This window comes from Cynocephalus volans, chromosome 1, assembly GCF_027409185.1.
Source record: "Cynocephalus volans isolate mCynVol1 chromosome 1, mCynVol1.pri, whole genome shotgun sequence".
In the NCBI taxonomy this organism is placed as follows: domain Eukaryota; kingdom Metazoa; phylum Chordata; class Mammalia; order Dermoptera; family Cynocephalidae; genus Cynocephalus; species Cynocephalus volans.
In genome coordinates, this window is record NC_084460.1 from 5,746,402 (window position 1) to 6,871,491 (window position 1,125,090).

The window sequence follows — 1,125,090 nt, forward strand, 5'->3', positions numbered from 1 at the left end:
TTAAAGTTTATAAAAATAATACCAAACATAACAAACACTTTATGCCAAGGGATGTGTTAAAGAACTATCGATAATTTCGTATAGTCATAATAATAACCCTATGAGTTAGTATTATTTTCACTCCCATTTTATAGATGAAGAAACTGAAGCTTAGAAAGTTTGTCTGACTCTAGTGCCACTATTTTTTGGAGAAAAGAGTGAAAAGGAAAATTTGAGGAGAAAATTGCTTTTTTTGTACCTGAGTTTATTATTCTGATGTCTCATATTTGGTTTGTCTCACATATATTGACAAAGGTTTTGGGTTTTGTCAACCTGGTCCCTTCCATGTAATTTAAGAAGAGGAAATCCCAACCCTTTTGCTTTGAGTAAATTTAGTTTTTGCAAGGAAATTTACAGTATGTGGTTAATATGTCCATTCTGAATTCTCATTTTTAAGTATAGATGCAGCTTTAGGAGTTCCCCATATGTTATCCAGGTATAGAACACTGGATCCTGTCCTGCCTTTGACAAAAAATAAGCTGAGGCCTACAAATAACCCACTTTGTTTTTTCATACTCTCTTTCCTAAAAGCTGTCTGTATGCTTTCTGTTTCTCAGGTGGTGTCCTGTTCTAAAGGAAATGGATAAATTTGAATTTTGACTTTATAGAATGCTAGGGCTCTGGGTCCCCTAGAGAAGCCTCTGGGCAATGTTGCTTTAAAATTATCCCAGAAACAGCATCCTTTTCTTGACTATTTTGCTTTTTTAGGTGTAGCATGTTCCATTGTGTTCTTCCCTCAGTGGGCATGAACTAATTGCTCACCACCCCCCATGTCCCATCTCATGTATGAATTTGTTCTGCCTTCAACCACTTGACTTGGTGAAAACAAAGCCAGTCTGGCTCGCTCGCATAGCTGCTGCTACTGCTGCTGATGGCGATCCGGGAGTGGGAAAAGCCAAGGATACCGGGGATCCTGCTACACGTCACTGTCATCCTACCCTCTCTGCTTTTAAGAGGTACATTCATATCCCAGTTCTGCCATTTACCATATAATGTAGGCAAGAAGCTATTTACTTCCCTAGCCTCAGCGTTCTCACCTGTTAAAAATAAACCGAGATGCTATAGCTCAACAGGTCAGCATTTCTCAAACATCCCATAGTGATCAGCTGGTGTTTCTACTAAACCCTTGCTCTAATTCCTTTTGTGGTCTTCTGGTCTGCCTCCTCACCCCCACATCTACTTTTCTGACCTTCAGGTATGACCACTCCCTTGCCCTCCTGAACCAAACCTCCACTTAGCATTATGAAGTGGTTGAAGCATTTTACCTGAAAGTACTTCTATTAAAATACAAAATTATTAGGTAGATACAGTAGTTAATATATCCTTGGTACTGAAGAAGGGGGATCTGACAACATCCTTGAACTCTTGGTCATCCAAAGGTGTACAACATTTATAAGGAGAGATTTCAAAATTCTGTACTCTGGTTTATGAAATGACAGCTTCCAACTTTGCTCCTCTGAAATCAAGGTCAGGCTGCCACCTGCTGTCCTTTAGTGGTTCTGTTAAAAAGAGGAAGAATAGTTCTGCCCTTCAAAGGCAAAACTTCTGAGAATATTCTGTTCTCCAAAGTAGAGAAGAGCAGGGTTAGTTGATCAGAAATGGTTTTTCCTTCCACTGGTTCTGAAGGGGATGTCCAGATGTTATAGTCTACCCTCGGACATGCAGAGATGTGGGGCCCTGATTAAGCCAACAAAACAAGGCCAGGAGCTGTCCCAGCACTTCCTGAGCTTGGCTTTTTAATTATATGGCCAAGAGAGTTGATAAATTTGCCTGAAAATGCTCTCCCTGGTTGGGTAGAGAAGATGAACCTTCCAAAAGACGCTGGGTTATTGTTCTGGAGAGAGACTAGCAGTTGGTGTCTGTGAGTCAATAGGTGAGATCAAATGCTGTTGGAGGTTAGAACATTTATTAATGCCAAAGAAAGGCATGGGGGTGGCCATGGCGAGAGCAGGGCCAGCCAGAGCTCATTTTGTTGTGCCTGTCACAATTAGGTCTTCATGACGCAACAGTGGGGAAGCTCTGAGCTGTGGTAGCCAAGGGAGCTGGAGAAAGGGCTCCCTGCTGCTTTCTAACCCACCTGGGCCAGGAGGCACCTACAACCTTTATTATTCCTGGTATCCAAACTGTAATTTGTTTGTCCCCACCTCCATGAAACAAGGAAATATAATAATAGTAGTTCAAATGCATTTGGTGCCTACTACATGCCAGGCAGTTATAGGCACATTATATGAATATATCACATTCAATCTTTACTCTTCCAGTAATTTGGAGCCAATTTTCAACTGTCTGTGCTCCAGTTTCCTTGTGTATAAGATGGGACTTCCTAGGGCTGTGAGGATTAAATGAGTTAATACATGTTCTTACCTGTATATGTAAACCTCAGTTGTTACTAGCATTATTCTGACACTTTTAGTTTCTCCAAACCTCAGTTTCTTCAGCTGTAAATGGGGCCGTTAATACCTGTCTCACATGACTGTTGTGAGACTTAAATTAATGAAAGTAACATTGTATGATCTATAATGTAAGGCACTTTATGAATTTAATGAGTATGTTTGTTATAGAGTTAGCCTATTCCGAGAGAAGCTGGGACTGTTTGCTGGTGTGAAACTTGAACAGCTTGTACTTTGAAATGTGGAGGGCTGAAGGTGGTGGAGGGTAGGGAAGAAGGGTCCCCTTGACGCCCTGCATGCTGTCCACAGCAAGCATTGTGGAGCTCAGCTGGGCCTCCTCACTGGAGGTTGGTTAAACATCTGAGGCCACCCCAGAATTTCTCCATGCTTCTTCCCAGTGGAGACTACTGTCTCTTGGGATCCTGGTCTGGGGGTTTGGGGAGGAGGAAGTTTCAGGGCCTTGAGACCCTGGGGGAGGGGTGTGTGTATGTGTGGCAGGGCAGCGGGGATGACTTCCCAGATACAGTTCCCTTCCCAATGGACTCTGCTTTGAAAATGGGAATGTTCCCCAAAGTTCCAACCCTGAGGACTTTACCCCAGGGACATAGTCAAGTTGTTTGTTTTATAGATCAATGGCCAGGAAAAGACTGTGATGGGACCTCATGGGGAGTGTGGAGCTAGCACTCAGGAGACCCCTCACCATGCCACTGTACAACACTGCTCTTCACAGGGACGCTCTGCAGCCACTCCTGCCTCCACCCCCAATCGTATGGCATTTTGTTCCAATGCAGCAGTTCTATATCTCAGCCTACTGGCTTCTTACATGCAAAATTTCTTTTCAGTTAGGGTTATATAAAGAAGTTTTTAGAAGTTCTTTAATATCAACAGTTTGAGGACATCACAGGCAGCCATGTGGATGTTTCTGAAGAGGATTTAATACCTATTCCTATTCTCGCTTTTTCCCATTTCTGCTTACTCTCTTGCCTTCTCTCTCTCTCTCTCAGCCCCAGATGAAGCTAAATAAGTGCTGGCCTAGGTGAGAGCCCGGCAATAGTGAGTTGGATCTCACGTCAATTGCTGCCTTCTTAGAATGTCTTCGGAAGGATCGATCACCTTGTTAAGAGAGAGGCGTCAGGCTGGCTGGGCATCACCGCAGAAATTGGGGTGGCAGCACCCAGGCACACAGAGGCAGAAGGAGCAGGGAGAGTGAAGCTGAGGTGTCCGAGGTGCCACCACAGTCCTGGGCGTTCTCCTGTGAACCCAGAGCATAGATGAGAGGGCAGCATTCACAGCCGTGGTAACCAACCCAGCTGAATGAAGCAAGTAGGACGACGAGGGATGCGGGGGAGGAGTGTCCTCTGGGACCAATGGGGGACAAAAGCTTGAGAAAGAGGGCAGTTTGGGAAAGCAGAGGCAGTACTGCCACCTTCTTTAGACCCCCACCTTTCAGGGGAAAGTGGAGGCTGTATGCTCAGACCAGGGCTGGGCTCATGGCTGTCTCTGCTCGTCCCCCTCTCGGAGAGGAAGTGGGGTCATCCTCGTAGAATGGCATGGGACATCATCAACTCTGGAAGCATCTCCAGTGTGAACTATTTGTGGCCATGCCCAGCAAGGACTATACTTGTGTGTAAAGTACCCAGCTCTGGCCCAATTTGTGGGTATCTGGCGCTTGATAAATCCAGTCACTATTACTGTCACATATATAATTGTTTTCTCCCTTGCCCAGATCATTTGGAGCTACACATAGAAGGAATGAGGATGATATGGGGAAACTTTTAATTCACCTAGGCCCAAACCCTAGGAAATGTGGTGCTTTGTAAAAGCACACTTGGATCCTGGTTGACTTAATATTTTAACGACATGGGGCCTCTGGTGTGTTTTTACAACACAGCTCTGACCCCAAATGAGTGCGGATTTTCCTTCTCACACCAACCAGTACTCCAACTCTCTGGACACGAACTGTGTGTCCTACAATTCAGTTCTGACACTGTCTACCTGGAGATAGCATCAGATCCCACAGGTTAAAGTGCTCAGCACCTAAGACTATCCCCACTTCAGACAGTTGCAAGTCCAGGGCCCCATACTTTCTGACAGCCTGGGCCAGGTTCCCATGAACCTTACTAATACCAATGTACGAAGGCACTTCAGAAAGTTCATGGAAAAATTGAATTAAAAGATAACATGAATTTTTCCATGAACTTTGTGAAGTGCCACCTCCTAGCACATGGATGTGTTCACCAACCTGGAAGCTCTGAACGCTATTGTTCAGGGTTTCTACAGAGGTTTTATTATGTAGGCATGACTGATTAAGTCATTGGCCACTGGTAATCAACTTCTGGTAATCTCCAGCTCCCGTCTCTTCCCCAGAAGTCACGGGGCAGGGCTGAAAGTTCCAGCCCTCTAATCCTGCCTTGTCTCTGCTGCCCAGCCCCATCCTGAAGCTACCTAGGGCTCCCAGACATCAGCCATCTGATTAGCATGCAAAAAGATACTCTTATCATTCCAAGGGGCTTAGAAGCACTGTGTCAGGAACCAGGAACTAAGACCAAATGTAACAGAAGCCGCTCCTGTCACCCCTATTACCCAGGGAACTCCAGGAGTTTTAGGAGCTCTGTACCAGGAATAGGGAGGAAGACCACATCCATTATTTCTTATTGTATCACAATATCACGCAAGGTAAACGTGGATGTGTGTGTATGGATGTTTCCCACTGAGATGCAGTTGTACTCATCAGTATCCAGATGCACTCATTTGGGGATGAAGAGCAAGCCCCGCTCCCAGGCCCCTCTCAGCCCCACACCTCTGGATGGAAGGCGTGGCAGGAATCTGGTCTCCGGCGGAGCTTCTGGGAGCGCATCCTGTCACACTTGACAGAGGCATTATGTGCAGAACTCACTGTTAAGGTCAACAGCTCACAACCTGAGGCAATTCTGGAGACTGGAGACTGTGGTCTGGAGGAATCCACCCCTGGTGAGACTAGAGGCAGCACCCAGGGGCTGGGGGACTGGGAGGGGGTGGTGAGGGTGTCTGGCCTCAGTTGCCTAAAATCAGCCCCTCAATGACATCTGCACCTCCATCCCTCCCGTACCCACACATCCTGGAGGACTGCAAGGATATATTTGACTTCTGTAGCCTCCTGTAGGACTGGCGGGAAAATGCTACAGTCACAGGTGGGGTCTGTCACCAGGAGGAGGAGGTTACTGTTGGGAATCTGTTGCATCACAAATGTCCTGCAGTAAAGAGAGATCTGGGGTTGTGGGCTTCTCCACGGCAGGCTGGGCAGCCACCACAAGAAGGGCTCCTAGGAAAGGAACTTCTGGAGACCTGTAGTGTGGAGCTGGGGTGGTTAGTGGAAGGAAGAGAACATGGGGCAGTTCAGATGGGGCAGCGTCATTGGCAGATGGCTCAGTCCTACTGGCGCCTCCGCCACAAGCCTTTGCAGTTGCATTTCTCCTTTCCTGGCAGATGGGAGGTGAGGAAGTCCAAATGGGGACATTTTTGAGAGTGAAAGGAGTTGTTATTAATATACGCGAGGACAACAGGACTGTTCTGAGCAAGTGTGGATGCGCGTCTATCCTTGCTTTGGGTGGGGGTGTGGGAGCAGACCATGTGGGGAGGATGCAGTGCTCAGGCCTGGCCACAAGGTGGCACCAAGGCCCCGCACACCGCCCGAGGCCTGCGAAGAGGGCGGGCAAGGGACCAGGGAAGCCCAGCATGCACAGGCCTGGGGTGTCTTCTGACAACAGTTGCCACCACCGACTGCGGGTTTCCCAGGGGTGGGGGGTTTCACACGCACACACTCATATATACACACAACACAGAAATATGTGTATGTTTAACCTTTACAGTACTAGAGGAGGTGGTACTGTTGCCATTTTGTAGATGCGAGAACTGAGGCTAGCAGAGGTTAAGTAAAGATGTTACAGGACTAGGAAGTCTCGGAGCCAGATTCAAACTCAAGTCTGTCTACTGTAAAGCTCTTGCTTTACATCATACCATTGACTTTATCTTCACAAGCCTTTGAGATAAGTGCACAAATAACAATAGTCCCAAGAAAACAGCTTTGGTGAGGTCAAAATCTCACCCAAAATTACACACTAGGAAGGGGTGGAAACCTGAATCGGGCTGAGGCATCACGCTATGAAATAATTTGCTCGAGATCCAGGGGTCTAAGGGATGCTGGCAGCCCCTGGTGAATGGCAGGTCTGGCTGAGGGAGCACCTGGACAAGGCTCCCTGGCCCAGACAGAACTCCCCGGGTGGGATCCTCTGAGGTTTGGGGGTGGGAGGCCAGCAGGAGAGGACCTTCAGGCAGGCCTCCCTGCCTCCCTGGGCCAGGGCTGGGAAGAGCTGGTTGGATCCAAGGGCCTGATGATGCTCCTACCTAAGAGGCCCAGGCCTGGGAGTGGCGACGCCAGAGGGGGTCTGACAACACAGGAGGCTGGTCCAGGATGCTCCTAGCCCTACTGTCCCTGAGAACATGCTTGCATTTCTGCTTCTCTGCATAGGACAGATTCCAAGGGAGAGCTGCCTTGTGTCCTTTTGCAAATCTCCCCTTGCCTTCCAAGGTCTGGTTGACAGGGCTGAGTGTCACGGTCCTGACAACAGCCTGCTATAGGTTGGCCTGTGCCTAAGCAGCCATGATGGGGCAAGCCTGAAGGGGCCCCCTGGACAGGCCATGCAATCATGGCTGGGGGGGCCTGGGGAGGGGGTGGAATCCCTGACACAGGAGCTGGCCTCTGGACCACCGTTCCCATTTCCCCTGTTGCGGCACACCAAACCATCCAGTGTCCCCAGCTGTCCTCCTCTCATGCCTTCTGCTTCTGCCTGCATTTCCTCCACTAAGGAGAGTTGGGGGGAAAGAAAGACCCCCAGGAGTGTGAACTTTCACTGAAAGCATCACCCCCTCCTTCCTCCCTACTGTGGAGGCCGCTCTCTTGAGTGACAGATGCCCTGCTTGGATATCTGTCTTGCCAGGGGAGGGAAGGATGTACCCCTCAGTTGGGGAAAGGTAGAGCTTCCCGCGGGTCTTACTTCTGGCAGGCCCCGCACTCAATGATCCCGTTGGTCTCCTGGATGGCCGTCTGGTGGACAAACACAGGGTACTCCGTGTCACAGGGCTGCAGCAGGTCCTGTTTCTTGTGTTTGTGGGCTGTGGGTAGACGGAGGCACGGACATGAGGAAGGGCGGCACAGAATAGGAAGGGGCCTCAAAAGCCATCCCCTGAGGTGACCACAGCCTCAGCGCTTCCAGGGCTGGGGCAGCACTACACAGTGAGACACCCCCCAAGTCCCTTTGCAGATGGCTTCCTTGTTAGAACATTCGCAGGATGGGCATAGGAGGGCTGGGTGGGAGAAAGGGGAGGGAGAAGAACAGAGAGTAACCGAAGAAGCGGCTGGTGCTGTGGCAGGCTGGGTGGCGGCGGCCTTGGGTTTCGGCTGTGTGTGACTGACACAGCAGCCCTGTGACCGTGGCACAGCACGGCCTGTCTTGGAAGCTGCCTCCTCACTGTAGGGGGGGGGTGGAAGTGCACATCTGGGAGGCTCCTTCCAGCACTGAGGCTGCAGGGGCGTGCCAAGGGGGGGGGGCTTTAGCCTCCTTAATTCCACCACCTCTCCCTTCATCGTGGACATATCTGTGCCCATTTTCTCAAGTGTTGCTAACACTGTGGCCCTGCTCTCCCATCCCCGTGGCCAGGCCTAGGCCCTCCCACTGACTGCCAGCGGGGCGAGCTGAGCAGGTGGCCCCAGTGCCCCAGCCTCTGGCATTTTGGACTCCTCATAGATGTCTGTGTGACACACTTCAGCACACTAAGACTACGACAAGGGAGCAGTGGAGTCCCTGGCAGCCCTGCTCTGGAGAACCCATGTCTGCTCCTGCCAGGGTTACCCTGAGGTGAGCAAAAAGCAGGATAAGGCCAGCGCACAGGCTGCAAGACGTCTGCACAGCACCCCTGTTTCTTCGAAGCACTCCCCACGCCTTTCCTTCTGCTCTGCGGCCTACCATCTGTGAAACGGCAGGGCAGGCAGAGTTGCCCCCATTTTATAGGCTTGTAAAGGGAGGCACAGACATGGCATTACTTTCACAGCGTCACACAGGGTTTAGTAGGACAGCTATAGGTCTCCTTAACTCCCAGACCCAGAAACTTCCTAGCAGACCTTGAAACCAAGAGGGGAGGCCAGTCCACAAGCAGACAAACCCTCACTGAGAGGGAAAACCCTTGCAGCGTCCAGCCGGGGGTCCCGCACGCATTTGCGCTGGCCTTTGAGGGCTATTGCTGGGTGCTCCCTGCTCTGGGCTCCTCAGGAGCCTGCAGGAGCCTCAGGACCTGGGTCCTCTCCTCCCAGGGCCCTGTCACACTAGCCTCGTGCCCAGTGGGGGCTGGCTCAGAGCTGGGCCTGTCTCCCTGTCATTTGAGCTACTTTGCGCGGGTAGTTCATCTCAGTGATAAGTTACAAGGATGGGACAGAGTGGCCTTGCCAAGGTCACAGAGCAGTGCCTACTCTCCTGGCTGGCACTCTTTCCCTGAGGACACTGACGCCTGGTCAGACCAGGCCAGGCCTGCTGGGAGGGAGGGACAGCCGCCCGGAGGGAGGGAAACCATTCCCCGAGAGAGAAGACAGGGAGGGGAGCAGTGTCCCCCTGTGATGTGGTGCTGTGCTCCCCAGCAGAGGGGAAGAGGGGCCTGTTTCTAGACGGGCTGTGACACATGCTTCTGGTTCCTGTCACAAACACCAAGTGCCTGTGAGCTGTCCCCACAGCAGCCCATGGGGTGGGATCTCCACGAGGAGGCTGGAGACGTGCAGGGAATGGGCCACGTGAGCCAATGGGAAGGAGGGAGAGAAGAGCAGCCGGAGAGAGAAGAGCAGGGGAGACCGTGCCACCAAAAGCCAAACTCAGAAAAAGACAGCAGGGCGGGGGCAGCCTGGGTGATGGGGAGCTCCAGAACCCCCTGGAAAATGTTCTCCTAACATGGAGGCGTTGAGCAAAACTGGCTAAAGCGAGGAGCCTTGGAGGGTGATGGGAGCTCCGAGTCCCACAGGGAGTGGGGGTGAGACCGGCCTCGTCACCCTCCTGGGGTGTGGCTGAGAGCCGCAGGCAGGGAGGATGCAGTTTCTTTGCTTTGTGTTGGGACCTTCCCACCCTGCGCCTGCCTTTGGGGGACTGTGTCCCTCAGACACAGGTCACTAGAGGGGTGTCATCCTGAGAGCTTCCTGACGGCCACTCCCTCTAATCTGGAGCCCTGCTGAGGGCTGGCGGTGCCATTTTCTTCTCCAGAGGGTAACCTGGCAGCTGCCTGCCTGCCCCTGGCCACGTTCCCCGGATCACATCACCCCTTCCTCTTGGAATCGTAGGTGTGACCACCCAAGGAAACGCTGGAGCTTTTCACTTTCCCTGGGGCAGGACTGTCCTTGTGTGAGATGAGATCTGGCTCGCCTCCCCAGTCCCCACACCCCCAGGAATGGTGCTGTGAACGGGGCAAGGAGCTCAGGGTCCCCTGATTCAGGGGTGTCCCAGGATGAAGAGAATGCAGCCTTTCCTGGCTTCAGTCCTGGGAGGTGACACTGAGGGCAGCCCTCGGCTGCTCCGCTCCACTGCGCCCCCACCCCATGGGGCCAGCCAGGCCCTCCTCAGCAGGTGCTACTTACAGTGATGGAAGACAGCCTTGGCTGCCCAGACGGGAGCCAGCACAGGAGGACATGGCATGGGGGGTGTGGTGTCACACGAGGGCAGGTGTCACAGGGTGGTGATGAAGCCACATGGAGCAGTGGTGTCCAAGGTGAGGTGATGTCACACAGATGTGAGGAGGGTGACAAGAGCAGGGCAACACATGAGCAGTGAAGGCCTCAGAGGCCCCTCCCCACTGCATGCCCACTGCACGGACTCACCCTCGGCCCCTCCGTGGTGCCAGAAGCCCCAGGTGCTCCACTCCAACAGGAACCTGTAGGCACAGAGCTGGATCTCGGAACCCTACATGCTCCCGTCCCTGAGGAGGCTGGAGTCCCCCACGGACCCTAGGCCACCCCCTCTCCTCCAGGATACCCCTTTCCCTGCTGGTGGGTCCCGGGGTGAGTGGAGAGGTCCCTCCCAGGGGCAGCAAGCAGGGACCCTACCCTCCTGCTCTAGGGTCTGGAGACCTTGAGGATGATGTCCTCATAAGCCCCAGCCTCCAGCCCCCAACCCCAAATCCACACTCACAGCAAGAGCTCACTCATCAGCCACCTGGTAGCTGTCAGCAAGGCAGAGACCGGCTGGGAGGAGAGAGCACATGCATTCATGCCTGGACCAAGTGCCAGGGGCTCCCCTCGGCACCGCCCTTAGATGACAACCAGAGAACATGGCCTTTGGAAGACTGGCCAGGTTCTCCCCCTACTGGGCTGAGCTGCCCAGGCCCCCAGGATGTGTGGGAGCACTGGAGATGGGGTCAGAGGCTCTGTGCTCTTCTCTGGATTTTACCAATGCCTGGCAGGGCAGGGGCAGAGGCTGCAGTCAGGCAGGGTGGGAACAGGGGCCAAGTGACCTCATTTGGGTGGGACAGGGCAGAGGACAAGAGTTTGGCAGGGGGTCTGAGGTGACACTCACATTGATCAGGGGCTGAGCTGCACTGTGGTGGTGACTTGGGAGTTTGCACATGGCCTGGTAGTCATACATGGTCACTCTGAAAATGACAAACAGGACGTGGCGAGAGGAGGACCACCCCTGTCCTGCCCCTGCTTGGGGGTGGGGTTTGCTAGCAGGGCTTCCATTCACCAGCATGCAGGAGGGTGCGTGGGGAAGACAGCAGATGTGAAGACAGCACATGCTGAACATCATGTTTCTGTGCTTCAGTGTGTAAGGAGAGTGACCAGCAAGTTGCTTGCCCTTTAGCTGGGTGGTTTCCGCTCCAGGGGCTGGGCTGGGGCCCCTCCCAGGGAAAGCCACATGATCTCATGCCCTCCCCCTCGTGTCGAGTCCCTGGCTCCAGAAAGGTTGGATTTGGAGCCCTGTGGGGCTTTCACCATGGGTTTTTGAGGTCAGGAGATGTGTCTGGACTGCTTAGCATCAGCTCTTGCCTTTGCTCTATTTGGACTGGGGAGAAGTGTGTCCCACTTACTGTGTGAACACCCCCATGCTGAGCAGCTGCGTCATGAGAGCACCGTCCACCTCCCCCAGAAATCTTCCTGTCTGCGAGGGAGAGAGGGGGCAGGGGGAGGGGCCGTTGGTCTTTTCCCTGGGATGCTCTTCAGCATAATCAAAATCGGACCATTCCACCCAATCCCCCCGGCCAGCTTGCCGCCACGCTCCCTATCGCAGTGCTTTCCATTAGCTGCAATCCATTAGTTGGTTCTGAAATCAATCTAGAGGTTGCAATCAGATTTTCAATTCCTTAGAACAATTGGAACAATTCAGTGTGCCTGGCTCACAGTGAGGTTGAAGACGTTTCTGTAAAACTTGATTTGTCGTACATGTTGTGTGTGTGTGTACTGGGTCAGATGTGAACTGCATTTCCTCCGGTGGGGCGTGCACTGAAGAGCTCAGAAGCAGTGCCTGTCTCACGTGCACACGTGTCCTCATCACCCATCCACACGGCTCAGGAGCCCTGGGGCTGCCTTTGATGTCCCATCCCTCACCTCCCAGCCACCCCGCCCTAAGGATCTGTCAGCCGCCTTTCCCACTCTGTGGTCAACAACCTACCCCCGTCCTCCTTGGCAGCCCCACGTCACCCTCTCCATAACCCAGTGATGGCTGCTAGAGCCATCTTCCTCAAACAGAGCTTGCATTTGGACACTCTCTTCTTCACTCTCCAAAAAATGAAACAGGACCCTCCCTCCTACCCTCCGTCCCTCCCTTCATTATCCCATAAAGAGTTCTTGGGGAGCACCACAACTGCCAAGCTGCAGGCTCCCAGCCGGCTCCCCTGCCTGCCCCCACGGCTGCTCCACACCTGCCTGGCCTCCTGACTCTGCTAGTTTCTCAGTGTGGCAGATGGAAAGAGCTTGGTCTTTGGTGTTGGATTTTGGTGTGAATGTAGGTTGTTTTAAAGACTGGGGATAATGTGTGCCCAGCATGTGGCACACGTAAGTGCTGCGTAGACAGCGGCCATTGCCACAGGAAGATGGCCCGGGCCTTGGCAGCTCTCTCCTGCCTCGATCACGCTTTCTCGGTCCTCACTCCACGAAACCTTCCTCCTCATCCTGCTCCAGGAAGTCTCCTCCCAGCCAGGGTTGGTCCCACCTTCCTCCGCACTCTGACAGCACGTGCACGCGGCTCCACACCCTGCAGTCCTGTTTGCGTTCTGCCTGATGATATATTTAATTGTTTAGTCCTCCATTGTACTGAAAACTGTTCGAGGACAGAGAGCTTTTCTTACCTTCGAACTCCCTCAAGTACCTCGCTACCTGGACAGTGTCAGTGTGGAGTTTTGGCAGGGGAGGGAGGTGGGAGCCCAAGTTGATGGCCACGTTGGGTTTCGCAGAGAGCTTTCAAGGCTCCTGGGCCTGGCACCCGGTGCTGCCCTTAGTGAGGGGGGTACAGCCTTGGCCAGGGGTGAGGGGTGTGGCTCAGGGGAGAAAAACCAGATCCACAGAAGGAGGGTTGGGGGTCAGGGTGCAGGAGACCAGGAGTGGGGGGCCCATCAGCATGAGCAGGATCCCTGCTCTGTGGGATTCCCTCTCTGGAGAACACACTCTACAAAACACCACCAACAATGTGTTTCAACTACCAGTAACAGGAGATGCCACCCTGGCACAAGAGCAGAGGCACAGGGGCCTGGCCAACCTCCAGGAAAACCAGCTCCTGTCGGAGCCTGCAGACTCTAGTAATCCTTCTTAAGGAAACAGGGACTTACTCCAGACAAGGGTCAGTCGGAATGCAGGGCTCCTGGGTACCCAATCGACAGTCAGAGAAGTTCTCTTCCAAATCAAAGATGATGGTACTGTACTGGGGCACTAACCCCAGTAACACTGCCGTGGTTTAAAATGCTGTAACTTATCATCAGCAAACGGGGCCATCAGCTTGGCCCTGGAGTTTGGTATGATGACAGAAAATGTCCTTTCCCAAATTGGAATTAAATAAGAAAATACAATCTTTACATCCTATAGTATTTATTTGGAAATTGCTCGCTTATAAAATTAAAATGTCAGGATGCAGCCCATTAAAAATGTATCATAATTTTGGGCCCAGCCCGTGGCGCACTAGGGAGAGTGCGGCGCTGGGAGTGCAGCGACACTCCCGCTGTGGTTCGGATCCTATATAGGAATGACCGGTGCGCTCACTGGCTGAGTACCGGTCACGAAAAAGACAAAAAAAAAAGTATCATAATCTTAAAAATCATAATCTCAAAAACAGGTTAGTGATGAAAGCAAATAGGAGAACACAGAGTTGGAGACAGGAGGTATTCAGACCTGTCTGAGCTCCGCCTGTACTGCCTGGCAGGCCCGAGCGTCAGATGCTACCGTTCACCACCTTTTATTCACAAGATGCCTCCTCACTAGGTCGGTACAGTGCAAAAGTGAATAAAATGGACATGAATCAAGAGCTGCAGGCCTGTGTGGACAGACAGACAGGAGCACCTCCAGGCATGGTACAGACACACGGGGCCCCTTTGTCCTGGCCAGGAGGCCCGATGGCTCCATTGAAGAGGGCAGGGGACAGAGCGGGGGTGGCAGGGAGCAGCCAAGGGCACTCGAAGGACAGAACGGCACTGGACGGTGAGCTCTGAAGCTGCCCCAAGTCCTCCCCAATCCCTCCCTCCAGCGTAGGGATTGCTGTGTGCTTTTCCAGCCACTATGTGTCATTCCTCCATCAGCATACAGCAAGATCCTAGAGGGTGGGTCCACTGCTGTCCCCATTGCACTGCACTGAGTCCTGCTCATGGCCGCTATTCGGTGTGCAGTTGCTGAGGGAAAGCATGAGGGACGAGGGAGTGACCTGAGTACTCTGCTCCCCAGCAAAGCGCAACAGGGCACACAGAGGCTCCTGGCAAGGCTGGCCACATTCTCACAAGCCTGTCCTTCCCTCTTTCCTAATTCCACGCTTATTTGCCAATTGCCCTGTTGTTCAGACACTGGCTCTAAGAAGGGATGTCTCAGGAGCAAGCCAAGCACATCCTGGACACTGGGAAGTGCACCTCCTCTGCAATCAGACAAGTGCCTTTCCAGGAATATGCCAGTCTGGCAGAAATAGGGACCTGATGACCTGACCTGACGCAACCATCTAGCAGCCAGCTCAGCGGGATGCGGTGCTTCCTGAATGTCCTTGCGGCGGGGGCTGGTTCCCCGCTCCTGTGCCCTCTTGTCTGGTAGGTGCACTAGAGGTCGAGGATGGGGACAGCTGGTGGCTTCAGGAAGCTGGCCAGGCCCGGGCTGCATCATCCATTCTCTTATGGAGAATAAACTGTAGCTTGTGTGAGCCTCTGTAGCAGGGACTCCACGCCTGGCAGCAGAGCACAATTCCTAGTGACAGGGTTTCATTTGAACCATGTTGGAGGGAACTGTGCCTCAAATCGAGCTTCTGAACCAGCAGAACCAGGGTCCAAACACCCCAGACTGCATATGGAGCAGTGCACACACACAGCACAGCGTGGAGACTGGTGCCTCCTGACAGCCGCAGCCGGGTGGGGTCTGATGCCCCATGGCTCCACTCCCCAGGGAAAATCCAAGATAAGCAACATCCATGGGCTGCCTGGGCTCTGGGGCCAGATCCAAAGGGCCTGGGGCTCCCTGGGTTTAAGCCTGTAGTGAGGGGGAGAGAGGGCAGATCCTGTAAGGCCCTCGCTGGTCAGGCAATTGCCCTGGGCATGGGCTAATTTGCCTGCCTACGTGAGGCTGCTGCTGCAAACAGCCCAAGTCCCGGGAGAGAAGGGGTGCTCTTGACTCTGGTGACAGAATGCAGCAGATGTCACATGGCCTCCTCACCTAGGGACGCCCTCAGTTTCTTCTTCTCTGAAAATGGAATCCTCATCCTCAAGGGGTGTGAGGATCAAATGAGTCACCACACGTGACGTCCTGCATCTGGCTCCGGGCAGGGGTCAATTTCCTTTCATTCTTCCCTGGCTTGTGCAGCCTCCCTGGCTCCCCGAGCTGTGGAGACTCTTGACAAGTGCATTTGGCCACACGGGGGTGCCTGGAAAGAACGTGGAGGAGTAGAAGATGGCGGTCTCAGGGTTCTGGGGACGGGATGCATTTTACTCCTGCAGTGCCCCATGAGGCAGACCCTCTTGGGAAGCCAGGAAGGCAGAGGACACGTGGAGCCCCAGAGGACACAGACACCGAGGCAGGCTGTGAGGAGTGGGTGGATGCCATCCACAAGCAAATGACAGGAATCGGAGTCCCCAGATCTAGGGTGACAGACACACTGTAAAAACATTATGAAGCTCCACGGAGCTGTAGGCCCTCTCTTGGCCCCAGCTGTCTGCTTCTCTTTCTAGGCCCCAAATTGAGGGCTATAATCCTGTCTCTAGTAGCTCTTTGTTATAAGAATGAGCCCTGAGCTGGAAGAGAGGCCCAGTGGACCAGGAGAGAGCCACGCAGCCACGCCCCAGCAGCTGTGAAGCCCTGGGGGCTTCTCACCCCCTTCGAGGGACTTTGGGAAGACTCTTTGCATTGGGAGAAGCAACAGGCTTCTTTCCCCTTGGCAGGGACAAGGAGTAGCCTGAACCTTCACTGAAGTGCATCCAGATCACCAGAGACTGGCCGTGAGGTCTGAAAGCTTACCTCACATCCATGTCACCGGGAGGGCTTGCTGCGGACTGAGATTGTGGGCCACCCCCAGAGTTTCTGAATCCTGTGTCTGGGGTGGGACCCTCGCGAGCCTGCACTTCTAACAAGCTTCCAGATGCTCCTGCTGTGCTCTGTAGCCCCACTCGAGGCCTGGGCGTGGGGAGGGGCAGGGAGGAATGAATGAGTTCAGGAGAGGCTGGGCCCTGGGGTCCTTGGTGGCGCTGGTGTGTGCTGGGGATGGGGTGGGTGGGTAGGAGTTGGTGGTGGGTGCCCAGCCTCTGGGTCATCCCGTCCTGTGCGAGCCCTGAGTGCGGATGGAGCCAGCTGCTTGCTTCTAGCAAACAGAATGCGGGAATGTGATGGGATGCCCCGTCTGAGACCCGGCTTCAGGAGGCTGCAGCTTCGTCTTGCTCCTGCTTGTGGGCTTTTCTGGGCTTGCTCGCTCCAACGGTTGTCCTGCCGGGCGGTGAGCTGCCCTGTGAGAGGCCCCCTGGCAAGGATCTGAGGCAGCTTCAGGCCAACAGCTGGAGAAACTGAACCCCACCAAGGACCTGAGAGTGAGCTCAGAAGCGGATCCTGCTCCAGCCAGACCTGGGGACGAGCACAGCCCTGGCTTGACTGTGGACTGCGAGAGACACACCCAGATTCCTCACCCACAGGAATGGTGAAAGGGCAAATCTTGTGGCTGTAAGCCATTAATTTTGGGTTAATTTGTTACACAGCAATAGATAACTGCTAGAGTTGTCGAATGAGTTCTAAAAAAAAGCAAAAATGGGTGGCTGGATGGACAGACGGACAGATGCTGAACAGCAGCGTTGGCACCAGGCTTTCCTCCACTCTGTGTTGCATTCATGCTTCCGTCCAGTGCCCACCACCTCCAGGCCTCACACGGTTATTACGTGTCTGCACGTGGCAGGCCTCAGGCCAGGTGGTGCCTCTGGCCTGGGAATTCCTCCCCTGGGCCCTCTCGGCCCCGGGGACAGGGGTGTCCAGAGTGAGGAAACAGGAGCCAAGCCCCTTGGATGCTGCCACTCCCAGAGAGCCTTGACGCCAGTCTTGGAGTTGAACCCCGGTGGGTGGGGGAGGGGTGATGGAGTTTGGATGTGTTGTCCCCTCCAAAACTCATGTGGAAATCTGATCTCCAATGTGGCAGTGCTGGAAGCTGATTGAGTTATGGGGGTGCATCCCTCATGAATGGATTAATGCTCTCCCTGGGGGAGGAGGGATTAATGAGTGAGTTCTCGCTCTATTATTTCCCGCGAGAGCTTGTTGCTTAAAAAGACCCTGGCACCTCCTCTCTCTCTCTTGCTTCCTCTCGCCATGTGATCTGCTTGTACCCGCTGCTGCCTGCCACTTTCCGCCATGAGTAGAAGCAGCCTGAGGCCTCTGCCAGATGCAACCGTCTCAGAATCATAAGCCAAATAAACCTCTTTTCTTCATAAATTACCCAGTCTCAGGTATTCTGTTATAGCAACACAAACGGACTAAAACAGGGGGTTTCTAAGCCTTGGTTTTCAGGATCCCGGAGATGCAGTCCTAATTCCAGCCAAGTGAAGGAGTGAACTCTGCCCCAAGCAGTAACAGAGTGGCCTGGGAGGGGCTCAGTGGCCGGAGGGCCCCCCCCCCCCAGGCCTGCACTTGCTGCCTTTCTCACCCTCAGGGCAAGCCAGTCTCCCAAGGTCACCAACCCTGCCCCACAGATGCTTAAGTCCCACCAAAACCATGTTTTCCAGCTTAGTTTCCCTTACCCCGAGGTCTTTTCTAGACCCTCCCACTCCCCATCACAGCTCTTGTATTCTAGGTTCAAAGTCTGGCTTTTCTTTAGCTGTGGGTTTGGGGTTCATGACCTAAGCTTGCAGGCCCTGGTGTTTTCCTCCGTGTAAAATGAGCAACAACATCCCTGCACATCATGCAGAAGGCCCTCCCATTCTGGGGCCTGGCGGCAGGGGTGGGGAGCAGGCGGGAGTTGGGTTAGCGCCAGGGTAAGCCGAGGCCGGGGGAGCTGGGGTACAGGCAGGAGCCTCTGGAAGGTTGTGGGGCTTATTCAGTGACATACACTGTGAGAAGATAACACGCTAGTTGAAGAAATAAAGGTACATGCACTAAGTACACAGACACTTCACAAAGTATGCGTCTCTGAATAACGGGTTGGTACCGTACGTCCCGCAGAGTTGCTCCCAGGGACGTCACAATCTGAGCACATGTGAGCAAATGCGGTCTGGGTAGAACAGCACCAATGGGTCACGCGAGGAACCCTGGGGGAGGGGGTCCCATCACTGAGCTCTCAAAGTGGCCTGTGCTTGGGAAGGTTCCCTCCTGGGCCTAGGTCCCTGTGAGGTGGTCCTGGCCGCCTCTGGAGCAAGGGTTGGCACACTAGGGCCTGAGGGCCAGTTCTGGCTCACTGTGGACTTGTCAGCCCTTGATCTAAGAATGGTCTTTCCACTTTCAAGTGGTTGGGAAAAGAATCAAAAGATTGATAATATTTCATGACACATGAAAATTATGTGAAGTTCAAATTCCAGTGTTCCTAATGACATTTTATGGCAATGATGCCAGGCTCGTGCATTCAGTATGGTCTGTGGCTGTCTTCTTACCACCACAGCGGAGCTGAGTAGTGGCCACAGAGACCACCTGACTTACAAAGCCCAAAACCCAGATACAGAGCACCTGTCCCTTCACAGGAAGTGCTGACCCTGCTCTAAGGAGCGGCCTCTTGGGCTTGGCCGTCCTCCGTCTGCACCTTGCTGTCCTCCTGTGCCAGTGTCCAAGCTCCTGTGCTCTCTGAAATCCCTAGGCCCTCGAAAGCCAAGGCCACAGGAGGCTGGAGATGTGGCCGCAGGGACAGGGCAGGGGATCGAGGGCAGCAGAGAGCCCACCCCGAGGTCGCCTTCCGGCCACTGGTTACAGCTTCTGTTCTCACCCGTTTTTCTCCCAGAGTAATTGAGAAATACTAAGATGGAGGGGTGCTCTGTCCCGGGAAGAGCGACACGGCCAAAAGGGCGTGAAAGGAAGAAGGGTGACAGCGGCAGCAAGCAGCGGTGCCCGGAGGAGGATGCGCGGCACCTTCCCTGTCCTGCTCGCCAGGAGGAGGCACTGCCTGCCAAGTGCTTGTGTAAAAACTGTCCTCAAGCGATCAGATTCTGTGACGCAGTGGTGCCCCTTCTTCCTCAGCCATCCTCTGTCCCAAGTCCCCTCAGGTTGACTCTGGTTTCAGAAAACCACACCCATAGGCCATGACTAACAGCAGCTCTAAGCCAGGGTTTCTTCCCGGGCTGTTAGCCTGTCCCGGGCCGGCCCGTCTCCCTGACTCTGTCCCCGTCACTCACCTCCTGGGGCCTCTCTGAGACCAGGATGAACCCGTTGCTGTCTATGACGAAGCAGTCCAGGTCCTGGGGAAGAAGCCCGAGGGGGTGAGGCCTGGGCAGCTGCCGACCTTCCTCCGGCCCCCTGTCCCAAGGATCTGGAGCCCGGCGCCTCGGGGAAGGGGTCACCTGTGGCCAGGGCCGGTCCCCTGTGCCCACCCTCTCCCCACAGGAAGAGCTTACACTGTCCTCGCAGCTCTTCAGGCATGGTCCACGCATGGCACCGCACTGGGAGGGAGAAGAGAAACTGTGAGTGCCCATGTGTGCAGATGTGTGGTGGCTATGTCACATGCGAGTGCATCACATCTGTGGTGTGTGGGGAGGGGTGTGCGTGTGCGGTACCGTCACGTGTGTGTGCAGGCGTGGGCACATGCGGTCGTGGGCCAGGGCTCTGAGGAGCAGCAGCTATAGTGCAGGTTCCGAGGGCCTGCAGCCCCTGCAGCCCGTGGCCACCTTTGCTCGGTGAGGGGTCAGTGTGTGGCTGGAAGCCCTTAGGGCGGCTTCATGAGGCCTCCACGGAGGCTCCTGCTCCTTGTCATCTGGCTGATGGCGTGGGTGACCCCAGGTCACCAGGCTGGATCCCCTCTGCCCCCCCCTGCATCTTCATTCTATGGCTCCCTAAATTTGCCCAAGGCGAGGACATAGCAGCGAGTGAATGCAGAGCAAGGGACAGAGGAGGAATCGGGGCAGAGGAACTTGTGAGGGATGAGGGCACCTCAGAAGCCCAGAGGAGCCTAGTCTGCGGGCGCTTGGTGGGGGGGAAGCAATCGGGTTGGAGGGGAGGACCGTGGGCAAGGCGGCATTCCCAGTGGCCTGGACACAGCCAGGGCCTGGTACTCGGGTGGCCGGACCTAGGTGGGTGTGCGGCTCAGGAGCAGCAGAGAATGGGACGTGCAGGCCAGGCCCAGAAGGCATGCCCCATATCTTGCCCTTTGCCACCAGGTCTGAGCAAGGGGAGGGAGGCCCTGAACTGTCACACCTACCTGCTGTGTTGCTGCCCAGAACTTGTGCTGGAGGAATTCCAGCTTCATCAGGACGCCCACCGCTACAGGAAGTGGGAGGAGGGAGGGAAAGGCCAGGTGTGTGTTTTGGGGGAGGGGACGGTGGGAGGGAAGAGACAGGGAGAGAAAAGAAATAGATTCCAGTTAAAGAGAGGAGGTGCATGGGCAGGAAGGGAGGGGAGAGCTGAGTCAGCCTGTGGAGTGGGAATCTGAGGTTCCTGGACTGGGTGGGATGGGGGGTGGCGAACAGACAGAAGGAGACTGGTGGCTCCTACCATCCCCAGTGGAAGAGTAAGACCAGGAAAGCCCTGAGGATGGGACTTATCTTCTGATATCTGGGAGCTGCAGCAGGTGGACGGGGGAGAGCATTCTCCCCACGCACAGATGGAGCAATAGAGGCCCGAGAGACTGCACCATTTGTGCAAGATCACGTGAACCAAAGTAGTGACTGAGACTGGAACTCAGGGCCATTGTGAGTTGGGCAATGCATGGGGCTCCTTCGGTCTTAACCCTGGTGTAACAACCTCTTTAAAACTCAGTACCAGCTCAGGGCCTTTCCTACTTTGTAAGGAGGCTGTGATCGGATGCATCCAGGCTTGCAGGCAGGCTCCAGGAGACCACAGACACCACCAGCCCACAAATGTGACTCTTCTGATGGCTCCTCTGACAAGGGCCACCCTGCCTCTGCTTCCCAAATAGGCCCATAGGACCCAAGTGGGTGCACAGACACTAAAAGAAATCTGGGACAAAGAGCTCCAGGAAGACTTGGGCCAAAGAATAGAAAGAAAAGGCAGGTAATATTGAAAGGAAAAAGAATTTAAAAACTAGGCCAACTGTGTAGCATCTGGTAAAATAATATCAAAAATGTGTTGAGTGCTTAGGACCCATCAGGCAAGTTTAAGTGCATGAGTGTATTTAATCCCCACAGCAGACAGGACTATTATTATTCATACTCTACATGCTGAGGACATGCAGGCTTTACGGAGGTGACATGGCTTGCCCAAGAGACCCAGCTAAATACCAGAGCCAGGACACTAGCCTGGGTCCGTCTGTCTCCAAGGCGTAAGTCTGTGGATGTGCGCCTGTCTCCATGTCCTATCTTTGTCATGAGCCAACAGGTGCGTCTACCTGTCCCCTTCCTGCCCACTCCTTTAAGCCCCCAGGATCTTGAAGCAACAAAGAAGTCCCCAATGAACTCAGACATCCCCATATCATAGGACCTGTTCAAGAAGGTTAGTCACAGTCACTGCAGAATTGCCACGCAGCTCCAAGGGTGGGGAGGGCCTCTGGGGTCCTTACAAGTGCCTGAGGCCCCAGCCCCAGTGAGCCTCCCGCTCACATTTCCCTCTAAGGCTGCAGGTGGCCCCTCAGTCTCCGCTCCTCCTTTTTTCTTCTAGGAATGCCCTTGATAAATTCATTTTGAACAGATTTCTTTCGCCTGTAGAAAAAGGCTATATTAAAGAGGATGAACCTTTTAAAAATTGTCAGGGGGGAATCACACCAATTCTTAGAATAATCAAATCTTTGGGATTTAAGAAAGCTTGTTTCACCCTGTCCTTGGCCTCAGTGGTCAAAGAGGTCTTGGGTTATTCCTAGAATGAGACTTCGCCTTTCTACTCAGTGTCGAGTCTCACAGAGGCATGAGATTCCTGAGCTGGAAGAAAGTCTATAGTTCTACCACAGGAATCTTGAGAGGGTGGAGGGTTAATTCTCCTCTAATGAAATTCAGGTTTCGAGGCTCCTTGGGTAGAAATGGGGGGAGTGGAGAGACAGACTCTCCCCCACTAGGCTCCATCTCACTAGCTGGACTGTAAGTTCCTCCAAGGTAAGCTCTGAGCCCTGTGCACCTGGGTGACCTCTGCAGAATTGAGGACATTCCGACTGTCTTCTGACATGCCATCTCCACTCAGGTCACCCCTGTGCATTTCAAATTTAACATGTTCAAAACCAAACTAGGGCCTTTCCTCCCAAAGCCTGACCCTCCTTGAGGCTTCCCCATTTCAGGGCACATTTTCTGCCTAATTGCTATCGTTTCCCTTCCTCTCATCCAAGTTCTGCAGACCTTTGTTCCCGAACACTATAAAATCTGTCTGCTTCTCTCCACCTCCACAGCTGCCACCCTTGGCCAAGCCAACACCGTCTCACTTGGACTAATGCAAGAGGCCCATGAGTGGTCTCCCTGCTTCCCACCCCTGCCTTGCTACGATCCATTCCCCACAGAGCCACTAGAGTGATCTTTCTGAAGATCAGTCACACTGCTTCCTTGCTTAAAACCCGCCAATGCCTTCCCACTGCCTGAGAACAAAATCTGAACTCCTTTGTAATATGGCCTCGTGAGCTGGGCCTGCAGACGTCTCTGCTTCAACCTGGAATGCACTCTCCTCAGATGTGTTAAGCTCATCCCCCCTCGGGTACTTGCATGAGCTGCTCTTGCTTCCTGGAATGCTCTTCCCCTAGAACTTGACATGGCTGACTTCTTCTCGTCACCAGGTTTTAGCCCAAACATCTCCTGGAGAGGCCTTCCCAGACGACCCCAGAGAGAGCATTCCTCCCTTCGCCTTCCATTCTCTACCTCACCACTCTTTTTATTTTCTAAGTGACATGGTTTGTTTATCTGATTTCTTATTTACTGTCTGTCTCACCCATTAGAGTGGGGCTAACGGCAGGCCAGGGGACTACTTTCTGATCCCTGGTACCCAGCACAGCCCCTCTCACATAGTGAGACTCAAATATTTCAGCACCACGCTCAGCCAGTGAGCAAACCGGCCATCCCTATATAGGATCCGAACCCGTGGCCTTGGTGTTACCAGCACCGCACTCTACCGAGTGAGCCACGGGCCGGCCTGAGACTCAAATATTTCTTGAGCTCATTAAATAAATTCAACTTGAGTCAGCGCTCGACAAAGCAAAACTCAGCAAGATCGCGCTATCCCTGTCCTCTAGCATTCAGGACCTCGGGGAACTCCTTTCCCCACCTTGGGCCCAGCCCTCTTGACACTGGACTTGAGATCTGGGAGATGAGCTGTGCTCTAAGTCCCTTGAAGACTTTGAAGGTAATCACTAAGAAACAGGGAATTTAAGTACCAGCCAGCTGCCAAAAATAAATAAATAAAAAGAAACGAGGAATTTAAGTGGGACACAAAGAAGAACTTCCTCATGGTAAGAATGTGAGATGCTTGAAACAGGACCTGGTGCAGAGCAGGGAAAGCGGTGAGGTCCGTGGAAATATCTGTAACAGTGGTCAGTTGTGTCCTGCCGAGCCCCTCACACCCCTGGCTTCAATCTTTTCTAATCCTCTGTTCACCTCCTGCCTCGCAACCCAAATTGTGTTTTTCCACTCTGGACATTGAGAGAGTGCAGCCTTCACCCCAAGGAGCCTGTCCTGCTCGGCTACTGTCACAGGCCTCCCAGAGCCTCACCTGGCAGGAAGGTCACCAGCCCCCTCTGTCCCCTCCCTCCTGCTAGGAGACAATGTGTTATGTGACCATGTTTGCAGACAAGTTCGGAACTCCGTGAAGAGAAACTCAGGCCAGGGGGTCGAGGGAATGTGAGGCATCTGGCCTTCCTGGGTGGCTCCCCAGTGCGTCATTAAGGACCTTCCCTCATGCCTGTGTGTGGTGGGTCCCTGTGTGGACCCTGACCTTGATCCGCTGGGCCCTGCGGTGCTGACATAGAAAGATGCGCCTCTGACCCCTCCTCCTGCCCCAGCCAGGCCCGGGCGCCCCTCCCTGCGTCCTCCCCTCCCTGTGTCCTCCCCGTCTGCCCCTGCCTTCCCTCTCTCGCCTGCCTCTCACAATGATCTCGTGCCCTCCTCCAAAGCAGCTTTTCTTTGAGATCTCGGCTCAGCATGCAGACAGCCTAACAAAGAGCCTCAATAAGGCCACAGGCGGCAGACGGCTTATCAAGATGTGTGTCTTTGCTCCACATCCTGACTGTCACCTCTGCGCTGCTTTGTCCTTACAGACAGCAAAACAAAACAGCCGTGCATATGCACACACATGCATGCACACATGGCAGCACACACAGGCACGCACCTGCACACACGAGCTTGCACACAGACACAATCCCTGTTGAGGGCCATGGTCACGAGGAGTGAGAAACTGCATCTTTTACCTTCTCTACCTGAATATCCCAGCCCGAGACTGCGACCGTCTGTTTAACTGGGTGGAGACCACTGGGTAGGAGGCGCCTGTCTTTTATCACACAAGCTGGGGACGTGGCAGGTATTCCATGAATGCTTAGGTGTAGAAGGGAGACCAGAGATCTCAATCCACCTCCTCATTCCATGGGGCAGGAAACTGAGTGAGGCCCAGGGCTGCCCAGTTAATTAACCAGCTAATAGCTACTTAGTTAGCAACAGAGTCTAGACTTCCAAGTCCCCCAGTGCCTGGTCTTGGGCCCTTTCACCTTGTCTATTCCTCATTCAATTGACAAGAAGGCCCGGGGGCGTGGAGGACTTGGAGCAGGTGGGTGGGCAGGGTCCCTCTTCTGGAATGGCTCATGGTATAGGAAAAGAGATAAAGCACAGCACGGAAAGCAACCATATGACTTTCTCTGTGATAAGAACCACAAGAGTGGCCCACAGAAAATGCCACTGACCAGAGAAGGAGCAGGGTAAGTCCTATGGCGTGGCCACGGGGACTGCATGGCAGAGATGACCTGCTGGTTGAGCTTTTGAGGAAGGGCAAGACCAGCCACGGGTGAGGATCACATTCTAGGCTCAGGGAAGGACACGCTTCCATGGAGACGGGAGCGGGAAGTGTGTTTAGGGAAAGCGTAGGACACATGGCATATGTGTGTGGAGTGAGAGGCAGGGACTTCCCAAGAGGTAAAGACATTCTTCCCTCCTCCTGGGACAGCAGTCCAAGCCTTGGCTGCCCAGGGACCAGCAGCGCAGACAGAAAAGAGGTCGCAGGAGCGTCCTGTCAGAGGCTCCAGAGTCGGGGGGCTCCACGCCCCACCCCAGCCTGATTGCGAGTCCCCCGAGGAAAGCAATCCCTGGAGAAAGAGGGACGGGCACACCCATGATGTGCTGCCAACATGCTGCACTATGTGGCTGTCAGGCAGGTTTAAGAGGCGCAGAGGAAGTGTGACTTAGGGGTCAGTGCCCAAGCTGGGCGGTGGCCTCCAGGCTCCTCTCTGTCCTGGCTTTCTCTGACCAGCTGCTTTCCTCAATTTCTCTGGCTTGCTTTGTCCCGATTGGTTAGGAAGGAGGCGTCTGAGTTCTCGAGTCACCGTCTTTCCCTTGGCATGCCTGCCCCTCACAGATAAGAGCAGGGAGCCTGAGGAAGCTAGCCGGGCGTCTGTCTGCCCCTGGCTCCTCCAGGGCTCGTCCCAGGCCACTGAGGGGCAGCCTGCTCCCCTCCACAGTCCTGGCCTGGGGTGGTCAGACCCTGAGGCTCAGTGACTTCTACATGGCCATGTAACCACTGGCTTTGTGTGTCTCAGGCCCTTTCTGGAGGACCTGGCAAGTCAGCGTCCCCATGCACCCCGGAGTCCTCTCCTGCAATGAATCGTTCTCTGACTGAGAGGAGGGCTTGGCTTTTCCTGCTCCCACAGGCGGGGAGGGAGACACTGCCCCGTGTGTCTCTGAAACAGGAGACAGACCCAGCTTCCCAGGGTGGCCTCGATGGGGCCAGGAGTCAGCAGCTGGCCTGGGGCCGGGGCCTGCCTCCCTTTGCCCAGATGGAGGAGGAGAGAGGGGAGGGGCGGGAGGGGGCGGCGCGGGGCCGCCAGTGGGGGCGCCGGAGGAGCAGGAGGGATGGAGGCGCGCGGCAAACCCGTGTCCCCTCCCTGGAGCGGGAAGCCATCCATCCACGGGCGCTTCTTTCCGCTGAAACACGAGCGTTGCCCTCGCGGCCCGAGTGCCTCTGGCGTGTGCGTGCTCCTGTGTGTGCTGCGCCGCTGTCACCGCAGATGTACCCCAGCTGTCATCCACTGCTCCGGCTCCCGCTCCTCCTCCCTCTGCCCGCGCTTCCCCTCTCCTGTCTCCCGCGCCTTCCTGCCTCTCCCTCTCAGTTTGTTATTGACCCGGCAGCCCCGGCAGCCCTGGCCCTCGGCAGCCGGCACTGTGTGCTGCGTGCCAGGTCCTGCTCCCTGTGAGCGAGGGGACTCCAGTGGCATCAGTGCTGCTGCATGGCTTGGTGGCAGTGTCTCCCCCGGAGGTCGAGAGCTACCTGATTCAAGGAGCTCAAGAGGTGAGTGCTGAGTGCTGGTGGGAAGGAAGGGAGGGCTGCTGGGCGCAGGGAGGCTGGGGCATGGAACTGGGGACATCTTTGCTGGGTCTCTTTGCCCTGCACAAATAGCCATGGTTGCCTCTGGCCTGGGGGCAATTGCTGGGGCTGGGGGAGCTACTCGGGACCAGCCGCCTGTGCATCTCAAAGGTACAGAACACTGGGAACTCTGACCCCACAGTGTTGGGGACATGAGCTGCGGATTCTGCCAGGGAGGGGGCAGACAAGGAGGGGAGAGGGGAGGAGGGCAGTGCTGGTGCCAGATGACAGCCCCGGTGGCATAGAAACCAGTCCCTGCAGCATGGGGGAGGCAGCCAGGAACCTGCGCTGTCTGCATGGCCGGCTCTGCACAGACAGCCTGAGGAACTTGGGTGCTGTGAGCAGGGGGTGGGACGGCAGCAGGTGCTGGTGACAGGGCTGGTCCAGAGAAAGGTTTGGGGTGGGGTGGCGGGGTGGAGGACTGCACTGTTCAAGGCATAGGAATAGACTGGGTTGCCCTAGGGCTGGAGATGCTGACCTCCAGGTGGCCATCCTTGGACAAAGGTACAGGGGGCCCTTCTCCAGCCGGACATGGGTCCACATGGCCGGGAGCAAGACCTCCCTGGTGGGGGCATGGCTGGACGTGGAAGAGGGACAGGAGTCTTGCAGCTTCCTCACCCTCCTGAGAGCAGACAGGGGAGCCAGGCTGTGAGAACCGCTGGGGGGTCCCACAGCTGTGCACTGGGCCCTCTGTCTACAGATGGGCCAGATGCCCTAGTGGGGCTGTGCCCTCAGCTTGGGGGAGGGCGGGTACACAGCCAGGCTATGCCCACCTGGCTTCCTGACACCATGGTTGGAGCAGGAAACTCAGTACCTCGAGGTCCACTTTGACAATGCTGGAGGGAGGGCCGTCTGCCCAGGAGTCTGAAGTTCACGTCCCCGCACCTCCCACAGGGCTGGGGCTGGGCTCCATCTGGCTGCTGTCTCCTCCCCAAGCTGTCTGCATTTCTGGGCTGGGGTGGTGGTGTTGGTCCCTGGCTGTCAGGGCTTGTTGGCCTCTGCCTCCGTGTGACTTGGATCAATACCCCTGCCACTTAGATAATGACACCAGTGGGGGAGGGGTGGGGGAGTCCAGCTGGTGGGGAACCCCAACAGCAGCTCCCACACTGCCAAGAAGAGCCCGGCTCTTCCCAGCCCCACCTCCCCCTGGTGGAAAGAGGGAGGCCAGGAAGCCAGCTGGGCCGGGGCGGGGGAGGAGGGGGCTTCTCAAGCAGCTGATCTGGTTTCTGTGGGGTTTGGCCGGAAGCGGTGTCTGGGGCCCAGGATAAGCAAACCCCATTCCCAGTTCCCAGGTACCAGAGCTGAGGGCTGCTTTGGTCTGAGAGGGCAGCATGGGAAGGGGGCAGGAAGGGGTGTGGGTGCGGTGGCTGGGAATGTCTGGGAGCTCTGGGGAGGGGGAGAGGAGGAAGGAGTCTGAACAGAGGTGGTCTGTCCCCTGTCTGGGTCTCCCTCCTCCCGTGCCGGATCAGGTCTCCCTTGCCCCGTGCCTGGGGCCCACACCCTGAGCCCAGCCTGGCCTTGCAGACACCTTAGACACCTTAGCTCATTACCACCAGCGAGCAGCTCCTGCGAGCCTTTTCTATTCCTCTTCCCAGAGGGTCTATTTGGGATTGGGAATATTTGTTGAGAAAACAAGGGTGCAGGCAGCTGGGGGTGAGAACGAACCAGGAGGGTGTATGTCTGTTCCAAGTACAAATATGGAGATGTCTGAAAACCCGCTTCCTTTCTTCCTGGGCAGAGTGTGTCATGGGGTGACGGGCAGGGAGGAGATCTAGAGTGCTTCCTAAAAGGGCCTGGTGGCCAGACAGCAGCAGCAGGTGGAGAGCCCCGCCTAGAGCACACAGAGTCCCTGGCCCGCTCCCACCTGGGCTGTCCAGACTCCCTCTCAGCACCCCCGGGGAAGGTGCCCAGTCCTGGCTCTGCCCTTCACTACCCCTGGGACCTTTGCGTCTCTGCAGAATGAAGGGGGTGGTGGAGGGGACTGAGTTCTGTGAGTCTTCCCCAAGTCAGGGACCCTTGACTCAGGGGAGCCACAGGGGAGGCAGTGCATGGCGAGGCGGGCTCTTGCATGATGGGCGTGAACTGGCCAAACGGCTTGGACACTTGGCTGAGAGGGATGGAAATGACAGAGGCCACAGAGGAAGGGTGTGGACACCAGGCCTCGGGGAGTGTGTGGAGGTTTCTAGCTAAAGCCTGTGCCAAGGCCCCAGGAGGATCAGCCTCCATCTGCGGGAGAAACAGAAGGCGCAGGAGCACAGAGAGGTCAGGGCTCCTGCCACCCTAACCTTGACCCTGTGGTGACACGAGGCTGCCACAGCAGCTCCTAGGTGGGAGCAAGTGGAACCCTCTGCTCCTGCCGCTGCCTCCTCCAGCCCCGCTTCCCGGAGCTCCCAGCCCACCTCCCTCACCTCGGCACCCCCAGCAAGATGATGGCCTCCCAGATACGCCACCGCCGCATCCCACCACTCCTGGGGCCGGGACTGGGAGGGGGAGACCTGGCTCACGTCGCGTCTGGTGAGCCACAGAGCTGGTCTCCTGCTCAGCAGAGTAGGGGTAAGAACGGCTGTCTTCTCAGCTCCAGTGAGACGGTGGGTGAGGGACGCCGTGTAAACTGTAGAGTGACACACAAATGAAAGGTGCATCCCCCTGCCTGCCCTGCCTTCCTAAGCCAGGGACCGCCACGTGCAAGCTGATAGCAGCTCTGTCACCAGACAGTGCGGCTCAGAGCTGCCTTCTTCCATTTGCCTAACTGTAGGCGAGTTGCTTAATTTCCTGTGCCTCAGTTTCCCCCATCTGCGAAATGGTGTTCATAATACTAACTTTGGAGAGTTAGGAGGATTAAGATCACTGTGAGATGTTGTGACTGTGGCGACTGTCCTTCTCATCCAGAGGCTTCTTGACGGAGGTGTTGCATCAGGATCCTTGCCCCTGCTCAGTGACCTCCAGGCCCCCGGGCCCGTGCCTCTCCTGCTGGTGGCTGACCCCACAGACAGACCAGCATGGTCTGAGACGCACCTAACCTCCTACTGTGCTTCTCAAAGCCGCGTACGCACACACATGCCCGGGGGTCTTGTTAAAAAGCAGTCAGTCCTGGCAGAACCTGAGATTCCGTATTTCTAAAAGGCTAGATGGATGCGGCTGGCCCACGGCCACATTTTGGTAGCAAGGGGCTAGAGTCACAGCTCCTGCTTCTGGTTCCTGGGGGCTCCCACTTGACTGCTTTAGCTCCTCAGCCCCATTCTTCAGTCCAGACCAGCCCCTTCCCTCTGGTCTCTGCCTCTGGAACTGGCACAACACCCCAGTGAGGATTAGGAGCAGGACCAGCATCCAGAGTGACAAGGCTGTGGCACTTGGAGACAGGAGATTGTCAGGCGGGACCCCCTCCCCAACTCTCTTCTGTCCCCCACTCTCTACGCTGGGCAGGGGCTTCCCTCCCAGATCATGTTAATTTATTTCTGTGGCTGGCCTGTGCCTGCTGCAGCAGCTCTCTGCCAGCTTCCCAATGTAGGTCACCCCCTTTCCCACAGAGGCTCGAGTCTCATGGGGGCAGGAAGGGATCCTTTGTTGGAGGGATGTGGGCCGGCAGAGGGCTAAGGGGTTAGGAGGTGCTGGCTCCAGGTCCACGTCTCCCTGAGGGCCACCTCTGTGGGCCACACGTTTCTGCTTTGCCCTGCTGGGCATGCTGCTCTTCCAGTCTCAGGAAGGCTATGCCATCCAGCAGGGAGCCCATGGGGCTGATGGGGGCAGGGCCACACCCAGAGAGCGCAGGCACATCCTCATGGACCTGGGAACCTCCCTCTTATCACATTTTATCAGGGTCAACAGTGTCCTGCCACCTCATGATACAAGGCCTGTGCGACTTTGTGCAGGTGACATCCCATTCAAGGCTGGGGACAGTGCGTCAGGATGGCACTCAAGGCCACCTTCTCCACTGACTGGCTGTTTGCTGGTCAACCCTGGGCTCATTAGAGAGGTGATGTTGAGGGAAGGGGCAGGGGGTGGGTGGAGAAGGGCAGCCTCCTCAGGAGAAGGCAGGCGCCCCAGGTGGAAACAGGACTGCGCATGGTCGAGGGTTTCTCTGACGCCTGTCTCCCTGCAGGAAGACAGGACGAATACAAGCAGAAGCCTAGCTTGGGTCTCCAGCCCCCACACAGGCCCCGGCATAGAACATTCCCTGGTTTAGAGACGACCTTAGGGCTCGCTCTAGACCTCTCTTCTAGGCTGGAGCTGCCCCTGCACATCTGTCTGCTGGCGGACTGCGAGGCGTCCCACTCTGCTGCCTGTGGGCTGGCATCTGAGAAGCGCTGGGTGCTGCCAGCAAGGCATGGTGTGTGCGTGTGTGCGCGTGTGCACACATGGGTGTGTGTTTGCAGCACTTGCAAGGGAGGCCTTGTGTGCGTACCCTGCTCTGTGCGCACCACACATCTCCCTGCAAGGGTCACTACTGGCAACTCTCGCCAGGGAGTAGATGAGAAGCCCGGCTCAGAGCCGCAATTCAGTCCCTGACTTTCTGTGTGACCTTGGGCAAAGCAGTCATCATCTCTGTGCTTGGGTGGCTGCTGACCTGCCTAATACGTCATGGGAGCTGTGAGCTCTTGAGATGCAGGCCCTGACTGAGAGAGACTGTTCTGGAGGCCAGGGCTGGAGGCACACAGGGAGAGGGGACGCTACTGTCTCCGAGGGCAGGTCAGTGAGCACCAGCTTGGGGAGGGGCACGCGGTGAGCATGCCCATGACAAGAGCACCATGTGCAGTCCACAGGCCTGGACAGGTGCCGCATGGTCAAAAATAAGAAATAATCCCACGTGTGAGGTTGGATGTGACACAGACCTGCTGGCCCCTGCCCAAGTCACCTAAATTCCTAAGGTAAAGTGCACTTAGTATATGTTAATTCTCTTCCTTTAATTAGGTTGATCCTCACAGAAATTCCCCATTAAGTACTATCATCATCACTTTTACACACAGGGAAACTGAGGCCCAGAGGGTTTAAGCAGTTTGCTTAAAGGGATTCAAACCTAGCGCCCTCCCACCCACAAAGCACAGCCTGCTGGGGCCTGGCCCGAGGCAGCAGGTGGGAATGACATGGGAGCACCCTGAGGGCTCCTCCACTGCTCCGGTCCACACCCACCCCGCCAGGCCCTCGCCACATGGGAAGGGAGGCCACGCCCCAAGGAGCGCCAGGTGGGGGAGGGGCCCGGGGTGGCAGGACCCCGATGCCTGGGGAACCTGAACTCAAACTCAAACTTCTGCAGCCCCATCCACCTCCTCAGCTGTCTGCTCCACCCTGCCATTGGCTCCTGAGCTCCCAGAATTAAACAGGCCTGTGGGTGGTACAACCTGGAATTACCCAGGGACCAATTTGGCAATCAAGGAAGGTCAGACTCTGGGGGCCAGGAGCAGTGGGCCAAGAGAACTGTGCCCTGTGGGTGCCGGGAGGGAGCTGGGGTGTTGGCATAGCCTCCCCTCCCCTGCCCACCCATCGCCTGCCAGCTGCAGGGGGGACACCCCTCCCCATATCCCTCTTTTCCACCCCTCCCATGGCTGCTGGCAGAGCAGAGGTTCTGACCCCCATCTAACAGCTCTCGGCCACATCTGGAAGGCAGTGGGGGCGCAGAGGAGGGCTGTGCTCCACTCACAAGACACTGGGTTGGGGCAGTACCTAGCAGGGGTCCCTCCGCCCCTCTGGAAGAGGAGCCTGCTCTCTGCTCCCGGCCCTGCTCCCAGTCCTCCGTCTGCTCTGCGATCTTGCCCTCTCCTCCGTGTCCTTGTCTCTCCCGCGTGAGCAGCTGCTGCAGCATGAACCCCTGAACTGATGAGTCTTATTATAGACCGGCTGGCGGAAGACAGAGCATCGCGAATCACCACGAAGGCGCCGGTGGAGCAGGACACAGGGGCCAGCCAGCAGCGCTCGCTCGACCTGTCAGCCACCGCTGCCAAGTGCCTGGCCTCTGCCTCCTCCCTGGGCCATGGTAAGCCACGGGGCCTGGTGTGAGGGCAGCCAGGTGACAGCTGTGCCCTGTGACTGCACCCTGCAACCCTAGGAGAGACACCCCTCCATTTTCTCACCTGTGACATGGGGAAAGCCCAGACAGAGGAGACCATATCAATCACCCTGAAACCATTTTAGAGATCCATATACCAGAGGCCAGGAGAAGAGGGCAGGGGCTGGGTGGGCGTATGGGGGGGTTCCTCCATCTCCACCTGAGCTTAGCCTGGCCCCCGCCTGAGGGCTCCTGGGGAAGCCGGAGCCCCTCCCCACATCACCCCAGGGAGTCATAACCGGAGGAGCAGGAGTGGGAATGCGGAGTGTAAAGGGACACCTGGGCCCGCTCCCCCACCTCCTGTCTCCGCTCAGCTCACTCCCCCCCTCTTTCTCTCTCTCTCACTCTCCCTCTCTCTGTCTCAGGACTGACAGGCGGCAGGCACCGAGGGGCTCTTCTCTCCCCAGAGCTGCAGGGCCCGGAGAGCCATGGGGGTCACCATGCTGGCGCTGGGCCACAGCCCTGAGCAGAGGCCCAGGCTCACTCTGCAGTGGAGGCAGGTCTCCTGTGAGTACACCCGGGCCGCAGGATGAGGGCACGGGCGGGACAGGCAGGGTCTGGACAGTGGAGGTGACATGGCATGGAGGGATGCATCTCAGGCTGCAGGAAGGTCTAAGAAGACCTTCCCAGAATGCCCAAGGCCTTGTGCCCATGGCGATGGCACTGGTGGCCCCCAGAGTTGCCGCTGAGAGCTCTGTGGGTGGACCAGGAGCCAGAGGCCAGGAGAGTTAGTTCTGTCTCCCCAGGTAAGTCGGCTGTGTCCTTCTCCATGCTTTGGATTCCCGGATAGTAAAAATAAGGGAAGAGGTCTGCTGGAGCATGGCCAGGCTTCCTGAGCTTTAAATAGCACCAATGGTGCCCCAGCTTGTCCAGCACGTGCTTTGCAGACCAGCTAAGCGGAGGCAGGAGGTTGGCCCTCCCTGCCCAGCAGCCCCTGCTCTGACAGGGGCAGCCCCTGTCCTGCCTTAGCCACCAGCAGGGTGACCTGGAGACTTCAGTCTTCCCAGCTCTACACAGAGGAACTAGTGGGCTCTTGGGATGCAGTGCTCAGGGACTAGGCCCCACACTTCTCCTAAAGAGGAGGAAATGTGAATGAAGGCCACCCCTGCAAGTCGTCAGCATGGAAGAGGCCCTGAGAATGATCTTTACATGAGGCAGAGGGACAAGGTCAACAAGGGCTGGCTTGCCCAGGGCTGCACGGGCAGAGGTAAGAAATGCTCCCGAGGGACGTTCTTCTGCCTGCCTTCTCCCTGCCAGGGTCAGCCTGTGATCCAGCTGCCCCCAGCATGAGCAGACTGAATTATTCACCAAGGGAGAGAGGCTGCTCCCTGGGCAGCTCGGATCCCCTTTCAACCTCATTCTGGAATCACTCAGCACATCGCAACTCAGGGTCATGTTTTCTTGTCACTAGAGCTTTGGTGCCCTGAACTTCCAGGGAGGGAGGCTGGGGTTGCTCTGCTCTTACTCTGCTCCCGGTTCCTGCTCTGGGAGGGTGACAGTGGCTTCTAGTATGCTGACCTTTCAAGAGGGAAGCTGGATGGGTTGGATTTTTTTCTGGAGGAAGTAAAATCTGAAGAATGTTGATTTTCAAGTGGCATGGCGGGGGGTGGTTAGCACAGGGCAGGCCGATCTGGCAGCAGATGGGCTCAGAGGGGCAAGAGGGTGGGAGGTAGCTGCAGGCGGCCCCAGATGGCTGTGGAGGTTCTCTAGTTGGCTTCCATGACCTGTCTGTGCCCATCACCTTTCAAGAACAAAGAGGCTCAGGTGTCAGCCCAGCAGTGTGTCTCTCAGCTGTCACTGATCCCCCAGGCAAGGGAGGGAGAGTCTCATCCTGTCCCTTCAAGGCCTGGCCTTTGGGCACCAGACAACCAGACACCTGCCAGACGGAGACTCAAGGCTGTCCCATCCAGGCACCCAGGCCAGGTGGCTGCTGCTGCTTGGGTGGGGCCAGCTGGGCTCTGAACCGGGTCTGAACTTCCCCACCAATTCTTCAGCAGAGGCCTCTCCTCTGAGCGTGGTGGACCTGACCTTGGCTGGGATGACCTGGGCAGCTGACCAATTTTGAGCTGCAGGCTCCTCTAATACTCAGGAGGGAGGGCTTTGAGGCCACCATGAGAAAGGGCTGCTCCACAGTGGAATGGGCTGCTCTGGTGTGACTGTCCCCCACAGACGGCTCTGCTTGTTACTTAGAGGGGTCTTGGACAAGAGACAGGACCAGAAAAGGAATTGAGTTAACTGATCCATCATGCAGAGAGGCACAGAAGCCCAGGCTGAGAGCACAGGTGACTTTAGGATGAGAATAAGTGTGGAATTGTCCCGGTCCCCAGGACTTGCCAGTGTCTAAGTGGAACCGTGCATCTCACCCTTGTTGTCCACATGCTGTCTGGAGTGGGACCCCGGGGGCCTGGACTCCCGGTGCTCACCTAAGTGATTGACCTCATCTTGGAGGTGGTGTGTGTGGGAACAGCGCAGCACCTGGGAAGTTGCAGGGGACAGGGTTAGGATGCCCTTTGCGCTCTCCCCTCTCCATGCACAGCCTGTCTCAGTGCAGCTCCAGGTGGGGTGGGGTTCGAGGGGGTCATTTTCTTCTGAAAAGAAAGACTTTCTCCTGGCAGTGACACTGGGAGAGAAACATGGGAGCAGGTTTCTCTGACATCCTTATATCCTTTATTTTGTCAACATCTATGGTGTCAGTGGGACCCAAGCTGCCAAGGAGATCAGGTGTGGGGGCCCCATGAACTGGGGTGTCACTGTGGACCAGACTGCTTGTGCTCAGGGCTCAGGCCTGAGTCTACAGATCACACTCCACTACAGTGACTTCTTTGTCAGGTGTGTGGCGAGGCACAGAGCCCTGCCGACTCCATGTGATGTCCATTAATATGGAAAGGGCTTTGGAGTTGTGAACTATCTTCTGTGTGGTTCAGAAATGTTTGTGCATTGATTGTGGCTTGTGTCAAAGGAGGGAGAGCCTCTTGGACATCATGATATGCACTGGAAAGGAGGGTACAGAAGCAGGGGGTGGTAACATCCAGCCTGCTTCTTTCTTTCCACCTCTCTGCCAGGGCTCACCTGCTGGATCGCCCTACATGCTGTGGAGGCCCTCCCCACCTGCCCTTTCTCCTGTAAGTGCGACAGCCGCAAACTGGAGGTGGACTGCAGTGGCCTAGGCCTCACCGTGGTGCCCCCGGACGTGCCTGCTGCCACCCGCACCCTCTTGCTCTTGAACAATAAGCTGAGTGCCCTGCCAAGCTGGGCCTTCACCAACCTGTCCAGCCTGCAGCGGCTGGACCTATCCAACAACTTCCTTGACCAGCTGCCCCGCTCCATTTTCGGGGACCTGACGAATCTGACGGAGCTGCAGCTTCGCAACAACAGCATCAGGACCCTGGACAGGGACCTGCTGCAGCACTTGCCACTGCTGCGCCACCTGGACCTGTCCATCAACGGCCTGGCCCAGCTGCCCCCGGGCCTTTTCGACGGACTCCCAGCTCTGCGCTCCCTCTCGCTTCGCTCCAACCGCCTGCAGAACCTGGACCGGCTGACATTTGAACCCCTGGCGAGCCTGCAGCTGCTGCAGGTTGGGGACAACCCCTGGGAGTGTGACTGTAACTTGCGTGAGTTCAAGCACTGGATGGAGTGGTTCTCCTACCGAGGTGAGCATAGTCAACCCGCCGGGCATGAGGGGTTGATTGAGGGTCACACTGGGCGCTGACGCAGAGAGCGGGTGAGGGCAAAGAAAGAGGACCCCACCTCTCTGCCAGCCAGGCCACAGGGGTCACCAGTTCCAGCCCAAAACAATACATCATCACCCCTCCTGCCAGCAAGAGAAAGGCCGGTGCCACCCCTCCTCCATGCCACCCCCTTTCTGCAACGTCCCTCCTCGCTTCCAGCCGCCCTTGCTGTTCTCTGTCTCTTTCTCTCTCCACAACTTGATCTCACTTGCACGCTCAAAGAGGGACTTAAAGACACAGTGTGTGTCTTCTGGGCTCTGCCTCTCTCCAGGATGCTTCCCTGCTACACTAGAAGGAGGAAGAAAAGCCACCTTTCTTCCGAATAATACAGCCATATCTTAAATATCCACCCTTACAGAAGGTGAACATGATTGAAATTTACAGATAAAACCAAATTTTCCTTTTGATGACTATACCAACTTCCTCTCCCAAGAAGTTCTGTTATCAAAACTTTTTAAAAGAAGCCAAATGGTTAAAGTTTTATTTTCTTTCCCTTCTCCCTTTCTTTAACCTGGGAAATTTCTGTAATGACCTATGAAATGATCAAATGAAATGGAAAAGGTTAAAAGTGACACATCCAGGTTTGAATTTTGGCTCTGCCACCTGCTGGCTGTGTGATCCTGAGAAGGCTGGTCACCTCTCTCTCTGTGGCAATGCCCCCTCTGTAAAGTGGGGAAAAAACCAGTATCTGTCCCATAGGTCACTGTGAGGATTACATAAGGCAACGCCTATAAGGTGTCTTGAAAGGTGCTGGCATAAAGGAAGTCCTCGATAAAACTCTCATTTATTTGTTCATTTGCTAGTAGCAGTCATAATATTAAGTGGACTTGATAAGACAGAATTTGATCCAGCACAAAGTAGATGCTCAATGAATGTCTGCTGAATAAATAAATCAATATTAAAACTCTGAAAGTAATGCTCATGCTTTTTGGCAGTCTGACTACTTTCACTTCATATCTAGCAACAATCTAAATTACTATCATGATAGTCTCAAGTATTAGTTAAAAACATTTTACAAACTATAAAATGCCATGAGATGTTAATCACTGTGATAATTTCTCCCACTTTTGCAAGTGGGGAATAATGATTTATACTTGTATAGTTTTCAGTTTACAAATTTCTTTTCATGTACGTTATCTGTTTTAATCCCTACAGCAGCTAATTGAGATAGACAATCTTATTTTATAATTAAGAAAACTAAGACTCATAAGAAATTAAATAAGTTAAGTAATGTTCACAAGATGACGCAGCCAGGACTCAGGCATGCTCTGCCGAGCAGGAAAGTGAGGTCACTGCCCCCTGGCCTCCAGCTCTCCGCCTGCACAGAGGCAGCCCACGCCCGATGTGAGGCCTGCCGGGGCCACCCAGCTGTCGCGGCTCAGGGGAACTGAGGCCAGTGTCTCCACACTCACACCAACGCGGTATGCAAAGGAAACATCCTGACCCTTCACACAGACATCAGGAACCTAATTCCCAGCATTGAAGCCACGCAATGGGATGGGCATTTTCCAGATGGTTCGTAGTGGAGCTGCTTTCAACCTTGCACTGCATCAGAAAAACAATCCCAGGATGTTTTCATCAGCTCCCAGGGAGAGATTGAGGTCTATTGCATGAGGAGATCTGTGGCAGTGGGGCTGGGAAAGGGAACTGGTGGTGACGGAGTGGCTGGAGCCCAATTTCCTTCAGTAGGGTGTCTAGTGTCTGAATCTAGGTTTCCCTAGAAGCTGAAAGAGGGCCAAAATCCAACGTCGCTTCATAGGGGACATCTAGGCAGGTTACTGATGTCAGCAACCCCGCTTCTTGCCCCATCGATTTCTGCATCTGCGCCTCCCTGTGGCTGTGCCTGGGCCTCGTCATAAAGATGTCACGGCCAGCCTGTGCGCCCACCGCCGCCCACACCTCCTCTCAGCACTAGCTGCCTCTCCTCAGCCTTGTGTGTCTCTGGGACTCCCTGTTAAAGGCCACTGTGTCTGGGCACAGGTGGGGCCATTGGGCTGCTCCTGGAGAGGAGAAGGGAAGCATCCCTGCCCAACTTTTTTCCTCCCTACTCCAAGAGGGTGTTATGCAACCAGAAGGTCCTGCACGGAGGAACAGTGGCTGAAGCGGTGGCTTTTGGCTTTTGTCCTTTTCGAGGGGGGGAAGAACACTGGAGGATAAGGTGCTGTGCTGAGAGCAGTGTCCGGGAGCACCGGGCGGGCAGGGAGCAGGCGGGCTGGGGGCAGGGCTGTGGTCTGGCAGGGACGCTGGGCTCTGTCTGTGCCGACAGATCCTTCCTGAGCACCTTCGCACCTCAGCACTGCCCTGGCCTGTGGGTCAGCTTGACCCTGCAGAGGGCGGGCTTGATCGAAATGGTGGGGCTTCTCTATAAAACGGGAACGATAATGGCCATTCTATGTGGCTTCTGCAAGGATGAAATGGCGTGATACGTTTAGTTGCCCCACTGTGGCACTGGGCTCAGTCCACGCTGGCTCCCTCCACCCCTTCCTCTCCACAGATGGTGATGCCAGGATTGACTGCTTTGCTATTTGAAACTATACCTTTTGGGCCTTCCATTTCGGGAGCTGGGGATGGGGAGAGGGAGTCCAGGTGCTGGATGTCTGATCGGCCCCTTTTTTTCTGCCCTGGATGCAGGGGGGCGCCTGGACCAGCTTGCCTGCACCCTACCCAAGGAGCTGCGGGGGAAGGACATGCGCATGGTCCCCATGGAGATGTTCAACTACTGCTCCCAGCTGGAGGACCAGAACAGCTCAGCGGGGCTGGATGTTCCTGGGCCAGCCTGCACCAAGGCCAGCCCAGAGCCTGCTAAGCCGAAGCCCAGGGCTGAGCCTGAGACGGAGCCCAGCACAGCCTGCCCCCAGAAGCAGAGGTACCGGCCCATGAGCGTGAGGCGGGCCATCGGCACTGTGATCATCGCAGGCGTTGTCTGCGGCGTCGTCTGCATCATGATGGTGGTGGCTGCTGCCTACGGCTGCATTTATGCCTCGCTCATGGCCAAGTACCACCGGGAGCTCAAGAAGCGCCAGCCACTGATGGGGGACCCTGAGGGCGAGCATGAAGACCAGAAGCAGATCTCTTCTGTGGCCTGAGAGCCCACCCCATCTGGCCAGGTAGGAAGGCAGGGAGAGCACACCGGGCTGCTCCATCAGGGCTGGTCCTTCCCTCTGTCATGGTCCCTGCTTGGCTGGCAGTGGCCACCGCCCCCCCCAGTTCCACTCTGCTCCCAGCCCCCAGCAGACAAGCCAGGCTGGGGCCCTCTCCGTGAACTTCAGGTCCTCCTGGAAGCCGCCGTGGCACTGAAGCCCCTGCCGATGCTCCTCTGGGGCCACCAGACCTTTGGAACATCCGGGAGATCTCCCCAAGCTTCTGGCCACAGGGAAGGACTGTGTGTGCAAGAGGAGGCTCCTGGACTGAGACTTCCTCTGTTCTCCTTCCTGCCCTGGGGGTAGTCACAGCTTGGAGACTCTCCCTACCTCTTGCCCATCCCCACCTCGTCAGCATTTAGGGCGTGGGGAGGGAGTGATAAGGGGCCAGGGGTAGATTTCTGTAACTCTCTCCTAAGCCAGAAAGATGTTTTTAACCCCCCTGTAGTGTGAAAGCGGGTCCAGCTCTCACCTGCTGGACAAGCAGACACACCAACCCTGTCACCTGGCCCTGGCACTTAGAAACACAGTGCTGTGATATAACGTTCTCCATTGGCTGACGCCGCTACGCCCCTGTATCTGCTGTGGACCACGCTGACCACACCGCTCCTGGAGCCTCTAACTCACTCCCACACACTCATGGCATCACCAGCACAGCCACACAGCGTGACACAACTCACACACACACAGCCATGTGGAGACAGCGCCGTGAGGGTGGGGGCAGCAGAGGCACACTCCTCCTCTTGACCCGGGACCCGGGACCTCCTGCCTGCTCACTGCAGCCTTCTTGAGTCACGAGGAGGAATACAAACCAATAACACAAGGACCTTAGAGATCTTCTCAAGTGGGCCAAAGTAGCTGCAGGAGGACTGCTGTCACCATGGCAACCCATCGCACCTCTCCTGCTGGGTTTCCCGGGGACACCGCCAGGAGGCCTGGGAGCTGCGGCACGTGGATGGCACCCCCTGAGAACCAGCCACACGCCAGAGGGTGCCTGCTCAGTCCTGCCCGGTGCATCACCACTGCCAGGCCCCCTGGAGACACCTGCCAGTCCCTCCCTGTGCCTGCAGCCTGAGCACTGTTCCTCTGTACCTCTCACCCCTCCCTCCCCAGCACCTTCCAGCTTATGACCTCGGGACTGAGTTGTTCTCTGCAGTTGGTGGCACCCCCTGGGGAAAGGAGGTGGCAGGCAGAGAACTCAGTGGCCCTCACTGGGGCTCGCTGCCCACTGGCACACCCAAACAGACTGCAGGGCCAGGAGGAGGCAGCCACATTCTGCTCTGAGGCTTTCACGACGGGGTTCCTTTCCCAGGGTTTATCTGCTCAGGCTGCCTCCCCGGAGCTCCTAATTGCCCCTGGACTACAGTCCAAACCAGGGAGTGGGCCAGGGGTCCTGTCTGGAACAGAGAAAGCTGCCTCCAGCCTGTGCAGATTTTCAGGGTCACTAATCTCCCTTTCTAGGTCTGCCCCTCCCCTAGTCTGGGTGGGTACCTAGGTCTCCCTCTGCTGGACACTGCCTTCCTCGTGCCTAACGAGGGTTGCGACGGGGGTTACGGTGGTGGCACAGGAAGAGATGAAGGATCTGCAGAGGGTGTGAGGGCAGGATAGGGCAGGCCCAGCTCACCTTGTCCCCTTCGACCCACCCTACTCCTAAAGGAGCGTGGTGGGTGGGGCAGGCCGGGAGGAGTGCCTTTGAGAAGGTCACCCTCCAGCAGGTGGACAGGGACACCCTGGGCCCTGGCTGCCTTCCCTAGGCTGGGGGCACTGTCTTCTTCCTTCTTTTGGCTTGTGGGCTGACACCGGATCTGGAGATTTTCTAAAGGGAATGGGGGAGGGGAGGGCTCGTCAGTGGTGGTATCTTTAGCCCAAGACGGAAGATTTTTAAAGGCAAAATTATATTTCTGGTTTGTTGTTTCAGAAGACCAATAAAGACTGTATTTTCCTACGTACTTCCTGGCTTCACTGGGTGGGAAGTGGACGTGGGTGCTGGGAGAATTGCTTCCTGCCCCCCCAGCTCCCCAGGCAGCTGACAAAGTGCTGACAGATGTCTCCCTGGTGCATAGAGCTCCCCTTGGGGGATGGCTGCCTCGCCCCCGGGGCCACGCTGTGTGCCCTGGGAGAGGAGAGGACACAGAGTCCTGGATAGAGTGGGTCTCTGTGGCGGGGGAGCAAGCTCGGGTCATGGCGAGCTGGCCTTCTAAGCCAGCCCGCACTCTGGCTGGCAAGCCCCAGGGGCGTTTTGCTGGGCAGCACCGAGGCTCGTGGAGGGAAGGTGAGCGGGGGGTGTTCACCAGCCTGGCGTGATGTGAATCGGCCCTGGCAGTCAAGGGCAGATGGGCCATGTGGTGAGAGCGCACGGTTTGCCCAGGGCACCCGCTGTGCTCAGAGGGAGGCAGTGTGAGGGCTTTTCTGCCTGGGCCTCGTGAGCCTTGTGAGGCTCTGCTGGCAGTGATGGGGCTCGTTTAAGCCATTAGCATCGCACTCTGTCAAGACCAACTTCAGGCAAAGAACATCCGGGCTCATGAGTATGGTCCCTCCATGGGCTCAGCAATGGGGAATCAGAATTATGGAGGGGGTGGGAGGGTGGGTGCTGAGGAGAGGGGACAGCGGGAGAGGAAGGCCTCTGGGATTACCAGGCACTCCAAGCCCGAGTGATGAGCCAGGCTCGCTGCGTGCCCCGTGGCCCACCTCCAGGGCTGGACTGGCCTCTGGCCAACAGGGTCTGAACTATATGGTTCATTAGTCTTCAGAGACTAAGATGGATTTTCTCCTTCCCAGGAGCCATCCTTTGGATGCCAACCCAACAAGCCAAGAACCAGCCCCACCCAGCAAGAAGTGAACCATGAGGGTGTTTGTTCCTAGAGCCCAGCTCGACTCCATGCACAATGGGGCTGTTCACCCTGCCCAGGCAGTGATGAGTGTGGGGACGCAGCCTTCCTCCAGCCCCAGTAGCCATAGCAGGCCGAAAACAAGCTTTCCCCAGCCCCACTGCAGAAACAAAGGACAGAGTCTCTGAAATGCCTTATTCAAATGTCACGGTTCCCAGAGAGAACTCCACAGAGGTCTGAAGGTGAGGGCCTACTTAGGCAGCTCCGGACAGCAGGCCCAGCACCCAAAGACCCCTGTGCAAGGGCCCACCCAACAGAGAAACGCTGCACATTATGGCACCATGGTCACTACGCATGTCCATATTCCTCACCTAGGGCCTGGAGAATGTGCAGAATTGAAAGTGAGTCCTGATCAAGAAGCTAGATTTTTAGAAATTTTGCATGAGTTGTTGATAAGTCAGCTGCTTAGAGACTAAAATGATCCCCCCTCGTCCACCTGCCCTTCTGTGTGAACCCGCGGCGTCACACACAGCAGCTGCACACAGCACACAGATGCGCACACCACGCAGCCGCCTGTAGCTGGTCTGAGTGTCCTTCCCCTACTTTCCCTGGCTCTGTGCTCAGATGTCACACATGCAACCCCATCGCAGACACCATGCTCATGTCCTATGCTCATCTGCACATAGGGTCGCCAGCTTCCAGGGACAGCAAACAAGCTGCTACCCTCCTTGAGTGGCAGGCCCCAGCGAGCCACAGGATCAGGGGCTGAGCCATAAGCCAGGGAGAGGAAATTACAAATGGGGACCAAAAGGAAAATATGCATTGAAGCATCGGGTCTCCAGTGCCTCATCTTTTCCTGTCACATCCATGCACCCCAGAGCGCAAGAGCGGCTGCCGCAGCAGTGAGTTGAACCAGAGGCACTGGGACACAGTTTCCATGGCAACCCTCTCGGCTCTAATTCAGCTCTGAGTTAAAATGATATGAAATAATTGGAGAACGCAGGAAAGCACAGCCAGCAGCCCGACCCTGTGTTCCTTCTCCCTCCTAGACCCGCAGGCGCACAGGAGCCGAAAAGGCTCACAGCACGCGGGAGCAGGATGGGAACAGGCTGGGCTGCGACCACAGACATTCTCTAGGGAGACAAGTTTGGGGTCAAAGTTTGGCCTGGGAATGGGTCTGAGATTAGTGTGGCCGGGGCTGTGGCAGCTGGGATGGCAGGAGTTCCTTCCAAGTGCTGTATGCAGCTGCATCCCGCAGACTCCTGGAGATGCAAGCATCTCCTACCTAGGGTGTGTGGCAATGTCACACTGAGGCATTGTCCCCACTTCTTACTCCAGAGTGGAGAGCAGCCCAGGACCGTGACCCAGGGCAGCCCTGGGCCCTCTCTGAGGCGGAAAGACAGAGCCTGCTCATTCCATTCCCACTGCCCGAATCCAGCCCAGGGCAGAGGTACACTGCCCCTGCCACCCGCCCCAGCCTGGCTGCAGGAGCCAGGCTCATGGCCACACAACGCTGATGGGTGAGTGCCCATCGGATCGTGCAGCTTCTCGTAACATGGCTGGGCCCGGGACATGGAAGCTGAAACCAGGTTAAGGATGGCTTCACTGCAGAAGCCTGACAACTCTCAGACAAGGAGACAGTGCCACCAAGGACTTTCATAAGCACCAAGAAACTACAGAGCCTGGGATGCTCATGAGGGCACCGGGTGCTCTCGTCACCTTAGTTGTGGCACTCTGTGGCACAGGGCAGAGAACCTGGGCTCTAGAGAGAAGTGCCCAAGCTCAACTGCTAGCTTCACTCATTATTAGCTGTGGGTCTTTGGGCAAATAACTTTCCTGTCTCGGTTTCCTCATCTATAAAATGGAGCCAGACACATCGCTTTCACTGGGTCACCCTGAGGAACAAATGAGAAGGGCCCGGGGGCAGTCCTCACGGTGCTGGCATGTACTGCACATGCATATTGAGCTCTTACTTTGGGGATCTGAGTCACAAGCCCAGCTCCTCTCGAGGCTGACACTAGAGCCCAAGGCAACAGGAGAGGGAAGGTCTGGCCAGTGTCCATCCTGTGTGACCTTGGGCGGATCTCAGCCTCTCTGGGCCTCTTTTCACTCCCTGTATGCATTCTCTTGATCTGTGGTTTCACGGTTTTATAAACACAACGACTTAGGAAGATTCCACCTCCCTCATCCCCACATTTTACCTGGGAAAACTACAGCTGGAGGACTGTGGCCTGAGCAGACCACCAGGGTCCTCCTGCTGTCACCAGGTGCCTTACTCCGACATTGACTCACAACCTCCTGGCCTCAGTGGCACCAAGGCAGCTCCTACCTGCAGCAATGGCTGTCTTCTTGTCCACGGTCACGGCTACAGCTGTGCTCGCCGTCACTCCCACTGGCTCGCCCGCACCTTCTGGGGAAACAAAGATCACCAAGTCACTTTCTCAGCACCCCAGAAGAGAAGTGGTTGGGGTGAGCTGAGCCTGCCACTAATTGGGAGTAGAAGACAGATATGAATACCAGACTAAGACACTGCTTGACTAATCCAGGCAGGGGTTGTGTTTGCGGGGGTCATTGCTGTGACAGGTGGTTACCATAGACCATGGGTCCCTGCAGAGTGCCTCCTACGTGCCAGATCCGGCCCTCCTTTCTGTGCAGATCTGAACTTGCCAGGTGAACACGTGGTCTCCAGCCGCCTGAACAATGTGGTGGTACCACTGGCATCATGGTGCCACTGTGACTTGTGCTCTGTCTCAAGGCCTTGAGCTCTAGGTGGCACCAGTTCAGGGGCTCTGCTGTGTCCTGTCCTCTCAGCACGTGTCTTACCCAGAGACCTATGCTGCACCAGGACGGGGTGTGGGTGACTCCGGGTCGCCCTCTGTAAGTCAGCACAAGTCAAAGGTGACAGTGACAGTCCTGCCCAGGAAGCTGGATGCCACAGGGAGCTGTGCACCTGAGGCGCTCCATAAAGCCTGGTGGTTGGCAGTAGCCGCCCCACCCTGCCCCACCCCACCCCACACCTTTGGCTCGCTTCACAGACGTTGCTGCACTCCGGGACACTGCCAGGCCCTGGAGGCAAGAGGGCTTGCCTTGCTTGGCTGTTCCCAGTTATTTTAGGAGAACCAGGCCACTACAGGTGCAGAACTTGGAGGGCAGTTTCAGCTGTCCCTTAGAACGGAGCTCTCTGGCTCTGGAGGGTGGACTATGGCCCAGGCAGACCACATCAGGGGTCCTCCTGCTATCACGGGCAGCTTACTCCAACGCTGACTTCAGCCTCCTGCCCTTTCACTTTCTTTACAGATGTTACTGTGTGGCCGCGGCTGTCTTTCTTCCCATCAGCCTGAGGCCCTGGACCAGCTTGTCAAAGCAGTCTTGTCTCCAGGTCATATTCCAACAAAGGGGCAAAACTTTTTCATGTGCTATCGTATTTTGTTAGAATGTCTTGATATCAAATCTGCATGAAACAAACCAATCCTGGGAATTCTGCAGAGACTGCTACCACAACAGTGTCAGTTCTAATGGGACTTAGCATCTGCCATAGCGCTAAGATCACCCATCACACCTTGCAGAAATCAAGTATCTCACAGAAGTCTAAAACTACTCTCTGATTCCAGAAACTTACAATATGTAAGGTTATCCTTGGTTCTAGAAATTTGTTATGATGAAGTCCAAGGGACCACAATAGGCACAGAAATTGACTTCCTCGCCCTGTTTCTGGAAACATCTAGAAGACAGTGATGTGTCTCACCCTGCAGGACTTCCTGGGCGCTGCAGGTTGCTTCCAGCCACAGGGTCTGCTGAGTGTGTGCTCCAGCCAGTATAGGCTTGTAGAAAACACCAAGTGAGGGTGTAGAGACCCTAATGATGTGGTCTCCAGGACATCAGGACTTTGGTGCCTGGGTCACAGTGGCTTCCTGGACCACACTGGGGGTGGATGAGCAGGGTCCCAAGTGCAGGTGGGACTTGCCCAGGGCTGGCCCTGGATGAGACAGCTGTATAAGGGGGAGAGACAGGCCCGAGCACCTGGGCACTGGCAAGACTGCCACATACTGGCAGGTTTCTCAGGCACTGGCTGCAAAAGACAGCTCCATGTGGGCAGAACTCAGCCCACCAGGCCCCAGGCAGCATCAGCTGGGGAGACACGGAGCCTCCACTCAGGCTGGAGCCAGCTCCTCCCCTCCTCCTCCACCTCCTTTGGGTTCTTCCCCCATTAAAATGAGACTGCTGTTTTCTTTTAGGGGTGGATGGGAGTGTGCAGAGGTGTGGATCTGAGCAAGCAGTCGTGGGTGTGCAGGGACAGCTCTGCCCCTCCCTCCTCAGCAGCCCCCTTTTGGGTCACCAGCTTCCCTTTGTTCCCTTGTGGCTCAGTCCCCCAGCCACGGCCCTCGCACCTCACCACCACGTAAAGCTCCCCCAGCAGCCAGCAGGAGAGTCCCAGTGACAGGGCAGGCAGAGGGCACCATCACCAGGGGCTGGGGGCAGGGGCCACGGCCTCACCCCAGACACCCTAAAGAACCTCCCCAGGCACCTCCCTGAAGTCAGGGAGGAAGAGTTGCCTCCTTCTGCCTCAGAGTGGGCAGTGAGGGACAGGGACCTCCACCTTGGCTTTGAGAACCTGCCTCACGGGCTTGCATTGGGAATAAAAATACCCCCCTTTTTTCCCCCCTCCTGCCTTACATTCAGTGAAAGAGCCTGAACTTTGGTGGGCAGACCTTGGTTCTAGCCTGGCTCTGTGGCTCCCCTTGCTATGTGATCCTGGGCAAGTCACAGAACCTCTCTGAGCCTCAAACTCTCCCCGTGGAGGATGAGAGATAATAACTACGCTTATCTCACGGGCTGGTGCAGATTGAACGAGTTATGTGCAGAGAAACATTTCATAAAGCATTTAGTGATGGGTGCCTGGGTGAAGGGAGCTGCCGTGGGCTGGAGAGGCAGGCGCAGCGCAGGCAGGGAAGGCTGCAGGGGGCTCAGGGGTGCCGCTCCTCCTGCTGTCAGCCTCCCCAGCACCAGCCCTGGGAGTTTCTCCACCATGCGGCTGGAGAACGGTTTTGGCAGAAGTGGTGGTTGGAAGGCTGTCAGGGGAAGGGCATCTTGAGCTCTCTCCGACGTCCCCACTGCTTCCCCCCCACCTCCTACCTGCGCCTGGATGCTTCCTGGGGGCCCCGCTCACTGTGCTGGGATCTGATCCCCCAGCGGTAACCTGCTGCGGAGCTGCTCGGCCACAAACTCTTGGGCCCTGGACAAGCCCCTCAACCTCCCGGGCCACAGTCTCTCCAAGTGTAAATCAAGAGGGAAAGGCTATGCAGACTCCAAGGGTCCTCTGGGTTCTAAACATTTTGCAGCTTTCTCGGTGGTCTGTTAAAGTCACTTAATTTTCCTTTTTTGGAGGGGACATTTTCCAGAGTGGGAGCTGGGGGTTGGGAGTCAGGTGTCTGCCAACTCTGAGAACCTTCCTGGTCCTTGGCCTGGTAGGGATTTGCTGGCTTGGGCTGTGAGGGCCCGACCCGGGCGCCCTCTTCACACCTGGGAGCCCCCAGTCCTTTCCCGCCGTAGGAGCAGGCTGGGGCTCCGTGCTGCCGCTCCTGGGTGATCCTGAGCACTGGAGACGAGGCTGCTTACTTTTGTTTGGGGAGAGCCGTAGTGGCCCTGCCCACTTGGTAAGTGCAGCAACTCCCAGTGAAATTCTGCTACTTTCATCTGGGTTGTTTACAGAACTTTCAAAGACAGAGTTTTAGAAATAGAAGAATCTTAGAGATCAACTCTTCTGATCTCTTTATATTTGGAATTTGGGCTAGAAATTCCCCTGGCTGGGGAATAGCATGGCAGCCCTGCATCCAGTGCAGGGCCCGCGGTCATGAAGCTGCATCAGGAGGGAGGGGAGAGAAGCAGCCCTGGGGGTCTGGACACTCTGTTCATAATCTCCCACCAGGAGCTCAGCTTGGAGCGGCAGCCTGGTCCTGGGCCATCCCCAGGAGCACGGAGCTGTGGTTTACCTGGTCCCTCTGCCCAGCGGAGGTTGAAGACAAAGCTGCCTGCGGGCTGCTCCGAGGCCTGGCGGTACCACACAGGGAAGTGGTCCAAGGTGAACGTGCTGCTGCTGTCCTCAGACGTCAGGAACTTCCTGCAAAGAGGAAGAGCTGGCAGCTCCCCCAAACCCGGGAACATGTTCGTCCTTTCCCCTTTTCCACACAAGATCACCTTGGCTGGGCCAAGACAGCGATTCCTCTCTACTCTGGCAGCATTGCAGATGGACTCATGGCAGACCTTAGCCCTGAGTCAGCACTGCCCCGGACCAGGAGCCCCAGCAACTCCTGCCCTTTCCAGAGTCAAAGTGCCCTTGCATCTGATGGCGCAGTAGGAGCTCGGGGGGCATAGGGTCTGCGTTATGGGCTATGCTTTCCAGCTTTACAAAAACCCTTCTTTTGGATGTCACCCCATTTCTTTTGTCTGGCTGGCTGCACGTCTGAGGAGACAGTGTGGTCATGCTGTCTACCACTGCACCAGCGGAGGGCGTGGGTCCCCAGCACGCTCCTCCGGAAGCACCCGTCTGGGTCCCTCTTTTTGAGCTGCTCTGCCTTGCTGAGCGCCGGGGTGCATCGCCTGAACACACGGAAGGCGGTGCTGGGCCACCTGCCACCTTGGCAAGGTCTCTGCGTGTGGAGACCTCCTTGTTCCATCCTTGGAAGCCTTTAAAGAGGGTGCGGACAAAGCCGGAGCATGGGAAGGGACCCCGCAGCATGCTCGCCTCTCCTTCATGTGCTTTCCTAGAAAGCCTTTGCTTAGCAAGTGTGGATTTGTCACAGAGTCCTGGAAGAAGCCCAGAGACGGCGCTCCGCGGCCGAGTGTGCTCGGGTTAGCGAGAGAAGCAGCGGCCGGTGGGAGGCAAGGAGAGCGGGGTCGGCTCTCCCCAGAGCCCCCTCTGTTCTCCAGGTGCCCGGTAGCCCTCACCTGCTTGAGTCTCCCGGGTTGCGGAGCAGCAGGTGGCGCTGTCCCCACCCCCTCCTCGGGCTCAGCCCCCCTGTGAGGGCGGGTGCCGGCCGGGCGACAGGCAGGGCTCTCCCAGCATCCCGCCTGTGCTTAGAGCAGGGTTTCTCAGCCTCAACCCTAGTGACATTTTGGACCAGATAACTGTGGTAGGGGCTGCCTGTGCCAATTTTTAGGATGTTTAGTGGCATCCCTGGCCTCTACCCACTAGATGCCAGTAGCAGCCTCCCCACTTCCCCCAGCCGTGACAACCAAAAATATGCACGGACATTGCCAAAGGCCCCTGGAGCGGGGCAAAGTCACCCCCAGGTAAAATTGTTGGCTTAGGGTCTAAAGCCTTCCATGCGCCACAGGGAGCTGCGGAATCCTACCAGGTGAGAGGAATAATCCTGAATCTCCCACGCGATTAGGGAGTGGCTTGTCCGTAAGGCCGCGCCGGGTACAGGGCTCCAGCAGCAGCCCCTCCGCCTTAGGGGCAGAGAAAGCGTCCACAAAGTTGGGGACACTGCCAGCAGATTTAGCTTGTCATATGGAGACCAGTCCCAGAGAGGAAAACAGTGTTGGGTTTCTTAGAGATTCCTCCAAGTGGGATCTCTTTGAGGTCTTGGCTGCTCTCTTCCCTGGCTGGACCACGCTCCACCCTCTCTGGGGTACACCTCCAGGATGTGTCCACGCCTGGGTGGAAGGGTTACTTTTCTCTCTCGATCTGTAAATCCCAGCCCTTCTGTCCACGCTGGACTCCCGGAGGCCTAGCACGCTGGAGACCAATCTCTGTCCACCCACAGGCCACAGGAACATGTCAGAATTCAGTCCTTTTCCACCCTGCAGGGACCATGCTCCCCAGAGCAGCCAGTAGGACTCACCTGTCGGAGACCTTCTCGGAGCCCACGAGCAAGCTGCTTCTGAGGAGGCCGGCCCGGGTGCCCAGGAAAGCCATGTCCACGTGCTCTGACTCACTGTGAGGCAGACGAAGCAGGAGGATGCAGCAGCAGGTCCCCAGGGGCAGGAGAGAGCTCAGAGAAGACCTGCAGGGGTTTCTGGGCCTCTCTGAACTTGCGCCTGACCTGAATCAGGGGGAACTTTCCAGGAAGGCCGCATTCTGGCTTCCAGGCAGCGCCTCTCTTTGTGAAGTGGACCCCTGGGCCTCTGCCTCTCTGCGTTGTCAGATCTAGCTCCTAATTCGTCCACCTGGCTTGGGGTTGAGGTGCGGGGGAGGTTGGATTTGGAAGATAGAAGGAATTCAGGAAGGGAGATTTTGTCCCGGGACCCGAGGAACAGTAACTTCTCGTGACTAGCACGTGCATAACCCCTCATGGTTTCAAAGCCCCTTCCCATATTTCTCTTCTTACTGAAATGTGAAGGGAAGAGGAGCAGGCACCATCCACACCCCTAAGAGAAGTCCTGTGGACTTTGTGACCTTGCCAACAAGACTGAAAAAAGGAAACTTCATTAGCTGGCCTGAGTGTGACTAATTTTCCTAGCAGTCTCAAAGCCATAATGCTATGATGATGGCACCAGAGTGTGAAAGCGGATGGCACCAGGGGGAGGTCGCCACTTCTAACTTGGCTAATTTACTGGAGGCTGTTACCCAGTTTCTCTCAGTGCCTGATCTGTGGGCTTTAGTGAGTTCACAAGGCAGCCCATACCCAAAGCACTGCCACAGGCAGCGTCTTCTCATCAAGGCTCAGGGGTCAGCCTGTCGGGGCTTCCCTAAGAGGTTATGAGGGGAGGCTGCCCCACGCAATGTGGAGGAACCGCATCCAGAACTGGATCTAAAGTCTGGAAAGTCGAGGACAGGGTCAGAGATTCGGGCAGGGGTCTCACCCAACTCAAGTGCTGGAGAGACAGGGCTGTTACAGGGCGAGCGCTGGGATAATGTGGGACTTAAAGATTACAGCCCTGGAGCCCCGCAGGAGACCCGGAGTCAGACTCTGGGTGGGGCCTGTGTGTCTCTGAGGAGCTCCCTGATCTAATTCTCTACCAAAAAGTAGGGAGGGTAGGCTGAAGAGCTTCACCTGCAACGCATCCACAACAATTACCAACCCCTGGCCCTACCCCTCAACTAGATTATTTTGAAGCAAATCCCAGACATTTCATCGGCAAATATTTAAATTTGTATCATTAAAATATAAGGATTTTTAAAAAACCTCAATGCCATTATCACATCTGTTAAAAAACCCCACAATTCCTTAACATCATCAGATAATCCAGTTGCCTCTGAATTTTTTACAGCTTGTTTGAATCAGAATCTAAGGCCCAGGTGTTGTCACTGGTTGACACTTCTCTTTGTCGTTTCTCTCTCCATGTGTGGCTTTATTGAGTAAAAAATCAATAATCCACATACCATACAGCTCACCTACGTAGAGTACAGTCCAGTGGTTGTTAGTATATTCACAGAGTTGCATGACCATCACCACTGTGAACTTTTGGACACTTTCATCACCGTATAAGAACCTCCATCGCCACTAGCAGTCATCTGTAGTCTCTTTTAACCTGATTCCTTTTCTCCCTTCTCTCTCTCACCCTTCTCTTTGTCTTGCAATTTGTTTGCTGACCAGGCTAGGTCATTTGTCCCGTGGAGTTTCTCCCAGTCTGGACGTGGCTGACAGTGGGGCTGTGCTATTATTGGGCATGCTCTTTTGTCCCCCGTATTTCCTATAAACTGGCCATTAGACCTGGGGGCCTGGCCAGATTCAGGGGTGAGTTTTCACAGGTGGTGTATTCTTCATCAGGAGAATATACCTGCCACGCGATTGGTTAGTGGTTGCAAAATAGTTGTTTTCCTTCATATCTTTATTATTTTATTCTTACCTGAAAAACTTGTATAAAGAAAAACTTCCCTCATCAGTGTTTGCTTATCCTGTACAATTTGCACAGGAGAGGCAGGATGAATAACTGATTCTTTCTGTTTGTTTACCAGTGTTTAGAATAATGAGTTGTTTTCTAACATCTTCCAAAGATGACCAATGACGTGTTTTTTTTTCCCCAGTATCATCATGAACCCAAGTATTTTAACATATTGAATGGGTTTTAAGCCATTTTATCATCACTTTCGCTGCTCTAATTGTCCCACCTTTGGCCAGTGAAGTTTCTTCAAGTGGGCTCTGGGTCCCTTTGGCACAATCTTCCTAGCTAAGCTAGGTGGATAAGACGTTCCACTTAGCGAATTTAGAGGGCGTCAATCTGAGAGTTGAGAAGTACAGTCTCAGTATAGCTTTAATTTGCATTTTATTTATTTATTTTTCTTTTTGGCAGCTGGCCTGTATGGGGATCCAAACCCTTGACCTTGGTGTTATCAAGCACCAGGCTCTAACCAACTGAGCAAGCCAGCCAGCCCTGCATTTATTTTATTATGAGGTAGGTCGAGCATTTTTCTATATATTTATGGACTATCTGCATTGTTTCTCTATGAACTGTCCATATCTTTTGACCACCTTTTTTTACAAAATGGTTGGATTATTACTTCTCTGTCTAAAATGTTTTGTTTTTTACCATGAATATATTATACATAGTAACCCTTTATCTGTTTTATGAGTTGCAAACACTGTCCAGTTTGTCATTTCTCTTTTCATATTGCTCATGTTTTTATTTTTGCTGTATAAACATCTTTACATTGTTAAGTTTATCAGGTATTCCTTTATTGCTTCTGAATATTGATTTATTGTTGGGAAAGTTTCCCCACTCCTAGATTTTACAGACATTGGCTCGTGTTTTCTTTTAGTTTTTATATGGTTACATTTTTTACATTTAAATCTCTGAATCGTTCGGACTATCCAGGTGTATGGTGTGAGAAAAAAATACAATTTTTTCCTTCTCTGTATGGCCCTCAAACCAGTTATTAAAAAGTTAATCTTTCTCTCACTGATTTGACAGGATGCCTTTGTCATATACTAAATTTCCACACGCATTTAAAAGGAGTAACTGGATTTTCTACTCTGTTCCCGTGGTCTCCTGTCTGATCATACGCCAGCACCGCTCTTTGTGGACTGTAGAGGTTCTGCAACATGCTTAACCACCTTGGTAGGACCAACCTTCCTCCATCGCTTTTCTTTTTCAGGGACTTCCTGGCTATTCTTGCCTCTCTTCCAAATGAACTGTATAATCAGTTTATCTGGATGCAGAAAAATACTGATGGCATTTTTTTTTTAATTGCCTTAAATGTATAAGTTAACTTAGGGAGGATTAATATCTTTATGATGTTGAGTCTTCCTACCCAGAAACACTGTACGTTTCACCAAGGTTACAAAGTCAAAGGTTCAGATCCCCTTACCAGCCAGCCCCCAAAACAAAAACAAACAAAACAAACCACTGTATATCTTTCTATGTGTTCAAGTCTACTTTTGTGTATTTCAGGACTGTTTCATAATTTTCTTTATATAGGTTTTTGGACAGTTCTTTTAGTTTATGCCTTATATGTTCTCATAGTCTTACAACTTTATATTTCGTATTTCTTGCCCTTTTAAATAAGCTGTCTCATATTATATCTTCTATCTGGTTTTTTTGTATAGATAAAGGTTACTCACTTTTGAATGTCGATATTATAACCTGCTACTTTACTAAATTCTTTATTGTTTATAGTAGTTTTCCTATTAATTCTTTTGAAGTTTCCAGGTGTATAATCATACCATCTTTGAATGGAGATAATTTTACTTCTTCCTTTTCAGTCCTCATGGCCTGATGGCTTTCTCTTGTCTTATCGCACTGACTAATGACCCTGTTAAATCGTAGCAGGGACATGGGCCTGCTTGTCCTGTTCCTGCCTTTATGGGAGAGCCTCTCACCCCACTGAGATGTTGGCTTTCAGGCTTAGGTCAACTTTAACTTTATTGAATGGCTTTTAAAAAATATGAATGGATATTAATATTGTTCAAATGCCTTTTCTGCATCTATGGAGATGGTTATATAGTTTTTCTCCCTAGCTTTATGTTATTTTATATTAATCCCCCAGGTCATCTTTCCTAATGCACACTCTGGTTAAGAATATTTGCTTCTTAATGTTTCTCAACATTTAAAAACATCTGTGATGAATCTCTGAACTTGGAAAGATGAAGATTGTGCCTTTTCTCTCCAAACCCAGTGATCACCGCTCTGTAGAAGGCAGGACAGGACAGGGGTTAAGTATCTAGACTCTGGAACCAGGCTGCCTGCTTTTGATGCCAGCTCTGCCACTTAGGAGGCACATGCCTTGGGCGAGTGGCTGATCTCACTCTGCTTGGGTTTCCTCATCCGTAAAGCAGGAGTGAAGACGACCTACATCGCAGCATGTTGTGGGGATCGAGTGAGTCAGTACACACTGAGTGCTCGGAACAAGGCCTGGCCCACTGTGTTCTTTTTCTTTCTGTATTTTGGTTTTGTTTAATTTTGTATAAGTCGTATATTTACATGGTTCAAAATTGTACAAAAAGTTATACAGCGAATGACTATTCCTGTTTCAGTTACCTATTTTTCTAACCAGAAGCAACCAATGAGAAGCAGCATTTCCTAAATAGCCTTCCACAGATATTTTACATATATGTAACATATGTACATATGTGTCTTTATATGTATGTAATACATGTACATACACGCTAATACTGTCTCCCCAACTACGTGCAGCAGTCCACATCTTGCTTTTTTTCAATAGGATCGTTGCTATAAAGTGCTGGTGGTGTTTTTATTAGGCTAGCATTAGTGAGTTAACTTGTTAAATGTCTGGAGGAGGTTTGACATCTTCATGATGTTGACTGTTCCTGTTCAGGAGCAAGGAATGGCCCACTGTCATCCTAACCTCGCCAATGACTTACACGGCCCCCCCCCCCCTCAACACTCACTCCCATGAGTGCACACATGCACTCACACGCCATCGTCTTTCTGTCTGCCACTAAGGGAGTGAGGAAATCTAAGGGACTGGGGGACACCAAGGTCAACTTCATGGGCGTCTGACCTTACCTGCTGGAAATGAGGCTCCAAACTATTTGAGCTGCTCTTACCAGGGCACTTTGGCTAAGGGGCTGTCCTGGCTAGAGCCCAACCCAGAGAGAGGGGTTCTTGGCATGGGGCTGTCCTGGGGTGGGGATTCAGACCTGTGCCTCGGGGACCTGTATGTGGTGCTGTCTCAAAGCAGGGAGAAGGCAGCAGCCGTCCCCCGGGTGAGGTGCTCGAGGGCCTGCTTTGCTGGGTGGGGCCGTGTGAAGGTCTTTCTCACCCCCACCCCGGCCCTCCCACCCTTGCTGTCGTCCACCATAGGCGGGAGGGTGGGTGATCTCCTGAGCTGCCAGCAGGTGGTAGGAGGGGCCCTGTCCCCGCGGAGGGAGCCTGGGGGCACCCTGGTACGCACTCAGAGCCGTTGAGAGCCAGCGCCGTCCAGTAGGCTTCCATGGGGGCCGTCACCACCGCGTCAAACAGCACCTCCCGCACCAGCTCCTCGTCACCTGGGCAAGACCGAAGGAGACCTGGCTCCTTGTTTCCCATGAGGATGAACACAGCCCACCTGCTCTTCTGGAGTCCCGGGAACAGGATGTGCCCCATGAATGAGTGTCTGGGACACGTGAATCCACCCTGCGAGCTGGAGGAAGCCCCTGCCCTCTTCAGCCTTCAGCTCTCCAGCCCCCCAAGGACAGGTGTGGACTGAATGGCAGCTCAGACCCTTCCCAGCTCTATCGTTCAGTGACACACAGAGACCCTCAGCGACAGCAGACGTGGGTCTGCCCGCCTGCCTCTCCCATCTCCACTCGCAGCACCCTTGACCATCGGCACACACTGGCCTTTCGCCAGTTCTGTGAATTTGAACTTGCCGAGCTCTTCCTTGCCTCAGAGCCTCCGCACATGCTGTTCCCTTGGCCTGGGTGCTCTGTTCCCCACTCTTTGCATGGGTGACTCTTTTCTCTCTTTTTAAAAAATTTATTTATTTTTATTGAGATAGAATTCACATAACATAAAGCTAACAAATTTAAAGTATATAATTCGGTGGTGTTTAAGTACATTCACAATCTTGTGCAACCACCACCTCTATCTAGTTCCAAACTTTTTGTCACCCCCAAAGACCCCATAAAGCCATCAGGGTGGTTCTTTTTCACCCTTAGCTTAAGCGACTCCTCCTTACAGAGGTGGCGCATTTCTCTCCCGCACAGCAGCCTATTCCTGGCACTCGTCACAATCTGTAACAACTCACACCTACACGTGCATGCTAACCTGTCTGTGGTCTGGTCTCTCCACTAAGTTGTAAGCTCCATGAGAGCAAGGGCCTTGTGGGTGGCCTCTGTGGCTCCTGCACCACCCCAGCCCGGCACACAGTACATGCTCAGTTCAGATGTGTTGACAGCATGAATTAATGAAAAATAAGTGCCTTGTTGGGTCTGCAGAGTCTTCTTGTGGGGGTGACACTTATGTGACGAGATGACCTACTCTTTCTTCTAAAGAGGGGGACAGGGGTATGCTGAGGGTGTGGATCAATAGCACCGCAGTTGCATTACTGCAGGGGACTTAAGGTCAGCCTGCGGAGCAGGGCCTAGGAACACTCACAGGCCACAGGCTTTACAAGGCCGTCTGGCCAAATGTTCTTCTCTGTGCAGGTGGGGGCTTCAGGGTGTGGAGTGTTAGCTGCTTGCCCAGGGAGCACTTTTCGGTGGTGGTAGGGACAGATCTGGCAGGTGGATGCCCTCCACAGTGCTCTCTTCTGAGCCTTAGAAAGATCCTGGTCCCTGACATGGGGATCCATCATGTCACCATAGTTCCAAGAATACATAGACACGAGCTTGGCCCCACAGTAAGGCTGGCTCTGCCCTTTTCTTTGGGAATCTCCCTGTTCTCCCTAAGCCATCCATGTGCTCCAGAGATAGGACTGTGGGGCAGCTTACCTCCCCTTCAGCCCCCACCCCTCCCTGCCAAGTCCCGAGCTGCAGGGTCCCAGGGGAAAGTTCGCCTTGCTGGGCAGCTGGCACTCACACTCCAGGTCCGGGTCGTCCCCTGTCAGGAAGCGGACCACAGCCTCCAGCTGGCTGAGCTTCCGGTGCTCGGGGTCGATATCTGTGACACAGTAGATCCTGGAACCCAGGAGGGTCAGTGTTTCCTCAAAAATCCCACCTTCCCCCTCCCATCCTCTGCTCCCCGCTTACCAGTCACTGGCCAGGCTCAGATCCGGGTGAAGCAAGTCGTGCAGGCCTGAAAGCGGAGCACACGCTCAGGACAACGCTCCCTGCAGGAGGCAGCACCCGCGCGCTTGCACGCGACTGCCCAGAATCACCCCTGTCCGCGCTGCTCCTCTTCCTGACGTGCCTGTTCTCCTTCAGGCCTCGCGTCCACAGCCCACTTTTTCTCTGAGGCGCAGGACAAATCCCACCCAGCCCGCTGAGGCCACCCCTCCCTCCTCCTCCAGCTTTTTTGTCATCCTCCTCCCGGGTTGGGTGTCACTTGGTATGGGCATGTCCTACTGCTTCTGCTCACCAGCAGCACCTTGAAGAGGCCACGTCCTCTCAGTGTCTCCATCAAAAGAGCTAATACTTTGAAGCTGTGATTTTGGCTTCACTGTACCCGACTGAGTGGAGTGGCTGGTCAGAGATGAGCCCTGAGCTGGGCCCTGTCTCTTCTGTGCCCTCTGAAGCCTCTTGCCCAGCACGGAGCCTGCACCAACCATGAGCTCAGCACACGCCATCGGCTGAACGAACAAATGAGCAGATGCCCTACTGGCACCTACTCACGCTCAAACACAAATAGTGCCCAGTCAAGGTTTCGTTACATTGTAGCAGACGGTGATGCCACAGCCCGCAGGGCATCTGCAGAGCCCTGGGAAGTGATACTGGGCTGACGCCGACACAGGCAAACAGCTACAGGTGAGCCCAGTCGCTCCGTGATTCCGGGCCCCTGGACCACTGGTCTGTCTGCCCACAGAAGTGGGTAAAACACAGCACCCTCTGTCCCCTGGAGAATATCCCCTGGGTAGAGGAGGAAAAGTGTGGGAAGGAAGAGGCACGATGATCGCTTGGGGGACGGTGGGGGACTGAGGAGGAGAGTATTCCAACGCCAGGGACATGTGCTGTGGGAGGACAGACACAGGTTCCAGGTGACTGCGCAGCTGGGCACCTAACCTAGTCTGGGTGCAGGGAGAGGGGATCTGCACAGGACAGCTCCCGGAAAAGTGGCGTCTTGGCTGGGACCTGAGAGTGGGCTGCGGAGACCTGGGATGACAGGAGAACATCCCAAGGGAGAGCAAGGCACGCAGGAAGACATGGCAGCTCAGCGCAGGCAGGAACGGAAAGGTGAGAACACCATAGAAGGGCCGTTAGGAGCGACACAGTCAGACTGGGCATTTCTAGAAAGACCCTCTGGCTGAAGTTCAGAGAAAGAAAGAGGCAGGGAGACCAGTTGGAGGCTATTGTGGTTGTCAGGAGAGAGGTGACAGTGACCGGAGGTGGCAGAAGGATGGAGTGATGAGATGCTGTCGAGGGCTGGTAAAGGGAATGGACAGCAGAACTGTGACCACATCTTCCAGGGACTTCCAGGGATAATCCTGAGCCCTGGATGCGGGTTTTGTTCTTTTGGGTGCTTGGGCAGCTCTGAGTCAAGGGCAGGTTGGGATGGGGGGCTGTTCTCTCAGGTTCACCTCCCAGCAGCTCCCTGGTATGGGTTGAATTGTGTCCCCCCCAAAAATATGTTGAAATCCTGACCCCTGGAACCTGAGAATGTGCACTTCTTTGGAAATAGGGTCTTGGCAGATGTAATTAAGTTGAGGTCATTAGGGTGGGCTCCGGTTTGACATGATCGGAGTCCTCATAGGAAGGAGCAACCGAGCCGCGGTCAGAGGTGCCCGAGGGGAGGAGGCCATGTGACCGTGGGGACAGGGCTGAAGGCTGCGGTCCGGGAGCCGCTGGGCCCCAGGAGCTGGCAGAGGCCCGGGGAGACTGTCCGGCCGGGCCCCGTGGGCGCAAGGCCTGGCGAACCCGACACGACCTTCCAGCCTGAGCTGCGACAGAAGCGTGTGCTGCTGCCAGCCGCCGGGTGTGAGGTGGCCGTGACGGCGGCCGTCCCCCGCAGTCTTCCACGGGTCACGTCCCGTCCCGCCGTGCTCAGAGCGGCCCTGGGGCTCCCGGCAGCCCTGGCAGCAGGACCACAGAGGCTGCCCTCGGCTGGCCCGCCCGCCACCCCGGGAGAGTCCATTCCCCGCTGAACCGTCCACCACAACTTGTCGCCCACCCACCTTCTTCCACGGACGTGTTCCCCAGGAGGATGTACTCTCCGTGGCCCCGGGAAAGCACCACTCCCAGGCTGCGGGGAGAGAAGAGAGGGCGCAGGCTTGTCAACAGCCATGGCAGGCCCAGCTCCGGGCCGCCTCCTGCCCCCACCAGCTGCACGGGTGGCAGCCTCTCGCACCCACGACAAGCCAGGCCAGGCCCCTCTCTGCCCCTGGCTTCACAGGTGGTCCCTCTAGAACTGCCCAGCAGCCTTTCTTCCTGAGAAGGACTCTGGGAATTCTGTAGACCAAGAGCCCTCTCAGCTCCCACTTCAACCCAGGCATGTCTTGACCCTCCCAGGGACCCCCCGAGATGGAGAAAGGTCTCGATGTCTCACGGGCTGTTCCACCAACAGGAGATTCCTCTCCCCACCAGGGAATCCTACTGTGCCTTCCTCTCCTGCTAGAACCTTGGCTGAACACTGAGTCCCCTAGGAAGCTCTAAGAGACACTAGTGACTGGGCATCACCCCCAGAAATTCTGGTTAGATTGGCTTGGATGAGGCGCAGGCATGGGCAACTTGCAAATTTCCTCGGGTCCTCTCGTGAGCAGCTGGGGCTGGGAACCAGGGCTTTATTGAGAAGTGCGGTAATTCGGAGGTGCGGGCCACGTGGTCCTGAACTGTACAGTGCCCAGACACAAACGTGCACTCTGGAGGTGGGAGCGGCCCCTTCCTCGCCTCCTCTCCCTAATCGGTCTTCTTCCTTCCCCTCCTTTCATTCAACAATGCTGACTGGCTCCGAAAGTCGCTCTGTGATAGCGACCAAGGCTGGACCCCATCTGATCCAGACCAGCTTTGCCCTGATCTGGAGTTTGTGCACTAGTCTCAACTCTGCCCCAGATTTCACCTCCTGACAACACAAGGCCACCTTCCTTCATTTTAATGCTTAAATCTCCACCCCAAGAGAACATGGGTTACACGCAACACACACGCTGCCACCCTGCACTTGCACACTCACCCCGCTTGCACACACACAGGGATAACCCAGCCCTCCTTGGGCAGCATAAGTTCCTGGAGCTGGATCCTTAAAGGCTGTGACCCCACCTGCTCCGGAGCTTGGTTCATTTCAGGTCATGAGACCAACCTCGCTCCTGGCTTGCACTACCCCCAAATAAAAACTGCTTTCTGTAGAACACACAAACAGCTGTCTTCTGTGTTTCCACTGGCATACACGATAGACACCAACCCTGCAGGTGTTTACTGGTGACAACAGTGAGAACCTGAGAGGTCCTCAAATTCAATCCTCTCGTCTTGCGAGAAGGCGCCCCTTTCAGCTGTTAAGTGCGTGTGTGCTCTAATCTTCACAGCACTGCCGGAAGCAACTGCTACCACCCCCACTTCACAGACGGGGAATCGAAGGCTCACAGAGGTTAAGTAACTTGACTCCGGATACTCAGCCTATAAGGGGTGGAGTTAGCACCTAAACCCAGGGGGTTTGGCTCCAGAACTGCCCACTAGGCTACACTGGCAAAGCAGGTCTAGACCTCAAGTTTTGAGTGTTGACCTGGATCTACACCACAAAATTGCCTACAAATATGAGTAAATCCATCCCCCAAACATGAAAGTTCTACCCTGAGTTGCTGGAATTCATGTTCCACCCTCCTTTCCCCCTCAAATAAAGCATGGGTCCTCACCTGAAGGGTGTGTCGCTGATGTCCGTGAAGAAGTAGTCATTGGTCAGGAAAAGAACTCGCTTCTGAAAGAGAGGACAAAGAAGGCGCCTGCCGGAGAGGACAGAGGCCGCCGCGCCGCCTGCCTCCTCTCCCGCTGCCCTGGAGGTTTCATACCCTCTGCACACACCTCTTCCCTGACCACCAGCAACTGGCCTCATCTGACTGACACCCACAGGCAGAACCATCTCAGGGTCCAGCAAACTGCACCCTTTGGGGGGTTCCTGGATTAAAGGCCCCAAGTGGACCTGCGCTGTCCATCACAGAATCCCCCAGCCTCGTGTGGCTACTGCCCACTTGAAATGTGTGGCTGAGAAACTGAATTTTCAAATTTGAGTAAAGATAAATTTAAATTTACACAGCCACTGTGGCTAGTGGCTGCCATGTTGGGCAGTGCAAGTATAGACGGTGACTCTAGGTTCCTGTGGGATCAGAGAGGAGGCTGCCAGTTGGTGCTAAAAGCTTCAGGAGCTCATCTGTATACAGTCCACGTAGAAGTGCCTCCCTCGAGTACAGCCAAGGGACAATGGGGACATCATTCCCCCTCCACGGTAACCCCTCCTGGGCCACATCGCCCTTTTGCAACTTCTTTTTCCTTTCAAATCTGCCACATTTTAGGATTTGGTACGATTTGTATAAATTAGGCATCAGGTAGTAGATCGTGGCCAGGACCCAGCTCGGCTGCTTACGATGTGCTCTTGGTAAGTGCCTTCTCTGAGCACCAGTGCTCTCGTTTGTGAGTCAGGGGTAACAGTAAGGTGTCCTGCACAGGTTGCTGTGAGGCTGTGTTCTGGGCTCCAAAGTTTGTGGATTGTCCTGTCTGTTGACACAAGTTTATGCCCCTGGGAAAGCCACACTTTGTGGTTGGCTCAGGACCTGTTCTCATTCCCTCACTTCTTTCCAACTTTTCCTCTTTCCTTTTGGAAACTGAAGTGAGATGTTGGAAGGGACCCAGGCAGAGGCATGGCATGAAAGCGTTGCTTGCTACAGGAAGCCGGCGTCAGAGGCAGCCAGAGGGCGCTGTTCTCTAGCACTGACTCCACTCCGGAGATCCTCCCGGCTCTTCTGCTTCAGCCACACCCGCTCCCGGACCCTCCATCACAGCAGTTACACGGATGTCTTGGGAGGTGTCTGGGGGGCCTTGGGAGCGAGCCAGGGCTGTGGTGGGCTCAGGAGCCCTCTGCTCCAACGTGGGGAGGCTGGCTTTAGTGTAAGAACTGGAGATCATCTTTGTTTTCTTCCTTAAAAAAAATTTTTTTTTAAATGGAAGAAAAAGGTGAAATGCACAGATCCTAAGCGTATCATTCAATTAGTTTTGATAAATGTGCACAGCCATGTAACTACCTGTCCAGTCAAGACATGAAGGTCCGCGTCCTCTACGATCTCTTGCCTGCCCCTTCTGGTCAGTCCCCCCCACACTCCACAGGCGAGCTCTGTTTGGAATTCTACTGCCATAGATTGGTTTTGCTTGTTCTTACAGCATGTATTCTTTTGCATCTGCCTTCTTTTGTTCAACCCAGTGTTTTCAAGACCCATCTGTGTTGTGTGTCCCAGCAGTCCGTTCTTTTTGCTGCTGAGTGGTGTTCCAGTGTATGCACGGCCTGCAGTTCGCTTCTCTGTTCACCTAGCAATGGATGCTCGGGCTGCTTCCGCTGCCATAACCATTCTGGAATGAGTCTTCCTATGGACACATGTTTTCATTTCTCTTGGTAAATACCTAGGAATGGAATTGCTGGGTCATATGTAAAAAACTGCCAAACAATTTCCCAAAGTTGTTTTAACATTTTATACTCCCATTAGCAATGTATGAGAGTTTCAATTTCTCCCCATCCTTGCCAGCATTTGGTGTTATTAGTCTTTTAAATTTTAGCCATTGTGGAGGGTGTGAAATGGAAGCTTGTTGTAGTTTCAATTTGCATTTCCCTGGTGACTAGTAATGCTGAGCGTCTTCTCACGCTTCTTGGCCATGTGCACATCTTCCTTTATGGAACGTCTGTTCGAGTACTTGACCATTTTTTATCGGTTTGTCAGTCTTATTATTGCTTTGTAGGAGTCCCTTATGTGTTTTTGGATACAGTTTGTCCCTGCTTTTTCATTTTCTTACTGGTGCCTTTTGATGAGCAGAACTTTTTATTTTGATGAAGTCCAGTTAGTGAAATGATATTTTATGTTTAGTGCTCTTTGTGTTTTTGTCTAAGAAATCTTTGCATATCCTCAGGTTGAGAAGATTTTTCCCTGTGTTTTCTTGTAAAATTAATTTTTGTGTGTGGTGTGAGATATTGCTCAATTTTCCCCATACATTTATTCCATTTGTTGAAAAGACTTTCTCTTCTCCACTTATTTGCTGAGGTGTCTTTACTGAAAATCAATTGGCAATATATGTGTAGGGCTGTTTCTTGATTCTCTATTCAGTTCCATGGATCCATTGTCTATTCTTTTGTCAATACCAACCCTCATGGTTAGTGCAGCTTTACAGTAAGCTTTGAAGTCAGGTAGTGTGAATTGTACAAATGTGATCATCTATTTCAAAATAGTTTGAGCTATTCTAGGTCCTTTGCTTTTTCATACAAATTTTAGAATCACTTTGCTTCTAGAAGTCTTTTCAAATTTTGCTTGAGACTGTGTTGAATCTATAGATGAATTTAGGAGAATGGAAATTTTAGCAATGTTGATCTTATAACTCATAAACATGGTCATATCTTTCTACTTATTGAAATTTTTTTCTTTGATGTTCTTCCAGCAATGTTTTGTAGTTTTCAGTGTTGAGGTTGTGTATACCTTTGTTAGATTTATTCCTAAGTATTTTATGTGATTTGATGCTATTGTAATTGGAACTTAATTTCATTTTCTAATTGTTTGCTGCTATATGTAAAAGTAAAATTGATTTTTATAATATTGACCTTGTATTCTGTGAGCTTGCTAAATTTACCTGTTAGTTCTAGCACTAGGGAGGGAGATGTCTCTGAATCCTGCTAACAGAAAGAGAGAGCGGGAGAGGTTTGGAAGATGAGACAGGAAGTAAAGAGGACCAGAACAATCTGCTCCTTTAATAGACTGCCTCCCTTTGCTGGACAAAAAAAAAAAAAAAAAGCACGTGTGTGTGTGGGGGGGGGGGGGGAGAGAGAGAGAGAGACAGAAAGGGAGAGGACTCAAAGTCTCTGGAGGAACACAAGGCACAGCTGCCCTAATGGCCTGTGCCAGCTGCAGGCATGCGTGTGTGTGTGCACGTGTGTGCGCGTGTGCATGAGTGTGCATGTGTGTGTGTGTACATGCATGCACCCAAGTCAGCAGGTTAATCTGGAAGAATCCAAAGGCCAGGAAAGAACACTGTCTCTCTCCCTTCCCGACAGCTGATTATTTACTCTAAATGTTCACACAACATGAAAGTGATAAGAGGGGTCTTGGGCTACATGTTCCAGGAGACTCTGCTTTTCTGATTTGTCCCTTTAGACATGTGTCCAAGGATACCTGACCAGGGTGCTGCTGCTGGGTTAGAAATGAGGACACCTGTGATTGGTTTGCATATGGGGGCAAAAAGCCTGCTTTCAAGGTGGCAGATCGGAGGCCGTCAGGCCAAAGCTGACTCTTAGAAGTTTGATTGGCCCAGACTGTGTTGTTAATGTTTTTGGAATTAGGTGTGCACATTCTGAGCATGGATTTTCGGCTGTCTCCTGCAGATGGCTGTGTGCTCTCCAGCTTGCCAGTGTTCCCAGCACCCCCCACTGAGGCCTGCTGGCTTCTCTCATTCCTATTTCCTAATGTGACATATTTGGCCCCACAGGTTTTTGAGTTTGTGAGTCCTGCTCTAAATCATGCTGTGGCTGCTGCTACTGTCCTTGATAATGTCACCACAGCTGCCTGTCTGGAGTTCAGGGGATAGGGAGAAAGGTCTGGATCAGTCTGTGGGAAATAAGGACGCCCGTAAAATCCCCTGGAGAACACAACACAATAGCCGGGAGGTTGGCTTGGATGATTATAATGGTTGTTACCACAATGCTGTAGGAAAGCTCTCCCTGGTCTAGACCAGGGCCTGGACCTGAAGATTGTTTCTTCTGAGGAACGAGCTGGTAGGTTGAGACACACTTTGGACCTAGAGAGGGCTGGGGCAGACGGGCAGGCAGGAAAACAATGGGACTGTCTGCTGACTCTGTTCAAGAGTCACGTGGGGGAGACAGGAGTTGGTGGGGAAAGAAATGTTGCCACATTGAGGAAGAGCAGCATCACGACAGATCAGCGTGGTGACAAGCTGGATCCTGCCCCAGCGGCTTTACGCCAGCAGATGCCCCATGCCGTGTAAGCACAGGAGCTTCTGGGGCTGACAGTATAGAGATGAAGGATTAAGGAGCTGAGTTATGATATAATGGGGTGGAGGGAGAGGTGAAGGCAGTGAACTTTAAAGATGGAATAGAAATGCTATTCTAAAGAGACCTTTAGAAAGTCTCTAGGGCTGGAGAGTTGGGAATTGACGGCCAGTTCTACAGACAGGCCTTACGCAGCAGTGGTTAAGAGTGCGTGTCTACAACCAGATACATGCGCGCTCTGCAATTTACCCCCTGGGTGACCCTGGCAAGTTTTTAGCTTCTCTGAGTTTCTGCATCTGTAAAATGGGGAGAGCACAGCACCTCCTCATAGGGCTGTGACTGTCAAATGAGTGACTAACTGTAGAGTGCTCAGTCCAGTTTCTAATCGTCTTAGCAGACTGCGGCAGCAGTGAGACATAAACACCTACGTGGTATGAGACGTCCATCATGGTCACCACCGTTGCCCTACTTCTTTACGCTGAAGCACCCGTATTCAGGAAGCCTTTGTTAAACTGGAAATATGTAACCCAGGTGGTTTATGAGCAGCAATGAACTGATTTTGAAGGGACGGGCAGAGGCTTCAGGAGAAGTCCACACTGCTGGGTCTGGTTGGGTCTTGACTTGGTGGCTTTCAGAAGTGTGAGGGCAGCACGAGGACACTGGGCACTGGGAGAGATGAGGGGAGACAGCTGCACCAATGCACAGGGTGGTTTGAATTGGATGTGTTATAATCATACTGTCTGTAAGTTGCCATGTGACACATGCATATTAAACTGTTTACTATATGTTGAATGCTCTGGCAGGGCTGGACGTTGGTGAGAGTTCCCTTGTGCATGTGAGCAGAGTCTGGTTGGGATAAGGAGTCTGGCTGGGCGCATGGAAGAAACCTCTAAGTTTCTGGAGCAGGAGAAGAAGCATCTGACACTGCTGGCCTGACATCACTGATATTGCCCAGGCTGCCTAAAGGAGGCCCAGAGCTTATGAAAAGCCAGGCAGATGCCACAGAAATGAGATACTGGTTCCAGTGAAAATCAGTCCATGGTCTAAAAGAGATGCAATACATTGTCTTTCCTCCCAGTGCTTTCTTGTTTGGCTTTCAGAGAGGTCTGTGTTTGTGGAAGAACTTGGGTCTAATTGTTGTAGACAGATGCCTGTGTTCTTTTAGCTGAGACAGATGGGCAACAGAAGGAGGAGGTGGGGGTGGCTGTAAGGGAGGAGGTGACATTTGTAAATATGTCAGGGGACCATGCAAATTCAGTAGATGCATTGGAACCTTTTATGTGAGAAGATGAAACGGTCTTTTATAAATGACGTGCAGGTCTGCAAAGATAGTAATGGTACCAGTGAGGGTACTGATTCTTGATTACATGTGGCTGCAGTGGATGAAAATCAGCTTTAGAGAAGAGCAAATATTTTCATCCTCTTCCCATATAACTAACATGTGTTACAGGAGCTGCTAACAATTTGCAAAATTGTCACTTTTCCCCTTTCCATTATAAATAACAAAAGGGCAAAACAGCAGGCAGCATAAGGAGGAAAGAAGTGGTGAACAACCCAGGCTGACCCACCGTCTAGCTCAGTGGTCTCCAAAGAACCAAGCACCTCGTGAGCAGTAGCGTGACTCCTCAGCCGAAGTTTCTCTGGGGCTGATGCTAAGTTCAAGTCCCTTGTCACCACCCAAACCTCAACTAACTGCGATGCTGCCTTCATAGCACCACGGCCAGGCTCTTTCTGTCCAGCTCCTTACCCCTTTGTCCAGTGGAGCCTTCACATCCATAGAGAGAGAACCTGTTTCCCCATTGATCATGGCTGTCCTCAGCTTCAGGAGGAAAGAAAATGGAGTTAGCTCCTTGGCTCACACTGGAGGGTGGGAGGCATTGAGTTTTACTGACCAGACTAGAGGTGGCCACTAGGAACAGTTTTGGTTCCTCCCTTTTCCCTTGAGCAGAATACCAGGAGGGAAGATAGACCTGATTCTAGGTTCCATTCAGCTTATAATTCTGGGCATTCACCAAGATAATGCTGCAAAGTGGACTGATGCATAGGGTATATAGTGTCACATCGCTGAGACATAGTCTCCTCTAGGACAAGACAATGGAACCAAAAGCCAGGCTAAAACAACTAAATCTCAAACTCTGTAGCTTGTAGACATAGTTTCGTTCAGCCTCAATAGTCCTTGTGACTCAGGGAGATAATGTTACATTTGTGTAGTTGTTAAAAGAACTGCCATTAGAGGCATTGCTTCTGGCTGGGACTGGACTGCTCTGTCTGAGGAACAGTGACCTCACAGCTTCCAGCCACGCAGCTGACCCACCCAGCCAGCTACAGAGCTCATCTGATGCCTCCGTCCCTACTTTCCCCACTCACGACTTCAGCGTGGTCCTCCCACTCCACTTCAGAGAGATCCACACTGTTGTAGTTGGGCTTGGGCTTCAGCTGCTTCCCCTCTCTGTACTGGAGTAGGGAGGGAGGAAGAAAGACGAGGCTAGCATACGGTCCTGCTCGAACTTCCCTCTTCTAGAAAGCCTTTCGGGTCTATCTTAAAGTCAAAGAATCTTAGTGATTCCTTAGGGATATCTGGGCAAACCTTCCACCCACTGCAGAGTTTCCCTTGCCAACACTGGTGACAGATGGTCTCCCAGCCTCTGAGTGAGTATTTCCCATGACAAGGAGCTCCCTACTTTGTGAGTCAGCATATCACAGTTTTGGACAACTCTAAATGTTAGAAAGTTCTTTCCCATACAGAGCTGAAATCTGTCTCCACGTAACCTCTACCATCGATCTTAACTCTTTCCTGGAGCTACACAGACTGTGCTGTACCTGACAGCCCCTGAGATTTTCACAGGGATTTGTCACTCCTAAGACTTCATTTCTCCAAGCTATACCTTCCGAGTTTGCAGATACCTCAACTCCCTCTGCATGTGCTCTCCTTTGTCAATGTCACTCCCAAAATGGAGTTCCCAGGACAAAAATCAAATATTCCAGAGGGAAGGACCAGTGCGGTATGGGCTGTGATCTGTGACTCAAGGCACCCTGCAGCTGTGGTGCTGCCTGGGACCCTGCTGGGCTTCCCGGACAGCTGCACTGCCCAGCAGCTCAGATGGAGACTTCGGCCAGCCAGTGAGGTCCCCTGGTCTTCCTCACGTGATACACCGTTAAATTACATCTTCACGCATGTATGCTTGGGCAGGGAGTATTTTGCAGGGCTTTCCATGAATCCCTGATATATTTCGTCTTGTTTGTTTCAGCCCATTGTTTTAGAAGAATACTTTCTGAATACTAATTTTCTCACTTAATGTATTAGCCATCCCTTCAGACTCTGGCATCTGCCTTCTGTATTTTCATCTTGTTGATAGAAATTGTGAACAGGACACAGATAAGGACAGATGTGGTGCTTAATAAAGACCTCCCCCAACTTGATACAGAGCCATTAATCAACACTCTGAGTGCTGTTATTATTTTCCGGCCCTGTCTTCTCTCACTCTCTCTTTCTCTCTCTTCGATGACAAGACAGATATCATTATCTGTTAGGTCTGCAGCACTTCCCAGATTTAGTAACCCCATGAAAAAAGGAAAGAGAATAGTTTATCATCAAGGTAAATTAAGAATTAAGCAGAGCGTCTGCTTTTAGCAGGATGAGGCCCCCAGCAGATGCTTGAATGGCGAAGTCCCCATCACCACACCTTCTGCTTCTGCCAGTTGTGTGTGTGTGTGAGCGCGTGCGTGTGTGTGTGAGTGCATGTGTGTGTGTGAGTGCGCGTGTGTGTGAGTGCGTGTGTGTGTGAGCGTGTGCATGTGTGTGAGCGTGTATGTGTGTGAGTGCGCGTGTGTGTGAGTGCATGTGTGTGTGTGTGAGTGCGTGTGTGTGTGAGTGCGTGTGCGTGTAAGCGCGTGCGTGTGTGTGAGCGTGTGCGCGTGTGTGTGAGTGCGTGTGTGTGAGCGCGTGCGTGTGTGTTTCAGAAAAGCATCACCTTTACCTCTTGCCTGTCTGGGGGTCGGTGGTGCAGCTGCCACCACAATCTCCCCCGTTCGTTGTTCTTCCCCCCTCACCCGTGCCTGGATGAGGCCCCCATTCTTGGCCTTCTGGTGTCCATATGCATCAGAAAGCTCTGTCCTGCTGTACTTTACACAGGATCTGTTTCTCTGAGTATGGTGCAACATCCCATTGCCATTTCCTAAATCCTGATGACACCTGAAAGATCATCTTTAGCTCCTCATATTAAAACCATAACTCTGTTTTATTAATTACTCCTACTCAGGGCACTGACATAGAAAGATTTCAGGCCAAATATATGGCTCTTGACTTTCTTTTAATTTATGACTAGGCATATCCTCTATTATTTTTCTTTTTTTAACTTATCTATTGTTTTCCTGATAGTGCTTTCTTTAGAGATCTTATTACATTAGTTTTACTATATCTTTTGAGTCCTGTGTGGTACTATTCTTTAATTATTTCATTTGTGTAAGTCTCATCTCCTTAATTAGACTATAATCTTTTGTTGATAACGTTCTTCACAGCATTATAAGGTTAGGCACACAGTAGGTCCACAATATGAACTGACTGATCTAGATGGTGACAGGTGGGTTTCTGATCAGCGCTCTTTAATCCTACAAGTCAGCTCCAGGATCAACATATTTATTACTTTCTAGTGAGTCCCTTTGCTGGCATGGGGCTGGCCCCCACAGAACCCACTGGTACAAGACAGTGACACATTATGGATTCAGATGCTTGCCCAGCAGAGTTGAGTTGGGAAGACAGCTGGACAGAGTGGTCTCCAGTGTGCCCTGATCTCTCCCTGCTCGTTGGCCTTACATAGCTCAATCAGTTCCCTTGTGGATACTCAGTACCTCCTTGAGCCAAATGGAATGGAAGGTGGCTTACGCCAAGCTCTCCAAGTGATACCTGGGCAGGTGAGCCCCTGGTGAGTTCTTGGGAAGGTGTTCTGCTGTCCCCTGTCCTCAGCTGCTGTCCTCCGTGCAATGGAAGACTGGCAGAGGGGAAAGGGCCTCGATTCCTCTAGGACTTTAACTCCCTGCTCCCCCAACAATCATACTGAGAGTGTGGCCATTATGCCAGGGACAGCGTCAAGTACCAGCTAGAACCCTGGATGCAGAGTTTTCAGATAAAATGGTGCAACCTTCTTTCTCAGCCATCTGTCGCTCAGGTGAACTTGTGTGAAAATATCTGAGTCCCTGAAGTAGAGGCGGGGGGCAGGAGAACCCAGGAGGACACCCTAAGATCGACTCCAGGAGCCTCAGCGCCCCCCGCCCCTTTCATTGTTAACTCAGGGCCCGCACTGCCTGCACCTGCCATGGCCCTAGTGTCCTGCTCATACAGGTGTCTGGCTCCGAGAGGAGAGGGCGTGTGGAGCTGCTGAGGTGGTGACAGACATAAGCGAACGTCCTACAGGGCTCATCAGCCTCAAAATCGCTCGTTTCTCTAGGTGTGCTCTGGTCTGCCCATCAGTCGTTTCACATATTGCTGCCTCGTCTCTTCCGCCAGGTTACAAACAATTTGAAAACAGGAACCACGACCGAAATACATCTTTTTCTCATATGACCCACTGGGTTCCTAAATGGAGCCCAGTGTGTGCTCACTGTTTTAAATGTCTTTGTGAACTGCCCCAAATCCCATGTAGTAAGGATCCCAAAGCAAATAAGATCTGCACCTACCAAGGGTCGGAGGTCCGGGTGTGAGAGGATGTAGCCATTGTTAGTGTTCAAAAAGGCATATCCGTGCACTCCGAGCTGCCAAAGTCAGGGAATGAGGGGCATCAGACCTGGGGTTTATGTGGGACGACTGGAGTTGGGAAGGGGTTTAGGGCCACAGATGACTGGAGTTGGGAAGGGGGTTAGGGCCACAGTGAGTTTTTCCAACAGGAAAATAACTGGGTCAGTACCTTGCTTCTGTCTACTGATTTTGAAGTCTTTTCCAAATTCTCCTGTTTATAACAACCATAATTACCTGACCTCTTTCCCACCACATGTTCTAAGGACTTTGATGATGTAATCTTGTTCTCAAAACAGGACTGTGTGGCATGGAGGAGCAGATTGAGAAACAGAGGCAGGCAAAGAACTTGCCAAAGGCCACACAGCCAGTCACAGCTAGTGGTGGCAAAGGACCCCATGTTCAGCACCCCCACTTCTCTGGGGGCCCAAGCGAAGGGCTCACCCCGGCTCTAGGCTTGGCTGCCACTGCCTGGGAGTGCTCCTGGGGTGCCTGTGACCGCCCCCCACCCAGGGACCTGACCAGGCTCACCTTGTACCGGGGTGCCAGCTTCATCAGCTCTCTCAGGGCCACATCAGAGCCCACCACACCCAGGAGAATGCCATGGGATCGCTGGAAGGAAAAACACTAGGGTCAGGGGGACAGCTCCCCTGTGCACAAGTCCAGACTGGACCCTAGGCCTTTCCAGAGCCCAGAAGGGGAGGCCGTGTAGGCTTTAAGGGGTCCTTCCTCTGCAGTTAGAGTTAAGGCTGAGCTCCCCAGAATAAAAATCTAGAACCTATCAGAAGGGGCACCAGGAGCAATCTCAGTTGCTGAGAAGATTAATGCCCAGTATTAATATTTAAGCTGTAGTATTTAAATGAAATACAAAGTTGAATGAAATATTAATCTTCATAGCATAGGCTGAAATATTGGGATCCTAGGGACCATAACTTACAGGTGCTCTGAACACACATGGCCTTTAAGGAAACAGATGGAGGATGGAAAGCTCTAGAAACTCCCTCCCAGAGGCCTTTACAAACCAGTTACAGTCTGCTCAACCTGGTAGGTTAAGTGTGGCCTTGCTGGCAGGCTGGCAGGCAACCCTTCTAGCCTTATACCTCCAAGGCAGGGGTCCCAAGAGCAGAGCAGGGGATCTACCCTCACCAGCCGAGCAGAATTGCTGGGCGAGCTTTGGAAAAATATGGACCCCAACCCTACCCCCAGTCGAGATTCTGATGTAGCAAGTCTGGATGGGGCCTGGGAATCTGCATCCGAGCCCTCCTAAGGTGGCTCTGCTGCTCAGCCAGGTCAAGAGCCACTGGTCTAAAGCCACCAGCCAGTGACCCCAAGATCTGGGAGTGGCCACTCACCGTCTCATTCTTTTTGCTGAAGACTGGCATGGCCACGGTAGTGAGGAGCATCAGGCTCTGTGCCTGCGAGGTGGGGAGCTGTCAGGAGGAAAGAGCAGAGGCCGGGGGTGAGGCTGCTTCTCTGCAAAGGGCGAGCTGGCAGCAATGCTGGGGAGAGGTGGGCTGGAGGGAAGGAGCAGGCCCATGGCATGCAGCAAAGCTCTGAGCCACAGCCCAGCATGCTCACAAGGCTCTCTGAGCTTGTCCAGGCCCAGGGGGAGCATAAACCAGGAACAGGCTCATGCAGCGGCTGCCTGGAGACAAAGTGGCACTGCCCACCAAGAGCTTTCCCAGAAACCTCTGATATGGACCTGCAGTTGCCACAAACTATAGCCCAGACAAGGTAAGAGGGAGAAGGACATTGACCCAGAGCTACCTGCAAATACAAGCACATGTGTGAGGAACCACGGCCAAGGGCCACCTGCCTCGGGGCACCCCTAACACACGTGGGACAGGCCTACCACCTCTGCTCCACTTGGATCACTGGGCAGAGTGGCTCCCAGCCCTGGGGTGCTCTGCTGCCCGACTGTCTGATCTCGCTGTATGGGCTCTTCGGCTGCCTCGGACGGGGCTCTGCATGTGTGGCCCGTGCTACAACACAGACGTTCCCAGAAATGTGTGCACACACGTGCTTCCTATGTCCGATCTGCATTTAGAGCAACTAAAGGAGGTCAAAGAACTTTTTAACCATCCAGTCTCGTCCCCTTCCCTCACCTGATTTCTCAAGCTAGAGTTTGGAAGTAAGGTTTTCCAAAAGTGGACCATGATGACATCTGATGTTTTTGAGCGCAGACACGTCTCTACGGCCTGATGAAGACTTTCGAGTCTCCTCCCTGAGTTACGAGTTTCAGGAGCCAGAGCATGCTCAGCTCCCGCCGCCGCAGCCAGCTTCTCCAGGGAAGTGGCTCCCGGGTCTCGGCAGGCCCCTCCCTCCCACTGTCCTTCAGGAATCCTCTCACACTCTGGTGGGTCTCAGTGCAGCACACGCTGTCCCTGCACTCTGGTCTCTGTACGTCAGTGCAGGGTGGGACACCTGCCTTGGACTCAGGGGACGGGCCTCCTCAATGCAGAGGTTCCAGAAGTGGGTCTTGGTGGTCTACAGGGACTGATAAGTCAGAGACAAGGAGAAGGAAGGAGGAAGACGGAGGAGATGGAGGGACTGGGGGGTTTCTAATTGCGGGGACAGGTGACATTTTTAAAGTGAAGATGTAACTGTGATCTCATTTGTGGGCATGGAGGGAAGGAGAGACCCTGGAAGGTCAGGTGGTCCGTGAAATGTCCGAGGATGACCCAGCATAACCTGTCTGAAATCACTTTTATAGTGTTGGAGGGAAGCAAGTTGCCTCTACCCACCTCCACCCTCCTTCCCAGACACACACGCAAACACCCCAGGCTACCATTAGCAGGCGTGGCCATCCCTGTGGGGGCCCAGGCTCCTCCCAAGGACCTCAGGGTTCTGGAGGCCTTCCCGTTGCCAGCACCCTTGGCATGAGCACAACCCATGCACGAGGGGAGCACAGACAGAGCACACTGCAGAGGTGTTCCTCATGCGCCAGCTTCTGCAGGGCACAGAGGCGAGGACGGGGATGCAGGAAGGACGGGAGACAGCGAAAGCGTGGGGCAAGCGAAGATAAGAGGGGGGAAGACCCTCTCCTTCCTGCCTTCCTACCCTGTCTCTTTCTGTCCCCATCCCCCCATCTCTCACCGACCCCGGACAGTCAGGGCCCTATGAACAATGAACACCAGGACACCAGAACACCAGGAGTCCCTGTCCATAGACAGCACGCCTGCGTGGGTCTGCAGGGGCGCCATATGGCAGCAGGAGAAGATGCACCAAGGACCGGCTGCACAGCATCCTTCCTAAGGAGGCACCACATCCCCCGTCCTGATGCAGGAAGTCACCTCTGACTCCCTGCGGCCCCTAATTCTGGAGCGGGGTTCTCCCCACCATCACCCCCACTGCCTGGAGCCGCCTCAAGGCCCCACCTTGCTATCCATGTAGGCTTCCGTCCAGGTGATGTCGTGGTCGTGGTTGATGACCATGGGCCGGCTGAGCACATGCAGGTACTCCATCACGTTCTCCTGGGCGTCTGCCAGCGTGGAGATCTGCGTGTAGTAGCCTGACAGGGGGAAGGGGAAGGGTCAGTGGCTGTGGACCTCGGCAGGCCCCATGCCCTCCCCCTCTGCTGACGGCTCCCTCTGGGAACTGCCCTGGCCCAGGGACTTCTTCCCCAAGGTTATGCCCTCACCAGTGGGACACAAAGGCCCCCCTGCCTCACCTTGGGGAGCTCCCAGGGCCTTCCCCGCTGCAGAGCTGCTCCCTCCCCAATCCTGTCTCCCCACTTCCCTATGGGGGACCTCCCAAGAGCACCCTCCAGTATGTCTTCTCCATGTAACTCTCCCCTGGGGTCTGTTTGCAAGGAGCCCAGACAATCTAAGACAGTGAGTCCCGCCCCCCCACCTCCTTGTTCTGCTGATCACTGTCCTTCCTCGGGTGTGGGGTGGGGTGTCACAGCCTCTTCACTGTGGCCATAGTGATGTTTAAAAGAGCAGGGGCTCATGCAGCTGTGAGTGGTCAGCACTGTTTATGTCTCAGCCTCACTCCCATCAGCTCCCGCAGACTTTCACCCCACGGCCAGTCCCCGGCATGTCTGTCATGTCAGCCTCTGAACATGCTGCTCCCTCTGTCGGCAACACCCTTCCCTTCGCCCCCAGACTGGGGAAGTGCCTCTGCCAGTGCTCCCCAGCACCCCGCCCAGGCTGTGCCTGTCCACCGTCACAGCACACAGCAGATTACACCATCATTGACGGTTTACTCATTTGTCCCCTGCTGGACAGAACCAAGAGCAAGATTGGTCCTGAGTCCATCCTGAGAACTCTCAATTCGCAGGGCCTGGAAAGAGTGCCAGGTGCACAGCAGATTCTCAGCAAACTTTTGTTGAATCAGCAGTGCCCAGGTCAGAGATAATGAGGACTGTTTTCACACAAAATATTATTCCAAGGAAAATGGTGATGCTCTGCTTTCTGCCTGGGAGCAGCACCAGTCAGTGGCTTGATTGCCACAAGCGGATGGACGCAGGACAGAAGAGAGAGCTCACATGGAGAATGCTGGTCCCACCCCAGCCTCCCCTGGTTTCTATACCGTAGTTTGGTATAAGGCTTTATTTGAAGAGACAGTTCTTCTTTCTTGCTCAAGCCCTGCAGAGATGACCTCTAATTGTCATTTCAGGTGACCTTATGACTTAGAGTCCCTCCGGAAGTAATCAAGCATTTCCTCAAGGCTTTGTAGAGAAATCTACATTTTGTCTTGCTTTTTCCAAATAAGCAGAAGGAGGGGCAGAGACTATTATTCTCGGCACAGCACAGCTCCTCAGCAAGGCCGATGCCGAAGCCCCAGAAGCCCACTGTAGAGCTAGCGCTGGAGCTCACAGACCCCTCAAGGCTGTTGTCCAGACTGGGTCACACACCTCTCACATGCAGGTCTATGAGCTAGGTAACAGGAAAAGGTCCTTGGAGCCATGGGTGAAGAAACAATAGGCTTTATTTTTAGATGTGAGCTCTGCCGACCTGCAGTTCAGAGCCTCTGCCTCACGCACCGAAGAGCACACAAAAATAGAACAAGCATAAGGATACACGAGTGCACATGTGCACTAACTCTACTCCCACACAACTTGTTTACAAAGGATGTGCTGCACCACACCCAACCAGACCAAGGCGAGGGGGCCTGACTAAACGACTCCGTTTTCCTCACACCTATGCTCAGCACCTTTGGGCCCAGCATGCTTGTCCTGTGCTTAGGCGCAGCTGCAGGGCGCTCTCACCTTTGTTGTTGCAAGCAATCCACCGCATGCGGTCAGCAAAAGTCACTTCTCTCCCAATAAGGTAAGTGAAAACTCGGACCTAATCCACAACACACAGATCAACTCAGCAGCCACAATTCCTGGCCACAAGTAGTGTTAACATTATCCACGTGAGCCTACAAAGTTGGGTCAGGCACTTTCCAGTCTTTGGGTTCTCCACTCCCACCCCCTTTGATGAGAGAAGTCCCTGTGGCCCAGGTAGCAGCATGGCCTGCCCAGGGCACAGTGACGGTGGGGCAGGATGGGGCCGAGTTCCACAGCCCAGCAGTTCAATGTCTCAAAACCGCATTGGTCCCTCACCCTGAAGTCCCTCACACCAGGCTTCTGTGCCTAGGGTCACCACAATTTTGGAACACCAAATTAGGATGTATCTGAATCTATGAACGGGCCTACTGGGAAAGAACATTTGGGCTCCAGACCATCCTCTTCTGGGTCCCACCAGTTATCCCATGGCAGTGGGAGAAGCTCCCTTCCCCCTTGACCTCCACCGGAGAGTCACCTTGCGGTCTGGCCAGTTATACTGCTCGAACACGGGCTCGTAGTCCTCCACAGCCCCATCGGTGATCAGCATGATGGCCTGGTTGCAGAGACTTCCTTGCCTGGCCTCCTGGAACTGTGGGAGGCAGGGAGGGTGCTGTGAAGACCTGCCCCTTCCTTACCCCCTCCCGCAAGTCCCGGTGTCAGCAGCTGCAGGCACCTGCTTCAGGATCTGGAAGGCTTCACTCAGGGCTTGGTTCACCACTCCCACACCTTTGACCATCAGCCCATCCACCAGCTGTTTGAAATGCTGTCGTGGGTGAGACATTAGAGGAGTCAGTGGGTTGAGAGGGCCAGGGGATCTTCAGCTTTGGCCTTAACTTAGGAGGCTGTTTAGCTATTATCCAGAGGGACATGACTACAGGGCCCGTGTCTCCATGATGCAGCTAATTTCATGGACTGGACCCCTTCTATAGAAGTTTCTCAAACACTCCCAAGATAAACTGAGAGAGCAGGAATGACCTGGTACAAATCCGTGCCACCCCTGCAGGGAAATGCCAAAGGCAAGGATGGACGTGAAGAATGGTCTTGCCCACAGCCCTTAACCCAGCAGTGAGCATTTCACAAGAAAACTGTGGTGGAGCCCGGGGCTGAGGGGGACTCAAGAGGAAGCCACACCCAACCCCCCGAGTGCAGAGGGAAGGATCTGTGACTCATGACTCCTCCCTTTTATAAACCGTCCTCACATCCTCTCCCCCTTGGTCTTTCACCAGAGAAAAGGACTCAACCCAACGGGTCTGAATTTGTCCTCCTTTGGGGGAAGCTCCTCATGTAGACTGACACACTGGAAAGGCCCACGTGGGAGGCAAAGGAGGAAACTGAGTCCTGGATGACCCGCAGAGTGAAAAACCAGCATAAGCCAGATGCCCTAGGATGTGAGGTCTCTGATAGCTAAGTGCACATGCGCAGGGTGATCTCCAGGGCAAACGCGCGTGGGTGACTGCCAACTGGCTCTGCTCTTTCCAAGTGCCATGGAAATAAGTAAAAGGGCCGTGGAAGCAGTCTGCATGGACGACCCCCTCATCCTGAGGACAGCAGGGGCTCAGAAGCACGGGGCCACAAGTGGACACTCACCTCACGGTTGTCTCGATCTGCCTGGACAAGGATCCCTTTAAAGCAAGGCTCGATGTAGTAGACGTAGTCGTTGTACTGCAGTCGCAGCCAGTGGAGGGGCGGGAGGGGCAGGGACAACAGGACCAGGTTGGAAAGTCAGGCCCCACGGAGACGCCCAGCAATTCACAGGGGGGTGGGCAGGGCTCACCTAGGCACCTGCACGGTATCATCTGGGGCACTCTACACTCTGTGCTTACTGCAGTTTTTCTGAGCAGGGAGAACAGGGCCTTAACTCTAAACACCCCCCCTCCACCCCCCCACCCCTGCCAGCTTTGCTCAGTGGCTCATGTCCTGGAGCGCATGGAGACCTGCAGTCATGGAGAGAGCCTTTGTACTCCGCCCCAAGACCAGATGAGGTGCCTTCCACCACCTGCAGGGCCCTCCCCACCATGCCTGGGTGGGGGATTAGAGGCTGTGCTCTTCTTCTCTCTGCCTTGCATGTGGGAAGAGGGTCCTTTAGCTATCACCATGGGATGGGAGTTGGAGGAAAAACGAATCAGTACTGCTTCCCCCTAGATGAAATACAAATCTTCAAGGTGTTCCTAATCCACCTTCTGCATAAATTAGAGGAGGAGAGAAGGGGAGATGGTAAGAAAACCAGGGGAGAACCGCAGGGGTGCTCTGGGGAGAACGTCAGGAGTGAACGTCCCTCCCCAATTCCTACCCCCCCCAACAGCTGGAGAGGCTGGGCCTGGCAGAAGGGAGGGTGGGCGGGCTCCGAGGCACGAGTGCGTGGCCCCACTCTTGGAGAGGGTGCAACCTGTTCACTGGGGGCCTGTCACTACTGCAGGTCCAGGGACAGGGATGGTGAGGAGACCAACACAGGGAGGGTGGGGTCTAGGAGAGAGACAGGTGGGTAAATTGAGGCCTCAGGGGAGTAGCTCAGGGATGGGGGGACAGCTTCACCCCTCAACATGATACTTTTGAAGTTAGACAATTTTGCCTTGGTATTTCTTTACTAGATAAGTAAATTCCACTAAAGATAAGAATCGTCAGCAATGTGACAGAGTGGTGGACAAAATTTTGGGATCAGGAGGCTTTAAAAATTATACCACCAAAGTGGCTGTCAACTCTGCCTCCTTAGAGGTGGAACTGGCCCACGTTTCGTTCTGTTTTAAATTGTATCTCCCCTTTTCTTTCTTCTTTATTCCTCCTTTCTCCCAATGCGTCTGGATTTGGGTGGGATAAAGGAAGTGGGAAAACTGGAATTGTAAATCAAGACCCCAGGGACCATCCACCCTACAGCGGGATGGAGAGGCTATTCCAGCGACGGGCACCAGCCAAGAGCACGGGAGGCACATAAAGTAGTTCTTACTCAAGGCTGGTGATTCCTAACCATTATTAGATCCTAGACTCCTCTGAGGAACTGATGAAAGATATGGACTCAGAAAAATGGTCGTCCACACTTTACATATAATTCCAGAAACTTTATGGACCTCTTGATGCCACCCTTGGGCAGACCATGGACCTCAGGCTAGAGAAAAGAACCATTCCGCAATAGTAGGCATTGAGCAGCTGTGAGAACAGGTCACTCTGGTGCAGGTAGAAGGAAGTTTTTTCTAGAACAAGTGAGAACTATTCCAGAACAAGAAGGCCTACTTACCGCGATGATATTGACAAAGTCATTTTCTCCCAGGGTGTCCAGGATGGTGGAAATGGTGTGCTTGGCAATCGTCATCCGCAGCCCCTTCATGCTGCCGCTCACGTCCACCACTATCACTATGTCCTTGGGAGAAGTAGCAGCTTGAATGTACCTTTAGCAGAAAGAAGAGACAGACCAAAGAGGGGAAAACCAAAGCCAGAACAATCACTTGACTGAGAGTCTCTGTTTATTTCCATTCGGACTCTGGCCCAAGTGTACCCAAAGTTTAGGTCAATGTCCCATCTATGCCAGGTTTTATAATGTCCCATAACCACTGGACAGCCTTCTGAAGCTACTTGGGGTGACAATAGTTGGGAATATGCCTGCCTAAGGGCCAGGTCAAGCCCTGGGGGTAACCCTTGTCCTTTTTGATTTAGACCAGCCAGGGTCCCTGAGGGACTGGCGGCAGGAAGAGAGACAGCTGGAGTCCGCCCTCAGATTCTGTTACAAATCTGCCAGGAAAGGGGTGTCAAGGGAGAGGAAAGCCTAGCAGAGAGCTCTGGAAGGAAGTTTAAGTTGGGAAAGACAAATATGATCAGTCCTGGAGCAAGGGCAGTTGCAGAGGGAAGGGAGGAACGTGGCTACACATTGAGGGACCTTGAGTGGTAGTGGGGAGGGGGCAGGAGTGGAGGAGAACTAGGTGAAACCCAAAGGCCATAAGATAAGTGCCAGACCAGAGGCCTTTCCCCTGTGAGCTCTTACCAGCCACGGTTCCGACAGTCGAAGGCAATGACTCCATTCTCATCAGGGGTCCATTTTATACCTGGGGAAATAAAGGCTGTTTTTTTTCCTAGCTCAGTGAAGCAGCCCCAGAGTTCCTGGCTGGGTGCTGACTCCCAGGATGGCCATGACCCCCAGGGCAGGACCAGCTTTGGACCTTAGCAGCAGGGTGTGGACCACTAGACTCCACCCTATAAACTGAGGCAGCCAGACAGGAGGAAGGCCACCTCTATGGAGAGACACCTACCATCCGACCCCCCAGATTCAGAGCTGGGGGTAATTTCACAGGTTAGACCCTCATATGTGGTGTCTGGGACTCGTTTGTAAGGATGAACCTCATATCAAATAGTGGAAAGGAAAGCTTTGGGAAGGCATGACTTTTAACATTCATTACCATCCAGGAAACCATGGACAGAGTGGTGAGACAACTAAGTGCCCTGACTTCTAACCCACCTGCCTCTAGCCAGGCTAAGCTCATTAGCACTTGTGATCCTCCCTGTTGGCTGGGCTGGGGGAAATGCTTTGGCTATATGACTGTAAGTAACTCGAGGTCAGGGATTCTCAGCAACTAGAGAGTAGATGCTCAGTAAATGTTTATCATCTGAACAGAAGAACAACTGAATGAATAGGAAAGATCTTGCTTTGACACACAAAAAGATTTTCATAATTGGGAATGGTGGATTCAAAATAAGAAGATTAAGAATAACAGATGACAGGGGCCTCAGCCATGCCCCACCTGACATCCACAACCAGCCCAGCGACGACCACCGAGCTGCTGCAGGAAGCACCCTGGGCTCCTGAGATGGAGCGGTGGGGGGCTGAGGGACTCAGCCATGTTCCCCTGACGTCTGCACCAAGCCCACTGATGACCACTGAGCCACCACCAGAAATTCCCTGGACTCCTGAGCCAGAGTGGTGGGGAGCTGAGGGCTTCAGCCACACCCTCGACATCAGCATCCAGCCCAGGAATGACCAAGCCACTGCTGGAAGCCCCCTGGTCTCCCCTGCTGGAATGAGAAGGGTGCCACGGGCCTCAACCATGCCCCTTCCTTCCTTCTCCCCCCACCCTATTCTCCTCCTTCTTTCCCTCTCCCCCTCCCTCCAACTCTCCACAACATCTTAGAATATAAAAAAATAATAATATTAACAAATAAATAAAACAACACTTAGACACTTTAAAAAAAGAATAACAGATGAAATTGTAATACATTGTGCTTGAGCTAGGAAAAAATCATATGCAGTATCATGAGTGTCTAGAGCTCCAGGAGAACTTCCTATTCCACAGCAGTTAGACTTAGCTGAGATGTACTCTTTGAGGCATCGCTAGTCTCTCAAAGGTAGGAGAGGTTTATAGGAACCATGCACCAAAAACCAAATGAATGAGAATAGAGTCCTGAGGTTCAGGGATAGAGGCCAGGACAGCCAAGAGCCAAGGCCTTGGAGATGGGAAGCAGGACCAGAGCCATGGGCAGTGTTGGTGTCCTTGTTGTCACTTCTATGTGTCTACATATGTTTTTATTTATCCTGCCTTTCTACGGCCACATTCTTACAGCAATGTGTTCGTGGGGAATTTGATCCTTAGAATAGCAATGAGAAGGAGAAGATGAGTCTGAGGTTCTTGGCTCTGAACAAAAATCTTAGAAGTGGTCTTTGGTGGTCCTGGATGGAGGTACTCTCAAGTCCAACTTATCCGCCCAAGAATTACAGATGTTGGAACTGCCAAATACAAAATATGGAACAGGTATATTTGAGAAGAACATACAATACAAAGAAGAACATACAACAAGGACCAATCAGGAATGAAGAAACAGCCTTAAAATATGGAACTTTTAAGAATGAAAAAATATTTAGTTTGAAAAAATAAATTAAATGGATAGTGGATTATTCATAAGTAAAGAGAAAATTCATACATTTGAAGGATTTATCCAGGAGCCTGTTGAGGACAGAATGAGGTGTAATACATGTCTGCTTGGAGACACAGAAAGGCAAAAGGAAGAGCATGGAGGAAAGACAATGGTTAAGGAGAAAAGGTAAGCAGATGTTCTAGAACTGATTTAAAAAACACAACTCCACAGATTCAGGAAGCACAGTATATCTCAAGCAGGATAAATAAAAACATATCCACATGTAGACACATAGAAGTGAAAATGCAGAACTTCAAAGGCAAATAAATAAATCAATACCTAGAAAGCAGCCAGAAAGACCAAAACACCTACAAAGGAACAGCAGCTAAACTGATAACAGGTTTTCTCAACATCAGTGGAAGCCAGAAGACAGTAGAAAAACAGTTTTAAGGTGTTGACAGAAAAGAACTGTTAATTTAGAATAGCATTCCCAGCAAAGCTATCATTCAAGAATGATGATAAAAGAAAACATTTGTAGATAAACACAAACTGGAGAAGTTTAGCACTGAGAGCCCTGCTGTAAGGCACTTCTGGAAGATCTACTTCGAGAAGAAGAAAATGATCTGGGAAAGACAGCCCAAGAGGCATGAAAGAGTGGTGAGCAAATGAAATGGTAAACTAGCAGTTAATTCCAAATAAGCAATGTTTATATCAAATAACAATAACAGTGTCTGATTTATGAGGCTGAAAAGTTTGAAAATTAGATGACAAGGGAATGGAAGTCAGGGTGGGGAAGGAGAGGGAAGCACAAAAGTTCCAAAGTCTATTTCAACTGGGAGGAGAGTAAAAGTAGTATTTAATTTTAACATTTTGTTGTATTAAATATGGCTGACAAGATTGCGCAGGTAATTACTGAAAGAATAAAAACAGAGGGATATTTTCCAAACTGATAGAAAAAGAGAGACAATGGGGTAATAAGATATTTACCAAAAAAGGTTAATCATTAATAAAGGAAAAAAGCAAACATGAAAACATCGGGACAAGTAGAAATGTAAAAAATAAGATGATAGCATGTTCACATACATCAGTACTAGAGATAAACGAAAATGTGTTTAACTTGCCAACTAGCAAAAGAGATCAACAGTTTGGATAAAAATTTTAAAGCTACAAACCATTTTCAAGAGATGTGGCTGAAACAAAAGGACATAAAAAGGTTGAAAGTAGAGGGATGGGAAAAATATATACTGGGTAAATACTAATCAAGAGCATGCTGGAGCAACTGGGAGACTTCTGGTCAAGATGGCAGAATAAACGGTCCCTAGCGTCACTCTGTCCCACAAATCAACTGATTTATAACTATAAAAACATAACATCAAGTGCATATGGAACGGGGAGACGTCCAGCGAGGGAGGCAGAAGCTCCGCGGAGACCACATGCCCTGCGGTGCTGCCGTTGCACGATCCAGCAGACAGGCTTTACCGTCGCCATCCGGCTCCATTCCCAGCCCGGCCCACTGCACACGGAGTAGGGAGACGTCCAGCAGGGGAGGCGGAGGCTCCACAGAAAACACACACCCTGTGGGGCCACCACTGCACGATCCAGCAAGTAGGCTTCACCGCAGGCACCCGGCTTCATTCCCAGCCTGGCCTAGTGCACACAGAGCAGGGTGACGTCCAGCAGGGGAGGTGGGAACTCCGTGGGACCACACTGCTGCTGCGGGATCCAGCAGTCCAGCCCAGTGCACGCAGAGTGCAGAGACGTCCAGCAGGCAAGGCAGAAGCTCCGCAGAGACCACACTGCCGCTGCGTGATCCAGCAGCCTTGCCCAGTGTGTATGGAGCAGAGAGATGCCCAGCAGGGGAGGCGGAAGCTCCATAGAGAACACACACCCAGTGTGGGGGCCACCGCCGTGCGATCTAGCGGCAGGTAGGCTTCACCACTGCCACCTGGCTCCATCCAAGCCCAGCCCAGCGCATACAGAGCAGGGAGATATCCAGCAGTGGAAGGGGAAGCTCTGCAGAGACCACATGCTCTGTGGTGCCTCCGTGCATCCCAGTGGCCTGGCCCAGTGCTTGCGGAACAGGGAGACATCCAGCAGGGGAGGTGGAAACTTGGCAGAGACCACACACCCTGCAGTACCACCCCGTGACCCAGCAGCCTGGCCGAGTCCAAGCTCACCAGAGAGGTGGCTCCCCGGAGAGGTCCAAGACCCGAGGCAACCACACACGCAAGGCACTAGTGGCCAACTGAGCAGTCACATAGAGCCATACCAAATTGGCAACCCCAACAACATCTTAGTCAGACAATAGTGTCAAACCTGTGGACTGTGAAACCTCATGCCACAATGAATAAACATCAAAGAAAAGATACCAGAAATATGAAAAATCAAGAAAGTATATCACCAAAGGCTAATAACTCTCAAGCTCTAGATTCTACAAAACAAGAAGCCCTTGAAATGACTAACAAGGAATTTCAAGTGATAATTCTAAGGAAACTGAATGAGATACAAGAAAACTCAGCTAGACAACATGATGAAATGAGGAAAAGTATACAGGACCTGAAAGAAGAAATGTACAAGGAAATCAATGCCCTGAAAAAAAATGTAGCAGAACTTGCCAAACTGAAGAATTTATTCAGCAAAATAAAAAACACAATGGAGAGTTTAACCAGCAGGCTTGCAGAAGTTGAAGAGAGAACCTCTGAACTTGAAGATGGGCTGTTTGAAATAACACAGGCAGACAAAAAAAAGAAAAAAGAAAAAAGAAAAAAAAGAAAAGAAAGGAAAAAAGAATCAAAGGCATGAAGAAAATCTGAGAGGTTTCAGACAACCTTAAGTGCTCAAATATCTGAGTCATTGGTATTCCAGAAGGGGAGGAAAAAGGAGATTGCATTGAAAACATATTTATCAAAATAGTGGCAGAAAATTTCCCAGGTATAGGAAGAGACACAGATCCTCAGATCCAGGAAGCTCAAAGATCTCCAAACGTATTCAACCCAAAAAGGTCTTCTCTAAGACATATTATAGTCAAATTGGCAAAACTCAAAGACAAAGAGAGAATCTTAAAAGCTGCAAGAGAGAAGCGTCAAATCACCTATTGAAAGCCCCAATCAGACTAACACCAGACTTTTCATCACAAACCCTAAAAGCCAGAAAGGAATGGGATGATATATTCAAAATTCTAAAAGACAGAGATTGCCAGCCAAGAATACTCTACCCTGCAAGGCTATCCTTCCAAAATGAAGGGCAAATAGTGTATTTCTCAGACAAACAAAAACTGCGGGAGTTCACCACCACACAACCACCCTTACAAGAAATTCTCAAGGGAGTACTGGGTTTGGTTCCTGAAAAATAACTACCACTGCCACAAAAACCCAAGAAAAATCAAAACCCACTAGTATAATAAAAATGGCATTCATGAAGAGAAAACAAACAAACAAAAAGTCTATCTACAACCCAAGGAACCAACAAATACAGAAAACAAACAGCAAATCAGAAAGCGAGGAACAAAAGACACCTAAGACAAACAAACAATAATCAATAAAATGCTGGGAATAAATCAACACTTTTCAATAACAATTCTTAATGTAAAAGGCTTGAATTCCCCAATCAAAAGACACAGACTGGCTGGCTGGATTAAAAAGGAGGACCCAACTATATGCTGCCTTCAAGAGACCCACCTCACCCATAAAGACTCACATAGACTAAGAGTGAAAGGATGGAAAAAGATTTACCATGCAAACAGAAAAGAAAAACGAGCTAGAGTAGCTATTCTTATATCTGATAAAATAGACTTTAAACTAAAAACCATAAAAAGAGACAATGAGGGATGCTACATAATGATAAAAGGATTGACCCATCAAGAACACATAACAATCATAAATATATACTCACCCAATGTCAGAGCAGCCAGATTTATAAAACAAACTCTATTAGACCTAAAGAAGGAAATAGACACTAATACCATAATAGCAGGAGACCTGAACACCCCGCTGGCAATATTGGACAGATCATCTAGGCAAAGAATCAGTAGAGAAACACAAGATCTAAACAATACTCTAGACCAATTGGACTTGGCAAATATCTACAGAACATTCCATCCAACAAACTCAGAATATTCATTCTTCTCATCAGCACATGGGTCATTCTCCAGGATAGATCACATATTAGGTCACAAATCAAGTCTCAACAAATTCAAAAAAATTGGAATTATCCCATGTATCTTCTCAGACCACAATGGATTAAAACTAGAAATTAATAACAAACAAAACTCTGGAAACTATACAAACACATGGAAATTAAACAGCATTCTACTTAATGACATATGGGTCCAAGAAGAAATCAAGCGGGAAATAAAAAAATTTCTTGAAACTAATGAAAACAATGATACATCATACCAAAACCTGTGGGATACTGCAAAAGCAGTATTAAAGGAGAAATTGATTGCATTAAATGCTCACCTCAGAAGAATGGAAAGATGGCAAGTGAACAACCTAACACTTCACCTTAAAGAACTAGAAAAACAAGAACAATCCAAACCTAAATTTAGCAGACAGAAAGAAATCATTAAGATCAGAGCAGAACTGAATGAAATTGAAACTCAAAAAACAATACAAAAGATCAATGAATCAAAAAGTTGGTTTTTTGAAAAGATAAATAAAATTGACAAACCATTAGCATGGCTAACAAAAAAAAGAAGAGAGAAGATTCAAATAACAAAAATTAGAAATGAAAAAGGTGATATTACAACTGATTCATCTGAAATACAAGGAATCATTCGAGACTACTATAAACAACTATACGCCAACAAATTTGAAAATCTGGAGGAAATGGATAAATTTCTGGACACACACAAGCTCCCAAAACTGAGCGATGAAGATATAGAAAATCTGAACAGACCAATAACAATAAAGGAGATTGAAGCTGTTATCAAAAGGCTCCCAACAAAGTAAAACCCAGGACCAGATGGATTCACAGCAGAATTTTACCAAACATTCAAAGAGGAATGGACACTGATTCTTTACAAACTATTCCAAAAGATTGAAACGGACGCAAATCTCCCAAACTCATTCTATGAAGCAAACATCATCCTGATACCAAAACCAGGTAAAGATATAACCAAAAAAGAAAACTACAGGCCAATATCCTTGATGAATATAGATGCAAAAATCCTCACTAAAATACTAGCAAACAGAATACAACAACACATACGTAAAATTATTCATCATGATCAAGTGGGATTCATCCCAGGGATGCAAGGTTGGTTCAACATACACAAATCAATAAATGTGATACACCATATTAATAAAGTCAAACACAAGGACCATATGATCATCTCTATAGATGCTGAAAAGGCATTTGATAAAACTCAACACTCATTCATGACAAAGACCCTCTATAAGTTAGGTATAGAGGGAAAGTATCTCAACATAATTAAAGCCATATATGACAAACCCACTGCCAATATCATCCTGAATGGGGAAAAGCTGAAAGCTTTTCCTTTAAGAACAGGAACTAGACAAGGATGCCCACTCTCACCACTCTTATTCAACTAGCTCTGGCTAGTGTTGGAAGTACTAGCCAGAGCAATCAGAGAAGAGAAGGAAATAAAGGGCATCCAGATTGGAAAAGATGAAGTCAAACTGTCTCTGTTTGCAGATTACATGATCCTATATATCGAACAGCCTAAAGCCTCTACAAAAAAACTCTTGGAGGTGATAAATGATTTCAGCATAGTAGCAGGATACAAAATCAACACACAAAAATCAGTAGCATTTCTATTCTCCAATAGTGAACATGCAGAAAGAGAAATCAAGAAAGCTTGCCGATTTACAATAGCCACCAAAAAAATAAAATACTTAGGAATTGAGTTAACCAAGGATGTGAAAAATCTCTATAATGAGAACTACAAACCACTGCTGAGAGAAATTAGAGAGGATACAAGAAGATGGAAAGATATCCTATGCTCTTGGATTTGAAGAATCAACATAGTGAAAATGTCCATACTACCCAAAGTGATATACAAATTCAATGCAATCCCCATCAAAATTCCAATGACATTTTTCTCAGAAATGGAAAAAACTATGCAGACATTTTTATATGGAATAACAAAAGACCACACATAGCCAAAGCAATGATGATCAAAAAATAAATAAATAAAGCTGGAGGCATAACACTACCTGTCTTTAAACTATATTACAAAGCTATAATAACCAAAACAGTATAGTACTGGCATAGAAATAGACACACTGATCAATGGAATAGTATAGAGAATCCAGAAATCAACCCACACACCTACAGCAATCTGATCTTTGACAACAGCACCTAGCCTATACACTGGGGAAGAGACTGCCTCTTCAGCAAATGGTGCTGGGAGAACTGGATATCAATATGCAGGAGAATGAAACTAGACCCATACCTTTCACCATACACTAAAGTCAACTCAAAATGGATAAAAGAGTTAAATATACACCCTAAAACAATAAAACTTCTTAAAGAAAACATAGGAGAAACACTTTAGGAAGTAGGACTGGACACAGACTTCATGAATATGACCCCAAAAGCACGGGAAATCAAAGGAAAAATTAACAAATGGGATTATATCAAACTAAAGAGCTTCTGTACAGCAAAAGAAACAATTAACAGAGTTAAAAGACAACCAACAGAGTGGGAGAAAATATTTGCAAAATATACATCTGACAAAGGATTAATATCCAGAATATACAAGGAACTCAAACTACTTTACAAGAAAAAAAAAAAAGCAACCCAATTAAAAAATGGGCAAAAGTGCTAAGTAGGCATTTCTCTAAGGAAGATATGCAAATGGCCAATAGACATATGAAAAAAAAAATGCTCAACATCACTCAGCATCCGGGAAATGCAAATCAAAACCACATTGAGATACCATCACCCCAGTTAGGATGGCTAAAATCCAAAAGACTCTTAACAATAAATGCTGGCAACATTGCGGAGAAAAAGGAACTCTCATACATTGTTGGTGGGACTGCAAAATGGTGCAGCCTCTATGGAAAATGGTATGGAGGTTCCTCAAACAATTGCAGATAGATCTACCATATGACCCAGCTATCCCACTGCTGAGAATATACCCAGAGGAATGGAAATCATTAAGTCAAAGGTATACCTGTTCCCCAATGTTCATTGCAGCACTCTTTACAATAGCCAAGAGTTGGAACCAGCCCAAATGTCCATCATCAGATGAGTAGATACGGAAAATGTGGTATATCTACACAATGGAATACTACTCAGCTATAAAAACGAATGAAATACTGCCATTTGCAACTACATGGATGGACCTAGAGAGAATTATATTAAGTGAAACTAGTCAGGCACAGAAAGAGAAATACCACATGTTCTCACTTATTGGTGGGAGCTAAAAATTAATATATAAATTCACACACACACACACACACACACACACACACACACACACACACACACCGGGGGGGTGGGGAGACATAACAACTATAATTCCTTGAAGTTGATACGACAAGCAAACAGAAAGGACATTGTTGGGAGGGAGGGGGGAGATGGAGGAGGGAGGGAGGTTTCAGTGATGGGGAGCAATAATCAACCACATTGTATATCAACAAAATAAAATAAAATAAAAAGAGAAAAAACAATTTTTAAAAAACAGAGCATGCTGGTGTCACTCTACGAATATTGGACAAAAGAGATGTATAATAAAAAGTGTCATAAGGGATAATGAGGGTCAAATGAACATAAAACTAGCAAAGATATAGAAAATTTAAGTAATACAAGTAACAAGCTTGATCTAATGACATATACAAAAATGTTCATCGGACAGTGAGAGCACACTTCTCAGGCACACGTGGAGTATTTACAAAACCTGATGACGTAGTAGGACATTGAAATAAATCTCAATTAATTTCACATAATCAGTACCACATACAACGTATTCTCTGATCACAAAGCAATTGAATTAGACATTTATAATGAAAAGATAAATATAAAATTCTGGTATATTGGGAAAGTTAAAAACACACTTTAAATAATTTAAGTATCAAAGAAGAAATCACAGGAAAATTTAATATTACTCAGAACCGAATGATAATGAAAACACTTCAATGACACAAAAATCACAGGCAAGAAAAGAAAAAGAAAGGTAAATTGGACATCAAAACTTCTGTCCATCAAAGGATACAATCAAGAGTGAAAAGGCAACCCAGAGAGTGGGAGCAAATATTTACAAATCATAAATCTGATAACAGGTTAATATCCAGAATATATAAAGAACTCCTACAACTTAACAACAACAACAACAACAACAACAAAATAACAACCTGATTAAAAACTAGACTAAGGTCTTGAATAGACATTTCTCCAAAGAAGATATACAAATGACCAATAAGCACATGAAACATCACTAATAATTAGGGGAATGCAAATCAAAACCACAATGGAGAACATTTTACACCTGTTAGGATGTGTTATGGATTATTGTGTGTTATTTGTGTCCCCCAAAGTTCCATGTATTAGAAACTTAAGCCCCTCTGTGAGAGTGTTAAGAGGTTATGGTAATTAAAAGGAGGGGTCTTGAAGAGGTGATTGGATTGCAAGGACCATGCCCTAGTGAATGGATTAATCCATTGATGGTGTGATGGTCGTATGGGAGTGGTTCTGATGGCTCTAAAAGGTCAGCATATGAGAAGCTCTCTCTCTCCGCTTCCGCACGGCTGAAGTCACTACCAAGAACAAGGTCTTCATCAAATGTGTTCCCCAGACTTTGGACTTCCAGCCTCCAAAACTGTAAGCAATGAATATTGTTTCTTTACAAATTACCCAGTTTCAGGTATTTCTGTTATAAGCAATAGAAATGGACTAATATAAGTTGGCTACTATTAAAGAACAATGAGCTATCAAAAGTGTGGCGAAACTGGAACCCTTGTGTATTGGTGGTGAAAATGTAAAGTGGTGCAGCTGTTATGGAAAACGGTATGGCAGTTCCTCAAAAAATGAAAGATAGAATTATGATATCATCCAGCAATTCCACTTCTTGGTATACACCCAGAAGAATTAAAAGCAGGACCTCAAAGAGATACTTGTACACCATGATCATAGTGCAATAGCCAAAAGGTAGAAACAACCCAAATGTCCATTGAAGACATGTCCATGGGTAAACAAAATGTGGTATATTCATACAATGAAATATTATTTTGCCCTGAAAAGCAAAGAAATTCTGACACATGCTACAAATGGATGAATCTTGAGGAAATTATGCTAGGTGAAGGAATCCTATCAAAGAAAGACAAATACTGACTTCTCGGAGCTTCTCCCTGACAAGCAAGGAGACCCTTGGGTCTGGTTCTTGGACTTTCTTTGGCAGCATGGCCCCCAAACGCCAGTCTTCCCTTCTGCCTCAAATGAAGAAACCAAGACCGCCTTCTGTCCCAAGGTCAGAGGAGACATCAGCCTCCCTGCACTTCCCAAAGAAAGAAACAAAACAGCAAGAAGCAATTGAACCTATTGACAAAGTACAAAATGAAATAGACAGACTTAATGAACAAACCAGTGAGGAGATCTTGAAAGCAGAACAGAAATACAATAAACTCCACCAACCATTTTTTCAGAAGAGGGCAGAATTGATCTCCAAAATCCCAAATTTGGGGGTAACAACATTCGTTGACCACCCGCAACTGTCTGCACTGCTTGGGGAGGAAGATGAAGAGGCGCTGCGTTATTTGACCAGAGTTGAAGGGACAGAATTTGAAGACATTAAATCAAGTTACAGAATAGATTTTTATTTTGATGAAGATCCTTACTTCGAAAATAAAGTTCTCTACAAAGAATTTCATCTGAATGAGAGCGGTGATCCATCTTCAAAGTCCACTGAAATCAAATAGAAATCTGGAAAGGACGTGACAAAACGTTCAAGTCCAACAGAGTAAAGCCAGCAGGAAGAGGCGGAACGAGGAACCAGAGGGCTTCTACCTGGCGGGCTGACCATTCTGATGCAGGTGCAGGTGAGCTAGGAGAAGCCGTCACAGATGATATGTGGCCAAATCCGTTACAGCCCTGCTTGGCTCCTGATATGGATGATGATGAAGGGCAAAGGACTGGAAGATACTGATGAAGAAGGGGATGAGCATGAAGGTGAAGATACTGACGAAGAAGGGGATGAGGATGAAGGTGAAGATGATGGTGAAGGGAGGAAGGAGAGGAGGAGGAAGGAGAAGGTGACTCATAGAGCACCGATGGATGCCAACCTTCCTTTTTTTTTTTTTTTAAATTTTCTCCAGTCTCTGGGAGCAAGTTGCAGCTTTTTTCCCCCCATTCCCCCCCGTCCTTGTGCTCAGTCGCCCTGCTCTTGAGGTCTCTTTTCTCTGCACCATGGTTCTCAACTTGTAGGGGGGAAATGCCTTGAGCAGAACACCATGGGAAAAGAATCTTTACCCCTTTCTGTTCCCAGTTCATTTTTATCCCTTCCTGTCTCCACCAAAACTGTATGGAATCAACACCACCGTGCTCTGTGGGAAAAGAGAAAAACCTGCTCCCTTCGCTCTGCTGGAAGCTGGAGGGGCCCAGTGGTGCATAGAATTCTAGCTTCTTTCCTCCTTTCCCTGTATACTGGGCTTAGAGATTACACTGTGTGTCTGTGTGAATATGGACAGTTAGCATTTACCAACATGTATCTGTCTACTTTCTCTTGTTTAAAAAAACAAACAAAAAACTTTAAAAAGTGGGGTTATAGAAGGTCAGCAAAGGGTGGGTTTGAGATGTTTGGGTGGGTTAAGTGGGCATCTTGACAACACGGCTTCTCCTTTGGCATGTTTAATTGTGATGTTTAACGGACATCCTTGCAGTTTAAGATGACGCTTTTAAATAAAATTCTCTCCTAATGATGACTTGAGCCCTGCCACTCAATGGGAGAATCAGCAGAACCTGTAGGATCTTATTTGGAATTGACAACCTCTATTGTAATTTTGTTCCTGTTTATTTAAAAATTTTCTTTTTGTTTCACTGGAAAGGAAAGATAATGCTCACTTTTAAACATTAAAAGTGTACAAGTTGCTTTGTTACAGTAAAACTAAATGTGTACACACACACAAAAAGACAAATACTGTTATGATCACACTTACATGAGGTATCTGGAGTAGTCAAAATCACAGAGACAGAAAGTAGAATGATAGTTTCTGGGGATGGAAGTTGCAGGGGAGGAGAAAATGGGGAATTATTGTTTAATGGGTATAAAGTTAAAGTTTTACTAGATAAGAGTTCTGGAGATGGATAATGATGGTTGCGTAGCAATGTAAATGTCCTTAGTGCCAGTATACGCTTTAAAAAAGTGCACTTAATGATTGATAGTAAATTTCATTAAAAGTATTTTACCACAATTAAAAATAAAAAATTTTTGAAAACCCACTACCAATCAAAATTTGTGAGATGCAGCAAAAGTGGAGCTTCCAGAGACAAGGTATACATTTATTTTAGAAAGAAAGAAAGGCGGCCTCTGGTAATTACCTCTTAGGATTACCCACTCCAACTGTGCCCTAGTGCCAATCCCAGGCCTGGGGATACTGCTAGCCACCTATCCCTTGACAGAGGGACAAGGAGATGCCACCTTTTGGCAATGCCACCACCAGCTCTGTCTAGGCTGACTTGCAGACTCAATAAAAGCACACAAAGACTTTTCAAGATGGCGGTGGCTGCGGCGGCTGGCGCGGAGTAGCTGAGGTGGAAAAGGCGGCCACTGGGCCTCAGGCAGCCGGGAAACTTGTGGACCTTCCTCTTGCCATCTCTTAAGGGAGGTCCACTGCTGCTGGCCTGTCGTGGGGTGTGACCGCCACTTTGCCCCCGGCAGGAGAGGCTGCCTCACTTACAGGCTACAGCTTTGAAGTGTGGAGCAGGAAAAGAACTGTTTCTTAGCTGCAAAAGCGAGTCTCGAAACAGGGAACACGGCGCCAGGGCTGCTGTGGATGCAGACAGGACCCCGGAGGCCAGGGCCGCGCGGAAGGCGGCCAGCTGCCCTATTCAGGATTCGAGGTTTCAGGCCGGCATTAAAGAAGATTCCTGGGAGTGCCCGAGCTGCGCCGCGACTGAACAGCCCGAGGCGGCAGCGGCCGAGAACGGGGAAGGCGGCAAACCAGAGACAGAGAGTGAGCGCCCGACCTGGCACAACCCTGTGAGTGACCCCTGGACCAGTTCTGTTTGGGGGGGCGGATGCCCACCCGGCTCCCACCTGCACCACCAGGCCACTCACCGCCCCGGGGCTGCCTCCATTTTCCCAGGTGCGGGCAGCTCCGCCCGGCTCGGCCATCACTGAGCCTTCTCCCTTGCTTGGCCTGGCGCGGGGCTTTCTGGGGCCTGCGGGCCGGACTCCCCTCCCACTCCCTCCGTGGTTCTCTGGCGGGGCTGGTGGCATGGGGCGTCCCAGTCAGTGTTGGGAGGGCAAGGAAGTATGGGCGGGCTGACTGTCACTCCACCACACCCTGGACTCCGGCCCCCGGTAAACTTCCTGTTACTGGGAAGCAGATACCATCTCTGCAGCCACCAGTTCGGGAAAAAAGCCTAACCAATTTCTGGTTGGGAATAGTGTGGTAGGAGAGTTCCCAGGTCCGCTTGAACCTGCCGGAGAGCAGGCTGCAGGCGGGTGCTAGACTCGGTTTATACTGGGGGGATACAAAGGTGAACAAGACCCGAGAAAGATCTACATAGTGCTACAAAGGCACCCAGAGAGACCGGTCATCTGTGCCTAGCAGAAACCTGGTAGACTTCCTGGGCGAGGCGGTGTCGAGCAGGGTCTTGAAGGCCCAGCTGATAGACAGGGGTGCAGAAGACACGCCCCAGCCCAGCACAGTGCGCACAGAGTGGGGAGACATGCGGCCAGGGAGGCGGAGACTCGACAGAAACCACACACCCGGTGGGGTCGCCACTGCACGATCTAACAGCCTGGGCTAGAGCACACGGAACGGGGAGAAGTCCTGCACAGGAACTGAAAGCTCAACAGAGAAAACACACCCTGTGGTACGTGATCCACCAGCCCAGCAGAGTCCAAGCTGACCAGAAAGGTGGCTCCCCAGAGAAGCCCAAGACCCGAGGCAACCACACACACAAGGCACTAGAGGCCAACTGAGCAGTCAGGGAGGTAGCCATACGAAATTGGCAACCACAGCAACATCTTAGTTAGCCATTAGTCTCAAACCCCCTGCCACAATGAATAAACACCAAAAAAAAGATACCAGAAATACAAAAAGTCAAGAAAGTACACCACCAAAATTTAATAAATCTCAAACTCTAGATCCTATAGAACAAGAAGCCCTTGAAATAACTGACAAGGAATTTCGAGTGATAATTCTAAGGAAACTGAATGAGATACAAGAAAACTCAGCTAGACATCATGATGAAATGAGGAAAAGTATATAGGATCTGAAAGAGGAAATGTACAAGGAAATCAATGTCCTGAAAAAAAATGTAGCAGAACTTGCTGAACTGAAGAAGTTATTCAGCGAAATAAAAAACACAACGGAGAGTTTAACCAGCAGGCTTGTCGAAGTTGAAGAGAGAACCTCTGAACTTGAAGATGGGCTGTTTGAAATAACACAAGCAGACAAAAAGAAAGAAAAAAGAATCAAGGACATTGAAGAAAATCTGAGAGAGATATCAGACAACCTTAAGCGATCAAATATCCGAGTCATGGGTATTCCCGAAGGCGAGGAAAATGGAGATTCCATTGAAAACATATTCAACAAAATAGTGGCAGAAAACTTCCCAGGTATAGGAAAAATCACAGATCTTCAGATCCAGGAAGCTCAACAATCTCCAAACGTATTCAACCCAAAAAGGCCTTCTCCAAGACATGTCATAGTCAAATTGGCAAAACTCAGAGACAAAGAGAGAATCTTAAAAGCTGCAAGAGAGAAGCGTCAAATCACCTATAAGGGAGCCCCAATCAGGTTGACATCAGACTTTTCATCACAAACCCTAAAAGCCAGAAAGGAATGGGATGATATTTTCAAAATACTAAAAGACAAAGATTGCCAGCCAAGAATACTCTACCCTGCAAGGCTATCCTTCCGAAATGAGGGGCAAATAGTATATTTCTCAGACAAACAAAAACTGCGGGAGTTCACTACCACACGACCACCCTTTCAAGAAATCCTCAAGGGAGTACTGGGTTTGGTTCCTGAAAAATAACTACCAATGCCATAAAAACCAAAGAAAAATCTAAACCTGCTAGTATAAGAAAAATGGCATTCATGAAGAGAAAACAAGCTAACAAAAACACTATCTACAACCTAAGGAACCAACAAACAAAGAAACCAAACAGTAAAACAGAAAGCAAGGAACAAAAGACACCTAAGACAACCAAACAACCAATAAAATGCTAGGAATAAATCAACACCTTTCAATAACAACTCTTAATGTAAAAGGCTTAAATTCTCCAATTAAAAGACACAGACTGGCTGACTGGATCAAAAAGCAGGACACAACTATATGCTGCCTACAAGAGACCCACCTCACCCATAAAGATTCACACAGACTAAGAGTGAAAGGATGGAAAAAGATTTACCATGCAAACAGAAAAGAAAAACGAGCTGGAGTAGCTATTCTTATATCTGACAAAATAGACTTTAAACTAAAAACCATAAAAAGAGACAATGAGGGACGCTACTTAATGATAAAAGGACTGATCCATCAAGAAGACATAACAATCATAAATATGTACGCACCCAATGTTGGAGCAGCCAGATTTATAAAACAAACTCTATTAGACCTAAAGAAGGAAATAGACACTAATACCATAATAGCAGGGGACCTGAACACCCCACTGTCAATATTAGACAGATCATCTAGGCAAAGAATCAGTAGAGAAACACAAGATCTAAACAAGACTCTAGACCAATTGGAATTGGCAGATATCTACAGAACATTCCATCCAACAACCTCAGAATATTCATTCTTCTCATCAGCACATGGGTCATTCTCCAGGATAGATCACATATTAGGTCACAAATCAAGTCTCAATAAATTCAAAAAAATTGGAATTATCCCATATATCTTCTCAGACCACAATGGATTAAAACTAGAAATTAATAACAAAGAAAACTCTGGAAACTATACAAACACATGGAAATTAAACAGCATTCTACTTAATGACATATGGGTCCAAGAAGAAATCAAGCAGGAATTCAAAAAATTTATTGAAACTAATGAAAACAATGATACATCATACCAAAACCTATGGGATACTGCAAAAGCAGTATGGAGGGGAAAATTTATTGCATTAAACGCTCACTTCAGAAGAATAGAAAGATGGCAAGTGAACAACCTAACACTTCACCTTAAAGAACTAGAAAAACAATAACAATCCAAACCTAAATTTAGCAGACGGAAAGAAATCATTAAGATCAGAGCAGAACTGAATGAAATTGAAAACTAAAAAACAATTCAAAAGATCAACGAATCAAAAAGTTGGTTTTTTGAAAAGATAAATAAAATTGACAAACCATTAGCATGGCTAACAAAAAAAAGAAAAGAGAAGATTCAAATAACAAAAATTAGAAATGAAAAAGGCGATATTATATCTGATTCATCTGAAATACAAGGAATCATGCGAGACTACTATAAACAACTATACGCCAACAAATTTGAAAATCTGGAGGAAATGGATAAATTTCTGGACACACAGAAGCTCCCAAAACTGAACCGTGAAGACGTAGAAAATTTGAACAGACCAATAACAATAAAGGAGATTGAAGCTGTTATCAGAAGGCTCCCAACAAAGAAAAGCCCAGGACCAGATGGATTCACAGCAGAATTTTACCAAACATTCAAAGAGGAATTGACACCGATTCTTTACAAACTATTCCAAAAGATTGAAATGGACGCAAATCTCCCAAACGCATTCTATGAAGCAAACATCATCCTGATACCAAAACCAGGTAAAGATATAACCAAAAAAGAAAACTACAGGCCAATATCCTTCATGCATATAGATGCAAAAATCCTCAGTAAAATACTAGCAAACAGAATACAGCAACACATATGTAAAATTATTCATCATGATCAAGTGGGATTCATCCCAGGGATGCAAGGTTGGTTCAACATATGCAAATCAATAAATGTGATACACCATATTAATAAAGTCAAACACAATGACCATATGATCATATCTATAGATGCTGAAAAAGCATTTGATAAAGTTCAGCACTCATTCATGACAAAGACCCTCTATAAGTTAGGTATAGAGGGAAAGTATCTCAACATAATTAAAGCCATATATGACAAACCCACTGCCAATATCATCCTGAATGGGGAAAAGCTGAAAGCTTTTCCTTTAAGAACAGGAACTAGACAAGGATGCCCACTCTCACCACTCCTATTCAACATAGTGTTGGAAGTACTAGCCAGAGCAATCAGAGAAGAGAAGGAAATAAAGGGCATCCAGATTGGAAAAGATGAAGTCAAACTGTCTCTGTTTGCAGATTACATGATCCTATATATCGAACAGCCTAAAACCTCTACAAAAAAACTGTTGGAATTGATAAATGATTTCAGCACAGTAGCAGGATACAAAATCAACACACAAAAATCAGTAGCATTTCTATTCTCCAATAGTGAACATGCAGAAAGAGAAATCAAGAAAGCTTGCCGATTTACAATAGCCACCAAAAAAATAAAATACTTAGGAATTGAGTTAACCAAGGATGTGAAAAATCTCTATAATGAGAACTACAAACCACTGCTGAGAGAAATTAGAGAGGATACAAGAAGATGGAAAGATATCCCATGCTCTTGGATTGGAAGAATCAACATAGTGAAAATGTCCATACTACCCAAAGTGATATACAAATTCAATGCAATCCCCATCAAAATTCCAAAGACATTTTTCTCAGAAATGGAAAAAACTATTCAGACATTTATATGGAACAATAAAAGACCACGCATAGCCAAAGCAATGCTGAGCAAAAAAAATAAAGCTGGAGGCATAACACTACCTGACTTTAAGCTATACTACAAAGCTATAATAACCAAAACAGTATGGTACTGGCATAAAAACAGACACACTGACCAATGGAATAGAATAGAGAATCCAGAAATCAACCCACACACTTACTGCCATCTGATCTTTGACAAAGGCACCAAGCCTATTCACTGGGGAAGGGACTGCCTCTTCAGCAAATGGTGCTGGGATAACTGGATATCCATATGCAGGAGAATGAAACTAGATCCATACCTCTCACCGTATACTAAAATCAACTCAAAATGGATTAAGGATTTAAATATACACCCTGAAATAATAAAACTTCTTAAAGAAAACATAGGAGAAACACTTCAGGAAATAGGACTGGGCGCAGACTTCATGAATACGACCCCAAAAGCATGGGCAACCAAAGGAAAGATAAACAAATGGGATTATATCAAACTAAAAAGCTTCTGCACAGCAAAAGAAACAATTAACAGAGTTAAAAGACAACCAACAGAGTGGGAGAAAATATTTGCAAAATATACATCTGACAAAGGATTAATATCCAGAATATATAAGGAACTCAAACTACTTTACAAGAAGAAAACAAGCAACCCAATTAAAAAATGGGCAAAAGAGCTAAGCAGGCATTTCTCTAAGGAAGATATACAAATGGCCAACAGACATATGAAAAAATGCTCAACATCACTCAGCATCCGGGAAATGCAAATCAAAACCACATTGAGATACCATCTCACCCCAGTTAGGATGGCTAAAATCCAAAAGACTATGAACAATAAATGCTGGCGAGGCTGCGGAGAAAAAGGAACTCTCATACATTGTTGGTGGGACTGCAAAATGGTGCAGCCTCTATGGAAAATGGTATGGAGGTTCCTCAAACAATTGCAGACAGATCTACCATACGACCCAGTTATCCCACTGTTGGGAATATACCCAGAGGAATGGAAATCATCAAGTCGAAGGTATACCTGTTCCCCAATGTTTATCACAGCACTCTTTACAATAGCCAAGAGTTGGAACCAGCCCAAATGTCCATCATCAGATGAGTGGATACGGAAAATGTGGTACATCTACCCAATGGAATACTACTCAGCTATAAAAACGAATGAAATACTGCCATTTGCAACAACATGGATGGACCTTGAGAGAATTATATTAAGTGAAACAAGTCAGGCACAGAAAGAGAAATACCACATGTTCTCAATTATTGGTGGGAGCTAAAAATTAATATATAAATTCACACACACACACACACACAAACACAAACCGGGGGTGGGGGAAGAAGATATAACAACCACAATTATTTGAAGTTGATACGACAAGCAAACAGAAAGGACATTGTTGGGGGGGAGGGGGGAGGGAGAAGGGAGGGAGGTTTTGGTGATGGGGAGCAATAATCAGCCACAATGTATATCAACAAAATAAAATAAAAAAAAAAAAAAAGAAAGAAAGAAACAAAGGCTAAATATTAAAGCTAAGTGTATGATTTAAGAAGTTAGGAGGAGAAATAACAGAGTAAATCCAAAGAAAGGGAAAGGATAACATAATAAAGTGAAAGCTAAAACAGATGAAATAGAAAACAAAGAAACAACAGAGGGCGATCAAAAAAGACAAAAGATGATTCCTGAAAAGACTAACAAAATAGAGAAACCAGTGGGGAAATTGATAAAGAAAAAAAATGTATAATACTATAAATAAAAGGGTAATGTAATTATAGATACAGCAGAATTACAAAGATAATAAGAGAATAATAGAGTTACATAAATTTAAAAATTTGAAAATTCAGGTGAAACAGATGGATACTGAAGAGTATTTTACAAAATTTTAAGAAGAAATTGAAAACCACATTATTGTTGCAAGTATTAAATAAATTGAAGCAGTAATTTTACATTACCATAAAGAAAACATTAGGCCTACATGGTTTTTATAGATGAATTCTACCAAGTTTTCAAGGAAAAGATCATTTTAATCTTATTCAAATACTTCCAGACACCAGTATTGGGAAAATTCAAAATTAATTCTTTCAGTAGCTTGTTTTGCCTTTAAAACAGAACCTGTTTATTGTATCAGCTTTAGTGACAAACAGTTGCTCGCACTCCTGCTTTTGTAAACGTGCAGTGGCTACTTCACTGGCTACATGAATGCTGAGAAAACAAAACTTAAAAGAACCTGGAAGAGTCTGCCTATGTAAACCCTGTAAGACCTAAACTTGGGGCTCAGATCTTGGGGTGCTAGCTCATTTGGGCCTGCTGGCATAATAAAATACCTGACTCTTCAACCCTCTGGGTGCTGACCGCTTCTCTGTTGAGTCCGTTCCATAACACGAGAAGAGGGAATACTTCCCAATGTAGTCTATGAAGTTAGTATAATTTTGAAAACCAGACGAGGACAGTAAAAGAAAGAAAAATTACAGGACCATTTCACTTATAAATATAGATTCAAAAATATATATCCCAAACAAAATATTAGTAAGCCAAATTCAACAATGCATAAGAGGATAATTTACTATAATCATTTCATTTTTTATAGGAATGCAAAGATGGGTTAACATTAGAAAATATAATAGTTAAGTAGTCAAAAGACAATATGCATTTCATAGAAAAGGAAATACATACAGCTAATACATATAAAGAGATGTTCAACTTCATGAGTGATCAGGGAAATACAATGCCACACCATAGTGAAATACCATTTTATACTAAAAAAAAATTAACAAAAAGTTTTAAACTTTAACAATACCCAGAGTTAGGGAAAATGTGATTCTATAGGATCTCTTATTTATTGCTTGTGGGAATATAATCAGTGCAAGTATTCTGGAAAACAATTTGGCATTTTCTTGTAAGAGAAACCATAACATATTTTAGGACCTAGAAATTTCATTCCTAGATATATATTGAAGAGAAACTCTTGGAATATGTCTCAGGACATGGATAAGAATGTTCATAGCAATACTGTTCATAAAAGTAAAAACAAAGGAGAAAAACAAAAACTGGAAACAACCCAGATAGGATCAGAAGGATAAATAAAGTGTGATATATCTATCCCAAAAAACATGTAACAACCCAGATGAATTTCGGTAGTGAAATACTGAATGAAAGAGAAAGTTCTAAAAATCTATATACTAAAGCAATTTTATAAATTTCAAAAACAAGAAAGCAGAAAGGATTCTGAGAAGGTGGTGGAGGAGGAAGCACCAGGAATCTCTATCCCCAACTAGACAACAGCTGCCCTGGTAGAATCTGTCTGATGTAACCATTTTGGAACTCTGGAGTATATTAAATGCTTTCAACTTTCAGAGGAAGCCCTGGATGGTAAATTGCAGTTAATTTCTGTTAATTTCAGCTCTTAGCAAAGTAGTAGCTATTCACCCCCACTCCAGCCATGTGGAGGAAGCTGTGTACATGTTCTTGGAGCAGCTTGCACACAGCTTGCAGAAGCCAGGGTAAGCAAAAAGGACCCTGTCCTCCAAATATTGGGAATTTGTGCTCTGACTGCTCATTGCTGATTGCTGCTTTTGATCATGAGGTGCAAATAAAGAGGTAGGTAGTCATTATTGTTGTATTTCTCTCATTGTTGCAAGCCCCTCTCTTTCTGGCTGAAGTGACTTCCAGGGGATTTAAAAGGCTGGTGCCCCCTCTCCCTTTCATTTCCTCTATTTCTCCTTTTGGGAACCAGACATCAAAGACTAGAACATTCAAAAATAACTGCATGTATGGGAAAAATTAGAAAGTGACCACACATGTCCAGGGAAAGGCTTAGAAAGGACCCGAGACCTTAAGCTCATACTTCAGGCTGGTCCTCAGCACACAGTCTGCCTAAAACAATAAAAATAAGTAAATAAAAATAATGACAAAAAATAGAAAACCGTAGGGAAGGGGGAAAATCTGATTTTCAGAGTTACCACACTATAAGATTGAAATAAACAGTTTTCAACAAAAAGTCACAAGAAAGTATGGCCCATTCAAAGGAAAGAAAAAATCAACAGAAACTGTCCCTGAAGAAGACCTGATGGAAGACCTACTACACAAAGACTTTATAACTGTCTTCAAGATCTCAAAGAACTAAAGGAAGATGTGGAAAAAGTAAAGAAACAATATATAAACAAAATGGAAATATCAATGAAGAGATAGAAAACCTAACAAGAAATCAAAAAGAAATTCTGGAGCTGAAAATACAATAACAAATAAAAAATTCACAAGGGATTAAAAGGTAGATTTAAACAGGCAGAAGATAGAATCAGTAAAATTGAAGATAGGAAAATGGAAATTATTGAATCTGAGGGACAGAAAGAAAAAAATTGAAGAAAAGTAAACACAGCCTGTAGGACACTGTCAAGCTGACCAACATATGCAATATAGGAGTCTCAGAATGACGAGAGAAAGGGAAAGGGGAATAGAAAATATTTAAAGAAATAATGGCTGAAAAATTCCCAATGTTGAGGAAAGACATGAATACAAACATCCAAGAAGCTCAACAAACTTTAAGTAAGAGTAACCAAAGATACCAAAACTGAGGCACATTATAATCAAACTTTCAAAAAGCAAAGACAATAAGAGAATTTTGAAAGCGGTACAAGAGAAGGGACTCATCACGTACGAAGGATCCTCAAGAAGATAATCAGTATATTTCTCATCAGAAGCTTTGGAGGCCAGAAGTCAGTGGACTGATACATTTAAAGTGCTAAAAGCAAAGCAGAGCAAAACAAAACAAAACCAAAACCAAAATCCTATCAGCCAAGAATATTGTATCTGGCAAAACTGTCCTTCAAACATGAGGGAGATATTAAGATATTCCCAGATAAACAAAATCTGAGGGAATTTGTGAATACTATAAGTGCCCTACAAGAAATGTTCAAGGGAGTCCTGCATGATAAAATAAAATGACACTAAACAGTAATTTAAAGCCATATGAAGAAATAATCTCAATAAAGATAGATATATGGGCAATTATAAAAGCTAGCATACAAACCCTGGTTTGTAACTCTACTTTTTGTTTTCTGCATGATTTAAGAGACTAATACATTTTTAAAACAATTATTAGTCTTAAAGCTAGTATTATTTTAAATTTTGGTTTGTAATTCAAAATTTTGTTTTTTTACATAATTTAAGATACTAAGGCATTTAAAAGAATTATTAGTGTATGTTTGGGGGCACACAATGTATAAAAATGAATTTTATGACATCAACAACCAAAAGGGATGGAGACAGAGCTGTTAAAAAAGCAGAGTTTTTACATTATTGAAGTTGAGCTGGTATAAATTCAAAATAGAGTGTTATAACTTTCAGATATTAAATGTAATCCCCATCATAGCCACAAATAAAATAGCTATATAATATATACAAGAGGAAATGAAAAAGGAATTTCACTAAAAAAAAAAAAATCAGCTAAACACAAATGAAGATAGTAATACAGGAAATGAGAGCAAAAAAGCTATAAGGAATATAGAAAACTAATAGCAAAAAAACAGGAGCAAACCCCTCTTCATCAGTAATTCCTTCAAATGTAAATGGACTAAACTCTCCAATCAAAAGACAGAGATTGGCAGAATGGATAAAAATACGATTCAACTATATGCTGTCTTCAATAGACTCACTTTAGATCCAATGATACAAATAGGTTGGAAAGCAAAACAATGGAAAAAGATATTCCATGAAACTAGTAACCAAAAATGAGCAGGGTTGGTATGCTAATATTAGACAAAACAGACTTTAAAGAAGGACATTATATATTAATAAAAGGTTCAATACAGCAAGAAGATATAACAGTTGTAAATATTTATGTACCTAATGACAGGCCATCAAAATATATAAATTCAATAACTGAATTGTTATTGGAGGAAGAAATAGACAGTTCTACAATAATAGTTAGAGACTTCCATACCCTACTTTCAATAATGTATATGACAACCACAGGATAAGTAAAGAAAATAAGTAATATATTTATAAGTAAATAGAGGACTTGAACAACACAATAAACCAACTATATCTAACGGGCATATACAGAATACTTTACCCAACAACAGCATCATTCTTCTCAGGTACACATGGGACATTTTCCAGAACAAACTGTATGTTAGGCCATGAATTTAGTCTCAATAGATTTTGAAAGATATCACACAAGGTAACTTCTCTAACCACAAATGGATAAAGTTATAAATCAATAACAGGAATTGAAATTATTCACAAGTTTGTGGAAATCAAGCAACATACTCTTAAAGAACTAAAGAGTCAAAGAAGAAATCACAAGGGAAATTAGAAAATACACAGAGATGAACGAAAATGAAAATACAGCATACCAAAGCTTATGGGATACAGTTAAAGCATTGCTAAAGGGGAAATTTACAGCTAAAAATGCTTGTGTTACAGAACAAGAAATAGGGCTGGCCAGTTAGCTCAGCTGGCTAGAGCATGGTGCTGGTAACACTAAGGTCTAGGGTTTGATCACTGTACCAGCCAGCCACCACCACTACCACCACCACCACCACAACAACAAAAACAAAACCAGAAATACAACTATTATGTATCAATTAAAAATAAAAATAAAAACACAGGAAAGATCTCAAATCCGCAACCTAATTTTACAAATTAAGGAACTATAAAAAGCACAAACTAAACCAAAAGCTAGCAGAAAGATGCAAATGATAAAGTTTACAGCAGAGATAAACAAAATAGAAAATAGAAAAATAATTGAGAAAATTAATGAAAACAAAAAGTGATTCTTTGAAAAGATGAACAAAATTGATAAACCTTTAGCTAGGTGGACTAAGAAAAAAAGAAAGAAGACTTAAATTATTGAAATCAGAAATTAAAGTGGGATGTTACTATTGATTCTACAGAAATAAAAAGGATTAAAAGAGAGTACTGTGAACAACTGTGTGACAACAAATTGGATAAACTAAATGAAATGGGCAAATTCCCAGAAACACAAAACCTACCAAGACTAAGTAATGAAGAAATAGAACATCTGAATTGGCCTATAGCTAATAAGGAGACTAAACCAGTAATCAAAATCTTCCCCAGAAGAAAAGCCCTGGATCTGATGGCTTCACTGGTGAGTTCTTCCAAATATTTAAAGAAGAACTCATACCAATTCATCTAATTCAATTCAAATCTGACACAATCTACCTGGAGATGGTGTCAGATAATATAGTTGGAGGGCTCAGTCCCTAAGACTGCTTCACTGACCCCCAGTTCTGATGCCAATTGCAAGCTCCAGGTCATTTTATCTGTGCTTCTGACTGACTGGCTATAAATTAGGGTGCTCAAGTCTCCTTCCTTAGGTTTGATTAGTTTGCTAGAGCCACTCACAGAACTCAGGGAAACATTTACATTCACCCATTTATTATAAAGGATATTACAAAGGATACAGATGAAGAGATGCTTAGGGCAAGGTATGGGGGAAGGGTCATGGAGCTTCCATGCTCTCCCCAGCATTCCACCCTTCAGGAAGCTCCAGTGATCACCTATCTGCTATCTAGAAGTTCTCTAAACCTAGTTCTTTTGGGTTTTTATGGGAGCTTCGTTATGTAGGCAAAATTGATTAAATCATTGGCCATTGGTGATCAACTTAACCTTCAGCCCCTCTCTCCTTCTTGGAGATTAGGGGGTGGGGCTGAAACTTCCAACCCTCTGAGTATATATGGCTGTTTCCCTTGGCAACCATCCACCATCCTGTGGCATCTGGGGGCTTTCCATGAATTGCTTCATTAACATAAGCTTAGGTGTGTTTGAAAGGGCTATTGTAAATAACAAGAGACTGTCTTTCACCTTTATTACTCAAGAGCTACTTCAGGAACCAAGGACAAAAAGTCAAATACTTTAACAAAAAATATTCTTATTGCTCTAGTCACTTCGGAAATAAGGCATACAGGAGCAAAGAGCCAGGAATTGTGGATGAAACATAAAATATATACATCATAATATCACACTAGTTCTTCTCAAACTTTTCCCCAAAATTGAAGAAGCGAGAATACTTCCTAACTCAAGCATTACCCTGGGCAAGTATTACCCTCATATCAAAATCAAGCAGACACAAAATAAAAACAAAAACAAAGAAACAAACAAAAAAACAGAAAAAACCTACTGACCAATATCCTTTATGATATTGAGCAAAAATCTTCAAGACAATACCAGCAAACCAAATTCAGCAGCACATTAAAAGGATTATACACCATAACCAGATGAGATTTATTCCTGGACTGGACAGTTTGACATATAAAAATCGATCAATATAATCCACCACACTAACAGAATAAAGGGGGGAAAACCCACACGACCATCCCAATTGATGCAGAAAATGCTTTCATGATAAACACAACAAACTGGCAGTAGAAGAAAACTACCTTAACATGTAAAAGCCACTTCTGGAAAAACCCACAGCAAATATATTCAATGATGAAAGGCTGAAAGCTTTTCCTTTAAGATCAGGATGCCCACTTGGGCCACTTCTGCTCAACATAGTGCCAGAAGTTCTAGCTGAGCAATTGTATTAGTCAGTTTAGGTTGCTTATAACAGAAATACCTGAAACTGGGTGTTGGGAAAATAGAATAATTTAATCAGGGCCCCTCACCTTAGGTCTGGTTGTGGGTGGTGCAGCACATTCTTTGTAAATAAGTTGTGTGCAGGTGGAGTTAGTGCACCCGCATGGTGCGGCCATCTGGCTGGTGTTTACTGCCTCGGGCATCCACCCCACGTGGCCATGCTCTCCAATCTACGGCTCCAAGGACCTTACTGCTGGTTACCTAGCTTGCAGACGTGCATGTGAATGGTTTGTGACCCAGTCTGGGAACAGGCTTGAGGAGTCTGTGAGCTCCAGACCCAGCCTTAGCTCAACAACTGCCATAGTCATAGAAGGATTCTGAGCAGGTACAGGAGAGGAAAACCGCGTGGAAGAAGGAGCACTTTGGGTGCTCTATGGCTGCTTTCCTGTTGACTGGGATCTGGTTGCTGCTCACCATATTGCAAGGCAGCATAGACCAGGCACTACAGAAGAAAACCCCTTGGGAAGGGGAGGATGGCTCACTGGGTGCCACTTAAACCCAAGAAGGCTTGAAGGATGCCACTTAAACCCAATGGCTGGTCGGGTGCCGTAAAAACCTGAGAAAGCAGATGGCTCAACAGGTACTATATAAGCCCAAGAAAAGAGTGACTGAGTGAATGCAGTTGTTCGAACTGTGGGTGAACGCTGCAGAACTTCCTGAGACTGTGAGTGGATAGCTGATGTAAGCCAAGCTGATTCAAGTAATTCAGGAGCTGGGATGGGGCAGCTAGAGGCTGATAGCCAAGACAATGAAAAGGCCCTGAGGGCGTTTCAGAAGTTTGGGAGAGCGCCCCTCCCATCACAGAGGCCTAGGAGAACTGAGTTTCTCTGGAGAATGGACCTGGGGCGCTGCTGCCCTCGGCAAACTGCTCCCTGCATCCCAGTTGCTCTGGCTGGAGTAATCCTGCCTCAGCACCTCCAAAGAGCAAAAGCCAAAAACCTTGGTGGCGTTCATGCTGTGTTAAGCTTGCAGGCCAGCAGTATGTGAGAGCAGTGGAGGCATGGCAACCTCCACCTAGATTTCCAAAGATGAAAAAGCCAGGGACCGCAGGTGGAGACCTGCTGCAGGGGTAGAGCTGCTGCAGAGGTCATCTACGTAGCAATGTGGAGCAGGAGAGTGGGGTTGGAGCCCCCACCGAGAACCCCCACTGAGGAAATGTCTAGTGGAGACAGGATGGTAGGACTGCCTCCAGGAGCCCAGAACTATGGGGCTGTTGGCAATGTGCAGCACCAGCCTGGAAAAGCTGCAGGCACCAGGGCAGCTCAATGGGCTGCACTTGGCAGAGCTGTAAGGGTGAGGATGCCCAACGCTTTAGGGCTTTAGGAGTCCAGGTTCCCCGGTATGCTTAATGTTTGCCCTGTTTGGGTTTTGGGTTTGTTTGGGGCCTGTTTTTCCTTTCTATCCCTCTCTTCTGGAATGGGAATGTGTGCCCAATGTCTGTCCCACTGTATCTTGGAAGTAGATAAACTTGCTTTTGACTCTTTACAGGTTCATGGCTGAAAAAAGTTTTGCCTTTAGTCTCAGATGAGACTTTGGGCTTTTGAGTTGGTGCTGCAACAAGCTAAAGACTTTTGGAACTGGAATGGAATGTAATATGTAAATGTAAGGGTCATTTATCCTTGCTAAGGGAACATTGTGGAAGATTCTGAATGCGTAGATTGTACAGCGAGGGACCCTGAAGGGATGGATTGTTGGGAAAATAGAATAACTTAATCAGGCCCCCTCACCTTAGGTCTGGTTGGGGGTGGTGCAGCACATTCTTTGTAAATAAATTGTGTGTGGGTGGAGTTAGTTCGCCTGCACAGCGCTGCCACCTGGCTGGCATTTACTGCCTTGGGTGTCTGCCCTACATGCCATGCTCTCCAACCTATGGCTCCAAGGACCTTTTTGCCAGTTACCTAGCTCATAGACCTGCCTGTGATGGGTTTGTGACCCAGTCTGTGAATGGGCTTGAGGGGTCTGTGAGCTCTAGACCCAGCCCTAGCTCAACACTGGGTAATTTGTAAAGAAACAATATTTATTGTTTACAGTTTCAGAGGTTGGGAAGTCCAAAGTCCAGGGAACACACCTGGTAAGAGCTTTGCTGGTGGTCAGTAACTCTTCACAGCAAGGCAGGGTGTCACATGGCAGATGGCAGATGGCAGAAGCAGAGAGAGAACTCCTCACGTGCTCTCCTTTTAAAGCCCTCAGAACCATGGCCATGACCACCATTAAACCATCAATGGATTAATCCATTTATTTGGGCATAGTCCTCACAATCTAATCATCTCTTCAAGGCCCCACCTTTCAATTATCATAGTAGGATTTCCCACCCTCTTAACACTGTTACAGTGGAGATTAAGTTTTGGGGGGTGTGGTGGACTGAATTATGTTCCGCCAAAACTCAACTGAAGCTTGAATTGTGTCCCCCAAGTTTTATGTATTAGAAACTTAGCCCCTGCTGTGACTGTTAAGAGGGTGGGAAATCCTATTATGGTAATTGAAAGGTGCGGCCTTGAATAGGTGATTCGATTATATGGCCATGCCACAGTGAATGGATTAAAAATGGTGACCAGGGGTGTGGTCCTGGGGACTTAAAAGAAGAGAGAGGAGAGTCTCTCTCTCTCTGCTCTCTCTGCTTCCACGATCTTGCAATGTGAAATCCCCAGGTCACTGTGGCCACCAAGCAGATGTGAAGGACTTTGGACTTCCTAGCCTCCAAAACTGTAAGCAATAAATTTCATTTTCTTATAAATCACCTAGTTCTGTGTATTTTGTTATAAGCAACAGAAACAGACTAATACAGGGGTTGGGGGAGGGGGAACATTCATTTCACAGCAGCAATTAAACAATAAAAAGAAATAAAAGTCACCCAAGTTGGAAAGGAAGAAATAAATTATCTGTTCGCATATGATATGATCTTATATGCAAAAAGCCCTAAAGATTCCACACAAAATACTGTTAGACCTATTAAATGTAGTCAGCAAAGTAGCAGGATACAAACTCAACACACAAGATCAGGTGCATTTCTATAGATTAACAATGAACGATCTGAAAAGGAAATTATAAAAACAATTTCATTTGCAATACAATCAAAAACAATAAAATACTTAGAAATTAACTTAACCAAGAAAGTAAAAGACTTGTGCAATGAAATAAATTAAAGACTGAAATAAGTGGAAACATATCCCATTTTCATGGATTGAAATACTTAATATTGCCAAGATGTCAATATTACCCAAAGTGATCTACTGATTCAATGCAATTCCTATCAAAATCCCAATGGTGTTTTTTGTAGAAATAGAAAAACCCATATCAGAAAAACCCATGTAAAATTCATATCTCAAGGGACCCAGAATAGTCAGAACAATCTTGAAAAAGAACAAAGATGGAAGAATCACACTTCCTGATTTCAAAACTTACTACAAAGCTACAGTAATCAAAGCAGTGTGGCATTGGCATAAAACCAGACATATAGACCAAGGAAATAGGACAGGCCAGAAATGAATATAGATGATCAAATGATTTTTGATAATGGTGCTAAGACCATTCAATGGGGAAAGTACAGTCTTTTCAACAAACAGCTCTGGGAAAACTGGATATCCACATACAAAAGAATGATTGACCCTTACCTCACACCATATATGAGGGTACTTCAAACAGTGAATGGAAAGATTCATATTATCTTCTAATTCTATTTTTCCATTAACTGTTTAAAGTACCCTTGTACAAAAATTAACTGAAAATGGATCTTAAATGTAAGACCTAAAACTATAAAACTCTTGGCAAAAACTTACGGAAAAGGCCTCATGACATTGTACTTTGCAATGATTGCTTGCATATGACACAAAAGGCACAGGCAACAAAAGAAAAAAATAGACAAATTGGACTTTGTAAAAATTTTCAAAATTTGTCCATCAAAAACAATGTCAACAGAGTAAAAAGGCAACCCACAGAATGGGAGAAAATATTTTCAAATCATATATTTAACAAGGAATTAATATCTAGAATATATAGAGACTTCCTAAAACTCAATAACAATAAACAACCCAATTAAAAATCAGCAATGAACTTGAATAGACATTTCTCCAATAAAGATAAACAAATGGCTAATAAGCAAAAGAAAAGATGCTCAAGACCATCAGTCATTAAGGAAACACAAATCAAAACTGCAATGAGATACACCTCCTACCCATTAGGATGGCTACTATAACAAACAAACAAACAGAAAATAACAAGTGTTGGAGTGGATGTGGAGAGATTGGAACCCTGGCACACAGTTGATGGGAATGTAAAATGGTACAGTCCCTGTGGAAATCAATATGGAGATTCCTCAAAAAATTAAAAATAGAATTACTATATGATCCAACAATTCCACTTCTGGGTATATACCCATAAGAATTGAAAGCAGGGTCATGGATGGATATTTGCACACCCATGTTCAAAGCACGTGTGTGTGTGTGTGTGTGTGTGTGTGTGTGTGTGTGTGTGTAAACATGAGATACAAACAAACATCAAAACCCTAAACAGAGTGATAAACTGGAAATGCAAGATATCTGTACTGGCCAGTGAGGGCTGGGTGGTAGAGGCAGGTTACAGGAGGAGCACACAGTTGGTATAAGGTACTGGTAATAGTCTGGGAAAGGCTTTCATCATGCTATAAATTAAAAATAAATAAATAAGAACGGTCCCGCATGGACCTATGGGGACAGTGCACCATGACTATGTCCCAGGATCATCATCAGTTTCATCCTGTCTACCTGAGGGCAGCTGTGGATACACAGATGTGTGCATGTGTGAGACATGCCCCCTCTCTACTCATGCTGATGTCTCTGGAAGCCCTGATGTGGCAGGAATGTTTACAGGTGATCTACCCTGGAGGGGACGTGAGGGATATGTGAGTTTCTTGTGAAGGTGCTACATGGAAGAAGGACAAATTCACTCATTCAGGCTCCAGAGAACACAAGTGGAACTGAGGGCTAATAGTGGATATTGGCCCAGAAATGCAGGAGGAGCATGCTGACAAGGGAGGTACAAGAGCCAGAGGTCCTTTATCCTCCAAGAGAGGGGCTGGCTTTCCAGCCTGAGGACACAGAGGGGTCCTTTAGGACCTTTCTGGTTTCCTGCCTCAGAAAAGTGGGGCAACTTTAAGACTTTCTGGTGTGCTAAAATATGAAAATGAGTCAGGGTAAAATGTGGAGGGGAATTATTCTAAATGGGAAGTAAAAAGAGGTAGAACTCTTGCATACGTTGTGGTACATGTTTTTGTTTTCTATTTTTACTGGTGGACAGGGAAGCTTTCCCCACTCTATTTATTAAGTTGGCCACTAATCACATAGTGACCTGTGACATTTTCTGCCTTGCTGTTGAATACTTCAAGTGAATATGCCTCATTTTTCCAATTAAAATGCAAACTTATTAAAATAAAGAATTATTTTATCCTCCTTTGCATCTTCCACAGTGCTTTTCATAGGAGCTCCATGTGGGTATTCATTGGCTGGTTGCCATGGTGTTGGGAGGAATCACTCACTCACTAATTCATCCATTCAACAGCTCTTTATGAATAAGTGCATATCATGTTGTGAGGCAGTGTACAGTGTGGGTTTGAGATAGGAGGTGCTCATTTTCTCTGAAGGTGGGTCTCTGGCCACTCCCAGGGCCTCAGACCACTCCTCTGGGTCCCAGTTACTGTAGTGTGTTGCACCTATTTTCAGCACCAACACTGGGAGATTGAAACCACAGGAGGCAAATTTGGTCAATTTCAGTGGTTGAGCATGCTCAGTAGAAAGGAGTTTGGCCTTGAATGATCTTCCGCTGGAGGCAATAGAGAGTACTAAGTGTATTTTAAGTATACTATGTGTATATGCAGGAATTTAAGTACTGAGCATACGCAAAAAGGAACAAACAGCATGTGTGGGACAGGAATTACATAAGAGTTCCATAACAGGGAACCATCCCCTTAGCTGCATATTCACGGGCAGCATGAGTGTATAGATAGCCAATTATAAAAGTTGGAAGCCGGGATAAAAAAGTGGGACAGCAACTCACTTGAGTCAGCCTGCACTTTTGACTGTGAAGTGTGTATTCCCTACGCTTTCTATTAAACTTGTTTTTGCTTTCTCCTCTGATTCTGCCCTTGAATTCTTTCCTGCGGTGGAGTCAAGAACCTGGTAGGGGATAGGGTGAGAAGTTCAGTGATCCGACTTCCCCAGACCCTCTTCTCCAGTAACAGGTTGGAGGTGCATTTGCCCCATTCACTGAGGGCTGAGTGCCAGGGTCCATCTTCAGTACCCCTGTTGCCTTATTCCCAGATAAAAAGCCGGGAGGATCATGGAGATGCCACATGATGTCTTTACCTGGGTAGATCCTGAAGAATCCAGCTGAGCTGCCAAAATACTGCCAGGTCAATGTTGGGTCTCTCTGGAAGTTCTCCACAAAAACAGAGTTCAAGGCTTCAGACATGTAGACTCCATTTAAAATGTCTGGGTCTGAAGGGTGAGATGATAGAAGAAACGGTAAGTCAGAAGCAACAGTGACCAAATCTTTGTGCACACACACACTGCTGAACTTCAGAACAGTGATGAACTTCAGAACTTGCTTGGCATCTCACTGGAGAGCCCCACTCACACCTTCTACTCGCAAACACCAAGTTTTTTCCCAGTGCTTGGGGTGTGTAGAATTATTTCTTTTCTCACCCTCCATCAAGGAGGTTGGGGAGAAAGTTTATGATGCTGCAGCGCTTCTCCGGAAAACAGAGAAAAAATCAGGAAAACCCACAGCCTCGCTACCCCCAGCCCCCAGTCCCCCACAGGACAGGTGGTCACCTTTGTTGTATACGTTGGTGGGCAGCTGCACGCTGCTCAGGGAGGTGTTCACCCTCAGGTTGCTGAAGTGCGCATTGGACTCGAGGACAAACTCGGCTCCCAGCTCCACGTAGTCACCCTTCTCGTCCCTCTCGTTGATCAGGACCGAGTTGTAATAGTCAAACTGGGGCGGAGGCAGCCCAGCCGAGCACAGCGGGGGAGCAGGGGAAAGAGAGCAGTGGGTCAGAGGCCTGCGGGGATGGTCGGGGTGACTGGGGCCACGACAACACATCTGCAGATCACTAGAGGCACAGCTTCCTGGGTCAGCTTGCTGTCAAGTGTCCTGATCATTGCATCAGCTCTCCACCTCGTTTAGTGCATATGGACGCAGCCAGAGGTGGGGACAGACAGGCATATGTAGCGGCATGCAGAGACACAGGGACAACAACACCTCAGGAGCACCACCCATTTCTTCCAGGGTGCAAGGGGTCCTCGAGGCACCGAATGGTACCTCAGGCAGGGCCCATGGCCCTGTGGAGCAGAGGTGGTGCAGGGTCTGCAGGGATCTCCACCCACAGAATCAGAGCCTCTTCCCAGTTCCCTGTGCATGGCCACGTCCAAACCCTGGGCACCCCCAGCGGGACTGCCCCCACCTAAGGCCACCCCACCGAGCTCCATGTCCCCTCCAGCCTGCCTGTACTAGTCACCCTCTGCTGCAGACAGGCCAGACTCCTTCCCTGGCATTCAAGGCCCCACCACATCCCCCTACCTACCTTTCCAGGGCGGGTTTCTGCTTCATCATCCTCTGGACACACAGAGCTGACCCCCCAGCTGTTTTCCCAACCAGCCTTGAGTTTTCTTATTCCTGTGTCTGCACTTTTCTTTTTCCTCAGCCCAGAAACCCCTTCCCTGTGCCTGGCCTGCCCAGCCCCCAGGCCTCAGGACCCCCCGTCTGCAGGAGTTCCTGTGCCCCTTCTCCATTCTGCACTCTCCTGACCTCCACTGGCCATTCCATGGCCCATTGCACGCCTTATACTGGCATTATTTGGCCTGTGAGCTTCCTGAGGTCAAGCATACATTCAGCTCCAGAGGCCAGCAGGGCTTTGCCATGAGTTCATGAGTGACATGCATATATCAAATGAGTGGATGGCCGCCCCCATCCCATCCTCAGGCTACCCTGGCCCTGAGGGCTGGGGCATAGTCGCTTCTCCCTCCCGGCACCAGCTCTAGAAACAGGACTCACCACCAGGGACTTGTTGAATTCATGCCGCAGGTCAGCCTCTTCTGCAGCCTCCACCAGGCTCTGAGGGACGGGGCACAAAGGGCAAAAATCATGGGTAAGGAGGCCAGCGGGTCCTTGGTGACTGCAGCACAGAGTCACCATGTGGCCCAGCAATCCCACTACTAGGTATGTACCCCAAACAGGGACACAAACAAGAACTTAGGCACCACATTCACAGCAGCCAAGAGCCAGAAGCATGTCACTAAGTGAAAGAAGGCAGTCTGAAGAGACTACACACTGGACGATTCCAGCTACACGATGTTCTGGAACAGGCAAAACTAGAGATGGTAAGAAGACAAGCGGTTGCAAGTGGCTGGGGATTTTTAGGGCCCTGAAACTCTTTTGTGTGATACTACTGTAATGGTAGATACATGTCATTACAAATGTGTCAAAACCCACAGAATGTACAATGCCAAGAGTGAACCCTAATGCAGGCTGTGCACTTTGGGTGATACTGCTGTGTCAGTGCAGGCTCACTGGTTGTCACGCATGCACCACTCTTGTGGCAGATGCTGATACGGTGGAGGTGTGGGGGGGCGGGCAGAGGGTATACGGAACTCTCTCTACTTTCTGCTCAATTTTCCTGTGAACCTAAAACTGCTCTAAAAAATAAAGTCTGTTAAAATGTGTGTGTGCGTGTGTGTGTGTATTCAAAGCCAAAAGGTGGAAACAACCCAAATGTTCATCAACAGATGAATGGATAAACTAAATGTGGGCTATACATACAATTAGATATTATTCAGCCTTAAAAAGGAATGAAGTTCTGATACGTGTTACAACATGGAAGGACCTTGAAGATACTATGCTAAGTGAAATAAGTGGATATAAAAAGTCACATGTCATATGATTCCATTTATGTGAAATATCCAGAATAGGCAAAGTCATAGAAAGAAAGCAGATTGGTGGTTGCCAGGGGCTGGGAGAAGGGAGTGTGGGTGTGTACAGTTGTTTAATGGGTGCAGGGTTTCTGTTTGGGGTGATGAGAAAGTTCTGGAACTAGGTAGTGGTGATGGTTGTACAACATTGTAATGTACTGAATGCAATGAATTGTACACTTTAAAATGGTTAAAATGGTAAATTTTATGTTATGTGTATTTTACCCCAATACAAATTTAAAAAGCAGCAGCAGCAGCAGCAGCAGCACCAGAGCATCAGGGGAGGTAGAGCTGGGAGCCCGAGGCCTGCGCTCCTGTTTCGGCTTTGTGGGGAGGTTGCTGGGCCTCCTGGGCCCTGTCCATACAGCATAAGTTGGGTAGGAGAGTCTCTGCCTCCCTCCAGCCCCCAATTCCTAGAATGTGACAAAGAAATTCCACAGGACAAAAATTACTTCAGTGCTGCTTTGCGGGAAACTTCCCATGGGCACCCTCACAGAAGGTCTGCGGCCCCCTCAGACCCCCGACACAAGGCAGGGAGCAGGGGCTGGTGTCCATGTTTTCCACGTTTGAGGCTATGGGAAGGGCACAGTGACACTGGAGCCCAGGAAGCCCACAGCCCCAGCATTGGGGGCTCCTAGGACTGCCTGCTACTGTAGCCACAGGACAAAGCCCGCAGTGGTGTGTGTCACGTCCTGTGTCTGTGCTAGACCCAGGCAGGCTGTTTAGACAGCATCTGCTGGGGAAGGAAGCAGGCCTTACTGCTGGTGCTATGTTGTGAGGGTGCAGTCCTCTTGCTGCGGTGCATGACCCTGGGGCCCAGGAGGGGCTCTTGGGTCCCTGAGTATCTTCTCATAGGTTCCTGATGCTAAAATCCCTTGCCCCTGGGCCTGGAGAAAAGAGGCTATAGGTTGTAACTCATGGGAAAGAGGCCCCGGTGACTGTGACACTGGATTTCCCCAGAGGTGGGGGTGCAGAGGAAGGTGGGAGTCCTTACCCCTGCTGCTCAGTGCAGGCCTCAGCACCTATCCCCAGCCAACCACCTGGCCCATCTCCTCTCTTTTTGTCTCCTGACTCCCCAAAGGGCATGGCTGGCCCGAGAGTCCTTTCAGGGGCCGCACTGGTCTTGGATGGTCCAAGTCCTGGCTCTCTAACCACACTGTATCTACTGGTTCACATCACTCAGGTCCCCACAGGCATCTGGGTAGACGCTTCGCACCAGGGAAGGACACATTGTTTCTACCAGACCCAGCCAGGCTCAGTGGGTGTCCAGTGATGGAGTCACCTGAGCACAGGGCCCATCAGTGAGCACCTCTGCTGCCCACATGGCCCTCAGAGCCCTCAGGGATGATGAAGGGTGGCCCTTATGGCCGCAGGGGGGAGAGAGAGGAGGAAAAGGGAGAGGAGAGGCAGGGAGCCTTGCTCTGCTGGCTCTCCATCGAGGGGCACCCCCGTCTACCCACCTGCCATCTGCCCACCCTTCAGTCAGTGATGCCAGATGTTCTCTCCAAACCCCGCTCTGCGCCAGTCACTGAGCACGATCTCGTGACTGCAAATCCCTCTTAACACTGTAGGTTGATCCTACTGCACAGGGCGGTGCCCCCTGAGGCAGGGCTCCAGTCCCAGCCCTCTGCCCCTCCTCTTGCTCCCCATCACTCCCTCCTCGACAAGGATTCTTTTGCCTAATGAAGGTGCAGACAGAGCCCTTAAGGTAGGAGAGGGTCCTGGGGGTGGGACGATGCAGCACCGTGACACTGGCAGGGGCTGTCCAGCAGTCATGGGGCCGGGGAGAGATCCCCTCGCAGGTCCTAGGACCTGGAGTACCTTGACGGCCTCCACTTTCCTCCGCAGCATGTTCTCCATGTCCTCTGAGAACCTCTTCACCAGCTCCAGCCCATCCACCTCCTCGATCTTCAGACTGGGCTCCACGTCCTTGTATTTCTGATCAGGAGAAAGTGGGTGAGTGAGGTGGCACACCTCATTTTGTGCCAGGATGTCTGCACCTGCTTAGGCACAGCCTCCATCCCTTCAACAATGCGTTCACTGCAAGAAGAGGCGAGGCCAGCCCTCTCCTCCCTGCACAGTCGCCCAGCAATAGCAGCAGTGCCTCTTTCAAATGTCCTCTGCCTTGGGGCTCTAGACACACTGCGGTTAATATCCTTACAGGGAGAGTAGACCAAGGCTCAGAGAAGTCAACGAACTTGACCAGTCAACAGCCAGTGAGCAGGGACCCTGTGCGGGGCCAACTTCCACGCCCGCGTTCCCCGTGCAGGTTCATGCTGCTTCCTGGGGCCTGCTCACACCGCCTATGAAGCTGCCCTGAACCAGCTCATCTTCCTCCAGCGCACTATAAGATGCCTGCCGTATCGGTGCGGCCCTGCACACATCGGCATGAACCTGCATCGCCACTGTCCAGACAGAGCTCAGCAGCTGCGGCGCTGAGGACAGCTGCCTCGCACGTGGCCCATGGGCCAGGGGAGCCTGGAGGACAGGCTTCCAGCTCACTCTCCAGCCTGGGGAGACCATCCCCCACTGAGTGTGCATATCACAAACATCTATGACCCAGCACCGCAACCTGCTGGTGGGATCTCAGGCGAGTCACTTGCTCAGTTTCCTCGTCTGTAGGATGTGACCTTCACGTAACTTTAGTGAGTGCTCTAGAAGGCACAGAGTTTACAGAATGCTTTTGCCTGGAACGGTCACCTGGTTACCGCTCTGTCATCCTCACCTGGGGTTGGAGGGCACAAATGAGAAAATGAGATGGTGCTTGGCAACAGGGTGTGTGCTGTGAGTGCAAGGTGGGGTCTTCCCCGTCATTACTACAGTGGCCTGCGGGGACCCAGCCAGGGAAGCAGGCCCACCCCAGCTCCTCACACTTCCTCCAGCGAGAGGACCTGGGAGCTGTGGGAAGAGGGAAGAGGCAGGGCTGCAGCGTGGTCATGTGCCATGTGCTGGCACAAAGGCATCATTCACAAGGAGGAGAGATGCCTCGTGGAGTTGTGGTGGTAACTAAATCATGAATAAAGGCTCCTGGTGACTGGTAATAACAGAGGAGGGCAAGCTGTTATTAAGACTGCTCTGGGAATTATAAATAATAGAGAAAAGTGAAGTTGTTTATAATCTGGTAAGGGACAGGCCGGCCACACATCTGCACATAAAGTAATCAGTAAATTAGAGGTGGCATGCTGGACCATCGACCTCTCCACCAGGCCCTGCTTCCTGCCCAGGAGCCGTGGTGTGGGCTCAGACCTCTGCAGGGCACCAGTGGACGCTCCGGCCCCTGACAGTCCTGGAGGTCCTGAGAGTGGAGACACAGGAAGCTCTCCATACACAGGGCCCAAGCAGCCCCTAGGGCCCCAAGCACCACGACCCTCTGGCCCCCTCCTGCCTTGTCCTCCCCACTGCACCCAGTCTGCCCACTCCCTATCCTGTTCTGTTCTTCACAGGCACCCCACCCCCCAAATCTCTTGCAGGTCTGATTCCATCCCAGCATCAGCCTCCTGAGGATCTGAACTGACACAAGGCTTGTGACCACGCCACCATACTACCCCCACTGACTTGCTCTGTGACTTGAGCAAAATCAGTCACCTCCCTAGGCCTCAGTTTCCCCATCTGAAAATGAGGGGATTGGATTAGATGACCTCAAGGCCCCTCACAGCACTGACATTTGGGGATTCTGCTTCTCCACCAGGAAGGACACCCTGGCTGACTGCCCTCTGACCACCCCGTGAGCTCCCTGGAAGAGGGTTACTGACCTTCTGCAGCAAGAGGGAGCCCGAATATTTGGTCACGGTGTTATACAGGTCCCTGCCAAAGGTGTCTGCCCACAACTTCACTCTGCCAGGCAATGAAAGTACATGTGTATACACACACACAGAGACACACACATGCATAGATGCATACAGATACACGCATACACACAGCACGGGTCTACACACGTAGACACCCACTGATGCATGCACACATGAACACACAGAGACACACACAGTACATACAGAAATTCACGCATACATACTTGGGCACACATACACACATGCACACTGACATACGCTCAGCAACATACACACAAAGAGCTTCTGTCCTATAGCTGCAGCCCTGGCCAGGGCAGAAGACCCAGAGAACACCCTAGGGGCTCAGCCACTGCACTGGTGTGTGGTGAACACCCTTGGCTGGGGCTCCTGCTAAAGGTCATGGGCAGGGCTGAAGAGCCCAGAACTGAGCCTGACCCCAAACCCCAAGGGCTCTGGTTGGAGAGTGGAGGACGGAGAAGGAGGGGAAGAAGTGGTGGACAGGTCCAGGCCAGGGCAAGGATGAAACAGGGACTCCAGTGTTTCAAGGTTGCTGGGAACCACTGAACCCTCTGCTGAATGCTCAGAAATGGCACAAGGCAAGGGGTGGGAGGAAAAAGCTCTGTGCTGCCTCTGCTGAGGCTGAGGACAGGGCAGGCCGGGTCGGTAAGGGGAGGTCACACCGCAGCCTGGGTGTAGACAGCCTGGCGGGGACTGCCCGGCCCCATCTCTACCCAAAAGTGCAGTGGTCCTGCCATCTGCGGCAGGCTCACAGGGCCTGGGGGTGGGCACACAGGACCGTGTCTGAGCCCCTCCAGATAGAGCAAGAGTAGTTTGCCTGAATGATCATTTCAAGATCAGCATTCACTCAGTCACTCCACCAATATTTATTGAGGTCCTACTGTGTGCCCAGCATTGTGCACAGCCTGGAGCCACATCACAGTCCTCACCTTTGCAAAACCTTCAGTTAGAGGGACACTCTTCACATACAGAAAACATAATATGTGTTTGAAGGGGCACCAGTGAAGCTTGGGGAGGGCTAGTGGTGGTGAGGGAAGGCTTTCTGGGGGAGGTGGGGTCTGAGTGTTGTAAGTTTGGTAGAGGTTAGCCAAGCAAAGAGATTTAGAAGAAGAGTTCTAGGGAGAAAGTACAGAAGAGCTGAGAGGACTCAAAAATGACTTCCAGGTTTCCAGCTTGGCTTCTGAGCTGATGGTGGTGCTATTAAATAAAATTAGGAATATCAGGACGGTCAGAGGGAGCAGGTTGGGGAGGGTGGAAAGTGAATACAGCTTGGGCTATGTTGAATGTGAGGTTCCCATTGCAGGGCTACTGAGTGATGTTGGCCAGGTTGTGCGCTGCACAGTTCTAGAAGACATCAATCACATTGTACGTTGAAAGACAAACTTAATTTAAAACCTCACATGATGCTCAGGAAGTGGTGTCCATAGGCTTTGGGGTATGTGAGTCTAAGACAGAGCTGGGAGTCATTAGAAATGGGTAGGAATTGAAATTCTGCAGGTAGGTGGAGTCTCTCAGGGAGAGTGCAGTCTGTGGGTGATGACAAACTGGGACACCAACAATTCAGGGCAAGCAGAGGAAGGGGCCCGAGGAGAACCCGCAGAACACAGCGTTAATGAAGCGAGCCGGGATTCAAGAAGAAGGGAGCAGCTGGTGTCCAGAGCAACATGGCCCCCGGAGGTGAGACCAGCAGTGTCTACCGGATTGGGCAACGAGGAGGTCTTTGGCCGTCTTGTCGAGAACAGATTTGGGAGGAGGCCCAGGCAGGTGGTGGAGGCTGAGCACTGATGGGGGATGCGAGCAGCCTGACATGAGAGGGGTCTGTGGTCTTTGGGGTGAGAGAGACTGAGAAGATGGGTTCAGTAGGAGGGAGACAGCGAAGACACAGGGGAGAGGAGGCGTGGGCCGAGGGCGCGGGCGGGGGAGGACTGTCTGCTCCACGAGATCTGGATCCCAGCCACCCTCCCCTGGCCCTCGGCCTGTTCCTGGAGCTTGCCTTCTACTATTGGTTGCGGTGTGCTCTGGGGATAAAAGCTGTTCTCAAAAGCTGTTGAACGGATATCACGGTGACAGCACAGGCCAGGCTGACTGGAGCTCAGGTCCTGGCACTTTCACTTACTGACTTGGTAAACGCAGGGAGCACTTAGTGACCTCTCTGAGCCTCTGTTTCCTCAACTGAAAAACAGGGGTATTAGCCACCTCACTGAACTGCTGTGCGGACTGAATATGCCATTTGGGAAGCAGCCGGCATGGAGCCAGGCGCGGAGTGAGTGGGGCTCACGCAGCCCGATGGGAAGCCATGCGGCCCAAGGCCACTGCCCACACGGCTGAGCACAGCAGTGTGCATTAGTGGGGCCCTCCTGTCCCCACCTGTGTTGAGACACGCAGCTGGCAGTGGCTCTGTGGTAGCCTGACTGTCATCCTTGACCTAGGTTTGCACCGAGTGGGCAGTCCCCGCAGCTCCCAGTGCTCCGCTACCCAGTGTATTGGACGTTTCTGTCCGTCAAACACGCCAGAGAGGCTGCCCAGTCATTGAACTTGATGCCAAGGTGGGACTGATACCAGAGTCTTCCCTGGAGCTGGTCTTGGTGGCAGGGTGTAGGATCAAGGTCTGGAAGGAGGCAGAGAGGTATGGAAAGGGAAGACTGGGGCCACCAAAATCCAACTTTGCCTAGTTTCTGGACAAACCACCTCCTGTTTGCATGAGTCATTCTGTCAGTTTAGAACTGCTTTACCCTTTCAGGATGTAAAAATACAAATCTCCTCACAGATCTCTGAGGAGCCACAGTGACCACTTCCAGAGACAACACAGCCCCTCCAAGCTGCCTCTGCCCAGCAGTGACCTGAGAAGAGCATCTACCCGCAGGTGCTCACTGGGGACCACCAGGAGCAGGAGCCCCACTGGTCAGTTCTGCTCAAGGGGGTCAGGTTTCTGCACAGGGCAGAGCTTTTGGAGGGAGAGGCTGCTAGTGAAGAAAAGGTTATCACAGCAAGAGCATGGGCAGTCGCAGCCCTCAGGGAGGAGCCCAGAGGCAGGTCCCAGGTGGAGGAGGGGAGCAGAGGACTGAGGTCTGCCAGCGGGAGGAAGCTGGGAAGGTTGGGGGTTTAACTCTGTGCTTACGTTTCCAGAGGAATCTTGGTCTGATCCCACGTGGGGGACAGGGAGGTGCTGGGCAGCAGCAGCCACAGGATGACCGCAGTCTTCTGCAGGGAGGCCCAGGGCCCTGGCCGCTGATGGCAGGGAGTCCTACTATGGGCAGAGCTGGGGTTCAGGCAGAACCTGGGGCTTCCGGGCATGGCGCTCCTGCTGGGGTCAGGGTGTGGGGAGAGGAAACAGCAGCCCCAGACCATGAGCTCTGTCTGTCTGCCACACACAGCCCTAGGATGTCCTGAGTCGTCTGCCTTCTGGGCCCTGGCAAGCCTGGTGGGAGAAGAGATTCTCTGCCCCAAGCTGCAGCTAACAGGAGCCACCCTACCTGACCAGCAGGCCTCCGGGAGAGGGGCTGGTGGTCCTAAGGGAGAGGTTGTAACAAAATGAACCCCTTTAATCCACTGGCATCTCCTCTAATCCCCTCCTGACAGTGCAGAGGAGGGGCTGGCAGGAGGTATGGGGGATGAGCTCAGCAGGATTACCCTGGTTGCAGCTCATTCCTTTTGGGGTCAGCGCACACCCTACTGCTTTAAAGAGGCAGACCATGCCCACAGAAAAACCTTCCAGACCCAAGGGGAGGATGCTGGGACCCTGGTTAGAGGACACGGCTGAGTTCGTGTGATGCTCTGATTGATGGAGAGCTACAACAAGTGGGGAGGCGGTGTCCTCAGCCCCTATTTGCATGGGCTCTTGAGGCACAGGGCTGCCAGGCAGAGTTTCCAGGTGCCGTGGATAATGCCTACAGTCTGTGGACCCTGCCCCCACGTCTTGCCAGCTCAGTGGTTCTGGGCTGGGAGCATTTGCTGCAAAGCTGGGAAAGATGCAGGGCCTCTCACTTGCATGGATTCCTCCCTTTCCCGGGAGGGCCTAACAGCATATTCCTGTGGCCAAACACTTTGTAAAATATGCAAAAATAAGAAAGTTTAACTGCAATTGGGTAAGACCTTGATCTCTCTCCATCCTGACTTCTCCTCTGGCTGATCATCCCTTAGCTGGGTGATGTTTGAGTGGCTGAGGGCATTTGGAGGATCCAGCTAAGATCCAGCTAAGACAAATTTAATTTGGGCTAAGTGGGACATATTCATGCTGTTCACAGCCACTTCTTTGTACAGATGAGCCATCTCCAGCCATCCTGGTGTAGGAGTGACTTCTAGGAGACTACCACCCACAGTGCATCACCATGAGCCTCACAGACACGGCATGAGCAGTGGTTTCGGAGAGAACGAGCCACCATGCCCACCACTGTTTGTGTGGGGGGGGTACACTGCGCCAGGAGCTGGTCTGCAGAACATTCTTCCAACAGTCAAACAAATAAAATTGTCAGCAGAGGATCTGGTTCTTATCAAGCCCCGGCCAAGACAGAAGTTCTCTCCTGTTAAAAATAGTTGATATTGAGTGAATGTGATTGCAAACACACCACGCATTGTTTTCTTTTCTGACAGGAATCACACAAAATAGAACTCATCGAAATTCTTGGGTTTGTGGGCCTGATATGGATTGAATTGTGTCCCCCAAGTTTTATGTATTAGAAGTTTTATCCCCACTGTGACTGTTAAGAGGGTGGGAAATCCTACTACAGTAATTGAAAGGTGGGGCATTGAAGAGATGATTGGATTCTGAGGACCATGCCATAGTGAATGGATTAATAACGGTGGTTGGGGCGTGGTTCTGAGGGCTTTAAAAGGAGAGCACGTGAGAGTCTCTCTCTCTGCTCTGCCATTTTCTGCCACGTGAGACCCCTGCATTGCTGTAAAGCCACCACCAGGAAGACTCTCACAAGATGAGTTCCCTGGACTTTGGACTTCCCAGCCTCTGAAACTGTAAGCAATAAATTTCATTTTCTTAGAAATCACCCAGTTTGGATATTTTGTTGTAAGCAACAGAAACGGACTAATACAGGGCTCCAACTGGTAGTAGCACTATATGAGTACTCTGTGTATGAAGTCACTGTGCTACAGGCTCCATGCATCAGATGGCTCTAAGAGTAACTGGTGCATCTCATCTTGATAAAATCTGGTGGTTCCATCAAAATGGTACACAAAAATTGCCACCAACTCAGTGAAATGGTGAAGCAAGTGTTCCAGTGACAAAACTCCTACACGTGTTCATCAATAGGTCAACGCTGTAGTATCAGAGTGACTGGTTACATAGTTACGTGGCTCAATACAATGTGGCAGAAAATTTTAAATGCATTTGAATTCTTCCTGTGAATGCCTTCATTTCCGATTAATTTTGCATATTTTTTTCAGGATTACAAATCACGATTGGAAGAAGCTAAACAATATAGAGTACATATCTCATGATTACTTTTATAAAAAATTCTAGAAAATACCAACCAGTCTATAGTGATAGAAAGCAGGTGGTGTTTGCTCAGGGTTGGGGGCTGAAGAGGGCAGGAAGGAAAAGTCACCAAGGGGAATAAAGAAACGTGGGAGAGAGAAGGATATGCTCATTAACTTGACTGTGGTGATGGTTCCACGATGTATACATATGTCAAAACTTAGACTATGCACTTTAAATCTGTGCAGCTTATTGTATGTCAATTACATCTCAGTAAAGTTTTGGAAAAAACCAACAAAAACAAACAAAAAAGAATATATAATTTTTCTAGGTTTTGTGATTTTTATGGTCTTTGCCAGCTTCTTAAAATTCATAATTTGGAATTATTTTTAAAATTCTAAATCAATATTGTATTCCCCTTCTTTTCAATTTTTTTATTGTGACAAAATACACCTGACAAAATTTACCATCTTAACTATTTTTAAGTGTATAGGTCGGTGGTATTAAATACAGTCATAATGTGCCACCATCGCCACCACCCATCTCCCTAACTGTTTTAATCTTGTAAAACTGAAACTCTACACCCATTAAATAACACCCCATTGCCCCCTCCCACCAGCCCCTGGCACCCACAATTCTACCTTCTGTCTTTATGATTTTGACTCCTCTAAGTGCCTCATATAAGTGGGATCATACAGTATCTTTTTGTGATTAGCTTACCTCACTCATCATAATGTCCTCAAGTTTCACATGTTCCATTTTGTGCATACACCACATTTTGCTTATCCGTCCACCTTCTGGTATTATAACCCTGCTGTGAATGTGGGTGTACAAATATCTCTGACTTACTCTAAGTGCTAAGCACGAGAACTTCTTAGAAAGCTCTATCCGTGCTTGTTCTGCTCATTTCACAGACATGGTGGTGGCCTAGGTCCGCACAGACCCTTAGACATGCTTAGGGAAGCCCTCAGAGGCACAAAGAAAAACAGTGATATCAGAATGGTGGCTAAAGTCACATATCTTTTGAAAGACCTGCCAAGGCACTATACTCTATAAATATGCCCTAACCAGTCATGCAGAGAAAATACCTTTTGAATAACTCTACACATATTGCTGTGTATGTACTGTTGACTCTGGCAAATTCTAGTTTCTGAAACCTTGGCCCCTCTTCCTGCAGTGTATTGTGAGACGTCCTAGGGATCCTTGTGTGGAGTGGGGGAGGCGGGGGCAGGGCAGAGCTCTTCAGAGCTGAACAAATTCAGGGAAGGGACTTTTAGCAACAATAAAATGAAGCTTGGGGTCAGAGCATAGAGCTGAGGGAACCATCATCTTTGAAACTCAGGACCTTCAGGGCTCATCCATCTACTCCCTTAGCTGCAGGCCAGAGGGCATATCATTCATGCCAGGAGGAGGGAATACATGTGGTTTTCTTTTCAAGAGCTGTGAGAGAGAGAATTCCAACTTTCTCTTGGTCAGTCTTTCATGCGTCTCAAAGCCTTTAAACTTTAGTTCGACTTCACCTACTTTCACAGGCATCTTCTTGGCATCAGCCCTCACAAGATGTGGTGGGGATGTGATGTGCAGAGTCAGGACAGAGGCTGGACGCGATGCTTGAGACAGATACTGGCGTCTGTCCAGGGCGGCTGATCACAAACGCACCACTCAGCTAAAGCAAACTAAATGCCGTGGGCACGAGGGAGGGGCACTGCGGAGCCTCGTGGAGGGAACCTTACTTTCCCTCATGGTGGGATAGGGTAAGGGAGGTTTTATGGAAGGCTTCACGGAGAAGAGGATATTTGAATTGAGCTGTAAAGGAGGAATGAGAGCTCACTGTTTGAGACAAGGGCCAGCTGTCTGGAATGGTCAGCGTGGACCAGAGAAGGACCAAAGCAGAAGCGTGGGCCACCGCGTGCTGCAGTGTCTGGGGGTGGTGAGAGCACTGCTTACCTACCACTGCACAGCAGCCACCCTAGAACCTGGTGGCTTAAAACAACAGCAGTCAGTTACTCAGTTCATGACTGCGATATGGCAGGGCCCAGCCGGGGAGGCTCGGCTCCATGCAGTGCTGGCCGGGAAGTGGATCAGGCACGGGAGGGCCTGCTTCCAAGGTGATCTACCCAGGGCTGGCAAGCACTGTGGGCTGTCATTTGGAACTCGGCTGGGGACTCAGTTTTTCTCCACACGGGCTGCTTGGGCTTTCTCGCAGCTGGTGGTCAGGCTCCAAGACTGGAATCCCAAGAGAATAAGGTGGAATCCGTCCTGTCGTTTGTGATCTGGCCCTGGAGTCACAGAGCAGCACTTCAGCTGTGTTCTGCTGGTTAGCCAGTTTCTAAGTCTGGCCCAGGTTCCAGGGAGGGACATAGCCCCTTCCTCTCAAGGGACGAGTGACAAAAACTTGCAGATGGTCTAAAACCAGGATAAGGGAGAATGGTGAAGGGAGTAGGGCTGGGATGGGGGAGAGAAAAGAGCAGCGGGAGATGAAGCTGGGGAAAAGTTACATCCTACCTAGTTTATGAAAGAATTGCACTAATTTCTTCTAAAGTCATACTTAAATCTCACCCGCTGCAACGTAAGTTCCACTGAAAAACGGTGACTTATGAGGGCTGCAGACAGGAGACAGAGGGGTGGGAAGGAAAAGTAATAGGAAGCAAAAGATATCAAAGAACCCAGTATCTGAACTAAGCTCCTTGTGCACAGACCACAGATTCACACCTTTGCCCCTTGCTTGGTGTGCGCTGCTCATCAAGGCTGTTTCCAAGCTCCACTGCCTGGGGTGAGCTTGCAGAAAAACTGCATGCATCCTTCTCTACCGTCCCCTCCCCTGGTCCCTTACCCTTCCCCTCCCCTGTCTCCGCCGCCTGACCCCCTTCCACGATTCCCCTTCCTGCTACCCCCTCCCATGGCCTCCCCTCCTGCCCCCCCCTCCCCTGGTCCTCCCTCCTCTCCTGCCCTCTCCCTCCCCTACCCATAGCCCTTAGGACTGGGTCCATTAGCTCCTTAAGGGCCTGGCTGGATCTCATTCCTCTCTGGGCTTTCCCTGCCTGAGCGATGGAAGGATAGACAAATGGCACTAGTTGGGGCTCTGGGCCTAATCCTATAGCAGAGAAGGACAAGACAGGCCCTCCCACTGTTCCATGCCACTTCTTCCTGCACTCACGTGCAAGCATGAATGAGCCCAGCTATAGCCCAGGCTCAACTTCCCCTGGTCACCAGTTACCCCAGCCTGCTTCAAGGGTGAGTGAAGGTCAGTCAAGGTGATGCCAGTCTGTTCTGCTGATGAAGTGTAAAAGTCTCCATCAAGGTCCGTGGTATCATGATGTAGCAAGAAAAGCACATCTAGTCTTCACCCCATTCCTCGCACAGAGCTCCTAAACCCTTGGAGTTTCCAGAGGAGCACCTTTTATTATTTATGATAAACCCCTTTCAGTCATGCTTGAGTTTGTGCTAATGAGGTGACTCTTGGAGAATGGGGGCTGGTTGCTGGAACAAACCTCAATCAGAGGGTTGAAACTGTCACCCACCCCAGCCCTGGACCTCTGGGGAGGTGAGAGGACTGGAGGTTGACTTAATCACTAAGGCCAACCATTTCATCAGTCACATCTGTAAGAAAATAGCTTAAGTGATTCATTTTCAAGGATAGCCTAACAGAAGCTGCTTAACCAGCTTATAGGTATGATAACCCCTGAGAATGCACGTTCTCAGGAAGTTACTGTAAAAACACATCACCTTTGAGAAACAACTTCTCGAGACGGTGGCTGGTCACCAGCCCTTTGTTCTTTTCATTTCCTGGTTCCTCCCTGCTCAAGACTTTTTGGCAGGCCTTTTTTGTGGGCTTGTCTTGAGTCCATCCCTTTCTGTCAGCAGGAAGTGAACCATAAATACCTTTTAAGGAAATAATGAAACTTAGGCAACATTTGGGAAGATTGTATACCCCATAGTACTCAGCCAATGAGGAACTGGGGGAGGGACTTGCACATTAGGGAACAAATTGCTTGATGTAACCACTTTGAGTGTGCCTGCCCATCAGACACCAGCTCATGTAAGACAGCCATTAAAGTCTCGCTTCGCTGTACCTCGTGTCTCTGTCTCCATCCTCTGGCACTGGATGGGTGAGGGCATTTCTCACAACATCTACGTGATGAAGCCTCCATAGAACCCCTCAAGGACAGGATTCAGTGAACACACCGAGGAGCTTGGAAGGTGGTGTGCCCGGGGAGGATTGGCACTCCCTGTACCTTACCTCACTCATCTCTTCCAAATGGCCTTCCCTGAGTTGTATCCTTTACAATAAATCAGTAAATGTTTCCCTGAATTTTGGCAGCTGGTCTAGCAAATGATTAAACCCAAGGAGAAGATGGCGGGAACCCCCTATTTATAGCTGGTTGGTCAGAAGTACATGTGACCACCTGGACTTGTGACTGGAGTCTGAATTGGGGGTAATCTCATGGGACTGAGCCCTGCACCGGTGGGGTCTGCTCTAACTCTGGGTGATTAGAGTCCTAACTGAATTGTAGGACACCCAGTTGGTGTCCAGAGAGCTGGGGGACTTCTTGGTGTGAAAAACCCACATGTTTGGTGTCACAAGTGTGGGATGTGAGTGTAGAGAAAATAGTGGGGTTTTTAGGGATTTTATAACATTTTCTTTAGTGATTGAATTGAATGCCGAGAAAAGAAACTGCATGCAAAGTTAACACAGTTATTTCAACTACTGGCAGCTCCATCCTGTAGTTGCTCAGACTTCAAACCTTACACAATCCTGAGACTTCTCCTTCTTGTGCCTGCTCCATCCACCTGTCAGAGCAGCCTACCAGGCCCGCTTTACAGATATATCTGGAATCCAACCATTCTCCCTGCACTGCAGCCACCCTGCTCCAAGCCACCCTGCTTCCTCCCTGGGCTATGGCTACAGCCTTCATACTCTTCAGCTGGCCCTTCTCTCTGCCCCTCCAGTTCTGTGCCCTGCCTGCCCATGGAGGCCCGTCTGTATAGACCACCTCCTGGAGTCCAGTGCCCTCTGCTTCCATAGAGCTCAGGCAGTCCCGGCAGGAGCCTGAAAAGAGGGATAGAAGTGAGGTCACCTCCATGGACTGCGACTGTCAACCCAACACCATTGCCCCCTCTAGGTGACTGCCTCTTCTCCACGCTCTCCCTCTAGGCTCCAGGAACTGCTTCCTTCCCTGGACTTGGAGGGTGGTGACAGCTCAGCTACTCCTATGCCCTGGGTGATAACTGCGCAACCTTACCTTTCCAAGGAGTCCCTTTGCAAATCCACAGTCCTCAAATTACCTCATGATGAGCGACCCACCTATTTCCTGGTGGGCCCCTGCTGAGAGCTGGTCTGCCTGCCCCACCCTTGCCCCTTCCAGTCTATTCTTAATGCAGCAGGCAGGGTCCTTTTAAAACCTAAGTCAGACCTTGTTGCTCCTGTGCTTAGAGTCCCAGTGGCTGCCCATCTTACTTGGGGAAAAGCTAATCCTTACCACATACATAAGGCCCTACCTCACTGCTGCCACCCACGTGGCTCCCCACTGCTCCTTGGGCATGTCAGGCACGCTCAGCCCCACTGTGCCTCTGCCTGCCCTGCTTCCCATAGGGGGCTGCCTCATTTCCGTCTGGAGTCTGTCAGTCAAGGTCCCCACATGAAGAGAAGGCACACTGGAACCAGGTCACCTGGGAAGAGTTTCATAGAGGATGATTTGCAGAGGTGTGGACAAGGCCACAGGGACACCACAGGATACAGGACTGGAAACAGTGGGGAGCCAGCCCTAGGCCTGAAGGGACAGAGAACACTGTGTGGAGGGGATTGTGGCTCTGGGAGGGGGTGCAGCCATCCAGGTGGACCCTCAGAAGGGCTGGGGGCTCGGCACCCCACTCCCTCCCTCCTCCCCTCCGCTATCCTGCAGGGCCCTGCTAAACCTGAAGAGCACATGGGTGCAGCCCATGCAGGGCGGCCTCCAGGGAGGGGCAAAGGCGAGCTGCCCTGTGAGGCCTGCGCTCGGTCACTTTTTATATGAACATGCCCTTGAATGTGATAGTGCTGTGCACACCTCTGTGACTGTACAACCACCACCAAGTTGTATGCTTCAACGTGGTGAATTTTACAGTGTGTGAATTACATCTCTATTTTTGTTTTTTTTAAAGCCATCTTTTAAATGACCGAAGCCTTCTCTGGCTGCAAGATCTAAAATCTCACTCCTGACATTTCATATCCTTCTTCACTGCATCCTTTTTCTCCTTAGTGGCTACCACGCAACATGCCATGTGCAGGATTGTATGTGGGTCTTGTGCTCATTTCCAGCCTCCTCCACTAGAGGACAGCCTCCATGGGGACTGCAGTCTGTTTTGTCCCCTGCTGCCTTCCCGCCCCCCCCCAGAACAGCGTGCAGCACAAGCAGGTAAACAGGTGTGGAATGAATGAGTGCCTGAGAGCAGAGCTGCTCCTGCTGGAGGCGGGGGGTTCTGCAGGTCCTGCCTGCTTCCCCACTCTTCCCCTCCCGGGGCCTTTGAACAGGTGCCCAGGGCTTGAGCTCAGTAACAACAGTGGCCCTGCAAAGACATTCACTTCCCCTTCTTCTCACAATACATTTTATATACATGCAATGAAATACTACCAACTCTAAAAAGGCAGGAACTTCTGACACATGCTACCATGTGGGTGAGCCTGGAGGACATTATGCAGAGTGAAATGAGCCAGTCACAGAGAGACACACGCTGCCTGACCCCACTTATGTGAGGTACCCAGAGCAGGCAAATTCACAGAGGCAGAAAGTTGTTTTCTAGGGGCCAGGCCAAGGGAGCAATGGGGAGTTGCTGTTTAATGCTACAGAGTTTCTGTTTTGCAAGATAGAAAGAGTTCTGTGGACGGATGGTGGTGATGGCTGCACTGCAACGTCAATGTCCTTAATGCCACTGAGCCGTACACTTAAATATGGTTAAGATGAGGAATTTTATGTTACGTGTTTTTTACCATGATTAACAGAAGAAGTGAGAAAAAAAGGCGGGTGCACAGCTGCGCTGGTAGAACCAGGAGTCGGAACCCCTTCTCTGTCTCCCAGAGGCTGCTTCCCATTTGTCAAACATCCATCACTACACAGTGCTGTCCCAGCTGGGTTTTAGAGCTTTGGAAGAGAGAGCACATTTTCAGATGCCAAATGCCTTTAATCATGGCACAGCCGATTTTTACTCTTAACAAGGGCAGAGGAAGGGAGAAATAAGGCCAGTAGATAAAATACTCTGATCTAGCTTGAACATATGCTCCTGCAACTCCACACACACAGACACACATGCACACGCCGGGCACACACACATGCATGCACAGAAGCACATGCACACACACATGCATGCACACGCCATGCACACACACATGCATGCACAGAAGCACACACACATGTGGACACACCATACGCACACACAGATACATACACATGTGGATACACCCTGTGCACACACGTATGCAGATGTACACACACGCACACACCATGCATATACACATGTACACATGCACACACACACACAGAGCTCCCAACAATCAGGAAGAAGCACAGCTGGATGCAGGTGGTGGGCACGCACATCAGCCTAGCATCAGCCTAGATTTTGGGTGCAGTCGCCAGGCCTGCGGGACATCAGGCCTCTCTGACTCATCCCTTCTGCTTGGAGAGTTTGAGGCACATCAAAGCCTTGGGAGCAGACGGCAGTGGGCTAATTAGAGGCAGGCCTGGCAGGCAGCGAGTGCAGGGCTGCAGGAGAGGCTGCTGCCAAGAGAGGGTCCCCAGGGCCTGCCGGGTCTATAAATACCTTGAAGGTAACTTCTTAGAGGAAGAGTGTGTGCATATTTGTGTTTGTGTGTGTAGGAATGGGGAGGAAAAGACTGAGGCAGGAAGAAACGCAAAGAGGAGGGCCCCGAGATTTAGGATTTAGGAGCTGGAGGAGGACGATGGTGACAAGGAGGAGTTTGCGGATCTCCATGGCTCTCTGCCTCTGCCTCCGGCATCACGGCCCAGGAGGAGTGCAGAGAGGCCCCTGAGAGGAAGTTCAAGTTCCCAAGAACAGGCTTTGAGAGGGAAGCACGGGATAGTGCTGTGAGGCAGCAGCCGACAGGCCTGCGATCCCCTCACTCAGCCCATACGGGAGGTTCGCTGTGAGCCCAGACACTTGCTCCAGTTCCCACATGTCCCAGCCGGGCCCCAGGACCCCACGTACAGCTGAGGAAACAAGGCAGTGTGGCAATGGGACCTCGTCCAGGCCAGAGACCACAGCATCCAAATGGCAGCAACTTCACTGTGGGGACACAGACGAGCAGTCCAAAGGCTCTGTTCCAAATCCCAGGCCTGACCTAGTGGGCTCAGAGTCTCCACACAGTGGAGGGGGCTCTGGAGACCACTTGGGAGGACACAGAGAGAAACCCACCTGGGGAAGGAGGCCTGGCTTCAGGTCTCAGCTCTGCCCTTAACTTGAAGTGTGACTTTGGGCAAAGAACCCCCTCTCCAGGCCTCAGTTTCCTACTCTAGAGGGGCTTGGGCTAACTTGGTGTGCTGGAGTCATCCCAAGGGGGTCCCTGACTGCCCTGCCCGCTGCAGGTGGCCCTGTATCTGAAGAGAGTCTGCATTCGCTCAGTTCTGGTGAGTCCCGGCTCTGCTCATGAGGAGCTGTCCAAATGACCATGACTGGAGAGAGGACACCAGAGGCACTGAGAGGGGGACCACTGCACCTGATTGAGTACAAAGACAAGGCTCATCTGTAATTAGCCTGTTACTAGCTTTTTAAGCAGGATAAACATTCTCCTTGCAATCCTATTTATATTGGTAATCTGCCTTATAAACTCTTCATAAACGATTCGAGAGCTCTGGCTCGGTATCTGGGGATCTCGGTTAGACCTCAGCACTGCCCCTTCCTAACTCTGTCATCCAAGGCATCTCATTTTTCTTTTCTCTAAAATAGGGATGCTACTACGTGTCTGTGTCAGGCAGGAATGTATTTAGCAGCAAGTAACAGAAAACCCAACTAACAAATAGGGGCTTGTTAAAACAAAGTGAGAAGTCTGGAACTGGGACTCCCCTTCCCTCTTTGCATGCTGGTTCTTGTCCTCACGCTTGTCACCTTATTGTTAGCAGATAGCTGCTGCCATTCCAAACACCACATCCAAGTTCACGGTAGGGGACAGGAGATGGGCCATGCCTCACCCCTCCACCAGTGGACATATGCTCCTGACGCACTGGTAGGAGTGGACCCCAGGGGCACTATGCACTGCAGGGCAGGCCAGAACGATGGGAGCAGGATCGTCCTAACTGGTCTGACTAATCATGCTCTGTTGCCTGGGGTTGGTGCTGTTAGCAGGGACGAACAGGAGGATGAGGATTATGTAGGCAACAATGCCTGCCTCACTCCCTTGAGCAGGGAATGAGATTCTGCACGTAAAGTTCTCAGGACAGGGCCTTGCACTCAAAAACATTCTCTGTTATTATTTACATATAAGTTCTCTTCCTGTGTGAGAACTGATGGGCAAACCTTTACTCCCAGGCTGGCAAAGTGTGTGCCCCCTCTTCTTCAAAGGAGAAAACAAAGTTACGCGAGAAAGAGCAGACGCCAGGGGCAAGGGCCCTGCCGCAGGGCACAGGGGCCATTGGTTCTAGGAGCTGTCATGGCCTTTTTGATTTGGAGCAGTGGAAGGGGCCTCACTCTCCTGGGAATCACAAGACGTGGTTTCTTATCCCCATCTGATACTAAACACCTGTGCGACCCTGTCCTTTTACCTCTTGATTTTGTCATCTATGTACAGGAGGGTGGGGTGAGAGGGTCATGTGGATGGTGGCTGTGAGCATGGGGTGTTCTGGGCAGATGCAAGACATCCGAGTCCACGAGGGGAGAAGCACGTGCCAAGGTCAGGGACAGCAGGCATAAGTGCGTGCACACACGCGTGTGTATGCACACCATAGGTGCCAATTCTAGCACATGTGTGCAGCAATACAAATGCAAATGCCATACACATTAAAACACACATAATCTGCCACCAAGATGGGCCCAAGTGACACGTGTATGAAAGGGCTGGTCAAAGGGCAGGAAAGATGAAGGGCAGATGGGCTGAGGTTGGCTGGCCCACAGCAAAGTGGCCTTGGCAGTGAGTTCATCACCTCAGCTCGGAGGCAGAGTTTCCAGGGCGCTCTCTCCAGATGGAAAGGTGTAAGCCACGTTGATTCTCTTTGCCCTCGGAGGAGACCCCCTCCAGTAAAGTCACATCACTAGAAAGTCTAGTCTCCAAGTCTCTTCCATTTGCAGTAATTCCCCCTCTTTCGGGGAAGTGAGCAGCTGTGGGTGAGCGGTAAGACTAGCCGAGGAGAAGGGGAAGCAGAGGGCCTGGGGAGGACCCCGGGAGAGAGCTCTGGCTGCCACCACGGGTCAGGAGGACGGAGGAGTGAAGCCTGGGAGAGTCCCCCCAAGCCCAGAAGTCCCGATGGCCTCCCTTTTACTCTACTTCACGTTAAACTTGCACCTCTGCATCCAGGAAAGTTCAGCTCCCTGCAGAGGTGGGGCAGCTGTGCGCAGAGTCCATGCAAGGACGTCAGGATGAGCACCGGCCAGGCTGCCGGGACTGCAGTGGAAATCGGCCTCCAGGGCACACCACTGCCTGTGTCTGAAAAATTACGTGAACTTAAATTTAGAACTGTTCAGGCATTTCCTGGCAATACGGTTCTCAAAACCCCGGCCCTGTTAAAAATACCGGCCCGTGCCAGCTAGAGCAAGGTGTTGGAAGCAGTTGCTGAAATGTAGCCACGTAGAGCTAGTAGCGGCGGTGCTAAGCCCAGAGGCCCCGGCGGGTGGGAGGAGCAGGCCAAAAGCAATCAGAATGTGGAGGGGCTGCCCTGGCAGGGGGAATGCTTCCAGACCAGGTTCTGCGAGGGTTATCTGGTCCAGGCTGGTGGCCTGTTCGGAATTTGCTATTCTGAGCGTCCCAAGGACAGCATTCCAGAAAGGCCAGAAGGCCTTTCGAGTGTCTGCTTGTGGGTAACACCAGAGGTCAGCGTCTCCCTGGGCCAACACATTGAGGCCAGTGGGACCCAGGTCTGCTGTTCGGGCTTCCTTGAAGCCATCTGTAAGGAAGATGTCCCCTTCCAAACTGAACTGATGTGGAAGCAAAATGAATCCCACTGGCCTTAGTAAGAGTTCACTTTCGTCATCCTGAGGGGGACGTACAGGAGCAACAAGCATTAGGGTGTCGACACTTTGTGCATCTCCTTCCATCGGTCTGCCACCCTCCAGTGGGACAGTGCCACTTCTTCCTGCACTTGGGTGAGTGTCCCAGTTCAGAAAGCCCTTGGGTACAACTCAGAGGATCGGGGGAGAAGCTCCTGACTTCTCCTCAGGGAGACAGTCACAGAAGTGGCAAGTGAGAGTTGGGGCCATCGAATGACAATGCTCACAGGGACTTCTGGAAACATCCAAGTACAACCTTCATTTTTTCAGAAACATAACTGAGACCAGGAGAGAAGGGACCGCTCAGTGTCAGGCCCATCAATGAAAGAGCCAGGACCAGTGTGCCCAGGCTCTCTGCACCTACTGCACTGCTTGAGCAAGGCTTAGTGGGATGGTTCATCTCAACTCAATGAGAGGTTTGCTGACCTCTCTGTGTGTCAGGCACTGCAGGGGTGATACTGAAAGAGAGCTCCCTACACCCTCATAACATATGCTATCTGCTTCTGTAGAATTGCTTGCTTAACCTAAGTAACTCCATTTTGCCCCGTCTGACCTGCAGACTAACCCCCCCCATGAGAAACCACTGGCCTCATAGAAACAAAAACAATCACATAGAAACAGGAGCCATACACAGTGAATTATTACATGGGAACAGGAACCATACACAATGAAAACCTGTATGCTTGATTGCTCACATGGCTCATTCTTGGCCTCTGTGACCTAGCTCCCTAGCTTGTTTTGTGCACCTGGACAAACCTGTGTGCCAATGGGATGTAATTTTTACCTTAAAAAACCCTACAAGACCAAGGCACAAGGCCGCTTTTCCTTTGTTGCTCCTTGGGAGACAGACGCTGGCCAGCTGGAGTGAATAAACTTCCCTTTTCTGCACGAGTGGCATGTAAGTGCATTTCTTGTAGGAGGGTGCCTCATGACATTTTGGAGGCCCCAGCGAGATTCTTTCTCTCATGAGTATATCCCTCCCTGCACTTATCTCCTAGGAGAAGATAGAGAAGCTGTTCCTCTTCTTCTCCCAGGAGGCAGACGGGGCACTTTACTCTCTCCCCAGGTAGATGAGATCTCAGTAAGGGACAGTGTACCAATTGGTGGACTTAGTGGGAGGCTGGACGCAGCATTAACTCCCCTAGTCCTTGGGCTCCCAAGACATTGCTGGACCCAGTGGTAATTTGGATTTGGATTTGGGACTTGCAAGTCAATAGGAATTGTGTTTCCATGTTTCTTGCTCATCTTTGTCATTGTGATTGTTGTGTCTGTGGATATCTTAGAGTAATTTTGGACGTGGCCACTTGTCTGTCTTTTGTGTGTTGCCAGTTGTGTGTTTCTGTGTGTCATTAACTGTGGTCTTATATAACAAATGGGACAAAATTCCTCCAAACAGGTCTATGGGACAACCCACTTACATACAGGTTTGGATTGATATAATCTCAGACAAGCCATCATGACTAAAAAAGTGCTATAAAAAAATGTCCCAAGGTGAATGGAAATAGAACATCATCTGTGCTTTTAACTAAGCCTTCTCTTCCAGCTTCTCCAAAGAAAAGCGCCCCCCCCCCCAGTGGCTCCCATACTCTCTGACACCTCTGAAGACCCAATGTGGCTTTAAAAATTGAAAATAAGCTAAGAGTATTTCCTTTAATAATTTCTTCTCCCTTCACCGGAGAAGATTTAAAAAATTTGGGGAAGGTTGATGATAAGTTAAACAGCAGTAGTTCATAAAAGCAATGGTTTAATCTCTGAATACACTGTAACCAAAAAAAGAATTTGAAAAACTATTGTAGGACTGCTAGATTAGTCCCAGAATGTCAACCTCATTTTTGACTTATTGGCTTTTGTTACTTTATGTCACGCTGACCTTATTGTTAAACACATGTTTGATTGCATTCTTTCCACTCATGGAGAAAATGGGAAAAACATTACTTTTAAGTTGGTTGAAAACATTAACTGACAAAACACTTCAGAAAAATGTGAACTAGGCAGCTAAGAAAGCATACTCTGTTCATTACTTTAAAAAATATATACAGCCTTATTAACTCCATAGTGTAACAGTCAACATTTAGGTAGATAAAATATTTAAATGGTAGTGTAAATAGTTTTCAGGGCATACACATAGCTTTTTCCTAAAGAATTGCTCTGGCAACTTTGTTAAAAACCAATTGGCCAGAACTATGGGTGTATTTCTGGAATTTCTTTGCCTGTTTCCCATACTCGGAAACTGCCTCTCCCTGCCATTCCTCCAAACCCCCCTTCTCGCTCCAACAGGCTCCCTTGCCTCCCAGAACCTCTCAAGACCAGGCTCCCTTCATAGTTTACAACTGGAAAAATCAAAATCCTTCTTTCTCAGAAAAACCTCAGGGCCTCATCTCCCTTCTGGAGACTGTTTTCTTTACCCACCAGCCTACATGGGATGATTGTCAGCAGCTCCTGCAGACTCTCTTCACATCAGAAGAACGCAAGTGGATCTGGAGGGAGGCCCTGAAAACTGTTACCAGTCATGATGGCAGACCCTCTGATGACCCCATTTGCCTTGAATGCATGGTCCCCTCTAACAGACCTGGGGGGGATCCAAACACGGACCAAGGTAAGGGGGCTCTTGACCTGTATCACCAGACTCTCCTTAGGGGATTCTGCACAGCAGCCTGGAAGCCCACTAACCCATCAAAAGTAAGTGAAACTATTCAGGGACCAAACGAAAACCCTGCCGCTTTCCTGGAACACCTTATGGAGGTTTACAGGACCTACACTCCTGTGTATCCTGAGACCCCAGAAAACTGGCAGGTGATAAATAGTGCCTTTGTTACCCAGCCAGCCCCAGACATTAGGAGAAATGTCTTCAAAGACAGGAAGGATTTAAAAGAAAATTGTTATCTGAGCTGGTTGAAATTGCCCAGAGGGTCTTTAACGACAGAGACAGTCCAGAAGAGAAACAAACCAAAAAGCTAAATCTTGAAGATGCCTTCTTCAGCCTCCTGCTGGCCGAAGTAAGCCAGCCTCTCTTTGCCTTTGAATGGACTGACCCTGGGGGAGGATACTCTGGACAATTAACCTGAACTCACCTCCCCAAAGGATTTAAAAATTCCCCAACCTTACTTGATGAAGCCCTTCAGCCTGTTTGTTGCTGAGATGTGAGGCATTGCCAAGGGGGTGCTCACCCAAGCCCAGGGACCATGGAAGAGGCCTATCACCTACCTCTCCAAGAAGTTGAACATTGTAGCCACAGGATGGCCAACCTGTCTCTGAGCCATAATGGCAACTGTTTAACTAGTAAAAGAAGCTAAAAAGACATATGTTTAGGGGCCCCCCACTCTGTACAGACTGTCTTACAAAGTGCACCTGAACGTTAGCTCACCAACTCCTGCTTCACCCAGTATCAGGCTTTACTTCTAGATCAGCCCCTAAAAACCACAGCTCTAAATCCAGCTACCCTCCTCCTGGATGACAACCCAATCGAGCCTGTCCATGACTGCCTCGAAACAATCGAGACTCTCCAAGGCCTCCAGCCGGACCTGACTGATGTGCCATGGACAGAGCCTAATAAAATACTGTTCACTGATGGAAGCAGTTTCATCTCCAATGGAATCAGGTATGCCGGGACAGCCATGGTAACTTTAGATTGGGTCACTTGGGCTCAAGCCTTAAGCCAAAGAATGTCTGCTCAAAAGGCTGAACTCATAGCCCTAACACAGGCTTTAAAGCATGGAAAATATAAAACTGTTAACAAATATACTGACAACAGATATGCTTTTGCACCACCCATGTTCACGGGGCCTTATACAAACAGAGAGGACTAGTAACATCAGAAAATAAATAAATAAATAATAAAGCAAAAATACTAGCCCTCCCTGAGACCATATGGCATCCAAAAAGAGTGGCCATCATACATTGTCTGGGGCATCAGAAAGATAACTCATCTGAGACCCAAAGCAATGCTGCTACAGATTTGACTGCCAAAGAGGCCACATAAAACCAGTGGAGCCATTTGACTCTTTAATAGTCGTTCTGGCATCTCAATTGCTGCCGACTCCCCATTATACTAAAGAAGAAGTAAAACATGCTAAGATCTTAAAAGCCTCCAACAATGCCATGAATTATTAAATTCTGCCAGACTACAGGATTTATTTGCCACAGGCTCTAGGCAGATTGCTGATTAAACAGATACATCAAGGAACACACCTTGGATCCACAAAATTAACTGAACTTTAAAAAAATATTATTACATCCAAGATCTTGACAAAATAACAAAAGGCATAGTTATCAGATCACAAGTAAGTCCAGGGCCAAAATCAAGGCTGCCCATTGGAACCAGAATGCAAGGAACCAACGCTGGTGAACACTGGGAAACGATATGGGTATCGCCACCTTTTGGTGTTCATAGACACTTTTCCTGGATGGGTAAAACTGAAACAGCTCAGATAACACTAAAAAAATTGTTACAAGAAATTGTCACCAGATTTGGCCTACCTGTAATCTTGGGGTCTGACAATGGCCCAGCTTTCACAGCCCAAATTTCCCAATTATTAACTAAAACATTAAAAATAAATTGGAATTTACATTATATTTATAGGCCACAAAGTTCAGGACAGGTAGAATGAATGAATCGGACTTTAAAAGAAACACTTACCAAATTAAAACTAGAGACTGGTGAGAACTGGGTGAACCTCCTTCCCTTTGCCCTCCTAAGGGCTAAATGTATCCCCTACATACAAGGAATTATGCCCTCTCTGTTGCCCTGCCTCAAAGATGACAAACTTGCTGAAATCACTAACCATAACCTTTTTCAGTCTATGCCAGATTCACCCCTTGGTCAGAAAGGCCTACCCACCAATAAAAGCAATTGGTCAATTCTACAAAAAGGCCTCCTGAAATTTGAGAGGGGTTACACTGAATCTATCAATCAGTTTGGGAAGAACTGACATCTTAACAATATTGTCTTCTAGTCCATGAACATAAAATGTCTCTGCATTTATTTAGATTGTCTTTAGTTTCTATTAGCAGTATTTTGTAGTTTTCAACAGGCAAGTTTTGCATACTTTTGTTAAATTTGTTCCTAAACATTTTATTCTCTTCAATACTATTGTGAATGAAATTGCTAAGTTCATTTTCAGACTGTTCATTGCTAGTATATAGAAGTACGATTGCTTTTTTCATTTTAATCTCAGGTCCTCAAACTTGCCAAATATGTTTAGTTCTAGTAGCTTTTTGTATGGATACCTCAATATTTTCCACACACAGGACCATACCATCTATGGATAAAGACAGTTTTACTTGTTCCTTTCCAATCTGGACCTCCTTCTTTGTCATGAGCAGACTGACTAGCATACAATGCTGGCCCCATACAATGCTGCATAAAAATGGCAAGAATGGGCATGCTCGCCTTATTCCTCAGTTTATGGAAAAAGCACCTAGTTTTTCACCATTAAGTATGATTTAGCTGTGGGCTTTTTGTAGATGCACTTTATTAGATTGAGAAAGGTGCTTTCTATTCCTAGTCTATTGAGAGTTTTTCCAATTAAATAACAATTTAAAAATGTAAAGTGCTTTGATTAAAAGATTTACACCAAGTGGTCAATCTGACAATGTTGTAAAAAGTTAATTTTTTCCTCTTTGCTGTGGTTGTTGTGTCCTACACAGAGTCTGGACCTATCTGAATGTGCAGCAGCAGCTGCACCCATATATAATCAATACAATCAGACTAAAAAGGTGGATTATATATGGCTCTAGGGAAACCTGTTGTTTCTATACCAACCGTTCAGGTGTTATTAGAGACAGCATTGCATTAGTCAGAAAACACATTAAAGAAAAAAAAGTCATATAGTAATAATAAAAATTGGTTTGAAAATCTTTTTCCTGGTCACCTTGGTTAACGAACAATCAGTCAAACTCCTTGTTTTATATACTAAGTACAACAAATGAAGTACAGATGAATCAATTTGATTCCTTCCTAAGGAGGAGTTGGGAATGAAATAGAGCTCCCTACACTCTCATAACGTATGCTATCTGCTTCTGCAGAATTGCTTGCTTAACCTAAGTAATTCCATTTTGCCTGCTGTCTGACCTGCACACTACCCCCCCCCATGAAAAACCATTGACCTTCTCATAGAAACAAAAACAACAGAAACAGGAGCCATACACAATGAAAACTTGCATGCTTGATTGCTCGAATGGCTCATTCTTGGCTTCTGTGACCTAGCTCCCTGGCTTGTTTTGTGCACCTGGACAAACCCGTGTGCCAATGGGATATAATTTTTGCCTTTAAAAACCCCACAAGACCAAGGCCCGAGGCCGCTTTTCCTTGGTTGCTCCTTGGGGGACAGACACTGGCCAGCTGGAGTGAATAAACTGCTCTTTTCTGCACAAGTGGAGTGTAAGTGCATTTCTTGTGGAGGGTGCCTCACAACAATACAGAGACAAAATTAATGGGAAGACAATGACAGTCCAGGACAAATGTGAGAGGGGCTCTAAGGTCATTACAGAATACAATGGTGGTCAGAACAGGAGCAGGGCTCTTCTAGCCTCAGAAGAGATTGGAAGAAAGCATCCAGGAAGAGCTTTTGCAGAGGTTAACACAGAGTGGGTAGCAGCTGAGTTTGAAAGAAGGATTAAAGGTGCTTAAACTTTCAACCCAACACAGTGGCAACAAGGACATGTGACGGCTAAGGGCATGGTTAGGCCCTGCCATTTATTAACAATGTGACCTGAGCCAAATCACTAACCTCTAACTCAGTTTCCCCTCAGCAGGATGAAGGGCAGTGATGCCTACCTGCGGTGCCAGGAGCGTGTGCAGTGGCGTGTGGGGTGCTTCTCCACAGGGCTGGCACGCAGCAAGTACTCAGAAGATCCTGAGGATCGGCTTCGCACTCTCATTGTCATCATCTTCACCACCGAGGCCACAGTAAGTGGCTTGGTCATGCACAATGCAGGAGGCGGTCTCACTGGGAAGACCATCGGCAGCAGTGTCCCCAGGGCAGGGGCATGCGACATCTGCACAGCTGTCCTCTGCTCGCATCACAGCTGTTCTGGAACAGCAGCTAGTGGTGTAGGTGAGGAACAAAAAGGCACGAACTCATTCCAGTGAGTTGCGAGAGCATCGTGGGACCTACAGCTAGACTCAGCTGGAGGCTCATCCCCTTAGCCTAAGCCATGTCCTCGTTTCAGAGAGAGAGAAGAGGAGGAGGAACACTGATAATTACGTGTCCGCTCAGGCGCACTCGTCCGTGACCACTGGCCTCGGGGTCCCCTGGGTCTCCATCCTTCTGTTTCACAGCCTTGGTTCTCCCCTCATGGGGCCTTCACTGTCCCCACAAGGAAGCCATCTATGCTCCACACGCCCGCCTCTGCAAGCTGTCCTCTGCAGCCTCACTCCTCGGCTGCCCTCTTCCCTAGCCCTGCTCACTTCTGCTGTTCCTCTCTCTGTCCCCTCCTGCCTCTCCGCTTCTCCTGCTTCCCAGTCTTCCTCACCCTTTCTTTTCAGCCAGTGTTCAGTAAACCTTTGCTGAGTACCTACTGTGCACCTGGCACTGGGCAGGGCCCTAAGGACTCAGAGCCTCTTGGGATGCTGTTAATTTCTTGGCCTGGAGGAGCTCACAGGCTGCTGAGAAGACAGACAAAAGAAAATTTCAACCCGAGGCCAGAGAGGGAGCAGCTAACTCTCCCTGGGTCTCTGCCCTCTGCTCCACAAAACTTGCTCTGTGCTCGTGAGGGCAGAAGCCCGAGGATATCCCAAACCCCTGGTGGCCCACTAGGTCCCGAGAGCAGAGTGTAGACTCTGCCTAGCCCCTTTTTTCAGGGAGTATAGAGCCATCAGAAGAGTGTCCTAAATATGCAGATGGTATGGGGGTGAGGTGGATATCAGTTAGTGCTTCCTGCTGAAAGTAACAGAAAATCTCTACCCAAGTGACTTAAATAGTATGAAAAACTTTCTCTCTCATAAGGCCAAAGGTAGATGGCTCCAGGGTTGGTTAATGTCCCTGAAGATCCAGCTTCCTTCTGTCATTCCTCCCTGTCACTCTCAGTGTTTCAGATGGTCCTCAAGCCAGCCCCACTCAGGTCACAAGGTGGCTGCCATTATTCCAGGCATTACACCCAGATGTGATGACATCCTGAGGGAGAAGAGGGGCTGGTTTCCCCTGTGGATCTCTTGTCCATCTGTGAGGAACATCGTCTGCATAAGGCACCCAGCAGACCTTCTTGTACTTTTCAGTGGCCTCAATGAGTTGTGGGCAAGAGAATTGGGACTACCACGACTAGCTTAATCACAATTCCTTCCTGGGCTGGGGCTGGGGTCCATCTCTCCCAAAGAATGAGTCCACACAAAGGATACCTGTGAGGTCCAGTAGAGCATGGGGAGGGGAGGGGGCGGTTGCTGCGTGGCCAATGCCCTGCCTGGGCTGCCTGGAGAGTGTGCAGTAGGGGCCTGTGGCCAGCTAGAGTGTCCTCTTCATGGGTCTCAGGAATGTTTTGGCAGAGCAGGTGATGCTCAGGTGTAAACTACATGTGACAAGGCTCTGAAGAGTTAAATAGTAAAGCAGCAGCAGCTGGTTCTTGTCTAGCATGCTCTTTCCCCAGTACCCACGTGGCTCACTCCCTAAGCTCCCTCAGGTCTTTATTTAATTGTTTCCTTCTCAGTGAGACCTTCCCTATGACCTATCAAAAATGCAGGCCCCGTCTGCCACCTCCTATTCTCTGTCCCTGTTTCGTATCCTCCTTAGCATTTCTCTAACGCCTTGCATCTTTTACATGCTTGTCTCTCTTGCTTGTTGTCTCCCCGCCCCAGAGAGTGGGCATTCCTTTGCTCTGCCCACTGCTCTATTTCCAGGGCCTAGACCAGTGCCTGGTACATAGTGAGTGCTCAACAAATACTAATTGAGTAAGTAAAACCTGGTTGCTTATTGTGATATAATAAGAAATACATATTTCATCTTTGTCCCTGGTTCCTGGCGCAGAGCTCCTAAAACTGTTGTAATTTCCTAAGTGATAGGGTGTGAGGAGCGTCTTTTGTTCCAACATTGGCATTTGATGCCAGTTCCTGACACAGAGCTCCCAAATCCCTTGGAATTTCCTGGGTGATAGGACTGTCTTTTGGTCCAGTGAGGCAACTCTTGGTGGGCTCCTGGAAGGGGCTTGTCCCAGGAAGACCAGGCCATGATTAGAAGCTTGTGACTTTCAGCCCCACCGCCATCCTCAGAGGAGGTGAGAGGCTCTGGAGATTGAGTTAATAATCCGTCATGCCTACGTGATGAAGCCTTCATAAAAAGTCCTGAAGTGTGATGTTCGGAGAGCTTGTGTATTGCTGAACACATCGTGTGCTGGGAGGGTAGCGCATCTCAGTTCCACGGAGACAGAGGCTCCTGCACTCAGGACCTTCCAGACCACGCACTATGTACCTCCTCACCTGGCTGTTCATCTGTATCCTTGATCCTTTATAATAAGTCAGCAAATGTAAGTAACTGTTTCCTTGAGTTCTTTAAGCTGTGATAGCAAATTATCAAAGCTGAAGAAAGTCATAGGAACCCCTGATTTGTAACCAAGTCAGATAAAAGTGTGGGTAACCTGTGGACACACTATTTGTGACTGGTGTCTGACATGGGGGGCAGTCTTGTGGGACTGAGCCCTTATCCTGTGGTGTCTGCACTAAGTCCAGGTAGTTAGTTTAACTGAATAGTAGGACACCTAGTTGGTGTCCAGAGATTAGGAGAATCAGTTGGTGTGGGTACCCCTTCCCCACACGCACACACCTGGTGTCAGAAGTGAGGAGTGTGGAAGTATGACAAGTAGTGTGAGAACACAAAAGAGAAAACAGTTGTTTTTCCTACACAATCACCTGGGGAGTTTGTGGGAAACGCAGATTCCTAGGCCGTGCCCCAGACCTACTGAATGTAAATCCCTGAGGTGTGGGACCCCAAGTGTCCTCAGGTGATCCCAGAGCCCTGGCCAGCGCCTGCGAGCCATTCTTCAAGCCTTCCCTGCACCAGTGCAAGAACGCTCAGCCTGAGTCAGAACCACTGCAGAGAAGCACAGAGAAGGAGTGAGGCTGACACACCCTGGAATTATCAACGTGTGGGACACTGGGATCCCGTGCAAACTGTGGGCATGTGATCAAATTTAGGGACAAAGGTTTTTTAAACAGTCATGTGTTACCTAGATTGAGCATCCTACCCGACCCTGCAGTACAATACGATTTGATACGTGAGCGAAGGGCAGCGAAAGGATAGTCGCTCGTGGGGGCAGGGCCATGAGTGGGATCTGTGTGTCCATCACAGGAGCAGGGGCAGAGTGGTGGATGCACCGTGGAATATTACGCAGGGATTGGAAATGCCAAAACAGATGTGCACGTGGCAACGAGGGTGAGTAAAAAGGTAGCACCTGGTGGGGACAGAATGAGGTTCCCAACACAGTGCCTTTGAGATCATTAAAATGTATGTCTAGGCTATCAATGATTTTTTAAACACAAAAATCACTAATCATAAGAGAAAAACCAATAACTAAAACTTCACTAGGAACATTTGTGTTGGTGTCAGTGAAAAGACCAGCAGACTGAAAGAAGGTATTTCTCTCTATAGTCAATAAATGACTCACATGAGAATGTATAAAGAACTAAAACACATCAACATGGAAGAACAAATAGCCCAATTAAAAAATATGCAAACAAACTTGATCAAGCATTTCACAGAAGACCACATACAAACAGCCAATATACACATACACACAGCATGTACTCAACACCCTTAGTTATCAGGGAAACAGACTAAAATCATAATGAGATACCACACACCCCCACCAAAATGGCGAAAAGTAAAAGACTGACAGTATCTTGAGTTGGCAAGGATGCAGATCCACAGGTGCTTGCATGTGTTGCTGACAGAAGTGTCAAGTGACACAGCATGCAGCATGCTGGAGAGGGGTGCTGGTGACCCTATGACCCACAGTTCTACCCTTGGGTACACACCTGCAAGAGGTCAACCGGATGGCCACCAAAAGCCATGCACAAGAAGATGTTCATAGTAGTTTTATTTGTAAGAGTCAAAAGCTTGGAAACAACCCAAGGCCTATCAACAGGTCCGACAATTCCAAGGTTCATACAACTGAATACTGCATAGCAATTAAAAAATGAGCACAATAATGAGAAAGAAGCCAGATAAAAAAGACTGTATAGTATATAATTCCAATTATGTAAAATCCAAGAAAGGAGCCTATGATGATAGGAATTAGAATAGTGGTATCTGGGGGTTAGTTTTGACTAAGAAGGTGCATGAGACACCATCTGGAGTGTTGGAAATGTTCTATGTCTTCATCTGGGTGGCGGGTTAACACACATACCCAGAAACACACATACAGCTTTGAGTTGTATACTTAGGATTCCATATACTCAACTGTATGTATGTTATAACTCAATAAAAAATAAAATAAATCCATGCACATAAAACAATACAGGTTTGTAAGAACACAAAGAAGGAGCACACTGAACAGAATGCAGTGGCTTGGGGCTGTTGGGAAATGGGAGGGGGGCACAGACATAAATGGGAGGGAACGAACAGAACTAAAATAGGTCCTTGTCCAAACCAGTGATGAAGGTTTGTATAAACTGAGGAGTATGATTAACTCCATTTCTGTGTGTGTGCCGGGGGTGGGAGTAGCAGGAGGGTGGAGGCGGCAGTCAGACAGAGCACGGGGCTTCAGAAACTCGAACTAAACGAACACAGAGTTTTGGGATGTCTGTGGTCAGCACAGCACCACCTCTTCCTAAACCCCTTTCCTAGAGCAGCCCACCCTGGTCTGCTCAGTGTCAGGAATGGAACCCAAGACAGTGACAAAAGAAAGCAACACAGAGTTGCTGACTCCGGTCACTCATGGCTAAGGCTTCCTGTCCCTGGTGAGGAGCAGCAGATAAACCAGACTAAACCTGTCACGCATTGATCCACTGGTGTACACACACCCAAGTCCCGTGTTGAAGAAACGTATTGTTTGGGGTCTCCAGCTAAGAAAGCCCTGCCACTAGCCATAGTCCTGGTGTCTGAACAGAAACACTTTTTATGTGAGTCTCTCAAGCCTGGTGGGACAACTGGTAGTTCAGGAAGAACCCCTGATTTGTGGAATTTAAGTAACACAGTTGTTTTGAGTTGAGTTGTGTCACCACCACAATTTGTATGTGGAAGTCCTAACCCCCAGTACCACAGAATGTGACCTTATTTGAAAATAGGGTCATCGCGGATGTAATTAGTTAAGGTGAGGTCAGACTGGAGTAGGGTGGGCCCCTAATTCAGTATGGCTGGTGTCCCTATAAAAAGGGGAAATTTAGACACATGTGTGATAGGGAGAGCATCACGTGAAGATGGAGGCAGAGGTGGGGTGATGCTTCTACAAGCCACGGGACACCAAAGATTGCCAGCACACCACCAGAAGCCAGGGGAGAGGCCTGGGACCGACAGAAGGAACCAACCCTGCCAACACCTTCATCTCAGACTTCCAGCCTCTAGGACTGTAAGACAAGACCCCTCTGCCGTTTCAGCCCCCAGCCTGTGGCACTTTGTTGGGCAGCCCAGGAGAGTGGTACAGCAGTCTAGAACAGACACTGAAGGACCTTCCCTGCTAACTCCTCCCCACCCTAACAGACAAAAAAGTGAAGGGTTATTTCTCCACCGCATGGGAGATGACTTGAGCTGAAGTGTGCAGAACATTCAGGAGTGAATTTTTGAGTGAATAGAAGTGTGGGATGAGTGAATAGGAGGGTGTGGGGTGAGGGTCATGTGAGGTGAGATGAAGAGGTCCTTCTCGCCTCTTTCTGGCTGCAGAGTGTCAAACCACAGAGGACCAGGCTCAGGGGGTGTTTGGGATGGAGTTGGCAGAGGTTTGTTGTGAAGGATGCCAGGAGACTGATGGAAATGGACTGGAGGTGTGTGTGTGTACGTGTGTGTGTGCGCATATGTGAATGTGTGTCAATGTGCGTGTGCATGTGCATGTACGTGTGTGTGTGTTTATCTGCATGCACGTGTGCACGTGTGTGTGTATGTGAACTTGTGTCCTGAAGAGACTGAGAAGCTAAAGAAAAACAGGGGAGGCACTAGCCGGGGTAACTGGTCCTTTAATGAATCCCCCAAACCCTTCCTTCCTTCCCTCCTGGGCTTGCAACAAATTCCCTTAATTAGTGCCTGCAGAATGCTTTCAGACTCTGGAAGGGAAACAGCAGCTTTATAAATAAACACAGCCTCCTAAGGTTGACTAATCCTGGAGTCATTTGGGGGAGGGGAGAGCTGTGCTGTGTTGGAGGAAGGGGCAACTTGAGCCAGGAGAGCCAGCTCCACAGAAAAACCCAGGCTTGGGTCCTGGTTCTGCCACTAACCAGTTGCTTATCCACAGCAGGTCACGGCTCCTCTCTGGGTCTGTGTCTTCATCAGTTAAATGAAAGGGTTGGTGCAGGATCTCACAAGCTCCTTGGTCATGCTTACGTTTTATAAAGTGCCTTTGGCCAAGGTCACAGAGTTGTCGCAACTGTGCACAAAAGTGAGTTTGAGAGAAGCAGGCAGGGGAACGTGGCTGCTCTTCACATGGAGACAACCTCTGCTGGCCTAGAACCACCCCAGGGTGACCTGTTGACGGAGGACCAGTACTGGGCTCTCCCTGGGATGCTTAGAAAAGGCGACTAACTCAGATCTAGTCAATGGCAGAGCCAAACGGGACTGCAGAGCCTCCTGCATGCTTCAAAGCATCCTGTCCTGGGGTGGGGTACCTCTCTCCAGGTGGCAGTGGAGGCAGAGAAAGAGGTGGCCATTCTACACTCGGGATCCTCCCCTGAACTTACATCTCAACCAAAAAGGAAGGACCCAAAAAGAGAAAGGGGGCTGGACATGAGACTGGAAGAAACCACATGTGGCTCAAAGCCTTCTTTTGACAGAGGACACTGTGGCTCGGTGTTGACATGGCCTGGCTTTAGTCACACACAGCAAAGTAATGACAAGCCCAGCTCAGAACTCGGTCTCCTGACTTTAGGGTAGCCACCTGTCTGCAGTCTGATCTCTTCTAGGCTGAATCTAAGGCTAACCACATGGCTGAACGAGGGGCTCCCTGGGGCTGGCTCTTTGGTAGGGCCCAGTGTACAGTGACCACTTGTCTCTGTTTACCCAGGACAGTCCAAGCTTATGTCTGCTATTTGGTGTAACTGTTAATAGTTCACACTCAGAAGTACTCTAGTTTGGATGATGAAACAAGCAGGTGGCACTAAAGAAGGAGGACTTGAATCTCCAGAATCTGTGACTTTTAGAACTGAAAGGACCTCTGCTCACTGCAAAATCTCTTCAAAAAGTTCTGCAGCCTGGGCCGAGCCCGTGGCGCACTTGGTAGAGTGCTGCGCTGGGAGCGCAGCTAACGCTCCCGCCGCGGGTTCGGATCCTATATAGGACTGACCAGTGCACTCACTGGCTGAGTGCCGGTCACGAAAAAACGACAAAAAAAAAAAAAAAAAAAAAGTTCTGCAGCCTTAAGCTAAAGTCGTGCTATGGAGAAACTATTCTTTATTCCTCCATTAGAGCAGGCTGTGATGGATGGTAGAAAGGGACCCCAGCATCTGAGTTAGAGAAGGTTCCCTGAGGTCTCCAAATCAGGGGCAATCCCACTGGACTAACAGTCATCTAAGGTCCTCAGCCATAAAATGTCCACATTACTACTGGATTCACAGCATTGCTCAGTCTGAAACTGCAGAGCTTTTTAAATGTGGGCTTTGGCTTTTTTTTTTTTTTTTTTTAATCAAGTCCAATTACCTTATTTTATAAATAGTGAAAATGACATCCGGAGAGGGGGAAAAGGACCATGTAACAGGTTAATAGCAAAGCACAGACAAGCCCCAGGTCTCCCACACAGGAGGCTGCCTCTGTGTGCCTGGCTGTTCATATTCAGACAGGGCAGAGCAACCCACTGGCAGCCAGGCCTGGGTAGTAGGGAGGAGAGGGGAGCAGTCTCTGCTCCTAGCCCCACACTGTTTCAACCCATTAAGCCAAGGGAAGATCTGCAGGCCCCAAGGCAAACTGGCTACTGCCGAGGGAGCCACAGCTGGAGTGCATGCCTGCCCGGGAAACTCTGGCAGAGACACAGCCCACATCTGCCCAAGGAGGCAGGGAAGCTTCCAGGAGAAGCTTTGCTGAGCGCCACAGACTATGAAGGGGCTATGGGGCTCTTTGCCAACACCCAGGACACATCAGGGCCACATGCTCTCAGAATGTAGGCATCAGACCCTGGAAGGTTGACTGTCTGGGGCCGTGGGAGACAGACTCCCTCACTCCTGGATTTGGGGAGGTAGGGGCTGCAGCTCTCCTCCCCCAAGCTTAGGCTAGCCTGCCAACACGGCCATTCTGCCGCCTGCTTCCTCTCCCAGCATTCAGCTCAGGCTGGTGGAAAAGACCAGTTCTGCCTCTGAGTGGACTGAGTGAAGAGGTGCAGTTAAGAAGAAACACCTCCTTCAAGTTCAGCTTGACTGGGAACTTGACGAGGGAAACAGTACACCTTGCAGGGTTTCAGTGAGGGACAAATGAAACGACATGCTAGGGGCTGAGAACAGTGCCTGTAGACGTGAAGAGCTCGGTAGGTGGGATCTGTCATTATTACTATTAACTCTAGCCAGCATCTCCTCATTTATCTCATTATCAACCTGGTCAACCACACAAGAAACCTGGGGGTCATCCTCGACTTCTCCTTTACTATCTACAGATGATCAATAAGTAAATCTTATCGATTTTGCTTAAATCTGTCCCTTTTTTAGGAATCTCAGCTACCATTGCCTTGGATCAGGCCACCATCCTCCCCTCCCTGGACCATGGCACAGCCTCCCCAGTGTCCACTGCCATCTCCTCTCTTGTATTCCCTCCTCTACTTGACTGCCAGAGACACGTGGGAAAGTGAAGACCTGACCGTGTTCCCTGCTGCTTGAATCTGTCAGTGACTGTGCCTTTTCCAGCAACAGCTCCTGCTGTCTGTCTTCGATGCTCCAGCACACCGGGTGGCTTGTATCCTGCCTTTCTCACCCAGTCATACATACGCACCAGCGCTGCCTTCCTCTCGTGACTTATGCTCTTTTTTTTTTGCCTTGAGCCCCTGCTTCCCCCCATTTCGTCAACTCTTGCCTGTCCTTTCAAACCAGCTTAGGCATCGCCTCTTCCGGGAAGTCTTCTCTAGGCCTTCTGTTTGCTTTAGGTGCTCCATAATGCCCTATGTATATCAATGCTTGCCCTTATAATGGCATTTTGTAATTAGTCTCCCTCCAACCTGTACTGTAAGATCCTTGGTCTTACTCATCTTTGTGACTCTAGGGCCATCCATGCCCATGTGCAGGAGGCTCAGTACATGTGTACTCAATAAATGAATGAAGTGGACCCAAACATGGCACGTGGTGAAGAGTTTGGGGGCAAGCCCCTCATTTCCAATAGATAGGAAAGACAGACATGCTCTCTGGATGTATGAAGCTGAACAAGCACTCCAACATCTTCTTAGTGAAAGAAGACTGAGAGGGTTAGAAAAAGCACTGAGGAAGGTGAAAGTTTTCAGGAATGCAAAGCTAGGAGTAGCTGCCTGGTGGCTGGCATTACTGAGTCTGCCCTAAGACAGACAGCAGCACCTGGCAGGTCGTGGCCATTATCATAGGGGCTGGGCATTTCCCTGCAGATCAGAGCCCGTCAGCTTGCCAGGCCTGTTATTCATGGACTCTGTCATGCCACCATTTCTCAGCCTCTGTGCACACTGAGGGAACTATTATTTACACAGTAGAGAATAAAACTTAAACTCATGACACTGGAGAAGTGCTATGAGCAGAAAATACAAAAGCATCAAAAGTGATTCTGGAAAGACTTATGACAGAGCCATAAATGGCAATAAAGCTGGGCTGCGCCTGCCTGTGAGCAAGCTCTCCCACGGCACAGTCCACATGTGAGCGCTGCTGTCCAGCAGAAAACGCCACTGAGGAGCCTGGAGGCTCTGACCTACAGTGATGATGAACACGACAGGAGAGAATTCTTCTGCTCATGCCCACCTGGTTGGAGAAAGAGACAGGAGGTGGTGAGATTAGAATCTGGAGTTTCTTTCCTCTAAGCACAGTGTGCTCTGTGCTGTATCACCTGGGACAAGGAGCTTACAGCAGCCTACAATCTTGGGACTGCCATCGTGGTCTCTGAGCCCTTGGATTGTGCAGGTGCCAGATGAGCTGAGAAAGACAAGCCCAGCACTGTCTACCACACAGATCTGGGAGGAGCTGCCCATGTACACCTGGATGGGACTCGCAGCTTCCACAGGGGACACTGAAACGTCCAGCCTTCTAGGCAGGTGGGCTTACTTGCTACTCAGCATCTCTAAGGCTAGCAACTCCCAGCCCTCCCTTGAGTGTCTGTTTCAGTGTTTGTCAACCTCAGCAGGAGGTTCTACCATGACTTTTCTGCAGATATTTAATGCCTTCTGTCTTGGTCCTCAGACTTTAAGGGAAATTCTTAGACTGGCTCACAGCTGTTAGGGTCTCCTACCCTTTTTCTTGCCTAAATAGAATATTTTTTACTTCCTTCCTACTGTGCCTTAGTAAACTTGTCCAAGGCTTGGATTTCTTGCTTCCCTCCTTCAGAAAGTTGGCTGCACAGTTCGAGTGGTGCCAGCTGGCTGGGAGCCCGGTGCCTGTCTGCACTGCCCGGCCTGAGTGCGCTCATTGCCGACAGTGCTCTGCTCTCCACCTCCCCATGGATGTTTCAAGACCACACTCTGCACACACAGATTTTATTTGTGTACTTTTCTCAAGGCTCTAAGCTATTGGAAGGCATTACTCATAACTCAATTTGGTGAAAATCTATCTAGATACACAAGGTTGAGTTAAATATACCAAGTATTTGTAACTGTCCCTCCCACTCCCCTAATTCTAAGAGGGAGTTGGGGTGCAGGATGTTTTGAAATCTGAAAATCAAGTAATCAGTAAAATGTTGGGGAGACTCAGTGCTATGTGCAGCCAGGCAACTTCACGTGATGACATGTTGCTACAACCTGCTGGCTGCAAATGACAAATTTAACCTTAAAGACGACTCGATGTTCCAAAGCCTGGGAAGCAAGCTGATTTTGCAGAGAGAGAAGGAGGCACATGTCTGAGCAGAGCAGGCACTGGCAGAAAAAACAAGGCTTCCTTATTGCTAGTAGGAGTGAGCAGCCAGTTTGTCCATACAGTCTGGAGACATCACTCCTAAAACTGCACCCTACACCTCCACCCCTCCCTAGCCCACCCCGACAAATAAAGAGCTTCAGTACGTTCAACTCTGAGCTCCTGGCCCTCCCGCATCTACACGGACACGTGGCTCAGCCCAAGTGAAGCCTGGCGTTCAGAGCGCTTGTTTCTGATGTGTTACCTCCTTCCTATCCTTAGTATCACACACCCCAGGGAAACAGGCCTTACCATGTGTGAACTGCTGGTTTTCTCTTTAACACTCAAGGGAACTGAAGAGGGCTAATGTTACTTAGCAGTTGGGATTTCCTTAGGAGAAAAGGCACTTTCTTCTCTGATTTTCACCCTTCTGACCGAAGCAGAGTCCTGTTCATCGTGGGATATGAAGAGTGGGCAGCTGATGGTGTTTGAGGAAGAATGAACCTACCAGATGTAAACACCCTGTGCCTTCACAGGAGCTCCCTCAGCATGAGAATTCGTTTTGTCCTGGGCCTACCCTTTGAAGGCGCCGGAAGAAGCCAGCTGTGGGTGGTTAAGTATCAGTAGGGCTGGGTACGCGTACCAGGTGGTTCTTGAAATGCTAACAAAGGATTCTCTTGCTCTGCAATTATCGCCATGCCTGGCTTTCTAAATGGGGAGATTGAGCAGAAGAACATTCAGAAACCATAAGTCCCACTGAACAGCAGTGCCTTCTCTGGCTTTGCAATCATAATGGCGCCTGGCCCATAAATACAGGAGCAACAATAACAACACTGTCTCGGGTTATGCTGACACCTTTGTCTTAAAAAGCTGGCAGCAATTCCTTGGTAAGAAGGGTGTTACTGTTTTCATTTTATTGATAAGGAAGTGAAGGGGAGCAGAGGGTACAGCAAAGCAGCCACAGACACATAAGCATCAGAGTGCACACTCAGGTCACGGTGGCTGGCACACGACACCCACTGCAGCAGTGGCCAGCAAGAGTAACGGGCCACAGCAGACACTGCAGAGCGGGTGGGAAGGGTCTCCCAGCTTTAGGGTACACGGGACAGAGCTGTTTGTCATATGTCACTCCTACTTAATCCCCATAAGAACTCTGTGACGATCTTTCATCTCATAAATGAGAAAATAGTGTCTCAGAGAGGTTGACTTATCCAGGAACTGAAAGCAGGTCTGTCTGACACCAAAGGCTGCGTGCTTTGTCCTCTTCACCAGGTAGCTGTGACTTCTATGACTTCTACAAGGTTGAAATCCACCGCGCTGGATAATGCTGCTTTTACGAATAAATATCTCAGGGTTCCACCTGAAATTCAATTAGGTTAAAACTGCTGTAGGTGGTATCCAGATGGCCTTAGAATTCAGGGTGAGAGCAGGAAGAAGAAAAGTTAATTTATATATGAAGTCTAACTTTGTGTGCCTTAGATAACCCTTTTGATCTATTTCTCAGACTCTCTATGGAAAGCTCTTTGTACAAAGCAGCTCTCATCTGCTCTGCTATTTAGAAGAAATAAGCGCTCTATCACCAATTGCCTTTTACAAGACAGACTTAGTCTTTGGTCTAAATGAATTGGGCCAGTCACTTTCAAAGTGATTTATTCTAGTAAAGAATGGAGAATTTATTATTTTTCAAAATAGATCACTGTGGCGTTGACCTAAAAAGATCCAAGTGAAGCTTGCTGTGTAGGTCTGACCATGCTGGGATCGTATTCATTCCTCTATCACATCAGCACACGGACATCTTTTCCAATTAGGTGCTGCAACTGATATTTGTTTTACTTATTTGTTGCTGAAGCAAAAGAAGAAATATTTCATGAAATTAGCCATTTACTACTGTGAATATATTAGAAACATTAAAAATGGAATTCATCTCTCCTTAGCTAGAGAAGCAACTTTAAACATGTAGTTAAGATCAAAGAGCTGTTTTTAAAGGTTGGCCAGCAGTTATGATTGATTTTGTTCCAATTTTAGTATATTTGTTGCCAAAGTAAGCACTATCATCATTGATTTAGGGATAATAGAGTCATGTGTGTCTCTCTCCTTGCCCTGTTCTCCTTATAAGAACATTGAGATACTATATATGCACTTATTAATTTCAAGTATTTTGTGAGCGTTTCACACAGGTGTTATCACTATGTTAGATGCTGTAGGAGATAGCGAAGAAACAAAACGTCAGCAGATAACACAGCAGACTCCTCAGTCAAAGTACAGGCACGTAACAAGGGTTCAGTAACAGTCACCTCCTCTTCCACCCACCTTTTCTCTTTAGAAGAAAAAGTACCCTCCTGCGGGAGCATGGGGGAGGTGTTCTGATAGACCTTTTGCTCGATGGTGTGGCTGAACAAAGGTCTGGAGCTGAAAGCCCAAGTCTAGGCAGCAGAAACCGCAAGGAAACCTATTTTCTTCCCATCCTCCATTTTATGACCTATAAAATGAGAATAAAACCTGTCTGCTGTGCAGTAACCTAAAGATCTTTTTATGACCCAAGAGTAAAAAGGGCTGTAGAAATGCGTAGCTTTATTTATTACTAACACTCAGCAGGGAATTTCCATGCACACCCTTTTGGGCCTTAACAACTTGACAAGGGCTCTCCCGACTCCAAGGTTAAGCTCCTCATTTCTGTGAACATAAAAATCAATCTGCTACATAGCTTGAAGAATCCTTATCATTATGCCCCTGAACATCCGCCACCTGTTCTTAGAGACTAAGAAAAGATGTTACAATCTTCTGTGACCTCCCCCTCAGCACGTTTTGCTAAAAATGATAGAGTGTTCATTTGGAAGCATAGGCAAGCATATCCTGCTTCTTAGGTCCAAAAGAAATAGCATGAGTTAGGATAAATAAAGTGTTGCTGGAAATCTGGGCTATTTGTCAACTCCTAGAACAACCATACTCTAGAAACTAGCTATAAATATTTTTAGAAACAATTCCCCTTCAAAGGCCTGGGTAAAACATGCCAACTGGATTTTTACAAATGAAAGGTTTACTTTGGTAAAAGAAAACCATCATTACTTCCAAGGGCTCATTAAAGTCTTCGTAGGTTAACTTGTGGGATGACAGTGCCACCTGGTGGTCGGCATGCTCCATGGCACATGGAGCTCAGCAACAGGGAAATTACACACCCTCTGTGTTCAAAGAATAACCAGAGCTATTAATAAATAAAAACCAAGCTCTGAGAACAGCCCTTCCTACGGAGAGGCTGATTCTTCTAGAAATGGACCAATACATGTAAGGAAAAAAATATTTCAAGCTTAGCATTTACTGTGTGATCTGAGCAAAGGACTTTTTCTACCCACTCAATTCTTAGTAACAGGTGTACTGAAGGATGGGATTTTAAAAAATAAAAAAACACTTGACTATACTAAAAAAAGTTTAAAACATTTTACTTCACATTACACATACTTTTTTAAAAAGGCAGAAACATTTAAGGTAACACCACTTAACGTGAAAGAACCTTGTGCTGGAGTTCTAGAAGGACCTGGAATCCAGTTTTAAATGGATTTGCTTTCACACAGTCTTTTTCATGGCTGCTTGTGTCATGCTGAAGAGATAGGCTTCATAGATTACATTTAAGAAGGTGTCGTCGTTCTGGAAAACAAAACCAAAAGGCCCAAAGGACTGTGATTTGGTTGGCAGAAACCAAAGTCTTCCTTTGCCATGAAGCTGAACAGTGTTTTGATACCAAGATGCTCATCTCTTCTTGTTTGCTCTGGCAGCTGGTAGATTTTCATTGGATGTGTGACTGTGCAGTGGGGTTGAAGGCAAGACCAGACAGAGCTGCTAGTTTTCGATGGTGAGTATGTGAAGTGGTGAGTGCTCATTACAAACAGCACAGATGGCAAGCCAGCCACACGGCAGGATGGAACAGGGCTCAGGAAGAGCCTGGGTCTGCTGTATGAAAAGACATAGGTCCCCAACAGATAGGGATGGGAAGAAACGATCTAGGTCAGTGGTTCTCAAGGTTTGGTTAAGAGATTGCTGATGGTTCTTAAAGGTCTTCCAAGTGGCCCACAATGTGCATGCTTTGTTTTTGGCATTAATTAGGATTCTGTTTGCAATATGTTTCACCAAATATGATATCTCACCAAAGCCAGTGTAATTCTTCCCATGAGTTATGGAAACTTCCTGGCCTTGGCACATGAGCAGGAGTTAGACTGGTAGTTTCTGGGCTCTTTTGTCTAGCTAAGGGGTGAGAAAAATCACAGGTCTAATCAGTGGTTTTCTTGATGTGTAATTCTAGAGACTTTTCCCTCCTACCCAAATCCTTTAAAGTTTTAGCAATTCACTTACATTTCACATCTCCCTTCATTCCCTCTTGACACCCCACACACAGAATTAGCATTATTCTCAGGCAATGAAGACAATGTTGTTATTCCTGTTTTTCCTATGAAGCACCCATTAAGTCCCTATGCAAGGGGCAGAGACTAAAAACAGACTGCTAGAGTGACTTCTAGCAGTGCATCAGGCAGATGATGTCTAGACCATGGGAAGAAGTAAAATGTATGCAGAGAGTGGAGGGAAAAGGAATGTAATTTCTAACTAGCAATGTATAGGGACTATCTAGACTTTCAGAGTCTTGGAACAATGAGATCTGAACAGAATGAGCCAGAAAAAAATCGGGATCTTTTAAATTCAGACTTGTTTATTTTTTTCTTTATTGCTCACAGTAAAGAAGTTTACAGTTTAAAACCCCATGAACTTATCATGAATAATTTTAAAAGGTGAGAAATATTTTATCCTGACATTTATGAATTGAAGACTGAGTCATTTGTTGTCAATGTTATTTACATCAGATTACTATTGTGCTTTCACACTCAGATGCTGATTTAGTCCCAGTCCTTTCATTTTCTCTAAAATAAGTTCCCTTTAAGAAATGTTTTCACTCACAGAGACCATTGCCTTTTTAAGTGGATGAGACAACTGCAAAAGGGCCAGCCTGCTCCCTAAAGTCACCTGACGCTGAAGCAGAGCACCACAAGTCTCCTGAAAGACTGCCTAGCAAAAAGATACCACAATATGTTAACTGAGTGTCCGAAGTCTGGCTGATTGAAAGCACTCTACCTGCCCAGGCCTAACATGTATTTTGGGTGTGCTCTGGCAGGTAGATGGTAACATTCCTGTTATTAATGCCATCACAGCACAGTGCAGTGGGCAGGAGACTGCAGCCAGGCTGGGGTGGAATCACAGCTCTGCTTATTTACCAGCTGTGTGACCCAGGCCAGTCGCTGAGCCTCAGTTTCCTTGTCTGAGGGAAACTGAGGGAAAATAACGGGGTTGTTGTGTAATGACTGAATGAGCTACTATATGTAAAGCACCTAAAACAGTGCCTGGCACAAAGCTCCATGTAAGTGCTAGCTATTATTATTGTTATTGTTCTTTCATAGAGACAAGTGGTTGATACTGAGTCCCCTCATTCCATCCTGCCCTAATCAGCAGGTGTCAGAATTATCTGTAAAATATGGCTTTAACAGTTACAAACATAACTTGCTCCCTCTCTGTCTCCTTCTTGTCCAGCAGTCTGCTGGGCCTCTCTCCTACGCAGACTGCCGCTTGCCTGAGACTGCTCTTACCTCTGTCTCCCATTGCTGAGTCCTCTGGGCACCCTGCAGCACCCAGAGTCCTGCCATGATTACTTAATCATCACTGCAGGCTTCCTTCTTTTCTGACAGGTGGCAGCTTGGGGGCCTCCATCAGTTCTCCAAACTACAAAACCCTTGAGGAACTGAGACTCCCAAAGCCATAGTTTGTTTTCTGAACACCACCCAGCTAGCTGAGCACAGAAGCCACTGGGGTTCAGGGCGAGTGGCTGCACATCCCCTTATTCCTGGGAGTACAAGACAGGCATCAGCTATTGAGTCTTTATCTCATAGTCCCAAGCAATAGGCCAGCAGGCTTGGTAAGGGAAGGAGAGACGATGTGCCCCTCTTACCTGGATGAGGTATAGCAGTGCTTCCTGAAGTTGTAGCTTGGTGAGTGGGCTGCTGGTGATCCAGGAGGGCTCTGGGCTCTGCAGGGGCAGGAGGAGGCTGGTGGAGGCAACAGGTAGCTCCTGGCCTCCCAGGGGCAAGAGCCCCCTCTCCCTCTCCTTTGGTGGAGCAGAGGTGGATTGTGTGAACGCCCTGGGGGACATGAGCAGAGAAGGTGCCACCGTAGCAGGGATGCGCTGGGGTGAGATGACCTGTTTAATAGCAAACACATACACAAAGGTCAAGATTAATGAGCGACTCAGAAATGAAAGACACAGGGACAAAGAGGCCTCTTGCTTACAAAAGTGGATACAGGTAAATTTAAGCACTGACTGTTCACACTCTTCTAGGTGGGAAAAGCTTACAGGATAACTGATTCCTGTTTAGTTCTCCATCTATTCTCCCTTCCTTGTTATGAGCAGCTCTGGTATAGCCCACTGTAGTGACTGTGTTCCCCACTGCGTAGAAAGCTTGGCCTCTGAGTAATTGGTTCCAGGCTTACCATCATTATTTGGCACCATGCATTTAGGGCTGCTGGCCTCTTCCTCAGGGCTAGTTGTCCACTACTCAAACCTAAAGGTCCAGCAACCCCCATGAGCTACTGTGCTGACGTTTTGGGGGCACATGCATTTCCCAGCACTCCTCTCCACACAGCGGAAGTGCTGGGAGAGCAGTCCTCCTGCCCCTTTTTCCAGCTGCCTCATTCACTTTCCACCAGGAGAGAGAGATGTATGGGGTCCACCCCTTCTGCTCCTGTGCTGATAGGATCTGCCTGCTTGCAGATGCCATGTATTGCTGCTTCTCCAGGCTCATGTGTTGCTCCTCAGAAGTGCCAGTGACTTATCTGTCTCGGTGAGTCTGCATAACTAACTTACTTAACCAACCTAAAACCAAGCTTTCTAACAGCTTTTTCAGTTATGCAAGTGACATTGTGATCCCTATCTGACTCCTACAGTTATCATTTGTTTCTGACTTAGTAAGAAAAAGGAATGTTATTTATCAGCCTCCAAATACCCCAAAAGAACTCACGGAGGAGATATAAAGGCCAGCAATTTAGAAGCTGCTGTAATTTTATAATCACTCCCTTGACATCTTTGGGCAGAAACTAGCCTGAGGAAGGTAGGTTGGTTGTTTCTTTTAACTGGTCCCTATTTGTCATTCTGAGGAGAGGTGCTGAGCACTGGTGCTCCCCACGGAGGAGTCACAGCATTGAGAAGAGCACAGTGTGGGTTGACAAAATGCACACTTTCCTTGCTCGGCTCTTGACATTGTGAGGACTGAAAAGAGAAAAGAATTATACTCATACATACAGAAATTTAAGTCAAACCATCAATCCCAATTTCCTCAGTCTAAATCATCAGAGGAAAAAATGCAGAAATTTTTTAAAAGGGGGACAATATTACATTGAAATGAGGATGAGGGTAAGTTAAAAACATTGTTTCTATAGTAGCAGGTACTAAGATTTGGGATTTTAATAAATAATAATTGACAGCACTTTGCCTCAGGGTCTCACATATCAAAGACTTATGTTACATGCCTAAGATCTTTGTTTTCAAAAAAGTGAAAGAGTTTTGAGGAATTGTTATAAGCTACATGATGAAACATGACAAAAAGACCACTAATGATCTATGTAATAAGTAGGGAGAACTTTTCCATTTTTAAATCCAATTCATGTTCAATGAATTTGTACCAATCCAAAAAGAAAACAGTTCGCAGTCAGATCACCAGATATTACCCTCAGGCACATGATTAAGAGCTTGTAGTTTTCTTACTGTTCCCAGTTACTGATGGATATAGAGAACCATCTCCCCTGAGGGGCAGAATCTTTCTAAAAATGATGGCACTGTCCCTCTCTGGCAGTTTGCACGTGGGAAGTGAAGGTGGGTGGCACACTCGTCTCTCTCCTGATCCTCATTAAGCTATACTGGTGATATAGAGGTAAATAAAAATAGGCTGTACCTTTAAGGAGTAAATATGTTTTTTTCAGTTTACTTGAAGAACCTACAGGATTATGGCCTCTGTAGAGGTAGGAAGTCTGTTTTCTTTATCATCATGTATCACAATGCCTGACATGGTAAGTGCTCAAAAATACTTACTAAATAAAGGAATAAACAATAATTTACAGGGACTTAAAAAACAAGAAGAGGTCAGATGTTTGGTGTCCCAGAATGATTTCAAAGCAGACCATATTAAGCTTCTACAGTGAAAGGTTAGGGTTTTTTCCCAGGTCTATACTGTCTTCAGACCTTATAACATTATGTAAATTTAACTCTAGAAATAAACTATCTCTGCACGGGGGGAAGCTCCCAGATTGCTAAGCAAAGGGGAGATTGTCCTTCTGGGCAGGAAGTTAAGGTAATAAGAGGCACAGGTATGACTCTGGCTACCTGTTCCAAACAGAAATGTGTATCATACATAGTCCCTAGAGCTCAGAAGCGGATTCTAAATTTCACAGAATTATAGTAATACCTTTTTTGCTTTTCTTTTTTTTTGCTCCTGGTAGATACTAACCTGAAAAAGAGGAGTCGGCTTTTCTGTGCCGGATGTCTTGTTGATCCAGGATTCCAAGGGTTTCCCTGTTCTACAGCTCTGAGTTCCCACAGGGAACTTCGCTGCCAAGGCTGGTCGGTTAGATGCATGCAGCTGCTGCTCCTGCTGCACAGACTGAAGCTTTTTCAGTAGCTCCTGAGGGGAGATCACTCCAGAACTGCTAGTCTGATTGCCAGAGAGGGGGAGCATTTGTCTTGTGAGTGTAGACTGTTCTTTTCCATGAGCCTGATGTCCTAATGCCTGAGGCGGAAGGGAGCCATTGAAATATACCAGTTGTGGCTGAGCCAAACCCTTTACTGGAGCCACCAGGGTGGCAGCATGGAGAGTTCTGCTGCAGTTTGGGGCAGCTGAGCTGGCAGATGCTCGTGCACTAGGGTCATACTTGTTCACTGCCCCTGGGGTGCTCTGAAACTTCTCTAACAGGTTCTGGGCTTTGGAAGCACTTCGTACACCATGAGAAGTCCCAATCATATGAGGAGACCCTGGCTGGACAGGTCTAGTAAAAACTTCCCCAGAAGAATGGGTATTGCCGTTTTCACAGGGCCGGTTTTCAGGCAGCTCTGACACTGGGTGGAGGTCTGCACTCCTGACCATGAGTTTCTGGATGGCTGGACAGAGCTGCTTCTCCAGGGGCGGCGAATGTTTTCTGGGTTCCTCATAGGACAGAGAGCGAACAACCCCATGCCTAATCGGAAGCTTCTCTGGCTGCTGCTGGTGGTGGAGGGTCTGTGGAGGCGCCACAGTTTCCTGACATGTAGCTTTGCCCTGCTTCCCAAACAGAGCTGTCAAGGATAAGTGTTGGGGTTCAGGGTCTAAGACCTGGAAAAAATAAAAGATATCTGAAAATGGGTCCACATACAATTTGGTTATACAGGGGGCTATGAAACATAACTTACCTAACTGATTATTTCTTCTATTTACAAGGGATCAATTAGGACAAAAAAAGGTTAACTATAATGAACTTTTAAAATTCAAGACCTCCTATTTAATGTCAGAAATTTTCATAGCATTCTCCCGTACCATCCCCAAGAGAGTTGCTATATTTTAGTATCTGTTGATTGACAAGAGAGGTATATGATCCTTGCAGGACCTGGGTTTCACAGATTGGGGATCACTATGGTACAAAATTATATACACTAAATGGTAAATAATCCCTTCAACAGTTAATCCATCTAACCCCACAGAGTATAAGACGACACTGAGAACACACAGGAATATGAGAATTTCAGAATTCCTGGTAGCTTTTCAAAGAATTATAGAAATCTAGGGCTGGAAAGAAACATAAGTCACTTAATCTAACTTGATCCTTTCAACTATATACTAGTAGCTTTTTAAAAAACCATCAGATACATAAAAAACCTACCTTGGCCCCACCAGTTACAAAGCTACTTCTTTCCTGCTCTATATCACCTCTACCTTTTTCTGCTGCTTTCTGAATTGTGGCACTAAGAAAACATGAGCCTCATTCTAAAACCAACATATTCTGATTTCTCTATTAAAATATAATAAAAAATTTCCATTGAAAGCAAACAATAAAAAGAGAGCCAAAAGAAATTAGAAAAGACTTCTTTCAAAAAAAAATTCAATACACAAAGCTAGCCTTTATGTCCTTTGGCTCCATGTTCATTTTCAAAATTGATGTAAACAAATTCCTTAAAAGACCTTTTAATTAGGAATAACCATGATAAAATGACATAGCCACATTGTATTTACAATCAATAATGGGACCCGCAGATTAGCAAGTTTTGTTATTGCTGTGCTATTCTGAAAAAAAAAAATATATATATATATATATATACTGATACAAAAGCTGCTATAATATTTGTATTTTAGATGTAAATACAATGACAAGTCATTGGATCTAAGGAGGAATTTTATACCACTCCTTCAGATTCTGAGCTCTCTGGGAACAGGTATCCCATTCTACACCCACAGTGCCTAGCATGCTGTACATGGTATAAAGGAGGTGGTTTAACGGAAACCTTAAACTCAGTTTTGTTGCCTTGGTTGTTGTTTTCTCAGTGGCCTTGGGAAATCACTTACCCCAGAAGAATATGGACCCAAGGGGTAATGTTCCTGTCACCTCTGACAGTGTTAGTAGTTGTCTGTTGTTTTTTAAAAATACATTATCTTCTAAGGAATTCAACTCCACAAGAGATTAGCACAGAATGTGGCAAATGGCAAAAGTAAAAATTTTAACCCCCTTCTAGGAAGAATAAATTAATGAAAAAATCTCTAATTTGAAATCTCTCTTTCTTGGAATTACCTTAAGTCATTCTTCAACAGTACCAGGTCCTCTTTTGACTATACCCTGGGTGGAAGTTCTCTCTAGAGATGCCAGATGTGAAAAGCAGAGGACTATGTGTACCTGACTGGGCTGAGGTGTGCGCCGTTGCTGGTTTTCACTGGGTTTCACTGGAATTGGTTTGATGAGATTGGGGTTGTCATAGATGGCAGATGAACTGGTTATCTGTTTTGGCTCAGAACAGGTTTTACACTGAAATAGAAAGAAATAAAACCCCTCATTTTTGGTGTAAAAGAAGCTTTAGTCTTTTTAAAGGAACATACCTTCTTGCTTCTTATCTAATTGGTAGGTGACTATTTTTTAAAATATATATTTTCATGCACAAGAGAAAATTTCTTAAATTTCTCTGATATGAGCTATATTTGAGTGTGAATCAAGTTCAAATTTAATTTATCTTAGTTGCACAATTCAGGTCCCTACATTATTACCAACAACATCTGCAGGAACTAAAGGCCTGCAGGACCTAGAGGCTCTTAGATACTTGGATAACCAAAAGGCTATATATATGCTTAATAAGCAATAGTTTATAAATATGTAGTCTAATGCTTTTCAATAATAAACAATTATAGAAACTATTCCTTAAATAACATGCCTGAACTATAGTAGGGTTTTTTCCTCCATTAGCAGTTGAGTTAAAATTGGAGAGTTGCTGAGTATATTTCATCAAAGAACTGAACCTTTTTGGTCTACAAACCAAAAAGTAAAGCTGACTGAAACCAGTAATTTAAAAATTACTAACATCATCTTTATTTAATAAATGACTTCTTGCATAAACAGAATAATTCATATCTGAGAGTTCTGAGCCACTCACTAAAAATTAGAATTTCATAGAGAAAGAGACAAGAGACAAGCTTCATCATTGCAAATACTGACTCATTATCATACATTAGTCTAACAAACCATGCAACTGCTAAAACAGCACAATTCATAACAAAGAGAGCACAGCAATGATGTTGGTGTCAATTTTGTTAAAACACCAATAAAACAACATAAAAATGCTACCTTCTGTACTATAGACTCTCTATAGCGTTGTTAGTTTCAACTGTACAGTCAAGGCCACCGGCTAGAAAATATTTCTCACTGTACCTAACATGGAATGAGCTATAAACAGTCTTGCCCCTCAGACACCCAAGGTTCCCAATGTGTTTTACAGTTATTGGGGTGTATTTTCTAATTCAAAGATATAGGAGTGTGGGGTCTATTATCACTGTGTACAATTAGATTTGTAAGGCTAACCATATAAAAAAACTATTTTCGCCCAAGCATTGTCAATAATTTGAATATTTGACACTGGTATTAAGTGGGATGTAAAATCACTTTATGGGTTATAAAATGTCATTTACAATTATTAGTTAAATGATAGTGGTTAACAGTATGGCTGCATGGACCAACTGGCCTGGCTTCCCCAAGACATGGATAACCAAGATAAGACAAGGATACAGCCTAAGATACAGTCTCTTACAAAATTTCAGCATGAGAAGCCTTCAACTTCTGCTTGCTAGTTAAAAGAAAGTGGAGGCTTGTTTTCTCTAAATTACCTTTTCTGTACTTCTTCATTTTCCACATTCAGGGACACTGAATTTCAAGTAAAGAAAAACAGATTTTTCCCACCTTTCCTATGCCCACATCCATACAGGCCAAAAGGCTGCTTTGTCTCTTGATATACATAACCCCCCAGATAGTTTCTTCTAGTTAAAATACATCTCTAGAAGCTGTTTTCTATGTCACTACAACTGTCTACCTATCTATGAAGCCTTGCTTTTATGTAGAAATTGCTCCCTTTGTATCAAACTGCTTGGATTTAACATCATCCACCTCAATAGTTTGTAGCTCATTTTCCGGTTGTTTAATTTTCTATGCCTCTCCCAGCCCAAATAACTTTAAAATACTTGGGAAAAAAACCCAGTTTTTGAAAAAGTGTATAATGGATTCTTAATAGAGAACCTGAGGCATTTCTTTAAAACCTCAAAAACTATGTCACATAATCCCATTTTATCACACACGAATACACACATACACAAACATATTTATCCATGCCAAGAGAAACATGAAAAAAGATACACTATAAGTATTAAAAGTAGGTATCTTTGGGTTGTAGAATTATAGGTGGTTTATTTTTCTTTTTTATACTTTTTTGAATTTTGTCATTAAGCAGCAAAAGATATTTAATAATTTCTTTAATTCATAAATAAGTCACAGCTATATCTAGAAAAGAACTATTAGTCCTTGTTTTAAACCACAAAACACAAAACAGCCCACTTGTGAATGCCCAGAGCCTACGCAGTCTATAGATCATTTTGTGCCCCTGTTCTTTTTCTTAGTGAGCTTTTGTATTCTGTTGTCATTTGCATCTTAACTAAAAATCGAATACGGAGGAGGTAAAACGAGATGAAGTGCAGTTTAGCATCATTGCTACTTTAAAGCAAATTTACAGAAAGTTTTTTTCTCAGGGGAGGAAAGCATAAAATATTGGCGAAAATAATGTTTTCAAATTATTTTGTTAACTTCCTATAAAAAGATGTATTTGGTGTCACTAGTCTTCACTTTGCTGACATCATACACCTATAGCTCAAAACTTTTCCTCCTTTTATTTCTTGGGATTCTCATAAATTTAAGAATTCTAAAGAGACTTAAACATAAGACCCGTAACTGTAAATCTACTAAAAGAATACATAAGGGGAAAGCTCCATGACATTGGTCTGGGCAATAATTTTTTGGATATGACCCCAAAGGACAGGCAATAAAAGCAAAAACAGACTACATAAACTAAAAGCTTCTGCATAGCAAAAGAAACAATTAACAGAGTGAAAAGACAACCTATGGAGTGGGAGAAAATATTTGCAAACCATACATCTAATAAGCGGTTAATATCCAAAATACATAAGGAACTCAAACAATTCAATAATAAGAAACAAATAACCCAATTAAAAAATGGGCAAAGAACCTGAACAGACATTTTTCAAAAGGAGACATGTACAAATGGTCAACAGGTACATAAAAAAATGCTCAACATCACTAATCATCAGGGAAATGCAAATTAATACCATAATGAGATGTTACCTCACACCTATTAGAATGTCTGTTATCAAAAATACAAAAGACATTTCCATCTGTTCATCACCTTCCCCTGACATGGGACCAGACCAGCTAATTGGGACACATTAATCTGGGTGTCAAGGTGTATTTAAAACCTGACAACAGGCTAATTGATAAGCAATGGTTTCAGATAAAACGGGACATGAAAATCAACTACACTGTATATTGATGAATTAAAATTTAAAAAATAATTTAAAAAATAAAAAAATTAAATTTTGGCCTATGTTTTCCAACCTTAAAAAAAAAAAAGAAAAAGACAAAGAGTTGGCAATGATGTAAAGAAAAGGGAAACTTTGTACGCTGTTGTTGGGAATGTAAATTAGTACAGCCATTATGGAAAACCGTATTAAAAACACAACTACCATATGATCCAGCAATCCCACTTCTGGGTATATATACAAAGGAAATGAAATCAGTATGTCAAAGAGATGTCTGCATTCCCATGTTCACTGCAGCACTATTCACAATAGCCAAGATATGGAATTAACCTAAGTGCCCATCAACAAATGAATGGTATATAATATATGGCAATGAATGGTATATAATATATGGCCTAAAAAAAGAAGGAAATTCTGACATTTGTGACAACATGGATGAATCTGGGGGACATTATGTTAAGTGAAATAAGCCAGGCACAGAAAGACAAATACCACATGATCTCACTTATATGTGAAATCTATAAAAGTCGAACTCATAGAAGCAGAAAGTAGAAAGGTGGTGGTTGCCAGGGGCTGGGGGTATAAGGGTACTGGGGAGATGCTGGCCAAAGGACACAAAAATTCAGTTAGACAGGAGAAATAAGTTCAAGAGATCTATTGTACATCATGGCGAGTATACTTAATGACAATACATTATATACTTGAAAGTTGCTAAGAGTAGTTTTTAAGTATTCTCACCACAAAAAAAAGTGAGGTAATACACATGTTAATTAGCTTGATTTAGCCAATTCACAATGTATACATATATCAAAACATCATCTTGTACATCAAAATATATAGTTTTTTTCAATTAAAAATTTAAAAAATAAAACTGCAAAAAGAAAGAATTCTAGAGTTGAAAAGGATCTCAGAGGTCTTTTAGTTTAATACTTATCCTGAGAAGTGAAATTCTTTTAAAACATCCCCAAATGTGATGGTTCAATCTCTCCTTGAACATCTCTATTAAAAGGGACTCACTTCCCCACAACAAGAATTCTGAGAAAAAATTGTGTTCTTTCTCTCTTGCTCTTCCCATTTCCCTTTCTTGTACCTCAGAACCACTTGGCTCACGATCCCCACATTTCTGACACATCTGTTGGGTGAGAGAAGACAACATGGGGTAAGAAGGGTTTTCACAGCATGGAAGTTAACGGGGGCACATGCATCTGGCTGGGTGGATCAGAAACAGCATGACGAAGAAGAGCAGCTGAAATGGGCCTTGAGAGACAGGTGCAGGGGGAGGGGAACAGCACGAGAGGAAGCACGAAGGCGCTTTCAGGAACGAGTTATTCTGCTCGGCAGGAGTTTCAAACATTCATAGAAGGCAGTAGGTTTAGAAGGATACTCTGAGGCCATGTACAGAAGGCTCGAAGAGGTCAAGGGCTCAGGCACTGGGTAATGACAAACAAAGAAGGATTTAGGCCAGGAAAGTAACAAGATCACGCAGGTGTTTCTAGGTCATCATCTGGCTGTTAATGGCAGAAGGAATAATTTCTTCTGTTATTTATCTCACAGTTGGAGCATATGTTATGCATATAACAACATGTATTTGATTTTTATAGAAAAGCACAGTCTATACACTAATTAAACATCTGCATATTCATGTCAACAGTATAACAACGAATCTGTTGGGGCATATAAATGAATAGAACATTGCGTTGACCTCACCAAGTTTATAGTGTAGTGGGAGAAGTTGACATAAACATAATAAATGAGGAAGAACAAAATAAATTCTAAACAGTAACAGACTGGGGAGTTCAGTGGAAAGAATAATTAATTGGACTAAAGAGATCTGGGAAAACTCCACATAAAAAGTGGCATTTTTACTGGGCCTTGAAGAATATGTAGATCCTGAAGGGCAAAATATTCAAGTTGTAGGTATAGTATAGAGTGATGGCCTAAATTAAATTTTCAAAACCATGTAGGAGGGTTTCTGAGTATGTGTGTCTGTGTTCTGTGTTCTTTTATGTGATGGTCAGTCAGGTGTGGCCATAGAGGAGAAAGGAAAGGCTCAGGAAAACAGTCTGTTACACTCGCAGGTCTAGAAACAAGAGGCAGGCCACACACACTAGGCAGAACCTCATGGGGAAGAGCAAGGGAAAGCTGAGGCCAGAGCCTTTACTGGGATTTCCTAGGGAAAGGCAAGGCAGGGCATGATGAACAGTTTAGGACCAACTAGTGTGAGTAATTCCAGCGTGCTCTATGCTACAGCGCTCCCTAGCTGTCTGGTACCTGGCCCTGGGATGATTAAGGCTGAGGAATATTGTATCATGCTGGCCCAGAGCCCTGGCTCTGGATTTGATTGTTTGCATATCAAAGGCATCCAGCTCTTTTCTATCTCTAAGAACTGGCAAGTACTGGGAGTGGCAGTCTCTCCCCAGCCAGAAAGGTTTTAAGATGTGAAAATGTTATAATATACAGAAGATAAAAATATAAACAATACTGTGTGTGTGTGTAGAGGAGGGAGGGAGAGAAAAGAAAAGAATTTTTGTTTAATATTTGTATTTATTATTTATTTACCACTGTTATGCTGTCTTCACAGAAATGTCTAAGTTCCTAGAGGGCAGAAATGTCATCTTTTAAAGATTAATTTTTGGTATGCCTAATATAGTACAATTAATAAAGTATAATTATTTAATTATTTTATTAGTTGCCAGGTTGTTAGGATTCCTTTTAATGACTTTTGAAGAATTAAAAAACAAATAAAACTAATACAGAAATAGTTGTTACTGTCTGAAGCTGGGATTAAGGCATCTCTGTCCAGGCCCTAAAATAAAAAATTAAAAGGAAAAGGAAAATGAAATTGTAGACACTGTGGAAATATTCATATTACTTCATTCATTCAACAACCATCATTTCGCACTCACCAAGCGTTAGGTACTTTGAAGCCAACAAGGGATAGAAAGATGAATAAAAGATGTTGTTTGTACTCAAGAAGCTCACAGTCTAACAATCAAGAGTGAGTCAAAATTAAGTCAATGGTATGTTGAAGAAACTTGGTCAATTTTCTGGATGTTCCACTTCATTCAGGTCAGGATTTTTCCCACTGCATCCTGGTGGTATCGTTTTTCTACTTGCCCTCCCCTTGCCCCCACCTCCTTTCACTTTCTGTAAACTCGAAAGTTAGGTCTCAAGGCTTAATTAGATTCAGGATCAACTCTTTGGACAAGAATATTTCAAGACGGTGCTGTCCACTGCACGCTATAACACAGTATGAGGCCATAGTGGCTAGTTCTTCAGCTGTTAATGATGCTGACGAGTGAGGTTCAGGTGGTGGCAGCCTGATCCTTCCATGGTCAAATTTCCATCAACCTTTCTCATAACATTAATATTACTGATGATCATTGCCTGAATCAATTATTTAAGCTCTGTTATTCCCTCTACATTATTGGCTAAAATTCTTTGGTAGAGAAGAACTTACCCTCATCGACCACGGATGTTTGGTTATTATAAAATATGGTCCACTAAGGGCAGGCAGGAGAAATGCTTAATTCATTCTCATTAATTACCAGTTTTCAGAGGAAGGTGTTGGTGCCTTAGTACCTTCAAAAGATAGCCAATAATTATTTTTTGTTTTGTTTTATATTTCTGGTTTGCTTGCTCTCTCTCATCACCATGAACTCATATTTATACATTCAATGTGCTTCAATCCATTGTAGTCATTTCTTTTGAGTGAGAATTCAACGCTCTGGTCGGTGATCCTTTAAGCTGACTACTGTGCTCTTTTCACATGACCCTATTAGTTTGACTTTACTATCCCAGACTGGAATAAAAAATTGCTTTAAAGAGAGCTGATACCTTTTAGGAGGAAATAATACTTAGAAATAAGAATCTGGTTGATAGAGGTACATATTACTACTGGGTTATCACTTATTTTTCCATCTTTCTAGGGAAAGTTAGGAATTCTTCCTATTTTTTGTTTCTGTAGTTAAGAAATAAAACATGAACTATTTCTGATATTTCCACTTAAAATTTAATAATATACAGTTTTAGCTTAATTTATTTAATTTGTTTTTTTCTCTTACACTGAGGTCTTTGTTCTAACCACATTAACATAATTTCCTATTTATTATATCCATGACAGTTGAAAAATTACGGTGCCAATATTACTACTAACAATAAAACCACTGAACTGTTTATTATTTCTCTGTAGTTCTTTTTGTCCTTCAAATACAACCCATTAAGAGTGTTCAGTTCAAACCCTGGGTTTTAAAGTCACTCTAATTTTTTTCTAAGTAATTATGTCATAATTTGATATTCAGTTACATACCCTTCTTTCAACTCGTTTCCAAGTTCTAGGACTTTCGTGTTCTTTTTTCTTAATTTTGTTTTTTGTCCATTTCTCTAGATAGTGTTAATCTTTTAGTTGTGAATATTTAGGAGCTCTTTACAAAATAGGGAAATTAACCTTCTTCTTATTATTTAGTTGTAAATACTTTTTTCTCAGTTTTTGTATATTTTACTTGTGTTTTTCTTAAACCTTGCAAAATGTTTATTTTTTATTTTTATGTAGTTGAATTAGTTGCTTTTGGACTTTAAGGCACAGTTAGAAAGATTTCCCTTTTCCCAGATTGCAGAGAAATCCACACAAATTTTCTTCTATTATCTGAATGGTTATAATTTTACATTTAAATTTCTGATACATTTGGAATTTACCCTGGTTTATGGTATGAGGTACAGATTCAATTTTATATTTTTCCACATGGCTACCAGTAGCCCCAACACTATTTAAAAATCCATTCAAATAGCTGATTTGAGATTGCCACTTTTACCATATCCTAAATTTCATATACACTTGGGTCTAATTCTGGACTTCCTCATCTGTCCAATTTGTCTATCTGGCTATTTATGTGTCAGTACCATCAATACCATACTGTTTTAAATATTTAGGCTTTGATGTTTAAATATTAAGTAGAGCTTGCTCCACCACCAGTCCCCCAGCTGTCCCCCCATCCTCACCCCCACACCCTGCCAATATTGCTCTTTTTTGCCCAGGCTTTTCTTCTTGTATATTTCTATTATTTCTTGTATATTTCTCCATGGGTCCCTTATAATCAACTTGTCTGGCTCCAGGAAAAACAGAAGAAGGGGAAAGAGACGAGAGAAGAGGAAGCGGGGGAGAAGGAGAGAAACCAATGGTATCTGTTTAGGGATCACCTTAACTTGTAGATTTAAGGAAAACTGAGAGCTTTGAATCTTCTTATCCAATTACTTGTTTAAGTCCATTTTTATGCCTTTCAGGAGTTTTAAAAAGTTTTCCTCTTACAGGCTTTATCCATTTCTTGTGAATTTTATTACAAAGAATTTTATATTCACTTGTTGCTACTGTAAATGGAGTCTTGTGTTTGAGTAAATCTTCTAACTAAATATTGTTTGTATATATGAATGCTATTGATTTCTCAGGCTATCTTTCAGTTCACTTAAAAGCAAACAGTCTTCTTTCACCTACTAAAAGCAAATAAAGATTTTATTTTTCATACAATTTTTTTTGGTGGAAGGAACAGCACCCAGTCTTTCTTGACATTATTCCCACTGTGGAATTTAAGTATGTATCACAAGGAAGGACCAGAACTCACCTTTGTGTATTCATCTTTGGCCTTGGTGAGCATTCGTAATATATCTACTTCTTTGCCCTCTCCTGAATTGAGGATCATGGGGGAGATTCCTGCTCCAGCTCCCTGATGGGCTTTCAACTGTTCATATTGAGTTAGGCTAGAAAAATACAGGGAAAATCCACAAAAGAAAAACCAATTCAACACAAATGGTTTTCTTAAACCATCCCAATTCTCACTGAGTTGTTTTCATCCAGTTACAACCATATTAGAAATAAGACTGCTTAGGAATTTAAAGAAAAATGAGAGTGGAGGTCCTGAATTCACTGACTAAATATATGAATTTAGAGTAGGGGTCAGCAAGCCATAACCTGCAGGCAAATCCAGCCCACCACCTGTTTTTGTAAATAAAGTTACAAACAGCCATGCACACTTGTGTATGTATTGTTAATGGCTGCCTTCACACTGCAAGGGCAGAGTCAAGTAGTTGCAGCAGAGATGGCCTGCAAAGCCTAAAACAGTCACTTTCTGGTCTCTTTCAGAAGAACATTTGCCAACTCCTCCTTGAGAGCATTTGAAAGGACATTCTCATTAGCTGCTGAGGAAACCCAATTGAGAGATCTCAAGCTCTGAGGAAGCTGCATGCAAATAGAGAGCTCCCCTTCATTCCACAGTGCCTTCAAGTCAAAGCAAGGTTGATTCCAGCAACTCAAATCCTGTGGTCATCTGGCAGCTTAGAAACACAGTGAAGATCCCATTCTAATTCTGAGAAGAGCGGACATTTGAAAAACCACTTAGAGCAATGAGGAGTGATTTCTGTTGCCCTGAAAACAATCCACAGGGGAGACCAGATTGTGCCTATTTGCTGCTAGGTACTGTGAAGAGAAATACTTTTTCCATTTGTGTGCTTTGACTTTCAGCTCAAATTATTTTATTGTTGCCATGAAGTTTATGGTAAAAATATCTGAGAATGTACTGAGAGATTTCATTCTAACTGGGGAAGGGTCTGAATTCATACAAATCAGCTGCTTATGGCTAGTAAATAATCAATTTTCTGCCCAAGCTGTTAAGTAATTTACTGCAGAATGCTGACAATTTTAACACAGCCTCTTGGCTGAGCTAGAGTATTTTTTCATCTATATGAAATCCTGCTATTATTATCCATTGCACAATTTACAATGACATGAATGTTCTAGGAACTAATTTTTATGATGGTAAATACCAGTTTGAACACACTTAATCATCACCTGCAGCTTGAGCTAAGTTACCTAAAATTAGCTATCACAAGCTGGATTTTCAGAAATCAATCTTATTTACAAAAAAGTGCTCCCCATTTTTCATTTCCTTGGGGTCACTTTTAGTCATTTAATTGTCCCAGGATTTAAAAGTGGAAATTGGTTCTTTTGCAGAGCTGCAGTGTCACATCCATGTGGACAGCAGCTGTCCTATGTGCTTGGCTGAGTCCAGTCCGAGGCTGAGACAGACTGTGTAGGAAACTCATTTCATTCTGAGGTTTTCACCCATCCCCATAAATAGCAGAGAAATAACTGCCTCACAGTGAGCAGCCCTGGGGCTCAAGAACCAATCAAAGAGTTGCCCAATCACAGAGAAGAGGACACGCACACCTGGGCCCTCCTTTCAGTGCGATCAAGGAAGCCAACAGCGGGGAATCCACACAGTAATTCTGAAGTTTCCCAAAATGCAGAATGGGACAAATCACAAGATATCATGATATCAAAAGAAAGAGATTAGTGACAAAAAGAGAGAGAGGCTGTCTACTGATCACTAAACTAATATTAACTCAGAAATTTCCAAAGAGATTGAAAATAAAGACTATCATAAGTACTCAGTATTTGAGACATGGGAGGAAATTCTGAGCTCCCACAAACATGGATATACTCGTACAGTTAAAGGAAAGTGTTTGCAGAAGGAAGGAATGAAAGATTTTAAAGAATCTGGAACAGCCTTTTAGCTTCCTTTAAGCTCCGAATGTTCTTTTTACTGACAGCCATGTTGATAAGTTTTCAAAGCAAAAAACTGCCAATTTACAAATGAGAAAATATTAAGGAAAATTGCCATCTGGAACAACTCATATATATTTCACACAAGCAGAAAAAAATGAGTTGAGTCATTCTAGATGATAAATCTTACCTAGTGAAAATGTAGCAAGTTGTTTCTTATGTCTATTTTTCACTTATTAAGTAATATTAAATGTTTTCCTGACCACTGTAAAAAGAATTGCTGAAGAAAGATATACCCCATTAAGATGACAGTATAGTTATATACACTTAGAAATACAAACAAAAACACCAGGTCCTGAAACATAGTTAGCCTCCAGCACTTACTTCTTCATAAGCTCTGCAATTCTTTGGCATTCTTCCTTATCATAAAACCAAATTCCATAAATGGACACTGCAAAAAGCACAGCAAACAAGTTATGAGCATCCTCAGAACTACAAAATGGAGAGAAATTCCCTTTCCATCTTAAAGGAAAATACATAATAATTTATGTATTGAATCAATATGTTTAATAATTATTGAATAAATGAAACCAATCATTGGAGTTAACACTTAAAAATCAAGCATTGGCATTTTTTAAGTCCACAGAGAAATCTGTAGTGGTTTTATGTATGTGCGTGCGCACACACGCGCGTGCACACACACGCACACACACGCACACAACAACCAATAAAGTGTGTTTTCCTTATAAAGATAGTACCTGAACATACACACACACACACACCCACACACCAACCAATAAAGTGTGTTTTCCTTATAAAGATAGTACCTGAACATGACAGGCATTTGGTAAATACTTCTTAAACAAATGAATAAATATAGATTGAACATGAAATCAGAATTTCTAAAATTCCTGGCTTTGAGACATCATTGTTTCTACACTCCATTTGCACATTTCATGAACACATTTCATCTTTATTTTTAAATATTCAGAAACCTGATGCCCAAATTATGCCTAGAAACCTCCCTCCCTTCTCCTTCTCCCAAGAATATGTTAAGTGAAAAATTGGCTTTGTAAGCTGTAAGTCAGGAATAGGGCACTGAAAAAAATAAAATTTAATAATAAATCTCTGACTTCAAAACGTCTATACAGAACATTTATAACTGTTGAAAGATTAGATGTGACTATGATTTAGTCATTTAGTAATGAAAGAAAATGTGGTATAATACAGCTGCTATTGATTCATTTAATACTGTTCAAATAAGTTGTATAATTTAGTATGTACCTGTCTACATCATTTCTATCACAAAGGTTGAAGCAGTTCCAAAACACATTTGTAAACATCTGAGAGTCTGGTAGTATTAATCACATAAATAATGCATTAACTACATACACATTTTAAAAATCTTCATTGAAAACAGCAGCAATATTATGAAAGGGCAATGAAACTACAAAATATATTTTTATTTATTTTTTTAGTATTTTTAATTTTATTTTTTATTAGCATATTCATTGCTATAAATCATACTTATTCTTTATGTTCCTTATCCAATTCCCCCCCTTTCTCCTCCTCCCCCCAAATAACCATAGATCTGTTCTCTCCATCTGATAAATTAACTGTTCCTCTGTTGGTCTGTTGCCTAGATGACCTGTCTAGTACTGAAACAGGTGTGATCAAGTCCTCCCCTATGATCAGAAATCAGATGCTTCTTCTACTACTCTGGAGTGTGCTTTGTGGAGAAAGAGGACCTCTTCTGGTGCCTCTCCTTGTGTCAATGCAGTTGAGAGTCTGGCGTGCCATCTGCATGGTGGCTGTGACTGCTGCTATAGAGACTGCTGCTACAGAGACTAGCCGCTTTTGCAGCCGCTGCGGCAACTGTGGTGGCTGTGGTGGGCTACCCACATAAAAACGGTGTTTTTTGTGTGCTCTTTACTTGGTTGCGGGTGGGTCACAAAATATATTTTTAAAAGGAAAGATTTTTAATTTAAACTTTCAAAACATTTCATTATATTAATATTGTCATTAAAACAGCTTATATTCTAACTACACCTTTTTCCCCACTTCTCTGACCAATGCATGAGCATAGGATTTCTGCTTGTTGTCAATAATGATTCAGATATCCAAACGTACAGTTGTCCCCTCCCTCCTTCCATGGGTGGTCCAAAAATATTAAATGGAAAATTCCAGAAATAAACAATTTATAAGTACGCAATTGTGCATCGTCCTGATTAGCTTGATGAAATCTCACACAGCCCCGTTCCATCCCATTGGGGACATGAATCATCCCTTTGTCCAGCACATCCATGCTGTAGACACTCCTGTAGACATTCACTCAGTAGCCTTCTTGGTTATCAGAGCAACTGTTGTAGTATCTCTGTGCTTGTGTTGATGTAACCCTTATTTTACTTAATAATGGCTCCAAAGCACAAGAGTAGTGATGCTGGCATATTGTTATAATTGTTCTATTTTATTATCAGTTATTGTTAATCTCTTATTGTGCCTAATTTAAACTTTTTCATAGATATGTATGTATAGGAAAAAACATAGCATAAACAAGTATAAGGTTTGGAACTATCTGCAGTTTCAGGCATCTACTGGGGGTCTTGGAAAGTATCCCCCTTGGATAAGGGGGAACTAATGTAAAAGAAATCTCTTTTTAGTGCTATTTTAAGCAAATATCTTAAAGAGGAACCCTATAAATAAAATTATCAACTTGTCAAAATGTGGCAATGGGCTTTTAAAGTTTGGTTTTGTAATTATCAGCATATCAGTGTATCTACCTACATGTTGTGGGGGGAGTGGGGAAAAAAATCCCAGCTTTTTCTTGAACAGAACCATTTTATCCTCTTAGATAGAAATACGTAGGGCCAAGCCCGTGGCGCACTCGGGAGAGTGCGGCGCTGGGAGCGCAGCGACACTCCTGCTGCGGGTTCGGATCCCATATAGGAATGGCCGGTGTGCTCACTGGCTGAGTGCTGGTCACGAAAAAGACAAAAAAAAAAAAAAAAAAGAAATACGTACACATATTCCTCCTCGGTATATGGACAATCTTAAAAAAAAAAAAAAAGAGAGAGAGAACTTCTGAGTTCTGAAGCCAATGTACTATGAGAGCTTTCATATCAAAACAAAGTTCTTTCATCTCAAGATTATTAAATGTGTACTTTGAAACTTCATATTCAAAGTTGTTTCCAGTCCATGAACACTAATTCCCTACTCTGATTCCCGACACAGATTCCTACACACTAATCCTTCTACCCTCATGTTCTTTAAGTAGAAGCAGATTGGATCACTATCATTCAACCACTTAATAAATCTGAATACATTTGTGTGTTTTGGTGGCTTTAATATTAGTTACAAAACTAGCAGCCTGGTCTGTTTTTTTGGTTACAATAAAAACTCTCTTTCTTTGGAGACTGAGTTTTCCTAAACTAGCAAAGGAGAAAGGTGTAGCAAGGGAGAAAAACACAGCATAACTAAGAAACCCGAGGCCCAATGGCAGAGGAAAAACCAGCCATTGGTGTCTCATCAGTAGAATATATTAATAGAAATATTTGGGATGTCATTTTTCTTTGATGTTACATATTTGTGGCATCTGACATAAGGAGCTAGGTTTCCATAAGGGTAGGATGCCAAGGAAACTGTTGATACAATTAGAGAAGCAGTGTGACACTGTTGTTACCGCAACATGACTGGAATGCAGATCGAGAGAGGGAAAACATCTTTCAGTGTCAAAGCAGAATGAAGGAAAGACGGGGTTTGTAGTAATTACTTAAGACATTGTGGACACTTCTTTAGGATCCAGCCATTCGTCTCTAAAACGTGGTGTTAAACTTAAAGGCAGATCATTTTGAAGTAACTCTTTTCATCCCAGTTAATATTTAGTTTGAACATAAAATTTAAATAGCCAAGGGGGAAAAACACGTTTACCAACAGTCCAGGCTACTGAAAGGTGGCACCAGATAAAATGTAGAACTGAGCCTAACTTTTTTTCTCCCTAAAATAGTTTTGCAACTTGAGCTACATTCCACGGGGAAAGGGGCTGTGAATTCCATTAAAGTGCACATTCCAAATGAAGTTTTCTGCCTCTCAGGCCCAAGGTCTACCAACCCCTGCACAAACCTATCACTCTCCCACACAAGAGGGTATATCAAAGCGCCTTGTGGTGATACATAAAAACCAGAGATCATCATGCCGCAGGGAGGTGATGAGCTGACAGGCTGACAGCAACCATGAGCCTCACATTTCAATCCAAGTTTTCCTGGGTGAGAGGCCATCCCTACATAAGCAGTGAGCATAGAAGGAAAGGCAGAAAAAGACAAGGTTGAAAAGAACCAAGAAAGGTGTGGTTTTTAGAATTCTAAAGCTTAAAGTAATTACCATAACCTAAATTTGCAGTGATAAGACATGGCCATGTAAACTTTTGTGGCACTGAAATGGTTTCTGGGTTTTAAAAAATTACAAGGAGAAAAGGTCAAGAGCAGCATATTTATTTAGTTTTAAAAATCAACCTATTAGTACACAACTGGAAATTCACGATGTTTCGAGCCTTCGTTCAGCCTGCTACACCTGCGTACCAGCCGCTTCCTAGTCCATCTGCAGAAACAGAGGGGAAGTTTAAGGGTACTTTGGTGCATGAAGCTCAACTCAGCTGTGTCTACATCCCTCCTGGAGGTAAGAAACCCAAAAGTGGAGTGAAGGATAGGAAGATCATATTGAAATTTATTCTAATGATACCCGGAATGTGACTCCCTGCTCTAAGAACTCATCTCCTCGGCAGTCCTCTTGGTATTTAGTCAGCACTTTCAACAGCCCAGTGGTGAAGTTTTGCCTAAAACTGCATTGCCTTGGTTCATGCCATTCTTTGGAAATTCTCAACAGAAAAGAAGCAATGTTTGAGGCAACAGGCAATGCAATATTGCCTTTACATAGTGAAATACCAACCTTCTACTTCCCTTTTAATTCTGTGAGAAAGATCAAGGAGATCAAAATTTCTATTTTAGAGTTCATGTCTGAATTTTGTAGGTACACACATACAATATAGACAGCAAGTTGATTATATTTGATAATTGTATTTTCTTTTTTAATTTCTTCAGTGGAAAAACCACAAGCTGATCAAATTTTAAGAGGCTAGTTAAGGGATCCTTAGAGGCAATACCAAATGTCACTTAAATGCACATTTTCATTTGGAACTCTTTCATTCTTATTAGCATGATGCACTAGTTCATTTTGGATATTCTTTGGGTATTTACCCCATCTTGTCTATATTCTTTAATAAATATTTCTGTTCATCCTGTTCTTTTAAGACATTTATCGTTTGTTCTGTATTTTAACCAAAATGCCTTTCAACTCTAAATCATTAATGGTAACTTGTAATCATTTAACAAGAATCCATGCTAATATTGTGTAAATTTTAAAAAGGCATATATCCATGCAGTTAGTAAGTGGATAATAAATACATAATTACATTAGTAAAGTTTAAATAGGCAGGATATCTGATTTGGTACTACTCTCTTACTGTTTTTTAAAAAAATAATTTCACTGATTCCTCTCAAAAGGATAGAGAAATGTGTTTTTCTTAGCATTCAGCAAGGAAAGCAGTTAAGTTCTCTCTTCACTAGGAAAGCCATGGAAACACGGCAGTGTTAAATTATATAAATCTCTTCTGGGCATTTAAGGATAAACTAAAATTTTAAAACTTTCTTCAAATCCCTTTCCTTTCTCAAATGAGTGGAATAATAATCTCAATGTAAGGATGAAAAACGTCTAATTATATATTTCATATAAACACTTGTTTTTGAGACTTCATTCAAATACAATATTTCTTTTCTTTCTTTCTTTCTTTCTTTTTTTTTTTTCTTTTCCTTCTGGCAGCTGGCAGGTACAGGGATCAAACCCTGGACCGTGGTGTTACAAATACAATATTTCTTGATTTACAGTACCATTTATCTAGTTCAAGTTTTTATAAGTTTGACCATATTGATGACTAGTTACTAGCATCTGATAGTAAACATGCACACACAATTACTACCCTTCTGAAAGATTACAAAATATTTACAAAATTAGAAAGAAGAATCATGAAATTTTAGAGTTTGAAGCTAGCTAAGAAGTGTGCAGTTAAATACCTATTTCATTAATGAGGAATTTGTGGTCTAACCAAGCTGAGTTAGCCAAGGTCATTTTTCCTGGTTCAATACGTTTCTCTCTAAAATATATCCCTACCCCAGCCTTACAAACAAAATAAATGAAGTATTCAAAAATGGATTTCTAGGCTTGGTTATAAAAGACTGGAATTAAGTCTTTTTTAAACCAATGTTCATGTGGACTCTCAAAATAAAAAAAAGGAAGGATGGAAGGGAGGGAGGAAATGAACAAGGAAGGGAGGAAGGAGGGGAGAGAGGGAGAAGAGGGAGGAAAGAAAGAAGAATAATAAAGACGTCTAGTAGCGGCAGTATTTGTACAGCTGTAAATGCTGGAGCACCAGTTCTGCCGCCTGTGTGCTGGCATCCCATAGATGGGAAGCAGGCTACGTTTGGCTGGCTCTGTGCCGATTCTGTACTTCTTCCCCATTTGGAATGTTGCACTAAAAATGCTTTCTTTGGCATGTTCTTTAATGCCTTTAAAGTAATGTTCTTTCATTCACCTTCTGCCTTTGCTTTACTGACCAAACACGGACACAATCTTGTAAAACAAAATCTTCACTGGCCACTGAGAGTCTGCATAGCACTGTTATCTTTGGCCCCTGGTCTGGTTCTTTTCATATGACATAGTTTTACTGCACCTCACAAATCAGTGATCCCATGATCTCGGAATATTGGAAGGTTCACAGTAGATGAGAAACAGTTTCTATTTTATAGGCAACGAATACTCATGAACTTGTGGTGGGAAACAGTAAAAAACCAAAAAACTCTTCTCTTTCTAAATAAATTAACTTCATTAGAAAGTCAATGCTTTTAAAAACAAACAAAAACCTCAACTAAAGCATTAGACTAACTTGGATTAAATTAATATGTTCTCTCCAACTATAAATGAGAATTTATTACCTTCAAAGTAAAAGATGGATTTATCTTTTAGAAAGTTTTCATTTATAAAAAAAATGCATTTTATGTCACCAGACCTTCCTAATCTCCACAGAGGTCATTATCTTCCCAAACTAGGAATCCTGAGGTCTGCTACTACCTTCAGGTTCATGAAATGTCAGATGGATCTTCATTATACACTTACTTCCTACTTTTATTTGTTTGAGGGGAAAGTTCCTTTAATCAAAGAGATTTAACAGAGTAAATAAACTTTTTAAAAAATTAGGAAGCAGAAAAATCCAAAATTAATAATAAATATAAATAGGAACAATTTACTCTACTTTTTTTGCCATTTAAATTTATATTTTCATTTCATTTGTAATTTTGCTGATTAATTTCAAAATCTCCCAGACCTCAAATATCAAACAGATCACCTAAAACATTTTCTCCACTCTCTGAGCTCCAACTGATCACTGAAGACCCAGTCTTTCTCACTCCTTTAAACAGTCCCAACTTTTTCTTTGCTCCGTAGTTTTGTATATCCTTGTACTAAAGAAAAGTAATTAAATATTTACACATCTGTTCCCTCCACTATAAGCTCCTGGAGGTGAGGACTTTGTTAATACATTCAGCATAACAACTAGCATATGGTACACGTTAAACAAATATTTGCTGAGTTGAACAGAAAACTAAGACTTCAAGATCTTATAACATCAATAATCCCTGTAATTGCTACTATCAATAGTTATCACTATTCTGGCTTAATTAAACATTGTGGACTAGATGTGCTAGAATCCTCTATCAAATTGATTATACTTTCTACTAGAGATTTCAGCATGTGGATTCTCCTCACATTGCCCCTTTTATTCTCCTTCTAACTTCACATAGTTTATTTTGCTTCAAACACTTTATATTCATAGGCATAAGTAATGTTGATGGAATTTTGTCATTAGATATGAGCTCCCAGAGATTGTATATTTCCATTGATCCAGCACTACGAAGGCACTAAAGCACTCACTTTGTGTGTATTTATTATTACAATTCTACCATATACCATTCTTCTGATTGACTACTTGTCAGGCACTGGCAACTGCGAGCTCAAAGAATGCAACAAATCTGCAAAATCACATGCATTTCTCTTCATTATGGAAGAACACAGGACAGAATATAACTAATGGTACTTTGGTCTAGCAGAAAAACTAAGATATTCATATTCCAGTTGTGTCTGATAATAGTTAAACTTAAGCTTATACAAGTATGTAAATTATCTTAAGAATATAAGATTTATATGCAATGTCAATTATTCCAACAACACATTAAAAATCTATTATTTTAAGTGAATCTCAATATAGGGAAATAAGTCCAGGCTTATATAACTGTAGTTCGTGAGAAAGATATGTTTAAGCTAAACATAAAACAGATCAAAATTTTGTTCCAATGGTGAACAGACTTCCTCATATTTGAATCAGATGATTTAATCAAGTGTTTAACAATAATAAAAATAGTTCTGCTGAAAATAGACTAACTATAAAACATGATCACTGAAAAATTTCTAAGATTTTACACAGCAATGATCTAGCCAAAGGAGCCTATTGCTACTTCCTAGTTGGAGAAAAGTGAGTCAGAGTTTCTGTATTTTTAAAATTTTGATCTTAATCTATGAATATGGAAATAGGAGATACCACTTTTCCAAAAGGCCCTTATGTTGTAAACAGTTAAATCATGTTTTGGTACTACTATGAAATAAGAGTTCTAAGGTTGTATATAGGATCATTCTAATACAAATTCTACCATGCCAAAACAGGCTCTCTCAAACACAAAATATAAAATATAGTACATCTCCAAGCCACAAACGCAGTATATGAATCCAAGTAGCATTACTATGTAGATGTTTCCTTGGTACCCCAAGAATGCTAAATGTCTTCATGGTTCAGAATAAAACAAGTGACTTCACTTTAATTTCACCCTCACACAGTAACTGTATATACCCATATATGACTTTGCCACATGGATTCTTCCTCATCTCAGCATGCGAGATTGTTAAGTTACATAAGTTTAGAGATATATATACATTTTCCCATTAAATTCATGTGAAGGTCCTATATATGAGTCCCCTCATCATTTATAATTGAAGTGTAGTATCTGTGTAAACTGAGTGGTCAGGGTGAAAAGAGGTATTGTTTAGCCATATTATGTATGTGCTTATGTGTGTGTGTTTCAAGGAGTTATCAGGCATCACAACTCAGCTCATGGAAAAACAAAAATATGAAACCCAGAGATACCACAAGGCTCAAAGGTGAAATTTTGCTTTATTTGATGTTTTTCAGAGGCTTCTTTAATTGAAAGAATGTCAGTTCTTTAGATAAACAGTCTCCTTTAGAGTTTAGATCCCTTCCTTTCAGCATGAGTAGAATACTGACAAAGAGAACAAAAAAGTAATTCTGGATTTCAGGTCAGAGTGACAAGTCATCAACAAGTCACGGTAGATGTGTAACCCTTAATCATGTATTAAAACACATTAGCTTTCTAAGCAATAATGCCTAATAAATAGATCAATTTTTCAGTTAGAATAGCAAAGGAGGCTTATAGACACAAAGTAAGATTCAGTAACCACACAATGATTTTTAAAATTTCGGTGGCCTTCTGTCTTTCTCATTAAGAAGCACAAACTTATCTAGGACAATGAACCACTCTTCTCACATACAGTAAAAGAGCCTCAAGATTGTATAGGTTTCCTATTCTGATTGGATAGGATATATCAAATTCCTTGTCTCCCATTCCATACTGCTCATGATTTGAATGAGTTTACTGTGAGGATCTTATATTGCTGGGCAGATCCTGAAGAGACAGCTATTCTATTGTTATTCTTCCAAATACTAAGTTTCTGCTTTGTTAAGAATGTCAAGTATTTTTAGCTGTATAATTACTTTTGAGATGTTTCTTGACCCTAGAGGGCTTCAGGAGTTCAATAAAATCCCTAAAATTATATGCAAAAACGGTGTGTCTATGTGCAAATAGACGTCTGGGGGGAGGGGTGGAAAAGTACAAAGCACAGGTCCCCTAGAACAATGCCTGGCACATAGTGGGCAATTTGAAAGGAGAGGAAAGGAGGGGAGGAAAGGAGGGGAGGAAAGGAGGGGAGAAAAGGAGGGGAGGAAAGGAGGGGAGGAAGGGAGGTAGGCAGGGAAGAAGAAAGGAAGAAAGAAAGGAAGGGTAAAAGGGAAGAAGAAAATCCAGATTCTCAAAGGGGTTTGTGAACAAATAATATTAAGAACTACTATTTGAGGCTATCAATATACCAATAATTATCGTAAAATGGACAAATAAACTCTCAATTATGTGTGGGCAGATAATGTGGCTTTCACATTTTCTTAGTAATAAATTTACACAGGGTTCACTTTTAGTCTTTCAAATTGCTTTCGTAATAATTGCCTGAACTGAATCCAAGGTTAAGAAAAGAGGTGATTAGAATCTCAGAGTCTTAGAATTTGTTAAATTGGGAGAGTTTTTATTCCTTATTGTAGCCTGAAGTCTAGGAAAAGGCACAAATTTATTAGCATTCTCTGCTATGAGAGGGTGAACTCCACTGTTTGGCTTGGATGAAAGGGTGAACTACACAGTTTGGCTTAGGTTACTGCACTAGTTTGAAAGTGGTATTTTCAATCTCTACCATGAAGTGGAAAATAGAGAGGAATTTTGGAAAGTTGGGCAACTTTGTGGCTCCTTCTCAATCGTCCAAGCAGAATATCTTCAAAGCTTTATCTTAAGCATACTGATGTTCCAAAATGCTGGACAAAAACATCACACATATATACATGTATAACAATCCTAGAAGATAAATGATTGGGAATTAGATGTTTAAGTACATTAGATGTTTAAATTACTTTAAGTACATTGCACGTCTATTTCTTATCCACATCTGCTTATTTTCTGTTTGTTTGGCACCACAGAGTATAAGTAAAATATAAGATATGGTTTCTGCCCACAAGGAGCCTGTAACTTATTACTCGTGCCACTGCCTCCCAATAGCCTATATAATCAATAACCAAGTAATTAATGTTAGTATAATGGCAGAGCAAATGTTTCACAAAATGCATTCTAAGTGTAGTGAGCAATGCTGCTTTCCAATTATGACCAATCATTTGCAAACTTGACTTTCTTACTGCTATTATGTATTATGGGTGTATAACAGGTACATTTTAACTGGAGCTTTGGAAGAAATTAAAGTTTATACTTCATAATATGTTCTATAATAGCCATCAAAAAATACCTACAATTATATTTTAAAGCTTTATTAATTGTTTACATTTTGTACCATGGAAAAGGATTACAGAATAGATGGTAAGGTTTCTCTGAGCTAAAAAATTGACTTTTAAAATTATTGACTCTTCAGAAAGAAGTGGAAAGTTAATTCTTCTCAGGAAGAACATTAAGTTTTTATGTTAGGTTTTCATATTTTCAGCAAAAAAATCCTTTCTTCTCTGACCATGTGGAGAAAGCAGATGTCCCAAGCCAGAAAAAGGGGGCATAGCCTTTCTAACTGATCTAGAAAGTAGAAAATAAACTATTTCTATTATCTCACATTACTTAAAACTTTCAGTTGAGGTCAAACTACATGAAAGGCTTTGGTACTGCCTTGGCTTAAAATACTGAAGATGAAGATTTTAGAACAAGGACTGTTCGTATTTCCAGGTCGAGGAAGCCAAAATGCAAAATGAGAAGAGTTAGTGTAACATTCTAATCAACTTAGAAGAGGAGATCAGGGTTAGATGAAACAGTGGTTCGTAAATGTCAGGATAAAAAAGAAAGGTAACAAATTATACTTATGTATTCATTTCTTTAAAATCTTGTTTTATAAGGTTGTTATTTCTCCTTTTTTAAATTGAGAAATAATTCATATGCAATAAAATGCACAGATCCTGAAGTATTCTCTTCAGTGAGTTGACAATTATAAACTTTTGTGTAACCACGACCCAAAAGAAGACATAAAACACGTTTACTGACTTTTCCAGTCAACTACCACACCCCCACTTCCACCACCAAGCCACACAGAGACAACAATTTCTAACTTCCATAACCATAGATTAGTTTTGCCTGTTCTTAGGCTTCATATAAACGGGATCATGTGGTATGATGGTTTTTGCAGATGGCTTTTTTTGCTCAGCATGTTTTTGACATGTACCATGTCGTTGAATATATCAATCAATAGTTCATTCCTTTCTATTGCTAAGTAGTATTCCATTATATGGATATACCAAATTTTGTTGATCCATTTATTTACTGACAGGCATTTGGGTTATTTCTAGGTTTCTTTTGGCTATTATGAATAAAACTGCCATGAACATTTGTATAAAAATCTTTGTGTGGACATATGTTTTTATTTATCTTAAGTAAATACCTAAGAGTGAAACTTGCTGGATCATATAGTAACTATATGTTTAAGTTTCTAAGAAATTTCCAAACAGTTCTCCAAAGTGGGTGTACCATATTACTCTCTCACCAGCAATGCCCGAGAGTTTCAGTTGCTCTATATCCTCATTAACACTTTGTAATGTCAGTCTTTTTCATTTTAGCCATTCTAGGGAGTCTGTGGTATTCTCATTCTGGCTTTAATTTGCATATTAATCCCATGTCCAATAAGCATAGAAAAAAATGTTCAACATAATCAGTTATGGCAAAATGCAAACTAAAACCACAGTAAACTACCGCTCCAGAACTCTCAGAAGAGCTAACATTAAAAGGATCGACAATGTCAAGTGTTGACAAGGATATGAAGCAACTGGAACTCTTAGGCATTATTGGAGAGAATGTAAATAGGCATATAACTTTAGAAAACCATTCAGCAGTATCTGCTAAAGCTAAACAAACCCCTACACTATGACCCCATCAATTCCACTCCTAGGTATACACTTATATCCACTTAAAAAACATGAACCAGAATGTCCATGGCAGCTTTATTCAGAATGGCTCAAACCTGGAAATAACTTAAATATACATCAGTAGGAGAACAGATTAATAGATTGCAGTATACTGATGCAATGGAATACCACACAGCAATAAAAAGCGATAAACTATTGCTACACAAAGTAACATGGATATAGTTCTTAATTAATAATGTTGAACTTACCTACATTTTAAAAAGTGTCTCTTTAAATATTTTGCCAGTTTTAAATTGGCTTGTTTGCCTTCCTATTCCTAACTTCTAAGTGTTATTTATATGTTCTTGATATAACTACTGTGAGTACTATGTCAGATATATATGTTCTCAATGTTTTTTCCCAGTCTGTGGTTTGCCTTTTCATTTTCATAAAGGTATTTTTAGAGCAGAAATTTTTAATGTGATGAAATTTTTACTTTTGATGAGGTACAATTTATTATTTTTTCTTTTATGGTAAATGTTCACAAGATTCTATCCAAATCTAATGTCTGGTAATACTACCTGTCTTTAACTGTTTTTAATAAAGAGTTATACTTGTATATTTGGTTGCTTCTATAAAAATGGAAAAAAGAATTTATTATTTCATTTGCAAATAAAATATCTACAGCATAGCCTTACTGTTTAAACCACATTGCCATGATTTAACAGGGCCATGGGAAAACAAGGACATGGCCTCTTTTCATGTGTCATAATTAAAATTATCAAGTTTGGAGTGAACAAACTTCTTAAATATTACATCACAATATCTCAATAAGAGTAAAACAATTTGAAAGAAACATTCCTAGAAAATGTTTTTTAGAATTTAAAGTTTTATAAAGAACATTTATATTATTATATATATTATATTCATATGCATTTTACATCATCTCATTCATATAGATGAAATTAACATTTTCCCAGATTATATATCTCTTCCTAGAACTATTAAATTCCTGATGATGAGGATGTACAGCATTTTCACAACTCACAATCATTTCCAGGAACTTTTATGAAATTAACCTTGAGGAGCTGAGCAGTTCCTATGTATGCTGCTAAAATTATTTAGTGCTTTGAGTTTCTACACAGGAATCACACAGTACTTAAGGTTTGCTTAGTGCCTGTTGACTAATGCCCTAAAAAAGACTAAAGTTGTGAATATTTTGGTTAAGTTTTATTAGTTGCCTTAAATAAAATCCAATAAAAACAACTAAGTACTCATTGCAAATATTTAATTGTGTACACTTAATGCAAGGATGAAGTGCTATAGGGGAGTAGAAAGATCCCCTTGCCCTGAAAGTGCTTGTACTCTAATAGAAAAACTAGGACAAATATGATATATAAAGTAAAATATAAGTACAACTAGTACTAAGTGCCTGTTATTTCTAGCTCAGCATTTAGCATGTTAAGAGTATTTGGAACATAGATGACTATACATCCGTCTTTTGTGCTAGGGTGGTAAACTCTAAGACGGAAGGGGTATGTCTTATTCACTATTGAACCTTCAAAACCCAGCACAGAATAAGCATCAATATGAAAGTTAACATAAAGGACATACATCATAAAAGGTTTATGTTACAGTGATATATCACAGCTAGACACGGGGATCACAAAAACATTTGGGAGAGGTAAAGTTTCAATTGGTTTCCGAAATACAAGTAGGATTTATCTGGTAGATTGGTCAGGATGAGGGAGAGAATTCAAGGGGCAAAAAGATACATATTTAAAGCATGGAAGAGAAGAGTATTATGGGAGAGTGTATAGTCGTGTTTAGTTAGAGCATTAGGCAAGTGTGCGAGACTAGTAGTAGACTTGGCCAGAAAGGTAAACTCTGACTTGACTATAGCAAGCTTTAGACGTCAGGTGAAAAAGTTTACTTGGCAGGCATTTAAGATTCTGAGGAGGAAAATGACTTGATCAGGCTTGTGCTTTAGGAAGATAAATGTAGCAGTGGTTTTGTATGGAGGGGATAAGCCAGATGCAAAATATAAGGCTAATAATATATCCTTTTATGAAATGTTACATTAAATCTGCTAGTATTTTGTTCCTTTTTATTTTGGTAAAACATAAAAACCATAAAATTTACCATTTTAACCATTTTTAAGTGCCACTTTAACCAGTTCAGAGGCATTAAGTACATTCACAATGTTGTACAACCATAACCATTATTCATCTCCAGAACACATCATCCCAAACTACAATTTTGTACCCATTAAACGATAATTCCCCATTCTTTCCCCTCTGAAACCACTGGTAACCACTACTCTACTTTCTTTTTTTTTTTTCCCCCCTTTTTATAACATTTTTATTGGATCATGATTGATTATACATATTTTTGGGGTTCAATGTTGACATATGTTGATCAAATCAATATTACTAGCATATATATTGTTACAAATTGTACTTATTCTTTATGCCCCTTTTCCGATCTCTCCCCATCCCCTTCTCCCTCCCCCCTCTAATTACCTTAGATTTCTTCTCTCCTTCTGAGTGATGGTTACTCTGTTGATTTGTTGCCTAGATGATCTGTCTAATGCTGAGAGGTGTGTTGAGGTCCCCCAATATTATTGTAGAGCAGATGCTTCAATATTATTGTAGAGCAGATGCTTCTTCTGTCACTCTGGAATAAGCTTTGTGGAGAGACATATAACCTTCTTTTCATTGGTGTCTGCTGGTGACTCCCCTTGTGTCCATGCACTCCAGGGGCTGGCGGACCATCTGCACAGTGATTGTGGCGTCTACCCACTTTCACAGCAGCTGTGGTTGTTGTGGTGGCTGTGGTGGGCCACCCACCTGGAGGTGATGTTTTTGGCATGCTCCTTACCTAGCTGTTGGTGGTGATAACAGTGTGTCTGGTTGTGGGCAGAGGGTCCGGTCCCTGGCTCTGTGCCTCAGGGCCCCAGGCAGGCCCCGGGGTGCTGGCGGTGACCTCTCTGTCCCCCTTTTCTGGCTTGGTAGCCCAGGGGACTTTCAGTCCTTCTAGGTGTTAAATGTGTTCTTTGGTGAAATGAGACCTTTACTAGTTAATATCAAACTTTGTCTCTGGTTGTAGGTATTCTGTATTCTGTTTTTTCTTTCAGTTCTGTGTTGGATTACTTGCTGTTCCCACCACTTAAACTCTTTGCTAGAACTAATTTGTTGTCCTCTGCTTACTTCTAAAGTGGGTCGGAACTTCCCGTGGGGACCAGTACTTGAGCTCTGTGGATGAGCTAAATTACTGCTTTGCTGCTGATTTCCCAAGGAAGGCTTTTTGTGTAGCTCAGGTTTTAATGGTTGACTTTACAGAACTTCTGGGTTTAGTGAAGTCCAATGCACCTGGGTTGTATAGAAACACTCGTCTGGGCCTGAGTCTTTTCATCAAACTGCACCCCATGCAATTCTATATTCCTGACCACTCTCCTCTTACACTGATTGGGGTTTCAGATCAGCTGTCTTTGCTGTGCCCCAGTGTTCTCACAGTGGGCCCATCTCCCCTACCGCCTGAGCTGCAAACACTTCCCATGGTACAGGCTGTACACCAGTCCCTTGCGATGACTCACCGGCCTCCGAGTGGCTCCTTTTTTTAGTTGTTGTGGCTCCTCACTCCTATGTGGGTCACAGGAACCCTACTAGTGGTCTTATTGGCCTGGGAGCCACCAAGGCCCTCTTCTCCCCTGCCACTTCCACGCAACCTCATCTGAAGGGCACAGCTGTGGCTTATGCCAGCTCCTGCCCTGTGCTCTCAGCAGCTCCAGCCTGGAAGTGGCTGGGGCTCAAAATTGTTGGAGCGGCTTTTTCTTTCTCTCGTCGTGGCTTCTCCTGCCTTCATGCACTCCGTAGGTCTCTCCTCCTCTTCCCCTGAGTTCTAGCAGCCCGAGCTTGGCTGCTGTTGCTTTTTAATAGTTATAAGTTAGTTGATTTGTGGGAGAAAGTGATGCAGGGGACCATCTATTCCACCATTTTGACCAGAACTCTCCCACTATTCTACTTTCTGTCTCTATCAATTTGATTATTCTAAGTACCTCATAGAAGTCAAACCATACAATATTTGTCCTTTTGTGTCTGGCTTATTTCACTTAGCATAATGTCTTCAAGGCTCATCTATGTTGTAGCACATATTATAATTTTATTCCTTTTAAGAGAATAATATTTCATTGTATGTATATATCACATTTTGTTTATCCATTGATGGACATTTGGGTTTTTTCCACCATTTGGCTATTGTGAATAATACTGTTATGAATATTATTTTGCTAGTATTTTGTTGAGGATTTTTGTATCTATATGCATGAGGGATATTGGTCTATAATTTTCTTCTCTTGTACCATCTTTATTTATTTTGGTGTAAGCATAATGCTGCTCTCATAAAATGAGCTAAGAAATACACCCTTCTCTTCCATTTCTAGAAGAGATTGTGTGGAATTGGTATTATTCCTTCCTTGAATGTTTGATAGAATTCACCAGTGAAAATATGAGCCTGGACTTTTCTTTGTTAGAAGATTTTAAAATACAAATTCAATTTCTCTAACAGATATGGGACTGTTCAGGTTATCTGTTTCTTCTTGAGTGAATTTTGATGATTTGTGTTTTTCAAGAAATGAGTCCATTTCATCTAGGTTGTTGAATTTATGGGCATAGAGTAGTTCATAGTATTGCCTTATTATCCATCTAATGCCTGTAGATAACCCTTATTACATTCCTGATATTGTTCATTTGTGTCCTCTCTCTTTTTTCCTTGATCAGCCTGGGGTTTATCAGTTTTATTGACTCTTTTTGAAGAATCAGCTTTTCAAAGAATCAGCTTTTGGTTTCACTGATTTTCTCTATTGGTTTTCTGTTTTCTATTTCACTGATTTCTGCTCTTATTTTTCCTTCCTTATTTGCTTTGGGTTTAATTTGATCTTCTATTTTCTTAAGAAGCTTGAATTATTGATTTGAGACTGTAAGTATTTGATGTTATAAATTTCCCTCTAAGTACAAATTAAGTTGCATCTGACATGCTGTATTTTTCACTTTTATTCAATTCAGATATTTTCTAATTTTCCTTCTTCTTTGACACGTGGGTTATTTAGAAGTTTGATTTCCAAATATTTGGAGATGCTCCAGATATATTTCTATAATTGATTTCTAACTCAATTCCTTTGTGGTTCAAGAACATACTTGGATTTCAATTCTTTAAAAATTTTTAAGGTTTGCTTTATGACCCACAATAAAGTTTATCGTGGGAAATGATTCCTGTGCACTTGAGGAGAGTGTGCATTCTGCCGTTGTTGGATGGAATGTTATATAATTGTGTCAACTGTGTCATGTTAGTTGATACTATTGTTCAGGTCTTCTGTTTTCTGTCCACTTGCTCTATCAATTATACAAAGTAGAGTACTGAAGTTTCCAAGTTTAATTGCAGATTTCTTTTTTAAAAGAACTCCTTTCAGTTCTGTCACTTCTTGTTTCACACATCTTGAAGCTCTGTTGTTAGGTGCATACACATTAACAATTGTTATGCCTTCTGGGTGAACTGACCCTTGTATCATTATGTAATGTCCCTCTTTTTCCCTGACAATTTTCTTTGTTCTGATGTTTATATTTTCTTTTTCTTTTTCTTTTTTTTTTTTCAAAGATGACCAGTAAGGGGATCTTAACCCTTGACTTGGTGTTGTCAGCACCACACTCTCCCAAGTGAGCTAACCGGCCATCCCTATATAGGGATTTGAACACATGGCCGTTGTGTTATCAGCACCACACTCTCCCAAGTGAGCCATGGGCCAGCCCCTTGATGTTTATATTTTCTGATATTAATCTAGCCATTCCAGCTTTCTTTTCATTATTATTTGCATGGTATATCTTTCTCCACCATTCTACCTTAAACATATCTATGTCATTACATTTAAAATGGTTTCTTGTAGAAAGCATATAGTTGGGTCATTTTTTAAAATCCAACCTCACAATCTCTTATCTTTTAGTTGGTATGTTTAGACCATTTACATTTATTTATTTTCATTTACATTTAATAAACTACTGATTATGATTGAATTCAGATCTTAACATCATTATTAATCATCTTAATCATCATTATTCTTTGTTTTATGTCTCCTGTTACTACTTTCTTGCCTTCTTTTGGATTATTTGAATTCTTTAGTACTCTATTTTAATTTATCTAATGATTATATCTCATTATTTTTTAGTGGTTGCTCTAGGAATTACAATATATGTACCTAACTTTTCACTATCTACTAGAGTTTTTATTTTACCACTGACAGAAAAATGTAAAGGCTTTACAACTGTACAGGTCCCTTTATCCTCACCTTTTATGTTATAGTTCTTACATGTATCACATCAATATACATCGAACCCCCTCCTGACAATGTTATAACTTTTGCTTTCAATAGTCATGCATTTTAAAGAACTTGAGAGGAGAAAAAATAAGTCTATTATAATTAGCCATATATTTACTATTTCTGTTGTTTGTCCTTCATTCTGTAGTTCCAGCTTTCCCTTTGGTATGATTTCCCTTCTGCCTAAAGAACTTTTTCTAGCATTTATTCTGGCAAAGAGTTCTTTTAATTCCCTTTTGTCTGAGAATGTCTTTATTTCATCTTCATTTCTGAGGGATATTTTTGCTAGAGATAGACTTATAGGTTGATAGTTCTTTTATTTCAGCATTTTAAAATATTGTTACATTGATGAGAAATCTGTAGCTATTCAAAACATAGTTTCCCTATACGTAATTGTTTTTCTCTGACTGCTTTCAAGATTTTTTTTTTTCAACCTTTGTTTTTCAGCAGTTTGATTATAACATTTATGGGCATGGTTTTCTTTGGATTTATCATGTTTGGGGTTCACTGAGTTTTCTGAATCTAAAATTTGTTTCTTTCACCAAATTTGGAAAGTTTTCAGCCATTATGTCTTCAAATGTTTTACCAACATCAGTCTCTTTCTCCTCTTAGTAGGCTTCAATAACACATATTCAGACCTTCTGATATTGCCCCACAGGTTTCTTTCTTTTCGCAGCTGGCCAGTATGGGGATCCAAACCCTTCACCTTGGTGTGCCCCACAGGTTTCTGAGGTCCTGTCCAATTTTTAAAAATCTTTATTCTGTATTCTTCAGGTTTACAATTTCTATTGACATACCTATGAGTTTACTTACTCTTCTTTCCTCTGTCATCTGTATTCTGCTATTAAGGCCATCCAATAAATACTGTATTATTCAGTTCTAAATTTTCCATTTGGTTCTTTTTTTATACCAATTTCTACGCTGAGAATTTCTATCTTTCCATTATTTTCAAGAGTATTCACTTTTACCTCACAAACCAAGGTAACAACTATCTTAAAGCCCTGTATTATGATGGCAACATCTAGATTATCTCAAGGCAGCCATTTGTTGACATTTTTCCTTGAGAGTTGGACAGATTTTCCTGGTTCTTTGTATGATCAGTAATTTCGGATTGTTACCTTGTATATTTTTATCTTGTTCTGAGACTCAGAGTCCTTTAAAAACCTCTGGAGAATGTTGATTTTATGTGCTTGAGAAGGCAATCGTTTGGTTAGGTTTAGATAAAAATTTCTGTGTTGCTTTCTGTGGGTGATGATGCCCATACCAGTTCCATTACATCTTTGAAAATGAACACCCTTCCTAAAGTCCTTCATCCTTTCCCTTTAACTTAGACTGACTGATCTCTAGTTGCACAGACCCCTTCCAGTTGCACAGAGGTCATTTTGGAACTCTTCTTTATCACTGCTCTCGAAATTCCTTTACCTCCATCCTATGTTTAGATTCCTTTCTTCCTGGATGGTGTGTGTTTCAGTCATAACAGGCCAAGTTATGGTGCAATAACAAATGACCCCCAAATTTCAATAGCTAATAATGACAAAGGTTTATTTCTTGAACATACTACATGTCTACCATGGGTCACTTTTACCTCTGTACCATGTTATCTTTATTCCAGAACCCAGGCTAATAGAGCAGCCTCTGCCTAGAACATTGCTGGTCACCATGGCAGAAGGAAAAGAGGTATGGTGAATCCTGAGCTAGTTCCTAAAATACCTGCTTAGAAGTGACAAGTATCACCTTCACCCACATTTCACTGGCCAAAGCAATTCATATAGCCATAAATGAATTCAACAGGGTGAGTACACAATATCCTCCTGCAGGGTAGGTCAGTGAAGAACCAAATCATATATCAAATCTGACATGAACAGAGCAGAGACATACAATATTCTGCAGAGAGGCAAAGTTAATAATTGTGAACAATAAAGCTATCACAGCATATCATTCTCTTTTTTGTTTATCCCATCTTTTTCATGAAATGCATTCTCCACTCTTGTAGGTTTATGTCTTTTTTCTTACTGTCATTTAAATCAAGTTTCAGGAGAACCAGAGAAGTGTGCTCAATCTGCCATGTTTAACCAAAAGTCCACCAATCAATCACTTTAAAAAGGAACTTTTAGAACACGGTCTACTTAGAAAATGGGAACTATCTGTAATTATCAATTTCATTTAGTGTACTATTTCCATTATTTACAAGAGTTTTTCCCAGATCCTACAAATGTCAATAAATGATTTAAATTGTATTTCTTTTTGAATACAAAACCTCCCAAAGTGTTAAATTTGCTTTAAAACTTAGGAGGAGTTTTGTAAAACAGCTTTGATCCTAAATATCTTGATTTTGTCTTTTCTGATTTGATCTACATATTCCAGGCTTATGTCTACAAAGAAATCAACAATCTAACAAGAACTTCATTTTAATCTTGTAACCACAGACGTTGGCCTAGCTCTGAAATCTACCTATCATTGCTGTCTGTAACTTAAGTATTATAACATATTTGGGAAAATACATACTAAAATATATTTTCATAAGCTAAAAATCTTACTTAGCTGTGAAATGGAAATCACTGTAAATGGTTAGTATCAGGGAATAATACAAAAGGACTGGTCAAATCCAGCTTTTTCCTAAATTAGTTTTTATTTGACAGTCTCTCTAATAACTGCGATACAATAGATTCTCAACTTCAAAAAAACCCTGCTTTTTAAACTTTGGAGTGTACACTACAACAATTAAGTATTTTTTAAAAGATAAACTTTGCTCATATGTATATTCACCGCTAGTACTTTTACTGCTTTCTTGAAGTTAGGCTTTCTCAGTTTAAATGGTGTTTCCATCTCAAAATAGTCATAGACTATGGTATATTATTTAATCTACTTAACCTCAGTATACTCATTTATAAGACAGGAATAACAGTATTTCCAAGAAAAAGATCTGAGAATGTAAAACCTTAACATTGTGCCTGGCAGGCAGTAAATCCTCAGTAAATGTTCGTTGAATAAATGAATGAACGTATTTCTTGTCCTAATCTTAACAGCTAGTTACTTCTAAAGCTTATCAAATTCCATTACAACAAAGTTTAAAAACTACAAACGCTTTGCTATAATAAAATCATCTATTTTGTGTTTGATCAAAATTCAAAGTTATTTTATTTATCAACTTTTTTTCCCCTGGCTAATTAAATGAAGAGAGTTTGGAATTTTTACTTCTTTATTTTGCTCTTCTAAATTCATCCAATTCAAGAGAGGGATAGTTATATCCTCAGACGCTGATTTTCTTTTTCACCTATTAAATCTAAACTGTTAGAAAATTCACCACAAATCTGTATCAACTCTACTTGAAATGCCCAACTATGGCCAATGACATACATAAGCCAAAGTAAAATGTCAAGACCATACTGAAAGATTCTTGACTATTCACATCTTTAGGGGACAGAAACTTCTTAAAAAATCAATCCTGAGTGAAGTTGTGTTCCTTGTCCAAAGGATGATGAATGCATCTATAAGTCGTCGAAGAATATGTAAACCATATCAATTACTATATGAAATATTTAAATCATATAAAAAACATTTAAGAGATATCTTAGACTCTGACAGCACCTGTCATAAACCCTTCTGTGTACCTTTGATGGCAGGGATTGAAAAGACTTTTACAAATAAATAAACTAAAACCAAATGACTATGGTTGTAAAGGCAATCAATATCAGATATTAAGTAGGAAAAAAAACAACAAAATGAAACTAGAAGAATAAATAGGTCCATTCCCTTCCATTCTTTGTTTCAACAGACTATTTCTTTTTGAAGGAAATTCATAGAAACATTTTAATATGCATCCCAAAGGCTGCCTTCAATCTGCATTCATGTTTAATAGTACAGAGATCAGTACAGATGGTGTGAAAAAAGCAATGGAACTGAAATCAGAATTTGTAGGTTTGTACACAGGTCTGTCACCTCAGTGAGTCTTGGTTTTCTCATCTACAAAATGGCAGTGAAAATGTCTACCTAACAATGTTGTGACTAATAAATGTGATAAAATAAATGAAAATAATTCTTAACTATGGAAAAATAAATGAAAATAAAAATAAGTAAATGAAAAATAGAACAGTGCCGTTCAATAGAAATATAAAGTGAACCAAAAATATGAACCATATATGTAATTTTAAATTAAAAAATACAAAAAAGCAGGTGAAATTAATTTTAGTAATATATTTTATTTAACCCAATATATCCAAAAAATTATCATTTCAACATGTTATTCAATATCAATTAATAAAATTTTTTTACTTCTTTTTTTATACTAAGTCTGAAAATTGGTGTGTATTTTACACTCACAGCACAGCTCAATTCAGACTAGCCATATTTCAAGAGCTCAGCATGCACATGTAACTAGTGACTACCATTCTGGACTGCATATGCCTGGAACCAAGGTGAGGCATATGTTTATTAGATCCAAATAGTATTTCCTATCAGATAAATGCTGTGAGACTTAGGAAAGTTATTTTATAAATCCATACATTAAAGTGAGTTTGTATTTTTATATTTTTGGCATAGTATGTGACATAATACATAATATATAATAAGAATTTAAAATAAAATATTATCTATACTGAGTAAACTAAGTATCCAAAATAAAAGCAACCAAAAATGATTATTATGTCACTAATATTCATTTTTCTATATTTATTTTTGTGGCTATTCTGTATATTAGGATTTAAATGATATATTAATTTGGCATAGAATCAAATAATCTCAAAAAAGAAAATAAAACCTGACATAACCATAAGCACACAAACAATTCAAACTACAAACTACAATTGATAAAGTACATCTTCCGCCAAGAAACAGGATTAGAAAACAGAATATTTCTCTATATTGTAAAACTTTTCATTTCACTGGACCTTCTACTAGACTGACCACCTATCAGGACAACTTAATTATATGTAACTATAATTGTAAGTAAATATAGCATAACACTTAATGCATTAAAATGATTCTATATTTACTTCAAAATAATTCATTGGGGTTAAAATGTCAAATATCACTTGTATTACATTCATTATTAAAATTACACTGAATAGTACACAGTAGGTAGTTTCTTTTATCTTGAGCTCAAAGAGTAGAATGGAAAATGTATAGAAAACACTTCTTAACTGCAAAGTCTTTTTGAAATCTATCCACAAAACACAAGTGCGTGGGCATGCACAGGCAAGGCAAGTGCACATACACATTTATGTATCGAACAGTATGTTCTTGTTTTCTTTGTGTGGAGATGCCCTGAAATTGCTGTTTTCATCAGTCTTTCTCGGGTTACCAAATAGTCCAACACAGTGGTCAGATAAAACAAGAGTGAAATGGAGACAGAATATTAGACAGACAATTGCTTCCTCATTTCAAATCTGACAAGGACGATTTAGTTAGCTACTATAACTTCAACATTACAAAGGGTTATGAAATTCTTAACGATTGAAAACTCTTTGGACTTTGATTTTTCATTTACTGTGTATTCAAAAGATGACACTTCTAGAATACAGGTCCTCTCTCTCAGACATTTTGTCAGTATGCTCAGTCAGAAGTGATACATGAGGGAAAAACTGCTAATAGCTGCATCATTAACTTTATTAGTTCAGTGGCACCACTTATGAGTCCTTCTGCAGTCTCCTGACCAAGATTTCACCTCACCCAGCCCTGCTCAGGCTTAAGACCAATGAGGAGTTCACACTACAAAGTGGTGTAGCTGCAGAAGACAGAGTTTAAGTACTTATATCATCATATTCACATTCATTTAAGCTTTCCCAAGAAGCTATTGCCTCAGTTAGGCATGCATTTCCCAAGCCAACAAATGACGCGTAGAGTCGCCAATACTAAACGTAAACACGAAGGCATATGCTGCACAATTTTAAACACTTGGCCAAACCTCAGAACTAAAACTACCCAATGTATTAAGAAAGACTCACATCTGGCATTTCTGTAGAGAAGGAAAGGATCCTGGAGTTGGAAATCCAGGTCTTTAGTAATGGGTTCTGTCCTATTTTCCATGCTCAGCCTATTCATAATGGTGAATCCGTGCTTTGGAGAAGCAGACCTAAAAATCACCCAAGGGTGTGGGGGAGACCAAAAGACAAGTTGCTCAGTATACTACAATTTCAGTACAACTACATTCTGATATGTCTCTCAACCGTTTGGTATGTATATACAGCTTCGCACAAGCAGACATACATATAAAGCAACATTTCTTTATCATTGGCATTATGGGCTAAATCATATGTAATACAGCATGGTTGTCACGGTCATTCCTTTGGTAAAAGTAAGTCGTTCTTCTTTACACTATTGGGGTGTGTGTCTGTCTGTCTGTCTGTCTTGTTTCCCTATCTCAGTTGTAAATTCCTTTAAGGCAGAGATGGTAACTACTTTTTAAAACATTACTGACAGATACACTTCTCAAGAATCTCGGTAGTTAATATAGAGTGTACATCACAATCATACAAAGAAAATTTTCACAGAAAATGTTAGTGTTGGTCGGAAATTGAGAGCTGCAAAATCTCTTAGAGAAATGAAGCAACTCTGGTCAATGAACTTGGGAGAAGAGTAGTTTAAACTAAAAGTTCATGCAACAGTACAAAGGGCAGATATTTTGTTTTCTTCCATATAAAGCAAACAGCTTCATGGATAAACTACTCTAAAAGTTTTCTCCATAAAAACGTGGCATTTACTGATTTTTTATTTTTCATTTTATTCAATAAGCTTTGACTGCTTACTTTATTAGGCAGAAAGAACCCAAATTATACACAGTATATTATACATGTAACAACTACGTGCCCATTTGCCTACTGTTGGGTAACAGCCATATAGTAATTCAACTGTGTAACTTCTGATGACAAATGAAACACCACATCCCTCACACTGAAACTAAAGCAAGCAGAATTCATTTATTTACTTTAGAGTACTAAGGGTGTTATTAACAAACGCACAGAAATATTATGAGAAACGGGAAAAAACGTGTTTATATCTTAGTTTTATTTTACCTTGAACCATCTGATGCTGATAAAGAAATAAAATACAGCTACATTACCACTTACAGGATTTTCTTCGGAGACCTCTAATTTTAAAATTGATGGAAAGCCTCGCTTATTTTACCAAAAGCTAAAGTGCTGGTAGGCATATATCAATATCAGAAATAATCATAATAATCATTTCAACTTAAATTCAGAGGAAGAATAAAAACGTACGCCCAAAGAGGGTCCTCCAGAAGTGTCAAGTTCAGAAATCACCAGTGGGTGTTCTCTATGAACTCTCAATTACAGAAAGGAAGACATAGTAGGAAATACAGTAAAGAAATAGTTTTAAAAATGGGATTAGGTGTTTTTATATAAGAATCAGAGTTTGATTCTTCTCATATTTCATTATCACAACAGGGTCTCATCTCTTTCTTTAACAGTATGGGTACTATACCATCTTATAATTTATAAAATAGGCCCGCACAATAAATATGCCAATTGCTACAAAGCAGTTCTAAAAGCAGACTTCCCTTCGGCAAGAGAATTCAAAATATATCACTGGCAGCTCTGTTACCTGTACCGAAAACTGCCTTTTAATGTTTACGTGCTTTCTATCTATCAAGGAAACACTTTAACATACTACAATCTTGTTTGTTGTTGTTTTTTGAGGGGAGGTAGAGGGTGGTGGGAGGGGCAGGGAAAGGCATCCTATTCTTGAGGAGAAAGACTTTGGGAAGAGATTAAAAAACAGGGAAGTTTTTTCCTCAATTAAATGGTTTGTTGAATTGACAGCTTCATTAGAGACATACAGTACATTAATACTTGAAAATACAAACCTATATTTGGTTTTAGTACCAAAGAGAAAATATTTCTATAATTTGTTATTCTCCCATGCTCAAAAAAGAGAACACTAAAAATCACTAAAATCAATCATTAATACATATTAATACATCTCTTCTTTCATTTCTCAAAAAAATAAAACTTGTGAGACATGAATGAAAATGCATACTGTGCACTTGGCACATAGCAGAGTTCAATAGTCTGGGTTTTTTTACACTTCAAAATTCTCAAGGGTAGTCATACTCTACTGAATAAACTTACTTGGTGGTGTGCTCTGGTGTCTTTGGAATGCTTTGGAACACACTGTAGACTTGGGCACTCCCACGGCTTTTCTGAGACTGAATAATCTGACCTCCTTGTTATAGAGTCCAATGACCTCACCATATTCCTTCCTTTCCACCCTCCCTGCTGCCTCCACTTGGACAGACCTTCCTTCCCCACTGCCGACCTCCCATCTAGCACACAAAGACCCCCATCATTCTTGCACTGTGCCCACAACTGGTCTCCATGAACCGTTCCAGTTCTGCTTCTATCTTTACGGCTGGCTCTCCTCCATTTACCAGCTGGCTCTAAACCCAACCATTAGCCCTTACCAGTTTCCTCTTTATACTCACCCTTTCAGAGAACATTTTTCCTCTTATGGTTTCAACTACCAAATTATCTCAGATGACTCTAAACTCTATGTTCCAGCCCTGACCCTAACCTGAGTGGCTGGATACCTCTATTTGAATGCCCTGCTACCATCCCAGAATCATTACTTCAAAATAAAGTGAAGACTTATCCTTAAACCAGATTCTTGACTTCCTATTTTTCTATTCCGCCAGTAATTTTGTCATTCTCAGTCTTCCACTCTCAAAATATTAATGTTATTTTTTAATTTCACCATTCCCTCTATACATGCAGTCTTTTTTTAAAAGATGACCGGTAAGGGGATCTTAATCCTTGACTGGGTATTGTCAGCACCACGCTCTCCCATGAGAGCCACATGGCCATCCCTATATAGGGATCCGAACCCGTGGCCTTGGTGTTATCAGCACCACACTCTCCCAAGTGAGCCATGGGCCAGCCCCATACATGCGGTCTTTCAATGCCCTTTCCATTTCAACTTCTATCATTCTAGTCCAAACTCTCACAATCTCATATCTATTCCACTGCAATAATCTTCTCAATGTCCTAACTCCATTTTTTTCTAGAACCAATGCATCCTCATGTTAATACACTGATTTCTCCATACATTTTCTCATAACTCTATTACTATCCTGTTCATAAACCTTCAATGACTTTCTACTGCTAAGAAAATTCCAAAATCCTTAGTGTGCCTTTCCAAGCCAGCAAAGCTCTTTACACTTGCTGACTGATAAAAACCAATATAAACCCTCTGCACCAAAGTCATTTTCCTGACTGTACCTTTAACATCCTCTGCTTTTGCCACTCTTCCTACTGAGACTACCCTCCCCTCTCCTCTATGCAAGTTAAGTTCTACCTTATTCCTGAGGCCCGACTTAAGACCCTCCAATTCTATAAAGCCTTCTACAATCACAGCTGTCCATTCATTGTTTATAACCAACCTATCAGCTGGCCCTTAGGATAGTCTATCCTGCATTGTGGTTTATCTGAAATGTGAATATATGTATAAAGAAAATATACCTGTGAGTATGGGTGTGTGTATTTCCTATCTCCCCAGTGAAACTGTTACCCACAGAAAGGTTTGTACTAGGCCTTTGTATTTCATCTATGCACCCCCACTGCAGGTGATAGGCTTCAGCTATGACATTCTATGTGAATGGTTATGTGAATAAAAAGTTTAGCAACTAAGACATAAACATACACGTATGATGTTAATAATATCTGATAAAATGAACATCTAAAAACATGAGTTTACTAAATCTATCCTGAAACACATTCTACACTAATTAGACAATGGAGGAATATAAGACATCTTCAGTTTTGGATCATGCTTTTTTAAACAGTCAAGGGTGAGGAAAGCGTAATCAATATTTTCCCAAATATTAAATAATCTAATATTCCTAACAGCGTATTTCTCAGCTCCTTGCCAATGCATTATATTCAAGAACTTTGTACTATTCATTTGAAGCAAAGGATAAATATCTAACACTTTTTAAAACAGAAGACAAAGATTTAAGTTCGTCTATATTAAAGTTTAAATTATATTCTGAAGTTAGTTTCATCAGAATACCAGGTGACAGTATTCAGTATTCTTCTTCCCATGTCAACTAATAATTTCAAACTAAGATTCAGTTCTTTTACTTCTCTTTGAAATAAAACACGTGAAGAGTGACACAACTGAGCTAAAATATTATTTCAAAGATTGTCAAGTTTCTTTATAAAAGTAAAATACTCTTACCTTGTGTAAACAAATAAGGTTCCTTCCACATCAGTCTTCTCCTAAAACAAACAAACAAACCCATAACACATGTATGTTCTCTTCATTCAGAGGCAGAGAACATGAACTTCTCATAGTACAAAATAGGAATTACACCCAATTTTAAGCAGGTGAAACTGCAGGGGCCAAATGTGTGCAGCATGAGGGGATACTCTCAGGCAAAGAAGGAAGCAGGCTCTATGCATAACCGTGGCTCTGCTGACTAGGCAGCTGGAAGCAGGCATTCTTTTGTCATGTACAAAATAAACCATCATTGTCTTCTTAACAAAATACAGGGATGGCAACACACCTTTAGCTAAACAATGAGGAAATAGGTGTGCTCCACGGATTTCATTAGAAAGAAAAGTTGATAAAAGTGTGCTGCCTTTTCCGCCATCCACCAAATTGGATATATAGTAAGCAGCAGAAATCAGTGGTGTATGCATTTCATTATCCTTCACTTTGTTTTCCAGGTTCATTTTCTCTTGTCATATCCTGTCACCTAGGAGAGCAGATGATCTGCCAATAACTCTGCTTTGACTGCTAGATAGAAGAGGGTAAGATGCTGTAGAGTTTTCAGATGAATAAATCACCTACTTGGTGTGTAATATTTACAGTCAAGTTCTGACTCAAGATCTCTGAAATAAAGTTAGACCAAATTATTACCAACTTAGGACTCATGGAATTTGCCTAAGAAAATCTGGGGAGGTGCTAAAGTTAAAATGATAGTTCAGTTAGTTCATTTGGCCTTTCTTTTCTATTTCTCCAAAGGGAGGAACCCAGGCCCCAATGTTAATGTTCATCACTACAATGCATACTAATCATACATATATATATGTTTCCAATTGTTTGATTAATTAGAACTTAAAATGTACTTTTGCTATTTACATGGTTTAATTTCAGCATTATATTTAAGCCCTCAATATTTTATTATTAATATCCATTACTGTAAGCATTCAAATTTAAGTACTCTGTAATTCTGGTGAAAAATACACTCTTTAAGAAAAAAAGTGTTTTGTTAAAATAATTTTTAAAAAGCACACAAAGGGCCGGCCCATGGCTCACTTGGGAGAGTGTGGTGCTGATAACACCAAGGCCATGGGTTCGGATCCCTATATAGGGATGGCCGGTTAGCTCACTTCGGAGAGTGTGGTGCTAACAACACCAAGTTAAGGGTTAAGATCCCCTTACCGGTCATAAAAAAATAAAAAATTAGAAATAAATAATAAAAGGCACACAAAAATGTAAAGTGCAATCCTTTCACAGGCTCAAGTAATTTCAGCAATTTCCCGCTCATCTTAGTTCAGTGGGTCTCAAAGTGTGATCCCCAGATCAGCAGCATCAACATCACCTGGGAATTTATTTAAAATGAAAATTTTTGGACCCATGCCCAAACCTACTGAACCAGAAACTTGGGGGGGTGGGGGTGGGGAGGTTTGCTGAGCAATCTGTTTTTTATTAAACTGTCCAGGTGATTTTGATGCATGCTAGTTTGAGAACCATTGCTTTAGTTCAATAACTTATTCTCTGTCCATGGAACTATATCAGTCATAAAACCAAAATCCAGTATGGCCCAAATTATACCAAACTACCACTAAACATTGTTTTTTAAGAGTAAATGGATATAATAAACATCATTATTTAATAACAAAATATTTAATCTCAAGATGTTTATTATTAAAGAATATGCAATTAGAAATATAGAATTTAAAACAAATAAAATAATTTTAGCCTGTCTTCTCTGTAACATATAAGCATAGGTAAGAAAGTTAGGTAGCTCATCCTTAAACTGGATTTGCTATGAAGTTTGTATAAATGACTCCAATATACTGTGAAAAGTATCCTTATTTTTGAAATGTGGCCCATTTGCCACTGCACTTTGAAAACTATTCCGAGTCAAAATGCAAAAAATACATACACAAACACTACTTCTTATCTCTCTTTGTAAACAAACATGGTTAATTCATGTCTGTTGGGAAATCTATATCCTGAGTGCACTTTAAGGACTAAAAATTACTTAAACTCAAACCACCACAGTATTAATCATTGAGCAAATGGCCACAATACAACAAATGATACCCAAACAGTCTAATAATTCGTAGGTGCCCCTAAAGTTTAACCAGTGCAGTCGGCAAGTATTTACTAGTTCACAAAGACTTTAAGTATACATTTGTAAAAACTAAATATTTGGTATTATCCATTCGATTGATAAGAAACTGAAGGTAAGATCAGATGATGGAACTAGGACTTTGAAGTACCTATGGGTATTGTCAGGATCACTTGCCACAAGGCCACATCAGTTTCCTGTATTTCAGTATTTGACCTTGGACTGTGTCACCTTAGAGATCCAAATCAAGATTTTATATATATCAGCACACATAAAGATAATAGCTTCTGACTTGTTTCCTTTCTTCCTCGATGTAATAGAAATTCCCTTTTCTTAAAAAATTTTAACTCCACATTTTACTTCTGAAAAATCCAGAATCAGAAATGTAAAAGGCATGCTTCTCCTGGAATATTCTCTAACTTATAACAAGTAATTCTTAAAACAGATTTTTATTGAGCATTACACACAAAAACTGAGTTTGTTTACAGAAAGGAATTACGTTTCAGTAATTACAATATAGGACCTGGAGTGGGGTTCTTGCCAGATCATACTGTGCTAATTAGTTTATTCTATGTCTCAGTGTCTCCACTGAAAAGAGATAACCAGCCTACACCATTCAGATCTTGCAATGAAAAAAAACCATATTTTTCAGTGCTCTATGATACCTAGATAAAAGGGGCTTAGAAAATGTAAATTTCTATTTACATTTCTATTTTGGTTGAACCAGGTCAAACTTATGCATTTTCCTGTTACCTCCAGTTATTCAGGGGCAACCAGATTTTTTTTTTTCCTTTCTGAGCAAAGTGCAGGGTTGGGGGTGTGGGGAATAATTAAAACAAGATTTTATTAGATGTTTGTGCCTTAGATCCTCCAACTAAGGAGACTTTTATGTTAAAGTACTAGTTCATAGTTCTGGGGTATTTTAGCTTATATTTTAAAAGTATGATTTAACAATTTAATATTATATCCTATTATAAAATCTAACAAGTGCTAAAAAAAATAAGCAGTTCAAAATTCAAAACAATAAAAAATAAAATAGTGCTGTTTTGAAAATTATTTGGACTCAGTAGTTTGACATTTTTGAAACAACTCAAAGTAACCTGTATTTTACTGATTATTCTAATGAATAATAATAATGAAAAAGTAGGTCTCAATTTATCCCCCTCAAATCTCTCTCTCCATCATGCATGTAGCTTCTGAGTCATGACGCTTTCAACAGTATCTATTATCCAGAGGTTTTGATTCTGTGAGCTGCACTTTTTCATACTCCAAGTTATTCTAACACACAGAAAACTTAGAAAACCACCACCTAGAAACACTAGCCCCACTAAAGTAGTTTCTCAAGCTCAGCATTTTTGACACTGTGAGCCAGACAGATCTTTGTCATGGTGTCTGTCCTTTGCATCGTAGGATGGTTAGCAGCATCCCTGACCTCTGCACTGTAGATGCCAGCAATACTCTTCACCTCAGTGTAACAACCAAAAATGTCTCCAGACACTGCCAAATGTCACCTGGGGGCAAAACCAACTTCAGCTGAGAGCCACTGCTCTAAGGACTGAGAGGTAAAAAGTAATACCAGGGTTATAACATTCATTTAATACACAGGTATTTGGGGGAAGCAGTTTTTCCTGGCAGTGGAGAGTAAGTAGGTCTAGCTCTAAAATTCCTACTCTAGTCATGACATAATCTTTCTTAATCTTTCTTTAAATCATTCTCTGTCCACTCTTCATTCCTAGTATCTCTTCCTCTGAATGCCTGAAGTCATTCTTCATCTATTTCCAATGTAATTAGAATTCCCCTCTTTTACACCCCACCTGCTTCCTTGAAAGTACTTTCTCCTACATTCTCAAAAATGTTCTTGATACTTTTATTGTGTTTACATTCAAAAGGCTCCCATCCAGAGACCCTGAGTGATGGCATATGGAGGCAGTGGTGACAATTTGTTTACCCCCAGCAACTCCTCTGCAGCTGAACTAGGTTTCTCTCTTTTTTCTGGCAGCCTTGAAGATTAGAACTTTGAAAGGATGACCTTTTACTGAATGAATTATGCCCTGTCTGAAAGCAACAAGTCCAGGAAGCAGGAAAACATAACTCCTGTAAATAATGCATTGTGACACTTCTGCCTTTTGATGAGGCTTTTGTTGATGGGCTTCACTGGCTATCTAAAAAAACCTCTGTAACTATTTTTAAAAGTATCTGTCACACAGATAACTGTCAAAAGCCTACAGGAAACAATTGTTGTTCAAGAGAAATACCCATATGCCAACAGTTTCTCAGGATTCTCCAGACTCTAATCCTAGTGGCAAGTCAATTTATAGAACTATGCATTCCTGGACCTTATCTCTTTACTACAGAATTACCTTTCCAGAATTGTGATCTTTGGCATTTTTCTATAGAGCAGTAAAATAGCCATATGTAGTATATCTTTATATGTTTTTTTAATTACCATGGAGGAAACTAACTGTCCACTGTGTTGATCAATGTCCTTTATATACAGACCCAGGTGATAAATTCCCCTTGAAGCTAGGAGGAAATAATCTCTTTCTTGATCAAGAGGTATACTTCCGAAATATTTCAAAACAATGAATGTTAAAGAACTTTCCCTGTTTTCTTTTTGGTTTTGGCTAGTAGGAGAGCAGACCTAGATTCTTTGCTCCATTTCAGTAAATTTCCTAGTTAAGAACTTTGGAAACTAAGTTTCAAAACTGTTCTCTCCTTTTTGCTTCTTTATTTTTTTATTTTTGTTTTAATGATTTTCAGGCCAGTTTTTATTACAGGCTGCTCAAGATCCTTACTGGAGATAAGTAGGTTTACGAACGTGAGTGTTAAAAAACATATGGGTTTGTTCGATATGGATGTTTTCCTTGCTTAAATGCTGTTACTGACTCAGAGAACAGATCAAAAAATTTATCTGAAATCCATTCATCCAGGCTAAATTCTTTATAATGTCTTGTAACTTATCTAAAAATAATGAATGGATGGTTACATAACGGACTGATGAATATTATTTGGGACAAAAATCACTATGAGGAAAGAGAAAAAAATTACACGTCTCTACATTCAAGTGGATGGGTTGCAAAATCACATGCAGCAATTCCTGCAATAGGACTGAAGTCTCTTATGCGCCTACCCCAATCCAGTTGTGAGGAAAATTACATTTCATTCAATACTATTTCACTGGGGCTCTGCTTTGAGAAGAGCACTAAAATAACTCAGCTCCCAGATGGACTCCAATAGCAAACTTGGTGGGCTGTGGTGTAATCTTCCCAAGAACGTCAGCCTTCTAAGCGTGAGATCCAGCCCCATTTCGTCTGTTATTTCCCGATGTTTGCTCTTTACGTGGTGTTTTCCCTGAGTTTACAACTTGAGATTCATCTCCTTCTGTCAAAGTTTGCCCCATCTAAGACTGAAGGATGTTCCAGAACCAGAACTCTCCTCTTACGTTCGTCCCCTACCCCTGCCTCCTCTACAGACGGGACCCCCATCGTTCTGGTCTCCTAACGTGGGCTACCTTAGACTTCTAAGTCTTGCCCCCGTCTGCAGCTGGTTTCACAGATCAGCCTCCCTTCCCCCACCCCCCAGACCCCCGGTTCCAGTTCCCCAACTTCGGCCTCAGGCCCCCGCTGCACCACCATCCACCTCCAGGCGCCAGCGTCTCCTGCCCATCAGCGGGTTCTCGAGGCCCAAGTCTGACGACCCCCCGTCCCCTCCCCCGTCGCGTCCCCACGCACCCACTCGTTGGCCCGATGGCCGAAAGTGTACAGAGCCACCTGGCTGGCCACGTCCACGATGCTGTTGATATACGGGTCGTGGCGCCTCAGGGCCGCTAGGCTGATGTCGCGCCCCTTCCCCACCAGGCCGCCCGCCGCCATCTTCCCTCCCGCCCGACACCAACAGTGGGCTCTCAGAAGCCTCTCTCAATAGATCGCAGAACGAGCGAGCCACCTCGCAACCGGCACCCCACGGCGAACACGCGCCGGGCGGCCTTCCCGCGACAGGCCCCGCCCCTTCCGGCGACAGACCCCGCCCGCCCCCCACGGACGCCAGGCATCACTAATCGATGGCCGCGTCCTTCCCGCGCAGGATCGTTGCCACTGGCAATGACAAGCCCAGGCCGGCCCTCTGAATCCGGGTTTTTTCCTTCTCCAAGAGCTAATTTCTTCCTATTAGAGCCTTGGAGCTGAATGTGGGGTCGGATTTCCCTCTCGGACGTGTTCGATGCCTTCGGACGTCTTTTCTTTGGCGCTTCAGTGATCAAACCTATAACAACAAACAAGCCCCAAGCATTAACAGGAGGAAGAGACTGTGATTCTGAATGAGCTAAAGCCCAGGGGTTCTCAAAGGGTGGCCCTCGAACGCTTTGGGGGTTCCTGAGAACCTTTCAGGGGTGCAAGGCCAAAACAATTTTCATGACAACTCTAAGAGTTATTTGACTCATTCACGTGGTGACATTTGCACCAGTGATGGAAAAACAGTGATAGGTTAAATTGCTGGTGGCTTAGGCGAGGGCAACAAAGCTACCAGTCCACGTGTTCTTCACTGAAAAGGTAGGAAGTCTGCACATAGCACGTCCGCCGTGCCCTCGTGCCGCATCTGTCTCCAGGAAGACACTCAGATGCCTGAGCTGTGAGCTGAATACGTGTTTTTATTTTTATTTCCACAGAGCACTGTTTTACTATTTATACAGTAAATACAGATACATGTGACATACATAAAAGTTCTTTGAGGGAGTCTTTAATACTTCTTAAGAGTGCAAAAGGGTCTTGAGACTAAAAAGTTGGGAACCACTGATCTAAAACATTTATAGTAGTTAGCATTAAACATTAGAATAACTGTGCAGAAATTCTTACTCACGTTCATAAACTCTTACCATACTTGCTACAGAAATATCATAAATATGGCACATGTGCCCTCTCAAAGCAATAAATTGCTATATAATCTTTGCAGCCACAATTTTAATTTAATTGAAATTCTTGGTTAAGCTCCATTTTGGATCCTCTGTCCTGTCGACTCCAAGCCTAACTTTCCAAGAGGGGAGAATACAGCAGTGGCTTTCAAACTTTTTATAACTGGGGCTGGGGCTTTGCTATCTGACCCAGAATATACATTTATATATCTATTGAAAGAAAGTGAGCCGAGATGCCAGGTACCATTCAAGCTTTATTAAAGAAAGAAATCTGCTGGGCTGTACTCAAAATGGAGAACAGCCCGGGGCTGCCCTAAAAATGGGGACAGACAGCACAAGGTGTGGAGGTGGTAGAGCTAATATTGGTATGTTCGAGCCAAGAGCTGGGTGATGTAATTCCGGGGATGGGGATTGAGTTAGGTCATGGGAATGGAGAGTTCTGCGCATGCGAAAACGCCGAAAGTTTTTTTTCCTCCAAAACCATGAGGCTTTTTGTAAGAGAGAATGGGGGAGGGAAGTGGAGGAGAGGGGAGGAGGTGGACGGCGCCATTCTGTACTTGGGCTTGTCTAAAATGGCGCTGGTTATGTTGCTGATCTATCATTTATATCTGATATCAACTAAAAGTGTTATGAAACAATACTAAGTGATGTACATAGATACACATGTATTTACATATTACATTTCATTTTTTAAAGTGCTGGTGGTGACTCTCTAAATTGATTTCATGATTATAGTCGATTGAATTATGTCCCCCCAAAACTCATTGAAGCTTGAATTGTGTCCCCCAAGTTTTATTTATTAGAAACTTAGTCCCCACTGTGACTGTTAAGAGGGTGGGAAATCCTATTACTGTAATTGAAAGGCGGAGCCTGGAAGAAGTGATTGCATTGTAGGACCGTGCTGTAGTGAGTGGATTAAAAATGGTGGTCAAGGGCGTGGTTCTGAGGGCTTTAAAAGAAGAGAGAGGCGTGGGCCGAGCCCGTGGCGCACTTGGTAGAGTGCTGCGTTGGGAGCGCAGCGACGCTCCCGCCGCGGGTTCGGATCCTATATAGGAATGGCCGGTGCACTCACTGGCTGAGTGCCGGTCAGGAAACAAACGATAAAAAAAAAAAAAAAAAAAAAAAGAGAGAGGCGTGCCCACGTCTCCATCTCTGCTCTCTGCTTCCACTATCTTGTAATGTGAGGGGTCACTGTCACCACCACCAAGACCTTCAGCTGCTGTGTTCCCTGTACTTTGGACTTCCTAACCTCAGAAACTTTAAGTAATAAATTTCGTTTTTCTTGTAAGTCACCCAGTTCTGTGTAATTTGTTACAAGCAACAGTAACAGACAAATTCAATGACCAACTAATAGATTGCAACCTGCAGGTTGAAAAACTGGACTACAGCAACTGAGCAACCATACAAAGCTGACTAGACAACTTCCCATGTTAGTCCACTACCTTGTTTCCAGTATTATTTTTCTTTTTCTTTCTTTTTTTTTTTTTTGTCTTTTTCGTGACTGGCACTCAGCCAGTGAGTGCAGCGGCCATTCCTATATAGGATCCGAACCCGCGCAGGAGCATTGCTGCGCTCCCAGCGATGCACTCTCCCGAGTGCACCACAGGCTCGGCCTTTGTTTCCAGTATTATTGAGCACTCTTTGCTCTTGATCACAGTACTTCTAAAAACGATCTTAATTTGCCATATGGGCAACAGGGAATTTGGTGATTAACTCTAGATCTAGTCTGACACTCTCTCCCTTGATTAGCTCTTCTGATTTTGATCATCCAGCATGAACCCGCAGGTTCTACTTTGTACTTCCCTTGCACATATGATGGGCACTGCTTTCTTGTCCCCAGCTTTTGCCCTTTGAGTTCCGTGATCCTTATACAGGACATTTTTCACCTAATTCTTCAGTCCTTTCATCTTTAAAGTGTAAAAGACAAATCCTGGCTCTCAAAGAATAATTGCTTTGAGCTCAATAGAGAAGGGAGGAAATACAGGGGCATTATAATATTTTAAGTATTCATAAAACAAAAATGCCCTATAAGCTGAGTAACCTGTGTGACTGACCACAATCATAACATTTATTGAGAGCCCACTGGATGAAGCATATTCATTCATTCTTCATGATTTATTGTTACTTGTTATGTCTGTGCTGAAATTACAGAGTCCTGTTATCCCCAGTCCCTGGTCTCATGAATAAGGTGAACACACTGTAATCCTGCTTATTGGTACATTGACATATGTGAGCAACATACCAGTATGATTCCTAGTAAAGGAGGGTTCTTTTTTTTTTTTTTTTTTAGTTTAGAATTAATGGAGGAAACAGCCCATCTCCTGTTTCTACCTTCTTGTATCTGAACTGTTTTCCCCCAAGTATCTTACACATTCCCATCTCTGTTTCTTTGCCCATTTTTCCCCCTTAGCCTGGAATGACCTTTTCCTGGAAAACTTACCAACTGCCTCTTCTGTACAATCCTTTCTTCCTGTAAATCTTCAGTGCGCTCTGTTACTATTTGTCTTGTGATACTTAACTCACTTTATCCCAAGTTAGAGCAATTTATTTAATATGTTACATATATTTTTCCCAATTCTAAAAAGGATAAAAAATGAGTCATCAAAATTAAAGAGTTGTTACAGAAAATCTAGTCTGAAAAGTTATTGCAATTGAACAACAAATTTACCTTTGAGTTTCTTGACAGATGGGCAAAAACAGAGAAATAGTAAGTTTCATAATTTTTAATTTTTTTTTTTTTTTTTTGTCTTTTTCGTGACCGGCACTCAGCCAGTGAGTGCACCGGCCATTCCTATATAGGATCCGAACCCGCGGCGGGAGCGTCGCAGCGCTCCTAGCGCTGCACTCTACCAAGTGCGCCACGGGCTTGGCCCCATAATTTTTAATTTTTTATGTGCTCATTTATCACCCTTGTAGTAGTCTCCCTAGCACTTGGTCCAGTGCTTTTCGCATAATAGAGATTCAGTAAATGCTTATTCTGTTGAAACAAACTGTGAGTCAGTCGAATTTACTCACTAAATGTTAGCATTTTTTCAAGAGTTCATGACTTATAGAATATTGAAATCCATGTTGGGATAAAAAAGCATGCAATAGCAAGTCCTGATCTTTCAGAGTTTACATTCTGAGGGAGATAGGAGAAAGTGGAGAGGTTTTTGGTTTTTTAACTTTCAATATTGGGGGGAAGAAAAGAGAGAGAAAGAAAGAACAAAAGAAAGTGAAAAACAACAACAACAAAAAAACCCTTTGAGATTAGAAATCACACTCAGAAAAAAAGAGATAAATAACGTTGCAATGACTTCAGCGTTTCCACATTGTTCATCTCTCTGGGCCACAGAGTTTTATTCTTTTTTTCCCCAATGCCTGAAGCTCTGACCTTCTAGGATGACGCCAGACTTCTGCCTACTTTGTAGTTGAATAATCTGTGTTTGTAAAACCAGGTCATCATCGCTTATCCAAATACACTGAGTTGCAGCCTTGGTATTAGTAAAAGACCACTTCTATCGGCTTCAACAGCGCTAGCATACTTCCACTGTGTTTCCGTTAAGCCCCATCATGAGACCTTGAACAAATATCGGTGACTTTGGGTTTCATGATTATTTTATAATTGTCATTTTGAGATTAAATATGTGCTAACACTTGGTTTCCTAAAGTTAGATACTGCAATTTAAAATAATTTTGTAGTAGGATAAAAAATAATGTCTGGGTCTGGAATTTTTATATCATTGCAATGGCTACAACAAAATTCACCACCTAGTCAGTCAAGGTAATTGTAAGAAGACAGGATATTTAAATAGTTTGAAAAGAGGGATATAATGGAAAAATGTTTGGTTTTGTAGCCATGTATGAATGTTTGTGTACAAATATAGACTGACTCTTTGTCATAATAATTTAAAAACACATATACACAGTCTGGTTTATTAGCACTCTTTTCTTTGTTGCATAAATAATCTCTAAGTTTTCCATTTATCTTGGAGAAGAATAGAGAGGAAAAGAGGAGCTTCCAGAATGCCCCTAAGAGTTTTTTATTCTGAAATGAGTTATACAACCTCTGTGCTCTGCTTGTGCCATCTGTATGAGTTGCCGTTTTTGCTAGGAATTTTATTCCAAAGGATGATAGAAGAACTAACTCTCTCCCAGTGGAGGGAAACAGTTTGAAGCAGTGTTATCAGTTGTTTTCGATGCATTGTTCATTTATTTTTTTAAGCAGCAGAACACAGTAGAAAGGGCACCTCCTGAAAAGGGAAACTAATTTAACCTCTCTTTAGCTATGTGACCTTCCACAAGTGACCTCACAAGTACCTTGGGGATCATAATACTTGCTCTAAAAATTTCATGGGGTAAATGAGATCAAGTGAGAAATGTACCTGAAAAAGCTTTGCAATCTGTAAAATGTTCTGCAAATGAAAAAACTAGCAGTAGCAGTAGTAGTATCAGCATCATCATCATAATTATTATTAGTTTTGGGCCAAGCCCGTGGCGCACTCAGGAGAGTGCGGCGCTGGGAGCGCGGCGACGCTCCCGCCGCGGGTTCGGATCCTATATAGGAATGGCCGGCACACTCACTGGCTGAGTGCCGGTCACGAAAAGGACAAAAATATATATATATATTATTATTATTAGTTTCATCATCATTATTATTATTTCTAATAGAAGCCTGTAGTGGATTGAATTATGTCCCCCAAAACTCATTGAAGCTTGAATTGTGTCCCCCAAGTTTTATGTATTAGAAACTTAGCCTCCTCTGTGACTGTTAAGAGGATGGGAAATCCTATTATGGTAACTGAAAGGTGGAGCCTTGAAGAGGTGATTGGATTGTAGGATCACACAGTAGTGAATGGATTAAAAATGGTGGTCAATGGCATGGTTCTGAGAGCTTTAAAAGAAGAGGAGAGTCTGTCTCTCTGCTTCTACCATCTTGCAATGTGAGACCCCTGGGTCACTGTTGCCACCACCAGATGGACTTTGGACTTCCCAGCCTCAGAAACTATAAGCAATAAATGTTCTTTTTCTTTATAAATCACCCAGATTCACGTATTTCGTTATAAGCAACACAAATGGACTAATGGAAAGCCCAAAAGTGATACTTACAGTCAAGTTATCCAGCCAGTGCTCAAATCATTCCAACAAAGTTCTGCGTAAGTGACAAGAACTCGTTAATTCCCAGGAAAGCTCATTTCCAATATTTTATAACAGAGATGTGAGCAAAGACATACTCATATTTACTAGAAACTTCACAGAGGAAGATGTAATGTAGGAGACATAGTTCTGTGTTCCACCAGGTTGCACAAAGGGGCTAAGGTTTGAAACCTTCATTCAGGGGCCAGAGGAGAGTGAGAGGGGCAGATGGGGGGGTGTAGGCTGGGGGATGTGGGGAAGGAGGAGAGCTGGTGGGTGGGCCTTTGCTAGGATAGGGGGTAGCTTGTACAAAGCAGGGTCAGAATGTCTCCAACCTGGGCCCAGCAGCTCCCTAGACTAGACCTCTGTTAACCTAACCTGGAGAGGGGCTGGGGTAATTGGAGCTCTTTGGAGTGCAGAGACCAAACATGTCCATTCTCTTTTAATCTCTCTTCTCTCTCAGTCCCATAAAAGCTATTAATTTTACTGTCATTGCCAGGGGTCAGGTGAAGGCTTAGTGGGCCTGGAGGATCTCCACAGTGACAGCATCTCTTTATCCACTTCCTCATGCCCAGAACACCCTGAGACACAAGCAAGTGCCTCGAATTCCACAAGAAGAGATAATTGGCCTTAACAGCAAAGACCTGATAGTGGTAATATATCTGAGTCTCGGTCAAAGCAGTCAATCACTTGATTGGGAGAAAAAGATGTGGGAAGTGTGAGTTGAGTCTGCAGAAAACAAATCCACTTGTTTTATTCTCAGTGCACTGTGGAAAGGACAGCGGAAGTCGTGTAGAGGTCGCCTACCATGCCTCTGAAAACATAGGCAGCTCTGTGTCACGTAACTGAGGAAGATGTTATTTAATGTAGCTGATCACATAAGGGAGTCTTGTCCTGGTACAGAGGGGAGGTGCTGAGAGTTGTCACTGGATTGTCTGTCACATTAACTAGGTGTGTGCTATCTGATTCATCATCACAGCACTAAGGTCATATAGGGATGACCTGAATGATTATTTGATTTGCCAGTCACTGCACTTCTCTGTGGGATAAAAGGCTTGAGTTAGAAAAGTGCATCCCAGCTCCAAATTCTGTGGTTCTCTATTAAACCACTTCTGTGATATCAAATGCATATCAAATCTTTACAAACAGGTAAATAAGCCCAAAAACTATATTGAGCATTCTGTTTAGGAAACATCCCGCGTTGAAATTAGGTCAGGGTAGTAGACCATTAAGAACTTTTTACCTGCACTCCCATGTTCATTGCAGTTCTGTTCACAATAGCTGAGATATGGAACCAACCTAAATGTCCATCAATGGATAATTGGATAAGGAAACTGTGGTATATATACACCATGGAATGCTACTCTGCCATAAAAAAGAATGAAATTCTTCCATTTGCAACAACATGGATGAGCTTGGAGAAACTTATGTTGAGTGAAATAAGCAAAGCACAGAGGGATAAATACCGTATGTGCTCTCTCATAAGTGGGAGCTAAGAGAGAAAGAAGAAAGACCACAGTGGTGCATTGGACTTGCAGAGGGAGAGAACATTCCTAGGGATACAAAGTGGAGAGAGGGAAAGGGGGATGGGGAGGGAGGTCAGGGATAATTGAAGGGATAATTGGGTGGAGGACATGGGGTATAATCACAATTTGTGGTAATGGGCATGCTGCCAGTGTGGATATGGCCATCACACCTTAGGCATGAGCGGTGACAATTTGCTTTGTACCCCATGAATATTCATAACCAATAAAAACAAAACAAAACATTTAAATATATATATGTATATATATGCAGTTTATCTGTATAACAATTATACTTCAATAAAGCTGTAAAAGAAAAATAAATAAATAAATAAGAACTTTTTAATGTTCTTTCAAAACCGAGGACTGAATGCTTTGATGAAGAAGGAGAAAAGCTGTTCTCGTTTTCATGTTCCTTCATACTTAAAAGAAAGCCGTTGCTGTTGGGAGGAGGGACTATTTACCCTCTCCTCCCTTTAGGTGGCTTCCTGCCAGGGGTGATTGCTTCTCTCTAGATTTTTAATCCTGGTGAAATGCATATTTCAATTCTTCTATGATGGTTTACATGGCAGTCTATAAGAAGCAGTTAGAAAGAGTGTCAGAGAGACCTGGGGGAAATGCAGTTAAAGACTTTTCTAATCATAATACTTAGTGTTGTTTCAACCTACTATGTTAGCTTTTCACTCTGTGATTGATTTTTCTCTTTTTAAACTGACATATGAAGACCCAAAGAAAAGTGAACTTCAAAATATCGTGCTGAACACAACTGTAATCCAAAGCTTTGGAAAAATACCTGGCTTGGGGACTAGGGCTGGAGAAGTGAGGGGAGGTACAGAATCTGCCTGTTGTAATGCTGAGATCTGGGAATATTTCGCTGCCTGATCCTTCAAGCTATCATAAATAGTCTATACTGAGTTATCAAACTACAGCCTATAGGCTGAATCTGACCCTCTGCCTGTTTTGTAAATAAAGTTTTATTGGAACACAGCCACACTCATGGTATTGTCTATGGCTCTTTTCACCTACAACAGCAGAGTCGAATAGTAGCAACAGAAACCATATGGCCTGCAAAGCCTAAAATATTTACTATCTGGTCCTTTATAGAAAAAGTTTGCTAATCTATGTTATTTAAACAAATCAATAAGTAAGTTATATTGAGGACCTTCTACATGCTCAGTAGGCACCCAGTTTTTGCACATGATAAATACACAATAGATTGGAAAGGGTGACCAAGGTATGAAGCCCAGTTTCCATTGTTAAGGAGGTTAAAATCTAGTTGAAGAAAAATAGACTAGCATACATGAAAAGATAATGAACAATAAAAGACAATGTATAATCAAGGGTTAAATTGTGACATGCAGGCTAGTACCAGAATTTGGAGAAAAGGAAGGAGGATCAATGAGGCCTCCAGTAGTTGGAAAAGACAATATTTAATATAATAAAGTTCCAGGACACAATAAAAGCTTGGGTGCTCCCTTGAGATGCACTGTAATTGGATTTGACCTGTATTTGTACTCTAGTGTCATTTAAGTCACTGATATTTTTGGCCTTGGGCTTAGAGGACACCTTAATGACTGGAAATATTTCTGAGTAATTTTAGCTGACTGATTTTTCTGGGATTTGGGATTCCTTCAGTCTCCCTAAACTACAGAAAATTTAATCTAGTCATAGTGGCATAATGTCCTTCTTTTTTGGAAGCAATATAGTATAATGGAAACAATACCAGGGTCTTCAAAAAGCTCATGGAAAGATTTGCATTATCTTTTAATTCCGTTTTTCCACAATTTTTTTGAAGTACCCTCATATAGTATCATGATTGAGTGCATGAGCTTTGAAGTCAAAGGGGCCCAGGACTAAATCTTGGCTCTATCTCCTCCTAGCTGTGTAAACTTGAGGGGTTTTATAAAACTCTGGGCCTCAGTTTCTTCATCTATTAAATAGAGACAATAATAATGCCAACCTCTTAGGGTTATTGTGAGAACTAAATAATAGGCCTGTGAAGTGTTTAGTATTTAAAGTGCCTGGTACAAGGATAGGCATCCATGAATGTTTAGTCATTGACCATTGCTCTTGGTAATAGCAAGATTTATATCCTGGACAAGAGAGTCACACTTACTTCCAGAACACAAATTAGTACTTTGTCTTATAAAGTCACTTTGTGTGTATTGCAAAATATACTAAAGTGCAGCATTACTGCTCACCATCTTTTAGTTTACTAATGGTTATAATTTTAAATTATTAACATTATCGCCATTGCTAATCCCCTAATTTATTTCTGTGATGTCCTTGGAAATTTTGGGATAGGGAACGCTATCTAAAAAATGCAAGTACAGACGTTGCTGCAGGACTCTTGGGTGTTCTCAGGACCTGAGGTAACTGTCCTCAGAGGTAAGGCAGGTTGGCAGAGGTACTAATGTCACGGGTTGGGAGGCAGCATCTGTAAATTCTCACTGATTTCTGTGGTTATGGAAGAAATCACGTAGAAACCAGACCAGTTTTCCTTATCTGTAATGAAGAGATAATAGCATTTATTTTTGTGACTGTTGTATTGCCGAAAGAGCTCTTTGAAACACTTTAAGTGTTTTGATATAATCATAAAATATGAGACTTTAAAAGCAGGGTCTGAGTGTCCCAAGAAGGCTCTGTTTTCTCTGTGGATAATGTCTGACGATAGCATTGTTTTCTGCTTTCCTCGAGGTCATTTAAAGATTAAAGGGCAGGGCATTTCCCACATTTCCTCCTGTGACAAATGGCCCTTCCACAGTGCTTTGACCTTCACTGCTGTTGCGGAGCTCCGGGGCAGTGACCTTGACTGTAGCCAGCGGGCCCAGGCCAATAGGGTTGCTGCCTCTGAGGGCCTTTGGCATTAACATATTTATTGAGAACTCAAACACTGAAACCATTGTTTGGTTTTGTTCGCTCTTATTAAGAATTTCATGCACTTTACAAGAAAACAAGAAACTCAGAAAAGCAGATGCCTTTAAAAAAACAAAAAAGCAAAAACCAAATAAGTCACAGTTTAGTCTAAACTGGGAGAGCTCTTACAATATAGCAACTCATGTCTCCCTACTTCCCCATGAAGTAACAAGTGCTGCTGTCTTCGGTAGTCAGATAACCTTTACGTTTAATCATTTGTTCATGCAAGAATATTTATTAAGCTCCTGCTATGGGACAGACACTGGGCTGGGAGCTGGGAATATTGCAGTGGACAAGACAGACATGTTCCCTGCCTTCCTGGAGCCTAGAGTCACACTGGGAAAACCAACACATGAACAGGTATTACAGTAAAGTGGGCTGAGTGCTGTGTGAAAAGTTTGGGATGCCACAGGAGCACGGCAGAGGCACTAGAGATGCTTCAGTTTCTTTAAATGAATTGCCAAGTAAAACAAAATGAAGACACTGTACATCCTCTCTTTGTGCCCAGACCAGGGTGAACTGGTCCTAAGAGTTGTTACAGACTGGCCCTGGTTATTCTTGGATGTAAGATTTTTCTTGGGTGGTTTGGGATTTAGGCCTTATAGATGAGTTAGAGTCTTGTCTGAATAGTGCCATAGGTGTCATCCTAAAGCCACCTTGGTCCTCACTGGGTTTTGGAGCAAGACCCTCCCAAGAACACTGGGAATCAGAGCAATTTCCTTCTCCTCAGAGACTACCAGCCTTAGCCCAGATGTCCACCCGTGTGAACAGTACATACTTGAACCACCAGTAGTTTTCACCTGCTGTTCAACCTTCTCTTATCCTTCCCTTGGAGTTTTCATTCCCCAAAGAACAGAATGGATTCTCTACTTCTTCACACCTGTCAGTCTAAGGGCAGTGAAGACCATGTCAGTGTACAAAAGGGCTACTTTCTCAGTCCACGGACTCTCCTGTACTCTGTATCCCTTTACCTTGTGCTGAAGGGTCATCCTCATGTAGGGCTAACAAGGCCTTGTTACATTTATTCCTCCTCTTTCTTCTTAAGGAGCTATACAGCTTTTATTTCCTTTAATGCATCTCACAAAATAACACAGTGTTAGCTTACTACAATCCCGAGCTTTCTTTAGTGGAGGCTGAAAAGTCCAGGGGAAGGCTGGCTGGAGCCACATATGGAGATTCCAGGAACCCCTCTTTGCCTGGACCTAAGGTTGGGGTGGAGAAGAAGCAGGGATAATTCCCAAGCATTCAAGCTAGAGTTATCACCAAGATAAGTGCTTTCCGCCACCTTTTTATATAGAAGATACTGAAGGCCAGAAAAGTGGCTTTTGTAAGGTCACATCAGCTTAGAGTGGAGAGAGCCTGGAGCAGAAGTTCTCAATCTTGGACACACATCAGAATTACTGAAAGGCATTTTCAAAGAAGCGCCAGTGACCAGGGCTCAACCAGATGAGTTCATCAAACTCTGAGGCTGGGAGGGGATAAATCCCCTCAAAGTGACTCTAACTGTAGCCAGGATGGAGAAGCACAGGACAGCCTGGTTGGCAGCCTCTGTGCCAAGAAGAGTCTGGTTCAGCTAGTGTGGGCACTTGGGCAATTCACTTGTCCTATGTAAACCTCAGTGTCCTTCTCTGTAAAATGCAGTTACTAGTAATACCTACTTTGTAGGATTGTTGTTGAGGATTAAATAAGAAAACACAAATAAAGCACCTGGGACATATCAAGCACTTAATAAATACAAATTACTGATTTTATTATCTGGTAATGGCAGAGCAGGACTAGACTTCAGGTCTCCCAATTTCCGGGCAATGCTCTTTCCACCATGATAGTTGATCAAGGCCTATGTTGATCAACCCAGGGGAAAATGGGGTGCTCCATCCTTGAAAACAATTCCCTTTGTAGGTATATATAAAAAAGACATGAAAGACCTTGTTTTTTATTTTTTTTATTTATTTTTTTTAATTTTAAATTTATTTTTATTTATTTATTTATTTTTTAAATTTTATTTTAAGACCTTGTTTTTTAAATAAGGAAGCATCTTCTTTTTCTTAAGGCCCCTCAAACTCCACCCTAGTTCAGTGTCTTCTGTTTGATATCATTCATCTATTTATTTGCTCATTTTTTTGTTCTTTGATTTAACAAACATTTGTTGAGTGCCTATTAGGTGCCAAGTACTATCTAAAGGTCATCAGTACAGCAAAAATAAATACAGACTCTGCCTTCCAGGAGCCTAAAGTTTAATGGAGGAGAGATACTAAAACTAATTATTGTACAATGTATGTATTATGACAATAGATTTGTTTAAAAACTAAAATAAAATAAGAACAGTGTCTGGTCTTCCAGGCAATCTGTGTGGCCAAAATACTATTTTAGTTTTGGTATTACCTAAAGTGCCAGGTGCTGGTTTCATCCCAGACATTTCTGACTTAATTGACATGGGATGTGACCTGGGCATTGAGATTGTTTAAAGCTCCTGGATGATTATACCGTGATCAAAGTTTGGTAACCACTGATTTAGAAGCTTCCTGTTCATTAAGGATATAAATAACTCTGGAAAGATAGGCAGGAGCTAGATGGTTAGGAGCCTCCTGGGACATGGTTTGGACTTTGGGAATTTGGAGTTTATTCTCTAGGCAATGGAATGCAATGGGAGGTTTTTAAAGAGGGAAGAGACATCTAAGTTTCAGAAGAATAATTCTGGCCATGGTGTGGAAAATGGGTGGGGCTGGAGACAGGGCGATGAGTTAGGAGGAAGAGACACTGAGAACCTAAATTAGGCCGGGAGGGTGGAACTCTGATGCTAGGTACCAGCAGGAGCCCTGGCACATGAGGGAGAGAGAGGGAATATGAGCAACTAAAACGTTCTGCTTCTGCTGGTTTTCAGCTTTGAAATTTAATAGTTGCCTTCTTAGTAAACATCTAAAGGATTCAGTTGATACTTATTAGGTTGGCTTTAAATGAGGACAACCCCTTCAAGAACTAACTCTTAAGCATCTGTGAGTTTCAGAATGATACAAAGATAAATTGTCACCCTTAAAAAAATAAAAGGGCACCACCCAGTTAATTTTGGCAATGTAGATCATTTAGCTCCCAGATAGATTTTCCATGGAAAGGGAGGGAGAAGGGGTGGTCTGGCAAATTACATTGATCCAATTACCTGGATAATTGCCAAATTTCCACTTAACATTGTGATGTGAAGATGTTTCAGTCAATGTATCTTTTTTCTTTTTCTTTTTTTTTCTTTATCTAATGCTTCAACTAATCAAAACTTATTTTTACTGTTATTGGTTCTGTGGAGCTAATATGACTGTGGTGGTAAGATGATTGGATTTCATTTGCCTTGTGCTCCATCAAATGCAGTTGTCAGCTGAGTCCTACTGCCAGCCTCATCATGATTAGGAAGGAGGCACAGGAAGGCAAGAAGAGCCCAGCTGGAGGCTAACATTTTGGCTTGAAGGCATAGCATGACAAATTAGAAAAATCATTGTTTGCCTTCTAAGCTGACTCAACACAATATCATTGTCTCTGCCAAAGTAACGTTCAGAATATTTTTTACATCTCTTTAAAATATAAAAACCATTTCTAGCTCAAGGGCCATACAAAAATAGTCCACTGGCCAGAATTTGCAGACCCCTGGTCTAAAGAATTAACAAAACAATAAATCAAGCCCTGATGTATAGCATTTGCTGATCTCCCTGTTGTAAATACTCTCACTATGACTTGATTTCAAAATGCCAACACGAACACCAGTGAATGTGGAGTCAGGAAGAGACATGCCATCGCACACCATTGCATAGTATTTTCATCATACGGATACAGTAGATGTAAGTAACTCCAAGGACAAAGACAATGGTAAAGTGTAGTAAAAAAATTAGGAAGTGATGAGTTTTTGAATATTTCTTCTCTTTGTTTCTAATATAACTTATATAATTCTAAGTTTACATAATTTCGTTTTCATACTGTTTAACTGTTGGCTCATAAAATTTCTGAAAATTTAACTATCTTCTCAAACAAGCTAGCACAAGCTGGCTCAAGCACACCATTGCTAGGAGAAGGGGAGTTAGAATGTGGAAAGGCAGCTAGGATAAAAGCAAGGGAGTGAGAAAGGATGAAGTTCACGGCTGTAGACAGACACTTGATCTGAGACGTAGCCACACATGGTCATTGCACATGACAGTTGCTGATGTTACAATGCTAATTTGGGTCTTCTATCTTAATAAGCATACTCAACTAATTTGGGAAAAAATCTCGGTTCAGTTTGACCAATATCTGGCAGGGACAGAGAACTTGACTCAGTATACGGTAAATCTGATTTAAAAATACAGTACTCAAAATTTACCTGTGAACAGAACTATCACAGTAAAACAAAATATAGAGCTGTTCCCTTAGCATAATGCTGAATATTCTTTTGTAATCTAGCTCTCTTACAAACATGCAAATAAACTGAAAACAACTAAAGCAGTGGTCCCAGGTCCTTAATATTTAAAAAATTTAACCCTCCCTTAAACGTCGTCTAAAGAGGGAGTAAAGTTTACCACTCTCTGTTGACAGGTGGGGATACTATGGATGCCACTGAAGGGGAAAAAGTAGAAGTCAACCTGGGTGACTGAGTTGCTCCTAAACCCTGTGACTCTGTAAGTGCCCCAGAACGGCTGGAAGTAGAATGATATGGTAGGCAGACGGGGGAAAGAGAAGAGCAGAGGTTGAGATGATTGAGGACTGGAAATGGAATCTGGATGGCCTCTACTGTAACTTGCTGTTTTTATAAGGGGATACTGTTAACTATCACAGTCATTTGATTTGCTCACAGATTGATTTAGTTTATAGTGCCCGTAATATATTAAATATTATTCAATACTTGTATAAAATATGTACCTACACATATTTAATATCACTCCTTAATGGTATCCTTAAGATGTCAATGGTAGAATGATTTTATGTCTCTATTTATTTCTCAAACTTTCTGCAGGGAGGAACCATTTGTTAAATTTCTTTTTATGTTCCCTACTATGCAGCATTGTGCCGTGAGCCTGGAGGGAAATCTTTAAAACAGTGTTAAAGATAAACATAAAAAGGCCTTTGATTCTTTCAGAGAGTTTTCTCTCTGTCTCTGTCTCTCTCACACTCACACACACACACTTCTCCTGGAAGCTGAGGGAAAGGCAGGTAGGTATACGATACTATCAGCAATGCTGACTTTTATTACCTACATGCCAGAAACCATGCTAAGCACTTTACAGGCATCACATCATTTAAATCTCAGAATATCACTATGAGGTAGGTACTAATACTAACTTGATTTTTCAGATAAAATAAGGAGGGCCAGGGAGATTGCATAGGTTGCCCAGGGTCACAGGTGGGGAGCAGGCAGGGGTGGTACTGTTTGTCACCACACTGTGTGCTGCACCACCATGCTCTGGTGCCTCTCTTCTCCAATCACTCCAGCATGACAGGTTTCCTGAAGTAAGTCCACATGGAGATAACTTTTAAGAATGAAGGAATAAAAGCAGAAGGTGCTGGGCAGTGGAAGAAGGTGGACACAGTGGAAAAAGAGAAGAAAAACTCTAGATGCTTTAAGGCCTCTTAGTCTATAAGTACACTTGGCTACACTAAATGGTTGAGCAGGAAAGAAGGAATGACGGAAGGGCTGATTTGGTGGAAGGCCATGGAAGGAATAAAGTAGACATTGTAGCTACAGCATAGAAGCACTGAAATGATACTGAATCTACAGACTGTCAGGGATGGTAGGGAGCTTGAATGCCATCTGCCTAATACACAAATTTGCTCTGCACCTGACAAGGTGGTGGTTCAACCCTTGGAGATGGAGAACTCAATTAATTCTCTCAACAGATGGTGTATTAGAAAGTTATTCCACGTTTGGAACCCCATATTTGCCTATTAGTAATTTCTACTCAGTGGCGAGGAACTGACATCTTGGGTTCATACACGAGTCTTTCACGGAATAGTTCCAGGGTAGATACGGAAATATCCACACACTGACTGTTTTTCCCCAGTGGTAAAATTGTTTCTAGATACTGAGTTCACAAATGCTCCCTAATCATTATCATTCAGTGCATTTCTTAATCAATTGCCTTCCTACTAGGTAATAATAATAGCTTATAAGAGCAAATTGTGTTTGCTGTGTGCCATTAGCTTTGTATATGTCATTTTCTATGTTGTCATTTCTATCTTACAGTTGAGGACGTTGAGGCTCAGACAGCCCAAATAACTCTCTTAGGGTCACCCAGACTACAGGCAGAAGAGTCGGGATTCGCATACAGGCAACTTAAATACAGAGATACATACTGTCTTAGTCTGTTTTGTGCTGCTATAACAGAATACTTTAGACTGGGTCATTTTATTACAAAGAACAGAAATTTATTCTTTCACAGTTCTGGAGACTGGGAAGTCCTAGATGAAAGTGCCAGCATCTTGTGTGGGCCTTCTTACTGCATCCTGTCCTGGTGGAAGGCAGAAGGACAAGAGAGAGTAAACCCACTCCTGAAAGCCTTTTCCTAGCAGCATTAATCCATTCATGAGGGTGGAGCCCTCATGACATAAAAACCTCCCCAAAGACCCAGCCTTCTAACACTGTTGCATCGGGGATTAAGTTTCCAACACATGAATTTTGGGGAACACATTCAGACCATAGCAAGTACCCAACAAATAAGCCATTCATTCTATTTGGCATAAAATGAGAACATTATGAAAGATAGGGTCTGTCCAGGGCTGGCTCTGTGGACATGCAACTTGTACACACTAAGAAGGGCTCTGGGTGTGGCTTCATGCTCTGCTCTCCCAGTCTTGAAATTCTACATGCATTTGAACAGTGAGCTGTGCATTTTCATTTTGCACTGAGCCCCCAAAATTATTACCTTGTTCTAGGTCTACCATTAAAAACAAAAGAAAGAAAACAATCGAACTGACAAATAAGCCACCCGTTTGGTGGTATAGTGCATCTAGTGTTCTGCAGTTCTGTAGGTTAAAATGTTTAGGAGTAACCTTTGGAACCCACTCCGCATTCTGTGGCTCCTGATCTCATGACCCAGGAAAGCCCCAGTGGGCAGTTGCAGGCATTGGGGTATAAGGGGTGGAGAGTGGTTCCCTTCTTTGTATCTTTTTCTAAAAAATATTTATTTTTAATAAGTTGTGCTATGTATATTTGAGGTTTACAAAATGATGTTATGTGATTATAGATAGTAAAATGGTTATTATAGTGAAGAAGATTAACATATCTATCACCTCACATAGTTACATTTTTTGTGACAAGAGTAGCTAAAATCTACTTATTTAACAAAAATCCCTAATACAATACAATTTTATTAGCTTTAGTCCTCATGTTGTACCTTAGATCTCTAAAACTTGTTCATTCTACATATCTGCCGTTTTGTGTCCTTTGACCTATATCTCCCCATTTCCTCCACCCCTCCACCCACCCCCGCCTGTGGTAACCGCTGTTTCATTCTCTATCTCCATGTATTTGAGATTTTTTTATTCCACATATAAGTGAGATCGTGCACTATTTTTCTTTCTGCATATGGGTTATTTTACTTAGTATAACGCCATCCAGGTCCATCCATGTTGTGACAAGTGACAGGTCTCCTTCTTTTTAAAGGCTGAAAGATATTTATCCTATTATATATGTGTATATGTACATAGCTCATCTATTTGTCCATCAAGAACGTTCACGTTGTTTCCGTATTTTGGCTATTGCAAATAATGCTGCAATGAACCTGGGAGTGCAGATGTTTTCACGAGGTGGTGATTTCGTCTCCTTTGGGTGTACACCCAGAAGGATTGCAGTGTTGTATGTTAGTTCTATTTTTAGTTTCTTTAGGAACCTCCATACTGTTTTCCGTAATGGCCGCACCAATCTACATTCCCACCAACAGTGTACGAGGGTTCTCTTTTCTCTATACCTCCACAAACATGTATCTCTTGTCTTTTTTATAATAGCCACCCTTCTGGGTGTGAGATGATATCTCATAGTGGTTTTCTTTGTTTTGTTTGTTTTTGGAGGTTGGGGGCTGGCTGGAACAGGGATCTGAACCCTCGACCTTGGTGTTACAAGGCTGTGCTCTAACTACCTGAGCTAAGTGGACAGTGGCGTTTCCGTAATGACTATTAATGTTGAGCACCTTTTCATGTACCTATTAGCCATTTTTATGTCTCTTTGGAGAAATGTCTGTTCAGGTCCTTTGCCCATTCTTTAACCAGTTTATTTGTTTTTCTGCTATTGAGTTATAAGGGTTCTTTATAAATTTTGGATTTTAACCCCTTATCAGATATGCGGTTTGCAAATATTTTTTCCTAGTCCATAAGATGCCTTTTCATCGTGTTGATTGTTTGCTGGGCAGAAGTTTTTTAGTTTGATGTGGTCCTATTTATTTATTTTTGCTTTTGTAACCTGAGCTTTTTGTGTGATATCAAAAAAATCATTGCCAAGACCAATGTCTGGGAGCTTTCCCCATATGTTCTGTTCTAGGAATTTTATGGTTTCAGTTCTATCATTTAGTGCTTTTATCCATTTTGACTTGATTCCTTCCTTGTGTCTTTAATGCCATGCGTGGAGGATGGGCTGAGTTCTGGCAGGAATGCTTTTACATTTTTGGTTTTTGTCACTTTCTACTCCTTTGACACCTTATCTCCTGTCAAGTGAAATTTATGGGCACATTATAGTAGTTGACAGGAACAACAAGGCTCCAGGATTTCCCAGGAGAAACTCCCACCTGCTGCGTGAGAACTTCCTTCTCTTGGGTAACGTGGAAGCACCCAGCTCTTCTCATTATTTCCTCAGCCTGTTATAAATGCCAGGAATGCAAATGTCATAATAGCAAGCATAGGTGTGGTGTGGAACTGCAGCTGGATCTTTTAGTAACTGTGGTCATGACAGTGCTTCTTGGATGTCTGTTCCCAGTCATCTTAGTAAATCCAGTTTAATAAAAATGTGCCTTTCTAAGTAAATGTGGCTCAGTTCATGGCTGCCAATTAAGAAAAAAGACAAACTTAACATGTAAGAACAGAAATCCACCAAACACCTTCTTTATAACACCAGTGCCTGATGTTATGTTTTACTGCTTAATGGGCTTCACTTAGATTATGAATTCTTTCAGAATGACAGTAAGGTGTTTACTGGGTTTCCATCTAGCTTAATCTTCCTAGATTAAGTGAGGGGGTCGAACTAGGCAATCACCAAATCCTGTGCTTGGTATCCAGCCTGGGAATTTTATGAGGCTTTGCGTTTTGAGAATGGACAGTGTTGAGCTCGGGTTTCCTTCTCCTGGATTAATGTGAATAGGCTTTCAATCAGTCACGAGGTGCTTACCAAGGTCTTTTCATTTACTGCACTGTGAGCAGCACTGTGACATGCAGCCTGCAACATGAGGGAAACGTGAGGCTCATTACGAGAAAACTGCATAAGGGTCTGCTTTCTGACTTTCGCTTAGGGCCCTGAGATCTCAGTGCTGACTGGCAGGCAAGATCCACTTGGGCCAGGTATTTGTATATGACATCCTTAGATGGGAGATACAGATTCAGCTGCTATAGTAGAAACCCAAAATAACGGTTCATCTTTATCAAATCCCAAGATACAGACCACGTGACAGAACAAAAGGGTCTGTTGAGAGTATCTGCACTCCTGACCTGTCAGGAGATCTCTATGCACTTTAGTCTATGAACGTATATGTAACAAACTTTGACAACTAAAGCAGGCGATGGCCCCAATGGTGCATTTCCTCCTCTGAGGAGCTGGTGCAAACCCTTAGTTGGCACGGCCATGGCTAGGTCTCTGCGCTGGTCCGGTCTGGGTCTTCTCTGACTCTCCTGCAGGTTCTTGTTTGGACCGCTCTGGAATGTCAACTTCTTTCTTCACAATTCTTCTTACTAGGGATTAAACCTCATTTCTGCATTTGTTGACGTGTAGTCTCTAGGCTCTTATTTCTGCAGAAGCCCTGCTTAGCTTCTTCCTAGTATCCTCTGTAAAATGTTTTATCTCTCACTTCCTTTAACCTGCATTCTCTGCATCTCTTTGTGGGTGGGATTCTGTGGTTGTGGTAAGGAAGGGGGCCTCTTTTTGGTGAATCTACTTAGATTCAGAGTGGAAAAATGATCTCTAGTTGTGCAGAAACATGTTCCATGCAACATCTGGAAGAGCTGATTCCAGGCAGTGATGTCTCAGCACGGCTGAGGCAATGCTGTCTGATACCCCCAAGGCTGACATCTGGTAGGCAAGTGACTTCGGGTATGCGTTAGGGACTCTAGAAATAAGTGTGGTAGTGAACTTTTCCCATCCTAGCTCTACATATTCTGCAGAATGGAGGGGAAGGCATTTTCTTGTTGCGGACTAGTTTATTCTAAGCTTCCAGAAATGGTTGTAGGACTGTTTTACTTTTAGCCTCCAAACGAGGTTTGAGCCCTCCCACTTTCCTTCACTGTCTCACATTTCAGCCTCCTGGAATGCTGTCCCATTTTCTGACTTCTGAGTCAAATCCTCTTCAACCTTTGAAGACTCAAATACCTACTTTTAGAGACGCTTTCTCCCAAAATACCAGCCTCTGAATTTTTATGACTCTTGTTGATTCTCCCTAATATTTCTTTTATTGGTCAAGTTGAACTATTACTTATCTCTATTGTTAGGTATTTAACTTCACATATTTTTTCTTCCTTTCTCAGTTAGACTGTAAACTCCCGAGTTTTTGTTCTTGCACTGATCAGTCATTTACTGGGTTGGCTCTGTGCTGGGTGCTGTGCTAGGTGCAGGGCACACAAAGACAAATAATTCCCCTCCCCAGCACCTCCCTAGGATAACTGAGGAGGAAGGCAATTATTAGAAACAGTAACAGAACAAATCGTTACTTTACTAGTAGACGTATGTGCAAAATGCTTTGAAAGATCAGAAGAAAACCTACGGCCCGGAAATGCTGGCAAGTTTCATGAAGGAGCTGGCATTTTTATTGGCCTATAATGTGGTGGAGAAGGTGGGAGCAGTCACTGGCTGAGGGAGGCCTGAGTGCAGATGTCCGGCAGTTGGAGGGAGGTGAGGGTCGGAGTCTGTTTGGGTGGGGGAAGGGGATACAGAAGCGGAGAAAAGCAGGCTACAAGGCTGAAGACGTGAGTTGGAGCAAGACGGTGAAGTACTCATAGGCTCCGCTACAGCTTTTGGATTATCCTGTACGTCACAGGAACCCTGAAAGTTCTTAAGGAGGGGAGTGGCATGGTCACATCTGTGTTGTGGAATAAGATGTTGGATTTGGAGTGAAAAATTGATTGATTGGGGTTGGGGAGTAAGCCCCGACTCAGATGAATTGGTTAGATATAAATTCCTGTCAGATGATGACACTAGCAAAGATGAGAGGTGAGGAGAACCCAAATTACTAGCAGTGGCAGTGGGCAGGAATGAGTGAAGGTGAGCACGTGTGACAGACACTGAAGAGGAGGTGGGGATGGTGCAGGTGCAGGAGGCCTTCCGTCCTCTGCACAGGGCCACATCTTACCTCATGTTTGGTAAGTATCGGCTGATTTTTAAACACTGTGTACAAACGACGAACACATCTGTGAACATTTGATTTTTGATGTTAACTCCTAAGAGTTAAACCCTATGGATATTCTCTTATTTTAGAGCCAGTTATAAAGATTTCACATTAGAGTTCACTGCATGAGCACAAGACTTCACAGGGTGGGCTGTCAGCCTGGTCTGTGGTCAGACTATTTTCTTATGAAGTACTGTTGGGGACATTTTGAGGAGTGTACAGTATACACATTGTGGGAGTGCACGATCAAAATGTGCACCTTGCCATGTCTTAAAAGAAGAACTAAAACTGCAAAATGGTGCCTTTCCTTCAGGTTTTACGTATTTTAAAAAGAAGTTAGTGGAGAAATAGCGTTCTAATTCTTTTTTGCCATTCCCCAAAGAAAGGTACTGTGATATTTCACTAAATTCAAATTGTGTGTGTGTGTTCTTTTGTTTTGTTTTGTTTTCATTGCCATGAGGCCAGCAATCCAAACAGTGATTGGGGCAGAGGGTGGAAAAAAAGGAAAAGTTTTCTGGTTTAATCTCTTTCCAGTACTAAAAATGTGCTTGGCCCCTTAGGTGGTGTATGCCCCCCAAATGGCAGAGCAAGGGGTTTTTGGAGAAGGTCTTTTCCTTTTTGGTTGGTATTGCCCCTAACCACGTAATTGTTTTTTTAGTTAATAGGTTCAGATGCTACATTGTTTCCAAAGGAGATCAATCTTTCTTCTCTCCATCTCTCTCCTTCTGCCTTGTTTTTCCCCCTATTTGTTAAGCTCCTTTGCTTTAATGCCTAAATGCTTAATAGTCTATCTGTTGATCCCCCAGCTCCCAGAAACTGAAAATTAATTATCTTTATGTTATGGCTGCTATTAATATATTTCTATTTGTCTTGGCCTCTGAGTTATGGGCAGCCGTCTGCCTTAACGTTGCATCATAGCATTGTGCAACCTCTTCCAAGCACTGCAGCAAACTTAAATTTATAAATGCCCATGGAGTGAGAGGAGAGAATGGGGTTGACTTTAAATGTTGCAGGCACATTTAAAGCAGAAGTTCTCTTCCCTGGAGGCCTCTGTCAGATGATCTTTCTGGAATGGGCACAGGAGACTCATACTCTCCCTGACACATTTTGTCCAATTATTCATTGACCAAGTTTAATTATGGGGACCGGTTGAGATATTAGTATTAAATTTTATGAAGAATTAAGTGGTACTCCCTCAAATGATGTAAAACTCTGATAAATAATCCAGCTTAATAATGTCAGAGCTATTTAGAGAAAACACACAGATTCAGAATTCAATAGCTTATTTCCCAAGAGGGGTCCTTTGGGTCCATAACATTTGGCAGTTACTTAAGATGGATGCTGGAGCTTCTTAGAAGGTTTAGGTTTTGAACATCCTTATATGTCCTTGGATGGATTTCCTTGTATATTTTACCCAAAACCTTCGCCTCCTCTGCACAAAGCCAACAATCCAAACAGGTGTTTTTGAGTGACTGGAATGTCATGTGTCCCCACAGTGTTAAAGAATGCCTAAGGATGCAGTATTTGAGTTTAAGATCTTTAGGTTTTATTTTCAAAAGACCCTTCAGAGTATCTAGTCAAGTGGTTTTCAAACTGTGTTCCACAGAGTCACAGAGGTTCCAGGTCAGTGTCTCAGGAACTGCTTTGGGCATGAAGGGAAGTTCTGCATCTTCCCTCCTCCACCATAAGCCAGAACGTCTCCACACTTTTATCTGTTTTACATATAGGGTTTCTAAGTAAGGTTTAATTTGAATAATGAGATCTGTTGATTAAATAATTAGGAACATTAGATAATTAGGAATATCAAGTAATTGGAAATAAAATTGGATCTAGTCCAACTTCTCATTTTATAGAAGAGGGTGCTGAGGGCCAGATAGGTTTTATAAGCTGCTCAGAGTTACAGTACCAGTGACCAAGATGGATCTAGACCACTGATCTTCTGTCTACCAGTCCAGTGCTCTTTACTTATCTCATTAACTATTAGATTCCTCAATTTAGCCAGGACCAGCACAGGCCTATCAGCACCAACCTTAGAACTAAAACAGAACCTAGAATAAAATGGATCCTGTCTATGGAGAGGCTGTGGAGCATAGAGGTTAAGCACATGGACTCCGGACTTGGACTTTTTGGGCTCAAGTCCCTACTCCACCACTTGTTTGCTATGTGATCTAACATGAGTTACTCAACCTTCCTGTAGCTCTGTGACGTTACCTGTGAAATGGCTGTTATGATGATGAAGTAAGTCAATGCATTTACAAGTACTGAAAACAGTGTGTGCCAAGCAGCAGATACTCAAACAATACTAGCTTGTATTTCAAAATCTGTGTCATCGGGAGTTTTGAATCCCAGGCTTCCTGTAACTTTTGCTGAGATACCTTGCAGCCTGTAGTCTTCCTACACTCTGTCTTTGGCGCTGTCTTTGGACCACATTCATGGGTGTGGGTTCCCTCCTATCTGTTAAGACCACTGTCATGGGGGTGGAGGAGCAATAGGACCACAGACCATTTGAACTGGAAGCTTGATTTATGTTACAAATAACTGAGGGAGAACTGAAGCCGCATGATTGGAAACGACTTGCTCAGTCTGATGGGATTTTCCATGTGGAGGGCAGAGAGGCAGAGCTGCCTAGCACAGTCCTGGGGAGCCTGCATTCCACATAACTCCACTTCTCATTCATTGGACAACTATGTTTACATTGCATTAAGTCTTTTTTAAAATTGAGGTGAGATTCACTTAACAGAAAATTAACCAGTTTAGGGCTGGCCCCATGGCGCACTTGGGAGAGTGCGACGCTGGGAGCGCAGCGGCTCTCCCACCTCGGGTTCGGATCGTATATAGGGATGGCCGGTGTGCTCACTGGCTGAGCACGGTGCAGGTGACACCAAGCTAAGGGTTGTGATCCCCTTACCGGTCACAAAAAAAATAAATAAATAAAAAATAAAAAATTAACCAGTTTACATGTAAAATACAGTGGCATTTAGTACATTCACAGTGTTGTGCAACCATCACCACTATCTGTACTTCTGAAACTTTTACATCACCCCCAGAGGAAACCATCTACCCATTAAGAAGCGCCTCTCCATTTCCCCTCCCCAGCCCCTGCAACCACTACTCTGCTTTCTGTCTCTATGGATTTACCTACTCTGGATTTTTTGTATAAACGGAATCATATACAATGTGTGAACTTTTGTGTCTGGCTTCTTTCACTTAGCGTAATGTTTTCAAGGTTCATTCACATTGTAGCATAAATCAATACTTCATTCCTTTCTATAGCTTTTATGTTGCATTTCGGTTAAAAAATTTCATTCTCCTCCTTTTTTTCCCACAACCCCCTGCAGTGGAGCTGACTGACTGAAACACAATTTTATGTTTCATTGTTTCTCTCTCTCCTTCCACCCCAGACCTCGGTCATTGATAAGGGGTCTGTATTGTGGTTCCTTTCTTACTGCAAACCTGCCCCTAGTTTCTCAGGTTAGGGGAACAAGAGTAGAGAAATCTCAGCCACGTGCTGCTCCTGTGGTGCCTGCTTCGTTAGGCTTCTGCCTGGCATTTAGACATGTGCTACGCCTGGGTATTTGTGACTGGGCTGCAGCATGAAGCTGCAGCATGAAGAAAGAAGGGACGTCAGGGGCTGGACGACTGGGCGCCTGAATGATAGCTGGGTGTTGTGCCACCCACGTGGTGGTGGAGAGGCTCCCCTCATCACTGCCATAGCTGCCAGCTTGCGGTCACACATTGGCATGTGGGCCCACCAGGTCTTGGCAACAGTGTCATAACAAAGATTACTGGAGCAGTATGTCACCGTGTCGTTTCACAATGTCAAGGAGTTCCATTTGTTAATGGGGCAAATTCCTTGTCTGTAAAGATGAACATCTGAACTGCAGAGGGGAAATTTAAAAAATGAAATTACCATGCTAATCAGGCCCAATAATCGCTCTTTTAAGCTTGGATCCAATGCTGAGGAATCTCTGGCATCCTTCTTTGGAATCAATTAGAGTCAATTTCTTCACATTTTACATCCATTAAAGGAACATTGTCAAGATCAAATCTTGCCCAACATAGATTTTGTTGTTGTTGTTTTAATTCCCTTCTCTCATAAACCAAGAACTTCATTGATTATTTCACTAAAAACTCATTTTAGATCCAATGTAAGGGTCTTTATTTGTCTTCATCTGGGCTGTGGAGAGGGAAGCAGTGTGGTCCTCTTCCTGATCCCACGCTGGCTAGTCACGCTGCTTTGGCCCTTCTCTGTGGTCCTCAGGGGTGCCCTTGGGGCTGCATTTCATCCATGAACAGGGGCCTGTGTCCTGTACCTTAGGTGCTTGTGAAGTTGTGTCACTATTGTTCACAGGCTATTTGTGCTAATCTTTCTAGGGCATGGGCATGGGCTACAGCAGGGTGGAGCTGCCTGGAAGGGTGAGGGTTGGGAGCCAGAGGTCTGACAGGCAGCAGAGGTCAGGCACAAGGCCACGTTCCTTGGGTCTGAGCTTAAACTCAGGGAACTTAGCTGAGGCAGAAAGAATCAAACAGGTACCAGGAGGGAGGGAAGTGGGGGCACTGCCCACGAGCTTAGATCCTAAGGCAGAGGCAAGTTTTGTCCTGACCTCTCTGACCTTCTCTTTTGTCCTCTGTGTTGCACAAGAACCCACAGGAATGTGCTGCTGAAAAGCAAGACAGGTCTCTGTGGGTGCAGCTCATCCCTAATTGAGGATGGACAGTGGTCTAGACCTCCTCAGAGTTTACTCTGAGTTGCTAACAAGAGATTTTGTTCTGCTGTAACAGAGGGATCCAGAAACCAGTTGCTGAACTGCCCGTGGCCATCCTTGGTCCTCCCCTGCCAGGCAGACCCTTTCCCCATCATTGACAGTGAAGTATCCAGTTGCTCTCCTGGAGGTCCAGCCTGGATTTTGTATTTCTCAGCATTATGGTCTCCACACGGGAAACCAAATCTCATGCCATTTGAGAGCTTGTCCACACTTCACTTCTCTGTGCCCTCTAGAGTCCAGGTGAGTTTGAGCTGACTAAAAGGTGGCACACTGGTGGGCAGCATGGTGAGTAGGGGGTTGAGCTGAGTTCTCAGGCTAAACCTTCCAGAAGAACAATGCTTTCCTTTCTCCTCTCCCTCTTTCCATGTTTCAAAAGAGGATTGAAGAATGGGTTTCTTTATTATTTCCATCTTTATTTTCTATGGAAGTAAAGTTTTAAAATCAGTCTGGTGGGTCTCTGTCTCTCTACCTATCCTGCTTCCCCTTACCCTAGAGTAAAGGTTATGAATCCATAATAAAAGCACTGGGGAGATTTAAAAATCCTGATGCCCAAGCTGTTCCTCAAATCTAATCAATCATTAAATTTGATTATACAGTAAGGGGCTCTTTGGTGCCATTTTGAATGTAGATGACTCAGAGGCTTTCTTTGGTACCTTAACTTTAAAAAATTTCCTTGAAGCATTCTCCAAGTCCTGCCCAATCCTTCCCGAGATGCCCCGAGCACACTGGACTCCTGAACAAGGTAGTCTTATCGTGACTATGCAGTAGTCATGTTTGTTATTTCTCCATCCTGGAGACAAATGTGTTGCTCTCTCTCTCTCTCTCTCTCTCTCTCTCTCTCTCTCTCTCTGTGTGTGTGTGTGTGTGTGTGTGTTTGGCAGGTGTAACCACACTCCCATCAGGAACGTTCCATACTGCAAGGTCTGTGGAAGATTGACACAGAGGGGTTTGGGGGGCACTGCCTACTGGAATCCCTGTAACTGGAGATGGAGGGCATGTTCTGGGGCACAATTTGGGGAAATTCCTATGGTCCCAAACCCGTTCCATCTCTGCTTGAGTTCTTTCCCAGTTTTGAGTATCATATGAGTGTTGGCTTCAGTGTCAGGGACAATCCCTAAACTGAACATCAGTCTCTGTCACCTGCCACATTGTGGACTACCCTAAGGCATTTGGCACACCCAGTGGGGAGATTCAAGCCTGTGCTTATGGACAGTAACATATTGAGAACGGACTCTGTTGCTCTTGAAAAGGATTTGAAAAAAAAAAAAAAGAGCTTCTTGTTTTTTCTTCCTTTATCAACTAAACCTACAAATGCATCTTTACTTTAAGTGAAGTTGAAGTTAGGAGAGTTGATGTTTCAGAATAATTGACAAGCCTGAAAACCTGCTGGAAACAAGAATGTTATTAGGTGACTATGTTTGTGGGTGTTCAGATGTGAATTAAGCCAATCCATTACACTTGTTTGTTGTCTATTGGGCCTGCAATATTTTTATGCAGAACCCGTGAAAGGAGACACAGTTCGGTGGCATTTATTAGTGACCTTGTCTTATCCTCTGAATTATGGACAGGCTCAGAACACCAGGAGCTGGTGCTAACAGTTGTGCTGTGTTTTCTTCATATTCTGTATCTGTGAGATGTTGCTGCCATATCGGGCTTGAATTTTGAAGTAGAAAATGTTTATGTGGCTTTCCAAATCAGAAATATTTATAGAACTAGGTTCTGATTTAACAATCACTGAAGCCCTTGTGCTGGATATAATAACACGAGTCAGGAAAGAGAGAGAGACTCTCCCTTCCTAGAACCCCCCCCACCACCACCCAGTGCTTGCTAATGGAAGGCCTTCTTTGTGAGAAATTAAGGTCTGCCAATCTGATCAAAAGGGTTTTAACTGAAGGTGGTAGAGGAAAACACCAAGCTAACCCTATGCCACTGATGGAGAGCACCCGGATCGGTGTGATAATCCACTGGCCTCTCTCTCCTCCACTGAGGAGATGCTTGAGCCTCCCCTTCCCTGGCTGACAAGGAACCCTGAGGAGCATGTGGGCAGGATGGAGCCCAATCTTGGTGTCTGGCTGGGTCCTCTTCCTGGCTCCTGACATGGGTGCTCCCATGATACCCACTCTCAGCAGTCTTCAGCCTGTTCACGTGCACAGCCACTGTCTGGGCTGCAAGCCTGTCCTGGAACGCTGAGTGGTGGGCTCAGGCATCTGACATCTTGCGAACATGGAACACTGATGCCCTTTCACCTCCGAGCCCAGGCTACTTTCATACCTTCAAAACACTAAAGTCTGACTATATTCTCTTTCCTGGAAAATTGAGCTTCACCCCCATTCTTCCATGCTACATGTCTCCCATGGTCTGCACTGCTCCTGTGGTTTGGGGGTGTTACATTCAGGACATGGAATATGACTCATACTATAATCCTAAGGACAAAGATTTTCTGCCAATCTCATGCTAAAACCGATGAGAAAAACAACAAAATCCCAGCTCCTTATTTTGAACCATCCCCCAAGTCAAATCTCCAGCAGTCATCCCACTATAGAGATGAGAGGAACACAGTCAAAACGCCCAGTACCCACAGCAGCTGCAGATGCTGTTAAAGCTAAAGTCAGGTAGGCACCATTAATAGAACATAGCACAACAAAGGTGGCAGTGGTTCCTTTGCCCTGGTCACAACACCCTGGAAGACACACCCCGCACTGTGTTTTGAGAGGAACATGGATAGAGAAAGAGAAATGGGGATGGCAGAGCGTGTGAAAGTGGCTCATGTTTTGGCCTAGAGAAGAAAATATTCATGGAGAGAGGAGTAAGATAACATATTAACTATACCAAAACATTTATCAATAATGATAACAACCACATTTTGAATATCAGCTACATCTTAGACCTTTGGAACATATTAACTCATTTTAGTCCTGACGACAACCCCATTGGGTGGATATTCTTATTCCCATTGTACAGATAATGAAACTGAGACTTGGAGAGGTTCAGTGACTTGCCTAAACTCACACACTTAGTAAGTGGCAAAGTTAGGACTCATATCCAAGTCCTTCTATATCCAAAGGCCATGGTCCTTTTTCTATATCTCCCTGATATGTGGAAGAGAGAATATACTTTCTTTGTGCAATGCCAGAGAACTGAGTTAGAAGTATAGGGAAGACATCGAAGGAACAGAGATTCAACTCAACATAGTGAAGAGCTTTGTCATAGTCATAGTTGTCCAGGGATGGAATGGACAACCCAGTGGGAGCTGAGTTTCTAGTCTCTCAGAGGTCTTCAGGCAGAGGCTGAGGGATTAATGTTGAGCATGCAGTGGGGGTTATTTCATGTTATAAGAAGGGGACCACTAGATGACCCCTAATGATCCTTCCCATTTTATTACTCTAAAGTAACCCCTCCACTCCCAAACACACAAGCTGAAAGTATGTGTCAATGTAATACGCTAGGTCAATATCCTGTTAGTTTCAAATAATTCAAGGGCTAACAGTGTCATTTAGTGTTATTAAAGCTCATGGTTTCCCATTTTTTTATCCAACAAATATTTTTCTGAGAGCCTACTACGTGCCAGGCTAAGGAGATATAGTGGTGAGGAACATATAGTCCCTGTCCTCAAGGAATCTATAGATTGGAAGAGCAGAGAGACATGTGGACAAGTAATTTTAATTCTGTGTCTAAATATAATTAGGAAAGTGCAGGATACTATGGGATACCTAATCCAACTTTGTGGGAAAGGGGGAGAAAACTTAGGAGGTAGCAAGGTGAAGGGGTGGAAAGGAAAAAGAGTTCTAGACAAAGGAAACAGCACATGTAAAAACCCTAAAGGAACTATGGCTCAGATCGGAAACTTCAAGAAGCCCAGTCATCCACTTCAGGTGCGAGCGCCCCCTGCTGGTGTATGAAGACCTCAAAGTCCCAGAGGGCACGGCCTCTTCCGGGCCACACCAGTGGTGCTGGAGCCCTCCAGGAGGATGCTGATGTCTGTTCCAAGGCAATGTCTCCTGCTGCTACAAAACTTCCACTTCAAAGTCCTGAACGGGGGCTGTTTCCCTGAAATTTTCACTTGGCCAGAGCCATTCTAGATTTTTTAAAGAAATGGGGAAACTGTTCTTTCCTCCTGCTGGGTGTTATGCTTTGTCATTTGGAAACAAAGCAGGCTGCTTGTGTCCCTGTGTTTCTTGGAGTCCCTTGGTTCTGCCCGCATATATTGCAGTCCATTAGACTTACATGGCATGGAGTAGGTGGGTGGTATAACAAGGGACCTGGGGCGGGGGCCCTGGGAAATAGACATCCCATTTCTTCCAGCTCCCTTCTTTTCCCCCAGAAACCCTAGCACATACCTTTTCCATACAGACACGTTTCTACCACATACAAACAGAGCCCTGTGGGCCTCCAGTACTCTCAATAACTTGGACTTATCTGAATCCCATTTGGAGGCACAACCCACATTCAACCTGGGACCCCACCATAACATGTGCACCTATATCCAGGTGTAATTATAGAACCCCCAAATGCAACAGGTGAGGGGATCATCTCATTATTTTCCTACTTCCAAGGCAGGACTGTACTTAAACCATCTCAGACAGATGGTTAACTGTCCTATTTTAAAAGATGTCCAGAGAGGATGATTTCACAATTCCCTGTGGCTGTCTGTTCTCGTATTTAATCATCTTTATCACCAGAGAGTTCTTCTTTATGCTGAATCTAAATCTCTTTGGTTGTGATTTAAATCTTTTTCCTTGGGGGTAGATGGTGTGGATCTTCTGCTTCAGGGGAGGGGAGGATCCTCGACCTAATTTTGGGGACTTGAGAATCACTATTCTATTTTAACGCCTTTCTCCAGGGTTTATTTCCTTTATTGGTAAACAGTGGGGCTGAATTAAGGATGATTCCCAAGGACTCTTCTACCTCTAAAAGCTATGACTTCTCCAATTAAAAGTGCTGCATAGATATCTTGGGCAATTCAATACTTCATGGGAATGATAATGCTTTGTTGCATGAAAAGCTTGTAGCTGAAATTTGAAATGATGCTACACAGACCTAGTCCAGAAAGCTATTTTCCCTTAGTGACGTAGAGTGGGACAGAGGGAAGGAATGACCAGTTGAGAAGCTGCAGTCACTGACAGTTGGACCTTTCAGGAGTCACTACAGGGTAGTGACTATTGAACAGAAAAGGGGTAGTCACATTTTGTGGGTGCCATCCTAGCCTCTGGAGAGCTAAGAAAAGAAACACACAGAGGATAGCAGTTATATGGCAGGTTAGATTTTCACTTTCTTTGCTTTTTCTATGTTTAAAAAGCAAATGTCCTGGGAAAGGTTGTACATTAAGTCATTATCAGGTAACCCTTTAGTGACTGGGTAACTCCTTATCAGAAGAAAGGAAACAGGCCACAGAGTAGCTGCGTGGTGTACAGATGGGGGTGGGTGGGTGAGGTTAGCACAGGAGGATTCAGGGTGCCTGTGGAAGGGAGGCTTTCCAAGAACAAAAACAAAGACTCCACACAAGAAGCCAGAGGATGCTAAAGAGAAAGTTTACTTATTTCCTTTTTTTTTTTTCCTTCCAAAATGTTCTTGTCTGCTACCTTTGGTATGTGTGTCCTTAGGAGCCAGTTTTTGCTCCAGGCAGCATTAGTTACCTGGATTTAGGGGAGAGTTGTCAGGCATAGTTCATCCTAGGCAGGGTTCCACCAGCCAAAGCTTGCAAGCATCCGGCCTCATCCATGCAGAGGAGTAAATAAAGCTTCAGTCAGTGACTGGATCGCATCATGAGACAGATTAATCTGCCATTCACTTGTATACTCTTACCTCCTCAAGCTCTTTAAAAGGAGAAAGAAAGACTTCGTTGTTGTGTAGGCATGCAAGGAATTTTAATTTTCTGCACATGTAAATGTGAGATTGAAGAATTTCTTGTCTTTATTGCTGGTATCATCAAACACTGCCCTGGGCTTGCTGCCTGATGACAGCAATTCCTGTATTATTATTTCAGAGTTAGCTGGGAGTTGAAGTGTTCTTAGGACCCAACCTCAGTCTTGAAATGGTTTGTTAAAAGTACTGGGTACCCCCAAAATGACCTTGGGCCTCCAAAAGGGAGAGAAAGGGCAGAATGGTCCCAATCTAGATGCAGCTCTCCTGGGAAGGGATCGTGCTCCCCACTTTGTGCAGATTAGGTGGGGGTGCACTGCAGAACTGGTTCTCACCATGGTACTAGTCAGCTCAGGATTCTAATTGAGCTCAACTGGATGAAGAGTACAAAGTTTTGAAGATAATTGGGGGCCGGCCCGTGGCTCACTCGGGAGAGTATGGTGCTGATAATACCAAGGCCATGGGTTCAGATCCCATGTAGGGATGGCCGGTTAGCTCACTGGGTGAGTGTGGTGCTGACAACACCAAGTCAAGGGTTAAGATCCCCTTACTGGTCATCTTAAAAAAAAAAAAAAAAAAAAAAAGATAATTGGGCCTTCCGTATAGCTCCCTATTTCTCAAAGTGTGATTTGGGGACTGGCAGCATCAGGCTCATCTGGGAGCTTGTAAGAAATGCAGGGATCTTTGGCCCCACCCCATATCTACTAAATCAAAATCCGTATTTTAACAAGATTCCCAGGTGATCCAAATACGAATTAAAGTTTGAGGTGCACCGGGCTAGCCCACTGGAAAATAGGGGTCTTCTAGGTGGATTTTGAATACGTGGTCCTATGCAAAATTGTGAAGCAGGCAAAGCTTTTCTGTGGGAGCATCAGCTCTACTTTTTGATATTTTTTTCTCTCATTGAAGCTTCCTTCTCTCTTCATTCTCCTCTACTTCCACTCCCACCTTCCTCCCTCCGCCGCAAAAACCCCAGACAGACAAATAATGACAAAGACTGTGAGCTCAGCTCAATATGGCCCAGGTCCCTTACATACTGGGGAAAAGAGACGTGATAAAATAATTCATAGTAAGTTGTTAGTGACTTAGAAACTTGAAGGTTCTTTCTCATAGGAATATTGCACTCTAAAATAACATACTTAATGAATCACTGTTTAACCTAAAGATTACATTTCTTTTCATAGAATTTGAGTCACTGTGGCACTCTGATGGAGACTGTAGATATCTGTGGGATAGGGCGACTTTCTTAATCACTCATACGACACTATGTGAGCAACCACTCAATCCAACTCCATAACAGACTGGCTCTTCCTGAAAGGGTGACACCCAAAACTTTTCGTCTCAGGAAGTCCTCATTATTGCTCACAGACACTAAATTCTTTGTGCTGTGTCTCAGACATTTCTTTCTTATCTTTATTATTTTGGTATGCTGGCCATTTAAGGTACAAAGTCTAGTTTTCAAAATAAGCAATGGATTTTAGGAGAGTTTTTGATAAGCCAAAGAAACATAAAAGAAGAAAATTGTTGAGATGTGATTCAGGAGCTATTCTTGGAGATTGCAGGACCCATGCTTAATAAGGTGCCAGGATTTTGCCAGGCAGCTTTGACATGTGACGACTGCTAATATATCAAGGGTCTATTTTATTTCCAGATATTGTAGGAACAGATCTGGCTTACACGGTATTTCTCCTTTTCATCGCTTGGTCTGATTTTTCTGTTATCCAGGTCATTTCCAAGATATCCAATCCAAAATCACAGCAACTCCCTGACTGTCCTGGGTCCAGGTGTTTTCAGAGGTGAAATCCCTAAATATGAATTTTGTCAATAAGATCTTATAAAAGACAGATGCTAGAAAACGAAAATGGATAAATCCAGGTGTTGTAGATGGGACAGTGACAAATGCAAGGACTGAAAATGTTATAAAAGGGAACATATCTTTTCTAGGTAGGAAATTGCAGAAGGCAGATGCTGTGAACGACGGCCATGGGGCCAGCCATCAGCCCCTTGCACACAACATGGGCCTTTTAATAGAAAACTGAGAGCCAGTCTTCCATGCGGAGTCCCAGCCTCCTAGAAGGGACCCTGTTTAGCTGAGTAACTCACTAAGCAATGATGAGAGGGCAAGTGAAGCAACCTCCCTTTAAACTAATCTCCTTGGGTCACAAGGGAGCTTTTCCAGGAACATTTGCTACCAGCTCAACGCCAGTCTTTCATGTAGATACTTTTGTGAAATGATTGAGGGAAGTAGGGCAGGTCTCTTGGTCCCCAAATTTCTCCTCTACCAGTCTGCAACTTGTCTGAAATTGCGTCATTAGCAATATATTTCTCCGTATTAACTCCATACCACCTCCAGGGTTTGATGTAGCAATCATTCATTCATTCATCAAATGTTTATTAAGCACTTACTATGAGCCAACACTATTGGAAAATGTGACATTGCGAAATATATATTCAGTCTTCGGTTCCTGGCAAACAACTTCTAAAATCCTTAGAATCTCCAAAGTGATGTGATTTTGTATGCTAATAAGTTGATGGCTGGCAGTTACTATGTAGCAAATTAATCCAACCCGAGGAGGGGGCTGTGGGAATCCTGATTGATAGCTGTTCAGTCAGAAGTTCCAGAGACCCGGACTCGTCACTGGCATCTGAAGTGGGAGAAATTGTGGGGACTCAGCCCTTAACTTGTGAGATCTGACTCTATCTCCAGGTAGATAGTGTCAGAATAACTTGAATTAGAGGACACCCGGCTGGTGTCCACTGCAGAATTGATTGTTTGCTTGTGGTAGGGAGAAATCCCCACATATTTGGTCACAGAGGTCTTCTGTGTTGATTGTTGCGGTTCAAGAACAGAGGAAATATAGTTTGTTTTTTCCTCTCAGTAAAGGAAATTCAAAGGTAAGTGGAATGTGGTTCTTGTCCTTGAGATGCTCAAAGTCTAGTTGGGAGATGCAGGAGGAGAGCAAATAATTACCACAATATAACTTTGATACAGTAACTAAAAGGCTCTGTGGGAGCACAGAGGAAGAAGGGCCCCACCCATGACTCTCAAGCTGAGTCTTAAAGGATGGGTAGAAGTCTGCCAGACGGTCGCAAAGGCTGGGGCTGGCAATTTGGGTGTGGGAGGGGAGAAGGAATAAGGGATGATTGTGAGACCCTACGGGTGCCTGTCCCTGAGCTGGGCATTACAATTCCTCCGTTCCTATGGAACATCATGCAGTGTTGGGGGCCTATGTGTATAGAGACAATGCTTCTGGAAATGGAGGCAGGACTTATGCAAAGAGGAGACCTCTGTGGCAGAGACTGGGTGTCTGCTTGGACACTACTGAAAGAAGGACAGCACCAGATTTTTCTTTCAAGTCATCTCTTCTTCATTCAACCTGCTTTGACAACCAGGTGCTTTCCCACCCAGCTGTGACTTGCCCTTGACTTCAGCAGTGAGAGAGTTAACCAGCAGATTTTGAGACTGGACAGCAAACCTCCATTTGTCTTCTTTATTTGTTTGTTTTTAACATCCATGATTTGGGTATTTAAAACACTCTCAAAGATGGCCTAAGTGAGGTTCTTGCATAATGGGAAATGTTTTTAGCCACATGTGTCCCAAACTTCTGTAACAGTGATCAGGCCCAGGAACTGGAGCTGCTCTGCCTTCCACAGAACATCTATCTTGATGGGGCCTTAGCTAAATGCATAGATGTGTCAGCAAATGTGCTAGCTAACTACTGCCCCTGTAGGATTTGCTTTCAGAATTTTAAGGGAAATTTTCAAGCAGAAAATGGTTAATTGGATAAAACTGTTCAAATTTAATTAGATTTTAATGAGAAATTTGGCAGAATTTTTCAGTCTAAGTGGCTGGCTGAGCAATGTGGAAAGTTGAATACCCTTGACTTCCACTTCTGAAGAACTGGGTTCAAATACCCTCTCTTCAAATAGATAATAGGTTCTCATATAAGAGACAGTGACCAACTGTTCTCTTTTTCCAAAGATGAAAAAAAGGCAAAAAGAAAGGCATTGGAATTGTGGTTAATGATACCTAGGTTGGACCAGGAGAGATTACTGGGTGCTACAACAGACTGTCAAAGATGATGGAAAATTCCATCTTACTGGTAATAAATATACTGCTACTTCTATACTTTTACTGACCAAGCATTTCATACTAATGTTTCATTTTGTACTCAGAACCCTCTCTTTGGGAGTTCCCCAGTTTATGGTTAGGGAAACTGATACTCAAAGAACATAAGACATGCAGCTAAAGTTACCAGCCAGGCGGTAATAGATATAAGCTTTGAACGCAGAGTTCATTCTAATACCTGACCCTTTTGGCTTCTAGACTTTAAAAAATTACAGCAGATGCAGATCTGTCCAATAAATCCTGACTGAAGGCCAGAACTGAAAGATTTTCTCCCAAGGCCGAGAAAATTCAATCTCAGATCATTGAAAGGGTAGATATAGAAATGGCAGGGAAGTCCTAGAGTCTGCTCTGTTTGGTCTTTCTGTATAAACACATACTTAAAAATTAAATGATTTTGTCATGGAATAAAATACAAATAACCTCGGGTCAGAAAGACTGTCCAGGTGTGTTTGGATTGAGCTGTTCCTAGGGATGTTCTCGTGACACTTTGCATTACTTTCTCCAAGGAGCCCAAAAAGATTAAGAACCTTAAGAAGGGAGGCAAATTGTTCAAGATCATATTGGGACAGGAAGACAGAGTGAGAGTGATAAACCAGAGGTGTTCGTCCGATTCATGAACCTTTACTTAAGTGCCAGGCCATAGTCCCAGCCTTTCTGTGCAGAGCGACAGCCTGCGTCGGTGCTCAGGGCGGTGCGCCCGTGCTCTGGTTGGTGCTCCCACGCTCAGGGCGGTGCTCGCTCATGGACTGGCTGCTGAGCTTGGGTGGCTGCTTTGCTTGCATAGCCCCCAAAAGACTTCTGAAAAAGTGTGAGCCTCATCATGCATTTTCAAGTTCACATCCAAAAATTTTCATGGTAAGTTTAACTGGTTGTAAATGATGCAATTTCTGGTGCTTTGTGGATCTTGACAGTTTAAAATAAAATTGTTTTCATCTCTCTTTTTTAAGTTTTCAATGAAATATAAATAACATAGCTACTTGATACCTTCTATTATCCATTCGAAAATATATAAAAGCCCTGTTTTTAACAGTCAACAATTTTGCATCATTTCTTTTCTCCTTGGGAACATATTTATAATCTATTTCCTCCTTAAAATTTTACTCTAATACAATATATTTTTATGCTTCAAAGTCTTTCATTGATCACACTATTATACTACTCTGCAACAAGAAGTATATAAATTGAAATTGAAATTCAGAAAAATTTCCTGTGACCATAGGCTTTGTGGTGCACATTTCTTTTGGAATAAATTATTATTACAAATATTATTAATGTACAATTGAGCAAGACAACATACTTACATTATGAGCTTTTAAAAGTAATTATTAATATAAAATTAAGGTAGTATTGAAAATGCATCTTTTAAAAAGATTAGAGGGGTACGATGTCTGATTGAAGAGGCTTTCTGGACATCAGTATTTCAAATATCTCCTTGTCTGAGCACCAGTATTTCAGAGGTCTTCCTGTAGATAGTAACACCACAAGTATATGGACCATGGAAAAATGTGGGGTGGGTGACAGGTGTGCCTCTCTTCTCTTTTCTTCACTGATGCCTGTGAGAGAAAGGAGAAGCAGCAGGTGAGCTCCAGCCTCTGTCCCCGGTTGTCCTCCAGCCAGTGTTAAGATTGAGTACATACGAAAGTTGACGATCTAGAAAAGGACTCTATTAAACCACCCATGTACCAAGAGGGTTACTTGTACTCCAGTTTGAAGATGTCCTAAACTACTCCAAACACTTTCTAAGCCCACTTAGGAAATTGTTAACATGTTCTTGATTCATCCACATAAGAACAGTTTACATAAGCTGTTCAACATAAATAGAGGCATAAGTATGCCTGTACTTTCAGCAGATTTTAAGAGGGAAATGTGTTTTGAAGTATTTCATCTATAGAATCAGTTGCAATGAATACCACCACCAATGTCTCTAGAACAAATAAAGACTATTATATGCTAGGTAAATTACAAATACTCTCAGTATTACTTCATCACAAGATCATTATGGTTACAACCACACGAATTAGAATCATTGACAGATATTATGCTGATTGGAATGGAAGTTAATTCAAGTAATCAGAACTTGGCAAATCCCTAATCACACATGGATCACACACACAAATTCGTTGACTTATAACAATTTGTTAGTCAGGATAGACAGCATTACGCTATGGTAAAGACTTCTAAATTCTTGGGGCTTAATACAATAAAGGTTTATTTCTTGATTGCATTACCTGTCCAGAGGAGTCAGTGGGAGACTGTGCTTTGCTCAGGGACCCAGGCTGATGGGTGTTTCTCCCTCTTGTAGCTGCACCATCTGGATTATGCAGCAGGACAAGAGAGACAGGAGAATTGCAATGGGTCTTTCAACACCTCAACCTGGAGGTGACACATATCACTTCTACTTACATTTCATTAGTGTATTAGTCTATTTCTGATGCTTATAACAAAATACCTGGAATTGGGTGATTTATGAAGAAAATGAAGTTTACTGCTTACAGTTTCAATGGCTGTGAAGTCCAAAGACCAGGGAACACATCTGGTCAGGGTGTTCTTTAGTGGTGGCTTTATGGTAATTCGGGCATCTCATGTGGCAGAAAATGGCAGAGCAGAGACAGAGATAGTTCCTCATGTACTCTCCTTTCAAAGCCCCTAGAACCACACCCCTGACCACCATTACTAATCCATTTGCTTCAGCATGGTCCTACAATCTAATCACCTCTTCAAGGCCCCACCTTTCAATTACCATAATAGGATTTCCCACCCTTAATAGTTACAATGGGAATTAAGCTTCTAATATATGAACTCTGGGGGACAAAATTCAATCAAGCCACAACAATTATTTAGAACTAGTCCAACAGTTGTGTCCCAATGCACAGTGGTTGAGAAATGCACTTTTCCATGTCCCCAAAGGGGGGAAAACAGAATATTCTTGTTAACTAAACTGTAGTAGAAATTGATACGGGTGGCACTTTATAAGTAGCGTTGGTCAATTTGGCAAAAAAATGATTACCAAGGGTTGGTGATTAATGAGGTTATATTCACTGCAAAAAATGATTTTTTCATTGCAAGAAATCTTCAGCTGGACTGAACATGAGAAGGGCAGAAAATTAGAATCTGCTGTAGAAAAAAGGTAAAATGGTAAACTTTGGAAGAATGAAACTTGACTTCAAGTTTACCTTTGACCTAAGACCTTTCTAGCAGGTGAAACTACTTCTGCAGGGTCCTCTAAAGAGATGGTTGGATGTGTCCTGCCATATTTGAAAACTCTACCGAGTTCTTGGCTCCACCAGGCTCCACCTGGCCACTGAATGGAAGTCATTTGACAAGTTAATGATAGTCACCACTAAGAAGATATCACTTTTCTAGGCCATGTAAGCCCCTTGACTTTGCTTTCTTTAAGTTTTTATCTAGATGTATTATGGAGCATAGACTTCACTGTGAAGATGGTAATGATTAGCTGTAACTCCCCACCCCCGGACTTGGAAAATGGCTTAATGAACAACCCAGAAGACAGAATGAACTAGCACCAAATGTTAGTTATGTAGAGCATTTGGGTTTAAACATTCTGAGAATGTAAATATTTGTAATTATTCCTATGGGTGTAGCCTTTACTCTTTTAGATTTGATACAGGGATGAGACTGCTGCAGGTTGACCCATAAAAGGTTTTAGCCCCATAAAAGATCAGAACAGAGGGTCATCTGTCGAAGAGAGGTCTTAGGGAACAAATATCCTTTTTTGTCTAATGATGTGGTGTGGCCCCAAACGTTGTATCAGGCTAAGGGTTACCTGACCTATGTCAAACTAGGAACCAGAAATTTTCTAGGCTACAGAGCTCTAGCCTAAAAAGATTTCTGATATTTTAGAAAAGCAAGCTGGAAATCAATGCCATGGAATTCTAAGAGGGATGCATGCAATGTGACGAATCAGGAAAGAATAATCCAGAGTGCAAATATGAACCATCGTATGTTATTCATCCATGGGTGAAAAGGAGAAGAACCAGGGTCAGAGAAAGAAGATGTTACAGATTGAATGCCAGCTAAATTATGGAAGGAAAGGGGAACACTCCAAGAGTTACGTTAACAGGAGGGCTGTGAACAGAACAAGAGAGTTGATAGCTTATTTCTGATGGCCAGAGAAAGGTGTTTGCTCTCAGTACTGTGTTCTGATGATGATGACAGAAAACTTAGAATGCATTCAAAGAAGGGTAGAAGGAGAGGAGAGAACATTTATAAAGCTGGTTAGATGAGGAAGGCTCTGGAAGGCCTACCAAAGAGAACATTTTCCAGCTTCCTTTGAGAAAACATTTCTATCTAGCTCTAGTGAATATCCTTTGAATTGGCCTGGAACAGTTAAGAAGGTAAAACGGTTACAGAGTTTGGGAGCAGAATGAGCTTTGGGGTTTAAAGTCAGGTCCACTCCTACCTTGCTGAATTGGTTTGGCCAAGTTAATTTACTTCTCCACGAATTCAATTTCTCTAATTAAAAAACTGGGGATAATGTTTAACCCAAAGAGCTGTTGTAAGTGTGAGATTGAATACTGAGGGAAAGGAGTGCCTTGTATAGTCCAGCAACTACTCTGGGCTCATTTACCACTCATTTGTCTTAACATATGGTCATAATTTCTATTTTATAAATGAAGAAACTGAGCTTCAGACAGAAAGAAGTTGCTAAAATTTTAGGAACTAGTAAATGTTGGACTTAGATTTGAATGAAAATGGGTGAAGAGATGTTAATGTAGGTTAGGTTAGTATAGTAGACTGAACAGGCCCCCAAAATATGTGTCCATGTCCTAATCCCCAGAATGTATGAATGTTGGCTGCTCTGGAAAAAGGGTCTTTGTAGATGTCATTAACTTAGGGATCTTGAGATAAAGACATTGTCCTGGATGATCCAGTGAGCTGTAAATCTAGTGACAAGTATCTTTTTTTTGTCGTTTTTTTTTTTTTTTTTTTTTTTTCGTGACCGGCACTCAGCCAGTGAGTGCACTGGTCAGTCCTATATAGGATCCGAACCCGCGGCGGGAGCGTCGCTGTGCTGCCAGTGCAGCACTCTACCAAGTGCGCCACGGGCTCGGCCCCATAGTGACAAGTATCTTTGTAAGAGTGAGGCAGAGGGAGACTTGACAACCAGGAGAGGAGGAAGCATGTGATCACAGAGACAGCAATTGGAGTGGTGTGGTCACAAGCCAAGGAATGCCAACAGCCACACGAAACGGGAAGAAGCAAAGAATAGATTCTCTCCTAGAGCCTCCGAAGGGAGTTCAACCCTGCTGGATTTTGAACTTCTAACCTCCCAAACTGTGAGAGAATAAATTTCTCTTGTTTTAAACCACTCAGTTAGTGGTCATTTGTTAAGGCAGCCCCTAGGAAACAAATGCACATGGGAATGGTATCCACTTTGTGATGGCCTCTGAGCACCTCAAACAGTAGACACACTAGTGGACTAGATCTGAGCCTCAACTGAGGGATCCCTACTAGGGCCAGCAACTCACCCATATGCAACAAACTCTCTCAGGGCCTTAACAAGTAATTAAGGGTTTTGTTTTGATGATTGAGTTCTTCCTTTGGTACCAGCTTCTCCTTGCAAAAAACCACAGGACATGATGCCATGTGTCCCCGTTTTGCAGATGAGCAAATGGGTACGGGTTAGTGACATGGTTAGCCTGGAGCATTGACTCGCTCAGGCAGAGAGTGCCATAGTTTGAATTCACACATGATCTGTGAATGTTCCCACTAGGAGAGCCAGTCCCCAGGATCAGGCTGTTGCCATCTTGCTGCTTCCCATCTTTGGGGGTTAAGGACTGCTGAAAATCACAAGGACAGTCATGTTACCAGAATGTTGTTATCCTAGCAGTTTGGGCTGCTGCAAAATGAGGATTGAATTCTTCTCACACTCCAAACACTGTGGCTTCCCCTTGGGACTGAAGTTGGTGCTGAGCTGCCAGAAGAATTTTCCTTAAATGCAGTGTATAAAGATACCCAGTGGGTTAGCAGGAATCTGGTCTGTCCTGTGGCCCTAGTCAAGTAGATTAGGAGGAAAGATTTAGATGTGATATAAGGGAGAACTCTGCCAGCAGAAGTTCTTAAATATTGACATGGGCTGTGAAGGCATCGGTGTTATCATGGGTCTTTCAGAAGATGAAGGGTCACTGCTTCTTCAGCTCTGATCTCTGAATTGTGAGTTGGGGGACTTTTCCTAAATGTTTCCTCTTCCCTCCATTTTAGTCCTAGTGCCTGAAATATTTCATGTAGTAGTGGACTGTACACAGCCTCTGGATTTGTGTAGAACTGGGTTTAAATCCCAATTCTATTATTTACTGACCAAGCAATCTTGGACAAGAAAGTTAACCTGTTAGTTACCATTCTGCACATGTAAAATGTGGGTGGTAAGTCTCTTTGGCATGGCTGTGGTAAACTGAGGGCACATAGTAGCTACTTAACAGATCTTTCTAATGGGAATGAAGGAAGATAAAAGCTAACATTAAGTGAGCACATTGCGCATGCCCATGCTCTACCTAGATTATTTCATTTAATTTTCACAACCACCTTGTGGAGACAGGTACCATTATTAGCTCCACTTTGTAGAAACTGGGCATTAGAAGGTAAAGTCAGGAGTCAAAATTCACATAGCTCATATCAGGGAGAGCCTGGTTCTATGCCTGGCCTGTCTCCAAAGACCAGGCTGTTACTGTATTTAAAGTGCTTATCATAGAACTTGATATTCACTAGGCATTATTAAATAATGATAATTAGTATGATATTAGTATAATTCAAAAGATATATATTGATGGCAACTATGTGCTAGGCACTAACTAATTGTTCGTAAAAACATCTAAGCAGGTAACCTGGTAAAAGGTGGGAACACTACACTGATCAGCTAGGTTTGATCAAGGAAGCAGTACTGCCATGAGTAACATGGAGCAAGGGACTGATTGTAGGGACTAGATTTTGCCCTATGGTGGCAGCTGGTGAAGAACTACAGAAGGCTGTTGCCTCTGCATCTGATGATGACTCTGAAGTTGCTGTAGGTCAACAGGGCCAGAAGACGGGAAGAAAAGCTGGATGTGGTGTGGGAGAGAGTGAGGCCAAAGTGGAACCCATAAGGACAACTGGAATCCCTATTTGTCTCTCACAACTTCTGACCTTGACTATGGAACATGAAGCTGGAACCCTGTACTACAGAGCTGGATATGCGCTTTGCCGAGGATTCAATAGCTGAAGGAGGAGATCTGGCAGGAGCTGGAGGAGCTGTGGGCCCCACCAACAGGGTAAGCCAGCAGATCAGAGACAATGTGGACATGTTGAAGCAGCCCCTGTAGTCATGCACCGACCTTCACAGTATGAGAGCTTCTGCTCACTTCTGCCTTCCAAATGCTCCACAAATACATGTTGTGGACAACTCAAATTTGGAAACACATAGTGAAGGAAATTTGGGGAATTATGGTTCCAGCTTAGTTAAGTTGACTCAATGCAAAACTACCACACTGATGTTCCAATCTCTGGCCTCTGAGAAGGAATGGTCCTATGTGGCCCTCTGTAGAGGTAAAGAAGGTAACCTGTCAGAGGGCACATGTGAGCAGGGCCTTCTGACTTACCTCCTCCTCTGGCTTGCCAATCACTTCTACCTGGTTTGAAATACCCACCCTTACATACAGGCAATCCTATGGGTTAGAAATTAAAGAATGAAACATATTTTCAGAAGGTCACTACCAAGGTAATTTACCCATTATCTTGGTGCTTCTAGCTGTCTTCCATCAGCACACAGTGCTTGATGCTTTAACCAGGCACCTTGGAATGCAATGAGGAGAATGCAGTACATTTGAGCTTGAGACACTGGACAGGTAATTTTTGCTGGTGGGTGGCAGCATTTAGTGCTGAGTGGCTTTTGGGGTGGGTAGAGGAAGAGGAAGGGAAGGGACTCCCTGGGACTTTGATGGAAGAGTTATTCCAGAGAGATTCATTAGCAGTGTCACCCCTGGCTAGGCAGTGGGCTGAGGCTCTGTCCCTGAAGGTGTGGGTTCTAGGGAAGAGCAGGAGCCTGCTTAGCAACCCAGCTTTCCAAGCCTTTGGCCAAACTGGAAAAAAGAAGAAAAATTGACCCGTAATGCCACCTCCCAAAGAAATCTACTATCAACATCTTGGTGTGAACCCTTTTTCTTAGTTGAAATACACACCTGTCTTTAAAGAAAAATGGAATCATAACATACATAATATTTTAACATGTTTCTCTTTTAGTATAGTCTTTTTCCATGCTACTAATATTCTTTCTTAATATTGCTCACATCCATGTAGGATTTCATTGTATGAACATACCCTAGTTTATCTATGTAGTGGTTAAGAGCATAGACTCTGAAGACAGACTGCTGGGGTTCAAATCCCAGATCTTCCAAGATTTACTGGCTGTGAAAACACGGGAAAGTGAGTAAACCTTCTGTGCTTTAGTTTTCTCACCTGTCAAATGGGGATAATAGTACTACCCTCATAGGGGAAATGACTTTATACATGTGACTCTGATGAGCAAATGACTTTATATATGTGAGGCACTTAGAATAATCTCTCAATGTTCTTATTTACCAACATTTTTGTTGAATATTAGGTTTGTTTCCAGGTTTTTCATTCTGACAAATACACTGTAATTAACACATGCTTAGTGCACTCTTAATTGCTTCCAAAGGAAATATTTGTGCTCACATTGAGGAATCTTTTCCAGAGTGAATCATGCACTCACTGTACATTGACTGTCCATATGTACAAAGCATTAAGTTATATACAAAGAAGAATGAACATAGTTCTCTTCCTTGTGACATTTAAAATGTAGTGGGGAAATGGGGAGAAAGGACACATGCACATACAAGTACAATGCTATGTAGAAAGAGTAGCACAAATGAAGAATGTGGGAGAGGAGCAGAGAAGAGAGAGTACCGTTAGCTAGAGGATCAAACCATTCAGTGAAAGAGAGACAGACGCCCTCCTCTGCAACCACCACCCTTAAAAGCCCCAAATCAGAATTCAGAATGGTTTCTGTTTGTCACGTTGAGAATGTGTTACCTCGAAAGAGAGCGCTCAGGGCTGTGTTCTCAAGTTAGAAGCTGGGATATGGGCATACATTGAAAGACCAAATATCTAGGAAATACGTTTTTCTGGAAAGGAAAGAACACATTTCACAGCTGAAAAGAGAAGTGAAAAATGAAACTAAAGAAGCATGAAGGTAATATTTACTTGCTAGATTTATACAGTGCCTACCTTTGGAAAAGCAGGGCTATAAATCCAGCATGTGACCTCCTAACACACATATACTCTGCCCTCAATTACCTGGCTCTTTGTGAATTATCTGCAGCACATTTTGCAATCATTTTACTGTCATTTTAAACTGTTCATCTACCCCACAGCCCCTCCCCCACCAGCTCACCCTCAGTCATCCCCTCAGAAGAGAGTGTGGGATAATGGTATCGGCGTGAGTTTGGGTCAGCTACTCCTGGGCTAAGTCCAGCCTCCACAGTTTATCAGCTGGGAGGCTTGGGACATGTAATTTAAGTCTCTAAGTTTCAGTTTCCACATCTGTAAAATGGAGACAATAATAACAATTACACCACCCACCTTATAGGGTTACAATGAGAATTAAGTGAGATAATGCCTGTAAAACACCTATCACAGTACCTGGTACAGAGGAATTGATAGTGTTAGCTCTTGTTATTATTCCTGTATTATAGCGTGTAAAGAGGAGGCAAACCAATTTTACTATTGGTTTAAATAGATAATCAGCTATATTGGGCTCTGAACACAGGCCAGTAATGCATCCTAAAGTAAATGGGAAATATCTGTATTTGTATCACTTCTGATTTTCTCTATTAGGTTGAAAGTTGAGTCTGAAAACACCACAGTTGCAAAGATGCTAGATTTCTCTTGTAACCAACAAAATCTAGACTGCTATTTACATCAGAATGAGGATGACTGATAAAGCTTAATACCTCTCCTGGGGGCACTGCATTTTAAACTGGGGCCAAAACCATTGGACAAAGGAATGAAGCAGGAGTGGTGAGGTTTCAGGTATCAACCAGGGGACAGAGGGAGGCATTTTGATAGTCAATTGCAGCTCGAAACCATTTCAAGCACATGTTCATTCATTCATTTATTCAACACATACTCGTATTTATTAGGTGCTTAAGACCTGCCAGTCATTGCTCCATGCATCTTTGAACAAAATGGACGAGAGGCTTGCCTTCATGGGGTTTACATTTCAGTGGGGAATACAGACAAAACAATAAAGTTAACGAACAAGAAAACTATATAATATGTTAGCTAAGGATTAAATAGCATGTAGAAAGTAGAGTAAGGGGAGATTGGGAGTGCTGGTAGGTTGGGCAGGTCACAGTACTAAATCAGGGGGAGGTCAGGGTGAGCTTAACTGAGGTGAGATTAAAGTCTTGAAGGAGGGGCTGAGCCCGTGGCCCACTCGGGAGAGTGTGGCGCTGGGAGTGCAGTGACGCTCCCGCTGCGGGTTCGGATCCTATATAGGAATGGCCGGTGCACTCACTGGCTGAGTACCGGTCACGAAAAAGACAAAAAAAAAAACAAAAAACGTCTTGAAGGAGGCGAGGGTTGCCAAGTGGAAGTCTTAAAAGAGTGTCAAGGCAGTGGGGACAGCTAGAGCAGTGGGCTCAAAGTGTGCATGTGTGTGTGTGTGTGATCATTTCTGGAGTGCTTGGGGAATAGCAAGGAGGCTAGTGCAGCTGAGCAAGGAGGGATGACAAAGAGAAGATGGACATGACCATTCCCAAAGGTCCTTGTAGATCACTGTAAGGACCTTGGCTTTTACTAAGTCACCTGGGGAGCCATTGGAGGGTTTCGAGCAGAGGAGTGCTGTGATGTGACATTTAAATAGATTACTCTGACTGTTGTACTGAGAATATATCAAAGAGGGAGGAGGAAGGGTGGCCAACTACTGCAGAAACCCAGGTGAAGGCTGTTGGCTCAGCTCTGGATGATGGCAGTGAAGGAACTGAGAAGTGGTCAGATTCTGGATTTACCTGAAGGTAGAGCCAACAGGACTTCCCGGTGGACGAGATGTGGGATGAGGAGAGAAAGGAGTCAAGAATGACTCCAGACTCTTGACCCGATCAACTGGAAGACTAGGTTGCCATCAACTGATACAGGAAAGGCTGTGTGAGGGGCAGGTTTTGCAGAGATCAGGAATTCAGCGGTTGGATATATTAGGTTTGAGATGTCTGTCTATTAAAACACCAAAGTGGAGACGTCAGGCTGGCTGATGGAAGAGTCTGGGCTGGAGATACAAATTTGATATAGACAGTTGCTTAAAGCCATACGAATGGATAGGGTCCCCCAGGAAATGAGAGTGGACGGGGAGGTGAGCAGTTCTAAGGGCAGGTAGGTAGAGGTTTTCCCAAGGGGGAGTTGTAGGCCCCTCAGAAAGGGCTCACGAAGAAGCCCTACTGTAGGGGAGCCCGGGCCTGCAGGGGGTGCCGTGGAACTTGCCGTGGCTGCAGTGAGTGATGGAGAGAAGGGTTTGCTTCTCCGGGAAGAAGAGGTGCTTGATAAGATTCCCGACGGAGTGGCAGAAACAAGAGAAGTAGGTAAGGACATCCTAGTAGAACACGTGCTCGGCTTCATTAGCAAACCTGGGTCTACTGATCTGCTCAGACATCTGGGCACCGCTGCCTGGCCTATGAGGCTCCGCCTCTCGGGCTCTTTCTCTCTCCCCGTCCCCCTCCCATCCTCGCCTGTCTGTCACTTCTACAACCGCTGATTATAATTGATCACACAGAATCACGGAATCACGGCTCATTTTGCCGTTTTGTTCAGTGGCCCGATCTGAAAAGAGACTCTGCTGGTTGGGCAGATGGTAGTCCCCCTCCTCGGAAAGCCGCTCACCGAGGCCTTCCCGGCGTCGCGGGCCCCCAGGGACGGCCGCCGCGGCGGGCCAGGGCGGGGGGCTGCAGGCCGGCGCGGGGCGCGAGGGGGCGTGCCGGCGCCAAAGCCCCCGGGCTCCCGCGCCGCCCCTCGGGCCCGCGGCCGGGGCTCGCTCCCTGACGTCATGCGGGCAGAGGGCTTCCTCGGGCGGCGGGCCCGGGGCGCCGGGCGGGTGCTCAGCTCGGGGAGCGAGCGGGCCGCCGTGCGCCGGCTCCTGCGCGCCGCCGCCACATCTGGAAGCGTTCAGCGCGTCTGCCCGGCGCGCCGGGCGGGCGGGCGCGGGCGCGGCGGGCTGGGCCGGGGAGTGAGCGCGGCGCTCTCGCGCGCCCGGTGTCTCCCTCTCCTGCCTCTGCAGAAACAGCTCCCTGCCAGAACGGCGCGCGGCGCGGCGCTCCCTCCTCCTCCTCGTCGCCCTCAGGAGTTGGCGGCTCTTTCTGACAGAAAAAAGCCGAGAGGGGCCTCGGGGAGGACTCGCAAGAGCGGGCCGAGACGCCTCAGCCCCCGCCGGCCCGGCCCACCCCGCGCCCCGTCTCGGCTCCGTGGCCCTCGCCGCCCCTCGTCGCTCTGCCTCCGAATTGTTTTCCCGAATGGTGTAGCCTTCCGAGGTGCGGGGCTCAATTCTTGGAAGGGGCCCGGATGTACCGAGGATGCACGACAGTCTCACTGAGGGAGGCGGCAGCGGGAGGCAGCAGTTCGCGGTGTTCGATGCGATAATGGGAATCAGGTAACCACCAACGGGAAGGAGAAACGCCGCGGATCACGGCGTGCTCGAATTTTGCACGAAAGCCGCCGACCTCGGAGGAGGGATTAAGCCAGACCCGCCTGGGGGGTGTTTTGACATTTCTTCCCCTCTGTGGCTTCTTCTGTTTTTGAGACAATTCTTGGTCAATGGTCAACGAAAATACGAGGATGTACATTCCGGAGGAAAACCACCAAGGTAAGGCCGCCGCCGCCGCCCCGCCGAGGCTCCCGCCGCTCTCCCGCCTCCTCCCCGCTGCCCGCGCCCCGGCCCGTCCCTGCCCGCCGGCAGGGGCCGCGTCCGAGCGCCCGGCGGGACCCGGCCGAGCCGCCGAGCAGCCCGAGCGGAAAATCCCCGCACCTCCCCTGGCCCGGCTTCTCGGAGCGTGTGTTTCCTACGAAAAGCCGGGCGAGGGGAAAAGTTCCCCAAGTGCCTGCTGCTGCCGCCTCGCCTCCCGCGCTCGCTTCCGAAGCCCGACCGTCCGGGCCCCGCGCGGGGAAGGGGCGCCGGGCCCGGTCCCCTCGCCCGGCGGGGCTGGGGCGCGGCTGGGAGCGCGCGCGCGCGCACCCCGCGCCAGGCCGGCCCCGCGCCCCGGGCCGCCCGGCGTCCGCTCTTTCCCGGGCCGCCCGGCGTCTGCTCTTCCCCCCGCCCTGCTCCGGGCCGCGCGTCCGAGGCACGGGTGGGGGTGGGGTGCGGATGTGCGTCTCAGCGCCCCCTCCCCCTCTCTGGTCCCCTCCCTCCAGGCTCACCTACACCCGCCCACCTCTCCACTGCTCTTGACCCCGAGTGCGCCCACGCCTCATGTCGTCTTATCTGCGCCCACATGTGGGCTAGCACCTGAGGATGTAAGCGGCTAGAATTCGGGCGGTGTGTGGGCTTTGCTTTTTCGTGTTTTGAGGAAATAACGAAAGGGTGTGACTGGCTCCCGCTGCTCCACACTATTGCCCCGTGTTTTCTGAGCATGTCCATCCCTGACATCAAGTGTCACCAGCTCCCACTGTGATGGTGAAAGGCGTTCAGGTAACTCCCCACTTCCTGGAAACTTTCTCTCTCACCCCCCATATTATCAAATTATTATTTTTGACATTGCTTAGCAGTTCAGGTTATGATGGGGTGTAGACAGGGTGGTCCCACTGGAGTGTCTTGCAACCTCCAGCTGCATCTCTTTCTTCTCACCGCGGGGCTCTGTCTCTTTGGGTGTAGTCTCCCAGTTCCCCAGGCCTCCCTGCTCGGCTCTTCCTCTCCAGCTCTTTCCCCAAATGAATGCCTGTGGCTGCTGGGCTCCGATCCTTCCCTGGCTACTTCCAAGTGATACCCTGAATACCAGCCTGATGGAAGGAGTAGTCTTCAGGTCTCTTTTGTTCAGCCTTCTCCCTCCTTTTGTCCCCATCTCCACCATTTGGGGACAGGGCCATTTCCCTTTAGAGCCAGAAGCTGCCGGCCAGCCCGCCTGCCTGCCTGGTCTCCATCCGCCCTGACACTGATTAGGGGCCAGTTGTCTCTCTGCTTGTCAGCTTGAGTGGCAGCATGGGGATTTTGGCCTCTTTTGGAAGAAAGAATCTTGTCAAGAGTCATGGGTTCTAGGGTGAGCCAGGACTTTGGGGTCACAAGGGCAGCTTCTGTCCTTGGATTTCTCTGCCTGGTGCCCCATTCCTCACCTTTTTCTAGCAGATGGAGTAGTGGATGGATTAGGAGGGGGGAATGAGACGTAAAAGAAAAGGTGGTGTTTTTGAAGAGAGGGGATGGATTGGATTACTCCCCTCCAGTTCTCAGAGAATGCTTGCTTTATCCACCTCCTCAGTCTAAGCAGCCTTGAAGAGGAGAGCTCAGTAGTATTGTCCTATTGCTACTGGCAATATACTGTGGTAATAATTTTTCACATGATAATAATCTTAGTTTACAAGGCTTCTTCTTAGTGCAGGATAAACCCCTTCTTAGACCATTTCCTTACTCTGTCTCATTTCTTTTGCCTCTTTGCCTCTCATCCCCCCCCCCCCCCCCACCATGCAGGGAGCAGACATTAAAAGTAGGAATGTCAACCCCCAGAGGTTCCTGAGAAAGATGGAGGGGAAGGGAGTGAGTGAGCAGCTGGCTGGGAGCTCTACCTTTCCAGCAACATGCCAACAAATGCTATGGCAACCTGAATTCCAGTTCTCTGTCTTGAAGCTGCAGTGATTATATAATTCACAGGAGCAGTTTTGTCTCCATTCCTAGATGCTGTTTTCAGGTGAAAGAGCACCGGAACCCGCCCCCCCCTCTATCCACTCTTCCTTGGTTGGTTGGCTGGCTGGCATTGCCCAGGGTTTTTTTGGGGGTGGGGGTGGGGGGTTGGGAGGAAGGTTGCAGAGGTGGGGAGGGCAGACCTGGAGGAGCATGAATATTTACAAGGAAGAGGTTGGTGTGGCTTAATAACTAAAGAGGCAGCGAAACATAATTGGGGGTTTCAGGAGACAGAAAAGAGGAGCCAAATGATTACCTCAGATCTGTGATGGTGATGAACCAGAGCGTGGAGAACCAAAAAAGTTGCCAGTGGCTGGGTTGTGCGTTCTTCTCTTTTCAACACACTTGAAGTCACTGAATGATCAGCCCTTTCTCTCCCAGCTTTTCAGTGGTTTGTGTATGTGTTTTGAGGGTCAGGCTGTGGGGACTGAGGTCAGCTTATTGGAACAGCCTGGAAGTTCACAGTACTGGCTTCTGAACCTGGGTTTCAGGCTAGAGGTGGCAGAGGCTAGCCTCACCTCACCTCTGCTCTAGTCCCATGCCAGCCTCCCACTTTAAAGGGCCGATTTTCCATTTCAGGCTTCAGCTAGCAAATGTCAACCATTTAACAAATAAAACATCAGAATGTCCCTTATCTGCTGGAGCCATGGCAGAGGGGAGAAATGTGTTCTGGGAGTAGAAGACACACTGTACTTTTCTTTTAACTACTTAGCGATACAGCAGAATAGTAATCATTATAATAAAGTAATAATAATGATCACAGTTAACTCTCTTTACAAATGGTCAAAGAACAATGTTGCTTGCATATCAGCTTGTGCAGGTTAAAGAAAGTGTGATATTAGCTTCGCTTTCTCTGGATACTGAATGGAGAAAACTGGAGAAAAAGGGCTATTGGAGTTTAAAATATTGTTCCTAGTATTGCTCAGGTACTTTTCAATGTATCAGAATATGACAATAGAATACATTAAGAAGAATTCATTATTTCCATCGAATACAGGATTTGAATGTGTTCCTGTACACACACACTGAATAAGGAAAAGCTATTTATTTATTTTTGTTTTTGTTTGTTTTCTTTATCTTAGGAAAAGCTATTTAAAATAGATTACACAAGAGCCTAATGCACTTCAGACACCCAAGGTGTTAAAGACAGGAATATTGATAATGCAGTTCCCTAAGACTGTTTGGACATTTCCATCTCATGTTAAGTGGAGATTTGTTCTGTACAGGTAGATGCTACAGGTATAGTACTTTGCAAATGCTCACCCTGGAGCCATTTTTCAGTCTTGGTGATGACTTAGGACTCTTCTTCAATTTTCTCTTTGATGTAAAAGTGCTGGAGGTGGTTCTTCTGTGAATAAGACCCACTAAAGGGTCCGAGGAGCATACTGAATGGAGATTTTTGAGGCCCTGCTGATCTTTGGATCTCCACTTCCTAGTACAGGCCCCAGCTCATTCCAGGGCCTTAATACGTGACAATGAATGCCTGCACGAATGAATGAATACAGACCCCCGGAAGACCCACAGTGGAGGTGGCTTCTGCCTCTTCCAGTAGGTGGTGCTACAGGGCTTATGAGTCAGGAAAGGGGCTCCTGGGTCAGTCTGCTGAGGAAGGGTGTTGGGAGAATTTGGAGACGGTCTCCTGTTGGAGCTGTGTTCTTTCGCCATGCCCACAATGCCCTGGTACAGGTAACCTGAAAGACTGGTGTGTGCTTCCAGGCCACCACACACACCAGAGCTCCTCATAGTATTGCTGAGGGACCCAAGTCCCTCAGTGACCTTTCCACTCTTTGGTAATGAAAACCCACTTTGAATTTCTCCCATTCTGTTTCTCACTCTTACCTCAGACTTCTGTTTATCTTTAGCACAGACAGCATCCTATCAAGCCTTGAGGGAGCCTTTTGGGTGATTAGCTGAACTTGTTATGGCCTTATATTAATTTTCTCCCTGATTTACCATGGATGGTTTAGTAATCAGTGGTTCCCAAGCTCAGTGGAGCATGAGGCGACTTGAAATTTGGGGTCTGGAAACTCTAACCTGTGGGGTTACAAAGCTTGTCAGCTCAAAGGCAAGAAAACATTTTCCTAACTTTGTTAGGGGAAAAAAAAACAAAAACAACTGTGTATACTTCACAGCTGATTTCTGTTTATGAGTCTGCCTGGGTCTCCTGCTGGGTAATGGCAGAAAAGCTCCAGGGACCTAGGTTAGGAAGTACCTGAGATTTGTTTTAATTTCCAGTGATGTTTTTGAACTCCTGGTGTTTTTTTTTTTTATTTCATTCTTCACTTGGGTTTTTTAGTTGTTGTGGCAAGTTCTATGAGGCCTGAGAAACCCTTTCTACTGTGTTAAGAAGGGGTGAGTGGCTAGCAGCACTTTCTTCCTTTTACAGTAATTCTCCTGGCCTGATATTGCAGCTGTTTGTTATACTGGAGTTACAGGTCAGCCAGCGTCATCCTAACTCTTCCTTGCCAGGACTCTGAAATCAGTGCTCAGCATTTAAATTCAGGAGGCAATTTTATTTTCCAATATGGACTAAAGAAAGCTTATAGACTGTTTGGGAAACACCTGCAGTCTTCACAACAAGACTAATTAGCAAAATAATCACACTGATTTAGTCTGTTTCTAGATTCCATCCTTACTGTTGCCTACGTTAACGTTGGGCACTGTGGAAGAGAGCAGAAGATTGATTAAAAAAAAAAAAGGCATGGGGAATTGTTTTGCAAAATATCAGGTGCTAAATATTTAGCGATTAAGTGCTAAACATTCTGGTAATGAAACAATACTCTGAGCCATGGCTGTCATTAAAATAATTTAGTAAACACCTGTTTACGTGTACCTCAAGGTTAGATACTGTATAAAACAAGTAAAAGTGACAGGTCCCTCTGGGAGAATAATGTTTTTCAGTGCCGTTTCGAAGCCAGGCATAGGCTTCAACTGAACCCACTGCAGAAAAAGCAAAACGGAAGTCTGAAACAATCAATGCGATCATTTGAACCTGAAACCCACACACCATGGGAGAGGTCTTCTGTGTGTTTTGATTCCCAAATAGGGTGCTTATTTGCACAAGACCACGTCTAGTAAGCCAGTATGGATGCAGGCCTGGAGCATGTCGGCAGACCCCAGTTGCTTCTACAGTTTAGGAGCAGTTTGGGAGCTGCTTATTAGGCAGGAAGGGAAGTGGAGCAGGTTCTCCGTTGCCCCCTTTTCACAGCCCAAAAAGGGCGAGAGCCTTGGGACGCTTGAGAGCCTTGCTTCAGTAGAGCTTTGTATACTGGGTGGGTGGGATCCCAGCTGGGAGATGGGAGCCCAGGATGACTTCACAGGGAAGCAGAGTTGTGAAATGGCTTGAGCTTCCGAGAGCCGGGGTTGTGGAAGATGAGGCAAAGCAGGGAGAGGTCCATCTGACTGGCGTGTCTGGGGGGGAGTTTGGGGACAACGTCATAGGTCATGGGGGTACTCAGATACTACTTGTGGAACTGAACTAAACTTAAACAGGGATTTAAGAGAGTAAAAGGAGAGAAGTTTGGGCCTGGAGATCAGGAGTCAAACAAAGGTTGAAAATAGGCCTGTACTTCCCCAGAGACCAAGGGAACTGAAGGAGTAGCTAATCTGGCTTCAAACAGAGGAAGAGGGTGAGGAAAGGAGGGGTTAACTGGCAAAAAACCAAAACCCTTTAGTCCCTCCCCTTCCAAAGCTCTCACAACCCAGTATTCTCCATAACACATTCACTTGAAAATGATCTTGTGCTGGGGGGGGGGTGGGGTGTGTGTGCTGGGTGTGTGTGTGTGTGTGTGTGTGTGTGTGTGTGTGTGAGAGAGAGAGAGAGAGAGAGAGAGAGAGAGAGAGGGAGAGAGGTTCTAGTGCTGGGTGTGTGTGTGTGTGTGTATGAGAGAGAGAGGGAGAGAGGTTCTAGTGCTGGGTGTGTGTGTGTGTGTGTGTGAGAGAGAGAGAGAGGGAGAGAGGTTCTAGACCCATGTTCTTTGAAGGGTTTGTCAAACATAGAATAAGTGTAATGTTTCTTTGGAAATTTACTTTATAGAATCAAAACATTTTATGGGCTAAGGAGCCTTAGGGACAAACTGCATTTCCAGTTGAGAAAACAGGCTCCTAAAGGGTCACTCAGGCAGAGACATGACTAAAACAAGGTCTTCAGGCTCTTTATTCACCTGCCTTTTGTTGACCACACTTGGTGCATGTTAACCCCTGAGAGAGCTTTGCTTAGTGCTGGTTGAATTTTCCTTGTAAACCTATAGCCTCTCCCTGTTCTTCCTCTCCCTCCCGCCACTTTGTACTGCCACTGCCTCAAATAATTTCTGAAATGTTAGATTTAGGAACAAAGTTGGGAGGGTGGGGCTGAGGGATCTGTCATTGGAAAGGTTTAAAAATAATTTCTCAGACTACAGAGCAAAAGTTGATACGTGTCTGCAATAAACTCCTACAAAATTCATGTCACTATTTTGTCTGCAAACAGATCTGCCTCTATGCCTTTTTTATTGGCTGGCTTCCCTTCTGCCCCAATCTAGGCTTTTTTCAGCCCCTTTGAGAGAGTGGGGTGGAGATGAGAAGCCAGGCTGTGCTGTAGGACTTCCCTTGGTGAGCATTCAGGAATTTGTCATGGACTGGCCAGCTTTGCTGTTGGCCATGCACAGACACAGATTAGCTCCAGGGTAGGAAACCTGGGATGTTTAGGTTGCAGCTGGCCAGAGGACGGGCTGCTGTGTACTCTGAGTTGGGTGAAGAAAAGTTCTTCCTGTTCACTTGTTGGGGTTGGTCTCCTAGGACCCCCTACCTATTCCCAGAAGGCATTCCCAGGAGTGATGGTTTAGACCCAGCACATGGAAGAGAATTCACCTACAATCTGCCTCTGACATTCCTATCAACCTTGTGTTCCTTGGCTGGCTTGTTTGAAGGCCTTTGAGGCTGCCTTAGTCTAGCTTTAAGACAGAAGCATGCACCAGACTCATACTTAGGGATGTGGCCTTTGAGCTCCCTGGAGGAAGCCATCATTTCAGAACATAGTGTTATGATAATTTCATGAAATATTCAAGCTGCCAATTTACCAACGGGGGTTTCTTTTAATACACTCGGCTCCGCTTGGTATTGCCCGCTTGAACCTAGCTAAAAGGAAAATAAAACAATCTTGTCTTCTGTCCTTTAGAGAACCAAGCCAAAACTCAGACAGTAAATGAATGTTCTTCCCTGTATTGCCTGTGGGCAGAAATGTTGACTTGATTACTCAATTAAGCTCTATTTACTTTTTAACCATTGTGTCATGTTCAGTCATTTATATTGTTTTTTTCTTCCAAAATAATCCCGTTGGGCCGAAGCCTTTTAAAGACATTATTTAGCAAAAGTAGCAAAATAAATAACTAAAAAATAAGGCTGTAGCTAGAGAAATGACTTGGGTCACATTCTTTGACTTGATCTCTTTCTGTGAAAGTTTTGAAGAATAGTCTCATTTTTTTCATCTGCAAAATGGAGATGATAATCCTTAACCAGTCAACTTCACAGGGTAGCCGAGAGGCTCCAAATGGGAGAATGAGTGTAAATCACTGTGCAAATGTCAGTTATTCTTACTCTCCTTGTCAGAGAGCAAAGCACCAGAGTTTGAAAAAGCAGCACTGTGAAACAACTTTCCCAGCATTTCAAACAACTTTGTAGGTGTTGTTGGAGGGCTGACATTATTCAATATTTTAAAGATGAAAATGTAAAAACAAAGAAACAAGAGGCTGAGATGGTCTGGCTGATACCAGAATAATCAAGGAGGAAGTAAACAATCAGTCAAGATAAGCTTGATATTTTGACATAGAGAGTCTACTGATTTTCTTGACCACTGGGCCAGTAGGACCCGAGGACTGTGGGCCCTTCTGGACTACTGTTTTCCAGCCCAAGGGTCAGGGCCGGATGAGAGCAGGAGGGATATCACCTCGGCAAACAAACATCTCCTCACTATCTGACATGAATTCTGCAAGCCTAAATTCAATATTCCAGTACAAAAGGACAGACTACCTGGAAAATAAAACTTTGCTTCAAAAGTAAATATTAGCTTTGGAAAATAAACTAATTTTTTTTAATTGCAAAAGTGCTGGAGGTTTGTTGGGGACAGTTACATACAGCTCCTTGAGACAGTTATCAAAATAGTAAAGGACTTTAATAATCACATTTTTTTTTTTTTTTTTTGGTCTTTTTGTGACCGGCCGTACCATGCTCAGCCAGTGAGCGCACCGGCCATCCTTACATAGGATCCGAACCCGCGTCGGGAGCACTGCTGCGCTCCCAGCGCCACACTCTCCCGAGTGCGCCACGGGGTCGGCCCTTAATAATCACACTTTAAGTGACAGGATTAGCCTTTAGTTTTCAGAGCAAAAATACTCTTCATCAGAAAGTATGCTGGGAAACTTTGCATTCCAGTTTGCGCCTTGCTGTCCTCCCAACCTCGCTCCTATGAGCTGTGGAGCCATACATGTTTTAATTTTATTTAAAGAAAAAAAAAAACTATATTGAAGAATAACATCTACCTTTTATATTTTTAGAATGGGGCAGGAGTAATATACAGCATTTATTGAATGCCCAGCATGTCTCAGGTGATGTCCTTGGTGCTTTATATGCTTAATATAATTTCATCCTTACACCAATCCTATGAAGTGGGTATTAATGATTTTTTCAGGTGAGGAAACTGAGGACCAAAGATCTTAAGTAATGTTGCTAAGGTCTGTTGGACTGAATTTAACTTAAACATTTGTTCTTTCTGTTGTTTCTCCATGTGAGGAACAGTAGAAAGAGGAACACACTGCCCATCTGTCTCAGGGAAACTACCTTGTCCTAGCCTTATGGAAACTTGCTTAGATTTGCTTTATGGAAACTTCTGCTTCTGCTGGTCAGGTGTAATGGATAAAGAACTGAATACTTGTTCTTACTTGACAGCTGCTATTTTGTCACTCCACACGGCCTCTCCTCCTAGTCCCATCCTCTAGCTACTTACTTATTCCTGTGGTTTCTGCCAGGGCCCTCTTTGGGTCTTCAGATCCCTCTGGACCTTCATGGAAGACCTAAATCAGTAAGCCTTGTCTTTGAGGTGACCACTTCATGGCATGGCCCCTTCACAGGCCTTGCTTTGCTACCCATTTTTAGGATGTCTTCTCAGTAACTCCCTGCTGGTAAATAGGCACTCTCCATTCTCAAGCAAGTTTCCGATGAGTTCAGGGGAACATCCTTGCAAACTGAGCTCCCTGAATTTTGTGCATTATTTATTTATTATTTTTTAATAGCAGCTGTGTTGAGATATAATTCACATACCATAAAATTCACCCTTTTAATGTGTACAGTTCCATGTCTTTTAGGATATTTATAGAGTTGTGCAAGTGTCACCGCTATCTAGTTTCCAAACATTTTCATCAGCCCAAAAAGAACCCTGTACCCACTGGTTGTTGCTCTTCATTCCCCCCTCCCTCCAGCCTTTGGTAATTTACTTTTGTCTCTGTGGGGTTTTGTGCATTTTTGACAGCAACAATAATTCTACAGTTGGAGTTTGCCATGTAGTCTACTTGTTGGCAACACATCTCATGAATTTCAGACTTAGGTATATCATGACAATCTATGTGATAAATGATGGAGTTAAAAGGAAGCATATGAAATAAGTCAGGGATCTGGGTATCATTTGGAGGTGGGATTAAGCACTTACTTAGAAGTGCTTTCTTAGAGTTTTTCTTTTATGTATCTCAGTAAAGATAGGTCTGTAAGTCAGACCTACTAATGGTTGAAGAAAAGAATTATGATCTTTAAAAATTTTTTTCATTGTGGTAAAATATAACATAAAATGTGCTATTTAAACCATTTAAAATTTGTACGATTCATTGCATTAAGAACATTCACAATGTTGTCCAATCAGCACCACTATCTAATTTCAAAAGATTTTCACTACCCCAAACAGAAACTCTGTAAGCATTAAACAATAACTCCCTAACCCTCCTTCTCCCAGTCCCTGGTAACACCTAATCTACTTTCTGTCTGTATGTATTTGCCTCTTCTAGGTACTTCATGTAAGTGTCCTGTTGTGTCTGGCTTACTTCACTTAGCATAATGTTTTCAAGGTCCCCCCATGTTGTAACATGTATCAGAACTTCATTCCTTTTTATGGCTGAATAATATCCCATTGTAAGTATATACCACATTTTGTTTATCCATTCATCTGTTGATGGACACTAGGGTTGTTTCCACCTTTTGGCTATTGTGACTAATGTTGCAGTGAACATTGGTGTGTAAGTATCTGTTTAAGTCCCTGCTTTCAATTCTTTCAGGTATATATCTAGGAATGGAATTGCTGGGTTTAAATTATGACGTTTTGGTTATGAGTCCATTTACTTGTGTGGCTCCCCAAGTTTGAATCCCATATAGATGAGAGTAAGCTTTGGGAAATGCCATTGTGGCAGTAGTGAGGGTATTTCCTCTGGGCTACCAGTGCCTATATCAGAAATTTGACTTTAATTGGGTGTTTAACAATCTAGCAGCTGCCTTTTAATGAGGAGTGACTGATACTGCCTCTGTTCCAAAAAAAAAAAAAAAAAAAAGGAGGATCTCCACATCCAGTTCAGCTTCCACCTCTGTGCCCAACTGGGTTTTGTAACTTGACAGGAAATGGGTGTTTGGCAAGACAAAGCTATTTAGTCTGTCTCTGTCTCTCCCTCTGCCTGTCTGTCTAATCCAGGAGCACCTGTGCTATGGACAGAGATACCAACTCTGACAGTCCTCAGGACAGTGGGAGAGGATGGCTTCCCCCAACATGTGGTTGGGTCCAAGCTCAGTGGGCTGTGTGGAGTGAGGCAGCTGCGTGTCTGTGCTGGCCAAGGGGCAGCCCCTTTCTGTTTTCAGCCTTAAAGCTGCCTTCTGGGGGGAAAAGAGGTGTCCCAGGGCTCACACCTGACCCTCATACATCTAAAGTCTGGACAAGGGAGGCAAAAACATGAGAAGAAAAGTAAACCGTAAGGAGAGAGAATCAGGAAAAGAGGAAAGAGAGAGAAAAGAAAGCGGGGACTAATGAGCAAAGGGAGACACGTATTATAGGCCCTTTGCTGTGGGTTCGTGGCCCAATTAAAGGACTCTGGAAGCCTCTTTCCAATCTTGGGATGGCTGTTTTTTTGTATCCTTTTTCTCAAAAGTATTAATATTGATGGCTGCATTTCTATGTGAGCATGCTGACCTCTGCTAATCTGTGGAAGAAATAAACACACACGTTGGTGCCTCAGCTGAACTCAACAATCAGAGACCTGGGTATGTGCAAAAAATGCACAGGCTCACAGAGGTGGGTGAAGCTCCGCTGTTTCACACTTTGAAGGCCAGCTCACTTAGTTTTATCCAGCTATTAGTGAATTCTCTCATGTGGGCTCTTCCCTGCACCTGCTTGTAGGTGTGGCTTGGCCACTGTCCTGAGTGGAATGTTGCACAGTGTCTCTCCAAGGTTGAAGCTTCTATTGCCCTGTCTGGCTGCTTGAGACATCCTGGGATCCAAGCTCCACATCTGAATGGATTGCAGTGATTCAAATCTCATATGTGGTCTGCAGTGGACAGGATCTTGAGCCTCTGTTTTTCAATTATTAAGAAATGCAAAAATTTTGACCTATGCCCAGCTGTCTGAAAGACCAGAGGATAGGAAGCCTTTTCCCGGATAAGTTGACTGCAAAAGATCTCTGAAAATATCATCTCATGTCAATTGTGATGAAAACAATCCTATATAGTTTTTTCCCCTGGAATTGGAACGGTTAGTCATTAGCAAAAAGATATTGAGCATCTGCTATTTGTAAGGCAGTTTGCTTATAGCATCTGTGGATTCAAGGGGACCTTACAGCCCCTCAGTTATCCCTTCCTTTAAGGAGTGTATCGTCTAGTAGGAGGTGAGTTAGGTACCCACATCCACAGACACACAGACATCCACAACTATAATAAAATGCAGAATATGCTTGATGTCACAAGGAGATAAAGATGAAGTGCTCACAGATTTAAAGAACGAGGGTGACACAGTCAGATGGAACAAATGGAGAAACCATATATGAAGGTGGTGGCATAGCTGAACCTTGAAGGGTAGACAGAAATGGGGTAGAGACGTTCCCAGTAGAAAGGGTGGTATGGTCAACAATGTATTGATAGACATACGCATTGGATTTTAAAGGAATAGTGAGGTGAGTTTGGCTAGAGCACAGATTATGTATGGGAAGGGGGAAGTGAGGGAAAAGGTTGGGATGGCAGGACAGGGGTAATGTGGAGAGATCTGTGTCAGGCTGAAGAGTTTACATGTCATCTGTAGGCAATGGAGGGCCCTTTGAAGTGTTTGAGTGAGGGAAGGTGTGATCAGAGCTGCTCTTCCAAAAGAGTAGTCAGGCAGCAGGGTTGAGTATGAGGTGGGAGAGCTAAGACTGCAGGTACAAGGACAGTTCCAAGGCTTTTGCTACTGTACAGGCCAGAGAGGGAGGAGGGATTTCCCAACAGAAAGCCAGAGGGCAAGGGAGCCCTTTGATATTATCTAGATGGGAAGGGTAGAGGGTGTACTTGGAGGGCAAATAGAAGATACCCAGCATGCATGAAGAATTAGAGTTTTTTTTTAAGAAGGTGATAGTTGAATCTGTGGAAATGATGAAATTATTAGGGGAGAGAACAGAGAGAAGGAATGATGCAGGACTGAAGATAGAGCCATTGCATTTCAGGACAGGAAGAGACAGAGCAGGCAGCGAGGTAGGATGAGAGCCTCACTGCTGCAGGGTCATGGAAATAGGCAGGAGAGCATTTCAAGGAGGTTGTCCCTGTCAGTGTTGAATGCAATAGTGAGAAGGAAAGGTGAGAACTAAGAAAAAGCCCACTGGATTTGATGATTTGGATACTGTCAGTGTACTTTGAGAGTGGGTTCAGGTGACCGTTGTCCAGTCAGTATGCACAGTGCTGAGGAGTGGTGGGTGTGGGTAGAGGTGGCACACAGGGACCACTCATTTGAGAGTTCTGGCTGTGAAGGAAAGAAGAGGGCAGGGATTTGTTGGCACAGGAGAAGTTGGAAAGGTAAGAGAGGTGGGCTGTTGATGAAGCAGACCTGGAAGAGGGCAGTAGGCAGTGGGGTCAGGGACAGGAGCAGAAGGTTTAACCCCAGCAAAAGAGGTGGGATTCTGTCTTCAGAAACAAACATTAGGTAAGCTGAGGATGAGAAAATGTGGAGTGGTATTGGGGGTGGTGGCTGGAAGAGGGAATAGGGTCTCGGGGAGGGTGTGCTGGTTCCTGAGAGAGATGAGGGGGGCTGGAGTGGAGTCTGAGCTTGGGGAGACTGGGAGAGGTGACAGTCAGTGGGAAACAATATGGGACATCCCAAAGAAATCACTAGGGGTTCCTGAGTCTCAGAGGACAGCCAGTGAGGTCAGGAAGCATGAGTTAGGGGCTAGCAATGATCAGCATCCCTAGAGAAAGTTTACTCATGATTGAGTTTGGCAAAGCGAGACAGACACTAACTAGGTCAAGCGGCAGGGGACTCCAGCTCTGTAAGGAGACCTGAAAAACTAGAGGTGGTGTGGGAGAATCCACGTGAGAATGGAGGTCCTAGGACACATAATTCTAGTAGGAGTCAGGGAGTCTGAACCCTCCAATCCACTTCTTTTCACATGGATTATTCATCAGAGTAGCTGGTTGGTCCGTGGAGCTCCAAGTGGGTGTACAAAGGGGTAGGTGGACTTTCCTTACGAAGCGTGAGAATAGGAAGAAGATGGCAAGACTGGGTGGTGCAGACAGTGGAAGTTTAAGGAAGGTAGGCTTAGGGTAGTGGAGTAGGATGTGTGTGTACGTGTGTGCGTGTGTACGTGTGTAAGGGTAGGCACATGAAGAGAAATGTCACTGGCTTCACAATTTGGCCTACTCAGGGTCTTCTGGGTGCAGACACAAAAGCAGAGAGCCCATGGCCCAGAAACCTGAGTTCATGTTCAAGACATGGATGGGAGGAAGCAGGTGACGTGAGGGCTGGTGTAGAGTTGGGCATCAAACACTAGGCTTTTCTTAGACTGTCTTGGGCATCATAAGAAGCTGCCAGCCCAGGTCATGGAGCAACACTAGAGGAGGCGGTTCAGGTTGGAAGTGGCAGCCTTTGAGCACTCAGCTGGAGAATGCTTGCCTCCTCTGTGTTGTTCCCACCCTACCTCTCCATGCCCCCCATCCAACCAAGCCAAGCTTCCCAGCCTATGATATTGGCTCCCTGGAGGTCCAGTTAGAGTTTGTAGAATGTTAAGCCCTATGATTTTTATGTCTTTATTATTACATCAGAATATCAAATTTCTGAGCACAGAACATTTTTTTTTCTTTATCCTCTCCCTACAACAAAATTTTTATAAACCACTGGAAAATCTCAGGTTGGATCCCATTTGAGCTTTGCAATGCCTGGATTTCCCTGTAATCAAAAAAACAAAAGCAAAAACAAAAAAACCAATGATGATATCTGGAGTGTTTCATGAAAAGATATGAGTTTTTGGTGCCTAGGATAATAATACTCTTTGAATGCCATGAAAATATGCTCTGCTAGTTGACTCTGGGTTTACTCTTGGTACAGGAAGTACCCCAGACTCTGCCCCAGTCCCTGTTGCATGTGTAGGGGACTCAGGTTGTGAGGGGTTGGCAGGCAGTGTTAGTGGACTAGAGGCCTTTCCCAGAGGCATTGGGAGGGGTGGTGGCTTCAAAGGACTGCTGTCTCTAACGGGAGAGGCTAGGTTTCTGTACTTCCAGTCAAGTTCTCTGCACTGGTCAGGGACTCTGGATCAGTTGGAGGTCAGTTTCATTTTTATGTGTTGGCATTGTTCTGAAAAAAGGCACAATTGTTGACTTCCCAATCATCGATGCCAGATTGCATGTTGTTTGGAATGGAGCATTAGCCCATCTTGGTGAGCCACAGACAGTCCAGTGGTCCCTTCGTTCCTTGCCTTTTTCTGCCATTGGGAAGTAGCACCAGTCATCTGTCTGCCTTGCCCAGAAACAGTGGGTTGTGACAGCCCTCGTGGGAGGTGGCGTGGCTGGCCCTGGCCACCCTTTCACCCTGTCTGGCCTCTTCTGGAAAACCGACTTGCAAAGTTTGGCCTTATTCTGATGAACCTCAAGGGCAGTGCTGACCCCATCTCGATCTCTTGCTGGGTCTGGGCAACAAAAAGCTTTGGGAATTTTCCTTTTTTCCACTCCAGTGAAACTTGGGCAGAATGAAATGTTTTCCTCTGAGGGTATCAGTTGTGGAGTGAACTCAGAGTCCAGATGGACAGGTTTCCTCAATTCCAGCTGCTGTCACGCTCCAGACAACTGGTCCTCTTTGGCATTTCTTTGGAGTTTGTCTTGTCTTTAATGAAATGAAGGAGAAAAGAAAATTCTGAAGAAGAAAATCACCGAAAGGAAAATGTTCTTGAGTTGGGTGAAGCAATGGGATGGGCTGGTGTCCCGGAGAAGTGGGCACAGCTCTCCTAGCAATCCATGGGTGCAGCACGTTCATGCTCCCTCAGCCCATGGACTGGCACAGCTCAGCGTCTCCTGGGTGATTATTCTTAGGTCATGGTCAGTTTGAAAGGGAGAGGATAAAATGGCAATAAAGGTCATCTAACTTGTGTCTTTCAGGACCAGGAGTAAATGAACAGGAATTCTGAACTAAAGACTCTTAGGGAAAGGTTCCTCTGACACTTGGGGGCCAAACTCTTGCAAGTTCTTTGATTTGTATGTGGTGTCTGTGCACGTGTGTGTGCATGTGCATGTGAGAGAGAATTTAGTAGAGTGTATGTGTGCAAGAGAGAAGAGAAGAAGCAGGGAGAGGAGAGAGTAGTGTGACTTATGTTGAAACCCCTGAAAGGCAGTATGTTGTCTCAGGACGTAGCTGTATCTGGGAACAAGGAGATCTGTATTCAGATATACCTCTACCTCTTGCTTTGCGTTTTCATTAAATCATTTAACTTCCCTGTTTAGGGTTCTGTATCTGTCTCTCCACCCCCCATTAAGAATCTGTTTATTCTTTTAACCCTATTTATAAATGACTATTACTTGAGTATTGCAAAGGTATTGATTGAGATATATCAGGAGAAAACTTTGTGTTTGGTCCTTTATGCACTGTCAGCTGCATTGGAAAATTGTAGTGTAGGTTCAGATGCTTAGAGAGTATTCTGAGCTAAGTTTACACTAAGAATGTCTTGGGAATGGAGCAGGAAGAGGGTAAAACAACCCTGCTCCATGACTTCAGAAATAGTATCAGGGAAAAAGGGCTTTGGGTTTTAAAGGCATGGGGATGTTCCATGTTTTGATGGCCTTGTATGCGAAACTACCGAGAGGGGAATCTTCAATTGGGGATGCTTTAGCTTACATGCAGTAGATGTGACTGAGAAGTCACACCGGCTTCCAAGAAGGGACACTTTGGGGAGGAAGCCTTACTGCATTTGTATTCCCTTCTGTCCATCTGGGTTTCTTTTCTCCATACTGAAGCATGTATTTCATAGTTCTTTCAGCAGTAGTCTGTGAGTGGTAAATTTCCTCAGTCTTTATCTGAAATTGTCTTTTCTTTCTTGTTCTTCACTCTTGAATGATGGTTTAGTCAGAAACAGAATTCTGTGTTAGCAGTTATCTTCTTCCAGCAATTTGAAGATATTCTCTTGTCTTCTGGACTATATTGTTGCTGATGAGAAGTCTGCTGTCAGTCTGAATGAATAATCACTCTCTGATTTTAAAAAAGATACTGTTTGTCTTTATTGTTAGGTAGTTTTACAGTGTTGTGTTAATATGTAGATTTAAAAAAAACCTTGCTTGGACTTGGTGAGATACTTCAGTCTGAGGATTCATATCAGTCACCAATTTTGAAAAATTCTTGGTCATTATCTTTTCAAATATTGCCACTCCCCCAGTCTCTCTATTTTATTCTTCTGGAACTCTATTAATAAAATATGTATTGGTCTTTCTCATTTTGCCCTTTCTTTAAAATGCTCTTTCATATTCTGTATTTCATTATCTCTCTTTGCGATATTCTGGGTAATTTCTTCTGCTCTACCTTCTATCTTACCACTTTTCTCTTCATTTGTATCTAATCTGCTGTTTAACCTTTAAATGCATTTTTATTTTCAATGACTTTTTATTTCTAAAAGTTCTGTTTTGTTCTTTTTCAAATATTTGGGTTTTTCATAGAGTATTTTTTCCCTTTATGATTTCTATTCCATATTTTAGATTGGTAATCATTTAAAACATATACATTGTATTTATAGTCTATTTCAGATTGTTTTTATCTATTCCAGCTCTTGGGGAGTTGTTATCTTGTTTTTGGTATCTAGACACTTTCACTGATGGTGGGTAATCTCCTTCTGTGGCATGTAAATCCATCTTTATTGTGATTTCCCCCCCATGGTGGCCCTAAGTACCCTGAATTGTTGAGGTATTGTTATAGTGCTGTTCTGCATTGGCCTCTAGTGGGCAATCTTGGTGATTTCACTGGTCTAGAAACAGTTTTTAATGTTTGCTTCTTGACTTGGAGTGCCTATAATATACTGGTACTTTAATTTGTCATGAGAAAAAAATTTCACACCCAGAATCTCTGTCAGAGATGAGTGGAACATGTACATAGAGTGGACTGAGTTCAGTGTACAGACAGGAAACATTTTAGTTTTTCTACCACTATTGTGTTCAAGCCCACTCTGTTGGATCTCCCTTTCTTGTTCTTTGATGTGCTCTCAGGTCTATCTTAGCTTTCCACTCACATTCAGTTATCAGAACAGTCTCATTTCAATAATTAGCACACATTTTTACAGATATTAACAAGTCAAGTCTAGTCTGTTTGAAACTCTGATTTCATATTCAGTAGACTGCTTCAGGTCTTACCATAGCTTTCAGATTTGTGTGGGGGAAGAAGGGTCAGGCCTATTTTTTTTCCTTCTAGCTCTTTCATGCCTTCCCTGCTTCTGGGTCTTCCAAGATTAGGGCAGATGGGAGTGACTTAGAGAAAACAGGGCTAAAGTCTTTCTCCTTGAAGGGCCGGCCCCATGGCCCGCTCGGGAGAGTGCAGCGATGGTGGCGCTGAGGCCGCGGGTTCGGATCCTATATAGGGATGGCCGGTGCGCTCACTGGCTGAGCGTGGTGCAGACCACACTGTGCCGAGGGTTGCGATCCCCTTACCAGTCAAAAAAAAAAAAAAGTCTTTCTCCTTGGTGCTGTGGTTTTTTTTTTTTTTTTTTTTTTGGCAGCTGGCGTGTAGGGGATCCGAACCCTGACCTTAGTGTCATAACACTGTGCTCCAACCAACTGAGCTACCTGGCCAGCCCTTCCTGGGTGCTGCTTTTTGCCTGACATTGGCTGGCTGTCGTGCTGTCTGTTATGGTGGCTATCCCAATACTGGCTCTTCCTTAGGGCACTTTTGTGGGTTCTTTGAAGGTCCGCATAGGGTTCTTTACGTTGCCCAGTTTGCCGATGTGGTCTCTGCCAGACCTCTTGTGAATCTCACGGCCTCTTTCTGCTGAGGGAGCCCTCTTAGGTGGAACACCTGTGTAGTGGTTTGAATCCAGCTACCTTACATATCATCAACTCAGCCCAGTAGAGGCTCCTGTGTTTAGCTAGAAGCTGGAGTTGCAGCTGCTTCCCATTGTCACCCTTTCTCCTTGCCCCATCAGCACAGCTGCTCCAATCAGCCTCCTGCCTAGACAGTTCTCCAGTCAGGAAGCCCTAGCTGTCATCTCTTGGTTTGTGTGCATCCTCCAGACTCTGAAAGACATGGGTCAAGGCTTCCCCAAGAATATTGCTGAACTTGGGTACATGGCGTGGGTGTATAGATTGTGTCATTTAGTAGGCATCAGGCTGGGGGTGAGAGGCTAGTTTCTCTTTACTGCATATTCCAGTCTCTAGAGGTGCTCCCCTTGGGACCCAACTCCCCTGGCTTGGGAAGAGGGAGGGGGAAGCGCTCTGTCTAACCCACACCTTACTGCCTCCAGCATGCCTATGTTTCTAGTCCTCTGATTATATAGGCTGGGTGGGGTGGTGGAGGGAGGGTCAAAGGACCATTTTGGCTACCACATAGTCCTGCAGCAAGGTATCTATCCAGTGCCTGGTTGTACGAGGGATACTTCTCACTGATTGTTCTTAGGTTTGGGGCTTCAGCTGGAATTCTGAGATAACAGGAAAAGTCCCAATTAACATCTGTTTACCCCAATTTCCTTATCTCTTCCTTGGGCAGGTAGGTAGGTTTTACTGAAGAGGAGTTGTAAAGCCAGGGCCTCAGTTCTAGCGCTCTGCTGTCTGGGGTCCCATCGCTATGTCTCCTATCCCATGTAGATTTTAAAACCCCAGCCCTGGCTCTTGGGTCCATAATCAGACCCACATACCCCAGAGCCATTGTGGCTTTTTCGTCTCAGCTCATCACTCAAGCGTTATGTTCTCTTTTACTTCCTGGGGCTGAGGAATTCCCTTTCCTTTATGCTTAGCTCATATTGTTCAGCATTTCTCTGCATCATAAAGAGAATGAATTCTCCATTTCTTGGTGGTCTAAGCATGTCCTGCCATATGGTCAGAACTGGAAATTTGCACCTGTGTTTTATAGACCACTAGTAATACTTCTACTTCCATTGCAAAGATGTTGTGAAGAAGAATGAGATAATGGATGTAGACATGCTTTGAAAGTATTGATATATTTATGAGGATGAGATTATGATAGATACACCTCTGCTTGGCTTGTTAAATAATTCTGCCTAGAACTGGACATTTAATAAAACTGTACTTATAAGGAGAAACTCTCAGAAACCAAGGTGACATGATGACATTTAATAGCTTACCTCCTTCAACTATTGCCTCCCGTTCATGGCACCTGATGATTTCTAGTCTGCCCAGTGAGAACTTACTCATTTTAAACTTTCAGGATGTTTGTCCATTGTTTCTCCTTTTAAATATCATTTAGTATAAGAGATATACATTAGGTCTACATTGAAATGTATATTTGATACATTAGGTATCTATTAGGTAAATTAGATGTATTAGGTATATCAGGCTTACTCATTCTGCTACCTTCACTCAGGGAACTATCAGTCATCAATCAGCCAATCAGTCAATATTAAGTGACTGCTTAGTGTGAATTTGGCACTATAACAGCCCCTTGGCAGAGGGCATAAACAGGCATCACCAATTTTGACAGCCAGGTATTAATTGTCTGCTAGATACCAGACACTCACAGTGCTCAATACATTGATGAGTAAAACAGACAGCATCTGCTATACTAGAGCTTACTATGGAGCCACTTGTTGAAATTGCATTATAATTTCTCAGTGGTAGCAACACAGTCCATAGTTACAACCATACTTGTTTGAGAAGTGGGTGAATCCTCCAGACTCTGAAAGTTTTACTCAGTTTTTTATGGAGTTCGGGTGCATTGACTGATACCCTGATCCCATCAAGGACCAAGTTTTTAAAAAAACCTAGTCCAACAGTTCAGCTGCTTTTGATTGAGGGGTCAAGCAGTATGAGGGATAATTTTTTGTGGGGTTGAGTTGCTCTCCCTGTGTCATTGATGTTTACTGTTGGTTGTCGTTCTCCCTTTCTGAGCCCTTTCCATTGCTGTGGAGCTTTCTTGCTTCATTCTCAGGGACCCAGGGCTCTTCCCTTTTACCTCTCCTTTGCTCTGTCAAAACACGCCCACAGAAGAAGGGCCTTGCAGCACTGTTCTTGCTCATCCTGGTATTCCAAGGTGTGTCCTGGATGAGCTTGTCTGTCCCTGGAGGCTGACTTTGTCAAGAGAAAGCACAGGGTGGGAGGAGAGTGGTCCTTTTAAGAATGCAGCTCAGAGCTCCTCCAGGAGGAGCAGGGCCACCTGGAACCTGCTCAGAGGAAGGCTGGAATAATTATTTACACTTCTGTGTAAATTTAAATAATTTTATCTTCTCTCTGAAGTATTTGCATGTTCTGCCTTTTCTATAATTGTGAAATGAGAGATTTTGTCTTCTTTCCAGGAATTTCAGGCATTGGCAAATACGTTCAGGAGGAATTAGCAAGAGTAAAGTCATTCTGTGGATGATTTTACTGAGCTCGTGGTTTCAAATTAAATCAGGCAAAGGATATATCTAAGATGACAAATAGGTTTCAGGTCCTGTATGGATTCAGGACTGGTGTGGCTGCCCGGAGTGCTGTGTTGAAGAGCTCAGGGGGAAGCATTCAGTGTTTGGTTGGTGATGTCTGCCACAGACTTAGAAGGGAGGTAATGCCAGCAGCATGCCTGCTGTTTTGGCCATTCCCCATAGACTTGGAGAGATGCTTAGGTTGTATTTTATACAGCAAGTTGATCTATTCAGTTCTGTTAAACAAATAACCAATTCAGTGCAAAAGAATTGGTTGAAGTATGTGTTTTATATAATGTAAAAAAAAAAAAAAAAAAGTCTACCCATTTAAAAAAATTACATTTTTCACCTTTTATTCAGCTAGGTTGGTAAATCATAGACAAATTTTTTTTTTTTTTTTTTTTTTTGTCGTTTTTTCGTGACCGGCACTCAGCCAGTGAGTGCACCGGTCAGTCCTATATAGGATCTGAACCCGCGGCGGGAGCGTCGCCGCGCTGCCAGCGCAGCACTCTACCAAGTGCGCCACGGGCTCGGCCCCATAGACAAATTTTTAAAGGTGAATTAAATCTGAGAGCTTCTAGTTTCTGGCCTAACTTTCCTGAAGGAGTCACTGGATAGTACTTTATAGTTTTATTGTACTTTCTTTCTAAGTGCTTTTCAAAACATCTCACACATATTGTCTCATTTTGTTCTAGCTTGATCACCGTGATACACTTGTTTCTATACAGGTGGGAAAACTGATGCTCAGAGACAATCTGACTTGCCAAACGTAGCATGGCAAGTCATGGGTAGGTGAGGGGTTGGCCCTGGTCTTCTTCCTTTTTACCATGAACTCTCTGTGACTCCTCTGGGGTCTTCTCTAAGGTGTGGAAATTTCCATCCAGTTGATTATTGTTGATATTCTCTCTCAGGGGTAGGAAGACTGTATGTTGGTGCGGTGACTCAGAATAGCTGTCTTCCCGGCTTACGAGGTTGCCCTTTCAGCAGCAAGCCGATGAATTAGACCCCAATGCTTTGATAAAATACTTTGGGGTTTATAGGATGGAAAATTTTGTTTGGAAATGAAAACAGCCATAACCGTTCATACCCTGAACTTGTCAGCTAATGCCTTCTGAGTCACCCTTCACCATTTTCTGGCACCTGTGGGGGGCCTCCCTGTGGTCTACCTAGAGTGGTCTGAGCTTGGCCATATTTGGCTTTCTAAAGCTTGTTGGCTTTGGAAGTGCCTTTCAACCTGCCAACACCCAAGTGGGGACCCAGATCAAGCCATGCATTTAAATGGCCAGGCTGTGGAGAGAGCTCAGGTGGAGATGTCCAAGGGATGTGGGACCATTTACTTAACATAAATCAGCTCTCTGAGTGAGTGTCTTAATGCATTCCTTTGGTTATAAACAGTTTAGAGTCATGACAGCCAGCGTCTTCTCACCCCTGCTCCCCTTAGCTCAGGCCTCCATTTGGATATGTTTCTACAATCAGGGACTGTGATGACTGCAAGGCATAGTAAGGAGGCCATTCGGAAGAATTGCAAGCTATTGTTTATTGAGCCCTTAATCCTGGATTGTTAGCTGCTTCTTGGGTGCAGGCAGACTCCCAAGCACGAGCCTTGCTCTTAGGCTCCACTTAGGCTCCACAATGCTAAGTGTATAACATACACTATTTCATTTAATGCTCACCTCTAATTTATGGGGTGTGAACTACCATTACCCCCTTTTTACAGAAAAGAAAACTGAGGTTCAAAGAGCTTAAGTAACGTGCCTAAGGCCACATGGCTAATAAATGGTAGAGCTGGAATTTGAATCTAGGCAGCCTGTTTTTGGAGCCCTTGCTCATAAAAAGCCCTGTTATAATTATATTGTTTCTCTTCTAATTTGGATAGTTTGTTGTTGGGCTTTTGAGATTTTTTTTTTTTTTTTTTTTGATTGCTTAAATAGCAGCCCATATACTGGCGGAACAAGCCTGCAGATACTGCTCAGACCTTCCCTAGCTGGAGGAAAGTTTGGGCTAGCCAGGTGTGTCATCACAGAAGTGGTGTCAGCATGATGGACTTGTCTTTTTCCCAACCTCAGACTTAAACTAGTAAGAGGGAGGGTCCCAGAATTATGGTTTGTGCTCTACTCCCAGGTTTCTTCTGGGAGCAGATGAACCAGGACTTGTACTTGGGAGTCTGCCTGCACCCATGGAGCACTGACAGGGAATCCATTTTGTTATAAACAAGAGTTGGTGTATTTAGAAATAATCTCTAGAGACCGTCAGATGTGTATATCTGTTTGCTCAGAGAAAAAAGTCAGGGAGGTGGGTCAGTAAGAAAATGCTTGAGTTGGCATCCAGTTGACACACGGCTCTGTCCCAGGGATACAGGGCAGTCTGATACACGCATAGGGCCTGTTTTAGGTCTTTCTTTATCAGTCTAGAATTGTCACCGTCTGCACTGCAGTAAAACAAGACTAGCCTGGATCTGCCTTTCCTGACTTGAAAAAAGATCATCACACAGGCGTGCCTTCAATTCAAAGTCTTTTCCCAACAGGCTCACATGTTGTGGGGCTCTTTATTTTCTCTCTGTAGCCCACCCGCAGATGTAACCTTCTTATTCACCATCTAATTTAGGGCAGAAACTTGCAGAGCAGTATCAAGAGGGTCTGTTTTCACTTCTGGATGTTACACATGCTTAACATTCTTGCTTTGAATGCATTCCAAGAAGATACAATAAATAAAGGAGCACACACACATCTACTGCAGCTGCTGTGTGGCTCATGTGGAATCTGCTGCTTTGGGGATAAACGATATTTCTTTTTACCCCCTTCTCCCCTCTCTTTCTCTCCCTCCCTCTCTCCCTTCCTTCCTTCTTTCCTTCCTTCTTTCTTTTGTTAAACAAAATATGTTTTTCATTCATTAAACAAAACAATTTTCTGGGGGTAGGAAAGGGCAGCAGAGATTGCACCTCTAGCACCATATATTTTGCCATCACAAAGTTACTTGTCTTTGACTTTTCCTCTGGTTTTGATTCCTGTTTATTCTAGAGTCAATTACACTTGTATCAGAACCATTGCTGTTTTCTATGAGATGACCCAGTTAAAAAGGACTCCTGCTTTATATAAGGGAACTTTTAAAATGGGTTACCCTGTTTGGAAGGCCCAGGAAACCGCCTGCTCTTACACATGAAATTGCTGTGTTTGAAGGACACAGGATTCTGCTCTACAGTACTTTCCGCTGAAAGGAAAGTTGAGAAATGGAACATGGACCGACTACCCTTGGGATCCAGGAGAGGGACAGGACCACTGGCTGGTCAAGACATACTGTCATAATGTGGAACAGACTGTAAGCTGGGTTGATGTGTTATGTCTAACTAGCTGTAGCTTAATGTTTAGCAATGATGTTGGCCAATGTTAAATATGATACGTCGCCCACTTGAGGGATGAATGGACACTTGATTTAAGATGTGTATCTTTTATGATCAATTAGGAAATTAAATTTAGGTACAACTAATAGCTGTGTGTGTGAGTGTTTGTGTGTGGTGTGGTAGGTTGGTGAGAGTTTCAGGAATTTTGTTTCAATTTGAACGTTAGCTAACCTTCTAGGCAAGTGTTTCATATTGGCATATCTCATATATAAAAATGATATTGAGGTCCAGAATTTGCAATTTTTTGCAGATATCTTTTAAAAATTTTTTATTATTCTATTTTTAATTGACACATATAAGTACATATTTATAGAGTACAGAGTAATTTGATACATGTATACGCTCTGTGATGATCAAATCAGGCTAATTGGCATATCCATTACTGCAACCATATATCATTTCTTTGTGATGAGAACATTTGAGCTCTTCTAGCTACTTGAAAATATATAATAAATTACTGTTAGTTATAGACACATAGCACTACCATTGAATACTAGAACTTTTTCTTCTTGCTTAGCTGAAATTCTGTATCTATTAACCAACCTCTCCTTAAATCCTTTCCCCTTGCATATATCTCTTTTCTAAACTTTATCTTTTTTCTGCGTTTTTCAAGATAAAGGGGAGTTTTTAATGTATGGATAGCCCAAGGTATATAATTACATATCACAGTTTTTATTTTTTATTACTTTTTTAAGAGGAAGAGGAGTTTTGGCTAGACTGGGCTGAGGTGCGATTTTGAAGTAAAAATAGTTGTACTTCATTGAATATCTAGTATATACCAGCATCTAGTATATGTGAATTATGTAATTTAATTCTCATAACAGTCCTGTGTTGCAGATATGAGTATTTTAACTGAACAAAGAACAGGTTCAAAATAGGTAATGCCATGGTGGCTCATAGAAATTTGGATTTGGATATAGGGTATAGGGTTTGTGGGGAGGGGGAGCGTAAGTTATGGCCTCAGGCCTTTGAGAGTTGGTGGAGCTGGAAGGGAGCCCAGAACCTTAAAGAGCTTCCTGTTCAAGAAAAGGAGAATGAGAAAAACTATTTATTGCTCTGAAGTAAACAGCAAGAAAGCTTGCTGTCTGTCCTGGCGCTTGCTGCCTCACCTATGAGAGAGAGAAACTAGGCCTATACCACTCATAGGTGTGGAGTCTGAATTTATACTACTTGCACATTACAGGAACTTTAGGATAAAAAAAATTAGCATAAACACTTAATCTAGGACATCGATGGAAAAGTGGATAAAGAAAATGTGGTATATGTATACTGCTATGGACTAAATTATGTCCCCTGCAACTTCCTACTTTAAAGTCCTAGCCCCCCGTATGATGATATTTGGAGATGGGGCCTTTGGGGGGTGATTAGGTTTAGATGAGGCCATGAGGGTGGGCCTCCGTGATGGGAGTAGTGTCCATATAAGAAGAAATACCAGAGAGTTTGCTCTCGCTCCTTCTCCCTGCTGTGTGAGGACACAGCGAGAAGGCAGCTGTCTACAAGCCAGGAGGAGAGCCCTACCAGAAACCTACCAGGCTGCCACCTTGATCTTGGACTTCTAGTCTTCAGAACTGGAAGAAAATAAATTTCTGTTTTTTAAGCCCCCTAGTCTGTGGTATTTGTTATGACAGCCTGAGCTAAGACACATACAATAGAATGTTATGTAGTTTTAAAAAAGAGGAGAAAATCCTATCATATGCTACCACATGGATGAACCTTGGGGACATTATTAAAGTGAAATAAGTCAATCACAGAAAAATACTGTATGATTCCAATCGTATGAGGTATCTAATGTAGCCAAGCTCTTACAAAGTAGAACAGTGATTGCCAGGGGCTGAGGGGAGGGGGAAAGGGGATTTGTTCAATGGGTATAGAATAGAGTTTTAGTCTTGCAAGATGAAAAGTTCTAGAGACTTGTTCACAACAACATGCATATAGTTAATGATAGTTTACTGTACACTTAAAAATGATTAAGATGGTTGCTTTAGTCAGTTTGACTGCTATAACAAATTACCACAGACTGGCTGGCTTAAACAGCAAACATTTATTTGTCACAGTCTGGGGACTGGGAAGTTCGAGATCAAGGTGCTAGTAGATCTGGTGGCTGGTGAGGACATTGCAGACAGCTATCTTTTCGTCGTATCCTCGTTGGAGAGAGTAGAGAGCTGAAGAACATTCTCATGGCTCTTCTTACAAGAGCACTAATCCCATTCATGAGGGCCCACCCTTATGATCTAGTTACGTCCTAAATGTCCTACCTCACACATTGAGGGTTAGGATTTCAACATAGGAATTTTGGGGAGACACAGAGATTCAGTGCATAACAGTGGTAAATTTTATGTTATGTGTTTTTTGTCACAATAAAACAAAACAAAACAGAACACCTAGATCTAGGATAAATGATACCCATAGGGCCCTTCAAAAATAAACACAAACAACTCCGAAGTGCATTTCTACAGATCAGGGCCCTTAAAACTTTCATAAAATAAGCAATCCTGACTGAAGATGAGCTATCAATAAAACATATAAACCTCATAACAAAATAAACTACCATGTACAGCAAGCAGAATTACTGTCCTAAGAACTAAAGTAACAGAACAATTTGGAGAGACTATAAAATCAATTTGTTTAAAACACAGAAATAAAGGAAGAACTGGAAAACATAATCAAATAATAGTACTTATGAAAATAGAGATAATTTGAGAAAAGGGCCCAATTGTACATGTAAAACTGGAAAACACACTGAGATAACTTAATGGATGGATTAAACATCAGGTTAGACAGAGCAAAAGATAAAATCAGTGGAATGGAAGTTAGATCTGAGGAGATTGCCTAGAATTCAGCAGAGTTATAAAATATTACATATATGAAGGAGCAATTAAAGGAAATGGAGGATAGGATGAAAAGTCTCAATATGTGTCTTAGATGGAGTTCTAGGAGACCACAGAGAGAATGATGAAAGACATTGCTTTAAAAGATAATGTCAGGAATGTTTTAAAATTTAAGAAAGATATTGATTTTTAGATTGTAATAGCACACTGAATATTGAGTAGGGAAATTAAAAATACACCTACATCTAGACACTCAATGTAGAAAACTACTTAAATGTCAGAGAAAATGAGAAAGTCTTAAAAGCAAATAAGGAGAAAAGATGGATCATTTCTCTAACAGCATACTTCATTAACCTCAACAGAGGCCAGAAGACAATGAAATAATATCTTCAAAGTACTCAGTGAATATTAAACTAGAATTCTGTACAAAGCTAGATTATCATTCAAGTTAGAATGAAAAGACATTTTTCATATAAACAAAAGCTGAGAGTATTTACCTAAAATGATCCTTGCTTAAGAAATTACCAAGGGGGACTGCAAAATGGTGCAGCCATTATGGAAAATGGTATGAAGGTTTCTCAGACAATTACAGATAGAACTTCCATATGACCCAGCTTTTCCACTGCTGGATATATACCCAGAGGGGTGGAAATCATCAAGTGGAAGGGATACCTGTATTGCCATGTTTATTGCAGCTCTATTTACAATAGGCAAGAGTTGGAACCAACCTAAATGCCCATCACTGGATGAGTGAATAAGGAAAATGTGGTATATTTACACAATGGAATACTACTCTACTATATATAAAAAATGAAATACTACTGTTTGCAGCAACATGGATGGACTTAGAGAAAATTATATTAAGTGAAATAAGCCAGATACAGAAAGAGAAATACCACATGTTCTCACTTATTTGTGGGAGCTAATAAAAATAAATAAGTAAATATACAAACGAATGGGGGGCGGGGGAAGAAGACACAACAATCGCAACAATTCCTTGATCTTGTTAAGACAAGTGAACAACAGATATAATGTTGATGGGAGGGAGGGGGGAGAGGGAGGGAGCTAAAGGGACACAAAGATCAACTATATTATATATTGATAAATTAAAAAAAAAAAACAAAAAAAATACCAAGGGACACATTTAATAAAGAGGCATTAATTTTTTTAAAAAGAAGACTAAGATTTAGGATGATTCAAAATTAGCTTTTTTTTTTATAATTGAAACAGTTGATTGTACATATCTGTGGGGTACAGAGTTGAATATCAATATCTGTACAATATGTGATGCTCAAATCAGGATAATTAGTATATTCATCTTTATACAATGTAATTGTTTTTCATGGCCCTTTTCCAGTTCCTCCCTTACCCTCCTTCTCTCTTGCCACCTCTGGTAATCTCAGTTCCATTTTCTCCTTTTGAAAGTTCAACATATCATTGTGATTGCTGTAACTTTCTTTTTAAAATTTGTTTATTTCAAAATTAAGGTAATTTTAAACATTGGTGGAAGGGTAGTGAGAGACAGGCTGAGTGCAAATATCAGAATTTAATGTGTTCTGAGGTCTTCGTATTTTTCAGAGGAATATTGATCTAATACTTAAATTATTTCATAATTCAAAAGAAAAAAGAGAAGTATCCAGACATTGACCTTTGGACACCATTATTATCACTAGAATAGCATTTAACATATACGGAATTCTCACTCTGCCGGGGTCTTTCATTTATGTTGTTTAATTTACTCCCACAGCAACTGTGAGAGAGAGGTAATGTTCCCATTTTGAGAGGTAAGAAAACAGGGCATATTTACTTTTGTACTCCTATGACTCAGAATAACATATAGCAAAAGTATGTGTCCAGCAAATGTGAGTGAACCAACGTGGGTGTATTTTAACCTTTCAGCCGAGGTTAAAATACAATAAATAGCTGCCCATGTGATATGTTGGAGAAGTGATAAAACCGTTGTTCAAACTCAAGCTTAATGTCAGAGTTCCTGCTCTTTTCTCTACAGTGCTCTGCCCCTCACTGTTTCCTTCTCTGGGTAAGTGACTTTCTGGAATGGTTAGATATTGATTCTGTACTGCCTGTGTATTGATGCCCCACTTTTCCTTCTCACACATTCTTTGGTCTGTGTGACTTGTCCCATTCAGACCTGCTGCCCTTGACTGTGTCTTTACTATGTATCACACAGACCAGCAGAGTTACCTTGATCTTTGTTTTGATTTTGGCAAGCCTGGGCTAGCTGTCTCTCCCCAGTTTCTGTTTGGTACTCAGACAACATCACCAGCATGGTGTTGCTAGGAAATGTAGTAGCGATCCTAGCATTTAGAGCACATGCCCTCTCCCCTCCCTCCCATACACACCTACCTTTACCATCTGTTCAGCATGCTTCTGGCACCTTGACCCTGCCATACTGAGGTGCTCTACTGCATTCTGGACTGTGGGTTTTAGAGCTTGGATTTATTCGAGAAACTACCAGTGAGAAAAGCAGAGCCTGGGGTTGATAAGCTACACGGGACCCTGTTCTAGTCACACACTAAAGAAGAAGTGCCAAGAATGAGATGGCCCACGTTCAACGAATTTTTGTTGTTTCCTATATTTTGGATGAAAAGGTTATATCTGCTCAAGTCTACTTTAGAGCCTGTATGTATACACACACACACACACACACACGAGGATACTTCAAAAACTTCATGAAAAAATTTGTATTATCTTTTAGTTCCGTTTTTCCTCAAGTTTTTTGAAGTACCTTCGTATATACACATATACATACTGAATTAACTGGTTATATCTATGAAAATTTTGTTGTCTGTGAAAGTTTTTGTTGTTTTTTGCTCCTTTGGTTTGTTTAATCATGGACTGCTGCTTGGTTTCCTGAATTGGGAATTAATTTCAGGCTAAAACAGTCAGGTGGTCCCACGTGATCTGGCTTGAACATAGAATGAAAGGGAAGCTCTGAATGTATTTAGGTTCCTATTATTGGCTTCTTATGCACTGTCATCTTTCTTTTGATGGCTTTTCTTGGTGCATTTGAGTAGACCTGAGCTCAAATTCATACCACAGGGGCTCTTGATTTAAATTGCCAGTGTTAACAGGCCTGGTGGACAGATGGTGTCTTAAAGGCAAACAAAGGCTCTTGGCTTGCTGCTGATGGAAGCTAGGCTCCTCCAATCTCTCTGCTTTTCCCCAAAGACGCTCTGGCTTTAGATCCCAGCATTGCCAGGGCAGTGTGTGTTATTGAGGCTTGTGTCCTGCGTTTTCATGGCTAAGATAGAGCATTTCAACTTCCCCATGGGTGTGCCAGAGGATCAGATTATACTTCTCCTAGAGAGACAGCTGAGGTGGGTGGAAACAGCATCTATTTTGTGGTTGGAGGACATAGGTTCATGTTCTGACTCAACCAGTCGTGTCAGATGTGGTCTTGGGGAAAGCCTTTGATCCTCAGTTTCTCCAGCTATAAATTAATGGTATTTATCTTCATGTTTTAAAGTAAATTCAGTGAGATGATACAAGAGAAAATGACTTGTCAACTTTAAAATACCATACTAATAATAAGGCATTGTTACTCTCAGTGCTTGGAGGGTATATGGTGGAAAGTTAATGGCCCTTGCTGTACCATATTTCAGCGTCAAGAACTATGAGAGCTGTCAATAGATATTGATTAATGATGAGGTTAAGAAGCTATTTGACTCAGTGAAGAAGCCAGTGCTTTATATATTAAATGCACGCATTTATTTGGTCATTCATTGAACAAATATTTATTGAGTGCCTACTAAACACCAGGCGCTGGGAACACAACAGTGAACAAAACAGATGAAAGCATGATTTCAAAAAATTAAATTTATTTAATATAAAGGATTGTTCTTTATGCTGATAGTATATCTGTCCTGCTCTTTGGTGTTAAAATGTATTTTGTGCAATTATGGTCATAGTAGATGGTAGTTGATTTTTGAAAAATTTTTTACATAGTAAAATAAAAGCTGTTACTGGCCCTTGAATTCCAAAAACATAGGAATTACTGATCCAGTCAAACTTCCCACCCAATGCATGTATCTCTTCAGCATTCTTAAAAGGTGGTCAGCTGGTTTCTACTTTGATAATTTCAGGGGAGGGGATCTCACCAACCTCAAAAGGCAGCCATTCCAGTTTTAAGTAGCTTTTATCTTTTGAGTGTTCTTTTTTTATATTCAGTTGAAATCTGCCATCCTATGACTTCTGCGCATCAGTCTTACTTCTTCCATCTGGAGCAAACAAAATACATTTATTCCATTTTCTTCAGCCATCCAGATTTTTTGAAGTGGGCTACCATCTTCCCTCTGAGCATGTTTCCCAGAATTCTTGTCCTCACTTTCTTTACTCACGTTCTCTTATGGCTTCGTTCCTCACCGTTTGCCCTCTTTTTCCTCCTCTTCTGGTCACCCTCCACATTGCCGTGTTCGTCTTGGAGTCTGTTGCCCAGAAGGGACACAGGGCTTCAGCTGTGGGCTGACTTGTGCTGAGGGCTCAGCCTGCTGTTTCCCTTGTTCTGGGCTCTGAAGGCAGATTAAGGAAGAAAAGATTACATTCCCCTTTTTGGCAGCTGTGCTATACTGTCCACTCATATTGAGTTGCAGTCTACTAAAACCCCCAGAGTCCTTGTCATATAAATTGCTGATAAGCCTGGGTTCTTCTTATCCTGTGTTTAGGCAGTGAAATTTAAAAAATCTAAGTGCAGCCCTTTACGTTTATGCCTGTTATGCTTCATCTAGTTAGTTGAGACCATAGTTTCAGCATATCGAGGTCATTTTAATCCTGATTCAGCCTTCCAATTTATTAGCTATTCCTCCCACATTCGTGTCAGCAGCACATTTGACAGATTTGTCTTCATCCAAATTTTTAATTCAGTGTTAAAAAAGCTAGAGCGAGAGACAGAGTCCTGGGTCACATCAGTAGAGACCTTCCAAGTTTGAATGCACGTGTGAATCAGTGCCTGCGGCATTGTGCCTGCAATCAGTGTGTCCACGAATGCATCAGTCTTTAGTGCATCTGTGTGCCCGCTAACTGCAGAGCCGCTAAGTGTAGTGTCTGCACTGGCGACATGAGTTCCACTTATTCTTTAGGCAATGACAACCATGCCCATTACTGAACCACCATTGCTGTTTCTGTGACGGCACCACCAAGTTGACCAAATCAGATACATGGGAGCCTTTCTCATTGTGTTCGTTTTCTTCTCACTTCACAGCTAATTCAATCAGCTGGTCTTAGAGATCCTACCTCCTTAGGATTCCGTAATCCACCCCTCAGACTCTGGTCTGTTTTGCTTATACAGTTGTAAGAACCTTCTGACTAGATTCCCCATTCCTGGTCTTACTCCTCTGGTAATCCTCTCTTATGTCATCAGAAAGCAAAAGCACAAATCAGTTTATACTGCATTGAGCCCTTTGCTAGCTCCCTGGCCCAGTAAATGATGGCTGGTCCTTCCTAATCTGGCTTTTACTTGTGTTACCAACCTAATTTCTTACTGTCCCTTCCACCAGCCTGGCTCTTTAGATGTGCTAGCCACTGTTGATTCTCTAATGCGGTGTGTTGGTTTGTACTTTGCACATGTTCAAATGCCTTTACCTGGAATGCCTTTGCACCCTTTCTGGCGAGCTAACTTCTGTTCCTTTTTCAGAACTCAGATCAAGCTTCCCCTCCTTTGGGGCTCCTTCCATAGCTCCAGACTGAGTTAGGCATCCCTTGTGTGAGCTGCCATAACCGTCTAAGTAAACCTATTAGATAACTTGCACATGGTAGAGTAGCTGCTTTTCTGCCTCTTCCACTTGGTTGGGGGCCCTTCCAGGGCAATGACTGTGCTCTGTTTATCACTGTAGGCGTGCAGGGTTTGTTGAACAAATGCATGAATGAATGGCTTGACAAATCATTTCAAATTTAACCCTGGCTGAGTGACCATTAATTTCCCTTTTCAGCATTATGCTGTGGTTCTGTGTCTGTGGCGTCTCTTTGATTTACTGGCCTTGTAATCCTGTTAAAAATGCAAAATAGGTACTTTGACATTGATTAGGTTTTTTTCTTCATAGGTGTTCCAAGTAATCTGATTCCTAACCTACTGTAGACTTGTTAAACTCCATTGTTTCTCTGACCCTGTATTAGTTAGGGAAGGCTGGCAGCTATAATAAGCAGCCCCCAGATCTCACTGACTTGACCCAGTAAAAGTTTATTTTTCAGTTACATCACAGTCTGGTGCAGGTATTCTTTGTCAGGTGGCCTTCCACATGGTGATTCAGTGACTTAGGTCCCTTTCATCATCTGCCCTCTTTTGGGTCTTTGTAGTCCTCTCCATTCAGCTAATGTACGGAGAGAGAGGAAGGATTGCCCATGAGAAAACAGAGATTGTATGTGGGAGGTTCTCCTGGGCCAGGCCTGGATGCAACACACCATCACTTCTGCTCCCATCTCACTGGCCAGAACTTAGTCACTTGGCCATGTCCAACTGCCAGGGAGTCTGGAAAATGCAGGCTAGCCATGTTCTAGGAAGAAAAAGGGAACACAGACATTAGTGAGCATCAGCAGTCTCTGCTGTCGCACCTGTTCTCTGGTTCTGACCTCATGTTTCCCGGGCTGTATTCCAGAGCCCTTGTTATCCAGAGCTTGTTCTGTGTTCCAGGCCCTTTGATCTATCTCTATCCTAGGTTTTGATCTTTGTCTTTCTGTTCTCTTATCAGTTGTTACCTCATAACTTCTCTTTAATGCCTCCTTGTTTGGACTTGGCTCCTCATCTCTCCAGTTTCCTAACAGCCCCTCTTTGCTTTCCTCACATATCTGGGACTGGACCATCTGATCCTTGGTACCTACCTGCCATTACTAGGTGTGTTCCTTGGGTGGCATCCACTCTGTTTCAAGTCCCAGAATACTAGTGGGGCGTCCTTTCATTGTTTCCAGCGCCTTGAAGTTCTTCCTATGAGTACTGGATATAGATTAGAACTCTATTTTTAGAGACAATTAGAGAACTTAAAGAGTTGCAGTGAGAGCCACTGGAAAATAAGGCCTTTGGGGAAGCCAAAAGAGTCAGTGCTGTACATCTTGAAGAAGACAAGCCAGAGAAGAGAATAGCTAATCTTTATATATATGTAAAAAGTTGGTTTAAAAAAAATTTGAAGGTGTGGTGCTAGAGTAGATGTTCTTTTGTTACTCTGAGACAAAGAAAGAATTCATGAATTCCAGAATTTTGGGATATGGTTATAGGTTCCTGAGAGAGGTTAAGTGATGTGCTTTCTTGGAAAAAACTGTGAATGGTAGAGCCAGTATCAGGTGCCTTAGAAGTGACCTGCTGGTGGCAGGAGATAGATGAGCAAGCTCAAAATCTTTTCCGATTCTGTGATTCTTGAAAAAAAAAAAAGAAAAAAGAAAAAAAAAAAAAAGCTAGGTGTGCTCTTGACTCATACCTCTTTTGAGAGGTGCTCATACTTAAAGTATTTGTCTCAGGGTGATATTTCCAAATGATTTCATATGTAGAAGGGGGTATTGTCTTGTAAGGCTTTAGGAACTGTGATGCTTGAATTCCATTACCTGTTTCATCACCCACTCACTGCAGGTTACCCACTTGGGCAAACCACTTCTCCATTCTTCTGATTGTATGCTTATCTACTGAGTGGGGATGGGAACAGGATGAGTTTTCAGGAGGTTTGGGTGAGAAGTCACTCATGTTTCTAACATTAGGGTGCATAAGTACAACATCCTGTGGGAATTCAGAATACAGTTATACTTTGGTTAGATGAATCTTGGTTCTTTGGTTTTTGCAGTTTTTTGCAAATACTGTTTCTTAGAAATAGCTCCTTAAACTTCTATGTATGCCTCTCCTAGTGATGACTGTGCTGTGTTGAGGTTGGGGAGGAGGGAGGGCAGCACCTTCGGCCAGGGACCTAATCGTAGAGGACATGAGCGAGGTGGTTAAAGCATGTGCTCTGCTGCCAGGCTGTTTAGTTTGAACTGGTGGCTCCCTCTGTGTCTGTCTTCTCACCTGTGTCGTGTGCATAATAATAATTCCTACCTTATGGGTATGTTTAGAGAATTAAATAATATACATAAAATTGGGAGAACAGGGTCTGGCCCATAGCAAATACTGTGTAAGGATTAATCATCATTTTAAAGCAAGAATTTTAGAAAGATGCCCTGTCTCAGATGCTTTCTCCTTTGTTACTTGCTGAATAAATAGCTTTCTCCCATATATTACAAGAGCCTTAGGGCAAATATCATGCTTACAGACATGAGGAGAGGAACTTTCCACTGTCCTCATGCTGGCTTGAGTTATGTTAGGAGATGACCATCAAGACACGGAGAAACCAATTTTTCAGTTTATAGGATTTAGTTAAGGTCATTATTATATATAATCACAGCATTGAGGGAATATCAGAGGACTCCACTGAGCTAAGTGGGCCTGGGAGCTTGCACTCTGTTGATATTCTTAAATGAATCAAGAAAGTTCTAAATGGGTAGGGAGGAGGGCTATGCCTCCCGACCTGTATGGTTACTTCTGGGAGAATCTGTGTAGCTCTGAGACTTTGCACTTCTTAGTCTAACCAGATTGAAGCTGTACCTCATTCCCAGTGAATCATTCTGCTTTTACCTCTGGTTCTGTGTTCTTGAGGGATTTAAACTGTTTAGTGCACATGAGGAAGGCTGGGGCAGGGGGTAGAGAGGTGACATTGTGTGAGCATGTAGACAGTAACTATACTTTGTCACTTATAATCTGGGACTCTTCCATAAGCCCTTAGCCATCCATTTCTGACCCCCTGACCCTAGGGTAAAGCTATAGGTGGGGTGGGGGCAAGTGTTGGACTAAGCACCACTTTGAAAGAATAGGAGTAATTTGCACAAGGCTAAAGACACACTTTTTTGAAAAATTAAACAAATGTTCATTGAATAACTCTTATGTGCAAAGCACCATGCTAGGTGTTGTGTGACATACTTGGACTTGACTCCTGTCCTCAGTGAGCTCATGATGTCCTGGGGGAAACAACACTTAAATAAGACAGGTCCTTGTGAGTGTGGGAATAAAGGCACAGTAATGTGAACTATCACACATGCTATGCTGTAAGAGTCCTTGGGGACCTGCTGGGTTCATCTGGTGCATGTTATATACCCAGAGACTCTTAAAATAAAAAAAAAATTATTTTGGTAAAAAGCACATAACATATGATTTACCATGTGAACCGTTTTTATATGTTACAATTCAGTAGTATTAAGTATATTCATGTTGTTGTGATACAGATCTCCAGAGCCACAAAGGGTTTTGATTTGCATTTCTCTGATGTTGTATATTTGTATAACATCTTTGGAGAAATGTCTGTTCAAGTCCTTTGCCCATTTTTTAATAAACACCCAGAGACTTTTATTTCTGTTCTGTCCAATCCCCTCAGGATTAGCCTGCTTCTTCAGAGATGGCCAGAGCAATCCTGCACTGGCAGAGGCTCAGGGCATCGGGGACTTTCCCCTTGAAAAGTTCCAGAAGTATGGGTTACTCCTCCCCATCGGCTAAGTAACTAGCATCCCCTGGAGACCACTTAGCTCTGCCCCTGTCCTGCTGCGTTCAGCTTGTGGTGATTTTATACAGATGAGATTCTGTGTGTATTTGTTTCCTATTGCTGCTGTAACAAATTACCACAAACTTAGTGGCTTAAAGCAACACAAATTTGTTTTCTTATACTTGTGATGGTCATCTGTTGAAAATGAGTCCACAGAGCTGCGTTTTTTCTGGATGCTCTAGGGGAAGAATTTGTTTCTTTGCCTTTTCCATCTTCTAGGGACCACCTACATTCCTTGGCTCATGGCTCCTTCCTCTGTCTGCAAAGCCCGCAGTGAGGTGTCTTCTCCTGTCTGCTCTCTTGCTTCCCTCTTATAAGGACCCTCATGAGATCCACCTGGATAATCTAGGATCCTCTCCCCATATCAAAATCCTTAACTTAATCACAGCTGCAAGTTTCTTTTACCACGTAAGGTAACATATTCACAGGTACCAGGGATTAGGACATGGAAATCTTGGGGGGAGTCATTATTCAGTCTACCTCTCTTGGCCTCTGCTATGGAAAGGGCAGTGGGTTAGAGCAATGATTGTGAGGAGGGTTCTTATTCTGTGCCTTCCAGTCTTAGACTTTACCTTGAGCTAATAGAAACAGCATCCAGGATTCTGGAGGCTTGGGCTTGAGTTTGGCTTGGCCTTGACCTGGCAGGAACCTAGGGCAAGAGGCTTGCTTTCTAGGAGCCCCAGTGTCTTTACCTTTGATAGGAGGGTGTGGGCTGGGTGCTCTGTAGGGCCCCTCTATCTCTCCCATGGCCATTCTGTCCCATTTCCTCACCCAGCTCTCATTTCTTGTTTGGGTTCCTCACATTGCTTTCTCCCATCAGCTCATGGAGAAACTAAGGCTGCCCTGAAGGGTAGGAAAGGTATGGGAAGTTTGGGGGAAATGGCTCCTAGGCACCAAGTAAGTAAAAGGAGGACAGGAATAGCAGAGGTGAAGGACATAAAGGCACGGCTTTATTGCTGGACCCTTTCTGCAGCCCCTATATAAAGTGTCCTTTGAACAAACAAATGACACATTACACACCCTGTAAGCCTAACTGGGTCATACCTAACTTGTGCGGTGATTTCATATGAACCTTCAATTACCCTTCTTTTTTAATTCAAGCCTCGAATGTTTGTAAACTGCTGACCAGATAGAAGATGTGTCTCCCTGTGCTCAATGTCCTGTACCCCAGTCTGTGCAGAGACTGGTACGGGCTGCTGTGTTCAAGGAAGGGAGATAGTCTTACAACCCTGGACATGGCATCGAGGGGCAAGTTTATTCTCTTTGGAACAGGTGGTCCAACTCTGCTCCAGAATGGTCTGGGAGAAGTTGCAGGAGAACAGTTGGCATTCTTCAGTGTCTGGGGAGGGTGTGACTCCTTGTGTCTCTCTTGTGTTACTCTTTATTATTGCTGACTCCAGAGAGAATGTTGACTTGAAATAGTTAATCTTTGGTAAGCATGCATTAATGTTCCCTATTTGATCATTATTATATTGTTCCCGTTTTACTGATAAGCTGAGGATCAAAGAGGTTAGTTAACTTAGCAAAGATTACACATCTAAAAAGGGGGTAGTTGAGACTCAAACTGAGATGAATCTAATGTCTAATTAGATGCCTGATTACAAAATGCGTCCCCTTTCTGCTATGCCACATTGTATCTCCTGGGTTCTTCCCTTCACCTAAAACCATTGCCCTTGGGAGTAGAGTGTGGGAGTCATGGGTGACTGGGGAGAGAGGAGCATCTCATTTACTGAGGGACGGAACTGCAGTCTGGAGAGGGTGACAGCCCAAATCAGTGTGCTCTGGCAGAGACCAGCGAAGTGCTTTAGAAAGCAAAGATGCCTGGACTAACCTTTGGGCCAATCTCACATTGGCCACTTTGGTTTCTGCTGTAAATTTAGTTACAGACTCTGAAAGAGCAAGGTCCCTGGATGGGCAAAGTTACTGGAGATGTGCGTGGGTGTGTGTCTGTGTGCATGTCTGTGTGGGTGAATGTGCCACTGTGGCCTGTCCTTTCTGAGGAGGCTGGTGGCTTCTTGTAGCAGGGGAGCGTCTTACACTGCTGTGTCTCCTGTAGCTGCTGTACTGGGGGGCCCATGGTGGGCACACACCCAGACCTTTCTTGACCACTTACCTTGTGCTAGGGACTGTGGGGGCTACAAAGTGGAATGAGAGAGGGCTATGCTCTCAGTTATGTTTGAGCAGGGGAAAATGTGGACACGAGGAAAGCAATGGCAAAGGCCATGAGTTGCACAGATGAGAGTGGTGATGGTCTATGCTCGCCATCCCATATTGATGTCATTTGTGTGTTTGTACATGTATGTATACATGTGTGTGCATGTACTCAAGATTGGCTGTGTGGTCATATGAGGGACTTCATCCCTGGGCCCCTCACCCTGAGCTGGCAGCAGCTCCTCTCCCTTCCCCCATCGCTGATCCCTTTACACAGTTGTGTGATCATTGATGATTTGGGGTCAGTGGGTGGCAGCTTCATGTTTCCTTGGCTCAACTGGGCAGTTGGACCAGGCATTTGCCATCCTGAGTGCGAGCCCTAAGACTAGTTTTATCAAGAAAACTGCCTCTTTTCATGACACTCAGCTCCCAATGTCAGCAGTTGCAGGCTGCCAGGAGACCACCTGGTAACAGCTTGTCTAGTCCATCTATGTTTCGTGATGAAAGGTCATTTTTCTTCAGCAGAATACTGAGTACAGAGGGCAGACCAAAGCAAATGCCCCATTTCTCCCAATAACTTTCTCCATGTGTGTGAAAACTAGGTAACTCTCACCTTTAGGTAGATACTTCCAAATGCTTCCTTAGAAGTGGAGAGCTGTTAGTAGCCCCATTTCACAGACTGGCGAAAGCAAAGGCAGGAAGGCTGCAAAAGGTCCTGGTGTTAAGCAGAAGCTGAGAGCAGATGATTGTGATTCCAGGGGCCTCCTGCCACAAAATCTTGAGTGCATCAGAGAGGGCTGGGAAGAGCAGCTTCATAAGTCAGCAGATACTTGAGAAGCTAGGCACTGTGGGGCTTGCATATCGCACTCTCAAGGAGTCCTGGTGATCCTAGCTTGTTAGCCATGTTTGCTGAGCCTTAGAGGAGTGGCCTTAGTAAGTGGCTGCCCTACTCAGTAGCTGCTTTTCAGATTCAGGTATTTATCAGCATTAATAGAGCAAATTCAGGGGTGGGGGTGAATGAGTAAGGGGTCTGAGGATCTATCTGGGAAACCTATTTCTTTTGCCAGTATGTTGCCAGTATGTTCCAAATGATAACCTTTTCCTCCACCCATGTATGAATTCTAGAATCAGTGAATGCCCCAAAAGTGTGAAGGACCTTAATGATCACTTGGTGAACTCCCTCATTTTACAAAGGAGGTGACTAGAGCACAGAGGGGGGCTTGAACTTTTCTAGAGTCACACATTAGTGGGAGAAGGAGGAGAAGAACCATGCATGCAGCCCTACTCAAAAAAGTGACTCAAGGGGGAGGGCCGACCAGGAAGTGGAGTGGCTGGAGCTGTCTGTGCTTCAGTGGAAATATGCGGTCCATGTTGGGTGCCCACAGAGGCCTTCCTGGAGCCCAGCTCTTCCCTGGGGTCCCAGAGACTCAGCCCCCTCTCACAGTAACAAAGCAATACCAATAAGTGACCACTGCTCACTGAGAACTTGTGCATGACTGCACTGTCTGAAGTGCTTGTAAATGTTTTAAAGCTTTGTTACAATTCAGAGGTACCTAGGTCTCAGAGATGTTGAATGACTTGCAAGACTCCCAGGACCAGTGAGTGGCAAAACTCCAGAATAGGACCTTTGGGGTGACACAACTCCTGATCTGTTCTTTCCACCACGGGATGATACTGCGCTCTCCAGGGAGGTGGTCCCGTTATTCACTCAGTCTCCTTGCAGTCCTGTCCTCTGAAAACTCAGTATTTCTAGATCCCACACCCTCCCTTCTTCCTTTTCTTTCAGTTTGTCTTAAAGGTTATAACTCTTCTGATTACTTATGGGGACAGACTGAGAGGAGAGGAACATAAACAGGGTGACAAAGTTACAGAGATTGTAGAGTTTTATAGCATTTTTACAGCCCTGGTTTCTGCTCTGTGAATTCTAATTCCATTCCGAGATGAAAAATGGTAGTGCTGTTGACCTCTGCCTTCTACTTTTGGGCTCTTAAAGACAGACTTCCCCAACTCTCCTCTTCTACTTCCTTTCCGCCGAGCCTTTTGATGCAGTTGAGGCCCAGGGAAGAGCCCGGGGACTTGGATCTCTGAGGATCCTCAACCTAGCTGGCATCCATCCCTGAGCCTCTGCCCCATGCAGGAAGGAGAGAAACAAATGCATGTGGAGGAGGGGAGCTCAGGAGTTTCCTGGCCATGGAGGATCTGAAGGTAGAGCATGGATTTAAGACGCTGAGAAGTTGGAGTGCTTGGGGATGACTAAGTCAGTCCAGCCTGGGTCTCACTTGCCAGGGGCTATGCACTCCGCTCTGCCTTGGTTTCATCATTAGCAACAGGAATAATATCGTTTGTCTCTTCACTTGAAATGATCAGGACACTGAGTTTAAGTCAACATTCCTTCAGCAAACACTTCTTTTTCACCTGGCGTGTGCTAGGCTCTGGGCTGGGCACCAGAGCTGCAGAGATAAATATGCCATGGCCTGCCCTAGAGATGCTCATAGTGCCCAGCGCAGAGCTTTTGGACTGGAACTGTGGAAAGGTGGGGATTGACCTAACTCCTGGTTCCCTGTCTCTCCCAGCCGCTTGAGAAACTGTGGATGTATTTGGACATGGGTCTGGTTTCACTCAATTGTGAAGGCATGTTTGTGCGCGCGCGTGTGTGATTTACTTGATATTTGAAAACAATTTATGACCAAATTTTTTTGCATCCTTCTCTGTGTCACATGCGAGGGCACTAGGGAAGCACTTGTCTGGGGTAGAGATTTGTCCTGCCACATACCTTCTCTCTGGACTGGTCTAAATTCACTCCCGTCCCCTTCCTGAGGGACATCTTGAATATCTTACATTCCAAATGCATCACCTTCTAGCATGTCTTCCTGAGAAGGACAGACTTCCCTTCCCAGCTACCCTTCCTTTTGGGATGTTCTTCCAAGCACTCTAACACTCAGCCCTTTGGCTTTTTTAAAAAAAAATTAATTTTTATTATGGTAAAAAAAAAAAAAAAGTGTGTGTGTTACAAAATTTACCATTTTAACTATTTTCAAGTGTACAATTTAGTAGCATTAAGTACATTCACATTGTTATGTAACCATCACTACCATCCATCTCTAGAACTAATGCATTATTCTAAACCAAAACTCTGTACCTATTAACTCTCCATTTTCCCCAACTCCCAGGCCCTGGCGACCTCTTTTCTACTTTTTCTCTCTATGAATTTGACTATTCTAGTTACCTCATAAATGGAATCATACAAGGTTTGTCCTTTGTGTATGGCTTCACTTAGCATAATGTCTTCAAGGCTTAGCCATGTTGTAGCATGTGTTGGAATTTCATTCCTTTTTAAGGCTGAGCAATACTCCATTGTATGGATGTACCACATTTTGTTTACCCATTCATCCATTGATGGACACTGGGTTGTTTCCATCTTTTGTCTATTGTGAATGATGCTACTGTGAACATTGGTGTACAAATATCTTTTCAAGTCCCAGACTTCACTTCTTTTGGCTGTATCCCCAGAAGTAGAATTGCTGGATTTTTGTTTAATTTTTTAGAGGAACTGTTTTTAATAGAATTTTTAAAATAGAAATTTTAATAGAATTGTTTAATTTTTTGAGGAACTCTCTTCTGTTTGTAGTGGCTGCACTGTTTTACATTGCCATCCAGCAATGCATAAGGGTTCCAATTTCTCCACATCGTCATCAACACTTGTTATGTTCTGATTTTTTGATAATAGCTGTCTTAATAGGTGTGAAGTACCCTATGTGGCTTTGAGGACTTTCATGTTAATCATGGTGAGCCCCAGGAGAACTGGGAAAACCCTGAGATAATGAACTAGAAGAGAAATGTGGGCTAGAGGGTTGTATTCCCTGTGTTGCCCTTGCTGGCTAAGGTTGAACTTGGTGAGCACAGGCAAATTGTTGGGAGCCGCTAGGGGCAGCTGAGCACTCAAGGCCACCCCTCCAGCTGAGAGAGCCCAGCCAGTGAGTGGAGGAAGTGGCTGTTGGGTCATGCTTTATTCAGCCATGCCTTTGAGGTCAACGGGGAGGAGATCCAGGTACTGGGGGGCTGGTAGGGTTAGGTCGGTTAGAGAGGTGAGGGCTGCAGTGAGATGCCTGCACCAAAGAGCCCTGGGACCTGCATGTCTGAGCTAGAAGGACCTCATATGGTGTCTGGGTGAGCCTCCTTGTCCTGAAGAAGAGGAAATTGAGAGTCAAAGAAGGAAAGTGATTTGCCTGAGTGCACAGAGCAAGTGGGTGATGGAGCTGAGACTGGAATTCAGATCTCTTGACTTCTGGCCTAGTTCTTTCCCCACCAAACTTGGGAAAGAGTCAAAATAGCTTCATATCCATATGAGACTTAATATTTACCAAGGAGCAGCAGCCTCAGGGGAACTTGCATATTTTTTTGTTGCACTCACCTTCTTGTCTGCCTGCTGTCTGCCAGAGGTTTTTTGAGGATTAATAAGATAAATGGCTTTGACTTTTCTAAATGAAAGTAGCATTATACTTTATACAAAGCATCGTTATTAAATGGCCTGTGAGTGTATAGGAATAAACTAATGCTATTTCTTTTGTCCTGCCTTAATGCGAACTAGAGCCATCTAGGAGTAGGACAGATAGGCCATGTATGAGTGCTTTTGTGTAATGTTTTTAGTGTGTAAATATGTGGGGTTGCCCCCTCTCCCTATATAGTGCAATCCCTGATAATGGGAGAATTTCAGAGCCTTTCACTAATAGAGAAAATGGAGCACCATTTTCAAAGATCTCTGGAATTCTCTGTATAGATATATTATATAATATACATATAGATAGAATTCTCTAGATAGATCCACTTATTCATAAACTGACACCATTAATATTTGTGTGTGAAATGCAGCAATTTTTAAGAGGTGGTTACTAATAAGGAGGATGTGCTTCTGGGAAAAAAATGTTTTTTGTGAAACAGCTTTCATGTTGTATTTCACTTCATTGGAATGAGGAATTTTTCTTCGATACCCTGAGATTTTATGTGTGGGTATCTGTGGAATGATTCTTATTAAATAATACTTTATATTTGGGTAGTACTTTCGTAGACAAAAAGTCATTTAGTCTTTACGATTGTCCTGTAATGAATGTATTATTATCTCTGTTTTACAGATGGGTAAATTGAGGCACAGAGAAGAGTATATCGCTTGGTACTTGGCAGTATTGCTGGTGTTATGAGGGTTGGTCACAGAGTCGGCGGCCTGGGTTCTCACACTCTCTGATATCTGGTTCTGCTCTGACTTCTTCCAAGGGCTTGTGGTTATATGGACCCCACATCTCAGACCTGGATTCAGGCTCTAGGTCTCCTGACTCAGAGTCCTGGTGTCTTTTACTCCAGGTGCACATCCGAATTTATACTTCATGGAGTAGAGTATACATGAAATGGATTGGTTTTTAAAAACCATGATGAAAAGAAAAGGGAAAGGATCTTGCCCATGTTTCTTGGCTAATTTTCAAATCAACCATTTTACTTTACCAGATACTTCTGTTTACAGAGAGCCACAGCGGGAAACACAGGGTGCAAGTTATCTTTTGTCCACAGCTTAGGTTGGAGTCAGCAGGGGCTGCCAAGAGGGGCATGCTGAGTTCTCGTGGGATTTCTTGTTTCTTTCTCTGAGGCTGCAGGCAGATGCTTGTATTTTCCTGTGGTGCTGGGGATTAGGAGGAAGAGGCTTCAGGCAGGTTAGGAAGGGCGGCAGCCTGTTTGCTAGGTTGATCCGTATGCCCCCTTCCAGAGTGGGACTGTCAGCCACTGGATGAGAATCTGTCTGGGATTGGTTTAGCCAGAGTAATTCTGGAAGTACTGTATACTTAGACAACATAACTTTTTTTTTTCTTTATGATTACCAAAGAATTACTTATTGTACAGAATTTGAAAAATAGAATAATAAAAAATAGCTAGTACTTATAAGGCTCTCACTCTCAGGCACTATTTTGAGAGTTTTACATTTATTAACTCATTTGATTGCTGCAGCAATGCTATGAGATAGGCACTGTTGTTACCTGCATTTTACAAATGAGGAACTCAGGTACAGAGAAGTTATGAGACTGTTCAAGTCACACAGACTTGTAACTGGCAGAGCTAGAATCTGGATCCAGTCTGCCTGGTTTCCAGACCATACCCCTAACTGCTCAGCTGTATTGCCTCTCTGCAAATAAATGTTACTCGCCACCTAAAGATAACCACTAGTACTATTTTTATGTGTTTCCTTCTGGTCTTTCTTCTATGAAAAAAAATATCGTGTGTGTGTGTGTGTGTGTGTGTGTGTGTGTCTATTTTTTTTTTTTTTTTCTTTTTGGATCCTTTTCCCGTTGCTTAATATTATGTTGTAAAAAATTTTTTCTATATTATTTAATATTTTTCAAAATGTAATTTTTCTGGCTTCCTAAAATTCTGTCATATGGATAAGCATTGCTGTATCTAACCAGCACCCCAGTGATGGGCTTTTAAGTTATTTCTAATTTTGTATTAGTATAATTCACACTGTGGTAAAAACTCAGGTACATTGCTTTGCCGGAGTCTTGGATTAGTCCTTAGGGTGGCTTCTGACAAGGGTGGCCCAGTGCTGGAATTCTTGACGCTGCTTACAGAATGCTAACTTGCTTTCCTCATGGGCTGTGTCAGAGCATGCTTCCCTCTGGTGAAGTGCAGGAGGCACGGGGCAGGGCTCAGTTGTCCTCACAGCACAGGACCACTGCTCAAGTGTCTGGGTCTTTGGGGTCTGTGGGCTCTGAGCTCTGAACCTCAGGAGCAGGGTCACACCTGGGCTGCAGGGACCACTGAGCTGTTCCACCAGGTCACCTCCTAGCCTGTCCGGCTGGGCATTCAGAGGCACGAGATGGAGTTAGAGCAGTTACTTCTGGTTTCTAAAGGTGCCCTGCCCACTTAAGTGGGTGACAGTAAATGTGCAGGGTGAGTGAGTATTAGCCAATGGAGACTTCCTGTCACTCCCCCCTCCCAGATGGTGACAAGGAAGTAGTCAGGCCACTGAGTATACTAAAAACTGTCTTCACAAGATAGCACTGCCTCCTGTGTCCTAGATCTGGTGACTGGGAAAGGTGCACTCTCTCTATGCCCCTGCTTTCCTAGCAGTAAAATGGGCCAAAGAGACAAAACCTCTCATGTCATGGGACAGAGTCTTGTAATTAATATTATGGGAAGGAACTAATATTATGGGAAGGAAATTTTGGGGACAGTTACATTTTTAGATATTTATTCATTCATTCAACACATTTTCATTGCACGCATACCACCCTCCAGGCTGTTCTGGGCTCTGGGGAATACAGCAGTGAACAAAATAGACAAGGGTTCTTGCTTCTTGGGACTTCCCTTGGGGAACAAGAAACAAATGTTCATTTAACATACGGCATACATACTAACTTTAAATAACCGAGTAGTATCATCCCTGTAAACTTCTGCCCAGAAACCTTTGAAGGGCAAATAAAAGTTCTATAAAATAACTTCCATGCAGAAAGTTTGTTTTGAACACCTACTAACAACCACTGTACTAGGATTTCTGAGGCCACAAAACTGGTTTCTGCTCTCAAGCAGCTCATGGATTGTTAGGAGAATAAGAAGCACCCAAATATTAGAGTTAACTCATCTCAGGCATTCATCAGCTGAAGCAACAAGAGGCTGAGCCACTGTCTGGGTCTTGTTGGTGTTGTGCAGGCTCCTGTGTCACTCTTCTTCATTTTCTGTACCCCCTGCCTGTTCCCTGGACACCAACAACGTGAAGGATTTCCCACTTTTCTAGCTGAGTATCTGTCATCAGTCAGGATCAGGTCTGTCTTTTCACTGCAAAGGCTGCTTTGTTGTCACACTTAAAACACTGAAATGCTGACTTTTGATAAACTGGAATTAATCCTCAACTAGGGCCTATAATTTAGTTTTGCTCTTACCAGGTGGTGATAGATGCCTTAGTGCAAATAACAAGAGGTCAAGATTTCACTCCTCGCCATGCTTGGAAATAAGGGAAAGAAGTATTTTATTATTGCAGTTCATCATCTTTGGTTGAAGGTGATGGTTTAGCTCTGTGTATCTATCAGGTTGATTTCTTCCTAGTACTCTCTGATGTCAATATGAGAGCCCTTGAGTGCCAGTGGGGAAATGGCATTTTGATCAGGGTCCTCTAGCTGAGGCCTTTTGGTTCTCTGCCAGTGGTTTGCTTCTGGTGGGATTCCCTGCTAGGATTCCTTTTCCTTTCTTTACCTTCTTTCAACCAGCTGCCCCATAAAGAACAGAGAAGAGGTTTAATTTGCTGGATCCCTAGAAGATGTGAATGCCAGAAACTTTACAACTTTTCCATTTGGCTTGGGCCTCTGAAATGCTCCATGTTCTCTGCCTTCCTTCCTGCCTTTGCCTTGGTCATCAGGGGCAGGTGGGATGTAGAATGGAAAAGAGACAGTTTTATTTAAGGCAGCACCTGATCCATTGAGCTGGGGAGATAGCCACAGATGTCCTTGGTCCCTCACTGTCCCTTTGTTTTGGAGCAGAGTTGACTACTGTGGTCATGGGGCCTGTTCTAAGCATCCTCATCTCTCATGAACTGTGTCTGTAGCAGGGTGAGGGACGAGGAAGGCAGAGAGTGTAAGAGAATGCTGCTGAAAATAGCTCAGGTAGGAGGAAAAAGGAGTTAGATGCATAGCATCATGGTTGACACATTCAGAAAATGCACTGGGGGCTCAATCTGGTGAGAGGGTCTCCATCTCAGCTGGGATGTTCTGGGGCCCTCTCTCATTTAGGTTGGGGAGAAATGTCAGCTTTTCCATCTGCCCACTGAGAAAAAATTAGTTTCTCATTCATTTGTCTAGAGTATTAGACACTGAAAAAAAGACTTTTGGTTTCTATGCTGTTTGTTGGATCTTAGAATCTCTCATGATTTGAAAATATGTCTTTTTGCATAGTGTGGTTATTTCCTGATCAGAAAATCCACCCACCCGTCAACATCTGAATCAGTTCTTGATTTCTTTTTTTTTAAAGGTTTTTCACAATTTAGCATTACGTGCTGTTTTAGTATTCTTACTTCTCACACCTTATTCCTCATCATGCTCTTCCCTTGATGATTTCTCTTAGCGGAGACCTGTAGTGTTCAATATGGTAGCCTCTAGCCACATATGGCTATCTAAATGTAAATTAATTAAAATTAAATAAAATTTAAAACGTATTTCCTCAGTTGTACTAGCTACATTTCACATGCTCAATATTAACATGTGACTACCACATCGGGCAGCCCAAAATTATAGCACTTTTGCTATTATTGTAAAAGTTGTATTGGACAGTGTTGTATAGATTATATGTCTCAGTCAAGGTTCAGACCTATAACAGAAACTGCTGGAGCCATTTTAAGAGCAAAGATACTTAATACAGGGATTTAAGGGCTTATGAAATAATTGGAAGAGTGGGAGATCAGGTTCTGGGCTGGGCCTGCAGGAATGAATCCCAGAAAAACACTGCAGGACAGGTCTGCCAAGGGAACTGCGGCTCTGGTACAGTTAGGAAGCTGGGGAATGTGGAAGTCACTGTGCCAGGAGCTGGCTCCAGGGTCACACCACCTTACCCACAATCAGGTGTCAGGAAGCCATGGGCAGGGCTTGCCAGCTCTATACCGCAAAATAGACGCTCTCCCCACCTGACTTAGTTTCAATTCATTTCTTGATTGGCCAGTCCCAGAGTTGGATCAGGAATTCTAGTTACAAGGGAGATTGGGAATTGTTGTTTTTAGCTCTCTAGCCTCTGCAGTCTAGGATGGCAGAGTAGAAGGAGGTTGGAAGAGCTGTGAGCTAGTCAGTCCACCAGGCCACCACCTGCCATGTGGTGCTAAGCCACACCTGATCCTTCTGTGAGTGAGCACCACTGGGCTTGAGATGGACAGGCCTTGGGCTGTCTTCTAAGACCAAGAGACAGTATCCTCCCTGGTGCATCTTCCAGCTGTCTTTGTGAGGCAATAGACAGGGAAGATTAATGGCCTCCTGCTTTCTAGTTGTTTGGTCTTTAATGGGCAGAGAAAGTACGGGTTCTGTTTCAGATTGGCTGCTACACTCTTAAAGAGAATGTAAGCCCCTTGCTAACACAGTGAGATGGCAGACAGCAAGAGCTAAATGGGCTTCTGCAGTGATCTTGGGTGACACCATGGCCCGAGAGAAAGCATTTCCTTCACACTGCAGGGATTGCTAAGCAGTCAGGACTTCAGGAGGAAATTCATTTGCAGCTCTCTGCTTTCTAGGGGCGACCTGCTGCTTCTTGTTGTCTGCGAGTCAATCTGGGTTGTCTCTGTGTGTACCAGGGCTGCTCATTAGGAGTGACCTGCCTTTGTTCACTGCAGAAGTTACTGAGGCTGAAGAGGGGGCCGTGCTGTCAAAGCAGGTCAGTAGCCCCATGCCTTTTTCTACACATATGGCTAGTTGGGGATCTCTTTATGGTGCCAGGGGGTTTAGGCATCTTTATTCGAGGGCGGCATGGATGCAGGGAGGTAGGGAGAACACTGGCAGCTAGTGTTTGAGTTCTGCTTATTTGGATTGGGGATTTTAAGAAGGAATCATCTAAGCCCACACCTGAAGTGTGAGAAGGAATCACCAGTGAAGAGCAGAGGGAAGAGTGATCTCACTACATGCAGAGGCACTGTGGCAGACAAGGACCTAGCATGTGTGAAGCATGAGATGAGGCCAGTACATCAGGAGTGGGTTGGACCAGCCAGAGACAGGATGAGATGATCTCAGAGAAGTGGGCCCAGGCCAGCCAATGTGGGCTTCATAAGCCATGGCAAAGACTTTGGATTTTGAAGGGATTTAACTAGGGGATGACAGGTCCTGATCTATGATTTATGTTTCTAAAAGGTCACTTTGGCTGCTGCATGGAGATTGGATTGGGGGCAGGCAAGAGTAGAAATGAGAACTGTCGGAGGGTGGGTGGGGGCTACTGCAACATTTCTGGGCAGTATATGGAGGGTGGCCTGGACCAGGGTGGTGGCATGGGAGATGGAAATCATCACTCACAGCCTCTCTCCTCAAAACTTCTCCCCCTCTATCACACCCAAGAAGTAAGAGGAAGAACCTACTGGCTTGAGAAGAAGCCCATTCTTTAGGGCATAGATGGACTGACTACAACAATGTTCTTTCTAAAGAACACTGTAGTAGTCCACCTTCATCATTAGCATGACATCATTACTGTTACAGTCTTTAGCATATAGATGTTGAGCATTTTCAGGGATATGACCCTCAGGCCTGGATCAGGTACATGAGTGGAGATAGATTAAAGAAAAAAAAGAATCAATTGTTTTGTCACTGAACACCTTTCATGTCCCCAGTGCCAAGCCTCAGTCACAGAGATACCAGGGAAGCATGAGCCACTGTCTCCTGACTTGGACTCCTCACTTGGACCCTTGCTAAGCAGCGTGACATGAAGCTGACCAGTCTGTGCTGGGGTCTTGTCCTCATCCTTGTCCATCTGAGCAGCAGCACCTGTGTGCAAGAAGAGGGAGTTGCTGCTATCTCCAGGGGAGCTGGGCCATTTGACAAATGGGAGTCATTTTCTTATGTCCGGGAAAGAGAGCCCTGCTGTGGGGCACCTACCTGTTGGTGTTTGGCCTGATCTGCTAAGCTGCTGCTCTGGGGCACCTTCAGGGATGAGAGCACCAATGGAAATAGCCTCGTAAGTCCAGGAGCCAGAGCAAACTTACACGGTGGCATCTTTTCAGCTGGCAGCCAGGAGACAGCTTTGAATCAGCTTCATAATTTGAAAATTGTTTTCTTTGCATTGGATGGTTATTTTGTGCTAATAAAAGCCATCAGGGGCACAATGCTGCCTGCCCTACCTTCATGGCACTACTTTGGATTCAAAAACATTGAGCCAGAGATGAGAGTTTTCCATTCCTGGGATTATTGGATAGTTGAGCCAGCTTGTTGTGGGTGACCTACAGGTACTCACAGAACCTCAGGTCTGGGTGGGGAATCATCACAGCGGGTGGCAGATAGTTACTTGAAAACAGTGAGGCTAAATAGGCCTTGAAGTACAGCCCCAGTGGAGGCCAGCCCTGGGAGGCCACACCTGTCTCCCCTGCATATGGCTCTGTTTATATGGTGTCAGTGCCTTTAGTCATGTCACAGGGCTGTACCCATGCTCAGAGCTGCCAGGACCAAAATACTGAAGGTTGTTTTCTTGTCCTCTGGGTAGGGAGAGGTTGACATTCCATTTTTCCCTATGGGCCTATTTGCATGTGCTTTCTCCAGATGGTGTCCTCCAGAGAGGTCCTCATGCTCTGGGAACGGCTCACGATATAAATAAGGCTCCCCATGGAGTGGGGGGGCTCAGAAGTCAGACTACCAAGACTGGTTTTCAGAACTACCCCTTGGCTGTGGAGGTGGCTGCTATCTTGCTCTTTGGAAGCCTCTGCTCATGCTTGGGGTGCATGGGACACCTGCACTCAGCCTTCCTGTGCAATGGGTATATTCTCAGGCCCAGTGCTTTCTGCCCTCTTCCCAAGTGTTGTCCAGAAACTCCTGGGACTGCTTGGTTTTTGGAACTGGCAGCTAATGTGAAAGAGGGGGAGTGAGGACATTGCAGGGGGTGAGGACAAAGACTTGGGTTTGAAGATGGTGATCTTGGGGCGCTATGGGATGTAGAGGGCTTGTCATGAGTAGAGCTGGGGTCTGGGCAGGCCAACAGCAGGGGAACATGGTGCTTTCATGTGCGTGGAGGGTGAGTTAGTCCAGGAACTGAAATAGAATATATTAAATTTTGTCAATGCCAAACAGAGCATCTAGGAAGAAAAAATTATAAACCACAGATTGAACGGAACACAGTTAGAGTTCCAGCCCTCTCTGGTGGACCAAGAAAGACAGGAAGTTAGGTGCTTGGACTTGGCTGCTGCAGTGCAGCAAATATAAACAGGGACACCTTCCACTTTCATTCACCCCAGGGGTGCCCTGAGGTTACTACTGGGCTGTTAGTGTCGTGGATGTTGTCACATGAAGATCATATTAAATATAAAGGATGTTCTTGGGGTCAGAAATACAGCCCTTCCATCTCAAGGCCCACGAAACCTGGTAGGAGGTGCATGCTCTGTGTGTGAGAGAGAGAGCTGAGGGGCAGGCATCTAGTCTAGTTAACTGTGAGTCCTGTGCATGCTGCAGAAATCTTCCATTGTCTCACTGTGTGACCTTTAATGAGTCATATGCTCCTTTGTTTTCTTATGTGTTAAATGGAGATACTCGTGCTTGCTGGTTATTAAAGTAGTTCTTGTGCTTCAGGTGCTTTAATAAATTCAAATCCATCCTTTTAGTTTTTTCTCTGTAGTCTTGAACTGGGTCTAGCAAAGGGGCAACTTTCCAGGCCTTGGGAGTGGGCTTGGGGCTCCAGTGCCACAGGGACCAGAAAGCCACAGTACAAGAGCAACTGCCTTGGCACCAGAGGCGGCTGAGTAGCTGTGCTCATCTTGGTATCACTCAGGGGTGGTACACGCATGGTGTCTGTGATAGCATTCCCTACCCTTTGTCCCGTGGCAGACATCACTAATCTATCATGATATGCTTTCCTCCTGTACTCAGAAAAGTCTCAGAATCCTTTAAATATAGCATTCTGGACAGTGATGTCAATTAGTAGGCTTAAGAGTTGAAATTTGCTGTCACTGATGTGATGGAAAGGATATAGACTTTGGAATCTGCCAGAAATGACAGCCCAGCCAGGTATAAGCTTTGGCCGCTGAGCAAGCATCTTTGGTGGTTGCAAGGGACAGAGAACCAATTCATATTAGATTAAGCTAAGTTACTTCAGTAACTTAGTCATCATAGTCGATGGGGAAGGTTACTTGGAGAAGGGAGGCTAAGCAGGGCCTTGAAGTACAAGGGTACTTCAAAAAGTTCGTGGAAAATAGAATTGAAAGATAAGAATCTCTCCATGAACTTTTTGAAGTTTTCTCGTACAGCCCTAGTGGAGGCCAGCCCTGAGAGGCCTCCCCATCTCCCTTGCCTGTGGCTCAGGGTGGGGCTGACTTCAGGCATGGCTGGATGCAGGAATCCCATGAGATCGTTGAGGTTCTGTCTCTGGGACAGGCTCCCTCCAGGTGAGAATGTTCTGTCTGCCTAAGCTGGCTCATGTGTTCTTAACAGGTTCCTGTGGGGGAAAGGGGTGGTGGTGGGGTGATAGGTTCTAGAAAGCAGTTCCCATTGGGAACAAAGTTATCTTGGAGGTGAAACATAGAAGGACAGCCCAAGATAAGAGCTGGGAAGGTGGCTGGCAGAGGCAGCAGGTGTTCATCTGTATCCTAGTGAGTCACAGGTGAGGAGAGGGACGGGGCTCCACAAGGCAGTTGGTTCTGGGCCCAGCAGCTTCCCTGGAAGGACCTTGTGTACACTGATCAGAGAAAGGTCATCGTGGGTGGACTCAGAAGTGACGTACGTGCAGCTGGTCTGGCTGCTTCGGCAACAGTCTGCCAAGCAACCGAAGTGGCATCCAGAGGTCAGGCCCATTGCCCACAGTAACACCCTGTTCTCTGTGGATTTTCTTGATCCTGCTGCACCTGGCCAGTTGACTAGCAGTACCAAGTCTCCAGGTCATACATCTGTTCTGGAAGATTCAGGTGTGGGCCCAGGCTGAGCTGATCACTTGGCAAACCTTCGGGTGCTAGGATGAGACATCCAGCCTAACAACCACAGAGTGTCTGCCAAGCGAATAGTGGTATCTCAGGGATAGTCTTGAAGCTTTGATGCCTTTAAACCAGAGCAGTGCAGCTTCCCTACTCAGGTTGGCCTCTCTGGATTTCCCTGGTTCCTACCCAGGCTTCCTTCATGACAGTGTCCCTCTACTCCTACCCTGCCAACCCTTGCTACACACAGCTCCTTTTCCCAGATACCAAAGGAAATGGCTCACAACAGCAAACACCTTGTTCTCCCTCATAGTTTCTGGATGTCAGGAATTCAGGAACTTCCTGATTTGGGGCATTGTGGCTTGGGGTCTCCTATGAGGTGGCAGTCAGGTGACTGTAGTGGCTGGGGACTGGCCAGGAATCTTTCTCCATGTGGTCTCTTCGTGGAGGCTGGTTTGGGCTTCTCCACAGCATGGTGGCCCAGGACTGTGGGGCTGCCTCCCCTGGGGGCTTCCTCCAGAGCGGCCATCCTGAGGGCTCAGGAGGATGCAGCACTGCCTTTTTTGTCCTAGCCTTGGAAGTCACAGGGTGTCACTTCTGCTGTATTTTATTGGTCAAAACAGTCACCAAAGGCCAACCTCATTTCAAGAGGAGGGGCCTAGATCTTCTTTCTCCATGAGCAGGATGTCAGACATCAAAGAATTTGCTGACATGACTTAAAACCATCAGAGCCCCCCTACCCATTCCTGTTCAACCAAGACTCAGTGCCCAGGTGGGTCTGAGGTGCCTGGATGTGACCTTACTTTGGTCCAACTTTCTCATTTTATTGTATTTATTTTTGCTTTTTGGAACTCAAGTGCCAAGAGTTGAGTGAATCATCACCTTCAGCTCATTGAACCTGTCACCATTGATGCATGCAGTGACTGCTCATATTCACTCACTCATTCATTCTTCCTCCTTATCCCCATATCCTCCTCTCATTTTCCTCCTCACGCCTCTTAAACAACCATTCTGTTCTTTTTAATGAACATCCTATTTGTGTGTGTTCTTATAAATATATGTTTTCGTTTACAGACGTGGCATTGTGTTTTATCTTTTCCTGCATCCTCCTCTCCTCACCAGCACTGTGCTACTAAGGTCTGTTCATGCTGTGGTGCACGTGCCTCATCTCTTACCTGCCTTAGATGAGGCAGCGAGACTCGAGAGGGGAGTGACATGTCCAAGGTCACCAGTTGAACTAGGCTGAACTAGGACTAGATTTCCTGGCTCTCTCTCCTCAGCATCTCACAGTAGCGTTTTTACATGCCACCTCCCACTCTCCTGCGATAGCCTGAAATAAAATTTTTAAAAAAATTGTGAGTCTGGGATCCAAAGCGTGTCACAAGTGCTCCTATTTTCTCTCCAGTAATGGTTGTGCTCTTTCCTCTCTTCCTGCAGGTTCCAACTATGGGAGCCCGCGGCCAGCTCATGCCAACATGAATGCCAATGCGGCCGCGGGGCTTGCCCCCGAGCACATCCCCACTCCGGGGGCAGCCCTGTCCTGGCAGGCAGCCATTGATGCGGCACGGCAGGCCAAGCTGATGGGCAGTGCTGGCAACGCGACCATCTCCACAGTCAGCTCCACGCAGCGGAAGCGGCAGCAGTATGGGAAACCCAAGAAGCAGGGCAGCGCAACTGCCACACGCCCGCCCCGTGCTCTGCTCTGCTTGACCCTGAAGAACCCTATCCGGAGGGCGTGCATAAGCATTGTCGAATGGAAATATCCTTTGTGCTCTAGGCCAGGCAGGGTGCTCCCGGGACCCAAATGTGGGGCCAGCCCTCCAAGCTTACCAGGCAGCGGGCTGTGTTGCCAGTGCTCAGCCTACAAACTATTCTTAGACCTACTGCATCTGCATCACTGGGGTGCTGTTAAGATGCAGAGTTCTAAGCCCCGCTCTAGACTTGGTCAATCAGAATCTATGGGGACAGGGCTGAGGCATCTGCTTGTAAACAGGCTGTCCAGGGTTTGCTTTTTTTTTTCCCCCTCTCCATATAATAAGCAACATTTGAGAAAAAGAGCCTAAGAAGCTGTGAAAGATCATCTCAGGTAGCTGAACTTGCCCAGGGATCCACTCCTGTGATTGGGTTAATAGTCATTTCATGCTATTTCAAAACCTTCTTCCCTTCCTTTGTCATGGCACTGACATGGCTTCATGACCTCACCTCTGTCTAGGGTGATGGAGCCCAGGAGAGGCAAGAGGGTAGTGGTCGGTGACCCTGGCTCTTGGCTCACAGGCCTAGGAGCAGTGGTTCTTAGCCTTGACTGCGCATTAGAATCACCTGTACAGTTTTAACAAATTGTAGGCACCTGAGCTCCACCCAGGCATTTTTTTTTTTTAAAAAACTCTCCAGGGGATTCTAAAGTGCAGCCAAAGTTGAGAACACTGGTCTGGAGTTTAAAGCACAGATCCACTTCATACATATAGAAACCAGTGACTGGTTCTTCAGACAAAATGGCTTTTAAGGGTTGGACTCTCCCTGTGGAATTATAAGCCCCTTAACATTGTAAGAATCATGGGGGTATAGAGCTTGGAAAAGACCTTAAACATCTCTAGGTCCACCCTGACTTTGACGAATGATGAAGTTAAGCCCCACAGGAGAGACTCTCTGGGGTCATATGGTCAGTAACAGACGGGACTAGAACTCTGGTGCTTAGTGCTGAGCATTTTATAACCAGAATTCACTCAGGCAGGGCTACCATGCCTCTCAGGGTTCAGGTGGGAGCGTTAGGTTTCGTTAATGAGTTTCTGTGGAAAGATTTGGAGTTTTGGGTAGTGGTCCGAAGTAAAAGATAATGACCCGAAGAAAGTCTCTGTTTATCAGGAAATGTTAGTTCTATAAATGTTTGAGCTCCAACTCAAATCAAAAGTAACTTAAGAAAATGCATTTCAAAGAAGTGGCTGCTGTGGAGCTGGCCAGCCTGTCCTGAGTGGCCAAGCATGGTTTCACTCCCCGGATGACTGGGTCAGAGGCTCGTCTTTGGTGAGCCACATCAAGCTGCTTTCATAGCTGTTCATGGCAGAATCATGGAGCGGGAGAGCTGGGGGACCCTGCAGGTCAGGCACCCCAGAGAGGAGGGCAGTGAGGCCCAGAGAACCAAAGAACTTGTACTAGATCACACAGCTGGTAATTGATTGAGCTGGGTTTCAAATCCAGGTTCCCCTGAATCCAAAATCCACACACTTCTCACAGCCCCTGTAGTACTAAGTGGTACTAGGTAAGACTAGATAGGCACGAGGGTAGATGTTCAGGGGACACAATCCAGCTTCACTGGGACACAGTCGGACCTGGATCTGGGGCCTCAACGCCCACCCCATGGCTGGCCACAGTCACCACTCCTCCTGCTCCCTGTGGGGAATGTGCCTCCCCACCTGGAGGAGAGGAAGTGGACCCAGCCTCAGTGGTGCTAGTTGGGTGACATTCCTAGATTGCCTTGGAAGGGTGACTGGACAGGTAAGGAGATATATGGGTGTATTAGCCAATCAGTTCTTGAAAAAGTGAAATCTGAAGCTGTCATTACGAAGAGAAGGCAGTTTAAAAAATGATCTGGTCTTCACAGAGTGACACAGAGTGCTTCCAGGGCTCACCTGGTTCTCCTCTGCTTTTCTGCTGATGGCTTTTCTTATCTGCCTGATTGGTATCTTTACACATTATGTTCTCTGGCATTAGCCCCATACTTTTAGCTTAAGATGATGGATGGATAGCCTGAGTGGGGGAGGAGGTGGAACTGGTACACAAGAAGCACCCCAGGCTGAACTGTCACCCCGCCTTGGTGGAGGCAGCAAGTTGACATTTGTGGTCTGCCTCTGTTGACTTGTTGTGCCCTTGCCTTGGTGGGGAGAGCACAGGGCACCAGATGATGGGAGCCAAACTGAGCAGCCTCTGGGCTGAGTATCACTTTCCTGAAAAGACAAGAAAAGGTTTAGGAGGGGAGTGGTGATGTGGTAGGAGGGCTAAAAGAACTGACTTCCTAAAAATGCTTTAGGTATTGTTAAGACAGATCAGTATAGCGTAAGCCTTAGAAACCTGGATTCCGGAGCTGGACGTCCTGAGTTTGGTTCTTATCCCACCACTAGCTGTGTGACTTTGGACAAGTTAACATCTAACCTTTCTGTGCCTCAGTTTCCTCAATTAGAAGTGGGGACAATAATTGCACGTTCCAATGCAGGGTGTTTGTGTAGAGCAGTCAGAACAGAGCCTGGCACTGAGTAAGCCCTTGGTAAAGTTAGCTCTGTCCTTCCTGTCACCAGCACTGGCACCAGCATCGGCAGCTCCATCATCACTACTTGCTCCCTGGCCAGCTCAAGGGCAGCGTGATGCAAAAGATTAGTCAGTCGGCCTGGGTCCTGGTCCTGATTCTGGCTCTGCTGTCTGTCAACTTGGGATCTTAGGCAGGTTGTTTTACTTTCCATATCTATAAAGTTGGGAGGTTGGACAGGTCCACTGCATGCCATCTTTTTGATATCAAGGTACACGTAGGAAACGACAGCTTCTGTGAGACAGGGCTGATGGGATCAGTCACTAAGACAATGATGTAGATTCCTTCCAGTTTCAGAATTCTGCAACACTGCCTGGGGTTTCCTGTGAACACACGTCATAAGGCCATCTGCAGAGGGGAGTGAACACTGGACTTGGTGGTGAGAATATCTGGGTTCTAGTCCCAGCTGGTCATTAACCTGCTGTGGGTCCTTAGGAAAGTTTCTCAGGCTCTCTGGGCCTCAGGAGTTTGGATTAGAAGATCTCTAAGGTTTCTTCCTTCTTCAGAATGTGTTAACTTGTGAGTACAGTTACCCTGGGAGACTTAGGTTGGTCCCTTCACCCAGGAACTACCATCCCTCTCTCTCTTCCTCCTGTTTAGACTATGAACTAGGCTGGAAGCTTGGCAGTGTGGTGGGGAGGGTGAGAGCAGAGCAGGAAGAGCGTAAATTGGGCCCTTCCTGTGAAGGTTCTCCTTTCTGGCCTTCAGTTGTGGGTGTGGGGTGGGTCTCACTGGAAGGGATATTATCACAATTGCTCACTTTTCTCTTGAGAGTGTATTTTGCCCTGATATTCTGGTAAAGAAATCAGGGCATGGGAGCCTCAGAGTGTGCTGCTAGTGGTGAGTAAGCCTCGAGTTGTCCCTCTGGAGCCCAGCACATCCCAATGGGCAAGTCAGGAGGCCTGGGAGGTGGGAGGGAGGCCTGGCCCACCAGAGGCAGGGCCTCCATAGGTGAAGAGGCTTTACAAGTTCTGGTGAAACTGAGCCTTACGGGGAGCCAGCTGCCCCTCTCTATTCCCATAGTACCATCCTGCCATGCTCTTGGGGTTCTCAGACCCCTGGCTGGGTTTCAGGTTCTCTGGAAGCTGTCAGAGGGTAAGGGACAAGGAAAAAAAAAACTCTCTTCACTTTAAAAGATTTTTAAAATCTCCAAATTTCAATGAAAAACATGAAAAGTTGCTTTGTCCTGAAATCCCACTATCCTGTCTCTCCTGCCCAAGCGTGTTCACTGATGGCAGTGGGTAAGCCATGAGGGAACGGGGTGCCTGGAGCAGGCACTGCTCTTTAAAAGCAACCCAAGCACACACGAGGGAAAATGAAGTTAAATGCAATCTAAATAAATAAGGGGAAAAAAAGTTTTTAGAAATCTGTGTTTACTCTGGCACGCGACTGGCCTCCACTGCTTTTGACATATTAGGAAAAATTTTGGCGGGGACCCACTAGAAGCACTTAAAAAGGCATATGTTTCTTTTCAGAATACAAGGGGCTTGGAATGTATTTTTTAAACAAAATTCTTATGAATATTTGATTCATTTAAAAATGTATAGAAGTATGTTTGTTTCACTCGTGCTTTCTGTGACATTAGCTTCCTTAACTCCCTTCCTCAGACCATTTGAAATAATTATTTTACTGACTATTTTTGCCAATTGTGTGGCCTTAGCGATCTATATTCCCTTTCCAGAAGATGATTCCAACGCCACCAATTCCAACCTGGTAAGTCCACCATGCTCAAGTCTCTGCTTTCCTTACTCGATGGAAAACTGAGATTGATCACATGGATTCAAGCTGGAGCGTGGCAGATAAGTGCAATGTGTGTTTGACATGTATGAAAGCTCTGCAGAGCTTAGATCCTGTGTGCTGTTTTGCTCTTTATTCAAATCAGTGCCTGTCTTATCACAGCCTGTTTTTAGAGAGAATATTCCACTTAGGCATTGGTGAACTCTGGGTGCGTGTGTGTGTGTGTGTATGTATGTATATATGTGTGCACGCATGCGTGCACATGGGTGTTTTGAGTAGCAAATCCTGTGAGTGTTACAAAATGTGCTGCATAAGTTGCAGGCACAGGTGTTTGCTGGAGCATTTATTCCTGGATCATTTGTTGTATTTATATTAAGTGTATTTGTTTCATTGGTACAGTTTGCTCAGGTGATCTGTAGCATTGCTGCATGATAAATAATTTCTAGGAAGCTTTTAGGAAAGTTTGCTTTTACGGCCAAGATGTATTATTCTGTTAAAAAGGCTTTATTTTCTTGGGAAAGGAGGCTTTCCATTTGGATTGTTGAGAGGCTGTTGGAGGCAATTTGGGGTTAGAATTTGTCCATGGAAAAAGTAGAGAGAGTGTTTACTTTTGGCTAAGCATGAAGTCATTACAAAGGCCTTTGCTCTGTCTGGGCATGTGAGGAAAAGAGCTCTGGAATGCAGTTGGCGAAATTGTGGCACTCCCGGGATGCCTCCACTATGAGCGCGTAGGAAAATTTTGTCTCTGTCTCCCTGTCCCCTGCACACACACCGTTATTTTTCATGTAATTTCTACAAAGGGTGTTTAGTCACCAAAGGCACTATCTTTCCCCTGTTGTCAGCACCTTCCTCTAATTAGTGAGATTGGACTGTCTGATGAGATTGTTTTTTAAAAAGCAGGAGGGTTATAGGATTCTCCTTTCCACCCCTGCTGGCTGCTAATACTATCATGGGTGGAGTTCTTTTGTCTTTTAACCTTTGACATTTCCTTTAGCCCTTTCATCAAATAAATCGATGCATGTTTTAAACTTCTCTGCTATTTTTCCAGTTTTTGTAATCAGCCGCAGATCCATATTGGGTAAAGTGTTTGGTGAATGCAGGGCTGCTGTGTCTTATGGCTCTGCTTGGGGCTGTGTGTTGGGGACAGGTTCCAAAGGTTCCAAAGCTGGGCAGTGAGTGCTGAGTGAGCGCTGAGTGATCGCATGGTCAGAGTTGGCAGGCGCACAGCATTAGCCGCAGGCATGGTGGCCATATGATGTGTGACCTTGTCTCTTAACAGGCAAGAAATCTTTACTGTGTCAGAATAAATACAAGCAAAAGTGTCACCCTAAAGCAGGAGCTCCTTCTATTGGTTCTGTTTCTTCTCTGTGTGTTCACCTCCCTCTGCTACCAGCTTCATACTTAATCTGTAACTTTTTAAAAAGGAACTCTGGTTACATACAAATGGAATCTATGCCTCATCCTTAATCCATTGAAGCTTTGGGCTACTCCAGGCCCAAGCAGTGGTGAAAATGGACAGAGTTTGGTTTGTCTTAGACCCCAGAGATGGCCACATATGAGCCCACTCACCTCACAGTTCCCAGGAGGATTAGCAAGGCCACTTGCGTTGCTGCTCAGGAAGGAAGCCCTGGGCTTGCTGAGACCTGTCAACCCTGTGCCTCTGGGACACAGAGAGGCCAATAGGAAAGAACAGGGGGTCACTCTGGAATTATTCTGGAGCTGGCGTGGGGGTCACTGGGTACAGATGATGTTGGAGAAACAGCAAATTTTTAAATCACACCACAGAGTGATGGAAGTGTTCCAGAACTGGATGGTAATGATGGCCTTATACTGCGTGAGTTTACTAATCACAGAATCATGTACTTATGGTGGTGGATTTTGCGGTACGTAAATGATACCTCAGTAAAGCTGCAGACCTGACTCCTTGTTCTCTGCATTCCAGGTGTCATCCTCTCCCAGGGGCAGTGAGTGTCACTGCCTGAATGCTGGGGGGAGGCAGTAGTCAAGGGGTGTTAGAAGACCCCTAAAACAAACAAACAAAATCAAACCTCGCGTCAGCTAGTAGATCAGAATATTGGAGATAACTAATCTGAGTGTTGGGATCTGGGCCCTCCTGTGCCTCGTTCTCTGCAGCATCTTATGTGGTCAGATGCCTCTTTTCAAATCTCAATCACCTGATGCTGCTTCCAGTGTCTCTTCTGCTTCTACAGGAACTTTGACCAGAGCTCTATCCTGGGCCCTCTTATTTTCTCTTTGTCCCCTTGGTGAGCTCATCTATGTCCACAAATTGAAGTTCCTAAGACTTTCATCTCCAGTGCTAAGCTCTTTCCAAAGGCCTGGCCAGCATTTCCTGCACTGGAGAGGTCTGGGGAGCAGTGCAGCAGCTCCTGAGACGTGCCTGTCATTACAGCTGCCTGGGGAGCTTAAGCACACATATCCTAGCACCTTGGTGGGTCTGATTCAGATTTAATAGTTCTGGGGCATGGCCTAGGAAAATGCATTTTAAAGAAGTCCTCATAGGGTGCTAATGATTAGTCAGATTTGGGAACTACTGGACTTTTGGATAGAGCAAAATTTGAGTTGGACAGACCTGAGTTCAAATCTCGGCTTTGCCACTTTGTGACTCTGAATCTTAATCTGAAGTTAATTTGTCTTTCTAGACCTCAGCTTCCCGGCCTGTTAATGGAGGTGATGTTACCTCAGAGAGTTCTGGGGAAGAGTGAGGCAGACAGGACCACGAAGAGCTGAGGACGCCTCCACCCCCATTTACATATGCAGGATGTCTTGAAGAACCTCAGAAAACCAGCCCCAGATAGAATTCATCTTCTCTCCCAGCACACAACCCTGTCCCCCAAAAGAAAATGAAATAAAGCCCAGACACTTCTCCTCTCCTTGCCCTTGGCTGGGTCGGGGTGTTGCCAACCCTGATGTCCTGCAGAGGTAACTGTGACAGCTTCTTCCTTCACTGGGCCCGCTGGAGCAGCCACTTAGTTGTGGCGATTTTAATTGGTAATATATTGCATTTAGTGACCTTTCTACTCTCAGTCATTTGTTTAAACTTCCTGTGCCTTAGTTTCTTCATCTATAAAATGGGAATACCAATAACACTATCTACCTCCTGGGGTTGCCGTGAAGATTAAATGAGTCAAAACACATAGAGCTCTTAGAAGAGTGAGGGCCGTAGTAAGGGCCACGTGCTGGGTGTTACTGTTGTTATTGTCATCCTCATCCTTCTCACCCAGCCCTCGCTGCCTTTTGCTGGGACTGTTACAGTACCTCCTGCCTGGGGTTCTTCCTTTCGTCTCTCTTTCCGCTGGTCCCTCTTATGCTTGTACAGTCACCTGACAAACATCTGTACCAACAGCCAGGCACAGTGGCTAGTAGGGAAGACAAACATGTAAACAGGTGTTTCCAAATGCCGAAAGGTCTTTCAAAGGGTCAGGCATTGGAGGGAGGACTGATTGGTTTTGCTGCTGGGAAGGGAATTACGGAAGGCTCCACATAGGATGACATACTTGAGTGGCATCTCCTAATAAGAAGTGACTTCAAGGACAAAAGAAGCATTTCAGGCTGAGTATGCACACGTGCAAAGGTCACACTCTTCATGCCCAGAGGAGTAGGGCCAGTTTTGAGTGAGTGAGAAGAGCCAGGATGGGGTCTTCATGGCCTGTGCCAGCAGCTGCACTTAACTGCGCCCCAAAGGCTTTGGAGCAGAGGTTTGTTCTCACAGTGTGCGTGAGGAAGAGGGCTCAATGGAGGCCTGACTGTTTGTGGAGAGAAAATGAAATTTTGCCAAAGTCCAGATGATGGTGACAATAGGGATAGAGAGGGGGTGGTACATTTAGGAGGTAAACTTGCCTGGACTTGTGACCAGTTGGATAATGTGGACAGAGAGAGCCTGCCCTCAGGATGGTGATGTGGGCAAACAGGTGCCATAAGCCAGGGGAAGTTCCCACTTAAGGGGCAGGGAATGATGGGTACAATCGGGTTAATTGAGGAGCCCATGGAACATATGGAGGGAGATGTCCCACAGGCAGCAGATAGGGCTGAGGATGGAGGCTTGCGGGTAGCAGGAGGACAGAGAGAAGAAGCAGGCAGAGGCATAGATGGAGAGTGAGAGGAGCCAAAGGCCAAGGTTGCACCCTGGGGGCTCCGATGTCTGCAGAGTGGTTGGAGGAAGAGGAGCCAAGGAAGGATGTGGAGAAGGTGTGGCCTGAGAGGTAGGAGGGGAAATCGCAGAGAATGGAGTCTCAGAAGCTAAGGAAATGGAGTTTAAAAATATAAAAAAGGGACTGGTTGGTAGTTCAAAAGCTTATTTTTATGGCAACTCAAGGCCAATGGCAAGAGGACTGGCCTGACTATGAGAAGAGGAGCTAAGCTTAGGGCTACCTGTAGGAGAGGAGGATGCTGATGCATGTTTATAGCCTTATCCAGGCCCTGAAATAGCAGGTGTGCAACAGTTACTTACTGAGGTCAGTGACTGAAACATTCCCTTTGCCATGGCAGAATGTGACTTCCCAAATCACGTACCCCTAAAATGAAGCTTGAGGATTCCCCCATTAGTTTCATAGCTTTTTTTTCCCTCTTTTTTTTTTTTTTTTGTAAATAAAGAATTGTTGTTTCAGAGTCCTGCTCTGGGAATTGGCAAAGGAGAGGTGAGGACGTGCCTGCTCAGTGGCTCTCAGGCCTCTGTGGCATAAGAATCCCATGGAGAGCTGGTCCAGAGGTTCCGATTCTTTGAGTCTGGAGTGGGCCCGGGAGTCTGCATTTTAATAAGCTTCTCTGGTGGTTCCGATGCAGGGAGCCATGGACTGCTCTTTGGGAACAGTGCCCTAGAATGTTCTGCACCCTGAGCGCTCTCCAGAGACTGCCTCTGTCTACCTACTGCTCTCTCTAGGATCCAGGAAGAAAGATGATACATGTCAGCTGCCAAGAGCTTGAGCTCAAGAATAATCTACTTAGCAAAGCACACTCACACGGAGACAGAGTTAGAGGAGATTCTTCTTTTCACACACACTTGCAAATTCACATCTGTGCTGCGCCTGCTCTCAGTTTCCCTTGCAGATCCACCAGCTTCCAACCATTCTCTCAGAGGCCCTTCCCTTCTCCCACCTGTTCATTTTAATTCCCATTTATTTTCTAGCACTTCGCTTTCTTCTCTTTCCAAGAGATGAAAAGTTATTCCAGAATAGTTTTTTTAAAAAGATCTTTCTCTCATTATTTAAATAAAAGTCTGTTTTATGCTCCATCTAACATATACTTTTGCACCCAAATCCATCATCTTTGTTAACTTTTCCTCGTGCTAGTGAAGCATAATGAAACCTGGTCTGTGACTGGTGTTTCTTTCTTTATTCACAGTCCTGCTATTGTCAATGCCACCTCTTATGCAGTACATCATTTGTAATATAGCAACTGTAAACCTCTTCTGTTTACCCAGTAGGTAAATTATATGATGTCTGTTGAACAACCTCTGCGAGCAGAGCCAACTCATTGTGTGTGGAAAACTCCCAGTTCTCTGCAAACCCCAAAGTCCACAAAGACTTGGCTTGAGTTGAAATATTAAGAGAATATGTTTGGCATTTGACCTTGTGCAAAGAACAGTGCCGTGTACTTTCTCGAGCAAGAGCCAGCCAGGCTTTAAGTGACAGTGGAGAGGAGAGCGGAAGAGGCTGGAGGAGTCTTTGGGCTGGGCTTCTCCCGTAGGGGCTGTAAGAGGAGAGCATGACCATCAGAGGGTCTTGAGCTAGACTAGGAGGAAGGTTAGGATTTTTCCATTTATTGCTGCAAAATTGGGGCAATGAGAGTTGCATCATATACCTGGTTGTGAGGATTAAATGAGTTAACATGTGCTAATGTGTAGAAAGATGCCTGGCACAGGCAAATGTGTGCTGTCCTTTAGCACTCAAAAACAGAGCTGAAAGCTGCTTCCCTGTACCTGGTCCCCACAGGCAAGCCAGGAACAGGAGCACCCCAGGCTAGCTTTTGCCTCAGAAGGGTGGGAGAGGAGATCCAAAAGCTCTGTTCTTGGCAACTCTAACCCAGCAAGCTTGAGGGTGTGTGTATGCCTCACCCTTGTTTTCTGATTACGTAGGGAGGGAAGCAGAGGTCTATTAATGGCCAAAGAAGAGCCCTAAAGGGAGAGTCCTGGGTGGCTGGGGGTCTCTCTACCCTTCGCCACAGGTTTCTGGTGTCTCTTGTCAGTCAGCGTGCGGAGACGGAATGTGTCTGAGGCTCCCCCATCCCCTGGCGGTGCTGAGTTGAAGACATGTGGGGTCCTGCATCTGGACTACCACAGGTTCTGAGGAGCCTGAGTCCCGTCCACATGCTCTGAAAGGGGTGTGCTCTGAGAAGTGAATAAAAATGCTGGTTTGTATTTCCCTCATCTTTTGCAGTGAGCTGTGACTTCTTTTATCGTCAGTTTTGCTTGAGAGTGAGAAGTCTTTTTGTGGGACTTTCAGGCATCAACAATAATGATCATCACAAAATGAGATTTATTTTTGCTCTCTTGTAGGTGTCGACCTAATGCACCAGACACACACACTTTGCAGAACTACTAGGGTTATAAAATACAGTAGTAGGGCCAGCCCATGGCTCACTTGGGAGAGTGTGGTACTGATAATACCAAGGCCACAGGTTTGGATCCCATATAGGGATGGCCAGTTAGCTCACTGGGTGAGTATGGTGCTGACAACACCAAGTCAAGGGTTAAGATCCCCTTATCAGTCATCTTAAAAAAAATAAATAAATAAAAAATACACTAATAGATAATTGCAGGTAACAGGCCACATAGCTCCAGTATCATGTATGAACACGGAGACTGGGAAAGTGCTTCTGCTGAGGAAGGTCTGCCCTCAGGGATTCTGATCGAATGGGTCTGAGTGGGACCTGGGCATGGATATGTCTTAAAAGCTTCAATGGAGCCAGGGTCACAGGCACTGACCTAGGAAGAGAGGCCTGAACTGTATGGCATTGGGTTAGTCATTTAACCTTTCTCTTTGTATCTCCTCTGGCAAGTGATAGTAATAATACATGCTTAGTCATAATAATTACCTTTATTGAGTGATCATGAGGTGCCAGTGCTTCGCATGCAATATTTCTAATCCCCACAGCAATAAATTATACTTTCCATTTATTTGTGTACGTGAGGGTGGAGAATTTGTCCGTCTTGTTCACTGCTGTATCCCCAGTGCTTTGAGCAGTAACTGGAACATGCAAGATGCTTGATAAATATTTGTCGAGTGAATGAATGGGTGAATGAAGGAAACCTGCCAGGTATTCTCCCTTTATTTTAGATGAAGAAAGAAAATCTCAGAGAAGTAAAGTGGCTTGGTGAGCGGGTGGCAGGGCTGTAGTCTGAACTCAGGATTATATGAAACCCTAGCCTGAGTTCTTTGCTCTGTTCCCTGGAATGTGTAGGGTTGCTGTGAGTATCCAGTGAGGTAGATATGAAAATGTTTCAAAGAGTAAACACTGTGTAGCAGTATTAACAGGTATTTTAAAAAAACCAAACTTGGTTCTGTTGCAAAATAATTTCAGCCAAAGTTAAATTATTGTAAGACTTCCTCCAGCTTTTAATGTAATAACATCAGACGCTATTTATGAGTTTGTACCATGTGCAGATGCTGCCCTGAGTGTTTTCTGTATATTAATGCATTTAAACAGCACAGTAATGCTATGAAATGGATACTGTTATCCCATTTCATGGATGAGGACACCAAAGCTCAGAGAATGTTAATAATTTGCACCATGAAATGTCGCTATGACGTGAAGGTACTGTCTTGTAGACGCAGGCAGTGTGTCTCCAGACCTGTGTTCTTGACCACCACGTGTGGAAGTGCCAGGACTCCTTGGACCAGGCAGAGAGCTCACCAGCTTTCCACTCATACACCACAGACCTGAGGGGTGGTGTCCCCAGGACACACCATGGTAAACGCTGCTGTAGAAATGCAGTGGTTTAAAACCACAAAAGGAGACAACTCTGGCCCCCCGGACTGATGCCGTGAGGAGGAAGGACAGAGCTGGGCAAGGGGAGGACAGCTGGGGCAGGGTAGGACATATTGCAGAGTCAGTGCAGCAGAGGAGGCCAGCAAGGATGGCAGATTGGCCTCATCAGGAACCCGACATTTCAAGTTAGATGGCAAGCTCTTTGACAGGTCTGTGCTTAAGCTAGTAGCCATGACCCTCTGAGTGCCTGGGGCAGTTGCTATGTTCAGTGTTACTCATTGCGCATTTCAGACAGGGAAGGCATCTTGAGCTCTGCGTCTGCCAGCGAATGGGATGTGAGGAGGTGATGCACTGAGGTCTAAATATGGTGACACCTTTTGCTCCATTTTTATCCATCTTTATTCATTTTGGGGGGAAATGTTCCATATAAAATCACTTTTTATATAGTAGAATCCCTTTCATGTACCGAGCTCCTTGTAATTTGAGTACATTTGAAGAAGGTCTTTTTAGAATATAAAATACAAATCCCTGGATCTTTGAAAGAAAAATTCTGAACATATTTCATCCTTTTTCTGAGACTGCACAATTATTGGGACTTTCAATTATTGAACCTGCTATAATACTGAGGTGTTGTCAGGAGTGCTCAGGAACCTCCAAGTGGTCCCAGGACGTCACGATCTGAGGAAGGTTTTGGATATGTTTTTCATACCCCACCTTGTTGGGGGATCTGCCTGCTCCAGTATCTACCCTTTAAATTTGCTGCTGCTCCTCTCCTGTGGGCTTGGAAGCCAGGTCCCTGAGTCTGTGGCAGCTATGTGCAAAGTGAGAGTGAACAGGTTCTGATTGAGGCCCTGTGGGATCCTGATGAACAAAGCACGTTAGCTTAATTCATGGATTTTACAACACTGATCTGTGGCTTCTCAGAAGCCTTTTTTCCCCTTATTCCATTTGTTGTCACTGGGTTCTGTATGACTGAGGTTGTTGGATTGGTGCCTTCCAACTAACAGCAACAGTCATGTCAACACTTACGTTGCTGGCACTGTTGTAAGTACACTGCATGTGTGAACTCACTTAGTTCTCAATAGCCCCATGCGACCTCTGCTGTCACTATAATCATCCCATTTTAAAGATAAGGAAGAGGCACGGTTTGTTTCCCTAACTTGCCCAAGGTCACACAGCTGTAAAGCATATGTGGCTTCTAAGTCTGTGCTCTTAACTGCTCTGCTACATGGTCTCCCAAAGGTGTAAGGGGGATGGTTATTTTGCTCAGAATATAGTCCTATGTATTTGTTGGGCCTTCCACTACCATGTGTGCGGTGCGTGTGGTTGTCGCTTTACCAGGGGCACCGAAGGAAGAGCAGCAGTTGGAGGAGGGGTGAGACTCCACAGGCCGTGCTCTGCCTGTGACAGTCCTAGGGTTTGGCCCTGGGCCTTAGCCTGTGCCATTTGGAAAGCATGGGGGTGGGCACAGAGGAGGTTTTTTCTGTCTGCTGTTGCCTGAGAGGTAGATTGGCTTTGAGGCCCAATTTTCCCAGGGACCAGTGATTCATGTTAGCTGAAGTCCTCGACCAAACAGGCCCTCTGGGCCGGCCCTGTGGCTCACTCGGGAGAGTGTGGCGCTGGGAGCGCAGCGGTGCTAGGAGCATCAAGGCTGCGTGTTTGGATCCTATGTAGGGATGGCCGGTGCGCTCACTGGCTGAGTGCGGTGCGGGCGACACCAAGCCAAGGGTTACGAATCCTTTACTGGTCACACACAAAAAAAACAGACCCTCAGGTCTCCTCCTGGATAGATGAGAGTCTCTGGTTGGGGTGAGGGGGACCCAGAATCAGCCCGACTTCCTGAGATAAGCTTAACACCTGAATGACACTTCTTGTGGAATGAGTCATGGGAAGCAGTACCTTGGAGCTACTGGGCCTGTATTTGGACTTGGGGCCTTCATGGGACCCCAGTCAGTATTGGTCTGGTGTCAGGAAGTGTCAGGTGTAGGGGACCACAGTGATACCTAGCCCCAGGTGAGAGCCATATCCCTTTCACAGTATAAGGCTTCACAGGATATGTCTGAGTCCTCCAGGCCCCATAGGAGGTGTGAAAACATTACAGACCCGAGGCTTAAATGTAGGGCATATGATGGATAGAGAGATTGCTGAGGTGGGCATCGTAGTCCTGGTTCTAGTTCCAGTTTTGCCACTGACTAGCGACATGGCCTTGTCACTTGCTGGACTTTAGGTTTCTTGGCTGAAGTAAGGATAATAATCCCTACCTCACTGAGTCACAGCAAGGTCCAAATGAGAGGGTGTATAGAAATGCTCTGGGAAATGCAAAGTGCCATGTAAATGTAGTTTGTTGTGTAACTCACAACAACTATTATTGCTGTTGTTATTAAAACTAGACAGATATAGTCTGTCTTTAAAATATTTATTCTTTTTTCTGGCACATTCCTCTGTGAACCTTTTCCCTCAGCCTCCTCTCAAGATAACTTAGATGCAAAAGAACTAAAAGCCAAGTTCCAAATTTAGTTCCTGACCTTTCCAAGATGGATGGTGAGTGGAGTGGCTGTAACCTACTCACTGCCAGAGCCCAGCTGGGCTGCTAGAGCCTGGGAAAGCCAGGCCGGGTGACCCTGGACTTTGTGCAAAGGCCTGGAGCTGACCCCCTGCCCCACGCAGCAGCCCTTGCTGGAGAGCTCCGCCAAGACTCTCCTTGTTTTCTTGCTGGGTCTAGGTTACCTCTGGCACAACTGAGTGTAGCTGTTGAGTAATTTTCCTAGCACTCTCCTGTAGTTTGCAAAGCCTTCCTCGCATACACAGCAGAGAAGATGTGGAAACACTGGGGCTTCTCTGCTGGGCTCTCTGACACACAGAAATATGGCCCAGGAAAGGCTCTCTCCTTAGTGTCCTTGAGTCCTTAGGAACAGGCCCAGACATGGAGAATAAGGAAGGTTGGGTGTGTCCGGAAGGCGACCTCACAGGCTGCGCAGGGGCTTCTTCAGATCTGACAGAAGAGCTGTGGTGCTCTTGGCTAGGTTAGGCCTCAGCAGGACCAGGGGGCACAAACCTCAGAGAAGCCTATGCTTGCAGACAGATTCTGGTTGTGGGGGAAGGCAGGTGGCAGGTGGTGGATATCATGCTTGAGGGCTGGGCTGTGCACACCCTCCAAAATGCACCTGTGTTTGAGCCATGACAGTTAGGGTTCATGGGGTTGGCCTTATAGGGGAAGGTATGGAAGGCCAAGACCTCGCTCCGAGTCCTACCTCTGCCAAATTGACAAGAGAGAGTGGGTGAGAGAGTGACCACCAGCAGACTGGGGCAACTTCTACTTTCCCTGCCCATTGGAGGAGCATTCCGAAGGTTAACTCAGAGAGGGGTAGACCTCGGCATGGCCTCCCAGCCCTCTCACTGCCACGCCGCTGGACTCTACATACACAGCCACACATGGCAATATAATAGGCAGGATCTCCCACAAGTCCATATGGTGAGGCAGGTCTGAGCTGGGTTTGCTCAGTGGTAGGCTGAATTCTAAGAGGGCCCTTGTGCAGTCCCCACCCCCTGAGCATGGCTGCTTTTGTGAGTATGATGAGATATCACTCTTGTGCTTATGTTATGGTAGGTGACACAGCTGAGTTTAAGAAAGGAGAATGGAGTCTGACATAATCAGGTGGTCCCTTAAAAGGGACCAGAGTCTTCCTGGTGGAAAAGATTCAAAGTACATGAGGATTTGATGCATGAGAAGTTCTCTGTTCCTGGTTTTGAGAGTGGACAGGCCATGTAGCAAGGTTCTGAGTGTGGCTTCTAGATGCTGAGAGCAACCCCTGGCCAACAGCCAGCAAAGAACTGAATTCTGCCAACAACCTGAGTGAGCTTGGAAGAAGATTCCAAGCTCCAGGTGAGAATGAAGCTGGCTTTGCCCTGGCTTTGCCCTTGAGATACCTGGGCAGAGAAGCCAGCCACACCATGCCTGGACTTCTAGCCTGCAGAACTGTGAGTTGGCAGGTGGGCTTTGCTTTCAGCTGCTGTTTGTGGTGATTTGTTACGCAGCAGTAGAAAACCCAGCATATGTGCCCTCTCCACCTCCCTCCAGCACTGTGCTCCACCATCCGCAGGCTTGACAGTGCTCCTTGCAGACAGGGCCTTCTGCTCAAGCTGTCTCCTGCTTGCTGTTTCCTCCACCATGCCTGCCCAGTGCTCCTGATGCTTGGTGTCTCAGCCTACATACCACTTTCTCTGGATACCTTCCCTGACCCACAGAGAGCAATTTTATTTATTTTATCCTTGGGCTGACAATTATTGATCCCCAAGGCTCGGAGTAGAAGTCACTTCTTGTGGGAAGCTATGTCTGATCTTCCATTGCTGGGTTTGGTGCTGCTTCTCCATGCAGCAGTTTTCTAGGGCTGCTGTAACAAAGTGCCACAATTGTGGTGGTGTAAAACAACAGAAATTTAGCTGGTGGGTTAGCCCAGTTGCTTACAGCATGGTGCTGATAACACCAAGGTCTGGGGTTTGATCCCTGTACCAGGCAGCAATAAAAACCAAACCAAAATAAAAGAGAAATATATTGTCTCACAGTTCTGGAGGCCAGAATTCTGAAATGGAGGTGTCAGTAGGGCTGGTTCTTTCTGGGCTCTCTGAGGCAGAAGCTGTTCTGTGCCTCTGTGCTGGCTTCTGGTGTGGCCGGCAGTGTTGGGCTTCCTTGGCTTCTAGACACATCACTCCAGTGTCTGCCTCCATCTCCACAAGGTGTTCTCCCCTGGGTGTTTGTCTGTGTGTGTGCACAGTTTTCTACTCTTATAAGGACACCAGTCATTGGATTAGGTCTAATCCACACTAATCCAGTGTAACCTCATTTTAACTTGATTCCATCTGCAGACCCTATTTCTAGGTAAAGTCACAGGTGTGGGGGAAGGATTTGAACATACCTTTGTGGGGGATACAATTCAACCCACAACACTCACTGACAGTGAGCTCTGTGTGAGCAGGGATCCTGTCCACACAGTATCCAGCATAGTAGGATACAGTGGGAGCTGGAATATAGTAGGAGCGTCATAAGTGTCTTCTGAGTGCCTGGCTGGGCTGCTGCACAGAGATATGGATGCTGGTCCTTACTGGGCCACAGCCCCTTCCATGTCAGCTCTCTACAGGGGGCCTCCCTGCATCCTTTTCCCAGCAGAGCTGCCTGAGAGATGGTGGCTTGTGTGGCAGAGCAGGTCTCTTCCACCCCCAAGAGCTCAGATTTTAGATCAGTCCTTCAGCTCAGGACTGACTCCTCCCTCTTGCTGTTGCCTCCTCTGCCCACTGGCCTCAGACATGTGCCCCAAAACACAGAGTCAGAACTGGACTGTGGGCAGAGGCAGCTCTCCAGGCCACAGCAGCCCTGGTGTGGGCACCTCCTGGTTCTCGGTGAGGGGGAAGGAGAAGGAACACTGGAATGGAGCTCTCTGCTTCCGGTTCCCTGAGCACAGTGACCATGCAGGGAAGGGCTGGACTTCTCCGCAGCACTCAGGGCGGTGTGAATCGGATTTGGTAGAGGCCTTAGCAGTAACTTATTTCCACCAAGGTTCAGTCCAAGTCTGAATGAATATGTGAAGAAGTGAAATTGTACATGGACTGGGGATTCTGGCGAGGTGCAGCAGGGCTAGAAAAACACCAGATGAGAGGTCAGGAGCCCTCAATTCCAGACCCTTCTCTGCTGCTCACCAGTTGGGTGACGTTGGGCAAGTGTCTTTGCCTCTCTTGACCTCTGTTCATTTCTCATAATCCAGGAGAGGATTATGTTTAGATGATTCTTTTATATATGTTTTGCATGTCTGTTATTATTTGCCTGATAAATAGACCATTTGACTTGATATCAGTGTATTCCTTCATGCATTTATTCAGTAAGTATTTATTGAATGCTGACTGAATACCAGGCAAGGTACTGGAAATACAAAAATGTGCAGAATCAAGAGTGCATGAGGCTTCTGCCCTCATGGAGCTCATGTTCTGTAATGCTAGTCAGTAAACAGTGAAGCATGCAAATAAACAAGATAATCTCAGGGCATTGTAAATACCACGGGGAAGAAAGTAAATGAGGAGAATGAGATAGTTACAGAGGGAGGGGCGCTTGGAGAGGGTCGGCAGGGCTGGTGTCTTTGAGGAAGTGGTACCCGAGCGATGGCAGACCTGGGGACTGTTGGGCAGGGACCCAAGGTGAGAATGGCTGGGCGTGTCTGGAGCACACTAAGGAAGGGGAAGAAGGATGTGAGATGAGTCAGAGAAGTGGGCAGGGGCTGGATCATGTAGGCCATGATGAGGCTTTTCAGTTCTAAGTGTGGTGCGGGCAGGTCTATTAGCTTCCAGAGGCCTGCAGAGGAGCCGGAAGTATCTGGAAGGGGGTTGGAAAGTAGAGACAGGTGAGGTTGCTGCATTTCCTTTGGCATTTGAGAGGGATGTATGTGGTTGCCAGTGGGCCTGGGTAGATCTCACTGAGAGAAGAGAGCCTTGGGAGGGAGGTACAAACTGTCACTTCTTGAAGGGAAGTCAGTCACAGAAACACATCAAAGGACCTGTCAGAATTCATCAGGCACATGGAGGGGAGGCTCCTGCGGAGGTGGTTTTCCTGTCTCTTTTCCGTACACTGTGGTCTTGATGATCCATCCTTCATTTACCTGGCTACTTCCTCATGTCCAGATTCACAAGGGACATGTACTCCATAAAAGCAGACAAACTCCTCCACCCCAGGGCTCTGGAGAGGTTTCAAGGGTCAGCCTGCTCAGCAGGCCACCTCCTGAGGGCATCTGGCCTTTGGCTCTCAGAGGAATGGGAGTGTGGAGAGAGCTCTGGATGGCCTGGATTGCCATCTATCTGGAAGCACCTCCCATCCATCTGGGAGGAGAGTGAGGGTAGCCTGCATCTCAACTTGAGCCCTTTCCTCTCACCATTGCCCAGGGCTAGGGCCAGCCCCCTGTGAGCTGCAACAACCCAGTCCTCAGGAAGAGAACATAGTCCAGGTGCCCAGCCGGCTCTCTTAAGGGGCAGTGTTAGAGGGGGTCTGCTCCTTCCTATCATTCCTGTATTTGGAGGTGCTGCTGGCTTGACATAAGACTCAGGTATAGGGGAGACAGCCCTGAGCTGGGACGTCTCTGGTCTAGTCCAGTGTGGCCACTAGCTGTGTGACCTTGGTGAGGATGCCTGGAGTTTATGATGCTTCTGATACTGTGCTCTATGCCATGCATGCATCACCTCATCTAATCTTCCCAAGCCACCTGAAGTAGGTGGTAGTGTTATCCCCCTGACAGAGGCTGGAAAAGTGGACGGCTTGCTTCGGGGGAGAGGCTTTGATCACACCCAGACAGCAAGAACAGAGAACATGCTTGAGGACTCTGTTCTGCTGCTCTGGCAAGTGGCTTCAGCTGGCTGGGCCTTGGTTTCCTCATTCGTAAGGTGGAGGTGGTGTGATGACCTCTAAAGTCCTTTCCGATGCTTATGTTATATGAATTACTTCCACGAACCCAACAGAGTACAAGCACTGACAGCACCAAAGTCCATATTCCAAAAGGAAGAAATAAGTGCATAATCAGTGCACAAAAATTACTTTCAGGAATTGATCAAAAAGAGAGCAAATATGAAAAATAGTTGGTATTCCTCCCCCATCCTCCCAAATTGTATACGGAGGGGGAGACTTTAAAGGACTTTGTTGAAAAGACCATTAATGTGGGATTGCCTGGCTTTGTTGGGTTGTGATACTTCAGTTTTGCGGAGACTTGCTTCAGCTTTGTTCCCACCTCCACCCCAAAGCCCACCCTTTTGATGTGGTATTTCATCTCCCCACTCCCATCTTAACACCCAGTGCTATTTATATGCTACTTATAGGCTGTAAGTGGTATCTTTATTTTTAAGTTACCTAAAGACATTTGGCTATGAATCTATAACTACTGGTATTACCAGCGTTTGAAAAAAAAAAAACCTATGGTAAGCTATTTGGTTGATCCATCGAAACAAAGATTAAATAAACCCTATAGTGTTGCTTGTGGTCAGCACCATTTGGGCTTACAAGAGGAATAATCACTCCTGTATAAATGTTGAGAAAGCAGAACGAAGTTATATGGAAACACTAGGAACTAATTTATAGGATTCTGACTGTAATATGATTATTAGAAAGCTAAAAGTAAATGATTAGCATGAAATGGAGTGGTAGAAAAGGTTTTCCTGGAAGAAGGTGGGCTTGAATGAGGCCTTGAAATATGTGGAGGAGTTGGCTGGACCAGAGGTAGGAGTGAAGGAATTCCAGGTAAGGGAAAGAGGAGATACAATTCCATACAAAAGGTATGATTTTGACATATTTACACGGAGTTTTCAAAGTTCAGTCTAAGAACATTCTTGGTGTGGTCTGAGCAAAAAATGTGTATAAGACTCAGCAGTGCCTAAAACACATGCATAGTTCTTGTGCTCATAGGGCGTTCTGTGTAGGGCAGTCAGATATTCAGCATCTTTTTAAATAGGATTGAAAGATAATACAGATCTTTCCATTAACTTTTTGAAGTACCCTCATATTACATTTATGATTTGGATGTGACTGTATTTGTTTTCAATGGTTTGCTTAAGATTCTGAAAAAACAAAACTCCAAACTAATGATCACTGTGTTGCATGGAAGGGGGCTGTCTCATGAAGATGACATTTCTATTGAATGATGATTGAAAAAATCTTTTAGGAATAGATTGTGGAGTTTTTTCAACCTGGTCTCTACATCACAAAACTTGAGATTTGCTGAATAAAAGGAATAAACAGCAGGGAGGAAAGAGAGATTGCCATGGGGAAATAGATTGTGACTGCTAGAAGTAAAGCCACACCTGTCATAGGGATGGGGAGAGGATTTGAGAAGGAAAGACAACAGACTGGGGAAGAACCGGGCAGATTTTTCTACCACTGCCTCCTTAGAGGCTGGCTGGACGGCAGCATTGCTTGGGTGAGATTGTCAAACAGAGAACTCATTTAGTATGCAAAAAAAGTTTATGTGTTGAAAGGGTGTAAAACAGTAAAAACTGTTGGGAAGATTCGGAGCCCCTAAGTGCTGCCTGCTGTCATTCCATACCTGTCAGGAAGATTTTAAATTCTGGGTCGCCACAGTCATTTTTCCCCCCTATAGCTAGCCATTTCTAGTAAAGCATGTTTATTTTTGTAAAAACATTTTTGTTACTGTCAGTGTAACCTTTTGGAATCAGGAGAGTTTTCTGCCTGAGTAAATTTTTTTTTCTTTTCCTTTTTTCTAATGTAGGATTTTGATTTTGGCTTTTTGGAACTAAATAATAAAACTCTTTGTTTACTCTGGTGGACCTTTGCTTGTGTTAGAACTGTTTTATCTCAAATTTTGAATCTGAATTTTCAAATTTATAGAATTTTGTAATTCTATAAATTGAAATCAGCTTTTCTTAATTAAGCTTATGGATTCCTTTAGATGTGCAGTCCATTCTTGATTATGTTTATAGCTACACCACACCCCTTATTGTAGGTTTATTCATTTGTTTGCTTGTTCATTCAGTTTTTTCAACATTTGCTCATGTTACTACCATTTATTGAGTGCCTACTGTGTACCAGGCACTGGGCAAGAGGCATTCGGTTATAAAAGACATTGTTCCTACTGGCCTAAGTAGTTCACAAGCTTGTGGGGAAAACACTTAGATTAATCTCTATTACTGTAAATGTCAAGTATTGCTAAGTGTGGGACTTGCTGGAAGGTGTGGATTTTCCTGGCATTTGTCTTTTTTGCCTCAATTTGCTTGATAGTTCATGCTAGGGATGTTTTGAAGAGTCTGGAGAGGCCCTGCATTGTAGAGGAAAGTGCTGATCTGGTACCAGAAATGCAAACCTGGCTCTCTGCCCTTGGGCAAGTCACTTAACCTTTCTGAGCCTCAGTTTCCATCTGTTACTTAGAGATAATTATACTTACTTATCTCACAGACTTTTTGTGAAGAACATTATCTCATTAGAGATAATGTTTTTAAAAGCTCTTTGAAAATTGTGTAGTATTAGTCAAATGGAAAGTATTGTTATTTGTATTATTGAATGCCTACTAATTCAACACCAGGGGTGGAGAGAGAGGAAGAGAGGACTTGCTATCACCAATCTGCTCTGTCACTGGGTGTTGGGGCGAGTTTGGATCGGTGGGTCGTGCAAGGAAGGGCCAGAGCGTGGTTCTTGCCCCTGGAGGAGTTTATGGTCAGACTTGGGAGAAAAGAACCAGTTAATAAAAGAACCAAGTAATAGTGGTTGGGAGAAGGGAGAGAGGATTTGAGAGTCTCTCTGGGCCTTTCTTGCTCCAAAATTCTACAGTTGTCATCAGGAAAAGCTTTACCTACTTGGGAAGTGGCACTTATGTTTGGCTGTCTTCAGCATGAGAATCAGAGTTGTCTTTATTGAGTAGCTGTATGTGGCAAGGGACATACATTTTGGGTGGGGACTCCGGGTACTTGCTTAAAAAAAGACAACTAATGGTACAAAATTCCTTCTACCGGGGCTGGAAGGGGGAAAAGCAAGGTGCTTTGGAAGCGAGGAGAGGGCCCCAGGCCTGCGGTCTTTGGCAAAGGTGTTGGAGACGCGTGGGCTAGCCGAAGGAAGGGCAAGATTTAGACAAAAGCAGAGCCCCCTGGAAAGACATTCCATGTTTCTGTTATTGATAGGCTTTAATTATTCATTTTCCCATTAAGCTTGAAAAGATTACTTTCTACACTCAGTATTTTAATTTTGTGTACTTGCCCGGTGGGCAGAACATTGTAAAGCCAAACTCAGGTAACCCTCTTCACTATTTCCTCTCTTGTTTGCAGAAGGGGTTTTGAAGTGATTTGACTGTGATTTTTCAGGCCCCGAATCATTCAAAGTGAATGTCTAAGGGTTCATGTGACCCAGGCAGGGAGTGTGGGGGGAGGAGGAAAGAGGGAGGGAGGCAGAGAAGGGAAGGCGAGAAGGACAGCCGGAGTCTGTCCAGATATGGGCAAATGAGAGAGAGAACTCTTCAACCCCTCAAATTATGAAAGCAAATTAATTTCACTGAAGGTCATATCTCCGTCCTTGCTCTATTCGTATCCCTGTCTCTATCTCTGTATCTGAAAAATTCAGGGCTTTAAAGATGAGGATGGAATCTAGGGAAATTACAGCAAACAAATCACCGAGAGAGTGGCAACCTCCAAAACATGGTGATCCACTGTTCAGTGTTCAGAAGTGTCAAAGGAATTGAGCAATTTAGATTACATTTCGAGGAGTGGGACCGACCAGAGAGAAAAGAAAGTCAGCAACAGTGCACTGCAGAGGTTGAAGGTGGAAATAAATTCTGCTCTTTTAGCCAGGCCAAGCTTTCTTACAGACAGCATGTTTGTCTATGACATTAATACAATGGGAAGTTTATTGACAACTTCCTTAGGCACCTTTGGGGAATGAAATGCCAAATATGGGCAAAGTGACTCTTGACTTTATAGGTATTGGGGTTTCACCAAAATTATCTGCTATTAAATACCTTACAGGGACCTGTTTACTCTGTATGACAAATGTTAGCTAATTTCCATGAACTTAGTGACCAAGAAGCGGAAAGGTGAGACAGTGGAGAGAGGAAAGATCAGAGGAGGCTCAGAATTAACTGGAGGGGCTGGGAAGATGAAGAGAGGAGTGGAGAGGAAGTATGTGTCTTAGGATAATAAAGTGTGAAAGGAAATTTTTGAAAATACTATGATGAGACTGGAAGGAGAGGAAATATGAATTATAGAGTGAAAGGAGGCTTCTTTCTCTTATCTCAAACCTTTTTGGGGATATTTTTTGGTAATTAAATAGGAAGCAGGTTTTCTCCCATGGGAATCATTTTGGAAAATTCACCCCTTAACACTTGGGTTTCCATGTTCTTGATTCGTAATCCTAGGATTACCACTGTCAGTTGTGCAGAATCCCAGTGGAAAGCAGTTTACTGTCAGCACATCTGGTAACAGTTAGGAGGATGCTGGGAATGGAAATGTATTTATGCAACTCCTAGGGCTTTTTTTACTGTTTGTATGTTTATACACATATTTGCACATACATGCATGCTTATATAAAATCTGTCAAATCTTTCAAAAATTTTTGAAAGAATTAGCATTATAAAATCATCAAGAAATCTCTGAGGGGACTTTGGAGTAGAGACAGAGGTGGGAAAATGCCTAAATATATCATTCTGCAGCAAACCAGTCATCCACACAACTGCAGAAATCTCTGGTAAATCTCTTGTGAACTAAACGCCCTCCTGCCTGACAGTCCTTTTTGGAAATGTTGACTCTCCCTTTCATATTAAAATACTGCATTGTCAAGACCTGCCATGGAGATATTGATTCCACTTATGGGCAAGGAGGCATTTGAACTTGTCTTATAGCCACTGCTCCAAGGTTGCACATATAGATCCCTGCCGTTCACATTTGTGTATTTAACCAAACTCTTTGCATAGCCAGGCCAGGCTGCCTGTTTTCAGGAATGTGTGGCAGCCCAGGTGTTCTGTGTCACATTTTCTCTTTAGCTGCCGTTTACCATTAATCATACTAATACTGATGACTACTGTAATTCCAGAGCATGTGTCATGTGCCAGGAACTTTGAGTTTGTAATCTTCAATCCTTACAACAACTCTGCAAGGGAAGTGTTTTCAGCTCTAATTTGCAAGCAAGGAAGCAGGTTTAGATGAGAGAACCTAGCTAGGATCAAATCCTGGGGGCCAGGATTTGAACCATGTTCTGTGTGATTCAGCTCACACAAGCCCTTTTCTTTCTGGTGTGAAGAGTGTTTCACATCCATGTCTACCCCTGATATGGCATGAAAGGGGGTTGGAGAGGGAAAGCTGTTCCAGTGTCTGAGACCACAGGAGGGAACAAGTAAAGCCTCCCTCCGCAGGGTCTGGAGGATGTGCCCTGGGACTTGTGCGTCCTGGGCCTGTGCACCACCAGAACAACCCTATGGGCAGGCTCATGGGTGGCCCTGGGATTCATTGCTTTGCATCCTGTCTGGACAAGCCCTAAAATTTAGTTTTTGACCTTTTTAGTGAATTTGATTTTTCCTAGGGTCATCTGTAAAGACTTGGGAAGTGATGTCTTACATCTGGGAAGATGTGGTCTTGTGGCTCACCTGAACAGCAGAAGAAATCTTGCAAGATAACATTTGGGGATAATGTAAAATTGACTAAAAAACTTGTGAGTTTGTTTGATCTGAGAACACGCAAAGGGCATTTGGATGTCTGAGGCTGAGGAAGAAAGGGCATCTCTGACCCATCTTGGGATTCTGTGCTTTGTTCTTGTGACCCCGTGGAAATGCTCAGATAAAGGCACATGTTCTTACTCGTGCCAGGCCAGTGTGAAGAATCAAGGTGAGTATGCATCTATTCTAGGCTCAAAGCCAAAAGAAAGAGAGAGCAGCCTGGCAAAATGTCATGGGAAATGTCATGGTCACTTCTCCTTGGTCTTAGAAAGCCCAAGACCCATTTAAAATTTCGATTGCAAGATTTATCTCTATTGATGGTGTTTTAGAAATCTGGAGTCTAGAAAAATCCTGGCTGAAGGAATTCTCATAGTAGAGAGCAGACTATTGCCTTCTGGGTTTCAGCAACTGTCTGCCATACTAGAGAGTTTCTTAGGTCAGAGCTGTCCTTGAGTAAGAGACGGAGGCCTGAAATGCAGGGTGAGAGAGGTTTCTTTCAGCTGAGGGCAGAGAGTGGGAACTGGGCTTAAGAGAACCACCCCCAAGTAAGGAGGACCAGTTCTCAGTGGGCATGTATGGGGTCCAGGCTGGGCAAACCCCAAAGCTGTAGAGCTGGGGATTCTGAGCCTGTGGTACAGGCTACAGTAGGATGTTAATGCAGCCAGTAGCTCAGGAATCTGGATAGCAGGCAGAGTTGAAGCACAAAACTGGCTTTATGAGTCAAGACAGGTTAGTAGGCAGGAAGCAAGAATAAGGACCCAGTTTACCATAGCTGCTGATGGAGTATCCAGGCAAGGATTCAGGAGGATCCGGCAAGGAGACTGGGTAACAGAGAGCCATGATATGCTTATGGAATATGGGCAGCAAGAGTAGTATCCCCTGGAGATGGGCTGGCAATGCTTTTTATCAGCTCAGGAACTTTCCATGTTGGTGAGGAGCTGGACTTGGTCCCGGTTTTGGCCAGCCTGGAGCTTACAGGTTGAGGTAAGTCAGGGTCTGGCTGGAATGTAAAAATGAAGTGTCAGAGTAGGCCAGGTCATGGCCTTGGTCTCTAGAAGAACCACTGCATGGAAGAAAGAGGTAGAAGGCAGGTGTCCATCAATTGACAAACAGTAGAACTCAAGAGGAATAAGTGTCCCCTCCATACCCCAGTCTCGCACCATCCCCTGGGGAACAAAGCAGAGGGCATTCCAAGATGAGTGTTGTGCACCCAGAATGCAGAATGCCCACTGAAGAGTAAAGGGCTCTTAGTAGAGAGCCCTGTTCATATAATAGTATTCTGCCCTCTTCATTTCCAGGCAGGGCTCCCAGGCTACAAAGCAGCTTTGATAACAGCACTGCATTCCCTATCCTCTAGAAAGTTAGGTGGCTTTAAAATAGGTAAGGCTTAGGCCGGCCTGTGGCTCACTCGGGAGAGTGTGGTGCTGATAATAACAAGGCCACAGGTTCGGATCCCATATAGGGATGGCCAATTAGCTCACTGGGTGAGCATGGTGCTGACAACACCAAGTCAAGGGTTGAGATCCCCTTACCAGTCATCTTTAAAAAAAAAAAAAATAGGTAAGGCTAATTTCATTCCCTCCCTGCATTCTGATGGAAAGGGCATTTGTTGAAAAATGTGTGTGGACTGGCGTTCAGTGAATACTTGTTTACAGGGGTGTTTTAAAGACAATGACACAAAATCAGAGTTTAGCCCACAAACTTAAGTTTTCAGTTTCTGCTTCTCTCCTTTGAGAAGTAGAGATGGGGAACTGTCTCTACCTCTTTTGTTTTCTTGATCGAATAACAATCTCTTATGTTTGTAGAGTGCTGTATAATGTACAAGGCACTTGGAGTATGCCTCTTGGGAAGATGACGAGTAAAACGCAGAGGTAAACGTTGCCTCTGTGCAGGTGCCGTGGGCCTGGGTGCTTTCCTTTGTGTTGGTTGGCTCTTCTGGCTGGGCTCCCTATTTATCTGTCTTTGACAGATATGAGGACGTGTGAGTAGCACCCACACTTCCATGTATCCTGCTGAGCTCATGTACTTTGTTCACAGTAGGCCCTACAAGTGGAGTGGGATCCTTGTGGCCACACCTAAACTCAGCTGTGGCAGAAATCAAGGTTTATGGATCACTGGAGCTAAAGGAAAACTTGAAGTTTATCTAATTTAATTCCCTGACTTTATAGGTTGAGGAAACTGAGACTAAGTAAGATTTTTCTCAGAACTAAATAAGGTTGAAGCTACCTTTGCCATACCTAGTGTTCTTTGTATACACTTCTGGCTGACTGGTGGTAGCTAGAAATGGGGTTTGGGATGGCAAGATGGGTGTCTGACTGAGGAGCTGTTTTCATAGGCCTTAGGCTGCACTTATTACTCATAAGACATTTGTATAGGTTTGGAATAGCAGAACCAAAAATAGTCTTTCCCTTTTCAGGAGCAGCTCTGCATAAAAGGCTCACTAGCTTTGGACTCCCATCCATTTCAGTAGCCAGGCCAAGTGATCTGGCTGGGAGGCTGAGATGTCCCAGCCAGAGAATAACACTTGTCATCAAACAAGTTGTGAAGCTGGGCAGAGGAGCCAGGTTTGCAGAAATGGCCTTGTATTTAAAAAGGAGATTTTTACTTTGTCTGGGCCTCCATCATGATAAGAGTGCCACAGAAAAGTAGAGATGATACCAGGCCACCCTGGGAGACACATTAGGCTTGTCTTCCTCTATCCCAAATACATAGGCTAGTGGACCTTTAGGAATTCATTCTCATACAAGGATTGGGCAGAGGCCCTCTTCAATAGCTTATTACCTGTGTTGCCCCAGGGATATAGCATGCCTTGGAGAGCTTTGAACCAAGCCATGATGTGGCAACCACTAGAATGACTTGTAGTCAGCCCATCTGGGCAGATTTTAAATGCTCACGTTTCTAGTGCCTTGACTAGTGTGAAAAGTTTGGAACTCAGTCTCTGTTGCTAGTTATGGTAATGGTCCTTTAGTTTCAGGACAGCATCAGATATGTAGTTCCCTAGATAACCACATCACCATTGACCACGTTAGGTATGCATAGTGTGGTGGGGGTCATTGATAAGAAAGAGGCCTCGGACTCTACTTGCAACAGAAATGACTAATTGTCACTCAGTATCTGTTCTCTACATCTTTCATAGTAATAGAATTTTCACCTCATTACATGACTACCTAGAATAAAGAACTGTAGTTCCTATCCTTCTTTTCAGGTAAGTGGGGTAGTCTGACTAAGTTCTGGCTAGTGGGATGTCAGCAGAAGTCCTTGTGTTCTTAAGAGAGAAGGTGTGCCCTCCCTTTTCCCTTCCTTCCTTCTGGCAGGAATGTTGTCATGGTGATGAGCCACTCTGGATCATGCAGACTAAAGCAACACCCCAGGGATGGGGGGATGGTGGAGCAACAATACAGAAGGTGCCTGGGCTATTGATGGCTGGTGGCAGCTTTTATCAGAGAGTAAATGAATGGCTCATGTGCATGCCCCTGTAATGCTGGTCTCCATCAACTACAGCTCAGTTTATAACTTAGGGTATACTTTACCTCTTGGGAACTTTGATTTTAGAAGACAAAACAAAAATAACATGAAAGAAAGCAGTTAGGTAAGATGGCCAAGTTCAAGTGGTACAGAAAAAGCAGGACAGCAGAACCAGAAAGTGGAAGTGTGTTGTTTCCATTCCTTCTCTTCCTGGTTTCCACCTCATGCTTGGAACTGGTGTGCTCTGCAGGAAAGGTTGGTAGATCCTGCTGGTACTGCGTGTCCTACAGTCCTTCATATTGAGTAATACTGGGACTGGTTTCTCCTAGAGATTGGAAGTGGTGACAGACAAATTAAAATTGGGAGGTAAAGGCTGAAGGAGTTAGTTCCAGAAAAAAACAGTTTTGGGCATCTAGCTGCCCATTGGTGGGTGGTCCTGATGGCACAGACTAGCAGAATGAAGGGCTAGGAGACAGCCTAATTTCTGATCTAACTTTAATAATTGACTTTAGTGTCCAGTGAATCAGTGAAACATTTGATTCCGTTTTTAATCCTACCTGTGTCTGTTCCTAAAAGAGCCTATTATGACCTGCCTGAGGAACTGGCCCTTGTCCTTGAGACTAATGAAAGACAGCACTCATTGTATAGAAGCAGCCTACTTACATAACTCTTTCTGCATTTTAGGATGGAGGCTACTTTTTAAAATTGTGGTAAAGTATACATGATATAAAATTTACCACTTAAAGTGTACAGCTAAGTGGCATTGTTTATTCGCATTGTCATACAACTGTCAGCAACATTCATCCCCAGGACTTTTTTTAATATTGCAAAACTGAATATCTCCACTCATTAGAGAATAACTACCTATTGCCTTCCTCCCCCAGGCTCCTGGCAACCACCATTCTACCGTCTCTGTAAATTTGACTATTCTGGTTACTTCATATGAGTGGGATCATATATTGTTTGTCTTTTTCTTTGTGACTAGAGGCTACTTTTGACTAAGGCAGTGGAGAGGAGGACGCATTCCTTGCTAGTGGAAGGAGCCAGAGGCTGTGTTGACTGGGAATGTGAAGACTTCCCACTGTAATTCCTCCTTTTCCCCCAGTGCAGGGTGTGGTGTCACTGTGCTGCAGGGTGTGGTGTCACTGTGCTACAGTGTCTGCCACCATCTCATCCTTTAATTTTCCTTACTGGGAGATGAAAAAAATAGCGCCTGCCTTCTTCATTCGGAGGCACACAGGCATCGATCATGAATAAGATGGCTGGAATGTACTTGGCAAAATATTATATATTAACTATCTCAGAAAATGTAAATAATCACAAGATCCCTCAAGCTCCACCATGCTAACTGCACTTTCAGCCATCCTTGGGCTTTTCTTTTTTCTTGCCCACACTCTGCTCTCTGTCTCCTAAAATGCTGCGTTAAAATTCTTTTAAATTCAAGAAAAAAGTAAGACTTCACCTTCCTCCCCAGGGACACTCCTGATGCTTCTTCTCTGACTAGAGAGATTTCCTATATAAAATTCAACAGCAGGACTTCCCAGAGGAGTTTTTTCTTTAGCATCTCCATTTAAAAATCCTGGTTTCTTCATGACAAAAGGAGGCTTAGTCATCTCCCCCCAATGACAGGCCCTACTTAAAAACAAACAACTAAGAAACCCTGTATCCCACTCCAGCCATGTGCTGCAGAGCGAGTAAGCAGGGGTGGGCACTTGGGAAAGCGGTCCCAAGACCCTGGGTTATCTGGTGGAAATCACGTGGTGGATGATCAGAAGACAAAATCTGCCAGGTAATGAGAAGAACACCACCTCAGATGTACAGAGCTACTTCCTTCCCACAGACCTGGAGTTCTCCTGCTCCCTGCCCCTTCATGGTGGCCGTGGCCAGCTGTGTCCAGCATCCTGGTGCTTAACTAATTGAGATGATGAGGTGTTGGAGGAAGGGAGACTTCTTACTGCCCAACGTGGGCTAGCAAGAAGCCTGGGATTAGGACTCAGCTTTCTCAGTTTGGAGGCCGGCATTTACAACTACAGCTTCATGGCCTTGGGATTTGCCTAATAGCGAATCCTGGGCCCCAGGGCAGAAGTCACTGAAAATTTACCAGGCAGTTTTATAGATGTGGAGAAACTAAAGCCTAGGAGGCCCCCTTCTCTGATGACTCTAACCCAAGCTCCTTCCTTCTGTCTCTCAATTCCTAAGGCTCAGAATGTCTGATCAGTGAGTTTAGCATTCTGCTTTATATGTTTTTTCACAGTTTCATGTGTCAGCCTTGTCTTGCCAATGAGACAGGAGCGCCCCACAGGACAGCGGATAGGTGGGTACTTCATGATTTGACAGAACTCCCCAAAGTGGGGTGTTCCCACACACTTGTTTCCTGAGGTGGCTATCTGTTCTTAAAGGGATCCATCCTGCCTGCCTAGGGTATAGGTGTAATCTCTTTCTGTTTATTGAGTTATCAGTAGAGGAAAGATCTTTTCATTTGGTGAGTCCTGTGGCATTGTGGGAAGACTCTTCGAGTGCAGACCTTTGCCTGCAGTCCTGCAAGCGCATGTACACACATAGGCACACCCATGATGTGTAGTGGCCCTTGGTGTGCATGGAGAATGTGGAGCATGAAGAACATTTACTGAACAGCTGTTGCCTGGGTGTGGGATTGATTAACCTGTAGACAGCAGGAGTTAGAACGTCAGCGCTCTTCAGGATCGTAGCGGTGACGTGGCATGACGCCTTCTGTCCACAGATGAAGAGATGGCAGCTTGGAGAGTCTAAGAGGCGAGGCCAGGTAGCTTTGTGACTTAGACAAACATTTTTTTTTTTTTTTTTTTTTGTCTTTTTCGTGACCGGCACTCAGCCAGTGAGTGCACCGGCCATTCCTATATAGGATCCGAACCCAGCGGCGCCACGGGCTCGGCCCCTTAGACAAACATTTTTACTGTATCTGAGCTTCAATTTCCTTATCTGGGGAGGGGGGAAAAAAAAGAGGATTACCCTAAAGGATCTTTAAGGACACTTTCAGAATTCTATACTTAACGAATTTTTATTGCCATTTTCTTACCATGCTTTGGCTTTCACAGAACTGACTAGAATAACTCGATTGTTAAGGAATTTCTGACTTCAATCCATTTTCCTCATGGAAGGAATTAATCAGTTTTAGAGACTCATGTTACTTGAGGCTATGGCTCACTTAAAGCTCTATAAGAATGTATTGGATTGCTGAGAGAAGAAACTGACCAACTCTTAGAAGACATCACCGATTGAAAATCAGGGCATCTCCTTTCCTTGACAAAATGGGCACTTAGACTACTTTAGACCTACACAGAGGTGGGAGGATGAGCCAGACATCTCTGGAAAGCCATTTTAGGAGGTGCCTTTCTCCTGCTTTGAAAAGTCTAATTATGTTTCACACTTAGGAGAGAAATATTTTTGAATCTGAGGATTTTCTCTGTTAAACTCTGAGCAAATTATTTAACTTCTTTCTTTACATGCCACCTCCATAGCTCCCCAGTGCCTCTCATTTTTATCATTAGTGTTGTAAGGTGTTTTTCCTCAAAGGGTAGATATGCAAAAAAATCAATAGCTGAGACACAATAACAAGAATGAATCTGACAAACAAGGTTGAGTGAAAGAAACAAAACAAAAGAATATGTTCAGTAGGATTCCATTCATATAAAGCTAAAAGTGGGAAATGTTAAGCAGTCTTTTAAGGTATACATACATAAGTGGTAAAACTAATGAAAAGTCAGGAAATGATTATACCCAAAGTCAAGGTAGTGGTGGTGATGGGGAGGAGGGTTGGGGTTATGACCAGGAGAGGCATATGGAAAAGAGCTTCTGGGTTGCTGGCAGTGTTGTGTTCCTTGGTTTGGATGATAGTTACATGAGGGTTTGCTTTCTCATTATTCATTAAATTGTAAAAATATGTTTTATGCACTTTTCTGAATGTGTGCTATATTTTACAAAAATAGAATAAAGTGATATGGAAATCAGGAAAAAAAACCCATAGCTTAAAAATTGCAGATAAACATGACAGATTGAATGCTCTCTTCCAAAACCACACTAAAATGATGGTAAAGGAATCTTTAAAATGCATAAACCACAAAGACAAAATGAATGAGAAAGAAGACAACAGCAACCACACATATATAAACATTATATATTTGGTGGGTAGGTTTTTATTTCTTCATTTATTTGAAATATTCTTTGATGATATATTTGGCTTGAGATTCTTTGCCATGGTCCTTAACAACTATACGACTGCAACCAGTTGCTTTACAGAGCTTTGATTCTCTGCTGATTTTGCAGAGGCTTACCCATTCCTTCTAGTTTCTTGTTATGACCAACCTCAATTAAGTTGATCTGGTGTTCATCGCACAGGTCCTGTACCAGATTTTCCAACATATACTAATTACAGTCAGATGCAAGTACACATGAATTCCACAGCTAGGCCATTGTGGATGAGGATGGTCTCTAACACCTCTTTTAAAGCATTGTTAATGTCCATTTCACCCCTAGCAGCAATGCCTTCCTTGGCAATGGTGATGGGTTAAGGTTGGAGCTGAATCTTGAACTCCACAGAGAGGTTCTGCCTCTGTGCAAACCAATGGTGACTGGGAAGGACAGCGATAGTATTTTGAAGGCTGGAAAATAGGTGGACAAGTAGTAACTGACTTTGTTTATATAAGATAGGTGAATTCAAAGCTGTAGTGGGGAAAATTAAGACACTGTTAAACTTGCAGCTCACAACCCTCAAAAGGTTTGGGAAGTCTCAGGTGTTTTCAGAAGTGGTGGGTGAAAATGTGGTTAAAAAGTGGAGAATTGGTTCAAAATCTGCTTAAGAATTAGACCCTAGATCCCCACTCCCATTCTTAGCAGTCAGTCTCCTTCCCCACTTAGCTGAAGATGGAGGGTTGTTCTCTAATAAGGATAAAACAATAGCTTTCTGGACTGAAGCACTGCAGGTACGACTGAGGGCAAAATGCAATGTGTGAACTTAGAGATGAGACTTTTGAGCTGTCTCCTCACTTGGTTTTCAGAGTGTCGGCCTATACTCTCTAAGCAGAAGATTTGAACATCCTGCTCTGGCAGAGTGGATCAGCCTAAAGTAGAAAGCCTAAAGATCTGCCTAAGATGCTTTCTAAAGTAGAAAGAATCAGGATCTGCCCAACAGAACAATCAGCAATGACACGGTAGCAAAGCCTAGTTGACAAGTCCCACCTGCCACTCATAGTATTCTGTTAGTTTTATGGTGTTTCAGTCTTAAATATGATCAGTCAGTTAGAGATCCTTAAATATCTGAGAAGGCCTTTAAAATAGAAATAGAAATCAAAACAAACAAGCAAAGGATGCCTATTTAAAACAGAATATGCAAGAAGAAAATTTAAAAAACAACAACATCCTCTTCTGTCATTAGAGGGATAAGAGAAGATATTACATTCCTGAAACAGAAGCTGATTGGTATGTAAAAGGAACATTCAAGAAACAAAAAGCAACTTTTCAAAATTAAAAATGTGATAGTTGAGGGCTATAAATGGTAGGAGAACAAAACTGAAGAATCTCTAGGAAAGTAGGGCAAAATATAAGACATGGAAATTAGGAGAAAATAAGAATTAGACAACCAGTTTGAGAAATCCAACATCTGAATACTAGTTGTTCTAGAAAGAGATAACTGAAAAAACTGGAGGAAATCATCGACGAGACAATTCTAGTACATTTCCTAGAACAGGACACTAGTTTCTAGAGTAAGGGCACATTAAATGCCTACCTAAATGGATAAAATAGACATATACCAAGGTATATCATTGTGAAATTTCAGAATAGTAGGGACAATTGGACAATCTTACAAGTTTCTCGAAAGAAAAAATAGGCGTGAGCCTGATTTAACAGCAGCATGGGAAGCTAGAAGGCAATTTAGCAGTGCCCTCAAAATTCTGAAGGAGAAAGACTTCCAGTTGAGAATTTTATATCCAACCAAACTATCACTCAAGCAAGAAGCTAGAACAAAGATGTTTTCAGATAGGTGAAAATCTAAAACAAAGAAACAAACAAAAAACTCCAAGATTAGCTCCCTTATACCTTCTCTTAGGAAGCTCCTGGAGGAAGTTCCTCACCCTAAGTAGGGAGTAAACCAAGGGAAATGTGGGATTCAGGAAATAGGGATCCAACACAGGAGAGAGGCAAATAGGATCTATGAAAGGAGATCTTTCATAGTCATGATGATGTAAACACAAGACACTGATCAAATTAAACCATAACTATTTGGAGAGGATGAGGGAGAGGTGAACAAAAGCTAAATCTTTACCTTCCATAATGGGACAAAAACTAAAAAAAAAGAGAAAAAATCACTAAGTAGCTGTATGAGCATATTATTTAAAAATATAGAATTAAATGCCAAAGGAAACAGCTAAGGAATTGAAAGAGGTTGTTGGGGGCGGGGGTGGGGGTAAGAAAGAGAACTGTGTGTTTTTGTTTTTTTGTTTGCCACTAGCCTTTTAGAACTATTGGACTATTTGAATTATATGTATGTATACCAGATAAAAATAAAAACTAGAGGGCACAGTTTATGGTTTATTTGCTTAGCTCAGTGCCTGACATGTAGTAGGTGCTCAATGGATGGATGAACATGGTAGCTGGGACCTGTGCTTAATTCTTCTCTCCTGCCTCTCATCCCCGAAGTGGACCAAATAGCTGCCTTCCTCCATCCTCAGAACGGCTCTTAGCTGAGGCAGGATGGGCCACTAGGGAGGGCCTGCTCAGCCCCCAAGTATTTATACTTCTGCTACCTGAAATCTCATCATTTGAGACTCAGTACTTTGAGTCTTGAAGGACATTTGGAATTTAAGTAAAGTACAAATGCCCCTAAAATGAAAAATACTATGAACTGTTTTTATAGTAATTTCCAACCTGGAGTTCCCACAATCAAGTGTCTCCTAAAGGGCATAATGATGGCAAGAGAGCTATTTTTAATATTTCAAAACACCTAATGGAAATTGTCCATTTATTCAAGATAAGGTTGCAAAGAGAAACTAAAATGTCAGGTTTTTCTGCTTTGAGCTGAAAGAGTATCTGTCGACTTGGTATGGTAATTCTGGTTATTCCATGCTGGTTAGATGCTATGGTTGGTAGTTATCTATCTTTGATAACTGTGAGAATGGGAGGGGGATAATAATTATCAGAACAGTTTATCTGGTTGACACAGTCTTGCCAAGGCAGTATTGATATGGTGGGATAGATAAGGAGTTGTGGCTCAGAGTCAAGATGGCGGCATTGCCTGCTACTCACGCATTCCTGGGATTTGCTGAGCTGAGGGCAAAGCATCCTAGACAGAGGGCAGAGCAGGTACAGAGAGTGGCATGAGGGCACCAGGGACCAGCCTCGGGGGCTGCTCCAGCACTGTGCCAAGGTGCCTGTGGTGCCCATGTTGCTGGACTGGGCACCCAGCCTGTCAGCTCTCCCTGCAGTTCAGATCCCATCATGTGGCCTTGTGGCAGCAGAGATAAACACTCCAACAAGGCACATGAATCCAGAGGGAATAGGAACCTCAAACTGTGAAAAACAATGGAGACTATGGCCTAGTTTCTTGCCTTGTAAAAGTCACTTGCACTTTTCTGGGACACAGCCAATCTGATCTGCGCTGTAAATGGAGATGTTCGACAACGCTGTTTGGCACACAAAGGCTCTCTCTTCCTCCAGTGGTTCTGGCTTTTGAGCACAGACTGAAGAAAGCCAGGCTGGAGGCTATATAAAACTTTGCTAGCCCGTTTACCTCTTTGGTGACTCAGGGGCAGAAATGGTCACTGGAGATTTTTGTTTTTATTTTGTTTTGTTTGTTTTCAAAGAATGATGTTTGGAAGCAGAAGCACTCGATAAATACATTCTGATCTTCGGCAGCATTTAAACGTGCTACCACAGAGTTTGACACTTAATTGTTCTCAGTTTGTTTTGATATGTTCTAATTTTGTGTTTCTAACCAGATTTTAAGGTCACCAATGTCAGTTTATTTACAAGTAAGTCTCAGTGTTCTCATCTGTAAAGTGAGGATGAACGTGACTGTTTTGCAGGTTTGCTGTGTCAGGGTTTCAGGGTTTAGTTTTGGTTATAAATCTTCCCATCCACTCTCTTCCAGGGCTCTCTCAGAATGGACACTACTTCCAAAGAACAGTATCCATATGGGAAAGAGACCACTTTCTTACATAGCTTGACAAGCACCTGAGAACCACCTTCCCGTTGTAGGACTCTGTATTTCTTCCCCCTGATTCTAAACCAGCCTGGACAAGGATGCTGATTTTACATCTATAGAGAGACACGGCTCACGCAGTTTGCTTTCTACATGGATGCTGGGAGAGCAAGAGAAAGTTGGGAGAAATTAACGAGGAAAGCGCACAGAGGGAAATGGTCCATTCTTTTTTATTTACAAAACAAAAAATAATGGAAGGAGGACATGTCTTTGAGGCACAGTAACCCTGCCCATTGAATGTCCCTGGGCATTTTAATAATCGCTACTCCTGTGAGGAGACCTAGGAATGGGGTAGAGAGAGGGATGAAGTGCCCTGCATTAATGGCAGAGGGGTGAACAAGAGGTCCGGAGGAGCAACAGCCTTCCTAACAAGGAGGGTTAGAGATGAGGACTATAAAACCACCAGCACACTGCCTGGCCCATGTAAGGGGCTTCACAGAGAGTAACTGTAATTGCTAGCAGTGGCTTTGTCGTTCCCAGAGTTGGTGTCCATGCCATACACATAGAACTTTGCTGAGATGAAATTTCCTTGTCAGTGTGCTTTTGTGGACCACTTCATTGAGAACTAACACAAAGTAGTGGTCTTGAGCATCTTCATTAAAGCTATAATAATTTCTGCCTCTTATTTGCCCATGTGTCTGGAAAACCCGCGGTATGTCTTCCCTATTAAAAAAAAAAAAATGACTTCTGAAATTTGTATACTCCTTTAAAATTTATGGCAAATTTCCTCATACGACACTGGAGCCTCATAACAGCCTTATGAGGTAGGCAGTGTTAGTATTCTCACTCCAAAGATGAGGGAACCGAGCTGAAATGGCTCAGGCACCATGTCAACGTCCATTCAGTGAGTAAATGGCTGAGGCAGGATGTCTGTCTTTGGACTCCACATCCAGTGCTCCTTTTTTGTAATTCATAATGCTTCTTCTGTCCTGTTGTTGATAGCATAGAAAGAAGACTTGTTACATTTCTTATCACCCCTTGGTGAGAGCTATTGAGTGTTGCCTTTTCTGTTTTCCAAGGGGGTAAGGAAAACGGCTTTCAGCTTGTGGTGAAGGTTCACAGAAAAATGGGATCCAGAAATGTCTTCAAGCCTGGTTCAAGTGCCAGAAGAGTTTGGCAAGTGAGTTTACCATCGCTGAGTCAGGCTCTTCCTCCCACATTCCCTGGGTTTTGGATTGATTTTGCAACAACTCTGGCGGCTCCTTGTATTTCCCTTGGCCTCCGAGGCATTCCAGTGATGGTGATGGCTGTCAGGGTCACAGCCCCAGGACAAAACAAGGGCTATTTGTGGCTGATCTAAAACATAACTGGAGCCACCTGTGTCCTAAGCTGGCCTCTCATGCTCTGGGGCCTGTAACCCAGCTGAAGGAAAAAGTTCACATCACTACATGTAGCAGAAATCAGAAGCAACAGCTTTTTCATTAAGGTTGCCTGTATAATTGGAAGACCAAGCTGTCTACCACCCTGCCATGGTTGACCAAGCACCTCAGTTTCTCTTTCCATCCCCAGGGGCTAGAATGTCGCTCTTTGTTGAAATCCTGCTTGCCTGTAAGACCATGCTTCATCCTTGGAGTCTTCATTCCTAGAATGCATGTGACCTTATTGTTTGTCACCAAGTTGGTGCTTTCTTAAATATCCCCTTGTACCATTTTATGATTGCTTCATGGGCAATAACCCTGACTCTGCATTCTTTGGAGTCAGATACTTGGTCTGCTTGCTTTCCTCTCTTGAAGTGCCTCGATGTGCTGGGTACAAGTGAATGCTGGCAGAATCATTTAATGGAACATAGTGGAGGGTCATAGAAAGAATTGAGACCTGGGAACCCAGAGGCCTGATTTTGTTACCTAGGACAAATCCCTTTACCTGGGATTTCTCAGTTCCTATCTGTAGAATGAAAGAATTGAATTGGATGATCTCTAAGGTCCATTCCAAATCTAAAGTTCTAGGACTAGTTATAGATGAATTAAGAGATGTTCATTGCTTCCTCCCCATATTGCAACCTGTTAAGCTGTCTTTGGCTTATCACCTGCACCTATAATTTGGCTGTATGGAACTGAAAAAGATTATCTTCATATCTCAGAGGAAGGTCAAAAGAAGAGTGAGGCGTATTGAGTAGTGTTTAGAAGCAGAAGCTTGGGAGTCAGATGGACCTGGTTTAAATTATAGCCCTGCCACTTACTAGTTTTGTGACTTGAGCAAGTTACTCCCTTAAGTACCACCTCTCTCTTCAGAAACATAGAGTTAATAACACCAGTCTCACAAGGCAGTCGAGGAATAAGTGAGATAATATGTGTATGGTGCATACGCAGTGTAAGTGCTCAATAAACAGTAATGATTTGAGGAAAACTGTTTCAGTTCTAATAACACTAGCAGTACTAATTATGCACATGATAGCATTTTAATAGAGTTCCATAATTTATGGAATTTGGAGAGACTTAGAAAAACATGGGCTGACTCTCTAGAATCTCAGGTTTCTGGTCAGTGATTCAAACAGACTACTCTTGCTTTTTGCCAGCATAAATAAATCAAGTGTAAACCTGTACTTTTTAAGCAAATTGTGAAAAATGGAACAAATTGAATGATAAGAAACTGTTTTAATGAGACACTTTATTCTTGAAGTGATTTGCTAAGGAGAGATTCTCCAATTTGTGCCTGAACTATCAAAAGCAACAGTCTAACTATTGTGCTTGCTTTTCTTTTCCAGCTGTTCTGGGTTTAAGTAACTGAAGCTTTCTGAAGTATAAAGTTGGAGAGTGGCTCAGTGATCTAAGCAATGAAGACTAAGGAAAGGCTTTGGATCTGAATCAAAATTTTTCAAGTGTCTTGTTCTGAGATACTGAGAAAGTCACTTGCTAACCTTTCATACCTCAATCTTAACCAACTAAAAAAATGGCATGATGTTATGATGAACATAACCCAGCTTTAGAGAGTGAAACATGGATGAACATAACCTGGCTTTGGTGGGGTAATAAAGCTTTAGATGATCCTTTTCTGTTTTAGTGAAAAAATGTATGCTGAGTGTTACCTTTCAAGGAACTTCTGGACAGAGTCCAGGTGGTTTTTTTTGTGTGTGTGTGTGTGTGTTTGTGTGTGAGCGTGGGAGCGTGGGAGCCTGAAGTTCAAGTACTTGTAAAGATTTCTAGCACACACTGTCTTTAAAAAAACAGAGAAAATAGTTTGATCAAAATAATATCTTTTCATCAGTGGTAGTTGAGACACACATAGACTTAGACCTTACAGATCTCCTGTGTCTTATCTTGACAATGTATATTTAACTGAATTTTAACATTGACTCTCAGAGTCAAAAAGAATTCCAGAAGAAAACCAGAAAGCCAAATTTTAGTAAATACTAAGATAGCGAAAATAAATAACAGAAATGGCATATATGCAGAGGGCGCGTAGCTTTTGAAGAAATGGCTTTTGATAAAACAGAGCAGGGTGAAATTTCAAAGATGTGTCTTCTACCCATTAATCTCTGGGGAAATGTGTTACATCAGCCCTTAGTTTTCCAGTCCCATTAGGCCCAGCAAACATTCTACACTGTTGGGATGATGGGCTTTTCTGCCATGTTTGTGTATGTTCCTTCAGCTTGTCCCCCTCCTCACAACCCCAATCAGGAGCACAGAGATGCCTCTGCCCTCAATAGTCCGTCTTTGAGATTCTCACTCACATCCCTTTTGAAGGCAAGAGGAACAAAATGAGCAGGTGGCATGTACTCTGGTTATCTTTAGGTTGGCTGATCAGTTCTTCATATGGCTTTGAGTATTTATTTAGGATTTTCATGGTAGGTAGACACATTGTCCCCATTCAAAATGCCTCTAAATCAGAAGGGAGTACCTAAGAAGTATCAAAAATGAGAGGACAAAAGGGATTCTCTTTAAATCTCTTACTTTGTTTAGTATGGTGGGCAAAGGAACTTGCCAGTTACTAACCTGTAAGTAACCTCACAGTCTCAGTTTTGTCCTATGTAAGCAGGTAGTGATAATAACGCCTTCCTCATAGGGTTGTTAGGAGAATTAAATGGGTTAGTATTTGTTAAATGTGCCTGCCTGGCACCATAGTAGGCACTCAGTAAACGTTAGCTAAAATTATGTTAACTATTCTAAGGGAAAGGGTTAGTAGGCATGTTGGAACTGATGTTAAGAAGGAATAAGACCCTTCTTGGGAAAAGTGGGGATCAGGGAGAAGACGAGTCAGTAGGCTTCTGAGTGTGGGGATACAGGGTGTGAGGCAATGTCTGTACTTAAGTGTCTGCATCCTCCTGGCCACAGAAATAACCTACATCAGACATGGTAAGACAAAAAGAACTCATTCATTTTCAAGACGTGTGAGCACGGTACATGAGTCAACTATACTCCAGCTTTTAATATCACTCTCACTTATTTATTCACTGCTTCATTCATTCAGCCCACATTTATCATCAAACCTGTGCTGTACATTTATGTTACAGATAAAAGTGATCCACTCTTCACCCTTAAGAAAGCTGAAGGAGGAGGCAGGTAAATAACTAGACAATTAGACAGCAAGTTCCTGAGTGATCAGGAGGAATGAAATGCACTGGATGGCTTCCTGGAAGAGGTGACATTTGAGATTAGATGCGTAAGAGTTATTTTATTTATTTATTTATTTATTTATTTTTGTCGTTTTTTCATGACCGGCACTCAGCCAGTGAGTGCACCGGTCAGTCCTATATAGGATCCGAACCCGCGGCGGGAGCGTCGCCACGCTGCCAGCGCAGCACTCTACCAAGTGCGCCACGGGCTCGGCCCAAGCGTTATTTTATTTAGCAAAGGAGAAGTGTGTTCCAGGTAGAGGTTGCTGAGTATGCAAAGGCAGGTGTGACAGAGCACCATGTGTGACAAATCCTTATCTGCTAATTCCAACATCTGAGTCATCTCTGGGTCAGTCTCCATTGATCGCCTATTCTTTCAAGTATGGGTCATATTTTTATATGTCTAGTAATTTTTATTTTGGACATTGCTGATATATTGTAGAGCCTATGTATTTTATTATGTTCCTTGAAGAGTGTTAATTTTATATTTTAGTGTTATTTTTATTCTATTTAATTTTACTGAACTCAAACACCAAGCGCTATCTCCCCCAGGGTGGGCAGAAGCTGAAATCGCTGATCAGTTCGGTTGCTTGGAATCTGCCCCATGCATGTGTGGCTCAGGAGTCAGCCAGAGATTTGAATGGAAGTTTATTAGCAGAAATTGGAGCTCCCCATCTGAGACTCTCTCCTTCTTGGAATTTCTTCTTTCATTTTCAAGCTGCCCCAAACTCTTTCTTCTGATTCTGCAGGTTTCTCTCTAGTTTCTATTCACTCCACATAGTGCTGACTGGGGTCTGCTCTCCAGTAAAAAGCTGCAAAACCCAGAAAAAATTATTCAGTGCTCCCTTTCTCACTTTCTGCCTGCATTTTGGTTGCTCTCTAGTGCATACAAATAATTATTTTTAATTTTTTGTTAAATGATAGTTATGTGCAGAGGATAGGTCTCATATAAGCTACTCTAAGATACTGGAAGCAAAACTTCCACAATGGATATTTCAAGAATGGCAAGTAGTTCAATATGGTTGCAAGAGTGTGTGTGTGTGTGTGTGTGTGTGTGTTGCAGGGGAAGTACATGCAGCTTAGAGGAAGGCAGAGGCCAGATCATCAAGAGGCTTGTGTGTTATGCTAAGGACTCTGAACTATGTCCTGAAGGCTGTGATGGAAGGCTTTAGTCAGAAGACAAAAATGGTCAGAATTGTATCTTAGATACCTTGCGTGGCATCTGTATGAGAGATGAACCAGAAGGGGTAGAAAGAATTGGGAGACTGATGGGTAAAACAGAGTTCAGTTTTCTCTTCTGTAAGATGAGGGGTTGAGCTAGCTAGCTGGTTATTAATGTCTTCTGTGGCTCTTTCTATTAATGTCCTCACTTGGCCTTACTGGGAGTTTCTGCATGGCTGTGTGTTGTAGAGTACTATATACAACCTTTTGAGCCTAAGCCTTAAATGATGCCATTAGAGAAAAATATCCTTGGTGGTATTCCATGACTTATGAATAGATTAAGGTAATGGGGCACAAAACAACACACATGAATGCACCATGGGTGGTTAAAAGCCTTTGAATTTCTCCACTTCTCCTTTCAAACCTCCTGTATCGCAACAGGTATTTGGTCATTTCATAGGATCTTAAATGGCCTATTATTAATCTGGCTTTAGTTTTTTTCAGTCCTCAGAGGGACGGAGATGGGCCTAGAAGGAACCCAATGGTAATAAGGATACATTGCGCTAGGGCTACCCAAACTGGGAAGGGTGGGAAGATATTCTGTTATGGTTTCCCGAGAACCTCAGGAAATGCTGATGGCAGTGTGATGGGCATGTTTGTTTCATTCTTTCCTGGTTCTGAACCAATAGAAAAGTGAGGCTCCCTGAGCCTCAGGATGTCCTGCCCCCTTCTAAGGCTTCCTGGAGAGCAAAGAGTTCCTGTTGTGCCCTGGTATGAGTCGGAGATTGTGATGACATGCTGAAATCAACACCTGTCCTTGTTGGGGAGGGGAGTCCAGGGTCCAGTAGCTCACTTTCAGCATGACACATTTTTATGTGCTTTGACTCAGTAGGAGCTCAGGTCTTTTAGTGCTTAAAGGTAGCTGAATATACCTCTTCAGTAAATTGACGCTACATTCAGTTCATGAAACATCAGGTTTTAGGAGTTGCAACATAATTCTTGCTTGCTGTTGCTTGCATGCACCTATAAGTCAAGGCTTTCCTCCTAGGATTGCAGGGTCTGGTGTGGTGACTGGTGAATTACCTTCCTGGCTTTTCACTTTGATGAATGTCATTTTACTTAGAATCAACTAAATGATATTGTATTAAATGGCTCTAAAATTTTTCTCTGCTTTATTCCCAGTCTGGAGTGTATGAGTACATCAGTTAAGATATTTACAAGGCCTGGCCTGAGGATATTCAAATGATTTAGATTAGGAAGGCCCTAATCTAAAGGACTCTTGTCTCCTTTTTGGCTGCATGGCTTTCTGCTCTGTGAACTGAGCTTACAGACATGGTGTACCTTTCCATAGTGGTTTTCTCTCTTCTATCACATTGCGGTCACTGAGTTGAATTTGGTGAAAATACCAGGAAGTGGGAGAATGTGCTTGTGGCATGTGATGTTCATGTTAGGTCACACTTGACATTTGCCAGCTTATGTTTTATTGGTTCTAGTGGAATTACGTCTGTGCCTTGGACTCTTCTGCTGGTCTTTGAGGGTGCTATGAGTCCTGCTCCAAGTTTGTCTCCTACTTCCTTGCTTCTGTGCTTGAAATTTCTGCCAGTGGTGTAACTCATGTGGGTTAAGGCATTGCCTCCAGGGTTCTCCTATTTGTGAAGGTCCATTATACTGACGGAGTTGATTGAGGAAGCACATTAACTTATTTATGATGTTCTGTCTGGGAACTGGGGACAGCAGATGTGGGAGGTGAGGGTGAGTTCCAGGGGTTGAGGGAGAGTGATGCAAGAGCATGGGATAGAAGGAAACAGGAAGTCTCTCCTCTTTGAGTTTTGGCAGGCCCTTTGCCTGTTTTTTTCCACCCTTTTATCCCCAGCACTTAGCCCAGTATTTGGCACATAGTAGATGATCAGGAAATGAAAGCCACAGGTCCAGCTGTTGCTGGCAGTTATATCTGTGAATTTCAGCATTAATTTCAGCCTGGTCAGTGCTGAGTCATTAAAGGATTCTTTGCATTTTTGGATAGTGGAGTTTTTGCTCAGTCTCATACTTTTTAATGTGGCTTCAGCATGACTAGGGCTATGAGAAAAGGGGTCTCCTTCCTGATAAGGGGACAAGCCCTCTGCTCTGACTCACCTGCTGTGATTTAGATCAGTCACCTGTTTTTAGAGGGAAAAGTCCATTTTAGAACAGAAGAGGGTGGAGCTAAAGCATGGCCTAAAGAATGGAGAAGGGCCAGGCCGTCCTGCCACTTCATGCTTGGTTGACTAAGCCAAGTTTTCTGCGGGACTGGGTCTTGGCCCAGGATGGTGAGTATCCACTAATGAGGCAAGTGACTTCAAGAAGATCAAAATAATTAGGCAGTTTTCAATGCTGTTGTGAGTCACCATCTTCAGACATTATGTTCCAATTTAAGAGTTAGGGAGTTGAGATAGAAGCCTCCTAGTTCCTACTCCCTGGGGAGTGCAGAGTGTGTCTGAGAAGCTGAGCTGGTAGAGAATGGAAGGAGCCTGAGTCCCTCCTTCTGCCTGTGCTTTTGCTTTCTCCCCTCCTGTGCGCACTGGGAAGGATGGTGAGGACAGAGTGTGTTAGAGGCTGAGGTGGGCTGAGACTGGAGGCAGATGAGTGGCCTTGCAGGAAGGAGTGCAGCTTGCACGGCTTAACAGGGCCCTGGATTTGAGAGAGTGCTTGCCAAGCCTCCAGATGTTTCTGAGGGGGTATTTGGTGGACATAGCCTTCCAGATGGGAGTGGACCACCCCCACTGTTTGGAAGGTTGCAGTAAGTGTTCACCTTGGACGCAAGGAGAAGGGATGGATGGTCTCTGCATCTTGAACTCTCACATCTATGTGACTCAGGCAGCCTGCAGAATGCCCTGTGGCAGGGAAAAGATGGACTCAGACTCTGTGGCTAGTTTACAGGTACAGCTTTTTAAAGCACTGGGCTGGATTAACCCAAACAGGTGAGGTGGACTTGGGTCTGGAAAGCTAATTGAATCCTCTCTGAAGGCCAGAGTAGGAGCAGGACGATCTGCCAGAGTAATAAGTTCTGTAGTTGTTTGGCCAGAGCTACAGATGTGACTGATGGAACAGAATTTGCCTTGGAACGGAGTAAATTGGCCCCTAGAGATTGAAGCCTTGACTTTTGTTCTCATGAGTCCCCCACTCCAGCCAACTTGCAAGTGGGAGGCAGGAGAGGGGAGTGGGTGTGCCAAACTCACACCATCACCACTGCTAAGAACCAGCCCAGCTGCATGTCCCCTCACATATTCTCCTTTTGGTGGCATGTGGAAAGATGAGGAGTCCGCAGTGGTGAAGCTCCCAGACAGAGGGGATGCTGTTCAGGTTCTGCCACTTCCTGGATGGGGACCGTAAATGACATCACTTAAACTCTTTGAGCTATCTCTCTACCCCTCCCATTTCCCTCCCTTCCTTTTCCCCACGAGTATTTTTTGAGTGCCCATCAGGGGTTGTAAGTGCCGGAAATGCAGTGGAGAATAATATAGTGAGGCCAACATTCTAGTAGGACAGAGAAGAAGTGAGGCAAACAGCTAAATGAGTAGGACTACTCAAATACGAGGGTCTTCAAAAAGCTCATGGCAAGATCCGTATTATCTTTTAATTCTATTTTTCCATGAACTTTCTGAAGTGCCCTTTTACTGGGAAGTGCTTTGAGCAAAGTCAGGTGATGAGGAGGAAGGTGTCTGGGGTATGCGGCTATTTGAGATAGGGTGGGAGAGGATTCTGTTTGTGCTATGACCCCACGATAAAGAGCTGCTCGTTATAGGTCTGGGAGAAAGGTCATTATATACAGAGGGGACAGGAAACTCAGTGGCACTGAGGTGGGGAAGGCTGTTATGCACATGGCCATTATGCCTTCGGGAAGGACAGAGCCTGGTCTCTGGATCAAGGTGTGAAGAAAGATAATCCGAAATTGTTTATGCTTTGGACTATGAGCAAGAAGTAAACACCTGTTGTGTTAAGTCACCTAACGTTGGTGTTTATTTCTTACAGCAGTCAGTGCCGCCTTAGCTAATACATATAAGTGATTGTATGTCACAGTGCAGAAGGCCTGAGGCAGATGTGGGAACTCGAGCACAGGAAAGTGAAAGCAGTCATCACCTCAGCGATCCAGCGAGCCAGAGGGATGCTTGTCTCTGTGAGTTCACGGCTCATGCTCGGCTGAGCCACAGGCTCTGTCCTGCTGTAATGTCAATTCAAAAGGCAGTATTTCCAGTCTCTTGTCACGTCACCAGGAGTTCTTGTTCCTCTAATTAAGTAATAGTGTGCTTGTCCAATAAGTACCATACGGTTGCAGTGAATCAAGACCAAATTGTCTTAGCTCTAGAAATTAATATTATTGATGATGATAATAAAATCTCACAATTTTATGTCTGCTATTCTTCTGAAGAGCTCAAAATGCAAGTATTAAAATATATATCCAACAATCCTACCAAGAGTACCATAGGAAGAAATGAAGACCCACAGAGAAGTTAGGAAAATGGCTTCAGACTTTAAGGTGAGGTTCAAATCTTTCCCTAGTCTTTGTCTTTGACCCCATAAAGAGAACTATTCTTTCCTAGCAATAAACCAGAATAGTGATAGGATTAGATAATGGGATTATCTTCATGTCACAGGAAGGAGATGAAGCATAAATAAGGGACTGAATTAATTAGATACCACAAAAGGCCAAGATTGGTGAAAATCAGAATAGACTTACCCTAGTGGAACTTGTCTATGGAGAGAGGATGTGGGGTGGGGATAGGGAGTTGGGGGAGGAAGCTGGCCACCCTCAGCCAAGGACTTCAGGTGACGGTGGAGTTGATGAGGAGTGAGAGAGGGATTCATCAAGAAGTATCGAGTTCTGAATGGCAGGGATGGTTGAGGACAGGAGACTGGCATGTATCCAAGAGAGAGTAGGGCTTAACACGAGTGAGGTAAACAGTATGACGATGTGCCCAGGGCAGCTCTTAGGAGTGACTGAAGAAAAGTGCAAGCGTTTCAGTGTTTGGTCCTAACCCAGCTCCACTTCTTCATTAACCCAAGAGATACGGTGGGATGACCCAGGAGCGTTGGGGGAGAATGGGCATTTAAATCTGAGGGGAGTAATTAGAAAAGGGTTAGGAGACACAGAATTCAAAAGAGGTGCCAAGGAAAGGAAACCAGGGAGACCATTACTTGTTCAGTTTTCCATTTCTGGGAAGGTTCATCACCATAAAAATTCATTAACCTTTTATTCAGTGGGCATTAATTAATTGGCTATTAGGTACTCTTCTTACCCTAGAGGGGCTTATAATTATGGCCATCATATTATTTGTCATCCAAACTGGGACATGCTTGGGAAAGAAAGGGGGCGCTATTAATAATTACGTGGGTATAACAGGTACACCCAAAGACTGGCCTAGGCAAACTGGGATATGTGGTCACCCTGTGTATGGTCTGTGAGACATGCAGTCACCCCATCTGAAACTGGGTGCAGTGAGATGCATGCTGGACGTGCAGTGCATGTCCCACCCTGCAGCCCTATCTTCTGCCAAGAGGGAGACTCCCTCCCTCCCTGCCTGAGGCCATTTGTGCGCACTGTCAGGACCCAGCTCAAGCCCTACTCCCTGCCGACCCCGCCATTACTCCAGCCACTGACCAGATTTGTGACTTCACCTTTTCATGCCTCAGTTTCCTGGTCAGTAAAATGGGGATACCTACCTTGGAGAGTTGGAGTGAGGATGAAATGGCCTAATATGGATTTACACTAAGACAGTGCCTGACACAAAGTAAGCACCAGGCCCTTTTTATGACAGCTCTGGAATTTGGTAACTTACCCAATCTCTCTGCACTTTAGTTTCCTCATCAGAGAAACAGGAACAATAATACCTACCTTTTAAGGGCCTGGAATTTAATAAAAGCATCTCTTCCCCCTCTGAATCAGTAGCAGACATCAAAGGCTGAGTTTCAGTACTTTCCACACAAGTTCATAGATTTATTACATAATATATTTGGATGTGGTTAAAGAACATCTCACTGAAGGGACAGAGGAGTTGCCCAAGGGGAAGGCAGGATGTGTGGCCTTACATGGAAAAGGGAAGCAGGAACCCAGATAAACGAATGGCTAGTCTTCCCAGTATTCTCAGGCAAGAGAAAACTCTGGAAGTCACCAGAGCGCCTGGACTTTGTCTGAGGATAAAAACCAGAGGGGCTTTCTCTAAACTAGGAAGGTGAGGCACTTGGGTACATGTGTAGCCATAAAATGACCAGCTGTTTTGCTTCTCCGCATTTGACCTCCAGCCAGATGGATGGGGTGCACAGAACTATTCTGGGTACCTTGAGTTTTATTTTTACTTCATAAAGTTCATCTATAAAACAGGAAGTTATATTTTAAAAAAAGTTTTTATAATGGAAAATTTTAACTGTAATCAAAGTAAAGAGACTTATATGATGAGTTCCTGTGTATCCATCTCCCAGCTCTAGCTTCAGCAATGAGCAACACTGTACAATCTGGTTTTGCCTGTTTTCCTCAAGAGTTTTTTTTCCCTGGGATATTTGAAAGCAGATTGTAGCCACTATATAATTTCACCTGTAAATTCTTTAGTATATAACTCTAACAGACAAGGACTATTTTTTAAAAACATAACCAAACGTTTGTATCACTCCAGACAACAATAACAGCAAAACCCAGGAGATCCTTAATATCATCTTATACTCAGTTCATATTTAAATTTCCCTTATTATCTCAAAATATCTTTGATGGCTAGTTCGAAACAGGATCCTAATAAAGTCTACACATTTTTTGCTTTTATGTCTTATAAATCTCTTTTTATCTGTAGTTGACCCCCTCCCATTTTGAATGTTATTTGTTGAAGAAACTGGGTCACTTGTTCTGTAGAATGTCCCTCATTTTGATTTGGTTGGTTGCTTCCTTGTTTGGTCATTTAATTTGTTCCTTTAACCTCCATATTTACTGTAACATGGAAGTTAGATTTGGGTCCCACTTGTTTTGAAGTGAGGGTCGAGGATTTCGTCGTTTGGGTCGTGCACTGCCTGTGCTGTCACATCAGGGCACACTTTCAGTGATGCTCAACTTGGAGAGTGGTCTAGGGGATTGTCAGCCTCATCCCTCATCCCCTGCAGAGTTAGTCCCTCCAGCCTGTCACCTAGTGGTTTTAGCATCCATTGATGGTTGTTGCCCAGACCCATTATTTCATTAGGGCTTGTGAAATGTTTGTTTTCTGATTCCACCATTCATTTGCATTTAGTAGCTGGAATTCTTCTATAGAGAAGAATGCTCCCTCACCAGCTATGTGGTTATCCTGAAATATGGTTTGGAACTTACATTCTAATGGGGGAAGGCAGACCGTCAAACCAGTAAGTTTATATATTGAGTTAGGTGATGATAAGGGCTATGGAGAAAAATAAAGCAGGACAGGGATATAAGGATTGTTGGAAGAGCTGGGATTTGGGTTTGCAATTTTGAATAGAGTCAGGAAGACTCACTGGAAGGTGACATTTGAGCAAACACCTGAAGAAGGTGAAAAATTGTTGGAGAGGAGCATGCCAGGCAGCACCTGAGGGGGCACACGCTTGGCATGTTTGAGGGGTGGCGGAGACCACTGGCTAGTGTGTGAGCAGAGGGGATGTTAGCAGGAGATGAAGCAAGAGGCGGGGGCAGGGGCAGATAATGTAGGGTCTAATAGACCATTTTAAGGACTTTGGTCTTCCCCTTGAATAAGATGGGCAGCCACTGGAGGATTTTAAGTAGAGGTATGAAATGATCTGACTCATATTTTTAAAGGATCCCTCTGGCTTCCTTCGGAGGAGGATGGAGTAATCAGGTAAGGGCAGGACTGAGTTTAGACATAAAAGCAGAAAGCCTTCAAGCTTCCTTCCTCATCAGCTGGTAAGGGGGATGGCAGGGGCTTCATCTGTTTGTAGGGAAACTCTGTGTATTTGGCTAGAAGCTGAACTACGGGAAATGCTTTCCTCTCAATTCCATCATTTAAATTTTGTAGGTATAGCATTCTCCTTGGCACTATTGAGTGCTTCAAGGCATAAAATCCCAGGGCAGAAACATTCTTCCTCTGAGTCCAGATAGAATGACTATATGTCTGTCACCCCAGATAACTGAAGTTCCATTCCATACTAAAAGTGTGATACATGGGGATGATGCCATCACTTGACCATCTCCTCTGGTTAGTTACAAGTCGGTTGAAACATGTTTACCATCACTGAAGAACTGGTGTTGGCTAACCAGGTACATCCAGTTGGAATTTCTGATAATCTCAGAGCTAGATCAGCATTTGTGGTGGGTTAGGCCATCCATCCATCTAGAGTGATCATTTTCACATGGCATGGGTTGGCTTAACTGAGAGGTGCCTGCTGGACCTAAGGTTCAGATCAGCTGGTCACCTTTTCCTTTCTGCTCCGACTTTTCCAGTTACCTTGGAGCATACATTTTTATTCAGGCTGACTTCTCAGCATCAGGAGCCTTCTTGTGGATGAACATCTATCTTTGCCTGTAACTCTGCCTGTCATAGGCTGCTTGTGGATTTCTGGTGCCTAGCAACCAGGAAAGGGTATGATACAGGCAGCCTCTGTCTCTGTCAAGTGCCTGTTCCTCCTTGCTTATCTTCTCCCCTGGGTTTGTATGAAAGCAACTAGAGAGACCCTCAACCTCAACTTAAAGTGACTTTTTAAATTAAATAAAAACTAAGCTGAATCTAGTTCAAGCAGATCTTGCCCCAAAGAAAGCTTGCAAGCATCCCTTCTTGGCATTCCCTGTCATTATTTCTGGTGCTTCTCTGTATCCTTCTGAGATTCTTTCCTACAAGCACAGCATGAAGGTGAGACACACTCAGAGAGGTGAGGAGTTGGGAAGAAGGCAGGCTTCTCCAAATTGCACATTTCTACTTAAACTGAGGTTCTGCAGAGAAAATGGAAGGACATAGGGAGGGCAGCAGATTCTCTAAGGGAAGGATATCATGACCTAGAAATGGATTCTCTGCCTCTTATGACACCACCCAACTTCAAATTATACCACAAAGCTACAGTAACCAAAACAGCATGGTGCTGGCATAAAAACAGACATTCAGTCCAAGTGGAACAGAATAGAGAACCCAGAAATCAACCCACATAACTTGCAGTCAACTGATCTTTGACAAAGGCAACAAGAACATACATTGGGGAAAAGACTGCCTCTTCAATAAACAGTGCTGGAAAAACTAGAATGAAACTAGATCAGTACCTCTCATCATATACCAAAATCAACTCAAAATGGGTTAAAGACTTAAGTATAAGACGTGAAACTATAAAACTGTTAAAGGAAAATATAGGGGAAACATTTCAGGAAGCAGGACTGGGAAAAGACTTTATGAATAAGACCACCAAAGCACAAGCAGCAAAAGAAAAAAATAAACAACTGGGATTATATGAAACTAAAAAGCTTCTGTCCAGCAAAGGAAACAATCAACAGAGGGGAAAGATAACCTACAGAATGGGAGAAAATATTTGCAAACTATACATCCAACAAGGGATTGATATCCAGAATATACAAGGAACTCAACTTCACAGTAAAAAAAAAAAACTATCCAATCAAAAAATGGCAAAGGAGCTGAATAGACATTTTTCACAGGACATATGAATGGCCAGTAGGTACATGAAAAAAATGCTCAGTGTCACTAATCATCAGGAAAATGCAAATCCAAACCACATTAAGATTTCATCTCACCCCACTTAGACTGGCTATTGTCAAAAAGACAGAATAACAAATGCTGGCAAGGATGTGCAGAAAGGGAAACTCTTCTACACTGTTGGTGGGACTGTAAATTAGTACAGCTACTATGGAGAACAGTTTGGAGTCTTAAACAACTACAGGTAGAACTACCATATGATCCAGCAATCCCACTTCTGTGTATATACTCCCCAAAATGAAAATCATCATGTCAAAGGGACACCTGCATTCCCATGTTCATTGCAGCTCTATCTACAATAGCAAAGATATGGAACCAACCTAAATGTGTCAATGGATGACTTGATAAGGAAAATGTGGTATATATACACAATGGAATACTACTCAGCCATCGAAAAGAGTGAAATTCTCTCATTTGCAGCAACATGGATGAGCTTGGGGAAAATTATGTTAAGTGAAATAATTCAGACACAGAGAAATACCACGTCCTCACTCATAAGTGGAAACTAAGAAAGAAAGAAAGAAAGAAAGAGAAAGAAAAAGATTGCAATAAAACATTGAACTTTCAGAAGAAGAGAACAGACCTATGGTTACTTGAGGTGGCAAAGGGGGAGGGGGAGATTAGGGAGAAATTGGGTAAAGGACAGAGAATAATTATGATTTGTAATAATAATAAACGTGCTAATATTTGATCATCATATATTGTACACAAATACTGATAGTCCACACTGTACCCAGAAATATGTGTAACCAATCATGCTTCAATTAAAATAAATGAAAATCTAAAAATAAATAAAACCAGAATTTCAGGAAGGTACATAAATGATTCTCAGATAGGTGCTTCTTTGAAGTGAATCACAGTAAATTTTTAAGTAGGAATGATGTGTCATTGTCTTTTATATAAGTTTTATACTGATGTTTTTGAACCATGTTTCAAATGCTGTTTTTCAATGTTTCCACACGTGCATTTAAAAGAAAAATTTCAGCAATTAAATGATGTACTTTCACCTTCATTTCAGTAAGTTAAACTTAATTGTGAACTAAAAAATAAAAAAAAAAAGGAAAGTTGCTTGCTGGGGGAGTGGCAAAACATTTCTACTGGGCAACAGTCCTTGGTGGCTGCCAACACCCATCAGTTTAGCAGGAGAGGAAACAGAGCCCTCATGCCAAGGTTTCTGGAGGAACCGGGGGCTGTTGGGAAGGAGGGGAACTAGCATTTTCTGAGTTTCTGTGAGGGGCTGTGCACTGTTTGTTGTTTTTCTTAAAAGTACCTGAAGGAGGCATGGACTTTACTTTTTGCATGGGATGAACCTAACTCAGAGTGGATGCTGCATGTAGGATTATGCTCTTCAGACAATCCAGGGTCCCGCAGAAGTTTTGCCAAAGAATCTGAGCTGGGATCTAAGTAGTTGTCTTGTGGTGTCACAGCATCTGTCTGGGAGCTGGATGCTAAGGCCTGGAGTCTGAGCCCCTTCTGGGGCTGTCACAAAAGGCTGTGAACATATCTTTGCTCCTGGAAAATGCCTTCCTTTCCTGGCCCCTGGGCAGACTTTGAGACTTCCTTCATGACCTGGTTCCCACCAGGTAGACTTTGGGGCTGGCTACTGAGCACCACATTCTTAGCAGGACCTGTGGGTGTGTTCTTTTTTCAGATGAATTCCACAGGCCTGAGAGGAAAATGAAAAGGTAGAAGTGACGGGGGTCTTTTCTGTGATTGGAACAAACTAATACTTAATGGATTAAACAAGCATTAAAATGACTATTTGATGATTCGGAATAGTCTTTTATAAAAATCTGAGCATTCTCCTGCATCTCCAAGCATTCGTGGTCACTGCAGGCGTCCTGCTAGCTGGAGCTGAGCATAGCATAGAAGTGAGGACAGTGCATTGCTGAAGATGAGTTGAAGCATCTGGACCACCGGTGGCAGGTTAGTGAGCTGAGGGGCCCAGCTGGTTTCCTGCCAAGTGAGTAGTCTGAAAAAAGGAAAAAATACAAACCCTTCAGTGGGGTCAGCACCTTAGACCCAAGGACTCTTTAAGGTTGGAAGAACCTTTGAGGGCATCTAGCCCATTGCCCCATTGCATGCTTGATTGCTAATCACTGCAAAAACTGTGCTCTGCATGCTGAATGTTGATCCAGACCCCAACCATTGTCAGAGAATATTACTGTAATTATTGGGAATGCTGCTAGAATACTGGCTCCAGACCTGAATCCACAAGTTGGAGGAGATTCAGAAAGAAGGATGTCCAGAGGAAGCAACAGACGTGAATTAAGTTAGAACGTGGAAAAGATGAGCAGAGAGTGAGCCAGCAGGTTGAAAAAGGAGCAGAGTTTCATAAAAGTGATCACAAATGAGCATCAGTTGTTAAATGACAGGGTGCTTGCTCATGCTCATTCGCTGCTGGTCTTCTCTCAGGAGGAGCTTTTGGAGCCTGTCCTTGGCTTATTCACCCTCCAGACCTCTGTGCACCCCACTGCTGGGCTGACCTCCCAAGCGGTGGCCTCCCCATGTTCCTTCTTTCCTTTGAATGAAACTTTCATAGTTTCTCTTTGTCTGACAAGAGGAAGTTAGAACTTTCTTAGCTTGGTCTCAAAGGCCCCAACCTTCTTTCTCCATCCTTCCATATAAGTTTTGTTTTGGTCAGGTGGGCCCACCCACTGCCTCCTGAGAGGGCTTACTCTGAGTTTTTGCTTGTCTTGTTAGGATGGGGAGTGTGTCTTCCAGTTCCCTGTAGCCTCCGTTATTGTCTGCCGTGAGGTGGAACCACAGCAATGAATGAACCAATGAGTAAACAAACATACAGGTATAAACACACACCTACACATAGAAACACCACACACTGCTAAGGGTAGAGGGAGAGAAAGAATCCCTTCTTTCTTCCCTGGTATCCGACAAAGGGCAAAGGGCCCAGAGAACAGTAAACATCCACCTGAGGTAGGGTTGGTTGGGAAAACGTTGGGATATAGCAGCTCTGGTCTTTTTCATTCCTGCAACCAACCTAAGCTAGTAAGCCCATCAGGGCCTGTGCACTGGCAAGCCTGGCATGGAACCCTTCTGCTTTCAGAGGAAGTGAAATGTCCCAGCAGGATGAGTCAGTGAGAGAAGGGAACCAGAGAGTGAGTCACTTTGGGAGGAGAGGCTAAAGGATCTTCTCTGCTCAAAGATATTTTAGGTCTGGTAGGTTCTCCCACTTCTCGTGTTTAGATATAAGTTTGGGGCACATGATTGCAGTGGGTAAGTTCTCAGATGTAATGCAAAAAGCTTTCCCCTGACTGTCCAGGCTGCTACATTCTAGAACATTTTTGACAATAGGGAGGCAGTAAAGTGAGGGGTTAAGGGGGCTGGCTTTGGATCCACAGTGCTTCCTAGAATCAGCTGGGGACCTTAAGTGAGTCGTTTAATCTCCTGAAGCCTAGTTTTTATCATTTTCAAAATAAGGTTGTTGGGAATGTCAAATGAGATCATACGATTTGCTTGTTCAACAAGTATTCATTGAGTACCTAGTGTGTGTCTGGGGCAGTGCTGGGTGCAGAGTGCAAGGTGGCAAGTGCCGTACCTGCCCTCTGGGAGGATTACAGTTTGGGGGGGACCCTTGTGTAAAGCATATAGCACAGTGCCCCTGGACAGGAAGTGCTCAGAATGTGACAGTGGTTACAGTGATTGTTTCTTCTTCTATGATCTTCTATGGGCCAACTAATCTCTTTGCACTTCAATTTCTTCATCTATAATATATGGAGCTGAATTGCAATCATCTCAAAGAGGAAGTCCCTGAGTCTCCAGTCTTTGAGCTCATGCTTGCAGTTGTTTAAAGAATCCCAAAAATACAAATGGAGAGGCAGCTGGAAGGGGCAGCACCCAGGCCTCCAGTGTGGGGTCAGAGTTGAGATCAAATGATCACAACAGATGGGTATGGTGAGCTGAAACAAATGGGAAAACATTTGAGTCTGATATTTAGGTTCCAAGACTCAATTGCCCAAACACATGGTGGAGGGGAGCAGACTCAAGGGTAGTTCATATGAAAAAAATCCAGGTGTTTTATTTTATTCTTGTTGTGATCAGGGCTGCTAAAAATATGACACAATCCCAAGTTGCATCCATAGGTGAATAGTCAATAGTGTGCAGGCCAGGGAAAGAAAAATGAGAGTACTAATAGCTAATATTTTGGAGTTATTGTAGGCCAAAGGACCTGCATATATGATATCATTCATTATAGCTTATTATTTAATCCTTGCAATAACCCCATGGAGTAGACAGTATTGTTATTATTACCAATTTATAGGTGTATGAGAACACTGAAGCCTAGAAAGAGTGAGTAGTGGACTGTGAGGGATGCTCTGCCCTGCCAGTAGGAACTGCTGGAGGACCCAGGCAAGAAGATTCTTTTAAGGGGTTCACTTAGAGAGGGAGTAAGTTGATCTTGGGTTACTTGTTAATGTATAACTTAGACCAGTGGGTGGATGTCATGAGTTCAGTAAGGCTTTTCAGAAATGGAACATGTTGAGAAGCCAAGAGTTCTCCGTCCCTGAAAGCATGTAAGCAGAGGTTGTGTGGCTGTCAGAGTTATTGGACAGGGAATTTTGACAGTGAGAGAGAACTGGCCAGCAGACATGTGAGTTTTTGTCTACAAAAATCGCTGATATCTGCCTCGAACTCTTGTAATCTTCTTTAATGATATCCCCAGCAAGAACAACCACCGTAAAATAGTATGAGTAAACGAGGTGACAGTGGTGAGAGTGCAACACAGCGACGGGATGAAGTAGGTGGGGACATAGCACTGCTGTGCTGATGAGATCTGTGCGCCTGGGTGGCTGTGCCCAGTGCGTTTCTTTTGCTCCTGCTCCCACTAGGCCCCTCTCCCAATGACTTTCCCAAGTCTTTCTTCTTAAAAGATTTTTTTTTCCTACATTGCCTTAAATTGAAATCCACTCACATTTGTGGAAATTTCACAGTTTCTTTGCATACTGGTGAGCCATGTTGTGGAGGTCACTGGTATCTTATAGTATCGAGGCTACAAAATATAAAGTCGTTCTGGGGAAATGGCTTCTCTACTGAAGTTCTTATAGAAGTGATTGGCTTACCCTGCACTCTCTCCCTTCCTTTGTCGAATTTATCCAGGATGTATCTCTCTAGTGGCCCTGTGGACTGTGCCAGGGGCTAGAGATTCTGAGGTAACTAAGATGAGCCCTCGTGTGTCCCTGAGTCTAAGGGGAGACAAGGAAGGAAGCAGTCTACCACAGTACAGGACAATGACACAGGCTGATAGCAGCTCGAGGAAGGGGCACTCACCTAGCAGTCACCTTGGCAGGGCTTTGATGGTACTGTCTCATGAAGAGAGGACTTTGGAATCAGGTAGGCCTGGTTTTAGCCTCAGTCTACCACATGCCAGGTAATCTTGGGCAAGTTCCTTAACCTTTCTGGGCCTCTGCTCTTCACCTATTAAATGGGGATAGTATTTTTACCTTCACATGATTTCTGTGAAAATCAAGTTAAATGAGTTAATTTAGGGAAACCACTTAGCATAATCCCTGGCTCAAAAAGGAAAATTTCCTTCTCTTACTGACCTTTGAGGAGAATAGAGATCCTTGACCTGAGGTCCATGAGTCCCTGCAACAGAGGTTCCCAAATACCTGGGCACAGATCAGTGCCCAGATGGATCTCATAACCACCAGGAATGGTTTCTTATATGCAAAGTTTGGGGAGGGTCCTCTAGAGATTCTATATTAGTGAGTGTGGGAAGAGGCAGCACGGGAATCTCAAAAGTTCCCCCACATGATTCTGATGTGTAGCTAGGCTTGGAGACCTGCTGAAAATACAGTTGGCCCTCCGTATCTGCGGGTTCCACATCTGCAGCCTCAACCAATCATTGATTGAAAGTATTTGGGGGAAAAACAATAAAAATAATACTAATTGAAATAATTTAACAACTATTTACATAGCATTTACATTATGTTAGGTATTATACATAATCTAGAGATGATTTGAAGTGTATGGGATGATGTGTGTAGGTTATATGCATATTCTACCCATTTTATGTAAGGGACTTGAGCATCTGTAGATTTTGGCATCTGCCAGCAGTCTTGGAACCAAACCCCTGTGGATACTGAGTGACGACTATATACCAAAAAATTGTGTGTGTGCATTTTTCTGGAGAGAGGCCCCTGGTTTTCATTATAGTTTCAAAGTGCTTCATGATCCAACAAAAATTAAGAAGCACTGTGTGTGCTAGTGGGCACAGAAAGTGGATCTGTAGAATATGGGTTTAGGATGTGAAGCAGCCCTCAAGGCTAGCCCTGCTTGGTCTTCCTCCCCCCGCCCCTCACACACCTCACTCTAGGGGATTCCCAGGGAAATAGGAATAGGTGGTTGGTCACAGGTAGACAAGCAGTTGGGGAAATAGAGAGGTTCTTAACATACTTAGTTATAACTAAGTATGTCGAGCCTGAAAGGTCGACATGGAAAATGTTTCAGTCTGGTTCCTGTAAACGTAAAATCTGTTATGAATTATATCCATCTGAGTGAAAGAGACGGAGAGTGATTTATTTTGAGTGCAGGAGAGTCAGCCTCTGCATGGTCTGAATGTTCTGGTAGTTTTTCCTAGTTGGCCCAATCCTTTTCTGTAAGGAATCTCCTCTTTCTCTTCATCTTATACCCCACTGCCTGTAGCTTCTGATTTCCTTGCAAGGCAGACAGGCACAAGAGCTGGGGATGGTGGGGTTCTGAAGGATTTTCAGGTATGAGTTCAAAGCAGGCAGGAAGAGAGTGTTGGCTGCATGTGTAGCAGCTGAGGAGGCTTGTGTTTCGACTTGTCTTCTGAGGCCGGAAGACTTGGACTTTTGTGTGTTTTCTTTATTCTTGGTAAGTCTTCTAAGATGTTCCATGCAGTGCGGGGGGAACTCTGACTTCCCCCACTATACCCTTGAGTTTGCCATGAAAGAGACAAAGGTTCGTAGCTGCTTCCAGTCACTAAGGATGATCTGGGCCCCTGATAATTTGAGCTAAGTTTGTGTTAGTTTGTAGTCTTGGTGAAGACGTTAAGGTATGCATTTCTTCGTTGTTTCCTGTCAGAGCTAATTATAGATCATGTGGACCTGAGAATGTGATTTGCCTCCTGCATGAGGCTACATCTAGAATATGAAAGAGTCCATGAGTGCCTTGAGTACCTTTCTATTGAGTTTGTTCATTTGTCTATCTGTTCACTCATTCGTTCAGCAAACACTACTTGTTTGTCTACCACGTAGCAGGCATAGCCATGGGCTCTGCAGTGACAGTGAGGAGCAGGGCTGTCTGAGTCCTGCTCTCAAAGAGCTCATGTACAGTGAGGAAGACAGGCATGCAAGGCACCACGATGAAGCAGAGAAGGATCTTGCTGTCTAAGCCTGCTTTCTCCTTCAGGAGCTCAGGATCTTCATATTCCCTCTTTCGCTATCCTCCAATGGACTCAATTACTCTCATGATTCATGAGAACATAAATTAAAATGCTTCCACTCCAATGGGTATCTGCTTTTTAACTGGGGTTAAAGTCTTCAGTAAGGGGATGTGGAGCTAACTTTTTTGGGGGGCGGGCCCCACTGGAAGTCATGGAATCTCAACACAGTGGCTCATCTGCCCTGGCTGGCTGCATTTATACCTTGACGCAGCTGTAGCTCATTCACCAGGCCCATTGCCACACAGTGCCACCATTGCTGTCCTCCAAGTTCTCTCTCTCATGGGTTTCTGCTTCTCTGGTTTTTGTCAGTCCACCTTTACCAGTGGCCCAGATTCCTCTCTATTTTAATGTGCAGCAGGTAGGTGAGATTGAGCATCAGGGAAGGAGGAGTGTTGTGGAGGTGGGGGCAGCCCTTCCTCCAGGCCGAGTACCTTCCCTGAAACTGCCTCTACCACTCTACTCTCCGTACCCCACCAGGCCTGCAGGGCCTCACCCTAGCCCCATGAAGCCTGCTTGGCATGATGCTGTCTGTCTACAAAGACTGTCTCTTGCCTATGCTGAGTGCTGAGTTATGTCCCCACAAAATTCATATGTTGAAGTCCTCACCCCTGTAACTCAGAATGTGACTTTATTTGGAGATAGGGTTTTAAAAGAGATAATTAAGTTAAAATGAGCTCATTAGGATGGGCCCTAATCCAATAATATTGGTGTCCTTATAAGAAGAGGAAATTCAGACATAGATGTGTACAGAGGGAAGACCATGTGAGGACACAGGGAGAAAGCGGCCGTCTGCAAGCCAAGGAGAGAGGTATCAGGCAAACCAACCCTGCCGACACCTGGATCTTGGTCGCCTGGCCTCCAGAACTGTGAGGAAATAAATCTCTGTTGTTTAAGCCGCCCTGCCTGTGGTCCTTGGTGGTGGCAGCCCGAGCACACTGATATAGGCATTTGCCTCCTGCCCTGCCTGGGTGGCCCTGGGCAGAAGCTGCCCTGAACCCTTGCTTGCGCTTTCTCGTGAGTGTGTCTGTGGGACTGCGATTGGTTCCTGACAGAAGCCTGGACTTCCTGTAGCATCTCAGACTTCTGTGAGCCCTCCCGTGATGTATGGCTTGTGAACACTTGGTGGCCTGATTGACTAGTTTCCCAGCAAGGCCACCAGCTGTTACTGGCCACAGTCTTGCTCTTTTCCAGCGCCTCATCCCGTGCCCACTCTCAGGAGGCAGCGCCAGAGTCGCGTCAGCAGCTGCCCCCCTGCAGGCTGTGGTTTCTGGTGAGCACTTTTCAGGCCTCTCCTCTCTGTGGGAAACCTGCCCAGACCAGGACTGATTAGAATTGGGTGGTTGTAGTGATGGTTTCCCTTCCTTGCAGTGTGGTCGAGCATCCAGCCACACATGGGTCCTTCCCACATGGTCCCGCATGGTCCTTGGCCATGTGGTGGGTCTGCTTGGCTCTCGCTGCTGTCAGGATGGGAGGCAGGTGCTGGCTGTGTCCAGGCTGGGTTACCTGGGTGAGCTAGGGGCCCACCCCCTCAGCCCCTTGGGAAAGACAGTTGCGTGCAATTGGATCCTGGAGTGGCAGCAGGAGATGGCCACTGATGACATGAGGACACTTTTCAGTGAGAAATGTGCCTTCCACCCAAGAGAACTTGAATTTAATTTTTTATTTTAAATGAAGGGAGAAAAAGAAAGAAGACTCTAGTGGTCAGGGTCAGAGAGACAGAAAAACTGAGATGGAGACAGAGTCAGAGAAAAACAAACACAGAGACAAACACAGACAGGAAGAAAGCCAATGAGATAAAAGACAGCCAGGCAGAAGTACTGAGGGAGGGAAGGGGAGAGAGAAAGATACCTCAAAGATGCAGTGGTGACATTGCTTATGGATTTATTGATCTCTGACCTGTTCACAACTTGTGCCTGAGATCCAGAACTTACAGATTTCCAGAGGATAGTTTTAATAACACTGATAACAATTTAATAATATGATTTCTTGAGTGGTTACATTATGCCAGGTACTGTGCTACGTCATTTGTAGATCTTGTGACAGTCCTATGAGGGGGCTCTTATTAGCCCCACTTTACAGGAGACGAAATTGAGGTTCTGAGTAGGTCACATGACTAGCAAAAAACAAACAAACAAAAAAACTGGGACCCTGAACTCAGGTCTGTTTGATCCCAAGGGTTATAATTTTAAATATACGTGGCAATTCTTTTTTCTCTTCTTGGTGCCACACCATTCTTTTTATCCTGTGAGGTTCTCTTTCCCCCAGACTGGCTATGAGCACACCCTACCCCTTGCCTGTCCCCATGCCCCACCATCAGAGTCGAGCACACAGACTCATGTTAAAAATTTATCTTATATTTGTGTACCCTTTTATGTTTTCAGAACCTTTCAGGCAGTAGCTAATTTAATTCTCACCCTTATTCTGTGAGTGGGTGGGGAGACTGAAAGCTCAGAGAGAAGAAATGATGCCTGGGGCTGCACTGCACAGCTTCTATGCGGTGGAGCTAAGGAATAGTACACAGTGTCTGCAAGTTTAAGTCCAACACTCTTCTCTCCGGTTAGTAACCTTCTGAGAGGTCGCCTTCTCCGTAGCAGCCACTCTATCTTGAGCCAAAGGAATGGCCAGGAAATGATTTACATTTGGGACTGGTGGTGAGTAGAGAGATGTTCAGGTAGTAAGGGACAGAAGAGGCACCTGGAAACTTCCCTCTGGATGCTGTAGCCTCTTCCCAAGGCCGAGCATCCAAGCAGTGGCTTAGTTTGTTCATTCCTGGGAGTTCCTGGAAAGTCTCCCCTCTCACAAAGCAAAAAGATGATTCTGCCAGGCAAGTGTGAAGAAACCCCCCTTTGCGAGGACGCGCGTTAGTGACCACATGCCCAAGGAAGGGTGGGGCAGAACCTGCAGGCACCATGGTGAGAACCGGACGTGGCCGAAGGAAGCAGGGGCAGTATCCACGGTGGGCAGGGACTTGGCCTGTCATACCCTGTTCCTCTGTTTTAGAGAAAAATAACCAAGAAGCAAACGCAGATTTTGCTCTGGTGACCCTTCCTGGTGCTGCATTCTTTACACCTGCAGCAGAAGGCTTGGGGCTCCAGGGCCGCTGACAAGTCATCCTGATTTTAGAGCTCAGTCTGGGACCCCCGGGTAGGGACCAAGCTGTTCCATATGCATAAATGGTGATGAGGACACCGAGGAAGAACCTCCGTCCTGGGCAGAAGCACCAGCAACACCCTGGGAGCTGCCTCTCTTGAAAGCCCTAGCTCAGGCCTAAGGGAAGAGCTGCTATCAGAGACAAGCAAATACCCAAACGGAACAAGCACCTGTACAGGAGTCTTTTCACTCAGAGTTTAAAAAAACAAAAACAAGAAAACTTGTTAGCAACACAATATCCTAGGGGTAACACGTGCTAATAACCACCCTCTCCTCCAGCATTGTTTATAGCCTTCAGAGGCCCAAGGCCCTCTGATATTTGGTAACTCTGCCCTTCAGCATATAAAACATCTTAAAATGTATCTAGGTCTTACATTAAATAGAATATGTTTGCTGTAACAAAATTGGAAAGAATGGTTGTATTTTTTATAATGTTGGGTTTTATTAAGAATAAATTATTCATTTTAGTCTTGAGACAAACTATTATACTGATAGATAACTCTGTGAGTTGAGCTGTGTTTGACTAGATAACACAAGTTTTGTAGATATTGAGTTAAATATTCAGTTTGATTTTGCAGTTTCATATTTTGGACCCTATCTAATTCTGTTCTTGTTTTCAATTTTAAAGTGTTTTTGTAAGACAGTGAAAAGCTTGTAAGGTATAGGTGTTGCACCTATTGCACCTAATGGATAAAAATCTCCTCTCCCTCTCCACCCCCAGAGAGAGAGAAAGAAAGGGACTATTTCAGCTAATTGGTACTCGGTTATTAGGCCTAAATTATACTTGATTTTCAGGTCCTCTATCTCTTCTTTGGTGGTGTATTTTACATATATAAGAAGTGTTCTCTAAGAAATGTGGAAAATTTCTAAGTATCCCAAACAGAGGATAACCTCAAATCCTTGGAAGAAAGGAGGATAGAGATTCTGAAGTGTATCCAACAGCTCAGATTTTCAGAAGCGGAGGTTAAAGAGAGGGGAGGGCTGGCTGTCCCAGAGCCTTGGATTAGTGCCATGTATGGATCCTCCCCCCAAGAAGAGAGCCTTGCGCTGGATGCAGCAAGGACACAGGCACCTTGTAGACTGTGTGTGCAAATATTAAGCACTGAGTAGCTACTAGAGGAATAGGGTTAACACTGACTCAGGGGATAAGATTTGAATACAAACAAGAAGAGAAGACTGAAGAGTGCTCATCCAGCCATGCCAGAAGGGTCCAGTCCACAGAAACAGGAAGACACTGCCATATGGGGACATCATGGCTTCCTGTTCAGGGACTGAAGCTGGGCTCTGGCTGTGCTGCCCAGGACGAGGGGCCCAGGCCCAGGTCCTGCTTCCAAAGGGCAACCTCAAGGTAGAAGGCTGCTAACCATCTGGAAAACCTCAAGGTAGAAGGCTGCTAACCATCTGGGAACCTGTGGGGGACAGAGAAAGGAAGAAACACGTGGCTGTGCTCAACCATAGTGATTTACCTCACATAAGAAAAACTAAAATAAAACAGCATGAAATAGTGACAAGCCCATTAAAGTGACATAACTCATTAAGGGCTCCAACAACTAGTGATATTTAAAGAATGAGAAGAAAAAAACTCATAAAAATATCTGAGGTGATTTACTACAGGGAAAGGAATAATAGGTCCCTTGAGATCACTGATAGAAGAGAACAAAGGAGGTCCTGAATGTGGCCACCTTGGATCAAGGTTAGCACTGGGATCTTCAGGATTGGGCCCCAGCACTTTTGGAACCCAGGTGAAACGTCTTTTGGATCATGCCTTGTGTTCCTCCGTTAAGGGAATAGCGCACCCAACCAGAACTTGCTCTTTGTTAATGAAATAGAATCTTGTTTCTACACTAAAAATGAGATTATGTGAAATCCTTGAAAATTTATTTGAAAGAGGAAGGGCTTTTTTGTGCATGGTGCATTACCATAAAATGACACTGTCTTCCTCCTTATTGCCTAATTAGTGATATTGCACTTCTGTGTGAAATGGTGTGTTTAAACATTGCCAATCGGTTTAAACAAAAGATTTCAAAATACTGTAGGATGGAGCACAGTGAAAAATTCCTGCCAGCTAGATTCTCCTAGGTAAGATTTTGTCATTCAAGGTGTGCCTGTGCAGCGGGATCCTCACAGGAAAGGGGAGGCCTTGCTCAACCGGGCTCCCCAATCCCCGCCATACACCACACACACCCCCACACACCCCACACAAGGTGTTCTAACCCTTCATTCCCTCCATCCAGCGCTTAGCTAGTCTTGGCTCAATGTTTTGGTGTTTTGTTTTGTTTTTTTAAATTAATTTTTTAGGGTATTGTAGACATATGTTGGGCCCGGCTGGGCTCTGCCATTCATTCATTCATTTATTCATTACACACTTAATGAAGACATAAACTATGTGTTCTAGGTGTTAAGGAGGTAGAAATGAGTATAATATAGTCCCTTTCCTCGGGAGGTCAATCCAAAGGGAAAACAGGCATTTTTGTGGAAAATTGAAATGCAGCCTGGCAGGCAAGGAGGATGGTAGAGGTGGACAAATTGCTGTGGAGCCCTGAGAAAGGGCATGTTAGTCAGCGTAGCCTGTCTCCTGTAACAGATAACCCCTAGCTCGTGGTGGCTTCACAGGACAAAGGTTTGTTTCTTGCTCACTTCCCAGCCCAACCTGTATTGCTGGGGTGGCAATGGGGGCTGTCCAGGGTCCCAGGCTCCTCTATCCAGAGACTGTGCCCTCCCGTGGCATTGGAATCTTTCTCTGGATCCCCTGATTCTAGCTGACAGTTAAGGGACGAGAAAGAGGGTGTGGAGGGTTGCACCCATGTTTTAGGGTCCCTTCCTGCATGTCCCATTGGTGAGAACTTGGCCCGTGGCCCTGCCTCCTGTGGGAGACTGGGAAGTGGGGTCTAGCTGTGTGCCCAGGATGAAGAGAAGCAGCTTGATCACCCTGGGGTAGTCAGGAGAGTCTCGTCGGGTGCGTGCTGAGGGCTGAGCGGAGTTTGCTGCGTGGAGACAGGGAGTGCTGGGTGCTGGGTCGGGGGACAGGGCAGGAGAAGAACACAAGGAACCGGATCTCAGTGCTGGCCCATAGTTACCAACGGCATGACTGTGGGCCTGATCCTCGTGTGTCCCAGGTGTCAACTTCATGCCTTCATCCCACGCCCTCCCTAAGATGTGACCTCACCTGAGATTTGCCCTTCACAGTCAGCGCTGGCTCCAGCCTCACTGAGAGTCACTCACTCTGGAGTACCCTTCTGTCCGCTCTAGGCTAACCCAGACATAGACCTGACCTTTTTCTTTCATTTATGCATACAACATACTTCCCCCCCCGCACACACACCACACGCATGACATATACATACACCACACACCACACCACACGCAACGCATGCATGACATATACATATACCACACACCACACATGCACTCAACATACACATACCACACACACCACACTACACAAACAGCATACACATACACCACACACACACCATACGCACAACATACACATACACACACCACACATGCACAGTATAAACACACCACACACCACACACACACATACACACACCACACCACACATACACACCACACACCACACATACACACCACAGAACACACACCACTCACACACACACACAGCACACATACCACACACCATACAATACACACCACACACTCAAAACATACACACACCACACATGCAGACAGTATAAACACACCACATACCATACCACATACCACACACACAGACCACACCGCACCACACACACACACCCCACTCCCACATAGTTTTTGTTTCAGTCTGTGTGCAAGTTTTGGGAAAATGGAGGGAGTTCATGTCATAGTAATGTTTGAAATTTCTGTGCCTAAAAATGTCCTCAGGCATTTTTGCCAGCTTGGTTTTCTCTATATTTTCAGTGTTTTTCTGTATATTTTCCCCTTTCTGCCTTTCCCTCTTTGCTGCTCCCAAACAGGTATGACAGGCCCCGCCCTCCCATTTTCATCTTATGGAGCAGTTCAGCTGTCTCTAGTCCCTGCACCTAAGCTCAGCCCAGAGCCTGCCTCAGCAGACCATTAATGTGCTTGTTCCTCAATGGGGCCATCTAATGTGGGTCCACCCTGTCTCCTTCAGCAAGGGAACGGGGTGGTAGAGTTGTCACCCTCTTAGAAGGCAGTTCCAGCTAGAGTATAAACACATTTACACCAAAGTGTAAAAGAAGGATGTTAATTTGTCTTCACTCTGCTAAGAGGGATGTGAGGAAGGAGCAGGAGGAGGGTGGTCCAGGGAAAGCAGCAGCCAAAGCAGCAGCCAGAGCAGCAGGGTTAGAGTTCTGAAGGCCGTGGTTCTACACAGCCATGCAGTCTGTTGTATATAGCCTTACAATCTCCTGTAAACATTGCTCTCTGTGTATTTCAAAAATCACACAGACCAATGGGTCCAGAGGTGTTAGGAGCAAGGTGGGTGGAATGAAGTTAAGGCTGTAGGGCTTCCCCAGTTTTGATCAGGACAGAATCTGTTAGCAGCTTACCTTTAGTTAGAATGGATGGGCTGGAGCTGCCAAGCAAGTATATTCTGGCCCTTTCTAGGTCAGCATATAGGTGGTATGCTCAGTGCTACTTCCAGAGCCCAGCTTTCCAGTAGGGACAAGCTGCCGCCAAATACCCTCTTCTTTAGGGGATACCATTTCTTCTCTTCTAAGATTGGGGCTAAAGCTGTCAGAACCAGGAGCATGCAACATGGCCCCTCTCCATTGCCCAGACCACACATGTCACGCCCTTAGGAAATTTAAATCCCACCACTCTCTCTACTGTGTTTCTCTATCAAGGTTTGTAAACAGATTCCACACTTGAGAATTCACTTATTCCTCATCTCCTCTTCCCACTAGCCTCCCTGTATCTCACATTCACTGGAGCCTCTACTGACCATGAGAATGCCCAATTAAACCCTGAGTATTGTGCAGCTTAAATTCAAATTCTACCCCAGGAAACCTGACACAGTCTGATTTTAAAAATTAAGATTCAATGACATAATGTAATTCATTATTATGTAATAAAAGCCTATTATGGATGGTAATTTTTCAGTGACTAACTTAATTTTACTTATTAGTGTTCATTTAAATCTTAGCTTATAATATGTTCAATATAAGTACTAAAACCATTTTTCTTCAAAAATCAGCAATTTAGAATTTTTCCCGTTAGTTTAGTCAAGACCTCTCTTTCCCCCTCCTCCAAAAACATTCAGATAAGTGAGAATTTCCCAAATTTAAGCCAATGATTGAATAGAAGCAAATGGGGAGATAATTAATTTTTAAGCCAGAAGCACCAAACTGAAATAAATTTTTTTAAATTTCAAAATCTGACAGTTTTGAGGACCCTTCAAAAGAACCAGAGCTTCTGTAAACACCTACTGAATCAGTTCAGTGCAGGATTGAACCTGTATCTACAACTGCAGCGTTAAGATCTTCCTAAACCAAGCTGTGATTTCATTAGGAATGTCCCTCTGATTTACATTTTATGGATTTAGTAAGTTTAATTCAAATTTATTTCCTCCTAAATGAATTTTTACTACCGGAAGGCCCTTGTATGGAAATGACCTCTCATTACGTGGTTTGCCTGTCCCAGAGGGTGAAATGGCCTTGAAATTAGAAGCTGGCCATGCCTCGAAGAGGATCCTGGGGTTTCCATTCAAGGCCTCAAACACAGCAGTAGTGAAGGACATCCTCAGGAAGGAAGGTCCTGTGTTTGTGCCTTTGTCCCTTATAATTCAATACACAGATTTGGCCACATGTCACAAAGGCAGCAGGAGCTGATTGCCTGGAGGGCTGCCCACCCTGCTTCTTCCCTATTCACCTGTCCCCTCTCCCAGAGAGGTGGTTTCCAAAGAGGCTGCTGTTTGCAGCCAAGAGAATTCCTTGTCTCTGTGGACCCAGAGGCCTCCCCTCTGAGACTATTTAAGTGTGTTCTTTGGGCGGCATAAGGATGACTCACCGTTTAACAATTAATTACAGCTCTGTATATTGTAGGCACTGCACGTACGTGGGGGTGTAATCTCAGTATTGCACAATGTTAAATGAGCTTCTCCACATTACCAAATTGTGGAGACTTCAGTTTTAGAAAACAGAAATTGAACCAGGTTGGAGGAAAAGGCACATTCATACATACTTTGGCTTAAAATCTTTATTTTCTATGCTGTGGCTTGCAGGCTCCATCTGGCAAGGCAGGCAGAGGTGGGAGGTGGGAAGGGTCAGACAGAGGTCCTGCCTGTTCAGGCAGAAGGGCGAGGACACTGCCCTCTATGCATGTTACCGATGGCTGGTGTAGCCAGCATTCATGTTCAAGGGCCGTTGAGAGGTGACATGCAGAGAGGCATGTCTATCGTATGCAATATATATATTTTTTAGTTTTCAAGGTGAAGATACGTTTTAATATATACTAATGTTTCTTAATCATGTATTATGTCTCTTATCCAAAAATCGTTTTTAAGTTTTCCTGAATTAAATATTTTAAGTGTTGGCTGCATAAAGTCATCTCTTCTGGTATTTATTCTTTGAGCTGTGAGGAGCAGCTGCAGATAGCTATAGCACTCTATGCTCTCTACTGAGTCTTGATTCCTTTTAGGCAGGAATCCTCCTGATCTCTAGTTTTCTGCCTTCCACGCACCATCCTCTCCCCTCCCCTGTCTTCTCAGCCCCCGATTATACTTCATTTCTATTAAATTTCTTTTGGTTCCAGGGAAAGACCAAGCTTGTTCTGGCCTCAGGGACTTTGCACTTGCTGTTCTTTGCTTGGACTGCGCTTCCCACAGACATCGCTCACCTCTCTCCTTCCCATTTACCAGGTCTCAGTGCGCATGTTACCTCCACAGTGAGGCCATCTCCTGCCACCTACCTAAACTGCACCGTCCTCTCGGCTCATCACTCCCAGGGGCTACTTGGTATCCAGTTATTCTGTCTTATTTTTTTCATAGCCCTTGTTACTATCTGAAATGATCTCTTTTATTTACTTATTTTTTTGTTGTTGTCTCCCTCCCCCCAGAGGGTTCTCTCTGTTCTCTCCTGTGTACCTAGCACTGACAGCAGTGCCTGCACATGGTGAATGCTCAGCAAAAACTTATTATAAAGATGAATGAATGAATGGAGTCTGGATCCTTCTGTTTGTTTTTTAAAGAGTTTTACCATATCAATATATCCATTAAGAAGATTAGTAACATGTAAAAAACTTCCTTTGAATACTTTCATTCAGTACTCTTATGGTACTTACCCCAATCTGTAAGGGGTAAATTCCTTAACAGATATTTATGGAGTGTCTACCCTGGGCACTGTTCTAGAGCCATGTTCTAACCTAGGGACATTTTTTTCCCCCAGGGGACAACTGTCAATGTCTAGAAATACTTTTAGTTTTAATAACTGATGGCAGGTTGCTACTGGCATCTAAAGAGTGAAGGTCAGAGATGCTAGACATCCTACATTGCCCAGGACAGCCCCCCACAACAAAGAATTATTTGGCACAGAGTATCAATAGTGTGAGGTTGTGGAACCCTGCTTTGGAGTCTGAAGATACGGTGGTGAGGGAACAAGGCTCCTGCTCTCACGAGGCTTGTCATCTGTTGGAACTGGGGTAGACAAACAAATGGGACAGTTCCTAATGATGACAGGGGCTAAGAAAGAAATAGAATAGGGTGTTGTGATTGTAGCTGTGGGAATTACTTAGACCAAGGGGTCAGGGAAGGCTTTCTGAGGAGGTGGCTCATGTGCTGGGACCCTGGAGATCTGGCAGAGCCCACCAGGAGGGGAGGACAGTCAGTGCTCTTGGGCGAGGGAACACGGCACAGGGACAGCTCTCTGAAGTCTTGAGGTTAGATTGGTTTAAAGGAGGGCCATTTGTTCTCAGGCTTAAATGCTACTCCCATCCAATGAAGGTAGCATGGAGATCTGCTTGAAAAACCAGGAGATTTTCTTTTGCAATGTCTTATTCCTTGGGAAGAGCCAAGCTTCCTAAAAAAATTTTTTTTCATACTTCAGTGAAGTTCCTTAAGAGTGGCAGTTTATCTTTCTGAGGGTTGCCACCAAGTTTATCACCTCTTCTCCTTTTTCAATATTTGGAGTCTTACCACTTCATCCCTCCACTCATTGCACAAAGAAACACACATGTAGTTATAGGATAGGATATCACAATAAGAAGAGAAGTCAGGGCATAGAGAAGGTAAGGGACTTTTCCCAAAACAGCTGCACTTGGAGTTCGAATACTTGACCCTGAAAGTAATTTTCATCCCTTAATAATAGTCTGGTGTTCCTATCTGTTAGGTTATAGGGCTCCTAAAATGTTGCATTATTCAATACGATTGTGATACAGACTCACTAATGCCTATTCTCTATTGACCAATCTTGCTGCTCCTCTTAGGAGTGCCCCATCCGCAGTTTAAAAAGTCTCAGAAATTCTGCCTCTTTCTCTGTGTTCTCCCAAACTGAACAGAAGAATGTTAATGTCTTTCCTTAGGTCTTTGCTGCCAATCTTGGAAATGTCAAAGGAGTTAGGTTTTTTCCCCCTATACTTCTAGAATGTATTTATCCTTGATATGAATATAGCACTTTTTATTACTTGTGTGCCAGTTAGGTTGCTTTTGGCTTCAGGTGTCCTAACAGCAAGTTACTGTCTCACATATCAAGAAGTTCTAAGGGTGGGGATCCCTGGCTGGATAATCAGCAGTTCAGTTATATTAGCAAGACCCCGAGTCTTTCTGTCTTTGTGCTCTGCCACCTGCAGTGGCAGCTCGGTCCTCAGAGAGCTCCCCTTGAAAGCAAGATGGCCGTAGCAGATTCCTTCAGAGTCATGCCATCCAGGTGGCACCTCCTCTAAGGCAAGCTCAACCATCTCAACAGCCACAGTAAAGAAGAGAAAGCAGCCTTGCTTCACATGGGGAAAGGTATCCATCCTTGGACCCTTTATTTAATTTAAAAATGTTTTGTGAATAAATTCTGAGTTGGTTGTCTTCTTGCCCATGAGTGGAGGGTAAGATGGGGCTCAAGGATAAAGGGCCCTGGGCCCTGAGAATGCTCCAAGCCCCACAGATGAAGGTGCCTGCCTGACACAGGTCCCCATGTCCCCCAATCCAAGACAGACCTCTTCTCCATGAAGAGATGCTTTGCTTCTGGAAATCTAAGTGCTTGATAGTACAAACCTAGGAAGTGGCTGTTTGTACTCCAAAAATTTTCCTTTTTTCTATGCAAATGAAATCATCATAGGGAATCCTATTAAAGTTCCCTGGGTTATTTGGAAAGTGACTTGATTTCCACACTGAGGGCTGTAGCCACATATACCTTATCTGAAGTGAAACATATATCATCTTTCCCATAAAGGGAAGTGCCTCCAAATGATCTAGACCATTAGGTCATAGAAGCTATGACATACTAGTACCAAGAAGATGGTGCAGGATGTATGTCTGCCTGTCCTCTGTCCTCCTGCTGTCCTCCCCCAGTGCCACTGTAGGCAGCAGTTACAGATACTTGACATCTTCTTACAGTCTCTTTCACTTGCAGTGCTATTGGAATTTTTGCTGGGACCATGCTTTGTTAGGTCCTGTCCCCCCACGGAAGAGGGTTTAGAATCCTCAGCTTTCCCCCACTCAGTTCTCCACCCAGGTGTGTGACAACCAGAAGTGCACCCATTCTCTTCTCACTGCCTTCTAGAAGCGCACTGCTCAGGTTTAGAACCTCTGTTAGATGCAGAACTAATTAAGAGTCAAAATTCTGGAGCCTGGCCTATCGTATGTCTAAGCCTGTCCCTTTACTTCCACTGATCCTCTGTCCTTAGGAAGGTTTTCAGGACCTAGGGAAAGTGCAAGCTGGAGGACACTTCTCCTCTGTGTTCACCTGGCCACCAGCGCACTGTGGCTTCACTTGCAAGTGAGTGGATGTTGGTGTGCTCCCCCACCTCTCTTCTTTCCTCACACCAGGGGCCTTTCACCCGTGCATTTGGGAGAAATTTTCATACCAGAGAGCTTGCTAAACAGAGCCTGTGACCTAAAGGGTCTGCTTCTTGCCAAATTGCAAGGACTCAGAGCCCCAGGCTCCATTCTTCAGTGCACAGGCTGTGCGTGACGTCTGCACAGCCACCACTTCAAAGGGGGACATGGGGTTAGGGAGGTTTGACAGTTTCTTGGACATCAAACTGCACTTGCAAAACAACAGTTTGGTGAGTTGTGAGTGAATCAGAACAGATGAGTTAAATTTCTCTCAATGCATATTTAAAACTTCTTACACACATGCACAGCTGCACTCCATCCTAAAGGACATTCATCCCTTCCTGGGAGAGAGGTCTTGGTCACAAGTGTTAGGGGATTTGCAAAGCCAGCATGCTTCTGCGAACTGCCACACACTTGGGTTTTCTTCCCTTCCCTTTTTCTGGCCGCTGATCTTCCCAGAAGCAGGTTGTCCTTTTTAAAAGGCTGGTGAAGCCAGGCAACAGGATTCTGCACATTAAACAGAGAAAGCCTCTGTGTGGAAGTACAGTGTCCCTCTCCAGCGCACCTTGATGGGCTAAGTTCTCACATTTCTGATATGAGAGCTAGGCTGGTGGAGGCCAGGCTTTGGAGGAGGCATGTAGCCATGGTTACAGGGAGGAGGTGGACACCCAGAGGTGCTCACTCTTAATGTGGCTTTCTCTTTGGGTCTCATTAAATGTCACTGAGTTTGAAAAGTCTTCCCTAGACTCCTATTCTAAATTGTTTTCCCCTGTGATAACCTTTTATCTTGCCCTTTTGTGCTCTTGTCTCCTATAGCACTTATAACAGTTTGTAATTATGTATTTATTTGTATGATTATCAGTTGCCCCCCTGTAGATAATAAACTGCATGCATCGAGATCCTTGTCTGCTGCGTAGTAGTATCCCCAACACTTAGCACAGTGCTGGCATGTAGGAATAGCTATTGGACGAATAAGTGGTGATCGTAGAATCCTCTTGGGTTGATGTTTTTGAAGCAGAAAGTAGGCAGAAGGTTTGGTATTGTCTTGGTCTGTTCGGACTTCTGTAACAGAGTACCATAGACTGGGTAGCTTATAAACAGAAATTTATTTCTTGCAGTTCTGGATCTTGTGAAGTCCAAGGTCAAGATATCAGCAGGTTCAGTGTCTGGTGAGGGCCTGCTTTGTAGGTCATAGACGGCTGTTTTCTTGCTGTGTCCTCACAAGGTGGAAGCAGTGAGAGAGTGCTCCAAAGTGTCTTCTACAAGGGTACTAATTTTATTCACGAGGGCTCTGCCTTCATGATCTAATCACCTACCAAAGGCCCCACCTCCTAATACAATCATCTTGAGGGTTAGGATTTCAACATATGAATTTGGAGGGAACATGAACATTTAGTCTATAGCATTGTACATGGAGTGTGTTGGGAATTAACCTTGATTTGGGGGGTGTTTAGGGAGGCAGGATAACAAGTTGGACAAACCTGGAACTGCTCCTGTAAACCATGTCTGAAGCTTCCTGGTAACTGGTTTAGAACTGGCCCTTCTATGGGACGTACAGGCCAGCCCTTGGGATGAGATCCAGAGAAAAGGCCAGTTGTGTTTTCAGGAGAATAGAGTGTATTTTTCAAAAGAAGATGAGACCCTGAGGGTATGTCAGAGCATGGGCTCTGCTGATCCTGATCTGGTAGGAGGCTCTGTGAGATGATCCTGTGTTTGGTTCTAGATTTCACCACTGACTAGCTGTGTGGCTCTTGGCCAAATTGTTTAACCAGCTGGAGACTCAGTAATTTTACCTGTAAAGTGACGATAGTAACACCTCCCTCTTTGGGTTGTCATGAGTATTGGATCAGATGATACATGTACATATGTGTTCACCACAATGCCAACTTCATGGTGAGTGTCCAATGAGGATTAGTTCTTAGTTCTTTTTCTCTCCTGAATAGCCAACATGGCCAACTTAAGATTTCTCCTGCTCTCCAACCTAGTCCAATTTCTAATTTTTCCAACCTAGTCTAATTTATTCTGTTAACCATCAAATATACTAACTACTTAGTCCATAGGTATGTATTGTGCACAGGTAATGTACCTGTTGTGTGTTAAGGGTGAAAGATTTATAAGAAATACAGACTTATCCTGTAGAACATCTCCCACATTAACGTATTCCCGGGAGAATACATTTTGGCTTTTAATACCCCTGCTTCATGTTTTATACACAGCTCTGAATAAAATGATTTTCAGCTGATGTTTATAGGAAAAGTTTTTATTTACAGCCCCCAAAACTCAACATAAGGTTTTAAAGAAAAGTCCTGAGTTACATTTCAAATACTATTGGTAGAACATGAGACTTACTTGTAGGTGTTTTGTAAAGCTTGCTGAATGTCAATAAAGGGGACTTCTTTGGGGATGTTTCTGGTCCATGTGACTACATCAAAGGAACATTTCATTGCTTCTCAAGGTGAGGAGTCCTGGCCACATGTGTTGGAGGATTTTGGAAACCAGTGCATTTGTGAGGTAGACCAGGCTACTTTCCCAAACCACGGTGTACTTGGGTTCTCTTCTCTTGCCTTTTTCTGGCTGCCTACCTTCCTACAAGATCATCCATTTGAGCCATTAACAGGATTTGGCATATAAACTGAGAGATTGGGCAACGCTATTTTAAGCACTTCATTTCCAATGTGATAGTTCATGTGATAGTTATATGATACGTAATAGGCATTTTGCTGTATTTTGTTACACTTTAGGAAATATAATGTGTGTTGGTTACATTTTAGGAAATTGGTTTTGGGTTGACATATAATGCATTATAATTTTTCCTATTTAAAATAATGGGAAATAAGTTAACATTTCCCATAGGATATCTGACTTTCAGAAAAGGATTATTGACATGTGCCTTTTTAAATGGGGTTCTTCTCTTCAAGAAATGTATAGTTTAGTTGGGGTGACAGGACAAACCACAGAATTGAACTTTCACATGAGTAATATAACAAATCATACAAGGTGGTATACAGACAAATTAGATGTTAGAGTGTACAGTACAGTCTGTTGATTCTGCGGAAATTAAAGAAAGAAGAATTGCTGTGGGGAGCAAGAGTCCAGAGAGGCCTCATGAACGCAACCAGACCCTGCTGGACCTTTAAGGACATCAGGGCCTGGGTAGGACGGGAACAACCATACAGGCCATCGCTATTTGAATTTCAGTCTTTAGAAATTTCTTCCAGTGAACATTACTTGAATACCTTATAATGCATCAGGCACTGTGCTAAGTATAAAGTGATAAGCCAAGAAACTTAAAACATAGCATTATGGCTGTCCAGAATAAGTCTAAGAAATGAGAAGACATTAAAACACACACAACAGGATTCAGCATAGAAAAGTTACGATATGCACAATGAGAGGGACAGCTAGATAAAGCACTGTCCAGAAGAGGGAGGTGATGTGTATATCTAAAGGGTTGCAATGGCTTTGGCTATGACAGTTGTGTTAGCTGAGGTAGTCTTAAGACAAGATCCTGACCAAGATCTGCACATACAAGTATTATTAATAGCTGGTACTGCAGTACTCAACAGAATGGCACCAGCAGCCAGCAGCACTGGCACAGGGCTCTGGTGCCTTCTGCCCTGCCAGGCATAAGCCCTCTATTTACAGGACTGGAGAGAGGACTCAGGGGACCTAAGGAAGGATTCCCGGGTGGCAGGGGGCATTTGGGAGACTCATGGCAATGGCTACCAGCTAACACAAAAGTGTTTTAGTATTTAGTGACTAGTATGTCCTTACCATACATTGCAACTGAAGATCAGCCCAAATTGGAAAGCAGGGTGGGAAAGCTAATGAAGCAAGAGGTGTAGGTTGTCCATCTTCCTTCACCGCACAAAAGAAAATACATTTTGCCGAATAACAAATGTCCTTTTTTTCTGAGGTTGTTCTACCTGCCTTAATCTAAGGTGCTAACTAGGACCTAAGTACCCCATAGAAATAATGGAGAAATTTCTTACCTGATCACTCTAGTTATTCTAATCCAAGTGCCACCACCACCTGTCCCCTGTCCCAGACCCCTGGACCTCACACCTATTCAGCAAATAGAGGGTTTGTGGCAGCAGGCAGAGGGCTCCAAAGCCTGTGGCAGCTCTCCTGGTGGGCAGTGTCCACTCTGATGGGTGGTGCTTGAGCAGCACCAGGTATTAAATCTTCTAAGCGTCACCCCTGGCTGTCATGTCTTCCACCTGCCTTGCCAGTAAGCAGCAGCAGGTCATACACATTGCATTCAAATCTTGATTTTCAGTGAGGTATATGTTTATAAGAATTTGTTTTCATAAAAACAATAATTAAACACCTTTAAAAATTCTTGTAAGCATTCACTCTATAAATCAGTTTGGTTTGAAAGAAAACCAAAGTAAAACAAACTCCAGTAATCCTCATGAAAGGAGAGTTGGACGTGGTGGTAGTTTGATGGGTGTAATAAGAAATTCCCTGGGAGGACTCATCATGTGCCTGTTTCCTAAGGCCGTTAACTGGCTTGTACCACAGAACACACAGTGCCCTGTTAGCAGTTGTTTCAGCAAAAATAAGAATCCCTAAGTATATTTTTAAAATACAATTTAAGGAGCTGAAGTCTAAAATAACTGTCTTGAGCTTCAGAAAACTCATCTCTGGAAACTATCCATCGAAGGGTATTTATGCTTCCCAAGAGGACCCAATGGGGCAAAAAGCAAGTCAGATCTTCCTATGTTTCAGGCAGTGGCCTCCTTGAAGGGTATCCATGCATTTCTTTAAAGTAGTAATTGCTTTGTTTTCTCAAGAGCCAAGATCTATCCAGTTCCCAAATCAAATTCTCAAGTAAAATCAGAAGGTTAAAATCCAGTTATTTTAAGTGCTGCATACTCTTAAAAATGGATGTCTGGTTATATTGTGTATATAAGAGGCCGGTATCAGAGATATAGCAAGTCAAGCTATATAAAATTCAGTAACACATGCCAGAGAGGAGATGAGGGAGGGGGTGGGTATGGAGGAGAGGAGAGGTCCTCATCTTTCTCTCCAAGAGAGGCTCCAATTTTACTTTCAACTCGTTCTAAAAATGGCAGATGCAAAGTAAGAAAACAAGTTTATCTGTTGCAGGGAGGAAGGAAAGGTGAGGGTGGGAGGAGTCTAATCTTCAGTTTAGTGTGATTTATTTTTATCTGCTGCTTTCACAATAGAACATCTGGGTGGCTAGTGCAGAGCTGGGGTCTGTGTGTGTCTCAACAGCTTCATTAGGGTCTTTGAGCTTTACTTCACCAGGGCCGTGGTGGAAAACATGAACTCTTTACATAGGTGGGAGTTGGGGATGGAGTAGACTAAAGGGGCGATATATGAAACAGTGTATACTATCAGTGGGATGGCAATGACGGTTCTAAGAACAACAGCTTTAGGACTTATGCTGTCTGTCTTTTGAAGGCCTTTCCTATGAGGAAGCCTGGGATTGATGGTGGTACCTTCATCCTGAAGTCTGATGACTCAAAGTTAGAGATGGGTTTCAACCCAGTACACACAGTGCTTGTGCTGGCATTCGAGTTTTGTGCTGTATAATCTGGAAGTCAGTAACATGAACATTATCAACTTTAGACTGGTGGAATCTCAGATGACTGGGCCAAAGTTTTGAAGTTTAGAAACATCCCTTTGATCAAAGATTATTAGAGAAAGAAGAGTTAGTTTTCTCGTTCTTCCATCCATCTATCCACCTGTCCATCCATTCATTCAGTCATTGAGTCAACATATATTTCTTTTTTGACTGGTAAGGGGATCACAACCCTCGGCACGGTGTTGTCTGTACCACACTCAGCCAGTGAGCGCACCAGCCATCCTTATATAGGATCTGAACCCGCGGCCTCGGCGCCACCAGCACCGCCCTCTCCCGAGTGAGCCACAGAGTCGGCCCCAACATATATTTCTTGATCACCTGTTAGGTGCTTAGCACATTGCTGGAAGCTATCTTTGGGGGTACATTGAAGCTAGGTGCAGTGTCATCTCCTCTCCAGTAACTCCTTTCCACTTGAATCTGCAGCCATAACTGGTATTGTGTGCCACAGAGAGGAAAAAAGTACACAGGTGGGTAATGAAGACAAGCTGGGATTTTATGTATCAGGATGATTGCATAGTGATGGGTGTCTCTTGGGGTGCATTTTATCAGAAAAGAACATAATACATTCAAGAGAGTCCTATCCAGTCAGTGTCAGGACTTACTTTTCTATTTGTTCTGTGATTAAGGGAAGTCCCTGCTGAAAACCCAAGGGTCAGGGTGGGTGTTGGCATGAAGGTGCCCTCAGCTTCAGCGGTGAGAACAATAAAATCAAGTAGATCTCATTGAATTAGGAGTCCTCCCAAGGCTGGCCGGTTAAAGACAGATATGATTTGGGATTCTGTAGTTTAGAGGTTGCTACCCCACTTTGTTAGACCTTGTAGTAACCATGTTCCAGAAGCATTATCAGATCGGTCCCGGTTGTGCCTGGCCATGAGAACATCAGGTTTTGTGAACACATGGCCTTGTGAGTAGAGGTCTAAGGTGTCTTAATTTGGTAGGAAAGTAGTGTATTTGTGAACTTTAACTTCTCTAGAGAATGCTGAAAGCAGACTCGGTGGCTATTACTGCTGTATTTTTCTAAAAACATGAACTTCGTGGAGACTCCTTTACAGCAGTCTTGTGTAACTTAGCCAGTAGGACCCACCAGCTGATTCCTATTCTCCCAAGAGCGTAAATTAACTTGTATAGGTTTGGTCTTGCTTGGAAGTTGGAGTTTGAGGGGTCAATGGACAGGGCTTGCTCCCAAATCCCCAATCATTTGGCTTCTTCACCTGTCATTCTCTCTGCTACTTTTAAGTTATTCACACAAGCTTGGGGGAATAGAAGTAGGAACTGGCATTTGATTTATGGCTGGATAATCCAGAAAGGTTGAAGAACCAAGAAATTATTTATATTTTGTTCTGGGTTATCTATTTTTATGGGGTGATGGCAAGAAAAACAGTGGATTTAGTTTCCTAAATGTGTGTATTTCTTGCACTGATATTAAAATTAGCTACTGTTCGCATTTGCTGAGTGCACATCAATCCTCAGAAGTGAGTGTGGGTGCAGAGAAAGAGATCAGGGGTCCAGAGTTGCTGCTGGCTTCACTCCAAGTACAGATTCAAATTATTACACACTATCTGAATTAAATTATACTTTTTAAAGAAATTAGGCAGGTTCTATATTGAGGAAATCTTATTATGATTACTTATAAAGTAGATCATTGCCACTAAAATTCTGGATTTTAATTTATCTGATATGCTTAAAGCATGACATGTCTGCATAAATGATAAGTCATTTTTTGAGAATAGAGACCTGGATAGGGAATAGAATTTAGTTCCTAGAGTGCAGAGGTTAGACTTTTAGAAAGAGAGGTATTTTGTCCTGGCCAGATATTCCTGTTAATATCTTTGCTGTTTATTCAGAATGTTGACTCTGTTATGTTTGAGTCAGTCCCTCCTTCCCTCCCTTTCCCTTTTCCTCCGTGCATTCATTGTGAACTGATGATGTGTTCGGATGATAGCGGATGCTGAGGTTATAAGGGTGGCCCAGTTGGATGTGATTTCTGACTTCATGGAGCTTAGACACTGGGGGATGGATGAAGGAAGCATAAAGCTATTGGTCACCACGCATTTTCTACTCTGATATGAGAACCAAACTGGAAGACCCTGAAAATAATTCCATTATATGTCCCTTGGAAATATTTACAAATTGCTTAGTGATTTTTTTATTTTTAACATATCCTTGTTTTTAGAGTTATTATCATAATGACTCTTCTGGTGATAGCATAGTTATCAAAGAAACTGCAAACTGCTCAGTCTGGGCTCCTGCCTTCTGCAGATGCCTCTGGGGCTGGGGCCAGTCAGGAGAGAGCACCTGAACTTCTCATTCCTTCAGAGGCAGGAAGTTGGGCAAGTACCTGACAGCTGCAGTGGGCCCCTGCTTTAGTCTGGAGTTGAGGTTAACACCCAGGTCAATAACTTCCTAAGGGAAGGAAAAAAATCCCACCCAGGTTTTTCTCTGGGCTTTGTCTGGTGCTGCTTGTTTACGTGGCCTTCAAATTTTAGCCATCACCTACATCAGGTGCCTTTCTCCCTGCTCCCTTGGAGGGGTGAGCTTTGTCCATCCGTGCAGAGTGCCATCTGTCTCTTGTGGGTTCCCAGGGTTGGAAGCAGCAGAGGGGCTGGCTGGGGAGAAGGGCTGAGGAGAGTGGGGGGCGAGATTATTGCCTGTTACACATGGACATCTAGATGAGAGAAGAAACATAACAGCTTTATTTTTAGGCTTTGCTAATTCTCACTCTTCTCCTAGTTCGCTGCTACCTGGCAACAGCTTATTGTCATGGCAACACCAATGTTAATGAGTGAAGCTCTCGGTGTGTCTGTTTTACCCGGTGCTCTGTGGCAGACACTGCGTGGAGCTATCTTTCTGGCCAGCAGAGGCTAAATGCTAGACTCGCTTCCTTTCTTCAGGCCTCCCAGGCCCTGTCCTCAAAGGAAAGGAGTGGAGGCTGTGGTGACACAGGGGATTTATGGCTCTGTTTACACATTCCCAACTTACTCTCAATTTACAGATGGGCCTACTGCTCCATGCACTGCCTCTCCTCCCAGCAGTCATCCCTGCACATTTTTAAGTGGCAGCCATTGACTGTTGAACGATAACTGTTTTTCTCATGTTCGGGGCACCTTTGATTTGAGCTGGGTTTTGTGGCACGTTTTCTGCAGATGGCCAGCGAGGCTCTGAGTTCCAAGTCCTAAGGGGAAGGAGATTTGTTGCTGGGCTTGGAGGGAACTGGCACACTGAGGAGTGACGGCCTGCTGCACCCTAGGACCCCAGCCTGGGAATCAGGAATCCTACCACACCTTCTTGTCTTGCTTTCCCTGACATCTGTTGCTAACGGTTGGCATCCATGGCCTCACCATGGATGAATATGTGAGAAAGAGCAGGCAGGGGCTGGTGCATCCTCTTGTGCCTCAGTTTTTCCACCTCTAAAGCAGCACTAATCCAAAACCCGGATGGTCCCCACGACCAGCACTGCTGAGCAGTGGTGCGTGTGAGGTGCTTGGGGACCCTGCTCACCAGCTCTGTGCTGTGGATGGCTCACTGGAGCTCTCTGTGACTCACTTTTCTCACTTATAAATGAAGGAAGATAGCAGTGTCTATTAGAGCAGTATTACAAGATTTCAACCAGACTCATGTGTGTCCAGTGCTTAAAGCAGTACCTAGAGTAAAATAACAGCTCCGTAAATACTAGTTATTACGTAATATATAATGTTATTAGTTATGTCATTATTTAATCTTCATGCTGATCTTGTGAACTAAGGACTGTTATTATTCTCAAATTACAAAGAGGGAAACTGAGACAGAGAGATTGAGCAACTGCCCACAGTCGCTGAAGTGACACACTTGGATTTGAAGCCTGGCGTGCTCTAAACCACGCCACTGCGGGGTGAGTCTCCATGCCCCTCGGTGAGCTGCTCCCTTCTCCTGGGAGGTGGCTTTGGGCCTCAGGAGTGTGCCCAAGCACTTTGCACTCCTTGGATAAAAGGTGCTATGTGAACACAGTGTTGCCATCACTAAGTGTTACCTCCAGAGAGGTGGCTCCTAAGCTGATGTGGCTTATCTTGAGGTTGATGCTGCAAGGCTCTGTGCGGAGCAGTGGAATCAAAGCACTGTGCAGCCACCTCTGCGTGGCCCAGCTTCTCAGGATATGGTCCTGGCAGCCCCCTCTCAGTTGGGCTAAAGAAGCACATTGCTACTTATTTACTACTGCCATCTCGTCCAAAATTTTTAGCAATGTGTAACAGCTTTATCTTTTCTTTTTTCAGAGTAATAGTTCTTTTAAACTTTCTATGTATTTTTTAAAAGATAGTATGTTTACGTGGCACAAAATCAAAATATACAAAAGGCTTATACAGTGGAAAGTCTCCCTTCTCCCCTTTCCTTTAGCCTCCTAGTGCCTCTCCCTGGAACAGACCTATCCATCAGTTATTGACTCTTTTTAACCCCTGATGGGAACAATTATACATTTTGTTCTGCATTATGTTTTGTTTTGTTTCCACTTAACAGCCTATATGTGAAACTGCTCTATATCAACACAAAATCAATGAGAGCGACCTCATTCATTTTCAACAGACAACTCAAGTTTTATTGTTATTCTGGGTAAATGAGGGCAAGTATGTGACTTGTGAAATAAGCTTGAGAAGGCCTAACTACTAGTAATAAATTAGTAATCCTAGTGATCAATTATTGAGTGTCACTACGATAATACCAGGGTTCTTTTTAATCCCTAAAAGAGTTTTTGATCTCTCATTTTAAAGTTGAAATCCTAAGTCATAGAGCTAAAAACATCCCTGTGCTGCAGTTTAAACCAAAGTCTGTTTGTCCGAATTCACACCCCTCCATCTTTTCAGTCATAGCATGCTCCTTCTCTTGTATAAATGTGGTCAAAAACAGATCTCACCCTCAGGTCTGGGCTGTAGGAGTTGACTCCCTAGGAGTTACCATGATATTTTAATTTAGTGATGGCATCACTAAATCATCCCTGTCACACCCAGCTCTCTTTCCTGTCTTCCCGCAGGCTCTGTGTTAATCCATGGGCAGACACTTCTGGTGGCAAACATTTTATTGATGTGTGAAGTTCGTTTGAACTCCATCCCTTCTATTCTATGCTTCTATTTCTTTACCTAGAAAATATGCAGAAATATCTCGCCCCCGCCTAGCAGAGGTACTGAAGACAAGCTAAAAATACTGCTCCATGTCCCATCCCTGCGGTTTTCTTCTCTCCCTCTGCTGTGGTCGAGAGGCTCTCTGGGTTTGGATGTGAGCACCTGCAGGTGGGAAGTCGGGAGAAAGGTGGCATAAAAACCGGGATGCAGTTTGGGCCTGCAAAGTGGGTGCTCAACACGTTTGTTACACGCCACAGAGAAACAGATCCACGTTTGGCTGCATATTTTGGGTTCCCTATTCAGAAAGATGTCAGAGATGTGTCAGTCTGGGTTCTTTTGCTCATCTTTAATCTTCTGCTATTTGTAGGTGTTCTGGTGCATTAGTCAGGGCTTCAGTCTTCATTTTCCTTATGCTTCACACTTCTCCCTTCTCTTTCCATGAGCATGCCCACTTCTTAAGAGAGATCCTGGTCAGCAGTCGTGGTACTGAGTGCCCTGTTATGCTGGTAGCTCTCCAGCTTCATGGGGACAAGCATGCCTGTGAGGGCAGGAGAGGAGCTCAGAGTTGGGCTGTAGGCCAGCCACATTCAGGGAGGTCCTGTTCCCTAGGTGAACGTGCTCTCTGCTCCTCCTAGGCTGGGCACCATCATATCCATCCACCACTTCTTTCATGGGCCGCCCATCTCCTCTAGCCCATGCTCTTCTTTTCTTCTGAACTCATACAGGGGCACTGGAGCCAGTCCCCTGGGAACAGAGTAGACCTGCCCCTGGAGAATCTGGGATGTCTCAGCTCCAGGACAGGCCTGGCCAAGGGAAGGTCCCTATTCTCTGGTCCCAAACAGGCCAGTCCTTGGGAGCTTGGAGCTGCTGCTGTGGCTTTTGATATTCCATCTGCAGGGCTCTACCCAAAGAGTCAGAAGAAGCCCAAGGTGAGCTGAAGGGCTTTGGAGCCTCAGGCCTGCCCTCTAAGGGAGCAACAGGCAGCTCATCTGTGTCCTAGAATAGGGCCTGCTGCTGCCAGGATCATATCCACCTGAGATTGTGAAGATTCTGACAAAGGTGTTTAGAATTCATCCTATTTGTGAAGTCATAGTGCTCCCCTTTTATGGACACCCTCTGTAAAGCTACACGACTATGCCAGTTGAGTAAGGCAAATGATAACTAAAGCCAAAATGTTTCATTATTTTAGTTATACTAAGTTTCCATTTGTATCATCAGGGCTAGGGCTCAGACCTTTCAAACCCATTGTACAGACTGGATCACCAGACCCCTCACATGCAGGTCCATAAGCTCTAGGTAATTGGGAAAGATCCCGGGAGCCATTGGCAGATGACATGAGCTCAGTTCTCAGCCAAAGGAGCAGCGGCAGCAGCAGCCTCTGGGAGGGTCCTGGGGACACTGGCAGCAACAGCCTCCAGCAGCAATAGCTACCTCCTCGGGGGCATCTGGGGGCGGAGGGTGCTGTGGATCAGAACCACTCATTCTTTATACTTAAGTCCATAACCCAGGACACCTGGGTGCACATGCGCTATTACATTAGACAATAACTGGGGAACCTGGGCGCCCTTGCATATTTACATCAAATGCTCGGCAAGATTCTGAACATCTTGAGGGGCCTTGACCATTTTCCTATATTTTCCCATCACCCTCTGTTGTCAAGAACTCAGTAGCCACCGCTAGCGCATGCAGCACACAGATGTGCTCTAGGGTGTCAGATTAGGGGAGCTGCAGAGGGAAATGAGCAAATACAGAAGTGGACAAAACCACACCAGATGTCCGTAGGAAACACCCAGTGCAGTAGCTGGGAGTCTTGGTGAGAGCGAGGAGAGGCCAGGGCCTGGGGTGCTTTTGGAGTGGAGCAGGAGGAAGGCAAGGATGACCCATCATGCCTCTCTCACCTCCAGAATGGGCGCTGGACACAGCCTGGGACCTCCTTTTCTGGTTCCTCTTGCTGTCCCTGCTGCCTTAACAGGACCAGGTTGTAATTACCTTAGGGACTGAGTAGGCCTAGAAATACTTCCCTACCTGCTTGCTTATAACAACATTCCTTCCAAGAAAGAAGCAGGCTCTCGTTCCACAATTAGAGATAAAAGGCTTAAGCTGGAGGAGGTCATGCTATGGAGTGAATAAATGTTTCTCAGCTGAAATGTAATCGGTCAAACAACTGGGGTAATTGACTGATTATCAAACCCTTCTGGGTTTTGATGGGAGGAAATGAGAGAAATTATTCACAGGGCAGAGATTTCTTAAATAAAGAGAAGGGCCCCCAGAAGGAGACGGTTTAGAACAGTGAGTCTCACTTACATTAAATTAATCTCGGGAGCTTTAAAAAAATACTCAATTCCTCTGCCTCAACCCAGAGAAATTCTGATTCCGAGGTCTTTGTGGAGCTGGGAAGTCCATTTTTTAAAAAGCACCCCTTGGTGATTATAATGTACAGCCAGGATTTAGAACCATTGGTTTAGAGGTGTTTGAAGACAAAAGGCAAAATGTGCAGACTCCAGCATAAAATTTGCTGTGTTTTCCCGGCTGGGACCATAGAAGACATATCCTGATTTTAATCTATGATGGCGTATTCTGAACATATCTTTCAGGACTTAAAAAGTTAAGGTGCTTCAGTAGCAGGATACAAAATCAACACACAAAAATCAGTAGCATTTCTTTTCTCCAATAGTGAACATGCAGAAGGAGAAATCAAGAAAGCCTGCCCATTTACAATAGCCACCAAAAACATAAAATACTTATGAATTGAGTTAACCAAGGAGGTGAAAAATCTCTATAATGAGAACTACAAACCACTGCTGAGAGAAATTAGAGAGGATACAAGAAGATGGAAAGATATCCCATGCTCTTGGATTGGAAGAATCAACATAGTGAAAATGTCCATACTACCCAAAGTGATATACAAATTCAACGCAATCACCATCAAAATTCCAAAGACATTTTTCTCAGAAATGGAAAAAACTATCCAGGCATTTGTATGGAACAATAAAAGACCACGCATAGCCAAAGCAATGCTGAGCAAAAAAAAAATAAAGCTGGAGGCATAACACTACCTGACTTTAAGCTATACTACAAAGCTATAATAACCAAAACAGTATGGTACTGGCATAAAAACAGACACACTGACCAATGGAATAGAATAGAGAATCCAGAAATCAACCCACACACTTACTGCCATCTGATCTTTGACAAAGGCACCAAGCCTATTCACTGGGGAAGGGACAGCCTCTTTAGCAAATGGTGCTGGGATAACTGGATATCTATATGCAGGAGAATGAAACTAGATCCATACCTCTCACCGTATACTAAAATCAACTCAAAATGGATTAAGGATTTAAATATACACCCTGAAACAATAAAACTTCTTAAAGAAAACACAGGAGAAACACTTCAGGAAATAGGACTGGGCACAGACTTCATGAATACGACTCCAAAAGCACGGGCAACCAAAGGAAAAATAAACAAATGGGATTATATCAAACTAAAAAGCTTCTGCACAGCAAAAGAAACAATTAACAGAGTTAAAAGACAACCAACAGAGTGGGAGAAAATATTTGCAAAATATACATCTGACAAAGGATTAATATCCAGAATATATAAGGAACTCAAACAACTTTACAAGAAGAAAACAAGCAACCCAATTAAAAAATGGGCAAAATGGGCCGAGCCCGTGGCGCACTCGGGAGAGTGCTGCGCTGGGAGCGCAGCGACGCAGGTTCGGATCCTATATAGGAATGGCCGGTGCACTCACTGGCTGAGTGCCAGTCACGAAAAAGACAAAAAAAAAAAAAAAAAAAAAAAAAAAATGGGCAAAAGAGCTAAGTAGGCATTTCTCTAAGGAAGACATACAAATGGCCAACAGACGTATGAAAAAATGCTCAACATCATTCAGCATCCGGGAAATGCAAATCAAAACCACCCTGAGATACCATCTAACCCCAGTTATGATGGCTAAAATCCAAAAGACTCTGAACGATAAATGCTGGTGAGGTTGCAGAGAAAAAGGAACTCTCATACATTGTTGGTGGGACTGCAAAATGGTGCAGCCTCTATGGAAAATGGTATGGAGATTCCTCAAACAATTGCAGATAGATCTACCATACGACCCAGCTATCCCACTGTTGGGAATATACCCAGAGGAATGGAAATCATCAAGTCGAAGGTATACCTGTTCCCCAATGTTTATCGCAGCACTCTTTACAATAGCCAAGAGTTGGAACCAGCCCAAATGTCCATCATCAGATGAGTGGATACAGAAAATGTGGTACATCTACACAATGGAATACTACTCAGCTATAAAAACGAATGAAATACTGCCATTTGCAACAACACGGATGGACCTTGAGAGAATTATATTAAGTGAAACAAGTCAGGCACAGAAAGAGAAATACCACATGTTCTCATTTATTGGTGGGAGCTAAAAATTAATATATAAATTCACACACACACACACACACACACACACACACACACACACACACACACACACAACCGGGGGGGGGGGGGAGAAGATATAACAACCACAATTACTTGAAGTTGATACGACAAGCAAACAGAAAGGACATTGTTGGGGGGGAGGGGGGGAGGGAGGGAGGTTTTGGTGATGGGGAGCAATAATCAGCCACAATGTATATCGACAAAATAAAATTAAAAAAAAAAAAAAAGTTAAGGTGCTTTGAAAAAGATTTGTACACCCATTTTCATATCAACATTATTCATAATAGCAAAAAGCAGATGCAACCCAAGTGTCCATCTTTGGGTAAATGGATAAATAAAATGTAGTATATACACACAAGAGATTATTATATAGACTTAAAAAGGAGTGAAATTCTGACACGTGCTGCAACATGGATGAACCTCGAAGACTTTATGCTAGTGAAATAAGCCAGACACAAAGGAGAAATGTTGTATGATGTCAATTATGTGAAGTCACGGAAGAGGCAAATTCATAGACAGAAAGTATCGTGGTAGTTGCCAAGGGCTGAGGAAAGTAGGGGATGAGGAGTTGCTGTTTAAGGGGTATGGGTTTCTATTTTGAGGTGAAAAGAGTCCTGGAGATGGACGGTGGTGATGGCTGCACAGCAGTGTGAATGTAGTTAATGCTGCTGAATTGTACACATAAAAATGGCTAAAATGGTAAATTGTTACGTATCTTTTACCACAATTTAAGAATTTATTTCAAATTAATAAGAATTATCTGTGTACTTTAGTATTATGGAGAAACAACTTTATAAAGGAGGAAATTTAAAAACCACCACTTGGTATTTAGATGTGTTCTTTTTTTCTGCATGTGTTTAAACACACACTGTTTGGAGCTCACTTTATGTGATGCTTTGCAGTCTGGGCTTTCATTTGGACTTGCTTTAGCTTAATGCTCCTTTCTTACAGACACGTTCAACTGCAGGGATGTTAGGTGGGCAACGTGATGTAGTCAGGTTTGGAGTAAGACAAAACTGGGTTCAAATTGCAGCTGTGACGCTCATGACCTGTGTGTCCTTGGGCTGATTCTGAGCCTACATTTCCTCATTTCAGGGTTGTTTTTTAAATTAAAGAACTTAGGTGCCAACTATCTGCTCAGGCCCTCAGAAAGTGGTAGCTGTCATTGAAGAATCACCAAAGCCTTCCACAGATACCTTAATGCACTTGTTATAGGTGTTTACTTTTTAGTTGTTGCCTTTGTCTGAGCTCATGAGTGAGGGCTGCAGGAAAGCCCCAATCTGAGACTTAGGAAATTATCGTAGCTGCTGCTGGTGCTGTAAAGTTGGAGACTCATTATCCCTTCTGGGTCTCAGTTGCTGAATATCTAAAGTGAGCACATCGAACTTTAGGGTCTCCAGGTTCCTCACACCCCACCTGTTCTAACAGCCTCTGCTTCTCTGTAACCTTTCACTCCCTGATGCAGAGCCCTTCGTGGATGTCCAGTAATCATGTATTGACAGTGAGATTTCCAGTCTGCTTGGCTGTTACCTGTTCTTGTTAGGTTGATCATCAACAGCATCCAACAACATGCAGTGACATCCCAGCTGATGACCCACTCCCTCCATGGAGGGAAAACTTCTCCATGGCAAACTCACTTTTATAGGAAGCTAATATCCGATGGTATACCACCATGTTCTGCAGGACCTTGGAGAGGCTCTGCTGGGAGGAGAGGGATCTTTTTCTCTCAAGACAGTGCATGCAGGCAAAGAGGCAGACTTCCCTTTGTGACTCCTGCAGTGTTTGAACTGGGGCAGAGGGAGCAGATGGATTAATAAGAGCATGGAAAGAAGTCCTAAGTCCAGCCTAGAGTGGAGCACATCTTTCAGCTGCCAAATGGAAGGTCTGTGAGAGGAATGCTGGGAAGGAAAATTGAGTTAGGCTGCTTGTTCCAAATACAATGCTATATTTAATTTCACTGTGGGAATCCTTTTAAGTCAGGGTTACTGTAATATGTGAAACATATTTAAGAAGATCTGTTTTGTTAGAACAGAAAAAAGGGGGGAGGGAATGTTCTCATATCAGCTGCAGGTTGCACATAGGAATCTCATCTTTTCAATTTGGTTTTTAATCGTCTGGCGGCTGCTGACCAAGGATTGACGAGTCAGTGTCTAACAGCCCGAATGTCACTGTATGCATTGTATACATCTCATAGTTCAGTCTATGAAATGCCTTTTAAGTAAAACAAGACATTTGGTACAGGAATGGGAAGCTGTCAGTTTTAAAATTTGTGATGAGCATTTGTGTGTTTGACATGTGGAAGGGAAGGGTTCAGTCTAAACCTGTGCTGAGTTAGATTCAGCAAATATGTGTCTGACTTCATGGTTTAAAAACCAGCCTGGTGGGGTCTCATCTCCAGAAATGGATGATGGTCATAAACGGGTGGCTATCGGGTGCTTCTCCCCCTCAGTGTGGGCCTGCCCTGGTGAATTTCTGGGCTAACTGGCCATGTAGGGATTTGGGGAAGGAGCCCCCAGGATGGCTTTACTTTTCACATTGTTCCTATCCCTTCAGACTTCCACAGTTCCTTCCTGACTCTATTGTTATTTTTTGGTGTGATGTCGGTAAAAGCCCTTCTCCCCTCTTCTGCCTTCATTCTATTCACCATTTAGAGGGCCTTGCTGACAAGGAGAGACCAACAGATAAGGCACTATCTCAACCCTAGAAACGCTCCTTTCTTATTTTACTTGGCCAACTAGAAACCAAACATTTTGCTTTTTGTCCATTTACTTAAAAAAATACAGAATCCAGTATTTTTGAGGATTGTGCTACTTTCTTGGGCTGTAAATAGCAATGGTCAGGTATATCCCATGTCTGTCTTTTCCTGTCAGACTCTCAGAAGGAGAGTTCCAGCCTGCTTCCTCCTAACCTGCCTGGCTTTGTGCCTTGGCGATGATGAGAATTAGAGAGAGAAACTAATCTTTTAAAATGACCATGAAAGTTTCTTTTTGGAGCACCTGAAACCTTGGAAACCTTTTCTTTCACCCTTTCACAGTGGGCTTCATTTTGTGTGAAAAGGTTTTCAGAGGCTGTGTCTCAGGAGAGGCTCTGGGAGGATGAGGAGATACAAGAAGCTGTTTTACCTGGTGACTGGAGGCCTGGTGTCCTTGAAGACCACCCTCTGATGTTGGATGTGCTGCAGGATACTATCATTGTCATGAGAATCCATACGAGGGAAGTAGCATGTAACTGGTGTGAGGGCTGCCTGTGTGCTCCCCTGGGACGGCACAGGTGTGAAAGGGTCTGATGTGGTTGAAAGTGTGACATACATATCCGCTATTATTACTGTAATATAGAGATCAGATATATAAATTTTTTATATTTTTGTTTTCATTAATATATTGGTTCTTGAAATCCTGAAAAACAGCTGTAATACCCTATTTGTATCTTATCAAACTAGACGATTAGGACACCTTTAATATGAAAACAACTGAGAGTATTCTCAGTTGTTTTCATATATGCTGTAATTTCTTATGGTAAAATTTCTTTTTCTTTTTGAGGTGACTTTCTAAAGGATGCAGCTTTAGGAGTCTGTGAAAAGGATTTTGTTTTCTAGGGCTGGGGCTGATTAGCTCACTTGTTTAGAACATGGTGCTGATAACACTAAGGTGAAGGGTTCCAATCCCAGTATTGGCCATCTGCCAAAAAAAAAAAAAAAAAAAAGAGAGAGAGATTTTGTTTTCTAGTGCAAAAGGATCGAAGTCTGATACTTGGTTAGATTTCGATAGATCAGACTAATGTAGGAGAGGTACCCCTGGCCTTTTGGGGATCTGGACTCACGATTGTGAGTGGTGTCTCTTGTCTTTTTTACTTGTTTCTCGAAGGCAGCTGGTGATATGTTTTTCATTAGATTTAGCTTCAACATTATGCTTGGGTAGGGCAGTACTAAAATTAGTTCCTTTCTCCTGTGCATTCATCTATTCCACAAGTATTTACTGAGGACATACTGTGTGCCAGGCATTTTGATAGGCACTGCTGATGCAGCAGTGAGCAAGTTTACATTCTCTGCTTGTGGGGAAAAGAGGAGGGAGGAAACAAAGTATAGACATAAGCAAATAAATAAGAGATCTTTGCATTATGGTAGGTACTATGAAAAAGAAATCAAAGAGAAACAAAGCAGAGTGATGGGATAGCATGACTATAGGGAGGGGGTTACTTTAAGTTGGTGGCCAGGGAATGCCCCTCTGGGACCTGCAAGACAAGGAGGAGCTAGGTTTGCAAAGAAAGAGGAAGAGCTTTTCAGGGGAGAGAACAGCAAGTACAAAGGTCCTGAGACAGGAGAACCTTGGCATGTGTCAGAAACAGAAGAGCAAGGATGTTACACAGTGAATGACCAGGAGGGTGGCAGGTGAGGAGGTCAGAGGGGTAGGCAGGGCTTAGACCATGACTGGTAGGGAGGATGACATTTTTTTAAAATTTCTGAAAGATCATTCTGCCTGTGGATTAGAAAATGGACCTGAGAGAGGGTGAGAAACCAGTTGGGAGGCCAGGTAGCAGCAGTGGAGATGAGATGGTGGATATGACTTGTCCATTGGACTGAATGGCATCTGCTTTGGAGACAGAGTCACCAGGGCTTGCCGAGCTGCTGGGCCACTGGGCAGCTGGGCAAGGAGGCCCAGAAGGACACATGGCAGTGGGGGTAGCTGGCCCAGGATAAATATCAACAATAAAAGTGTTGACAAGAGTATTGGGAAGTTGGATATTCTCAGATACAGCTGATGGTGGCATAAATAGTTAGACTTTGGAGGATATTTGGCAAAATGTACAAAAGTCTTAAAAATGTTTGTTCCTTTTGGTCCCGCAATTCCATAGGATTTTATCCTATGGAAGTAATCAGAAATACAATGACTATTTACAAGTATGTTTGTTGTAGTCTTATTCATAGTGGAATCAAACTTGGAATGATTTAATTTCTCTCCTCTATTCTTCAATCACAAAGGGATTCGTTGAATAAGTTAGGATGCATCGGTATGATGGAACACCATGGAGCCACTCAAATGAGAATGTGGAAGGATATTTCATGACATTGGAAGATGTCCAACTGAATTACTAAATGGAAAAAAATAGCATGTTACCTATAATATGATCCCAATTTTATAAAATATGTAAACTCTACCTCTCATATAGGTATAGATAGGATATAATATATTCTGGAAAGACTAATAGGGTGATAAGCCAATTCAGGGACCAAAATTACAAATTATTTTATTTCATTCTCTATTTATGATTCTACCAAATTTTCTACAACAAGCATTTGAAATAAAAAGTGAAAAAAAAAAGTGTTATTTTAAAAAACTAGTGATGGGTGGTCTTACCATGCCTGAGTTTAAATCTGAGTAGTGAATAAATCAGTGAGCTAGTAGCCCTTCTCTAATTATGCTGCCATACATAGGACAGCCATTTGTATTTAGAAAGTTTGTGTTGAGAAAAACATTGGGTTTGAATCAGAAAACTAGCTTCATGATCTTGGACACTATGCTTAGCCTCTAATGCACAGACCCTTAGCTGCTTCAGTTTGCAAATGGGAATGAACGACGGTAATAATAAGAATAATAACAATGTTTTCATGGAGTTGTGTGAGGATTAAATGATAGGGAATTAGAAAATATTTTGTAAGAGGAAAAAGTACAATGTAAATATTAATATTACAGGGCACAAGTATTCACACACAGACTTGACTATGGGCACAAATATATTTGGGAGTGTATCATTCATGGTGTGCTGTATTGCCCTATAGTGCACACCTTACTCAACAAGGTGGCAAACTTTGACTAAATATTAGGCCACTTGCTTCTGATCCCATGCCCGGAGTTAAGGGAACAATCTGAACTTAAGTACCATTAGCTTGTCCCAAGTGGCAGGAAGCTCTTAAATGAGGACCGCTTTCTTAGTCACTAGAAAGCTGTAAATGAAATGCCATTTCAGCAGCAGCCACACCCAGAGCCCCTTTGATAAATTGCTCAGCTATTCTGCTACATAAACCTATTGGAAATGAACCTGCAAAGGAGTTGAGCAGAGGGGCATTACTAGTCGGAATAAGGATGAGACAGAAATGCATGGTCTCTCTGCTTCAAGGAGGCATTTGTCTTTTAATGGACCCTGGACACTAGGATCTGAAATGTCACAGTCCTTCCATATTGGAATGGTCATGTACTGAAGAACAGCCCAGCAGGCACTTAATTGTTAAATCCTTGAATTGTTCAAAGCCAAGGACATCCTGTCTGGCTCTACAAGACTCAGTGTACTGGACAGTGTTGTCCGTGTTAGGATGTCTTAATGGGGAGTCACCCCTCCAAAAAAAAGGTGTGTAGGGAATGGGTCCAGGGCTATAGCATAAGGCTTTGAGCCCCTGTTTTCAGCTGGGGTTTTCTGGGTAAAGGGAGATGAAGCAGCAAAGTCTGGCCAACCTCTGAGGTTTATTTCTTTGGGGACTCCAGCTCCACTGAGGTGTAGAAAATATAGCACATGCCAGTTACCAAGAACGTTAACTGCTGCTGGGTTGGACTGCCTTGTTGAAAAGAATTCTGGTGGTCAGCAGAGCCTTCTAAGCCTAAGAAGAGAACCCTAACCTTGCTGCTTTGAACAGTGCGCTTGTAACTGCTAAGTGTGTCAATAGTGCAGTTCCTTTTAATATAGCATGTATCATCCTTCCTATAGTAGATGACCCCACTGACCCACTTGTTAAGATGTTCAAGAAGGATAATGACAACAGTAACAACTACTATTAATGGGCATTTGGTCTGCGCTGATTACTGTGCCAGATGCTTTACATACTTCATCTCGTTTAATCTTAACATAAACTCTGGGTGGTAAGTGTTTCTGTCTCCATTTCACAGATAAGGAAACTGAGGTTAGATAACTTGCCTTAGGTCACAAACCTTCATTTGAACCTAGAGCTCTCTGACTCTAAGGTTCATGCTCTGAACTCATCCGTTATCCTGCCTCTTATTGAATTGTTTTTCCAGCACTATTGGTGTTTAATTCAGTTGTGTCCACATATATTAAGTACCTACTCTGTACGAGGTGCTGCTTGGGGTAGAAAATGAGTAAATCATGGTTCCATCCCTCAAAAAAACTTACATATATTATTATTTTTAAGAGTGTAAAGTCTACAGCAAGAGCTCAATAAATATTGAGTAAACAATAGTATAGACAAATACATTCTAGTTTAGTTTACAGTCATCTACAACCCCAGTCAGATTTGATGCATCTAATAAAAGATGCACGGGTAAAATCCTTTGGGAGTTTAAAGAAGGGAGAGAATACCTCTGTTTGGAGAAATTAGAAAAAAATCAAATTGAATGTAACTTTTGAGATAGGTCTGAAAGAATGGTAGGGACTTTGGCAGGTAGAGATGGTGAGGATTAGTTCATGGCTGACATTGCCTTTTGGATGATAAACTGAACCTCCGGCCTGCTGGCTGGTTCTTGCTGCTGACCCTGTGTGCCCTGATTTGTTCCTTCTAATTCCACTTCTCAGTGATGCTCACAACCAAGAGCTTGGAAAGGAGTTTTTATTGTAATAAACACAATTGGTTCCAAGAGACTTATATGAGAAAGTATGATTTCCAGTCTTTTCTTCTTATCACCTGTATGCAAATGAGTCATTGCATCTTATTCTAGAACTTTTTCCTGAACTTCTAATCCACCTGGCTGAGCATCTGAACTTGGTTATCCAGCATCCTTTTAGACTTAAGTGTGAAACAGAGTGTTTTACCTTCCCATTATCTCATCTACGTGAGTTCCCATCTTCCTGACAGCATGTTCTGCTCGATACCTCATGGTGGTAGCAAGGTTGGTCAGTTACATTGTATTTTAATGTTAAGGAAAGAACAAGGTGATTGGTCTGGAGTCTTGTGTTAAAAGGTGACTTTGGAGATCAAGTTCTTTTGTTGGTTCACTTTGGGATCTTGGGCAGTAGCATCATTTGCCATCAATTTCCTGATGAAGAAAATGCAACTTGGCTTCGTTCCTATAAGCAAACAGGTCAATGTTGGGGTCCAAAGACGGGAGGTCTCATGTAAACACCACTATGCCACTGCCATTGTTGTCAGGAGGGGATGATATTGTCATATTTGCTTACAAAGTAGTTTTCTGATGTTCGGTTGAAAGAAACAGGATGTACCTGAGCCAACTGTTAGGGCTAATTTTCTTCTAGCACAATTTATAAAGTGCTTTTTGTCATGCCTAAATTTTGCTTTTTGCAGGACTGGATAACTTGGCTTTTTAGGGTTGTGGCTTTTTAGAATGAATGAATAAACATGAGCACTCTGAATTGAACAATGTGAAGACTGTCAGGGCTCCTTTTCTGATTTGCTTTCTGATCTCATGCATGTCACTTCACCTCTCTGCTTTTTTGTCTCTCCATCTGGGAGACATTGCTCACTTTGCCAGAATGTCTTCAATATGAACAAGATAATGTGTGGAACCCTTTCAGCTGCTGCATCATTAAAAAGCATTTATTCAGCAGTTATGTGGTGTTGCACAAAGAGAATCATAAAGTCTAGATCTTTGCCTTGCCTGCTAGATTATATTCTAATATCTTCTTAAAAAGGCAGAAACTAGGCAACTAAGGAGAGTAATAATTCAAATGTTATCTTTTATGTTATACAAATAACAGTAGCATAAATAATTAACAAAAACTAATACTGAAATAAATTTGTTATCAAGATGGGGCTCACATCAAAAATACATAGATAAAATAATCAGAAAGTTAGCAACTATATGGAACTAAGTCATACAGGAAACTTGTTTGTAAATGAGATTGCCAAACATTGTCCACTGGGACCTGAGCAAGAAGGAAACCCCATGAGGGATTTGGGGGGAGATGGGGAATGGAAGGCCCCGGAGAGTTTTGCTTGGGATTCTGGTATTTAGGTTGTGTCACTTGTCTTTTCCTTCCCAAGTCAAATAAGACTCAGATGTTAAGGCTTAAGACCCTGTAAGAAAAAAGGTCTGTGCTTTAGAGAGGATGCTGAAGGGTAATAGGCAACCACCATTTATTTTCTGAATATTATGGTCATTGCACTGTGGGTTGCCACTGAATTATGGCCTTCATGAGAATGAGATCAAACTTAGCTGGGCATGACGAGGCCCTAGAGAGCAAGGCAGCCATACAGATTCAATCACTGAGCTATCAGAATCATCTTGAGGAACTTTCACAAGTCTGTATATGTCTTACTTTCCCATCAGTTAAACACTTTGAAAGGATAACCCCAGAGAGGTAAACAGGCAAGAGACTTCCAGTCAAGATAGCAGAATAGATGGTCCCCAACATCACTGTCTCCCACAATTAACCAATTTACAACTATTAAAAAGCAAGAACTGCCATATTGGAGCCACTAGAGCTCAGGGGAAGAGGAGGAGAGACCAGTGGAGTTCATGAAGGCAGGAGAAGCCACGATGAGAGAAAGAAAGGACCACTCTGACCATATCAAGCCCCAATCACTTCAAGGCTGGCTCTGGTGAGCACACAGAGCAAGAGCTGGCTAAAGCCATAGCTGTGCCCTTGGAGGCTGCAGGGGAGAGGAGGGCCTCAGTGGACCCCAGGCCAGCAAGACCACTGACAGGGTTCCCCTGGACCCACATAGGAGTGAAGGGCCACAGACAACTGAAAAAAAAGGAGCCACTCAGAGGTTAGTGACTCATTGCAAAGGATCAGTGCATAGCCCGTCCCATGGGAAGTGTTTGAAGTGCAGGGGGTGGGGAAGACTGGCCTACTGGGGGAGAATTGGGAACAGGAAACACTGGGGCACAGCATGGACAGCTGATCTGTCCTCCAGTCAGCACAGGCCCACTCAGTGGAGACTGGTCAGGAATATGGAACTGCAGGGGGTGCAGTTTGCTGAGAAGACCCAGGCCGGACCAGAGTTTCCATACAACCGAGGTGTACAGGACTTCACAGGACTTGGAAGTGCTTACAAGGTCAACAATTAAAACCTGAGCTGCACAAAAAGCCTTCCCCAGAGAATCAGTAGCAAAGCAGCAATTTAGCTCAACCACAAGCCTCCAGTGCTAGACCCACAGGAAGTTCCCCCATTTTAGAAGTAAGCAAAGGACAACAAAACTAGTTCCAGTGCAGTGTTTAAGAGGTGGGGTTAGCTGATAATCCAACACAAAACTGAAAGAAAACACAAAAAACCCACAGAGACAAAGTTCTGATATTAACCAATAAAGGTCTAACACCACCAAAGAACTATAAAACCTAGAAGGACCAGAAGCCTTCCAGGCTCCCAAGCCGTGGTTGGGGGAGGGCCGAGGGCCTCAGCCACGCCCCTCTGATGTCTGCATCCAGCCCAGTGATGTCCATCCAGCCACCACTTGAAGCACCCTTGGCTCCCAAGCCAAGGTAGTGGGGGCCAAGAGCCTCAGGCATGTGCCCTCCCCCCCATGTCCACATTAGCTCAGCAGTGACCACCAGGCTGCCACCAGAAATGCCTCAGGCTCCTGGACCAGGGCGGTGGGGTACTGAGGGCCTCAGCCACTCCCCTCAGACTTCTGCACCCAGCCCAGCCATGACTGAGCTGCCACCAGAAGTGCACTGGGTGCCCCTGCTGGAATGAGGGGAGTGCCACGGGCCTCGACCTCGCCTCCTGCTCCTGCCCTATTCCCCTCCCCATCCCCCAACTGTTCAGCAACATCTTAGAATGTAAAACATTAATTAATTAATTAAAAAAAAATTTTTTTTAATTAAAGGTTAACCCTGGTGAGACAAATACCATTTGCTTCCCCAATGCTAGGAAAAGGTGGTGATATCTACATTTCTTACTAAACTATTCCCTGCTTCTTCTTAGATAAGCTAATAACTCTGCGAGGTGTGCTGCTTATACATATACGTGCGCACAAGCGCACGCACTTGCACACATTCATGCACACACACATGGTTTTTTACATAGAGTAGTAAAACCTGTCAGCAAACTAATGAAGTTAGCTATTATTTTTGTTTCTCTTATAGTTTACCGTGTCATTTCACTGATTTGATCTCATTTGACATTATTTTAAAAAGTAGCTGTCAAGGTAGGTGAGACATATTATTTATCCCATTGTACATATGAGGAAACTAAGACTCAGAAGTTAAATACCTTGGCCAAGGTCATACAACCAGTGTAAATCTAAGATAGAAAACAGGTCTTTGAATTCTGTATTTACTCTAACACTTTGCCTTTCCTTCTGGAAGGTCTTCAGCATTCTGAAGCCACCTGTATTTAAAGATCACCTGTCAATGACAAATTTTGCATACAGAGATTTCAAGACTTGTCTAGATAGCTGGATTTCCTCTCAGTATCTCATGTTTTTAAATCATGTTTTAATTGTTGTTTGTCTCCACAGCACACAGTATGGTTAAAACCTGACTTGCTGCGGTTAATAATTACATAGTGTCATTGTTTCCTCCAAGGAGACTCAAAATGGAAGCTAGCAAGCCAGGAACTTGTCCTTCACTGCACTTGGGTCTTAAACAGCTATTAAATACACAGAGCTTGACTCCCATCTTTCTCTAGTTCTCAAGCTCTCTCCCTGTTGGTTTTCAGCAAGTTTCAAGTATTCTATTGGCTTGAGGAGGGCTCTTGAAAAATGGCCCATTGTAGTGCAAATTCTTTCTAATGAGTGCTGTGCAGCCAGTAAATTTGAAGGAGTTGCATCTGGATCCTTGTCCAGGTGGAAGATGTTAAACTGGCCTAAGGCTTAAAAACATACCTGTCCTGGGCCTAATTGCAGCTATTGCTGCTGTTGCTGCTGACACTGTGGCTTGTTTGTGTAGGGAGGTGATCCTGGCTAAGACTAGGATCAAAATCTCCAAAACTGCTGGGGGGGTGCCCATGTTTTTCTCCATGCCCTGGCCTTCTCTTTTTAGCTATTCACCCTCTCTGATTCTTGCTTCCTGACTTTAGTCCAGGACCTCCTTCTAGCTCTCTTCCTTCCTCTCACTGAGACCAGCTCTCTGGAAACATAATTCTTGCATTTAAGTGGCACATTTTCCGAACAACATTAGCATTTCAAGCTTTTAGTGCTAATTGGGGGATTTATGCAGGTATAGAGATTTCTCAGATAGGTGGTGTAGTCTAGTGATAAACATTGTGGACTTTGTGATTAGAGGAACCTAGTTTGAACCGCAGCCACACCTTTTACTAACTTTTGGCAAGTCACTTAACCTTTCTGAAGCTGTAAATGAAGACAATTATACTGTCCTGTTACAAGGATTAAATAAGATCACATAAAGTATCTGGAAATGTTCAGCTTCTGGAGAGTCACTATGTTTCAGCTCCATCTTTTTCTTTTGCTCCTAAAGAACTTACAAGGCTTCCTTATCCAGCTTTTCATTTGAGGTCATGGATAATGTGCTGACTTGTTTTTGGTTTGACTTACTGATTCTATTGATTCTAAGACACAAATTTCCCCCTACATTTAAATTTCTTTAAAATTGGGTTGCATTTTCCAATAGTGTTGCAATTTAGTTGGCAGCATTTTTTTCTTTCTTATTGGTACATAAAATAATGGGCATATATTATGATTTGTGATTTCTTTGATTTAATGGAAATACAATAGTTATTTTTTAAAAAACAAATTTAAATTCCTGAACTCAAGTGGCAAACAACTGCTTTGACCTGGTGATTCTTGACACAGGCTCCTTTTTCTGGCTCATGTATCCAGTGTCCGCATGGAATAGGTTGCCATCTGGATAAAGGAGCAGCAGGAAGAAGAGTTTCTGGGTTTCTGGGCCACATTGTAATAGGGTAAACAACGCTTGGGGTTGCATTCTTGTGTCAGAGTTCAGGTGGTTTGCAGCAACTCCACCTCTGTGTTTGGCCCCAAGGTGCCTTTCTAAGACCTTGCACAGGTAGCTCCCTATCATGTTAGAGTAATGTTGGGCTTTTTTGCAAACATTTATAGAGTGCTTACTGTGTATCAGACACTGTGTTAAGCACTTGACATGTATAAACTCCTTGAATTAATACAATAACTTCATAAAGTGGGTACTTCTGGATCTTTATCTTACAGATGAGATGAGAAAACCGAGGCCTACGGGTTAGCTCGCTTACTCAGGTCTTGTGCTCAGATCTGTCCAACTCCCAAGTCCATGCTCTGGAGTGCTCCGCCCTACTGCCTCTTTCCCAGCCTGAGTTGTCAAGGTGACTCTTGCATTCTCCCCACTCTGCCTTAGCTAGTGGTAAAGATAAACCAATATAGGAGTTAAATTTGATTTTTAATCTACTAAGAATCCAGTGACAAGCCAGGTGTGAAAGATGTTGGGGGACATGTTATGGATTTTAGAGGAAAGGGAGAATGGGAAGGAGGAAAACCCAGTCCAGATGTTTAGCCTTTCCAAGTGAGCTTCAGCTTCTCTCCTCCAGCTGTGTTTGCTCATTCTGGCCTTCCACCTCTGGCGTGTGTCAGCAGGGTCCTGGAGGTAGGAGGGGCATGGGAGAGATGGCTGTGGTTGCCCCGCATGAGCAGTGCCACTTTGCCCATCTGTGATTTTTCTCTCCCTTCTGCCTTGAATCAGATATGACCCGGTTGCCAGGGAAAGATGAGTAAATGCTTGGTGGTTTGTCAACTCAGGTGGAAAGAAAATTAGTGTTTTCAACTGTGAGTGATTGAGATTGGCTCTGTGCCAGGAACTACATTATATATTCATATTTACATGTACGTACACATATACGTGTATGTCCTGGAAAACAGACACGAGGATGACACTGCCATAGCCTCAGGAGTGTCCAGTATGGTGGAGAAGACAGCAGATGTGTGCTCCAGTTACTACTGGGGGCAAGTTATAGGGAGGCATGAGAACTGACAGACTGTTGACTGGTAGAAAGAGTATGGGATTTGGAGTTCTGAAGGCACGTCAGCTTTGTCCTTTCCTTGCTGGCTCTCTTGGCAAGTTCCTAAACTCTAAGCTTTAGTTTCCTTATCTTTGTACTCTGGGTAAAGGTATTCTTCTCATGGCCTCATTGAAAGGACTAAGTGGACACTCTGGAAAGTGCAGTGTTCAGTGCAGGCCTCTTCCAGGGCCTGGGGTGTGATGCTCAGTGAGTGGCAGTTTTAATGTGCATACATAGGAATATGTACATATGTTTCTGCATATGTGTATATAGTTTTTTAAATTCCTTCCTTCCTCAAATGTTTATTGAGTACCTGTTCTAGGTGCCAGGGACTTAGCAATAAATAAAACAGTCCAAATCACTGCCCACAGGGAGCTTACATTCTAGTATGGAGGGGCAATATATAAATTAGTAGAACACAATTTGTTCTGTGGTGATTAGTGCTCTGGAGAAAAGTAGGCAGGAAAATGAGGTGTAGGTAGAAGTTTACATTTTAAACGAAACAATTAGAGGGGTCTCCCAAGGGTATGCGTGGGCCCAGGCAGAGGAATTGCAAGAGCAGGTGTTCAGAGGTAAGAGTGAGCCTGGCATGCTTAGGGAAGAATAGGGGTGGTGTGAGAAGGGGAGTGTTAGTTGGAGGTGAGGACAGAGAGATACATGGAGGCCAGATGGGGCAGGCCTGGTGAGGATGTTTGCTTTTACTTGGAATTAGGTGGGTGCTGGTGGAAAGTTTGAGCTGAGGAGTGACATGGTCTTTATACTGTAACAAGGTGACTACGGCTGCTGGGTGGAGAAATCACATGGGGTGGGGTGGTAATACTGTATGTGTGTGCATGCGCGTGTATGTGTTTAGCAATAGTTCAGGGAACTCTGATGTTATCTGAGGATGTGATACCTTTGGCCAGAAGGCCAAATGAAATGGACAGTAGATGAGGAGGAAGAGGCCTGGAGAAATATACTTTGTGTTGTGGGTTTGGCCGCCTTTGATTTTGCTCTGAATGGCTTCCCACTGCAGTGGGCTTGAAATGCCGCTGCAGGAAGTAAGTTGGCCTGCTTCGCCAGGTGGGGGCCGGGCCTCGACCACATCCAGGTTGTGGTTGGAGGGCTGGGGAAAAACACATTGCATTGGAGTATGTCAGAAGCAAGAGCCCAGTGTGGGCTGAGACTGGAGGGCATGCTGAGGGCAGGGAGGAGACTTCTTGCCTTGGCTTTGCCGTGGTGCCATTACAAGGAACATTGGGATTCTTAGGAAGCCTGGAGGCACAGTCGCTGATGAGGGAGATATTATGTGTGTGTGTGGATCACCCCAACCCCTCAATGTGAGAACTTAAAAGCTGAGAGTATGACCTAAGTGACCAAAAGGCCAAGAGAGCAGATGGGAATGGTGAGTGAAGTTACAGAGCACCCACCCTGGTAATCCACAGCCTCGGGCTGGTGGTCCGCACACTGCTGACCTGTCCTCCCTCTCCTGATCTCTAAAGGGGAGCTGGGCTTTTCCGGAGCAAAGAGGTCTTTGCAGCTAGAATTTTTTATTTTGGTTTGTGTGCTTTTTTTTCTCCACTGTCAATCACAAAGCCATAAATAACATTTCTCCAAGACAAGAACAAAGTAACAACAACAAGCTCTTATGTAGTGCTTATTTTGTGCAGGATACTGTTCTGAATACTTGATTTGTATTAACTGCTTTAATCTTCAGAACAACCCTGTGATCATTATCATGCCCATTTTGCAGAGGAAGAAACCAAGGCTAAGGACAGTGCGGGGGCCATTATTCAAATTCATGCTTCTGACTCCAGAAGCCTTGTAATTATTTTTTTAATCATCATGTGGAATATTCAAGGTAGTTTTTGGAAATTATTTGTACAAATATATGCAAAGAAACTGTGTGGTCAGAAAGGGAAAAATAAACTGGCTTAAGTCCTTTTTATTCCTCATATCCATGTGGGGTACCTGCCAGGCAGGCAATTTCCCTTTTTGTTTTGTGTGGTATTTTATTGATGTATATGTCATCTCCCTTTCTAAGGCTGAAAACTCATGGAGGCCAGAGTCCATATGGAATTCATTTGTATATTTGCCTCAGTACCTAACCCAGTGCCTTGACCATAATAGGTGCTCAGTAAGTATGAGATAATTTCTAAAGTTGAATGGATGTATTTGGTAACCTATTCTCACTTAAGTCATTCAGTCCTGAAAACAATGAAAATGAGAACTTTATATTAAGTGACTCATAAGACAGTTACAGTTGAATAATGTTTTACAATTTTCAAAACCCATTTATCTCATTTCATCTTCTTGCCAGCCCTCATGAGGGTGGTAGGGCACGTTATTTTCCCCACCTAATTATGAGAAACCTGAGATAAGGGACAAGTGAGCTACCTGAGGTCACAAATAAGGTTTTGTTTTTGTTTTTAAAATCAGAGCAGAGATTGGAAGCATTATCTCTTGATTTTCTATTTTGTGAGCAGTGTCAGTAAACATATCTATTGGGTACAAAGCTTGAACACAGGACCTAGTGATGCTAATTAGGCACGAACAATAGAGTGTTTTGATTCCTTTCTTTCTGGTAAACTGCAAGCAACCTAGCACAGTGCTGCTCAAAGTGTGACCCACTAACTGTTAGGCAGGTCACCCGTTACCAATCCTTAGTGAGGTTGGGAGTCTGTGACAGATGCAAATCAACTATGTCTATAAACATACTGCTTAGTTTGCCTGACTTTTTGTTGGGTTTTTTTTTTTTTTTTTTTTTTTTACATTTTATTTAAAACTAATGTTAGGCTTACACAAAAATTGAAAAAATAGTGTAGAGATTTCCTATAGATCCTTGACACAGCTTCTGCTAATGTTAACATCTTACGTGACCATAATGTGATCAAAACAGAAATTAACATTGGTATAATACTTCTGGTCGACTTCATTTTGATTTCACCAGTTTTTCCACACATTCTTTTCCTGGTCCAGGATCCAGTCCAGCATCCCACACTGCATTTAGTCCTTATGTCTTCTTAGTCTCCTCCACTCTTTGTTAGTTCTATCTTCCCTTGTTTCTTATGACTTTGACCCTTTTGAAGAGTCCAGGCTGGTTATCTTGTATAATGTCCCTTAATTTGGGTTTATCTGATGTTTCCTCATCATCAGGTCGAGGTGATGCATGTTTTGCGTACTGTATATGCACTTCTGAATATCATAGAAGTGATGTGCCCTTCACAGTGTATCCTGCTGGGATGTCGATGACTTTTTACTGCTGCGCGTAAGCTTTATTGCTTCTTGAAGGTGGTGTCTGTTGAGTTTCTTCACTGTAAAGCTGCTATTTCTCCATTTCTGATAAATACCTGGAGGGAGACATTTTGAGACTGTGCAAAGATCCTATTATCAAACTTTTGCCCATAATTTTAGCAGTCATTGGTGGATTTGGCCTACAACAGTTAGTACTCTGGTGTTTGCCTAATGATGATTTTTCTATTGTCCTCTTTCCTTCCATGTTATTAATTGAAATTCTTCTGTTAGGAACAGATATCCTTTCTTCCCCATTTCTTTATTTATTCAGTCATTAATTTATATCAGTATATTGTTTGTTTATTTTATTCAGTAGGTTATAATCCAGTTCTACTGTTATGTACTTTGTTGCTCAAATTGTTCTAGCTTTGGCCATTGGGAGCTCTTTCAGGTGGCTTCTTTGTCCTTTGACAGTCCTCCATTCTTTCTCAAGCATTTTTTTGCTTTCGGACTATATGATACTCCAGGCTCATCTTGTATTTTTCTTGCCTCAGCCTTGCGATCAACTACTTCTCCAAGGGGCCCTGGTTCCTTTTATTGAAGAATGGTATTTAAAAATCAAGATCTGGGTACTAGGTATGCTCACTGCTATCAACTTGTTTTTTTTTTTTTTTTAATATCAATAGTCATTTATTGCTTAACAGTGGGGATATGTCCTGAGAAATGCATCAGGAGATTTCGTTGTTGTGTGAACATTATAGTGTTTACTCACACTAACCTAGATGACTACACATCTAGGCTATATGGTACTGCCTGTGGCTCCTAGGCTACAAACTTGTACAGCTCGTTACTGTACTGAATGCTGTAGGTAATTGTAGCACAATGGTAAGTATTTGTGTATCTAAACATGTCTAAACATAGAAAAGGTACAGTGCATAAAAGATACACAGTGGTACACCTGCATAGAGCACTTACCATGCATGGAGCTTGCAGGACTGGACATTGCTCTGGGTGAGTCAATGAGTGAGTGAGTGTGGAGACCTCAGACGTTCCCTTACACACTGTAGGCTTTATAAACACTCTTAGGCTGCACTCTTAGGCTGCACTAAATCTATAAAAAAATTTTTTTCTTTGTTCAATAATAAATTAACCTTAGCTTACTTTTTTCTTTATAAACTTTTGAATTTTTTTAACTTTTTGACTCTTTTGTAATAACACTTAGCTTAAAACACAAACACAATGTACAGCTGAACAGAAATATTTTCTTCCTTTATATCCATATTCTGTAAGCTATGCCTGAAAGGACTTTCATCCATCATGAGGCCAAGTCAGTGCCAGGTTTCAAGGCTTTTAAGGGACTTGGTAACAGTCTTGCTTGTGGGCAGTGTTGCAGGCTACAGATTGAGACCCTTGGTGATCTGTACAGTGAGAACCCAGGGCCTTTGAGCAGTGATAGCCTTGCCAGCTCGCTCCTCTCCCCTCCCTCCTCGTCCCCAACACAACTAAATCAACAGTATTATCTTCATAATATTTATCTTTGTACTGTGAAATGCGCTTTTACCTCTGACTTGATTTGTCAGCTTTAAATAATATTCTTTGACTGTTAGCTATTACAGATGGAGCAGGCCTTGCACTACCATCCACCACGGTGTTCTTCCCACACGCAGAGACTTCCTTCAAATATGGCATTTCCATGAGTTTCTCTCTGTGCAGCCTCGACTTTGTCTATCTCCACAGCAAACCAGGCTCAGGAGGCTTCTGAGCCTCTCTTGTATTCCCTGACCCTGCCCCCCCAGGGTGACCTTCTCATGCTCAGGAGCTGAGTTTCGCTGCCACTTTCTGATCTCTGCCCTGGCTGTGTCCTCCTTGACTCCTTCTCTTCCTCCTTTTTTTTTCTTTTTTTTGAGGTGATGTGTTCATTGCAATATGACCAGGTAGTGGCTATGCCAGGATTTGTATCTGTGTCTTCAAAGGCCACCCTCTTTTTAAAAGAATTTTAAAATTTTTATTTTTTATTTAATGTTTAGAGAGAAAATTATTTTCTCAACATAGAAACAAAGGAAAACATCACAAATTAAATTTGAAGTCAATTGATAAGGAATAAATTTAACACTCAAAGATTAACATCCTTAATGCAAAAAGAACTCTTAAAAATGATTTTAAATAATCTAAGCAGAAATTTGGTGTAGGACATGAGCAGATAAGTTACACCCTCCAAAGAAACACACGTGGTTAATAAGTGTGTTCTAAGATGGTGGGGGAGAGGAGACGGGGTGGGGCTTGAGGCCCACGGCCTGTCTCAGGACCCCGGCTAGCTGGCTCCTTTGCTAGTCTGGTTGTTGTAGGCAAGGGTGGGGTCTTCCTCCTTTTTCTACTGACTCTTGCAAGTTCACCTGTGTTTGATCTCAGCTCTGCTCTCAGGAATTTCTCTCAGCTTTTGCACTTCCCAGTGGCTGCTCTTCTCCAGGGCTTCTGTTTTTGCAGGCCTTTCTCTGTGTCTCCTAGTTTTACTGATTGTAGAGTTTACAGGTTTATTCCACCTTGCTCACCTTGCCACTCTGTGTGGTTGTAGTCAGTTCTAGCCTTTTCTTTCAAAATGGCAGACAAACTTTTTGCTTTGGCTGTGATCGTCATGGTGCTGAGAGGGCTTTGCTTCTGTGTCTGGTCTTCAGTCCAGCCATTAGAGTTTTCCTGTATCTGGTACAAGCCCCTCTCGAATTTTCGTTCCTCTCGTTTTCTTCAGTGAAGCAGATCCTTTAACAGCGTCCGTCACTTTGTTCTTGGTCTTCAGGATCGTAGCTGTGGTGGAATGGGACAAGCTTGACTGGCAGCAGCCATCACTGATCTTCTACCTTAACAGTCCTTAGTCACTTTTAGTTTCATTTCCAGGTTAATCACTCGACGTGGCCTCTCACTGGCAGCATTGGCAGTGAGTTTTGTTCACTTAGGGGCCATGATGAACAGAACAACATGAGGTGAAATCAGCTCCATTATAATCTTATGGGACCCACCGTCATGTGTGCAGTCCGTCATTGACGGAAATGTTGTTATGCGGCACACGACGGTACTTTCTTGATGAAAGAAGCAGTGTGTTGGTTCACATTTTGGTACTAGCTCCTTTTCTTGTCATGGACCAGTAATGGTTTATGACTCTCCAGCTTTGAGTCTCAGTGATCTTTAAGATCTGCTGTCACCATGTGCATGTGACCCATCTGGTGGTAATTTTAAATTCCATTGAATTAAAGTCATGAGTCAGTGTTACTCTTTCACTCATGCATTAAGCAAATACGTGTTGAGCATACACTATGTACCAGGCCTGTGATAGGTGCTGGGTTCCCATCAGTGAGTAAAGCTCTGTCCTTATGTAATTTATAACACAGTGTCTTCTGTGAAATCTAGGGACATTATTCCTTTTCTTGGTCATAGTGTATCATAGTAATACATTTCAGATATTCAGCGTTCTAAAACTATATAAGTTCAGTCTGGAGGAGTTTTAATTTTGATTTTAGATCCAGCAGTTGTTAAACTATGAAGAGGCCATTTCCTGGCACAGTACCTCTTGGTGCCATTAAAACCTTTGCCCATGACTGGATTCTGACGCATAGGTGGTTGGCCATTTGAGGCCTCAGGCAGGGAGGCTGAAGCTACATGCTTTGACTTGATGAGAGCTGTGGAGTCTTAAGTGCTCACCCTCACCACCATGTGAAAGAGAGTGTGCTGGCAGGAGGGAGAAAAGCTTGCTGTAAGAACAGGTCTCCATCACCAGTGCTCTCCTCTCCCACGCGGCTGGGACTGGGGTAGGAGTGCCTCTCTTCAAACCACTCTCAGACCCCAAAAGGATCCCTTCAGCAAAAGTGTGTTTTCAAGGATTCTGGGTTTTTTGCCTTTAGTACTCCACCTACACGTCAAATTAGATCTGGGTTCAGACTGAAGGACATCAAGAGTGACGTCAGCTAAGGCCACGTGGATGTGTGTTATCTATCCTCCTCTGACCTCTACACTTCCCATCTGATGTAACACAATCTGGCATTATTCAAATGCTTCTTCCAGTGGCTGGTGATTAGGATTTCCTTTAAGTTTTTGAGCATAAATGGATTAAGAGTCACTTTCACAGCCCAGAAAATGTGTCCCTGGCAAGGAGCATCCTGCTGTTTGGATGATGCACCCTTTCAAACAAATCAGTTGGCTGGAAGCATTTGTTGTCTCCTTACTTTTGAAGAAGGTGGGAATGCTGAAAACTCGTGCTCATGCTCATTCTCTCTTCCTGGTAGTTTCTCTCTGGAGACATCTGTTAAATTATGTCTTTTGTGTCACAACAGTTGTGTGTTCTCAGTATGCAAAACACACACACAATGGCCGACCTATTGCCTGCACTTGGGAGGAAGGGAACAGTCAGGGTGTGGTCGAGTTGCTTGCCATGCACTCTGTGGTCGGAAATCTGAGGGCAATAGGATCATGTGCATTTGCCTTGAAAAGTAGTGTAGGGCCCAGGCATCTGAGAACCATTTATCAAATGTGCCAGAGATGGGCAAACATACATATGCTCCCCAGCAATGCAGAGCCTTTCATCTGAGGTGGCCTGAGCCTCCAGCTTGGAGTCTGATAGATGACCAGGGCCAATTATGGAAATGAATCTGTAGTGCCTCCCTCAGTTTGTATGTTGGTGCTTTTCGCAAAATGTTTCTCTCTGTGTGTATTTTAATACATGAAATCTGGTTTAGAGAACAGCCCTGTATGTCCCATCCTGCTTGTAAATGCAGCGGTTTGCCTTTGAGAATTTTAAATGAGCTGACCTACATAGCTTAACTATTTCAATTAAAAGTAACAGGCAGTATAGATTGACAAGAGGTGGAGGACAGGGAGGGGGAAGATCCCTCCCAGGAGCTTTAGTTCAGGCAAAACAATAGAAGTGATGAGAGATTCTGGGATGGAATCATAATTGATAGTTGTCATGGAAGCTTTGACACTCTTTCTGTGTCTGAAGCTCTTGTGAAGGTAGCTTCTTGATGACACCCTGCTATGGACCCATAGCCTTTGCAGGAATGTGCCAGGCAAACTCTCTTCAGGGAAAGGATTATGGCAACATTATTTCTTAATTTTCCAAACATCCATTCTTCCATTTCCAGCTGTCTCTATGTTTGATTCTCTGAGGGCCCCACCTCTTCAGCCTGCTCCCAGGGGAATGTATGGAAACGAAATAACTGTTCTTGACGCAGGGTAGACCTTCTTACTTTCTTATTTTCCATTTTTCTCTACTGCTCAGAATTCTGCTTCCACAGAAATTTCTAATTAACTCAGTTGCTGTACAATACAAGCTAACATCTGGAGCTACCAAGTCGGGAAAGCCACTCAGCCTGGATCCAGCATGGAATATCCCCCCTTTGCACCCAACTCAACAGCTGGGACTGCACCAACTCCAGCACTGCAGGACAAGGATGCCAAGGGCTAGAGCAACTCCAGGCTAATTGTTTCACCCAGAAAATCATGGGTTAGATATTTTTAAATTGCTGGCTTATTTTGAAGCATTTGTTTTCTGGTAGGAGATCAGGAGATCATGCAGTCACTAGAGAAGCAAGCTCTCCCATGTGCTCCTGTACCTAGACTGTCTGAGGGTGATGTGGTATACTTAGGGCTGTGGGGTGAAGTGTGGTTCTCTTCGGATTATATCTATATCGCTCCCTAGGAGTAGGGTGCAAAGCAGGGCCATATCAGATGGGGGTGGTGATAAAGGGATGAATGACTAACAAAGAATCTGTCTCTGTCACACTAGAGAGAGGCAGTCAGGTGCACAGGAGCTGTAGAAACCACTTCTGGGTTCCAGTTTTCAGTTCTAGTTTACATGCATCCTACAATTTATCTGTTTACTGTACATAGTACTTACTGTATGACTAGAACTATTCAAAGTGCTTACATGTGTGAACTCATTTGATGCTCACAGGACCCTATGGGGTAAGTATTGTTATTATTCCTGTTTTAGAAATGAGAATATTGAAGCTTTGAAAGGTTAATAATTTTGCTCATAAACATTTGCTTCTGGAGCTAGGCCAGGCAGTTTGGCCTCAGAGTCTACTCTGCTATATCAAAGTCATTCTATCAATAACATAGGTTTCAGTCTATCTCAGCCCAAGGGTTTTGAGAGGAGGATAATTCACAGTATCCCTAAGGACAGTGTTCCTCAAACTTGTGTGTGCATATGAATCATCCAGGGTTCATGGTAAAATGTAGATTCTGATTCACCAAGTATGGGATGGGGCCTGAGATTGTTTTTTTCAACAAGCTCCCAGGTGATATCAGTGTGACTGGTGGTCCACACATTGAATAGCAAAGCCTTAGTGTAGACTATGGTGTCTGTGGTTTTACATTCAGATTATACTTAACCATGTGTTAGAATAGAGAGCTCTTTCAGCAATAGAATAACACCAATAACAATTTGATGAGTAATGTACTGGAGAATAAAAGAACTGTAGTAGCAGAGAATAATCAATATTTGTTTAAAAACTAATTTTCCTAGGACTTCAATGGAAAAAAGATAGTGTTCCCCTTTTCCATATCGTAGCCAAGGATCTTTATTATCTAACTTTCTTTTGAGTTACCATTATATGCATTTCTCCCATCCATATCCCAGCAGTGTGTAAGGGATCAGACACAAAGTTGGATTCCATCACAAAAGCCGACTCACCATGGCAACCACATCTTTTGATTCTTGAGTGTGCCCCACAACCTGAGCTAATAGTTGACATGAACCAAATTGTTCTCCCAAGAAATGGAGTGGAGTGGTGCCCTGTCCCCACCAGCCTGCCATATCGTCACCCCCACAGCAGGGAGCTTCCGTTTACTCTGAGGATTCCAGACACTCACCATCTCCTCCCACCCATGGAATCTTCAAGTTAGCCTCCAGGGTGTTTCTTTTTCTAAACTTCCAGCACCCATGAGAGTACTGCAGTGCCTTGTGATACTCTTGTTCTTCTGGTTTGAGTTTTGGTGGATAACCACATCTGAGTCTTACTGTGTTAATGTGTCAATATTTTGGTTTATCTGCTTACTGGGGGGTGGGGCTTATGGCAAAATCCAGTAGTGAATGGGCTGGGCAGACCAGATCCTACCACATGGTTGCCTCATGTGGAGTCCTAATTCTAGTGTGTGGAACCAGTGAAAATATGGCTTTCTAGAACAAGTTTTTAAAAATGTGTTAAAGCAAAAAGCTGTCATTTGGAATAATATTCTCTCTTTCTGCCTCTCTCCATGGCAGTGTCCATTGCTCAGGGGATGATAGTGTGGGTTCACTTTGTTCATCTCACTTGCATGACGTCATCAGAGAGGTACTGTGTACCTCTCCACTGAGACCTGTGAGACAACCCAATGTTTGATGGAGCTGAGAAAAAGAAACCAAAATGACCCAATGGAACACGAATACTGATTTCTATTACTATTGTTCGATTGGAAGGAAACGAGGAATTAGTTGCAGTAGCTTGTCCACGTGATGTCTTCACAGGCACCTTTCAGATATGGAAGCACTTCAGAGTCTTTAAGAAGACGTGAGCACTCAATTCCCAGAGGTCAGTGGTTGACCTCTTTTGAGACATTACCAACTGGGAAGGAAAGACAGGCCTTCTTGCGTCCCGTGGAGTCTCAGTTTTAATGATGTTGCCTTAAGAAGATGAGACCCGAGGAAGGACTGGGTATAGACAGTGATTTTAATCTCACTTGTGTTACTTTTCATTGTTATATCCAAGTTTCAAGAGACTTGTGTTAACCAATAGCACTGTTTTTACTGCTAAGCCAAACTTTAGGAAAGAGCATCCTTTGATAGAACATCAATTAGCGAATTTACTGTCAGGCTAAATTAAGACCTACTCTGCTTCCCTCTGCCCTCCCAGTCTCTGCTCTTACATATTTGCCCCCAAATTTCAAGTGGTATAAAAGTGACATTGATAGGTTTTAATATTGAAAACCTAAAATTAATACATGCAGTTTGGATTGTTGCTCTTATCTGTGTGTTCTTTTATGTAGGTTTATCTAAAAGCCAACAATATTGCTGGTTCCAGAGACTCTTTGTTCTAGTCTTTATCAACAAAGCAGACAGAATCAGGTTTGGAAGCAAGGCTCATGCACAGGGAACTGGGAAACTAGTATGCAGAAGTACTTTTTTCAGATACCCAATATGGATGGTAAGCCTGGTGTGTATATAAACCAATAAGTATTTCCTGTGGAGTAACTAGGTAACTAGTTGTCTTTGACCTGGTCTTCCCACAGAAATAATGGTGCTGGAGCACATGTAGGCAAAGATATATTTTTACTGAAAGAATGGGGAAAACATTTGTCTCTTCAGCCTTGCCTTAAATATGATTTCTGAGCTGCAGACTCAGAAGCTTCCCATGTTCCATTATCTGACTATCGTGGTGAAGGGTATAAGGTTTGGGAATTGGGGAACTACAAAAGGAATTCCACCAAAATCACATGGAATTTTATAGAGAAATTTTAAGAGTCAGTCAGTCTGTGACTCTTGTGAGTCAGAATCAACAGGTAGCTCTGAAGGGTCTTAAAGGGTCAAGTTAATGCAGAACAGACTTTGGAACTGATGCACGAAGTGCCCTCTGTGGGGAAGGGACTGGCCAGTCTGGGAGTAGAGGGAATTGGGATTACTTGGTCCTTTGGGTAGAAGGTCTCTTATGTTCAAGGGGAGTCTTCTTGAAAAGTTGTTCCCCATCTTTATCTTTTCTGAGAAGCAGAGTATGAGGGTTGTACTTTCAGGAAGTGGAGAGAAAACTAAAAGTTAGGAGAAAATCTCCCTGGCTATGGCTGAAATATGGGAATTAATGATCTAGAGAGATGCTGGAAACCTTAACCCTGGTTTGGCCAGAGTTTTCCATTTTGACTAGCTTAGCTCCTTGGCTTATTAAATGTCTTTAAATCAAATTGCTTAAGTGTTATCTGTTTCCTCATCTGTAAAGGAGGAATAATACTTGTTCCCGAAGGTTGTTAAGAGGATTAAACAAAATAACGTATGTGAACCATTTAGCTAGTGTCATGCCTGTCACATAGTAGCTCTTGAAATTTTAGAAGTTATTTTTCTACTTCTAGTTCTACTACAGTAGCCTGACTGGGAAGGTATCAGTGAGCAAGGAGGAAGGGGTTACACATATAAGTCAAGAAGTGGGCATTGAGTAGGTATCAAAATAGCAATAGAACTTTTTGGTTCAAGTTGACATAGGGCACCTGACTGGTTCTATCCACCAGCACCTACTGGCTGTTGTGTGGTTTGTTAGTTGCCTGAATGGCAGGGTTGGGATGACACTGGCTCTTCTAGCCCATGGGGCTTTTCTTCCACACATACTTTCCCCCTACATACACATTCCCTTTTGGAAGGCTCTTGGTGGAAGCCATAGCTGGGGCACTGCTGGCAGATATGGGTTTGGAAATAGCATCTGCATGAGTTGCCCTGGAACCTGTTGGAGGTGTCACCTGCCTCAGACCTTTGCACAGTCCCTAATATCACAAAGGCCGTCTGTTCCAGGGTTTTAGCTCCTTTCCTGGGAAGCCCACGTTTTCCACTGGAAAGAGATTTTATTCCAACAGTCTGTTTTAGTTTTCTTCCCTGTTTTTGACTGTCCCTTTTCCCTCCCACCTGCCTCCCACTCTGCCCCCCTACACACTCTGCCTCATTTCCAATTTTAGCAGAGTTACCAGGATAGGTTTTCAGAAAACTGGCTTCAGTGGCTCTTGCCTGGGCCATTTCCACAGGGGCTGTGTGCCCGGGTACCATTCGCCATGGCTCAGCAATTGTGTCCCATCTGTTCCTCTAGCTGGAGCCACCAAGCATCTGCAGGGGGCGGCAAAGGCTGAAGGTTCCCAGATGAGGAGCAGGGAGGACTTGGCCTACGTGATGACCATGGAAGCAGGTGCCAGTCTGAGACTCAGTGTAAAGGGTTCTCGTGACCTCCACTGGTGGGGAAAAAAATGGAAAACAGAAATAAAGTTAAAATTAAAATATTTTAAAATATGATTTTCTTTCAAACGGCTTTATTACTTGTAGGAATTGTATCAATCAACAGTGAGCACTAAATTGCTGGATCAATCAGAAAATATTGTTGCCACTGAAGAATCAATGCTAATTGAATCATTAGGGCATTATTACATGAAACACGAATAGCTCAGGATGATAACTTTTTGCTTGGCTTGCTCTGTAGTCTTCAAAGAAGCAGTGAAACTACGATTGCTTCGCCTGATCTTCTGACACACGTAGCTTCTCCTCCATTGTTGCCTTTCTTGTCCAAGTTAAAGGTGGGTGGAGGTTGCAAAAATTTCCCCTATTTAAAAAAAAAAAAAGACATAGTCTTTGAAGTCAGTGATACTGAACAATCCTGAAAAGTAGGGAAGTTAAAGAAGAACTTGGATTGCATTTTAGAAATCTTCTGGTGGGGTCTGTGAGTAAATACCTGCACCTAATAAAAGCCATTGACCTGGGCTCAGAATATGAGGCCAGGCCTCATTGTGACAGCCTGGACACTCAGGTCCAAGCCCCCAGTCAGCTGGAATGGCTCCTGAAGGAACAAGGCGTTTCGTAAGATGTTGGAGGCCAGAGTCAGAGCTGTGTTCAGCATGCCCCCAAGGCACCTAATATTGACCTTGCTGCATGGCATATACTGATGGATATTGATCAAAGGAACGGAATGCAGCTTTCTTCACCCATGTTTGGTCCTTAGTGGGCCATATTTGGCCCCATCACACCCTCCTCTTCTACCTGCTCTCCCCCACCCCCTGACCTCTGGCAGCCCAGAGCCCCCTCAGGAGCACTCACTCATACTCCCTCAAGGGGCCTGGATTCCAAGGTGAGAGCCCTTCACCCCCCACCATCCTAGTTGGTGCTGTGGCCAGTGTGGAACCCCTGCAGGGGATACATTTGCATTTTAATAGGAGTTTACTGGGGAAGCAAGCAGGTCTTCCTGTTCCAAAAGGAGTTACCACAGGAAGGGCTCTTAAGTATTTCTTAACGCCAAAGAGAGGCATAGTTTACATAACCGCTCTCTGCTAAGTCTGTTAAGTCCCTCTTAACAATATGGGTGATGGAGGTGGGAAGAGGCGAGGCATTTCCTTGAAAGGCTCCTAGCAGCTCTATTTCTGCCTTGCAAGGGGTTCAAGAAGCTCGACTCCACCCGTGTGTTAGGGATCAAAGTGAGGGCAGTATTTATTGCAGACCCACCATGTCCCAGGTGCTGGGCTGGCTGTGGGCTCTCGTAGATTATGTCATTTAATCCTCATAAAAAACTATCTGCAGTAAACATTATTATGCCCATCTTAAAATGTGAGAAAACAGAAGCTAGAATTAAGTAATTTGTCCAAGGTCACATAGAAGAGCTAGAGTTTGTTGTTCCAGTTCCCTGTCTTTCCATTATACTGTGTCATTTTTTGCCTCTCTTCTTGCCCATCGCCCACCACCCACCGCCCACACATTCTAGAGAGCAGGAGAGCAGAAGAGAGCTCTTGTGTGTGGGAATGTGTATGTGATCCATCACAAAATGTGAACAGCCTGGAAAAGTAGGTCAGAGGCATGACAGGACCCACTGCATATGCTCCTGTTCTGAAGATCATCCAGTGCCTTCAGAAGATTAATGAGAGCTTTTGAGTTGCTTTGTGCTTTCATGGGCTGAGCAGTGGCTGGTGCATCATTTTTTAGCCCCAACTCCTTACCTTCCACTCTCCGTATTACACTCAGCTCCGCCATTTGTCCTCCCTAGCTGAAAACACCTATCCTAAGCCATCAGCCACCTATCTTTAATCATTAACGGGGATTTTGTGGAAAGGTCCCTCCCAGCTTGGCTATACATGCCATGAAAGCAGGGATTTTAATTTTGCTTTATCCCTTGCTGTATGCCCAGTGGACAGTGCCTGGCACACAGTGGGTGCTCAGTAAAATTTTGTTGGATGAATGAATGTGCACAGTGTTTCTCCTAGTTCTTAACCATCCATTTCTTCTTATTGCCCAAGGTAGTATTACCACACATGGTGCCCTTGGTCCCACTGTCACCATCATCACTCAAGCTCTCCCCTGCACAATGCAGGCAAACTTCCTCCCAGTCCTCCAGCTGCCCTGTCCCCATCTGCATACCCTCTCCTTCCAGTCAGGCTGCTTCCACAGCGTCCCACACTCCCACAACCAGTGTTGCAGCCACATGCTGCTCTTACTACAGTCCTGCCAACCTTCAGGTCAGAGGATGCAAACTCAAATGCCCACGAAAGCAAAGGAAAGAAAGGCACATAAGTACAGAGAGTCTTCACCTTCCTGTAGAAATACACTCATTCCCATTGTTATGTGAAAACACAGTGCAAGAACACTGATAAATAGCTGCTGCCCCTTGGCCTCTGTGTTGGAGAAACAAGAGGGGATGACTGTGACAACCTGAAGAACACCCGTGCCCTAAGTGGCAGCTACAGTAGATTGTCACCATGAAGGAACATGTGCCCATTGTGATGAGCTCTTCTGGATGTTATGTGAAACCTACTTCTTAAATGCTGGATCAAAAATGAATTGTTTTGTCAGTTGATCACATAGTAGTAGAGAGTAGAATGGTGGTTACTAGAGTCTGGGAAGGGTAGGGGGCAGGAGATAGGGAGAGGTTGATTAATACATATAAAATTACAGCTAGATAGGAGGAATAAATTCTAGTGGGTGCCTATAGTTAACAATAATTTATTCTGTATTTTCAAATAGCTAGAAGAAAGGATTTTGAATGTTCCCTATGCAAAGAAATGACAAATGTTTGAGGTGATATGGTTACACACTATACAGGTATCAAAGTATCACACTGTACCATGTTAATATGTATAATTATTATGTGTCAATTAAAACAAAGAACTTTAGGAGAAAAAAAAAATACAGATAACTATTCCAAGACAGCTATGATACATTTGGCCAACACTTTTGCTCCCTGTCATGTTATCTGTATTACTAATGCTGACAAAGCAGACCTTGTGCAAAGAACACATTGTGTCTTGCTTCCCAACTGTATACCTGAGGGGCTTGTTGTGTTTTGGTTTTCTTTCCCTTTTGAATATGATGTATCAGAGCAAGTAATAAAAATTCAACTACCAAATAAAACAAAAATTTTAACAACTCTGCCAGCCCCGTGAAACAACGTCTGTGGGTTACACTGGCCTGCTGGTTTCCAGCGTGTGAGCTCTGCTTCAGGGAGTCTTCCCCTCCCAGCTGCTCCCAGTTAGTGAAGCACCATGCAGCAAAAAAGACCACTGGCCAAAGGATCTGAAGACCTGGGCTCTAGACCTGGTTCTGCTGCTGGCCTCAATTTCCTCATTTGTAAGTGAGAGCAATAATATTTGACCTGTCTAATAATATACTATCATACATTTGCTTGGTTTATAATTTTAAAGTGCCTTTGTACTCATGATTTCATTTGATCCTCAGAAGATCCTTATGTGATGGGCTTGGAGAGCATTATTATTTTTAATTTGAGAGGAAAGAACTAAAGCTCAGAGAGGTAAAGTGACTTATTCGGGATCATACAGCTTGTGAGTGGTAGAGCTGGCCCTTGCATTTGGGTCTTTTGTCTGCTGTGTGGTTTGGTGTCTTGTTTTGTTTAGTTTAAACCTTTAGATAGAGAGCTGTCTTGGTGAGCTAAGTATGTGCTACTTAAGAAGGAGTAAGGAGCTTATCCTTGTATGGGTCATTGCTAATAAGGTACGTGCCACGCCTGTCCTCGTAGCTTAGTACTTGCCAGTGCACTGTGATAACTGAACTGTGATTACCTGACGTGTGATGATCTTACCTCTCTAGCCAGATTGTAATTGGAGGCAGGGATGAAACCTAGTGTGGAGATGCCCATGGAGACGTTTGCTGAGTAATTGCTGATAAATTGATTAGAAGGAACATGGAGATGCCACCTGAGAGAGAACCATAATTCGCAACCACAGCTGGGTCGTGCCTGAGGATAGTCAGGGGCTGGTGGCTCACTAATTCTAAACCCACGGTTGGCAGTCTGTGAGTAGCCATTGATCTGGCATGCGTGGCAGCTGCCGTCTGTGTAGTCACCAAGGAGACCAAACTGGGGCATGAGAAGAAAAGAAATGACATAGTGGAAATGTTTTGGAGTCAGATCTGGGTCTAATTCCTGGCTGCAGGGCAGTTTAGTTCTGTGAGCCTTAGTTTCTTCACCTTTAAATGGGGGTGACAGTGCCTACCCCATATGTGTCTGGCATAGCCCTGGCACAGACCAGGTGCTCAAGTGCAGTGTATGACACAGCTAGAAAAGGCTTTGATAGGACAGTATGTATGAGGATTCTGTTGGTCTGATTTTGCCAATGCTGGGCACTGAATTCCTCACTGCAACCGTCAGATGAGCTGCACTCAATCCAAAATTTTTTTTATAACAGTACCTGGAGGAGCCTTTTAACTTGAGATATGAAGACAGTAAACACAAGTGCAGAATGACTAGGTTCACATAATGCAAGAGAGCTATTTTCAATTTACTTAGAATTAAGGCCAACTGTATACAAATGTGGATATACAACTGAATTATGATGTGAAATTCCAGTTCCTCTTTACTAAGGAGCCAATTAAAACCTTTAGCCAGGGAGACAGTAGTCTCCAGATAGCTCTTCTGGGAAGCTCTGCCCCTTTGTGGACCCGTCCCCTGCTGCTCTTTGCTAGGACTCACATGCCTGTTTCAGAGCCTTTAGCCTGCTCAGTTAGGCACTTGCTCCAAGATTCTTTCAGCTACGGCCTTTATTCATTTCATCATGAAAGGCTTTTGGCTCCCCCAGTCTGCTTTGCAGAATGTTGGCTGTCTGCTCTGTTCATCACCCCTAGCCTAGGAATGTGGTGTTGACTTGTAGTTGAAGCTCTGTCCTTGAACAGAAGCACCTAGGGCCTCAGCCTGTATTCTTCATTAGGCAGGGAGGAGCATTTCAAAAGGGGACATCCAGGTGACAGCAGACCTCACCCTTCCATCATTCAGCACAGGCACTCTGCCATGACACCCCTGTGCAAACCATTAACACAGACCTATGTGCCTGGAACTGCCCCCCAGTACCTGTAGTAGTTGAGGATTTTCCTGGTAAGCACTCTGCCCACTGCCCTTCAGGCAGTACACACTTCTACCCTCTGTAGGAGCTGGTGGAAGGGTCTGCTGCATTCTGGTGTATAGGGTTCATGAAGTGTAAGCTCAGGGGTCATTCCTGTGAACTTCTCCTTCTGAGAGCAGAGTCATTGCCTGCTTTTTTGTGTGTGAGGCTCTTGAGTATTTCAGGGCCTGTTATTGAACTTGCTGCACAAGAACGCTCTGAGGATTATTGGTTAATTCCGGTAAAGCACTTGGGCTACAAATGTCAAGTTTAATGTTAATAAACAGGGGGATTAAGTTCATTTATGCAAAAGGGAACTCTTCACAATGGACATTTGGGGGAAGACTTTAGTTTTATCAACAAAAACCGAACAGTAAACTGTAAACCCAGATTCATTGAGTTTGAGGCCTTTATCTTGTCTTCTTGACCTGACATTCCCATTGGATTTCTCTTGTAGACTGTAAACTCTGTTCCACTGCTGAGACAATTTCCTCATTGTGTTTGTGTGTTTGATGTCTTTCAATGAAAGTGTCTTTGGGAAGTGTTGAAAGAAGAACACACAAGGCAGAAGTTGCATGGCCAAAGGGAAACACCCATACCCTTTCGCCACCCAATGGAATATGTCTTACTGCTTGGGATTTTGCATACCTTAAGATGGAGGTTCAGTTAATGCTGTTCTGTTCTTCCTGCTTGAAGACAACAAAACTGAAGCATAAAGATTTGCTCTGAGCCTATCCCCTCTGAGAAGCTTCTCAGATGAGCCCTTCTCAGCTCAGTTCTCCTTAGAGATCCCTTCTGTACCTGTGTGCTCAGCCCCCCAGTGTTTACATTGTCACTGACTGGACAGTGAAGGCAAGGAGCTAATATGTATAGAACGCTTGGCCAGGAGTTTCCAGGTGCTTTATAAGCCTCTTCTTGCCAGATGTGTCTCATCCCATTCGTAGACGAGGCAACTGAGGCTCGGTGAGGGTGGCCCATCCCACATCCAAGCTGCGTTCCATTCTTTGTGCCTCCAAAAGGCAGCAGTCATACTATTATTTTCCCTTTTTTCTTTTGGCATTGGCCGGTACAGGGATCTGAACTCATCACCTTGGTGTTATAAAGCTGTGCTCTAACCCACTGAGCTAATTGGCCAGCCCTATTTCCTTTTTTTATTTTTCATTTTTATGTCCCTGGAGCACCTCGTACAGATCCATAATGAAAGGACGAGTCGACACCAGTTGACGATCCACCAGAGAGAGCCCGTTTATTAGGCAACACACACACACATATATAGGGCTTTAAGGGGAAAGCTGATTGGCTTAAAATACAATCCCTACTTAGCATACCGCATGGGGTTTGGGGGGAGCTGATTGGTGTGTAATTCGCGCTGGCGGGAAGGAGAATATGGAAGAGAAGGGCAACCAGCGCCATGATGGGGTGTGGCCGAGAAGGGCTTTTGTGATCGGGGTGTGATCCCTTGGGGCATTTGGGTCCCTACACATAACCCTTTCTCTGTAATTCTGAAATCCAAAAATCTCTGAGAAGTGAAAGTTCAGTTATTACCCATTTCACAGCAAAACTTGATCTATCCCCAACTCATTTGGGGACAAAGTGGACCTTAACTGACACAAGGGTAGTTATAATCTTATTTAACCTGCTTAGAGTGAATATTCACATGATTCACTTCAGAAATATGTTGGCTTATGTGGTGTTACATATAATGTGTACACAAAATACTTTCCTAAAACCTGAAAAATTCCAAATTCTGAGATGCATTTGGCCCTCAGAGTTTCTGGCAAGGGCCTGTGAACCCCTGTAAAGCTATGCACACAGTGATCACCACCTGAATGCTGTTGCTTGATTTCTGTGAAACTCAGCAACTTAACTTTTCTATGTTATGTGCCAGCATGACGTGGTCATGGACCTAGAGTCCCTGTTCAGAGCCTTCACAAAGTACCTGCCATTGGGGTGGTGAGAGGAAGGACCAGCAGAGAAAGCAGGTGGTGAACAGCACAGGGCAGGGTGCAGGGGACAACCAAGGCACAGAGTGCCCAGTCAGTGCTGCAGAAGGACAGGAGTGGCACTGCTGGGTAGATCTTGGCAGAGCTGGGCAGCAAGGGGCAGATTCTGGAGGCCTGGACAGCCTAGCAGAGGCATATGGGCCCAATTCTATACACAGGAGGCCAAGGCACAATTCTGAGCAGAAAATAATCTGCTGAATAGGGGTCTTTGGTGAGGCTTTGTGGGTGGTGACTCCAAGAATGAATTAGATCCTAAGTCCTAGGCTTCCCTTATTTCTCCACACCTTGCTTTCTTTCCTGAAACATGTTTGAGGAATAACAGCTTACATGTGTATAGTACTTCCTATGAAATAGGCACTCTTCTTGATGCTTTTTGCTCTTTAACCCATGGCAACTCTGTGAGATAGACACTATTACTACCACCATTTCTAGATGAGGAAGCTGAGGCACAGAGCAGCAAGGTGGTTGTGTGCCATGGGAGGTGAGTGCAGGGCTGTGATGAGAACCAGCATGGCCCCCATGTCTGCTCTTTTACCTGCTCCCCTCTGCCTTACCCTGTTCTTCCACACATTCCACAAATGGAGCCTTCTCCTAGCTGCACTGCCTCCTCGGCATGGAGAAACCCATTAGTTCAGTGATTTCAGCGAGCACTCTATTGTCCCCCACAAACATGAATGTGGTAGAAGGAGGTGAGGTAGGACAGGTGGTGACCAAGGCACATTAGACAGGGTTGGGGGTGAGGGGGTGATGTTCTGAAGTTTATGTCCCAACTAGTAAGAGTTGTGATTTGATGTTTCCCAGGAGCCCAAGTCCTTTGGCTGCCAGCTTCATGCATAGACGCTGCATCTCAGCAGCTCCATATGCCCTCCCTCCCATGGCCATTCTTCCCTCATGCACACACAGACTTGCGTTTTATTTGCCCTGCAATAAACCTGATAGGTAGGATTAAAATTTTTAAAAACTTAAGAAAAGCTGAGACTGTAAAACAAGAAAGCTGCATCAGTTTCCTTCATTTAGTCCTCTGACTCCTGCAAATCCCTAGCTTTCTTCAGTTCATCCTGAGTTTGTTTTTTCCAGTTTTCACCCTGATTATCCCAGAAACAAATCTTATTCTTGACTTTAAAATATCCAGCACATTTTTCTTGGGTAGTGGGGATTGACTTTTATCAACTCGCTTTCTCTGTGTGGTCATGGTGCATCTCATGGAAGTTGGGAGCACCTTTGCTTCTTCCGGTGGGCTCACTCTCTGATTTCCTGCACCCTGTCTGCCCTGTCAACACCGTTGGGTCCATTTTTCATGTAATTCTGATGCTCACTTGCCCTTGAGCTCCATCTTCTGGATGGGCTTCAATTAGTTAAATTTGCATATGCCAAAATGAGATATAAGCTATGTAGGGAACTTCCTCACAGATTTCTGGGCTGGAAGAAGGCACAACTATACCATATTGTGATGGAGTGTCCCAGTTTAACATGGCAATGTGACTTCAGACTTCATTCACCTGGTGGGCACTTTGTCCCCATGGCTGAGTTCCAAGCTTCCTCACCTTCCTGGTGAGCAGCCAAAGCAGAATCAGATTTCCTGGTTCTTCCTTAGTTCCATATGGACTATGATGGTAAGATTTTTGCAAAGGGACAGAAGAAAGCCTTTGCTAAAATTTTCTTAAGTCTGTAATCACTCATTCTTTCTTCTAAAATTCTGGATTCTTGCCGAGCCTCTTTATCCTTCCTCTTTTATTCTCTGTTACCTCCACCTACCCTCGCTCTTACCTGCTGCTCTTTCTCTTTGTTCTTCAAGGGAGGGGAAGACAACATGAATTTTAGGAACAAAGTGGGAAACCACATGGGGAAAGGAGAGAAGGTTCTGTGGTCACTGTATCAGGTGGACAGATGGCCAAGAACCTTTGTAGAGTAGAAAGAACTTGTCTTTCCTCCTCCATCCTAAAAAAAGAAATAGTTATTACTAAAATTGAGCTGGATTGTGGATATATTTTTCCCACTTAAAACATTTTTTAACTCAAAAGTTCTATGTATGTATATGTGTGTTTCTTTTGGTGGGGGGGGGGGTAACGGTAGCACCACAACAACCTAGGTAACCTGGGCAGGTTTAGCTCAAATGTTCATTTTGAAGCAATTCAGAGGCACTTTTTCTATGCTCTGTTTATACTGTACATTCCCACAATTCCACTTCCTGGCTCCTGGACTCCTCTTCACAAATACAGCCAGTGAGCAGTGTCTCTTCCCTGCTCAACTCCTGACAAGCTAGGGAGAGGAGCAGATGAGTCCAGGAGCTGGAGTTGGAATGCTGGGAATCTCCGTAATGTTCTTCCAAGGAACATTTCTCTGCAGCTGCACCAGGGACTCAAGGGGACATCCTCTTCCCTGGTGAAGGAGAGCCCCATCCCTATGCTCCATTCTGCCATATTTTTAGTTAGCAGTCTGCAAATGAGATGTTAAACCTGCAGTGCCATAGAAACTGACAGATGATAAGGTTGCTAAATGGCACCTGGGACAAGCAAGAGGTGATGCTGGAGAGACAGTGACCGCCTGTGGGAACAAAAGTGAGTCTTCCTTTCCTTCTGGGGTTAGTTAGGTGGGATTATCCCCCAGGCATGTATCCAAAGCCTCAGTGAGTATAATTCTTGAAGAGAAGGTAGTCCAACTTCTCTTTGGAGAGAAGTAAAGCAAAGAAGGGAGCAGATGTAGCCTCTTGGCTATGCCTCACAATGTAGAGGGGATAGGGGGCTGACTCTGGAGGAAAAGACGTAGGTTCAATTATGACTCTGATGTTTGCCAACTCTGGGGCCTTGAACAATTGCTTCAACCTCAGTTTCTCCATCTGTAAAATGAGCATCACAACAGTACTGCTGTCATGGTGCTGCTGTGAGGATTGTACACAGGAAGCACCTGACACGTGCCTGGCATATAACAGGACCTCAGGACATTTTGGCTATTATTATTATTGTCACGTTGATTGACACCTCTGTTGTATTTGGTGGTTGTTACATTTCATTTCTAGTGTGCTGAAGAGGCTATCAGCAGAAAGGTGAAGACTCTGGATCCAGATTGCCTTTCTTGGCCCAAGGCTGTCACTTACCAGCAGCATGACCTTGAGCAAGTTAATTGACACCACCGGGCCTCCCTTTTCTCATCTGTAAAATGAGCATGAAGTGATATGCACTTCATAGGTTTGTAGGTTTATGGCGAGTGAAAGTATGGAAAACAAGAGCTGTAAACTGTGCCAGCAGGCCAAATCTGGCCCACCATTTGTTTCTGTAAATAAAATTTTATCAGAACACAGCCACGCTCATTTGTTTGTGCATTGTCTGTGGCTGCTCTTCTGCATTCACAGCAGAGTTGAGCAGTTGTGACAGAGACTGTCTGGCTTGAAAATCCTAAGATATTTACTGTCTGACCCTTTGCAGAAAAAGTTTGCTGACCTCTGGTTGCATAAGGTTTAAATTGTGCCTGGCACAAAGTAAATGCTAGTGTTTGCTGTTGTTACTACTGCTGTCCCTTTACAGTTTATGGCCCCACTAGACCCTCACATCCATCTTGTGAAGTACGTACAAATAGGTTAGGATTATTCCCTTTTTATAGATAAAGTATCCGGGATTCAGAGTACTCAAGTGACCCACCCAGGGTGAGGCCAGGCCTCAGATCTGTCCCAGGGCTTGCTCTGCTATTGTCCTCACATCAGTGACATCTATCTTGCCTTCACTATGGGTTCCTTGAAGACGGAGACATGTCTGTCCATCTGTGTCTGCCCTTCTCCCTCAGGCCCTGACAGTGCTCACACAGTGCCCCGCCTGCCAGTGTCTGCCAAGTTCATTTGCCCTCTGCCCCCATCTGCCAGCCTCCAGCACTGAGATCTCTATGTGGAGACATTTGTAGCCCTGGCTTGTCACTTCCCCAGCTGCTGGCTTATTTCTATGGCAGAAACTCTGTTCCTACACACATAGCACCGAATCCTGGAGGGCATGGGATCTTCTCTCCATTCTGAAATGTCTAGTCAGGACCCTGGGTCTGGCTGTTGACATCTGATCTCTGGACAGCATTCCGTGGCTTACTGAACACTTTTACACCCATGATCTCATTTGATCCTCATAGCAACGTGCAGGGAGGACAAAGCAGGCAGTGGTGTGCCTATCAGCTGAAGCCGAGAGAGACTGAGCACCTGCCCCAAGGCCGTGTGTTGAATAAGTGGCTGTGCCAGTGGAGTCCTGACCAGGCACTGTGGCGACGCCAGCACCATCCCCTCGGGCACTCATTCCGCTGTCTAATGACCCTCACTGTCCAATACTTCCTTTGGTCTGAAATGGAAATTCTTCATGCTTTAGATGTTCGTTCTGCTCTTAGTGGAGATGTTACCCATAACAACAGCTCTGCTTTTTAGTCTTTGACCTTGAAGAAGTCCTCTCCCTAACTAGTCCAGGCTGACTTTTCTGTCCTTGTGGGTTTGCTGAAAAAGAGACCATTCCATCCACCATGGAGACATTCATCCTCTCCTGCACTTAGGACAACTTCCTTGCCTCCTATGAGGCAGGAGGGACAGTTTGTTCTGAGTCAGCTCAGCTCATTTGTGCAGTAAAGTCAGATCACTTTGGAAAGGCCTGAGTCTGACAGGTGTGTGTGTAATTTTCCTTGATCATTTAATTTCTTTCTCATTTAATTCCTTCTAACTTTTAATTAAAAGGGAGTGAAGAATCACTTTTGAAAGTTTCTGAAAAGCATGGGAGAACATGAAACACATTTACAGTCATCATAAAGTTGTGGGGGTGAAGGGAAAAGGGAGGTTGAGTTATGGTGGGGAATGTGTTCCACCGGACATGCCTCCTGGGACTGCTGTTCAGAGCAGCAGGTGATGGCTAGTCAGAAATCCACACCCAGCTTTCTTGTGCAACCATTTGAAAGGACACAGCTGAACCATGTTGAAACCCCCTTAACAGTGAAACTTGGGTGCTGTAAGGGGAGAAATAGCGCCTGTGAAATTTCCAGCAAAAGTTTCTAAACCAGTGAGTATGAGGGCGGGGCGACCAGGAAGCAGCCAGATAACCTGGTGTTTAACCAAGTGGAACTGCTGCAGCCCTTGAGTTTGAGTTCTTCGAGACATTGTCATTAAGTATAACCAAACCCAGCCCCGGCCCCATGCAGATGAATATACATAATTTCTGGTAGGTTGAAAAAGAAATTGCTTTACCCAGAAGACCCTTTTGGTTTGTGTCTCTCTTGCGCAAAGACTCAGAAACAACTACCCTGCAGTTCTCCAGAGATTGGAGTCTTCCTAGCCTCCATGAAGCACAGTGAGAGGTGGGGCTTAGAAGGGACTCTTGGCACCCCTCTGAATGACTCTAAATCACTTTCTTTCTCTGGCCTTAGGTTTCTGCATCTGTTAAACAGGGCTAATGAAGCCTGTTTCTTCCTGCGACTCCATACCATGAAAATTTACTCTCTCATCTGTGGCAAAGCGGCCAGACACATAAAACAGCGTGAATCTGTGAGCATGGTGGATGGAGTTTGTTTAATTAGTGAGGCTGGGTAGCCTACTCCATGTCTATCCTACCATTAAATTTTTTATTGTTATTTGTGAAGTATCCATGGGAGTTCACAAAAAGCATGCACCCCACTAAATCGAGTCGGCTCAGCTCCTGCTGCAGTTAAAATGAGTGCAACCCCAATTAATAACGATTTTTTTCCACCAGAGACGGCTGCTTGCATGAATGTATTGTCTGCTGGGGCACTCTTGTGGGGCTTGCTCCCATTGTATAAACATTCAGTGTGCCTGAAAAAGAAAGTCCCAAAAAGGGCTGGTTCATAGAGTGGCCTCTGTGATCTGGCCACGGTCAAGGGCCTCTTCACATCATCAGCCCTGATGTCATCCACAGACGTTGGGTCTCCACAATAGCCTGGGAAGAGGACACAGAGGGAGGGCAGAGTGCTGAGTGGGGGTGTGGGGGTGGAAGGGGATGGAAAAGAAAAAACCAAACAGCTGAGAGCTGAGAGTTTGGGACGCAGTGAAGCAGGGTTGAAGTGTTCTGCATGATTCATGGCCTGTCCTGTGTATGGCTCTACTATCTGTCAAGAAGCAGAGACAAGAGTGAGGCACTTTGAATGTCAAGGTTGTCTCCGTAGGTGGTGGAGGCCTGGTTTGTCCCAGGAGATTATTCAGCTTCTGCTTGGAGCAAATGCCAGATCGGATCAAGGGATGTGCACATGGACAGCTATGTGTTTTACATTACAGACCTGTGAAGTTAAGCCCTGTCTTCCTTTTTCCTAACTCCTACTCTTCCCCGTTTTTACTTCCCCAGACCTTCTTGGGTCCTCCCAAGACCTCCTGTTCCATCCCTTACAGGATGTCCCTTTGCCTGGTCCATGGATTAGACTACTTTTTACCCTCCCTATACATTCGAGTTAGCTTGAAAATCTTGACGACCCTCCTCCCTTGTGTTCCCATGGGCAGGTGAGGAGGGGTTTCTACCTCAAATCCTAGAAGGGAGGTATGGGAGGGACATTTCCCACTTCTGCCTGCTCTTTGTGCCTTGTCTCCAGGTGAGGAGAGGTGACTTCTCTGATTGGTAAGTTTGGCTTAGCCCTTCTGGGACTCTCTTTGAATCTCCTAACGCCCAAAGAAGGGTTCATCAAGTTATTGGGTCCACCTCTGGCCCTGGGGAAAGCCTATTGATGGTGCCATGTTTTGGCTAGGTGAGGAGGTTTAATTTTGAGTGAAATACTAGCAAGTTCCTTGTAACTACACATCGAAGCCACATCCTCCATTTCAGAATTTGTTCATAATAAAGCTCTTAGTTGGTTTCAATCTGTATGCCTCCTGTATCTTATTTCTTAATTGGTCCTGAACTTGTAAGGGTCAGAAAGGACTATTATTTATTGGCCACCATCCGAAGTTCCAGAACTCCTCATTGATCAGAAATTAATGTATGTGGAAGGCTCTCTGAGCAGCACTGGGTATAATGCAGGCAACAACCTCTGTGGGCCCTTTGCTCCCCCAGAGTACTACCTGGAAGTCACTGGAACCTAAGCCTATGGCTCCTGTTTTTTAAGAATGTCTGCTATAAAATATTATTGTTTTCCTCTTTCTTCATCTCTGAAATAATGATATGTGCCTGACAGGAGGATATTGAGGATTAAATGAAACCACACACATTCACACATAGTAGGTAGTTCGTAAATGTCAGCACCTGCCTGTCCCATCCCTTGGTTACCTATGTCGTGGTTAAATAGTGCCTGCTGTCAGAAAGTCTATTTTGATGTCAAAAACATGCCTCTCTTGTTGCAGTTGAAGTCCATTTCTTTTATCTCACTGAGAACAGCTTATAGGCTTAATACATGGTGGGAGAGCCTCATATCTCACATACCTGATGTAGAAGATTGTTTGAGAAAAAACTTCAAAACCAATAGAGAGAAGTGAGGGATGTATACTGAGTGGGGAAAGAAACAGTAAAGGGATCCAGAGGAGGAATGGGTCAGAAGGCGCTTGGTCATTAATATTAGTAGACGCAAGTTTCCATTGGTTGAGCTCCTCTGGACACTCCTGAGTTTGTAAGCCTTATTTAAAGAGAAAATTGACAAGATCCAGAAAGTCACTGGAGGTATCCTATGTGAATGTGTAGTTTTCTGTCCCACAATTCAGAATGCCAAATCAGCTCATTCTGTGGAACTGGGCTGCATGTGTCCAGCACTGTGCCCACCACCATGGAACCTCTCAACAGGTGTCCACACTGCAGGTGCTCAGGTGGTGGGAGGAGAATACCAACACAGAGGGGTGTCTTACAGAGACACAGACCTCTGTCATCAGTGAGCTTCTTGAAGACATGGCCTGAGTCTTATCTTGTAACACCTGGCCATCTAGAGCAGCCCTTCCATTTCATTTCTTCCCTACATGAGTAGTTCATTCCTTTTTTTCCCTTTGATCTCTGGATGTGAACTCTGTAACCCTGTATTTTCTAATTGCCTCTTAGTAGAGAAAGGGAGGTTTGGGGTCTGATTCCCCCATTTCTCTTGTGTTCTTTGCGTCTGTCCCATCCATGCTGTAGTAAATTGACACAGGTGTGTGGGCTCCTCACCCTCTGCTGTGTATCGTCCAGTGTCAGGGCCTTTCCTCCTTCCTACCGCCCACCTTCTGTCCCCTTTACTATTAACACCTACCCCAGAAGATGAGGGAAAAAGAAAAACGCACTCAAACTACTCCATTGTGTGATTTCTTATGGAGTTAGGGTTGAAGTCAGGTTGGTTGACTCGTCAGAATCTCTGGGGAAGGGAGAAGAAGATGTGTGTTGAGAAAGTTCCACGGGTGACTTTGATATGCCCACCCCTGCCTTGAGAACAGGGTTCATTTACGCTGTCAGGAGAAGGCTCTTTCACTGTCCTTCTGTCCTCTCTTTACCTTGGATGGCAATTGAGGAATGGCCTCTCTGAAAGAGATTCGTCTCAAAGGTCTTTTGAACAAGGGGACACAAAGGTTAGCTTGGTATTTCTTTTCTGAAGAGCATATGCCTTCAACTCAGAGCTGAGGAGCAGCCTTGAGTTAAAGCAGCCACGACTCTCCATAAACATAAAGTGCATTGGTTGTGCAAAAGCCTAGCAGTGGCTTTGGATGCACAGAACTTGGATACCCTCTCTAGCCTCGTGGCTGACCTGCTGTGTGACCGTGAGCAAGTCAGATTTCCTCTCTGTTTGCCATCTGCAAAATGTGCATAAAAGATGCTTGCTACCTACTGGTTTTACTGAGGTACCGCAAAAGCCAGTGAGATCATGGGAATGGTGTGCTTAGTGTTCTACCACAGAAACAAAACCTAGTTATTAGTAAAGCGCCACTCCCCAGGTGCAGGGAGTTCTGAGAACACAGGCAGGGTTTGCTAACAGTCCTGGGGTCATTACAAGACAGGCATTCACTCCTGGATCCAGGCCCATTTACCAGTGCCCTTGCCCGCAAGGAGGAAGGGACGTCTGAGCTGTCAGGAGGTGGTGGGTACAGATGGTCTCTGGCAGAGCAAGAGGGAAGTGCCAATCAAAGGCGGTTGGCCTCCTCAAATAGAACTCTGAGCAGATGGGTCTGAGGCAGCCAGGAGGGGCACTTCCCAGTTAACTAAGTGTGTGACAATGAGCTGGTGGCCTTCAGAGAGCCAGAAGGGTCATGTAGTTCACTTCTTTTCTTCAAGGAAGGACAGTATTTAGGATAAGTCAGACAGATGAGTGTCCCCCTCATTCAGCAGATAGTAAGCTTTGCTGTGAGCTGGGCAATGTGCTTGGCCCTATGGATGTAATATTAACAAAAGAGACCTGATCCTGACCTCACTGGCATTATAGTCACACTCACGTTTCTCGCCACTTGCATATGAATCGTGGGTGGGGGTAGGAGGAGGAATGACATAAATACAGGTTCCTTTGTCATAACACACAGCTCCTTGACCAGACTACCCAGGGCTTGAGCCTAGGAATCTACATTTTAAACAAACTTCATAGTTCATCTTTGTGCATATTAAATTTTGAGAACTGGTCACCTCTCTGTCGAAGCAAAGAGTGATCAGTCACCTCCTTGAGCACATTGGTGTCTTAGAAATGAATGACACACAATTGGAACTGTTTCCCTAAGTCTAGTCTTCTAGTGTCTAGGTTGCTAGAAAAGCCCTTTTTTCCTTTATTCTGATGATATGGAAAATAACTGCTTGAATCAAATGAATTAAAGTGTTGATTGAGCTTTTATTACCTGTGTAGCTTCATGCTGTTCAGAAAAGAAATATAAAAGCTATAATCTTGGTCCCTGCTGAGCATACAGGGTTCTTGAGTTGATAAAACACACCAGTTAACCAGTTAGTGATGAGAAGACAGTGTAAGATTAAGGGCCAGGATGCAGAGCAGGGGTGTGGAAATGAAGAAGTGGATGGGGGTTGGGGTTGCAGCCACATCCTTTCCAGCCATCCTCTGATTCCAGTCTGATAATCAGAGTCATAACCTACTAAAGACTTTAAATATCCTGGGAAAATTCAGGAGATCCAGGGTGGAGTGTAGGAATCTGTATGGATTAGAAAGCTCCACAGGTGGTTCTGATGTGTTACCAGGTTTGGGGACCAGCACACTATCTTTTAAAATAGTGAACAGTGTTCTTTCCCACTTAGTTCTTTCTTTTTGGGGCCCAAGAACATCAATTCCTTTATCCATTCCTCTATTACATTAGCTGTGTAACAGTTGAACTCTGAAACAGCAGTGGCTTAACATGACAGAAACTTATTTTTTACTCATGTAAATCCAACCAATGGATTGGGGTGGCTCTGCTCCATATCTGTTGAGGGACCAAGGCTTTGCCATCTTTGACAGGTGGCTCCCAAGGTCTCCCTGGATGTTGACATCCAGCAGCCAGCCAGCCAGAGAGGAATGGGCACAGAGGATCACAATGGCAGCTCCATGGTCCAGGCCTGGAAGTGGTGACTATCACTTCCCCCTACATCCCATTGACCAGAAGTCAGTCATGTGGCCACACCTGTCTGCAGAGGAGGCTGGGAGTGAAGTCAGGCTGAGTTACCTGGGAGGAAAGGGAACTGGGTGAGGTGAGCAGCTGGCTCTTCTCTAGCACATTCCCCTAGCACAGTTCCCTCCCTCTACAACTCTTCAATCGTTTTCATGAACCTCTTCTTGAGATTCTCCCAGGTTTTTAAGCAGTGAGGTTCAAAACTGGTTTTAATTTTCTAGTCTTCAGAATTTTATAATTATTAGAACTGCAGAGGCAGCCTTGAAAGTGTGTATTCTTTATACCTGTTCCCTCCTTTTCCCATTTCTCCTCTTCCTTCACTTCACTTGGTCTTACTGTAGTCTAAATCATATGAAATTGCCTATATTTGATCATTTTTTGCTTACAAAAATGGCACTTTCATACAAGTGAATACTACGCTCTCAACTTTCTCTAAAAGAACTGTAGATTTGCCTTTCATAAATGCACTCCCAGTCTGCAGTAGGCAGAGAATTGAGAATCAAGCCAAGGGAAAGAGATGTAGGCAGAGTTGGGTTTTATTTTATTTTATTTTTTTGCATTAAATCCTACTATCTGATGTGTTTTGGGTCTGCTTTATCTCACCATAAGAGTAAGCTCATTTCCCACCTCTTCCTTGAGCCTTAATAATGACATCTTATTTCTGGTTATTTACAATAAGCTTTCACATACATTATCTTATTTAATTGCTTTAAGAAATTCATTTTTTCTTCTTGAGTAATGAGATAATGAGAGTTATGTGATAATTTCCTTCTTAACCGCCAGGAAACTTAGGCCAGCATTTGTGATTAGTCAGAATAATTGTACTATACTTTTAGTTGGTATATTTGCTTTTTAAAAAATATATTTTACTTGTTAATTTTTGATAACTGTCATTTTTTCGTCAAGTTTTTTTAAAGATGTGAAATTAAGAAAACTCTCAAGTCCTTCTTTTAAAAATGATGTGGAATAAAATAAATTTAATAATATCATAATTTTTTCAGGTAGATATTATCTTCATCTTACATACGTGGAGCCTGAGGTCAATAGAAATTACGAAATTTTTTCAAGCCCATTAAGCTACTCAGCCTGATAACTGGAACTGGGTTTCAGGTCCAGATCCAATCTGGTGCTCCTTCTACTGTGTAAATGCTACCCTTTCCATACTGCCCATTATCACTTTAATTTCTTCCCTCTCAATTTCATGTAACTTATATTTTAAGAGACTTGAGTATTTCCTGTCTTATTTATTATTATAGATGCATGAGCATCAGCTCCGTAAAGTCACTAAATATTTCTGATCAAATTCTAGTTAGTTTTGTCCCATTAAAATGAATTTTTATAGTTTTCAGACAAGAAGAAAAAGGCAAAAAGCCATATTATAAAGTAATCCATTTGAGAGATGGGTTAATAAAGTAATGTTATGAATTAGATATAAATTAACTTGTTTGTATACTTTTTCAAATTCCAAAAATCGGTGGGGGAGATAGAATTACACTTGTGAGTTAAGCATGATTACCAACCAAGGCCTTATTTACTGGAAGTGCATTACCTGGGCCTGGGGAAGTCAGAGAGCTCAATATTTCCTTTACTTAATTGGTTTTCTTTTCTGTCTGGAGGAAAAAAAAAAAAAAATTAGGGGCCACAAAGATGCCCAGAAAGGTAGCTTACAGGAGTGGTTTTCAGAATATGGCCCTGAACCAGCAGCATCAGAATCACCTGGAACTTATGAGAAGTGCAAATTCTAGGGACAGCCCCACCCCTCAGGTGGGACCCAGCAATTTGTGTTTTTTAACAAGCCTACTAAGTTTTTGCAATGCATGCTAAAGTTTGCAACCAGTTGGCTTAACCTCTGAGATCAGCTGTAAGCCACTTTATTTGGATAGTAACTAGGTAGTTGAAACATTTGAGTGAATTAAAAATGCTAATGAGGAGTATTAATGCCTTTGTCCTAATAAAAAACAAAGAGCAAACTCTCACAAGTTATTGGTTAAAGACCAGTAAGTTGCCTGTTTTAATAAGCAAAGCTGCTCTGAAGGGGAGCGCTAAGAGCAGGACAGAATTCCCAACAGTCTTTTGACAGGGGGAAGCAGTTGGGGAAGACTTATTTTTGTGGCCCCAAAGGAGCCTGTCAGTGTTGGATTAAGCATTGTATCAGATCTAAGTGTGTAGCTTTCTTTATATAATTTAGAGTAATTTATACTTTGTTTTCTTTTTATTGTTAAAAATTAGTCAATTTATGTAATTTATGCTTTTAAACATTTCTTTTTTAGTAGGAAAAGTATTAGTAAGAGCATTGTAAGTTAAGTCTCTGCTTTCTCAGGTGTTCTCATGGTCATACTCAGAGAATTCCTCTTTCTCCCTGGTATCCACCAGATTGCACACTAGTGTCCAGGACAAAGCAGCATCCCCACAAGCATCGGTCCAGCAATCCCAAACCATGCAAAGGAAAGCAGACATCCTGCTCCTCCGTGAGATCATTAACTTCCTGCTGTGTTGGGCACATTTTGGCCTTAAGTAGACACTTGGGTCACACAATCTGGGGAAGAAAAGAGGAGTGCGGATTGCCCAACCCCACATAGGCGAGAATCCTGCTTCTGCTTGTGGAAGCATCAGCCATCCTGGAGTTCATGTGGCATAATAGCCAAGAGCACAAGCATGGGGTACACAGGACCTTGTTTCAAGGCGCATTTCAACCACTTGCTAGCCGTGTGATTTTAGACAAGCCACTGTCTCTCTCAGCCTCAATGTTCTTATTTCTAAAATGGGGACACTTACGTATGCCTCGTAGGATTGTTTTGAGAATTCAGTGAATTAGTGCAGTGGTTCTCAGCCTCTTTGGTCTCAGAACTCCTTATACTCCCAACTACTGTTGAGGATCCGAGAGAGTTTGTATTTAGGTTACAGCTATCTATGTTTATTGTATTAGAAATTAAAACTCAATTCATTAAAAAATAATAAACCCATTTCATGTTAACATAAGTAATATTTTAATTAAAAATAACTTTTCTCAAATAAAAATAAAATTTATGAGGAGTGACATTGCTTTACATTTTTGTAAATTTCTTTAATGACTGGCCAAATAGCAAACAGTTGGATTTTCATAGTTGTTTCGTCACTAAATATGTTGTAATATCACGTCATGTAGCTTTTGCAAAACTCCATTGTGTATTTGTGAGAACATTAGAGTTAAAAATGCAAATAATATCTTAGATTTATTACGAAGATAGTTTTGACCTCACAGACACCTTGGAAAGTTTGCAGGGACCCTTCTAGGGTTCCTTGGGACACAATCTGAGAACCATTAAGTTAATAAGTTATGATAAATGTTTAGTATAATGTCTTGAATGTAGTAACCACTGAATAAAAAATTATTATAAGGACCAGCATTAACTAGGAGTCATACCCTCAGAGGCAGTTTTCTATGCATATACGGGACTAACCTCCAGAAAGTTCCCTATACAACCCCCACACACAATAGATGCCTCTGCTGCTGTTGCAAAGCAGTCCTGTGTCATCTTATCTGGCTTGTGGGAGCCCTGGAAGTGTCTAGATGTGTTTCAGGCTGCAGTGCTAGGATGTGTGCACATGTACTAATATGGGAATGATGTTAAGTGGACATCATGTGCTTGCCTTTCCTCCTAGGAGGCAAGGCATTTACCTCTCCATCATCTTGTCTTTTCAGTGTCCCCATAGGGGAGAGAGTCAGTCAGTCACTTGGTGAGTCAGTGCCAGGGCCAGGCCTTGAAGCTGAGTTCTCTGACTTAGAGCAGAGTCAGGGCAAAAAGGAAATAGGCAGAGCAGAGGGCCTCTTCGGGATCAGCAGAGGCTTGCCCAGGAGCACAGTGCAGTGCTTGCTGGGGTTGAATGCTGGAAGCAGAAATTGTCAGCTCAACCCAGTAGATGTTCAGAGTTACCCTGGAGATGTGGGCCAGAGTCCATGATTTTGTCCTTACATTAGGAGACTTGCAAACCATGTGACAATCAGCTGGCTCTCCTAGCCACCTTTCCTTTGGCCTTTTTTTGAGTCCAAAAACCATAATGCAAGCAGTGGGCTGAAAGCTGTAGCAAGCTGCTGTGTTGGCATGTAATTTGGAAACCTTTTTCACTTAGCCATCTATTAAACACCTGGTGTGTTTTGAGGCCCCAATATGTTTCCTCCCTCATCTCCCACCAAGGCAAAAAAATGAACACTAGCCAATCAGAGTGAGGGCTCAGTCTTGCAGCTGCAACAGTATAGTCTTTCTTGTAGCAAAGACCTTTCTCTGGCATCCATGGTGGGTGTGTGTAGCCATAGGGTGAGGATGACGAGCAGAGAGCCGGACCAGGAATCTGACTTGTGCCAATGGCTGTAGTCATAGCAGATCAGCTATGGGGGAGTCAGAGTAATCCAGAGGCTGGTGATGTAGGCAGCCAGGAGCCAAGAGTATTCCTTCACAGGACTGAGGTGGGTGTGGGGCAGTCTAAAATGTGGGACAAATGATAAGAGTCCAGAAAGTTATGGGAGCAGGAAAGAGTGACAGCAAGCGGAAGACTATTAACTCAGGGTAGATCTGAGAAGTGACTACTTGCCCCTGCTTTTTAAATGTTCTCTGTGTGTCTGTGCAGGTAGGAGCTACTACCCACTTAACAAATATTTATTGAGTGCCGGTTATGTGCCAGGCATTGCTTTAGATGCATCAGTAGTTACATCAGTGAACAAAACAGACAAAAATCCCTGCCTTCAAGGAGTTCATACTTTCATGGGAGGAAGAAATAAAGGAAAGTAGAAAATAAAGAAAAAAATAAATAAAATATATAGTATTAGAGAGGGAGGATATATACAGGGAAGGAGATGAAGTGCTTCAGGATGGAGTTATATAAATAGAGGGGTTAGGGAAGGTCTTGTTAAGAAGATGGCATTTGAACAGCGACCAGTGGGAGGTGACAAAGCAAGTTCTGTGGGTGTCTGGGAAAGGGTACTCAAGGGAGAGGGAAGAGCAGGTGCAAAAGCCCTGAGCTGGGAGTGACCCTGTGTGTTTGAGGGACAGAGAGGGGAGGTATGGTTTGAGCACAGTGAGTCCTGTGAGATTAGGTCAGTGAGAAACAGAGGAAGAACACTTGTGGCCTTTAAGTCATCATGATGACTACAGCTTTTACTCAGAGTGAGTGTGAAGCTAATGGAGGGTTTTGAGCAGAGGAGTGACATGATCTGATTATGTTTTAAGAGAGAATAGATGGGGGAGCTTTTGGGGGCTGCTAGAAGCATGAAGATTAGTCAGGAGGCTAGATCAATAATCTGGGAGGCACATGTTAGTAGTTTGGACCAGGGAGATGAAGGTAGAGATGGAGGGAGGTTGCTAGATTCTGGATAAGGATACATCTAAGAAGTACAGCTGATATGATTTGCTGACTATTGGACATTAGGCATGAGAGAAAGAAGAGTACTGATTGATTCTAAATTTCTTGGTTTGAGCAACTAGGAGGCTGGAAAGTAGCCATTATCTGAGATGGGCAGGAGATGGTTGTGGCTTGGGGGAAGTTCAGGAGTTGGGATTTGGGCATGTTAAGTTTGAGATGTCCAAGTGGAGACTGACTGGAGAGGTCCAGGCTGGAGAAGGGAAAAAGACCCAGAAGTGTGAAGGAGAGCAAGAAGCAGCAGCAGCAGCAGCAGCAGCTCTTGTTAAGCCAAGTCTTACCCTGGGATCAGATGCATGAATGAAAGAAGATCTCAGAGCCAGCCTCAACCCTGGGCCTAACTCCAAAGAGCAGCAGAATAGCCAGGGAGCCTCCAGTCCTTCCTTGTCCCTGCTGGTGCTTCAGAGTCCCTCCTGCCCTAGCAGGTGGCAGAGACAGTACCCAAAGCCTTTCTTCAAGTATGGATGACTCCCAGGGAGTGGGCAGCAGAGCGAGGGCCCTGCTGGAATTGGAATAGATGCAGTGTAGCATGATGTCTTCTAAAACTGGGATTGCCGCTGCAAGGGCTCCAGGGGGGCTTCTGAAGGGGAGCCAGGCTCTACTCTTCCCAGACCAGCTCTCTGGCTCTGTTGTTCTCCTGGGCCTGTCTTCAGATGACTGCACTTATCCAGGGAGATGGCATTGGCAGATCAGAAGCCCTTGATTAGACCTGCAGAATGTCTGAGCTAACAAAGACTATAGATAGCATCCTGTCCAACCCTCTCTTCTTACAGGTGAGGGAACTGAGGTTCAGAGAGATGATGTGACTTGTTCAAGTTAGAAGTTTCATGACCTAGGGCAAATTATTTAACCCCTGCAGTCGTGCCAGGCCGAGAGCGTTTTTCCCAAATGTTCTGGGTTAGAGGTGGCTGTATGCTCATATGTCCTTCAGTTTCTCCCTGACCTGCTTCCACTTGGGCTTTTGCTGCCAGTTCAGGGTTTAGGGAATGATTGGCAGCCCCGAGGTCACCCAGCCCTCTTGGAAACCCAACTACACCCCCTGGATGAGACATAGATTCCCTTGGCAGCCAGTACTTCCTCAAGAAATATCTTACTTAAAATTGATGGTCCCCCCTTTGGCTCTGCTGTTTCCTGAGTCCTTGGGGGAGCAGAGAGTTAGCTCCATCCCAAGATGTTCTCCATCAGCCAAAGTCTACCTCCACCCCATCCCAGAGCTGTTTTCTCTGGCCTTCCCAGTCCCAAATTGGTCCCCCTTTGCTTTCTGCAAAACCCTCTGTCCTTCCAATCATCTGAGCTGCCTTTTTCTTGACATTTCTTAAGCCTCTGGATTTCTCCTTAAATATCAGCTCCAGAATGCCTGCCTGATGAGCTGAGGTCATTCCTACCCTCAAGTGACCTGGTGAATTAAGCAACAATACTAGGGATTCCAGGACAGTGAGTTTGAAGATCAGCATCTTTGCTGGCCTGGTGGGAGGCCCTTGGCCCTCCTGCAAGGGGGTAAAGTGATCTGGCCTTCTGCACAGGCTTCAGGAGGGAACTGTTCATAACCATGAGTGCCTGGCTTTCTAGGTGAAGAGCTCCCCACCCTCTGCCCTCCAACCAATAGTTCTGAATTACAGAGCTGGAACCAGCAAACCTGGGCATCTGTTTCACTCTTGTTTCAAGCAAAATTCATAGGCCTGGATCTCTCAAGGAGGAAAGATGCCTCTCTATCTGGCACCATGTCCTCCTCCCCTTCCGCCTTGCAGCTAGTGGGCAAGGTGGAATGTTAGCAAGGACTAGGGCCTCCTGTAGTCTATCTCATTCTCGCATACCCCTGTCCCTTGTCTACAGGTCACAAAACCTCTTTCATTTTGTGCTGGCTGAATAACATCCCCCAGGGGACCATCTTGTGTGCAAATGCAGGGTGAGGTGGTGCAGAGCTGTCCTGCCCTCTCTTTTCTCTGGGGAGAGGCCAGAGCACACAGCTGTGGTGCCATGGAATGAGCCTGGAAGTGGGAGGCAGACGCCTCGGTGCTAGCGTGCTCTGCCCCTCCCATGTAGGCCTACACTCTCTCCCTCCCCTCAGGCCTTGGTCTCCCAAAAAGGGAGTGCTGAGTGAGCCAGCAATCTCTGGGGTCCCTTCTGGCTCAGACATTCTGTGGTTCTCTGTAGCCTTCTTGTTCCCAGGGTATTTTTAAAGGACCTGTGTTATTTATCTCCGTATCTCTGATCCTCTCCAGTGCACACTGCTATCCGTGCAGTAATGACATCAAAACACCCACACTGTATCTCAACAATATGATGGGATAAATGCCTCATCCTTGGGCTCTGTTGACACAGAGTAGCAGTTCCCCATTCTGTTATCAAAGAGCCCAGAAAACACAGGCTGCCGAGGAGGAATAGGCAGGCATGTGGATTGCCATGTGCATGTTATTAGGCAAAAGCACATGCTCCCTGCCCCAAAGCCTTTGTTTTTCCCAAACCTGCCTCACTTTCCCCTTCCTCTAGCTCCAGAATAATGCCCCTGAGCTTGCTGGCTTTGGAAATGTGGTGGGCCAGCTGGCACTAGAAGCACATGGCCTTGTTATCCTGCATCAAGCTCTGAGTTGGATGCACCAGCAACTGGCCAGGTCATGGAAGTAATTAAGCTGTGCATATTGATCCAGGGTGGTGCAGGGGCCTTCGGCACATTCCAGTCCCTGACACCTGCTCACATGCTCCTTCTGTAGCATCCCTCCCCTGCTTGGGGCACACCTGTTAGATGGTGCATGGGAGTCTCAAGGTTGGCACTGCTGGAGCTGGCATGATGTGTTTGTGTCTCTGCTCCCTTTATGGACCCAGAAGCCTGGAAAATGCCCTGGGTTCTAAGAGAAGCAGGAGCCAATTTGGTCTTGTAGTGACCTTGAGCCTCAGTTTCCTTTTAAGCAGAGATAGTAACAAGGCCCTCCCACTTCAAGGAATGTTATAAGGATCTAGTGAGATAATGCACAACTTTTAGGAAAGGTTAGAGGAGTTTATACGTGAAACACGGAAGCCCTGGGACACAGAGGGGAGAGCAACTGCTCCAGAGCTGGGCAGGCCTGGGTTTGAGTCCCGGTGCTTCCCTTCCCCTGCTGTCTGGGGAAATGGCCTTAACTGCTCTGAGCTTCTCTTTGCTCATCTTTAAACTGAAGGATGATAAAGCTGCACTGACCGGTTGCTGATACTAATAACAAGAGCACCTATTATTTATCAAATGCTTATTATGTGCCAAGACTCACATTCCTTTTCTTCTTAAAACCTCCATAGAATGTAGTAGAATGTGCTACATTTGCTGGTTTGTGTAGTGTCTCCGCAACAAGATGACAAGCTTTGTGAGAGCAGGGGTTCTGTTGGGTGTGGCCCACCACAGTGCTCCCACAGCCCAGCACAGTGCCTGGCCCTCAGTGGTGCTCAGGGAATGTCAGGGAAGTGGGGGGAGGCTGAGGGTTTTACCCTCACTCTCTCCTTTGCTCCCTACGATGAGCCTGTTAGGTGCATATGATTATTATCCCTATTTTAAATGTGAGTAAAATGAGGCTAGGAGAGGCAAAATGACGTGTCCCACCTAGGTCACTCAGCTAGGAATTGGTGAAACAAACCTTTTACATTGCTTGGAGCTTCCATGGAAGTTTGGGCATAGAGTGTGGGAAGGGCTGGGCAGGGAGGAAACAGCCAAGCACCTACGAGATTCATCATGAAGATATATGATGTCATCTATCCCTCATAACAGTTCACAAAATAGTACTAAAATGCCTGTTTCACAGATGAGAAACTGAGGCTCAGAGAGAGAAAGAACCTGAAGAATCAGCCTCAGTCTGCAAGAATCCAAGTGAAGGGATTGAATCATAAAAGAGGAAAGCTAGTTTCCTTTGAGTTCCTCTCTGTCTTCGAGTTGGGCCCTCAGCCCATGCGGCAGCCCGCACTCAGCCTCTCCTGCCTTTCCCTCGGAGGAAGGGCGTAAGTGAGGAGCAGCCAGAATTCCTTCCTTGTGGCACATCTGGGAGGGCTGTTCCCCTTCGGTGATCCTTGGGAAATCTTGACATCTGGCAGGTTTCGCCAGCCCTGTTTCCCTGACTGTTCTTTTGGTCTTAGAGCATCCGCCAAACATCTGACAACATTCAGGATCAGTTGCACATAAAATGAAAAGTGGGTATTTAAAAACAGTTTTTTGTGTGTTTTCTCCCCCTGTTGTTGTCGTCTAAGAAACAGGTCTCTAGGTTCTTTGATTCTCTCCTGGAATAACAACCATATGGGGCCTCTACTCACACTGAACAGCCTGTGCCTTTTGTAAGGGACCAGTTTGTTTTCATTTGTGGTTGAACCTTGACTTGCTCCAAAATTTTTTAATCAGGTGGTTTCTGAGAGAGGGGGAGACTGAGGGGGAAAAGGATGATTTGGTCCCTCTGAAGAGAGTTTAGCTTTCAAAGGTATGGCAGGAGTGGGGCTGAGAGCCAGAGAGGCAAGACTTAGAGAAGTTGAGGGTCACCAGCAGGATCCAGTGAGAGCCATGCTTGGCAGCTGGAACAAAGAACACTTTGAAGTATACAGGGCTCTGGCATGTTTGTTGATCGACTTATCCAAGGCCTCGGCCAGCTGCATTTGTTCCAGAGGATTTCATGGATTAACTCCCTGGGCTTTGGAAAATTGTTTCTTTTTAAGAAAGGCCAGTTTTGAGGTGGCTGTGAAGGAAGTGTTCCAGGCAGGCTGGCAGGCCATGGAGGTCACATGTGCTGGCAGGATGGCCAGGGGCTCCCAGGCAGGGAACAAGTGTACTCGTGCCGTCCACACTTGTGAGGGCTTCTCCGAGGGCCTCTTCTTGTAAGTGCCCTGTCTAGAGTACAGAGGAGTGCAGATGCCTGGGCCCAGGAGCAGCAAGGACTCCCTAGTGCTGAAGGTTGCTAGGCACTGGGGGAGGTTTCCCAGGGAGACTGTGGCTAGAAACACCATCTGCCAAAGATGATTTAGTTCCGGAAGAGGCAAGGGAAAGAACGAGATGGTCCTTTCTGTCCTAGTTAATCTTGGTGCTGTTCATTTGGGGCTGAGCTTTCTCTTCCTGAAGTAGAAGTGATGGCAACTTGGTCCTGGGCAAACTTTGAGTGTCTTGTAAAAGGGAGGGTCCCACCTCCCTGGCTTCACCCCATGCCCTGCTGTGGCTCGGGTGTACGGCCCTGGCAGCAGGTATGGCAGGCTCAGGTGCTGTGCAGGGCAGTGGGAGACATGGGCAGGTGACTGAATGCTCATACTTTGTCAAAACACTGACGGTTACAAAATGCCTCTGCCTCTATTCAGGCAAGGGTGAACAACAAGCAAAATGGCTTCAATATGCAAAAGACATTCCCTGGAGGCCAGAGGAATGCTAATCCTAGAGCCAGGAAGGAGTAATAGGGATTAGTGCTTGATTTATAGACTGGCTGAAAGAAATCAACTAGGCTAAACCTGTCTAAATTCTGTCGTCCACATGTGTGCTTTAGGAGATGGGCCCAATGAGGTTTGAAAAACGTCTCCTCTCTATTGACAGGAGCAACAGCAAAGCACCTGACCAGAGTTTAGGGTGCAGGAATGCTGAGCCTGTGGGTTTCGGACTCAGAATCACACATACCCCTCTAGACAACTCAAAGTCATTGTTTTGTGGAGAATTTGAAAAACGAGAATAGTGGATTGTCCATTTAGGACAAGTGTCCAGGCACACCTGAAAGCAAGGAATCAACTTCAAACCATGGAAGCTCTGTGTTTTCTGTAAAAACCTTCCTTGACAAAAAACAAAGAATGGGTTTCAGTTGGCATCACAGTAGGGAACAGAATTCTACACAGATGGTTCAGCTCAAAGGAATTTTTTGAAGGGCATATTTACAGAGGAGTAAGGAAACCAGCAAGGAATATTGAGGTACCCAGGGCTAGCAGTAGAGGGGCCGGTACCACCCAAGGTCTGAAGGGACAAGGGGGAAAGAGTGTTATTGGAGTCCAGAGAGAGCCAGAGCTGGGGAGGAGGGACCATGTGAGGTAGAAGCTGTGGTCGTGGAAGCAGACGGCCGATGCAGAGAGAAGACACCTTAACATCTCTTTCCTCCTGTGTTCCAGTGTCCTGCCAGTGTTTCTCATTGGTCAAACCAACCTGCAGCCAGGCGCAGCCCACAGGCATCAGGCTTCCCAGCACAGACTAGGAAGTGGAAGAGCAGACAGGGGACTGAGAAGTCAGCAGGGAGTAGGAGTTTCTTCACAATATTAACTTAGTTTGGCCAACCCTGGAAAGCTTGTCCTGAGAAGGGGCATTTTAAAAGAGGTTACCCACTTCCTGATTACTCTGTCTCCAAGACTAGCATGTCTACCTTGTAAAACACGGTGAACAAACTATAGCGAAACTTGAAGTATCCCCCACTGCCTGAGTCTGAGCCTCTCTTCTCTGTGAAATATCAGCTTTCTGAGAGCAGGGGCTGAGTCTTTTCCTACCAATTGTCTGGAGTAACTATAACCTCCCACCCCCACCCCCCAACAGAGCTGTGTACAATGTTTCACAATTTACAGAGCACAGTGACTCAATGAACCTTCACAACAGCATTTTGAGGCTGACAAATTGGCAACAAGGTGGCCTTCTTGCCGAGGTGCCTGAGTTCTCTGGTGAGAGAAGATGAGCATGCCTGGCTGAGCAAGTGCCACAGCACTCTAAGGGTGACCATAAAGCCCTCCACAGTGAAAGACCACGCCGTACAAGCCAGCAGGGGCCCATGGCTGAGAGACGGCAGGAAAGTCACTGACCTTTCCTTCTGGCTTAAGGCTGGCCAAAGATGTCTCAGGTGGGGCTCCTGGTCCCTCAGCAATACAGTCTCCAGTCCTGTATTGCTACTGTTCAGATTGTTCCTTGGGGTGAAGTCTTAATCTGCCTCAGGGAGAGCACAAGAAGTCATTGGTATGCCCTGGGGATCAGATGGCCATTGCCCTGGCCGGGCTGCAGGGTGGGTCAGCCCAGTCCCCCGTGGTGGTGGGGCAGGGTGGAGGTGAGGTGAGGATAAAAGAAAAGGGGGCTGAAGGGCGTCATCTAGAGACTCCCTCACTGGAGGCTGTGGCCTGTGCTCTCCCTCCAACAGTGCCATTGACCTGTTTGAGGTAACAGCAGACACTGCTCTTTCTCATGTCGGCCTCTTCCTCTCCTGAATCTCACTGAGTGCTTTTTCTCCACAGGGTCCTGGGTGGGTGGGCTTTGTCCTCTACAACCTTTATGAGGTAGCAGCTGCCACTGCTCAGGCTGGGCTGGGAGGGCCCAGGGGGGATGGGGTGTGGAATCCAGTATATGGCTTCCAATGTCTATTTGGGTGAAATGCAGGTTTTCCTCACTCTTGTGTTTCTCTTTCCCAGACTTGTCCTAAATGGAAAAAATTTTTATAGGTTTAAGTCCAAGGTGCAGCCCTAGAGCTGGTATTTTGCCTTTTGACACAAAACAAAGTGGAGACTGCCCTGAGTCTTGGAAGGTACTCATGGAGAATCTCCCCTAAGAGACAGTGTAGCTTACAGATTACTCACCAGACTGCCTGAGTTTGAGTCCTGGTGTTTCCCTTACTAGTTGGGTATAAGTTATTTAACATCTTACTTCCTCAGTTTCCTAATCTGTGGTATCTATGGTCGGGAATTGATATGAGGATTAAATGATAAAAAACTTTCAAGTGCAGAGAATAGTGCTTAGTGCGTACTGCATGCCATGTTAAATGTTGTTCTTATTTATTACAAGGCATACTCTTCTGAGCAGAGCAGCCTCCTAGGACTCTGGAAAGATGGCATCTGTGAGGCCACCACAGGGGCAAATATCCTCAAGCATCTCTTTAATCACGTCATGGCCTTGCTCACTGACCTTCAGTGAGTCTGCTTCCTTGCAGATGTGGTATAGTTCCTCTCCACAGTCTGGCTTCCAGCCTCACCCACTCCTTGCTACAAACGCTCTGCTTCAGCAGGGAAACCTGGTATGGGCCCCCAGACTCTTGTTTGCGTTACCTCCACCTCACCCTGCCTGAAACTCTCTCCTTCCTCACCTTCACCTCCAAAGCCTGTTCATCCATTAGATTCTGCTCCAGTTCCAACCAGCTCCCCCATGAAGTCCTGCCCATGCTCATGGATATCCCACCCTCAGGTCCTGCATCGCCTCTTGCGGCCTGCATGCTGGCATCTGCACTGTCCCTGCCTCATGTCATCAGCTATCTTCTCTAAATAAGCCTGTTGCTTCGTATGCTGACGACACCTTGAACAGGAAGCCAGAGAGCAGGTATTATTAAGCTGGAAACCTGTGGATTTACCCCTATATTTTTAAATACTTTCTTATGAACATGAGAAAGGAGCTACTTCCTGGAAGTTATTCCTAGGGCCTGGCATGATGGGGATTTGCACAGGTGGTTTTGTAGGGAGTGTCCATCCAAGGCAGTTGACTTGCTTTCTTGCTTCTCTCGCTATGCCACTATTATAATATGGAGTCTCCTCTGCATTTTAAATGCCTGTGAGGACAGCAGATGTGCTGTGGCTGCTGCCTCTAACTCTATTGTTTCCTGAAACAGGGGCACTTTTCAGTATGACTAGTGCTACGTTGTATTTATGTGTCCTATTGAACACATGTACATAGGCCCAGGATCTGAATAAAATAAATTCACAGCTAAAAGAAATCAATTTATAGGCAAACAAGAATCTGATGTTGGCCTTAAAAAGAAACTGCTTGGGGCCACCCTTTGGCTCTCTCGGGAGAGCGTGGTGCTGATAACACCAAGGCCACGGGTTCGGATCCCTATATAGGGATGGCCAGTTAGCTCACTGGTTGAGCGTGGTGCTAACAACACCAAGTCAAGGGTTAAGATCCCCTTACCGGTCATCTTTAAAAAAGAAAGAAAGAAAGAAAGAAACTGCTTGTATTATGTATTACACTTTAATTTTGTCCCTATTAGAAGTAGAATATCTCAACAATAGCTTTGCTTATTGACTATAGATTAGTTGTTAAGTGTTATTTGCCTCGATGACTTTTTGGATCACCTCAAGTCTAAATATCAGCAGCTCAAAGTGGGAAGCCAGGGGCCCAGGCACACGTCATTGGAGGAAGAAATAGAGCTGGTGGAAAGAAGCTTGGCCATTGGGAGCTGACGCTTTCTGAAGCCCAGGGAGCTCCTCTGAGATGCTGGATTTGGACCAACAAGGCAGCTATACCATGCAGACATGCTGTTTCTTTCAGAGGTGGAGAGAGGACCTTGACCTTTTTTGGGAATCAAATCAGAGTTTAACCAGAAGAAGAATCTAAACTTCTTGGAGTAACTTGGCAAAGAAAGCTAAGACAGTCAGAGGATATTTAAGAACTTTGCAAGATTTCCTGTGGACTGAGAGAAGACACTTGTAAATCCAGAAGGACACCACAGGGTGTCTGCAGAGAAGGGAAAGGTCCACCTTCCCTCCCCACAACCCAGGGTTTGGTCAGAGGGCAGATATTGTGAGTGGGTCAAGAAGACTCTATTTCCCTCAACACAAATGTCTGGACAACACTTGTATGCAGGTTCTGTCCTTGAGCCTGGCAAGCACTTGAGGGGTCGTTGTTAATACAGGTTTTATGTGGCAGCTTCCAGCAGGCAGGACTGACTTATCTAAATTCTGTATAGCAGTCAGCGAGAATCATCCTGGAATTAGTGATAAAGTTGGCCCTGCTTTTAAGGAGTGACATAAGATCATACTCCGGGCTTGATGGGGAGATAATGGTGAAGCTCTGAAGCATGTGCTACTTCTGCATGAGAGCAGCAGTCATAGTTCTGTAGGCTCCGTTTCTAATCTGGACACCCAGTGGTCACCTCAAAGTGCTCTAAGGAGCCCAAGCATCCTTTCAAAAGATATGAATACTCCTGAGCAGTTTAATAAGAAAAGCCCCTGTGTGCTTTATTCATTCAGATAAGATGTATCTATTGATGTTTCTGAGCTGTGAATGTTTCCCTCAGGTAATAGGAGGAAGCTTGATCTGGACAAGGGAACATGTCCTTTTTGCCCCATTGAGAGAGATCCTGAACACTCCCAAAAAACCAGGAAGCCTCCCAAGTAGTCACTGGGCTGCACTGAGAGGGTTCAGCAGTGACTGCCCAGTTTAGACTTGCGAAAGATAGTCATAGCAATAATGATGAACACAGCAACCCTTAGTAAAGCATACCAGATGGCAGATACCTTGCATGCATGGTTTCTAATTCTCACAATAACTGCATAAGATAGGCATTCCTATATCCTGTTTTCAAATGGGGAAACTCAGGCCTATAGAACTCAAGTATCTTACCCAAGGCCACCTAACTAGGAGTTGGAGCTGGAATTCTAACCTGGGTCTGTCTGATTTCAAAGCTGTGCTCTTTCTCCAGCGTGGTACAAGGGTACAGTTGGAGCAGGAGGTGATGGGCTCTGCTTTGAAGGGACACCAGACAGTAGGGGAGTGCCAAGGCTGGCTGGAATGCTTGACTCCTGGCTGGGGTGGGATCCAGCTCCCCCCCAGCCCTCAAGCGTCAAGGATGGGATGGATGTCCCTGTCAGTAGATATTGGTCCCCAGACAGCTGTCCTGCTGGCAGCACTCCCGGCCTGCCACCCTGCACAACTCCTTCAGCGTGCACAGGCCTCTCGACAGGGAGTGACAGCTATGATTCAACGCCAGCACCAGTGGCAGGAGGGACAGAGGGACGCGGGTGAGGCAGGGGGAAGGGCTGTTATTACCTCTTAACGCATTTCCACATTTCTCTGCTGTCAGAATGGTTTTGTTTTCTGATTTATTTTGATCTGCTTTAAAATTAGTTGCTGTGGTGCATTTGGTATGTAGTTGTCCTGCTAGCTAGCATCGTTATCGGTAATATAAGCCCAGCAAATGGGATTTTTCTTTCCTTATCTCAGTTTATGTCAGATTCTGCGTGTATTGAGGGCAAGGGAAAGGGATGACTGTGCGTCTGTCTGCCCTGACTCCTCACAGTGACCCTGAAGGGGGCAATCTTGAAGGCTGCATCTTCGCATAAGGTTCGTGCCTCATAGATTATCTAGTGAGCCTGCCCGAAACTGAGTTGCTCTTTGCTCTCTCCCGTCCACCCGCTCCCACCGCCGCTACACAGGCCCCAGCCTCCCTCCCACCCCTCTTGCAGCTCTGCATCCATTGCATTCCAGCTCGCAACCCCAAACGGCCCCAGTTCCCACCCTTGACCTCGTGCCCCCTCTGCACCCACTTGTGGAGAACACTGTATCCATGGAACAGTGTCGGGCCTGACCACTCTCAGCCCACAGCCCTGCCAGGCCCTCGCGCCACCCTCTGTGGGAAGGCGGCCTTTCCTCTCATGGCCAGGCCAGGATGAGGAGGAAGCCGCCACGTTGCCATGGAAGCTGGGCGGAGTGGGGTGGGCGGGGGAGAAGAAGCCAGCACTGTAAGATGGTGACGCTCTCAGTACCTCTAGGGGTGGCTGTTCACCAGCAGGCCCTCCCTGGAGGGGTCGCCCACGATGCAAATGCAGGAAACAGGCATTTTAGAGCCAGAAGGAAACTCAGAAACCGTCAAGCCCAATTTCTTCACCATTCAGAGGAGAAAACTGAGGCCTAAAGAGAGGCAGTGAAATGCTCAAATCACACAGCTGGTGGCAGTGGGTATGAGATAGGACCCGGATCTCTGCTGCGGTCTATCCATTGGCAGGCTGAGCTGGTTTCACGATTGGAGCAGACAGCTGCCAGTGCGCTGGCATGTAGGGATCTGCTGTTTCCTCTCTGGGATTCCTACCTTTAACATTACCTTTGGAGTAAGTCATGGATTAACAAACAGTTTATAACCACCAAAGAACCCTTTCTTCTAACAAGACCTTGCACAGAAAAGAAAAGAACAGGTATACTTTGGCTCAGGTGCCTGAGGACTATGGATGATCCAGAGCCCATCCATTTACCTTCTCCTGATTCTCCGAGGAGATGCCTTAGGCATCTCTCTAGAACCTTTAGAACTCCATGGAATATAGTGAGGAAACATTTAGGGCCTCCATTACCAGGGCAGATGAATACATGAAGACATTAACAGCTTCTGCACCTTAGCATGGGTGTGTTTAGCAGAGTAATTAAAAGCAGAGACAGGACTCTAAATAGAATTGGGCTCCCAACAGGATAGTCTTTGATTAAGGAAATACTCTGAAAGAGAAGGAAACGCTTGCAGCGTAGGATGGGCAATTCGTAGGATGGACAAGTCCAGCTGGAGTGCTGTTGAGTTGAGGGTGGGGTAGGTCGAGAAACGGGGCAACCTGGAAGAGGCCAGAACTCTAGCTACTCAATGAAATTACCTGGGGTATGCAAACCCTGGCACCTCTGCCGTGGCCTAAATTCTTTCCAGCGTATCATAAGGGTTGTAAAGTTGCTGAAAAAATTACAGCACCAAGCTTACCTATCAGGGACTATACCCTCAACTAACATTGACAAGTGATATTTGCATAGCACACGTCACTCTTAACAGAACACTCTCATAGGTTAGATGATTCTCCCCGTACCTCTAGAGGTGGCTATTATTATTTTTATCCCCATTTTACAGGTGTACAAACACAGGATCAGGAACCCAATAAGCCATTGCTTGGAAGCATCATCATTAACAATTATTTCTAAGTTATGTTGATTGGGTAATGTCCTAGAAACATTTAGTTTTATTTTTCTCTCTCTTCTTCTAGTATACAGGCAGACCACATGCATGCACATGCACACACACTTCCCTGAGGATTGATGGGAAGGAGGATTTCACTACTTGCATCTTAGAAGCAGTTTCCTTATCTTTGCTTTCTAACAAAAAACCACCCTCAGAACCCCCAGCTCTGCTCAGAAATCCAAGGAGACTTCAGGCAGCAACAGTGTCCCCCCTCCCCTGACCGTGCTGTGGGTGTCTATAAAGATGCCCAACAGGATGCCACCAACACCATTCCTTTCAAGGCTCCAGGCCAAGTGTGGTTTGAGTCCTTCACGTCTGGGTCTTGACCAGGCAATGTCCCAACAGGCTGAGGGAGGCTTCTCTCTCTTGCCTCCCCTACCTAATAAGAAGGTAGTTCCAGTCCTCTCCATCTTCCTCCAACCCAACTGCTTGTAACAAATGGATTTGTTTACTCTGCTGCTTCTTTATCATATGTTAACACTTCATTACTGGGCTTGATCCTATTACACCTGCACAGAGAGAGAGAAGAGTGGAGGGCCCTGCAGAGTTTACACTAGTGTAGAAACCCTCTTTAATCTTATCACACTGAGGGTGGTTACATAGCGTCACCACTTTTAGCAGAGTCAGGTGCTGACCTCAAGGTCTGCAGTAAGGACCACCTCATTCCCCACTGGCCCACCCGTGCCAGGGGCATTAATTCCAGGAACTTTGTCCAGGCTGCTGGTATCATCTGCGCAGAGTACAGAAGTGTATCTGATTTAAAAATCCACAGGAACAAACCAATGGGTGGAGTCACCAAATATCCAGATGTTTTCTCCTGGCTTTTATATCTGTCACTTATTTTTATTTTTATTTTTTTATTTTTTATTTTTTTTTTGGTCTTTTTTTGTGACTGGCCGCACCGCACTCAGCCAGTGAGTGCACCGGCCATCCCTATGTAGGATCCGAACCCGCGGCAGGAGCACTGCTGAGCTCCCAGCGCCGCACTCTCCAGAGTGTGACACGGGGTCGGCCCTCTGTCACTTGTTTTTAAAGATGTTTTTATTGTCTGAGGTATAATTTTTATACATACAGCAAGATTTACCCACTGTAGGTCTACAGTTCTATGAATTTTTAAAAACAGCTTTATTGAGGTAAATTGACATAACAGACTACATGTTTCAAGCATATACTTTGAAAAGTTTTGACATATGTGTACACCGTGAAGTCTTCACCACGATCAAGAGAGTGAGTGTATCTGCCACCCTCAGAAGTTTCCCCTCGCCCCTTTGTTATCCTGCCAGCTCACTGCCCCCACCCTCCCGTCTCTGTTCTGTTACCAGAGACTTGTCTATATTTTCTGTACTTTTACATAAATGGAATCATTACAGGGTGTACTTATTTTCGACTGATTTCTTTCATTCAGCATAGTTACTTTGAGTTTCATGTATGGTGTTAGGTGTATTGAGAGCTCATTCCTTTTCATCGTGAGTAGCGTGCTGTGGTACAGATATGCCACAACTTGTTTATTCATTCATCTGCTGATGGACATTTGGGTTGTTTCTAGTTTGGGGCTATTTAAATAAAATGGGTATGAACATTTGTGTACAAATCTGTGTATGGATATATGCTTTCCTTTTCTTTTGAGTAAGTACCTAGGAGTGGAACGGTTACATCAGATGGTAGTTTATGTTTAACTTTTTAAGAAGTTGCCAAACTGTTTTCCAAAGTGTTGTACCATTTTATACTCCCATCAGCAGTGCATGAGAGTTTCAGTTCCTCTACATCCTCACCAACACCTGGTATGGTCAATATTTTTAATTTTAGCCATTAGCATATACAAGAGTACTTCAGAAAGTTTGTGGAAAAATAGAATTAAAAGATAATCTGAATCTTTGCATGAACTTTTTGAAGTACTGTCACATATGTAGTTTTCAGTCTGTATTTCCCTAATGACTAACAATATTAAACGTCTTTCCCGTGCTTATCTGCCATTCATATATCTTCTTTGGTGAAGTGACTGTTCACATCTTTTGCCCATTTCATACTGGGCCATTTTCTTGTTATTGCATTCTGAAAGTTCTTTATATATTCTGGCTGGCTACAAGACTTTTTAAAAATCAGATATATGCTTTATGAATATTTTATCTCAGTCTGTGGCTTCTCTTTTCCCTGTCATCTTTGTTGGAAATCATTTTCCATATATGTGTGGGTCTATTTCTGGGCTATCTGTCCTGTTCCATTGATCCATCTATCTTTACACCATTCCCACACTGTTATGGTTACCGTAGCTTTAGAGTAAGTCTTCAAATCAGGTAGTGCTAGTTACCCCCTTCAACTTTGTTCTTTTTCAAAGTTGTTTTAGTTAGTCTGGGTCTTTTGCATTTCTATATGAATTTTAAAATCAGTTTGCCTATTTCTACAAAGAAAAGTTTTTGCTTCATGAATTTTGAAGCTCTGTTAATAGGTGATAAACATTTAGGATTGTTTTGTCCCCTTGAAGAATTGACCCCTTTGTTATTGTAAAAAAGACCTTCTTTATCCCTGGTAATATCCTTTGCTCTGAAATCTTCTTTGTCTGATATTAACATAGCCACTTCAGTTTTCTCTTGATTTGTCTTGGTATTGTGTATCTTTCCCTATCCCTTTACTTAAAGTGATTTCTTATAAGCAGCATATGGTTGAGTTTTCTTTTTTTTTTTTTTTTTTTGGGTGGCTGGCTGGTACAGGGATTTGAACTTTTGACCTTGGTGTTACCAACTGAGCTAAGCAGACAGCCCTGGGTCTTGCTCTTTTATTCAGCCTGACAATCTCTGACTTTTTACTGGAGTAATTCAGCCCATCTGTATTTAATGTGATTATTGATATTTTGGTAGGTTTAAGTTTATCATCTTGCTGTTTTTTTCTATTATTCCCATATGTTCTTTGTTCCTTTTTCCCTCTTTTCCTGCCTCCTTTTGCATTAATAGTAATTTTTATGATTCCACTTTACCTCTTTTATTGACTTATTAGCTAAAATTCTTTGTTTTGTTATTTTAACAGTTGCTTTAGGGTTCATAGTATGTATACATTCTTAATCACCACAGTTTACCCTCAATTGTTATTTTACCACTTCATGTATAGTATAGGAACTATATAATAGCATTCTTACATTTCTCCCTTCCTGGACTTTATGGTATTGTTGCCATATATTCTACTTATGCATTTGTTATAAACCTCATATAAATTGTTCTTATTTTTACTTAAACAGTCAATTATCTTTTAAAGGAGAAATTATATATACTTACCCATGTACATAGCATTTCTGGTACTCTCTGTTCCTTTATGTAGATCCACATTTCCACCTCATATTATTTTCCTTCTGCTTAAAGGACTTCTTTAACATTTCTTGTAGTGCAGGTCTGCTGGTAATGAAATCTTTTAGCTTTTGTATGTCTGAAAAGAAGTATTTATTTTTGAAAGATATTTTACTTAGTGTGAAATTCTAAGGTGACAGTTTTTTCTTGCAGCAATTTAAAGCTGTTGTTCCATTGTCTTCTTGCTTATGTTGTTTCCAACTAGAAATCTGCTGTCTTTGTTCCTCTGCACATAAATGTATCTTTATGCTCTCCACATTTAACATTATCTCTTTATTACTGGTTTTGAGCAATTTGTTTTGACATGCTTTGGTGTAATTTTTTTGTGTGTGTGTTTTTAATTGCTTGGCATTCATTGAGCTTGAATTTGTGGGTTTATATTGTTTAAATTAAATTTGGTAAAATTTTGTTTATTATTTGTACAACTTTTTTTGTCCCCAACAATCCTATGGAAACTCTAATTACACATATTTTAGGCTGCTTGAAGTTATCAAATAGGTGAGTGGTGCTTTTGCATTTTATTTATTTTTTTCTGTCTTTCATTTTGGATAGTTTCTATGTCTGCAAGTTTACTAATTTTGTTTGCCATGCATAATTTGTCTGTCTGCCTGCCTTCTTTCCTTCCTTCCTTTAGAAGATCCTAGGTAGATTTACCTAATCTGATGATGATTATTATTTTAAAACTAGTTCAGAGCTTCCATCCCCAAAGCTAGACTACTGATTGGAGATCCTGGAAGGAGGAAATCCAGGCAGCGACACTGCTGGAATTTGGTGGACTTTGTGTGATATCAGACTTTGGAGGCTAGAATGGGGTGTATCCAGTTTTTCCTGCTTCCTCCCTCTCCTTCTTTCTTTATGCCCAAAGTAAGGACAGTCCTGTGAGTCAAAAGACACCAGACAGCCCTGTAACATGTTCCTGGCTCACAGAACTTAATGCTTGGATTTCCTTCCCAGCAGAGAAACCTGGGGAGCATCTCTGAGGAATAAGGCAGGAACAGCTGTTCTGTGGGAGCTGAGTTTCAAATGAACACCTGGGAGGAAACTCAGACATTGGAAGCCCTGCCTGGGGCAAGGACTGTAGGAGGAGATCATTGAGACCACTTCTTCCCCCACAGCTGCATCAGAGGGGAGAGTGTTGCCCCATGCAGGACCTCAGGAGGAGAGGGAATGAGAGTGCCCTGTACATGTGTGCTCACAGGGTGCTGCTGTGCCCACCAAAGGAGCTGTCAGGAACAGATGAGGCTCACCTACTTCCTGCCAGAGAGAAGAAAATTTAGCTTTCTTCAGGCTTGGTCACCTGCTTCAAGATCCGTCCTCATTCTAAAGGATGTAGAGCATGTGTCAGTTTGGATTGCTTTCAGCTTCAGGGAACATGATGCTTAAGAAGTCTGGAAGTAGCCTCAGGATTGGTCCAGCAGCTTAACTGAGAACCAAATCTCTTTATCTCTTTCTATTTCCTTATACTAAGCTTGTTGGCTTTTCATGCTCAAGCTTGTTTTCTCATGGTTGCAAGATGGTTGATGCAGCTCCAGGCATCACACCCACACTCAAGGCAGAAAGAACAAGGAAGGAGTGGTGCCAGCAACACTCTGTCGCTTCTCACAGGAAACAGAGACTTTGCCAGAAGCCCTCTAAGACAATACTTCTTGAACTTCAATATGAGTAAGTGTCTCTTGGGAGTCTTGTTAAAGTACAGATTTGGATACAGTAGATCTGGGGCAGAGCTTGAAAGTCTGCATTTTGACTGAGCTCCTAGAGTATGTCAGTGCTGCCAGAAACTATTTTGAGTAGCAAAGTATGAGGCTACCTCTCCTTCATCTTGTTGCTAGAATTCAGTCACATGGTTATAAGTAGCTGAAAGGGAGGCTGACAAACTATCTTCCTTTCTTCAGGCTTTATAGTGGAAGGGGCAAAAGAGAAGAGAGCAGGAGGAGAGAGTTGGGGTAGCAGACCCACCTCAGTTACAGAAGTCTACCGAAAACACAGTCTGTGGAAGCATCTGAAGTTGAGCTTTCACCTCCATGAGGGAAGACTATGGACCCCTTACACTACATCCACCCCCAGTCTGTAGGGTCAGGGCATCACTGCCTCAAGCCAGTCCATCCCACATGCTCCCTGAAGTAGGGATTCCTGCTGATAGCATTTCATCACCTCAGCACCAAGCACAGTGCCTGACACACAGCAGGCACCCAATAAATGTCTGTTAACCTGAAATGTTACTAGCATCTGGTCTTAAGACAGTGCTTCTCAAACTTTAATGTGTGTACCTGGGGCATTGTGTTAAAATGCAGATTCTGGTTCAGGAGATCCAGGATGGAGATACACTGCCTTGGCTCCCAGGGGATGCTGCTGCCGCTGATCCTGGCCCCACTCTGAATAGAAAAGGCCTTGTGCATACAGGGTCAAGTCCTCCTCCCTGACTCAGCAGCACCCACTTGTTGTTCATTCATGCAGGCAAGATGCTGTTTGTGAGGATGTTAGCAGATGTTAGACATGGGCGTGTGGGGGAGGGCAAGGAGGGCCCCAGCTGTTTTTGTTTCCAAGCTGGGGGGCCTGGATGCCGGAGATCTCTTCCCTTGTTTCCTTGGGCTCCTGCCTGCTGAAAATGAAAATGAGTGGTATACCCAGGTGAGCAGAGAGGCCAGCCAAGCACATCTTTCAGCAACTCTTAAACACGCCAGCCCCCCACTCAGCCCTGGCCTTCAGGAAGTGCTGGGACTCTGCTGGGCTCCATGAGGGACAGATGTGTTTCAGATGTTTGAGCTTCACCAGGGGAGTGGATGGAAGTTGGGGAGAGGGAGCGAAAATGCATTTTTGTGAACATTTGTGCCCACGGGAAAGCTGAATTCTCTAGCGCAGGGCTCTGCTTTCTTTTTTCCCCTTAAGTAGCGGGAACCCAGTTACTGGAATTTATTCTGAATTAGAAGCCAAACAAAAAGTTTCTGTGGTTTCAGTTACACAAGAGGCTGCTGCCAAGATGGAATGAATGAGAGGAACTCTTGAAAGGAAGAGTTGGTGAGGAGCTGGAGGGGCACGGGCCCGGGGCACAGCACAGCACATTTCTCTGTCTGGGGCGCCCTGCCCACTTATGCTCTGTCAGCTTTTTAGGGAAAGAACTGACTGTACCCGTCTTCCTCCCAGAATCAAAACAAACAAATGTCTGTGAAAGTTGGGCCTATTCTGTCAGACACGTACACATGTAAATGATTACCATTTCTTTGTCATTCACCATAATTCAGGCCTCACACTCTATGGGGTCTTGCTTTGTCTGGTTTCCTGACTGGCTGGCAGTCAGCCCCTGTGGCTCTCATGCAGCCTTGCTCTGGTGCAAGTTTGCAACTAGTGCCTGCTGCTCTGAGGGGCAGTGAGGATAGTCATCTTCTGCTGGTCGTCCCAGCCTTCTCTTTACTCAGTGCCATACGCCTCCTCCCGGTACCTTCCTGAGAGCCACAGGATGGGCCTGCGCTGGAGCTGTCTGCTTTCCTCTCTCCAGCCTGCCCTCTGGTGGGAGCGCTCCTTCAGTGCGTGGGGCCTGGGCAGGGCAGGTCTGCAGGTTCCTGGGGTGTCCTCCTGCAGTGCCCAGCTTCTCTTCTGCTCCCAGTGGGGAGAGGTGGGCCCCTAGGTGCTGGTGGCAGCTTCTCTCTCCATCCCATCTCTGCATGTTCACCTGACAGGAATTTCCCCTTCCTTGTATCAAGTGTGTTGGCATGGATTATGGGGCTGACTGAGCTCACCTCTCTGAACGCAGTGCCATCATATTGGCAGCTAAAAATGGGCAGCAATGGTGGGAACATTTACACCACAGAAAATGCAAATGCCACCTCCCCAAAACCAGTTGTTAAAACACTTACCAACACTCTGCTGTTTAAAACCACTGGTGAAGGTGAGGTAGGGGTGGAGGGAGAGCCCAGGCTGTAGAGGAAATCAACCACCTTTCTATCCCAAAGCCTATGCTGGTCACCACTGAGAGCTCTCTGCAACTTAGGAGCTCTGTTCTCTGGAACTCTCTTTGAACACCTCTTTACCCCAAGGGGGTTGATCTGGTTTTTCTATTAAGGGACTTTGCCCTGGAACACAGCTGGAATTACTCAAAGTGGAACTATAGACAGGACTCATTTTCTATGTTCCTAGTCTCCCTTCAATCTCCCTCCACCGTTCCCTGTTCTCCAAATCCCATCTTCATAACTGACATTATTTCTACTTTTTTTCTTCATCCTAGCCAATGTGTTCATTCAAAGAGAGGCAAGAGCATGCCTACCCAGGGACTTTTTTGGGGGGTGGGCAGGGAGTGTTTTATTAGGAATTTAAGTTATAAGTCCAAAGAATGCCATATTGATGGTGTTTCGTCAGTTTCCACAGGTGATGGGGAGGTGCTTTTTAAATCGCACAGCTTTTAGTATTTTAAATCATCACCCTTTAGAGATCCTTCTGTCCAGCCCTCTTTTTATAGGCCAGGAGGCTGAGGCCCAGAGAGCTTTCCCAGTGGCTGAGCTCTAACTGAAACTAAGGTCTTCTGGTCCCATTGCTGTTTTTTCCGCTCAGCTGTTTGAAGGGCTGCTGCCTCGTGTGCATTATGGATGACTGCTGGAGTTATCAGAATGAACATAGAGTTACCAGGGACTGAATACTTACTATTTGCCTCTGGAAACAGGCAGTAGTTTTCTTTGTCCTTTTGAGAAGTGAAGTTAAACCTCCTCAGCCCTGCACACCCCTTTTCCTTGAGCACTAGTGCATGTGCAGCATGCTGCTGATAGCAGTGCCATTTACCCTATACCTCCTTACCTCCTCCAGACAGCTTTCCTCTGAGGTTTGATGATCTCTGGCTAAGTACACTATGGAGTCGTAAGAATCTTGTGCAGATTCTGTCTCCTAGGGCAGTTCAGGAACCATTCCACCAGCTGGCCCTGGCATCCTGGAAAGCATAGGCAATTGCTCTGGAATAGGTTGATTACATCCCACAAGTACTCTTTACACTTCTCCCCATCAAGGGTGCTTGCAGTTCCAGTTTCCTCTTTGAGTCAGCTTTCTATTACTGGGTTTGTGTTTCTTGATAGGGTCTGTGTTTTCCATGGTCTTCAGAAGTGGCTCTTTCTGCCCAATTTAGATTCAGGGCTGAGAACCTGCCCTTGCATTCTGTGTTTTGTGTCCTTGTCAGGTCTTTGCCTCCTCTGTCTGGTCTCCCTCAGGAGCACTCAGTGTCCCATGCTTGTGTCTACTACACACGTGAGGAAAAACATCCAGATTAATCACCATGCTGCAGGGTGCCTGCCACCCAGTGGCTCTGGTAGCCCCAGTCAACAGATTCTTTAGTGTAGCCTTCATTGGTAGAGCTGCTACTGCTAGCAGCCGAAAGGTAGTATGAATATGCATGTGTGACCTGAAAATTACATTGTAAACAGTAGGACAACACATGTATAGAATGGCAAATTTTAATTAAAAGTTTGTTCCCCAACTCAGCCTGTCTGTAAGGATACAGAAATGCCAAGCTGTCAGGCTGCCAGTCAGGTTAAGAGGGTTCCCTCCTGCAAAGTGGACCAAGCTGGAAGAACTAGGGCTTCATTGAAATTGGATTCCTTTGATTAATTATGCACCAGATGCATCCCATGTGGGGAAGATGTGCCCCCAGGCAATTAGCACAGTCCGCAGGAGCCAAAGCTTCCTGAAATACTGGGTCTCCTCTTATGCAAAGTTAGAGGGGTGCAAACAGGACAGAGGGAGCTGTGATGGGTGGGGCTTTTGTGTGCAAAAAAGGAGCAGCTGGGAAAGAAGAACACATCAGCAAGCTGTCCTCCAGTGGGTGTGTCTGTCAAGGCACTGTGCCCAGTAGTAATCTTAAGTTTGCTGGACTGCCTGGGGAGGGGCTGACAGAGAAGGGAAACCAGGAACCCTGTTGGACAAAGCTCACTGTTGTAATGATCAGAAACCCAGTTTCCTATGACAACCTACAGGGAAGGGAGAAGAGCTGAAGAGTCTATTAAATGTGTGCTTGCTGCCTGGTGTCTCGCATACTCAGGAAATCAGATTTGTACAATGGAGATCCATTCATGCAACAAATATTTATTGAGTACCTACAATGTGCTGGCGTGGTGCTAGGCACTGGGGCTGCAGCAGTGGATGAGATAAACAGTCTGTACCCTCTCTGAGATTTCTGCACCATTGGAAGATATGGATACAAACTGGCATTACATGATAAATGTTATCAGGGCCATGCGTGCAGTGGTCCACAGTGCTTATAAGTGGACACTGGGGGACACCTAGTTCTAAAATCATTTTTTAGGAGTGGTCACACCCAGTCAGAACAGAAGAGCTTTCCTGTTTTACTGTTTTTATGCTCACATTCACTTAGCTCAAGTTACTCTTGTACTGGTCAGAGGAAACTTGTGTCGAGTCACATAGAATCACTGACTATTTGCATTTGGTCCAACCCTCCTACTTTGAACACAATGTCACTGAAGCCAGAGAAGTTAAGGAACTTGTCCAAAATTATGCAGCTAGTTAGCCATAAAGCTTGAATAGAAATCTGCTTTCCTGATTTCTAGGTTAGTATTTCTTTGACTTTAACTCACCTTTGAAAAAATGAAGCCAAATTCAGGGAAAGTTCTTGGGCACTTATGGCCAACTGCCTGCACTCTGAAGAATTAATGTTTAAATTGGCCCAGCAAAGCTAAAGTCTGCAGGTGGGTAAGTGTGGACAGGTGGAGAATCAGCATCAGCAGAGGGCTTCTGGCCAGTACTGCTTCACGTGGCAGATGTCGTGGGGGTGGGGGTATGACAAAGGGCATCAGGAACGGGAAGGTGCTGGGGCCCTGTCCTCTGGGCCTCCCTGGGCTCAGCAGGGCAGATGCGTGTTTTCAGAGGGGGTTTGTGCTGACTGCCTCTGGGAAACCTTTCAGGGTAGTAGTCGCATAAGTGAAACCTTGGAGCACATACCTCCGGGGATCAATGAGAGTGAGAAAGTGCTGGTCAGAAGCACAGAAAACACCCTCTTTTGGAGAAAGAAATGGTAAAGGAGTTTGCAGACTCAGGAAGAAGACCACACAGCCAGGTGGGAAGGCTGCAGTGGGGACATGATTAATTGTACTGTCAGTGGTGAAAAATGACCAGAGGAGCTTGCGCCTGGGCTTTATTATGGAAATATGCTCAGGGCTGCTCCACCCAGGGTCCCTCCTGCTGGGCCCAGAGCTGCTCCACTCAAGGCCATGGGGAATGAGAAAAGGAGTCAAGAACTCATCCCAGAGTGAAATGTTCACCTTGTCTGGAGAGGTTGTACATATCACAGGGATCTGAAATGGTTAAAGGAATAAAATGTGTTCCAGGAATAAAATTTCTGGTGTCATCAGTGCTGGTTATAGGATCCTTGGGACGTAAGGATGACTTCCTGACTTGTGTAAGACAGCACTGTTTGGCTTTCTCAAATGTGTTGTCTGAATCAGCCAACCTATCAATGAAAAATCGTGGTGGTTTTCAGCATGGATGTTGGAGTTATGCAGACTGGATTTAAATCCCTAGTTCTACCAATTGCCAACCATGAGAGCAGGGCACATAAACTCGTGAGTCCTAGTTCCTTTGTAATAGGAGGTAATAATTCATACATCATAGGATTATTGCACAGATTAAAAGTATGTAACATACTTAGTAATGTGTCTGGCATGTGGGAGGCACTTGAATGGGTAACCCTTGTTAAAACAAAACAATGAAAGGTCTTTCCTTTGAAGCCAGGAAAAAAGTTTTTGGAAATGGAGCAGTCTTTTAATGAGGAGTCCTCAGAAGTCAGAAACACCAGCCAAAACAACCAAAATGGAACCCAGAAGGGTATTTTTCAAAAGGCCCTTCTATTACCCGCTCCGCAGTCCTGCCGTGGAGCCAGCGTGCAGAATTTGCCTGCACCACCTACTGGTGGTTTCTCGAAACTACGGACTTTTTTTCTTGATTTGGCTCCTTGGTGAGTAGGACACCAGGGAGTGGGGGGAGGAAAGGAAGGTAACTAGTAGTTTTGCAGTTGTTTTGATTACTTCAAGTTGAGATGTTTGTAAATAAGATGTTAGAATCTGGAGATTTTGTTTGGTCTTGTGTTCGGCATAAATATAGTTTTATTAAAACTTGTCACAGAAGCATCCTGCAGTGGAGAACGCGGGATTTGGCTGTGACGGCTAGGGGCGACTTTCCGAATGGCAGCTCTTGGAAAAGCTTTTTCTGGGTAGTGCATCCAGTCCCCTGTCTTCCTGGTTCACTATTTGTCCCTTCCAAAAAGCAAGAGAGGTGAGTGTAACCAACCCCTGAAGTTGGTTCATTTGCCATCAACGTCACCTCTATTTACTAGGTGGGAAAAGGGATTCACATGCAAAAGAAGGCCTTTTCCAGAAATCTTTGGTGAGCCAGAAGAAGAAAGAAATCTAAATTAGGGAGCTGTGCCACATTTCATTTTGAGGTTTTGTTTGGAAGCATTTTTCCAACTGAGAAGGCAGGAAAGGGCCTTTCAATTACTCACTGTTCTGTTGGATTTAATGACCTGCCTTGGTCTGAGCTGCTCTGAGCCTGACTCAGTGAGATCAGCAGGAGGGTGTCACTAGGATTGGACATAGGGGAAATCAACTGATGGACATCTATGAAGCACTGCTAAGTGCCAAACCCTGTGCCAGTGCCTGCGGAGGCAAAGAAGCGTGGGACCTGACCTTGTCCTTAAGAAGATGAGGGTTCATAAATAAGTATACAATAGTGACGCAAATGATGAGTCCCACAGGACAGGCCTGTCCTCTTGTGCAACATTAGAGAAGAAGCATGCAAGTGTTTAGTTGGATATGGTTCCTGACCTTTGAGGTGATGATTCATCCCATGCACATTTATTGTGTCCTGTCTATGTGTGAAGAGAACATATTTGTAAATACTCTAAGGTATTTGAAGAAGATTCAGGTTGGGTACCTTTTGTCATCCCTCTCACATTGTACAGCACAGAGGTCAGGAGCACTATTTGAGGAATAAGACATGCCACATTTGAAACCTCAGCATTTACCAGCTGTGTGACCTTGACCAAGTTTTTGAACTTCTCTACAGCCTCATATATTCAATCAACAAACATGTATTGATTATCTCCTGTGTGGGTGCTGGGGTATGGTACTGGTCAGAGCAGATAGGCTAGAGGAGAGGAGGGGCTGGTGGCACAGAGGATGTGCATAAGTAGGTGAACAGGGCAGAAAGGGCAGGTTGTGAGCACACCTAAACAAAGCTGCCTTCTTAGGTGGCTTGGGCATCTTCTGGTTCTCAGTCAAATGTCTACACCAAATGGGCAGCCCCTGGATAAAAGTCCAAGTGGAAATGTGTTTGTAGTATCCCTTCCTGGTTTCTCCTCATTCCATGTCATCTGTGCCCTGCAGCATAAGCCCACACTGGAGCGCTAGTGGGAGTCTGCGTGCCTGGTTTAAAGGGGTACTGCCAAAGAGCTTTCCGTAATTGCTTCCTTTCTCTTATTTTCTGGTGTATTTATTAGTTGTAGAAGCCCCTTGGCAACCCAGGAAATTCCACTTCCGTCTGCAGCTCATTTATCCTTCCCTGGTGAATGCCCAGGCACAAATACTTGTGTGCATTATTTGGTTGTTTGTGAGGGCTCTTGTGAAACCTGAGGCCCTGGTGGGTGCATTTTAGGTTGTGGGGGGCGATGGAGAAGGAGAGGGTGAGGAAGCCACTGGAGGTGAGGTGCTGTTCGGTGTGCCATGTTGACCGTCATCTTGCTTCTCCTCTGGGTATGAGCATCGACCCCTGTGAGTGGTCTGGAGGGCCAGTGGTGCTTAAGTGACCATCTTCATGCCTGTGAAGTCCTCTTGCAAGGAAACGGTAATACTTTCAAATCTCCTCTGAAGACCAAATGCAAAAGCAGTGGGCTCAAACTGTAGCATAAGTGTTCTAGGATAGACATGAGCAAGTTTCTCCTGATAAAGGAGAAATGCCTTTTTCCTTGTTAAAATAAGCTTTTATAAATATGAGTGATTCTCATCCGATTATGACATGATGACATAAATGTAGTTCTATCTGCAGGCAGTGGAATAAACTAAATGTCTAGTACTCCTAATTAGTGTTGGTATAATTAATAGTTTTCAATGCTTTGACTCCACAAACACCTCTAACACCTAGATTCTTTCACAATTTGACTTTTAGAATAGCTTGCTTTGGCTCATTAGTTATTTTTTGTACGTATTTTTTTCCAAACCAGATTGTACACTTATTTTTATTCACTAGACTAGTGCCTGAATGTGGTAAACAATAAGTGTTTGATGGGTGACTGATAGATTATAGCAGCTCCCAAATTCAGCCAACGCTTATGTATATTACAGTTTATCATTTTTTCTTAACGTGACAGAGAACTCTTGTAGTAACTCCAATAGCAAGTCTTCTTTTGTATTAGTATATTAGTTTAACCAGTTATTAACTGTCTAGTAATATGAGCCATCCATTGTCAGGTGCTAGTAATTCAAAGTAATACAAGACACAATCTTGGCATACACCAGGGATGTTCACCATTCCACATGGGAAACAGCCATGCAAACTAATATAAAGACATAGTCTTTATGTACCTTAAAGCAAAATATCAATAGATAATATATTAATGAAGAGTATATATTAATTTAAAACAGAGTGAATGCTTTCTGGCTGGCATAATGGGAGAGTTTGATAGAATATATTTGAGGTGGGTCTTGTTGGATGAGTAGGTGTTAGTGAGAAAAATGCTGGTGGTGGTGGTGGGTACTGGAAGAAGGAAGGATGTTCTAGGTTGCAGGAAGAGCAGAGCCCATAGCATGAGGCATGACCATGGCTGTGTTTGAGGAGCCATGAGTAGGGAGACTAGTAAGAGAGATGAAGCTGGAGACATAGACTGGGGACAAGGCAGGAAGGCCTTGAGTGTCCTGGGAAGGATCTAGGCGGACAGTCGGGGAGTGCCCTGAAGAGAGTTGGAAAGCCTGTCTGGTGTCTGTGGAGAGTGGGCAGGAGGAGGGAGAGCTGGACAGGGAGGCGGGTCAAGGAGCCATTGCGGTAGGTCAGGTGTGGTAAGGGACAGAAAGCAGTTCCAAAAGGAAGTGACGCTGTGGGGCAGGAAAGAGTCCTTTTGTGTATGCTGTGGGAGCACATCATAGAGCTTGAGGAAAGCCAACAGGGCCAAGAAAGGGAGAAGACGATCGATCACAGCGGAGCTCATGCCATCCAAGCCAGAGAAGTCCGGTAGAGCTGCTGGTTCAGTGGCTTTGATAATTAATGTGTAATATGTTACCTCATCACTGAGCATCTCTGGCAGCTGCTGGGACTGCAGACGTATTGTTGCTCACACTGACCCAGACACGTAGTCAAGACAACTGTCACCATTGATCAGGCAGAAAGCCCAGCACTAGGTGGGGCAGGGCAGTCTCTGGCCATTTGTGCGCTTGGTACTCGGCATGTCACACTGCCCCAGTTATGTAATTTCCGTGGTCAATTAAGCAATAACTACACCCAGTTCTGTTACACTTTTCCCATGGAAGGGTTTATCTGGCATTTGTCTCCCATTTACTCCTCCTCTCTGTTCCTCCTCCACTGTCTTCTGGGGCCTGGATTATTGCAGTAGTCTATCAGCTGGCTTCCTGCATGCAGCCTCCCTCTAACCAGCCTTTCTGCGTGCCTCAGCTAGAATCTTCTTCCTACACCTGATTTGTGCTTTAATTCTCTTTTTAAAAAGTTTCTCTGGCTCCTAGATAATAAACATCCTTAATCTGACAGGTGGCTACTAACAACCTCCCCAAACCTGTTCCCTATTATTCTCCTTTAGGAGTTCTCCTGATTAATTCCTTACTTCTTATTTGTATCATGCCTCTCCTCACTTCTGCCACTCCCATCTGAAGTGCCTCTCCATCCTCTGTCTTTGGAGGTTTAGTTCAAACCAAACCTCCTTCCTGAGGCCTTCTTCAGCCACACACTCCTCAGGAAGCACCTCCTCTGAAGCCTCCCATCCCTCACTTCACACATCACACCTTCCCACATGGCAGGTGCACCTGGGTGCCCTATTTCTCTACCCGGGGAAGGGAATTTTCTTGTATTTCCTTGTATTCCAAATACCTAACAGACTTCCCTAAAAATAACAGCCATTCAATGAATGTGTGTTGATATCAGTGATTCTGGCTCAGCTGAGGGAGCCAAATAGATGCTGAGTGGTACTTAGAGTGATGAGAGTTTAAATATAATAACAGTACCTGTCTTTTATCCACTGCAATGGGTCAGGCACAGCACTAAACCCATCACAATCATTATGTGATTTAGTTGCTGTAACCACCTCATGGATTGACGTTACTTCCATTTTACAGATGAGATTATGGGTAGTCACGTACCTTGACCAGGGTCACACAGCTAGTGAGTACAAATCTGGAAGTGAGACAGTGATCTGATTCTAAGCCTACATTCCTAACTTCTCCACGTGTGTATGCTGTCAATACCTTACATTGCAAGTTGCGTGGGGTTTTCCATTGTGTTGTTTTTGTCACCATGTTGCTTCCTTATCCCTATGATTGGGTTTTGCCCTCATCTTTAACATGGGAGCAGCTTTGGTAAGAAGCAAGGAGAATGGAGGGGATGTCACATGCCAGAGTGGTCAGAAAAATGAGGTTGCTCAGCAGGTGTCATAAGAATGGATGACTTGTGCCCTGTGCCTTAGAATAAAGATGGAAAAATGGAAAGGGGATGGAGAAAAGAGAGATGCTGCCAAATGATGAGTGAGCGCAAGTGTTTATCCATGCTAATAGTGTGGGGATGTGATAGCCACTCTGCTCTGATGGTTATGAGGAGCAGTCTCATGGCTGCAAAATGCAGAAGCACAGGGAGTCTTCACCCTAGAGACAGACCCTGGCTGCAAACAATGGCTGAAGCATTTCTGTAATAGTCTGCCTTCATGAGTCCAAAAGACAAGTCACAGGCAGCAAAGACATTTGATATTTAGGAAAAACTTAACCCTGACACTGGCTTTTGGCTCTTCATCCTCTGGATCCTCAAGGAGTCCAAGACCATTTGCCACATTGCCCTGAGACAGGTGGGAAGCTGGAGGAAAATTACTGGGGTTAAAAGGGGTGCAGGCTCAGCTCTTCTTTCCCTTCCAAGGTCAACCCAAAGAAATATTTGGAGCTGCATTTTGAATGTCCTCAGTTGGGACCACCATTGACCACCACCATCACCACCTCCACTAGCCTCTCTCTTCCCAACCTCCTGCCTTAGAGTTTTCCACATCATACTGCAGACTGTCTAAATCCTCTACCATAAAGACAAGGAGTGAGGAAAAGGAGAAGGCAAGCCAAACTTATAAGGGACACAAAGTAGTATAAAATTTTCCAGTTGGTCTGTAGTCCAGTAATAGGGAAACAGCCATCTGCATGGGGTGGAAATTTCTCTTCCTTGTAAATGCCCTACTGGCTGAAACCCCTCTGTTACAGCTTTACTCTGCTTCCATTATTCCATAATCCTCTGGGGGAAGAGAAAACGTTAACTCGCTAACACCTTTATCAGAATCACTTCAAATAAATCCACAGGAATGATGGAGGAAATGGAGAAAGGCTTAGAAAGCCAACTTCGTTTTCATTACCATTTGGCCTGGGTACTGCCTTGGGGGTGCAACCCACTGTTAGTTTGTGGGAGAAAAATATTCACTATAAGAGGAAAGATGTTGGGTACAGGACAGCAAAGCAAACAACTCAGTAATAAAACCAACTGCGACTGTATTTGCAAGTTTCTTGAGTGTTCTCCTCTCAGCCAACCCTCTGAATCTCTGCTATCATTTACTCTCTGGAGACAAGGAGCACATAACACATGGAAGCCGCCACTGCAGGGAACTGCCTTATTGGCAGTAGCATTTACCAGAAGCCTTTAAAGGCTGATTGTTTTATCCATAGTATTGCCTGGGCTTTGAGAAAGAAATTCCGCCTGTACCAGGAGGATATTGACAAGTATAAAACCATTGGTAGAATCAGAAAGTTGTCATTAGGGGACAAGTGCACTGGCTTAATTCAGTGCTGTTATTATGGTTGTTATTATAATTCCTCAAGACACAACGGTTTGAGAAAATGGGCAGTTGCTTTTGCCTCCTAAGAGGAAAGGTGAAGGGGGGAGAGATGCTGAGGGGTCATTTCTGCAGACTGCAAACACTCAGGTGTGTATCCCCTACCATTGTTAAGCCTCACACATGCTTGTGAATTTTGAGTAATATTGTTACATCGAAATCATTCAGGTTGCATCTTTGGAAGAATCTTACGTCCTCTCCTCTGCTTAGTATGTGTATATATTATACATATGAATATTTCTCCATACCCTATTCATATACATATGTATGAGGGTACTTCAAAAAGTTCACAGAAAAATAAAATTAAAAAGTAATATGAATCTTTCCATGAAGTTTTTGAAGCCTCTCATGTATAAAGTGTGTGTACTGTATCTATTTTTAACAGTTCGATACATATAGACGTATTGCAGCACTCCAGCCCTCACAAAACAAAACCAGAAACATGCCTGCACACACACGCACACGTTCACGTGAGTAAATAAAGAGGACAGAAAGGAAAAGAAGCTGCTTGAAGGAGGTCGTTTTTTCTGTTTCAGGGTCCTCGGCAATTCTTCCCAAAATATGCTTCCTTCATTTCTCGTCAGTGTCTAAAGGAGACAGTACTGTGCAGTGGTTACAGGCAAGGGCTTTGGAGTCAGACAATTTGCTTCAAATACTCATATGTGCTGTTGTGACCCTAGTCCAGGGACTTAACGTCTCAAAGTCTCAGTTTCCCCATCTGAGAAAGAAGGACAGTACTTCCTGCTGCTTCCTGGGTTGTTGGAATGCTTAAATAAAGGATGACATTCCTGTAAAGAACATAACACCCTATCTGCCATGTTGTAAGTGCTCAGCAAAGGTCTCAAGTTTATTTAGCAAGGAGCAAAATCACTCAGCCTATAATTAGAACCAGAATTTTAAATGCAAGTATCCCTCAGGTGACAATTTCTTAAATTCACATGGAAGCTTCAATTACCATCCCAGCATTTGTCCAGTAAAAAGTAGAGTCTGGAAACCTGTCAGACTAACTGCTGCCAGACCATGGGGCCATCCACAGCCACAGAATTGGGTTCTGTTCCTGGTGTTGCCCTTAGTTCTTTGTGTGGCCCTAAGCAATCAGCTCCCCTCTTTGGACCACAGTTGACTCATCAAGGGGCTCTCCACAGTTCCTCCTGGCCCCAATCTTCTGTGCCTGGTTACTCTAATGTCACAGGACAGCGTGCTGAAAATTGACTTAAGGAATGGCACCAGAGTGGTTACCATCTCTCAGGGACTTTACTTTCTAAGTTTGAGTGTATGTGTGGGGGAATATGTTCTGTTTTATTTACTCTTCCTAATGAGGCAGAACCGAGCTAGTGAGGGTATTAAAACATGTTAGTGTTATTTATTAGTTTTAAAATTAGCTAGAGCTGATAAGAAGAGTCCCTGCTCACTTTGCTTATGGGAAAAAGAACTTTCAAAGGCCAGTTGAACAGCCAGAGTCTTTCATCTTAAAAAAGACACCTTTATAAACTATACATTAGAGTCACTGGGGTAAATGTAATACTCATGGGGGGTGCCCTGGCCCCACCCCTTCCTTTGCTCTGCCCACCCTCCCTGGACATCTCTTTTGTTTCTTTTTTAAAGTTCTCCAAGTGATTCTAATGTTCAGCCAGGGTTGAGCCCACTGGGCTAAACTAAATGCCTTTTCCAGTGTATAAGGGGAGGGAAAGAAGGAGGGAGAGGGGTATGCTGACCAGCTGGCTTCTGTGGCCCATAGTAGGTATTCAGTACATGCTTGCAGAGGTCTCCTGAGGCCTGGCATTGTCTCATTCAGGTGCAGTGGACAGAAGGGCACGCATTAGATTGATGCTTTTCAATCTGGAATAAGCATCAGAACCATCCCACAATCTTTGAAAAATACTGATTCCTAGGTCCCACTCAGATTTGCTGAAACAGAATCTCTGGGGGTAGGAACAAGGAATCTTTATTATTCCTATTATTATTATTATTAAAGCTTCCTAGAAGATGATTTTGAAAATCAGATTTAGAAACCACTGGGAGAGGATGACTCAATCCTTATTATCCAGAAAAGATTTTTCATTTCTCCTCTGGTCATCTGATGGCTCTGAGACCCACTAGATAGACGACTTATGAGTGGTGGGACCCTGACAAGGTATTCAATCTCTCTAAGCCTCAATTTTATCATTTGTAAAATGAGAACCATAATGGTACCCACTTCATAAAAGTGTTTCAAGGATTAAATGAGTTACTACATGTAAAGTATTTGGCACATCATAAATATTCAGTGTGTTAACTGTCATCATTATCATCATCAACATCATCATTTGAGACTTAAATAGGAGCTAAAGACTACAAGAGCAATTTATACAATTTAAAAGTATGAAACATTCTGGCCCTGATGTCTGAGGCAAATCTAGAGGCTAGAGAGGTAAGTTGGTTTTGAACTTGTGTCTGAACCAAAAACTTCCCTGGGGAGAGTTGGAGTAAGATTATGAGCATCACACTGAAGACATATTTGTTAAGAATAAAAACCATTATTGGGAAAACAGTGAGGTCCAGATATTATCCAAAGTGAATTCTTTAACATTCATTTATTGAGTGCCACTGTTTGCTCAGTTTTTTGGTTGGTGACATCACATATAAAAAGGACAGTTTCCCTTCCTTCAGGGTGCTGGCCATGTAGTCTGGGAAGAAGAGGAGCAAGATTAGACAATGTGTAATTAAGTGCTAGATTGTGTCATTGGGACTTTCCGGGGCCGAAGGATTCCAGGGCGAGGGTAGAACTCAATGAGCCCTGAAGATGGCTAGAGAAGGCCTCACTGAGAGAGTGGGAAAGAGGCACCTGAGTCAGGACACTGCACAAGAAATGGCCAATGAGTGGCCTTCTATCCCAGCAGGCTGGGACAAGGTTGACAGCCGAGGTGGGGGATGAGTAGCTGGTTTGTCTGCAACAGATGGTGTGGGTTCCTGCATCTTGGAGCCAAACGCTCACTTCTAGTCAGAGTCATCTGGGTCTGTAGCCTCCTGACAGCTGCCCGTGGTCTGTGGGCACACACTCCACTTCTTGTTGTGAGCCTGTCCTCAGGGCTGGGTCTGCCCAGGAAGCTGTGGGCCCACCTGGCATGCCCCAAGAACACTTTCTCTAGAAGGCGCTCAGCTCCAGGGCTGGGCTGATGGGGGCTGTCACTTACAGGGCCTCGGTAGAACCCTCTGTTCTGGAAGACCATTCAATATCCTGCTTTCTTGTCTGTGGATCTCAAAAGCTTTCTGATCTTATAAAATTACATTTTTTAAAAAAAGGTTAGATTTTATACCTTAGTTTCTATTATCAGTCAAGATCTTAATTTCAGGTCAGCAGTTTAGCACAGGTCCGAGCAAAATTTCCTCTCAGAAGATCCCTGATCTATGATTTGCTCTAGAGGAGGAAATGAGCAAGGTTCTGTTACTCAAATGAGCATATGAAAGGCTGCAGCCTAATCCCCTCCTGGAGAGTCACAGAGATGCTCACTAGCAGTTTAAAGTTTCAGAGAAGTCTGCAGTAGAGAGCCCTGTGCCACCTCCAAGCCTTCTTGACCACAGTGCCCTCCTCCTACTGAACACCTGTGGAATGTTGAAAACTGGTGTCCTAGCCTGATCTCCTTTGAAAAACTGGAGGAGTAGGTCCTGTAAGGCAAGGCCTGAAGGAGTCTTACAGATCATCATCTGCCCTTTCATTTTCCAGGTGAAGTGGGTGCAGACCTGGACACTAAGGACAGGCCCTAAGATCCCCCGCCTGGCACTGGCAGTGGCTGGGAACCCCAGGCACTGTGTTTGGTTCCGTGTTCCTTAGGTGTTAACCAGCTGGAAACAAGAATAAGATGATACTCTAGCAATTGAATGACTGTCAATGTGGTTAGGAGGCTCTTTTGAAGTTATTTTAGATTTATTTCTGGTTCAGTAATTTTACAAAAAGAGTATGATCCAACTGATTTGTTAGGAAAAAAATTGTAAACTTTGGTTCACTTACAAGAAGTGTTTGGGTTTCTGAAAAAAGATAGTTTGAGGCTGGATGATTTTCATGACTGGCTAGTATTTATGAACTGAAATCTGGCTGCCTCTGTCACTCAGTGAGCCTGCACAGTGCATTCCTTCCCGAAGCCCTTTAACCCATTCACCATCCTTGGCCCTGGGCTGGGGGACTCTGCCACTGCTGGGACATTAGGCTGGAGAACACCTCGTCTGCATCTGGCTAGGAGCAGAAGAAGACCTGAGGAGCGCAAGGCAATGCCGTGATTGCTGTGGCCTTCCTCCCCTCCCACCTCCTCCCACCCGCCATGCCAGGCTGTCCCAAGTGCTGTGAAACCAGTGCCAAGGCCAGCCTTCCAGAGGAGGCAGGAGCGCAGTGCAGTCAGTCCCTTGCTGCGTACCTATTCTCTATCTCCTTCCAAAGCCACCAGTTCTGGAAGTTCCTCCTCTTGTAGCTGTGGCCACCTGGAAGCTGAGGACCTTACTTCTTTTTTCTGGGTCTGTGGCCTCTCCCCGTGATGTTTCATAAGGGAGCCAGTGGTTGGGTGGGGGTGGTGTGCAAGTGAGTAGTGGCCACTACGTACCTTCTCTTGCACATCTGCTCTTTCTTCGGAAGGGTTAAATACATCAATAGCTTACTCACCAAAATATATCCAGACCTATTTTTAGTGCTTTGAACATGTTGACTCTTACATAAGATTCATTCAGTATATATAAACTATTCAGTAAATATTCCCTCATGAGAAGAATGGTATTTTGGTCTGTTTTGTTTCTCTGCCCTTCACATTCTAATTTAGGACCAGGAGCATGTTGGCTCTGTCTGGGTGTCGGTTGCTGGAGGACTGTGTGCTGGGGCTGGGTCTCATGGCCTCTCAGTGGTGAGGGGCTTGTGCTGTCCTTGGGAGGCATGGTGAAGGAACACGCTTCACAGTGCAAAGGGGAGGCCTGTGAGATGCAGGGGGGGAGGGGACTGTTATGTAGAGGGGGGCCTGTGATGCAGAGGAGGGGGCCTGTGATGCAGAGGAGGAGCCTGTGATGCAGAAGGGGGGCCTGTGATGCAGAGGGGGAGCCTGTGATGCAGAGCGGGAGCCTGTGATGCAGAGGGGGGGCTGTGATGCAGAGGGGGGGCCTGTGATACAGAGGGGGGCCTCTGATCAGAGCGGGGCCTGTGATGCAGAGGAGGGGGCCTGTGATGCAGAGGGGGGCCTGTGATGCAGGGGGGGGCTGTGATGCAGAGGGGGAGCCTGTGATACACAGCTGGAGCCCGTGATGCAGAGGGGGGCCTGTGATGCAGAGGGGGGCTTGTGATGCAGAGGGAGGCCAACAGTGGGCAGGCCTGTGAGTGCCGCATGTGGGAAGCGTTGCTTGGCCGCCTCCACCCTCGCCTCCTCCTCCATCTGTTCCTGTTTAGCCAAGGATGGAGGCAGGCACTGGGCAGTAGGAGCTTTGGGCATTAACTGGTGGGGGCTGTGGTCCTGCTTCCCAGGGGAATGGCCAAGTGCTGGCACCAGCATTCTGTTAGCTCCTGAATGCGGCCCCCTGCATGGACGTGTCTTACAGGTTGGGAAATGGGTGAAGGAATGTGTCTTAGTGTGCTGGGGCTGCTGTGACAAAATGCCACAGAGATTTATTTCCTCCTAGTGCTTGGAGGCTGGAAGTCCGAGCTTGAGGTGTGTGCAGAGCTGGTTTCTCCTGAGGCCCCTCTCCTTGGCTTCTCCATGTGTCTTCCCTCTGTGTGTCTCTCTGTGTCCAAACTTCCCTTCCTGTAAGGACACCAGTCATATTGGATAGGACTCACCCTCATGACCTCATTGTAACTTAATTATCTCTTTAAAAACCCTTTCTCCAAATACAGTCACATTCTGAGGTACTGGGGGTTCACTATGTGAATTGTAGGGGGCACATTCAGCCCATGACAGAATCCATCAGTGCTCTTGTTGGAATGAGCAAGGCCACCCGCCACAGGAGCTTTGCAGAGGGCGGGGGCTGGTGGAAATGCCGGGGGCACCTCTGTTGAATTCCCACCGAGGCCCGCAGGGCTGGTGGTGGCCCTGGAGACCAGTCTGTTTCCCACAGGTTTGGGGAAATGAACTACTTCAGCGGAGAGACAGGTCTCGTTTGACTTTCTTTTTTTTGTGTGTGTGTGGCTGGCCGGTACATTATTTGACTTTCCCAATTCCTACCTGTGGGTGTGTGTGCTCCCTCTGTGTCTGCTGAGTGGATGGATGGAAGTGGAGACTGTGGGGACTTCTGGCAGATGACCCTGTTTCTTTCCTGTGAGGTGTGGTTTTTCTCAAGAAAGAGCTGCAGTGTGTGCTTAGGTAAATAGCTCCGTCTCCCTCACCTGCTGGGTGCACTGGAAGGGTGGGGAGCATTTGTTACTTCCACAGAGCTCTGAGAGTTCAGACAAGGACGGACAGGAGGATGTGTGTCAAGGGCTCTGAACTCTGGTGGAAAGTGAAGAGTCAAAGGGTGGATTCTGGTGAGCTGTCAGCCAAAGGGCAGGGGGGTTGTGTGTGTGTGTGTGTGTGTGTGTGTGTAGGAGTGGATGAGAGGGGTTGAGGAGATAAAATGCCCCAGAAGAAACCTGGAGAGTGATCCAGCCTAGGAGATTCTTTGGGATTGCAGATCCTTTCCTTCCTTTCAAGTCAGGCTTCGCCAAGCAAGCAGATGGTCCCCTTTTAAAAGCAGCAATAGCAGCAACCAGAACCACATTTGATATACTAACTCAGCACTATAGGAAGATCCCCTAGTACCAGCTTTTTCTGAACACATGAAATCACTCCATTGTGACCTATTTTTCCCCTATGTTGTTGCTGCCCTACCATGAGCAGGGCTAGGTTAATTCGATAAAGCTGAAAGAGTAAGTGCCAGCTCGTGTGTCTGAGTGTCCAGGGGTAAACCCCTGCCTCCTCCTCTGTGTAAAGGTAGAGAACAGATTGTTTTACTGGTATGTCTGGGCATGTCCAGACCGCCTTAAGAATGAGCCCTTTGCACCACACAGGTAGAGTCTTTCATGCTAGGACAGCAGCTGCTTTTAAACTCAAAAGATGCTCTTTGCGTCCAGTCACAGAGCTGAGGTGAGGTTTGCTCAGCATCAACAGAGGGCACAAAGGAGGGTTCTTGGGTGAAAAGAGGAGCAGGGCAGAGTGAACCAAGTGTTTGTATGAGAAAAGCAGCTGCACCCAAAGGTTTTACATTTTTACAGACCTTTAATCTTGAATATGACATTAAATTCTTCTCTGGTTGAACAGGGCTCTCAGTAGCTGGAGGGCAGCTGTGTGAGAGTATTTTCGGGATGATAACTGCCTCAGCATTAGCATCATCCTGAGCCACTCGGAGAACCGCTTGGTAGAGACTCCTCGCAGGGGCTAAGGGAGGCCTGTGACGTCCACCTTCCCTGATCTCCTATCCTGCCCACAGATGCACACACTGCAGGGTTATTTCTTTACTCAATCTGGCTTTTCTAGCCCTCCTTGTACCTAGTACCTGAGCCTAGGAACATGGACTTTAAAAGCTGGGATGGACTCTGAGATCATTTAATTCAATACCATTATTTTACTTAGGAGGAAGTCAAGGCTCAAAGCAGTTAAGAGACTTGTCCCCAAGCACAAAGCAAAGTTCATGGTGGATCCTCAAGTGCAATCCAGGTCTCCTGGCCCCCAATCTGGCGCCCCTTTCCCTATATGAAAACATATTTTGTTTATCCTCTGTTAATTTATCTTGTCTTGGATGTTCTCCCCAACATCATGTCTGTCTTTCAGTGGCACAAGTCAGGCTAGATCCTCTCATTCTTGCCCCTCAAGAAAAGATTGTGAGTGAGGTGGAATTGTGATTTAGCATTAATAATACAGACACCTTTCTAGGGCTTATTGTGTGGCAGATGCTATTTTAAGTGTAATACTTATGTGAGTTGACTTAATCCTTTTATTGGTCTTCCCCATTCTACCGTTGAAGAGACTGAGATATTAAGAAGTTAAAGAACTTGCCAGAAGTTTCGTAACTGTGAGTGGTGGGGCCTGGATGTGAGCCAGGTAATTTTGCTCATGTCCTTAACCTTACTCATCTTTCCTATAAGGAAGACCCACTCTACCCCTTATCCTGTTGAGTGACAGGCTGTGAGGATGTGAAAGGGACTTAAAACTTCCAGAAGCTGTGGTTTGGCTGTGCAGATTGATGTTTCTCAGGCTCTGGTCCATGGTGGGAAGCACTGAACGAGCAGACACAACCTACCTCCAGCCTGCAGGCCCTGCAGTCTGGGACCCCTGGGGCCTGAATACAGGGCCAGCAGACAGCCCTCAAGGAGAGGGTGACAGATAAAGCCAAGGGCCCTATCCGAGTCCTCTGTTTGAGTCTCCTGAGAGCTGTCAGGGAGATCCTGTCAAGATTCTGTTTTGAGGAACCCTGGAGACTTTTCACAAATAGCTAGTTCAAGTCCTAGGACTTAAGTAGTCATAAAGTTAAGTCCTGGTGGTCTTTTATCCTGTAAAATATAAAATTAAAGGGAAAAAGCCCTGAAAATAATATCTCTTCTGCCTCTCCCCACCTCTAGATCTTCAAAATGTCAGTCTTTTCCCAAAATCCACACTCTTCAAGAACTTCTGAAACTAGACCCCCTGCATATCACAAATTGTCTCTCAAAGAATGTTGGATAAATTTTACTTGTAAAAGGATCTGTTAGTGAAAAAAAAAATTGAGATATGCTGGCTTAAAATCATGCTAAGCAAGTTGGTTTGCTATAGGATTTATTAGGGCCTTGGATATGCAAATGCACTTTGGAGGGAGAGCTAATGCACAGTTCAGTAGCTCATCCCTTCCCCTCCATCACACACACACATACTCACGCACGTGTGCACAGAAGTATTTCCAAGGCCTGTTTGCACTGATAGGAAACTAGACAGTGTCCATTGCTGTTGGGGGAATTAGGTGGTGAGGAGTTTCCCCTCCCCAGTGACTGGACTTAGGAGAAATCTGGACCTCCCTCTCCAAACCACTGTCCTGCAGCCCAAAGCCCATTCTTAGAAACCTGCCATGTACTCAGCTGGAACTGGGAGGCACCCTCCTGCCAGCCAGCTCTTTACATCTCTTTCGGTCACACTCTGGACTTACTTCCCATCTATTGCTGGGTGTAGCCTTGGGATGTGCAAAGCTGCAAGTCTCACTGGACGTTAGGTCATCGGCCCAGAGATTCAGAGCTGTGCTCTTCAGTCCTCTGGTTCCTGCAGAAGAGCATCCAGGGCTGCTGCAGGCAGTGCTTGCTACTCCACTTCACTCTGTTTTCTATACCCAGGCTCTGGGGAAGTTTCTTTGGCAAAAAGGATTTCATTGCTAAAAGAAACTCTGAAAGCTGCTGATGTAGTCTAATCTTCTTAACAATTGAGACAAATTAAGGCTCCAGGATGCCCAGGAACCTATGCAGGGTCACCCAGTTCCTTGGAGGCAGGTCTAGAACCAAACTCTCTGCTTCCTGGGGCTTGTGGTCTTTCCACTGCATGGCTCTGCCTCTCAGCAATGTACGCTGGGGCAGAGATGCATGGCCTTGAACTGTGGTTCTCAAATTTTACTGTGCAGCTGAACCATCCAGGGCACTTTCTAAAAATTACAGCACCATCCATCTTGAAGGACCAGGACAATGTGGGATGAACCCAGGGACATCTGGGAAAGATGCTTTATCTTTTGAGGCTCTGGATGGAGTGTGTTCTTTCTGTGTTGCTAAACCTGGAGCACAGAGGCTTTGCCTGCTCTCTGATGTGTTTGAATTTGTGTGGTCTTTTTTTTTACAAAGCAGGAGATGCAGGTTCCTTCTGCTGAAGCCCTCTTATGTAATGAACTGGCCACACCTTCAATTCTGAAAGACCAGTGCAACTGTCCACTGTTGCAGACTCTCTAAAGGTAGACATGGAAACTGTGGAAGCCACCAAGGCTACTCTGGATGGGCTTATTTAAAGGGAAGTTGCTGGCTCTATCCCCAGAAATTATGATTCGGGAGGTCTAGGGTGGAGGCCAGGAATCTGCATTTTTAACTAACACACCCTCTTCCCCCCCCATGTGGTTTTGATGCAGTTCATTCTTGGACTCCATGTGGAGAAATGCTGATGTACATAGTAAAGAAGCAAAACTGCATAATTATAGCAATCAAACACCCACACGTAACACAATGATATCATACAGATAACCATTTTAAAAAATATTAATTTTTTTTAGCTTTTGAGTTGTATATATTTTGGATATTAATACCTTATTAGATATATGGTTTGCAAATATTTTCTTACATTTATGTATTTAATCTATTTTGAGCTGATTTTTGTACATGGTATGAGATAGGGGTCTGATTTCATTCTCGTGCATGTAGATATCCACTTTTCCCAACATGATTTATTGAAGAGACTGTCATTTCCCCACTGTGTATTCTTGGCACCCTTGTCAAAGATTAGTTGACCATATATGCATGGGTTTATTTCTGGGCTCTCTATTCTGTTCCATTGTTCTACATGTCTGTTTTTATGCCAGTACCATGCTATTTTGATTTCTGTAGTTTTGTGATAAGTTTGAAATCAGGAAGTGTGATGCCTCTAGCTTTGTTGTTCTTTGTCAAAAGTTCTTTGGCTATTCAGGCAAATAAACTCATTAAAAAATAGACAAAGGCCCTGAATAGACATTTTTCCAAAGAAGACATACAGATGGCCTACAGGTATGTGAAAAAGCGCTCACCATCACTAATCATTGGGAAAATGCAAATCAAACCACAGTGAGATATCACCTCACTCCTGTCAGAATGTCTATTATCAAAAAAGATAATCAGTATAATAAGTGTAGGTGAGGGTGTGGAGACTGTTGGTGGGAATGTAAATTGGTACAGCCATTATGGAAAACAGTATGGAAGTTTCTCAAAAAGTTAAAAATAGAACTACCATATGATTCAGTAATCTCATTTCTGGGTATATTATCCAAAGGAAATGGAATCAGAATCTCCAAGAGATATCTTCACTCCCATATTCATTGCAGCACTATTCACAGTAGCTAAGATATGAAAACAACCTAAAAGTATCCATCAACAGATGAACTGATAAAGAAAAAATATATATATATACACACTGCAATGCTATTCAGCCTTATTTGTAATAACATGAATATACCTGGAGGACATTATGCTAAGTGAAATAAGCCAGACACAGAAAGACAGATTCTTTTTTTTTTTTTTGTCATTTTTTCGTGACCGGCACTCAGCCAGTGAGTGCACTGGTCATTCCTATATAGGATCCGAACCCGCGGTGGGAGCGTCGCCGCGCTCCCAGCGCAGCATTCTACCGAGTGCGCCACGGGCTCGGCCCAGAAAGACAGATTCTGCATGATCACACTTATATGTAGAATCTAAAAAAGTCAAACTCATAGAAGCAGACAGTAGATGGTAGTTGCCAGGGGCTGGCGGGGTGGGGGTGGGAGAAATGGGGAGATGTTGATGAAAGGGCACAGACTTTCAGTTGTATGACGGTTAAGTTCTGGGGACCTAATGTACAGCCTGGTGACTATAATGAACGCTACTGTATTGTATGCTTGAAATTTGCTAAGAGCGTAGATCTTAATGGTTCTCACCATGCACACACACTCACACAAAGGCAACTGTGAGGTGATGGGTGTGTTAATCAGCTTGATTATGGTTATTCTTTCACACTGTGTATGTGTATCAAATAATCATGTCTTATACTTTAAATATGTGCATATTTATTTGTCATTTATACCTTGGTAAAGCTGGGAAAAAATCAAAACTATAAGAAAATAAATCAGTAAAAAGTATTGATTAAGCACCACTTTGCAGGTGGCCTTGCAAGCGCTATACTGCATGCAGTGATCTACACAGATGTGGTCCCTGCCTTCTGGTGACTTTCAATCCAGGAAGGAAGGAATGAGGAAGTGGAGCAGAAGCACCAGTGGAAGCCACATAGTGAATGCATGTAGCAGAGGCAGCTGAGATCATGGGCAGCCAGGGGGCTTGGTGAATTTCTGAGGTTTCGTAGAGGTCTGAATGGCTTCTCTCTCTGTAGAGTTTTCAGCAGGGACCAGTGTGGGTACACCCTAGTGCTATCCATAGTCAGAGACTGGTGGCATGGGTGTCTCCCCAATCTACATTTAAATCTGACTTCTCAGACACTAGAGCTACTGAGCTCACTGGATGCTACCATGTTTGGAGCACTTATACAAAGCCCTCTACAATGATTAGCTCATTTATTAACCTTTTAAATACACCATCAGATAAGTAGTAGTATTATCCCCACTTCACATTCAAGGAAACTAAGGCTCAGAGAGGCTAAATAACCCAAATCAGGGGCTTCAACTCAGGTCTTTTTCACTCGGGTCTGCATTCTGTTCCCTTTAGAACTGCAAAGATGGGGCAACATTCTGTCACCTGCCTCCCACTTAGAGAGAATGTGACAATGTAGAATTCTTGAAGTGTATCACCAACAAATCTAACTTGGCTTTTGAATGAGTGGGAGGCAAAATGACATTGACAAATAATAGGATTTACATGAAGTTTTGATTCATTTAGAGAGATGCCGTAAGCCCTTTGGCATTATTGCCTCATTTGAAAATTTGACTACTAAAGAAGCAAATGCAAAGTATTTTTCATACCTCAGCCCTCTTTTCTTAGATCTGAAGAGGGAAATAATATAGTAGGTAACTGAAAGTCTGGAATGGTTTATATTTAGCTCTGCCTAAAGGCAGGGGCATGGACTAGATGAAATTTGCAAGGGCCTTCTACTCACAGGATGCTTTCATTCAGTTGGGTCCAGTTCTCAATACATAAGAGGTACCAGAGATCCAGTGTGTTTTAGAGATACCATGCAACCAACTGGTAACACTTTGAAGTACAACATCAGAAGAACCAACTGTTGGCTCCCAGCACCCTTCTTAATGCAGATGGAGATTTCTGAATCCAGCAAGGTGCAGTTGGGTGGGAGGTAGATAAGGAGTGAGAAAAGGAAGACAACTCTTAACTTCAGCAGAACCCAGGGCTGGTATCTGTAACAACATATGATGACTTCTGGATGCCTAGCTCTGGCCTCCAGCACTCGTCTTAGGCCTGCATTCATGCTGATGACAGCACGGTGAGGCTTTACTTTTCTCTGTGCCCAGAATTTGTAGGACATCCCCTGACTCTGGAGCCAGCCTGGTTCTTTCTTGATGTCAGCAGCTTTGGGGGAAGCCAGTGTCACCTCATCTCCATCTTGAAGCACATCTAACTTTCCCAAATAGCAAACTCTGGCTCTTTTAGTAAATGACTTCCAGATGCTGGAAGCAGCGGCCAGTGGAATTTTATTGCCCCCAAACTGTGGTTGTGGGCCGCATACTTCTGACTTGAAGGTAATTTGGAATGTAAACATTGCAAAGTGTGTATTGGAATTAATTAAAGCTTCCCTGTATTCTCTAAGGCCTGCAAGCCTGCAATTAACTGTTTATATTAACACCAAGCCAGGCAGATCAACTGGAGTGTGCATGAACCCTTGATTATCACTTTACCCCTTTACTTTCAGAAAAAAAGTAAAATTGGAACCAAGGTAACTGTTTACATTAACATCAAGCCAGGCAGATCAACTGGAGTGTGCATGAACCCTTGATTATCACTTTCCCCCTTTACTTTCAGAAAAAAAGTGAAATTGGAATCAAGGTGACCCATTTCCCCAGGGGTGGTCGTCAGTCCCAACCTAAGAAAAGGCTGCTCAAGCTGCCCTCTCTACCAGGGCAAACAGGAGACAGACAGTGCATGGGAAACATAGCTGGGCATCCCATGTACACATGCACCAACGAAGGCATGAACCTCTTTCCCTGATATGTCAGACATCAGAAGCCTATTTAACCAGGAGTATAAGCGAGCACATACAGAGGGATAGTCACGTCCACGGCGGGCCTGCAGAGAAAACCGTGGCATCTGGTACTTGGCTAATAAACTAGAAACAGCTTTTGGGAATAATTTTTTAACTTCATGATGGCATTTGAAAGTAGCAAGAAAGATTTGTAGATGGATGTAGTGATTATTGCATAGCAATGTGAACGTACTGAACTGCCAACTTAAAAATGGTTAAAATGGTCAATTTTATGTTATGTATATTTTACCCCCAAATAAAAAAGCAGGATGTTCAGGCTGTAAAATCTTTGGGATTACGTAAACTATGATAACCCCTGGAATATTCCTCCCTCCCCTCCATGTAATGCAGGAGTGTGAAGCTGTGTCTCCCTGGGAACAGTTTCACACTGTCAGGGTATTTCAGAGCCCTGCATAGAAAGTCCTGGAAAGCTATACCCCTAGAGCTGACCCGTCCCTCACATCCCCTCCCTGTCTTTAGAGTGGTGACTCTTCTGGCAGGGATCATTAAGAAAAGCTGAATAAGTGGTTACATTAGCTACTGACTGTAACTATTGAAAGAGACTCTGGGGGCCATCTAGTTTAGCCCACCTCCTAAAGGAAAAGAGGGACTTCAAAATTCATCAATATGGTAGTGGGGGCGGGATGTGGGTATGTGCACACACTAACCATTCCGTTGTTAAAACTCTCTAACTGTTGGAAATTCCTTCTTATAATAAGCAAAACAACAAAACACTTTAATGTATTCCTTGATGATCATTCCGCCCTGTGAGATATTACACAGAATAAAGTACCAATTTCTGTTCTTGTGGTCCTTTAAGTATTTGGAAGTGATCGTTCTGTTCCTGCCAGAACCTCCTTTATTCTCTTCAGTTCCTTCAGATGTTCCTCATGGGAAATGGCTTCCAGACCCCTTTCCAGGCTGGGCATCTTCTTTGGGCTTATGGTAGTTTTTCATGGTAATGCCCAGAATTAGACACAGTATTAATAGTGGTCAGCTTGGAAAGGGGTATAGGAACTTTATTATCTGTTCTGTTTTGAATTCCATCTATCCGACAGTATAGCTCAATGTTGTATTTCAACCATCATATCACTCTTGCCTTAAAAAAAACTTGTGATTACCTTAAACCCCCAGATACTTTTTTCTTCATGAATGACTATTGAGCAAGGGCTCCCCAGTCCTGAAGTTAGGTAAATTTATTTAACCCAAACCCAGAAATTTACCATAAACCTTATTATAACTCGTTATGATAGAATCAGTGCATTTGATACTGAGATACTGAATCCTGATTCCCTTATCCCCTCTCCTTCCCTAGCTTTGGGTGTGTCCATGTTTTCATTTGAGTTATAATTTGGTGGAAATGTTGTACCGATTGGCCCAGGAGCACAGAGACCACCTTTTCAGTTTACAGTGAACTATTAATCACGGCTCTGGGGATGTGTATTAGGACAGATCTGACTCCACTTATCTGCCATTACCAGCTATGTCTCCTAACTTCGTTCCTGAGGTTTGATGCAGACTCTGCCCAAGGACTGGTGAAGTGAGATGCTTGATGTATTTGACAGGGCAGGCTAAAAGGGCAGCATGGTACTTGGCACATGGTGGGCATTCAGTATATTCTGCAGGGCGAGTTAATCAGTGAAGACACTGGTTGTTTCAAACCTCACTGTCAGTCATAATTCAGACTCAACTTCCTCCAGTCTAAAAAGAGTTTCCTTAGAACTGCTTTGGGTTTAATTTCTCCTGGTGCCCTCTGATAGGATACTAATCGCATCAGCAGGAAACCAGCTCGGAAGTCTTTGGAATGAGAAGTAACCTAAGATTAAGGGCCTAGAAAATCCCCAAGAAAAAAGGTCATTCCTGTAATCAGTGAAGATAAACTACGTGACAATTTGGGACAACATTTGGTTCCATTGGTTCATTTACCACATTGGTTCCGAGATTTGGGGAGTGAGTTTTCCTGACTTAAAAGAAGCAGGGGCCTTTCCCTCTGAAGTAAACATAGCTCCCTCCCTCCCTCCCTCCCTCTGGAAAGAGTCTGTCAGGTAAGGGCTACAAGGACCTTGGAGGCTCTTGCTTGGTGAAGCAGCATTGGCAGGTTGGTGGAGACTGAAGCAGACACCGCTGAGGAAACCAGGCTTTTGGTTGAAAAGGATTTTACTGCTTTTTATCTGTTGACCCTTTTTCAATTAAGGAGTCTCCCCTGAGATGCTCTATCACCTCCCTGTCTGAACAGAAAATAATTACCACCACAGCAACTGCATCACATGCCACGTGTCTTTCCCATGGTCAGGGAGGCCAAGGAGAACATCCACGGGCTCCCACGGCCGTGTGGACGTGGAATACGAAGCTTTGGATGCCGCATTTCTGGAGGGCTCAGTACTTTCTAGACTTCCCTGCTCCTGTTTCTTCTCGTTCTTCCCCCTTCTCGGTCTCTTTGAGGCTAGTGACAGTGTTTTTACACCTGTCACTGTTAGGAAATGTAGGCATGTTACGGTATCTCCTGGCACCTGGTCTTTCTGAGGTGCTAGCAGCCTCTCTAGGCTGGGAGCCCCCAGTTTCTCTTGTTCTCAGGACCCCAGTGCTGCTCATATATCCAGATGCCTCGGAATATGGTCCAACTGGGCTTGCCTCAGGATAACATTTTTATCTTACTGAGTTATTTTTTTTGGAGAGCTCAAAACTTCCTACGTCCGTTTTCTGATATTTTAAAATAAAAACTTTAAATATAAATTTTATTGCAGTATAAGTGCATATGGCAAAGTGCAGCATTGTAAGTGCATGGCTCGATGGGATTTCACCTTGTACCCTGGCCGTGTGGCCAGCACCCAGATCAAGGAGTGGAGCTCTGTCTGCACTGCTGTGCCCCTTCCCGTTGCCACCCGCTTCTCTGGTAACCACTGTCCTTCTAACTGCGTAAATCAATTTTGCCTGTCTTCGTACTTCATGTAAATACATAAATAAGCTTATAAAATATGGAATTTTTGGTCTAGATATCTTCACTCAGAATTATGCTTGTGAAATTCATCCATGTGGTTACCTGTGGTTGTTTGTTCATGTTTGTTGGGTTTTGTATAGTGCTCCACTCTGAATATACCACAGTGTTTTTATCCATTCTGCTATTGATGAATATTTGTGTTTTTTGTTTGTTTTAAATTATAAACATATGTATGTACTTTAGTTAGGTGTAATACCTAGAAGTAGAATCACCAGGTCATAGGGTATGCCAATGTTTAGCTTTATTATTGCCAGTTTTACAAGGTGGTTGTACAGCTGTGAAGATTTTTCAATGCAGAAAAATGTAAGAACAGTCACCCTCCACCCCAGCCACCACCATCCTGCTTTTATAGAAGGAAACACAGAGGTGGTGACTTGTCCCAAGTCAAAAGAAAAGAGTCTGGCCTTTTGACCCTTCACCTTTTCAGTAGCCTCTAAGGCCTCTTCCTTCTGATAGATTTGAGAGAAAAGGATGCTTCACTCTGCTTCCTCAAACTTTCCTCCAACCTGTGCTCACACTGATAATCTTTCACAAAGTGCCTTATTTGAGCTCCAAATGTTTAAACACAGATGAGGAGCATAGGAGTGGTCTTTTCTTATTTATCCAGAGGGTTTGGGGAAGAACGAATGCCTTGATGGATATCACATGTGACTGTCTGCTTTCCTTTTGTGCCAATAATCTGTGAGTGAGGGAGAAATGCATGTTTGCTTAAGATTGGATTTATGACAACATGGGGCTGCCTCTGTCGAGTAGACTGATGAATGCCTGGTTGAACACGCTACGTTTGTGTTTTCCTCCCTTCCAGCTACCCGCCTTTCTTCATTAAGAAGCTGTGTTGTCAGTGTGCTTGACTTATGAGAGGAAAAGGATGGGCTCTAGTGGTCTTTTACACCACAGGCAGTTTTCACTGAGGAAAGAAATGAAGGTAGACCTCTGTGTGCCCCGGGCCTAGCCCTGAGCCCCGCAAGCTGCAGGTGTCCTCAGAACACCCTCCATCCTCTCCTGGAGAGCTTAGGGGAAGGGACTTGAAAGGGAAAAGAATCTATTAGTTGAGCAAAGATTAAGTTCCAGGCATTATTCTAGACGTGGATACAGTTGGTGGAGTAAATAAATGAATGAATGATTAGTTTTAAAATACAATTAAAAGAGCTTTGCTTGCTTCCCCAGAACAAAAATCTTCCGAGAGTTTACCTAGATCTAGTAGTATGAGTGCTGTAAGAATATGTGGCTTTTGGCCAAAGTCCCTTAATATCACTTAATCCTGGGAACTTGCTCTCATCGGGAAAAAGACGAGAACAGCAGAAGGGTCAGTGTGACAGCTCCTCCTGTATGAAGGTTCTCCTGGCTTCTCTGGGACCAGCTCTCAGGGTGAGAATAACCACAACTTATTGCCAGAGGGAAGGACCTTTGTGGACAGAAAGCAGGTGGTTGGGGGCCCTGTACTACAACCCTGGAGGCTAATAGCTCCACTAAGAGAACCAACTCTGGGCCGTTCAACTTCTACTAACATGGGGCAAGCCCCCAGAGCTGGACTTATCCAGAGAGGCGGCAGGGGAGAACGGCTGAGAGTCACATTCCAGCTCTGCTACCTCTTAGCTGTGTGGCCTTGGAAGAGTGCCCGTGTTTCTTTGAGACCTCAGTGTCCTCATCCATAAAATGGAATAATCATACTTACCTTACTGGATTGTTATGAGGATTACCTCAGTCAGTATATGTATATGCGGGGCATGCAGCAAACATCCAAAAGTGTCAGCTATTATTATTGCTGTTGGAGAAAATATTTGTCATGTACCCTGCTACAGACATAGGCTCTGGCAGGACACTCCTTTGGGGTATCTGCTTCATGCACAACTGAGAGAGCACTGACATGTAGTCCTCGCTTAGGGTCAGTCATTACTTGAGAGTTTACTTTAGCTGGTAGGTAAGCTCTTGGTTGTCCTGAATAAAGCACCAAGCTTGGGCTCAGGCATAGGTAGAGTAGCATGACCCTATGGCCAGAAAGAGACACTCTCAGCTACTTGCTGATGCCTGAAGCACTATTAACTCATTAGTTCACTGACAGAAAACTACTAAGTGTCTGCTGAGTCAAGGACTGCACTGGCACCCCACATGACTGTGCACGTGGCATGTAATAAAGAACTGGTCTGCAGTGGAGAGTAAGGCATATGTATATATACACACACAGGATAATCAGTGACATGGGGAGGAGAGTGGCCACTACCAACTGCTTATTGGTGTGACATTGTGGATGAAATGAGATTATTCATGCCAAGCACCCAGCACAGTGCCTGAAACATAAAAGGAAATCATTACCTCACATCCACTAGCATGGCTACTATAATAAAACAAAACAAAAACCAGAAAAGAAGTGGTGGAGAGGATGTGGAGAAATTGGAACCCTTGCGCATTGACAGCAGAAATGTAGAATGGTGCAGCTGCTGTGGAAAATAGTATGGCAGTTCCTCAAAATATTAAAAATAGAATTAGCATATGATCTAACAATGTCATATCTGGGTATATACCCCAAACAGTAGAAAGGATGGTTTCAAAGAGGTATTTGTGACCCGTGCCTCATTGCCACTGATGGGGGAGTCACCCAGGCAAGCAAGGGAACAGGCCAGCCACCAGCCAGACCCCTGCCCCACCAATGCGGAAGGCAGGATCCCACACTGCACTGCCACTGATGGGGGAGGCACCCAGGCAGGCAGGAGAATAGGTCAGCCACCTGCCAGAACCCCGCCTCCTCTGTGCAGAAGGCAAGACCCTGTGCCACACCACCACTGATGGGGGAGGCACCCAAGCAGGCAGGAGAGCAGACCAGCCACCCACCAGACCCCAACCCCATGTATGCAGAAGGCAGGACCCTGCGCCATGCTGCGCCCATGAGGGAGGCACCAAGGCAGGCAGAATAGGCCAGACACATGCCAGATCCCCTGCCCTGCCCACGCAGAAGGTAGGACACCATGCCATGCCTCTGGCTGACAAGGGAGGCACCCAAGCAGGCAGGAGAATAGGACAGCCACCTGCTCAGGCTGGACCTGCCCATGCAGAAGACAGGACTCCTCGTGCTGCACCATGCCACTGCCACAAGGCTTCACACAGCTTCCGTGGAGGTGGTCCACGATAGTCACCACCACAGCTAATACTGTTGCAGTGAAGACTTGCTGCCTTACTGGCATCCACAAGCATTGTGTAGGTGGCCACTGACACAAGGAGAGTCACTGGACGAGCCTGGAAAAAGGGGAAGAAGTCTGTCTCCACAAAGTTCACTCCAGAATATTAGAATAAGAAACTGATCCACCAGATGACCAAAAATCAACATAGAAATACTAGAAATATGAAAAAAATCAGAAAATATGACACCACCAAATGAATTCAGTAACTTTCAAGTGCCAGACCCTATAAAACAAGAAACTCTTGAAATGACTGAAATGGAATTCTGAGTAACTATTTTAAGGAAACTCAGTGAGATAAAAGAGGATTCTGTAAGACAACACAACGAAATGAGAAAAAGTATTCAGGATATGAAGGATTAAAATTTACAAAGAGATTAATTAAGGTATTACTTAAAAAATAATGTAGCAGAATTCCTGGAACTGAAAGACACATTCAATGAAATAAAAAACACAACTGAGAGCTTAAGCAGCACATTAGAACAAGCTGAAGAAAGAATATCCGAACTCAAAGATCATATTTACAAAATAACTCAGGCAACAAGAAAAAGGGAAAAAAAATTTTTTTTTAAAATGATTAATCTGTGAGAGAGCTAGCAGACAATCTTAATCAAGCGTATTCCTGAAGGGGAGGAGAAAAATAAAGGCATTGAAAATCTATTCAGTGAAATGATAATGGAAAACTTCCTGTGTGTAGGGAGAGACACAGACCTTCAGATTCAGGAAGCTCAAAGATCCTCAAACAGTTTCAATCCAAAAAGATGCTCCCCGAGACACATAGTCAAACTGGCAAAGCTCAAAGACAAAGAGAGAATCCTGAAAGCAGCAAGAGAAAAGTATGAAGTCACTTATAAGGGAGTTTCCATCAGACTAATAGCAGACTTCTCAATTGAAACTCTACAGGCAAGAAGAAAATGGATGACATATTCAAAATACTAAAAGAGAAAACTGCCAGCCAAGAATACTATACCCAGCAAGGCTATCCTTCAGAAATGAGGGAGAAATAATGTATTTCCCAGACAAACAAAAATTGTGGGACCAGTTTTTGTTTTCATGACCAGTCCTGAAAGAAATTCTCAAGGGAGTCCTGCATGTAGATTCTGAAAAACGATAATTACTACCATGAATACACAAGTAAGAACAAAACCCACCAGTAAAACACAAACGCAAATGAGAAAGACAAAAGAAACTAAATCTTACCATGTCAAAAAAAAAAACCCACAAAAAACGGAAACCACAAACATGGAAGACCAATAATCAAGTGAGAAGAAAGGAACAAATGATACTCAAAAGATCTAAACAAAAATCCATAAAATGCCAAGAATAAGACAGTATCTCTCAGTAACAACCCTAAATGTAAATGGATTAAACTCCTCACTCAAAAGACACAGACTTTTGATAGATTGGATCAAAAAGCGAGACCCAACTACATGCTGTCTTCAAGAGACTCATGTCACCAGTAAAGATGCTCACAGACTAATAGTGAAGGAATGGAAAAAGATATATCACACAAACGGAAACCAAAAATGAGCAGGAGTAGCTATTCTTATATCAGATAAAATAGGCTTTAAGCCAAAAACCATAAAAAGAGCCAAAGAAGGCCACTATATAGTGATAAAGGAATTGATCCAGCAAAAAGACATAACAATCATTAATATATATGCATCCAACATGGGAGCACCCAGATATATAAAGCAAACACTATTAGACCTAAAGAAAGAGATAGACAAAAATACGATAATAATGGAGGACCTGAATGACCCCCTCTCATCATTGGACATATCTTCCAGGCAACACATCAACAGAGAAACACAGAATTTAAACTACACTTTAGACCAATTGGACCTGGCAGATATCTGCAGAATATACATACATTCTTCTCATCAGCACACGGAAATTTCTCCAAAACAGACCACATGTTAGGTCACAAATCAAGTCTCAATAAGGTTAAAAAAATCAAAATCACCTGAACTATCTTTTCAGACCAAAATGGATTAAAACTAGAAATTAATAACAAGTGAAACTCAGGATTCTATACAGATTCATGGAAATTAAACAACAGGCTCCAGAATGACCTATGGGTCCAAGAGGAAATTAAACAGGAGATTAAAACATTTCTAGAAAACAACGAACATAAAGACACATCATATCAAAACCTGTGGGGTACTGCAAAAGTAGTACTAAGAGGTAAGTTTATAGCAATAAATGTTTACTTTTTTTTAAAAAAAGGAAGATTTCAAGTAAACAACCTAAATCTATACCTAAAAGAACTAGAAAGACAAGATCAGTCGAATCCCAAAGCTAGTAGACAAAGAAATAATTAAGATTAGAGCAGAACTAAATTATATAGAGACTCAAAAGAGTACAAAAGTTCAATGAAATAAAAAGTTGGTTTTTTGAGAAGATAAACAAAATAGACAAACCATTAGCTAGGTTAACAAAAAAAAGAAAAGAAAAGAAAAAAAAGAGAGAGAGAAGACCCAAATAGCAAAAATTAGAAATGAAAAAGGAGACTAATTCCACAGGAATACAGAAAATCATTAGAAACTGTTATAAACAACTATATGCCAACAAATTTGAAAACCTGGAGGAAATGGATAAATTTCTAGACACATACAAACTACCAAGACTGAACCAAGAAGACAGAAAACCTGAACAGACCAGTAACAAGCAATGAGATTGAAGCAGTAATCAGCCATCTCAGTAAAGAAAAGCCCAGGACAAGATGGCTTTACTGCTGAATTGTACCAAACCTTTAAAGAGGAATTAACACCAATTCTCTCCAAGCTATTCCAAAAAATTGAAAAAGAGGCCATTTTCCCAAACTCATTCTATGGGGCCAACATTACCTTGATACCAAAACCAGACAAAGATATGACAAAAAAAGAAAACTACAGGCCAGTGTCTCTGATGAACATAGACAGAAAAATCCTCAATAAAATATTAGCAGTCAGAATGCAGCAACACATCAAAACAAACAAACAAACAAAAACATATATACATATACACACTGTGATCAACTGGGATTCATCCCAGAAATGCAAGGATGGTTCAAAATATGCAAGTCAATAAATGTGATACATCACATCAACAAAATCAAGGAGAAAAACCATGTGGTTATCTCAATGGATGCAGAAAAAGCATTTGGCAAAATTCAACATTGCTACATGATAAAGACTCTCAACAAATTAGGTATAGAAGGAAAGTACTTAACATAATAAAAGCCATCTGTGACAAGCCCACCACCAATATCATCCAGAATTGGGAAAAACTGAAGGCTTTTCCCTTAAGAACAGGAACCAGACAAGGATGCCCACTCTCACAACTCACATTTAACATAGTACTGGAGGCACCAACCATAGCAGTCAGGCAAGAGAAAGAAATAAAGTGCATCCAGATTGGAAAAGATGAAGTCAAACTGTCCCTATTTGCAGATGACATGACCCTATATATAGAAAAATGGAAAGGCTCAGTCACAAAACTCTTAGAGCTGGTTAATAATTTCAGTAATAATGCAGGATACAAAATCAATGCCCCCAAATCAGTGGGATTTATCATCTCCAATAATGAGCTAACGGAAAGAGAAATCAAGAAAGTAATCCCATTTACAGTAGTCACCAAAAAAATAAAATATCTAGGAATGAATTTAACCAAGGAGGTGAGAGATCTCAACAATGAGAACTACAAACCACTACTGAAAGAAATTGAAGAAGACACAAAAAGATGGAAGGACATTCTGTGCCCTTCAATTGGAAGAATTAACATTGTGAAAATGTCCATACTACCCAAAGTGATCTACAGATTCAACGCAATCCCCATCAAAATACCAATGACATTCTTCACAGAAATAAAAAAAATGGAACAACAAAAGACCCCAAATAGCTAAAGCAATTCTGAGAATAAATAAATAAAGCTGGAGGTATAACACTACCTGACATCAAACAATACTACAAAGCTATAGTAACCAAAACAGCAAGGTACTGGCATAAAAATAGACTCTTGGACCAGTGGAACAGAATATAGAACCCAGAAATTAACCCACGGACTTACAGCCAACTGATCTTTGACAAAGGCAACAAAAACATACACTGAGGAAATGAGTGCCTCTTCAACAAGTGGTGCTGGGGAAATTGTATATTCATACGCAGAAGAATGAAACTAGACCTGCACTTCTCACCATATACCCAAATCAACTCAAAATAGATTAAAGACTTATGTACAAGACCTGAAACTGTAAAACTACTAAGGGAAAATATAGGGGAGACACTTCAGGAACTAGGACTGGGCACAGACTTTATGAACAAGTTCCCAAAAGCACAAGCAGCAAAAGAAAAAATAAATAAATGGGACTATATCAAACTAAAAAGCTTCTGCACAGCAAGGGAAATAATCAACAGTAGTGAAACAGCCTACAGAGTGGGGAAAAATATTTGCAAACTATACATCTGACAAGGGACTAATATCTAGAATATATAAGGAATTTAAGCAATTACACAGTACAACAAATAACCCAATTAAAAAATGGGCAAAGGAGCTAAATAGACATTTTTCTAAGGAAGACAGACAAATGATCAACAGGCACTTAAAAAATGCTCAACATCACTAATCATCAGGGAAATGCAAATTAAAGCTACATTGAAATATCACCTCACCCCAGTTAGACTGGCTATAACCAAAAAGATGGAGAATGACTAACGCTGGTGAGGATGTGGAGGGAAGGGAATGCTCCTACACTGTTGTTGGGACTGTAAACTAGTACAACCACTGTGGATGATAGTATGGAGACTTCTCAAACAACTAGAGATAGATCTACCATACGATTCAGCAATCCCGCTTCTGGGTTTATACCCAAAGGAATGGAAATCTTCATGTCGAAGGGATACCTGCACTCCCATGTTCATCACAGCTCTATTTACAATAACCAAGAAATGGAACCAACCTAAATATACATTGACAGACAACTGGATAAGGAAAATGTGGTATATATACACCATGGAATACTACTCTGCCATAAAAAAGAATGAAATTCTGCCATTCGCAGCAACACAGATGAGCTTGGAGAAAATTATGTTGAGTGAAATAAGTCCGGCACAGACAGAAAAATACCACACATCTTCACTCATAAGTGGGAGCTAAGAGAGAAAGAAGGAAGGAAGGAAAGACCGCGGTGGTGTGGTGGACTTGAAGAGGGAGAGAGCATACCTAGGGCTATGGAGTGGGGTGAGGAGGGGGAAGGGAGGTTGGATTAAGTGAGTGAGGGAAATGGGGAATAATCACAATTTGTGGTGATGGGCATGCTGATAGTATTACCTGGCCATCACATCTTGGGCACAAGTGATGACAGTCAGCTTTGTACCCCAGGAATATGCATAGCCAATAAAATTTAAAATAAATAAATAAATAAAGTTTCCACCACTGCAAAAAAACAAACATATTTGTACACCCACGTTCATAGCAGCATTATTCACAATAGCTGGAAAGGGGAAGCCACCCAAGTTTCCATTGACAGACGAATAAATGCACAAAGTGTGGTGTATACATACAATGGAATATTAGCCATAAAAGGAAGGAAATTCTGACACATGCTACAACATGGATGAACCTTGAGGACATTATGCCAAGAAAAATAAGCCAATCACAAAAGGACAAATATAAGAGATTCCACTTGCTTGAGGTGCTCGGAGTAGTCAGATTCATAGACAGAGTAAAATGGTGGTCGCCAGGGGCTGAGGGAGGGGAGAAAAACAAGTTAGTCTTTAATGGGGACAGTTTCAGTTCTGTAGGATGAAAAGAATTCTAGAGACTGGTTGCACAACGATGTGAATGTACTTAACATTGCTGAATTGCACACTTAAACACGGTTAAGATGGTAAATTTTATATGTATTTTACCACAATTTTTAAAACGTAAAAGTCAAAAAAAACAAAAGGAACTCAATAAGCAGATATTTGCTGCAGCTGAATCCAGCTGAACAGAAGTGTCTTGGAGGGAGTGAGCACTATGGTCTGGGGTGCTGCGGGGGTCTTGCAGCAATTGGACTGGGGCAACAGCAGCAAGGAGAGAAGCCAGTCCAGGCAGGGTGCTGCTGCCCCAGGTGCCTTGCCCTCGTAGTCAAGGAGAGGGGGTTCAGGAGAGGCGAGAGAGGCGCCATCACCATTCATTTCATAACCAAGTGGAAGCCAGCCTTGGGAAAGGTCACAGCACCATGGATTGAACTCATTCTAAGGAGCAGATAATTGACACCGTGTTTAATTAGCAGGAGACACTCAGGGAGGCCAAGGCCTGAGGCAGCAAGGGGCATGGCTCTTGGACCCATCTGAAGTGCACTTGGGCTGGCAGTGGTGGTAGTGGGAGCACTCGGTGTGACTGGCCTGGCGTTAGGGATGTGGAGAGCCGTTCTGGCCTAACTTGCCTTCTTCCCTGAACCAAATTCATGAGGTCTGCAGGCCCCTTGGCTCAGCCCTTTCCTTCTGGAGCTGGTATCCACACATGGGAAAAGGTTTTGTTCGAACTGTGAAGTGTAATTACAGCCCTGACAGGTGGCAGCAAGTCAGAGGAGACATCTTTCTTTGCAGATGCTCAAGCAATGACGTTAAGCAAGGTGACTGAGGAGAATGCACCTTAATGTGTGAGCTAGCCCTGTTGGGCCACCACTGGCACCAAATCCTCAGGTCAAATCACTGCCAGTGGCAAGTGACTTCCTCCTTAGATTAAGGTCTAGGGAAGACAGATCCAGAGACATCAGATAAGTTGGTCTTTCTCCTCAGGATGGCAGGACAGAGTAGACAGAGGTGTCCACTCATCCACCCTGCCACCAGCCAGCCTACGCTCTTCTAGGCTGTCTCCATGTCAGGCACTGTGACGGGTATGGGGCTACACACCAATAAGCACATGGCTCCTGCCCTCAAGGGGCTCACAGTCCAGAGAGACTCCCAGAAAACAGAGGAGTCAGAGATAGGGGGGATGGCTTGGACACATGGGGATTCACAGCTTGGACGAGTTTAGAGATCCCATGATAGGTGGGTATTCACAGCACCTAGGCAGTGCTTGGCACAGAGTAAGTGCCCAGAGAAAGAAAAAGAGGATGGAGAGAGGAAGGAGGGTAGAGAAGAGGGAGGGAAGTGGGGAGACAGGGGTGGGTAGAGAAGGTGGAGAGAGAGGAAGAGAGGGTGGTAGAGAAGTGGGGAGAGAGAGACAGGGAGCAGGGAGGGAAGGAAGGGAGGCAGACCTACTCCGCTAAGTTCTACCCTCAGGAAGAGGACTGAGAAGCTCAGAACTGAGCTCCTTTTCTGACAGTAGTGATGTTTCCAAGGACCTGCCCAGGTGCTCATGTCTCTTATACTAGTTCTTTTCTGGGAATGCGTGGTTCACAGTATCCCCTCCTTGTCTCTTGCTCTGTCACCTGCCCTGGTCGTGTATGGGTCACTGTGTGTCTCTGAAGCCCCAATGGGCTCCCCTGCCCTGGTCCCAGCAGCACAGATGATGTGCAGCTGCCTTGAGTCAGACAAGGAAACCTTGATCCCACACCACAGCTAAGGCCCCTGACATGGCTCACTCCCCAAGCCACCCTAGCTCCTTGGCTCCCAGTCCGAGTCCTCTGCAGTCCCCAGCACCTTGTGTACTGGACACCAGCCTCAGGGGCTCTGCAGGGGGAGGGGGCCAGACAATGTCAGTGGGTTGGATTCTGGGGTCTCAGGGGTGCTGCCAGTTGAGCCCGGGAGTAAGGGCATGGTGGCTGCTCATTTCCGGAGGTCACGACACACCCCTTCAAGCAGAACTTGTCTTCTTTAGACATTTCTTTTACTCTTTGGTTTGCTCCAGCTATGCATTTACTTATCTGAGGTGTCTACAAGTGCTGGGGGCTCCCAGGTGGAGTGCTGGGCATGGGAGAGCTAAGCATGCCCTGAGAAGGAAGGCAGCAGGGGCTCACAGTATGAAGGCCAGACCCGGGGTAAGTCCTCTGATGTGCCTCTTACAGCAGGAGGGCCCGGCCAGGCATTTCATGTCATGCCTCATGCTTGAGTCACTTCCATATTTCAGCGAAAATACAAATCACTTCCCAGGGCTGAAGAAGCCCCATGAGCTATTCTGGTCTTGACACCAGCTCCCCGCCCCTTTAAAGTGTAGGTCCCCTGGGTCCCCTTGGAGTTTTGCTGCAGGGTGGCCTCTTAACTCTGCCGTCCTATATTTCGTTTCCCTTCTCACACAGCCACTTTTCTGCCCTGCACCCCAGCCCGGGATTCTACTTCTAACTGGCCCAGGGCTCAGCCACTGGGTGTGTCCCCTGCCTAAGAACAAGCACATTGCACCCTGTGCCCTGGCTCTAAATTGAGCAGAAAAATTGGGTTTCCAGTGGCCAGCCAGTGCCTGCACTCAAATCCTGAACTTCAGGTCCTGTGGGATCTAGCCTCCCTCATCCCTAATTCCCTGCCTTGACCTTATTCCAGGCAGCCAGAGCAGCCTGCGGTTTTACTCTCCATTGGCTGTCTGTTGGCTTTGATTTCATTTATTTCCCATGTATTTGTTGAAACTATATACGTGTGTGTGTGTGTGTGTGTGTGTGTATGTATTATAGTAGAAGAAGAAAAAAGAAAGCAGCAATCCAAATACCAACTTGTCCTAGTCCATCAGACATTTGCATATGTATGCTCAATCTGAGAAATATACACAAATCATTAAATAGCAATTATTGTAATTAGCAGAATGTACATGTGATTAATCACCCTCTGCCCCCACTCCTCAGGTTTACGTTGCCTGTGGCATTAATGGATACGGCTATACAGCCAGATTGTGGTAAAGCAGGAGGAGTTCGGGGGGGGCTGGTTTCCCTGGGGTTTTTTCTCTTAGGGGGTGTGTGGTTCTTTCTTTCCGCATTACTGTCGCCTCCCTCTAAGGTTGCCACTTCTCCCTTTCTCTGGGATCCACTCCAGAACACAGATTCCCTCAAGTAAAGTACTGTATTAAATAAGCAACTCTGGGTTTTGCAGCCAGGATGAGGCATTTAGGCCAAGGCAGCCAGGGATAGGAACAGAAGACAAGTCTCTGCCCCCCACACCCTCCCCGCAACTCTCTGCACTGATGGCTTGGGGATAGTCACAGGTCCTGGGCAAGACCAGACCTGCTGGACCCTCTGCAACCCTTGGCTTACAGGAGGGCTTTGATGGCCAGAAACACTGTAGCAGCAGCTGTTCAAGGCCCTGAGGAGCAGTTGCTGCATTAACGAAGATTAAAACTGTGTGAAGATGGAAAGATATCCCATGCTCTTGGATTGGAAGAATCAACATTGTGAAAATGTCCATACTACCCAAAGTGATATACAAATTCAATGCAATCCCCATCAAAATTCCAATGACATTTTTCTCAGAAATGGAAAAAACTATCCAGACATTTATATGGAACAATAAAAGACCATGCATAGTCAAAGCAATTCTGAGAAAAACAATAAATAAAGCTGGAGGCATGACACTACCTGACTTTCAACTATACTACAAAGCTATAATAACCAAAATGGCATGGTACTGGCATAAAAACAGACACACTGATCAATGGAATAGAATAGAGAATCCAGAAATCAACCCACACACCTACAGCCATCTGATCTTTGACAAAGGCACCAAGCCTATACACTGGGGAAGAGACTTCCTCTTCAGCAAATGGTGCTGGGATAACTGGATATCCATATGCAGGAGAATGAAACTAGACCCATACCTCTCACCGTGTACTAAAATCAACTCAAAATGGATTAAAGAATTAAATATACACCCCGAAACAATAAAACTTCTTAAAGAAAACATAGGAGAAACACTTCAGGAAGTAGGACTGGGCACAGACTTCATGAATATGACCCCCAAAGCACGGGCAACCAAAGGAGAAATAAACAAATGGGATTATATCAAACTAAAAAGCTTCTGCACAGCAAAAGAAACAACAGTTAAAAGACAACCAACAGAGTGAGAGAAAATATTTGCAAAATATACATCTGACAAAGGATTAATATCCAGAATATACCAGGAACTGAAGCAACTTTACAAGAAAAAAACAAGCAACCCAATTAAAAAATGGGCAAAAGAGCTAAATAGGCATTTCTCAAAGGAAGATATTTGAATGGCCAACAGACACATGAAAAAATGCTCAACATCACTCAGCATTCAGTAAAGGCAAATCAAAACCACACTGAGATACCATCTCACCCCAGTTAGGATGGCTAATATCCAAAAGACTGTGAATGATAAATGCTGGCGAGGTTGTGGAGAAAAAGGAACTCTCATACATTGTTGGTGGGACTGCAAAATGGTGCAGCCTCTATGGAAAATGGTATGGAGGTTCCTCAAACAATTGCAGATAGATCTACCATATGACCCAGCTATCCCACTGCTGGGAATATACCCAGAGGAATGGAAATCATCAAGTTGAAGATATACCTGTTCTCCAATGTTCATTGCAGCACTCTTTACAATAGCCAAGAGTTGGAACCAGCCCAAATGTCCATCATCGGATGAGTGGATACGGAAAATGTGGTATATCTACACAGTGGAAGACTACTCTGCTATAAAAAAGAATGAAATACTGCCATTTGCAACAACATGGATGGGCCTAGAGAAAATTATATTAAATGAAACGCATCAGGCACAGAAAGAGAAATACCACATGTTCTCACTTATTTATGGGAGCTAAAAATGAACAAAAAAATACACAAATAAATGGGGAGGGGGAAGAAGACACAACAATTACAATTCTTTGAAGTTGTTATGACAAGCGAACAGATATGAGGTTGTTCAGAGGGAGGGGGAGAGGGAGGGGGGGAGGGAGATTGCAGTAATGGGCCACAATAATCAACCACATTGTAAATTGACAATAAAAAAAAAAAAATGTGTGAGGGACAGCCTGTTCCTACAGCCAGTGGAGACCCATCACTTGGGCTTAGCTCAGACCATCAGTGTTGTCACAGCCAGGGCTAGGTGACCTGGCCAGCAGACTGCTCCTGCCCTTTTGGCTCTTCAAATCCTCCCACCTTTCCAGGAGGGCTTCTTTCTGGCTTCCAGAAGTGTGGTGGGGGAAAGAGCAGGTGTTGTCTTGGATTCCTTTGTCCCCTGGGTGTGACAGAGAGGATTCCACTTCTTATCTCCCTGCTAAGGTGCTATAGCTTTGAAGTACCATTGGTAGCAAGTTGCATTAGCCTGGGTCAGTTCCTCATCTATAAAATGGGGACTTATACCCATCCCAGGGGCTGATGAGATGTTAAATGCAATATTGCTTAGCCTTGTGTTGATATTAATTAGTTAATTAATTATGGTAATTCAGTAAATATTGAGCACCTTCTGTGTGTCAGGCATGAGCTACTTTAGGCTCTGGGATAAAGCGGTGAATAAGGCAGAGCTTATATTTAGTGGTACGTGTTGAGGGGGTTGGGAGGACAACTAAGCAAGGAAACAAGTGCATAAGGTAATTTCAGACTGGGCTCTGCCGCAAGTAGAGTGGAATGATGTGAGGAGGAGGCTTTCTGAGAAGGTGACATTTGAGCCAAGACTAGGATACAGTACCAGCCATGTGAGGATCTGGAGGAAGAGCATTCTAGGAAGAAGGAACAGCCGTTGCAGAGGCCCTGGGGTGGGAAGGAACAGTTGTGTTGTATTGTGTTGGTAACTGGTTCCCACCTTACAGTCAAAGTGAGGATCGAGCTTGTGTTACACCCTCAGGTGACCCAGGGGATGTACACCCAGAGAATCTCCTACCTGGGAATGAAGGTTGAGTTTCTGGGAGGTGTGCCCTATTTGCCAGATCTATCAGAACTAGATCCAGCTGCAAGGGTCATTATTCTGTTCAATAGCCAAAACTAATGTATTTTTAGGGCATTATTAAGAAATCAATTTAATCTGTACTTCTGGTTAATTGACTTACCATACACTTGTGCGTGCATGTTCTTTATCTTTAGTACTTATTACCTTGCAAATGTGCCAGCTCTGGTGACTGACAAGGAGTAGTGCTTAAGAACCCAGGAAGGGCATACCGGCTCGTCAGGTGGATCCTGGGTGTATCACAGGTGTTCGGGAGCCATCCCTAGATTAAGGAATCTATTTTTAATTAAGTAGTGACAGTTTTTCTAATCTTGGGAGCAAGAATTGACCAAGGGCTGGGAGGGGACAGCACATTGACTTTAGGGATTACGGGTTATGTATTCCTGCCACCATCAGAGGTTCCTGGGTGGCTGTTTGCGAGCACAATGCTCGGGTTTGTGTGGAGCTGTACAGTCACAAATCACTCCCACCTGTATGGTCTCATTTGAGCTCAGAACAGTCCTGTGAGAAGGCAAGAGAGGACTCATACTTTCTCTGAAAAGCAAGGCTCAAAAACCTGATGTGAGATAGGACCTGTTCAGGTATTCCTCTCTTCCTGCCTCCCTCTCTCCCTTCCTTCCTTCATTCACCCAAGATCCTAAGAGCACCCTCTTATTGTGCAGTATTGCACAGTGGCTAAGAGTGTGGCAAAGAGTGTGGCATTGGTATCAGACAGCTTGCTGGGGCTGGAACCTCAGCTCTGTCACTTAGCCAGATGCATGAGCATCTACCTCATGAGGTCATTGTGGATATCAAGCGGGTTAATACATGGAAAGTGCTTAGAGCAGCACTTGGTCCATAGCAAGTGCTCAATAAACCTGAGCTGTTGGGATCCTACTGCAGTTGCACCAGGCTGTCCTTTACAAGACTGTTCTGAAGGTCCTCACCACTTCACTCCCAACTTTGTCCAACCCTGCTCTCTTGAGTCCCTTTTTTTGATTCTCTGCATTTATCTACCTGTTCTGCTACTATCCTCCAGTCCCCTGCCGTTCACCTTCTTCCCTCCCCTCTTCCCTCCTTCCTTCCTTTCTCCACACACACACGCACGTGCACACATGCATACACATGTGTGCACGCACATGTACACACATGTGTGCACACACATGTACACACACATGCACACACACATGACAGCCATACATATATAGCTGCGGCTCTTTCTCAGCAGATCTTGCTCGCTCTGTCTCAATATGGTAAATCATGTCTCTAAGTAAGTTTGAAGTTTAGAAGATATTCTTTAAACTGACAATCCAGAAAAAAAAATCCAAGCAGCCTTAATTGGCATGAGGTTGCTGGGCTCTGCCCTCCCAGGAGAGGATTTTAAACCTGGGCCAGATATGTTTATGCTCACCCCTTCAGCTCCATCTCAGCAAGGACCGTGGGGAAAAGTTGCTGAGGCTTCTCCTTGTGGAACAACATAATGACAGAAACCAGGGGCATGTAATTGGACACTGTGGGCAGGGGTAGGGAGTGTAGCCACCCAGAACAGGATTAGATTGAACCCAAACCAGAGGAGGGACCTTGTGCTGGCCCCAGCCACACCCACCCCACAATCCCACTCTCATCCTCCACTACACTACCCCTGCCCCATGCACACACTGAACATTCTGCCTGAACCTGTCTCCTGGCAACCCCCAAAAGACCAGATGCGATGCTGCCTGCACCCTTTGCTGAGTGAGAACCGGCTCACCTCACAAGGTGTGTTCTAATGGATTATCGTGCTCCCCTTTCCTAGGCTGTAGCTGAGCACTTTAACAGACGCTTTGGGGAAACCGTGTATCTGCCCAAGTGTGACTCCAATGGAGGCTGTGTAGGGCATGGTGGCGAATTGGTGCTGGGCGCAAGTGTTGTCAAGTTCCCAGAGCCACCCTTCAGACCACCTCTGGAACAGGGAGTGGGTGGGGACCTTCTGTCTGTCTCTGGGATCAGAACCTCCTCCTGGTTCCCAGCAGAGCCCAGAGGATGAGGGCTTGGAGTGGGATAGTGGTGCTGAGGGAAGGGCATTGGGCAAATGAAATCTGAGACTTTCCCTCTCAGCTCCCCAGGGCAGTGACCCTTTCCATTTATCTGGTGAGTCTGGGTTATATAGTCAGTCTGGACATTTCTATTTGAGAACAAGCCAGTTGGCTCTATATATAACTCAAATGTCCAGAGAATTGTCAATCCTTCCCTTCAAATCTAAAAATATGAATGCAAGTTCCATCTCTCATGCTTAAAAGTGACTCACTTTAGCCTTGGTCTCCCTCAGAGGAGCAGGTGGTGGGCTGACATCCAGGACTTACACGGACCTTGCATAAGGCATGAGATCACCTTACAGGACACTTAGGCGGGCCTGACATGTATTCATTTCTATTCATTTTGCTTTTTGGAGGTTTTGGATTTTTCTCGTTCTTGTTTCTCCGGGCCAAGAAGGGACTAGCTATGTATGCCCTTACTGTCCAGAATCTCTGCTTGATGGCATCTGAGTATGTACCCAGGTGACACACTAGATTTATGCCGTTTTGGCCCAAGACCATGCCATACACACATGAGGAAACACCCCCCCCCCACACACACACATCCTGCCACTTACAGCTGCTCAGGCCCTGCCTTCCCAGAAGAAACACTCCCTTCCACCCGCACCTATTGAAGGAGGAGCATTGCCAGAACCCTGATGCTTTCAGCTGCTCTTTGGCTCTGTGATTCTGCCTGAAGTAGGAAATAGGGCAGACTTGCTGTTAGACTCTGAAAGTCATTAAAAATATAAAAAGGAAGTAAACATGCCTTCATCCATCACCTTCTTGGTGGGCCTGCATGGAAGGGTGCTGGGGGAGGTGGCAGCCCTGGGAGCCAAGCTGGGTCTGTCTCTGTCTGTCCTGCCCTCCATCTGATCTGATGAACACACTTAGGAAAAGGCTGTGGAGTACCTACTATGTGCCAGGCACTGCGCTGGATGCCTTTACATTAGTTATCTAGTCTTCACCACAACCCTGTGAGGAGGGAGTTTCATCTCCATTGTTACAGATGAGAAAACTGAGGCTCAGAGAGGTTAAGTGACTGACCCAAGGGGTTAAATCACACAGATCAAAACCCAGCCATGGTTCCAGAGCTCTGCCTGGACATGGACTCTCTGTCCCAAGGTCTTTGCCATCTGAGAGCCCTTTGCTGTGCTGTGAACGGTGTAAGTGTGCTGCCCTGCTTCAGCTCCAACCTCCCCTCCTTTTGTGCCACCTGGTGTCCATGGGCACGCCCTTCACTGCAAACCCTTACTGAGCAACTTCTGCCCCACCACCTATACTATCCCGTCTTAAGGCCCATTTTTCTCTGAATTACTTTTACATTGGAAAATGATTCAAGAAACTCCCTGATACAGTAAGAATACATGGTCATGAAATAGGGAAGAGGGAAATTTTGCTAGAACTTCAGCCAAAAGAGTAGTGTTGTTAGATTTGTCATGGAGGCAAGGCTGCTGACTTCTCTCCTTGCATTGAGAGTAGCTGTCTGTGAAATCTCTTCCCCACCAAATGATCCCCGAGCTTTGAAGATTCATTTAAGCAGCCTGGATCTTGCAGTTCTTTCTTCTTGGCACATGGGCAGCAGAACCTCCCTGGGGATACTCAGCTCCACTTGTCGGACAGTTTCTGCCAAATGGGGCTTTCTGCTTAGTTTTAAAGTAAGTTTTCAGGCTGTTAATACAGCAGTGAAGTTGCTATGATTCTGGCATTTTTTCCCCTTCTTTTAATTTGTCCAAAGTTTTTGCTCAGTTCTGACCCCAGAATGGATGTTGAAATGAGCTGAAGGTGAAGATGGATGGATTAGTCAAGTTGAGCTCCAAATGCCCAGATTGTCAGATGTCTGCTTTGTTCATTCTCACTAGGAAAGGTGTTAGGAACCCCCAAAGTGAGCATGAGTGAATTACCACTCTTCAAACAAATGTGAGCAGCTTTGGTATGGAAAACATAGATGGGCATGGTGCTTGACAGGTAAGTTTTATGGAAGCTGGGAACTGAATCAGTGAAAGCCACTTGGTTTGTTCCTGATTTGCCATCTTGGTGCAGTTAGACAATCATGACTAGATGGGGCTTTTCAGGTGTCAGCGCCAATTAGAAACTCATTTTTAGTTATTGTTAATGCATCTTCTTTATTGTGCCATTGAGCAACTGCAACACGCACTTTGATGGTGTGGGTAGACAAGGCCCCTCAGTGCAGCCTCCACAGAAAGACTAAAGAGCAGCCCAGTGGGATTGGCTGGATCTAGGACCAAATGGGATTTGTCTGCATACGAGTTGGGTGAAATTAAGTACTGCTTGTGTCACCCTTGTTCTATTTTTACCTTTTAGATTGATTTGTGCAGGAGCAACAACAGTGTGGGCATTAACAAAGTTTGTTGTGAGCACCTCCTGGTTTTGTGGCAGAGAACGAAAAACAGCGCCCTGAGTAGTGATGTCAGTGTACAATGGCTTCCTGGTACCTTTGGCCATCTAGCAAATGTATGAACACACAGTCCCTGATAGGTGCCACAGTTCCAATGACTGCATTTCAGTCTCCACCCATTTTCTCCTCCAGAATCATGTCCTTTTCCTATGCATAATTTTGGAATGGTTTTGATCAATGGAATAAGAGCACCAACAATTTCTATTGTTTAATTATTATAATTTTCCAAACACATGGAATGCTGTAGTACATTAGCCAGAATTAGGTGCTCCTTCTCAGTGTTATAATGGCTGTTTGCCGTGCTCATGTCCAAGTGTGGAAACTTGCCCGGAAGGAAGTGCTGCCTCCCTCTGCAATAGTGGTGTACCCACATGTGGTGCACTGCCAGTCAGAGTGGTGGATCACCAGTGGCCCCTCCTTGTACACAGCTCCTTTATGCCTCTCATTCTGCATGTGCCACATAATCTATCCTGATGTGTCACTTTAGTCTCTTCAAGTCTACCCCCCCAGAATTATCATTCTTGATTTTAGCATTTTGGCAAGAGGAAAACATTTCTGTTGACCAGCTATGGATGCTGTGTTGTTGTGTGATAAGGGGGACATAGTGAAGAGTTTTAAGCATGGGAAAGATATAGTCCAATATGCATTTTATGAAATTTATGTTGGAAGAACACAGAATTGGAAAGGGACAAGACCTAAGACAGAAAAAGAATACCAGTTAGGTGGCTTTGACATTACTGTGACAGTCTTTGTAGTGAATAAAAATTCCCCTAAAAATCCTATAGGAAAATGCCAGGATGCAGAATGGCATTCCACTTCTCATCAAGGCCATACAGCTGGGTTTTGCCCCATGAGGATTAGAGGTCTGTTGCTGGGGCAGTTGAGCCTCAGATGGAAATACATTAGTTGGTTTGCATTTAGGGGCCATGCTGTTTGAAAAGCATTGAAACCTACTTAATGTGGTGAGAAGCTGTCTCTGTCTCTGTGGTAAGAAAGGCTCACAGGAAGTAAGAAAGACTAGGTGAGCAGCCAGCTGGTGTCTCCCCACTTACACAGGGTGCACATGTACTGAGAGCAGGGTGGATGGCACCCCTGTCGAGGTTTGAATTGCATCCTTCCTCCCTCCTTGCCTCTTTCCCTCCTCCCCTCTCCCTCTGTCATAGTGGAATTTGCATAAGTTAAAATCAAAGGTAATAGGACTTGACCTGAGCGAGAGATGCCTGAAAGGACCCACCTTCCTTGTGGGAGATGTGCCCGTATGGGAGAGCTGGGATATGTGATCTTGTGAAAATCATCTCATGTTTCTGAGCCTCAGTTCCCCATCTGAGAAATAAAGGGGTTAACATAAAAAGAAATAAAACAGTTCTAAAAATAGCAATGACCAAAATTTATTGAGCTCTTCCATGTGCTAAGTACTATAACCTATGAGGCAGTACTGTTATTATCCCCATTTTGCAGGTGGGAAGGCTGTGGACCTGGCTTCAGTCCAGAGGTGAGATGTTTAGCCAGTATGCTATCTTTACAAGGTTCTAAATTATGTGAGATTAGGAGAGAAAAACAATTTACCCTGCAACCTTTATAAAAACCACTTGGCCATATGAAGAAATAAAAAGCAATTTCTAAAAACAACAGTGATAAATCAATGATGAAGAGAAGGATTATATAATAAATGGTGCTAGGACAATTGGTTAGCTACTTGGAAAAAATATAAAAGTAATTTAGATCTTCCTCTCATACAGTTTGCCACAATATATCCCAAGTTGATTAAATAGATTAACGGAAAAAGAAGAAGAAAATAGAAGTGAGTAAAAGCTCAAAACAATGGAAGAAATTACAAAAATTGATGATAGTTCCAGTTTTGAAAAATTAGAAATCTTTACATCAGAAATAAAAAAGCAAACAATAAATTTGGGAAGGTGCTTACCACAAATGTATTATTTTTCTTAATATCTGTATTCAGAAATATGTCTAAAACAATAAGAAATACAAAGATTCTGATAAATGGGCAAAGGATCCATACAGTACCCTAATAAACATTTGGAAAAATGTTCAACCTCAGTAGTAATTTTAAAAATTCTAATTTAAAAAGAAATTCCATATTAATATGCTATTTATGCATATAAATTATATATACATATCTGTATGGGATTATATACATGCGTATGTTTCCTAGCTCTATAGCTGCTGAAGAACTTAGAAGTAATGACACCCCTGTAGCAATAAGTAAATCTAGCATCCACATCTTGATTTCTAAATATTGTTCTCCACTAAAAGGAATCAAAGGCAAAGTTAGCACAAGGGAACTTCTTGCAACATCTGGTGCCAGAAGGTAGTGCTCACAGAAGGACGGGGACGTGTCAAAAGACACAGAAACCAGTTCCACAGGATTCCCACTGGCTAAATCTGAGATAATTAGAGCATCAAAATAAATAATAACATTAACAGATTAAATAAGAATCCATGAGTCTATACTGATGTAAGTTAATGAATAAATAAGTGAGGAAAACTTTTCCTTAGGACGTAATGCCAGCTAACAAATGTGGAAGGAGTCATGGAGTTAGGAAGTCACCACCCAGCCACCATCTCATTGCTTCAAAAGAATCGTCAGTGCATGCTAAATCTAGCAGGTGAAACTTTAGTGAGGAATTAGGTATTTGCATATATTACTTACTAATTAAATAGTAGCCTTACAGTGGAGAAACCTGGATACCACTTTAATGAAGTGGTCAAAGGTTACCTTACTGCTAATACGACACACCAACATCATGCAAGTCCTGATGTGAAATCCTGAGATGGACACAGTATCACCTCCATAGGGTTCCTGCCCCAAACATGTAACCGTAATCTAATCAGGAGGAAAAGTCAGACAAACCCAAATGGGAGGGACATTTTACAAATATCCTGGCTTGCCCTTTTCAAAAATGTCGTGGTCATAGAAAGCTGAGGAAACTGTCCCATATTAAAGGGGACTAAAGAGATTTGACAACTGAATATAATGCATGATCTCAGATTGAATCCTAGACTGGATTTTTTTTTTTTTTGCTATAAAAGACATGGGGTAAAATTTAAGGTCTGCAGATTAGATACAGTATTGTATCAATATTAATTTTCTGATTTTGCTAGTCATACTGTGTGAGAATGTCTTTGTTCTCATGAAATACATACTGAAGTATTTAGGCATAAAGGAGTGTCATGTTAACTTAGTCTTGTGATTCAGAAAAAATATATGTGTATTTCTGTATGTGTGTATATATGTTACACGTGTATGTCTCTCTCTTTGCCTATCTACCTATCTATCTGTATGTTTATCCATTGATGGAATGATAAATATGGCAAAATGTTAACAATTGGGTGTGCTGGGTGAGGGGTCCATGGGAGTGTCTTTCACTATGCTTGCAACTTTTTTATACGTTTTAAATTATTTCAAAATAAAAAGTTAGAAGAAAACAGGTGACCTATTTTACTTCTTGAATTAACAAGGATAAGCAATGAGAAGATTAGGATGTGAGGGTGAAGAGGAACAACTTGGCCAGACTCTTCTGGGATGCAGTGTGGCAATTTGTATTGAGAATCTGAAAAATATTCGTAACTTTTAGCCCCACTTCTACTCAAAGAAAATATACAAATATGCAAAGATTTATACACATGTATCTTTTGCAGCACTACTTTCTGAGCTAAAAAATTGGAAAGAACCTAAATATTTAACAGTGGGGTGTTGTGTGGCCCCGCTGTGGAATATGTTGTGCCCATTAAATAATGTCTCTGAAAAGTTTTTAACAGCTTGACAAGATGCTTATCTTACAATGTCCTGTGAAATACCAGAATAAAATGTACATGTAGTAGAATCTCAATTACATTCAAAATATGCATTAAAAATCTGAAAGAAAATAAGCCAGGATGTTGAGTATGCTCTTTGTATGCTCCATACTTTTAAGTATTCTTCAGTAGTATCACATTTTTTATCATCAAATATTCTAAAGTCAGAAAACAACAACAACAAATAAAGTAGCAATAAAATCTGAATCTCTCCATGGACAAGTGAAGAAAGTGTATGTATGGACAGTCCTCGCTCCCGGAGCCATGAGGCAGCTCCTTGGACTTGTTCCAGTCTCAGCTCTTGGCAGATGAGGATGCATTGTTAATGTCATGGTGATGTGTGGAGCATGGCCCTCCTGTGGATCAGGGTGGGCTGGGTGGTAGGCACTGGAGGATCTCATTTAATTCCCCAATGGATAAGGAAAACTGAGTATTGGTGAGAGTAAATGATTTACCCAAGGCCAACATGTAGTAAGAGGGGAGGCTGGAATTCAAAGTGAGGTTCAGTAACCCAAAGCCTGTGCTCCCATTTCCATGACTGGCCATCTGGGTCGTGTTGGTGGTGTCTGAGCTCAGGGGCTGGTCCTTATGTTCCACTCCTGATTAGTCCTCTTTGCTTCCTTCTCTCTGCCTCGATTTCCTCAAGCTTATTATTAAATATCAAGCATCCTCTTTCTTCTTTTTCTCCTGGAATTCTCATCCCACGGTGGCCTAAGGGGAGGGTAAATTGGTGCTTAGGTGTAGGAAACATCAACGTGTCATCCAGTCCACTTCCAGAGGCACTTTACTAAGCCTTCAAGCAGCAGCGGGTCTGTGCGGTCAGAACAGCACTGACCGCTGTTCTCTCTCACCTCAGAAGGCACAACTACAGGGAAAAACCCGCAGCGAGGGAGGAAGTGGCATTCAGAAGACTTTCTGATGGTAAGAGTGAATAAACAGAAATAAATTACACAAAGACACTGTTCACTTCCTCCCCAGAGATCCTCTGGAAGCAGTGCCTCATATTTGTGTCGCTCTTTTCAGTGTTCAAAGTGCTGTTGCACATGGTGCTTCCTGAGACAGACAGGCAGGAATTTCTCCCCTTAGGAAGGGAGACTGAGGCTCAGAGAAATTGAGTTACTTGCCTCTGGTCATTGGCAGCTAGGTCAGTCGACTTCTAAACCCTTATTCCTTCTACAGACAGTGCGACACTGGGCAGCATTAGAGGACCCTTGTGATCCCAGCCCAGGGCAGGAAGATGAGCTCCGTCATTTCTAAGGCTGCTCTCCTGCCTCAAAAGGTGAATTTACCTCAAATAGGTAAGCTCTCCACAGTTATGAACTTTTCTCCTTCAGGTTACCCCAACCTAGTGAAAGAGATTTATACAAGGCAGGATGAAAGACCCCATTTGGCCACTCTTAACATGTCCTGTTCCAGAGTAGCCACCCTAAAATGAAGGTGCCGCAGCATTACTGCAGTGTAGCCAGCATTTGTCAACACACACTAATGGCACTATTGGAATAGAGGAGAGCTAAACGCAGGAGAAAAGGTTGCCAAGGGCCGAGTGAAGAGAACTCTCAGAGGACAGTGGTGTGGGCTCATGAGGAGAGCTCACCTTCCATCCAGCAGCCCAGACAAGTGTTCTAGAGCAGAATTGTGATGTCACGAGGCAAGGGTGGGCTTTGATGACTGGCAAGTCATGGTTCAAACGCTGAGTTCACTTCTTAGTTGTGTGACTTCTAGCAAATTCTTTAACTTTGTTGAACCTCCTTTTCCTCAACTGTAAAATGAAGATAATAAACTATCTCACAGTATGATTGCAAGGATTAAATGAGATACCTAATACCAAATGCCACAGTCAACTCTTGACAATTTTATTTTCCTCCTAAATTAGATATAGATGTCATGCTTTGTGGCTTCTATTGTGTGTTCAAGAAAGACAAACCCAAAACTCTTCTTTAAAATGTCCTCAGCTGGATTTGGGGGCTTCTCACACTTTTTCTTTAAGCTGTACCCCATAGACCTATAGAAATGCCCCAAGGTTGAGGCATCCATTTTAGGGACTCTTACACATGCCTCCGAGCTAGTGGTGGCCACTCATGAGTCTCAGCCTTCTCCTAAAGCTGGTGTAGATGTTGGCAGTCCTAGCGTTTCAGCCACATATAATGCCATTTTCCTTTGCCCCAGCTGGCCAGAGTGTGGCTGTGACCATCTGTCAACACCCTCACTCACCCGGCAGCCCCACCCTGGCTGCTGGAGTTTCAGGCTAGGTTCCACAAGTGGCCCCAATGATTTATGTCCCATAACCCAGTGGTCTGTGCCCACAGGCCTGCAGCCTCCCATCTGCCGGAAGTCATTGAGAATTAAAAACACCAATGAAAGCAAACAGCTGCAGTTTATTATGTCGAGAGCTGTTTCCTTCCTCTTGAAGACAGTCTCCAGAGACAATTTTCTTTAGGCCATCTACTCTGTGTAGAGCATATGAGCTAAAAAAATAACCTGAAATGTAGAAAAATGCACAGGTGTAGAAGACAGAAAAACGTTTTTTCGTGAGTAGCAGCCTGTCAGAGAGAACAGGATACCCACACATTGCTCCCTCCTGTCCCTGGAAAGCACGTCTGCTCTCTTCCTCCTTCTTGTGTCTACTTCTGGCCTCTCCATGTGCATGACAGGTGAGAAGTCAGAAATCCTGGGTTAGAGTCCCAGCGCCACCGCTTGCCCACTGTGACCTACTCCCCTGAGCTCTTCCTCCCCAAGCATCAGAGTCTCATGTATGGACCAAGAGTGATGTCACCTGCCCAGCCTCACTGCAGGTTGCTGGGAGGTCAAGCGAGGCACAGCAAGTAAAAACCCATGGTAAATTCTAAAGCAGAGTCCAGAGTGAAGCACGTTGTCACTTTTGCCAAAAAGAATACTTGACAGTGGTGTAGGTATTTTGGGTTTTTCCCAAAAAAGTAAGGCTGGAAAAAAAAAAATCAAGACTGATCCTAAGGCTGTTCAAGCACAAGTAGTTTGTAGGTAGCGGAAAAAGCTATAAAATTTTAACATAGGGAGTCCTCAAAAGCCTTGGAAGGAAATATAAAACCGCTCCAAAAAAAAAAAAAAACCCAAAAAGCAAAACTAAGCATCCTCTTTGTTTCTCAGTGACAATTTCCCAAACTATTTTAAGCCACATTGATTCTCAAGGGAGAAACCATCACTAAAGTATGGACAGGGAAGTCTCATTTCTCTGCCACTGATGTGGAAATACCCCATGCTAATTTAAGGATATAGAATTTTCTAATAAAGACAACCAGAATGTATTATGCATAATTATTCCAAATCTGTCATTCTATCTATTGTATCTGCCCATCTACCTTGTCTATTTCCAAAGGATTAGAGCTGGCTTTATTAATTAAGACATTATGAAAGGGGACAATTATGGCCCCTGTTTGATTTTTATGTTACACGTAGGGCAGTAGTTTTTTAAAGAGTCATGTTTGTCTCTGTCCTATTTTGGAGCCCAGGTACCTGATTCCTATTTTTAGCTGCTCTGTGGCATTGAGAATCTGAGATTTCAACCACCAGTGAGTCAGAAGCTCTGGCTGCCCAGAGATATGTGACTCAGACGGTCAGGAATGATCTGTTCACCCGGAGATGAGGGTTTAAAGGGGAGCTTTTGAGCTTAGTGAAAAACACAAATGAAAACAAATATTTAAATAGAAATCTATTGCCCTTCTGGGAAGGTTCTTTTCCCTCATGCCTGAAAGTTCTCATGCCATCCCCCTGGGAAGAGCTGGTGCTGCTGGCGTGGGAAATGAGGCCAAGTCAGTTGCCATTTCCACTTCTTAGGAGCCCTCAGGGGCATCCTAGAGAGGAGGTTTCTGGGGTGCATCAGCCTTCAGAATGAACAGAGCAGCCTCCTCATGAGCAAAAGTGGTGGGTGAAGGAAGTGCATGGGGTGGGGCAGTGAGGGACACAAGGGGGCAGATTTTAACTCTTTTAAGAGTAAGAAACAAAGGGTGGCTTCCTCTGAAAGAGGGGAAGCAACAGGTTGGTATTTGCTTGATTAGAGATTGGGTCAGAAATGCTATAGAATTCATTTATCCACTCACCATTTATCCATCCATGAAATACCCAATATGTATGGAAAGCTGACTACACAGTAGGGAAACAATACCCACCAGTGTGCAGTGGGAGGAAGATCCCTTCCAAGGCTAAGGTTTTGTGATTCCAGGTTGTCAGGTACTTTGGCACTTCCACTAGTCTCTGAGAGGCTCTGCTCCCAGAGAAGTAGGTGAACACCCAGGGTAAACCACTGGATAAACTGACTCAGAGAAGCCAGGATTGCTGCTTTTGGCCATCTGAGCACTCTCCTGCTTCTTTGCACTTTCCTCCAAGGCCTAGACCCCTTTTGGAGACAAGCACCTCTGGTGTGTAGACTCTCTGAATGTGGGCCTGAGGGTCCCAGAGATCATAGCCCCCCAGCCCCACCAGAGTGAAGATGCTTATCATGGAAGCTGGGACAGTTGTGTTTTTAGCTGCTGTTTAGATTTTCCAGTGTTCCATGAAAGCTCCTGAATCTCTTCCCTAAATAACAAAGTCCTGTTTGGTATTTGGTGAAATGTTTGGAATACAGTGTTCAACCGAGCACAACTAAGCTGCTGACAAAATACTGTCTCAGCCATTTAATAATAATAGCTAACATTTGTATAGCACTCTACAGTTAACAATACACTTTAAAATGCACCCAGCTTCTTTGCAGCAGCCCTTTGAGATCTGAGGGCAGGGTTATCATGTGCGTTTCACCCATGAAAAATGGGCTGCCCAGAGGAGCTGAGGAACACAGTCCAGGGCTCACAGCTAGAGAGGCAGATGCAGGACTTTTGACTACTGAACCAGAAACTTTGCCCTTGGCCACCTTCTCTGAAACTTTGGGAACCACACCCCCCCCATGACCCCAGGTTTGGTCTCTGCCTCTGGTTTCAGCCCCCTGTAATATCCCACATATGGCAACCAGGTAAATTTTCTTAATCATGCCCTTTCCTGCTTTAGCACCTAGAATGACTCTCCCAGGATTAAGTTCAAACTCTCAGTACTGGAATTATCTCTGGAGGGCCTGATCCTGTCTCACTCCCCCACCCTTCCCCTCACTACCACTAACATGCGTCCTCTAAAGCCAAGCTGGACTTGGTCAGAGCATGCCATGGCCAACTGTAGATCCTGGTGCTGGGCTATATGTAAGGCGGTAGAGGGGCAACTCATTTTTTTTTCTACTGTAGCCTCTTTGATGTCTGGCAAGAGGCCAGTTAGTTAGCAGCAAACCCCTTCTTAATCAGTAAGTCAGAGAATTTATAAATGGATGGAAAGGCATGTGTATGGGCACAACAGCACCACAGAGTCAGGTGCAAGAACGGGCCTCAGGACGGGTACCTGTAGACAAGGGGCTTCCTGAAATAGATGGTGACGGGGAGAAGAGGTGTTTGCTCAAAGACCAGTGAATACACACTGTCAGCACCCCTGGCTGTGTTGCTCAGGATGTGTTGCAGCCAAGTGGCCAGCATGCCAGAAATGTGCCGCAACCCCTACCCTCATGGAAGTCTGTACAGCTGCAGCCATGGTCACCCTCCCTCTGGTCAGTGGACAGTGACCACAGATAGCTCATCTCAGCTATTCCACTGGCAAATGGCATTCTGTTGCACCCCAGAGGCCAAGCAAGGCCTGAGGGGAGAGAGTTTTGGTTGGTTAGGGGTTTTTGAAGTGGGTAACTGTGGAGCACAGAGCTACCCAGTGTGCCTGCACATCCTTGGGCCATGGCCCAGGAAGCCTTAGTGTATCGGAAGCCTTGGAGGGGCTGCCCTTGGAAGTGGAAAAGGCATGTCATGGGCTTGTCAGAACTGCATTTCTCTTGTCCCTTCCTCCACCTGATCCACCACCTCCACTGCAGCCCCTGAATTGAGCTAGTACACTGATCACTTTAAACCAGTTGAACAGGTTTTATGAGCTAGCCTGATCATCTTGCTATGAGTTACCAATTATTTTATAGGAAAAATGCTTTTTTTGCCCCAGATATCAGTAATAGCTTTTGTTTTAATTTCAAGAATAATTTAAAAATTGTGGTTACACTAGTGATACATAATCATTATAGAAATATTAAAAGAAAGATTTTTAAAAAGCAAAAATATTCATTCAAAGTCTGAGACCTCAGTGACATGACTGTCTTTTACGTGTATATCCTTCCAGTCTTTCCCATGCAAATATAGAAATATATACTTTTTAAAAAAAGAATACTATTACACATACTACTATGTGCTCTGGTTTTTTCTTTAATATCTTTCTGTGGCATTAAATATGAATCTAGAGCATCATTTTGATATTTACTTAATATTGAATTGTATGAAGGCACCATGATACACTTAATCAGTTCCCTGTCTGGAGAGCATTAAGGTTGTTTTCACTTATCAACAGCACTGTGAAGAGTAACTTCATTCGTCTATATATGCTTACAGTATATCTAATAATATATAATACATATAATAAGTAACTTTATTCTATATATACCTCTTTTTGCAGTTGTTTTTCCTGATGATGAATTCTAATAGTGGGATTTATAGGTGGAAAGTTGTGCTTTTTGCTATATTTTGCCAAAAGGCACTTATGAAAGCTTGTCCAAATCTAGATCTTCAACAGCAGCGTATGAGAGTTCCTGGTTCCTCACACCCATGCCAACTGGCTGAGCATTATCTTTACTAATCCTAAAGGAAAAAACAAACAAGATATAGCATTGGGAAATTTTCTCTGAATTAACCGTAATTCTTTTAAAACACAACCCAAGAACCACCTGTAAAACCTCTAGCAAAAAATGGCCGGATCCAAGCCAAGGGCATCTTTATTTCTACCTATAGTTAAGACAAAATGCTGATACAGCAAAGGAATTTGGAGAGTTCTGGGGAAAGGTAATGAGATGGGATTGACTTGATTCATATCTAAAATTTCCTTGAAAAAAGAGATTATGGTAAATGCTCAACAGTTTGATTTATGCCTTGGGCCCTTTTTTTTCCATCCTACTTTGGACTTCCGTGAAACCCAGCTTTAGGTACCTTCCAACTGTGTCAGGAGAAGTATATGTGAAGTGGGAAAAGTTCTCTGGATGTAACCAAGATCCCTAGATGGGCCACTCACTGCCTTTGCAACCTGGGACAGGCCCTGCTGTCCTCACCTGAGGTGGTGTGGAGCAGCCAGAAAAGGGCTTGCATGTTGGTTGGATAGAGTCCTGCTTCCTCCCCTATGTGCCAGCCGTGTGGCTTTGGGGAAGTCCTCTGCAAAATAATCATGATCTTTACCTCACGGAATGACTGCGAGCATCTGGAAACTTGGCACACGATGATTGTTTTTCCTTTTGCCCTTTCCCCTTTTTATCTGTTCCAGTGAGGGATTAAATGATCTAGTCTCTAAGAACCTTCCTAGATTTAATTTCCAAGTCAGCACAAGTGAGGTCCTACCTTTCTGAGCATAAGTTTCAGAGTAGTTATAGATCCTGGCATTGGGGGGTGACGCTTTTGCTGGCTATGCACTTTGCACAGGAAGCGCAGGCCTCAGCACTCATGTGGTGGCAGTCTACTGCACAGCCCTGCTTTACTATGACATTGTCCATGTGTTTCTGTAACAGATGTTCATAGTTGTCGTCTTGCCTTTGTGGGTTTTGTCCTCCAGCTTAGAAAATGAATTTTCTGAGGGCAAAACCACATCTGTCATCTCCCTTGGCACTTCCCATGCTCATCTACAGTATGTGCCTGTGTGATGGACCCACATTTGGGAGTAGCTGATAGGTTGGCAAGGAGCTTGACTAGCAGGGAATTTATTTCAATGGTCAGCCTTGCTGGTCCTGGCTGTGATGTCTTGTTCACCACTGTAGGTTGACATTGGTTTATTCCAGCCCATCTGCACAGCTCCCAGTATTCCCATTCAGCTCACAGCTGCATTTATCACTCCCTGATATCCTTGGGAGAGTGGGGTGGGGAGGGGGGTATTAATCCTATGTTGTTCAGGCAGGTTTTTACCTGCCCTAATGTGTTAAAACAATGAGAGTAATGATGGGGCCCAGCCATTCCTTAAGAAAAAAAACAAAACAGTTTATTTCTAAATATTAGAAAAATAGGATGACTCATTAAATATTAACTACTTAAAAATGATCTTTAGGAATGTCTTCCCTTAGTTCCATCAGGTGGTATCACGTGACAGATTACAGTATGAATGTACTTGCTAAGTTGTACTCCTAACAACATATAACCTACCCTTTGACTCATGCTGTATGTCCCTCAGTGACGAAGCAGACTTCTTGAGTTTTCACTTTGTGCACATACTGGCGCCTTTTCTTTTCCCTGCTCTGTGCTGTCACTTGTGATATAAAGGGAGTTAATCCAGGCACAAGTATATCCTGAGTCCTTTTTGTGTTTCCAGCACTTTGTAAATACACCACAGGTATTCATTTATCCACTTCAATCAACAAATATTTATTAGTGGGGTAACAGCCTGTTGCTTTGAACAGAGTTTCTTTCCAGGCTCGTGGATGTGACTATGCCTATCACAGTGCCTGGCACATCACAGGTACTTGATGCATTTTTAAAAAGCAACTCTCAGGGTTCTTGATTGGGCCGTGTCAAATACTGAAGCTCCTGGACTTAGTTATTCTTGCCTGTCTTCCCTAACAGAACACTTTGGATATGACTTAATCTTTTCTTGATACCTCAAAGCTGTCATTTTGAACATCAATGCCGTAGTGGAATGATGCCGCCTCTGTTTTACCGTGGTGTATGGGGTTCTTTGCTCCTACTTTAAATGAGTGCAGAGTGTTGTCTTTGTGTTCTCATGTGTTTGATTTTATAGTTTGTCTCTTTCCTAGAAATGAAACTGAGGATGTTTGTTTCAATTCTGTCAGTGTGTCTCTTTGTGATGACGAGCATCTTACATTTATCTAGCACTTTCATATGCATTATTTTATTCAGTCCTTACATAAACTCTGCAAAGCAGATAGGATCATCTTCAATTTGTTCATTAAAAGAGAAAAAAAGACTAACTGAAGCTTTGAAGAGCTAAGCAACATGTCAAAGACCATGTGGCTAGAAAGGGGGACAGTGGACTCAGAGCCAGGTCTCTTTCTAAGCCAGGGGCTCTTTCTGTGCCAGCGTTCTTCCTGTCTGTAGCAGCTCCTTACCTGCTTTCCAGTTGGTAATCCGCCACAAAGCTTGTTAAAATTGGGTGTAAAATGACTGGGGGAAGGTTTAAGAGGCCCTTTTTTGGAGAGAATATTTGAGATTCAGTGCATGGGCTTTGTGACCTCTGTTTGCTTGGCTGTTCACAGATATTTTCCTTCTTTTTCTTTGATGTGTATGCAAGGAAGATGGATACCAGATAGAGTTGCCAGAAGTAGCAAAAAAACAAAACAAAGAAACAACAGAGCTAAACACAAGGTTCCCAGTTAAATTTGAATTTAAGATAAACAACAAATTTTTTTTGTATAAGTATGTCCCATGTGATATTTGGGACATACTTATAAAAATTATCTGTTGTCTATCTTTATTTTGTCTGCAGCCCTAAGAGCAGAGCTCTGGCTGAATGAGCAGTCGCTGTATTGTAATGACAGCAGTGCCTTGTGTACAAGTGGGGGCTGGGAAAATAAATTGCCGGGTTGCAGAATCTGTAGTGTTAATTAGATAAGGCTTCCTGGAAGAGATGGATCCTGAGCTGCTGTTTACACAGCAGTAGGGAAATGGTTTGGCAGCTGGAGGAGGGGGTGTTCACATGAGGAAAGAGCAGTGCACTGGAAAAGGCCAAGGCTCAGAGACGTGTGCACAAACCACGGCAAGGGTCAGTTTACTTTGACTACAGTACATTACTTTTGGAGTATAACAATGTTTCATCTCCTGCCTAACGTAGTGATCAGTTTGGTTGCTGTACTAGAAATAGAGACCATGGTGCTGCCTTCTCCACACACTCAAGTTGATCTGACAGTGATTGTTTGAAAATCTTTGGTTCCCTCAGGCAGCAAATTTAAGGAGCAACCCTGCCTTGTAAGTGGAATTAGGTTACTAAAGACATCTTCTAGGCAGTCCGGAATTTCTTGAAATCTAGGATGTCATTTTTTCCCCATAACGTCTTCTTGAGATCTCACAGGTCATGCTTTTAAGGCCGGTTGCCCCTACTATTAGGGAGTTTACCTGTGATGGTTCCAGGTAAAGGAAGTTTGTGGGATAAGTTGAAAACTGGTAGCCTTTTAAATGGAATGATTTAGCAAAGAAGGGCCATTCTTCTGGGGCAGCTCCTCCAAATATATGAGTGTTTCACACGGCAATTTCTCAGCATCATTGTGAAGGTAGCTCTGGGTTCTTGTGCACCCCTGGGACATAGGAACGTGCCTAGTGCCCTTGTCTGAGCCTCTCCCCCTCTCTATTTTTCTTAGGAGTGGGTTTACATTACAAATCCATAGACCAAGCAACTCCCTTTAAAAATTCATATTCAACTAATTTTTCTTGAGTTCTTATCGTACACCAGGTGCACATGAAGGTGCACGGTACACACCTCCTCCCTCAGTGGTCTCTTGAGCACTGACTCTGTGGCCCAGCCTGTGGTAGGGGCTCTCACCATCCGTCATTCCCGCAGCACACTGCACTCACAGACGAGGAAATGGAGCCTGAACTTCCTAGCCTACAGCAGCAGGCTTGAGATACATGCTCATGTCTTTTGGCTGTAGTGTATTTTCTACCAGCCCAGTTACTCAGTCAACACAGTGATAACACATCAGGGGAGGGTGGCTGGTGCATGATGGTGGTGGAATTAGATGGATTCAACTCCTGTTTCTTTAAGAAATATTTACTTTGGTGAGCAAGTCTGTGGCCCCAAGAGACTAGCCTGGGGGTTTTCCTAGCTTCACAGAAGTGTGGACATTGATTCCAGCTTTTCCCAAACATCTCTGGCCTAGAAACGAAGCTGGGAATCACGCAAGGTCAAGTTCTCTGGCTGTGAGCCCCGTATCTCTGGTTTGAATAATCTAGAGAGGAATTGCATGCTCAGTCAGAACCAGGAGAAGACGAGCAGACCCCCTTCTCATCAGTGGGTTGCGGGAACCTCTGATGTTCATCAGAATGCTCAGTCCTGCTGAGAGCAGGATGAGGGGGTGTTGCAAGAACTCGCAGAGTATGCAGAGGTAAAGGAGGAATTTACTGGCATCTTTAGGGCCGGGTTGACATTCAGACATGTAACACACACAGGCATCACTGCAGGCACAGGCATGCTCCACCTGCCTGCCAGGTGTTAACTCCTTAATAGCTAGATCATGGGGAGGTTCTGGGGCCCCGAGGAAGGGCCAGAGGGTGGGAGATCCTTGGGGGGTGTAGGGTAGTGGCTATTAACCAATCAATTTCAAAGTATTTAATAGGTCTGCAACATAACCAGTGCCATTTTAGACAAGCCCAAGTACAAAATGGCGCTGTCCACCTCCTCCCCTCCCCTCCCCTGTTCTCTTTTACAAGAAGCCTGCCTCATGGTTTTGGAGAAAATGAAACTTTCGGCATTTCCGCATGTGCAGAACTCTCCATCCCCGTGACCTAACTCAATCCCTACCCTGGAATTACATCACCCAGCTCTTGGAGCCAACATACCAATATAAGCTCTCACCACCCTAGGTTAGCCGCTGTCTCCCATTTTCAAGGCAGCCCTGGGCTGTTCCCCACTTTGAGTGCAGCCCAGCTGATTCTTTTCCTTTAATAAAGCTTGAACGGTACCCGACATCTTGGCTCACTTTCTTTCAGTATTTCGATAGTTTAAGTACTTACTTAAATGTTAAATACTTTATTTTATATATATATAAACTCAGTAACCTTCACAAATAACCCTAGACATCAGATTCTGTTAATATTTTCATTCCATACATGTTGAAACTGAGGCACAGCGTGTTTAAGTAACTTCCCTAAGATCCCAGCTAGAAAGAGGCAAGGCTGGATTGGAACCATCTGCTCAGTTTTGAAGACTGTACTCTTAATCACAAGGTGACTTTTGTTCCCTATGCAAATTGTCTGCTCCTCTCCCTAAAGGTTAATCTAGGCTGGCCACTAGAACTAGTTCATTTCAGACCAGTGACATAGAGGTGAGTGAGCAAATTGGTTCATGTTGTGTGTGATCACCTGTTCCGGAGGCCCTAAAAAGGAGTAGAGGTGATGTTTGTGCTTTGGAACTTTCATGGGGTTTTCCATTCTTCTCTGGGCCAAATTTCAAGGTTCAGGACCTGGAGGGAGAGATGTAGAAACCCACCCACCTCCTCAAGGCCCTGCCCAACTTCCCGAAACCCCAATTAATTGCCTCTGACACTGGGCTTAGTCTGTGGAGGAACCCAAGCCATATGGGAACGGTCAGAAGAGATTTAAAGGCGTGCTTCAGATGCACAGCCTGCTTCTGTTTCCCATCCAGAATCACTGAAGCCATCTCAGGGGTCACCAGGGAGCCCCAGGCTCTCTACAAATCTTCCCAAGACCTGGCCTCCCTGCAAAGTGGTAGCCAGAGCTTGGCTGTCTGTGGGTGGAGTTGAGGAAGGCTGGGGTGTATGGATGTATGCATGCATGTGTCTGTGTGTGCATGTCTGTGTGTGTCTCTCTGTGTGTGAGTGTTTCTGTTTGTCTCTCTGTGTCTTTGTCTCTGTGTATGTGTGCGTGTCTATATGTCTATGCCTATGTATCTGTGCATGTCTGTGTGTATATCTGTGTATTTCTGTGGGTGTGTGTATCTTTGTGTGTGTCTCTGCATGTGCATGTCTGTATGTATATCTGTGTATTTGTGTGTCTCTGTATGGCTGTGTGCATGTGTGGATGTATGTGTCTCTGTCCATGTGTGGGCGGAACTGTGCTCCTTCACCTCCTCCCCAGGCCTGGGACAAGCTCAGGTCTCACAGGTCCTAAAGGAAATGTTCTCACTGTCTGGGGTGTTGGGACAATGGGCTTGCTAGTTTTTAAATTTGTGACCCCAGGAAGAGATGTTGACCTGTACCAGTGTGGCTGTGGCCCAGCCAAATACTTCCTGTGTTTCTCTAAACCTGCTGCAGTCTGTAGCTAAGAGTGCACTCACTGACCTTCCATGCCCTGAGAATGAGTCCTTCTGTCTTCCACTGTGACAAAGTGCAGGTTTTCCAGGGCTCAGCGGAGGTAATGGGAAGGCCTTAGAAGGTAACATTTAGAAATCAGGAGTCAAACGTGACTTCGACAGTGAACCTTGATTTTGCGTGCACTTCATGACAGGATTACACAGGCACCTGCACAAACCGTTTGTGTGTGTGACACTTCACTTCCTGTCCGCCTCCGAGGCTCTTCTTGGGTGCTCATGATTTGAGCCATCCCACCTCTATATTTTTGCTTGTGTCCCCCTCTTCTCAGAATGCTGGTGCTTTTCCTTTGAACAGTGACACAGATGCTGTAGGACTCAGAGGTCATCTGACCGCTTCCAATGAGTGGGGCGCCCCTCCTTGTGGAGGATCATAGCCCTGTCTCAGCTGGACTCCTGCTTCTTTGTAATTCTTTGCTCCTCCACATTTCTTGAGGACAGAGACCATGTCTGCCTTACTCCCATATCATGTCCAGGGTATGTGAGCCTGCTACCTGTGTGCAGTTAGTACCTGAGTAAATGAATGCATGCAGGCCTCCCCCTTTTATTAAAATTAATTATTATTATTACTTTTTTTTCATTCTAAGATGTTGTGGAGCAATTAGGGTAAAGGCGGACAGAGGAAGGGGAAGGATAGGGTGGGAGGATGAGGAAGGGGGGCCGTGGTTGAGGCCTGTGGTACTCCCCTCAGTCTGGCAGAGGAGCTCAGGGGGCTTCTGGTGGCTGCTTGGTCATGGCTGGGCTAGATGCAGACATCGGGGGGGGGGCATGACTGAGGCCCTCAGCCCCCCAGTGCCCCAGCTCAGGAGCCTGGGATGCTTCCAGTGGCAGCCTGGTAGTCATGGCTGGGCTCAATGCAGATGTTGGGGGGACATGGCTGAGGCCCTTGGCCCCCATCACCCCAGCTTGGAAGCCCAGGTTGCTTCTGGTGGCAGCTCAGTGGTTTTCACTGGTCTGGATGCGTATGTGGAGGGGACGTGGCTGAGGCCCTTGGTCCACCCCACCCTGTTTCAGGAGCCTGAGATGCTTCCGGCAATGACTCAGTGGTCATCACTTGTCTAGATGTGGATGTGAGTGGGGGGGTGTGGCTAAGGCCCTCAGCACCCCCACCCTGGCTCAGGAGCCACGGGTGCTTCTGGCGGTGGCTGGGTATTGTTGCTGGGCTGGTTGTGGACATTGCAGAGGCATGGCTGAGGCCCTCGGCCCTCCCCCTCTCTGGCTTGGGAGCCCAGGGAGCTTCTGGTCTTTCTAGATTTTATAGGTGTTTGGTGGTGTTAGACCTTTACTGGTTAATATCAAAATTTTGTCTCTGATCTGTGGGGTTTTTTGTTGTTTCTTTCAATTCTGTGTTGGATTATTATTAAACTCTGCACTGGAACTAATTTGTTGTCCTTTGCTTACTTCTAAAATAGGGAAACTTCCTGTGGTTGAGCTAAATTGCTGCTCTACTGCCGATTCCCTGGGGAAGGCTTTTTGTGCAGCTTAGGTTTTAATTGCTAACTGTGTATGTACTTCCGGGTCTTGTGAGGTCTGGTACACCAGGGTTGTGTGGAAACTCTGGTCTGGGCCTACATCTTTTCAGCAAACTGCGCTTCCTGTAGTTCTATGTTCCTGACCAGTTTCCACTGAGTGGGCCTGTGCTGATTGCGGGGGCAGATCAGCTGTCCATGCTGTGCCCCAGTGTTCCCCTGTTGGGCCCATCTCCCCCATCACCTGTACTCCAAACACTTCCCATGGGATGGGCTTTGCGCCAATCCCTTGAGATGACTCACTGGCCTCTGAGTAGCTCCTTTGTTCAGTTGTCTGTGGCCCCCTTGCTCCTATGTAGGTCCACAGGAACCCTATTAGTGGTCTTGCTGGCCTGAGGATCACCAAGACCCCCTTCTCCCCTGCCACTTCCAAGCAAATTCATCCGAAGGGCACAGCTGCAGCTTTTGCCAGCTCCAGCTCCATGTGCTTACCAGCTCCTGGCTGGAAGCAGTTGAGATTTGAAATGGTCAGAGCGGTTTTTTCTTTCTCTCGTCATGGCTTGTCCCGCCTTCGTGCACTCCGTAGGTCTCTCCTCCTCTTCTCGTGAGGTCTAGCAGCTCCAGCTTGGCAGTTGTTGCTTTTTAATAGTTGTAAATTGGTTGTGGGAGAGGGTGATGCTGGGGACTGTCCTCTGCCATCTTGACCGGAAGTCCCCACAGTCCCCTTTCTCACCTCCCCAGGAGCCCTGCACTTTTCCTGCACTTATCAGAGAGGTTCACCGGCACCGCGGCTGCCTGTCTTCCACATAACTTGGCTTTCGCATGCACTTCAGCCAGCACCGGAACATCATGTGCTGCACATCCACAGAGTTCACTGTTCCATGTCTTCACAAAGGCACCTCCGTGGGACTTTGGCCAGCACACAAGCTTCCCAGAGGCAGATGAGGAAGGAAGCTGGGCTCCACATGTTTACTGTAGGTTCAGTAAAAAGTTTCAAGAGAGGCCTTGAATGCAGCCAGCTCAGAATCACAGAAGTTAGCAGGCTCGGAGCTGCTGCTCATACAATGCTCTCCCATCAATTCCTCTGACCCACTCAGCAGGAACCCAGCTCCTAGGATCAGACAATCTTGACAGACAGAACCCAGGAGCCATGGGGGCCAACCTCACAGCTCATGTTTTTGGAATTCCTGGGAAGGTTTGCCTTCCATCTCCTGAGCCCGACCCACGTGGCCAGGTCCTTTTCCCTCTGCCTGATTCATGCCTGAACATCAGATGCTGGGCCAGACCTGCCTAAGTGATGTCCCTGGTCAACTTCTGCAGGAGGACAAGTTCCCACCTTGGAAGCAGGTCTCAGACCCAGGTCCTATCCTTTCTCCCTCCCCACCTGCTTCAGGGGGCTATGCACATGGGGTTGGATAGAGTCAGAGACCTCATATCAGACTCTAGATGAGGGGCTGGGAGGGATAGGATTTGGCCCTGGGGCTGTCCTTACAGGGCTGTTGGCTCTCTCAGTGCTGAGAGAGTCAGTGCAAGGGGTAGCTCTGTGAGGTATCATGAGAAGCTTGTCATAGAAATAGGTGGGTGGCTCTGTGGCAGGCATGTTCTCACCTGGGAGGGAGTCCCTCCTCACCTGCAGTGACTGTGGGGAGTGGCTGGTCTTCTGCTCACCAGAGGGATGCAGGTCCGCAGGACTACCCTCTTCTCAGGACAGGGCAGGCAGTCCTGAGTCCTGGCCGTAGGATCTAGACCCTTTGGTCCAGTGTGCAGATGACTTTCTGGTAGGTTCCAGTCCCTGACTGAGTCACATGACTTCTAAACAACTTGGCCAGTCTACATGTGGAGGTGATTGGCATATTCAGGAACCCCCTTTCCTGCTGGTGTTTATGGTATCTTCACACTGAGCCATGGCACCTGGTTTAGGGCTACAAATAGTGTCCCCAAGGGAATGGGGCTGAGAAGCTGGATGGGCAAGGATTTCAAGCGCATAGTCGGCACAAGAGGAGGCACTATATTAAGGCCTGGTTATATTTAGAAGTCATCCAGGGAATGTTTGGCATGCTGAATATAAACTCGTGCTTCCGTCTGCCTGCCACACTTTAAGATTTCTCCCGGAGGGACCCAGGACATGGGACACCCTGGAGAAGGAGCTGGGAATGTCTCAGGGCAAAGGTTCCTTTCCCAGGAACTGGGTAACATTGGGAAAGTGCCTCTGAGCTTGCTCTTGCCTGGACTTCCCAGATACAAGGTAGGATGTGGATAGATGTAACCCTGTAATATCATCATTTAGACCCCAGCAGGAAGAGGCCTCATTGAAGTGTAGCCAACTCCTAATGCCTTGATAGTGGAATTCCTCTTAGACATGGGTGCTAACTGTGTTGTACTTGGGGGTTCAGTTAGCCCAAAACAGTGAAGAAAATGGCTGACCTAACCCACATTGAAATAAGGGATGACTGTGGGTTATTTTATCCATTCCCCTCATCTACTAGATGGGGAAACTTAGGCCCTAAGAGGGGACGGTGACCTACCCAAGGTCACACTGCCATTCAGCACCAGCTCCAAGGCTCTGTGGGTTGTGGAATTGGTTTGCTCGAAGAGAAAAAAGGTAAACAATGAAAGTGCCATTAGGATTGAGATGTGCACAAAATGAAACTCTGTAGTTCTGCATGAGCTGAAAGTAGGTTTGGGAAGTGGCCCTTAGCAGCTATGGAGCATGGAAGAAGTTTGGGCTGGGTTGTAACCATTTGTGAAATTCCAGTAGGATATTGGAGATTTTCCAGTACTGTCTCAGTTTGAGTCACGTTTTTTTTAAGTTAGGGAGAGAAATGGAAGGAGTCACATGGAATAGCGTTTTACGAGCCAGGCTGGGGCATCTATAGTAGGGTACAACAGGCAAAGGGAAGAGAGCTCCCACCCTCCGCCCTGTCCTCCACTCTGAAGCTTTAGCCCCATGCTTGTCATTGCCGTGGATGAAAAGGCGGGGCTTGGACTCAGGATGAGGGCACCGTGGAGTGGTGCGAAGAGCTCTGCAAGCGTCACACAGATCTGGCTTTAAATCCTAGCTCTGCTCCTCAGTAGCTTTATAGAGTCTTCACCTGCTTCAGTTCCCTGAGCCTCTGCTTCCTTGTCTGTGGCATAGGGACAGGTGTGGTATGGTGGTTGTATTTCTTGCACAGTGCTTTGGCACACAGGACCCTCCAAAAGGGCTCTGCATAGTGTAGGTGCTCAGGAAACATTGCAATATGACCAGCAGTTTGGAAATTTGTGATTTACTTCATTTTGGTGAGGAAAGAAGAGTAATTTTCTATGAATTAGTGTGTGTAGATGCAGTGGTTGCAGAGAAGATCGGAGAAAGAAATGGAGCAAGAAAAAAGGGGTGGCCTCGGTGTTCACAACAGGTTCAGAGTTCCTTTGGGGATCTCTGGCTATAACATTCATCTTGGGAATCATGTTTGTTCACTCAGTGGCTTGTCTGGAAAACTTCACTGAGGTGAGCCTTTCTTCTAGTAACATCCTTTTTTGGTAGCCTATAGCTTTTTGGAATTCCTTCTTGCTCTGTATGTCTCTCTCACCACACTGGCATGAGAACAGAGACCCACATCACTGCCATCAGGTGAGGATCCGAGGCTGAGAGAAGTCCATGATGGACCTTCACCAGGGGTGGGTTGTGATTATATTAATAATAATCAACACCGATTGGGTAGTTGTCATGTGCCAGCCACTGTGCTGAATACTTTACAGCAGACTTATGAGGTAAGACACCGTTATTACAGATGTTACAGGTAAGGAGATTGAGGCACTAAAGAGGTCATGTAACTTGCCCAAACTCACACAAATAGTCAGTGGCAGTGCTGGGATTTGGGCCAGGCAATCTAGCTCTAGAATCTGTGTCCTTAATCACTATGGCATGCTGTCCTTCAAGTAGTAGGAAGAGAAAGATCAAGGGGGTGCAGGGCTGAATACCCCCACAGTGATAGCAAACAGAAGAGGAATCATGCAGGCTGGGTGGCCAGTTACGTCAGTGAACTGAATAGCCCAGATGCCCAATGGTCGAATGGCTGGACACGCCTCCTCAAATGGGCAATGGATGCTCGCTGCAGGCTCAGCTGCTACTGGCCTGAATTAAGTCCCTCTTTTTGCAACCCCTTCTCCCCTGTACAGTTGCCGAGGCTGCTTCCTTCCACAGGCTCCCCTCTCCTCACAGTCATTGCTTTCATGGCCCCATAGCCTTCTAATTATTGGACACTAGAGTCTTCCGAGGTGGAAAGATCATGGAGGTCACCCCGGTCGTCATCTACCCAACTCAGGAGTCTGCTTGCAGTCTTCTTGCCAGGTTGAGCCATCCAGGGATGATGGAGGCTCCTTCAAATGCCCATCTGATTGTTAGAAAGCTCTTGTTCATAAACCAAGCCCAAGGCAGCCCCAGACTGGCTGCAGTTACCGCCCCTCCCCCCCCAGGCTCTCTGGTCTGTTCCCTCGGGGCCCTTCTGAATGCAGTTGCCATGAATAATTTCAGATATTCTAATTCAAAGTCTCTCAACCTTGGCCTCATTGACATTTGGGGATGGATAATACTTTGCGTCAGGGGCTGTTCTGTGCACTGTAGGACGTTTAGCAGCATCCCTGACCTCTACCCTTTAGATGCCAGTAGCAGCCCCCACTCTCCAGTGTGATAACCAAAAATTTCTCCAAATAATGCCAAATGTCTCCTGGGGGGAAGGAGGACAAAATCACCCCTGGTTGAGTCACAGCTCTAATTCCTGTGCCCACTGTGCAGAGGTGCCTCCACCCCAGCCCCTGATGGTCATCAGCTAAGGAGAAGCTACCTTCCTTCATCTTGCCTCTGCTGAAGTGGCCCAGAGTAGACAAGGCTGGAGTCCTGTGGCCATTTCCTGGCCCCAGAGAGTTTGGTTTCTTGGTCGCCCTGTCAGGGTAGGGCCGTGTGATGGGTGAGTGGCTCACTCCTTGGGCCTGCCCCCGCCCCTCTGCTCCTCCTCCCCTTGAGAGTGGTTGAGGGAGAGGCCAAGGTAGAGGACTGATTGTTTCTGATGACTTCTTGCACCTTTGTCCTTTCCTGAGGTGTGTCTGCACTGGTCACCTCGTTTGGTTTGGTGTCTGCTGTACTGCAGGGTGGAAAGCAGTGTGAGCATCTCTGCCTCAGCTCGGTGTCAAGAGAACATGCTCTCCTATGTGAGACCTGGACTTCTGCATTCCCTTGGACTGTCCCTTTCCCCACCCACCCCCAAATCACACCCTGGGTCCAGAAATTGTCCAGCAAAGAAACTGGAGCAAGGAAGAGACATCCCCCCAGCTCTGGAAAGGCCTGAGAACAGAAGCTGGGATTCCTGTCTCATCAGGCTTTCTATCTGCCCTCTTCTCTGTGGCCTAGCCTAGAAAAGTGTTGGTTGAAATGTCTTGATTTCACCCCAAATGCAACACAATCACCCTGTCCCCAGAGCCACAAAATTCCCTATCTATGCTTCTGGTTTGCTCTGCACTATCTTGGTGAGAAGACAGACGGTGTGGTGTGTCATCAGACAAGACACTCACCTCGTGTCCCAGATCCTACACTGTGGTCCTTTGGCAAGGGGCCCCTGCTGGAAAATGCCACACTATGTGGCTCTGTCATCCTCTCCCTTTTCCTGCTCAGTTAATGAGGTCTCCTAGGCTGCCTAAGGTTGTCAACAGGTCTGTATGGTGAGACCTCAATTGACAGGCCCTGTGGAAATGCAGTTACCCTGTAATTAAATTCTTGTGTTAAAAAATATTCATCAATCATACAAAACAAGCTGCCTGCACTTGGTTGTGTGAGTTGCAGGAAGATTTGGTAAAATGTGGTAGGTTTCAAAGACCTTCATAAGACCTGCCAGATGAATTGTCTTACTGCTATTATGCCTCCCTTTGCCAGTAATGGCCCCCATTCCTTAACCTGGAGGGAGATGCTTGTTAACCCAAGGACCACTGAGTAAGCACTGGATTATTTGTTGGGGGAAATAGATTCTGTGGGCAGCTGAGTTTAATGTCTGGGAAAGAGAACTCATTCAGGACTAACCCTGACCTAGCTCTTGGTGTGGTTCAGGCTCTAAAGGCAATCAGCTTTCCTGCACCTCAGTGTTACCAGTCTGTGAAACTGGAAAATGATGTTCACACTGACTTTTTCCAAGCAGTGGTGAGGGTCAGATAAGATGGCAATCCAAGTGCTTTTTCAACTTATAGATTATACACAGAAGGGATTTATGAGCTGCTATTGTGGAAGAAGGTGGGCACCTGCCACGTGCAAGGCAGTGTGCTGGTGCTGTGGGAGGCCACCTGTGAATCTGCACTGAGGCAATGCTGATAAGCAGGAGTCTAGAGGAGGATGAGGTCCCTCTGGCTGGGATGCTGGGGGCTCTCGTCTTGGCAAAGGTGGGATCAAGCTGAGTCCTGGCAGGAGGGCGGGGTCTCATGAGGAGAGATGATGGATGGTGCGGAGGTTTTCGCCCACCTGCAAGTCTCCTAAGGTCTGATTCAGGTTGGGAAGTGGACCCCCTTGGTTTCAAGAAATGCTGAAGCCCATGGTGCCTGGTGGCAGGATGGGGACCTGTGTCTCCTTGGCTCTGCTCCTGCGCTCCCTGCCTGTCCCACATTAGAAGGCATCTGTGCTGCTGCCTTTAATGACAATCCAGGCATGCAGCCCTGCCATGCTCAGCACCAGGACCTGGGAGCGGCCGGGGAGGAGAGCACTTTGTTTTCCTCTCAGGAGCCCCGAGGCTCCCCTGAAGAAGGAGGTGGAGAGGGGAAGACTTTGAGGTCTGCTTCAATCAGGTCAGAGCCCAAAGGGTCCCATGGAGGAGGCAGGCCAGGAGCCTCTGCCCTTAGATTTGCCAAAGGCCCCCCACTGGTATTGCAGGTCAGGGAGAGCACTTGGGTTTGGAGGGCTTCCTGGAGGAAGTGGAGCATGAACTATGCCTTGACCAGGGACAGGATTAGAAGAGGAGGACATTTGCAAGTGGAAGATGAAGCATTGGCTCGGGGCTGGGCATGGACAAGGCTTAGTTTGGAGGATTTGGATTAGCTACACCTGGCTGGAGCAGAGCCATGTGGAAAGGAGCTGGGAAGTACGGCCAGAATGGTGGGGACCATGCCTCTAGCTCTTGAACGCTGGGTTATGGCATTTCAGCATCATGCTGTAGGCAGTGGGGTCTTTGTGAGTGTGGCAGGAAAGGGTATAAAATGTTAGTCATGTTTAATCTGGCAGTTGTATGCACAGGGGTAGAGGAAAGAGAATCTGGAGACAACACCCATCAGGTGGCCACTACCGTGGTCCAGGAGCCAGACATAGATTACAGAACTAGGTGGTTGCTTCCAAAATGCAGATGGGGAGGAAGGGGGGTTTGTTGGGAAGGATCAGATGGAACCAGCGGAAGTCCCACCTTCTGTATTGGCTCTGCAGTGCACATTGCCTACGCCTGCCACGGAAGCCCTGCAGAGCAGGCAGGGGAGAACAGGAGGCCAGCAAATGGGCTTTGTGTGTCCTCTGGCGTCTCTAGCCACCTGCTTGGAGTTGTGATAAGCCAAATCTTTCTTTAGAAGAACAAGCAAACCAGCTAGCCAGGGATACTGCAGCAGTTGTGGTCATTCCAGAAATGCTGGTAGGAACAGGAGATTGTTTTATAAAGGGACTGAGAATCTAGCCGGTAGCTTATTTGAATCCCATCCTTGAGAAGCAGAGAACCAAGAGAGGGAAAATGTCTTCCTCAATGTGTGCTTTTCTAGCTGTGCTGGGTTGTGAGGAGCTTGTGTTCCTGGCCGGGCCATAGGGATGGTCCACTATCGCTACAGCGGCCTGCAGTGCAGAAGAGACCAGAAATGGGGTCCATTCCTCTCTCCTACCTGCAGGGAGAGCCACAGCACTGCTGCCCACAGGGTGGATCATGTGATCTTCCTGAGCGCAGCAAGAGAATCCTGCATGAGAGCTGATGCCTGCTTTTGCTTTTTCCAGACACGACAGGGCTGGCCTTGACTTCTGTTCCACTCATGTCCCTGGGCTGCTCTCTACCTTTCAGCTATAGCTCGGGTCATCAGTTCACAGCTGGTGCTTCCCCCAACTTTCGATTCTATTTTGGCGAGGAAATCTACCTAATCCAGGTTTGCACTTAGGAAGGGTGAGGAACCTGAAAGAAATGGAGCCAGATCCTGGAGGCGTGGTGGGAGGTGGGGATGGAGAACTGGCCACAGAGCTGTCATATTTGGTAAAATTGGATATTAAACCTACAGCAGCAAAACTAGCTTTGTTCCCTTTATCCTGCAACATTTGTCATTTTAACCTTCTACTGTGCCAGACAGGCAATCAGCATGAACTATTGAAAAGGAAAGGGTTTTTCAACATTGTCAGGTCGGAGCTGTTTTAAGCCTTCATTTAAGACCAACAGTGGCTTAAGCTTTGGGGTCTGTCCTCCTCCAGAGGGGAAAAGCAGGCTGGCATTCAGGTGACATTTGGCAATATGGCCATATCCATTGAGAAAATATTGAAAACTTCAGCTGCCCTGAGCCCCCCAAGTGCCCGTGCCTCTCCTAGGACCCTCTCAACTCCCCACATTTCAGAACTGAAGGTTAGTGCTGGTGCAGGACTCCGTTCCCACCCTACTCCCAGGGTGCCACATTGGTTGTTAAGTATTTTGAGAAGCTCTCCGTAGCCTGCAACCCTGGATCCTAGCATTTCCTGATGTTTTATTTTTCCCCTATTAAGCCATCCCAAATGTCACTTTGTCTGTGATGTCTGTCCTGGTCAGAAGGAGGCAACTGCTTTTTTGCCCACATAACACTTGGTTTATACCTCTTTTATGGAACCAAGGATATTTTACCTCATATTATAGCAGTGGTTTGCAATTGGGGCAATTTTGCCCCTTTGGGGACATTTGGCAATGTGTGGAGACAGTTTTGGTTGTCACAACTGAAATAGGTGCTACTGACATCCAGTAGGTAGAGGCTAGGGTTGCTGCTAACCATCATACAAAAAAAACACAGGACAGCTCAGCAAAGAATTATCTGGCCCAACATGTCACCAGTGCTGAGCTTGAGAGACCTTGTGTTAGAGACCTGCTTGTCGCCATGCGTGTCCAACTCCTTCGCGTGAGTTCCTGGAGGGCAGGACACTGCTATAAGTATCTCACCCCAACACACTCCTCCCTGCCCCCACCCCCCAGGAACCAGGGCAAGATGTTGCTTTCATTGGACACTCAGTAAGGGGGCTGAATTGAATTCATTTAGTTAAATTGAAGCAAATTGAATTGAACCTAAGCTGCCCCGCAGATCGTCAGGCAAATGTACAATTTACCCTGGGCAGTAGCTCAGCCTCTACTTCACAATCAGGAAGTGTAGCAGTCCATCTCAAGCCCACCTCAGTGTCTGAGACCAGCCTCCTGAGAAAGTGGATGGAAGGATAAACATCATAATGGCTATTTAACTGTGGCAGTGAACAGTCTTAGCTCCTCATTTGTCGTGCATCTCAGCGACACAAGGAGTAGTTAGTCCTCTGACCTTTTCATCACCCCAGAAAAGATGGGACCAAAAACTACCACTGCCCCTGACTCTTTTGAGGCAGGTTGAAAGAACACAGAAATGTTCAAAATGTGCACCAGGAGGCAGTACAGCGTGGAGCAGAGCTTCCCAGCATTCTCACGTTGGAGCCCACAAGAACGTGTTCACATCATAGCTGTATCCTGGGGACGGGCTGAGGCAGGCATGTGGCCCAGGTGCTTCAACTGGCCCAGGCCCTGCCCTTCTGCCCTGAGGCTGGTGGGTGCAGAACCTCCTCACACCAGTTATGCACCAGGAGCACACCACTTGGGGGAGGCAAGGGGGTTCCAGTGAGGCAGAAAGACATGGCCCACAGAGGCAAGTGACCTGTGTTTTGGCAGTCTGACCCCAACCTGTGGGCTCAGTTCTCTCACTTGTAAATGGAAATAAATTCTTTCCTGCTTTCAGGCAGGGGCTAGTCTTGGTCATCTCATGCACTTCTCCCCAAATCTACTAAGTGTTCTGTATGCATTGCGTCATCTCCCTGTCTGTCAGCATTCCTGTCCCACAGATTAGGCACAGGGAGGTTGTGTTGCTTGCCTCGGGTCACACAGCTAGTATTCAGTAGAACATGCATTGCCCATTCTGGAACACCGCCTCATCCTCCTCTTCCATGTCTCAAATATGCAGCACTTGCTCATCCTTCCATCCTTTTCATAGGGTCTTGAAAACATAAGGACGCTTTGCCTTTAAGCTACCCTTGCAATAGGCACAATGATCTCTGGGGTTTCTATGTTTCACTCATTGATGAGAACTGAAATTGGACAAGATTAGAGTTGGGGCTTTCCCTCTTTTCAAGATTAGATTTTCTGTTCCATTCAGAATAATCTGCTGTTCCCCAGCTATAATCCCAGTTTCAAGCAGGTCTAAAATTACAAGAGAATTACCCCACTTCAAGGCAACGGTGTTTCTCTTTCCTAATGAAAGTACTGGAGAGTGGAACTACCCAGAAACTAGGGGGTGGTATGTTGTCCATACCGAGGCAAATAAAGCTTTGTTTTCTTTTCTTGACCTTCTTAACAATTTATCTAATTTGGGGCATGTTTTGTTTGGTTCCTCTTGTATCTGGAGAGGTTCTTCTTTTCTCCCTAGTGACATCTCTCTCAAGCACACAATTCCCTCTTCTCAAGGTGAGTAATCCTCTCTATAGCTATTCATAATTACTAATTAGTAAACAAAGAGGCTAACAAACAAAATTAGCTATTGGGCCATGGTTTTGTTGTGGGGCGAATGCACAGAGGAATCCAAGACCGGTGTCAGTGTTACAGCTCTTTATTTTAGTGTTGCAGCTCTTTGTTTAGTGTTACAACGCCTCTTTTTGCTTGCAAGCAAGGAGAGAACTGGGGAGCAAAAACTCCTATACCAGTGTATTCCAGAACAAAGGAAAAGACCCCCTTATATAGCCTAAATTCCCACCCTTTTCCCTACCAGGTTCCCATTCAGGTCCTTTTATGTAAATGAGGGATGCTGTCCTGCTAATTTGGATTGGCTGATTGTGGGACACAGTCTGTTGGTCACTTCAGGAGCCTAATTTGCCTCTGGCCCTTGGGGGATGTGAGACTTTTGTTATCTCACAGAGGGCAGGTGCAGGAAGCAGGCAGGCTAAGCTGCAGGAGCCAGAGCTTGCCACCAAACAGTCAAGCATAAAATCTCTAAAACAGTTTCTCCAGCGGAAGGGGGCAGGTTTAACAATCAGAAAATGCTCAGGGTTCCCCACTACAGTTTAGGATTGAACCAAAGGGAGGAGAAAGGCGTCAGTTTGCTTGTTTTTGTTTTTTTCCCTAAAAAATGGAATCATAAAAGCACATACTGCACTTTCTACTGGTAAGTTATAGTCACATCTGAAGTGTACTACCCAGCACATTCCTCTGAGAAAAGGTTACAGGTGATTCCTTACCTCATCAGCAATGGAGGCTCGAGAGGTTTTCCAAAGAATGTGCCTGATTTCATCATAGGATAGAAGAATGGGGGGCCATTCTCCAGAACAGAGTGCTTTCTTCCACCCCACCTGCTATGGGGCTGGCCCAGGAGAAGTGGTACCCTCCCCTCTCTCTCTGTCTGTCTCTAACACACACACACACACACACACACACACACACACACACACACACACACACACACACACACACACACACACACACACACACACACACACACACACACACACACACACACACACACACACACACACACACACACACACACACACACACACACACACACACACACACACACACATTCAGTATGTCCAGTGCAGAAAGAGGTACAGGCATTCATATTCAGCTAATGTTTCTTGGCATGCAATTACATCATCTCTCTTAAATCTTATCATAACCCTTTGCATTTATTGGACCAAGAGATTGAGGCTAAGATTTACAGACTTCCTCAGGGACACACCCACTAAGTAGCAGTGCCAGAAATGAACGGTGGTCTCCAAATCCAGTGCTTGTAGTCTTAGGAATTTACAACTAATAAACACTAATTTTGTTGGAAAACAAAAGTAGCATATAAGAAAGATTTTGAAAAGAGAGAAATGCTAAATTATGAGCTACTAAATGTACTTGGCTTTCTGGAAGCTGCAGAATCCAGGTTAACCACAAAGGAGTGGGCAGTTTGTGGGTGGGGGAACAGTACACTCACCCACTTGGCTGTTCTGTGAGATCACCACTCAGGAAATATTTAGCATCCGATGCCCACTTCCCTAGCTTCCCAGCAAAGCTGCAGGCACCCTCCTCCCTGCGTGGAGCAGTAATTGTTCTTCTAGGCGCCTGAGGCTGTGGAGGCTAATTCTTTCTCAATTTCCCTGCTCTTCCTGCTCTTCAGAGAAAATAGGTCTACAGCAACCACTGGACTGGGTCCCTCTTTGTATTCTACTCTGTCTCACTCCCTTTCTTTCTCCTTCCTCCCCATCTGGCTGATTTTTCATATCATACACTTGAAAAGACTTTTTGCATCTCTTAAAAATCCTCTCCAAAGTGAATTTCTGCTTATGGTTAACTGATGCCATTGTCACCAAAGGTTTACCGATGACCCACCCTATCTCCTATACCCCCCTTCTCCACTCTCAGGCTCGCACCTGCCATTCTGTTTTCTGCGGCATTCTCAGTTGGGTGGTCTCAGCCTGCCCTAGGCCTTAACACCTGAATCAACTGGAAAGCTAAGTGTCCTTACTGGCATTCTGGTGGGCCAGCAGGTGGACCTTCAGCTTGTAGACTTACCTTGTTGCTTAAGCAAGCATCCAGAAAACTTTTGGGGTTTGTTGCCTTTGAAACGGTGGAGTATTTCTTGTAGTACCTTCCTTGGACTTTCTTATGCAACCGGCCCTCTTTCCCATTGTATTGCTGTAGTGCTGCAGGAAGGCTTCTTAAATTAATCCTGCCAAAATAGCCTTCGAATCCTTTTGGAGCAGTTTTTTTTTTTTTTTTTTTTCCCTTTAAAAAAAAAAAATCACAAGACAAACTGTTCAAGGGAAGAATTGGGAACAAAGACAACTCAGAGGACTGGAGAGAACTTGGAGAGCATTTAGAGAAACACGTGGAAATGATTGATGGGTTGGAAAATAGGAACATGGATGAGAGGTGAGAGGAATGGGGATTATTTAACTGGGAGAAGAGAAGGCTGACAGGTGACCTAGTAATACGCTTCGAGTTTGTTAAGGGTTAGGATATGGAAGCTCGTGATTAGCTGGCTTCCCATTGCCACCGGAGAAGGAAAGACATTTTAAAGTGGGAGGCAGGGGAGCCAGGAGCTGTGGGAAGAGCTTCTTACCTTAGGGTTTGTTAAATATAGCGGAGGAGGACGGGTCATGGGATCTTCCACCATGCAGTTTTCCCAAACGAAATCAGCACTGGAATGGTGATGGAGCTTTGTCTGTGAATCATTTGGTGCAGAGGTTTCCAATCACTGGTCCTCAGAGAGTACCTGGACAGCAACCCCAACATCTCCTGGGGCGCATGTCAAAAATACAATTTCCTGGGCTCTAACCAGACCTCCTGGTTTAGATTTCTGGGAGGGAAGTCCAGGAGTCTGTTTTTTGTTGTTTAATAAATTCCCCAGGGGAAACTTGTGCCTAACTCATTGAGAATCAAGGGGCTGTTTATGTAAAGAAAGAGAAAACATCTCCCCAGTTCCTCTTGTCCCACTGAGCATCTAGCAAGTTCTTTCACCAGCTGTGAGCTGCTCTAGACCGCAGGCCACATCTGCCCCAGTGGCTCTTTCAAGTGTCTGTTCTGGGTCACGAGGAGTGGACCCTAGGTGGGTCAAAGCTGCCCTACAGCCCTAAAGAACCCTTGTGCCTCTCCTTAGGCATGCACACAAAGGGGCAGGAAAAAATGTTCATTTCATGTTTCTGTTCTTGGCCTCACTGGGCAGCAATTCAAGTCTTAGTAGCAACCTTGTGGAGTTTTCCAATACCAGGAGGTGCCTTAGAGCCCCACCACTGGTCCAAAGGGGCTAGAATGGAGAGAGCCCAGAATTCAAAAGACGGTGTCTCCTTTGATCTCGAGCAGGTCATCTTACCTCTCCTGATTGCAGTTTCCTTCTCTGGAGAAGGAGATGTCTCGACTAGATGATCTCTAAATTCCTCCAGCCCACCTTTCTGTCTATACTGGCTCCTGAAAGAATCACAGTGCTCGAAGTCTTAGATCTGATGCAACGTTTCACAGTGGAATACTTTAAATCAGTGAGTCGTTCTCTTTTTAGGTAACTCGTCTTGGAGAAGTTGGGGTGGATAAGGAAGAGTGTACTAACATGCCCATATCCAGTTAGCTCAGCTTATTTATGAGCCTGCTGTTCACTACATTTGACCATGGGCACCCTTTTCTGTCACTTGGTGGCAGCATACCAAACTACAGATTCTATTCTTGGAACAGTTGCTTGTGTGTTTTACATGTGGAGCCTGTAATCAAACCTGTAATCAAAGTTCATGGGGATAATAAGAATGTTGGGTGGCTGGGATGATTATTTTATGCCCTTATTTTGAGTTCCACGTTGCAGTGGTACTTAAAAAAAAAAAAAAAAAGGAAGCTCCAATGGCAATTATTAACTTGGCTTCTAACCTCTTGGGGACCAACCACCCCCTGGTACTTGGGGAAAAAACTGAAATTTTAGTAAAAGAAAAATTGCTAGCTGCCTATCCCACCTAGCAGTTTTTCTTATACTAAATTACTAAAGAGGAATCTTTTATAACTGAACCCTAATTTGGGGCACATTGCTACCTAGACTAAAGTGCTAGATTTTCCAGTTTCCTGCAAGGCTGGATGAGTTCTGGCCAATGAGAGATATAAGCTAAAGTGCAGTATGCTATAATATAGCACTCCTTAAAATTTCTTTTTTAAGGAAGGTGCTTTTCCATCATTTTCTCTTTTCTTTCTTCCCTCCCTCCCTCCCTCCCTCCCTCCCTCCCTTCCTCCCTTCCTTCCTTCCTCTCTTCCTTCTTTCCTTCTTCTTGCTTCTGGAATGTAATTGTAATGGCTGGAGTTTCAGCAGCCACCTTAGACCATAAGGTGGAAGCCAAGCATTGAGAATGGCAAGACAGAAAGATGAGAGCCTGAGACTCAGTGACCATGGGGCTGCCATCCCACCCCAGGATTGTCTCCTTTTGGACAGCTTTTACTGTAGAGAAAAATAAAGCCACTATTATTTTTTGTTTCTTTTATGCAGCTGAACCATATCCTAATAGATACAGATTCCAGGCGAACTGGCTTAGATGGTGAGAGCCAAGAGCAAAGGCAAAGGGCTGCCTTGATGATCAAATGCTACCACTGAATTGTTCAGAGCAGTACACTTCTGTATAACACAGCACAGGAGAGGATGCAGATTGTGGAGTCAGATGGAGTGTGACATCCAGGTCTGCCTCTGATTAACCATGACCTTGATCAAGTTCTTGTGTGTCAATCAGATTCCTCATTTGTAAACTGAATAATAATCTTTACCGCACAGGTTATCTATCTGTAAATATTAGACATCATATTCATAAGGTGTCTTGTTTGATACCTAGCTCACAGCAGGTGTTGGAAGTGGTGACTACATGTATGTGCATACACATGCATTTGTATGCCCTCCTGGCTGGACACTGTGCTGTTCCCCGGGGGGGTGTATCGATAAATACAGAGCAGCCCCTGCTCTCATGGCATTCACAACCTGGTTAGGGACACTTCAGTGTCATAACGTGTGTGTCTGCGTGCTGGGATGCAGGCTTGGGAGATTGTCATATGTGCCGAATCAGAGGCTGAAGTATGTGCTCTTGGGCCAGGGCCTCTTGGCATCTCCTTCTGTGCGCCTGCTGCTGGGATGCCTTGCCTCCCCTCACTCCTCTGAATCCTACCTGCTCTACAACCCACTGAAGTCCCTCCTCATCCATGGAACCATCCATGCTGTTCCAACTGTTCCTTGACATTTCACTGAGTTTATTTCATGACCCCACAGTTCAGGGCTTAACTTAATTTCCTACTGGTGTGTGTATGCATGTGTGTGTGTGTTCTCTCTAGCTGGACCAATCTTCTTGAAAGCAGAGACCAAGTCCTATCATTCTGTTTATGTGGAATAAATAGCAGGTACTCAGTATTGGTATGAAGAAAGCAGAGTTTTACAGGTTAAAGATTTGTTTCTACAAGCATCCAGATCAGGCCTGTGGTCCTTCCTTCCCTCCCATGGCCACAGATGGTGTCCTGAGGCAGGTCAAGGAGAAGTGAGCAATGTGAAGGACAGTTGGGCTCAGAGGCATGCACGTCACCTGGCCCAGCAGCAGCTTTGCCAGGCAAATGCAGGGGAGCTTTCTCCTCCCCGGGTGTGCGCCAGATCATAGGATGGTCTGCACAAGACAAGTGCCTTCATCAGAACTCTCTTGTGTCTATAGGGCACTGTTAGTCACAGGCAAGGATGGCCCAAGGTGAGATGGACTGTCTCCTCTGTCAGGAGCAAACTCTTAAAACCCTGCAGAGTCACGTCTCATCTCTCGCCCAGGTCCCAGCCCTGTGTCTTCTCGCCCCTTGGTTGTGCTCTCCTTGGCTGACTCATGGCATTGTCTATTCTCAGGGGCTACCTGTGAGGGCACCTCCGCCAGCTTGGAGGACTTCCTGACAGGCGACCTATTTCTCCCTAGCAATCCACCTTCTTTAATTTGATAATACACTGAGGAAGGTCTTGGAAATCACTAGAATGATAACCTTTCTTTCCCCTCTGTATCATTTCTATACTCCTATTTTTATAAATTCCACATCATTTTGACCTGTCTCAATACCATAGTCCATTCCTAATAACTCACTAACCCATACAAACAAAACCAGTTCTAGCTGTCAGAGGAGATGTTTGCAAACACCTCCTTCTCCTCACTTCTCGGCAAGTTCTTCCCCAGCCTGCCAGGCAGTCTGTGGAGGAGCACTTACACGGTACCCACCCTATGCCTGGCACTGGGAGCCTGTGCCCAAACTCCCCATCTTCCCGTCTCCCAGAACTTCTTCCTCTTTTTCTCTGGAGGTGATCTCTGTATAAGAATAGACACCATGTATGTGTGGGAGGCTGAGGAAGATAACCTGAAGGTCTTTTCCAGCTCTGAGAGGCTTCATTTTCTTTGAGTATCTTGGTGTGAGTGATAATATGTGCTAAGGTTCTGGGATGGGGGTGTGGAGTACAGAGGGTCTCTGCTCTCGTGTGAACTGCCAGTGAAGTACCAGTGTGGAAAGGACAAGGCCAAGGATTCCAAAGAGTAGCGAGGCCCACAGCTGCAGTGTGTTTCCAAACCTACTGGCAGGCCTGGAAGCCAGAGGCTAGTGCCATCCTCCTTTGAGCCTGGCCACAACCAGGATGCAGAGCTTCAAATGCTGGGTCAGCAGAGAGTGTGGATGAGTCCTCCACCTCCTCCAAGGACCACCTAACTTATCAGTCAGCTGTCCCATCCACAGCCCCTGGACCCACTGCTTCTAGTGTGAGTCCTCAGACCTAGCAGAGAGGTGAGATCAGAATGAAGGCTAACACACCCCTTTTAGCTTTTCCACAATTGGAGTGATTCTGAAGTTCCCTCGGTGAATGAGTGTAAGGATAGAGGAAACAAACAGAAATGTCAATGCAAAGGGGAAGTGCGGCTTTCATGGGCATCTCTGGGATTTGGTGTGCAGCTTAAGACTGGGCAGTGGCAGTGAAGGGCGCACCTGGTCTGCAAATGCAGCTCCAGCAGGAGAGGCTGGGAGGGAGACCATGTGTCAGTGAGGCCTATGGAGTTATGTTAACCCAAAGCTGGGTGCAGCAGCTAGAGCAGAGATTTAATAAGCATAAAAAGAGAGAGGAACTTAAGTCGTATTGTACAAATGTACCTCAGAATGTCTATATAAACAACGATATGAATAATGATGTCTTAACACAGTTCATAAAGTAGGTGCAGAGACAAAATAGTTCCATCTTCTGCTAGAAGTCTCATTCAGCTAAAAGCAGAGCATGTAAATATACTCTTGCCATGGATTACCAGGAGTTCCAGCTCCCAAATGAAAGGGCAGCAGCAGCAGGGATGGCCACACTGGACTCAGTTCTGAGCAAAGAGGAAGAGTCAGCTGGGGTGAGGAAATCTTGGAGGAGAGCAGCCAGTCATTGTAGAGTTTCTCCTCACAAAAGCAGAGACTGAGATACATAATGCAGCCTGTCGATATCAGCAAAACTTTTGAAAGTGCAGAGAAGAGAACAGGCTTGTGATTCCGTGAGAATCTCTGAAAAGGAAGACAATTCCAGAAGAGTAGAAAAAGCAGAACCTCATGGAGAACACTGAGCACACCGCATGGACTTCTCCAGTGAATTTCAGGTAAGGAGGAGAAGACACTGGGTCTGTCCGCGAAAATGGCCTACAGGCTAGAAGCAGCACAATGCGGACGGCTTCAACAGAATTGGACAAAGGACTTCACGGCATCTGTCTGCCTAAAAGGGCTCCAGTCTGTGTTGACCACTTTCATCCTACCTCCTGATAGTCTCTTAGAGCTTCTGACAGTGATCTCAGTGAAATATGGAACATGTATACGGGCCAGAGAAGGCAAATATTTTAATTGTCTATAATCTAGAGGCTCTGGAAGAGTGAGCTTCATGTTAATCCCTGGCAGACTCTCAGGATATATTCCTTAAAAGATGGCCTTGTGTGTGTTCGTTAGAAAGAAATCAATGATTTTAGGAACATGCCAAATTAACTGGATTTTTTTTGTTGTTGTCGGGCTACTAGACATAGATCAAAAGAATACTGAAGACAGTGTTGATTTTAGTAAGGCATTTAGGAACATCTATAATGATTTTTTTGTGGAAAAATATGGAGAAACAGGTTTGTAATTGATTAGCTAACAGTGGTCAAAGAATGTGTATTAACATATTGATGTCAGTCTTCAGAGAGGCCTCCAGTTTAATGCTGTGGGGCTCAGGCCTACTCAACATGTCTACCTTGAATTTCATGGAACTGCAGAAAAGGAAACTTACCAAATTTCTTAAAGGTACGAAGTTGGGAGAGATGACTAATGCCACAAATAGAAAATAATATTTACAAAATCCATACTGGCTTTTTACTTAACAGGAGACCAGACATGCTTGATAAGCTTCCTAAGAACTTCCAAATAAAGTACCATAAATATACCAACAAGCTTAAAACTGGCAATCACATTGTAAATTAAGGAGCAGTAAAGAGCATCAAGAACAGGTAGAGCTCCTACCCACTGACAGCCCCAAAGAACTGGGTTGTTAAATAGGACATAATTCAGATAGAAAAATATCATAAAGACATTAATATATGCAAAGTCTCAGAAAATAAACTACTCATATCCTCCTCCTGAGACAATGAATCAGTTAATCCTTAATGTTCCAGGTGACTGGGATGAATCAAAATTAAGGACACTAAGATAGTATAAAATGGACCAATGGTGAACTTGAAACCAATTAAATAGAGCTAGGGCATAATAATTAAGAGCACAGGCTCTGGGATCAGAGAGGCCTGCAAATGAATCCCACTTCTGCCACTTACTAATTGTCAGACTGCGCAAGAGTTATTTAACCTTTCTGAACCTCACTGAAAAAGTGTGATTTCTATAATGATTAAATAGAAAATGTAGGTAAAGTGCCCAGTAAATTGCAACTCTTATCAATCCTGTTAATACTATTAATAAAAATAACTATCTTAACTATGGTTACAAAATAGAAATTGGAATTTATTTTTTAAAATAACATTTTGAGAAATAATTATATGATAAGAAACTGCATGTATAATACAGGATTAAATTAATAATGATGAGGAAATATTGGATGCCAGAAGAAAGCGGGTATCACGTGTATTCTAAAAAGTACTTGTCTTAATGCAAGGAGTCATCAGTTACCATTTTGTTTGGAACTTTGTAAATTATAGAAGTTTAGGCTGCATATGTGGTTAATATATGTAAAGGTTAAAAATCAGAACTTCAACTTTCAAAAACATCAAGAGGCCAGAATAAAACAAAAAATGAGAAAATAAACATATGCAAAAATGTCCAGAAGCATAAAACAAAATGGAAAAGTAAGGTTGAACATATTAACTATGATAAAATATGTAAGTGGGTTAAATATCCTTATTAAAAGTCTAAGACTTGCAGCTTTAGGTTAAAAAATAAAATCCATTCATATTCTGTATAAAAGATATGCTAAAAACAAAGTGATGCAGAAAGCTAAAAATAAAATTAACTATTTAAGAAACAAGATTAGAATATCTTTGATAAATATACCAAGAAGCTTGTGCTATGAAATAGAAAATTAGGTGACCTCTGAAAAGTTTAGAAATAAGAAAGGGAAAATAAAATTAATAAAGAAACATCATAACACATATAAAGGAGATTTTAAGATGAAGAGAATTAGTGCCATTTGTAGTTGTATGCTAAGAAATTTGAAAATCTCAATTGCAACTTTCTGAAAAAATATAAATTTCGACTTTAGATAATTTGTTTCAAAACACAGAAAAAGATCAAAGTTAAAATTTTGTTTTATAAAACAAGCATTATTCTGACAAAGATGTTACCCCCCCAGAATTTTTTTGATAACAATCTTCCACATGTACGTAGATGAAAAAAGAAAAGCAACAAAATAAGATTGAGTATAATTGATTCACAATCAGGTAGGATATATCCAATGAATTCAAGGATCATTTGATATTGGGAAATTTACTACAATATATCACATCAGTAAATCAACTAAAGAAATGCAGCATGCAATAAAATTCAATATCCATTTTACATAAAACTCTCCTAGTACACTAGAAGTAGGATGTTACCTAATATGATAAAGAATGTCTGTCTCAAACCAAAAGCAAACATTTAGTGATGAAACCCCGGAGGCATTCCCTTTAAAATCAAGAACAAGAAAGGTATGTGCACTAAAACTATTGCTAATTAGCACTGTAAAAGGTCTAGCAGATGCAACAAAGCGGGAAATAGAACAGAAGAGATAAATTGTCAATATTTGCAAACAATATGATTAGTCCTTAAACTAACTAAAAATGATGAGAGTTAATAAAAGCACTCAGAAAGGTGGCTGGATATGACATAAATATTTTTAAAATAAACAACCAAAAATGATTATTTAGAAAATAGAGTGGAAAATAATTTCTATTTACAATAGTTATGAAACTTTAAAAATGTACTTACGGAAATATTCTTCAATACTGTACACAGGACTGTGTGACAAAATTAAATTTCACTGAAAGACATAGAAGAACAATTTGAATAAACGAAAACATGTCATATTTCTATAGGAAAGACTATTATGAAGATGCCAAATCTTCCCAAATTAATTTATAACTTAAAAAAAATTCCAGTCTACAGCCCAGAGTGTGTTTTGTTTGTTTGTTTGTTTGTTTGGTGGGGAGTGGGAAATATGAGAGAGTACTTGGCGAAAATAATTTTAGAGTTTATCTGGAAGAATAAATTTATCAAGAAAAACATGTAAAGAACATAGTGAAGAAAAGATACTCTCCTGCATAAGAAAATATATTACTGTAGATGAGCAGAATGGTACAGGTAAAAGCATTCTATCAAATAAAGCAGTGAAACAAAACAGCCAGCAAACAAACTCTAGTAATGATATTTGCTGGTGTATAGAATAACATTTTTTGAAAGAAATGTGTCCAAAATAACCATATGTGCAATAGAACCAATTTAAATGTGGAAGGCCAGAGCCATGCAATAATGGATCAGTTCAAAGGCAGAAAACATTTGCACCATCCTGTGCGTCTCCAGTGTAGCACAAACCGTACAATAGAAAACAAAATCAGCTTAAAATGACCTCCAATTCACGTGTGGTAAAAAGAACTTTAAAATGGTCCTTGAGATATGAGATTTAGGGTGTGTCTTATTTAGGTGCATATATGGCTCATAAGAACCCACTATTGATGAAGAGAGCAAGAAATTTAATTTAATTCCACAAGGTTTAACAATATTGTCCTCAAGCCTGAGATAAGAAAGGCAGTTATTAAGTATTTGGAAAGAATATAACTTTACACACCTACCTTATAGATTTAGACAAAACACATTACAGATGGATTAAAGATTTAATGTAAAGTAATAAACCATAAGAATTGGGGGAAAATGAATATTTAATTGCTCTCAGAATTAGAGAGGACTTTTTAAACATGAAAGTAATAAACGAAAGCACAAAGGGAAAGATAAATAGCTTCAACTCATAAAAATATAAAAATTTTACATACAGGAAAATTACAGAAAATTCTGAAAGGCAAACATACTGGGAAAATATTTATTTAAAAAAATGAGAGACATGAGGTTAATATAGTTGTTTGAGGACATTTTAGAAATCGATGAGAAACACACCTCCATCAGAAAATTTGGCAAAGGACAGAACAGATTTATTCACAAAATGTAAAATACACATATATTTTTAAATCAGCCTCACTAGTGACAGAGAAATGTAAATTAAAACAAGATGCCATTTTTCACTTATTAAATTGACAAAGATTTTTCAAAAACAAAATATATTAGCAAAAGGTGTGATGAAATGGGCTCTCATATACTGTGGTAAAAGTTGGAAAAAGTATAGACTTTCTGGAAACAATTTAGTAATATGTATCAAGGTCTTTAAAGCATTCATATCCTTTACCTAATTTTCCTTTTAGGAATCTGGGCCAAAAAAATAATTAGACAAAGATTTATATTTGTCTGCTATGATGTTCATTGCAGCCTTATGTATAATAGCAAAAAAAAAAAGAAAAGAAAAGAATCTAACATCAAAGGGGAATGTTTAAATAAATCATGTTATAATTTATATGATGAACTAATAAAAATTGTTTTTAAAGCTAACAAGTTGAAATGTTCATTTTACATTAGTGATAGGATATAAAACATATGGATAATATAATAACAAAATTTAAAAGGAAAATAAATATGCAAAGTATCACATTTTCTATACAGTATAAAAATAAATTCAATAGTACATGAATAAAAATTCTGAACCAAAACTAATGAGATAAATTTATTATTAGAAACATAAATTTATGAGCTCAGGCTAAAAAAACAGAAATGGAAGAGGATGACTTAACTATGCCATTTATGAAAAAGGCCAGGGGGATTTCATTGCCCCGGGCTCAGTGATGTTATTGTAACCAAAGCAGACCTAGGTTGCCTTGATGGTGGTCTGTGGTGTCCAGGAGAGGGAGGTGGAAGTCCCCTGTGGTCTGCAAAGGTCAAGTACATCTGGAGCATTGCTCTTCGTGTTTCCGGAGGATCAAGGAGATTCTTCTCTCATGTTGGTCACATCCAACGGGGGAGCCCAGGAGAACCATCTGAAGGGATGTTTAACCTGGAGAGGAGGATACTTTAGGGCAATGTAATAGCTGATTTCAGATATATGAAAATCTGTCACAAGAAGGAAAAGCTAGACTAATCCTGAGTGGCTTCAGGAAGCAGATTTAGTTCTTGGGTAGAAATTAAAGAGAGGCAGATTTTAGAACCATGTCAGTGTTCATTGTGTAAAATGGTGAGCTCACCAGGACAAAAAAATATCTGTAAGGAGTACTGATGAGAGGCTTCACTGGGCAGAAATTGGACTAGAAATCATCAAAAGACCCTGAAGCTGTAAGATTCTGCAGTCCCATCAGTGACTGACTGGAGGCGTAGGTGGGCAGGGAAAAAACCAACAAAACATTGAAGGTTGCACAGATTCCTTAGGCCAGTGGTTTTTAACCTTCACTATGCAACAGAATCTCCTGAGGAGCTTGTTAAAGCTCAGATTGCTGGGCCCCACCCCCAGAGTTTCTGATTCGGCATGTCAGGGGTGGGGGCCTGAGAACATGCACTTCTAACAAGCTCCTAGGTGATCCTACTACTGCTTCTGCTCCAGAGACCACACTTTGAGAACCACTACTTCGGTCAATAGCAACAAATAAGGAGATTTTCTTAAGCCTGTAGCTTAATGATATAGAAAGCCCAGTAATAATACCTGGCATATGGGAGACACATGCTAAGGGATAACTGCCTTTCTTATCTCAGGCTCGAGGACAATATTGTTAAACCTTGTGGAATTAAATTACAGGCTGTTGGTAAGTCCATTCTTTTCAGGTCCACAACTCTGTTCTGATGATAAGACAGGCCAAGTGGATTGGTGCTGATCATTAAAAGTCTCTAAGGGAAGCAGGTTCTGTGATCGTCTTCTGACCTCTTAAGAGCTGCTCTTAAATGGCAGGAAAGTTCAATGTCACTTAGAAATTCATGAAGGAAATAGAGTATTGGTCTTGGACTTCAGAATGGCCCATAATTTGCTTTTTTCGGTTTTGTCTTGGTAGGTTGTTTATTGTTTGTTGTTTTACTTGACCCTGGAAGGAAGCCTTCCTCAGTGAAACGCCTCGTTATGATTACAGCAGATAGTTTATGATGGAGAAAATCACAGATAGGCCCCAAAAGTTTGGTGATGTCCTCAGTGTCTCAGAGTAATTCTAATGGAGATACCTCCTCCCCCTGATTCAAAATGAGCCTTATTTATTTGAGTTTTCAGCTAATAGGTTGAGGAAGATATCCACATACAGCTTTCCCCCGACCCTCTCCCCACCTCCTGCTGCTCTCTTCCCAAGCTCATGATGTGGAGTGTGAGCAGACTGTGCACTTAACACACTTTGGAGTCCGTTGCCATGGCACCGGAGAGGAATCTGGTTCCTATAGCAACATCAGGTTGACTCCTCCCGTCTTATACCACAGGCAGATCTCAAGCAATGGCTTATTTGATCTTCAGTTAATCCAGGAGAGATGGGTACATGTATTGAAAAATGTTCCATTTTCCACAATGTGCCTGTCCTCCACTCCCCCATATCACCAAAATAATAATAATAAATTCACACTCCCTTTTTTTTTTTGGCAAACTACAAAATAAACCAAAGTATTACTTTAGTGTCTTCGTCAGTTTGAGAAGTTTTGAGGGTCAATTCCTATTTTCCCCCTTCTCAAGGCCAAGTCATCCATCACATGCCATCCTTCTAGCCCTGTCCAGCAGGTCTACTGTCTGCTGGGGAGAAATCCTGTCGGCGCAGAGGCCCAGGGTCATGCCAGCATGGCAGCTCCCTAAACAGGCCTGAGAGGCCATGTTTTCTGCATGAAGCTTCACCCCAGAAGCTCGTTAGCAACATCAACAAGCTGATGCAGGATCAGCCCCAGAAGTGGCAGCATATCCAGTTTGAAGAACCTCTTTGACTCATCATCCAAGGAAACGAAGGGTGTCGGCCAGTCTGTGCTTCAAGGTGAAGCTGGCGTGCGGCTCTGGGTCCATGATCTGGACTGGGGGTGGTGAAGTGACATCAACCCAGATCATCCCTGACAGGAAAGAATCTCGCTGGTCTTTAAAGACCTTCAGTGAAGGAGGATCCATGATTTCCCTCCACCCTTCCCTTGAGTACCGTACCATTTTCCTATGGAAAACATTCGTATGTTCTTCTATTTAAATTACTTACATATCACCCTTCATTCCATCAACACGGGTTCACAGAGCTTCTCCATGTGTTAGGCTGTGCCTCAGACTTGTGCACTGAACAGCACAAACAGGGCTTCTTCTCTTCTGGCATCTACATTCTCATGGAGAAAACAGACAATAAACAAAAAAAGGAAACCACTTGGTAGAGAGTGACGGGGAGGCTGCAAGCAGAGAGTCAGCAGAGATCTCCTGTGGTGGTGGTGAGGTCTGCTTGTGGAAAGAAGCATGCTGGGGCGGGCTGGAGAGTGAGCACTCCAGGCAGAAGGGGCAGGCCAGTTCCGGCCATCCAAACTGTGGCGGGCAACAGGGAGGAAGAAGGGGGACCAGGGGCTGCATCTGGAGGGCTCGTCAGCCATGGAAGAGATTGGATTTTAAGTGATAGATATGGGAACTGTCAAAAGTATTTTAGAAGGGAGGCAACAGAATTGGATTCCTATTTTTAAAATTACTCCAGCTGCCTATTAATATCCTTCAAGCCCATTTTCCCTTGGCCTTTCCATCAGTGGGGATTAAGAAAAGCCACCTGCCACTCCTCTCAAGCTTCAAGGTGTTGTGCAAGTCACACCACATCCTCTTTTCCAGGCCCAGTAGACTCAGTCCCCCTTTTCTTCTCTTGTGCATGGTGATCTCTGTTACGCCACTCTTCAAGGGGCATTTCAAATTCCTTTTTCACAGAATTCTAGAGCTGGTAGGGTCCTTGGAGATCACTGGGTCCAGTTCTTATTTTACAGACAAGGAAACTCAGTTGCCAAATTGGTAAAGTGATCTGGCCAACGTCACACAGCTACTTAGGGGCTGGACCTCTGGTAGTGGAAGTCCCCACCCCCCTCTGCACCCCTCCAGACTGGAGGTCTTTCCACGTGCACCATTACTCACCAGTGCTCATTTCCATTTTCTCCTCCTTTTCTGGTTAATCTTCTCTGTGTTCCTCTAGGTCCTGCCATTCTTCCCTGCTGTGCGAGAATCTTCTAGTACTGGAATGTTGATTGCAGTATATGGGAGATTTGGCCATCATTTTTGGTTATACTGAGGTTTGCATTGTGGTGGCAATTGTTTTTACTGCTTTCTGTTCCTGTGTTATTTGTGGTTCTCGTTGGGGCCTTCCTCAGTCATCCATCCTTTCATAAGCCCTCCTTATTTTCCCAAGATTGGGAACTGGTGTCATTGTTTGTTCTTTGACAACTCTGTGTGCCAGGCTGATGTGCCAGAGAGGTGGCCAGTACATGGCCTTGGAGGCCACCAACCCTGTCACAATAGTGTATCACAGCCCACACTGCACTGCCCCTCTGTAGGGTGGGAATTCAACCAGGGTGGTTTTCCCAGCCCTCGGTCTTGATAGATGGTCAGGTCTCCCCTCTGCTCACACCCATGTGTAGGTTCAGGTCTCCCCTCTGCTCACACCCATGTGTAGGTTCCTACCTCCACAGTTTGCCCTCCCCTCCTGTCCACTCCAGAACAGGGCCCCGTAGACATTCATTTAGCAGTCAAGAATGCTAATAATAGGTAATCACCACAGCTGCAGGAATAACACATAGGCATCAGGTAACAAATACACCATCTCCCATCAGCATTAGCTCTGCTGCATCCAGCCAGCACAGTCAGGAAAGCAAAAGATGAGGCTGAAACACACTTCCCCAGTCTCAAAGCCACACATCCACTAGAAGCTGGACTCTTGGGAGAGGTGGGTGGCTGCACATAGGGATCCATGGCGGTATAGCGTCAGAGTCTGGCGATGTTGTCTGGGAATCGGGCAGTAACAATAATCAGGTGCTCCCAGTGATAATCTGCACTTTTATCTTTACAAAAACTTATGGAGATAAGATTATTGTCTCAATTTTCAGAGGGGAAACAAGATGAGGGATGATAAGTGGTTCATCCAAGGTCAGTGGGAGAGGAGAAGTCAGAGCTGGAACATGAACCAACTTCAGGGCTCACCTCACACGCTGCCTTTCTCTCTGGGCCATGGTTATGCCTGCCTTGAGCATCCACCAAGGACACAGCACAACTGAGACACCGCACAGGAGGGGACAGTGCTGTCCCTGTGCTGCCTCCATGGGCTGGGTCAAACGAAATATGCAGTGTGTGTGCAGGCCTTGGCTTGGGGCACTGAGGCTCAGCAGAACCGGCCCTGCCTGGAGTTCAGGAGATGTGTGTCTGGCTCTGGCTCAGCCCCCAGCTCCCGTGGGACCATGAGCAAGGCATTTGCCATAAGCAGTGTAGTCTTTAGCTGTCTTACTACAAGGAGAAGGAGTTGAACTGGAGGTCTTCAAGGTCACATTCACTGATATCATTCTGTGGTTTAAAAAGCTCTTCATTAATAATCAGTTGCTTCCTTTTTGAGGTATTTTCAACTTCCCATTTATAGTTAATATTGAATTGTCGCCTATAGGTTTTCTAGTCCCCAGCTGTCTGTCTCTCTTCTCCATGCATCGCAAACTAAGGATACTTTTTTATTATTGTTGTTGTTAAATCAAGTCCTTGCCTTAGTATAGTATATATATTTTTAATATATAAAGCTAGGGACAGTGCCTTTCTGACCGTGATGATACAACCAATGAGAAGTCTTTAGTCTCCCCGGTACTGCCCAGAGCCATCAGTAACTCAGGCAACATGGGAGTGTTGGCCCAGGCCACCAGACCAAGAGCTGTCTTCTCTCCCAGGCATGAAACCAGTCAGGGACTTCTCACATGGGAGGATTGTCAAAGATTAAACCAACCTAGAAACTGTCAGAGAAGAACTAAACCACCAGGCAGGCAAATCAGAAGGGGCAGGGAAGGTGGAATAAGCAGGCCCCCGACTTGCCTCTGCCCCGTACCTAGCACAGGACCTGACGCTGGTAGGTGCTTGATAAGTATGGGCTGGATGCCATGATGAGCAGGAGGAGCAGCCGAGCTCAAGGCCAGAGTTGCCCCTTGATTCTCAGCCTTTGTTTGAGGAAGTGGTTTTTTTTTGCCATTAGAAAGCACACTGTTGAAGAGAGCACAGTGGATCCAAACTCCAGGTTGGAATCCCAGCTTTGTGACCTGCTGTGTGACTCGGGCAAGTCGGTGGACTCTGAGCCTCCTTGTGTGTGAGGACATGCATGCCTTCTTCTCAGACTTGTGCAAAGTCCTTATAAAGTGCAAGTGTGTGGTGTCCTGTGAGCACCTGTGCTTGGGCAGGGACGGGAACAGAGCAGGGCGAAGTCTTGCCCACCTGGGGATCCCAGGCACGTGGCACAGCGCAGGCACTTACTAGGTCCTCAACAAAGAATGACTAGGTGGTTAGATGGGTGAATAGGTGGGGGCACAGATGGATAAATAATTGTACAAGGAATGTTCTAGAAGCTGTTGACAGTGAACTTCACTTACCTTGAAAGGGTTGTCCTGCCTTTTTGTAACAGGCCAGGGGGCTGTGCCCTGCTGTGTATTTCTGCCCAAAGTAGCCCTTTCCCTTGGGAAGGTGTGTATGGCTAGACTAACCCAGGAACACTCAGGCACGAAGCTTTAACTGGGCTTCTGCTGCTCTGGGTTAAACTACCCTATATCCATGGCTAGAAGAGTGTGTCACAGGCACAACTTCTCTACAGAAGGCCCCAGCCTACATCTGTGGACATGGGTAAAGGCAGTGGCACCAGAGGCTTTGAGCATCATGCCCGTGCCGAGCATGCTCCACTCTCTGCCCGCCTGGCTGGAGATGGATGACAGTAATCACAGAGACAATAATCTGGCCTTTTCTGCCGGGCCCACCTGCTGCTGCTGTTGTCATGTTCTGTGCTCTATTGGCATCCTCCATGCTGGTGGAGCTGGCATCTTGGCAGCCCCGGGGTAATAATTAGGGGTGGGCAGCTCCCCAGCTGGTGTGATGTTGGAGGAGGGGCCTGGAGGAGAAGGGAGGGCTGGGACCCATCCAACAAAAGGAGAAATTAAATGGGCTGTCCTGGGAACCCACAGTTAGCATTTAAACTCCAGCATTAGCTGTGGGTCTCACCCGAGAAGCAGGGCGTTGATGAAGTGAGTGTTGCGTGTTCCTCCTCCCAGTCCCCCTTCTACTCGTGAGGACAGTTTATTCTATCAAAGCTGGGAGGACCCTGAGTAGAGCTGCTGAGATGTAGTTTTACCATGCCCAAGCTCAGGGAGCCAGGCCCAGGGCTCTCATGTGGTGCGAGGACAAACACAGTGATAGGAGACAAAGGAACCTAGCTCCTCCAACCAGGCCATGGCTGATCCACTCACAGCCAGCAGACAGTGGCCCAGCCCTCAGTGCACCTATCTACCCATGTTCCACAGGCCACTAACATGTGCTAGGCTCCTAATGCAGAGGGACTTAGGCCTTCATTCCATATCCTGTCAGCATCGTCCAGACTGCCATTTGGGTTGTGGGGAGGCAGCCAGGAAATACTGAAAAAATCCCCCACCACCTCCTTCACCACAGCCACAGAGGCTGCGCATAGAGCACACACCATGTTCTCTACCTCACGCGATCTGCACTGTGCACTTAAAATGCGGGGCATATTATTCCCATTTCACAGCTGAGTAAAGTGGGGTTCACAAGCATTTCATGACTGGCCCAAGTTCACACAGTTAACGAGGACAAGAAAGGATGTGAAACCAAGTTTGTCTGACTCCTAGAGCTCTCTGTTCCTCCCTGCCATCCTGCAGTGCAGGGCCCAGGGCCCTCTATCATAATGGAGAATTATACCGCCTCTCCTGCATGGGAAAATATGGTGAAAGAAGGTGGACCTGAGGCCTCCAGATGAGCTTTTGGGCATATGAGTGGAGTAAATCAGACTTGCTAAGTGGTCTGGTAGTCTTGAACCTAGAAGAGGGAGGAGAGTGGGCTGAAGAGGATAGCCCTTGGCAGGGCTGAGGGTAACTTCCCTTCTGCCACGAGCTCTTTGAAATCACTTGCCCTTCTTTGGACTTAGTTTCTTCCAGTAATAATGAAGATAATAGCTAGAAATAATACAATTCATAATCACAACTGAGTTAATAACTACTTGGGAAGGAGTGAAGCACTAGGTGCTTTGAGTGACTTCTAGAAGTAGAAACAGCCTCAGAAACACAAGTTGGGAACACAGAGACGGCTCCCAAGAAGGATCTGGGTGTCTCTGGGGATGCACAGGCCCCCTGTGTGGATTGGTCTGAGTGCTCTGATGGATAGACAGTCAGCAACCTATGGAATTTGCAGCCTGCAGTCTTGCAAAAACATTTTCCATCCAAACGTCACAGGCCTGGACTCTGTCTCCCGCAGAACCAGCCTTCTTTATTGTTCATGATCCCTCACATCATCAAACCTAAGCACATTTATGCCAACCAGTGTATACAGAACACACCAAGGACAGGCCGGCGGGAGCCATCTGCCCTGTACAGGCAGTGGGAGGGTGCATTGTCTATGGAGAGTTTAAAAATCATAATAAAACTGACAAAAAGTTGGCCGGTTTTTTATTGTCATCATATCCTGGCAATTCTAAATAATGTCTCTGATAAAATACTCCTCCCGCTGGGGCAGAGTGCTTCCCCATGCCTCCACCACCACCATGCCTGCTTCCGAAGCCACATCGCCCTGGTTAGTTGCTTGCTTGGTTGTTCGTTTTTGTTTGTTTGGTTGGGTGTTTTGTCTTTCATTTTTTAGCCAGCAGGCTACCACAGTCAGTTTCATTTGCGTGCCTGGTCAATCCCATGTTTACCACACAAACTTAGCTTTGTTTTCTGGGGTTGTACTCAGGAGACTACCTAGAGAATGGTGAGAAACCACGGGAGATGGGGAGGAGAACAAGTGAGAAAAATACTGTTTTCCTTTTTTTGTTGTTTACTCATAAACGTCACAGAAATATTTCTGTTCATTTTGGGTTATTGTAAAGTGCTTTTTTAAACTGAGGCCTAAATCAGGGGCCTCTCTTGGCAGTATCCCTTTAACAGAACCGAGGGAGGGACAGCCTGGCAGGGAGCATGGAGCTGCAGAGGCTCTTGCACTGTACAATTTTCTAGATCCTGACTGATAAATTATTGTGCGTCTTCCGTGCGCTCTGACATGCAATACAATTTGTCCGTGTAACAGTGATGATAGGCTGTCCTGGGCTAATAATCAAGAACCCTTTATTTAGCTCCTTCAGCCTTTTAGAGAAATCTCGAGTAACTTTTCACATCCCTTTATCGGTTTTCTCTTCCACATTTTAGCATAAGTGGAAAAAGCTTTTAACCTTGAGGATTTTACTCACTCCAGGGCTGGGGGCGAGGAAGAAGGTGTGTTAAAAGTATACAGGAAGTGGGAGGATCTTGACAATCCCAGCCAGGATGGCTTTTTCTTGGCCTGCCTCATAGGAGTGTGAGATTGCCCAGGTCTTAGAGGTTGTCCAGTCCACTCTCATTTTACCAGTGAGAAAAGCAAAGCCTGAGAGGTAAGCAGCCCCCTGGGGAAATGTGGTATATCCATGGCAGATCATCTGGAAGGGGCAGTGGCCTTCTCTCACCTGCCAGGATGCTCTCCTTGGGCGGTGGTCTCAATTCCCACCCCCACCCACAGGATGGTCAGGTCAGTTTAAGCACATATTCAACACTCTGCCCAAATGGCTGACACTTATCTGTGTCAGAGCTGGTAGATAGTGTACTTGGAAGACAGATGCCATTGCTGTGTAAATTGCTTTGTGTACCATCTGTGGAATCTAACCCTACTTTGTGCAGAACAGGCTTTGGCACTTGCACGTCACTTTTTGGACTTGTTTTTGAAACCTTATCACATGAAGCTGCCTGGTTCTTTACGGACACCATGCTTGCGATTTGGGTAACTGAAAGGCAGTATCTGGAGAATGGTCTTGTGATTCAAATATAGCTTCCAAAGGTTGTAACAACAGTGAGAAGTACACAGCACTGGGTCTGTGCATTGCAATGGCAGCACAGCGATGGGCAGCATTCACTGTTCTCTGTCTGGTTGTACTCGACTGATTTTTTTCACCCCTCTGGAAGCCTTTACTAACCTTTTGTAATAAACTGGATCTTTAATAGGTTGGTTAGATTCAAATGTCTCCCCATCCCCTTTTCCTCCCTGGAGAACAAATACACAAGTCATTTGGGGCAGCTTTTGATGTGTCCTCCTGTTACAGTCAGGTACCTGGGACATCGTGTTTCTGGTGCCTGATCATTTAGCTGTGAACCGAGTGCCCTGGGAGGCTTTCAGACTGAGGAACTCTCATACAGCAACCTCACCTATCAGACTCTTCAGCCCCAAGGAAAGATGCTGTCCCTTTTCTGTACAAGAAAAGCCCTTGCTGCAGAGGGATTTGTCTAAGAGGGTACCACAGAGGTTTGTTCTGGGCTGAAAGCTGGCACAAAAGGGCTCTGCCAGTGAGCAGCATTAGAATTAAAAACATAATAATACTAATTAACTTTCCCATGCTCATGCTCTCTGCATTTATTATTTGTGTAGAGATAAAGCCTTAAATAACAGGGCCAGCCTCTTTGGGAGCCCTGCAAGGGGCAGGGCCGGGTGGGGGCGGGGGGATGCAGCAGTGTCCTCATTACAGCAAATAAGATGGATGGTGTTCTGAGACTGTGGCACATCCTCAAGGATAACCTCCGGAAGGTGCAGCCTCTTTCCGAGCCAGCCCTGTGTCCTAGGAAACTGTGCTTTCTCCTGGCAGAGGGTGGGATGGGAGGGGTACTAAGGTATATGGAAGCAGAGAAGCAATTTCCAGTGACCTGGCCCTTTACAAGGTCTAAGTCCTTGGCCAGCTGCTGTCCTGAGCCTGCTGTTGAACCTGTGCAGCAGAGACACGCAACCTGGCTGCCTGTGGGTTTGGAAAAGCCTCTTGTGTTTTTGGCCTCAGTTTTGTGATCTGTGAATGGAGGGAGAGGGGTTAGATCAAACTTTTAACTGGGACAGGCTTCAAAGTGTCCTTGAAGTTCCTGAAATTATATGCAAAACGTGAGCGTGCTTATGGGCGTTTTTCAGGGGCTAAAAGTCCACTGCTTGCTTCTGATTCTCAAATAGGTCCCTGAACTAAAGGTTAAGGGCCACTGAATGAGATGCTCCCCAATGACTGCTCTTCCATCAGTGATTTTAGAGCTGCCAAACCTAATGCATTTTGTCAACTTAGTCAAACTCAACATTGGGTTGTGGAGACAGATGACGGACCCTTGGGTCAGAAATGCCCTATAAATTAGCTGCTTTAAATGTATTGACCAAGTAGATTCCCAGTAATGTTCCCCAGATGGGGTGGCTCTGTTGTTACAGCTCTGGGAAGCCTGACCTCCTCCCCAGGTCGTCCTCCATGTGAGAACTCGCAGGACATTATGTCAGTTCTGAGGCTGACCCTGAAGACCATTTCAAGGTTGAGCAGGCTTCCTTGTAATAGAGAACTAAGCCAGTCTCCCCAAGCTTGGTGAGTCTCCCCTCACCAACTCTAGAGTTCACATCTTATAGCTTCCATTCAGGTAGAGTGATCTTCAGAGCAATCAGCAGTATTTCTCATTTGGAATTTTACTAATAAATTAGTAATAATGAATTTGACTATTGGGAACACTTGAGAAAATCTCCCAGCATACTTGGCAGTTTCCAGGAGAAAATAGAAACAACTCTTTTGGGGAACTGAAGCATCTGGGAGAACTCTGGGAACGGATTCCCAGGGACTGCCCAGGAATCAGAGGCCTTCTTTCATTGTAAGTGCTGCCTCCTGCCAGGTGCAGACAGATCCCTTCTGTTCCTTCATTTCCCCAAGCACTCCTTTGCTCTAATCATGAATTCTTAACCTGGGGCTCCAGGGGTCTGTAGGTAGAATTCCAGAGTGTGCGTGGACTTAGATGGGAAATGATTGTATCTTTACTTAACAGACTTCTAACTGAAATTTATCATGTTATTCCTTTGTGAATATTGGCAACAAACCACAATAGCATTAGCAGTTTCTGTGACTTTGTCCACCACGAGAAACCATGGATATTTTCATATCCCATTAGGATGGCTGCAGATATCTCAAAAGTATCGTTTCCCCTTATCACTACTTCAAAATTCTGGCAGTCCACTAGATTTTGTTATTTAATACATTAACAAAGAAGCATGTGTATTTTTATACTGAAAGTTTGTCTTTTACACATTTTTGATAACTATATTTCAACATAATTGGTTTTACTTGCAATCCTTTATTTGAAAGCATTATTCTGAGAGGGGACCCACAGGTATCACCAGAACTACCAAAGGCATCCAAAGCACAAAAAACTTACAAGCCTCTCCACTAAATCGAAAGTTCACATTTCCATTCTGTGCTGCTTATGTCTGAATCTGTTACAGGTGGAACTTCTGGCTCATGTGACAGTCGAGGGTGTGGGAGACAGAACTCAAGAGACACAGGAGCCACCCTTCTGTGTGCTAAGGGTTGAAACCAATTCTATATCCTCCAAGGAAAGATTGCTAACTTGGCAAATCCCAGAATGTATTTTGCCTTGGGTACCCTTTTACCTCCCTATTAAATAAGAAGATAACCCACAAGTGTTTAAAAGGAACTTGCATCAGTGTGGGACCGAGCTCATCAAAATAGAGCTCATCAAAAATCTTGAGGTTGGTTTATTTATTTAATCCCCTTTCGGCTGTTCATTAGAGTCCTGCAGGAGAGAGGGAGCCTTTGGTATTAAATCACTGGGATCAGAGCTAGGAAGCGGCTTAGCTCTGGGCTAAGCAGGCTTGACCAAGGCCACTACTAGGTAAGAGGGGCAGTATTCCTAATGGTTAGGACCAAGAACTCTAGAATCAGCTACAATTAGTTTGCAATCCTGGGTTCAAGTCCCAGCATTATCACTAACTAACTGAGTGACCTAGGCAAGTTGTTTAACCAGCTTTCTCATCCATAAAATGGGGTGCTTTGCTGTTTAGGCATGCCTGGCTATATAAGCACTATACAAGTGTAGCTTTTGCTATCTTCACATGCTAACAGCCCCTGCAGCATTTGGAAGACTCAGGAAAAGCAGGGTGGGTGGGAGCAAGGGTGTATGGAGAGCAGTGGAGACTGAAGTGGGTAGTCTTGTGGCCCCACTGGATTCAGGGGCCTGGAATTTCCCTTTCACCTGGTCTTACTGTCATCTGAATAATTGTAATTGCCCTGGGTATGAGAGAGCAGCAGTGTGGCCGCAGTTCTCTGGGTGGTAGGAATGTGCCCTTCCTCCCTGGTTGCTGAGTAAGGGTGTCTTCATGTCCAATTGAGTTGAGGGGTCAGCTGCAACTCTGGAAGAAACCTGTGCAGTTATAAATAGAAGGCCTAAGTCCACAGACAGACAGGAAGGGGAGCCAATGAGACAGCAGAATAAGTTGGGAATTTTCACTGCCTAATCGATAATAACAGTAATAGCAATTATAATCATCCTGAGAAAGGATTTTGTATCAAGAGCCAGGACAGGGAAAAGAGCCTTTTTCCCAGGCTTTCCTGGGGAGAGATAGACACTTAAACCTCATCAAAACTGAAGGAACCAAAAATACAGAAAACTACCCTTTGCCCAGTGTCCTTCACAGAGAAACCAGTACAAGAAAATCCGCTGCAGAATGGGCCAAGAGGGCAGACTGAGAGGCAGTAGCCCAGTCCCGAATCTATCTATTGGTTTTAATTTCGTCCTTTAATCACTTCAGAAGAGCTGTTAATGAGCAGGACATCTAATTGATTAGCATTTCACCCGCTAGCTTCCCTTTCTGCCAAAGATTGCTAATGAGCAGGGAAACGACAGATCCTTGGGCAAGGTCCTTAAGACCATCCCTACCTGGAGGACCTCATCTGACCCTCAGCAAACTGAGAAGGACCTTTCTGATTTTTAAAACCTTCCAGACAAACTAGTTTTCTTGCCTGCATTGATCACACACCACTCAAGGCAGCAGCAATGCCACCAGAAACATTCCTTCCACCCAATCCAAGCTCTCTCACCTATGACCCATTTGCTTGTTCTGTTGATGGGGAATCGCTGGTCACTGTCTTTCTGTAAGAGTTTTTTGTATTCTCGAAGATGGTCATTAAATCTTATTTCCACTGTCTTCTCTCCAGGTTGCACAACTGTGCATCTTTCACCCATTTTGTGCAAGTCATTCTTTCAGACCCTAATCGACTTATTATGCTGTGTTGAGCTCTCTCCAAGTTCTCCTTCTTTGGTTGTGGATCTGGAACTGGGCATGGGAACTATGAAGGGCTTTAGCAAAAGTGGGCACAATTAGAACAGGTCTCCTAGCACCCTGCTGTTCACTCCTTTCTTTCCTCCTAACAAAAGCCAGATGATTATCCACTCCACTATGCAGCTCTTTTTCAACCCCCGCCTTCCTTTCTCCTTTTGTGTGCATGCTCTACTTTCTTTTTCCTGGTAGACAGCCCTGTGCTTTTCCTTCTCTGGGCAGCAAGAGTGAAAGGTAAAGGAAGCTAAGGGAGAGTAAACAGCACGGACAATCTAACACCTGGGTCTCCAGCCTCTTGAGGGCTTAATCCTCATGGTGGCATCTTATAGGGCCAATGAGGATGCCACAAGGACAGATACATTCTGTAGCAGAAACATTTCAGAGGCCTTTGGAGAAATTCCTTGCAGTCTGAACAAAGCCCACTCTTGGCTTAGCAAATTTTTTTGTTTTTAGTTCCCTAGAATTTACTGCAAGAGTGATTATCCAAAAGGTATGTCTGTGTCCCATTCGGCTTTAATAGAAACTATTTGACGCCATGTGGAAAGGGGTTGGGAATGGTCAGCTTCTGGGACAGGAGCCAGCCGACTGTGCAAAGGGTGAAACAGAGAAAGATACAAGCAAGTGCCCATTCCTCAAGAATGGAGTCACGGCTGTTGGGCCAAAGACTCACAAAGATGCAGTCTGCAGTCCCAGAGCAGATGAGCCTCTGTACCCGCACAGGTTGTAATTCGAGTCGTAAGGAAGTTAAGAGAGTGAAAGCATGAGCAAATGCCAGTGGGATGGATTTCAGTCTCCAGGCTGAAACAGACTTCAAAGGGATCCTCTCTAACTCCCTCATTTTATAGATGGGAGGACTGGCCTGCCCAGACCCTCATGGCTGGTCGGCACGTGGCAGGGACAAAGAACCACCATCCCTTAGTCTTCTATCCTATTCCCTGTCTCTCTCTCTCAGCAAGTGAACCCATCTCCTACTTCAGAAAGGAAAAGAATTGAGGCAATCGGAAAATAACTTCCTCAGCTTTCTCAGTCCCTACGAACAAACCCATTTGTTCCTGCATTCACCATCACCTCGTTCACACAGCACCCCTATGCCCAAAGGCCCCTAGGACCTGCCACCATCCCTATGTCCTCTCTCACACTGTCCCTCCCTCTCTACCCTTCCTCCATTGACTTGGTTGAATCCCTGCCATCCTTTGCCTGGAAAATTGCAATGATCTCTTTACTAGTCTCCCTGCCTCTCTCCAGTCTTGATCCAGCTGTTACTCTGAAGGTAGAGTTACTTTTCTAAAACACAATCCTGATGAAATCGCTTCTGTTCAAAAGTCTTAAAATCCTTCAATAGCCCCACTGCCCCTAGGATAACTATCAAACTCCTTCACATGGCTCACACATCAGAGGTCCTCACCCCTGGATGCATGTTGGAATCACGTGGGGATCTTTTAAAACTTACCAGTGCCCATCTCACCCCTAGTGATTTCATATGATTCATGTAGGGGATGAGGGGCAGTGGTGCAGTACGGCTGGAGCTAGCTCTGACTGACTCAGGAAAGCCTGTCATTACATTTTCAGGAAACTTGTAAATGGGTTGCTAAACATGGACATTATTAAAAATTAAATTATATAAACTTACAATTAAATTATTTTAAAAACAAAGGTAATAATTGCCCCAAAGTCATCACTTCCTAATTACTTTACCACCTTTTTTTATGAATCATGCTCTTGAGGTTGTTTACGTTGATTGCACACGCATGGCGGAAACGGTAATTAACAGTGTGTTACCACTGTGCGTCTCTGCCCAACTCTGCGTTCAGTGACATGTCATTGGTAGTTTGAAATTGACCAAGGTGGGAGTACTTACACCATGAAAATCAACAAGTGCTACAAATCAGCTTCCCCCTGCCATCACCCCTCCCCGCCATGGTCATTAAACATTTAAGGACTGACATAATTTTCTTAAGCTCCCCCAGTCTATTCTAATGGGCAGCCAGAGTAGAGAAGCACTAGCCAGGTTCTGTCTTCTCTGTGCCTCTCTGGCCTAATCTCTCGGGAAACCCACTCCCAGCTTCCTTCAGTCCAGCCATACACAACCACCTGCAGTGGCCCAGATATGTCATGTTATTTCTTGTTTCTATGTTTTCACTTCTTGACACACTGATTCTTCTGTCTGGGACACCCTTGGCCTCCTTGCCTGCCTGGCAAGCACCGGTTGATCTTTCAGAACTCGGCTCAGTGTCTTATCCTGCAGGAGGCTCTTCCCAGTGCCCCTCTCCCCCTCCCAGTGCACCACTCTGCCCTTGTGACCAGTATTTCTTCTCAGTATGGTGCTTTCAGAACTTTATGGCACTTTCTGATTATATTTCTCTCTCCACTTCCACCTCCACCTCTGTTAGACAGTAAGCATCCGAGGGCAGAGACCATGTCCTGCTTGTCTGCATCCCAGCACTGAGCACAATGCTAGCAGAGTTGATGCCCAGTACATGTTTAGTGGCTGAAAGACGGAAGGAAGCCAGGCCTCCTGACCCCCAGTGCAGTGTTCTAAACTCCTCCAGAGTGGATTGCGTCCATGCCTGCAACCGGTTTACATGCTGTGCTTGCTGCTGTCACAGGCAGCATGAAGATGGTTCTCACAGTCCTTTTAATAATAACACTTATTAAAATTGACCTATGAATAGTTTTTCCAGGTTTGGGATTCTCTCCATTTGTTATTCATTCAATAATACCAACACTATTCTAGGCCTGGGTTGCTGTGGTATACAGGCAGGGAGGGGACTGTCCTCACAGAGCTTGTGGTTAGTGAGTGACTCCAATGATTAAAGCAGCACTGGCTATTAAGTGTGATAAGTGCCATAGAATGGAAAGCACTTGGCTCCAGGGCTACCTCCTGCTCTGTGGAATTTCAGGAAGGCTTCACAGCATAGGTGAAGTCTGGGGCTGACACCTGAGGCAAGGAGGAAGGTGGAAGTTGCTCCATGTACCTGGAAGATCCATCCTGTGTGAGGGCTCCAGGACCAGTGAGAGCTGAGCAGGTTTAAGGAACTGAAAAAAGTTGGCATAAAGCATGTGAGGGTGAGTACTGACAACTGAGGCTGGAAAGTCAGTCAGGGGCCAGGACAAGAGGGGTCTTGGAAGCTGTTTTCAGGAGTCTGGATTCTACTCTAGGAGCAGTGGAACACCACTGAGGAATACAGCAGGGGAGCCCCGCTGTCACGTCTGTATCCAGGAGAGACAAAAGAGGAAGGCAGGGGACCGTGCCTTTAGTAAGGAAGAGGCTATTGGGATGGAAAGAAAGGAATGGATTTCAGAAGCAGAATCATGTTGCACTTACACGTGGAATCAAAAGAGTAGAAAGGTGGTTTCTAGAGTGGGGGGGGTGAGGAAAATGGGGGTTTGGGGTCAAAGGGTACAAACTTTCAGTTATAAGATGAGTAAGTTCTAATGAACAAATGTATAGCATCGTAACTATAGTTAATAATACTTGAAATTTGCTGAGAAAGTAGATCTTAAGTGTTCTCACCACACGTACAAAAAAGGTAACTATATGAGGTGATGAATATGTTAATTAGATCTACTGTGGTGATCACTTCACAATGTATATGTATATTAAAACATCGTGTCATATACCTGACTATGTACAATTTTTATTTGTCAATTATACTTACTGGATTTGGTGGTGAAGGTGAGGGAGGTATGAAGAATCTGGGAGAGGTAGGTAGAGCTGTTCAGTCCATGGATTCATTGCTGGGTTCATGGAGTTGGCAGTGTCTAGGACATAACCAAATGCAATTGGTCAGTTCATAATTCATGGTTGGGTTCGTGGAGTTGGCAGTGTCTAGGACATAACCAAGTGCAATTGGTCAGCTCATAGTTCATGGTTGGGTTCGTGGAGTTGGCAGTGTCTAGGACATAACCAAGTGCAATTGGTCAGCTCATAGTTCATGGTTGGGTTCGTGGAGTTGGCAGTGTCTAGGACATAACCAAGTGCAATTGGTCAGTTCGTAGTTCATGGTTGGGTTCGTGGAGTTGGCAGTGTCTAGGACATAACCAAATGCAATTGTTCAGTTCATAGTTCATGGTTGAGTTCGTGGAGTTGGCAGTGTCTAGGACATAACCAAGTGCAATTGGTCAGCTCATAGTTCATGGTTGGGTTCGTGGAGTTGGCAGTGTCTAGGACATAACCAAGTGCAATTGGTCAGTTCATAGTTCATGGTTGGGTTCATGGAGTTGGCAGTGTCTGCAACATATCTAAGTGTACTTGTCTAGGAGGCGGTTAGATTTTTGATTTAGGGACTCTGGAGTAGAGGTATGGGAGAGAAATATATGTTGGGGATCATCAGCCTGCAGATGGTAACAAACTACAAGAGCAAAGGCCGTTCACAGTCTAGGAAGAATGACTGGAGTAAGCAGGGTTTAGGACTTCTTAGGACATCACATTTAATAAGTGGCCAGAGCAAAAAGAGCTGGTGACAGCAATAATATGGATTGGCCAGAGAGGTAGAGAGAAAACCAGGACAGTGTGGAGTCACGGAAGCCAAGGAAGATAGTGTTGGGAGGAGTGAGTGCTGAGCAGAGTCCCATAGGCAAGTCAGGTAAGATAAGGACTGAGGTGTGGCCACTGGGTGCAGAGACACGTTGGTCACTGGTGAGCTTGGCAGAAGTGCCAGTGGAGTCATGAGGCAGAGGCCAGGGTACACTGTGCTGCGTAGGTGGGAGCAAGATGGTGGAGATAAGTGTGTGAACTCCTTCAGGACACGGGACTGGGAAGGTGCAGGAGACACTGGAGGGTGAGAGAAGGCAGGTTTGGGATCAAGGGAGATTTTCTGGTTTTGTTGTTGTTTGTTTGTTTTTAAGTAGGAGAGGCAAGCTGGCTAAATTTTGCGTAAAGAGGGAGATTGTGATCCTGTCCTGAATGTAGGAGAGTGACATTTTAATGCGATTAGTGCCGTACATCATCTTATAACCTCTGTGTCTAACCTGATAGACATTTAGAAGCAGCAGAGGCGTTTCCTTGCTTAGCCTCATTTCGTTGGTAACAGCTTCAGCAAATTCTCCATTGCTTCTTAATTGTGTGTACTTTGGGCCTCATTTTTCTTTTCCTTGACGGGTTTTAAAGAAGCTTCCTGTCACCAGCCTTTGGAGGCATCATTAACTCTGTGTGTTTGTGCTCTGTCCTTGCTCCAGTCTGTGCTGGCCTGCCTGTTCTCATTCCCTCAAGTTCCGACTGGTTAGAATATACTCTTGTAGTTCCTTCCTCTCTTATTTCTAAGTTATCTGAGTTTACAGAAAACTGTCTAAGGTGCTTCCTATTCCCAGGCTGAGGAAATTAAAGCGGCTAGAGTTTTATTCTAGCTTCTCTCAAGAATACTCCAAGAAATCAGAATCCTTGAGACTTATTACTTGAGTAGTTGAAAGGTCACTTCTACAAATTCGATTTCTAAACTCTTTATAAATCAATCTTCTTCTTTAAGATTTCTGTATAAAAGATCCCCTAAGCCCAGGCCTTATGACCAGGGTGACCATATAATTTAGCATTGAAACAATGATACTTACAGGAATGAAAGGTGGCCCTAGCCAAACAGGACAACTGATGCAAATTGGAACTGCCCTGGGCTACCAGGACTTATAGTCACCCTGCATATGATGCATATGATGGACAGAACCTGAGAGAACCTTCTTTTTGTGTGTGTGGCTAGTGTTTAACAATAGGGGATAGTCACTGAGCATTTTCTATAGGACAGGCATTGTTCTAGATACTGGAACCAAAGATGGATGAGACACAATCCTTACCTTAAAAATCTGTTGGGGAAGAAACACACAAATAAAATTTGCCGTAATTCAATTTGATTAGTTTTTATTTTGGTTTTGATAAGTAACAGCTTTATGAACAAAGTGCCTTGGAAACAAAGGAGAAGAAGTGATTAGGCTGGAGGTGTTCAAGAATCAGAGGAGGTGACATGAAAGCTAGGCTGTGAAGAACAATCAGGACTTCTCTGGGAGCAGGGTTGCAGAGAAGCAGGGGACATGTGAAGAGAGCATAACCAGAGCACACCATATGGAAAAGAGAGGCAAGAAATAATGCTAGGAAATGGGTTGGGGCCCTGCTAAGGAGTGTTAGCCTTGTAGAGGCATCATGAAGTCTGTGCATTGTGATCTCTGAGTGAGTGTGAGGTCCTAAGCAGGGCTGTGGCACACTGAAATTTAGTGGGCACATCTGGTGAAGCATGGAGGCCAGAGAAGGAAACAACAGGAAGAGAGGTCAACTCAAAGACTCTCCACACAGCAGTGTGGACAGAGAGGAGGAGACAGCTGTAAGAGAGAATTTGGCAGTAGAAATGGTCAGACTTGGAGAAATAAAGGAGCCTAAGTCTGACATCACTGAAGGCAGTTTGGACACGTGTTGGGTGCATGTGGTACATTCACATGGAGACAGCCATTAAGAGTTTGAATGTACAGGTCTGGGGCTCAAGGCTCAGATTCATGTGGAAATAGATCCCTCAGTGGATTATGGAAGACATGGTTGTAGATGAGATTACTCAGGGAACAAGTGTGGAGTGAGAGGACTCGAACCCACAGTTGGTCTTGGGAAATGTCCTACCCCAAAGAAAGGGAACCATGAAAGGCTGTTCAGAAGGAATATGTGCAGGGTGGGAGAGAACCAGGAGGAAGATGGTCAGGGGAGTTAGGAGAGAAGAAAGGTTTGAGGAGAGGACGCTCAGTAATGCCAGAGGTGACCGGAAAGAGGCGGCTGGGTCTCAGAACAGTTGGTCATGTGCAGATCTTCAGAAGAGCAGCTTTAATGAAGTGACTGGGCAGGAGCTTAGATTAGATTGATTAGAGTGGGGTTGGAAGGTGGAAAGGAGGAAACAGCAGGGTATAGGCCACCCCTTTCAAACATGTGAAGTGGAGGAAGAGGGAAAAGACTGAAAGTTGAGGGTGAGCTGGACTTTAATGAACAGTGCTGTTTTCAGATTGATAGAGTTTTAAGGAAGTCCCTTTTTACAATGAATTCTTAAAGAACACTCATTCTGGGTGTCAGTATAAAGAAGATTAACTTTTGCCCTCTAGACCTGTGCTATCCAATACATTAGCCACTAGGGAAACATGGTTACTTAAATTTAAATTAATTAAAATTAAGTAAATTTAAAATTCAGTTCCTCAATGGCACTGGCCACCTATCAAGTGCTACCATATTGGACTGCACAGATACAGAGCATTTCCATCACCACAAGAAGTTCTACTGGACACCCTTGCTCTAGTCTCTACCTCATTTCACCATCTTCCCAATCCTGCTTTTTAGGATTTAGTATGATATCTGTGTTATCTGGTTTCTAAAACAAATTCTAAAGTGAAGAAAGCTAGATGATATTTTTTTCAGATCAGCTGCAAAATTCTTATAATTTTAAAGCCAACATTTTCCCCAGACATTGACATATAATAAAATTGTTCCATGATGTTAAACAAGAGAGAGAAAAATGTAAATATGTGGATTATTTCTAATGAGCCATCTATTTACAGTCTTTTCATAGTTACCATCATAACAATTTCTGTCTGATAATTAGTCTTTGTGCATCCACAGTAACTTAATTTTTCTAAAATTTTTAAAGGTATGTGCTCATTGGAAAATTTGGCAATGCAGTCTCTTCCTTCCAGGAAGCTTCAGGGCCCTGCTAGCTTTCCACCTGTCTGGGCGCCTCAAGCAGACCTTGTCAGCTGGTGGGAGGAAAAGGCATTCGGTTTGCCAGCTCCTGGGTTGTGTCCATCGGGTGGTGGTGGATTTCTGAGAAACCACTGTGTCTGGCCCAGGCTCAGAGCATCCTTTTCATTTCTTCCTAAGCTACTTTCCCCTTTATCCTTTAAAGGGAATTTGTTTTGGGGTGATTTTATTTTTCCAAAACACTTGTGTTTAAAAAGGTCTTTGCCGTGTTCTGTGTGCAGCAACACTTGAACTCAGACTAGAGAAGTGTCACTGATGTGCAGGTGGGAGGCAGATGATTGCACCTGAGTACCGCCCCCCCCCCCCCCCCCGTGGCCTTTACCTGGAGGGGAGAGCACATTTGCTGAGTATTCTCAGGGCTGGTCGCACCCCACATGGATGTATTCATGGACACATTCAGCAGAAATGTGACAACTAGGGAGCTTTTCTTTATGTTCATCTGGCCTTGGCTATTTTGTTTAAATTCCTAGGACAATTCTGTGTCACTGGTAGAGCACTGACTACTGTTAACCTTCTAGTATTAATAAAGTACTGCCCACACTTCAAGACCCTAGACAGACATATGCCCCTCAGGCAAACCTCATCTGGTAGCTGCTCCTAAGTTAACAGCCCATCAAAGTGCACTACCTTGCCCTGTAGCCTGAAGCTAAGGCTTCAACTTCATCTTCCACAGAAATCTGGGCTCGCTAGTAGAGGCAAGGCTCCCAGACCACTGTCTCACAACAAAAGCTGCCTGAGACTCTGAGAAGAAAATGCAACCTGGGCTCAGGAGGCCTCTTTAAGTGATTATGAGCAACGCAGAGGAGGGTGGGACAAGACTGGGAGTGACTCTAGACCTGTACACTGGGCTTGTCCCCAGTCGGCCCAGCCCTCTACCACCTCCTCCAGGGAAGGCCACAACACCCAGTGGTGGGACTGGAATATAGGGCTCTGACTGCGAGAATCCTTGTTCTCTGGCTTTGCCAGCCCGGGTGAGTGGTGAGTGGAAAGAGCTTTGGAGTCTCGGCCCACATCTCACCTGCCCCCCCCTTGCTAACTGTGTGGTTTGGAGCAAACTACTGAACTTCTCTAAGCCTCTGTTTCTAGTCTGTAAAAGAGGATGACAATACTTTACATGGTTGTTGTGAAGATTAAATGATGTATATCAAATGCCTAAAACAGATGCTCTGTAAATGTTAGTTCTTGTTCTCTCAAGTTTAGGTCCTTGTTGGGTCCTAGTTTTCTTACCTATGAGGTTATGAGATCTAAAATTCTGTCATCGCTTATATTTGGAATCTAAAAAAAAAAAGTTGACATTATAGAGAGAGTAGAACAGTGGTTATCAGACACTGGGGAGGGGAAGGGAAAAGAGAACACAGGAAGAGGTTGGCCAATGAGTACAAAACTACAATTAGATAGGAGGAATAAGTTCTGGTGTTCTGTTGCACATTAGGGTGACTATGGTTAACAGTTAAGTTTTGTATATAACATAATAGCTAGAAGAGAGGCTTTTGAATGTTTTCATCAGAAAGAAATCACAAATGCATGAGGTAATGGATACATTAACTACTCTGACCCAATTATTATACAACATATATATATATCAAAATATCAGATTGTACCCCATAAGTATGTACAATTACAATGTGTCAATTAAAATAAAATTTTAAAAAATAAAATAAATACAATAAAATTCAGTCATCCCAACAACCATTCAGGGTAGTGTCAATATGTCTGAGTTAGACTGAAAAGGGAGACTGGGAAATAAGCTGCACAACTTTCCAGGGTCCCGCTCCTGATGTGGCTTCTCTCTGGTGTGAACAAGGAGCCGGACCCTATCTCAGAGGATAAACCAGGACACAGCCACAATAAATACAGGCTTTAGAATCCAAGGGCTTAAAAAATTAAGTGATGATAAATAAAAATATCTCTATTCCTTGATGCTTGATTTTTGAGGAAAGAGGTAGAATAATTCTTATGATCCTCTCCCCAAGTATACCTTTAATATAAACCTTTTACTTAATCATGAATTATAAAATCTCCTGCTGCCAGGAGAGAATGGCCGTCTTCTCTCCTTGGTAGAAATGATGTCATCCCATTAACTATATATGTAAATATAAAGTGTTTTCAATACTGTAAAACACTGGGTAGGTTCTGCAAGGCCTCTTCCCTGGGCCCACCCAAGGGAGTCTTCAGAGATGCCTTGGGGAAGTGGGTGGAGCTGAGCGGGAAGGGCTGGCTACAGCATGGAGGGGCGCGAGCCGGGCTGCTGATAGGAAGAGTCTTCCTTACACAGGGCTATCAGGATCAGGAGCTGGAGCCCCCCCTCGGAGGAAATGCAAGAAGTAGTACCAACCCAGTCTGTCTCAGTTTAGAAACTTGAATGGTTTGTTTTCCTATCTATAACTAGGCTACATGTACCGTAAACTACATCTGCAAAGCCATTCTGAGGCTAGACTTGAGTTCAATTAGGATTCAAATTCTACACTGTCAACTTGCCTAAATCCATGTTTGTATTATTTCTTTTCTGTTTTCTCTGTTTCCTAGTGAAATTTTTACATGGAAAATTCCCAGCTTTACTTTAGCTGAGTAAAGGGACAGGGGCTTTTTTCATGATCCTTAAGAAAGACCAAGGGACTCTGTGTGTCCCTGGTGGCCAGATGTTGTAGTTACAGGGAAAGCAAGTACAGAGTCCTGCTGGGCCCCTGCTAGAGCAAGTGCTGCTGAACAGTCCGGGAGAAAGCAGATTCTCCAGGTGAGGCTGTTTCTTTTTCCCTGTAAGAGGTTTCCCATGTATTCCTTACAAGGCAAGACCTCTGTGCACATCACTGAGCCCTGTGATTTGAAAAAAGGTAGGCAGTGAACAGGGAGCTGAATCCGACCTTCTCTTTTGCATTTACACTAGCACAGATCTGAGCCACATGAGCAGTTGCTTGTAACTAATATTTGCCTTTTATTGAGAATTTAGAATGCACTAGGCACTGACATACATCATCTTATTTAATGCTTACAAGCCAGGATCTGATGTTAGGATCTCCAATTTTCAGACAAATTAGTTGGTCAAGAGCACACAGTGAGTAGATAGTGGCCTGGCTCACCGGAGCCTGGGTGCCCATTCCATTGTCTGCTCGCCTGACACTGAACTTCAGCAGTGGGTGGCCCTGGCCAGTTGAAGGGGTTCAGCCGACCTGGGAAGTGTATGTGAATGGTATCTTTTGTACAGTCTCTGCCATTGGGTTCAACACCCTGGTTGACTAAATAGACCTTCTAAAAAATAGAGTGCTTTTTAGGGCACTGGGTTATTTCCTGGGGTTTGCCTAGAACAAGTTGTGCATCTTTCAGTGACACGCATCTGTTCTCCAAGCCTTCTGAGAAGGGAAACAGCAGAAGAGGTGATGATGGGAGTCCTGTTGGGAAATGTGGGACATCCATAGCTTGATTACTCCTGCATGTATCACTAGCAAAGCTGTTCCTACTCCCTTTCCAAGTGTGAGGACACATGTCTGCCCAAGAAGAGGAAAGATTATTTTTCTCTTTCTGTGGTTGGAGGGCAGAAAAATCCAGCTGAACCAGTGGCTTGGGGCAGGTTAAACTGGGTCTGTGGCCTGGGGAATGTGCTGAGCTTTGATTCAGCTGAGCAGTGGCTTGCTGCCCAGGCCTTGTGGTCCTCCAAAACACCAGCTGAGGATCCCAAAACCTAGGGCCCCTGTGAACAGGGTGAGTTGTTGTCACCAGGACTTGCCCTGTCACCACCTATTAAATTTTCTGGGGACCCAGAAGCCCCCAGCCTATGGCCACATAGCAGCCTCTTCCTGGCCAAGAGCACTGGCATGAAGCTAGGCCTCTCTGACTATTTAATGTTTCATTAGTGGTTTTCCAAAGGCATGGGTCCAAGCTTGGCTGAGCCACGCCATTTGGAAGTACATGAACACTTAATAAAACCAAACTGTTGAAGGATCTCAAACCCAGGAATCTGGTCACTTGGATGTCTAGGCTGGAGGCCCAGGGAAGACTATTGCGTTGTCTCGGCTCTTTCCTCTTCTGGGTAATTTTGTGCCGTACATCTGTCTCTCCCAAGCTGTCCAGCCTGTTAGTAGTTCTTAACTATTTAGGATTCACTAGCCTCTTTTCATGTCCGGTGAGAACTTTGGACTCTCCCCAGAAAAATACACACTTGCACATACATACCACATTTTGCTTAGCATTGTGAGGCGTTTGCTAGCCACACTCTGCAGATCATCAGTGGATCTCTTTGAGAACCCTTGTGCTAAATAAGAGTTTCTTCCAGGTTCAAACATGGAGGACTATGGAGTGTTATCTCATGAAGAAAAAGACTGAACAGGTTTTTAAATTTTTTGTTTTTGTTTTTCTTTTGGAAATTCCAGAAGTCCTTGAGTTACAGAATGGAGGCTAGATCATGAGAGTCACTTCAGACTTCATAGGCATGAGTGGGAGCTCAGTGAGTGGCAGGCCCATCCCAGGCACAGTCACTCTAGGGCAATTGATCAGAAACACCAGGAGCTTTAGGAGTCTAGGAGCAAGTCAGGTAAGCAGCATCAGGGGACAAGGAATGGTTTCCAGCCACTGCTAATGACAGCAACTGGGTCTGGAAGGAAACACACAAGCTTTGGAGGCAGCACACCTGCATTCAGATGCTTGTTGCTTTTGATTGACTGTGTGGCCCTGGGCAAATCCAGAGTCTCTGTAAATGGAAATAAAGCTTGTGGCTTCAAGGGAATGAACATGCACACAGTGCCTGGCACAAAGCAGAAGCTCAGTAAACTAAATGGTAGCTGATGGTAGAGAGAGTAGGAGTAGTGAAACTGTTAAGGATTGAAACACACCCCATCACATGTGAGTGGGATTAGAGTGTCTGCGGGGCGCTTCCTCCTGGCTTCCCAAGCCACAGGCCTTTTGAGAACTCTTATGTGCTGCTCTGTGAGAGCTTCTGATTTGGCGGGAGGCAGGGACATTAAGGAGAAAGCATGGTCAGGTGTTTGGCAGCTAGCTACGTCAGACAGCATGCTTTGTCCCTCAGATGAGCTGTAGCAGGTCCCATCGTGGGCAGGATGGTCTTTGAAGTATGGGTGCCCGAAGGGCTGGTCCAAGAGGCCTCCTGCCCTGGCCCCTGCGCCTGCCATTCCTGGATCTCCACCACTGGCCAAAGGGCAGACCCAGATTTAGGATAAACTCAGGCCAGGCCTGAGAAGCAAATTAGGAGGAAGAGAGCTTTGGGCTTCTTCTAAAGGGTAGAAGGAGGGCTTCTCACTTTTGAGCTCTAAAAATTAATGCACTCTTTTAAAGTCTTTTTTGCATCTTCTGGGTTCCATTGCCCATGGGCAAACCCCAGTAACCTAGCCTTAGAGCTCTGAAGGCCTCCTCCCCTCCCCAGGAGAGTCCCTGACACCTTTGAGTTCCCTGACCGAGAAAATTGTACAGAGCCTCACCTTGTGAAGTGTGTGTTATAAAAGCAATAGGTATTTTTTCATCTCTGAATATAAAGTTTTCACACTGAATAAGCTTTTCTAAACAACATGCCCTGCATTCAGATAGGTGTCCTTTAAAGAATGTCCCCCTCCCCCTTGAGCCCCCTGAGATGCTCTGGCTATAAACAATTTGCCTGGGGAGGAAGGATGTAGCTGGGACTCGGGGGAATGCGTATGGGTGCTTGATTGCATCTAGTTGTGGGGAGCACAGCCTTCCTTTCTGCCCCACCCCATCCCTGTGTGAAGTCCCAGCTGAGCAGAAACGGCCCACAGCTGATCTGTAACTGTTTGTGTGAGTGACGTGACGTGGCCGCTTTTGCCAGCCTCGTCTGACCATCAGATGCTCACAAACATTTTGGCAGGTTGTCTGACTGCTCGTGACTTTCTAACAGACAGCCTGGCCTCTGTGGAGGAGGGCAGTGTGGCTGGGCAGTGCTTAGTGGGGCAGAGTCCAGATACCTCCCGCCTGGGAGCCAGCAGACTTCCGTGAGCCATATCCATTAGGTTCTCCCCACCTTCCACTCAGCTGGCATCACTGACTGAGGTCAGATCTAGGGAAGCACAGTATTCTAGGTCTGAGGAGGGGTTGCCTGTGTCTGAAGAAATGGGGATGTTGGGTCCAGAGGAGAGGGTATGTGGGGCCTAAAACCGTTCCTGGTCAGGCATTCCAAAGGTGGCTCCACAGGAGAGGGAAACAGCAGAGGAGACAGGAGGCTTTGACATGCTCGCACTTGGAGATTTAGAATATAAGGGATTCATAAAATGCTGTTACTGGGAACACCAGAAGAGGCTTTCCTCATTTCTTCAGGCATGCAGAGGAGAGAGAGGCTGGATAGCTCTGTTCCCTGTAGCTCAGTGACTGTGTGCACCACTTTTCTTCTCTCTCCAGACCTTCCTCTGCCCAACTCACAGGAATTTGATCATGCAACATCCCTTTAAAAAGCCTCCATGGCTCCCATTGCCAATGGATCAAGCCTGGGCCCCTGAGCATAGCATTCAAGGCCCTCCATGTGCCGGCCCTGCCTACCAGGCAGTTCTTCCACAGCCAGCCACCTTACAGCCATTCAAAACCCTGACACTCCCCAAATTTTCCCCCCATACTGTGTGCTCTGCCCAGAACACCCTTGTCCTTGAAGGAGCAACTTGCATGTCACCTCTGTGGTGAAGCCCTCCCTCACCCTCTGTCCCTGTGAACACACAGATCAGTGCTCTCCATGCTCTCCCCCCATGTTCTGGCTCCCATGGGTGCACGAGCACAGTGCCTGGCTTGCAGGAAGTGCTCCGGAGATGTAGATGGGTGAGTGGCCAGCCGACGCTGGCTTTAGGACACTTCTGTCGCACACTGTGGTCTTGCACTCTGGGCTGGTTTGCATGACTCGCTTCTGTCCCCACACCTCTACTCTTCTGAGACCAAATGGCTATTCCTCAGTGACCTCCTAGGAGGCTTCTGTGTCTGCATGGGCAGGTAGGGTAGGACCTGCAGCCTGACCCCTTGGACACTGCGCTTAGTAGCCTGGCTGTTGAGGTGGGCCCAGCCACACACATCCTGGAGTGTGTGCGGTGCAAGAATGCGGTAAGTGAAGGCTGCACAGAGCTGGAGGAAGCCTGAGGGCTCCTGCTTCGGTCTGTGTGGGAGAAGAAACCTCCAACCCACACTGTGGCAAAACTTCTCCTGTCCCTGCTCCTGCTGCCCTGCATGTCATTGCTGGCTCTCTGTCCTGATAAACAATTAGCCGGCAATAATTTCTAAGTGACACCTTCTCTCTTCTAAGAGAGCAAGGATGGCTGGCAGGACCAAGCACCCAAGGAGCGCCTCAGGCATCCCCCAGCAAATTGCACGGAAGGAGGTGGCAGTGGCACCAGGGGCAGCCTATCTATGCCTCACCATGGCTTCTCCCCAGGCAAACTTAAGGGATCAGGGCCGACAGGCAAGGTGGGAAGAACAGGATATCTGAGCAGACAGGGGCAGCAAAGAGAAGATTTTGTTTTGTTTTACAGGGAGCCAAAGAGAAGAGTGATTTGGCTCCGGGATCTGTCAAAGAACAGAACATGCAAGGGACAGGCTGCTTGAGTGAAAATGTCTAGGGGACAAGAAAACCAAGGTGCGTTTGGCCAGTTTTGCCACACTAAGCAGGACTGTTATTAGTAACAATGAGTACTTTATCCCAGCACCCAGAGAGAGGCGAATTATGTCGTCGTTGAGACTGATTAGATTGGGGATTAATCATGCGGTAGGCAGCTGCCTTGCCAGATACTCCTGAGTGATGGGCTTAGGGTCTGCAGCCATGCCTGTGAGGTGCCTCTGCCCTGCTCCTGCAGACACAAGCTCTGCTGCTTTTCCAGACAGGGCCAGGCCTCACTGTGGCTCAGGGGCTGTGGCAGGAAGCAGATGAGAGCTAAGATGGGTTCACAGACCTGACATTGTACCTAGTGTGTGACATTGATCCAGTCACTTGACCCTTCTGACCTGAAGGATCTTTTCACTGAGGAGGAAATGGAAGATTGGAGGGGCTAAAAATACCTCCCGGGACAGTTGAGAAGACAAAGGTGCATGGGCATGGAAGTGCTTTGGGAAGGAATTTGGTGCCTCCGATTCCTTAAAGAGAGCTGGGGGCCAGCGGTGTTTCATGAGGCCCTCTCACCATGTCCCTAAGGCTTCCTTCCTGATTGGGGCCAGGGCCAACAGCAAGATCCTTATCATAAGTGATTCATTCCAGAGCCTTCCATTTAGCCCCAGAGGCAGTCTGTTGCAAACCAGCCTCTCAGAGTAGAGGCTTCTTAGAAGTGGAGAGAAGCATCACGAATCAGTAATGACTCTGAGATGCCACTACGGTACCCTGGCTACTACCAGTGCCACAGACCCCAGGAAAACGGAGCTTCTGGCCTTTGACCCTCTCCTCACACAGGCTTACTCGGTTTATTAAAGAGCTGCTCACAATGGCCTCAGATTATTAATAACTTCGAATAAACTCATTGTTCAGAGTCTGAACCCTGGCTTTCCTGTCTCTTGCCTTTTGGAAATATTAATGCCAAAGGGTCTGCCTTTAAGCATCAGGAGTTCAGTTCTCCCTTGCAAGGGATTTAGGAGATTTAGACAATGAGCCATGGCCCAGTTTTTTAAAATCTCACTTCCTGAGGGTGAAAGCAAAGGGATGGGCTCCTGGAACTACATTGCGGCGGGAGTGAAATGCCCAGTGCTTCATATTGTTTCATTTATTCCTCCCCAACATGCCATGGGATGGATAATGTTAAACACATATTACAGAGGTGAGAACTGAGGCTCAGGGAAGTTGCCCATACAATGGATCACTAGTGGACTGGAATTCAAACCCAGCCTTATTGAGCTTTGGACACCAGGTCACTCATTTGTGTCCCATTACCCTTCTCCTAACCCAAAGGCTAAACTGGAGTGAGGAACTCAGCGATGAGAAACAGCTGGTCGTGAAGCCACCCCCTGTGGCTGCCCAGGAGCAGGTGCCTGTGTGGTCCATAATGGACTCTGGCCACCTACCAGGGTCTCATCAGGTTAAAAGCATGCGAGTTGGAGTCAGAGGGGCCACAGTTTGAGGGCCCCCTACCACCCACATGCTATATGTATGGACTTGGCCTTGCTGAGCCTCTATGTCCTCCCCTGTAACATGATAAACCACACGGGGCTACTATGAATATTGAATGAAATGACACAAATACAGCACTCAGTGCAGTGTCTTCTCTGACCGCCTCAGATTAATCAGGGTCTCCATTATGCACCTGCACCACACTCTCTGCTCTTACCTCCCCCAAGCCTGCCCTCTGCTGTATCCCCAGCCCTGACTCAGTGCCTGACATCTGCCCAGAGGTCAGCACATCTTTGATGATTGACTTACTGACTCATACACGATGGAGACATATCAGCTGTAGCTGTTAATGTTTCCTTTGGCTCCCAAACCAGGCTTGCCACCTCAGTCGGACACCTTCCCTCCTGGGCACCCACTCCATGCCCAGGCTCCTCTTCCTCTGAGCCTATCCTCCCTAGTTTCCTTCCTCCCTGCTGACTCACAGCTCTCTCACTCTCTGTATACCATTTCTCTGTCAGGAGCCCACTCAAGGCTCATGTCCTTCCTTCAGTCTCTTCCAGCTACCTTCACAGGATAACTGGGGTGTTCTTGGTGAAACCTCAGGGTTTGGTATCACCAAAATTATTCTCATACTACTGCATGCATTGTTTTGAGTCTTCAGCCCTGTGGGTATGTTGGGCCTCCATGATGAGTGGGAACCTGTATCCCCCTCCTGCCACCAGGCCAAGTGCAAGGCTGAACAAGAGAAGGCTCTCAGAATGGGTCTGTTGGGAGCCCACAGTTAAGTTTTGAGGATCATTACATGGTGTGGGTGTGGGTGATCTGAACCTTGGGCTTCTTTATGCTAACCGTGGCCATTTGACTTTTACCCTGCTTCACGATCAGATCTGGAGGAATGGGGGATGGAAGAGGTTAAGTTGTTTTTTGAAGGAAGGGCTGAAGTTTTTCTTTTTACTTTTGTATTCTACAATCACCACCCATCTGTGACTCCCAAAGTGTTCATTTGGCATTTTTACGCATTTGGTGAGCATGGAATCAAATGACATTAACAGATCTGTCTTCAAGCTTTACCATTTTGAGATCCAAAACCCAACCCACCGATGAGGACTGCAGCTGCTCCTGTAAAGACGAAAGACAATATTTATTATATTCACATCAGTGTCACACACTTATGATGAAGGACACACTTTCACATCCATGACCTCATCAGATCGCCATAAACCAACTTATATGGTCGGTAGGTAGGACAGATCTCCCCTTTGAACAGGTGGTAAAAATTAGCCACAGATTATTAGGTTAGAGAGCTAGCAGACAGGGGAACAACCATAGATCACAGACTGGGTAGAGTATCTGTGGAGGTAGAGAACAAACTCGAGAGCCAGACGCCTGGGTGTGAATCCCAGCTCTTCCACTTGTTTAGCTCTGTCACTTCAGCAAGTTACTTAACTTCCCCATGCCTCAGTTTTCCAATCTTTAAAATGGGTATAATCCTAACTTACTATGTCCCTGGCACATAGTAAGAACTGAATGTTAAATAAAAACACAAACCTAGAACTGCGTATGGAGTTCTTCACACTATGCCCTCTCCTTTTCTATGCCTCTGAACATTTCCATAGTAAGGAGGAAAGGAGTAAGTGCCACCTGTTCTTGTGCTACTTAAGGCTCCAGATAGGGGTGAGCCTCATGAAGATGAGATGAGGACCCCATTGTTTAAAACCCTTTCCTAAAACATGACGGGTTTCCTTTATGCTTGAATATTGCATGTCCGTGCTTCTCAGCAGAGAGTTACAGTTTCTCATTAATAAGATAGCAGTATTAATTGTAAATCCTGGAACATCCTGCTCGAGAAAACTTCAATTTTCAGTCTAGTTCTATGACTCCACCAAAGCTAGGTAATTATCCAACCAGCACCTGACCTTTTTGACTGTTTATCTTATTGGCTGGCAGTGCTCCAGGTCTTTAATGTTAAGTCTCTCCTCTTGTTCCTGGAGCTTGAGGGATGATAATGACATGAGTAGGGTGCCGTGTGCCACATGGCTGGCTAGGAGCCTCTGTTGAAGAGCACGGCTCAAAGGGACAACTCCATGTGCTTCCAGGGCCTGGGCCAGGCCTGATGTGGAGCTCCAGAGAACAGGAGCCAACCAGCTGGACAAGGAAGGCAGGAGGTTGTGCTGCAGGCAGTACGAATGTGGAACACAAGGGGCTTGCTATCCCAGTCCTCATTTCATCACTTACTACTGTGTGACCCTAAGCAAAGTGCTTAACCTCTCTGAGTCTCAGTGGTCCTGTGTGTGAAACGGAAATTTCAATACTGGCTCTGATGACTTCACATGTGAAATTGATTTTAAATCTTAAAGTGCACACTGATGTTGTTGTAATCAGAAGATAAGCAGCAGTGTGCTATTAATGGCTTCGCATCACCATAAGCAAGGTGCATTCCGCTTTCTTTCGCTCTGACTCAGAACCAGCCTCGTGGGGCCTCCGTGTCATTGGGGGCCTTGGTGATCTGCAGCAGGAAGGTTCTGCTGTACCACCATCTGAACAAGGATCTATTCTTTGGGTTATGATTTAAGCCATTATCAACTATAATGCATTATGAATAGTAGATTCATTAGATTTTTTCCCCACCCATTTGACCCTCTGCTAGGAGCAAGAATTTTTTGTTCTGTCTTGTTTTCGTAAGGGTGATAGTTGGAAGGGACAGCCAGATCACGAGGGTGTTGGAGTTAGGGGAAGTAGAATGGCATCATGGGGGACAGGGAAAGGGACTTGGATATGTAGAGGGTGACACAGAGACATATGGGACCAGGATATAGGACTGTAGTGGTAAGAGTCAAACCAGTCTTCCCAAAACTTCCTGAAGACCAACCTGCTTTTAATACCTTTAATTCCTTTTCTGACCAGTGTCTCACCAACCCCCCCCCCCCCACACACACACCCAAATCAGGTTGGAGCAGATACAACTCCAGGCCAAAGACACGTCTTGCTGTACTGATGACTGGTCTTGGCCTGCGGCTAACAGGCAGAGGGTGTTGCTGGACAGTCACTTCCCTTCTTCTGTCAGGTGAGAGGTTGGGGTTTGAGGACCCGAGGAGGTGGGTTTGGAGAGGTAGGAGATGGAACTACAGGCACACCACTCCACTCCCACACTGCCTCGCCACTTGGCGGCTCTGGGAGGCCAGGGCTGCCATTCTACAGCAGCTTCTCTCTTCCCTTCCTTTTCTTTCCCTTTAATTGATTTAAACTTTTTTGATTAAGTGACAGCTTTCATCACTCCTGGAAGCTACTGAGAGACAAGATCATTTATAAAGGCACTGACACTATATGAGTAGGAAAAGTACAGTAAATACCAGATGAGACGATGGCTCTGGCAGCCTGAAGAGCCCCTCCACCATGTCTTCAATCCACCACCACCACCTCCCAAATGAGCCCAGGTAGATGTCTGCTCCATCACTGGGGCCACATGGAGCATCTGATGCCTTTCCCTGCCACAAGACTAAAGATGATGATGGGGAGAAACTGCTGTTGTCCCGTGGACCACAGCTCTGCTGGGTGCCCCAGGGCTTTCTGAGAGCTGCTCGTTGGCACCTGGGGGAAACGCTTAATTCTCAGCTTGCTGGTGTACCAGGGCATACCCACTGGCTTGATCCAGCTGGGCAGGGCCTGGGACACAGGATCCGCTCAGCTGATCATTTCTGGCCATCATCTGTTTCCTACTGGATACCATGAAAATATTGTCACTTTCTCTGTATGCGACACTATGAAAAAGGTTGAGAATCATGGCTAGTCCACAGCTATGCCTCCAGCAAGGACAGTGATTGAACCCCCCCAGGAAATATTGGCATCTCTTCTCAGCTCTTCAAAATCAACAGAGCCCCAAGCTCTTCAAGAATGCACTTTGTCACCTTGTCACGTCTCCTCACATTAACCAGGAATGTTCACAGCCTAAACCTGTCTTTCGGGTGCAGGTGGATGATTAGTTGGAAATAAAATCCTACTTCACCTCAGAGGCCCGGCCTGCTGCATTTGCTTGTCCCAGCGTGAACTCTTCTCACGTGCCCAGGAAGGGAGAACCCAGCTCCCCAGCCTGATGAATGAGGTGCCTTGGGTTCCAGAAGATTAAGTGGACAAACGCACATTAAGATAAATGATTTATCTTGTCAGCTTCTGGGGCATTGCTGGTTAACATGGGAAGAATGAAGCAATTGAGATTCCCACTGAAAGAAGGCACAGTTTGTGGCTGGTTTTGTGTGTGTGTGGCTTTTCTCTATGAAGAACCAAGCATGAACGACTGAGAGGGAGCCCAGGAAAAAGAGTAGTTTGGGGATTATAAGGAAGAATCCATGTTATCCGTATTCCTAGTGTTCCTTCAATTTGCCTGACAGTGTTTGGGACATAGTAGCTGTTCCCATAAACGTATTGCTAAACTGCACCAGGGACTTATTTTGTTGAAGGAACTCTCTGCCTTTCTTTACCCACTGACAACCAAGACTTGCTGGTTTAGATTTCTTGGAGGAGAAATGTGGAAAAATTGAAGAGGGGATATGGATACATTCTACTGATATAGGTCCCCTTATTTTTAAAAGTTTTTTAAAATTTTTAAATAATTGTAGATTCATAGGAAGTTTTAAAGATAGAATAGAGAAGTTCCCTGTGCCCTTCCCCCAGATCCCCCAGTGATTACATCTTATGTGGTGTAATACCAAAACTGGGAAACTGACTTTGGTACAATGTGTGTATACAGTTCTGTGTTGTTGCATCATGTGTAGATTCACGTGACCACCACCACAATCAAGATGCAGAACTGTCCCGTCACCACAGAGGTCTCCTGTGCTGCCCATTTAGCCACAGCCACCCTCCTTCCCACCATCCCTAACCCCTATAACCACTAATTTGTTCTCCATCTCTATAATTTTGTCATTTCAAAGATGTTATATAAATGGCTTTTCTTGACTTCCTGTGGATTAATTGAACATTTTTTAGAACTCCATTCTTATTTACCCATAGTGTTTTTCAGTGTGTCTCTTTGTATAGCTCTTTTTGTGGTTGATCTGAGTATTACATTATATATACATAATTTATCAGTCTACTGGTATCACTTTTTCCCAGTTCAAATGAAGTGTAGATACTTTATCTCCCTTTACCCTCACTCATTTGTAATTTTTCCCAGTTCAAATGAAGTGTAGATACTTTATCTCCCTTTACCCTCACTCATTTGTAATATAAGTGCCTCTTCGCCACATACATGAGAAGCACATCAATATTATGACTTTTGCTTCAACTGTCAAACATAATTTAGAAAACTCAAGAGGAGATAGAAAGTCTATGTATTTACCCATATTTTTGTTCTTTACGTTCTTTCTTTATTCCCAATGACTCAAGATTCCTTTAAAAAAAAATCATTTCCTTTCTGCTTAGAGAACTTCCTTTACCCATTCTTTTAGGGTAGGTCTGCTGGTGACAAATTCTCTTAGTTTTGTTTCATCTGTGACAATGCCTTTGTTTTCCCTTTTTTTGTGAGGAATATTTCCATTGGATATAGAATTGCAGTTGACAGTTCATTTCATTTAGTACTTGAAGAATGGTATTCCACTTCCTTCTGATATCCATGGTTTCTGATGAGAAATCCACTGTCATTCTAATTGTTTTTGCCCTCTAGGCAAGGTGTCATTTCTCTCACACCACTTTCAAGATTTTTTCTTTGGCTTTAGTTTTCAGGGGTTTGACTATGATGTATCTTGGTGTCAATTTCTTTGGGTTTACCTTATTTGGGGTTCACTCATCTTCTTGAATCTGTAGGTTTATATCTTTTGATAAATTTTGGACATTTTCAGCCATTATTTCTTTGAGTACCCCATAATCTTTCTCCTCTCCTTCTGGAACTCTGATGACATGTATGTTAGATCTTTTGTTATAATCCCCCAGGTCTCTGAGAATGTTCACTTTTTAAAGATTATTTTCTTTCTGTTGTTCACATTGGATAATTTCTATTATTCTATCTTCAAGTTCACTGATTCCTTCCTCTGTTGTGTCCATTCTTTTTGGATGAACAATGGATGGGCAATGGACCCCACCCATTGAGTTTTTTATTTTATTTGTTATATATTTCACTTCCAAAATTTCCATTCAGTCTTCTTTATATCTTCTATTTATTTGCCATGTCTTTGTTTCTTTTTGAGACTATTTTTTCATTGTTTCATTGTTTCAAGCATACTTATAATTGCTTGTTGAAGCATTTTTACAATAGCTGCTTTAAAATATTTGTCAGATAATTGTAACATTTGGGTCATCTCAGTGTTGGTATCTGTTGATTGCCTTTTCTCATTCAGGTTGACATTTTCCTGGTTCTTGATGTGATGAATGATTTTCATTTGAAACCTGGATACTCTTTGTATTGTGTTATGAGATTCTTGATATTATCTGAAATCTTCTGTTATAGCTGGTTTCCTTTAACACCAACCCAGCAGGGAAGAGAGATGTCACCATCTTGTTATTTTTGTAAGGGTGGAAGTCCAGGTTCCCCACTTGGCCACCACACACACTCAGCAAAGCAGAGTCTCTTTGTTACTGCTGAGGGTAGTTCTGTCCCCCACTAGACCTTCACTGGTAGCACCCTGACTAAGAGGGAGGGGGGCCTTATTAGCACTTCACTGACACCACAGCAGGGTAAAGGCCTCATTACCACTAGGCAGAGATGACAGTCCTGACTGTCCACTAGGCCTCAGCAGAGAGAGGGAGCTGCACTTCATTACTGCCTAGTGGGAGTGAAAGTTTAGTTTTGTCACGTGGTCTCCACTGACACCATAGGGGTACTGGGGAGCCTCATTACCACCCAGTGGGGAGGAGTGTCCTGACTCCCCACTTGTTCTGTCAGGAGGGCTGGGTGCCAAGTTATAGCCTGGTGAGAATGGAAGTCTAGGCCCCCCACTTGGCCTTTGCTGGTGGAGGTGGGGGTGGAGCCACAGTTTTTTCTGTGGTGTTTGGCTAAAGTAGAATGGTTATTGTCTAAAGTTTTCTGTCTTGATTTAAAAATAGACAAAGGGCTTGACATTTCTCCAAAGAAGATATACAAATGACCAATAAGCACATGAAATTATGCTCAGTGTTGGTATTCATAAAGGAAATGCAAATCAAAACCATGGGATGCCACCTCACACCTATTAGGATAGCTATTATCAAAATAATAAAAGATAACAAATGTTGGTGAGGATGTGCAGAAACTGGAGCCCTTGTGCACTGCTGGTAGGAAGGTAAAATGCTGCAGCTACTGTGAAAAACAGTGTGGCAGTTCCTCGAAAAGTCAAATAGCATTACCATGTAATCCAGCAATTCTGCTTCTAGAAATACACTCAGAAGAATCGAAAGCAGGGCATTGAACAGATACTTGTACTCCCATGTTCTTAGCAGCATTATTTACAACATCCAAAAGGTAGAAACAGCCCAATTGTCCATCGATAGATAAATGGACAAACAAAATGTAATATATATGTAAAACGGAATATTATTCAGCTTTGAAAAGAAAGGAAGGAAATTCTGATGCTACAACATGGACAAACCTTAAAAACATTATACTGAGTCAGATAAGCCATATGCAAAAGGACAAGTATTATATGATTCCACTTACATGAGGTACCTAGAACAGCCAAATCTGTACGGACAAAGTAGAATTGTGGTTTCCAGGGGCTGGGAGGGAGGGAGGAATGGGAGTTATTATTAATGGGAACAGAGTTTCAGTCTGGGATGATGAAGAAGCTCAGGAGATGGATTATGGTGATGGTCGCTCAAAAGTGTGAGTGTGCTTAATGCCATACAACTGTGCACTTAAAAATGGCTAAAATGGTAAATTTTATGTTATATGTATATTTTACCACAGTTTAAAAACAAGTTTTTGTCTTGCTAGGCTTCCCATTTCCTGGTCCTTTGGCTAAAGAGAGGAGGCTTTTATTGGGTTTTTTTGTTTGTTTGTTTTTGTTTTTGTCTGTACCCATAGTGTGTCTGGGTTTCCCAGAAACCCAGAGACCTCCCTGCTGTGTCGTCCCTCAGGTCCTGAGGTGCCTGGCCAGTCTATCTTCTTTTCTCCATCTTTTTGAGTCTTTTTATGTTGTTTCATACATAACATCCAGGGTTTTTAGGTACTCTTAATGGGAGGAATAAGGAAAAATATGTCCGCTCCATCTTTCTGGAACCAGAAGTCTCTAAGCCACTTTATGTGAAGTTTGTCCTGTTTCATTTCGTTTTGCTAGCTAGTGAAGTCTCATTCATTCCAATTTAGTATATAAAACTTATAGCTGAAAAAATCTTTATTTTTCATAGACAACAGATTCTATTTCTAAACTTTTCCAGGGCAATAGCTACAGCATCAAATAAGAAACATATCGTCACCGCCGTAGCATTTCATTCCTCATTATCTTTTCTGCTCCACATTTTAATAATGCTAAACCCAGGTGTGTTGACTAGTGCCTTCACAGTCACAAAATTAGTTTTTTCTGTTTGTGCTGACACTTTTCTTCTTGTCTTAATTGTTAGTCTCTTCGACTCACAACTTCTTTCCCTTTTATACTTGTATTAGCTTGTGTGATTATATGTGCTTATGATGGATTGGTCCTTTTGTCCTCATGAAAACTGCTGATTTTTCAAATGCTCCTTCAATGAAACACCCTGGAGTGGCAGTAAAAACAAGGGGCTTTGAATTAGGATGCTTAGGGTATAGTCCTCATTTTGCCACTAACGAACTGATCATTTCATTCCCTCCGTGATTGTCAGATCTCTCATCATTAAATGAGGGAGGTAGAATTAGATCATCCCTACAGACTCTTCCTGTAGCACCATCTTTATGTTTGGGCTACTCCCCTCTAATAAAGTCAAGGACACAACAGACCAGGAGGGTGAAATGAAAGTTGTCATCAGCAGTCTGCTCTCCTTGATGAGTATCTGCTGATGTATACATTGACCAGCAGTGGATGTCAGTGCATGTAGAATTTCCATCAAACCTCCTGTTTTACATTTCTCATCATAATTTTTAATTTTCATTGACAATTGTGCCTGAAACAATAACAAAATTATGAGTAATTTTTGTTCATTTTTCCCTTCAAGTTAGGTGCCTTAATCACACGTCCTCTTTCTGTCTTTTGCCTCTTTCTTTCAGTCTCCCCCAAACCCCTTCCTACTTGTTCCTTCCTGAAGCTGAATTGCTCACTTTAGGAAAGTAAGAACCTGTGCTCCCTCAGTGCCTCCCACAGCTCTTGTGCCAAGAGCAAGAAAGAGGAGCCCACCAAGGGTCTGCTGTCCATCAAGGGAGACAAAGCAGCTCAGGTGTGGTGCACAGAGTCCTGGAAGAGAGAGAAGTCAGGCTAGAAAGAAAGTGGGGCAGAAGAGGAAGGAAGAGCATGAGGAAGGACTGATGGAATGGAGAGATGTATGAACAGGAGGGCTTGGGGAGACAGAAGTGCAAACAGAGGAGAATTTTTTGTGAGGTGGGGATGAATCATCCTCACCTGTCAGCCGCCAGGCCTCAGCATGCTGGCAGCTCCTTCCTCTCTCAGGCTCCGGGGTGTTTTTAGCTGCCAGTCTTGGATAGTGGGATCATGCATTCTGTTCCTATTAAAATCTGCCATAGAGACAATGCCATTCTCTAAGCAGCAGGGCTTGGCTAGTCATAATGTTCACAGTGACTACAGAGTCTACATCACCCCTCATTGCAGGACCATTTTAGCAGCCCACCACCTATTTTCTGGAAACAAAACCCTGGCTTCCTGTTATCCCTAGCACAAAAAAGCATGAAGAACTGAGCCCACTATGTCGTGCCCCACAGTCACTGAGACTTCTTTCTCTAAGAGGCTTTTAAGAAATGGACCTCAGTGAGGAACTTGGTGCACGATAGTTTTTATTTACAAAGGACCATGATTTCCATGGAAAGGAAGCCAAAACCAAATGTTCAAAGTGGATGATAAAAAAATATGCCCAGAGTAAAAAGCATCTGGACCTCATGTATGTGTGTGTGTGTTCTAGGAGGTGACACTAGCTATGATTGTTCCCCTCTGTGCATGTATGTGTGCTTGTGTGTATTTTCCAGGAGATGATTCTAGCTGTGAGGACGGTTTCCCTGTGTGCGTGTGTGTGTGCGCGCGCGCGTGTATTTTCCAGGAGTTCATTCTAGCTATGAGGATGGTCCTCCCATATGGAGTGTTGAAAGCCATGGACCCCTATGGAAACATATGTACAAACATGCACACCAATCTCTCTATATAATTTCACATCATAAAATCAACCCTAGGTGGTGAATGGATGGGGTGTTCATTGTACAGATTAGAAAACTGAGACCCAGAGGGGCAGCAAAATGCCTTCCCCCAAGTCTGGGCCTCTCCATGCATTCCAGCATCCTTTCTTTCTGTCATCCTAGGTCTACCATGAGTTGCTTTTCATATCCAACTAGACTTTTTAGGGCATAAGTGGGGGCATCACAGCCTAGAAGTTTCAAGGCAATCCAGATGCTACATCCTCTACCTCCGAGGTGTTCTCCAAGTCCTCTCTGCAGCGGTGGAGCTGGGGTGAACAGTAAGTTCCCTGGGGGTCAGTGGGGCAGCGCCTGAGGCTAAGGCTGGCTGGCACCAGCCTGCAGACACTCACTTCCCCTCGTGGCTCAGCCAGCCAGCTGCCCGGGGTGTTAGCTCCTTGCAGGCAAAAGTGAATAGATTTAGACTTATCAGTCTGTTTATTCTGATTTGAGGGTTTGTATAATAGTCCATCTAGACAGGGGCATAAGCCCATCCTGCTGGCACACACTGGGCCCTAAATTAATGGTGGTGCAATGTTAAGAAAGAGAGCAGAGTGCTCAAGGGTGCATATTGCCTCTCCTCTGCATTCCCACTTCAGTCTGCTGCAGAGGCTGGGCGGGGACCTCACAGGTGCATTGCAGTGGGTGCCAGGACCAGAACCTGCCCTACACAGGGGTCACTTGCCCACCTACTGTCTCTGGGCCTCCCATATGCCTCAGTTTGGCCCACATAGAACTCATTTGGCTTGCACTGGACACTGCCAAGCTTTTTCTAATGGCGTCACTTTGGCCATGGCCCTACCCCTCTCCATGGCAGGATAACACAGTGGGCCATGGTCACCAGCATCAGGCAAAATGCTGTGTATCCAGGGAGGGTGAGTACTGGGGGATGAGGAGCTACAGAGCCCAGAAGGGATGGGGACTCACTCCCACTAACTGCATCTCCCTCCTCTTCCCCCACTTGTCTCTGCCTCGCCCTGGGAGGTTGCTTTTCTCTTAGCTGCCACTATTAATTCGCATGAGAGACTGGACCAGAAGACACCACCAATCTCTTACCCTCTGTAATGACCGAGGCAGAAGGACGGATCAAAGGGTTGTTGGGGCTGCCCACATTAGACAGGGCCGGTGTCCTGGCAGAGGGAAGCTTCTCCTCACCGAGCAGTGTCCTCCTGCTGACTTCCTCCTCTCAAGCCAATCTGATGTCTCAGCCAGGTGTATGTTGCACCAAGGTGGGAGGAGAGTGTTACTGTTGGGACCCAAATTACCCACTTCCTTGAAGTGTATCCTGTAAGTTCAGAACAAAAGTGATTTTCATTTGGCAACAGTGTCTCTTTAAGCAAGGTTTCTGGAACGTCCTTATGAACTTTGAAATATTTGAGCCTGGGTTAGAGATACAATCTGGTAAATATTAAACAGCTGCCTGGGGTGTTGGACAGAGCCAGGGTTTAGGTAGGAATGAGAGCTGGATTCTCAGCACCGCACTCTCCCGAGTGAGCCACGGGCCGGCCCTGAGAGCTGGATTCTAATTCTGGCTCTACCCTTCACTAACTTCTTGGGCTGGTTACCTCTCCAAGCCTGGTTTCCTCATCTGAGAGAATACACCCATTTCTTAACAGTTGTGGGGAGGATTAAAGGACATTTTGTATTTGAAGCTCTTTGTGCAGTTCTGGAGCTAGGTATGTCTTCCTGGGTGTGCTAGAACTTTAATCCCTTTCTCTCACCTAATTGTAGTAAGTCCACTCTTATTTTAGTCAGGTCCTGTGAATTAAATTTAAATTGGCCACGGTAGCTAAGAAGGTAAGCTGTTAATGACTAAAAGAATTGAAGTCCGTACCAGCAATAAGAAGACAATTCCATTTACCATTAAATAAAATTCTTAGATTGTTTTTCTCATACTCACAACCCAAAGGGTCAGAAAATTTAAAGCTTAGCAAAAAAAATTACAGGCAACTTATAAATATTTATAAAGCGTGTTATGATTGTAATATTTTCTCTGTTAACTGGCTTTGCAACCTTTTTTATGGGATAATCTTCCCAATTAACCCCATAGTCAGATAACTTTAAAAACTTTGTTTCATAGAAGAGAAAATGTAAGGGCAAAGGAAAAAAAAGAAAGACTTGGGCAATGTCACAAAGCAAATGAAAAGAAACACTGGGTTAGAACTTTTCACAATTCGAAGTTTCATATAAATTAACTGTCTCCATTCTCTTTTGAGAGACAAATGGGTTTCACTGTGGGAAATACAGTTATCTGAGAAGAACTTTCCAGATTTGAGAAAGAAGAGGTCAACACAGCCCCTCTAGAGCGGTTCCACAGTTGGATTCCATCCTGTTACAAAATAGGCTTTCTGTCCATTGAGCCTCAGAACTTCCTTTCCTCTTTCCTAACTGGTCTTTAATCTTGTTGTGATTCTCTGCTCCTTGTCATGGCCATGATGAGACATGGTGAACCTGGCCATGAGTGAAATACCTTCCTCTGTTCCTCTAATCATGGGAATCCATCAATAATTAGACTTTAATTTTTCAACTTTGCCACCTAGAAACAGAAAATGCTCATAATTTCCCAAAACAGAAATCAAATGCAATCCATTTAATCACCAATGAGTAAACAAAGGGATTCTCCTCCACAAGGTGCCCGAACACGTTTATAATTGGCTAATTAAACTACAATAGAAACAGTTATTCGATATAAAAAGAAAGAGAGGGAGTGTCAGCAGACAAGACGTTGGTTGTGGCTGGGAAGGTGATGAGCTGTGTCAGGTCAGTGGAATGGAGAGAAATGATGGGAGAATGGAAAATCCCAGTGACGGTGGCGTTGCTTCTGCAGGCATGACTATGAACCAAAGGTGGACCTCGTCCTTTCTTACCAAAAGAATGTCTTTTCTTTCCCCTTTGTGCATCTCCCTCTGTCCTGTAAGAAGATGATCCCAACAAGCCTTCCTTCACGTCACTGTCATAGCATTTCTACCCTGCAAGGACCTAAGAGTGTCTCGGATACTCATTGGAATATCTTTAAGGTGACCATATTTTCCAGTACACCTAAGATAATCCTATTTTACACCTATGTCCCCAAGTAATTGTTAATAATGTCCTCTTTCACTCTCAAAAATGCCTTTGTTTGAATGATAAACTATATGGCCAGACTATGTATCATGCAAGGAGAGAATAAGAGCACCAATTTATGTCAGTGCTGATGGATTGATAGTAGCTGCCTGGAGTGCTGTGTTGAGAAGGGTTCTGAAGTCATGTGGTGCCTCTACAAGGAAAGCCATGGTTATAGGTAGCAGCATCTGATAACCTATAGGGGGGCAGGTAAGGGGAGAGGCAGCCCTCCCTGGTATAATGGGATGAACACTGGTCAGGAGATCTGGGTTTCAGACCCAGCTCTGCTCTGACTATGTCCACTGCTAGTTTCCTTGTCGGTATCTGATGTTGGACCAGATTACTTGTAAGGTCCCTTTCAATTTTGTGACTCAATCTAATCTTACATAAAGTGGAAAATTGTGCTAGGTAACATCTGAACCCCTTTCCAATCCTAAAATTTTGTGATCCTATGATAATTTTATGAGAAGGGCCTCTCTGCCCCAAAGTGAAGCTGCACTTTGGCACAGATGCCAACTTGTATTTCCATAGTGTACTTTACAGTTTATAGAGCACTTTTATGTGTATAACCACAGTCACATGACTCAGGCTCTATTTTCATCATCTTCATTTTATACATGAAAAAATTAAAGTTTAGAAAGGTCAAGTAGCAGGATTCTTGGCATTAGCTGCCTGAATTCAAACACTTACCCATAGTGCTTACAATCTGTTTGGTTTGGGCAAATTAACTTAATCTTTCAATGTCTCAATTTCCTCATCCGGGGGGTAGTGATGACATACATCATGATGTTTTTGTGAGGATTAAATAAAAAAATTCATGCAAAGTACCTGGAACAATGATTGGACTGAGAATGCATGTAACACAATCAGCTGATGGACATGGCAGAGGTGGCGGTGGTAGCCGAGTTTGTAGCATGGCATTTGTTACACCCAGTGAGTAAATGGCATGATGGAGACTCTTCTCAGATACTCTGACCCCAGGATTTATTGCACCTTGTCCACCTTAGGATTTATATCCACAAGTCAGAAGCAGGCATAATAATGAGAAAAATACAGTGTTTAAGGAGGTATTTTGCCTATTTGGCACTGAGAGAATATGAGTGGGGGAGCTAACTCTCTTCCGTCCTCAATCTCTGATCATCCAGTAGAGTCAGACACAGGGTGAAGGCTGCTGTGTAGGCCACTTTTGTACCTGCAGGCTCACAATGGCAGGGTGAGTGGACCATGCTCCTGCGGCATGCTGTCTACACAGATGTCGTGTTTGTGTTTCTTCAGTAACCCATGCTCATTATGTGGTTCCATATTGGTCAGGAAACTTTCTCTCAATCTCTACTAGCAAAGTCTGGTGTTTTATTAATGGTGTTGTCAGTACCACAAGCTGGTGCTTACAGCTTTGTGTTTTTCCATTTTAAGTGGGCCTGCACAAATTTTCAGCAGTTTGCAAGAAATACCTCAATTAGCTGAACTCCTGTGTGACTCAGTGAATGCTGAATGTTCACAGAGGCCCATCCCTCAGGTGGAGAAGGGAAGACCTGAGAGTGCCAAGGAAGGGAACAGAAGGAGTAGGTGGGGTGAAGAAAAAGCAGGCTAGAAGGGGCAGAGGGGAGAGGAGAAATAAAGGAGAGATGGAGGTAAGATGGGGAGAAGAGACCGAGGAGAGGGAACCAAAGGAGACCCAGAGAGTGTGTGTGAGGACAGGGTTATTTTCACCCAGTGTGAGACAGATTTGCTTCTTTCTTGGATGTTCGGTGTCTTGGCTAAAAATATGTCAACTGAATGGTGACTCAGGGACAGGGAGATGAAGAGCGATATGATGCTTTGCAGAAAGCCCAGGTGTGGAACTGTGTTCATGGCAGGAGTGGGGGTAGGGAGTGAGTTCTGTGGTGTCCTGAGAGTGGAGCTCCAGAGCATTAACAGCACAGAAAACCAGCTCTCCAAGGAACTCCAGGGTCCTCTGCCTGCCTATCTCTTCTGGTGTCTTTGTGAAGTGTCAGGGTCTGTGCGGCACTGCCATCCTGAGGAAGGTGAAGAGGAAGTTGAGGGAAGTCTCTGCCCTAGGAGACTAAGCTGGCAGGGCAGTGGGCATGGAGGCTGAGGGCCAGGAAGGGGAGAGGGTCCCCACATCAGCAGTGCCACATATGTGGCCCTCTTTTGGCACTTGAATGGGAGGGAAGGAGAGTGCAAGGTGGGGTGAAGGAAGGAAGAGCACCTCACAGCAGCCCTGGGGCTAAAGCAGGCTGCTGGCCATCCCTCTCCCCCACCCTCCTGAGACGGACAGACCCTAATCATTGCTACCTGGAGTAGAAATCTAAGTACCAAGAGCAGGGACTTGGCTAAATAAATTACAGTACACCTGTCCATGCTATCAGAATGCTGTGAGTTTGTTGGAAGTGATGTGTATACAAGTGAATCTGTATAAGATGTTTAAAAGCTATCATTAGACAAAAGTAAAGGAGGACATAAAATGATATGAACAGCATGACCACAATTTTGGAAAAATACACACACATAAAGGAAATAGATTATTCATATATGCCAAAATGTTAACAATGGTTAACTTCAAGGAAGTAGAATATTGCTTATTTATATTTTCCTTTTTTGGTCTCAGTTTTTTAAAATTTCTAGCGTGAAATTTGTTATCTTTGCTATTAGAAAATAAAATGATCAAGATTGTAAGAAAAAACAGGGCTCAACTGAGGGAACCACATGGAGGCCCAGGGGTGGGAGCTCAGGCAGGCGGGATCTGAAGGGAGGGAGGTGGGACAGGGAAACTCGTGTACCTGATATATTATCAGCTGCTTAAGAAAAGCAAACCAGAAGATTAAACCATGAAAGCAGGGAGCCCTGACCCTTACCTTTAACAGCCATCCTTAGAACTCTTGCTTTAAATGTGCTTACCTCATTTCCAGCCTGGGCTTAATGCTCTCCTCATTTGCAATGCTAAACTTTTTATGTTTTTCTCTCAAAGCTTTGTAGTTCACTTTAAAGACCTTTTTTAAAAAAATATTTTATTTTATTTTGTCAATATACAATGTGGTTGATTATCGTGGCCCATTACCAAAACCTCCCTCCCCCTTCCTCTTCTCACTCCCTTCCAACAACCTCATATCTGTTCACTTGTCGTAACAACTTGAAAGAATTGTGATTGTTGTGTCTTCTTCCCCCACACCAGTTTATTTGTGTATTTATTTATTCATTTTTAGCTCCCATAAATAAGTGAGAACATGTGGTATTTCTCATTCTGTGACTGATTCGTTTCACTTAATATAATTTTCTCTAGGTCCATCCATGTTGTTGCAAATGGCATTATTTCATTCTTTTTTATAGCAGAGTAGTATTCCTTTGTGTAGATATACCACATTTTCCATATCCACTCATCTGATGATGGACATTTGGGCTGGTTCCAACTCTTAGCTATTGTAAATAGTGCTGCAGTGAACATTGGAAAACAGGTATACTTTCGACTTGGTGATTTCCATTCCTCTGGGTATATTCCCAGCACCGGGATAGCTGGGTCATTGGTAGATCTATCTGCAATTGTTTGCGGAACTTCCATACCACTTTCCATAGAGCCTGCACCATTTTGCAGTCCCACCAACAGTGTATGAGAGTTCCTTTTTCTCCACAACCTCACCAGCATTTATCATTCATAGTCTGTTGGGTGGAAGCCATCCTAACTGGGATGAGATAGTATCTCAGTGTGGTTTTGATTTGCATTTCCCAAATGCTGAGTGATGTTGAGCATTTTTTCATGTGTCTGTTGGTCATTCATATATTTTCCTTTGAGAAATGCCCATTCAGCTCCTTTGCCCATTTTTTAATTGGGTTACTTGTTTTTTTGTTGTAAAGTTGTTTCAGTTCCTTGTATATTCTGAATATTAATGAAGGCTGAGAGGTACAGGAAGCTCAAATTATCCAATGCCAGTACCTGGGACAAATGGAAGGTCACAGGAATAAGAAGGGAATATTTCCAGAGGGTTGGAGAAATCCCCTAGAGAGTTGGGAAGTCAAGTAATAATTTATCAAGAGGGATTTTACTTGTTTTGGTTTGGGTGTGTCTCTCAGATTTTCCATGGTACTCTTGTAAGGGAAACAGAAGACTATTCTCCATGTTCTCAAATACATTTATGGTGGGAGTGAGAAGTCAGCTCAGACCCTGTAGAAAAACATGAGGAACTGGGATGCAATTCAGAGCTGGGTGGAAGGGACATTGGGGAGAACTGACCCAGCATAGTTATTCTCAGATACTCACTGGATTTCCAAGTCTTATCAATCAAGGAGCAATAAATATACCTACCCTGTACATGGTACTCAGCTAAAAGCTGTGGGGTCTAAATATAAGACAAGCCTTTGCCCATGAAGGACAGACTAATTGAGAAGACAAGGTGTAATAAACCCATGTAAAGTTAACATTATCAGAAATAACTTACAACAGTGTGCAAGAAATGCCACAAGGTGAATAGTATGTGATTAAGGGCCAAAGTAGTCTGTAGACACTGAATACTGAATTTTTAAGAATGAGTAAGATTTAAGGATAAAGGAAGCAGATATTTCAGGCCTGGGAGGAATAATTTAGGTAAATTCTTAGAGACAGGAAAGCCCAAGTTGTATTTGAAAGGCAGTGGGATGGTGTAGAAGAAGGCCCATGCAAATTATGGTTGGAAAGGTGGTGTATCGATTAGCTTGAGCTACATAAAAAATCATCCCAATATTTAGTGTCTTTAAGCAACAATAATTTTTTAGCTCACATTTCTGCAGGTTGGTAATTTGGATTGGGCTCAGTTGGGTGGTTCTTCTGGACCTGGCAGGGCTCAGCTGATCCTAGTTGGGTTGCTCAAGCGTCTGCAATCAGCTGATAGGTTGCTAGTGCTGACCTGTGTGCAGTGGCCTTGGCTGAGACCACTGATACAATTATGTCCTCTTCCCGCTTGGTCTTTCATTCTCTATCAGGCTACCTTGGCCTCGTTCATGTGGTGGAAGAAAGGTTTCAAGTGTGAGAGGAGAAGCTGCAAGGCCGTAAGGGACCTAGGCTTAGATGTTGCACAGTGTCACTTCTACAATATTCTGTTGGTCAAAGCAAGTACAAAGTCAGCTCAGATTCAAGAAGGAGGAAGTAGACTCCAATTCTTGATGGGAAGAGCTTCAAAATAGTGTGGCCATTTTTGCCATCTTCCACAGATGGGTTGGTTGGATTGGGTGCCAGACCAAAGAACACCTTAGTAGGAAGGACATGGAAAGTATGTAGTAAGCCAGAGAGCAGGAAGTGGCAGCCTGCTGACCTGTGCCAATCTGCAATGCAGGTTTATTGGTCTGCAGTCAGATGAGAAAAACAGGAAGAGTGCAGTGTGTGCATGCAAGCCATGGCAGCGGGTATAGCAGTGGGGCTTGCCAGATGCTCTTTATTCTGGGAGTCTTTCTCCTTCCTTTTCTGAAACAGAAGGGATAATAAATGGTCACTGTTATTTTTAATATTTCTACTTGGCAGAATGAAAAGTTGGCAATCCTTCTAATGTTTCTTTTGCTATTTTACTGGTACATGAAATCTTGACAAAGGCCAGGGAATCCCTGGATAGATTATTAAGATCAACAATTCCCAGAAAGGAGAGATGGCTCACCACTGACCCACACAATCAAGGAAAGCTTCCCAGTAGAGGTGGGGTCTTGGCTGGCCCTAGAATAGCTAGCATTTTGTGAGGCATATTTTAAAAAGCAACTTTGGAATGTTTATTCTATATTTGTGACTCCTTGTCAGACTGAGCACATGGTCCCACCACTTCAGAGCTTTCAAGCTGGGAAACACTTTCAGAGGAAAGATTATCTTGTATTACCTGATTGCAAATTAAAAACCTGTTTTAATTATACCTGAAAAGTACTTTCATAAGATTGGCTTATGCGTTATTGGTTCAACACTGCCTACAGAATAAAGCCCAAATTTCTTTCATCAACATTCGAGGCCTTCCCTGATGGGATCCCCACCACTCTTCCAGCCTCTGTACTGTCCTCCCCTGGAAACTCCAGCTTTAGCTAGGTCTAATGCACTGTGCTTCAGGTGGCTTCTCTCCTTCTGACCTTGGATCCTCCCCTGCCCTTCAGCTTTCCGTTCTACCCCTCCACTGGTACTCAATTCCCGCCCTGCCTTCTCCAAGAAGCCCTCACTGGCAGATCCAGCCAGCTGTGCATTGGCTGTCTGTGCCACTGACTTGGTGTTTAGTTCTATTTTTGAGAAACATTAATCCTACCTAACTAGACTGCCACCTCCCTGAGGGCAAAGATCTTGTCTTTCCCAGTCTGTGTGCCCCACAGTGTGTGGCACCTCACAGGCTATACACTCAGTTGATGTGTAAGTGCCACAGTAGCTGGTGAGACAGGCATGGGGTAGGTAGGTGGTAGAACAATGGAGCTGGCTCGTGGAGAGCTCTGTGCTCCCTGAAAGGGGCCAACACAACAGGAGCCCCCAGATCATTGGGCCAATCATGCATATCCATGCCACCTCCTTCTCTGGGCCCTCATATGCATGGTCCCCCTGAACTCACAACCCAGAGGGATGTCCCCCTGAATGGCTGCACATTTCCTTAAAGGCACAAGAGAAGCAAACTCATTGAAGTCAGAGGTACTCTCTGCTTGTGCTGGATGGTGACTTTGCAGTGGGAGGTCAGGAGACTGACAAGCTGCTTATCCTTTGTCCGTGCCTTGACGTGCTGCTTCTGTGTGAAGAGAAGACACTGGAAGAACCATAGTCAATGGCCTGGTATTAGTTTCCTAGGGATACTGTAACAAGCATCACAAACAGGGTGGCTTGAAACAACAGAATGTATTCTCTCACAGCTCTGGAGGCCAGAAGCCTGAAATCAAGGTATCTGCAGGGCTATGCTCTGGGGGGATCTGTTCCATGACTTTCTTTTAGCTCTGGTAATCCTTGGCATTCCTTGGTTTGTAGATGCATTATTCACTCACGTCTCTGCCTCCGTCTTCATGTGGTTTCTACCTTTGTGTGCTCTGTTTTCTCTTCTTATAAGGACACCAGTATATTAGATTAGGGGCTCACTTTCTCTACTCTGACCTCGTCTTAACTAATTACTTCTGCAGTGACTCCATATCCATATAAGGACATATTCTGAGGTACTGGGAAGGACATGAATTTGGGAAGGGGAGGTATTATTCAACCCAGTACAAACCTGGATTCTGTAACAAACTGGCTGGGAAGCAGTCTTTTCTCTCCTCAGCTAACAGAATGAGTTCTGGGACCCACTATTTATTCACCAGTTGCAAACCAGGTTGATTTAGGGGGAAAGCACTGGGTTTAGAGTCAGAAAACTTAGGTGTAAACCTTCTCTCCACCATATAACAGCTGGGTAAGCTTCAGTTTCCTCATCTTGCACATAGGGATGATAACACCTTTTCTTCCCTCACAGGGTTAAGACTAAGAAAACCCACTAGTGCACACGAGAGCTCTCCGTAACCTGCAAGCAGCATGCACATGATGAATGCTAACCGTGCTTCTTGTCCAGGAGGTGGCTTTGTGTGCCAAGCTCAGAAACTTGCCAGAGCTGCTGGGAACTATTTGATAGATACCAGTACCTCTGCCCACTCCCAAGTACTTCACAGTGTCTGGTGCACCAGGAGACCAGCAGCACCCAGCTCAGCCCATCTTAGGGAGTGGGGAGAAGTGGTTTCCACAAGCCCAGGTGGGTCAGAGGATGAAAGGAGGCTGTTCATACAAAGGCCTGATATTCGAGCAGTGTCTTAGTCCATTCTTGCTGCTGTAACAAAATACCATAAACTGGGTGGCTTATGAAAAACAGAATTTATTTCTCACAGTTTTGGATGCTGGGAAGTCCAAGATCAAGGCACTGGCAGATTTGGTATCTGATGAGGGCCTGCTTCCTAGACAGCTGTCTTTTTGCTACAACCTCACATGGTGGAAGGGGCAAGCTAGCACTGTGGGGTCTGTTTAATAAGGGCACTGATCTCAATCATGAAGGCTTCCCTCTGATGACCTAATCACCTCCCAAGAACCCTATTTCCTAATACCATCACCTTGGAGGCTAGGATTTCAACATGTATATTTTGGGAGGACACAAACATTCAGACCATAACAAACATGATTCTAGATCTGCTATGTTATGTTTCATCTGATGAGTTAGCAGGACAAATCTTCTTATTTCTAACTGGAATTCAGAGACACAAAATTGCTTGCCTGAGGATCTGCAATCAGTTAATGACATGGTCCAATATAGTTTTCAGCTAGTTCCTGGGTCTATTTGCAGGAAGCCACAGACCTATTCATCCTCATACTTGCCTTGAGTTTGCTTCCTCTATCTGTAATACCCTCCCCCACCCACTCTTCCCCAACTCTTCATCAGAGAAATACCCGTGGACGGGGTGATATGTTCAAGAATCAGATAATCTTGTAGCTGAAAGGAACCCTGGAGACCATTTAGATCTTTAGTTCCCAGACCTGAGTGTTCTTCAGATGGTCTGGGAAGATTGTTAGAAATCCAGATTCCCAGATCCTCCCCAGAATATTGATTCAGTAGATGTGGGATAAGGGCCCAGGAGGCTGTATTTTTTTCAAGTGCCCCAGGACACTTCTAGGTAGTTTTCAGAGAACTAATGTTTGGGATCCATGGATATAATCCAACCTCTTCATTTTGTGGACAAGAAAAATTAGGTTCATAGAGGCTGTGTAGCCTACCCAAGGTCACCCAGCTTGATAATGATGGAACAAAAGTTAGAACCCATGATTCCTGACTTCCAGGATAATGCTCTTACTGCCACAAGTTGCTCATTGCCCTTGCTGTTTCCAGAGGGAGAAAGAACAGGAGGCAGGGTGGAATCCAGTTATCCAAATATGTTGCTGGATGCCGAACCGTCCGGGTAACACGATAGTTAAGACACCAGCTTGGTCCCAGGCAGACCTTGGTTCCATTCCTGTAAGATGAGAATAATGATTGTACCCACCTCCCAGGGCTGTTGTGAGATGATCTATGTAAAGCATTAGGCACAAGCCCTGGCCTGCAGCAAGAGTCTGGCCTGTCTGAGGGGCATTTGGGTCCCATGACTTCACTAGCCTGCCATTACAGTATTGAAGGATCCCACCACAGATTAGTGCTTACTATAGTTGCCATGGCATTGCTCTGCAGCGGAGTCTCCAATTCAGGTTTTAGCTGAACTGGAGGATGTCAGGCTGAATACATGAGCCCCCTGGGCAATGTGGACCCCTGGTGTTCCTGATCCCAAGATTCCCATCCTCTCCTCACGATCACAAAATTCATATTCATCTGCGAAAGAGAACTCCAGGCTCAGCCCATCCCTGCGAGGTCCTCACAGGAAAAAGACCTTGAGTCACTTTTATCACAACTCCCCTTTTTAGGGTAGGTTCCCAGTTTTTATTGCCTCTGTTTTATGTCCTTATAATTGAACTTATGAGCAAGGAGAACAGGCCCATTTTTACATGAAAAAGAGACACCCAGGAAAAGCCAAAATTATGACTATTTACAGCTTGCAGGAAACACTTTTTAAATTAGATCTGCCTTCAGTACAGGCGTCAGCCAGTTTCCGAGAAGGGCTCATGCATGAGGAGCCAAGTCTGATTTGGAGGAGAGGCAAGTTAGCCCTTTTTAGGTGGCATGTGATCTGCAGAGAAACCAGGAGCAGTCGTTGGGAATAAAATCCACTGACCTACCACAGTAGGAAGTGGATAGGAAGTGGATAGAGGGCTCCTTCCACACATTGTCAGGCGTGATACCCACCACAGTGCAGGTGGGCCTTCCATGTCTAGAGAACAAAAGCGGCTCATCCACCGCCCAGTCAGCCTGAAGACTGCTCTAGCCGATGATGACAGTGAATCAGACACTCTCAGCTCAGTTTCTCCTGCTCTGAGAGTCTGATTCTCAGCCCTTCAACCCACCCTGCTGATGCCCTGGGGAATGGGTGGCTGAGGCCAACAGGGCAGAATGAGGCCAGAGCAAGGGTGTGTGGGCCCTGCTCCAGGTTTCTTCGTAGTCTTGTTGTCTTGTCTTGGTGATGTTGCTTCTCTTATGTTTTAGTCTTGACTGAGAAATCAGTCCTTCTCACAGGAGCAGCATGGGGTCCCAGGCAGGAGCCCCAGGCAGCATCCAACACCTGGCAGAAGGCAGGAGCTCACATGGGGTCATTTTCTGTATTAGTCCATTTGTGTTGCTATAACAGAAATACCTGAGGCTGGGTAATTTATAAACAACAGAGGTTTATTTGGCTTATGTTTCCGGGACAGCTGCATCTGGCACGGGCCTCAGGCTGCTTCTCCTCATGGCAGAAAGTGGCGGGCAGCTAGCAGGTACAAGCAGATCACATGGTGAGAGGAAGCGAGAGAGAGAGAGAGAGAGAGAGAGAGGGGAGGTGCCAGGGTCCAATAAACAACCAGCTCTTGTGGGAACTAATAGAGTGAGAACTCACTCATTAATCCCCCCAGCTAGGGAGAGCATTAATCCATTTATGAGGGATCCGCCCCCATGACTCAACTCCCAACACTGCCACACTGGGGATCAGATTTCCACATGAGTTTTGGTGGGGACGGCACATCCAAACTCTCTCAGGCTTCTAGACAGAAGCCATGGGAAGCACCCCCGCCAACCAGCAAAAGACAGGAGCATGCTGAAAATACCACTTCCATGCAGTGTCTCACCACAGCCACTGCCAGAGCCATGCCACCAGAAAAGAGGCTCACCACCACAGTAGCAGCCGCAGCCACTGTGCAGGTGGCCCACCACACACTTGACTGCACTTTGACACAAGGAGAGTCACTAGCAGTAACCCAAAATAATAATGGAAAACATCCCAGGTATAGGGAGAGACAGAACGTCAGATCCAGGAAGCTCAAAGATCCCCAAACAGATTCAATCCAAAAAGATCCTCTCTGAGACACATTATAATCAAACTGGAAAAGCTCAAAGACAAAGAGAGAATCTTAAAAGCAGCAAGAGGAAAGTGTAAAGTTACCTATATGGGAGCCCCTATCAGACTAACAGCAGGCTTCTCAATAGAAACCCTACACACCAGAAGAAAATGGGATGATATATTCAAAATACCATGAGAAAAAAACCTGCCAGCCAGGAATGCTATACCCAGCAAGGCTATCCTTCAGAAATGAGGGAGAAATAATGTATTTTTCAGACAAACAAAAACTGTAAGAGTTTACCATCACACCACAAGCCTTGCAAGAAATCCTCAAGGAAGTCCTGCATCTGGTCTCTGAAAAATGATAATCACTACCATGAGTACACAAGAAAGAACAAAACTCTCTGGTAGAACAAAAATGCAAATGAGAAAGAGAAAGAAACTAAGTCTTACCACCTCAGAAAATCAACAAATATCAAAGAAAAATAATAAAAAGGGAAGAACGAACAAAAGATATTTAAAAATCCAAATGAAAATTGATAGTCTTAGCCAAGACTAAGACAATACCTTTCAGTAACAACCCTAAATGTAAATAGATTAAACTCCCCTCTCAAAAGGCAGACTGACTGATTGGATTAGAAGGCTAGACTCAACTATAGGCTGTCTTCAGGAGACTCACCTCACCTGTAAACACACACAGACTAATAGTGAAGGGATGGAAAAAAATATACCACAGAAATAGAAACCAAAAATGAGCAGGAGTAGCTATTCTTATGTCAAATAAAATAGACTTTAAAGTACAAACCATAAAAAGAGACAAAGAAGGCTACTATGTAATGGTAAAGGGATCTATGCAGCAAGAAGACATAATTATAAATATATATACACCCAACACTAGAGCACCCAGATATATAAAGCAAACACTATTAAGGCAAAAGAAAGAGACAGACCCCAATATGATAGTAGTAGGGGACCTGAACACCCCTCTCTCAACACTAGACAGACCATTGATGCAACAAATCAACAGAGATTAAACTACACTTTAGACCAATTGGACTTGGCAGATATCTACAGAACATTTCATCCAACAATTAAAGAACATACATTCTTCTCATCGGTACATGGAACATTCTCCAGGATAGACCACATGTTAGGTCACAAATCAGGTCTTAACAAATTTTTATTTTATTTTTTTATTTTTTTATTTTTTTTAAATTTTATTTTGTCAATATACATTGTGGCTGATTATTGCTCCCCATCACCAAAACCTCCCTCCCTTCTCCCTCCCCCCCCAACAATGTCCTTTCTGTTTGCTTGTCGTATCAACTTCAAGTAATTGTGGTTGTTATATCTTCTCCCCCCCCCCGGTTTTGTGTGTGTGTGTGTGTGTGTGTGTGTGTGTGTGTGTGTGTGTGTGTGTGTGTGAATTTATATATTAATTTTTAGCTCCCACCAATAAGTGAGAACATGTGGTATTTCTCTTTCTGTGCCTGACTTGTTTCACTTAAGATAATTCTCTCAAGGTCCATCCATGTTGTTGCAAATGGCAGTATTTCATTCGTTTTTATAGCTGAGTAGTATTCCATTGTGTAGATATACCACATTTTCCGTATCCACTCATCTGATGATGGACATTTGGGCTGGTTCCAACTCTTGGCTATTGTAAAGAGTGCTGCGATGAACATTGGGGAACAGGTATACCTTTGACTTGATGATTTCCATTCCTCTGGGTATATTCCCAACAGTGGGATAGCTGGGTCGTATGGTAGATCTATTTGCAATTGTTTGAGGAACCTCCATACCATTTTCCATAGAGGCTGCACCATTTTGCAGTCCCACCAACAATGTATGAGAGTTCCTTTTTCTCTGCAACCTCACCAGCATTTATCGTTCAGGGTCTTTTGGATTTTAGCCATCCTAACTGGGGTTAGATGGTATCTCAATGTGGTTTTGATTTGCATTTCCCGGATGCTGAGTGATGTTGAGCATTTTTTCATATGTCTGTTGGCCATTTGGATATCTTCCTTAGAGAAATGCCTACTTAGCTCTTTTGCCCATTTTTTAATTGGGTTGCTTGTTTTCTTCTTGTAAAGTTGTTTGAGTTCCTTATATATTCTGGATATTAATCCTTTGTCAGATGTATATTTTGCAAATATTTTCTCCCACTCTGTTGGTTGTCTTTTAACTCTGTTAATTGTTTCTTTTGCTGTGCAGAAGCTTTTTAGTTTGATCTAATCCCATTTGTTTATTTTTCCTTTGGTTGCCCGTGCTTTTGGGGTCGTATTCATGAAGTCTGTGCCCAGTCCTATTTCCTGGAGTGTTTCTCCTATGTTTTCTTTAAGAAGTTTTATTGTTTCAGGATGTATATTTAAATCCTTAATCCATTTTGAGTTGATTTTAGTATACGGTGAGAGGTATGGATCTAGTTTCATTCTCCTGCATATCGATATCCAGTTATCCCAGCACCATTTGCTGAAGAGGCAGTCCCTTCCCCAGTGAATAGGCTTGGTGCCTTTGTCAAAGATCAGATGGAAGTAAGTGTGTGGGTTGATTTCTGGATTCTCTATTCTATTCCATTGGTCAGTGTGTCTGTTTTTATGCCAGTACCATACTGTTTTGGTTATTATAGCTTTGTAGTATAGCTTAAAGTCAGGTAGTGTTATGCCTCCAGCTTTATTTTTTTTGCTCAGCATTGCTTTGGCTATGCGTGGTCTTTTATTGTTCCATATAAATGTCTGGACAGTTTTCTCCATTTCTGAGAAAAATGTCTTTGGAATTTTGATCGGGATTACATTGAATTTGTATATCACTTTGGGTAGTATGGACATTTTCACTATGTTGATTCTTCCAATCCAAGAGCATGGGATATCTTTCCATCTTCTTGTATCCTCTCTAATTTCTCTCAGCAGTGGTTTGTAGTTCTCTTTATAGAGATTTTTCACCTCCTTGGTTAACTCAATTCCTAAGTATTTTATTTTTTTGGTGGCTATTGTAAATGGGCAGGCTTTCTTGATTTCTCGTTCTGCATGTTCACTATTGGAGAAAAGAAATGCTACTGATTTTTGTGTGTTGATTTTGTATCCTGCTACTGTGCTGAAATCATTTATCAATTCCAACAGTTTTTTTGTAGAGGTTTTAGGCTGTTCGATATATAGGATCATGTCATCTGCAAACAGGGACAGTTTGACTTCCTCTTTTCCAATCTGGATGCCCTTTATTTCCTTCTCTTCTCTGATTGCTCTGGCTAGTACTTCCAACACTATGTTGAATAGGAGTGGTGAGAGTGGGCATCCTTGTCTAGTTCCTGTTCTTAAAGGAAAAGCTTTCAGCTTTTCCCCATTCAGGATGATATTGGCAGTGGGTTTGGCATATATGGCTTTAATTATGTTGAGATACTTTCCCTCTATACCTAACTTATAGAGGGTCTTTGTCATGAATGAGTGCTGAACTTTATCAAATGCTTTTTCAGCATCTATAGAGATGATCATATGGTCCTTGTGTTTGATTTTATTAATATGCTGTATCATACTTATTGATTTGCATATGTTGAACCAACCTTGCATCCCTGGGATGAATCCCACTTGATCGTGATGAATAATTTTACGTATGTGTTCCTGTATTCTGTTTGCTAGTATTTTAGTGAGGATTTTTGCTCTATATTCATCAAGGATATCGTCCTGTAGTTTTCTTTTTTGGTTATATCTTTACCTGGTTTTGGTATCAGGATGATGTTTGCTTCATAGAATGAGTTTGGGAGATTTGTGTCTGTTTCAATCTTTTGGAATAGTTTTGTAAAGAATCGGTGTCAATTCCTGTTTGAATGTTTGGTAAAATTCTGCTGTGAATCCATCTGGTCCTGGGCTTTTCTTCGTTGGGAGCCTTCTGATAACAGCTTCAATCTCCTTTATTGTTATTGGTCTGTTCAAATTTTCTACGTCTTCACGGTTCAGTTTTGGGAGCTTGTGTGTGTCCAGAAATTTATCCATTTCCTCCAGATTTTCAAATTTGTTGGCGTATAGTTGTTTATAGTAGTCTCGAATGATTCCTTGTATTTCAGATGAATCAGTTGTAATATCGCCTTTTTCATTTCTAATTTTTGTTATTTGAGTCTTCTCTCTTCTTTTTTTTGTTAGCCATGCTAATGGTTTGTCAATTTTATTTATCTTTTCAAAAAACCAACTTTTTGATTCGTTGATCTTTTGAATTGTTTTTTGGTTTTCAATTTCATTCAGTTCTGCTCTGATCTTAATGATTTCTTTCCGTCTGCTAACTTTAGGTTTGGATTGTTCTTGTTTTTCTAGTTCTTTAAGGTGAAGTGTTAGGTTGTTCACTTGCCATCTTTCCATTCTTCTGAAGTGAGCGTTTAATGCAATAAATTTCCCCCTCAATACTGCTTTTGCAGTATCCCACAGGTTTTGGTATGATGTATCATTGTTTTCATTAGATTCAATAAATTTTTTGATTTCCTGCTTGATTTCTTCTTGGACCCATATGTCATTGAGTACAATGCTGTTTAATTTCCATGTGTTTGTATAGTTTCCAGAGTTTCATTTGTTATTAATTTCTAGTTTTAATCCATTGTGGTCTGAGAAGATACATGGGATAATTCCAATTTTTTTGAATTTATTGAGACTTGATTTGTGACCTAATATGTGATCTATCCTGGAGAATGATCCATGTGCTGATGAGAAGAATGAATATTCTGAGGTTGTTGGGTGGAATGTTCTGTAGATATCTGCCAATTCCAATTGGTCTAGAGTCTTGTTTAGATCTTGTGTTTCTCTACTGATTCTTTGCCTAGATGATCTGTCTAATATTGACAGTGGGGTGTTCAGGTCCCCTGCTATTATGGTATTAGTGTCTATTTCCTTCTTTAGGTCTAATAGAGTTTGTTTTATAAATCTGGCTGCTCCAACATTGGGTGCGTACATATTTATGATTGTTATGTCATAACTTGATGGATCAGTCCTTTTATCATTAAGTAGTGTCCCTCATTGTCTCTTTTTATGGTTTTTAGTTTAAAGTCTATTTTGTCAGATATAAGAATAGCTACTCCAGCTCGTTTTTCTTTTCTGTTTGCATGGTAAATCTTTTTCCATCCTTTCACTCTTAGTCTGTGTGAATCTTTATGGGTGAGGTGGGTCTCTTGTAGGCAGCATATAGTTGGGTCCTCCTTTTTGATCCAGTCAGCCAGTCTGTGTCTTTTGATTGGGGAATTTAAGCCTTTTACATTAAGAGTTGTTATTGAAAGGTGTTGATTTATTCCTAGCATTTTATTGGTTGTTTGGTTGTCTTCGGTGTCTTTTGTTCCTTGCTTTCTGATTTACTGTTTGGTTCCTGTGTTTGTTGGTTCCTTAGGTTGTAGATAGCGTTTTTGTTTGCTTGTTTTCTCTTCATGAATGCCATTTTTATTATACTAGTGGGTATTGATTTTTCTTGGGTTTTTATGGCAGTGGTAGTTATTTTTCAGGAACCAAACCCAGTACTCCCTTGAGGATTTCTTGTAAGGGTGGTCGTGTGGTAGTGAACTCCCGCAGTTTTTGTTTGTCTGAGAAATATACTATTTGCCCTTCATTTCGGAAGGATAGCCTTGCAGGGTAGAGTATTCTTGGCTGGCAATCTTTGTCTTTTAGTATTTTGAAAATATCATCCCATTCCTTTCTAGCTTTTAGGGTTTGTGATGAAAAGTCTGATGTTAGCCTGATTGGGGCTCCCTTATATGTGATTTGACGCTTCTCTCTTGCAGCTTTTAAGATTCTCTCTTTGTCTCTGAGTTTTGCCAATTTGACTATGACATGTCTTGGAGAAGGCCTTTTTGGGTTGAATACGTTTGGAGATCGTTGAGCTTCCTGGATCTGAAGATCTGTGATTTTTCCTATACCTGGGAAGTTTTCTGCCACTATTTTTTTGAATATGTTTTCAATGGAATCTCCATTTTCCTCCCCTTCTGGAATACACATGACTCGGATATTTGAGCACTTAAGGTTGTCTGATATCTCTCTCAGATTTTCTTCAATGTCCTTGATTCTTTTTTCTTTCTTTTTGTCTGCTTGTGTTATTTCAAACAGCCCATCTTCAAGTTCAGAGGTTCTCTCTTCAACTTCGACAAGCCTGCTGGTTAAACTCTCCGTTGTGTTTTTTATTTCGCTGAATACCTTCTTCAGTTCAGCAAGTTCTGCTACATTTTTTTTCAGGACATTGATTTCCTTGTACATTTCCTCTTTCAGATTCTGTATACTTTTCCTCATTTCATCATGATGTCTAGCTGAGTTTTCTTGTATCTCATTCAGTTTCCTTAGAATTATCACTCGAAATTCCTTGTCAGTCATTTCAAGGGCTTCTTGTTCTATAGGATCTAGAGTTTGAGATTTATTAACTTTTGGTGGTGTACTTTCTTGATTTTTTGTATTTCTGGTATCTTTTTTTTTGGTGTTTATTCATTGTGGCAGGGGGTTTCACAGTCCACCGTTTTGAGACTAATGACTATCTAGGATGTTGCTCTGGTTGCCAATTTCGTATGGCTCCCTCCGTGACTGCTCAGTTGGCCTCTAGTGCCTTGTGTGTGTGGTTGCCTTGGGTCGTGGGCTTCTCCGGGGAGCCACCTTTCTGGTCAGCTTGGACTCTGCTGGGCTGGTGGATCACGTACCACAGGGTGTGTGATCTCTGTTGAGCTTTCAGTTCCTGTGCAGGACTTCTCCCCATTCCGTGTGCTCTGGCCCAGGCTGTTGGATCGTGCAGTGGCGACCCCACAGGGTGTGTGGTTTCTGTCGAGTCTCCGCCTCCCTGGCCGCACGTCTCCCCACTCTGTGCGCACTGTGCTGGGCTGGGGCGTGTCTTCTGCAACCCTCGTCTATCAGCTGGGCCTTCAAGACCCTGCTCGGCACCGCCTCACCCAGGAAGTCTACCAGGTTTCTGGTAGGCACAGACGACTGGTCGCTCTGGGTGCCTTTGTAGCACTGTGTAGATCTTTCTCGGGACTTGTTCACCTTTGTATCCCCCCGGCATAGACCGAATCTAGCGCCCACCTGCAGCCAGCTCTCTGGCAGGTTCAAGCGGACCTGGGAACTCTCCTACCACACTATTCCCAACCAGAAATTGGTTAGGCTTTTTTCTGAACTGGTGGCCACAGAGATGGTATCTGCCTCCCAGTAACAGGAAGTTTACTGGGGGCCAGAGTCCAGGGTGTGGTGGAGTGACAGTCGGCCTGCCCGTACTTCCTTGCCCTCCCGACACTGGCCGGGGATGCCCCATGCCACCAGCCCCACCAGAGAACCGCAGAGGGAGTGGGAGGGGAGGCCAGCCTGCAGGCTCTGGAAAGCCCCACGCCGGGCCAAGCAAGTGGGAAGGCTCAGTGACAGTCGAGCCGTGCAGAGCTGCCAGCACCTGGGAAAATGGAGGCAGCCCCGGGGCGGTGAGTGAACCGGTGATGCAGGCGGGAGCCGGGTGGGCGTCAGCTCCCCGAACAGGGCTTGGCCAGGGGTCACTCACAGGGCTGTGTGAGGTCGGGTGCTCACTCTCTGCCTCTGGTTTGTCGCCTTCCCCGTTCTTGGCCGCTGCCGCCTCGGGCTGTTCAGTCGCGGCGCGGCTCAGGCGCTCCCAGGAATCTTCTTTAATGCCAGCCTGAAACCTCGAATCCTGAATAGGGCAGCTGGCCACCTTCAGCGCGGCCCCGGCCTCCGGGATCCTGTCTGCATCCGCAGCAGCCCTGGCGCCGTGTTCCCTGTTTCGAGACTTGCTTTTGCAGCTAAGAAACAGTTCTTTTCCTGCTCCACACTTCAAAGCTGTTGCCTGTAAATGAGGCAGCCTCTCCTGCTGGGGGCAAAGTGGCGGTCAGCCCCCATGACCGGCTAGCAGCTGCGGTCCTCCCTTAAGAGATGGCAAGAGGAAGGTCCACAAGTTTCCCGGCTGCCTGAGGCCCAGTGGCCGCCTTTTCCACCTCAGCTACTGCGCGCCAGCCGCCGCAGCCACCGTCATCTTGAAACGCTATCACAAATTTTTAAAAATTGAAATCATTCCAAGTATTTTTTCAGACCATAATGGATTAAGACTAGAAATAAAAAATAAAAAGAAAACAAGCAAAACTCAGGAAACTATACAAACACATGGAAATTAAACAATACTCCTGAACAACCTATGGGTCCAAGAAGAAATTAAATAGGAAATCCAAAAATTTCTTGAAAGTAACAAAAATAAAGATACATCATACCAGAACCTATGGGATATTGCAAAACCAGTATTAAGCAGGAAGGTTATTGCAATTAACACTTTCATCAAAAGAATAGAAAGATTTCAAATAAACAACCTAATGCTATACCTCAAAGAACTAGAAAAACAAGAACAGTCCAATCCCAAATTTAGTAGATGGAAAGAAATAATTAAGTTCAGAGCAGAACTTAATGAAATAGAAACCCAAAAAATAATACAAAGATCGATGAAACAAAAAGTTGGTTTTTTGAGAAGATAAACAAAATAGACAAGCTGTTAGCCAGGTTAACTAAAAAAAGAAGAGAGAGGACCCATGTAACAAAAATCAGAAATGAAAAAGGAGACATTACAACCAATACCATAGAAATACAAAGAATCATTAGAGACTATTATAAACAACTACATGCCAACAAAATTGAAAACCTGGAGGAAATGGATAAGTATAAACTACCAAGACTGAACCAAGAACAAATAGAAACCTGTAACAAGTCAATACCAAGCAATGAGATTGAAGTAGTAATCAGCAATCTCCAAACAAGGAAAAGCTCAGGACCAGATGGCTTAACTGCTGAATTCTACAAGACTTTTAAAGAGGAATTAATATCAATTCTTTTCAAACTATTCCAAAAAATTGAAACAGAGGCCATTCTCCCAAAGTCATTCTACGAGGCCAGCATTGCCCTTATACCAAAACCAGACAAAGATACAACAAAAAACGAAAACTTCAGGCCAATATCTCTGATGAGCATAGACACAAAAATCCTCAACAAAATATTAGCAATCAAAATACAGCAACACATCAAAAAGATTATACACCATGACCAAGTGGGATTCATCCTAGAAATTCAAGGATGGTTAAATATACGCAAGTCAATAAATGTGATACACCACATCAACCACATCAAGGACAAAAACCACATGATTATCTCAATAGATGCAGAAAAAGCGTTTGACAAAATTCAACATTTCTTCTAGATAAAGACTCTCAGCAAATTAGGTATAGAAAGAAAGTATCTCAACACAGTAAAAGCCATACATGACAAACCCACCACTGATATCAACTTGAACAGGAACAAGACAAGGATGCCTACTCTCACCACTCCTATTTAACATGGTATTGGAAGTACTAGCCAGAGAAATCAGGCCAGAGAAAGAAATAAAGGACATTCAGATTGGAAAAGATGAAGTCAAACTATCCATATTTGCATATGAAACGATCCTATATATAGAAAAACCTAAAGACTCTACCAAAAAACTCTTATAGCTGATAAACAATTTCAGTGAAGTTGCAGGATACAAAATCAACATGAAAAAACCAGTAACATACTCCAATAATGAACTAGCAAAAAAAGAAATCAAGAAAGCAAGCCCATTCACAGTAGTCTCCAAAAAAATAAAATATCTAGGAAACAATTTAACCAAGGAGGTGAAAGGTCACTACAATGAGAACTACAAATCACTGCTGAAAGAAATTAAAGAGAACACCAAAAAAAAATGGAAAGACATTCCATGCTCTTGGACTGGAAGAATTACCATTGTGAAAATGCCCATATTACCCAAAGTGATCTACAGTTTCAATTCCCTCCCCAATGACATTCTTCATGGAAATAGAAAAAAAAAATCCTAACATTCATATAGAACAACAGAAGACCTGAAATAGCCAAAGCAATCCTAAGCAAAAATAAATAAAGCCAGAGGCATTATACTACCTGACTTCAAACTATACTACAAAGCTATGGTAACCAAAACAGCATGGTACTGGCATAAAAAATAGACACTCAGACCAATGGAACAGAATAGAGAGCCCAGGAATCAATCCACATACTTATAGCCAACTGATAACAGGAGCATACATTGGGGAAAGGACTGCCTCATCAATAAGTGGTGCTGGGAAAACTGGACAGCCATATGTAGAAAAATGAAACTAGACCTGTATCTCTCACCATATACCAAAATCAACTCAAAATGGATTAAAGACTTATAAATAAGACCTGAAACTATAAAACTACTAAAAGAAAACATAGGGGAAACACTTCAGGAAGTAGGACTTGGCAAAAACTTTATGAACAAAACCCCAAAAGCATAGGCAACAAAAGAAAAAAATAAACAAATGGGATATATCAAACTAAAAAGCTTCTGCATAGCAAAAGAAACAGTTAACAGAGTGAAAAGACAAACTACAGAGTAGAAGAAAATATTTACAAAGTATGCATCCAACAAGAGATTAATATCCAAAATAAACAAGGATCTCAAACAACTTAACAGTAAAGAAACAAGTAACCCCATTAAAAAAATGGGCAAAGGAGCTGAATAAGCATTTCTCAAAGGAAGGTATACAAATGGCCAACAGACACATGAAAAAATGCTCGACATCACTAAGCATCAGAGAAATGCAAATCAAAACCACATTGAGATATCATCTCACAACAGTTAAACTAGCTGATATCAAAAAGACAGAGATTAATAATTGCTGACGAGGATGTGGAGAAAGGTGAATGCTCCTACACTGTCGGTGGGACTATAATAGTGCAGTCCTTATGGAAAACAGTATGGAGGTTCCTCAAACAACTACAGATAGAACTGCCATATGTTCCAGCAATTTTACTGCTGGGTGTATACCTAAAGGAATGGAAATCATTGTGTTGAAGGGATACCTGCACTCCCATGTTTATCACAGCTCTATTTACAATAGCTAAGAGTTGGAACCAACCTAAATGTCCATCAACAGATAACTAAATAAGAAAAATGTGGTATATATACACAGTGGAATACTACTCTGCCATAAAAAGGACTAAAATTCTGCCTTTCGCAGCAACATGGATGAAATTAGAGAAAATTATGTTAAATGAAATAAGCCAGGTATAGAAAAAAAAAATACCACATGTCCTCACTCATAAGTGGGAGCTAAGAAAAAATGAAGAAAGAAGGAAAGATAAAACAATCACAGTAATTCCTTGAACTTTCAAAAGGAGATAAGGGAACTGAGACCACCAGAGGTGGGGGAAGAAGAGGGGATATTAGAGAGAAATTGGTAAAGGGCCACAAAAAACATTTACATTGTGTAATGATAAAAAAAAAAAATTTCAGTTCTTCTTACCTCTTGTTTCACATGTTTTAGATAGTTTTTCCTTTTTTGCTTATTTTTTATAGTAATGATAACTCATACTTGGATAGCACTTTGAGCTTAATAAATATTATTTAAATTTCTTATTTAAACTTTACCACATTCCTATGGGGTAGGTTTTACTATCCCCATTTTACAGATGAAGAAACTGAGGCTCAGAAAGTTAAAGTGATGTGCCCAGGATCCATGGTAATAGCAGTAGATCAAGTTCTTATGGACTCCAAGTCCAATGTTCTGTCATTGATTTGCATGTGCATACATAGATGAAACCCTGACCTCTAAAAAGGCGTAATCTGTTAGGGGAAGTAAGATATGCTCACAATTAACTACAGCACAAGCAGACTAGAATCCCAAACAGGATCTTCCCAGCACTTGTCCCATCAGGAAAAGAAGTGGCGCAAAAGTTCAGATAATGGAGCAATCACATGTTCTAGACAGTAAATCAGGAAAGCCAGAAATGCAACCTTAAATGGAGTGTATCAGGAAGCCTTATTACCATGTCATTTATATTATGCAGCTCTGTGGCTTTGGGCAAGGCCTTCCCCCTCTTTGTGCCTCACTGTCCACATCCAGAAAACTATGGCATTGGGTCAGGTGAGTTTCAGTTTCCTGCCGGCCCTGATGCTCTGTGCCCAGGTGTTTGCTGTACAGCTCAGAACCTGTTGGTCTTCCGCAGCTTTCAGGGCATCGAGAGCGCAAACAAAACAGACTCTGAGGCTGGGGTGAGGGGACATATTCCTTCAGGGATGGTAGCCTGGTGCTGCATAAGCAGGGAGAGTCCCTGTCCCCAGTAGCCCACATCAGGGGAGCCTGGCTGCCTGAAGGAGGCTCTGTTTTGCTGAAATTGATGTGCATGCTAATGTCTCTCTGCCATATGGGAAGTGTGTCCAGGCTGCCACTGGTGGGCTAGTGGGCATTTCATTTCCTCGCCTGTCAGTTTTTAAGGAGCCTGGATAGATGGTACCCCTGTGCCTGTCTCAGCACAAAAGGCAGGGCAGAGGAGCTGAGGCGGAAAGCATGCGGTATAGCTGTGTGCACGGAGCCAGAGGCACCCTGCAGGGGAAGAGCCTCTTGTGGGCCACAAGACCCAGAACAGTCTTAGGCCTGGGCAAGCCCAGGTGGATGGGGAGGAGGGGCAGCTAAGACTCCAGCCCTGCACTGGCCTGGATCCACGTCCGCCTTGATGAACAGCCCTCTCAGCCTCCCCATCCATCCACCCATCCACTCCCACATTCATTCATTCCTTCATTTCCTTCCTTTGCTCCTTTCTCTCTCATGAATGTGAGCACTACTCATGGCATCAAGGACTGGTAGTCACCAGAGGGATCTTGGAGGTGTCTGACTCTCTATCTGAGGCTCCATTGGCTGAATCCACAACCACAGGTGATCACAGTCTCGACACGCCCACACCTGTACCTGGTGCACACAGCCTCCAGAGGATGCCCTCCCCATGTTGGAGACCTCCAACTCTAGGGAATTCTTCCTTTAAGACAGAATTTCCACTGATTACCCCTGCTTCCTTCCTCCTACCTTCTGGAGCCACCTGGATTAAGTGTGATCCTTCCAAGGGACTGCCCCGAGCCCGGAGTTCCCCAGGTGTAGAGTGGGTGCCTCGGATGGCATGTGAAACAAGTTTAGGTAGCACATGGAGAAACGTTTTCAGTAGTTATCTTACTGTTACCTCTTATCATGACAAGCAACAATAGTGGTGCTGCTGACAAAGTTTCCTTTTTAGTGTTTATACAAGAAAAGTGAGTTGATTTAAAGAAAAAATATTAAGTAGACAATGCTATCCATGCATGGACGTGGCAAAAATTGTTACAGTCTTGAGAACCCCTTGCATTGGGCCCCCTCGCCAGCATCCCCTTCCTGGGCCCTTCTACTCTGCTCCCATCACTTCACTCTTCTTTGGGAGTGGATGTCACATAGGCATCACTGCTTCATCCACGCAGATGGCTTCTGAAGCCCACACCATCAGCCCCGGCCCACCCACCTCCTCGCACCAGCTGTGCGCATGTCCACGTGACACTGTTGCCTCTCTTGGTCATGTCACATCTTCACCATGTCTGGAATGAACAGCTCAGACTCCAGGGAATTATAGAATCATTGGCGGTTGGGGAAGGGCACATTTCTTAACTATTTCCTGTTTATCATATTAGTAGTGTACATTTTCCTGTTAATCCCTAAAGAGTTGCTACAGGAAGATACTATCTCCATTTTATAACTAAAGAAATGGAGGCATATTAAGGATGTGTCCAAGGTATGACGGTCATGGAAGTTCTAAAATTTAAAACTCAGATCTGTCTCCTTCCAGTGCCATGGAAATCCCACTATGCTAGGTTGCCTTCTAGCCGGACCCAGGAAGAGGAGTGAAGACTACCCCGCCAAACCTCGCACTTGGCAGATAAACCGCAGTCCAGTGAGCTTGCTGGCATGGCCACACTGCCATGCTGGCCGGGCCAGTGCCCACTTTTGCCCTGTTGCTGTGTGGGATACTTTCATTCTTCCAGACATTCTGAATGAGGTCTTAATATCATGTTGGATAGTCCCTCTCGGCCTACCTCAAGCCACACCATTGTCTGGATGGATCACTGTCTTTTCTCTCCCTCTGGTGCTTCCCTCTCTGGTTCAACTGTCATTGCCTCATTCCTGGTCTCCCCACTTAAGTGTAGTCCATCTACAGATGGCTTTTCATATTTATCTTCCTAAAACATAGCTTGTCACATGTTACCCTTTGATCACAAACCGTCGTCATTCTGAGTCACCGTGGCCCTTAAATCCTGGGTACAGCTTCTCAGTATGACATGCAAACTCTTGATCCTGTCACTCAGAAGCTGCTCTCATTTAAACCTTACCTGTCTATCCACTTTTATCTCCCATGGTGCAAAGTCCCCTGTTTCTCCTAGGGAACTTGACTTCCCACATGGAGGTCGCCTCACTTTACCCAGGCCATTGTGTGGTCTTCTCCCCTCTCCCCACCCCTCAGGCCCAGCTCATACCACAGGTCCTGCCCGCCAGCCCCTGGCAATCGCCTTTTCTCCAAACCCTTGAGCTGCCTGTTGCCTGCAGTCCTCATCTGGCAAGCAGCACGTGTGGCCCTGTGTTGTGTTGCTTTCTCTCTCCATGGTGCTGTCTTTCCTGCCACCTTGCCTAGAGACCCTGGGGGCAGCCCTACACTCCAACGCCCTTGGGGTTGGCCCTCAGTGCGTGCCATCCATGTTGACAATGTTGCGATGTCCGGGGGGGGCTCCTGGTTTTAATTGCCATGGGGAGGGCAGTGCCTTGGAAGAAGGCGGTCAGTCCTCCACGGTGGCCTGGAGTTGCACAGCAAAAGCTGGATGACAGACAGCTGGGACCTGAAAGCACGCCATCAACCAGGAGTGCTGCAAGCACAGGAGGCTGTGTGGGGATCAACCTTGATGGCTTGCTGCATCCTTCCACTTCCACAGGGAGGGTCCTGTGAGCCTTCGGTCCCTGGCACCATACCCAGCACCATGAGGAACAGAGGAAGATCGTGACAGTGTTCCTGCCCTCAGTGTGCTCACACTCCTGAAGGGGGAGAGAGGTCTAGGGCACTTGCTGCCATCAGAGAACTTATAAAACAGGCTGCAGGGCCATATGTAAATATCCCAAAGGAGCAACACAGTCAGACTGTTGGTAAGCCTGCAGCGGCCCGCAGAAAAGGAGATAGAGAGGCCTGGGACCTCTAACAGGATGAGGTGTCCAGCTGGCCCTGGAAGAAGGAAGAACTTTCTAGCAAGGGGACACAGAGGCTGGAATGGAAAGAGGTGGGCCAGGAGCACCCTCTTAACTTGAACAGTTAAGATGCTGGGAGAAGACAAGGCACACAGGGAGGGAGGGAAAGAGTCAAGCAGAGAATTGGGGTCCGATGAGCTAGGAATAGGAAATCCTCATAAGTTCTTGAGGAGGGAAGGGGCATGATCAAAGTGAAATTCCAGAAAGTTCCTTGCTCAAAAATTCCCTGCATAGGAATTTCTTCATCTTTTGAAGGTAAGAAAACAACCACACTAAGGAGGGAAGTACCAGATCTGCATCCCTGTGCCTTGGCTTCCGACCCTGGCCTCTTTAAGGACTGGACTGTGACTGCCTCATTCTGCCTTATCCTTTAGCTGCACGGTGCTCTAACGAGAGGCTATGCACAGAATTACATGGGCTACCCTCTGATGGGGATTTGGGCTAATCTCTCTAGATCTAGTCTGAGACCATAATCTGAAATAAGCATCTCACGTACAGGCAGGAGCTAACAGGGAGACAGAAACATTTGTCTTCCAGTGTTTTGGGGATCCTGCCTTTTCTGGCTGGGTGAGACAAAGCTTAGTTCTAATGTGCCCCCATGGCTGACAGTGGGTGGAAGCACTGAGCAGCTTGGGGTAAAGCAGTGCAATGAGGAGTGGCATGTAGAAATAGCAAATAGAGCCCATTGATAGGACACTTTCAGATGCAGGTACTGGAAAACTCACCAGAAATGGTGTTGGCAGTAAGGGAGTTTTATCTCACATAGGGGAAGCCCCAAATTAGGGTGGCACCGAAGTTGGCTAATTCACTGGTTCAAAAACTTCACCCAGGACCCCAGTTCTTTCAACCTTTTCTCTTGGCCACCCCAAGCATGTTGCTCTTGTCCTCAACTAGTAGTCCTCATGGTCCCCAGATGGCTGCCGCAGTTCCAGACTTCACAGACATGGGTGTGTCCAGCTAAAGAAGAGATTATAGTACTTTCTTTCATGCCTGTATACCTCTCTGTCCTTTTGAATCAGAGAGAAAATTTCCCTTCATGCCTTATTGGCAAGGTTGGGTCACATGCTGCTTCCAAAGCCCATGGATGGAGGAGAGGAAGGGGATAACATAAGCTGGATTAGACTAGTGGTAGCAGTGCTCCTCACAGGGTGGTGACCAGGTGTGACCAGCAGTGGAAAGAGACTCTGGGGGTCTGTGGGGTAGCCAGCACATGACGCATTGCAGCCACATATTCAAACACCATCAGTGGGAATGCAGAGTGCCCTTGGCTGGGTGGGCTCTGAGTGTCAAATGCTTGCTTAACATTGCTGGATTTTGCACAAAAATTAGGCATTTGGTACAGCCCCAGCAAAGCCCCAGCACACTTTCTATTTTGGCAGAGATGCCAGGTAGGGGCTCTGGGTAGTTGATGGGTGAGTTGGTAGAGTCCAGCTTTCTCTATAACTACAAACAGTGGGGAAAACGTTAGAGTCCTGGCTGTACCATTTACTAGCTGCATGGCTTTATGGAAGATTACCGTGTCTCTTTGATCAGTGTGCTCACTTATATATTGGAGATAACATTTTTTGTTTATCATGCAGAGTTACTTTTAAGATTAGGACTAAAGTATCCGGGCTTAGACTGTTGTTAATGGTAGTTATGATGGAGCTGTTGGTGATGGTAGGGATGGTGGCAGGGATAATGGTGGTGATGGCAGTGGTGATGGTGATGATGGTGATGGTGTAATAATGATGGTGGTTGTGGTGGTGGTGATGACGGTGATGGTGGTAATAATAATGGTGGTGATGGAGGTGGTGATGGTGGAGAAGGTAGTAGAGGTGAAAGTAGTGGTGGTGGTGGTAGAGATGGTGGCGGTGATAATGGTGGTGATGGTCGAGGTGGTGGAAATGGTGGTGGTGATGGCGGTGGTGATGATGTTAATAATGATGATGGTGGTGATGGCGGTGGTGATGATGTTAATAATGATGATGGTGGTGATGGTGGTGATGGTGGTGGTGATAGTGGTTGTGATGATGGTGGTGGTGGTGGTGATAGTGGTTGTGATGATGGTGATGGTGGTGGTGGTGGTGGTGGTGGTGGTGGTGGTGGTAATGGTGATAGTGGTTGTGATGATGGTGATGGTGGTGGTGGTCATGGTGGTGGTGATAGTGGTTGTGATGATGGTGGATGTGATGGTGGTGGTGGTGGTAATGAAGGGTAGTGGTGATGACAGTGATGATAATGGTGATGGCAATGATCGTGCTGGTGGTGGTGGTCGTGTTATGATGAGGAGGAAAAAGAAGTGAGAGGAAGAGGAGGAGGAAAATACCTGCCCTTCCTGCTTCACAGGCAGTCATAAGACTCAACTTAAAAATGGATGAGAAGTGCCTTGTAAACAATTGTCCAGTGCGTTTGCACTGTGGTGTTTATCATGCAGTTAGCAAACCTAGATCCATGGGGACCTCTGTTCCTGGAGAACACCAACCATCCTCGTTCACCATAGTGGAATAAGTCCTTTCAAGAGGCAAGGGACAGACAGTTTCCAGAGTCACAGGCAGAGTGCATGAGCTGCAGAGTGAGCTGCTAACGCCATGATGGAGGCTGTTCCAGAAGATCTTGGCTGAGGAGGCAGGAGCCCAGCAAGCAGGACACAGAGGAGTTTTTATCTTTCAAGTGGATTTGATAATAGCAGATGTGGGGCCTCAAGTCTAGTTTTTGTTGAAGTGAAGAAGATCAAAGGAGGACAGTGAGTTGTGCCACCACTTAGAGGCCAGGACAGCTGATGTCACCAGGGAGGGAGAGGATGCAGAGAGGCAGCAGGGCTGGTGCTGCTGACCGCTCAGCTGCCCCATGGGAGCAGGCAAGACCAGGTCCTCTGGGAGGACAAAGACTCCACATATGTGTGCTGAACACCTAGTGTGTGCCAGCCACTGTGTGTGTAGCTCCAGGAATGACAGCAGTTACCCTCTGAATGACAGCTCTGTGTGATTTCCAATTCTCGAAATTACCCATGGGAAGGTATAATTATTCCTGCCTCACTGGTGAAGAAACCAAAGTTTGGAAAGATTATGTAGCTTGTCATAGGGAAACAATTTGATGCCAGGTATGTGTGACTCCACAGCCCTTTCTCTTCTGTCACTGCACCTGTCATTTAAAGACAACTCTTAACCAAAGGTAACAAAGACACTTGCTTCTGACCTGCAGGTGCTCTGTCCCTGGAGGGGAGAAGAATATAGGGAACACGCACGTTGTAACATGTGCTATAATGGTAACATGAAGAAGGGTGCTGCAGCTGAGGCAGGGCTAGCCAATTCCACCCCCACGGGGGCAAGGGAGACAGGTCGGGGTGGAGAAGTCCAGACGAGGTGACAGCAACTGAGTCACACCTTGGAGGATGAGGAGAGGAGATGCAGGTGGTGAAAGACGCAGGGATGGGAAGGGCATGAAGGAGAGAGCTGCCTGGTTTGGGTGTGGTGAGCCTTTGGCGTGGCTGGAGCACAGGGAGGTGGCCAGGGATGTGACTGAGGGGACAGATGGGGTTGGACTGTGATAGACCTTGGAACCAAGAGGCTAGATGCCATTTTAAGGGCAGAGGGGAGCCAATGAAGGGTTTTGAGTGCTACAAGCACCCAGGTGTCAACAAGACAGTTAGGAATCTGATTTAATATCCAAACCACCAGTGATAGGGGCCTGAATAGGGATAGGCAGTGGCACGAGGCAGACAGAAGGGGTCCTGTTCCCTGGGCCAGGTGCTGGTCTAACTCCTGCAGAGAAGGTGGGCAGTTAGCAGAGAGTGTTCAGGCCACTGCAGCACCTTCCCCCAACTTCGGAAATTACCTACGAGCCCACGGGTCACTGAGCAAGTGCCCCACTGTGCCCAGTAGTAATTCAGCCCTGATTCATAATATCTGTCACCCTCTCCACTCCATTACCCCCAGAGAAAAGGTAATATCCATGAGCCACCATGAGCTCCTTGGAGAGGAAGGGCTGCAGCTTAACTCTGACAGCCAGAGATGCCTGGGACAAGATGTTTCCTTCCTTGTAAAGGAAATGATGGCCCTGAATGGAGGAGGGGTCCCACCATGGGCAGGAGGCTGGCCCGTGGCACTTGGGCTTCCTTTCAACTCCAAGAGGGCAAGGCAGGCAGCAGTGTGGCAGAGGCTGGCTGCTCAAATGCCCCACGTGTGAGGCCAGGCAGCCTCCAGGGAAGAAGACATAAATGCAAGAAACTGATAAGTGGAAATGTCATGTCGACTTAGCATCATGCGCAAGCACAGAGCAATAGACCAGTCTGGGGAGGGTTTTTTTAAACTGAGCTTCTGCAAAAACCAATGAAACTAGCATACTTTTCAACTCACCCAGCCTCAACTGCTACTTGCCCTCAAAAATAGGTGAATTGTTCTTTTTGAGGCTGCTTTACTCTTAGACTATTAAATGGTTTTTCCTGCTCTCTTCTCTTTATTAGAATGTCTTGAGTATAAGGCTAGACCAGCTGATCCACCAGGCACCTTCTAAAGGAGTCTTCCGTATAAGGCCCTTGTGTGATTATAAAATGAAAGCAGTGGTCTTCAGGGCCCACCCCCCTGCCCAACCCCCTTCCCAATCCAGACATCTGTCTATGGTCCCACTACAATAGGCTGTGTTCAGAGAACAGTGTAACCATTTTTAAGTGTACAGTTCAGTCGCATTAATTACATTCACAATGTTGTGCAATCATCACTCTGTACAAAGTTTTTCATCTCTCCAAACAAAAACCTTGTACTCATTAAGCAGTAACTCCCCATTTCTCCCTTCCCCCGGCCCCTGGTAACCTCTCATCTACTTTCTATCTCCGTGAATTTGCCTATTTGAGATATTTCATGTAAGTGGAATTATGCAATATTTTCTTTTTGTGACTGGCTTCTTTCACTCAGTGTAAAGTTTTCATGGTTTGTCCATGTCGTAGCATGTGTGAGAATTTCATTTCTTTTTAAGGCAAATACTATTCTATTGTGTGTATGTGTCACATTTTGTTTAGCCATTCCTCTGTTGATGGAAGGAAGGCTTTCTAATGGCTGAATTTCAGGTACCTATAGAGGCCCCAGGAGGAAGGAGAGTGTTAGTATGGGGTTCCTGCTGCCCACCTCCAGCTGTACTTTGTAGATGGCCCTTTACCTGCCCAGGGCCCCAGTTGGGCACAGTAACACAGGGTTTCATGCCAGCCATTGAGAAACTCGAGTGCTCATCACATAGGTGAGATGTGTGGCCTTGGACCAGTCCCCTCACTTCTGCAACAGGAGGTTGGAATGTGTGTCCTGGTTGTTCCTCCATCTTGTTATATCCCACAATTCTACCGGTGTCCTGAGAGGGCAGGGCAGCAAGTGGTGTGGGCAGAGCAGACTCGGGAAACATTTGCAGCACACTGAACAAATCTGTGAGAGTATTGGAGAGGGAGGAGCTAAGGAGTCACAGTTTCTTTGTCTCTTGGTTAGAGAATAGGGGCCGACCCGTGGCGCACTCGGGAGAGTGCGGGTTCGGATCCCATATAGGGATGGCCGGTGCGCTCACTGGCTGAGCACAGTGCCGGAGACACCAAGCCAAGGGTTGCCATCCCCTTATCGGTCACAAAAAAGACAAAAAAAAAAAAAAAAAATAGAGAATAGGCAGGGGACTGCATTTGGAGGTTGGCTGAATGGTACTTATGTTATGATACAGTCTGGAATACAACATGCTGCTTGAAGTATTAGTGTTGTGTTTGTTGTCTTTGTACCTTATACTGAGATGGAATTGTACAACTGGGCTTCTCGTTAATCCTGTGTGGTGTAGAGTTGTTGTCAGCTTTGTCAAATACACTTGCATAAATTTAAGTGGGTACACACAGGCTCTTGTGGTTCGAATTCTCACACCCTGGGTATGTTACATAGCAGACATAAGCCATATAGTATTCAACAAGGGTAGAGGGGATCTCCTGGCTCTACCGTGAGTGCATACTACAGAAATGTGCGTGCCTGAATAGACATGTCAGCCTCTCCACGATTGTCCTTGTCCTAAGAGATCTACCCTGGCATGGCTTCTCCTCATAAAGAGCCTGTGTTCCCCTCATGCACAAATATTAATATCATATTAACGAAGGATATTTTTTATTTAAAAAAAAATCTATTTGCATTTATGGTGATATTCAGAAGAATGAGGAGAAGGAGAGAAGAGGAGGAACTCTTCATCCCATTCCGTGGCCTGGACTCTAAATATGCCTCAGGTAGAACTGCTCACAGACCAGGGACTGATGTCCTCACACACCAAAGAATTTTGGAGGGACTTTGGAAATCACCTACCATGTTGGAAGTGGGGTTCAGAAAAAAAGCAGTGATCTCTCTTCTCAAATAAAATCTTATGCAGGACCCAACATATAAAGTCGATAAAAGTCTTCCAGAGCAGTCAGTAAGAGGTAGCTACTCCTTTCTTGTATGTTCTCTGCTCACACCTCATTGTTTTGGCTCCCTGGGCTCTGTAAACTGTGTTAGGACCCTTGGACAACTCCACATGAAGGTTAAATGGTGCTGCTCTGGTTCAAGAGGGGGTGGGTAGCCGAAGCCCCACTTACTCAGCCTTCCCCTTACCTATACCTGCCCTGAAAGCAGCCTGTGGAAGCCTAGGGCTCTCTGCAGCACTGTCTTTAAGTCCTTTTACAGATGAGAAAACAGGCCAGAGAAATAAAGTGACTTGCCCAAGGACACACAGCCAGTTGGTGCCAGAATCAAGGTTGTTTCCATCAAAAGATTATTGAGTCTGTCCTCTAGGAGCTTATAGTGTAGTTGAAAAGATAGGATATGTATACATGAGAAGATAAGTGGAAAATTAAGATAGCCTGCACTCATCAGTGTCTGATTAGCTCCACAGGTGTTCAGAAGGCATCATGATCCCTAGAACTGGGGCTAGCTCTCCACTGAGTTCTTCTAAATATTTCAGACATGGGTGCGACATGGGCCCCCAGTTGCCAGTAGAAATGAGCAGGGAGAGAGAAAAGAAAGGGAGAAGAGGATGGAAGTAGAAAGGAAGCAATGAGGGGAAAATAGAATTGGATTGGAAGAGGAATGATAGGAAGGGAGAAGACAGGAGCCATCTGCAAGGCAAAGTCCTCGTGCCTGCCCCAAGGCAGGTGGGAGCCACCCCTTATAGGGAATCCATTCCAGCACATTTGCTCCTTTGAGAGTCTGGGTGCTTCCTTGCTAGAGTTCCATGACCCATCCTCTCTCTGCAGTTTTTCCAACCTTAACACAGAATAGTAGGAATGGGAATCTTAGGCCATTCCAGGTTGGCTTCCAAAGTTTCCCAGTTTCCAAGATCACGGAAGGGGTCTGTTTACATGCTGAATATTTGGTTTCTTCTCAGTGAGCTCTGAGGCCACTCAGGATTCAGGAAGGTACACAGACTTCTGGCCTCAGAATTGAGGAGACTGTGTGCTCACTGTGGGCCCCTGGTGTCAGTGAGAATAGTCTCTGACCAACTTTTGCTCTTCTGTCCATTAATACCTGCCTGTAGATGTTTCTATAGCAATACTATGCATACTTTGAAAGGATTAGCCAAGCTGTTTCACTTAAGGTTTTTTGTTTGTTTGTTTGTTTGTTTTTGTTTTGTTTTATTTTTTTGTTTTTTATTTTTTGTTTTTTAATATTTAATTTTTTTTTTTAATTTTATTTTGTCGATATACATTGTAGCTGATTATTGCTCCCCATCACCAAAACCTCCCTCCCTTCTCCCTCCCCCCCTCCCCCCCAACAATGTCCTTTCTGTTTGCTTGTTGTATCAACTTCAAATAATTGTGGTTGTTATATCTTCTTCCCCCCCCCCCGGTTTGTGTGTGTGTGTGTGTATGTGTGTGTGTGAATTTATATATTAATTTTTAGCTCCCACCAATAAGTGAGAACATGTGGTATTTCTCTTTCTGTGCCTGACTTGTTTCACTTAATATAATTCTCTCAAGGTCCATCCATGTTGTTGCAAATGGCAGTATTTCATTCGTTTTTATAGCTGAGTAGTATTCCATTGTGTAGATGTACCACATTTTCCGTATCCGCTCATCTGATGATGGGCATTTGGGCTGGTTCCAACTCTTGGCTATTGTAAAGAGTGCTGCGATGAACATTGGGGAACAGGTATACCTTCGACTTGATGATTTCCATTCCTCTGGGTATATTCCCAACAGTGGGATGGCTGGGTCGTATGGTAGATCTATTTGCAATTGTTTAAGGAACCTCCATACCATTTTCCATAGAGGCTGCACCATTTTGCAGTCCCACCAACAATGTATGAGAGTTCCTTTTTCTCCGCAGCCTCGCCAGCATTTATCATTCATAGTCTTTTGGATTTTAGCCATCCTAACTGGGGTTAGATGGTATCTCAATGTGGTTTTGATTTGCATTTCCCGGATGCTGAGTGATGTTGAGCATTTTTTCATATGTCTGTTGGCCATTTGGATATCTTCCTTAGAGAAATGCCTACTTAGCTCTTTTGCCCATTTTTTAATTGGGTTGCTTGTTTTCTTCTTGTAAAGTTGTTTGAGTTCCTTATATATTCTGGATATTAATCCTTTGTCAGATGTATATTTTGCAAATATTTTCTCCCACTCTGTTGGTTGTCTTTTAACTCTTTTAATTGTTTCTTTTGCTGTGCAGAAGCTTTTTAGTTTGATCTAATCCCATTTGTTTATTTTTCCTTTGGTTGCCCGTGCTTTTGGGGTCGTATTCATGAAGTCTGTGCCCAGTCCTATTTCCTGGAGTGTTTCTCCTATGTTTTCTTTAAGAAGTTTTATTGTCTCAGGGTGTATATTTAAATCCTTAATCCATTTTGAGTTGATTTTAGTATACGGTGAGAGGTATGGATCTAGTTTCATTCTCCTGCATATCGATATCCAGTTATCCCAGCACCACTTGCTGAAGAGGCAGTCCCTTCCCCAGTGAATAGGCTTGGTGCCTTTGTCAAAGATCAGATGGAAGTAAGTGTGTGGGTTGATTTCTGGATTCTCTATTCTATTCCATTGGTCAGTGTGTCTGTTTTTATGCCAGTACCATACTGTTTTGGTTATTATAGCTTTGTAGTATAGCTTAAAGTCAGGTATTGTTATGCCTCCAGCTTTATTTTTTTTTGCTGAGCATTGCTTTGGCTATTCGTGGTCTTTTATTGTTCCATATAAATGTCTGAATAGTTTTTTCCATTTCTGAGAAAAATGTCATTGGAATTTTGATGGGGATTGCATTGAATTTGTATATCACTTTGGGTAGTATGGACATTTTCACTATGTTGATTCTTCCAATCCAAGAGCATGGAATATCTTTCCATCTTCTTGTATCCTCTCTAATTTCTCTCAGCAGTGGTTTGTAGTTCTCATTATAGAGATTTTTCACCTCCTTGGTTAACTCAATTCCTAAGTATTTTATTTTTTTGGTGGCTATTGTAAATGGGCAGGCTTTCTTGATTTCTCCTTCTGCATGTTCACTATTGGAGAAAAGAAATGCTACTGATTTTTGTGTGTTGATTTTGTATCCTGCTACTGTGCTGAAATCATTTATCAATTCCAGCAGTTTTTTTGTAGAGGTTTTAGGCTGTTCGATATATAGGATCATGTCATCTGCAAACAGGGACAGTTTGACTTCATCTTTTCCAATCTGGATGCCCTTTATTTCCTTCTCTTCTCTGATTGCTCTGGCTAGTACTTCCAACACTATGTTGAATAGGAGTGGTGAGAGTGGGCATCCTTGTCTAGTGCCTGTTCTTAAAGGAAAAGCTTTCAGCTTTTCCCCATTCAGGATGATATTGGCAGTGGGTTTGGCATATATGGCTTTAATTATGTTGAGATACTTTCCCTCTATACCTAACTTATAGAGGGTCTTTGTCATGAATGAGTGCTGAACTTTATCAAATGCTTTTTCAGCATCTATAGAGATGATCATATGGTCCTTGTGTTTGAGTTTATTAATATGGTGTATCACATTTATTGATTTGCGTATGTTGAACCAACTTTGCATCCCTGGGATGAATCCCACTTGATCGTGATGAATAATTTTTCGTATGTGTTGCTGTATTCTGTTTGCTAGTATTTTAGTGAGGATTTTTGCATCTATATCCATCAAGGATATCGGCCTGTAGTTTTCTTTTTTGGTTATATCTTTACCTGGTTTTGGTATCAGGATGATGTTTGCTTCATAGAATGAGTTTGGGAGATTTGCGTCCGTTTCAATCTTTTGGAATAGTTTGTAAAGAATCGGTGTCAATTCCTCTTTGAATGTTTGGTAAAATTCTGCTGTGAATCCATCTGGTCCTGGGCTTTTCTTTGTTGGGAGCCTTCTGATAACAGCTTCAATCTCCTTTATTGTTATTGGTCTGTTCAAATTTTCTACGTCTTCACGGTTCAGTTTTGGGAGCTTGTGTGTGTCCAGAAATTTATCCATTTCCTCCAGATTTTCAAATTTGTTGGCGTATAGTTGTTTATAGTAGTCTCGAATGATTCCTTGTATTTCAGATGAATCAGTTGTAATATCGCCTTTTTCATTTCTAATTTTTGTTATTTGAGTCTTCTCTCTTCTTTTTTTTGTTAGCCATGCTAATGGTTTGTCAATTTTATTTATCTTTTCAAAAAACCAACTTTTTGATTCGTTGATCTTTTGAATTGTTTTTTGGTTTTCAATTTCATTCAGTTCTGCTCTGATCTTAATGATTTCTTTCCGTCTGCTAACTTTAGGATTGGATTGTTCTTGTTTTTCTAGTTCTTTAAGGTGAAGTGTTAGGTTGTTCACTTGCCATCTTTCCATTCTTCTGAAGTGAGCATTTAATGCAATAAATTTTCCCCTCAATACTGCTTTTGCAGTATCCCACAGGTTTTGGTATGATGTATCATTGTTTTCATTAGTTTCAATAAACTTTTTGATTTCCTGCTTGATTTCTTCTTGGACCCATATGTCATTAAGTAGAATGCTGTTTAATTTCCATGTGTTTGTATAGTTTCCAGAGTTTTGTTTGTTATTAATTTCTAGTTTTAATCCATTGTGGTCTGAGAAGATACATGGGATAATTCCAATTTTTTTGAATTTATTGAGACTTGATTTGTGACCTAATATGTGATCTATCCTGGAGAATGATCCATGTGCTGATGAGAAGAATGAATATTCTGAGGTTGTTGGGTGGAATGTTCTGTAGATATCTGCCAATTCCAATTGGTCTAGAGTCTTGTTTAGATCTTGTGTTTCTCTACTGATTCTTTGCCTAGATGATCTGTCTAATATTGACAGTGGAGTGTTCAGGTCCCCTGCTATTATGGTATTAGTGTCTATTTCCTTCTTTAGGTCTAATAGAGTTTGTTTTATAAATCTGGCTGCTCCAACATTGGGTGCGTACATATTTATGATTGTTATGTCTTCTTGATGGATCAGTCCTTTTATCATTAAGTAGTGTCCCTCATTGTCTCTTTTTATGGTTTTTAGTTTAAAGTCTATTTTGTCAGATATAACAATAGCCACTCCAGCTCATTTTTCTTTTCTGTTTGCATGGTAAATCTTTTTCCATCCTTTCACTCTTAGTCTGTGTGAATCTTTATGGGTGAGGTGGGTCTCTTGTAGGCAGCATATAGTTGGGTCCTGCTTTTTGATCCAGTCAGCCAGTCTGTGTCTTTTAATTGGGGAATTTAAGCCTTTAACATTAAGAGTTGTTATTGAAAGGTGTTGATTAATTCCTAGCATTTTATTGTTTTGTTTGTTTTTTAAAGTAATTCCACAAGGGCATTCATGCCTCTGAGGTCAGAGTGAATAACACTGCTTCTTGCGACATTCTGCTCCACACACATTCACACGCTGCAGTGACTGGGTCCCAGACTTCTCAACAAATGGCAGCTGCCCCTTCTCTGGATTCTTGTCCAGACCCCTTCTTTCTAGCTCCCTGGACCTTTTCAGTCCTAGCACAGATTCTTAAACAACTTAGCATAAGGAGTCTGAACATTTCAAAGCCATGTCTTTAGGGATAGGTGGGGACCCATGAAAAATGTTTTTCTGGTACCCAGGAAGCCAAGATCAGATGAACGGACCTTTGGACTGAAGGTCAGGAAATGTGATTTCCTACCCTCAGCACGTACCTCCCTGGCCTCAGTATCCTAGTTTTTCAGATGGGGAGGTTAATTAGGTAGTCTTTAAGATTCCTTCATGTCAGACTCCATGGCTTTAAGCAGGATCCTGTAACTTCTGCCTGGAGATAAATTCCCACAATGTGAAGGGGCTTTTTTGGGCATGAGGTTTCTGATGGGACAGGCATTCAGATTGGGCTTCGTAGCGGTTGTTCCTCACTGAGTTGGTTCCAGCCTCAGCTCTTCTCTCTTTAGTCTGCACACTCTGGCAGGGCAACCTCATTCAGCCCCCTGTAAGCTGGACTCTGCACCAAGCCCACCTCGGTATGTCTGGTCACCAGTATCTCCAATTTAGCAAGTCTGTCTGCACCTTACTCTGCCTAAAGTCCCTTGCTTCAGTGAGAGGCCTAACTGTCCACACAGTCTCCCAAATTAGAAACCTCAGGGTGGGGGCAGTGCCCGTCTTCTCTGCACTGACCCTTCCCCCAACACTGTGTGTAACCAGAAACCAGCATGCATCCCTGATAGCTCTCAATCCACCTATATCTCAGCAATCCCACTGTCTCTGCCATGGCTCCAGCTTCCATGATTTCTGCATGGGTCACTCCCCCCCAAGCCCCGCCCCTCCATTCTTCAGCTAGTGCCAGACTGCAGTGCACAACCAACCAGGTCACTCCTGGTCTCCTTGGATTGAAATCTAAGCGTCCAGGCATGGCTGCAGGCCCTGGTCCTCCTCCTCCCGCCCTCCAGCTTGTTCCCTCAGCACCCTTCACTCCATCCCCATCCCCATCACACGTTTGCATTCCTGGAGCTCTCCACGCTTCTGTCTCCTTAGTTCTCCCTCTACCTGGAATGCCTGACCCCCTGCTTCACTGCCCTCACCCCCTAATCTTCTCCTGGACAACTCTTCATCTTTCAAGATTCACCCCAGAGATCCTGACTTTGGCAAGTCCATCTGCAGTCAACTGTGCTTGCCCCAGATACCACTCCCCACTGTGGGGCAGTCCTCTGTCCTTTTGCCCCCACTGTACCAGGAGATCCTTGAAGTCAGTTTCTGAGCCCTTTTTCTCTAATCCCCAGCACATACATAAACGTGTTTGTGAATGTTTGATTGAATGACTCACTGTCATGTGGGGTGGGTCCTTCTAGGTCTCCATGTGTTATATACCAGGGTGTGGGACAGATGTCACATGGCGTGGATTAAGGAATAGGCTTTATTGGGAGACTTACAAAGGCCAGAGGTCAATAAGAACAGTCACAGACCCCCCAGTCTTTCCACCACACAAAGAGACCCTGCTGGGCCCGAGTGTGGGTGGGCATCCTCACACAGGGACCCTCACCCGTGGCTCTCTCTTTCCATGGGGCAAGCAGACAAGGGAAAGCCACCTTGTTGGTGAGGGAAAAACAGACTCCTTGGTGCCAGGCAGTCTGGATTGGGGTGCAGTGTTTACAGGAGCTGTCTGGGAATGCATATTCCCAGCACTAGGGCCCTCAGAGTCTTGGGATATTGCTATTCTCCCCACCAGGGGGAGGAGGGACCCTGCGCTTGAGTGCCACCTCTCCTGGCAAGCTCATTGTCTAGATTACCCAGATGAGCTCCAGTGTCACTTCCTGATCATTCAGCTGGTGTGCCACCCCAATAGTGAGTGGCTGTGGGTGGGTAAGGGATGGAAGTGTAAGAGGAGCTAGCACATGTGACACCTGCTGGGTACCCAGCTTTTGTTTGTTTCCCTTTCCTTCTCTTCCCTTCTCATCCCTTCTCATCCCAGCTCCAATTTTGTGAGTTTCCATGGAGGTTTCTGGGGCAGAGATGGGATGGCCCTGTCATCTGGTGCTGAGCATGGAAGCTCTGAGCCATCGTGGGGGTGGGGGTGCGTGGAGACTGGGGCTGAGTGGCTGTTTGCTCCTCCTCGTCCACCTTCCACAAGCTTCCTCTTGTGCCCTTTTGTAACATGTTTTCCCTTTTGACACTGCCCTGATGTGCATTTTAACCAAGTATCACCTGATTTTAAAGACTGGAGGCTCCCACATGCTGTGATTTGTTTCTGGATCACAGCCCCAAGGCAGCCACCTCCCCAGACCTTCTTCATGTTGCTAAAATGGGCAGGAATCAAAAGATGGGTCTCCTCTGAGGTGCTGATTAAACGTGACTCCTCTTCTCCCTCCCACTGTTAGTGCCTGATCTGGGCCCTCACCAGCACATGGGCCAGTGGTTCTTAAACTTCAGGGTGTCTCAGAAACACCTGGGAGTTTTCTATACTGCACATTTCCATGCTTCACAGCCAGTAGACCTACTTCAGTAGGTCTGGATGGGGCCCAAAATTCTGCAGTTTTTAACTTGGCATCCTCAAACTGCTTCACCCAGAGCTGGGCACAGTAATGCAGTGCCCTCTAAATGTCTTGAGTATCGGGAAAGAGTAAATGGGAGCACAGGCTGCCTGTGTGGCCTGGCCTGGCCTCTCCCAATGGAGCTTCCTTTCTGGCTCCCAGTGCCTGGTCTTGGAGCTCCCTCCCAGCAGTCCAGGTGGAAGAGGTGGGCCTTCCTGGCAGCACCTCCACTCTAGAGTGTGAGTGGACCTGGAGGTCTTCAGTGAGCTCCTCCTGACCCAGCAGAAGAGGGGAAAATGGGTCTGGGGGCTCTGAGCCAGGTGTTTCCCGGGGGCTGTGGATGGGTCTGTCCACATTGGAGGGCCTGTGCCCCAGTGCAGTGTGGACAGGGGTTTTGTGACTCTGCTGAGGCCTCTGCAGAGGTGGGTGGTGGAGCATGAAGGTATCCAGGCAGTCCTCGCCTGGGGGGACATTAAGCTCTGCTCAGGGATGTGGGTGAGAGAAAGCAATTAGTGGTGAGGGAGGCAAGTGAATCAGCGCAGAGTTGGCTCGCTCCAGTTGAGCCAATGAGTTTGTCCTGTTAAGTGTGGGCACCTGGGGACAGGAGCTGCAATCCTTAAATGCAAAGCCCTTCTTCAAGGTGGCAGCGGGAGGAAAAGACGACCTTCCACTGCTTGAGAAGAGATAGGCCTTTCCATTCCCTACCCCCTGCCCACCTCCATCCTCAAAATGCTGATTTTCTCTGCTGACCTGATCTATGTCTTTCGGCAAAGAGTTTTATTTTCTCAAGAAAGATATTTCAAATTGCTAGATCAGTGTATGGAAGCAGACTGACTCTGTTTTGGCTTGGTTTCTTTCTGGCTGTGTTTTTACTCTGTAATTTTGGAGAACTAAGCTAGTACCCTCCCCAAGACCATGTCCATGGTCTTCAGGGTTTGTTGCCACAGAATCAAGGCACAGTGTTCCCGTGGTTCTGCTCCACCCCTCTCTCAGCCTCCTTCTCCTCTGACCTGGTATCGTTTCCCTTTAGATCAAGACATGACAAGTTCTCTTCTGTGAAGACACAATAAAATGTCAACTGATTAAATAAGATGTTTTGAAAAACTGTTTTCTACCACCATAATATTTGTATTTGTCAGGGGACTTTTGAAGTTAAAAAAAATCTTTAATGCTCAATGGATTGTAGTGCTAACGGAGTTGCTAATTTGGCTTGGGGGTCCCACCCAGTGTCCCCATAGGTCCTACCACAGGATGGGGGAGGCTAGCATTTGTTTCCATCTACTTGTGAGATCTGCTGGTTCAGAACTTTCCAAATCCCCAACCTGATAATTTGTTTTTCTCTCTTTTCTATTTTCATTTCCTAGGAACGAGTGGAATATCTCTTTCTCATCATTTTTACTGTGGAAGCATTTTTAAAAGTAATAGCCTATGGACTTCTCTTTCACCCCAACGCTTACCTCCGCAATGGTTGGAATTTACTAGATTTTATAATAGTGGTGGTGGGGTAAGTATAACTGTCTTTCTCTTTTCCTTCACTTTAGCAATACATACCTCTTTTTCCTTCGGTATTCATGTCTTTTTTGATTTGGTCATAACTTTACTAAGATTTGGGCAAGATGAAAGGATCTGTTAAAAATCACTTTGAATTCAGACTTTCTCCAAAGGGGCAGAGCTATTACCTAATAGCACCCCCTCACCTACCACTGTTCCCACGTGCATGGAGCTGAGTGCGTGTGCATGTGCACACAGACACATACACTCTCACACAGTTGAATCTGAGTGCTCTTAATGGAACCCACGTCCTTTATGCAACTGAGAAGGTTCCTCTGCTTAAGGACCTTTATTTTATCTCTTACCACATCTGGCCCACCAGTTCCTCTGACTAATTTCCCTGCTGTCTCACTGAGCAGGGTAAGTTCAGCTCACCTGTGAGTGTACAGTCCACAAGCATGGGCATGGGGCCGCACACACAGCTGCCAGGCTGTACCCGTGGTCCACTGGATGCCAGTACATAATGCCCTGTCCCATCTTCACCTCTACAGTGTACCTTGTTCTGTGGCCCCAAGAAATCACACTGCTCAGGACAGGTGAGTTAGAAGAAAACAGGGAACTATGAAAGGCCAAGGTAATGGGTAACTAAACCCAGACCAAATACACCCTTTCTCAGACACCTACCTCCACTTCTACAAGATGAGGCAGGGTCCGTAAAAGCTTTTTAACAAACAATGTAAAGAATCTGAAATAAAATTTAGAAATGATGGTCTCTTCTCTATCAGAAATTAGTAACTTCACAAATAGATTCTCCGTAAAGTATTTGTTCCTAATATGCTGTGAGAAATATGATTTATTAAAACTCAGTGGCTAAAGTTTCAGCACCTCATCTGTTTCGTAAAGGAAGGGACACCTTTACAGCATATTCTACTTCAAGAACAAGCTGGCTCCTTTGAGCTGATCCATTGTTACTCTGAGCCTGGTGAGTGGTGGCCACCTGGCACTTTCACTCCCTAGAGTCCTGGCAGGCTCCAGCATCAAAGAATGTCAGGAGGCTCTTATCCTGTGAACCTGTTTTTGGCAAGTCCTTTTGTGCCCTGGGCCGTTGTGGGCTTCGGCAGAGCACTCACTGTTCATTATCTCGGGAGCACTAGTCTTGACTGCAGAAAAACAACACAAGAGTGAATCAGGATCATTTACAAGTTATTTCCTTGTCTCTGGCCATCTGGATATCTCATAAGATTGTCTGGAACTGCATTAGGGTTTTTTCTTTGTTGTCTTATTTTGCTTGGATGAATGATGTTCTTTGGCCACATGCACATCCGGGATATTTGTGTGACATGAGGAGCGCTAAGGTTATTAGAGTTTATTAGTCAGATACAGATCTGGCTAATGCTCAGGTAGGATGCAGCTATATGAGAGGTTTTGCTGTTTCTGTTCATCCCAGAAAAAACAAAGAGTGACTACAAATGCCCGAATTAACTCAGCAAAACATAGCAAAGGCCCTTAAGGTGTGTTGTTTCAAATACTCCTAAATCCTGTTTAAATTCACATTTCTGCAGGCCCCAGTCTCCTGGGAGCCTTTTGCACATGCACAGAGAATAGCCTCAGTAATGAGATCTGCTGCTTCTGGGATCAGTGGAGAGGTAAGGGTGACTTGCAGGGACAAATTCTGTTCTGAGAAGCTACATTTCTTCTCATATTTGTGGGAGGAGGTGGAGTTGACCATATGTGCTCTGCCCCATTCATGGCCTTAATAAAGCATGGGAGGTGGGGATGAGACATGCAGGAGACAGGAAACAGGAGCCCTGGGAGGGAGGGCCAGCACCTCCCCACCCAGACGCACGGGAAGGCAGCACATCACTGGCCCACACCTACTCCTGCAGCTTGCTTGGACCTCACTTCATCCCCTAGACTGTTGCTCCTCCCCACAGCCACAGGGGGCAGACTTTGTGGGATCATCCCAGATTCCAGTCATATCACTCTGGGGTTTAGGCCAGGAGCCCGATGAAGAGAGGGAGGCATCCAGATTTGGCATTCCTCCAGAAGATGCCCCTTGTGGCTTTTTAAGCCACAGAGGTTATGATGCTAACACTTACTCAGCTTGTGGTTCACCGTGACCCTTGGACTTTTTTTTCCCCATTGATCTCATGCTTGGCCATATTCAGCACCTGGTTTCTCTTCTCCAGGGGTATTGGTCCCAGAGGCTCTTCATCCAGTCTAAATCTCAGCCTGTCCTTCTATATAGAACAGTGATCCCCCTTGCCCAGAGGGTGCAGCTCACCACTATCTTCAGCCACACACACACCCCCTTTACAATATTAAATGGATATCTCTTTTTTCCTTGGCCCGTCCTCTGTAGCTACTTAGGGGAAGGTTCCAGAGGAGACTCTGGCTTGCCCTGGAGAAAGGTGGGCTTGCCTGCCCCCTGCCTAAGTACCAGGCTGAGAGTCCCCTCTCCTCTCTGCACTGCCACTCTGGTGGCATGTGACAGAAGGCTTTTTCTTCCCCCCACAAACCCATCGCATTTCCTTCCTAAAGCAGAAGAGTCTCGGCTGCCTCCCCCCACCCCAACCAGAAGACTGAGGAGTCCTCAGTGGACTCCCTGCTCAGGACATTCCACTCTAGCCACAGAGGCTTTTGTCCCGTGCGTATCTCCCCTGCAGCATGGCAGCCCTGCCTTTCTGATTCTCCTGGCCCTCTGGGGCCTCACTGTTCTTTTCTTCTAAAAGCTCTAATGCCCGACTACAGAAACACCAAACACACCTGTTGGAGAAACCCACAGCCAAGTGTCCACCTCAGAAGCCGACCCTTAGCGACCAGTGAACACAAAGCTTTGGTTTCACCTTTACAGGGTCTAACTGAGAAGAGATACACCAGTCTCTCCTGGACAAGAAGAACGCCTCCTCCACCCATTTTTTTATTTTCTACCCCTTCAAACCTAAAAGCAGACACTTAATAAAGAGCCTCAGGTTGGGACAGCGGTTAAGAGAGAAGAAAGTCTAATCTCTGCTCCCTTCACTGAGTAATATTTTGTGAACGTCTTGTACTCTGATAAGCATATTTCTTTATTCCAAAAAATACTGGGAACAAAATCTGGTTTGGATTTGTAATGTTTGACAAACTTGCAAGCTGGTCTCCATTTCCTCAGGTTTCAGTAATCTAGACTTCAGTGGAAAGAACATTTTTCTTGAGAAAGGAGACCACTGCCCCCACTCTGGCAACTTTTGCCTGGGATTCAAGGCACCACCAACTAACATATGAAACCATCAAACTGCCAAGCTGAGGCGAAAGAGTCACAGAGCTGAGAGAGACTTTAGCCATGGTCTGGCCAGGCCATCAAACTTCTTTTAGCTACAGAACCCGTTGTTCAAACAGAATATTACTCAGAGATCCAGTGCATAGCAGAGATCAAAGGCAAGCTGCTCTGTTCAATCTGGGGCAGAGGAGCCAGAAGCCCAGCCGCTCAGCTCTGCCCAGCTGCCTAGGAAGTCCCTGAGCGCAACCGTGGAGCAGTTTGAAAATCCTTAACGCAGACCAGCCCCTCCTTGCCAGCCCTGCCTGGCTCTGCACTTCTGTGGTCCAGCTCCTGGGGCATGCGTCGTCTTGGGAGCTCAGCCTATCACTCGAGAACCAAGGCTGCCCCGGCCCATATGGAGTCCCATTCCAACACCTGGGCTTCCTCCTCCATTCCAGGCCTCACTAATGAAGACACATGACCCTGCACACACACTGCTGGCAGAGTGGGGTCATCTCCAGGTGCAAATGTCAGAAACTGCCCCGTTCGCCCTTTCCCCTGTTTTTCTTGATTCCCACAAGAAGCCCAGAATTCCCAGGCCATCCCTCATCACTCAGACTTTCTTTCCCACAGGGTTCTGGGCATCCTGTGATCTAACGTCTTCTCACTTGCCATCCCACTCCTGATACCTTTCCACCATGCCGTTTCCCACAGTCCATCATCTGCTCAGGGTCAGCAAACATTTTCTGTAAAGGGCCAGAGGCTAATGTTCAGCTTTGTGGGCCATACAGCCTCTATTCCAACTATTCAACTCTGCCAGGAAAACAGCAATATGTAAATGAGTGGGTGTAACTGAACTCCAATAAAACTTTATTTACAAAACAGGTGGTCCAGCTCCTGCCCTAAATCCTCAGCTTCACTTTCTGGCCCCTCCCCTGAGGGCACTGTTTCCCACTCGGCCTCTCAGGAGGCAGCACTTTCTTTCCCAGATGTTCCTCCCACTGGGCCCAGAGGTCAGGAGGGAGCCCTGCTTTCTCCTTCTTTCTGCTTTCAGACCACTGCCTCTCTCGAAGCCCCCAGGTTTGATGTGCGTGCCTTCTGCAGTCCTTGGCAGGCCTTTGAGCCCCTCCTCCTTGAGACATTAGTGCTTGTCTCCCGCCAGCTCCAGCACTCACTACTCCTGCTGTCCTCCTGCCAGTGGCTTCTTAGTTCCCTGATTCCTCCTCCTCCAGGGGTCCTGACCTCCATCCTGTCTCAACTGCCCACTCCCATGGTTATAGCCAGTATCCCTGTCATAACTCATAACTACACCCTCCCCCATAATCCCAAACCAAATGTCTTACTCCCTAACCAACCCCACCCATCTTTCCAGCGTACTCCCTTTTGCACATCGACTACGACAACCTCTTCATCCCCCACGTTCTCTCTGTTCCCTCCCACCGTGTCCTCTCCTTCTTCCGACCAGCTTAGATGCCATGCTCACAATCTCTCACCTGCATCCCTGTCTTCATTTATCTTGCTCACCTGGAAAAACACCAACCCTAATCAAATCCAGCTAGATGGAGATCTGTTTGGTTCCTGAAAGGGGTGGACAAGCCAAGTCTCACTCTGCACTCATGACCACCAGCGTCAAAGAGGCCTGGAGACGCTTGGCAGCCCTATTGTGCACCGCTGCTCCGTCCACCTTGCACTTCCTTAGATGGCTTGCTCGCATGTTTGCCTCTCCTCAGACCTCCAGCACCACCTCCCCTTGCACATTCTCAGCTGAAGACCTCGCAACCTGTGTCCCTGAGAAAACGTGAAGTCAGAAGAGGGCTTTCGTGTGTTCCCACAGCCACGTCTGTCGCTTGTAATGTGCATTCAGGCCTGAGCCATGAGGAACTGCCTCTGCCCCTGTCGAAGGCCAGCACCCCAGCGTGCACTAGATCCCCTTCTGGGCTACTGAGGGGTATCAGCCATCCAGTAATTGTTCCCTCTCACTTCTGCATCATGAAGTTGTCTGTCTCTGTTAGATAATCCCCATGACGTATAAAAATGCTGTAGTATCTCCCGTTTAAAAGCAAAGCTCTCTTGACTCCACACCCACTTCTGATAACCACTGTTTTTTCTCTGCTCACTTTTATAGCAGAATTCCTCAAAAGAGTTGTATATATGGTCGCCACTAGCCACTGTGCCACTCACCACTTGCAATGTGGCAAATCTGAACTGAGATGTGCTGTAAGTGTAAAATATACAGCGTATTTCAAAGATTTAGTACAAAACAAAGAATGACACATGCCTCAATAATTTTTTATATTTACTACATGTTGAAATGACAATATTCTGACTGTCGAATTATATAAAATACATATTATCACAGTTAAATTCACCTATTTTATTTTCCTTTTTTACGTTTTTAATGTGGCTACTAGAAAAGTTAAATTATGTTTGTGGCTTGAATTATATTTCTATTGAATAGGGCCCTCTATTCTCACTGTCCCCAACCTCTCCTCCTGTCTCTCCTGAACCTGTATCTATTAGGCTCTTGTCCCCATCACTCCATCAAAACAGATGCTTTCAAGGCCTCAGTGGTCTTCATGTTGCTAAGTCCAGCAGTCAGTTTCCTGTCTGTGCATCTGCAGCACTTGACCACTTCCTTCTCCCTGACAACCTTCTTCATGGGGCCCCATTCTCCCTGCTTCTCCTTCTGCCCACAAGCCACACCTCACCAGTCTCTTGTGGGTGTCTCCTCCCTCTGACCCCCAATGTGGGAGACCCCAGGTCTCGGTCCTTTCACGTGTTCACCTTCTACATCTGCCTCCTAGGTGGTCTCATATGATTTGACTTTAAATACAGTGTATACAACTACCAAATTTTTGTCTGTAGCCTAGACTTGCCCCCTGACCTCCAAACACAATAGAGCCAACTCAAGGTATCCATTCAGATGTCCAATCAATAAATTAAACCTCAAAAAGTTCATAGTAGAGCCCTTGATATCCATTCCACCACATCTGATTCTGCTGGTTGCTCAAGCCCAAACTGTTGGGATCATCTTTATTTCTCCTTCACACCTCACATCTAGCCCATCACCAACCCCATCAGCTCTATCTTACAATAAATCCAATGTCTGACTCTTCCTCACTACTTCTAACACCACACCCTGCTCTAAGCCTCCAGCATTTCCTCCTACCCTAATCACTGCACATCCTGCCCCTGGCCTTGCCCCACTGCAGACTGTTCTCCCACCACGTCAGAGAGAAAACCAAGCACCCAGTAGGGCACCCTTCTTCCTCCTTGACTGTGTCTCCTGCTGCTCTCCGCTTTACCTGCTCTGCTGCAGGCACATGGCGGTTTGTTGCCCCTTTAGCACACAACTGTGCTCCCCTCTCAGGCCCCTTGCACCAGCTGTTTCCTCTGCCTGCAAAATCTCCCCAGATAGATACGTGGGTCACTCCTTCACTTTCTTTAGGTCTCTGCTCAAATGTCACCTAAGGAAAGTTGCTTTCCAAGCCTCCTTATGTAGAAAGGAAGGCTTCCTGTCCTTGTCACTGCAGATCTCCCTCCCCATGCACTCTTCTTCCTAGCACTCTGTGTGATACCTGTTTGATGATTGTTCAGTTTATTGTCTGTCTCCCCCACTAGAATGTAAATTCCATGAGGGTAAGGACTTTGTCAATTTTGCTGTAGTCCCAGTGTCTAGAACAGCGCCTGGCCCATAGTAGCTATTCATGTTTGTTGGAGGAATGAACATATCAGCCCAGACACAAGGTGGCATAGCTGAAATTGCATGTTGCAGTTACACGCCTTAATGTGTGGGTTTTGCTCCCACTTGAAATTTTTTTATTTAACCATTCAGTCATTCATTCATTTGTTCAACATATGTCTCCTGAGTAGCTATTATGTGCCAGCACAAAGTAGATTCTATGGGATCATTTCTTTGTGCCCAGAAAGAAATCAAAGAGCCGGGTTGTTAGGAGGAAGGGGGTGTGCAGGGAGAAAGTGTGTGGTTCCTGGCACCCATGGGAGGGGAGCTAGGCTACCATGGAGGGGGCAGGGGACACAGCAGAGATAGGGGCACTGACAGCAGACAGTCTGCTTTATGCTTTTGTCAGGACCCACCCAGCTCACACAAAGCCAGCTGTGTTCTCACGTCTTTATGACAGCAAAGGTCCTGCCCCTCACCTTGCTCAGACCTCTCTGGGCTGTGCTTATACTCTTGGCATGGGAGGTATCCACATGAGGGAATGTCACTTTACAGCCCCCTGCAGCGCTCGCTCCTGGACTGGAGATGCCTGCAGACTCTTTGATTCCAGGCTTCCTTCAGCTATCAGAGCCCTCGCTTGGCAAAGAAATGGTCCTGATAGCTTTTCCTCTCTTTCCTCTCTTCTAGGCTCTTTAGTGCAATTTTAGAACAAGCAACCAAAGCAGATGGGGCAAATGCTCTAGGAGGAAAAGGGGCTGGATTTGATGTGAAGGCGCTGAGGGCTTTCCGCGTGCTGCGTCCCTTGCGGCTAGTGTCCGGAGTCCCAAGTAAGTGAAGCCATTATTCTTGTTTACAATGTTATCTTGTCACCACCTTCTGCTTTCCTTTGCTGAATTGCCAAGAGCACTTTGCAAATGAACTCAATTTCATATAAATGGAGGATTAAAAAAAAATGATTTCCTTTGATGTAAAGAACCCAACTCTGATGTAAGTACATTAAACACACTGTGGTCCCAGCTTCTGGAAACACCTAGCAAAAGTTCACAACAACCACATTGCCAAATGAAAACAGCCTGCACAAAGAAAACAATCCCCTGGCCATTTGAGCGATCCCCCAAAGGCCCTGGGTTGGGAATTGAAATATATTTGCAGCAGAAGAGCTGGTGAGAGAGCTGGCTAATCCCCAAGGCTTACAGAGTATCTTAGGCAGTGAAATTATCTCTGCTTTCTGTATTTTTCTAAAGAACAGTTGGGAGCGCATCAGCGGATGTTCCAAAAGTTCTATTTTTCCATTTCTTCCAGTCCTTTTCTTCTTTAATGTCAAATGGGGCATCCCAGAACTCAGGAGCCCGATTTATGGACAGCATGCCTGTTATTGTAGTAACTGGTTTTTCCCAAGGAGAGGAAGGTACTCAGCTCTCTGAATCAGGTGAGGAAATCTAGAGATATATTGTCCATCAAGGTATCAGTCACATAGGCAACTCCCCTTCCACCAGTCATCCAGAAACCTGTCCCATGAGGGATGTGCCCCAGGCACTGAACATCGCAGCTACAGACACCCTGCATCAGCTCCAGTAAAGCCCATTCCAGGTTGCTCCCGGGGTGGGGGGCTAAGTCAGGTTTGGAGAACTCTTCCTGCTCTTCCTTGTTCAATTTATGTTATCTGAGAATAATTCTGGACTTGTTTGCTGAGATTTTACACTCTCAGGTCAGATCCATCAGATTTCTGAGCTGTCCCATAACTCAAACATAGGAGACACCTAACACTGGGCTGGAACCAGACTAGCTTGGAGATGGGGGTGAGGGACAGGAAAACAGGTCCTCTGAACACACAGCCTTTACTGCCTATACCATGCACCGAGTCCTTGGCTTCATTTATGCTGCTTGGATAGCTCTTAGAGTCACAAAACCATAGAAAGGAGAGGGGCCTTATATTAACCTGTTCATTCCTTTTTGTACATACACAGAGTATAGTAAAAAGATCCTCCCAAGACTTTAACTAGCAGCAGAGCCAGGACTAGAACCAGGTTTCCTGACTTCCAAACCAACTCTCTTTTCTACCATACCACATTACCTCTTTTAAAGAATTTAGTCGTCTGTAACTCTTGATCGTCTTAGATTTTTACACATAAGTCCTGTCTCTTCAGTTACATTATGAGCCCCCTTGAAGCCCAGAACTGTGCCTTACATTATCTCTGATTCCTGTACAATATCTAGATTACTCTCTAAATAAGGTAGGGGAATTTACTGAATAAATGAAAGCAGGGGTTTGTTCTCATTTATTTTTTTGCAGTGGTACTCCCTGGGCAAAGCTGTGGCTTGTCTTAAGTTGAAACAAAACACAGAGCTAAACCACACAAGCATGATTAAAGCAGATCTTCTCTTTTTGGCCTTAACCATTTGGGGGTACTTAGGAATAGAAACAATATATATTATGGCCAAGACCCAATTCCCCTTTTGTGAAGCCAAAATTATTTCTTGGTCAATCAGCCATAACTCAGTAGACCAAAATCAGGAAATGAGAAAGGAGGGTGAGAGAGACTTTTAACATGACTTTAGGGAGCTTATAATGGTATTGCCAATGTGCCAGTGATCGGAACTATGAATTAATTCCAAACTTCAGCCAACAAAGCTACAATGGACATAATGACTCTTACCCTGTTATGTATATACTTACTAGAGGCCCATATTTTTATTAGGGATATTAGGGCATATCATAAAGAATAAACATCTAAATTTAATTTGTATAAAGTTGAGAGGAAAAAAAAAGAACAAACATGGTTCCTTTCACTTGAGGAATTTGACAGTCTAATTAAAGAATATATCAATCAGCTTTGCTGCAGGAACAAACAACCCCAAACTCTCAGTGACTTACAACTAGAAACATTTATACCTGGCTCATTGTACCTGAGGATGTTGGTCAGCTGAAGCTCTTCTGGACTCAGCTGGGCTCTGGGTTTGACCAAGTTCTGTGTCATTTAATCCAGAGCCACCATGTAAGCCATGCTGTTCTCATGGCAGAGGGCAGATGCTCGCCAACGGGGGCATAGAAGTAAACCACACAAGCAATTTAAGGCTTATGCTTAAATTTGGCTTATATCACAGCTGCTCATATTTCATTGGTCAAAGCAAATAACCTCAAAGGCCAACCTCAAAGATACTGGGACAAAGAAGTATACTGTACCTACACAGAAGCATGGACAAATAATTGTGAATAAACAGTACAATGTACTGCAAAGAGATTGTTATCAGCAGAAATAGTTATAGTAATTACTCTAGTAAAGAGATTCTTAATTAGAGATGAATATGAATGAGAACCACTCATGCTTCAGTGCATTCAAAGGGAGAATTAGATTAGACAGAGTAGCCAGGGTTCCACTACAGAAAAAGTTCCTAAAGAAGAACTTTTATCTTGTCTCTTTTGTGGTTTGAATGTCCCCCCAAGCTCATGTTGGAGCTTAATCCCCAATATTGTATTTGAAAGGTGGAGGCTTTATGTGGTAATTGGATGCCCTCATGAGTAGATTAACCAATTAATGGATAAGTGAATTATCATGGGAGTGGTACTTATGGCTTTATAAGGAGAGGAAGAAGCATGTTATTATTCTCTTGCTCAACCCTTGCTAAGTAATACCCTACATCACCACAGGATTCTGTAGAGAGTCTCTACCAAGAGGAAGGCCTTCACCAGATGTGCCCTCTGGATCTTTGGTTTTTCGGCCTTCAAAAATATAAGAAATAAACCTCTTTTCTTTATACCTTACCTAATATCAGGTATTCTGTTATAAGTAACAGAATAATAAATAACTGACCAATACAGAAAATTGGTACTGAGAAGTGGGGTGTTGCTGATAATGAATACTTGAAAATGTTGAAACGGCTTTGGAATGAGCAGAGGCTAGAAAAATCCTGGATTCTGGTGAGGGCTTAGAAGGCAAAAAGACTAGGGAAAGTTTAGAAATTCTTTGAGATTAAGTGGTGGTGACCAGAATGCTGATAGAAATATGGACTGTAAAGACCATTATGAAGAGGTCTCAGATCGAAATGAGGAAGAACTTGTTGTAAGTTAGAGCAGAGGTCACCCTTGTTATAAACTGGCAAAGAACTTGGCTACATTGTGTCCATGCTCAAGGGTGGAACTCAAGAGTGATGAACTAGGGTATTTGGAAGAAGAAATATCTAAGTAGCAAAGCATTCAGATTGCTACATGGCTATTTTGAACTGTATACAGTGAAATGAGAGAAGAAGGGTCTGACTTAAAGATAGAATTTATAATTAAAAGGGAAGCAGAGTGTAAAAATTGGAAAATGTACTGTCTGCACATGTGAGGAGCAAAAAGGCATGTTTGGGAGAGAGTGCCAAGGTTGCTGCAGGATGACTAACAGTTGCTAAAGAGATTAGCACTCATCCAGTGCTATGCATCAGGACAATGGGAAAAAGACCCCAAAGGCAGTTTGGAGATCTTCCAGGTTGTCTCTCCCATCACAGGCCCAGAGGACAGGCCCAGGCCTCCCTCCATGGGCTCTGCCTTGGGAAGCTGCTCCCTACATTCCAGCACAGTGCTCCTTGGCTTTAGCTAAATTGGCCCCAGGTGGTGCTGGACCCACTGTGGAAAATACAAGTAAGCTTTGGTGGAGTCCATGTAGTGTAAAGTCTGCAAGCTCGAGGGGTGTAAGAGCTGTGGAAGCAATTTCAAAGGCTGTTTGGGAAAGCTTGGGGGCTCAAGAAGAGATTTGTCACAGGTGCAGAGTCACTGCAGAGAGCCTTCACTAGAGAAATGCTGAGTGGCAAAATGGGGTCAGAGCTGTAGCAGAGAGCCCCATTAGGGCCATGCCTAGTTGAGCTGTGGGAGCTTGCTTTGTGCTCTTGCTCAGCCCTTGCCATGTGATTGAATTGCCATGGGACTCCATAGAGAGTCCCCACCAAGAAGAATGCCCTCACTGGATGTGCCCGCTGGACCCTGGACTTAGCTTCCAAAACTGTAAGTGATAAATTCTATTTCTTTATAAATTACCCAGTTTCAAGTATTGTGTTATAAGCATCCAAAACCAGACTAATACAGTCTCTATCTGCATTTAAATAATGGTAGAACTGTATTATGATGGCCAGGAAAAGGTAACACTCCTTGGGATTCTCTCATCAAGAAGATGAAGATATGACGTAGCACCTTAAATACAAGGCCCTAATGATACCTGCCATGCAGCTCAGGAAGAGAAGGTTTTGCGACTGTGGGCAACCCTGCAGGTAGCTCCATACTTATGCACAGGACCAACATGTGTATCTTGTCTTCTGTGGGTCACCAGTAAGATGAAAATGGCTCTTCTTGGAGATTAAAGAAGTATCTCCTACAACTACAAACCTAAATGAATGACTCCTTGCATTTCTCATAACCTTGGGTTGTCTCCTTTTACATTTCAGCAAAATTCCTCAAAAGAGTTGTCTCTATCTATCGTCTCCAATTCCTGTCCTTCGAGTCAGAGCAGAGGCTCAAATCCACGTTGCTTCAGTCCTCACCCGTTTTTTGGCTGTCTATTCTGTCATCGTCCTGGACTTCCCTGTAATCCTGGTCGATATGATTTAGCAGCTGACATGCCAATACAACATGAGTGGTGTATTAGCGCATGTGGGCAGAGGACCCAGACTGGCCTTGCCTTCACCCTAACCAGCTCAGTGACTTTGGGCAGATCAGTCCTCCCTCTGGACCTCTGTCCTGCGTCTGCAACTTGCAGGGCCTGGCTGGCTGCCTCTGCATCATCTCCTTCCTCCTCCAAGTCATCCTCTCTGCACCAGCCCAGGCCCCTCACCCTTTGCAGGCCTTCCTCCCTCTCCACCCTCTGCTCTTCCCCCTTTCTTTCTGCCCTCTTTCTCCCTTTCTTTCTGTTTTGCTTCCTCTTCCTTTTCATCCCTTTTGTCCTAAAGGGTCTTATATTCACAGGACCTGAAACCAAAAGGAGGGACTCTCACAAGGCTACTTATGAGGATGGGCATGTGCAGAGGGGCACCCATCGGTCCATCCCTCACTCTACTTCTCCTGCGGCCAGGGGCCACCAGTCCCACCACCCATCCCATTCAGAAATCCTTTCTGCACCATCTTCTAAGCCTCCTTCTCTACCACGTCTTTCACTGAAACAGGCAAACCTTGTCCACTACACTTGTCTCACAACATTCTACCTGAATCAGAATGTCTGAGTGGGAAGGGACTTTAGACATCCATTCCACAGATAGAAATGCCACAGCCAAATATAATGACTTTCTCAAGGCCACCAAGTTACCTGGCTGAAGGCAGCCAGGACTCTTGATCCCTGCTCCATCTGAAGAAGAGTCTGACAGTAGTCACAATGGGACCCTGTTGTTCTGTAGAGTCTCTGGAGCTCACAGAGCTCCTCACACACAGTGGTACACAGCCACCCCCAGAGGAAGTAAGCACAAGGGGAGGCTGCTGTCTCCCACCTGCCCGCAGAGGCAGCCACAGGCGGAGCAAAGCCCTCTTGAGGACAACCATAAACAACATGGCCTCTTAGCATTCCAAACAGGCTGGCTTCCCCTAGGAGAAACCTGGCCTGCTTTACAGAGAGGAGCTTGAAGTCAGCTCCTGGTGTTGGCACAGCTTGCCTCTCAGAATCAGAACAGAATTTAGAAAAGACCTGGCCCCAAGCCCCCAGCACCATCCATGGAGCTGATACTTGTCCATCCCACATCACCCGGTGATTGCCAATCTTCCCCTGCAGACGGCATCCCCTTGGCCCATCGCTCCTGCATTAGCCAGCCCTTGATCCCCTCCCCCCAGGTCCTCTGAAGGACTCCAGGACTAGGAATTTAAGGCACAGCAACAGTCCTGGCTCTGCTGCTAATGTCTCTGTCTCTCTGCTTTGCTCTTTGCCTCAGTTTCTCTAAAAGGAGGTAATGATGGGTATAGCATGGGTCAGAATGAGATTTTGCCTTTAAAACCCCATGAGCCTCTGGAAGCAAAGACTCTTTTAAAGAGGGACATTATGGATTGTGATGAGCCATAGCGTCTGGTCGTAAGAAAAGAAAGATGACCCAAATGTGGCTGAGTAAGTTAATTTAAACATTGAACTTATTTCTAAAGTTCCAGTCTCTGCTGCATGGAGTTTTACTGAGAGGTTATGGAATGTCAATAACTGTATGTGACTAAACTGAGAAAATCTCTATTATTGGTGTTCTAGATACAGCAGGGTAAAAAATAACAATAAAGAATGCACACAATCACACGGTAACATTTTATATTTACTAAAGTGCACAGACATTCCTCCAGTGATGAAAATGTCCCTGTTTGATTTGAGAACAAAATGTAGGTGGTGATAAGTGTAAGGGTAACCACCAACTAAAAGCAATATTCAGCATCAGTATGAGGCTTTCAGACTCAAAGAGAACGATGTAGCTGATTAATCGGCCCAGTGTCCCAGGCGGAAAGGACATTATCTCTAATTTATAGATAGGCAAATGCAGTCGCAAGTGCTTCTCCTGGAGTAATGAACAGGTTCAGACTATTTTCCAGTCAAGAATAACCCTGACTCCAGGACTCAGGTCTTGTTGTTTGGGGGAGAGAAAAGCTTTCCCAGCAGATTGGAGTGGCATCGCTCCCCATGCTGCAGGGCGCCGTCTGGCTTTGGAGATTGAGGACCGTTGATAGTTCAGCTGTTGGTTTATTTATGTTTTGAGGGCTTGTGAACCCCTTTGGCAGCAGGAGCTGATGAGAAATGGTATTGTTGCCGCCTCAGGATGTATGATGAAGTGGGAGGCACTCTGGGCCCGCGGGTATGAAGACCAGGGATTGAAGACCAGGGATTGAAGTCTGGCCAGCTATGTGACTTTGTCGTTTAACCTCTGACCCTCAGTTTCTTCATTTGTGAAATGAGAGGGTTAAACTGCATTAGTCCTAAAATTCCTGAGAGCATCATCATCCTGTGCTGTGATGATAGAGAATAGCAGTGACCTGGGAATTTCTTTTTTAATCACTAATTCTAAACCTGAGGTGGTCATTGACAGGGTGTGACCTTGGGCAAATCCCTTCTCTGGTTCAGCTCCCAGTACAGTAGCAACTATACAGTCCAGAGGTGGGGGAAGTTGTCGTATAATATGTCAACAGGTATTTATTAAGCACTGATCACGAGCCCAGGGCCATGGCATGTGGTATAACATTCACAAAAGACAAGTGAGCTTCTTAAACTCAGGAAGCTCCACAATTGATTCTCTTTTGTGTCCAGCCCTTTCCTGGAGATCCCCAAACATGAAAAAAACAGCCAAGAGCAAAGTGACTGAACCTAATTAGAAATAATGCTAATATAAAAGACCACTTAGGCTTATGAGGGACCCATATATTCCAAATGCTGAAAAGAAAAACGAGGGGAGAATGAAATGAAGATATAGTGAGGTCAGTGTCCCATGAAGTGACCCATGTGCCAAACACAAGCCCCATGTGCCTATTATTCTCGGATCATTCTCTAATGCTGATTCATGACATTTAGTGGATAAGGACATAGGCGGTGGAGTCCCGCTACCCAGGTTCAAATTCCCACCACCACTTGCTAGCTATATACCTCAGTTTCCTGATCTGTGAAATGGGGGTTAAAATTTCACATACCTCATGGAGTTGTGAAGGTTGAATAAGTAAATGCTCGTAGAGCATTTAGAATTATGCTCAATGGGTAGGAAGCGTTCAGCAAATATTAGCTATTAGATTGGGTCCAATTCCCTATCTTCCTACGTCAGGCTCTAAGTTGGATTGATTAGAAGAAGGGGACCTTCTACACTTGATTTTAAAAATAACTTTATTGAAGTATAATTTATATTCAATAAAATTCACACAATTTAAGTGTGCAGTTGCATATGTAATAACTTTTTAATAGTATAATATCATTTACCCAACACCCTGTCCTGTGTGATTGTTACACATATTTTACTTACACATACATTATGGACCGTACCCTACAGTGTTATTTTTGCTTTAAATAGTCAGTTGTCTTTTAAATAAATTATAATAACATAAAAAATAGTCTTTTATATTTGCCTGCTTATTTACTGTTTCTGGTACTTCCACACCTTTCTGTAGGCCCAAGTTTCCTTCTGGTATCATTTCTTCTCACCCTGAAGCACATCCCATAGTATTTCTATAATGCAGCTCTGCTGATGCTGAATTATCCCAGCTTTCATTTATCTAAAAATATCTTTATCTCACCATCCTTTTGAAGAATATTTTTTGGAGGATATAGAATTCTTGGTTAATGTTTTTTTGTTTTTTTTTCTTTCAGAACTTTAAAGATTTTCCATTTTCTCCTGGCCTCCATTGTTTCTGATGAGAAGTCATTGATATTCTCATCATGTTCCCTTGCACATAATGTTTCTTTTTTCACTGACTACTTTCCAGATTCTCTGTCTTTGGCTTTCAGCAGTTTAACTATGATGTGCCTTGTTGTTGTTTTCATTATATTTGTCCTTGGAGTTTGCTGAGCTTCACCAACCCATTCATAAATTGGAGGTTTTCATCAATTTGGGGAAGTTTTTGGCCATTATTTTTTCAAAAAAAAATTTCTTTTGGCCCCAATCTCACTCTGCCCTTCTGGAATTTCAATTACATGTATGTTTGGCCATTTAATATTATCTCATTGGTTCCTGAGACATTGTTCAGTTTTCTTCAGTCTTTTTTTGTCTGTGTCCCACAGACTGGATACTTTCTGTTGATTTTTCTGCCAGTGTACTCATTTTTTTCCCTCTGCTGTCTCTATCTTCATCAAACTTATTTAGTGAATTTTTAAATTTCAGTTACTATTCAATTATAGAATTTCAATTTGGTTCCTTTTTATAGTTTCCATTTCTCTGTAGAATTCTTTATCTCTTCCCTCTTTAAGACTAAATATTTTGTATTTATTGAGTATGTTTTTCTTTCATTATTTAAATGTATATAACAGCCATTTTAAAATCCTTGTCTGCTAAACCCAACATCTGAACAGTCTAATTTTCTGTTTCCCATTGACTGCATTTTTCTTGACTTTCACATTTTCTCATTTCTTTGTATGTCCAGTGATCTTTTACTGAATATCGGAATCATGGACAGTATGTTATAGAGACTCTGACTTATATCACCTTCATAAGAGTCTCAGCAGTTCAATTACTGGCTGATCACCATGAACTTGGTTTTATACTTCTTGATGCAGACCAGTTGAAAGCCCAAACCCCTCAACCTCCAATTCCACTTCCCCTTCGGATCTTGTCAGGTCTTGGTTTTAGGCTTTGTCAGGGTGGGTCTAGAGTAAGTCTTACTTTAAGGTAAGGTACTTATTTCTAAGCTGTGCCCTTTCTGGTGTCAGAGTCGGTTTCCCAGAATGTTAATGACATGTTAACTAGATATTTCCAGTATGGCAGGGCCAGAACTCCAGCCTCCTGACACTGTTCTTTCCAGTGTTAACCAGCACTAATTAACCCATGGTGTCTCTCTTCTGCTCGTATCCCCACGGAAGCCGCTATCTGATACACCTCAGTGGTTTCAACCAGCACATGTACAACCAACCCATCCCTAAGCCAGAGAAACACAGGTGATCCCTACACAAACTTCTAGTAACCCTTATCTACCTAGCTGTCTCTTCTCTGATGTCCCACCACAGCTGCCCAGGTTCTGATCTGATCTCTGCCGTCTCAGATCAGTGGGACACAGTAGTCTGCTTGGACTGTGGCCCTTTGTGTTCTAGTCAAGAAATTGTTCCCAGTCAGAAAACCAGAATGATTGTGGTGTTCACCCCATGGGATTACACTCCTGCACTGCTTTATGTCCAATTTACAAAAACAGTTGCCTCTCCTGTTTTTTCCAGTTTTTAAAATTTTTATAGTTAAAGGGCTAGTCTGGTACCAATTACTCCAAAATGGCTAGAAATGGAAGTGTACTTAATTCACAAAATGAATGATGAACATGTTAGCACATGTAAGGTATTCCACAAACATTATACAAGTTATATATAGTAGTATATTATATCATATATAATATAGTATATAATATAATGCTATATTGTATGTTATATATTAATTCACTTGTCACACATTTATTGAGGACATGTGTAAAAACACAGTAGTAGTTGGAGGAAGGAAAGGTACTAGAATCTTTCTTAAGATATTTGGAAAATAACAACCCAGAAAATTTTACAGACAAAGTGCACTTTCTCATCCAGTGTTCTCATTTTACTGATGTTGAAACCTAGACCCAAAAGGTGACATGACTTGTCAAGGTCACACAGCTGTTAGTGGCAGAAAAGGAAATAGCCTGACATTTTTTTCACTAAATTCAAAATATTTTTAAAAAACAAACAAACAAAAAAACTAAGATTAACGTTTGGAGATATTTCCTGCTATAGAAAATTTTATCAGTGCCGAAGTCCCTATTGATGCATTAGTGATTTGAGCCAGAATTAGGAAATTAGTAATTCTGAGATTCTAAGAGCATTTTGTCTTAGTTGCCTAGAAAGAGTAACTTATGGTGAAGAGTCACCATAGGTTGACAGCAATGAACAAGCTTAGCTCTTTGTTATATTCCACCTCGAGAATAGCCAGGGAAGAGAAAGCTGTTGTCTGGGTACAGTGGTATTTGTTGGAAAAAATCAAGAGATGTAATCAGGGCTAAGTTAGTAACTCATCCAACTTGATAACTCTGTCATGAGTAGATCTATTTTGCCAGCAAAACAATGGAGTTACTTTGCAGATTTCCCAAAAGCTGCACCTTTTATACATTTCTGAAGGAAGGAGTTAGAGTCTGCAGTGAATACAACCTAACCACCATTTCCTCAGGTGTGTCACTCTGTATGCAGCCAGTCCCCAGAAAGGCACTAAGAGAATTTGAACGGCAGATATTTTTTAACCCTCTAGAATATGCCTTTGCAGTCAAAGATGTAGTTGTTTGGTTCTGGGAGTGGGGAGGGGAAGGAAAAACTATCATGAGGGGACTTCCCCAGGTAGTTTCTCCCTTAAGAAGTGCATGTTACTTTTGCTTTCAGAAATGACAGATGAGGTCATTTGGATCAACTCTCCAGCTGTGACAATTAGAAATGGTGGACAAAATATTCTAAATCTTCTCTTTTCTGAAACTTGGAATAGATTCCTGACAAACAAATATGAATCCTCTCTGGAAAAAGATAACATCATCAAAGTTCTCAAATTATTTTGAAGACGTTTTTGTGAAATAAGGTCTAACTCATGATGCAAAGTAACTAGACACACAAAGAGACAAAATAACATGAATGAAAATGGATAGAAACTATAGACGATAGAAACAGACCAACAGGGAGTCCAGATATTGGAATGATCAAATACATATTTGAAAGTAACTATATTTACTATAGTCAAAGAGATCAAAGGCAAGATTGGTAATTTTCCAAAGAACCAGAAGATGTGGAAAAGAACCAAATGTTAATTTTAGAAATGAATACAATAGCTAAAATTAAAAATACAATAAATGGATTTAAAAGAAGACTTGGCAGAGCTGAAAACAGAATTACTGAACTGTATAGGGTGGCAAGGAAAAATATTGAGAATCAAACGCAGGGAATCAAAAGAATGGGAAACACAGAAAAGAATGTAAAAGGTTGGGGAATAAATAGATGTTGGATTTTATTAAGTGTTTTTTTCTACATCTCAGTAGACTCTTGAATTTTTATTAAGGTGGTGAATTACATATTATTGAAGTATAATATGGTGGTTATGTTGGTGTAAGAGGGGGTACTGATCAGCAGGGGGCATGAATGGGGCTCTGTAGAACTGATGTTCTATTTCTTGACACAAATGATACGTGGCTGTGATAAATTATATACTGTAACATCGTTTGTTTGGTTTTTTTTTTTTCACTTTATGTATGTACGTTATATTTCACAAATTTTCTCAGAAGAGGTTTAAAAAGCAAAAGTACAGGCCCAGGCATCTACATCATTGGCAGGTGCCAAAAGAGGTCTGTTTCCTATTCTTCATGTAGCAGAAAAGTAGTTTGTCACCAGTAGGGAAGTGGCACAGAGGCATGACATATCATGACCCAGTCACTTCCAGAGGATTGGAGCTTTCACAAGAGATACGCTGTTGAGGAGGATTGTGAGGCCCCATCTGGAGCAGCAAGCAGAGGGAAAGAGGCTATGGCCAGCAGCAACACCTACCATGGCACGGGGTTGGGGAGGAGTGGCATATGTGCCACGTATTTGCCATTTTTGCCTGTATAGTGGCTAAGAGGTGGAAATTTACTCTAGCTCCACCATTTACTAGCGTGTAATTTTGGGCAAGTTGTCTGTCTTACCTAAGCCTCAGCTCACTTATCTTTATTAAGACAGTTAGGGAATTAAATAAAAGGATGTATGTAAAGCACTCAGCAGAAATAGCAGCTAATATTATCATTGTCGTTTGCTTAGACCATCTTGTCTCCATTTTGTCATATTCAATTTTCTTCTAACATCAGGATTTCTTTTACACCTATTTCTCTGAGCTTCTCTTTCCAATTTGTATTGCTAATACAAAAGAATTCATTCAACATGAAGGTTGATATTTTAATTATTCTTAAAGTTTTTTATTTATTAGGCAACAGAATATCCACTATCCCATTCCTAGGACAACAACTCTCCTTTGGTGTTCATCAAACCGCTTGTGGGATGCAGAAATTTACTAATGTGGAAAGGTTAAATTAAAAAGATGAAAATCTCTAATGAAAAAGGACATTCTAATACAAACGTGTAAAATCATAAAACTTGAGACTGTAGGAAAGCTATCCAGGCAAGAGTTTTCCCCACTTAATAGGAAGACTCTTTTCCAGTAAGAAAATGCATGAGACGTCCATGAAGCTCAACTGACAAACTTACTCCTTAACCCAAGGGAGAATTACCTGCCTTCTTAGTTCTAGATCTATTTTCTCTCGAAAGCCATTAAGCCTATGAGACTAATAAAAGTGTCTATTGCTCCACTAGCCAAGTGAAGGCACAAAACATGATCTGTGAGACTCATCACGCCTCCCAATTTCTAGCCAGGAAAAATGGTTCATGTAGATCAGAAGTTAAGAGTGGGTCAGTAGTCACAACCCAGTGATGATGGTCATGATCGTAATGATCGTCACAACCACCAATGCTGATGGGAGCGTTTGTTTTTAGACCCAATCGGGTATGACTTTGGAAGATGAGGACAGAGTTGGTTAGTGAGATAGAGTCAGAGGGTATTCATCTGATCACCCTCCCTGGAAGGGGGCTTGTTGGCTCACTCAACTTAGAAGCTCTCCAAGTAGCATAACTCCTGGCTTTGTGGAATGGTGCTAGTGGCACAGAGAAGCCGACGATGCTTTGCCAGCTACTCTAGCTCACCATCCTGTCTGCCAGATGTCCTCCAATTCCCCGCCACATCTGCCCTCCACCCTTCTCTACTATGCTCTCTGGCCAGGGGGACTGACCAAATGGACCACATCGAAAGACAGCCTAGCCCTTCAACTGCTAGTTAGGCTCAGTCCATGGAGAGCAGAGCCAGGGCTCAGCAGCAAGGAGGGTGAGGCCACGGATTCTTATGTCCCAGATCTTTCCCTGCACATCCTCTTGGGCTGGCACTGTCACGATCTCTCCAGATGGTCCTCTTCATAATATGCTCTTTTTCCTGCTCCCATATCTGCTCCCTCCATCCATGTCTCAGGCCTCTGGGTGGTAATAGATTGCTGTTACCGCCACCTCCAGGACACCATGCTTTTCCTGTGGTTCTCCTTACCCCACTCATACCTTCATAAAAAGCACCAAGCACCTCAAATTGTCTTAATTTCTGTGTGTTGCCTGTTTCTTGCTGGAACCTACTGTTCTGATATTTGAAATCTGTTTTCATTCTTTCTGCAAATAAATTTTGAGTACCTACTATGTGCAGATCATGTAGAAGGGGCTCTGGAGCCCACCCTCTGTGATGGAGAGCTAGTACAGGCTTCTGAGCAGGGCAGTGGTGGGGTGGAAGCAGCGTTTCAGATGAGTACGGGCAGTGGTGCAGAATGGGTTGGGATGTGGGGACTGGAGACAGGAAGTGCAGCCGACAAGTCCCAGGGGAGACAGCAGGACAGCAGTGGCTGCAGCAAAAGAGCAGGTGTAATGGGAGTGGTGCAGGAAGAACTGCTTGCATGTGGAAGGAGCAAGCACAGGGACTGCAGGTTTGAGCCTCATGAGGACTGGCTTTAGGGCTGAGGGGATGAGTTCAGGGTTAGAGTTCTTGAGTGTCATGAGATGGTGACTCAGCCTAGTGGACATGTCTAATGGCTTATGGAGAAGGATATGTGAGTGCAGATTGGACTCATCTACTTGTGATGACCATGGAACCCTTAGGAGGGAGTGCTGTAAATGAATTCTCTGAGAGAGAGTTTAGCAAGAGCCATGCTAACTGAATAAAAGGGCAAAAAAGAAGCTTCACCTGTGGACACAGCTCCTGTGGGAGCTCCTCTGGAAACTGTTTTCCTATTTTCCCAGGTTGAGTTAGTCTCTTTCTCCTTTATGCTTCCACAATCCTTTTGGGGTTTATTCTTGGGAATTTATCACCTGATTTCGCAGTGAGCAGTGCATGTGCAGTGTTTCCATGTCTCCCTCCCATGCCGCTCAGCGCTTCTCATGAGCAGAGAATGAGTCTTTTCTGTCTGTGTAGTATTCCCCAGACTAAAAGAGGTCCAGGAGGAAGGGAGGGAATAAGGGAGGCAAAGAATTAATTATGGAGTTGGAGGAGAACTAAAATTGTACACTGACATGAAGACAAGGAGAGAAGAGAGTTTCTAAAAGAAGGGAGTAATCAGCCACGTCAGATAGATCAAGGAAGACGATGGCCATGGCACAGGCCGTAAGTAACCTTCAGGATGCAAGCTTTGTAAGAGTGAGAGTGAGAGAAGCCACATTGTCAAGGGGGAAATTCATGTTGAGCGGCTCTCGGTCGCCAGTCTCCTCTGTAATTCTGGTGAGTGGCTTTTATTACTGCAGGAGGGGAGGCCCTGGCATGCATCATTTATGCTCCCCAGCTTGCTGTGTGGGTATATGTCTCCCTGTGTCATCCTCCGCAGTGATCATGTATTTGTAAGAAAATAAATAAATACAAATTTTAACAAATAACCCTGTAATACCCTCACTCAAGTCAGTGTGTGGTATTTTCTGTATCCAGCGTTGGCTTCACATACTTTACTGATGATACAAATTACCTGAAAGAGTGATGTGACGAGGATCACCCCTCTCCAGTGTAAATACAGCAACTGTTAAGAGCATCACAGAACCTCAGCAAGGCTGGACCAGATTGCTGCAGCCTCCCGAGAGGACCAGTGTGCTCCAGGGCCTTGCTTCTCAGAGTGTGGTGGGTGGAGCAGCAGCATTGGTGTCTGGTATCTGGCATTGGAAATGCAAACTTAAGGCCCTCCTCAGATGCACCGAATCAGAATCTGCATTTTAAGAAGATCCCAGGTGACCCGTGTGCACATCCACCCTACATGGTTCCCTGAGAGCCTGACCGGGCTTACTGTAATAGCAGCTATCACGTGTATAGCCAGACATTGTTCTGAGCCCTATACCTGCATTAACTTGTTTAATCCTCACAGCAACTTTATGAGGTACTAATGACATCCTTACTTTCACATGACACATGGCTGAGATTTGATGGAGCTGGGATTCACAGGGTCATTTGGCTCCAGAGGTCCCTATTCTGTAACCACTGCACTGTACTGCCCTTCCTCTCATGGCAATCAGCAGGGCACTTGTAAGTGACCAATAAGTTCACAGGTGAAGGATGGCATAGCTGTCTGTAGCAGCCTGAAAAAAAGGCAACCTTGACCCTTGGGGAAGAGCTTCCTACAGTCTGGGTATACCTGTTTCTCTCCATAAGGGAAGGGTGAGCCCCTCCTATAGCACTTTCTTAGAGAGGGACATAGCTGAACATGGAAAGTCTCATACTAGGTTCCCCTCCTGGAAGAAGTTGGTGTTTTGTCTACACTTCCTCGAAGTCTGTGTCCTAAGTCCAAGGTGAGTGAGGTCCAGGGCACTGTGGGGCTTAGTGGACACAGTAAGGACATTGCCCTTTACTTGACCACCCGTTTTAATGGAAATCTATTACTTTTGGATGGCATCCAATTCTGGGGTGAAGGCTCTTAAGAAAGATTAGAATTTTCTCACCATTTTGTGACTCTGTCATTTTGTTTGAATTTAGTTAGAAGTTTGTTGGACAATACAGAAAGCATAACTTGCTTTGCTGGAACCACCCTCTCAGTTAATCATCATCTAGCTAATCAGACCTTTGGTTTATGCAGTGCGGTTTTCCACTTTGATTCTGCAAGGATTTGACAGCAAGCTTAAACCAAGGAGTTGTTTTCTAAAACTCCCGGGGGTGACCCTAACGTAGGACACATCCTAACTCCCCCTGGTCCTGGATTGGGGGATATCTCTTCTTAATGAGGCTCTGGGGCACAGCAGGGTCCTGAGTCAGCAACTTCCCTGGAAAGCCCTGGCCGCATCGGGAATGGGGCTGTCACATGTAGAAGGATTTTTTTCTGGGTTTCAGGTTGACTGGACGTTTCTTTTCATCCAGACTTTCTGTATTGGCTGCATCTCACATGGTTGAGTCTGCAGAGAGGTTATGGTTGTGGTTAAGGTTAAGGTTGCCCCAGAAAAGCCTGCAAGAGAAGCAGAGGGCCGTGGCTTACTGCTCCTCCTTCCTGGGCTCCCTCTGTGGTATGTGATAGGGACGATCTCTTCCATTTGACAAACGAGGTAAGTTGTCGGGAGAGCCTTTCTCATGTGGTTCCTGAACTGTTCTCCCGGAAAGTGGAAGTGATTTCTGCTTCCTCTGACTTCAAACAAATGCATAAACTGGTTTCCCAAATCTCCTTCCAGTAATTTCTTTAAAAGACAAAGCCAGGGGAAAAGCATGGGACTGACTGGCAAGAGAGCCATGATGTTTCCTCAGCCATCCAGCCAAACTTTCTCACCTGTAACTTTAGGCTACTTTGCCGGGATCCACCTGCCTGCACTCACCAGACCAGGCCCTCTTTGTCATTCAGCCTTCAGTTTAAGTGTCACTTCCTGAGAAAGTCTTCCTCCACCCTCCATGCTAATGTAAGACCCTCATGATACACCTCGTTCTGTTCCTCTAAGGCTCTTAACAGGGGTTGTAGTTATATATCTGTTGTGTGATTCTTGGTTAACGTTTGGTTTCTATTACAAGCTCTGTGAGGACATGGCGCGTGTCCTCTTATTTACCACTGTATTCCCTGTCACTAGCACAGAAGATGCCCATGGGACATGGCTCAATAAATACTCTGAATGAGTGAAAATTCAGATACTGAGATAAGTGATACCAGCATCCTCTTCTGTTCTGACAAGCCTTGAGTCCATCTAAAAGAAACTTGTGCCCATCCCAACCCTAAACCCAAACTTCCCTTGTCTTTCTTCAGTGATTCTCAGCATTGTTTTCTTATGGATTCTGTCATCAAGCCTCCTTGATAATTTTTTTGCTTTCCCAAGGCTTGGCTGGAACTGTCAAATCTGAAGAGTTGAGAACGTGGAGTGTTTATTCCAGCCACTAACAAAACACGCTATAAGTCAGTGTGGAATCTGAATAATGAAATCAAAGTAACATTAGCAAAGATCTCCAGTTTGGGGGTCTTCAATTATCTCTCCCTTTCCCCCTCCCATTTATGCCAGAGTGACTTAAAATTTGAATTCAAAAGAGGGAAGTTTGGGATTTAGTTTGCATGAAAAGAACAGAACCCATAAGTTTAGCACTGGATTAGACAACACTTTTGCACACTATCTTTCCACCCCAGTGAGTTTTCGTTTTCCTCTTTTCTCAGGATCTTGCTCATAAAGTAATTTTCTTTTATTTGTTTTAACATTATTTGTACATATTTGTGGGATACAGTGTTGTGTCAATATATGCACATACTGCACATTGATTCACTTAGGGTAGACAGCATAGCTTTGTACCATTAATCCACCACTTTCCCTCCCCTCCCAGCCTCTGGTAACCATTATTCTAATCTATTTCTATGAGAACCACTTTTTTTAAAGCTTCCACGTGTGAGTGAGATTACGCGGTATTTGTCTTTCTGTGCCTGGCTTACTTCACTTAACATGATGGTCTCCAGTTCCTTCCATGTTGCTGCAAATGACAGGATTTCATTTTTTGCAGCTCAGTAGTATTCCATTATGTATATATATACCACAGGTTTTTTTTTTTTATCCATTCATCTGTTGATGGGCATTTCGGTTGGTTCCAATATATTGATTTTACTTCCTTTAGATATATGCCCAGTAGTCGGTCGTAAAGTAGATCTATTTTTAGTTCTCTAAGAAACCTCCTACTCTTTTCCATAAAGGCTGTACCAATTTACACTCCCACCACCAATGTAGGAGAGTTCCCTTTTCTCCGTATCCTCACCAGGATTTTTTATTTTCTGTCTAGTTTATAATAGCCATTCTAAATGGAGTAAGTTGATATCTCATTGTGGTTTTAATTTGCATTTCCCTAATGATTAATGATGTTGAGCATTTTTTCATCTGCATGTTGGCCACTTGTATGGCTTCTTTTGAGAAATGTCTCCTTTTTTTTGACCGGTAAAGGGATCGCAACCCTCGGCCTGGTGTCGTCAGCACCATGCTCAGCCAGTGAGCGCACCGGCCAGCCCCATATAGGATCCGAACCCGTGGCCTCGGTGCTAACAGCACCGCACTCACCCGAGTGAGCCACGGGGCCGGCCCCTTTGCTCATTTTTCAATTGGGTTATTTTTTCACTGTTGAGTTGTTTGATTTTCTTGTATTTTCTGGATATTAGCACCTTGTCTGATGTGTAGTTTCAAACATTTCTCCCATTCTGTAGGTTGTCTCTTCACTTCATTGATTGTGTCCTTTGCTGTGCAAAAGCCTTTTGGTTTAATGTAGTCCATTTGTCTATTTTTGCTTTAGTTGCCTGTTCCTTCATAGTCTTGTTCAAAACAGGGCTGCCCACTCACATTTTGTTCTTCTAGAAGTTTCATAGTTTCAGGTCTTAAATTTAAGTCTTGAATCCATTTTGAGTTGATTTTTGTGTATGGTAAGAGATAAGGGTCTATTTTCAGTCTTCTGCATGTAGATATCCAGTTTCCCCACCACTGTTTATGGAAGAGACTGTGTTTCCCTAGTAAATATTCTTTGTGCCTTTATCAGAAACCAGTTTGTATAAATATGTGGCTTTATTTCTGTGTTCTCTTTGTTGTTCTATTGGTCTGTGTATCTGTTTTTATGCCCATACCATGCTGTTTTGATTATAATAGCTTTCTACTATATTTTGAAGTCAGGTAGTGTGATTCCTCCAGCTTTGTTCTTTTTGCCCAGGATTGTTTTGGCTATTTGATATCTTTTGTGGTTCCATATAAATCTTAGGATAGTTTTTTTCTTTTTCTGTGAAGAATGTCACTAATACTTTGATAGGCATTGCATTGAATCTGTAGATCACTTTACTATAGTACAGTCACAGTAATAATTTTGGTTGTATGGTCACAATATTAATTCTCCTAATCCACAGACATGGAATGTCCTTTCCATTTCTTTATGTCTTCTTCAATTTCTTTCATCAGTGTTTTATAGTTTTCCTTCTACAAATCTTTCATCTCTTTGGTTAAATTTATTCTTAGGTTGTTGTGTGGTTTTTGTTTTTTTTGTTTTGGGGGGGTTTGGTAGCTATTGTAAGTGGGATTGCTTTCTTGCTTTCTTTTCATCTTGCTTGTTATTGGTGCATAGAAATGCTAATGATTTTTGTATGTTGATTTGATGTCCTGAAACTTTACTGAATTTGTTTATCAGTTCTAATAGTCTTGTGGTGGAGCATTTAGATTTTTTTTATATACAAGATCATGTTGTCTGCAAACAGGAACAATTTGACTTCCTCTTTCCAATTTGGATGCCTTTTATTTCTTTCTTTTCCCTAATTGCTCAGGCTAGGACTTCCAGTACTATGTTGAATAAGGGTGGAGAGAGTGGGCATCCTTGTCTTGTTCCATTTCTTAGAGAAAGAGCTTTCAGAGGCAAGAGAGCACACTTGGGGTCCTAGGCAGGAGCCAAGGGCAGCGCCCTTCACCTAGAAGCAGGCAAGAGAGCACACCGAAAACACCACTTCCACATTCATAGCCCACCACAGTCACCACCACAGCCACAGCTGCTGCAAAAGTGGTTCAACACCACAGCAGTAGCCACAGCCACTGTGCAGGCAGCACACCAGACACTTGACTTCATTGACACAATGAGAGTTACCAGTGGAAACTGGAAAAAAGAAGAGGACTCCTCTCTCTTCAAAGCCCACTCCAGAATAATAGAAGAAGCAACTACTCTACCAGATGACCAGACATCAACATAGATATACTAGAAATATGAAAACCCAAGAAAATATGATACCACCAAAAGAATACAGTAATTCTCAAATAATAGATCCTATAGAGCAGGAAACCCTTGAAATGACTGAAAAGAAATTCCAAGCAACAATCTTAAGGACCCTCAATGAGATATGAGAAGACTCAGAGAACATAATGGAATGAGAAAAAAATCCAGGATATGAAGGAGGAAATTTACAAAGAGATTAATACCTTAAAAAAGAATGTAGCAGAACTTACAGAACTGAAAGATTCACTGAACAAAATAAAAAACACAACTGAGAGCTTAAGCAGCTGGCTAAAACAAACAGAAGAAAGAATTTCTCATCTTGAAGATAGTCTTTTAGAAATAACCCAGGCAGACCAAAAAAACAAAGGAAAAAAGGAAAAAAGAATATTTAAAAAATGAAGAAAATCTAAGAGAGCTAGCAGACAACCTTAAGTGCACAAACATTTGAGTCATGGGTATTCCAGAAGGGGAGGAGAAAGGAAAAGGCATTGAAAGCCAATTCAGTGAAATAATAACAGAAAACTTTCCAGGTATAGGGAGAGACATGGACCTTCAGATCCAGGAGGCTCGAAGATCCCCAAACAGATTCAATCCAAAAAGATCCTCTCCAAGACACATTACAGTCATACTGGCAAAGATCAAAGACAAGGAGAGAATCTTAAGAGAAGCAAGAGAAAAGTATCACGTCACCTATAAGGGAGCCCCTATCAGACTAACAGCAGACTTCTCAACAGAAACTCTGTAAGCCAAAAGAAAATGGGATGATATATTCAAAATACTAAAAGAAAAAACTGCCAGCCAAGAATATTATACCCAGCAAGGCTGTCCTTCAGAAATGAAGGAAAAATAGTGTATTTTCCAGACAAATAAAAATTATGGGAGTTTACCACCACACCACAAGCCCTACAAGAAATCCTCAAAGAATTCTTGCATCTGGATTTTGAAAAATGATAATCACTACCACAAATACACAAGAAAGAAAAAATCCACTGGTAGAACAAAATTGCAAATGAGAAAGACAAAGAAACTAAATCTTAACACCACAAAAAACCATAATGACAGTGTAATAGTGCCCCTGTTTTATGTTGGGTTTTAGTAATTTTGGTCTTTTCTCTTTTTTTATTGGTCAGTCTACATAAAAGTTTGAAAATTCTGTTGATCATTTTAAAGAACCAACTTTTGGACTTGTTGATTTTTCTCTATTGTTTTTTAATTTCCTATTTTGTATATTTGTTGTAATCTCTGTTATTTCCTACTTATATTTGCTTTTGTTTTAGTTTGCTCTTTTTCTATTTTCTTAAGGTAGAAGATTACCTTACTGGTTTTGAGATTTTTCTTATTTTTAGTATAGACGTTTACAGGTATAAATTTAACTCTAAGCACTGTACGAGCCCTGCATCCTATAAATTTTGATATGTTGTGCTTTGATTTTTATTTCAAAGTACTATCTAATTTCCCTGTGATTTTTCTTTTTACCCATTGTTTATTTAGGAGAATGTTGTTTAATTTCCACCCATTCATGAATTTTCTAAATTTCCTTCTGTTATTGTGGCCAGAGAACATATTTTCTATGATTTTAGTCTTTTTAAATGTGTTAAGACATTTTGTGGTCAAAATAAAAATAGAATAAAAACCCAAGCCTAACCTAACTCCACTTCAGGCAAAGTATGTCTTCACAGAACAACAACATGAAAACAAAAACAGAGAGAGAGAGAGAGAGAGAGAGAGAGAGTGAGAGAGAACTTTCAGCTTTTCCCCATTCAGTATGATATTAGCTGTCAGTTTGTCTGATAGGGTCTTTATTGTGTCAAGGTGTGTTTCTTCTATGCCTGATTTGTTGAGAGTTTTTAATCACAAAGAGATGTTGAATTTTATCAAATGTTTTTTCTCTGTGTATTGAGATGGTTGTACAGTTTTTGTCCTTCAGTCTTTTGATGTGATGTATCACATTTATTGATTTGTTTATGTAGAACCAACCTTGCATTCCTGGGATAAATCCCACTTCATCATGGTGAATAACTTTTTTAATATGCTTTTGGATTTGGTTTGCTAGTATTCTGTTGAAAATTTTTGCATCATGTTCAGCAGGGATATTGGCCTATAGTTTTCTTTTTTTGTCATGTCCTTATCTGGTTTTGGCATCAGAATAATGCTGGCCTTGTAGAATGAGTTTGGAATTTTGGTTTTTTGGAAGAGTTTGAAAATAATTGGTATTAATTATTTTTTAAATGTTTGGTAGAATTGAGCAGTGAAGCGATGCAGTCCTGGGCTTTCTTTGTTAGTAGACTTTTTATTACTGATTCAATCTTGTTACTTGTAATTGGTCTGTTCAGGTTTTCTACTTCTTCTTGGTACAGTCTTGGTAGATTGCGTTTGTCCAGAAATTTGTCCATTTCCTCTAGGTTTTGCAATTTGTTGGCATATAGTTGTTCATAATAATCTCTAATGATACTTTGTATTTTTATAGTATCAGTTGTGATGTCTTCTTTTTCATTTCTGATTTTATTTATTTGAATTTTTTCTTTTCTTGGTTAGCATAACTAGTGGCTTGTGAATTGTGTTTATCTTTCAGAAAAACAACATTTTGTTTTGTCAAACTTTTGTATTGCTTTTGGTCTCAATTTCATTTATTTCTGTTCTGATCTTTATTATTTCTTTCCTTCTGCTAATTTGAGGTTTGGCTTGTTCTTGCTTTTCTAGTTTCCTAAGATGCATTGTTAGGTTATTTGAAATCTTTCTCCTTTTTTTGTAGGCATTAGTTGCTGTAAACTTCCCTCTTAGTACTGCTTGGCTGTATCTCTTAGGTTTTGCTGTGTAGTGTTTCTATTTTCATTCGTTACAAGAAATTTTTTAATTTCCTTCTTAATTTCTTCTTTGACCCATTGGTCATTCAGAAGCATGTTGTTTAGTCTCCATGTATTTATACACTTTTGAGAGTTTCTCTTGCTATTGATTTCTAGTTTTATTCCATTGTGGTCAGAGAAGATGCTGGAATGATTTGAACTTTTCAAAAATTTTTGAGACTTCTTTTGTGTCCTAACATATCATCAATGCTGGAGAATGTTCCATGTGCTTATTAGAAGGAAGAATGTGTTTTCTGCAACTGTTGGATGAAATGTTCTGTAAATGTCTATAAGGTCCATTTGGTCAATAGTTCAGTTTACATCCAGTGTTTCTTTGTTGATTTTCTGTCTAGATGTCTGCATATTTCTGAGAGTGGGGTGTTGAAGTCCCCAACAATTATCATATTGATGTTTATCTCTTCCTTTACACTGATAATATTTTCTTTATATATCTGGGTGCTCCAATGTTGAGCGCATTTACAGTTGTTATAGTTTCTTGCTGAATTGACCCCTTTAGCTTTATATAATCACCTTGTCTCTTTTTACAGATTTTGACTTAAAATCTATTTTATCTTATATAAATATAGCTACTCCTGCTCACTTTTGGTTTCTGTTTGCATGGAATATGTTTTTCCATCCCTTTACTTTTCATCCATATGTGTCCTTTATAGGAAGTGAGTTTCCTGAAGGCAGTATATAGTTAGATTTTTTAAAAAATACATTCAGCCAGTCTATATCTTTTAATTGGAGAATATAGTCCTTTTACTTTCATGGTTATTGCTGATAGGTGAGGACTTACTCCTGCTATTCCACTGATAGTTTTCTGGTTGTTTTGTATATTATTTGTTCCTTTCTTCCTCTCTTATTGTTTATCTTTGCAATTTGGTGTTTTTATGTAGTGATAAGGTTTGTTTCCTTTTTCTTTCCCATTTATGTACCTGCTTTCCCAGGGAATTTTATCCTTTCATGTGTTTTCTTGATGGTGGTTATCTTCTTTTTGCTTCCAGGTGTAGGACTCCCTTGAGCATTTCTTGTAAGTCTGGTCAACTGGTGATGAATTCCCTCAGTTTTTGCTTGTCTGTGAAAGACTTTATTTGTTCTTCATTCCTGAAGGATAGCTTTGCTGAGGATAGTATTCTTGGTTGGCTTCCCCCCACCCTTTAACCACCTTGAATACAGTATCTCTTTGTCTACTGGCCTGTAAGGTTTCTGCTGAGAAATTGGCTGGTAGTCTAATGAGTATTTCTTTATATTTGACCTGATGCTTTTCTCTTGATATTTTTAGAATTACCTCTTGGTCTTTGACTTTCAGCATTTCAATTATAATGCACCCTGGATAGAACCTACTTGGGTTGAATCCATTTGGGGACCTTTGAACTTTCTGGATCTGTATGTCCAGTCCATATCTCTACCAAGACTTGGAATATTTTCAGATATTATTTCATTAAATAGGTTTTTGATGCCCTTTTCCTCCTGTTCTTCAGAAATGCTCATAATTCAAATATTTGTTTGCTTAACAGTTTTCTATAGCTTTTCTATAGGCTTTCTTCACTTTTTTTAGTCTTTTTTTTTTTCTGTGATAATTTCAGGTAGTTGCAAATGACCTGTCTTCAAGTTCAGAGATTCTTTCTTCTGCTTTCTGTAGTCTGCTGTTGAAGCTCTTTATTGTATTCTTATTTCATTTATTAAAATTTTCAGCTTCAGGATTTCTGTTTGGTTCTTTTTATGATATCTATCTCTTTGTCAAATTTCTTGTTCATATCATGAATTATTTTCCTGATTTCCTGGAATTGTCTATCTGTTTACTCTTGGGTCTCATTGAGTTTTTTAAGATCACTATTTTGAGTTCATTTTCTGGCAGTTCATTGATTTCCTTTTCTTTGGGGTTGGTCACTGGTGTGTTATTGTGTTCCTCTGGTGTCATATTTCCTTGCTCTTTCATATTTCTTGTGTCCCTGTGTTGATGTTCATGCATCTGGTGAAACAATTGCCTGTTCCAAACTTTATAGAGTGGCTTTTATAGACAGCCTTTCACCTGTAGTTGAGTCTTAGTGTGCTGCTTGAAAAGTGTGTGGTGGTTCTGTTTCCACATAGATGCAGTGGTTTAGTCTGTGGGGATGTGCTTCAGCTGTGATCAATTTTACCACTAACTGTGGGAGCCTCAGTGACACAGGCTGTAGAAGTTTGTGGTAGCAGTGGGGTGTAGGTTGTTAAGGTCTTCGGTGGCAAGGGCTTTTGGGGTCCTCCTATTCTCATTTTTCCCACAATGGCGTAACTTTGTCAAGGGGATTCCTCTTGGCATTGGGTCAGCCCCAACCTACAAGCAGCTGCAGTGGTACTGGGTTCCATGTTCAGTTGCTTGGAGCAGCTGTGGAGCTGGGATCCTGGACTTGGTGTCTCACAAACCTATTGTGACATCTAGGTCTTGGGGTGCAGATTCACTCTCTATAGCAGGATTGGATGTTGATTGTTCACAGCATGAGGGTCTGTGGCTCTGCACACCCCCTACCCCTGGCAGCTCTGGCACTGTGGGCTGGGTTATAGCTGTGACTCTGACCCTGGGGGCCTGAACACAGCATTGGCCCAATGCTGGGGTAGAAGGGGTGTTCTGGAGGTTTGGGCCCAGGGAACAGACTGTAGCCATAATTCAGGAGTCATAGCAAATGGTGCTCCATTGTCCCTTGGTTCCTAGGGTGAGGCACCTTGTAGTGGTGCCTCTAGCCCCTGGAATGGTAGGACTTGGCAATATCTCAGCCTATGTGAGGCCAAGTGTAGTCATAGCAAGAACCCAGAATGGCAGGTGCAGGTGTCATTTGGGCCTTGGGGGGCAGGGAGCAGCACAGCACTGACTTCAATCCCCAAGGGAAGGGGTGTCTCAGCAGCTCATTCTCTAGGTGAATAGTCCAACTATAGGGAAGCAGAGTACTAGAATTGTTTGGCCCCTAGGGCAGGATGTCTCAGCTCAGCTACTGCTCTGTTTCCTTGGGATGTTGGACTCTGGGATGCCTAGCTGCTCAGCTTGGCCAAGCAGCTTCTCAGCCAGTCCCTTCAGCTCAGTCCTGGGGTGTGGGGTACAGCCACAACTGGGAGGGCTAATTAAAGATTTCTCCAGAGGGAGTATGCAGCTTTGCAGCTTCATTTCTGTCTTGAGGGGGGAGGGGCACTGCTGCAACTAGGGGGATGGGGGGAGTGGTTCCACCACTACCTAGTCCCTCAGGTTAGGGTATAATAGCTGCTCTCAGATTGGGGAAGTCAGTTCATTGGTGGCTTAATCTCTGGGATGAAAGGGGTAAGACACCCTCCAGAAGCAGTTCCAGGTCCAAGTTGATGCAGTAGCCACAGAAGGCAGGTGCAATGTCAGCTCCTCTGGGGAAGCCCAACTGTGTGGACTCCAGGCAGTTTCCACAGCTGGGCTTAGCATCCACGAGGACTGCAGGGGTCCCCAGTGGTGAAGATGGTAGGTGTCCAAGGTGTGGATGAGGGCTGCTGGGGTCCCCTCACTCACCTTTTCCCCACAGGGAAAAGTTCCTCCTGGGTTCCTGCTGCTCCTGGCTGGGGATGGGTGAGAGAGGCTGGGTGTTTCCTTCTGCTCTCTATGTGGTTATTCCGAGTTTCTGAGCTCACCAGCATTTCTGCTACTCCTTTGATGTCCTCCAGCTCTCTCTTTTAGTTATTTTCATCCAAGTATAGTTGTTTACTCATTGTTTGGTCTCTTTGTCCATAAATTCATTTTCAAACTCCTTCTTAGTGTTACCCCAAGGGCCCTAAGCAGAACTATTCCTCACAAAGCAGGGCTTGGTGAGATGCTCTTTTATAAAATAGAAGAGTGTGTGATCTGTTCTCAGCCCATATTTGTCATGGTGGATGGTCTCTTACAGGTTGTCGAAGCACCAACATTAGCCAGCCGGGGCATCTCCACACTACCTTATAGAAAGATGACAGGTTTTGCTTTATGTGTTTGATGGTTTCTCTTGAGCTCTTAAGGAGAAACAGGAGATTTACATATGCAGGTCCTCTAATCCTTTCCTAACCTGAAATTTTCAAGTTGGACCCCAGAGAGAATGCAGGCATCTGGGCAGGGTCTTACAGCAATGTAAGAGGGAGAAGAGGAAGAGCCACATGTGCAAGCTAAACTCCATCTCTGTCATTTTCCTGATCCCAGCAGTTAACGATGTCACTTCCCAAGGCATCACCTCCCTTGAAGGTCTTCCTGTAGCCAGGCATCTTGGGACTATTTCCATCCACCAAGAGGTCGCCTGACATGAACTGCAAACTAGCAGAGACTGTATTTCTAGATTCTATGTTGTTTGATCCCTGTGTGGAAAAGTATGTTCCAAATTTTCCAGTATAGTTCTCATATCAAATGTTCTATCCTGTTGGTTCTATAAGTACACGTGTACTTGTCAGATCTCATATCCTGATTTAGGGCTAGGAAAATAGGCTCATCATATGCATGGGCAGATAATGGTCTTGTGTTCCCAGGACCCTTTACAGTTGCTTCACCAGGCTTATCTAGGGCCCATTTTCTTCCACCAACATGAGCTGCCAGTCCCAAAGAAAGGCCCAGCAGTTGCTTATCAGCCATAAGCATGGCCAGTCTGAGGAGAACACTTGAGTAGAGAGACATTGCTGTGTTTTCCAAATTACAATTTGAGCTAGAAGAGCTGTTTCTGGGACAGCTGTGAGCCAATCCAAGAAGAAGCTATTGAACATCCAGGTCCTGGGAACCAAACTCTGCAGGATGGACTAGAGAGAAGAAATTCTGGCCCCACACCTACATAAGCCAGCCTGGCTTCTGCTATCCCAGGCAGGCCATGAGGAAAGCAGGCAGAACCTAAGAGCCTTTCCTGGACTGGCTCAGAAATGTCTGGGCTCTCCTGGAAGCAAGCACTAAACTAGGCTACCCCACCTTCTTGGCAGATGCAGTAGGCATGTGTTACTGCTTTATGGGCACAGATTGTGGAGGCTGAGAGCCACAGTCTAGGGGCTGTGGGGAGGCATCGAGCACAGTTGTGAAGCCCACCACTTGGCACTGAAGCCCACATCACCACTTACTAGCTGTGTGACTGTGGGCAGGGCATTTCCCCTCTCAGGACTCACTTTTTTCATCTGTAAAATATGGTTAATAATAGTACCTACTTCAAAGGGTCGTTGCCAAGAGGAAATGGAATAGTCCAACCAAGTGGAGTGGTGAGAGCCTCACTTGGCCCATGGCAAGTCTTCAAAGCATGTTAAGGAGGTTATGGGGACTTTGGCCTTCCAGGGCTGACTCCCCACTAAGGCACTTCCTCAAGAGCTTACTCAGTCAATGCTTAAATACCCCTGAGGATGGGGAACTCACTACCTATTAAAGCACCCCAATCCACCCTCAGATAGTTCTGTTTCTTGCACAGTTCTTATTTGTGTTGAACCTAAGCCCTTCCTGGATACTTGCTAATTGGTTGGTTCCATCCCTGTGGTCATGCCAAAGTCATCTAGCTCCTCTTCCTCAAAATAGTAGCTTAAAACATGTGAAAGTCATTGGCATCACCCTCCCTGCCTTTACCTTTTTTCCGTGAGTCTTATCCTGACAAAACATCATCAGTTTCTTCTAGCAATCATAGAATGATGTGGTTTCCAATTCTGTCATTATTGTGGCTCCTGTCTTTAGAAGGTACCCGTGCATACAAATGTGACTTAGCTCCATGTGCACTGAGTCCCTACTGCGTGCCTGAGACACATGATGAGAAGGCCCCAGGAGACTCAAGGACCTCTCAGCTGGGCAGGAATGGCATTCTAGGGAGAACAGCATGGCCTGAGATGTGAAGGCACGAAGTCAGGAAACTTCAGACAGTTGGCATATTGCCCGAGCGTAAGGTGTGAACTGGGAATCATACAAGATCAAACTGGGGGAGGAGGCAGGTGAGTTTTACCTGTAGGTAATAGGAAGTCACTGGAGGACCTTCAGTGGGGAAGGGGTATGTTCCAACATGCGCTGTAGTAAGAGCACTCTGACTGCAGCATGAAGACTGGGCAAAATTGAAACTGGGAGACCAGTTACCACAGGTATAGAGAGGAGGAAAATGAGTCACGGACCAAAATGTCCAAAATACATACCAAAAGGCTGACAGTGGTCAATCTCTGGTTGGTGAGACAGTGAGTAATTGCTTTTTCTCTTTTTGCTTCCCTGTGTTTTCTAATTTCTCTGTATTTTCTATTTTCCCTATAATTAGTATATATTATTTATATAGTAAAAATAACTTATACATGTCTAAAGATACTGCAAAATGAAACCAGCAGGACTTGGTAACTGACTGCAGGAATGCAGGGAGGAGTCTAGGGAATCAGTTTTCTGGCCTGCGTACTCGGATGGGTGGTGCAGCCACCAACCAAGACAAAGGCCTGAGGAGCAGCGCATGCGTGAGGAGTTCGGATGGTGTCCCTACAGCTGCAGTGAAGTCCACAGGCCGCACTCACTCCCATTTGGCCTCTTCGCAGCCTGCTTAGTAGCCTCTGTCTTCCCCGCAGGCTCTGAAACTCACCTGCCCACCGTATACCTACCTGTAAAGCAGACTCTTGCAGCAAAGCCCACCAACGCTCCGGGAGAGCAATAGCATCTATTTAGCTTATAGTTTTTGTCGCTCCTTCAGTGAGTACTTAACTGAGTGCCCTCTACAGGCTCAGCACGAAGCAGGCCTTAGGGATAAAACAGCGAGAACAGCAGGCACCGTCCCTGTCTTCAGAAAACTCAGCCTAATGTGAGAGACTGAGATCATTTTAATGAACATTGATTCAAACTGAGATGAATGCTCCAAAGGAAAGGAGATGGTTACAAGAAGACATATAACAAAGGAAACTTCTCTGGTCCTGGGAGTTTGGGGAAGGATCCCTGGGAAGAGATGCTTGGGCTGAGAGCTGAAGGATGCATAGGAAGGAGCTGGGGAACTGTGTTGCAGGCAGAGGGGACAGTACTTGTGACAGCTCTGTGGCGGGATGAAGCACAGCATGTGTGAGTCTCTAGAAGAACAGCCGTTTGGCTGGAATCCAGAGAGGGGCAGGGGCTGGAAGTGGGCAGAGAGATGTTGGGGCCAGACCCTACAAGGCCTCGTAGGGTGCATGAAGGATCTGGTCTTTATCCTAAGAGCAGGGGAGGCCATTAGTGGTTTCAGCAGGCCTGAGGCAGCCTTTTGAGCAGCCTCTCTGGCTGCAGCCTGGGGGACAGCTTCCCACCTGGTGTCTCCTCTGTCTGCCTCGCCCACCGTTTTCTTGCAATGTGAGGCTGTGGCACTGAAGGTCTGAGAGGAGACCCCCTCATGGCCCGGTTAGCCCGGATTTGGGGAGTTCCCTCCCTGTTCTGTGAGTAGCACTTAGAATGCACTCCCCCGAGCAGACACCTCTGAAAGTTGCTTTGTACTTCAGTTTTCAACTTTCTCTGCGCTTCGCATACTTTAACACTAATGTGTGTACAACTTGCTAATTAATGGAATCATTTGGATCTGAAAACATCTTGTTCTAATGGGAGGCTGCAAAGCACTCTCATTAATTCACAGGTAAAATTATTCCAGCTTCTCCCTTCTTTTATTTCTTTTCTCTCCCCAGCTTGGCTTAATAGCTGGGGAGAATTCTTCTAATGAGCCTTGTGAGAACCACTCTAGCAGAGCACAAAGCACCAGTGAGGTGCTTCTGGGTCTGGAGAGAGGGTGATCCAGCCTTTGTTTGCCAAGTTAAGAGGGTGGTGGGTAAATCAAAGGCAAAATTCTCCATACACAGGGAGGTGGAGGGATGGGCAGGGACGAGAGAACGCTGGGGAGGTGGGTAAATTGGATGAAGACACTGAAAGGAGATACATGGATGTGATCAGAGGTGGGTGTCCCATGGTGTGTGTCAGAGGTGGCTCACTAGGTGATGTGCTGCACAACTGGCCCAGGTGTAAATGGGGAGAAGCTGCCCTCCACCACTTCTCCCCCAGGATGTCAAGACTTGGTGCACTCACTGCTGGTAGAAAGCTCACAAGTGATTTTCTTGGGGCTGGGTGTAATCTAGGGTGACTTGCCAGTCACTACTTCCCCACCATTTGCAAATGAAGACTTGCAACATCCCCTTTAAATGAGTGGCATTCTTGGTGTGCTATTTGTGGTGTAGTTGAGCTTATAGGTAAGGGTCCTTCTCCCCATGGGACAACAGCACAAATCTTCAGACCTCTGCAGGACACTGACGAGACCCACGTGCTCAGTGGGGCTACCCACTCTTTCTTTTCTTTTGTTTTGTTTTCCTGGGTACTTTTTAAACTTTATTGTGGTAATATGTACATAATAAAATGTACCATTTTAACTGTTGCTAAATATTCAGTTCAGTGGCACTAAGTACATTCACACTGCTGTGTAATCATCACACCATCAATCTCCAGAACATCTTCATATTCCCAAACTGAAACTCGTGCCCGTTAAGCAGACAGGAAGTCCCTTCAAGGGGATTTAAGTGGAAGGCTATAATGTTCTTCCAAGATGAGCCCTGAGCAAAAGTGGGCTGGCAGGAATCTGTAGGCGAGAGTGGCCCACTCAGATCTTCCAGAGAAGGTGCTTCCAAACATGTCCTCAGCCCAGCCACAGAGATGTTACCACCCAGGTGCATGTGCCAGTGGGAGTCAGCTCCAGCACAAGATATCCCCTACTGGATGCCAGCAGTCAAGTCAGCCACAGGCTCTAGTACTCCCACCGTGAGGAAGGCTTTGAGAGAGAAATAAGTCCCTGCGTGGCTGTCTCTAGCAAAGTGGGTTCTCACTGTACAGGGACACTGCTCTAGGAGAAAAAGATGCTCAGTTGTCTCTAAGATGGGACGTTAGAAAATTTGATCGTTATGGATGAAAACAGCATGTTCTTCCACTTGGAAGTACAGCATCTGCCAGTCGTTTTATTTGGATGTGCCTCCAAGACAGATTTGGAGTCAGGCCAACCTGGATTTAGATCCCCACTCTGTCACTCTCTCACTATGTGACCTTGAGCTCCATGTTCCCCATCTAAAAATGGGGCTTGTGATACCTCACTTGTAGCATTGCTGAGACAGGAAATGATCTCAGTGCAGCACCAAGATAGCACTTGGTTCAGTAAGTGAAGCTGACATCCTCACTGTTGATATTGTTTATGGTTTTGTCATTGTAGGTCTCCAGGTGGTCCTGAATTCCATCATCAAGGCCATGGTTCCCCTGCTACACATCGCCCTGCTAGTGCTGTTTGTCATCATCATCTATGCTATCATCGGCCTGGAGCTCTTCATGGGGAAGATGCATAAGACATGCTACAACCAGGAAGGTGTGGCAGGTAAGCGGAGGACGCGGGTGGCCAGCCCTCCAGAGGCTGTCGGTTTCTCAGAGCTGTTTCCTCTGCAGTTGGACATGCTCCACCTCGTGACCAGCAGGGCCTGGTAAGGCCCCCTTCATTCAAACACCCATGCTTCCACGCCATGGTTAAGTGAGGGGCAGAGATTGGTGTTCTTTCTCTCAGTTTGAATTTTTATTTTTACTAAAACAGATTTCTGTTAAAACAGTCAAATATAAATTTTGTCCAGCACTATTAAACATTGTTTAAACGAGGCACACAATTTGAGAAACATTTAAAGAATTAAGAACCTATCTTCTGTCAACCTATTACTTTTTAAGCCAGCCTTGAATATTTTAATCTAAGAATCAGAGCTAACCTAGTGACTGTGTCTATCTCTGCTCTACCAGCCCTGCAGTGTGGCTTGTCATCAAAAGCCCTTTCAGGACAGGGTCTCCCATCACAACCCTGAGCTCTTTCCACCTTCTTAGGGCTGGCCCTGCCTCCTCTGCAATGAATGTTTCTGCTTCTCCATTCGTAGGCAGAAGCCCCAGGTCCCTCTCCCGGGGTGGGCGAGGAGGGCAGGCATGGGGTCACCCCTTGTCAGCAGGCTTCTTTTCCTCCAGGAGAACGTGTAGCTCCACCTCATGACTTCTCAGCCCTTTCCTGTCTGAGACTTCTGTCTTCGTGCTCCCTCCATAAATCAGTATATTTAACAAGCAACGCTAGCTCATTAAGCACTTCCCTGAGTTGCACTAGCATTTTGGCTTGCAGGATATGCCTCAAACTGCTATTCTTAAGTTACTAACATCTCAGCTTGACCTTTAAAAAAAAAAGGCATTTAAACAGAAATTGACAAGGTTTTTAAACAGACATGTAAAGCAGTTTAAGGCAAAGAATTCATTTTTAAAAAATTATCCTCCACCTCAAAGGGGTTAGCAGTATTAAATTGATATAATTCTTTTTTTTCTTTTTTTTTTTTCTTCAAACAACGAGATCTGTCAACTTAGTTTTTGGCATCTTGGTGGAGAAAGGCGAGCATCTGTCTGGAGCCTTGAAGCAGACCTCATTTCTCTCTATCTATTCTGCTTCTCATTCACATTCAGCCCAAACATTAAAATAAATTTGACCCCTCTTGCTTTGTGAGATGAAGAGGGAGGGAGAGCATCTGAACAACCAGGAGTGAAATTCATTTTTAGAAACACAAAGTAGATCACCTGGTATGTATGATCTGGTTTGACTGGATGGATTGACTGGGTATTTTTGCGAGGTTTCTAGGTCATTGCCATATGGATATGGCCTTAAAAAAAACCAAACAAAACCTATAAACCTGTAGTTGCAGAATTACACAATTGTTTTTACTTTTTTGACGGAGAGTCTCTTTGATAACACTTTTTTTTTAACTCTAGAGAGAATTTCCAAATTGCTTGGGTTGTAATCATATATTAAAAATATATATCATGTTTAAAAAATTAGAATTCCTTTAAAATTGGGAAAAAAAACAGGTCTTGTCTTTGGCTGAAATTCTGAGATTTCTAGCTTTGCTTAAAGAAATACCAAACAATATAATGAATAAAATTTTCTCCTTTAATTCAGATCCTTTCTTTTTTTTAGTTAGATCTGTAGCTAGCCCCAAACCAATAAATCCATATTAATTGTGTGGCTTTGTTAGAGCTCATTTTAAGACCTCCTCAAGAGCTGACTGTAGTATGTATAAGGTTTATGCAGTTGTATTGAAATTATCAATGACCCATTTGACCCAAACTCATCAGGCAATCACAGAGATATGGAGTTTCAAAGATTCCCCATCAGTTTAGCAGTGATGGATGTGGAGACAGCAAAATAATGAAAACCCGCTATAGAGCCAAAGATGGCAGCCTTGCCTGGAAAGCACATGTACGTGCACCATTAAGTAAGAATTGCTCCAAAAACTGCAGGTGATATCTTCCCTAATGGGAAGACAGCAAAAGTCTGTTTTCTACTGGTGGCAGGATCCTCCAAGAGCCTGTGAGAATAAGCAGCCCTGAATATTAGTTGAAAGCCACTGAGCTTTGTTACCAGGCCTCAGTGTTTTCAGATGACAAGAGAGTGGTGGGTATGGCAGACAAAGAGAACACAGGTGGGAGGCTCTCCTCCAGGCCGCAGCCAGAGGGCCCAGCGAAAGGCCACCTCGAGCACTGAGACCTTTAATGGCCTGCTCTGCTCTTAAAACCTGACTTGGCCTCACGAATTGGAGTGGGAAACTTAGAATCCAATTGTCCACCACAACAATGAATAGGAGCAGGTAAAGCACTTGAGACATCACCTGCATCCTGCCATAGATTCATCAGATTTTTTATGCAATGGGTTTTATCTTTACCCACAAGTTTAGAAGAGAAGGAGGCTCCATCGTGAGAACCACCATCGGCCAGGGGAGCCAGGGTGTCAGGGAGAGGAGCCAGGCCAGGCTCCACCAGGAAGGTGACCTCACTCTCCCGTGTGGAGTCAGGCTCCCCACTTGGAAACACAGCTGCAGAAGTCTTTCCTCTTAAAAGCTCGGCCAACAGGAGCTCCCGATCGCCTCATTCATAAACCTACTGTCTGATGACAGTCCAGGACCTGCTCCATTGCTCTCACCAAAACATGGTGCTGCTGTCATCAGGGCCTTGTCCACCCACAGTGACTAACACTGATAAGGAGGAAGAACTGTTCAGGAGCCTGGACACAGTGCAGCCACAGAGCAGAAAACTAAAACCTGCAGTCTATATGACCCATCCCCATGTGTTTTGGAGAGTTTTATATAACCTTTAGAATGATTTGGGGTGGTTTTTTCTTTCTTTTTTTTTTTAGATTTTAGATTTTTTTCCATTGGATTGAATTACCATATTTTCTACAAATTTAATCATACAAAAGTGCTTTGCGAACCCCTTTTTATAATTTTTAATGGAATTTACATCAAATTCTTCTTTTTATACTTAGATGTTATTTTACAAACTGTGAATTTTATGTACTTCTAGAGTTTAGCACGAATTTTTAGCACGTTTCCTGTGAAGTGCATATAAGAAAACTATGGAGCTGGCCAGGTGAACCGTTGCTCTGCCTGTAGGCTGCCCTTCCAGTGCGCAGTCCCTGGTGAGGACAGTCTCATGAGAGGCCATCTTTCACTAATCCCTGAGGCATCTGCAAAGCACCTTCTTGGTTCCTCAGCAGATACATCACCATATGCTGAGACCTTTTGTTCCTGGTTGTCCCATCTGTTTATGGTGCTCTGAGCCAAGCCACTCTGAGTAGCTCTCCCAAGCACAATAATTACCCCTGAGACTGGCAAATAATTGGTTGGCTAAAGCCTAGAAATGAAGTCATCTTCATTCTATTCACTCCTTAAGGTTGGCCCCTAAAAACGTACTGATTATGTCTTTGGGGATCTCTCCTTGGACCCACTCACTGGCGCTCACCCAGAATTTCATGTTTTGTTGGTATTAACTGCATTTCTAAAACCTCTCCTAACCTTCACCTCCATTATTTTACTGAAAACTTAATTTAGGCTTTCCAGAAGGATGCTGCCCTCTTCACTTCTGTTATGAGACGTAGACCTCATGCTTTGTTTCTTCCTTCTGCCACATGCTCCCACTTCCCTCTTTCAGGCTTCCTGACTCTGCAAAAGAAAACCAACACATTTTCACATTTAAGCTAATTTCTCCTCATCCTGGAGTGTATATCACTAGGACCTGCTGACTGGTGTGTGTTCACGTTTTTGAGTGTTCTCTTTAGTGCTTTTTATAGATACCTATTTTTACCAAGTCATCACTGCTTCCCAATTGTTCTCACATCTCTTTTATTGTTGTCTGAGACATTTAAAATAGCAGAGTGGGACTTGAGCTTTTAGAGATACCCTTTCTGAATCGATACCCTTTCTGAATCACATCTCTTTCTCTTATTAACAAGATCACTTCCCCTTTGTGCCATTTTCCTTTTAACATATATTTGTAAAGTCCCCAGACATGTCTTCCTTCCTTTAAGACACTCAGAACTCACTTTGGCAGTCTCCCTTTTTCTTCATTTCTGCTGTTTCAGGAACTGAGAATGCAGGGAAAGCTGTCAGATTAGCAGTCACAACTTGAAGATTAACAGCATCTTTATTCTGCTAAAAAGAAAAACATGAGAAAAAGAAATACAAGTTTCCCATTTTTTTTCCCTCTCTTTTTGTCACATCTCTCATATGATTCCAGCCCTTTTATCATAGTGACTGAACACATTACTCTAGAAAACTATTAGAATGGGTGAGAACGCAACAGAATTTATGATCTATTGAGTTCTTGATTTTTTAGTCTCTTACTGTTTAATGTATTATTTAGGTTTGGGATTCACTTTTTAGTTTTCCTCCTTTTTATAGCCTCACATCCAAATCTCTAAATATTTCACAATTTCAAAAGTCACAAAAAATTGTGACTGGAGTGCAGTTTAGTCTAGCTGCATTAACGGAGCCCTCTGGGGAGCCAGACCCTGGAATAAGGAAATGGTGTGGATGCTGTCAGTCCCTCAAACCGCTCAGGGACCAGTAGATGCCCTTTGGTCATCGAACAAGGCACCAGGCCAAGAATAAGCCAGGAAGCAGCATTATTCATAATAGCCCAAAACCGGAAATAATTTAAGTGCCCGTCAGTTGGTGAATGATGAACATACAATGAAATATACTGCTCAGCAATAAAAAGGAACAGACTGTGCTGACATGTGCAACACCACAGACAAACCTCAGAAATGCTAGGCTAAGTGAAGGAAGATGGACACAGAGAGCCACATGGTGTACGAGTCCATGCACATGAACTTTCTAGAAAAGGCAATGGTATGGAGACAGAAAGCAGATCAGGTTGCTAGGGGCTAGGAATAGGAGCAGGGATTGACTGGAAACAGGCACACAGGCATTGTAGGGGTCATGGAAGTGTTTTAAAATGGATTGTGGGTGACAGCTGCACAACTGTAAATTTACTAAAAATAGCTGAGCCGTGCATTGACATTGATGAATTCCAAGGCGTGCAAATTGTATTTCAATAAAGCTGAGAGAGAGGGAGGAGGAGGACAAGGAGGAGGAGCAGGTGCCGCTGCTGCCAGGAAGACACAGTTGGGCATGTAATCCCCCACAGTACTTAACTCCATTCTGCTAAGAATTGTCTCCCAGTCAAGGACTAATGTTTCTCTTCCTGTCTTCCTATCAGTAGTGAACAGTTGCAAATTTAAAGCCACAAACTGAGAAACAGCCAACCAACCAGTAGACTTCCATACAGAGCCCATGTCCCGCAGGAAAATAATCACACTTGGGATCGTTTCGATGCTGTGGAACAAGGACAGTTCCTGGGTGACCCATTGTCTCTAAATGAAGAACTACAAGCGAAATTCTCTCTCTGGGGCATATTTTCACTCTTGTTAGAGGCGATTTTTTTTGTTAGAACTTAGGTCTCTTCTGTTTGTTATTGTCATTACTTTCTATAAGTACAAGTCAATGTTCTTAATTTCACAACCTTCTGTGAATTCCGGATGATAACGTTCCACAGTATTTTACCACAATGGAAATTCTTAGACCAGTCAACTCTTATTTAAGCTTACCAATGATCTCCATACCAAAAATTTCAACCACATCTTAATTCATTAATTTGCTTTTCCCAGCATGTGGGATTTGCCCAATCATTGTCTTTAGCCACAGACAATATGTTACAGTGTTTCCTGAAAAAGCCCTGTCCATACCTAGGAAGTATTGTCCCTGTCACCCACTTCCACTCTGATTAGAGCTCAGTAAGTGATTCTTGTCTTCCAAAAGGCATTGGAGAGCACAGCACAGTGCCGCAGGGCTCCAGCTGACACGCGTGGAATACCATTGGTAGAGTGTGCTCTCACGCATTCTGTGAGGACTACTGCTGGTGCGCACTTCTCCCACAGTCAGAGTTTGTTTTCACCTGTGTAAGCCTTCACTCTATAGTGACATCCCTGGGATGCATCATGTAAAATGTAAAAGACCCACACATCGTCTGAAGCACTATTGAAGAGGATCAGCTGGCTAGCAATGTGAGGGAGTCTTCGCATCAGTATAGCCCACACTCTCAATGCTGGTGTTCTAACAGAAGTGTCTATAGATACTTCACCACCAGAAAAGAAGATGTGAACTTCCTGTCATTTTCCAGGACAGTTTCTACTTGAACTAGTTGCATCGTCATTATTTTTTGATTGGCCATTTGGCTATGATGCTGACACATTACAACTGAATGAGCAATAGCCCTGCTGTCTTTGTAGTCAATTACTGAGGTGAAAATACAGTCTTTACAACATTCAGTTGAAAGCACTGACCTTCCAAATGGATGGCAGCCGAAAATGAGTGCCCAGTTTTCTATGTTGTTCAGTTCATACATGGGGGAACTGAGTCAGAAAGACTTGTTCTGCGTTATTGTTGCTGTGGTGGTTCTGTCTACCCCATCAACCTTATCCCATCACTTTTCTCTCTGACTTCTTTTCCTCTTTCTCTACCTGTGTATCTCCCTCCCTGCTGCTTTCTGCTGCTCTTTTCCCCTGGCCATTCAAGATGTTCCAGCTGAAGATGATCCTTCACCTTGTGCTCTGGAGACAGGCCACGGGCGGCAGTGTCAGAATGGCACTGTGTGCAAGCCCGGCTGGGATGGACCCAAGCACGGCATCACCAACTTTGACAATTTTGCCTTCGCTATGCTGACGGTGTTCCAGTGCATCACAATGGAGGGCTGGACGGACGTGCTGTACTGGGTATGTAGCATGAGATGGGCAGCCAGAGGGCAGGGAATGCAGAGGCTGGGAGCCTTTCCTTGACATCTCCCTTTTCCCTTCTCCCCATGATTTTGGAGTCATATTCAAATCTTGATGGAATAGTTGATGAGTGTCTTTGATTTCTTCCAGGTTTTGCCTGAGAAACAAAGCATGAACTTCTCACCCTAATGAGTCTTCTCTCCCTGCCTACCAGCCTTAGAGAAATGTCATCTTTCCATTAGTCTGACCATAGGGCAAGACTGTGGCATGAGGTCAATGCTCTGTGAATGAGTTGGCCAAACCTGGCACAAGGATTCCATTCAACTCCTCTTCCCATAGTAGGGTTCCTTCTAGTCTTATCCTTTTCTTGCCTCCTTCCCCAAAAGTGAGCTAGAAGGCAGAATTAATGAATTCTTCAGGCCAAAGAGAAAGTCAGGTCTGATGTTCTAAAAAGCAACTATATGAAGAAACCATTTTTATTGAATTGTGTAGTATTGTGGTATGCTATATTTTTATTTCTCATATTAATCTCACCTTAAAATATTAGAATAGCCCATCAGACAAATGCGTTGTCATCATTTTTACCACTAACAAAACATTCTGCTGGTTATGCAGTGCATATTTAGAAACACCATTTATTGAGTGCCAACCAATCAATAGTAAATCTTCTTTTATTTTACAGACGCCCCTTTTGTTATCCAGCAGCCAACACTACGTTGCCAATTTTCAAGCCATTGAAGTGCCAGATTTTTATACAGCCTACTCCCATAGGCAAATGCACACACCATATTTGAGCTGTCTCCATACTGGCAGAGTCAAGTCTATTATTTGGAAAAACTCCAGAAAATACATTCTTTGTAGTATCTCCTACTTCAGCATGAGAAATGACTTGCCAGAATCCAGTGTTGTTCTCCAGAATTTGAGCTAATAAAGCATGTTGCTGGTCTTAAAAATACCATCTCTCCCAGAGTTATGCAAATAGTTCAGTTTATTTGGCCACGATGCAAACGGCGTAAGAGCCTGCGTAGGGACCATGTCTGCAGAGTAAGCAGGAGAGTGAGAGGGCAGTGTCTTCCCATGGAGCAGAGCTGCCACACAGGAGGGAGGTCATGCCCAGAGAGGTGTCAGCTTCTTCCTGCATCAGAAGGAAGACTTCTGTAACAGTACAGAGATGTGATGCACAGTATCATATCTTCTAAAGTTTTTTATAAGCACCATGTCCTATTGACTTGAAAACCGTCTTTTCCCAGCTTTTACATTATAGTCTACCTGCCAAAACCCAGTGTTGCTATGAAATTTGTACCTCTTGAGTACCTTGTACCTAGGAAACATTTATTGACTGTCCTTGCATGTATGGGTGATCCTGGGCTCATAGGATTCAGTCATAAATAAGATCCAATTCAGTCTAGGAAGCTCAGTCTAGGGAAGCATAGTAAACTCTAAAGTGAATAATGGCCTCACAACTGGAACAAAGTTTTTGTGTTGTGATGCTTTCAAAAGACAAAGGCCAATCACCTCTGCCTCAAACTAAGATGAAACATTGGAAAACATCTCTCGGGCTCATACTCAATAAGAACTTGGTTTTGAATAATTAGTAAGACAGAGGAGTTGAACTTATTACACTTGGGCAAATTAATTTTATTTAGCACAGCAGGTCCTTCTACCTTGGGCGGGCCCCTCTGGCCAGCCAAGGATAGAAACATTCTTTTGCAAATGGGCAGTTTCTGTCCGTGGGCCATAGACTATATAATCATATGGAACTGTGCCATGGAGCCTCATTGCATGGGCTTCAAACTCATGCCTTATGTTGCTATGGAAAAGCCTTCCACGGCCTCAGACTGAGGGCAGGGTGGTAGCAGATGGGTGGGTGTGGGGTGGGGGAATGGGTATAATTTACTCTGCCGACAGCCCTGGTGTATTGCTATGATCTTCCTCCATCATTCCCTCCCTCTCCCCACCACAAGTCATTGATACCGCACCAGCTAGATGTGACCCAAAGAAATGCTGTCATGATGACAGCCAGAGTGGGGACTGAGAAGCAGCATGCGACTGCCAATTTTCAGCAGCTGTGTTGTGCTTTCTCCCCTGGGGAGTGTGATGGAGCTCAAGCTGGGAACAGAAAAGTGTCAGAGGTGAAGGAACAACCTGGCTCGTGAGACACACCACTCTCTGAGTGGCACCTTTCCAAAATGACCATGTTGTGCATGTGTATGCACATGTGTGTGCCTGCATGTGAGTGCACACACACGTGCACACACACCTAAGACTGAAACAGAGCCTCCTACCTGGGTATTCATGACAGAAGCACCTCCCAGCCCAATGCGCCTGCTTTCAGATAGTATCTCTAACTGCTTTGACCTTGCTGTGGCCATTTCTTCCTCTCTTCCTTTTTCCTCCCTCTTTCTCTTCCTTCCTTCCCCTTGAGCGTTGCTCCTCCTTGCCTCTAGACCTGTATCTCTAACCCCCAGACTCTCAAATCTCAGAATGTTTTAGCATCAAACATGGAGCGATCTTAAATAAGAAAATACCCAGACTGCCCTCAAGCCATTGAATTCCAAATTCCAAACAATTTCCAAAGTTAGAGCCCTAGTACCTACACTTTGGAAAAGCTCTCCAGGTGAGTCTGATGCCACTGGATTTGAACCAGTTGAAGGACACAATTTCTGTGGAGGTCAGGGAAGCAGGGTCCTCCACTCAGAAGAATGAATTTCCCTTCTAGCCCAAAGGGCAAGTCTAGAGGACTTGGGAAAGAGCAGCCAAGATTCCAAGCATAGCAATGAACCTAGAGCCGGTTCTTTGGAACCACCAAACAGCTGGATAGATGTTCCTGGGGAAAGAATAGGTCATGAGAACATTAAAGAAGTAATTGACTCAGTCACTGGAAATAGCCTGGGATAGGAGGGATCAGGGTGGTCACCAGTAGCAAACAGCCAACATCTGCCTCCTATTTTGGATAATGTCGAGTCTATTTCTCTTTTTCTCTGACATCCATTATTGCATTACATTGTTAAGATTTTGAAGAGTTAGTGGACTAAAAATAAAATCAAATTTGGTCAAGTAACACTTGAACATTGCCTTGGCTAGGAAAGCCATTGGCCAAGCCTTGGGTTGAGGCCTCAACAATCCGAACAGTTTTCTTAAAACAATAATTGTACCTAGTGCTCTGTTCTAGGAGTCTGTAGATGACAGAGTAAGAGAGATTTGGAAACTAAACCAAAACTCATGTTTGGGTGAGATTTCCTTGGAAAGCTTCTCCATATTCTCTCAGAATGCCCAAGCCTCTTTAAAAACGGGGTTGGTAGATGAAGGGAATGTGAGCAGATAAAAAGCACTGGCCTTCCTTAGGAGCAGTGAAGCACCAAGAGAGGGAAGAATGCAGAGCTGTGTAACATTACCATTGGTTTCTGTTTCTACTTTTAGGTGTGTGTGTGTTTTAAACCAAACATCCGTAGCCTTCTGCATATAATTCAAGACTACTCGACTACCTCTTAACCATATAATATGGTTTAGGCGTGTGCCTTCCAAAAGATATGAGGCTACTGAATAAGGCTGATCTGCAGGACTCTATCTGTAGGATTCTCGGGCATGATCTGAGAATAAGGGTCAGTTTGCAATTCTGAGCATTATTCCTTCCACATTGTGGCTAAATCACAATCAGGAAGCATAAACATCGATTAAATATCTGTTCAGTGCTGACTTTGTACCCAGCACTTGAGATAGCCCCATGCTTATGGGTAACAGAATAACATGGCCACTGACCTGGGGTTTGGAATACTGCGAGAAGGTTGCTTGTGAGAACGGTGGGAAGAGAGGCAGCAGTCATAGTAGGCATCGCATTAGAATAAATGTTTCTAGCTCTCTAGGAACCTAGATGCCTCAGTAATTCTTCATCCAGAGGATTCTGTTGACCTCTGCTCACTCAATGCCCTTCTGATTTAGGGACTCCTGAGAACGTTGCACACCGTGGGGCACAGTAAAGTGCCTCTGGTATGTGTTTCCTAGACTCACATTCCTCCCCACCCTACTGAGGTAACCCTCTTCCTGATATCACCCTTGCTGCTTTACTTGGTTTCTCTGTGATCCATTCCTTTACTGATTTTTTAAAATTAAAAGTCGAGCTTAAAATTAAGGTTAGAAAGAATACTTAATGAGAAATCATGTAAAGGAAAGATTTTTAGAATCACAAATAGTGTTTCCTCTAGTACCTGGGATTAGTTTTGGTTGAGCCAGAAGGAGACCTTGGGAACAAAGTACGATGGTTTAATTTTTCATAAGTCAGTTGGCAACTCCATGCTTTGTCTTGATGTCCCACATACCTGTCTGGGTGTGCTGAGAAGGTATTCCTACAAAATTCACATGCACACCCAAGACAGCCTCTAATCTTTGGTCTTGGTGCTGCTAAAATATCCCTTGTTTATGACAAAGTTCTTTTACATCCAAACAGGTTGAACTTGGGTATTTTATCCAATTTTTTTCTCACTCCATCTTGTCTTCAAAAAGCCACCTCCTTTCACTACAGAATATGGAGCATGTCTGAAGATGTTAAAAAAGCAGAGGTGATGGGGCTGAGTGCTACTGATGACCTGATTCTAAGTGAACCCAAGAACAACGTTCTAGACTCTTTCTCGGGTGTCAGAGCAGACAGTGTTAGGTCCTACTTAGGACTCTGTGGTCCTTAACTTTTAGTCTGCCTCAGAGTGTTGATCACATGCTGCACATGCTGCTCAAACCAGAATCTGTTATCTAAACAAAGTGGTGGTTTATAAACATATCAAGGAAGAGAATTAGCATCTCTCAAAGCTTTTATTCATTCATTCATTCATTCATTCATTCATTTATTTACTGGGTTTTATTTTATTCATTTCACTGGTGTTAGATGAGTCCTTATTATTCAATAATTCAATTTAACAAGCATTTGTTGAGCATTTGCTGTGTCCCAAGACTGAACAGGGAGTCTGGGCTTGCCGTCCAGGGCTTCAGGTCTCACTGAAGAGTCACAGGACCTGCACAATCATGTGGCTCAGCAGCACAGGGCCGCGCGCGCACGGGAGCAGGGGCACAGGACACTGCAGGTGGAAGTGGGGTTGTTCTGGCCTTGAGGCTGGATGGGCACCAAGGGAGAATCTCCTGTGCCTGGAGGAAGGCAGCCAAGTTTCACACGGTTTGGGAGTCTGCAGAGACCTGTGTTTTAGGTTCTTTTCACAGACCCAAGAAACTGCTCAGCTGCTCCATGTGTTCTCAGCCCTGAAGCCCCCAGGTGCAGTCACAGGCAGCAGCTGGATCCCATGCCTCACTGGCAGCCCCTCTGACTGGGAGCCAGCTGTCCCCTACAGATCTTCAGACCTAGGCCGTCACTCCCCTATGGCTCCTAGCCTCCCACACGATGCAAGCACCTGATCCCAGCGGAGGCCAGGGATCTTTTTTAATACATGGAGGAGTATGTTTTGTTGGCTTGCCTTGGTGTTAGCAGCCTGTTGTTTCCTTCTCCCACAAAAACCAGGCTTTTACTTGTGCTCTGAGGCACTCGTGGGTTTTTGCGTGCAATGATCAGCAGGTGCGGGGCAGAAAGAAGTCAAGCGAGACCTGCTCTTAATGTGTTACTCATGCAGTGACCATAGATGGACACTCATGTCCCAGCAAGCAACGTGGTGTAGGTCGCAAATAGTCACAGATTTATGGAGCCATTGCCCTGGGCTGACTGGCACACACTGGCCCCCCAGTCCTGTTTTCTAGTGACACTCCATGTAGAGTACTGTGACATTTGTGGGTTCACACCTCCTGCCCCTTGATGGTGAGGGACAGCCTCTCTCTTGGCATTCGCTGAAACCATTCAGGCTTTTGGGATCCACAGCACCTGTGCCTAAAACTTACAGGAGAAAGTCCACGCAATGTGAACCCCCGTGGATGTCAGCTCAGATCGGGAGTGTCCTTGAGGGGACAGGGAAGGTGGCATTCCTCCTGCTTTTCTTTTTGGAGAAAAACAAATGGTGGATTTGAAGGCTTGAGGCTGGGGTCCCCTTGAGGAGTTCGATGCTGGTTTCAGAAGGGCCTTTGGTATTCTTCATTGAGAATTCCCTTTGCTCTGTCCACAGGCTCTTGCAATGGTGAGGCTGGTGTTTCAGCCCAGGGGGGTCACCCTGTTAGTTCTGATGGCTGCAAATGACAAATGTCAAGACACCTCTCTGTGTGCCTTCCTTGGGAAGGTCACAAAGCTTCCTAAGAAGTGTCTGTCCATTTTATCACTTCCAAATAAGGGTGTCAGCAATCTGGGTCATTTTTAAAAATAGGATTATTTATTTTTTCTCTTCTTAGAAGCCCTGTTCCAACTGAATGAGACGTCAGTCTTGCCACTCAGCACTGCCCTACTTCAGGGACCCCCAGCACTGGGTGCTTGCTTGCTACGCAGTCTCCCCCCAGATGTAGGTGTCCCGGAATAAAGAGCGGAAAGTAGGAGAGAAAGCAAAAGGGAGCTTTCCTTTCAGACCATAGCTGGGCAGACAGGGACTCACCTTGAGCCCTGCTCTCCCAGGGAGTGGTGGGCTTCTTAGGACCACCTTAAAGCTCATTAACCTCTCATCTGTCCTCCTGGCTCTGGACTGCTAGTCCCCTCTGAGCCTCTGAAAGAACTAGCCCACAGCCAAGGAAGGGATCAAAGCAGAAACACAGGGCGATGGAGAGGTGGAGACCACGTGTTTGCCCAACATGGCCCTGGCTGTCTATGGGGTGCTGGTCTTGAGGTCGTTAATGATGCCAGAAGCCACTCCCCTCATGTGTGGCATGGAAGAAAGGACACCCAAACTAATCAAGGGCCCAAGGGAGTTTTCAGGATACATGGGTTTGTGTGGCCTGGAGGAAAGGACACCCAAACTAATCAAGGGCCCAGGGGAGTTTCCAGGATGCATGGGTTTGTATGGCCTGGAGGACTGAGTTTTCTGTGAGGTGAGATGTTGACAGGACGTAGGGTATGCAGAACCCGTGAGGAGAGATTTCATCTCAAGGCAACTGACTGAGTACCAGCCAGCCCTCCCTCCCACCATCTGCTGGCTCGAGCAGCTAGGAGGGCGAACTGTGTGAGCACGCTCTCGCCTCCTGGAATTGGCTGTCCCTGCCTGTCCTGAGAAAGGTAGGGTCTGCAGCCAGGAAGGAGCAAAGGGAGCCTGCTCAGAACAGGCTCCTGTGCCACCCCCAACCCCCTAACCCACACTTGGGAAAAAGGCTCCTTTGGGGTTCACACAGAACAGGCTGGGGGTCAGTTAGAGTGGGTCAGTCACACACATGGGGCCCGCCACGGGCCTCAGGTGTCAGCACGCCCTTGAAATGTTGCAGAACGCTGTGTGGAGGTGCATTTTTTCTGGTGAGCATTCATAGTTTTCATCAGCTTTCCTGACATCCCCACCCTCCAAAAAAAGCAGTGAAGCACTGATTTAGAAGAGGCTGCTTCTGACCTTCATTAGCAGGATTTGATCTGAGAGAGGAAAAGCTACAGGGACATAAAAAGGCTTTGTGTGACCTTGGATCCAAATGTCCACAGAGGCCCTTCCTTGGCAGATGCCTGGACTCCCCTCTCAGGCCTGTTTTCAACCCTGTTGCTTTCACTGTATCAGAGAGTCCAACACAGAATACAGTGTCTTACACGTAGCAGACGCTCAATAAATTCTTGTTTAAAAAATGTGGACTCTAGTATGACTGATGCCAAGAATAATCAAAAGGTTGCCTCTCAGTCCCCCATACTACATGGAGACCCGTGGCCATTGTGGTCATCGTTGTGTGGCTGTGGCCGGCCAGCTCACTGCAGCCCACACCCCTCCCTCACTCATTTCACCCATCCCGCCCCACCTCATACCGGCACAGCTCTGTCTTCCTTCTGGCGATGAAGACTTTTACTGCCCTTCCCTCTGCTGGTTTCGTTTCCTCTTCACTGTTGGCTCAGACAGTTACCTTCTGGCAAAAGGAAGGCTCCCAGGCTCGAGGGATTGGGACAAGGTCTGACGTGCAAAGACCTCTGGCCTGCCTCTCCTAGCAGCTGCTGTTTTGCTGGATATTTTAGTAGTTCAGCCACTGGAAAAATCCTCCAGCACACAACCAGGAAGGTTGTACAGCTGTAGGCTCTATTTTTAACAATTGCCAAGTTCCGGAAACCCCCATTCCCATCACAGAATGCCACAGACTCTGGGTTTCCTTCCTGCTCCTCAACTCCTCTTGCCTTCAGTGGCTACATGGTGCCAGGTTTGCACAGTCCTGCCTGGTCTGGCCCTTGCTCACTTCAGGCTCCTACGGCCACTCTTCTCTTGTACTACTGGAACGCTGCATACAAATTGCATTTACCACCCTGTATTGCAGCTGCCTCTTAATTATCTGTCTCCCGTACTGGCAAGGGCTTCCTATTTACAGCACAGTGCTAGCACATATTAAGTTCATTCATTCACTCAACAAACATTTACTAAGTACCTACTATGTGCAAGGCACTTTTCTAGGCATGTGGGATACACCAGTGAACAAACAGATCAGAACTGCCTGGGCACATGGAGTCTTTATTCCAGAATGGAAGACCAACAATAAATAATAAATGGAATAAATAAGTAAGTTATACAGTTATAAGATGATGAGTGCTATGAAGAAAATACAGCAGAGAATGTGGTAATGGGAACACATAATAAACTCATGTTAAATTGAATTTAATACATTCATTAATGTTAATACATTAATTGGTAAGTGGACTTATGTAGGGAACTCTTCTCTTCCTCATTAACTCTGTTCAGACCAACAATCATCAGGCACAATTTTTATACTATGCACTGTGACTACATTTGGTGGATTTCTCAAACCAAAATAATAATACCAAACAAATATTGATGCATTTGTAAAGAACATATTTGGATGTAACACGTCAGTCAGACTTGGTAGGTCGCTCTACCTCCCAGTCTTTTTTATTTGAAGTGCACAGAAAACATGATATTTATGCAGCATACTTAAGTAAATGGATAAGGTTGCTCAGTGCCCAAGAAGCTCCGAGGGCTGAGGGCATTAATACCCAACACACCTGAAACTCATTGGAGGCACCCAAGGTAGAAATTACAGCAGTGGTCATCAAACTTCAGCACACCTTAGCATCACCTGGGGTGATTAATATGCAGATTTATGTCATGCTGAGATCTTGGGAGGAGACCCCAGAATCTGCTTTGTTAACAGTTACCCAAATAATTCTGATGCTGGTGGTCTTCGGACCACACTTTGAGGAACACCCCTGTACCATATCCCAGAGGTATGTGGTGACTCATTATACAATGTGTTGTGTCATTGTGGTTGAAGTCAGGAGCTGTGGAGAGAATGATGTAGACTGGTGGTTCTCAACCACGCATCAGAAACACCTGCAGGGCTTGAGGGTGGGGCCTGAGGATGTGTGTGAGAACAGGTTCCTGGATGCTGCCAGTCCCCTGATGTAAATCATTCAGGAAGCTCATATACCTTAGGGATTTGGGTTTCTGTGAGCTAATTTCACAAGGGCAGAGTTGGGGTTCATTTTTAAGAAGCTAGGACTAAACCATGTTTAATCTAGTCAGAAAGCAACAGAAGAAATGGATTTGAGAAACTCAATCAGAATAAATGTCCTCTTTGATAAAAACATTGCTCTGTGACCTATCTTCACATCCACGCTCTAGCCGGTGGTGAGCTGGCAAGTGCTTAACAGTCACTTCTTAGGGACCAGGGGTAGAGGAGTCCGATTGGCATTGTTTGCCCATTTCTGTGGTGTAAATACTCCCACATGGCCAATTCGAAGCCACCAATGTTGCTGAACATGCAGGGAGGTCTGCACAGCACTCAGGGGCCAGCTCCAGCACAGCACTGCCCCATCTACTGTAGTGTTTGCCACTCTCCACAAGTGTCCGCATCGTTCCATTAGTCACAGGTCATAGTTTCCAGGTCAAGGCTGGTTTCCCTCTAGGCTGTAGTTGCAGGCACAGGAACCCTTCTCTGAATACATAAACCAAAAGGACTGCCTTTCCTGGCCTGGCCTGCAGTGCTCGTGCAGCCCTAGGGTTTAACTCTAAATTCTGCGCATGCCCAGGGCCCGGGTGGCAAGCCTTTATGAAGATGCCTTTCCTCACACTCCCTCTTCAGTTTCAGTTCTCCAGCTCCGTCAGTAAGAGTTGACGTGCTTCAGACACCACAGTCAGGGTGCCGCAGGGTGAATGGAAGATTGAATGGCTACATAAACCCAGCTGAGCTAAAACCATCCCATGCTGAAGAAATTATATTTTGGGTGACCCAACATCTTAAACAAGTGAATAGAAAGCACTGGAGAAATTTTCTTTTCCAGAAAATAAAAACAACAGAGAGAGCCTGACAAGGTTCCTCTTGAGGCAGAGCCTGCAGAGGTCCTTTACAGTTCAGATCAAGGTCACGGGGAGGTGTTTTAAATGTAGATAATGCCAAGGGTAACAGTGGATCCTGATCCACGGGAATGAAAACCAGTCTCAGCCCGTCTGTCCCCTTCAGTCTGTTCACACACCTTTCTGCCTGCCTCTTTGCTTTAACCCAGTTCTGCTTCCTCTTTCTCCTAACTTTCCTTCATCTTTGCAGATGCAGGACGCTATGGGCTATGAGTTACCCTGGGTGTATTTTGTCAGTCTGGTCATCTTTGGATCCTTTTTCGTTCTAAATCTGGTTCTCGGTGTGTTGAGCGGGTAAGCTGACCATTTCTACATCTCTTTACGATGCAGCCAAGCAAGGTCCCAGGTTCCACTCCATCCAGGGCCAGGATCCTCAGGGAGGGACCCTAACAGGCCCAGGACAACCAGGGGGAAAAGTCTCCAACCACAAAATCTGAACCATTGGCTGGGCAGGCTATTTGGCCTCTGATTTGCACCTAGAGGACCCCCCCGGGGTCCCGGCGCTGCTCAGGCCAGCATCTGGGGAGCTGTGGCTGGCGCTTGGCCGTGCTCGGCTGCTGAGTGCGCCTCACTAACTATCATTCCACTCTTCCAGGTCAATGATGCTGTAGGAGGGGACTGGCCCTGGATCTATTTTGTTACACTAATCATCATAGGGTCATTTTTTGTACTTAACTTGGTTCTCGGTGTTCTTAGCGGGTAAGCAAGACCAAGGAAAAAGGTCTTGATTTTTCCTTTTATTTTTATTCTTTTGGCTATTCCTGGCTCTATTCCTTTTCTGGCTCTGATGAACCTGGGATAAGGGGTCACCTTGGGAGCCTTGAAGTGGATGTCCTTGGCCTGGCTGGGTAAAGGGTCAAATGTACAAGAATTAATCCATTGGTTTGGGTGGTAGACAATGGAGAAGACATGCCTCGTCCCACCTGTCTCCTGCCAGCTCACCGAACTCCTCCCAGCCTCGAGTAGTTATCTGAGAAGATAGAATACTGTCCTCGTGCCTTAGTGACCCCAGCTGCAGGAGCAGCGTGGGGAGACTGGAGTGAGAAGGCTTTGGCAGGAGGAATCTGAGGGAGGATTCATGGACTATGTGCCTTGCCTGTTCTCTGGAGCCAGTCACAATGTGTGGCAGGCTAATAGTAGAGGTTTCAGATCACTTTTATTCAGTGGTGAGCAGGCCAGGGTAAGAAGTTTGTTTTAAAATATAAACAAACAGACTAAAAACCTACTTCATTTCTAATTCCTAGGCTGAGTTGTCCATCTCTAGCATTTGCTTTTCTGAATGGAAAAGGCACTTGACTGTTTAAAGCCACAGATTATTTGAAAATAGAGGAGATGGAATATACTTTCCTTAAATTTATCCAGCTGACCAGTATGAAATCAACCAAATTTGGCCCTTGCTCAGAAGAAGTTAAAAGCGACAGAGCAGCATGTAGCCGGAGCACTGAGCAGCTGGGGATGGCCACTGTCCACCACACAGAGGCTGAGACACTTCCTCAGCCCACTCTCACCTTCATAGGTCCAGCCAGCCATGCCAAGGCCTGACACCTGAATGCTCCTGATGGCCTGCTCATGGGTGCCCACTCTGCTGCCTTTGCTGCGTGGGGGAGGGGGTAATCTATTTCTGCTCCGCTTGAGACAGGTCAGCTGCTTTGAATAGCCTTTTCTAAATATCTGGGGACGTTAATGCTGGGGGCAGCTTAGGCATAGGAAGGGAGATTGCTCTTTATTTTCACTCAGAACATAAACTGGGACCAGCCGCCCCCTCCCACAGCAGCCTGATGCACTGGGGCTGGGTGGAGGACAGCACCCGACCCTGGCTCCATTCCTCCCATGGCAGCGGCCTGTTAGAGGCCTTGATGACATCATGCTTCTCGCCACAGTGAGGCCACACAGGAGACTAGGGCCATCCATCAGGGATTGAAAATGAGTAGAACACTATAAGCCCCTAATTAGTTGCCTGGAAGGTCGAGTGGTTTTTATTTTAATGTTCCAACACAAGAAAATGCCCATGTATACATGTGAATCTCCAAGGAAAGCATTGAAAAAATCTACTTCATGCCCCGACTCAAGACAGACGTGTGGGTGTCCCAGCTCTGCACTTGCTGGATGCATGATGCTGGGCAACTTTGCCTTTTTAAATCTTAGTTTCCCCATCTGAAAAATGAAGATGATAATACCAACTCATACATGGTTGTGAGGATAGAATGAGATCGCTTATGTAAAATTCTTAACATAGTGACTGGTTGATAGTAAGTGCTTAAAAATAGTGCCATCATTGCGGTGATTGTTGTTTACTTGGTGCCTATCATAACTGGAATTACTGAATAGAATAATCAATAACTATTCCAGCCTCTCCTTTTAAAGTTGAGGAACGTGAGCCAGGCCATTGGTGACTTGTGCAATGTCAGTTCACTGGTAAATAACCAACCAGGACCAGATTGTGGGCACCAGCTGGCTCCCATCCTCCCATCACTTCCTGTCAGGTGTATGTTGATGACCTGCAACTATAACACAAGCCAGAGCTCTAAACCTTTAAAAAGTGTAATTCCACTTTCTTCCTGTAGAGGCTAGGAACCAAATCTGAGCAAGTACAACTCCCCTTAGGAATCTAAAGTGAAAAATGAGGGCCAGACTGTGAGGACTCCTCAAACAGAGTTCTGCCCACAGTCACGCTTGGCCCCCAGAAGAGTCATCTTCCTGGTTGTCTCAAGGCAGAGAAGTCAAATGACAGTGGCTGTGGACATTAGAAAAAACATCATTTTGAAGGCCATGTCTTGGCCTGATTCAGTCCAAACACCTCAGCCAAAACCTGGTGCTTAGTAGTACTCAAAAATGTTAGATGGCTCAGCGCAGGAACATTAAGTCTATTTGACCTCCAAACCTTGAGTCCCTGAGTCCATACTTCAGTCTTTCCTGGACACCCTCCCTACCACCTGCTCCCCGATCCATTCCCAGACCTGCCGTCTGCTTCTTTGCAGCTCCAGAGTCACTGATAGACCCTCCATGCAACAAAGAAATATCTGTGGGTGGGCATCTCCCCTTCCTGGTTTAAGGAGGTCTCTCCAAATGTGTTGAGGGCTGGCCAATCTGAATGGGCTGCCCCTGTCCTGTGCGGTGAAGAAACTGGAATCAGGCTTCTGTCGGCTGACCACACGGTGTCAAGTCAGCAGCTTCATTAGCTAGGACAATGTAACAGTCACCACAAGAATGCAGTAAACCCACTTACTCATCAGGCAGACTTCTGATAAAGCCAGCCTTCAAGAAGCATTCACAAAGTCTTGGCTCCATGAAATTCGCTGTCACCGTGATGGCACAGACAGTCACTGCTATTCTCTGTGTCAGGTTCTGGGCTCTTGCTTCAGGTAGATCAGCTCATTTAATGTTCCCAACAACTCTGTGAGCTGAGTACTGTTCACATCTCCATTCTAGAGAAGAAAAACAAGGCTTAGAAGAGAAAACTATCTCAATTCTAATAAGTGAAAAATGGAAGATCCCGGGTTGAGCCCAAGCAGTGTGAATCCACAGCCTCTATCCCTGTTCCCCAAGCCCTTTTAAATGGCTAGCCCCACGTTCTTAAATTACAGTTGAGCAGTTGGGGGGTGGACAGCGGAGTTGCAGCAGGAGGGACAAGGGGAGCAGGCATCTGCAGAGCAGTCCAGGGCAGGCTGCTGGACACAGCCAGTGGATACAGCACATGCCCAGGAGAAAGCTGCAAAGGCACCAGCAGAAGACTGCTGCAGGGCAAGGTTTTTAGCATGGGGGCTGGCAGCCCCGCAGATCCTGATGGTCCTTGAGGGAGACCAGAGCCACCAACTCTACAGCACTGCAGGCTCAGAGCATTCTGGGACTGGGAGGAGGAGTGTGAAACCCCACATCTGTCAATTAAGGATAATATTATTTAAAGCCCAGCACAATAACTCATCCTCATAAATTATGTCCTTCAGTCACCATGGAAAGATTAAATTGTGCCTGCTGTGCTCCACCCATGAAGGTAGAGAGGATGACACTCTTTAGAGCTTTCATTCAAGTAGAAATTCAAAGATTTTGGTCAACAGAGGGTTAGGCTTCCTTTATGTGCAACATTCTCATAACCAGAACACCTTATTTCTGATGAGGCTAGATGGAGTCAGTGTAGAGAATATACGTCTCTTGGATTTTTTCAAAATACTTCCAGGTTAATTATTGGTCCTCACATCACCCCTATGCAAGTCATAGGACAGGTATTAGTATAGAAAATAATCAGATTAAACTTACTTTCCCCTCCAGAAATCTCAATCTCCAGCCTCTTAGAATTAAAATGACAGCAGTGACAATGAGATTCATGAAATTGCACTTGAGACTATAATCAGGTGGAAGCCTGTGGACTTTGGAATCTGATTACTTTTGTTTTTAAGTGATTGCAAACATGGACTTTCAAATGTGGGCCTTAAGCTGGCAGGAGGCCCAGGATCTCTTACACAGTTACTCATCCCATCTTTTTCCGTCTGGGACGTATCTTGCCCCCAAAAGCAAAGGACCTGGTGGGTAAGCATTTTGCAACCTGGAAGTGGATGAGCACACCACAGTTAAGACATGACATCCAGGTCCAGAAGAAAGCAGTGAATGGCCAGGACACACGTGCCTGGTGAGTGGAAACAGAAGATATGGCAACATGTACAGGCCACACTCCTTATATTCATGATGATTATGTTCTGTGAAGTCACCATGAATGCTGAATTAGTGAATATTGAACCACTGATCCTAAGGGAAATATAAGGTTAGGTTTCTATGAGCCTCTGGTCACAACAACAACCAATAAGAACCTTGTTTTATGTGTGGTTCTGTTTAAAGACACCTTACTTAATGTCTGTCACTGATTCATTAATGTTAAACTCATGGCCAGCAGCACTATCGCTCATTCCTGAACAGAGCTTCTCTAACATGTTTTCTCCGTAAGGCACATCACAGCCTTCTTGCACTTAGGAACACTGGACAGTACTTCAGCACTATATGTAGGACCATTGTAAACAGCAAAACCACCAACGAAGAACACAAAAATGCAAAAACATGGCGCTAAATAGTCTGTGAAAAGGACACTTGCTTACGGTACGAGAGCTGAAGCAAGAAGGCTGAGCGTCACCTCGCCTGCCCTCTGTTGGGAGCATGTGAAGTTCGTGCCATTCTGTGCATATCCACAAACAAGTGAAAATGCTACCAGTACTGATTTTGGGGTGACAAATGAATTTCAGCGAGCGGGTAAATTCGTAACGTGCAATCCACAAACGATGAGGATCAATTGTATTGATTAGCAGAGGTCCTAGGGCCCCAGTGGTCTGCACTGGCTGAATTTGCCACGTGTACCTCCTTTGTACCCTTTACATCACTGAGCGCCAGCCCCTGGCTCTCTACTGCACCCCTCATTTTTCATGTTGGCCATTGCTGGCAAGAGATGCGCTCCTGTCTTGTGACAAATCCCACAGCTGTGACTGATTGTCTAGCCAGCTCCAGTCCCTGGGCCCAGTGCAGCCCATCAGGCTGGGGCTTCGTGTCTTCATTAGCCCAGTCCCCAGAGCAGACACATGGCTGAGTTCCAGGCCAGGAGATAAAGAGAGCCAGGCACTGCCACTCAGCAAATTACTCACCTCATGGGATCTGCTTGGGGAAACCTTGGCTCACCTTCCCTCCTGCCACAACCCTGCTCTGCCTGTGCCCATGGGAGCCAGAGGGAGCCAGCAGCACTTCACATCTGACTGTGCCATTTGTCTGTCCCCACAGCCCCCAGAACACATCCTTCCTCCACAGAGAAGAATCACCAACACACTTCTTTTTTCTTCTCTCCCTGTGGATGATTGTTTTAGTCCCCAGAGGTCCTGGAGTACAGATGAGCTTTCACTTCATAGGCAGATGCTGTAAACAGGACTGGGCAATTGTTGCTACTCCAGTTGGGTCCCGGTCCTCTTCTCCCTCCACCAAAAGAAGGATGGGTGGGTGTTTTGTAAACAGAATGTGAATCCTCTGCAAAAGCATCCCGAAGAGCTAATGTGAGCCCTCAGCTACTCAGTCCCTTACAAACTCAGACCCATCCAGAGGAGAGGGACAGAGACTGCAAATGGGTGTGGGCAGAAAGATGTCAGAAGAGGGGCCTTGAAGTGCAGGTTTTGGAGTTGATTTGGAGCCACCCTATGTGGCAGTGGATGAGGAGCTGAGACTTTGTCCCCCTGTAGGTGGTTGGTTCTGTCCTTCCTTCCATGGCACCTTTTCTCCAGAGAGCAAGACCAAGGTTCAGGGGCAGGGGGGCATCTTTTCACACCCATTCCCAACAGTGAGAGCAGGGAAGAAGCAGAGAAACACTCACTTTCATCTTCATTATGAGCTGTCAATCCTGTCCCTTTTCCCTGGCATGAAAATCCCTGGGAAGGAAATGAAGGTACCTGCTGGTTGGCAGGGAGCCCAAGAAATAGCAAGTTCAATCCAATTAGAATTGGATTCAATCAAATTTAAGAAGAAAATTCAATCCAAACCAGAGCATCGTTAAGGCAGCAGTTGAAGAGAACTCATTAGCTTGACAACCACCACATTCTCCCAATTTAAAAGTTCCCTCCCCAGCCCCAACCCATTTGACCATAAAAACAGTGAGTGCTAAAATCTGGGCTCTCCTCAGGGGCACAGGCAAGATGCAAGCACTTCAGCATATGCAGTGACAGAGCCACCCTATGTGGCAGTGGATGAGGAGCTGAGACTTTGTCCCCCTGTAGGTGGTTGGTTCTGTCCTTCCTTCCATGGCACCTTTTCTGGAGAGTATTTGGCTTGTGTGAGAAGTTCCTTCAGGGTAGGTTCAGCAGACTCTTTACCTGAACCAGGACTTCGCTGGTGAAAGAGGAATCGTGGCTCCACCAGTCAACCAACTGCCCAGTGCACATACACACGCGTGCGCAGGGACGCACACCATCACCACCGCCATTCTGTGGGCCACATTTCCCATAGAATGCATATCAAAGACAAAATTACTCCTATCTACCTGTTTTGAAAGAAAAGGCACAGTCTTGCTTTGGGAGTTTAGAACTAGCCTTGTTGATTATTGCTTCTGCTGCCAGCCCCCTCCTTGCTCAGAAAGTGAATTCAAAGTCAGAAAGAAAATAAGGTCAGAATCATAGAAAAGAATAGCTATTCTGTAAGAAATTTTTCAATGGGCTCTTCTTCCAGCAAATCCCAATCCAATTCCAGTCTCTACTCATTATTACTTTAAACTGAAGGCATCATTTAACTTTTATATCATCTTAGATTTTGTTTATTTTTCTATTCTGATTGGATTTTTTTAAACCAAAGGGCAGCCCCCAGGGCATTCTCTTGTGTTTGGAATCCTCATTTGTCACCACTTGGGAAAGGGCCTTCTGTAGATTAGAAGTCTTTCCAGGCATGCTAAAAGCGGCAGATTGAACTCTAGTAATGAGCATAGAGATTGAGGAGATTAAATCCCCCAAGTCCTGAATCAGTGGTATACTGGTAAATATTTATCAAGCAGCTCTTGGCAGGGGGTGGGGGGAGGAGGGTGCGAGGGAAGCCCTAGTTGATAGCATCTGCCAATTTTCATGGTGTAAATATTCCCACTGTGGCTGATCTCAAGCTACCATTGAGACACCCCTGAAGCTGGAGCTGGGGAGGGACATGCACCATTGGCCCTCAGGACCGAGTGGGCTTTGGCACACCACTGGCCCCAACACTTGTGTTGCCCAGAGACCTCTGTAAAATGTTTTAATTGCCTCCCAATACTGAGTAGAAGAAATGCATGTTTCATAACTATTGTGGAGGGCTTTTTAGTTACTGTTTAGAAGGATTTTCCAGGTCTTTGGAGAACAGTTGTTTTTATCATGATCCAGAAAACAGGGAAATGGACCTTATTCTCCCCTTAGACTCTGGTGGCCTATAACAAGAATGTCCCCTTCAGTGACTCTTCCCTCCTTCTTTGTGGGCTGTCTGGAAAGTAGGGGCATGTGGGCAAGTTTCTCAGTGCAAAGCGACTAATACTTTCGTTCTCCTTATCTTACCTCTCCTCCCATGCCTGGCCCCTTCCCTGTTCCCTTCCTTCTCTGTGCCTGCCTGCCCGGCCCACCCCTCTCTCTCTCACCAGAGAGTTTTCCAAAGAGAGGGAGAAGGCCAAGGCTCGGGGAGACTTCCAGAAGCTGCGAGAGAAGCAGCAGCTGGAGGAGGACCTCAAAGGCTACCTGGACTGGATCACTCAGGCAGAAGACATCGACCCTGAGAATGAGGACGAAGGCATGGATGAGGAGAAGCCCCGAAACAGTAAGAGGCCAGCTTCTGTCTTGGGCTGGGTTCTGGCAGAGAGGAGAGCACACTGAGGTCAGCAGAACACTGTCACCACCAGCTCCCTTTACAGCCCCCTGTTTGTCTTCTGGGGCAACATTTGTCTCGGTCGCAATCATTTTCTTCTCACAGAAGTTAGTCACAGATACAGCTGCTGTTGATCTATAAACTTCATATTCCTTTTAAAATCTTTGACCTTAAAAGACGGTTGAGATTGTGCTAAGGGGAAGTCTTTTTTTTAAAATCAGACATGCTCCTCCTTCAGGCTGTGTCTCTTCGGGCAGAGGAGCAGGCTTCCGGCTGTGGGCTTGTTTGAAAGGAATAATTCCACCAAGCAGCTACTGGAAAAATGTATATCTGCACAGAATTCTCTCCCCTTTTGCAGTAGACTTGCAGGCATCACTGAGCTTTCTCATAGGAAAGGAAGTCAAAGGTTTCTCTTCAGGAGGTTAGGTTCAGAGGTCTGGGGAAATGCTAGGTGGGAGGGTTGAGGGAGGCCCAGAGGAATTTGGCAGAATACATTTAGATTAAAGAAATTGAACCAAATCCCTTCCTCTGGGGTTTCATGTGGCAGACTGCAGATATAGAAATGGGAGTGAAAAATGACACTGATTACAAGTGTGTGAACGATGGTGAATCATGGAAATTCAGATCTCATCAGACTAGCGCAGTCGTTCTCAAAGTGTCGCCCCTGGAGCAACAGTACCTGAAGCTCCTGCGGAAGTCGCTAAAATACGAAGTCTTGAGCCCCACCCCGGCCTACTGACTCAGAAACCCTGGGGGCTGGACCCAAAAATCTGTGTTTGAACAGTTCCCCATGTGATTGTGATGCATGGTAAATTTGAGAGCCTTTGCGTTAGCTCTGACTACTCTGTATCTCATTTGGCCTTGATCTCTGTGACTCTAACCCCACTCTTTCCTCCTCTTTCCATGTGCAATATCTTTCTCTTTCATTTAAAAAAATTTTTTTTGAATAGGTGCATTTCTGTCCTCTTAAGCAGTCTAACTCTTAAAAACAGGTTTCTAAACATTGAGCACCTAAAGTAGTCAAGGAACCAAACAGTTAAAGAGCCACCCAGGGTGTTTGCTGCATGGCATCATGCAGGTAAGGGCAGGAAGCCAGGAATTCTCCCTAAGCAGAGAGGGAGAAGACCCACCAAGAGAAGGAACAGGTGGAAGAGGAAGGGAAGAAGACAGCTAACAGAGAAAGATGTTAACAGAGAACAGAATTTCTGCTCCCTTATTTCAAAGATTGATTAATAAATCCATCAACTATTCCCTTTCTGATAGCTCTGCTCAATGTGCAAATACAAAATAAAAGCGCACAAACAAGGGACTGGAAACAACATAATCTAATAATCTAAGAAGGCCTTCACGCTCTACTAAGTAGTTTTGTAAGTTAGAAGATGGGGCCTTTGATGGATTATAACAATGAGCAATGATGCCATTGAAGTTCTTTCTGGAAGAATGCCTGACAGCATCTATTACACTGTTGATGGAACTGCAGAATAGCTAATTAGTTTGTGACACTGAATAGTGTGGTAAATAAGTAAATTGGCCTGTGAGCCACAGAGAAACTTTCCTCTAAAACTCAGGAATTGGTATCTTGGCTCCTCAGTCCACCCTAAGTCAGAGCGAAGCTCCCAGCTCATGATTGATAGTGATGAGCATTTTTCTTAGTACGGGCTATGAAAAACGTGCCATATCCACTGCTTGCCTGGCAACCAGTTGCCATCCACAGAGACACATAGTTATTCTGTTCTCTGCCTAAAGCAAGAGCTTCCAGGGGAAGCATGCTGCTTCTCCTCTTGCCCGGGAAATGAGTAAATTCCAGGGAGCATTCCCAGCATGGAGCATCTTTAATGCTGGAGCAGATCACATTTATAAAGCCCATCTACACAAATTTTGGCCACACTTTAAGAAGAGCATAATGAACTGTCTGCCCCAAAAGCAAGAGTCTCTGCCAAGATTTCTATAAGTCCAAATATGGATGAAATCAGACTCAGGAGACTGTGTTCCTCTCACCTTGTACTGCTTCTTGTCCTCAGCCAACCCTGTCCTAGGAGGGCTAGAATGGGAGCCTGGCTCCTTCATTAGTGGAAACGTGGGTGGAACAGCTCCAGGGGGATGGGCAAAGGGAATGACTATCCAAAAAAGCAAGGGATAGAGAGATAAATAGACACATGCGGTGAAATAGCATGTGAGAGGCTTAGGACAGGAGCCAGGAAAAGGGTCCAAAGGACTCTGTCTATTGGGGAAGTCCAATTAAAAGTAGAGTTGATGTGATTACGTTATTAAGGAATTGGAGGCCTAATAGACTTGTACATCAGGCAAGTCTGTGGCTCAGAAACTTTATATTCTTGTCTTCAGAACTTCAAAGTTTTCCCTTTGAAACAAAGAGAAGGGGAGAGATCCTGCTACAGATTTTGTATGTGTATTTCAATTAGTGTGGTATCTTAGCATCTGAAATTTTAAAAAGATTACAGCATGGTATATTTTCCAGTTCTTTTCAGCTCAAAAACTAACTAGTCTCTTCAGAAAGAAGGTGTAGTCACTCCTCACCAGTGGCTCTGGTGACTGTGTTTACCCTGGGCAGTGTCCCTGTCTGCACATACCAGATGCCACTGGTGAGAGATGCTGGTGAGACAAAGCTGGTGCCGGGCAGGAGCAGCTCAAGGACACATCATCACATGTAGCTGAGCTCTGCTGAGGAGAGCCCAGTTACTCAGTTTTCCCAGAAAAAGCTACAAAAGCCACTGGAGGAAGTGGAAGAAACCGGGGCTGGGAAGATAACAACGAGAAGATGCATGGTTGGGAGGTATTTCTGTAGATAATGAGAGTAAATGAAGTGGCCTGTCAATTGTGTACAAAAATGTATTCCAGTTCATCCATCTGTCCATCCATCTATTTATTCACAGATGAAAGGTCTACTCCCTCTTCTAGGCACTGGTGTTACAGCAGTGAACAACATAGTCAAAATCCCTGCCCTCATGGAACTTATATTTTAGTGGGGAGACGGACAAAACTTACGCAGTGTGTCAGAGAGTGGCGAGGGCCATGGAGAGAGGTGAAACAGTGAATGCAGATGGAAGTGTTGAGAGGCAGTAATTTTAGATGGGGGTGGGAAATATCTCACTGAGAAGGTGGCGTTTGAATAAAGACTTGAAGGTGGTTGGAAAGGAACCAGAGATGTTTGGGTTTAAAAGAGCATTTTCGGCAGAGGGAAGCTAAGGAAAAGCCCTGACACAGGAGCACACGGCTGATGCACCTGGGGAGGAGTGAATAAGGGGAGCGGTAGGAGGTGAGGTCCGTGTTCACTAGGGAGGATGTTGTGTAAATTCTTGTAAGAACTTGTACTTTTACTGGGAGTGGCCACCAGAGGTTCTGAGCGGAGAAGTGACACAATCTGGTGTACATTTACCAGGACCCTCTGGCTGCCATGTCGGGATGGGATGAAGGCGGGTGAGGCAGGCCCAGTGGGGAGGCTGCTTTCTGGGGAGACACCAGTGGGGGTGATGAGGTCAGACCTCAGCCTGGCATCATTTGCTACATGTCAGGTATGGGATGTGAGGGAGAGGGACGTCAGGGGTTGTCCCGAGCGATCATAAGACTGGAACTATCATCTGTTGTTACAGGGAAGACTAGGAGAAGAGCAGGTGTCAGGGCGGGAGTACCAGGAAAGCCATCTCAGACCTTTAAGTTTGAAATGCCTGCGGGACACCCTAGTGGAGATGTTGAGTAGACAACTGGGAGTGGATCTGAGTCCATCGGAGAGATTGGGCTGAATTATAACTTGGGGCACCAACAGCCCACAGACGGGACTTAAACCTGTTTGTCTGAGTGAGGTCACTAGGGAGTAAATGTGGACAGAAATGGACGAGGTCCAAGAACTGAGACCGGGCCCTCCGGTGTCTGGAGATGGGGGTGATGAGCAGGAACAGCAAAGAGACTTTGACTGGTGTGGCCAGTGGAGCAGGAGGGACAGCAGAGGAAGGGGTATGTCACCACTGCTGGACGGTCAGGCAGGTGGGGTTGGAAACCAAGCGTTAGAGGCCGGCAGCACAGGGCACTGGGCCCTCATGGGGCTGTTTGGGGAAGGTTAGGGGTGAAAGCTGATGGCAGAGCTGAGTCTTACTCTGTGAGTCTCTTGAGTCCGTGCACCTCCTAGAACAGCATTAAGCACTGCTCTGCACGCCTCCTGTTCTGTTGGCATGGCCTAGCTGCTGGCCATTAAGAAAACCAAGCAGGCAGAGGAGGAGACTCATGTATCCACACAGCACGCCTGTGGCCCTAAGGAGGTCAGTGTCCCCACCCACACCACATCAGTACTAGGCATTGCCTCTGCAGCTAGTTATAGACAGCCAAGGGAAAAGGACACTTCCCTGTGTCCCCATCCACAGCCGTATCAGTACTAGGCATTATCTCTGCAGCTGGTTACAGGCAGCCTGGGGAAAAGGAGGACATGATATCCAAGGGACAAAAAGGCAGAACAGAGGCAAGAAAGGGGCATGTTTATATAGTGCTGCCCTGTATGCAGCTTCCAAAGTGGGGCAGCCACATGTGCTTTCTGGGTCACACCTAGGATAATGTTGAGGTCTCACCACTATAGAGACTGCTTGTCCTCTCCCTCTGAGCACCCATGAGCCCCCCTTGAAGGCACCAGTTGAAGAACTATCACTACCACACAGGGTTCGTTGTCATCAGTAGAGATGCACTGATTCAAGGGACAGGGTCTGCTTTCCAGCTCCAATGTCAAATCTGATAGGAGGCCAGGTGCTAGAGGCAGAAGCCATAAAGAACGAGATAGAGATGGCATTTTTTCCTTTCTTTTTCTTCTTCAAGATCAAAAACTGCATTTATTAAATACCTGTCCATATGGGAATCTCTCTCTTATGTCATTAAGACAATTTAAATCTAGTCCCAGTCCTCTGAAGCTTACAGCCTAAGACAGACATTTATGTGGATGAGTATATAAAAGAAAGACAGACGGCGGAATCAAAACATTGAATTTCCATACAGATAAGCAGGATTAAATATTTACACCAGTTGTATTCAGTTATGTGACTCGAGAGCTGCTTGTGCAATCATCGTTAACCAGCAGAGCCACACAACTGCCATACGCCTGCAGAGTCTCGGTTGATGTGTTATTGAATACGGAAATCTGAGGGCTTGAAGAGCTGTGGGTTGCCCACGGAAGGACCTTATGTGGCTTGAGAGCAATAATCTCGACATCACTGATTTACATTATGTACATGTCAAGAGCATGTGCACAGTTATTTGATCTTTTCTGAAAACAATTTTAATCAGTATCTCTCCTGGACCCAGCTTATGCCAGGGCCCGCCCCGTGTCTAGGTATCCATGACAGAATCCCATGAAGCATCTGACTTAGACTGCATGGAAGAAACACTAACATTTGTTTTCCCCTTGATTCTGTTTCCACTCTGCTCTGTTTAGTTATCGCGTCTTAGAGGGCCATCTCACCCCATGCCACCAGTGACAGCAGGTGCCATCTGGCAGACCCCACACATGGCTTCTGTTGCTTCCTGTTCACTCTCGGGGGTCTTAATCAAGCCCTAAAACTTTAGTGCTGGAAAGTTGCCTTAAAGATCAGGTTGGTTGGGAAACAACCTCCTGGGCTAAACCTTAGAGAAGTCAGCACTCAAACCCAGGACCCCTGCTTCTCCATGCAGGACTCTGCCCACCGCACCACCATGCACCTCAAAGAAGCCTCCTAAGACATTTCCAGGCAAAAGCACTCCCTAGCAGTCCCTCTGTGCTCCCACAGCACTTGGAGCATGTCCTCTTATCCTGTGGAATTAGAACTACCTCTTTATATGGCTGTTTCCTAGGCTATGCTGAGAGGTCCTTAGCTCAGCTGCCTTTAACTCACCCTTGTGGCCCTGCCACCCAACATAGCCCAGGGCTTGGGAATTACAGCATGTGTAAGTCAGATGGACACAGAGGTGTGAAGTGCATGCTGTGAGCCAGCGTTGGCTCAGCACCTGCTGCCCAGACCTGAGCTGATAGAGCAGGTAAGCCTGAACCACTACTGGACCTGAGTAGGCCTACTGTTCTGTTTGTTCAGAAGTGACTTCCCTGTGGCATCACCAGTGACTTCATTTCAAAGTCATTCCCTTTAATGAACACATTTGCTTTCTAATAGCTCTGAATAGTTCTCCACTCTTGGAAAGTGCTGTTTGAAAATGGGCAAATAAGCACAGAACCCCTATGAGTGGGGACAGTGGCAAAGACAGGAAAATCGCAGTGCCGTGGGAAGGGCTGGGAGTTCTTAAGCAATGAGATCATCTGTGCCTGAAGACGATGGGGATAGTGGGGATCGCTGTACACCAGGGCTCTGCAGTGAGACTGTTTCATGGATCCTTCTGGTTCTCGCAGTAATTAATACCCAGGGGCAGGGTCCCATGGACTTGGTATTGTGTGCAGACCTTGCTGGGGGATCATTATGAGGGTCCGGGAGGGGGTGTTTTCATAGGTAGCATATGGGCCTTTGGAACAGAGTCAGCTGATGTGTGGTCTGGCCCCATGCATTGTTAGATGCCAACTTCCCACGTGGGAAGCAGTGGAAAAGCCACCTGGTGGGCCATGTCGAGTGCGCAGTGAGAAGTAGGCATCCCAACCCTGACTCAATGAGGAGCATACGTCACCTAAAGCAAAAAGCATTGGGCAAAGCTGGCCAACTTGGAGCTCTCAGGAAGCTGTGACAATCTTCTCATTGAGCGACGGCTGTCTGCTTCTGGAGGCATGGGGAGGTGAGAGCCACTTAGCATTTCGACAGAAGACTTTCATGACCTGCCAGCGAGCAGCATTAGCTCTGCCAAGCTGTGTGTTAACAAAGGCTCCATTCCCCTTCAGGAGGTACTGACTCTTCCCCACCCACCCACCCAGGGGGGCTCCCAGGTCACAGCTCCCTCTCAAGGCAGAGGAAAGCTCTGGGTCCCTGTAGAGCACAGGGCTCTGAGATGAGGACACAGGGAGCAGAAAGAGGCAGGCTGGGCACAGACATCAGCACTCACAGGGCTGTGACTTCGGTGGGTGGGGGGGTGTCCCAGGCCAAAAAATTATAACAGTTAACCCAACAAACTCCAGGATACAAATGGTCATACTTATGGTGGAGAATATAGTCAATGCCAGCTGAGAAAGGTACCAGAAGAGGGATTCTCACACCATGTAGGTATCTGCCTCTGTCTTGGTCTAGCTTTCACTGCCTGGCACCTGTGGTGAGAATGGAGCCAGTGCAGAGGGTATCTGGAGCAGCAGGGTCCGAGCAGGTGCTTTCAGGCCATGCCATGGCTTCTGCATGATACGACCTTGACAGGGAGCTTCAGGCCCTCTCCTGTGGTGTGAGGGGTGGCTGAGCACCCGGGTTCCTGGAATCGCTGGCCGGCCAACTGCCCAGCAGGGACAGAGCAAACCAGCTGTTAGCTTTGAACTACCAAGCAGGGCCAGGAGCCCTTGACAGGAGCAGATCTTGAAAGGTCCCTCTTCTCCACTGGCTGGAGCAGGCCCCTGCCTTGCAGCCTGGCCTCAGCCTGAGCCAGCATCTTCCCAGTCCACTTCTCTCTCCAGCACATTCACCATCTTCCCTGGGCGGGAAGCATCTTCTTCCTCCCTGTTTCCCTCCCTCCTTCCTCTTCTATGACCCTCACAGTTGTCAACTCTTGAGTCAACTAGTCACCAGCTCTTACCAGCAGCCCTCCTGGAATGCCCCTTGCCCTTCTCTCCTCTCCCCTCCACCTCTCTTTTCCGAGACTGGTAGCCACCCCACTGCCCGGCCTCCCAGCCCCATCCCACGCTACCTGTGTAATGTAGCCAGACTAGTATTTGTAGAGCTGACCGTCAGTCCCTTCCTCAGAAGCTTGGACTTCTCTGCATGGCTACAGAATGAAGCCTGAACATCTTCATAGTCTGAGCATCTCTGATCTGTCCTAGCCAGCGGCTTGAACCACACTGCTCACCACTTCTGCAGGGAAACCTGACTGCGTCCCGTTTTCCAAACGTGCCTACTACTTTCCTATTTCTGGACCTTCACTTGTCTCTCCTCCCAATGCCGGGAATACCCTTTCCCCACTCACCGCGCCTGCTCCTGCCCTGCCCTCCAGCCCGACATGAAGAGGGCATCCTGGCTGGTGCCCCTCAGGACAGGCACCAGCACAGCGGCTGCAACTTCCACCGCCTCATCCGCGGGAATGGGGTGCCCAGCCCTCTTGTCACACAGAAAGCTCTGGAGAGGCAGAGAACATACTTCACTAACATCCTATTCACTCTCCCATTCAGTGTCCAGGACGGTGATTTATGTTTAATAGACTTCCCCCCAAAAAATACTGACTTGAGCTGAATCCTCTCTAGATCAAGAGAATTAAGGTTTGATAGCCCTACATTCTTACCTCATTGGCCAGATCCCCTTCATCTGGTCTTAGCCATGCTCGCGGTAGGCCCTGGAGAGCGGCTTTGGCTGACAGTGTGGGAAGAAGTGATGTGGGGCTGAGGAAGCAGGCCTACAAGGACAGCGGGGAGGAGTTAGGATTGTGGGTCCATCAGAAACACCAGCTGTTGGCCGCAGTGAAAGGGCAAAACCTTCCCCACTCCCCCATCCTCTCCTGGAGGAAGAGTCAGTTCTTGGGTTCTGAGGCTGGAGAGTGGACACTTACCAGCCCTCTCTGGGCTTGAGAGCAGGGACAGGGGAGGGGCATGAGAGGGGACGTGTCTTTTCCTTGGGTGGAGAGTGGGCAAGGTGATCTCGTTTAATCTTCCTCAAGATCATCTCCTGTGGGTACACTTAGCCCCATTTGTAGATGGGAAAACCAAGGCTCAGAAAAGTTAACTTGTTTGTGTCATGCAGCTTGTCAATTGCACGGTTAGGAAGACCTTGAAGCCCGTTCTGCTGACTCCGTACCACGCTCCTCTATACCACACTCCCTCTGCCTGGTCCTGTTGTGACCACCCTCCTCCTCCAACCAGGGGGGGAGAGGGCCCCTCTAATCCCCCAGCCAGGGTAGCCTCCTCATTCTCCTTTACCATAGCATTTATCACCCTTGGTCTGTCCTGGAAAGCAGGATGGAGGAAAGGAGGAAAAGAGACGGGGGAGAGGGTAGTCAGAAAAATTGATCTTAAATTATAACGCAAGGGGCATGTGTTTGATTTTTTTTAAATGAACTTTATAAGAATTATGTTTGAAGCATGATAGGAAGTTATGGCATTATCTTTCTCAAGGAAAGAAAAATTAACTGAGGTCAAGAGCAATCTGTTTAGAATGGTTTAAGAGATAATCTTGTTAGAAAGGAATTTTATCAACTATGTGACCTATCAGACTTTTCTTCTATTCAGGGTTCCTTTTGGACTTGAGTAGAGGAAGGTGTTGACCGATCAGAGTGCTCTGGGAATGGGTATTCTAGCTCACCAGCCATCTGCCCTCCTGCCTGGGCACATGCACCGTGAGGAATGTCACAGAATCTGTCTGACAATGCGGGATTGATTGTGCAGTGCTGCAGGCAGCCCTCCTGAGCTTCTGACCATCCCCAGAACCTCAGTAGTGGGGGGCCCTGGAGGGGGCCTCTGACCAGGGACAGCCCCAGTGAGGGCTGATACATGGTCTCTGGAGAAGTCCTGTCACTTTTCTGAAGCCACAGAGCCTTTGATGAGTGGCTCTGCCTGTGGCTGCTAGCCTTGCCCAGGGTAGGCACCCAATAAAGTGCTGATTTGATTTTAATTTGCTGCTTTACAAACAGATGGACACACCCGGGGGCTGATTGTAGCTCAGCAGAGAAATTGAAGAGGAGACAAATCACCCTAAATACCCCTTTGATGCATTTCCTCCCATAACCAGTGCTTAGCACCCAAACAGAGCCACCCACAGTACAGTTACCCTTGGTTCCCACCACCTGCCCCACCCTCGCTTCCACGTAAACACCAGCAGGTCCATGCTGTGTCAAGACATGTTACCTGTCAGAAGGCCATCCATGGAGAAGAGAGTGACAGCGTCTGCCTTTCTCATTGCTTGCTGATGTGGAAAATTGTCATAATTGACGGAAATTAGCCACAGACTATATTTCCATCATCGGGGCACATAGCTTGGGAGGCTGATTTACAGAACCTGGAGCCAGTAGAAAGAGCACGACACTGGAATCGTTGGCCTCAGAGTAGTAGACAGTGCTCGGGGAAACCTCCTGGAGTCACACATGCCAGCCTGTCCTTTGAGAGAAACAATAGTGCATTCATTTAGTACGTTTAAGTGCCAACTGGGCACTCAGAATGCTAAGATAAACAAACCCAGTCTCTGTCCTGTGGGGACTTACAGCCTTGTTAAGAAGAGAGATGCACAAATCGTTTACAGCAGTGAACGGAAGGTATGAACAAGGCACTGGAGCAGTCCAGAAGGGAGGGTCGGCAGGAGCTGCCTCCCCAGAGAATGAGTCTTGGAGGCACCTACCAGTCAGGGTAGGCTTGCTATCACAATAAGCAACCCCTGAGTGAGATCTCGGTCACTCCGTACAGTGAAGGTCATTTCTTGCTCCACAGTTCACTGTGGATTGTCAGCTCCACACAGTCTTCAGGGATCGGGCTGTTTCTCTTCGTGGCTCTAGTACCCCTGGGCCTCTGAGCTCTCCACTGGACTCTCTGCATCTGACCAGCGGAAGATGGTGTGTGGGGGGAATGCTGGAGGTTTTGGAGGCCAGGCCTGGGCATGTGAGTCTCATTCCCGTCCACACTCCACTGGCCAGAACACAGTGACCAGTTCCAGCCAACTTCCAGGGGCTGGGAGACAGCATCTAGCAAGGTGCCCCAGGGGCCAGGTGGACATATAGCAATGTTTCTACCACAGATTGGTCACATGGCCAAAAGGATAAGAAAGGATATTCTAAGCTGGAGGGCTGCATATGCAAAGTGTAGAAGGAAAATAATTTTTAAAATAAGGAAAGAAAATGGAATGCACCTGCTGGGGGTGACTTTAGTTTAGGGTGTACAGGGGAGAGGCCAAAGATTAGGCCAGAAAGGAAGACCGAGACCTGGTCCCAAAGGACCTCACATTTGGACTTTATCCTGTGGATAAGGAGGAACCATAGAACAGATTTAAGTAGAGGAATGACAAGGTACAAGTTCACTGTCAAAAGGTCACCATGCAGCTGAGTGGACATGGGTTGGAAGAAGGGAAAGAGACTCTGGAGGCAGGAAGACCAGTCAAGCGGATGGTAAGGCCTGGATGAGAGTCCATAGGTGGGGAATGGGCTAGAAGCATAGCCTACAGCCACAAAGACAGGGCCCAGGGGCTGGCGGGCACCTGAATATTTGCCCTGTAGTCTCCAGGATAAACAGCTTTGCTTTTCCAGCCCTGGGGCTCATGGAGGGAGTTTCAGCAGTGACGTGTCCCTCTGAGGGACTCTTCCTGGGGATGGTTTGTTCTGTCTGCTTAATGGTGGGGCCTGTCATGGCTTTTTGCCCTTTGCTGTTCAAAGGCCTGTGTTCTATACATGACTATAAACACACCAGTAAGCAGCCCCCTTACCCTATAAGGTACCACATGTAGAACTCCAAGTAGCCCAACCTCATTTAATCCCTGCCCTTGTGATTAAGTGGTTTGTGAGAAATATTGTTAAGTAACAACCCCAAATGTCAGGTGTGATGGCTCCATCCTTCAGGGTCACTTCATCAAATGGAAATGCGCACGCCTGTGGTGACAGCAGCAGTGTTTCCAGGAGAGGTTTATGCTCCCATGTAATAGGAAAGATTTTGTCTTCTCAAACAAGTATAATACCTGCTATAAGTACTGGACTGTTAATCATTGTGGTCCCTTTGTATTGAAGCCACACAGTTAGAGGGACAGGACTGAAGCCTGGTTAGAAACAACAAGAATTTGCTTGAGGGAGTTGCTCAATAAAAGGAGTGGTCCCATGGGAAGATGGATGAGATTCTTCAAAACGGAAGGCAGACAACAGCGTGAGGCCAGGATGAAGGCAGGGAGAGGAGGGCCGGCACATTTATATGTTATCATCTTTCTGTGTCCCTGTGCCAGGCCCTGGATTCCTTCTTTAGCCACGTGGGTGGCTCCATCTCAATCCGAAAATCACAGAATCCTAAAACTCTGGGGGCCCAAGGGGTCCCCAGGTCACTGAATCAGCCCCTTATGCTCCCGGCCAAAGCACATGCCCTCCAGCCATGCCAGGCCCAGCATTAAGTGCTGCTGGGCTAAGACGAGTGCCTGGGCTCTTGTGCCATGGTGCGTCTCTTATCAGACTGGGTTGAGCTCCGAGATTCAGTTTCTCTTAGAGATACATGCAGGTTTCAGTGCTTCTCCAGAAAAATCACAGGACATGCTCAAAGGTAGCATAACAGGGACTGGGAACAAGGGCCTCCCGAAACAGAGCAGGCAACTGTGTTCATTTGCAAACACCTGACTTCAAGCCTGAAGTTGGACTTGTCTGAAGAGGCCACGAAGTGACAGTCAGACCACCCCTCCTCAAGGGGAAGGGTGTACAAGAAAGGCATGTCTGCACATAAGATCCTGAGTCTCGAAATACAGTCCAACGAGCAAATGGTCTCTGGTGAAGGCTGTCGAGGTAGACTAGAGTAAAAGAGCAGGATGTCCTATTCCACATGGCATCTCCAGATAGCCAAAGGAGAAAAACAGGAGAGAAAAGAAAGATTTGGCTATTGATTCAGTCACAAAAGCAGATGGTCATTATTACAACTCAGACGTAACTCGTTAGCTCATCAGACTGACGAAAATTGCCCCAGCAAAGCCCTGCAAGGGTGATCCACTGGGCAGATGAACTTTAATAAGAGTTTAAAGGCTTATCCTTTCTAAAAATATATATTTGAATTTTGATAAGGCTCTCCAGTGTTTTGTTTTATGAAAAAAATAAGGATATTAAGGCATTTTTTAAATGTCTTAACAGAGGAGTCCTTCTGTTCCCCAAATCTTGTTCTAAAAATTATTTGTAAAGCCTGAGGCTGGTCTTGATGTACCTTAAGTCTTATTCTGAAGACTCCAGTGAGTGCCTCATGTGCAGGAACACAGCATATCAAGATTAGAGGTCAAGAGAAAACAAAACCATGGGCTAAAATCTGTTAAAGAATTATTACAACTGCACTGGGACTTGTCTGTGCCTTTTGCTTAAGAATGATAGAATGGATCCATTCTCAAGGGAGAGAGGAAAAGGAGGAATCGGTAAAGGGACACGAAAATCAACTACATTGTATATCGATAAATTTTTTTTAAAAAGACTAGATCCATTCTCAGTGACTTACTGACAAGGTGAAAATCATATGCTTGACAGGCTGGCTTTAAGGGAGGAAGCCTCTGTTTACCTTCTCCAACCCAAGCTTCAGATCAGCCTGTCCAGCTTTTATACTTCATGTCAGTGACTCATGAGATATGGTTATGACATCCAACATCAGCCAGTTATGTTAACAACATTCTCAAAAAATAACAAAACACGCGTGCCCACAAACATACTCACATGTGCACACACACCAAACATGGGGGCAAGAAGAAACTGAGGGCTGCTTTCTCGTCAGGAATGCTCAGAATTAGACTCTCACTGTATTTGTCAACATTCACTAAGGTCAGCTGGGTCCGACTGAGGAGAAGCATGGCAGGATGTTAGCTGTGCCCAGCAGAGGTGGAGTAAGAGCCCTGCTGTGCCTGAGGGGCATGAAAAGTGGTGTCTATGGTAGAAGGTCCTGGCCCCCTGGGCCCACTGCTCACTCTGCCGCTCTGCACTGACCAAGGGGGTCAAGGTGGTCAGCGCTCACATCAGGCAGAGCACCCCAGGTCCTCATCAGGAGATCCCAAGCCACAGTAAAACTACAGAGCTGCTCTTGAGCCTCTCAGGTGGCATAAAATTACTTCCACTAGCTGTAATTTACATCATCCCTTAATTAAGTAATTGTATTGACCCATTAGGCTGTGCCCCATGGTTGGATGAGTCGAGAGTGCAACAGTGTGAGACCAGCGAGCCTGGCCTTCCTTTCCTAACAGCAGCCCGACTTCCAGGCCCGACTCAGTAATGACCGTGATCCGCCATTCCCACTTCCTTGTTTGTAAATAGAGGGGGTAGGATCAGACAGCTGTAAAAGCACCTTCTGGCTATGGTGCTTTGTGTCTGTAGTTCTAATTAACGTACTTTGTTAGCTTTAGCGCTAGCAGTCTGGGCCAAACCTGGATCATACCCGTCCATCAGACCCCCCAGGAAGGCAGTTGATTCTAGAATCCCGCATTCCGCAGACAGCTAGACTTGCACTGGGTCTCCTGCAGGATCGCCTGCACGTCGGAAGCCAGCTCGTTCTTCCAAATGTCCCCTCTGCACACCTGTGCACGCACTGGTTTCTCTGCGTGGACAGCCCCACCCCCCATCTGCCTCATCAGTTTCCACCCCACCTCAAACCCACCTCAGGCACCCCCTCCCTTTCTGCCTTCCCCACCCTCCCCACCCCTTCTCCCCAGCAGGGTCTCACTCCCTCCTCTGTGCTCCCAGAATACTATTCCATACCTGTATAATAGTAGGTATTGTACATTATCTGTTGTATCTATTGCTTTGTCTGTCTTATGCCACCTGCTGGATTGTACATTCTTAAGGGGGGATTTTTGTATTTCTGGCACCATCACAGAGCCTAGTGCATAGGCAGCCAATGAATATTAGTTGGAAAAAGGGCAGGAAACTGGGGGAGAATAGTGGGGTCTTGGCTTGGAAGTCCTTGGAATTCTGCCACTGGCAACAGATGACGTGGGCCATGCCTTGTTACTGTGTCAAATCTAAAACCAGACTGGGCCAGGTCTGGTCCAGCAGAGAATATATAATGAACCAGACTCACAAATGAATTGTTCATCTGCCATTCCTTGTCTGTCAGCATCCTTTTTCACTTCTACAGAAGGACAGGACTATTCCAGGACGCTTTTCTTTGTGTACTCACCTCTTCTCCTCCCCTCTCCTTCAAATATGCCAGGGAAGTGTCGGAAATACTCCTCATTTTATTGTGTCTCAGGAAGGCCACCTAGCCAGCCAAGAATGGCAGTCAGGAAATGGTTAAGAGAGTACCAAGAATACATTCTGAGTTGCTTCTTTAGGATTGGAAAGCTTAATACATTTAAGGCTTGAAAATGTCGCCTCCTTTCAGAGGGGCAGAGGTCTGATTCCATCCATTGTGAGGTCTTGGTATGACGCTTATTTCATTCACTGGCTGCAGTGGAGGTTTATGGAGTAAATGTTGTCACAAGCTGAGACTTAATGAGATCTCAACTCTATCTCCTGGATGTAGTGGAAAGCAACCATTTCGGTAATAGAGAACAGCATCTAATTTGTAAATTCCTCTTTCCGTTGCTAAGTTTAATCAGATCAGTGAAACTGAAGGGAATTGTTGATGACCAAAAATTATTTTCCATGCTTTAATCTGGCCAGGAAACATTACTCCTAATGGAGATGGCATGTTGCTCTGGCAGTAGTGGGGATGACATTTGTCATTAGACTAACCCAATTGTTGCATATTGAAAAATATGTTTAGACCAAAACATATTTAAAACCAAAGTGGAACTGAGGCCCCATATCACTGTGTTACTGGTGTCACTGGTTCATAGAAGCAAAAACTCTTTGCAGAAATCTGTGGCTGTGGCCATCCTAAAGATTTCATCTTGACCCTACTGAACAGCCAGAGCAAGTCCAGATGGACCACCATGGTACAGACAGGGGGCCACAAGTAACCTTCCCCTGCATGGTGGGGAGCAGGCAAAGAGAGCAGGACACAGTCTCTGCAGGGCCTTGGTTTAGTGTAGGTACAAAAAAGAATTCAAGAGGCAAAAAAGGGAGGTTAGTGCAGCTATCTTTTTTCCAGTTGTGCTTAAACATTCTTTCATGATTAGTCATAGTTAAAATTTTTTTACAAATTGTCTTCTCACAAGTTGTAAAGCATTGCCAGGACAGGGACCATGTCATGAGTGAGATACAGTTAGCACACAGTGGGAACTTCATGAGTCTTTCGTGATGAGAATGACAACATGCTGAACCCATCTGGGAAGCTGATAGCCCCAAAGGGACCACGGTCAACTGCAGCAATGCTCAGGGGCTGGCCCCAAAAACATGCACACCATCACCAGCAAGTGCACAGACTCCAGATGGCCTTTCAGACGCAAAGCGTGTGGTCCTGGAGAGCTTCTCTTTGGCCCCCACTGTGCTTTTGCACCCCCAATCAATTACACAGCATCCAGGCAGAATTTGTTACTGAGTGTGGTGAGCGACAGCTACCATTTATCAAGTACCTCCTCTTCCTCAAGTTCTCTGTAACCCTCCCTTGTCCCTCCAAGACTGGGATTATCATCTCCATCGTCAGGGGAGAAAAGTGAGGCTCAGATCATTTGCCCAAGGCCAGATGGCTAACAGTAGGCTCACACCCAGGCATGGCCTGCCTGATGCCAAAACTCACCCTCTTTCTCTTTTGTCAATCAGGAAAGAGGTGAGCACAAAGAACATGGCCCCAGAATAGCAAGCCTGGTGATAGGAAAGAGAAATGGAGTGGAAAGAAGCCCTAGAAAGGAAGTCAGGAGACCTCGGTCCTAGTCCCATCTCTTATACTAACTAAATCTGGGACACCGGACAGCCCTTTCCTCTCTGGGCCTCAGTTTTCTCTGGGCCTCAATATGTAAAGCGATACCCAAATAATCTCTAGTTTTCTATATATCTTGGAGCATTCCAACCCCTTGCAGCACCCTGGCACAGTGTTTCTCTTTGAGTCCCTTATTCCAGAACTGCTGTGTGGCTGGGCTGTGACAAGAGGTCCTCATTTTGCACACAGTCCCACTCCCCTCTTGGCAGGGCAGCAGTGGCTACGAGAGGAAACGTCTGCTGCTCAGAAGTGTGGAAGCCTTGTTTTCCATGGCCCGTGCTCCTGATCACTTCTGCCTTTGCCATGAAAGCATTGAGCAGAAGGCTCAGTGCTGGAGGGTGTTCCAGAGGCCCTCTTCTTCTCCCTCCACAGCCCCATTATGCATGGAACCCACCCACAACACCTCCAGTGCCGAGTGTCCACGCCCTTCTCCAACACTCTCTGTGGCAGGAACTCACACATCACGAGAAACCACTTCCCTTCTGTGCAGCTCCAATTGTTGGAAAATCCTCCTCCTCGGGCTGACACCTGCGGCCATTTAACTTCCACGTGTGGGTCGGAGGTGTCGTGGGTGCAACAACGTCCTCCCAGTGGCACGGTTAATTATCCTCACATGGCTAATTACTCGTGCTAATTGCTTTTCTGTCTCTGCTGTACATTTCCATTAGGGTGGTGCTTCTGAGACTATCTCCCGCCTCTTCCCGTGGTCCTCCCAGTAGCCCAGAGGAGCAAGGGAAGCACCACACTATTAACAGGATGCGGCTTCTCCAACGGCGAGTCAGGCAGGACTGAGGAAGCGGCTGGTGCTCAGATCCTGCCTCTCGCCTCCTCCACCACCTGCCCCCGTCGATGCACCTCTCTCCCTCTCTAGGGCTGATGTCTGGGCTTGGTCACACCTGTCTGCAAGGAACTCCCCTCCCCCACAGTAGTACTGGATCAAAAATAGGCCACTGTCTTCTCTCTGCTTTCCCCAAATCAGGCAGATTCCCTGGCTCCACACTTTTCTAGCTGACCATCCAGGTAGTTATTACTCCCTCAGTGCAGGCAGCAAAAGCAGTAGAATTGCTTGAAGCTGCCCAGAGTCCCCCTGCTCTGAAGACACCAGCCCTCCAGCACCTGCTTATCATGCAGGCCACACGCTGACCCTCCCCTTCCTCAAACGTCTGAACACCAGGACCTCTGTGTCCCTTCCTTCCTTCTGGGTTTCCAGGACTGGTGAGCCCCTGTGTGATCCTCACAGCGTCTCAGACTCAGAAGGAGACAGGTATTGAGAGGCGGCAGCACCCCCCAGGCAGGGGCCGGGAGCCCAAGGTCTCGCCTCCCAGTTAAGTTCGATCTCTGGGTCCTCTGGGTCGTTAGCTTTCCCAACTCCTGTCAGTGCCCCCAGGCTTTCTGCATGCGGAAGGTAGTGGTCCCTGTTGTCTAGGTTTCAAAAACCATTTCTCTCTTCTAAAGGAATAACAATGTGCTTCTCCAGCAAGCCCATCTCTCCTGAGAAACTACAGAAGAGTTTTAAGATTAGGGTGAAGAGGGAGGAGGGATGAAGGGTCAATTATACCTTTGATTCAGATGTAATCTTCAGAGAAAGAATCTGGAGGGAGAGATTCTTCTACCATTCACTAGAATAGTGGAAGTGACGCTGTCCAGCACTAAAATCCATCTGTTCATACACATTTAGGGTGAGGTTGACTTCTCTTTCTCTCTGTGTGGCCTAGAGTCTTCCCAGCTGCTGTGGGCAAGAGTGGTCACTGCCCACCAGTGGCCATGTCTCAGCCCTTGGCCAAAATAGCACAGGAGGGAGGCAGGAGCCTGTGGTGGGTGAATGCACGTGTCCAGCTCTGGCCCTAGCCCTGGCGGAGCAGTGAGTGAGCTGGTGCCAGCCGCCCCATGTGAGGGTGGAGGAGGAGAAGCAAAGGAAGCAGACAGGTGCATGAGCCCTGGCGCCCACCGGGTTTGCAGAGCGCCTCCTAGCGGCCATCTCTGGAGCGCTTCCAGTCTGCCTTCCCCGGGCTCAGCTCGGGGCAGAAGGCGTGTGCTTTCCGGAAATTTGGGTGGAAGTGAAAAGACAGCAGAGTAGAGGAGACAAGGGCAGTGGAATTGGTGAGGTGGGACTCTGCCCTGCAGGTGTCACAGGCAGGGTGGCTAGGGAAGCAGCAGGCAGCAGAGGACATCCTGCATCCCTGTCCTGTCTGCTCTACTCATCTGAAACCTCAGTTTCCTCATCTACAACTGTGGGTGAAGATGACTTCCTGGCCGTCTCCGGTGGTTGTGAGCACTGAGCAAGGCCATCCCATGCAAGTGCTTTACCACCACCGCTGCTGTGTGTGTATCAGCATACTAAACCACACGGTACAACCAACCAATGTCTCAGAAGGCGAAAATTCTGTGACCCCGTGTAGGCCTGGAAGACTTCACGAAGGTGCTAGGGCTTGGACAGTAGGAGGGTCTTGCACCTGGGGAGAAGCCAGGGTGATTCCAGAGGGGCAGCGGGGCACAGACCAGATGCAGGGGCACAGCCCTGGCAAGCCCTGCCTGCATCAGGCCCACTGCATGCCATGTCGGCACCTGCAGAACTGTGTGTGGCCTGCTCGGAAGGCAGAGGGTGGAGGAGGAGGTGGGATGGGCGGAGTGAGGCCAGAGCACAGAGGGCCCGGGAGGAAGGCGGGAGTGCTCTGTGGTGAAAGACGAGGAGGACACACGCCACAAGAGGAGCACATGCGGGCTTCAAGCACCCTTCCCCACCTCCCCCCCATGGGCAATCAGCAGCTCGGTGCTCATCAAATCAGAGCTCTCCTTTTTTGTAAAGCTTGATTTATTTTTTCTAAGGCAAAAGAAATCTCAGGACTCTCCTCTCAACTCTGCAGCAAGTGCTTATCCAGGCTTTGCCTGAAAACTTTCACTGGGCAGCTCCTAGTCTCTCAAGGTACCCAGGCCATTTTGGAAATGTTTCTTTCATTAGGGCAAATGCTTCCCCCTCCAGTTCTCCTTCTTTGATGCATCTTCCTTGTAGAACTTCCTCCCACATGAAAAGACTTCAAATATTTGAAGAAGTGGTGAGGTCTCCTAACCTATCCTGTCTAAATCAAACCTTCCCGGTTTCTTCAGCTGCTCTCTGTAAGCCACAGAATGTGACTTGCAGGCCCTTCACCATCCCCAGAACACCATCTCTGGCTGCTGTCCCCATCCTGAGGGGGCCTGACCGAGGCAGAGAAGAGGGAAGTCCCACCTCCCAGGCCCCTGCCCATAGCTGGGCCCTAGAAAGGCATGAAGCTAACTGCCATGGGCCTCTCAGTGAAGGGCTTGGGCAATTAAAGCAGCCAGGCAGGCGGAGGACCGCACCCACACCAGTGCAGGGGGCACCCAGCAGGCAGAGTGGGGAGACTGATTAAAGCAAAGGGCTCGCACAGGAGGGGCAAGCTGATTGATATTCTGACAGCTGCCCATAAACTCATTCATGAAATTATGGGGCTGGAGAGGCACCACGGGGTTGGGAGCTAAAATGACTCACTTCACATAAAAGCCATTAATGGAGGCAGCCTAGAAATTTAAGGCAGCAATTTACTTGCGTGCTGGAAGGGACAATAAGGCCTTCCGAGGAAGTGCTGCCCCTTGCTCAAGATGGCTCCCCTCAGTGCATACCCATGTCCTTGAAGGTAATGCTGGGTCCCTGCAGAGCCTCCTTGCAGGAAACCCAACCTGGGTCAAAATTATCTCAAGCAGCAGAAAGCAGTGAAGGGGAAGACGGGGCCCAAGAGAAGAGAGAAAATGGGAGTGGTGCGTGAGCTCCACGTAGCTGTTGTGAGCAACAGGGAACAGGGTACCAATTTCAAAACTCATCCACAGACAAGGAGGAGAGGCAGGGTGTGTGCTCAGCAGTGATGCTTTCCTGACCTAGGACAGGGTTTCAGCCTCTCTGTGAGGTGAGTGGACAGCAAGTGAGAAAGGGAGGTGGCATTGGGTGCTGGGAGGGGCTTGAAACTCTACCACTAACTAGCTGTGTGTCCCTGAGAAAGTCACTGGCTCTCTCTGGTCCTTACCATTGTCACCTACAAAATGAAGGCTGGCCTAGTCTTACAGACCGCTTCTGACGGCAATACAGGTATGATTAAGATGTCCATTTATGGTGGGGAAGCTGAGCCCCAGGGGATTGAAGTAACATGTCCAAGCTCACATGGCTCCAAAGTGGCAGAGCCGGGATTTGGCCTCAGGCTGCCTTGCTCAGAGCCCGCGTGTCTAAGCACATGCTCTGCTCACTGCAAATCATTCTCTGTGCCTGTCACCTTATGGGTCTAGTGCTCAGCCTGGCCTTGGGAACCAGAACAATGTCCTCTCTCCAACCTAAAAGTAACTTTATGCCCCAAAGAATCGGGTTTCCAAACGCCTCCTATTCAGAAAGCCCCCATAATCCATGTCTAGAGGATCCCTGTCCCATCCCTAATGGTTGCAGGTGAGCTGTATTTTCCCTTTGAGGTGAAGCACCCCTCCTGTGTGAGCAGATGTCCTGTTTCCCCCAGAGTCCCCGAGGGCCCTGCTGCCCCTGATGAAGGCAGGCAGGGTGGGAAAGGAGGGGAGAGGGATGTGTGCCAAAGTCGGGAAGTTCATTTGGTGCAGGTGGGCTCCTGCCCCTGCCTCCTGTCATTGCCCACCTTCCCAACCCCGCAGTAATAAGCGGTGGCCCAACTCCATGATGCCATCATGGTGCAGAGAAATGTTCTGCTTGCGGGTGTTCATGGCCTGCTGAGATCACAGCAGCCCTGGTTTTCTTCTCTGGATCATGACTGCAGATCAAGCACAGGCATTTATGCCCCCTCCCAGTTTATAGCAGTGATAATAATTATTATGATGGCACGTTGTACTCATATTGTGCCTTTTTAATAAGGCCACTTTGTTTGGCTCCTTAATATTTAATCCTGTTTTATATTTACTTTCTGATGGCTTGAAACCAGCCGGGTTTTAATTGCTTATGTGGAGGAAACCAAGCTGGGCCTGGGCTGGCAGGAAGTCGTTGAGAAGATTCTGGAGGCTGGTGGCACCTTTCTCTGTGGCCTTCCAACCTTGGCTGGCTGCCATGGCCTGGGTACCAGTCTACTTTCTCTCTTCTCTTTCTCTCTCACCATCTCTTTCCTCTTTTTTTCTACAGTCTGCTTTTATCCTTTCTCACTCCCTCTCTATCGTTCCCTTAGAAGGGACCTTTATTTCATCTTTAGTTCAATTTATCTGTGTAAGAGATGAAGAAAATGAGCCCCAGAATTATCACATGACTTGTCAAAGCTTCAGAGCTATTTGGTGGCAGGGCTGAGGCAAGGATTCTCTGGTCTTCCCTGGGCTCACAGTGCTGGGGAGACTGCTAAGACTCTCAGTCGGGCACAGACCAGTGAGGAGCTCCTCCCCATCACTTTGGTGGTGCATGTGCTTGACCTGTCAAACTGTGGGAAAGTAGTAAGAAATAACTTTCCAAGTTGTCAAATCAGATGGAATGTACCGTAGTTCCTCCCAAAAGTCTCCTGCGACAGTAACCACAAGCAGTGTTTGGTTGCATTCTGCCATGGGGCTAAAGCCACCCTGTGGTGGTGCCCTGCATCACCAGTCCTTAGCAGTAATCCAGCCTGCAGACATGTGCTTGAGTAAAGTTGATCCAGAGGTGGCCTGATGGTGGAAAAAGCTTGCATTCAGGGCCTGTCATTCTCTACCACCTACTAGCTCTCGCCTAGGCACCTAACTTCAACGTTTGGGGGATTATAATATCTACCTTGCCCGTACCCTAGAGGTGTCTCAGTCAGGTCCTCACAGAAAACAGAGAGTACTCCAAGGCTGAGTGATTTAATGAGAGTTTAATAAAGAAGCAGGCAGAGTTAGAGGAAGTCAGCGATGGACAGTGCAGTACCCCAGAGTAGCAACTGTGGGAAACTGTTACCACACAAGCCTGCAGAGGAAAAGTGAGCAAGCAGCTACAGAGTCAGAGAGGGTAGCAGTGCACAGGGTCACGTGACCAGACCTGTGGCCTTCAACAGCAAGACACAGCCAATCTGCATCAGCCCTGCACACGAGGGCCAGGGGAGTGAACACTCCAGCCTTACTCTCCCCAGGCCTGTCCATGGACATCCTGCTAGAGCTTCCCATTGGCCAGCCCCAGGGGGAAGCCTAGCAGAGGAGAGCATGCTGGTACAGTTTAAAAGGGTCAAGAGTCCAGGGCACAGTGGAGAGGAAAGGAGAGCAGGTCTGAAGGACAAACCAACAAGCCATGCAGCCTATAAGAGTCCCTTTAAACATCCGTGAAGGTACAAAGTGCTGTTATAGTTCCATATTCAGCACCACTAAGATCTGAAAAGGAGTCCAGAAAATTCTAAGATAAAGTCTCAGGCCTTGAGAAAATTATAATTTAGCCAAAGCGACAAATCTAATATTTGTGAAATAACAGCAAATTATAAGAAAAACAGATTAAAATTAGTTGGTAATATTAGCAGATATTTATAGCACTTAACCATTTTACAGAGTTCTTTTACAAGTATTATTTCACTTAAGCCATATGAAAAGCTCTTGAAATAAGTAGTATCACTATCTCCTTTTAACAGAGAAGGAAACCTGGGCTCAGAAAGGTTAAATAAGTTACCCAGAGTCACACAGCGAGGTGAGGGTGGAACTGAAACTTGAATTCCTATAAAGGGCCAGAGGATGAATCTTTCAAGCTTTGAAGGCCCATCGAGTCTTCTGCAGCCTCTGCACGCAGCCCCACACAGTACGCAAGCTTATGTCCCAGCAAAACTTTGCTTACAAAACAGGCAGAGCCTTGATCTGGCCCACTGACAGTGGTTTGTTGACCCCTGGAACACCTGGTGGGGGTGGGGGGGACAGGCACTCCAGGGAGAGGGCGTGATCTATTATACCCCATACACAAAAGCCAGAGATTGGAGGAAATATAGCACCTTCAGGGACAGCAAGGACTTGGCTGGAGAGTTTCTGCAGGAAGTACCAGGAAATAAGGGTGAACAGATAGTGTCTTAGTCAGCCAGGGCTGCCTAAAAAGGTACCGCAGGCTGAGCGGCTTAAACGACAGACATTGGTTTTCTCCCAGCTCCAGAGGCTGGAAGTCTGAGATCAGAGGTTGGCAGGGCTGGCTCCTCCTGCAGGCCGTGAGGGGGTCAGCTCCGGGCCTCTCCCTTAGGCTTGTAGACAGCTGTCTTCTCCATCGCCTTTACACTGTCTTCCCTCTGTCACGTCTGTGTCCAAATTTCCTCTTCTTGTAAGGACATCAGTCACACTGGACTAGAGTCTACCCTCTTGACCTCATTTTTATTTAATTACCTCTTTAAAAACCCTGTCTGCAAATATGGCCATACTGTGAGGTATGGGGGTTAGTACTGCAACATATGAATTTCTGGGGGGATATAATTCAACCCATCACAGATAGGATGGAGCCAAATCACAGGAAGCTTTAGATTCTAGATTAGAGTCAGTGTGGTGGGAAATTAGGTATTCTTTTCCTTATTAGCCCTAACTCTGATTAGTACTTTCAGAAAATACATACTAGTTACTACCACTCATATGCAAAAAATATAATAAAATTGGCATCTGGCCAAGTAAATGCCAGAGTAAATTCTTAGTTCCATCCCAGAGTGCACAGAGGCCTGGGCAGTCTGGCCCCACCAGGCTGGCCAACCAGGATTCAGCCCACGGGCTCCATGTGGCATTTCACCTTCCTGGAGAAGCTCAGGTTGTGTGAGAAATGCCTTCGGCTCCTGCAGCTCCCGACATCGCCGTCTACTGCCTGGGATGTCTGGCCAGGGCGTCAGCCTCTCCCAACAGGAGGAGGTGAAGGCAGACAGCAGCAGGTGAGCTCTGGCCTTGGATAATGGGCCACCAGCTGCATTCCACAGTAAAGACTGGGCATCTCTGAGCAAACCTGCTGAGAGGACAGCCACTCCTATGGACAGCCACAGCAGGACATCACAAAGCCTCAACTCTGGGACAAGGCCAAAGCTGTTTGGGATGACCAGCGGTTTCAGAACTAGGCAGATTTCTTCATCTCTCCCCAGATTCCTTCCTCGTTCTCTCACATGGAGTTTGGCTCTGACGCCACTCAGGCAGTCAGGACGCATAAAATACCTGAGACAGTGCCTTGGGAGTAGGGCCAGATATTTAACATGTGGATGGTTCTTCACCTATCTCCTCCCAGCCTGGGGGATGGGAAGGGCAGAGGGACGCAGGGAAGGGAGAAAGAAACCAGGGTAAAGGAAGGAATGCCCAGAAGATTTTGCTCACTGTTTCCTTTGTGGATTTACAGCTAAGTTACCTTGATGGACCTTTTTTCTTTATCAAAACTAAAGTTGTTCTGACTCTCAGCCTTTGCCAAAACCCCCTCCAGAGTGATTTTTTTTTTTTTCATGTGATCGGACTTGGCCATCTTTGGACATACATATTACTATGTCATGTTGGCATCATGGTGGCTAAAAGAGATTTAGTTTCTTTCTAAGGAAACATGAGTGTTGACACACTGGCACAGCCTGGAGCAGATTCACCACTTGGGGAGTGGTTTTAAGCAATATAAGGAACTCTCCAGCTCGAGACACTCATTAGTGTTATAGAGAGTTCACTTCCTACAGGGGAAAATGAGGACCATGTGCTGTGAGCCTACTCTTCCTCTGCTGACCACAGCTGCGGAAAGCCTGGCCAGTTGGTCTGTGCAGCCACACTTCAAAAGTACCACCTGGTTCTTAATGGAGGTGTCCCAAATTCCAGGGAATAAACTCTCAGATGATTTGCAAACCCAAACACACCAGCGAATACCAATCTTCGAAACAGCTTAGATCTAATGCTCCTCTCCTAGCATGATTTGTGTGGTTTCCAGTTTCAGGAGATTATCCCGTGGAGAAAATAACGTCTTATGATCTCCCCAGTATCCACACGACTATTCTCAAGCAGGTCAGAGGAGACATTGGTTGCTGTGAGACAATAACTATGCACCTCTCTTGAGACATGGAGATAGTCCTGCTAAGCACCATTCAATCAAGAGTGGCCACCAAGAGCAGGCGTGGTGAGGAGTGGGGGAGACATCGATTCAAGGGTATAATCAGTTATCAGCAAAATGGAGTCTATAAAACTTGCTGTAGCCATTGATGACATGACTAAAAATGCAATTGTGTTATCCATCACTTGCAATGGCAGCTGTTAACTACTCTTTCAAAGAAATCTCACTTTCTTTTGACATCTTCTCACAGAAGCCAAGGGCCAGGATATCTCAGAGACCCACACTTGGTCCTCGGTATCTGCAAAGTTAGAAAACAAGATTCCTCTCTAGGTTTCTTCCTCAGCATTCTCCTTCCAAAATCCAATCAGTAAAGCACCTTGTGTTTTACAGAGGTTGTGTTACCATGACGTTGTCTGCAGATGAGCAGACCATCAGGCATCACTTCTAAGGGCACTGGAGGGGGCTGCCTTCACAGAAAAGGTGCCCTTGGATGCCTGGGTTCTTTACCAACTTTCCGTCTTAGTTCCCAACCAACTCATCATTTGATTGGCTGCAGCATGGGTCAGGCTTTTCATCTTATCCATAGAATAAGTACCCAGAATTCATGATTCTAAACTTTCAGCAATTTGGACCTTCAGTTTTCTTGAAGTTTCCCTTAAAGAAACCTGTGATACTGCTGGCTAATCCCTCAGCAGTAGGAACATGAACTTCCATCTTCACCCATTTTGTTCTCCCAGATGCTGATGGCATAAATTATCACAGATTAATAGGCACTGGTATGTTAATGTGCTGCTCCTTCTGGGTGAGATATTTTCATTTCAGCAAGGAACCATCAGATACATGACTTGACCCAAAAGAGCAGATCTAATGGGGACCACTGCCTGTCACCAAGGGAGATGACTTAGATGTTCTGCAAATCACTCAGGTGGCTGCCAACTTTGCCCACGTGAAAGAGCAGCCCTGGTCAGATTCAGTTATACATTAGACACTGTGTATTTATGTCTTATCACTGCTTTTAAAGTTATCGTACCGTTGTTTCTGAAACTGAGCAAAATGTCAAAGCCAAAAGCTGGATAATGCTTCTATACTAAAGACCTCAGTGCCCTGGGCTCTTGTCCCCTCAGACAACTGTGCAAGCAGGCAAACATGGTGGCCAGCAGCCACGTGTCCACCCTCATTCCTCCAGAGAAAAGACCACTCCTTCTGTGATGCTTACTTTAGTGACTGTTACTCTAGCATGACATGCACCTTTCTCTAGAATAGAGCTAGAGCCAAGTCACTCATTTCAGCTCCTGACTCAGTGCTTTTTCATACAGGATTGTTGAGACATGAAAAAAAAAATGCTATTGGATGTGAAGTTTCTTTTTATTCCACACTTTGTATGTTAAAGATGAATGTGTTTGAGACGTGGCCCTTTATGTGAGTTAAAAATAAGCCTGACCGTTGTCTGTTACAAGCTAGTCTTCAGAATTCTCACTAACAAGCAGCATTCAAGGAAGTTCATTGAGCATGACCTGAGATCCTGCAGAGGAGGGTGAAGTCAGGAAGCACCTACAACTCGAGTGGCCTTCCCTTCATGCCCTTCCCAGAGCCGATGGGGCGTCAGGCGTGTGCTTCCTCTCCCCATGGCAGCCCATCTCCAGCCTTGGCATGCTGCTGCTGCTCACAAAGCGGCTGCGACAGCACCCTGGTCACCACACACTCCCAGCACCGTCCATGGTGGCCTGGCAGAGGTGCACAACTTCTGCTCTTCCCCTTGCCAGGGTTAGAGTCTTTCCACTCTCCTTTAACACGCACCTCTTCAACTACAGCCTGATCCAACAGAAGCTTATACAAACCTCAAAAGACCACCCATTGACAGACAATTTAATAACTTCTTTGTCCACTTAACTCTTAAACTGAGTAAAAGCAGATACATACATGTTTTGGATGTGATCAGGCCCAAGACATTTGATGGGTCTTTACTGAATGGAATTGAATGATTGAACTGGACTGAGGGGCAAGCTCAACAGGCAGTTTTTCCACTTGCAAGCGACGTCATCCAGTTGTCAGTGGTGGGGGAATCCTTGGGTCTGCAGGCGAAAGCTTTGCCATATAGTCTCGTGGATAGAAGACAAGTCACCTGGCTACTGATTTTAGCAGTTACCCCACTCTAGCCTGTAGAAGCAGCCGCTCCCACAGGAGGCAGGAGGGCTGAGAGGCAGTCCCCTCCTGGGAAGCCTCCCCTCGGAGTCACAATCGGATCTACCAGCGTAGACTGAAGCCTCTGCTGGAGTCATGCCTTTTCGCCAGGGTTAATCATTTGTTTCGTGTTGTTAATTCATGTGATTTGGGATTTTGGTTCTATTTTGTTATGTTTTCTTATACGTTTTGGTTTATTGCTTTTTACATTTTTTGTGGTTTATTTTCGGAGATGAAATGGATGTTCTATGTGAAGCTGAGTTCCTTGTTTCTCTCTTTTGCCCGTGGCTGACTGCATGTTCTGTTGATGTCTTCCTCCTGGTTCTTGACACTGACCATCTTTTCTGTGAAAGGAAGCACTCCGGCAGGCTTGCTGGATCAGAAGAAAGGGAAGTTTGCTTGGTTTAGGCACTCCACAGAAACCCATGGTAATGTTCCCATGTGCTCTGTGTGTTTAACTGCACGTTAGTACTTACTGGACTGGTCAGAAGGGTGTTTGTCTTGATGGCTTGCGATGCAGTAGTTATGTGTGTGTGTGCATGTGTGTGTTTGTGTGTGTATGTATGTTTTTTTGAGGGGATGGTAACCTGTCCCACCTAAAGCCATTGCCTTATCATCTCTTCATATAAAGTCAGAAGACATGACAGCCAGCAGCAGCTGTTCCTTTATAGAGCCCTTCCTTTGTACAGTGCTGGCCAAGGTTAAGGTCACTGCAAATACATCGGTACTGGTTCAGGCAGTGCCTGGGTATGGTTACTCCTATGCCCAGACCTGCCCACTCCTAATTGGGTTGTCCTTCCAAGCCACCACCACCACCACCACATCACTCCATTAGCACATAAGGGACTCTCTGGGAGCAAAGTGTCACAAGGTCAGCAGCTTTCCATACATGGCTGAGCCCTTCCAGTGATGACTAGAGAGGAAAAAGAGCCTTAGGTTGGAGATGGCTGGAGATGGAGATGGATGGATTGAAAGACCAAATGCTCTTCAATTTTATGATGTCTTCCTTAGTATGGATTGAGCGAAGAAGGACCTGGCAAGCTCCGAAGCTCTGTCTTCCCAGCTCTTAGTGCCAAAACCATCGCTAATTTCTGGTCTCTCCAGCTCCGTCAGACCTTGGGCTGTAGAGTGAGCACAAATGCTGTAAAATTCAACACCAATGTTTGCCTATTCCCTGCCATCCCGTGAGGCTCCCAGAGCCTGATTTGGCTTTAAGAAACTTGTCTTGTCCTAGGGTGTAGAGTAGGGAGTTGGTCACACTGGGACAATCAAGATGAGCCTGGTGCAGGGGCAAGACGCCCATGCCCAGGTCCCCATCCTACCCCAAGCACACATGTGATCTTGGGCATCCCACCCCTTGTCTAGGCCTCACTTTGCTCTGCTGTGAAGTGGGGGACAAGTTAGAGCTTGATACTTCTAAAATCTCATCCAGCAATAAATGTCTATGAGATAACACCTGGATTTCTTTATACCCAACTTTACTGAAAAAGTGTCCTAGGTCGGAGAGGTCTCTCATACATGACAGTCAAGCACATGGTAGGTAAGCGACAGGCTTTCTGTTTGTTTCTACCATGTTCTTGAAATGAGCCTCTTCTCACTCACCTGGCTTCTCTTTATTCAAAAGAAAGGAAACTGGGAAAATCCACATTCATCAACTTTATTCATGCAGCCAGTAGAAGTCTTTTCCTGGGCTGTGGCAGTCCCCTGGGAATTTGTCACTTGATGCCACCCCTCACTGACTATAGACTCTCTGGCTTCTGAGGGCTAGTGACTGTCTCACCGGGTGAGGAACTCTGCTCTGGAAGGAGAGCTGGACCAGGACAAGTGATATAATGGCCACTCTGCAGGGCTGACCAAACCAGGGGACTTGTTGTGCCATGTTGAAAGGGTGATAGAAGGTGATGGAAAAGAATTCTTCGAGTTAAACTTTTATTTGGAAAAAAAATAATAAAATAAAATAATAATAATAAAATAATAAAATCGATTATAAGCCAAACTGGGCTCCAAGCTAGAAAACTCCTGCTGTTCTGGAAATCTAGCCCACTGATGCCTTGGGAAGGGGCTGGATGTTGACTGGACAGGTTGGCTCTAGTATCGCAAGTCAACCTGTTGAGATGGGAATGTCAGCACTGCTGAAAGGGGAGATAGTACCCATGCAGGCTGTCTTCAGGCCACATTTAAACTTAATTTTGTGGACTCCACACTTGGGTTCCTCCATTCCTAAGGTCTGCAATGATAGTCTGAGTCTTGGTGCATGGTCCTGGTAATGGCCATTCACTTGAAGGTCTCTGTTTCAGGTATAGTCCTGGTGTAATTGACTTAGGACCCAGCCTGAACTACAGGAAAGGGGCAGTCCTCCAAATCCATCTGGTAGTTCATGCAGGCAGCAAAAATGCCCTTTCTGCAAACAAGCTGGACCCTAGTCTTGGGGATGGAGCCCCTTAGAGTTGGTGGGTGGAAAGAAGTAAGGGAAACAAAATATTTTTGTGAAAACTCCTCTTTCTATGGTGACTTGTAGTTACAAATGGTAAAGCTTCCACAGCTCTTCTGAGGCCATAGAGTTGAAGATAGAGAAAGAATAGGAAGAATTCAATGCTCAGTTTTTTCAGGATGTGTCCTATAAGGTAAAATCACCTTATCACCAGATTTCCTCCCACATTCCAACTACCTACAGTGTCCTTGGCAGCAAAACTTGCCCTCAGCAAGTAGCAGACAGAAAAGCAGCAGACGTGTCAGTCATGGGAATCCCTGCACCTGGCCAGGGCAGTGCCAGGGCCTCACCTCACAGATGGGTCAGTGCTTAGGCTCAGGGCTGGGTGTGCTGCCACTAACGCTCTTCCATCCACTTTTCTCCCACCCCCAATGCCTTGCTTTGCATCTCTTTGATTCTTGCAGTGAGCATGCCCACAAGTGAGACCGAGTCTGTCAACACTGAACATGTGGCTGGAGGTGACATCGAGGGAGAAAACTGTGGGGCCAGGCTGGCGTGAGTAGGCACGGCAAACCCAGGGGCTGGGGCTCTTCCCGGGGAGCGGGTGGGAAGCTGCACCTGGAATCAGAATGGGTTGGCTCTTCACTAGGAGAGGCAGAGATTAGAGCCAGCAGACAGAAACAAACCTCAAGTGGTGACCTATTTGGGGAGAAGAGGGCCCTGGGCTGACTGTGGCCCTGGGCATGGAGTGAGCCATGGGATTTTGAGCCACTTTTCATCACATCAGAGAAATAGAGAGTATGGTGTGAAGGGGGTGTGGTGACCCCAAAGGCTGTCTCTTTCCAGCCTCTTTCACAAGGGATGGCTAGGTTAGGTTCCCTGGGTCCTGCTGACCACCCTTTCCGTTCTGGTAAATGTGACCTGGAAGAAAAGCAAACAGGTAAGAAAATCCACTGGGAGATGACAAGCATGTTGGTCTTTGTCTGCAACTCTGAGTTATCCTAATGAAGGGAAACAGGTACCTAAAATGCCAGCTTGAGTTGATAAAAACTAACCCGTGCTTAGCCTAGAATGTGACCAGTCACCTGCCTGCTCCAACAAGAGCCTGTGTCCAGGTGTTCTGTCCCCTTTCTTGCATCCAGGCCCAGCCCTGGCCTCAGTGAACTGGCTTTGGCCTAGGACTGAGCAGGGCATGACAGAGCAAGGGCTGGTGTCAATAGGAACCATTCACACGTGGATTATCACAGTGTTAAAAACAGTCATCACTGTGAAATGTTTCCCCCCAAAATGAAGAGAAAAATGCTTTAATTGCTAAAAATAAGCAAACTGTTGGTTGAATGAGCAGTGTCTGAAGATTCAGCTCGTGTGCTGTTGAGCATGAGGCCTCCTGCACCATTCAGGCTCCACTCTGGAGACTATTTTTGCTGTTGCCTTACATATAACCCCTGTGAACTCGCCCTGGTCACTGAAGTGAACTGCCAGCAGAAGGTCTGAGTGGGACCAGTTCCAAATAGAGTGTTTCTCAGTTGCTGCATCAGGAACAGCTTCTTTCACCTTTCTTCTTAATTGGCTCGGTAGTCTGGCAAACCCTGGCCCTTTAGAAAAGATAACCTATAGGTGAGTCTTACACACAGCAGTGCTGGCCATGAGAACAGCCTCTGAGCCAGTGCAGGGGAAGGGAAAACAGGGTTTAGGAGCAGACCAGCCCTTGCATCCCCTCTGCACAGGGCTTCAGTCACTCACTCTGACAGTGGCACCGGGGAGTCTGTGCTGCAGATTTCTCAGCATTGTTGGGAAGCAATTATTGTCAAAATGTCGCTAAAATATGATACTAATTACATTTTTAAGCAGCAGTCCAAGCCTTTTCCCTCTTCTCTTCTTTTGGAATCATAGAAAACAAGCACTTGAGTTTCTGGAATTGGGCCCCAGACAGAAACCCTAGGGAAAGACACGTAGGGAGCCTTCAAAGTCCCCAAGTTCTAGGCTTTCTGTTGTCTTGGTACCAAGAGGAGGTTTGAGAGAAGATGACTGAGAACACTGCAACCCTGGCTTTGGGCATGGCCCAAGTTGCAGACCAGGAGGGACCCAGGAGCTGGCACCAGGACATCACTTGAGAGTACATTTCAGGAGAGCATGAGGCTGTGCTGGAAAGAGAACACGGTTATCCCCTGGGGAGGGAAGGGGCAGTCTCTGTGCTATCTGTCATCTCCCTGGAGGATGCCCTCACAAGTTTTGGGGACTCCATGGACGTGGTCTCTCTTCTCCCATGCATATCCACAGTTAGGCATCTGCTCTGTGCATGCAACACATTAGTCACAGTGCCAGAATTATAATAAGCATTCGACAAGTTACAGGCTGGCCCTGCCTCCCTGTTCCACACCCGCCCCGGACAATGATGGGGGAGACTCTGCCATGTCCCTTGTGGAGAAGCAGCATGAGAACAGGCTGCGCTGAGACTGGGGACGATGGTTTGAGGAGACAGTGAGAGGCCAGTGTTTCTAAAGCTGAGAGTTAAAAGACTGTGCAGGAGGTGAGGTCAGGAAAGGGGTTTGCATATGGTGGGAAGGCCTGGGTGAAGACTGTTCTGGGGTGGGGGGCGGAGAGAAAGGAACAGCAGCGTGGGGTGCGTGGAGGGTGGGGAGTGATGGAAGAGGAAGGAGCCATCACAGTGTGAAGAAAGAAAATGGTAATGAAGCCAAAGTGAAATTTGAAGCAGGCCATCCTGGGGTCTGCAGGTGCCACGTCAACAGCAGGATGTGAAGGTCGGAGGCTCAGCTCTGAACAGGATGGAGACACACACTTGAGGGGATGGGTATGAAAACCGTCCAGACGTTGGAGGACACAGGTTGTTCATAGCAGAAGACCCGGGGCCGAGCCTGGGGAAACTGACGCGCAGAAGAACATGACAAGCCAGAAAAACTGATGATGCTGTGTCGGGACACAGGCAGCAGCACTGGCCTGGAAGCCACAGGAGGAGGGTTTCAGGACAGAGCAGTCTGCTTGTGCACGAGTTCAGCAGCACCTGCCTGGTGCTCGGTGATGGCGGTCCATAGCTGCAGAGCAATTGAGGCCGTCTCACTGGAGCTTTCGATCCAGTGTGCAAGCGACACTAAACAAATAAATGGGAATTATGAATTCGCATGAAAATTAGGAAAAGTAAGTAGAATATAGGGTTAATAACAGAAGGACCCAATTTGGACTGGCAGGCTAGAAAGAGCTTCTTTGAAGAATTAAGATTTAAGCTGAGAACAAGAGTGAACATAAATGACCACTGAGGTGAAGAGTGAGGAAGAATGTTCCCTTTTGTGGCATCAGCATGTCACAGGCCTTCAGGTGTGGCCAGGGCCTGTGAAGGGAGAGAGCTGGGGCTGAGGCAGCAGAGGGAGACCTGGGAGACCCCTTAATGACTTGGTCTTCATCATAAAAGTGTGAGAAGTCACTGAAGTGCTTTAAGAACGTGAAGCTGGGTGGGGAGGCTGACTCAAGTTTGCATTTGTGAAGGGTCACTTTGATGTTAGGAAGAGAACAGGCAGGAGCACAGGTGAAGTGGCAGTAGCAGGCACTCAGGTCTGGGATGTGGGGCTCAGGCTGGAGCCTGGACGTGCAGATGGAAAGAAGGGGACGGAGGGATCATGTGTGCTGGAGCTCTACTCTGCAAAGTTGGAGGGATGCTGACTGTGAGAGCTGGTCTCAGGGAGAGAGTGGGGTGTAAATGGGCCAGCGTGGGGCACTCAAGAAGCGAAGCTACAAGAGGGGAGATTGAAAAGAGGAGGCAGCAACGGGCCAGTGAGTGGGGTTAGCAGCCTGGTGAAGACTGAGGTGAACTTCAAGGCAAATAAGCAGCCAGGGCACAGGAAGAGGGAAGGAAGATAGGAAATGAGAACTTAGAGGAAGAAGTGCCTAAGACAAGGGGAAGGTCGACTTCACAGACAGTGTAAAACATGGAATGTACACAGAAAGGAGGAGTTTCTCTACTTCTGGGACTAACTGAAAAATGCAAAAGAGACCCAGCATCAGGAATCCTGGAGTCTGTTCCCTATCAGCCACCAACTAACCCTTTGATCTTGGCCGAAACTCTCTACTCTGAGTCTCATCCCCTTCCTCTGGAAAACTAAAAGGTCGGATGACCGTTGGTTCCAAGGTGTTCTCAGCAGAGGCCAGGGGGCCCAGGAACTCCCTGCAGGGACTGCTACAGAAGGGGACCACTTTCATCTCTGACATATTGGGCTTCCATGGAAGATTTCATATGAACGAAGCATTCTACAGCTTGAGAAATTGCAAACCGGAGGTCCCTGTGATATCTAAGGGTCCCTTCTGGCCTTCAAAGCCTGCAGTTGTATAAAGAATATAGAATCAGAAACAGGCCCTGATGAAGAGAGTCAACGACAGGAGTCATGCCGAATGATCTCAGGCATCTCCTCTCAGAAAGTGAAGGTCAGGTGTCATAGGAACTTGAAGGACAGTACAGAAGATTCAAACTAGTAAGTCGTTGAGAAGTCACTAAGAGATTGCTGCACAGCACCGAAGCCGCAGTGGAGACTGACACTGTAAATGTGGCTCAGCCTCACAGACTGCAGCCTGGCAGCACTGGAAACAGATGGTGGCTGGACCAGGGTGGGGCATAGCCACACAGCCACAGCGAAGGCCCAGGCAGCAGGGGAGTTTGCATGGTACTGAAGGCAACATTGATGTGACCGTGGGCCACCATGAGTACTAGAGGTCAGCTCTGGGATTAGCCTGGGAGGAGCGTGAGTGACTGGGAGGATCAGGTGTGGCAAAGAGTGGGCTCTGTGATGGAGCAAGAGGGATCACAGAAAAGGAGACTGGCCAGGGATGTGGGGCAGCTGAGTTCAGCATCAGCAGTGGCAGCAATGCTGTACAAGCTGTGTGCTGACAGGTCCAGCCACACACCCCCGTGGTGATACCACTGTGCAGTTCAGGTGGCTGAGTCACACGTGGCATCAATGTGGATGGTGGCCGTGGTGCAACCTGACTCAGGTTAAAGGCAAATTTGGGACACACTATTTCACACGGGAGGTCGTAAACATATGGTGCCCATCACTGTATTAAGGGGGAGAGGATGAAAATAGAAATAGCTCCCAAGAAGTTCAAATATTTCTTAAATAATGACAAATGCAAATTGAGGAACTAAGCAGGAGGGGAAAAAAAGAGTTTTGGGTTCGTCTCTAATTCTGAACCTCAAAAATGAACTTAAGTTCCAACCAAGTGGAGCTGTTCTGCTGGCCTCTTATGCTAGTTACTAACTTCCTCAACCTCCCTGCTCTTCCTTAAGAGTCCACCTGGAGCACAAGGTAGGGGGTGCACCTCACTAGAATAACAAGGTGGAGAAAGCCAGAAGTCTTCTGAGCAAGGTGCATGCGCCGCTGGGGTCTGGAGAAGCTGGGGGCTGCACTGCTCCGAGGACTCCTGGATCATCATCAGCAGGAAGCATTCGCCACGGGTTGAACAGCCCGGGGTACGGAGTGGTACCTGGGCTCCCTTGCTCACTGCCCCACACAGTCAGAGCCGCTTGCGAACCCTGCACCAGGGTTACCTCCTAGGAGTCGAAGGGCTGCCGGGCAGTGTCCCTATTTTCCTGTCAGGGGGCCCTACAGTTAGTTCCTGCACAAGGGGAGCGTGGAAGAGTTAGGCATACAGACATTACCAAGAGTTCTGACCTCCGCTCTCTGGGGCCTGGAGTCTTCCTTGTCTCCAGACAAGTGCCGCTTGATATAGCCTCCCCTTCTTAAGTGCTGGAGTCATAAGGCACTTAGCATTTCTGCTGACAGCCTCTGAAATGTGCCAGTCTTCAAAAGGGGAGAACATTTCGGACCCAGCAAACATAAAATTATGCTCACAGCACAGCAAAATTAGTCTCCAAGTGTGGCGTCCACTCTCACACACCAGGGCTTGTAATTACAGGGGCAAGAGGGTCTTGCTTGTTCCTCTGCGCAGAGTGTGCCAGCCGTCAGGAAAGAACCCAGGGTTGGTACCATGCTTCAGCTAGGCCCTCATCACACCATCTCCCAGCCCCAACCCTCTCTTGTGCCCACGTCCCAGAGTCATTTCCGTGGGAGACGTGAACATTCAGATTTAGGGTCCCCATATGGGAGTTTTTAAAACCCACTTTTGCATGTGACCCATCTGAACTAAGAGTGAGAGAAAGCCTGACAGAGAAGGGCAAGCTGTCTGCATCGGAGGGCACCCAGACAGGACTATTGGGACATTTCTGAAAGAAGGCCTGGGGCCAGCCAGACTTTGGAGAGACTGACCAGGCTGAAGGCTGTGGTCGCTCACTGTGGCTTATGTTTATGACAAGGACAGGCAGTTGCCTGAGAGCAGGCCTGGTGAGGATGCAGACGGCGTCAAGCTCAACCCAGCCCAGCTGGAGAAGAGAGCCCCGGGTTCCCATCACCCAGTTAGCAGCTGGAAAACATTTGCTTCCCCCATTAAATCGCGGCTCTCAATGAAGATGCTTCCCTTGGCTCCTGTTCTCCCCTCCCCCCAACGCTTGGTTACCATGTGGTTAAGACATACAGCCCTAGTGGGCAGTCTTCGGGGGTGGGAAAAGGTTATTAGCTAACGGTTCCGAGTAGTAAAGTCACTTGGCTCTGATTCTCAGTGCCCTGGAGATATAGTTATCTCATGCACGATGGCTTTGCCACCTGTCACATCTTCTGGTTTAATTTTTTTAATAAAAAGTAAGAGAGAGGTGGGTGTTTTCTTGCTATGCGACACAGCTCGCTTTGGCTGGGACAGCCCTGGCGTGCAGCAACCGCTCCCAACCCTCCTCCTGTTTCCTCCTCTCCTGTCCACCACCATTTCCATCCCTCTGTCTGTCTCTAACTTGTGTTCTGTCTCTCTGCTTGTCCATTTGAGCATTGTCACTCCACCGACCAGCACTCCAGTGCTCCCTCCCTTCTTGCAGCACTAAAGCCAAGCTGACACAGGCCTTTAAATGTCTTGTCTCAAGTGCTTACACTCTCCCTGTCCCTCTCTCTGGCTCACCCCCATCTCCTCCACGTTTCTCTTTTACAGTCTCCCTCTGACCCTCCTCCCAGCCCCCCTGGACTCCTTTCTATGTGGATGAGGTGGTCTCAGGGCCTCCCTGGAGGCTCTGCCTCTCCGTGGACCCTCCTCTCCCTGTGCAATGACACGTAGGGCAATCCCAGCACATCTGCCTCAAGCTTCTGCACAGAAGTCCCCTAGTCCTCAGGGCTGCACAAAACCGTCTGCACCCTGGGTTTCTCTTCAGAGCCCATGGTTGCTTCTTGGGCCAGGACCATGCTGGCCTGTTTCCAGCCACTGCATGCAGCTTGTCTTCACTTCATAACCCAGCTTTGGGCAGGCTCCTGGCAGGTGACAGTGAGGTCCACACACACATGTTCCTGCCTGAGATCTTTCTGCACATGGAGTCCTGCTAGAGTCCTTTCTTTGGCTGTGGCTTTTCTCAAGATGCAGCTCTTCCTAACTTGTTCCTAACCTACCTCGTGGGACTCACTGGGCAGACCCTGGTTGTCTGAGGACAGGGTGCTCTCCCTCTCCAGAGAGGATTGTCCATCCTTAGGATACTAGATTTGTAGATGTCAGCTGGGCCGGCCCTCAATCTCCACATTCAAATACACGAATAGTGTTCTTTCTCTCCAAAGTTTTTCTAATTTACACAGCACATCCTTTCAGTGCCAACATACAGTTACCAGGAGAACATCAAACTTCTCTGGGATTGTTGAACATCTTTTAAAATGGAAGAAAGTGTGTGTATATCCTTTGGTGACAAATCCTTTTTCTCTTCCAGCCACCAGATCTCCAAATCGAAGTTCAGGTGAGTGAGATGCATATCCTCTTCCTTCCTCCTGCCCACCAGCTCTGTCCTCAGCTACCTTTTGGGTGGACCAAGATAATACCTACTAGTTGGGGGTAGAGCAAGGGGTGTTCCTCTAAGGGGAAAACTGCTTCCTCTTGTTATTAATCTCTCTTGAATGGCTATGAAGAAGAGACCTGTGGATCAGGCCAGTAATTCAGGGGTTGACATCTGTTCAGTTGTCTTGGACTGTCAGTCTTTTTGGCAGCTCTGTCCTTAGGAAGTTTCAACCAAATGTGTTTCCCTCCCTTATAAGATGAAGTTCAGTTAAAACAAACAAAGTGAACACTTGCTACTATCTTGACCTTGCTACTTCTTGTTTATGGAACATGATGAGATATGAACTTCGAGGATTACGGAGAGCACACAGGATTAAGACTCTGCTCTGTGTCACTACTCTGTGACAATGTCAGAGCCTTCCAGAGGACCTTCTAGCCTCGCCTGCTGCACTCCTCTGCAAACCCTTTGTTCAATTATGTGGAACTTCTTGCAGCTACCCGCATGTTCTCTGTCCTCTTACACAGTGAGGCCTTTCCTCCACCTAAATCACCATGTTCCCCGTCTTCATCTGGACTTTGTTAAGAACCTCAAATGGTACTGAGGCTGTGACACTTTCCACACACTCCCCAGAGGGATGCTCTCATCTCCCCCATTCCCATAGAGCTCTGCCGATACCTCTGTCACAGCACAAGCCATGTCACACTCGAATTACAAGCTCCCATAGGGTCCGTCTGCATGCCTCACAGCTACTGTTTTTGGAGAGCCTAGCTCTTGCCTGTGCTGTAGGCTGACTATACCTGTGTGCTAAGTGGATGGATGGATGGATGGATACGTAGAGTGGGAATGTTAATTTACTCCCACAAATATTATACGAGCCAAAAAATATTGGTTGTTTATTTTTCATAATTGATCTTCCCTAGCCTCACCTACTGTGTAGCAGGAGCATAAATACCACTATATTTTAGTCCAGCTAAGTAAATGTAGCTCAGTGCTGTATTTTAAGTAATCCTTTAAGGTACAATATGTAGTGCCTCAGATTTCCTTTCCCCAGCTCCTCTCTAGGGTGGATCTGCATGCACAGGAGTAAGGGACTTCAAGATCCCAGGAGACAGGGCTTGGTGGGGACAGGTCCTGGAACCCTCATGAGTGCTCTGGACCCTTGCCTGTCTCTGCTGCATCGTGGCTAGTCTGTACTGCCCTGAACTGCTCCCTGCTGAGGTGCAATGGGTCTACCTGGTTTGGTCGTCCACCACTGGACTTGAAGTCTCCACCTCTGTTCTCTGACCCACATGACCTGACTGAGCTCTTATTACATGAAAGAGAGCTCTAGACATATAAAAACTTCTCTGTCAATAATGTATTGATCTTACTGATTTATCTCCAGCGTCTGGAAAAGTTAATGTCTGGTCCATAAGGACCTAATAATGTGCTGAGTGAAGGAGGGAGTGAATGAATGAATGAATGGTCTTACCACATTAAGATGATAGACTTGACACAGATTCAAACAAAATAGCCAATTTGACAGCCAGAGCTGAGAAAGCCTGTTGTGCTCAACAGTTACAAAGCCCCCACACAATAAGAGTAAAGAGATTTGAAAATATCTCCAAAATATCATTCTTATTGCATGCAAATGAGTGAATCATGAATGAATGAACGCATGAGCATGACCTGGAGGATAGAAGAGAAAATGACATCTTTTTATGGACTCTCTCAAGTTAGAGATTACTCAGAACACTCTGGAAACATTTTTTATTCAGCCATCTGTGGTGTAACCTGTGCTTTTGAAAAATAGGGAAAGAGCAGTGTGCCCATAAGCCTCTGGAGCTGCTAGGCTCTGAGGCTTTGCTCAGCCTGCTGCGTGCCAGCCGTCTGGCCTGTCATTGCCTCTGGGAAGGGTACTCTCTCTGCAGCCACCTCTCAAGATGCAACAGGAATGAGGAGAGCAGCCTTTGTAGTCCCAGAAGGCTTATCACCAGTGGGTTGGCACTACCATCAGGTTTAATGGATCCTAAGGCCTCAGGAGGCCCGAGTCACAGGGCCACGTAGGGTTGAGTCAGAACTCAGGCCCACAGTATCATCCTAGTGACCAGGTGCTGCCCAGGAGTATGCAGCCCTCCTCCTGCAGAGATGCTGCACCTTGGTCGCAGAGTGGGTAGCTCTAGAGCAGTGCTGCCAAGTAGAAATATAATGCAAGCCACATAGGAGCTTTTAAGATTTTTCCAGTAAAAAAAGTAAAAAGAAACAAGAGGAATTAATCTTAATATATTTTATTTAACCCAGTATATATGTAAAACATTATTTCAGCATGTGATTTATATAAAAAATTATTAATGTTATTTTACCTTCCTTATTTTGAGCTAAGCCTTTGAAACCCAGTGTATGTTTTACACTTCCTGCACGTCTCAGTTTGTACTGACCACATTTCAAGTGCGTGATAGTCACATGAGCTTGTGGCTACCCCACGGGACAGTGCTGCCCTAGAGGTTCTGAACAGTTGTCCCAGCAGCAGTCCAGTCTAGATTCTACAGCCCACTGACGGTGTTTGTTTAGGAATGTCAAAGACTGGCAATAGATTGAAAATGCCAGCAAAATTATCTGAAGTGAACCTCATGGGGTTCTAAAATTAGGAGAATTATCTTGCCCAGTCTTCAGTGAAATATGCTTCCAATGTTCCCTTTACTTCTGCCAAGCAACAAGGCACAAATCAAAATTTTCCCTAATCTCTAATAGTCCATTTTAAAGTTACTTATTTATAAAAGAATTAAATATAATGATTTTCTGTGCTCTTTGTTCTTAGTTCTGTTAAAAGAAAGACAGAAACTCACTCTGGCCACCAGAAAGAGCCTAAAGTGTCCATCATTTTGATGTTGTGTACTATCATAGATGCCTGCCAGCAATTACGTGCCAATCAAACTATTTTAGGAGTACTGCCCTCTTCCCACCCCAGAAGAGGTCTGGGGATCTTAAGCCTTGTCTTCCACTAGGAATTGGTAAATCTATGTAGAATTTGTCTCTGCTACTCACCCAACCTGCCAGCCAAGTGTTCTTATTGTGTGAGATGGCCTGTGCTAAGCACGATAGGTCTATAAAAAGTGTAAGACACAGTCCCTTTCCCTCATGAGTTGTATGATCTCATTGTAGAAGCAAGAATCAAAAAAATAAAAGATAACTGACAATACGAGGAAATGGTAAGTCATTTCCTGTGGGAAACTTTCCTGGCTCCTCCATGACTGGCTAAGATGCCTTTTTAGGTCCTCCTCCAGCGCTAAGCTGAGCCCCCCAGCCCTCACCCCCTCTATTGTGACTGCTCGTATCCCTATATAGGTTTTACACAGACCAGAACTGTGTCTGTCGTGTACTGTTAGTGTCTAGCACCTGGCCCGTGGTGGCATCTAGTATTTCTTGGGCGCATAACTGAACTGAGTGCTGCGGACAACAAGCACTGCAGGAGTTCCGAGGCTGCGGGACCAGAAAAACATCATGGAGAAGCTAGGCCTCGAGGTGAGCCTTAAAGGATGGCTAGGACATAGAAGATGGAGATAGGGTGGAGGTCCTGGTAGTTGGAAGGACATTCTGTGTAGCTGAAAAGGCAGAAGCAAGGCCCAGTACTGGAGGAGGGTCAGGTGGCGCCAGGGCGAGTGAGCAGAACTTTCCATGGAAATGCAGTGATGCAGAAGTTCAGAGAAGTGGAGCAGACACACTCATATCCATCCTCCTCTCCCTCGTCTACATGTGGAAGGTTCTATTTCTAGAGTAAATGACTTCTAGCTAAAGTGAAGGGATCATGAATAGCGGGCAAATTTCTCCTCCCTATTTTAACATTTAATTTCTATATCCTCCATGCATGTGTAGACACACAAATAAATTTACACATTCTAATAAACCATTAAATTTATTATACAGTAGGAAGTGTTGCCAGGAAACCAGTTGTCAAGCAAAGCTATATATTGACAAGTGGGAGGTGTATAATTACCTTTAAATACTTTCTCTGGATAGTAATTACCCCCACCCCCACCCCAGCCCAAATCCACGTGACCCTCCTGAATGGCAGTATGCAGGAGCAGGCTAGTTTAGAGAGGTGCTGTCCTGTCAGCTCCACATACCTTCAGGGGTTGTGCAGAGCAGTTCCAGATCCATGTGCAGGCCTGACCATGTACACCCTGCATCCACCACCCCAAACTCAGGGCAACAGGGGCTCAGCCAAGTTCTCGGTATTGACTCTAGTCAGTTCCTACATACTGTAAAAGAAAGCAGCCTTGACTGCTTTGCACCCTGAATAACAATTATCACTGATTTCTGTAACATGAGATTTATCTATTTAAGACATATTCTTTGCTATTACAATGTAAGCTATTTAAGATCAAGTATGAGTTTGTCCTGAAAATTCACTTTTCAGGAAAAAAAGTCATCTTACCAAATTGCTCTACAGTATTAATAATCACAATCACAGGAAAGAAGCAGAGTTGTGCCCTGACAAGATAAGAGTGCTCAGCATTGAGACCTGGCCAGCTCCTCCAAGGACACCTGTGACTCTTTGTCCCATTCCTTTGTCCCCCTCGACACCCTCCCCCTCCTCACTTATATACAAAGTGTTATTCCTGGAGGACGCAAGCATCCTGGAGTGCGTGTGCAGGCCATAGTCTTCTGGCCGCATGGTATTTCTTCTCTGTGTTGTGCATTTCCCCCCAGTGGCAGGTGAGTGTCTCCTGCAAAGGTCTGGCGCCCACTGGAGACAACATCCAAGCACTCAGTGATGGAGGGGTCTGATCAGAACACTGCCCAGGTCAATCCTTTCTTCCCTCCCTGTTCTGCAGGCCAAAAACTAAGCTCTCCCTGCCATTCCAAGGAAAGCATATCCTTAGATTCCTCCTCACTCTAATAATCTCATAGTAGATTTTGGCAAAGGTTTGGTAAGAGGATTTTCCACAGAGACAGTAGCTAGAAAATGGCAGAGTAGAAATGTGGATGAAGTTAAGCGATCCCAAAAGGCAGCTTGCGAGCAGGCAGGTGACCCACAACAGCAGAGGTCTATAGCCTAGCACCTCAGAATGATTGCTGCCCCCGGCATCCTGGAGTTTGGTGAGGTCTGGAGATGCAGAGCATGTGACACAAACACCTGGCCATGTGCCAACTGCGGGCACACACGCATACAGTGCTCTGTGGCTCAGGGGCTGTGCATGAACACACCAAGTAACCCTGTAGAGGAAATGACTGAAGGTTTTTTGATCATCTCTGGCCAGAGATACAGACTCATGCTGTGGACTCTGAGAATTTTGACCCAGTATACCACGGACACATGCGCGCGCGCGCGCACACGCACACACGCACGCGCGCACACGCACACACGCATGCACGCACACACACACACTCGGACACACACACACACACACACACACACACCTGAAACAAAGTTTTACTGAAAAAACAAATGTTTCTTACTGCTTATCTTTAAAAAACATTTCCTTACAATATGTTATGCACTGTGATGTTTTCTATTCCTTTTTCTGTTCATGACCTACCAGATAGATTTCATGACCCCCTAATGGGCTGCAGTGTGAGGTTTGAAAATCTCTGCTCCAAAGCAGATTGTGCATGCTTACTTAGTGCAATCTGTCTTGACTAGAGAGAGTCTAGACTATGGAAAAATACAGATATTCATGGGCTGTTGCTCCAAGATGCTGCTTTGTTTCTCCCCTGCCTTCTTTACTGCCCAATCAGGGGCTCTGTCTTCAGCTGCCTGGTGGGTTATCTCCCCAGATGCCTTGCAAGTGCCCCAAACCCATGTCCAGAGCTGAGCACCCCCTTCTTATCACTAACCTCCCTGCCCAGAACACCCCCTCCCCTCTGTCCCTGTGCAGTAAGGATGCCACTCCCCTCAGTCACTCCAGCTAGAAATTGGGGCAGCCCCTTCTGTACCTTTCCTTCTTACCCTGCCCATCTCTTACCCCAGTCATCTCTAAGCCCTATTGATTCTGCCTCCAAAATTGCTGTCAACTCAAGTGTCCTCTTTCTATTAATAAAGCTACTGGCTTTATTATCTCCAATCCAGACACTGGGAGAGCATTCCTCCTACTATCCCTGATCTACAGGTTGACAGAGTGGTTGTGTTTTTTTGGATGTTTGGTTTTCAAAGATCAAATCGGGTCATGTCACTCTCCCTCCCATAGCCCTCTGCAGTTTCCCTCCTGAATACCTTTCCAGCATTCCCTTCCTTCTCTCCTTTGCACAGTGTAGGCATTTATTAAATGTATTGTCTACTGAGTTACCAAATATAGCTGTATGTTTTCTCTGTATCAAGGGGATGAAATGAGGAGCAGTTTGTAAACCCCTCCACCGTATGGGTAGAATTATAAAATGTGAATGTTTCTTTGGGATCATCTAGCTTCATGGTTCTGAACCATAGTTACACACGAGAACCACCTGGGGAACTTTTTAAAATATGGTGGTATTTGGGGGCATTTAAAAAATATGCAAAACAACCCCCTCGGGCTGGTTAACTCAGCTGGCTAGAGCACCAGACATAAATTAATAAATAATACCCAATCCCCAGAGAATCAGATTTAATTGGTTTGTTGTTGGGCCTGGGTAATTCTATGTATAGCCAGGTTTGAGCATTGCTGACCAAGTTCCCTAACCAAGAGATCGTAGGAACATTATATGTACCATGGGAGAGCTTCAGTGGCTCCATGCATGAACTTGTGTGTAAAGGTGTATGTATTGGGGGTGTGCCTGTTTTTATGAATGGAGGATCTAAATGTACATTCATCTGATTCTAAAAAGATTGTATAATCCCATAAATGCAAAGAGCCTCTGGTCCAGATTAACCCGTAAAACTGTATGAGTGGGGCAGCATGGACCAAGAGGCAAGAGATTGGGCTGGGAGAAAACCAAGCCGGGCTCTGCCCTTGTGCTGTTGGTCAAATTATTCAACTTCCATGGCTCTTACTTTTCCCCTCTATGAAATCAAGACAATGCCTGCTTTGCAGAGGTATTTGAAGAATTAGGGAGAAGTCACGAGAAGAACCTAACAGGGTACCAGGCATATATGAGGTTTCATTGATAGTAACCATTACTGATCCCGTCACTACCACCACCACTGTTACTAATAATCATCTTGATACTTGGAATACTGTTTCTAACAAAGCTCTTATTAGAAAATAAAAACATTTCCATTTGTTGAGCACCTCCGACTTTATGCCGGATGCATCAAGTGGCATTTTATCAGCCCCACAACAACCCCGTAAGGTAGGTCCTATTTGCATTTCACAGATTAGAGAGCTGAAGCTCATCGCAGTTCAGGGACATCCCAGGGCCACACAACTAAGCAGTAGAGCCTGGTGAATGTGATGGAAAGCTGGTCTCCTCGCCACCAGGTTGCGCTGCTCTAGTAAGGCCAGGTCAGTTAAGTGCTGAAAAGAAGCCACTGTGGCATGTTTGGGATTGGAAGAAATCTGAGTTTCCCACCAACTCCATCCTTCTCTCCTTGCCTCCTTTCAGCCGCTACTGGCGCCGGTGGAACCGGTTCTGCAGAAGAAAGTGCCGCGCTGCAGTCAAGTCTAACATTTTCTACTGGCTCGTGATTTTCCTGGTGTTCCTCAACACGCTCACCATTGCCTCGGAACACTACAACCAGCCCCACTGGCTCACGGAAGTCCAAGGTGAGTGGCAGCCCCGTCTCTGTCCTGGCTTGCTAACTCAGCCCCAAGTCCCAGGGAGGGACTGGCCACAGGCAGGAGGTTGGTGGGAAGGCAGCCAAAGGCCCTGGTTCTCAGCAGGCCCCACGCTGGGGGCACGATGGTCCTGGCAGCTCGCAAGCCCCTCACTAAAATGCACAACCTTGTTGTAAACACACGTGGCTCACCTGAGCAGGCCCACACCATCTGCCTTCCCCACAGTCACCGCTGGGTCCTTGTGACCAGGACACGAGCTGCAGCAATCTCTCAGGCCTTCCCACAGCCTCCAGGTGGCCTGGTCCAGATCACGTGAGGATGGAATGAGCCAAAGGGCAGGGGAGAGGAAAGGAGTGGCCTGAGCACAAGGGAAGGCCTCAGTAGGCGGCTGGTGTCCTTCACCCTCCTCCGAACCCTGCCTGAGGACCCCACCGACCCGGCCTCAGCACCACTCTTAGGGAGTGGAGCAGATGCGCCCACCTCTGGGGGCTGCATTCCCGAATCCCGGGAGCAGTTAGTCTAGAGGGGAAGGGTCAGACTCCACCTGCCTTCATCTCTGGCTAGTCGGCTTAGGCAGATTTCTTACCTCTCTGAACCTCATTTCTCCTTTCTGAAAAAGGGTCATGACTAACAATCGTACCAACCTCACAGAGCTGCTGCGAGAAGTGAAGGCCACGTGTGTGACCTTGACGCGTGGTGGATGCTCAGTGGATGTTGTCATGATTAGAGCCGCATGCCCTTCCCCGCGGCCGGCCCTATCCCCTGTTCTGGCGCGAGCGGATGGGGCAGCGTCATGAGTGGGGGAGTGTTTCGGTCTTTTTGTTCCAGTGGTGATGACTGCCATGTTTTCTTTCTCCTCCTCCATCTCTACCCTCTTCTTACACCCCCGCTGGAATCTGCTCTGCTCCTAAACCTGCCAGACACAGCCAATAAGGCCTTGCTGGCCCTTTTCACCGCGGAGATGCTCCTGAAAATGTACAGCCTGGGCCTGCAGGCCTACTTTGTGTCCCTGTTCAACCGCTTCGACTGCTTCATCGTGTGTGGGGGCATCCTGGAGACCATCCTGGTGGAGACCAAGATCATGTCTCCCTTGGGCATCTCTGTGCTGAGATGTGTCCGGCTACTGAGGATTTTTAAAATCACAAGGTATCTGGCTCCTCATTTCCTTTTGGAGATAAGACTTGGGGAGAACTTATTCTGGAAGGAAAGGGCGGCAGAGAGGCCTGGGTGGGAGAGGAGCTGCTAGTGCTGGCCAGGTCTATCCTCACCTCACGTGCAGCAGAGGGGAGTTTTTGTTCACTTATGTGGTATGTCATTCAGAAACTCCTTTGACTGCTAATGCCAGGGACTCAACTCGGTGGCATAAGCAGATTAGGGATTTACTCAGTCACATAAAAGTCTAGAGGCAGGTAGCTGAGGTAGCTTCAAAAAAGTATCAGAGATTCAGTCCCCTTCGGTCCTTTGCTTCACCAGCCTGGATGCTGATTCCACTCCCCAAGGTCACGAGATGGCTTCTGAAGAGTGCGCCATCATGTGCAAATCTGATGCAGGAAGACGAAAAAGGGACAAAAGGGGCACCTGTCCCAGCTGGGCCAGTCTCTTTACTCCCAAAAATCTCTCCTAGACATACCCGTTAGGATGCCACTATCCAAAAAACAGAAAATAGCAAGTGTTAGCAAGGATGTGGAGAAACTGGACCCTCAGGCACTGTTGGTAGAATGTACAATTGTGCAGCTGCTGTGGAAAACAGCATAGCAGTTTTTCAAAAAATTAAAAATAGGACTACTATATGATTCAGCAATTCACTTCTGGGTACATATATCCAAAAGAATTGAAATCAGGGTTTCATAGAAGCATTATTCACAATTTCCAGAAGGTGGAAGCAACCCCAGTGTCCATCAACAGAATGGATAAACAAAACGTGTATATACGTTCAATAGGATATTATCCAGCCTTAAAATGAAAGGAAATATTCTGCAATTTGCTACAACAATTGAGGACATTATGCTGAGTGAAATAAGCCAGTCATAAAAAGACAAATACTGTATGATTCCACTTACATGAGGTACTTAGAGTTGTCAGATTCATAGAGACAGACTAGAACGGTGGTTGACAGGGGCTTGGGGAGGCAGGCATGAGGATTAGTGTTTAATGGGTGTAGAGTTTCAGTTTTACAAGAGACAGGAGTTCTGGATGGTGGCAATGGCTGCACAACATTATGAATACATGCTTAATTCCACTGAACTGTACACTTAAAATGGCTAAGACAGTAACTTTTATGTTGTATATATTTTAATACAAATTGTAAAATTGGGGAAAAAATCTGCCAGAAATCTCACCAAGGGCAGCTTGGTGAGGCCTGTGCACTGGCTGTCAGCATGAGGGTGGCTGTCTCTGGTGTCACCTGTGGGGGTTAAGGAGGTGCAGGTGGGATGACTTGATGTGCTCCTCCTAACCCTGACACATCTGTGGTTGTAGGGACAACTAGGTGATACCGAGTAGCTGCATGGTCCGGAAGCTCAGAGGAGCACCAGATCACTTTGCCAGCTCAAGCAGGCTGCATTCTCCACGCAGGTTCTGCTCTCAGTGTGACCTGGGCACCTGATGCCAACAGGAAAGACAAGACCTTTGAACTTGTTAGCCAAGTCAGGGTTTGACTCTAAAGTGAAGAACATAAAATATGTTTCCCAGCCCTGCTAGAATGGAGGGAGAGGGGGACAGGTACCAGCAGGCTGCTCCAGACCCTGACCAAGACAGTCTAGAATTATCTGTGTGGCTCTTCTTGGCCCAGCGTATGCCCAGTTCAACTTTACTGAAGCTGGTCCGAGGATGCCCAGCCCTTGAGTCCCTGTGGCCCACCCTGGGGGAGGCAAGGGCAAGGCTGAGCTACTCAGTGAGTGGCTTCCACCTGCTCTCCAGGCTGTCTCTCTGCCTCATGTCCCTCTCCACTCCACTCCCTCCCACAAAGCCGCACATCCCACAGATTTACCACATGAAGTTTGCTTTATAAATACTCTTCCAGCAATAGATCACTTGCCACCAACTAACAGAATTTTCTTTTACCCCCAGGATGGGACAGGTATAAATTTAGTTGCAGCCCTCTCTGGAGCAGAGCAGAAGTAGGGCGGAGCATTTGCAAAGCTTCCAAAGCAACTGATACTGTCACTTTGAAAGTCCTTTATTTATAGCAAGCTTGGTTCTCTGCTCTGTGCCTAAAATAAAGATGAGGGACCTGGCCCTGTGCTCTTTGGAGCAACAGGTTCATGAGATGAAAGTTCCAGCTCAAGGAAGATTCAGGTCACTTTAAACTGCAGAAGAGGAGGAAGAATTCTGCAGAGTCCCAAACCCAGAGATGCACTTAGAGAAGGGAAAACAGGTGGAGATAAAAGTATCCCCAAACAGATGGTGGTAACGTAAACTATGAGAGGCAGGGGGAGGTAACACGGTGAAGCTGTGGCCAGCGGGCAAGAGCTGGGGGGAGGGGGCAGGCAAAGGAGAGGATTTAGGCAACAAAGAGCCCGAGCAGGTGAAAAGCCCTCAAATGCACCACACATAAAAGAGAGAAGGAGCTGGGTTGTGCGGGGTGGGGGGTGGGGGGTGGGCAAAGACGTGTTCCTTGGATGGAAGGATTCAGAGCACAGAAGAAGGGAAAGGAGAGTTGATGTGAGGGCGACTGTGCAGGCCGCCATGGCTCCCGAGCAGGCTGTAAGCCTGCGTGTGTGTTTGCCCCTGTGCTGTCCGCAATTCCCCTCAAGGCCCACTGGCTCCCTGCTCTTCTGCTGCTCACTTTCTCCAGAGCCTACTTTTTGGACTTGTGCATGTGCTTGTTTCATATTTTTGATCAGTTAGGATAGTGACCTCAAAGGCTTCCTGGACACCTGCCGATCTCATCCACATCAGTGATAATGAAGCCCCCACCCTGTACCCTGCTATCAGCCAAGGCTTGCTGGACTCAGAAATCTAGCCTTCTCCCCTGAACCCTGTTAGTGTTCTTTGCCACAGCATCATTTCGGCAATTCCTTTGTCTCAGTCTACTGGAGAGTACATCGAACATCCCACCCACATGCACATTAGGGATGGACAGCCTTCTGTTCAACAAGCTGGCTGCTCCTCTAGATGCCAGGCCACTGGCACCAGCTCTGCTCTTTCAGTCCTGCTCCAAAGGAGCAGAAAGTACAGGTGCCAAGCCAGCCCCAGGCATAGCTCCGCTCTGTGCTGTGAAGCGGGAAGCAACAGTAGGTTCAAGACAAACAGCATAAACCACCCTGGTCTCTACTGGTGTTACGCATGCTATAACCATGTTACTGGTCCAAAGTGTGGGATTTTTTTCAGCCCAGGTGTCTCATGTGGGTGTGGGCAAGTGCCAGTGCTCCTGGCTGCAGTTTATCTCTTAAACAGAGGCTGGCACATGCCCTCCAACCTGAGACCCTTGGTTCGGAGCCACCAGGAGGGAAGTTGTTTCCCAAAGGAGATACATGTTCACAGTGCTCTTCTGGAAATCCTACCCAAGGATCTCAAGGCCATAGCAATTCTATCTTCTGTAGGGCAAAGTGATACATACTAGTTTGACACATGGTCTGGCAATGGAACAGCAGGGAATCTCAGAGACTCCCTTCCCATGGATTTAGGGACACTACAGGAATAGGAATATTATGGAGGAGGTGCAGACAGTCACTCACTGTTTGGCAAAGTATGTTCAACTTAAGTTCTGCCACCCCACCCCTGCTCACACCTCACAGCACACACACACACACACACACACACACACACACAGAGAAGCATCAGTGCAAATCCGTGGCCCCTTGCCTTTCCCTCCATAAATGCACACGTGTCACATTTATGTAAGGTTCATTCGTTCATCCAACAACATGTTCACTGACCACCTATTTTGGGCCAGGCACTGTTCTAAGCACTAAGGATGTAAATAAAACAGATGAATTCCCTCTCCCACTGGCCTTGCATTCTGGTAGCAGGAAATACACAATAAACAAATAAATATTTGTCAGACGGTGATAAGTGATATAAAAAAGTAGAATACGGGGGAGGGTGGTGGTCAGGGAAATCCACTCTGATGCATTTGAACAAACGCCTGAAGGACCTGAAGGGAGCCCTGCAGGCGGCAGAAACAGCAGGGATGGGTGGGAGTTCATTGGGAGCTGGAGTAACAGTGAGACAGTGGCCAGCCGGGGTGGCCCGAGCAACGAGGGAGGGAGACGGGTAGGAGACAGGTCACTGTGGTGGTGGGGCCAGGTTCTACAGGATCTGTCAGGCCCCACCTGCACCTATGGTGTGGAGACGAGCTGCAGGGAGCCAGGGTGAGGCAGAACGGCCAGGTAGGAGGCTGCTGTGGAAATTCAGAGGAGAGAGGCTGGTGGCTTAGACTAAGGGCAGACATGGTGGGAAGTGGCCAGAGTCAGGATTTGTTTTGAAGATGGAGCTGCAGGATTTGCCGATGTGGGGTGTGAGAGAGAGACATGAAAGATGATCCCAAGGATTTGGGCTTGAGCCAAAACTTACAGCTCTCATATTCTGAGATGGGAAAGACGATGGAGTGGGAGGTAAGGAGTCTGTCATACCACCGATCTCCATGTTGTAAACCCCTGCCAGCTGACAGAGAGATGCCCACGCTTTCCCACACGTGGGGAAGTGGGGGAAGAGTTCTCAACTTTAACCCCCGCTCTGCCCACTGCTGGCCCCTCCTTCCCACTGGGGCTCTTCCACCCACGCCACAGCCAGCCCCTCTGGGTATTCCCTGTCTGCTGTTTTTCATGACCATACTTTCCGGATAAGTTCCTTCTGCTGGTGACTCAGTCGCTTCTCTGCCACAGCCTGCTCTTCTGAGGGGCTCCTTGTTCAGGAGATGTCTCTCCCACCTCACTTTTACTCTCTGCCTTCTGGCCCAGTCCACTCTGCCAAACCCCTTCCCCATTTAGGTGACTCTGGAGTTGGGGCCCTGCTGTCTGACTCTCTTTAGAATCCCCGCAGCTGTCAGACATATCTGGATCTCAATTAGAGGCCTGGTTTGAGTTATTTCTCTCATGTCTGTTTACCTCATGAAAATTAAGACTCCAACCTTCCATGGCCATTGAGACTTTTCCAGAATATTCCATGACAGTTGGGCATACAAGGATCTCTTGGAGGATCTGTGACTTTAACCCACATGCAAACACTCTCCCCTCTGATACAGCTGAAAATGCTCATTATAAATGTGCTGTAAAGTTACTGGATCCTAAATACCACTTTATTGACAAGTGTTGCACTGGCCGTGTGAGAATCCCCCAAGCCCGAGCGCCAGAGATCATGATTTCATGGTTTCAGAGCTGGACCTGGGAGTCAGTGCTTAGGAAATGACAGAACTCAGCTGGTATGATTGCCAGGCAGGTTTGGGGAACTTGCTTTAAATGTAACAGGGGAGGGTGTTCTACTGCAAGAGAGACTCTCCTGCTTCTTGCTTTAAGCAAATCACTACAACCTCTAGTCTATAGGGATTCAGGGCAGTCCATGACACATACTGGGATGCACAGAATTTACTTGAAGACAAAGACAGGGAAGATGGAGGGAAAAACCTCTGTGTCTGCCCTCCAAAACTCTGAGCCTTTTCTGGTGAGACAAGACTATCACAAATGAAAAACCCTTAAGGGCATTTATTTATAGAATAGATACAAATAATGCATGTTAACATTCTGCAAGCAGAGGGGTGTGGCCAGCAGGCAGAAGAGAGATGAAGAAGGCTGAATCCATGAAGGAGAAGGGAGCATTGGAGGCTCCTGGTTGGGAAGAAGTCCATGTTTATACCCAAACTGTCAGTCCGTCTGCTTCTGTCACTTCGTATGGAACCGTTCTCTGGAGAGAAGTGCTGGGCTGGGGTGCAGCTGGGCTGGGGTGCAGCCGGAGGCCGCAACAGTCATGGTTCACGAGTAGTTGATGTACACAGCAGGAGCAGTTCACTGCCTGGATTGGTGATGCGCTGTGCCGAGGGGATGGGATCCTTCTGCTCTGGTACTTGCTCCCATTGGGGCTGTGTCCCTTCAGCCATAGGGCCTTTCCTGATCCTGAACTGCCCCTTGCACAGGACCTAAGCCGCATCCTGTGGCTATTGGTAGGTTACTCTCTTGCACTGTTCCAAGAGAGAGGGATTTTCCCCAGCCTCTGCATTGACAGTAGGGAGAGGCTCAGTGACTGTAAATAGTGGGGACCTCTTCTCCAAGGAACCCACCAAAAGCCCATCTCTGCTCAGGGCACAGCTTCTCACCCCACTCTCAGAGGACACGTGCTATGAGGTGTTCCCAGTATGTGTGACGCATAGACTGTAATCCAGGATTTCCCAAACTTGCCTGCTTATCAGAAAGAACCCTGTGAGGTGCTTGTTAAAAATACAGATATCTGGGCCCACTGAATCAGAATCTCCAGAGGAAAGGCTTTTTAGAAATAAGTTCTTAGGACACAGTAAATTTGGGAGACTTCTCTAAGCCTTACGTCTTCTTTTACCCGTGGGTGATCTAATTTGTGCCTCTGCTAGACAGCTGCACCTGGGCTGAGCTCAGGCTGGAAAGATCTTTTTTTTTTTTTTTTTTCTGTTTGAAAAAACAGCGGTAACAGTAACTAGTAATCTTCATCCACTGTGTGCCAAGCACTACACTGGGGGCTTTTGGAAGGGGGATTATCTCATGTGATCTTCCCAGTAACCTAACAAAGTACGTGCTACTCTTATCCCCGTGTTGTCAGACAGGGAAGCAGAAAGAAGGGAAGTGAAATGACTTGTCCAAAGACACCTGCAGCCAGCAGCTGCCAGCGTGAGGTTGCAACTCAGGCTCTGACCTCTGGGCCCTCCCTCTTTACCGTCACACATTACTGATCTGTGACCTTGACTTAACTAGCTCCATACTCTAATTGTGAGCCTACCAGCCAGATTCACAACACCACTGCCGCCACCACCACTCCAGGGAAAGGGGAGAGAGCAGGGAGTGGAGATCCATCTCAGGGCTTGAGGTGACATGCGAGTGCGGAACACGAAGGGGAAGCCACTCACTGCTGCACGTTGGTCCTTAGGTACTGGAACTCCCTGAGCAACCTGGTGGCGTCCCTGCTGAACTCTGTGCGCTCCATCGCCTCCCTGCTGCTCCTGCTGTTTCTTTTCATCATCATCTTCTCCCTCCTGGGGATGCAGCTGTTTGGCGGAAAGTTCAACTTCGATGAGATGCAGACCCGAAGGAGTACATTCGATAACTTCCCCCAGTCCCTCCTCACCGTGTTCCAGGTATGGACTCTTCGCTGGCGGAGGGGCCTTGGACAGGTGCTGGAGAGCATCCCTTTCCACTGGGCAGCTGGGCCAGCCTAGATTCACCCCAGAGAGCCTGTGCCCAGCACAGTCTTGAGCTCTCTCTGCAGTTTCCCCGACTCCCACCCCCATGGAATCCCACTGGTGGGTGAACCACTGGGCAAAAAATCCAATTGAGTGGTTTAAAAATGCTTTCTTAGCCACAGAACCCTTTAGTCATATAACTTCTACATGAAAGCCTGAAGTATAAACAAAGAAGAGCAAACTGCTCTTGTAGGGGGGATGGAGCTTGATCTTTCCTACCCACCACATGAAAAATACAATTAGCCCACCAAATGTGAGATTTCATAGCTATTTTTGGTTTAAGGCAAAGCTAAAGGAGCACTTACTTAAGTTTAAAAGTCGGTTGTTTTATAGACAAAAATGAATAATATGAGGATGTTGCCAAAGTCTTAAAGATGGTACCCAGATAACAGCTGTGTGGGAAAGCTCATGCAGCCTGTTACTGTCTCAACACACACACTCACATCTGTGAAGGGCCCTGGTGTCCTAACCCAAGGAATGCTAACAGAGGTCATCTCGGGCACTGTGTGTAGACAGTGGGAGATGTGTTGACCAGAATGCCCTTCCAGTTGCAATGGCCACGTGCTTATCTAAGGATAGGCTCAAACTTGCCCAGGTCAACAGCTCAGAGCCCCTGGGAGGAGAATTGGGGGCCAGGAGGAGGGAAAGGGTGAAAGAGATTTTGGACATTTTTGTAAAAATAGTGGGGCAGGGTAGGGTGGTTTTGGGGTTTGCTGTTGGTCTAACACTGTGTCCCTTATTGGTGGGAATGTGTCATTCAGATCCTGACCGGGGAGGACTGGAATTCGGTGATGTATGATGGGATCATGGCTTATGGCGGCCCCTCTTTTCCAGGGATGTTAGTCTGTATTTACTTCATCATCCTCTTCATCTGTGGAAATTGTATCCTTTACTGCTGCCTCCCCACCCCACTGCCCCCAGCCGGCAGCACAGTGCGACATAGGCGCACCCACAGGCCCTGGCCAGCCAGGGAAGGCTGCCTGGGGGAAAGCATCACCAGTCTGGAGCCACTTTGGCAGTGGAGGGGTGTCAGGGTGGGAGCCTGCGGGTTTGGCATAGGTGAGGTTCATTTTCCTGAACCTGTCCAGGCTACAGTGAGCACGACTCCAGGAGGCGTGTTCTTGTCACAGTCTAGGTAAACAGCGCCCCCTGGCCTTGTGTGGTGTGCAGCCGCTCGCAGCGACTGCGATGTGACTGCACCTGGAGTTGGGTGCCCTGGCTGCCCTGGGGCCCCTGCATCTGCTCAGAGCTAGGATGCTCAGTGAAGGAAGAGTGAGCTGTCATCCTTGAAATGACCTTCCGCTCTCCTCCCTGCTTTTTGGTCAGTATCCCTCCCTTTGAAGCCCGCTCTCCAGGACTTTAGCCACAGGCAGAGCTGGCCATGCTTCACCAAGCAGACCTGACAGATCCTTCCCAATCCAGGCCACAGGCAGGTTTCCAGGGTCTCAAGCCACGGGCCCTGCTTCTGCTCATAAGCCTGTGAGAGTTATGTCCACGGGCTGGGTGGTAAAGCAGACTCGGGTTAAATACCAGCTTAAGATAGTGCAGAAAACATGGTCATTAAAGCCTACAAAGAAGGCTTCACATTTTGCCAGCTGGTGACCTCAGCAAATCATAGGTTCTCTCCCTTGGTGTCTGTAAAATATGGTAATAAAACAACAGTACCTCCTATAAGTTTTAATAGGATCCTGCACACAAAGCCCTACTACAGTGTGGGACCCTCGGATAAAGTAGTCAGTAGTCTCCTTGGACGAGCCCTTCTGCATGGGCTTCAGCTTCCTTATACATGAAATGGTGTGTATGTCTGGGTGTCTGAGGGTGGAGACTGGACTTAACAAACTTTAAGACCCCTTCCAGCTATACTTTGTTTGGCTCTGCAGTTCTCTGACCCACAGTGTTTCTTTGGGGGTGGGGGGAGCAGAGAGAAACAGGCAAATGACTGCTTCAGTTAGGAATTCCCGAGCTTTGGCCAGCTCCAGCCAGCCCCTCCAGGGGTCTTTGTATGTGCAGGCTCACATTGACAGTTGGCAGAGATACCAGGCCACCTCCTTGCACCCAGCCGTGTTGGGCTCCTTATGAGCATGCTGCATTCTGCTAGAGACAGTGTTGTTTGTAATATCCGTTACAGCCTGTTATCACAGTGCAGAAACCAATCGTGAAACCCAGCAATTAAAAAGCAAGACAGGGCTTGCTGCCTCACCCCACCCTGCTCCAGCCTGTGAGCTAGCCCGCCTCAGTCTCTTAGAAAACTCCAGCTCGTTGGGAGGCGGGTGGGGAAGGAGGGGAAGGAGGGACACTGTTGGGTTCTGAACCCCTCCCCGTGACTCACAGTTTAGCTCTCTTTGCTGGGGAACTCCACCCCTGCATGTCCTACACCCCCCCTGCCCCCCATGCCTACCCCAAACCCCAAGGCCAAGGGTCATTTTCTTTAAGAATGGACACAAACAGATATCCTACTGAATGTGTTCTTGGCCATTGCTGTGGACAATCTGGCTGATGCTGAGAGCCTCACATCTGCCCAAAAGGAGGAGGAAGAAGAGAAGGAGAGAAAGAAGTTGGCCAGGTAACCCTCAAAGCTTCCTCAGACCAGGGCCCCAGGGTCCTAGTTCTGGAATGCTGTTCCCACTGGTGGTGAAGAGGGGGTTGGAAGCTAGCGCTGGTCAGCTGTCCCACCTAGAGGGGTGCTGGGTGGGAGCTTCCTACAGTAAGCTGAGCCTCTCTCCTAATTCCTAGGCATTGCTCCAGTAGGCACCATGGTGAATTATAACCTTTGCAAAACAGTTGTACTGCCCACCTGTCTAGGAAGTTGTGGGTTCTCTTTCGAGAAGAGAATCCATGATAGTTGGTCGGGTATAGGGTAGGGGAAGAGGAAGGCAGCCACTCAGAGGGGAAACACCATTTCAACTTAAGGAGTGACTCCTGCTCACTTTTTTTTTTTTTTTTTTTTAATTCATCTCCAGTGTTAGGGAGGCAAGACAGGGCCCTACATTGTATCCCATCAATACCTAGACGGGACTGTTATAGGCCATGCATCTGCAAGGTACTAAGCAGAGTTCCTCTAGGAACCAATCCTAGATGAGATCCAGAATCTTTGTCTGATCTAGGGACTGGAGCAGCTGAGAAGCTGGGAGAGGCCAACTGAGTGCCAGACAGAGCCAGGCACAGCCCAGCTCCATAGCGCGTGTGGTTGAGCTGCACACACGATGTGCCCGGGTAAAGAAATATGGACAGAGACCCAGGGAATCTACTCCCACTGGCCCCCACGAGCTGACAGGACTCTTCCCTAGCACTGTTCTCTATCACTCCATTAAACATCTTTTTTTTTTTTGCCTCTTGTTGACTGGCCAGGACTGCCAGCCCAGAGAAGAAACAAGAGGTGGTGGAGAAGCCGGCAGTGGAGGAGACCAAGGAGGAGAAAATTGAGCTGAAATCCATTACGGCTGATGGAGAGTCCCCACCCACCACCAAGGTGAGCAGCCACCTCCTTCCAAGAGCTGCGAGGGCCATTGCTGAGGGGAAGTGGGACACGGTCTCCCAACGCCAAACATCCATGGAAAGGAGGAAGGGAGGGAGGATGCTCCCTGGAGAGAAAGCCAGTGGGGGTGGATTAGCAGAGCTGGGCGAGTGAAGGGAAGGCGATCAGGTAAGTCCCAGCCTCCTGTGGATGTCTTGAAGGGGTGTGCAAAGGGGCAGGAGTGCATTTCTAGCTCAGCCACTGACTGCAGTGCACTTTCAAGGCTGCTCTGAGCCTCTAACATTATGGACGTATCTAAGTGCATTTTTCCTCCTTCTCCCCCTTGGCTGCCTAGATCAACATGGATGACCTGCAGCCCAATGAAAATGAGGATAAGAGTTCCTACCCGAACCCAGAAACCACAGGTACCAGCCCCACTGCCTAACCTGAGATGGGGAGGTTGGGGTCAAGATCCGAGTTCTAAACCAACATGGCCGTGGCCACGTACTGGGAACCAGTGTTCCAGTTTCCCTCCACAAGTACCTAGCTCTGCTAAATGTCTCCTGTCTTGTGTTTCAGCATTCCCGCTTACCCTCTGGGGGAAAACTTTGTTTCAGTTTTCCTCATAGTGATAATATTAGGTTAAATAAGATCACATCTGAGCTGTGCTTTTGTGTCCTTTGGAAGCTGGATCATATGTTGTAAAATCACTATTAATTTATATAGTTTATTAGTATGACATATGTTGCAGCATTTTGCTCACTTAATAGTAATAATAAATCCCAAATCTGTCTTGCCCTCACTCAGGAGGCAGTGCTGATAGGACAGCTGCCACCACAGATGTCCCACGTGTTGCTTTGTAAAATGCTTTCATGTCTCTATTATAAAAAGGGTTCTTCCCGACTCCATCTTCTATGCTTCTGACACATATATTACAGGCAGTCTCCTTTCAGTGAGTTTTGAGTCAGAGGTCCTCCTTCCAGGATTCACTCCCCCTGCTTCCTGAAACCCTATATCCCTGTGCAAGCCCTGGGCTTGCCTTCTTCTCACCTGGAATTGCAGATATGACCACAAGCTTCAAGCCTGAAACATGCAGTAAAGGTACTGTTGATTGTGCTGACATTTCCTTCTCTGTAGTAACCAAGTTAGGTGGCTGAAACCTTCTACATTTAGGAGAAAAGTGAGGTTTTCCTTTTCCCTTTGCCTCCACTGGTTCTCTGCTGGATCCTCGAGGATGCTAGCAGCATCCTCTGCTGTCCTCAGGAAGCAGGCTCTCTGCCGTCACACCAGCCTCACTCCCCTCCCACTGGACGGAAATAACAATTGGTTTCTTGGGGCTTGAACAGAAAGATCAGGAAGGGTGTTTCCATGTTCAGGGCACTAGCCTTTTGAAGTCTTAAAAATCCTTCTGGGGGGGAACTTTTACAAAATTTCAAAGACTTACTAGAAATATTGACAAAATACAATCAGAGGATCTTGTCTTGATCCTCAATGAACAAATAAACTTTAAAAATAACATTTTTGAGATGATTGGGAAAAATTAAATGTGGACTGGGAACTAAATGATTTTAAGTAGTTTTTGTTAATCTTGTTGGTATAATAATAATTTTGTAGTTTTGTTATAAAGTGCTTAATTGTCTACGGCTGGAGTCTAAAATGATTGAAAGTTGCTTTTAAAATAATCCAACAACAAAAAAATGGAACAGAGAAATGAACCAAGATTGGCAAAAAACATCAGTGGTTGTTGAAGCTGAGTATGTGGAGGTTCACACTATGAGTCTCTCCACTCCCAAGAGTATTTTTAAAGTTTAAAAAGAAAGACAGTAATAAATAATCCCTCTGGGCCCAGAGAGGAGCCGGCTGGCTGGCTGGTCCTGAGCCGCAGGGCAAGACAGGAGAGAGGCATCTCCACCCCTGCTGCGCCTACTAGTAAGTGGGGCAGACGCCCGCCTTTGCTCTCTGGCAGTGATCTCAAATTCTATTATTCTAAACAGACTCCTGGCTTTTCTCTTCGTTGTTGCTCTAATGAAATCAAAGAGAAAAGTGTCAAGAAGAAAAAAGACTAATGAGGACATTGGTCACCACGTCGGCCATCACAGAAATGTCTCTGTGTTGACCCAGCACATAACTGTCCAGTGGCTTGAGGATTCTTACAGCTTGTGCTTTTGAACTGAGAACATATTCCCGTGATCTGCTGATTCCTTGGGATTCTTTAGATTTTCTAGTGTGTGTCCCTTCCCCGATCGTGTGGCCACCTTTGTTTCTCTTGGTCCCACGCATCTCTTTACCTTTGTTTCAAGACCCTGGTCCACAGGTAATTGTGGCTGTCCTGCCCTCACCCCACCACCACCACGCAGGCCTTCTAAGCCGTCCCCACGGCCCCCATTTGTTCATTGTCCCAGTTTCCATCTTCTCACCCAGGAGGCTCTTAAAGCTGGTGGCTCCGCTCACCCTCACTCCCCGAAGGCTAGGTCAGCTTGGGCTTCGCAGCTCCTCCTGCCCTCTCCCTGCAGGTCATCTCCTTTATCCTCTAGTGCCAGGTGCAACACAAGTTCCCACAGACTTGGCCTGTTGTCTTCGTTCTTGTCAATGTCTTGTTCCTACCTGCTTCTCTTTGTCCTGAACCGGGAAAGGCAAAGAGCCTGATCTACCATAGTCCTCCCACCATTACCCCTTCGTTTTTTGCAGCCTGTGTGTGTGCAGATCACACAGATGCCCTGGGGAGCCTTGGAGGCTGCTGGAGGCAGCGCTGGTGAAGCCTTCCTCCCACTGTGCTGCAGCCAGACTTTGGAGAGAAAGGGGGACGCTTCCACACTCTCCTGCCCGCTCCTCTCCTCCGGGCCTTGCCCTGTGGCTGCACCCTTCTCTCCAGGGCTGCTGTGTGTCCTTGTCCAGGCCGTAGCCAAACGCGTGTGTCGAAGTGGCTGAGTGGGAGCCGAACTCCAGTCTGCACTCTGCTGGCCACGCATTTGTCCCGGCACGACTGTTTCTAATTTGCACAAAGGGGCCACAGAGGCCCCTTCCCTCTCTCCAGCTGGCATTAGCCTCCTAGATTAGTGTACACTAACAGTGGAGAAACATCTACTCCCCCAGGAAGAAAAGCATTGTGCCAAGAAGAGTAGGAGATAATTCCACTTTCATTTAGTGTATTATTTTATTTGAGGGAGCATGAAGATGTTTATAAGAGCCACCACAGACTTAAAATTAGCAGGTACACATTAAACGAGGCAAGTGACGCTGGAGAATGGGCAGTGCTCCTCCAAACGTTCTGGGGTAGGGGCCTGTAATTGTTGTTAGGGGTTTAAGGACAAGAGAGCAGCAAGCAGTGGAGTCTAGGTGCCCAAGGGAAAGGGTGGTCTTGCCTGAGTTTTGAGTCGGGGAGTTGGAGAGACTGAAGAGGTTATGTTAGGACCACACTATTGACATCACAGACACTGAGAGTTGGGAGAAACCTTGGAGCTATTCATTCACGTAAAACTACTTAGGAAGCTCCGGCCATGTTCCAGGCACCAGGGATACAGTCATGGGCAAGACAAACAAGGCCCTGCCCTCCTGGAGCCTACATGTCAGTGGGGAGACAGACAGTAAGTGAGGCAGCGAGCCCACCAACAGGTCCTGCCAACCGATGTGAGATGATGAAACCAAGGGTTATGTTAGAGTTACTGGGTGGGGCGGGCTGCTCTGTCTGTCCAGTGAAGGCTTCTTCAAGGATGCAACATTTGGTCTGAAGCCTGAGTGATTCAAAGGAACTAGACATGGAAGTCAGAGGGAAGAGCTCTCTGAGAGGAGGGACTAGCAGGTCCCTTAGATGAGTGCACTTGGTGCAGAGGCCTCCAGCAAGGTCCAGTGTGCCTGGAGAGAGAAAACAAGGGGAGACTGCTAGAGATGACCCGGGAAACCAGGCAGGAGCAGAGGGGCTAGTCCCCGAAGGCCATGTGAGAGGGTAACGTCTGCTTTGATGCTGTGGAGAGCAGCCAGGGGGTCTCAGCAGAGGAGGATGTGACTTGATGTCCAGCTTCTCCTTTCAAAGACTTGCTCTGGCTGCTGTGTGGAGAAGGGTAGCCAGTGGCTGAGAGCAGGAGGACGCTGGAGCAACAGTCCAGGCGAGCCACCGGCAGCTTGGGCTGGGGGCATGGTGTTGGGGATACAGTTGGTCGAGCTCGGGGGGCATTTTGCAGGTAGGGCCAACTGGACTTATTAGTGGCTTAGATGTTGGTAAGACAGAGAGGAATGAAGGGTGACTCGGTTGAGCCAATTAAGAGGAGACATCCAGTGCAGGGTCTAGCCCTCACCTCTCTTGCATCACCTCTAGCTGCTCGTGAACTCTTGGGCCTCCCTGAAAACCGCAGGCTCCTTGAGGACAAGTACCATGGCTTTGTGCAGTCAGCCTCGAGGTCAGTGCTCTGCAGGCACTAGATGTTTACAAATAATGTTTTTGTTTTAATTGGCCATAAGCAAAATCACAGAGGTGAAAATGAGTATCAGATGGGGAGGACAGGGCCACCAAGGACCAGGGCAGGGTCTCATGACACAGTGGTTTTACTTCTGAATACACTGACCTGCTATTGTGAAAAGCAGCGGTGGCTCCAGGGTGCAGCAGCACCTTACTTATTGTACTTTTTCCAAACCCCCAAGAAGAGAAATGAGAAAATAGAGATCCCTAAGGGATTCCACTGGCATTTGGGACCAGGAGTCTGGTTGGTCCCGTTGCCAACCCTGAAATGAACTTTACCTGACCTTTCCTAATCTGTCAACCTTCCTCCTTATCCATAATACATGCCTACATCATGTGTTATCAAATTTCTGTCCCTTTACAAATTATTTCAGAAATAGTTTCCCTTAAGCATTGAGCCTAAAATTCAGCTGGCATGTGTCTGAATGGGCCAACTACTGTTCTTCTCCCCAGGAATGGAAATCGACGCAGAACTTCATAAACAGCGAGGCAGCCTAGTGCAGATGAAAGAGCATGCAGAATTCTTCATTAGGAACTTAGAAAAGCACCAGGCTAGTAAATATGGTTTTCCAGATACATAAATGATTAAAATCAGCATAAAATTACCTGTTATCAAATTATCATGAATAAGAAATTATTGGGTCATTTAGAGCAAAACTAAAAAAATACAAACACTTAGTCAGGAATTTAAGATCCTTCTCAATTAAATTTCACTTGTAAATATCATGATTTAGGCCAACTCTGATTTTACTTAATCTACTTTAAGTAGAAGACTTTACTTTTCTTTTACATACCAGGGTTTGGGTGTCAAACTGTCAGCTCTGGCCTGTACACAATTTTTCATCTCATGCCTCTCTTCTGAAAATACTAATTGCCTTGCTGGTCAGCTCTGATTCCTCTCAGGAAAGAATCTGATTTATGCCTATAGTCTGGTGAGGTCCTCCAAAAAAAGCCTTGGGTCCCTAAAATATTTCTTGCTCCATGAAGAACTGCTTCTTGTGCCAGGCATTGTTTTCTCTTTACCACCCGGCCTCATTCTCACCAGAAGAAGAGATGGCATGCGGGGCTCGGGTAGGTCCATAGGGTGGGCTTCCCATAGCTGTCTTTCTCCAACCAGGTTAGTCTCCGCCTGGCTCTCTTCTTTTGCAAAGTACCCTTCCCTGTGAAGGGTGTGAAAGTTTAATCATCATCCAGAAATAAGGGTTCGTATGTGCCAGGCATGGCTTCTCCCTCCTGGGTTTTCAGAGCATGGAGAGATGGGACAAATACATTTCACGTCAGGCATCCGAGGCATTGCGTGCTAAGTGCCCAGTGAACGCGGGGAAGCCAAGGTGCTGCTGAGATTCGCAGGAAGACACTCCTGGAGCCGAGGTACTCAGGAAAGCTGGTCGAGGATGCTGTCCTCATGAGCTCTGCAGAGAGGGAGATGGGGGCAGTTCAAGCAGGGAGTGAGCGTGGGGAACGGACAGGCGGAGAGTGAGCATGTTGCTTCCTAAGGGCCCCGTAACAAAAACAACAGAAACTTACCCTCTCATGGTGCTAGAGGCTAGGAGTTCTAAATCAAGGTCTCAGCAGGGCGCGTGCTTCTGGAAGGTTCTAGGGAAAAATCCTTGCTGCCTCTCCCTGACTTCTTGCAGTTGCAGGCAACCCTCATTTTGTAGATGCACCACTGCAACCTCTGCCTGTGTCTTCACATCGCCTTCGTCCCCACCTGTGCCTTTGTGTCTCCAAGTGTCTCCTTGTAAGGACAACATTCATTAGATTGAGGGCCCTCTCTAGTCTAGCGTGGCTTCATCATAACTTATTACATCTGCAAAGATTCTATTTCCAAACAAGGTCATATTCTGAGGTTCTGGACACTGTTCAACCCATGGCAGTGAGTGTTCAGAAAATATTTTGATGTGAGTGGACAGTTTGTTAAAGAGTAACAGGTAAAGATCAGACTGAGAGAGACTTGAGCACCAATTTACAGGCTTTAGAGTCTCTACCGTGGGTAGAGATAGTAGTAACAGCAGCTAACACTTGTAAGTACAACAGTCGCTATGTGCCAGGCACCGTTCTGAGGTATGTATGTACAGTTATTGTTTACTGTTCCACCTTAGATGGAGAAACTGGGGCACAGAGAGACTAAATAAAATGCCCATAGGCAGAAAGTAACAGAGCCAACATTTGGATCAAGAAATTTGGCTGGAGAATCCAAGCTCTTAACTGTCATGCTATTACCTTTCTCCTTCTAAACATTTTTTAATACATTTGACCAGAATAGGATATACAGTGGTTTCTCCTGAATGTAGTGTGCTTGCAAGCAAAAGAATAAGCTCTATGACTTTGGTCAATGTTAAACGTGGCCACCGGCCTGGAGAACAAAGGAACTTCTTTAACTGGTGTCAGCATCTAAACCTTTGAATGAAAGGCCTGTTATGGTCAGCATTTTTGTCCTGTTATCCCCATAGCACATGATTTTGTGTGTGTGTGTGTATGTGTGTGTCATTTCAGAAATGGGGAAAGTCTTAGTTTTAAATTCCTGGAACTTTCAAGGATGGGGTTGTTTGCAAGGGATTCCACAAGTCAACTACGCCATACCTTCCCCCCACCTAGGAAACCCTACACTTACCTGGTCACCTTTTCTAGGGCCCTACAACTAGGATGACCAACCATCCCTGTTTGCCCAGGACTGGGGGGTTTCTTGGGATGTGGGAATTTCAGTTTTAAAACTGGGATAGTCCTAGGCAAACTGGGGCAAGTTGGTCACCCTACTTACAACCCCCTTGTTCTGTACTGCAAGATAAGTCTTTCTCTAATGAAGAAGCGCTCCCACAGTACCCACAGGGAGAGAGCAGAATGTCTGTCTTGGCTGGTACCCTGCGTTTTCAGAGATACAAATGACATCTTGGTTCCTAACAATAGGAAGATCTCTGGAAGTAGGCGCACAGTGGTGAAAATAAGTGGAGTGTTAGGTTATTCAGAGTGGTGCTGTTTTCCTTACAGGAGAAGAGGATGAGGAGGAGCCTGAGATGCCAGTGGGCCCCCGCCCCCGCCCCCTCTCTGAGCTGCACCTGAAGGAAAAGGCGGTACCCATGCCAGAAGCCAGCGCATTTTTCATCTTCAGCCCCAACAACAGGTGCGCAAGAATGGCAGGGAAATGGGACTCTGCTCACTAATCCAGCAGGTTCCTGTATTTCCTCTGAACCTCTGGATGGAGGCTGGAACTCTCCTGACTCCCCACAACTTGTGTGAACAGACTCCAATTTAGGGGAAAGATTCCTGCATTCTGAATCAGAAGATCTGCATTTATTTTCCCCTCCCCTTTTTGAAATGTATAAACTCTATTTCTATTCTTTTGATGATTACCCTTGATAATTTACTAAGTCTATTTAACATAACAAAATGTAAAGTTAAACAATATTTAAACTTCCTCCTGTACTCTAGAAAGACTTAAACTATTTTAACTCACTCATTTCCTCCTGACTTACATGTTCTTATTGATTAGTATTTTAGTCCTGACCTTTATTTTTAACCTAAATTAGACGTCATTGTCATTGTTATTACTATTATATAGACAGTGTGTACTTGGGTTTGCATACAACTTACCATTTGATTAGTTCACCATTCTTTATCCATCTCAGTCCATCCTTCTGCAAACATTTGCTTTCTTCCTAAATTACATTCTTTAAAATTTTCTTTCATTCCCTGTAAATTAACTTGGCCCCTATTTATCTGTCATTGTTTTCATTCCTTGTTCTGGATAGTCTTGCTGTGTGTACAATTTTAGATTGACAGCTTTTGTCCCTCAACACATTAATGATTTTATTCCACTGTTAAGTTAGCTGTCATTCCAACTATGAAAGGCCTTTTATGGTTACTTATTTCTCGTATAAGTAACCTACCCTTTATTTTCAGCTGCTTTCAATATCTTCTGTTGTCTTTGGTGTTGGGCATACTTACTGTCATGTGTCTAGACATGAATTTTTTTCCATTTATCTTGCTTAGAATATGTTATGCTTCCTGAGTCTGTGAATTTAAATTTTGCTTCAGTTCTTGAAAATCTGCAGCCATAATCTTTAAAAATTTCCACTTCTTAATTCTCTGTTCCTTCTTTCTGTCAATTCAATTAGACATGTTAGACCTTCTCATTCGGGTCTCCCTGTCTCTTAATGTGTATAGCATGTCTTTTATCTCCTTGTCTCTCTTTCAGTATTCTCAGTGATTTCTTCAGATATATCTTCCAGATTCTTAATTCTCTTTTCAACTTTATCTACATTACTGTTTACAGCAGCTTTTTTATATTTACTGTTATATTTTTTTATTTCAGACAGTTCAGTTTGTTGCTTGATTCTTCCGATCAATCTGTCTATAACTGATAGTTTCTGCTGATTCATCATCTTTGCAACTGAGTCCTTTATTTCATTAACTATTTCAAATTTAGTTGTTCTATATTATGTATCTGATATTTCCAATATCTAGAGTCTTTGGGGTCTCAGCACTTACTTGTTGTTTCTTATGATTTCCCATCCCAGTGGGTTGTCCTCTTGGGTGTTTGATGATCTTTGATTGTGACCTCAGCACTTCATCTTCATGGGTGAGAGTCCTGAGGACCTGAACTGGAGTTGGGGAAGCTTTCTTCCAGTTCTCCTTGAGTGTGTTGGCTTAGCTGAAGAGTTCCAAGCTTCCCTGCCTGCCCCACCTCAAGACCAGCTTGAGATCCAGTTTCCTGACAACACTGCTGTTGTGGGCATCCATCCTTGGGCAGCTCTCCCTTCGCGGCTGCCCATACACAGACCTCAGCTCAGTGGGGGGCGGGGGTTGATTTGAAGGGGATGATCTTTACAGACCTCTCATAACTCATGAAACCAAATTGTCTCAAAAAGTCTGTCCTTCCCAGGATTTGGTTTCTCAAGCCTGACCACCACCCTCCTCCACTACACACACACATATACACACTACAGGCTGTATTTCTAGAGAAGACTCTCCTTCTTGGTTGTCAGTGTTTTCATCTATGAAACGAAGGTGATAATAACACTCATACCTCCCTTCCTGTGCTGTTGTCGAGATGAGATAGTATACAAAGCCAGTTGTTAATGAATTTTCATATTTGAAAATTCAGAGATTCCCAAACGTCTCAGACCTAACTCTCCAAAATGCCAAAGGTTGCTGTCTGTGGAAGAACTTTAGCATTGCCTGGTTCTGTAGAGGCATGCATCACGTGGGTGGGGCAGGTGGCTGTCATTTCCAAGCAGCAGTGAGACTTCAGGCTGAAGAGGCTGCTCCCCAAAACAACAAGCACCTTTTGCAAGCTGACAGAAGATTGGAGGGGAGTGGCTCCTGTGACCCAGGGAGCTGTTTCCCCTCGTCTTTCCTGACATATCTCTCCTTCTCTCCTCCTCCCCTTGTAGGTTCCGCCTCCAGTGCCACCGCATTGTCAATGACACGATCTTCACCAACCTGATTCTCTTCTTCATCCTGCTTAGCAGCATTTCCCTGGCTGCTGAGGACCCTGTGCAACACAGTTCCTTCAGGAACCACGTACGCTCGCCCTTGTGTTCCCTGCACCCTGCCTCCCGGGCGCCACTGGGCCCCCAGCATCTGTGCTGACCTCATTGTCCAATTGGGAGCCCGATTCAAAATCTCATAATCAGATGCACAATAAGCACCTCTTTAAGAGATTAGAGCTTCCATAGAAGCCTGTCTTAGGACCATAAGCAACTGAGAGAGTGTGTACCAATGCCTCAGCTGGTGTGAGCACTGGCAAAGGCTGGGACTTTCATGATACCGTGCGTGTCCCTAGGAAGCTCTGGTTTGCTGTAAACTTAGTAAAGCCAGGAGGCCACTTACCTCCTGCTCTGTTCCCAGTGGGCTCTGACCAGAGGAGAGCATTGGTACGTAGGTGCCAATGGTAAGACTGACCTCTTATGGAAGAGAGCCTCCATGATCTTCTGTAGAACAGAACTAAATCTGGAGGTCCACCCGGGCTCTGGTGAGTAGCATGAAAGGCTAGAATAGAATTGCTATACCTCAAAACTTTATCAAATCCCAACCAGGTGGACACAAAGAGAGGAGCCCACCAATCTTAAGTCAAGCCCATGCCAAACCACTGGAGGTCCTGGGGCCTGCTTGCTCTAGGGCTGTCTTACCAGTTAGCAGTTGTTGGTCCTAGCTCCTGAGATACAATAACACAGGAAATCCTATAGCCTGTCCTCAGCCTGGGGGATGCTCATTCCCACACCTTGAGGAAAAACACCAGTATAGATTTTTACCAGCATAAGAAGCTAGCTAGCTGAGTCACATCAATGTAAGTTAAGCATTTTTGACTCTCCCTGTAAAAAATAAGTAGAACACCCATTCTCAGTCCTAGTGGTCTGATTTGGGTTTGTAAGTAAATTGAATCAATGAGAAAAGCATCCAACCAGATGCTGCCCAGACCCAGTACCAGCTGAGGCCTGCCCTGCAAGCTCCTGCCATGTCTGGGGACTCTCCAGTGCATTCAGCTGCCTGCGCTGGCCCCACTTCAGGACCCAGTGCCCACACCTGCCCCTCATCCCCTCGGTCGCTTCCATGTGTCCCTATGGGCAGAGGTCCCAGTGGCACACATCTCGCTGTGGGATGTGACTCATTCTCTAGGGAACATCCACTGACCTCACGTCCTGCTTTTCTCCCTTCCCCACCCCATCCCCACCTCGTTTCATTTTGTTTTGCAGATTCTGTTTTATTTTGATATTGTTTTTACTGCCATCTTCACCATTGAAATTGCTCTGAAGGTAAAGCCCCTGACCCACTCCCCTGCTCCTGTCCTCCCTTGCACCAGAGCTGGCTCTCCGCTGCTATCTGTCGCTAACACACGTGCGCCTGTGGGTGTCGGGTCACTCTCAGAGCCACTAATCCAATTATGCTTATTTTTCAGATCCTAGGCAATGCAGACTATGTCTTCACTAGTATCTTTACATTAGAAATTATCCTTAAGGTAATGCAACCTGAGCACTGCCTTCTCTGTCTCCTCCTTTGTCTACCTCTGCTCTGTCTGGCTTCTCTCTCCTCTCTTCTGCTTCTTTCACGCTCTCCTTTTGACTCTCAAGCCTGAAATTGGAAGAATTAGTGCCCTCACTTTGTGCTGTGCCCTTTGCCCAGGCTTAGAAGCCAGAGGAAGCCCACCCCACTGCAGCCCCTCCTCTCTGGCCATCATTAAGCAGTTCCTGTCCTGGAAGAGACATGCAGCTGACTGTGCCAACGTTGATGCTGTTGCGTCATGATTTGGCACTGTGGCCTTCAGCAGTTCCCCTCCGCACATGCTCACTCGCACCTTCTCCAGTTAGTGGATGACTTAGCCCTCTCCTTCCCTCCTCCTGCCCAGAGGATGTGCCACACAAGCTTCCAGAGCGGAAGCACTGCTGGGGCCTAGAGTCACATGGGTCCTCTCTGGGCACCCGTCATCCACACCCTCCATGGTACTTGCAGCAGACGTCAAGGATGAGCAGGAGTTGGGGCCTCATGATCATAACCATGCGCCTAATGCAGGATTTGGAGCCAGTCTCCCAATAGAGGGCTTCCACAGACAACTTTAGATGACCTCCAGCCTCTCAGTTCCCTGCTGAAAAGCATTGTCACAATGTCCCTTGCCCTAAGCATGGGGGAGGGAAAGGTGTCCTGAAGAGCTGAGTGCAGGGGGTGAGAGCCAGGCATTGGGAGGGGCCGGAACACTCAGACCCCAGCCTGGTCTGCTGCTGGCCCAGCCCAGTGCTGGATGGAAATGCTCCAACTTATCCCAAACAGGTGGTGCTCACCTCTGACCAGCCCTGGGACAAAAGAGATTATTTCCAGGTTTTTCCAATATATTCCTGAGCCTCTAAACCAGTGCATCACCAGGACAGTTCATCTGAGATTCAGGGTGTACGTTCTGAGACCCTGGGCAAAGTGTACTCCTGTCAAGGCGAGGGGTCAGCTTTACCCACACGGAAGGCTCTGAAGCATGTGCTTCAGCGTTAGCATGTTTTTCCTGGAGGCTCACCTGGGACTCCCATCCCAAGGCATTCAGGTTCCATTTTTGTCTCATCACTGTGCTGGTGTGAGCTGGTGTCCACACCTGACTGAGTGCCACTGCCAGCTGCAGACCCTTCCTTTGCTGATGAGCACCACATCATAGCCCAACACTTCACAACATGTGACAGTTCCATAGATACCAATTGAGAGGCAGTTTTGTGTGCCTTCCCCAGGAAGCTCAGTTGACAAGGCCCCTAGTTTCTGTCCCTGGTCCCAGCTAACCAAGTGTGTTGCTCAGGTTTTTCTTTTCTATACAGAGAGAATAGATCTGATCAGGCCCCAGTTCCTGGAGGTGGGGAAGAGGGAACCAAGAGTTGCATGGCTGCATTAAGATGCACTGTTTGGAGCCCCTTTTCCTGGACTTCACACTCAGAAAGGCACACAGACACCCAGGGTCCTTTCCCAGGACAAGGAAGGCTCTGAGGCTTGGTTCTTAGTGCCCCTCTGCAGAGCTGCCTTGTGTGTTTCAGTGGTGCAGTTCTCCATGCAGGCAGAAGTGAAAGCCCTCTGCATGCCCTGTCATGGCGAGGGCCCCCCACCCCTCCTTTCTCTATTCTCTTTTGTGCTCAGTGTGCTTCTGAATGTAAACCTGGTCCCCAGGACTCTTCCCTGCGCCCCTGCCGCTGTGCCCCTCTTCCTGGCCTGCAGGCCCAGCACCATGCCATGCAGACCACGATGGCTGCCCAAGAGGGCCATAAGGTGTGAGGAACAGCTGGAGCATCTGGGGAGGTTTGGCCTTCATAAGAAAAGGCTTGTAGGACAACAGCTGGCCTGAATAATGCAAAGGACTGTCCAATGGAAGAGGGAGGAGGTGGAATCAGGACCAATGAGTAGAAATTAGAGAAGATATTAACTAGCAGAGCTGCCTAGAGGGGTGATTGCCCTGGCTGAACACAGGGTGTTCCTGCCCTCCCGCCTGAGAGAGATTGTGAACCTATGTCCATCCCTGTTCTCACCTCAGTGTGGAAGTACGCCTGCTATGGGTTTTTCCTAGACAGTGGCTAGGAAGCAGGGACCAGGCGGTGGCAATCAGCAAAAATGAGGAAAAGGAAGGACACTTTGCACCAGGCACCTGAGCCAGGCTTTTTCTGATGCCCTGAATGCCATAGATGACTCAAATAAATGCCCCACTTCCCAGCATCCCCTTGCCCTTGCTGCCACAACCACTCTTCCTCTGGCTATACACACACGTGCTGGTCTCATTCCAGGGTCTCCTGACAAAACCAAGCCCAAAGCCACAGGCAGTCCACCTGCCTGAGGAATTCTTTTCCCAAATGCAGAGGTCTCTGCTGGAGTTCGGTAGTAGCCTCAGAGGATCCAAGCCAGGAGCGAGGGAAGATCAGGCCCAGCCCTTCACTGAGATTAAAAGGCAGCAAGGGAAGGTGCTTGGCCTTCTGCAGGCATGGAGGGCTCTTGTGTTAACATGAACCACGGGAGCCACCTGAGTCCAGCCTCTGGAGTCCCAGGTCTCCACTGAGGGACAGGGTAGGGAGCCTTCCAGATGGCAGGTCATCGAGAGAGATGTGCAACTATACCCCTGCAACCTTTTATATAATCTACCCACTGCTAAAAACCGTTGCAGAGCACAGGTGCTTGAGTCCCCTGTGGCCCTTGCTGCAAGAGATAGATGGAAGGAATTAGGTTGCAAGAGCTATTTTTGCCAATTTTCCTCTGTGTTTGCTTTTGAATTGCTCTATGGACTTGCCGTCCTGGGCATGCTCTGATTCCAGAGAGATAAACTGGACCCCAGATGACCAGGCAGCCACTCTCAGCTTCTCAACCTTCAGCTTCAGATTTTTCCCTGTGGTTGGCACCTCACTGCCCACAGCCTTTCACAGCCTTTATCCTCAATATCCACGGGCCCTTGATTCAAGCAGCAAAATGCGGAAGGCTGTTTGCTGAGCGCCCAGCTCAACACCAAGCTCTGAAGGGTGTAGTAACGGTCAAGTCCTGTCGCAATCATCATTTTATGTGTTTTCCTTTCAGAAGTTTTCAAAGGGCTTTCACACTGGTTTTTTGTATGAGCCTCACAAACAGCAAATAGTACAGAAAAGAAACTGAACTTCCCTCGTATGGAATAATCTAGGATTCAAATCCAAGCCATAGAGACAGTGAACTCTTCTGAGGAGCTGACTCTGCAGGATAGTGTTCTAAGTGTTTTACATGCATTACTCCATTGACGCTTGCAACCCTAGGAGGTAGATGTGATCTTTATCCTCATTTTGCAAATGAGGAAACTGAGGCACAGAGAAGTTAAGTATCTTGCTGCAGGCCACACAAATAAGATATCATAGGGTTGGGATTCAAACCTGGTCTGGCTCCAGGGTCTGCGCTCTTGACCACTGCTCCACACTGCCCTTCTCCACACACAGCTCTTTCCCTTGGAGGACCCCAGATGCAGTCTAGGAGCAACACAATAGAATTAAGTTTAGAATATTTACATCATAAGCACTGTTTGAGGCCAGGAAGTGGAGGAATGCTAGTTGCCAGAGTTACTGGTAGAACTTCTCACTGGGCACTAGGGTGACCAACTGTCCCGGTTTGCCTAAGAGGGGGGTTTCCTAAGACACAGGACTTTCAGCGATAAAGCCAGGCAAGTCCGGGGCAAACCGGGACAGTTGGTCACCCTCCTGTGTGTGTCCCCATCTTCCCCAGATGCCTGTTGCTCTCAGCTGGCCCTGAGGGCAAGAAAATGTGGAGAGGGAGTTGGGAAATGTGCATAAAAGGGAAACCCAGCCTGAGTGAGAGCAGCAAAAGGCCCTGCAGGGCTGGAGCTGTGGACTTGTGACGAGGACCAGTGGAAAGTTAGAGAGGGGTGGTGGGGGCCATTGGAAAGGGCTTTGAGTACAGGACTGAAGGGCCTGGCATGGTCTGGGAGCTGTCTGGAGCCATTTACGCCCCGAGCTGGGGAGCGCTCTGCTGGCCGTGGGAGCGCTTGCGGGGCCCTTTCTTGGCACTGCGTCTCCTTTTTAGTCCTTCCTGTTCCCCTGGGGCAGTGCTTGGGACCTGCTCCAGGGGTGCTGTGGGAGGAAGAGGGCTTGGGGTCTCTAGCACGTGGGTGGGCAACTCATACTCAGTCTCTCTGTGCCTCCCCGCAGATGACTGCCTATGGGGCTTTCCTGCACAAGGGCTCTTTCTGCCGGAACTACTTCAACATCTTGGACCTGCTGGTGGTCAGCGTGTCCCTCATCTCCTTTGGCATACAGTGAGTAGGGCTCCCTCCGCCCAAGTGGGGGCATGCAGCTGGGAGTAGGTGTCAAAGAGGACGTTCCTGCAGGGCCACTGCAGTGTGACAGTGACGTGCCTGGGGTGGGACCTCTGAAGTCGTGCGCCATGGCAGCTTCGATTTCTCATGTCCATGTCCTCAATGGTATGACACTTGGGGGTATGTTGATCCAGCAGGAATGTGTTTAAGTATCTGGATTTTGCTATGACAGACAGGGCCAGGCCCAGTTATAAAGAAACAGTCATCTCTAATACCTTCCTACCTCCTCATCCATGCGCCCAGTGTCCTTGGCTGCCCTTCAGCTGCCATGAGCCTGCCATTTGCCATGACCTACCCTGACCTCTGGTCCATCATCCCTCCCTTTCTCTTACCTCTTTCTCCAGTCTAAGCACCTGGGGTGTGTGTATGAGAGAGAGAGAGAGGACTGATTCTCAGTCTTGGCTTTACAGTGAAATTACCTGGATAGATTTAATTTTCATTTAATTGGTCTGAGGTACAGTCTGGGCTTCAGGAATTTAAAAAGCTCTCCAGAAGATTCCCCCATACAGCCAAGGTTGCAAACCTTTGTCAGGTTTAAAAGGATCTGCCTCAAGTTCCTAACATGTGATAATGTGAATCCTGCACTCTTTCTAATCGCTTTCACATGCACATTCTTCTACAGTCCTCACACAAAAACCTGCGAGAAGGGCCGGCAAGTGCTGATGTCACCATTTTATTGATGGGAAAACTGAGGTCCAGGACATCATGGGACTTGCTCAAGGTCATACCAGTGGCAGAGAAAGTCCTGGGTCTGACTTCCCAAGGGTGTTTTCATGGTCAGCCCACATAGGGTGGAGATGGGGGACTTGGGAGTGAGACCCTTTTGTGTGATCATCAATTATGTTACCCAGAACTTTTTGCCTGGTTGCCTACAGATCTAGATTTTAACCCCAGCACTCCCAATAAATCACTATTTAACCTTGAACCAAGAATTTCTCCTCTTTAGTCTGCATTTTCTCCATCTGACCTTTAAATCCCTTCCATACAAACTGACTCCCTCCCAGAGATACTGTGGGAGAGATGCAGTGGAGATAAGAAAGCCCTCTGAACTGTGGAATAAAAGAGCCATGAGCCAGAGAGATCAGACTTCTGCCAGCTCCCACCTGAGCCTGCCATCCTAGCCACACAAGGAATAAAGTCAGCAGTTGCAGACATGTCACACAGTTTTTAGGTCCCCAGGCAGGTCTGAGGCACTCCGAATGCTTGAGAGGATGTCTCCCAGACTGTTTGCATGCGAGGGTGGGGAAGCCTTTCAGAGTTGCTCACCAGCCTAGAGTGGTCAGCCAGCCCCCCTGGGCTGGATGGATAACTTTGGAAACCATCCAGGCATCTTGCTGAGGGGCCTGGGGGGACCTGCCCCTGACTCCCCCTTTCCACCAGGGAACGACACTTCCTGAGGCTATCAGAGGTCTGGCTTGGCCTTAGCGTCCCGGGTGTGTGGGACCTGCTGCACAGAGACCGTTCTCTCCTGGAGTGCTGAGTGTGCCGTGAGCCCAGGAGGGTTTACACACCCATGTAATGGTCAGCTACCTGGGATGTGTGTCTGCAGATGAGCCCCAAAACCTCACCTCCTCACAAGCACTGCCTCCAGCCACAAGGCCAGAAGCTTGCACTTCCACAACTGCAGTGATGTCTTCAGCAGGCGTAATAACAAAAGCACCATTTATTCAGTGTATAATATGTGCCAAGCACACAGCTAGGTTTTTCCCATAAAATCTCACTTAATCCCTGCAACAACCTTATGAGCTGATTACTGCCCCATTTTACAGATTAAGAACTAGGGCTCAGAAAAGGGAGTTTGTCTTCAGTGACCTGGCTGGCAGGTGGCAGTGCTGGGGCTTGAATTCAGGTGTGGCGTGCTCTGAATCTCCCTTCCTGGACACTGCAGATGCCTCTGGGCAGCACGGTATATTGCTAATGACTCAACTCTTCACTTCTCATATTATTTTCTCACCAACAGCAAAGTCCCAGGGTCATAGGCAGGCTCCAGGTTCTTCTGGGGTGAGAGACAGGAGTAGGGAATGGTCCCAGAATGGGAAAGTCTTCAAGACAGACTTCACATGGCCTTGAGTCCGCTTGGGCTTAGCCTCAGGACGCCACCTTGCCACCTTGCCACTTTGCGCCCTGCTCCTCCAGAAGCTCACTGCCCTGCCCTGTTGCTCTCCCCAGATCCAGCGCAATCAACGTTGTGAAGATCTTGCGAGTTCTCAGAGTACTCAGGCCCCTGAGGGCCATCAACAGGGCCAAGGGGCTAAAGGTAAGTGGGTGGGCCTAGAGGGAGCCTTTGCCCAGCGAGCATCCCCCAGTCTGTCAGCTGGGGCAAGCTAAGCTGAAGGTTGGCAGGAGGAGGTAATGGCCAGGCCAGTGCTGCCATGTCGGAGCATGGACTCTGGCCCCTCTTCAGGCCCTGGTTCCATAGTGAGCAGAATGGTAATGGAGACAGCTATCCCAAACCTGAGTTCCCAAGCAAAACTTTGTGAAGGGGAGATCCCCACACAAACCTAGAGCCCACACGAGGCTACAAGGTTCCTATATTCCTACCACTGTACAATTTTAAGTTAGCAGGGCCCTTATCCTTATAGTCACCTAGAGTCCAGTGGGGGACTTTGTGTCCTGACTGGTTCTGCCACTCACCATGTGACTTTGGGAAGGTTGCCTTGCCTCTTTGAGCCTGATTTCCCTGACTTGTGGCAAGGGGCTGCCTGCTCTACCTCCCTGGAGGAAGAGGCTCCTGGCGGCTCCCGACTATGTCCTGCCCCTGCTCCTGTCCCGCTGCAGCACGTGGTTCAGTGTGTGTTTGTTGCCATCCGGACCATCGGGAACATTGTGATCGTCACCACGCTGCTGCAGTTCATGTTCGCCTGCATCGGGGTCCAGCTCTTCAAGGTGAAGTCTTGGCTCCAATTTATGGTGCTGATTCCCAGGAAAGGGGACGGGTGGGAACAACAAAAAGAGGACAGTAGCCCGTGTTAGACTTGGGATGAATGTAACCTCCAGCCACATCCCTGCTTGGGCTTCCCAGACCAGAGGAGGGACTGGCCGGAAGGAGGTGTTGCTCCACTAGGCCAGAGGCCCTCACCCTCTCGCTTGGCCTGCCCTTCCTTCTGGCAAGAAAGGGAGAGTGGCCTTCAACTTCTGGAACCTCCGTGTCAGTTGCTTGCTTACAACCTGCAGCGGTTACTCACTGTGAACAGTGTCAGGGGCACCGTCACCCCTTGCTGTCACAGCCCTGCGTCTGTCCACATCAGCGCCCACTGCTCCTGACAAGGCCCCTCGGCTACCACGAAGCCAGTCACCTCTGTGGTTTCTGCTCTCTTATGCCTTAGTCCTTTCGTCTGCCCTTCTCCCCGCTGCAGCACTCTTCCCTGCCCTCCCTCCCCCCAATGAGCCTGCACTGATCTCCTCCACCTGACCATCCCTCCAACCCAGCCCCACTTCTTCCACCCTCCTCACGGACCTTCCCAGAGAGTCCATCTCTCATGGTTGGCGCTCCCTCCTTTGCATTCCCACGGCACTCGCAGCACTGAGTGTCTTTCTCACTGTATGTGAGTCACGTCACCCACCTGGATTCTGCTCTCCTAGCACTCTGTACCACACAGAGCCCAGCGCTTTGCCAGGCTATGGGAGGCTCACTGATTGTTTGTTAATTGACTCATTGATTAATGAACATCTCCAATCACTATGTTCTTCTGCCTTCCAGGGAAAGCTCTACACCTGTTCAGATAGTTCCAAGCAGACGGAGGCGGAATGCAAGTGAGTGTAGACTGCAGGGTATCCAGCGCCAGGGCTGGTTGGCTCTGGGAGGTGGGTGACTTGTCCTGAAGGAGGACAGCTCATTTTTTCTCAGTACAGAGTGGCCGCTGCACTGTTACCCACATGCAGTCCAGTCTCATGACATGACATCTTACATTACCTCTCTCTGAGGTTCTACCCACTAAAGTTCTTCCCCAGGGCTAGGACTGTCCTGTCCCACCCGCATGCCAGGAGTCGCTGGTGAGTCAGGCATAAAGGGAGATGGGAGATCCCAGAACTAACCATCTCCTGCTCTCTCAGGGGCAACTACATCACGTACAAAGACGGGGAGGTCGACCAGCCCATCGTTCAGCCCCGCAGCTGGGAGAACAGCAAATTTGACTTCGACAATGTGCTGGCGGCCATGATGGCCCTCTTCACCGTCTCCACCTTTGAGGGGTGGCCCGAGTGAGTGTGCAGGTCGAGGCCCATCGCCTGGGCACAGGGGGCCAAGACCCTGGCCTCCCACCCACTCCCAGTGTACTGTTCTTATCCTGCACTCCTTCCAAGAGGCCACACCTGCCTGTGTTCTCCCCAGGCAATAAGCGTGTTTCCAGAACAGCCTAGAGGCTGTGGTCACTGCCAAAATGTAGACTCTTCTTTTTCCAGAAGGTGCTAACATTCTAGAAACTCCAAACAAAAATGAGGGTTTTTTTTTTTTTAGCTGTTTCCAGCCTCAGTGTGAGCCACAATGTCAGGGGTCTCTGTCATGTCCCTCATGGCACCTGAGAATGGGGTGTGAGGAGAGTTTCTCCAGGTGTGGGCCCTTGGATCACCATGGGATTCAAGATTACCACTCCCAGCTGCACTCAGGGTGGGTAAAGGTGCAGAGATGTTTGTTGTACCACACTCTGCCCCAGCCCCACAGAGAAAGCCTGGTCTATACTTAGAGTGGAAAGGAAGAAATGGATGGAGGCCTGGGGCCTCTCCCCTGCAGAGGCCATGCTTGCACACCTGGGTTGGCCTGTGGCCTTTTCACTCTGTCACGTCTGCCAATCAACTTGTCCATCAGGTGCTCCATGTGTCCTTGTATAGACACCTGCTTTCCCCCCAGTATGGATTCCAAGGAAATTATAATCTAAACGTCAGAAAATTCCATGTATTTCTAAGTCAACAATAGCACATGGATCATAGATGAGAGTCAACACAACCGTGTAGTACAATACAGGTGATACTAGAGAGTAACCGAGCACCCTCTGGGTTACAGTGGAAAAGGGGGAGATAGTCCCTGTCCATGGAGAATAACAAGCTTGACAGGGTGCACAGCCCAGGCCCGAGTGAATGGCACACATGTGTAAACCACTTAAGTACAGACCAGACTGTTATTGAGGATCTGAGTGAGCATGGGTCATGTTAATACTTTTATTTAAATGGATATTTGCTCTCACATAAGTTTATTTTTTGTTCTCTCTAACATCCTCTGAGTCCATGCCAGTTTGTAAAGCTGTTTCAATTTTGGCCAATATTTCTAGTATTCGAAATCAATGTCCATGATTCATATTACATTTAAGTAGTTCTTGACAGTCAGGAAAGCCAGGAATTACTGTCTCCATTTACAGATGAAGAATCTGAATCTCAGAGAGGTTAAGTGATTTGCCCAAGGTCACACTCCAGTAAGTGGCACAGCCAGGACTTGAGCCCAGAGCTTCTGACTCCCAGCCTAGCGCACTTCCAGCACCCCGACCCCAGGGGTCCCTAGGAGCAGTGGTGCCATCTTCCACCAAGGTGACCTGCTTCTTCGGTTCCCTCTGTGGGGCCCATCTCCTCCTCCAGGCTGCTGTACCGCTCCATCGACTCGCACACAGAAGACAAGGGCCCCATCTACAACTACCGCGTGGAGATCTCCATTTTCTTCATCATCTACATCATCATCATTGCCTTCTTCATGATGAACATCTTCGTGGGTTTCGTCATTGTCACCTTCCAGGAGCAGGGGGAGCAGGAGTACAAGAACTGTGAGCTGGACAAGAACCAGGTAGCTTTCCGGGGAGGGAAGGGGGCGGGCGGGTGGAGAGCCGCCAGGCTGCTAGAGGAACACAGCACCCAGCAGCCCAAGGCCAACCCAGAAGAGAGGTCACAGTCAGAGGAGGGACCTGCATGGTCACCAAGATCGCCTGTCCACTCCTCAGCAAGGACAGGGCTTTCAGTCTCTGTGAGGGGCCTGTGTAAAAGCAAGCCAAATCCTCACAGACTCCAGTCAGGCAAATGTGCTTGGCCCACAGATATTGTTAAGCCTCTACTTAAGGCTACTCTCTGATAGGCCCTGTGAAAAAAAATCTTGCACCCTACCTAGAAGTAGACAAGATAAAAGTTCTACTCCTAAGTGGTTTCTTAAGTAAAACACAGAGGCCTGTGCAGGAGGGGGGCAGGAAGGCAGCTTAAGTGGGGGTGAGATGGTGATGCCGAGGCCTATGGCACATTCCATGAACTGCCCACTGCAACAAGGGATGCTGGGGGTGGGACATGGCTGTGGTCAGTCCCCAGCTGGGTTCCCAGCAGGAAGAGTCCATGTGGAGACACACTCCTGACTGGGAATAAGTATTGCTTATGTATGGGGGGCATGACACAGTGTGTCCAGGCAGCCGAGCCCTCATGGGTTTCCATGTCTACACTGGAAGCTTAGACACATCACTCTGGCTGCCTTGTGGACTTTAGATCAAAAGCAAGACAGGAAAGGGGAAAGTCAATTAGGAAGTGTAGGTGAGAGATGATAGACACATCAGGTTAGTGATAGCAGAGGTGGAAAGAGTAGGAGTTAGAATTGGTAAGGCTTAGAAACTGGACATGGAGGCTGAGAGGGAGAGAAGAGGTTGAGTGACTCCCAGTTCCTGATTTGAGAACCTGGGCGCAGTGCAGAGAAATGAACCGGATCTTTGCCGAGTCCCGAGAATCTGGTTGGCCCAAGAGATCCTCCCTATTAATGAACGATGTTTTCTGATCTTGCGAACACGGGCAAATAAAGAAGATGGATTTAGTACCCCAAGGAGAGTGTGTGGCTTAGGAAATAATCAGTGAGAAGACTGTCAGGCAATCAGCAAGTATTTAGCAAATGCCAGCTTCCTGCCTAGCGTGTACCAGGCATTATCAGGCTGAAGAAGAGGACACACCTGCTCCTTGCCACGATCTAGAGAAGGAGATTTGACTGGAAGGGACTGCCTCTTTGATTAAGGGAACGATGAAAAATCAAAACATTTTCCAAATCTCAAACATGTAAGTGAGCTAGAGCAAGAAATTGTTTTTCTGACCTCCAGAGAACCCTACCCCATCTACATCCTACCCTTCTCTGCCATCCCTACATCATCCGGGAAGCTAACCCCACTCTCTCCATTCCTATGCCCCTGCCTCCCTCCTAGCGACAGTGCGTGGAATACGCCCTCAAGGCCCGGCCCCTGCGGAGGTACATCCCCAAGAACCAGCACCAGTACAAGGTGTGGTACGTGGTCAACTCCACCTACTTTGAGTACCTGATGTTCGTCCTCATCCTGCTCAACACCATCTGCTTGGCCATGCAGGTCAGTCCAAGGGGAAGCCTGGTCCCATGATGCCTGCACAAGGGAGAGTGCTATGGTATAAAGTGCAAAGGAGCCGCATGACTGTCTCAGTCTATCATTCTCCTGGTACCAAGGGAGGCAGGAAGCAGAAGGGCTGTCCTCTTCTCCCAGTGGAAGGAGGACGAGTGTCCTTCTCAAGGGTGCACTCTGCCCTAGGGCCCTGGGTTGATAAAATGCAGAGTCAGGAAACAGAAACAGAGAGTCAGCTCCAAGTGCTCATTAGTCAGGACGGCATGGATTCTGCATCCACCCATCTTCAGGGAGCCTTCTTGAGTGCCAGAGGTCTCCATAAAGTCAGTGCAGCCAACCAAAGAAGGAACACAACACTCTGCCATCCTCTGCTTCCAGAGATGGCAGGGAAGGGAAGAGCTGGTCAGCTCTCCCGAGTCCACCTGGGTGTCCACGGAGAGGTGGACGGCCTTCTGGGGGTTGGTGCCAGGAAGATCTCTGCTGAGATGAGAGCCTCCGAGAAGGCTGGACAAAGGTTCGGGGGAGTGGGGCTATCCCTGCCTAGCTTTTAAGCTCCTCCCTTCCCCCACCCAGCACTACGGCCAGAGCTGCCTGTTCAAAATCGCCATGAACATCCTCAACATGCTCTTCACCGGCCTCTTCACCGTGGAGATGATCTTGAAGCTCATTGCCTTCAAACCCAAGGTAGGCCTCTGAGAAAGGGCCTCTGGTTCGCCGGCATCAGAGGGTGGAGGAGAAGGGGTGGGGGGAGCGCAGAGAGTGGAAGAAGGACAGCGAGGGGAAGAAAGCTCCAACTCTTGCACCTGCCAGTGTCAAACCAGGCCAGCCTAGAAACAGGCTTGGTTCACGGTCCTGGCTGGGGCTGGGATGCACAGGAAGCAGACCCTCCCTGGCTGAGCCTCTCCTTCATGGAGAGGCAGATGATAGTCCTTCTCCCCCCGTCCCCCAGCACATAATCTAGAACAAACTGTCCCCACAGACTGGCAAACCAAACCTCTCAAGCCCAGCCCCCCAGATCCACTCAGGCCTCTCTCCTACCATCAGCCACACAAATGAACCTCATGTAAAAAATTCAGCCGGGGCCGCATGTGCTCAGGGCTCAGGCTCCAGGTTCCAGCCTGTGGGAACCTCACATTCCCTGCCTCAGAGGCTCTGTCATTGCTCCATATATCCCACAGTGCTGCAGATTTCTCTGCATTGCTCCTTGTAAGGGAGAGAAGATCAGGAACATTGGTGGATGAGGCAGGGTAGGGAAGGTTACTGTCACTTTGGATTATCTGTGCCTTTCCTGACCAGCCACACCTCCCTTGTCCTGGACACTGGAGGAGCAGAACTGCGTCACCTTTTGGAGAGCAATGAGAAGACAGGGGTTCTAGGAGAATCGTGCAGTTACAGACTTGAGAAAATCTCCCCAGCTTCTTGAACCTTCTCTTCCCCTCCTTTACTAGTTTTCCCAGGTGCGACACAGATCACCAGGAGGCAAAAGGGAAGATCCCTGGCCATATTCTATTTTGTTCAGATTTTTACTTGTCCCAGGACTTATAGGGGTTGGGGGCCCTCCTTAGCCATTGTTCATGGACAGGAAACCCATAGCAGTCTTATTAATGTACTGCGTGCTGCATGTGCATGAGGCATGTAACCCTCAGACATCCCTGGAACAGAGGTGTTGGCATCCCCGCTGCGGGGAGGAGGGAGTGAGGCCCGAGCACTGAGTGCGGATGTGCATTGCCCCACTGTGAAGTAGCAGGGCTGGGACTGTCAGTGTGTTCTCTGCCGCAGTAAGCTGTCAGCAGGCATTCTTCCATGGCAAATGCTCTGCTGGATACTTTTCAGAAAGAGGGAGACGATCTTTGAGGAACTAAAAAGGTAAGACAGATAATATTCTTACAATGCTGATCCTTCTTCTCAAAGGATGCCTAGGGATCTTGGCTAATTTTCAGAGAATTAAGACTCCTGATGAACGTCATTTTGTCATCATAATGGTGTTTTCCTACCTCCTTCAGAAAAACAAATATATCCTTTTTCACTGTCTCTTCTAAGTCCAGTCCCATGTAGGCACACAAATTTCATCCTTCCCTAAAGAGACACCCTGAGTTGCCCTGGCCCGTTCCCTCTGCCCATGCCTAATCCTATTCTAAGCCCCCTGGCCCAGGAGCACTGACAGGCCCAACACCCATAACAGCACAACCAGGCAAGTCCAGGAATGTAGGAGCACTGCCAAGCTGAGCTTCCATCTCAGATGGCACCCTTCAGGAGGGAAATGGGCATCATTTTCATCTGGTGTCATGAGACATATGGCTTAAATATTTCAAAGCCTTGAGTCATTCGACAGTTGACCCAGACGTGTTTCTGATGATGCCTCAGGGTATCTGCAGAGCCTGCAGTGGACTTTCTGAATCATGTCTCATGAGCACAGGAGAGGTATTGGACAACTTTCCCTAAAAAGCACATGAAATTGACACCTGCAGGAGCCCCAGCCTGAAAGACACTCTACCTAAATCCTGCAAATCAAGGAACAAGCCAGTTTCCTGGGAAGTAACCAGCTGGGGTGGACTCAACCATAAAAAGTGTCTCCTACTTTCCTCAACCCATGGCTTTCTATTATGAGAATACAGAGCAAAGTAAGGGACTCTTTCCCCAAAGAAGGAAGAGAGCCATCCTGGGGCCATTTGTATTCAATTGATCAGGGGTATAAAAGGAAAGGAAAATGGATCTTTTCTATGAATTCCCCCAAAGGGACTTCTGGCAATAGAGGGGTATGGGCCACTGGATCTGGCTGGCCAGGGAAGGCTGGAGCCTCCCTACACTCTGTTCCTCATTAAAGAATAGACTCCAGGAAAAACACCCCCAGATTTTAGACAGAAAACCAAACCAGAAACCTCTTGAAGCTCTGGTAGAAATATCCAGCTGAATCTGGCCCAAGAATCATGGCTCCTTCAGTGACCTGAAATGCATATAGCTTTCCTACCTCACCATTGACCAGGATCCTGCCACACTTTTAATTCACTGGCATGGTTCATATGTGCCACGAATGAGTTTGCCCTTCTAAGCATGAGCTATGTGAGTGCAGCTGGGCAGCGAGCGTGTGGAAGATCGGTGCTTACCACAGTCAGGGAGAGGCCATCTGAAGCTGTCATGGCTTGAATTTTTCTCTCTGTCCCCTTAGTCTGCAGTGGGTCAGTTTGTACTCTGGCTTCATTCTTTCATTGTCTCCCAGTGATTGGCGGTCCCAGTTTCTTCATTTCTATCTGTTCTCCTCACCATCTGTGGACAATGAATTTACTCAAATAAATCCCTGCGCCAAATCCAACTTCCCCACTCCTTAGATTCACACTCTGTTCACAAAAAAGTTAACAAAAAAACAGAAGTGAATTTAAACCAGTTTAGATTAATTCTGCCCCCTGCAAAATCTCAGGTGTCTTGTGGAGAAGGTCTGAAGAGAGTAAGATAGATAATAGTGTATTGATCTAGATGCTTAATAGCAAGCCAGAGGAGCTTTCTTCTCTAGAAGTAGGAGATAACTACATGGGACTAATGGGGTGGTGCTGGGCCCTACGTGATTGTGCAGGACCAGGTTGGTCAGCATGAAAAGTTTTGGTTGGATGGTCTGAAGGTAACTAAATAGCTGAATTGTTCTGCTATCATGAACTGAAATTCAGCAGCAAAGACAGGGAAAAAAATTTTAAGATACCCTCATGACAAGCACTGAGAAATATCCAATGCCTAGGAATAAATCTAACAAAAAATGACCAAGATCTCTGCAGAGAAAACTACCAAACTTTATAGAGAGAAATTGAAGAAAAGACAAGAGCAAGGGACAGCTAGTAAGGACGCTGAGCTGAAGCAGGGCAAGCATCTCCTCCTCAGCAGCAGGGGAGTCAAGAGTCCCCCCAGCATGAGGTTCCTGGCTCCTGCCCTCCCCACGGTCTCCACATGGGTCATGGAGGGCTAGAAAAGCAGGACTGCAGCTCTGAGGTTGACCTCAGCCCTCCCCCCGGGGCTTTTTCACTGGGCAGCTGCCCAGTTGGGGGGAGAGGCCGTCCTCTCTGCTTCTTCGGGTTTCCCCAAGGGGAGGACGCTGGCAGCCCTCCGTGATCAAAGCCTTGGCCTCCCTCTCTACTTTCTCCCAGCCTGCCAAGAGTCCGGAGAGGAGAATGGAACCAAAGTGAAAACACGGCCCAGCCCCAGCTTTCTTGAAGAAGAACAGCTGGCGCTTTGGGGCTCACTTTCATGGTGCATGACAAATTAGGCCCCAAAGGCATTTTAAACCTAAGAGATGAAGCAAAGCCTCTAGACCAGCACTGCCTACTAGAACGTTCTGTGGTAACAAAAGTGCTCCATGCATGCCATCTATCATATAGCCTCTAGCCTCCTGTGGCCACTGAGCACTTGAAGTGTGGCTCGTGCAGCTGAGGAATGCCGTTCTATTGTATTTATTTTCATTAACTTAGATTCACATTTACACAGCCCTTTTGGCCAGCAGCTACCACGGCAGGCTGCACAGCTCCAGGCCCGCTTCCTTCCCGTGTCTGTCTGGGATTCTTCAGCCCAGCTGCTCCGGCTTCACGGAGCCAGATGGTTTATCTCATCATCCCTACCTTTTCTCTATCTGGTGATTTTCTGCCAGAAATTGGCTCACATGTAGCGTAACCCTTCTTGACAAGGTTAGACAGTGTCTTGCTCTGGGATCCCCAGTGTGGGTTTCCTCCTCATTCTGTCGGTTCCCCCGTCGTCCCTGGATCTCCCTGTCCTTGGCAGCCACAAGTGCCATAGCCCTTTCCCTGCAGAATCTTCCCCACCCAGTTCCTGAACTGGTCCTAACAAAGGCAGAGAGCACTTTCAAAGCTCCATGCCTGCAGGTATGGTCTGGAATTAGTCTTGCTGCTGTAGGCCCAATATAGGTGTGTCCCTGGTGAGTCTTGGAGCACCAGATACTCTTTTTCCTGGTTTGTTGGACTTGTGACTAGGTTTCCTAATTAGCATTTTAGTGCCCTAGTGACACTGAAGTCTGAGAGCCCGAATCCCCTATCTGGTTCTTATCGGACCCTTGCCCTGGATGCAGAATCTGGCCAGAGAACCCCTGCCTAATGGTCTGATGTCACTTCCATGGTGGGGCAGCTTTCCCACCATGCCATCTCCCTGCCTGGCCCTGCCTAGTCTCCCGGCCCTGGCCCATGGCCTCTGCTGCCAGGCCCAGCATGCCTGCAGCAACCATCAAAACTGTCTGGGCTATGGCTCCTTCTGCCTGCCCCTAAATGGAGGCTTTGGCAAACATTTTCAGAATATCAGCTAACAGTGGGGCAGTAATTCAGCTGCCACCATATTTTCTATGCTTTGGGGACTTTTTTGAAGCCCCCATTATCTTTCAGAAAAGAGGGACTGAGGGCAGCGAAGCTGCGGCTGCTTCTCCAAGGGCAGACAGGCAGAGCATGTGAGGCTGGCAGCACCATGGGTGCTCTCAAAGAGCCCAGCTCCTCCTGCCTCAGCATGTCATCCTGAGGGGCCACCAATGGACCCCTCAGCACTTGCCTTGGCCGGGAGCGAGAGATGAGTTATGACTAGCAGGTAGCCTGGCTAAATGAGATGCTAGCAGAATTGGAGCTACTCGGACCATGGAGCTCAAATGCTGTCTCTTTGTTGGGGTCACAGCACGGCACGGCACTGGGCGTGGCCTTGCTCTGGTCTCAGCAACATATGCAGCAGCCAAGCTATGAGAAGGCAGAACTGGGAGGCTCTCAAAAGGTCCCCTTAGTGATGGGCACTGTGGAGCTCTCTAGCCAGGGCCAGTCTGCTCTGCATCTTGAAAGTCTCTGAGCCTGAGAGAGGGTGTTGCTGGCTTGGACTTCCCATGCACAGAGGCAGCCTTGCTCTTACAGCCAAGTGTGCCTATGGGGTGCAGGGACCCCAGCTTCCAGTGGCTTCCAGAGCACTCTTTTCTCTGTCTACCCCATTGTTCTTAGGAATAGTTTTTGCTCTTGGGAATGATTGTCAACCCTGCCAAGGTGACAGTTTTTTTTTTGGCGGGGTGGGGTGTACCAGAGCATGGGGTCAGGATATAAAAAGTCCTTGCCAGCTAACTTTTTTCACTGGGCTTGTGTCAAAAGGCACAGATAAGGGCTGAGCCGGTGATCTAAGTCCATACAGGACAGGCAGCAGGAAGGCTGGGGGCCGGGGGGTGGTGCACGGGGAGTACTCAAGCGAGCACTCACTACAGCAGAGAACTGCAGCAGTCAGCTTCTCAGTCTACCATCAGCTCTGTCCTCATCTAGAAGAACCTTCTTTCCTTAAAGACCCAGCATCTGGCTTCCCTTTGGCAAATAGCTTTCTTTCCTCACACAGCCAGGAGACACCGTGGCCCACATCCTTCAGCCAGCTTGTGTTCTCCAGGGGCATCCATGCCATTCAGTCCAAACCTTTCAGGCGTGGACCCGCGGCACGAGGTGTTGGAGTGTTTGTCTCCAGGAGTCTCCCAGGAGGTGGACCAGGGCTCTGACTTCTGCTGGCAGTAGAAGTGGTGAGGGCAGCCTCATAAACCACTCAACTAGCAGATGTACTTGTCTGGCCCAGGGAAGAGAAACCCTTTTTACCAACTAAGTGGAAACCAGCCCTACTTTCCTACTCTGGCCAGGGTGTCAATTTGGATTGTAATCAGACACATTCTCTGTCCCCCAGAGGAGGCAAGTGGGGGGGCATGCCAAAGAATAGGCTCTAGAATGCTGCCCCCTGTGACAGAAACAGCCATGGGAGAGGAGGACACATGGGCACTAAGAGAAGCTGCTAGTCCACAGAAGAGGTCTGGCAGACACAGCCAAGGCCCTGAGCTACCCCAGGAGCACTGGGGAAGCCTGGACAGGCAAGTGAGAAAAAGGGCAGAGCCAGAACTCCCCTGATTGCCCCAGGCCAGGAGGACCCTGCAGCACACTCCACCACGCCTATGCGGCTGTTCCCAGGGTGGGAGAAACTCCACATGCTCTTCCAAAGGCTGGCAAGAGAAATTTCAGCACTCTGTTTAGAGCCCAGAATAGGGTGAGGAGAAGGGAGGAGAAAGCAAGATAACCAGCAGGAAAGGGTGCAAGTTGGGCCATTTCCTCTTTATAAAATCTGAGAATCTTCTAGAAACCATGGCTTGTTTTTTATGAACTAACAGCATTGCCACTGGAGTCTACTTTCTCTCCAGCTTTCCTTGGCCTCTCAGTGCACCACTCACCAGTAGCTGCCCTCTTCCAGGAATTTTGTCAGCCATACAGATGCAGTAGTTTTGAAGAGGCTTTAATTGTTACAAAGAAAATTTCACTTTTTCTTTGCTTGATCATCTGCTGCCCCCAGATCCCACCAAGAGAGAAAATTCTGGTAGATTGTGACCCAGGAAGCCCAGGTCCCACATCAGCATCACCTTGCATAAGCTGGGGGTGAGCGGGGAGTTGGGTGGGAAGCTCATACAAGCACTTATTCCACAAGCCATGTCTCAGCTTCTCTGTAAAATAGGAATACTTGCAAGCAGACCATGGCGAGCAAGGCCACATCTGCAGAAAGTGCATCCAGATGAAACTCGGCAGGATGCTGAGCCTGGGAGTCTGTACCTAGCCCTCTACCTCTGCCCAAAAGGAGCATCCCGTCCAGCTTTGCTGTGCGTGTTCTGGCCATCATCATGTTTAAGGAGATCCTTTTGCAATCCAGTGCTCTGCCATCTCTCATCCTAAAATCATTTAGTCTGTCCCTTCAGCCAGATTTCTGCCTCACACCATTATATAGTTTCAAGATTCACCTTAATTTATCCTTCAAGTTGGACTGTGTAAGACACAGCAGAAAGCATGCTACTAATGTCTGAAACTATCACTCACCCTTTTCTGTGGCTGATGCAACCCATTACTGGGCTTTATGAGATTTCAGCTCAGATCTTGGCCATTTTCTCTTTCTCTATCCCCTAGGCCTTGTCATTCTTCATATTATTTATTTCAAGAACTCTTTGCCTGTGTGCTGTTTGGCTAAAGTACACCAACAACCCAGCAGATATGTTACCAAACCTGGTGTGCTGGCAGTGAGAGCATGCAGGCTGGGGAGCCCACACCTCCTGACTGGCCCCATCCTGCATTGCCCAGAGCCCCCATGTCCCTGTCTCATTCATCACTGGAACACCCACTGTTCAGCCTGGTATTCATATTTCAACTTAAAAAAAAACAATCAATAAACACATTGACCCACTTTGTATCAATTCCTACCACTTAGCTTAAGTAACATTTAGAAACAAAGGAGTGTCTGTGATGAACCAGACATTGGGCCACATATTTTACTTTCTTTGTCTCATCCAATCCACTAAGCCAAGTGCTATGGTCCCATTTTACATGTGAAGAGAGTGAAAGTCAGGGAAGGGCTGAGTGACATGTCCAAGATCACAGAGCGAGGTTTTTGTTGTTTGTAATAAATACTTAATACTGTGCTTCTATACTCCGCCTGCTCTCAGCACCTTGACAAATACTAATTCATTTAATCATCATAACAACCCTGGTATTTTAGTGCAGGTGAAAGTGACTCGAAAGATAAACTCTTTCCATGCACCCCTTTGAAACAAGAGATGTGAGCAGGCTGTGTTGTTTCTAGGCACTTAGTGGGTCCTCAGCAGAGTTAGTTTTCTTCCTTATCAGAGGAGAGACGAGAGGCAAGCAAGCAAGAGGGAGCAGAGTGCATTCAATGTGTCTGCTCTGCTCCCGTGTCCTTCCACCTCCTTTGAGGCCCCTGCTCTCCCATCACTGTTCACTGACTGTTCTGTCTCCCTAGGTTGGTTTGGACCTCCTGGATTTCCTCTCCAAATCTGAACTGACAGGTACTTTCAGGAGAGGATAGCTGGGCTCGGGAAAAAAGAAAGAATAGCCTAATGCTACACACACATGCACACGCACCTGCATTGGGAAGATCTGCAAGTTGTGGAGACAAAAACCACATTGCTGAGTTCCCAGAAGGCAGGAGCTGTTTCATACTCATTTTTGTGTCCCACGAGAGGCACTCAGTGAGAGTTGAATGTGTGCATGAATGAATGCATGAGAATTATAGAACTGAGAACAAGAGAAGAGAGTCGGGATATTGTCAGAAAACATTAGGATCTTCCGTCAATGCAGAAATCTCTGCACATCCCTGCTTTCTGCCATAAGAGACTCCCTGTTTCTAGAGACAGCTCTGTCTGGAATCCCTCTTTAGACTCAATTGAAATGTGCCCTCTGTAACTTGCACTTGTCAGTGCTTCTTTTTCCATCGTTCCTTTCTGTAGATAGTTGTTGAGCACCTCAGTGATGATATTGAGACGTGGAATCGCCTTTGTAGGGCTCACATGCAGGACAGGAGACACCAATACACAAACACAGAGGTCAGAGATGGGGTACGTGCTGTGATGGGAAACAGGCCACCACAGGAGAGTGGTGGAAGAGGAGCCTATTTTGGATAAGGTGGTCAGGAAGGCACCTGTTTAACTGAACCCTGAAGGCTAAAAAGGAGGCAGAAGGAGAGCATTTCAGGGATAGGGGAGGGCAAAGGCCCTGGGGCAGGGGCCAGCTCAGCTTGTTCTGGGAATTGAGAACAGAGAGTGAAGAGGAGGAGTATGCCAGAGGACCACAGCAATGGGTGTGGGTTTACCCCCTCTGCCCTTGGACACCACAGGGGCTGGGTCATCGAGCATCTCTGAGCCAGTGTGCTGGCTGCCTAGCGAAGAATGGACTGCTGTGGGTGGGAGGGGAGCAGGTTGGAGCCCATTGCTGGAAACGCAGGTGACGGCAGTGGGGAGGGAGTGAGGGCAGCCAAGTCGTGACATCATCTAATGGGGAATCAGGCGTGAGGGAGGCAAGAGGAGTCAGGATGGCCAATGGCTCCCAGCTTGTCTCTGCATAGATGGAATGATGGGAGCCATTTGCTGAAATAGACAACAGGAAGAAACCAGTTTAGATGGGGAAATTGGGCATATATTAGGTTAAAAAAAAGTCCCATGGGCTGTTAAAATCTGGAATTCAGTCAGGTGGTCTGGGCTTGGGGATGTGTTCTAGGATTCAGCACCATACACTTTCCTCTGAAGATAGAAACTCCTAGAACCCTGCCCAGAAGCCTCTGTGTTCCAGGAGAAGAGAAGCTGGAGAATGGACAGAAGAGGAAGGAGGAGAAGGGAGAGAAGGGGAAAAAATGGGGTCTGGAGGCCAGAGCCAGGACAGCTTAGAAGGGGCTGAGGAAGAAGATGCTGTCCTTAGGATAACGGTGTGAGTGATTTTAGCCAGCTGCAAGGAAGAAGCTTCTAGAAACCGAGAGAATGCCAGAATGCCACCTGGCTGTCCAGAGGGCGGAGGGTTCTTAAAAGTGCAGTTTTTCCTCATCCACGCTCTCTCTTAGTAAGCACGACAGAGGCTCCCAACTATGTTCCTCTTTCTCCCGTGCTGGAAATCCTTGCCCAGGAGGGGCTCAGAGGCCAAGGCTTCTAGAGCTCACTGGACACATTGGCAAAGAAACCATTGTGTTCTGATTCCATAAATGGAATTTCTAAGACAGACTTTCTTTACTAAACTTCTCCTTTACTAAGAGGTTCTTTGCTATTAAAAAAAAACAAACAAAAAAAACAGTGGGGAGTACACCCCCTACCTGGTGCCTTAGCTAGGGACAAGTATTCTCATACAGTTGTCTGTATTCCTTCCAATCTTTCTCTCGCCCTGCCCCTCCACCCCCTCACCTCTGCTCTGCCCTCAGCAGTTAGGTCCACCCTGGGGCTCGAAGGCCTGGCTGGCTTAGTTCTCCTTCTCCTGACGGCCTGCAGCAGGGCCTCAGGGCGATCCTCAGAGCTCAGTGGCTATTCCCAGCCTCTTGGGGATGACCCTGGCCCCCGGCAAGAAATGCAGGCTCCTGGAGTCCTTTTGAGGAGGGAGATGTCATCCCCATGCAGTCATTTGCAGTGCAGGGAAATGCCCCAAAGTCTTCCAGGAGTCAGGTCTGGGCTGCTCATCACTGCTCAGTGTCCAGCCATGCTCTCAGGGAAGGTGTTCAAGAAGAGTCTACGATGTTGACTAAAGAAAAGGGAAAGGACAGTGGCGTGGGACTAAGGACTCTGAGCATTTGAGATAAGAGGATAATGGTTAAGACGAGGTCATGTTCAGGAGTCGGCAGTTCAGTCTTGCCTCTCCTGATCTCTCCTCCCATCCTTTCCTCTCTTTGCCTCTGCCAGCAGCCTCTGTCCTCTGGGTTGCTGCAGAAGGCTCCCCCTTATTCCTCATGGCTCTGACCTGTCCTGAGCACCACCACAAGCGTCTTCTGTGTCTCCCCATCATCCACAGCCACAAGTCCTCTGTCAGGCCCCGGGCCCACTTCCCAGCCTTGTCCCCTCTTCAGTTCTGCCCACACCCTGCTCTGCATTCAGGTCCAAGGATCCTATTCACCTCTTCCATGTAATAGATAATAGAAAGCCCACGCCATCTTTCCAGGCCCAGCTCAAATGCTGTGTCCTTCAAGCTGCTTCCCACGTCAGCCCAGCCAGAAGTGGTCTCCACCATCTTTCAACTCTCAAAGCGCCTTTTTCTCTTTTCTGGCACTAAATCAGAGCTCTTGCTGGAAATGTCTCATCCTTCCAACAGGACTGGATAGCCTTGGAGCAGGAACATCTCTTATTCATCTTTCCATCCCTCCCAGTGCTCACACGGCAGCACCTTGTGCATGTCAGGAGCTCTGGTAATGTCCCTTGAAGGAAAGCAAGCCAGAGCTGGCCTGCACAGGCAGCATCCCCTGGGTGCTCTAAGGGTCACTCTAAGGAACCCCTGTTTCCTTCCTCACAAAAATGACTCCAGCCCCTGGGTCACATGCTCCAACATCCCATGAGGACAGCCCCTTCAATTCCCTACCCACCGCCACAAGCCAGCTCCTCTCTGGGGTGAGAGCAAAGCAGGGTGGAGAGTGGAGATGGCAGCCACTGATACCCACAGCCACCATCAAGGGCTCACAGGACCTCGTTGCATGGCCACCTACATTAGAGAAGTCCTAAAATGTGACTAGATGGTTTCTTCAGTGCAGAACTCAGCCTTTGATTTGTGATGCACTCAGAGGCTGCGCCAAGTCAGAGCTCTGGGATTCAGCGCTTCCAGCCTTCCCGGAGGATGGGACGCTTGGGGTTTTCTTGGTTTGCATGTTTTGTTTCATTGGCTTTTTGTAATGCCAATTAACATGCCACAGAACACATCTACAGAACACAGTTTTGGGAATCCGTAGGACCATCACAATGATTTGGGGAGGCAAAACTGATAGGTCGTATTTAGTGGGTGGGGCCAAGGAGGCTGAACACCTGGCAATGCATGGGACAGTTCTGCCCAATGAAGAATTACCCTGAGTGTGCTGCTGAAGCATTTGGGAAATGTTCATCCAGGGAACACCTCTTATCAACATGCTAAGTAGAAGACAATGCCAGCGCCACCTTCAGTGGTGGGTTGATGGCCAAGAGTCGCTGTGGGTAAAACTACCATCAGCAACATGAATGCATCTAGGATTGTGTGATTTTGTATCACCTCCCTGACTTGGAAAATTCAATTTAAAAAATCTCAAGAGCAAGCAAGAATGTTTCCTTTTTAAATATTGTATGGAAACTCAGCTATTCTTTTAGGCTAGTGGTCTTCAATCCTTTCTGGACCCAAAGCCCTCCTTTTTATTAGCAAATACTTTATAATACCTCCTTAATTTTCCTTAAATACAATTTATAGGAAACTTTAATAAAGTCACATCCATACACATAATGTAAATGTATATATGTGATTTTTAACTAACATAATGAGGAAGCTTGTGTTTAGTAGAAGTAAGAATTCATTGTACACAAAAAGTAGAGGGTAATGAGAGCAGAGGTAGGAGACCTTGGAATAAAGACTGAAGTTATAATGGGCAAGCCTTACTTGCATGTCACCTTACATAAATGATGTCAGAAGTCACACAGGATACTCCACACTTGTGCACTGCGCAGATCTGCCCCACACATTGCAGGACATTTAGCATCCCTGTCCCCACCCACTGAGTCCTAAATGCCAGGTTTGCCACTCCAATCATTGGGATGCCCCTGCAGAGCTCCACGACATGCCTGGAGGCCCCCCCACTCCCACACCAACACCTGCCTCAGGCTAAGGTGGGACTCAGTGCAGCCTCTTAGTGAATTTTAGTTGAAATCTGTTTATTCAAATTATTAAGAAACCACAGTGTCTCCCACCATCAATGGAACCCCTAGGCCAGAAGCTTACCACACATGTCACATTAAAAGGAGTGGGAACGGGAGATGGAAGAGAGGGAGGCAGCCTCCGAGGCCAGCCCGGAATCAGGAGGCCAGCGCTCCTGATTAGTGTTTATTCGTGAGTGTCCACGGGGTACAACAACCAGCACAAAGGGGCTTGTCAGGGAGGGGACTCCCCACTGCACCTCCTTTGCCCAGGATTTGCATACTGTTGCAACGTTGTGACAGGTGTCCTTCCTGCGTGGCGCTTGAGCGCTTTAAAGTCACTGCGAATAATGAAAAATAATTGTACGACTGCATAAAGCTTTCATGTGGGAAGGGTAGTATTAGCTATTACACTTTAATTATTTAATGGGGAAAATTATTCACACTGTGGAAAAAGCATGGTGGAAAGTACGCCTGGTTTCCTGCCACTGGAAAAGACACTGGAACCTGGGTCTGGTGGGAGGAGGAGAGACTCCCGGCCATGGGGCGCAGGGGCCTGAACCCGCCATACAGGCCAAGGCCACCGGGGCCAGGAGAGGCAGCTTCTGGGGAGAGCTCAAACAGCAGCAGTGGGCACTGAGCAATGCGCTGCACCGGCCACCACAGGCACTTGTCACAAGGAGCACACAAAACCCTCGCGGGAGCCCATGAGAGAAGGCATGAGCCCTCACGGTCCGTTCTGCATGTTAAGATGTGGGCAGGGAGAGGCTAGGTGGCCCGCTGCCCAGCTCGGCCTGCCTCTGGAAGTGAAGGCCATCTTGAGGGCCTACTTGGCTCACATCTCATTCACCGAAGCGGAGTTGTGGCTTGATGCTCTCGGCCGGGACTTACCTGCCCCTTCACAAAGGAGCAGCCGCAACGTTGGGGGGGACATGGGGACAGGGGCGAGGGGACGAAAGGCTGGATGGCAGGACCTGTCTGCTTTGGTTTTACCGTGCCTGCTCCAGGATCCAGGTGGGTTGGACAGGGCAGGGATTTGAGGGAGGCAGGTGGCTTAGCGGCCGCAGGCATCCAAGCTCATTCCCACGGCAAAGGAGCAGGAGGGCTCCTCCTCTTCCCACCCACTCCCAGCACTGCCGGTCCTCTGCCTGCCTTCTTCAAAGGGCAGTGGTGATGTTCATTTGAACCTGAAGTTGTCTGCACACAGGACAACGTATCTGCCGGCCTTGCTCTGCTCTAGGGACACGTCCATTCCACGCCCTAGTCCAGGAGGCTCCTATACAGAAATGGGCTCATATATTCCAGCATGAGTACTATAAAGCAGCTGTTGGCATCCCCCAGTCTACTCAGCAACACACAGGCAGAGAAAGAGCCTCCTGAGGCCCGGGAAGGGAACCGAGATCCAGCTTCCACCTGCTTCTAGTGGGGAGGCCACAGGATTCCAGAGATCTGGTCCACGTCTCTATGCCCGGCCTTGCATAGTTCCAGGTACTTAGTGCCCGTTGCATGTCAACGGGATAAATAAATGAATGAAGGCCTTCACAACGTTCCTGGGGAGGAAAAAGCTAATTCCAAAGAGAAATTGGAGCAGAAGGTATCCGGTTAAAAGTGTGCCTTTCCAGGAGTGTGCATTCCTCCAGCAGTTATGAGAGGAGCCTCCACCCACCTTGAGGCTCCTCTTGCCAGGGCAGGGACCCAGACCTCTGCCCACTCCTGCCCTGTCCTACAATCCCCAAGCTGTCTGTGCAGCATGTGCCTCTGGGTGCCTCTGAATGAACATCACAGGATGGGAGCCAACAGAAGAAGGCAGGGATCCTCGCAGCCCTTGGGCTGCCAGTGGCAGTAGCAGTGTGCTCCGCTGGGCCTTCTCCACTAGACACCACTCATGTCCATGATGACTGCAGTGTCTAGACGGCGCCCTAGTACAATGCAACGTGCGTTACCTCTGCTTGGTGTCAGCTACCATCGCATTCCACGATGCTGCACGAGGTCAACTCCTCACAGATGCACGCAGCCACTGCCAGCTGGGCTCGGATCCTGCCCCCACTGCATGCAGCCCCCATCACTCAGCCCCACAACTGAGGACAGGGAAGGCCCGTGCCTGCAGGAGCAGCCCCACCCACCTCACCTAACTGCCTCGGGTGCTCACCTGCTGGGAGCCTCAGCTCTCCCAGGGCCCCCAGGTTGAGGACAAGCCATCTGTTGGCCCTCCCGCCATTTTAGGCCCCGCCTCCTCTGGTGACCTTGGCCACTTTCTCCAGTTTCCTGTTGACTGTTGCTTCTTCCCCTGTCTGAGCTCCAGGGGTCACTTCAAGGCCCTGGGACCCAACTGGGGGCTCTCCCTCCCTACTGCACCCCCAGTCCCTTGTCATACTTCCTCTGCCCAGCCCCGCTTCCTCCCCGCTTTCCACCGTCTGTGTTTTGTCCTCTCTTCTCACTTTCCTATCCTCCTTCCCTTGTCCTGCCATTTACCTTAAATGGCCTTTCCCACCAACACCCTTCTCCATCTTTCTCTTCGCACATGATCTCCACAGGTGCTTCACTCTCCGCCATCTCTGCTCCTGGGTGATTGGGCTTTCTCTCCCTCTGACCTCCGCCCTCTGCCTCAGGTCCAGCAGCCCCCCACAGCCCACCTCACCACACTTGCTGGGGCTCCAGAAGGGTTTCCTCAGAAGGGAACAGTCAGGGTAGGCCCCTGGACCACTACTGGTTCAGAGTTGCCTCCCCACGGGTCAGGAAGAACTACCTGGTCTCCCCTGTGCTCGCTGCCTCACCCTCTCTTTGCCCCACACATCGGAGGAAGACGTGAAGGTAGGCAGGAAGGAAGAGAGCAGAGAAAGAAGTGAGGATGGCAGCACAGCAACTCTTACCGCAAAACTCCTGCGCATGGGCAGGTCTTCTTGTGGACTTCTGACCACCAGCCTCTGAGATCATAAGGAGGCTTCTGCTCTGGGGGGAGAAGGAACCAGAATTCAATGGCAAAGGCATGTGCCTGTAACCTCTTCCTCAGCAGTCCTGGCCTCTGAGATGGAGAATGGGCCCACCTGGCAGCCTCTGGCCGCAGGAGTGACTATGTCTTCCCTGGCAGGAATGGTGGCTTCTAGGAACCCAGCAGTCAACTGTCTACATGAACTTAAGTCTAACCAAAGTCACCAATCTCAAATAGTACCAGCCAGACTTAACTCCAGAAAGTCTTAGTGCTGGTGACCCGGAGGAGAGCAGAAAAGGCCTTCAACTTCCTCCCCCCGCCGCCCACACACCTAGGCTTTGCATCCCCTCTGCTCAGTCCTGCGCCTAAAACTGAACCTGTGAGTCCTATGTAAGTAGGAGGGAGGCAGATCAGCTCTAGCTGACAATGACCACAGCTCATATGTAGAGCTTACTTCAGACCAGGCACAGGTCTAGGTGCTTTGCTTGTATAGTCCCGGTTAATCCTCACCTTAGCCCTGTGGTTGGAAACTGAGCCACAGAGAGGTTACATTATTCACTCAAGGTTATCCAGCTATTACATGGCAGAGGTAGGATATGAACCCAGGCAGTCCACCTCCAGAAACCACACTCTTAACCACTACCCTGCCTCTCTCAACTTGGTATATCTGCAATGATGGAGCTGAATCAGGGCACAGATAATCCAAAGAAGAAAATCGAAAATTCTTGTGCATGTAAAATGCATCACATGATGCCATTGCAAAATTTTTCCTTTCTAATAATGGTTTGCTGAAGCTAATATCAATTTGGTCTACATTTTCTCAGCCCATGCCAATCAGGGAGTGGAGGCTATGCAGCCATCAGGAGAAGGGGTTCTGGCCTGGGGTACAAGCAGCCACATACAGATCAGCTGGTGGCAGCTGCTCCTCTGCCCAGGTGGCTGCACATGAGACCTTCCCTGGGATGGCCAGAGGAGAGGCCCATCTTTTGCACTCACCCCAGAGGCTGGGGATTTGAAAGGGAAAATCTGCTTAATCTGTAGCAATTGGGGACACCAGGGGAAGGCTCCGTCCCTTCAGGTGACCTCCCTGCGTGACTCTGAGGAGTTGGGCATCAAGAGGTTTGGTTCACCACTTCAAGGAGGGCCTGGAAAATTCCTTCCCCAGCCCTGACTCCCAACCATTTGGGACTCAGTCACCAGAGAAAGGAGTGATGGGTATAACCTGGCTCCTGGCCAAACTGATTTCTTAAGGAAAAAAGTCTATGATTATTTCCCACCCTCCCTCCTCCATTACACCCTCAAAACCTCTATTACCAGTGGTTTCCAGCAAATGAGGGGTGCACAAGGACAAGTGTGTTTGTGTGAGAGAGAGAGAGAGAGCGCGAAAAAACGGCAAGAAATATTCCTCCCAGGTCCTTCCCACTGAGGAATGTGGCCAGGTGTGGAGAATATGGCCTCGGACAACGTGTTGCCCAGCATAGAAGAGGATATGGGCTTTGTTTCTGGGAATGGGTGTGGAACGGGTGGGAGGAAGGGGCTGTTGGAGGGGCTCCACTCTGGGAGAAGGAGGCTGACAAAAGGAAAGGAGACCTGAAGGCTGCGTCTGGAACCATCTTCATGGTCCGGCTCAGTGGACTGTTGGGCTCATGGGACAGAGGGCCGGGAAGGTGGGTGCATGGGCCAGGGTGAAAGCTGCCTCTTAAAGGGACCTTGTCAGCTCCAGACATGCTCCCTCACCCCCCTGCATTCTAGCCCTCAGGGCTGGGTCCACATGAGCCCTTGACAACAAGGGAACTGGTTGGTTTCTGCAGCCGGTGGAGGCCCACCAGGTAGTTTGCCACAGGACAAAGAGGGCAGGTAAAGCCCCAGTGCCTCAGCCTTAGGTGGGCAGAGGTACAGGTGAGGCACTAATCCCAACAGCGCCCAGCAATCCTAATCCAGCAGAAGCCTCACACAGGCGCCGGCTGTGGCAAGGGGGAGCCACCTGTCTCTTGCCCTCCTGGCATCTGCACATGTACAAAGAAGTCCAAGAGGGGGGTGACCAGGGACACACAAGCAGGAGGCTGACAGGGTCCCTTTCGGTAGCAGCCCTTCCCCAGGTGTGACAGCTGATTAACCTGCGTGTTTATCTGGTTTTCAACGCGTAGCCCTGCTCTGCTCTCTGCCTTTCCTCCTTCCCCTTTCTCGTCCCTCAGAGGTGTTGCAGACCAAGGCCAGCTCACCCACTTTGTTTCAGGTCTCTCTGGTGGGTGAAAAGATTCCAACTCACCCTCATTTCTCGAGCACTGCGACTTCACCTTCCTGCCTTTCCTCCCACCCTCATACCCAAATAATGTTCTGTTGCCACGTTTTCTAGGCCGATGCTGAGCCTTCCTGGATCTGCTCTTGCTCCTGTTTCTCTCCCTTTTCCTTGACCCCCCTCCCTTCTGAAATTGCTTTACCACAAAGAAGGTATTTGTATCTAGAGACAGTCCCCCAGCGTTTTCCAATATCTAACTTTTAAAAACACGCACATTTACTGTTCATTTGGGGTCTTCATGCTTTGCCCCCTCCCCCGAAAGCCAGCGCTCTCCTTTTGCCTGTGAATGATACTGAGACTTTGAGAGTGAATTGGTTGTCTCCTGCTCATAGCATGTGACTTAAGTCGGGGAGAGAAGTTTCTCTGCCTCAAAGGCTCTGGTATATTTAGGAAAACACCCTGGGAAGCCAACAAGAACACCACAATCTCAAGCTGACCCTCACCTAACCCACACCCTGGCCAACATCCGCTTCCCAAGTCTGGCTGTCCAAAGTCTCCGCAGTGGCGTTTCTGTTTTCTTCTGGCAGAAATGCCTGGGAACCAAGAGACCCTTCCCCATGGCCTGACCTCCCACACTAAGAATAACAGCCCTGGGACAGCATGTCTTGAGGTCCCTTGGAAAGAGGGCATGGCTGGGAAGTGGGAAGTTAAGGGAGCTAGCCAAATAGAGCCAGGAGGAAACGGAAGAACACAGATTTGTGGCTCTTGTGAGTAAAAAATTAAAAGGGAGAGTTGGCAGCCTTCAGAGAGCTAGGGAGAGAGGTCTGGGGAGCCCTCGAGGGCCTCCGTGTTCACACTCACCAGCCTCTAGAAGCCCATCTCCTGGTAGCTCAGGGAACAGGAAAATGCTGGTCCTACTGAACAAATGCAGCCAGCCCTGTCTTGTCTGCTTTGCAGAATATTCGTTAAAGAACTAAAGGAGCAAATGTTCTTTCTTAAGGAAGACAAATCTCTTTACTGCTAGGTCCTTTCCACTCCACCCATGGGCAATGTAACTGCCCTGTTCCTGGGGTTTCCTGAACTGTATATACCCTATGTGCTCACAGAACATTGCTCTCTCAGATCCCACACCTCCCAAAAGGAAATGGTCCAGACCCAAGCAACCCCTCTGCTATTTGTAAAGAATTCACCCACCCAGGACTTTGAGATCCTTTAGTGCTCTGGGACAGTCTATTTCTTGGTTGACCAATTGTCCAAGTACCTCAAAGAAAAGTCTTTCAAGAATGCTCATCTCTTCTCCAGATATGGTATCAAACAAATAAAATCTACATCTACAGGACAAAGTGGTGAAGTCAGGACCCTGGTCTTCCCCTCCTATGCCAGCATCTCTCCTCCGTGGCACCACTGCCTTTTCCCTTTCCAAGAAGGCAGTGTCCCCACACTGGCTACCCAGCCTGCCCTACCAAACCTGCTCTCAGGAAGGGCTTCCATAACTTCTCTCACTTTGGGTGGCATTTGCATTTCAGTAGGACCCTGCGTCAGAATGACGATGTTAGGGAAGGAACCTGGGGAGGTGCTTAGGAGACATCCCAGAAAGCACCATCTGGAGCCACGTAAGACACTACCAGACTGTGAGACCGACCTCGATTGTCTCCTCTCCATTAGCACAGCCTTTGCCAGGGTAGAACCATCCCTAGAAACATTTGGGCATGTAGGAACAAGGGTTACCCTGATTCACTCCGCACAGAGTCCAGCTTGTTATAGGTATTGTTTCAGTGATTCGATTCTTTTTTATTTCCGAGCTTTCCATGAGTCACCTCTGAGCTCAGGTAACCACCCTTCAGGCCACACTGATTGCTGTGGTGTCCAGGGCCTTCTTTATTCCCAGCTTCACCGTGGGACCACCGCCCATTCACCTCTAAGGGGCCACACACCTGTGTTCCTTCCCTCCAGGCAGGCCCTCCTGATGGAAGAGAACCAGGGGTGCAGGGGTGCTGGATGTGGACCCATACTCCTGGGTCCCAGCCCACTGCCACTTGCCCTGCACTGTCCCCACCCACTCCTGTCCCCGATGGGAAGTGGAAAGGGCCTCTGTGAAAGGGGGAGGCAGGGAGGATCTGCAGGATGGGGGCCGTGTGGCCAAGGGAGGGTGGACAGGAGGTTGGGCTACCCGCCTCCCTGCGTCCCTTCCCTTCGGGGCTCCTGGCCACAGTGAGGGTGTTCGCAACTCCAGCAGCAGCACTGAGGAGCCTGGACAGTGATTCTGGTGGTGGTGTTGCTCTGTTCTTGTCTGTCTAACATTCCTTTTTAATCCCCGTCCTGCCTGCCCCTCCCTTATGTAGGGTTACTTTAGTGATCCCTGGAATGTTTTTGACTTCCTCATCGTAATTGGCAGCATAATTGACGTCATTCTCAGTGAAACTAATGTGAGTATTACTCTGCCCTCCCCAGGAAATCTCCCTCCTTCCTCCTCTGCCTCCTCTGTTTCTCTCTCTCTCACACTCTCTCTTTGCCTCCTTTTATTTTTATTTTTAATTTCCTGTTTTTACCCGCCTCCAGTCATGCTTTTTATTGAACCTGCCGTCGTCCTGTGGGGAAAAAAAGTGGGAGCTTCTCCTCCTTTTTTTCCGCTGGTCCCAGCTCTGCCCAGCTGTGCTGGACCCGAGAGCAGGAGCCGACCGGAGGGAGCAGGCAGCGCGCTGGAAGGCACTGCCCGGCCCCTCCCCGGCGGCCGCACCCCAGCGGCCGCACCCCGGCGTAACCTTTGAACTAACCCAGCTTTTGCCAGGCCTCTCCACCTTGCGAAAACCAGGGTACCCAGGTTTGAGCCGCCAGAACTGTAGTGGTAAGAGAGTATTTAATACGCCCACGTAACCTCTTTCTTTTCTCATTTTTTTCTCTTCTCTCCCTCCTTTTCATGCTTTTTTTTTTTTTTTTCATTTTTCCTCTTCCCTTTTGTTTTGTTTTTCTCCTTTGTTATTGGTTTTTTTTTTCTCCCTCTTCTCTCTCTCTTTTCCTCGGCTCCTCTGCCCCATGCAGCACTATTTCTGTGATGCATGGAATACATTTGACGCCTTGATTGTTGTGGGTAGCATTGTTGATATAGCAATCACCGAGGTAAACGTAAGTACATGGCGTCTGTCCCTAACTGTCCGTGCCTGCTCTAACACTCATCTGTTCTCCCAGTTAATTTTTTTCCTTCATTTTATTTCCTCCTCCCCACCTTATTTTTATTTTGTTTTTATTAGTTTGTTTAAATTGGTTTAAAGGATTTTTTTCTTGTCGCTTTATTTTGAAAAATTTTAATTTTTTTCTTTAATTTTTTTTTAAAACTTTTTTGGAACGCATTAGGACTTCCCTTCTCCTTTTAAGTGTTGATTGCTGCATTTTTTCCTCTCTCCCTGTACAATCAGCCTGGCATGACTCACACTGTATGGGAGGATGCAGCTATGGGGATCATGGAGTGAGGACAAGAGGATGTTTACAACTTCTGGGCAGCTGCTGGGGCAGGGACCCAATCCTCCTTAAACCCCCACCTTCACCTCCAGGTCGCTGCCTCTCCCCTCTTGCATCTTGGAGAGGAGCTCTCTCAAAGTGGCATGCTCGCAGCTGAGGCTAGGCCTCTGCCTGCATTGTCAGCATAGCCCACCCTGGCCCCAGACCACCGCACTATCTTCATGGTGAATGGGCTCTATTTCAATTCCACATCAGCAGCTCGTGCAGGCAGCCTGACCCCTGCAAGCTCATGTGAGAGAGAAGAAGGGAACCATCATGCTCAGACTCTTGTTTGTGCCCTCCTCTCTGGACAAGCTAAAGAACCAGGTGGTTGGGTGAACTACCAAGAGCTCTTCTGAGGGGCTTTTCCCCCAGTTGCTATGGAAGCAGACTCCATGTGAGCACCTCACTCTCGCACAGGAACCACCACAGGGGATTGACTCATGCACCTGCCTGGCCTCCCCCCACCCCCACCCTGTTCCCCAACCCCTGCTAGCCCTCCCCTGGCTCCCTGGCCCCGGGCAGAGCCCCAGCCCCACAAGGGCTCGGCCGCCTTCTCCGCCCACCTGAGTTGCCTCCTCCTATACAGTTCCTACCAGTTTCTGCACATGTCTTTTTGTTACCTGGCATGTTTAAATCTTCTCTCTTTATCTGTAGGCAAAGCCTCTTGCGGTTAGTCTTTAACATGTGTTGTTTAATTTTTCATCATTATTTTTCCTTAATTAAGAGACTTGGTAATGTTTGCATAAACCTTTGATGCACTGAACCATTGAATAACAGCACGGAGCAGACGCTTTAGAGTTTTGATCTAAGATATTTGAAACAACCCTCCCAAAGTCCCCCGCCTCCCGTGCATCCCCCCTCCCCCTCCCCACTCAGATGAACTGACAAGTCATCTTACCTGCCTGATCTCACTGGATTGGAAGCCCCTCTGCTTCTCTCCCAGCAGGTGGGCTTTGGGAGGAGGCTGTTATGCTTTCCATGTGTCCCCTCCAATAGCCTCTCGCCCCTCCCTGCTCACCCAATAGCTCCAGATTCCATTGCCCTTCTGCCCCTCTGTCTCCAAGAACAGTGGGCTGTCTTTGTCTCGTGGTGTGTGAGTGTGTGCGTGTATGTGTGTACACTCTCCCTTAACTTCATACAGTAAATCTTCAGATCATTCCAAAAAGCCAGTCTTCCTATTCATGCTCTGAGCCCCCTCCCCTCAGCGCCTCCCCCTTCCTGAATGTACTCCCAGTTTCACAGGCTGGATGAGCTCTAAGCCCATGTATGTAAAGGTCACAGCTCTGTGCACAGCCTGGACCGTGCAGTGCTCTGCACGGGGGAACTGTGGGGAAACAAACAGGAAAGAGATGACAGCCATGGGCTATGCCTTAAGAGGACTTCCTCTTATAGACAGCAGTGCAGACCCTGTGAAAACCCATGCAGAGACACTCAGAGCCCCGCAGCAGGAAGGTACAGGAAAGTGACAGCTAGTTGCCCTGGGATGCAGAGGTCCCACTGCAGTCCCAGAGGATGCTTCGGGTTCTTTTCACTGTTGGCAAGGTCCATATCACTCTACCTGCCATACTTTCCTAAACTGTTCACATTTTTCAAAGAAAAAGCAAAAAAATTTTTTTCTAGAATATAAAATTTCTATAGAAAATGTAGCTGTGTTGGAGGGGAGGGAGGGAGGGTGCAGGAGAAGAAAGGAACTGAGATCATCAAGCAGACCCCACATTCGTATGATGGCATTCTCCAGACAGCCCACGTTTGCGCTACCTCATTTAACTCTCCCCTACCCTGTGAAGTTGACAGGCGAGGATTCTCCTCCCCACGTGCTAATGCTAACAGTGATGGTGGAGAGATAGTGTCTCTCCATCCGCACCGCTGGATCCAGGCTCGTTCACTTCTCCCTAGGCCAGAGGTCCTTGATCTCTGTAACCCACCACGACCTTTCATAAACATACACACGTGTTCCCCTCTGGTCTACTCCCACTGGCCAGGATTTATTCAAACCTTACTTCCTGTGATTTGTATTTTAAATAGCCACAGGTTTTTTGCGTTTTTGTTTTTTTCACTTTCTAAATAAATAATTTACCAGCCCACCCTTGGGCTTTGATGCACTTCTCTCCTCCCAACCTCCCCTCATCCCTTGCCAGACACTCTGCACTCTTCCACCTGAGGAGCTGGGTCTGCAGTCCCACTGAATGGCCTCAGTGCATGTGACTGAGAGCAAGAGGAGGTGGCCAGAGACCCTACCCTTACTTCTGGACTGCTTTCTCCCCTCTCCCACATAACTAGTGGCTTCTGAACAAAAAGGAGCAAATGTAACATCACCCTAGGCAGGAAGGCAGTTTGGAAGAGGAAGTTCTGGACTTGAAGTCGGAACACTGGCAAATTGTTGAGACTTGCTGGTCTTCCTGTCCAAGTGTTAACCAAAACGCCCTGAGACTTTGTCTCTCATCTGTCAAGGAAGACAACGTTATGGTGATGTGTGCTGAAGCTCAAATGAGAGTATCTATTTAAAACTCGGGGTAAGCTGTGAGTACTGTGGCATGCAGAGGCTGTGGCACTCAAGTAATGACATCCTTTCTAAAACCCTGGTGGGATAACTGGGAGGGCCTAGTCTCTAACCAAGACCATTTCGTTAGTCTGTCGTTCACAACCCACAGACACTGTTAGGGGCCATGACAGGTACAACCTGATCAAAGCAAGTCCAAGCCTACTGACCACTGCCCATGACTCTGCAGCCTCAATAGGCCTGTTCCAGAAGCACAGTTCTGGCCTAACCCTGCACTCCTGGAGTGGCCAGGATCATGGACGACAAATTGAATGAGCAATAATGCTTGTTCTCAGAGGCAGGACCTTCCACCTCCAGGCCTCCCCAGAGTTTTCCAGTCCTGTTGTCATCACAAGACACTCCCAGACATATGGTCTATTTAGGAGTCCACACTTCTAGCCTCGTGAGGTTTCTCACCTGTAACCCATCATCTCTGACATTTTAAACCTACAGGAATCAACTCTCAGTCCCCTCACCAAGTGCCCTGTTTGTCCTAACTCCCCCAAAATGTGCCCCACATTTAAACTCATCCCTGCTCCTCCTTGCCTGTGCCAGGTGTGGGTGCCCCCCTCAGGAAACAGATTTCCCACCAATCCTAGGAATCCCACTGTATTTATAGCCTCGCTGTCTGTGCCAGCCACTGTTTCAAACATCTGTGATACATCTTGGGGCAAGACAAAAGCCCTGCCCTCATGGGCTTGCCTTTCAGAGCAGGGCAGTAAGTACAGAAGACAAGGGGACCATACAAGAAGGTGGTGACAGCTCTAGAAAAGAAAGTAGTGCTGGGCAAGGGGACCGGAGGTGCTGGGGTGGTAGAGGCAGGTGCTGTTTTAAATAGGATGGGCTTGCTTGAGGAGGCAACATTTGAACAAAGTGAAGCCAGGAAGGAATTGAGGAGCTAGCGTGAGGACACTGGGAGGAGAGTTCCAGGGCAGAGGAGCCGCCGGTGTGGCTGGTGCAAACTGAGCAGGGGAAGGAGAGGGATGGTGTTCGAGAGGCCACGGGTGCAGAGCGAGGGGGGGTTGCCTTTGTGGCTTTGAGCAGAGGGGCCATCTGGGTTTGAAGGCCCACCCAGCTGTCAACAGGAGCCAAGGGTGGAAGCCAGGAGACCATGTAGAAGGCAGACACAGCAATGCAGGGGGACCATGGTGGCTTAGAAGAAAGTGGTAGCATCAGAAGTGGTGAGAATGGCGGCCCCTCCGTGTGTCCTGGAAGTGGAGTGGCAGCATTTCCTGACAGACTGGGCATCCGGCAAGGCTGTGGACTGGTGTGCAGGGTGGGGTCGCAGGCGGAGCCTGTTTCAAGGGGCAAAGTGAGAGCAGGGTTTGGGCGTGTCCCTCAGACTTCAGGGAGGGCACAGAAGCCTGGGGCCCGGGTGTGGAGTTGCCAGTACATGGTGGGGCTCACAGCCAGGACAGAGGGCCGGCCGAGAGAGGGGATGGTGGGCCGTGGCGAGGCAGAGCCAGGAACATGCGCTTAAGTCCTCTTCACCCTGGGGCATGCCCCTGAACAACAGCAGGTGTGACTGGAGGCCACCCACAGGCCCTGCCCTGTGTCTCGGTGTCTTCCCCTGGAGCATCTCCTCCTCCGTGTGCCGGGTGTGGTCGGAGTGCAACTTCGGGCCACTCTCAGGCAGCCTGTGGGCGTTCTCTAGTTCTTTACTTCTTGGGTCTGAGGTCATATCTTCCAGAGGGAAAACACGTGGTTGTTAATGCAAGTCACTATAGCATCAAAAACTGCTCCCTAGTGTCCCGAGCTGGAATCAATGTGGGTGCTTGGGCCCACAGCCTTAGCCAACACTCTTCTTCGTTCTGTATTTTAAAGTATAGAAAGTGCTGAGAGGCCTAGATTCTTGCATTGCGGGTATAGAGAAGTATTCTCCAAGTGTGAAAGTAAAAAAAGCCTTGGTTATGTTTGTGGCTCTGGCACTATATAGCCAGGTGACTTAGAGCAGTTCACCCCCTTTTCTGGACCTCAATTGCCTTAGATACAAATGGGGCAGGGGTTGGAGATGGTCTCTTGCAACTTCAGGTCTCTTTGACTCTGGATTGGATACCTTCTAGTACCTGAAGTAGATGTTTCAGTCCCCCTCCTCATGTCGCCAGGTTTTAGAGTGGCATTTCCTTTCCTAGGGCTCCCAAGGCCTGTGAGAATGGCTGCCCCAGCTTTGGTGTGGCAGGTGTGGAGGCTCTAGAAAGAAGAGCCGGAGAGCAGCCTTCGGGAAGGGAGCAGGCACCAAGGCTGGCACGGGAGAGCACTGGCCCCGGGGCTCGGGCAAGGCTCTGGGGAGGAGAGCGGAACCATTGCTTGGGTGCCAAGACGCTGGGCCTTGGTGTAGAACGTGGTGCTGGCTGTGAGCTTAGCTGCTTAGGAGCAAGGTCAGGCGGGAAGGAGGGAGAGGACCGTGAGAAGGAGGAAAGGGAGAGGAAGACACAAGGGCTGCTCGGATGAGCACGGATCAGGCATCATGCTAAGGACATTATGCCCGTGATCGCATTAACTCCTTGGGATGTTATCCTCCACGTAGGGAGATGGAGGCTCAGGCACGGCGAACAATCTGCCCAAGGTCACACAGCACATGGGTGGCAAATCTGGGATTCACATCCATCTCTGTGAGAGAATTAACCCTCACATTTCCACAGAGCACATTGGCTAAACTCCTGGGCCACACTGGCCGCTGCCTGGCGCTGGCTGAGGCAGGGTCTGTGGCTCCTGCAGCTCCCAGGCCTGCATTTGATGCCCTCCTGCAAAGTGACTTTGGGCAGAGCTGCTTAACGCACCTGCTCTGTGCCTGTTGGTGCTGCTGAGGCTGGACCCGGAGGACTGGGTGCCGGTGGGAGGCTCAGAAGGCGGTCTGCACAGCCAGGACTCATATGCCTGACCGACAGGGCCCAGAAGACAAGGACAAGGGAAGCAGCAGGCAGCGTCGCTTCCCCTTGCCCAGGCAGCACCTGCAGCTCGCAGATGAGCATGGCAGGAGGGTGAGGCATGGGGGAGAGCAGTGCCGAGACAGGCTGGGCTGGGACTCGGCTGCAGGAAGTGTCCAGGGACAGACGTGAGGATTCTGGCCCCAAATCTTCCCCACCTCCAGTCCCCGAAGACTTTCCCCCTCAGTACCTCTCCACCGTAGACCGACAGGCACAGACGACTGATGATAACTGTCCCTCACTCGCTCCCCATAGAGATAACAAGGCAAGTTTGGCTCCTGCTCTGGCTTCAGCTCCTGGAAGGATGGAGGGAAGGTATGGACCCTGGGTCACGAGGGAGCTGCACACTCAGCCGCCCAGCTCCAGCCCCTCCATCCCTCTACCCACAGGCTCACGTGGCCAGCAGGCCTGGCTCCCTGCTGCCTGCCATTGTGGAGGAGGGGCCAGAACGGGCACGTGAAAGGCAAGGCTGAGCCCCCAGAGCTGTGGGAGGTGGAAAGATGTGGGCACAGCTTGGAGACCACCCAGCCCAGGCCCGTTTCCTTTCATTCCTCAAACACGCTGAGCACCTAGGTGTGAGAGTGTCTGGGGTACACGAATTTGAGGAGGACACCAGAGGCCAAAGGCAGGATACAACTTCATGGCTTTTCACAACAAGACCAGCCCCGAACCTGTCCCCTGTGCTTTTACCAGGGGCTCATAGGGCACTGCTGCCAGATGCTGTCCACATGACAATGGCCAGTGTGGCCTAAGCTAGTTCTAGGGTAGACAGATCAAATCAAGACTGGTGGCTCAGGACAGCTATGCCCCTACACTCCATTTCCCATAGCTGGGTCCCTCCTCCTGTGGCCCTCAGAGTTCCCTGCCACTTCCAGCACCACACCCCACCCTCCAGCAAAACTGACGCTGCCAAGGGGTCTTGTTTAAGAATGAGGTGATTCCAACATATTAATTCACACTACGGTGCTAGTGACTCAGTGCGTCACCCTTCCAAAAAATAATTCTATCTTTGAAAAGAAGGTAATGCTCAACCTAAAGCATTTTCAGTGTAACTAAGGTGAGACTTCAGGATTTGACACCTGAGTGGGAGGATGTTCTTGTAGACACCTCCCCACCCTCCACCCTTCTAGCTATTCTACAAAGGTAGTTTTCTACTCTGCTTAGAAATAAGGCTGGCCCAAGAGATTTAACAGAACCACCCTCATTCCTAGACGTGAGACAGCACATCTGACCAGCAGCAGTCCAGCTGGAATGGAGGAGCCTGGAAGCCTGTGGGGTGAGGCTTGCTGTGTGGCAGTGGCCTGTAGCCACTACAAGGCCAGACACAGTAAGAGGCAGAGAGACAGGCCTGACAGAGTGGCCTGGCACAGCGCGTTTCCTTAAATGCCATTGCCTAGAGGTATCCTGTAGGACTGACCCAAAAGGTCGCGGGAACTCTTTGCTATGGCAGCCTGTCGTGGGTCCTGAATTCAACTGGATAGTAGGTCACCCGAGCATCCCTGCAGCATGACACGTTGACGCCCCTGCCCACTGCCTCCTGACCAAGACCACTTTGCTTTTTATTTTCCTCTAATTTTATGTCCTTTCCTTCCCTGGTCTCATCTTTTCGACCCACATCCATCCTCCTTCCTTCTAAAATACAAGAGTAGAGGGAAGCTGTCACAACACCCCTCGGCTCGGCCAGACGGCCATCCGTGCCTCGCCAGTGTATGTGGCTTCAGTTCCCACAGGCTCAGCAGGCACCTGCGGTGGGTTTGCCTGAGGGTTCTAAAGCAAAGGGACCTAGAAGATTCCATGAGCTCGTACTGAGAAGAGCCGCACTGTGGATGGGCTCAAAAATGCCCCCAGCACCTCAGAAAGTACCGCCACTTCTGTTGACACTCATCTGCCTCGTGTGACGGCTCCCGCCCCTGAGGGTCATGTGTGTGTGTGCGTGTGTGTCCTGAATCTCTGTCTCTCTGCTTGCTCTTTCTTTTTCTCTCCCTTTCTTCTGTTTCCTTCTGACCTTGTTTGTGTGTGTGCGCACTCACGTTCTCTCTCTCTCTGGCATATGGAATTATTGGTGTTGGTAGATTTATTCCTCGTGGGTTTTTTGTTTTCCTTTCTTTGTCTGAATGACTGGATACTGGCTGTCCCTCCCAGGGCAAGATAAATCCACCCTGGCAATTTTGTAATTAGTCTTGTTCAGCGCGTGTTTTTGGCAGGTAATAGCACCTGGGGGCTGTCAAGTTGCAGGTGCATTCTACATACATAGTGACTCCTGAGGCTTACACTGCGTCTGGCCACTGTGCAGCCAACACTACAGATCACCAGTGTCAGCCTTCCACAGCCCAGCACAGCAAGGAGAGCCAGGGAGAGTCAGGAACCAGCAAGCCCCCTCAGTGCCTTGCCATCAGCCCCCTGGGGCCAAAGACCCCACCTCAAGGGGAGTTCTGAAGGGGCATTTCAACCATGTACCTGAAAATATAAAAATACATGAAAGGCCCTTCTCCTGCCAGCTAGAATTTCAGTTTGGAGGCACGTGAAAGCCAACATGGTGATGTGGAGGCTGGGGGTGCTTCCCACCTTCCACCCTCCCGTCTTCTGGCTCTGCCCCCACTGTTCTGACCTTTCCCTCCCTCCCTGTCCTTCCGCCTAGTCCTCCTCTGCTCAGTGCTGCTCTTCACAGATCCATTCGCATCTCTCCATTCACACCAGAACCAAATGGGCATTGTGCTTTAAAATTGCTTCCTACTATCCCTATTTCCTGCATTTGCCCTTGATTCTGAAAGCCACTGGCATCCACACTCAGCCCTGTATATCCCAGTTGACTGTGCTTATTTAAACTTTGCATCTCTCTTAGCAAGCAGCCTTTTCATTCGACTTTAGAAGGTTTGCCATTTAAAACATGTTTTACTTTGGCCTCCTTAAAATTCCTTTCCCTGGGCCGAGCCCGTGGCGCACTCGGGAGAGTGCAGTGCTGAGAGCGCAGCGACGCTCCCGCCGCGGGTTCGGATCCTATATAGGACTGGCCGGTGCACTCACTGGCTGAGTGCCGGTCACGAAAAAGACAAAAAAAAAAAAAAAAAAAAATTCCTTTCCCTGCTGCTATCTCCAGTGGCTCTAAGATTCAGCTTCTCCAGGCTCCTCCACATCTATAGGGCTTTAGGAGATAAAAGGATAATGAGGATCCCCTCCTCCCCGCATGAACATGCCCCCTTAACCTATACTTGCTGGTCCTGGCCACGAAGCTGGCAGCCCCTGAAGCCCCTGACTCCTGTCATTCCCAGTCCTCTCTCTGTGCACCACCTGATAAAACTGTCCTCCCAGCCTGGATTACCTCTGGGGTCTCACCAACAAAGCCCAGCCCCTCAGTCTTCCAGCACACCATGACACTGCCCCAACAGCGCTAGCCATCTTGTCCTGAAGATCAGATTGAGATGAGACTAAAGACAGTGAAAACAGAGAAGCAGAGCTCAGGCAGGGCAGGCGGTGCCAGCTGGACCCAGGCCTTCAGGTGGTTTGGAATGATATTTATATCAGATCCAACCCCTAAGTTATGGACAAGATATTTTTTTTAAGCAAGGGTTCTGTAGCAGAGAAGTCAGTAAAAGACTCACATGCCCGATGACACTGCTTTTGGCCCTATTTCAGAGGAGCGTGGGATCTCAGTGGCCCTGATGTTACAGCATTGTCTCAGTGGCAGCCACTGAGACCAGGCAGTCCTTTCCTGTGGGGCCACCAGCCAGCCTTCCCTGAGGAAATCTGAAGGTGACCTGCGCCTTCTAAGCTGACATGTCAAGGAGAGTTTCAGCTGTGGCTTGTGACCCCTTCAAAGTGCTCTCTAACCACCTAATCTCAAGAGAATACCCTGCAAGACAACTTGATTGAGTATTCCAGCCCCTAAATTCCTTGCCCCTGGCTGTGCTTTAAAAACATAATTTTTTAAAAACCTGTTTTATCTTACAAAGAACTATTTTTCAGCCACCTGTCATTCTCCAGAGGGGAAGTGTAGTGTGACAACTGGGAAACACATCCCACTGGCTCTCACCTCTGTCCTGAGAAGACCCTTCACCTAGGAGAACCCTCTCCGTGCTGGCCCCCAGCACTCCCTCAGTTCCCGCCTTGGCATCCTAAACGTGGTCTAGAGAAATGAGCTCAGTGAAAAGGAATAGTGAGACATTCTAGAAACAGACTCTGTCCACTGAGGCTATACTTCTAATGTGACCCTAAACTCAATTCTAGCTGCCCAATGCTATTCCTGTCATCACTGCCAATGACACCAGACCAGGGCAACCTGCATAAGTAGATTGAAGTGAGGTAACTGGCCTTTCCTTCCTGTCTGCTCGTAGCCCACAATCTGGAGCCACTCGCCAGCACTCTTTCTAAAGATGCCCACCCCTGCCTCAGATGCGGAGCAATATAGTTGTCACTCCATATCTCACTTATACTCATTGCATGACCAATTAGTTGCCTCAATATCTTGAAATCCTTAAAAATTAACAAACCATTAGAAAATGAAGATGAAAAAATTGGCTGCTCAAAAATTGACTCCGTGCCTCCCGTCAGTGGAGACAGTGCCATATTAAAGATCCCCAGAACGCTGCGGCTGGGGAAGCAGCCGCACTGGCTCCCCACAGAAGGGGGTGCTGGACGGCTTATGGGACGCAGCCTTCAGGGAATCTTACCACCCCTTTCTTCCCCAGCAAGACCATGGTGGAGACACTTTAAATGAACCCAAGGGGATTGGGAGCAGAGTAGGGAAAGGGTCAGACACTGAGGGCATGAGTATCCTGGGCTACCAGCTAATTCCGAATTTAGAGTCGAGTAGAGCCAATGCAGGAGGTTTCTCAAGGCATCCTGCTAGGTATGCAGGAGAGTGGGAAGTACATGAGTGTACTTCTCAGTGTACTGTCTCAGCGAACAGTGCTCCAGTGGGTCCAGCTGCCCTTCCAGCTCACAAAGACTCACATGACTGGAGGGGACCATCTAGCAAACGCCCTTGGCTCTGCTGGAGCGTCAGCAGACGGGTCCTCTGAGGGCGAGGGCCGCGTCTTGGACCTCTTCTGTTGTCCCAGGGAAACCGCTCCGTGACTGCTTTCTGCTTTTACCATGAGTGCTGATCTATTTCTGAGACCTCGGGTATTGTAAACATAGTTCCTCGCGTAAGAATAGGTTTGTGTGAGATGTTAAAGGCAACATGCTCCAACAAGTCAAGTGCCCTCTGAACAGCGCAGCTTAGTTAACGTGTGAGTCTCTAGATCCTCCCACAGTGGTGAGGATCCTGGGAGAGCTACCACTGCCTGGGCCAGGGGGCCCCAGAGGTCCCAAGGGCGCCCCTCCTCCCTCGCTCCACTGCCTCCAGCTGCTGCTTACTGCTGCTCGTCTCCTATTACAGACACATGCCGCACGGACTATTAAATTAGTGCATATTAGTAAAATAATAAAATACAATCAAGATTATTAGAACAGACCTAAAGCTAAATCTTGAAGGGAAGAATGATTTAAATAGATGAGATCTTGAACAGGAGCTATAAAGCCTAAAAAACAGCAAGAGAAAAGACAGTTAAATGTTTAAAAATCCCAAATGAAGAATTCTGAATGTTGAAGAAGGAAAGTAAAATAGTTTATTTTTAAAACGGCTAGAGGTTGGTTCAGTTGGGCCAGGTAAGCCAAGTAGGTTCTGTGAATTGTCCTATTTAGGATGGGATTGGCCCAAAAGACCTTCTAGCATTTGCCCAGGATTCACAGAACTCAAGGGCAGCTGTGGTGGTTTTCATGGTGGACCCAAGAGGGGAGCAATGGCCCACGCCTCCTGGGGGTCCCCTAATGCCCTGCACCCCCTCTGGCCCTCCCACTCCCCACCCCACTGAAGCCCGAGAAACACAGAACTCCTCTTCCAGTAACACAGGAGCACAGCACTGGAGCAGCCTGGGGCAGGAAGATGCCGGGGTACCTAGGCCTGGCCATCATGGGTAACTGCCATACGCCAACAGAAGAGGGCTTTCGGTGCTTTGACAAGAAATTCCGTGTGTGTGTGTGTGTGTCCGAGTGTGTGTGTGTGTGTGTGTGTGTGTGTGTGTGTGTCCGAGTCTCTGCTCATGTTCGTTTTTGTGTTCAGTCTCAGCCCACTAGCCCAGTCCTAGTGACCCTACCCCTCCTGGCAGCTAGTAATCTTCCTGAAGCAGAGCAGATCTAGAATGTGTTCTGTAAGTGACTAGAGAAGTGTCCCTCTCCTTCTTCCCTTACCTCACTCTATAGATCCACCATTCCCCAAAAAGGACATCTACCAACTTGCTATGGAAAAAAGAAGAGAATTTGCTGAGAAATCTGTTCCCAAAGAAGTATTTTCAGGCTGCAGCAAATGTCTAGCTGTGCACATATCCATCCTTTGAAAATTCCATTACACGTTTTCCTTGTTTGTACCTTAAAAACAGAAATGCAAGAGCAGCCATCTGGAAGTGGAGGGTAAAATCAGTCACGGCTCTGTAGTAAGAGCTCACAGCTCAGACGGCTGGGTCTGGGCTCCAGGAACTGGGCAGAGGCTGGCCCTGTGACACTCCCCTGAAGTATCCTCAGCTCCCACCCCAAATTGGGTTCAGCACTCAGACCCATGAGAATAGCTTCTTAGGGTGTTAGTAGTAATATCCTAAATTGTGTGCAGGGCTTTCAAGGTTAAAAAACAATTCAACACTCATTATTCCATGCCAATGGCCAGGATTCCCCCATCTAGTGACCAGTAGCCAAGCAAGGCCATCTCCTGCCTGAGCCCCTGAGCTAGCCCCTGCTCTGGAGGCGGTTGAGGGCCACCTCTTTAGCTCCTCCTCAGTGATAGCTAGAGTTCAGTCTTCCCCTAAACCTGAGGGGCCATTACCCTTGACTCCTTTGGGTAAATATGTGTGGCAAGGACAGGCTCTGGTGGAGGCGAGGCCTCTGTCTCCAGCTGGTGCTGCAGCACAGGCCCTCAAAGCTTCCCTTAGAACACTCGGCTGGTTGAAAAAGAAAGCTTCCATCCACAAAATCTGGAAGACCTCACCTGCTCATCTATAATGGGTGCGAGTTATTGAATTCGCGGCCAGAGATGGTCACAGGTAGGAGAGTGCCTTTCGGGTCCTCATTAGATGCGAGGCCTGTGATGCAGGGCCCACACTCATGGTGCTGTCCCAGAACCTGCCAGGCCCACGCTTTGTATTTTGTCACTTGTTTCCTTTTGCCCTCTCCTGCCACTGTGTTGCTCCTGTGTTAGCCAAGACCTGACATACCAGCGTCTTCCTCGGAGACTCATTACAGCTTATCTCTATCTGCCTTTCTTTAAAGCCAGCTGAACATACCCAATGCTCTCCCTCTATGGTAAGACCAACCCTCCAGACCACGCTTCCAGCTTCTATGACCCCCTCTGACACCCCCACCTGTACCCACCCCAACCCCCAGAGTCTCTGGGAGCCCACCTGGCTCCCACTGCATGTGGCCACTGTGTCTGTCATGTGCCTGCCTGCCCATTGTCGTGAGCTGTGAGGTGTTGTTTGTGCAGTGGTGTTCTTTCACCTCCCTGAGCTTTTCCCGGGGGTGGCAGTTCACTTAGCCATCTAATGAGCACTGGGAGAGAACTGGACCCAAGGGCCACTTCCTGTTAAACATCCCAAGGACTCCACTGGCTAAAGTCTCTAACTGGAATGCCATGTGGGAAATCTGCAGAGGGCCCTGTGAGAGCCCTGCTGAGGGCCTCCAGGGCCGGGGGAAAGAGAGGTGCTCTAGCCAGGGGACGGAAGGGCCCACAATGACTTCCTGCTGGTCAGTGTTACCCAACATCTCTTAACTCCAAGCCTCCCTTGTGCTCCAAGTGTAAGGTCACCATAAAAGGCTTAAGCTGGGACCTGTCACTGACAGGATGGTTGCATTCCCTCCCAGTCACTCCAACTATGTTGCCCCTTGCATTTTTCCAATTCCTGAAGTTTGTTGAAATTAGGCTATACCCACTTTTCTGCAGCAGGCTTGAAGCAGGAAAACAAACTTGGTTGGTTGGACCACTCCTGTCGTAGGCGTCTGTGATTCACTTTGACTAAAGTGATAGAGATGCCACTCAGTGTGACCTTGAGGTGTCCTTGGAACAGCCTCCTCCAAAAGATTGCTGTCACACATTTAAAACTGGGCCAAGTGCAAATTTTTAGAAGGACCAGTGGGCTGGTTCCCCAAGCCCCGAAAGTCAGCAGTCTGGAGGCAAGATGGGGTGGGCTGGTGGTGTTCCCCAAAGCACTCCGCCCACTGGGCCAAGGCTGCCGAGGGGCCGGCTGGAGCACGGTGTCCTGCCCACTTCGGGGGACAGCCATGTGGGTTCGCTTCTCCACTGCACTGCCATTTGGTGTATTAAAGGAGGCTGCTGTGTACAAACGGCAGTGTTTCCTTCTCCTTCTAGAGCAGCATCAGGGAGCTGCGGCAATGTGGGGTCCTGAGGGCCAGAGGGATTTGCCCTGCAAGCCTGGTTTTTGGTGGTTTTTTTAAGTCATCATATCTAGATGCCCCTGTAGCACCAACTTCTAAACCTCTGACACTCACAGCTGAAGTCCCCACTTAAGCTTGTTCTTTCTTCTTTTCCTCCTTCCCCGAACAAGGTGGAACTGACAGCTGAGTTACAAAACCCTAAGCCTCCCCTGCATACTCCTCTGGGGGAACACAACCTCCTTTGAAGGAGAGAAAATAGAATTTCAAGTACATACACAGGTGATAGAAAAACTGAGATTAAGGGCATCAAAGACTTCGCGATGCACAGGCCGGGCAAGGCCCAGGGACAGGACAGGACCACACCTGCAGTGCACCCTGAGCCCCCTCATCAGCCCATGTAGCAGGCCCCAAACACCCACAGGTCTGTCCCCTGCCTTGAGGGGAACAGGAGCCCCAGGAGGAGAGGAGGCAGCTCTGATTTTGAAGTATAAGAAATATTCAGACCCTCCTGTCTGGAAGGTCTGAAGACCAGGAGAGACCCTGTCTGGCTTGGTTTCTGTGCAGCACCCCAGGGTGGAGGGAGGGACATGTAAAAGCTGCCTCTGCATTTCCCTGCCCCAGTGAAGTGAGTGTCCCCTGAAGCCACCCAGCATCAGTGAGGGTCAGCACAGGCTGCAGGGTTAGAATGGAAAAGCCGTGTGAGCCCTCGAGGGCTTTAGTGCCGGTGACATTTTCAGGGGCTACAAGCAAGGCACAAGTATTGTCAAGGGTCTGACCTGGAAGTCATTAAACATGAAGCGAGTGAAGCAAGAGGAAGAGTGGAATGGGGCACAGGGGGCCATGGGGGTCCCCTTGGCAGCCTGGAGGCCTTCCTGCCAGAGCGAGGGACACTCAGACAGAAAGAGTAACAGGAAGCCCAGCGGGTCTGTTCTCTCCCGGGGCCAGGACCAGCAGGGTGGGTGAGCTGCACTAGCTCTGGGGAAGGGTGAGCGTCCTCAGCCCCAGCGGGTTACCTCCCTCTGTGGTGGAAGGGGGATGGGTTCATGTTGTCCTCAGGTCTGGAGCAGAGGGTGACAGGGCAGCCTGTCCTGCTCCTGAGCCCTGGCCGGGCATGTGCCCAAGCCCCCAGGTTCCTGAAGGTCCCACAGCTGAGGGTGAGCCTTTGGCCCCAGACCCCACAGCAGCACATCACAAAGCCACCTCGGCTTGCCCTGGCCTAGATTCCGTCCCCTCCCTCTCCCCTTCTCTCCAGGACTCCACAGAGCGAGATGATCTGCCCCGAGCAGGACAGGGCCTGGACCTATCTAGGGCTCAGCCCAAGTGAACGCCTTCCCTACCTCACCCTGCCCCACACCCCCACCCCTTCCAGAGTCTTGCACAGCCTGGGGAGGGTTGGAGCCTCCTAGAGGCCCCAGAGCAGAGGTGAGTAGGAGGACAAGAGCTTCAGAGCAGGGGCCAAAAACAGACACTCCACAGTCAGCAACGCCCCTCCTCCCCATCCTATCCCACCCCTGCAGCCAGCTTGGGGCAAGAGCTGTGGGAAGTAGAGGAGGCCCGAGGTGTCGTCAGTGGGCAGCCCCTCTGCCCTGAGCTCTCAGCCAGCATCCTCCAGAGAGCCGGGCCCCACTTGGACACAGTACCCTGTGCCACACCAGGCAGGCTATGAGCTGGGGCTGCGTCCTCGGCACCCTGCCAGAGAAGGGGGCCTCTGGGGGCAGCTGGTTCTGGGCCTAGAAAGTTCCAAAGCATATGGTCGTTCCTGTGGAATCCCCCATTGCTCCATCCAGGGCATTGAGAACTAGGGGTGAAGGGAAAGGGGGAGAACAGAAAAACAGGGCCATGGGCACAGGGGCCTGGGCACAGCTTGGCTCTGCACAGACCACAGGAAGGTTGTCTACCCAGAAGAGGCGGGCAGCCGACCTCGCCTCTGCGGACCAGGGGAGAGAGCCTAGTGCAGCTGACCCCACCCTGACCTCCTCCCTACCCTCCCTGAGGGCTTGTTTCTCACAAGAGCGGGCCCACCCCTCCTTGCCCACCTCCTCTTCTGTGCTAACTGCACCTCCTGTTGCCGATGGATTCCAGAGTGCAGAGGAAAACTCCCGCATCTCCATCACTTTCTTCCGCCTCTTCCGCGTCATGCGCCTGGTCAAGCTGCTGAGCCGCGGGGAGGGCATCCGGACCCTGCTGTGGACCTTCATCAAGTCCTTCCAGGTAGCCGTGCCACCCCTCCCCCAGCGACGCACTGCCTGCAGAGGGGGAGCCCCTCATCTCCCAGGGGGCTGCACCCAGCTGTCACCAGTGGCCCCTGGACGGGAGCTGAGCTGCCGAGGCAGGAGGAAAGAGTCCACCCCAGGGCTCAGGCTACTCCATAGCCGTGGGACAGCACCCCCCTAAAGTGAGAGGGTTGGACAGGGACTGTGGTTTTCAAAGGCAGGCTCCTGGAGCCCCAGGCTTCCTCAAAGCCAAGGTACGGAAGGGCGGGGATGAGGGGGTGGCTGAAAAGGTTCTGCTTTCTTCCCGTGCTTACGGATCCCTTCACAAGAACTTACTGAACAGAGGAGCTTCATGGTATGGAACAAACTGAAAAATGGGCCTAGATAATCTGATGACCTCTATGGCCCCTCCAATTCCGGCATTTTCAGAGCCTAGCTGTTGCCTTCCTCCCACGGGCATTTCAGCAGTGTCTGCAGACCATACCTGCCTATGTCCTCAGCCAAACTCTCAGGGACCCTGTGTCACTCCACTCAAGGAGAGAGATCCCTCGTATAGGCACAAGATTGCTAACTATGTGATTAATTCCTTATTCTCAGCCATCATTTTCCATCTGTAAAAACAGAATAATGATCGCCCCTGGCCAGCTCTGAGGAGTGTTATGTAAGTTTGGAGTTAAAGAGAAGCAAAGCTGTTAGGTCAGTTGAATTCTTCAAAGATGAGTGTCGAAACCTCCACATATGGCTCATGCGTCCCTGGCCTGGTGGGGAGGACAGGCCTGCTTCCTCCCAGGGAAGTGCCATCTCCAGCTTCCCAGGACAGGAGGCCTGCCTGCACTGAGGACCGGTCTTCATGCCCCTCCCTGGCCAGTGCCTGCCCGGGACGGTGCATGCAGTCAGTCTCTGACCCATGTGTGCCTGCGGAAAAGGTGCTCACGGCCCCCAGGCAGCCTCCTGTGGGTCACTCCAAGCTGTCCACTGGACCAGACACCCAGGGCCCCAGCCCGGCACCTCCTCTCAGCCAGGCCTGTGCCCACCTGTACTCTGCTCGGCCTGGGGTCTCCCTGAGGATTCAGTCATAGCACTAACTAATGGGAGCAGGACGTGGGTACCCCGGGGTCCCACAGGCCCTCCCATTTCCCTGCACTAGGACAGGGACTGAGTGTGGGGCAGGAGTCTCAACCCCACAGAAAAGCCTCGCGTGGTCTCGCTGCGCCATCTAGTGGCGCGCAGCGGTGCTCAGGCTCGCGGTGCCTCCCCCGGAAGGGTGGGGGTGCTGGAAAAGCAGTTGTCCGAGCTCCAGGGCAGCGTGGAGTGAATAAAATCTATGGCTCCCAACCATGTGCCAAGTGTTGCACTAAGCGCTTTAGAAGCCTTAAATCATTTCAACGCCACAAAAGTCCTGAGGGGTCATTATTATTCCCATTTTTCAGATGAGAAAACGTGGGCTCAGAGAGGTTAAGTAATATGCCCAAGCTCCCATAGCTAGAAAGAGACATGATCTTGTAAGTTTTTCTTTATTAAGTGTTTTTTATTACAATAGTAATACCTGCTCACTGCAGCTAGTGGAACAGAATTAAACTGCTTAAAGCCTCCAGCCCACTCCCAGGTAGCCACTGTCCGCGTGTTATGTATCCTCCAGGACCTGCTCCGTGCTTGTACAAATGTATATGTAGAGTCAGAGGAGTCTTTGCTCGTTCCTGATTGTTCTCACCACTGCAGTATCGCACTATGTCCATTCTCCACACTCTGCTTTTAAAACCAAGCCTACGTGAGAAGCCAGTGTCTGTTCCTCAGGCCTTCTCCCAAGTGCCCAAGATGTGCGTGGAGCTCTTGGAATGCCCCCTCCCACCACTCAAAGCCAGGCAGCAGCTGATGGCTGCAGGGAGGGGATGCATGCTCCCTAGGAAGGGGTGCAGCCAACCTCATGGTGCCCTGCACTTCCTTCCAGGCCCTGCCATACGTGGCCCTGCTGATAGTGATGCTGTTCTTCATCTACGCCGTGATCGGGATGCAGGTAGGGAGCTCTCCACTCATCTCCTCCTGGCTCCAGCACTGCACTCCCTGCCGCCCGACTACCCCTGTCCCTCTTCCATCCTCTGAGGCTGAAGAGGTCACAGGAACTGGAACTTCCCCCAGATGGATATCCTGTAGGTAGCAGGGTGAATGCCAAGTGTGGGGTACAGAGAGCTTTCCCCCGAAGACCCAGGACTGGGTCTGCTCTTGGTAGAGGGAAAACACCCCAATCCTGCAGTGGGCCTCGGGAGAGATGCAGCCCTTCTTAGGAAGCAACAGAAGGTGTGTCTGACCAGCCTCCACCTTTGTCCAGGTCTGATGGGCCTGAGAATTACTCCAGCGTCATTCAGGAGAAGCTAATGACTGAAAGAGAGGGATGGAGGGAGGGAGAGGAAGGCTGTGCCCATAAACACGCAGCAGTGTTCTGAGGCCTCCCCTCACAGGTGCCCACCACACCTTCTCCTACCCCAAACCCAGAGTTTGCCAGCCTCTCTTCAGGGCTCCAGCTGAGTTCCCCAAGCTCAGACTTGGCAGAACATCTCAGCCCAGCATGTCCTCAGCAGCTCATTGCAGAAGGACCAAAAGGTTCATAGGCCAAAACCTTTTGAGATAAAAAAGAGACCCCTGATAAAGTGTGGCAGTTCTCAGATAAGCACAGCTTTAAAAGGCCAGGGAAAAACAGAGGCCTCCGATTTCAGGGATGACTTAAGTGTGCCCAAGCCTCAGATCGCTCATTCCATGTCACTCCAGAATCCAAGAACTAAATTTGGAAGAGTGCTTGGGCATGTGGAGCTGAAATGGCAAAACCGTGAGGGCCGGTGAGCCCTGTGTCCCATGTAGAAGCCAGGCCCTGGGCTTGGCACCCACCGTGCTCAGCCATGGCACTTTCTTGAACATGGCTCTTGTTCAGTGTAGGGAATTGGGGCCACACACTGCCTGCCAGGTCACATCAGGAGACTGCTCACCTTATAGGCCGGCCAGTCCCAGAGTCACCTGTGACCCCTGAAGAGACCTTTGAACAATGAATGGTTGGAAATTAGGTCCCTTTCTGTCCACAGGTCACCAAATAACTCTTCCTTCCCTCTACTAGGTGTTTGGAAAAATTGCCCTGAATGACACCACAGAGATCAACCGCAACAACAACTTTCAGACCTTCCCACAAGCCGTGCTGCTGCTCTTCAGGTGGGTCTCCGAGGACGAGGCATGCACATGCGTGCACACACACACGTGCACACACACGCGCACACACACACGCGCGCACACACACACGCGCACACACACACACACACACATGCATGGCGCACCTGTGGCTGGATGTGGACCACTGGGGGCCAGTCTCCAGGAGGAAGGAAAGAGGGAGGACACGGGCTCTCCCTTCCCGCTGGGAAGCCAGCCATCTCCCGGTGGTTTCACACAATTTCCCATCAGGCAGCTCCCTGCACACTGACACACCCGCTGGTAACCACCCAGAGCCACTAGGGGATCAAAAGTCAAATACGGAAAGCACTCTGGTTTGGCATTGGAACAGGCTCAAAGCCAAGGTCGCGACACACGCACTTCATGGCCTTGAGCAAGACACCTAACCTCTCTGAGCCTTAGTTTCCTCGTGAAATAAATACAGATGTGGGTCACTGTGCCGGTGTCTGTGCCATCTGCTGTGTTGGGTGGTCATGTCCAAGCATGCTTGGTTCCATCCGCGTGCAAGCCAGCCTCAAGTCTTCCCACTTCTTGGAAGGCCCTGGCTTGGGGCTGGCTGGGGAAGGGGCCGTTTCCCTAACCTGCCCTCAAGCGAGCCTGTGCTGCCGCCACTTCTCCTCTCTCATCTGCTCATAACAACCCCCTTGATCTGCCCCAGACTTGTCACTTTCCTGCCCATCACAGCCTAGAACTCTGGGACCCCCATACAGTCCAGGGCTGGTAGGTGAAAGCTACCCTGTCCTGAGCTGGGTGATTTATAAAGTCCATTCCGGCATGGGTATTCCACGTACCATGGCACTAGGAGAGGTGCCAGCCATTTTCTCTCCCTGGGCTCCTTTCCAGGGGGTCTTGGGGCTGCTGTCAACCCTGCCTCCGCCATGCTGTGAAGAGCCCTCTCCCCATACCCAAGCCCACGTTTCATTATTGTTCAAAATATATTATGTCAAATAGCGGGCTCCTAAATAATGCTGTGACATCACCACCTTATAAATGATCAGAACACAGGGCCATTGTTAACTGCTATTTAAAAGCCTGTGCCACATTGAAATACGGGAGTTGGACACAGATATCAGACTGAGCACATGGGCTTACTCCCCTCTTTTCCTAAAGTCTTGATGACAGAAGATATTTTTAAAAAGAATAAACTCATAACAGTACTAGAGGGAAACATGAAAGAGTGCTATTTGTGAACCAGAAATGTGGAGGAATTTCCAAATGGAGGCACGCAGATGGATTCTTTGATGAAGGACCAAGGCCTGAGAAAAGCTCACCTCCAAACAGGGCAAGTGAGGCCTACACAGGTGACAGCAGCGGGGGCTCTCCATGCTCAGGGTCAGCAGACACAAGGCACAGGAGAGGCCCGGGGCCCTAGCCTGGCTGGCTTCTCAGGGACTCACGCTGGAGAGTGCTTGTTAATGCCCCCAAGCTGAGAGCAGCAGACTTGGCATCACAGCCCTGGGCTTTGGGGTCTGAGGGCAGAGCAGGCCCCCCAGCAAACCTGCCCTCAGAGAGAAGCAACCTGCCCAGCTCACCTGGCAGCACATCTTGTCTTCCATGATCCCTATGGAGACTCATATGATGAGGACTTTATCCACAGAGATGTGAACTGGGTTCTCAATCACTAAGAGCAATCAACAGTGTCTCCCAAAGTACTGGGGGGAAACCAGCATCGAGAGAGAGAGAGAGAGGCACCATACTCAACCAACAGATGAATGAACACACGAGCAGAAGAGAAGCAAACAGAGCCAGAAGACCTCAAGACAAATACAATCTATATCTTTAGAAAGATGAGGGAACAAGACACATTGCTGAACAAGCAGCAGTGGCAGAGGCCATTATTAAAAAGAGCAAAATAAAGAGAAACACGGTGGTTGGAACATGTTTTCAAACTCCATAGCAGAATGGACACAGCTAAGAATTAACGAGCTGAAAGATCAACCAGGGGATTCTCTGATTATACAATTAAAAGGACAAAGAGGTAGAAAATATGAAACAAAAGTTAAGACATGGAGGACAGAGCCAGAAAAATCCCATCTGTACAATAGAAATTCTAGGCAAAAAGAACAGAAAGAATGGAGAGAATGAAGTAAAGAAATGATCAAATAAAATTCCAAGTAAAGATTATGGGCCTTGAGATTTAAATGGCCTACTAAGTGCAGAATAGGTTAATCAAAAAAACCCATAGCTGGACACATTGTGATGACTTTTTAGAATACCAAGAATAAAGAAAATATCCTAAGAGCTTCCAAAGAGGAAAAAGTCAAAAAAATTGAAGAGAAAATATTTCCAAACTCATTTTATGAAGCCAGCATTACCCCGACATGAAAGCCAGACAAGGACAGTACAAGAAATGAAAACTACAGGTCAGTATCTCTGATGAACATAGATGCTAAACTCCTCAACAAAATACTAGCAAACTGAATTCAACAGCTTGTTAAAAGGATCATTCACATGGGATGATCACATGGGATTCAAACCTAGGATGCAAGGATGATTCAACATATACAAATCAATAAATGTGATACACCATGTTAAAGAATGAAGGACAAAAACCATATGATCATCTCAATAGACGCAGAAAAGCACTTGACAAAATTCAACATTCTTCCATGATAAAAACTCTCAACAAATTAGGTATAGAAGAAGTGTACCTCAATACAATAAAGGTCCTATGTATAAAGCCCACAACTAACATCATACTCAGCGGTGAAAAGTTGAAAGCTTTTCCTCTCAGATCAGGACAAGACAAGGATGCCACTCTCACCACTTCTTTCAACGTGGTACTGGAAGTCCTAGTCAGAGCAATTAGGCAATAGAAATAAAAGGCACCCAAATTGGAAAGGAAGAAAACTATAAAACACTGATGAAACAGATGGTTGATGACATAAATGGAACGGCATCCTGTGCTCATGAATTGGAAGAATTAATTTTTTTAAATATATATATATTTTTTAAAGATGACCGGTAAGGGGATCTTAACCCTTGGCTTTGTGTTGTCAGCACCATGCTCACCCAAGTGAGCTAACCGGCCATCCCTATATAGGATCTGAACCCATGGCATTGGTGTTATCAGCACTGTACTCTCCCAAGTGAGCCGCGGGCCGGCCCCTAATATTATTTTTTTTTTTACATTCTGTGATGTTGCAGAGCAGTTGGGAGGGAGAGGGAGAAGAGAAAGGGGAAGGAGGAGGAAGGAGGAGGGGCAGAATTGAGGCTGTGTCACCCCCCCTCATTCCCACTGGGGAGACCAGGGGGCTTCCAGCGGTGGCTTGGTCATTGCTGGGCTGGGAGCAGATGTCAGAGGGGTATGGCAAAAGCCCTCGCTTCCCACCACCCTAGCTCGGGAACCTGGGACCCGTCTTGCTGCAGCTTGATGGTGGTCACTGGGCTGGTTGTACGTGTCAGTGGGGTGTGACCAAGGCCAGAGGGCCCTCCCCACCCACTGCCCTGGCTCGGAATTGGAAGAATTAATATTGTTAAAATGTCCATACCACCCAAAGTGATCTACAAACTCAATGCAATTCTTATCAAAATTCCAATGTCATTTTTCATGGAAATAGAAAAAGCAATTCTAAAATTTATGTAGAACCACAAAAGACCCCAAATAGCAATCTTAAGCAAAAAAGAATAAAGCTGGAGGCATCATATTGATGTCAACATCTATTAAAAAGCCACAGTCATCAAAAGAGCATGGTACTGGCATAAAAACAGACATATTGACCAATGGAACAAGATAGAAAGCCAACAAATAAACTCACTTATTTACAGTCAATTGACTTTCAACAAAGGTGCCAAGAACACACAATGGGGAAGGGACAGTCTCTTCAATAAATGGTGTTGCCAAGAGGAAGAAGTGAATTACTTTCAAAGGTGTCAATTGGCATTAGACTTCTCATCAACAAAAGTGCATCCTGTAAGACAATAAAATAACATGTTCAAAATTACGAGGAAAATGTATTTTTGAACCTAGACTCCTATATGCAGTCTACTGAGCAAAGTAGCAAAGCAAAATAAAGACACTTCCAGAAATTTAAGAACCAGAAAATTTACTCCCTCACATAACTCGTCTTTGAAGCGATTACACAAGGAAGTACTTCCACATAATAGAAAATGAATCTAAGAAATAGAATGAGCAGAGTAATAATATGAGCTAAAAAATTATAAAATGTATAACTATGTGTTATGAACAAAGAAATTACAAAGCTTATATTAAGTCTAATAATTAAGAGAAAATATCCAAAACCTTAATAGCAATTTGGAAGTAAAATCCCATGTTATGTCAACCAGGAAGTGAGGTGGTCGAAGAATGAGAAACATGAAACTGTGCTAAGTGTCTTCTCCTGTTTGGGGAGACATGGATGCTATTGAACTCTAAGCATGACTAAGAGAAAGTGTGTATAAATACATAGGCTAAGTATCTAAAGGCCAATCACTAGAAAAATAGAAAAGGAATGTGTACATTCCAAACCATTAAGGAAAAAAATGGACAAAGAAAACCTTAGCAATTCATCAAGAGGAAAGAAAGGCAAAAGTAAAAAATAAATAAAATAAAATAAAATAAAACATGGAAATTAGAATAACATAAGGTGGCAGGAATAAGAACAGAGATGTTAATAACCAATAAATAATTAAGTGGTTTAAATATCTCTGTGAAAAGATAAAAACCCTAATATTGGCTTTAAGAAATCCAGCTCTAGCCTGTCTATAACAGACACAGTGAAACAAAACGACTGAAGGGAGTGAAAACAAAGGTGGAGATGGAACACAGACAGACAGCGGCGCACACAGCATGGGGGTGAGGCAGAAGAGACAGAGCGGCAGGGGAGCATCGAGCACAGCAAAGGGAGAGGTTGATGCTGATGAAAGGTACAACTCATCAAGAATACATAACACTCCTAAAAATACACGAACCTAACGATGTAGTGGAGAGGTGTGTCACTCAGACACTGATAAAATAAGGAGAAAACACACACACACACCTCGTAGAAAACGTCAGATCAAGCAGACCAAAATAGAAGAAAAGGTAAAGAACAACGAAGTAATACAATTAACAAACTTAATCTAATAGATTTGTACTCAATAAATGGCAAGAAAAACAAAACATTATTTTTAAGCACCCAGAAACTTTCACAAAAATTAGCCAAGATTTAAGTCACAAAAAAGAATTCAACAAATTCTAAAACTTCTCCAACTTCAATTTAGCAAAATTAGAAATTAACCATAAAAACAATAACCCCTCCAAAATCTATTTACTTAAAATATTTAAATCACTCTTCTAAACAACTCAGCCAGAACTGCAAACTACTTAGAAATGAGAGTGACCGCACAAGTGTCTTATAGTACGAGATGCACCAATCAATACCAAAGAAAAATTTAGAGCCTGAAGGTCACTTACTAAAGAAAATTTATATTAAAGAAACTAATAGATGGGAAAAATAATAGTCAAATAACCCAAAGGTATGAATGAATGCATTTATAAAAATAAAAGCCTAAATTAATAAAATATTAAAATAGATTTTATCGGCTCTACCATTTTCTGCCATGTGATACTCTGCATTGCTCCAAAGCCACCACCAAAGAAGACCCTCACCAGATGTGTTCCCTGGACCTTCAACTTCCCAGCCTCTGTAACTATGGCAGAATAGATGGTCCCTAGCATCACTCTCTCCCACAAATCAACGGATTTAAACTATAAAAACATGACATCAAGTGTATACGGAACAGGGAGACGTCCAGCGGGGGAGGTAGAAGCTTTGCGGAGACCACATGCCCTGCAGGCCACCGTCACACGATCTGGCAGATAGGCTTCACCTCCACCACCTGGCTCCATTCCCAGCCCAGCGCGCACAGAGTGGGGAGACGTCTGGCAGGGGAAGGCAGAGGCTCCGCAGAAACCACACACCCTGTGGGGCCACCACTGCGTGATCCAGCAGGTAGGCTTCACCGCAGGCACCCGGCTTCATTCCCAGCCCGGCCTAGTGCGCTTGGAGCAGGGAGACATCTGGCAGGGGAGGCGGGAACTCCTCGGGGACCACACCACTGCCGCGCTGTCCAGCAGCCCGGCCTAATGCGTACGGAGCACAGGGATGTCCAGCAGGTGAGATAGAAGCTCTGTAGAGTCCACGCCGCCACCGCACAATCCAGCAGCAGGCAGGCTTCACCGCCGCCACCCAGCTCCATCTCAAGCCCAGCCTAGCGCGCACAGAGCAGGGAGACATCCTGCAGGGGAAGGGGAAGCTCTGCAGAGACCACACACTCTGCAGTGCCTCTGCGCATCCCAGCAGCCCGGCCCAGAGAGCATGGAACAGGGAGAAGTCCAGCACGGGAGGTGGAAGCTGAGCAGAGACCACACACCCTGCGGTACTGCCCCGTGATCCAGCAGCCCGGCCGAGTCCAAGCTGACCAGAGAGGTGGCTCCCTGGAGAGGCCCAAGACCCAAGGCAACCACACACGCAAGGCACTAATGGCCAACTAAGCAGTCACTGAGGTAGCCATACCAAATTGGCAACCACAGCAACATCTTAGTCAGTCAATAGTGTCAAACTTGTGGACTGTGAAACCCCCTGCCACAATGAATAAACATCAAAGAAAAGATACCAGAATTATGAAAAATCAAGAAAGTACACCACCAAAGGATAATAACTCTCAAGCTCTAGATCCAATAGAACAAGAAGCCCTTGAAATGACAGACAAGGAATTTCGAGTGATAATTCTAAGGAAATTGAATGAGATACAAGAAAACTCAGCTAGACATCATGATGAAACAAGGAAAAGTATACAGGACCCGAAAGAAGAAATGTACAAGGAATCAATGCCCTGAAAAAAAAATGTAGCAGAACTTGCCAAACTGAAGAAGTTATTCAGCGAAATAAAAAAAACAATGGAGAGTTTAACCAGCAGGCTTGTGGAAGTTGAAGAGAGAACCTCTGAACTTGAAGATGGGCTGTTTGAAATAACACAAGCAGACAAAAAAAAAGAAAAAAGAATCAAAGGCATTGAAGAAAATCTCAGCGAGATATCAGACAACCTTAAGTGCGCAAATATCTGAGTCATGGGTATTCCAGAAGGGGAGGAAAAAAGAGATTGCATTGAAAACATATTCAACAAAATAGTGGCAGAAAACTTCCCGGGTATAGGAAAAATCACAGATCATCAGATCCAGAAAGCTCAACGATCTCCAAACGTATTCAACCCAAAAAGGTCTTCTCCAAGACATGTCATAGTCAAATGGGCAAAACTCAAAGACAAAGAGAGAATCTTAAAAGCTGCAAGAGAGAAGTGTCAAATCACCTATAAGGGAGCCCCAATTATGCTAACATCAGACTTTTCATCACAAACCCTAAAAGCCAGAAAGGAATGGGATGATATATTCAAAATACTAAAAGACAGAGATTGCCAGCCAAGAATACTCTACCCTGCAAGGCTATCCTTCCGAAATGAAGGGCAAATCATATATTTCTCAGACAAACAAAAACTGCAGGAGTTCACCACCACACGACCACCCTTACAAGAAATTCTCAAGGAAGTACTGGGTTTGGTTCCTGAAAAATAATTACCACTGCCATAAAAACCCAAGAAAAATCAAAACCCACTACTATAATAAAAATGGCATTCATGAAGAGAAAACAAACAAAAAAAAGGCTATCTACAACCCAAGGAACCAACAAACACAGCAAACAAACAGTAAATCAGAAAGCAAGGAACAAAAGACACCTAAGACAACCAAACAATAATCAATAAAATGCTAGGAATAAATCAACACTATTCAATAACAACTCTTAATGTAAAAGGCTTAAATTCCCCAATCAAAAGACACAGACTGGCTGACTGGATTAAAAAGGAGGACCCAACTATATGCTGCCTTCAAGAGCCCCACCTCACCCATAAAGACTCACATAGACTAAGACTGAAAGGATGGACATAGATTTACCGTGCAAACAGAAAAGAAAAACGAACTGGAGTAGCTATTCTTATATCTGATAAAATAGATTTTAAACTAAAAACCATAAAAAGAGACAATGAGGGACACTATGTAATGATAAAAGGATTGATCAATCAAGAACACATAATAATCATAAAAATATACGCACCCAATGTTGGAGCAGCCAGATTTATAAAACAAACTCTATTAGACCTAAAGAAGGAAATTGACACAAATACCATAATAGCAGGGGACCTGAACACCCCACTGTCAATATTGGATGGATCATCTAGGCAAAGAATCAGCAGAGAAACACAAGATCTAAACAATACTCTAGACCAGTTGAACTTAGCAGATATCTACAGAACATTCCATCCAACAACCTCAGAATATTCATTCTTCTCATCAGCACACGGATCATTCTCCAGGATAGGTCACATATTAAGTCACAAATCAAGTCTCAACGAATTCAAAAAAATTGGAATTATCCCATGTATTTTCTCAGACCACAATGGATTAAAATTAGAAATCAATAACAAATGAAATTCTGGAAACTATACAAACACATGGAAATTAAACAGCATTCTACTTAATGACATATGGGTCCAAGAAGCAATCAAGTAGGAAATCAAAAAATTTATTGAAACTAATGAAAATAATGATACATCATACCAAAACCTGTGGGATACTGCAAAAGCAGTATTAAGGGGGAAATTTATTGCATAAATGCTCACCTCAGAAGAATGGAAAGATGGCAAGTGAACAACCTAACACTTCACCTTAAAGAACTAGAAAAACAAGAACAATCCAAACCTAAAGTTAGCAGATGGAAAGAGATCATTAAGATCAGAGCAGAACTGAATGAAATTGAAACCCAAAAAACAATACAAAAAATCAATGAATCAAAAAGTTGGTTTTTTGAAAAGATAAATAAAATTGACAAACTATTAGCATGGCTAAGAAAAAAAAGAAGAGAGAAGACTCAAATAACAAAAATTAAAAATGAAAAAGGTGATATTACAACTGATTCATCTGAAATACAAGGAATCATTCGAGACTACTATAAACAACTATACGCCAACAAATTTGAAAATCTGGAGGAAATGGATAAATTTCTGGACACACACAAGCTCCCAAAACTGAGCCATGAAGACATAGAAAATCTGAACAGACCAATAACATTAAAGTAAATTGAAGCTGTTATCAGAAGGCTCCCAACAAAGAAAAGCCCAGGACCAGATGGATTCACAGCAGAATTTTACCAAACACTCAAAGAGGAATTGACACCGATTCTTTACAAACTATTCCAAAAGATTGAAACAGACGCAAATCTCCCAAACTCATTCTATGAAGCAAACATCATCCTGATACCAAAACCAGGTAAAGATATAACCAAAAAAGAAAACTACAGGCCAATATCCTTGATGAATATAGATGCAAAAATCCTCAATAAAATACTAGCAAACAGAATACAGCAACACATACATAAAATTATTCACCACGATCAAGTGGGATACGCAAATCAATAAGTATGATACAGCATGTTAATAAAATCAAACACAAGGACCATATGATCATCTCTATAGATGCTGAAAAAGCATTTGATAAAATTCAACACTCATTCATGACAATGACCCTCTATAAGTTAGGTATAGATGGAAAGTATCTCAACATAATTAAAGCCATATATGATAAACCCACTGCCAATATCATCCTGAATGGGGAAAAGCTGAAAGCTTTTCCTTTAAGAACAGGAACTAGACAAGGATGCCCACTCTCACCACTCCTATTCAACACAGTGTTGGAAGTACTAGCCAGAGCAATCAGAGAAGAGAAGGAAATAAAGGGCATCCAGATTGGAAAAGATGAAGTCAAACTGTCCCTCTTTGCAGATGACATGATCCTATATATCGAACAGCCTAAAGCCTCTACAAAAAAACTCTTGGAGGTGATAAATGATTTCAGCACAGTAGAAGGATACAAAATCAACACACAAAAATCAGTAGCATTTCTATTCTCCAATAGTGAACATTCAGAAAGAGAAATCAAGAAAGCCTGCCCATTTACAATAGCCACCAAAAAAATAAAATACTTAGGAATTGAGTTAACCAAGGATGTGAAAAATCTCTATAATGAGAACTACAAACCACTGCTGAGAGAAATTAGAGAGGATACAAGAAGATGGAAAAATAACCCATGCTCTTGGATTGGAAGAATCAACATAATGAAAGTGTCCATACTACCCAAAGTGATATACAAATTCAATGCAATCCCCATCAAAATTCCAATGACATTTTTCTCAGAAATGGAAAGAACTATCCAGACATTTATATGGAATAACAAAAGACCATGCATAGCCAAAGCAATTCTGAGCAAAAAAAATTAAGCTGGAGGCATAACACTACCTGACTTTAAACTATACTACAAAGCTATAATAACCAAAACAGTATGGTACTGGCATAAAAACAGACACACTGACCAATGGAATAGAATAGAGAATCCAGAAATCAACCCACACACCTACAGCCATCTGATCTTTGACAAAGGCACCAAGCCTATACACTGGGGAAGAAACTGCCTCTTCAGCAAGTGGTGCTGGGAGAACTGGATATCAATATGCAGGAGAATGAAACTAGACTCATACCTTTCACCATACACTAAAGTCAACTCAAAATGGATTAAAGAATTAAATATACACCCTGAAACAATAAAACTTCTTAAAGATAACATAGGAGAAACACTTCAGGAAGTAGGACTGGACACAGACTTCATGAATACGACCCCAAAAGCACGGGCAACCAAAGGAAAAAGAAACAAATGGGATTATATCAAACTAAAGAGCTTCTGCACAGCAAAAGAAACAATTAACAGAGTTAAAAGACAACCAACAGAGTGGGAGAAAATATTTGCAAAATATACGTCTGACAAAGGATTAATATCCAGAATATACAAGGAACTCAAACAACTTTACAAGAAAAAAACCAAACAACCCAATTAAAAAATGGGCCAAAGAGCTAAGTAGGCATTTCTCTAAGGAAGATATACAAATGGCCAACAGACATATGAAAAAATGTTCAACGTCAGTCAACATCCGGGAAATGCAAATCAAAACCACACTGAGATAACATCTCACCCCAGTTAGGATGGCTAAAATCCAAAGGACTCTGAACGATAAATGCTGGTGAGGTTGCGGAGAAAAAGGAACTCTCATACATTGTTGGTGGGACTGCAAAATGGTGCAGCCTCTATGGAAAATGGTATGGAGGTTCCTCAAACAATTGCAGATAGATCTACCATATGACCCAGCTATCCCACTGCTGGGAATATACCCAGAGGAATGGAAATCAAGTCAAAGGTATAACTGTTCCCTAATGTTCATCGCAGCACTCTTTACAATAGCCAAGAGTTGGAACCAGCCCAAATGTCCATCATCGGATGAGTGGATACGGAAAATGTGGTACATCTACACAATGGAATACTACTCAGCTATAAAAAAGAATGAAATCCTGCCATTTGCAACAACATGGATGGACCTTGAGAGAATTATATTAAGTGAAACAAGTCAGGCACAGAAAGAAAAATACCACATGTTCTCACTTACTGGTGTGAGATAAAAATAAATAAATAAATTCACACACACACACACACACACACACACACACACAAATAAAAAACCGGGGGGGAGAAGAAGACATAACAATTACAATTCCTTGAAGTTGACACGACAAGCAAACAGAAAGGACATTGTTGGGAGGGAGGGGGGAGAGGGAGGCGGGAGGGAGGGTTCAGTAATAGGCCACAATAATCAACCACATTGTATATCGACAAAATAAAATTTAAATAAATAAATAAATAAAATAGATTTTATCGATTAACCCTAAAGCTGGTACTTGCAAAAAACCAATAAATAGATAAATCTTCATCAAATCCAATTTAAAAAAAAAAAAAAAAGACACGTCAGGAATGCAAAAAGCAAAATAACTTCAGGTGTGGAGTGATATTTAGAATGACAGAGAATTTTATGCCTCTTTTTTGTGGCAATTTGGAGGTGATCAGCTACTTGGAGGTGAAGCTGGACATCTTCCCAGGCACTGGCTGCCAGAAACTCATTGAAGTGGGCCATGAACACAAGCTTTGTGCCTTCTTTGAGAAGTGTATGGCCACAGAAGCTGCTGCGGACACTCTGGGTGAAGAATGGCAGGAGCGTGTGGTCCAATCTGTGGGAGCAATGACAAACGAGATTTCCCCACGAAGTCGGGTGTCCTGACCATGGTTGTGTCCACCTGCTACTGAGTGAGGGGCGTTCCTGTCACAGGCCAGGGAGAGCTGCAGAAACAAGGTGCAGCTCCACTGGTGCTGCACTGCGGATCCAATCTGAGTGCTCTCGATGTGGTTGTTGCCGAAAAAAGGGGAGAAGAGTGTTCCCGGACTGACGGAGCCTACTGTGCTTTGTCACCTAGCACCCAAAAGAGCTAGCAGAACCTGCAAACTTTCCAGTCTCTCTGAAGGAGAGGACATCCGCCAGTATGTTGTGAGGAATGTCTACACAAAGAAGGTGGGACACCTAGGACCACAGCAGCCAAGATCCAGCGTCATGTTACCCCATGCAGCCGCAGCACAAAGGCTGCTGTGTCACTCTGAAGAAACAGCACAGTTAGACAGACAAGCAAGAGGCCAAAGAATGTGCTAAACTTTTGCCAAGAAAGTGAAGGAGGCCAAAGAAAAGTGCCAGGGACGGATTGCCAAGAGAAGGAGGCAGTCTCCTCTGAGAGCTTCTGTTTCAAGGTCTGAGTCCAGTCAAAGATAAGATTTTCTAAGAGCAACGTAAATAAGACAAGACCTCAAAAAAAAGAGATTATGATTAAATTTATGCCAATATATTTGAAAATCTAAATGAAGTGGATGCTTTTATATAGGAAAATATGAATTACAAAAAATTGTTTTAAAGAGACATTAAAAAAAGATTAACTACAGTAGAAATTGAAAAGGTAGTCAAAATTACAGCCTTCATAAACACTCAAGGTCCAATATTTTCACTTATAAGATATACCAAGCTATCAAGGAATATGTTCCTATGTTATATAAATTTTCCAGGGACAGAAAGAGGTAGAAAACCTCCCCACTCATTCCATAAGGCTAATCAATACCAATAAGAAAAAGAGAAAAAAAGCAAAGGGTTATAAATATGAAAATATGTGGATATCACTGTCATTATTTGTAGATACCAGGCTAATCCAAGTAGAAAATCCAAGCAAATCAACTGAAAACCCTTTACAATTCACAGGATCAGTAAGATGGAAGACTCACAAGGAAGAATAATCAGTTTCCTCTACTCGTAATAGCTAGTTAGTAAATATAACAGACAAGATCTTATGCTATCACTTTTTCTAGCCAATATTATACTGTAAGTTTTATTCAATGCAATAAGAAAATAAATCAAAGGATAAGAATTGGAAAGAAACAAAATTAAATGCCAAAAAAATTGACTGCCTGTGTAGAATATAGAAGAGAAACTATAGCAACTAGGCGCGCTCCCATTGCTGCCCTGGGCCCCACCAGGGTCGTGAGGCGTGGAGCCAGGGCAAGCCGAACCCAGCTGCAGCCAGGTAAAGAGCACGCCAGAAACACCGTCTCCATGTGGGCAGCGCACCACAGCCACCGCAACTGCCATGGCTGCCACAAAAGCAGCTGATCTCTACAGCAGCAGTCACAGCCAGTGTGCAAATGACATGCCAGACTCTCAACTGCATTGACACAAGGAGAGGCACCACCAATGGAGACCGAAAAAGAAGAGGTCCTCTCTCTCCTAAAAGCACACTCCAGAGTAATAGAAGAAGCATCTGATTTCTGATCATAGGGGAGGACTTGATACACCTGTCTCAGCACTGGACAGATCATCCAGGCAACAAACCAACAGAGGAACAGTTAATCTATCAGATGGGAGAACAAATCTATGGTTATTGGGGGGGGAGGGGGAGGGGAAATTGGGAGGGGGCGGGAAAGCAGGGAGAGGGAGGGGAGGGAGATGGATAAGGGGCATAAAGAATAAGTATGATTTGTAACAATGAATATGCTAATAAAAAATTTTTAAAAGAGAAACTACAGATAAATGGTTAAAATAAGAAAGTTCATCAGATCTCCTGTATGTGAAATCACTCATTAGTTGCAAACTTATAGAACTTTTAAACTGTACCATTTTGAATGTGCAACAGTATAAAGAAGATACTAGAAATAACTTGACTAAGGATGCATGTGGGGAAATTATAAAATTTTATTGAAGACATTAAATAAGGCCTAAATAGAGAGGTGTGCCATGTTCACAGCTGGGAAACTTAATATCATGAAGGTGTGAAGATTCCCCAAGTTAATCTATATTTTAATGAGTTCCAACAATACTGAACAGGGTTATTCATAGCACCTGACGAGCTGATTCTAACGTGTCTGTGCAATACAGAGGGAAGATGAGTAACCAAAACAGATGGTGAAGGACTCTCCCTCTCTGAGAGAGCAGGACCTTTAGTAACTCCATCTGGAGGGGAGGAAAGGGAAGGCAGCAGAGGGCAGCTGGTCCCGTGAGATGGGCTGCAGGAGTGTTGTTTCTGCCACCTCTTCTGCAGGTGTGCCACAGGGGAGGCCTGGCAGGACATCATGCTGGCCTGCATGCCAGGCAAGAAGTGTGCCCCAGAGTCCGAGCCCAGCAACAGCACGGAAGGCGAGACGCCCTGTGGCAGCAGCTTCGCTGTTTTCTACTTCATCAGCTTCTACATGCTCTGCGCCTTCCTGGTAAGCCGCCACCACGCGCCACAGTGCAGGCCAGCCTGGGCCTCTGCAGCGCAGGCGGGGCAGCCGGCATGGGGAGCCCGAGTCAGCAGGAATGTCCAGCCATGCTGAGCTGAGGACAGAAAGCCCCAGGCCAGCATCTCGCTTGCCCCTTCTTGTCTCTTGTGGTGACGGCATTGTCCCAGAAGACAAAGGGGCTGTGTGAGGCCTAGAGGGAACTTATGCTTTTTGTCACCTCGCTGAGGAGTGAGGGAAAGGTGGCAGATAAAGTCTCCCTCTGTCCTTGGCAACTCTACCCAGCAGCTGCCCAGCCCACGTGTGGGTTCATCCCACACAGCTCCAGGAGACCCACATTCTGGGAACTGGTGTTCTAAATGGCAGCATGGTATTTAGAAGGGCTGGCTCTGCTGTGCATGGGCATTGGCTGGCCAGTTGGAGTCAGGAGGCGAGGGTAGGAACCTCCTCTTGGAGCTCCTCATTGTAGTCACTGTTCTCTGCAGATCATCAACCTCTTCGTAGCTGTCATCATGGATAACTTTGACTACCTGACAAGGGACTGGTCAATCCTTGGTCCCCACCACCTGGATGAATTTAAAAGGATCTGGGCAGAGTATGACCCTGAAGCCAAGTAAGTTCCCAGAGGGGAATAGAAGGGATTGAGTGACCACACCCGTGGAAGAAGTTCAAGATGGGTCAGCGCTGGTGGATCAATTGCAAACACTGAACTGCCCCAGACCCCAGGGGAAGGGCCAAGGGCCAGGCCTCTTTGACTAAGTCGAGAGCATATCTGTTATTTCCAGTTGGATGAAGGATAGGAGATCCTCGTGTCAGGAATAATTAGCAAGAGCCCAAGTTACGATATTTAGGGCCAGGTAGAGCTCTTCTCCGTTCCTGCTCGGGTCTAAGGACACCCTCATCCATCAATCACATTTGATTAACACTCAGTAAATATCTTTTGGTCAGCTGGTTAGTTGATTGAAGCAGCAAGTACATACTCAGAATTTAATTGCACTGCTAAAATCCTTTCCGCCTTGACCATAGCACTGACAAGAGTATCTTGGTTTTGGAGTCCACCGTGCAGCTCCGATTCTGCATCGAGTCTGACCAACAGGGCTGCACTGTGCAGAGTCTCCCTGCAGGTGGCGCCTCTCAGACACGTGCATCCTGGCTGCGGGCAGAGACCATCGCCCTCTGACTGTCCTTCCTTCTCCTTGTAGGGGTCGCATCAAACACCTAGACGTGGTGACCCTCCTCCGGCGGATCCAGCCACCCCTGGGTTTTGGGAAGCTGTGCCCTCACAGAGTGGCCTGCAAAGTAAGTGGTTACCTGGGTTCACGGGAGAAAGGGAAAAAATATGGGAGGCGAGAGGCCTGTTTGTTTGGTGGCCTTGGTCAGGCCGCTGATCCTTTAAGGGAATGCAGATAATATTTCATGTGCCTACAGAAACAGGCCTGAGCCAGGTTATATTTGATCATATCTCCAGCTTTGAGTTCTCAGACTCTGTAAAGGAACACAGTCCTGGCGACCCGCATGCCCGTCCTGAATAACAAGCCATTCAGCTGTCGGGCTGCTCTGCCCAGACATCCTGGGGGCTTCTGGCCGGGCCGAGGGCAGCAGAGAGACCAGGCAGTGGCTTCAGGGGTCTGTGAAGCCCTGAAACTGTATGCAGAATCACCAAAACACTCACAAATGTTGCCAGGGAGAGGATCCATCACTTCTGTCAGATTCCATGACCAGAGAGGGTGAGACAAATGCCTGGGTCCCAGCACCCTCGGGCCTTGCTATGGGCTGCCCAAGAGGGTGGTCTGCTCGCCCTCTCCTTTCAGCCCCTCTGCACCACGCCTGCTCCCTGTTGGGACAGTAACGAGCCGAAGCAGAGCTGTGGGCGGTAAGGCCAGAGCATGTGCTGAGAGGGACAAACGCAGAAAGAGCCCTCCCGGGGCAGTCCACTCATGGAGGTGCAGAACCGCAGAACGCAGAGCCCTCCACTCATGCTGTGTCAGCCAGTTTTTTTTCATTTGTATCTCCACTTTATTCCATGAAAGGTTTTGGAGATCTCCAAGGGTATAGAAAATACAAGGAAAAGGGCACACATTAAGATACAAGGTGACAGCTCAGTGGAGGACGAGGTGGGGGAAGAGTGCAGCTTGGCAGCAGAGTCCCTGTGACCTGCAGACTGGCTGGCATGGCCGCACCTTAAGCTTTCCAGTTTGTAAGATTCACACTTCACAATTCACAATGTTTACGAGATTCAAAAAGATCCAGACACTCAGGAAAACTGTAACCATTCTTGGCACCAAGATGAACAGGAAGACTGTGCGGTCTTATGAGCGGCGGCCTTGGCCACACCTTAGAGCGGACGTTGCAGTGAGCTGCCACTGCACTGTCTCCCACTGACCGGGCAGGCTGGCGCTGTGGAAGCCCGGCAAGGGTGGGAGGGGAGCGGGCTCCGGCTGGCTGGAAGTAGAGTGCATACAGCAGGAGCATATACCACCTCCCCTGCACCACACCTGCCCCTGCCAGCACACTCCTTACCTGGGCTTTGCATAGGCGCTGCCTGGCAGGTGGGCACCGGCAAACGCCTGGAGCGCAGCTGCTCTTTGCTGCCAGGAGAGAGCACACCCTTATGCCTGAGCAGACCCTGCAGTGGAGGGTGGTTAGGTGGGCTTGCCATCCTTCTGTGGAGGTGGGATCTAGCGAGGACAAATCCCACCCCTCCCCCACTCTGTGGAGAGGGTGAGGGTACTTGTGGCAAAGCCAGGAATCTGCCCAGAAAGGGTCAGAGTGAACCCTGCTTCACACCCCGCCCACTCCCAAAGTGGCTCCGCATAGGCGGCGAGACCCCCCAGCCGCACACTCCTGCTGTGGGGTCCTGCGGGTCCTGGAAAACCACCTGCTCTAACGACTGGCTCTGCCTCCCTCCCCCTGCAGCGCCTGGTCTCCATGAACATGCCTCTCAACAGTGATGGGACCGTCATGTTCAATGCCACCCTGTTTGCCCTAGTCAGGACAGCCCTGAGGATCAAAACAGAAGGTAAGGGTCACCCATGGGCACTGGGAGAGGCACTCAGAAGGTCCAGGGCACAGCTAAGGAGGAGCTCAGCAGCCTGCTGTGCACCCAAGACCTTGCCGTCCCACAGAGTGTCAGAGCAGGGACACAGCCGTGACCTGCACTCTGAGATGCTAAGGAGCCCAGCCTGCTCATGTGTCCCTTGCCTCTTGAATGGCCTCTTTGGCTCTAGTTTACTTAATTTCAACTGTCACTTTCCATCAAACCCTAGAAATTATTCTGGGTGATATCTTGCAGTCCTAGGGTATAGTTCAAAAACCAGAAGCTGAGCATTACCAGAAGCAGGACTAGGCCCCGTCTAAACGGACTTTCCCTGGCTACAGGTGGGTCTCTCAAATGCTCAGCTCTCTTTGTAAATTAAAAAGACGTGTATTGGGAAGACTGTACTGGGAAGGGGACATAGTGACAAAAGGTGACTATGGTGGAGGTCATCACATACAATTGTGCATGTTGCGCCTGGCACAGGAGCTCACCAGCCAACAGGTAAGGGTTAAGATCTCACCTGTGCACCACTAGTCAGGCCCTGCTCCCTCAGGCCGTGTGCATCTGGAGGGCGCCTTCTTCTAGTTTGCACAGAAGTGTCCTGTGGGCTAGCAGCAGCTAAGAAAATCTTCTGTCCTTATTGTTGATAACTATTTCTGAACCATGCTGTGGGAAAAAATCAATATAAAATGTACCTGTGAAGATGCCATTTCTCTGCAAGAGCTGCCAGCCATTACAGCGTTTCTTATAGTGTGGTCAGAAGACCTCCTGTTGAAGCTTATCTAAATGCTAAGTGCCAAGCACCAGCGCAGAGCTCCTGAATCTGAATCTCTGAGTGTGGGGCTCAGGAATATGCATTTGAACCAGCTGCATAGATGATTCACATGTGAACTGAAGTTTGAAACCCACAGGTGTAGTGACTAGAGAAAACCTGGAGGAGACGAGCAGTACGTTTTCCTTTGAGCGCCTCAGCTGCAGTCCCAGCTCCTGGTGCGGCAGGAGCAGTGTCAGGCAGGGAGATGGCCTGGTTCTCTCGCTGACACGCGTGCAGGCCATTTATCCTGTCTCCACTCCAGTTTCTTCATTTGCAAAATAGAGAAAGGTGACTACATCTGGGAATTTCGTTCAGGGAATAACACAGAGAGGTGCCTCCTGTCAGTTAAATCCTTCCAGAAAGAGGTGGGTTTGAACTCCAGCAGAAACATCTGAAATGAAGAGAAATGAGAACCAATCCATCAAGATAGATGTCAAAATAATGAGCTAACTTAAAAAAAATTAAAATAGGCCCAATTCTGCCACTAAAAGGAGAGCAAAGGCTTGAAAATATGCCATCAGTAGTCAATGCAAAAACAATCCGGAGTGGTGTACGTGGGCCTGTTTCATCTACTGCACATGTGTGTGTGTAACAGGGAAGAAAAATTGGAAGGGAATTTGTTAATATGTTAGTATTGATTGTCACTGAGTGGTAGATTCAGCAGTGACTTTTATCCCTTCCTTTAGTTTTGTTACTTTCCAAATTTTCTGCAATGCATATTATCACATTCATGCATAGGGGGAAGGGTTTTCTTTTCCAAGGAGAGAAGACATAATGACTGCTGGAGGAATACACTGTAACAACTTAAAGCTGGATGTAAGTTAAGGGTGTAGGTTTCCGTTCCATAGAGGAACAAGAGACACAGGCACAGAGGCCAAGATGCAGCAATGCTGAAGAGGTGACCCCAACCTGGTGACACCAGCAGCTGCCAGACACAGACAGCCAGTCATGACTGGGGGGACGCCAGCCATGGGGAACGCAGTAAAAAATTAAAGAAAATCTCTTAGACACGGAGACATTTCAGAGGAGACGTCACAGGGCCTGTAATGCCAGCTCCAGGGCGAGCCTTCATAGGAAACAGGTCCTCCAGAGACTTGTCAAAAGCTGAAGATAAGGACAAAGGCAATCTCTCAGAAGCAACTCAAAAGAAATGTGAAAAAATATCTAAGTTTGTGAGAACAACACTTATATCAGGCCTCACCATGCAGCCCTTTGAGCGTGGAAGGAGTTGGAGAGAAAGTAACACCTACTTCAGAGACAGCGCTCTCATCCCAAGCCCAGTACCAGCCAGACAAGCTTTTCTCTCGGACCATGGAAGGAAGATATTCAGAAATATGTAGATGATATGAAGAAATTGTCAGTGAAGTTGCACAGTTGTACAGCTCATTATGAGCAAAAACTAAGTCTCAGAGAAATATGAAAGGTCCTTGTGGAATATGTATTAATTTCCTAGGTCTGCCGTAACAAAAGATCACAAACTGGTTGGCTTAAGACAAGAGTTCAGGAGGCCAGACGTCCACAGTAAAGGTGTCAGCAGGGCTATTCTTTCTGGAGGCTCTGGAGAGAAACTGTTCCATGCCTCTCTCCTGGCTTCCGGTGGTTACCAGAGTGTTCTGTGTGGTGTATTCACATGACTTCCTTCCCTGTGTGTCTCTGTCCACTCTTACTCTTACAAGGACACCAGTCATATTGGATTAGGGCCCACCCTAATCCAGTGTGACTGCATCTTAATTAATTGTGTCTGTGAAGACCCTATTTCCAAGTGGATTAGTCCATTTCTGTTGCTTATAACAAAATACACAGAACTGGATAATTTGTAAGAAAATGAAATTTGTTGCTTACAGTTTCAGAGGCTGGGAAGTCCAGAGTCCAGGGAACACATCTGGTGAGGGTCTTGGTGGTGGCAACAGTAACCTAGGGGTCTCACATGGTGGAAAATGGCGGAGGAGAGAGAGACAGACTCTTCATTTTCTCCTCTTAAAGCCCTCAGAACCACACCCCTGTCCTCCATTATCAATCCATTCACTATGGCACAGTCCTACAAACCAATCACCTCTTCAAGGCCCCACCTTTCAATGACCATAGTAGCATTTCCTACCCTCTTAACACTGTCACAGTGGGGGCCAAGCCTCCAACACATTAAACTTTGGGGGGACCCAATTCAATCCACTACACCAAGTAAGGTCACATTCCGGGGTTCCAGGTAGACATGAATTTGGGGGGGACATTATTCAACCCAATAAAGAAGACAAGTATATTTGAACATTGTATTAATTGGGACTCTTTCATTGCATGTGTGAGAAACCACTCCCTACCGTAACCAGGAAGGGAACTGGTTGTCTCGTAACTAGAACACTCAGGAGCTGTCTTATGGCTCCAGGCACTGTTTGGTTCTGATGCTCAAACATGGAACTTGGGAGTCCATCACTCTTTGCCCGCAGCCACTTCTGCTTGCTCTTCCATGTGGCCACAGAGGTGGGTTTGAACTCCAGCAGCCTGATGCCAGAGCTCAGCCGCTGCTCAGTACTGCCTCTCCTACGTAACAGTGGCCTCCGTCCCCTGTGCTGGCCTCCTATTGCTGCTCACAGTCCTGTAGGTTGACAGCCCAGCCACGGCATAGCTGGGTTCCCTGCTCAGGGTCCCACAGGGCTAGAGTCAAGCTCTATTCTCCTCTGAAGACCCCGCCTCCAAGTTCATTCAGGGTGTTGGCAGAATTCACCTGCCATTGTAGGTCAGTGGTCCTCATTTCCCAGACAGCTGTCGGCTGGGGCTCATGCTCAGCTCCTGGAGGCTGCCCCTCTCGGTCCTGCTTGCTTCCAGGCCAGCCAGAGCCCATTTCTCCCTCCCTCTTCTGCTCGCAGATGGAGAGAACTCTCTACCTTCATAGGGCTCCTGTGATCAGGTCAGGCCTACCTAGATCATCTTTCTGTCTTAAGGTCATAAGTGCCATACAACATAACCTAACCACAGGAGTCAAATCCATCACGTTCATAGTCTCAGGGAGTGTGCAGGGCGTGGATGCTGGGAGGGGGGTGGATAGAACCCTGCCTGCCACGTCCTCTCTACCACTAGAAGGCCAGTGCCCCGAGGCTGACGAGACAGGCATCTGGTTAAGCCTATCTTACTAGAGGAGAAAAACCCAAAGAAACCCAGAGCCATGGAAGCTGGTGTCTTCTGGCTGCTGCTTCTGTGGCTGGGTTTTGCCACCACTTTTACATGGAGACTCAGGGCAGAGCTCTTGCTGACACAGGCTGCCCCTGCATTTGGGGAGATGTCGCTCCTCCCAGCCACCCACGTTTGCTGGGGCAGCCACAGGGAGCCCTTCACTGCTCTCCTGCAGGGTGTTCAAGCGGGTGAGCTGGGGGATGTGGGCATCACCCTGGCACCAGCGGGCTCTTCAGCTCCAAGTGCCACTTACGAGGAAGAGCAGGAGGCATGGGGTGGAGGGACACCACTGCCTGGCCTAAGCAGCAGGCAGAGAGGAAGGGGAGAAAGGAAAACAGAGAGAGGTAAAGGAGGTGGAAAGTGGGAAGACTGGGGAGAAAAGCCGCAAGGAAGCAACAAAGAGACACTGACGATCCAGGGCTATTTGTAGGGTAAATGCCACCAACAGGGGCTCAGAGGGCTCACACATAGCAGGGCCCTCCAAGGCGCTGGTGGCCATCTTCAGCCTTGCATCTCCCTTCCCTCAGGGAACCTGGAACAAGCCAATGAGGAGTTGCGGGCCATAATCAAGAAGATCTGGAAGCGGACCAGCATGAAGCTGCTGGACCAAGTGGTGCCCCCTGCAGGGGGTAAGCGCTCCCGGCCGCACCGCAGCCCCTGCCCAGCTCCTGCTGCTGTGGCACCGTCTAGGCAGATGGGGGGTGTGGTGGGAGAGAGACTTCACCGTGCACCTTTCTATACATTTTCCTTTCTTTGAGCCATGTAGTACCTCTCCAAAGAAATTAATGAAGTGCAACATAATTCCTCTGCTGATCTGTAATTCCCTGTCCTCTCTCCATGTGTCTCAGATGATGAGGTCACGGTTGGCAAGTTTTACGCTACTTTCCTGATCCAAGAATACTTCCGCAAATTCAAGAAGCGCAAGGAGCAGGGGCTGGTGGGCAAGCCCTCGCAGAGGAGTGCCCTGTCCCTGCAGGTGAGGGGCCGCGGGGCACTCCCTGCTGTGACAGTCTTGCCCACCCTCCTCTCGCCTTGGACCAGGGTCCTGGTCTCTCACCAGTAGGCCGGAGGCCAGGTCCCTTCAGGAGGAAACTTTCTGAGAACTCCGAGCCTCTCTGAAGGTGGATGTGAGAAGGGGCTGACGAGCCCTCCGTCCTGCCATTCTCCCTCCGTGGTCCTTTCACAGCCCCCAGAGCATCCGTGCACTCTGCCCAGGTCCCTATGACAGCCCCTGGTCCCCGGCAGGCCCTCCTAATGTGCCTTCATCCCTCCTGGGTGGATGAATGGATTCTCCCACCTTAGGGAAGCCCCTGCGCCGGGTCACACACACAGACCCTCGGCTTGCTGGCTGGGTGGTGGAGCGCCAGGACCCCAGGGTCAGGACCTGTCCCAGGGAAGCTGGGGGAAAGGACCAGCGTCCTCACACGTCCCCTGGGTTCCAGGCTGGCCTGCGTACGCTGCACGACATCGGGCCCGAGATCCGTCGGGCCATCTCTGGAGACCTGGCAGCCGAGGAGGAGCTAGACAAGGCCATGAAGGAGGCCGTGTCTGCTGCCTCCGAAGACGACATCTTCAGGGTAGGTGGCTGCCACAGTAGCACTCTTTCACCTTCATGAGGTTCCGTTTAAAGCAAAAGAAGGCGGCTGGTGTTACTCAGAGAAACCCCAGGGAGAAAGGCCTGAGCTCCCCCTACTCAGCTGTCTCCTATCCCTTCGCCTTCCCAAGCCCGACTCCACCTCACGTCAGGGCTTCCAGCCATGGCAGCCTGCAGTGTCACTGGCTCTCAGAGGAGGGGAAGGAGCCGTTTTCCTAACGGGAATGTTTCTTAGGAGAAACTTCGGATTAGAAGTGGCAACGTGTTAGCCCCTGGGCCACATCAAATCTGCAGACTTGTTTTGTTTGCCAATATTTTAAAATCTGGCACATTCAAGTAAATGTCTAGACTTCTGACTTCCCTTTAAAAAAATCAGGAGATGTGGCAATTTGGGGCCTGCATTCCCACATGGCAGCCAGGCCTGGAGCCATGTGGTGGCTGCCCACTGAGATGGAGCCTGAGCTCTCAGGGTCACAGAAGTCTTTACCAGTCCTCCCTCTCTCCTGGAGACCGAGGCTGCTGTCGGTGGCAGCAGTGGAAACTAAACGTGACCACACAGAACGTCAGACCCTTACATCCTGCTGTCTCCACTCTGCACTCTCTGCCCCACCCCGGTGGCATCGGGTTAAATTCCTTCTGTGGCAGGGGAGGAGCCACTGACCCCAACAGTGCAGGGCCCTGCTCACACCCACCTCCACCCTGTGCTAGCGCCTGGGCTGTGGATACAGTGAGATGGCCGTCCTACCTGTGGCTGCCCCCATCCTCATCCTTGTCCACATCCCCCAAGATCTTCGTCACGGAATGGCCTCAGAGGCACAGCACACAGTACCCCACAAGACCCCAGAAACCAAAGGCTTAGTTACCACAGTCTAGGGTGACATTCTGATGCCCACAATCAGACCAACCCTGCTCACCTGCCCCAGTAAGGAAAGGATGTTGGGAAAAAACGTTGGCTCCTGATTTTAAATCCCTGAAAGCAGCCTAGGAGAAAGGAGGCTGTAATTTTATAAATGCGGTTAATTCCTCATCCTTATTTCCAGAACTGCTTGGCCAGTACAGTTTCTAGCTCTATGAGCTGGTTGGATATCCATTTTTAAAAACCTAGTTAGAATCTTCTGGTCCCTTCCCAGCCCTCAGCCCCCACCATGTGCTCTGCCAGACGGAAGAGCTGGCTGCTGTCCAGGCCTGCCTTCCTAGACTCATCTGTGAAACCCCATCCCAGTCTTTAGGGGTCCATTAGAAACCCCCAGGGCAGGGCAGCTCTTCCATCAGCAGCCTCCCTGCCTGGCCCACAGGTTCCCACACGTGGGGGAGTCCCTACCCCACCGTGCTCCCAGCCACATCGAGGGAGTTGCAGTGCCTTGTGTGTCTCGGCCCCTTTCTCTCTGGAGCTGCCTGCATGACCATTTCCCCAGCTGCATGTGCTGCCCAGCGGGACTGGGTCTCCCTGGAGGGCAGACAGCCTTCCTGGGCCACAATCCTCTGACCTGGCGGGCTGAGGGTTCTCCTCAGGAGAAGGCAGCTAAGGGGCCTCCTCCGACAGCCACCCCTCCCATCCTGCCTACAGAGGGCCGGTGGCCTGTTCGGCAACCACGTCGGCTACTACCAAAGTGATGGCCGGGGCGCCTTCCCCCAGACCTTCACTACCCAGCGCCCACTGCACATCAACAAGGCGGGTAACAGCCAAGGCGATACTGAGTCGCCGTCCCATGAGAAACTGGTGGACTCCACTTTCACCCCCAGCAGCTACTCGTCCACTGGCTCCAATGCCAACATCAACAACGCCAACAACACTGCCCTGGGCCGCTTCCCCCGCCCCGCTGGCCACGCCAGCACGGTCAGCACTGTGGAGGGCCATGGGCTCCCCGCATCCCCTGCCATCCGGGCTCAGGAGGCGGCGTGGAAGCTCAGCTCCAAGAGGTAAGTGGGGGGAGGGAGGGTGCCCCAAGCTGCGAAGGGGCCTCATGCACCCTAGCCCAGGGGAGAGCTCAGCCCAGGCCTGCCTCTCAGCCCTCAAGCTTCGACGGAGCTGCTGCCCCCGGCCCCAGCGAGAGAGGCAGGCACTAGGCTGCCCCCCAAGTCCTGCCTGCTAAACACGGCAGCTGCGTTCCGGGCAGCCCAACTGCGTCCCGCGGTGCTGCGCCTGGGACAGAGCCCTCTATGCTCTCATCCTTCCTGAGCAGATGAGCACTGGCCTGTGATCCTCTGAGGTGTTTGTGCTCTGGCTCCACAACAGAAAGCATCCCCTCTGCCCTTTCCCAGTGTCTGCCCAAACCTGGCCTTTCACCAATTGGGAGGAGAGTGGAGCTGCCGTCCCTACTTTACAGCACTAGGCCACCTCTGCTGGGGCAGCGCTGTGTGGGCAGCAGGCCATCCTCTGCAGCGCTGGCCCATCCCCAGTGGCAACTGCACCCCCCCTCCTGACGGGCACTTCCCCCCATCCTCTGCCATCTGGGGTGCTGGGACGCACTGCTGTGGAAGGCTGGGGCCAGGGGCCCGTGCCCATGCTGTGGGCCTGTGTGGTCTCCTCTCCTTTGCATCAGCAGCTCTTGGGGGCGAGGACACCCTCTGCTTCCTGCCGCTGGCCCCTCCATTGTGCAGCTCTTCCAGAGGAGGCTAGACAGGTCCCCAGCAAGCCAGGTTTAGTGCAGGTCTCCCTTCCTGCACTCCAGCTCAGAAAACAATTGAGAAGTGAGAGTTTCTAGCCCCTGGACACGTGTCCTGAAGCTGCTCCCATTGGAGCTATCATGCCTGCCCACTGGCTTTCAAATGGCCACATGCAAGCCACATGGCTTCAACCCAGTCCTTCAACTCAGGAGACATACTGATGCCTTCTCTGCGCAGGGCGTGTGCTCAGTGCTGGGTTTTATGTGCTGGTCAAAGGCTGGCTTTGCCCAGTAGCATGCCCAAGCTTCAGTGGCTTACCCATGCCTGTGTCAGGCCCCCTTTCCTCAACCCACTCCTCTTCTATAGGCTTTGAGAACTCAGTCCTAGTACCAATTCCTTCCCTGCTCACCTCTTCTTAAGGATGAGGTTTTATGAGATGCTTTTGGGTTCATCATTAGCATCTCAGTATAAATTAAATTACCTCCCTCAGAGAGTATTTTCATATTAAACTTTGTTCTGTATTAAATAACGGAAGGGTAATTTTAGAAAGGACCTGGGGAGAAGATATCAGGGGGGGTTCTTTGTCCCACAGATGCATCTGTCAATGAAATAAAACACATGCAAAGCCCCTAGCACCCTGCCCAGCACGTGGGCCGTGCTTGCTGAATGCTGCTTGCTCTCCCGTGGCAGCTGGCAGGCTCGCGCTTGGGCTGCTGGGTGCCTCCCTGGCCAGGAGGAAGAGCACAGCCGGTCCTCGCCCTGGGCCTCGTGCTTCACGTGGCAGCTCCGGGCTGAGGGCCATGGCCCCGGCACGCACTGCCTTTGCTGAGGACAGGCCAGTGTGTGGCCATCCCATGCACCCCACCCCACCTAGAGCATGCAGGGTCTATGGGAGGAAGGATGGAGCCGGTGCTGAGCTCAGCGCAGATGGGAAGGGAAGAGTGCTCAGCCCAGAGCTAAAGACAGGACAAAGGAGCGAAGACCTGTCCCGGAGGGGAGCAGGACCATGCCAAGCACATCCTACTGTGGGAGGGTCAGGAAAGACTCAGGCTCGCTCCCTTCTGCTCAGGAGAACAAGCCCCTCTGTGTTGAGGTTTCTTCTTTGGGCCTTTACTCCAGGGAGCCAGTGTCAGAGTCAAAGACATCAAAAATACGACACCAGGAAGTCCTCAGCTGGGCCCCACAAACACCTGTAGCCAAGAGGGGGACAGCCCTCCCACCAGCCAGCCTGCCCTGTATGGTGCAGCCCAGGGCCCTTTAGACCCCTCAAAGCACCATCTGTTACCTCAGTTGTTACTCAAGCCTCTGAGTCAGGCAGGGCACACGTGATTCTAACTTCACAAAAGGGGAAACTGAGTCACTTAGGTGAGCTAAGTGACATGAGGTCAGAACTCAGATCTCCTGGGATCCTAACCCAGAGGCTCTTCTCCCACACAGAACCCTGACCCTGACCTTGACAATGCTTTGCTCCCACAGCCTTATCATTCTTCCAGGAAGAAGCCACTGCATTGGGCATGTGTGCCTGCGTGTGTGCGTGTGTGCCTGTGTATGTGCATGCGCCTGCGTGTGCACGAGTGCGTGCCTTACTTGCTGCGGGAGAGGCAGGAGGGTCGGCAGGTCCTGATTTTTTCTCCGTCTTGAACATTTCAGGTGCCACTCCCGGGACAGCCAGATAGCCATGGTGTGTCAGGAGGAGGCATCTCCGGACGAGACCTGTGAGGGGAAGACAGAAGGAGATGCCACAGAATACTGCGCCGGGCCTAGCCCATGCTCCACAGACACGTGAGCGTGCACCTGCCCCAGGCTGCCACAGGGCAGCCCTGTGCCCTCCTTTGGGAGTGCTCTGGGGGCGGGAAGGAGGTCACGTGTGCAAGCCGCTGTCACCTCAGTGGGGGAGGGGAAGCCCAGCCCCTACCCCCACTGTCCCACCTTGGCCCCTCCTCATTATAGTGAGATTTTATAAATACTTCCAGGAAAACTTCTACACATTGTTTCTTAAACTCTAGGCTGCCACCAACAGTCAGAAGAGTAATTTCTGGAGAGACTCAGTGCACACACTCACACACTGACAATCAATCAAGCTTCATGAACTACTTACACTAAAGCTACCCAGAAGAGGTGCTGTTGGCAAATCCAGGGCTGAGATTTTTGTCCTTGCTGGAATTTGGGGGGGTAGGGTAACTGTGGATCTGGATCCATTTAGTCAGTTAATACCAGCACTTTTAAATGAATAGTGAATAGTGTAGCATAGGAAAATAGAAAGTATCAGAGTGGATCAAATGTCGCAAAGGTAAGTTGTTTCATGAAACATTTGCTTAATTGCCAATATATGAGTGTGTCCACTGAGTCTCCCTGTAAAATGTATTTATGACTGTGGCTTATATTCTAAACAGCTTAAGATACCCTCTTTTAGAAGCTTCCCTGAAAGCACTTTATGGAAGGACCAGCCTGTCAAGCTTTTGGAGAAAAGGAAGTCGTGGCTGGAGAGGTGGTGGCAGAGGGACAGCAGGTCCCGGAAGGGCTGGGCAGGACGGGACCCAGCGTGCAGCACCCTGGAGTACAGCCCAGGGGGCTGGGTGGGATGAGCAGCGAGGCGTCTGCCCCCCCAGCGTAGTGAGAACAATCTAGCAAGTGGGGAAAACATGAAGACCAGCACCTCTTGACAAATCAGAAACTTCCCGGTGCCTTCCTGCCCCATCAGCAAAACGGGGTGGTGGGGTGACTCACCTTCTACTTTTCTGACTCAGTGAAACATAGTAAACACTAAGCCAGAAGAAGCATCTGCAGTTCCTTAAGAGATGACACTCCCTTACACGGATGTGTAGAGAACACAAATCGGTCCATGACCACATACCTAGAGATCAGGAAAAGCATGCGCTTGAGTCCATTTTGGCTAGTTAGAGGGCTCAGTGCACCCAGGTAGTCTGCCGGGTGGTAAACGAACCATCTCCACCCTCAGGAGAGTTTACAAACGAGATAGGAAGCCAAGAGGCTCTCAGAAGAGGAGGTTTTCTACCTACAGAGCGGCACAAACACTGGGGGCGCAGGATCCAGGAAAGGCAGAAGAGCAGGCTGACAGTAAGGGGCACCTCACGCTGGGTCAACTAGAAGCTGGGTCTGTGAGCGTGGGGTGACTTGGAAGAGAAGAAGACCAAGCAGGGAGGGCTCCAGAATGAGCAAGCTTGGAGGTGTGAGTGCGGGAGGTTCTCATGCAGCAAGCCTTGCTGTGCATCTCCAAGGCCTGGCACCATACATGCCAGTGCAGCGGTGGGTTCACAGACCATGAAGGCAGCAGTCTCTGCCCTCAAGCTGTGTGTGGCAGCACCAGGGACAGAGTGGCCTCATCTGTGAAATGAGGTTGGGCTGCAGCTGACCCACCAGGGATTGTGAAATCAATGTAGAGGGCTGCAACTGACATTTTAAAATAAAATAGAGCAGACTAAAGTAGAGTAGAAATTCACAGAGTGCAATGCATACAATGAAGGTAAGTATATAGGTCATGAAGTTTCATTTGACTGGGTATGTCTGTGCATACTAGGAATATGTAAAATAGATTTCTTATTATGAGTCACCATCTTGGAAGGCTTGGAAGCCATTGACTAGATGTCCCCTAAGGCCTCTCACAGCCCTGCTCTTCACTAACTGAATGAATGTGCATTTATCATGGAAAACTGTTATGTGTGTGCTCTTGAAGATGAAGGGACTGGCAGGGCAGGGGAAATCAGGGGGTGGGGCATGAGTTGGGCTAAAGTTGAGAGTGGCCGTGGTAAATAGTACTAGAGTGTGTAACCACAGGAGCCTGGGCCAATCCTTGGAAAAACCTTATGGCCCCAGAATTTTTTTTAACACCTCTGACCCAAGAGTGCCTCAAATCAGCAGTGTAAGGCACATAGACAGGCTGTGCATAGGGAGCTGGAAACTGCCAACAGGTAGCTTAGAAAACCTTACCTAGGATGCCAGAGAGCAGGGCAGGATTTCCCGGTGGCACATTCCTGCTGCCTTTCCCTCAAACCTGTATACAAGCACAAAGTGGGGGTCCCTTCACTAAGGAGAAAAGCAAACTGCTTTCTGTGGACAGCAGCCGTCCCTATGGTGTGGCACTTCTGGCCAAGGAACAAGCCCCACATTCCCTGTTCCAGGCTCTCCTACCAGGATGATGAAAATCGACAACTGACACCCCCAGAGGAGGACAGGAGGGACACCCGGCAATCTCCAAAGAGGGGCTTCCTGCGCTCCGCCTCTCTAGGTAAATACATACCTTGCTCTCCAGATGTAGCCTGCGGTCACCCCCAGGATGACACTGGTCAGGTACTCGGCCATGCTTGAGAAACCGTGTGGTCTGGTTCAAACAACCTCCCTGCAGTGGTCTGGGCAGATTTCCAAAGACAGAATGTGCTGGGATGGGACTTGGATGTATGCTACACAGTGTGTCTCAGACAAGGCGAGGGGCACTAAGGAACTGTATCCAGGGCCACTAACACTAACCCTTGTACCCCACCTGGGTATGAGCTATCACAGCCACTGTCCTCCTTTCCTGTCCTGATCCTGGTGCTTTGGCTGGCTTTGCAGGTCGAAGGGCCTCCTTCCACCTGGAATGTCTGAAGCGACAGAAGAATCAAGGAGGAGACATCTCTCAGAAGACAGTCCTGCCTTTGCATCTGGTTCATCATCAGGTAGCCCATACTTTTGGACAGGCCACTGGCCACTGCCTAGCTGGCTAGACAGTCCTCAAGATGGTGGACAGACCCCAAGCTGTCAATCAGCCTTCCCTGTCTCAGACCACCGGTACACTTTACTCCTGGCCCTGACAGCCTCCAAGTAGAGCTACCACTCCTTCTTTGCAGGTGACAGCCTTAGCAAAGTCCGCAATGTCACGGGGTGGAGGCCAAGGGAGTATTGGTGAGCAGGAACTCCTCGTGTGATCCTGAAACAGCAGCAGCAGCTCAGGATTCTCCTGCACTTTCTTCTTGCAGTGCCAAAGAGGCCCCCTCCCCAGACACGGGCTCACACGGCAGGGTGCTCAGGCAGAGGTGGTCATCCCTAGAGTTGGAAGACACCTGGAAATTTAGCTGCACAAAAATCCATCCACTGAAATATAGAAATGATCAAAGAACCTGCCAGCAACACAGTCAAGAGTAGGGTATGATATCTGAGGAAAACAGATCCTGGGAGACTCCAGCTGAACTGTCTCTTGGTCATGGCTGACTCCAACTGAGGTAGTGAAATCCAAGACAACAAACATATGCTCAGTATCCTACAACTAACAGACATTGCAAAGAGTTATCTAAGTCCGGTCTGTTACCTCCAGGAAAACTGGTGTCTAAACCTGAGTTTCCCAACCTTTTTACCTTTTTGACTATGTACTCCCTTACCACGGTCCTGTGCTTTGAGTGATGTTTTTGTAGCCACGGGCATTCAATTGCCAACCAAAGCTTACAATCAGCAGAGATGGCAGTATGGCTCAGCTAAGCTGATACTACTTTAATTCAAGGAAGCACGCTGTTTTGCATAGCTTGTGTGGCATGGCCCAAATATGTATGATTTCTCCTGGGCTTTCCAAAATATTGGGCATTACCTTACACTTCTCCCAGGTCTCCAGGCTGGGGAAACCACTAGCCGGGGAGGGGAGGATAGCAGCACATGGGGACACTGTGTGTGCTATTTTATAAGATTTCTAGGAGTTGATTTCACCCATCTGTTCTTATCATGCTGCTAAGACAGAACCTCCTTTTTATTTTTATACTGCTTTTTATGCCTTTCTGCCCTCTGACCTGTGCTGTGACGTTCCCATTCTCTGTGCCCCTCGGAGCTGGGCTTTCCCTCTTGTGGGGTCGTGCTCTCACATGACACCTCACATGAGAGCATGTCACACTGCCCAGAGCCAGTCATGATGGCAGCTGCGATGCAGGTCATGGTCCCTGCCCTCAGGATGCTCAGGAACATTTGGGGACAGAGGACAAGCATGTAAATTGTTTAATTACAATGCAGTGTAAGACTTAAACAATGGTACAAAGACATCCCGAGCTAGAGATTGGCAGGGCATTATTAATGGCTCAATTAATTGTAAAAATTGAAGCAACAAATGCTGGTTTTGTCCAGCTGTTCTGTTTATGTTGTACATTACTTCACAGACCTTACTTCACTTAAACCTAACACCAACCCGCATGGCAGACAGGCAGAGAGGGCATGAGTGTCCTGGCTTTACAGGTGAGGCAGGCATCCTCCTCCTCCTCCCTGTTCTGCTCACGAGCAAACCGAGAGTGAGAGTCTACAGGTAATAGGTGACAGGGCCAGTGCTAAAAAGCAGATCGTCCTGATTACACTCAGTCACAGCTTTGTGAAGCTAGAGGAGAAAAAGACCACTTCAGACTGAGACGATCATAAAATACATTTCGAGATTGTTGAGACTCACACCAGGTGCTGATGAGAAAGGATTCAGACAGGTGAGCGTGGTGGCGGGGGCATCCCAGGCAGGGGGAACTAGGCAGAAAACAACAGCTGCAAAGCCACCACTGCATAGGAGGCAGAGGCCTGCCTTTCTCGGGCCTGACCTCCCCAGTAACCCGTGCTCCTTGTGTGTCCACAGGCACTGGCAGTGGCGGGCCTGAGCCCCCTCCTCCAGAGAAGCCATTCCCCCACCACGTTCCCCAGGCCGTGTGCCACCCCCCCTGCCACGCCCGGCAGCCGAGGCTGGCCCCTGCAGCCCATCCCCACACTGCGGCTGGAGGGGGCCGAGTCCAGCGAGAAACTCAATAGCAGCTTCCCGTCGATCCACTGCAGCTCGTGGTCTGAGGAGCCCGTCCCTTGCGGTGGGGGCAGCGCAGTCCGGAGAGGCCGGCCTGTCTCCCTCACTGTGCCCAGCCAGGCCGGGGCCCCAGGGAGACAGTTCCACGGCAGCGCCAGCAGTCTGGTTGAAGCGGTAGGTGACTCAGAACTGCACAGCTGATGGGAGGGAAAGGCCCAGGGCAGCAAGGGGGTTGGCGTGGAAGACTGAGCAGGGAGTACCTGGTTCTTTCCCAAATAGATCAGGTGTCGGGTCTCTGAGCCAGAAAGACCTTCCCTCTCAGGGCCTGCAGGAGGGGGGCATGGCACACAGGAAACTATGGCCACACAAGGTGCTCTCAGCTGCTATTGAGGCTGGGCCTGATGCGCATGGAGATAGAGACTCCTGAGCAATGTGTCCCTGCCATGGGCCAGTGAACCCCCACAGAGGCCTGGGCTCCACCCTGCAAGCCAACGGGGGCTGTGGCTACTAGAGATGCAGGCACGAGCTCAGGCCACACTTCCACATGCAGAGGGTTGAGGTCTGTGGTTCTCAGCCTGCCTGCTCAGGAGAATCACCTGGGGAGCCTTGGAAACCTAGGCCAACGTAAACTGACATTTTTAAAGCTCTTCAACAGTTCTAATGCACAGTCAGGGTTGAGAGCCACTAGTCTACATCCAGAGAGTTTTTGGTTCCACTCGACTCTGCCAGTCAAAACACCCACTGCAGTCCTGGCACCACACTTTAGGGGACCTTTGACAAGCTGGAACAAACCCAAAGGAGGACGAGCAGGATGGCAAGGTCCCTAGAAACCATCTCGCAGGAGAACTGGTAGAGGGAATTAGGGAAGTAAACCCAGAGAGAAGATGACATAAAAGACTGTGGTACTCATCTCAGACTATAATGGGTGGCACAGGGCAAGGGTCACAGTCCTGGGCAGGAGGTCTGGACTAGTGCCACCTGACAGGCAGTCAGATGTCAGCTCACAGGAAGAAGACCTCCCCAACAGAGCCCTTCCAAAGTGAGGGGGGCTCTCGAATAAAGCAGTGAGCCCCCAACACTGGACATATGCAGGCAGAGCCAGTGCCCATCTGACCATCAGGCTGTTGTGCAGGGGGTGGGGGCTAATCCAGATGACCTCTGAGATCCTCCTAGCTCCAAAACTCTGACACTGTGCTTGGCCTTGGGTATCCTTTATTCATTTGGTAAAGCTCTACCAAGCACCCACCACGTGCAGGCGCTGTTCCAGGTGCAGGGGTACAACTGGGACACAGTCCCAGCTCTCCTGAGCTCACATTGTGGTGAGCAGAGACAGATGATAAATAAACATGTATATAATGTGTCAGAAAGGGGTGGGAGCACTGGAGAAAATTTAAGCAGGTGAGGAGATGAAGAGTGACACGCGTGGGAAGGCCAGGTGGGACCAGCAGACGCCTGGGAGCAGAGGGGTCCCGCCTACACTGCTGCGTCCTCCCTCAGCCTCCAGGAGCTGACTTTCCCCGGAGCCCGTCCCTAATACACAGCGAGAGGAAGGGTGGAGAAGCTGTGGGGTGCGAGCAGAGCAGAGGCAGGGCGGCACAGGGTAGCAGCTGCACCAGGGGCCAGTGAAGCTCTCCGGGAGAGGGCAGTGGACGGGAGAGGCATCCGTGGGTGCCAGGGAGGCGGAAAGGAAGGCCAGGCTGGGACCTGCCTGTGCTGCAGCAGAGCAGAGCCCTGCGGCCCCTCTGCGAGCAGAGGCTTTATATGCTGGATGGCAGTTTTCAAAGCCCCAGGCCGGAGCTCCCCGCTGCGGCCGGCGCGTCCCGCTGCGTTTCCGCGAGCGCCCCAGCGCACGACGCGCGCTTCCGGAAGCCCTCGCCCGGCCTCGGGGTCGCGTGGCTCCGCGACACCCTTTTCTCACGCCCTCCACCCCTCCCCTCCAGGTCTTGATTTCAGAAGGACTGGGGCAGTTCGCTCAAGATCCCAGGTTTATCGAGGTCACCACCCACGAGCTGGCCGACGCCTGCGACATGACGATAGAGGAGATGGAGGACGCCGCCGACGACATCCTCAGCGGGGGCGCGGGCCCGAGCCCCAACGGCTCGCTCGTCCCTTTCGCTAACTGCAGGGACCCGGGGCAGGACCGAGCGGGGGCTGAGGAGGAGCCCCAGGACAGCAGGGCCTTCGTCAGCAGCCTGTAGTGGCCGGCCTGGGAGCCGCGGGGTTTTTTATTTGTTTCAATGTTCCTAATGGGTTCGTTTCAGAAGTGCCTCACTGTTCTCGTGACCTGGAGTTAACCGGAACAGCGTCTTCATTCATTTCTGTGGGGACAGACGCGGGGCCGGGTGCGGGAGCGCCCCGGGAGGGCAGGGCGCCCGGCGCGCGGGGCGGGGGCGGGGACAGCCTGGGCTTCCTGCAGTCGCCCTCACCAAAAGGACCCTGCAGCAAACGGGTGTCTTTCAACTTCGCTTGTAAAAAGTCATTTGCACATATTCTGTATGAGCCTCACTGTCTCCGTAGAGCCAGGGCCCTGCGCGTTGGAGAAGGGAGCAGGCACGACTTCCCGCGGCGCGCAGCCCGGCCGCCTGCGCCCACCTGCGACGGGATCACTTTACCTGCACAAGCCACGCCGAGCCCCTGGCCCGCAGCCGGGCGCAGGCCGCGCGAGGACGGGCTGGCACCGCCCGCCGGGCACGGGCCGCCCGCTCTCGACGACACGAGGTGGTGCTGAGCTCCGTTTCTGTGGTTTGACATTTTTCTTGATAGCATGTTGCAGTTTTTGTTTTCTTGTTTTTTAGTTTTTTCTTTTCTTTTGTTTTTAAATTTTGTTTTCCCAGGGGGAGGGGAGGAAGAGCGTGTTTACAAAGTTTTGTAGCCACCCACTTTACTGTTTTCACTTTTGCAAATGTAAATCGGATTTGGTTTTATTGTATGATTTAAACGGTTGTGGTTTCCTTTTTCCACGGAGGGTTCAATAGAAGCCGCTGTTGGAGAGTTTTACCAACCATTGTGTATGCCCAATAATTTGTTATGATTTTCTTAGGTAGCAACATTTTTTTTTTTTTTTCTGGTTTGGTTTGGTTTCATATTTAAAGGTAATTGGCAATGCACTTGACGTGGTCTTGCACATATGGGTGATTGAGTTGGGCTCCTTATGCTGGGTGTACTGTGGGTGCGGGAGAGAGGAAGCTTGTGTGAGCGTCCTTGTGAGTGCGCGTGTGTGTCGTGGGTTGTCGGTGTCGTATGCCGTCCAGGTGTGTATGCACCGTGTGCATGCGACTGAGTACGCAGTCCCCACTTCCTGGTTTAACTGTGGGGAGATCTGAATCTGGGGCCATTTGAAAGCAAAAACAAACCACTGTCTCTGCTTCTGAAATGGGGATCAGTAACTGCATTTTCTGTCCCACAAGATATGCAAAAACAATGCAATAATATTCATTTTAAAAATACAATTGTGAGTTGTGTTGGCATTTAAACTGTATTTTAAGAAACACAAATTTAGGGGAAAAATTCAAGAAGGCATTTTGCTTCTATATATTCCGTGTAATGTTTTATTGCATTGATGATGTTTCTGTTGAAGAAACCGTTATACTTGAATTCAGGTCAGTTTCAGTATTTTTCAAATATTTTTTTAAAACTGAATTGCAGTTGTGCCAAGCGAATATAATGAATTGAATTAAGTTTGTTTTTGAATTCACTTCTTGTATATTTTGCTGCATGTAAAGTAAATCATTTCGTATTTGGAGTGTGACAAGCTTTACCTTTGAACTGTTAAGTGCTTTTCTATCTGTGGTCGGGGGAAAGGGAACAATTTTTCTTTAGTTTGTACAATGAGCGAAGGTGCCATCAGTGTAAGTCAATGTTCTGCTGTCCACACACAGGTTTGGACATTACCGTTTTGCATATCTTGTGTTCGTTTCCATTTCCCTCGATTTTTCCAAAATCATGCGATGGATGTATTCGTGCCACATCTTGCTTTGAGAGACCGGGACATATTTTATTCTGTCTCCACTCTCTCCGCTCTGCTCTGGTTCTCTGATCTGGTTCTCCTCTGGGAGCAGCCCTTCCCCAGGAGGTTGTAGTCGCCAGGCTGGCACCGGCGCCCCCATGGAGGAGGTGGCTGACTTTTCCACTTCCTCCCGCAGCACAAGCTCCCCTCTCTGGTGTCCTCAGTAGCATGTACACTGACTGAGAGGATAAAATTAAGCTGGGCTGGCTGCAGGGAGGGGCATCCTGGCTTCTGGCAACTGGGCGAAAGCTTGGTGCATGTAAAGGTCAGTTCTTGGTGGCACCCGTTTCTCCACCCCGTCCTCGCTCCAGACCTGTCCCACTGCGTGTGGCGGCCATGGGGCACCAGGACAGGGGGAGCATCAGGCACTCACTGCGGTGGTGAAAACATCGCATATGCCCGTTTTCATCCACCCAGAGCATCACCCTATTGGTGCTGTGTCCTTCAAATATATTCCTACAATGATGTCTGAAAAGGGACTGGTTTGGAGGAAATAGGACCCGACCATTCACCCAGAATTGACCCATTGAATCTCTTCCAGACCCAGGACTACCCTAGCCCTCCTCGGCATGCACGTGAGCAGGCTGGAAATTAAAAGAGGGCACAGGCCATTCCTCAGTGCAAGTGAGTTCTCCTCTCACGGACCAGCTCATGAAGAAGAGGAGGGATGTGCTGCATACCCTTGGGTCACCGGGGAGTCTGGAAACAGCCTTTATGAGTTGCCAAGCCCAACCCGTCCAAACTCTCTTGGCTCCTTTTCAGTGCCATCGAGGTCTTCTAGAAAGAAGTTTAGTTATCGTTTGTCCCGTTTCCCAAAATTTCTACCACTGTACTGCTAAGATTTTAGTTATGATGGAGAGAGAAGCCCTTTTGAATTGATACCTCTGGTTCTTGCTGTACATTTGGCCCTAGATAGAAATCTGGAGTTTGGGTTGAGCCTACACACACGCACACGCACACGCACACATGCACACGCGCACACACATGCACACACACGCACATGCACACACATGCACACGCACACACATGCACACACACGCACATGCACACACACACGCACGCACACACACTCTCAACCTTTCCACGCTGCCATTCCTTTTGAACTTTCATCTGCATCACCAAGCCTCGCTGGCCAGTGGCACAGGCTGTGGCAGGGCTCGTGCCAGCTACTCCCAGCGTCCTGCCAAGTGACCCTAGCTTTTGCCACTCACACCCACAGTCAGCATGGGTGAGAAGACCCGAGCAGCCTTCCTCCCTGTGCCCTATGAGAATGGTGTCAGCAGTGACAAGGGCACCTTGCCCTGTGCTGCTGTGAAGGAAGGCAGTGCGGGTGGGAGTTCCCTGTCTAGGGCAGTGGGTCTTTCTTAACCTGACCTCACGATCAACTAGTGTACAATTTGACACATGATGCTGTCACCGTGGCATGGGGGACCGTGAGTAATGACGTCAATGAACCACACCCAGTGTACTGAGTGATGTTTACTCCCCACCTAAGATGAAATTTTCCCCATGACCTTGTGAGACATAATTGTCACATCTTCTGCAGCCCTCCTGACAACCCTGAGGGGCACGAGATGAGCAGCCAGTGGCTGAAGGACTGAAAGGACTGAGGAAGTGCTGCTTGGTAAACTTCATTTTGATCTTCCTCTGACTGGCCCTGCCTCTTTTATCCCCACATGTTAGTCCTTTAATAATTCTTCATGTGCATGGCCACAGTAAGCAGAAAGTTCTGCAACTGTCTCCTTCCTGCCTGTTCCTAGGTTTTTTGGTCTGGAGGTAAAAGGAGACTTCTTCCTGGCTTCTGGCTTGATTCGTGAATTTCTCCCCGCTTTGATGCAGGAGCCGTTGGTTCTAGCCCCTTCTCCTGACCAGCCACAAGGAGCAGGGCGGCCACAGAAGTATGCTCTCTAAACCACATCAGCATCCTTCTGAGAAATAGGAATACACGAAATGGGGAGTTTGGAAGTCATCACAAAGATGGTGGTGGTTTTGCGGAGGCCATTGGGTGCACCTCTCCCTCCTGCAGACCACAAAACTGAACACGAATTAGGTTAGGCCTAGAGCAGAACCTCGGCAGCCAGGGTGTCTAACCTAACCAAGCGCTAGTGGTCAAAGTTGCTGAGGAAGGGATGGCATCTCCATGCTAGAGACCCGCAATAATTGAAATATCATGGTCTAGGCGTCAGAGACAAGTTAGCAAGGCTTCCAGAAGCCCTCTTTAATCCCCACGGGAGTCAAAAGCTTGCTCGTGGGGTCTGAGCCCATTCTGCTTTTTAAAGAAGACCTGACTGTGGGGAAAATGTCAGCACAGAGAGAACTGGAGACGAAATGGGGTCAAGAGAAGGGCATATTTTGGTGTCCTCTGTGTCTGTCCCCATTTTATGGAAAGAAGTGTGTTCAGCCACCGACAGTGACTGGTGAGGTGGAGAGGCCGATGCTCAAGGACCTGCTTTGGAAGACGGGCAAAATAAAACTCCAAGCTGGTGTTGTTTCCCCAGCCAAATCAACCTCTCTGGCCGGATGTGAGGGGTCTGTCACCCTGTCCTCCCTCTCTGCTGTTGCCCCTCCCTCATACCGTCCAGTCAGAAGGCAGGAGGGACGCCCCAGTCCAAGTCAGCGCAGCTGTCAGGCGCCACACTCCAGGCTCTGCAGCAGCTACGTTTTGAGCAGATAAAAGGGAAAGATGTGACCGGAGGAAGCATCCTACAGTTGTCAGGGATGGGACACCTTTCCCCTCCCTAAGCAGCTCTCTCTCTTCCGGTCCCCTCCCCAGCCCCAGCTTTCCCCTCCCCCAGCCTAGAGAGGGACCACAGTGAAAGGAGCCCCATGTGCAGATCCTTACAGTTTCTTCGTAAAGCCACTTCTGGTTTTAATTAATTAATTTATTTTTGTTTCAAAGCAATGTTTCATTGCTCCGAAACCAGACACCCTTATAACAGGCAAATGGGTTTCTGCCAGATTTCCAGGTCGCTGGGGAGCCCCTTGGACACACACACTCTAAGGCACAAGCGCTGGGGCTGAGCTCTGGACACGTGACCTTCCCTCCTCCCAGAAGAGCGAGCACCATGTAGACGGTTGTGGAGAGAGGACCAGAGTGGCTTCCTCAGTGGAAACAGTGCCATCAGGGCCTATCATTATTATGAAATAACTTTTTTGTCTACACTGAGAAAATACTACTACAGCTAACATCAGTGCTTTTTCCTCAGATGATCTTAAGAGGCTTGATCCACAGCACGTGAAGTGGTGATGACCCTTGGTCTTTCTAGTATATTAGAAAAGCCTTTTAGTCAGTCTCTGAAAAGGGCATACGAAATTGCAGCTGAATATATTAAGCAAAATGAATCAGTTCAACACTGAGAGTGGAGTCAGAGTTGGGATTTTCCATGAAAATTCCCTTTAGGCTCTACTAACAATAAGGAAGACAAGACAAAGACTAGGTTATTAAACAAAAGTTTGAAATGTTACTTCTCCAGAGCCAAATCCTTTCCCTTCAGATCAGACACCAGCTGCTTAACAGGTGCACCTCCTTTTGTGAGGCATCTGTACACCCCAGCTTTCAGGATCTAAATCGTTCGACTTGTGTTAGGCTCCCAGAAAGAGTAACGTGCCGCTTAACCTGAAATCAGGCATTTACTGCACATTTGCCATCTAAAAATCACTGTGCACCTCACACCAGGGTCATTATCGGAGAGAATGCTCTGGGCGGAAGAGGTTGTGGGCATCGAGAGGGGGTCATTTCTGTGTGAGGAAACGTAGAAATGGGCGGCATGGGTCTTAACCACTGTTTGGGCCTGGAGAGTGCCTGTGCTGGTGTCCTCAGAGCTCTCGGGTATATGAGCAGGGGACAAGGACAAAGGGGGACAGGCACCAGCTGTAGCAGTGACTCACTCGCCAGGGGACCCCGAGGGCTAAGGTTTCAGACCCCCTCAATGAAGTCTCTCCTGAGCTTTTAGCCGGGAGAAGAGAGAAGAGAAGGCTCTTTCCTGTAGAGTCATAAGAGGAACAGAAGAGGATGGGTCACAGGGCTCTGTTCCAAGCCCCCACCCCAAGACTTCCCACCATGGAAAAACTACACCAAAGTTTAAAAGGCTAAAAAAAAGAAAAACCCTTGAGAACCCAGGGCGGAGGATTTGTAAACAGTGCCGTGCAGGGGGCTGCTTCAGAGGCGGCTCCAGCGATCCAAACGCTGCAGGCAGCGCACACCCATGCGTCCAGCTGCAGCACAAGCCCCAAGCCCCAAGCCCCAAGCCCGGGCTCATCCCCTGGCTTCCCGCCCAGGCCACACGCTACCCCACAGCTGCATCCCACCCTGCCCAGAGCCTTGCAGGAGCGCGGCCTTGCTCTGAAATAGGCCATGATGACAAGGGAATAGGCAGGGTGGGCAAGTCTGTGATGGTGGCAGTTGAGAACCACCTGTGCAAAACGCCCAAGTTCGTTAAGAAATAGGGTGGCAGAGCCCCCATCAGGAAAGCACTCTCGTAATATTGCTGTTTTATTTTCATACACCAGAGCTACCAAGCAAAACCTCCCCCTATGTAAAAGGCTCCAGATAAAGCCACTCCGTGCCGCCTCCCCTTGTGTCCTCTGCTCAGGCCACCTTTGTGCCCACGCCAATCTGTATCATGCCTGTTCTCAGAGAGGCGCGGTCAGAGGGACAGCGCCTCCACTGCCACCCTCCCCCACACCTGCACACCCCACCACCCCCCTCCAGGCTCCACGACTTCACAGTCTTACTGTTGTAAATATTGTTGTACAGTTTGTCATCGTCAACTAATCCTGTTGTCAAAGGCCTCGCCTGCTGCGCCTTCTCACCGTCGAGAACGGCCAGGGAATCTAGAAGGGGCAACCTTTCAAGAAAAGCTTCAGGGTCACCTCTGTGTGAGACGCTATTGTATATTCCTGTAAGATTGCATTTTTATCTAAGGAATGATGTTATTTAAAAAACAAACAAAAAAACCCACAAAAAACAAGAATTGCAAATAAATTTCTTAACGATGTCTACATTGGTTTAATCGTATCTTCCCTCTTCCGTATCCCTTCCTTTCTCCCGTTTCCTGGGGTCACAGAAATATGCTCAGCCCTCAGCTCTCTCCATAGTCTCAGATCCCCCGAGGGGAGGCAGGCTGGGGAGGACCTGGGAGGTGTGGGTCCACTGACGACACCCACCTCTTTTCAGCAATTAACCTCATGTCTACTTCTTCCTTCCAGTGAAAATACCAACAGAAAAATGGTTGGGAAATGGTTGACAGAATAGGAGGAATTAAATGGATAACCCACAGACTGGAAGAGCTGCTCCCCAAATAATTGGGAAAGCACCAAACTGGTTTTGAAGGAAAGAAGGAAAGACGGGAGGGGGGAGGGAATGCAGGAGGGAAGGAAGGAGGGAAGTAACATGATGGAAGTACTTTGAAGACTATAAAAATGCAAGGGTTTGTTCTTTGTTACAATAAACTGACTCAGACAAAACTTCCAGAATAATTCCCTATGTAAGAATAATTTGTCCCAGAGGATTCCAGGCAGATGGCAGAGTAGGCACCAGCAAGAATCTCTCTCCCCACTTAGACAACAATCTCTCATGCAACTACTTTGGAACTCTGGAGTCTACTGAGCTTACACCTCGCAGGAAGAGCTTGGACAGTAAATAGAGGTTAATTTTGGTCAATTTCTGCTCTTAGCACAGCAGCAGCTACCCATCCCCCACCCTCACCTCATGGCAGGCAACTGAGCACTTGTTCCAGGAGCAGCTCACATGCAGCCCGTGGAGATCAGGGTGGGCAAAAAGCACCCTGTCCTGCAGCTTTCGGGCATCTGTGCTTGGAATGCTGACTGCTGCTTCTAACCACGCAGGTGCAAACACAGAGGTGGCAGCACCGCTGTCCCCCTCCCCCGCTAGCTGGCTTGACTCCCAGGTTAAAAAGCCAGTACCCTTTCCTCCCCCTTCTCTCTTCTCTTTTTCCCATTTTGGGAGCAAGACATTAAATTCTAAGACATTCAAAACAACTGTCTATACAGGGAAAATTAGAAAGTAACTACACATGCCTAGGGAAAGACACAGGCTCAGAAAAGACCCAAGAAAACCTTAAGTTTCCACCTCATGCTGATTGTTGGCACAGAGACAGGCTACAACAATTTCTTTTTTTTAAGCAAACCCTAAAAGGGGAAAATCTGATTTCCAGTTACCACATGTTTAGATTCAAATGTCCAGTTTTAAACAAAAAACCACACAGCATACAGAAAAACAAGGAAGTATGGCCCATGCAAAGGAAAACAATAAATCAAGAGAATCTGTTCCTAAAAAGTATCTGATGGCAGATCTACTAGACAAGGACTTTACAACAGGTATCTTAAAGATGCTCAAAAAAACCACAGGAAGATGTGGAGAAAGTCAAGAAAATGATGTATGAACAAAATGGAAACATCAATAAAAAGATAAAACACCTAAAAACATTACCAAGACCCCAAAAGTTCACTTGCTTGCTGCTCAATGGCCAGCCAATAACTGAGAGACAGGTGCTGGTGTAAGGAAAGGTAGCCTTTAATCAGGAAGCCAGCAGCCTGGGGAGATGGTAGACTATGTCTCAAAGACAATCTCCTCCTCTTCCAGGTTTTCCAAAGGGTTTTATCGGGGTCTGGGGTGGGAAGTTGATTCATGGTGACCAAGCAGGGATGTGCAGATGTGCTTCAGTGTTTCAGATAATTGTCAAGGGACTTCCCAGGTGGGAATTGACCAATATCATAGTTCATTCTCTGTGGGTTCGATTCCTGTTAGCCTCAAATAAGCTCAGGTTAGAAAGCTAGTAAAGAATGGCCACCTGGGCTAATAACTTTTCTCTAATTATTTGTGTACAATGCGAGAGCAAGAGTCATTGTGTTCTGGTGATTAGCTGCAAGCTATGTGGTTTGGGTTACAGGAGAGAACAAGTTTTTTAATTCAAAGATTTAACAAAATGGAGTCACTTCTGTTCAGGCTGTTACAAAAAGAAACAAAAAAATCTGGCACTGAAAAGTACAATAATGAAAATGAAAATTTTACTCAAAGGGATTCAAAGGCAAATTTAAGCAGGCAGAAGAAAGAATCAGTGAATTTGAAGACAGGACAATGGAAATTATGGGGTCTGAGGAACAGAAAGAAGTTGACAAAAAGTAAACAGTGTCTAGGGGACCTATGGGAACCATCAAGCAGACCAATATATGCATTGTGAGAGTCTAAAAAGGAGAAGAGAGAAAGGGGCAGAGAGAGTATTTGAAATAATAATGGCTAAAAACTCCCCAAACTTGATAAAATACATGAATATAAACATCCAAGACGCTCAATGAACTCCAAGTAAGATGAACTCAAAGATACCCACGCTGAGACAGATTGTAATCAAACTTTCAAAAGGCAGAGACAAAGAGAGAATCTTTTAAAGCAGCAAGAGAGAAGGGACTCATTGCATACAAGGGATCCTCAATAAGATTCCTCATCAGGAATTTTGGAGGCCAGAAGTCAGTGAATTGACATTTTCAAAGTGCTGAAAGAAAAAAAAAAAACAACTGTCAACCAAGAATCCTATATCCAGCAAAATTGTCCTCCAAAAGTGAGGGAGAAATTAAGATATTTCCAGATAAACAAAAGCTGAGGGAGTTCATTACCACTTGACATGCCCTGCAAAAAATGTTCAAGGGAGTCCTACAGGGTGAAATGAAAAGACACTAGACAGTAGCTTGAAGCTGTATGAAAAAAATAAAGATCTCAGTAAAGGTAAACACATGGGCAATTATAAAAACTAGCATTATCGTAACAATGGTTTGTAACTCTACTTTTTGTTTTCCACATGATTTAAGTCTAAAAGGTAGTCTAAAAGCTAGTGTTATTGTAACTTTGGTTTCTAATTCCAAATTTTGTTTTCTACATAATTTAAGAGACTGGTGAATTTTTAAAAACTATTAGTTTATGTTTGGGGGCACACAGTGTATAAAGATGTGATTTTGTCACAGCAATAACCAAAAGAGGACACAGATATAAAGGAGTAGAGTTTTTGTATGTTATTGAAGTTAAATTGGTATAAACTCAAATTAGAGTGTTATAACTTTAGTATGTTAAATATAATCCTCATGGTAACCATAGAGAAGAACAGCTATAGAATATACAAAATAGGAAATACAAAAGGAATTAAAATGTTTCACTACAAAAAAATCAGCTAAACACAAAAGAGAGTAATGCAAGAAATAAGGGACAAAAATATATATGACATATAAGAAATGAATAGCAAAGTGACAGAAGGAAGTCACTCCTTATCAGTAATTACTTTAAATTTAAATGGATTAATTTCTCCAATCAACAGAAAGAAATTGGAAGAATGCATTTAAAAAACATAAGCCAACTATATACTGTCTACAAGAGACTTACTTCAGATCCAAAGATGCAACTAGGCTGAAATGAAAAACTATTCCATGCAAATAGTAACCAAAAGAGAGCAGGAGTGGCTATACTAATAACAGAAAAAATAGACTTTAAATTTAAGAAAAGCTTACAAGAGATAAAGACATTATATGTTAATAAAAGGCTCAATATGGTGTGAAGATTTAACACATCTAACAACCAACCATCAGAATATATGAAGCAAAACCTGAAAGAATTGAAGGGAGAAATAGGTCTACAATAATAGTTGGAGATTTGAATACCCCAATATCAATGATGGATAGAATAACCAGAAAAAAAGATAAATAAGTAAATAGAGGACCTAAACAACATATAATCCAACTACATCTAACAGACATATATACAGGACACTCTACCCAATACCAACACTATACACATTTTTCTCAAGTGCACATGGGACATTTTCCAGGATAGACTATCTATTAGGCCACAAATTAAGTCTCAATAGATTTTAAAAGATTGATATGATACAAAGTATCTTCTCTAACCACAACAGGATGAAGTTAGAAATCAATAATAAAAGGAAAGTGGGAAAATTCACAAATTTGTGGAAATTAAACAACACACACTTAAACAACCAATGAATTTAAAAAATAACAATGGAAATTAGAAAATACATAGAAACAAATGAAAACAAAACACAGCGTACCGAAATCATGGAGCATACCGAAAGCAATGCTAAGGGGAAATTTATACATAAACTCTTTTATGACTATAAACTCTTAACAAATTTAAATCAACAACCTAACTTTACAACTTAAGGAATTATAAAAAGAAGAACAAAAGAAAACCTAAGCTAGAAAAAGGAGGGAAATAATAAAGATTAGAACAGCAATAATGCAATAAACAATAGAAAAATAGAGAAAATCAGTGAAACCTAAAGTTGTTTCTTTGAGAATATCAACAAAACCGACAGACCTTAAGCCAGATGAACTAAGGAAAAAAGAGAGAATACTCAAATTTCTAAAATTAGAAATGAAAGTGGGAACATTACTACTGCTTCCACAGAAATAAAAAGGATTATAAAAGAGTACTATAATCAATTATATGCCAACGAATTGGATAACCTAGATGAAATGAAGAAATTCTTAGAAACCCAAAACCTACTGAGACTAAATTGCAAAGAAATAAAAAATATGAATCGACCTCTAACTACTAAGAAGATTGAATTGGTAATCAAAAATCTCTCAACAAAAAAAAGACACTGAAATGACATCATCACTGGTGAATTCTACCAAACAGTTAAGAATTAACAATTCTCAAACTTTTCAAAAAAAACTGAAGAGGATCAAATACTTTCTAACTTATTTTATGATGCCAGCATTACCCTGACAAATCCAGACAAAGACATTACAAAAACAAAAAAACTGCAATCCAATATCTCTTGTGAACGTTGATGCAAAAATTCTCAACAAAATACTAACGGATCAAATTCAGCAACACATTACAGGAATTATTCATCATAAGCAAGTGGGATTTATTCCTGGAATGCAAGGATGGTTTAACATATGAAAATTGATCAATGAAATATATCACATTAACAGAATGAAGGGGAAAAAACACATGCTTATCTTAATTGATGCAGAAAAAGTATGTGACAACATTCGATGCTATCTCATGATAGACATTCAACAACCTAGGAATAGAAGGGAACTGCTTCAACATAATAAACATCATAAATGCCATATATGAAATCATATATGAAATCAACATAATAAACAGATTATATGAAAAGCCCACAGCGAGCATCGTACTCAATGGTAAAAGATTAAGCCTTTCGTCTAAGATCATGAACAAGGCAAGGATGCCCACTTTTACCACTTCTATTCAACATAGTACTGGAAGTTCTAGAGCAATTAGGCAAGAACAAAAAAAGGCATCCAAGTTGGAAAGTGTGAAGTAAAATTATCTCTGTTCATGGATGATAGTCTGGATACTATCTTATGTGTAGAAAACTCTGAAGATTCCACACACAAAAACGTTTGAACTAATAAATGAATTCAGCAAAGTAGCAGGATACACAGTCAACACAAACCAGGTGCATTTTTATACACTAACAATGAACAATCAGAAAAGGAAATTATTAAAACAATTCTATTTACAATAACATTGAAAAGAATAAAATACTTAGGTATTAACTTAACCAAGGAGGTGAAAGCCTTGTACAATAAAAAAACTATAGAACATTGCTGAAAGAAATTAAAGACATAAAAAATAGTAAAGGATCCTACATTCATGGATTAGAAGACTTAATATTATTAAGATGTTAATACTACCCAAAGCAATTTGAAGATATAATGCAATCTCTATTAAAATTCCAATGGCCTTTTTTGCAGAAATAGAAAAACCCATCCTATTCATATGAAATCTCAAGAGACCCTAAATAGCCAAAAATATCTTGAAAAAGAAAAACAAAGCTGGAGGATTCACACTTCCTGATTTCAAAACTTACTACAAAGCTACAGTAGTCAAAACAGTAGGTAATGGCATAAAAACAGACATATAGACCAATAGAATAAAATAGAGAGCCCAGAAATAAACTCTCACATGTACAATTAATCTTTGACAAGGTGCCAAGACCCTCCAATAGGGGAAAGGACGGTCTCTTCAGCAAAAGGTTCTGGGAAAACTGGACATCCACATGCAAAAGAATGAAGTTGGAACCTTACCTAATACCATCTACAGAAATTAACTCAAGGGCCGAGCCCGTGGCGCACTTGGGAGAGTGCGGTGCTGGGAGCTCGGCGACGCTACCGCCGCGGGTTCGGATCCTATATAGGAATGGCCGGTGCACTCACTGGCTGAGTGCCAGTCACAAAAAAGACAAAAAAAAAAGAAATTAACTCAAAATGTCAAAATGGATCAAAAGCCTAAATGTTAAGATCTAAAATAACAAAACTCTTGGAAGAAAATACTGGGCAAAGGCTTCGGGATGTAGGACCTGGCAATGGTTTCTTGGATATGACACCAAAGGTATATGCAACAAAAGAAAAAATAGACTAACTGGATTTCTTAAGAGTTAAAAAGTTTTGTGCATCAAAAGACTGTATCAACAGAGTAAAAAGGTGTCCCACAAAAGGGAGAAAATATTTGCAAATCATAGATCTGATAAGGGATTGATACCCAGAGTATACAGAGAACTCCTAAAACTCAACAACAAAGTACAAGCAACTCAGTTACAAAATGGGCAAAGAACTTGAGTAGACATTTCTCCAAAGAAGATACGCAATGGCCAATATGCTCATGCAAGGATGCTCAAAACCATTAATCATTAGGGAAATGCAAACCAAAACTACAATGAGATACCATTTCATACCCATTAGGATGGCTACTATAAAATTAAGAAAAGAAAGAAAATGACAAGGTTGGCAAAGATGTGGAGAAATTGGAACCCTGGTACATAGTTGGTGGGAATGTAAAATGGTCCAGCCATTGTGGAAAACAGTTTGGGGGTTCCTCAAAAAATTAAAAATAGAATTACCATATCATCTAGCAACTCCACTTCTGGGCATATACCCCAAAGAACTGAAAGCAGGGTCTCAAAGAGGTATTTGTACAGGCATGTTCATAGCAGCATTATCATCCACAGCAGCTAAAACTTGGGAGCAAACCATTGACAGGGGAATCGATAGGCAAAACGTGGCGTATACACGTGATGGACCGTCATCCAGTCTTGAAGGAGGAAGATTCTGCGTGCAGCGTGCTACGACATGGCTGAACCTTAAGGACATTAGGCTAAGTGAAACAAGCCAGGCACAAAAAGACAAATATTGTACGATGAGGTAATTCATGTAGTCAAAATCAGAGACAGAAAATATAATGGAGGTTGCCAGGGACTGGAGGAAGGGGAAGGTTAGTGGTTAATGGGTGCATAGTTCCAGTTTTACAGGATGAAAAGAGCTCTGGAGATGACGGCAGTGATGGTTGCACAACATTACAAATGCATTTAGTACCACCGAACTACACACTTAAAAATAGTTAAGGTGATTACTTTTATGCTATGTGTATTTTACTACAGATAAAAAACTGGAAAAATAATTTGTCTCAGAAATATATGTGTCTTAGGGCCGGCCCGTGGCTCAATCGGGAGAGTGCGGTGCTGATAACACCAAGGCCACGGGTTCGGATGTCATATAGGGATGGCCGGTTCGCTCACTTGGGAGAGCGTGGTGCTGACAACACCAAGTCAAGGGTTGAGATCCCCTTATCGGTCATCTTTTAAAAAAAAAAAAAAGAAAGAAAGAAAAGAAATATATGTGTCTTAGTTGAATTCAGTTATAAGAAACCCTCCCACCTCTCCCAGTTGATGATCAAGTCCATTCTGAGAACTGCAGCTATTAGCCAACCTCCCCCTGCTCCACGAGAGCCTCCCTCCACCCACCCAACCCCCACTCCACCCCCAGAATCTGAACTCTGGAGTCCAGGGGTGCAGGAGAGCTCGAGGGCCGGGCGGCGCAGCAGAGGCTCGGCCTCACCTGAACTCGCTCCCTGCCCCATCTCCAGGAATGGGGTGGAGGATACGCTGCCAGGACCTGGCCCACTGGTGGATCGCAGTCAGTTGCAAGATGTCATTTGTTACCAGTCATCATTAAAGTGCCAAGGTTTGCAAATGACATTTTTAATCAACTGGAACAGAGTCAAGATTTACCTTATGATGCAATTGCTCCCGCTTGCACTGTGGTACGCTTGCTAGAGTGGGAGTGAAAGGGGTGGAGGTGCAGACTATGCCTGGAAATAAACACCACCTCAGACGCGTGTCACCAGCGTGAAGGTCACCCATGACGTGCATAAGGCGCACTTCTGCTTCAGGATTGGTGTCATCTCTTCATGTGTCAGGTCTACCTCTGCCCATTTCCTCCTGTCTCCCCCCAGCGGAGAAGTGGTTATTGATCCCATTGATCAGAGTAGCAGCTATTAATTGGGCCGCAGTTGCTGGTGTGGGCCGCTGCGTGGTGAAGTCAGTGCAGGACACTGCACTCGTGCTTTATCTTTCCCGCCTCTGCACAGTCTGCAGCACCAGGCGCGCTCTCTCTCTGTCACCGTCTCTTCTCCTCTCTCTCCCCCGTTACCATGTAGCTGACCGGGTAGGTGGGCTTGGCAGTCTCTCAGTCTCCTGCTCTTCACAGGCACATTCGGGGATCGCAGCTCGGGAATTTCGGCTGTAGAAAGCAGCAGGGTAGGTGACCCTGAACCGACCTTGAGCCTCCACAGGGCTCTGCACTGTGCATTCCCAGACGTTGTCCAGCTATTGATAAACAGAGCTTCCATTTCCAATGGGCGGCAATGTCATGGACATACTGTCCTAGGGAAACCCTCGGGGAAGAGAGGCGGGCCGGGGCTTGGTGCCCACAGCAGCTTCCATACCGGCGAGCCCCATGCGTCCCCAGCCGCACGCGCACAGGTCGGCCGGGTGTCTCAGCGACGCCCGTTGACACGCCACATGACACAGTTCGGGAATCAGAAAATACAGTCACCACATCTGTATGCAACCTGTGAGGCCCGATTCCCGGTGCCCCATGACGCCTTTGCCTGTCACAGCTGAGGTGCTGTCCAGCAGTCGTGCGTCCCTCCTTTAACCTGACGCTTAATCTCAGTGTGGCTCCTGAACCGCCTTTCAGAATCGCTCGGGCTGCTTGACGAAAACAGACTTTCAGACCCTACCCCCAACTGTTAAATCAGATTCTAAGGGGCTGGAGCCCATCAGTACGATTTTAGACAAGCTCCCCACGTGGGTCTTATTTACCCCGAATGTTTGGGGACCACTGGCGTCACAATTTGATTCCTGTTAAAATGCAGAAGTCACTGGGAGAGAAAACCAAGTTTCTGTCATTCCATTCCACTACAGTGGGAACCAAAGGTCAGGGTATAAATAGAAAACTCGGAGCAGGGTTGGATGGGAGACGGGCGAAGACCCGCGCTGGGCAGAGAGCGGAGCGGGCAGGCGAAGTGCGACAGAAGAGCGAGGTGGCCTTAGTGAAGTGGCCAGAGGCGTCACGAGGCAAACTTTGCCTATTTCCCCTGCCTAGAAACTAGGTCAGCAATGAAGTCGGCTAAGGCGGGTGACCTGGCCTCCATTCCAAGGTCCAGGAAAGAGAAAAGATGGCTTGACCTCCCGCACGTGGCTGCCGTCTGGAACATCTCATCGGGAAACTGGAAAGGCTCCTTCTGCAAACCCTCGCGAGGGTGTCACGGTGCTTGCAATAGCGCTATTGTCAGTGAGACTGTCCCTAGAGCTCTCTAGGGCATCTTCAGTTAGAGGAATGCCCACGCTCTACAGCAGGGATTCCAGTAATGGTCTGGGACTTGATGACACAAAGGAAGAGCAGGAAAGAGAGGATTCTTAGGTGTTGGGGGCGAGAGAGGGTCCTGAGGAATTACCTGTACTTCTGGCATTCTCCGAACATAGCAACGGCATAGAAGTCACCTGTAGAAATTCTACCTAGTGATCTTGAGATTTCAGGCTTGTGTTCAAGAATGGAGAGGATTACAGATGTGTTAGAACGAGGTGGACAATGTAGTACATTGTCTCAAACTAGGACATTCGAGAGTAAAGAGCGTGTAGCCCTCTAATTGTCCCAGGCCAGCTAAGACATTCGGCCACTGCATTTAGAACCCGGAGAGAAAGTGTGGCCTGAAGAAGATGGAGGCAGATGAGGTGGCACTCGGCAGACAGAAGCCTCCCGTGCCTCTGCTTCCGCCCCCTAAAGTACCTACAGAATTATCAGACCAATCTTTTAAATCAGATCACATCACACCCTGGCTCTAAACTGTCCAATGCTTTCCCATCATTCGGATTAAAATCCAAAGTCTTTGCCAGTGCCTTGGGTTGAATGTCCCCCAGAACTTAGTCTGCATGTGACAGTGTAAAGACGGTGAGAAATCCCTTCAGTAATTGAAAGGTGGGGCCTTGAAGAGGTGACTGGACTGTAGGACCGTGCAGTAGTGAATGGATTAAACATGGTGGTCAGGGGCGTGGTTCTGAGGGCTTTAACAGAAGAGCACATGAGAGGGTGATCTCCCTCTCTGCTTCTACCATCTTGCAATATGAGACCACTGGATCACTGTCACCACCACCATGACCTTCACCAGATGTGTCCCCTGGACTGTGGACTTCCCAGCCTCCAAAATTGTAAACAATACATTTCATTTTCTTTATAAATCCCCCAGTTCCAGGTATTTTGTTATAAGCGACAGAAACGGACTGACACACCACGACCTGCACAGCCCTGCACGGCCTGCACAGCCCTGCACGGCCTGGCCCCGTCCACCTCTGCCGCTCAGACCTCGCTTCCCATATTGTCCCCACCCCACTCACTCACGCCCGGGCCATGCAGCCTTCTTGTTGCCCGTTAAACAACTGACTTTATCCTTTCCTGTAGTTACCAGTCTATTGCCTCTCAGCGCTAAATCCGTCCTTCTCTACCCTGCTCTGTGGTACTAGGGCTTGACCCAATGAACATTTCTCCTTCGCTAGCCGGCTCAGTGTCAGTAGAGGCTTTGTCAGCAGAGGACACTGAAGGGACACGGCAAGGCCATTGCAGAACAAAGGGACTTCCTTCCCAATTCGGGTGTGCTGTTTTTAGGCGTGGTCTCCGTGTGCTGCGTGGAAGGTCATGTGGTGCTCAGCCAGCAGCCCCTGCAGAGCCACTCCCGCCTGTCGCGGCCTTGCAGGCCTCTCCTCACCCGGGAGGCACCCTCTGGGCTGCCCTGGCCCATGCTGTCCGGCAAGTGTCCTCACCACTGGCCAGCTGTGTGCTCCAGCAGCAGCCTCACCTCTGCACATGTGCCCAGTGTGGCCCCGGGTGACAGGGACAGCGCCCTGAGTTCTCAGCCCCTCCCTCAGCCCCAGAGACAGCAGCTGCCTCTGCATTTGCTGCTCCTGGCTTGATAGTCACCTTTTACACGTCCCCGCTCACTGTACTAAGCTTTTCCTGTTCAATTACTGGTGTGGTTTGTTTCCAGATTGACCCCGGCTGCAGCCTGGGTACTGGGAGTGGTCAGAGGAGTCAGACTCTCCTGGGTTAGCAGGTGGGTTCAGCCATGTGTTTGGGTTCAAGGCCAGTGCTGAGCTCCTTGCCAAGGAGAAGCTGAATGCTAGTTATTGGGACATACAGTGGCATTCCAATTAATTAAATCACGACCGTGGCTGACTGGGACCAAGTGCTAACTGAAGCAGATGCCTTGGGGGCCAAGTGTCTGCTGAACTTGACTGTGCGGGATGAGCTGGTCTTCCTGACGCATCGCCGTGCTCCCAGGAAGGAAGACACGAGCTCAGGACTGCATCTGAGAGCGAGGTTCCCACGGCCACCCCGACAGGATCTCCTGTCCTGTAACCACAAGGCTACTGTGCGTGTGGCTGGTTACAGAAGCAGGTGAATTCACAGCTTTACAAGTTCTTCGTGAGACATTAGGGCATTGGTTGAGAAATAATGAGACCCTGGAACTTGGACTTGGGAAATGTAGGATTCAAATGGAATTGAGAGTCTCGAATCTCCACGTCACCATGAGCGCCCCTCGACAGTGGGAGAGATCGCTTCCACCGCGACGAGCCTCCTTTGCTGGAAAACCCTACAGCAGCTTCATCTGCGCAGATGCCTTCCCTGGGCCCGTCCTCAAGGCCACCCTAACTCCCTCTTGTTACCACTAGCCCCACAGCTCAGGTCAAATCTCAGCATGTTTTGGGGACTCGGGTACACCAATGACATGGGAAGAAGTAGCTTTACACTAGAATGACTGCAAGACTCTTCTAACACACGTTGGCAGAAACCTCGGGAATGTGTGTGGAGTCAGACCAAGGAGAGGGGCACATGACACTGTCGGGCTGAGGCCATGGATGCGGACGCGCTGACGAGCAGTCCGGATGTTGTGTTTGCAGTCACGCGGCTGGAAGCGGCTCTCACATCTTACTTCGTTGGTTGACTGAAACTTGGACTCAGCAGTGTCCTCATTTAATGAGGATGAGATGCCAGAGTCTCCATGGCATGAGGTGGAGGAGAAAATCCAGAGGCTGAGGAAGAGAGAAATACCCGTGTGTAGTGACATGCACGCCCAGCTCCCACCCGCGCCCGACAAGGCTCACAGGCCCTCCCTCCACTGAGAGGTTGGGAACTGAGTGAAGGGACGTCCCCGTCCTTCAAAAGTTCTGTGGTGCTCTCCTTTGTGGAGTAGATGTGACCCTGGGGACCACGACCCTGATCTCAGTGGGGTTAGCGGAACGCTGGAGTAACGGAGGCCAGGAGGCAAGACGTGACCGCCTGGGACAGGGCAGCCTGTCTCCATAGCGTCGGCAGGGACACACTGGTCATCAGATGCTTTGCCCCCAGGGCTCTCAAGGAGTGCCTAATCGATCACATGGCAATAAAATAGGCAGCCTACCAAAGCACTGCTGGATCTATATCAGGAGTCAACAAACTACGACCTGTGAGCCAAACCCAGCTCTCTGCTTATTTTGTAAATCACATGGTACCGGGACACAGCCACGCCCCTTCATTTACATATGGTCTGTGGCTGCTTTCCTGCTACAACAGGAGTCTTGAATAGTTGTAACAGAGACCACTTGGCCCACAAAGCCTAAAATATTTACTATCGGGTCCTTTACAGAAAAGGTTTGCTAACCCCTGATCTATATAACTGAAAACCTTCTAGGTCTGGTGGTGAAAGCCCTGGTTTGGGTCACTGCCACAGAGAGTCACAGCCTCCCATGCAGCTGCTTGACCTAAGCCAATTTGCAGACCCAGAGTCCCTTGGTGGAAGGACTGCAGCCTTGCCACATTACATACAATGAATATTCTTCCGAGACCCCCCCTGAAGAGATCTGTAGCCATTTACCAGAGTGACCAAGCACTGGAGAAAAGGAACCACCTGGAATACTAAGGGGTTACTAGACAATGGGTCTGAACTGATGCTAATTCCTAAGGACCTAAGGCACCACTGTGTCCCACCAGTCAAAGTGGGGGCTTATGACGCTCCTGTCATAGATGGAGTCTTAGCCCGAATTCCATTCACAGGGGTCCTGGTTAGTCCACAGTCTCACCCTGTGTTTATTCTCCCAGTTCCTGAATGTATAATTGGAGAAATGTACTTAGAAGCCGGAAGAATCCCCACATTAGCTCTCTGACCCATAGGATAAGGGTGATTTTGATAGGAAGAGCTAAGTGGAAGCTCCTAGAACTTCTTCTCTCTACCAAGATAGTAAGCCAGAAGGAATATTGCATCCCTAGAGGAAACGAGAGATCAGTGCCACCATGAAGGGTGAGAGACACAAGAGAGGTGACATCTACCACATCTTCATCTGACACACCTGCTAGGCCATGCAAACATTGGCAGGATCTTGGAGAATGACTATGGATTATAATTAACTTAATTGGGTGGTGACTTTGATTGCAGCTGCTGTCCCAGGTGTGGTATCTTTACTGGAACAAATCAACACTTATGGTGTGCAGCTATGGACCTGGCTAGTGCTTTTTTCTCTACACCAATTTGCAAAAGCTAGTTGGAAGCAGACTGTTTTTACCTCCTTTTGCCAACAGCACACTTTCATAGTCTTGTCTCAGGCCTACATGAACTTTCTTGCTCTCTATCATTATACAGCCCAGAGAAATCCTGATCATGTGCACAAGCCACAAAACATCACACTGTTCTACTATTTTTATAACATTATGCTGACCGAATCTGATAAGCAGGAAGCAGCAAATAATTCAGATGTCTTAGTAAGACATAGGAGGCCCAGAACGTGGAAGATAATTACCACAAAAATTGGGAGCCCACCAGCTCAGTGAGGCTTCTGGTGACCCAATGGTCTTGGAACATGATGAGATGTTGCTCCAAGTGGGCAGAATTTTGAAAGTATATTTGTTGCCCACTTTGCTGGGCTGAGAGATGGCCAGAAGTAAGGATCTACATGACTCATGAGCAGTTGTTAACAGTTTGGCTGAACAGTCAGGGGCTTGGGAGAAACAGGATTGGAAGACGGGTGACAATCCAGGGGGAAGGGGCAGGAGCAGCAATGGTCTCAGTCTCTAGCACCTCTGCTGAGGCTCATTCCAGCCTCTTACAGTGCGGCTGGGTCAGCTGCTGGAAGAAAGCTAAGAACTGTATTCTGGAATGAAGGAAAAGCACGTCTCCACAGACACTTAACACTGAGACCACCCAGCTTCCCTTTGCTCCTGGACCATTTGGGGCCCCAGAGTCAGTGTGTTAGTTTCCTATTGCTGTGTAATGAATTTCCACAAACTTGGAAGCTTTAACCAACACATGTCATCTCACAGTGCCCCTGGGTCAGGATTAGCTCCTCTGTTCATGGTCTCACCAAGCTACAATGAAGGTATAAGCTGGGCTGTGTTCTCATCTGGAGGCTCGATTGGGGAAAAACTCACCGCAAAGGTGATTAAAGTTGTTGGCAGAAGTCAATTCCTTCGCAGTTGCATGATGAGGGTCCTCATCTTCCTATGGGCTGTCAGCTGGGGGTGCTCTCGTCTCTAAGAGGCTGTCTGCTATGCTTGCCACGTGGCTCCCTGCATGGGGCCTCTCATAACACAGCGACTTAATTCCTCAAAGCCAGCAAGGGAGTCTTCTGTAGTGACAGGAGTGACTACCATATTCTTTACCATATTCTATTGGTTAGAAGCAATCACAGTCTGTGCCTGCACTCAAAAGGTCGGGATCACAAAGGCATGGACATTGGGAGGCCCAATTCACTGTGGTCTGCATGCCACAATCGGCCTTGGGACCAAGACTCCACTAGAGGAAAATCCCAGCTACAGTCATGAGCTGCATAACATTTCGGTCAACAATGGACCACATATATGACATTGGTCCCATAAGATTATAACGGAGCTGAAAAGTTCCTATTGCCTAGTGACATCCTAGCATCATGACATGCCATCATGACATCATAGTGCAACCCATCATGTGCTCGTGGTGACACAGTGTGAACAAATGTGCCTCCAGTCAGAGGAAAGCGCAGCACGTGCAGTTAAACACACTATGTAACACCTGGTGACAGCGACCAACTGTGTTACTATTTATGTGCACACTGTGCTATACTTTTCATCGTAATTTCAGCATGTTCTCCTACCTGTAAAGAAAAACGACACTGCGAGGCCTCACGCTATGGGCACCAGCAGCGGCTCACACTCCTGTCCTCCCTGCATCCCTTGACTGCATCTTTTTCTCTTGTGCTTCATTTCACCTCATGTTGTTCTGTTCATCATGGCCCCTAAGTGTACAAAACCCACTGCCAGTGCTGCCAGTGAGAGGCCACGTCGAGTGACTGACCTGGAAATGAAACTAAAAGTGACTAAGGACTGTTAAGGTAGAAGATCAGTGATGGCTGCTGCCAGTCAAGCTTGTCCCATTCCACCACAGCTACGATCCTGAAGGTCAAGAACAAAGTGACGGACGCTGTTAAATGATCTGCTTCACTGAAGGAAACGAGAGGAACGAAAATTCGAGAGGAGCCTGTACCAGATACAGGAAACCTCTAATGGCTGGACTGAAGACCAGACACAGAAGCATAGCCCTCTCAGCAGCATGACGATCACAGCCAAAGCAAAGAGTTCATCTGCTGTTTTGAAAGAAAAGGCTGGACCCGACTACGGTGTTGAATTTACTGCTAGCCCCAGGTGGTGTAAATGACTTAGGAATTGTTATTCATTACCTGCTGTAAGTCCGCGAGTGCTGACATGAGGGCAGCTGAAGAATTTGTGGAAACTCCAGAGAAGCGGACTGTAGAGGAAAAGCACTCCCCAGAGCAAATCTTTAATGTGAATGAAACGTCCCTATTCTGGAATCCGATGCCTGAAAGGACTTTCATCCACAAGGAGGCCAAGTCAGTGCCAGAATTCAAGGCTTTTAAGGGACAGGATAACAGTCTTGCTTGGGGACAATGTTGCGGGCTGTACATTGAGACCCTTTGTGACCTGGCACAGTGAGAGCCCCAGGCCTTCAAGCATGTCGATAGCACGCGTGGCCAGTGCACTGCAGGACAAGTGAGAAGTCAGGGATGACCCAGCTCCTCTCCTAGGGTGCCCTCCGGAACTGCCATGCCAGAGAAATGGAGAAGTGCTGTTTGGAGAATAACAAACCTCTCAAGATTTTGCTATTGTTGATAACGCTCCTGAACATTCCCCTTTATCAGTGATCGTCATCCCACTATCAGCGTTGTGTTTCTTCCTCCAAACACCACCTCTTTGAGCCAAGCAATGGATCAAGGACCTGCAACCTGAGGAGGACCTTTGCACAGGCTGTTGCTGCAGCTGAGAGGACACTGAGCAGACACTGATATAATTCTGGAGGGATCACAACATCTGTGACTGTACCAAGAACCTTGCTTGGGCTTGAGTGATGTCACCAAGCAGTGCGTGAAAGGCACGCGGAAGAAGTCACTCAAGTGGTTTGTTCATAACTTCAAAGGATCTTCCAAGGACGAGGAGGTTGCAAAAGTCAACAAGGCTGTGGCTGAGATGGCGGACTTCCACTTGGGTGTGGATGGGCAACGTGGAAGAGCTCCTAGAGGTGGCTCCTGAGGAACTGACTGATGAGGACTTGTTGGAACGGGAAAGGAACACAGAGCTGAAGAAGAGTCAAGAGAAAAGAAAACTGCAGGAGAAGGACAAAAACCCCCAGGAAAATTCACACTGCAGGGTTTAGCAGAGCTTTTGCAGACCTCGACAAGCTCCTTAAAAAGCTTGAAAGCACGGACCCAACACCGAAGGATTTTCATTCATAGGGAGAGATGCTGATGGTGCATTATCTGCTTACAAGCAAATCTATGGTGAAAAAAAGAAACAAACCAAGCAAACCACCCTGGATGTATTTCTGAAAAGACTGACACCTCCTCAAGAAGAGCCTCAGGCAGGTTCTTAGGCCTGCCCCAGAGGTGCTGTTACCACAGGAGGTGACAGCTCTATGTGTGTTATTGCCCCTGAAGACCTTCCAGCAGGACAAGACGTGGAGCTGGGAGACAGTGATATTGATGGTCCTGATCCTATGTAGGCCGGGGCTCATGTGTGTGTTCATGTCTTAGTTTTTAACAAAAAAGTTTTAAAAGTTTTAAAAAGAATTTTTTAATAGAAAAAAAAGCTATAGAGTAAGGATATAAAGGAAAAAATATTTTCGTACAGCTGTGCAATGTGTTTGTGTTTTAAACTAATTGTTATTAACAAAAGTCAAAAGGTTTAAAAATTTTTAAAGTTTATAAAGTAAAAAGGCTAGAGTTAAGGTTAATTTATTACTGAAGAAAAATACGTTTTTATAAACTCAGCATACACACAGATACTGAGCACTGTGTTACAGCTGCCTACAGTGCCCTGAACAGGAACATGTGGCACAGGTCTGCAGCCCAGGCACCGCAGGCTACAGCACACGGCCTAGGTGTGCAGAGGGCGTGTACCTCTAGGTTTGTGTCAGTGTGCTCTGCGATGTTCGCCCAATGCCGCATTTCTCAGAACACATCCCTGTCATTAAGCAATGCATGACTGTGCATTCAATGTGTGACTGGGAACGTCACACTCACTTGGACAGCAAAGTGTACCCAGCAGGGCAGGGCTCCAGGCACGCCCTCAGCTCCACAGCTCACACTGAGCCCCAGCTGGGAGCCCAAGCCTCGGGCACAGGATGGTCATCCAGACTCCTCTTTGGGGGAGACGCCTAGCAGTGGGTGAGGTGACTGACCATACCTTTCTGGACGTCCTCATTCTCAGTCCCATCTTTGCTTCTCCACAAACTTGAAGAGCTGGTCAAACTCTCTTCTGCTTTCAAACAACAGACTCAGCAGGGAGCCCCGAAGAGTGGTTCATAACCTGCACGTAGGCCCGAGCCGGCTTCAGCACCTCCCAAGGCAGCCTTCAGGCTGGGAGCAGGGCGTGATGCTGGGACAGCAGAACCCAGCCAGCTGCTCCCATGGGACCTCGCTCCCACCCTGGCCACACCCGTCCTCTCCCCAGCGGGACTTGTCCAGATCTATTTAGTCCTTGCTGGAGACTCAAGTGATGTGGCAAGACGGGGCCCACCCCTAGAAGCTTGGGGAACCCCGAGGAGCAGAACCAGGGTGAACCTACCGTACAAGTCCAGCTGAGAACCCTCTGGAGAAAAATCATCTTCGTGTATTTAGAAGCAATACTGGAGAGTCAAAACTACAAATAAATCACCCTGAAGTTCTGGGACTAAGAAAACTCTTCCTAATCTGCAGATATTGGAAGAACGAAGTGAGCAGCTCGGTGTCACAGGCCCCTGTGAGGGCTGCATCCAGTGGCACATGTGCGAGAGCTCTGTGATGTTATCGACTGTGTCACCCACCCCACAGTGAGACCACCCTGGCCTGTCTGTGCAGAGAGAACGAGGATGGCCAACATTTATTTTTCAAAGGAAGAAAGCAAAGGAGGCCAGCAGGAGGGGGCCCCGCCAGACACGAGGCTTGGAGGGCACAGACTCCCCACGAGGGGGGGACACGACAGTGGGCACAGGGGAGCTGTCCTGCCCAAGCTTCAGTAAACCCAGAACTTGGAAACCGGCATGCCCTTCAGCAGGTAGTGATGAACAGTGTACACGAAGAAGCCCGAGCTGACGAGCACGATCATGCAGGACAGCGTGATGAGGGTGTAGATGGACATGCGCTTCTCCATGGTGGCCCTGACGAGGCAGAGGTAGGGGCCGGGGCAGCCCTCGGTGCTGCAGGGCAGCACAGCCGGCGACAGCACGGGCAGGTGCTGGAACGTGAGCAGGAAGAGGAAGGCGCCCTGGGCGCTGACCTGCAGCAGGAAGTACAGGAGGTACAGGAGCAAGAGCATCTTCTCCCGGTGGAAGTTCAGCGCGGATTTCCTGGGAGGGGGCCCGTGCTGCTGGATGCCCACCATGGAGCCCTCCTCCACGTCATCCGCCACCTCCGGGGGGGACTTTGCCTTGACCTGCTTGTGCCGAATCTGAGCCATGAAGAACTCCATGAGGAAGAAGAGGGCGACGAACACGAAGAAGAAGAAGTACCACGTGCCCGTGATGGAGCTGCCGAAGCGCTTCTCGAAGCACTCCACGCGGCAGGGCGGGCTGACGGCGCCGTGACACCAGAAGTCCTCGTGCAGGCTGCTCCAGGGCATGCGCACCACGTACACCACCAGCCCGTACATGGCGATCAGGCCGAACCACAGCTGCCGCCCCACGTAGTAGCCCGCCTTGTCGCCGGCCACCGAGTGCAGCACGGGGATCAGTCCAGCCACCGCCGCGGCTGCCATGTCCCCAGACTGTCAGGGCGCCGGGGAATCGGCACCTGCGGAAGGAAGAAAGGACCGGCTTTAACAGCTGTCGTGCCCGACGGTCATGCCTGACATCTCCTGCGCAAATCTCTGCACTTGGCGTCTTTGCCAGGAAGTGTCCTAAGACTGAAGACAGAAGCGGCGGAACATTCCTTCCTCCCTCCTGCTGCCAAGCGCACCGTGCACCTGTCGCCTCTTCCTCCAGAGGGCGCCCGTCACCATACCTGCCCGTACACGGCGAGGCCTGTGCCGGGCGTGTGGACGCGTCCTCTCTAAAGAGAGGTAAGCTTTGCAAATCTTCCCGTTAGCTCACTGGGGGTGACTGCCAGCGCTGGTCCTCTCCTACCTGTGTTCCTATGTGTGACAGTGACCGCCATTTATCTTAAGGTTTGGCATATTTAATAAGTGCTTTGGACTTTTTTATTGTGGCAGAATATGCAGAACATAAAATTTACCATCTTAACCATTTTTAAGTGTACAGCTCTACGACATTAAGTGCATGTTGTGTACTTAATGTTGTGTGTGACCATCACCACCACCCATCTCCACAACTCTTTTATCTTCCCCAATTCAAACTCTGTCCCCATTAAACACTGACTCCCCAGTGCCCGCTCCCCCAGCCCCTGGCAACCACCATTCTACTTTCTAGTAGTCAAATTTTGAATTTTTGTCCTTTTGTGACTGGCTTATTTCGCCTAGCATAGTATCTTCAAGGTTTATCCATGTGGAAGCATGTGGCAGAATTTCCTTCCTTTTGAAAAGTGGATAACATTCGGCTGTACATATATACCACACTCTATCCACCCATCTGCCGATGGACACTGGGTTGTCTCCACCTTTTGGTCACTGTGAGTGACACTGATATGAACAGGGGTGCACAGGATCTGTTGAAGCCCCAGCTCTTGTTTATTTGGGGTCTGTAACCACAGGTGGAGCTTCTGGACACCTTTCCACATCCCCACCAGCAGCGCACAAGGCTTCCAGTTTCTCCACATCCTTGCCAACACTTGTGATTTTCTGGTTGTGGTTTTTTTTTTTTCTTTTTAATAATGCTTTCAATTTTTATGGAAAAATTGTCACTGCTAGTGCTGAAGGGTATCTTTAAAAGGTACCTAAGACTCAGCAATATTTTAAATTACCCCCCAATATCAGACCATATTCGAGCAGATCATCCTTAGGAATCAGGAGGGGCAGCGTCCAGCATGAGCTGCGGGGAAGGCTCCCCAGTCAGCCTGCCAGGGAGGGTGGGTGACCAGGAAAGGAGCCCAAGGAGCAGATGGGACAGGGAGAAACAACCCATTTCCCGAGCCTTCACCGTGTGCCAGGCGTTCCACTACAAACTGACAGCTGTGTGTTCATTGTCTCACTTATTCCTTAGACCAGCCTTATGAGATAAATATAATTATTCTTGTTTTACAGATGAGAAAACAGAGATTTAAAATGGTCAATTGTAGTGGATTGAATTCCCCCCCAAACTTATTGAAGCTTGAATCGTGTCCCCCAAGTTTTATGTATTAGAAACTTAGCGCCCCTGTGACTGGTAAGAAGGTGGGAAATCCTATTATGGTAACTGAAGGTGGGGCCTTCAAGAGGTGATTGGATTGTAGAACCCTGCAGTAGTGAATGGATTAAAAATGGTGGTCAGGGGCGTGGTTCTGAGGGCTTGGAAAGGACAGCATGGAGAGTCTGTCTGTCTCTGCTCCACCATTTTGCAGTGAGATACTCTGCCATTGCTGTCACCACCAAGACCTTCACCAGCTGTATTCCCTGGACTTGGGATTTCACAGCCTCAGAAACTGTAAGCAATACATTTCATTTTCTTATAAATCACCCACTTCCAGGTATTTTGTTGTAAGCAACTGAAGCGACTGGCACGGTTAAGTAGCTCCCCACGATTGCACAGTGGGGTAAACACAGGCACTGGGAGAAGAAGCCAGAACTGTCTTCCCTGGCAGCCTGAGCTTCGGACCTCCCCTGCTGTCCTAGGTCACGGCCCCTCGCCACGGCCCAGAGAAGACAGACATGGGGTCCCCCTGTTCTCACCTGCCTGCTCTCGTGGACAGTGACACCACTGGCGTCCAGGCCACAGCTCTTGTCTTTCCTTCCTTGACCACAGTTTTGTGGCCGAATCCCAGTTAGCTCGAAGCGCACAGTCAGAGGCCCAGTGAGGTGCGTTGCAGGGTGAGCGAAAGGCCCGTCCCCGCAGCGGTGGCCTGCCTTCTCCAGGACCGGATCCTGGCTGGACCCCCGTGTCCCCGCCCGCTGCCGCAGCTCTGAGGTCCCAGTTTTCCTCCACTCTCCTACTCGAGGCCTCTGCTCACTGGAAACCTGCCCCTTCCTAACTGCCCATCCTCAGAACTCCACAGCCGCGCCCCATTGGCTCTGCCACCCGCCTGTCTTCACGGGCTCTAGGCATCAGCACGCTGGGAAGGCGGGTGCTGGGGAATCTGCAGGTCCAGGCTCCTGGGGTTGAGCAGCGAGGACTTTCCTGGGGACGGGACCCTGCTCCGAAGTTGGGCCGAGGCCTGGATCAGTCCTTCACCCTCGGTCTGCACCTGGAGTCAGACGTCCCCACAGTCTGCACCTGGACCAGACAGTCCGCAGACGCACCAGAGAGCAAAGGGGTCTTTTCCTCTTTTCAGACCTCCAGCCCTCTCTCTCCCACACTCTCTACTCATCTCACACTTTAAACTAAAAAAAGAAAAAAAAGAAAAAAAACAAAACACTGAAATTTCCAGCCGGGAAGCTTCCTCTTTTTCCTTCCAAATCCACAAACCCATTTGTATCTGTCTATCCCCCCTTTCTCCCCGCTTGTCATGATGGCGGAAATGAAGCAACCCTTCTCTCTGAAAGGCCGTCTGTGCACACGAGTCCCAGATCCCATCCCAAGCCTCCTCGGGACCCTGCCCCATTAGTCCCCTCTCTCCCCCGCATCTTCCATTCCCACCTCTCTACAGAATCCTGCCCATCGGCATCAGGTATGGTCTCCTGTCCTGTTGCCCTTCCCAGCTACAACTCTCTGCTTCTGGAAGAGTTGACCACCCAGGTGCTGTCCCCAGCCTCTCCCCTGACCCACTGTCAACCCTCCCGTCTGGTGAGGGGTCAGAATCTCCATCTCCCTGAGCGAATGATGTGCTTGGTCTAATCAAGCAACGAGAACGGCCATCCACTCTTTGGTTTTTGTTTTTGCTTCTTTTCATACTGCCTGAAATCTCAGAGCTACATATTCAGCTAGAGTAATTCTATGAGACAAGGTTCATGGTATATTTATTTTCTTTTCCTGATATTTTTAGTTTGAATTTTAATTTTATAGTTTGATACCACAGATCATATTATAAACTGCCATAAATTCTTTGGAGCTAAAATTTCTAAATAGACGAGAAGAGAAACACCTGGCTCAATTTGTGTTTGATTCAAAAAGCGATTTCAAAGGAATGACTGTGTAAATTATGGTCAAATATGTGGAAAAATAGAATGTAGCCATTTAGCTCTAAATCCTCAGTGACTGGCACAAAGCAGATCTCAGTAAATGTTTGTTGAGTGTGTGAATGAAGGATGTAAAGCTAAGAGGGGAAAACTACAGAATGTTCTGTACTTCAGAAACACAACTGCCGTAGATTGACTATGTCCCCCAAAGTCCATGTATTAGAAGCTTAATCACCACTGTAACAGTTGAAATCCTATGATGACAATCGAAAGGTGGGGCCTTGAAGAGGTGATTGGACTGTAGGAACAACTCTAGTGAATGGATTAATAATAGTGGTCAAGGGCATGGTTTCGAGGGTTTTAAAAGGCGAGCACACGAGAGTCTCTCTCTCCATTCCACCATTTTCTGCCATCTGAGACCCCTGCATTGCTGTAAAGCCACCATCAAGACCCTCACCAGATGCGTTCCCTGGACTTTGGACTTCCCAGCCTCTGAAACTGTAAGCAATATATTTTGTTTTCTAACAAATCACCCAGTTCCAAGTATTTTGCTATAAGCAACAGAAACGGACTAATACAACAACACCGCTTAATTTTGCAGTAGATGGAGGCTGGGCTGTGCCAGCAGGTCCGAGAAGACTCCATCCTAACGTCAGACACCCAGCTCCCAGCATGGCCTCTTGCAGCAGAGCCACCTCCTCCTCAGCCTTTCATCCTGAGCTGCTTCGACATGTGGCTACTGGTTCCCCAAAAGAGCACAAAAGCGGTAATTACACTGCCTTTTGAAGTCCAGCCCCAGAAGCTGCACCATGATCACTTCTGCCATCTCAGTGGCAGAGAGAAACGAGAGGACAGAGGAGGTCTCATTGCAAGAGGTCGAGTCTTGCAGGATGGGAGACAGTCACGCTTGTCTTTGGAGTCTGCTTCCAGGCGTTTGCACGGTGCTGCCTTCCGGACGTTGCAGAGAAAGCTGTCCTGAGGCACTGCTGCTTAGTGAGTGGCCTGGGGGAACAGACTTCAAGGACAGCGTCACGCACAGCCCTGAGTGTTCATTTTGGATACCTCACATGAAATGAGGAAAAGCAGCAGAGTCTTGAGCCGGTGTGAGGGGAAACCACGGCACATCCGCAGGCAAAGAGCCCGGCTGAGGGGGACCCTTCCCTGATCCGCCCACTGTGGACTCCTGGATCTCGATCACTGTCCTCAGTGGGGACCCCCCTGATCCATTTCTCTCTCTCTCTGGCGTTTTCACTCTTTCCCCTTGGAATTTTATAAAAATTGTTGTTTAGTATAGTTAATTTTTATTGTGCTAAAATATACATGACATAAAATTTACCATTTTACCCATTTTTTAGGGAACGGCTCTGTGGTGTTAAGGACATTCGCAGTGCTGTGCAGCCATCACCACCATCATCTCCAGAATGTTCTCATCTCCCCAAACTAAAACTCTGTCCGCATGACACGCTAACTCCCCATCCCCTCCTCCCCCAGCCCCTGGCAAACATTGTTCTACTTTCTATCTCCATGCTTTTGACTATTCTGGGAACCTCATGTAAGAGGAATCATAGAAAAGTTGTCCTTTTGTAACTGGATTATTCCGCTTAGTATGTTGGAGCATGTGTCGGATTTCCTTCCTTTTTAAGGCTGGGTAATTTCTCAGCACCCGTGCAGACCACACTGAGTTTATCCACCTGTCCACCAGTGGGCACTGAGGGTGTTTCCACCTTTTGGCTATTGTGACTAATACTGGTGTGAACATGGGCGTATACACACTAAAACTTATTTTCTAAGGATAATTAATTCAGCCAGTATTTATTGAGCAGCTACCATGTACCAGATGCTGTGTTAGGTACAATGAACCAGACTGTGGCTTTGGTCATCACCTCCCAGAGCTTACGCCTAAAGGGGGAGACAGAGACTCCCCCAAGGGACTTCAGTGTCATGAGCTAACTCTCAGGGCAGCGGGTGTGGGGTGCCCTGTGAGCACATGGGCTTTCTGAGTTGTGTGATGCGGAACCTGAGATCAGAAAAGTGAGTCTGGTGCAAGGGTCTGGGGAGCAGACAAGAGTGGGCAGCGCAGCCTGGGCAGAGTACCAGAAGCTTCCAGGTCAGAGGACGGAGAAGACGGGCTCAGCAGGCAGCCAGGCTGGGGAGGCCAGGGGGGCAGAACCACAGCGGGGGCCCTCACGAGCCTGTCACAAATAACAGAAAGTCACTGAAACATTCCTTGCAGAGAAGCACGTTTAACGTGACCAGTCTGCTTGTGGTGCGAGTGGATTGGACTGGACGGAGGGAAAGCCCAGACAGGAAGCTATTGGGACTGTCTAAGCCACAGGGCTGGCCAGAGCGTGGTGCTGGAAACACCAAGGTCCAGCGCTCCATCCCCATACCTGCCAGCCACCAAAAAAACCAAAATAAAAAAATCCAGGCGGTAAAGGATGAAAGCCTGAACTAATTGGAGATTGGGGAGTGGAGAAGAGGCACATCTGGTGGCTGATTGAAGGTGGGCAGGGGGAAGGTGGCATCGAGGAGGGAGACCGTAGGTAGTTGTGACACTGTTAGCTTAAGCGTGGAGAGAGGTGCAGCAAGATACAGCGCGACAGCGTGGGAGGCACGACGTCCGCCCTCCTCCCGCGGCTTGGGACCGCTGTTGTGGTCTGTGCAGATCTTCTCATCTGCCTGGTTTGCTGCAACCTGTGACTTCCTCTAAACCCACAGCAAAAGAGCTGCCATTATCAGAGCATCACCTGGTCGTGCAGTCCTCAAAACAGTTTGTTATGCACTGAGTTGTGGTCCCCAGATCCATGTGTTGAAGCTCTAATCTGACCATTTGGAGATGGAGCCCGTCAGGAGGTGGCAAAGGTTAAATGAGGTCATCCCAGTAGGGCATTAATCTGCTAGGACTGGTGTCCTTACAAGAAGGGGAGGAGACACCAGAGACCTCTTTCCCCATGTGTGCACGGGGCAGTGGCCCGGTGAGGACAGCGAGAAGGGGGGCCTCACTGGAAACCAACCCTGGCAGCACCTTGATCTTGGACTTCCAGGCTCCGGACCTGTGAGGAAACTAGTTTCTGTCGTTTAAGCTGCCCGGTCCGTGGTATGTTGTTACGGCAGCCCAAGCAGACTAACCCGCAGACTGCAGAGAAGGTGCTGCAGACGAGGGCGCTGTGCTCAGTGTCTGGCTGCACGCGGCCCCGCGCAGAGGCTTCCTGGTACCCTGAGGGACCTCACCATCACCAGTGCTGTGTCTGAAACTAGCTGTCCCTCTTCCTTACAGCCTGCTGGGCAGATCCACACGGTGATGGGACTTCAGGGCCTGCTCTGAAAATGACCCCAGAGCAGGCTTCTCAGTCTCAGAGACATGGAGGTTTGCTGCCTTCTCTGTGCTGCAAGAGTGACAGGCATTTTTTCCGGCAGCGATAAACTGTTCAGGAGAAAGAGAGCTACTTGGTGGCTGCACAGGGTGTCACATAAGACCTGCTCACGGCGCAGAGCATGCTATTTCCTGCTTGCAGGAAGGCTGGTTGTAAAGAAGGGCCTTTTCCGCTTCATTCCGGCGACCTTCGTAGAAGCTACCTGAGCTTCTAATAGCCCTGTTTTGAACATAGTTGAACATGGCCCCTACTGAGGCAATTTCTGAAGCTGTTTGAACCAGATAAAATTGCTGTTTTTATAGGTCATAGATGATCAAATATCAGCAATTCAATTTGGATCGACCTAATACAGTTGGCCCTTCAGCCCTCCCCACCCCGCTTTCGCTCAGTAACTTCTGGACACCTGGGACTCTTAGGCTGCCCCTGGCCACCCTGGCTCCTACCTTCTTCCTGCCACCCTCCTGGCAGTGTCCCACTCTGGACCAAGACAGATGCCTGGGAGAGATGTCCAGAAGGGAAGAGTGATGGAATGGTCAGAATGGGGAAGGAGCGTGTCGGGGCTCAGAACACAAACCAGAGCCTGGCACCTTGGCACACCCAGTATTTTAAGCTGAAGGAAATGGAGAAAACCGTGGAAGCAAAGCAGGTGGTAAAAGAATTCTCTGACCTACTTTGCCTGAAAGCAGGTCATGAAACCCTCATCCTAGGGTCCTGCCCTATACCCAGAAGCCAAGAAGAATCTCAACAAACAAGCCTTGCTGTGTCCCCCCCAGTTTATTACCACTTGGCCAGACCCCGTCCTTGCCCAGTAGTTTATCTACACGACTGCCCATTCTTTATCAAACGAGCATAAAAATACAGTTTTCTCTGGGTCTGTGGGTCTTCATTTCTGAAGGCTCCCTTGTCACATAAAACTTATACTAAAAGTTATGTTATGCATTTCTTGTTTATCACTTATTACAGGACTGTCAGCCACTAACCTGGTGATAGGCAGGAAAAGATATTACTTTTTCTCCCTACAAGAGCCAGAGAAGCCAGGGGAGTAAGGACTTCAGGGGAGTAAGGACTCTGCCAGGCCAGACCCCTCCATCCCTCTCTGCCTAAGGCTGCTTCAACCTCAGAATTCAACCAGGATGGCGCTGGGAGCCATAGTGACCTCACCACCGCTGTCCCTGACCCCGCCCATGGCCTCTGCATTCTGGTGCTTGTTCTGCGACAAAATGAAGCAAAAACAAACATGTCAAAGCCAGCCCAAGCTTTGTGGCTGGCAGGTCCTATTCAGGAGATGTTGGCAGGATTTTGTCAGAGAGACCTTGCAGCTCAGCACAGGAACAAGGAAAGCCAAGGTGGGGAGCCTCTCCAGACGGCCATGGTTGGAAAGGGGCTCGGGCCTGTGTGAGCGTCCCGCAGATCGCTGGCCTGGACCCCAAGGTGTGGACGAGCCGAGGTTTAAGGGAGAGGGAGAAGCTGGGCTCCAGCCAGCCTTTCCTGGGGGCTGCTCACTGTCATGCAGTGGCCACAGGAGGACAGGGGCGTACCAGCAAGGCGCAGAGCGCTGACCGGTGCCCAGCACATGGGGTGAGACTTCTGCTGAGCTGACCGATGGTGGACACCCCCGCGGCCTGGGAAAGCTAAATGCCAGCAGTACTCCCCAGGCGCTGGGACAGCACACAAGCGCAGGGCCAGGGAGCTAGACGTGGTTTAGGGTGCTGAGGACCTCCCAAATTGACAGGGACACCCCGCAGGGCGCTCCGCCTTCCAGCAGTGTCGGACAACGGGACGCCCACCTCAAGGTATCAGTAGAGTGGGCTGCTCGTGGGCACGGGACTCTGGGTGCTCCGATGCCCTCCACCCCTCGAGCACAGGTCTGCAGTTGGTGCCGGCTGCTCACTCCAGAGGCCAGCGCAAGAGCCCAGGCAGGGGCGCATCTGCTGGGAGCCCCGACAGCAGTGGGCGCATGTCGGGGAAGTTGGAGAAGTGGCACCAGTTTGCAGCGGCAGCCTAGAGACCCCCGTGGGGGCGAGAGGACACCCAGAACCTCAGTTGCCCCCCTCCATGGGAGGCAGTTAACACCCTCAGTGCACCTGTCAAAGGTGTAGGAAGCAGGGGCTGGGGACACCGGTCCACATTAGCATTTCATGTTCTCTGTGCTATACCCAGGGCCTAGAAAAACTGAATAAGTAAAGAAGTAGGTAACAACCCACTTTGGCCAAGAAAGGTGTTTAAGATGATCACAGTGCCCGCCCCCCTGAATTAAATAGAATTGTGCCACACTCTGCCCCAGGAATAGCCCAGGCCATCAAAAGCCAGAACTGTGATGGGCATTTGCTCTGGCAAGTGGAAGGCCCAGGGCCCAGACGACAGCCCACTGGGCTTCAAAGCGCTGCCAAGAGGGAATCCTAACTCAGATCCCAGGCCCTCACGATGGGAAGGACAGAGTGCTCTGGGGGCACCATCAAGGAGGATTCTTTGTGGGGCAGGAGCTGTGGTGAGACCATGAAGAGCTCCCTATACCCGAACTCAAGATCAAGTCAGTGCTCACCTAATGAGAACACCCAGTGAGCCGTAGAAATACACAGGTGGATCCTTTCACCTGGTGGACTCGTGGCTTATAAGGAATCAGAACATTGAAGGGATGCCCCCACGCTGTTCTGGGGGTGAGATCATGCTCCAGCATCAAAACTGGACACTGGCAGTGCCCAGACACGTCCCCGATGCTGTCCCGTCCCTATAACGCACCAGCCAAGGAATCCAGGGCACAAATGGGCCTTAATTTGACCAATGGGTAATATGTAGGTCTCACACCTAGACATTAGGTATGAGTAGCAATATTCAGATCCCAACAGTATCTACGCAGACAATATACCATAACCAGGAATGGCAATGCTCAGGCCACCGCTCCCAGTCTTGCTGGAGTGGATGCTGTCGCTACAGCTGGGCTCCTGGAGATGGCAACGTCTTGGCCTGTGGAAACCGCAGCTATTGCTTTGATCAAGAGGCTCGATTCACCAGCCTCGATGAGCAGGACTGGCCCACTCCAGCACACAGCCTGGACCTCCTCCCCACTCCACATCTGCAGGAAGCAGTGGGAGGAAATAAAGATGAAATTCTTCCAGAGAAGCAAATACACCCCCATCCCCATCGAAGCCAGAAGACTGCTTTCTACCAGGAGCTGGAGGAGTGTTCAAGAGCCATGAACAGGTAAAAGGAGAATTGTCAATGTGACATTTCCTTAGTGGCAGCTCAAAACGGAGGGTGGATTGGGGACGGATGTGAACATTACTCCATTAACTGCTTCCTTTTTCATTTAGCAGCAGTGGCCATGCAATCTGTGAAGCTGGGCTCAGCACCCAACTGAGGGAAGAGTGGACTCTGGACGGACTATAAGCATTTCATAAACTCAAAGTCACCTTCCCTCTAGAATGGTCCATCCCCACCGAGGGACAGATGGTGAGAGGCGTCAAAGCTGGACAAAGCCGGACACTAGTTACAGTGGTTAGGACAACTTTTAACCAGTGCTGCACTACTGTGGCAGGGAAGAGAGTTCTCCGAGAAGCGAACTCAACTTTGATTTGTGCAGAGGTGACAGGGCGTTTTAAGGGAGAGAGAGGGAAGAGAAGGGGTCCGCGGGGACTCAGTAGAGTCATGGAGGTGAAAAGTTGCAAAAACTGGGAAGGTGGTCCACGTGAACCCTGTCTGTGTTATTAATTGGCACTCAGGGGAGATAGGCTCCTGCCCTCCCACAGAGACTGGAAGACGGGATCCGTATGTTCAGACGGTGGCTGGAGCACACAGGAAATTCTCCTGCCAGCCTGAGTTGGCAGACACCTCGCAGGCAGACACCTTAAGGGGTGTGAGGTGAGTAGGTCATAGAAACAGGGTTAGCGCCCGGCCCCGCCCACTGCCACCAGCTGCACAGCCAGGCCCAGCGACCATGGAGCCAGAACCAAAAGCCCCCAGGGCCCTGAGATGAGAGCCAAGGGCCTTAGCCCTGCCCCCACTTTCTTCCTCTTCCCCAAACAACATCTTAGAGTGTGCTTATTAAACACGAGACCTTCTATGGGATGTGTAAAAAAAACAAAAACAAAAACAGAGAAACCATTAATCTTTCAGAAGGAGAGAACAAACCTATGGTTATTAGAGGTCGGCAGGGGTTGGGGGAAGGAGAGGGTGATGGGGAGAGATTGGATAAGGGGCATAAAGAATAAGTATGGTTTGTAATAATGAATATGCTGATAATATTGATTTGATCAGCATATGTTGTGCCCAGGTGATGGTAGTCAATGCTGCACCCCAAAATATGTATAATCAATTATGCTTCAATAAAAATAAATACAAAAAGTAAATAAATAAATAAAAATTAAAAATAAATGAAACTGGGTTAGCAGCGTTCAAGACTTTGCAGGCCGAGGTGCAGGCCTATCAAGAAGCGGGCTCAGGCTGGGAGCGGCGCTGGGAGCACGGCGATGTTCCCGCCGCAGGTTCAGATCCTATATAGGAATGACCGGTGCACTCACTGGCTGAGTGCCAGTCACGAAAAACGACAAAAAAAAAAAAAAAAAAGAAGAAGAAGAAGCGGGCTCAGAGGAGCCAGGCTAGAGTTTGGTCAAGGAGGGGATCTGTCCGAGTAGGCACATGCAGATGACCAGGAGGAGGTGGTGGTGTCACTCCACAGCTGGGGGAGCCCACAAGTGTTGCTTTGCCTCCCACGGGTTTGTCACCCCTTTTCCCCTGGGTGATGGAGCCACCAAAGATTACTCAAACCCATCTCTTCTGAGCAGTGAGAAGCCCCCCCAAAAAGGTTAATCTCCCGGAACCCTCAAGATAGAAGCATTCCTTCCATTTGGGAAATTAACCATGAATTGGGGTTCTCTTCCCACATTTATTCCCCAGACCAGGATGTTTCAGGAAGAGAACATAGGTGGGGTTTTTGCTAAGTATAGTTTAACAAGTTTAACAATAGGCATTCCATAATGCAATTTTCAAGAAGTTAAGTTGATCCACCAACAAAGCTTGATCTTAGCAAGCATTCTCTTCTTACAGCAATTTCCCAGTATCTTTACATATCAATCAGTAATTTGTCTGTCTTTGAGCCAGCAGCCTCGCTGTGTTACAATTCTTTATCTTACAACAGAGACTATAGCCTGGGGGAAATTTCTTGTCCTTTGCAAGGTCAATATTTGAAACTGCAAGGCTTTGGAAAACCAGGCCTGTGAAATACATTTGCTTTATGCATACTTCACACACAAGTCCAGCCTGTGGAGCCAGAGGCTGTACCTGCCCTTCTCTCAGGGCTGGAGCTACCAGCTGGGCAGAGGGCACGGTGAGGCCACATTCCCCAGCCCCTCTCTCAGCTAGATATGTCCCTGTCAGAAGGCTGTGAGCAGAGTGATGCACGCACCTCCTAGGTCACACACTCACATGGAAAGGGCCCTCCCTCCCCTCTGCTTTCCTCCTTCCCACTGGCTGAAACACTGTCCCAAGCAGCAGACAAGGACATACTCCAGAAAGGCCAGGCCCACTGACGGCTTCAGGAAGCAGAGCCTCCAAATCAATGTGAACTTCTACATCCACAAGAAAACCAATTGTCTTGTCTTAAGTCAACCTTATTCTGGGTCTCTTTCATCCCCAGCCAAACTTATATCCAACTTGACCCAAAGACGGGCAGCCAGGCAGGGTCAGGTAATTTCGGAGAATCCAGAGAACACATATGGGTGGCAGAGAAAGTTCAAGAACAATACAAGTTGCAATCTAGTGATAAAATTGCTGCAAGGAGAGCAGAATGCAATTCCCTAGCCCCCATGATCAAATATTGCCCCAGAGAACCAAATGTCAGGGGTGGGGCGGATCTCACACTGGGCGTCCCAGCCCTGGGCTACTCCTGGTGATAATCCTGCTGCAGCCGTGTCCTGAGACAGGAAGCGACAGCCACAGGAACCTGGGAGCCACAGAGTGTACATGGGTGAGTCTGCTCTGTGAGGCCGACTAGCAGCCCTCAATGAGCTGCGTGGGAATGGAAAATAGTGCTGAAGGACACTACACGGAAGCTGTCAGACATAAGGCAGGCCGAGAAGCCATCTCCTGGCACATGGAGGTTCTTAAGGTAAGACACATCCACACATTCCCACATCTGGAGAGCTGAGACGTCAGGTTGGGAAAGGCTCAGCCACCATGGCACTAACAGAGAAGCACATTCACTAGAAATTTGTGCAGAACAGAAGGTTCTCAGTTCCCGACATTTGTTAGCCTGAAAATAGTATAAAAGGCAGCAGGCCTACGTTTTGGGGTACCGCTGGCCTGGAAGACTTCTCAGTCTGTGCAGACTGCTGGGAATAATGAATTTCGGGTATGTTTATATAAGGAACAGGCATGCACCAGGTCTAACCACGTTGACTATAACCTTGACCTCACATACATCCTTTCCCATCCTGTTTGCTGGCTCCATACTAAAAGAAAAAAGAAGAGGAAGGAAGGAAGGTCACATACAGCTGTTTAGGCTACGTGCTGCACAGCACCAGAAGTGCCATTCACACAGATTATAACATTGATGGCATTTCCTAGACTTGTGCACTGTAGAGGCCCTGACCTCAAGTGCATCCAAGTGGTCATTGTCACAGTGCAGACCCCAGGTCAGCAGAGGTGGTCCACCTGGTTCAGTCTGGTGAGAGTCCATGTGACCAGCCTGGAGTCGAGGCTGGATAGAGAAGGAAAAGAAGCCAAAGGGGCTACACACACTGGGAGGACAAAAGGAAGGCTGCAGGGCCCAAGGGCCCCCAGGAGGTCCAAGGACAGGGGTGCAAAGGTGTGGGAGAGCGGGAAGGCCTTTGCCATCTTCCTCAACACTCATGTTTAGACTTAATTCTTGTGCACACAAAATCCCTACTATATGGCCTTGGGTAAATTACATAATCTCTTCAGACTTGTTTGCTCTTCTATAAAACACCCACCTCCCAGGGTGGTTGCGAGGATTAAACAAGATAACCTGGGAAGATCCCATGCCGGCACCTGGCATCTGCCTGGTGTCCTGCCCTCCCCACACCTGGGCTTCAGATTTCCAGAGCTTACCTGCAAAGTTGTTCTGAACAAACGTGGAACCAGTCTGAGCAGCTAGCAAAGATGAGCGCATGGGGACGAGGGTCCAAGAGCACAGGAGTGTGGAAGGCAGAGGAGGGGCCCCTCTGGTAGAGCTCGCCACCGTCCTGACATTTACAGACTCAGTAACTGACGTGGGAGCTCCCCCTCTCGTCACCGCCTTCCTCCCTGGGATCTGACTTCTATCCCCACCACCCCACTGGGGCTGCACTCTCTAAGCCCACGTGGAACCTCTTAAACTCTCCATCCTGTGGCTTGGCTCACAGAGCTTAATAAATCTCTGAAACTATGTCTCTCTTCTCTGGTAGATACCACCTTAATCAGGTGATCAAACTCAGCATCAGTTACAATGGGATCGATTGTTGTGGTGGTTACACAACGCTGTGGATACTAAACAACACAGAACTGTATACTTTAAACAGGTGAATTGCATGGAATTTGAGTTATTTCTCAATAAAGCTGTTAAAAAAAATCAATAAAATAAACAATAGTAAGAATGCCCCGATCTTATTTATGGGTCTCCTGATGTGATATCATCTGAAATGTACAGCCACTACAAGGAAACTGTCAGACAAATACAAAATGTGGAATACTCCATGTCATTTTTTTAAAAAGTACGGCAGCCGTTCTAGGTTTAAAGAGACATAACAACCACTCACAATGCATGCCCCTTGAATGAGCCTGACAGTTTCCCTACAGTGGCCCTTAGCATTATTTTTTTTCTGTTCTGCACTGCATACTTCCTGCAAACTGAAGGTGAGGTCTAAAGGCTTGCTTTGATTTAGGTTAAACATCTTTAACAAGAATACCTCTCAGGTCACGCTGCTTGTCATTCCTACAAATGTGTGAACTGCTACAGGGCAAGGACCATATCCCATCATCTGTGGGTCCCCAGAGCACAGAGCCCAGCACAGCGTAAGTGATCAGTAAATTCATGTAAGTGAAAGACTGTGTCTGAATGAATGAATGGACAAAGGAGCGGATGAAAGACTGGACGGGCCTTCCAGCATGAGGCACTCACTACGCCTGCGCCCTGCCCTGCACTGCCAGCTGAGTCTTCCAAGGCCAGCTCTGACAGTGTCACCCACCTGCGCCACACACACCAGTGGCCCTCCCCACCAGTGATTTTGGCAGCCTGATCCCTCTGCCCAAACTCCACACGATCCAGTCACATCTGCCTATAGATGGTCCCCGACCTATCATGGTTTGCCTTAACATTTTTTCACTTCACGATAATGCGAAAGCCATACACATCAGTAGAAACCGTACTTCAAGTACCCACACGACCACTCTGCTTTTCACTTTCAGCACCTTATTCAATAAATTATGTGAGCTATGCAACACTTGATCATAAAGTAGTCCTTGACTTAGATGATTCTGCCCAGCTGTAGGCTAATGTGAGTGTTCTGAGTACATTTAAGACAGGCCAGGCCAAGCTATGATGTTCGGTAGGTTAGTATATTAAACGCACTTCGACTTAGTATTTCAGCTTAAGGACGGGTTTATCAGGAGCGAGCCCGTCGTGAGTCGAGCAGCATGTGCGCTTGCTTTCCCGGAACAAACCCTCAGCCTCAGCCGACTCTCCCATGCACTGTCTCATTTCTCAGAGCGATTTTCAAAAGCCAGTTCATCGGATCTGGCTGGTGAGCTCAGCTGGGTAGGGCGTGGTGCTGGTAACACCAAGGTCCAGGATTCAATCCCTGTACTGACCAGCTGCCAAAAATAAAGAAAAACAAAAGCCATTTCATAAAAAAGCCTTTCAGATTCCAACAAACAAATGGAACACTCCCTCATCCCCCATGCCTCAAACCACTTTGGTTGTGAATTTTTTTTTTAAGTTTTTTATCTTAGCAGCTAAGAACAGAATTCTTTTTTTAAACATCTATGTTTTTGGAAAATATGTTAATAAGCTTGGTTACTTGGCTTTCCAAAAATTTCAAACCTACAATCATAAACATAATGTACCATATCAAACTCCTATGACACACTTGCATTTCTTTCCAAGAAAACCATCCTAGGCATTTAAATTCCTTTCCCAAACCTCGTCAAGTTTTAACATGAAGACTCCAGAAGTCAAATTATTCTAAAAATCTCAATGCTGATTATAAAACTAATCAAATTCTTTACACATTTGAAATGATACAAATCTATTATTATTCAACTTTTTACATATTTCAGAATAAGTCACCAGACAAATATCAAATTCTCTTAAGTGTTTCAAATTAATATCACAAGTGTAATATGCCAGATTCACTAACAGGACATTCCCCTAAATATCTCAAATGCATCAAGAAACAAGCAATAGGCTGATTTCATCAAGAGGCAGAATAGATGGTCCCCAGCATCACCGTCCCCCACAATTGGCCAATTTACAACAATTAAAAAGCAAAGACCGCCTACGTGGGACCTCCAGAGCTCAGGGAAGAGGAGGAGAAACCCCAGAGTTGTGAAGGCCAAGAAGCTGCAGCGAGAGGAAGAATAATCCGCTCTGTCCATTTCAAGCCTGGCTGCGTCAGGGCCAGCCCTGTGAGAGCCCAGAAGGGGCTGCGGCACACAGAGCAAAAGCTGGAAAAGCTGTACCTGAGCCCTTTGTATGAAGTGGCCTGGAATCTGCAGGCGTGAAGACGGCCTTGGAGTGCACCACACCAGCTCCCAGGCCAGTGAGACCACTGGCAGGGCTCCCGTGGACAGAGGAGGCAGGGCCACAGACAACAGAAGAAAGAAACCACCCAGAGGCCAGTGTGTCATCACAAGGGACCTGTGCACGGTGCACCCCATGGGAAGCATTTGGAGTGCAGGAGGGAGGCTGGCCACCAGGAGAACACTGGGGCACAGTGTGGGCAGCTGATCTGCCTTCCAATCAGCACCAGCCCATTGGGAGAGACTGTCAGGGCAACAGAACTGCAGGGGGCGCGGTTTGCTGGGAAGACTCAGTCCCGGGCTAGAACTTCCACAGCCCAGGGGTATCTCACAAGACCTAGAAGTGATTAAAAGACCAACAATTAAAACCTGAGTGGCACAAAAAGCCTTCTCCAGAGAATCAGCAGCAAAGCAGCAATTTAGTGTATCCACAGAGCTCAAGTGCTGGTCATCACAGGCAGTTCCACCAATTTTGGAATTAACCAAAACCACAGACCAGAGACTGTCCGGGGCCAAAGAGCCCGGTCATAGCCTGCCCAGAGTCATGAAGCCCTGCCAATAGCCCTCTGACACTAAAGATATAAATGCTGTGACCTTTCCGCCCTTTTCTCCTTCTTACTGCTTGCACAGCCCTAGGCGTAGATCACCGCTGCTTTGCTTTAGATAGCTGAGAAACGTTCCATTTCCTGGAAAGATTTGCCCTGTGATTTCTCCCAGAAAACATCTGCATACTTCCTTATCTGCTGATTCCCTCCCGCTGTCTACATAAGCTGTGACCTTCTGGCTAATAAACAAGACTTGATCAGAATACTGTCTTGTCTCCATTTCTCGTGTCTCTTGTCCCATCCAATTCCCACTCCCCCCTCCAGGGTCTGCGTTGAATATCCCGCGGGTCGGGACAAGAGACAAAGCTCTGATATTAACAAGTGAAGGTCTAATGCCAGCAAAGAACACCTAGAAAACCTAGAAGAGGTAGCAGTTGCCTGAAATGCACAGGCATCAACATAAATACTCAAAGACTGAGAAAGACAAGAGAAATATGACACCAACAAGTGAAGCACCAGCAAGGGACCCAGAGGAGCAGCAGGTTTATGAAATGTCTGACACAGAGTTCAGAATCACCCTCTTAAGGATGCTCAGGGAGTCACAAGAAAATACAGATTGAGAATTACACAATATCTGGAAAACAATCTAGAAGCAGATGAGAAACTTGACAAAGGAATCAAATCAATTTTAAAAACATAGAAATTCTAGAAGTAAAGAATACATTATCTGAACTGAAAAACCCCATAGGAAGCTCCAAAAGCAGACAATCAAACAGAGAAAAGAATTAGTAAGCTCAAAGATAAAACATATGAAATTATCAAATCAGAGGAGCAAAAAGAATAAGAAAAAATGAAACATAAATACAGCAAATATGAGACTACCTCAAGCAAAATAACCTCTGCATAATTGGCATACCCAAAGGAGAAAAGGTGCTGGCTGGTTGTCTCAGTTTGTTAGAGCGTGGCCTCGTAACACCAAGGTCCAAGGGTTTGGTTCCCTGTGCTGTCCAGCCATCAAAAAAAAAGAAAAAAAAAAAAAAAAAGAAGGAGAGGAAAAAGGAAGAGACAAAGAAAGCATGTTCAAGAAAATAATGGCTAAAAATTTCCCAAGTATGGAGAAAGATGACAGCATCCAGATATAGGAAGCTCAAAGGTTACCAATCCAATTCAATCCAAAGAGGAACACCCAAAGGCACATCATAATCAAATTATCAAAAACCAAAGACAAAAAAAGAATACCGAAAGTACCAAGAGAAAAGAAACACATAAATTCAATGGCGTCCCAATAAGTCTCTCAGCAGATTTCTCAGTGGAAACCCTACAGACCAGAAGAGAATGGGATGATATATTCAGGGTGCTGAAGGAAAAAGACTGTCAGCCAAGAATTCTCTATCCAGCAAAACTAACCTTCAAATATTAAGGAGTAAAGTCTTTCCCAGACAAACAAAAGCTAAGGTAATTTATCAACAGTAGACCTGCATTACAAGAAATGCTAAAGGGAGCTTTTCAATCTGAAGGCAGGTGATGCTAAGGAGCAGCAAGAAAACATTTGAAGGTAGATAACACATGAGTAAAGTAAGTTCACAGACAACCTCAGAATAACTCCATTGTCAAGGGTGGTGAATAAACCACTTACATCCTCAGTATGAGGAGTAAAGTAAAAACCTAACAGAACACTAACATATGTAACAACTGTATAAGAGATAGACATTACTAACAGATGTAACTGGAAACAACAAATTGTCAAAAAGTGGGGTGGGGGGGAATGACACCAAAGCATAGAGTTGGCTTTGGTTTTTTTCTTTTTTATTAGATATCAAAGTTAAGTTATTAGTCTAAAATATTCTGTTAGTCCAAATATTCTGTTATAATTATAACATGTTTTTTAATACCCCACTTAAAGGACAAAGAGTGGCTGAATGGACTAGGAAACAAGAATAACAACAATATGCTGCCTCCAAGAAACTCACCTCACCCATAAAGACATACTGTCTGAAAGCAAAGGGATGGAAAAAGATATTTAATGAAAATGGGAACCAAAAAAAAAGGAAGAGTAGCTATACTTATATCAGATAAGATAGACTTCAAGCCAAAGTAAAGTAAAAAAAGATAAGGAAGGTCATCATGTAATGATAAAGAAATCAATTCAACAAGAAGATATAACAATTCTAAACATGTAAACACAAAACTTCAGAGCACCCAGTTATATAAAGCAATTATTATTAGATCTACTGGGAGAAATAGACTCTAACACAATAACAGTTGGGGACTTTAACACCCCTCTTTCAGCAAAGGACAGATCATCCAGATGGAAAATTAACCAGGAAACTGAATTAATCTCTACTACTCTAGGCCAGTTGGACCTAACAGACATGTATAGAACACTTCATCCAACAGCTACAGAATACACATTCTTCTCAGCAGCACTTGGAACGTTCTCTAGAATAGGCCATATGTTAGGTCACAAAACAAGCCTCAACAAGCTTTAAAAAAACTGAAATCATATCAACAACCTTGTCCAACCACAATGGGGTAAAACTAGAAGTCAACAACAAAAGGGACACTAGAAATGTACAAATACACGAAAATTAAATTAATTAATTAAACAACATCAAAGAAGAAATGAGTCAAAGAAGAAATCAGAAAGGAAATTTCAAAATTCTTGGAGACAAAAGAAAATGAAAACAAAATATACCAGAACCTATAGCATATAGCAAAGGCAGTTCTAAGAGGGAAGTTTATAGCAATAAATGCCTACATCAAAAAAGAAGAAAGACTTTAAATAAACGACTTAACATTACATCTCAAGGAACTAGAAAAACAAGAACAAACCAAACCCCAAATCAGTAGGAGATAAATAACAAAGATCAGAGCAGAAATAAATGAATTAGAGATTAAAAAAAACAGAAGATCAAAGAAACAGTTGGTTTTTCTAAAAGATAAACAAAATGATAAGCCTTTAGCTAGACTAATGAAGAAAAAAAGAGGGAAGACTCAAATAAATAAAATCAGAAGTGAAAAAGGAGACATTACAACTGATACCACATAAATACAAAGGATCATAAGAAACTATGAACAACTATATGTGAACAAACTGGTAAAAAAAAGAAGAAATGGATTAATTCCTGGACACACACAACTTACCAAGGTTGAATCATGAAGAACTAGAAAACCTGAACAGACCAATAACAAGTAAGAAATTGAAGTGGTAATAAAAAGTGTCCCAACAAAGAAAACCCCAGGACCAGATGCTTCACTGCCAAATTCCACCAAACATTTAAAGAAGAACTAACACCAGTTCTTCTCAAGTGCTACCAAAGAATTGAAGAGAAGGGAATACTTCCAAACTCATTGTATAAGGCCAGCATTGACCTCATACACAAACTGGAAAAAGACACAACGAAAAAGAAAACTACAGACCAATATCCCTAATGAACACAGATGTGAAGATCCTCAACAAAATATGTGCAAACAGAATCCAGCAACATGTTAAAAAGATCATACACATACACCACGATCAAGTGGGATTCATCCCAGGGAGGCAAGGTTGGTTCAACATAGGCAAATCAATAAACGTGACACATCACATCAACAGAATGAAAGACAAAAATCATATGATCATTTCAATAGATGCAGAAAAAGCATTTGATAAAATCCAACACTGCTTCATGATAAAAACACTCAACAAATAAGGTATAGAAGCAATGTACCTCAATACAATAAAGGCCATATAGGACAAACCCACAGCTAATATCATTCTGAATGGACAAAAATTGGAGGCTTTTCCTCTAAGATCTGGAACAAGCCAAAGATGTCCACTTTCCCCACTCCTAATTCAACACAGTACTGGAAGTTCTAGCCAGCACAATAAGGCAAGAAAAAGCAACAAAGAGCACCAAAATTGGAAAGAAGGAGGTCGAACGATCCCTATTTGCAGATGGCATGATCATATACATAGAAAACTCTAAAGACTCCACCAAAAAAATACTAGAACCAATAAATGAATTCAGTATAGTGGCAGGATACAAAATTGACACACAAAAATCAATAGCCTTCCTATATGCCAACAATGAAATAGCCGAAGAAGAAAGCAAGAAAGTAACTCCATTCACAATAACTATCAAAAAAATGAAATACCTAGGAGCAAATTTAACCAAGGATGTAAAAGACCTCTACAATGAAAGCTATAAAACACTGGTGAAAAAAATTGAAGAGGACTTAAAAAATGGAAAGGTAGCCCATGTTCTCAGGTTGGAAGAATTAACATCATCAAAATGTCCACATTACCCAAAGCAATCTACACATTCAATGCAATCCCTATCAGGATACCAATGACATTCTTCACAGAAACAGAAAAAACAATTTTAAAATTTGTATGGGACTACAGAAGACCCTGTATAGCTAAAGCAATCTTGTACAAAAAGAATAAAGTTGGAGGCATAACACTTCCTTCAAAATATACTATTTTTAAAAAAGCAATATGTATAAAGCTATAGTAACCAAAGCAGCATGGTGCTGCCATTAAAATAGACAAAAAGACCAATGGAACAGAATGGAGAGCCAGAAATAAACCCACACACATACAGCCAACTGATTTTCCACAAAGGTGCCAAGAATAGTGGAGAAATGACAGCCTCTTCAATACATGGTGCTGGGGAAACTGGATATACATATGCAGAAGATTGAAACTAGACCCCTGTCTCACATCTCACACAAAAATCAACTCAAAATGGATTAAAGACCTAATTTGAAACCTGAAACTATGAAACTACTAGACGAAAACATATGGGAAACGCTACACTAAATGGGAGTGGGCAGCAGCCCTTTTTTGAGCGAGACTACAAAGGCACAGGCAACTATAGCAAAAATATACAAATGGGACTACATCAAACTAAAACGCTTCTGCACATCAAGGGACATAGTCAACCAGGTGAAGAGACAGCCTACAGAATGGGAGAAATATTTGAAACTATACATCAGACAAGGGGCTAATATCCAGAATATATAAGGAACTCAAGCAACTCAACAGCAAAAAACCAAATAACCCAATTAAAAAATGGGCAAAGGACCTGAACAGACATTTCTCAAAAGAAGACATACAAATGGCCAAAAAGCAGATGAAAAAATGCTCAAAATCACCAATCCTTGGGGAAATGCAAATTAAAACCACAGTGTGATATCATCTCATCCCAGTTAGAACAGCTGTCATCAACAAGGCAGAAAATAAATGCTGGGGAAGATGTGGGGAAAAGGGACCCCTCCTACATTGTTGGTGGGAATGTAATTGGTACAGCCACTGTGGAAAACAGTGCAGAAGTTCCTCAGACAACTGAAAATGGATCCACCTTATGACCCAGCAATCCCATTTATATGCCCAAAGGAAATGAAACCAATATAGCAAAAAGACACCTGCACTCCCATGTTCATCGCAAGCTCTTCCCAATAGCCAAGAGGTGGAGTCAACCTAAATGCTCATCAGCTGATGAGTGGATAGAAAAACTGGGGCATATACACACAGTGGAGCACTATTCAGCTGTAAAAAGAAATGACATCCTATCATTTGCAGCAACATGGATGGAACTGGAAACCATCATGATAAGTGAAGTTAAGTCAAGCAGAGAAACACAAATACCAATATGATCTCACTCATGTGGAATCTAGAAAAAACAAAGGTTCTCACAAAAGGAGATAGTAGAATAATGGTTACCAGAGGCCAGGAGGGGAGGGGGGGAGAGGGAGGGGAGGGTGGACGAATGGGTACAAAAGTGTGCTGTCTAACTTGCGTGAGTCATTGTGCAGTACACGCATGCATAGACACAACACACTGTACCCCACAAAAAATGTACAATAAGAAACCAATAATACATACAAATTACCACAACGATTTCAATATTTATTCCTAAACCTAACAGAAAGTCTTAATATCATGGATTTGGTATTTGGTTTTCAAAAAGTTCATGGAAAGGCTTTTCAAGATGGCGGCGGCTGCGGTGGCTGGCGCGGAGTAGCTGAGGTGGAAAAGGCGGCCACTGGGCCTCAGGCAGCGGGGAAACTTGTGGACCTTCCTCTCGCCATCTCTTAAGGGAGGACTGCTGCTGCTGACCGGTCATGGGGGGTGACCGCCACTTTGCCCCCGGCAGGAGAGGCTGCCTCATTTACAGGCAACAGCTTTGAAGTGTGGAGCAGGAAAAGAACTGTTTCTTAGCTGCAAAAGTTAGTCTTGAAACAGGGAACACGGCGCCAGGGCTGCTGTGGATGCAGCCAGGATCCCGGAGGCCGGGGCCGCGCTGAAGGCGGCCAGCTGCCCTATTCAGGATTCGAGGTTTCAGGCCGGCATTAAAGAAGATTCCTGGGAGCGCCCGAGCTGCGCCGCGACTGAACAGCCTGAGATGACAGCGGCCGAGAACTGGGAAAGGCGGCAAACCAGAGACAGAGAGCGAGCACCCGACCTGGCACAGCACTGTGAGTGACCCCTGGCACAGCTCTGTTAGGGGGGTGGATGCCCACGCGGCTCCCGCCTGCACCACCAGGCCACTCACCGCCCCGTGCTGCCTCCATTTTCCCAGGTGCAGGCAGCTCCGCCCAGCTCGGCCATCACTGAGCCCTCCCACTTGCTGGCCTGGCACCAGGCTTACCGGAGCCTGCGGACCGGCCTTCGCTCCCACTCCCTCGGTGGTTCTCTGGCGGGGCTGGTGGCGGGGGGCGTCCCGGGCCAGTATCGGAAGGGCAAGGAAGTACGGGCGGGCCGACTGTCACTCCACCATACCCTGGACTCCGGCCCCAGGTAAACTCCCTGTTACTGGGAGGCAGATACCATCTCTGCGGCCACCAGTTTGGAAAAAAAGCCTAACGAATTTCTGGTTGGGAATAGTGTGGTAGGAGAGTTCCCAGGTCCGCTTGAACCTGCCGGAGACCAGGCTGCAGGTGGGCGCTAGACTCGGTTTATACTGGGGGGATACAAAGGTGAACAAGACCCGAGAAAGATCTACATAGTGCTACAAAGGCACCCAGAGAGACCGGTCGTCTGTGCCCAGCAGAAACCTGGTAGACTTCCTGGGCGAGGTGGCGCCGAGCAGGGTCTTGAAGGCCCAGCTGATAGATGAGGGGTGCAGAAGACACGCCCCAGCCCAGCACAGTGCGCACAGAGTGGGGAGACGTGCGGCCAGGGAGGCGGAGACTCGACAAAAACCACACACCCGGTGGGGTCGCTACTGCACAATCTAACAGCCTGGGCCAGAGCACACGGAACAGGGAGAAGTCCTGCACAGGAAGTGAAAGCTCAACAGAGATCACACACCCTGTGGTACGTGATCCACCAGCCCAGCAGAGTCCAAGCTGACCAGAAAGGTGGCTCCCCGGAGAAGCCCAAGACCCGAGGCAACCACACACACAAGGCACTAGAGGCCAACTGAGCAGTCACGGAGGGAGCCATACGAAATTGGCAACCACAGCAACATCCTAGTTCGTCATTAGTCTCAAACCGGTGGACTATGAAACCCCCGGCCACAATGAATAAACACCAAAAAAAAGATACCAGAAATACAAAAAATCAAGAAAGTACACCACCAAAAGTTAATAAATCTCAAACTCTAGATCCTATAGAACAAGAAGCCCTTGAAATGACTGACAAGGAATTTCGAGTGATAATTCTAAGGAAACTGAATGAGATACAAGAAAACTCAGCTAGACATCATGATGAAATGAGGAAAAGTATACAGGATCTGAAAGAGGAAATGTACAAGGAAATCAATGTCCTGAAAAAAAATGTAGCAGAACTTGCTGAACTGAAGAAGTTATTCAACGAAATAAAAAACACAACGGAGAGTTTAACCAGCAGGCTTGTCGAAGTTGAAGAGAGAACCTCTGAACTTGAAGATGGGCTGTTTGAAATAACACAAGCAGACAAAAAGAAAGAAAAACGAATCAAGGATATTGAAGAAAATCTGAGAGAGATATCAGACAACCATAAGCGATCAAATATCCGAGTCATGGGTATTCCAGAAGGGGAGGAAAATGGAGATTCCATTGAAAACATATTCAACAAAATAGTGGCAGAAAACTTCCCAGGTATAGGAAAAATCACAGATCTTCAGATCCAGGAAGCTCAACGATCTCCAAATGTATTCAACCCAAAAAGACCTTCTCCAAGACATGTCATAGTCAAATTGGCAAAACTCAGAGATAAAGAGAGAATCTTAAAAGCTGCAAGAGAGAAGCGTCAAATCACCTATAAGGGAGCCCCAATCAGGTTAACATCAGACTTTTCATCACAAACCCTAAAAGCTAGAAAGGAATGGGATGATATTTTCAAAATACTAAAAGACAAAGATTGCCAGCCAAGAATACTCTACCCTGCAAGGCTATCCTTCCGAAATGAGGGGCAAATAGTATATTTCTCAGACAAACAAAAACTGCGGGAGTTCACTACCACAAGACCACCCTTACAAGAAATCCTCAAGGGAGTACTGGGTTTGGTTCCTGAAAAATAACTACCACTGCCATAAAAACCCAAGAAAAATCTAAACCCGCTAGTATAATAAAAATGGCATTCAGGAAGAGAAAACAAGCTAACAAAAACACTATCCATAACCTAAGGAACCAACAAACACAGAAAACAAACAGTAAATCAGAAAGCAAGGAACAAAAGACACTTAAGACAACCAAACAACCAATAAAATGCTAGGAATAAATCAACACCTTTCAATAACAACTCTTAATGTAAAAGGCTTAAATTCCCCAATTAAAAGACACAGACTGGCTGACTGGATCAAAAAGCAGGACCCAACTATATGCTGCCTACAAGAGACCCACCTCACCCATAAAGATTCACACAGACTAAGAGTGAAAGGATGGAAAAAGATTTACCATGCAAACAGAAAAGAAAAACGAGCTGGAGTAGCTATTCTTATATCTGACAAAATAGACTTTAAACTAAAAACCATAAAAAGAGACAATGAGGGACACTACTTAATGATAAAAGGACTGATCCATCAAGAAGACATAACAATTATAAATAGATATGCACCCAATGTTGGAGCAGCCAGATTTGTAAAACAAACTCTATTAGACCTAAAGAAGGAAATAGACACTAATACCATAATAGCAGGGGACCTGAACACCCCACTGTCAATATTAGACAGATCATCTAGGCAAAGAATCAGTAGAGAAACACAAGATCTAAACAACACTCTAGACCAATTGGAATTGGCAGATATCTACAGAACATTCCACCCAACAACCTCAGAATATTCATTTTTCTCATCAGCACATGGATCATTCTCCAGGATAGATCACATATTAGGTCACAAATCAAGTCTCAATAAATTCAAAAAAATTGCAATTATCCCATGTTTCTTCTCAGACCACAATGGATTAAAACTAGAAATTAATAACAAACGAACCTCTGGAAACTATACAAACACATGGAAATTAAACAGCATTCTACTTAATGACATATGGGTCCAAGAAGAAATCAAGCAGGAAATCAAAAAATTTATTGAAACTAATGAAAACAATGATACATCATACCAAAACCTGTGGGATACTGCAAAAGCAGTATTGAGGGGAAAATTTATTGCATTAAACGCTCACTTCAGAAGAATAGAAAGATGGCAAGTGAACAAACTAACACTTCACCTTAAAGAACTAGAAAAACAGGAACAATCCAAACCTAAAGTTAGCAGACGGAAAGAAATCATTAAGATCAGAGCAGAACTGAATGAAATTGAAAACCAAAAAACAATTCAAAAGATCAACGAATCAAAAAGTTGGTTTTTTGAAAAGATAAATAAAATTGACAAACCATTAGCATGGCTAACATAAAAAAGAAGAGAGAAGACTCAAATAACAAAAATTAGAAATGAAAAAGGCGATATTACAACTGATTCATCTGAAATACAAGGAATCATTCGAGACTACTATAAACAACTATACACCAACAAATTTGAAAATCTGGAGGAAATGGATAAATTTCTGGACACACACAAGCTCCCAAAACTGAACCGTGAAGACGTAGAAAATTTGAACAGACCAATAACAATAAAGGAGATTGAAGCTGTTATCAGAAGGCTCCCAACAAAGAAAAGCCCAGGACCAGATGGATTCACAGCAGAATTTTACCAAACATTCAAACAGGAATTGACACCGATTCTTTACAAACTATTCCAAAAGATTGAAACGGACGCAAATCTCCCAAACTCATTCTATGAAGCAAACATCATCCTGATACCACAACCAGGTAAAGATATAACCAAAAAAGAAAACTACAGGCCAATATCCTTGATGAATATAGATGCAAAAATCCTCACTAAATTACTAGCAAACAGAATACAGCAACACATATGTAAAATTATTCATCACGATCAAGTGGGATTCATCCCAGGGATGCAAGGTTGGTTCAACATACGCAAATCAATAAATGTGATACACCATATTAATAAACTCAAACACAAGGACCATATGTTCATCTCTATAGATGCTGAAAAAGCATTTGATAAAGTTCAGCACTCATTCATGACAAAGACCCTCTATAAGTTAGGTATAGAGGGAAAGTATCTCAACATAATTAAAGCCATATATGACAAACCCACTGCCAATATCATCCTGAATGGGGAAAAGCTGAAAGCTTTTCCTTTAAGAACAGGAACTAGACAAGGATGCCCACTCTCACCACTCCTATTCAACATAGTGTTGGAAGTACTAGCCAGAGCAATCAGAGAAGAGAAGGAAATAAAGGGCATTCAGATTGGAAAAGATGAAGTCAAACTGTCCCTGTTTGCAGATGACATGATCCTATATATTGAGCAGCCTAAAACCTCTGCAAAAAAACTGCTGGAATTGATAAATGATTTCAGCACAGTAGCAGGATACAAAATCAACACACAAAAATCAGTAGCATTTCTTTTCTCCAATAGTGAACATGCAGAATGAGAAATCAAGAAAGCCTGCCCATTTACAATAGCCACCAAAAAAATAAAATACTTAGGAATTGAGTTAACCAAGGATGTGAAAAATCTCTATAATGAGAACTACAAACCACTGCTGAGAGAAATTAGAGAGGATACAAGAAGATGGAAAGATATCACATGCTCTTGGATTGGAAGAATCAACATAGTGAAAATGTCCATGCTACCCAAAGTGATATACAAATTCAATGCAATCCCCATCAAAATTCCAAAGACATTTTTCTCAGAAATGGAAAAAACTATCCAGACATTTATATGGAACAATAAAAGACCACGCATAGCCAAAGCAATGCTGAGCAAAAAAAATAAAGCTGGAGGCATAACACTACCTGACTTTAAGCTATACTACAAAGCTATAAAAACCAAAACAGTATGGTACTGGCATAAAAACAGACACACTGACCAATGGAATAGAATAGAGAATCCAGAAATCAACCCACACACTTACTGTCAGCTGATCTTTGACAAAGGCACCAAGCCTATTCAGTGGCGAAGGGACTGCCTCTTCAGCAAATGGTGCTGGGACAACTAGATATCCATATGCAGGAGAATGAAACTAGATCCATACCTCTCGCCGTATACTAAAATCAACTCAAAATGGATTAAGGATTTAAATATACACCCTGAAACAATAAAACTTCTTAAAGAAAACATAGGAGGAACACTTCAGGAAATAGGACTGGGCACAGACTTCATGAATACGACCCCAAAAGCACGGGCAACCAAAGGAAAAATAAACAAATGGGATTATATCAAACTAAAAAGCTTCTGCACAGCAAAAGAAACAATTAGAAGAGTTAAAAGACAAACAACAGAGTGGGAGAAAATATTTGCAAAATATATATCTGACAAAGGATTAATATCCACAATATATAAGGAACTCAAACAACTGTACAAGAAGAAAACAAGCAACCCAATTAAAAAATGGGCAAAAGAGCTAAGTAGGCATTTCTCTAAGGAAGATATACAAATGGCCAACAGACATATGAAAAAATGCTCAACATCACTCAGCATCCGGGAAATGCAAATCAAAACCACACTGAGATACCATCTAACCCCAGTTAGGATGGCTAAAATCCAAAAGACTATGAACGATAAATGCTGGCGAAGTTGCAGAGAAAAAGGAACTCTCATACATTGTTGGTGGGACTGCAAAATGGTGCAGCCTCTATGGAAAATGGTATGGAGGTTCCTCAAACAATTGCAGATAGATCTACCATACGACCCAGCTATCCCACTGTTGGGAATATACCCAGAGGAATGGAAATCATCAAGTCGAAGGTATACCTGTTCCCCAATGTTCATCGCAGCCCTCTTTACAATAGCCAAGAGTTGGAACCAGCCCAAATGCCCATCATTGGATGAGTGGATACGGAAAATGTGGTACATCTACACAATGGAATACTACTCAGCTATAAAAACGAATGAAATACTGCCATTTGCAACAACATGGATGGACCTTGAGAGAATTATATTAAGTGAAACAAGTCAGGCACAGAAAGAGAAATACCACATGTTCTCACTTATTGGTGGGAGCTAAAAATTAATATATAAATTCACACACACACAGACACACACACACACAAACGGGGGGGGGGAGAAGATATAACAACCACAATTATTTGAAGTTGATACGACAAGCAAACAGAAAGGACATTGTTGGGGGGGGGAGGGAGAAGGGAGGGAGGTTTTGGTGATGGGGAGCAATAATCAGCCACAATGTATATCGACAAAATAAAATTTAAAAAAAAAAAAAAAAAGTTCATGGAAAGATTCATGCTGTTCTAATTCTATTTTTCCTTCGTACATTCTGTGCTCATCTCCACACCTTTACAGCATCGTTTCTATAACCGCCACACTAAGGAGATCAGAATTGCCATCTCTATTTGGCTAGGGCTACTCAGTCCAAAACTTAGAACTGAGATGGGTTGCAGATGCCAGTCATGGTCAGAGATTCTGAACTGGAACAGAACAGCTGGGTCTACTTCCAGAGCAGTCCTCCCCGAGCTGCATAAAAACAAGATGTGGCTTTTCTTAGAGTCTCACAGAATGGAACACTGAAAGTCTTTTCTTTGCTTGAAAATCAGTGCCTCACAATTTAAAGGCAACTTCTTAGACAACTTTCAGCTGCCTGACTTGAAAAAAAATGATGCACCATTTTGCTGTCTGATGAGACTCTGCAAGGTTTTTTGTTTTTGTTTTTGTTTCTGGATAACAGCTGTTACCATTGTAATGCATTTCTGTTTAGTCATTCTTTATGAATATTTATCTACATTTTATAAAATTTTTAGCACACTATACACTGTGAATCTCTTCCCCTTGAATTTTTCCCAACATTTGATTATGACATTTTCAAACAGAAAAATTGTACCGCATACCCACCACCTAGATTCTACAATGAACATTTTATGATATTTGCTTTATTTTCACATCTCTCCTTTTATCCATATCTCTATCCATCCATCCATCAATCCATCTTATTTTTTATGCATTTCAAAGTTGCAGATATCAATATACTTAGCACTTCCGCACGCATCTCATTAACTAGAGTTCAATATTGTTCACAGTGTTTTTAGATAACATTTATGTACAATTAAACACACGAATTTTAAATGTAATGCTTGATGAATTTTGACAAACATACATACCTGTATAACCTAAATTTCTATAAGATATAAAACATTATTATCACCCTAGGAAGTTGCCTCATACCTAGTACCAAATTTAGAAGGAAAAACTGTAAAATGCCCTGTGAAATGTGAATTTTCAGATAAACAATGGATAAATTTCTTTACTATAAGTATACCCTAACTATTGCATGGGAAACACTTGTCCTAAAAAGTTATTTGTTGTTTATCTGAAATTCCGATCTAGCTGGGCCTCCTGTATGTTGTCTGACAACTCTACTCAGACCCCTCCTTAGTCAGTCCTGGATCCCTCATCCCCAGATGCATCCACTGATCTTTTGCCATCATAGATTAGCCAGTTATCCACCTCCCTAACTTCACAAATTGGAATCATAAAGTATGTGCCCTTTTGTGTAAGACCTCTTTCACCAGCATAGCATTTTTAAGATTCACTCATGCTACTGAGTCTAACAATACCTTTATTTTTTTTTAAGATGACTGGTAAGGGGATCTCAACCCTTGGCTTGGTGTTGTCAGCACCGCGCTCACCCAGTGAGCTAACCGGCCATCCTTATATAGGATCCGAACCCGTGGCCTTGGTGTTATCAGCACCACACTCTCCCGAGTGAGCCACGGGCCGGCCCTAACAATACCATTTTATAAATGTACCACAGTTTATCCATTCTCCTGCTGATGAACACCTGTGTTCTTTCCAATTTGGGGCAATCATAGAGCTTCTATGAACATTTTTGTACAAGTCCTTCTGTGGACATATGTTTTTATCTCTCTTGGGTAAACACCTAAGAATGTCATAGCTAGGTTACATGATAGATGAGTGTTCAATTTTCTGAGAAACTGCTAGATCTTTTTCCAAAGTAGCTATACAATTTTACATTCCCACCAACAATGTATAGAAGTTCAGGTTCTTCCAAATTCTCACCAGCGTTTGGTATTTCAGTGTTCTTACTTTAGGAATTCTGGTAGGTGTGTAATTGTTTTTCATTAGAATCATAAAGTATGATTTAATTTGCAGTTCCCTAACAACTAATGATGTTAAGCACTTTTTCACGTGTTGTTGGCTATTCACATATATTAATGTTCCTTGTCTATTGAAATGTTTTGCCTATTTTTAAAAGTTGAGTTGTCTGTCTTCTTACTATTGAGTTCAGGAGTTATCTATACATTCTGCATATCAGTTCTTTGTCAGATATATGTCTTGTAAAATATTTTTTCCCTATCTGTGTCTTGTCTTTCTTTCTTAACAGTGTGTTTGATAAACAGAAGTTTTTGATTTTTATAAAGTTTAATGATCATTTATTGCTTTCTGTGTCCTAAGAAACCTTTACCTTTGCCCAAGTTACAAAATATTCTTCTATGCTTTATTCTAGAGGCTTTATAGTTTTAGCTGTTACATTTAGGTCTATGATCTATTTGGAATTAAGTTTGCTTTAGTTGAGGTAGGAGTAGAGGTTCATTTTTTCTTTAGAGATATCCAGTAGCGGCAGCACTCCTTCTAAAAAAGACCTTCCCTTTCCCATTTCCCATTAGATTGCTCTGGCACCTTATCAGGAACCAAGTAGCCATGGTGTGTATTTCTGGGCTCTTCTTTTATTCTGTTGATTTATTTGTTGACTTTTATATGCCAGAACCACTCAGGACAGTTTCAGTTACTGTAGCTTTGCAATAAGTCTTGAAGCCCGACAGTGTAAGTTCCCAACTTTATTCTTCTTTTCCAAAATTGCTTTGGACATTCTAGTTCTTTTGAGTTTTCACATAAATTTTAGAATCAGCTTGTCAAGTGCTATGAAAAAGGCTGCTGGGGTTTTGATTGAGAAATATTATGTAACTGTTTTTATATTTTACTTCCTCCCCAGTGGCCATGATTCTCCAGCAGGGTCACTGACAGGCACCTTCACGTGGTTCTATGCCTCCACCACATCGTTCCCTCTCCTCTCATACGGGGATTCATTCTCAGTCTCTGATTCTATGGATACATCTTGCTTAACCTCCCCCAACATTCTTTCTTTTTTTTTTTTTAATTTTATTTTATCGATATACAATGTGGTTGATTATTGTGGCCCATTACTGAAATCTCCCTCCCTCCTCCCTCTCCTCCCTCCCACCCAACAATGTCCTTTCTGTTTGCTTGTCGTATCAACTTCAAGGAACTGTAGTTGTTATGTCTTCTTCCCCGCCCCCCCGTTATTTTGTGTGTGTGTGTGTGTGTGTGTGTCTGTGAATTTATATATTAATTTTTAGCTCCCACCAATAAGTGAGCACATGTGGTATTTCTCTTTCTGTGCCTGACTTGTTTCACTTAATATAATTCTCTCAAGGTCCATCCATGTTGTTGCAAATGGCAGTATTTCATTCGTTTTTATAGCTGAGTAGTATTCCATTGTGTAGATGTACCACATTTTCCGTATCCACTCATCCGATGATGGACATTTGGGCTGGTTCCAACTCTTGGCTATTGTAAAGAGTGCTGCGATGAACATTGGGGAACAGGTATACCTTCGACTTGATGATTTCCATTCCTCTGGGTATATTCCCAACAGTGGGATAGCTGGGTCGTATGGTAGATCTATCTGCAATTGTTTGAGGAACCTCCATACCATTTTCCATAGAGGCTGCACCATTTTGCAGTCCCACCAACAATGTATGAGAGTTCCTTTTTCTCCGCAACCTCGCCAGCATTTATCGTTCAGAGTCTTTTGGATTTTAGCCATCCTAACTGGGGTGAGATGTTATCTCAGTGTGGTTTTGATTTTCATTTCCAAGATGCTGAGTGATGTTGAGCATTTTTTCATATGTCTGTTGGCCATTTGTATATCTTCCTTAGAGAAATGCCTACTTAGCTCTTTTGCCCATTTTTTAATTTGATTACTTGTTTTTTCTTGTAAAGTTGTTTGAGTTCCTTGTATATTCTGGATATTAATCCTTTGTCAGATGTATATTTTGCAAATATTTTCTCCCACTCTGTTGGTTGTCTTTTAACTCTGTTAATTGTTTCTTTTGCTGTGCAGGAGCCTTTTAGTTTGATATAATCCCATTTCTTTATTTTTCCTTTGGTTGCCCATGCTTTTGGGGTCATATTCATGAAGTCTGTGTCCAGTCCTATTTCCTGAAGTGTTTCTCCTATGTTTTCTTTAAGAAGTTTTATTGCTTCAGGGTGTATATTTAATTCTTTAATCCATTTTGAGTTGACTTTAGTGTATGGTGAAAGGTATGGGTCTAGTTTCATTCTCCTGCATATGGATATCTAGTTCTCCCAGCACCATTTGCCGAAGAGGCAGTCTCTTCCCCAGTGAATAGGCTTGGTGCCTTTGTCAAAGATCAGATGGCTGTAGGTGTGTGGGTTCATTTCTGGATTCTCTGTTCTATTCCGTGATCATTGTGTCTTTTTTTATGCCAGTACCATACTGTTTTGGTTATTATAGCTTTGTAGTATAGTTTAAAGTCAGGTAGTGTTATGCCTCCAGCTTTATTTTTCTTTGTTCAGCATTGCTTTGGCTATGCGTGGTCTTTTATTATTCCATATAAATGTCTGGATAGTTTTCTCCATTTCTGACAAAAATGTCTTTGGAATTTTGATGGGGATTGCATTGAATTTGTATATCACTTTGGGTAGTATGGACATTTTCACTATGTTGATTCTTCCAATCCAAGAGCATGGGATATCTTTCCATCTTCTTGTATCCTCTCTAATTTCTCTCAGCAGTGGTTTGTAGTTCTCATTATAGAGATTTTTCACATCCTTGGTTAACTCAATTCCTAAGTATTTTATTTTTTTGGTGGCTATTGTAAATGGGCAGGCTTTCTTGATTTCTCATTCTGCATGTTCACTATTGGAGAAAAGAAATGCTACTGATTTTTGTGTGTTGATTTTGTATCCTGCTACTGTGCTGAAATCATTTATCAATTCCAAGAGTTTTTTTGTAGAGGTTTTAGGCTGCTCAATATATAGGATCATGTCATCTGCAAACAGGGACAGTTTGACTTCATCTTTTCCAATCTGGATGCCCTTTATTTCCTTCTCTTCTCTGATTGCTCTGGCTAGTACTTCCAACACTGTGTTGAATAGGAGTGGTGAGAGTGGGCATCCTTGTCTAGTTCCTGTTCTTAAAGGAAAAGCTTTCAGCTTTTCCCCATTCAGGATGATATTGGCAGTGGGTTTGTCATATATGGCTTTAATTATGTTGAGATACTTTCCCTCTATACCTAACTTATAGAGGGTCTTTGTCATGAATGAATGTTGATATTTATCAAATGCTTTTTCAGCATCTATAGAGATGATCATATGGTCCTTGTGTTTGAGTTTATTAATATGGTGTATCACATTTATTGATTTGCGTATGTTGAACCAACCTTGCATCACTGGGATGAATCCCACTTGACTGTGGTGAATAATTTTACGTATGTGTTGCTGTATTCTGTTTGCTAGTATTTTAGTGAGGATTTTTGCATCTATATTCATCAAGGATATCGGCCTGTAGTTTTCTTTTTTGGTTATATCTTTACCTGGTTTTGGTATCAGGATGATGTTTGCTTCATAGAATGAGTTTGGGAGATTTGCGTCTGTTTCAATCTTTTGGAATAGTTTGTAAAGAATTGGTGTCAATTCCTCTTTGAATGTTTGGTAAAATTCTGCTGTGAATCCATCTGGTCCTGGGCTTTTCTTTGTTGGGAGCCTTCTGATAACAGCTTCAATTTCCTTTAATGTTATTGGTCTGTTCAGATTTTCTATGTCTTCATGGCTCAGTTTTGTGAGCTTGTGTGTGTCCAGAAATTTATCCATTTCCTCCAGATTTTCAAATTTGTTGGTGTATAGTTGTTTATAGTAGTCTCGAATGATTCCTTGTATTTCAGATGAATCAGTTGTAATATCACCTTTTTCATTTCTAATTTTTGTTATTTGAATCTTCTCTCTTCTTTTTTTGTCAGGCATGCTAATGGTTTGTCAATTTTATTTACCTTTCCAAAAAACCAACTTTTTGATTCATTGATTTTTTGTATTTTTGGGGGGTTTAAATTTCATTAAGTTCTGCTCTGATCTTAATGATTTCTTTCTGTCTGCTAACTTTAGGTTTGGATTGTTCTTGTTTTTCTAGTTCTTTAAGGTGAAGTGTTAGGTTGTTCACTTGCCATCTTTCCATTCTTCTGAGGTGAGCATTTAATGCAATAAATTTTCCCCTTAGTACTGCTTTTGCAGTATCCCACAGGTTTTGGTATGATGTATCATTATTTTCATTAGTTTCAATAAATTTTTTGATTTCCTGCTTGATTTCTTCTTGGACCCATATGTCATTAAGTAGAATGCTGTTTAATTACTATCTGTTTGTATAGTTTCTTCATTTGTTATTGATTTCTAATTTTAATCCATTGCAGTCTGAGAAAATACATGGGATAATTCCAATTTTTTTGAATTTGTTGAAACTTGATTTGTGACCTAATATGTGATCTATCCCGGAGAATAATCCATGTGCTGAAGAGAAGAATGAATATTCTGAGGTTGTTGGATGGAATGTTCTGTAGATATCTGCCAAGTCCAACTGGTCTAGAGTATTGTTTAGATCTTGTGTTTCTCTGCTGATTCTTTGCCTAGATGATCCATCCAATATTGACATTGGGGTGTTCAGGTCCCCTGCTATTATGGTATTAGTGTCTATTTCCTTCTTTAGGTCTAATAGAGTTTGTTTTATAAATCTGGCTGCTCCAACATTGGGTGCGTATATTTTTATGATTATTATGTGTTCTTGATTGATCAATCCTCTTCTCATTACATAGTGTCCCTCATTGTCTCTTTTTATGGTTTTTAGTTTAAAGTCTATTTTATCAGATATAAGAAAAGCTACTCCAGCTTGTTTTTCTTTTCTGTTTGTATGGTAAATCTTTGTCCATCCTTTCACTCTTAGTCTATGTGAGTCTTTATGGGTGAGGTGGGTCTCTTGTAGGCAGCATATAGTTGGGTCTTCCTTTTTAATCCAGTCAGCCAGTCTGTGTCTTTTGATTGGGGAATTTAAGCCTTTTACATTAGGAGTTGTTATTGAAAAGTGTTGATTTATTCCTAGCATTTTATTGATTATTGTTTGGTTGTCTTAGGTGTCTTTTGTTCCTTGCTTTCTGATTTACTGTTTGTTTTCTGTGTTTGTTGGTTCCTTGGGTTGTAGATAGCCTTTTTGTTTATTTGTTTTCTCTTCATGAATGCCATTTTTATTACAGTAGTGGGTTTTAATTTTTCTTGGGTTTTTATGGCAGTGGTAGTTATTTTTCAGGAACCAAACCCAGTACTTCCTTGAGAATTTTTTGTAAGGATGATCGTGTGGTGGTGAACTCTCGCAGTTTTTGTTTGTCTGACAAATATACTATTTGCCCTTCATTTTGGAAGGATAGCCTTGCAGGGTAGAGTATTCTTGGCTGGCAATCTCTGTCTTTTAGTATTTTGAATATATCATCCCATTCCTTTCTGGCTTTTAGGGTTTGTGATGAAAAGTCTGATGTTAGTGTGATTGGGGCTCCCTTATAGGTGATTTGACGCTTCTCTCTTGCAGCTTTTAAGATCCTCTCTTTGTCTTTGAGTTTTGCCCATTTGACTATGACATGTCTTGGAGAAGACCTTTTTGGGTTGAATACATTTGGAGATCGTTGAGCTTTCTGGATCTGATGATCTGTGATTTTTCCTATACCTGGGATGTTTTCTGCCACTATTTTGTTGAATATGTTTTCAATGCAATCTCCTTTTTCCTCCCCTTCTGGAATACCCATGACTCAGATATTTGAGCACTTAAGGTTGTCTGATATCTCTCTCAGATTTTCTTCAATGTCTTTGATTCTTTTTTCTTTTTGTCTGCTTGTGTTATTTCAAACAGCCCATCTTCAAGTTCAGAGTTTCTCTCTTCAACTTCCACAAGCCTGCCAGTTAAACTCTCTGTTGCGTTTTTTATTTCGCTGAATAACTTCTTCAGTTCGGCAAGTTCTGCTACATTTTTTTTTCAGGGCATTGATTTCCTTGTACATTTCTTCTTTCAGGTCCTGTATACTTTTCCTCATTTCGTCATGATGTCTAGCTGAGTTTTCTTGTATCTCATTCAGTTACCTTAGAATTATCACTCGAAATTCCTTGTCTGTCATTTCAAGGGCTTCTTGGTCTATTGGATCTAGAGCTTGAGAGTTATTATCCTTTGGTGGTGTACGTTCTTGATTTTTCATATTTCTGGTATCTTTCCTTTGATGTTTATTCATTGTGGCAGGGGGTTTCACAGTCCACAGGTTTGACACTATTAACTGACTAACATGTTGCTGTGGTTGCCAATTTGGTATGGCTACCTCACTGACTGCTCAGTTGGCCACTAGTGCCTTGCGTGTGTGGTTGCCTCGGGTATTGGGCCTCTCCGGGGAGCCACCTCTCTCGTCAGCTTGGACTCGGCCAGGCTGCCGGATCACGGGGCAGTACCGCAGGGTGTGTGGTCTCTGCTGAGCTTCCACCTCCCGTGCTGGACTTCTCCCTGTTCCGTGTGCTCTGGGCTGGGCTGCTGGGATGCATGGAGGCACCGCAGAGCATGTGGTCTCTGCGGAGCTTCCCCTTCCCCTGCAGGATGTCTCCCTGCTCCGTGCGCACTAGGCTGGGCTTGGGATGGAGCTGGGTGGCGGCGGTGAAGCCTACCTGCTGCTGGATTGCGTGGCAGCTGCCCCCCCACAGGGTGTGTGGACTCTACGGAGCTTCTATCTCCCCTGCTGGACATCTCTGTGCTCCGTACGCATCGGGCCGGGCTGCCGGATCACACGGCAGCAGTATGGTCCCCATGGAGTTCTCGCCTTCCCTGCCAGACGTCTCCCTTCTCCGAGCGCTTTAGGCCAGGCTGGGAATGCAGCCAGGTGCCTGTGGTGAAGCCTACCTGCTGGATCACGCAGTGGCAGCCCCACAGGGTGTGTGGTTTCTGTGGAGCCTCCACCTCCCTTGCCGGACGTCTCTCCACTCTGTGTGCACTGGGATGGGCTGGGAATGGAGCTGGGTGGCGGCGGTGAAGCCTATCTGCCAGATCGTGCAACAGCAGCCCCGCAGGGCATGTGGTCTCTGCGGAGCTTCTGCCTCCCCCACTGGACGTCTCCCCATTCCATATGCACTTGATGTTATGTCTTTATAGTTTAAATCGGTTGATTTGTGGGAGAGAGTGACGCTAGGGACGGTCTATTCCACCATCTTGACCAGAAGTCCCCCAACATCATTTTTGTTCCAGCATCACATTCTCCCCTTTCTTCCTTCAAATCTCAGCGTTCCTTTTTTTTAAAAAAATGTGAATTTAATCATTATTCTCCTGTGTTACAATTCCCTACTCTGGCTTACTGTAGCAGGAAGAACCTAGCCTACAAGTTAGGAGCTTCTGGCTTCTTTGCCAAGCTCACCACCTGGCTCTCTCCACCCTGGGCTCTGTCACTGACTAACCGTGTGACCTCGAGAAAGTCATTTAATTTATGAGCTCTCTTTCCAGGGAAAATCACATTCAAACAAACATTTTACAAATTATTTCCAAGTGTTTGCAAACTTCCTAGAGCCTATCCATGGACTTCAGCTTGACAATACTTGGACTGGATCCGACCTTTTTTTTAATAGCTCTCTCTGGCTCCAACTCTAATTCCTCTTATCCCTGCTAAGAACATATGTCTGAGGAAAATCGTGCCCCCATCCCTCAGTCACATTCTGATGACCAGGATTCTGGAACACCCTGTGTTGAGAAGACAGTGGGTTAGGCAAGAAAGTCCATCTACTTGCCTCCCAGAAATCAAGGCTAATCATGTGTAGAACTTGGTTACCTCCACTCAGATAATATTTCTCCATCTTTCAATCTGTTCCATTAAATGTGACTGATATGGTTAGCAACTTGGAACTCCCAGTTCTGCTAAATTTAGTTAGAAATGCTGCATTGAATTTAAATAGATATGTTGCAAATAAAATAATTAAAAATTGTTATATCAGAACAATTAAGGATTGCGTAAGGTAGGATTTGTATTGGAAACATCACTGTGAACTGTCTAACTTTTAAAAGTATAACTTTTCTAGCTCTATCACGGAAAACAATTCACAGGAGCATCACCCATCTCTCGAACCCTGAATGGGGTCTCTGATACACCACTGAAAGAACCAAAGCGTGGTGAAAAGTGGCTGATTCCACACCTTGGCACCTGTAATATCTTTTTCCCAGAGAGCAGATGCTGTAGGACCCTCTGAGGTGGCACTCAGGAGACAAGAGCAAACCCAAAGGATCTTCTGCTGGAGATGTGACAATCTGAACAATACAAACAGGTCTAAGAAAAATTTGATCCTGTCATGATATTCCAGAAGGGATAGAACATAAAGGGTAGTAGAAGAAATTCCAACTTACGGAATTCGATCATGTTACTGTTATCACCTTGGTATTAATATTGTGTTGCATTGGCATTGTTTATTATATCATGAAATTATTAAATGCATTTGCCTACATGTTTAAAATATCAAAACTTATAGTTATAAGGATAATTGATCCATCGGCTATGGGTGCGATATCTGCCTATGAAGTTAGTATGAGAGTTGATAAAAGAGAGAAAGTAAAATACCAGAAGGGTGTAGACTCCAGTCTAGCAGCCAATACAGTAATTACAACGGGATCAAGGGCTTCATGACCTCATCAGTGAAAGCTGAGAGCATAAAATTATTGTGAGAGAAATCTCATAAGACGGAAGGATGCTCCAGGTCTGAAAGAAAAGGTCCATTGCATTAGAAGGATTTCAGTTTGTGTATAAGTTTGCTTTTGCTGCATAACAAAACACCCCAAAATTTAGTGGCTTAAGTTTTCTCTCACTGTTTCTTCCCATCCTGGGGTCAACTGAACAGCTGGGCTGAGCTGGTCTGGTTCAGCTAGTGCTGAACGGTCAAGACTGAACAGTCAGTATCTGGCAGCTGGAAGGCTGGTCGGTGCAGCGAGGCTCAGCAGGGCTGTTTCCACTCCCTATGGTTGCGTCCTCCAGCAGCAGCCCAGCCCTCCTCGCATGGAAGCCTAAGGATTCTTAGATGCAGCAAGAGAGAACAGATCCCAGCACGTCACAGCTGCCGTGGTCCCACCGGCCAAAACAATTCCAATGACCATGCCCAGAGTCGGTGTGAGACAGAGGACTACTCAAGCAGATGTGAACAAACGGCGGGCCGTCACCTCAATAACCTGCCACAGTCTGCTAACAGTTTGACTTACTAGATTTTCAAGTATTGCTAAATGCTTAGAAATATTTTGCTTGTTAAATTTCTGTTGGCATTTGAAATGTTTAAGAGAAGCAGACAGATAAAATTGGTGATGTGTTGGAAATCTCTAAGGAAATTAATCAATCGAGTTTTAAGTATAAATATTTAAAGAGAATTCAATCTGTTACATTTATGAAGTAATCATATGAATCAAAGAACAAGTAAAAGTGATTGTTCTTATTTTATACAAATATTACTAGATTAATAAATGGACTAGCAAGCTTCAGAAGTTGAATTTAAAAGCTTGAGAAAAATTAGGATTTAAATTTTACAACTCAAGTGAATAATTAAAACATGAGTAATTTAAGAAAATTTTCCACACAGAAAAACCCCTCTCAGTTTAGTAAATCTCAGTTGACACATTTATTTAATAGTTTATTCAAAACATATTTATTGATTGTGTCTGTGAAACAGGCACTATGCTAGGCTCCCTGTCCCTTCCTTCAGTGAGATTGTACACCAGCAGAGCACACAGGTGGAAAAAGTCACATAAACAAACCACATGATTTCAGACATGGAGAGACAAATGTAAGTCCATCAGAGACTATTCCCACCTTCCTCATGGCGAAGAATATTCTGTCCCCTCTCTGTCTAGGAACAGGACCAGTGGCCATTTCCCTTTTCTCATAGCCACAGACACCACCAAGTCCTCCAACTCCTCATGGGGTCCTGATACCAGTCTTCACCGCTTTCACAACAGGCGATGAACCCACACATGTTCTTGAGCGTCCACTGTTTCTGGATGAGGCTCTCTCGGGGCAGAGAGGCGAAAGTCAGAGCCCAGAGAACGTGTAATAATCAGAGCAGGCTGGGCTGAAAGGCACCTATGAGGATCCACGGGGCACCCTGTGCCAGCTAAGCCCTGAAGGAGGAGAGGGCCACTGTGATGAGGAAGCCGGGCCCTTGCCCTCGGGGGACCAGTCTTGAAGGCAAGGCAAGACCATATTTCATCCAAAGACACCCATCGTTTATATTTTAAAAATCTGAAATGGGACTTTGTCCTACAGTGATGATGCCTTTGGCTGGATGACATACAGTAGTTACAGCACAAAGCTGTATGGCACAGGCACCATGCCCTGAGAGCTGTGCAGAGCCCTGCAGTTCGAACACTAGTCCAAAGTTGCACATTCGAATCTTCCAAGAAATTTTAAATGATTATTTATGCCCAGACCCCACCCCAGACCAAAGGAATCAGCATGGAAGGGTGGGGCTGGGCTTTGGTAGTTTTTAAAGCACACACATGTAGCCAGGGCTGAGCACTAGGATGTCAATTTCAAACTAGAGTACACATTCCCAATCCCCTGAGGCTATCTGGAGACTTCTGAGGGGTGGGCCTACATGGGTACTTTAGGACAGGGGTTAGCAAACTAGGGCCAGTGGCCCAAATCTGGTCTGCTGCCTGTTTTTGTACCATCTGGGAAGCTAAGTTGGTTTTTATATTTTTAAGTGGCTGGTGAAAAAAATCAAAAGGGGAATATTTTGAGACATATGAAAATTATATGGAATTCAAATGTAAGTGTCCATAAGTAAGTTTTGTTGAAATACAGCCACGTTTCCTTGTTTACATTTTGTGTTTGGCTGCTACAAGGGCAGACTTAAATAATTGGGACAAGACCATATGGCTGGCAAAACCTAAAATATTTACTGTCTGACCCTTTACAGAAGTTTGAGGCCCCTGGCTTGAAGGGAGTGAATTTCCAGAGTCTCAAGACCCCTGAGTCCTCTTCCAGGAGCTTCCCTGCCTGGAAAGATGCCACCTGTCAGGGTGTCAGGTATGTGTGGAGGCTCCTCTACTTTCCCACCCTTTTTTCCCCATATTAGTCAGGGTTCTCCAAAGAGACAGAACCAACAGGATATGTTATAAATATATGAGAGGGGATTTATTAGGGGCACTGGTTCACATGACTGGGAAGACTGAGGACTCCCACGACAGGCCGTCTGCAAACTGGATGCTGGTAGCATGGCTCAGGCCAAGTCCAAATGCCTCAGAACCAGGGAATCCAATGGTGCCATTGGTGTAAGTCCTGGAACCCAAAAGGTGAAGAGTCTTGAGTTCTGATGTCCACGGATCGGAGAGCAGAGTGTATCCCAGCTCCAGTGGATAGAGAGAGTGATATGTCTTTTTTCTCCGTTTTTGTTCTCTCTGGGCCCCCAGCAGATGGGATAGTGCCTGCCCATGTTGAGGGCGGATCTTTCCTACCCAGTCCACGCAGGCCCACATGCTGATCTCTTCTGGAAACACCCTCATGCACACACCTGAAAAGTTTACTTTACCAGGTTTCTCAGCATTCCTTAATCGAATCAATTAACACCTAGAATTAACCTTCACACTCTCCTTCTTCCTTGGAAGGTAGGCCTCTCACTAGCCCTGGAGTATGAAAAAAACCCCTAGGCATTAGACAAAGGAACAATCACAAATACCATGTCTAACAGGACTCCAATCACCGGTAACTACATATATATCTATACATCTTTATATGCATATGTACATGTTATATATATATATGGAATTATATATGTATATATGTATATTTTTGCTAGTCAGGTGGGTTCCAAATATTGCCTTACCCAAACTGAAGGAGGACCCAATCAAGTCGTCAGCTGCCAAAGCATTAAGAATATTTGGTGATTAAAAATATTTGATGGTTAGGTGACTTGGGGCATATCACTCAGAAGGAATTTAAAAAATTGAGTGACATGGTTATGACAAAACTAATGTCATAATTATTTATGTAAGCAAGGTTTTTTAAGGCTTTCATCTAAAATATTAAAAAATGCTGAATGTTGTCTCATTCGATGAATAACCAATATCTATGTCCACAGATACATGATCTAATTAGGAAGAAAAAAATCCATTCATCTCATAAAGAGGTGAATTTCAAATAATTTTATATGTTTAATAATTACTTATCACCATGTGTATTATATTTACGTTATTTTGACCAATTATGTACGATAACTGTAATCGTGGACTGGGAATCTCGCTTTCTCAGGCCTTTCCATCGGAGAGGGGCTGGCAGAACAGAAGTCATGGTCCTTTTGTAACCTAATCTTGTAAGTGACAGCGCATCGTTTTTGTCTTATTCTACTCGTATTCGATGGTTAGAACCAAGTCACTAGGCCCAGCCCACACTCAAAGGGAGGGGACACGGCGGTGAAGACCAGCAGGCGGGAGCGCGGGGGCATCTGCTGGACGGGGCCGGGAGCCTGCCACCGTGTTGAGTTCTACATAACAACTGTGGCCTCTACATTCATTTAAACTTAGGATGGAAAGGCTTAGATGTCATCTTAAAAATTCACGAGAGGGTGCAGAGTTTTCCCAAATTCACTTAGAAATAAACAAGCAAAGATACCTAATTCCGCCGGGTCCTGGCAGCAGCGGGTAAAGCGCCGTGAGGGCTCTGGGCAGCGGGGAAATCCAGCCTCCCGGACCTGGGCGCTGCCACCCAGGTAAGTGGAAAATGCGGGAAAAGCAGGGTCTAGACAAGGCGTCGAGGGCCAGGCAGAGGCGGTTAGCCCGGACCAGGCAGGACACGCGGACGAAGGCGGGAGAGGAGAAGGTGTAGCCACGAGGGGCGGCCGCGCGGGAGCTGCGGGGGGAACGGGGCGCGCGGCTCAGGAGGGGCTCGAACGGTCGCCGGAGCAGACGGGGACAGAGCGGTGGCAGGTGCCTGCCCCCGGGAGGGCAGAAGCCGGGGACGCCCGCCCTCACCCCGCCCCCGGAGCCCGGGCCGGGCCCGTCGGTGGAAAGAGGAAGCGAGCCGGAGAAGCAGAGCGAGGAAGCCGGGCGGGTCGGGGAGGAGGGACGGAAAGAACGCCCTCCGAGAGTCCCGAGTGGACCGGCGCCACGTGACCGAGAGAAAGCGGACACGTGCGGTGGGAACCCCTAGCATGGCCTCCCGGCGCGGAACGCGGTGGCGAGCTCCGGGCGCCGGGGGAGCGCGCACCGGGGCCGCGCGGGCCGGAGAGGGGCCAGAGACCGCCCCCGCTCCCCTCGCCCCGCCCCCTGCGCCAGCCCCGCCCCTGCGTGCGCCCCGCCCCCCGCCGCCCCGCCCCGGCGGGAAGCAGGAAGCCGGCTAAGTGGAGTCGACGCCGAGTTCTCAGCCCAAGGGAGAGCCCCGGGGCGTCCCCTCGCCGCGCCCCCACCCCGCCGCGAGCCCTCGCGACAGTGCTGGGACATGGGGGCTCCGCGCAGCCCGCGGCCCGCCGTCCCGGGGCGCCCGCTGGGGCTGCTGGCGCTCCTGCTCCTGGGCGAGCTGGGCCCGGCCTGCGCCTCGCTGCGGCTCTTGGACCACCCGGCGCCCAACTGCTCCCAGCAGGTGAGACCCTGACGCGCCCGCCGGGCCGGGGAGGCAGGAGGTCTGCGCTGGGGGTCCCGCGGGGCTCCGGGGCTCAGGCACAGAGATCGCGGCGCGGACGAGGGACAGGAGGGATTCGGGGCCATCGCGCGGCGCGTGTTGCACAACCGACCGCCGTCGCGGGCTGAAGGCGGGAGTGACACCGAGGCTCGGGATCCAGCCAGAGGGGCGGGGGGCTGTGGGGAAGGGGCCCGGGAGGAGGAGGAGCGGGGCGGGTCTGGAGCGGCTCCCACGCGGCCGACACGGAGGCTGGGTCCGCCCTCGGGAGCGTCCCACCTGGCCGGTACCCTCGATGTCGCCGGAGGGGCCGGGCCAGCCCGGCGGCCGGATTGGAGGGCGGCTGTGCTGGAGAAGGGGGCCCCGCGGACCTCAGCCCCGTCCTGGGGCGGCCTAGGGGGCCAGAGTGGAGACCTGGCAGGGCCTTTCAGGGTCACCTCTGAGGATGGGCACATGACTCTTAAGACACCGTCCTTCCCGTCCCCATCTCTCCCACTACCACCCCCGGCCCCTGCGGCGCCACAGGAAGCGAAACACCCACCTGTTGGGAAGTGGCCTTGCTGTAGAGCCACGAGCATCTTAAGAAACAGCGACACTGCGCCCCTCCACAGATACACTCTCCCTCTCTTCTCCGGTCCACGCAGTCCTCTCTGCCTCCGCTGCCATCACTGACCTTTGGGAATAATGCTCAGTTTCTGAGTCAGAGGATGTAAAACAGGGGGGTGTTTATCCTTCCCTACTTTTGTGGAAGATTTACCAAAAGAGGGTGGAATGACTATTTAGCAGGAACAAAGTGTTTTTAATGTGAATGATGTTGGGAAATGTCCTTGTGGCTTCCACTACTGGGCAAAGCAGGGAGCCGTATGCTCAGAAGGTCCTTCCTGCAGACTTTGTATAAAAGTGTTCTGACATCGAGGACTCTGTGTTCCTTTGTTGACAGCCATTTGTGAGGTGCCTGCAAAATACAAGGTACTGTGCTAGGAATGGAAACTATAAAGAAATATTCCTGGGACCCTGATGTCCAGGGGAGGGGAATAAGGCTTGAAGGTAGGTCACTGTCTTGCAAGGCAGCCTGTAGCAAGTGCTCTTTGCACAAATGGTGAATGTACAGAATTCCAGGGAAAAGAAAAATTACTTCCAGCTGGAGTATTCTTCATGGAAAAATATTTGGGCAGCCCTGAAGGGTGGGGGAGCATTCCAGGTGGTAGGAAGGTCCTCAACCCTTGGGAGGGATGGAGCGAGGGGTGTGGCTAGAGTGGAGGATCTGTGTAGCAGGAAAGTAAGAAAAGAGGCTAGAAAGGGAAACAGGGACTCCACTGTGGCCTTGGCATGACAACAAGTCCAGAAGGGTTTTGACTTGGGTTGTGTGGTCGTGAGCAGGAGCATAGCCTGGTGTTGCTGGCCAGGTGCCTACAGTCTCCCATCCCTTCCTCACAGACTGCTCCTGTCATGGACAAACTGCTTCCCTACTCCCTTGACTAGCCCTTTTATTTATTTATTTTAATAACATATTTTTTTATTGGAGAGGGCTTTTTTTTTTTTTTTTTTTTTTTTTTTTGGCGGCTGACCAGTCCCAAGTGAGCTAAACGGCCAGCCTACCTACTCCTTTTAAAAAGAAAGAATCCGGGCCGAGCCCGTGGCGCGCTTGGTAGAGTGCTGCGCTGGGAGCACGGCAACGGTCCCGCCGCGGGTTCGGATCCTATATAGGACTGACCAGTGCACTCACTGGCTGAGTGCCGGTCATGAAAAAACGACAAAAAAAAAAATAAAAAAAATAAAAAGAAAGAATCCTAGGGGCCGAGCCCGTGGCGCACTTGGTAGAGTGCTGCGCTGGCAGCGCGGCGACGCTCCCGCCGCAGGTTCGGATCCTATATAGGACTGACCGGTGCACTCACTGGCTGAGTGAGTGCCGGTCACGAAAAAACGACACAAAAAAAAAAAAAAAAGAAAGAATCCGCACTTCTCAAACCCCTCTGCCTCCCTTGGTGTTTCAGTAGGTACAACATGATCCAGTGAGGAGAGGGGAGCCACGAGCCACGTGGATTCACATACTGACTTTACCACTTAGTGTCTGCAACCTGGCTGCCTGGGCCGGGCTTTCCTCCTTCCCATGACGAAAGAGCTGGGGGAGCCTCTCAAAGTGAGCCGGCACCACTGTCCAGAATATAAATGTCTGTTGGAAGCCCGGTAGGATTTAACCCTCAGGGACTCCATCCTAAGACAGGGAGGAGGTTTCTGCAGCCTTTTCTGCCCTAGCTCAGTGCTATGAGCCTGGGATGTGGGGGCTTGGTAAATGTGCTGAATGAAAGAACAACAGAATGAGGAGATGAAGGCTGAACGGTTAGCTCTGCGTGAAAAGCAGTGATAAACTGAAACTGCCATAGCACTGGTTCTGGCTGTCTGGATGTGGCAACTCAAAACCCACAGAAATCAATACTGGAGGCTGGCCAGTTAGCTCAGTTGATTGGAGCATGGTGCTGATAACACCAAGATCCAGGGTTCAATTTCTATACCACCCAGCTGCCAAAAAAAAAAAAAAAGTCAATACTGGGGACACCATAAGTAATTCCATTTCCTTGGGCAGCCTTTTGGCTGGCCCTCCCCTTGCCTGGGCTTTCTTGCGGGTTTCCCGTGACTGCCAGCCCAGAGGAGGCCCATAAGGGAAGAGCAGCAGCTTGGAGTTGGTCAGTATAGATGTTAACACACAATGTTATAGACAGGATGTGTGTTTCATTACAAATTCTTTTTTCCTGAGCACTTGCGGTTTTGACATGTGGTGGTAGAACTGTTTGGTTTAACCCTTTTATCTTCTGGTTGCCAGAAGCTACTTTAAGCCGTGACACTCTTCCAGAGAATGAAAAGTTGTGTTCTGTGGCCCTGTTGGATGGTGCAGTCACTCAGCAGGCAAGGCTGGGGTCACTGCTGGCAGTAGAATCAGCAGATTTAACAGGCTCCTTGGACATTATGCTGACTTCTCACCCTGGCTGCTCCCTGTCCTTGCCAGGCTGATCTCCTGCCTGGAGACCAGCCAACAGGAGCATGTGGCTCAGAGTCAGAAGGCCTTTCCTCTCCTCACCGCTCTGCAGCCCTGCGCCAGTCACTCCACTGTCATGAGCCACGGTCCTCATAAAAGGGACGATCCTCACCTCCTAGTCATGGGGAGAGCGAATAACATGCTAGCCATGTGAAAGCGCCGGGCAGGTGCACTGTGGCGTGGGAAGGTACCAGGGTACTAACATTTACCTGGAACTTTGTGCCGGCCCCATGCTGGCCTGCCTTCGGCATTCACAACCACCTGTGAGGTCGGCAGGGCTAGCCTGCTTTAGAGAGGCTAGGTGATGGGCCTGAGGTCACCTGGTGCGTGCCCAGCTGAGGATCAGAGCAGGGCTGCATTTCTTTATCGGGCACTCAGTAACGTTTCGTTGAATGCACTCTTTCGTTTCTTCCTCTTACCCTTCACTGCTGTTGATAAACAATAGTGGCCTACGTGTTGCACCAGGTGTCCCTCCTTGTCAAGATCAGATGAGATGTGTGTACGAAGTGCTAAGCACGATGCCTGCCACAAAAGGGGAGCTCAGTAAATGTTAGCTGCTGTCATCGTCTGCATTGTCACGATCATTCTCCTTTTCTGATTTCTGCAAGGTGCCTAACACACTGCCATTCACAAGCAGTGGCTCGTGAGCAGTGGCTAGTGTCATGGGGCTTCTAAATTTGGCCCTCCAGATCTCCTCTGGGCTGGAAAGTTCACACACATGAGGGCAATACAATGTGACATTCGTGCTTCAGTTTCCTCACCTATAAAAGGAGGCTGAGGATAATGCTTTATTGTAAATGCGCTGTGAGGATGAGTGAAACGATATGTATAAGTCACCCAGATCAGGCTCTAGCACTTCTTCCCTTGGGAGTTTGTAGGGGCTTAGTAAGTGTTCATCCCTGATCTGCAATGGAAACTGTCACCTGCCCTCCCTCCTTCCCCACCTCTCTCAGTACTGTTACCGGATTGAGGACTGGAAACCTCAAAAGACTTAGGGGTCTTTTTACTTGAGTGCCCTGAGAGAACCCTCTCAGTGTCGTTTAAAGTCGTGAAGTTCCCAGCCCATAACAGTTACTCTAAAATGCCACTTCCGTTTGCCGTCCACCGTACCCACTTCTTGTCCTGTTCCTCCTTCGTTGGGCAGAATGAGGAAAGTGCGAGAAGCAGATGCCAGGCTGCCCGCCTCCAAGGGCCGGCATGTAAGAGGGGAGGACTGTGTGAGTTTCACTTTTGAAAATGAGCCAGGGGAAAGCATCTGGAGCCTGGCGTGTGAATAAGTTCCTTCCCAGCAGTAATTACCACCTTCTTTTTTCCACAGGGGCTGAACTGCATGGTCAAGAACAGTAAGTCTTTTTCTGCTCTCCCCGTTGCTTTGCTAACGAACTGAGAGCCTGGTGTGGGTTTCTGACAGAGGCCTGCCAATCCTCTCCAGGTTTAGGCCGGGGTGTCCTGGAGAATCCACCCGTGCTTCCTATCGGGAATATTCATTACGCAAAAGTCAGAAAACAAGAAACAGAATTGTCATTTGGATTTTGAAAGTATTCTCTGCTGCCCTAGTGTATCTACAGTACACTTTGATTTGTCACAGCTTGCGTAAAGTGAGAGGAACCCGTTGACTTGGTTTTGCTTTAATTCAGGGAGAAGGCACGTATTTGAAGTGTCTGTGCTAATTAGGGACCCCAACATATAAAAATAAGGTGACCTTAACTACTGCCACATCCCTCCCGTGCCCCCACTTCCAACCACTGCTTCATCAAGTACAAACCAAGTTGTGTTCTTTATCTTCTCTCCTAAAATGCGCTTTAGACATCAGAGCTTTGCAGTGAGCCCGGATGAGCATTAGAAAAGAGGGGAAAGGGCAGTGTAGCCAAGGACCAGCCACAGGTGACAAGCGGGAAGGTCACAGACCCCTGAACTGTGTACCATTTTGCTCTCTGGACCCACTGCGGGGGCTTCTCAGGGCCTGGGCTGCAAGGCTGTGATTGCTGCTTTTCCCTGGCTGCCAGGTACCTGCCTGGATGACAGCTGGATTCACCCTCAAAACCTGACCCCCTCATCCCCAAAAGACGTCCAGATCCATCTGCACTTTGCCCACACTCAGCATGGAGACCTGTTCCCTGTGATTCATATCGAATGGACACTGCAGACAGATGGTGAGTGGGCACGTCAGTGGGGTCCTTGAGGATTCCACCCACCTCCAAGTGAATCCACAGACTAGAATGTCCACTTTCCATCCAGACTTGGAATTGGGCTCCCAGTCCTGTGCTCAGATATGAGAGCCCAAATTTAGTGCTGGAGGGATCTGTCATTTCATACAGTTAATACTTCTCCAGCATTTAAGATATTAACCCACGTGATATCTTCTCATCACGCCTTTCTTCATGAAAGGCCTTCCTTTAGTCTAAAATTTTTATTACCCTGGGGGAAAAAAAAGGAAAGTGGTTAATTTGATGACTACAGTACCAAATATTTACTAGGAAAATGGTAACACGTTTGCCAGCCTGCTTTTTCTCTTAATTTAGGGACAGCACTTTTAAAAACATCCCCAAACCTCTTCAGGGATAGAGGGTTTGCATTACAGAATTGGGAAGACTGGGATTAAGGAGAGCCAGTCTCAGATTTGTGAGCGGGGCAATTCGGGGGCAGTCTCAGCCTGCCTGCTCCCTGCTGGCTGCCGCAGCCTCTGCAAGGACATTGGATGCCACAGATTTGCACTGTCTTTGCTTCTAGCCCAGTGTAAAGTCCAGCTGGGAAGTGACTGCCAGCAGGGTTCCAGGCCAGCTGAGGCCCAGGGGTGAGCTAAGAGGAACAGGAAGTGGGGAGTCAGGCCAGCCGGCCAGGGTTTCTTTCAGGAGCCCGAGCTCCACAGATGGGGAAGCGACACATCCGCTGTTTGTGCCCTCTCCTCCCTCTGACCCTCAGCCAGCATCCTGTACCTTGAGGGCGCAGAGTTGTCTGTCCTGCAGATGAACACCAATGAGCGCTTGTGTGTCAAGTTTGAGTTCCTGTCCAAACTGAAGCATCACCACAGGCGGGTAAGAACACAGCTCCTGAGGGGATCGTGCTCCTCTCATGACACCAGTAGAGACTTGCTGTCCCCAAACTCGGGCCCTCATGTAGGGGGTGATGCCCCGAAGATGCTGAGAGTCTGAGGAACTTACAGTGGCTACCTGGGGGGTGGGGGTGTCTGTCTCGCGATGCTGAGGAGCAGAGTGTGCTCTTGAAAACTCCCTGACAAGCCACCTCTGCTTTCTCGTCCCACTTTACCTAGCTAGTCATTCTTAAAAGAAGTTTCACTGAAGACAGCTTCCACAGCCTGCCTCCTGCCATTTTTATTTGTGACTTGGGTTAGTCTGGGGCCTGCCTCAGGGAGGAAGAACTGCCCAGACCAAAGAGCTGCCATGGGTGGGGTGCAGGTGGTGGGCTCTGTGAAGTGTTGATTGTTGTTTAGCTTGTTTAAAGTGGTGGTTCTCAAAGAGCAGTCCCCTGGGAACCAGTTGGAAATGCACATTCTGGGCCCACCCAGATGTCCTGAACTGGAAATCCCGAGGGTGGGGCCCAGTTTATCTGCCCTCCAGGTGACTCAGATGCTGTGGTTTGAAAAGTACTGGTTTAAATCTGCAAATGGCCACTTTAGAACAAGTTAGATCTACCACAAATAGCAAAGACAGAGCCCCTCTCCAGTGTTAACTTAGGACCCCCCAGACTTGACTGGTGAGGACCAGGTGCCCAGATCTACTTAGAAGCAAAGGACCCCAGCCCCCCAGCCAGGGTAATTGGAATGTAAGTGGGAGTCAACCATAATGTGTACTGTCCAGAAGACAGCTCAGCACACATTCTGTCATCTCTGTGACAGGTGCCCACAGGCCCAGGGCGAGTGGGCTCTCCAGCTCTCCCTCTGCATTTTCTGCTCAAGAGCATTCTCAAGAGACCCCTGGCATTCCCATTTAAGGAGGAACAGTCATTTAACAAATAGTTTGTAACTGCCTCTTGTGTGCCAGGTCTCCCAATAGCCCCAAGTCCTCGTGCAGCCACCTTACACCTGTTGTTCTGGAAGCTGAGAGGGCCCAGGGTGGAGGGCTGCTTCCACTCCCCCAGATTCTTTTACATGTGACACTGCTATTTACTGAGGAAGCCAGATCAAGTTTTTTTTAAATAGGCAGAAAAGACCAGAGGAAATAAAAAATGAACATACTGGTGCCTGTGATTTTGGATTTTGTCTGTTGATTTACCTTTATTTTTGACTGATTTCTGGGGAGTGGGTGGGGTGGGGCTGGCTGGGCACAGATGGAGGAGAGGGTTGTGTGTAACCTTTCCTACCTTCCCTTCCTCCTCCTCAGTGGCGTTTCAGCTTCAGCCACTTCGTGGTGGAGCCCGGCCAGGAGTATGAGGTGACCGTTCACCACCTGCCCAAGCCCATCCCTGATGGGGACCCAAACCACCAGTCCAGGACCATCCCCGTGCCTGGTAAGAGTGTCCTCCAAGCTATTCCTTTCCCCACTCGGCTTAAAAGAAACCAGCAGGTGGCTCAGACGTCAGCTAGACGTCTGCTCTGCTAGAAGATGCCATACCTGGTACCCACAGGACAGACGGATGCCAGGGACCAGGAGCTCTTTGGTGCGCAGCTGCAGCCTCTGCTCCCTGAAGCAGAACCCATTGGCTGTCAGCACAACAGTGGACTGGCCCAAGACCCCAAGAGCTTTTAGGGCCCCAGAGTCCCTCCCTCTGTCTAGAGAAGCTCGCTTCCGCCTGGCAGATATCAGGAAGTCGAGCCCCTGCCCTCAGTCTGGTCCCAGCCCCCATCACTTGCTCTTCTCTCTCTGCCCCACATCCCACCTGCATTTATTGACCACCTGTCCCATGTATGACACTCTCTCCTCCTCCCCCACTAATCCATTCTGCCTGTGTCACCTCCAGGCATATCTTCTCGTTCACAGCCAGTGAGATCTGGAGCCCTAGGCACTGAGCACAAGGTCTGGGTCCACTACCCATCTGTGTAATCTCCATGCCTTAGTCCATTTTCTGTTGCTCATAAAAGAATACCTGAAATTTATAAGAAAGTGAAATTTATTTATAAGAAAATTAAATTTATTTCTTATACTTTGGGAATCTGGGAAGTCCAAGGTCCAGGGAGTGCATCAGGCGAGGGCCTTCTGGGTGGGAATGCTCTACAGGGTCCCGTGGCACCACAGGGTGTCACATGGCAAGGATGGCAGGAAATCTTTCATGCACTCTTCTCGTAGAGCCACTAGTCCACACCCATGATAACCCATTAAACCATCCACCCATCACTCCACGAATGGTTTAATCTATTCACAAGGGTATGGTCCACATGATCCAACCTCCTCTTAAAGGCCCCACCTTTCAACACTGCCGTAGTGTGATTTCCCACCCTGTGACAGTGGTGACCAAGCATCAGTGAGTTTGGGACCTTTACTCCACAGTGCTCCAGAACCTCACAAAGAGCCTTGTGTATAGTCGGCGATCAGGAGGTGCTTCCTTAAGGGTAGTGGTGACCTTCATCCCTGGAATGCCCCACACACGTGTGCGCACACACGCTGTCTGCTTGCCCTGCTTTACTTTTCTGCCTGGGACTCGTCTCTCCCTGACATGATGTTGTGTGCAGTTTGTGGCTTTTATTGGTCCCTTCTGTGGAATGTCATCTCCGGAGGGCAGGGACTTAGCCTGTTCGCCACCGTGTCTCCGGTGCCTAGACCAGTTCCTGGCACCTGTTAGGTGCTCAGTGTCTGTTGAATGAGTAAATATTCCTAGTTCCCTGCCCTATTCCTAAAGTAGACTGACTTCATCCCTGTCACTCCACGGCGCTTCATACCTATCATGTGCCCTCTTAAACCAAAGTGAAAACATCGCAGTTAAGGAAATTGGAGAAGGGGAGTCAAGGAAGTGACTGTGGACAGTGGTCTGTAAGGTGGGCTGTGGACCAGCAGCATCCACAGTTTGTCTGGGAACTTGTAAGGAGTGCAGATGCTCAGCACCCAGCCAGACCTGCGACTCAGAAGCTGCTGACGACAGTGCACATGAAAGCTTGGGAACTGCTATAGAGGATCGAAGTACTTCGTAGCCTGTAATGGCAGAGGCAGCTCTGAGACAGGAAGCTGCAGGTGGGGAGTGGACCAACACTCTTGTCAACTGAGCAAGCTCAGGAGGAATGCACTTGAGCCGGGAGGGTTCCCTGAGAGGCAGGTGGACAATCAGGTCAGCCCCCAGTCCTGCAGGACCTGTGGCGGTGGCCGCGCGGGCCCATCCTGGGCTTGCGTGGAATGGGCCATCTTGGAGCAGGCTCCCCAGAAGGAAAAAGACGGTTGTCCCTGGTGTCACGGGTCTGGAAGAACAAACTTCCTAAGGAGAGGCTTACTGATTTTTCTTTTTTCTTGGTTGGCAGACTGTGACGACTCCAGCATGAAGATAACTACGCCGTGTGTGAGCTCAGGTGAGTATGACTGGCCAGGGAGAACTTTACTTGGGTGCACATGTGCACACAGAGCACACACAGAGCACACACATGAACATGCACACACACACAACACATGCATGCACACACAGCACACAAAACACATGCAACATGTATGCGCACACCCCTCCTCACCCCAACTGCATCTGCGGCCTTGGCAGGCAGCCTATGGGACCCCAACATCACCGTGGAGACCATGGAGGCCCACCGGCTGCGGGTGAGCTTCACCCTATGGAATGAATCTGCCTATTACCGGGTCCTACTGCGCAGTTTTCCACACACAGGGAACCACAGTTGCTTTGATCACACGGAGACTGTACCTGCGGTGAGTCTCTGCCTTCTGACCCTCTAACATAGCTCAAAGCCACCTCAGCCTAGAGTCTCGCTGGTGGTCATGACTGCACTGTGTTGCCAGAAGCTCGGGGCTGGTGCCATTTTTGGTCAGTAGTGGTCACGGCCACTGCACGCTTGTCTTCCCTGCTGCCATATGCCTAACTCTGTAGTAAGAAGTGCGGCTGACTTTGCCTGTCCTGGTCCTTTTTGTTTCCCGCCACGTTTCCCCTGTTCTCTTTTTGTTTTGCTATGTTTATTCCACTTTATTCTAAAAAGGATTTGAGTATTAAATAAAAAGTGTGGGAATTAATTAAGACAAAGGGGAAATAACGATAAGGAAATGAGATGAAACTGCAGGTTAGTGCAGAAAGAGTGTGCCTTGTGCGTCTACATAGCTGCTGGCTGTGAACACGGGTGTGTCTCCCAGCCCCCAGCTGCCAGAGCAGAGAGGGAAATGCTAGTCACCAGAGTGCTTGTGAGCTAGCAGCAAACCAGCAGCCCTACAGTAGTGTAGATTTTTCTGGCACAGCAGCTTGAAGAGCATTTCTCCCCCCGGGCCCTCTCGCGGGGTGCGCTGGCAGGGAGGGGCACCGCTCTCAGCAGCCACCCTGTGGCACACCTGCCGCATGTTCTTGCCCATCTGGCCTCACCAGCCTCTCCTGCCTCTCCAGCCCAGGCAGGAGGATTTCCACCAGCGATCCAACGTCACGTTCACTCTACATGACTTTAACTGGTGCTGCTGCCACCGAGTAGAGGTGGGTGAGTGTGGTGTAGACAGGTAGGGGATCGTGTACAGATGGGTGAGGGCTTGCCACTGTCCGGGAGTCCCTGCCTGCAAGGCACAGGTCTGTCTTTCTCCTGCCCCCTTCTCCCAGCCTCACCTGGGCAGGGGGCCTTTGACCCCTCTGGCTGATAGGAGATGTGACCTAACAGCCACATGGAGATTCTGGAGTAGCCAGCCAGGGTCCCTTACTGACAGATTGCCCCTGCTGGCAAGAAGGCATTGGGGGGGGGCACATCTCCCAGCTCTGGGGCCCTTTCTTCCCACTCCTTCTCTGTTCTCACAGGTCCAGCCCTTTTTCAGCAGCTGTCTCAACGACTGCCTCAGACACTCCCTGACCATCTGCTGCCCAAAAGTTGTAGATACTCCAGGTAGGAGGGATGTGGCTGTCCCAAGCGATATTTGGGGACAAGAGAGTATGAAAAGCAACAGCTTGAGCCGAATCTTGACCCAGCTGTAGGAGTTGGGGGAGGGTTTAATATAACTGCGAGTGCCCAGGCCTGAGACATGAGTTGGGGCTTATGTCACACTCTCCTGGGTCAGGGACTCCTGATTGCCTTTCATTGGCTCTGTGGCCTTGGGCAGAGTATTTAACCTTTCTGATCCTCAGCTTCCCTGACTGGGAAATGGGATAGTTATTTTAGTTACAGTTATATGCTGTGTACTGAGCGAAGTGCTTTAACATGCCATCTATTTTTAATTCTCACAAATTTGGAGTCACAATACCGCAAAGTAGAGACTCCCCCACCACCCCAGATTCATAGAGGAGGAAACTGAGGCACAGAGATGTTAAATAACTTGTCCAAGATCACACACCAAGGACGTAGCAGAGCCCGGGTTCCCACCCGAGCCTGTGGGACTCAGCAGCCCACTGCCTCCCCCTGCACTGCCCCAACTTCTCATTCAGAAGTGTGTGTCCCCTAACTAACATGAGGCTGCAGCCACGTGCTGATCAGAAAGCAGCAGACGTGGCACTAGGCTGCAAGGGAGCCCCAGCCTGCCGAGGGGGAGGTGAGGCATCTCAGTTGTCTCATGTAGACGGTTCATTCAGTTTAACCCATATCTAAAGTGCTTGGTCAGGGCCAAGTTCGTAACCCCCTAAACAGATGTGGGGAGGTTTTAGTGATTACTGACAATAATTAAGAACACTGTTTTCCATTTTCCCCTTTGTTCTCATTGCAGACTCGATTGCAGGTAAGCTCAGACTTCCTTCCCTCAGAGCTGCAGGAGCCCTTGCGGTATATTTCCAGGGGCCACAGGAGAAGTCCCTGGCTGACCCTTGTGCAGAACCAGGCAGACAAGGCTGAACCGAGGTCAGCCTGTGGGTGGGTGAGAACATCAGCATGTCTGGTATGGGCCAGAGAGGACAGAGCCCAGGACCTGGGCGCAGGCGGGGGCTTTGGCTGGCAGGGCAGGGCTGGCCAGGCAGACTCATCGCTCACACTGTTCTGCTCGCCACAGACTTCATTCCCCTGTGGGTGTACATCTTCCTCACGGCTGTCTCCGTCCTGCTGGTTGGCTCCGTCATCCTGCTGGTCCTCTGCATGACTTGGAGGCTGTCCGGTAAGAGGCAGAGGCTCCAGGGGCTGGTCCTCAGGCTTTCCCTCTGCTCCGTTCATTCTTCCTACATGCCCCATTCAATCCCAGCCCTTCAGTCTCAGACCGAGCTGCCTCTCTTCTGCCGCCCCTTGAGCTCAGTTGTCGGGAACCTAGAAGCTGCTCCGGGTTGACAGGGGCTCAGTTCCCAGCTCCACTGCTTACTACCTGGGCAAATTACCTATTTCTCTGAGCTGTAGCTTCCTCTTTTGTAAAATGGAAATTATAATGATTCTCACATCATAAAGCTATTGTAGGGATTATGTGAAATAATGCCCAGAAATTCTCAGCACAGAACCTGGCACGTGATATTTGCTCAATATCTGTTAGCCACAATTAGATTTATTGTTATTAAAATTAACATTATTAAAATCAACAGATTGGAAGGAGCTAGAGTGGAGTTTCCCTGAGTCAGGAGTGCTCCACCCGGCAGGTGGAACACCTAGACAACCCCATCCCACAGCCCCCAGACTTGTCCCCGTGAGGCCAGGAGAGCCGCGAAGGGCAGCTGCGAGCTGGGGTGGTAAAGCCTCGCTCTGGGCTATAGTGAGGAGGAAACGCCATAGCCAAGGAAGGTGCTTGCTGGTGGGTGTCAGAAGATATCGGCTCCTCCTTCCTCCTGCAGCCTCTGCTGGCCGAGTTAGAAGCAGGGGAACATGGGTCAGGTTAGGGGCTCAGGCACTCCCTGCCCCTCCATACCCTAGGCTGTTTCTTCAGTCATCTGAGAAGCCGTTTCACACTTCCCTGGGCTTGTCAGGACTGAGACGACCTCCTGGGAAGGTCCTTCTCCAAGGATCGAGGATCGTGGGGAGGGTGGTTGCATCTCGGCTAGTGCTTTACAGAGTGTGAAGCTCTGAGGGCATCGGGGCTGTGCTTCGTTTCTGCTGCTGCTCTTCTCATCGTGTCCCGAAGTGCCCTCCCCGCGGGTGAAAGAAAGCAGAAACCTCGCTCATTATTTGACTGTCCTTTGATGGTTCTTGGGAAAAGGCCCAAAGAGTGAGGATTCAAACCAAGGTTCTAAGTCTCTCGCTTGGTCACCCATGGATTTCATTCATCCCGACTGTCACTGAGGAGTTAACTTTTTCATCACATCTTCGAGGAGAACAATTACTTAAGTGTGTTGGTTCCCCTTCCTCACCTCAAAAACACCAGGAGGAAATGTCGTAAGTGGGTCACGGAGGCTGCTTCTGGAAAGAAGTGTAAGATTTGTTCCTCCTGCAAGGACACTTCTGGGGACGAGTTTCCCTCGAATGGAGTCTGTTCAGGGTGGCCGAATTGCAGGGAGGCAGGGGAACCAGGGCCGTAACGAGGGGCCAGGGTGGAACCCCAGCTCCATTTTGGGGGTGTCAGCTGGGACAGTGCTACAAAGTAATAATTGTGGCCCCAACTGATTGAGTATGAGCAATGTGTCAGGCACTTCACATGCGTGATCTCATTTAACACTTCGCACAGGCGCATTTCACACAGAAAGAAACTGAGTTTCAGAGGTGGTAGTAACTTTCCCAGGTCATGTAGCTCATAGTGGCAGACCCAGGGTTCACACCTGCACAACTCCCAGCACAGTCTCCCTGAAAAGACGCAGAGCTCCTTGTAACCGCTGGCCGGGGCTGCCCCTCCTCGTTGGCCCTTCGTTGGGGGTGGGCAGCGCTCCTGAGACGCCCTCTGGACAGGTCCCTATTTCTCTTTCAGAAGAGCTACTCTGATGTTTTTCTTTTCCTTTCAGGTTCTCGGCATGAGAAATGTAATGACACCAGATATGCCGGTAAGTATTTCCTGATGAGTGTGGCTGGTTGCGTGTCTGTGTCTTTAAAGAGCACGGTGAAGGGGTCCCTTGGGTCCCTTCTGCGGTCTGACTCCCAAGTCCCTTCAGGAGACCCCCCCCTTTAGGACCCACCTTCCAGCACTCCACACAGAAGGCCCCCAGGGCACCCCACATGGCCTGGGGTGCCACCTGTTCAGCCCCTCAGACAAGGAGAAAGGCATAAGTGTGCCTTCCCGTTCCATGTTTCATGAGAGGTCCTCCCTAGAGCAGATGTTTCTGTTCCCCAGGCAGGCCTTTGTGCCTTTTTTTCTTTTTTTAATTAAAATGATTAAAGTATAGGCTAAAGGCCATATAGAATATGAGACCGAGAGAGATTCTCTTTTCCTGCAGGGCACCAGACTGATTTTTTCAGGCAGCCAAAACAAGGCAACACGGCAACACGTGGCCCATTCCAAAAGGCCTCCGTTGCACTTCTTAGGCTGGGGGGCCAAGTCTGCGTTGGGCCTGGGCCCCCCTAGAGGATTAACACGTGTGGTCTTGGCTTCCCCTGCTTCTCTTAGATAGCCTGCCCATGGCCGACCTGACACCCCCACCCCTGAAGCCGAGGAAGGTCTGGATCGTGTACTCAGCCGACCACCCCCTGTACGTGGATGTGGTCCTGAAGTTCGCCCAGTTCCTGCTCACCGCCTGTGGCACTGAAGTAGCCCTTGACCTACTTGAAGAACAGGTCATCTCAGAGGTGGGGGTCATGACCTGGGTGAGCCGCCAGAAGCAGGAGATGGTAGAGAGCAACTCCAAAATCATCATCCTGTGCTCTCGAGGCACCCGGGCCAAGTGGCAGGCCATCCTGGGCTGGGAGGAGCCTGCCATCCAGCTGCGCTGTGACCGCTGGAAGCCCGCCGGGGACCTCTTCACAGCGGCCATGAACATGATCCTGCCTGACTTCAAGAAGCCAGCCTGCTTCGGCACCTACATCGTCTGCTACTTCAGCAGCATCAGCACTGAGAGTGACGTTCCTGATCTCTTCAACATCACTTCCAGGTACCCTCTCATGGACAAATTTGAGGAGGTTTACTTCCGGATCCAGGACCTGGAGATGTTTGAACCTGGCCGGATGCACCGCATTGGGGACCTCACGGGTGAAAAGTACCTGCAGAGCCCCTGTGGCTGGCAGCTCAAGGAGGCCATGGAAAGGTTCCAGGAGTGGCAGGCCCAGTGCCCTGATTGGTTTGAGCGCGAGAACCTTTGCTCAGCAGATGACCAGGACCTCCCGTCCCTGGATGAAGAGGTGTTTGAAGAGCCCCTGTTGACACCCAGAAGAGGGATCATCAAGCAGAAGCCCCTGATACGGGAACCTGCCTTGGAGGGCTGTCTGGTGGTGGATCCGCTCATCAAAGAGGAAGGAAGAGGAACATCAAAGCTGGAACCTCAGCTGCAGCCCCAGGAGGAGCTGGCAGCCCCAACCCTCCAGACCGTGGTGCTCCCTGTGGAGGAGGCTTCTCCAGCCCATGCAGTGGAACCCATCCAACCCACTGCTGGGAGCAGCACAGCCAGCCGGCTGGCTATGGCAGAGGAAGGTGAGGCCTGCCCACTGCTGGGGGGCTGTGGCCCCCAGCGGAACAGCGTCCTCTTCCTCCCTGTGCATTCGGACGACTCACCTCTCTGCAGCACCCCGATGGCATCGCCTGAACACCTTCCTAGTGACGTGAGGGAGCAGCTTGAAGGCTTGATGTTCTCCCTCTTCCAGCAAAGTCTGAGCTGCCAGGTGCAGGAGGGGTGGGAGAAGCCCGAGGTGGTCTTCAAAGACCTGCACACGTCCTATGAGGAGGAGCAGCGGCAGTCTGTGCAGTCTGATCAGGGCTATATCTCCAGGAGCTCCCCGCAGCCTCCCGACGGGTTTGTGGAAATGGAGGAGGAGGAAGAAGAGGAGCAGGGCCTGGGGCAGTCAGCCAAGCACCTCTCTCCTGAGGACCTGCAGAGCCTGAGGACCCTCCAGAGACAGCTTTTCTTCCAGGAGCTTCAGAAGAGCTCTGGCTGGGACGGTGTGGAGTCAGACAGGCTGGTTGCAGAAGGGCAGGCCTCCTCTTAGGGGCCTTCCCAACCCTGAGCATTGGAGAAGGGTGTGTGTGCACATGGGCATGCGTGTCTGTATGTGCAGGTGTGTGTCTGTGCGTGTGCTCGTGTGGAGTGTACCCTGTAAAATGTAGACATCCTGATTCTGATCTCTAGGCATCCCCCTTAGCTTTTCTCTATGTGGACATCCGGTCATCTTCCATCCCCACAAGAATTCACAGCCCATTCCCTGAAGCTAATGGCAGAGTGTCCTTGAGCCTCCATCATATATTCATTCACTCATTCAGCATTTATTTTGTCCATACTATGTGCCAGGCACTTGGGATACAAAGATAAATTGCACATGGCATGGCCCCAGCCACCAAGGAGCTCAGCATATTATATGAGGACGACACATTAACAAGCGGAGGATGGTCGTGCAAAGGATGAAGGCTGAACAGAGTCCTGCCCAGGGCTCTGAAAATACACAGAAAAGGCACCTAGCCTGAGCAAGATCCTGGGAGGAGGTGACATCTGCCCTGCAGGAGAAGCTAACTTCCTGGGCCAAGTGATTGCGGTTGGGAAGGCGCAGCCCTGGGGAGGGGAGTGGCACGGCAAGTGGGAGCCTTGAGTGGAAGGACAAAGGCCATGCAAGAGAGCCGTGGGTGGGGAGGTTGCCAGCGCTCAGGCTGAGGAACGCCTGTGGGCCAGCCTGGGAGTTGGGCTATCAGCCGGCAGGCCTGGGACTTCTTTCATATGATGAGCTGTCACCATACAGGGGAGGAAGCCAAGGGTCAGACATACCCAGAGTCACCTTGGATCAATTTTAGAGACAGGATAGAAATGTGCTATGTGAAACCTGCCGGCATTCCACAGAGAGAGGGTTCTGAAGTCTGAAGCTCACATTCCAGCATCCCGTCAACGGGAGAGCTACAGCAGGGGGTTCCGCAGGAGCTGCCACCCCCCAAGCTCAGGCAGCACGCTGGGGTCCAACAACAAATGCAGTGAGCCATGAGGTATGGAGGGCCCCCCGGTGGGGGGACTGCAGTGAGGAGCTGGGCAGCCCCTTCGTTGGGGTGGAGAGCATGCCACTGTGTGCTTAAAGGTCTGAGGACAGCATTTGAGGAGATGCTGGCCCAGTGCTTGAAGAGATTACTCCTGAATTGCCTTCCTGGGGTGGACTGGAAGCTGTCCCGCGGGGTTCTGAGGAACCCACTGGGACACCTTCTGAGCCAAGGATAGAGTGTCCGCCATTGCCCATGCCTGAATCCTGGACTCCACTCCCAGCGTGAGTGAGGAATGTGACAGGCGTATGCGTGCGTATTCACGTGCATGAGAGAGAGACTCAGTAAAAGAATGGATAAATTTGTTAACCCTGGTAAGAATTTCTAGTGACTATTTTGAGCCATGTATTACTAGAGTTCTTTTGAGCCATGTATTACTATTTTGAGCCATGTATTACTAGAGTTCTTTCTTGCAGTGAGATTTGGCCCATAGCAGTAGAACCACGAAGCTCAAAGTCCCAGACAGTGCATGGCCCATACTCAGCCCAATGGCAGCAAAGGACCAGGTGAGGGAGGAAAGGAACTGAGCCCTCCCAGCCACTAGCCCCTCTCAGGCTCCATCTCTCTCCAGTAATCCCAGAGATGAGCATCACTGGGTCCACATGTCTACTGAGCTTGTGTGACATTTCCCAGCTCCTGATAAACACTTACTGAACGTCCAGAGTGCAGAATCCCATGGTGGAGTCAAGCCCACCGCAGAGCTAGTGCCCTGCAGCACACGGCCCATGTGATCTCGGAGCTTGAGCCGCAACTCTAGCTTTGCTGGCCTTCGAGGCCGTACTGACAAACACCCTCGATTGGCCCTGTCCACTATGCCCCTTTATCTGCAGGGCAGCTGCTTACTTTTCCTAACAGCTTCACTGAGATACAATTCACAACTGACCCAGGACAATTAAGTGACTTTTAGTATATCCATAGACTTCAGCAACCATCAGCACAATCAATTTTAAAACATTTTGTTACCCCCAAAAGAAGCTCAACACCCCTTAATCATTACCCTCTAGCCTCTCCATCCCTAGGCACCCCCTAGTCTAGTCTTTCTGTCTCTACAGATTTGCCTGTTCTGGATGTGTCATGTAAATGGAATCATAAAATCCTCCAGGGCTTCCTGACCACTTCTTTAATGTCATTCCCTGTTCCTCCTCACATTCCCTCCCTGTATTAGTCCATTTCTGTTGCTCATAATGAAATACACAGAACTGGGTATTTTATAAAGAAAATGAAATTCATTGCTTGTGGTTTCAGAGGCTGGGAAATCCAAAGTCCAGGGAACAGCAACACGGGGGTCTCACATGGCAGAAAATGGCAGAGCAGAGAGAGAGAGAGCCATCAGAACCATGCCCATTACTCCACAAATGGATCAATCCATTCACAAGGGCAATCTTCACAATCTAATCACCTCTTCAAAGTTCCACCTTTCAATTACCATAGTAGGATTTCCCACCCTCAACAGTTGCAGTGGGGATTAAGCTTTAATGACTTTGGTGGGGGGGGGGGACAGTCACTCCACTGCATTCCACACCTAGTCCCCCCAAAGTTCATGTCCTTCTCACAGGTTCACATTCATTCCATCCCCAAAGTCTTAACTTATTTCAGCTCAAAGGTCCAAAGTTCAAAGTGTCATCTGTGAAATCAAAACAAGTTATCTACTTCCACGAGACAATGGCGGGACAAACATAGGGTACATACTCCCATTCTAAAAGGGAGAAACAGGCCAAAAGAAAGGTGTAACAGGTTCCAAATAAGTCCAAACCCAGAAGGGCAGGCATCAAATCTCAAAGCTGATGAATCATGTACCTTGACTCCATATTACATGTCCTCTGCACGCTGGTGTGGGGGTTGGATCCCCAAGTCCTCAGGGTGCTCTGCTTCTGTGAACTTTCCTGGTCTCAGATGATACTTCTGTGAACTTTCCTGGTCTCAGATGATGCTTCAGCTCTCACAGGCTGGTACTGCACTCTGGTACCTCCACAGGTCTGGGTCTCCATGGCGGTCCTGCTCCCATGGCTCCACAAATCATGGCCTTGGTGGGGTTTTTCTGCTGCAACTCTGACCATTTCCTCTTGGTCTTCCTCTAGCAAAGACTATGCAGTCAATATGCCCCTGTGACAGATTTATTCCTGGGCCCCCAGGCCTTTCCATGCCTCTTGAAATTGGGGTGGAGGATCCAAAGCCTCCACAACTCTAGCATTCTGCGATCCTGCAGACCTAATACCATGTGGACGCCGCCAAGACTTCCAGCTTGTATCTTTCAGAACTGCAGGTCCAGCCACACCTGGGGCCAATTTAGCCATGCCTGGAGCAGCCAAAGCAGCTGGGGTGCTGGTGTGGGGAGCAGCATCCCAAGGTGGCCTTGGACAGCGAGCCCATGGAGGGTAGCTTGGGCCTATTCCCCATGACCATTCTGCCTCCCTAGGCCCCTGGGCCCTTAATGGAAGATGCAGCCTCAAGGATCTCTGAAATGCCTTCAAGGTCTTTTTTCCTTTCTCTTGATAATCCCTTTCTTCCGTACTCATCTCCTTAGCAAACGGTTGCTGGGCTACACCATTGAATTGTTCTTCTGAAAATGCTCTTTGCTTCTCTACCACATGGCCAGGCTACAAATTTTCCAAATCTTTACACTCTGCTTCCCTTTTAATTATACATTCTGGCTTTGCATCATGCCTTTTCTGCCATGACTCAGCATAGGCTATTACGAGTAGCCATGAAGCTTCCTAAATACTTGGCTGCTTAGAAATTTCCTCCGCCAAATACTCTGGGTCAGCACCTTTAAGTTTCACATTCCGTGAAACTTCTGGGCATGAACAGAATGCAGCCAAGTTCCTTGCCAGTTCATAGCAAGGGTGATCTTTGCCCCAGTTTCCAATAAACTCCTTCTTATTTCTATCCGAGACCTCCTTAGAATGGTCTTTACAGTCAATGTCTATATCAGCATTCTGATCACCTAACAAGTCTCTAGGACATTCCAAACTTTCCTTGCCAGCATCTAGCCTGTTCCTCCAAATTCTTCTAGCCTCTCATCAACATCCAGTTACAAAACTGCTTCCACATTTTCAAGTATTTCTTATAAGCAACACCCCACTCTTGGTACCAATTTTCTGTATTAGTTCATTTCTGTTGCTCATAACAAAATACACAGATCTGGGTATTTTGTAAAGAAAATGAAATTTATTGCTTATGGTTTCAGAGGCTGAGAAATCTAAAGTCCAGGGAATGCATCTGGTGAGGAAGTTCTTTGGTGGTGGCTTTACAGCAATGCAGGAGTCTCACATGGCAGAAAATGGCAGAGCAGAGAAAGAGATCTCCTCATGCTCTCCTCTTTTAAAGCCCTCAGAACCACGCCCATGACCACCATTATTAGTCCATCCACTAGGGCACAGTCTCAGAATCAAATCATGTTTTCAAGGCACCACCTTTCAGTTACCTTAAAAGGACTTCCCACCGTCAACAGTTGCAGTGGGGATTAAGCTTTAATGACTCGCGGGGGGGGGGGCATTCACCCCACTGCACCCCCTTCCCTACAGTCCTCAGTCTCATGCTGGTCTTTGCTCACCGTAAGTGCTGGAAATTCTGTCAACCTGAGTGGTGTCTGCTGTCAGCCAAATGCCAAGAGCTACAAGAGCACATGTAAATAAGTCATGCCTTTATTTGTGTGTTATTCTAAACCATGGCTAATAAAGCCCTGTTTCACCCAGAAGAGCCCCTCCAAGCTGTGACTTTCCCTCCTCTTTGGCCCCTCTCCTACACGGAATGCAGCAGAGGTGGCTCAGTGCAGGCAGAAGACACTGCAATCAACACGTGACCAGAACACACAGCATGGCATCTCCACGTGACATGTCCTGTGCAAACATGGATACTGCCACCATGCAAGCTTCCAACTCCTATGTAGGTTTCTGTGAATTTTTCCTGCCTACTGTCTTGATCTTAGTCAAGAAAAAAAAGAGGAGAATAATTAGATGGTGATCTTGCCGTTACTTGACACAGTGCTTTGATTCAAAACCAGTTTCTCTTTTCTGCTTAGGAAAGTCCTCAGAGGCGTTTAGGTTTAAAGAGCGTTTCGTTCAGCAGTTTGAGATGGGATCTCTGAATGTAAGGGTGTGATGGGTTTCACCTACTCCCTGCTCATGTTTCAGAATTAAATAGAGCACAGGGAGGTGTACTGACAATGCAGCGGGCGGTTTTAGTTCTAAGCACTTACACTCTGCAGTTGGTGTTCTCCCTTCCCAAACAGACAAGGGGAGTGCCAGGCCCTGTTCTGCCTAGCACTTCCTGAGACTACCGGCCAGCTCAGGGCCACAGACATGGTGGGCTCCAGCTATGCCAGGAAGTAAGGGCCCAGGGATGCTTTAGCTCAGAAGCAACACACACTGGTTTAGCCCAGGCCTTGTGTCCACAGGTCAGGGGTGTTGGACAGAGAGGTCCCTTACACAGAGGACACCACTAACGAGGTGTTGGACATTAGTTAAGTCATCTTCCCTAGGTCACAGGTTGCTCATCTCCAAAATAGACGTGGCAGGAGTTCCTACCTCACAAGGGTCTTCTGAGGAGTGGCTGAAATATGTGTGAGAAGCCCTGAAGTGTCCTGTGCCCAGAAAGTGTTCAGGATATGCTGGCCACCCTTGCGTCCATGTGTGGCTCCCCTGCCACACTAGCTCTTGTGGGAAGTCCTGAAGCTCCTTGGGCTGCCTAGCAGAGAAGCAGAGCAGCTGTGCATCCTGAGACGCGTAGATCCAGCCTCCTCCTGCTGGGGTCTTTCTCCCTCCCTCTGGAGTTCGCCTTGAGATTACAAAAATGATACATGCTCCAATACTCAGCAGATATCGGGAGCTCAAAAGATGTGTTGACCGAGTGACTATGCTCATTGTGGGAAAATGGCAACAGTGCAGCATCCATAGATTAAGTATTACAGGAGAGTATAAAGAAAGCCACTGTCCCCTGGCCCTCGGGTGTCAGCCACTGATTGGCTGCCCCATCGTTTCCCATGCTCGGCCTCCTGCATCCCCTAAGTGGTTTCCAGGTCCCTCTCCTTGCCTTTGGCCTCTGCCCAGGTCCTGGCCCTGGGCCCACGCTCTTGTCCTCTCCATTTAGGTTGGGTAAGGCAGGTGGTACCTGCTGAGCTGGCCTTGTCTGTTAGAAGAACGTGGATGTGCCAAGAAGTCCTGCCCAACACACGTCCCCCCACCCTGGTTCCTTCCCCAGAAGGAGGAGCCCCTTAGGTTTTCAACACTTCTGTGTGCATTGGTTTACTAGATGCAACAGTGCAACAGTGACTGGGAGGAGGAGGAGGAGAGGGAGCAGGAGGTGGCAGCAGGGGCCCGTGTTGGCCTGCACCCTGACATGGGCGTCCCGCTGGCCGACCTTGCTCACCTCTTCCATGGGCTCACCCGGAAAATGAACTAAGCCCCTGCTTTTTAGCCAGAACTGTAAGGCTTTAATGGAGGGGGAGTTGAGTCCAGTTAACAGCTGAAGTCTGAAGGCCGCCTGGGGTGGGGCAGGTTGTGGAGGCAGCCAGACCTGGGCTCAAGTCTGGACTCCCTTCCTGGATACAGCGTGGCATTGAGCAAGCTCCTCCTCCTTCCAGGCCTCTGGACAACAAAGAAGCTACTGGAGGTGGCTGTGAAAAGGGAATAAGCTGATGCTCTCGAGCACCTGCCACCGCCAGCCACATGGAGCATCTTTGTGCTCTTCTTAGGGCCGGAACCACAGGGTCAGACCCCCCAGGCAGGCCCCAGTGTGGTCCCAGCACACCCCTGCGTGACCGGCTCACTCCTCAGCCGCTAGCCTGCCTTTTACAAAGTGCCTTCTGATGTGCCCCAGGTGGCCAGTTGGGGAGCGACGGCTTGCCTACCTATGACATTTATAAATATTTATAACATGCTTGCTCAAATTAATCATGTTATTTTACATCAAACTTAGGAAGAAAACGAAGACATGGTCTTATGTTGTTCTGTAATTATTGTGTGTAAACTCTCCCCTATTGTGATTAAAAATATCTTGAGGAAAAGGACCATTTTTGCATCAAATATCACCTCATTTAATTCTCTCCACGGCCCCATGAGGTGTAAGTGATGAAAAGGTTCCAGGAGGCCAGGTGACCGCCTAAAGCCACATGGCCAGTAAGAGGCAGGCTGGCTGGGCTCTCCCACTCTGCGTTTGCCTCCCTTGCCTGACTGTGTCAAACCACTGCATAGCTTTGGATTAGCCAGAAGATCCACCTGTAGGGTGACAACACAGAGTGGTTTAGCAGTACCAGCTGCCTCTGCGCTAAAAAAATACTATGGTTTTGTTTTGATCCAACATCTGCCTTAGATTTAACAGTCTCCTTCATGTTAAAAAAAAAAACAAACCAAAAAAAATCCATGGCCTTGTCATTCATACATAAGAATTCATGCTTCTGGCTAAGGCAAGAGTAATAGCAGAGTATTTCAAAATTAGTGTCTCAAGCCTCTCTCCCTTTGGTAAGCTATTCTTCAAAAGAAATGGGAGTGCAAGCCCAGGGGCGCTGGGAAATCACACTCAGGCTTGCCCACCTGAGCTAGCTACGCCTGCAGGAAACCTGGCTAGACACCCACCCGCTCCAGCCGTGGCCCACAGCCTCCCTGAAGAGCATGCCAACTGCCTGGAAGGAAGTAGCCAAGGTGTACCCACACTGTTGACATGAACCTATAAAACGATGACAAATGTCACAGTGACATTTAAGAATTTAGCAAGGAAACCAGGACAGGAAAGATCTTAAAACAAACCACACAGGAAGCTTGTCACAAGTCTCAAGTTTTTTTTTATTTTCTGAACAGAGTCTGGTTTTATTTTTAAAAAGAGAAGGAAAAAAACCCATGATGACTGCTAGTGAGGTGCCACCGCCCTCCTCCTCTGGGTCACACCTGCCAGCTAGCTCTCCTCCAAGCCCATGGACTCAGAACCGGGGCACGCTAAAGCATATGGTCTTCAGAAAGGATTGGGTCTTTTAAAAACAAATAAGGATCTGGGGGCTCAGATAGAGGAAGCCCCTTCCTTGCTGAAATGTGAAGAGCAGGCAGATCTAGATTCTGAACCCAGGACTCTTATCTGGCTTGGCTTAGGAGGCAGCGTGCCATCTTGGTTACCAGAGCCATGGGGCACATGTCAGGGGCCCCCCTACACTACAGATGCCCTAGAAAGCAAGGAAAGGGAAGCTGTAAGGGTCATTTCTTGTGAATGGGGAAAGGGAGGTGAGGAAAGGACTGAAGGAAAACATACCAGAAGGCCGGGCCAACCCTCTTTGCACCACATGTTTGCAACAAATGTGTAAAGGAGGATGCTCAGGGGTGAGTTGGGCCATCAGATGGGGCCTGAACAGGCCTGTCCTCTGCCAGACTTGGCCCAGTTGCCATCAGTTTCTTGATGTACCCAGGGAAGTGACAGCTCGTCGGAACCTATCGCAGCCTCCCACCAAAAGACCCAGTATGGTTCTCCACACTGGCCAGCCACCAAAAAATTGAAAAAGCAAAAACAACCCAACAGTACTCAGAAATTTTACAGTCAGGGACACTCTGCAGGCAGATGGCCATCTCAAAAGTAGAAAGGGGGTAGGTAAGTCAGGGGCCGGCCAGGGACCGGCCATGGCTCAGACACGACGTCCTATCACAGTCACTGAGATTAGGTAGCAGAGAAACAGCAAAGCTGGAGAGAGGAGGTGGCGGCGAGGGAGCAGCTATTGGTACCATCCAGGGCCTGAGCCCCGGAACCTTGAGTACAGTCAAAGGGAGAGGAGAGGAGTCAGTAGGGAGAGAAGGCAGAAAAAACTGATTTGCTGTGAAATCCAGCCAGCCAGTACTGAACTGAGGGACAGGGTGGAGGACAGGGAGCCCAGACAGTGCATTGAGTGTAAACATTCCTCGCCCCATTCCCCACTCTGAGAGCAGGGCAGGCTCAAGAGAACCCTAGTCAAGCCATTGGTCCCTCTTAAGTCTCTGTCTTCATGGATGGCTTCTGTCCATGAGCCCCCTCAGCAGCTGGGAGAGAGGGGCCCCAAGCAGCCCTATGCTTTCAATGCCAACAGGACCAAAAAAGGGAGGGGCCTTGTCCTGGGTGCTAAGTGGTCAGTGACTTGACACTTTTGGCCTCTCCCTGTGGTGGGGTCTCTAGGGAAGACCAGAGACAGCGCAGCTGTAACAGGCCCTGCAATCCCACCCCAGCCCAAGTGCCCACAGCACCCTCTCCTCCCCCAGCCTGAGGCTTCAGACACGCTCAGTGCAGAAGCACGGAATGTTCTCCAAATGTATCCCAGCTGACCCACCTTTACAGAGAGCCTTATGACCACGGCTTTCAAGAGCCATAAACTCAAAGACGCTAGAGTTGGAAGGTAAGTTAGAGATTACTTATCTAACTTCTAATTTTTAAATGTGAGAAAACTGAGGCCCAGAAAGTAAAAATGCTATGCCACCCAAAGCTAGTGAGTGACAGAGTCAGAACTAGAATCCATGTCTTCTGCTCCCTTGTCCAGGGTTTGTTACACCACATAAAACTTTGCAAGCATAAGCAGGGACAAGGGGAAACAAAATTTCTCAAAGTTTTTCCCCCACCCCTCCTATTGAGGGTGGAGGAAAGTGAGTATTTCCTGCCTTGCCCCCTGCTGTCCTCCTGCACCCTTACCTCTCCTGAAAGTATTTACCCTGTCTCAACGATTCCAAGAGTGATGTCCCACATTAGAACTACAAGTGGGCCACCCCTGGATGTCTTCTGTCATCACCCTCAACAAGAGGAACACTATGGGGAAAGGGCTCCGTGGTCTGCCATGTCCTCAGTGAGACCCTTAACCAGAGCAGAGGAGAAAGGTCTGATCTACACCAAGACTCCTAGAGGAAGCACAAATGGGCAACTGGGTTTCCCACTCCCCCTGGTCCAGGGGAGGCCCAACTTCACATCCATCCAGGAACCCCACCAAAGCTATTGCTTTGAGCCAAGATCTGACCCAGCCGGCACAAACCACGGAAAGGACGAGAGTGCAGAGGGAGGAGCAGAGGGGGCCAGCCAATGGCTGGTGCTCCACAGACCCTGTAATTAATAACACTGGCACCAAACCCCAGCTAGATCTGGTAGCCATGTTGAAAGTAACTTCTGAGTATTCCGTATTTTTTGCAGGCAGCATCAGTGCATGACGCAACAATATTGAAAGCACGGAGGTAGAAATGCTCACTCACCCAAAAAAGGGTGCAGTTTGGTCCTTTGAGTACGGACCTCCTCTCCCCCCGAGCTGAGAAGAGAGGAGCAGGATTAAAGGTGATCCCAGGTGAGCTTCTCCCTTGGAGGAGAGCAACTGGGCAGGCAGCTCCCAGGGGCCCAGCTCTTCCCGGGAATTAGTGGTCACAACTTCAGGAAGGAAAGAGGAGTGGTGGGGAGGGCAAGGCCTCCCCAGATCACCCACCAATTGTAAGGGGCCACAGGGTGGACACAAGAAAACAACACAACACACACACAAAGACAAGCTTTGCACTACCATCTGGAAGAATCCAACAGACACATCGGGGAAGGGTGGATTCTGAGTCGATTTCAAGGCATGGAACAATGGCCACTAACCACAGCCTAAAAGAGGCTGGCACCTCCAAGAGAGAGGAAAGGCCCAAGGCCCAGCACCACCTGCTGGAGCATCCCTTTCCTCCATTCTTCCCCACACTGAATGGGAATTAGGGTGGAGGTGGGAAAAGCAAGACGCGGAGGGATCCATCCGCATGGAAGTTAGGTGTTAGGATTAGGATAGGATATGCAGAAGGGAAAGTAGGGCAAGTGGACCTTCGTCCCTCACCATTAACTGCTGGTCTCTCTCCACACAGTCTGCACCCACGGGTGCAGAGCACACACTGGCCCTTAGCCCGATTAACATTACCTCTTCCAAACAGAGCCTGATAAGATCTGGCTGAGAAGTCAGAGAACAAGGGAGCTAGGGTCTCTCACCCCGACAGCAAGCACCTGCCTTTCATCCCCTCAATTCTGTGAGGCGACAGCCAGAGTGTTGACATAGCCATGGGCCCCTCCCTCATTCTCCGCGATGCAGTGGCCCAGCTGGGAGCCTCCCTGATGTGGCAGCGGTGGAGGTGGCGGTGGGGCGGAGGGCGGAGCACTGTAGCCCCCTCTGGCCCGACTGGGGGAGGCCCGACTGCCCCGGTCCCAGCAGCTCTCCAGGGCCTCCAGGCCGCGGCAGCCGAGGAAGAAGAGGTTCTTGAGCATGAAGATGGAGAGGGGCTGCTGGTAGCTCACCACCAGGAGGCACCGCAGCGCCAGCAAGGGCACGTCCACCAGGCAGCCGCCCAGCAGGCGCAGAAGGCGGCTGCAGCTGCCAGGCCCTGAGGCCTGGCCCCAGGACGAGGCCGCCGAGGCTGCGGCATTGAGCTCGTAGAGCCAGAGCACCGGCGAGGCGAGGGTGAGGAAGTAGACGGCGATGAGCAGGTAGCGCAGGTGCGCGGGCAGCGGCACCCGGTCCTCCAGCATCAGCTCCACCAGGGTGAAGCTGTCGAGCAGGTCAAGGCACGTGCCCAGGAAGCAGCCGGCGGCGCGGTGCTGCTGGGGCTGCAGGAGCAGGAGTCCCCCGGAGCCCGAGGTGGCGCCCGCCTCGCTGATGGCCCGCACCAAGCTGTAGAGCAGGGGCACCGACAGCGCCATCGTGAGGCGGAAGCCCGTGGTGCCGAAGGGCGCGCGCAGCTCGATGAGGTCCAGGATGGACGTGCCCAAGATAAGCACCACCTTGGGCGTGAAGGCGATGGAGTAGATGAGCCAGGCCAGGTAGGCGAAGGCAAACTCGCCGGCCGCCGCGGCCGCCCCCACGCCGCCCACCGGGCCGCCGCCGCCCCCGCGGCCGCTGCGCGCCTTGGCCCCGGCCACGGCGGCGGCGGAGGCGGACGAGGCGGCGGGCAGGTGCAGGGGCGGCGCGGCGTGGTGGTGGTGCTGGTGGTGGTTGTGCGCGCTGCCCGCCGAGCCGCCCCGACGGCCCCGACTGTTCTTGGCGAAGAAGATGGCCCAGCCCACCACCACCACCAGATCGGTGGCGATCCAGGAGCACCAGTACAGGTCGGTGACCGCGATGAGGTACAGGTCCAGCAGTCCGCCCTGCGCCAGCAGCAGCACCACGGACAGCGCCTGGTAGCCCCAGCGGCACCCGGGGCTGGGGGAGCAGCCGCGGCGCCGACCCCTGCGGCCGGAGCGGGCCGGGCGGCCGCAGCAGCAGCAGCGCGAGCAGCAGGAGGCGCCGCTGCCGGCCCCGGGCACGCCCGCGCCCCCAGCCGAGCGGCCCCCGGGGCCCCCGACGGCCCCGGCCGCGGCGCCCCCGCCGAAGTCCGCGGCGGTCATGCTGCAGGAGGAGGTGGGTGTGGAGGCGGAGGAGGCGGTGGCGGCGGAGGAAGAGAAGGCGGCGGGCGCGGGGTCGGCAGCCGGGGCGCTCCCCTGAGCCGGGGGCCCCGGGAGCGCGGCGGCGGGCACCAGCGGCTTGCTGATGCTGACGCTGTCGTCGTCGTCCTCTCGCTCGGCGCCCGTGCTGCTGCTGGGGGAGCCGCCGCCGCCCCCGCCGCGTCTGCCGCCGCCGCCCCCGCGGCTGGTGCTGGTGCTGGTGCTGCTGTCGCCCGAGCCCCTCCGACCGCGGTAGGAAGCCCCCCGGAGGAAGAGCGGCTGCAGCCGGGCGGCGGCGGCAGGCGGCGGGAAGGAGCCGGACGAGGACGAGACCGAGCGCGGGTGGCCGAGAGCCGGGTGCATTGTCCTCCGAGGGGCTCCTTCCCCGCCGCCCCGGCTGGAGAGGCGGCCGAGGGGAGCCGGGGCCGGCCGCCGCCGCCTCCCCAGCGGCTGGGACTCGTACCCGAGTCGGGCAGCGGCGAGATCCGGACTGGAGCCACCGGACCGGGAGAGCCGAGCTCCGGGAGGCCGGGAGCAGAGGTGGGCGCGGAACCGAGCGCCGCGATGACGGCGGGCGAGGCGGGGGCGGGGGCGAGCCCAGCCGGAGGAGGGGGACTGACGGCGCGGAAACCAGGACTGGATTCCAGAGAGAGGCGGAGCGCCAGAGAAGGAGAAAGCCTGGTGCGCTGGATCGGCAGGAAGCGAGGGGAGAGGGGTTCCCAGGCATCAGAGTTGGGCCCGCAGGATGAGAAGGGAGGGTCCGGTGGCTGCCAGAAAGAGGAGCGACGCCTCAGGCTGGCGGGGGACGGGGATCGGTGCTGGGACTTTAGCAGAGCACAGGATTCCCGAAGAAGTCGCTCCGGAGTCCCACCAGCCGACCCCCTGGAGTTAGACACCGGAGGGTCTCAGTGCAGACCAGGCCTCCAAGGACAGGGCTCAGGCGACAGATTCAGGCTTCTATGGCAGGCAGCAGGGCACCTTCGCCTCTGCACTCCTTCCCGAGGGGCCGTCTTGCCTCTCCTTAAGGCACTTTAAAACTAATGGAGGAGTCAGGCCATACTGATAAAAAGGATCAAGAACAGCAGCCCCAGATATGTAGTTCAAATCCACGTGCCCAGCACTGGGTTCAGTGAGCCGCCCTGGGGGAGGTCCCAGTTTCCAGTGGATGGGGAAGCTCCCTGACTACAACTGCTTGAGAAGAGAGAATAGGTAAAGGGGTGGGTCAAGTGGCACCAGCCAAGGAGGCTTTTGGTATTCTCAAAGGTTTTTAAAGCAGGAATTGGAAATAACAAGATATACCTAGCAGAGAGGAAAGTAAGCGGACATTTAGAGGTATGGGAAACTTGATGAAAACAAAGGCCCAAAGAGTATGATGGTGAATATTACAACCCCACAGTAGACAGAGCCCTGCATCAGCAAGCTCAGGAGCTCACACTCATTTACCCATGGACTGGGGCATAACTGGGGCTGGATATCCGGGCAGCAACTCCGTCATTCTTTTAGGGGCTTAGGGCAGAAGAAAATTACTAGAGCAGTTGGGACTCAGAAAAAGATCTGAGGCTCATGTATAATGCGGACATCCCATTCCCGGCCCCATCTAAGGCTGGCAGGAAGCTTGCCCGCCCTTTCCTCCCTCTCCACATCCCTCAGGCTGCTGTTCCCTGTCCTGATTCCATTACCCTCAAAGCTGTTGCTGCTGGGCTCATCTCCCTAGACAACAACACACAGCCTGAGGGAGTGGATGTGGAGAACCGCAGCAGTTAGCTGCCCAGGCTTTGCCCCTAAATCTGCCTCTTATTGGGTCAGTTTCAGCCAAACCCGCTTTCTCCAGCCTCTTGGAGGTCAGTCTGTACAACCAATCCATAGTAGATGTGGAATTTAGAACTCACCACCTGCGCTATTTCCACCTGCCCCTAAAACACATAACTTCTGAAAAGTTCTATGTGCAATCATCATGCAAGGCACAGCAGGTGCAAGCAGGAGGGCCTGCGGTCCTAGCTCTGCCACTTCACTCACAGCTGTGTGATCTCGACCTGGGGACTTCCCCTCTCAGAGCCTCAGACTACTGTAAAAAAGGGACCCAGCTTACCTTAATGGTTGTTGTGTGTAAAGGTGCAGGTTATACACTCAGTTAAAGGTAGTTTGTGTCATAATTCCACGTAGCTCGTGTCTTAGCCTCCCAGGGAACATTTTCTCATGGCATGGGCCACCAGTGGCTGCTATCTGGGCTGGATCCCTTCCCAAGGCCACATGTAAGCTCTGCTCCCCCTCAGTTTGCACTTTGGTAAGGGCCAGGGAGCAAAAGCTGCTATGATTAGGAGCACTGGTTCTTAGAGCTAGTCTCCACAGGCCTCGCAGTGTGAGAGACTCAGCTATGCCAGCCTGTGCCAAGGCCTATCCACACAGGGCAAGGCAGGAGAAAGCAGTGGTACAGCCTCCACTCATGCATGAGCATCACGGCAGGTCCAGCAGGTGTCAGGGCTGAGTCAGTCCAGGTAACAAAGCCAACTGGGGAGCTGCCAACTGCCAATGGAAGTGATTACAGCCAGTCTCCCCAAGGAAAACACCAGCCAGCAGCTAACACAGAAGCTTGCCCAAGACTCCTACTCAAGGTAATGAAGCAGTTGAAGAAGCAAAAGCAGCTGATGAAGGCAAAGGACTGGACTCCTACGAGAACAATGAAGAACCTATCTCCACAACCACCCCATGCCCCCCCACCCCGGCCCACTCACACATGCTCCCTCCTGCTGTCTGATTCACCTGTCAGGCCTAGGCCCTCCTCTCACAGGTGCTTTCACGAGGACAGGTTTCCCCCTGTGGCACATGCACACAGTCTTTACTTTAGCCTGGGAAGGGCTTGACAAAGATGTGACAAGGATGAGAAAAAAGACAAAAAGACTTTCTCACATACAAAGTGAGTAAAAACATCCCACAAGTATCTAGAAAAGGAAAGAAATAGTTACTGAGCACCTCATAAGCACCTGGGGTCTATGCTGGATGCCTTAACTGAGAGACGGAGAGGTAAAGCAGCTTACTCCAAGTCATGCAGCTAGTTAAGGGCACGGTGAGATTTAGACTTCTGACTCTCAGCCCAGTGCTCTCACTGTGCTCCCAACTCTCCTCCTCACAAACTCAAGACAGCAGCAGCTCATAGGCACCCAAGGAGACAGCGATAAACGAAGCAGGTTTCAATCCAAACAATATTTCCCTAAGCACCTGTTAAGTGCTGGGCACTGGATAAGGTTCCTTTGACCTAACATTCCTGTCCTCCAGGAACTCAAAGGTGGTAGATAGACAAGGAGGAAGGGAGAGATGCCCCTCCGTAGTCAGCCCAGCAGGAAAGGAGGCTCAGTGGGGCAGGGCCAGCCTTTCCTAGTACTGATCCATTCTGTTCTTTGTCACTGCCCTCTTTCATCTTCAGAGAAGGAACAGAGAACAGGTCCAAAGGGAACTGTTGTAGGGATGTGTGGGCCCCAAAGACGCTCCCTGGGTGAACATGAGATGAGGAAAGGCACAAGCACAGTCCTCTGGCTCTCAGCTTCACAACCACCACACATTGCCTTTTCAGAAAAAGGGAAGCTCGCCAGCACTGCGACTCAGCAGGATGAGTCTGTGAAGGTTCAGCTCATCTGGAACCTGCAGCCTCAGAACTTTGAGAGCTCTCTGAAGACAGACACTATATCTACCCCGATTCAGAGATCCTCTAATTCCTGGAGCCAGGCTGTGTGCCCTGAGCTGCCCAAGGATGTCTCATGAGATAAAGGAGAAGTCCCAGCCTCAGTGCCCCCAGGTGTCAGTCCCTGAACTAGGTGGTGGGGTTCCAGAGGCTAACAAACAAACAAAATAAAAGTAAGTTCTTTCTTGGAAGGAGACAGACATATAAGCAATAAAGTACTATGAATGTTATGGCCAAATTTTACACAGGGTCCCGAAGAGGTGCAAAATAGGAGAGGCTCAGTAAAGGCTTCACAGAGGACGGGACATGAGAGCTGTTTTGAAGGATAAGCAGATGTTGCTTCGCAGACAGGAGGTGGAGCTGTGTTAGGAGAGGTGAACAAAGGACCTACGTTGTGAAACAGCAGGCCCTTTGAGGGGTACAAACATGTGGCACTGCTGGAGCATGACATGTGAGCAGAACATGCAACAGAAGACGAGGCAGAGGAAACCGGCAGGGCAAGGTCACAGGGGACCTCCCACCACAGGCTGAACCTGGGCTGTATTCCAAGGAAACAGGGAGCTCTTGAAAGCAGAAATGTCACATGAACAGAATGGCATTTTAGAAAAATTGCTCTTGTAGTGGAGATGACAGACTGGAGGGGACAGAAAACAGAAGCACAGACACTGTTTTCTAGTTCTGGCAATACTGTAAGCTAAATAATAAAAAACAACTCCCAAGCTTACCAAAAAACATTAATTAAAATATAACATTCTTTTAAATGCATAGTTGAGAGTAAGGGGAATTCTTGGGGCCATAAATAAAGAGGGATATAAAAACCAGAACAGTAAGTGAAATAAATGATGTTCTGCGTGCCTTCAGATATGCAGTCAATCACAGTAAGCCACACTGTCTAATATGGTGGGACTTGCCACGTGTGGCTATCTAAATTTGAATTTATTTTAATTCCTATTAAGTAAAATTAAATTAAAATTTAAAATTCAATTCCTAAGTCTCACTAGCCACATATCAAGTGCCCGTAGCCCCATGTAACCAATCGCAACCATACGAGCTCAGATATAGAACATTTCATTTCCATCACTGTGGCAAGTTCTAGTGGACAGTGCTGATGGGGACTTGGATAATAGCCAAGCAGAGACAGGACATGACATTAGACCCATCTGAAGCAAAAAGACTGAGCTCAGCTTCCTGCATAGAACCACAACCCTCAGTGAAAGGGTAGACTAGAAAGACAAATCTACCACCAATACAAGGAGACCACACAGAAATGAATGAGCACTGGCCTTGGCTTACAGTGAAAGAAAAATCTCCCCTGCAAATTCATAACCATGCCTCAGTACCATACACAGACTTGGGATCTGAACAATGTCATGCTGAGAAATTAACATAGATGTTGGTCACAGGCTGGTAACAACCACGGGTTGCCTAGCAAAAGCAAACATAAATCAGTTCTGGAGGACACACCTTCAATCCAGGCTTTATGGTATTCCACCAATAAAAGTGAGTTTATAATCCCAAATTACAAACCACACAAGGAAATAACCCATCATGAATAAAAAGTCAGGAGATGGAAAACATAGCAAGATTAGACCTCCAAGAACTTCAGATAATGAAGGCTTATAATACCAATAGGTTTACCATAATTAAAAACATAAAAAAGAATAAAGTACTATCAAATAGAATAATATAGAAAAAGAAAAGAATAAGGCAGGAAAAAGTACTTCCAGATGGCTATGTGTGGATCTCTGTGAATTTTGCCCCAGCAAAACAACTGTAACTGGTAGGTACTATAAAAAAAAAACAACGGGCCGGCCGTGGCTCACTCGGGAGAGTGTGGTGCTGATAACACCAAGGATGCGGGATCAGATCCCATATAGGGATGGCCAGTTTGCTCACTGGGTGAGCGTGACACACCAAGTCAAGGGTTAAGATCCCCTTACCGGTCATCTTTTAAAATAAATAAATAAATAAAATAAAAAATAAAATAAATAAAAAAATTTTTAAAAAAACAACCACCACTTAAGGTTTCTGAAAATTGTTCTATGGCATACAGCAAATGGGAAAACATTTACTCAAGTAAATCTACTAAATCTCAGTAAGAAATGTGAATCTGTGCCATTTGAACTACAACCCCACCCCCACCCCCACCCCCAGCTCCATATGACAGAAGCTCTCCTCCAGATGGGTTTGGCCAAGAGGAAGGGGCTCCCTCCCCCAGCTCTCAGTTTAGAACAAGTTTCTCCTCAGGAGGGGCTGGCTACCGGCATTTCTCATTCCCCACCCCCCAGCTTCATGTTGCAGAAACTCTTCCAAGCAAGCACAGATGAGAAGTCTGGCGCTCCCTCTCGCTATCCAGATCCTACTTGTAGACTGGAAGCGCTAACCCAGGCATGGCAGGCCAGATCACTTTATCCAAGTTCACTTATAGAACGGAGGCTCCACGCAGAGAAAGGCAAGCTGAGAAGACCAAGAGCTACCATCCCTTCCTCCCACCCCTTCCCACTCACAGATACGGTGTATCATTCCAAGAGAGGCAGGCCACTGTACTTAGCTCCAGAGCAATGGCACAGAGTTTCTGTCCAGGAGAGAGCAGTTCAACCTAAGGGGACTGACTTTATTTGGAATAGAGTGTGGGGAGATTCAAGCCTAGGGCACTGTTAAAAACAATAGAGATCTTCATGGTGAGGAATTTAGAGGAGGCTGGTTGCTTTAGGATGGTATCAAGTAACACAGAAGACCAGCTAGAGGTTTAACAGAGAGAACCAAGGAAAGAGACAGCTAAAAAGAGCCCTTCTGGGGTCACAGCAAACCTCAAAGGCTGGTGTCAAGAATCTTCCCTACAAAGGGACCCAATTTTACTGGATCAGACTATAGAGCAATTTATGCCCCAGGTCATTGTCAAAAAAAAAAAAAAAAAGCAATTAGTGGAGACTAACAGCTGGGTGTGAGACCAATAAAAGTAGACCAGCCAGAAGCTTAACAAGGAGATCAGGGAAAGAGACAGTCAAAAAACCTGCTGAAACCACAGTCACCCCTGTGGGGAAGGGAGACTGCACATCCAGGGCTACATCTTTTGAGGAATGGCATCAGAGGCTTCACACTACAGGGGAAATAGATTTCATTCAAGTCATTTGGTGATGTTACTAAACAAACACCAATAACAAAATATTCCAGGGTGTAGGGGTAAGGGATGGGGATCATGATTAGTTTCCAGAGTTACTACAATGTATTGCTAAATGTCCAGCTTTCAACAAAAAATTGAGACATGCAAAGACATAGGAAAGTGTGACCCATACACAGGGGAAAAAAGCAGGCGACAGTAACTGCCTTTGAGGGGTCCAGATGTTGGACCAAAGACTTCAAAGCAGCTATTATAAATATGTACGAACTAAAGGAAACCATGCTTAATGAATTAAATATGATGGCAATGTCTCCTCAAACAGAGAATATCAATAAATAGAAATTTTAGTAATAAAAAAAGAACCAAATGAAAATTCTAGAGTTGAAAAGTACAATACCCAAAATGAAAAATTCATTAGAGGAACTCGACAATAGAACTGAACTGGAAGAAGAAAGAATCAACAATCTTAAAGATAGACTAATAGAGATGAAACAGTCTGAAGAGCAGAGAGAAAATAAAATAGGAAAAAAAATGAATAGAGCCTCAGAGAAATATGGGATGCCATTAATTACATCAACATATGCATGATGAGAGTACATGAAGGAAAGGAGAGAGAGAAAGCAGCAGGAAAAATATTCAAAGAAATAATGTCTGAAGCTGGCTAGTTAGCTCACTTGGTTAGAGCCTGGTGCTGATAACATCAAGGTCAAGGATTCAGATCCCTTTAATGGCCAGCTGCAAAAAAGAAAAAAGAAATAATGTCTGAAGACTTCCCAAATTTGATGAAAAATGTTAATCCACACATCCAAGAAGCTCAACAAACTCCAGGTAGAATAAATCACAGAGATCTATAAACCCAGAAACATCATAGTTAAAATGTTGAGTGCTAAAGACAAAGAGAAAATCTTGAAAGCAACAAGAGAAAAATGACACCACATACAAGGGAACCCCAATAAGATTAACAGTAAACTTGTCTTCAGAAAGAGTGGAGGCTAGAAGACAGTGAGATAACATATTCAAAGTGCTGACAGAAAAAAGTGAACAAGCATCTTATGTCCAGAAAAACTATCTTTCAAAAGTGAAGGTGGCCAGTTAGCACTCTTGATTAGAGCATGGTGTTGGTAACACCAATGTCAAGGATCCCCATGTTGGTCAGCCACCAAAAAAAAAAAAAAGGTGAAATAAAGATATTTCTATACAAACAAAACCTGAGAGAACCCATTACTAGTACACCAGCCTTATAGGAAATACAATACCAAAAGAAGTTCTTCAGGCTAAAAGCAAATGACACAAGACTGTGATTCAAATCTACAAAAGACCAAAACAAAACAAAAACAAAGAGTACCAGTAAAGATAATTATGTAAGTAATTGTAAAAGACAGTGTAATTATATATTTCTTCTCCTTTCTTTATTTAAATGCAATTGCATAAACAATATTATAATTGTATTGTTGAGCCTTTAACATATACAAATGTAATATATTTGACAATAACAGCACAAAGAAGGTGGGTGAGAGCAAAGCTGTATTGAAGCAAGGAAATGACACCAGATGGTAAATCAAATACACAGAAAAAAATGAAGAGAACCAGAAATGGTAAATATATATATATATATATATGAGAGATTCAGTATATGTTATACATATGTTGTGTATAATGATTATAGCTCAAAAAAGGGAAGAAATAGAGCTATATAGAAATAAAGTTTCTATATCTAACTGGAATTAAGTTGGTATAACTCTGAAGTAGATTCTGACAGACTAATATGTATAAGCCCTAAAGCAACTAGTGGATTGAATTATGTCCCTCCCCCACAAAATCCCTGAAGCTTGAATTGTGTCCCCCAAGTTTTATGTATTAGAAACTTGGTCCTCACAGTGACTGTTAAGAGGGTGGGAAATCCTATTATGGTAATTGAAAGGGGGAGCCTGGAAGAGGTAATAAGATTGTAGGACCATGCTGTAGTGAATGGATTAAAAACGGTGGTCAGGGGCGTGGTTCTGAGGGCTTTAAAAGAAGAAAGAAGAGAGTCTGTCTCTCTCTCTGCTGTCTCTGCTTCCACCATCTTGCAATGTGAGACACCAGGTCAAAATCGTCACCACCAAATGGACTTGGGACTTCCCAGCCTCAGAAACTGTAAGCAATAAATTTCTTTTTTTTATAAATCACACAGTTCCAGGTATTTTGTTATAAGCAACAGAAATGGACTAATACAGCAACCATTAATAACTCTAAATATAGTTTAAAAATCATGAAAGGAATTAAAAGCTACAATATGAAAATTCACCTAATACTAAAAAGAAAAAGATCAAAAAAATAACTTCAATCTTCAATCCCACCTGAGGTGCCAAAAAAAAAAAAAAAAAAACAAAGCCAAACAACAACCTCAGATTTTAAGTACACAGTTATTGAAAAAAATGCAATAGATAAGTTAAACAACAAATTTGACACAAATGAAGAGAGTTAGTAAATTTAATATATATCTTAAAACATTCTGTAGAATATATACAGAGAATAAGAGATTGAAAATATATAAAAGCAAGACAAAAGACATATAGATTGGGAAGATCCAAAATATGTCTAATAGAAGTTCCAGAAGGAGAAAATGAAAAGAATAGGGAAAAGACAATAAAGAAGTTTTGGCTGAGAATTTCCCAAAGTTGGTGAAAGAACTTCAATCCACAGACTTAGGAATCACGATGATTCCTAAACAGGATAAATAAAAATAAATATGCTCCTAGATGTTTTGAAATGAACCTGCAGAACATCTTGACAAGAAAAAGGTCATAAGAGAAACTAGGCAGTAAAAAACAAATCACATACAAAGAACAGCAATTAGATTGACAGCAGACTTCTCATCAGAAATAATAGAAGACAGAACACAATGGGTAGTGAAAATAAAACTAATTATCAGTAATCACGATAAATGTCCTATTAAATGACAGAGATAATCAGACTGAATTTTTTTAAATGTTCAGTTATATTTTATAAGAAATATGCCTAAAACAGAAAGACGATGAAAGATTTAAAGTAAAAGGCTGAAAAAATATACAAATACATATTTAATGTATTTATATAAATAAACCAGGTAAAATTCAACTAAAAGAAAGTGAGTCTGGCTATATTAAAATTAGGAAAAATAAACTGTATGCCCAAGAATATTCTTAGAGATAAAGAATTTCACCATATAATGATATTAGAGACAGTATAGCACAGTTATTAAGGGCATATACTCTAGCACTAGACTACCTGGGTTCAAATCCTAACTGCACCATTTAGAAGATGGGCAAGTTATTTAACCTCTTTTTCCTTGATTCTCCCATTGGCAAAATGGGGACAATAATAGTACCTACTTCATAGAGTTGTTATAAGGAGTTAATATATAAAAAATGAATATAATATATAAATTAATGAATTTAATATATAAAAATGCATAAATGAATATATAAAATATATGAAAAATGAGTAAATGAATTAATATATAACAAGTGCTCAGCACATAGTGCTATATAAGTATTTGCTGCTATAAGAGGACCAAGTTCCAGAAAGACATCATAATTCTGAATTTTTACTTACTCAATAACATACCTCCAAAATACACAAAGCAAAAATAGATAATATTTATAAGACATTGGCAATTAATAACAACAGTGGGGAATACAAACATATCTCTCAGTAACTAATAGATCAAACAGATAAAACATTGGTAAAGACATATGCGAATTAAACCACATCATTAACAAGCTTAATCTAGTGGCTGAATTTAGAACTCTGTACTCCCAAAATTAGATTATTTACCAATACATGTGCAACATTTGCAAAATCTGACCATGTACAGATCATATCCCTTGACCACACAGCAATTAGATTTGAACATAATAACAAAAAGATAACCAACCACCCCCCACATATCTGAAATTTCAAAAACATACTTTCAAATGACTTATCCAAAAATTAGAAAATACTTAGAACTTAATGATCAAACTACTTGTCTAAAAGAATGGGATACAGTCAAAGCAGAAGAGGAAAAATTATAGCCTTAAATGTTGATGTTATAAAATCAGCAAGTCTATATAATAAGCTACACATCCAACTTAATAAGTTGGAGAAAGAACAGAGTAAGTGAAATGAAAACATAAAGGAAATATTAAAGAACAGAAATAATAAAAACTGATATTTAAACACAAATATTTGGCATGATTTTTTAAGAAAAAAGAAAAAGCACAAACAAGCAATATTAGGAATGAAAATGGTAATCTAATTATAGAAACTATAGATTTTCTTAAATGATAAAATATTCTGAACAATGTTACACCAATGTATTTGAAAACTTACAGAAAATGGAAAATTCCCTAGAAAATATGATTTTCCTAAACGGTCAGAAGTAGAAAAATCTGAATATACATTTAATTATTTAAGAAATTGAATTAGTAATTAAAATTCTCTCCACACATTTACCAGATCTAGATCATTGTGTGTTTTCCACTGATATTCAAGAATGGATAGTTCCATCTTAAACTGTTTCAGATAATAGAAAAAGACAGACTGGGCTGCCATTTATTTCACAAGGGTAACATAAAAAACACCAAAACCAGATGAAGACAGTAGAAAAAAGTCAAAATATATTGGCTGCTATGTTTATATTTATGTCCACCCCAAATTCGTATGATGAAACCTAATCCCCATTGTGATAGTATTTGGAGGTAGGGCCTTTGGGAGGTGTTGTTAGGTCTGAGGGAGGGCCCTCATGAATGGGATTGTGACTTTACAAAAGAGACACCTGAGCGATCCCTTGCCCTTTTCACCATGTGAGGACACAGCAAGAAGATGGCCACCTATAAAGCAGGAATGGGCCCTCACCAGACACCGAATCTGCCAGCTCCTTGATCTTATATATATATATACATATATTTTGACTTAATAAAGTTTTATTTTTCCAAACGTACAGTTGGTTGGACCTGTTCGTGCATCTTCACCAGCAGCTGGGGCATCTTCACCCTTGGTATTCCTGGTATAAATTACTTGAGCTCTGTGATTTGAAACCAATTTGATAAGTCCTTTACTAAAGAGCTCCTGAAGGGCTGCCCTGGCCAGGGAACCATGAATCTTCAGTCTCTCAGAGAGCACAGCTGGGGTTATAAGTTTATAGTTGGGAACTTGCTTACAGAGTTTGTCATACATAACTTTGTCAAACAAGACAAGGTTATTGAGCTTATCCCGAACTTTGCCTTTGGACAACTTCTTTCTGGCGTTGCCCCCAGATTTGTTCACTGGATCTTTGTCTTTCTGGGCCAACTTTCCAGCATCTTTCTTCTTCTTTTCATCCTTGGGTGGCATCGTGAAGCTCAGAGAGCAGCGGCGACGACTGCAACCTACCTAAGATCAGCTCCTTGATCTTAGACTTCCCAGCCTCTAGAACTGTGAGAAATAAATCTCTGTTGTTTATAAGCCACCTGAAAGTGAGCCAAGATGCCGGGTACCATTCAAGCTTTATTAAAGGAAAAGAATCTACCGGGCTGTGCTCATAGTGGGGAACAGCCCGGGGCTGCCCTGAAAATGAGGGACAGCACCAGGTGTGGGGATGGTAGAGCTTATATTGGTATGTTGGCACCAAGAGCTGGGTGATACCATCAAGGAGGGTCATTATGCTAATGTGGATCGGGGTGGAGAACTGCCTCCTTGCATAAGCAAAAGGGGTTTCTATTTAAGTCAGGAGGCTTTTCCTAAAAGGAAGGGGGCGGGGGGAGGAGGTGGGCGGTGCCATTTTGTACTTGGGCTTGTCTAAAGTGACACTGGTTATGTTGCAGATCTATTATCACCAGTCTATGGCATTCTGTTACAGCAGCTTGGATGGACTAAGAAATTGGTACCAAAAAGCAGGGGGTGCTGTAACAAATATGTAAAATTACAGAAGCAGCTTTGGAACTGGTAATAGCTAGAGGCTGGAAGAGTTTTGAGATGCACACTAGAAATGTGGGTGTTCAGGCTGATTCTCATGAGGGCTCAGAAAGAAAAGATAAGAGCTGTAGAAAAACCTCAATCTTCTTAGAGAATACCTGAGTAATTTTGAACAGAATGTTGATAGAAACATAGACAGTAAAGGCCATTCTGATGAGGTCCCAGATGGAAATAGGAAACATGTTATTGAATATTGGAGGGAATGCCATCCTTGTTATAAAGTGGTGAGGAACTTTGAATTGTGTTCATGGTCTAATGTTTTACGGAAGGTAGAATTTGCAAGCAATGAAATTGGGTATTTGAATGAGGAAATCTCTAAGCAAAGTGTTGAAGAAGTGACCTGGCTCTTCTTGACTGCCAATAGTAAAATCTGACTAGAGAGAAATGATTTAAAGACAAAATTGGTGGGGTATTTTAGGTTTTTTCTTTTGTTTTGTTTTTTTTTAAAAAAGATGACTGGTAAGGGAATCTTAACCCTTGACTTGGTGTTGTCAGCACCACCTTCTCCCAAGTGAGCTAACTGGCCATCCCTATATAGGGATCCAAACCCATGGCCTTGGTGTTATCAGCACCACACTCTCCTAAGTGAGCCATGGGCCAGCACTTAAAGACAAAATTGTTAAGCAAAAAGGAACAAGAACTTAAAGATTTGGAAAATTATCAGCCTATCTGTTAGGCTCAGCGAGACAGAGAAAAAGGAGAGAGAGACTCAAGCCAGGCACCATTTCAGTCAAGAAGATTTATTCCACAAGCGTGGAGGGGAGACCAAATCAGATCAGATCATTTCCTGCCCCCATACAGACTAAAAATGTTTTATAAGGATTGAATTAGAGGAATGGTATTGGGTGGTCATTTTTGCATAAGAATCTGTTTTGCATAAATTCCGGTTTTTCTTGGAAAGCAAGGGGGAAGAGGGTGGACAGTTGATTAACATGGCTGTGCTGATGCTGGCCATGAGGCCTAATACTATCCTTATTAGTAAGAATGAAGGCTGGCTGATTAACAGCCTTGTAACACCGAGGTCAAGGGTTTGGATCCCCATACTGGCTAGCCACAAAATAAATAAATAAATGAATAAATAAAAAGAATGAAAATGTCTAGGAGAGAACACCAAGGGTGTGGCCAAGCTCCTTTGATAAAGAGATTAGTATGTATCAGCCATCTCCATAGAAGCCAGAAGCTATTCTCCAAGACAATGCAAGAATGACCCTGAAGGCAATTCAGAAATCATCAGAGCTGCCACTCCCATCACAGGCCCTGAGCACGCAAACACCCAGAGGAGGTTAAATTAAAAGGGGATATGGGTGGGGGTACCACCTCTATGGTTCAGGCAGGCCAAGAAGCAGGTCCTCACCAGACACCAAATCTGCTAGTGCCTTGATCTTGGACTTCCAGTCTCCAGAACTGGGAGAAATAATTTTCTATTTTTATAAGCCACTCAGTCTATGGTATTCTGTTATAACAGCCAGAAAGCACTAAGACACAGACCAATCTCATTTAGGAACACAGACCAAGAGCTCTTAAACAAAATACTAGCTAGTAGCAGCCAGCAACATGCAACACGCAACATGGCCAGTTTGGTTTTATCACAGGAACACAAGGAAGAGTTAAAAATGAAAAAAAAAAAAAATCTATTAATGTAGCTTACCATATTATCAGATTAAAAGAGAAAAACATTTATGATCAACTCAGTAAATACTGAGTTAGTTGTCAGAAAAACAACATTCAATATCTATTCACGAATTTAAACAAAAACTTAGCAACAGACAATTTCTTTATCCTAGTAATATGGCAACAGAGATGGATTAGATGCTGTCCAACCCCATTTCCTCTTCCTAGGCACAGAGAAAGACTTCATTTCCCATCCTCTTTGTGGTTACTACCTAGTCTGGCCACAAACCCCTACAGCCATCCATTCTCTCTTCCACAGAGACCTTGGAAGACACGTGTTGAAGATGACAGCATCACCAGATGAAAGGCGCTTAGACCAAGTCACCACTCAAAGGGGAAAGGCCAAGAACAGCCAGCTGGCCCCCATTAGACTATGAAATGAGCAAGAATGTGAAAGAAAGTGAGCCGAGATGCAGGGTACCCTTCAAGCTTTATTAAAGAAATCTGCCGGGCTGTACTCAAAATGGAGGACAGCCCAGGGCTGCCCTGAAAATGGTGGACAGGACCAGGTGTGGGGGTGGTATATTGGTATATTGGTGCCAAGGGCTGGCTGATACCATCAAGGACGGTCATTATTCTAATGTGAATCAGGGTGGAGAACTGCATCCTTGCAGAAGCAAAAAGGGTTTCTGTTTAAGTCAGGAGGCTTCTCGTAAAGGGAAGCGGGGAGGGGAGGAGGTGGGCGGCACCATTTTGTACTTCGGCTTGTCTAAAGTGGTGCTGGTTATGTTGCAGATCTATTAGAATATTTATTTTGTTGAGCCACATTTTCATATATGCGTGGATGTTTCTGGGTGTGCTGTTTTGTCCCATTGGTTTGTTTCTCCCTCTGCCAATAGAACACTGTCTTTATTGTAACAGGGCACAAATGTATGATATCTGCAAGGCAAGTACAAGGTCAAGACAATGACCAGGGGCCGGCTCGTGGCTCACTTGGGAGAGTGTGGTGCTGATAACACCAAGGCCACGGGTTCAGATCCCATATAGGATGGCTGGTTCGCTCACTGGGTGAGCATGGTGCTGACAACAACAAGTCAAGGGTTAAGATCCCCTTACCGGTCATCTTTAAAAAAAAAAAAAAAAAAAAAAGACAATGACCAGCACCTCCAAGAAGAAGGCAGTTTCTCATTTGCTGTCCCTGGGCTGAGTAGGTGCTCAACAGCCACCTGTGAAGCTAAAAGAGGAAGTTAGAAAGACCAAAGGAAGAAGCAAACAAGGGAAAAAGGAACACATACCCCCCACTCTCCAAAGAGAGGGTCGCAGGAATGCTAAGGCTGCTTGGGTAGTGCTGTAAAGCCAGAAGGCTCAAGTCAGAGTGGCAGGTGGTAGGAAAAGAGTTTCAAGCCAGACTCCTATTCTCTCCCTCCCCCCAAAAGAGAAAATGACACAAGGCTTTGGATCTGAGAGCAGGAGGAACCTTGAAGCAAAAGCCGAGGCTTTGTCACTTCCCAGTTCACACCCCGAGACAATCTTCCCACCTCCAGCCCCCGAAAAAGCTGCCAAGAGCCCCAGGCAGAAAAACAGGAGTGCCAGCATGGCCCACCTCAGCAGTGATGAAGCACTGGGAAGTGACAGGATGATGTTAAAGAAAACACTATTATAGCTGAGATATTTTAAAATTCCGCCCTCGAGGCACCATCCTGTTTCTACAGCAACCCCAGCTCTGCAGGGTGTCCTGATTACCAACATGCTCACTGCACCTGCCTCGCTGGCCGAGAGGAGGCGTATTCAGGAGCTCAGAAGCTGCTGCCGCCAAGGGGAACACAGAGGAAGTGCCCCAGTGTTCTGACTTCACAGTAATATCTAAAGAGACCCAAGTGAATATATCTGTTCAATGTGAACACCTGATGGCAGTTTTGTCCCAGACTAATAATTTTATTAAAAATATGGGCTTACATCCTATTCAAATGGGCTAACAAAGTCTTCTTTTTTATTCATTTGGCTCCTTCAAAACACAAAAAGGTAACATTCTCATTCAGTTTGGGACTGAGCAAATGAAGGCAGCTGGTTGTGTGTTTTGGTTCCATGGCTTAGACAAAGCCCCTATGGGATAAGGATGGAATTGGAGCACAGTGGCTGGCCCTGCCCTCTCACAGACATTTGCATAAGAAATGTCACAGCACATATGGTCTTCTGCACCCAGCCTGGAACAGCTTGTGACATCTTTAGGAAACCCAAACAAGTAAGAAAAGGGGAGAAATGGACACAGAGCCAAAATGACAGCTAGCCAAAGGGACAGAGCCAGAGGCAGACAGACACACAGATGCTGTCACTCTGTCACTTTGGTGCTAAGGATTCCTGACTCTGGAAAGATTCCTCCCCATATAGCCACCCTTGGCTTATTTTCCAGCCGTCATTCCACTTGGTGAGCTCAATCTATCTGGCCCAAGGAGAGTTCCCCTGGGCTTTATCCACAACAGCAGGTGTTCTAGCACACAAAGCACTGCTTGGAGGATGGGTAGAGGGCTGGCTAAGGGGTGGGAGGACCTCTGGGGAAGCATCCTTGGGAAAACATTGGCATCAGAGTTAGGAGACTAACATCAAGGCCCAACCCCTCCAGTTAGTGTAACTGACACATCATGACTACAAGGTGAATTCCACAAGGGCAGGTATTGCTGCCAATGCCTGGTCACTGCTATGAATGGTGCTTTGCACCTAGTAGGACTTTAATGTTTTTAAAATTAAAGAGCAAATGGCCTCTGCCTTTGTGCCCTCACTTACAAAAATGGGACAGATAAGAATTGTGTCTCTCCATGAGGGGCTTTGTGGGACTCTAACAAAGTATGAACGAATGATGCTGTTTTAAACAACTGTGGTTGGGGCTGGCCAGTTAGCTCAGCTGGTCAGAGTGTAGTGTTATGACACAAAGGTCAAGGGTTCAGATCCCCCTACTGCCAAGTCGCCAAAAAATAAACAAATAAATAAATAAAATGTGTTGGAACACGTTAACTGCTGTCTGTGCAAATATAAGCCAGCCAGATTGTTACCCACCCTAGCAGCTATTAGACAAGGTGCTTCAGAAGTCCAGGACTTGACCCACTCCCTCAGAGACCTTTAAGAAATAATCATAGTCAAGTGCCTTCTGGGTACCAGGTACCGTAGTCGGCACTGCTAGGCACCTGCCTAATATCCATTCTACTATCCTTCCTTACAAACAGAACCCCAATTTTATCTGAGCAGCAATGCGCTCTGTTCCTGCCTCCTTGCAGCTGGTGGTACCCGTGGGACCTTGCTGCAGTCAACCAGATAGAACTGGAAGTCATAGGGGCCTCTGGGAAGCTCTTTAAAGGGAAGCAGGCTCCACCTGCTTTGCTCTTTTGCCTTTTCTCCTTCCTCCTTGGAATGTGGATGAGGCTTGAGTATAATACACCACACACACAGGATGGCGGGGAGAGAACACCCCGAGCCGCTTCCCCAGCCCTGAAATGCCTGCCTCTGAACTTCCTATTGCTCAAATAACCTCCTGGGTCAAGTCACTGAACATAATACTAAATGATTCAATACTATTCTTAAAATACCTCGTTTCTCATATAATCCTACAAAATAGATATTGCCAGTGCCAATTTTACAGGTGAGAACATGGAAGCTTGGGGACGTGAAGGAAGTTGCACAAGGCCATGTAGCTAGAAAGCTGCAGAGCTGAGACTCAATTCCCGGGCCTACCGTCTCTCATTTTCGCCATACTCCCCAAGGAAGAAGAAAGGCAGGTTTGTCTGTAAGGACCCCATAGGAGAACTTACAGGGTCTGCAGGGGCCATCTAACCAACACGCATCTACTGACTCCTGACAAGTGTGCCAGGCATGCAGGTGTGGGGGACACAAGTGAGTCACCATGGACACAGCCCACGGAGCTTATACTGTAGTAGAAGACAGAGTAGGCAAGTATATATAGGCCATGGAATGATAAGTAATATGAACAAACTAAGCAGGATAAAGGGGACAGAGGTTGCTACTTTTTATAGGAAGTCAAGGAAGTTTCTGAGGTGATGGAAAAGACCTTTAAGAAGTGATAGAAAAAAAAGGAAGGGGTGGAGCAAGCCCCGTGACTGCTGGAAGTGGGGCTGAGGCCCAGGCAGAAGTGCATGTGGGCTGGCAGGAGCTGGTGTGGCTGGCATGAGGTGGCTGATAGGAACAGCAGGTGAGATCCAAAAGGCAGGGCTGCAGCAGGATGCAGAGGCATTTGTGCTGTGCTAAATTGTGGCTTTTCCTCTGAGTGATGGGAAGTCACAGGAGGGTTTTGATTACAGATCAAGTTTATAATCTGAGATTATATTTATATAACTTATATAATTTATATATATTTATATAATTTATTATATTTATGGGCCACTGAGCCTAGACAGGGAGGACAGGTGTGAGGCTGCTGTGAGGACCCAGGTGGAAGAGGCTGGGCGTGCACCGGGCAGTGCGTGGGAGGCACTTTGCAGGAGAGTTGACGACAGAGGGAAGACAAGCACAACCCCAAGCCTGAGGACGAGACAGTGGGAAGGAAGGAGCTGTCGCCTGAGGCAGGGGAGCCTGCAGGAGGGATAGATCTCACTCGGGGACTGAGGGCATGGGATCAGGTGTGTGTGGTGTCAGACATGGGTAAGTGCCGTCTGTCACTCCCTCCTTCACAAAGCATGTTCTTCCTTTGACTTCCAGGCCACCAGCTCCAATTCTCCTCTCTCACCGGCCGTTCTCTCTCAATCTTCTTTACTCCCTCACCTCTGAACAAGTCTGCAGTGTCAGAGTCAGAAACAGCCAAGAGTGTTTTAGAAAGAGGGGAGGGGATACTCAGCTGTGTCAAATGCAGCAACTGCTGGAGTAAGATGAGAATGAGAAACGACCAGGTGACGTGCAAATGCTGAGGTCACGGTGACACAGAGAAGTGGAACTGATTACTCCTCAAGGAAGGAATATAAGAAAAAACACGTGCTTTCTGGAATCACTGTAGGAATAGCTCCTTCATTTAGAACAAACCATAAACAACAGCCTTTTTCTTTCCCACACCAGGAAGTTGCTAAGTATATGCTTAAGCTGGGCACAACCCATTCCTAGACAGACTCAGGCTTCACAGCCCAGACTGGCTGTGGGTTTAGGGGTAGGAGGAAGGACAGACGCAGGAAAGGAGACGTCAGCACCTTCTGGAGTGAAATGCACCATCTCCCTGCCCCGGGTCATCCACACACTCATCACTATCCACTCCAACAGGACTTTTAGTACATTCCAGACAGAGCTTCACAATGGACAACATAAGGAATATTTATTATGGTTATTTTAATTAAAAAAAATAAGCTCCAAAGTCTCTGGGCAGTAAACTAGAACACGTGGAAAGCACGGGTATTAGTCACACACCAGGCTGACATGCAGCGCACTTCCTTCAAGGGACAAAAGCTTTGCAGAAACTTCCACTCTATTCCACCCTGCCTCCCTCTTTTCACAAGTCCCTACTGAAATAAAGGGTAAACTGAGGCACACAGGTAAAGGGACTGGCCTGAGGTCAGACTGCCGGGATAGGCATATAGGAACTGGGCCCAGAAAATCTCGATAGTTTCACATGAGGTGCTACCCAGAGTACATTTCTGTGGCTAGTGCCGTGTATCAGAAAAGCCATGTCTTCTGCCAAGTGACAAGCAACGTCACACCGCTGGGCAGCAGGAAGACAGAGGCAAGGAAACCAGGCCCTGACCTGATGCCCAGCAAACAAGCCCACCCCTAGCTCCATTCACTCACCGCCCTCCCTACAAAGCCCAACCCTCCTCGCGGAAAACCAGCTGCACAGCCTCGTTCACATCGTTCACAACGTGGGACGCCTTCATGAGCCCCGGATGGAAGCGGAAGTCCCGGTGCCCATGGAATGGAGGTTCCCAGCCCTGCTGTGCAGGCTCAGGGGGGCTGTACACACCGGTGCACACCAGGATGGAGACACAGCTACAGGCTGCTGAGCGCCACTGCTGCTGTAGGCCACCAGCCCCCAGTTCCTTTGCCCCATCACGCCTGGCCATCTGCAGGTACTGGTGGAACAAGTTGGCTCCGTAGACATCAGACATAGGGTTATCACTGGCAGGGGCAGCCATCCCGGAAAAGGAAAGAGGAGAAAACCCAAGTTCAGTGTTGCAAAGCAAGGAGAATGGAGAACAATTTGGGAAGGTGAAGCTGTGAATTAGACATAGGGAAACAAGAGGGGTTAGAGCAGGTAAGGGGAAGGGTAGGGCAGTGTGAAACAGAGAGGAAGCAGAGCAGAGCTCACCCCACAGCATAGAGCTTCTGGATGGGGGCGGCCCAGCCCCGCCTCTCTGCTTGCTGCCTGATCAGCTCCTCCGCATACTGGTAAGTAAGGATGCTGGGCTTGCCCATCAGGCCCTCGTATCTCAGTTCACTGCCCGTCACTTTCTGGTAAATGGTTTCCAGGCACAGCAGAAAGGTGCCGTGGCCAAACCTGCCAGAGAAGAGAGCTCAGCTGCTCAGCCGTCCCCTTCTCCAGGCTCTTCCAGGCCACCTGCCATTCTCTAAGCAGTGCTCATGTATACCAACCTTTTACTGAGGGCCCTGGTGGTGATGGAGCAAAGGTAAATTACTTCCAGTAAGAGCTTACATCTGTTGAGCACTGTTCTATCTCTGGAGACAGAATAATATCATGTTGAACTCAGAAAAACCGTATGAGACGGTGCTGTGGGTTGAATTGTGTCCCCCAAAGGTTTGTGTACTAATCTTCACTGTAACAGTGTGGAGGGTTGGAGATCCTATTATGGTAATTGAAAGGTGGGGTCTTTGAGAGGTGATTAGATTGTGAGGACTGTGCCCTTGTGAATGGACTGATCGGTTCATGGAGTAATGGGCATGGTTCTGATGGCTTTAAAAGAAGAGTGAGAAGCTTGGTGCTCTCTTGCTCAAGCAATTTGCCATGTGATAACCTGGGTTGCTGGAAGAGTTACCCCAAAGAAAAAGGCCCTCACCAGATGTGTTCCTTGGACTTTGGACTTCCCAGCCTCTGAAACTGTAAGAAATAAGTTTTACTTCTTTATAAATTATCCACTTTCAGGTATTCTGTTCTAAGCAACAGAAATGGACTAATACAGACAGATGTTATTATCTTCATTTTACAAATGAGGAAACTGAGACATAGCAAGATTAAGTAATTCGCCCAAGGTGGCAGAGCTAAGATTACAACCCAAGCAGTATGACCCCAGAAACTTAAGCTTAGATTCTGCTTTAGATCTGTAGCAGACTACTGATTGCCACTCTCTCCTTCTTTGCTAGTGTCAATTTTCAGCTGAGCACATGGCCATTAGGTGTATGAAAATACATTCCCTTGACTCCCTTGCAGCTAGTGTGACCAAGCTACAGGTAAACAGGCAACGAAAGCAAAGTGCTGGGCTACACTTATTAAGTATCCTAAAATTAGGGACAGTACTCTTCTCTTCCCTCCCATACTCCTTCCTGCCACCTGGAATGCTGATATAACGGCTGGAGTTTGGGCAGCCATTCTGGGTTACATAGTGAAGAGCTAAGGACTGCACAGGAGGAAAGAAGGTGCCTGTGTCTCTGACACGGCAAGAGCCCTCGACAGCCTACGCCAGACTTCTTTCACATGACAAAGAAAGAAACTTCTACCTTGTTTAAGACACTTTTGTTTTGGGTTTTCATCCTTTGTTGCCAAACCAAATCCTACCTGATACTGTGCTATATTTTAGTTATATTTCAGTATCATATAATTATATAAAGAATTTTTTTCAATTTTTAAATTACTGAACGAAAAATTAATCTGAAATCTGGTTTATAAACAGAAATTTGTCCCTTGCTATTCAGTTCACAGCAACATAGCAAAACCCCCCTCGCGTAATGTCAGCATACTCTAGGAATAATACTTTAGAGAAGATATCAAACCTCAGGCTACAGGAATACACTTTAAAACTGATGAGACAGAATACTATATTCCCCTGTCTCTTTGGGCTATTGAGTTATGTGACCTGAGGCAGCACTAGGCCCTGACCCCATCTGTCAGCCAATCACCCACACAGCTCCCTGCAAGTCAGGAGCAGGCTGAGAAGACTTGCGACTGGCCACACAGATCACAGACGCCCAGCAGTCCACAGCAGCTGTCAGCTGGCCTCCAGTAACGTACTGTGAGGGCCAGAACAAGGGCTGCTTGTACCTGTGCTCAAATCCAGAAAAGGACAGGACAGACGAGGTCCACATGCCTGAGCAGGGAGTGTGGGCTTGATCAATACTGTGTGCCTCTGAGATAGGCACTTATCCACTGGGCCTTAGTTCTCTGGTCTACACAACCATCAGGAACATGCTTGCTTTTACCCGTCCCTCTGTTTTCAGGATAAAAGGAAACAAAGAAGTGAAAGAACCCATGCTATAGGGGGCAGGCAAGGCAGCAAGAGTAGGTAAACAGTTTGTTTGATTAACAAGAAGAGCGTGTTTTGTTAAGATTATGAAAGGCAGAGGCAGTGTGTTGAAAGTCATCTCAATACATCTTCAGTGCTCAGTAATCTACAGTTTTAGTTTAATAAAATGTGAAGTGACCATTGAAAGCCCTCCCAGAAATCCAACTTACTGGGGCAACTACAGGGCCTGCCTAGGTGGGGTCTGACCCCTAGAGTGTCAGAGTGATGGGGAGAAACTGTATAGGACTGCCCAAGCCGCAGCTGTAAGTGGGCCATGAGGGTGAAAGCCTGGGACTGTGTGTCCTTACCTGGGCATCTTGGCCTCAGCCATCCAAAGGAGATCCATGTTGCTCGCCAGGACAGGAAGATGAGGATAGGGGGCTGCTGCCAGACCAGTCCCAGGGTTCCCATTGCTGAGGAGGACATCCATGATCAGCTGCAAGCTTGTCTCCCAGCGGACTGGCTCCCCAAGGAGAAGCACCCCTTTAAGAGCAAAGGCATGGAATGAGGGCTGCAGGGCACTCAGCCTGCCCTTTGTGGTGGGCGGGCAGGCAGAAGGCCCTCAGGCCAGCTGAGGCCAGCTGCTGTTCCCCACCCACAGGCTCTTCACCCACCATGCACTCACCCGGTCAAGGGTGTGGCTCCCTAAACCAGCCTTGAAAGAGCCACCACCCACTCGCCCTGGGTGAGCAAAGCCCAGGTCCCAGGAGGCAGCTTCCCGAGGGCTACCATTTGAACTTGTGTCCACTGGCTCTTCACAGAAGAGGGTAAAAAATAAAGGCTGCACACCTTAGCACTGGCTCCTCCTGTGGACAGAGGCTCTACCCACCACACTTTTCCCACATGCACTCAGCCACTTCTCTCTGAGCCCCAGGAGCCAGTATGGTCTCTTGGTCAAGAGAGAGGGACATGGAAGGATAGAGTCCTGAGCTCCAATCCTGACTGATAATTTTCCTGTACGATTGTGGGCAAGTGACTCAACTTCTCCAAGCCTCAGTTTCCTCAGCTACGTAACAGCAACACCTACTTAGAGTGTTGTGAGAATAGAAATGAGTTTTAATAAGTGAACACCTAACCCAGTGCTGGACACACAGGAAGCACTTAACAAATGACGGAGGCTGGTACCAGCCACAAGACCAGTGAATTGAACCAGACCACTGGTTCTCAATGGGGCAGTACCGCTCCCTAAGGAGGTGTTTCAGAAATTGCAGAATATATTTTAATTGTCACAATGACTGACACTTGGCAGGTTATGGTTGTGGGAAGGGCCAGGGATACTAGATGCTCAGGACAGTCCTGCATGATCAAAAACTGTCCGTCATCCTAATAACATGTGAATGTCTCTCCTGACATTCATGTAGGTGTTTATAATTAATTCCATTTCACATACAATCACAAAGTATTTTTTGTACAGTTTTAATAAAAACTGATTTTTCCAAAAATAAAACTATAACGTAAGTCAAGAGAAGACTGTACTTTGTTTTTTCCAACGTCATCAAGAGTTGTTCCCTATTTCGGAAAATCTTTTCACCCATGGCAAGGCTGCCCCTAATTTCTGAGTCACCAATAAAACGCATCACCCCACACCTATAACACACACTGGTCTGCATCTTTGGCTGTAACAATCACAGTGACTGTGTTCCATGCAATCACTTTTCTTCTTGGATAATTAGTACGTATTGAAACACATTACTTTCCTCTTTCTAAAAATGTTCCTTTTTATTTTTTTCCCCCTATTACAGTGAGGGCTTTATACTTAGCTAATTAACATATGCATATAGAAAAGTGATATTATCTATGAATTTCATTCAAGACAGTAAAGGGGATATTATTTTTGTTATACGAGGGGAGAATTGCGTTTATCAGAGTTGAGAAACACTGGTCTAGATTGCCTCTAGGAACCTTCCCATCCTACGATTCTCTAAGCTTATGGTTTTTCTGGAATAATAAGGTGAGTGACACGGAAGGAAAGATTAACAACAAATGTCTCAGAGGCAGAGAAAGGCAGACCAAGAGCAGGACCCGGCGTACTCATGCCGAGGCCATGCTCGCCACTCTCCCAGGCTGCAGGCACACGAAAACAGCCCGAGGGCGTGAAAGGAGACCAAAAACAAAAGACCCCACACCCAAGAAGAGGACCTCTTTTACCTTCGATGGCTGTGAAGTCATTCCTCGGCAGGGGCTGCCAAGAGACAAAGAAGAGGTCCATCAATGTGACAGTCACTCTCCACTCTTGGAGAATCACACACCGTCTCCCAGAGTGGGTGGCAGGAAAGACACATTCCACACACATCAGAGACTGTCTCAGGGTCCAGCCCAAGCCAAGGAAAAGCTGGACAGGACTGAGGAAGAAGATTCGCAAAGAAAGGGTAAAAGAGAGCGACTGGGTTGCAGAGAACTGGCTGATGAATACCACATGTGAAGGCCAGCCAGGAGGAAGGGCGGTCAGCTGTCTTTCTCCGGAGAGGACAGGACACAAGGTACAGGCAAGCAAGTGTCTCTAGAATGAGGCAGCTAAAGGTGAGGGTGAGCCTTGGAGGAAAAGGAGGCTGTCGGAGCAGGGTGGACCGTTTCTCTGTCACTTCAGAGCAGCAGTCTTCATTTTACTGGCCTCGTGGGTCTGTGCCCTTGCCAGGCCACGGTAGACCTGGCTCTGCCACCAACCAGCTATGTGACCTGCGGTAAATCACTTCCCCTGTGCGGGGCTCAGCTTCTGAGCTATCCTGAGATCTTGGACACTCTGGCTCTCCACAAATCCGCATGGTTCAAGGAGGAAGCTCTCGAGGGAGGGAGCACTCTATCCACTCGAAAAGCTCTGGAGGGAAAAGGGCTTGGGCTACGTAAATAAATAAAAGCAAGCTGTCTGTTTACAACTGCTTTTCAACAAATCTGGAGGGTGGTCTGACTTAAAATATCAGCTGGGGGATATATACACACACATAAAGTTCACACAAGGAAGAAGCAGGCTGAGGGGCACCTCAAGAGACAGGCAGCTGTACTGTACATGATCAATGAGAGGCCCAGGAACTGCTGACCAGAAGAGAGAAGAAATCAAGCCAGAGGTCTGAACAAACCAAACCCAAAAGGCACACGTGCGGATCCACACAACTGCCAGTGTCACTTTTTACAAGCCAGCTGCTTCTCGCAAGGGCAACTCTGTACCACACCTCAGCATAAAGCAGCAGCAGTGACTAATTTAACAAAGGTTAATGATTCTCCCAGGCAACACTGGGAAAGCCAGCTAGTCAAACACAAAACTATTGGAGGAGATGCCAGGGCTCTGAAAGGGGTTTCCGGCTAATTACAAACCATGCAGAAAGGACAGGGCTTGGAGTCTGTTGCTCCTCTGGGCCATTCTTACGTACCCAGGGAACAAAACCCTTGGCCAGACATGACTGTGCGACAACCAAGCACTGCAGAAGCAGGGACAAGATGCAGCTCTGAGCAGGAGGGTCACGAGCTTAGGGAGTGGAACCAACGCAGGAACAGGAGGCCAGACTGAGCACTGCGAGCCCGGGAGTGATACAGAAGGGCGCACCCCAACCCCTGCTCCCCATTACCGTGTTCTTTGGCCGCCGCTCAAGGTCCACCATGTCAAGCACAGGGAAGGCCGTCCGCAGCTCATCCACAGTAACCACATTCTGGAAGCCCAGTCTGGAGCAATGTCAGGGAAGCAAAGCTGGATAGTTCTGGGGAAGGTGCTCTTCTGAATGCTTTTTCTGAAGGTGCTTTTCTCAGATCACAAGTGAGGAGAACTAGACCCACTCCTGAGGGAACCAAGCAGAGCCACAAGGGTGGCACACACCCTGCAGGTGCTGGCAGGCAGGCTGTGATCACACAGGCGGAGTGAGACGAGCAACTCCAGGCAGCCCATCTGCAGTCACGGGGCACATTCTGCATGCCAGGTCCTATGCCAGGCACTGGCCAGGGTGCAAAGGCTTATAAGAATCTGTCCTCAAGGAGCTTACAACATGCTCAGAGCCCACCAAAAACAGTGCTGGCATTAAGTGCTGATTTCAGAAGAGACTCCTCAGGGCAGAGAGTAATGGAGAAGTTAGACTGGAACTAAAATCTTGAAGGAGGAACCCAATTCATCAAGGAAGGGGAGGCCATAGGGGGGACAAGCAGCTCCAGCCTTGTCTCCTCTGAGACCTGCCTCCACTTTCCTGTCCTCAATTCCAACTTTCAGTCTGAACTGGACATGGTTTCAGGTTACTCTCAGAATGAACTTCCCAAAAATGATGATTCCACTATGTCACCCCATCAGCATCAAAGTCTGCACTGCCTCCCCACTGCCCTGAGAAGTTCCCACTCCTTGAGTTTACTTTCAAGGTCTCCCACCCCTGGCACCTCCCTTCCTGTTCTTTTCCCACTTTATTTCATTCCAACCTCCTACCTCCCCTGCCTGGGAAACCTTAACCATCTCCTGGGGCACAGCTCCACAATGCTCTATGAAGCCACAGACAATTCCCGCACCAGGGTCATTCCCCTCTCATCAACACCTGTGACAAGGAGAACCTACACTGTGTCTAGCCCCCAATCACATGCCATCCTAAACATTCCTTTACTGCTCACAGGTGTGCTGTTCTCGCCTCCTCACGTATGAACCCCTTGATTGAGCCCCCACCCCTTAGGAACATGCAGCACAGTGCTGGGACCCAGGAAGTACTGAGCACAAGTGAATAAGCTGCTTGAGAGCAGGGACCCAGTCTTCTGCCCGCTGAGTGTACACACACCCGAAAGGCTGAGTTCACTGTGGATGCTTTGTTAATACTGGCTGATGAGCTGACTAAGCGCCCCAAGGAAGAGGGTAGACCAGTGGTTCCCAAACCCAGTTACAGAATCACCTACATAGGTGTTATTTAAAAAAAAAAAAAAGAAATACAGATTCCTGAGTTTCACCCTATACCTAGTGAATAAAGACTCTCCAGGGGTAAAGCCCAGGAGTCTATAGTATAAGTTCCCCAGAAGATTCTGATGCAATGGCATGTAGACTGGCTTGTGGAAGCCACCTTGCACAAAGACTGATGTGTTTGTGTGCTGTCCTTCCTCCACTGAGAGCCCACCATGTGTCCCATGCACCCCTGGCACCCTGTGCCCAGCACTTCTCACTATGGTCCCCACTCAGCCAAGGGGGAAAGGCCTCAGTCCTGCCCGTTCCTCCTCAGCCAGAGTAAGACGACCAGAAGGATACGCTCGGGCATTCTCCACCAGGGGCCCCTGCCCAGACACTAGCATCCGCTTCCCATGGTACTGTGAGAAGAGCTTCATGGGGCTGTGAGAGAGAATAACTTGGTCTGGATCCACCTGTAGGGACAGCCAAGAGACAGAGGGGAGCAGAAGAAGACGCAGCAGTTGAGGGAGAATAATGGGAAGGTAGGTGGCAGGTTCTTATACCAAGGGAAGGAAAAAATCCCAGAAAAATAAGGAAGAAAAAAGCCCTTTCTAGCACCCAACACTTCTAAAACTTATTCAAACTTGTGTGAGAAGAACCTATCTAGGGCCAGCCGGTTTACTTTCTTGGTTCCAAAGACTCTTTCCAAAACACTAAATTCACTTTTAACATACAAGAATGTGTCACCGCTGGGATACAGTGTGGAACTGTAAGTGGGTACGAGGGACTGCTTTTGGAAATCAGCATTCATTTGGGTGTATACATCTTATTTATGAAAAACAAGGGCTATTACTTCAGAGTCTGGTATGTGGAGTTTTAGAGAAAAGCAACTCTTGCTTTCTGGGGACTAATAATCCAAAAGACAACACCTTGAAGCCCAGAAGAAACGGATACAAAGACAGTAAACTAAAAATACATGGGCAAGATTTTTGTGCTCAACCATGCATATACATATATATATATACTGAAAAAAATTTTTTTTTAAAATTGGGAGCTGGCTGGTTAGCTCAGTTGATTAGAGCATGGTGCTGATAACACTAAGGTCCAGGGTTCTATCCCTTTCGGTCCAGCCACCAAAACAACAAACAAACAAAAAACCAATACTGATGAGGCTCTACTCATGAAGCTAGGTTGGAACTTCAAGCCACTTTTCCTGCAGGGCTGAAAGATTCCCACTGACCCAATTGGCCATAACCTCTGGCTTGTGAATACTGTACCCCAATCCAGGGAAAGGGATTTAGAGCTGGAGTGAGTGGGGGTTCCATTAGGAACCAGGTCCTGGGGTTTCTAGGCCTCTGACTGCCTCCTTACCTTGCACCCCAGCAGGGCTGACAGCTCCTGGGCTTTGCTGTGTTGTAAGATGTTCCCAGCATTTGTGACAAAAACCACGGGCACCCGCAGCTCTCCCTGGGAGTTCACCAGCCTGCGGAATGCTTCCAGGGCAGCAGGGATCACTCTGTGGCCCCGCACCAGCACGCCATCGATGTCCAACAGGAAGCCGAAGGTGGGCGGGTTCTGCACAGGGAATAAGAGAGGAGAATGACCACTGCACACGTCGTCAAGAGGCAGAAGAGGAGGAAGGAAAAAGAAACAACCCTCAACATCATCCTCAAGTCACCCAGGGCCCTGGAAAAACTATGTCAGAAAGAACAAATAAATGAAGGCATGTGATTTCTGATAGGGCAAATCCAACTTTGTTAGAACAAAGAATTACTCCTTTTTCATGCTTTTTAAAGCATATAACTATTTTCTTTAAATCTTTTTTGCATAATTAATATAAAGCAATTTTTAAACTGAAAAATAGAGAAATTCAAAGAAAACATAATCCCAGCACTTGAACATAACCAAGTAATACTTCCTTTCTGTCTTTTCCACCCATTCTTATATCTGTCTTGTAGCTACAACTACACTTTATATATGCAACTTTGTATCTTGTTCTTTTTACTTGACACATCATAAATATTTTTACTGGCTGCAATAACCATTATAATCATCTTTTAAGATTTTGTTTTATTATAACAACACATGCAAAGTTAAAAACAAAAACAAAAAAACCCTCAATTGCTATAGATGACATGAAAAATGTTTTAAAAGTTTCTTGCCTCCTTCTTCTATGTAGTCCCATTCCCTCTCTTGCATACTTTCCAGAAACCTTTTAAGGATACACAGCATATATATTATATATCTTTTATCTTTTAGCTACACACACACAAATGGAACCATGTTGTACTTCGTCCATCTTAATTTTTTTCGTTGGTATCTCTTGGCTGTCCTTCCATATCAATACATGCAGCTCTACCTCCTAAACATTTATGGTTACATAATATTCTGAGTGAATAATCCACTAACATTATGTTTCCCCTATTTGAGGCATTTAGGTTTTTCCACATTTTTGCTATGACAAATAATGCCATACAAAACCTCTTCATGAATGCTGATTTTCTTGATATTAGGGATATTTCCTTACGCCAAATTCTTAAAAGTAGGTTTAAGAAGTCAAAGAGTGCAAACACTGAAATTACACAACACCTACGAACTGTTTTCCAAAAACGTGTATCAATGTATATGGCCACTGGCAACATATTCTACCCTTACAATACTGATTTTCGCATGTAACAGTTTGTCAAAGTTTAAAAAAAATGGTAACTCATCTCAATCTGCATTTCCTGGATTCATAAAGTTGAACACTAGCTTTTTAAAAAATACATTACATTTTCTTATTTTATGAACTGCCTATAAAAAAAATACAAGATGTTTTTCAATTGTCAAAAAAAATCTAACCTAATCTGTTTGCTGTTTTTGTTTTATTGGTGCCAACTAGGCTAAGCGTTCTTACTGCAAACACCTACTCTATGCACAGGGCTCTGTCTGCAAAGAACAACCCAAAACACAGATAAACAGCACTTCAGCCCCTCCTTTTTTTTTTTTTTTTTTTTTTGGCAGCCAGTGGCTGCATGGATCCGAACCCTTGACCTTGGTATTACAAGGCTGCACTCTAATCCACTCAGATAACCAGCCAGTCCTCCAGTCCCTCGTTTCTTAGCTGGGGTGACAGAGCAAGCAGTCTAGAAAACAAACCCACTAAAACTGCAGCATTTTCATAAGTGCAAATTCTAAGTATTTAAGTACCGATGAAATAAGCAGAATTAAACAGAGGTAGTCTCTTGGAAGAGAATTTTAAGCTAGGTGATGAATGGGTCAAATATGTACATTTAGCAAAACTCCTGAGAGCCCAACTGGCACCAGACTAGACAAGCAGGAAAGACATGATCCCTGTGACACAGTCCAATGGACAAAAGTAAAAAATGGCCACAAGACGGTCTACACTGAGCACTACACTAAGAAATAAGGGGATCTGGGGGCTTATGAGAGCCTGCACCAGAGGTACCTAACCCATAGGGGAGGGGAGGATTGGCCATCACGGGTCTCCCAAGGCCAATTTAAGGAATTTGAAACAGGAAAGTGGCATCATCAGATCTGTAGTGTAAAAAAATTTTGGCTGCAGAGAGAAAAATGGATTGAATAGACCTGAAGGGAGTCAAGTTGAAAGAGACCAGCCAGGACCAACTGCAATCCAAGACAGAGAGAATGGTGGCTTTAACCCTAGTTAAAGAAAGGGACAGATCATAATTATGAGGCAGAACAGCCAGGAACTGGTAACCATTAAGATGCAGAAAAGGAGGGACGAAGGAGACACAGAGACTCTCATGACTTTTTTTTTGGCGTGGGAACCTGGGAGGATGGATGCTGGTATCATTCACAGAACCAAGGGGTACAGGAGGAGCAGCAGGTGGGAGGCTGGGCGAGGACAAAAGTCCCACTTTGGATAGTGGGATATCAGCACTATATAGAAGATACTGCAGATGAAAATTTGGAAAGTCTGTGCTCTCAAAGAACCAGAAAGAAAGAAGAGACACCAGCTAAAAACAAGGAGCAGCAGACAGTGTACGTAGGAAAATCAAGAGGGTGTGGGGTCAGGGAAGCTGAGGGAAGAATTTCTGAGTCAAGTAAAACAGGAACTGGAGGGACTATAAAGTGAGGATCCCATCTCCCCTCCACCAGGTTAGCTTGTGTGCAGCCGCCCAGGCTTAGACAATGACAGCTCTGGCACCAAGTTGGAGGTGCCAGGGACACTGGAAAAGAAGGAAGCAATTCAAACCAATGAGAAAACAGCGACGAGGGAGAAACTCACCAAGCCCCACAAGCCACGAAGGAAATGCCTAAACAAAGAATGCCTCTAACTCTGGACTCAAAGGCTGATCCTGCTGTACCCAGACCAGTAAGACTGGACCGGACACTGAGCTAGACATATAACAAAGGTACTTTTATGTATTCATTGTACCAACTGTGGTGGTGCTACAGGCTAGTGTCAGAATCCTGTCGACATCGCCAATTGTAGCACTTTTAATCCTGTTCATGATGCCAATTGTAAAGCTACACGACTACACCAGTTGTCGGGAGCTTTTACCTGCTCATAATCCTGTACCGACTGGGCCAATTGTCGAGCTAGAGCTGGGTCTGGAGCTCACAGACCCCTCAAGCCCGTTGTCCAGACTGGGTCACAAACCCTTCATATGCCAGGCTGGGTCACCAGACCCCACACACAACAGACTGGGTCACCAGACCCCTCACACGCAGGTCTATGAGCTAGGTAACTGGCAAACAAGGTTGGAAAGCATGGCTACTCTTGCAGCGGTGGCTGCCCAAGCCACTAAACTCCAGCCAAGATGGTGGCACCCCGCAGGCACACTAACTTCACCCCCACACAACCTGCCCACAAAGAATGCTGCACTACCCCCAACCTGCCCCAAGGCGAGGGGGGCTGATTAAATTATTCTACTTTCCTAACACCAACACTTTGGGGAAGTGTATAATCTCCAAATGGCATTATGTACCTAGCAAAATGTGCTAGCTCATACATGGTATTCAATACACAGTCATTGAAAAATCTGCCTGGACAAATAAGAAACTAACTTCAGAAAGAACTAGTTAAGGGTCACCCAGTTCACGAGTGCTAGGTTCAGGATTCAGCCTCAAACTGAGCCAGCAACAAAGTCAGAGCTCCTTCAGCTGCTCACTCAGCAGCATTTCAGAGCAAGCAGGGGCCCCAGGAGGTACCGGGTCCTCTTTATCAGGAATACCCTGCTTCCCCCACCTCCTTCCAGCCCCCAGCTAGGAGTTCCAGTTCTCTGTACTCATGCACTCGTGTACCCAATGACCCTCGAGGATCCCTGGAGGCCCTCCCTATTCCTCAACAAATCCCATTAAAATGGGGTCCAAACCTACGGACGTGGATAGATTTCACGGTAGCCATAAACCCCTTAACACTCTATGTGCATTTTTCCTGTGGAAAGGAACCATAGTTCTTTTTAGATCTCATCATCTTATCCTTCTCAAAGAGAAGCATTACCCAGGTCTGAAGGGATAACGGAATATGGTACGCTCTTATACCTCGCGGGTGCGCAACAAAGGTTGGCTGAATGTTGAATTACCCGAAGGATGAATGGTTAGGGAGAAACAGGGCAGACCTCTCCTTTCCCACCACCCTATCCCCTATTTGGGGACATTTAGATTTTCCCATATTTTTGCTATGACAAACAATGCTATAACGAACCTCTTCATGAATACTTATTTTCCTGACATTGGTGACTCTTAGAAGATAAGCCCCTGAAGGTAAGGACTGTGTCATTCCAGCACACAGTGTGCCTTCTTTTTGTATTATTATGGACACAGCGCATAAGTATTTGCTTATAATTTCGACACAATCAGGGAAATTTCAAAAGGCCTGGATTTTAAGTGATATTACAAAATTACTAATGTCAGGTATGATAATGGCATTGTAATTATGTTCAAAATGTCCTTATTTTCTTAGAAATAAGCATCCATAGCCCCTTCTACTTAGAACAAGAAGGTTTTCAGACAATTCAGCGACATCCTAAGGCTCCCTCCTCTATCACGAGCCCTCCTTCCCCATCCCTCGGAAAGTACACAGAGAACCAAGCACCCAGCAACATAAAAGGTGAAGGCGTGCATCAACTGTAACAAACACATCACTAAAGCAAGATGTTAATAACAGTGTGGGGGCAGTATAAGGGAACTCTGTACTGTCTGCTCGATTCTTCCATAAACCTAAACTGTTCTAAAAAGTAAAGTCTATTGAGCCTGGAGGCAACAAGCAGAAATGGCACCTCACAAGGGGAAGGAAAAGAAGGAAGGACAAGTTATCAGCCTTGGATCTCAGGTGGCCAAAGGACAGAATGTATTTGGTGTCTCCCACATCTTTGCATCCTTCAGTGATACCTTTGTCCACGTCACTTGTCTTTATGGCAAGGAGACCATCTGCAATGTGACTGGTGGGATGAAGGTGAAGGCAGACCAAGATGAATCCTCACCATATGCTGCCATGCTGCCTGCCCAGGGTGTGGCCCAGAGGTGCGAGGAGCTGGGCATCACTGCCCTACATATCAAACTCCGAGCCACAGGAGGAAAGACCCCTGGACCTCAGAGCCTCCACGCACTTGGGAATGAAGATTGGGCAAATGGAGGATGTCAACCCCATCCCCTCTGACAGAACCTGAAGGAAGAGGGTCACCATGGTTGCCACCTGTGAACAAGATTCAAATTATTGTTTTCTGTTAATGAATAGCCTTCGTGTGTAAAAAAAAAAAAAAAAAAAGTAAACTCTATTAATTTTTTAAGTGAAAGTCCCTAGAAAAAAGGAGAAAGGAACAGATTTTTTTTCCACTTTATCCTCTTCTGTATCTGTATTGATTTTTCTTCTGTATTACTTGATTTTTTTCTAACTATTCTTGGGTATTAGGACAGATCCTCTACTCAAAGTTCATTTTTGTAGCTATGATTAGATGTATGGGATTTTAATATAAGTTTGAAATGAAGAGACCACTAAGATGTTCCTTTGTGTTTCTGCTTCTTACCTAGAATTGGTTTGGTGTGGTTTCAACAGCAGGAATGATCATTACAACTCCACTATCACAACTACTTCCACACTTGAGAGAACTTACTATATGCCAGTCACTACGCAGAGAACCCTACATAAACCATCTTACCTATTCTCACACAAACACTGTATGGTAAGCAATATCCCCATTACATAGATGGGGAAACTGAAGCTTAGAAAGTTAAGTAAGTTGCCTTAAGTCAAACAGCTAATAAACAGTGCAAGCAGGATTCACTTCTAAAGCAAGTACTCTTACAAGGTCAAGGGTTCGTATCCCCTTACCAGTCAGCCGGTAGGTAAGTAAGTAAAGTCAGTAAATAAATAAGTCAATAAATAAATAAAGTTAGTACTCTTAAACTCTATGCTACACTACATCCCTTTCTTCCCTTTTTCTACTCGATCAGAAAATCACTTTGAGATATCTCAGGACCTGCAAAGACACTAGAGCCAATACAATCGTTACAAATAACTGCAATATTTCTTCATATTTATATCATTACAGTTTACAGTCCTTTTATAAATATATTCTCATTGCATACTTTCAGCTTGGCCACCTCTAGCTCTGTAACACTGGCCGAGTCACTTAACTTCTTTGCTGCTCCATATGTAAAGTAATAACAGCATAGCTGTGAAGAGCATGGACTCTAGCACCAGACTACCTGAGCTCCCGATTCTGCCACTTACCAGCTGTGTGCCCATGGGCAAGTTGCTTAACCTCTCTGTGCCTCAGTTCCTCCATCTGTAAAATGGGAATAATAATAATGGTACTTACCCAGAGTTATGAACATTATAGGAATTAATAATTGCAAGGTACTTAGAATAGTTCCTGGCACAAAGTAAGCACTAGGTGGTCGTTTAAAATAATTTACTAATTAAAAATACATTAAAAAGCTACTGCGAAGGCACTGTGTGAATGTAAAATATTATCATTATTACAGACAGAAATTGTGGATTGAGAAGACAAAGTAATTCCCCTTTAAAGAAAAGGCAAATGGCCCAAGGGAAAGTGAGGGCTGCGGACCGGAGGAGCCTGGCGGGCGTCCTGGCACAGTCTTCACCAGCTGTCTGAGCTGGAGAAGGCGCTTTTCCCCTTGTCTGCGGCTCCGGTTTCCTAACACCGGGGTCGTGCCGGCCGCAGCACCGAGCGGGGACGCCGCGCCGGCCCTCGTCCTGTCGTCCTGTCGCCCCCGCCCCGGAGCGGCTGCCGGGCGGGACCCCGGGCCTCTCTCGGACCTAGCGGGAAGTCATCAGCAAGACGTTCCCATCTGAAAATCAAAGAGGAAGAGCAGGGATCACACCCTGGCCGGAAACCCTGGAGAGGAGCTCCGACGCGCAGCCAGGGAGGCGCCGAGCACGCACGCTCGGAGCGCGCCGGTGTCGCCGGCCGCAGCAGCGCCTGAGGAGGGGCGACCGGGCGCGCGGGGACGCGGAGCCTGAAGCGAGGACGCGGCGCACGCGAGCGCGAGCCCACCGAGGCGCTTCCCAGGCCGGCGTGCGGGAGCGCCCGGCCGGCGGCCCTCCCTCTCCCAGCGCCGACCCGGGCGCCGACTCGGCCGCAACCCGGGCGTCCTCACCTGAGAGCGGCCCGCGGCGTAGCCCCTGGCGGGGCCGCGGCCTCGGAGCCCCGCAGCCGCGCGCGCCGCCCGCCCAGCGAGCCCGCGCGCCGCGCCGAGTACCGCCACCGCGCCGAGCGCCGCCATCGGCCGCCGCGCGCGCGCGCCCTGCGGGACCGCGCGCAGCCGGTGGGCCGGGCGCGCGAGGCATCTCGGGAGTTGTAGTCCCGCGCGGGCCGGGGGGCTCCGGGAGCGCTGCCCCGCGGGCCGAAGGGGCTCGGCGGCGGCGCAGAGGCGCAAGGCCCCGCCACCTCGTAGTCCGAGAGTCGGGGTGAGCAGGACAGTGCGCGCGGTTGGCACGGCCTCGGTGGGCGGGCACCTGTACTGTCTCTGCGTATCTGCAGGGACGTGCACTGCGGCTGCCTCTAACCTCAGTGACTGTGCAGGCGAGGGGCTGTGTGCAGGGAGCCTGAGCTCGATTTCACGGCGAGGCTGCGGAAGCAGAACTTTTCTTTCGATGGCGAGGTCCCCTGAGCCCCAGTCAATCAGAGTGCTCCTCGGGTGCCGGTTATTCTCTTTCAGTAAGTATTCGCGGAAGTCCTTCCGGGCGGCCTCTGTGCTAACGCCTGGGGAGACCAAATCCGAGAAATAACACCCCCAGACCCACACTTTGTAAGGAGGTTGAGACAGGACTGTAATACAAGGTAGAAAATAACTGTCCCGAGAGGCGATCAGATGACTAATGCAGCAAACACTGAGCACAACTGAGTGCTCGCACTGAGCCAGCTCCCGGGCTGGATACAGAAAGGAATAAGGAAAGAATGAACTTAGGTAATTGAGAGTTGAGAGGAAGGAGAATACTTCCTTGAAGGCTCTGAACAGAGCTGGGTCTGGCAGTTCCAGGCCATGAGAGGGAGATTCTGCTGCAGGAAGGGGAAGTTTCGTTTCCCACCATTTGGAATGTGTAGGATCCCCCTTCCAGACCCTTTAACCTGTTTCTGAATATAGTTATGCTAACAGTGGGCGAGCCCACAATTATTTAGCACCGGAAGGGAGTTGGAGGTCAGCTTGGGACTCTGCTAACTCGGAAGTTAGCAATACCCTTTGGTCCTCAGCTTTGAAGGCAAAGATCTAAGTCAGTTCAACCACAGTTGATCAGGATCTGGAAGACTGACTTACATTAGCCAACCCACAATAGCCCAACACATAAACCCTGCCAGAGAACATAGCTTTTCAGGACTGAGATATTCTTAATGTCTTTTCCTGCTATCGAACTACCTAGAAATTGACTTAGTAATTAGAAGTTTTCTTGATTTGGTGGTTTTAAAATATGTCCACAATTTCTTTGACAACCCTGTCTTCAAAAGGTAGAGTCTAATTCCTCTCCTGTTGAGTGAGACCTGGACTTGACTCACTGTTAATGAATAAAATGGGGGTTGGGGGGCGGAGAGTGACAGTATGTGATTTCCTAGGCTAGGTCATGAAAGACACTGTGGCTTCCACCTTGCCCTCATTTGGATTAGTCCTTCTAGGAAAGCCAAATGTCATGCTGTGAGGACCCTCAAACAACCCTATAGAGAGGCCCATGTGAGGATCTAGGCTCCCTACAAATGGTCATGTGGGAGAACCATCTTGGAGGCAGATCCTAAAGCCCTGCAGACACCCTGACCAAAACCTCATGAATGACCCCAAGACAGAACCACCCAGCTAAGTCACTCCTGAATTACTAACCCTCAGAAACTGGGAGATAATGAATGTTTGTTGTTTTAAGCCTTTAAATTTTGAGGTAATTCATTACAAAGCAAAACTAATATACCTGGTGATCAGGACTGTGTTGCATTCAGTGCTATTTCACTCTCAGGGGTTCTCAGCCTAGGTCAGGTGGGGTTCCTATCCAGGTCTGCCTTGCTTTCAGTCTCTGCAGCTGTGGACTGAATGTCATGAAACAGTACCCATCCCTGTAAGGAATAAGAAATGGGTTTTTTTGTTGGTGTTGCTTTTGTTTTGTTTTTTTCCAGGAAAGATGACAGAACAGAAGGTGCATTCTGGGAGGTTCCAGTCTGATGATAGTATCAAATGCTCTGTGTGTGTGTAGATACTGGTAAGTCTTCATTAGATTCTCTGTTCTTAAACCAGAGAAGGATAAGAACCATCCTCTGAGAAGAAATCTAATGGACAGTCCTTGCCCTGTTAAAGAGTTCACACCTCCAGGCACAAGGATGCTCCTTTCTGCTATGTACCGTTCCAGGTGTCCTCCCGCCCTCCCATCTGCTCTAAGCACTTACTCCACCACCTCTTCAGCAGGTGAACAAACACTAACAAATTCAGGCTCTATGATTTAAATCGTAGGCAGACCCTTGCCTTTCTGTTACTTAACACGTTGTCATTTTGTTTCCCAGTCGTGCTACAACGCAATGAATCAGGTTAAGATGTTCACGTTCAAAATATTTGCTCTGTTTACATTGATTGAATTTGGAAGCTTCCCAAGACTTTACACTGGCTCATCTACTGAATTGATCTATATTATGTTTTGCATCCTCTGTTCTTGTACAAATGGACTGTGGGTGTTAATTAGGAGGATCTAGTAGGTCTTCTCGTGTTACTCATGGGGCTTGTTCATGTTGATTTTTTAAATTATTTTTTGTCCCAGAGGGGGCTTCAGTGCTTGGAGCATAGTATACAAGGGTACTTCAAAAAGTTCATGGAAAAGCAGAGTTCTGATTCCTGGCAGGAATCAGAAGTGAGCTGGTTTGTTTCAGGAAATAGAACAGAAGGTGCATTCTCAGAAGTCCTAACCTGACTGTCCCTCACACATGTCTAAGCTCAGTGTCCTAGACTCTGAGCTACTTGAGGCAGGGTCTCTCTGGTTTATCTGTGCCTCCCTCATGGGTCCTGTCATGGTGCCTTGGACACGACAGGTGCTCAGTTATCATTAACAGGCAAATGAATGAATATCCACGCTCGTCCTTCCCCTATAAATTTGTTTACATGTGTTCGCATATATGCATGTGTACAAGCCTGCTAACACTCATGCACACACTTAGTATTAGTTAGGATTAGGTTTGGCTGTAGGTAACAGAAATCTCCAAAGACCAGTGGCTTAATTAAAATAGAAGTTTGTTTTTCTCATATAAACAAAATTGGGTTATGTATTAGTCCGTTTTCCATTGCTTATAACAGAAGACTTGAAACTGGGTAATATATAAAGAAATGAAACTTATTTCTTATAGTTTTGGAGGTGGGGAAGCCCACAGTCTAGGGCACATCTGGTGCAGGCCTCCTGCTGGGTGGAAACTCTCTACAGGGTCCCATGGTGACAGAGGCAATCACATGGCGAAAAATGGCAAGAGCTCTTTCATGTGCTCTCCTTATAAAGCCACCAGTCCACGCTCATGATTAACCCACTAAACCATTAACCATTATTTCATGAATGGATTAATTTATTCATAAAGACAGAGTCTATGGTCCAATCACCTCTCAAAAGCCCCACCTTTCAAATACCATAATTGGATTTTCCACCCTCTTAACACTGTTACAATCGGGATCAGGTCTTCAACACATGAACTTTTGGGGGACACATTTAGCCCCTAGCAGGAGAGAACAACACCAGCTTGGTGTCATGGCTCCACAAACTTGTTAGGTACCCAGGCTCCTATTTTGCTCCTTTGCCGTCTTCACTGCGTAGCTTCCACCTCACGTCCAAGACAGCTGCTCAAGCTCCAGCGCGGTGTTCCCATTCCAGCCAGTAGGAAAGAAGAGACAAAGAAGGGCATGCCATCTCCCCACAATTCCAAGAAGTTTCCTACACCACCTCTGCTTATACCTCATTGGCCAAAACTTAGTCACACAGCCATGCCTGGCAGCAGAGGAGGCTGGAAAATGTAGTCGTACACGTGGCTAAAGTCAGGAGTTCCTTTTCTATGTAAGAAGGGAATGGGGGGGAAATTGGCACTTTCTACCTCCTCACACCAGTAGGAGGCAGAGCAAAGAAAAAGCAGGAGAGAAAGAGGTCAGGGGTTCCAGACAGCAGGGGTGCTGCGGGGCTGGAAGAGAGTGGGATGAGGAGGGGCAGCAGGCAGCAGGGAAGCGGGTGGACCTGGCCTGGCTGGGGGTCAGTAAACAGATTGCAGGAGGGTCTCTCTCTCTCTCTCTCTCTCTCTCTCTCTCTCTCTCTCTCTCTCTCTCTCTCTCACACACACACACACACACACACACACTGGCTGGGGGTCAGTAAACAGATTGCAGGAGGGTCTCACACACACACACACACACACCCTCTGTGAGGGTCACACACACACACACACACACACACACACCCTCTGACCTCAGTCTTAATGAGGGAGAATTCTGAGAAGAAGGTGGAGTTCACCTCTGTTATTTCCTACTCCTCACGTTTCCCTGAAACTGTTAATAATGCTCCTGGCCTCTCTCCAGCTAGGGAAGAGGAAACATGACTTACCTGACTGGTGGCTTGGAGGACAGAACAGAACGTATGTGGCTCTGTCTTCTCTGTCTTTGGGAGCCAAAGTCCCATCAGTGGGACGTGGGTGTTCTGCCATCCCTGCAGTGAGGGGGGCTGGGATTGACACCTGTGCCACTGATGGCAGGTAAATGTAATTCAAGGGTGGTGTGAGCAAGCCCCTTTTGTCTCCCAAATAAGCCATGGTCTCCAACACAATTTTAGCAGTAATAAAGCTGACATTTTTATTCCTATCTGTCCTGTGTCTATTTTTCAACAGATTTAGATTTAAGCAGGAAAGTTAGGGGTGTTATTTATTGATTTATTCTTAAAACCCCACTGGCCTCAGACTACAGACCCATGCCTTACTGTCACCTCTCCCCCAGCGTGACAGAGGTGCAAAGGATTACTCAAAGCCCATTTCTTCTGAGCAGTGAGAAGCCCCAAAGGGGTTAATTTCCAGGAACCCTCAAGAGAGAGGCATTCCTCCTCGGAAAATTAACACTGAACTGGGGTCTTCTCTCAGTATTTATTCTCCAGGCCAGAAAGTTACAGAAAAGGAACATAGGTGGTTACAAAAGAACAGTAAGATAATTGTCGTGGCAACAACCATTAGGTTTGGCTGCACCAAGGACATCTGCCCTTGGAGCCAGCAATTTTGCTGTGTTACAGTTCTTTATCTACAACAGAGACTTTAGCCCAGCGAAAGTTTTTTGTCTTTCTCAAGCTTAACATTTCTATGTGTAATTCTAAAAAGTTAGTCTACACCTGAAACTACAGGGCCTTGGAAGCTAGGCCCTGTGAAATACATTTGCTTTATAAATGTTAGTATCCTCCACACCTTCCCATACCCTGCTGATTAGTGGAACAGTCAGCCATCTCTGCTGTAGAGAGACTTCAGGTGCCTGGGCATCTCCGGGACCTTTCCTCCTGCCTGGACCCCCCAAGCTCCTTCTGGAGACAAGGAACCACAGGGAGAACAGGGAACGCAGAAAGCTGAAATAATTCACTCCATGATATGAATGATTGATACTTGCTCCTGTCCTGAAAGCAAATTTTGCAAGTGGGAAGAAAGCAAGAGGCAGTATGAAAATGACAAGGGGCGAAGCGAAGGGCACAAGCAGGGGCCTGGGGCTCCGATGACAAACGTCAGCAGTTCACAGATTTTCTGGACACACTCACTACTTAGTGTTCTCAAGTCCACCTGGTTCCCCTGCTCAGAAAAAGTCAAGCTGGGGCCATGGCCGTGTTCATTCTGGGCCAAGGGTTACGTGGTTTTGATTCCTAAACTGTGTCAGGACCCTCAGTGTGGTTGTGCCCAGAGATCTGGAAAAGCAGGTGACAAGGCACTTCCAAGGGCCTGCCAGAGATTCCCTGGGTGCTGGTGCTGCAGTTGGGGTGGGGATAGGGGTCCTGGTCAGTAAGCTGGGATGGTGACCCAGTGTGAAATGGACTGTGCAACCCTGATTCACAGCCAGGTGACACTTACAGAGAAAGTTAAAAACCTCCCAGGAACACACTGTGTCTTGAGCCCACCCACCCTAACCTCTACTCCTTTCCCCCAGCTGGGAGGAGGGGCATGGGGTGGGATGGAAGGGTGACTTTCAAGCACCTTGACCCATCTGTAGAAAAGGTAAAGAACTCAGGAGCCGCCTGGTGAAACCGACGAGTTCTCCTCACAGCCCCGTGCCCCTGCTCAGGTGCTCCTGTCTCCCCCCGAAGCTGCCCAGGTCTCCTTGACTTTGCCATGTCCCCTGTTCCCTTCCTGTGTCCATCCTCTCCCTTTCCTCTCACCACCTGCTCCAGGAACTTTGCTGGGGAGAGGCCAGCTGGCCCAGGGCATGTGAAGTGCTGGCAGGGGACAAAGGCCAGAGACCCTGGCCAGGCCCTGTGGAGGCCTGCAAGTCCAGCAAGTGAGCTGCCAGCCCAGCCTGGTCCGCCTCCTGCCTCCTCCTGCCAGGCCTGCTGCTCTGTTCATGTGATCACAGGGCTACTGCTGAAGGGAACAGGGTGATGGAAAGGAAAGGAGTTAGTCCAGGAAAGGGAAGCTGGCAGGTAGAGGGAGAAAGGGAAGAGGCAAGAGGAGATAGATCAAAATTTTCAAAAAACCAACAAAGAGACGAAGAAGAGGAAGGAGGAAGGCCACACCAGGAGACAGAGTCATGAGTGTGTGGAAGAGTGCGATGTCCTGCCATTGACCCATGCATAGCCACCTGGCCACACACAGCAGCAGGGGAGGCTGGGATTGCAGTCTTCATTCCAGGAGCCACGTGCCCAGCTGAAAATCAGGATGCTATTTCAAAGGAACAAGGGAATAGATGCTGGGGAAATGGCAGTCCCTGCCATTAATATGCGGTTAATACTCCTGAAGCAGAGCATGAGAGGAGCAGGCCCTCCTATCCCAAACCACCAACCAGGCTGCATGGCCTCCTGGTTTGTCCCCACTGGGAGGTACTTCTTCCAATACTAACTCAGAGTTTGATTTTTACTCGAAAGGATGCCATTTCCTTTCCCTTCTGTCCGTTGTTCCTATTGTCTTCCCATAGGCCATGGTTTCTCCCTACACTGTTAATTCTTCCTTGTGAGACAGCAGAATGTCAGAGCAAGGAAGGTCCTGCCCAGCCCAGCATCTTCAGTGATGCACATGAGGCCTTAGAGAAGGCCACGCGGCCACAGGAGTCGGTTGGACAGGGCCGGTGCAGATATGTCATGACCTCCGGGGCTAGCACTGTCTTCTCTTTCCCAGACTGACCTCCCCAAGTACAACCCCACGTGATCCATGACCCCTCTACTGCAGGCAGGTCCTCCCAGGCAGCCCTGCCAGCCTCCCTCCCTGGGGAGCAGGTGCCCCCCTTTCACTCTATCCCCGTTTGCTGCCTTGGGCCTTTGGTGAGTTATGCAGGGCACAGAAAGGCAGGGGTTTTCTAAAAGAGGCCTGGAACATTAGCTGCAACTCTGAGCACCAGAAGGAGCCGATGCCATGCCCGCGGCAAACAAGGGAGGAGGAGTTCGGGGAAGGCCATGACCCCAGTGCTCAGAGACGGAGGTGCTGCCCCTCGGCCCTCAGCCCCCTTCAGAGCATACAGCGATGTGGGAGTCCCTTCTCTACCACGGAAGACTGTATCTATTAGAGAAGAGAACTGATTTGTTATGTATTTGTTATGTTTTCCTTTAAAATGTCATTCAGATATTTTTCTTTTTTCCCATTTCTACTTCTAACCTGCCTAGACCAGGCCTCCTCTGACCTGTAAAGAAAGACCCCCTGCTCCCCATCAACCAGGGCACCTTCTCTGGGCCTCAGCCGGGCTGATGTGGGATTGGGAGGGTCAGGCAAGTGCCCACAGGAGAACATGTGTGGCTTCAGGGTTCTTCTAGCCTGGCCCGTCATTCATGCATTTAATAAACTAAGTACTAGGCCGGCCCCATGGCTCACTGGTGAGAGTGCGGCGCTGGTAGCGCAGAGGCCGCAGGTTCGGATCCTATGTAGGGATGGCCGGTGCGCTCACTGGCTGAGCGTGGTGCAGACCACACTGTGCGGAGGGTTGTGATCCCCTTACCGGTCAGAAAAAAAAAAATAATAATAATAATAAATTAAGTACTTATTATGCTGCAACAATGTTGATAATAAGAGATATGTGAAAACAATCCAGGTGCCTCCGAACACTAAACTATGGTGTATTCCCTCCACGAAGCACACACAGTTAGAAAAAGGGATGTGCTTTCCGCGTACTGAGATGGGAAGACCTGCAGGGTGTGCTGTCAAGTACGTAGAGCAGTGTGAATAGTACGTTGCCTTTTACATCAAAATAGGAAAAACAGAGCATATATTTGCACTCGTTTACTTTGTGTAAAGAAAGACAAGAAGCTTGTAGACTTGGTGGGAAAATGGGTGGGGTGGGAACGAGGATGTGGGCCATGGGGTGGGCACAAGGCTTTCCAAGGTACTCTTCATGTGTTTTTTAGTTTGAAATGTGATTGTATTTCTAGTCCATTTTTAAATTTTATATGTAATAAAATCTGGGCTGGCCGGTTAGCTCAGTAGGTTAGAGTGTGGCGCTGAGGATGACACCGAGGTCACGAGATCGGATCCCGGTGCAGGCCAGCGGCCAAAATAAATGAATGAACATAAAAAAGCTTAAGAACGACGCGGGGCGCCGTGCGTGCCCTCGGCGGCGTCCCCTGGTCCTCCCGTGGCCCGGGGCGACCGCCAGGGGTCAGCAGCCTCGCGACGAGGAGCCGCCGAGTCCCGCAGGGCCACATCTGCTGGCGGGGCGCAGGGGCGGGCCCGTGGGCCGAGGGCAGCGGAGGGGACAGCGGGGCCGGACGCCCCGGGAGGGGTCTTACGAGGAAACCAGTTACTGAAAAGCACTGCAGACAAGGAGAGAGGACGAGCCCTGAGCTAAGAACCAGGAAACCTGCTGTCACCCACCGTGCGACCTGCGCACAGTTATTCACCCCTCTGGGCCTTCCCTCAGCCATGCGCGACACAAAGAGGTTAGATGAAAGGACCTTTAGGCGTCTCCCGCCTCTGATATCCCGTGAACCTGAGAAACTCTAGTCCCTGCACCCCATAGCTGGCTTAGCCTCAGGGAGGTCTGGCTGGGCTGGGATAGGCTCCTCTGACATTTGGTCTCTGGACTGTCCCCACCAAAGGCCTTCGGAAGGCTGGGTCCAGGCCACTCTGAAGGCGGGGGAGGAAGAGGGCACTGGCTAAAAAGGCCTGGACAAGATGAAAACCAGCAGCTGTGCCCTGCCCGCAGCGTGATGGGGTGAGCGATGAAGGACAGGGATGCTCCTCGGGGCAAAGCCCAACCAAGATGCCCCCACAGCCGACCTGCTCCGGACGCCTCAGCAGCTCCCGCAGCCCCCGCAGGAGAAAGAACAGAGGACGGTAAGTTATTTTTAGGATGACTGCTCTTTAAAGTGATACATATTATGCATGTGAAAATAATATGTATAAGCCTAGCACGGCTAACTTCATTTTGGCCTAGAGATACATTTATATAGGGTCAATCCTCAAGTAATCAATTCCTTTGAGAGACAAGGATCACGCCAGTCATTCAAAATCCTGACCCTGGGAAAAGGGACATTTGGGGATTCTGGACTGGGTGACTGAGACCAGTTACAGAATCCTATTCTGGTGAGCCTTAAAAATTAGCAGGGACATCTTCCTGAGGTAGGAGATGGATTCGGTAGCTTTTCAGGATTCCTTCCAGGCTATGGATCCTATCACTTTCATCTCATTTTAGCTAGTCTTTTCAACCCAACACACCTCTTCCTGTTTTGCTTGTTCCAAATGAAGAGCTGACGTAGAACAGGGGCAGATCTAGACTTTGTGGGGCCTCAAGGCCTATATATATTTGAAGGACCTTCTTAACAGAAAAGAATAAAAACACACTGATGCACATTTTCTCTGAAACAGAAGCTTCTGTAGCGTTACTGTAAATCTGCTCATTCTAGAGGTCACTTCCAGCTCTAACAATTTGTGGTTTTCTCTTCTTCCAAATCTTTTCCCCTTCCCTTCCCTTCCCTTTTCTTTCTGGTTCCCTTCCCTTCCTTGAGGCATCTGGAACCAAAGAGACCCGTGGGGCCAGGGCTGAAGAGGTGGCAGTGGGGGTTGAAGACAGGTAACACACAAGGGGGATTAGCAAATATGAAGATATGAGCATTGTGGGAGCCAGGTTTCTCATGTTGGGGAAACAGAGTCACAGATATGGGAAAGGCAAAGCCTGGAAGAAACCCTAGGGGATTTAATTGAATTGGAAATATGGGTGCAAACTCATGGGTTTGATATACATAGATAAATTTGCAAATAGATATAAATGTATGCACACAGATGTTTATGTTTACATATTTCTATTTTAACATATATAAATTATATATGTGTGTGTCTCTATATAGAGACACACACATACACACACACTCCAGTAGCAGTGGGTGTATTGAGCGCCCAGATCAGGGCTTCTAAATATTATTCTGTACTAAAAGGAACCAAAGCTCCTAGAGAAATGGTTAACCTCAGGCACGAGATAGCCGAAGTACAAAATGAAAAAGGACATTTTATTGTGTCAGAAAGTAAGGAAGTACAGGGCTGGCCAGTTATCTCAGTTGGCTAGAGAGTGTCGTTGATAACACCAAGATCCAGGGTTCGATCCCTATTAGCGGCCAAACACCAAAAATTTTTTTTAAAAAGAAAGAAAATAAGGAGGTACTCAGAAAATTATAGAAATTTATTAGGAGCCAACTTAACAGGGTTCCCATGGCCAGATGTGGAGTAGCGTGAGCATCAAAATAAATAATTATAGTAATAGATTATAACCTATTGGATAAAATCAGAGTCCATGAGTCATACTGGTGAAAGAAAGGATGGAAGGAAGGAAGATAATAAATATGGAAAAAACTATGGAATTAAAAACTCACCATTTGGTGATTGTGTTTTCCAAAATATTGTTCAACAGTTTCTTTTATCCTATATACCCTTCTTATAATGTGACTTTGATGGTCTTTCACCAAAAAGTGGGTCAGTCTCTGTCCCCTCCTCTTGAAAGTAGGAAGGTTTTTGTGACTGTTTTGACAGAGTGTGGCAGACATGAAACCATGTGGCTTCCAAGAGCTCTGCTTCATTCCCTGGAACACTCACTCTTGGAGTTTCAGCCGTCTGGGAAGCACTCTGACTGGCCTGAGGCCTCTGGGGAGAGCCTCAGACTATCCCCTGCAGAGCGTGCATGGCTGAGCCCTGAGACCGCGGAGTCCCCTCTGCACCAGCTCTGCCACTGCAACCCCATGAGAGACCCCAGCCAGAACTGCCCAGCTGGGCCCTTTCCAATTTCCTGACCCACAGAAACCATGAGAGATAATAGATGTTTATTTTTGTTTTAAGCCACTAAATTTTGGGAGAATTTTGGGAGAATTTGTTACAGCAATAGATAGCTAGAACAGCAACCATCATAGTAAAAGTAAATTCAGACAAAAATCCTCAGTGGATGCAAAAAATAATGGGCAAAGTCTTGACGAGGAATAAGATTTTCACATAGAGTTAAAGTGTCTCCCCACCAAATGCTCATTAATCACAAAGGGAAAAACGGTAACTTTAAAATGGCAAATCCTGGCAGACGTCACGTTGACAAGGTGATCGAAGTCAACACCATCATCCTGAGACACACTGACATTACATGCAATGGTACGCCGCCAAAGTTTTAACAGCGGGCAGGAGGACACTGATTGGTAATGTTTGCTGATTTTTGTGGTGTAAAAACTCCCACAAAGACCAATTTCAGACTACAGCGTTTAACAGAAGGTTGAGAACTTGGCAGTCGGCTGTTACTTGCTGGTACAGGCCTCCCCTTCACACCCCATCCTTGTGCCACTGATGCCATACACCGAGAAGGACAAAGCCTCACTTCTGAGGCCCGCCTCTCAAAAATGCGTGACCTGACCCCCTTCATCCAGAAACATTAGACAAACCTGAAATTGGACCTTCTACAAAATAACCGGCAGGTACTCTTCAAAAATGTTGAGGTCACAAAAGAGAAGGAGAGACTGAGGAGCTGTTTCAGACTGAAAGAGACGAGAGAGATGACACCTAAATGCAACACGTGGTCCTGAATTGGGTTCTGAACCAGGAAAAAAAGATTCTCGGCAGGGCCAGGGCCAGGGCCAGAAAGTAGTATTTTATCAATGTCCATCTCCTGATTTGGAGGGATGTACTAGGGTTACACAGGAGAATGTCACTATCTTTGCTAACGTTGTAAAATGTTAACAGTTGGGGAATCTGAACAAAGAATATATTAGAGCTCTTTGGACTATTCTGGCAACTTATCTAAAGGTTTGAAATTATTTCAAAATAATGAGAAATGTTCCAGCCTATTGATCTAGGCGTGAAGGCAAGACTATAGCAGGTTCATTCTGTCAATCAGAGAATGAAACAAGCCCAGACCAGAGACCTTCACTCCCTCCTGTGCTGGAGGACCTTGTAGCCATGGCAACCTGTTACAGAGGCCCATTCTGCTAAGTTTAATTTTCACCAATTATTAAATATTAAGTCAGCTGAGTTGAGACTTAAAAGAAATCTTCTGGGATTGGTTAAGGCAATGAATCATCCTCAGAATTAGACAGGATCTTAGAGTCATCTTGTTCCACCTGTGTACAGACTGTGGTTGGGGACGCCTTGTTAGCAAGGCTTTTCTTGGTACCTGAACTGAACAGGCGTGAGTGACAACTAGAGAGAGCTCAAAGGCAGGGATGGATGGTGTGACGGATGGGAAGACATATGAATCCACCTGGGACTTTTAAGGAATTCTTTGATTCTCTTTCATATCCTTTAGTTGAGTGAGGACAGGGCTGGCTTCTTGCTGTCCTGGTCCCAAAAACCAGGCTACGAGCCAGAATCTAATCACACAAGATCTTTTGTTTGGGGAGACTCTGCTTTCTTCCTGCTGCCTCAATAACCAGCTCCATAGATACAGGTGACACCAATGCATGCAACACATCTTTTATTGACTGCTAACTGGGCACAGAGCCAGGCTCTGGGTTTGCACTGCACGTGAAAGAATCAGAAACAATCAAAAGCAATCATTACTGCCTGCCCACAGGGAGCTCACAGTCTGGCAAGGCTATGTTGAAACTAAATACATGATTACAATTTGTAATTAGAGTCATGAAGTAAAAGAGCAAGGTGCCATGAGAGAGGATTAGGGCTGAGAAAACCTTTCTGAGACAGTGACATGATCTGAAACTAGAAGGTATGAAAAGGAGTGAGTTAGACAAAAGTGAAAAGAAAGAAGGTTCCGGGCAGAGAGAATGAGAAAAGATGCTGTGCCAGGACAGAGCTTGGGACATTTGAGGAACAAAGGACCAGTGTGGACAGAGGCTGGTGAACTGGGGTGACGGCTAGGATGACACTGGAAGGGATCCGACTGAGCAGGATGCTACAGCCCTGTTGAGACATTTGGGTTTGTTCTAAGTGCACTGGGTTGTAAGCAATGGAGTAAACTGATATAATTTAATTTTTTACAAGTTATTTTACAGTATGAAAAATGAATTGGAGGGAGCAGAGAGAAGAAAGAGGAGACCAATTAGGAGGCCATTGTCGTAACCCAGGCAAGAGGTGATAATGGCTTGGACTCAGTTAATAGCGGTAGAGGCAGAGGGATGTGGATGGATTCAAGATACGTTTTGATGTCGGAAACAAGGGAGAGCCCAGTATCAAGAATTTCACTGAAAAGTTCTGCTTTGAGCAACTGGGTGGAACAGATGGAGGTGCCATTTGCCAACACGGGAAAGACCAGGGAAAGGTTTAAAGGGAAGAGATCAAGAGTTCAGAATTGCACGTAGTAGGTTTCTGAGATTCCTGCCAACTATCCAAGTGAATAAATGTATTTGGGAATCCTCAACAGTTAAATGGTATTTAAAAGCGAAGGAATGGATGAGAATATCTAGGAGAAGAATGCAGAGTGAGAAGAGAAGAGAAAAGCAGAGGAGAGAATTAAAGAGGCCAGAATAGAAAGGAGCCTGGAGCTGAGGCTCAGGGAGAAGGTGACCTGGGACAGGGAGCCTGAAGCAGCGGCCAGAGAGGCGGAGAGCCGAGAGAGCAGACGCGTGAGAGGAGGGTGCTTCAGGAAGACGAATTCAGGCAGCTGGCCGAGTGTTTCTGACAGGTTAATCAACGTGGAATTCTTTGATCTCATACAGAAATGGAGGTGGAGACTGTAACTGGAGTGGATTCAGGAGTGACTGGGAGAAAGCAAAGACGGCCAGTAGGGGGAGATGGCCAGTGGGGGGGAGACGACCAGTGGGGGGAGACAACCGGTGGGGGGAGATGGCCAGTGGGGAGAGATGGCCGGTGGAGGGAGACGGCCAGTGGGGGGAGATGGCCGGTGGGGGGAGACGACTGGTGGGGGAGACGGGCAGTGGGGGCGACGGCTGGTGGGTGATAGCTCTCTTCTCCTCACTTCTGCTCCTGAGCCAGGTTGGCTATGAACATATCCCACCTCTTCTCCCAGGTTTTCATGAAAGCCTCTTTCTCAACATCTGACAGGGCGCTGTACCTGCAGGAGTAGGAGGAGCCCAGGTCAGCCCCAGGGAAGGGATTGGGGACAAGGCAGGGAATCCGAGGGGACCTCAGATCTTCGCAGAGCATATGTCTCCCCCATTCAAGAGTAAGAAGGAAACCGGGGTGATGTGGAGAAAATCCACAGGAACCATGGAGTGGTCTGTGGACTGAAGAGGGAGGGAATTGGCAAGTGACAGGAAACTCACTGGATAGAGTTCATGGCCAGCTGTTTGAGGGTCCTCAGGTCGGCCATCATCCCCCCAATGCCCATGAAGGCTTCATAGAAATCATGGGACAGGCCTTTGGCACCAAAGATGGCTGGGTCATCAGAGCTGATCACCATGGGGTGCCCAGTGGCCATCAGAGCAGCTGCAGGGTGGTCTCTTAAGTCAGACACCAGTTTCAGAACCTGCCCAATGGGAGGCAAGGGGGAAAGACAGACTGTGATCCATGAGGAGGTTGGGCACAGGGGAGGTGGGGCCTGCAGTGCCATCGGCTGCCATCCTCCCCTGTCACATTCTGAATAGTGGGTGGCTTCTGGACACAGCCAGTCCCCGCGCTCCTCCTAATTTTCTCCAAGTTTCAACAGCACCACAAACATTTGGTCTGACTCACTCTCGGTCCTGCTCCGAGAAGCTCTCCTGAACACAGCAGACACGCAGGTGTTCAAAGGACGCCAAGCAATGGCTGGAAGCACAGCGTCCTCCAGCCCCTCCCCACTAAACTGGCCTTTCCCACCATCCCTTTTGCTTTGTCCACAGCTTTTCCCAAAACCCTACCCCATTGGGGACCCTAACTGCTGCCTTTTGGTTATGAGTGGTTTAGGCAGAAGGGAGTGGGAGAGTGGAGGAACACAGAAAACAAGTGAGTTAAGGAGAAAGCAATTATACAGGAAAACACTTGGGAATCAGAACAAAGGTTGAGGTTAGGGGAGGAGATCCTACTGGATTAGACCCATGGATCATGCATACCTGGTTGGAAATGGGACAGACCTCTATGGGGATGTGCTTCTTCTGAGAGGAAGCCCTCACTGCTGGGTGTTTGCTTAAAGCAAATCCATGGCCGATCCTGGTAGAGTTCAGTACCATGGCATCCAGGAGGTTTTTGTCTATAGAACTGCCCTGCCAGTCTGGAGAGAAAGGGAAAAGGGATAGTCTTTACAGGAGAAGGATGGATCTGACCTATGGGCACCAGACCCCCCAAGCAAGAAAAGGAAGAGACATTAATATTAACACAAATACACACACACACACACACACACACACACACACACACACACACACACACACACACGCAGTTTCCTTATAACAATGCTAAACAGAGGTATGGTGTGCCTTTATTTAATTAAATTAAGCTATTTATTTACTTATCTGTCAAATTGATGAGGAAGTTGAAACTGACATAGGTTTCATATGTCATGAATGTCATGACCTAGTAAGTAACAAACAGTTTCAAGCCTTCATCTACCTAACCCCATATTCTTTCTTCCCCTTTTTGTTTGTTTCTAGAGCTATTTTCTGGGAATCTTATGTTTATGATCTTTACAATGTGTTGCAGACTCACTTATAATGTCAGTATAATTATCTACATTTACTTAATTTAATTTATATATATATATTTTTTTTTTTTTCAACTGACCGGTACTGGGATCCAAACCCTTGACCTTGGTATTATCAACACTGCACTCTGAGTGAGCTAACCAGCCAGGCCTTTAACTTACATACTTACCAGTACTCTTGAGACATTATTATCAATTGCTAGATGACAATGGCCACCACTAGCAAAGCTGCAGCAGACACTCTTGGCTGCCTCCTCCCCAGCATCCCCACTGCACCTTCCTTGCTGCCAGGGCCCTCTTTAGAGAGTGAAACCACAGAGCCTGCCTGTCCCAGCCTCCCTTGAAGTCAGGATAGTCCCAGTGCTGGCCTGGGAGGCCATCAGATGGGCAGCTTCTGGGGCTTCCTCCCTAATCAGAAGACATGTGCTGGAGCAAATGTCTCATCTTGTACTTCATTCGATGTGGTCATCCCTGAATGTGACTTCATCATCAGTGACTAAGTGAGGAGAAATCATTGACTGAATGAGCAGGGCCGAGATGGCTTATTATGTGAGATAATAAGAAATGGCTTTGGTATCAAATCTATTGGATAGATGCACTCCATTCCTGCAACCAAAAGCATCCTAACTGATCCACGTATAAAATATGAAAATTCCACATTTCTGTTAGAAATAAAACTCAGGAATTCTCACTGAGGCCTGGCCAGTTGGCTCAGTTTATTAGAGCATGGTGTTGTAACACCAAGGTGAAGCGTTCGGATCCCTACACCAGCCAGCCACCAAAAAAAAAAAAAGAATTCTCATTGCTAGTTAGGGCATGCATTTTAGGTGGATTTTCATTGGTTTTTAAAGATTTATTTTTCTTTTTTTAAAAAAGGACATTGCTTTTGGATATTAAATACTCAAGTCTTGGCAAAAGCATCTTCAAGGACCATATGAGGGGTCTTCAGAAAGTTTGTGGATTGTGGAAAAACTGAATTAAAAAATAATACAAATCTTTCCACAAACTTTTTGAAGACCCCTCATACATCTTGGACCTTGGCTGGGTCCGGTGTTGCACTGTTTTGTGCTGTCAACATTATTTCACGCAGGTGAGTATGATTTTCCCAACTAGGCCACAAGCTCTTCAAGGTTAATGACCCTCTACCCCCATCTCATCCCCTACAGACAATTCTTTAAGTTTCCTACAGCAGACTTGAATCTAAATTGGATCTAAATTGACTGGAAATGTCAGGAAGAAGAGATTGATGCACAGGGACCCTTCCTCTGAGAGACGGTGTGATAAAGCCAGGCTGAGCAGCCCACCGCTGTCTCCCTGTCTCCTTGGTCTTTGACGGTGATGGGTGGGAGGCAGTGGACAGCCGCCCTCCTGGGCTAGGCCCCTTGTGAACAGCCTCCCCCAGAATCTTCCTTTGGATCTGAAATTGCAGCCATGATCTTTGCTTAAGGTTTACACGTTTTAAGGACTGAAATATGGGAGGGGCCGAGAGATGATTGAGTGAGCCATGGATTGAGCTGGGCTAATGGCATTTCAGAAATAGCAGCCAGGGCCTGCTTGGGACAGGATGAGGTCTCCCCTTCAGCACTGAGGAGTGGACAGAACTCCTGAGATGACAGAGCAGGCCTGGTCCTGTCCCCTCTTCTGCCAACTTCCAGCTGTGTGACTGTGGGCAGGCTGGTTAACCTCTCAAGCACAATTCACTCATAAAATGGAGATCATCAGAGAGGATTCAGGTTCAGACTCCACTACCAGTTCTCTAACCTTGGACCAATAACACTATGTTTGGAGTTTGGGGCTCTTCATCTGTACAAAGGAGATACTGGGGTGAGAATTATAAATAATGTACGCAAAGTGCCCGACACTGTTATTATCACTGTGACTCCTCCATGGGGCTGCTGTCAGGATTAAATGAGACAATGCATTTGAACAGGCTCGGAGAATGGCCAGGTGCTATAGACGGACACCACGCAGTGGGGTACTGCTGCCCCTGTGCCCTGGGGGCACTCAAGAGTGACGATGAGGAATGCTCCTGCCGACCGCCTCCTCCACTCCCTGCTTGGATCACAAAGGGCTCACCTGTTTCTCCAGCGTGGAAGAAGTAAGGCAGCTCAACACCGAGCGTGGCTGGGATCATCAGAGCCTCCCTGTGATACCACAGGGAATGGCCGGCATCCTCATGCCCCACCTGCAGGACGGAGGGGGGCTCGCTTGGCTGACACTGCACCCTGCAGCCTGCAGCCTTCCCGTACCCTGCCACCACGGCTTGAGACCTTTGTCACACAGCCTCTTAAGAACAGCCAGTGGCAGAGTTGGGAAGGAAAAGAGAGTGCATGAGTGCCCAGAGATACCCCCTGTCCTGAGCCTGTGCCGTGTCCTCCCAGCCCTTTCCATCCTTTCTTCTCCCACCACCTTCCAAGCCTCTGCGCTTCAGCCCTGAGCTCCAAGGGGGCAGAGTGGGGGTGTGCAGAAAGGGAGAGAGACAGACAGAAATAAAAGCACGACAGCAAAAACCCTGCCCAGGCACTCAGCAGGCCCTGGGCTACCCTATGAAGAGCAACTACACCTTTCCAACTAGCCGCACACACCCAGGCTCCGTAGCTGTGTGCCAGCAGCAAGGGCACCCCAGGATGAGACAGGCACCTTTTCAGAATGTCAGTTCTAATTGTGGGGGGAGGGGGGACAAGGGATGACACATTTTTATAATAAAATGAATATGGACAGTCAATGTAGTAGAATGGAGTACAGACTTGAAAGAAACTTGGAGCTTGCAAGTGGATCCTTTGAAAAACCACCTAACCCTTTCAACCCCAACTTCCCACAAAGACACGTCTGTTAGATGTGTAGACTGTGTCAGGGTCCTGTGCTAGAAGCACTCCCCCGAGGTCCTTTGTCAGCTGCACAGAGAGGGAAAAGAGGAGATGGGAGGGGCTCCTGCCTCTTTTCAAGAGGCCAAGGATCATGGGTGGATACCCTGGGTCCAAACAAAATGACCCCATTCGCGTCTCCCCTTCAGGCTCTGAGCTTAAGCACAGTCTCAGGCAAAATGTGCAGACTGTGTAAGAGGAGGTCAGGAGTGCCTTTCAGCCAGTCAGACCAAATTAATTTAGATTCTTAACGACAGTAACAAGCTGTCACCTAGGAGGTCTGGCCTGGCTGTTAGGGCCCAACTGTGTCTTTGATTTGGTTGGGGGGAGGGGGCAAGGGACAGTGTCACCTATGGATGTACAGCTTCAAAAACAGGTGGGGAACAAATGGGACAGAGCGGGGAGGGGACAGACTTCACGTTCTCGAGAGTGTGCCCAGGGCTGTCCCCATCTGGGACTCTGCTTCCCACACTACCCCTCTGTGTGCGACCAGGGGTGGTGACAGTTTTAAGAGCCAGATCCAGGTGAGCAGTGTGGGCTAGAAAAAAGGGCAGAAGGCCAGGAAATGGGAAATGAGACATACTTGTTGTCCAAACTCCCTGAACTCCTTCCTTATTCTGGAACTTCTGCCGTGACTGCCACCCCTCGAGGCCCCTGGAGAGGGTCAGCACTGAACTCTGACATCCTGCCCGGAGCAGGGTGTTCCCTTCCCAAAGAGCTGCCTGCTTGGCCTGCCTGTTCTCGGCCAGCCCAGCTGTTCAGAGTCAGTTACCAGGTCAAACCCTGCCACCATCGTGGGGAACTGCGATCGAAGCCTCATGGCTGTTTGGACTGATTCTTTGATGAGAGACACATCTTTGGATCTGAGAGAGACAGAGAGAAGGCAGGAGACAGCATGATGTGCCATTAACCGTTGTAAGTGGCTCCCGCAGTGACTGGGGCTGGTCTTATCTAGAGTATGCAGCAACTGTTTCCCAAACCTGGCACACTGCCCACATGACCCTATCTCCCCAGGCTGTCATGATCTCTGAGAGATATTTAGCCCCAGTCCATTCCTATCAAGGACCCTTGCCGGCTCCAGAGGGACCCATGGTCTCTGAAAAGTAGGTGAGTAAGGGGACCCGTGGGAAAAGTTTCAGTGCCTATGTCTGGATGAGGCAGAGTGGCCTTGCCCTAAGCTTTCCCTGCACTCTGCGAGGGGGGCCATGGAATGGACACAGTACAGAGGCAACTCTATCACTCGACACCTGCGAAATGCCATAGGCCACCCAAGCGCCTCGTGCTGATCAAGTCAGCAGGACCCTGTGCACTCCAGAAACTCTACTGCCAAGCCTCTTTCCTCCTCTGCACCCCTCTCCCTACAAGTCCAGGATGGGTGTGAGGCAGCAGCAAAACCACAAAAGCACCGCAAGACACAAGTCTGGTGCAACTCCTCGACAGAACCAAGGCCTCTGCCCAGCCACAGGCTCACCTGTCCAGTCCTCAGTTCTGTGGGGACTTGGATCTCCTGACACTTCAGAGCCCGAGGGACCCGCTTAGCACAGCCCTCACACCCTCCTGCCCTCCCTGGCCCCAGCCGGGCGTCCTGCTGCCCCCTGTGGGGCACTCCACACAGCAAAGGTCTCAGGGCAGCAGACCCAGGCCCCCACAGGGGACGCGGCTCCAGGCCTCTGACTGCTCTCCCAGGCCCAGCCTCCCGGGGGGCTGAGCACAGGCAAGGGACACTTGACCCCCCTGCACCCTGATGCAGAGTGACCCCTGTGGCTCCAGCCGTAGACAGGACACAGCCCTGGACCGGCTGCTCTTCAGCATGCGGAGAGCTCTTCATGTGGAGAACTCAGGAGGAAAATGAAGCTACAAAGCTTTCTGTGCTCGCCCGGGAGGCACACGGCCCTCTGCACCCCGCCAGGCCACGCGCACTCGGCTGCTGGGGAGACTCTGCACATGCGCTGAGCTGCGTCCCTCGGGATCTGCCACAAGCAAGGCCTCGTACGCGGCTGCACTCGGCATGCGGCCGGCATCAGGCACAGCTCCCGTGGCAAAGTGAAACAGAGAAATGGGCCGATATCCCCAACACCCAGGCAAAATCTTTATGCCCATAACCAAGTCACCCAGACCCATGTGGGGTCATGGCTTAGACTTATCCAGAAAATTGCTCAGTTGCTCATGTCGGTGTGGTGTGAAGACCTGAACTGGAAGCGGTTTCAGGGTGGACTCTGACTTTTGCACAAAGGCACAGACGCACACGCCGAGCTCAGCTCTCCCGCACTGGGACAGAGGTGTCTCGCAGCCCTGGCCGCCCTCACTGTCCTGCTCCTCTGCTCTCCCTCCCGGCTGGTGGCTCTGCCGCACCCCACCCTCCTGCCTCGGCAGCTTCAGCGACAGCCTCTCTCACCTGTGATCCGAATAAATGATCTTGATCCCGATAAACTCAGGGTGAGTTCTCACGAATGTCTGCGCCACCTCCTTGTAAGTCCTCACTGACCACTCCCGGTCATGGGTCTCCCCGTTCAGCTCGTACACCTGGGAGGAAAGTGGGGTCCCAGCAGAAATCACGGGGGGGCAGAGCCAGCATCTCTGAAGCCAGGTTGGACTTGGCACTTCCCTGCTCGGTGCCCCTGGGCCTCTGACATTGTCGTTGCTAAGATACTGGAAGCCCTAGGCCCTCTGGGATGACGCTCTTCAATGCCGTGAGGCTAGGCACCTGCCTGTCACGGTCATTGCTGGGTCTATGAACCCAGAGCAGTGCCTGGCACACAGTAGGTGCTGGTGAGTATTTGCATAATGAATGAACAGTCACCTGGGGAGAGGACACAAGCCAACAGGAGTGGCCCAAGGACCTACTTCCTCTCCTCCCTCCCCCCTCCCCCCCCACTGCTTTCTGCCTCTATGTGGAGATCCTGAGGCGGCCACTGCCACTAGGGACACCGAGGGTGGTGCGGTTGGGCCAGAGTGAGGGGAATGGGAATGGGCAGTAGATAAGACAGAGGAGAAGGATGCTGAGGGAGATGTGTGAGGGGTGCAAAGAGGCCCTCTGGAGCACCCATGTGGCAGGCTGGTGCTGACGGAAAGCCAGATCCCCCTGGGGAGTCTGACCACTGTGTGAGCCCCTCTGCCCTCCCTGTCACTGGGCCACACCTCCCCCACACCAAGTGGAGGTGTGCTGGGCAGTCCAGGGTCACAGAGACTGCAGGGTGAGGGGGACAGGGAGAAATCATATGTAGGGGTTCAATTTACTTCCATGGACATTAGTTAATCACCTGTGGTGCACAAGGAGCTGGGCTAAAAGGGATAAACAGATGCTGATAAGACGAGGTGCTGCCCTCAAGGAGTTTACAGTCTAGTCTAGTCAACAAGACAGACTCCACCTGCTTTCATAATACAAAGCAGGAAGAATGCGTGTTAAATAGAAGTATGTGGGATCTCAGAGGAAGAACAATCCATGTTAACTAGATAGGGCCAGAGAAAGTGGCCCGTCCTGATCTAGGAACAGTGGTCTCCACGGAGCCCAGAGCTGCCTGGCAGGGGACAGAGGCAGGGCCAAGAAACATCACCATTCTAAAGGAGAAAACTGTCCCCTCCAGAGTCAGGGAGTCAGCCCTGGTTTCCTGGTATCACAGCAGCTGGGTGCTCTTGGGGGATCACCTCCTCCTCCCAGTCCCCAGCCACCTGCTCACGCCATGCTCGCCACCCAGGGCACCTCCCCACCCCACCCCCATCCCCGGCCCGTTCCCCTCTTCTCTCCAGGTTGGTGGAGTGTGGCGAGCAGGCACCTCGGCCCTGTGCTCCGCTCTCTGGTTTCCTGGTCTGCCACCCCATGAAGCCCGCACTTCACACCCTTCCCACAGGCCGCCCAGCCAGGGCACTGGGCTCACTGGTCTGGGTGGTGTTTCCCTGATTGCTCAACCGAGGAGTGGACGTGCTCAGGACGGCTGAGTGGGAAGGCTGCAGGACGTTCCAGAGGGGAGAAACTTGGGCACTGTTGACTCCATATCTGGTATTATTATTGTCTACTGAAGGGGATCAGAACAGGCCACCCCACACTGTGCCACATTGGCACAAGGATTATTTTGAGCTGAAGGCAATTTCAAGTCAAAACTCTCATTATAGTAATTTTAAGATGTCATTTGTCCTTTTCACTCTCATTCTTTCATGAATGTGTGACAGAATTTTCCTGAAACTGCATCATGTGTGATGATATTCTGACAGATAATGGATTATATGTTTGTGTAGTCTTACGTTTTGGAAATTTCCCAATTTTATTGTCTAATACGGAGTATATCAATAGATATAATCCACACAATTAAAAGCTATTTGGGATCTTCAAACACTTTTAAGAGTATAAAGGGGGTTCTGGGACCAGAAACTTTTAGAATCAACCCAGAATTGTTACTTGAAGCCATCTTGTCATCACCCAGCTGGTTTTCAGCAGGGGAGACTAGAATTCTGTCCCATGCCCTGACTGCCCTGTCATTATCGAGTTCTAAGGTCAGGACTGGCCACCTTCTCTGACCCTACCCAGGTAACATACATCCCAACTGGATTGGAAACTCCCCAGGAGTGGGGTCCCTGTGGTTTTGATCTCCCTTCCTCCTCCCTTCCCTCCCTACCAGAGTAGATGCTCCATAACTAACACTAACTTAAGAAGAGTTCTGTCTGTAAGGAGTTTTAAAAGGACTAGGCCCAGGAAGCATGTTCTAGAGAATAGACGAGTAGACAGATGCAGAAGTGGTGGCGGTGGGAGCCGTGGTGGCGGCGGGAGCCGTGCTAGCAGGAGAGAAGGGAGACCAAGAAACTTAAAAAAAAAAAATCAACAAATGACAATTCTGCCTAAAAGAAGATCACGGGCAGATTAAATGAGTATGCAGACATATGCAAATGATACGTCCAGAGGCCTGATGGGGTGTGCACATGGCAGTGGTTCCAGATCACTAGTACTGTCATTCCTGTATGTACTGCTGGAGAAGCCAGACCACCGCCTCCCAAGGTCTCACCCACCCACACTGCTTGTTCCCCTAGCATGGAGCGCCATGAAGATAGGATCTGACTCGGAGGCTGCACACACTGACACTCTATTCCAAGCCTTTTCCTAGTCTCCTGGTGCCCTGTGAGTCACCTCCGAGGCTGCTTGCACTGTGCACTCCTGCAGCTCTGTCCTCTCTTAAGGAAACTGCAGGCTCGACAGAGTGCCAAGGATGGGGTCTGAATGCTCTACAGCACCCCCACTTCAAGGAGAGGGAGTCCCCTGGGCTGAGGGAGACCTGTGGCTCCTCACAGACCCACAGCTAGAGTGGGTAGATGCTGCTGATAAAGCTGGGCATCTGAGGGAAGGGCTCAGCTGGTTTAAGGATCAAATGAGTTAATATTTGTAAAGCATTCAGAAATGGCAACTATGAACAATAATGCTATTATTGTTACAAATCTATCACAAGATCTAGAAAAAGAACTCAAAACTTGCAGTTGTTCTAGGAGGATAAGTTAATATCTAAGAATTTAGCAATTTGTAAGTACAAGTAGGTTCAGCTAAGACCCAGTGGTACAAAAAGCTGCTATATTCATGTAATAAGCATTGAATTAAAAGCACACTGAAGGCTGGCTGGTTAGCTGAGTTGGTTAGACAGTGGTGTTATAACACCAAGGTCAAGGGTTCGGATCACCTATACCAGCCAAAAAAAAAGCACATTGAACTCAATTTTTAACTATAGTTTAATTGAAGAACTGTAAATTTGGGAAATTATTCAAACTACATACTACTTACATAAACCAATGTAATATTGTAAAATTTTACTGTCTACAGTATCATGGAAGTATAGGATTTTGGAATCCTATACAGTTGGATGTGACCCTAGGGAAATTTGGGAGCAGAAAGTTGCTGAAGGTCACACAACTGGTTTGTCTCAGACTAGAAACAAGGACTCAGTTTCCAACTCCAAATGCAATTAGCCTTCACTACTAGAGCATCATTCCTCTAACAAACACTGAGCTTCCACTATGTGCCAGGCATATGCAGAGAGCTTTACATCATAATCTTATTCAGTCTTCAGAACTACACTATTAGGTAGGTCTCATTTTACAGATAGGATTTTGTTTATTTGTTTTGTTTGTTTGGCAGCTGGCCCTTACAAGATCCAGGATCTGAACCCTTGACCTTGGCGTTATAACCAGATAAGGACTTAAGGCTTAAAAAGATTAAGAAACTCAGCCCCACTGCACAGTTACTGGTAGCTTGAGGTCTTCCAAGTTTCAGAATCTTGCTTATCCTGAAGTGCCTCCTGTTATCATGGGGGACCTGCCAGTCCACCGGGTGAAAATGTCTCAGCCTTGGCTGCACGTTCAATCACCCAAGGAGAGGAAAAAAGCCTGGTTGCCACCCCAGACCAATCGACCAGGATCTCTGGGTTGGAACGTGCATAGTAGGATAAATATAGCATAGGAATATAAGGATAAAGTGGAGCACTAAAAAGAGGGTGAGTATTCTTGCAGAGTAACACCAATAACATGAAACAGCAGTCACCCCCGAAGGATTTGCAAAGAACCCAGGAAAAAACAGTGGGGGCAGGTATCATGGATTCTCTCTGCCATCTCACCCATAAGACCTCCCATCAGTATGTGCCAGCAGGGGAGTTCCCCGTTGATAAGCCCCTGGGGTCTTAGAAGAGCTGTATGCTAAAGACTTGCCAGGACCTAGTCTGGGCCTCAGATTCGGCAGTGGGGGAGGGCACTGGAGCCCAGGAGATAAGACCCGCCTGGCAACTGTTGCCATGGGCCAGTGGCCTTTGTTACAGAGCATTAGTAACACAATGGGAGGCTGAGCAGCCAGGATAGTCCATCAACATCATCCAGGCCTGAATTAGCCCACGACCGAGGAGGGGGAACACGGCTCAACCAAAGCATTCCAGTGAAGGCTGTTTTTAGTTGTTAATGTGGTACAGGCCCCCCCTGCTCTGGCTAATGGGAGCTTTAAGGCCTAGAGTCTCCAAGGCGAGAGGCCTTTGTTCCAAGGCTTGGCCAGGACAAACGGTCGAATCCCATCCCCCTCAGCCTCTATTGGAATCTGAAATCCCAGCGGCACACCACCTTCTAGAAAGCCTGGCTGGGGGGCTGGTTGGGGGATGGCCAGAGAGAGGAGAGGACAGGAGCTGGGCAAGTCCTCAGGTTAAATGCCCTGGAGCCTCTCCAGTTCGGGCTCAGGAAGGAGAAAATACCCACCGCAGAAAAGGCGGAGATAGACAGGAAACCAATGCCCTGGCCTTTCTGCAACTTCTACCATATACCACGCCACCATGCTCAAGATGAAAGTCACGCCCTGAAACCAGCCAAGACCCAGAGCCTCTCTCAGACGTTTCCTCTCCCCTCTTCTGACCCCACCCTTGAAGAGCCCAAGACTCTGCAAGGGTTGAAGCTTCTCTCTCTGCTCCCCACACCAAGCACCAAGAAAGTTGTCAGGATTTGGCCAGCAGGAACCTACTCCCCAACCGGGGGCCATTTTCATGCTAGGTGAAGCCTTTGAGGACCACCACCTGTGGCTGCCTGCTGAGTGCAGGTCTGAAGTAAGCCACAGTCTGGCTGGGCAATCAGTAGGAGCAGGTGAAGGAGGGGCTGCCTGACACCCTAACGCGGTGGGGCATAAACTAACCCAGAGGGGAGGATGGGCTCAGACGGGGCAGAGTCTATGTACGGAGGAAGGAGGGTTTCCTTCGTCCTACCTAGGCCAGGCCCCCACACTGGCTCATCTCTTTCAGAAATTCTTTTCTTAGGACAAGATGGACCTGTGTGGAGTATACATAAAGCAAATGTATTTCACAGGGCCCGGTTTTCCAAAGCCTTGCCGTTTCAAATGCTAACCTTGCAAGAGACAGGAAATTTTCCCTCTGTCGTAAGATAAAGAATTGTAACACAGCAAGGTTGCTGGCTCAAAGACAGACAGGTTACTGATTGATATGTAAAGATACTGGGAAATTGCTGTAAGAAGAGAACGCTTGCTAAGATGAAACTTTTGTTGGTGGATCGACTTAACTTCTTGAAAATTGCATTATGGATTGTCACCTTACTTGTCTTACTGAATGTTACCAGCTTCTTTTGTTAAACTCGTTAAACTATACTTAGCAAAAACCCCACCTATGCTGTCTTCCTGTAACTTCCTGGTCTGGAGAATAAATGAGGGAAGAGAACCCCAATTCGGGGTTAATTTCCCTAATGGAAGAAATGCCTCTCTCTTGAGGGTTCTGGGAGATTAACCCCTTCGGCGCTTCTCACTGCTCAGAAGAGATGGGCTTTGCATAATCTTTGGCGGCTCCGTCTCCCAGGGGAAAAGGGGTGACAAATCCACGGGAGGCAAAGCAACAGACCCGACTGTCTCTTTTCTTTTAAAAGGACTATTTGTGTCCAGGTGTTATCACTGTTCACAAAACAGATGAAAGCTCGATTGAGGGTCAAAGGTAAGGCCCACCCCCACTTTTCAAGGACTCAGAAATAGAAATATGTCTGCACCCACAGAGTTAAAATATAAAACAACAGATCCAAGTGAGGTCACCAGAGAGGCTTGACTCTCCTGGGCTCACTGTGAGCTAACCTTACTGAGGGTATTAACATATCTAAGGAAAAAGGTGGGTCAGTCCAGGGTGCAAAGAAAAGGGACAGGCTTGAGGAAGCTTCGTCTCAGACTGAGGAAGACAGCCCAGACCCACAAACTAGAACAACAGGCTCTTGGGGCTGGTATAGCCTCCATTATAGAGAGTCCTAGAATGCCTTAATCCAAACCAAGTCAATTTTGGAATCCCAACCAGAACTTTTAAAAAGGAAACAGAATGCAAAAATTATCAGTCACTGTGCATTGCATTGTTTCCAGAAATGTTTGTTTCAACTTGTAGATGTATATAGATATGTTTGAAAACAGTGTCTTAACTAGTCGATTTATTGTAGTACCTTTTTTCCCCTGGGAAAAAGGGTAATAGCTTTTATCAGATCTTCCAAAGATTAGGCATACTAACTCCTTTAGATTCTCAGAGCTCAGTGACAGGGCTCATTAGGGCTTTCGCTCACCAAACAACCTTTTGATTGTAATATGGCTTCAAGAAGAACATTTTCTGATTAGGAAGCATAAGTGCCTGGTCAGCTTGACAGTTTCCTCTGAAAAGAGCATTCTGACTTTCTTGTTTATACACCCATCACTTAAGAATTTGTTCTATGTGTATCAGTCCTCTGGGGCCCAGCCTCTTCTGGGTATAAAAACAATAAAATTTCCGAGCCTATGAAAACATGGAATATGCAAAATACTGCCACCCTGCGGGCCCTTTCAAAAGCTTGAAGGTCGGTCACTAAGATGTTTGCATACTCAATAAATACTTGAATGAATGATTCTGAATATAATGTAGAAGGGATTCTACCCAAAGGCCACTTTCTCCAAGCCACTGAAAACCTTTAACCGGTTCAAATCCTTGTGAGCCCACCACATGGAACAGTAGGGATGCTACCCACTCCCACAACACACCTTCCTGCCCTCCAAAAGTCCTCCACAAAGTACGCTTCAATAGGCTCACCAAAAGGATTTTCTAGTAGTATTTGATCACACAGAGCTGCTCTCCCCAACAGGCCCTTCCCCCACCCACACAGAGCCTCAGCTTCTCCCAGCCCAAGTCTGTAAATCTGAGGTTGGTCACCTCATATCACCTGGAATCCCTGTCATCCTTTGCTTCTGACCAAAATGCAAGACCCTAAAGTCAAATATTTTTTAAATTTTTTTTTGTAGTGCTCCCTCCTTTTGGACTCTTCCTAATTCTTTCTCCTTTACTCTCTTCAAGTTTCCTTCCTTAAAATCAAACAAAACTATCTTTAACCTCGTCTTAGAGTTAGAGCGCCAAGGACCCTGTCTTCTCCGCTTACAGTAGGAGAGGCCCTTTCTGCACCCCACATCTTGCCACCATCTGCGTCGTTTCATCCTAGGTCTTCCTGGGCACTCTGGACCCACAGACACATACTCCCTTAGAATTTGGTCTTCAGCGGCTTCACCTGGGAGCTTACACCCAAGCAGCTCCATTCTGATGAACTAAGCTCAAATTTGTTTCTCCCTCCAACCCCCGTCTTCCCAGGTTGCTTACTCCCTCAGCAGCCACCCTGCAAGTTCCCTTTCCTTTCCCTTCCAATTGTCTCTGTCCATCTGCCCTCCTCCTCCACGCACTCGCTGCACCCTCCAGATGAGATTCCCACCACGCACTCCCTCGTCACAGTCCTCAGCCCTCACTCCTGGCGCCTCCACTTTGTTTCTCTTGCTACCCGGGCTCAACGAAACCATCTCTGCTCTGCTAGAGGGGGAATACAGGAGGCAACCTCATGCGGTGTGGGCTGCTACACAACCCTGTCCCTAGCCTGGGCTGGCCCTCGGCATCACAGTGAACCATTTTCCCTGTCTGGGATCAGTGACCTCTCTCGATCCCCAGGAGGTTCTCTTGGACACCCACCACTCTTCTCTCACTGCCCCCCGGACTCAGCGGATGTCTTTGCCCTGCCTGTTGTAGAGGTGCAGGGAGGCGGGGTGAGCAGCCGTGCCCGGAGCTCTGCTAAAAGCCACCATCATGGGCACATGGGAAACCCGGGAGGGAACACAGGCCTCCCGCCAGCTCCTCTGTGACAACAGCATTGTCCATAACCCCAGTTAAAATGCAACCATGCTCCACAGAAAGGGTCCCCTGGGAATTCACCCATCCCCATTACTTCATGCAACCAAATTCATTTACCAGATTCATCAGCTGCCCACGTGCCAAGAACACCATCTTAAGGGGCTCAGGGAAGCTAAATTTTGATGTGAAAAGGGACAGGTCAAGAAAGGTCCGGACATGAGGCCTTGTGTACCATGGCGAGACGAGAAGTGCAGAATCTTGAGGAAAACGGGTGTGGGGCAGAGGGAATTGCATCCGCACTTCTGTTGGGGCCAGCCTCATACCTTTCAGCTTTCCTTGCTCACAGTGGCCCTCAGAAAGTCACATGTCCCCTTGCACCAGAGACCTGGGGGATAAATTCATGAGCATTTGGTCCTCACCCAGGTAAGGTTCGAGAGTCAGGAGGAGAGCCGGGCTTACCGGATACAGCATGGCTCTGAGCTCCAGGTAGAGCACGTTGTCATTGTAGAACTCCTCCAGGCCCTGGAAGATGTAATCTCTGAACACTGGTGCATAAAGGACAAGGCCAGAGATCGTGAAGAAGACGGTTTCAAACTTTGACCAGACCATGGCTTGGTTTGCGTAAACCACCTCGGGGTTCTCCGTCATCAGAGTGAAAGCCTCCAGCAGACTGTCCAGGACACAAGGGCATGCTTCAGCCACCAACGCAGGCACCTGCAGGATTTCTTGCCTCTCCCACCCAGAAGCAGACCTAGACATGACCTACCAAGTGGAGATCAGGAAGAGGCAGAGGCGAGCATGCCCAGGCCACCTGCTCCATACTCCCGGGGAGATGGCTCAGGAGGGGAGCCCACACCAGCCAGGCTCTCCTGCTCTCCCTCCATGTTCTTGGCAATCTGACCCTATTGTGCTTACATCCTAGACCAGGCTCCTTTTGGGGAGTGTTACGGACTGAATTGTGTCCCCCATGGTTCATACGCTGACGCCTTAACCTCCAATGTGACTGTATTTGAAGAAAGGACCTTTAAGGAGGTAACTGAGGTTAAGTGAGGTCATAAGTGTGGAGCCCTGATCCAATAGGACTGGTGTCCTTGTAAGAAGTGGAAGAGACACCAGGAGTGTGCATGCACAGAGGAAAGGCCCAGTGAAGACACAGCGATGAGGCAGCCACCTGCACACCAAGGAGAGAGGCCTCAGGAGAAACCAACACTGCTAGTACCTGGATCTCAGCCTTCCAGCCTCCAGAAGCGTGAGAAAATAGATTTCTGCTGTTTAAGCCACCCACTGTGTGGTATTCTGTTATGGCAGTCTGAGAGCAGGGGACTATAACATAAATAACTCTGGACGTGGCACTACATGACCCAGGTTAACAGTCCTGACTTGCCATTTACCAGCTGCGTGGCCTTGGGCAACTTACTAACCTTGCTGAGCTTCATGCTTCCTGTTGCAAAAAGGGAAACAACTTCATGACAGCACTCTGTAGATGTTTCTATGATTAAAATAATTGTTGCTTATAATATTACTGTACAAGTCTGTTAGGAAGTTGCTCCGTCCTATTTTCAAGCTGTTTTATCTGCCATCTGGGTCGTCATCACTTCAGGAGCTGGGACTTTTCCTCTTTCTGAGCGTATTGAATATCAGGACAGATCCCATAACTGTGTTGCTGATCATACCTTGTGCAGATCAAAACAGATTTTAAATGCACCAGGAAATTACTGTGGACAGGAAAGGTGCTGAATGCTTTTGTGAAGTACAGTAACCTATAAAGCTAAAAGAAAAAGCTGCCTCATGTTTTCCAGGGCAGATGTTTATATCTGGTTTGTACCAAAGGAGACAAACCTGCACACTGCACACTGCCTGTGACAGGCCTTGACACATGCTTTCTGAGCCACCACTCACCTGCTGTCAAACTCAGTGACATTCCGCACATGCTTTCGATGGTTCTCCAGCAAAATCCATTTCGAACATTTTTCTGGCTCAAGGGAGGGGGGAGTTGGGTGAGCAAATCTGAACTGCAGAGTCCCTTTTGGGGTGATACAGAAGTAGCAGTGGGGCCTATAGGTGACATTCTTCACTAGCCAGTCCATACTCAGGATGCCAAAGTCATGGAGGTGCAAGGCAGCCCCTGGAAAGGAAGAAGAGTGGAGGGCACAGAGGAGGTGAGGTCCAGTCCCGGGGCAGGGGGTGAGCACGCAAGATGAGAGAGGAGGCAGGTGGCGTGAGGGCTTCCCCATGGCCAGGTTCCTCCGAGCAGAGCTAGATGTGCCCTTCTCCCTCCAGCTCCGCAGCCTGGCAAGCCCATTCTTTGCCTTTGTCCCAAGCCACTGCCCTCTTGGCTGTAGCTTAAGAGTGAGGTCCCCCTCCTTCCCCAGTCTGAAGCCGTGGGTGGTCTCCTTCAATAGGGGCAGCATGTCAGGGTGGGAGAGTACCGGCCTGGAATCAGGTTGGGGCTCCGTAGCTCTGGCTCTCTGCTGGGATCCCAAGGTTTTCCAGGAGGCCCTGCCACCCAGCCCCCAGGGAGGGGGTGACGAGACAGGCCTCAGGTCCTGTGTGCCACCTGCCCTCTGTTCTCCCAGCTTGTTCGTCAGAGCCTCACCCGCTGGTAGTCACTCCCTGCTTTGGGCCAGTGAGTAGGCAGCTTCGGTCTGCAGGCTTTGCCATTCGAGGCCCCAGGCTTGTCCTTCAGACCAAATATCAGTTTTTCCCCAGGGCCCTCAAGGCACAGTAGCACCTGGCCCAGCCACTGCCCCTTGGCAGGTATCCCAGTGTGTGAGCTTTGCCCATGAACTGGGGATGATACTCTACTGACCTCCTAGTTAATTTTTTAATCTCTATTTATAACATTAAAAACAAAGAGGTATGGGGGACTGGCCAGTTAGCTCAGTTGGTTAGAGTACCACATTATAACACCAAGGACAAGGGTTTGGATCCCAGTACTGGCCAGCCACCAAAAAACAAATAAATTTAAATTTAAATACAAAATAAGAGATATAGAAAAGTTCTTGTAAGCTACAAACTGCTATTTACATGTGCAGGATTACAATTATTTTACTATTCATAGAAATGTGTTCGTGCTACTCCAGGATGCTATATTACATACACTGTGTTCTACTTGGTAACTTAGCAGCTGGAAAAAGGGCACAAGAAAGGGTTGTGAGGAAGCCATGAAGGGAATAGTAAGGTTCCCTGGGCCCTGGACACTGTCTTGTGGCTGGACACTTTTCCAGCTTTGCAGGGAAGACCAGGAATGTCCAGGCCCTTAGGAAGCAAGGTTTCTGGCTTCCAGGGTGAACCAGCAGCCACCATCGAGCACCCCCTTACTAGTTTGCCAGCAAGAACAAAGGAGCAGCATAGCTGAACAGAGTTCTCTCTACTCCATTTAGAATAACAACAGCTCCAGTAACAAGAACAGGTCCAAGTTTAGTACCTCCCAGGACCCCAAACCATCCCTCTTCCAAACCTCTACCTTTTGGCATCTTCTTTATGATGTCAAACACCCGACTTTTCTCCATGAGATGCTTGGCCTGGAAAAAGTGCATGCTGGGGGGAAACACCTCGGTCTTCATGGCCTGAATCATCTCTGCCTTTTTGAGCATCATGAGATGCTCATTGGCTGTCTCCTCCTGTTTCTGTAGCACCAGCTGCCCCCCCAGCCGCATCATCTTCTCTTCCGTCACCAGCTGCTCCCGAGTTTTGTCCATGGATAGGGCTAAGCCGAAGAAAGACACTGCCACAGCCAAAAGCAGATGGAGCAGGGCTCGCCGCCCGGAAAGACAGCCCACTGACATGAGGACTCCTGCAAGGGGAAGTCGCTCCAGTGGAGACTCAATAGGACCAGAAAGGGGAGTGGGTAAGGGAACATCTAGAGATTTAAAAGTCTCCTCCTCTCACCCTGTTCTCAGATTACCAGGAGGCAGGATATTGAGGGATTCTTCTCTGAGATCCAAGAGAAAAGGTCACCATGAGGCCTGCAGTGAAGCCTTTTTTTTTTTTTTTTTTTTTGACCGGTAAGGGGATCACAACCCCCCAGCACGGTGCTGCCTGCACCACACTCGGCCAGTGAGCGCACCGGCCATCCCTATATAGGATCTGAACCCGCAGCCTCGGCTCTCCCGAGTGAGCCATGGGGCCGGCCCTACAGTGAAGCTTTTCAGCCAACAAGCCTTGCTCGCGCATAGAGAGACATTGCAACCAGAGAGCAAAGGATCATGAGACATTTGAAGCAAGCCTCCAACATGAGAAAGAAACCTAAGCAGAACACATAGAAATAAGGAACAAAGGGGAAATGGAGACAAAGCAGAAAATAAAAGAAAAACCCAAAAGAATTATACTTAATATCCTTAGAGAAATAAAAACAGATACTGTGTCTATAAAACAGGAACAAGAGGTTATAAAAAAAAGAACAGAGAATGAAAGAGCTTTTAGAAGTTAAAAATAAGAAAGCTGAAATTTAAAAAATTTATAGGCGATATTTTAAAAAATAAAATTTAATTAAACCTTTTGGAAACTAGGACAAAAATAGGAGAGAAGAAAATGAGATGATTATTGGTTCAGGAAATCCAACACCCAAATAATGAACATTTCAGAAGAAAAAAGAAAAAAAAAAATCAAAAATAGATGGGAGGAAATAAGCAAATAAGTAATCTGAGAAATTGTCCCAGAACTGAAGCCCCTTGTCACTGGATTGAAGACTTATTGATTAACTAGCACATCACAATAAATTGCTCAATAGCCACACCAGGATACATCATCTGGATATTTCAGAACATTAGCATTAAGAAGAGATTCTAGAAGCTTCCAGAGAGCAGCCAGTCCAGTTGGCAGTGAGCAGGAATCTGAGGAAGGATGCGTCTCCTCATGCCAGGCACCATATGTAGTACTTTACCTGGGTTATCTATATGAATTACATTTAAGAATTGTTTCCACGTTGTAGAAAGCATGATATGCTAGGACGGAAAGAACCGAGACTGTACATCAGGAGACCCCAGGATCAGCCTCAAATTAGTGTCCGTCTTTAACTGCGAGACCTCGGGCAAATCATTAATGTCCGCGGCTCTGCAAAAAGGGTGACTCGGAACAGGTCAGAGTTTCTCAAAGAGTGAGGCATGTGTTATCAGTGATACAAGATTCAATTTTAGATGATTCACAAATGGATATGAATTATTTTGACAGATACGCAGTTTTAAAATGTTGGGCCGAGCCCGTGGCGCACTCGGGAGAGTGCAGCGCTGGGAGCGCAGCGACGCTCCCGCTGCAGGTTCGGATCCTATGTAGGAATGGCCGGTGCACTCACTGGCTGAGTGCCGGTCACGAAAAAGACAAAAAAAAAAAAAAAAAAAAAAATGTGAATTAGCACATCAAACCCGTGATATTGTTCCCATTATTTCAACTGAATTAAAAAAAAATTTTTTTTTTAATTTTAAAGTAAGCTAATTTAAAGAAAAATATTTTGTTTTTGTTGTTGTTGGCAGCTGGCCTGTCTGGAGGTCCGAATCCTGATCTTGGTGTTGTAACACCCTGCTCTAGCCAAATGAGCAAAGCGGCCAGCCCAAAAGAAAAATATTAAGTAAACAGAAGTAGGGATATGACAAAAACGGAAAGTTTGGTAATCATTAAACTACATGATATTCAAGATTTTTTCCAGCTCTAGTACGTAATTATCTTATGGTGTATCAGACACCAGGAGGGAATTTTGAGAAGGAACGGGTCTGAGCAGTACCACAGTACCAGCAGGGGCGGCACCCCCCAAATCAGTGAGCCGGGTATTTGAAGAACCGCTTCAACTTCACTAAGCCGTTGAATCTCTGCTCACACTGCAGTGTTCATCTGCAACCAAAATCTCCAGGACAAGAGGACAGTGACATCCATGTCACCTCACACCTACACCATGCCACACCCTCCCCTCAGTGGCTCCAGCCCCTTGTCCCTCTCTCCCTAGTGACACATAAGAAAGGCCACCAAGTTCCAAAATCTCCAACTCCATCCTCCGCAAGGACTCCAAAAGCATTTGTGTCCCAGCATCTGGGGGACTTCCCTGGCCTGCCAGACAAAAGTTTATCTACCAACCTCCAGCCACCAAGCCATCATAGCCTGAGGTTCCAGACGTCACAGAACACAGACAGCCATCCCCACTGCACCCTTACCCAATTTCTCATGCATGGAATCCGCAAACACAACAAAATGGTTGTTGCTTAAACTGCTAGGTTTAGGCTAGTTTGTTACTCAACACTAGCAGTGGGGACAGGTCACCATTACAGAAGAAATGAAGACAGAGACCTGGAGAGGTCTTAGAAAGTTAAGATTTGACAAAAATAGGTATTAGACACTCTGATATTCTTTGCACTATTCTTTAGAGATTACTCTCTACTCTTTAAATATTTCATAATAAATGTAGAAAACAGAATACATATCTTAGAAACCATTGTCAATATATACAAATTTTTCAGTTATGACAAAGTAGGCACTCTGAATTAATGAGTGAAAAAATAATTATAGGCAAAATAGTTAAGGGAAAATAAAGGCTACATACATGGGGAAATAAAAAATAAAATAAAATAAGAAATTTTAAAAAATTAAGAAGTTTATCTAATACTGGTCAGGACCAGCCTGGTCAAACATAAGGAAAAATAATCCCTGTCAACACTTATTGTTACACCTACACCTCTCTCAAAATTTTGTCTTTCACTTTTAAAAGACGGTGCATGAAAACTCTTTAAAGGAGTTTGCTTCCAGACTGAGAAGAAAGGAGCAGACCACGTGCACCTGTGTCTCGAGTCAACGTCCCTGGGCCCAGGGCCATTCTCAGACACCTGCTGTGGGGAAGGCCTGCTCCTCCTGCAGTCCACCTGGGCAGGGGCAGGAGGGGCTGTGCCAGGGAGGCAGGCCCCAGGCCCTGCCCAGTCCCCCCCAGATCCTCCCCAGGGGACCCCCGGTACCTCTGAGCAACTCCAGAAACTGCAGGCTGTTTGTCTGGTGCCCCGAGAGCTGTGTCAGGAGCACCAGAAAAGCTCAGCAGTGGTTTCGCTTCCCAGGGGCAGCTTTCACTTCCCCACAGCCACGTGAGAGGCCGGCAGGAGAGGGGCTGGGCGGCCGCCCACCGGGCAGAGGGTGAGAGGCAGACACAGTGACATGTCACTGATTCAGGGGAAACCAGCCATGTGGAGGCAAGACAGGACAGGGACGGGTGTGGGGCGAGATCGGGGCTGTGGGAGACCAGGGGAGGGGTGGGGACACGGGGCTCGCTCTGTACCTGGCCTTACCACTCCAGCTGTGTTATTTAAGCTCCATATTTCAGTTTCCAAAAATTACCTACCAACACAGGATCCATTATGAGAATTAAAGGAAAAATGTATGCTAAGTGCCTGGTGCACAGTGAGTTCTCAGTAGATATCAGCCATCACTATCTTGGAAGTAACTACTGGGACACACCAGTGAGTTCCACGACGCACACGTGGTCCATGTGCTGCTGTGCACCACCTGTTGTCAGTGCCACCTCCTGCTGCCCCCAAATCTACCCACGTGCCCCACAGTGCTTCTAGTTCTTCAGCTCCCCTCATCTGGAATCTCTGGGCTCCTTTTGGTCATCTTCTCCAAAAAGTAAAAAGTTCATCTGTTTAGTAAACAAGAGGAAATCCAAAAGTGAAAATATAGAGAAAATAGGAATTCTGTCATCAAGAGTTCAAGACTAATTTTTTTCAAAGTCAGAGGAATCAGAAAGCATAGGCAAGTAATAGAGAAAAACAAAATTGATTAAAGCAGAAGGGTAAGAAGGGCAAATCACCAATTTTAAAAATAAACCAATTTGAAGGTTTTTAAAAATACCAGATGAAAGCTAAAGATAAAGCTTTTCTTTCCAAAAGCTTTGGTTAAAAGTAGGGATGATTAGCTCAGTTAGTTAGAATGCTGTGTTGTAACACCAAGGTCAAGGGTTCAGATTCCCATACCAGCCAACGGCCAAAAAAAAAAAGAGAGAAAAAAGTAGGAACTAATTTTCACATCTCAAGAGGTTGGCTCTGGGTATGCCAGGGCATGCCTCGGCCAGGGAGTGCAGTAAGCCAGGGAGCTGCAGACCTTGAGGCTGGAGTCACCAGTCAGGCAGAACCAACTTGGACCAGGGGAGTACAGAACCCGGAAACAGAGAACAGTGGGGTGCACTTACCTGGACACAGAACCAGAAATAATCAAAGCAGGGTCAGGTCCGGGAAGCTGAGCAGCGGTCTCTGCAGAGGCTCATGGCTAGCACCAGCTCCAAGGAGGCCTTTTATGGCTGAAATCACTTCAAGGAGCCATCGGCCTCCTCCTGGGTGTGGCTCTGAGCATTGTCTAGCAGAAAAGGTGTGGCAACTGACGACAGTGGACAATAGGTGTGAAACTTGAGGTCATTCTGGAAGAATATCGTGCCAAGTGCAGAGACTGTAAAATGTGGAACAGGGCTCTGTTTTCATACTTTATTGAAGATGACCATCAGAAGCAAAAACTGGACTTGTGTTCAGAATCTGAAAATTTTCAGAGCAGAAAAGGAAGTTCAAGGTGTCTTTTAGTGACTACAAACTAAACTAAATGGAAAGAAGCCTGAAAAGACAGGTGGTTTATGAACCCAAAATTGGAGACTGAAGAGGCTTTCAGAATTAAAGATGGTCTACGGCTATGCAATTATTTGAGAGGTATTGTCATTAGAACAGAGAGAACTCTAATTACATAAATTTGTACATTTAACCTCACATTCTATTAAAGAGTTAAACAAATGGGGAAAAAAAATCCTTTCTTCCCACTGATACCATGAATTATATGCTGTTGCTATACACAATCTATAGGAGAGTTCCCTATGGTTTAAGGTTTAAAGTGCTGTATATACCATTTTTATATAAGACTCTCTAACCCCCAGAGTTAAGAAAATGGAACTAATAAGTGCTAATGCTTATTGAGATACTACATATATTATATATTCATTAAATCGTTGCAGCAATCTTACACTGCTATCCGCACTTGATAGAGGGTACACTGAAGCACCTAGGGGCTAGGTAACGCAGCTGGTGACAGGTAGAGCATGAACCTGTGTGCCCAGGTAGGTTCCACCATGCTGCCTCCTCTGGTAGCAAGAAAATGGAAGGTCTTCAAGGTGTTGGGGCGCCCCTGGCCTGCAGCAGCTCACCATCACGCAGCAGAGCAGCTCCCCAGAGGAAAGTGTGATGAGCAAAGATGGGACACAGGAATGACATTATGTCTTAAGATGATTTTTCCAGATACTGGGAGCTTGGGCTTTTAATCATCAAAGTATTTTTAGGAAGCAGAAAAGTTAACTCTTTCACTGAACTGCTGTGAGATTTTGAAAAAAAAAATTGTAACATCCATGATCTTTAATGCCTTTACCTGCATTAAGGGGAAAATACCACGCATCTCTCAGTAAGTTGTTTCCAACTAAGGTTTTGTGCATGCGTATGCATGAATAATACATGTGAAATGTTTTTTAAACTATAAAGTAACTGTACAACTTACAGCATAAGTAATGTTCCTTGCATAAATGTTGCTAAAGTGTGTTTTTTCTGGCTTTAGGATGTTGTGAACATAATTTGACCTTTAATTGATGACTTGGGATCATTATTATTTATTCTCATACTCTGGATTGCTATTGCACTATCACTATATTTAGAAAGCTACTGAAGTACTAGCACTGTTTGCCCCTGTTCTAAATGGCTTTAGACTGCTCTGCGTGTATGTACTTTCTATATGATTTTTCTGTCCTTTCCTATGCAGGTAACTTGTTACTTTTGGTGCAGTCCTCCCCCTCCAATGTGTTACTTCTTGTTGTCTAGGGACTGAGGAACCAGATAACCAAACTTGCAAAGATTGCGTAGAAAGAAACAGTCCATGGATTCTAAGTGAGAGCCCTTTCAATTATCCTATGAATCGGGCCATATTCATAAGTGCATGGACTGATTTTCAGTTAAAAATGGCAGATTGAACACATGAATTAATCTTGACTCCTCTCCAAACCCTGCACTAAAATGACAGTAAAAAAAATTTTAAAGCATGTATTCACAAGGTTGAAGAAACATTAAAGAAGAAAATAGAAAAAAATATTTGGAAGATGGAAAATAAATGAACAAGTGCTAATAATTTAGAAGACTCAAAAAAAAAGCTGAATCTCAGGCTGGCCAGTGGCTCACTTCATTAGAGTGTGGTGCTGATAACAGCAAGGTCAAGGGATTGGATCCCCGTACCAGCTAACTGCCCCCCAAAAAAAGGCTGAATCCTAAACTAGCAGTAAGGAAAGTCAAGAAAACTTGCAATAGGGTACCCCACAGATAACTGTACAATTAATTATGTTTCAATTAAAAAAAAAAAGAAACTTTGGATACCTCTGAAAGTTGGGGTGAAGGTAAGTCCAAACCAGGAGAAACGGAGGAACGGTTGTGAAGTCTTTCTAAGAAAAACTTAAAGCCATAGAAATTCCTTTTACTCCCTTTTAAGCAGAGCATTGAAGATTTGTTTTAGGGGAAAGGTAAAAGAGAGCTTCTGGCCTAGTTAAAGATGGAGATACCTACTTAAAATGAAGGTACTATTGAAGTTTTGCACTCTGAACACTGAGTCTCCCAAGCCTTTTTACTCTACTAATCTCCCAGACATTGGCAACTAAGTTATGCCCACAGTCAAAAAAAGAGAAAAGCCTTCTTTGGGGTTTTGACCAGCCTCAGAGAAAAGACGTAAAGATACTGACAGGGATTGACCAGATCACTGTCTAGTAAAGCTTATGGCAACACTATCCCTTCACCTGCTTACGTACACAGAGCTCATAACATCTGTTTAGTACCTTACTCTTAAAGATAAGCAGACAGCCAAGATTTAGTACATTTGAGGAATACTATTTTATGACAGAGAAAAACATCTTGCTTTTTTTGGTGGAGGGGAGGGGCAGTTAGCCAGTATGGGGATCCAAACCCATGACCTTGGTGTTGTAAGGCTGTGCTCTAACCAACCAAGCTAACCGGCCAGCCCTGAGAAAAAAATATATATTGAAGAAAGAGAAATAGAAGAAAACTTCATCCAACATTATTAGCCTCAGAGATATAAAAGAAGATATTGTACCCATGAAACAAGAGCAGGATGCTATAAAAAAATGAATGGGGAAAGAGTGAAAAAGAACTTCTGGAAACAAGGATAAGAGAATAAAAATGAAAAACCACAAAGAGTTGAATGATACACTTAAGGGTATCTCTCAGAAAGCAGAGCAAAAGGACAAAGAAAAAAAATGGAAGGAAAAAGATTTTTTAAAAGGATGAACAGTTCAAGCAATCCAATATATGAAAACTCCATGTTCCAGAAAGAGAAAACAGAGTGGAGAAAATCATTAAATAAATTATTCAAGAAAATATCTTAGAAAAGACATGAGAATCCAGATTAAAAAGCCAATTGGAGAGTTCCGCACAATGGATGAAAATTAACTACACCAAGATCCATCATGGTGAGATTTCAGAATGCTAGGGACAAAGTCAAGAACGTAAAATCATTCAGAACAAGAGAATAAACCAGGAAAAAGGAATTTAAGGGATTCAGGAAACAGAGGATCTGACACAAGAAAGAGGCAGAGGGCACTGCAGGTTTTCTCAAGATGATATTGGTAGAATATCTAATGTGTTTGTAATCATAAGAGTTTTACATAACTAGGGGAGAGTCTGAATAGGTGAAAAAGACATTGAAAACCAAGTAAAAGAAAAAAAAAAGACAATTATTGATTCCATGAAATACAAAGAGTTGTGCAGAAAAGGAAAAGTTATCATCATAAATGACACAGCTCAGTGGCGTGCACGTAAGTACACTAACACACACGCTGCACACGGAGCTAACAAGATTATGACGGAAATATACCGGGATGACAGAGGGACAGAAAATGTGCGTATGGCGGCCAGGGTGGGAGGCAGAACCGAGAGACAGCTAAATCTTCATCTTCTGTAGTGGGAAGCCAGCAGCTAAAGCCTAAAATGGCAAAAAATCAAAAGAACAATATTAACAGTTGCTGGGGATATGGAGGGAGATGCTAGGATCCAGCTGGAAGAGTGGCAAACGCTGCCTCTGGACAGTGCAGGAGGGCTGGGCTGGGGCTGCTCCGCCCGGAGGGCTTTCTCCTGTTTCTCAGGTGTTGGGTTTGCCAATAAAGTGACCTGGGAGTAGAATGGAGGAATGAATGGTGTCACACACAAGCCACAGGCGTTACACCCCAGCAGAGCCCAGCAGACCGTCACTAGCCGAGGAAGGAGTGGATTACTTCCTAACTCTGAGAGGAGACCCCGAAAAGTGAGACCAAAGGATGCCACAACCCCAAGTCTTCAAAGCCACCGCTCGGTGTCTAGCTTCCCCGTTAGAGGGCAGCATGTTAAATATCTGTTCAAAAACTGACAGCACTTATTGAGCATTTACTGTGTGCCAGGCTCAGGGTTTTGTCAACGTTGTGTCATGCAGTCCTCGGGACAACTCTATGAGGCCAGCAAGCCTCCCATTTCCCAGATGCAGGAGCAAACCCGCGACGATGCAGAATGTTCTAACCCAGCCAGGTGGTCTCCAGGGGCGCTGCCCACGGCTTTGTTCAACCGCCTTCTCCACACTCCGGGCTGCACCCAGTGGGAGAGAAGCCTGTCAGTTCATGTCTGCTTTGATGCTGTGACAGAGTGACAGAGCAGACTTTGAGATCTCAAGCTCAACTTAGCCAGTACTGACTCTTCCACCTTCCCTCCCCACACATCCTGACCCTCTCCCAATCTTCTGCTTCTCGGTAGGTGGCACCTCCATCCACCCAGCTGTTTCTGCCGGAAACCTGACTTCCAGTGCAGGTGAGGGAGTCAGCTGATGTCCTCCATGTCTCCTGCACAAGCCTTCACCACGGCCCGCCGATCCTCCCGCCAGCAGTCTCCTTCCTCTTGTCCACTTCTCCCCTCTCCACAACCACAACTTCAGAGCAAGGCCCCACTTCAACAGCTTCTACTTTCGTCCCCGTTTGAGTAATTTTCCACTCTGCATATCTAAAAGCATAAATCTCAACATGTCCCTCATGTCCCTTCCTACTGTAAACATTTCAAAGTCTAACCACCACTCTAAGAGTAAAATCCAGACTCTTCCTGGCCTCATGTGGCCGGCAACCACCTCTCCGCTCCTGTCCCCGCCTGCTCCCTTGTCCCCTGGCCAGCCTTCTCTTAGCCTCACATGCGTGGAGAGCCCCTGCACCTCCAAGGGCTAGCAGTGCAACTCCCTGTGCCTGGAAGGGTCTTCCCCGTCCTTACAGGCCAGCTCCTGTCCGTCCTTCAGATCCCAGTGTGAATGTTTCTTCCTTGGGGAAGCTTTCCATGAAATCCCCCATTTGACATCTAGCCCCTCAGTTACACTCTTCACAGTACCCTCTTCTTTTCTCTTACAGCTTGTATCACACTTTGTGATTTTGTATTTATATATTTCTATGATTGTTTGTTTAATATGTATTTCCATATTAGATGTAAAGCTGTTTGAGGGCTTTTTGAACTGTTGTTTGCCTCTGTATCTTGGGTCTAGATAGTGCCTGGTTCAGATGTATGTACCCAAAAAACATCTGCTGGGGGAAGGCACACATGAAAATACAGCGGAAAAGAAAATTCTGAGTGTTTGGTAGACATCTGGGTCTTCTCAATGTGGTGCAATGGAAAAGAGGTAAATGAGACCAGGGCGTTTTGCAAAGAGTGGCCGGTCAGCACAGCCCTTCACCCGTATGGCCTCTTTGTGTGTCACTGGCAGAGAAATCGTCATCAACGGGTGAGTCTCTAGTGTTGGCAATGTCAACGGCGCCCCGGGAACTGTGTGGCGCCCAGCCTGCAAGTCACGCACAGCAGCCCCGACGAGGGTGGCTAAGGCGCAGGCGGATCGGTAAGCCCGGGCAAGATCTTCCTGTTGGCGTCTAGTTCTCACCCGTCTTCAGTGAAATACTGAAGCATCCCTAGGGGCCAAGCCTCAAGTGGTTGTCTCCCATCTTTCTGTTTCTAGTCTCCAACACACTCTTTGCAGACACTATGTACCCTGATGCTACCCCCAACTTTCTTTGCTCCATTCTTAGTTTTCTTTTCCTATTTTTTTTTTGGGGGGGGGGCTTTTTCTTGATTACAGCTGCCATACCTGAGGAGCCTCTATTTTGGCCCTTTCCTCTGCTAGTCCAGGGATTCGTCATCAATCATGCCAACACCTGTGTCTTACCACCTTCAAAGTGGATTCTGAATCCAAAGACGGAAAATGTCCTCTAGGGGGATTGTGTCATCTTTACTTCAGACATGGCTTCGTGGTGAAGGACTTTTATCACCACCTGTTGACAGGGCAGCGTTTGGGCATTCTAAACCCCAGCTGACCGGGCACCCACCTACACTAGGCATTACTTTTTTCTGATGGCTGGGCAGTAGGGGATGGGAACCCCCGCCCTTGGTGCCATCAGTGCTGCGCTCTGACCGCCGAGTGCCCGGCCAGCCCGGGGCCTCCGTGGCGCTTGTCTAGCCTGTGAAGACACAGTCTCTTCAGGGGTTTTCTCCAGTCTGGAGGGGAGACCTCAGTAAGGCAAATCTGACCTGCGCTTCCTCCTGAAAAGTCTTCACAAGTGGCCCAGGCACGTGGCCGGCCTCAGTACTCACCGCAACCTCCGCTGGTCACCCTGAGCTCTGCAGTCCCCGAGCCAGCACAGCACACCTGCTCACCGAGCCCAGAGAGCTTCCCCATCTCCCTTCACCTGCCACCCCTACCTGCCAGTCGCAGCCGGGACTTAGCATAGGTGCTGCCGAGGGGGCCCGACAGGTGGGACTTCTTTTACTCTCGGAAGTCTTGACCCTTCCCTAAGATTAGCACCTGGTCAGGGGCCCCTCCGTGCTCAGCCCCCTATTTTTTTTTTTTTTTTTGGTGGCCGGCCGGTTCAGAGATCTGAACCTGTGACCTTGGTATTACAAGGCTGTGCTGTAGCCACCTGAACTAACCAGCCAGCCCCAGTCCCCTATATTTTTTATTTACGTACTTGCTTATTTTTATTTTCATTTACCAATATACGATGTAGTTAATTTTTGTGTCCCTTTAGTAATTCCTCCTTTCCTCACCTCCCTCTCCTCCCCACCCCAGATCGACATCATATCTGTTCACTTAAGAAGTTCAAGGAATGATTGTGATTGTTGTGTCTTCTCCCCTGCCCCCCCATTTATTTGTGTATTTATTTGTTTATTTTATTAGCTCCCACAAATAAGTGAGAACATGTGGTATTCCTCTTTCTGTGTCTGACTTGTTTCACTTAATATAATTTTGTCTAGGTCCATCCATGTTGCTGCGAATGGCAGTATTTCATTCTTTTTTACAGCAGAGTAGTATTCCATTGTGTAGATGTACCACAGTTTCTTTATCCACTCATCCGATGGTGGGCATTTAGGCTGATCCCAACTCTTACTCAGCCCCCTATTTTAGCATATAACACACTGTATTGAAATGTTGCAGGTACCTGTGTGTTCTTATCGCTAGGATGCACCTTTTTGAAGGCAGACTAAGTCTCATCCCCAAACTCCGCGTGACACTGTCCAGCTGCTGGGTCAGTGCTGGTCAGTGCTGGTCAGTGGTGGGCGAATGTGTAGCCCTTCCTTCATCACCGAGGGAGCACCAGGAACAAGGGACTCACTCTTTTTTAACAGGTCTTTGTTACTCTGATTTAAGCAGGTCCTTCATCCCTGAAGTGCAGTTCCTTATCCCTGTTCTACATGTCTCTACCTCCTCTTTAAACCCAAAAATTCCAAATCGGTGAGTATTCAAAGGATCAAGAGAGGAGCCCGAGCATGGGGAAGAAGACAGAAAGAGAGGCTGGCGGCCTGGGGAGGGGTGCCGCCGGGGCCAGCGCTTCCCGACTGCCTCTTCTGTGCTCTGCCCATTACCTTCTGCCTCCTGCCATCTCTGCAAAATACCTGTTATTGTCCCTGTTGCCTAAGATGTAGACCCCGAGGCTCCGAGGGTTAAAGAGCCAGCGGATAGTCAGCTCTGCAGCTGCCAGGAGGAGAGACAGGCAACAACAGAGCAGGGACTGCCGTGCACCGAGCCCACAGCAGTTCCCCATCTGACAGAGGAGGACTCTGAAGTTCAGAGAAGTTAACGACCTGGATCCAGGTTACATGGGAAGTGGCTGAGCTGGGGTGGGAAGAGCCTCCTGGGGTGGGAAGAGAAACAGATGGTGTGTGAAAAATAGATAAAACGTGTAAAGGCTGATTCAGAGGGAAAAGAGTTCAGGAGCAAGGACTAGGTGGGACCTCAATCTCCTCCAAGGGGCTCTCCTCAGAAGTGCCTCCCCTGTTGCTCCAAGGACCCCGCAAGCTGGGACCCCCCAGCACACATCACCCCCACGCCTTCCTGCTTACTACATGCTTCTGTTTTTCCTGCCCCTATTACTGCCCAGGGGCCGGTTTCAGCCCTCAGGTCACTTGCTTTCCAGAAGACCATTTGACCAATACTTCCATCTGCGCAGGATTAAGGTAGTCCTAGTGGACGCTGAACTCACCCTAGAATCACCCGGGAAACATTCACAAGCCAAAGGTGTCTAAGTCCCACCCCAGAGAAATCAGATTCCCTGGGCTTGGGTTCTGGACTTTTTAAAAAGCTTTCCTCGTGATTTTTATGTGCTGGCAGGGCTGGAAACCAATGCATTCCAGAAGGTTGGCCCACATGACCAGTTAAACAGCAATTTACAGCATTATCTACACACATAGAAAGACTCAAATGCTTCGGGAGCCAGGAAGGGGAGTTGGCATCTGCTTCACCGAGGAGGTGACTTCAGAGGAGGACGTGATGGGAAGGAGGAGAGGAGAGAAGCCCGGCCTCACCTCCTGCCCTAGTGCTCCATCCTCCTGCCTCAAGCACAGCCTTTCCCTGCCCCTCTCCAAGAAATCCTGTGCCTTCACCACCAACCACAGGGGGTTTCTGCGTCCTGGGCGTCCAACTTGGAGCTGCACTTTAGAGGACAAGGCTTGGTTCTTTTGCCCCCAGAGTACGGAAGAGAAAGGAAAGCCTCCAAGGGAGGCGCGGGACGGGCACTGACTGAGCGCATGGCATGGACGTCTGTTCTGAGACCCACGTCCTCCCTGTCCTCCCTCGCCCAGTGCTGAGGAGAACGTGCTTTCAGCTCCTCCTGTGTAGAAAGCAGGTGAGGGCGGGCCTTATGGCCCTGTTTCATGGAGAAATACTGAGGTGCACAGGAAAAACAATCTGTGGACAGTGACACCCCAGGAAATTCTGAGCTGAGATTATTATCTCAGACCAGCAAAAGTTCACGTGATGACCACCGTGGAGGGAGTGGGTCAGGATGGGGAACGGCGCTGTCACTGACTTAGATGATCCCCAAGCAGGGCTTGGAATACACTTCCACGATTATGACCTATTTTCTAAGACTGACCAAAGACCCCCTAATATTTGCCCAGCATCTCAGTCAGGCTGCAGACTGGGTTAGAGTCTGTCCCAAGGGCTCAAGAACAGGGCGTGCCTGTGTCGCGCCCCGTCCACCCCCAGCTGACGGAGAACACCCATTTGCATCTGGAATTGTTTTATACGTATGCCAGAGCAACCTCCTAGGCGACATTTCTTTACCCCCAACACAAATAGCAAGATTTGGGGTAACTCCATCACCCAAACGTGGAACCTGGAGAGGTCTGTGTTAAAATGTAAATTCAGAGGTCTTAAATATCTTTAAAATTGTAATACGAGAAACAGATTGTCCCGGTGCCAAAAGGATTACCTTTTACATGCAAATGAAAATAATGAATCCTTAAACGCAGTTCATTGTCAGGGTGATAAGCTGACTCAGGCTAGAGAGAAGGGGCTACCTGGGTGGGCTCCAGTGCCTGATAAAAAAACAACCAGAGCAGAAAAGAAAAAGACCAAAAGGGGATGCAAGAACCCAGGAGAATTGGTTAAAAAGTTCTAAGAGCTAAGCCAGCGTGCAGAAAGAGGACCAGGTTCCTGGGGTCAGTAACCAAGGGTGACAAAGGAAGACACGTTCTTCCTCCAGAAGACCAAGCGGTCATCTGGGACAAAAATAGGACAGGAACATACTATCTCAGAAACTGCATGCAGCACTAAGGTGAGGGCTTTAGCATCCTGGGCTTCCCTCTCCCATCATCTCTCATGCTCAGTATTTTTACTCTGTGTCCAAGAATATGTTCAGCTGTACATTTCCTGATTAGCGGGACTGGGGTGAATTTTATGTTAATATCCCCAGTGCCTGGCATTTATTGTGTGTTTGCTGATGAAGGAAGGATTGATTCTCTGCCTCTTCACCAAATATTTATCGAGATCCTGCTATACGCCAAGCAATGCAGTGGTACTGAAGATATGGTCCCTGCCCTTAGGAAGTTTACAGTCTAGAGAGAGAGACAGAACATTAATAATGATTGATTAGTTAATTAATAACATGAAAATAATTGTATTTATGGTACGGAAGGGTAAGAATAGCATAGGAGGGAGACCCAACCCAGAGCAGAGGGTAACGGACAGTTTCCCACAGGAAGCGGCATTCAAAATGAGATGTGCAGGGTGGACAGAAGTTAGCAGGAGAAGAAGCATTCCAGACCAAGGGAAAAGCATGTGCAAAGGTCCTTAAGGGACTGAAAGAAGGATGGAGGTTGAAGGAAAGTGAGTGAAGGATATTACATGATTGCTGAGCCAGAGGTGACAGTTTATGTGAACTTCCATCTAGGAGATTCGCCCCATCTGATGCACTGAGAGAATACAAGGAAATCCATTCCAGTGGATTTAAAACAGATTTGCAGCTGTCTCACTGTTTGTTCTTTTCTGATCTTCCCAGTGTTCCAGGCCCTGCCTCTGCTCCCCAGTCGGCTTTTTCCAGCCCCTGAACCTGGCTTTGGGAGGGGAGCAAGCCAGCGTGGATGCCCCTGATGCCGAATGTGCGGTGACTTCCCACTGGGAGTCACCTGAAGTGGTGATCGCAGGATTCTGGGGGCACCCTCGCTGGTGTGTCACCAGAGCAGAGCAAGCCACCTGGGGAACTGTTCAGGAGACTTCAGTCACTTCTGTCTGTAATGAAGCTGAAAGCTGAGGCCCCTACAGAAAAAAGTAGGAAGGGGCATAAAACTGGCCATGGGCTGGCTGGGGGCAGGGAAAAGGAAATCAGCTTCCGACAACAGGCCTACGGCGTGTGTCTTGAGAGACCAGCCCTGCTGCAGCTGAGCTCACTATTTCAGGTGAAAAAATCAGTCTTTAGAATCAGCTTATGAACCTTCCCCAGGCAACTGAAGAAAACTCAGACAGTGTAAAAGGAGAGACTGGCCAAGAAGCCAGAGACCACCCAGAGCGTCAAAGGAAGCGGCCTTTGTCTAAGGACATAAACACCAGCCAGAAAATCAGAAGGGAATAATAATTAAGGACTTCTCAAAGAAATATCTTCTAGTCAGATTATCAAGTTAGGTCAGAACGACTGAACTGGGGCAGGGGCAGCTTATGCTTTCCGGTGGCACAAACTGAGGGGGCACCATTCACATGAACTTGAGGTTAATGGCACCCCCCAGAGGTGTGCAGTAGGGTGGACCCGAGGACCTACAGCATGGTCACAGGTCCTACAAAAGCCGAAAATGCTTTTGGAGCACTTGAGACCATCTTCGAGTCTAGCAATGATTCAGATTCAAAAATTCAAGCAAAAGCCTCCATTTTCTGAGCCATCAAACTGCCCGTGGACAAATTGGGCACCCGTAAGAGACTGTCACCAATGTACCTTGCCTCTAGCCTGAGAGATGTTAGAGCAAAAAAAGAAAAATTGGTGGTCCTATGCCAGAAATAACTTATATGTGAAGTTAGTCACTGACAGCTGTTGACTGTGTGGCAGAACATTGGGAACAGGCCAACTGTCCATTAAAAAGGGATTAGTTAAGTAAGTATGGTACCCATTTAGGGAGTACTATGCACTATAAGAAAAATATCTCCAAACTACATTTAAGTTTTTTTTTTTTTCTTTTTTTTTAAAGCCGGGTGCAGAAGTATGTACAGTATACCACCTTCGATATAAGAAAGGGAAAGAAAGAATAATATATATTCATGACCATTTATATTTGTAGAAAAGAAGTTCTGGAAGCATACACGAGAGACTAATAAAAGTGGCGAGCTATTAGGATGGGTGAATTGGGCAGAAAGGACAAGGAGTTCAACTAAGACTTCTCACTGTCAACATGTATATGTTATTCTAGGGCCGAGCCCGTGGCGCACTCGGGAGAGTGCGGCGCTGGGAGCGCAGCGACGCTCCCGCCGCGGGTTTGGATCCTATATAGGAATGGCCAGTGCACTCATTGGCTGAGTGCCGGTCACGAAAAAGACAAAAAAAAAAAAAAAGTGTCAAACATGTATATGTTATTCTGATTTTTTTCCAACTGTATTACTTATTTGTGGTAGGCAGAATGGCTCCCTTAAGATGTCATGCCCTAATCCTTGGTTCCAGTGAATATGTTGTGTTATATATAGCAAAGGGAACTTTGCAGATCTAATGAAGGTCCTGGACCTTAAAATGGGGAAATTATCCTGGATAATCTAGATTGGCCCATTCTGATCACATGAGCACTTAGGAGCAGAGAGATTTCCATGGTTGGAGTCAGAGATTCAGCAAAAGGAGTCAGAGATTGGATCGGTGGTGGAGACTCAACCCGCAATTACTGGCCGGGGCCACGTAGAAAGATGTAAGAAACAGGCACCTTCTAGGAGCTGACAGCCTGCAAGAAAAGAGGAGCCTCAGTCCTGCAACCTTAGTGAGCTCAGAAGCTGGCTGCTCGCCAGAGCCTCCAGTCAGGGGACTCAGCTGAGCCCACCTGGACTTACGACCGACAGAAATCTTGAGGTCATAAATGTGTGATGTTTTACATCTGTGGTCATTCGTTACAGCAGCAATAGACAACTAATATATTATTTAATTTTTTTTAATTGATACTCAAAAAGTCTGTTCCTTGTCATTTTTTTTTCCTTCACAGAGCTCCTTGAATGAAATTGAGAGCACGAGTCAAGAAGAGGCCTGGGAAAAATCAGGCCCAGTCTCATCTATAATGTAGAGAAAACTAGGCCCAAAGATCCACTGTTGGTTCTATTTTGTCACCTCCTGTCCAGGACCCTGATCCAGGCTCTCCTCAGCATTCACAAAAGAATGTTCCAGAAAGCATGGTAAACACAGCAAGAGGTATCGTAATCTATGATCCCAGCCCTGTAGCTCTCAAAGCATGGGTCCTACACCAGAATCATCAGTATCCCCTTTTAACTTGTGAAAAAATGCAAAATCTAAGACTTTCCAGACCTACTGACTCAGAAATTCTAGGGCTGAGATCCAGGCATCTGCTCTTTAACCAGGCCCGCAGGTGACTCTGATGCATGCTCAAGTTTGAGAACCATTTTGTGTCCTAGCCTGTATTTTTCTTTAGGATGGATGATCTCTTTCGTTAGGACAGATAATATCATCTTCCTAGGATGAATGATGCAGCAGGTAGAGGTGGAGAGCAGAGGCATATCAGAAGGTGGGAAGGGTCCTACATATGTCCTAGTGGGTCTCCAAGTAGCCACTAAGTCTCGAGGGCATAAGGTAACTACAGAAACTTTGCAGCTTTGGATAAGCAAAAAGATAGCAATAGTGTACCCAGCTAGGTTAGACATACTTGGCACGTAGCGAAGGGAGGTGGCAGGCTGCCCTTCACAGAGGGTCTGCTATCACGCCACGCCGGCGGACACAGCCCTGGATAATGCACTGCAGGGCCACAGCAGGAGGAGTGGGCACCGCAGTGTGGCAGCCAGCACCGTCCTCGGAAGTGCTGTGCTGTGTCAGGAGAAGGGTCTATCCAGAAAACGCCACTCCAGAGCACAATAAGGCAAGCCTAAGCAAAGCAAGAAGTGCCTGCAATTATTAACTGCAAAATGTTTTTTAAAACCTGTAAGGTGTTTGTGTGCTCAGTTCAGATCCTCCGTGTTTGGACAGAAGCTGGCAAGGTATGACACACAACTGACGTTAGAAGCAGGAATCCAGGTAAGAAAACAGTTTTTCTAGGTTCATGTAGGAGAGAAAGGAGAAAAAACTGCAGGGGTTAAGTTGTGAGGGGCATGCCTATCTACTGCCCCTGGATGCGCCCCTCAACTCCGCATGCTCTGAGTTGGATCTCTTAAACAGGCATTGTCCTAACGGCCAGACCAGGCCTCCACTCACTGGTTTCCTTTTGGTCCTCTGCCATTTATGTCTCACCTGTCTTTCCCCCATAAATTGTTCAGATTCACATGTCCGATGCCCACCCGCAGATACAGCTTCTTGGCTGGTGCCTATGAGCATGGCTTCCGGCTGCACACCCACGGGCCTGGCTGCGTGGGTCTGCTCCACCCTGAGGTGGTAGCAGCATAGACCAGGCAGCCCAGGACGGGTCTGCAGGTGCCATTCACCTGTGCGAGAGAACTGAGCCCTGGGAGAATGCTCTCGGGAGTCCCTTCAACACAATACAGCTTGAGCCTTGCCCTTCTGTGCAACATGACAGGACGCATTTCACACGGGTGCTTGCACCCTGCAAAGCGGAAGTGTGAGAGTGGGCAAGGGCATGCAGAGGCCGGGATCCCAGGGAAGATCTCCTGATGGAGGCAGAGAGCCATGATTTTTTTGTAGGGAACCTAAGAAGGAGTAGAGTCAAGACACAGCTGAACTGCGGGGCGCGGCTAGACTGTGGTACTACCCCCTTTGGGAACTCCCACACGTGGCCACATGACAACAGGGGATTTCCAGAAAACTTGGGCACTTAACCTGTGATAGAACCTTCTGAGAGTCTCAGCTTCTCTATATTCGCTTTCTTGGGCTGCCATAACAAATTACCACAGACTGGGTGGCTTAACAACAAAAATTTGCTTCCTCACAGTTCTGGAGGCTGAGTCCAAGATCAAGGTGTCAGCAGGTTTGGTTTCTTCGGGGGCCTCTCCCTGGCTTGCAGAAGTCCTTTCCTCTGTGTGTGTACCATTTTGTGTGTTCTGTCCTTACAAGGACACCAGTCACATTGCATGAGGCCATTGTATAGGCTCCTTTTAATTTAATCACCTCTTTAAAGGGCCTAGCTCCAAATTTAGTCACATTTTGAGGTACTGTGGGTTAGGACTTCAGCATATGAATTTTGTGGGTGCACTATTTAGCCCATAACACTATCTGAGTAAGGAATACTAATGCCAATCTGTTTCCCTGGTTGAAGGAAGTAATTTTGGAAGGGGTGGTAGAGATTTGTTACCATCAGCAGACCAAGTTTAGATTTAAGCACTCCTGGCAAAATTTCAGAAAGGCCTGTCTTGTTTTTTGTCAATAGAAAAAAAGCCTCTCCTTTTTGTAAATAAATAAACAACCATTTATTGAACACATTGCTGTGCCAAGCCTTGTAAAGATAAAGCGGTGACAGCAGAGAGACAAGGCCCCACTGCATGCAGACACCATCCAATCTAGTCAAGAGTATTTACTGAGTGGTGTAGGAGGTTCGAGAAGTATCAGGCATACTTGATCCCCATCCTTAGGAGGTTGTGATTCCTGTTGAGGAGGCAAGACAAAGCCACCCGACTCGACAGGGGACAGGGTGGCACCAGGCCGTGTGCAACCCGAGGCTGAGTTGTGCGGCATGGCCTCACTGCTGCGGGGACTGGGGACGGGGACGGGGCAAGGGAGCCGCCGGTGTGCCCCAGCAGAGGGCAGTTGGAGAGCCTGCATCGCACACGGGACTCGACACCTGCAGAGTCCCACTCACGTCTCCACCTTCACGGACGGCGGGGGTCTCGCTCTGCCTGCCGTGGCCCCGACCTCCAGTGCGGACGAGGGAAGGGCAGCTGGGCACACCTCTGCACCAGCAGCCACCCCGCACCCCACTCGGCCTGCGGGCCCACAGGGTCAGAGAGGCAGAGAGCGCGGGCTCTGAGGACCAGACCACACTGTCTGCCCTGACACCTGATTCTCCCTTCTACATTTTGGGGGCCCCTTTTGGACCAGGGGTCCAGAGGCCTGTGAGCGCAGCCGGCCCTCTGCACCTGTCCTCAGCCCCACACAGCCACTCCCAGTCCACCCAGGAAGGGGGATGCTGCCGCCCTGCTTGGCTCTCTCAGGCGTGCTGTGACTCCTCCAGGCAGGGCCATCTCTCCTCTGGGTACATGAGTCTGGGGCAGTGGCCTGGCCCTGGTGGTGGCCAGAGTGCCTTCATTTCAGGTGACATATTGAGAATATCTTAAAAACCTACCTGAACCAGGTAAATTAGAATTCACTTTCATTGAGAAAGTTAATGAGGGTCCGTGTTTCTTTTGGGAGCAACATTTGTTGAGGTGCAGTGGAGGTCAGCAGCACAAGACCAAGCACATGAGATCACAGGATTCCCCAGAGCCTGGGAGCGCCAGCGGGCTAGCCGCCCACGCAGGCCGGCGCTGGAGACGGCAGGGAAAACCAACAGCATGGCTGAGGCCGCAGCGTCCCAGCGTCCTCACTTAAAGTCCCCTGTGTCTCTGGTGTGTGGTCTTCAAAGGACACTAGCAGTTCATCAGAAGCATTGATTCAGCATGAACCTGGCTTTAACAACACTTAAGGAAGGATGCTACTCCATCTTCCTAGAATTCCTATGAAAAAGGAGCGTAAATCCTAAAAAAAGGAACTTGCCCTTCTGCAGTCAGCTACCCTTCCTTCTGTATATGCACACAGCTGCCAGGAGCCCTGGGAAGACTCAGATCCGTATCTCTTTGTGCTGACCTGGGGTGAGAATTCCTGAGTCCCATGCACTCCTGGGGTGTGAGAGCTCTCATCACCGCCAGCCCCACAACGCCAGAGCAGCAGCCAAGGGTGTTTCCAGGGCCTCACTCAACAGCGGTGGGCTTGGCTTTCGTCCCTGTCTACCAGGAAGGAAAAAGAGAGACTGTTTAGTCCAGGTACTAAATGGAAAGGTGTGCTTTGTGGCAAGAACTAACAATATATATGTAATTACTTGATGACTTACATTGTGCCAGATGCTTTACATATATTATTTCATTAAATCTTCTAGGTATTATTATCATTCCCATTGTAGAGATGAGAACACTGCGTCTCAGGAAGCTAACTAGCCTAGAGATGTCACTTGTCCAAGATCACATGGCCAGTCAAGGGGGAAGGTGGGATTGAACTCAGGTGACCCCATGCACACGTATTAACCACTAGGCCACCCTCCCTCCCTTGTTAGCTGATGTTGTCGATTCTTACTGTCAGCATGGCTGGTGCCTTTACAAAAACAAAACCAGGACTGGAGAGGCCTTTGGAATAATATTCTAGTCCTTAGACCACAAACCTACAGCCTGCAGGCCAATTTTTGAAAACTTCATAAATTTACCAAGTTTCACAACCATTACCTTAAATACTTTCTAGAACATTTTTATTACCCAAATAAGATCCTTCATGCCCATTCACCTCCAGGTCAAAATACAACCCGCAATATATTGTGTTTGGTCTACCACATTTAAAATAGTTTTTGAATTTTCTGCTAGCTATTAAAATATGAGACAATTTTGCATAAAATTTAAAATTTTAACTTCTCTCAAGAAGTCAGAAGATTGGGTAAAATTGGACTCTCCTTCATACAAAGCAAAACCGGTAGCTACGCCTTCCAGAATAAAAAGTGCTCTCCAAGCTGTCACATAAAATCAGCGAGGGGGCGTGAGTGGGGTCCCCAGAACCAGGGCTCCGAATGTTTGCCCTGCAGCCCCAGACACCTGGCTGAAGGCTCTCGGCAGAGCCATTGTGGCTGTTTTGCTGTTATCAAGTGAACTCTTGGTCCTCACCAAAAAGGAGCTGCTGTTTTCACTTGTGCAGCCTTCTCTGAAATCAAAGTCACCTGTCTTGTTTTGAAGCTTCACGATTAGGGTTTTTAGCTGCTGTGGCAAAGGAAAGCTCAGGGTTTGCTGCTCTTTGCCCATGAAGACAGCATTTCTCCAGCCTTGCTTTTCCATCTGCTCCTGCGGGACCCAGTGCAGACACATCTCTCCTCGGGGAGCTCTCAATAGAGTTGGTCGGAGGGTGACTTTCTTTAGTTGCTGTGGTAAACACTGCTGGTTGCCCACCCAACTCCTCCTGTGTTCCTTATTATTTTGTTTACAGCAGCAATACTTTTGGGAAAGGTGGTCCCAGCAATAGGGAGTAAACTGTAATCGGTTAACCCAAGCTGGGATCCCCAGGCTTCTTTGACAGTGACTGTCCTAGGAGCAGGCATACGACCTACTCTAGTCAGAGACACGGAGATTACTGACATTGGCTGGGGAGGCTTTTGAAAAAGATTCTCCTCCCTCTTGCCATTTTTATTTATTGCCACCGTAGGATGAAACACCTGGCCCTACAGCAGCCACCTTGTGATCATGAGTGTGAAGCCAAGAGAATGGCAGGGGAGCTAAATCAGAGCCTGACATTGTTGAGCTGCGGCATCATCCAGACGTCTCCGTCTGTACGTCCTGTCATATGCACTGACGTTGCCTTTATTGTTTAAGCCACGGCTAGTTACGCATTCTGTTATTTGAAACCAAAACCACCATGACTACAGTGTTGCAGTGTAACCATGAAGTCCTGTTGCCAGAATGCTTCCCTGATTTCCATCATTTACTCCAATTGTTAACCATATTCGGGGGTGGATTCCTCATGTACAAAGCTCTGTTCAACCATTTTATGTTGGTGCTTATTTGCTTTTAACTCACCAGAGATGAGCTTTTTCTCCTCTTAACTCCAGAGTATATGTGCAAATGATATGTCCTAAAAACTGTGTTACAGAAGGCTGTGGGGCGAACTGAGAGAACAGAGGATGGATGCGCAGACCTGGCCACAGCAGGTGTGCCTCCACCAACAATCCTGGGTTAAATTAGCGAGCAGGCAAAGAGTGGCACCCCGTGTAACCACAAATTGGTGGTCAGCTCTGAAGACCTATGAAATGGCTTTGTTTGCTGCCAGCCTCCACCTACTGTCTTGTTTTCATTAAAAAATTAATAGTCCCTTCTGTCAGGAAGGCTACAGCTGCTGAAGCCTCACCCCACCCCAACACCTGGAGACAGCGCTCAGTCACTCTTTTGTGGAGATTCTAAGGGAGCTCTGGCCACTGGCCCTTCACTGTGCCCAAAGTGTGATTCAGCAGCATTAGCGTCTGTCTGCAGCACAGCCACCACTGGCCAGTGTCTCACGCCCGTTGGTGCTAAACCTTGGAGCGACCCTGCTGAGCAGGACAACTGCAGTGCCATTTCACAGACAGGGAGACCAAGGCTCAAGGAGTTCAAGTGACATGTCTGAGACCAAAAAGTTGAGAAGTTGCACAGCTTGGTCTGACTGTCCCCAGAGTCTTCCCTTTTTTTTTTTTTTTTTTTTTTTGATGCCGTACTGCATCACTGCCACTTAGCTCCAGGACAAGGAGACCCTGAGCTGTCACCAGCTTGGCAGCTGCCTTCTGGCAATGAGCTCCTGCACCAGAGTCCCAAGCCTGAACCCGCCTCTGAAGGCCCCAGTGGGTGAAGGAAGACCCTCTGCCTCGGTGCACATGCTGAGATTTGTCAGAGTAACCTGTTAGGGAAAGTCTCAGGCTCCTCCTCACCCAGGTTCTGCCTCCTTCTTGCCTGAACCCCACAGAGTGGAGGCCCCAACTCAAGCCTCCACCCTGGAAACAGCCTCCCAGCGACAGCCTCCATTATTAAAACAAAGCCAGAGGTGATGTTGAGGATGTGTTCTCGCCAAGAAGTTTTAATCAGAATCGAATTAACCTTCTTAGATCTGACTTTCAGTTGACAGAAAGTATACAGATAAAGGAACACGACAGGGAGATAATTAGACAATTTACAATGTGGAACTTTACGGAAGACAACTGACCTGTCTCTTCAAAAGTCAAAGACATTACAAAAGGTGAAGCGATTGTTCTAGACTAGATTAGTTTTAAGAAAAATAACAACCAACTGCAATGTGTGACCCTTGATTGGGTCCTGGTTTAAACAAACCAGCTACAAAAGATATTTGAGAGCAAATGGGAAAATTTGAACACGGCCCTGTTGTTAGATTTAATTAAATAATTATCTTAAGTTGGTTAGATGTGACAATGGCGTTGTGATTATATAGGACAATATCTTTATTTTGGAGATGTATTTGAAGGAGGAAAATCACCGTATTTATGATTTACTTTAAAATGACAGAGAGAAAGAGAGAGAGAACAAATATGGCAAAATGTTAACCACTGTCGAATCCAGGTGGTGGGTACACGAATATTCTTTATACTGTTTTTTCTACTTTTCAGTCTGTTTGAAACTTTTTATAATAAGAGGATAGAAAACGAAATGGGGACTTGACTCCAGGGCCTCTCTGTTGACCAAGCCTTCCCCCCTGGTCCCCTCTCTCGGAGTGCTGCCCAGTGCTGGGTTCCTTGAGGCTTGAACGAGCTTAGAAACTGCTTAGAGCAGGAAGTGCTGGTTCCAAGGCAGACTGACGTCTTGGAGAGGAAGATAAACACGTCTCCCACAAGGGAGAGACAGACCCCATATAAAAAAGCAAGATCCCCTCCTGGGCATCTCTCCCAGCATGAAGAGGAACAGAATTAATACTACAGTCAGATGATTAGCAGCAAGGAAGGACCCAGAAGTTAGAACCATGACAAGAGAAGAAGCCATTCCTAGCTATAAAGATTAAAAAATGAGGTGGATGTTCTCCAAATCGATGAATAGATGATACAATTTCTACAAGACACCAGTGAACAACTTTACGGAACTTGACAAAATTATTGCACAACTCATATGGAAAGAGAAGAGGACCAAAAATACAGACTTGAAGAGTATTTTTCAAAATTGTAAGCTCCTTGATATGAAGACCCACACCTGGCTTGTCTATCTCCCCACCACAACCCCCATCACCACCATAGGGTCTTGCACACAATAAGTACTCAAATCTTTTTAAAAATTCAGTTGAAATGAGCAAACAGGGCCTGGCTGGTTAGCTCATTCGGTTAGAGAATGGTGTTATAACACCAAGGTCAAGGGTTCAGATCCCTGTACCAGCCAGGCGCCAAACAAAAAGAAATGAGCAAGTTGCAGAGTCAGCCCAGACACCTGCCTTCCTGTGGCTGACCAGACAACCTGTATTGACATCCCTGTAAGCAGAGGGTCATGGGGCAGACCAATTGCATCTGCAGAAAGAATCAAGGAGTGGGAAAGTGTTGGAAGCCAGATCTCAGGAAGTTCAGCAACTATTCATGGGCACTGGATTTCCTCATCTAACCTGGTGCAAATGGCTAGAGTAGAGAGGATAGAGGTCAAGGCCTTTGACTTGTGACTGCATCAGAGATGCTGGGACAATGCCACCACAACCGGAGGATCAGGTTCAGCCACATCAGCCGAAGCTGCTTGAAATTTCACCAGAACAACAGCCTGGCCTTGGAGTTAAGGTTCAGACATTGGCTCCACCAAAAAACTAGTTGGTAAGTTTCCTCATCTGAAAATGAAGACTTTAATAGTATCTCCCTCATAAAATAATCCAATAAGAAACATATGTGAGACGTCTGCCGGAATGCATGGTCCATTTAGCAGGCACTGAAAAAACAATAGCTAGTATTGTTATCTTCACGATTGCAGCTGCAGTTGACAACGCACTTTACTAGAATAAATTCCTCATTGCCAGCTTTCTTAAATATGAGAAAGAAATTCCACCATTACCTTTGAAATACACTTGTCAGTCAGACTAATAATTTGTTTTCCCGTGTTCTTCACGGCTGTAGGAGAAATGGAGATGGGTGACAGCAGCTTCCTGAGGGTGCCATAGGTAAGTTTTGGCTTGCCAGTAGGATCAGGACTAAGTCATACATAGCTCTTTTTTCCTTTTAGTCTGGCAATGTCAGTCACAGAGTAAGTGTTCAAAAAAAATCTGGTAAATTGAACAGATTTGTCTGAAGCCGAGCAGCACTGCCCTTGTACCAAGTGGAGCTCAGGGACATCCCCGGAAAGGGAGACGGGGGAAGAGCCATTAATTCCATAGAAACCTACACAGGAAATGCCCAAGAGGACGGTAGCTGGCTCTTCTGCCCTTGGCAATCCCTGACCTGCAAGAGGCAAACTTCCAGAGCTTCCCCGTGATCAAAGTTTTAACTGGGGCTACAGCCAGATCATCTGGGTTCAGGAAAAGACAGGCAGTAATTCAAGCTGGACGTGGGACCAACCACCATTAAGAGGTGATTTTATTGGGCTCCCTTGTCTCTGGAGAAGGAAATGGGCTGTAGACAAAGAAATTAGCATTCTAAAAGGGAGACAATCCGTAAAGTAGGAAAGGACCTTGAGATCAGAGCCTCCAATCCTGCATTTTACACAGGAAGGCCCAGACGGGGGAAACGTCTGGCCCAAGACCACCTAACTTGTTGGCAGCAAAGCGGGTACTAACTAGGAGCTAAGCTTTCTGACCGCCGTTCCCTGCCCTCTCCAGTTCTCCAGCCAGCCTCTTGCAGGGCACAGTCCCTCTGCTAAGCCAACCACAGATGGACAGGCAGTGCCACTATTCCTCTTTCCCCAAATCTCTTCAGTGCTCCACAGCCTTCTCCATCCTTCCTGCCCTCCAGGCACTATACAGTGAGCCCAGAGCAGCAAGCTGGGACTTGGGGTCTTCCTGAGTTTGGGGGTATTTTCTGGCTGCTTAAAGGAGCAGGGCAGGCATCTGCATTTCTTACACTGTCCCTACCAGCCAGGCCCAGTGCCAGAAGAGCAGAACCTTTGTCAACAGAGATGCCCTGGCTTTGTGAGCCAAGACTGAGGCAGAAAATCCTCTGGTAACACAGACTTGCCTCCAGGGGAGGAGGGAGAGGGAAGTTCCAGCAAATGTCCTCATCTAAACAAACAAACAACAACAGCAAAATAATAAGCTAGAGAAAGAGCCAGGGGGAGAGGTAGCAAACTCTTGAAATTGCACTGTAATTAAGGCATAACTGCCTTCCAAATTCTCATGTGCTGAGTTTATTAACCTGGTCAAAGGATGAAAATTAAGCTGCATCCCGGTCCTGCCTCCAAACAATTTAGTATGCAAATGAGACAGACAGACGACTGGGTCTGAAGGGGACTGGTAAGTAACCCTGCAGAGGTCTTGGGCTGTTGCAGAGGAAAATCCAAACAGGGCTGCCATGAAGGGAGGCACTGGGGAAAACTGAGCAGGGCTCACAGGTGCCTATCCTGTTTCCACCAGGGACAATTTTCATTGGTTTGATCTGGTCTGATGGCTAGGAGCTAGCTGGTTTGGCCCCTAAGGACTGTGCCAATTCACATATGAGCGCAGCAGACTAAGGCCTGGGAATATTTACTTGAGTTTGTGCCAGTACTCACACCGGGGTGCCTACCAACCAGAACCATCACACCAAGGCCAGGAGGGCACTCTCAGAGTGTTCACAAGGCAGAAACTAGCATATGGGCCCAAAGAAGCCCTTCTGAGTAGGGAGAGGAAGGGATATACCCACATGAATCACTCTCTGGTGTCTTTGCTTTGGTCTCAGAACCTGTGGCTAAGGCAGAAAGACCAAGAGGGCCCCCGGCCCCATTGCTTTTTCTCCTCCCAGCTGCTTCTGTCTCTCTCTCAGGCTCCTGAACACAAAACAGCTGAGCAGATAAACAAGTCACCACCTGCTCCCTCCTCCCCCGTGACACCGCCCCATCCCCAGGTCCCACCCCTTCTTCCTCGCGCTCTCTCCCTCCATGCCTCCCCCGAAGCCAGACATCCCCGCGGCGGCAGCTGCCGCCTGCTCTCCCTCCTGTGTATGCCTTCCCTGCACCCCCCAGCCCCTGCTCCCCACCAATGGCAAATGAGGAACATGTGTACAGAGCCCTGGGCTCTCCCTCCTCCCGGGGCCGTCTCAAACAAAACAGTGGTGCTTTCTGAAAGTAAGACATGGAGCTCTGGAGTCCCCAAGGAAAACGGGTTTATGGCATCGGCCAGCCCTGGAGCCAGTAAGTGTCTGGCCGCTTGGCCCAGAGCCCCTTTGCCAGGCACAGGAAAACTGGAAGGAAGGAGTTAATCTAAGCAGAAGAAGCCAGGAGGGGCCCAGCTCCACTCCCGACTGCAGGGGAGGCAGGTCCCTGAGATGAGGGCGGCAGGAAGCAGCTCAGGGAGGCCAGGAGGCCATGGCCCAGCTTAAGCCCCAAGTTAAGGCCACCTCCACACCCATGTGCACACACGCGTGCACTCACACAGTGTGCTCTTACTAACAAAACAAAGGTCGTCACAACAGACTCGGCGTGGTGGTCAGAGCCCTGAATTGTGCTCTCTAATAAGTCCCTAGTGCCAATGGTAGGCATGACCGAAGGCCCTGGGTGGTGGGGGAGACAGGAAAGGAACCCCAGAGTGCCTCGTCCCAGGGAGGGCAGCTGCATGCCCTGAGCTGTGTGGTAGGTCCCCCAGAGGTTTGCTTAGCGATTTAGAGTTTAAATCCAGGTTACTGAAAGAAAGTGAGCTGAGATGCCGGGTACCGTTCAAGCTTTATTTAAGGAAGAAAATCTGCCAGGCTGTGCTCAAAGTGGCAGGCAGCTGGGGGCTTCCCTGAAAATGGGGGACAGCACCAGGTGTGGGGGTGGTAGGGCTTAGATAGTGCGCCAAGGGCTGGCTGATACCAGCAAGGAGGGCCATTATGCTAATGTGGATCGGGGTGGAGAACTGTGTCCTTGCAGAAGCAAAAGGGGTTTCTGTTTAAGTCAGGAGGCTTCTCTAAAAGGAAGCCGGGAGGGGCTTGGTGCTGGAGTGGAAGACGAGGCCGGCGGCTATTTTGTGCTCATTGTGTGCACAATGGCGCCGGTCACGTCCAATATCCATCAGTTACTGTTGGCTCATCTGAGCTCTGAGAAGCTTGAGCAAAACCCTGTGACTAGGAGGGCAGTGCACCAGCCCCTGCTTTACCTGCCCAGCTTCCACATTTCCTGAGAAGTCTATCTTTGCTGTTTTGTGGACAAGGCAAGGAGCGAATCCGGTGTTTGAGAAAAAGACACGCGTTTCATATGCTGACTTTTCCATACCTGTCTGCACAGCCCAGACCTGGTTTGTGTAGAAGGTAGCAACAGCGCTGGACTGGACAGCTTACACTGGATTTAAAACAATTCATTGCTGGGTGACCTTGGACAAATTACTTGCCCTCTCTGAGCCTCAGTTTTCTCATGGGTAAAATGGAAATAATATCTACCTCACAACTAAAACTCTTTTATTTTTCAGGTGAAGTTAAGTGACAAGGTAATGTAAGATACATAAATTCCCAAACATTCTATGGTTCTCCACCTGGTTCTGAGTAAAATAATTTCCTTTTCTGTGTATTCTGTGGGAGACAAAATGAAAACACCAAATGGCTGGTGGAAGGGGCAGGAGGAAAGAGCGCTGAAGACCCCGTGGCTCTGAGGAGGTTCCTGTAGACCCACTGGGCAGTGGCGGGAGGGGGCGGCCGGCAGGAGCCATTCTCCTGAGGCAGCTGGTGGACAGGAGCCCTCCCTTCCCTCCTTCTACTTGGAGAACACGTTTCTCATTCTCAGCACAACTGACATTTTGGGCTAGACATTTCCTGGTGCGGGGATGTCCTGTGCACTGTGGGATGTTAGCGGCACCCCAATCTATCCTCCAGGTGCCAGTAGTTCCCTTCCCCCCAGTTACAACCATCACAATGTCTTCAGACACGAATGTCACAGACACTGTACCCCTAGAGGGCAAAACCACCCCTGGTTGACAGCCTCTGCTATAGAACTGGGAGCACATGCCTCCTTTTAGGAATCTGAAGCACAGCTGTGTTCCTAGCAGGGAGTCATGGAAGGTGGAAGGATAAGGTATTCACCAACCCCCTTCTTTTAAACAGGAGGGAGAGTCTCCAAACACCTGAGAAGGAAGACGCGGTAATGGAGGTGCTGAGCGGCTACTCCAAGAAATACGGTGGGGGGGGGGGGGGAGCAGGGCCTACTGTTGCACAGGCTGGCAGGAGCCAAGGCTAGGGCTACCAGGGACCCCCAGGAGCGCTGCCTTGGTGGAAGGTTCCCACTCCTGGACTTTTGTCTCACTTGGTTTGCAGAATTAAGGAGACTTTTAAAATCAGATTGGAAAACGATTCAGGGTGGTAGGAGTCAGATCTGTTTCTGCCCTTGCTCTGTCACTAATGAGATGTGTGACCTTAGAAGAGCCATTTGATCTGCAATTGTTTCCTGGGCTGTGAAATGTGGGGTTGGATCTATGCGTTCCAAGGCCTATGAACACCACAGTGTGATTAAACCAGCCGGGTAGTCAGGGCCATGGGGCCCCTCACTTACTACCAGGCAGCAGTGTAATCCTCCACATGGCTGTGGCATGAGTTCCTACTGTGTGCAAAGCAGGGTGCTGTGCACCAGGGGTACAGAAAGAAGACTTCTCCCCTTTTCCTTCAGGGCTCGCAATCTGTTAAAAGAGATAAAAATAATTCCAACAAAAGGCCATAAATGAAAGATGTCCATATTCTCCAATGGCTGCATAGTCACATAGACCTGAGTTTGAAGGCTGGCTCCACCGCTATAAGCCCTTGGGTTACTTGGGTCACTTAATCTCAGTTTCTTCATCTGTAAAATGGGCATAATAACGGCACTATGTCACAGGTTGTTATAAGAGTTAAATGAGATAATACATCATTAAATACAAAATAATTGTTAGCAAATATTTATTGGCTACTCTGCACCAGGCACCGTGCTAGGCCCCGGGAACATGGTGGAGTTGAGGGACCGGGCTCCTGCTCTGCAGCTCACCAGGTGGTGGGGTTAGAAGCAGGGAACAACTACAGTACCCTGAAAGGGTAGGGAAAGGACCAGTTAGGAGGGGCATGGGCACAGAGAAGGCAACTAGCCTTCTGCAGGATCAGGGCAGGCAACTCAGGACACTGGGTGGAATGAAAAATGTGCTGAATCTTGAAACACGGCCAGTGGCATTTGCACGGGTTAAGGAGGCAGAGCATTCCCATGAGGGAACGCGTGAGCAAATGAGCCGAGCACTCGGTGGGCGCCTCTGCAGAACTGGAAGTGCTTGAGTAGGGCTGAGTGTGTGTGGGATCGTGTGGGAAGCGAGCCTGAACGATGGTTCCAGAAAGAAGGACCTACACAAGAAACGCTTCCTTTTTATCAGACTCCCGTGTCCCTTTTTGACCTAAACACCAGGTAGGTCAGATCTGACTTTTAGGCTCAGACGTTGCAGTGCTTCCTTGAATCCTGGTTTTCTGTGTATTTATTCTCTTGCCGCAGCTTCTTTTATAGGCTGGACCTCAACCTTTAATTCAGTTTTGGAGTTTATGGTACTTGTCCTATTACGTACAAACTGCCTTGAATCTTTTTTGAATATGGATGGTGTGTAAACAAATAAAGAAGTGAACAACAAAATACAAAAGTGTGGGTAATGAAGTGAGCCCCCTGAGGGTCAACTGCCCCAGGGCAGCAGCAGAGTCTGTCTTGTTCACGGCAGTGTCCCCGTGCCTAGGCCAGCACCTGGCACACTGGAGGGCTCCATAAACAGCTGCGGATTCAGACAGTGATGACGGGCTATTCCACCTTCTCCATAAGTTACACCGGCCCTGGCCTACCGGGCCTTCCACCAGCTGTGTCACGCTTCTGCCTCTTTATTGGACTTCTTTGTATATTGTTCAGTGACTGTTTTGGCTGAAAGCCTTGTTGCTCCAGCCAGATGGCAAACTATACCTCAAGGACAGATACTTTGTCACGTATGCCCGTGTCCCCCAGAACTACGCCTAGCACAGCTGGCCACAAAGCAGCCATCCCAAATATCTGTGGCCTTAGCCTAATGAACATCTGCAGTTCCGTGTAGTTGAGCAAAGGTGAACAACCTAACCCGTGCAAGTCAGGCTGGAGTCGCGTTCCTCTCTGATCACACAGAAGGGCAAGGCTTTCACCACCCAGCTAGCCAGTGGGCCTCTGCCCAGTGAAAGGGACAGGAGGGCCGCGGTGGAGGCCCTCGCACACGGTGCTCTCAGCAGCATTATCTGGCCTTCTGCACAAAAGGCACGGAGGGAATGGGGGGCTTCCAGCCTTCTGGGGAAGGGGCTGCTGCTCCTAAGGAGCAGAGATGGGATGGCAGAGGGGCCACGGGCCACACCAACCATGTCTGGCAGCCCATGGCAGGGCGGGTGTGAGGCTGGTGCCCACGTTCCAGCCGCGTGGGCTTCCCTCGGCCTCCCACACACTCCTCCCTTCCTCCTTGATCCTCTTCCTTTCTCTCCCCCTTTCTCTCTCCCCCCTTTCTCTCCCCCCTTTCTCTCTCTCCCCCTTTCTCTCCCCCCTTCTCTCCCCCCCTTTCTCTCCCCCTTTCTCTCCCCCTTTCTCTCCCCCCTCTTTCTCTCCTCCCCTTTCTCTCCCCCCTTTCTCTCCCCCTTTCTCTCTCCCCCCTTTCTCTCTCCCCCCCTTTCTCTCCCCCCTTCACTCCCCCTTTCTCTCCCCCTTCTCTCCCCGTTTCTCTCCCCCTATTTCTCTCTCCCCCCTTTCTCTCCCCCCTTTCCCTCCCCCTTCTCTCTCCCCCTCCCCCTCCCCCTTTCTACCCCCCTTTCTCTCCCCCCTTTCTACCCCCCTTTCTCTCTCCCCCTCCCCCTCCCCCTTTCTACCCCCCTTTCTCTCCCCCCTTTTCTCGCCCCCTCTTTCTCTCTCCCCCCCTTTCTCTCCCCCCCTTTCTCTCTCTGCCTCTCTCAGTGAAAGAACTCCCTTGACAAGAGTATCAGGTTTCAGTTGTCTGCGTCCTGGGAAATTGCGAGCTCTTTCCCCCTCTCTTTTTAACCAGGATTACACATGGCGAGCAGCTCGGCTGTCCTGGCCTGCCTGCCCAGCTGCTGCAGGCTGGAGCTGCTGCCACGGGCTTCTGGGCTCAGCTGCCCAGCCGGGAGGTGGCAGGGTCCCCGAGTCCAAGCTTCCAGGCCTGCTCTGCTCTCTCTCCATATGACCCTCTCAGGTCTGAACTCCAGGGACCCTCCCCCAGGAATTCCAAGAGCGCGGTCCCTGCCTCGGCGGGCGCGGCTCAGGCGAGCCTCTCTGGTCAGGCCGCTGGCCTCCCGCTGGGTGTCCCCGCTGGGTGTCCTCCCACTCCACGGACAGCTACAGCCAGAGGGAAAAAGGAAACTGTGTTATCTCGGATCTATTTTCTTCCCATTTAGAAAAAGTAACAGGAGGCCAAGAGAATAGATGAGATTATGAGAACAGCAGAGGGAAAGAGTGCAAGGCCGAGGAGATTGACTGGGAGGAGAGGAGGGATCCCTGGGATTCCCTGCTGCTCTGGTTCCAGCCACCAAGTGCAACGGAGACAGGGCTTATTTAGAAAATTAGAAAAGACCAAAATACTGACTACAGGGGTATGGGAGACTTGAGCCCTTCCATCATCGATAATAAATATTCACTAGATACGACTCTGCCTTACAGGACCGTGCGAGACTGTTCCCCGGTGTGAAGTACACGGTGGGCTCCTCATTGGAAAGGCCTGGGAACGTGGCGTGGTTCTGGCCGTTTTCACCACTCACGGACAGACGGAGGTCACAGGTTCAAACGTATGAGTCTAGGCGAGGCATCAACAACGCCCTCATTTCACGGGCAAAAAACCATGGCTCAGAGGTCACCTGATTTCCCAAGTTCACTCAGGGACTTGGTAAAGGAACAGCTCCAAAGCCCAGGCCCCACCTCTGCCCCATCTCACACACCAGGAGCTTCCCTGGCCAGCTAAGGACTGAGTGCAAAGTGATTATAAAAAAAAACCAGAAACAAACAAAATAGACACAGACCTGCAAAAGCAGGAGGAGAATTGGTGCAGAGGCTGTGGCTGTGGAGTAGGGGTGGATTTTGAGTTCTTGGGGCAGAGGCTGGGGGTAGTAACAGTGGACTTTTGGCTCCTGGGCATCTCTGAAAGGCGGCCCGCTGTCCAGGGCACCTTGGGTCAGCCTTCTCTCTCCCCCAGGGCCCCTGCCTGCGAGCTCCTCCTACCCATTCCTGGCTGCTAGGGCACCTGATATTTTCCAGGACACAATTTTTAGCACCCCTAAAAGAGGACAGGGGGAGTCAGGATCAGAATGCCTAGCTCGGATTTCCTTACTCTGAGCCTGACGCAGTCTTAGGGAACTGCACACTGCGCACAGTCCTATCAATCAAATGAAGCATGAAACCCAAGCCCTGCGGTGTCGCACGTGGTCACCAAGGGCACCCGGGCCTCAGGCTAAGCTAAGGACATTAGCCCTGGTGGCTTGTGACTGCTCTCCAGCTCAGGTCAGTCTTTCCCCAGACAGACAGCACCACCCTACTTGTCACCCCCCCAGGACCCTCCAGCCAGCTCCCCTTAAGTCACAGCAATCCCTCTGCTTACCTTGGGGCTCACTCTACTGAGGAAATAGCATGCCACTTCCCGTGGTTATGAGAAATCACTTTCCTAAGAATGTCACCAGCTGCAGACACCCCTGTCATAAACTGTCCTAGCTCTAAGCCGCCTAGGGCTTTTATCCCCTCCTCTTAGCTACTCATTACCCAGCTTAATTAGGCCAGGAAATGCTCTCGCGGAGGACACTCTCGGCAGGAGGCGAGCCTGGAGGAGAGATTCTCAGCAGCTCCACTTCCTGAGGCTTGAGCTGGGGGCTGGGGAAGGCCGTGAAGGACTGCTGGAGATGGCAGGGCTGTGTGCTCCAGCAAACAGCTGCTGGGAAAGAGGCAGAGATGCGCACATTTGCTCCCCAGGCCCTCCAGGGAGCTGAGGGTTGCACTTGTTTACAGGAACAGCACCGGATCTGAAAGCTCCATTGGAAGCCCTCCCCCAGATCTCAATTAACCAGCTTTACCACCCCACCCCACCCTTTCCTCGGGAAGAGGTTGCACCCTCAGTACCCACCTACAGTATGTCAGCCCTGTCCCTGACATAATCACAGCCAAAGACACAGCCCGAGACAGCCTCCCTTCTCAGCTAGCCCCTGACCTTCACCCTGAACTGTCTTGGTCCTGTGTGTGGCAGGCCAGGCCTCCCTAGAAAGATCACACGAGAAGGTTCTTCCTGAGGTTGATCTCAGGAATGGGTGTGCCTGCTCTGTGTGCTTCACCCATTTTTGGAGTTTTCGGCCGCAGTGGTATCGGACGGGGGAGAAGCGTTGTGTAGAAGTTAATAGAAGGGGATTTACATCAGACAGATGGGCGTCTAAGGTCCAGTTCTGCGGCTGGCTAATTCTGTGACCTTGGATAAGCTCTTGCATTTTTCTGAACCTCAGTTTCCTTAGCTGCAAGAATGGGGATGGGAATATCGACATCTCGGGAGGCTGAGAGGATCTGCTTCCTTCCTGATGCCAGAAGCAGGAAACTCTGAGTGGGAAGCCGCAGGCAGGCGGCGTCAGGACGCTGGTTAGCAGGCTTCTGCCACCTCCCCTCTCCTTTGAGGGAAGGCTTAGAGAGGGGGAAAGCAACAGCGGTGAACTCCCACTATCTGCTGGGGACACTCATACTTACATTACTTCACTTAATTACTAAATTATCAGTTGAGGCCTCACGTTATAAATGAGGAAACTGAGGCTCAGAGAGGTTGGGCAATGCCAGTGAACGGCAGAGCAGATGCCCAAGGCTGGTGAATCTGGGACTGCTTCATGGCCTGGGAATGACAGAATGACACCAGCCTTGGGTAAGGAGGGCCATCTGGGTCCTAGCAGCTGTCCCTGGGCTGCAGGCGCTCTCAGGGGGAACGTCACCCAAGAGTGACTGTCTGGAGCAGCCGCTCATCCCCCGTGGACCTCACATCCACTGGCCTTTACATTTGGAGCCGTTTTGTTCAGTCTTAGCCAGTCTATGGCTTTATGCCTTGCCTCTTCGTGGTGTGAATGTTTTCTGAGAAAAAGTACATTTCTTGAGAAGTGACCTCATTTCCCCCTAGCTGTAGCAAGACAAAAGCAATTCTTAGTTCTTGGATATCAGTGCTGTGATTTGAAGTTTTATAAGATACTTTGAGAAGTGCTCTCCCATTCCACCAAGAAAAATTAAAAATGCCCCAGGGCAGGGGTGGAGGCATTGGGAGTGCAGGGGTGCCCCCACCTCCTTGGGAGGAGGGCAGACCACTCACCAGGCCCTCCCGAGGCCTCGGTGCTCCGGGTTCCTAAAGGAATCTGCATCTCCTCTTGATCCACCCAAAAAACCCACACCCCAAACTCTTGACATCAGCCAGGGCACTCCTAGATTTACTTGGCTAATAAGGTATTTCTCATATGAAACACAAAACCAAAGAAAGTTCGGGCTGAGCCACCAGAGGTTTGTTACGAAAACTTGGAATCCTAAACTTTGAGGGTCTCTGGCTTTGTCACTCTCTGCTTGTGATCTGAGATAAGTGAAGTCATGGGTAGAATAAATAAATCAACAGCTTCCCAGGCTGCTCTGAAGGCTGTCAGGCCGAACTTCCTTCCGGTGGTTCCAGGGAGCAGAAGTGGAGCAGAAGCTGCGGGAGACCCTGCAGGCTCAGCGTCCAGCAGCTCCAACCGTGGCCTTGTCAGGAACTGGCCAGGCAGGTGGGGCGACAAGAGGAAGGGGTCGTAGGGCCTGGGTGCTGGGAGCGTGTGGACCCTCAGATCCGCACCCCATGCCCAGGATTCTATTGACAAAATTGCTGGGAAGAGACGGGAGGAGATGGCCGCAGAATCAGGACCGGGGGCACCTTCTAGGCCATCGCCCCTCCTCTGTTCAGTCCACTCCCGCCCTCCCTCCTCGGCACCCACTGGGAGATGCTGCCTGCACCCTCAGGAGCTCGGGGGCAGACAGCTGCTCCCTGTCTCATTCAGGGGCTGGGGGGACCCGCTGGAACAGAATCACAGGCCTCTGACAGGGGTTTCCAGGGTGTTGTTCTCACGTGGCGGGGAGAGGGAGCAGGGTGACATGCACCCTCCTTGGTGACACCCCTTGTTTGTTTTCTGGCTCCTCTGAGGCTGGCCAGGCCATGTGGCTGACGGATACAGTCACCCGTGTCCCTCCCTCCCCTCTGGGTGCACCCTTGTGCCACATCTGACCACCCAGGCCCGCATGGTGTGGGCAGGCGTCTGTCTGGGCAGGCAGTGAGTGCGCGGGGGGCTGGGCAGGGCTTGCTCCAGTGCCTCCCTGGTGACCCCCCACACCCTAGACACCATCTTGCAAATGCCAGGTCTGGGACAGAGGGAAGCCTGGACTAGCTCCAGCAGATGTCCATTCGGAAACATTTGTTGAGAAGCTGCTCTGTGGTGGTGTTGGGGTGCAGTGGTAAACAGATCAGACAGGGCAGGCCCTGCGCAGACGGTGCCTACAGTCCCGTGGAGGCGCTGCACATCCTAGCGCACACAGCATGACCAAAGGTGGCATGTGAGCCGCAGCAGGAGCAAAGGAGATGGGACTGGACGGAGTCAGGGAAGGCCTCTTGGAAGAGGCAACGTTTAAGCTGAGACGAACAGAAATTAACCAGGACTGGACCATTTTCTGCATGAGCCAACATGAGCCCGAACCCTGCAGCTCTCCCTCAGAGTTCTCCTTCTGGTGCTGCTAATAACTTCTTGTGTGGCCTGACCAGTAGCCCCTCATTTCCTAGGCAGGGATGAGGTGGTTGGCCTGTCTCTCAAGGATGAGAGGAGTCAGGCACCTCAAAAGGGTTGTGAGACCCCCAGACAAGACCCAACACATGGTCATCATCAGTTGCAACACATGATTTCTAGTTTCTAACCGCTCCGCAAAAAGAAGCGCCTTCTCAGAACGACACCTGATCCCTCCCAGACTAGGCCGGCACCTGCCCTCCTGTTGTTCACTCCACAAGCAGCCCCAGGACTCCCGTGCTCTCCTTGCACATGATCTTGCGGACTTGGAGGCGGATTCCTTTGCTCCGTCCCAACCCTTCACGCTGTCAACAGCGTGCTGTGCGTTAATGTGCTCAGACGTGTATGCATGTCAAGTGCACCTTATCTCTGTTCTACGATTTCTTTTAACCAAATGACTTATCTTTCAGTATATGTGCTTATCTCTTTGTTGTTAACCGCCTCATAGTATTACTTAGTCTGCATATTGTGAACTATTTAATTATTTCCTTATTGATGGGTGGGTTGGGTTTATTTTTTTTAGAAAACCTTCTTTAACGGGAAGATGAGGAATCCACCACTGACAATGCTGTTATGGTTTTGTCTCTCTCTCATTTAGGAATCACAGCCCGTTGGCCCTTGCCCAGGGCCCCTGATGCCTGTCCTCATCTCGGTGTAACATGGTGGTGGATCCTCCCGCCGTCTCCTCTGAAGCCCCCTTCTGTCCCTGGTAGCCAGGCTCACCATTTCGGGGCAGAACTCGCCCATGAGTGCCTCCCTCCCACGTGGGAAGTGGGCATCCCCGCCCCTGCCCTCTGGCTGAGCAGCTGCTGGGACGTTCGTCTTCTCCAAGAGGAGCCCTGCAGCCCCTTCTCCCTGGCAGGCTGGTCTCCTTGGCCATCCACTTCTGCTGAAGCTTTCTTTTGTCTACCCTGATCTTATTTGTCCATTACACTTTTTTATCATCTCCTCTGAGCCTTGATTTCTGATAGAGTTTCCGATGCCACCTCTAGGCTGAATCCCTTCTGTGTCCTCTGCTTTCCTGGCTTTCTCCCCCTCCCGTCCATCAGGGTCTACAGTCCAACAGCCTCTCCTCTCAGTAATCTCTTCTCCAAACGCTGTCTCCACAGCCAGGTCCGTAGGACACAGCGCAAAGGAGGGAGTGGCAGTCATCTCATGAGTGCACACAACGCAGACAGCCCTTTAAAGCACCCTTGACACAGCCAGTCTCCTTCACTCTGGGTAAAGCTGAACTTCAGGGAGAGCTGCCCTTCACAAAACCTGCCACACCATCTAGACAGTAACTACATAGACAGAGGTGACAATAACTGATGTTTATCTCACTAGCAAGAGAATTTCAGCAACTCCAGATCTGGCTGCCATCTCCTAAATAAAGGCCAGTTAAATGCACCTGCCAACAAACACACATACACAGAAGACAAAACATATACAAAAACTACTTTTTCAGAGTTGGTGTGTGATTGTGAACTGAAATTCATCCTCAAAATAGGAATTTCTGTGGAAAGGGCTGTTTGCATGCTAACTTAAATCCCAGCATTTTATCCATAGGTGTGTCTTTTTGCAAAATACAAAACAGAATTGAGTGCAGTGGCTTTTGAAACTCCAAAAACCTTGACATTCCTCTACCTTGCCTTGTTAAAAAGCACAAACCAGAGAAATCCTATGAAATAAAGCACAGTTAATAAGCACAGGGTAGGTGTTTAGGGCTGGTTAAAGATAGAAGCCATATCTCTGACCTCAACACATTTATTTTCTATTTGATAATACCAGTCAAAGAATATTCAATATTCTTCTGCAATAATTGTATAAAACACTTAAATTATTCCAGCTGTTTTCCTGAACCAACACTAGATGGATTATTTTGTTTTGTTTTAGAAAATAAATCAATAATCAATAACTTCTAACAATTTTTGGGTTTTTTTTTTTTTTTTTTTTGTCGTTTTTTTCGTGACCGGCACTCAGCCAGTGAGTACACCGGTCAGTCCTATATAGGATCCGAACCCGCGGCGGGAGCGTCGCCGCGCTGCCAGCGCAGCACTCTACCAAGTGCGCCACGGGCTCGGCCCAACTTCTAACAATTTTTAAAGATTTGACCATTAATATTGAATAAGATTTAAAATATCCTTTGGGAAAACATTAACTTAAAACACAAAGCACTACTTTTTTGAATAATTAAAACAAGTAAAAACATATTTGGGCTTTTCTGGAGAGCATTCTTATTTTTATTTATTTATTTTTGTGGGCTGACAAAAAAAATTGAACCCTGGACCTTGGTGTCATCAACACCACGCTCTGACCAATTGAGCGAACTGACCAGCCCCCTAGAGAGCATTCCCTAAGCAATGTTTTCTTTCCCTCCTCTGGGTGATCACCCTGAGAATGGGATACAGTAGAACATTCCTAAAGCAAAGCTAATACTCTTTCTTTCTTTCTTACTAACCCCCACCCCTTATAAACGTTTCCATTGCAGAGCCTTTGTAAATGTGTACTTCAGTTTCATGGATTAGAGATGTAAGGGCCGGTCTCAGGCACCAGCTCCACCCTCCTATTAGGTGTGTGTCTTTGGGTTCCTCCCTGAGCCTCAGTTTTCTCACCTGCACAATGGGGGCATAATAACCACCTCCCAGGATTATGGTAAGAAATAGCTAAGACACCATGTTCGTAAATTGCTTTAATAGGAACACAGTAAGTCCCTGATGGGTCTAATGTGAACAAAATTACAAGTACACCTTATTTTTTGAATTATGCAAGAAATACTAACTCATAGATATGGGAGGAGAAGAGTTAAGCCCACTTGACTAATGAACTCTATGGAGAAAAATATCACAAAACACTAAATTTTCCATGTTAAAGAAAGGTTTCAGGAAACTTTCAAAATGCCTTCTTCAGATTTCTCACTTGTAAAGAACAAAGCCTAGAGTGTATCCAGTCTCAGGAAGGAAAGCAAAAGTGAGGAGACACAGCAGGGCACATCCACACAGAAGCCTCCTTTGTCAGTATCACCCGCAAGATCAGAGATTGCTTTCAGACACCAAGGGTTTGGGGACAGATGCCTTTCCCGTTTGTTTCTCTCCAGGGTCCCCTCTCTGTGGCTCTTTTACTCTAATGTGAGAAATCCCTGAGGCACGGCGTTCGTGTGCTGGAAGGTCAGTGTGGCTTCACAGACAGAGCACAAACGGGGCAGAACGTGGACAGGGGGCAGAACCCAGACGCCCATGTGCTACGAGCTGGGAGATCTTGGACAAGTCCCAAAGCCTCTGAGCCTCAGTTTCCCAAATTACACAGTGAAGCTCATAGTCACGGCCTCACAGGAAATGCGTGAAGACTAAATAAGAACGTGTCATCGAAAACAGCGTTCTGTGAAATAAGCCATCCTAATCGTGAGGACACGTCTGTCATTAGCGTGACCTAGTTTGAACACAACGGTTTTCTGACTTCGCGGTCCTCCCGTGTTCCGGTTGCTCCCTGCACTCTGGGGCAGCCACAGACGTGTTCCTTTCCTGCGGATGGTGAGGCGTAACCTTCAGGTTACAGGATCAAACTGCCCTCCTGGAAGCTGGGGAGACTGGTGTTCTGGGCTCCTTTGCGTGCTCCTCAGCACTTCTGCAGCCCTTTGACTTTCCCTTGCTCTTCTCACTGGTCCTGAAGGAATTTTCTGGAATGCATGCTTCTTACTGTCCTTTTCCTAAGTGACTTCCTTTATGGCCCTGAACCCTAAATTAATCATCACTCCTTCAGCAGCCAGTTTCTCCAGACAGCTTCTTTTTCCACTTTTTTTGAAAGGCATGCAAATGTATTTTATTTTCATTTATTTTTTTGGTGACTGTCCAGTATGGGGATCCAAACCCTTGACCTTGTCGAGTTGTCAGCACCACGCTTCTCCCGTGAGCCAGCAGCCAGCCCTCTTTTCCCACTGATGCTTTTGTTGGAAACGCTTCCCTTCTTTCCCTCCTTCCTCTGCCTCTGCCCTCTCCGTCCCCTCTGGTGGTCTTCCTTCCTCTCCACCAGCCACCCTCCCTGCACCTACACTTCTTCAGGAAACACACATTTACAAGTGTTTATAAATACACACACACGTAACTGTGATGAATATTATCAAAGTCTGTTAGCCAGAGAGGCCAGTATCTTGCTTGTTGGAAAGGAGATGGAGAAGTAGAAAAGCATATGCAGCATGACAGTGGAAGGCAGAGAAAAGAAGATTATGACGAGGTAAAGGAAAAGGATGCAGGAGACAGAAGAAAAAGATAAGAACCTTGTTCAAAGGAATTTTTTTGGAAAGAAAAAATTGATTCATTTTCCACTGAGGTCAAATCTAATATCTGGGTGCAATTCAGTTCTTAGCCTACAAGTTCTTGCTTTTCTTTCTGTTTTGTTGTTTCTGCTGTTGTTTTAAGGCATTTCAGACTGCTGGCTTAGTTTAAATGCAAGATGTAATGTAGACATGTGTTAGCTAACCCTGGATTGCTTATGACTGAAAAGATTTCTTTATCATGTCTTCAAGTTTTGCTGCTTCTCTACTCTGATTCTTATTTTTACAGGATCTGTTCTAGCCCCCTTCTATACAAACTGCAGAAATGGAAACAGCGAGTGCTTAGGAAGGGAGGAAAAGGCGTGTGTGGTCTGAATCATACGTGAAAAGGGGGCTCGTGTTGGTGCTTGCCCCCCTCGTCCCAGGCAGAGCTGTTGGCTGAAAACAGCAGAACCGGCGGTGGATGCCTTGGGCAGAGGAGGAGGTGACCAAAAGGGGATCTCCAGGAGGACTGTAGAACTGGGCTTGGAAAGTGGGCAAAAATCAGGCACCCAGGACACCCCCCAGGACCCACCTCAGGAACGGTCAGGCTGATGAACCCCTACAGGCACTGGCTCTGGGGGACACTTGCCTCCATTTCTGTGAATAATAATCTCTAACCATCTCCGCCTCTCTGGCGCTCCTCCAGATTCAAAGGCTTGGGCAGGGGTTTCCGATCACCTAAACCAAGCTACGTGCCCATGCCCACAATCCCTGTGGCAAGAGGGAGTGCTGGCTCGGCCTTCTGGGGAGGAGGACATGTTCCTTTCCCCCGCAGGATGCCCTCACCGAGGAAGACTCACAAATGGGATGGGGGATTTGGGAGTGGGCAACCAAAGCAGTGATCCAAGTTCTTTACCGCCCACCCTTTTAATCACCCAGCATCCACGTGCAGCCCTCCTGTCCTTCCCTCTTCCCGGGAGAAGCTCGTGCACCCACACGGCTCCCTGTCCGTGCTGTCCATCAGCAGTCCTACTTCTCCTGACCAATGGGATCACAGGCAGCACTCCAATTCCCCGTCTTTCCTGTTTGCCTGATCACACAGGAGACAGAATACCAGGCGGCTGTGTTAGCTTCCATTCCGATATGTCTCCTGATGGAAGCGTTCCTCCCTCGGGCACTGAAACCTCTAAACCAGCAGAGAACAGATTCATGGAGACAGGAAGGAAAAACTTTTGTGAATGGGTCATTGGGTATAATTTGGCCCACTTCCACCTCCCGCTTCTTAGCTCTGTGTATTTTGGCTGTGGAAGGGGCAAATCATAGCTGGTCACTGATCCAGAGCACACACTACCTCCTGCAGTTGAGAGCGCCAGTCTCTGCAAGTGTCACAGCTATGTCTTTGGGAGCCCACACCATGCCACTGTTCTGTGAGACTCCTGGATAATGGGGTGCTTCATAAGACTATTGAATCTCATGACAGAAGTCCATTGCCTGTTTCTTTCACTGTAATGTTGGTGGGACACCTTAGTGATCCTGAAGGCATCATTAACTTCACATTTCACGTGCAGCAGAATCAAGAAAAACAAACACAAATCCAGGAGGACTGTCTATTCCAGTGGAGACAGTCAGAGGTACCCTCTTCCTGATGGAAGGGGTCTGATGTGATAAACCTGCCACGGCAGCTGGCTGGTCTCCCCAGTGACCAGAACTATGATGGAGACAGAGTCGGCACGCTGCGAACTGGGCTCACAGCGGTGGTGCTGGGCAGGGTCAGCCTTGGCCAGAGGACGCTCATGTTGAGATCTTTTGCTCTGACCCCAATGCACAGGGGATGGAGAAGGAGGCTGCCTGGCACCCCCCAGGGCGGATCACCTCGCCCGCCTGATGAAAAGCCTTTTGTGAAGTGGAGGTCTTTTGATTATAATTCATACGGACACAAACTTACCACCCAGAAACACCTCCCTCCCTATGTGATTGAGAAGAATCAATGAGCCAATAATGTGATGTGCGTGGTACAGTTTGTGTTCAATAAATGGCACTTATTATTACTAAAGAACAGAGTCTGTACAATATATAAATACATCCTAAAGCTGTGTTGAAAAAATACATAGAAGGCCAGCCCGTGGCTCACTCGGTAGAGTGCGGTGCTGATAACACCAAGGCCACGGGTTTGGATCCTATATAGGGATGGCCGGTTTGCTCACTGGCTGAGCATGGTGCTGACAACACCAAGCCAAGGGTTGAGATCCCCTTACCGGTCATCTTTAAAAAAAAAAAAAAGAAAAGAAAAAATACATAGAAAATATAAGATATGCCATTTGTGTAGTGCATAAAATAACACTCAAAACGGGCTAAGGAACAAAAAAAACATGTTTATTTTTGAAGAAAGCTTTTAATAACTTTGATCAAATTTAATACTAGTTACTTTAAGCAGAAAAAAAGGATATTTTCATTTCGAAAACAGAAATGCTATGTCAGGTCTAGGCACTGTGGTTGCCTGAAATTTTATGATCCATGGGTACATGTAAATTATATTGAAGTTTACTTATGTGATTCAAAAAAGTCACAAAAATGAAAGTATTTACAGATTTTTTTTTTAAAGGGAGGTGTCTTGTAAGTTAATACTTTTCTTTTCTGTGACTCTTTACTCCCTAATGATAATAATAATGCTGCTTGGTAGGCAACTATGGTCACCACTTCACAAAATGGGCAGTACATTTCATTAATAATCCAATTGGTATTTATTGCATGGCTGTATTAGTCCATTTCTGTTGCTTCTAACAAAATACACAGAACTGGGTCATTTGTAAGAAAATGAAATTTATTGCTTGCGGTTCCAGAGGCTAGGAAGTTCAAAGTCCAGGGAACACATCTGGTGGGGGTCTTGGTGGTGGTGACAGCGACCCAGGGGTCTCACACGGCAGAAGATGGTGGAGCAGAGAGAGAAAAAGAGACTAACGTCCTCGTTCACTCTTTTTAAAAGCCCTCAGAACCACACCCATGATCACCATTATTAATCCATTCACTACAGCACAATCCTATAATCTAATCACCTCTTCAAGGCCCCACCTTTCAATTACCATAATAGGACTTCCCACCCTCTTCACACTGTCACAGTTGGGAAGAAGTTTTGGAGGGACACTCAATCCAAGGCAACAGCATATTGTATGGGTTGTGGGTCCAACATGGAAGGTTGCTCCAGCTTTTGTAGAGCAATAATTCAATCTGGATGAAACATGATATGGAACAGGCAGCGGCAAAAAATACAGAGGAGTAACATAACCACAGAGCACTGAGACCCTTACACATGTTATATGATGGGTGGTCATTTACAATTCCCTTCACCTTAGTCCCTTTGGAAAAAAGCCTCCATTCCAGAAAGAGAGAGGGGCTGCTCTAAGTGCAGCACTGTGGGGGAGGCCAGTGCGGTGAAGGCGGGGCCTCAGGAAGCAGCCCTGGTGGAGGCGGTGAGCACACCAGCTTGCAGGAGAGGGTCGAGCTGGCAGGCAGTAGGAGGAAATGAAGGGAACGACATAGGGTGAAGGTCTCAAGGTCACTCTGCATGCTGAAGACGGAGCTGGTCAAGAAAACTACAAGTCAACACTCCCAGGCTCCTAATGTTACCAGGAGGCCCGTTTCCGTGATATCTCATAAATCACGGAATTTCTCAGATAAATAAGCTCATTTAATGACCCTCTTTGCTGCTATCACTAAACCGGTATATTTTCCCAGAGAGAGTTTTCCAATTTTATCACAGGTCCTAGAGGTGGAAAACCTAAATTACATGCACGAACTACAAACAGATGAAATGTTGTCAGTCGGAAAACCCGGTGGTGATTCACAGCCCCCTTCCCAGCATTACAGATCCGCCTCCATGGAACGGCCCAGCCCTCACCCTCAGCCGAGGCCCGGCCTCCTGTCCCTGCGGTGTCGTCCACACTCTCTCATCACGTGTGCGCTACCGTAAACGCCTTGACTGTCCAAGCTTTGTGTTCTTAAACTCCCCCATATATGTTTTGTTTCTTTTTTTTTTTTTTTTGGCGGCTGCCCAGCATGGAGATCTGAACCCTTAACCCAGCATAGGGATCCAAACCCTCAACCTTGTTGTTACAGGGCAGTGCTGTAACCAACGGAGCTAGCCCTCAGTTGGCCAGCCCTCCCCCAAGTGTGTGTTATCACGACAGCAGTCACATAATTAGTTTCCAATAAATACTTGCTCACCATTTGAGAAAATCTTATGGGTAAATATACCTAAGCACTATTCCTTTGTTCTCTACTTCTACGTGACCTTCCGTGAAATCCCTTGCTCTCAGTGTTAATGTTCCTAGACTTCCTGTTCAGCCTAAAAGGGTCCATGAATTGTCTCTCACACAAACCAGCCATGCAGGGTGACTTTCATTTCTAAGAGTTTGTTGTCACCTTTGAAGTGTGATCTGAGAAGCTAGGCTCTTATGCCTCCCTCCAATGATGCCTAAACTTAGCCATGAGACACTTGCTCACCTGTTCTCAGTATTTCATCTTCCCAGTAAACTTTTTACAGGCCTTTCCTTGAATAGCAAAGAACCCTTAGTCAGGAAGCCAGTTTACTCCTCTGGGAAGCTTTGAGACCCGTGAGACCTTGGGCAAGTCACTCAACCTCTTTCTTTGCTCTGAACATTAGATAACACCTCCAGCCTCACTGCTGCCTTGAGAAGCAGATGAGAAAACACATGTGAAAATATCTGGCACAGTGCTTTGCACGAGTAGGTGTCCAGTCAACGTTAGTATTCTTTATAACTTCCTCAGTTTCTCATCTGTGAAATGGAGTTCATATATACTTGTCCTGCCAACTCTACACAGGCAATCCAAGAATCTGCGTCCATGCCTACCCCCTTCAAGGTCACCTTCCTTTAGCATTGTGTCTCTCAAACAATTTTTTTTCCTTGACCAAGTCACTTTAATTTACAACTTTAGTGGACAATATGAAGTCTGTAATTTCTGGAAATTCTCACACGGCTCTCACTTGCAGAGAGTTGAGTCTACGATTTCAGAGTTCATCATCAGGAAGCAAACCTAATTCTTCATCTGTCCACCGGCAAGGATCTGGATATGGAAAGTGGCCCAGCACAGCATCTGTGTTGTGCCAGAGGTGCTGGAGAATCCAGAACCACGTGGTTGTGCTGAAGACCTGTCTGGGCCTGCATCACCTGGTGTCTGGTCAGCTGGGGAAGCCGTCCATAGAAGGGCTCCGTAGCACACCGCCAGCCACCGTGCACAGCAGCCTTTGAAGAGGTGGCCTCCAACGCCAACAAAAGGTGCCGGTTGGGTCAAAACCAACATGCTAGCCCATGTCTCAAACAATTGTAATCCCAGCTCACAATAAGAAATATATTTTACATCATGAATCCGACTCACACACATAGAACTGAAGTAAAAGTTGTATAAAATAATACTCTTCCTAAAGCATTGCAGTTGGATACTTTCTTTTCAGTTCTGTTTGTTTTCTCAAAGGTCCTGGTTGACACCCACTAAAAAGCTTTCACAACCAGCACTGGGCTGTGACTCAGTTTGAAACTCACCACTCTGTCATCTGACAGGCAGGCGGAAGCTTTCTCCCAGATCCCTCCTGAGCCCGCTGCTTGGAAGCTGTCCCTCAGGTCGCGCACACACGGGCTCTTCCCTCTGCTCCCCTCCTGCCCGCCCCCACTCCCACCATCACGTGGCGCCCTGGACGCAGCCTCTCTGCAGGCATCGCTCCTCTGCTCAGGGCCGCAGAGACGCCCTTCCCTTCTGCCCTCCTGTCCCCGTTTTCCACTGCATGTGGCTGAACGTGGGCACCAAAATATGTTTACTGAAGGTTTGAGCAACTAAAAGAAATTGCATCTTAGGGCTGAGCCCGTGGCGCACTCGGTAGCGTGCTGCGCTAGCAGCGCGGCAACGCTCCCGCCGCGGGTTCGGATCCTATATAGGAATGACCGGTGCACTCCCTGGCTGAGCACCGGTCACGAAAAAAAAAAAAAAAAAAATTATAAAAAAAAAAAAAAAAAAAAGAAATTGCATCTTAGAAGAGAAAGCAAAGGACTCATTACAAAGAAGTCAGATCCCTCAAAGGTGAGGCCCCTCCCATGCACCCTGTGTCGCCTGGCTCCCTGCCCTGAGGGCGGCTCCTCCATGCCCACATGCCTGCAAAGTCCACCTCCCACCCACCCTGGGAAGCTCTCCTTCCTCCCACCTTTTAGGAAACCCCACTCCTGACCAGAGGCTCAATCTTGTTGTGGGAAGGACACCCCTATTCTTCCACAGCATGAGTCCACATCACAGATTGTGGGTGATCAGGGACTCAACCCCCCAAGTCCCGAGGAGCAGTCTGTGAGCCTTCGAGTCAGTGACTCTTTCTAACGTCACTTTCAGTGTGAGTGTAGGCACCTTCTCTCCTCTCTCCAGCAGGTGACCACTGCACCAAGCATGCACTCTCACATCACCCGATGCAGTGCAATGCGACAAGCCCCCACAGAGGCAGGGCAGCCTAGACCTCAGCTTTGTCTTCTGACTCTGGAGGCACCTCTCTTCTCAGAGCCGGCCTGCCTGAGCTACCACGCAGAGCAGAGCTCAGGTCCTCTCCTGCCCACCCACCTCCCACCCTTGCCTTCAGACCATCTGTGAGAAGACAGGCTCTTTGCTGGCTGCACATCCCAGATACGTCCCCCTTCTCACCCTGCACAGAGGGAGACTTAGAGACTGTGGGTGGCTTTTGTACAACTTCACTAAATATTTAGCCAAGGGCCCTTCCTCTCTTTGGCTTCTGTCTATAAGAAGAGAGAAGGCTTATTTTCCAGCTATGAAAGATTTATGTAAGAATCCAGTTAAATAACGAATAAGAAAAGTTATCCTCACTACTAAATTGCAAATAAAACCCCATACCTCATGTCTTAGTCCCTATGCCTTAGTATGTGTATGTTTATCAGGAAATTTGCAACCAGAGTTTTAGAGAAAGGAGGAGAGGCATGGTGGAAGGCAGGGAGGGTAGCAGGAGGCCAAAGAGACAAGCAGGATATTGAAGGATGAAGACAGACACTGACCATTTGATGATTTGGGGCCTCAGCCCTAGAACTCCGGAGTGCACCTGAACTCCCTTCTGATGTCACCACGTCACAGACCCTGCGAGCCCATCTGTTTTGCTCATTGGGGCTTTCCTCAGCATCTCCACCCAGGCACAGAGCCAAATCCTGGGGTCTTAAAGACACAGTCCCTGACCTCAAGGAGCTTACTATTTAGTGGAGGAAAGGACTGAAACAGCAACTACATGGTGGTAAAATAGCGTAAGTTTTCACAGAGGAGAGGGCGTTGCCACTGGGGACAAGTCAAGGAGGGCCTCTTAAAGGAGGCATTTGGGGCAGGATGCTGAATAGTGAATAAGACCTGGTCAGCAGACACACTTGCAGGGAGAACACTCAAGGCAGGAGCACAGTCTATTTGGAAATATCTTCAGTCTTGTGGAAATGGAGGCAGGAGATAAGGCCAGAAAGGTTGGCAGGGAGCCTCTTCTGAAGACCCTTGTATGCCCTGCTAGGGGCTTAGGGTTACCTCTTGAGAGACAGGCAGTCATGCAAGATTTTAAGCAAGGGGGTATGGTGTCAGATTTGCATTTTTAAAAGATCCCTATGGGGAGAGGGTAACTGCCATTAAGCAGAAACCTGACTGTTTGCAGATAAAGCACACTGGAGATGTCGCAGCTGTGGCCAGCATCCACAGGAAGGAAACACACAGTGGGAAATCAAGGGAGGCAGAGAGCAGGGAGGACAGGAATGACCTGGGGAAAGGGAGCAGCCGATCAGCAGCTCCTTTGCTCCAGTGTGTTCCAGGCACTGTGGAGCAGACAGCACCTGTGGGTACTGCGGGTCCACCTGGGGGTGGTGAGGACCCAGGCATGCTTCCGTGCCAAGACGGGATGGCCAGTGGGGCAGAACTTGAACGCGGTTTTGAATAATGTGCAGGAGCTGTGTAGGCAGAGGAGAGAAAATGATCACAGTAAAACACGTATTAACAAATGCGTTAGGACGAAAACTCTTTTGAACAAATTCATGCTGGGTCAGGACGGGAAGTTCTGGACTCAGGACTGGCTTCCTGGCATGGCCTCCATGGAGCAGGTACTGGCAGAGTGTCGAAGGTGGCCTTTTCAGAGAGGAGTGAGCACGACTCCTGGGCCTTACAAAGCCCAGCCTCCCAAGAGCAGGGGAAGCCAGGGCTGGTTTCAAACACGCTGTACTTTGACATCACCGGACCTGAGAGAGGCAAGAGTGCCTCCTCCCAGGCTCGAGGGGCAAAGCCAGGAGAGGAGGAGGCTGGCTCCTGGGAAGCCTCATCCGAGGAGGCCTCCCGGCAGCTCTGGCCCATGCCTATGGCCCTGCGATGCGATCCTTCACCTACTTAGCAGATGACAGTGTGCTGTCCTCACTCGGTCCTCTTGCCTTCTCCTCCAGGGCCTGCCACCTGGTGCCTGCTCAAGAAGGTCGAGCAAGACCAGGAATAGGGGAGCGCCATCTGCCCTGGGTCCAGACGTCATCCTGTCTTCCCCAGATGACGGCAGCCACTAAGAATCGGGAGCCATCTGCAGTCCGCCTCTCTCCCTGCCGCTGCCACTGGCCACGCGGAGGAGGGACCGGGGTGATCCTTCCAATGCACAGATCCTGTCGCATCTCTCCCCTGCCCCAACCCTTCCAGCGCTCACCACTGTTCTTGGAATGGCCCCCAAACTCTTTATCTGACCAGAAAGGTCCTTCTGTTGTGGCCAGCTAATGCCTCACACCCGCTGCCACACTGAGCTCCCGGCTCTGGCCTCAGGAATGCCTTCAGTTGCACGTGTGTCCTGCTGTCCTGACTGCCCTCGGCCCTCCGTGCATCCTGGCAGCACCCTGAGTTCCTCCTCTCCCCTTTCACCCAGGTAATTCCTTCAGGTCCGATTCACTGCCTTCCTATTGCCGTCACTCACTTCCCCAGACGGGGTCGGGCACTCGGCTCCCGAGCTTCACAGCGCTCTGTGCCCCCCGTTCCGCACTGCGACCGCCTGTCGAGCACCTGCAGGCAGCACAGGGTCATGGGGACCGGAGCGCGGCCGCCTCTTCCCCGCGGTCTCCTCGGAGCACACTGCCCGGCACTCAGCGCACTCGGTGGGGAACGAATAAATGGGCCTGGAAGAGACACAGAAAATAATAGCTGCCGGCAGAGAAAGAGATGAAGGAGGAGTGGGTGTGAGAATGAGAGAGGCGTGGAAGGCGCCGCCTGGAGTCCACGAGAGAACGAGGAGGGGGCAGCTGGAGGACGGCCGACCTGGGGAGAAGCCTGTGACTTCCTGTAGACATGGTGAACTTCAGTCCCTGCCAGATCTAAGTAGAGATGACTAACAGAAAGTAGGAGACAGTGTAGGGACGGAGGGGAAGCTGAAGCCAGAGACCTCAGAGTCCCACCAGGAGTCCCACCAGGAGTGGATGAAAAGTGAGAAAGAGGACATGCAGGGTAGGGGTGGACACTGCTCGCAGGGGGAGCGGCAGGGACAGACACGAAGGAGGGAGAGCGAGCAGAGGGGTCACAGGACCAAGGCATGGGTGACGGTTTTGAGGGCAAGGAGGTCTGGGGCATATTGACAGGGCAGTGGAAAGCCGTGGATTGAGAGAGTGAAACATCGGGGACATCATTGTCGGAGCAAGGCCCTCGATGGGTGAGCAGGCTGGGGGGGGGGGGCGCGGGTGGAGTAAAGACACCCCTCCTTCCTCGGGATGGGCAGGGAGGAAGATGAAGACAAGACATCATGGGTGCTGGGGGTGCACATCGGACCACCTCCCTCTGCTCTGGGAAGTTGAAGGTCACCTCAGTTAAGAGCCAGGGAGGCTAGTTCTAGCCCTGCCAGCAACTGGCTTTATGGCCTTGGGCTGTTGACCAAATCAATCTCCCCAGGCCCCAGTGCTTTGAAAACAACCCCACCTATCCTGGTAATTCAATGACCTGGTATATAGAGACTTCTTAGTTTCCATAAAAACATTTATTTGATACACAACACACATTTCAGCTACGCCCTCTAAACCTTGAAGGAATCACCTTCTGGTTGAAGCAGAGCAAGTTTAGGGGACAATAAAAAAGGGCCACAGAAAAAAAGGTGAGGGCATAGCAGTTTGCCAGTAACGCAGCTTAAGTGTACTAGCCTTGACTTAGAGACGGGTTTAATCCTCATGTTAGTACAGCACATTGACCAAGCAAAGGGTAAGCACTGACTGTATGGCTTATTAATTCTCACTGTCTCTCCAGTGGAGAACTCTACATGGGCGCAAACACTCTTTGAATAAATGTAATAATTATCAATTTGCCCAACAAAAGTTTATGGAGAACCTGGTCTGTGCAAGGCTCTGATATATGTTAAGGGGACAATAGAGATGAATAAAACCAACCTGCAATACTAAGCAAAGCCAGGATTTCAGACTGTAGCTGTTCAGTAGAAACCGCATATGTAATTCTAAATTTTCCAGTAGCTACATTAAAAAAGTAAAAAGAAACAGGTGAATTTAAATTTAATGTTTTCTTAAAATAACGTTGTTTCAGCATGTAATACATTTTTTTAAATTATTAAGATATTTTATGTTCTTTTTTCTCCAAAGTACACCTTCAAAATCCTATGTGTATTTTACTCCAACAGCACGTCTCAGTTGGGACCAGCCACACTGCAGGTGGCTTGTTGTCACTGTGTGCACAGCCTGGTCTTAGAGCATGTCTCTAAGCGTTAAGGTCAGCATGGAAAGGGGCTTTGGGCAACCTCCACTCCTCTGGCCTCCCCGGGTGCCTGTCCAAAGCTGTCCAATCTCAACCAACAATCACCGAACCAAATTTCCTCCCCAAGGGAAAGAAGCAAAGAGTTGTTGTCTTTTTCCCTACAAAGTCACCACACAGTGGTGAGGCTGTTTGTCGCGTGTCTTGGGAGTTTGGTTACTCACGACTTGCAGCTGTGGGGTTGTTTCCAGGCTTGCTCTGGTGCCGAGGCCCTGGACACCCTCACCTCACTATGCTGTGTCTGCTGACACTAGTGGGCATGTGGGCTTCTCTTTTTTCTTTGCCCAGCTTCTTTTCTTTTGGAAAACTGCCCCACCCCACTTCCCCCATGTCATCTCATCCTGGTAGAGCTGTCGATCTTATGGGCCTCCTCCACTCCCACCAGGAGGTGGGTGCTTGACCCATCCCGAGCCGATCAGATGCTCTCTGCCTGGAATGTAGATACTGACCAGGAACAGGGGCACTGAAGGCAGGTTGGAGCCAGAGCCCAAGATTCACCTAAGTGCCTGAGGCCTGTCCTTTCCAGCCTGGTAGTTTAACTCTCCCTCTGATCCTGTGAGCTATCCTTCCAACACCCCTCTCTTTCTCCCCACTTTTCCCCATTTAAGTTAGCCAGAATCCATTTTTGTTGGTCATAACTGAAGAATTCTGATACAAAATTTTAATCTCAGTTTTGCAAAACAGTGAAGATATAGAAGTAAAATACACATATATGCATATGTATACTATACATATATAATTTCTATTTTTTCAATTACGCTAAATAGGAGCTTTTTAAGGTAACCAGAGAGGTTTGTTCAGTTTTGTTTTTACACAAGGAAGTTTCCTATGCTTCCTCACATGTGAAACCAGTGTGTGTCCAGGTGAAATCATACCACCTGCCACCTCCCGGCTTAGCAGCTGAGCGGCCAGCGGGGTCCTGGAAAGACACGGCCACCATGGCTCTCAGCCCTTCCAGCAGCCTCCCACACAGCGTGCTGCGAGCGGGCGCTCTCCTCCTAGTGAGGGACTGAATTTTGAACACTTTATTCACCCAGCTTCAGCACAAATGAATGAAGAGGTAGATAACACCCTCTGAGAATGAAGTACCATAACATAACACACCAGAATATTCTCTGTGCTTCAAGCCGTTGTGTGATATTATCACTGGAAAATCATGAATGTAGCTTCAGAGAGAGTGTGTTTCCTTAGCTGGGAAAAGGCAAATGCTCTCTTTATCTTAAGCGTTATGTTTAACTGAGAGTATCAGGGGATCACTCACATTAAATGCTGCGTATTTAACCCCCTCTCCAAATACACATAAGGGATTTGGAAGCAGTAGAGAAAAGTTAGGGACCAGTATGCCAGTAATCAGGTACTGCACATTACTTTGCCGAAATATGTGTCTACATAAATTTTGGTCTGTGATATTTTGGATGATGATGTAAAAACACCCCAAAAAAGAGGCTATCAATTTTATGAAGTATGATAATACATGCCATTGCAACAGCTAACAGTGTAGGAGACCCAGACCACTTGACTTTACAAGTATTTCCATACAGAAAATCAGGAATTTTTTTTTGACTGGTAAGGGGATCGCAACCCTCAGCACGGTGTGGTCTGTGCCACGCTCAGCCAGTGAGCACAGGCCACCTCTATATAGGATCCGAACCCGTGGCCATGGGGCCAGCCCAACGAAGTTTTAATCACAAGGAAGATAGCTGCATTTCAAAGTTTGATGGAAAGTTGGGAGTCAGGAGACCTGAGTTTTTCCTAGTTTGTGCTGCCACTTATGTGCCGTGAGTCCTTGGTGAGGGTGCTGAACACTTATGCACAACCAGAAAACAGAAGCAATCTGTGGATCTAGGTCTGGGTTCATGTAGATAAGAACATGGGTCCTGAGTCAGGCCACCCTGTCCTCCTGTCCTGGCTCTGTTCCCCATGTCCACGTCACCTTCCTGGATCTCAGCATCTTCAGCTGTCAGGTGGCTAGGAGGTAATGTCTCCTAACATGGTTGGGATTATTCAATAATTGCGACGAAAGCAAGACACCTAGCATGGCTTTCATGCTTAATAAATGCTGGCCCCTTTCCCTTTTTATTTTTTTGGTTAAAACTTGAAATCCACATATTTTACTTTACCCAACTTGATTTGAAAGTATAAAAGAAAAACAAAAGCGTAAAAGACAAATGAAGTAGAATATGAAATCTGGAAGAGGCAGAGTGTAATTCAGCCTTGGCACTCAAAGTAAACTTGCCTCAGCAGCTCACTTCCAAGGAAAGAACTAGAGCTACGAAGTCCAGTGGAGCCTGCAACCTAGCCCCAGCACCTAGTACACACAGTTAAAGAGGAGAGACATTGTGTTGTAACAAGATAGCATTTGACCTTTACTGCTACAACTAGGGGGACTGTTTGATAATGGAACATCGGGGGACCCCTGTGTGACATGAGAAGACCCTCCCTAAAGCTGGGCAGCCTATAAAACCCCTCCCACTCCACGGCTTCTTTCCAAACACGCTTCCATTGGAGAATTCTCTAGTTCTGCAACAGAAATTACAAACAGTAACAGCTAGAAATAGAAAAATTGATGGAGGCAGAAAATCCGTAAACAATTATGTCTCTGCAATTAATACCAGCACTGAGAAGTAACCAGACCCGTATGGGTTCTGCACATATCAGAACAACCAAGGCAAGCAAAGTGTACCAGGCCAGAAACTTAGCTCTAGTCATCCCTGGTTGAGTTTAATTAATATCCCAACAAAAAGATAACATTAGCTCTGTCTTTATGACTTTATATTATCATTTCCAATTTGGTCTATTTTCCCAAAACAGTGACTATGGTTAATTTCATAGAAGGGATTCGACATATCCTTCTGTTGATTTTCTAAAGGTCTGAATTAAAAAAAAACCCTACTGGAATAGTTAAGGAGGGGGTTGAGTTTCTCAAGACTGCAAGCTCTGGTTCATTGTTTCACAGGAGCCCAGTGCTGGGCCTGAGCGTGAACACTCTTTTTGCACGTAGTTACTTGTTGGCTGTAAGGAGATGGACCCAGCCAGGTGTGTGGCAATGACCCTGTGACCTGCCCCCTATCAAATAGTGACTGTGGGGGTGTCTCCCCATTTAAATATACTGCTTCTTACACCAGGAGTTAATCAAAGCAAGAAAGAAGGGTACAGAAAAAAATTGGAAGAGAACGAGGAGGAAAGGGCACTTAACAGTCCCCGCTCCGGCCTGGCCCGGCCGCTGTCTGGTCCCCACTCCTGCCCTCAATCCCATTCTCCCTACTCCTAGAAACCTTTCTCTTCCCAGGCCTAAGCTCGTTGCGTAGTAATTTGCTAACCAAGTATTTTGCCAATGGACTAATAGGAGGACACTAGATTGGCTACTCTTCCGCTCCTAGACAGCAATTTCATTTCTAGTAGTGGGAGATGGTAGCTCCACTTACTGGAGCTGTGAAAGGCCTGGAAATCTTGGAATGATCATCTTCATGTGGGATGAGTTCTCTGCAGTCTGGGATGGTCTTAGGAAATGACTTGCGCTGTCCCCTCCCCCACATTCATATGTTGAAGCCCTGACCCCATGTGATGGCATTTGGAGAGGAGGTCTTTAATGAGGCAATTAAGGTTACATGAGGTCGTAAAGGTGGATCCTGAACCTATAAGACAGGTGTCCTTGTAAGAAGAGGAAGAGACACCAGCGATGCATGCACAGAGGAAAGGCCATGTGGGCCCGTGAGGACACAGTGAGAAGGCGGCCACCTGCACACCAAGCAGGGAGGCCTTAGGAGAAACCAACCCTTCTGGCATCTTGATCTTGGCCTTCTGTCCTCCAGAACCATCAGGAAATACATTTCCGTTAAGCCGCCCAGTCTGTGGTGTTCTGCTACAGCAGCCCGAGCAGATGAACACTGATGGTTGATGGCTCTACGGGGAGATCCCTCAGTACACTGAGGGGCAAGAAAAATGGTGCCACAGAACAGACGTGAGGCATCTTTCTGGAGCTTCAAATTCATGCTGAGACTTGTGGGAAACATTGTTTTCACATGAAGACAAACGATATATTATGGGACATAATGCAAAATTCACACGACTTTTTAAGCAAAGCATGATATAACAAAGACATTTCCCCTTTGTAGGCATGTTTGCTGCTGTGTCAGGCTGCATCCAGTCAGGAAAATAGACATTCCGATGCAGGAAACTGGTCACACCGTGCTGAGATCAGCAACAGCAGGAAACATTGCCCCCGGGGTTACAAGGAGGTGGGGAGGAGATGAGGTTGCCAGGCTCCTGAGGCCCAGGCTGTTAGGGGCGGGGTGAGGTGGGGAGGCTGGGACCATGAAGGGAGGTGACGTCCAGCTAGAGATGGACTCATGTAGGAGATGCCGTCTTTGCAGGACACAAGGCCTTCGTAGGAGGAGCAGCACCCAGCTTATTCCTTCCCCTTTGACCCCCCATCTTCTGCGGGGCCTCGCCACAGCTAGAGGGCAAGGGGGACTGGGAAATGTAGCCAGGGCAGAGGACAGGCCAGCGCACTGCGTGTAGCTGTACCGCAGTGGGAAACTGCAGGAAGCGTTGGTTTAAGGGGCTTTCCTAGTTCTGCAGCCCAGGGAAAGGACGAAGCGCATTTCACCATCGGTCCAGCATGCACTTTGACATGCAGAGGCGATCATGGGTGAGTCTCTCTGGAAGGTGCCTGTGTGCTCGACTGTGACTTCATGATCGACTCACTACCCCTGTGTTCACGTGAAAGCTCAGCTGATCAGCTGCACCCATCTCCAGCTCCAGGTCCTCCTGGGGCAGAGAAGGATAAGAGGACCCTAGTTACTTGGGAATGGCCACGACAGTCCATTGTCTTACTTCTCCTTATGTCACGAATAGAACGGAGTGCTAAGGAGCATTTGCTGAGCAGTCCCCCAGGCTGCTCTGGCTCTTTGTGCTTCTGTGGCTTTGCTCCTGCGGACCCTTGGCCGCTCCTGCCCATGCGAATCCCCCTTTTCCTTTGGGGACCCACGGTGGATGCGAAGCTCCCTCCTCGGGCTGCTTGGCTCTGTCCTTCTTGCTCTGCAGGGTAGAATGAGTCGCTGACGAGGCTGTCTCTGAAACTGAGAAGACAGGCCTTGGAGCGCAAGGACTGTGTTTTTTTCATCTTCGCAGCCTCTGCAGTGCCCAGAACATGCCCAGCACGAGTGCACGATGGGCGTTTATTGGAATAACATTGGTGTGGGGGGCGAGGTTGCATGATTTTAAGGGACTGAATCATTTCCCCAAACTTCTGTGACAAGCTAGAAGACCAGAGTGTAAGCTGTAGCAGTGCCATAGCGGGTGGCTGTGGACGTCATCGTAACTCATTGTTAACTATGTAGTTAACTTTCACCTGAAGCAGATCATGTCTCTACTTTCAGTTCTCTTACTCTTCCCTGCTTCTATTCTAGCAAGTTCAAAATTGCCAATCTGCATTACATGACATCTCACCCATTTCCAGCCCTGCAAGAGATGACTCCCATGCCTTAGCAACTGAGGTCACGGTTGCTGAAGAGCTCAGGGTATCACAGCTGGAAGGCAGTGATGAAAGAGGAAGACCTACAGTCCTCTGACCCTCTGTGTGACCTATAGGAAGTCATTTCACCTCTATTTTTCCATTTCTATAAAATGAAGGGACTGAACTAGATGCCTTAAAAATCAGATTTCGATCTAAAAATCTTATGAGTCTATGGTTAACCAAATCTGTGAAAGTCTTTCTAAGTTGATTTAAACCAAGATGAACAATTTTTTATAATTAAATATTTTTTAGGCTTGTTAAGTTCAAGCCAAAGGAACATCTTTCCCGGACCAGCCAAGAGGCAGCGGTCCATCTTGGCTGCTTGGAAGCCTCTCCAGTGCCCGCCTTGAATCCCACCTTTCAAGCGCACGGCTCCCCTGCCACCCAAGACCCCCAAAGACGCAAGCTGGCAGGCCGCTGGCAGAGCACAGAAGCAGCTAGGGTAGAGAAGGCAGAGAGCAAGCCTCCCCTTACACTGACTGAAGTTTCCTCCACCTGTTGCCTGTTCCCTCTTGCCTGTTCCTAGCACTTGATCCTCTCTTTGGAACCAGGTTAATTGCTTTTTTTTGCTTGTTCAGATAACAGTCTGGTATCATCTTCAAAGGCCAAATGTCTGAAAGAGAAACAGGATGCCTTCCAATAATTTACTGGCCTCTGCCTCTGATTAATAATTTTGGACACTTTATGGGGCCTGTTATTAGGAAGTTATAAGTTTTAATTAGAAAGGGCAGAGAGATTTGTGTTTTAAGAAAAGTTTAGCAGTGACTCTTAATTTCCTCTGTGAACACTGTAGTGTATAAAGAAAGAAAAAGTAAACATAAACAGCTGGGAAGTATCTCACCCAGGGGATTTTTTTTTTTTTTTTTCTTCAGAGTGAATGTCCTACTACCCAGTGGGTATTTTGTTTGTTTTCATTTTAAGTTGTTTTATTTTCAAATGAAGGAGCAATTCCTGGGTGACAGACCCAGTGCTCCCTTTCAAGAGTTAGCTTAAACAGCAAAGCAATCATAAACTTACCACAACAGCATGGAAAGCGATGAAGAGCAATTGTGTTTGTTTGTCGATCTAGAAAACATATCAGAAAACTTAGCTGGAGAATAAAAGTGGTGCTTTTCTAATACTTTCTCTGGGATGTTCCAGAAACTGGCACTGGAAATAACATTGGTAGCCTGCAAAGCCTTGCAAGGTAAGGAGCCCTAATGTTTGCTGACAAACAAATCCAACCCTGATTTCTGTACATTTCCTGTCTTCTTTACTCTGCAGTCAGCCAAACGGGCTGTTCATTAGCTTTAACTACCGTTGTCTAGGGCTCTACCTCTGGAATCAGACTGCCTGGTTTGAACCCTGGCTCCACCATTATCAACTGCAGGAACTTGGGCAATTTACCTTTAAGCCTGTTTTCTCTATCTGGTGTCCTAACACTTCTGATCAAGCGCACTAATAGAGACCAAAGGGATATTTTGGTCTTACCCACATTAAATCACATTTTGGTCAATCTTGTCAGATTACAGGATATACCAGCTATCTATTGCTGTGTAGCAAATTATTCAAAACTTAGCGGCTTACTGCAAGAAATACTTATTTTCTCCCAGTTTCTGAGGGTCAGGAATTCAGGCCTGGTTTAGGTGGTGGTTCTGGCTCAGGGTCTCTCATTAGGTTGCAGTCGGGATGTGAGCAGGGTTTCAGTTTAATCCTGGAAGTGACGTCCCTTCATTTTTGCCCCTCGTGGATGAAGGACTGGAGGCCTAGAGAGATGAAGAAATTCACCTAATTACCTCCATCTTGTCCTTCTGGAGCCTGCTCTGCAACGTCAGGCTTCAGGCACCTGGGCTGCAGCGGAAGGACGGGGACAGGGGCTGCCGTTTTGTAACTTCCTTACCTCTTGCTTCTTTTCCTCTCTTAACTCTGTGAGTGGCTGTACCTTTCCTTGTGCATATATTAATAATACAACGTTTATCATGTCTGTTTATTCATTGTTATTCCTGTCAAAACGTAGACACGGTTAGTGACCAGGGCCTCTTACATCTATTTAGTACTGGGACATGGGCTTTCTTGATTCCACCGAATGAGACTGTAACATAGAAACAAGCCCTAGGTGTAAGGTGCACATAATTTGTCATCAAAACTGAGACACGTGTAAGTGTAAAAGGGGTACCATCCCTGTGTGTGCCCAGACAATAGGCATGAACAGGACCACCCCTAAGAAACGGAAACATGTGTCTGCCTTGCCCGTGAGTCAATCAGACCTGACGGCTCCCAGCCCCCCAACCGCACCCTGGACTTTCCCTCTCTCTTGACTTTGTTCACTTTTTTTCCTCCTCCCAATCTTCCTTCGCCGTAATCCTCCAAGAAGCCCTCACAGATCCAAACACTCCATTGGTGTCTCTGCAGTGTTTGTTCTACAACTATGATTGTGCTTCTCACATTTTATTTAGTAATATATTACTAAACAGGTAGTCTTTGTCTTGCTGGGTGGCAAACTGAGGTCAGTGAGCATTTATTATCCATTTATGAATTCCCCCATGTCAGCAGAGGTCCTACACATAGTAGATTTACATATATTTATAGAATTAAGAGGAATTCCGGTGTCATCCTAAATAACGGTATGACTGGAACAGCTCAAACCAAGAAGAGGAAAGAGAAAACGCAGGTATCTAGAGGGGCCGGGCAGGCCGTGTAAACGAGTGGGGGGTGTGGCTGGCTGGGGACTGATGAGCGAGAGTGCCCGCCCGCCTCATGGGGGGCCAACCCGCAGCGCCACGTGGGGAAGGCAGGCACAGCGGGCCAGATTTCTCAGTGTTTTCAGAGGAGCCCAAAATTTGAATATTACATAAAATACCCTAATCTGTAGAGTTTAGTAGCGGGCTAGGAGAACTTTAGCAATGAATGAGAAGTAGGCATGGTGGACAGACTTGAGTTCAATGCTTGGGCTCAAATCCTGGCTTTTTCACTGGCCAGCTGTGTTCCTCAGGCAAATTACTTCTCTGTGTCTAAGCCGCCTCATCTGACAAAGGAGCTATTAATAATACCTACTTCATATGGATTATGAGGGTTAAATGAATTAAAACTCAGGGCTATATGTGTGTGTTAAATAAAGGATGTTTAGAAATATGAATATGGACCAAGAAAATCACATCTGGGCCAATATCTGACTCTCAGGCCACCAGTCTGCAATGTCATTGGCCTTGCTCATGAACTTGTGCTCCAGTTGCAATTCCTTGTGCCTTGAGGGCTGCTCTCAGCAGACCCAGCCCCTCTCATCGCTCCCCACTCCCACCCCAACTCCTGCTCTGCTCCTACTTTTCACAAAGCCCACAGTGCCCACGGCCAGTACCGCCGGTTCAGCTGCTCCGTGTGACCTCTGTTCAGAGCACCTCAGGCACGTCTCTCTGTGTTCCAGCAACACATGAAAAGCCAGCTGGAAAAGGGATGGCAGGAGGGCGGGGCCCACGCTCGGCCATGTGCAAGTATGTGGTAGAGCTGGACACAGATCCCCTGTGCTCAGCCACACTGGCTCGGCCTGTCAGCTCTAAGAACACTCTGTAAGATAGCTGGGCCGGGTGTGGTGGGAAGAGCTGGGAGTTTGGACACCTGCAGGCATGGGTTCAAGTCCAGACTCTGTTACTCACTCTCTGTGTGACCCTCGTTACCTCATCTATACGGAGAATTCACCTTACAGTGCTGTTAGTATTTTTATAAAGTGCCTCTAACTGGAACGGGGTCAATCATAGTGGCAGTGAATACAACAGGCCCGTTCTGTGATTTCTTTCTCTGAAACCTCCTTTGATTTTTCCCTCTTAATCATTCAGCCAGGGACCAGCCCCTGCTCCTGTCTGAGCCTCTGTCACAGTCTTCCAACTGGTCTCCTGGCCTTGAGTTGGCCCTGCCACCGCAGCACTGCCTTCTCTTCCTTCAGCTTCGTACATGTGCTGCCAGGTCAGCCTTCTGTCACTAGACGGCCTGCCAGTCGCCCACGGCACTCAGCGTGTTCTTTTGTGCACCAGCTCTCCCAGTTCTCATAGGCCTCAGACTCCTCAGCAACCCCAGAGCCCACACATTCTCTACTTTGGGTGGTCTCCTCACTGCCCTTCATCTAACTCCTGGACACTTGCTCATCACTCCCCCAGGCAGCAATGTCCTCTGCCACCCCTCCGCTGCTGAAAATTACATTAAGGCTCAGCGTCTTTTACCACTCTATTCAGCTCAGCTCAACCTGTGTTTACTGAGCAACCGTTAGGTACAAGGAACTGTGATAAGGGAGGTCATAAAGCTGGACAAAATACATAGCTTCTGTCTTTCTGAGGGAAAAAAAAATAATCCAAAAAGGAGCATTTGAGCTGGAATTGGAAGGAGGGTCAGGATTTTTCTAGGGTGAGGTGGACAAGGTAGAATGCAGTGGGTCTGTTTGGTTGGTTTAGTCTTTAGTTGCCTTTTTAAGAAACACCCCCCTGCCCCTGTGCTCCTGCACTTTGGGAAGGGGTGTAGCAGCCAGGTTTGTGCTGTGACACCCCACCCTCCCTGGTCACGACACCAGCTGCCATTCAGACTTTCTCACTTGTGGACTTTGAATGGAGGTGCATCGGTGCTGTTAGTCTCTTTAGCTACAACCGAAGACTTTGAGGTTGAGAATATAGAACAATAAACCTCTACCATGTGCCAAGCACCCAGGAGGAGAAGAGAAATGAAACTAATGTTTAGAGAAGAGGAGGTGAGGCTGTGGGGCTGCTGGGAGGGCAAGCATTTCCCGGGTCCAGGGTTCGGCTCCTAGTGAAACCCAACCAAATGTTCTGCCTGTGGATTTCATGCGATGTCTTCATATCCTTATGATAAACTTTCTCTTTTATTGCTTGTTTCTGTGTTTCAGTTACTTAAAGCCAAAAGCATTTGACTAAGACACAGGGGCCTAAACCCTGGAATTTATGAAAAGAGGCAGAGTCTGAGATGTCCTCTTTAACCAGAGAACAGAGTGGGAAGTGTGTGGACTTGAGACTGGAGGGGCAGGTTGCTGTAGACACAGTGGGGAGGGCTTTGAATGCCATATGTAGAAGTTGGACGGTACTGCTTCAGAAGTAAAGAACTATCGACCACCGGGAAGCAGGCAAGGAGCACACCACTTCCGTACAGGTGCCCCACCACAGCCACAGCTACCACAAAAGTGGCCCGCCACCACAGCAGTAGCCACGGCCACCATGCAGGCAGCCCACCAGACACTCAACTGCATTGACATCAGGAGAGTCGCCAACAGAGACTAGAAAAAGAAGAGAAAGTCTCTCTCCTCAAAGCCTGCTCCAGAGTAATAGAAGAAGCAACTGCTTTACAAGATGACTAAACATCAACATAGAGATACCAGAAATATGAAAATCCAAGAAAATATGACACCACCCAAAAAATACAGTAATTCTCAAATACCAGACCCTATAGAGCAGAAAACCCTGAAATGAATGAAAAGGAATTCTGAGTAACAATTTTAAGGAAACTCACTGAAATATAAGTAGACTCAGACAACATAATGAAATGAGAAAAAAAAATTCAGGATACAAAGGAAGAAATTTACAAAGAGATTAACACCTTAAAAAAGAGTGTAGTAGAACTCGTGGAACTGAAAGATTCACTCAACAAAATAAAAAATACAACCAAGAGCTTAAGCATCAGGCTAGAATAAGCAGAAGAATTTCTAATCTTGAAGACAGTCTTGCCAAAATAACCTGTGCAGACAGAAAAAGAAAAAATAATTTTAAAAAATGAAGAAAATCTAAGAGAGCTAGCAGGCAACTTTAAGTACACAAACGTTTGAATCATGGGTGTTCCAGAAGGGGAGGAGAAAGGAAAAGGTGTGGAAAACCTAGTCAATGAAATAATAATGGAAAATTTTCCAGGTATAGAGAGAGAGACCTTCAGATCCAGGAGGCTCAAAGATCCCCAAACAGATTCAACTCAAAAAGATCCTCTCCAAGACACACTATAGTCAAACTGGCAAAGCTCAAAGACAAAGAGAGAATCTTAAAAGAAGTGAGAGAAATGTGTAAAGTCTCCTGTAAGGGAGGCCCTATCAGACTAACAGCAGACTTCTGAATAGAAACCCTACAGGCCAGGAGAAAATGGGATGATGTATTCAAAATACTAAATGAAAAAAAAACCCTGCCAGACAATAATACTATACCCAGCAAGGCTATCCTTCAGAAATGAGGGGAAATATTGTATTTTCCAGATAAACAAAAAAATGCAGAAGTTCACCACCACACAACCAGACCTACAAGAAATACTCAAGGGAGTCCTGCATCTGGAATCTGAAAAACAATAATCACTACCATGAATACACGAGAAAGAACAAAACCCACTGGTAAAACAAAAACGCAAATGAGAAAGAGAAAGAAACTAAATCTTACCACCACAAAAAACAGTAATGACAATGTAGTAATGCCCCTGCTTTATTTCTGATTTTAGTAATTTCAGTCTTCTCTCTTTTTTTCTTGGTCAATCTTTTTAAAGAATCAACTTTTGGTTTTGTTGATTTTCTCTACTGTTTTTTATTCCCTATTTCGTATATTTCTGCTGTAATCTTTGTTATTTACCTACTTTTTGGCTTAGTTTGCTCTTCTTTTTCTATTTTTAAGGTGGAAGTTTGCATTACTGATTTGAGATTTTTCTTATTTTTAATATAGGTGTTTACAAGTATAAATTTTCCTCCAAGCACGGCATGAGCCCTGCATCCTATAAATTTTGATGGGCTGTGCTTTGACTTTTATCTCTACTCTCTAATTTCCCTGTGGTTTTCCTTTTTGCCCATTGTTTATTTAGGAGGGTGTTGTTTAATTTCCAAACATTTGTGAATTTTCTAAATTTCCTCCTGTTATTGTGGTCAGACAACCTATTTTCTATGATCTTACTCTTTTTAAATGTATTTGTGGCCAAAAAAAAAAAAAAAGTGAGACACAGAAAACAGAAAAAAAAAAAAAATTGGCAGACTTAAAGCCAGCAATATCAGTAATAACATTGATTGTGAGTGGATTAATAATCTAATCAAAAAGCAGAGATTGCAACATGGATGGACCTTGATAGAATTATATTAAGTGAAATGAGTCAGGCACAGAAAGAGAAATACCACATGTTCTCACTTATTGGTGGGAGCTAAAAATTAATATATAAATTCACACACACACAAAAAAAAAAACTGGGGGGGGAAGAAGACATAACAACTACAATTACTTGAAGTTGATATGACAAGCAAACAGAGGGGACATTGTTGAGGGGAGAGGGGAGGGAGAAGGGAGGGAGGTTTTGGTGATGGGGAGCAATAATCAGCCACAATGTATATCGACAAAATAAAATTAAAAAAAAAAAAAAAGAAAGAAAAGAAAAAATTTTTCAGAGACAGAAATAGATTAGAGGTTACCAGAAATGGGGGGTGGGGGGGTTGGGCGAGGGGGAGAAATAACGAGAATTAATTGCTTAATGAGTACAGAGTTTATGTTTAGGATGGCAACAAAGTTTTGGAAATAGAGGTAGTGGTTACACAGTTTTGTGACTATAATTAATTCCACGCAATTGTATGTTTAAAAATGCTTAAAATGTCAATTGTTATGTTATATATATTTTACCACGATAAAAAATAAAAATAAAAATAAGAAAGTGCTTAAAAAAAAAAAAGCAGAGATTGTCACAGTGTATGAGAAACAAGATCCAAAAAAAACCCAAAAAACAAACAAACAAAAAAAAACAAAAAAAAAACAAAAAAAAATAAAAAAACAAACAAACAAAAAAAAGAAACAAGATCCAAGTCTAGCTGTCTGCAGGAGAAACATGTTAGGTTCAAAGGTACAAACAGATTGAAAGTAAAGGGGTGGAAAAAGACCTGATGCAAAAAGAGACACAGGACAACTGGAGTAGCTGTACTAACATCAAACAAACAGGCTATGAACAAAAAAGTGTTACTAGAGATAAAGACGAACTTTTAAAGTACAGACTTTTTTTAGAGCAGTTTTAGATTCACAGCAAAATTAAGCAGAAATTACAGATAGTTCCTATATATCACCTGATCCTACACACACAGCCTCCCCTGCTATCAACATCCTAAACCAGAGTAGAACATTGGTACCTTTAATGAACCTACCTTGACACATCATTATCGCCCAAAGTCCATAGTTTCCGTTAGTGTTCACTCTTGGCGTTGTGCATTCTGTGGGTTTTGACAAATGTGTAATTACATGTGCCACCGTTACAGTATCTACAGATGAGATTCACTGCTCTAAAAATCCTCCGTGCTCCACCTTTGTACCCCACACTCCCCCTAACCCCTGGCAGCCACTGATCATTTTGCCTTCCCCATAGTTTGACTTTTCCAGAATGTCATATAAATGGAATCATAAAATGTGTAGCCTTTTCATACTGGCTCCTTTCACTAAGTAGTATTCATTTAAGATTCCTCCATGTGTATTCATGGATTGATAGCTCATTTGTTTTTAGCGCTGAATGATATTCCATTGTATCCATGTACCTCAGTTTATTTATCTGTCTACCCACTGAAGGGCATCTTTGTTGTTTTCAAGTTTATGCAGTTATGAATAAAACTGCTATAAGCAAAAAAAAAAAAAAAAGAAGAAGAAGAAATAAAGAGCTATTGAGGTTGTGTGCAGAAGAGCAATTCACAGTTTCTAAGGTGGACTGAAGAAAGCTGAGTCTGGAGAGAACAACGGAACGTGGATTTTGAACCCAGCTGGCAAATGGCAGCATTTTCCAGCTGTGTTTCTAGACCTTGGGCGAATTACCTAACCTCTTGATCTTAAGTTTCTACATTTGTAAAATGAGAATATTAATGCTTACCTCATAAGATTTGGGGGGAAATTCTATGAAATTATGATAATAAATTGGCAAATACTGAGCACGCACATGTTTATTATTATTTTTATCTTTCCCTGAATTCCTGTGACAGTTATTGCCAATACCATACACATTAGCCTCATTTATTTTTAAATTATTTCAGGTAAGCTGGTTTTGTCTCCTTATCAAATAAAAAGCCTCCATGCCACAATGACATCTTAAACTCTTTTTGCATCTCTCATAATTCCTGTATGAGCTTCTGGACCCACAGCATGAAGAACTGAGTACTCTGATTGGTTGGCTATTGGTAGCAGCAAAGTCACTCTGTCTAAGCTGGTGGTAAACATTTCCACATGTTGACTCTTCATGAACTGATGGTCTAGGTTTGGGGCTTAGCAAAAAAATGACCACATCATTGAAGCCACTTCCCAAATTATGAGATTTAATGAGCCCAGGAAATTTAATGATTTTCTAAAGTGTACTTTCCGGTTTAGATTATGACTTGGTGGCAGCAGTGTTACCACTAAACCATCTGGAAAAATTACACACAGATACAAACAGACCTGAGCTCAAAACACTATCATTTTATTCATTCATTCACATTTATAAAGAATTTACTGTATGAGAGGTAAGTCTGATGCAGAGATATATACAGAATAGGGTCTCTACCCATTAAGAGTTTGCAATCTCTCAGGAGAACTGAGTCGTGGAAACAAATAATTACAATACGAGGCAAAACGTGGTAAGTATAACTAAAATGGTAGAATGCCTAAAGGGCTTAGGAGGACCAGAGTCAGGAAAGGCCTCCAGGAAGAAGAGGTACGTAGACTGGGCTGGGAAGGACGGCTGGGATTCCAATAGCTGCAGCTGGGTGAAGAGCCACCTCCAGCTGAGTGACGAAAGTAAAAACAGACTGAGAAGCTGAGGTGGTTAGAACATGAGGTCTGTGCAGAGGGATGGAGGGAAGAAGGAAGAGATTGTGGGAGCCCGAACCAGGAAGCCTTAAATGTTAAGTTAGGAGTTTAATGTGCTAGACAAGGGGTATGTCCTACAGGTTTCAGAGTAAAAGAATGGCGCGGTCTTTACTGTACAATTTGTGATTAATTGGAGGTGATGGGCAGGTAGGAGAGGATAGAAGCAGATAGAATGGTGCAGGTGTGAGGTGAGGAGAGCTGAAACCAGGGGGAGTGTCCGAAGGAGAAGGGACATCGATGCGTGAAGGCTCATGAATGATGCAGTGACGATTTGGATGTGGAAGTCTGGGAGGCATCAAAGAACATGTTTTGCTGAGATGGCGAGGTGAGATGCCGGTGTGTCGATTTCAGTGCGGTCAGGACAACCCTGTACATGTCCAGGGGGCACTAGAGATATGGATGGAGCGCAGAGGGAAAATCAGGACCAGGACAGAATCCTTCCTATGTGAGTGCTAGGTAAGCAGGGAGAGGATTACAGGCCCCAAAGAAAGAAAATACAGAGAGAAATAGGCAAATTTTGGGTCATTTTCAGGGAACTGGAAAAGAACCAGAGAGGGAGAGAATTCAGAGATTAAAAAAAAAAATTATAACTCATGTCGATTAAGTGTTTATTATGTTCCAGACATTATTCTAAGGGTTGTACTGTATTAATCCACTTAATCATCAGAACGTAATGAGGTAAGTACTATTACTTGAAGAAACTGAGAGTCAGAGCTCCAGCAGCTTGCCCAGGCTCACACAGCCAGGCTCGGGGTCCAGAGTCAAATGCAGCCCGAACCCGGAGCTGTGTGCTTAACTCCCACCCATCCTGCCTCTAAAGCAGTGGTGGAGGGTTGGCTCACTGTGATCAAGGGATAAAGAAGTTTCAGGGACGGGGTGTTCAAAGTGTCAGTGTTGCTGGAGAATGAGATTCATTACCATGAACCGCGACCTGGAAGGGATGTTCTAAAACGAGGCTCTGATTTCACAATAGCAGGTATATACAAGCACACACTCTGCACTGAACTTTTGTACCTGCCCAGCTCTCCTTAAGAAGGCGGATCAAGCACGACCAGAGGTTTTCACTCATACGATTGCTCTGGACACAAGATGGCTAAATGCATTAGTCACCAGCCTTCTCTGTCATCGTCACCCCATTCAAGCTGCTATTCAAGTGGCTGGAAAAGAACGTAAGCCAAACGCCAACTGTCCACCGAACGATCCTTTAATGAAAGGTCAGAGTAACCTAATGAAAGCTCCAGCTCTCCTCGTTAGCTGAGGCCAAAGAAAGGTGGGGAAGGGGATATTACAATCAAGGGAATTTAAACCGGGCTTAAGTAGCCCTGAGAGTTTTACTTCCCATTTGTTAGGATAATAGAACATTATCCTACAAGGACATTTGAGGACTATTGAGTTTTTGGATACATTTACATCAGAGGCACTGGCATTCGACTGCCTCGCCTTGGACTTTTGATTCTTCTCGGTTATCTCAGTGCAGAACTCAGGTGTGCATTCTGTTTGCTGTGTGCACCTTTTGCTCTCTCAGCCGGCTCAGGGTTACTTGGGGCCAATGTGAATCACAGGTGAGACTGCTGGTCTGTGCTTCTCTAGGACAGCTCTTCCGCCTTCCCCATCTCAAGCTCTCACGTGTGGTCTCCGCGTCTCCACGTCTGCGTGTCTTTATCTTATTTGACCCTGTGTGTTGTTTACGCCGCCCCCTGCAATCTGGACTGCTGCAGCCTCTCCTTTCTTCTTCATTCATTCGTTTGTTCATTTGACACACGTCTACTGAGAGCCTGCGATGGGGCAGCACTGTTCCAGCTGGAGAGGACCAATAACAATCAAATGAATGTGTGATCAGCGATGTAAAGAAAAATAAGCGAGTGTGAGGCAATGGAGAGGAGACAGTAGAGCTTTTGGGGGTGGGGTTCAGAGTGTGAGGTGACATTTGATCAGAGGCTCAGGCAAAGCGAAGGATCGAGGCAGGGAGATGTGCACGCTCTGGTCGGAGCCGGGTGCGTGTCTCGTTCATTTCATGTCTCTTAAAACATCCACTGCTGAGTCTGACCCCAAGCAGTTGCTCAGTCAGTACTAGGGGAAGGTGAGGGGGATCGCTACTTGAAGGTATAATTGAAAAAATAAAAAGAAGCAACCTACTGACTGCTACATTGGATTAGAAGAAACATTTGTTGCACAGAAATGTTTTTAGAGCAAACTTTATTATAACTAGATAAATCCAGTATTTTTACATGCGACATGAGGGAGCATAGGTGCAGAAAAGGCTCTATTATATTTTAATATAATACTCATCTTTGCAGTAATAATTATTATGATGAAGTTTTATCTGTGGAATTAGCTAATGATTAGAATTTTGTACACTTTATTACATGTAAATTTCATTACAATTTTCTGCCTTTCTTGTAAAAATAATTATTTTAAGAAGATGATACATTTATAGGATTTAAAAATCAGAACATATAAATAGGTACACAGTGAAAAACCTTGCTCCCACCTTTTGCTCTTCTGCTGCCCAGTTCCATCCACCCTTACCCCCAAACGCACATACACACAGCCACTGCTATTTCCAGTATCTTGTGTATCCTTCCAGAGTTTCTGTACGCATATACAAACTGGTATAAATAGAGATTCTTATCCCTCCCCTTTTAGAAGAAGGGTAGAATACTCCACATATACACCATTCTGCATTTTGCTTTTTAAATTTCATAATGCATCTTAGGGTTTTTTCCAAATGAATATATAGAGAGTTTTTCATTCTATTTTACAGTTGCATAGCATTTCACTGTATAAAGAACCTTAATTGGGGCTGGCCAGTTAGCTCAACTGGTTAGAGCATGATGCTGATAACACCAAGGTCCAGGGTTTGATCTCTGTACTGACCAGCTGCCAAAAAACCAAAACAAAACAAAAAAACAAAAAAGAACCGCAATTAATTTAAAGAGTTTTTCTGGTGGACAATTAGGCTTCCAGTCTTTTGTCGTTAAAATGATACTTTAATAAATAACTTGGAACATTTATCATTTTGCATGTTTATGAGTGTAGCTGTAGAAGAAATTCCTAGAAGAATTGCAGGGTCAAAGGGTGTATTAATTTGCAATTTTTGTAGTGATGCTAATTGCCTTCCCTAGAGGCTGTACCATTTAACTGTCCCATCAGCAATGAATGAAAACATTCATTTCTTCTTTCACTCATTACATAAACATTTATTCAATGTCATCTGCCTCTCAGACACCATGGGAAGTACTAGGGATGTGAATTCAATATGACGTGGTTTCTGCCCCATGGAACTCACAGTCTAGTGCAGTGGTTCTCAACTAGGGCAATTTTACATGCCGGGGGACATTTGGCAATGTCTGGAGATGCTTGCGTTTTGGGTGGGGTTTTTTTGTTTGTGTTTTTGGCAGCTGGCTGGTACAGAGAACGAATGGAGACGTTTTTGGTTTTCAAAATTGGAGGGGGGGGTGTTGCTACTGATATCTCATGGGGAGAGGCCAAGGAGGCTGCTAAACATCCCACAATGCTCAGAGCAGCCCCTACAACAGAGAAGTTTCTGGCCCGAAATGTCAACAGTGCCAAAGTCGAGAAATCCTGGTGTAGCGGGAGAGACAGATGTTCAAGTGTGCTGTAGAGAAGGCATGTTCCTGACGCAGGGTAGAGAAGTGGCTTCTGAAGGGCTTTTCAGAAGGGTGGACAGGTGCCTGAGCCAGATTCTGAAGGGAGGATGGGATGGAAGGACGGGGAACAGAAAGCGTGATGGCATGGACATGTGAAGGATGAAGGTTTTGAATGGCTGGTCTAGTGACAGCTGCTGGAGGAAGGACTGTGGAGCAAGGCCAGAGCTAGGCACGGGTCCGATTGATGAGGGCCTTTGTCACCAAACTAAGGAATGTGAACTTTATCCTGAGCATGCAGGGAGTCGAGGAAAGGTTTTAAGTGGGGAAGTGAGGGGCTTGTCTGTGCATTTTAGAAACTCGTATTGGCTGCAGGATGGATGATAGATTGGATGGGGGTCAGGTTGGCCACAGGCAGAAGAGTTAGGAGGCTGTGGCAATAGTCCACATTGGAAGTGATGAGAGCCATGAGCAAGTAAGGATGGGACTGGAGGGAGAGAAGGATTCAGGAGATAAAAAGGAAGGTAGAATCAGAGGGACGGGGAGCTAAGAAGGAGATTCATAGGATGATTCCTTGGTTTCTCATGCGAAAGCAACAGGGTGGACAGAGAGGTCGTTCCATAAAATGGAGAGCGTGGGAGGAGAGCAGATGGGCAGCAGGAGCAGTGCTAATGCGCATGTTGAATCTGAGTTCCAGGCGGGCTGGGCCGCAGAACTGCAGCTGAGCAGAAAGCCCAGGGCTAGTAGACACACAGGAGGCATCACAGGGAACTGTCCTTTGAAGGCTGGGTGTGGATAAGGTAATCCAGGGGGAGGCAGAAGGAGAGGAGGGTGGAGAAGAGCCCTGGGGAGCAAAGTGCACGAGGAGCTGAATGCCCACCTCTTGTATGGAGTGCTGGTCTCATTTCTTCCGTCATTGTCGATGCTGCTGCTCTCTGTTTGCGTCCGTGCAAGCATCCTAATTCTTGACAGATCTCTGAAGGGCTGTGCAAATCTAACTTGTTATTAATATCATTATTTTATTATCCCCACTGCTCACCTAGTACCTGAAAGCCTTTGTACAACATACCCTCTGCCAACCCCACAACCCTTTGACGAACACTTTGTTCAAGCATTCTTGGTTTCCTGTCTGCCTCACAAGGAACTCTGTGCAAATATCTATCATGGAAATTAAACACTTTACTGTGATTGTCTGTTTTTTTTCTGCTTCTCCACCTGTACTTAAAGCTCCTTAGGGCAGGAATTACAGTTTGTCTTAGAATCTCCAGCACCTAGTACATACTTAGCACTTTGGCATTTGAAAAATGGCTGCTGAATGAATGATTTGGGGTGAGTTCTAAGAGGTTTATTGACAAGCCTACCATACATCCCAGGGCATCCTGGTTTATACCTGTTGTCCTGACATAGTTATTAATAATAACAGCTTTCAATAATAATAATAATAATAATAATAATAACCCCTTTCAATCTCAAAAGTGCCCTGGTTTGGAAGATAAAGTATTTGGTTAGCCTATTTACAGAACACTCAATTGTCATAGCTGGTGCTAACTTTAGGCAGGTTTCTCTGTTGACAAAACATTCCTGCCAGAGAAACCGGCAGACACAGCAGGGTTGTTTACTAGTTCAAGTCAACATTAAATAAATGGGAACCACTTTTCTGAAATTGTGAGGCAGAAATAAGATACCAGAGTTATGGAAAAGGGGAATTCAGGCAGATCTTCCCATTAATAAAACTTTCAAAACCAGCAAGCTATAGAAACAATATCAAAAATAACTGGCACAAGTAGAATGGTGCACTGTTAAGAATCAAGAATCACAGGAAAAGGACCTTACAAATCAGGTGGGTACAACAATTTCATTGTGTAAAAGGGGAAACTGAGGCCCAGAGAAGTTGTGTGGAATTGACCAATCTACAATTAGTGTAAAAATTTGGCTTAGACATAAGGATAATCAAATAGGTCAATGAAAGATAATAGAGAACTCAAAAATAGACCCACATTGCAGTCATTTGATTTTCAACAACGGCGCCAAAGCAATCTAATTGGGAAGGAAAAGCCTTTTCAACAAATGGTGCTGGAACAACTAGATATCTATACAGAGAAAAAATGAACTTTGACCCTGTACCTCACACTGTTCATAAAAACTTATTTGAGATGGATTAAAGATTTAAAACTATTGTATATAGTTTTAGTAAAAACTAAACCTATAAAGCTTCTATAAGGAGCTTTACAAGCTAACTATAAAGAAAACCATAGGAAAATATCTTTGTGATTTTAGGGTAGGCAAATACATCTTAGAACAGAGAAAGCAACAACCATAAAAAAATGATAAATTAAACTTCATCAAATTAAAAACTTCTACTCACCAAAAGACACTGTTAAGAAAAGAATAAGCAAGACACAAATTGAAGGAAAAAATCTGCAAAGCAGATGTCTAATAGATATCTATTAGTTACAAAGAGAAAAATGGTAACTTTACAGTGGAGAAACCTGACAGCTTCTACCTTAACCGAGGGACCAAAGTTAACATCACCAGTGATGGGACAAATGGACATCATGTGCTTCTTGACAGGATGCACTGAGAAGGACCCAACCCCCTTCTATGGTATTCCTTCCAAAAATGCATAACCTCAATCTAATCATGGGGAAAAATCAAACAAACAAACGTAAGATGAATCTCAGAAACATTACACAGAATGTAAGAGGCCTTACACAAAAATATAGACAGCCTGATTTCATTTATATAAAGTTCTATAACAGGCAAAACTTACCTATGCTGAAAAAACCAGAAAAGCAGATACTTCTGGGAGGGTGGGCATGTGGATTGGCTGGGAAAGATATGAGGGAACTTTCTGGAATGAAGATGATATTCTATATCTTGATAGGAGTTTGGGATGTGGAGGTACATGCATGCATTTGTCAAGGCTTATTGGATGGTACACTTGAGATTTATTTAAAGCGCTATGTGTGAATTTTACCTAAACAAAAAGAATCGTAAACAACTATTGATCTCTAGTTATTAATTTCCATGGTGGAGTGCATTATTAATGTCTGCAACTTACTTTGAAATGTTTCATCAACAACAAAAAGATCAATTGATACAGAACTAGATGAATGGATCGATGGATGGGTGATGATAATAGAAGACAATGTTAATTATAGAATATAGGTAGGGGGTACATACATGTTCACTGTACAATTCTTTCAACTTTTTTGGTATGTTTGAAATATTTCATAATAAAATGTTGGGAAAAAAATTCAGCCAAGAATTCTAAATCTCATTTGTGCTCTTTGCACTGTATCGCACCGCCTCTTTGTTCTAGCCAGCTCCTTGTCAAGCTAATCATGTCTAATCATGTCAAGCTTGTCACGTTTAATCATCCGATATCTGCAGTCCATTTTGAAAAGTTAGGACATACTAACAATAAAATATGAAGGAGATCAGGCACAAAGCAAGGATTCTTCTCTTACCACTCCTTTTAAGCATCATTTTGGAAGACCTAGCTAATGCGTTAAAACGAGAAGAGGAAATAAAAGGTATATATAGATTGGGAAAGAAAAAAAAAAACTTTCTTTGTTCACAGATGACATGGTTGACCATGTAGAGAATCCAAAAGAACTGACCAAAAATGAAACAACAACAACAACAAAAACCCTCCTGGAACTAATAAGTGATTATAGCAAGGTTAAAGGTTAAAATATAAAAGTCAATTGCTTTTCCATATACTGGCAATGAACAAGTAGAATTTGAAATTAAAAACACAATATCATTTACATTTGCACTCCAAAACATGAAATACTTAGGTATAAATCTAAGAAAATGTGAACAAGATGTATATGAGGAAAATTACAAAACTCTAATGAAAGAAATCAAAGATGAACTAAATAAATGGAGAAATAATCCACGTTCATAGATAGGAAGACTCAATATTGTCAAGATGTCAGTTGTTCACAACTTGATCTATAGATTGAATGCAATCCAAATCAAAATCCCAGCAAATTATTTTGTAAATATCGACAAACTCATCTAAAGTTTATATGGAGAGGCAAAAGATCCAGAATAGCCAACACAATGTTGAAGGAGAGCAAAGACAGAGGACCAACTTCAGGACTTACCGTGAAGCTACAGAAATCAACACGGTGGGGTACTGGTAGAAAAACAGACATATAAATAAGTGGAACAGAAGAGAGAGCCAGACATAGACCCATGTAAATATAGTCAACTGGTCTTTGAAAAGGCAGCAGACAATATGATGTGGTCAAGATAAACTTTTCAACAAATGTGCTGGAATAGCTGGACATCCACATGCAAAAAAATGAATCTAAACACAGACATCACACCCTTCACAAAAATGAACTCAAAATGGATTATGGACATAAATATGCAAAACTATAAGACTTACAGAAGATAACATAGGAGAAAATCTAGATAACTTTAGGTTTGGCTTTTTAGATATTTTTTAGATATGACACCAAAGGCATGGTCCATGAAAGAAATAATTGATAAGATGGAGTTCATTAAAATTAAAATCTTTTGCTCTGTGAAAGACGCTGCCAACAGAATGAGAAGACAAGCCACGAGCTGGGAGAAAATATTTACAAAAGACATATCTGATAAAGGACTGTTTTCTAAAATATACAAAGAACTCCTAAAACTCAATAATAAGAAAACAAATATCCCAATCTAAAAATAGGCCAAAGACAGATAACTTAACAAAGAAAATATACAGATGGCAAATAAGCATACGAATAGATGTTCCACATCGTAAGTCGTTAGGGAAATGCAAGTTAAACAACAGTGAGAAACCACTACATGTGGTACAGATATAATGAACTACATTGTACAGCAGGAACTCTCATGCATTGCTGGTGGGAGTGCAAAATGGTACGGCCACTTTGGAAGACAGGCAGTTTCTTACAAAACTAAACAGGACGGGCTGGTTAGCTCAGTTGGTGACAGTGCAGTAGAGCTTGGATCTCCAAACCGGCCAGCTGCCCCCAAAAACACAAAACACTAAACATTCTCTTACATTCCATCCAGCAATCATGCTTCGTGGTATTTACCCAGAGGAGTTGACAACTCAAGTTTACCCAAACACCCGCACATGGATGTCTATAGTAGCTTTATTCATAATTGCCCAAACTTGGAAGCAACTAAGACGTACTTTATTTTTTCTTTTTTAATTTTTTCGATTGGTATATTGTAGTTGTGCATATTTATGAGGTATGATGTACTTTAAGTAAATGGATAAACTGTTACATCCAAACAATGGAATACTACTCAGTACTAAAAAAAATGAGTTATCAAGACATGAAAAGAAATGGAGGAAACTTAGATGCATATTTCTAAGTGAAAGAAGCCAATCTGAAAAGCCACAACCTGATTTCAACTAACATTCTGTAAAAAGGAAAAACTATAGAGACAGTAAAAGATCAGGGGTTTGGGGGAAAGGAAGGATGCACAGGCAGAGCACAGGATATTTTTCTAGGGGTGATAGTACAATGGTGGATAGATGTCATTATATGCAGGTTCGTCAGTTGTAGCAAATGTACCACGCTAGTGGAGGATATTGATAATGGGGGAGGCCTTTTATATGTGGGGTTGGGGAGTGCTACATGGGAAATCTCTGTACCTTCTGCTCAATTTAGCTGTAAACGTAAAACAGCTTTAAAAAATAAAGTCTGAAAAAGAACTGCTCTAAAAAATAAAGTGTTGTGTTTTTTTTTTTTTTAATGAAGGAGACATGACAAGATATGCCAGGAAAGTTCATAAAGCCAAGGACACTAGTGAGCAAGCGATTCACACCTGCACAACTGCCTCCAAACTTAATTAAGGTGCAGCATGCACTGAAAACCCACACAGAAAGTACCCTGAGGAAGGACCATGTTGCCTTTTGGAGCTGGCAGGTACAGTACGTACGGCGTCACCGTAGCTGACATATAATTTCAGAAAATGTGAAAGACCCACAGAGCCAAGATAAGGTTTTGTTAGGCTTTACGTTTGTATGACTTCTGCCTTCCCTGGACCTCATATCTAATTTCTTTAACAGTTTCGTCAACCTCACTCTTGAGTCATACTCACTTAATAACAAGACAAGATCACCAGCAAGAAAGGAGGAAAAACACAACTGGTTCACCTACACAGGAGCAAGGTATTTTGCAATTCCATTCGCTGAGAAGATGCGAAGAGGATGATTAAAAGTAGCACACATGAGCAATTGCTGTGTGGTAAACAGGATGACAAGCGAGTGGGCTGTCCCCTCAAGTTTGGCTTTAAGCAATATTCTGCAACACGGGGTAACAGGAGCAGCAGACAAACCTGCCTGGCACGTTGATGCAGTAATAGAGGGCAGCTTTGGCCAGCACAGAGACGAAAGGCTGTGTACAAATGGCTATCAGTATTGACTCAGCTCCCTTATGGCTGAGTCGAGAAACCAAAGGGCAGCCAGTCTTGACTTGTTCCTCCTCTTAAAAGAAAAGGCAAGCTTCTCCAGCCACACTCAGACATCTGGGTGGTGCTTACTGGCAGTGTCAACTTTGAATATTAGGGATATCTAGAGATAACCAGAGACATCTAAAAAATGCATAACCCTTAATTCACATTTGAAAATTCAAATTTATGGAGCAAGTTTAAATTTTTTATTATAAATATAGTACACGCTTATATATAAAAATTAGAAAAGTGGAAAATTAAAAGCAGTTATTCTTTTAATTGTTTAAGTTTAAAAATAACATTTCCCTGTTACAAAAGTTATTTATGCTTATTGTGAATGATTTGAAAAAAATGTTAGGTGGTGATTATTCTGTTGTGAGGCTGTCGCATGGAAAAGGAACCAGAACACCCAATTGAGAATTTTAAAAAGGAGATCTTTATTAGCCGGCCGGCGACTGTCTCTCCAGATATTCTGGTAAGAGGACAGCAAAAACTTCTCCAGGGCGGTTTCCTCCCTAAGGTATCTGGATACATCCGGATACAGCTCTTGGTTGTACCAGCCAGGAACAGCATAGGCGGCAAACAGCAAAGGCAGGCAGAATTTAAAATTTTTCTAAGTACGGGACAATTTTTAACCTCCAATTTTCACCACAGGTGTTGGGGGGGTTTTCAAACAAGAACACTTTTCAAACAGTAAAAATGGCACAAGCTAAATCAGTCTACCTTGTCACAATTCTCATCAAAAAAATTCATTGCTGCATTTTTTTACATTTTAACATCTGTTTTTCTCAAGTGTTTAAAATATGATCAACTTTTATACAACTCTCTCAAGCCACCTTTTTATTGTAAGCTACCTCTTAAAAAAAAAAACCAGGCAGCTTATAAATGAAGTAAATTACTAATCAATAGCATTTAAAGTGCTAGTTTTGTTCCTTCTGGTTTTAACATAGTACCAACTTCCAAGTTCCTTCTCCCTAATCAAATGAATTGAATACAACTGGGCTCTGCTTCATTGTTTGGTGCTCGGAATGATTTGCAAGGGCTGCAGCGCTGACCACCACTCTGACTGTGCCTTCCTTTCATGGAGGGAGCAGTCTTGAGATCGCCTCCTCTTCACAGAGGCCTGCTGAGGTAGGCAGATGCGGAGGTGAGGTCACAGAAGCGTCCCCAGCGTCCTGTGAGCTTCTCTTAATTGGTACACCTGAGGGGCTAGGTCCAGACTGTGCTGATCCTGGTTGCCTTGGTCGAGCGTCCATGAGGACTTGAGCCAGCCACAGCAAGCCCCCTCCTCGTGCCCTCTGGCCCTAGCGCGGAAAAGCACCACGTCTTCCTTTCTCTCCTGGACACAGCTAGGGACTAGCGGAAATTTGCCAAAGGAACTTTCCTAAAAATTAAGGGGAGACAACAGGGAAATAAACAAGGGAAACTCAAACATAACAGAGCCAACAGACGGTGTACAGGTTTCTGGGCTTTTAACAGCTCGCTCGCTTACCAGGCCATGTGCTGTATCCAAGGGCCCTTGGGGAACCTGCCCCCCCCAGCATACAGACATGTGGCTGGGGTGCACCTGCTCTGCTAACTGCTCCTCAGAAACTGTCCCTTTCATCTACTTAGGCACCTACGTGTCCTTTACCTCCCATCCCTAGCACCAAGCATGTTTTTCTGCGTAGGTGTTATGTGAAGAGAACGTCCCTGCACCACGCTCCGTGGGAGGGAGAGCACGACCTCGAAAACAGCCCGGGCCTTGAGGTCACGCTCTGGCCCCAGTCTGAATCCAGACTTCAGTGCTTCCAGGCTGTGGCTTTTTAAAAACTGCTTCATTATTCACATACATACAATTCACGTTTTAAAGTGTATACAATTAAATCTTTTTTAGTATATTCACAGAGTTATTTAACCATCCCCACAATTAATTTTAGAACAGTTTTATCATCCCTGGAAGAAATCCCAGGCCCGTGAACAGTCACTCTTCTTTTCCCTGAACCTCCCCAGGCAACCACTAAGCTTTTTGTCTCTATAGATTTGCCTATTCTGCTGCCTGGTTACTCTTGAAAAAATTAACCGCTTTGAGTCTCAGTTTCTTCCCATATAGAACAGAACTAGCAGTCCCCACATATGCAGTACATAGCAACCATTCAATAAAAATCAGTTCTCTTCTCTTCTTTCATTGCTGTCTTAAGATACTGAAGGTTTGTTGTCAGTTTTGGTTTTATGTTTTGTTTTAATGACACTGTTGAAGCAGAATTCATTATCACCCTATAACTCTATAAATATAGGTTAAAGTCACTGAGATAATGATCATACATTTTCCTCCCTCTGGCCCAGTGTACAACCAAATTCCTCACCACCAAGTGTACCAGCAATAGTAATAATCACTGTCATTTATTGAAAGCTCACTGTGTGCTAAGCATTTTTCCAGGTGTTTTCTGTGTAGTAACCCTTGTAATCCTCAAAAATCTCTATGAGATAGCTGCTACTGCTCTTCCTGTTCTAAGATGAGAGGTTCAGTAACTTGCCCCAATTACACAGCTGGTAGGTAGGTGGTGGAGCCAAGTGCAACCCAGGTGGGCTGTTTCAGAGCCTGCATGTTTGACTGGCCTCCACCGTGCGTCTCCACTGCAAACCACCCCGGGCCTGCCACTTACCAACAACGGGAGCGACTGACCGAAAAGCCCGCCGCGGCTGAGAGTTTGCCCATTTCAGAGCTGTCATTGATTAAAGTGTTTAAATTCCACAGTAACAGAGTCTAGATCGCCTGGAAAACATTTGTTTCTAGATGCTACAGTGTGGGAGAGTTAGTGACTTCAAGGAACTCAGAGGGAGGTCAGTGAATACAGATCAGGAGGTTTGAAGGTATTTGTGTCGATGTCACATCACTAACCACAAAACTCTGCAATGGAAAGATCCTATGTTTTTGAATAGTGTGCAACTGTGCCGAGCTGGTGGCAAATTCTAACCTTAGTGAGATGCCTGTATTATGACTTACCAGGCTTATTTCTTGGGACCACATCATACCCTCTACTTACCTCAGTACTTAGTAACTTTATGGTTGCTCCAAATTACGTATCTGCCTTACCCTGATTCTCCAAGCTGTATGAGGACAATGTCCTATCTGACACATCTCTGTGTTCCATAAGATTAATACAACTCCTAGCACACAGGTGCTTAAATGTTTTTTGAGGAGAATTAAGTTGAATTAAACCGCTTCTAGGTTTGACTGTCATAACACTTTTTCCACTAAAGGATATCCCTAAATTCTTGACCATTACTTCAGTTCTGTTCTAATTCTAACACAGTCAGATTCTCAGGGTCCACTACCACACAGCCTCTGCTTGGTGGCCATTCCCTAGAGACTAGAACACTGGGTTTCAGCCTGTGGCTTTTAGTCCCATAGGAAAAGAAAATCAGTTGAAATGGAAAACTGGGCTTCCCCCTTTTTCATTTGGCTTTAGTAAGAAACATGGGTAGAACTAGAGGAAAAAGTAAGAGCAAGTCTCCTGCAAATTGGAAAAGGAGACCTCTTTCTTCCCTAAGCCCAAATCCCAGTTTCATGGACATTGGTCACCAGCACAACAGAGCTGGCATGGGAGGTGAGCTTGTCTGGGGCAGCCGATCCCTAGCCGCGTTCTCACGTTTTCTGTGGTGTGCCTGTTCTGGGCTGACCCAGCAGAACCACCTGTTGTATGACTGTTGCCTGCTTTCCTTTCCTTCCAAATGATGTCTTCTGCACTTTAAAGGAGAGTCGCCTTCAGTTCCTAGAATCTTCCTGACTTTGTTTTATACAACGGGCTGGGGAATCTCTATTTCAATTCTACTATACCACACATCAAACCTACCTTCCTTTGACATACTTGTTATTTTCAGTTTATAAATACTGCATATGTGTATATACACATATGCCTCTCATCTCATATATACATTCTCTGTATGTATATATTCTCCATATACAAACACATGCATATACATATTCTCCATAGGTCAGAAATTTACCAATGTAATCTACTCTTAGAATTATTTCGAATCATCTAATTTTTCTTTGCTCCTTCAAAAAAGAAGATTGATCTATTATAACCTTGTATTAGTCCATTCTCTGTTGCTCATACAGAATACTTAAAACTGGATAATTTAGAAAGAAAACAAAATGTATGTCTTAGAGTTTTGGAGCCTGGGAATTCCACGGTCTAGGGGCACATCTGGTGAGGGCCTTCTTGATGGTGGCTCTCTACAGAGGCCTGTGGCAATGCAGGGTGTCACATGGTGAGAATGGCAGAAACTTCAGAGCCTAACCTTCTCCCTTGTTTTCCTTATGAAGCCATCAGAATCATGCCCATAACAATCCATCAAACCATGAACACATTATTCCACAAATGGGCCAATCCATTCACAAGGAAACAGTCCTCACAATCCAATCGCCTCTTAAAGCCCCACATTTCAGCATCGCCATAGTCTGATTTCCTGCCCTCTTCACACTGTTACAGTGGGGATCAAGCTTCAGTGAGATTTTGGGAGACATTCAATTCATAACAGGCCTGTTCCTTTTGATTACTTATTTTACTCATTCAGATATAATTGAGATACAAAAATAGTAATATGCAAAGAATATGTGCAAAAAGCTTTCTATGTTCTAATAAACACCATTACTGTATTCCATATAAAATAGCAAAGCTTTCCCCACATCTAGGCCAAAAGTCTCTAAAACGATGGTTTCTAATGCATACCTGGGAGTTGACCAGTAGAGTGGGATTTACAGGATATTAGCACTTCTCTAACTTCTAAAAATAAACAAACAAATAGTTATACTACCTCAGGTGTCAAGAAGTCTGATATTGTTTGGTAAGAAACTCATTCTGGGGGTTAAAATCCTACTATCATAGTTTAAATTACTTTAAAATGTAGTGTCTCCTTCACTTAGAGATAAACAGAACTTGAGGTTATTAGGTGCTTTGAGGATCGAGAAGAGGGAAACATGAAGGTTTTCAAAAAATCCCAGAAATATATTCACCTACTTTGAAAGTTTGCCTCAGGTCAGTTCTGGATGTAGAGAGAAGGAATCCATTTCAACCAAGAAATAATATCTAACAAATGCTCTTACAAGTCTCTATTCTCTTATTATTCCACTCGTTTTTAGAAAAACCTCTTGTTATGGTATCAATGTAGTGTCTACTTTTTATATCATTCTGAAAAATTCAGTATAACTTTCAAACTGTTCCATTAGTAATATTTTGGGAATACATGCACACATATTTTCATTTGTGTACGTATGTATCCCAAAATAGTATGAATGGAATCTTTGAAGAAATTTCAGAGCAGCAACAAACTAAGAAAAAAAGTCTGAACCTATATCATCTAAAATGATTAAATTAACAAAGCAGCTGTTGAAGCTTTTGCCCTAAAATGGCTGCTCTCCTATTATTTTACTGCCTCTACTAATCTTAGTACCAACATACAGAAAATAATTTTTTGACACAATGGGAAGAGAAACCTTTAAAGGAAGTAATAATCCAATCTTGTCATTTTATAGATGAGAAAATTGAGATGGAGAAAGTGGACTGAATTGTTTAAGGTCCCTGCTTAGTCAATAGCAAACGGGGAACTAGAACTCAGCATTCCTAATTCCCAACTCTTGGACTTTCCCACAATACCTTATTGCCTATGAACAGAAAACTGATTTTCTGTTTTTATCAG

At 46.2% G+C, this 1,125,090-nt stretch overlaps 9 protein-coding genes and 3 pseudogenes across 11 annotated transcripts; 5 read left to right on the forward strand and 7 right to left on the reverse strand.

The window, feature by feature from the left end:
• Nucleotides 1-3,576: 3,576 nt before the first annotated feature.
• CACNA2D4 (calcium voltage-gated channel auxiliary subunit alpha2delta 4) lies at nt 3,577-124,036 on the reverse strand. Its single transcript, XM_063076408.1, has 38 exons — nt 123,861-124,036; nt 120,689-120,770; nt 118,758-118,874; nt 116,023-116,082; nt 114,801-114,963; nt 114,333-114,464; nt 80,633-80,693; nt 79,892-80,042; nt 78,250-78,324; nt 77,336-77,425; nt 77,138-77,251; nt 76,600-76,678; nt 74,765-74,898; nt 72,740-72,817; nt 71,919-71,999; nt 71,333-71,407; nt 68,027-68,113; nt 67,407-67,478; nt 61,323-61,384; nt 59,655-59,722; nt 57,577-57,622; nt 57,407-57,504; nt 55,800-55,893; nt 50,347-50,439; nt 48,493-48,620; nt 44,832-44,912; nt 20,474-20,535; nt 19,674-19,718; nt 19,455-19,517; nt 11,523-11,593; nt 11,012-11,087; nt 10,628-10,680; nt 10,318-10,370; nt 10,078-10,098; nt 7,463-7,580; nt 5,547-5,659; nt 5,230-5,312; nt 3,577-3,681 (listed from the first exon to the last, which is right to left on the reverse strand). Exons 1-38 carry the CDS (start codon nt 124,034-124,036, stop codon nt 3,577-3,579), a joined length of 3,360 nt encoding a protein of 1,119 aa, XP_062932478.1.
• Nucleotides 33,244-39,620, forward strand: LRTM2 (leucine rich repeats and transmembrane domains 2). Its single transcript, XM_063080075.1, has 3 exons — nt 33,244-33,310; nt 35,866-36,456; nt 39,166-39,620. Exons 1-3 carry the CDS (start codon nt 33,244-33,246, stop codon nt 39,618-39,620), a joined length of 1,113 nt encoding a protein of 370 aa, XP_062936145.1.
• On the forward strand, nt 91,857-92,716 carry LOC134384403 (protein SET-like; annotated as a pseudogene).
• Nucleotides 124,037-158,915: 34,879 nt separating the features above from the next.
• Nucleotides 158,916-212,672, reverse strand: DCP1B (decapping mRNA 1B). Its single transcript, XM_063077634.1, has 9 exons — nt 212,427-212,672; nt 206,571-206,611; nt 202,325-202,452; nt 177,526-177,592; nt 175,205-175,340; nt 166,399-166,527; nt 163,992-164,849; nt 161,444-161,692; nt 158,916-159,102 (listed from the first exon to the last, which is right to left on the reverse strand). Exons 1-9 carry the CDS (start codon nt 212,565-212,567, stop codon nt 159,022-159,024), a joined length of 1,830 nt encoding a protein of 609 aa, XP_062933704.1. The 5' UTR covers nt 212,568-212,672; the 3' UTR covers nt 158,916-159,021.
• A 49,575-nt stretch (nt 212,673-262,247) lies between these two features.
• On the forward strand, nt 262,248-872,077 carry CACNA1C (calcium voltage-gated channel subunit alpha1 C). The gene is made up of 50 exons (XM_063076446.1): nt 262,248-262,296; nt 317,340-317,670; nt 321,807-321,912; nt 648,946-649,085; nt 656,680-656,819; nt 689,342-689,500; nt 696,045-696,241; nt 707,228-707,331; nt 714,740-714,912; nt 745,587-745,677; nt 752,918-752,944; nt 760,481-760,641; nt 761,574-761,799; nt 768,703-768,910; nt 769,777-769,897; nt 771,464-771,578; nt 772,364-772,484; nt 772,825-772,894; nt 779,911-780,043; nt 782,316-782,445; nt 783,618-783,677; nt 783,821-783,880; nt 788,052-788,158; nt 790,388-790,475; nt 790,997-791,104; nt 791,919-791,971; nt 792,272-792,418; nt 793,784-793,985; nt 795,364-795,522; nt 796,105-796,215; nt 816,189-816,272; nt 816,886-816,969; nt 830,107-830,139; nt 833,311-833,439; nt 835,390-835,455; nt 836,545-836,636; nt 851,190-851,355; nt 851,853-851,980; nt 852,570-852,666; nt 854,284-854,386; nt 858,911-859,012; nt 859,232-859,359; nt 859,826-859,960; nt 861,545-861,897; nt 864,235-864,366; nt 866,724-866,830; nt 867,154-867,257; nt 869,171-869,503; nt 871,270-871,512; nt 871,847-872,077. The coding sequence occupies exons 1-50, from the start codon at nt 262,248-262,250 to the stop codon at nt 872,075-872,077; spliced, it is 6,747 nt and encodes a 2,248-aa protein (XP_062932516.1).
• LOC134391314 (small ribosomal subunit protein eS12-like) lies at nt 350,699-351,042 on the reverse strand (annotated as a pseudogene).
• Nucleotides 872,078-943,057: 70,980 nt separating the features above from the next.
• On the forward strand, nt 943,058-960,712 carry IL17RA (interleukin 17 receptor A). The gene is made up of 13 exons (XM_063100878.1): nt 943,058-943,261; nt 947,650-947,674; nt 948,338-948,484; nt 949,254-949,366; nt 950,672-950,798; nt 952,735-952,782; nt 952,965-953,128; nt 953,808-953,891; nt 954,204-954,288; nt 954,409-954,424; nt 955,377-955,480; nt 957,237-957,275; nt 957,836-960,712. Exons 1-13 carry the CDS (start codon nt 943,121-943,123, stop codon nt 959,362-959,364), a joined length of 2,622 nt encoding a protein of 873 aa, XP_062956948.1. The 5' UTR covers nt 943,058-943,120; the 3' UTR covers nt 959,365-960,712.
• A 9,639-nt stretch (nt 960,713-970,351) lies between these two features.
• Nucleotides 970,352-972,109, reverse strand: TMEM121B (transmembrane protein 121B). The gene has a single exon (XM_063088679.1). The coding sequence runs from the start codon at nt 972,107-972,109 to the stop codon at nt 970,352-970,354; it is 1,758 nt and encodes a 585-aa protein (XP_062944749.1).
• Nucleotides 972,110-983,453: 11,344 nt separating this feature from the next.
• Nucleotides 983,454-983,944, reverse strand: LOC134362234 (small ribosomal subunit protein eS25-like). Its single transcript, XM_063077550.1, has one exon. It carries the CDS (start codon nt 983,878-983,880, stop codon nt 983,461-983,463), a length of 420 nt encoding a protein of 139 aa, XP_062933620.1. The 5' UTR covers nt 983,881-983,944; the 3' UTR covers nt 983,454-983,460.
• Nucleotides 983,945-991,398: 7,454 nt separating this feature from the next.
• HDHD5 (haloacid dehalogenase like hydrolase domain containing 5) lies at nt 991,399-1,008,102 on the reverse strand. 3 transcript variants are annotated; one of them, XM_063106551.1, is made up of 9 exons: nt 1,007,977-1,008,039; nt 1,007,087-1,007,141; nt 1,000,756-1,000,959; nt 999,745-999,857; nt 998,111-998,204; nt 996,699-996,732; nt 994,859-995,033; nt 992,405-992,593; nt 991,399-992,214 (listed from the first exon to the last, which is right to left on the reverse strand). In XM_063106551.1, the coding sequence occupies exons 2-9, from the start codon at nt 1,007,099-1,007,101 to the stop codon at nt 991,896-991,898; spliced, it is 1,143 nt and encodes a 380-aa protein (XP_062962621.1). In that variant the 5' UTR covers nt 1,007,102-1,007,141; nt 1,007,977-1,008,039; the 3' UTR covers nt 991,399-991,895. The 3 variants fall into 3 exon arrangements, with proteins under 3 accessions (XP_062962621.1, XP_062962612.1, XP_062962604.1); XM_063106542.1 differs by lacking the exon at nt 1,007,977-1,008,039 and adding an exon at nt 1,007,424-1,007,475; XM_063106534.1 differs by lacking the exon at nt 1,007,087-1,007,141 and having other exon boundaries at nt 1,007,977-1,008,102.
• Nucleotides 1,005,626-1,006,103, forward strand: LOC134384451 (small ribosomal subunit protein uS11-like; annotated as a pseudogene).
• Nucleotides 1,008,103-1,016,549: 8,447 nt separating the features above from the next.
• Nucleotides 1,016,550-1,041,243, reverse strand: ADA2 (adenosine deaminase 2). The gene is made up of 10 exons (XM_063076554.1): nt 1,040,970-1,041,243; nt 1,039,403-1,039,628; nt 1,037,963-1,038,173; nt 1,029,283-1,029,410; nt 1,027,660-1,027,750; nt 1,026,100-1,026,208; nt 1,023,437-1,023,594; nt 1,022,672-1,022,874; nt 1,022,365-1,022,460; nt 1,016,550-1,016,772 (listed from the first exon to the last, which is right to left on the reverse strand). The coding sequence occupies exons 1-10, from the start codon at nt 1,041,202-1,041,204 to the stop codon at nt 1,016,550-1,016,552; spliced, it is 1,680 nt and encodes a 559-aa protein (XP_062932624.1). The 5' UTR covers nt 1,041,205-1,041,243.
• Nucleotides 1,041,244-1,125,090: the final 83,847 nt, after the last annotated feature.

Excerpts from the sequence above, each read along its gene's own strand:
- HDHD5 (XM_063106534.1), bottom strand. The coding sequence starts at position 1,008,102 with ATGGCGGCGCTCGGCGCGGTGGCGGTACTCGGCGCGGCGCGCGGGCTC. Across the intron at positions 996,733-998,110 it reads AGCGGCGGCCAAAGAACACG|CCCCTGCCGAGGAATGACTT; the intron begins GTAATGGGGAGC and ends GTCTCTTGGCAG. Across the intron at positions 992,215-992,404 it reads CAGAAGCTCTATGCTGTGGG|TGATAACCCTATGTCTGATG; the intron begins GTGAGCTCTGCT and ends TGCCCCTGCCAG.
- LOC134362234 (XM_063077550.1), bottom strand. The coding sequence starts at position 983,880 with ATGCCACCCAAGGATGAAAAGAAGAAGAAAGATGCTGGAAAGTTGGCC.
- IL17RA (XM_063100878.1), top strand. The coding sequence starts at position 943,121 with ATGGGGGCTCCGCGCAGCCCGCGGCCCGCCGTCCCGGGGCGCCCGCTG. Across the intron at positions 952,783-952,964 it reads TACGCCGTGTGTGAGCTCAG|GCAGCCTATGGGACCCCAAC; the intron begins GTGAGTATGACT and ends CGGCCTTGGCAG. Across the intron at positions 953,129-953,807 it reads ACACGGAGACTGTACCTGCG|CCCAGGCAGGAGGATTTCCA; the intron begins GTGAGTCTCTGC and ends CTGCCTCTCCAG.
- TMEM121B (XM_063088679.1), bottom strand. The coding sequence starts at position 972,109 with ATGCACCCGGCTCTCGGCCACCCGCGCTCGGTCTCGTCCTCGTCCGGC.
- LRTM2 (XM_063080075.1), top strand. The coding sequence starts at position 33,244 with ATGCTGGCGCTGGGCCACAGCCCTGAGCAGAGGCCCAGGCTCACTCTG. Across the intron at positions 33,311-35,865 it reads GCAGTGGAGGCAGGTCTCCT|GGCTCACCTGCTGGATCGCC; the intron begins GTGAGTACACCC and ends CCTCTCTGCCAG. Across the intron at positions 36,457-39,165 it reads GGAGTGGTTCTCCTACCGAG|GGGGGCGCCTGGACCAGCTT; the intron begins GTGAGCATAGTC and ends CCCTGGATGCAG.
- CACNA1C (XM_063076446.1), top strand. The coding sequence starts at position 262,248 with ATGGTCAACGAAAATACGAGGATGTACATTCCGGAGGAAAACCACCAA. Across the intron at positions 795,523-796,104 it reads CCATCTGCTTGGCCATGCAG|CACTACGGCCAGAGCTGCCT; the intron begins GTCAGTCCAAGG and ends TCCCCCACCCAG. Across the intron at positions 866,831-867,153 it reads CCTGCGCTCCGCCTCTCTAG|GTCGAAGGGCCTCCTTCCAC; the intron begins GTAAATACATAC and ends CTGGCTTTGCAG.
- ADA2 (XM_063076554.1), bottom strand. The coding sequence starts at position 1,041,204 with ATGGACAAAACTCGGGAGCAGCTGGTGACGGAAGAGAAGATGATGCGG. Across the intron at positions 1,022,875-1,023,436 it reads TCTGTCCCATTTCCAACCAG|GTTCTGAAACTGGTGTCTGA; the intron begins GTATGCATGATC and ends CCCATTGGGCAG. Across the intron at positions 1,022,461-1,022,671 it reads CTGGCCATGAACTCTATCCA|GTACAGCGCCCTGTCAGATG; the intron begins GTGAGTTTCCTG and ends CTACTCCTGCAG.
- CACNA2D4 (XM_063076408.1), bottom strand. The coding sequence starts at position 124,036 with ATGCCCGGAAGCCCCAGGTTCTGCCTGAACCCCAGCTCTGCCCATAGT. Across the intron at positions 71,408-71,918 it reads AGCTGGCACCCCGGTACAAG|CTCGGAGTGCACGGATATGC; the intron begins GTGAGCCTGGTC and ends TGACTTTGGCAG. Across the intron at positions 55,894-57,406 it reads GGACGACCCGGACCTGGAGT|GTGACGAGGAGCTGGTGCGG; the intron begins GTGAGTGCCAGC and ends GGTCTTGCCCAG.
- DCP1B (XM_063077634.1), bottom strand. The coding sequence starts at position 212,567 with ATGGCGGCGGGCGGCCTGGTGGGGAAGGGGCGCGACATCAGCCTAGCG. Across the intron at positions 206,612-212,426 it reads GCCATCGGGCCAACGAGTGG|GAGAAGACTGATGTGGAAGG; the intron begins GTGCGTGGGGAC and ends TGTTTGTTTTAG. Across the intron at positions 175,341-177,525 it reads ATTGCAGAGCTTATGAAGAA|CCTAACTCAATATGAACAGT; the intron begins GTAAGTGCTGGA and ends GTATTTTTCTAG.